Source organism: Loxodonta africana, chromosome 19, assembly GCF_030014295.1.
Source record: "Loxodonta africana isolate mLoxAfr1 chromosome 19, mLoxAfr1.hap2, whole genome shotgun sequence".
Taxonomy (NCBI): Eukaryota; Metazoa; Chordata; class Mammalia; order Proboscidea; family Elephantidae; genus Loxodonta; species Loxodonta africana.
This window is the reverse complement of record NC_087360.1, coordinates 61,215,173-62,368,605: the sequence shown is the minus strand read 5'-3', so window position 1 is coordinate 62,368,605 and position 1,153,433 is coordinate 61,215,173. Positions and strand designations below refer to the sequence as shown.

Here is a 1,153,433-nt window from a genome sequence, read left to right as displayed (position 1 = left end):
TTTGCTGCTGGAAGCTGAGACCAGGGCCTGGTGGATGGACAGACGCTGGCTGCGTAGTCATGGGGATGAGCCACCACCGCCCTCCCTGTGGGGACACTTTAGGACATCCTTCCTGGGACACAGTGAGACCCAGAAGCTCTCAGCTTTGGTGGCTTTGGTGACTCAGTAAAGGCTGGCGAGGGAGGGGCAAGCCTGAGGCTGGCTTTCTGAGCTGCTGCTGGCTGTGGAATTTTGTGCTTTATGGATCTCAGTAAACTAGTCCCAGCTCTCAGGGAAGCCCCTTGCCCAACCCCTCCCCTGTCAAGATTCTGTCCAGTCGTGCATCCTGTTCCTGAGGAACCCTGTCCTCCACTGCCCACAGGACCAGCGACATAATATGTGAAGCTCAGTGCAAATGAAAATGCAGGACCCCTTGTTCAAAAGTTGTTAAAAATCTCAAGAAGGCAACAGCAGAGTGTTAGACCAAGCACAGGGCCCTTCTAAGCATGGGGTCCTATGTGACTGGTTGGGCATTTTGGACCATTACAGAAAGAACTCTGAAGAAATTTTCTGGCCCTGGTGACAGACAGCAGAGGAGTTAGCCCTGGCTGATACTCTTGAGTTACTCAATGGGGATTAAGGATCACCCACTCCAGTTTCCTAAGCCCTGGTGGCACAGTGGTTAAGAACTACTGCTGCTAACCAAAAGGTCGGCAGTTCAAACCCACCAGGAGCTCCTTGAAAACCATATAGGGCAGTTCTACTCTGTTCTGTAGGGTCACTACAGGGTCGCTATGAGTCAGAATTGACTCGACGGCAATGGGCTTGGGGTTTTTTTACCCCAGTTTCCTAAGCCCTGGTGGCACAGTGGTTAAGAGCTCGGCTGCTACCCAAAAGGCCGGCAGTACGAATTCACCAGCTGCTCCTTGGAAACCCTATGGGGCAGTTCTGTTCTGTCCTATGAGTCGGAATTGACTCGAAGGCAATGTTTTTTTTGTTTGTTTGTTTATGCCAGTTTCCTTAGTTAAAGGCATTTTCCTTCGCTTGTCCTCTTACCTGTGTTGTCTATTGGCTTTTCACTCCAGGGTACTAGGGTGTGTGTGGCAGAGGAGCAGTCTGAAGGAGGGATGCTGGTATATAATCAGGGTCTGGTTTTCTGTTAACCTCCGTCCCCAACCCTGCTCCTCTAGGGGGTGCTGGGTGAGGTCCCTGTTGTTCAGATAACCCAGGGCTCCAGGTTGGGTCTCTTTCCTGCTTTTCCCATGCTGAGGTGGACCCTTGCCATCCACCCAGCTGCTCCGGAGAGAGGATAAACACTGCAGAGTGCCTGGGAGCGCGTGCAGAGAGCAGAGATGGAGGTTTAATAGGCTGGTTATCAGGGACCTGCTGGGAGGCACGTCTTTCTCCCAAGAAGACAGGACACAGTGAGAAATTACCTGGCCAGAACAACCTCCCAGGTGGAGAAGAGAAATGTCTCTTCTAGGCCCGGAGTAACTGCTGGCAATATTACAGCATCCACTCACATAGCAGGTAACTCATACATTAAATAATCAAGGGGGGCTGGTGGCGGTGGGGAGAGGATGTTAATGATTGGGAGGTATATAACTCCTTGCTTGAGATGCTGTAGCTGTGGGTGTGGTAGCACTGAGAATAAGCGTGTCTGAGGTAAAGTGTGAGACAGCACCTTGTGGTGATTAAAACTATGGGTGGTGGGGGCAGACCAGCGTGGGTCTGAATCTTGTCTCTGCCATTTACTGACTGTGTGGAGTTGGGCAAGTTACTTAATCTTGAAGCTCTAGTTTTTTCACTTTTTTTTAAAAGGAATTATAGTATAAGATCATATAAGTAAAGCACTTTACACGAAGGTAGTTCTTTTAGTAAGGGCCCTCAACCCAGTTTCTGGAGAGTGTGTCCAATACCCAGAATCTGGAGGGCAGGGCCATTACCTAAATGGTCTCAGAGAGCAGGGGATTACTTTCAAGCCTTAAGAGCTAAAGTAATGTGTTCTGCTGACTTGCTTGATGCCTGTTATCCCTTCTTTCTCTTCAATTTCTCCCATTTGTAATGGAAATGTCTAGCTTGTGCCTGTTCCGCCATTGTACTTCAGAAGCAGATAACTCGTATTTGAGATTTCACAGATGAAGAGGAATTTTTCAGAAGTGGAATTTGCACTTGGAGTTGATTTAAGACTTTTGGGATATGGTGGGGTGAATGTGTTTTACATGTGAGAAGGACATGAATTTTGAGGGGCCACAGGGATTTGAATTGTGTCCCCCAAAATGCATGCCAGCTTGGCTAGGCCGTGATTCCCAGTATTGTGTGGTTATCCACCATCTTGTGATCTGATGTATTTATCCTATGTATTGTATATCCTAACCTCTATGATATCAATGAAGCGGGATTAGAGGCAGTTATGTTAATGAGTCAGGGCACGATCTACAGGTTGTATCTTGAGTCAATCTCTTTTTTTTTTCTTTTTATTGTGCTTTAGGTGAAAGTTTACAGCTCAAGTTAGTTTCTTATACAAATATTCATACACAGGGAAATTAGGCTAGATAAAGAAATAAAGGGGATCCAGATTGGCAAGGAAGAAGTAAAAGTATCTCTATTTGCAGATGACATGATCTTATACACAGAAAACTCTAAGAAATACTCCAGAAAACTACTGAAACTAATAGAAGAGTTCAACAGAGTATTGGGATACAAGATAAACATACAAAAATCAGTTGGATTCCTCTACACCAACAAAAAGAACATCGAAGAGGAAATCACCAAATCAATGCTATTTACAGTAGCCCCCAAGAAGAAAAAATACTTAGGAATAAATCTTACCAGAGATGTAAAAGACTTATACAAAGAAAAGTACAGTACACTTCTGCAAGAAACCAAAAGAGACTTACATAAGTGGAAGAACATACCTTGCTCGTGGATAGGAAGACTTAACATTATAAAAATGTCTATTCTACCAAAAGCGATCTATATATTTAATGCAATTCTGATCCAAATCCCAACGACATTCCTTAATGAGATGGAAAAACAAATCACCAACTTCATATGGAAAGGAAAGAGGCCCCGGATAAATAAGGCATTGCTGAAAAAGAAGAACAAAGTGGGAGGCCTTACCTTACCTGATTTTAGAACCTATTATACCGCCACAGTAGTCAAAACAGCCTGGTACTGGTACAACAACAGATACAAGGACCAATGGAACAGAATTGAGAATCCAGACATAAATCCATCCACATATGAGCAGTTGATATTTGACAAAGGCCTCAAAACAGTTAAATGGGGAAAAGACAGTCTTTTTAACAAATGGTGCTGGCATAACTGGATATCCATCTGCAAAAAAATGAAAGAAGACCCATAACTCACTCCATGCACAAAAACTAACTCAAAATGGATCAAAGACCTAAATATAAAATAAAAAATGATAAAGATCATGGAAGAAAAAATAGGGACAACATTAGGAGCCCTAATACCCAGCATAAACAGTATACAAAACATTATAAAGAATGGGGAAAAAAAACTAGATAACTGGGAGCTCCTAAAAATCAAACACCTATGCTCATCCAAAGACTTCACCAAAAGAGTAAAAAGACTGCCTACAGACTGGGAAAAAGTTTTTAGCTATGACATTTCTGATCAGCGCCCCATCTCTAAAATCTACATGATATTGCGAAAACTCAACTGCAAAAAGGCAAATAACCCAATTAAAAAATGGGCAAAAGGTATGAATAGACACTTCACTAAAGAAGACATTCAGGTAGCTAACAGATATATGAGGAAATGTTCACAATCATCAGCCATTAGAGAAATGCAGATCAAAACTAAAATAAGATTTCGTCTCACTCCAACAAGGCTGGCATTAATCCAAAAAACACAAAATAATAAATGTCGGAGAGGCTGTGGAGAGATTGGAACACTTATACCCTGCTGGTGGGAATGTCAAATGGTACAACCACTTTGGAAATCGATTTGGCACTTCCTTAAAAAGTAGAAATAGAACTACCATATGATCCAGCAATCCCACTCCTTGGAATATATCCTAGAGAAATAAGAGCCTTTACACGAACAGATACATGCACACCCATGTTTATTGCAGTACTGTTTACAATAGCAAAAAGTTGGAAGCAACCAAGGTGCCCAACAACGGATGAATGGATAACTGAATTATGGTATATTTACACAATGGAATACTACGGATCGATAAAGAACAGTGATGAATCTGTGAAACATTTCATAACATGGAGGAACCTGGGAGGCATTATGCTGAGTGAAATTAGTTGCAAAAGGATGAATGTTGTATAAGACCACTATTATAAGAACTTCAGAAATAGCTTAAACTGAGAAGAAAACATTCTTTTGTGGTTATGAGAGGGGGGAGGGAGGGAGGGTGGGAGAGGGGCAATCACTAATTAAATAGTAGATAAGAACTACTTTAGGTAAAGGGAAAGACAGCACACAATACAGGGGAGGTTAGCACAACTGGACTAAACCAAAAGCAAAGAAGTTTCTTGAAGAAACTGAATGCTTCGAAGGCCAGCGTAGCAGGGGCAGGGGTCTGGGGACCATGGTTTCAGGGGATATCTAAGTCAATTGGCATAATAAAATCTATTAACAAAACATTCTGCATCCCACTTTGAAGAGTGGCGTCTGGGGTCTTAAATGCTAGCAAGCAGCCATCTCAGATGCATCAATTGGTCTCAACCTACCTGGATCAAAGGAGAATGAAGAACACCAAGGACGCAAGGTGATTACGAGCCCAAGAGACAGAAAGGGCCACATGAACCAGTGACTACATCATTCTGAGACCAGAAGAACTAACTAGACGGTGCCCAGCTACAGTAGATGACTGCCCTGACAGGGAACAAAACAGAGAACCCCTGAGGGAGCAGGAGAGCAGTGGGATGCAGACCCCAAATTCTCATAAGACCAGACTTAATGGTCGGACTGAGACTGGAAGGACCTCGGTGGACATGGCCCCCAGACCTTCTGTTGGCCCAGGACAGGAACCATCCCCAAAGCCAACTCTTCAGACATGGATTGGACTGGACAATGGGTTGGAGAGGGGTGCTGGTGAGGAGTGAGCTTCTTGGATCAGATGGACACCTGAGAGTATGCTGGCATCTCCTGCCTGGAGGGAAGATGAGAGGGTAAAGGAGGTTAGAAGCTGACAAAATCGACAAGAAAAGAGTGGAGGGAGAGAGCGGGCTGTCTCATTAGTGGGAGAGTAAATGGGAGTGTGTAGCAAGGTGTATATGGGTTTTTGTGTGAGAGACTGACTTGATTTGTAAACTTTCACTTAAAGCACAATAAAAATTATTAAAAAAGAGCACAATAAAAAAAATAACTGTAAAAAAAATTCATAACGTATTGTTATATGACCCTAGTTGCTATCCCTATAATGTGACAGCACACTCCCCTTTCCACCCCAGATTTCCCGTGTCCATTCAACCAGCTCCTATCCCTTTCTGTCTTCTCATCTTGCCTTTGGATAGGAGCTGCCCATTTAGTCTCGTACATCTACTTGAACTAAGAAGCACACTCTTCATGAGTATCATTTTATGTTTTATGATCCAGTCTAATCTCTGTCTGAAGAGATGGCTTCGGGAATGGCTTTAGTTCTGGGTTAACAGAGTGTCTGGGGGTTGAGTCAATGCCTTTTGAGGTATAAAAGAGAGAATCGAGCAGAGAGGGCAGAGACCTCATTACTACCAAGCAAGAAGAGTCAAGAGCAAAACACGTCCTTTGGACCTGGGGTCCCTGCACTGAGAAGCTCCTAGACTGGGGAAAGATTGATGACAAGGACCTTCTCACAGAATTGACAGAGAGAGAAAGCCTCCCCCTGGAGCTGGCACCCTGAATTTGGACTTCTAGGCTTCTAAACTCTGAGAGAACAAATTTCTGTTTGTTAAAGCCATCACTTGTGATATTTCTGTTATAGCAGCACTAGACAACTAAGACCTTGGTCTCTTTCTATTTGTTTGTGTTCTGGGGTTAATGTTTTGATTTTGGCCCTTTATTCTTTTTTGATGTATACATTTATTGCTATAAACTGACTTCTAAACCCAATAAACCCATTGCCGTCGAGTCGATTCCAACTCACAGCAACCCTGTAAGACAGAGTAGAATTGCCCCGTAGAGTTTCCAAGGAGCGCCTAGTGGATTCAAACTGTCGACCACTACGCCACCAGGGTTTCCAAAATTGACTTCTAAGCACTGCTTTTGCTGTGTTCCAGAGGTTTTGGTAAAATGTGTTTCCATTCACATTTGATAAACTCTTGCTGCTGTGGTTAAGTGCTACGGCTGCTAACCAAAGAGTCGGCAGTTCGAATCTGCCAGGTGCTCCTTGGAAACTCTATGGGGCAGTTCTACTCTGTCCTATAGGGTCGCTATGAGTCGGAATCGACTTGATGGTAGTGGGTTTTAGTGCTTCTGTATCAGCTTCCCTCCCAACTTCATCACCACACCTATCCTGACTCCTAGCCTTCCTGACCGCTCCTCAGATCCTACCTCACTATACTCTGTACATAATTATGCACTGTCTTGACTCATTCACCCTTCTCCCATGCTTTGTGTGATAGAAAAGACTGAACTCTTGTGTCCTTAAATAGTGCATAATTATGAGCTAGAGAGCAGCTGGAGGAGTCAGAGAAGAGTGAGAATGTGTCTGCGAAGATGATTCGAGAGCAGTAATGTCTAAAAAGCAGGAACAATAGCATGTCTTGGGCTTGAAGATTTGGGAGAAACAGGGCTAAAAGCAATGTTTTCTGAATGGGGCAGAAGCCTGGAGAACCAGAGCTTGAAGAACTTCCTATAGGAAAAACCGTGGGCCAGAGGCAGAGAAGGGAAACCAGGTGCCTATAGAACCTTTCAGGACAAGGTTGGCACTGAGAAGGTACCCAATAGACTGATGGACAGGTAGAGGCACTGGCGTAAAGGGGATGGTGTCAGAGTCTGATGGCATCATGTCCTTATCGTTTGAGGACCCCAAACTCTGGAGTTACACAGGGATATCTGCATGTGGAATAAAGTGTTATGCATTTATTATTTTCACATTTTAAAATTGTAAGGATTTTATTGCCAAACCTGGCTCTTTTAGTTTGTTCTGTTTCAAAGCCATGTGTTCATTTTCCTGTGTTTCAAAGTTCATTATTCATCTTCCGTGATGTGTAGCTGAGGACTTCTCTAGGAAAAGAATATGTAATTTTGCTGCCTGTTCTAGGATTTGTACATGTATAAACCCTTTTTATAATGTGGAGGTTGTTCAGAAAGCTCGACTGTGCCTGGTCTGGAAGACTGTCTGCGTATAGTGGAGCTGACAACTCCCTTCTGGAGGAGTTGTGTGGAAGAGAAAGCTTGCAGTCCAGGAAAGAGGCCCTCAAAACCCAGTAGCCACAGTGAGGGTTGTGAAAGAAGGCCCTTGGTTTGACCACAAAGAGGTTAAACCTCTCCAGGAAGGTGAAGGAAGAGTGTGAGTTTATGGGGTTTGTGTTAGCTTAGTGTGCTGCTTGATTTCGTCCCTTCTAAAAAAAAAAAAAAAAAATTTTTTTTTTTTTTAACTGTGTGATTGCTAGCCTCAGTTTCTTCTTTAAACAGAAATACCAGTAACATATATGTGAGTCCCTGGGTGGTGCAAATGGTTAACATATTTAGCTGCTAACCCAAAGGTTGGAGGTTTGAGTCCACCCAGAGGCACCTCGGAAGAAGGGCCTGGTGATCTACTTCTGAAAGACCAGCCATTGAAAACCCTATGGGGCACAGTTCTACTCTGACACACACGGGGTCGCCATAAGTTGGGATTGACTCGACAGCAGCTGGTTTTGGTTTTATGTGAAGCAACTGACCTGTGGCCTGGTGTACGGTAGATATGCCATAAGTGCTCCTTCCCTTTTGAGGATTCTCTGAGGCCATTGTCTTCAGGTGGCACGACTCTTGCCTCCTGATATGTTTGGAAGCCGTGCATAGTTACTCAAACTGTAAAGCTGTCATTGCCTCTGCCAGCTCCTGCCTTCTGATGAGGCCCACCTGGCTAACTTCTGTCTTGGCAGGTTAGATGGCAGGCAGCAGATGGGTAAGTTATTTTTAGCATCCTGCAAAGGATGACGTATGTGACTTCCAAGGCCACATACCTGTATCTGTATTTATCAAAGCCAATGTGCAGTGAAAGGGAAATTTCAATAGGATAAAGCCAGGAAAGAGGCCTCCATCTAGACCAGGCAGAGCACAAGCATTTCACGGTTTGCCTTAGCTGGGCATAAAGGTTGAGGTCTCAGCTTTTTGCAGTTTATTCTTGAAGGTGCCACCTTCTCACACATCTTTGTGGCTTTGCACATGCCATCTGTCTCTGCTCTTCTTGTTCTTATCCCCTGGTAAATTCCCACCAAACCTTTCCCTGACCCTTCAGGCAGAGTTAGGCATCCCATACAGGCTGCCATATCACCTTCTTCTTTTTTTTTTAAATAATTTTTATTGTGCTTTAAGTGAAAGTTTACAAATCAAGTCAGTCTCTCACATGAAAACTTATATACATCTTGCTACATACTCCCAATTACTCTCTCCCTAATGAGACAGCCCACTCTCTCCATCCACTGTTTTCTTGCCCATTTTGCCAGCTTCTAACCCCCTCTACCCTCTCATCTACCCTCCAGGCAGGAGATGCCAGTATACTCTCAAGTGTACACCTGATCCAAGAAGCTCACTCCTCACCAGCATCCCTCTCCAACCCATTGTCCAGTCCAATCCATGTCTGAAGAATTGGCTTCAGGAATGGTTCCTGTCCTGGGCCAACAGAAGATCTGGAGGCCATGACCACTGGGGTCCTTCCAGCCTCAGTCAGACTATTAAGTCTGGTCTTTTTATGAGAATTTGGGGTCTGCATCCCACTGCTCTCCTGCTCCCTCAGGGGTTCTCTGTTGTGTTCCCTGTCAGGGCAATCATCGGTCATAGCCAGGCACCATCTAGCTTTTCTGGTCTCAGGCTGATGTAGTCTCTGGTTCATGTGGCCCTTTCTGTCTCTTAGGCTTGTAATTACCTTGTGTCCTTGGTGTTCTTCATTCTCCTTTGATCCAGGTAGGTTGAGACCAATTGATGCACCTTAGATGGCTGCTTGCTAGCCCATATTACCTTCTTAATACACTGTATTATAATCACTCACCTCTTTAAACCAAAGCAAGACATTGCTGAAGCCAAGGACCCTGTCTTATTCACATTTGTATCTCTAGGACATCACAGAGTACTTGGCACATGGTAGGTGTTTGTTGATTGATTGAATGAATGATATGAATTTGCCAATTCTGTGATATCCTTCCTCTTTCTTTGTCTTTTTTTTTTTTTTTGATAGTATTTTATTGTGTTTTTGATGAAAGTTTACACAGCAAATTAGGTTCCCATTTAACAATTTATATATATATTGTTCAGTGAGACTGGTTACATTTTTCACAATGTATCAGCATCCTCGTTATTTCCATTCTGTTTTTTCCATTTCCATTTATCTAATTTCCCTGCCCCTTCTCATCTTTGTTTTCAGATAAATGTTGACCATTTGCTCTCATACAGTTGATTGTTTATAAAAAAGGAACACAGTACTCATGGCTGATATTGTTTATTTTATGAGCTAATCTGTTATTTAACTAAAAGTGACCTCCTGGAGTGGTTTCAGTCCCGGGTTTAAAGGATGTCTCAGGGTAACAGTCTTGGGGGTTCCTCTGGACTTTACCAGTCCAATAAGTCTGGCCTATTCTAAGAATTTGAATTTTGTTCTGTTTTTCTCCTGTTCTATCTGATTGTGTCCCTGGTCAGGACAGTTGGTAGTGGTAGCTGGGGACCATCTAGTTCTTCTGGTCTCAGGATAGATAAGGCCAGAGTCTGCGTGGGCTATTAGTCCCGTAGAGTAGTTTCTTCTTTGAGTCTTTGGTTTCCTTCCTTCTCTTTTGCCCTAGATGAGTAGATTAGTAGTTTTGTCTTAGACGGCTGCTCGCAAGCTGTTAAGACCCCAGACACTACTCACCAGAGTAGGATGTAGAACATAATCTTTATGAACTATGTTGTAAATTGTCTTGGTCATCTAATGCTGCTATAACAGAAATACCACAAGTGGATGGCTTTAACAAAGAGAAGTTTATTCTCTCACAGTCAAGTAGGCTACAAGTCCAAATTCAGAGTGCTGGCTCCAGGGGAAGGCTTTCTCTCTCTGTTGGCTCTGGTAGAAGATCCTTCTCATCAGTCTTCCATGGGTCTGGGGGCATCTCAGGCACAGAGACCCCAGGTCCAAAGGATGTGCTCTGCTGCCATTGCTGCTTTCTTGGTGGTATGAGGTCCTCAACTCTGCTTGCTTCCCTTTCCTTTTATCTCTTCAGAGAGGAAAGGTGGTACAGACCACACCCTAGGGAAACTCCCTTTATGTTGGATCAGGGAGGTGACCTGAGTAAGGGTGGTGCTACAATCCCACCCCAATCCTCTCAACGTAAAATTACAATCACAAAATAGAGAACAACCACACAATACTGAGAATCATGGCCTAACCAAGTTGATACACACATTTTTAGGGGGACACAATTCAATCCACGATACAAATTGATGAGTTGTCCCGTGAGACTATGGTACTAAGCCTTCCAACACAGTAAACCCATCCTGTGAGGTGTTTGGTTATGTCTAGGAAGCATCCGTAACTGTGCCCGCTATGTGCTGTATTATACATATGAATATATATGCAGCACAGATAAACATGTATACAGCTATCCCAAGAGATACGCCTATATGTGCACACGTATGTACATGCATATAACTTCTTATACACATATATGCACGATTATCGACCTACGTAACCACATACATATATTTTTTGGTTCCCTTTCTTGGCCCCCACAAAGTACTCCACAATTTTGTTTTAAATTTTTCAAATAGAAATGAATTTAAATTCCTTTTGTTGTGAGACTTTCACAGCTGCCCACTGAAGTCATTGGAGATCTGTTGTTTTTTTTAGGTGCCGCCGAGTTGGTTCCGACTCATAGGAAACCTATGTACAACAGAACGAAACGCTGTGCCATCCTCACAATCTTTGTTATGCTTCAGATCATTGTTGCAACCATTGTGTCAATCCATCTCATTGAGGGGCTTCCTCTTTTTCGCTGGCCCTCCACTTTACCAAGTATGGTGTCCTTATCTAGATACTGGTCCCTCCTGATAACATGTTCAAAGTACATGCAACAAAGCCTCGTCATCCTTGCTTCTAAGGAGCATTCTGGCTTTACTTCTTCTAAGACAAATTTGTGTCTTCTCGCAGTCCATGGTATGTTCAATGTTCTTTGCCAACACCGTAATTTAAAGACATCAATTCCTCTTCAGTCTTCCTTATTCATTGTCCAGCTTTCCCATGCCTATGAGGCAACTGAAAATATCATGGCTTGGGTCAGGCGTACCTTAATCCTCAAAGTGACATCTTTGTTTTTGTAACACTTTAATGAGGTCTTTTGCAACAGATATGCCCAATGCAATATATCATTTGATTTCTTGACTGCTACTTCCATGGGCATTGATTGTGGATCCAAGTAAAATGAAATCCTTTACAACTTCAATCTTTTATCTGTTTATGATGATGTTGCTTATTGTTTCAGTTGTGAGGATTTTTGTCTTCTTTATGCTGAGGTGCAATCCATACTGAAGGCTGTATGTAGTCTTTGGTCTTCATCAGTAAGGGTTTCAAGTTCTCTTTGCTTTCAGGAAGCAATGTGTGTCATCTGTATATTGCAGGTTGTTAATGAGTCTTCCCCCAACCCCGATGCCACATTTCCCTTCATATAGTCCAGCTTCTCAGATTATTTGCTCAGCACACAGATTGAATAGTTATGGTGAAAGGATACAACCTTGACACACACTTTTCCTAATTTTAAACCATGCAGTATCCCCGGTTTGAATGGCTCCCTCTTGGTCTATATACAGGTTCTGCATGAGCACAATTAAGTGTTCTGGAATTCCCATTCTTCACAATGTTATACATAATTTGTTACGATCCACACAGTTGAATGTTTTGCATAGTCAGTAAAACACAAGTAAACATCTTTCTGGTATTCTCTGCTTTCACCCAAGATCCATTTGACATCAGCAATGATGGCCCTTGTTCTACATCCTCTTCTAAATCCAGCTTGAATTTCTGGCAGCTCTCTTTCAATGTACTGCTGCAGCTGCTTTTGAATGATCTTCAGCAAAATTTTATTTGTGTGTGATACTAATGATGTTGTTCGATAATTTCTGCATTCGGTGGGACCACCTTTCTTTGGAATGGGCACAAATATAAATCTGTTTGAGTTGGTCGGCCAGGTAGCTGTCTTCCAAATTTCTTGGCAGAAACAAGTGAGCACCTCCAACGCTGCATTTGTTTGTTGGAACATCTCAGTTGGTATTCCGTCAATTCCTGGAGCCTTGTTTTTCACCAATGCCTCCAGTGGAGCTTGGACTTCTTCCTTCAGTACTATCAACTCTTGATCATATGCTATCTTCTGAAATGGTTCCACACTGACCAGTTCTTTTTCTATACTGACTCTGTGTATTCCTTCCATCTTCTTTTGATGCTTTCTGTCTTTTTCAGTTTTTTCTATTTAGAATCCTTCAATATTGCAACTTCAGGCTTGAATTTTTTTCTTCAGTTCTTTCAGCTTGAGAAATGCTGAAGGTGTTCTTCGCATTTAGTCTTCTAAGTCCAGGTCTTTGCACATTTCATTATAATACTTTATTTTTAATGAATATTATAAAATATTCTGGAGCTGCCCTTTGAAACTCGTTCAGCTCTTTTACTTCATCATATCTTGTGTTAGCTTTAGCTACTCTATGTTTGAGAGCAAGTTTCAGAGTCTCTTCTGACATCCATGTTGGCATTTTCTTTCTTTCCTGTCTTTTTAATGACCTCTTGCTTTCTTCATGTATGATGTCCTTGATGTCATGCCACAACTTGCCTCGTCTTCAGTCCTTAGTGTTCAATGCATCAAATCTATTCTTGAGATGGTCTCTAAATTCAAGTTTCTAAATTTTGTTAGTTTGTTGTACTGTGGTGGCTTGTGTGTTGCTGTGATGCTGGAAGCTATTCCACTAGTATTTCAAATACCTGTAGGGTCACCCATGGTGCACAAGTTTCAATGGAGCTTCCAGACTAAGACAGAAGGACCTGGAAGTCTACTTTTGAAAAAATTGGCCAGTGAAAACCTTATGAATAGCAGCAGAACATTGTCTGATACAGTGCCAGAAATGAGCCTCTCAGGTTAGAAGGCACTCAAAATATGACTGGGAAAGAGCTGCCTTCTCAAAGTAAAGTCAACCTTAATGATGTGGATGGAGTAAATTTTTTGAGACCTTCATTTGCTGATGTGGCATGACTCAAAATAAGAAAAAGCTGCAGACATCCGTTAATAATTGGAACATGGAATGTATAAAGTACGAATCTAGGAAAATTGGAAGTCACAAAAGATGAAATAGAATGTATAAAGATAGATATCCTAGGCATTAGTGAGCTGAAACGGACTGGTATTGGTCATTTTGAATCTGGTGGTTGTATGGTCTACTATGCTAGAAATGACAAATTGAAAAGGAATGGTGTCACATTCATTGTCAAAAAGAACATTTCAAGATTTATCCTGAAGTACAACTCTGTCAGTGATAGGATCCATATGCCTACAAGGAAGACCAGTTAATAGAACTATTATTCAAATTTATACACCAACCACTAAAGCCAAAGATGAAGAAACTGACAATTTTTACCATCTTCTGTGGTCTGAAATTGATCAAACATGCAATCAAGATGCATGGATAATTATTGGCGATTGGAATGTGACAGTTGGAAACAAAGAAGTATCAGTAGTCAGAAAATATGGCCTCAGTGATAGAAAGCATGTTGGAGATTGCATGATAGAATTTTGCAAGACCAGCCACTTCTTCATGGTAAATACCTTTTTTCAACAACACAAATGACCACTGTACCTGTCGACCCCGTCAGATGGAATACATGTACAGGAATCAAATCAGCTATATTTGTGGAAAGAGACTCAATATCATCAGGTTAGAACAAGGCTAGGGGCTGACTGTGGAACAGATGATTAATTGCTCACGTGCAAGTTCAAAGGAAACTAGAATAAGTCCACGAGAACCAAAGTAAGACCTCAATCATATTCCACCTGAATTCAGAGACCATCTCAAGAATAGATTTGACCCATTGAACACTAACGACCGAAGACCAGACGAGATTGAAAATTTAGGGAATAAAAAAAACAAGGATGAGAATCACTGTCTCTCATTCTCAATTTAGAAGACACTTGTCTCAGAGTTATCTGTTTTCAGAGGGTGGGGGTAACACAAACAGCACAACGAACACAAAAGCTGGTTGGGTCTGTGCCTGAAACTGACCTGCCCCTGATGGGAGCTCCTGACCTGGGTCACTGGTGGGCTGGATGGGCTGGGATTTTCACAAAAGAGCTGCTTTCATAATGGGTTAAAGCAGCCCTGGAAAAGCTGTGGCTCCAGGAAGTGAGGTCAAAACAGGATTTCCTCTCAGAGTTCAAGTTATTATTTGTCATGTTGGACCTCCTCTACCCTGGGCTTGAGGAACACTGGTTAGATTTGAATTCCCAAAAGGATAGGGCTGGTATGTACACTTTCTCTCCCCAGCCCCTCATGGGGAGGCCTGACGAATATCCAAGGGTCAAGGTGGTTGAAAGGAGTGGCTGAGGGAGAGGCCTCTGCTGTGCTTGGAGGCCTCAACTCTGAAACCTGTGGCTTTTCTGGTTGCTAAGCTAGAAGGAAGGTCCTTAAATGAGTCCTCCTTGTGGACAAAATGACTAGGTCTCCATTGCCTCTCAGGATCAGGATTAACTGGGGTTAGAGTTTCAAAGATGTTCCAGGGAAGATGCCTGGAAAAGCAATGACCATTCTAGGGGCAGGCAAGTATGACAAGGAAGAAGAATGAAGCCCTAACTTAGACTCTGAAGTGTCTTCCCTGTTCAAATCTTAGAGCCTGATTTTCAAGAGCCTAGTAATCACTAAGGTACCAGTACCTGGGCGGGGGGGGGGGGGCGGGGGGTGAGGACTTGCCTTAAGTCCTGTCCCTGGCTTTTCCTCGTTGCATCAACAAAATGAGATACCAGAAGCTCTGAGAACACGTTACTTCAGAGGTTGAAATTACAGACTCATAGGAGCGAAAATGGGCTATTTGGAGTAATAACTATTCTAGCATAGGTTGGAAAAGCCTAGTAAATGTTGGCCTTGTTTGAAATCTCCCCCCGATTCCCCACCCCACCATCTCCCCTGTGCTAAACAGGTTGGGAGGCAGGATGACTATTTTCTGTTTGTTTGTGTTACAGGGCCAAACTGTCTGGAACTACTGTCTGGAAGAACTTCTTCCCCATCCCAGCAACTGCACCCAGCAATCAGGAGCCACTGCTGAACCCAGGGCTGCCTGGATAAACATTTATAAGATTCGGGGGGATCATTAGTTGAGGGGCAGAGGATGTCTCTAGTTGAGCTTCTGCCAGTCACTGTATGTCTCAAACTGAATTTGGTCTTTTCCCTTTCACTGGTAGGAATTCAAAGGATGCCTTAGGGAAAGGAAGACAGAACAATTTAAATCAGTGGTTCTCAACCTTGTCTGCAACTTAGAATCATTGAAGAGCTTTTCATATTGCAGATGCTCAGGCTACACTCCAGACTGATTCAGTCAGAATCTCTGGGGAGTGGGACCCAGGCATCTGCATTTCTTAACAGCTCCTTGAGTGATTCCCATGTGTAACCAAGGCTGAGAACCACTGACTTAAATGGCACCTGGGGGGTTCTGCCAGCCATTCTACCCAACCATTCTACCCAGTGACTGAAAGGCCTAGAGTGAGCATGAGATGGAGGACATGACTCTTCCATTCCCTTGCGGGGGCTGGTTTGTTGTGCCCTTCATAAGATGCTTTCCAATGCTGAGTGAGAGTTTGGGGTTTAAAGACAGGTATTTCAGTATAACAATCATCTGGTTCAACCAAAGTAACAGTGATCTCAACTGTACTTTATGGGCAATTTAAGGGATTTTCAAGGGCAATGTGGGCCATACAAGGGCTTATTTACACGCAAATTTTCAAACCTAAGGCCCACATGACTCCCTGTATTCCCTTTCACAGTGACTAATCACTCACCAGTGACCTTGCCAGGAATCTAGGGGACATCTCCAACCTCTTACATTCCTTCTGCCCCTATATTGACCCTCAGGTCTCATAGGTACTTGTTTTGTGCTGTTGAGTTCATTCTGACTTATAATGACCCTATACGACAGAGTAGAACTGCCCCATAGGGTTTTCTAGGCTGTAAAAAAAAAAAAAAATTAATTTTATTTATTTTATTTTTAGTCTTTACAGGAGCAGATCACCAGGTCTTTTCTCCTGCAGAGCTGCTGGTGGGTTCAAACTGCTGACATCTGGGTTAGCAGCTCAGCACTTGACCATTGCGCCACCAGGGCTATCTCATAGATACTACTTTCCAAAGTTTCTCTATGCCCTCCGCCCTGCTCTGGGTCACTCCTTCATCTGCCATCTATGATTATCACCTCCTAACTGCTCTCCCTGTCTCTAATCTCATTCCCCTCTGCTCCATCATCTGCCTGTCTTCAGAGTGAACATTCCTGATATAAACTGCCCATGCTCAGTTCAAAAAAATGCCCCTGCTAAAAATCCTTCAGTAGCTCCTCATTGCTTTCCTAATACAGTTTAAACTTCTTGGCATGATCTTCAGTGGTCTGATCACCAAACACCTTTTCAGCCTTATCTCCCATCATAGCACCTCAAGGGCCCTATACTCCAGCCACATAGAGCCTTGCTTTTTCACGAGCCTTTTCTTAGGCTCTTCCCTTTGCTGGGTATTCCCATCCCTGTCTTGGTAGGACACTTCTTGCTTGTCTTTAATCGTCCACATGTTCAATCTGCTCCCTCCCCAGGCAGCATTAGGTGCCCATTCACCATGCCCCTCCTCTGTGTGGCCAGAACATTCTAGACACCACCCAGCTGAAAAAGTTTCAAGCTGTATCGTGAGCCTTGACTTCCTGTGTTTCTCCAACGAGACTGTGAGCTCCTTGAGGACAGGAATTGGGTCTTTTCTTTGCATCTTTGCTGCCTACACCGTTCCTGGATGAAAGAAGGCCTTTGTGTTCAATGCATGAACTTGCCCTAATATGTCCCACCTCCCCTTTTGATGGTTTGAGACCTGGCTCAGACAGGGTTGGCCTGTGCAGAACTCTGAGGGAGCAAAAGCTTGGCTTTCTATTCTGCAGTTGTTTCTCTTTTACTGGAGGTTCCTCTTAACTGTTTCCAGTTCTCTCATCCCCAGAAACTCTTAAATTCTTTCTCTCTCAAAGTATGCTCTCAGAATAAGTACATTTGCTCTGAAGCACAAATAACTGCTGTTACCTTTTCCAGGCCTTTTATATTTTAGCAGATAAAGTCAAAGGAATTACTTTCTAATTGTGGAAATGTCAAGCCATAGGAGGGGGAGCCAGAGATAAAATTTGAGGGTGAGACTGGCTTCTACAGAGACTTTCTTCAAAGACCATCATGCATTTACTTTACCAGAGTATGGTTTGGGAAAGAGTGAATTTTATCCATCTTTTGTAGACAGCAAGAAAAGCAAAGAAAGGAGATCGTGTTCAAGCTTGGTTTTTCTCTTGGCTCACCTACAAGGCTATACAGTCCTCCCTTTGTAGGGATTCCCTATGCAGGCTCTATATAAGGGAAGGTGAGCCCAAGGCTTGCATAAGGCAGGGGTCATGACAATTAGATCTCTCTAGGAAAGTATCAGCCAAGAAATGCTATGGGGAAGTTCTCCTGTGTCCTGTAGGGTCGCTATGAGTTGGAATTGACTCGAAGAAACACAACAGCAACAACATGAGGTATCGGTAAAGGACAAGAATTGAAATAAGAAAGCTGAGAGAATGGAATCAGAACATAAGAATAGGAAGGCATCAGTCAGGACCCAGCTAGAAGGTCTATGAGGCAGAACGGAAGTGAGACAGTTGTCATCAGTGAGCAGAGTAAAGAGAAGTGAGTACAGAGGAAGTGGGCTCCTCGTGACCAAGACGATAGATGCTGGGCAGCTGGGGTGTGCCCTTTAGGTGGGCACCGGCAGGACTCACCGGGCTGAGGATGGCTGGGATGGTGCTCTGGGCAGGGTTCAGGGCTCACATTCTTCAGATGGGGCACAGAAGACCTGTTTCACATCATCTCTGGCGGAGATGTGACTCATGCTCTCCTGAGGCTGTGATTCCTGTGACATAGAGACCATCAGCAGAGGGTATCTTTGTTCCCTCATGGGCTGAGTACTTGCCTATGATACTAGCTACTGTGCAGTTTTCTGGGTGGCTGTGTTCATGTTAGCCTTCCTACAGAAGTACAAAAGTATACATAGGATTCATCTTCAGACTCCCAGCTTAGTGCCCAGTGATCTTTGGACCGGCACATCAAGGTGTTTGATTTCTGCCATGTGGCCAGAGTATCCAGCTTTTACCACTCAAGAAGGGACTTTCATACATATTTATACCCTTCTGTCTTAGTTATCTAGTGCTGCTGTAACAGAAATACCACAAGTGGATGGCTTTAACAAGGAGAAATTTATTCCCTCACAGTCTAGGAGGCTAGAAGTCCAAATTCAGAGTGTCATCTCCAGGGGAAGCCTTTCTCTCTCTGTCGGTCAGCTCTGGAGGAAAGTCCTTGTCATCAATCTTCCCCGGTGGTGGAGCTTCTCAGCTTAGGAACCCTGGGTCCAAAGGACGTGCTACTCTCCTGGCTCTTGTTTCTTGGTGGTATGAGGTTCCCCCTGTCTCTCTGCTCAATTCTCTCTTTTATATCTCAAAAGAGATTGACCTAAGACACAACCTAATCTTGTAGATTGAGTCCTTCCTCATTAACGTAACTGCCACTAATCCTGCCTTATTAACATCATAGAGGTAGGATTTACAACACATAGGAAAATCACATCAAATGACAAAATGGTGGACAATCACCCAATACTGGGAATCATGGACTAGCCAAACAAGTTGACACACATTTCAATCCATAACATCTTCCTTCCTTTGACTGTGACAGCTAAAATTTCCTCCACCCCATTTCAGAGGAGAAATTCCTGCTGAAAATAGGCAAAGTAGGTAGTGACCATTTAGCTTTAAGGAGCTCCACAAAGATCCCTTACTTTCCTTTCTCCCATATTCTCTTAATCAGTTGCTGTTGAGTTTATTCCAACTCATGGTGACTCCGTGTATGTCAGAGTAGAACTGAGCTCCATAGAGTTTTCAGTGGCTGATTTTTTCAGTTGTAGTTGCCAGGCCTTTCTTCAAAGGCACTTGTGGGTGGACTGGAATCACCAACTTTTTTTTAGTAGTCATCAAAGAATAAGAACGCTCACTCTGTTAAAGTAAAAACAGAGAGGTTTATTGAGGGTAATACAATTTACGAACTGGGGAAACACAGGGCAGAAAGGAATCTACCAAGTACTCTGAAGCATGGAGGGTTGTTGCTATGTTGTTATTAGGTGCTGTCGCTTCGGTTCCAATTCATAGCAACCCTATGAAAAACAGAATGAAACACTGTTGGGTCCTAGTGCCATCCTCAACAATTGTTACTATGCTTGAGCCCATTGTTGCAGCCATTATGTCAATCCATCTCATTGAGGGTCTTCCTATTTTTCACTGACTCTCTATTTTACCAAGCATGATATCCTTCTCCAGAGATGGGTCCCACCTGATATCATGTCCAAAGTACGTGAGACGAAGCCTCGCCATCCTTGCTTCTAAAGAGCATTCTGGCTGTACTTCTTCCAAGACAAATTTGTTCTTCTGGCAGTCCATGGTATATTCAATATTCTTCACTAACACCATGGAGGGAGAGGTGTGCTTTTATAGTAAAGATGGGGAAGGGAAGTGCATGATGGTCACATGATCACAAGGTAGGTACATCATTAGCAACTTTACTATCAACCACCTTCTTCCTGGAACATCTTGAATAAACTCATTCTCCTACAATCACATTTCTGACCTCCACCCCCCTACCCTTCCTTACTAAGATCTGCTAAACTGAATTCTTGACTCCCACCCTTACTTGCTTAAGAGTGGCTTGAGGCAAGAGTCAGGCCAGTTAAACAAGATAATTGACAGGGGCCGGGGTCTTCTGACCCCACCCAGCCAGAAGCCCAAGGCCACATGCATATGAATGGGAAGAAGCCAAGGTTACACTCTCAGGAATGCAGAAGCAGTAGCTTGTAACAAAACGGAGTTTTGATTTAGACCTCATGTCAGTCATTTTATTATGCCAACTGTCTCAGTTTTAAAGGTTTGCTAGCACATTTCTGCCTTTTGTTCAAGCCTCTACTAGGGGACCCTGAACACCCACAATGGAGTTACCTTTCTTCTGTAAGGCTTCCTGGGTATGTCACAGGCCCAAATATTGAGAGTACCAGGCCTTAAGGTCATTGGGCTAACTTTCTTCACTTTGCCATAATGATAGGCCTCATCTTCAAGGTGAGTTGGCTTTTGTCAGGGTCAGTACTACCAACAGCACTGGATTTGGAGGAACAATTTAGCAATCAAAAATGCTAACTCAAGGTGTGAAGTCAGTTATTCAGTTTCTCCTATAAATTTGGTTTCTTCTAAATACATGATTCCTTGCATAGCAAGTGGAGTTGTGTATATTAGATGAGCATTTCATAATACCATTAGGTAACTAGCTAAAAATATTTAAAACAAAGGCTACTTCCCCAGATGTATTAATCCATAAGCAGCAAGAGATATTGGCAACAGCACAAACCCTTCCTTGTTGAGCTATTCTATTGTCAAGAACTTCCTTAACAAGGAACTATAAAGATTTTTTTGAGCTGCCATCCCATCAGCAACATTATCAGCAATCTGAACTATTGTGGCAGATAGATTGTGAATAAATTTTTCTAATTGTAGCATACAATAAGTAGGAACAAATGCTGAAAGAAATGACCAGCCCTATCTGGGTCTATCAGTGATGCGGTTATTTGGGAGGATAAGTTCTCTCATGTATAGTTATTAGATCTTTATTTCACAAGTCCAGTTTGATTGTCATTGTATGAATAGATGTTTAATGGAATTCCAAGTGTACCTAGGGTACATTGGCCCCATATATTCCAACCATATAAACATGGCGGGGCCCATGTATAAGTTCAATGTTGGCTATTTTTTTCTTAAATAAGTTGATCCTCCACATAAAAACACATATCCATGTGGCGGCACATAACATGCCTGTTCTTGTTGGTCTACTGGTAAAGGGAATGGTTTGGTTGACTTGCATATACCAATTCTCAGTTAGGAATTATTACAAATGGGCAATTGCCCTAATCCTAATTTTCCTGGGCTCCAGAGGTTAACATAAGAAATTCTTCCAAATAGTTATCTTGGCTAAATGAACATTTGTCCAAAACCTAGGGGGTTTCAGGTAAGAGACCTGAGTCTGAGCCAATAATATCAAAAGTATTAGTCAAACATTTCATGCCACATAAGCACAGTTAATAACATAAGAATAGCTACGATTATGAAGCAAAGGCCACAAAACTCAGCAAGATTCATGGAGTCTTGTTCTTTCCCTTTTACTGTTCTCTTGATAACCAGCTTTGCCTTTTCTTGATCATAAATTTTTTATTTACCCAATGTCTTAGGCTGGGTTCTTTAGGGAAGCAAAACCAGTTAAATGTATAAACATATATGTATGTGTGTGTGTGTGTGTATATAGGTTTTTTTTTTATTAACTTTTATTAAGCTTCAAGTGAATGTTTACAAATCCAATCAGTCTGTCACATATAAGTTTACATACATCTTACTCTGTACTCCCACTTGCTCTCCCCCTATGTATATATGTTTTTTAATCAAGGAAATGGCTCACGAAGTTGTAGAGGCTGGAATGTTCCAAGTCTGTGAGTCATGGCGGAGGCTTTCCCTGATTAACATAGCTGCAGGGGCTGGCAAACTCAAGAACGGCAGGTCAGAAATTAGGGCTCTTGCTCACAGGCTGCAAAGATCAATGAATCCTAAATCAGCAGGCAAGAGTGTAAGTAAGCCACTAGCTCAAGTCCCAAGAACTGGAGGTCAGAAAAACAGGAGCCAGCTGCAAGACCCAGGACAAGCAAAAAGCCCCAAAGCCTCTCCAGCATGTCCAGTTGTATTCGATGCAGGCCACATGCCCAAGGAAACTCCCTTTTAACTGATTGGCTACTCACAGCAGATTCCATCATGGGGGTGATCACATATCGAATCTCAACAGGGAAGTGATTACAACGTTATATGACTACCAAAACACTGAAAATTATGGCCCAGCCAAGTTGACACACAGTCTTAACCATCACATCTAGCAAATACCAAAGCTGTTTAGCACAAATGAACCCATCGATTCTTAGATAGCCATTTTTTCCCCCAGGCTTGTCCTATGCCTCCCTTTTCCCACTTTTTTAAAGACTAAATTACCCCCTTTCCTTAAATAAAACACATTTCATATAATATCTAGCCTAAGTTACTTAGAAAGGTTTTGCTTTTAAGATTGACATGCTAGAGAACATACAAATCTTTGTCAGAATGAATTCGCTTTCATTAATTCCTGGAAATATTCACATGATGAAATTATATAAGTGCTTATTTACCATCAAACCAATTCTAATTTCTGTTGTATATAGGGTTACTATGAGTTTTTTTTTTTTTTTTTTTTATGAGTTGGAATCAACTCGACAGAACCTAACAACAATATCTCTTGCATACTTTATAAGATCCTTTAGAGAAATATTTAGAATAATTTTTTAACTGTTTAAGGCTTTGTTATACCAAAAATAAACAATCCATCCTTTTTTTCTTTTTAGTGCACCTTTCAAATAGACCAATTTATATCAAAGTTTCTCAGAGTAACTGCTAAAACACAGATAGTAAGGTGCAAGAAGCAGTTTTTCTTGGAGGGATAAAGAATTGAGATTTTAAACAGCCCTATTGGAACCACCAGCCATGGCCTTCAACTTGATACAAGATAGAAACTTAGATGCTATTCTTTAGACCAGAGGCAAACTCTGAGAGCAAAATGAGACAGAAAACCACATAAACTCATCATTCTGTGAGGCCATCTCAAAGACCAGGCTTTTCAATACCACATAACATAACCAACCCAGTTTCTTAAAATGAATACAGCAATTCTTTCGTAAGATCAACCCAATTTAACAGAAAAACAGGTTCTAGATAGAGCCCCAGATAGAGGAGTCCCAGACCTTCTGACAATCCTGAGCATCAAACAAAATTTCCTCAAAGAAGGAAGAAAAGACTACACAAACGGGGGCTCATTTCCCCAAATTAAAAGGAAAAAAGAGCAGATGTGAACCCATTTTACCAAAGTGGTTACTGAAAGTCCAAATTACTTCTAGTATATCCAGCTTATAGCACCTTTGAATATGAACCTCAAATCAGTGTCCCAGTATGGGGAAATTCAGGCTTGTTTATCAAGGACGCTAAGAATATGTTGGAACTTTGGGATTGCAGAATCAAATAAAATTCTTATCAGAGTTGGGAATAGCTTCCCGGTACAAAGTGTGATAATTCAGGATGAAGTCCATTTAAAAGCTACATCACCTCTAGGCTCTGTTAGATTTAAGCCAGAGTGTTCAGGAAAAAGTCTGTTACAGAGGGGACATCTAGGTCAATTGGTATAACATAGTTTGTGAAGAAAGTGTTCTACATCCTACTTTGGTGAGTAGGTATAGGGTCTTAAAAGCTTGCTAGTGATCATCTAAAATACATCTATTGGTCCCATCATGTTTGGAGCAAAGGAGAATGAAGAAAACCAAAGACACAAGGAAGATACCAGTCCAAAGGACTAATGGACCACATGAACCACAGTCGCCCCCAGTCTGAGCCCAGAAGAACTAGATGGTGCCCAGCTACCACCACTGACCACTCTGACAGGGATCACAATAATGTGCTCCAGACAGTGTGAGAGAAAAATGATTGAAATTAATAAAAAAAGACCAGACTTACTGGTCCGACAAAGGCTGGAGGAACCCCTGAGTTTATGGTCCCCGGACACCTTGCTAACTCAGAACTGAAGTCACTCCTGAAGTCCACCTTTCAGCCAAAGATTAGACAGGCCTGTAAACAACACACATGAGGAATGTACTTCTTAGTTCAATCGAGTATACAAGACCAGTCGGGCAGCCCCTGCCCAAAAGCAAAGACGAGAAGGCAGGAAGGGACAGGAAAGCTGGATGAATGACATGGAGAGCCCAAGGTGTAAAGGGAAAAGGGTAGAGTGCTGACACATTGCAGGATTGCAACCAATGTCACAAAACAATTTGTGTATAAAATTTTGAATGAGAGACTAATTTATGCTGTAAGCTTTCACCTAAAATACAATAATGATAATAAAAAAAGAGTTTGTTACAATCTTGGACTTTGGCCTAATTTATTTTCCTAGGGAACAACAACAACAAAAACCTTTGGGAATGAATCTATGAGTCAGTTCGGCTTTTATAGGTAATGACCTTTCTGGGTGTTCCCAGATAGTCTTTTCTGTGCATCTCAAAGTCTCTCCTGCTCATATTAACATATTTATCAATTGATATAAGTCTGAAGAACCAGGTTCATATGTTTTCATCAGAATTCTAAATTTCTGGGCAAGCTTTTGTGGGTCTTTACGAGGGTTAGTAAATTCCTTTACAATTGCAAGGAGTTCCACTTTAGACTGAACAGTAAAGAAAACCCGTGGGGGTTTATTAGTTTCCTACAGTTATCTTATTTTAAAAGACATTTCTGGGACCATGTCAGTAACTGGCTTCTCTAGTTGATTTTTTAGCAGGTTCCTTGGGGTAGAAAGGGAGTTAAGAAAGAGTAATAGTAGAGGAGAGAAGGCTATAAAGTTGAGGCATCCAGCAGACGGGCAGAAGAAATGGGGGTAGGAGAAATAGGAGCAGGCACCTGACATTGTATTTCCTTTAGTTGTTTAATCAATTTAGAAATGCAATCCTGCATATTTTACTTTCTTGACTTCTTTTGGAGACTTCTAAATACCAATCTAAATAGGTGTCCCATAGTGGTTGCCGAATCCAGGAGTCTTGCTTTTCCAATTTACTGCACTGAAAAACTAATTTATCCAGCTCAAAAGAGTCCCATAGTGGCCACTGATTTTCTAAACTCTCTTTAGTAAAAGCAGGCCAGTATTCCAAATACAGGCAGGTACAAGGACTGAAGTGTTTGTTCATATAAGTGGCCGGGGTACCCAAGGGCAGCCCTGCCAAGTTGTTAGAACTGGCATTCCCCATTCTACTAAAACAATGGATTCACATGTGCTACTGAATCCTGAATGCACACCAAAACCTAATGATCTGCTTAGACCTGAAATGAGCACTCAGAAGAAAGCAAAGGGTGAGTTCAAGCTTAATGAGCTGAAACCTTTGGTCTCCCAAAGTCAAATCAGAGTCTTAACAGACCTGGGAGTACTGCAGTAACAGCTCTTCAAGATTTAATCTGGCAACAAACTCATCAAAACATTTAGAAGGTAAACTGATAATGAAAGTAAAAGGAAGAGTCCAATAATAAATCTCAAAGACTGTCAATGCAAGGAGCAGAGCTTGGATATGAGAGACTATTTACCTGGGATGTCTCCTGGGATTCTGGGGAGGTGGCAAGCCCAAGTGGCTCTGCTGGAACCAGAAGCCTGAGTCCTCAATGTCCCAGGGGCCACTGAAGGTGACATGTCTTTGAAATCTCGCTCTGACACCAAGAACTGTCAAAAAAAAAAATAAGAGAGCTCTGTTAAATAAAAGCAAAGAGATTTGTTGAAGGTAATGCAATTCACAAATTGGGGAAACAGGGCATGGAGGAATCTACCAGGTGCTCTGAAGCATGGAGGGAGATGTGTGCTTTTATAGTACAGATGGGAAAGGGTAGTGCTTAATGGTCACATGTCACAAGGTAGGTATGTCATCAGCAACTCTACTGTCAACCATCTTATTTCTGGAACATCTTGAGTAAATTCATTCTCCTACAATCACTTTCCTGTTCCCACTCTTATTTACTTAACAGTGGTTTGGGGCAAGAACCAGGCCAGTTAAACATGATAATTGATAGGGGGCCAGGGTCTTCTGGTACCACTCAGCCAGAGGCCTAAGGCCATATGCATATGAATGGGAAGAAGCCAAGGGTACGTTCTCAGGAATGTAGAAGCAAGAGCTTGTAACAAAATGGAGTTTCGATTCAGACCTCACATCGGCCATTTTATTATGCCAAGTGCCTCAGTTTTAGAGGTTTGAAATCTTATATTGGAGCACACTGTTTGCACCACCCAGGGTCTCCCGTATTCTATTACACTTTGCTTAACTTCCTTAATTCCTTGTTAGAATTTCATCCTTTTGTCTCAAAACAGAATCTCTTGTGAGAATGCAAATATCCTAACATCCTCTTCAGTCATTTAGCTTCAGCGTACGTTTACCAGATCTTAATTGGGGCAGGTTCTCATCAAAGGGGAGGCAGAGGGAAGATGGAGTAGAGTGGCCAAGAAGCAGTACTGTTTGAGGGGAGAGCAGGTAACTGAAAGGGGATGTGGGGAGATTATGAAGACCAAATATACTAATTTTTAACTGGTTTTTACCAGCAATGATCATAGTTTCTGAAACCTGGCCAGAACATTCAGACCAATGAAAGATTTTTGTATCAAATGTGAGGGGTCAGTTTTGAGACTGTAGTTTGGGCACTGAAATGTTATAATTTCCAGGTCATTTGTGTGGTTGATGGGGTCCATGTGACATTTTAAACTGGAAAATCCATTGTGGTCATAAATGACAGTGGGTCTCCCTGTTAACTACCATGTGCCGAATAATCCTTTATTCCATAAACATTGAGAGGATGGGGGTGATGTGCCCACCCCAAATCCTATCCTGGTCAGTCTGACCCTCCTTCTGACAAAGGTGCTTGTCCAGCCCTAACACGAATGATTGCTCCACTGAGTTCAGGAAAATGGGTGAGAATCCAGGAGCTCCTCTGCTCTCCTTGTTTTGAGGTCTAATCATGAGGTTTTTTTTCTATAGAAAGGAAAAGAAGAAAAGAGGGAGTAGAAAAAAGAACTGGGTGGTGTGAGAAACCAGCAAAACACAAAGGGATGGGAATGTACTAACCAAAATCCCTCCTGAACTTCTAGGAGGAGACCATAAGTGTCTGGTTTTCTACAAACAGCCTGGGGGCCATAGTTAAGCCTACTTTGCATTTCATGGGGAAAAGGAAGAGGCTTTCTAGTTTTCTGATGGAGAAAGAAGTAGGGTAGAATACAGAGTGTTGTGAAACATTGTGAAATGTTCCACATTTCCATTTAAATCCTTTCTACCCTTGGAGGCCCAGGGGAAGGTCTACGTACTCCCTCAGCCCTTGATGACAGATCCTGCCTCTGCACCAGGAAAGTATTAGGCCATTGCCACATACATAAGCCAGTTTTGCCCTGTGAGTTTGTCCCCTGCTTGTTGGTAGGATCTGGGTCTTCTCCATTTTCGTTCATCTCCATGATGCCTAATAGTGTTGTGCATGTAGCAGCTGCTCAGTAAACACTTGGCTTCTTTTCAGCTACAGAGGCTTTGATCCTAAAGCTCTGCAGAGTCCCACATAGCACCATCTGTTATGGATTGAATTGTGTACCCCCAAAATATGTGTTGGAATCAACTTGATGCAACTGGTAAGGTCCATGGGTGGTGCAAAATGATTTTCTATGGAAGAAAGGGCTGAAGATCTGCTTCCATCAAGATCACAGCCAAGAAAACACTATGGAGCATTTAGTTCTATTCTGTAACACATGGGGATCTGATGGCAATGGGGTGGGTATACTTATGGACATAATCTAATCCAATGGAATGTAATTACCTCCATATTGCAATCTAATGAAATGTAATCAATCAGTTGAGTCCATACCAGTGACTGGTGGATCCTAAACCTATTCTATTTCTGAGTTATAAAAAGAGCAGATTAGACTCAGAGGCACACACAGATAGAGGGAGACAGACGCCATATGAGGATCATCTACAAGCCAAGGAACCAAGAAACACCAAGGGTACTGACAAGAAAGGAATTGACAGCTGAGCCCCCTGATTTGAACTTTTAGCCTCCAGAACTGGAAAAAATAAATTTCTGTTCTTTAAAAACACCCCTTTGTGGTACTTGTGTTACAGCAGCACTGGGTAACCAAGAGACCAACCAGGCTCTCTTTAGAGCAGAGAAGCTGGGCGATGGCACTCGGGCTGGAGCAGTGCTTTCAGGCCCACCTGTGTTTCTGGGTGACCTTGGTGGAGGTGCCCTTTCTTTGCCTGGCCCTAACTGCTCTCTGTCTGCGCACACACAAGCTCTCCTATCTGTGCACAAAATGCTTCATGTTCTGGGATGAAACATAGCCTGTCCAGGTGCAAATGATTGCTACTTTGCTACTTCAACATCCTCGTTTTTTCCTTTTAAGTAGTCATTGAAATTAAACTAAAAAAGAAATATTTGCACAGAGATTTCCCCAAGGCCATTTTTAATACACCTGGTAATCAGCGCTGGCTTTCAAAAGTATGGTTATTATTACCTTAAAATTATTGCATCATTTGGCTAAAGTCCTCTGTGAATGTTTCTGATGAAATTTTTTTTTTTTTTATTAAAAATGTTTTTTAATGAGGCTATTTTCCTCCCTTTTCTTCCAAGGGGCAGAGCTACCTCACTGTTACTGTTTATTTAAATGGTAGAAGACTTCCTTGACTATATCTTATGCTTTTCTTCTAAGGGACTTAAGATGATTTCTGTATCCATGATAAACTTTAGTTCTGCATCTAGGGTAAAATTGAGGCATTGGGGATGGGGCAGGGTGGATATTACCGGGAATGGATTACCCAATAAGCAAGGTAGGCACGAGCTTACTTACTAATCTGTAGTGCACAATTCACCTGTCTTTCACCACATCAAAGCCTGTGCATACCTTACTTACTGGTTAATCCATCCCCTGATTAAGACCTTGGCCCAAACCATATGGTGATCAGCTCTGGAGGAGGGAAAAGGACCTAGATCTCCTGAAGCTCCCTTTGCTTTTTGAGAACTTGTATTGTGATGTCCTTTTGGGGAATTACCTCTCCGCCAATGGACACTATCATTTGTGATTGTTAATCAGATGTCCTGCCTTCCCCTAGCCAAGTAACAGACACATGACCCTAGCTAGGACAGCTGGATGCTTGTACTTATTGGTAATATTTTAATATTTTCATAGAAATGTTACTTAACTGGATCATTTGATGTACTCATATGGTCGCCAAATTTAACAAATAAAAATACAGGATGTTGAGTTAAATTTGAATTTCAGATAAACAGTGAATACATTTTTTTACTAGAAGTATATCCCAAGCAACATTGGGTACATACTTATACTACAAATTACTTGTTGCTTATCTCCAATTCAAATTTAACTAGGAATCCTATATTTTATCTTGGAACCCTATCAGTACTCCAAGATGCACCCACTCCTGGGAATAGTTTCACTGTTCGCCTAAGCAGCTGAACGAAGCTCAAGCAATTGAATGTTGCAACCATTGTTTTCCTGTAAGCAGATGTTGGGTGGGAAGAGGGTCTAACCGGAAGTACTAGCCTTCTGAAAAGTGAGATGGGTAAACTCAAAACTAAACAGTGCCACTTCTGTTAGTAAAGAGAAGGCAGGCCAATGACTCCACTTTTTTGGTCAAGTTCCACAATCAGAGGTGGAAATAATATAGATGACTTAGAGACGTGTTTCCGGATCTCATCAGGCAAGGAATCTTTAGGAGCAAAAGAATCGTTAGATGCTGCCTTAGTTTCCTAGAGCTGCCATAACAAAACACCAAAAAGTGGGTGGCTTTAAAGAACAGAAATACATTTACTCACAGTTCTGGAGGCTACAAGTCCAAATCAGGGTACTGACCTTATGGATTTGTTCAGAGGGCTTTGAGAGAGGAATGGTTCCATGCCTCTGTCCTAGTTTCTGGTGGCTGCTGGCAATCCTTGGTGTTCTTTTGTTTGTCGATCCTCATAGGCTGTCCTCCCCCTGTGTGTGACTCTTTCTGCATCTGTCCTTCTCTTTTATAAGATGCCACTCAAAAGGGATTAGAATTAGGACCCACCCTATTCCTATATGACTTCATTAACTTAACTAAAACACCTTTAAAGAAAAACCCTATTTGCCCAAACAAGGTCACATTCACCCCTGCAGGGGTTAGGACTATCTTTTTGGGGGACTCAATTCAATCTATAACAGATGCCAATTAGAATATTGGTCACTGGGCCAGTGCTTTATAGATTTTTAGTCTTAGGGAAGCAGTGAAGGGAGCCGGGAGAAAGTCAGCTGGGATTTAGGAAGAGAAAGTGTCTACAGACAGGAGACAGGTAGGCACACAGACTGCTGGGCCAGGCTGCTCCAGACTCTGGGATGAACCAGAGATGAAGTCCTGCTGCTGGAGCCTTGACCAGCATCTCAGGGAGCTGGGACCCTTCGATAAGGCCTGTTACAGATCAGTGGGATGGCCATTTGGGTCAGATGTAGGGCCTCAGTGTTGGATTATGGACGTTATCTGTAGATGAAGATGCACATACTGGCACAGGTACGGATGAAGACTTTCCTCATGCAATCCTTGGACGGCAGATCACACGGCCGGAGCACAATGAATTCACAGGAGTTGCAATAAATTCTGTAATTGTCTTGCAAGTTTCACAATTTCATTGCACTGCATATTTATCTGGGGGCTAAATGTGTCCCTTTGTTTAATGCAAGTGTTTATAATAAACTACAATTTAGTAACCCTTTTTGGAGAATATATGTATTCTACAAGTCGGAATTGACTCGAAGGCACCTAACAAGGTAGCTAAAAACAACATATGATTCTGACTCCTAGTGACCCCATGTGACAGAATAGAACTGCCCCATAGGGTTTTCTAGTCTGTAATCTATAGGGGAGCAGATCACCATGTCTTTTTTTCCCCCCGAGGAGCAGCTGGTGGGTTAGAATCACCAGCCTTCGGTTAGCAGCTGAGGGCTTAAGCATTGTACCACCAGGGCTCCTTACATACATACATACATATGTATATATATCCCAAATCAAACTTGTTGCTGTCAAGTCAATGACGTTATAGAACAGAGTAGAACTGCCCCACAGGGTTTCCAAGGCTGTAATGTTTATAAGAGCGGATCACCGCGTCTTTCTCCTGCGGAGTCACTGGTGGATGTGAACCATCCACATTTTGGTTAGCAGCCAAGCATTTTACTACTGTGCCACCAGGACTCTTTACATACATATATTCTCCCCAAAACCTGAAAGTGGCTCAGCCTGCTTTGAATTTCAGAAGGGCCTGGGGCCTGCTATCTAGAGGAGAGTCTCTGGGGACTCTGGGCTTCCAGATCTCCCACATCAACTAAGTCATTGAACAATGGCTAAGACTCTAATTATAGTCAGGCCGGCTGAGTATGTCTAGTATGGTCTTAGAGCCCTCCTGTTGACCCTTCCAGATCTCTCTGTTTGCTGATGCCTGAAGTTAAGTTCTTAAGCAAAAGAACAAGCCTTCTCAAGGTAGGTGGGGGTGAGTGGTTCACCAAATACCTGGTAGCCCGTGGAATGCATCCAGGAGAATTAATAGCTCAAGGGTTGAGTTTGAACCCCTGCTGATTTGTATTTCTAACAAGCTTCTGGGCAATCTAATGCTGCTGGTTAGAGATCACTTCTGAGAACCACTAGTAGAGCAGCAGTTCTCAAAATTTATTATACATAAGAATCACCTGAGGATGTTGTTAAAATGCAGATTCTGATTCAGTATATTTGGGGGGAAAATACTAATTCTCATCAGGAGTTGAACCAGAACCAACCCTTTCTGTGTCCTGTCCACTCCCTCCTCACTGAGGGCAGAGACCAACAACTTGTGTTTTAACAAGCCCTCTGGGTGGTTCTGCATTTCTGGTGGCATAGTGGTTAAGAGTTCGGCTGCTAACCAAAAGATCAGCAGTTTGAATCCATCAGCCACTTCCTGGAATCCCTTTGGGCAGTTCTACTCTGTCCTATAGGGTCGCTATGAGTCGAAATCAACTCAACCGCAACAGGTTTGATTTCGTTGGTCAGGCTGATTCTGACGCTTGCTAAAATTTGAAAACCTCTGGTCTGCAGGATAAGGAAAGCCAAGGTTCAAATAACTGAGGTGAAGTCTGAGCCAGGAGATTGGAGGAGGGTGAGATGGAATCTGAGCCAAATCAGAGAGAAGAGATTCTGGGAAGTTGCTCTGAATATCTGTGGCTATTTTCAGCTAGCCTTTATCTCCCGCAGGTGCAGCCTAGGAGTGGGCTGGGCTAACTTAAAGGGCCAGAAGCAAAGTGGACAGGTAGAGAAATATTTGTAGTTGTTTTTGCAGATCATTCCGACCCCTTTGGAATTACAGTTTGTGGTCTGTCCCCTCATCTCCTTTCAAAATGATTAGGTCTTGTCAGTGCTTTCTCAGAGAGTTGGTTTGGCCTGAACATGGTATTATGGAATCAGAATTTGGTCGTTTGATAGCACCTTAAAGGTCAGTCAAGCAGTCATGCAGAAATCAACCCTGCAGCATTCCTGACAGTGGGTCAGGAACCCTCTTCAACACTACAGCTAGATAGAATGCATTCCATTCGTTAGAAAGGTTTTCCTTTGGATGCCCCAAGGCAACTATCACCTTGCATATAGTACGTGATCATACACATTCATTGAAACAGTAAGTGACTTATATTGAACAGATATCTGATCCATGCAACATTCATCTCTAGTTCTAATACTGCTGGCTGGAGCAACACAGGACATGTCTACTCTGTCTTTCATTTGAAGAGGATCATTATGCTTCTTATATTCCTTCTCCAGGAAAACGTATCCTTAGTTTTTTCCAAAGTTCCTAGTATGAATTGGTTTTCAGAGAGCCAGACAAAAAACAATAGTTACTTTTGAGTGGCAACCCCATGTGTATCAGAGTAAAACCATGCTCCACAGGGTTTTCAATGGCTGATTTTTTTGGAAGTAGATTGCCTTTCTTCCGTGATGCCTCTGGATGGACTCAAACTACCAACCTTTCACTTAGTACCTGAGGGCTTAACTGTCTATGCCACCTAGTAACTCCTGGAGACTCGGAAGATTGCATGTAAAATTGCTCTGCGGCAGAGATATGGAAGAAGGGTCCAGGAAAACCAAACTGTGCATAGAATTAGAGGGGGTAGCTGGTGTGGTGCAGTTTGTGCTCAACTCTTAACCTAAAGGTTGACCCACCCAGAGGTACCATGGAAGAAAAGGCCTGGCGATCTGCTTCCATTAAGATTACAGCCAAGAAAACTCTGTGGAGCACAGTTCTACTTTGTAACAGATGGTGTCCCCATGAACTGGAATTGACTTGATGCCAACCAACTACAATAAGAGGATGGTGTATGAAAGAGAATAAGCTGAGGTCAGAGCAAAGTGTGTGGCTAATGGAGTGAGGTAATTTAGGATGTAAGTCCATGGATACTGGGTGACCCCTGGGGTGTTCCTTTTCCATGGGCCCCGTATGTGTCACCAGGGCTGGGAGAATTTGTGTAGGAGTTGAGAGGACTGACCAGGGTCAGGTTGAATTATGGTCACCAAAACCCCCAGGTCCTTTGTCCATGAATTGCTGCCAAGTCGGGGCAGAGCAAACCTGTGCTTCACAATTGGTATTTTGGACCTAACTTCAGGGCTTTACCTAATCCTTATTAAATTTAATCTTGTTTACTCTAATCAGTTGAAATCATTTGAACCTTATTTCTGGAATGTGTTATCTGTCCCTTTTAACTTTGTGTCATGCATCACATTTATAAACTGACTTTGATCTCTACATCTAAATAATCGACAAAGATGTTGACCAGCAGCCCATTAGAGACCGCCTTTCAAACTGAAACCTATTTTAACTGTCACGGTTGGCTGTGGGCTGTTTGACTAGCTGTTCTTCATTTACTTATTCAATCTGTATGCTGAGCAAATAATCCGAGAAGCTGGACCATATGAAGAAGAACGTGGCATCAGGATTGGAGGAAGACTCACTGACAACCTGAGATATGCAGATGACACAACCTTGCTTGCTGAAAGTGAAGAAGACTTGAAGCACTTACTGATGAAAATCAAAGAATACACAGTGTTGAGCATGGATTATACCTGAACATAAAGAAAACAAAAATCCTCACAACTGGACCAATAAGCAACTTCATGATAAATGGAGAAAAGATTGAAGTTGTCAAGGATTTCATTTTACTTGGATTCACACCCATGGAAGCAGCAGTTGAGAAATCAAACGACTTGTTGCATTGGGTAAGTGTGCTGCAGAAGTCTTCTTTAAAGTGTCAAAAAGCAAAGAGGCCACTTTGATGACTAAGGTGCACCTGATGCAAGCCATGGTATTTTCAATCACTCTATATGCATCCGAAAGCTGGACAATGAATAAGGAAGACTGAAGAAGAATTGATGTCTTTGAATTATGGCGTTGGTGAAGAATATTGAATATACTATGGACTTCCAGAAGAATGAACAAATTTGTCTTGGAAGAAGTACAGCCAGAATGCTCCTTGGAAGCAAGAATGGCAAAACTTAGTCTCACATACTAGGGACATGTTATCTGGGGGGACCAGTCCCTGGAAGACATAATGCTTGGTAAAGTAGAGGATCAGCAAAAAAAAGGGAGACCCTTAATGATATGGATTGACACAGTGGCTGCAACAATGGGCTGAAACATAGCAATGATTGTGAGAATGGTGCAGTACCGGGCAGTGTTTCATTCTATTGCAGTGCTTCATTCTATTGCACATAATGTTGCTATGAGTTGGAACCGACTTATTGGCATCTAACAACAACAATAACAAATGCTATTCAGGTGATGATGGTGTCTTGTTCTTATGGTTATGGGCAGAGAGGTGTAATAGAAATGTTGATGGTGATGCCTGCTGCTACAGTCCTTCTAAAGAAATTATCCTGCTTTCAGCAGCATGACATTATAGTGACCTGTGACCCCACACCTCCCCCAGCAGCACCTGACTGAACCTGGCTCAAAAGTAGCCAATTCACAGGCTGCCTGTGGCCTATGAGAGTCATGGGGTGAAGAGCTCTGCCTAGACAGCTGAGCTAGGTCAACAAGTATCCACTCTCAGAGATTTTAATTAAGGAAGATGGAGAGAACAGCCACTTAACAGGAAGGAGTTAAGGTTGACATGTTGCCCATGGAGGCAATAAACCTGTTAGTATGGGGGCCACGACGGGTCTAACCAAGCAACATCCATGAGGCAGACCAGACTTTTAGTTTGGCAATACAGTGAGTTAACATGATTTGGAAACAAGCGTCTGTTCTGGCTTGGGTCTGGATGGGAAAAAGTACCTCTGGGAATTGGTAACCACAGCCTGTACCTTGCTTAAGTTTGGTTCTAATTTATACTATCTGTGTGGTCCAGGAACCCTTAAGCTAAAACATTAACATAAAGTGGCCCAAGGCTGATGACATCCCTGGGGTAGACTGGCCGGAAGAAACACAAAATCCCACTGGGAAAACACACCCTGATTCCATGCTTCACAGGATCCCACAAATGAAGTTCCACTGAATATGGCTCAAAATTAAAAGTTCACAAGCAAACAATCTATCATTAGCATGTGTCAGTAGACGAGACTAAGAACTTCAGAGAATACAATTCTTAGGTAGCAATTATTAAAAATATGGGTTTGAAATAATTAAAGACAAAAATGAAGAAATAAAAAATAAAGATACAATGAAAATACAGTAGGTATATGAAATAAAAAATATAGGCACCAAAATTAAAACATATTGTATTTTAATGCAGCTAACATGCTCCTTCTACGTTTGTTTGCCAACTACACCCTGCCCCCGAAAGGTATTTTTGTAAGTGCTGCTATACCAATTTTTTTGCTGTGCTAATTTTCTTTACAGAAATATGTAAAAAAAAATTGGCAAAGTGGTGCTTATGAAAATACCCTGTGGGGGAAGGGTGTGGTTGGCAAACGTATGTAGAAGGTGCATGTTATTTGAGTAAAAATATGATGATAGTCGTATGAACAAATTTATACAAAACTGAGGAGAAAATAAATAAACTGAAAGCTTGGGGTGAAGAAATTATCCAGAATTCATCACAAATAGTTTAAGAGATAAAAAATACTAAAGAGAAGTTAAAAGACATGAAGAAAGAATAAAAAGTTTCAATAAATAATGTATAGGGGTTCCTGTTAGAATGAGGGAGAGTCAATATTTAAGGGAGAATGGCTGAGAATTTTCCAGGGTTGGTGAGAGACATGAATCATGGATTTAGAAAGCAAATGGGTCCCAGGAGGATAAATGAAACTAAATTCACAACTAGACACATGGATGTAAAAGTGTAGAATCTCAGAGACTAAGAGGAAATCTTAAAACAACTAGAGAAATCTACAAAGAAACAGCAATTAGACTATTACCAGATGTGAATGGTTAAGATTGTGTGTCAACTTGGTTGGGCCATGATTCTCAGTGTTTTGGCAGTTATATAATGTTGTGATCACTTCCCTGTTGAAATTTGATATGTGATCACCCCATGATGGAATCTGCAGAGTGGTACCGGTGGGGGTGGGGCCTATGGTGGCTCACCACCCCCTCAGCCTTCATCTCTCCACCTTCTACCATCTACTTCCTTCCTGCTCACCTTGCCAATGTTTTTGGCTTGTTCTGATCCAGCAAGTGCCTCTTGTCTGACCTCCAGTTCTTGGGACTTGAGCTAGCAGCTTATCTGTTGATCTTGGGGTTTGTCAATCTTCACAGCCTGTGAACAACAGTCCTGCTCCCCAACCCGGCAATCTTGGGTTCACCAGCCCCTGCAGCTATGTGAATCAGGAGAAGCCTTGCAGTCTTGCCTGCTGACCTTGGGATTCCTTAACCTTCATAGCCTGTGAGCAGGAGCCCTGCTCTCTGACTGGCTGATCTTGAGTTCACCAGCTTATGTGGCTCCACGAATTGGGAGAGACCTCTATCCTGATCCGTGGACTTGGGATGATCCAACCTCCACAATCGTGTGAGCTGTTTCCTGGATATAAATCTCTTTTTACATATTTACACACTTTACTGCTTTTGCTTCTCTAGAGAGCCCAGCCTAAGATACCAGATTTCTCAACAGTAATAATAGAAGCCTGAAAACCAAGCAGTAACATGTTGAAAGGGCTGATAAAAAATTCTATACCTGGCTAAACTATCTTTTAAGATGGCGGGTAAAATAGAAATAATTTTCAGAATAAAGATTGAGAAACGCTAACACACTCTCACTGAAAGAACTAAAGTATATACTTTAAGCAGAAGAAAACTGAAAACAGAAGGATTAAGATGCAAGAAGAATGATGAGCAAATAAATTAGTAAACGTGGGAAAATCTGAACAAGCATTTACTGTATAAAAACCATTATAATAATGATGACTAATTAGAGGGTATAAAAAGAGGTAGGATTAGAAAACAGACATTTACAAATAAGATGGGCAGAAATGGTTGCAGCTGGAATGTTAAAATTTTAGAATTAAGTTGGAAAGGGGTAATACTAGTTAAATCAAATATGCACGCTATGGCAGACAAAGGAAAGTACAGCCTAACTCTCTCTTGAAGAAAGGACTTTTTGTCCAGCTGTGAGGATAACTGCCGGCCTCCAGCTATTAGCTTCATCAGGGTCTGCCTCAGATTTCCAGTGGAGGTCAAACTATTCTCAGAGCGGCCTCTGGCCAATGACTGGGTAAGGTCCTGATCTTCTCCGAGTGGTGCCCAGCCAAAGACTGAGCAAGGTAATAGAATAAAGGGCTTGTCATTTCTGCCCAATGGTGACTCTACAGGACTTTGTTAGACCTATATTACAGTCTGAAGTGTCCCTTTTGCTCAATCCTACTTCCTTCTTTTCCCTTTCACAGTATATTAGTACCAGTGGCCATTGAGTTGACTCTGACTCATGGTGACCCCACGTATGTCAGTGTAGAGCTATGCTCCATAGGGATTTCAGTGGCTGATTTTTCGGAAGTAGATTGCCAAACCTTTTTTCCCAGGTGCCTCTGGGTGGACTTGAACCTCCAACCTTTCAGTTAGGGACTGAGAGCTTTAACCATTTACACTATCCAGGGACTCCACAGTATGTTGTTGCATGCCATCAAGTCAATTCTGACTCATAGTGAACTCCAACTGACAAAGCAGAACTGCCTTCGTAGGGTTTCCTAGGTTGTAATCTTGGTGGAAGCATATTGCCTTGTGTTTTCCTGTGGAGCCGCTGGGTGGATTTGAACCGCTGACCTTTTGGATAGCAGCCAAGCACTTAACTGTTGCCCCACGAGGGCTCCTTCTCCACAGTATTACCCGCCCCCTCCCCCAATCCCTTTGCGTGCCTAACTCCATCTCAGCATCTGCTTCCTGGAGAACACCAAATTTTGACACATGCTAAAAAGTTTAGGGAACCTCCTGGCCAAAAAAAATATAAAATATAACTTATAAAATTGTAGAGCAGGAGAAAATTGAAATGATATGAAGAAAAAAATTCAAAAATAAAAACACAATATAATATGGTAAAAATAAATCTAAATATATCTATAATCATAATATTGGATTAATTTGCCAGTTAAAGAACAGAGATTGTCAGACTGTATTAAGAAAAAAAAAAAAAAAAGGCGAAATTCACCTACATGCTAGAACATTAAGCACACTTAAAATATTAGTCCACAGGAAAAGTGGATTGTGAAAGACAGTACCAGCTATAAGAAAGCTGGTGTAGCTATATTGAAAACTGACAAAATAGAATTCAAGACAAAAAGCACAATTAGTATGAAGACACATGACAATAAGCTATAAATACTTAGGAAAACATAAATTCTAAATATCTGTGCATGAATCCTATAGTCTCAAAGTACATAAGCAAAAGTGCACAGATTTAAAAGGAGAAGCTGACAATTTTATAATCACAGTAGTAGATTTTTACATTTTTCTTTTGGTAATTAATAGATCAATCAGATAAAAAAAGGATGTAGAAGAGTTGAATAATCCAATTACTAAGCTTGATCTAATGGACATATACAGTGCCTGGCATCCAACAATGAGAAAGACATCTTCCTTTCGAACACATATAAATTCTTTACAAAAATCAACATGATACTGAGCAGACAGCAAGGAGGTCCATCTAGTATCAGGAGGAGAATTGGTTGGACTCAGCGAAAAATAGGCCCACGAGGAGTAATTGAGTCTCAGTGATGACGGAGAACCTGAGGGGAGCTCCATGAACACCTGCTGGATTTTTTTTTTTAAAAAGATTTTATCTCCCTTACTTACTTAAAAAAACCTACCCAAAAAAACCAAACCTGTTGTCATTGAGTCAATCCCTACTCCTAGCGACCGTATAGGACAGAGTAGAACTGCCCCACAGGGTTTCCGAGGAGCAGCTGATGGGTTCTAACTGCCAACATTTTGATTAGCAGCAGAGCTCTCAACTGCTGCTTCACCAGGGCCCCGTAGCCTTACAGTAAACGTACATTACTTAATCTAGTCTGAGTTTCTCTTCCTTACAGCTGAAAAAGCTCAGTTAAATCAGGGCTTGTTCCACAGGGAGTCAAGAACTTTTCCTGGGAGGGCCAAGGAGGCTGAGGAGTCGGTTGCCTCACCTGTGGAAACTGTAACAAGAGAATGCATACAAGAACTTGCCAAGAGAAAATCCAGTTTCTGAGATGCATTCCACCAAATCCCATACTCTTTCTTCTACCAGCAACTAACTGTCTGACACAGAAATGTGCCACTGGAATATATTTTCTTACCAGTCTGCTACAACAATATCACTTCTGTTTCTTCATTTACTATCACTCTTGTGCTTTGCACATTGCTTAAAAAAAAAAAAAAATTTTTTTATTATTATTATTTTTTTTAACCTTGGGATCATGGACATCCAAAATAGGTAAAAACTTTCTTGACACAAAGTGGTGAACTACTCTTCCGTTTAAAACAAAGAGCTATTTCTTTTGGACAGGTATGTTTCTCTCTCCCCGAGCTGCAGACCTGAGTTCTATTTCACTCTCTTTAAGACTCTTTTTTTTCAGAAATCGACTTGACAGCACTGGGTTTGGTTTTGGTTTTTTTGGTATATCCTATCCATGGGTATGTGGACATCTCAGGCCACAGATTAGTTTATTCTCCTCAATAATGTGATTTAGCTTACCTTTCCAGTCTTACTTTCCACTACTGTACTTCCCTGCATACGTCATGTTTACTTCCCTTTCCAGATCATGCCTAATTCTTTCCATTTTATACATATAGTGAGACAGAGATTGAGAGAGAGGGAGATTGATTTACTTCGAAAGATTGACTCACATGATCCCTCATGGGGGGGCGGGGTGGCAAGTCCAAACTCCATAGATCAGGTGGCAGGCTGGAGACTGCTACAGGCTTGTGTCCCAGGATTCATAGGTCAGGTGATGGAAAGAATGCAGAGACGAAAGTGAGTTCTGCCAAAATACCTTTTTTTTTTTTTTTTTTATAGTCTAGAGGCAGAACACATCCTAAAGAAACTCCATGTTTAACTGATCGATTGATTACATTACATTGGATTATATTTGGAAAGCAAATACTATGCATTACGTTATGGAACAACAACTAGTCTAGTGTTCGGCCAAACTACTGGTAATCACAGCCTAGCCAAGTTGACATAAAATTAACTATCCCTTTGTTTTTTATGTTCGTTTTTTTCCTGGACCACTCTCCACATTCCTTCTTCACCCATTTATTATAATACCATATTTTTTACGCAAATAATGCAAGCCTTCTACACTTGTTTGCCAACTGCTCCCTCCCCCTGCAAGGTATTTTCCTAAGCGTTTCTGTGCCAATTTTTTTTTTTTTTTTAACATGTTGCTGTAAAAAAATTAGCATGGTGCGCCAACTCTGGGCAACTGTAGGTCAGCTGGAAATCTCTTCCTCTGGGGATTGGCTGTTGGCTGGGGTGACAATGAAGACTGGGCCTTGTGTCTCTCACTATTAAGCAGGCTAGCTGGGATTTGTTCACATGGTGGTAGCAGAGTTCCAAAGAACAAGGTGAAATGTGAATAGCTTCTTGAATCCTAGACTTGGAACTAGCACAATGCCATTTCTGCGACGGAGTAAAGAAAGACTCAACCTCCTAATTACCCAGTGCTGTTGTGTGGATTCCGACTCACAGCACAGAGTAGAACTGCCCTACAGGGTTTCCAAGGAGTGCCTGGTGGATTCCAGCTCCTGACATTTTGCTTAGCAGCCGAGATCTTAACCACTGCATCACCAGGGCTCATCCATCAAATAGGGCCTAATGAAAACAAATGAACAGCCATACAGTGAAGTTCTATGTAAAAGTTAAAAAGAAAAAGGCATATCTGTATGTATGTATTGAGACGGAGAGTTCCTCAAGATACATTGTTAAATGAGAAAAGAAAGAACGGTCTTTATAGATGTTGTTTTTACAGGTGTATAAAAAAAAAGGACATATACATTTTGTTTGTAATATGCATAAATCTGTGAAAGGATACAGGGGTGGTTGCTTTGGGGAATTTGGGGACTGGGAGGAAGTTTTCATTATATACTTTTTTGGACTTGAAATTTATTTAAAAAATAAAAAATTATCATACAGTAAAATTAATTTTTTTCTTTTTAGTGTACAGTACTATAAACTTTAGAACATGTAAAATTCATGTAACTGCCACTATAATCAAGATATAGAATTGGCCCATTACCCCAAAGCTCCTTTGGGCTATTTCTTTATATCCCCATCCTCCTCCAAACCCTAACCCCCGACAACCACAGCTCTGTTCTTCACCACTATCATTTTGTCTTTCTCACTTTGACCTTTGTACTTTTAGAACTTTTGAAAAACCACATGCATGTCTTATCAATTAAAAAATAAAATTTGTTATCCATTGTCCAAATACTACCTTCTCCCTGAAGCTTTTCCTCTTCTTTCAACCTGAGTGATTTCTCCTTCCTTGAAAACCCCATACCCTTTATGTTTATTTTTCATGGCACATATACTCTGTCTTGTTTTATACTTACTTGTGGACTTGTTCTAGGTCCTTCCTTCTGGATTTCTAGCTCGAGAGCAGGGACCCTGCCCTACTTGTCTTTATTCCCAACTGTGTCTAACACTATGCCTGATACAGAGTGGCTTCTCAAGAAGTATTCGATGAATTGATTCTCATTGAGTTGTTTGACCCCATACTCCTGCAAGCTTTATTTTGCTGTTGAGGAAGATTAGCAGTAAGGACGCTTCTCCTACTCCCTCTTCCAACATATTTCCACAGTGCGGCATCTATCGAAATGCTGTCTTTGCACCTTGCCCTGGAGTAGTAGCAAACTCAGAAGCTGTTTGCCTGTAGCAATTTTCTCCCTGGTCTATGTCGCTTTGATGAGTTTGGTTCTATGAAATGCATGGTGGAGCTGGCTCTTGGTAGCTGGCAGCTCTTGCTTAGTCTTACCTCTTTAGAGAAAGTCCCTTGATTTCTGACACTTGCAAAGTGAGGGGAGGAGGTGTTGAGATTTTCTGAGGACAGATGCTGAGGGTGCACGTTTTGTGCTGCTGGCAGTGTCATCTGGTGTCTGGCTTTGGAGTGATGAGGGCTGGGACCCGTTCTCACCTGGGCATGTCACTGTCACTGGAAGATGGTAGTCTGAGCTCGGGTCCCAGGCACATGATGAAGGGCACAGCCCATCTGGTGGGGCCAGCAGCCTGCATGCAGTGCTTTTACAAATCAGGTTCTTCTGAAGACTCATTGTAACCGGTTTACGGAGGAGTCTCAAGCTATTGGAGTGTGATCTTGAAATGGTATGACATTTCCCCTACCATTGCTTCCATTGATAACGGTGCAGATTCTCTGTCTCCCCGGATAGTACATTCCTTCATGGCTCCCTGGCTGGGTGCCATGACTTTCCTGCCACTTCTGGTCTTTTGCACAATCTCATTCCAGCATTTAAGACTCAGTTTTTTTCACTTTTCAAAGCTTCAGTCTTAAACACAATGCAACGCAACGCTTGTCTTCCCTCTCCTCCAGTGCTGGTTAAAGCTTTGAATCTCTGCTTCAGAGACTCTTCCTCCTTTAGAGGGAAAGCAAGGGGTAGGGAGGCATTCAGGGTCTGGCTTTCTTGGGAGCAATGTTCAGCTTCACCCTGGTCCACTCCAAAGTGTAGGAACCCCCTGCTGAGGGCCAGCAGAGTCTCCCTTTAGTCTTACCAGTGGCATATCCTGCCTTTCTGGATTGGGTGTTCTATTACTGGGTTCTATGGCTGCCAGAGGTCCCCAGGCGGCATAAGTGGTTTATGCTCATCTACTAACTGCAAGGTTGGTGGTTCGAACTCACCCAGTGGCACCATAGAAGAAAGGCCTGTCTATCTGCTTCCATAAAGATTATAGCCGAGAAAACCCTAAGGAGTGAGTTCTACTCTGTTACACAGGGGGTCCACATTAGCTGGAATTGACTCACAACAATGGGAAGGAATGAATGATGGCTTCCAGGAGTCTCTGGTTCCTTACCCTCTGTTAAACCAGGGCTTGGAACCGGTTCATTCCAGTTTGAGCCACTGCTGAGAATTTACATTTCTAATGAGTTCCTTGCTAAGAATTTGCATTTTTAGTCCAGATATACTGAATCAGAATGTACAGTTTAACAAGATCCCAGGTGATTCTTATGTATAACTTTCTGGGAACTTGTTAGAAAGGCAAATTCTCAGCAGGGGTTCAAACCAGAACTAACTGGTTTGAAGTCCTGTGCTAAACACGCCCTCCTTCATGTACAAGCCCTGGTGGAATAGAGGTTAAGAGCTATTGCTACTAACCAAAAAGTTGGCAGTTTGAATCCACCAGCTACTCCTTGGAAACTCTATAGAGCAGCTCTACTCTGTCCTATAGGGTAGCTATGAGTCGGAACCGACTCAAAGACAACAGGTAGGTTTCATGCACAACCTCAGGAATCCCTGGGGCCTTCTTTATATCCTCCAGAGATCATATAGAACTGGAATAGGTGGGAATTGTCCCGTCTTCTTTCTAGGCACTCCATGCCACAGCCTTTTCAAGCCCAGCTGACACTGACCAGTCAATGAGCCTCCCACCTTTAGAAATCTCTAGTTTAGAAACTGGCATCAATATCTCTGCCACAAGAGTCTCCAAATGTAAAGGAATACATGTCAAGCACCCTCTTCTTCAACCCCATAGGTGGGAAGGGAACTGAAAACGCCATTGCACCGTGTTCCTAGAAGAATTTTCCCATCACCCTCCATTTCAGTAGGTTCTGCAGCTCAGCCATTATCTAGTGGGGTGTGTGTGAGATACGAGTCTTTCCTTCTTTCAGGCATCTCCAACCTTCACTAGCGGTTCTCCCATTTTTCCACCCATGCCTTCCCCAGGTTCCTTTCTGAAGGTCTGCCCATTTTTCACAGAGTAGGGCTAAGGTTCACTGAACCCAAATAGCTCTTTTGTCCAGGTCACCCTGGAGACCATGGGGACAAATATCTGATTTCCTGTGGAGAACTGGAGCAGGCCAAGTTGGCTGCTTTGAGGTGATGTGATCTGAGGTGACCTTGCCCACATGTTTGCCCCCCATTCCACATTAGGGGGGCTCTGTTCTAGAACCAGTCAATTCAGTTAAGGTTTGTCTTTGTTTGGCTCTGTCTTTTGCAAAGGACTGATGTTCTCCTAGACCGCCTTGAGAATTAAAGGGGCTTGTGGTGCCTTATAACTACAGCGGAGAGTAACTAGTTGCCAAGGTGGCTCTAAGAACTAGCTTCTCAACCTGAGCTCTCTTGGGCCACGTGGTCTCCCTGCCATGTCATGCTTGCTTCTCTCTGCCTTATTTCTAACTGACCAGTCTTCTTTTTTTCCTAGGTCACATGTGGAGGAAGTTAGTCAGAGAGGCAGAATTCTTCCTTCTAGGTCACCTTAAGGGTTGCCAACCACTTTGGGTCAGTGCTCAACTCTGGTCCAATCACAGGCCAGCTTAGCACTGCTCCCTGAGCAGAGGGTTGTGGGTAGAGCAGAATGAGCTAAAGGGGTAGGGGGCTTGGCAGCTTTGTAAGTTCCATGTCTAGTTTCAGGGTTTGCTTCAGAGCAATCCTTACTCCCTCCATTCCTTCCTAAACCAGCCCTCTGAGTAGGCTAAGGCTATAATTTTCTCAGCGTAAATTCCTTTGGGACAAGAGAGGCAACAGGAGGGCAATGATTGCTGGTTGATGGAGGGGTTCTGAAAGCTGGGAGAAAAAGTCTAGAGAAAAAAAGTTGAGGTCTTTGCAGTGACTGACCCAGCTCTCTGTACCCTGCCTGGAGGGGTAGGGTTAAGAGCACTTTCAGGGTCCCAAATCTCCCTCCTGCCCATACCCAGTGCAATGAGTAACTTAACAGTGTCTACCAAATGTGGAGCCCGGTTCTCAGATTTTTCCCCTTGGCTGGGCTCCAGAGCTCCTAGCCCCTTCTCCTACCCTTGTGAAAAGAGGCACCAGGTAGAAAAATCCAGCAGGGCCAGATCTGACACTGGGCCTACACTTAGACCTGGATACCAGGGGAGTAACTTCTCTCCCTGGCCTGGATCAATCCACTTACAGACGTGCCACCACATGTCTAACAAATACCCAGGAGGGAGAAGTAAAATTTGTCCCCAAGGAGCTTCCAATATAATTGAGATATCAGTCACCTCTAAGGTACTGAATAATGCAGGCCACTATAATTAAGTCCTGAATTATGTGAAATAGACCCCAAGTGCTATTGGAGACCCCAGGACATTACAGTGTAGGTTTGGGGGCTGGGGGAGGGTGAGTTAAGGAGGGCTTCATGGAAGAAATCGTTGAACTGGTTGTTCTCACTAGGAATTAGGGAGGGGGTTGGATGGGTATCAGAAGTCCCTGGGTGGTGCAATTAGTTAAATGCTCAACTACTAGCTGAGAGGTTGGCTGTTAAAACCCACCGAGAGGCACCTCAGAAGACAGGCCTGGTGATTTGCTTCCAAAAGGTCACAGCCTTGAAAACCCTATGGAGCACAGTTCTACTCTGACACATATGGGGTCGCTATGAGTCAGAATCAACTGAACGGCAACTAACAACAACAACAACAAATAGGTATAGAAATACCTGGGAGCTTTTTAAAATTATAACTCGTTTCTCTCTCTTCTTCTGAGATTCTGCTCCTTTCTGGGAGGGGGGTGAGCAAGTATAGTTTGAATCCAGGGGATTCTAATTCTCTCACACACTTCCCACAGATCTCTCCAAAGCCACTACTTTATACCAGTGGTCTCTAAACTTTTTTGGCCAGGTACCCCATGGATACAAATTTTTGAGTATGTACCCTCAATATTTGTATATTTATTTATTTAAAAAGAACATCCATGCACTACTGTATTCATATATTATAGTCACCATAAAGGATGCACAAAAATAGAAGTTAACAGGGCCAAGCTTAAGAATAAATAGAAATAGGACTCCTAATATTTTTTTAGCAACCCCTAACAGATCACCTGTTCCCCCTGCCCCACCCCCGTGCACGTCTTTTGGAAACAACTGCTCTAGATTCATATTTGTATCCCTATGCCCAGAGCCTGACATGCGATAGGTTATTCAATAAATAATTTTGTGGGATGGATGAATAATAAATGCTTAAGAGAGAGCTAGCTGTTGAAGAATATGAATATTTCAAAAACATGTAAGTGGGTGGAGAAGGAAAGCAGAGAGCCTCCCTCATAGATTAATATTATGATTTATTGACCTTTCTTAATAGTAACATTAGGATTAGACCTTACAGGAAGACATTAAGTCTGAGTAATGATTGATTGTTTGAGTTAATTAAATTGAATGCATTTATTTTTCATTCATCTCCATTAGCATAGTGGCCCCGTATTCCCACATTCTTAATTGCTTGACTACCTCCTGGCCCAGCCATTTCACCCTTTGAGACTGGGGGGTCCACTGGCAAGAGGACCAAGGGGAGTGGGGAGGCACTTGTAGGGGGAGGAGCTCACTGAGGAGTCTCCCAGGAGAAAGAAGCCTCAAATCTCAGCTATGAGTTAATTAGGGATTGTGTAAAACACACGGGAAGGACCAGGTGAAAGGGAGTATTACAGGCTCCTAATGGTTGGGAACTGATTTATTAGCGTGGCACCACATTTGCATTTGAGACAGAAATTTGGTAATAATCCAGAGTGGGGTTTTGTAGGCATCAGGTTGGAGGGTTCAAGGTCACGGGGATGACCCCTCCAGGGATTTCTTTGAGCCTTTCCCTGCCACCCACTCCAGGAACCTTTGCTGGGGGAGTACAGAGGTACTCACCTTCTAAGCAGGAAACCACTCCCAAAGATAGCTTCCAAGATTGCCACACACTACACTTTGTCAACAGAATATGAAGGCTCTCTGGTCTTCCTCCCTCATTTTGTGGATAATAGTAGTAACACTTATATAGCCCATACTTACATACGTGCCAGATTCTGTTCTCAAAACACTTTGCACATACATTGGCTCATTTAATCCTCACAACAACATTGGAGGAAGGTGCTAGGAGTTTCTTTATCTTACAGCTGAAGAAATCAGGGCTTCAAACAGGTTCCTCCAGTTCGAACCCCCGCTGAGAATTTGCATTTCTAAGAAGTTCCCAGGTGATCTAATGCTGCTGGTTAGGGACCAGTTCTGAAAGCCACTAGTAGAGCAGTGGTCCTCAAAATTTATTATACATAAGAATCACCTGGGGATCTTGTTAAAATGTAGGTTCTGATTCAGTATATCTGGGGGTGGAAATATAAATGCTCAGTAGGAGTTCGAACCAGAACGAACTGGTTCAAGGCCTAGAAGAAACTGAAACACACAGTGGCAGTGGTTTAGTAACTTGTCCAGGCTAATTAGTGGCTAGAAAGTGGTAGCTTTAGGATTCAAACCCAGGCAGTCTGGCTCCAGCAACATGTCCCTAACCACTGTGTCATTGATGAGGGAACAGAACTTTCCCTGATTGAATGTTTCTAAGTTTGTCTTTGGCTCAATTCAGAGCCCAGTTTCTGCTGATTGTCTTGCTGTCTTCCTTCCCCTCAGAACCCTGGTACCCTAAACTCCCTCTTCCTAATTTTCTAAATTAATCTGCTCTCAGATTCATCATTTACACTAAAGCGTAAATGACAGAGTCACTTAAAAAGCTACACCTCCCTGGGAAATCTGAACAATAGCAGGATTCAAAATATTAAACTGAAGGGATGAAGCCTTGATGGTAGCATCTGAGGCAACTCCTGGGGTATCTGTTGTGAGGTGGGTCTTTGGGTGTCTCAGGGTCATACTACGCAGGTTGGCCAGCAAAAAACCTCCCTAAAACCCAAACCTGTTGCCAACAAGTCAATTCCAACTCAAAGCAACCCTATAGGAAAGAGTAGAACTGCCCCATAGGGTTTCCAAGGAGCAGCTGGTTAGCAGCAGAACTCTTAACCACTGTGCAACCAGGATGCCATGTGGGGGTAAGGTCACTGGGAGGCTAGAGGTCCATGGTGCCTTGGCCTTCCCTGCTCTTCCTCTTCCTCCACCCTATAGCTGCAGGTCCTCTTTTGTGGTCTTAGCTGGAGCCGCTGAGGAACATTGTAGATCAGAGCAGCTGCCAGCTACTAGGGACTCCATCATAAAAACAAACAAACCAATCTGGTTTGAAGTTTACAACATATTTCACAGTTTTTAAAATGTTTGTTTGATACAAATCTTCTCAAACTACCCACCCTCATGGGGCAGCTTGCCTTGGTCCTTGTGCCAACCCCTCTGCTGTCCTGGACATGTGGGACTTGGAGTGGCAATCCCTGCAGCTGGGATCAAAGGTGGGGTGGGACATGCTGATGACAGGAATGGCCTCTTGGAAGGCGTGGAGAGAAGAACAGAGACCCCACTGAGTGGACAATAGGGGTCCAGATCCTTGCCAGGTGTCCTTACACATGTGGGCCGCAGAGAGGAGCCCTTATGATGGAGTCTGAGAGACCAGGCTTGCAGGTTGGGATCACAGAGACTTCTGAGCCTCTCCTACAAGGAAAGCCCACCGGCCCTGGCTCCATGACTCGTGTGTGGCCTTTATGGGCCGTGACCAATGGCTCAAGGCCTGGGCTGGCGGCCACAAGCCTTCATCCTGAGCAGGAATTCTAATTAAACGGGCTCACTTACAAAGAACTCAGCGCCAGACTCTGCTTTTTGGGCCCCGCCCAGCTGGTTGTGCTCTGTAAAGCCACCCGCAGAGATGCCCAGTTCAGGGCTTCCCTGCTTGCCATTGCAGTGGGCTGCAACAGATGGGTGCAATGCTGGGGCGGGGGGTGTACCCTGAGCTCTGATTCAAACAGGTCTTTAAAGAAAACTTTTGATGGTCCCTTGGATCATTCTGGAGCTTGTGTTGCGAGATGTTCTTCTTGCTATTTGTGCCATTCTTTTGTATTTGTTATGTCCATCTCCTTTCTTCACAATGAATTGAGTTGGTTTACATGTTCAGGGATCCAGGAAATTCAGGGTGGTGGAATCCCCTCATCCAGGTTTCTCTAAGTGATCAACTGGCAGGGTTTCATTCAGCGCTAAGAGTGCCAAGTGAACGAATGTCAGGATATCTGGCCCATGAGAGATGGATGAGGACCAGAGGACTTTGCAGAGAAGCTGCATCCAGAGCTGAGCCCAGAGGGACGGGTAGGATTTGTGCAGGCAGAGAGAAAGCCCAAGGGACAAGGAAATATCTGCGTTGCACATATTAAATAAAATTGGGGGTATATCTGCACGTTACCAAAACTAGTTGTCGTCAAGTCAATTCCAAGTCATGAGGACCCCATGTATACAGGGTAGAACTGCTCCATGTGGTTTTCAAGTCTGTGGCCTTTCTTCCAAGGCACCTCTGGGTGGGTTCAAACAGCCAACCTCTCAGCTAGCTGTCGGGTGCTTAATGGTTTGTGCCACCCAGGGACTCCTTAATTCTCAAACTCTTGTCTCTGTTAATTAAGGAAATCCTTACTCCCCAAACTCATTTCTCTGATAATTCTTAAGGCAAAGATCTGGAGCAACCCTGCTCACTCTTCCTCATTCAACATTCCGGTTGTCCTGTTGTTACTTATTTTCTCTTTTAAATGATGTCCATTTTGTCTGATTTCAGCACTTCAAAATAAGGCTGTGTGTGATGTGGCTGATGGTGGCAGTGATGGTGGTGGCGACAACATAGCTCAGGGACCCTGACCCAAGTTGTGATAGAAAATGTATAACTATAGTCGCTCTGCCCCCCCCCACTCTCCCCAAGGCCTTCTTTCCTCTTCACGCTCTCCCAACCGCCAACTCAGACTGGACCTGGGTCTGCATTTGCTTTACTGTCCCCTGAGTCCTATTCATTGATGAACAAAAATGCTCAGTGAAAGCGTGGAAGGACTGGGGAGAGAGAAGAGATCCAAGATGGGACCTGGTGCTTCCTTTTGCGAACAGAAGCTCTCCCCTGGCTTCTGTGGGTCTGCATAAGTGGAGGCCTGGGCTCCTGGCAAACTTTCTTGCTAGTCCAGAGGACACCCACACACCCAAGCCACTGGGAATGCAGCTTGCTGACCTTGGCAGGAAGGAGGGCTGAGTCGGCCTTTTGCGTAACATAAATACTCAGCACAGCTGCTTATAACCTGCCCACTTCTTGTCAAATCCAAGAAGAAAGGGACATGCTGGCCAAACTCATTTTCCCCACTGGACCTCAGATCCCAAGAAATTTGGGCTCTGCTCAAGTTAGTAAGTTGAGACTGTATTCTTCCCCACCCCCTGAAAACTGGCTGCTGGTAGGCAAAAGCCTGGGTGGGAAGGACAGTAAGAAAATCTAAGGAGCTGCTTGTTCTAATGGGAATTGTTGACGAAACATTCTTGGGAAACTCCCTATAAACTTTGCTAGGGAAGCTCTGGGCCTTTCCACCTTAGCTGATCTGGAGGGAGTAGGAAGGAAGAAAGAGTGAAATAATTCAACTTGGCAAAAGAAGTTGTCTTTCATGGTAGTTTTTCTCATCCATCCTCAAGATGAATGTTTTTTCTCCCCAGCTGGTTAGACCCCTTATCAGCCTTTCAACTTGGAGTTGGTCCTGATTCAGTCCTCTGTTCATAATGTGCTGTCACCATCCCATCCCTCTACCGTCATCAACAGTGTCTTCCTTCCTTGTCTAGGTGCCACACATCCTTCTAGAAGTGATTGAATCCCACATCTTCCATGAAGCTTTCCCCCAGTCACTTTGATTACTCTTTTCTTTAGACTTTTGCCACCTTGGAGTTAGTCCCACACTCATTGTTAGTAATTGTTCTCTAATAGCTTCATGAAAATTAGCTCTGTCTTACCAACCTGTAGTTATCCCTTAGGAGCTCGGCCCAGAGGCATACTGAGATGGGTTTATTAAGTACGAGTTGATTGCTGGGTTCCTGGTAAGATGGAAAATCTTTCCAGCATACGAGGATTGGCGACTATGCCCATTTTCTAGAGTCAACTAGACACTGAGTAAATTGGAAGGAGGGTCTTTGGACCTGAATTTTGGACAATGGGCTCCAGCATGAAAGAGAACCAAGATGATAAGATGTACGATTTTTGGATGGAGCCTGGTTTTGGGGAGTTGTGTAGTCCCACATCAACCCCAAGGAGCCATTGGTAACTCTTATATGAGGACTAGTCAAGAGGTGAGTGGACAAGATGTTGCCTCAGCATTCCAGAGCCACAGGTTCATCATCTTTATGAGGCGTTTGAGTAGACAGCCTCCAATGTCCTGCATTTTATCCACTCAATATTTATTGAGTGCTTACTGTGTATCAGGAACTATTCTCGGTACTGGGGGTAATAGCCCCTGTTTTAGTTATCTAGTGCTGCCATAACAAAAATACCACAAGTGGATGGCTTTAACAAACAGAAATTTATTCTCGCATGCAGTCCTGATCCAAATACCAACAACATTCTTTAAAGAGATGGAAAAACTAATCATTAACTTTATATGGAAAGGGAAAAAACCCCGAATAAGTAAAGCACTATTGAAGAAGAAGAAGAAAGTAGGAGGACTCATACTACCTGACCTCAGAACCTATCATACATCTATGGTAGTCAAAACAGCCTGGTACTGGTACAACGACAGATACATTGACCAATGGAAAAGAATTGAGAACTGAGATGTAAACCCATTCATCTGTGGCCACCTGATCTTCGACAATAGCCCAAGTTCCGTCAAATGGGGAAAAGACAGTCTTTTTAACAAACGGTTCTGGCAAAACTGGATGTCCATCTACAAAAAAATGAAACAGGACCCATACCTCACACTATACACAAAAACTAATCCAAAATGAATCAAAGACCTAAATATAAAGCCCAAAACTATAAAGTTCATAGAAAAAAAAAAAATAGGATCAACGCTAGAGGCTCTAATACTCGGCATTAACAGGATACCAACCATAACCAAACACACACACAAACTCCAGAAGATAAGCTAGATAACTGGGATCTTCTAAAAATTAAACACTTAAGGCTCATCAAAAGACTTCACCAAAAGAGTAAAAAGAGAACCTACAGGCTAGGAAAAAAATTTTTGGCCATTACAAATCAGACAAAGGTCTAATATCTAAAATCTACAGGAAAATCAAAAACCTCTACAACAAAAAGACAAATAATCCAATGAAAAAATGAGCAGAGGAAATGAACAGACACTTCACCAAAGAAGACATTAAACTGGTGAACAGATACATGAGGAAATGCTCCTGATCACTAGCCATTAGAGAAATGCAAATCAAAACTAAAGTGAGATATCATCTCACCCTGGCATTACTGGCATAAATAAAAAAAACATGAAATAACAAATGTTGGAAAGGATGCAGGGAGATCGGAACTCTTATGCACTGCTGGTGGGGATGCAAAATGATACAACCATCTTGGAAAACGATATGGTGCTTCCTTAGAAAGCTAGAAATAGAAATACCATATGATCCAGCAATACCACTTCTAGGAATATATCCTAGAGAAGTAAGAGTCATCACAGGAATTGACATACACACACCCATGTTCACTGCAGCATTGTTCACAATAGCAAAAAGATGGAAAACAACCTAGATGCCCATCAACTGATGACTGGATAAATAAACTATGGTATATACACACAATGGAGTATTACGAAACAATAAAGAACAATGATGAATCTGCGAAGCATCTCATAACACGGATGAATCTGGAGGGTATTATGCTGAGTGAAATAAGTCAATCACAAAAGGACAAATATTGTATGCAACCACTACTGTAAAAACTCATGAAAAGGCTTACACACAAAAAAGAAACAATTTTTGATGGTTACGAGGGAAGGGAGGGGTGAGGATGGAAAAACACTAAATAGACAATAGATAAGGGGTAACTTTGGTGAAGGGTAATACAGTACACAATACCGGGGAAACCAGGATAGCTTGTAGAAGTCAAGGTCATGGAAGCTCCATAGACACATCCAAACTCCCCGAGGGACCAAATTGCTGGACTGAGGGCTGTGGGGACCATGGTCTCGGAGAACATCTAGCTTAATTGGCATAACATAGTATATAAAGAAAATGCTGTACATTCTACTTTGGTGAGTAGCGTCTGGGTCTTAAAAGCCTATGAGCAACCATCTAGGATACTCCACTGGTCTCATTCCTTCGGGAGCAAGGAAGAAGGAAGAAAATTAAACATACAAGGGAAAAATTAGTCCAAAGGACTGATGGACCACATCTACCATGGCCTCCACCAGACTGAGTCCAGTACAATGAGATGCTGCCCAGCAACCACCAGTAACTGCTCTGACAGGGATCACAATAGAGGGTCTCAGACACAGCTGGAGAAAAATGTAGAACAAAATTCTAACTCACAAAAAAAGACCAGACTTACTGGCCTGATGGAGACTGGAGAAACCCTGAGAGCATGGCCCCCGGAAACCCTTTATAGCTTAGTAATGAAGTCACTTCCGAGGTTAACCCTTCAGCCAAAGATTAGACAGGCCTATAAAACAAAACGAGTCTAAACAGGCACAACAGCCCAGGGCAAGGACTAGAAGGCAGGGGGAGATAGGAAAGCTGGTAATAGGGAACCCAATGTCGAGAAGGGAGAGTGTTGACATGTTGTGTGGTTGTTAAACAATGTCATAAAATATGTGTGCTAACTGTTTAATGAGAATCTAGTTTGTTCTGTAAACTTTTATCTAAAGTACAATAAAACAAAATTAAAAAAATAAAAATTTATTTTCTCACAGTCTAGGAGGCTAGAAGTCCAAATTCAGGGCACCATCTCCGGGGGGAGGCTTTCTCTCTCTGTTGGTTCTGGGGAAGTTCCTTGTCATCAATCTTCCCTTGCTCTAGGAGCTTCTTGGCGCAGGGACCCCAGGTCCAAAGGACGCGTTCTACTCCCAGCACTTCTTTCTTCCTGGTATGAGGTCCCCCTCTCTCTGCTCACTTCTCTCTCCCTTTTTTATCTCCTGTAAGATAAAATTCCCCTTACATCAGATCAGGGCTATGACCTGAGTAAGGGTATTGCATCCCACCTTAATCCTCTTTAACGTACAGTAATCTTACCTTAGGAAACCTTGGTGGCATAGTGGTTAAGAGCTACAGCTGCTAACCAAAAGGTTGGCAGTTTGAATCCACCAGGCGCGCCTTAGAAATTCTATGGGGCGGTTCCACTCTGTCCTATAGGGTCACTATGAGTTGGAATCAACTCGATTGGCAATGGGTTTTTTTTTTTGTGATCTTGCCTCATTAAACACAGGCAGAGATTAGGATTTACAACACATGGGAAAATTACATCAGATCACAAAATGGACAGCAACCACATAATACTGGGAATCTTGGCCTAACCAAGTTGACACATATTTTTGGGGTGCACAATTCAGTCCATAACAGCCCCTCATTGAGCTTACATTCTAGTAGAGCAAAATAGATTAAAAAAAAAAAATAAGTAAAAACACAGTATGCCAAATGACAATAAGTGCTATAGAGAAAAATAAAGCAGAGAAGGGGATAGGGAATGCTAAGAAAGTATGTTTAGGCAAAGGTCTGGGCTCCTTATGGGCTTGTTCAGAAGACCTTACCAAGAGAGTGACATTTAAACAAAGACCTGAAGGAGGCGTGCAAGTAATCCACATGAATATCTGGTATAAAAGAAAGTAAAAATATTCATTGTATAAGTAAAAGATACGGAAGTCCTAGTCTAACGGTGGTTCATGATCTAGGTATTTAGTTGACTGCAAGTTGTCCTGAGTGTTCTGGGGCTGCTTGAAAGGTTAATGCTGTATTAATAGAAGTATAGTGGCCAGATAAGGGAGGTAATATTATAAATTTTGTGCTACAGCTAGACAAGTGTATTCATATCTGAGCACCACATGTTAAAGCATTCTAGAGAACCACAACAAATGTGTTCAGACTAATAGTTGAGGAATCTGGCAATATTTAATCTAGGGAGGAAAAGATGTATATGGCTATGAGAGGGATCTTTTTAAATATGTGGAAGGTTGCTATTTGGAAGAAGGGCTTCTGGTGTGGCAATAATGAATTTAGAACAAGGACCAATGGGTAATAAGAAAAAAAAAAAAAAAAAACAGTAAGTCAGTGCAAACAGTGGAACAGAAACCAGGCAGATATATTTGATAACTAGGCTTCAGGGTTTCTCCTGGTATTGGTGGAGGATGGCGGGGGCCAGCACAAGAGTTTGGAGGGAATGTAATAACCATGCTCACATATCAAAAATGCCATGGAAGAGAGGCCTGTGTTGGGAAGAAGGAAGGGACTGGGTGGTTTCTTGGTCCAGTCAGCTGTAAGAGTCCAACCAGAAAGTGTATAAAATGCTAATACATAACGGGAAGTTACTGGTCTCAGGCATGAGAGCCTCCTCTTCACCAATTAACCTCTCTGGGTCTCAGTTTCTCCTATGAAAAAGGTGGATAATAACATCTGTCCTGTTCAAAGCAGGAGCCTAGCCAGATAATTGAAAGTCCTTCCAGCTCAAAGATTCACTAACCTAATTTACAAGAAGGAATACTGCAGCCCATCAAAAAGAAGAAAAGTAACCCTCAGTTCCATGTAATAGTTGAAGGGTATCTTATCAACAGATGTGTTTCACAGAAGCCGGAGGATGCAGTAAAGCCTAGATGACCTTTGAGTCCTTTTCCAGCACTAAGGGTCTTCTACGAAACTATGATTCATGCCCTTTATGCTCCTTGCCCATTTTTTAGCTACCCATTATAGTCAAATGTGAACCCAGATTATACCCTAGTATAAAAACCAGAAGACAGAGAAGAGCCAAGTCCAACAGCAAGGTCCACCAACTTCCCAACTTTATAGTTATTACCATTTGTCTGTTGAGTAGGGGAAGTGGTTGGTGTCTTGGAGCCAAAGATTGCCACCCCAGGAACCTTAAACAGGGAAAGACATATCCTGGTAAAGACAGCTGGTGAGATGGTGGCTGGAGGGGAAAGGATATATGATATATGTTTGATTGACTTGCCCATCACAATAAGCACTAGATAGAAAAAGAGAATGCCCTGTTCTTTTTTGGTATAATGGACTTGAAATTGGCAAAAGATTCTTGTTGTTATGTTGTTAGGTGCCGTCGAGTCGGTTCCGACTCATAGTGACCCTATGCGCAACAGAACGAAACACTGCCCAGCCCTGAGCCATCCTTACAATCGTTGTTATGCTTGAGCTCATTGTTGCAGCCACTGTGTCAGTCCATCTCGTTGAGGGTCTTCCTCTTTTTCGCTGACTCTCTACTTTGCCAAGCATGATGTCCTCCTCCGGGGACTGATCTCTCCTGGTAACATGTCCAAAGTATGTAAGATGCAGTCTTGCCATCCTTGCCTCTAAGGAGCATTCTGGCTGCACTTCTTCCAAGACAGATTTGTTCGTTCTACTGGCAGTCCGTGGTATATTCAATATTCTTCGCCAACACCGCAATTCAAAGGCGTCAACTCTTCTTCGGTCTTCCTTATTCTTATATGCTTTCGCATGCACATGATGTGATTGAAAATACCATGGCTTGGGTCAGGTGCACCTTAGTCTTCAGGGTGACATCTTTGCTCTTCAACACTTTTGAAGAGGTCCTTTGCAGCAAATTTGCCCAATGCGATGCGTCTTTTGATTTCTTGACTGCTGCTTCTGTGACTGTTGATTGTGGATCCAAGTAAAAAGAAATCCTTGACAATTTCAATCTTTCCTCTGTTTATCATGATGTTGCTCATTGGTCCAGTTGTGAGGACTTTTGTTTTCTTTATGTTGAGGTGTAATCCATACTGAAGGCTGCAGTCTTTGATCTTTGTTAGTAAGTGCTTCAAGTCCTTTTCACTTTCAGCAAGCAAGGTTGTGTCATCTGCATAACGCAGGTTGTTAATGAGTCTTCCTCCAATCCTGATGCCCTGTTCTTCTTCATATAGTCCAGCTTTTTGGATTATTTGTTCAGCATACAGATTAAATAGGTATGGTGAAAGAATACAACCCTGACGCACACCTTTCCTGACTTTAATCCAATCAGTATCCCCTTGTTCTGTCTGAACAACTGCCTCTTGAGCTATGTAAAGTTTCCTCATGAACACAATTAAGTGTTCTGGAATTCCCATTCTTCGCAGTGTTATCCATAGTTTGTTATGACCCACACAGTCGAATGCCTTTGCATAGTCAATAAAACACAGGTAAACATCCTTCTGGTATTCTCTGCTTTCACCCAGGATCCACCTGACATCAGCAATGATATCCCTGGTTCCACGTCCTCTTCTGAAACCAGCCTGAATTTCTGGCAGTTCCCTGTTGATATACTGCTGCAGCTGTTTTTGAAAGATCTTCAACAAAATTTTGCTTTCATGTGATATTAATGATATTGCTCTATAATTTCCACATTCGGTTGGATCACCTTTCTCGGGAATAGGCATAAATATGTATCTCTTCCAGTCAGTTGGCCAGGAAGCTGTCTTCCATATTTCTTGGCATAGACGAGTGAGGACCTCCAGCGCTGCATCTGTTTGTTGAAACATCTCAATTGATATTCCATCAATTCCTGGAACCTTGTTTTTCACCAATGCCTTCAGATCAGCTTGGACTTCTCCCTTCAATACCATCGGTTCCTGATTCTAAGGACACCAAAAAAAAAAAAAAAAAAGTAGATGAATTGAATTTCATCCAAATTAAAAACTTTTGTGCTTCAAGGACACCATAAGAAAGTGAAAAGGCAATCCACAGAATGAGGGAAAATATTTGCATATCATATATCTGATAACAGATTTGTATCCAGAATATATAAAGAACTCTTATAACTCAATAAAAAAAGAGACATACAACCCAATCTTAAAATTGGGCAAAAGGTCCTTGAGCATTGTGCTTTTCTAAGATCTCTCTCTATTGGATCAAATTGACAATAGCAATTCAAAAGATTAGATAGAAAACTTAGAGGGCAGTGAGTTTATGTTAATAGAGGAGGAACACCTCAGAAAAGGAGGGTGAGAATGGTTGTACAACTCAAAGAACGTGATCAGTGTCACTGAATTGTACATGTAGGAACTGTTTTAACTAACATATGTTTTGCTGAATATTCTCAATGACAACAAAATTAAATAAAATATTTTAAAAAATGGGCAAAGGATCTGAACAAATAGCCAAAAAGCACATGAAAAGATTTGCCATCATTAGTCATCAGGGAAATACAAATCAAAACCGCAATGAGGTTTCACTTCATACACATGAGGATGGCCAGATCAAAAAGTCAGATAATAATAAGTGTTGATGAGAGTGTGGAGAACACTCATACACTGCTGGTGAAAACGTAAAATGTTGTAGCCACTTTGGAAAGTAGTCTGGCTGTTCCTCAAATGAATAAACCTAGAGATACCATATGACCCAGCAACTCCATTCCTAGATATGTACCCCCAGAGAAATAAAAACATATGTTCACACAAAAACTTCACAGGAATGTTTATAGCAGCATCATTCATAATAGGTGGAAACCCAAATGTCCATCAATGACAAATGGATAAACAAAATGGTTTATACCCACACAAGTGTCTTAGGCTGGGTTCTCTAGAGAAGCAAACCCAGTAAAGCGTATAAACACGTATACCCAGACCCAGTGCCGTCAAGTCGATTCTGACTCAAAGTGATCCTATAACCCAAAGTAGAACTACCCCATAGAGTTTCCAAGGAGCACCTGGCAGATTCAAACCGCCGACCTTTTGGTTAGCAGCCATAGCACTTAATCACTACGCCACAAATATAGAGAGATTTATATCAAGGAAACAGCTCATGCGATTGTAGGGGTTGGAATATTCCAAGTCCTTAGATCTGGGTAGAGGTCTTTCCCAATTCACAGAGCTGCAGAAGCTGGTGAATCCAAGATCAGTAGGTTGGAGAGCAGGGCTCCTACTCACAGGCTCTGAAGGCCGAGGAATCCCCAAGGCCAGCAGGCAAGACAGCAAGGTTTCTCCCGATTCACGTAGCTGCAGGGGCTGATGAACCCAAGTTTGGCAGATCAGGGAGCAGGACTCTTCTTGCTCACAGGCCGTGAAAATCCACATATCCCAAGATGGTTAGGTAAGCTGCTAGCTCAAGTCCCAAGAACCAGAGGTCAGACAAGAGACAGCTGCTGGTTCCAGAACAAGCCAACAACATTTTAAAGGCAAGCAGGAAAGAAGTAGGTGGCAAAAGGTGGAGAGATGAAGGCTGAGGGGTTGGTGAGCCACCACAGGCCCCACCCCCACTGGTACCTCTCGGCAGATTCCATTATGGGGGTGATCACATACCAAGTTTCAACAGGGAAGTGATCACAACATTATATGACTGCCAAAACACTGAGAATCATGGCCCAGCTAAGTTGACACACAATCTTAAGTATCACACAATGCATTATTATTCAGCCATAAAAATGCTATGACATGGATGAACCTCAAAAACATGATGCTAAGTCGAAGAAGCCAGTTACAAAAGACCTCATATTATATGATCCCATCATATGAAATATCTAAAACAGGGAAATTCATAGCGACAGAAAATAGATTAGTAGCTGCTTAGGGCTTGTGGAGGGGGGCGGGTGCATAATGGAGGGATAGGAAGTTGATAGCTTAAGGGTACAGGGCTTTTTTTTTTTTTTGAGATGATGAAAATGTTCTAAAATTGACTGTGACAGTGATTGCATATATATGTCAATATACAGGCAGTTCCCCAAGTTACAAAAGTCTGAGTAACGGACAACTAATATTTGCCCTTTAATGTTATGTAAAATTGCCCTCACTTAAAAAAAAAGCCAAACCCGACTTATAGCAACCATATAGGACAGAATAGAACTGCCTCGTAGGGTTTCCAAAGAATGGCTAGTGTATTTGAAGTGCCGACCTTCTGGTTAGCAGCCAAAAGCTGAACCACTGTGCCACCAGGGCTCCTGAACCAACTCCTTCTCCAACAAATTCTTCATCGCAATCACCTTCACTTGCTGCAATGCAGTTTTTAAATCATTGAAAAGGGCTTTTCTTGTACTAAACCAAAATCAAACCCACTGCCATCAGTTGATTCCAACTCACAGCGACCCTGCAGGACAGAGTAGAACTGTCCCATAGGGTTTCCAAGGCCATAAGTCTTTACAGAAGCAGACTGCCACATGTTTCTCCCAAGGACTGGCGGGTTCAAATTGCCCACCTCTCAGTTAGTAGCTGAGCCCTTAACAGCTGCGCCACCAATGGGTCTTCTCTTGCACTAACCAACTAAAAACCCAAACCCATTGTCTTCAAGTTGATTTCAACTCATTGTTGACCCTATGGGACAGAGTAGAACTGCCCCATAGGGTTTCCAAGGAGTAGCTGGTGTATACAAACTGCTAACCTTTTGGTTAGCAGGCAAATGCTGAACCACTGTGACACCAGGCCTCTTGCACTTAAAACCAAAAAAAAAAAAAAAAAAAATCAAACAGCCGACGAGTGATTCGGACTTATAGAGACTCACAGGGTTTCCAAAGCAGTAAATTTCAACAGAAGCAGACTGCTATATCCTTCTCCTTCAGAGCCAAGCTCTTAACCACTGTGCTTCCAAAGCTCTGTTAAATTAAGGCTAAATAAGAACCCTAAGTACCTGTTCTGACTTACCCACAAATTCAACTTAATGACTTAAAAACACAGTTAGGAACAGATCTCGTACATAACCCAGGGACTGCCTGTACTAAAAACCATTGAATTATACACTTTAAATAAGAGAATTGTATAGAGTGTGAATTATATCTCATTAAAGCTGTTTAAAAAAATATTAAGTCAGGGCTGTGAGAAGGGGAAAAAAAAAAACAAGAACAAAAAGCCTAGCACTTGAACACAGAGCTATGGGCATTTTTATCTAGGCCAATCCATAGAACAGGATGAAGTTTGGGAAATTCTAAAGGTGGAAAGAAAGTATCCTAGGGCTAAAATCTGGCTAAAAGCAAAGAGATTACGGGGATGAGGTCCCTTTAGACAGGAAAGTGAGATGTGTATGAACTGGGAGAAGTTAACTTTACAAAAACTTGGTGGAAAGGTGAACACAGATGTGGCTGCCGTATCTGAAAATCACAGAAGTGGGGAGCAGGAGGCAGTTTCCAAAGCTTTAAAAAGGTGATTTGGGGAAAATAAAAGAAAGGGTTATTTTTTACAGTGGGCATTAAATTAATGGGACACATTACTTTCAAGTGTGGTATAGGCTCAAAATATAAACAGTTTAATGTATTCGTTAATATATCCAATCATATTTATTGAGGGCCTGTTATATGCTAGGCACCATGCTAGAAGATAAAAAATCAGATATTAATAGAACACAATCAGTTCACTCAAATTCAAGCAAGACAGAAAATTATTCAATCAGTATATGCTTATCGAGTCCTGGGTATATGCATGGTACTGTGCTAGTATTGTGGACAGAGTGGTGAGTAAAACATAAATTGCTTCTGCCCAACTTGAGCTCACAGCTTGCCAGAGAAGGCAAATGTTAGAGGAATAGATACGCACGATTAATTAGTCACTAGTGAGCATGGTGTTGTGATAGAGAAGTACCAGGGGTTTTGGGAATGTATAAAAAGGAGTTATTACTTAGTCGGGGAGTCATAAAAGACTTCCCTGAGGAATTCAGGCTTAAGGAGACAATGAAGACATAGTAGATGGTGGCAACACCAGTGGAAAAATTGGTGTCTTTCTGGATTGAGAAACCAGAGAACTGAAGCCAGGGAAAGTGTGGCTGCTGAAGAGAGTGGAGGAATCATGGAATGGAAAGAGCCAAAGAGAGGATTCCAAATTTTGACTACCATATCTCTGAATAACACATGTACAAAACACATTGAAAGCGATTCAGCTAAAGAGAAAATATTTGAACTGACGCGGAAACTGCTATTCAAGAATCAGAATTTGTAGTTCTCATCAGAGAAAAATGATGGATTCAAAATTTTGCACAACATTCATAATGACTAAATACAATCCAAATTTACCTGATATATGAAGAGCCGTGAGAATGGAACACTCTCTCAAGAGAAAGAAAAATCAACTGAAAATGACCCTGAGACAATCCAGATGTTGGACCTAGCAGACAAGGATTCTATAATGGCTATTAAAACTATCTTCAGCGAAGTAAAATATAGTATGCTCAAAATGAAAGAAAAGATAAGATAGCTCAGCAGGCAGAAAGAGAGAGGAATGATTAAAAAAAGAACCAAATGGAAGTTTTAGAACTGAAAAATACAATATCAGAAATAAGAATTTTTGAGATAGATTTAACAGCCAATAGAAAATGACAGAGGAAATAGTAAGTGAACTTGAAAATAGATCAATAGAAATTATCCAAGGTAAAAAACAGAGAGAAAAAAAGATTTAAAATAAATAATAAGTCCTTGGGGACGTGTTAGAAAATATCGAAGAGTTCAATCAATGTGCATTTGGAGTCCCAGAAAAGAGACAATTTTGCTGAAAAAATTTTGAAGGAATAATGGTTAAATTTTCTCAAATTTGATGAAAAGAAGGACTGTTCGGATACAAAATGTCCAATGACCACCAAGCAGAATAAATACGAAGAACTCTATACTGAGATATATCATAGACAAACTGTTGAAAGACAAAGATTAAGAGCAAATCTTGAAAACAGCAAAAGAAAATTGAGCACTACTTATAATGGAACAGCAATTCAATTTAGAGCTAATTTCTCATCAGAAACCATGGAGGCCAGAAGAGTGGAACAACACCTCTAAAGAAAGAAAGAAACAAAGAAACAAAATACTGGCAACCCAGAATTTGGTACCTTGAGAAAATATCCTTCAAGAATCAAGACGAAATAAAGACATTTTCAGATGAAAGAACAAACCTGCCCTACAAGAAATATTAAAGGAAATTCTTTAGACAGAAGGGAAATGATACCAGATGAAAACTTGGATCCTCAGAAAGGAATGAAGAACACTGGAAATGGTAAATAGCTGGGTAAATGCAAATAACTTTTGTTTTGCCTTTTCCCTCTTAAAATTTTTATAATATACATAAGTGCTTATAGCAAAAATCATAAAATGTCTTGTGGTGATTATAATATAGATGAATATAATATAGATAACAATATAGTATAAAGGATGGGGTGGGGTGAGAGAATAAGGACAAACACAGTTGCTAAGTTTTCATAATTTATGTGAAATGGTACAATGTTTACTCTAACAGTACTGTGAAAAGGATATATATATTAATTCCTAGAGCAACAACTAAAAATAATGCAAAGGAGGATAGCTAAAAAGTCAACAGGAAAGTTAAAGTTGGATCATAAAAAGAACTGTTGAAATTATAATCTAAAAGAAGCAGGAAGAAGGTATAGAAGAAAAAAAAAAACAGGAGAAAAATAGAAAATAAATTTAAGTGATAGATCCAAACCCAACGATATCAATAATTACATTAAATATTAATGGATTCAAACACTCCAATTAAAAGGCAGAGATTGTCATATTGGAAGCAAACAAGATCCATCTAGACCCCGTCTGCAGGAGGCACTTTTTCTTTTTTTTTAAAAGCCAGAAGTTACACTTTTATTTAACATTGAGAGGATTAACATACAGTTGCAAGATAAATATAAATCTTCCAATGGAAGGACTTTGAATAAACTTTTTTAGTACTTCTAACATTTAACACAGATAGGTTGAAAGTAAGTGTATGAAAAAAGAGATGTCATGCAAACAGTAAGCATAGGAAGGCAGAAGTGGCTATATTAATACCAGATAAATAGAATCCAAGATGAAAAGTATTATCAGAGGTAAAGAGAGACACTTCATAATGGTAAAAAGTCACTTTTTATATACAATCATAAATATGTATATGCCTATTAAAAAAATCTTCAAAATATCTAAAGCAAAAATTGACAAAATTAAAAAAGGAGATAGACAATTCCACAATCCTTAGGTGGAGATTTTATGAGCTCTTTCTCAACAACTGATAGAAAAGCTACACTAAAAAAAAAAAAAGAAAGAAAGAAAGAAAGAAAAATGAGCAAAAGCATCAAACATTTGAACAACAGTGTCAACCACTTTGATTTAATTGGTATTTATAGAACATTACACCCAATGATGACAGGTACATATTCTTTGTAAGGGCATATGGTATGTTCACCAGGATAAACCACAAGCTGAGCCATAAAACAATTCTTATATTTAAAAAGATTGAAACATACAGAATATGTTCTCTGACTACCAAAAAAAAAAAAAAAACCAAACCAAACCCAGTGCCGTCAAGTAGATTCTGACTCATAGAAACCCTATAGGACAGAGTAGAACTGCCCCATAGAGTTTCCAAGGAACTCCTGGCAGATTCGAACTGCTGACTCTTTGGTTAGCAGCCATAGCACTTAATCACTACACCACCAGGGTTTCCTCTCTGACTACAGTAGAATTAAATTAGAAGTCAGTATGATAACTAGGAAAATCCTACATATTTGGAAATTGAACAAAAAACTTCTAAATAATTCATCCAAAGAAGAAATCACATGGAAGCTACAAAATATTTTGAAAAAGATAACAAAAATACAGCATATCAAAAATTGTGGGATGCAGCTAAAGCAATAGTGATTCTAGGACTGGGACAGGGAATATACAAGATGAGCCTGAAACATCTTGTGCCAGAATGTAAGAAAATATTCAAAAATTAAAAGTATGGTGGCATGTTGAAAAGACATACACCAAAACCATAACCAAACCCACTGTTGTCTAGTTGATTCCAGCTCATAGCAACTCTATAGGACAGAGTAAAACTGCCCCAGAGGGTTTCCAAGGAGCAGCTGGTGGATTTGAACCGCTGATCTTTTGATTAGCAACCTTAGCTCTTATCTACTGCAAAGCCAACCTAAAAGAGCTCCCAATGGCTAAAGCTGAAACAATTTGTACAACAAAACAAATAATGTAGTACTCGATTATAACCCAAAATATAAAATAAGTATCTGTGAATTTATACTGATATAAATAAATGATTGAATAAATAAATGGAGGAGAAGAGACGAGTCTCTTGTGTGGAAGAATTCCCAGGTAACTTATGTAGGTACTTCTCCCTGAGAAGCGGAGCTTAATTTCCCTCCGTCTGCTGAGTATGGAATGTACTTAGTGACATGCTTCCAAAATAAAGTATGGGAAGGTTGGGGGAGAAGGGTAGGCGGAACAATAGCTTTACAGTTGAGAAACTTGATAAACAGAAAATTGGCCAAGTGATCTTAGTGAATATTATCACTGATAAGCACAGCCTTGATATGATGTGATGAGAATGGCATTGCAATTTTGTGGTCTTCCTTTCCAAAACCCATAACCCCAGTCTAACCATGAGCAGTACATCGACAGAGAACTGCCAGAAATTCAAGCTGGATTCAGAAGTGGATGTGGAATGAGGGATGTCATTGCTGATGTCAGTGGCTGAAAGCAGAAAATACCGGAAAGATGTTTACCTGTGTTCTATTTACTATGTAAAGGCATTCAACTGTGAGAATCATAACAAGTTATGGAGAACATTGCAAAGAATGGGAATTCCAGAAAATTAATTGTGCTTATGCAGAACCTGTACACAGACCGAGAGGCAGTTGTTTGAACAGAACAAGGGGATATTTCATGGAATTGATGCCTTTGAATTATGGTGTTGGTGAAGAATGCTGAATATACCATGGACTGCTAGAAGAACAAACAAATCGGTCTTGGAAGAATTACAGCCAGGATGCTCTTTAGAAGCAAGAGTGGCAAGACTTTATCTCATGTAGTTTGGACATGTTATCAAGAGGGACCAGTCCTTGGAGAAGGACATCATGCTTGGTAAAATGGAGGTAAGCAAAAAAGAGGAAGACCCTCAACAAGGTGAATTGACACAGTGGCTGCAATAATGGGCTCAAACATAGCAATAATTGTGAGGATGGTGCAGGACTGGGCAGTGTTTTGTTCTTTTGTACCCAGGGCCACTATGAGTTGGAATCGACTCAACAGCACCTTAAAAAACAAAAACAACCGTGAGAAAAACAAATGGAAGAACATTCAACAAAATAACTTACCAGTGCTTTTCAAATGGTCGGGGTCATGAAAAACAAAGAAAGTCTGAGAAACTGTCAGAGCCAAAAGGAGCCTAAGGAAACATGATAACTGAATATAACAGGATATCCTGGGTGGGATCCTAGAGCAAAAAAATAACATTAGGGAAAAACTGGTGAAATCTTATAAAGTATTAATAGTAATATGTCAATGCTGATTCCTTAGTTTAGATAAATATGCCATAGTAATGTAATAAGTTAATAATAGGGAAGACTGGGTGAGGGGTATTCAGGAACTCTCTGTACTATCTCTGCAAATTTCCTGTAAATCTAAAACTATTTTAAAATTAAATTTTTATTTTAAAAAAATTGTATGATGCAGATAAAGCAGTGCTTAGAGGGAAATGTATAGCGTTTATGTTTATATCACAAAAGAACAATGATCTAAAGTCAATGAGCTGAGTTTACAACTTTAGGTATTAGAAAGGAAGAGCAAATTAAACCCAATGTAAATAGAATTTATAAAGATCAGAACCCAATGAAATACAAAATGAGGAAAAGATAGAGAATATCAATGAAATAAACACCTGGTTCTTTGAAATAATCAATAAAATTTGTAGGCCTGTAGCCAGACCAACTAAGAAAAAAAAAAGGACACAAACTATCAGTATAAGAAATAAAAGAGAAGACATCACTACAGATTCTACAGACATTAAAAGGACAGTAAGAGAATATTATGAACAAATTTATGCCCATAGATGTGACCTCCTAGATAAAATGGACATGATCTTGAAAGACAAAAATTACAAAATTGATTGAGGAAGAAATAAAAAATGTGAAAAGCCCTATATAAAATAATTGAATCCATAACTTTTAAAATCTTCCCACAAGAAAACTTTAAATCCAGATGCTCTCACCAGTGAGTTCTAGTAAACATTCAGCAAGACGGGGGGAAAAAAAAATTAATCCTACAAAAATTCCTCCAGGGAATAGAGGAAGCAGGAACACTTCCCAACTCATTTTATGAGGTCAGTATAAGCCTGATTCCAAAACCAGAAAAAGACATCGCAAGAAAAGTACAGACCAATATCTCTCAGGAATGCAGATACAAAAATTCTTAACAAAATATTAACAAATAGAATCCAATGATACATAATGAGAATAATACATCATGACCAAGTGGGATTTATTCCAGGAAGGTAAGATTGGTTTAACATTGGAAAAGCAGCTAATGAACTTGATACATTAATAAAATAAAGGAGAAAAATATGATCATTTCAATAGGTACAGAAAAAGCATTGTCAAAATTCAACACATTTTCATGAAAAAAAACAAAAAAACAAAGACCACTCAGCAAACCAGGAATAAAAGAGAACTTCCTCAACCTTATTAAGGGCATCTACTAAAAACCTGCTATTCGTAAGATTTTCATTGGCCAATTTTTTGTGAAGTAGATTGCCAGGTCCTTCTTCCTGGTCTACCTTAGTATGGAAGCTCTTCTGAAATCTGTTCACCATGGGTGACCCTGCTGATATTTGAAATGCCGGTGGTATAGCTTCCAGCAACACAGAAGCCACCACAGTACGACAGGCTGACAGACAACTGCTCATACAGAACCTGTACATAGACCAAGAGGCAGTAGTTCAAACAGAACAAGGGAATACAGCATGGTTTAAAATCAGGAAAGGCGTGTGTCAGGGTTGTATCCTTTCACCATACTCATTCAACCTGTATGCTGAGCAAATAATACAAAAAGCTGAACTATATGAAGAAGAATGCAGCATAAGGATTGGAGGACGACTCATTAACAACCTGAGATATGCAGACGACACAATCTTGTTTCCTGAAAGCAAAGAGGACTTGAAGCACTTACTGATGACGATCAAAGACCACAGCCTTCAGTATGGATTACGTCTCAAAATAAAGAAAACGAAAATCCTCACAACTGGACTGATAGGCAGCATCATGATAAACCAAAAAAACCCTTTGCTGTTGAGTCAATTCCGACTCATAGCAACCCTACAGGACAGGGTAGAACTGTCCCATAGGGTTTCCAAGGAGAGGTTGGTGGATTTGAACTGCTGACTTTTGGTTAGCAATCAAATGCTTAACCACTTCGTCACCAGATTTCCAGCGTCATGATAAATGGAGAAAATATTTAAGTTGTCAAGGATTTCGTTATACCTGGGTCCACAATCAACCCCCGTGGAAGCAGCAGTCAAGAAATCAAACAACATCACATTGGGCAAATCTGCTGCAAAAGACCTCTTTAAAGAGTTAAGAAGCAAAGATGTTACTTGAGGACTGAGGTGCAACTGACCCAAGCCAGGGTGTTTTCAGTCTCCTCATATGCATGCGAAAGATGGACAACGAATAGGAAGACGGAAGAATTGATGCCTTTAAATTACGGTGTTGGTAAAGAATATTGAATATACCACGAACTGCCAAAAGAATGAAAAAATCTGTCCGAAGTGCAGCCAGAATGCTCTTTAGAATCGAGGATGGTGAGACTTCATCTCACACAATTAGGACATATTATTAGGAGGGACCAGTCCCTGGAGAAGGACATCATGCTTGGTAGAGGGCCAGTTAAAAAAAAAAAAAGGGAAGACCCTCAACAAGATGGATTGACACAGTGGCTACAACAATGTGAGGATGTAAGGGTAGCGCAGGATTTTGAGCAACAATTGTGAGGATGGCACAGGACTCGGCAGTGTTAAGAGCTATTTTGAGTTCAAACAACCTCGAAGGCACCTAACAACAATAACAACTAAAAACCTACATCATATTCCAAGGCTTTCTCCTTTAGGTTAGGAACAGGCTAGAATGCCTGCTTGCACCACTTCTATTCAACATTGTACCAGAGGTTGTAGCCAGTATGAAATAAAGCAAAAGAAAAAAAATAAAGTGCATAAATACTGGACAGACAGAAATAAATTGTCTTTATCTACAGATTACGTGATTGTGTCTGAGGAAAATCTCAAAGATTCTCCAACAGAGCTATTACAACTAATTAATGAATTTAGCAAGGTCTCAGGGTATAAGACCTATTAAAAAAAAAAATTAAGTGAATTTCTACAAGCTAGCAATGAACAATTTTAAAAATTTAAACTTTATTTGCAATAGCTTCAAAAAGTACTTAGGGATAGATTTAATAAAAGATGTGTAGGGCCTATACACTGAAAACTAGAAAACATCACAAAGGAATACCCAAATAAATGGATTCCATGTTCATGGATTGGAAGATCAATATTATTAAGACGGCAATTCTTCCCAAATTGATCTATAGATTCGATGCAATCCAAATCAAAATGTTAGCAGGCATTTTGAAGAAATTGACAAGCTGATGCCAAAATTTACATGAAAAGACAAAGTACATAGAATAGCCAAAACAGTTTTGAAAAAGAAGTACAAAGTTGAAAGACTTACATTAGCTGATTTAAAAACTTACAATAAATTTATAGTGATCAAGACAGTCTGGTTTTGGCCTATATACAGACAGATCAAGGGAACAGAACTGAGAGTCCAGAAATAGACCCACACTTATTTATTCAACTGATTTTTGATTCAATTGATTTTTGATAGAGATGCCAAAAAAATTCAATTGTGAACAGACACTCTTTTCAACAAATACTGCTGGAATCACTGAATATCCAAATGAAAAAATACTAATCCTTATCTTTTACCTTACACTACGCACAAAAATTAGCTCAAAACGAATCATAAACCTAACTGTGAGAACTAAAACTAGAAGAAAGTATAAAAGAATAATCTTCGTTATATTGGGTTAAGCAAATATTCATAAAAAAGATAAAAAAGTCACAATCCATAAAAGAAAAGTTGATAAAATTGCTTCATAAAATTAAAAAATTTTGTTTTTCAGTTAAGAAAATAGAAAGTAAGCCACCAATTGAAAGGAAAGACAGTACACGATACTGGGGAAGCCAGGACATCTTGTACAAGGCAAGGTCATGGAAGCTCCATAGACGCTTCTAAACTCCCTGAGGGATCAAATTGCTGGGCTGAGGGCTGTGAGGACCATGGTCTCGGGGAACATCTAGCCCAATCGGCATAACATAGTTTATAAAGAAGGTGTCGTACATTCTACTTTGGTGAGTAGTGTCTGGATCTTAAAAGCCTGTGAGCAGCCATGTAAGATACTCCACTAGTCTCACCCCTTCGGGAGCAAGGAAGGATGAAGAAAACTAAACATACAAGGGAAAAATTAGTCCAAAGGACTGACGGACCACATCTACCACGGCCTCCACCGGACTGAGTCCAGTACAACTAGATGGTGCCCGGCTACAACCACCAGCTACTCTGACAGGGATCACAATAGAGGGTCTCAGATACAGCTGGAGAAAAATGTAGAACAAATTCTAACTCAAAAAGAAAGACCATACTTGCTGGCCTGACAGAGACTGGAGAAACCTTGAGAGTACGGCCCCTGGATACCCTTTCAGCTCAGTAATGAACTCACTCCTGAGGTTCACCTTTCAGCCAAGATTGGACAGGCCCATAAAACAAAACAAGACTAAAGGGGTATATCAGCCCTGGGGCAAGGACTAGAAAGCAGAAGGAGACAGGAAGGCATGTAGTGCAGTCATAAACCAATGTCATAAAACAATATGTGTACTAACTGTTTAATGAGAAACTAGTTTCTTCTGTAAACCCTCATTCAAATAAAAAAATTAAAATAAAAAAGAAGTAAGCCACCAACTGGGAAAAATATTTGCACAACGTATGTGTCAGAGGGTTGGTATTCAGAATATACAAAGTACAATTACAACTCAATAATAGGAAAAAAATAAAAACTAAACCTGTTGCCGTTAAGTCAATTACCACCCATAGTGACCCTATGACAGAGTAGAACTGCCATATAGGGTTTCCAAGGAGTGGCTGGTGCATTTGAACTGCTGACCTTTCGGTTAGCAGCCAAGCTCTTAACCACTGTGCCACCAGGGGTCCATAATAAGAAAAGCAACAACAACAACAAAAAAAATGAACAAATGATTTTAATGGAGACTCTTCAAAAAAGAGGTAAGTGAAGGGCAAAAAACATATGAAAAGATACGCAACATGAAGTAAATGTAACTTGAACCCACAATGAGATACTACTAACGCACCCAGTAGAATGACTAACGTTAATGCACTCACTAGAATGGGTAAAATTACAAAGACTGAGAATACCAAGTGTTTGTAGGTTGTGGAGAAACTGGAAATAACCCAAATGTTTATCTACTGCTGAGTGGATAAACAAATTGTGGTATATCCATACTATCGAGTACTACTCAGCAATAAAAAGGAATCAACTAGTAATACATCTGTGAAAGAGACGATGGAAAGCTCAATATCATCAGTCAGAACAAGGCCAGAGGCCAACTGCAGACCAGGCCCTCAATTGCTCATATGCATGTTCAAGCTGAAGTTGAAGAAAATTAGAAGAAGTTCACAAGAGCCAAAGTACGACCTCAAGAATATCCCACCTGAATTTACAAACCTTCTCAAGAGTAGATTTGATGCATTGAGCACTAATGACTGAAGACCAGATGAGTTGTGCAATGACATTAAGGATGTCATACATGAAGAAAGCAAGAGGTCATTTAAAAGACAGGAAAGAAAGAAAAGACCAAAATGGATGTCAGAAGAGACTCTGAGACTTGCTCTTGAACGTCGAGTAGCTAAAGCAAATGCAAGAAATATCGAAGTAAAAGAGCTGAACGGAAGATTTCAAAGTGCAGTTCCAGGAGACAAAGTGAAGTATTATAATGACAAGTGCAAAGACCTGGAGTTAGAAAACCAAAAAGGAAGAACTCGCTCAGCATTTCTCAAGCTGAAAGAACTGAAGAAAAAATTCAAGCCCTTGAGTTGCAATAGTGAAGGATTCTATGGGCAAAAGACCATCAAAAGAAGATGGAAGGAATATACAGAGTCACCGTACCAAAAAGAATTGGTCGAAATTCAACAATTACAGGAGGTAGTGTATGATCAAAAACCGATGTTACTAAAGGAAGAGGTCCAAGCTGCACTGAAGACATTGGCAAAAAACAAGGTTCCAGGAATTGACAGAATACCAATTGAGATGTTTCAACAAATAAATGCAGCACTGGAAGTGCTCACTCATCTATGTCAAGAAATTTCAAAGACAGCTACCTGGCCAACTGACTGGAAGAGAACCATATTTATGCCTATTTCCAAGAAAGGGGAGATAACGGAACGTGGGCATTATTGAGCAATATCATTAATACCACACACAAGTAAAATTTTGCTGAAGATCATTGAAAAGTGGTTGCAAGCAGTACATCAATACAGAAATGCCAGAATTTCAAGCTGGATTCAGACGAGGACTTGGAACAAGGGCTATCATCACTGATGTCAGATGAATCTTCGCTGAAAGCAGAGAATACCAGGAAATGTTCACCTGTGTTTTATTGACTTTGCAAAGGCACTTGACTGTGTGGATCGTAACAAATTATAGATAACATTGTGAAGAATGGAAATTCCGGAATACTTCTTTGTGCTCATGAGGAACCTGTACTTAGACCAAGAGGCAGTCATCCGACCAGAACAAGGAGCTATAGTGTGGCTTAAAGCCAGGAGAGGTGTACGTCAGGGTTGTATCCTTTCACCATACTTATTCGATCTGTACGCTGAGCAAATAATCTTAAATAAAGAAAACAAAAGTCCTCACGACTGGACCAATAAGCAACATCATGATAAAAGGAGAAAATATTGAAGTTGTCAAGGACTTCATTTTACTTAGATTCACAGTTAATACCTATGGGCAACGAATAAGAAAGATTGAAGAAGAACTGGTGCCTTTGAATTACGGTGTCAAAAAAGAATATTGAATATATCATGGACTGCCAAAAGAATGAATTGATTTGTCTTGGAAGAAATACAGCTAAAATGCCCCTTAAAAGCAAGAATGGTGAGACTTCATCTCATATACTTTGGACACATTATCAGGAGGGGATCAGTCCCTGGAGAAGAACATCATGCTTGGTAAAGTAGAGGGTTGGTAAAAAAAAAAAAGGAGAAGACCCTCAAAGAGATGGATTGAAATGGCAGCTGCAAAAACAGGCTCAGGTATGACAAAGATTGTCAGGATGGAGCAGGACTGGGCAGTGTTTCCTTCTATTGTGCATAGGGTCACTATGGGTTGGAGTCTCAAGATGTGGTTGTTGTTGTTAGGTGCTGTCGAATCGGTTCTGACTCATAGCAACACTATGTAGAACAGAATGAAACACTGCCTGGTCCTGTGCCATCCTCAAAATCGTTGTTATGCTTGACTGCATTGTAGCAGCCACCGTGTCAATCCACTTTGTTGAGGGTCTTCCTTTTTTTTTGCTGACCTTCTACTTTACCAAGCGTGATGTCCTTCTCCAGGAACTGGTCCCTCTTGATAATATGTCCAAAGTATGTGAGAGGAAGCCTTGCCATCCTGGCTTCTAAGGAGCATGCTGGCTGTTCTTCTTCCAAGACATACTTGTTACTTCTTCTGGCAGCCCCTGCTACTGCCTACACTTTAAGAGGTCTTTTGCAGCAGATTTGCCCTATGCAACACATCATTTGATTTCTTGACAGCTGCTTCCATGGACGTTGATTATGGATCCAAGTAAAATGAAATCCTTGACAACTTCAATCTTTTCTCTGTTTATCATGACGTTACTTATTGGTCCAGTTGTGAGGACTTTTGTTTTCTTTATATTGAAATGTAATCTGTACTGAAGGCTGTGGTCATTGATCTTCATCAAGTCCTCTTCACTTTTAGCAAGCAAGGTTGTGTCATCTGCATATCTCAGGTTGTTAATGAGCCTTTCTCCAATTCTGATGCACTGTTCTTCATATAGTCCAGGTTCTCAGATTATTTGCTAAGCGTACAGATTGAATAATTATGGTGAAAGGATACAACCCTGACGTACACCTCTCCTGGCTTTAAGCCACACTATAGCTCCTTGTTCTGGTCGGATGACTGCCTCTTGGTCTAAGTACAGGTTCCTCATGAGCACAAAGAAGTATTCCGGAATTTCCATTCTTCACAATGTTATCTATAATTTGTTACGATCCACACAGTCAAGTGCCTTTGCAAAGTCAATAAAACACAGGTGAACATTTCCTGGTATTCTCTGCTTTCAGCGAAGATTCATCTGACATCAGTGATGATAGCCCTTGTTCCAAGTCCTCGTCTGAATCCAGCTTGAAATTCTGGCATTTCTGTATTGATGTACTGCTTGCAACCACTTTTCAATGATCTTCAGCAAAATTTTACTTGTGTGTGGTATTAATGATATTGCTCAATAATGCCCACGTTCCGTTATCTCCCCTTTCTTGGAAATAGGCATAAATATGGTTCTCTTCCAGTCAGTTGGCCAGGTAGCTGTCTTTGAAATTTCTTGACATAGATGAGTGAGCACTTCCAGTGCTGCATTTATTTGTTGAAACATCTCAATTGGTATTCTGTCAATTCCTGGAACCTTGTTTTTTGCCAATGTCTTCAGTGCAGCTTGGACCTCTTCCTTTAGTAACATCGGTTTTTGATCATACACTACCTCCTGTAATTGTTGAATTTCGACCAATTCTTTTTGGTACGGTGACTCTGTATATTCCTTCCATCTTCTTTTGATGGTCTTTTGCCCATAGAATCCTTCACTATTGCAACTCAAGGGCTTGAATTTTTTCTTCAGTTCTTTCAGCTTGAGAAATGCTGAGCGAGTTCTTCCTTTTTGGTTTTCTAACTCCAGGTCTTTGCACTTGTCATTATAATACTTCACTTTGTCTCCTGGAACTGCACTTTGAAATCTTCCGTTCAGCTCTTTTACTTCGATATTTCTTGCATTTGCTTTAGCTACTCGACGTTCAAGAGCAAGTCTCAGAGTCTCCTCTGACATCCATTTTGGTCTTTTCTTTCTTTCCTGTCTTTTAAATGACCTCTTGCTTTCTTCATGTATGACATCCTTAATGTCATTGCACAACTCATCTGGTCTTCAGTCATTAGTGTTCAATGCATCAAATGTATTTTTGAGAAGGTTTGTAAATTCAGGCGGGATATACTCAAGGTCATACTTTGGCTTTTGTCGACTTGCTCTAATTTTCTTCAGTTTCAACTTGAGCTTGCGTAGGAGCAGTTAATGGTCTGTTCCGCAGTCGGCTCCTAGCTTTGTTTTGACTGATGATATTGAGCACCTTTGTCTCTTTCCACAGATATAGCCAATTTGACTCCTGTGGATTTCTTCTGGTGAGGTTCACGTGGACAGTTGCCGTTTATGTTGTTGAAAAAAGGTATTTACAATGAAGAAGTCATTGGTCTTGCAAAATTCTATCATGGGATATCTGCAGTGTTTCTATCACGTATGCCATATTTTCCATATACCTGTCCTTCCTCTTTGGGTCCAACTTTTCCATTCCAATTACCGGTAATTATCAATGCATCTATTGCATGTTTGATCAATTTCAGACTGCAGAAGTTGGTAAAAATCTTCAATTTCCTCGTCTTTGGCATTACTAATTGGTGTGTAAATTTGAATAATAATTGTATCAACTGTTCTTCCTTGTAGGCATGTGGATATTGTCCTATCACTGACAGAGTTGTACTTCAGAATAGATATTGAGATGTTCTTTTTGATGGTGAATGCGACATCATTCCTCTTCAATTTGTCATAGTAGACAGTTTGACTGTCTGATTCAAAATGGCCAATACCACTCCATTTCAGCTCTCTAATGCCTAGTGCATCAATTTTTTTTTTTTTTTGTGGTCCATTTCATTTTTGACAACTTCCATTTTCCTAGATTCATACTTAGTACATTCCATGTTCTGATTATTAATGAATGTTTGAAGTTGTTTCTCATTTTCATTCTTGTCCCCTCAGCAAATGAAGGTCTCAAAAGCTTGAGTCCATCCATGTCACTAAGATCAACTCTACATTGAGGAGGTAGCTCCTCCTCAGTCATATTCTGAGAATCTTCCAATCTGAGGGGTTCATCTACTGGCGCTATATCAGACAATGTTCTGCTGCTATTCATAAGGTTTTCTCTGGCCAATTTTTTCAGATACAGACTGCCAGATTCTTCTTCCTGGTCTGTCTTAGTCTGGAAGCTCCTCTGAAATCTGTCCACCATGGATGACCCTGCTGCTATTTGAAATACCAGTGGCATAGCTTTCAGCATCACAGCAACATGCAATTATAACAAATTGACAGACGCGTGGGGCTCTAAATGTTATGCTAAGTGAAAGAAGTCAAAAGACTACGTACTGTATATGATTCAAATTATTTAAAATTTTAGAAACTAAAAACTGTAGTAACAGAAACATATCAGTGGTTACCTGGGACAAGCTACCAGGGGGGGTTATCAACAGCGGTGGTTGCATGAGAAAAGTTTGTATGGCGATGAAAATGTCTATATCTTGATGGCCGTCATGCTCACATGATTGTATAGTTGCCAAAATTCATCAGTCTATACACTTCAAATGGGTGAATTTTATCATATAAAAGTATACCTGGCTGCAGTGTGCTGAACAGATTGAAAAGGAGTAAGAATGGATGCTGGGAGGCCAACTGGGAGGCTAATATGATCACTCTGAGCATGGTAGTGAAGGTAGAAAGAAATGGATAGATTTGAGATATTTGTCTGATGAAGAATCAACAGGACTTGGTATGAATTAGAGTTGGTGAATGAGGGAGGGGAAGAAGTCACAGAAGACTATCAAGTTTCTGCTATAAGACCCTGAACTGAGAGTTCTGCCATTTCCTAAGAAGGATCATGTTCATCTCCTGGATAAGAACCAGGTTCTGGGAGAAAGGTACAAGCTCAGCTTTAGATCTAGGGTGCTAGTGAGTCACCTAAGTGGCAATTTAATCAGCCATTGAAAATCCTATGGAGCACAGTTCTCTGACACACAGGGGGTAGCCATGAGTCAGAATCCAGTTGACAGCAACTTTTTTTTTTTTTTTTTAAGGTTAAGAGTGACATCATTGAGGATGGCCACACCTTCCCTCCCATGTTGGTGGGTGATCCTGTGGGATGGACCTGGGACAGACTCAGAACGGCAATTCTGATGATAGTCCTGTGTATGGTTTTGTCTTATCCCCTGGTCTTTCATGCAGCGTCCCCTCCCAGTTGCAAGCTGGAGAGTCTGACAGAGCATAATTGAAGAAACCTGGTTTTTTTCCAACTCACCATAATACGAAGGACCAAATCACGATCACTGCTTTTGTCACTGTCTCAGTCTCCCTGGCTGGTTCCCAAGGATGTTATTAGGTTAACTGAGATCTCGTCTACAAAGCTATCCCAGTTCCATGGAGACAAATATCCACTAAGCCCAGGGAGGTTAAGCGGCTTATCCATTGCAACTTTATTTCTCTAGGCCTCTGTTTCCATGTCTGCAAAGGGGAGGGCCTCTAAGACCCCTTTGAGTCCTCACAGCTTGCGATTTTAAATACAGTGCAGATTTGATTTGAGTTTCTATTTATAGTTTTCATGTGTATGCCCCTCACCTGGAATGCCCTCTCTCCTCCTCAATACCTGATTGCATCCTACTCAAACTTCAAGAGCCAGCTAAAGAGCTCTTCACACTCCATGAAGGCCCTTCTAACTATTCTAAATCCCACTGATCCGGACTCCTATTGCAGTCATAATCTATGCTGCATAATTCAGCCCTCACATACAGTATAATGCAGAGCACTTTTGGCTGTGGTTTTATACATAATATTGGTCTCTTCTCAACTAGTTTACAAGAGCCTTGGGGGCCTTGTATGTCTCAGGTGTTCCTCTTGCCCAATCTCCCTGCCTCAATACACACACACACACACACACACACTGCTATGAGTATTGAGCGTTAGTTATCTACTTGATACAGTCTTGTTACATTATTATTGCTCTTATCCTGCTTACACAACTTGCTTCTCTCTTTAACTCTGCTTAACTCTGCCTTCTAGTCCCAACACCCTGGACGCTTTTGTGCGGAGATCAAGCAGGGGACCCACAGCTAGTTCTCAGAAATCGTTAGGAAGCAGAAATCCTCTCTTGCTGCCCAAATGCCACCCACTGTCCCTATTGTTCCTAACTTCATCAGAAGCTGACAGTATGCATACTCAGAAATCTTCCCACCAAACAGATACTTGACTGGAGAGGGGGAGGAAGAGATCTAAACAAGAGGACCTTTTTTTCCATGTTCTCTCAGAGATTTTCACTGGCCCTCAAAGCGTGATTTCTTTGAGACATTGGCCAATTTCTATTTGGCCCAAAGCACATGGGTCCCAGACATAGTGAATCAAGGCTTATTTCCAGGAATACAACCAATTTGCCATATGCTTAAATGTGTGGTCTCAGAAGTCAGTGAGACCTAGATCAAGAGTTAGATCTGCCAGCTACTTACCAAGAGTTAGATCTGCCAGCTACTTGCCAGCTTTGTGACCTTGCTTTATTTACAGAACCTCTCTGTTCTTTGGTTTCTTTATCTTTAAAATAAGGTCTGTGAGTGAAGGAAAGGAAGTGACATATGTACAATGTTAGCACAGAGGGTGGCATGAAATTAATTGTTCAACAAATGGTACTTATTATTATATTCTTCCTGTCACGCACAAAATGCAAGGTGCAAAGCAAAACTGCTCCCCTTTCCCAGTGGGGAGGCCCAGGCTGGGTGTGTACTAGAAGGGTGGCTGGATCCATCCTGCCCTGTGCATGGGACACAGTCTCTCATTCCCATCCCAAGGAATTCTCCTGAGGGCCCTGTGGGAAGCACTGTGGCTGGAGGCTGTGGTATTCTGGGCGTGTCCGTGCAGGCTTCAAAGGCTCAGCCCTTTCTTTTGAAGAGGAGTCTTTGCAGCTCATTAGCTCTGTGGCAGAGACCACCAACCAAATCAAATAAGGGTTCTGGCTTAGCCTCTGCAGATCCCCAAAGACCTCTGTGGTGGGGGGGGGGAGGGTTGGAGGAGAATAGTTTGTTGGCTTTCCATTTTTAGACTGAGACAGCAAGGAAAGGCTGGGTATAGAACACAAATACATAAGTATCTGATGAGCAACAGCTCCCAGTGCTGAAGGGAAAGCTTCAGACAGTAAAGAAACGATCCAGTTTAACTGGCCTATCATGGTGTCACGCACGTCTGGACACTTTGGGGAAAAAAATAGCATTTGATCTTGATGTTAGTGATAACATTACCCCCTAAAGAACTCTCTGACAGAATGCATGTCAAAGTTCAAGACAAACGTTCTCCTGTTGTGCTAACCATGCACCTGGCGCTGTTGCCATTTCTGATCCATGCTCAGCGTGAAGGGGTGGGTCTGCTTCTTCTTGTTTTTTCCAGCAAGGGTAGAAACCATGGGGTGGGCCCTCAAACAATCACCCAATCAGAGGGCTCCCAAAACATCTCAGGCCAGGATTCTGTGCCCAGGCAAGAATGTGTCTAGGTTAATCTCATTGTAATGACTTCACTGAGTCCTGTCTCTCCAGACCCTCCAAAAAACCAACCCACTGCCATTGAGTCGATTCCAACTCGTAGTGACACTCTAGGTCAGAGTAGAACTGCCTCACAGGGTTTCCAAAGCTGTAAATCTTTATGGAAGCAGACTGCCACATCTTTTTCCCATGGAGTGACTGGTGGGTTCGAACTGCCAACCTTTCGGTTAGCGACAGAGCGCTTTAACCACTGCGCCACCAGGGCTCCTTCCAGACCATTAGGTGAGAAGATGTCACAAGTTCCGTCATTCACCATTCGTGATATTTCTCTATCCCAGAAGTGAAGACAAGGAAGCCTCTCACCATGGCTTCATAGGAACTAGGCTGCCTCAGAGGGAAATGAGCACGCAGCTGCCTATACAGTCTGGATGGGGAACATGGAAAGGTCACTTTGCGCTCTTAAACACTTTTACTCTGATGGGTGCTGCCTGAGTAATTTTAAAGCCTTTAATTTCACAATTTTGTCGTTGTCGTTAGCTGCCCTTGAGTCATCTCTGACTCATGGCAACTTCAGGTACAACAGAACAAAAAGCTGCCCGGCCTTATGCCTATTCATGATCGTTAGTCATTTTTAGTCCATTATTATGGCTATTGTGTCAATCCATCTCAATGAAGGTTTCCCTCATTTTCGCTGACCCTCTACCAAACATGAGGTCCTTTTCTAGCAACTGGTCTTTCCTGATGCTGTGCCCAAAGTACTGAGCCAAATTGAAGGTTGAATGGAAGATTGAAAGGTAAATATCTCTAGAAGGCTTAACATAGGGTTTTTAATTCACACAAAATTGTAAATGATTGGACTCAGAGACTTTTCCTTAGGGTATGTTTTGCTTGTGTGCAAGATGGTGAGGGTACTAGTTTTTATAGACCTGGTAGGGGTGGGACTGTGAAGGAGCAGAAATAGTACCCACTGGAAAATTCTGCCTAAACTCCTTATTTAGGGTCAGACTAAAGGTCTGTGCAGAGCGGAATGGCCACTCTTTACTGGAAATCTACTGTGGGTATAATTTATGGATTGATTGGTGGAGTCTGGGTGAGGCCATGTGGTGGGTGCTTAATACAGATTCTTGATGTTGGTGTTGCCATCAATGGGCTGGCATTCTAACAAAACTCCAAGAACAAAGTTATTGTCATGTCTGTTCATTTAAGGAATTTAGATGTCCTCCAGTATATGAGGAAACCCCAGTGGCGTAGTGGTTAAGAGCTATGGCTGCTTACCAAAAGAAGATGGCAGTTGGAATCCAGCAGGTGCTCCTTGGAAACACTATGGGGCAGTTCTACTCTGTCCTATGGGGGTCAATATGAGTTGGAATCGACTTGACTGCAATGGTTGGGGGGCGGTGTCCAGTACATGAGGATGCCAACACCCTATTTCATTTAATCATAGAGACTTCCTGGGAAGGTGAGGGAGAGCGGTACCGGGGGATGTGAAAGGGCAAATTTCTTCAGGCATTTATGAGTGTCAAAGAAGTGGGGTTGGGGTGATGTCTTAGTCATCTAGTGCTACTATAACAGAAATACCACAAGTGGATGGCTTTAACAAAGACAAATTTATTTTCTCACAGTCTAGTAGGTTACATGTCCAAATTCGGGGCGTTGGCTCTGCGGGAAAGCTTCTCCCTCTGTCAGTTCTGGAAGAAGGTCCTTGTCCTCAATCTTCCCATGGTTGAGGAGCTTCTCAGGAGCAGGGACCCCAGATCCAAAGGATGCGCTCTGCTCCTGCTGCTGCTTTCTTGGTGGTATGAAGTCTCCAATTCTCTGCTTGCTTCCCTTTCCTTTAATCTCTTGAGAGATAAAAGATGCTACAGGCCACACCCCAGAGAAAGTCCCTTTACCTTGGGTCAGGGAGGTGACCTGAGTAAGGGTGGTATTACAAGCCCACCCTAACCCTCTTTAGCTTAAAATTACGGTCACAAAATGGAGGACAACCACACAATACTGGGTATCATGGCCTAACCAAGTTGACATGTATTTTTGAGGGGACACAATTTAATCCGTGACATGGTGGAATTTGAGATGGACAGGGAATTGGGGCAAAAAATGACGAAGTCGCAGGAGGGAAAAGGAAGTGCAAGAGTGCTTTTATTTATTTTATTTTAAGTGGAAACAAGTGCACGGAGAAAAAGAGAAGGAAAGGGCGGAGAGGCAAAGAGCAATGTAATACAGAGAATTTCCAGACACTCTAGAATGGACGTTTTATTCGCTTTACTCTCCCTGCAGCCAGGAATCAAGCTATCTTTCAGGAACACATTCCCTTGTAATTTAGAGGGTAGATCCATCCTACATGATACTCCCATGTAGTTGTTGTGTGCAGACCAGTCGATAGCAACCCCACATGACAGGGTAGAACTGCCCAGAGTATTTCTTAGGCTATAATCTTCAAGGCTAGCCCTGGCGCTGCAGTGGTTAAGAGCTTGGCTCCTAACCAAAAGGTCGGCAGTTGGAATCCACCAACTGCTCCTTGGAAACCCTGTGGGGTAGTTGTACTCTGTCCTATAGGGTCACTGTGAGCTGGAATCAATTCGATGGCAATGGGTTTGGTTTTGGTTTTTAATCTTTAAGGATTGCACCGGTGGCACAGTGGTTAAACCCTCAGCGGCTAACAGGAACCCACCAGCCACTCCACATGAGGTGAGAAGGATGTGATAGTCTGCTTCTGTAAAGATCACAGCCTTGGAAACCGTACGGAGCAGTTCTACTCTGTTCTATAGGGTCACTATGAGTTGGAATCAACTTCATGGCAATGGATTTTGGATTTTTAATCTTAAAGGAACAGATGGCCAGATCGCTGAGTCTTTTCTCCCACTGAGTGGCTGGTGAGTTCCAACCACTCACTTTTGCGCCACCGGGGCTCCTTGATACTGCATATCCTGAGAATATTTTTCGAGGCTTTTCCTCTTCTTTTTGAGGCTGCCCAGCTAGCCAGCAAGCCAGCAAATAGTTAAAGCTCTCTCCCTTATTCTCTCCTGTCCTCTACCATTTCTCCTCCCCTCTGCCTCCCCCCCACCCTCCCAGTTCCCTCTCCTTTTCTCCGCCCCCCCTCCCTTGGGCAAGCCCAGGCCTCCTTCACCAAAGGGCAGCCCACAGCGCTGGCAGGAGTACTGCAGACAGCTCGGCCAAGTGGCCCAAATTTTAATGAATTCAAGACCTGCTGGGCTGGCCCAGAGAAAGAGCTGGGCTTCGGCCTTGCAGGAATAAAGCAGAGAACTGACCCCTGGTCGGGGAAGATTTATGCCCAGAGGCCCTGCAGGCCCCATTGCTTCGCTGACGCTCTTCCTCCTTGTGTTCGGCTCACCTCAGAGAACCGTGATTTGGCTGCTTTGAAATCAAAATGCGGCCTGAAAAGGCTGCAGCCCGGAGGAGAAGCTGCCCCCTGAAGGAAAGGGGGTGTGGAGGCAGAGAAAACCTGCAGCCTGACTTTTGGTTGAACCCTTCACCCCTCTAGTGAAAGCGTTCTGGAAATTCCCTCATGCTGGGTGGGGTGGTGTGGGCGGCAGGACTCGAGAGGGAGTTCCCAGCACTGCAGCCCTGCTACGTCCTCAGAAGCTCTGCCTGGCTCTCAACTCTATGGGCAGCCGCAAAACAGAGGCCCCGCGGAAGCGACCTCAAGTCTATAGCGAGCTTTCTTTGGAACTTGATTACTGTTTTCAAATACTTAAAAGTCTATCATTTGGAGAAGGGATAGATTTATTCTGTGTGGATCCAGAGGCTGAAACCAAGACCAAACGTGAAAGTTATAGGAAAACAGATTTGGGGCTCAGTAAAAGGAAGAACAATTTTGTTGCTGGAGTCATTGGGTAGTGGAATGTGCGGTCTTGGGAGGTAGTGAGTTCCCCAGCACTGGAGGTGTTCAAACAGAAGGAATTTGGAGAGGGGTGTCTCAGTCGTTGCTATGTCCCCTTTGTGCTTCTGGAGGGTAGGTACTGTGCTTATGTCTTTATTCAATGCCTGTCACATATATAGCAGGTACTCAGTGTTTGCTGAATGAATTAATGATTGAAAATCATAGGGCAGAGGGTTGGATTAGTGATGTCTAAGGACTTTTTCAGAGTTCCTGAGTGCTGGAAACCCTTAACGTGCTTGGCTGCTGAATGAAAGGTTGGAGTTTCAAGTCCAACCAGAGGCACCACGGAAGGAAGGCCTGACCATGTACTTCCCAAAAAATCAGCCACTGAAAACCCTATGGAACTCAATTCTACTCTGACACACATGGGGTCACAAAAAAGGGCAGGCAGGATTGTGCTGAGCAGCCCACAGCTCTCTGGGAGTCTCTGAAATGAGTCTTGTTCTCACTTTTCAGAGACTAGTATTGAAACAAAATTTTGAGTGGGGGATAGCTCGATCCATCCATCAATCTCAGTAGCGGCAGTGGTAGGGATAGGAATAAGGCTGCAGGGCTCCATTCCTTTGGTTTAAAAGACCAGGCTGGTTTCTAGCGGGATCCAGTGCATACAACGAAGCTAGAACAGTGAGCTCTTTCCCTCTTAGCTTTGAACAAAATGCCTTACAGTCCTCTGAGAGAAGCCTAGGGTTCTTCTAACCTCCTCGAAAGCCACCAAAAGGAAAAAAGGGGGTAATGGGGATGGAGTAGGGCTTTGAGTCCCTACCTCCTAGTTCTAACAGAGCCACTTTGCTTTTGTCTGTCTTCTGTACTGGAGTTCCTTACAAAATTTTTTTGAAGAAAGGGTTATATTAAAAATTTGAAAATCACTGACCTACAGGATTCACTCATTTATTGAGCACCTACTATGTACCAAACATTGTCCTAGATACTGTTGATAAAACAGTAAAATAAATAGACAAAAATACCTGCCCTCAGGGAGCTTGTATTCTAATGGGAGGAGAGAAAGAAAAAATAGACAAAAGTAATTACAATATGTTAGAAAGTGATAAGTGTTATGGGAAAAAATAAAACAGGGAAAAAGAATAGAGTGTGAGAGGGAGGGGTTGCAGTTTTAAATAAGATGGTCAGAGAAAGTCTCACTAGAAAAGTGACATTTGAACAAGGACTTGAAGTTAGTGAGTGAACCATGTGGGAAGAACATTTCAGGCAGAGGACCATCAGGGGCAAAGGCCCCGAGGTAGAAGCATACCCAGTATGCTCACGGCACAACAAGGAGTCCAGTTGTTGTCTTCGTCAAGCAGATGAGGATAGTAGGGTGTGGTAGGCAATTTCCAAGTGGGTTCAATGATTGTGCCTCCTGGTATTCATGCCTTTCCATAATCTCCTGCCTTTGAGTGTGAGCTAGACCTAGGATTTGCTTCTAACAAACAGAATAGGCAAAAAACAATGGGATGCCATTTCAGAGAATAGGTTACCAAAAGACTCTGGCTTCTTTCTTGCCTTCTCTTGTTCTCTCATTTACTTACTCTGATGGAGGCTGGCTGCCATGTTGTAAGATGCTTTATGGAGAAGCTCACATGACAAGAAACTGAGAGAGGCTTCCAGCCAACAATCAGTGAAGAACAGAGGCCCTCAGCCCAATAGCCCACAAGGAGCTGAGTCCTGCTAACACCGTGTGAGTGAGTTTGGAAGTGGATCCTTCCCTAGTTGAACTTTGAGATGATCGTAGTCCCAGCCAACACCTTGACTTCAGCCTTGTGAGAGACTTGAGCCAGACGAACCCAGCTAAACAGCACCTGGCCTCATGACTGGAAACTGAGATAATAAATATTTGTAGTTTTAAGCAACCAAGTTTTGAGGTAATTTGTTATGCAGTCATAGATAACTAATACACAAGGGGAGATAGTAAAAGATGAAATTACAAAACTAATGTTAGCCAGATCACGTAGGGTGTGTTGGCCATTAAAGCACTTTGACATTTCTCTGAGGGAAGTGGAAAGTCATTGGACGGTTTAGAGAAGAGTAATATATGTCTTAAAAATTTTCATTTTGGAGTCCCTGGGTGACGTAAGTGATTAAATGCTGAACTATTAACCAAAACGTTGATGGTCAAACCCACCCAGAAGTGCCTCAGAAGATAGGCCTGGTGATCTGCTTCTGAATGGTCACAGCCTTTGGAGCAATTCTGTTTTGAAAACCCTGTGGAACCCTTCTACTCTGCACACATGGAGTTGCCATGGGTTGGAATCCAGTTGAAGGTAGCTAACAACAATGTATCTGTTAGATAAAAAAAGATCATTTTGGCTGTTGTCTGGAGAATAGACTAGGGGATGTGATGGTTAATGTTATGTGTCAGCTTGGCTAGGCTATGATTCTCAGTAGTTTGGCACATACTATGTGTCACTTCCCATTTGTGATGTGGGTGTGGTGTGGTCTGCATTCATGATATAAGCAAATGTTCTGTCAAAACTCGCTGTCTTTCTGATCCTGTAATCTTCTTGTCATTTGACCCTAGTTCCTGGGACATAAGCTAGCAGGAGCCTCCAGCCTGTCACCTGATCAGCAGATTTTGGATCCTTCAATCCCTGCAACCCGTGAGATGGCAGAAACTTCCGGCCTGTTGCCTGACCTGCAGGTTCTGGGTTCGTAAGCCCCTGCAACCACGTGAGCCAGTGGAGGTCATCAGCCTGTCATCTGACCCACAAATTTGGATCTTGCCAGCCCCCACAATTGTGCGAGCCATTTCCTCACAATTGCATGAGCCATTTCCTTAAAGTAAATCTCTCTCTATATATCTATACATGTTTCACTGGTTTTGCTTCTCTGGAGAACCCAGGCTAAGGCAGGGGGCAAGTATGGAAGCAATGACAGTGAATAAGGAAGACCTAAGAAGAATTGATGTACCTGAATTATGGTATTGGAGAAGAATGTTCAATATACCATGGACTGCTAGAAGAACAAACAAATCTGTCTGGGGAGAAGTACAACCAGAATGCTCCTTAGAAGCGAGGATGGTGAGATTTTGTCTCATGTACTTTGGATGTGTTATCAGGAGGGATCAGTCCATGGAGAAGACCATTATGCTTGGTAAAGAGAGGGTCATCGAAAAAGAGGAAGACTCTCTATGAGATGGATTGACAGTGGCTGTAACAATGGGTTCAAGTATAACAATGATCATGAGGATGGTGTGGGACTGAGCAATGTTTCATTCCATTGTACATAGGGTCACTATGAGTCAGAACCATTTCAATGGCATCTAACAACAGCAACAACATGGCAGCAAGGAGACCTGCTAGTAGGTTATTGCAATAATCCAGGTAAAAGTTGGTGGTGACTTGGACCACGGAAGCAACAGTAGAAGTGACGGGATGTGGTCAGAATCTGAACATACATTTTTAAGAATTTTTTAAATTGTACTTTAGATGAAGGTTTACAGAACAAATTAGTTTCTCATCAAACAGTACACACATTGCTCTATGACATTGACTAACAACCCCACGACACGTCAACACTTTCCCTTCTCAGCCCTGGCTTCTCTATTACCAGCTTTCCTGTCCCCTTCTATCTTCCAGTCCCTGCCCCAGGGCTGGTGCGCCCCTTTAGTCTTGTTTTGTAGAATCTGAACACATTTTGAAGTACAGCCAGCAAGATTTCCTGTTGGATTTGATGTGATGTGTGAAAGAAAGAGGGATTCAAGGATGACTCGAAGCTTTCCAATGGAACAAGTGGAAGGATGGGGTTGCCATTAAATGAGACAGAAAAGACTGGGGGAAAAATCAGGTTTTGGTGAGAAAATCACAAGTTCAGTTTAGGAAATATCAAGTTGAAGATGCCTACTGGATATCCAAGTGGAGATGTACAAGTAATTATTTCTGGATTGAAGATGTAAATTTGGGAGTTATCAACAAATACATTTCAAGTCATGAGACTGAATGAGATCACCAAGGTATAGAGAGAAAAATGAAGAGGTCCAGGTCAGAGCCTTGGGTCACTCCAAGGGGAAAAGATCAGGGAGATGGGAAGGAACCAGAAAAGATCGCTGACAAGGAGCATCTAACTAGGTAGGAGGAAAACTAGGAGAACACGGTGTCTGGAAGCCAAGTGAAGAAAGTATTTCAAGGTGAAAGGGATGATCAGCTGCGTCAAATGCTCTTGATGGGTCAAGAAAGATAAACACTGAATTGAACAATGTGGAAGTCATTGGTGACTCTGGTAACGGTAGTCTTTGTGGAGTGATGGGGGTGAAAGCCTGAGTGAATGGGTTAATAGAGACTGGGGGGAGGGGAATTGGAGACAGCAAGTGTAGCTCATTTTCTAGAAGCTTTGCTCTAAAGAGGAGTAGAGGCCAAGGAGTTTTGTTTAGTTTTAAGGTAGGTAAAATATAGCATATTTGTATGTTGACAGGAATGCTACAGAAAAAGAAAAACAGTGTTCCAGGAGGAAAAGGGGAAAATTGTGGGTGGGATGTACTTGAGTAGGGAAGAGGGGATGAGATCTAGCACAAATGCAGGAGTATGACTCTAACCTTGTGTTATGGATTGAATTGTATCCCTCAAAAAGTTATGTTGAAGTCCTAACACCTGAACCTGTGAATGAGACCCTGTTTGGAAACAGGGCTCTCCTTTTGTTGTGTTAATAAGGCTATAGCAGTTTAGGGTGGATCCTAAACGTAATCACTTTTGAGTGGTGCCTCTCAAAGGGGAGAATAGACACAGAGACACACACACAGGAGGAAAAGACCACGTGAAGCTCCACCTACAAGCCAAGGAACACCAGGAAATGCCCAGGGATACTAACAAGGAAAGACCCTCCTCTAAAGCCAATGCCTTGACTTGGACTTCTAGCCTCCAAACCTATAAGATAGTAAATTTCTATTCTTTATGATGAATCTGTGAAACATCTTACAACATGGATGAGTCTGGAGGGCATTATGCTGAGTGAAATAAGTCAATCACAAAAAGAAAAACATTGTGTGAGACCACTATTATAAAAACCCAAGAAAAAGTTTACACACAGAAAAAGACAATCTTTGATGGTTACGAGGGAAGGGAGGGGCGGGCGGGGGGAGAAATCACTAACTAGATAGTAGACAAGTGTTAATTTGATAAAGGGAAAGACAACACACAACATAGGGGAAGTCAGCACAACCTGACCAGGTCAAAGTCATAGAAGCTTCCTAGACACATCCAAACAGCTTGAGGGACTAAGTTACTGGGGTTGAGGGCTGGGGCCATGGTCTCAGGGGACATCTAGGTCAATTGGCACAACATATGTCATAAAAGAAAATGTTCTACATGCTATTTTGGTGAGTAGTTCTAGGGTCGTAAAAGCTTGTTAGCCACCATCTAAGATATGTCTATTGGTCCCATCTATCTGGAGCAAAGAAGAATGAAGAAAACCAAAGACACAAGGAAAATATTAGTCCAAAGGACTAATGGACCAAATGAACCACAGCCTCCACCAGCCTGAGCCCAGAAGAACTAGATGGTGTCCAACTACCACCCACCTGCAACTCTGACAGGATCACAATAGAGGATCCCAGACAGAGTGGTAGAACAAAATTCAAATTCATACACACACACACACACCGGATTACTGGTCTGTTAGAGACCGGAGGAACCCCCAAGACTATGGCTCCCAGACACCCTACTAATTCAGAACTAAAGCCACTTTTGAAGTCCACCTTTCAGCCAAAGATTAGACAGGCCTATAAATACAAACAGTAACACATGTGAGGAATGTGCTTCCTAGCTTAAGCAAGTATAAGAGGTCAAATGGTCAACACCTGCCCAAAAGCAAAGATGAGAAGGCAGGAAGGGACAGGAAAACTGGACAAATAGACACAGAGAACCTGGAGTGGAAAGGGAAAGGGGACAGTGCTAACACATTGTGGGGATTGCAACCAATGCCACAAAACAACTCCCTTATAAATTTTTGAATGAGAAGCTAATTTGCACTGTAAACGTTCACCTAGAACACAATAAAATTGAAAAAACAAAAAAGACTTAGATCTATACATATATATACTTATTGAGGTCATCCATTTTGATTGAAAGTAAGAATTGATTGCTACAACGACAGCCTTTGAAGCCTGCAGACACCGTCTTGAAGTGGGCCCAGTATCCTATGATGATGAGATACAACCTGACACAAACCCCAACTCCATTTCTTAAGTCTTTCCATTGACCTAGAAATCATATCCCTTTACCTTCTGTATCCAGTTTCTCTATTCCTTTCATCTTACAACCTTGAACTGAGGCCAGCTCTAGTATTTGGTCCAGGAGTACGGGAAAGAGCCAGAGGTTGACTCACAAGGACTATTCTCTCCCTCAGACAGGCTTGGAGCTTTCCATTGGAAAAACCTGAGCAATCGGTGGCCCTTTAAAGTCACCCATTAGTGGTACTTTTTTTTTTGTTATGGCAGCAGTAGGTAACTAAGACACCTTGTAACCCCACAGATGGTCTTACACTCTCCTCACTGCACAAGCCATGAATTTTCCTCTTTCTGGATCTTTCTTGTGGTGTTTCCTCCACCTGGAATATCCTTCCCTCACTGTGCCTATCTAATTCTTGCCCTCTAAAGACCTGTCTTTCCTCACCACCAAGAGGAGGGAGTCTGTCCTTCCACCCCCAGAGTTCTTCATCCGTGCCTCCCTGACTTCCCTTTTTATCTTGAATTGCAGTCTTCTCTCCCTTCTAGACTGAAAGCTACCCAAGGGAAGGATGCAAACCTGGCTCTTCACTGTTATCGTCACTGTTGACGTGTACCAAGGGCTTACTATGTGCCAGCAGTATCCTAAGTACACTGTCTCATTGACTTAAAGAAATTTAAGTTTAATTTTACAAGTAAGCAAACACGGGCTTGTAATAACTTGTCTGAGTCACAGAGTGAGAACGTGATTCATAGGGAGATTGGTGTGCTCTTAAGCGTGGCTCAATGCTGTCTGTGCTCATCTCTGTGTCTCCCACTGCTCAGGGTCTGGCATAGAGCAGGGTTGTATGAACCTTCTTCACTCAATATACAGATAGGTCTAGAGAGAAAGCCTACCTCAGGCTGAGTGGCTCTACATGTGTAACTTGTTCCATGTTACCTAAACCCTTTCTTTAAAATGAAGAAAGAATAACACACACCACTGAGACTGGCTGTGGAAACCATGGGCGGGGCCCTACTGTGTGCAGCGTGTTAAAGCCCATAAACCAGTTGCCATGGAGTCATCCCAACTCATGGTGACCCATGGGTGTCAGAGTAACACTGTGCTCCACAGGGTTTTTAATGGCTGATTTTTTGGAAGTAGATTTCCAGGCCTTTCTTCTGAGGTGCCTCTGGGTGGACTTGAACCTCTAACCTTTCAGTTAGCAGATGAGTGTGTTAACCATTTGCACCATCCAGGGACTCCACGCAAGGTGTTGGCTGCACAAAAAACGGTGAGGAGAAGCAGAAAGCATCTCACAAAGAAATCTAGCCTGGCTCCAGCTCTTCATAACAAGGAAAGGCTGCCAGAGAAATGCTCTCTGCCTAAGACAGGGGGAAGAGCAAGAGGAAAAGGAGGGAGGAGGAGAAGGGAGAGGATTTTAGAGGAGGGCTGAGGGAAGGAAGAGAGGAAGAATGAGGAAAGAAAGAGGAGGAGAGAAAGAAGAAAGGCAGCAGGAGAGGGACAAAGGAGAATAGGAAAACTACAAAAAGTAGAGGAATGAGGGAAGGAGAGGACAAAATGGGAAAGGAGGAATAAAATGCCTTGGGGTTTTGATCATGTGCTCTGGGGTGGGATATAGTTTGCAAACCAGCGAGATGTTTGAAAATGTTTTCACTCTTAGAAAAGGAGTAATCGTCACTCCTTGCTTACAATGTTGGCTTTTCCTGGGAAGCAGAAAGAGGGCCTTCTCCATTCTACTATGTCAGCTGTGTTGTGCTCAGGCCAGCAAGTTGAGAGGAGTCAGCTCAGGGCAGGGCCACGCAGGTGGCAGAGTCTGTGCCTCTGGCCTGTGGGGACTGAGCTCCTCAAGAGCGGGCTAATCCAAGCTGCCATCTAAGATGCATCAATTGTTCTCAACACACCTGGACCAAGGAGAATGAAGAACACCAAGGACACAAGGTAATTATGAGCCCAAGAGACAGAAAGGACCACATAAACCAGAGACTACATCAGCCTGAGACCGGAAGAACTAGATGGTGCCCGGCTACCACCGATCACTGCCCTGATAGGGAACACAACAGAAAACCCCTGAGGGAGCAGGAGAACAGTGGGATGCAGACCCCAAATTCTCATAAAAAGACCAGACTTAATGGTCTGACTGAGACTAGAAGGACCCCGGTGGTCATGGCCTCCAGACCTTCTGTTGGCTCAGGACAGGAACCATTCCCAAAGCCAAGTCTTCAGGCAGGGATTGGACTGGACAATGGGATAGAAAAAGATGCTGGTGAAGAATGAGCTTCTTGGGTCAAGTAGACACTTGAGACTATGTTGGCATCTCCTGTCTGGAGGGGAGATGAGAGGGCAGGGGGATCAGAAGCTGGCAGAATGGACACAAAAAGAGAGAGTGTAGGGAGGGAGCGGGCTGTCTCATGAGGGGGAGAGCAATTAGGAGTATATAGCAAGATGTGTATAAATTTTTGTATGAGAGACTGACTTGATTTGTAAACTTTCACTTAAAGCACAATAAAAATTAAAAAAAAAAAAAGAGTGGGCTAATCGTGGACAAACATCTCTCTGCATCACACAGTCCTGCTGTTACGGATTGAATTGTGTCCCCCCAAAATATGTGTGTAACCCCTAGGCCTGTGGTTATAATCCCATTTGGGAATGGGTTGTCTTTGTTATGTTAATGAGGCAGGATTAGTGTAGGGTGTATTTTGAGTCAAGCTCTTTTGAGATATAAAAGAGATTAAATAAGCAAGAGAGCAAGCAGAGATGAGGTAAGATCGATACCAAGACACATGGACATCTCCAAGGAACCAGGAAGCAGAAGCTGAAGTCACAAGGACCTTCCTCCAGAGCTGACAGAGAGAAAGCTTTCACGTAGAGCTGGCACTCTGAATTTGGACTTTTAGAGTCCTAAACTGTAAGAAAATAAATTTCTGTTTGTTAAAGGCACCCACTTGTGGTATTTCTGTTATAGCAGCACCAGATAACTAAGACACCTGCTTTCACACTGCTTCATCTAGTGTGTGTGCGGCATAGTCTTAACAGCTACCATGCCAAAATATTTACCTTTAAAACTTGTGAAAAGGTGCCATTTTGGAGAAAGTGCCTACATGGGACAAGTGTCTCCCCCCTCCCCACTGCACCTTGCTCTGTTTCTTTTGAGATAAGAACTTTAGGTCTTCACAGGCTCTCTCTCTAGAGCAGCTTTTGGCTGGGGATGGTCACAAGGACACCACATTGTGGGGAATGGGAGGACAGTACAGAGTGTGATGCCAGAACAAGCTGGGTTGTGTCAGGAGCTGCAGCCCAGCCCCAGAACAGACTTCTGAGTCTGTTTTGAAGGCCTCTGAGGCCCTCAGAACAGCTCTGGCCTGCTTTGGAGGCTAGAGCTCAGTTAGCGCGTTCTAGAGCCGAGGTGACATGCCTTGGCCTTTAAAAAAATTTTAATTTACAGAGCAAATTTAGATTCCAATTGATAGTTTGTACATAAAGTGTTTCATGGCCTTGGTTTCATTCTCCACAGTGTGTCTGCATTCTTCCCATTTCCGCCCTGGTTTCTCTGTTCCCTTCTGTTCTGATTTTCTACCCCTTCCTGGCTTCTCATCTTTGCTTTTGGACAAATATCACCATCTTGATCTCGTATGATTGATTGTTCTAAGGAGCACATTCCTCTTGGATGTTATTGTTCATTTTATGGGCCGGCCTATTGTTTGGCTGGAAGGTGGTCTCTGGGAAGGGGTTCAGTTCCAGGTCAGAAGGGTGTCTTAGGGCCATAGTCTTGGGGATTCTAGTCTCTGTCAGACTAGTAAATCCAGTTTTTTTTTTTTTTTTTTTTAGTGAATTTGATTTTTTGTTCTACATTTTTCTTCCACTCTGTCCAGGACCCCCTGTTGTGATCCCAGTCAGAGCAGTCGGTACTGGTAGCTGGGCACCATCTAGTTCTTCTGGTCTTGGGGTCATGTGGGCTGTGGTTCATGTGGTCCATTAGTCCTTTGGGCTAATTACTTTCTTGAGTCTTTGGTTTTCTTCACTCTCCTTTGTATTGGATAGGAAGAGACCAAGAGTTGTGTCTCAGATGGCTGCTTGCATTGGCCTTTATTCTGATCCAGGAATACAAGTAGCCTTCTGGAATGGAGCACACCTCCTGGCTCCTTCTTAAAACCCTACCAGCTGAGGTATAGGGAGATAAGGTGGACAAATCTTCTTAGTTAGATTCTGGGGGGAAAACACCCCAGTCCTTCTCTCCCTTGGGCTCGTGCCCTGAGATGGTAAACGGGGTAGGGAGTGTCCAAGGGCAGGGTGACTGCCTTTCACCTAAAGGATTCAGTTTCAGTCTGAGCTATTAAGGGAATGCCATGGCTGTAAAAGAGGATTTGGCGGGTTTTTAAAAGAGCTAAAATAATTGCCCATTCATGCCAAGAGCTCATTAGCTCAAGCCGGATGCTTCAGTGCAGACAGACTGCCTTGTACCCTGGGTGGGGGTTGGGAGGTGCTCTGCTTCCTGCTGCCAACTGGGAAGGGGTGGCTTCAGACTGGCATGCCTTGGCAGCTGGCTCCTCGTCCAGCCTAGGAGACAATGTAGAAAGACATTCATCAGAATGATGGGCACCTGAGGGCTAAAATACCTCCTGCCTTCACACTCTCAGCTTCCAACTTTTTTTTTTTTCTGTTGTTGAGTCAATTCTGACTCATAGAGACCCTATAGGACAGGGTAGAACTGCCTCAGAGGGTTTCCAAGGTACAGCTGGTGGATTCAAACCGCCAACCTTTTGGTTAGCAGCTGAGCTCTTAACCACAATGCCAACTACCCACTGGAAAAGCAGAAGAAATAGAGAGGTGGAAGAGTGCTGGCTGGAGATAGGGATCCTGTTCCCTTAAACAAGAACAAGAGCCTTAGAAAATTGCTATTTTCGTAGCTTGAGAATAATCCTCTGTGGGGGCCTGGGAAGTCTTGCCATTTGTAAACATGCTTGCCAGGTTTATTATCCTCCTGACATCCCACCTCCCGTCTGTAAAGAATTCGGCATTTAGAGTTAGAACATTTTGCTTTGAACCCTATCCTGCCTATTTACCGGAATGTGACTTTGGGAGTCCAGTTGACCTTTCTGAACTTCTGTTTTCTCATCTTTAAAGTGGGGTTGTCGTGTTTTATGACAGAATTAGAGACAAAGTGCTTTATAAATAAGGAATTACATAGATTGTGGGTAGAGTTAAAAATTAGCGAATGTCACAGTGAAAGCGTCATAAAACCTGGTTAATCAGGCTGATTACCAGAACTATTTTTTTTAAGAGTCTCTATGTTTTCATGAATGAAATGGGAGACATCTTTGGGAGTTAATGGTTAGACCTGCCCAGGGCAGTAGGATTATCCTGTCCCAATCCCTGAGACTGGTAGGGACTAGGACATTAGGTCGCTCACCAAGAGTAAGGAGAAGTCCAGTCATGGAGAAGGAGACTGTCCCAGGCTTGTTTAGTAAACTTGAGGATTTTCCTGCATGAAAGCATTGACCAGAGGATCTTAGGTCCTGTCTGGATGAACTCTGAGCTCTACTCCCCAGACCTATCCTTAGGTCTCACCTTCCTTCAAAGCGGGTGCATTGAGGGACTGGACTGCACTTCTGGAACCACATTGGCCTGTCCTGGAACCAGAGGAATCTTTGGAGGCAAAAAGGAAGAGAGCTTACATCTGGGGGTGGTGATAACCATCCTTGAAATTCCAGCAAATTGTAAAGAGGCAGAGTTTCAAAAAAGTACATAAGGCTAGGTCACTTTCAAGGTCAGATCCCCCTGAAAAACATGGGCTAATGCTCTCCACTGCCTCCTGGGATAGACAAACTCTGCTAAAGTGTGCTTGGAAGTACTCAAGATCAGAGGCTTCCCCTTTCCTTCAAAGATGAGTCAGAAAAATGAAATTATCTTGTTTTTTTTTTTCTACCTGATCACATGTCAATCTGTGACAGTAAATTTTGCCCAAGAATGGAGCCCAGTGCCAAGTAGTCACTTAATGTTTATTTAAATAAATGTATGGAAGAATGAATGGTGTAGACTGTCCCCGCCCCTTTCTCTTTTTTCCCCCTTCAGGTTATGAAAATATTTGAGTATTACCTTGCCTTTTTTTTTTTTATAGTTTAGTTTTTGTTGAGAATGTGCACAGCAGAACATATACCAATTCAACAATTTCTGTATGTACACTTCAGTGACATGGATTATATTCTTCAAACCATGCAACCAGTCTTGCACTCTTTTTCCAAGTTGTTCCTCCCCCATTTACATAAACTCACTGCCTCCTAAGTTTCCTACCTAATCTTTCAAATTGCTGTTGTCAATTTGATCCCATATAGATCTTAAAAGAGCACAATTCTCAAAGCAGACATCCTAAGCTAAATTATTATTTGGTTTTAAGAAGACTTCAGGGGATATTTTTGGTTGAAGGTTTAAAAATTATCTCAGGGCAATAGTTTCAGGTGCTCATTCAGCCTCCATGGCTCCAGAAAATCTGGATTCCATGAGAATTTGAAATTCTGTTCTGCATTTCCCCCCCTCCTTAGAGCAGGATTATTCTATAAAATCTTTCATCAAAATGTTCAGTCATGGTAGAGAGAAGGAGTGTGCTGTCACATTGTAGGGAGGTCAACTAGGGTCATATAACAATGCGTGTATAAGTTTTTTATGAGAGACTGACTTGAATTGTAAACTTTCACTTAAAGCATAATTAAAAAAAAAAGTTTAGTCATGGTAGGTGGGCACCATCCAGTTCTTCTGGTCTCATGGCAAAGGGATCAGTGCCCCTCTCTTTTTAATCTCTGCTTTCATATTCTGTTCTTTTGATTTAGTCCTATCCCATCCCTAAGTCAGCATAGGAAGCCATCAGGATAAATGAATTATATACTAGTAAGTTTTTTTTTTAACTAGCTTTTTTTTTTTTTGCATAAGGACAGATCATTCATATATTCATTTATTTACTCATTTGATAAACCCTGAACTATGTATCAATATTAGATATATTATAGATACTTCTTTTAATTCTTGCTTTTAAAGGCAATAAAGAGAAATAAAAAGTAAAGGAATTGAAAAGGAAAAGAATGAGACTGTCATCATTCACAGATACATGATCACATACAAGAGAAATCTGAAACAATCATCAGGTAAACTATTGTAATTAATAAGTGAGTTTAGCAAGATCACTAGATATAAGACAAATGTACAAAATATCAATTGCATTTCTACTTTCTAGGAAAAGGCACTTAGTAAATGAAAAAAATTTTAAATGATACCATTTATAACAACATAGAAAAGATAAAATATTTTGGAATAAACCTGACAAAATATGTGCAAAGTCTCTTCTGAAAATTATAAAACATTAAAAAAACATTACTTGAGAGAAATTAAAGAAAAGGAAAACACTGGAGGACTATACCATGTTCATGAATTGGCAGACTCAGTATTGTAAAAATGTCAATTCTGCCAACATTGATCAACAGGTTCAAGCAGATTTTTTTCGTGTGTGTGTGTGAAAATTGACAAGCTGATTCTAAAATTATATGGAAATGCAAAGGTCCATCCATAGTAAACACAATCTTGAAGAAAAAGAATGAAGTTGGAGGAGTTATCTTATCAGACCTGAAGACTCATTACAGAACTACAATAATTAAAACTGTGCAATATTGGTGCAAAGATAAACATACAGACCAATGGAACAGAAGAGAGTCCCAAAACAGACTCAGATATATGCAGTTATCTGATTTGTAGTAAAGGTATCACTGAAATGTAATGGGATAAGGGTGAACTTTAAAAAAAAATTGTACTAGACTAATTAGATGCCCATATGGATTTGGGTTATGGAAAAATGAATTTGATCCCCTTCTAGCTGAGGTTTACTGGCAGAGCAGGGTGCCTCCAGGCACTTATTGGTAGAGCTAAAGAGATGTGGAACACTTGCCAAAGCAGGGAAGACGTTGGGCTAGCCCAAGGGCCTGTGGGGCCAAGAGACCAAGGAACCAGGAATCAGAAGCTGAAGAGACAAGGAACACAGGAAGGAGAGCTGCCTCAGTTTCAAAGGGTAGGGCCACAACCTCTGGGTTCTCAAAGGGTGGAACATGGTCCCTGGGGTTTCAAAGGGTGGAGTGTGGGGCTGTCTTTCATGAATTCGAGTGGGATGGGGCCAGATTCAATGCCCAAAGCTGAGGGGGCGGGGGTGCCATGGGCCGAGGGTGCAGAGTTGCCATTCCGATGGACTAGGAGAATGGGTCCACCCAAATGCGAGGGAGCAGAATTGTTGTTCCAGTGGGTCTGGAAGGTGGAGCTGAATCCCAGGGACAAGAGGCCTACACCCAGTATCCAGACAGTGTGGCCAATACCCAGAGTCTGAAGGTCAGGGCTCTTGCTAAAAGGTCTCAGAGAACAGAGGATTATTTTCAAGCCTCGAAAACTAATGTAATGTGTTCTGCTGACTTGCTTGGTGCCTATTATCCATTCTCTGTCTCCGATTTTCTCCCATTTGTAATGGAAATGTCTACCTTGTGCCTGTTCACCACTGTAGTTTGGAAGCAGATAACTTGTATTTTAGATTTCACAGATGAGGAATTTTGCCCCATGAGATTTTGGACTTGGAGTTAAGACTTTTGCTATGATATGATGGGATGAAGGTGTTTTTCATGTAGCAAGGACATGAATTTTTGGAGGCCAAAGGGTGGAATGTTTTGAATTTAGTTGTGTCCCCCACAAATGTGTGTCAACTTGGCTAGACCATGATTCCCAGTATTGTGTGGTTGTCCTCCATTTTGTGATCTGAGGTATTTATCCTATGTGTTGTAAATCCTAACCTCTGTGGTGCTGATGAGACAGGACTAGAGACAGTCATGTTAATGAGGCAGGACTCAATCTATAAGATTAGGTTGTGTCTTGAGTCAATCTCTTTTGAGATATAAAAGAGAGAATCCAGCAGAGAGGAGAGGGACCTCATAACACTAAGAAAGAAGGGCTGGGAGCAGAGTGCATCCTTTGGACTCAGGGTCCTTGCACTGGGAAGCTCCTAAACCAGGGGAAGATCTATGACAAGGACTTTTCCCCAGAACCAACAAAGCCTTTTCCGGGAGCTGGAGCCCTGAATTTGGACTTATAGCCTCCTAGACTCTGAGAGATTAAACTTCTGTTTATGAAAGCCATCCACCTGTGGTATTTCTGTTATAGCAGCACTAGGTAACGAGGACAGATCCCCATCACACTCGATGCACAAAAAATCAGTTCTTGGTGGATCAGAGACATAAATATGAACTGTAAAACAATAAAGCTTCTAGGAAATGATATATGTGAACATTTTCAAGACCTTATTTTCGTGACCTTAGGGCATGTAAAGATTTTGTAAGCAGGTTACAAAAAACACTTGTCAAAAAGGAAGACTGTAAAAATTAAGATTTTCTATTCATTGAAAGATGCCACTTAAAGGATAAAAAGATGATATATGTTTTTGTAACTCATATGTCTGACAAATAACTCATATTTAAGATATACAAAGAATATTTACAAATCATTAAGAAAAAGACAATCTAATTAAAAAAAAATGTGGCGAATGACTGGTATAGGCACTTAATAAGAAACAATACCAAAGTAACCAATAACCGGTTGCCATTGGGTCAACTCTGGCTTATTGAGACTCCACATGTGTTAGAGTAGAACTGTGCTCCACAGGGTTTTCAATGGCTAATTTTTCATATGTAGATCATCAGGTCTTTCTTCTGAGGAGTCTCTGGGTAGACTTGAACCTCCAACCTTTCAGATAGAAGCCTAGTGCATTAACCGTTTGCACCATCCAGGGACTACAAGTAGTCAATGTTATTGTTATTAAGTGCTGTTGAGTTGGATCTCACTGTAACAGAATGAAATATTACTCAGTCCTACACCATCCTCATACTTGTTATCTTGTAGCCACTGCATCAGTCCACCTCATTGAGGGTCTCTCTCTTTTTTTGCTGACCCTCAAGCAAGATATCTTTCTCCAGCAAGTGGCCCCCCCGATGACATGTCCAAAGTGAGACCAAGTCTTGGCATTCTTGCTTCTAAGGAGCATTCTGGCTGTACTTCTTCCAAGACAGATTTGTTCATTCTTCTGGAAGTCCATGGTATATTCAGTATTTTTTGCAGCACCACAATTCAAATACATCAATTCTTCTTCGATCTTCCTTTTTCATTGCCTAGCTTTCACATGAGTCAATTGAAAATACTATGATTTGGGTGACATCTTTACTTTTTAAAATTTTAAAGAGATCTTTTGCAGCAGATTTGCCCAATGCAATACCTCGTTGTTTGATTTCTTGACTGCTGCACCCACGAGTATTGATTGTTGATTCAAATAGAATGAAATCCTTGAAAACTTCAATTTCTTCACCATTTATCATAATGTTGTTTATTGGTACAGTTGTAAGGATTTTCATTTTATTTATGTTCAGGTGTAATCCGCACTGAAGGCTGTAGTCTTTTACCTTCATCAGTAAGTGCTTCAAGTTATTGCCACTTTCGGCAAGGAAGGTTGTGTCATCTACATATCTCAGGTTGTTAGTGAGTCTTCCTCCAAACTTGATGCTGCATTCTTCATATAGCCCGGCTTCTCAAATTATTTGTTCAGCCTACAGATTGAATGATTAAGGTGAAAGAATACAACCCTGCTGTATACCTTTTCCAATTTTAAACCGTGCAGTATCCCCCTTGTTCTGTTTGACTGCCTCTTGATCCATGTACAGGTTCCAAATGAGCACAATGAAATGTTCTGGAATTCCCATTTTTTTTGCAATGTTATCCATAATTTGTAGCCAATAAGGATAAGAAAAGGTGCTTATAGAAGATGCTACTCTGTAAGTCAGATTGAATCCTCCCTCCAGGACTGATACATGCATTCCTCTATCTACTGGGAATGCAGCTTTCAGCTGAATCCCTCTCTGGGATTCAGTCTATATCTATCTCAGTTTGTTTCTCAGGGAACCTGATCTGAGAAAATATGCAATCTCACTACTCATCAGGGAAGTACAAATTAAAACCACCATGTGGCTCAAATGGCTGAAATTAAAATTATTGACAATACTAAGTGTTGCTGAGAATGAGAATTTGTGGTTGTGTAAATTGATACAACTACTTTGGTAAACTGTTCAGCATTATCTACTAAAGTCAAACATACAGATACCCTACTGCCCAGAAGAAGTCCCTGAGTGGCACGAATGGTTAAGCTCTGGACTACTAACTGAAAGACTGGTGGTTCAAATATACCCAGAGACACCTCAGAAGACAGGCCTGGGTATCTGCTTCCATCCCTATGGGGCACCGTTCTGCTCTGCACACATGGGGTTGCCATGGGTTGGAATTGACTCGACACCAACTAACAATAACAGAAACAATGGCCCAGAAATTCCACTTTTGTGTATATACCCGAAAGAAATGTAAGCACATATTTACAAGACATTTATAACAATGTTCATAGCAGCAATATTTGTAATAAGCCCCAACTGGAAATAACCCAAATGTCTATCAAGAGTAGAATAGATAAATGAATTCGTATACATTTATGTATACAATGGAATATAAAAGAACAAATTACTCTGATATCAGATGACCTACATATTAGGCAAAAAAACAGACACAAAGGAGTATGGAGTATGTACTGTATGATTCCATTTATATGAATTTCAAAGACATGCTAAATTAATATGTGGTGGTAGAAGTCAGAATAGTGGTTCCTCTTGGGGGTGTAATAACTGGGACCACTACCAGATTGTCAGTTTGCCGTACTGTGGTGGCTTGTGTGTTGCTATGATGCTGGAAGCTATGATAACCAATTTTTCAAATATCAGCAGGGCCACCAATGGTGGACAGGTTTCAGTGGTACTTCCATACTAAGACAGACTAGAAATATTTACTTCAGAAAATTAGCTTATGATCACAATAGAATATTTTTGGACTTGCTTGCTTTGGACACATCAGGAGGGATCAATCACAGGAGGAGGACATCATGCTTGGTGAAGTAGAGGGCCAGTGAGGGCGAGAGAGACTCTTGGTAAGGTGGATAGGCACAAGAGCAGCAAACATAGACTCAAACATGTCAGCAATCCTGAGGATGATCCAGAACCAGGCAGGGTTTTGTTCTGTTGTGCATAAGATCATTGTCTTAGGCTGGGTTCTCTAGAGAGGCAAAGCCAGTGAAGCGTATGTATATATTTATCTCAAGGAAATGGTTGTAGAGGCTAGCAAGTCCCAAGTCTACAGGTCAGGCATCAGGCCGGAGGCTTCTCCTGACTCGTGTAGCTGCAGGGGCTGACGAACCCAAGATAGTCAGGACAGATGACAGGCTGCTGGCTCAAGGCTGCAGAGGCCAACAAATCCCAAGGTCAGCAGGCAATATGGCAGGACACTAGCTCAAGTCCCTAGAAGCAGAGGTCAGATGATGATGAACTGAATGAGAGATTCAAAGTGAGCAAAACCCAGGGAGCTTTGCCAGAACTACCATATATATTGAATGCAGGCCACTCCCTCCAGAAAACGCTCCTTACAATTAATTGGCTGATCATATCAGATCACATCATGCAGATGATTACATTGTATCTATCACAAAATACAAGATAACTATGTAATTACATACTGCCAAGTTACATCATTACAAATGGCCAAACTACATCATTACATAACTGTCAAACCATTGAGAATCATGGCCCAGCCAAGTTGACACACAACCTTAACCATCACACAATCCTCCTATCTAAGGAGCATTCTGGCTGTACTTCTTTCAAGACAGATTTTTTCATTTTTCCAGCAGTCCATGGTATATTCAATATTCTTTGCCAACACCATAATTCAAAGGCATCAATTTTTCTTTGGTCTTCCTTATTCATTGTGCAGTTTTCACATGCGTATTGGATGGTTGAAAATAGTATGGCTTGGGTCAGGCACAACTTAGTTCTCAAAGTCACATCTTTGCTTTTGAACACTTTCAAGAGATCTTTTGCAGCAGATTTGCCTAAAGCAATATGTTGTTTGATTTTTGACTGCTGCTTCCATGGGCATTGATTGTGGGTTCAGGTAAAATGAAATCCTTGACAACCTCAATCTTTTTTTTTTTTGTTTATGATGATTTTGCTTATTGCTCCATTTGTGAGGATTTTTGTTTTCTTTATTTTGATGCGTAATCCATACCGAAGGCTGTCGTCTTTGATCTTCATCAGTAAGTGCTTCAGGTCCTTTTCACTTTCAGCAAACAAGGTTGTGTCATCTACACATCACAGGTTGTTAATGAGTCTTCCTCTAATGCTGACGTCTTCATATATCCCAGCTTCTCAGATTATTTTCTCAGCATACAGGTTGAATAAGTTTGGAGATGCACACCTTTCCTGATTTTAAACCACGTGGTGGTTCTGTTGGAATGTTCTGTTTGAATGTCCTGTTGGAATGACTGCCTCTTGATCTATGTTTAGGCTCTGCGTGAGCACAATTTAATGTTCTGGAATTCCCATTCTTCACAATGTTATTCATAATTTATTATGATGCAGACAGTCAAATGCCTTTGCAAAGTCAACAAAACACAGGTAAACATCTGATTTTCTCTGCTTTCAGCCAAGATTCATCTGACACCAGCAATGATATCCCTTGTTCCACATCCTTTTCTAAATCCTGCTTTACTTTCTGGCAAATCTCTGTTGATGTACTAATGCAATCATTTTTGAATTATCTTCAGAAAAATTAAACTTGTGTGTGATGTTAATGATATTGTTCAATAACTTCTCAATTCTATTGGATCACCTTTCCTTGAAATGAACATATATGTAGATCTCTTCCAGTCTGTAGGCCAGGAGCTGTCTTCCAAACTTCTAGACATAGTCAAGTGAGCACTTACAGGATTGCATCCATTTGTTGAACCATCTCAGTTGGTATTCTATCAATTCCTGTGGCAGTGTTTTTCACCCAATGCCTTCAGTGCAGCTTTGACTTCTTCATTCTATACCATTGGTTTTTGATCATATACTATGTCCTGAAATAGTGACTCTGTGTATTCCTTCCATCTTCTTTTGATACTTCCTGCATCATTCAATATTTTGCCCACAGAATCCTTCAGTATTGCAACTTGAGGCTTGAATTTTTTCTTCAATTCTTTCAGCTTGAGAAATGCTGACAGCATTCTTCCCTTTTGTTTTTCTAACTCCAGGTCTTTGCACATTTCATCATAATACTTTACTTTTTCTTCTCCAGCCACAGTTTGAAATCTTCTGTTCAGCTCTTTTACTTCAGCATTTCTTTCCTTCGCTTTAGCTTCTCTACTTGAACCATTAGTAGTTATGTCAGAATTGAGTTGCTGTAGTTTTCCATTGACTTTAATCACAGGGCATGGTAGTTCTAAGAGATACCCTAAGGGATCTCCTGTAGTCCAGACAGACTCTTTTTACTTTCACTATGCAACATTAATCCAATTCCCCCTTGGTAGTCAAGGTCAATCACACCAGCCAATATGGTAACGCCCTTTGTGTCTGTTGATCCAGAAGCATGAGGATCCCAAAGTGGCTGGATGGCATTCTTAACTTTCAGTTCATTGGAATCTGTGTTGTATCCCCCTTTTGATCTGCAGAACATAGGGTTGTGAGTACAGAAATCAAAAATTTTGTGAGTGGATCACTAGGGGTTTTAGTGAGTGGTGCCACTCCAATCTCCACCCCTTTGTTTGTGAAACTGCGAATCCTAGCTACAGAAGAAACAATACCATCGGTTGGATGCTGGTTTAGAGCATATACAGCCTCCTGGAGAACACTGCCCCAACCCTGCCAAGCATTGACACCTAGCTGGTGCTGTAATTGGGTCTTTAGAAGACCATTCCATAATTCTATCAAGCCAGCTGCATCAGGATGATGGAGAACATGGTAATACCAGTGAATTTCATAAATATAGCCCATTGCCACACTTCATTTACTGTGAAGTGAGTTCCTTGATTTGAGGCGATACTGTGTGGGATTCCATGACTTTGAATAAGGCATTCTGTGAGTCCATGGATGGCAGTTTTGGCAGAGGTACTGTGTGCAGGAAATGCAAATACGTACCCAGAGCAAGCGTCTATTCCAGTAAGAGCAAAACATTGCCCTTTCCATGATGGAAGTGGTCCAATGTAATCAACCTGCTACTAGGCTGCTCGCTGATGGCCTCGAGGAATGGTTCCATATTTGAGGCTCAGTGTTGGCCCCTACTGTAGGAAAATTGTGCATTCAGTAGTGGTTGTAGCTAAGTCAGCCATGGTGAGTGGAAGTCCATGTTGCTGAGCCCATGTATAACCTCCATCCCTGCCACCATGGCCACTTTGTTCATGAGCCCTTTGGGCAATGATGAGAGTGGCTGGGGAAGGATGACTGGTTTCCACAGAACGCATCATCCCGTCCACTTGATTGTTAAAGTCCTCGTCTGCTGAGGTCACCCTAGGTGAGCATTCACGTAAGACACAAATATCTTCACTTCTTTGGCCATTTCAGGGAGGTCTATCCACATAGATCTTCTCCATACCTCCTTGTCACCAATTTTCCAATCATGTTCCTTTCAAGTCCCTGACCACCCAGCCAAACCATTGGCCACAGCCCATGAGTCAGAATACAATTACACATCTGGCCATTTCTCCTCCCAAGCAAAGTGAACAACCAGGTGCACTGTTCGAAGTTCTGCCCATTGGGAGGATTTTCCTTCACCACGGTCCTTCAAGGAGGTCCCAGAAATGGGGCTGCAGTACTGCTGCTGTCTACTTTCGCGCGGTGCCTGCATCTCATGTACAGCCATCTGTAAACCAGGCATGAATTTTCTCTTCCTCAGTCAACTGATCATAAAGAACTCTCCATGAGGCCATAGGTGAGACTGGGAGAGGGCAGGGAATGTGACAGGAGTGGAGACCATGGGCATTTGGGCCACTTCCTGACACAACTTATTTATGCTTTCAGGTCCTGCTTGAGCCTGATCTTGTATGCACTACTTCGATTTAATGATTGAGAGCTGCTGTGCATATCTGACTTTATGACTCTGTGGGTCAGACAACACCTAGTTCATGATAGGCAGCTCACTTCACATGGTGACTGGCTGGCCTACAGTTAAGTGTTCAGTCTCTATTAAGGCCCAGTAAGAAGCCAAAAGCTGTTTCTCAAAAGGAGAGTAGTTATCTGCAGAGGATGACAGGGCTTTACTCCAAAATCCTAAGGGTTTGTGCTGTTTCACCAATAGGAGCCTGCCAAAGACTCCAAACAGGGTCTCTATCTGCCACTGACACTTCGAACTCTATTGTATCAGTCAGACCATATGGCTCACCTGGCAGAGTGGCTTGCACAGTAGCCCGAACATGTTGCAAAGCTTTCTCTTTGTCTGTGCGCCACTCAAAACTAGCAGATTTTTGATTCAATTGGGCAAGAGATGAAAGTAGCACACCCAAATGAGGGATATATTGCCTCAAAATTCAAAGAGGTCTACCAGGTGTCGTGCCTTCTTTTAGTTGTGGGAGAGGCCAGAGACAACTTATTTTTCACTTTAGAAGGAATATCTTGACATGGCCCATACCACTGGACTCCTAGAAATTTCACCGAGGTGGAAGGTGCCTGAATTTTTGTTGGGTTAATTTCACACCCTCTAGCACATAAAAAAAAAAAAAAAAAAAAATTTTTTTTTTTTTTTTTAGCACATAAATGAGTCAGAATCGACTCGATGGCAATGGGTTAGCATGCAAATGTTTTACCTATAAGTCCAGAGTTATTGACAATTCTTCCTTACTAAGTCCAATCAACATACAGTCATCAATGTAATAGACCGTGTGATGTCTTGTGGAAGGGAAAGGTGATCAAGTTCCCTGCAGACTAAATTATGACATAGGGCTGAAGGGTTAAGATACCTCTAAGGTGGGACAGTGAAGGTGTATTGTTGGCCTTGACAGCTGACGACATACTCTTCCTGCTGTTCCTTCAAAACTGGAATTGAGAAAAAGGCATTGGCCAGCTCAATAGCTGCATACCAGGTACCAGGAGATGTGTCAATATGCTCAAGCAATGAAACCACACCTGGAACAGCAGTCACAATTGGAATTCTCCACTTGGTTAAGTTTATGATAATCCACTATCATTCTGAAACATCCACTTGCTTTTTGCACAGGCCAAATAGGCAAGTTGAATGGGAATGTGGTGGGATTCACCACCCCTGCATCCTTCAAACCCTTGATGGTGGCAGTAATCTCTGAAATCCCTCCAGGAATGCAGTATTGTTTTTGGTTTACAATTTTCCTAGGTAGGGGCAGTTTTAATGGCTTCCACTTGGCTTTTTCTACAATAATAGCCCTTACTCCACTTGTCAAAGATCCAGTGTGGGGGTTCTGCCAGTTGCTGAGTAAGTCTATTCCAACGAAGCATTCTGGAACTGGGGAAATCACTATAGGATGGGTTGGGGACTCTCTGGGCCCACTGTGAGATGAATCTGAGCTAAGATCTCCTTTCCTCCATACATCCCCGCTCTGACTGGTGGACCACAGTGACTTTTTGGGTCTCTTGGATTTTTTTTTTTTTTTTTTTTGGAATTAGTGTTAGTTCAGAGCCAGTACCCAGTAAGCCCCCCAAAATCTGATTATTTCCTTTTCCTTAATGAAAAATCACTCTCGTAAAAGGCCATAGATCCCCTTGGGGAAAGCCGGGAAAAAGATTAACAGTACAAATTTTGGTGATGTAGTCGGGTCCTTCCTCAAGGGAACCCAGTCTTCCCTTCATTCAAGGGTTTGTGAGCTTGTAAACTGGCTCAAGTCTGGGAATTGATTGAGGTGCCGTGACTGTCTATGTTGGTGATTTGAGTTAGACTGCAGTTCACTTGACTTAGAATTCTTCTGCTTGTGCAGATCAAGTGAATATTTATTTCACTCCTCAGGACACCATGACTAAGTAGCCAATGCCATAAGTCTGTTCAAGTGAAACTATTCTGATTCCTGCTTTGACTCCGCAGTTAATTATGGTAACGATACCCACCTTGTCTTTGTTGATTGCATTCTGCCACTTGTGCCCTACCACCATGTGTCCAATCAGACCCATTGTAGTTAAGTGTCTTAATTCAGTTAGGGTAGTTCCCACTGTCAAATATGACTTACATAAAATAGCAATCACAGCAGTCTTCAAGGATGCAGGGGCTTCCTTCACAAATTTGTTCCTCACCATTGTGGTAAAAGATGTGTCCACTGGGTACTCCATGTGTGGGTCTGTGGGCCTAACCTGATGAATCAACTCTAGCATGTCAATTTCCCTAAGCCTTTGGATATCTTCTTCTACAATATACCAAAGAAGTTGGATACTTCAACTTGATTTAGGGTAGGCTACCGCATAATTCAAGTTTCAGCAAATTAACCAAATAAATGATTAGATCATTTCCTAATCTCTGCAGCTGAAACATTGAATGAAGAATCTGTGCTTAGTGGGCCCATAGCAATAAACTCAGACTGATACAACTTTATGTTGCTTGTAACATTATCCCACACCCTCAAAAGCCATTCCCACACATATTCCCCAGGTTCTTTTGGTAAAAAAAACATATTAGAAAATTCAATCAGTTCTTTTGGAGTGTAGCATACCTTCTCCTGGGTCGCATTTTGTACTTCACCTTTTGGTGCTTGCTGGGACCTAAGTCTAGTTATAGGTCTAGCTGCAAAAGTGGGTGGTGGGAGTGGTTCCTGGAAATATTCAGCCATGTCTTGTAAGGCATCTACCTCATGTCATGCCCCAGGTGCCACATCAGGTGATATCTCAGACAAAGACTTCTCAGGCACAGCTGAGTTAATCTTATGAGATGGGGGTTGAAGTGATAATGGTTTTACTGTGGAGTGTGGCTTAGCAAATAAAGATGGAGTGATTTCTTCAAATGGGAGTAAGAGGCCTGGTTCTGTTGGCAGGAGTGATTCAACAGAATTTAGGGGCTCATTGTACCCAGCTTCCTGATTATCTGCCCATATGTCCCCATTCCAAGTTTCAGGATTCCATCTTCCCAATCAATCCCCTCACTTTAACTTCAGACATCATTCGAGAATGGGAATTCAGTTGACTTTGTAATTCAGGCACTCTTATGACAAGACTCTGAGTTTGTTTTTCAGCAATATCAACTCTGTTACTACAAGAATCAAAGCTTTCTTTCAGGGCACAAGTGGCAACTTTAATGTCTTTTATGCAGCATTTGAGTTGTGATTCTGAAGCCCTGAGTTCATCTCTTTCTTTCACCACTTTGTCTAGCCATAGTAGACCAACCAACCTTGGTCTTCCCTATACTTCTCATTCTGACAAAACTGTAGAAAAGTATCAAACATGCTTTCACCCAAGGCCTTGCTTCTCACCAATACTTGACCTATGGATGGTGATATTTTATGTATTAATATTGTTAAAATTTTTTTTTTTTTTATTGTTACCTCATGCCATGGCTTAGGATTTCCCTCTTTACTACTGGAGGCATATTCATCATCATCTTTAAGAACTACTCAGGATTGAGAACCAATTTAGAAAATTCATCCTTAAACTTTTGTTTCTGTAGAACCACTGTTGGTACCAAATGTCTTAGGCTGGGTTTTCTAGAGAAGCAAAATCAGTGAAGTGTATATACATAGAGACAGAAAGAGAGAGAGAGGTTTATCTCAGGAAAATGAAGGAAATGGCTCATGTGGTTGTAGAGGCTGGCAAGAATCAAGTCTGTGGGTTAGGCGTCAGGCAGAAGGCTTCTCCTGACTCACATAACTGCAGGGGCCGACGAACCCAGATAGTCAGGTAAGATGGTAGGCTGCTGGCTCACAGGCTGTGGAGGCTGACGAATCACAAGATTGGCAGACAAAATAGCAGGCTGTGGCTCAAGTTCCTACCACATGAGGTCAGATGATGATGAATTGGATGCAGGATCCAGAGCAAGCAAGGTTTGCCAGAACACCCATATATATATATATATATGGGATGCAGGCCGCACCCCTGAGAAAACTCCCCTTAGAACTGATTGGCTGATCACATCAGATCACATCATGGAGGATGACTAAATAACTGCCAAACCACTAAGAATCATGGCCCAGCCAAGCTGACACACAACCTTAACCATCAGCATTGTCATGAATCAGAGTTGACCCAATGGCAAGTATTAATCTATCTATCTAAAAACTGGGAGGGACACTAAGGGACTGAGGTGCTGGTAATTTCCTTTATCTTTATTTGGGTGGTGGTTACATGGGTATGCTCACTTTGTAAAACTTCTTTCGGCTTTAATGTATGAATGTTATATTTCAATAAAAAATTAGAGAGAGAGGTCCAGAGAAGTGATGTAATATGCTGCAGCTTCCAAATACAGGAAATGGTGAAATCAGGTCATGACTCCAGTCTGTCTCACTCCCATGCTGTGTTCTTTTTGCCAGTAGCTGTTCCGGGGTGCTCACCTGGGTCTGTCATCCCTAGGGAAGGTATTTCTATTCTGAACCATCTCTTTGAAATTGAACATCTATTCTCAAATTATTGAAAAGTTAGAAAGTAATAGTAGTAGAGGAATCCTTGGGTGATGCAAATGGTTAAAGCGTTTGGCCATTAACCCAAAGGCTGAAGTTTGAGCCCACCCAGAGGTGCCTTGGAAAAAAGACCTGGCGAGCTACTTCTGAAAAATCAGCCATTGAAAACCCTATGGGCCAGTTCTACTATGACACACATGGAGTCCCCATGAGTCAGAATTGATTGGATGGCAACTGGTACTACAGCCAGCAATAATAATAGAGTATTGAAGAAAAGTAATAGCAGCTGAGGATTGTTTTTCTTAGGGTATTTTCATTTGAGTTCAAAAGAACGAGGCAGAAAAAACAGATACTTGTGAGAAAGAGTGGAAGCCTTCTCCATCCCCCCAGTCCTGTCACTTTCCTAGGGCATTACTAGAAAATTGCTAACTAGACAAGTCATACTAGTCTAGTCACACCAGATATTTTTAGATATTTAAATGATCTCTAGATAATAGCTTCCCTCCTTCCCTCACCATCATAGCAAAAGCTTCTGTTGGTTGAAGGGAGGAAGCAGAGGTGGGTGGCAGGGTAAGGTGTGAGAAACTATTTTTTGGTCTTAGAGTCAAAAGCTCTTTGTCATTGTAGTCTTTGTGTGCCGTAGAGTCGATTCCAACTTATAGTGACCCTATAGAACGGAGTAGTACAGTCACTGCCCAATAAGGTTTCATAGGCTATAATCTTTATGGGAGCAGATTGCTAGGTCTTTTCTACCACAGAATGTCTTATGGGTTCAAACCACTGACCTTTTGGTTAGCAGTTGAGGGCTTAACCATTGCGCCACCAAGGCTCCTCAAAAGCTCTTTAGGGCGTAGTTATTTGGGATTGAGCCTGGGTCATAGGAAAGAGATTGCACTCATATCTGATGCTGGAAACACACTCAGCTGATAATCAGCCAGGATGTAAAGTATTTAGCATTGTACCTGGCACGCAATGAACCCTCAATAAATATCAAATTTCCTTTTCTCACTAGGGTGTGGCACTGTTGGAGGATCCTGTGGGATATACAAAGAAATGTAAGGCACTGTCTCAGCCTTTAAAGAGCTTAGTGACTTAACAATATGCAGCTCTGAGTCCAACCCACCAGAATGAAGAAAAAAAAAGCACAAAATTCCCTCCCTTCTGAGCCACGGCCCCTTTGGAAGTGGAAATCAGAGACATAAGTCTCAGCCTGCTAAACCCCCCTGCCCTCTCTTTCCACCTCCAAAGTTTAATCTGTTTAATTATTTCTTCATGTGCACTCAAGAGTGCCTGCTATTTTTATGGGTCTGTGTCTATTAATTTTTCTTCCCTAACCTTCCTTCTTTCAGCATGGCCAGAGTGGTGCAGACAGAGGGCTGGAGTCAGGCTCCAGTGAACAGAGATTACGTAGATATATATAGAGATGAGAGGAAGCAAGCAAGAAAATGTGGTTACCTCTGAGGCTGCAGAGAAGCTGTTAAATGCTGGAGATTTAAAGCTTCATTCGCCTCTGTACTAACTTCAAGCTGTTCTATGCCCAGTCTCCCAGACGGCAAAACTCAGACCAGCTGCGAGAGAAAGGATATTACTCCCTCTGGAGCCTTGGGTCTGATTTAGAGGGTGCTTAGAGGTTTTTTTGGTTAGAGGAGGCAAGTGGGAAGGAAAGAGCTGAACAATCACAGAATTTTCTGGGGGAAACTTTCTTTGCTGAACAGAAGGCTAAGAACTAAAGAAAACACTCATCAGTCATTTGTCATGGAAACAATGGATAGGGTTGGGGCCTCAATTAGGGCAGGAAAAAGTCAGGAAGAACTCTTCACCTAAAAGGATGATGAAATGGTACCAAGTGCTATCAGAACATAGGTAGTCTCTGTAAGATTTGGATATTCATGTGTGTAGAAGCAGCAGGCTGGACCAAATGACCCGGTAAGGTCATTTCCCATTTGGTATTGCCAGCCTTGAAAGTGGATGGTATTGGAACATCCTGGAGTAAGACAAATTAGTTTTCCAAATAGGACTGAATTGGTAGAGGTGGCCGTAAGAAATGCCAGCAACTGGGCTGGGGGACTTACCTGCCTAGTTCCGCTACTGGAGCAAGCAGAAATCATTTTGAGGGCCCGGTAGTAGAAAAAGCCTGAACCTGGGAAAGGAACAGCAGAGAAAATGCTTTTTAATGAGACTATTGGAAGGGAGTGTGAAAACTGAGGAAGAGCAAGGAGAAAGAGAAATTCTTCACTCTTGGAACACCCAGAAAATTTCAGAGGTCAAACTGAGTAATCTTTCATGCAAGGGCCGTTGAGGTTGAGCGTGGGCCTCTCTGAACTAATCCTTAGAGCAGAGTTTGGGAATGTGAGGGACAACAGTCCATGTCAGTGGGGAGGTGCTGTGTTTACCCCCAAGCCAGCAGCAGAAGCTTTATGTGAGGAGGGATTGTCTGGACCTGATGAGCACGAAGGCTTAATAGTGCTGTCTTAGCTGTCATTGCGTCAGCCCCAAAATGTGGCGGTCCAACAGAAGAAAACGCTACCCGTGATTGGTTGTAGATCGGACCGTTGTTATCAATAGGGATTTCACTGACTGATTTTTAGAAATAGACCTCTGGGCCTTTCTTCGTAGTCCGTCTTAGTCTGGAAGCTCCATTGAAACCTGTTCAGCATCATGGCGACATGCAATCCTCCACTGACAGACAGGTGGTGGCTGTGTACGAGGTACACTGGTCAGGAATCAAACCTAGGTCTCCTGCATAGAAAGTGAGAGTTCTACCACTGAACCACCACTGTCCCGAGGACCTACAGGTAGAAGGTTACTTTGGCTTTCTTTCCAAATGTATGTAATTAGTAAAAGAGGAAATACAATATTATTCCTTAAAGAAATGTCTGGCCTACAAATCAAAATGGAGCTTCCCTCCAAGGGTGGAACCGCCATAGGGAGCAACTGAGCATGTACTCAGTGGCCTGTGGAGTCATGTACATGCTTCACATCCTGGAGCCATGGAGATGGTCCACATCGTGGGAATTTCTCAGAGGGCCAAGCCTCAGCAAGAGAGTTGAAACAGGGAAATTCAAAGTTGGTTTTTTGAGTTCTCCCTTCTCCTAAAGCCTTTCTAGCCACCTAGCCTGTTCTCCATCCCTCTGGGACTTTGGGGTCAGTGTTTTGCCTTGCCAGCTAAGGAGTGGCAGAGTCAATGAAAAAAATATGTATTGAACAGGCTATTCACCCAGAAAGCAGGAGCCTATCATGTAATCCCCTTTTGCCTTAGCTGCCAGAAAAATGAAGGCCAAATTTGTTGCTAAAAGAGTAGAAGCAGAACATTCTAGGTGCCTGAAACCATCAACTCCTTCTGATTCCTTCAGATGGATTCCATTTAATTCGATCCTGGACAGCACCCTTCTTTAGGGCAAATTGAGTCATACTGAGAGTACATTAAGCACGAGATTAAATCAATTAAACATTAGCTTCCATGTTCTTGACAATGATAGGCAAGTGGAGTGGACCCAAAGAAGAACATAGTCCCTGCATCATCCCTTCAGTTTGCACGAGAGGGAGACAAAATGCACACAAAGATGAGAGCTGCATCTCAAGATGGTTTGGCCTTTTGTGGTCGGAGCTGGAATCCAAAGTAGACCTTGTCCAGACATTGCTCTTCTAACCCTTCCTTCCAGTCAGAGTTTGTCCTTGGGCCTAACCACATTTTCCTTCTGTAAGTTAGGGTTTTTTTTTTCTCTCAGTTATCCCACAAAGAGGGAAGCTGTGGCCCGGAGAGGAAAGATGATCTGCCCAAGGTCACAAAGCAAGTCACTGGATGGAAAGAGCCAAATAAATCATGGAGAACACCGGCACTTCAGAGAAAGGAGTGAGCCCTTTGTGCAGGCTAAGGGCATATGTCACAACCTTCTAAGAGGTGTTTAAGAGAGAACTGTTGAATAATGGGAAATTTCAAGGCCCCTAAGGAATCAAATAGCAGAATAGAGGAAAGAGCAGATATTTCTTGAGAAGGGAAGGCCTCCTTGGATCCTCAAATTGCTTGATGACTGCTTGTAAGGCCAGCCTGTGTACCTGGTCTACAGTTCCAAGTACCTTGGGTTCCCAGGAAAATGGACGCATCTAGCGCTTCACCCCTAGGAGAACACAGCAGAGAAATAGGGGAGGAAGCGTCCATGAAAAGGGAGTGAGTTTGGAGAGAGGCATTTTATAGAGGAAACAAAAGGGTGTGCATTTGAGTGGGAAGAACTGTTCAGGCAGGGAAGGAAGGGGCAAGGGGACTGATGCTTAAATAACCAAGGCCTGAGGATGGGAGCAGAGTGGCACGAACTTTTCTCTTGATACTTCCCTGGGTGCAGAGTGAACTCTTCCGGGCGAGCAGAGGTCCTCCCAGCTAAGGCAAGGATTGTATAACTTCTCATTTTCAGCCAACTGATGGGCTGCATTAATAGCCTTTTTTATTAGTTTTTTATGAGAGGATGATACAGTCCTAGCTCTTTAGTAGTTAGTCAAATTGTCAAGTTGCTCATAAACCAAGACAAATTAGAAATGACCATCCTGTCTCCCGGGAGAGTCTGACACACCTAGTGATGATCTTTTGAGAGTGTTCAGACAGGAAGGAAGGTGGCTGCGGATGTAGCAAAGGTGAGCAGGTTGCTCCCTAGAGTTTATGCACTTTTAATTCAACAGCCCCAGGGATGGAGGAATTATTCAATTCTGGACTCAGTAGCAAGAGGCCAAAAGCAGAAGCCAGGAGTTATGATTTAATAGCACTTAATTATAATTTCCACTTGAAGAGGATTTTCTAGGTCATTAATCAGCAATCTTCCTATTGCAACCGATGCCTCTCTGGGAGAAGGGGGGCACATTTTTCTTCCTTCTTTGAATGGAGCAAAGGGATTTCAGGAATTTAATGCCCAGAATTTCCTTCCTGTGAGGATGCCTTAGAGCCCTGTGGATTCAGGGTAGGCTAGGCTGGGATTTGGGGTTTAGTCAGAAATGATAGGCTTGTTTGGTCTCAAAGGTGGTTTCTAAATGACTTATGTAATGTTAGAGCTAACCAACCTTAGATATCATTTCATCTAAGTCCCTCATTTTACAGATGAAGGTCAGAGTGGAAAGGTACCCGCCCATCCAAAGAGCAAGCAGTAGAGACCCACTGGAACCCTGGGCCTGTTGACTCCCATTCCCTTCTACCGGCCCGTTAAGCAGCCTTCCTTCCCATGCAAGCTAAGCATTTTCTGTGGCTGGGTGGTCGTATCAGGGAGGCATGCTTTTTTTTTTTCTCCTTTGTTAGTCCCATCCTTTCATCTGTTTCCTCACCTTTATTGCTGGCACCTCAGCTTTTCTAAGATGTTTTTCTAGCTCCTACTTATCCCCCTGGAGCCCTGGTGGTGCAGTGCTTAAGAGCTACGGCTGCTAACAAATAGGTCATCGGTTCGAATCCACCAGCTGCTCCTTGGAAACCCTACAGGGCAGTTCTACTCTGTTCTATAGGATCACTGTGAGTCAGAATTGACTCAGTGGCAACTGGGTGGGGGGAGAACTTATCCTCCTACATTCTTACCTCTCCCCATATAGCAAGGCTAGAGGAGGACATTCTGCATCCATATCAAAGTGCAAAAGAAGAACAAAACCCAAGATCCTCCATCTGTGGATGGATGGGATGCTTAGTTTTTCCCAGAGCTTGCTGTAACTTTGAAAATACTGGCCATTCTAAAGTGCTAAATCTTGCTCCTACTTATGCTTGATCCCTTTCTTACTCTGTTCGTCCTCCATGTCACGTAAATATCTGTGTTGTTTTGGTCTTGGACAGATAACACTGAACGATGGTGACTGCTGCCTTCTAACTCCAGAAAAGATTCCAAAGTGGTGTGAGAAAAGTTGCTTTGATGGGAATCTACCTCCCCTCTGGAAAGTGCCCCCTGCTCTGCCCGCTACCAAGAAGAGACCATTGGATACAGCTCGCTGTTTACAAAGGGAGATTAGAGTCATAAAGAAGTTAAATGACCTCCCCAAGGTCACCAAGCAAGTTAGGAGCACTCTTGGGAATAGGATTCAGACCTCTAACTTGTAATCTTGTTCTTGTGCCACTTTTGAAAATCCCTTATCAATGCACTATATCAGGCAGAACTCCAAATTAATGGGGTCTCCGTTTCTTCAGGTATAACTACTCATTTACTAGATTCTTATAGCTATCTTTTCAAAAAGCTTAAGCTGCATTATACACAAACATTGAAACTTGTCATAAAAGGTAAAGTAGAAAGCAAGAAGATCATGTGGCAAGAACAGGTGATATGAAAACATTAATTCAGGCTTTTATTCTAGAAGTACTTATGGAGGGCTTATTATACTTAAGCACACGACACTGGTTACTGAAGGAGATACGAGAAAAATGTAAAATAGCATTCTCTGTCTATGGGCTTATAGTTAATTAGGGAAACACACAGAGGGAAGATCAGTGGAGGCTTGAGTGGTCAGGAGGGGCTCTTGAAGATAAACTTGAGGTGGACCTGGAAGCGTTGAAAAGATTTAGATTGACATGAGATCAGGGAAAGAAGGGATTCTAGTCAGAAGGAAACATCGGGTTCAGAATAAGCTTGACTTATTTTAGCATTGGTGAGTAGTAGTATTTGTCTTGGAACAGGAATACCAAAACCAAACCAAAACCATTGCCATGGAGCCAATAGGACAGAGTAGAACTGCCCCATAGGGTTTCCAATGAGTGGCTGGTGGGTTCAAACTGCTGACCTTTGTGGTTAGTAGCCCAGCTCTTAACCACTGTATCACCAGGGCTCCTGGGAATAGGAGATACAATTGGATCAGTAGAGCAGGGCTACAGCATTGAATGCCATGAGCAGAAGTGGGGGAACAATACTAAGCACTGCTTAATTTAAAACTTCCAGCAAACTGAGATCAACACAAGAGCTAAAAAGGCCCGGCCTACCCAGTATCAACAAAAGATTCTGGCACACCCAACGAACATGACCCTTTGGCCAAAGACTTTCCATAGAGACAGCGCCAAGGAGCCGGGGTCAGGTAAGGGCCCTCGGGCTGTCAGTGCCCGCCGGCATCACAGACGAGGGAGGGAGCCATAACGCAGTTGCCATTTTCCTGCATATGTTTGAAATCTGGACTGACAAGACGAGCTGGATAATTTTGCTCAGTTACGTATTGAATTCTCTTCTCTGTGGTACAGGATCCCCTTGAAGCGTGACAGCTGCGATGACTTCCAGATGTTCGCCTCCTCTCTTCTAGCAGACAGGGGTGGATGTGGTAAACTCCGCGATGGAAACCAAAAACCCAGCCAGATGTACCATGTCAATGTCAGCAACACACACATCTGGCTTCAATACCGGCAGCGATAACCAGAACAAATGGCTGTTATTCCCGCTGTATTCAACTTGTCAGCATTCCCCATTAAAAGGCGGTGGGGGCGGGGACGGACAGGGACCCTGAGGAACGACGTGGAGGCCGCGCCTGGAAGGGGGTGCGGGCCCTGGGCCTCCGAGCGAGCGAGCGAGCGAGCGAGCGACCGGGCCCGGGCAGCCAGGGGAAATATTTGCTTTGCTGGCCGTGGGCAAGGCAGTCTCGGCCTCCACTGCGAGGCGGCGGGCATGGCGGCGACCGCCGGGGAGCGTTGGCTCCCTCGAGGAGGGTCACCGGGCGGCCACCGACGCTCTCGGCCGCGTCCAGCTGCCGCGCGGGACCGGCCTCCTCCATGGCCACGGCCTCTGAGTGGACGCACCGGCAGCACCGAGCCAGCCAGTGCCTGTTCTGGGTTCCCAGTTCCTGTGCGGTCTGAGGCCCTGCAGCTCAAACTTGCTGGGGGGTGGGAAGGGAGGAAAGAAGGGCATTGGAGAGGGTGCTTGGAAGAAATGGGTGCGAGTTGAACGACATCCCAAAGTGTGCTGAACTGGGCCTGAAGCCTCCGTGTCGGTGGGGCTTGATGTGCGGCCAGACTTCCAGCGCCCTGAGGGCAAGCCCCCAGCCTCCGTGACTCGCCAGGCCCGAGGGCAGAGCAGGCTCCGTGATGGTGAACGCAGGGCTTGCAGGGGTGGGAGCGAGCCCTGGAAGCAAAGCCGGGGAAACTTTGACCCAGCACAGGAGGAGGGCGAAGTGGCAAAGCCGTGGGCCCTCCAGCCACACAGCCTGGCTTTATCCAGCTTTGTCTCCTCCAACCCTCCTTTTCCGCAGAGGAGTCATCCGTAACTGGACTTGTCACAGTGATGAGCATATCTGTAAATCTTAGCTGTCGTTTTTTCTATGATCATATTTTCTAAATTAAAAAAAAAAAAAATCAGACAAATGGATGATCTGAAAACAGAACAGAGTATTTTAAATCTGGACTCTGGGAAGAACAGTGAGCATACCCAGCTGGCTTGTCCCCAGGCAGTCAGTGCAGCGGCTGCCCTTAGAATGTTTCTCTGTTTTCTTCTCTCCTCATATCTTGGTTTCTTCCTTTACAAATTGGAATAATGCTGTTTTACTTCACAGAATTTCTCTGACTGTGAAATGAGACGATGTTTACAAAGTGACTTAAGTATGAGGCTAGAATTCAGGTTCCACCATAAACTAGCTGTGTAATTCAGGCTGCTCACTTCAGTTCCCTGGGCCTCAGTTTCATCCCCTAAAAAACTGGCTCAGGGAAAGGAAAAGGAAAATTTGCCCAGAAAGCTATGATGTGCTGTATGTATGCATGGTTTGTTTTGTTTATTTTTGCAGCAGAGAAAACTGAGGCTCAAGAAATTGACTTGTCCCAAGACCACATAATAGATAACCAGTAAAATTTTATTACTTACTTTGATTTGGTTTAGGTTAACACAATAATTCGGTTTTTAACCAGTCACCTCAGCGTGGTTTTGCTGTTCACCCTTCCTCCTACCTTCCGTTTTAAGGCCAGAGCTGTTTCTCTCAGCTGATGTGGTCACTGATGCGGTCACTCTATACCTCATGTCTGCTCCTTAAGCCCCGATCAGAACTGCTCTGCATGAAGCCACAATAGCGCTAACTCAGGAGCTTTCCTGCATTCTGTCCATGGAATTTCCGTGAAGTAGTTGCTCCCTTTCTGGGTCTATAACCCTGGACAAATGTGCACAAGTGTCTCTGCCCTGTCTTACTCAATCTCTTCCCTTGTCCCTGTCTCTGGCTCTCTTACTTTCTAGCTTGTCATTTCTCCGGTAACATCATCCTTTTGTTTCCCCTTCTTGATGGAGACTTCTCTGTCTCTCACTCTCTCTCCCTAACCTTCCTGGTTGCTTCCTTTGAATAATTTACCCATTAGGGTCTTTTTGCTTTGTCTTCTGGATCATTCTCTCTCTCTCTTTCTCTCGTCTCTGAGTTAACTTGGCTAGGCACATTCTTTCTGTCATCTCTCTTTTATTTAATTTAATTTTGATCAAAGTCAGGTTTAAAAGATTTATTTTTAAATTTTTTCTTAGAAACTTTTATGATCTCTTTACTCCGGTGCTGTGAAATTTCAGAATGATGAGTCTTGGGTATGTCTTTGCTCATTCGCTATGCTATGTATCATTCTCCTTCAGTTTAGACCCTGTATTAATTCTTTAATGATTTCTCCCTTCATTTACTTGGTTCTCTGTTTCTGGGACCTCTGTCTTGAATTTTCATGTACTTCACATCTTCTATAATTTTATCTTCTTCTTCTACTTTTGGAAACTCTGGTGGCATAGTGGTTAAGTGCTATGGCTGCTAACCAAGAGGTTGGCAGTTCGAATCCGCCAGGCACTCTTTGGAAACTCTATGGGGCAGTTCTACTCTGTCCTATAGGGTCGCTACAAGTCGGAATTGATGCGACGGCAGTGGGTTTGGTTTTTTGCTTTTTTTTTAAATTCTACTTTCTAGGAAATTTCCTCAACTTTATCTTTCAAATGAAAATTTAATTTCTTCTCGTATATTTACCCAGAGCACTTACTTGTTCTCTAAAGATTTCTTTTTTTATAGCCTCCAGTTCTTGTTTCATGGAAGCAATGTTTTCTCTATTTTAGACATTTTCTTCTGCTCCATTTTTTGTTTTTTTTCCTACGTTCCTCTTTGGGTTTGTTTACTCTGTTTTAGTGTGTTTCATATTAGGAGCTGTTATGGATTGAACTGTCCCCCCAAAAATGTGTGTCAGATTGGCTAGTTCATGATCCCCAGTGTTGTGTGACTGTCTACCATTTTGTCATCTGATGGTGATTTTCCTGTATTGTAAATCCTACCTCTGTGATGTTAATGAGGTGGGATTAACAGCAGTTATGTTAATGAGGCAGGACTCAACCTACAAGATTAGGTTATGTTTTCAATCAATCTCTTTTGAGATACAAAAGAGAGAATTGAACAGAGGGACAGGGAGACCTCATACCACCAAGAAAGTAGTGCTAGGAGCAGAACATGTCCTTTGGACCCAGGGTCCCTGCACTGAGAAGCTCCTAACCAGGGGAAAATTGATGACAAGGATCTTCCCCCACAGCTGACAGTGACAGAAAGCCTTCCCCTGGAGGTGATGCCCTGAATTTGGACTTCTAGCCTACTAGACTGTGAGAGAAGAAACTTTTGTTTGTGGAAGCCATCCGCTTGTGGTATTCCTGTTGCAGCAGCAGTAGATAACTAAGACAGGGGCTTTCCTCAAATGTCCAGTGATACTTTTCTGCACGGGTGGGGCTTGTCAGTTGTTGGGCTTTGCTATAGCATATGTTGGAAACTGACATTTCCTTGGGGGGAATCTCCCTAGTCTTATCTCTTGAATCTATCAGTTGCTCAGAGAAGAATCTTCCAATTTCTGTCTGGAGAGACATGCAGAGGAGAGGGCACGTGAGCCTGCCTGCCAGCACTCTGGGAGCTGAGCTGGGGAAGGGGGCTGAGTCTTACCTTTCAGTAGGTACGTCAGCTTTCATTTAAATGCTCTCCTTTCACTAAGGTGTCTCATTCTACCCTCTGCGGTGCCTGCTGTTCTTGATATAGAACCTGTCTGCATCAGCTTCTTCAAAGGACAAATCTGTCTTCTTTCAGGACAGGGAGGACCTGAGGGTGTCTAACTGCTTCTTTTAAAGCCATCGTGAATTTTAAGTCATGGCATGGATTTTAGTCTCCTCTGATCTGCAAAGTCAGCTATCATTCATCTGATATGCTTTTCAGCTCTCGAAATTTTGTTTACAGCTTTTGGCTGTTGTCATCTTCTCTTCTATTTTCTTTATCATTGTGGTTTTATGCTTTTTTAGTTTTTATTGTCATTTTAGTGGGTTTCAGAAGGAAGCAGTAATACTAAACATCTGTCCATCTTTTACTTGAAGTTTCTATTTCTTCTGAGTAAACATGAAAACATCAGATTATCTAAATCACCCAAACTGTATTTGTGATTGTACTAAAAAAAAAAACAAGTTGCCATCGAGTCAGTTCTGACTCATGGTGATCCCACATGTGTCAGAGTATTACTGTGCTCTATAGGATTTTCGATGACTGTTTTTCCCAAGTAGATGGCCAGGTCTTTCTTCCGAGGAATCTCTGGATGGCCTTGAACTGCCAACAGCTGAGCTGCATTAATCATTTGCAGTACGTACTTCTATCATGGTTATCACAGTAACATTGTTAAGCACTTACCACTTGCCTAGCAATGTTCTAAGCACCTCATGTTGATTATCATAATTAATTCTCACAACAATCATATGAGGTCAATGCTATTACTATTTCCATTTTACAGGTGAGGAAACTGAGGCCTAGAGAGTTAAGTCATTGTCCAAGGGCATATAGAACCATGATTCACACCCAGGCCTGCCGATTCCAGAGTCCACCGGCTTAACCCTAAATGTTATATACTAAAAGGTTGGTGACGTTTCAAGTGACCTTTATTTATATGTTTGGGGCATGAGAAAGAATGGAGAGATGAGAAGGGACACCAGGAGTTTGACCACTGTTGCAATGTTTTCTTTGCAATTAATTAGTGGAAAGCTGCCCGTCTCCCTACTTCTAAAACCATGTTTTGGAGCTCTGGGATTTAAACAGTTTGTCTCTAATACATGTTTAGGGACACTACGTTTTCGTGCTTGTCACGTATCATTAGACGATAAGTCATTTGAGAGCACAAGCCGTCTACTTTAAGTCAGATCCCATTAGAAACCAAACCCTGAAAACAAGCATTCTGGACACACATGTACACACGCGCAGACACACACACCAAGACAAGCAAGCCCCACTTGTTTTAAGCAATAGTCTGTTGACTAAAGTTCCAGGATCAAGAGTTTGTTGTAGCAGAATTTGGCCTTATTTTGCTTGTGTTTTTCCATCATGCCTAGTGCAGAGTGGTTTACGAGCACTCAGTGAAGGCTGTTGGCCTGCTGACTAGAAATCCTAAGCAATAATCTGGGAAACCAATGCTGTTCCCACTTCCCCTCCCTAATGTTTGTGCACAGAGCCTAGGACTCATAGAGCTACGTTCACTGTCTCTGTTGCGCCTACAGTGAGATCAGGCGCTCCCCAGGAATATTTGCGAGATGCTTATACCTGTCAGTTTTCTTAACAAACTCTGTGGGTCCCAGCTGAATCTGATTAAAGGTTTTTCCTGATTTATGGAGAATCACCCCCCTCAACGCCCCCACTCTCACCCTGAGCTGCTTGAACTAGATCATTAAGATGCGGCAGGTGTTCAATATTGTTTTGCTGTAAAACTAATGGGCTAAAAGTGTTCAGAGATAATGCATTCCCATATCAGGGTATTTATGAAAGAGTGAAGATATTCTGGTTTGGCCCCAGTCCCAAAGGGCGCCCCTCTCCAAGCTCCGCACATTAAAAACCGTGTTTTTTATTTCTTTCCTTTTTTTTTTTTTTTTTTCCAATGTTTCTTCTGCAATGGTTGCCTCTGATTAATATCCCTGTTCTCTTTGAGACTCAGAAAGTGGTTTGGTTTTGCTAGGACACTTTAACAATATCTTGATTTACGGAGCAATTCATTGGAGCCAGGGGGCAATGTAATAAACAAAGCATTTTTCACAGGGTTTCTCCTGTAGTTGCCACAAATCCAAGGCCACTGTTTTGAAAAGCGGAGGGGTAGGCAACACAAAGACTAAGGTAAATTTTCTGAAAGAACAAAAGGCATATGATTCCTAAGGCCATTTTGAATAATCAAACATACACGGTTGTTGTTAGCCCCCGACTCATGGAGACCCCACATACAACGGAACAAAATGCTGTCTGGTCCTGCACCACCCTCATGACCAGTTTCAAATCTGACTGTTGTGATCCATAGGGTTTTCAGTGGCTGATTTTTGGAAGTAGATTGCCAGGCCTTTCTTCCTGGTCCCTTTTAGTCTAGAAGCTCTGCTGAAACCTGTTCCGCAGCGTAACAACATGCAAGTCTCCACTGACAGATGGGTGGTGGGTGTGCACGAGGTGCATTTACAGAGACTGATTAACCCCAGGCAAATTCAAACCTAGGGAAAAGCAGGCAGAGTGGATTCCTGCTTACAGGGACTCCAGTCTGAGATACTGGTGTTGCTGCTTAGGTATGTCAACTGCAGAGTGCAGCTAGTTGGCACTACTGTCTGTGTCTCACCAGCACTGAGCTGAATAGTACTTCCCAGATCACCAGCTCTGGAAGATCTAGTGCTCAGGAGCAGGCTAGATCAGATCCATATGACTCACTGGTGTGCACTGATGACATTGTGCAAGGCAAGGACTCTTCTGCTCTGCAGAGCAGACATGTTTCCCATTTCAGAACCATTTTAGAAATTATGGAGAGATTTAAAAAGGAAGTTTTGCTTGTTAGTAACTATTTCCTCTTGAAGCATCAGTGTCTGCCTGGCAGACTGTGCACAACCAGCCCAGGGTGTATAGAAATGAGGCTTCCAACAGCCTCATGAATTACTGGGCAGCTCAGTGCGAGAGAGGGCTGATCATTAGCCTCAGAAAGAGCCCATACGCAGCAGCCAGCCTCTGAGCCTCAGATAAGAGGCAACCTTCTTCCCCCAGCTGGAATAAGCAGCTATGGGGTTTTGCTCTGAACCTGACTGGTGACTCATCTGACCAAGATTTTTCCTCGCTGACTTCTCAGCTTCCCAGATTATAAAAAGGAGGATTTGAGGGGGGCTTCTAAATTGATCAATGAATTACTCTTGATTAAACAACCATCATGTGTCTAGCATTAGGCTGGCTGATGTGGTCCTTACTAATAAAAAGGAGAAATATTTAAAAAAAAAAAAAAAAAGAAAGGAAATGTATGGTCCCCTTGTCCTAAGAGCCTGTAGTCTGGTTGGAGAAACCATATAAGTAAAATGATAATAAAAATGACAAAGAGCTACATTGCACAGCATATAGTGTTGACTCTAAGCGTAATTGAAGTTTAGAGGGCTAGAATTGTGCAGGAAGAGCTCATGAGTGAGAGTGGGATGGAAATGCTGGATCCGCTGGAAGTCAAAATGCAGGAAACATGAGGTTCACCAAGTTTCTTGCATTGTGATAAGATTAGAAAAAGCAAATAAAGAGAAAGTATCATGGTGAAGTCAGCATTTAGGATGGTCTTTCCCTTTCACATTGTACCTGGTCACATTGTGTGGCCAATAGAATACGGCAGAAGTAATAGTATGTCACTTCTGAGATTAGGTTATAAAAGATACTGTGACTTCCATCTTAGTCTCTTTCTATTCTTCTGTTCTTCCTCCTCTTCCTCCCCCTCTCCATCTCTGTTTCTGTCTCCCTCTTTTTCCCTCCCTCCCTCCCATCATGTCATGAACAGCTCTATGGACAGACCCACATGGCAAGGAACTGAAACCTGCCAATAGCCACACGAGAGAGCTTGGAAGTGGGTCCTCCAGCCCAGTTAAGCCTTCAGATGACTGGAGCCCAGATGAGAGCTTGACTGCAAACACAAGAGAGACCCTGAGATGGAATCACCCAGCTAAGCCACTCCTGGATTGCTGGACCACAGAAAAAGGTGAAGACAATAAATATTTGTTGTTTTAAGCCACTGTCGTTGAGACTCATCCCCTTCTGGGTCAACCCCAGCTCTATACTCCAGTCTTCAGAATACAGAGTGCAGCTATGCTTTGTCCTCTCTAGGTTCAGTGGAATCAGGACACCTGATTTCAACATGCTTCTCCCAGGGACCAAATTCGTAGAGCTCCTTCAAATTTCAGCTGCAAAAACTCTTCTCAGCAAATGAATCATCATTCTGGGTTTACATGAGTATCCAGAGATTTCCCTGGCTGTGCGTACATCAAACACTCAGGATTGTACAAGCTTGGGTCTTTAGCCTGCAGATGGGACATGACATACAGTCTTCCATGTGGTTTGTGGAAGCCACCAACTAGAAAAAAATCTGCAGAGGAATGGCATCCCCCATCTTCCTGGCAGGAGTGGACATGAGAGCCTGAGATGCTCATTCGGACAACTTCAAGTAGTTTTTGCAGTTGAGAGAATGGTCTGAATCAGGAATCATGAAGCTGTGCATAGGTGAGAAGAAATATAGCCATTGTCAAAGCACTTGCTGAAGCACTGGCTGCTTTTGGCCAAAGCTGGGAGCTGATTATGTCCTCACAGTGGCTGGACTGTGTCAGGGCTTGCCATACATTGGGAGGACAGCAAAGAACCAGCCTGGGAAACTCCAGGGAACATGGGGGAGAGGCAAGAGCAATAGTTGTGTATCATTGACCCTCTGCCTTTGTGGCAGTCTCAATGGTCTTCTCCCTTTTCTAGCATGCTTTGCCTTGGTGCGTGGTAGGCCCATCCACTGAGTTTTCTAAAGCCAGGAGATGGAATCCTCTTGGAGTCCCTACAAACCTCAATCCTCTTATCCAGTCATCATGTCCTGGATAGGACCTTCTATTTTTCCAACATTCTCCTATTCTAGGCGCCCTAATAACACAGTGTTTAAGAGCTTGGCTGCTAACCAAAAGATTGGAGGTTCAAACCCACTAGCTGCTCCATGGGAGTCAGAGATTATAGCCTTGGAAACCCTATAGGGCAGTTCTACTGCTGTGTCATAGGGTCGCTATGAGTCAGAATCCACTGGATGGCAATGGGTTTTTGATTTTATTTTTGGTCCCTTATTCTTTCTTCAGAAACCCTGGTGGTATTCTTTCTTCAGAAACCCTGGTGGTGTAGTGGTTAAGTGCTACGGCTGCTAGCCAAAGGGTTGGCAGTTCGAATCCGCCAGGCGCTCCTTGGAAACTCTATGGGGCAGTTCTACTTCTTCCTATAGGGTCGCTATGCGTCAGAATCGACTCGACGGCACTGGGCTTATTCTTTCTTCCCATTGCAATTGCTTTAGTTCGGGCCTTTATTGTTTCTTGCCTGAGTTATCACGGTTGCTTTATACATGGAGTTCAGAGCTATCTTTCCAAGATAAAGATCTGATAATGTAATACCTTTGCTCAAAAACATTTAGTGTCTTTCTGTTGTCTACAGGATATAATTCAAACTTTAGAACATGGGAGGCAGAGTTCTCCTAGCTCCAAGCCCGCTGCCATCAAGTTGATTCCAACTCATAGTGACCCTATAGGTCAGAGTCGGGCTGCCCCATAGGGTTCCAAGGCTGTCATCTTCATGGATTACAATGAATAAGGAAGACCAAAGAAGAACTGATGCCTTTGAATTATGGCGTTGGCGAAGAATATTGAATATACATACCATGGACTGCCAGAAGAACGAACAAGTCTGTCTCAAAAGTACAGCTGGAGTGCTCCTTAGAAGCAAAGATGGTGAGACTTTGTCTCACATACTTTTGGACGTGTTAGCAGGAGGGGCCGATCCCTGGAGAAGGACATCATGCTTGGTAAAGTAGAGGGTCAGCAAAAAAGAGGAAGACCCTCAATGAGAGGGATTGACACTGTTGCTGCAACAATGGGCTCAAACATAATGATTATGAGGATGGCTCAGGACCAGGCAGTGTTTCGTTCTGTTGGACATAGGGTTGCTATGAGTTGGAACCGACTTGATGGCACCTAATCACAACAACCTTTACAGAAGCAGACTGCCATACCTTTCTACTGAGTAGTGGCTGGTGGGTTCGAACTGCCCACCTATCAGTTAGCAGCTGAGTGCTTTAACCACTGTACCACCAGGGCTATTACTTAAAAATTAAAATGGGCTTTATACATGTAGCCTAAAGACCTTGGCTCAAATTGTGGTTCCACCACTTCTTAAGTTCTCTGAGGCTCAGGTATCTTTTCTGTAAAATAAAATAATAGTAATTGCCTTAGAGGGTTTCTATAAAGATTAAATGACAAATTGTAGGCAAAGCACCTACTACAGAGCTTGGTGCATAGTAGGCCTACAATAAATAAGTGCTGAGTGAGTGTGCGTGTGTATACATGTGTAGTGGTGTTGGAGAGAGTGAGTTTATGCTTTAAATTACCCTCTTTCTTAATTGTAACCACATTACTTTGTGTGTGTGTGCGTGCATGTGCACGCATGTGTTTTAACTAGTGTTTCTTGAACCGTTTCTTATGTACTCTTAACCTCTATCATGGAAGTCATTTTTCCATCCTGTCCTTGAGTGATTTGTTCTCTCTTCACGTAAGCAGTTTTTTTTTTTTTTTCTGTTCCTAGTGAACTTTTTTTTATTGTTCTTTTTTTTTTTTTCCTCCTGGGTATTATAGGCCTCTCAACCCCTCTCCACTTCTCACAACACGCTTAGTAAACACTTTCTCTATGTCCTCATGATTTGATAGAAATAGCCTGAGTCCATCCCTATAGGTGATGATTTAGGTATTCCTGCACTGTGTTAAGGCCATCGGCTGGAAAGTTTTTCATATTCTTTCTCAGCCATGAACCAGGTAAAAGCAATTGGCAAAGCCTCAGGTGAATGGTGACTCTCCTCTGATTCTAGAAACCCCCAAACCAAGAACAGAGGAAATGATTTGTTTGTGAAGACACGTGATTAATTTGTGAAGACAAATTTTATGTCTGCAAATAGCAGGAAGTACGAAGAAAAAAAGTAAATTAATTTTTAATTACATAAATTCCTGGTGCATAATAAGTACTAATGAGTACTTCTGGCACAAAATAAGTACTAAAGTGTACTTCTTCCTCTTTGATTCTCTTCAAACTTGTGTCAGTTAAGGCTTTCTGACTATAAGTTAGCCAATTGTAGCTAACTTAAGGAAAACCAAAAACCAAACCAAACAAGTTACTGTCGAGTCGATTCCTATTTATGGCAACCCTGTGCTTGTCAAAGCAGAACTGTGCTCCATAGGGTTGAAAACCCATGGCTGATTTTTCAGAAGTGGATCACCAGGCCTTTCTTCTAAAGTGCCTCTAGGTGGACTCAAACCTCCAACTTTTCAGTTAGCATGTTAGCCATTTGTACCACACAGGGACTCCAACTTAAGGAAAAAAGGAACAAATTAGAGACATCTTGCTCAGGCACCATGGTGGAGTGAGCGTCCTCTAAATGTTTTTTGTCCTGCTTCATTCCATTCAAGAAGCCCTTGTGGCACAATGGTTAAGTGCTTGGATGCTAACCAAAAAGTTGGTGGTTTGAACTTACCAGCCGCTCCACAGGAAAAAGTTGTGGTGGTCTGCTTCCGTAAGGACTATAACCTTGGAAACCCAATGGTGCAATTCTACTCTGTCCTACTACAGGGTGGCTATGAGTCAGAATTGACTTGACGGCAATGGGTTTGGTTTTCTTGGTCACTTTATTCTGCCTTCAAAGTTCCAGGAGAGAGAATATTGGCATTCCTAGTAAGGCTGAGGAAACCCTGGTGGCATGGTTAAGAGCTATGGCTGCTAACCGAAAGGTCAGCAATTTGAATCCACCAGACACTCCTTGGAAACTCTACGGAGCAGTTTTACTCTGTCCTGTAGGGTCGCTATGAGTTGGAATCAGTTTGGCAGCAACGACTTTGGTTTTTTTGGTTTTGGTAGTACGGTCTGGCTTGCATCAAGTACCCTACCTGTATGGCGCTTTAGGAGCGGTGACTAGATACTGAGTGGTCAAAGAATTAGCAAACATCCACTACAATAATACATAAGAGCCTTCCCAGCCTGACCCTCACCTGTCCCCGCCCCATGTGTGGTCCAGTCTCACAACACACTTTTCACATCATTCAGCCCTCCATTACTTTTTTCCTTCTGCTTGGTGTCTCCTTCCCCATCCTTCCCTGGAGGTTCTATTCACCCATCAAAACTCAAATATCACCACTTCTGTGCAGTCTTCCCCAAGCACCCTTAAGACAGGGGCTCTCAAAACAGACAGTGGTTCTCAAAATTTAGTGTCAATAGGAATCACCTGAGAAATGTGTTAAAATGCATATCCCTGGGCCTCCTTCCCTGGGATTCTGATTTGAAAGGTCTGGGATGTGGCCTGGGAAGCTACATTATTAACAAGTCTGGATCTGATCCAGATGGTCTGTGAGCAGCCAGGATGTTCCTTCTAAGGTGCACCTGTAGCTCATCGAATGTGCATCTATCACGTCATTAGGTGCCTTGGAGTCGGTTCCTACTCATAGTGACCCTATCTATGTACAACAGAAAGGAACACTGCCCAATTCTGCGCCATTCTCACAGTTGTTGCTATGTTTGAGGCCATTGTTGTAGCCATTGTGTCAATCCATCTTGTATAGGGCCTTCCTGTCTTTTGCTAATCCTTTGCTTTACCAAGCATGCTGTCCTTCTCCAGGAAATGGTCCATCCTGATAACACGTCCAAAGAATGTAAGATGAACTCTGGCCATCCTCTCTTCTAAGGAGCATTCTGGCTGTACTTCTCCCAAGACAGATTTGTTCGTTTTTCTGGCAGTCCATGGTATATTCGATATTCTTCTCCAACACCATAATTCAAATGTGTCAACTCTTCGGTCTTCCTTATTCACTGTCTAGGTTTCGCATGCATATGAGATGATTGAAAACACCATGGCTTGGGTCAGTCACACTTTAGTTCTCAAAGTGATTTCGTTGCTTTCAACACCTTAAAGAGGTCTTTTGCAGATTTGCCCAATGCAATATGTCATTGGATGTCTTGACTGCTGTTTCCATGGGCATTGATTGTGGATACAAGTAAAGTGAATTCCTTGACAACTTCAGTCTTTTCTCTGTTTATCATGATGTTGCTTATTAGTACAGTTGTGAGGATTTTTGTTTTCTTTACGTTGAGGTATAGTCCGTACTGAAGGCTGTGGCCTTTGATCTTCATCAGTAAGTAGCTGCAAGTCCTCTTCATTTTCAGTAAGCAATATTGTATCATCTGCATATTGCAGGTTGTTAATGAGTCTCCCTCCAATCTTGATGCTGAGTTCTTCTTCACATAGTCCAGCTCCTTGAGTTATTTGCTCAGCATACAGATTGAATAAGTATGGTGAAAGTATACAACCCTGATGTACACATTTCCTGACTTTAAATCATGCAGTATCCCCTTGCTCTGTTCGAACGACTGCCTCTTGGTCTATCTATGGGTTCTGCATGAACAGAATTAAGTGTTCTGGAATTCCCATTCTTCGCAATGTTATCCATAATTTGTTATGATCCACACAGTTGAATGCCTTTACAGAGTCAATAAAACACAGGTAAACATCTTTCTCTGCTTTCACCGAAGATCCATCTGACATCAGCAATGATATCCCTAGTTCCATGTCCTCTTCTGAATTTGGCTTGAATTTCTGGCAGCTTTCTGACAATGTATTGCTGCAACCATTTTTGAATTATCTTCAGCAAAATTCTACTTATGTGTGATATTAATGATATTGTTTGATAACTTCTGTAACCTGTTGGATCACGTCTCTTTGAATGGGCACAAATATGGATCTCTTTCAGTCAGTTCCAGGTAGCTGACGTCTAAGTTTCTTGGCATAGACAAATGAGCACTTCCAGCATTGCATCTGTTTGTGGAAACATCTCAATTGGTATTCTGTCAGGTCCTGGAGCCTTGTTTTTCGCCAATGCCTTCAGCGTAGCTTGGACTTTTTCCTTCCATGCCATTGGTTCTTGATCATATGCTACCTCCTGAAATGGATGAACGTCAACCAATTCTTATTGGTACAGTGAATCTGTGTATTCCTTCCATCTTCTTTTGATGCTTCCTGTGTAGTTCAATATTTTGCCCACAGAAACCTTCAACATTGCAACTAAAGGCTTGAATTTTTTTTTTTTCAGTTCTTTTAGCTTGAGAAATGCTGAGCTTGTTCTTCCTGTTTGGTTTTCTAACTCCAGGTCTTTGCATATTTCACTATAATTCTTCATGTTATAATACCATCACTAGCCTGTAAGTTTGTTGTACTGTGGTGGCTTGCATGTTGCTGTGATGCTGGAAGCTATGTCACTGGTATTTCAACTACTAGCAGGCTCACCCATGTTGGACAGGTTTCAGAAGAGCTTCCAGACTAAGACAGACTAGGAAGAAGGACCTGGTGATCTACTTCTAAAAAAAAAAAAAAAAAGGCCAGTGAAAATCTTATGAATAGCAGCAGCAGAACGCTGTCTGATATAGTGTCAAAAGATGAGCCCCTCAGATTGGAAGGAACTAAAAACATACCTGGTGAAGAGCTGCCTCCTTAAAGCAAAGTAGACCTTAATGGTGTGGATGCAGTAAAGCTTTCAGAACCTTTGTTTGCTGAACTGGCATGACTCGAAACAAGAAGAAACAGCTGCAAACATCCATTAATAATTGGAATATGGAATGTATGAAGTATGAATCTAGGAAAATTGAATATCATCAAAAATGAAATGGAGCACATAAAAATAGATGTCCTAAGGGTTTTTTTTTTTTTTTTTTTTTTAAGTATTAATGAGCTGAAATGGATTGTATTAGTCTTTTGAATCAGACAATCATATATCTACTATGCTGGGACTGACAAATTGAAGAGGATTGGTGTCGCATTCATCATCAGAAGAACTTTTCAAGATCTATTCTGAAGTACAATGTTGTCACTGTTAATATCCATATGCCTACAAGGAAGACCAGTTAATACAAATATTATTCTGATTTATGCATCAACCACTAAGGCCAAAGATGAAGAAATTGAAGATTTTTACCAACTTCTGCAGTCTGAAATTGATCCAACATACAATCAAGGCGCATCGATAATTCCTGGTGATTGAAACGTGAACGTTGGAAACAAAGAAGGATCGGTAGCTGGAAATGTGGCCTTGGTGATAGAAATGAAGCTGGAGATCGCATGAAAAAATTTTGCAAGACCAATGAGCTGTTCATTGCAAATACCTTTTGTCAACAACATAAACAGCAACTATTCACATGAACCTCACTGGATGGAATACACAGGAATCAAATCAACTACATCTGTCAAAAGAGACAATGGAGAAGATCAACAACATCAGTCAGAACAAGGCCAGGGACTGACTGTGGAACAGACCATCAAGTGCCCATATGCAAGTTCAAGTTGAAGCTGAAGAAAATTAAAACAAGTCCACAAGAGCCAATGTACATCCTTGAGTATATCCCACCTGGATTTGTAGGCCATCTCAATAATCAATTTGACCCACTGAACACTAATGACTCAACACCAAACCAGTTGTGGTTGACAGCAAGGACATCATACATGAAGAAAGCAAAAAGTCATTGAAAAGACGGGAAAGAAAGCAAAAACCAAAATGGATGTCAGAAGAGACTCTGAAACTTGCTCTATAACATAGAGTAGCTAAATCGAAAGGAAGAAATGATGAAGTAGAAGAGCTGAACAAAAGACTTCAAAGGATGGCTCAAGAAGACAAAGTAAAGTATTATAATGAAAGGTGCCTCTATTATAGCCCTTACCATGTCCTGTTCTTTCTGTTCCTGACTCTGGCTCCTTACCTAGAAAGTGGCCTCACCTTACGGGGACTGGTATCCTCAGCACTCAGCACGGTGCCTGGCACATAATGGACTCAATATATATATTTATGAAATGAAATACTGCCTCTGGAGCCATGTTTGCAGTTGTCAATAATCAAAAGAAACTCATAGAGCATAATATCGTAGAAGAGACCGCTATAGAAACGAGAAGCACTGACGCTGCCTGTAGGAAGAGCCACAGCCAGGCTATCACTGTTACCCCAGACAAACTTCACAGGTGCTGGAGACAATTTCAGACCCTTTAGGGTGAGGGTAGGGGTGACTCTGGGGGCTCTGGAGAGAGGAGGAGGTGAGGTTTATCAGTAAAGTAGCCAAAGTCCTAAAATGCTGTTGTTGTTGCTGTTGTTTATTGCCCTCAAGTTGATTCTGACTCACGGCGACCCCATGTGTGCAGAGTGGAACTTTTCCATAGGGTTTTCAAGGCTGTGACCTTTTGGAATCAGATCACCTGGCCTATCTTCTGGGGCAGTTCTGGGCAGGTATGAACCGCCAACCTTTCGGCTAGTAGTAGTAGTCTAGGGCTTAACTGCGCCATACTAAGAGAGAGAAAAGGGGACTCGAAAGATTACCATATAAGGCCAGGAACTCCCTGGAGAGGTTCCCTGAATGCTTTTTCTGAATGCTTCAAACCAACTACTCAGTGGAAGTGTCCCCTGCCAGAGAGGCAGGAAGACAAGTTCAGGCAGTGCCGCCAGTCTGGGGGTCTGCCAGCACCTGGGGCCTCGCTTCTTCACCAAGTACAGGGGCTTTTTTGTGAGGAAACAAGAACAGTGAATAATCCCTGCTGGCACGGCCTGCCGTGAGGAAGTCAAGAGACTTGGCTTTTAGTCGCCCTCACTTCCCATATGCTGGTGTGTTTGTTGGCATCATGTTCCCGTTAATTAAAGGAAGTGTGTGCGCCTTCGGCGCTGGTACCCAAGCCCCAAGCCCCAAGCATCATTCTTTCCAGGGGTCTCCACCACAGTCCTGCTGGCAGTAGAATCAATTAGGCTCCCTCCCAAAAGTCAGGATGTATTTCCAAGCCCAGAGGTGTGACAAACCCCCTACTGCTGCAGTTGGGGCTCACATGGCAGCCCCACGTTCTTCCCTGCTCCCCTGGCCCAAGAGCTCCAGGGGCCTACTTTGGGGGAAATTTTGCTAAAATGAATAGAAAAATAACCCTTGGGAGGCAATCCTCCTGCGTGATAGACCAGGGACTACGGGAATCTGCTTGTTTAATGAACTGGAATCTTTCATGACCATCACCACCCTGCAGTACTGCTTTAACTTTATTTGGACCTGACCTTATAAACAATTTTTTATGAAGCCAGAGTAAAGGTGCCCTGAGCAGAGTTGAGCAAGCTTCCCTAAACCGAAAAAAAAAAAAAAAAAACCAAACCCAGTGCCATCAAGTCGATTCCGACCCATAGCGACCCTCTAGGACAGAGTAGATCTGCCCCATAGAGCTTCCAAGGAGTGCCTGGCAGATTCAAACTGCTGACCCTTTGGATAGCAGCCGTAGCACTTAACCACTACACCACCAGGGTTTCCCAAACTTCCCTAAGAGTCAGTAAAAGTTACATCTAAAAAAAAAAAACTTTTTTTTTTTTGAAGTCCTCATTAAAGCATCATTGGGACATTCCAAGTGTCCAGCCCACTCTGCAAGCCATCCACGGAAAGGCCAAGGTGGTGATGGCCAGAGAAAACCCTGACTCACCAATGGCAGGCGCATAGGACTGTTCCCCTTCCTCTCCCCGTGGACCTTGCCCTCATGATGTCCTGATAGCCACAGAGTCATTACAGAGTATGGTTATGAATATGCACATAGACACACTTCAAATCATGATCACGGCCTTACAATGACAAAGGATGTTTGTTCCAAATTTAAAGATTAAGAGATTAAGGCAGAGAAAGTGGTTAGAGTCAGACTTCTTTGGACTCCAAGCCCATGGTTTCTGCTGGATCACATTGTCTTGCTGAGTTTCCCTGCTGTAAAGAACTTATTTACTTCAAGCTGTTTTGGACTCGAAGTGCTTTGATTTCCAAAAGCATATGCATTTTACATGAGTACTCCAAATTCCCTTCTTTCCCTCTCCTAACAATCTTAACATGAACTGGATGGCTAATAACAGTTAATGATCAAATAGCGCATGCTACAGGGGGAGATTGTTGAGGGAAGGTCACCCCTAAAATTATGCCACATAAGCAACTACCTTGATAACTCCAACCCTGAGGGGGAAAAAAAACAATGTCAAAAACCCACCAGCCCTGAAGTAGTTATCGGCTTCAGTAATGCTTTTTAATTGACCTTTGCAGCCTAGTTCAAACTCGACTAGAAAATTAAGTGAGTAAGAATGTGATAGTACAAGAGGAGATTAACTTTAAAGGGACATCTATATTATTACCAGTTTTACAGAAAACGTAGAAACTGTGGGACCCAAACTCAGACAGGAAATTCTTTCCAGTGGTATGATTCTACATCTCGGGACCAGTCTGTGGGTAAATACGTGACAAGGCTCTCGCCCGGGGCTGGGTAAGATTCCTGGAAATGAGGTACACCACAGGACTGCTGAAGCAATGGGGTCATCTGGGACCATGTACTCCTAGCCAGAGAACTTGAGAAGGAGGGAAGGAAAATACTGCACAGACCATCCTGGCTGAGTACCTTCCTCTCCTGGAGTCTTTTAGGGCCCGGCTCTGGTTAGCGGGAGAGTATGAACCACCAACATGCTGCTGTGAGGTTTTCATTGTATAATGAGGTTGGGTGGTGTCCTTATTGCAACCTAAGGAAACAAGGCTTGGAAATTGGTGTCCTGCTTGCCAGCCCTGTCTCTAATGTAACCATTGTGCTGGAGAACCAAATTAAGGCCCTGTCAGTGCTAACATCAAGGACCACATTGTTTCTTTGATAGAGCCAAGACCTACACCCCCATGGCTTGGATGAGTTCCCTTTGACCTCCAAGGAAGAGGAGGAAGAGAAGCTCAAGAGCCCTCATCTGGCAGGTTCCTAGCATCTGACCAAAATCTTGAACCTTGGGCAGAGAGATGGAGAAAGATTGGAAACAGAATCAGTTAAAAAAAGAGCATCTTATAAAGAGTTGTTCCAAGTTCATGAAAAGCTCCCAGCATCAAATGACTCTCAATAGAGTTTATTGTACATGATTCAGAGCCACATGGATTAAATTTTCCTTAAAATATACATCAGTTTGAAAATTAAAGGGGAAAGTGCCTGAGACAAGACATGTTTGGATTTCTGTCAAACTCAGAGCCTTTGGAAAGCAGTTTCGAAGCCAGGATGTGGCTTCTTAGGACTTCCCTTTTGCTCCACCTCTTCCATTTATGTCTGTTCAACACTCAGGCCCATTCTCCACTGTGGTCGCCTTAGTGGTACATCTCCTCATTCTTGTAGGGACTCCAGACATTCAATATCAGTTGCTGCCTTGATTTCAGACGTGGATTGAGATCATCTTTCAAAATTTCAATAGTCTCCATACATGTAGTCCAGCTAGTTTCAAAAGCCCTGGTCTCACTTCTCCTACAATTTATCCGTCATTGTAGAAAGTCAGAGCTAGGAGGGACATTAAAAAAAAAAAAGGCCAGTTCCTGTCGAGTTGACTGTGACTCATGGTGACCCCATGTGTGTCAGAGTAGAACAATGCTCCATAGAGTTTCAGTGGCTGGTTTTTTGGAATGGGTCACTAGACCTTTCTTCTGAGGCACCTCTGGGTGTACTCAAAGTGCCAACTTATTAGTTAGCAGTCAAGTGCTTAGCCGTTTGCATCACCCAGGGACTCCAGGAGGAACATTGTTGTTAGGTGCTGTCGAGTCAGTTCTGACTCATCGAGACCCTATGCTCAACAGAATGGAACACTGCCCAGTCCTGTGTGATCCTCACAATCGTTGCTATGTTTGAGCCCATTGTTGCAGCAACTGTCAATCCATCTTGTTGAGGATTTTCCTCGTTTTCACTGACCGTCTTCTTACCAAGCATGATGTCCTCCTTCTCCAGGGACTGGTCCCTCCTAATAACCCGTCCAAAATACGTAAGACAAAGTCTCTCCATCCTCACTTCCAAGGAACATTCTGGCTGTACTTCTTCCAAGATAGGTTTGTTCTTTCTTCAGGAAGTTCATGGTATATTCAATATTCTTTGCCAACACCATAATTCAAAGGCATCAATTTTTCTTCAGTCTTCCTCATTCATTCCCCAGCTTTCGCATGCATATGAGTTAATTGAAAATATCATGGCTTGTGTCAGGTGCACCTTAGTACTCAAAGTGACTTCTTTGCTTTTTAACACTTCAAAGACGGCTTTTGCGGCAGATTTTCCCAATGCAATATGTCTTTTCATTTCTTGACTGCCGCTTCCATGGACGTTGATTGTAGATACAAATAAAATGAAATCTTCGACAACTTCAATATTTTCTCAGTTTTCTTCAATATTTTATCATGATGTTGCTTATAGTTCTGGCTGTGAGGATTTTGGTTTTCTTTATGCTGAAGTGTAGTCCATACTGAAGGCTATAGTCTTTTATCTTCATCAGTTAGTGCTTCAAGTCATCTTCAACAAGCAGCGTTGTATCGTCTGCATTTCGCAGGTTGTTGATGAGTCTTCCGCCAGTCCTGATGCTTTGTTCTTCTTCATATAGTCCGGCTTCTTGGATTACTTGCTCAGCATACAGGTTGAATAGGCATGGTGAAAGGATACAACCCCAACATACACTTTTCCTGATTTTAAAACACACAATATTCCCTTGTTCTGTTCAAACAACTGCCCCTTGGTCTGTGTACAGGTTCTGCATGAGCACAATTGAGTGTTCTGGAATTCCCATTCTCTGCAATGTTATTCATAATTTTCTATGATCCACAGAATCGAATGCCTTCCTATAGTCAATAAAACACAGGTAAACATCTTTCCGGTATTCTCTGCTTTCAGCCAAGACCCACCTGAATCCAGCTTGAATTTCTGGCAGTTCCCTGTCGATGTACTGCTGCAACCATTTTTGAATTATCTTCAGGAAAATTTTACTTGCATGTAATATTAATGATATTGTTCAATAATTTTTGTATTCTGTTGGATTACCTTTCTTTGGAATGGGCACACATATGGATCTCTTCCAGTCAGTTGGCCAGGTAGTTGTCTTCCAAAATTGATGGCATAGACAAGCGAATGCTTCCGCTGCTGCATCCATTGGTATTCTGTCAGTTATATCAATTGTTTCTCGCCAATGCCTTCAGTGTAACTTGGATTTCTTCCTTCAGTACTATCAGTTCTTGATCATATGCTACCTCCTGAAATGGTTGAACATAAACTAACTCTTTTTGGTGCAGTGACTCTGTGTATCCTTCTATCTTCTTTTGATGTTTCTTGCAGTGTCCAATATTTTGCACATAGAATCCTTGAGTATTGCAATTTGAGCCACCACATCTTTGTCAGTTTGCCGTACTGTGGTGGCTTGGGTGTTGCTGTGATGCTGGAAGCTATGCCATCAGTATTTCAAATACCAGCAGGGTCACCCATGTTGGAGAGGTTTCAGTGAAGCTTCCAAACTAAGACAGACTAGGAAGAAAAAAAAAAAAAAAAAGGGCCTGGCAATCTACTTCTAAAAAAATTGGCCAGTGAAAACCTTATGAATAGCAGCAGAACATTGTCTGATATAGTGCTGGAAAATGAGCCTCTTATGTTGGAAGGCACTCAAAATACAACTGGGGAAGTGTTGCCTCCTCAAAGTAGAGTAGACCTTAATGAAGTAGATGGAGTAAAGCCTTTGGGACCTTCATTTGCTGATGTGGCACCACTCAAAATGAGAAGCAGCAGCTGCAAACATCCATTAATTGGAACATGGAACTTATGAAGTATGAACCTAAGAAAATTGGAAGTTTTCAAAAATGAAATGGACTGCTTGAAGATAGATAACTTAGGCATTAGTGAGCTGAAATGGACTGATATTGGCCATTTTGTCCTTTTTTTAAAATTGTGCTTTAAGTGAAAGTTTACAAATCAAGTCAGTCTTTCACACAAAAAATTTATATACACCTTGCTATGTACTCCTAGTTGCTCTCCCCCTAATGAGACAGCACACTCCTTCTCTTCACCCTGTATTCCCCCGTATCCATTCAGCCAGCCTTTGTCTCCCTCTGTCTTCTCATCTGCCCTCCAGACAGGAGCAGCCCGCATAGTCTCATGTGTCTACTTGGGCCAAGAAGCTCACTTCTCACCAGTATCATTTTCTATCTACAGTCCAATCCCTGTCTTTAGAGTTGGCTTTGGGAATGGCTCCAGCCTTGGGTTAACAGAAGGTCTGGGGACAGTACTGACCATTTTGAATCAGACAATCATATGGTCTACTATGCCAGGAATGACAAATTGAAGAGGAATGGTGTCACATATATCTTCAAAAAGAACATTTCAAGATTTATCCTGAAGTACAATGCTGTTAGTTGTAGGGTAATATCCATAAGCCCTATAAGAAAGGCTAGTTAATATGACTATTATTCAGATTTATGCACCAACCACTAATGCCAAAGATGAAGATTTTTCTGCAGTCTGAAACTGATTAAACATGCAATGAAGATGTATTGATAATTACTGATGATTGGAATGAGAAAGTTGGAAACAAAGAACAAGGATCAGTAGTTGGAAAACATGGTCTTGGGGATAGAAATGACACTAGAAATGGCATGACAGAATTTTTCAAGACCAACCACCTATTCATTGGAAATACCTTTTTTTTCCACTAATATAAATGGTGACTATACACACGGACCTCCCCAAATGGAATACACAGGAATCAAGTCGACTACATCTGTGTAAAGAGTCAAGGGAGAAGCTCAGTGTCATTAGTCGGAATAAGGCCAGAGGCCAACTGCAGAATAGGCCATCAGTATGCAAGTTCAAGGTGAAGCTGAAGAAAATTAACACAAGTCCACAAGAGCCAAAGTATGACCTTGAGTATACCCCATCTGAATTTAGAGACAATCTCAAAGAATAGATTTTACGCATTGAACACTAATTACCGAAGACCAGACAAACCGGGGGATGGCACCAAGAACATCACACATGAGAGTGGAGAGAGGGAGTGGGCTGTCTCATTAGCGGGAGAGTAATTCGGAGTATGTAGCAAGGTGTATATAAGTTTTTGTGTGAGAGACTGACTTGATTTGTAAACTTTCACTTAAAAGCACAATAAAAATTATACAAAAAAAAAAAAGAACATCACACATGAAGAAAGCAAAAGGTCACTAAAAAGACAGGAAAGAAAGCAAAGACCAAAATGGATATCGGAAGAGACTCTGAAACTTGCTCTTGAATGCAGAGTAGCTAAAGCAAATGGAAGAAATGATAAAGTAAGGCAAATGGAAGATTTCAAAGAGCAGCTCCAGAAGACGAAGTAAAGTATTATAATGAAGTGTGCAAAGAACTGGAGTAGAAAACAAAAAGGAAGAACACTCTTGGAATTTCTCAAGCTGAAAGAACTGAAGGAGGAATATTAGAGATCATTAAATCCAACTCCACACTACAAATGTGGAAACTGAGGCCTAGAAAACTACTCAGTTCCTTCAAAATCTCTAGGAGAAGGATTTTTTTTAAACAAAACTCTAATTAGCTACCCAGAGCTTGTTAGCTCCATTCCTATCTCTTATCCATAATTCCATAGTCCTCATCTTAATTACCTTTGTGGTCCACAATGATCACCCATAGCATAAACTCCTCTGGCTGCCCTTCCTCTCCCACAGGCCCGTTTGAATCCAATTCCGCGTCTCCCTTCCTTGGCCCTTCTCCCCTGTCCAAGATCCTTTTCTTTTCTCATCGCTGTTTCTTGCATTCCATGTCTTTCTCTGGAATCAATTTCCTTCTTGAAGTACATCCTTTAGTAGTTCTTTCTGTAAAAGTTTGTGAGTGGTCAACTTTCTTTCTCTTTGAAAAATATCTTTTTATTTCACCTTCAGTATTAAGTGGTAACTTATCTGGGTGTTGAATTTTAGGTTGAGGGTTATTTTCCCTCAGCACTTTGAAGACATTTTCCTTTCTCTTCTGAGCTCTTTTGTTGCTATTGAGAGGAATCCTTACTGTAAGTCAAATTATTGTCCCTTTATAGGTAATTCAGCTTCTTTCTTTTGTTGCTTTTCAGGTTTTTCTCTCTGTCTTTGATGTTCTGAGGTTTATTATAATGTATCTAAGTGAGGATTGGAAACCCTGGTAGAGTAGTGGTTAAGTGCTATGGCTGCTAACCTAAAGGGTTGGCAGTTTGAATCCGCCAGGTGCTCCTTGGAAACTCTATGGTGCAGTTCTACTCTGTCCTATAGGGCCGCTATAAGTTGGAATCGACTTGAAGACACTGGGTTTGGTTTGGTTTGGTTTTTTGGAAGTGAGGATTTATTTTTATTTAAACATGGGACCTACTGTGATTCTCTAAATGACGGTTTGAATCTTTTACCAATACAGGATCATTTTCAATAATAATAGCCGTGTATGTTTATGTGCTGAGTTTTATATGTACTGTCTCATTTAATCCTCACAAAAGAGTCTTATAACCATTTATAACCTAGGAAATTGGGTCACAGAGAGGTTAAGTTACTTGCCCAAGATCACACAGTAATTGGCAAGGCTATTTTCTGAACTCCGATATTATATCTTTGAAAATTGTTTCTCCTTCTTTCTATTTGCTCTTTCTGGAACTTCTATTAGATATGTATTGGCTCTTTTCATCATGACCTTCCTGTTGCTTAACCTGTCTTTCATACATTCCATCTTGTTGTCTCTCTGTGGAGCATTCTAGAATATTTCCTCAGATCACTCTTACATTTTGCTAACTCTCTTCCTGTGTGTCTAATCTGCTATTTAACCCATCCTTTGAGCTTGCAATTTAAGTGGCTTTTTTTTTTTTTTTTTCCTACAAGATCTGTCTGGATCATTTTAGATATTTCTGTTCTTCAAAAAAATAATGTCTTGTACTATTCTTATGAATATTCTTCTTTTATTTTTAAAATCATTAAAAATGTTAATTTGATAGTCTCTGCCTAATAGTTCTGTTCCACCACAAGTCTGTCAGTTTGTCATACTGTGGGGGCTTGCTTGTTGCTGTGATACTGGAAGCTATGCCACCAGTATTCAGACACCAGCAGGGTCACCCATGGAGGACAGGTTTCAGCAGAGCTTCCAGACTAAGACAGACTAGGAAGAAGGACCTGGCAGTCCACTTCTGAAAAGCATTAGCCAGTGAAAACCTTATGAATAGAAGCGGAACATTTTCTGATATAGTTCTGGAAGGTGAGCCCCCAGGTTGGAAGGCACTCAAAAGATGACTGGGAAAGAGCTGCCTCCTCAAAGCAGAATCAACCTTAATCACGTGGATGGAATAAAGCTTTCGGGACCTTCATTTGCTGATGTGGCACTACTCAAAATGAGAAGAAACAGCTGCAAACATCCGTTAATAATCAGAACCTGGAATATACAAAGTATGAATCTAGAAAAATTGGAAATTGTCAAAAATGAAATGGAACGCATAAACATTGATATCCTAGGCATTAGTGAGATGAAATGTACTGGTATTGACCATTTTGAATCAATCATATGGTTTATTATGCCTGGAATGACAACTTGAAGAGGAGTGGTGTTGCATTCATCATCAAAAAAAATTTCACGATCTATCCTGAAGTACAACATTGTCAGTGATAGGATAATATCCATACGCCTACAAGGAGACCAGTTAATACGACTATTATTCAAATATGCACCAACCACTAAGGCCAAAGATGAAGACTTTTATCAGCTGCTGCAGTCTGAAATTGATCGAACATGCAATCAGGATACATTGATAATTACTGATGATTGGAATGCGAAAGTTGGAAACAAAGTAGAAGGGTCGGTAGTTGGAAAATATAGCTTTGGTGAAAGAAACAATGCTGGAGATCGAATGATAGAATTTTGCAAGACCAACGACTTCTTCATTGCAAATACCTTCTTTAACCAACATAAACGGTGACTATACACATGGACCTCGCCAGATGGAACACACAAGAATCAGATCAACTACTTCTGTGGAAAGAGATGATAGAAAAGCTCAATATCATCAGTCAGAGCAAGGCCAGGGGCCGACTGTGGAACAGACCATCAACTGCTCATATGCAAGTTCAAACCGAAACTGAAGAAAATCAGAGCAAGTCCACAGGAGCCAAAATATGACTTTGAGTATATCCCACCTGAATTTAGAGACCATCTCAAGAATAGGTTTTATGCATTCAACACTAGTGACTGAAGACCAGACGAATTGTGGAATGACATCAAGGACATCATCCATAAAGAAAGCAAGAGGTCACTGAAAAGACAGGAAAGAAGGAAAAGACCAAGATGGATGTCAGAGGAAATGCTGAAACTCGCTCACAAATTTCAAGCAGCTAAAACGAAAGGAAGAAACAATGAAGTGAAAGAACTGAACAGAAGATTTCAAAGGGTTGTTCAAGAAGACAAAATAAAGTATTATAATGACATGTACAAAGAGCTGGAGATAGAAAACCAAAAGGCAAGTACAGGCTTGGCTTTTCTCAAGCTGAAAGAACTGAAGAAAAAATTCAAGCCTCGAGTTGCAGTAATGAAGGGTTCTATGGGGAACACCTTAAACGATGCAGGAAGCGTCAAAAGAAGATGGAAGGAATACACAGAGCCATTATACCAAAAAGAATTAGTTGATGTTCAACCATTTCAAGAGGTGGCATATAATCAGGAACCGATGGTACTGAAGGAAGAAGTCCAAGCTGCTCTGAAGGCATTGGTGAAAAACAAGGCTCCAGGAATTAATGGAGTATCAATTGAGATGTTTCAACAAATGGATGCAGCACTAGAGGTGCTCACTCGTCTATGCCGAGAAATATGGAAGACAGCTTCCTGGCCAACTGACTGGAAGAGATCCATATTTATGCCTATTCCCAAGAAAGGTGATCCAACAGAATCTGGAAATTATAGAACAATATCATTAATATCACACGCAAGCAAAATTTTGTTGAAGATCATTCAAAAACAGCTGCAGCAGTATATCGACAGGGAACTTCCAGAAATTCAGGCTGGTTTCAGAAGAGGACGTGGAACCAGGGATATCATTGCTGATGCCAATGGATCCTGGGTGAAAGCAGAGAATACCAGAACGATGTTTATCTGTGTTTTATTGACTCTGCAAACGCATTTGACTGTGTGGGTCATAACAAATTATAGATAACATTGGGAAGAATGGGAATTCCAGAACGCTTAATTGTGCTCATGAGAAACCTGTCCATAGATCAAGAGGCAGTTGTTTGGACAGAACAAGGTGATACTGATTGGTTTAAAGTCAGGAAAGGTGTGTGTCAGGGTTGTATTCTTTCACCATACCTATTTAATCTGTATGCTGAGCAAATAATCCGAGATGTTGGACTACACGAATCAGGATTAGAGGAAGACTCATTAACAACCTGCATTGTGCAGATAATACAACCTTGCTTACTAATGAAGATCAAAGACCACAGCCTTCAGTATGGATTACACTCAACATAAAGAAAACAAAAATCCCCACAACTGGACCAATGAGCAACATCATGATAAATGGAGAAAGGATTGAAGTTGTCAGGGGTTTCATTTTACTTGGCTTCATAATCAACAGCCATGGAAGCAGCAGTCAAGACATCAAGCAACACGTTACATTGGGTAAATCTGCTGCAAAGGACCTCTTTAAGTGTTGAAAAGCAAAGATGTCACCTTGAAGACTAAGGTGCCCTTGACCCAAGCCATGGTATTTTCAGTCTCATCATATGCGTGTGAAAGCTGGACAATGAATAAAGAAGACTGAAGAAATATTGACACCTTTGAATTGTGGTGTTGGCAAAGAATATTGAATACACTATGGAGTGCCAAAAGAACGAACAAATCTGTCTTGGAAGAAGTACAACCAGAATGCTCCTTAGAGGCAAGGATGGCTAGACTGCGTCTTACATACTTTGGACATGTTGTCAGGAGGGATCGGTCCCTGGAGAAGGACATCATGCTTGGCAGAGTACAGGGTCAGCAGAAAAGAGGAAGACTCTCAGTGAGGTGGATTGACACAGTGGCTGCAACAATGAGCTGAAGCATAACAAAGATCTTAAGGATGACGCAGGACCGGGCAGTGTTTTGTTCTGTTGTGCGTAGGGTCGCTATGAGTCGGAACTGACTCCACAGCACCTAACAATAGTCCCATTAGCTGAAGTTTTGAGGAGTACAGTCCTACTGTTGATTTTGACTGTTGACCCTTGTATATAGTGCATTGTTTCTCTTTGTATTTACAATTTTTTATTGCAAACATGATTTTTTTTTTTTTTTTTTTTTACCTGTGGGAGTTTTCTGTGGGCCGGGGTGTTGCAGCTAAATTTTAAAGTGGTTTTTTATTTGCTCCTGCCAGGTACTCCAGGGGTTTCACTGGCTAAGGACTGATTTTATGTTAATATTTTGGCTTGGGGTTCCATTCAGATGCAAGTAGTAGATATTTGGAATCCAAACTTGTGCCAGGGATATGACTGGGTTTTGATTTTTCGTGAGGCCACAGTTTCCCTATGTAGAGCCAGCCAGAGATGAGCTCCCTCGATGTTTTGCTGGGTTACTGTTTGGCTTTTCTCAGGGTATGTAGGTTTTATCCTGTGACCTCAGCCCCAACCCCTCCTCTTACCCAGGCTTGAGGCCTCATTTCCTGTCCCTGCATAGATATTAAAACCAAAGCCTCTGGCCATTACCAGATGTGACCATCTCCCCGGACCACCACAGCATAAGTCTCAGGTCCTGCTTCTCTAGTCTCCTCAGTACCCAGAGATTTCCTTTTTCTATCTGGCAAGCCTATTGGGGATTGAAAAAAATTTTTTTTCCTTTGTTTTATGAAACATTTTTTAAGCGCTTATATGGAAGGATTGTTATGCGAGACCAGTTGGCCATTTTGCAGGATCAAGGAGTCACCAAGATTCCCTTTCTGATTGCTGCCTTTCACTGTACCCTCCTATTTCCAGTTTCATAGCCAAGAAACTTCTCTTTGTCCTCAACCTTTTCTAGAACATATCTTCTCTGCTTCCTTAACAGGCCTGACTTTCCCCAGATGATACCCCTGTTCCTGAAACCCTCTCAACGCAACACTCCCCTCCTCCTTCAAAGCACACATGATCTCAGATTCAGTCAAGGAGTTGAGCATTTATTAAAGATATTTAGTCTTCTTCTCCATCCCAACATCTGTTATCCCCTAGTGTCCATGGTGTAAACCCATCAAGGCTCATCTGAGCCTTAGCTTCACTAGGTGCAGTGAATAGAATCTCAACTTTGGAGATGGCCGTATGAGACTTTAATATTCCATTTCCACAATCACCTTCAATCTTCTCACCTACAAAAAAATTGAGATAAGAAAACCTGCCTTAAGAGGTGGTTGTAAGAATTAGATGAGATAATGCATTTTAGATACCTTGCTACTTCCTAGCACATAGTAAGTGGTTATGAAGTTTATTTTCATTTCACTTCACTTCTACTCCACTTTCTGCAATCACATGGCTGCATGTTGGAGTTTATTCTCACTCAGAACCAACTCTGCTCTTGTGATATGGAGCTCCAAAATCCCCCTCTGTGACCCTATCTTCATAATTTGATGTATTAGTTTCCTGTCACCATGTTACTATGGTAACGAATGGAAACCCTGGTGGCGTAGTGGTTAAGTGCTACAGTCGCTAACCAAAAGGTCATGAGTTCGAATCCACCAGGTGTTCCTTGGAAACTCTGTGAGGCTGTTCTACCCTGTCCTATGGGGTCACTATGACTCGGAATTGACTCAACATCAATGTTTGGTTTTTTTTTTTTAAACAGGTATTGTAATAAATTACCACAAACTTGGTGGCTTAAAACAATAAAGATTTATTTTCTCACAGTTCTGGAAGCCAGAAGTCTGAACTCAGTATCACTGGGCAGAAATCAAGGTATTGACAGGGCCACACTCCCTCCAGGATGTCTTTAGGGTGATAGAATGAATGGGAGAGGAGTGGGGGGGTCCAACTATAGGTCTGATGGATGGTGGGCTCTGGGGTATGGGGAATTGTGTTGATTTGCCTTGGTTTAGCCAACACAGCTATCAACTAAGCCTGAGCCAGAGGCAACTTGGGAGGATATAATTGTCAGAGGCTTGCTGCTAGGAATGAGGGTGAGGGTGCTATCATCCACTAAAACCAAGGCGGAGATCACACAAAAAAAATGGTACAGTCTTCAGTATGGACTATACCTCAACATAAAGAAAACAAAAATCTTCACAACTAGACCAACATCGTGATAAATGGAGGAAATATTGAAGTTGTCAAAGATTTCGTTTTACTTGGATCAAAAATCAATGCCCCTGGAAGCAGCAAAGAAATGAAACAACTTATTGCTTTGGGAAAATTTGGTGCAAAAGACCTCTTTAAAGTGTTAAAAATCAAAGATGTCACTCTGAGAACTAAAGTGCTCCTTACCTAAGCCACGATATCTTCAATAGCCTCATATGCATGTGAAAGCTGGACGATGAATAAAGAAGACCAAAGAAGAATTGATGCCTTTGAATTATGGTGTTGGCAAAGAATATTGAATATAACATGGACTGCCAGAAGAACAAACAAATCAATCTTAGAAGTACAGCCAGAATGCTCCTTAAAAGCAAAGATCCAGAGACTTTGTCTTACATAATTTGGACATGTTATCAGGTGGGACCAGTCTCTGGAGAAGGACATCATGCTTGGTAAAATAGGGAGTCAGCGAAAAAGGGGAAGACCCTCGACATGATTGATTGACACAGTAGCTGCAACGATGGGCTCAAGCGTAGTAACAACTACGAGGATGGCACAGGACTAGGCAGTGTTTTTTTCTGTTATACTTGGGTAACTATGAGTCGGAACCTACTCAACAGCACGTAACAACAACTGTTGACCACCTATTAGTGTTTTCCTACAGGAGCTTAGATTTTCCTGGAGATCTTCCAACTTGATTAAATCTCTCAGAGGGTGGATTGCGATGAAGAATGCTGCATTTCCGATCTACTCAGGGCAGTTTAAATAGTTCAATCTTTAATTTTGCTCTTCAGGTAATATGTTACTACCATTGAAGTGTTTTGGCCTAAAGAATAGAACCTCCTCAGATTCTTGGAAGTGGAGAAGAGGGAGGGTGTTCATATTTTATTCTTTCTGGGCCTGGTTCCATAGGAGCCCATAGGCTGGATGCTCTTGAGGCACCCACAAGTCCTGTGGGGGAAGGTAAGACTTTGTCTGGACTTCTGCTGCAGCAAAGTTCTTTTAAAAGCTGAAGAACGTTTTTACATCTGCCCTTTTTCCTGGACCACCTCAATCATGATTACTTACAGCAAGTATGACCATCTTACTGTCCAAAAGAAGATCATGGTTATGATTTAGACATATATAGACATATATATATATATATACTTATTGAGGTCATCCATTTTGACTGACAGTGGGAAATGATTTCTACAAAGACAGCCTTTGAAGTCTGCAGACACCATCTTGAAGTGGGCCCAGTATCCTATGATAATGAGATACAACCCTGACACAAACCCCTACTCCATTCCTTGAGTCTTTCCATTGATCTAGAAATCATATCCCCTTACCTTCTATCTCCAGTTTCTCTATTCCTTTCATCTTACAACCTTGAACTGAGGCCAGCTCTAGTATTTGGTCCAGGAGGAAGGGAAAGAGCCAGGGGTTGACTCACAAGGACCCTTCCAGACCGCTTGGGGCTTTTCATTGGAAAAACCTGTGCAAGCTGTGGTCCTGCCATACCTGGGCCCAGGGAGGACACTTTAAGCCAATAGGTGAGCTCCCAGCCACTTAGTCAGGACCAACAACATAAAAAACGACCTGTCATCCTTGCCTCGCTTGCAGCCCACACATTTTCCCCTTTGCCTTTATGTATTCATACCTTTCCTCCCACGCTATTTTGAATTCCCTAACTTCCTGATCCCTGGACTTATTTCCTTTTATGGTTTCATAGTCACTGCTTGGATCAGATAGTTAGTACTCTTCTTCTAGTACTAACATCGTTCACTCACCCACCTGTGCTGTTTTCTGCTGTATCAGGTAAACATATTGCCTGGTCCAGCTGACCCTACCTTAGTCAGTACCCCTGTTAGAGTCACCTAGGGATGATGAATGATATTTGGATGCTGCCAACCCCACATAACCAAAGCTTTCTAGATATCTTCCCCAAGATATCTTCTAGATATTATCCTCTCCCCCAAACTTGTTCCTTCTTCTATATGCTCTCTCTTTGTTATTAATATTACTAGTCACCCAGTTCCTCAAGCCCAAAATCAAAAAGCCATCCAAGACTCCTCTGTTCCTTCGTCCCTACTTCAAGTTAATTTATGTTTCTTGTCAATACTTCTTCCCTAAAGTCTATTAAATCACCGAGAAAGTAGAACAAAAAGACAAAGAATTGGAAAATAAGAGACAGAAGAAGAAAGAAAGAAAATCAAAGGACAAACCCTGGAGGTTTACCATCCAAACATTAAACCAAAAAGCCAAACCCGTTGCTGTTGAGTCGATTCTGACTCATATTGACCCTATAGGACAGAGTAGAACTGCCCCATAGGGTTTCCAAGGCTGTAATCTTTACAGAAGTAGACTGTCACATCTTCCTCCTACAGAACGGCTGGTGGGTTCGAATTGTAGACCTTTAGGTTACCAGCTGAGCACTTAACCAGTAAGGCATTGGATTCTTAATAGCAACCTGGAAAATTACAAGATAATGAAGCAGTTCCTTCAAAATCCTGAGGAAAAATTATTTCAAGCATAAAATTGTATATTCAAGCTCTAGTATAGAATAATGAGTTTTCAGACAATCAAAAACTTTACTCCTTGTACTCTTTCCTCAGGAGCTCCCTGGGGGTGTACCCCACAAAAATAAGGGAGAATACCAAAAATGATGACATGGGATCAAGTAAACAAGGCATCCAACACAACGAAGGGGGAAGGGAATCCCCAGGTCAAAGGAGAGTGGGGAATCACCCTGCAGCAGCCTGTGATGAATGGCGAGTCCAGCCTGGATGTCACAGGTGATAAGAGTGAGTCTCTTCAGGAGAACATTTTGGGGAGAGCCTGAGATTGAATTAATGAGAATTACATAGGAAACTAAGCAAAGAAAAATAAGATAGTCATAAGATGAATACTGGTATAACTAAATTATAGCTGTGTCGGGAGGATGTAGGGGCTGGGAAGTGTGAGTTTCTGAGGTGGGGGTTGTGGTGGTACAGAAGACAGCTAAATCTTATTTTCCATGGTGGAAAGCCAATAGATGATTAAAGCCAAAAAATCAAGAAGTAGCAATATAAGCATATAATTTAGAAATATGAGCGTAAATACCATATGAATTTGATCAGATAGTGGAGTTTATTGTTTCTGGGAAGTGGAAAAAAAGGGGATAGGGCTTCAGGGGGATTGCTGTTTGGTGTGGTCTGTCTTTAGGCATGCCTTGTAAAACTATTGTTAGCTGCAGTGTACTCGGCCTCTGACACATGGCAACCCCATGTCAATGGGACAAGACTGTGTGATCCATAGCATTTTCATTGACTGAGTTTTTAGAAGTAGATCACCAGTCCTTTCTTCCTAGTCTTAGTTTGGGAGTTTCTCTGAAAGCTGTTCAGCATCACTGCAACCCACAAGCCTCCAGTGACAAATGGGTGGTGGCTGTGTTTGAGGTGCACAGACTGGGAACTGAACCTGGGTCTCCAGCATGGAAGCTGAGAATTCTACCACTGAAACACCATTGCCCACTCCCTAGCCCCATCTTTCTCAAATATATGAGTCTTAGTCATCTAGTGCTGCCATAACAGAAATACAACAAGTGGATGGCTTTAACAAAGAGAAATTAATTTTCTCACAGTCTAGCAGGTTACAAGTCCAAATTCAGGCCGTTGGCTCCAGGAGAAGCCTTTCTCTCTCTTTCGGCTCTGGTGGAAGGTCCTTGTCCTCAATCTTCCCATGGTCGAGGAGCTTCTCAGGCGCAGGGACCCCGTATCCAAAGGATGCACTCTGCTCCTGGTGCTGCTTTCTTGGTGTTATGAGGTCCCCAACTCTTCGATGCCCCCAGGGAAGCTCCCTTTACCTTGGATCAGGGAGGTGACCTAAGTGTTACAATCCCACCCTAATCCCCTCAACATAAAATTACAATCCCAAAATAGGGGACAACCACACATAGACTACCCAAGTTGACACATATTTTTGGGGGGACATAATTCAATCCATGACAGTATGTCAATGATGCATAACCCTGCTACATATGAGAATCACGTGGGGCTCTTCAGAGACCTCAGAACCTGGGCTACACCTCCAAAACGGTTTTACTTACTAGGTCTGGGGTGGAGCCTAGGACAGAGGTGTAACTAAAGTATGGCAGGCAGGGTGTGTGGCCTGGGCAAGGCTTGAGGAGGGTATTAATGAGCAGTTTCTATTGGCCATTGCAGTTTCCATCACCAGCTGTGAGAGATCGTTCAGCAACTTAAAACTAATCGCTATAAGCGTTATTTTCCATAGATAGGCCCCTGGTCTAGGTTTCAGAAATTAAAAAAAGTTTTTCAAATGAGGCTAAATTTTAGCCACATTTGAGAACCAAAGAAAAATGTGCGTGTAAACCTTGATTAAAAAAAAAAAATTTTTTTTTTGATAGATATTAAAATTGACTTTAAGAGATTAATATTAAGAAATGAATATATAAAGCACATAGGATAGTTCAGGGCACTCTATCCTTAAATATTATTACTCCTAATGAGGGGTGGGAAGTAGGGGGGGTAGTGGTTTAATAAATAGTTCTAGAAAATGGTAGCCTGAGATGCTCAAGGCAGGCCTCGCCCAAAACGTTCAGAATTTGATTCTTACCAGACCCCAAAACACGTGTCTCATTGTCAACCTGAAATTCCTTGAACGGAGCACAGCCTTTCATTTGGGGTATGGCTAAAAAATGGAATACCTGGGAGATCGGGAGGATTAACTTTACACGGAGGTGTGAATGGCATGTATCTGACCCTTCTCTTAGAAGGGTCAAAGGGCAAAGGTCTTGAATGCAATGAGAACCCAAGATGGGGATGAAGGAGGAGAAAAGACTGGAAGTGAAGGGTGAAAAAAGGAGAGGTTGAAACAAAGAAGTCAAACTTCAATTGCTTTTTATCTAATTCCAGACAAATAGACTCTCCCTCCGCTCTCTCAAGAAAACCCTTAAGAAGCTGGTTTTGAATCTGCATATTAATTAATGGCCTTGGCAAGAGCCTGGTGGCTTTCAGAAGGGAGAATCTCTGTCTCCTATTCTCTTTTCTGTCCCCTGGGTCAAGGAGAGCTGTGTTCCACCTCCCGAAGGAGGGTGGCTCCCTACCGCTTTGGGTCACCCTAGGAGAATGGTACCTTTATCCCAGTAGTCGCTGCTATCTTCCCTGACACATCTACAGGTGTGTCCTTTCTTACTGTGCCCCATGCAGGCTTCTGTTTCTCTCTGCTGTTGGCCTCGGATGGATATAGGAGCCTGTCAGTTATTCACCATACGGTGTATTGTTACCGCCTTTGATTTGCTGCTGTTTGAACCAGGTGCTGTCTGTCTTGTAGCATTTAATCCCCTGAAAGGTTGAAGGGTGCAATTTGTGTGAATGATGGCTCTTTATAAGAAGGCAAAGTCTCATTGTACTTCATGCCTATCTTGAGCAGATTGCTCTGTCTCCATCCTTACACTAGCTAAGAGATTAATGAATGGACATTTTTGTGGCTTTAAGCAGCCTGTCTCCAGCGATCACTAGGAGCCTGGGGAGGTTCAGCTTCAGGTCTCTCCTTTCTGCACTGAGGTAGCTCAACACTACCCTGCCTCATAAATCTAGGTGACAGTGAATCCTCTCTCTAGAGAAGTGTGGTTCTTCCTTGCAGCCTTTTAAATGTCTGAAAAGGAACAGGAACGGACCTGAAAGATTGCTTGTAAAATAAATTTCCAAGTATTCAATCATTGCATATTTTGCATCATTTTTTCTCCTTGAATTTTATTTAAATGGTTAGTATATTGGAGATGGAATTGACATAGATAAAATCATCCTTCAAAAAATTCAAATGGCATTTTTAAAGCCTACAGTAAAACAAAACTATAGAAAAAAAATCCCATTCGGATGAATGAATCAGACATGTTCTGCCTACAGCTTACCTTCCATGGAAATGGACCCCTCAAATCATAGGGAGACACTTACCCATATTGATTCTTATGCTGTTGTTGCTAGTTGCCACTGAGTCAGCTCCAACTCGTGATGACCCCAAGTATAACAGAACGAAACGTTGTCTAGCCCTGCACCATCTTCCTGATCATTGTTGGCAAGTTTGAGCCCATTGTTGAGGCCACTATGTCAATCCATCTCATTGAGGGTTTCTCTTACCTTTGCCAGCCCTCCACTTTACCAGACATGATGTCCTTCTCCAGCAATTTTTCCCATCTAATTTTTGTTTTAATGATATATCCAAAGCAAGCAAGCAGAAGTCTCAGATAAGATTCTGTGATCTCTAGGGTTTTCACTGGCTAATTATTGGAAGTAGATGGCAAGGATTTTCTTCCTAGTCTGCTTAAACCTGTCCACCACCGGTGACCCTGCTAGTATTTGAAATACCAGTGGCATGGCTTTCAGCATCATAGCAACACTCAGCCACCACAGAGTACAACAAACTGACAGATTGAGTGGTGACGGTTTCTTACAGAGGCTATAATCAAAATAGTTGCATTCTACGAAACCTAAGACATTATACAATATAGTTATAAGGATGCTGTAAGTAATCAACATTAGTGAAAAATGTTTTATACTAACAAGTCTAACAGATAAAAAGCACATAAAACAGTGCCTGGCACATGCTTGTTGCTGTTATCATCGAGTCGATTGTGACTCACAGCGACCCAATAAGATAGGGTTTCCAAGGCTGTAAGTCTTTATAGATTTACAGACCCCCACATCTTTCTCCCGCAGAGCAGCTGGTGGGACCAAACCACTGGCCTCTTGGCTAGCAGCTGAGTTCTTAACCATTGTACCGCCAGGAGTCCTTCCTGACACACAGGGGACTTCATTTTTATTGGCATATTATTTTTGTATATAACCACCACATAAAAATAGCCACAGCCCTTTTTCAAAGCAAATGTTGGATTATGGCTCCACCCTCAGTACCCAATATGTGGGGCCAGGTCCCATGCAGGCTCTAAGGATACATGACTCCTGGTTTGGTTAGGAGAGAAGCCACTGCCAAAAAAAAAAAAAAAAAAAGAAGAAGAAATCATGTTTGGTGAGTATTGGAGAGAGGCTGAGATGTTTCCTGAAGAAAGGGGCCTTCAATCTGAATCCTGAAAAATTAGTAGGTATTCACCAGATGGGGGCAAGGGTAGGGTTTCTGCAGGCAAAGGGAACAGAGCTAGCATATCCTTTTCATGTCCATTGGGCTATACGATTGCCCATCTATATTTTCTTCATCCAGGGTTTATTGGGAAGTTGCTTTCCTACGTACTGTACATGTTGCTGGCAGACCAAGACCTGCATGACAGTCTGAAACAGAAAAAACAGGAGTGTCCCACAAATAACTGTTTTTACAGGGTATTGTATGAGATGGTGCTGAATCAATGTTTTTGGTATGGAAAATACGGATTTTGATAAAAAGTTCTTTGGGACACATACGTCACACTTGAGAATGGCAGCCTGCCCACCATCTTAAATAGGCAAAGGGCTGTCCCTGCCATCTTTTGTGACACAGGAACTAACTTTCTGTCTTTAAGCTATTTCCTTATTTGGGTAAGCTTCCTGTTTCTGGCCAAGTTGAGGAAAACAAGACACTGGAGTAGCAAGACCAGCTGAAACTGGCAAGAACTATATCTGGCCCACCTGACTTGCACAGAGCCAACGACCCCGTCTTCTGGGCGATCCCAGAACTCTTCTCCCACCAGACAGAACCAATCTTCAGTGGCCCAGGATTGGGGGAAGGCTTTTAGAAGTGAGGAGCCCAAGCCTAAGACACAGTTTGAAAGACCCCCCTTTTTAGACTGAGCAAGTGCAGAAAGGCTGGACTGCCCTGGGAATGCCTTTTCAGGCCAGACCATTCAGCAAGCTGGCCCCGCCTTGAGGCATTGCTGAAGACCCCAGATCTGATTTACTGCACCCATATAAACCCCTTGGAATATTGTTTTGGGAGCCATCTTGGTGACGAAAGCCCCAGTGTGCTCCTTTGCTTGGCCAACCAAATAATGCTTCTACTTTTGCTTTCACCCTTTCCATGTCTCTATGGCTGAGCAGAACAGGCTGGTTACACACTGGACTCTGAGAGTGTAGAATTAATGGGACATATAGGTCCCTCTGGACTCTGAGGGTAGGATTGGTGCAATGTGGCAAGAAAAAAATCTGTAGTACCTACCAAAATAATTCAAACACCCTCAATGATTCAGTATGCATTCCATTAATGTGAATACTAAAAAAAAAAAACGTGAATACTAGCCACCAAAAATTCAAACTATAAAATAATTGGGTCTTGAAAGAGATATACTTGAAGATATGAAAATAGTTAAAAACAGCGGGTAGAGGAAAGCATACATTTTAGGGAAATAAGACGAAATGACGAAACCAGAAGTTAAGCAAATGTCAGATACTGGAGAGTCTTAAGTGCTACTTTAAGGTATTTGGACTTTGTTCAGTAAAGCTGCGCAAGAGTTTTAGGCAGAAGTGTTTGTATGTGTATTTGGTATGTGTGGACTGTGTAGCCATGACTAAACAGATGTTAAATGACTGTAAATGTTAAGGTTATCTAGAGATGAAGGGACAATCCAGGAAAGGAGTATAGATGAGATGGACGGGGTGAATAATAGAATCATGAACAAAAGGAACCTGATAATCTAGAGACCAGGCAGATAGCAAAGATAAAGAAGGGAGAAGTTAAGAAAGGGGGAACCTTATAGGAAGTGAGGGATCTGCTAGGATAGGGGTAAAAGAGTGGAAACTGCTGAGAGTTACCTACTTTCTTGGTGGAGGAGATAGGAAAACCCCACTTACATAATGTTTATCCAAGTGTGGTTGGTCCCATAGGCCCCCTGGGGTAGGTACATTGGGGAGAGGGGGTAGTAGAAGAGAGAGCAGCCTTGTAAAAATGCAGACTCCCAGGCCCTGCCCTAGGCCTGAGAATCGACATGTACAACTACCTCTGCAGGTGACTCTGAGTCATACTTAATTTTGAGGACTAGTGTACTACTTATTTGAGTTGGGGTACAAAGAGGAGGGAGGGGACATGAGGAGAGAACACACGTCACAAGTTAGCCAGACCAGTGTGGTCCCAGTTAAAAGCAGCCTAGAACCCAGACCTTGTCTAAACTGGTCAAAAGTGGGCTCCTGAAACCTGGTCCTCTGACCTGTGTATGGTCTGCATCCTGACTGGTTCTCGTTCCAGCAGAGCAGTAGCTTTGTGCGCTGCTGAAATGGCAGTGTTCCTGTTGCTAACAAAGCCCTCTCGGGTGTGGCAGGACAGGGGAGAGAGAGCTGAGAGCAAACTTGGAAGTGCTGGGTTCTAGCTAATACACCGTAGCTTGCTGGCTGCGTGACCAGGAGCAGATGGCTTGACCCCTCTGAGCTTCCAGTTGATAAATTTTAAAGAGAGGACAATGGGATCTGCCCTATCTCCCTTACCCAGCTGTGGTGAAGACGGTCGAGGGAGGGAAGGGCTGTAGCCTGAGTGCATGGGGAGCCAGAGTGACAACTAGGGCAAGAAACTCCAAGTGAGAACTTGAGATCTCTGTAACATTGTAAGACACTCATACGATCACTTTACTAAACAACAGAAAGGGCACAAGGGGGTTTTCTGGGGTGTTGGAAAAGGTCTATCTTCTTGATTTAGGTGGTAAAACAAAGGCATATATTTCTCAAAATTCACAGAGTTGCACGCTTAAGATTTGTGCATTTTACTGTATGTAAATTATACCTCAATTAAAAAAAAAGAAGAAGAAGATAAATACAAGCAAGTCGAGAGCAGTTGGTTTTGTTTTCATCTGCGCACAGCGGCAGTCAAAGCCACAGGAAGGAGACACTCCTCAGAGCAGAGCCTGAGAGGTCCTGGAAGTTCTGGATTAGAGCTTCCCTCTCAAACCCCACAGCAAAAGCTGGGGCAGCTCTTTCTAGTTGCTCAGAACCTGCTGGTTTCAATGCATCTGGGGACAGCTTCTGGCTTTTATAAAGAAATAGGATGACCTGAGCTGAAAGGAGGGGGAGACTCAGAAGTACAGCTGTAGTCATAATGAAAAACGCAGCCATAAGGGAACTAGTGAAGAACAAATTCCCTGGAATGCTCTGGTTGGAGGGGTCTGAAAATTCTGGAAAGCTGGTCTTCATGAAATGTTTATTGGTTCGCTGATCTGTGTCTTCTGAAATGAGACATTTCTATAGCAAAGTTTCCACCCCTGTTTGGACCACCTTGATTTACGCTTGACAACGCATGTCATTTTCAGTTTGCTCCGGGAACAGTGCTCTCTGTTCAGAGAGGGGATTCTGTCAACGTGGCTGCCTGGCTGTTTCTCAGTCCTTAACTACCCACAGAAAAACACATCTTTTTCCTTTAAATCACATGACCTCCTCTGGTGGAACAAACACAGTTACCTAAGAGTTTATAGGACAAACATTATAAACCACCTCCCTAAGGGGGTGTTAGAGTCACCAGTCCAGGCCGGAAGCTTGGAATCTGAGTGGTCACCCTTCCTGCAAGAACCCTGGGGGCAGTCTCCAGGCCCAAGTTCACCTTCGGAGGTCAGACCTCTGGGAGGGAAGAAAAAAACATGGGAGGGGGAAGAAAAAAAGAGTCTAACCCTCTCCAGAAGACAGAAGACGGGAAAATGATCACGCTGGTATTTCCCCTGGGAGCCACTGTAGGGGCAATTTCAAAATCTTCCTTATGGTTGTCGTAATGAAGATGATAACTCAAAAGTTTTAGAAGGGCAGCCAACATGGAAAGTCAAGGATTTTAGCCACCCAAATGTTCACAGTACCTTCCTACATGCTCTGACAAAAGGGAGCTTTTCAAACAAAGCCACAGGAGAAATACAGGATGTGAGTGGAGAATTGGGGGAGTGGGTGATGGAGTCTGAATTAGTGAGAGGCGGCTACCGGCCCCATCAGGAGCATTGCTTTCGGCATCCCGGCTTTTTTCCTCTGCGCCTTCTACTAACCACAGCAACAGTTCTTTCCACTAGCTCCCAAACACTGGCTCCCCCTCTGTCCTTTGGGGACCTCAGAGTCTAGGGGCTTCCTTTGGATCACAAGAGGCTCCCGTCTTCCTTGGAAAGGCTAAAGGGCTTAGGTCTTCTTTTATTACCAGAATGTGAACCCCTAATCACCTTGCTCCTGCTCTTGAGTTGGCTGACCCCCATGAAGTGATGGTTTTCATCAGAGGAATACCATTAGCTGCAATAGTATTCAGAATGATGCAATGCCAAACCGAAGGGAAAAAATTGTTCAGAGACAGTGCACTAACAGAAAACTATAAAACCGCTTGGGTCTTGTGGGAGCAATGGACAAGTACCTGGTTTCCCCACCCAGAGAATGGCCAGCAGTGCTGGCCGCAGGCTTGTCCCTGTGTGCTTTGTGTGACCTTACCTTCTCCCTCCCCTTATAGCCTCAACTGGCTCCAACTCTGCACCACAATGAGTGCTTTCAGGTGCTTCACCCACATGCACACGCAGACACACGCATGCACACACACAGACTCTCACACCTCTTGCCGTGGTCTGGGGTTTCACTAACCATATAAGTGTCAGCACAGTGATTTTGTGATGATTAACCTGATACTGATGGTGTGAAGCTGGAATTCTTACCTACTCTGTGTTTCTGCAAGTAGGAACTTGCAGGTATTCCTGATGGCACAATGGTTAGGTTCTCGGCTGCTGACCTAAACGTTGGCGATGTGAACCCGCCCAGCAGCTCTGTGGGAGAAAGACCTGGCGATCTGCTTCCATAAAGACTGCAGCCTAGAAAACCCTATGGGGCAGTTCTACTCTGTCATCTGGGGTCGCTATGAGTCGAAATGTGTTCCTGCAAAAATTTCAGTTCCTTTGATTAGGAAAGTTATAGATGAATGGGCTTTACTGCATTCTCTTGTTTTCTTTTCAGACTTGGTAACACAGTTTGAGGGCTAGTTTTAAAGTCTTTGGAATAGGACTGCTGCCAAAGTGCCCAGTTTTTCCATTCGTCCACGAGGTTGGCCGCTTGCAAAACATGTCTAAAATTATCCCTAATTCCAAGTCCTCACTATACAATCAACCTCTCCAATATAATAATTCCAAAACCTTTCTTGATTCCTGCTTTTAATAAAGTACATTTACAGAGGATATGAATTCCAGATTTGATTTCAGACTCTGGGGATGTAGATTCCTCTTCTGGAACTTGTGTATCCGGTCCTGGGGAGAAAGAAAAAAAAGAAGAAGAAGAAGAAGAAAGAAAGAGAAAGACAGGGGTAGAGTCCACAGTGTAACAACCATTCCTTGTATTTCTTGTGTCTTTTACACACTAAGCATGTAGGACAGAGACGGGCTGATACACAGCATCTGTTTAAAGTCAGGTATCTAACACTCTGGGGAACTGCCTGAAGTCAGTTGCCAACCTCTTTCTCTTTCCAATGTGTTTTTGCAGATGGATAAAAACTGAGGCCAGTAAAGTTTTCAATTTTAGATGATTCTTGAGAGAAACAAGACAAAGAAATGCTTTGTTCAATCCCCATCCCACTGCTTAGTTCCATTTCTAACGCTGGGCGTAACGAAAGGAGGGTAGAATCGTGTCACTCCCAGGTGTAAATATGCCAAAGGAACTTCTTCAGCCATAGGATTCTCCTGAATGAAGACTGGGAAATATGACTGAGGCCTGAATGCAGGAAACTCAAGGTGTGTTTCTGAGCATAGACACCTTTCGCCATGGTTCCATAGGCCCATGTAGTGGGACATCTCCCGCAGGGTCACTGGAGGAGCTCACAGTCTTGCAGGCAGAGCTTGCAGCTGGGATCAGGTGATCTAGCTCCTGTTGTGGTTTTGCTACCCAGTTGCCCACTGATCATAGATAAGCCATTTCATCTCTGGTCCTGGGTTTCTGCATATGTGAGACAGATATAATAATATCTGTCTCACCTATGCTAGCCCCAAGGTCCAAATGAGCCGTGGGCCTTAAAAAGGAGAGGGTTTTTTTTTTAGGCTATGGAGGAAGTTTACGAAAGCACTCGCCCTACTCTGGCTTTTCCTGAGTCCCCATCTCCCTATGAGGTGGGAAACTAAGTGTGTTCCAGCCCTCCTGGCTCAGTTCAATCCAATGCTCTGGGGCAATTTTCTTCAGATAACTCAGTCTTTTTTGGAGAAATGCCCAGTGTTTCAGAGTCTTCTTTCTTTCCCTTACTAAGATAGTAGCTGGTTGTATGAGGGACTTACAGTATCCTCATGGTGGGGAAGAGGAAAAGCCTTGATTTTATGTGGTGGTTTTGGGTCTTTACAGTGTCTGCTGCAGGGTGGCCCAGAACTGGTGACCACTCACAAGCAACTGGTCCCATTCCTTAGTGTTCTGTCGGTGCCTACTGCTGAAGACTATGGCTTATGGTAACTTGTCATTCATTTCCTTCTTTGGTTAAATCAGGGTTTGGTGTCCTTTTTCCTCACTTAGCCTCCCTTGCTACTCCCCAGTGTTGTGGGACCCTGAGGTCTGGCTGTGACTTCCTTGGGGTCAGGGTCCAGGCAGTTTACTTTACCGCCCTTGGGCACAGCACCATTTTACCCCATCACCAGTCATCCCTCTCTGGTAAGCTCTCTAACCAGACTCCAACCAACATTGGTTCACCCCGTCCAGGGGCATGCAAGCAATGCTGAGTTCCTTCTACTCCACTTGGGAATGCTAAACTCTAGCTTTTCCACTGCCTCACCATAGGTAGAAATGATATTTGGAGGCATGGAAACAGCTCTCTGACCTGAGTCCTATAGGCTTGGTTCTCGTTATGCTAAATGGGAGCTAAACAAATTTAGAAAATCCTATGTCTCTCTCAACAAAGCCTATTTTTGCAACTATTATCTTCCTGCAAAAATCCATTTTTTATTGTAAGAACTTGAGTATTAACTTTTTTTTTTCATTCATGCTGTAGCAAGTCATAGGCAAAAATGGGAAAGGCGAAGGAGTAGGTCTGTCAATGAAATACAAAAGAGAAAAATACACATTAATACTATTCAAAAATATTACCCTTACATCAACCAGATGACCTTCAGTACTCCTTCCAACTCAAAAGGAGTTAATTTCTAAGATGGTGTTTGAGAAAGTAGTTTGGGAAGTATGACAGACTTTTCGAATATGGGAATATATATTAAATTTGTTATTACTATGTTTCCAAAGTGCTGGTCCTGCAGAAACCTGACTGGGGCAACTTTAGCTTTGATGAATGGGCATTTAACATGCTGATTCTGAAAAATGCTTAGCAGTATCTAGAAATTTCTTTCCTTTTGGTAAAACTGTTCCATGAATTATCTTAAAACATCTGCCTTCAGCTACTTTTCACTTTCTACTGTATTACTTTGGAGATTATAAATCAAATTAGATGTGCTATGGCCTTGAGTTGGATAATTCACTTTACCTCCAAGTTATCAGACCTCTTTAGAGAACCAGGAAAGGTGACCTGAGTGGGGAGTCAGAGATGATGGGTTCCTCAGTGGCGCAAAAAGTAGGCAAACAGGCAACTCTACTACAGAAAGTGAATTGGCCTCTTTGCTATTTCCTGACCTTCAGATTTATTTGATGTTGCCATCAAGTGTTGGAGGAGTAGCCTCCCAAGAGCAAGGCTACTGGATCATTCATCAAAGCCACTAAGTAAACCCATGCTAGCTTATCTTCTGGTGTGATGCCGACTAAGTCCACCAAGTGAAATAAGTCAACTAAGCAAGTTCTACCTCTGAGTCCAGCGCTATGTTATACCCAGTGAAGACCATTAAAAAAAAATCTGAGTCAGTACTTGCTCTGGAAGCCTACTGTCTAGTGAGACCCTGTTAAAAAAAAACCCATTGCCGATGAGTCGATTCTGACTCATAGTGACCCTATAGGACAGAGTAGAACTGCCCTTTAGGGTTTCCAAGGAGCGGCTGGTGGATTTGAATTGTCGACCTTTTCGTTAGCAGGCCTCTTAACGACTGCACCACCAGGGCTCTGAGACCCTACTAGTAACTTGTTAATACTGAGACAATTAGAAAACAAGATAAACACTAAACTATTTGGCATTTTCATAGGAACAATAGGAATATCAGAAGGAAGACTAGTCTGAGAATACTTCATAGACACCTGGAGGGATACCTAGGTTGGGATAAACATTCCAGAGGAGAAGTGACATAACAGTGGGAAAACACAACAAAGGCACAGAGACAGAGAAGGCTGAGGTGTGCTGGAGACTGAGAGGAGACCTACTTGGCAGGAAGAGAAGCATGGATTGGTAGGGAATGTAGGCTAGAAAATGGGGGATCTAAAACACTAGGGCCAGTTGTGGTAGACAATAGTGTGTCACTGTAAGTTCATAAACATGTGATGTGATGAGGACAGCTGTGTTTTTAGGATGATGGGGAACAGTATGGACTTTCATGTGGAAAATGTCTGGAGCTGGAGAGGCCATCGTCTGGTTACTGGACTGGACTATGGTAGCGGCAATAGGAGAGATGAGGAAAAGGCAAGTTCCAGAGTAGAATTCTTACTTTCCACGCATGGGTAATTTGCATTGAGCATTTGATACAGTGCTTGGCCTTTCGTAATGGCGCAACCAATGTTAGCTATTTATCTCTTCTGTCAAATAAGATAATAAGTGCCAAAACAATCTGTAAATTGCAAAGCCTTAAACAAAAGGGAAGATTTTTCTGTAGTGGCAGTAGGGTGAATTGAAAAAAGTATTGGACTTGGAGTTTTGATTCTAATCCTACATCCAACATCACTTAGCTCTATTACTCAAGGCAAACCTGGTAACCTCCAGAAAGTCTCTGTTTTCCACTGCATGCGTTTAATGTTGATAATATTATGCTTGCTCTGAAAACAAAAAGAAATAATTCATGTGAAATTATTTTGTAAACTATAAATGCTTTACAGAAAAAGCATTTTTCTGTAAATGCTTAGTTGCCGTTAAGTTGATTCCGACCCATGGCTACCCCATACATGCAGAGCAGACTTGCCTCATAGGGTTTCCAAGACTGTAATCTTTCCTTTCAGAAGCAGATCACCAGACCTATCTTCTGAGGCACCACTGGGTGGGTTTGAGCTACCAACCTCTCAGCTGATAGTTTAACACTTAACCGTTTGTACCACCCAGGGACTCCTGTGGCGGGGGGGGGAAGGTATTAAATAGATATTATCATCATTAAAAGGACCCCTGGTAAAAAGTGGAGCTGGGAAAAGTTGTGTGATAGATATATTTACAACAACGACAAAAAAAAAAAAAAGAGAGAGTAGCTGCTGAGGTTGCTTATGTACAATCAAACACGGCATGGGATTTGGTTCCTTGGTTTGGAGGTTTAGGGTCATGATTTCATGGAACATCCCAGTTCATTGGCCTAATAAATAATACATTTAGTGCTTCTGTTTTACCTCCTGTTTCATTGCATAGTGCCTGAAGTCTTAAAAGCTTGTGAGCAGCCATTCAAGACACAACAACTGGCCTTTACTCACCTGAGGAAAAAGAAGAATCAGGAATAGGGGAGAGTACAGAATGTCAGGCTAATTGTCTCCAAGAACAGCTGCCTCCTTTGCCATGAGACCAAAATAACTGGATGGTGCCTGGCTACCCTTACTGAACATTTTGATCGAAGATTCCGTGGAAGAATCCTGTCAAGAGGAGAAAAATACAGAATGGAATTTCAAATTCTCATGGACTCCAGGCTTCCTGGAGCCATGGAGGGTGGATGAACCCCTGAAACTATTTCTCTGAAAAAATCTTTAAACTTTAAACCGAAAATATTCCTTGAAGCCTCCTTAAAACCAGACAATAGTTTAGCTTAACTAGTAAAAAAGGTCTGCTTGAGCTTTATGCTCTTTTAAGAATTACCTGTAAGGGTATCAAAAGATAAGACTGGCACCTTAGGGGGCAGTGAGTTTATGTTAACAGAGGGGGAAATACTCAGAAAAGGAAGGTGAGAACGGCTGCACAACTCGAAGAATATAATCCATGTCATTGAATTGTACCTGTCGAAATGGTTGAATTGGTATATGTTTTGCTGTGTATATTCTCAACAACAACAACAACAAAAAGGAGCTCTAGTGGTACAGTGGTTAAATGCTCAGCTGCTAACTGATGGGTCTATAGTTCTAGCCGCTCTGAGGGAGAAAGACATGGTGATCTTCCCCTGTAAAGAGTACAGCCTAGCAGCCCTATGGAGGAGTTCTACATTGTCACATGGGGTCACTACGAGTCATTATCAACTCGATGGAACCTAACAAAACAACACCATTAATATTATTACAGGCCGATACCTCATTTATGTGTGATAATCAGAATGAACACTCAAGTCACTGGAAATACTTTCACCTTGCCTCGAAATAGCATTCCATCCACGTCTTATTTGCACAGGTTCCATGGTTTAATCGTGCCAGGGGCTATTCAGTAGCCCTCTGAAGAGAAGCGAAGTCTTGAGTTGCTTCACGTTGGCCTGGGTTTTTGGAATGCATGGCAGTAATTCTGTGAATAGAATCACTGTTGAGCTTTATGCATTTACTATTTATTTTGGTTAGAGCAATCAAAGGGTGAAGGTGGGGTTTGGTGGGGTGAAAGGAGAGTAGCCTGGTCAACTGTAAAACTGCGGATTTCTAACACTAATCAATCCTTTTAGGAAAAGTGCCAGCCTGCTTCATATCTAAGAGACAACCATCCTGAACTGCTTGTCCTCAAAGGTGAAGGGCTCTTTCCTGACGTCCCCCAGCCCAGTGCTGAGTCGTTAGTATGGATGGTTTGTAAGAAAACAAAGCTTTGAAAGGCAGGACAGAAACAAATTCTGATTTGACCTCGAACTGCTCCTGCGGCTCAGCGTTCATTTTCCTACCCTACACATCAATCTCAGCTCCCTGGGCTGACAAGATGGGAGCAGAGTTCACATCACTCTTAAATCAGGTGTGGTACTTTAGGCAGCAAGGACGAGCCATTCATTATGTGAGCTCATTAAGAGTCTTTTTCCTCAGTCTCTTTGTGCTGATTCACAGAACTTGGTTCTATAATGGCCTTGGACCAAAGTAGAACAAAGATTTTAAGTCAAGGTCACTTTCACCTGGTGTATTAGAAGGACATCTGTTACAGCCTAGCCTCTTTCTCCCTTCCTTCTATTGTTTATTTGCGCAGTTTCCATTTTTTGGAGATTATATTCATTAACTTGTAAACTCAATTTAGGCATTGGAAATTCCAATTATTGCCTGTAGAAAGGGCACAAGCCTCATAACTTTTGCTACAAATATCCATTTGGATCAACCTTTGGGGGCCATTGTGCTATATGTCGGTCATGGAAATGTCTAAAGTAAGGGCTACGTTTTCCAGCCACAAGGTGCCTCTTACAGCTCCACAAACCAAGGCCAGTTCTTGGCCCTATTCCTCCTGGCCTGTGACAATAATACTGGATGGAACTAGTGCCAGGTCACTAAGGGGGTGCAGGGGGTGTGACCATCAGAGGAGGTGACCCCAAAATGACTGTCTATAAAACTTTTGTGCCATGTTCCAGCAGAAATTTATTATTTTTTATAAAAATATCCCTGTAGTTAGTTACCACAATAAAAAAAATTTTTGTAGTCCCAGCTTACATGTATCAATATACCTACAAGGCTAAAACCCTATACTGATTTACTTTTTGAACCTTCTCAGCAGTTCGAATACACCAGCTACTCCTTGGAAACTGTGTGGGGCAGTTCTACTCTGTCCTGTAGGGTCACTATGGGTCGGAATTGACTCCATGCAATTTTTTTTTTTTTTGGAATGCACTCCGATCAGAGCTGTTATTATTACCCAATTACAATGACCCTTGGAATTACATGGTTTTGTCTGCATGGCGCTACAAGCACACGCTGTTGTTTCTGTTGCTTGCTGCTGGTGTTTTTATAGCGCTGATTTTGTCAGATTTTTTGGTGTTTTAGCTACAGTATTGTGGTAATTAGCTTGGTGGAGGTGACACCATGAGTTACCGCACTCTGTGACACCAACTCTGGTGATGCCACTGGCTCTAAGGAAGGGATTTTGTCTACAATTTCTGGTTCCCAGTCCTTCCCTTAAACTTCCAGTAGTGCTTATAGGATCAACCTTTGGGAATAAAGCACATGTAGAGCTTCTATAAAATAAGACAGTAGGGAGAAAAGCCTGGTGATCTGCTTCTGAAAATCAGCCAATGAAAATCCATGGATTCTGTTGTGCATGAGGTCGACATGAATCAGGGGCCAACTCGACAACAACAACATGATACATTTCAGAAGGTGGAGCTTTATCTTTCACGCAACAGAATATTGAGGTAAGATTTGGAGATCACTATAATTAAATCATACTTTTAGTGCTATTAGTATGAATTTAAAAGGTAGGGACCTTGAGGGACTGAGTTGCTAGGGCTGAGGGCTGGCGACCATGGTCTTGGGGGACAACTAGGTCAATTGACATAACATAGTTCATAAAGAAAATGTTCTACATCCCACTTTGGTGAGTAGCATCTGGGGTCTTAAAAGCTTGTGAGTGGCCATCTAAGATACATGTATTGGTCCCATTCTGTATGGAGCAACGGTAAATGAAGAAAAACAGACACAAGGAGATTCTTAGCCCAAAGGACTGAAGAACCATAAGAACCAGATCCTCCACCAGCCTGAGCCCAGAAGACCTAGATGATGTCTGGCTACCACCACTGATACCTTTGACAGAGATCACAGCAGACAGTCCCAGAGAGAATGGGAGAAAAATGTAGAACAGGATTCAAATTCACACACACACATAAAAAGACCGTACTTAACTGGTCTGATGGAGACTGAAGGAACCCCCAAGACTGTGGCCCCTGGACATTCTGCTAACTCAGAACGGAAATTAACTTGAGTTGTAAACTTTCACCTAAAGCACAAGAAAAAAATTAAATAAAAGGTAGGGAACCACTAGATAGGTTCTTGCCATTAATTTTCACTATTCATCCTCTAAATCCTTGATTTAATCGAAGTGGGGGTTCAGAAGTCTGTCTTCTATTCTAAAAGCACAGGCATTTTCTTTTTAAGTCCATTAAATTCAAAGTAATAATATCTTTGAATTCTGAATTAATCTCTGTTTAAATGGATTTGCTACATAAACCTCTGGTTTAATTCGTTTACAGCAATGTACCTGGAAATAAAGCTGTGGTTTTTCAGCTTCCCACTAGCCTGCCCGGCAGGGTCAATTTGGACAGAGGAAGCAGAGTTACCTAAGTAAATTGTAACAAGATCCCATTTCTTTTCCATCAAGGAGGTTTTCCATAAGGGCAACTGCACCTTTTTGACTTTGAAAATAATTTCCTTGTCAAAATTAAAAACTTTGAGAGCCTTTAGCATGAAGTTCTGCAAAGTAGCAAAAACCAATTTAATCCCATGAATTTTCTCATCTCAATTGTTGCCAGCAAAGACTCTTGGCTCTGCATTTCCAACTAGCTCAGAGAACCACTTCTCTGCAAAAACACTTTTATACAGTAGTTTTATTGTTGTTAGATGCCATCAAGTCAGTTCCGACTCATAGCGACCATATGCGCAACAGAACGAAACACCGCCTGGTCCTGCGCTATCTTTACAACTGTTGCTCTGCTTGAGCTCACTGTTGCAGCCACTGTGTCAATCCATCTTGTAGAGGGTCTTCCTCTTTGTTGCTGACCCTCTACTTTACCAAGCATGATGTCCTTCTCTAGGGACTGATAACATTCCCAAGGTATGTGAGACCAAGTCTCGCCATCTTTGCTTCTAAGGAACTTTCTGGCTATAGTTTTACAGTAAGAGTTTTATACAAATTCTTCTGTCTCCCGCTCAGGAAATGATGAGATTAACCCATCATCCTTCCTTCTTTCGTTTGGTTCTAATAAGAAGACAGTTTGCTACCACAAGGAATTTGGCTATGTGCGCCATCTTGCTGCTATCAACTGAATCAGTTGGGATATACTTAAGGTCGTATTTTGGCTCTCATGGATTTGCTCTGATTTTCTTCAGTTTCAGCTTGAGCTTGCATATGAGCAATTGATGGTCTGTTCCACAGTCAGCCCCTGGCCTTGTTCTGACTGATGATATTGAGCTTTTCCATCATCTCTTTCCACAGATGTAGACTAACCTAGTCAGGTTAGTCAAGCAGAAAAGAGAGGGAGACGGTGACTTTCAGTTACGTCCCATGCCATTAATGATGACAAGAGGGAAAAGGTTTTTCTCATTCCCTTTCCAGATTCCTGTCTGTCCAGTTTACTGAAACTTTCATGGCTTTCCATAGGGCAGATCGGTAATTCCAGGTTTAGAAATGGAAGGAGCAGCACCGCCTCCCCTTCCCTGCCCTCATTCTGTTAGCTTATTATTTATGGCACTTTGCAAAGAGCCTTAGACTGAGGCTGTGTGAGTATGTCTTAACCCCCATTTGGATAATTGGCACTCAGGCTCTGTACAAGGAAAACCATGACAGGCCAGTCAATAAATTCTCATCACAGCCTAACGTCTTGTGAATCTGAAGTGACCCAAGAAGCTTCTCTCACTTTCTGGGGCTCTAGAAGTCTGCCATCAGTGACAAAGGCTTTGAACCAATGAGGGCAGGTAAGCAGTCTACTGGGAATACTTTCCGTTCTTGGGGATTGGGTTACTCTGCTTGACTGATCTGGGCCTGGATTCTGATGTGCCTAGGATGACCCCTTCCAAAGACTGTCATCTGGAAGTTCTGCCCTGTCTCCAGCCATCCCAGAGTTATTGTTTTTTTCAGGTGCCGTGGAGTCGATTCCGACTCATAGCAACCCTGTGCGAAACAGAACAAAACACTGCCTGGTCCTGCACCATCCTCACAATTGTTGCTATGATTGAGCCCATTGTTGCAACCATTGTGTCACTCCATCTCATTGAGGGTCCTCCTCTTTTCGCTCACCTTGTACTTTACTAAGCATGATGTCCTTCTCCAGGGACTGATCCCTACTGAAAACAGGTCCAAAGTATGTAAGATGCAGTCTCACCATCCTTGCTTCTAAGGAGCATTCTGGTTGTACTTCTTCTAAGACAGTTTTGTTCGTTCTTTTGGCAGTCCATGGTATATTCAATATTCTTCGCCAACACCACAGTTCAAAGGCATCTACCCTTCTTTGGTTTTCCTCATTCATTGTCCAGCTTTCACATGCATTTGATGCAATTGAAAACACCATGGCTTGAGTCAGGTGCACCTTAGTCTTCAAGGCGACGTCTTTGCTTTTCAACACTTTAAAGAGGTCCTTTGCAGCAGATTTGCCCAACACAATGCATCTTTTGATTTCTTGACTGCTTCTTCCGTGGGTATTGATTGTGGACTCAAATAAAATGAAATCCTTGACAACTTCAATCTTTTCTCCATTTATCATGATGTTGCTTATTGGTCCAGTTGTGAGGATTTTTGTTTTCTTTATGTTGAGGTGTAATCCATACTGAAGGCTGTGGTCTTTGATCTTCATTAGTAAGTGCTTCAAACCCTCTTCATTTTCAGCAAGCAATGTTGTGTCATCTGCATAATGCAGGTTGTTAATGAGTCTTCCTCCAATCCTAATGCCCCGTTCTTCTTCATATAGTCAAGCTTCTTGGGTTGTTTGCTCAGGACACAGATTGAATAGGTATGGTGAAAGGATACAACTCTGATACATGCCTTTCCTGACTCTAAACCACTTAGTAGCCCCTTGTTCTGTCCGAACAATTGCCTCTTGATCTATGTACAGGTTCCTCATGAGCACAATTAATTGTTCTGGAATTCCCATTCTTCCCAATGTTATCCATAATTTGTTACGATCCACACAGTCAAATGCCTTTGCAGAGTCAATAAAACACAGGTAAACATCCTTCTGGTATTCTCTGCTTTCAGCCAGGATCCATTTGGCATCAGTAATGATACCCCTGGTTCCACGTCCTCTTCTGAAACCAGCCTGAATTTTTAGCAGTTTTCCGTCTGTATACCGCTGCAGCCGCTTTTGAATGATCTTCAGCAAAATTTCGCTTGCATGTCATATTAATGATATTATTCTATAATTTCCTCATTTGGTTGGATCACCTTTTATGGGAATAGGCATAAATATGGATCTCTTCTAGTCGATTGGCCAGGAAGCTGTCTTCCATATTTCTTGGCGTAGACGAGTTAACACTTCCAACACTGCATCCATTTGTTGAAACATCTCAGTTGGTATTCTGTCAATTCCTGGAGCCTTGTTTTTCCCCAATGCCTTCAGAGCAGCTTGGACTTCTTCCTTCAGTACCATCGGTTCCTGATCATATGCCACCTCTTGAAATGGTTAAACATCAATTCTTTTGGGTACAATGACTCCGTGTATTCCTTCCATCTTCTTTTGATGCTTCCTGTGTCATTTAATATTTTCTGCATAGAATCCTTCATTACTGCAACTCGAGGCTTGAATTTTTTTCTTCAGTTCTTTCAGCTTGAGAAAAGCCAAGTGTGTTCTTCCCTTTTGGTTTTCTATCTCCAGCTCTTTGCACATGTCATTATAATACTTTACTTTGTCTTCTCAAGTTGCCCTTTGAAATCTCCCGTTCAGTTCTTTTACTTCATCATTTCTTCCTTTTGCTTTAACTGCTCGACGTTTGAGAGCAAGTTTCAGAGTCTCCTCTGACATCCATCTTGGTCTTTCTTTCTTTCCTGTCTTTCAAATGACCTCTTGCTTTCTTCATGTATGATGTCCTCGATGTCATTCCACAACTCATCTGGTCTTTGGTCTTCAGTGTTCAACGTGTCAAATCTATTATTGAGATGTTCTCTAAGTTCAGGTGGGATATACTCAAGGTCGTATTTTGGCTCTCATGGATTTGCTCTAATTTTCTTCAGTTTCAGCTTGAGCTTGCATATGAGCAATTGATGGTCTGTTTCACAGTCGGCCCCTGGCCTTGTTCTGACTGGTGATATTGAGCTTTTCCATCATCCCTTTCCACAGATGTAGTCAATTTGATTTCTCTGTGTTTCATCTGGTGAGGTCCATGCGTATATAAAAAAAAAAAATGTATATAGTCACCGTTTATGTTGGTGAAAAAAGGTATTTGCAATGAAGAAGTCATTGGTCTTGCAAAATTCTATCATTTGACCTCTGGCATTGTTTCTATCACCAAGACCATATTTTCCAACTACCAATCCTTCTTCTTTGTTTCCAACTTTCACATTACAATCATCAGTAATTATCAATGCATCTTGATTCCATGTTCAATCAATTTCAGACTGCAGAAGCTGATAAAAATCTTCAATTTCTTCATCTTTGGCCTTAGTGGTTGGTGCATAAATTTGAATAATAGTCGTATTAACTGGACTTCCTTGTAGGCATATGGATATTATCCTATTACTGACAGCGTTGTACTTCAGGATAGATCTTGATATGTTCCCCTACGTGTCTGTCAGTTTGTTGTACTGTGGGGGCTTCTGTGTTGCTGTGATGCTGGAAGCTATGCCACTCATATTCAGATACCAGCAAGGTCACCCATGGAGGACAGATTTCAGCTGAGCTTCCAGACTAAGACGGACAAGGAAGAAGGACTCAGCAGGCTACTTCTGAAAAGAATTAGCCACTGAAAATTTTATTAATAGCAGTGGAACATCCCAGAGTAGATCATAGTATCCCTGGCCCCTTGAACTTGGTAATTTGGACTGCTGCTGTTCCCTAAAGGTAATATTCCTTTTGCCGTCTGTATTCCACCCTAGGTAGCTTTGGCATATCCTCAGTGGCAGGTTCTACAGGTGGCCTCCAGGCCTGTCTCTATATTACTAATATTTTATAAATAACTGTATTAGTCAGGGTAGGCTAGGTTGTGCAGTGATAACAAATTAGCCCCCCCAATCCCAAAGTTGAACACAACAAAGATTTATTTCTTGCTTATATTACATGTCCATTGCAAGTGAAAGGTCAGTGTGTGTGCTGGCGGAGTTTCGCTCCATCAGTTACTCAAGGATCCAGGCTGATGGAAGCTCCACCATTTGTAGCTGCAACGTCAGAACACATGACTCCTTTGGTCTCCTTGGCAGGAGAAAAGGGACACTGAACCTCTCACTTGCTCTTCAGCACTACAGCCCAGGGGTGATAGGCTTCATCCTGCTCACATCGCATTGGCCCAAACCAATCACAAGACCTCACCCAACTACAAGAGGGCTGGGAAGGATAGTCTTCCATGTGCCTGAAAAGAGAGGAGAACCAGATATTGGTGAGCACTAGCAATATCTACCACATTGTCTATGCTTTTGTTTTGGGCATGAATTATTTATTTACTTGATATAATGAATAAATGCCAGGCACCACAGGGAAGAGTTCACCCAGAGCAGTGCAGATGTTTCATGACCCCCAGTGGGTTTGTCTCTGTAGCCTCAAGCAGAAACACATAGGGCTCAGAGTCCCCACTACACACACAACTGAAGAGGTCACAGACCAAAAGTATTTTGAGGAGCACTTTTTAAGATAGCCAGGCTACATGGCAGCAACTAGGAAACCCTGAAGCATGGGGCCATGGGACATTAAACAGCCTCCGGTTAATTAACCCGATGGCAGTTTGTGGTTCCATCCACCCGCAGGCATGCAGATTCGGCCTTAGTCAGTGCTCAGAATTCATCTTCAGCATGGCAGGCTGGGCCAGGGCTGAGATGCCAGAGTTTCACTTACTGGAACGGAAACCACATCAAAAAGTCAGTCACATGATGGCGCTAGGGAACCCAAACCCCACATCAGAAAACTTTGGCTAGCGTAGAAGTCCTGAAATGTAATGTGTATTCTTCACTGGGAATTGGGAACATGTGGTTCCAGTCCTAAGTATAGCCCACCCTAAAAGTGTTTTTAATTAGTGATTGGGGCACTTGGAATCTAGCAGCCAGAATTGACCTGCCTCCAAGATGGAGGACACATTGACTGTGTCTAAAGACTTCTAGAGAACTTAAATGACTCCCATACAGTAGGGGCTTTAGGAAGTTTTTTTTAGGATGGTGATATGTTGCGTGACTCATCGTGATAGGAATAAAATGCAACTGAATTTACTCTGCTGGTTTTTGGTGGCACAAAGGGGGCCTGGTGGTGCAGTGGCTAAGCACATGGCTGCTAATTGAAAGGTCTGCATTTCAAAACTACCAGCGGCTCTGTGGAAGGAAAGACCTGGCAATCTGCTCCCATAAAGATTACAGCCTAGGAAACCCTATGAGGCAGTTCTATTCTGTCATATAGGGTCACTATAAGTCGGAATGGACTTGATGGCTGTCTTAGTTATCTAGTGCTGCTATAACAGAAATAGCACAAGTGAATGGCTTTAACAAAGAGAAATTTCCTCACAGTAAAGTAGGCTAAAAGTCCAAATTCAGGGTGCCTGCTCCAGGGAAAGGCTTTCTCTCTCTCGGCTCTGGAAGAGGTCCTTCTCGTCAATCTTCCCCTGGACAGGAGCTTCTCTGAGCAGGATCCGAGGGTCCAAAGGACAGGCTCTGCCGCCAGCACTGCTTTCTTGGTGCTACGAGGTCCCGCTGTCTCTGGGCTCACTTCTTTCTTTTGTATCCTGAAAGAAACTGGCTCAAGACACAATCCATTCACAGATTGAGTCCTGCCTCATCAACACAACTGCCGCCCACCCCCCACCCCCCATTAACATCATACAGGCGGAACTTACAGCACACAGGAAAATCACATCAGATGACAAAATGGTAGATAATCACACAATACAAGTGAATCATGGCCCAGCCAAATTGATACACACATTTTTGCGGGAACACAATTCAATTTATGAATGTCATGGATAGAATTGTGTCCCTCAAAAATATGTGTCAACTTGGTTAGGCCATGATTCCCAGTATTGTTTGGTTGTCCTCCATTTTGTGATTGTAATTTTATGTTAAAGAGGCTTAGGGTGGGATGTAACACCCTTGCTCAGTTCACATCCCTGATCCAGTGTAAAAGGAGTTTGCCTGGATAAAGGCCTGCACCACCTTTTATCTTACAAGAGATAAAAGGAAAGGGAAGCAAGCAGAGAGTTGGGGACCTCATACCACCAAGAAAGCAGTGCCAGGGTCCTAGCCTGTCTTTTGGACCTAGGGTTCCTGCACAGAGAAGATCCTAGTCCAGGGGAAGACTGATGACAAGGACCTTACTCCAGAGCCAACAGAGAGAGAAAGACTTCCCCGGGAACAGACGCCCTGAATTTGGACTTTCAGCCTCCTTTGATGTGAGGAAATAAATATCTCTTTTGTTAAAGCCATCCATTTGTGGTACAGCACTCAATAACTAAGACAATGACAATGGCATACTACAATAGGAAGAGATTACCCAGCAACCTCATTGCAAAATTGTCTCCACCCCTCCCCTTTAAACAACTCATTCTCTCTCCTTTTTCTCCTTCAGACATCTCTTCCTAATGAAAAACATTTTTTTCCTAGCCCGTATTTTCCTCATTGGTACCCTCCCCCATCATCCTGGTCAGGAAAACAACAGGTTCTTCTCAGGATCCCTTCTTCTTTATTTATTTGTTTTCATTGTACTTTAGATGAAGGTTTATAGAACAAACTAGTTTCTCATTAAATAGTTAGTACACATACTGTTTTATAACATTGGCTAACAACCCCACGACCTGTCAGGATTCCTTCTTAATGGCAGAGGTAAGAGTTGTCAACAATAAATAATTTTACTCTTGTCTTTCACACACATTTTCTTACAAAAATGGTTTTATACTGTTTGACAACCAACTTTATTTTCCTCAAGAGTATAGGACGAGACTAAAGGGCCACACCAGCCCAGGGGCAAGGACTAGAAGGCAGGAGGGGACAGGAAAGCTGGTAATAGGGAACCCAAGGTTGAGAAGGGAGAGTGCTGACAGGTTGCGGGGTTGTTAATCAATGTCATAAAACAACGTGTGTACTAACTGTTTAATGAGAAAAAAGTTTGTTCTGTAAACCTTCATCAAAGTACAATAATAAATAAAGAGTATGTTATGTTACACAGGAAAAATCTTAAAGTTCTCTTTGTGATTATTTTACTTGATGGCTGAGAAAGAAAAGTAGATGTCATTCGGTACACTGGTCAATTTCTAGTACAAAACTGTTACAATCACACCCTTTTGAGATGAGTTACAAAAGTCATTCTGACTATATTTATGTTAGATATTCAGTATATTTTGGTTTAAAGTATACTGTGTAACAGAAAAAAAAACTATACAGGTTACCAAGACCTGACCAGATAAATGTTTTATTTCTACTATCAGTCAAATTCTGTTTTATTGACTAAGATAAAGCAGTGGTGCCAATAAGAGTTAGACTCTGTTCCCTCTCCCCCCACATTATCCTGCTCATATTCTTCTGACTATACCGTTGGCATAAATAAGCCATAAGAGAAAAGCCTCAGCCTCATTTCTGATGAAACAGCCTTGGAGAGGTATAATATCAGTGGGAGCAGGACAGCTTCAGATGGCCAGGAATTACTATAAGGAAGCTGAGCCCCTGTCTGGGGGTGGAGCTGCTGGTATATAGTCTGTTTGCCTAAGACAGTGGTCTTCAGACTTTTCTGATCGCAGAAGATTATTAAAAAAAAAAAGAGTTGCCATTGATTCCATTCTGATTCATGGCAACCCAGTGTGTTTCAGAGTAGAACTGTGCTCCACAGGATTTTCAATGGTTGTGATCTTTTGGAAGTAGATTGCAAGGGCTTTCTTCCGAGGTGCCTCTGGGTAGATTCAAACCATCAGTCTTTCAGTTGGTAGCCCAGTGCTTAACCTTTTTTGCCACCCAGGGACTCTGCTGGTAGATTATAGATGGCCACAAACCTTTGACACACCACTTACTGAGAGGTGGGCTTTATGCCTCCTGCTCTTGAATGTGGATGGGCTCTTGGACTGCTTTTATCAATAGAATGTGAGAGAAGTGATGCTGTGGCATGTTATGGGCCCAGTCCTTAAGAGACTGACAATGCTACTTTCCATCTGTGGGAACATTCCCTCTTGGAACCCAGCCACCATTCTGTGAGGAGGCTCCAGCAGCTCAAAAGAGAAACTCATAAAGGAGCTGATAGCTAGCACCACCTCACCAACGTGTGAGTAAGCCATCCCGAAAGTGAATCCTTCTCGCCCAGCTGAGCTGCTTCAGGGGATGCCTCTTGGAACATAGATGAAGCACCCAGCTGAGCTCCTCACATATTTCTGACTCAGAAGATTATAAACAAAATAAAATAGTACCTTAAGCCATTAAGTTTTTGGTTTGTTTGTTATGCAGCAATAGATAACCAGAAAACACCTTTATCATAAAAAATATTTTAGCAATATTTGTATATTTTATTTGTTATATACTATGCTGTTATGTTGGAGCTCTGGGGGTGCAGTGGTTAAGAGCTTAGCTGCTAACCAAAAGGCTGGCAGTTTGAATCTACCAGGTGTTCCTTGGAGACCCTATGGGGCAGTTCTTCTCTCTCCTATAGGGTTGCCATAAGTCAGAATTGACTTGAAGGCAATGTGTTTGGTTTTGGCTTTGTATCCTGTTATGTTACATACATTATAAAAAATATCTTATGTAGAAAATTAAAAAGGGTTAACCTTAAATACAAGTTCTAAAATGTTTTTCTCACAACGCAGTGATTTATTTTGAGCCTGCACCCATTTTGGTGACCACTGGTCTAGAATAGATGATGCTTTGAGACCTAACTCAATGTCAGTGAATAACCTCCCAATATCAGCCAAGCATTCGAAAAATGGAGAGGGTGTAGCTAGCACATGGTCCAAGAAGGAATAACTAACATCACATCCATGAACGGCCAAATCTGATCTGAGGAAGAATACCCAGACCATAAGAATAGTTTTTATAAGAATAGAGGGAGGAACAATTTCTGCCGCAGCTGTATTTCCCTTTTTAGTTACAGCAACCAATAAACAGGCTTTTTTTTTTTTTTTTCTCTCTCTCTTTTTTAAGAGAAAAAATGAGTGATCAATTCATGTGAATCTTGCCATGGCTGCAGTATGATGGATCAATTTTGTATTGCCTTTCTAGCCACGATCTTGTAACTCCTACCCAAGCGATTAGGCAGGACCGTGTGATAGGATAACTGTGGCCCACCAAAGGGATTGGTCAGTTTTGCCATCCCACTGGGCTTGAAATGAGCCATCTCAGAGGTGGGAGAGAGAAGATCCCACCACCACCAAGGAAGAACAGCCAGGAACAGAGAGCGCATCCTTTGGATCTGGGATCCCTGCGCTGAGAAGCTTCCGCAACTAGGAGACTAAGAGAGAGAGCAAGCTGTAACCCAGAAGGTGGTGAGAAGTGGTGGCAGGAGAGACTGGCAGGAGACTGAGCGGTGGGCTTCCTGACCCATGGAGTGAGAAAGATAAGTACCTGGGGTGCCTCTGGGGACTTGTTGGGAGGGTCTAAAAGAGCTTTGTAACACTTGCCTGGGCAAGGCAGAGGCTGAGGGCCAGAGAGGCATGCCTGTGAGCTGAGCTGGGAAGAGGCTGTCCTGATAGAAGAGCACTATCTTCAGTGTTCCTGAGCCTGAATTGTAACCTAAGAGTTCGGCTGCTAACCAAAAGGTCAGCAGCTCAAATCCACCAGGCACTCCTTGGAAACCCTGTGGGGGCAGCTCTACTCTATCCTATAGTCACTGTGTGTTGCAATCGATTGAATGGCAATGGGTTTAGGTTTTTGTTTGTTTGGGGTTTTTTTGGTGCTTCCCTATTAAATCCCATAATTGTGAGTATCGTCCGTGTGCTCTGTGTGGCCATTGTAATGAATTATCAAACCCAGCAGAGAAGTAGAGAATGTCATGGGAGGGATGGTTGATGTCAGAATTGGTAAAAATGGCAGAGAGAGGAGGCATGTCTGACCCCTGCCTCAAAGGAATCAGCCTTGGGCTGTTGATCTTGATTCTCCTTCTCTCTTATGAAGTTAGAGGAAGCTGGACACCCCCACTCTGTATTCACAGTGGTCTAGGGAAAATTTAGACAAGCTAGTCCAAAAGCTATTCCACAATATAAGGTCAATAAGTAAAAGTCCACGTCATCATTTTAATATATGCACGATACCCCTATGGGGGATATATTGCCTTTTTTTTTTTTTTGATCCATCACTTACTGTTGGATATTCAGACTGTTTTCCAACTTCTGGTAATATAACAATCACCCTTATCATAAATCTTTGTACACATCTTTATTTAACTGTTTCCTTAGGATATATTCCTAAAAGTACGATTGTTCCTTATGAACAAGCATTAGGTATGGATAAGCACTGTCAAATGCTTTCTCTTCAGAAAATTGGCACCAATTTATAATTTCTCCAAAGGTGTCCATTTTCCAGAATCTTCAGCAATACCTGACTATAATTTTAAAAATTAGTTTGTCAATTTAATACAGTGTGCTGTTACCCATTACATATATTATGTCTCTTAGCAAACCTATTTTGTGCAGGGCTTTATAATTTGTATTCTATGTATTAAACTTACTCCTTTCTTTATGGCTTTTTGCCTATTTTTCCCATTTATTTTTTATAACTGCCTCAGATTTTTTTGAGAGGGAGAGAGGCAAGAAGTATACTACAAATAGTTTGAAGAGGTAATTTCCTAATTTTGAGAGAGACAGGAATGGCCATTTTATTAGTCAATAATTCTTTTCATTTGCAAGTGTCAAAAACACAACACTATTTGGCTTAAGCAAAAAAAGGAATTTATTGGTTCACTAGAAAGTTTCTGGCAGCTGGACCTAAGGGTTCAAATAATAACATCAGGATTCTCTCTCTCCATGTCTCCACTCTGGTTGTCTCTGCTCACTTTCATTCCCAGACAAACTCTTTCTTCATATGAGCAAAGACCCAGAAAAAAAGAGTACACCTTTCCCAAGAACTTTAGCAAAAAGCCCAGGGAAGACCATAATTGGCCTGCTTGGGTCATGTGCTCATAGCTGAACCAACCACTTTGGCCAAGATGATGAAATATTCTGATTGGCCAAGCCTTAGTTCCGTATCTTCTCTTAGGGACACAGTGGATTTCACCACAGTCAAACTAAACAAATATTACAGAATTGAGGGCTGAGTGATCCTCAGGGGAAGGAATGTTGGACAGACAAAAAGCATATGTTCATTAAAGCAGGTTTGATGGGTTTTGATCAACTCACAACTCTCTCTGGGTCTTAATGAAAGATGATTTAATGCAACCGAAATAGGGTCTCCCAGCTGCTGTGGTGTCTGTTCCAACTTGTAGTGACCCAACAGGACAGAGTAGAACTGCCCCACAGGGTTTCCAAGGAGTGGCTGGTGGATTCGAACTGCCGACCTCTTGGTTAGCAGCCAAACTCCTAACCACTGTGCCACCAGGGCTCTGAAATACAGTCTAGGAGCCACAAAACCTGGGATTTGTCCTATCTTTGTCACTACTACTCGTGGTATCTCTCTGAGCTTCAGATATCTCACTCATCAAAGGGAAAGAATGATCCCTGTTTTACCTACCTCAAAGGTTCTAGTAAGTCTCAAATGCAATTATGAATGTTAAAGTGCTCACCAAAAATAAAGTATCCCTTAAATGAACACTTCATATGAATAAAAACAAAACTAGGAAATTCTTTATGTTTTCGATTGCACTTTCTTACGAGAGCCTCCTTGAGAATTCAAATGAAAACTCAGTGCGCTGAGGCCCCAAGACCTTCTCCTCCCTTACCCTTGGCTCTGTTTAAAGTAGTTCACCTAATTATGCTCAAAGTCAGGTTGAACTGCTGTCCTCAAGAAGCAGGAAAGCGTAGTGACTGTAATCACTGCTGAAAGTCGGAAATAGTACTGACGTCACACTACGTGAGTTTCTTTCGAGGAAAGTTTGTATCCTACCTGTCTTTGCTTTCCATCTAATTAACAAGTCTGTGACCTGTCTATCATGGGAATGACCAGCAGTCTGGTGGGAGCAGCAGGAAGCACCAAAGTACATCAGTGTGGCCATGGAATTGCAAACCTGCTGAATCCCTGTTCAGGGAAGGGCCACGGAAAGAAGCGAGGCGTTGGGGCTCCTGAGAAGCTAAGGTCTTCTGATTAGGAAATTTGGGGAGACTAGCTCAGGGAGTAAAGCATTGGGGCCTGTTTCATAGCCCGAATATATAGCCCTAATCACACCTGGCAGAGCCTGGAAGGAGATGGTGGGCCAGGTGAAAGGAAGTTATAAAAAGCCAGCCTCAAACCAGGGAATGACCAGCATAGGCGACTGTCTGCAGAGTGGTGATTTAAGGGGCATACCAACTCTCCAAATCCACACCCCTATGTCTACCATGCTGCTGCCTAAAACCCCACAATTCAGGCAATTCTTTTAGAGAAATTATCTACATAAAGCCCTTTTAAAATGCAAATATGAGGAGAGGGCAGGGCCCTTGAGGAAAAAGACTAACAAACCTGTTCAATCATCATCCACCATTGAATCATCCCCAAGAAAGGTGCAGCGGTAAGAGAAGGTGATTAAAGAGGCACCAGGATAAGTCCCTGGGTGGTGCAAATGGTTAACATGCTGAGCTGCTAACCGAAAGGTTGGAGGTTTGAGTCTAACCAGAGGGGCCTCAGAAGAAAGGCGTGGTGAGCTACTTTGGAAAAAATCGGCCTTTGAAAACCCTATGCAACACCGTTCTACTGTGACATATGTGGGGTCGGCTTGAGTCAGAATCGACTCCATGGCAACAAGTAGAATGAGGGAGGACACTGTAGACACTCCAGGTACTGAAGAGTCTTGAAGATAGATTTTGCCTGTCTCTGAGGCTGGTCTCTGTATGTTAGACTTTACTTAAAATGCTTTACCACAAGCCATCTCATCTCCAGGCTGCTGGTCCTGTCTGACCTCATCTCTGGATTTCAATAAAGCAGAGAAGACAACAGCCTCAGTCTGTCATTTTGCCTGCGGATTTTGCTAAATGGTTGTTTATATCTTAGTACCCTTTTGGAGACTTCTGAGATTTGAGGTTCCCTGGTTGGAATGGATTTTCAGTGGAAATCTATAAAAACAAAATCCGAGTTTCGTTGATTTCCAGATGGTACTTGTTAATGTTAATACTGCTGCTTCAGGACCACTTTTCAGCTTATTTTCTCCAAAATAAAATGAGATTCTGGACCCCAGGGCAGCTTCCCTCCAATTTGTGCTGTTTGCATTCTCAGTAGCCTAGTCTTTTGTTCTTTCTTAGCAATCCTTCTTTTGCCTCTGATAAGTGACTAGAACTTGTTTGCTGACTGTCCAGTAGATGCTTTCCCTGGCTGTGGTACCCCCATTCAGAGAATCTGTATTACCTCATGACATATGGCACAGTGCACACTTTGAAAGCTAAGAACTGGAAAGTTTCTCTTTTGGCAACATTTCCCTCTGTAGTCCAGGCAATTTCCACATGCAACACTTTCCATACTCATTGAGCACAGAGTTTATGGGGTTTGAAATAAAAGGCCTCTCTAGTTTTCAGGCCTGGCCAAAAATGCCATCGCCTCTGGATGCGAAAACAACCAGTCAGTTCAAACAACTTGGCCTGAAACAGTAATGCAAAGGAATTCGGGGGGGTTCATGTCTCATTGTATGAGTAGCGTTAATGGTAGATTGTCCCAGGCTGACATATACCCCAGTTAGAAAATAAATCAAGCAATGAGACAGTCAGATTTTACGAAGGCAGGGCTTCTACTATGTTGAAGAAATATGCTCAGAGATGTTGATTGGGAGGAAGACAAGAAGAATTATCATTGGGAAGGGTAGCTCTGCAACTGGTGCTACAGGGTGCGGTCCCTGCACTGGGACTTGGTGGCACTCATAGACAAACCTCTGAGGGCATGCAGCAACTGGAGAGCCAGAGCAAGGCCATGTCAAGTGACTTGGGAGTGCTTTGCACCCTGGGCAAGCCAAGGGAGGCCAAATCTCACATTAAGCATCCTCATCTTCACCTGAGAATGCCATCAGGGCAAGTAGCAACCAGACATATACAGGAAATCTCCCTGAATACCACAGGACACGGAGGGGATTCCTGGGTGTTCCTGTCTGAGCCATACCTCTTCTTCTGTTTAGTCAGACACTACCTTAAAGTGAGACATATGGGACGAGGCTGTGAGACTGAGCGTGTTTATCCAAGAGGTACTGAACTATGACCAAAGAGACTGTTTAAATTTGTAGGTTTTAAAGTAGATAGATAATTCGTTGATTTTCAAATTTATGCACCAACCTTTAATGCCAAAGATGAAGAAATTGAAGATTTTTACCAATTTCTGTGGTCTGAAATTGATCAAACGTGCAATCAAGATGCATTGATAATTACTCGTGATTGGAATGAGAAAGGTGGAAACAAAGATCAGTAGTTGGAAAATATAGCCTCAGTACTGGGATTTTTTTTTTTTTTTTTAATAGAAATGACACTGGAGATCTCATGATATAATTTTGTAATACCAATGACCTATTCGTTGAAAATACCTTTTTTCAACAACATAAACAGCAACTATACATATGGACCTCATCAAATGGAAAACATGGGAATCAAATCAACTACACCTGTGGAACGAGATGCTGGAAAAGCTCAATATCATCATCCAGAACAAGGCCAGGTACTGACTGGAACAGATCATCAATTGCTCATATGCAAGTTCAAGTTGAAGCTGAAGAAAATTAAAACAAGTCCACGAAAGCCAAAGCAGGACCGCAAGTATATACCACCTGAATTTAGAGACCATCTCAAGAATAGATTCAACCCACAGAACACCAATGACTGAAGACCAGGTGAGTTGTGGGATAACATCAAGGACATCACACGTGAAGAAAGCAAAGAGTCATTAAAAAGGCAAGAAAGAAAGAAAAGACCAAAACGGATTTCAGAGGAGATGCTGAAACTTGTTGTTGAAGCCAGAGTAGCTAAAACAGACAGAAGAAATGATGAAGTAAAAGAGCTAAACTGAGGATTTCAAGGGACAGCTCAAGAAGACAAAGTAAACTATTGTAATGAAATGTGCAAAGACCTGGAGTTAGAAAACCAAAACGGAAGAACACATTGGGCATTTCTGAAGCTGAAAGAGCTGAAGAAAAAAAAATTAAGCCTCGAGTTGCAATACTGAAGGATTCTGTGGGCAAAATGTTGAATGACACAGAAAGTATCAAAAGAAGATGGAAGGAACACACAGAATCACTGTACCAAAAAGAATCAGTCGATGTTCAAACATATCAGGAGGTGGCATATAATCAAGAACTAATGGTATTGAAGGAAGAAGTCCAAGCTGGACTGAAAGCATTGTCAAAAAACAGTGGTCCAGGAATTGACAGAATACCAACTGAGATGGTTCAACAAATGGATGCAACATTGGAAGCGCTCACTTGTCTATCCCAAGAAATTTGGAGGACAGCTACCTGGCCAAACAACTGGAAGAGATCTATATTCATGCACATTCCAAAGAAAGGTGATCCAACTGAATGCGGAAATTGTGGAAAAATATCATTAACATCACACACAAGTAAAATTTTGCTGAAGATAATTCAAAAACAGTTGCAGTAATACATTGACAGAGGACTGTCAGAAATTTAAGCCAGATTCAGAAGAGAATGTGGAATGAGGGATATCATTGCTGATGTCAGATGGATCTTGGCTGAAAGTAGAGAATACTGGAAAGATATTTACTTTGGTTTTTTTTTTTTTTTTTTTGACTATGCAAAGGCATTCAATTGTGTGGATTGTAATAAATTATGGATAACATTATGAAGAATGGGAATCCCAGAACACTTACTTGTGTTTATGAGGAACCTGTACAAAGACTAAGAGGCAGTTGTTGGAACAGAACAAGGGGATGCTTCATGGTTTAAAATCAGGAAAGGTGTGCATCAGGGCTGTATCCTTTCACCATACCTATTCAATCTGTATGTTGAGCAAATAATTCAAGAAGCTGGACTATATATGAAAAGAACGTGGTATCAAGATTGAAGGAAAACTCGTTAACGACCTGTAATGTGCAGACAAAACAACCTTGCTTGCTGAAAGTGAAAAGGACTTGAAGCCCTTGCTGGTGAAGATCAAAGACCACAACCTTCAATATGGATTACACCTCAACAAAAAGAAAACAAAAATCCCCACAACTGGACCAAGAAGCAACATTATGATAAACAGAGGAAATATTGAAGTTGACAAGGATTCAATGTACTTAGATCCATAATCAACGCCCCTGGAAGCAGCAGTCAAGAAATCAAATGACATATTTGCATTGGGCAAGTCTTCTGCAAAAGACCTCTTCAAAGTGTCAAAAAGCAAAGATGTCACTTTGAGAACTAAGGCACTCCTGACCCACTCCATGGTATTTTCACTCATCTCATAAGCATGTGAAAGCTGGACAGTGAATAAGGAAGACCAAAGAAGAATTGATGCCTTTGAATTATGATGTTGGTGAAGAGTATTGAATATGCCATGGACTGCCAGAAGAATGAACAAATTTGCCTTGCAAGAAGCACAGCCAGAATGCCCCTTAGAAGCAGAGATGGCGAGACTTCGTCTAAGGTACTTTGGACATGTTATCAGGTGGGACCAATCCCTGGAAAGGACATCATGCTTGGTGAAGTAGTGGGTCACCGAAAAAGAGGGAGATCCTCAAAGAGATGGATTGACACAGTGGCTCCAACAATGGGCTCAGACAAGCAATGACTGTGAGGATGACTCAGGACCGGGCAGTGTTTCATCCTGTTGTACATAAGGTCATCCTGAGTCAGATCAGGTTCAATGGCATCTAGACACAGCAACCACCAGTGGATGTGGAGGTTTAATGGATTGAATTATGTCCCCTCAAAAGATATAATGTAGCTCTAACCTCTGGTAACCGTGAACATAAGATTGTTCTTCGAAGATGTTGTCAGTTAACATGAGATCATACCTGTACTCTTTACATTCCACTTTAAGGAATGTAAGTCACAGAAATAACAGCACTAAGAAATAACAGCACTAGCACTGTTGAAATATGCACAGAAATGTTTATTATATCATTGTGAGAAATAGGCCAGAAAAGGGAAAAGACCTAAATATTCAATAACTGAGGAATGGTTGAATAAATTATGGTAAAACTATACTATGAAAACTCACACATTTATAAAAAATATTAATAAATGGATCTCTATGTATCGACCCAGACTCAAGATTTCCATGGTATATTCTTAAGCATTTGAAAAGAGCATATATAGTGTGAATCTATGTTCTTAAAACACTTATTTGAAAGAAATGAAAATCCATGTATATGTGTATATATGTTTGCTTAGCATGTATAAAGTACTGAATTATGCAAGTAAACTTAACACTGGTTACTCCTTGGTAGAATTAAGAGAAGCCAAGAAAGGCTAGAGAGGAAGATCATTCAGTTTGTTTTTATATATTTTTTTTATTTAGTTTATTTATTTTTTTTATTTAGTTTAATTTGTTGTAAAAGGGTATGTAATATTTATAACTTTCAAAATAAAAATAATTAAGGCACTTCTTCAAGCAGGGGCACTATATGCAGTTGTTCAGTTTGAGCACTGTGCAAGGATAACGGGAGGGCCTATAATTCACATTGTAGGCATAAAGTAATAAGAGAGAGCGGGAGGAAGTGTGGAGATATTAGCCCCAGTCCTGGAATTGAAGAGGAGAGCTCTCTCCTACTTAAAACACACACCATACACCCAACTACACACACTGAGAAGGGTACACACACACTGAGAAGGGTATGCGCACACATGGTTGGCACACACATGGTTGGCACACACGCATACGTACTGCTGGCCTTGTCCCAGCCATACTCTGCATGTTCCCTGAGGTTAAATATCTTGCCTATCCTTGACTTTCAGAGACCTAATTCCCAAACCCTCCTGCTGTGGATTGAATTGTGTCCCCCCAAAAGTCATGTTTAATTCTTAGCCCCCTATGCATGCAAGCGTGACCTTGTTTGGAAATTAGATCTTTGAAGATTTATTAGTTAATAAGAGGTAATACTGGAGTAGGGTGGGTCCTAGACCAATTTGAACCAAAACCAAACCGGTTACTGTCAAGTTGACTCTGACTCATGGTGGCCCCATGAGTGTCAGAGTAGAACTGTGCTCCATAGCTTTTTCAATGGCTAATTTTAGAAGCAGATCACCAGGCCTTTCTTTCGAGGCACCTCTAGGTGGACTTGAACCTCCAACCATTTGGTTAGCAGCCAAGCACGTTTACCATGTCACCACCCAGGGACTCCTAATGCAATCTGAGTGGTACCCTTATAAAAGAGGAGAAGAGTCAGAGAGAGACAGAGGGAAAGCAGCCTCATGACTGTTGAGTTATGTGGCAGCTGTAAGCCAAGGAACACCTGGGCCTACCAGAAGCCTTGACAGACAAGAAGGGCTCTTCCCCTAGTGCATTGGGAGGGCACGTGGCCCTGCCAACACCCTGCATTCGGACCGCTAGCCTCCAGAACTGTGAGACAATACATTTCTGTTCTTATCAGTCATCCAGCTTGTGGTATTTTGTTACAACAGCCTAGGAAACAAATACAGGAGGTCTCAGGAGGAAGCCCAGTTGGTTATAGACAAAATAAACTAATTGCATCTTCTCTGCACAGCCAGCTGTAGTGTGGGTTAATTGTGTCATCCTGCTACAGGAAAGGCAGGACCTGCCCCATCTGCTCCCTCAGCCCACATTTTCCACCATCTAGACGTGCAAACAGAACCCTCTGAGGTTTTTACTCCTGCCCGGGTTCTCCCTGCTAATGAATGGTGGTGATTTCACTCCTGGCCTACTCCTGAGGACTCAGGCTGTTAGGCTCCTCCACACCTCACTCGCATGTGCTGGATGTTGCTTATGTTTGGCATTTGCTTATTTCCCCTCCATACGTTCTCTTCCCAAGATGCTCTTCCCAAATCTTGTACCTTAGGGAATCCTCCTTTGTTCTCTTCTACAGTTCTAAGGAGCAGAGCCAAACTTAAAACTGACTCCAAAGCAATGAATGAGAATGCAGGAGGAAAAAATGCTTTAGCAGAGCCTCGCAGCTGTACGCAGACTGACAAAATGCAGGCTCCTTTAGGGAGTTATATAGAAGCAGTCAACAGTAGGACTAGAATGAAGGCCAAGAAAAGATGAAATGGCCTCTTGTATTTCTAATTCTTCCCTGCTAAAGACAGAGGTCCCCTCCCTCACCCTAGCCTCTCCCTCGCTGGACCCCACCCTGGCATATGTTTCTTCCTTTTCGTTTGCATACGTTGTTCCTAAAAAACCCGTTGCCATAGAGTCAACTCTTCATTAATGAATATAATAACAATAGCAAATGCTTATTGAGCACTTACTATGTACCAGGTGCAGGGTTAGTTAAGTGCTTTGCATCTGAAGCCACACAATGTCCTCAGAGGCTGAAAAAATACTTGGATGGAAAAATAAGCTGAGGAAACTGTGGTAGGGGATGTGGAAAAGCCAACGGAAGCTGCTGGGTTGGAATATGAACAAGACACATACTCCCAAAAAATAATGCTTGACTCTCCTCCTTTCTAGCTAGTTTCCAGACTTTCCTACTCCTTTTGCTGCCAAAACCCTCCACATTGTGGCTGACACTCAATGCCTCCGTGTATTATTCCCTTAACCGCCGACTTCCACCCCCACAATTCTACTGAAACTGCTCTCAAGGTCACCGTGGCTTTCTTCTGGCCAAAAACAATGGTTTTTTCTTAGTCCTCGTCCTTTCTGACCTCGCTGCAGTGTTTGATTACCGTGTCTTCTGGACTCGCTTCCCTGCCCTCTCCTCTCCTGCCGGCTTATTTGCTGGTCCTCGCACTGGCTCGGTAGTGTGGGTATTCCTTCAGGGCTCTGTGATTGCCCTTGGCTCCCCTCTCACTTGAGGCTGCCCCTCTCTGGTGATTTTAAAAATCAGATCTCTGCTATGACTCCCGAGTTTACTCTTGCAGCCCAGACTCTGCCTTCTATGCGCCTGGGTGTCCTGTGGTCATCCCACACCCTCCATGGCCGAAAGATAAATTTGTCTTCTTCCTTCAAATAAGTTCCTCTCACAAAGATGCTGTCTTAGTTGTCCAGTGCTGCTGTGACAGAAATACCACAGGTGGGAGACTTTAACAAACGGAAGTTTATTTTCTGACAGTTTAGGAGGCTAGAAGTCCAAATTCAGAGCGCTGGCTCTAGGGGAAGGCTTTCTCTCTCTGTTGGTTCTGGGGGAAGATCCTTGTCTCTTCAGTGTGTTTCCTGGTTCCTTGGAGATCTCCATGTGGCTTGGCATCAATCTTCCCCAATGTCTGCTCCAAGCAGGCCAGAACTGTCCTGAGGGCCTCAGAGGCCTTCAAAATGGGTCTGTTCTGGGGCTGGGCTGCGGTTCCTGACATAATCCCAGCTCCTTCCGTCATCACACTCTGTACTGTGCTCCCATTCCCCACAATGTGGTGCCCTTGTGACCTTCCCCAGCCAAAAACTGCTCTCAAGAGAGAGCCTGTGAAGACCTAAAGCCCTTATATCAAAAGAAACATAGTTAGAGCAGGGTGCGGGGGAAGGGGGGGAGACACTTGTTCCATATAAGCACATTCTCCAAAATAGCACCTTTTCACAAGTTTTAAAGGTAAGTATTTTGACACGGTAGCTGTTAAGACTATGCCGGACACATACTAGATGAAGCAGTGTGAAAGCAGGTATCATAGCTATATCATACTGCTATAACAGAAATACCACAAGTGAGTGGCTTTAACAAACAGAAATATGTTTTCTCACAGTTTAAGAGGCTAGAAATCTGAATTCAGGGTGTCAGCAGTAGGGGAAAGCTTTCTCTCTCTGTTGGCCCTGGGGGAAGGTCCTTGTCTCTTCAGCTTGTTTCCTGGTTCTTGGAGATCTCCATGGGACTTGGCATCAATCCTCCCCCATGTCTATTCTGCTCGCTTGTTTAATCTCTTCTATATCTCAAAAGGAAACCCTGCTGACGTAGCGGTTAAGTGCTATGGCTGCTAACCACAGGGTCAGCAGTTTGAATCTGCCAGGTGCTCCTCAGAAACTCTATGGGGCAGTTCTACTCTGTCCTATAGGGTCGCTATGAGTCGGAATCGACTTGACGGCACTGGGTTTGGTTTGGTTTTATATCTCAAAAGAGATTGACTCAAAATACACCCTACAATAATCCTGTCTCATTTACAAAACAAAGACAACCCATTCCCAAATGGAATTATAACCACAGGCATAGAAGACAGGATGTACAACACATATTTTGGGGAGACATAATTCAATTCATAACAGATGCCCATTTTCAAAGTGTGCCTTAAGGCAAACCCAAGCTCTGTTCCTCTGTCTGCACAGGTCTTGAGATCATCTTCTACTCCTGTCTCTCTTCCACTCAGACTCTAACTCCTGCTGCTGCTTCTACGTACCTCTCGATTCTGGCCCTTCCTTTACTTCCCAGTGCTTTCACCCTAGTGCAGACCCACACCACCTCACACCTCAATTGTCACAAGGGACTTCCAGCTATCTCAGGGCTCCTACTGGTTGAATTTAATCTCAGAGCCTCTACTATCTGAAATCAATTAAAAAAAATTAATAAATGCTTTGAAAATAATTTTTGATTCAGAGATTTCACTTACAGTCATGTAGCCCAAGAAAAAAATCAGATACATATACAGGAATGTTAATGTGGACAACTCAAATGGATAAGAGTGGGGAGTGTGTAAACAAATACATTATGGCACATTCACTACAACAGAGCACTATGCAGCCACACGCACACACAAACACACACAAATCATGCTTGAAAAAGATTATTGATGATATAGGATGTAATGGATTGGATTGTGTCCCCCCAAAATTGTGTCAACTTGGTTAGGCCGTGATTCCCAGTGTTGTGTGGTTGCCCTCCATTTTGTGATTTTCCTGTGTTATAAATCATAATCTCTGCCTGTGGTTAAAGAGGATTAGGGTGGGTTGTAACATCCTTGCTCAGGTCACATCCCTGATCCAATGTAAAGGGAGTTTCCCTCAGGTGTGGCCCACACCACCTTGTATCTTACAAGAGGTAAAAGGAAAGGGAAGCAAGCAGAGAGTGGGGGACTTTATACCACCAAAAAAGCAGTGCCGGAGCAGAGCACATCCTTTGGACCCGGGGTTCCTGTGCGGAGAAGCTCCTAGTTCAGGGGAAGATTGATGACAAGGACCTTCCTCCAGAGCTGACAGAGAAAGCCTTCCCTGGGAGCTGGTGCCCTGAATTTGGACTTCTAGCCTACTAGAACATGAGAGAATAAATTTCTCTTGCTGAAGCTATCCACTTGTGGTATTTTGTTATAGCAGAACTAGGTGACTAAGATATAGGAAAATTCTTATCCTCTGTTAAGTGAAAAAAGCAGGTTACAAGCCAGAACATATACCGTGATCCCTCTCTGAACCTACCCTCCTCCTTGCTCATTGCACCCCAGTAACATTCCTCTTCTTTGGTTCTATAAATCCACTAAGCTTTTTCCTTCCCAGAGTATTTGCCCATGCCAGGAAAACTGGGGAAGGCTTTGAGCTATTTTACAACTCTGTATAAGTTAGAGATACCTGAGAGCAATGTAATGATTATTTTCCATATACCAGTGAATTCTATCTGGTGGAGGGACAATTGATTTTCTCCACCCATCTATTTGTAAATTCATTTCAGCGTTCTTAATTAACCTACATAAGTGGGGTGCTTTGAATTCTCCTTCAAACCAATTATAACATAATTTTTTTTTTATGGGTCCTTTCATTAATGAGTTAAATAAAATCTTTGACACATGTTCATTTTATATCTATATGGGGGTCATGATTTACCTTTTTTAAAAAATACATTCTTTAGCACACAGCAGGAAACCCTGGTGATGCAGTGATTAAGAGCTATGGCTGCTAACAAAAAGGCCGGCAGTTCGAATCCACCAGGTACTACTTGGAAACTGTATGGAGCAGTTCTATTCTGTCCTATAGGGTCTCTATGAGTCGGAATCAACTCCACGGCAATGGGTTTGGCACACACCTAGTTTCCCCTGCCTCTTGTACTCTTTTTTCCTCTGCCTGTCTAGCTTCCTCACATCCTTCAGGTCTCAACTTAAATGTACCATCCTGAGAGAGGTCATCTTCTGTATTCTAGATTAGGTCCCCCACTAATAAATAATCTCGTACAGATCTGTTCCTTCCTAGCACTTCATTGTCACAGTTTATAATTATATATTCTCTGTGGTTTACTAATGTCTGGAAGTCAAATTGCCTGGGATTTAAATTTTCTTCTTTGTATTTTTCTTTATTTTTTAAAATTCCCTATAATGAATATGTAGACATTCATAATTTTTAAATGTTACTTTTAATTACTACTTTCAGAAGGAAAAAAAGAACTACAGTATTTTTACTATCGATTGCCTCTTTCATCTCCACTGAAGTCTCCCTCCTCCAGCTACTCCAGCCCACCCAGATTGCCCCCTCATGCAAACTCCTGTTGCAGTTATATTCTGTTCCACACAGTTATGCTTACCAGGGCACTCAGTAACAGCATAACGAACACCTGACTGTGGGCATAGCACTCTGCTAGAAACTGTGCATGGGGTGGGGAGCCTGAAACCTTAAGAAGTATAAGTTGTGCTTCCTATTCTAAAGCAGTTTGCAACCTAATGGGTGATATAAGACATAAAAGGCTAATTAACTAACTTGAGGCATTATTTAATAACCACCACCTGTCTATAAGTTTGTCATACTGGGACGGTTTGCGTGTTGCTATGATGCTGGAAGCTATACCACTGGCATTTCCAATACAGCAGGGTCACCCATGGTGGACAGGGTTCAGTGGAGCTTCTAGGTTAAGACAGGCTAGGAAGAAAGCCCTGGCAAAATATTTCTGAAAATTAGCCAATAAAAACCCTGTGTATCACCATAGAACATTGTATAACTTGTTTGCTTTGGACACGTCATCAGGAGGGATCAATTGCTGGAGGTAGACATCAGGTTTGGTGAAGCAGAGGACCAACGAGGGTGTAGGAAACCCTCGGGGGGATGGATTAGCACAATAGCCACATAAATGAACTTGAACACGATGGCAGTTGTGAGGGTGAGGCAGGACCAGGCAATGCTTCATTCTAGTGAACATAGGTCACCATGAGTTGAAATCAGCTCCATGGCAACTAACGACAACAACATTATTCCATAAAGTGGCATTACCCCGTTGCCATTGAGTCGATTCTGACTCAGAGCGACCCTATAAATAAATATAAATATAAAATAAAGTGCCATAACACCACATAAATCTTTAGAGTTGAGCTCACTGGAGGCCAGAGTTATCACATGGCCTTCTATTTCTGATCTCAGCCTTGCATGTTTTTCAGTCTTGTGAGTAGAACTAGAACACAACCTCATGCAAGGCAAGCCCATGTCTTGGCTTCTTTAATATGACCCCTGGCATGTAACACAACCCAGATACATGTAGAAGTTCTTTTTGATTGATTCACTTACTCTCCATGGTAACTGGGTGATAATTTATTGTCCTTGATAACTGTCTTAGCTCTTAGCTTATCTGGGAAATAAGTTATACTGCGAGACCCTCTCCATTCCAGCAAAATGTACAGCCATTCTTACCACATAGGTGTCCAAGTTGTTACAAAGCTATTATGTTTGAGGTTGTGTGGCTTCCTCCTTCAGGCCCCTTCCTGTGAGAGGATACAGAAGCAATGGCTGCCTCCTGCAAGTGATTTTGTAACGGGATCCCAGGGGCCAGAGAGCAAGAGTGGTTCCAGGAAGATAGGCCTTTGCCTAAGCACTAGCTGAAGACCAGCCACCAAGGGACAGTAACCTGCACATACCTGGTCAGGGTCTTCAGTGAAGATTCTTCACTCTTCGTCTAGTCACAAGGGTCCCATCTGTCGGGAAACAACTTGCTGTAGACCCATCTCTGGTTCAGGAACATGGAGGCCGGGGTCTGTCATCATCCTGTTGTTTTACATCGTGTAGGAGTCTTCTCAGCATTGAAGATGCTCCCCACTATCCATAGGTGAACCTCTAGTGTAAAGACACTACCTGGCCACTTCCATGTTTGGATTTGCAGTGTAATCCTTGACAAAATTTGGTGGGCCAGAGGAATGAAGATGGGAGAGGGAGTTACTTTTTTTTTTTTTTTTAATTTAAGGAGAGGGAGTGACTTTTTAACCATAGTTGTCATGAACTGAATTGTGTCCCCCCAAAATATATCCCAACTTGGCTAGCCCATGATTCCCAGTATTGTGTGGTTGTCCTCCATTTTGTGATCTGATGCAATAACCTATGTGTTATAAATCCTACCCTGTATGATGTTAATGAAGCAGGATTAGAGGCCGTTATGTTAATGAGGCAGAACACAGTCTACAGGTTCAGGTTATATCTTGAGTCAATCTCTTCTGAGGTATAAAAGAGAGAAGCAAGCAGAGAGGAGAGAGACCTACACCATGAAGAAAGAAGAGCAGGGAGCGGAGCGCATCCTTTGGATCTGGGGTCCCTGTGCTGAGAAGCTCCTAGACCCAGGGGAAGATTGATGACAAGGACCTTCTGCCAGAGCTGACAGAGAGAGAAAGCCTTCTCCTGGAGGTAGACCCTGAATTCGGACTTCTAGTGGCCTAGACTGTGAGAGAATAAATTTCTGTTTGTTAAAGCCATCCACTTGTGGTATTTCTGTTATAGCAGCACTAGATAACTATGACAATAGTGTCTTATATATTGCATACCCTGCCTCCCCCAGGTAGCTTTAGAAATGGGCCCCCAAATATGTTTCTTACCCTTCTTACCTCAAGCTACCTCCTACACCCATTTGTTTTTCCACTCTGTTTGCACAATCTGGCTTTCCTTGTGAACTGAGACAAGAACCTGGTATCTATCTGTCTCTCTTTTTCTCTGTCACTCTTGAGAGGCATCCTTTATCTTTAAGATTGCCATAAAAGACATCAGCTATATCCTCCCCCAAATTCCATGTGATGTTGTTTTCAGGGGAGACTTCTGGGCAGGATGGGCCAGCGTCTAAGCCAGCATGACAGTCATTCCTGTTCAGAGGAGTGCTGCTGGTTCAGACGACCCGGGCACTGAAGTAGTAGGTGCTAGGTGGTGGCTGAGATGGGGAGCCAGGTTCCCAAGACGTGGAGTCCGAGACACAATTGGAACCTCAGCGCCCAGGATGTTTCAAGAACATTGTGGGCTGTCTGTCTCTTTCTGAATGGGAGCATCTAGAGTACAACAAGAGCAGCCAGATGTGGGGACCGGAATGCCAGGGCAATTGTGCTCTCTGCTCACAGTGCTGCCTTTCATCCACGTCCAGGAAAGGATAAAAGAAAAAAAAAATGTCATGTAAGTTCTGGAACTTGGCTGTGATGACTTCCACACATGCATGTGGGCCACATTGTTCTGACTCTCCTGGCACATCTTTGGCTTTGGGTGAGGCTTGGCAATCACACCCCTCGCTGGCTCCCCATGGGCCTCCAGCAGCTCTGCTCAGAGGAGGCCCGTATGGTTCAGCCTGATTAATGCAGCCCAGCTTTCCCCAAAGATGCCTAAGGGGGACTGAAGTTGTTCTAACAGCCTAATTGAGTGATCACTTTTATTTCTCCTCTGCCATTCACTTCCTGTTTACCGCTGCTTCCAGCTTATACTAAGCCATTTGCAGCCACATGATGTTTTAAGATTCTCTTCATTCAGGGAGAGCCAAAAGAGAAAACTCGAGTCTGCCTGGGAAAACAAAAGAAGCAACGGTTCCAGAGAGCTCCAGCTCTGTGTAACATCTGATTCTGCCATTGTGGGGGCGGCTGCCGACCGCTTTGCCCTGCGCAATGATGATTGCCAGTTATTAAGCCTGTCTGGTGGAGGGGAAGGCGCAGCAAGGAACAACAATAAAAGGGAGATAAATGACTCTCAGGTACTGAGAGCTGTGCAGGCAAAAAGAAAAGAAAAAAAAAAAAATCCGCTACACTTCTTTTTTAGAGTTCATAGCCAAGAGGATAAACACAATTTAATTCGGAAGTGAATGCCATTTGGAGAAGATAGAAAATTTAATGTCTCTGGAAGAAAAGTTTACACAGAAATTGTGAGATCTTGTTCTGGGAAGATTTCTAAATTCCTCCTCAGCAGTCGTGACTATAGGCCAGTCTCCTGAAGCACAGGTCGTGACTCCACGATGTCCAATCCAGTCGCAGCTAGTATCTCTACGGCAGAAACCTCTCGTGTCATGAGGCAATGCTGCTCCAGTGGGGGCAATTCTGTCTGCACCCCCCTCCCCAGACATTTGGCAATTTGTCACAACTGGAGAAAAGGGCGCTACTGGCATTGAGTGGGTAGAGGCCAAGGATGTTGTGAGCACACACAGAACAGCCCTCCCACAGACAAAACAGAATTTTCCAGCCCAAAAGGTCAGTAGTGCTGAAGTTGAGAAACACTGGTAAGGTATCTGTAGGGGGAGAGGAACAGATAAATTGGCTTTGCTTTTCTTTCTATTTGGAAGAAGAAAGGGTAAAGGCAGACCTTCTGGAAACAGACATGGCTAGGTAGAACTATGGAACTAGTCTTGGTGTGGCCAGAGTGTCTCCAGGTTTTTCTAGAATCTAGGTGAAGATGTAGGCACCCATCACCACCTTTTAGTGGGTGGAATCAGTCTGATGGCCATGTGTGTGCAGCCACTGCCCCCTGGGGGCAGAAATGCATAGTGCTCCCCACCATGGGCGTGTGTTTGAAAGCAGTGTGATAAACTCGCAAGGCCCCTTCTCCACCATAAATCAGTGATGCTGGGGAAAGGATCCTAATTCTATGGTTGTTGTTATTGTTGTTAGGTGTTATCCTGTAGGTTCTGACTCATAGTGGCCCTATGTATAAGGGAACAAAACTCTGCCTGGTCCTGCACCATCCTCTCAATCATTGCTATGTTTAAGCCTATTGTTTCGGCCACTGCATCAGTCTGTCCCGTTGGGGGTCTTCTTCTTTTTCACTGACCCTCTACACTGGTTTCAAGTCCCAGCTCTATCGCTTGCTCCCAGTGACTAGTAATTTAATCTCTTTTAGCCCAATCCTTGCCCTTTGTACCTCACAGGTTGAAGGCGACTCACCAGAGCAGGGGTGAGCAGGCCCTGCGTAAGCATTAAAGCATTTCGTAAATAAATGTGCATTGCTGTAGTGCCTCTGGCATTACAAGGCCAGAGGGTTTCTATCACTAACAAACATTTATCGAGGGCCTATCATACGCCACACCCTTTTCTAAGGGCTGAGGATATAAGGTAGATGTGACAGGCAAAGCCCATGGTAGGGGAAGAAAGATAATAAACAATACATAAACGTAGTTATGAATAGTGTTAATGGCTATAAAGAAAAACATACAGAACAATGGGTTACAGAATGACTTGGGTGGCATAGTGGATATCACTCCAGTTAGGGTGGTCAGTGAAGGCCTTTCTATGAGGAGATTATTTGTGAGACGCATTAGAAGGAAGTGGCCTTATGAACACAACTACGCTTGGACCAATGCCACAGGGACCCTGCCCTGTGTATTAGAGGGCCCTGAGCGTCTCTGTTACTTAACGCTGTTCCGACTGAGGGAACTGCTTCTCCGCCACCGTGTCTGAATGTTGTCAGGAGTGTGGGTTTTGGCACTACCGAAGTGGGAGACAGACAGGAGGCTTTGCGCGATGGAAGTGCTAAGGTAAGAAAAAAAGCCTAATAAATTAATTTGTTAAATCCTCCCTATGACATAGCATAAACGCAGTAGGTTATTCCATAAAGAAGAATTGTTTCCCAGCATTCTGAGCATCTTTATGTTTTGGAGATGCTCATGGATTAGAGCAGTATTTGTAACCTTTGTGCCTAGTGTGTGAGAAATATGTTGTATTTCTCCTAAATTTGTGTGTGTGTTGGTCTAGATGTAAGGTGACTGAAGCATATCAATTCTTTACTTTGGCCAGCAGATAAACATCGAACACTAAAACGGAGAATCATTTTTTAAAATAAGAAAAAAAGCAAACGATTCACCCTTGAGTTGATTCTGACTCACGGAGACTTCATGTATATGACGTAGAACAGCGCCATAGGGTTTTTGAGGCTGTGACCTTTCAGAAGCAGGTCACCAGGCCTTTCTTCCGAGGGGCCCCTGAGTGCGTTCAAACCACCAAACATCTGGTTAGTAGTTGAGCACATAACCATTTGTGCCACTCAGGAATTGGGGAAAAAATGTTTAATATAATTTACTGTTGTCATTGTTAGCTGCCATCAGGTTGACCCCTGACTCACGGAGATCCCATCACAATGGAATAAAAGGGTGCCCAGTCCTGCACCATCCCCATTATGGATTGCAAATTAGACCATTGTGACCCCAAAGGTTTTCACTCACTGATTTTCAGAAGTGGATTGCCAGGTCTTTCTTCATAGTCCGTCTTAATGTGGAAGCTCTGCTGAAACACGTTCAGCTTTAGAGCAACATGCAAGCCTCCACCAACAGACAGGCGGTAGCTGCGTATGAGGTGTATTGGCCAGGAATTAAACTTGGGTCTCCTGCATGGAAGGTGGGAATTCTACCATGGGATGTCTGCCAATGCCTCACATAATTTAGCTAAATTTTCCAAAATTTTTCAAGCTTTATTTAAATAATTTTAATATTCACTCATATACACATTTATTTAATTTTAAATATTTGAGAAAAATAACTTTTTTGAAAGCGTATATGAAAGATAATTTTAATTTTTTTACATTTACTTTCAGTTTTATTTTTGATGAAAATATATTCAAATTTTATACATTTTGAGGACATTTTAATTCTAATCTGTTAGCTCATTTGTCTCAATAGAACACAAATTATTTGAAAATCTTGATTGTATTAGTGATTTTGCTAAAATGAAGGCAAGAAAAATGAATTTCATGGAATAAACATGTAAGTTATGAATTATGTATGTCTCTTTTACTCATCCAAGTATTACCAGCTAATCAGCAGAACACTCAAATATGCACAATAATAATTAAGTTCAATTGCTACCTTTTACTTATATAAAAACCATAAGTTGACATGTTTTTCCATTTTTCAACTACAAAGGCATTTGTCACAGTAAGAGGATAGAACATATTTTATGTAATGGTTTTTTGGTATGATTTTAACTTTTAAGTACTTATACGTGGATTTCCATTTCTACTCTTGTCCTGGGCTCCACAAATATCTGCGGTAAGCCTGTGTGGGAAGATAAGGTGGAAGAGGCAATAGCATGTTCAAAGGCCCTGAAACAGCAAAATACTTGGAATGTTTGAGGGACTGAAGGAATTCCAGTGTGGTAGAGTCGGCAGTTCGCTTGGGAACTCTGTGGGGTAGTTCTACTCTGTCCTATAGGGTCGCTATGAGTCGGAATCGACTCGACGGCACTGGGTTGGGTTCTGGAGAGTCTGGTAGGTAAGTAGGCAGAGGCCTTGTTGACATGCTAAAGAGTTTGATTCTTCCTAAAGAGTTTGGATCTTCCTTTACTAGCAATGGGAAGCCTCTGGAGGGTTTTAAGCTGCAGAAGATGGCTCTGACTGGTGTAATAGAGAAGGATCTCTAGGGAAACAAACATGGAGGCAGGGTCCCAATAGGAGACTGTCACATTATTCTCGCAAGATGATAGTGACTCGGACTTGAGGTGTAGCAGTGGAGGTGGTGAGAAGTAGTCAGAGTGGGGTTGAATTTGAAGGAAGAGATGGTAGAATTTACTCATGAATCAAATGTTAGAAGTGAAGGGAGGGGGGAATAAAATTTCTAGGTCTCTGGCTTAAGCAACTGAGTGGCTGGTGGAGGAAAGACTAGAAAAGGGGATGGGAAAGTGTAGAATACCTTGTGTTTGGAATGGATGTTCAGCTTTTGTAGAATGGATGTTCAGCTTTTGTAGAAGTGCAATTTTATAGGCTGGCGAGTTACTGACATGGTATCACCAGGAATGGCTAGAGGAGAAATTAAGAGGGTAGAAGAAATTTTACTACAGTGCCTTCCTATATCCCTACCAACGGCTTGCTGGTCTCAGTGGGGCTTATTACCCAGGTGCGATAGACAAAGAGTCTATGGGCAAAAAAACTGAATGACACAGAAGGCATCAGAAGATGGAAGGAATATACAGAGTTACTGTACCAAAAAGAATTGGTTGATGTTCAACAATTTCAGGAGGTTACATATAATAAAGAACCACTGGTACTGAAAAAAAAGTTCAAGCCACACTAAAGGCATTGGTGAAAGAACAAGACTCTAGGAATTGACGGAATACCAATGGAGATGCTTTAACAAACAGATGCATGCTGGAAGCATTTGTTCATCTATATCAAGAAATTTGAAAGACAGCTACCTGGCCAACCGACTGGAAGAGATCCATACATGTACCCTTTCCAAAGAAAGGCAATCAAACAAATGTAGAAATTCTTGAACAATATCATTAATATCACATGCTAGTGAAATTTTGCTGAAGATAATTCAAAAATGGCTACAGCAGTACATCAGTGGAGAACTGCCAGAAGTTCAAGTCGAATTCAGAAGAGGACGTGGAATGAGGGGTATCATTGATGATGTCAGATGGATCTTGGCCAAAAGTAGAGAATACCAGAAAGATGTTTATCCGTGTTTTATGAACTACACAAAGGCATTCAACTGTGAGGATCATAACAAATTATGGATAACATTGCAAAGAATGGGAATTCCAAATCTCTTAATTGTGCTCATGAGGAATCCGTACATGGATCAAGAGGCAGTTGTTCAAACAGAGCAAGGGGGTATTGCATGGTTTAAACTTGGAAAAGGTGTGCAACAGGGTTGTATCCTTTCACCTTATTTTTCAATCTGTATACTAAATAAATAATCCAAGAAGTTGGGGTATATGAAGAAAAACATGGCATCAGGAATGGAGGAAGACTCCTTAACAACAATGTGTAGATGACACAACCTTGCTTGCTGAAAACGAAGAGGACTTGAAGCACTTACTGATGAAGATCATAGACTACAATGTTCAGTATGGTTTACACCTGAACATAAAGAAAATAAAAGCCCTTACAGCTGGACCAATAAACAACATCATGATAAACAGCAAAGAAATTGAAGTTGTCAAGGATTTTATTCTACTTGGATCAACAATCAATGTCCATAGAAACAGCAGCCAAGAAATCAAATGACAACATACTGCATGGGGCAAATCTGCTGCAAAAGACTGCTTTAAAGTGTTAAAAAGTAAAGATATCGCCTTGATAACTAAGGTGCAACTCACCCAAGCCATGATCTTTTCAACTGCCTCATATGCATGTGAAAACTGGACACTGAAAGAGGAAGATCGAAGAAGAATTGAAGCATTTGATGTTGGTGAGGCTGTGGGGAAAACTGAACCCTTATTCACTGCTCGTGGGAATGCAAAATGGTGTAGCTGTTGTAGAGACGTAGTGGTTTTGCGAAAAAAACTAAAAATAGAACTACCATATGACTCAGCAATTCCACTGCCAGGTATATACCCAAGGGACTTGAAAGCAGACACAAGTGTTCACTGCAGCATTATTCACAATAGCCAAAAGGTGGAAACAACCTAAATGCCCATCAATGGATGAATGGATAAACAAAATGTGGTATATACATACAATAGAACACTATCAGCCAGAAAGAGAAATGAAGTCTTGATACATGCTACGACATGGATGGAGCTTGAAGACGTTATTATCCTGAGTGAAATAAGTCATTCGCAAAAGGGCAAATATGTACGACCTAACTTATACAAAAAAATAAGAACAGGCAAATGTATAGAAGCCAAAGTTTATTATTGGTGACTAGGGGATAGAAAGAGGGGAAAAGGGGTGGGCGGGGGGCACTTATTGCTTATGGAGCATTGAATTTCAGTTTCTGGTGATGGAAAAATAACATTGAGTAAGAGTAAGGGTTGCACAGTCAGTTAATGCAGTTGGCGTCAATACGTTGTATACCTACAAGAAGTTAAATTGGCAAATGTTGTGTGATAGTTGTATTTACAACACCAAGAAGAAAAAGACAGGTGCTGAGACTGCTTATGTTCAACCAAATACCTCAGGAGATTTGGTTTCTTGGTTTGGAGGTTTAGGGTCATGGTTTCATGGGACATCCCAGTTAATTGGCCTCATATCGTGTTTAACACTTCTGTTTTACCTCCTAGTTCCTTGTGTAGTGCCTGGAGTCTTAAAAGCTTGCAAGCAACCATCCAAAGTACAACAATTGGTCTCTATTCACCTGGAGCAACAGAGGAAAAAGGAGAGTCAGGAATAGGAGGAGGGTATAGAATGTGTGGCTGGCTCTTTTCATCCATGAACAATTGCCTCCTTTGCCATAAGAATAGAAGAACTGGATGGTTCCAGGCTACTATTACTGAACATTTTTATCAAGTATTCTGCAGAAGAATCCTAATCAAAAGGGGATGAGAAATGTAGAACAGAATTTAAAATTCTCATGGACTACAGACTTTCTGGAGCCACGGAGGCTAGGTGAACCCCTTAAACTGTTGTCCTGAGATAATCTTTAACCTCAACCAAAAATATTCCCTGAGTCTTCTTAAAACCAAACGATATTTCAGCTTAACTAGTAAAGAATATCTTCCTTGAGCATTATGCTCTTTTAAGATCTATAGGGGATCAAACTGACAATAGCAACTTGAGAGACTAGACAGGAACCTTAGGGGAGAGCGAATTTATATCAATGGCAGAGGAACAAATCAGAAAAGAAGGGCAAGAATGATTGCACAACTCGAAGAATGTAATCAATGTCACTGAATTGTACATGTAGAAAATGTTGAGCTGGTTATGTTCTGTGTATATTCTCAGCAGCAAAAACAAAAAATGCAATAAAAAATTTTAAAAATAATTAATACATTTGAACAGTGGTGTTGGCAAAGAATACCAAATATGGACTGCCAGAAGAATGAAGAAATCTGTCTTGGAAGAAGCGCGATCAGAATGCTCCATGGAAGCTAGGGTAGCAAGACTTCATCTTGCTTACTTTGGACACACCATCAAGAAAGACTAGTTGCTGAAAAGGACATCCTGTTTGGCAAAGTAGAGGTGCAGTGAAAATGAAGGAAACCCTCCATAAGATGAATTGACACAATAACTGCAATAATGGGCTCAAAAATACTAACAACGTTGAAGATGGTGCTGGAACGGACTATGTTTCATTCTATTATACATAAGGTTGCCATGAATTGGCACCATCTTGACAGCAACAAACAAGTCCCAGCCTACGAGTCCCTTGGTGGTGCAAACGGTTAAGCATTCTCTTACTAACTAAAAGGTTGGCAGTTCAAGCCAAACCAGAGGCATCTCGGAAGAGAGGCCTGGGGATCTGTTTCTGAAAAGTCACAGCCCTGAAACCCCTATGGAGCGCAGTTCTACTCTGACACACATGGGGTCACCATGACTCAGATCAACTTGATGGCTACTGGTTTGGTTTTTGGTTTTTTAGTCGTAGTCTAGTCTGCCCTATTCTGTTTGCCCACCAACTAATCCCTGCATAATTTTGACACAGTAATTAAAGAATTGCCCATTGAACTCCCTTCTGGCCTTGAAATTTTATGATTTTATGTTTACAAGGTGGGGCCCAAATGTACTTGAATTTTAAAAGAGGACTCCTTGAACATAAAAAAAGGCTTTAAGACCCAAAGAAATGAATCTGTAAAGGTAGAAGTGTTGGATGGCAATCTTCTAATTGGCCACCACCTGTTCTGCCAGCATCATTATCCATGATTCTTGGCTTTGTACACACTTGTGTGCACATTCACACATGCATCTGATTTTTAGAGCTAGCAAGTTTGGTTAGATGCCATCATGTGTTCTATGAACTTACAGCTCTATGTATTCAAAGACACAAAATATTGGAACAAAAAGAAACTTTAAGGACCAGCTGTTTTGAGCCTTTGTTGTACAGTTAAAGAAAGGGGAGGCTAAACTGATACATGACAGTCAATGTCACACAGCTGGTTGGTGATAGACATGGGCCAGGAGCCCAGACGTTGAGACTTCCAGACCAGTGTGCTTTCCCAAAATAGGAGCCTTTGCCCAAGGATGAAGCAGATGGCTCATGCAGGGTAACCTGACAGGAGAAGAGATCTCAAATTTCATTTTGCAGTTGCTGGAGATTTATGTCATTATCTGCTATGTAGAATCTCATACCTTCTAAGAAGCTCAAAAATATCAATGTCATTATATTTTGTAAGTATAATCATATTGATCTTCACCACCATTTGCTCCATCAATGAACATTTAATGAGTGCCTATCTTGCGCCAGGCCCAGTGGTACTAAGGATACAAAGAAGAATAGAGTGTGCCCTCAGGGTGCTGTTAGTATATATGTGAGTTGGGGGATGGGGGTTACACAGATATCAACGATTCCAATGCAGTGTGTTTGGTGCTGTGATGGAAGTGTGCATAGGCTTATAAGGGATGACCCAGCAGCGACAGAAAAGAAAGGATAGGTAAGGCTTCTGGAGCACTGAAGACTAACAGGAATTAAACAGGAGAGAGAGGGCGAAGGTGGTTTCAGGGAAAAGGAGCAACATATGGAAAGGAATGCAGAATTGGGCACATTTGAAGAATTGCAAGTATTTGATATCTGCGGAGCATAGAAGGGCAGGGAGGGAGGGAGAGGTGAGAGACAGGATGGTGAAGGGGGTAGGGCCAGCCTTTGTTACCTCTGCTATAATGCTGAATCTAAAAAAAAAAAAAAAGCAGATATCAAATCAAATCGGCAGGAGAGTTAGAGTCCCAGGGCTCCATGCTATTTACCCCAGCATCAAGAAAGGCCATGGAGAGAACTTCACACCTTCTGCCCTGTGCTCCCGTCAGCCACACCTCCTCCATGGCAGAAGTTTTCAACAGGTGAAATCTGTGCAGTGAAAATCAAGAATAGTCTTAAAGGTTCAGGACTGGGTGAAAAAGCAGCCACAGTGTGGGCTGAGCCTATGAATAGAATTGTCCTCTCCTCTTCAGCAGCACTGGTGGGGCCGCCTACTTCTGTCCCTTACTTTTGCCTTTCCCAATGACTGTCTGGCCTCCCAGGGGCCTGGGTAATGCATTAAACCCAAGACAATCCCAGAGTTTACCTGTAAGGACAACACATGCTCAGCAGAGTAAACAGACGGAGTAGGTGCTTTTGTCAAATGAATGAAGGCTATGAAGACATCAGGAGGGTTCTTGCTATGTTTTTCGCCCTGGGCCTTCTTTTATTTGCTAGCCCTCAAATCTCATTGCCTTGGGTGAGAAGAAGAAGGGCCCCAGAGTGCCAAACATTATGCTAAGTGCTTCACTGTCACAATACCCTATGCAAGTCAGTATTGCAGGTGCACAATCTTTTACCTGAAAGCTAGGTATGACTCCGGATCCTGATTTTTTTTTTTCATGATTGCATAAATTTTAGTCTTTTTTTTTTTTTTTATTGTGCTTTAAGTGAAAGTTTACAGTTAAGTTAGTTCCCATACAAAAATTTATACACACATTGTTATGTGATCCTAGTTGTTCTCCCTATAATGTGCCAGCACACTCCTTTCCACTCCTGATTTCCAGTGTCCATTCAGCCAGCTCTTGTCCCTTTTTGCCTTTTCAACTCCCTCCGGACAGCAGCTGCCCATTTAGTCTCATGTATCTACTTTTTTTTTTTTTTTTTTATCTACTTGGGCTAAGAAGCACTCTTAGCATAATCTTAAGTCTTACAGTCCAGTCTAACCTTTTGACTGAAGAGTTGGCTTCAGAAATGGTTTCAGTTCTGGGCTAAAGAGAGTCAGGGGCCATGTCTCCGGGGTTCCTCCAGTCTCAGTCCGGTCTTCTTTCCAGAATTTGAATTCTGCACCCCACTTTTATCCTGATCCATCAGGAACTCTCTGTTGTGTTCCCTGTCAAGGCAGTCATTGGTGGTAGACGGGCACCATCCAGTTCTTCTGGTCTCAGGCTGATGGAGTCTCTGGTTTATGTGGCCCTTTCTGTCTCTTGGGCTAATATTTTCCTTGCATCTTCATTCAGGATTCTGATTTTTTTTTTTTTTTTTTCAGATTTTAGAATGGTAATACAGCACAAAGGAGCCCTGGTGGCCCTTGTCTGCTAACTGAAAGGTCAGCGGTTGAAATCAGGCTTTGAACTCAGTTCGTTCTGGTTCAAACCCCCGCTGAGAATTTGCATTTCTAACAAGTTCCCAGGAGATGCTAATGATGCCGGTTAGGGACCAGTTCTGAGAAGCAATAGTAGAGCAGTGGTTCGCAAAATTTATTATATGTAAAAAATCACCTGGGGATCTTGTTAAAATGTACATTCTGACTAATATATCTGGGGTGGAAATGCAAACTTTCAGCAGGGGCTCCAACCAGAAGGAACCAGTTCAAAGCCCTGGTTTAAACCCACCCACCAGCCACTCTGCAGGAGAAAGATATGACAGCCTGCTTCTGTAAAGATTACAGCCTTGGAAACCCTAGGGGCAGTCAAAATCAACTCGATGGCAATGGGAATACAGCATAGTATATCTCTATTATATCAAACCCCTAGTGTTTGGGGAAGCACCCCATAATCAAACATGTTAACTATGTTTGCAGTGAAATATGAGAATATTCGCACTAAGTAAATCAATATAAAACCTCAGGTCAATTTAGGTTAGGCCTTGGTGCCAAATAAGTTATGAAATTTTCCTGGTTTTCAGAGTGCAGGATTTTGGAAATATGGGTCAGGGATTGTGTGGAGCTGTGAAATCCTCATTCTACAAATGAGGCAACTGAGTTTCACAGAGGTCAAGTAACTTGCCCAAAGTCACTCTGCATGGTGGAGGAGTCAGGGTAGGACATGGCTTTGTCCAACCCCAAAGTCTGTGCCCTTTCGACTGCAGGATTCTGGCCTGATGCTGGATGCAAAAACCAAAAAAAAAAACAAGCCAGTTGCTGTCGAGTCGATTCCAACTCACAGAAGCCCTATAGGACAGAATAGAACTGTCCCATGAGGTTTTCAAGGAGCAGCTGGTGAGTTTGAACTGCTGACCTTTTGGTTAACAGCTGAGCTCTTAACCAGTGTATCACCAAGGCTACGTGGCCACCTGTAGTGGAGAAGAAAGAAGCTCCTTCCCAAAGACCTACAGTAAACCAGAGCACCCAAAAGAGTTTCCGTTAAGAACATCTTTGGCTTCTTAATATTACAACTTTCACATGATCTAGATTGTTGGAAGGGCATTTCTCAATGTATTACAAAACCAGACTGTAAGCATGTAATGAAAGCACACTACATAACTGCCAGATGGAAACAGGAGCCAATGGCAGCCCCTTCTGGTGCTCAGATGCAATGAACTAGGAAGACCAAGTTTTGAAAGAAGAGATTTATGTGTGTATAACAGCAATACCTCCATCTACTGGACATATGCAAGAATCACATCTGACCCCTACCAAGAGAGAGTTTATTGTTCTGGTAAAGAACTCAGGAAAAGGGCGGTTGAATTGCCTTTCCTTTCTGTGTCCACTTTGGAGTTCGAGTGCACATAATTGGCTTAATTAGGATCCTTGGCTCCAGATACACTCTCATCATTGGTCCAGGCATGGCTTTCTTTTATTTATGTATTTGGTAAGTTATTTTTAGTAAGGTAGTGAGCATGCACAAAGTCACCGCCCAAAACTAGAAGCTAGGTCATTGGTAATAACCTCCCCCTGGCCATATGGTCCCCACCATGTTCTACACCTCTGCCTGTCATACCCACCACCCCCTTGCTTCCTTTTTCTTACAGGTTTATTGCATCTATTACATTCCTTAAAATTACATTTTGTTGAGACCGACTCTTTTAATAGTGTATTGCTAGGATTCGTCCTGCACAATGAGCCAGAGGCGAAGTGGTTAAAAGCTCAGGCTGCTAACCAAAAGGCCAGCAGTTTGAATCCACCAACTGCTCCTTGGAAACCCTGTGGGGCTATTCTACTCCGTCCTGTAAGGTTGCTTTGAGTCAGAATCAACTTGAAGGCAGTGGGTTTAACTGGAAACCCCAGTGGTGTAGTGTTTAAGTGCTATGGCTGCTAACCGAAAGGTCGGCAGTTTGAATCCACCAGGCGCTCCTTGGAAACTCTATGGGGCAGTTCTACTCTGTCCTACAGGGTGGCTATGAGTTGGAATTGACTTGATGGCAGTGGGTGGGTGGTGTGAAGATTGAAGATTTTTCCTTATTGTTGCATGTCTCTGTGGTCCACTCATCTTGGCTGTTATGTAGTATTTCATTTTAAGACTACTTCAGAGTTTATTCATCACCTCTTCCATTGATGGGCTATTTGGCTGTTTTGGAGTTTTTCTCTCTCATGAAGAGTGCTGGTATGAATGTCTTGTGTACGTGTCCTGTTATACCAATGCAAGGAATAGAATTGCCATATCAGAGCATATAAGAATGTCCAACTTTAGAAAATAGTGTCTAACTGCTCTTCAAAGTGGTTGCGCCATTTGACACTTCTTCAGCAGTGAATAAGTGATTCTGTGGCTCCCCACTCTTTCCAATACTTAGCATTATTGGACTTTTTCATTTTTGGCAATCAAACAGGCATAACATCTCTATTTACATTTCTCTGATTCCTAATGACTAAACATTTCTTCATACCTTTATTATACATATGTTTTTTCTCATCTAGATTTCGTCTGTTTTTTTTTTTTTTCCTATGTCTCCATTGGGTCACATATGCTCTATTTCTTTCATTCAATAAATATTTACTGAATATGAATTTATAGAAGTTCTTTGTATAGTCTTTCTTTTGTATCAGCCAAATACAGATGGTTTCTTTTTAAATATTTGATGGCATTTTGGGTGGAAGTGTACACAGCAAAAAAGTTCCTTTTCAACAATTTCTACACACTTTGTTCAGTGATATTGATCCTATTGTTCACATTGTATCAGCATTCTCATTATTTCCATTCTAGTTGTTCTGTTCTCATTGACCTAGTCTCACAGCCTCCCAACCTTCTTATCTATGATTTAGAGTATTTGTTGATCATTTAGTCTCATACAGATTTTTTTTTTTAAGTGCAGTACTCAAGGATGGTATTCATTATTTTATGGGCTAAGCTGCCATTTAGCTAAAAGGTAGCTTGAGGGGGTAGTTTCAGTTCAATGCTTAAACAATATCTCAGGGTAATAGTCTCGGTGGTTCCTCCTGTCTTAGTGGGTCCATTAAGTCTGGATGTTTTGAAAACTTGAAGTTCTATTCCACATTTTTCTTCCTTTCTATTGGGACCTATATATTGTGGTCCTGATCAGAAGTTTGGTAGTGGTAGCTGGGCACCATCTAGTTCTTCTGGTCTCAAGGTAGAGGAGGCCACGCTTCATATAGACAATCAGTTCTATGTAATGGTACCTTCTTTCTCTTTTGCTCCAGACAAGTAGAGACCAATAGTTGTATGTTAGATGGCCACTTGAAAGCTTTTAAGACCCCAAACGCTACTCACTGAATGGAATGTAGAACATAAACTTTATGAGCTATATTACCCCAATTGACCTAGTTGTCCCATGTGACTATGACCCGAATCTTCAAACTGAGAAAACTAATCCCACGAGGGGTTATATGCGTATTGTTGTTGTTCTTAGGTGTCATTGAGTCGTTTCCAACTCATGGCAACCCCGTGTACAACAGAACAAAATGCTGCCTGGTCCTGCACCATCCTCACAATCACTGCTGTGTTTGAGCCCATTGTTGCAGCCACTGTGTCAATCCATCTCACTGAGGTCTTCCTCTTTTTCGCTGACCCTCTGCTTTACCAAACATGATGACTTTCTCCAGGAACTGGTCCCTCCTGATAACACATCAAGAGTACGTGAGATGAAGTCTTGCCATCCTCACTACTAAGGAGCATTCAAAGCCTTCACTTGGGGTGGGAAGACAAGGTTTTCTTTCAAGTCTTACAGTGAGAGCCAATCTTAGGAGGATGTGGCTGTGCAAATGTTACTTCAGGGGCCTGGAAGGCACTGTGGTAGCTGTTACTAAATTGCTCCTACATAGTTCATCCTTCATAATAATAATAATAACACAAGTAATATTAATGAGCCACTTTTGCTCAAATGATGGCAGTAATTCTATAGTGAAAGCTATAGAATCCATACCATTCTCCTCAGTACCTTCAGAGAGTCCCTTCTAAGACATGACCTTCTCTGGCTTCAAACCTTTCAGTGATTCCCCGCTGACTACAGAATTGGCTCCGCAGGCCTCACTGAGTCGGAAGAGGCCCTCAATGACCTTGTCACCATGCCTGTCCCTCCAGCCACAACTCCCTGTGCTATTACCTACATCATACACTCCTCTCCCTCATGGGGCCCTTATTGTACTTGTATGTGTGCAAATGGTTAGCTCACTGAAAAATGGTTAACTTGCTACTAACAGAAAGGTAGGTGGTTTGAGTCTACCCAGAGGTGCCTTGGAAGAAAGGTCTGGCAATCTGCTTGTGAAAAATCAGCTGTTGAAAAACTCTATGAGGCACAGTTCTAGTCTGACATGCATGGGGCTGTCATGAGTCAGTGTTGAATCAACAGGGACTGGTTGCTGGATATACTACTAAAGCACCCAGGCCAGCCTCCTATATTTTGTTTGTTTGCTTGCTTCCTCTGCCAGACTCAGCTCCTGCACCTTGAAAGATGGCTGGAATAAAGTAGGAGTCTGATCATTTTTGAGAAATGAAAAATTAGAGTGAATTTTTTTTTCATTAGTTTATAACACCAAGTAAACGCAAAATGCAGTAATCATTGTCAGGGTTCTAAATCTCAGCATGTTTACACTTTTAAAATTGTTTCCTGAATATGTGTTTTGGTAGAGGGCAGGATGGAGAGCACTTGGGGGTATTTGTTTCCTGGAAAAAAAGGAGATTGTGAAAGAACGTGATAATCACGATCTATTGAATAATCCATTCCTGTAAGAGATGGTTCCTTCCTTGAGTCTCCTACGTCATCTTTTCCTTTCTCAGACACTCTTGAATTTCTCAAAATAAAATCTCAAAACGAATTAGCCAAGGAAACAAGAATCTGTAGGTGAAATACAGCACTTTGGAAGTTGGAGTGAGTTTTTTTTTATTTACATAGGTATAATTTTTTTGCAGGTCTTTTTTTGGGGGGAGGTTTGGCTATTGTGTTATTGAGATATAATTCACATACCATAAATTTACTCATCTAAAGTACACAATTCTTTAGTATAGTCACAAAGTTGTACAACCATTACCACAATCAATTTTAAAATATTTTCATCACCCTAAAAAGAAATTCTATATCCTTTAGTTGTTATCCCCCCAAAACCTCAATCTCCCAACCCCTGGTAATCACTCATCTACTTTCTCTCTCTATAAATGACATTCTGGATATTTTATATAAATGAAATACATGGTCTTTTATGACTGACTTCTTTCACTTAGAATCACGTTTTTCAGATCCATGCATGTTGTCGCCTGTATCAGTACTTCATTCCTATTTTTGGCCAAGTAATATTCCATTGTGTGTATATATTTTATTTAGCCATTCATCAGTTGATGGACATTTGGGTTATTTCCACGTTTTGGCTATTGTGAATAAGGCTGCTATGGACATGTGTATACCAGTTTTTTTGTGGGTATATGTTTTCATTTCTCTTAGGTATATACCTAGTAGTGGAATTGCTAGGTCAAACGGTGCAGGTATGCTTATCTCCTCTCCCCACTAGACTTACAAATATCCCTAGGGCAGGGTCTGAGGCATTCATTTCCTGGCCCAGTGCAATGCACATAGAAGTTCAGTAAATTTGTATTGACTGGCAAGAATGAATGGATGATGTTGGCAATTCTAACATGGAATGTGGTTGGGAGTTGGGGGTGGGGGAGGTATACAGACAACATGAATAAAATGAATCTTAAAAAAAATTCAGATCAGGGACAATTTTAACACTGAGGGGTAAAAAAATGCAAAATGTATTTCTCAGAATCCTAATTCCCCTTCTGTAGAATGAGAACACCAATACCTTATCGAGCTGGTGTGAGTATTAAAAACTATTTCCCATCTGAGGGGTCTCAGATAGACCTGGCACACACAGTAGACACTCAGTCAATGTTATGCTGTTGTTGTTGTTGTTAGGTGCTGTTGAGTTGATTCCAACTCACTAGCGACTCTGTGTACAACACAATGAGACATTGCCTGGTCCTGTGCCATCCCCACAATGGTTGCCATGTTTCAGCCTACTGTTGTAGCCACTGTGTCACTCCATCTCACTGAGGATTTTTCTCTTTTTCACTGACTCTCTGCTTTACCAAGCATGATGTCCTTTTCCAGGGACTGGTCCCTCCTGTTAACATGTCCAAAGTACCTGAGATGAAGTCTCGCCATCCTTGTTTCTAACGAGCACTCTGACTGTACTTCTTTCCAGGCAGATTGGCTCATTCCTCTGGCAGTCCATGGTATATTCAATGTTCTTTGCCAACACCATAATTCAAAGGCATCAATTCTTCTTTGATCTTCCTTATTCATTCTCTGCCTTTCACATGCATGTGAGGAGATTGAAAATACTGTGGCTTGGGTCAGGCACACCTTAGTAACATCTTTGTTTCTCAACACTTCAAAGAGGTCTTTTGTAGCAGATTTGCCCAGTGCAATATATTGTTTGATTTCTTGATGGCTGCTTCCTTGGACTTTGATAAATGGAGAAAATTTTGAAGTTGTCAAGGATTTCATTGTACTTGGATCCACAATCAACGCCCAAGGTAGCTGGTTAAATTCGATAGGGTTCCTCATCCACAAACCAATCCAAGATTTGACCTAGGAAATATTTTCTAGCTTTAACCTTGAAAACCTTGAAGGTTTTTATCTCAACTTCAGCTCTGTCTTTTGTAGCCCAATAGGAGATCATTCTGGTGTGTCTACATTCATGATGTCAAAGCAACTGGTTTAAAAAGTGAAAAGGATCAGTCCATTGGTAACTAATCTAGTGAACCTTGCTCTCAGGGTGAGAATGAGAAGTGGCATTCACCAAGGGCCCTTCGCACCTGTCATTCTGTTTGTGGCGAGCTGTGCCCACCCAGCTGTACACTCCACAAGTCTATGGATTAGGCTTTTGCTCTCAACTTAGGAAATAATCAGTGTTTTAAAAACTTGATTTGTCTATTGTTTAGACATCAAATACACTCAACCTGTCTACCACTTTTCGGAGCGTGGTTCTTGAGATCACTTGAGGACGAAGAAGCAAGTAAAGATGGTTATGAAATTATTTGGAATGACATAGTGCTGATGGTTGCACAGTACGATGAACATAACCAATGTCACTGAGTTGTACTTGTAATAAATGTTAAATTGGCACAAGTTTTGTTATATATATACTTTTATCACAACAAAACAATTTTAAAAAAAAATCCTTTAGCGGCTCCCTGTTATACTTCAAATAAAAACCAAAACGTAGGGTAAAAAAAAAAAAAAAAAGTGAGGGAGTTCTATATTTATTTAACTACCCATTTCCCTGGAGTCGATTCCAACTCATAGTGACCTTACAGGATGGTGTGGAATTGCCCCATAGGGTTTCCAAGGCTGAGGCCTTTATGGAAGCAGACTGCCACATCTTTCTCCTGTGGAGCAGCTGGTGGCTTCAGACTGCGGATCTTTTTGTTAGCAGCTGAGCGCTTGACCACTGCGCCACCAGGCCTTCTTCATTTATTTTACAACTATGTTTAATTAAATATAATAGAAAACAAATAGGCATCTAATTAATAAATTTAGTGAGGGGTTAAATTTTTGTTGGCTGGGATTATCTCCACACTAAAAACAAGTGTGAAATGATAGAACCTCTAATTGCAGTTCAATTACTTTCAAGTTCAGGTACAAAACACAAAGAAAAAAAAAAAAAAAGACAGAAAAATATCACCTAGGTCAGTCCTACTGCATCGACTAGATAAAAATAGTATGTAGTCAGTATATCTATTCAGCAATCCAGAAATTGCTATCCTCAGACTTCTATGTATTGTTATGGATTGAATTGTGCCCCCCACCCCAAAATATGTGTTGTAATCCTAACCCTGTACCTATGGATAAGGAGCCCTGTTGGCACAGTGGTTAAGTGCTCAGTTCCTAACTGAAAGGTTAGAGGTTTAAACCTACCAGCTGGTCCATGGGGAAAGATGTGGCAGCCTGCTTCCATAAAGATTACAGCCTTCAAAACCCTGTGAGGCAGGTCTCGTTGTCACTTGGGGGTCACATGTGCACGTAATCCCATTTGGGAATAAGGTTTTCTCTTGTTATGATAATGAGACCATATCAGTGTTGGGTGTATCCTAAATCTAATCACTAGAGGATCACCAAGGAACCAAGGAACACGGGGGCTACAGAAGTTGAAAGAGACAAGGATCTTCCCCAGAGCTGACAATGAATGCCTTCTGGCCTCCCGAACTGTGAAAAAATAGATTTCTGTTCTTTAAAGCCACCCGCTTGTGGTATTTTGGTTACAGCAACACTAAGAAACTAAAACAATATATAGTATAATTTTTGTAAATGAAGGGTACTTCTAAAACATTTGAAATTTTCTAACCCGGTGAATTGGCAAAAATATTTCTTCATATAATCTTGCTTACACTATTCATTTACTATTATCCACCCTCTTTTAATAATTAGAACAAAGGAGACGTTTCATTTCCTGTTTGTGAACAAATTCCCAATTAGCTCTGTGAGAACTATCGAGTTTTATTGCAGGGGCCAACAAGTACCCTGAAGGTTCCCGATATGTGGTGGCATTTGACAATTCACAGACATGCCAACCTCCAGGCTATTACTAACGATTGCATCCTATGATCAGTCCCTGTCACCCCCATGCGCCCCACCCCACCACCTCTGAGAATCAGCAACAGGAGTCTTCAAGCCCTATCCTTGGGGGACAGAGGAGATAGAGTTTGTAACTTGGAGTGGGACCCTATTTGGGAAAGGCTGTCAAGCCCTGTGCCACCATGATAGAAAGCCCTAAAGAAGGCCTTGAAGACACTCTATTCCTCCTCACCACACATCACACTCACTGCACTTAGGTAGAGGAAAGAGTGCAGAGAAAGTTACCTGGGCGGTACCCACAGGAGCCAATTTAAAGACATCTTTACTGCAGTCTTCTACCAGTTATTATTGTTGTTATTTTTCAATTATGGGGGCTGGGAGAAGAATAATAAGAGGGATATGGGTGTGTCTGTTTCTTGGAATCCAGAGGTGCTGGGTAGAAGGAGGGGGAACCCATAACAAAAAAGTCCCTAGGACAAAAATTGGCTCTGTTTTTTTAAACTGAACTTTGTAACAGGAGAAATTCTCTCACAAGGAGAGAGTGTTTCTGAGCCAAGTTTAGGCGGGGAAAAATTTTTCCAGCATGTCAAGAACGAAACTGACGTTCCATTAAAAAAAAAAAAAAAAGTGCTGGAGGAAGGAGGAAGGGGGAAAAGCACCAGAATTCAGACAGAGTTTTAAATTCCAGACAGGGCTGAAGGTGAGAGTGCTCAGGAAGTTCGTTCCCCTCTGAGGGGATACTGTGGCTGGCTTGTCACTTGGGCTCCCAGCCACAGTGGACATTTCCTGCTCTGCCTCTGGAAAGTCAAGCCAAAAATTACAAAACATCCTTTGCCTCTAACCAAGTGCTTGGTTCGGGCGACCATCCCCACCCCACGTCGGTGATCTCCGTGCCTTGCCCTCCCCTTCCTTCCATGGAACCTCTCCGTGGTCAGCGGTGCTGGGCTTCCCAAGGAGAGATGGAGCAGCTGTAGCAGGTGAAGAGGTAGGAATTCTCGCTGTCATTTAACATTTGGTGTTTATTGAGGGCCAGCACCAAAGAAGGCACTGGTCCTTTAAGCTTTTGGCTAAGGGTGTTTTCTTGCTGATGAGTGGGTGTGTGGTGGGTGGGCAGCCGGAAGGGGCTCTGGGATAAAGTCGGGCATTTCTTTTTCCTCTCTCTTTCCAAATTTAACTTTAATTCTTGGATCCCTGGAAACACACGTCTTGCTTGGGTGCTGGAGTGGAAAGTGTTAATGGCAGATTTCTGGGAAGTAAACATTATTGTGAATTCCCTCAGTTTTCTGGTTCTTTTTTTTTTTTTCGGAGTCCCTGAAATGTCAAGGAGTATTCATAAGTACCATTAGCTCTGAATAGATTCAGAGAGAAATGGCCAAAGTGGAAGGGCTGGGAAAAGGCATCTCACCATGATGAGCTGGGGGCCCTGGCTGTTTCCCGGGACACTGACCATGTGTTCTTCTGGCCCAGGACACATCCTTCCTTCTTCCCTCCCTCCCACCAACCACGACTTCTTCCTCCAGGTGTGGGGATGTGGCGTGGTGGTCTACCCACACCCCTTTGGTCAGGGCCCTTGAGCACCAGTGTAGTCTGTGTGTTTGTGGGCAGCTTGGCCACAGCCTGGATACTGAGACTTAGCCGTCTGAGGCAGAGCAAACTGGTCTACCCAGGAGCCCACATATGGCCCTTGGCTTCCTTAGGGATGTGCTCCTAGCAGTCGGTCACTGAAAGGCTAGTCTTGGCAGCACACACACTGATACTGGCCTGATACAGAGATCTCAGTACGGCTTCTGCCCAAGGAGTATTCAAAAATTTATGAAGCAGTCAACATTTTAAATGCCCTGTCTCTGAACTCTTGCAGCGTTTCCTAACTGTACCACACATTTTGCTCCTCAGCCAGGTATATTGCCTTGCACTGTTCCCTGACGGGCTAAATAAATAGGGGAGTGAATTGAACAAACGCCTCATAACCTACTGGTTAGTGATCCTGAGACAGCAACTACTTCTTGTGGAGCACTTTTACCGTGTGCCAGGCCCTATTGTCAGGGTGGTAGATATTATTATCCATCCCTATTTTACAGATGAGAAGACTGAGGCAGGAGACACAGCTACTAAGCGAGAGAAGAGGAATCTAAACTGAGGCAGCCTCAGCCTCGAGTCCATGCTGCCGTGTTCTGAAACCAGTACGTGTGGGGTTTGAATCTTGATTCCAGCGTTGACCAGCTGGGTAACTTTGGACAAGTTGCATTTCCTCAGTCTCAGTTTCCTCATCTGTAAAATGGTATAATGGCCCCACCTCATAGACACATTGTGAGCAGTAAATCATTTTTAAAAGAATATTTTACTGAGGTAAATGAACAATGGGAAAAGCCTCTTCCCAATCCCTGTAGTGTGCAGTGTAACTGTGGAGACACCCCTTCCAAGTGAACAGCCTCAGGATTCTCTAGGAGGCGGCCATAATACCTTGTTAGGAGGTTTACCTTCCGTGAGAGAGACTGAAGCTTACTTGCCAGCCAGTGCAAGATGATAGCTACCGGCTCACTAGCCTCTAAACTCCTTAAGGGCAGGGTTGGTGTCTCATATACGTCTGTTTCTCTTAGAAAATATTTCTCAGACTCTGATCTAGGAACATGATGCCCTCTGGCGGGGGGGAGGGTGGTGGCTGCAGGGGTCACTTCAGGGAGGAGTACACAGCCGAGACTAGCAGGCGCTCCAGGAACCCCCTCTTCCCACTTCCAGCAAAGTAACTCTGTCCTCAACCTGATTTATATGTTGCAGTTTCAAGTTGAAAGAACGTTTTAACAATGAACAAAACCAACTTTCAGAACCGCTGCTCTGGGACTAGTAGGCTGCAATTGACCAGGCACCAGAGGTGGTTTACAGAGGGATTTCTAACTTGCCCCTGTCTAGGTCCTGATTGGGTCCCCCCCGTCTGCCTCCTACTTAATGATCATCTGCTGCCCTGGGGGACCCACTCGAGGCTGCAAACCAGTCAGGCTCAGGTGGTAAACTCTTCAGTCTCTGGCAGCCTATCGCCACGTGCTGGGACGTACAAGGGGCAGGGCCCCAGAGAGCTTATATTACAACTTGACCTCTCTCTGAGTCTTTTCTCAATGTGCCCTTCTCAGTTCTGCTTACAGTTGTGGACTGTGAGATCGATAATAATAATAGCTTCTTATTGATCTTCCTAAATGCTAGCAGCCTACATATTGAGACAGGCAGTGTGCCGAACACATGACACAGATTAGCTTGTGTAACCCTCACAAAACACAAAAGCCCTAGAAGGCAGCTTTTACCATGATTCCCACTTCCCTGATGAGGAATTAAGGCTTGAGACATTAAGTGACTTGCCCAAGAGCAAGTGGGGAAGGTGGGATTGGAGCCCCTTCCTCTGAGTCTGAGCCACAGTGCCTTGAATGTTTTTCCAGCCCTGTTTGGCAGAGGTAAGACAGATATTGTGGTTCTTTCATATTTTGGCCAAGGATGTCCCTGAGAATAGGCTGGGAGGAACAGAATCACACGGCTAGGACAGAATGTTCCATGGAAGGAAGGGTGCCACAGTGTAAAAGTGGAGTCAGGATTCTTGTCCGAGCAGTGGTATCCCTGATAAACTGTGGACTAGGGCTTTGCTTCTCTGAGACCTCGCCTCTTCCTGTGAGAGGTGGTATAGTTTAGCAGGACAGAGCCAGGCTCTGTGGCCAGACTGCTTGTGTTCAAATCCCAGCTCTGCCACATATTAGGTCATCTTGGGCAAATTTCATAACCCCCTGTGCTCAACTTCTACAAAATAATAATATCCTATACCCCCCCCAAAAAAAACCATTGCCATTGCGTCAATTCTGACTCATAGCAACTCTGTAGGGCAGAGTAGAACTGCCCCACAGGGTTTCGAAGAAGCAGCTGATGGATTTGAACTGCTGACATTTTGGTTAGTAGCCTGAGGTCTTAACCACTGTGCAACCAGGGCTCCGATATTCTATATAAAGGGATGATAAAGACAGTACGTATTTCACAAAGATATTAAGAGGATAAAATGACTTAATCCACATAATGCATTTAGAACTGCCTCTGACACATAGCACTCCCTCAAAAAAATGCATTAATGTGTGTAAAAGAGGTTTTTGGATTAACCTAAGGAAAGGTAGTCTGGTAGCAGTCTGGAAATGATTAACTGGCTTCAGACTATAAAATGGAAACCAAAAAATGTAATTGCAACTTGAGTTGGGAGGGGTGGATTGTGCTTGGAATCCAGCCAGGAAGGATCCAGGACCCCTGAAAGGCAGCCTAGTATCTCCTAGAAGGAGCTTAGATGTTCTACTGGGGGTTAAAGAGGTGGAATTGTAAAATCTAGTCTTTAGGGTTGGCCATGCCATATAGCATCCTTTGATTAAATGGAGTGAGCATAATTTATTTATCTTTGTAGTTATGGAAATGAGTCCCACCTCTGATCTACCATTCGTTAAAAACAAAACGAAAGAAGTTTTGCTTGTTTTTTTCAATGAGTTAAAAAAAAATTATTATTATTATTATTATTTTTTATCATTGGCTAAAGCCACTTGTAATTTTTGGAAGGATGACTTCAGGATTTCAAGCTGAGATATAAAATTTAAGAGCTAAATAAAGCTGATAAAAAATAAAGAAGCGTCAGAATCATGATTTACAAAAGAATTTTGTGATTTTTCAAAGAACAAATTTTTGAGCACAAAGCCTAGACGAAATTTATAATGATTTTGAAACTAGCGTGCATTCGTTTGTCAGCTTTTACTGGGAGTAAAAGTAGGCAAGAAATAAATTAATGACTGGCATTTATTGAGGAGTTAGTTGCTATATGCCAGGCATTGTGCTAAGTGCTTCCTAGGCCTTGCCTCATTTGTTTTATCCTCATGCTCACCTGTCAAGAGAGTGCTATTATTACCTGCAGTTTATAAATGAGATGGCAAGATTTAAAGCACACACACCCCAAAACACACAGCTCGTGAGTAGTGGAGCTGGGTTTCTAACTCAGGGCTCTCTGATTTGGGTATGGGTGCTGACAGTTTACAATATAGCTCTTGTAAACCTAATATTCCCAGATTTAAGCCATTTCTATCTGAAGAGTACTGTGTATGGGAGTGCGATTCCTGGGTACTGCAAATGCTTAACGCACTAAGCTGCTAACTAAAAGATTGGAAGTTTGAGTCTACCCAGAGATGCCTGAAAAGACAGCCTGGTGATCTGCTTCCAAAAAATCAGCCACCGAAAACCCGATGGAGCACAGGTCTACTCTGACATACATGGGGCCACCATGAGTTGGCGCTGACTTGATGGCAACTGGTTTACTAGTTTGGTATATCAAGTGGATAGAGGGAGAAGTAACTCTCGAAGTACCAGTGCAGCACTAGGTCTGAGTGGAGTATTCTTACCCATCTTGGTGAGCAGGATTCAGAGGATGCAAAGAACACCTAACAGGAGATGCAAAGTGTAATAGCATCCCAGTAAGAAAATGGTGCCAGGCATGGTCAAATTGTGAAGTAAGGTGTCCTCTTAACCTTTCCTTCTGCACCTTCCTCACTTCCCTCCTCCAATCCCACTCCACCCCATCCCCCCATCTCCAGGGAACTCCTCTTTCCTTTTCTGTAGGGAAGAGGCCCTGGTGGAGCAGCGGTTAAACACTCAGCTGGTTACTGTAAGTTTGGTGGTTTGAACCCATCAGCCGCTTTGAGGGAAAACAATGCAGCAGCCTGCTCCTGTAAAGAGTTACAGCCTTGGAAACCCTACGGGGCAGTTCTACTCTGTCCTATAGGGTCACTATGAGTCAGAATTGATTTGATGGCAATTGGTTTTGGGGTTTTTTCTGCAGAGATCTTGTCTTCCTCTGATGAGGCAGAGAAGGTCCCAGCTATGATCTCTCATCTAGCCCTGCTGTGTACCTACTCCCCTCAGTATCCCAAATCCAAAATTAATCCTCCAAAACCCCTCCCCACAGTAATTGGCTTTTAGCAAACTTTTGGAAAGCGATGGGTAAACTAATTCACGTTCAGGTGCAGCTCTACTGGGAGGCTTCCATACTTTGTTGTGGCAGTGAATAGGATAAGCTTTTGGAGTAGGAAGACCCCCCAGGCACTCCTACCCACACTCCACAGCTGTTACCTGCTCCACTGCTGGAAGGGCAAGCGTCAGGCTGAGGGTCCAGGTGCAAGCTTTTAGCGTATGCCTCGATAGAAGGGCTGATCGCCTGAATGTTCAAAATGCCTGTAGCACCAACTCAACCGGGGCAGCTCTAGGCAGAAATAGGAAATGTGTGATGTTATTCCTTGGTGCCCAAAGCCTCCTCTCTTTCTCTTTCCTAGTGGCCCCTCTTCCACCCACCTTCTCAGCCTCTCACATTTCGATTCCCCTTCCTTCCTTAACTCTATTAAATGTTGCCTTTTGACCCTTGGTTTACTGAACAACCAGAAAGCATACACCTCTCAAGTGTGGATATTTTTATAGTAAGTCTCAGACTGTTACGATAAGAACAAGATGACAGCGAATTTTAGGAACTAATTACAGTAACCCCCCCCCCCCCCCACCCTTATCCGCAGTTTCTCTTTCTGGTTTCAGTTAACCACGGTCAACCCTGGTCTGAAAATGTTAAATGAGTGCATAGCGCGATGAAATCTCGCACCACCCCACTCAGTCACATAACTTTTATTACAGTATATTGTTATAACTGTTCTATTTTATGATTTTATGATTAGTTGTTGTTAATCTCTTACTGCACCTAATTTATATATAATTTATAAATTCAACTTTATCATAGGTATTATGTATAAGACAAAACATAGTGTATAGAGGTTTCTGAGGTATCTGATACCCACGGAAGTCTTGGAACATATCTTCGGTGGGTAAGGGGGGACTACTGTAGCAGGTTGGGGAGGGTTTTCAAGGGTTTGGAACAATAGATCATCCTTAGACCTGCAAATCACCCACTATAAATGAGTGTGTATTTGGGGCCTGTCTTAGTCATCTAATGCTGCTATAACAGAAATACCACAAGTGGATGGCTTTAACAAAGAGAAGTTTAAAGTTGAGTAGGCTAGAAATCCAAATTCAGGGCATCAGCTCCAGGGAAAGGCTTTCTCTCTCTGTCGGCTCTGGAGGAAGGTCCTTACGATGCATCAGTCTTCTCTTGGTCTGGGAGCATCTAGGCACAGGAGCTTCAGGTCCAAAGGATGCGCTCCACTCCTGGCACTGCTTTCTTGGTGGTATGAGGTCCCCCTGTCTCTCTGCTCCCTTCTATATCTCAAAAGAGATTGGCTTAAGACACTACTTAGTCTCGTATATCTCATCAATATAACTGCTGCTAATCCTTCTTATTACATCATAGCGATAGGATTTACAACACATAGGGAAATCACATCAGATGATAAAATGGTAGACAATCACACAATCATACAAGGGAATCACAACCTAGCCAAGTTCACAGATATTTGGGGGGACGCAATTCAATCCACGACAGGGCCCATCAGCTGTTATGGAGGATCTTCCTAGTTTAATGACTGGGCTGATGATGGGAGGAGGAAGGAAACTCTGTCGTTCATCTTGGGTTACCCAAGATATGTGGGGGTTGGGAGAGAGAGGAGGACTCCTATGCCTTCTGCACATTCAGACCAGGAGGAGCAATAAGGATACTTTCTTCTTTCGCCTCACCCCTTATTTTTAAAAGGAAGTTCCAAAGAGATTGAAGCAGACAGAAACAGTTGTGAAAAGCAGATGAAATACTGAGAAAGAACAAAATGCTCCAAGGCAACAAGAGAGGGCTTGGTATGTTCATTGTTCAGCATGGGACTCTCCTGGATCCTTGTAAGTTTCCATAGTTTGACTTACTAGCTAATCATTACCATCTGCGTGGTTCCTGGCACTCAACCGTTTGCTGGTCTTGCCGGGCCTGCCAGGCAAGTGGCCGGGCCAGCCTGAGGGCTGCACCAGCTGCAGCTGGCTGCTGAGGCCCCTTGAGCTTTCTTCAGAACAAGCAGGCGTGCCCACTGACTGCTGACCCGGGTTGGGTGAGTGGCTTGCCCTTCTGTCTGCCTCCTCCTCTTCTCTCAAAGTTGGCTCTCCAGAGGCTCAGTCTGGTTTTCTAGTCTCTTTTTCCAGCACGCCTGTGATATGTCTGCACCTCAGCAAGTGGGCGTGAGCACAGCCCGTTCTTTTCCTTGGGGCAGCTTGATAACCAGCATGCACTGCACGTGCTTGTACAGCTGCAGAGACACGTCATGGAAAAGAGAGCCCTGCATATGCTTTAGTAAATAAACAGTTGTCAAGACCGTAGGCACGGATCAGCCTTAGCCTACTCGTAAGGCATTGAAAGTCAGCTGCTAGAATCACAGGGCATCAGAGCTGAAAGGGATCTTAAACACCAAAAAATGGGTGACCACCAAGGCACGCAGAGCTCCGTGAGGTTTTCAAGGCTGCAACCTTTCAGAAGCAGATCACCAGGCCTTTCTTCCAAGGCACCCCTGGGTGGGTTTGAACTGCCAGCCTTTCGGTTAGTAGCTGAGCACTTAACTGTTGAAAAGGCTCTTAGAGACTCTCTATTCTAAACGTCTCATTTTACGAATGTTGAGAATGAAGCCCTAGAAGAGGTAGTGACTTACCTGGAGGTCACAGAGCTAAGGTCTGGGGGCCCCTTCTATCTCATAAAACCAAATTGGCATGTGGGCCGTCTTAAGAAAGAATTGCTGTCACGTGGATACTAGAAGTTTCCTGTTTGCCTCTGTAAATTCTCTCTCCACCCTTCTTTACTCTGTTCTGTGCCCAGGAGGCTGGCCTGAATGGCTCCCTTACCTTATGGCTTCCGGTTAGGTTCAGTCAATGGGGAGAACTGGCAGGAAATCAGAGGGAGGGAAGAAGGTAATATGGAGGCAGTTATTCTTCTTACTCTCTTCCTGCTGGGTTACATGGGCTGGCCATGTCCCCTGACTGAGGCCGTAATTCCATCAAGTGGTTCTCTTCACATAGCTCTCCCACACCCCCACCCCAACTCCCACCTTTTAGCTTAGGGAAGTAACGGGTCTCCTCCACTGTACAGCCCTGGGGTACTGCACTAGCTCATGAGATCTCCCAAACCCTACCCAGAACTCTGTAACAGTTTTTATTAAACTCTCAAATTGGAGAGTATTACCTGCCACGGTCCTGACTGATACCTATGGGTGGCTTCATTTATTAGAGAGAGAAAATCCATATGAAAGGAAGATGTACCTGAAATTTAGGTAGAGGGTGTGTTTCCACCACAAACAGAAATTTGTTCTCTCACAGTTCTGGAGGTCAGAAGTCTGAAATCAGTGTTGTCGTGAACCATCAAGTCGGTTCTGACTCATAGTGGCCCTACTGAACAGAGTAGAACTGCCCCATAGGGCTTCTAGGCTGTGATCTTTATGGAAGCATATTGCCAGGTCTTTTCTTCTACAGAGCTGCTAATGGGCTTGAACGACCGACCTTTCAGTTAGCAGCTGAGCTCTTAACCGTTGCGTCACCAGGGCTCCTTAGAAATCAGTATTACTGGGCTGAGATTAAGGCATCAGCAGGGCTACGCTCCCTCCAAAGGCTCTAGAGAAGAACCCATTCTTTGCCTCTTCCAACTTCTGGTGACTGCAGGCATTTCTCGGCTTCTGACCTCTTCACTTCAGTCTGTCTCTGTGGTCACATTGCCTTCTCCTGAGTCTAATCTCCTTCTGTCTCTCTCCTAAGGACACTTGCGATTGCATTTAGGACACACCAGGATAAGCCGGGATAATCTCCCCATCTCAGAATCTTTAATTACATTTGCAAAGACCTTTTTTCCAAATAGAGTACATTTACAGGTTCCAGGAATTATGACCTAATGTTTTGGGGGAACATTATGGCCTACTACAGAGAGTACAGGCGAATTCTTTCAGAACAATCCAGTGCACATATGTCTTGACACCCTCAGCCTTGACAAAGGACACATACTGTTGAAGATGCCTTTCAGCCCCTACCAACAACAACAGCAAAAAACCCATTGTCATCGCGTCGATTCTGACTCATAGAAACCCTATAGGATAGGGAAGAACTGTACCATAGGATTTCTAAGGCTGTAAATCATTACATAAGCAGGTTGCCACATCTTCACCTGCTGAGTGGCTGGTGGGTTTGAACCACCAACCTTTTGGCTAGTAGTCGAGCACTTAACCACTATGCCACCAGGGCTCCTTTTTTATCCCCTAGACTCTCTAACTCACTTATCTTTGGTCCTGGTAGAGGAATATCACTGTGACATTCTCATTCTGAAGCCAGCTGGCTAGTCACCAGGAAAAGCACTGTGGGAGACCAGATGGTGGGCAGATGAGATAGGGACATGAAAGTTGTGGAGGGACCTAGCATAGTGACATTTAGTACATAGAGGTCACTCGACTCAAAGGGTAGAATCCTAGAGCACAAAAGCTAGAAGGCCCTCAGAGATTACCTAGCTCTATCACCCCTTTTTAGAGATGAGGAGAATGAGGCCCGGAGAGGGACAATTCCCTACTCAAAGCTGTTTAATGACAGACTGAAATACAAGTCTTAGAACTCTCAACATAAGGGCTTTTGCACCGTATCATCCTATCACACCTTCTCATCAGCTTCCCTTCTTTGGGGAATCTTTGCGTATTCTTTGTAGGATTCCACTCTGATTCCATTTACTGAAAGTTGGTAGGTGGCAGGGATGCACTATATATTGAGCCTATGTTACAATATGGAAGAAGGAACCAATGCTGAGAATTGTGGCTTAGGTCAGTGCTACTCAAAGTGTTAATCCACAACTGGATAAGGAGCCTATGCCAGAACATAAATCAACGCACAGCTTCCTTCACTGAGAAAGTCTTGTTATGAAAACAAGTCAGCTGAACTAAACAGTGCACTTAGTGATGTAGATGATTTATATTCTGGCCCAAGCTCCTTATTTCATCACAGACCAATGTGATCATCACTGGCTAGAGGATAACAGAGGGCTTCACTCCTGCATGAGCCAATCTTCTCCTCAAATAGGCCATGTTGATGGAAGAATACATCAGAGAAGATAATAGTTACTCTGTCCAAATCACATCTAGATGGTGAAGTTCAGATCTAGGGCCATTTTTAGGAGTAGTAATGACTCTCCAGGGATCATCCAACAGTGCCCGACTCAACTCATACAACATGCATAGAGGATTAAAAGACACACAACTTTTAAAGTGCTTACTACAGTGCCTGGCACGTGGTAAAGCACATGTAATAATAATAATAATCTGCATCATTGTGTTCATCATCCTCATTCAGTAAAGGTGACTACATCAAAGTGAGGGGTATGTGAAGAATATTGAAAGTTCTAGCCTGAAGAGAAGAAAATTTGGAGGAATTCAGGGGGCAGAGCACTTGTTTTCACATGTCTGAAGGACTACCATGTAGAAGGAAAGCAGACCAATTTTGTATTTGTTCATTCAACTAATTTTTTTTTTTTTTTGAGTGCCCACTGTTTCCAGGCACTTTTCCAGGCACTGGAGAAGACACTGTGGACACAACTAATGAGGTCCTGGACCTCATGGGTAGGGGGTGGTTGTGGAACAATATGCAAAACCAAAATAATTTCAGGAGCAACCAAGACAAGATAATGCAGTAGGGAATGAGCATGGGGCTGGGATTGGGAGATGCTTCTTTAGGCTGGGTAGTTAGGAAAACCCTCTCCGAGGTGGTGATGTTTGAGTTGAGTCCTGAATGACAAGAAAGAGCAGCCAGTGAAGGTATGGGTTAGGAGAGATTCAGGCACTGCCACACTGAAGGTAGAATATCTACACAAGTTATTTCAATTTCTTCTTCATGGACAATTTGTCTTTTTTCCCTCATTTATTTATTTACTTAATAATTTACATAGTATGGACTCTTGGATATTCATTTTATTTTTTTATAACCAAGTACAAATTTGTTCCTTTTATTGCTCAAATTGCCCCATCTTTGGTCATCGGGAGCTCTTTCAGTGGGCTCCTGTGTCTCTCTATTATATCGTTGTGGCCTTTAGAGGACTTCTTTACTTTCTGGTACTGCGTGAAGCTCCAGGCTCATCTTGTATATTTATTGCACTGTCCTGAAACCAACTATTTCTCCAATTTAGCCCCGTTTTCTCCTATTGGAGAATGGTATTAAAAACCAAGATCTGGGTGCTAAGTGTGCTCTTTGCTACTGGAGTTTCATTGCTTTTAGGCCATGTAAGCTAACAGAGCAAGAAGATACGTGTGTGTACTAACCCATGTCAATATACACACATCTATAGATATTTCTATAAATAATCGTCTATGTCTATACTAAACTAAACATGAGTTCATGCTGATGCCTCCAACTCTAATTCATTACCACGTGGATCATTCTACACTTCTCCCCTTGCCTATCTGTAACTTCCTACTCCAACAGTGGAGTTGCTTCTTCAGGGCTTCCACCACCCATTATCCATTTACTTAATTATTCAATTCCAATATACATGTATAGTGGTATTAGAATTGTTAACAAGAACTCCTGAAGGAAGCAACTTTCTCAGCCAGATTACAGTGCTTTTGCCTAGTTTCTTTTGCCTTTAGCCTTACAGACTCCACTCATTTCCAGAGTTACTTAGATCAGCACCTTCTCCCCCACCCCCATCTCACACACCTCTTTCAGGGAGGTTATTTCATACATTTATAATTCTATTAGGTTTTTTTTTTTTTTTTTAATCACAGTTTGCATTCCATCCTGGGACCCCTCAACCTCCTAAATGATTTTTTTTTTTAATTTGTATACATTAAGGTTCACTCTGTGCTGTAAAGTTCTATGGGTTTTGACAAATGCGTAGTGACATGTATCTGTCATTACATTACTCTGCTTCACACGTTAAGGCTTATTGGGAAGTAACTCCTGAAACAAGAAAAGGAAAGAATGTGAGATTGGGCAGGAGAGCCTTTAGACTGTGATGTAAATCTGACAAAGCCTCTGCCAGCCCAGTGGTGGAGCTCAAAAGCAAAGATTGCTCCTTAGCAGAGTCCCACGTTGGGCAGAAATGGCCAGGACTTTATACTACTACTGCTTTGCTCATTATTGGCTGGGGGCTGCCAGAGAAGACGCTGTTGTCACTCAAAAGCTGAGGCAGACCCTGAAGACACTAACAGCTGGAAGCTATCGGCTAGCCACATTCCTTGAAGCTGCACTGCTAAATTCTTTCTTGAAAGGAGATCTGAGTGTTGCAGCTATATCTTACAAATTCCAAACAGAAATTGACTGACCATTGGTCAGGAATTTTGAGCAGAGGATTCCTGCACTGGGTGGATTGGAGAACAAATGATCCCCCTGGCCCCTTCCAGCCCTCAAGCCATACAACCGCCCTTCAGTCTGCTTTGATTCAGAGGACCCAGGAATTCCATTTCTCACATTCTGCCCTCCTTGCTCAAGATCCTGCTTCTCTTCTTGCATTGACCATTTTATGCCCTGTTTTATCCTCAAGGTAGGATCAGATCCTTGCCTTTTTCCCAAGGGTCCTTCCTGAAGGCACAAAGGAGGCAGCAGATGGAATCTATGGTTCCCACTTCTGCTGCCCTCCCCATTTCAGGTCCCAAATGCCAAAGAAAATGGTTATAATATCAATAGCAATGTGGATCACTGAGTTGAACATAGATAAAAAGCATATGACTTTGAGCATTGCTGTTTTTTAAAGAATTATCTATGCAAGATTAAATGGACAACGGTAACTCTAAAACATAGCAAAGAACTTTCAGGGGCAGAGAGCCTAAGTTACGGTGGTGAAAGAATATGGGCAGAGATAGGGAGAATGGTGACACAATGTGAAGTATGTAACCATTGTCAATGAAGTGTACACGTAAAAAATGTTGAATGGGTGCACGCTTTGTTATGTATATTTTCACCAACATAGGAGCCCTGGTGATGCAGTGATTAAAGCGATTGACTGCTAACCAAAAGGTCAGCAGTTCGAAACCACCAACAGCTCTGCGGGAAGAAGACGTGGCAGTCTATGTCCATAGAGGTTTACAGCCTTGGAAACCCTATGGGGTTGCTGTGAGTTGGAATCATCTTGATGGCAGTGGGTTTGTTGGGTGGTTTATATATATGTATATATGTATTCATATATTCACATATATATGTATCATACACATGTGTATGATACATATACATGTATGTGTATATAAATATATATACATATTAAAAAAACCCAGTGCCGTCAAGTTGATTCAGACTCATAGCGACCCTATAGGACAGAGTAGAACTGCCCCATAGAGTTTCCAAGGAGCGCCTAGCGGATTTGAACTGCCAGCCCTTTGGTTAGCAGCTGTAGCACTTAACCACTACGCCACCAGGGTTTCCTATATACATACATATATGTATATATATGTATATGTGTATATATATAAGCCAAAAACAAACCCATTGCCTTCGAGTTGATTCCAGCTCATAGTAACCCTATAGGATGGAGTAGAACTGCCCCACAGGGTTTCCAAGGAGTGGTTAGTGCATTCCAACTGCTGGCAGCCAAGCTCTTAACCACGAAGCCACCAGGGCCCCTAGACTACAGGAAAGGAAAACGAAGAATTCAAAGCTAGGACCAAATCCTAATCTGATGTATTTCCTCCCTGGAAGATGCAACAAGCAAAACAGCGGCGCTCACTCCCTGCTAGTCTACACGTACACCGCGCTAGGCATGGTATGATATTTTAATTTTCCTCCATCCTGATTTCCATGCCCATGGCGGCCCTGAATTTTCATCTTAGCTGCAGAGTCACTCCGGTGCCATTCTGGTCTTTCTCTGCAGGAAGGTGGAAACTTCCAGACTCTCTGAAGAAAGAGTGGCTCTGATGTTTTGTTCTACCTGTACTTACCTTTCCTTTTATTTAGCCTTCTTAAGGTTAAAAGCCTATTTTATTCTTGTAACTTGGCAGCTTTGCCTGGCTCACGAACGTCCTAAAATAAATACTTAAGGTCTCTGTGTAAACTCTTAGGATAGTCATGTCCAAGCCAAAAGAACTTTTTATACTTACTTTGTCTTTCTTTAGAGATTTCCTTTGGTTGTTTGCTTCTGCTTTGTAACATTTTCAGTCCCCATATACCCTGTGTGCTTTGCCCAGCCAGAGAACAGTAGCATTTTTTTATATTCAGCTGCTATTTTTATACAATGAACCACGCATGCTGATTTTAATTCCAAAGGCTCCCAAATTAAAGAGCTCCCTTGAACCCAGGCCCTCAGGAATCTTGCCAGCCTTCTGGTTTTTCTGACCGTTTGTCATTTCTTGGTGAGATGACTGAAGCAGGAGCCTGCTGGGTTAATGAGTAAAAGGCATTGATGGGTAAACTTTGCCTACCCTCTCACCCCCAGTACCAGACAGTGGGGTCAGAATCCTTGCTTAAATGTCCAAAGGTTGCTCCAGGTCACTATTTCAAAGTTAGATGAGACCCAAGAAAAGTACTGAGAGTTAGTCTTCCAAGAAGACACTTTCGGTTACTGAGTTCAGAACGTTTGAATTATAGGCAGGTTCTCTTTCTGAAAACACTGCCAGGACACACACACACACACACACACAAGTCGATAAAAAATCACACAAAAGGCACACTGTCCCCAATCCATTATGTAGGAGTAGAAAAGACAAATAAATGAAATAAAAACAAAAGAAGTTAAAAGAAAAGAGAAAAAAATTTTTTTGCTTTCATTCCTCTCTCTGAGAATACTGATTGAAATTTGGGATTTGGCAGCTGTTACCACGGTAAGACAGCTAGGTCACAAATCTGAAGCACTAGTTCTCTTCTGGAAACTGCTTCCTTATTACAGGTGACAGGTGCATCACCTTGAAACAGGGGAAGGAAAGACTTTTTTTTTCTTTTTTGCCAGAATTCAGCTTTGCTGGCACAAAGTATTAGTAAACAGTTGCCTAGAGAGTGGCTGGTGGAATTATAGAGGACTTTCTGAGAATTAGCCTTAGGCAGAAGGCATGTGGCTGGAAACTTGAACAGAAAACTTACTTTCCAAGTAAGCATATGACTTTCACCTGACTTAAGTTTCTTCCAGTCTCAAGGGCCCCAGGGCCAGAGAAAAGGCGCTGGTCTTAGTTGCTGCTGTAGTCACCCTTAAGAGGCAATTGAGGACAAATCACCAAACGTAATTACTTTCTATGACACTGAATGTACCTGGCATGGTTTTTAAAGTGAAAGTTTTTATTTTCTAATCCAAATAACAGATATGGAGGAAGGAAATAATTGTTGTGGAAAGAGCCAAGGACTGGGTGGGGCTGGGAAAATCTGATTCCTTGGTTCAGCTTTGCCACTGTTTCTGTAACATGTCACTGTCTTGGTAGTCTCTACCGCGTCGGGACCTCAGTTTAAATGTAGTAATATAAGGCAGCACCAGGTGGCTTCTAAGGACCCTTCCAGCTCTGTTCTACTAATCAGTCTTTTAGTTTTGATTTTTTGTTATATTTTGTTGTTGCTAGTTGCCATGGAGTTAGCACCAACTCATGGCAACCTTATTTATAACAGAATGAAATTTGACCTGACTTGTGCCATCTTGATATGTTTGAGTCCATTGTTATGTTTAGGGAAGACCAAAATAATCATACAAGGAGGGGTTAGGGTATGGATTCGTAAGAGGAACTACTTGAAGCTGGTAGCAGGCCTCAGGCAACTTTCACTTCATCCAACATTTCTACAACAATGAAATCAGAGTAAGGCAGATATCAGGGTAGACATTCAGTAAGTATGTGTCAAATGAATGAATGAATCACTCAAGACAACCTTGAGGGAGAGACAAATAGAAAGATTCATTTGGAATAGGGCATAGATTTTCTTGGCAATGATGGCAGTGGGGGACAGTTCTACGGACTCAGCTGGAGCTAAGTCTCAGGCCTGGGAAGAGTTAGGGTTGTTGTCGTTGAGTCATCACCAACTAATGGCAACCTTATGTATAACAGGACAAAATGTTGCCCGGTACTGTGCTATCTTCATGATTGTCAGTATGTTTGAGTCCATTGCTGTGGCTATTGTGTCCACCCATCTCTCAAGGGTTTCTCTTATTTTTGTTGGCCTTCTACCAAACATAATGTCCTTCTCCAGCGATTGGTCTTTCCTGACTTGCTTACTTTCAAAGTAGGCAAGTTGAAGTCTCGCCATTCTCGCTTCTAAGGAACAGTCTGGTTGTATTTCTTCTAAAACAGATTTGTTTGTTCTTTAGCAGTCTACAGTATATTCAATACTCTTTGCCAACACCACAGTTTGAACATATCAATTACAGCACTCTTTATCCATGGGGTAGAGTGGAGTGATTGCTGGCGGGGGTGCTAAGTAATACAGTTCTTCCAGGTACAAGTGGCTTGACTCCAAGGTAATAGGACTCTTTTTTCTCCCCTATTGAATTGAATTGAATGAGCAAAGTATCAGTTAAGATTTGATTTGGCTGAGTCTTACTGAAAACTCAAAATAATAGTGGCTAAAAGAGCTCTGCTGCTAATCAAAATGTCAGCAGTTCGAATCCACCAGCCGCTCCTTGGAAACTCTATGGAGAAGCTCTACTCTGTCTTATAAGGTTGCTGAGTTGGAATGGACTCAATGGCCACGGGTTTGGATTTTTGTTTGTTTGTTTTCACAATACATTTATTTTTCTCTCTCATAAAAGAAATCTGTTGGTAGGCAATCCCGGGCAGGCAAGGAGGTTCCGTGGTGTCAGGGATTCAGGTTCTTCAACCTCAGCACATGGTCCCACTTCGAGTCTGAATATGGCTGTGTGAATTCAGCTATCCTACCAGCATTTCAACCAGCAGGGAATAGAAAGGGCCAAAGAAGGGGTGACCCTCCTACCTCCCATTAATGATACTTCCTGGAAGTTGAACTTGACACTTTTGCTTTCATCTCATTGACCAAAACTTAGTTACGTGGCCACACTTGGATGCAGTGTAGACTGGGAAATGAAGCTTTTATTCATAATAGCTATATGCCTAGCTAAAAATCAGAATGTTTTGTTTTTAAACTAAGGAAGAAGGGGAGAACAGATATTAGAGGATATTAGTCTCTGTCTTCTTGAGAATTACAGACTTATTCCAATCATGCAATTCTGCTCTCATTGCTCAACTCTTTTGCCTTAAAATTGTCTTCAGAGTCCACAGCAAATTATTTTCAGTATTCTTAATGAATCTTCGTCCTGTGAAGATGGATTTGATTTTTGGAAGTAGGTCAAGGTCACTCAGGACAAGTGATGAGTAGAGTGGGTGATAAAGCTGGAAATAACCATTTCATAAGAATGATATTAAAAAAAAACAAAACTGTTGCCGTGGAGCCAATTCCAACTCATAGCGACCCTACAGGACAGAGTAGAACTGCCCCATAGGGTTTCCAAGGAGCAGATGGTGGATTTGAACTGCTGACCTTTTGGTTAGCAGCAGTAGCTCTTAACCACTACACCACCAGAGTTTCCAAGAATAGGGGCTTCTATTTCTGAATATTATAGACTATTCTGGGTATTTTGACCTCTCCTATAGGAAATAACTGTAAAAACTGGACAAAACACACAAAGCAACTACCTGAAAGTACCGAAGAAGAAACAGAAGTAGACAAATTCTGGTGTTGTCTGTCAGCTTGGAAGAGAGGAGATAAGTAGTTATACAGGTAAGTCGTCAGCTCTTAGGCTTTCATCTTAGGGCTAAGTGTAGTACATGTAGAGGCTTGTAGAGTAGAGGAGGCATGCCTGGAGAACCCCACAATCTTTCTGGTATAGGAAATGAGAAAATCAAGGCCATGAAACTATGAATGCTGAAGAAACTGGGGGAACCCCAGAAAGGAAAAATCCAAAGAGGGGGTCCCCAAACTCTGTCTACCCAAATCTCTGACCAACTGTTGAACCACATATGTACAGAACATGCTCAAAGAAGCTCAGCTAAAGACAAAAGATCTGCCCTGAGATTGGAAAAACGAGTTTGCAATTCAAGCCCAATAAGAAAATTACCTGCTAAACAAAGGAAAGACAACATTCACCAGAAAAAAATAAGAGGATCTAGAATCTCCACAACTTAATGTCCAAAATTCATATGAAGAACCAAGAAAATGGAAGCCGAACTGAGGAGTCAGATTTCCTTAACCCCACCCAGTCCTCTTCTCTTTCCACAATATTATTTCCTTCGTTCATACTTAGTCTATTCTCATTCTTAAGTCAATCAGATCTGACCTGGAGATGAACAAGATGTTGGAATTAAAAAGATGAGGGTGTTAAAGTGGCTATTATAGCTATCCTCAATGAAGTAATAATTTAAGAAAACAAAAATTCCAGGGTTGCAATGAATTGAAATTTCAGCAGAGATACGGGAAGTTTCAGCAAAGAAAGTAAGACAACAAAAAAGAACCAAATGGAAATTCCTTTTTATTATTTATTTTATTTTTTGTTATTGTTGTTGAGACTATACACAGCAAAAGCATATACCAATTCAACAGTTTCCATATGTACAATTCCGTGACATTCATTGTATACTTTGAGTCATGCAACCATTCTCACCTTCCTTTTCTGGGTCGTTACTCCCTCATTAACATAAACTTTTTTTTATTGGCCTCTAAGGTTCCTATCAAATCTTTTGAGTTGCTATTGCCAGTTTGATCCCATATGGACAGTTCTTAAAAGAGCACAATGCTCAAGGCTGACATTCTTTACTAGTTAAGCTAAACTATTGTTTGGCTTTAAGAAGACTTCAGGGAATATTTTTGGTTTAAGGTTTAAGGTTATCTCAGGGCAATAGTTTTGGGGGTTCATCTAGCCTGTGTGGCTCCAGGAAGTCTGTTCTGCATTTTCCCCTTTTTTGATCAGAATTCTTCTGTAGAACCTTTGATCAAAACATTCAGTAATGGTAGCCTGGCACCACCCAGTTCTTCCGGTCTCATGGCAGAGAAGGAAATCATTCATGGAAGCAGTTAGCCAGCCGCGCATTCCATTTCCTCCTCTTTTTCCTGACCCTCCTTCTTCCTCTGTTGCTCCAGGAGAATAGAGACCAATTGTTGTGCCTTCGATGGCCACTTGTAAGCTTTTAAGACCCCAGGCACCACACAACAAACTAGGAGGTAGAGCAGAAGCACTAAACATGTTATTAGGCTAATTAGCTGGGATGCCCCATGTAACCATGACCCTAAACATCCAAACCAAGAAACCAAATCCCACAAGGTATTTGGTTGTACATAAGCAGCCTCAGCAGCTACTTGTTTGTTGTTGTAACTATATATATCACACAACTTTTGCCAATTCAACTTTTTATAGGTGTAAAACTTATTGACAGCAATTATATTAATCGCTGTACAACCCTGCACCTAAAGGTGGGTGTAACTGTAAAGATTAAGGCAATATAGCATAGAGGCTAAATTATGGGCTCTGGAACCAGCCTACCTGAATTTCAATCCCAGCTCTGCCATTTTCTAGCTATGTGGCTTTGGCATGTTTAACTTTTCTGTGCTTCACTTTACTCATTTGTAAATTGAGCCCTGGTGGTACAGTGGTTAAGCACTCAGCTGCTAACCAAAGGTTGGCAATTTGAAACCACCAGCTGCTTTGTGGGAGAAAGATGTGACAGCCTGCTTCCATAAAGATTTACAGCCTTAGGGACAGTTCACCTCTGTCCTATAGGGTTGCTATGAGTTGGAATCGCCTCAATGGCAATGGGTTAAATTTGCCTACCCATAGGGTTGTGGTGAACATGAAATAAGTTAATAAATCAAAGCTCTTAGAACTGAGTTTGGCAAATAAAAAGTATTCAACAAATATTACCTGTTGTTATTATTTCCCAGTGCTGTTATGAGGACTAAACATGGTGACTTTCGTCAACCACTGAGCACATGTTAGTTCTCATGCCTCTGTAAAGCATACGCAGCGTTCTGTGGCAGAGTGTGACACTTAAGGGTGTATTTTGCAATCTTGGAGCAATCCAAGATCAAAAAAATATCTTACTGACAGAATGATGATGCAGAAGTGGACTTTAAAGCTGGATATCAAATACTACCCCTACTAAAGTTCTTCATAGGCCATGTGTCTCCTTCAACCTTATTGACTCAAGAACTGCCAAGAGAGACCTACCTCTCTGTCCTCCTCCTCTTCTTCTGCCTCTCTGACAATCAGAAGTAAACAAAAATTACAGAACACCAAGGAACAGTCAGGAGGTTTTTACTTTCCCTTTATTCTGGTACCAAGTAATGTCCACCTGTTATACTCTGCCCTCCACTTGAAGGAGGACTCCTCAGCTGGGAACAGTTCTGGATCCCAGAGCTGACGTATTTATTCTGACAATGGCGGCCAACAATATCAGGGTTGTCCACAATTTATAGCTGGCCTCTGAGTGCACAACTTCAGAGCCACACCAAGGAAGAGGAAATGTGGAAATGCTCCCATCTCTTTAGTAACTTTCCTCAGAGAAGAAATTGTGGTCACACAGGAACCATTCTGTAGCTTCATTAGGACTGCTGAGGTTGTTTTACTTTGTAGTTGAAATGTTTGGTGACTCGCGGGATATACTTCCCAAAGACAAGACTTCCCCTTCACTGTCTTCACTTCCCTGGATCTGGAATCCCAACTGCCCTTGCCTCTGCCCCAGTCAGGGCAACAAAACCAGTTAATAATATAAGCACCTCCATAGAGATGCCCTCCAGGTCCCATATAGACACCTTTCAGATAATTTTGCAGAGCCCTTCATTCCCTTGTTGTCTCAGTTTCTCTGAATCACAATCAGCTGTGGTCTTCAGTCTTTCCCTTTTCTTTTAACCCCATTTTAGTGGAGCTACCCATGATCTCACCCATGGCTTTCAGCACTAATAGTAATATAACTCTTCCCGACAGCCCATCTAGTCTACCCAGTAGAAAAAAAACTTTCCCATCCCCATCCCTCCTCGCCTGTCACTCCCCCTCCCATTTCCCCTTGGAGTGACCCACTGAAAATAAAGAACTTTCTCACTAGAAGGGGTCACACATTTCTCTGGAGAGGACCACAGCTCTGACAGGGGCACCATCAGCAGCACTTCAATCACACTGCCAACATATTCCAGACAAAATGTGTGAAGATTTTTACTATCTGCCAACATGCAATTTTTCTTCAGCCATTTGAAGTTCTTGCCACAAAATCTCGATATTAGTCTCACTACACGTTAACTGTTGTTGTTAATTGCTGTCAAGTCGGTGTCAACTTAGGGCGACCTTATGTATAACAGAATGAAATATTGCCTGGTCCGACGCCATCTCCATAATCTTGGATATGTTCAAGCCCACTGTTGAAGCTATTGTGAGAATTACCCTCATTTCCGCTGACTCTCCACATTACCTTCTCTACGATTGGTCTTTCCTGATGATGTGTCCAAAGTAAGCAAGACAGTCTCACCATACTCGCTTCTAAGGAGTATTTTAGTTATATCCCTTCTACAAACGCTTTTACTAATTACTGTTTATTTTTCCCTCCCTCAAATACTCTGGTTGTATATGTCTAAAATGTGTCCACATCCAGAACCTTAGGAACTCTTTGGTTGTAATCGAGTGAAGATAATGTACAAACAGGAAGTAAAATTTGACATACAAAAAAGCAAAACTAAAGAAGATCTGTTGTCAACCCAAGACTCTACTAAGAGTTTTCTGATCCTTTCTGGAAAAATAAAAATGTAGCCACAACCACCTTGATTCTCCTTTAGCTTCCAGTCAAGAATGACATTCTGTTGAATGCAATTATGTGTGCTTAGCCACTGGCTTGTCCATTCATTTAACAAATACTTATCGTATATAAACAGTGAGACAAGCATTGAGCTAAGATACAGAGATAAGAAAGCGTTCCTCCCTTTATAGAACTCATATTCTAGTGGAAAGACAGACAGGTGAAGAGATAATTACAATATAAAATTGGCAAGTGATATATTGGAGGAATTTGGCAGTTCAAGTCCACCCAGAGGTACCTTGGAAGAAAGGCCTGGTGATCTACTTCTGAAAAATCTAACACTGAAAACTACATTGAGCACAGTTCTAATCTGACAGACATATGGTCGCCGTGAGTTGGAACTGACTCAGGGCAACTAGGATTTGCAGGGTCCCTGGGTTGCGCAAACAGTTAACTGCTGGGCTACTAACAGAAAGGTTGGCAGTTGGAGTCCACCCACAGGCTCCTCAGAAGACATAACTGATAATCTACTTCTCGAAAATTGGTCACTGAGGAGCCTGTGGAGCACAGTGCTACTCCGAGATGCACAGGGTCTCCATGAGTTGGAATCACTCTACAACTGGCAGAGGAGTATTGAGAAGGAGCCCCTCCCTACACATGCATGTACAATAAATACATTTATCAACTATTACGAGTGTCCACTGCGTGACAAGCAATATTGGAGGACAGTGAAAACAAAACAGACAAATTTCCTGCCTTCGCTGAGCTTACATTCTAGTGCAGGAGACAGGCAATAACACATAAGATGCAATATCCGGATTCAGAATGGCTTTGTAGTGAACGGAAGTTTGCATTGGGATTGGAAGGATGAATAAGTGTTAAGGGGAATTCTGATCTTCGTTCAAAAAAACACTGGGAGTGGAGGGCAGATGGTTGGAGAGGAGGTGAGGTGGGAGGTGACAATAGATGAGAAAGAGCATGGTATATTCTGAAAATGGAATTGTTAGGTTTAGTTGGATCACAGGCACCACAATGGGGACACATAGGGTGACTTTTTTTTTTCTTTCCCTAAGACACGATTTGGTCCCCTCAAAGGGACCTTGTTGTTGTTGTTAGGTGCTGTCAAGTCGGTTCTGACTCATAGCAACCCTGCGTACAACAGAATGAAACACTGCTAGGTCTTGCGCCATCCTCACAATTGTTGCTATGTTTGAGCCCATTGTTGCAGCCACTGTGTCAATCCACCTTGTTGAGGGTCTTCCTCTTTTTTGCCGACTTTCTACTTTGCCAAGCACAATGTCCTTCACCAGGGACTGGTCCCTCCTGATAACATGTCCAAAGTATGTGAGACAAAGTCTTGCCGTCTTCTCTTCTAAGGAGCATTCTGGCTATACTTCTGTCAAGAGAGATTTGTTCATTCTTCTGGCAGGCCATGGTATATTCAATATTCTTTGCCAACACCATAATTCAAAGGCATCGGTTCTTTTTCCATCTTCCTTATTCATTGTCCAGCTTTCGTATGCATATGAGGCGACTGAAAATACCATGGCTTGGATTAGGTGTACTTTAGTCCTCAAAGTGAAGTCTTAGCTTTTAACACTTTAAAGAGGTCTTTTGCAGTAGATTTGCCTAATGCAACACGCCGTTTGATTTCTTGACTGTTGCTTCCATAGGCATTGATTGTGGATTCAAGTAAAATGAAATTCTTGACAACTTCAGTCTAAAAAAAAAAAAATTTTTTTCAGTCTTTGTTTATCATGATGTTGTTTATTGGTCCAGTTGCGAGGATTTTTGTTTTCTTAACCTTGAGGTGCAATCCATACCGAAGGCTGTAGTGTGTCAAGCCCTCCTCCCCTTCAGCAAGCAAGATTGTGTCATCTGCATATCGCAGCTGCTTAACCAGTCTTCTTCCAGTCTGGGTTCTTCACATAGTCTGGCTTCTCGGATGATTTGCTCAGTTTACAGATTAAATAAATGTGGTGAGAGAATAGCACATTTTCTGATTTTAAACCACTCGGTATCCCCTTGAACAGTGAAAACAAAACAGATTCCCTGCCTTCATGGAACTTACGTTCTAGTGAGGGAGATAGGCAAATAACAAAAAAAGATGCAATATCAGGATTCAAAATGGTTTTGTAGACAAAGGGAAGTTTGAGTTGGGACTGGAAGGGTGAATAGGGATTTAAGAGGTAAAAATGAACTCATTTCCTTATTTTTCAGCTGAAGAAAACAAGGCTCAGAGAGAGTAAAGTAACTTGTTCCAAGTCACCAGCCAGCTTGGAGCGGAATCACTATTAATCCAGAGTTCTGTACTACTCCGTCCACGCCTCTGGACCCCCCTTTGCAGGGATGGTGGTTTGGGGAGAAGGCCACGCCTCTTTGACAGGCAGTCTCGGGCTCCAGACCCCGGCACACACCGCCCCCTCATGGTACTTCTCGGGATAGCTGCCCCATCGGGCCTCTTCCTTTGGCTTCCCTTCCAGCTTTGGGCACCTTTCTGCAGTCCCAGCGCTGCCGACCGCCTGCGACCTAGCGGGCAGAGACAGCAACCACTCTCTGAGAGTGATTTAGAACAAGTCCCCGCGGACCAGGGACCCGGGGGCGCACGCAGGTGTCCCACCCATTCCACCTGTTGCCCTCTGCCGCCTAGGGGCTCGCTCGTGGGGAGCTGGAGCGCCTGCTGCCCAGGGCCCTCCAGCGGTGCCCGCTGCGCCCCGGGCGGGGCTTGGGAGCTCAGCATCTCCTCTCGGTGGCCCCCACTGGGTGACCCAGGCTGCAGCGCAGGCCGAGCCCTGCGATTGGCGGAGAAGTTGGCAGCGTCTCAAGCAACCTCCTGGCCCCGGCTTTCCCAGCGGTCGGGACCCTGAGGCAGGGCTCCCCGGCACCCCCGCCCCCCTCGCAGCCCCACCCTTCCTCCTCCGCCCCCCGCCTCCTCCCCGCCCAGCGGGTCCCGGTCCTGCCGACAGCCGGAGAGCGCAGAGGGCGCAGCCTGTGCGCCAAGTTCGGAGCGATGGGAGGCGCCCACTCTCAGAGCCCGAGGGGCCGGGAACCTGCCGGGGAGAGGCCCCCGAGACCCAGAGAGACCGCGTGAGTCCCACAGCCCTCCCCGGGGCCGCTGCTGAGTGTGCGTGCCAGCCCGGAATGGAAGCCCCCGGCGCTGGTCCCTACGGGCTGGGAAGGTGGGGTTCCCACTCGCGGTAGCGGGGGCGCGGGGGCTGCGGGTTTGCCCTGATGGGACACGCCGCCCCGAGCCTCACCCTGCGGGACCCTGGTGGCGCCAGGCCGGGGAGTGTCCCGCCCGCACCCCACCCCACCGCAACAAAATCGCGACCAGTCGGGACTGCAGTCCCGCTGGCGTCCTCTCTGCACGAGCGGGATAAGGGGACCCCGAGTTTTTCTGTACTCGTCCAAGCAGGAAAACGCACGTGTCCTCAAGGACTCTGAAACACTCGCCAGGCAGAGCTAATTGTAGAAAGATGTAGATATTAGAAAGAGACTCAAAGATGACTTGGCTCGCGTTAGCCTTCAGGATCCGGGAATTTGGTGCAATGCTTGCTGCTTACAAGAACTCCCTCTCTTGTTTGCTCCAAGGGCTTCATGATGATCTCAGAAAAAAGGGCCGTATTGTAACAGCAGCAATAAGGCTTTTGTTTTGGGACAGAAGCAATTGGGGCCACCAAATACTGCAGTGCAAGCCGTGGAGGGAAATTTTAGAGAATGTGATTTAGAGCAAGTTCCACAATTGAGATGCCCATGCTTCTTTCCAGAGAGAGGTGATCGGAACACTTAGCAGAAAAAAAGACAAGTTGATTTGAGAGCCCAAACAGCCTTTTTTAGTTTTTTTTTAAGAGTATTTGTGTGTTTTGGAGGTAAAACAATGCTCAGGAATCCGTACTCTTTATTTTTCTTTTAGCCAATGCCAAAGCTATTTAGTTTGAGAAAGATACACTTAGCCATCACATACACGCAGCCTGTGATGGGAGGACTTTCTGATCATCCTTTCAAGGCAGAGTACCACACCCAAAGACCAGTGCCGATTCCGACTCATAGTGACCCTACAGGACGGAGTAGAACTGCCTCACAGAGTTTCCAAGCTGCGCCTGGCAGATTCGAGCTGCCATCCCTTTGGTTAGTAGCCGTAGCACTTAACCACTGCACCACCAGGGTTTCGTAAGGCAGAGTAGCTCCCTGAATATTCAGATGCTTGACGTGTTAGTTTGTGTCTCCTGATGTTTATATGATCGCTAATCTGCTGTTAGGTGTCATCTAGTGTGTTCTGACTCATAGTGACCCTGTGTACAACAGAATGAAAACACTGCCCCGTCCTGCACCACCCTCACCATTGTTGCTATGTTTGAGCTCACTATTGCAGCCACTGTGTCAATCCATCTCATTGAGGATCTTCCTCTCTTTCATTAACTCACTACTTTACCAAGCGTGACATCCTTCTCCAGGAACTGGTCCCTCCTGATAACAGGTCCAAGGTATGTGAGATGAAGTCTCGCCATCCTAGCATCTAAGGAGCATTCTGGCTGTACTTCTTCCAAGACAGATTTGTTCATTCTTCTGGCAGTCCATGGTATATTCAATATTTTACCAACACCATAATTCAAAGGCATCAATTTTTCTTCAGTCTTCCTTATTCATCATCTGGCTTTCCCATGCATCTTAGACGATTGAAAACACCATGGCTTGGGTCAGGTGCACCTTACTCCTCAAAGTGAAGTCTTTGCTTTTTCACACACTTTAAAGAGGTCTTTTGCAGCAGATTTGCCGGGTGCAATATGTCATTTGATTTCTTGACTGCAGCTTCCACAGGTGTTAATTGTGCTTCTAGGTAAAATGAAATCCTTGACAACTTCAATGTTTTCTCTATTTATGCTGATGTTGCTTCTTGGTCCAGTTGTGAGGATTTTTATTTTCTTTGTGTTAATGTGTAGTCCATACTGAAGGCTGTAGTCTTTGATCTTCACCAGTTAGTGCTTCAAATCCTCTTTGCTTCCAGCAAGCAAGGTTGTATTATCTGCATTTCGCAGGTTGTTAAAGAGTCTTCCTCCGATTCTGATGCTGTGTTGGAGGAAGACTCTTCAACAACCTGCAAAATATTTAAAAAAAAAAATATGCAGATGACACAACCTTGCTGGCTGAAAGTGAAGAGGACTTGAGGCACTTACTGGTGAAGATCGAAGACTACAGCCTTCAGTATACAATACACCTCCACATGAAGAAAACAAAAATCCTCAGAACTGGACCAAGATGCAACATCATGAAAAATGAGAAAACAATGAAGTTGTCAAGGATTTCATTTTACCTGGAACCACAATTAACACCTGTGGAAGCAGCAGTCAAGAAATCAAACGACGTGTTGCATTGGGCAAATATGCTGCAAGAGACCTCTTTAATGTGTGAAAAAGCAAAGACTTCACTCTGAGGAGTAAGGTGCGACTGACCCAAACCGTGGTGTTTTCAGTTGCCTCATATGTGTGCAAAAGCTGGACCATGAGTAAAGAATATTGAAGAACTGATACCTTTGAATTATGGTGGCAAAGGATATTGGATATACCATGGACTGCCAGAAGAATGAACAAATCTGTCTTGGAAGAAGTACAGCCAGAATGCTCCTTAGATGCTAGGATGGCTAGACTTCATCTCACATACCTTGGACATGTTATCAGGAAGGACCAATCCCTGGAGAAGAACATCATGCTTGGTAAAGTAGCGGGTCAGTGAAAAAGAGGAAGACCTTCAACGAGATGGATTGACACTGTGGCAGCAATAGTGGGTTCAAATATAGCAAGAATTATGAGGATGGCGCAGGACCGGGAAGTATTTCGTTCTGTTTTATGCGGGGTCGTATTTAGTTGGAACCGACTCGACGGTACCTAACAACAACAATCTATACTGAGTTCAGGTAGTTTATTAATAATAATAATAAAAATACTCAGGTACTTATTATGGGCGAAACATTGTTCTAAGTGCTACTATAAAAAAAAAATAGCCCCCAATAACACTGAGTTAATTTTTATATTTGTCCTCATTTTCCTGGAGACAAAAGCGAAGCACAGAAAGATTAAGTAACTCTTCCAACGTCACACAGCTAAAGAGTAGTTGACCTGCACCCATCCTAGAGTTAGGACTGTCATAGGAAACAATCAATCTTTTGGTTTCAACTATCAGAATGCACCCCTTCTTTTTTTTCTTGAATTCTCCCTGAATGAAGGAGAAATCTGAATTAGCAATGTTTGATAAGAAGAAATTACCAAAGTTGATGTAACTGTTAAAAAACAAACCTATGAAGCGGTATAACACAGACACGAAGTTAAGTTTTGGAGGCAGGTAGCCCTGGGTTCAATTCTGGACTCTGCTCATTTGCAGTTGGAGATCGTTTCTCAGTTCATTCACCTCTCTCTGTCTCAGTTTCCTCCTTTGTAAAATGGGCATAGTAACAGTACCTACTTCATAGGCTGTTCTGAGGATGATGTAAGAATGTGTATACGATGACAAGTTATAGTTATATCTCAGAGCAATATAGTATTTTAGCCAAGGATGGAAGTTGATTATACATTAACCTTTGTGAATGGGTGGCAGAGTTTACTGTGTGACTTGAAAGTAAATATTGGAATCATTCACTTACAGCATGCTGAAGAAATAACAGTGCTTTCTGTGTAGGGTTCAGTTGAAAGGGTGAGGAATTTGATTGTCAATTGTTAAATTATGCCAAGGCTTAGCAATAGTTTAAGGATCTCTCCAATGAGCTACGAGTTGGAATCGACTCACCGGCACCTAACAACAGCCACCAAAGAGGTTCTGCATTTAGAAAAGCTTGCACAGAAATGATCAACCTAAAAGTCCATTCTTGGTCTTTGCCTGGGAATACAGTCTGGGGATACCCTTTCCTCAAGCAAGTGAGTACACATAAACATGGGATTATCGGGCTTATCGGAGTGTGCAGGCTCTGCTTAGCAGTGAATGAACACCAACCACTTGGCCCATACCAGGTGAGAGACATGTTAAAAATAGGAGATTTCACACATGTAGTATATATAAAAAGCAAAAGATATGCTCTTCATCCAAGCCCGGCCTTGTTCAGATGTACAAGCCACAAGTCTCTCCAGGGTCCAAGAAAGTGGGAGGTTCGTTGTTATCATCACCCGGCTGCAGACTTCCTGCCGGACATATGGCTGCAGTGGATAACACTGACTTCAAGGAAGTTCTCCTATTCAGCCCATGGCATTTTTTGAAATCTATTGTTCCTTTAAAAAAAAATAAATAAATACATAAGCAATGTGTTAATACTGGTATTTGTCTTTTGAGGGAGAAATCGTGTTTCAGAATGTTCGCAATTTGTCTCATAAAAAGACCGGACTTAATGGTCTGACTGAGACTGGAGGGACCCCAGAGGTAATGGCCCCTGGACCCTCTGGTAGCCCAAGACTGGAACCATTTCCGAAGCCAACTCTTCAGACAGGGATTGTACTGGGATATAAGACAGGAAATGATACTGGTGAGGAGTAAGCTTCTTGGCTCAAGTAGACACTTGAGACTATGTGGGCAGCCCCTGCCTTGAGGCGAGATGAGGAGGCAGAGAGGGACAGGAGCTGGTTGAATGGGCATGGGAAATACAGGGTGGAGAGGAGGAGTGTGCTGTCACATTAGGGGGAGAGCATCTAGGAGTACATAGCAGGGCGTGTATAAGTTTTTGTATGAAAGACTGACTTTATTTGTAAACTTTCACTTAAAGCGCAATAAATAAATTTAAAATGCAGAAATTTGTCCAACTTAAGAGTTAAATAATTATTTCCCAAAGTTTCCTGAGCTAAGCTAGTAAGAGATCTACCTGGAATTCAAACCCAGGTCTGCTGGACTGCAAGGCCTTTGCTCTTAAATACCACAATATGCAGTCTCTCTGAATAAATTCAGTGAAATGTGCTCCTAGCTTTACCAAAGCTAGCTGATTAGTTTCCTTGGGTTTGGGGACAAAATACAGCTAGAATTTTCAATAACAATAAGTTTTAAGTCTGAAGAGTTGGCTTCAGGAATGGTTCCAGTCTTGGGCCAACAGAGGGTCAGGAGCCATGACTTCTGGGGTCCCTCTAGTTTCAGTCAGACCATTAAGTCTGGTCTTTTTTCTGCATTTTTAAAATGACATAATAGTCAAGTCTACTTTTTGAAGTGGCATGTATTATTAACACAGGTCCTGGCACTTAGCAGGAGTGCTGGTGGTGCAGTGCATAAAAGCTTGGCTGCTAACCAAAAGATTGGCAGTTGGAATCCCCCAGCTATTCCTCGGAAACCCTTTGGGGCAGTTCTGCTCTGTTCTTTAGGGTTGCCGTGAATGAGTTATTATTAATTCACTTACATGTACCTGTATTTATAAACCAGATACTATATAAGGTTCTTCCAAAGAGAAGGTTGACTTGTGTAGTCATTCAGCCTTTGAGTCTGTTTTTTTCCTCAGTTAATGTCCATTTTCCAGAAATGTACTATTGAGAGGATGGAAAGGCATTTGGGAATACGGTAGTTTAGTGAAAGGTTTGAAATCACTGATTGCTTAGTTGATTCTTTTTGGCGTTGTGATCAGGTTGGGTTGCCTGGGAGTAGTAAATACTTTGTTGGCAGAGATTTGAAGAACAACGTAAAGCAGAGCCTACTTGTCCTTAGCAAATACGGTGTGTGACTAAACCCATCTAGTGCTGGTTTAGCTTGCCTGCCTGGAATGCAAGATGTGCGCCTGTTGTCGATTCTTATTTGTTAAATTTCTAGACCAATCTTGGTCTTGGAATATAAAGGGATGGGCTACATCAGTGGCGACATCAGAAGGAGTTCTTGAAGTCTTGAGTGTTTTGCCCTGCATCTTTCTGAGCATGTGAATTGACGCAGTAGGGATCTGAGGCGGAAATAGATAGGTTTTGGGGAGGAGATGTTGGTTGGCTGCTCTTCATCTCCAGTGAAGCCGGCTGAAAAGGAAATGGTTCGATTGGCATGACAAGGGGAGATTTTTGGTGTATACTCTGAGTTTAGATACAACTTCCAGACTGTGAAGGTAGTTGAAATACTGAGAAGAGTTAATATGGAAAGAAGAATCCCTCTCTGCAAGCCTTTAAAAGGTAGGATAAATCTCTAAGATAGATACACTAAGGGAATTCATATATAGTTTTTTTTTTTTAGTCGTATTTTATTGTGTTTTCGGTGAAAGCTTACACAGCAAATTAGGTCCCCAACTTGACAGCAATAGATTTCAGGGTTTTTCATACAACTTGTTCAATGACATTGGTTACATTTTTCACCATGTGTCAACATTCTCATTATTTCCATTCTGGTAGTTTCCTTTCCATTAATCTAGTTTCCCTGCCAACCCTCTAACCTTCTCATCTGTGCTTTAGGGTAAGTATTGGCCATTTGAGCTCATATAGATTTTTTTTTAAAGACCACAGTACTCACAGGTGATATTGTTTGTTTTATGTGTCAATATGTTATTTAGCTGAAAGGTGACCTCTGGGAGTAGTTTCAAAATTAAAGGATATCTCAGGGCGATAGTCTCAGGTGTTCCTCTACTCTCAACTGGTCCAGTAAGTCTGAACTTTTTAAGAATTTGAATATTATTCTATATATTTTCTCTCATTCTATCAGGGTCCACCTATTGTGTCCCTGACCAGAGTGATTGATAGTAGTAGGCGAGCACCATCTAGTTCTTCTGGTTTAAGGATCAGTGAAGCTGTGGTTCACGTAGGCTGTTTGTCCTTTATTTTCTGCTTTGAATCTTTGGTTTCCTTCTTTGTCTTTTGCTCCAGATGAGTATAGACCAATAGTTGCATCTTAGATGGCCGCATGCAAGCTTTTAAGACCCCAGAATCTACTCACCAAATGAGGGTGTAAAACATAAACTTTATGAACTGTATCGTGCCAGTTGACCGAGTTGTCTCATGAGACTATGGTCTTAAGCCTAAATTCAGAAAACCAGTCCCTCGAGATGTTTGGTTACATCTAAGAAGTATCCTTAGCTGTGTACCGAATGTGTTGTATTATATATATATGACTATATATGCAGCGCACACATACTTGTGTATACATATGATTATAGGTACACCTATGCATGCACATGTATGTACACACATATACCTACCTGTACATATATATGCCTACATACTTTCCTATTTAACCAAGCACATATTTTTTGGTTATTGTTTCTGTAGCTGCAAAATTTTATATATTATAGAATTTACCAAAAACATTACCAAAAACATCCCTTATTCTTTTGTACTTCTTAATGACATTATTTACCATGGTCACGTTGCACACACCCCACCCACATTTGGTATTACCTTTCCCATCACTAAAAATGACAAGTGTCTACCATCTAGGGAGTGATTCCCCCTTCCTTCCCTCATGAATGCTGATTTCTGTATGTATGCCTATTCTTGTCTTTTTATAAAAGTGGGATCATACAATATTTGTCCTTTTGTAATTGATTTATTTCACTCAGCACAATGTACTCCACATTCATCTATGTTACAAGATATTGCAAGGATTCATCATTATTCTTTATGGCTGTGTAGTATTCCGTTGTACGTATGTACCATATTCTATTTAGCCATTCATCCGTTGATGGGCGCTTTGGTTGTTTCCATCTCTTTGCTCTTGTGAATAGTCCTGCAATGAACATAGGTGTCTATGTGTCTGTTTGTGTCACTTGTGTTAGGTCTTTTAGGTATATACATAGAAGTGGAATTGCTGGATCATAAGGTAGTTCTGGGTAAGGTAGTTCTATTTCTAGTTTTTTGAGGAAGTGCCATGCCTTTTTCCATAGTGGTTGTACCATTTTACATTCCCACCAGCCTTGGATAAGAGTTCCAATCTCCCCACATCCTCACCAGAATTTATTATTTTCTTCTTTTGGATCAGTGCCGTTTGAGCAAGGCTGAGATGATATCTCATTGTAGTTTTGATTTGTCTAATAGCTAATGATCTTGAGCATCTTTTCCTGTGTTTGTTGGATGCTTGAATGTCCTCTTTGGTGAAGTGTCTGTTCATGTCCCTTGCCTATTTTTTAACTGGGTTATGTATGGTCTTTTTGTTGTTGAGTCATTGAAGTTTTCTATATATTTCAGAGATTAGACATGTATCAGATATGTTGTTCCTGAAGATTTTTTCGCAACCTGTAGGTTGTCTTTTTATTTATTTATTGCCTTTATTCCATAAACACCTAGTTACAAATTGCGCAAATCAAAAATAAAGGCAGGGAAAGGTGTAAGGAAGACTTTTGTGATGTGCATGGTTGGGGGAGGAAGTTGGGAAGGAGACTAGTCCTCTCCCTCCACAGCTCTGGATTAGGATATGGTCCTTGTAGCGGGGGCTCTGAGGAAGAGGTGGACAAAGACCTAGGACAGCTGAGGGATGGAGGAGGCTCCTGGACCCAGAGCTTATCCCCAAAGACCCTGCCTTCACTGCATGGCAGGGGCAGAATGGGGGAGGTGAGGGGATGATGGAGCAGCAAAATGAAAAATCAAGTTAGCAGATATGGGAGAAGGAGTCACCATGGTAAGGGAATTAAAGAAAGAAAAGTAAGTAAAAGGGGCCATGGAAAGTTCTTCCTGAGATTCCCAGGGAGAGGTGGTAGCCAGCTTGCCTATTAATGTAGTATTAAATTAGGGGTGGGAGTTGGAGAGAGAAAAATTATGTCAGGGGTTGATTTCTTAGCATCTCACGGTTTGTACAGGAGAGGCTGTGGGCCTGGGGCCTTCACCAGTCATAGTGGTGGGACTGTTGAGAGGGGGGGTCCTCAGGTCCCTGTAGAGCCAGGCGGGGAGGCCCCTTGGCCCTTGGTCCCCAACGCCCTGAAGCTTCGTGCCATCGAAATTCCAGAGGGCCTTGCTGCTGGAATCAGGAAGTCTCCCTCCACCACTCATCGTCAAATGCTGCAGCCTCACTGTCCTCCAAGTTGATGTAGTCCTGTCACTCTTCCTGTCCCTGGTGTGGATGTGATGCCCAAGGGACATCTGCTCTAGACCATAGTCCAAGTCCTGGGGTCTCCTGGATCCGCCTGGTGCTGAGTGCATCTCTGATGTCTCTTGGTAGACCTTGTGGGCACCATCCCCCATGATGACGTAGATAAAAATGGAGGATGAAGAGGTCTGGCAGTTGCCTCCAGCTGTCATGTGTTCTGTGTTCCCAGTCTTGTCGTTCATCATCTCAAACATGTCCATGAAGCCATCCAATATTGCCAGCATCCCAAAGGAGGAGACAGCCTGAGCTGGCAGGCCCGGTCCCTGGCATGTTGCTATCTGTGATGCTGAGGAAGGGGCTATATCCAAAGCCACCTGACAACATATGGGTCACACATGCTGACGGTGAATGACAAAGGGGTCCATCAGGAACACGGAATCCTCAGGCTCCGTGACCCTCATGAAGTGGAACATCCTGATCTTAGCTCTAGGGGGCTCCACACGGTCCCCTAATCCGGGCTCAGCTGCCCATTTGTCCAGTTTCTCCTCTCGGTGCGGTGCAGGCTCAGGGGCAGCGGCCAGGACATGGGGATTGAGTTCCATGGCCTCCCACGCTGCTTCTTGCAGCTGCCAGCTGCCACCTCACTATGCTCCATACCCAGGGAACTATCTTTTTACTCTTTTGATGGCGACTTTTGATAAGCATAAGTATCTAATTTTTGTGAGGTTCCAGTTATCTAACTTGTCTTCTGCCGTTCGCCCATATGGAGTTGTGTTTGATAGTTTTATTTTTTAAAAAAGATTAGGTCCCATAGTTTGTCCCTAAGTTTTCTTCTAAGAACCTTTTAGTTTCAGGTTTAACGTTTAGGCCTTTGATCCATTTTAGCTAGTTTTTGTGTATGGTGTGAAGTATGGGTCCTGTTTCATTTTTCTAATAGTCAGTATCCAATATTACCAGCACCATTTGTTGAAGAGACTGTTTCTTCCCCCATTGAATCTACTTTGACTCCTTGTCAAAAATCAGTTGTTCACGTATGGATGGACTTATTTTTGGTTTCTCGATTCTATTCCACTTGTCTATGTGTCTATCACTGAATCTGTACCAGGCCCTTTTGATAACTGTAGCTATATGGTATGTTTTGAGATTGGGGAGTGTGAGGGCTCCTATTTTCTTCTTCAATGTTGCTTTGGCTATTTGGGGTCTCTTTCCTTTTTTTTTTTTTTTTCGGTTTTCTTTTCCATATAAAGTTGGTAATTCGTTTTTCGATTTCAGTGAAGAATGTTGCTGGGATTATATACAGTTTTACTTCACAGTTTCTTTCCTCTTTTAGCCTCATCCTGTCCTCAACCCAACCCCACAGCGTCTCCCAGCTGGTACACGTTTCAGTATTAAAAATCAAGTAGAAGGTTAAAAAAAAAAAAGAAAGAAAGAAAGGCACAGCTGCTGGTATCCTGAACTAGGGAAGCGAATCATCTGAAGTCTGAGTGGCTGGTAGCCAGAGTGGGATGTAGGGGCGCGTGAATTTGTAAACCCACAGTCAGGAAATGAACTGGTGCCATCACACATAGCCATGGAACACGGAGCACCCTGCTCTGAGGAAGCTCACTCCTATAGAGGGGTGCTTTTTGTTTTGTTGTTTTGTTTTTGTAATCTCTTTTTCTCTCTTCTGGCTTTTTCTCTTTGCTGGTGACAGTCAGCCAGCCTTGTATGCTAGGGTGCCTTTAGGAGGGGATTTGCTGCCTCAGAAACTTCCTTTCTGTGCTCTCCCTGCTGCCCTGCCCCAGTCAGACTTTCCACCCCAAGACATTTGCTGAGAATCTGCTGGGAGCCAGACACTAGAGCACTGAGTATATGAAAAGGACTGAGCTGTGGGGAGGACCCCTCCCCCACACTCTCTCACCCCCAGAGGAGGCGGAAGACTGATAATCACTGTGAGGGTCAGAGGCTCAGAGAGATGACGTGATCAGGCAGCAGGGAGGCCACCAGTTCCCAGAGAAACTGACCCTTGAAGGAGTCTCAAAGGATGAGTGTGTTTGCCAGTTGAGGGGGCGTCCAGGTAAAAGGAAAGCATGTGTGAAAGCCCTCCGTTGTCAGGGTGCCGGCATATCTGGGGAATGGTGAAGACTTGCCTGTAGTAGGGTGGGCAGGGTAAATGTGAAAGGGAACAGAGGGTTTGGGAGACAGTAAGTCTGGAGGGGTGAATGAGAGCTGGGTAGGGAGGACTTTGTGGACATGTGGGAGTTTGGACTTAATTCCAGGAGCCATAGATAGAGGGTTTCAGTAGAAGGGTTTGTCACGGACAGCTGTGGACTGAATTGGAGACAAGTATTTCTGACAGAGGGGCTCAAACAGATAATGGGCATACTTGAAACCACTGCTTCCTGTGATTCTCCCAGCATTAATTGCTTACCCGCAGGCAGCACAGCCAGGGGGTTAGGTTTTCCTTTTTCAACCCTTTATCTTGTCTTTGGAAAGTCTGGTGGCATAGTGGTTAAGAGCCATGGCTGCTAACCAAAAGGTCAGCAGTTCGAATCCACTGGGTGCTCCTTGGAAACTCTGTGGGGTAATTTTACTCTGTCCTGTAGAGTCGCTATCAGTCAGAATTGACTCAATGACAAGTTTGGTTTTTGGTTTTTGGTACCTTGTCTTAGGAGCCCTAGTGGTACAGTGGTTTCTTTCCCTTTTTTTTTTTTAAACCCTTGATAGTTTTTCTCTTTTCATTCCCATTCACTCAACAAATGTTAATTTTCCCTTTTTATTCTCATTCACTGAACAAATATTGACTGCCCACTCATATTCAGACACTGTGAATGTATTTTATCATTTATATGGGAATTTACAGGAGCAGAAGAAAACATTTCTGACAGCATAGTCTGAATATTCATTTATAACATTTGTGGAGGGACATTTGCCAGAAGGTCAGGCATGTGAAGGTGACCGTACAAATGGGGTGGGGGGGTGGTGCGGAGGTGGAAAAAAAGGACCTTCATAATTGAGCTTTTATCATAGATCTTACACTAGCCGTCAATCTTCAGTCCATTTTTAAAGTTTTCACTTTGAGCAATTTAGTTTCCTCTGCAGAAATGGAGGTGCCTTCAAATGCTCTCAGGTCACCTGCACGGTTTGTCAGGCTTACATTTTTCATGGACAGTCTAGACTGTCCATTATTTTTGGTAGTAATATGATACAAGATACTAGCAGATTTTTATAAGGAATGGCAAATGATAAACTACTATTCTCTACTCTTCCTTTATATTCCAGCTTTTTTACCTGTGGAAACTCTTTTACTTGGAGAGTTATCAATCACAAAAATTCTCACTTTGGGATTTATTCATTCTCAGAATTCTCACTGCTAAGGATACTTTGAATGTGATTTTTCTTTTGCCTCTACATAGTATAATCTCACTTTAATCAGTCTTATGGTATGTCTGCTGCGAATGTTATTAATAATAATTCTAGGCAAATGTCTTAGTTACCTAGTGCTGCTATAACAGAAATACCACAAGTGGATGGCTTTAACAAACAGAAATTTATTTTCTCAAAGCTTAGGAGGCCGGAAGTCTGAATTCAGAGCTCTGGCTCCAGAGGACAGCTTTCTCTCTCTGTTGGCTCTGGAGGAAGGTCCTTATCTCTTTTGAGCTTCTGCTCCTGGGTGACCTTCATTGGCTTGGCATCTCTCTTCCTCCATCTCTGCTTGCTAGTTTGCATTTAATTTCTTTTGTATATCAAAAGAGATTGACTCAAGATACATCCTATACTAATCCTGCCTCATTAACAAAGATAACCCATTTCCCAAATCTGATTAACCACCGACATAGAGGTTAGGATTTACAACACATATTTTTGGAAGACCCAATTCAATCCGAAAGAGCAAAATAAATGGTATTTGCTTAGATTCGGGGCATGTTATGTAGTTATTCGGGAGTCATAAGAGCAGGATTGCTCTTTTTTTGAGAAAACCCATTCATCTACCCCATCCTGCATAAAAGCTGACAGCACGGTGTACCAGTAGGATGAGAGCTCCTAGAAATCTTGCAAAGATGCTGTGTTTTAGAGTAATAGCTCTTAATAACTTCTTTGGGTCAGAAATCCTTTGATAATAAGATGTAACTTTTACAGAATTTTTCTACTTGAAAATACACATATACACAATATATGAGTTAGGAGTGTCAGACCCTGACAACTATGTACTCCCTCATGGACCCTATGAAGTATTATTCTCTCCATTTTACAGATGAAGAAACTGAGTCCTGGCACAGGTGAAAAAACTAAGGTCACAGAGCTAGTAAATAGTGACATGGGGATTCAGGTCTGATGAACCTGGCTGTGGCAGAGGAGACAAAGTTACCAGTCATTTCCAGGATGGGTCTGCCACCCAGGCAACTTATTAACCAGCAGAGGCTTCTGTTTATCTGAAAGAAAATAAGTCTTTATGGCTCTTCCCCTACTGATAACATAGTTCCAGGAAAGTAAATGTTTGAGAAAACATTGTCCAGCCCATTTTGTAGATAAAACCCTATTTACGATGCATTTACATAGAGCAGATAGACTCCTGGGTTTCTTTGCTGAATTATTTTTGTCTGTGAGTCTTGCTTTCTTAACAATTACAGTATGTTATGTTTCTATGACTACATCAACATCGGTCTTAAATAAGAGTTTGAGAAAACAAAACTAGGAAGGCGTGGGCAAGATATGATGCCAGACGTCATCTTCTAAGCATTTCTCAGTCCAATAGCATCTTCTCATATCTTCCCCTTCCCCAGTTCCTTTTTTTGACTTTTCTAAGCTGTGTATACGCAGAAAGGGAAGCCTTTAGCACAGTTCTGCAGTACAACACCAGATGTGTGATTGGCAGCTTGGGTAATTTGCTGTCTCTCTGGCTCCCTTTTGGATTTCGGCAGTTCCTACCACTGACCTTACCTGAGCCCTGTGTGGACCATGTGAGATTCAGGCAGTGGAGCAACTGGGTTGATGGGTGTGAAGCTATGCCTCCTGATAAATGTCCAGTGGCTCATAGTGATGACATTTGGGAACAGAAGACCAATTCTGAATAAGGGGTGTGTGTGTGTGTGTGTGTGTTGGGTGCCATCAAGTCAATCCCAACTCACAGTGACCCCATGTACAGAGTAGAACTGCCCCATAGGGTTTTTTAGGCTGTAATCTTTATGGGAGCAGATCACCGGGTCTTTTCTCCCTCAGAGTAGCTGGTGGGTTTGAACTGCCAAACTTTTGGTTAGCAGCCAAGCGCTTAACAGCTGTACGCCACCGGGCTCCTTTCTGAATAATGTGGGCCACCTTTACAGTTGATACGTAGAATAAAGGTCGGCAAGGTCCTTTGAGCATGAGACTAGAAGTAAAAAAACTGTGCCCAGATTTCAGGAATAGCTGGCAGTAATGGGAAGGGAGAGAGACAGATGTAGCATTCCCTGGAACAGGCCCGTTTCACCTGTTTTCTACCTCTTTCCTGCTTCTCACGAAGTAGAAGACTCTGTTCTCCATTCTTCCACCAGAGGGCGCCAGCCACCATCCACTTCATTTTTGGCATAGTATGGAGTGGAGTGCAGTTGTAGGGTCGCTATGAGTCGCAATCGACTCGATGGCACTGGTTTTTTTGGGTATGGCCTGCAGTGAGCAAGACCATTTCTTCAACCGGCTCTTTGCTGGGTGGGATAAAATGGGAAAGCCGTTCTGACACTAATGATGTATGGGGGGGAGAGAAGAAATTGGGGAATTAAGAAGGAAGACATGTAATTTTTTCGATACTTTTCTTACGCATTTTGGGATCCTACCACTCACAGATGCGGTGTCTCTGTTCACTCCAAACTGTATGACTCAGAGCGTATTTTTTGTGACTTCTGAGGAGTTGGAAGTCTATCCCCTCCTTGTTGTTCACTAGGTAAATTGCATTATAAACACCCGGTGCTAGATGCAAATGGGGCTTATTATGATTTTTTTTTGTATTTATTAAAAAATAAAAACAACAAACCCGTTGCCGTGGAGTCGATTCCAACTCATACCGACCCTAGAGGACAGGGTAGAATAGAACTGCCCCATAGAGTTTTCAAGGAGCGCCTAGTGGATTTGAACTGCCGACCTTTTGGTTAGTAGCCGTAGCGCTTAACTACTACACCACCAGGTTTTCCTTTGTGTTTATAGAATAGACAAATTTTGAAGAAATTCCCTTCAAAAGCAGTTCGCTGATTAAATGTATAATAAAACTTTCTGGTGCCCCCTGGTGGCTACTCTAGGTCCGGCAGGCAAATATGTACAGTAGCCAAAGGTTTTTTCACAGAGAGCAGGAGGCCAACTCTTCATTACGAAGAGTAGAAAATTATTCGGAGACCAAAAACTAAACAATTCCAACACTCAATTGACTGACTGTGACAACATCTCCTTTTCCCAGTCTTTGTTGCCCTGAGTCTTTGTTGCCCTAAACCCAGTGTTGTCGAGTCGATTCCGACTCATAGCGACCCTATAACATAGGGTAGAACTGCTCAACAGAGTTTCCGAGAAGCGCCTGGCCGATTCAAACTGCCTACCTCTTGGTTAGCAGCCGTAGCACTGAACCACTACGCCACCAGGGTTTCCATCGTTGCCCTAGACTTTTTAATTTTTTAGTTTCCCTTGTGTTTCTTGTTCGGAGCCCTGGTGGCACAGTGGTTAAGCACTCAGGCTGCTAGCCAAAAGGTCAGCAATTCCAATCCATCAGGCGCTCCTTGGAAACCCTATGGGGCTGTCCTATTAGTTGGAATCCACTTGACGGCAGTGGGTTTGGTTTGGCTTTTGTGTTTCTCATTTGGTAGTCCTTTCCCAGTTTATGGTCTTTTTCTTTTAAATAAAAAGTATGTTTTTATACCCCTCATAATTGTCTGTCTTGTTTGATTAATTCCATATCACTTGTGAATAGTTGGTGGGTCTGGAAAGGGAGTCTTGTGGTGGGACTATAGTGTGTGATGTGACTCTGTGTGTATGTGTGTGTGACCATGTGTATGTGTGTGACTGTGTCTGTATGTGAGTGTGTGACTGTGTGTGTGTGTGACTGTGTGTCTGTAAGTATGTGACTGTGTGTGTGCACGTGCGTGTGAGTGTGACTGCACCCTGTGCTGCCAGCCCTGACTTTCCCCCAAATCCCTCCTCACAAAGCAGTGAGGTTTCGCACATAGAGTTGTCAAGACTGTGGTTTCTCCTGGTGAGCTGAAGAGCCCTATTCAGGGCCGTGTTGTTCTGTATGAGTACTCTAGCTGACAGTGTCAAAGCCCAGATGTCTCACGTCCTTACAAAACAGGGAAGGTTTTTTTTTTCTTGATGCTGCATTGTTTATCAGCATAAAAATATCACCCCAGGAGCAGTGGCTTTCCTGCTTCACATTTCTGTCCTGCAGTCAGCGACATCACCACCCTCGGGTGAGTTTTCTCTCCCTCCCTCTTCTCTCCCTCTCCCCTGTAGTTTTTCCCTTCACACGTTTGAAAACCCTCTGTGGAAGCTGAATCATGTTGTTTCCTTTTTTGGTCATAATTGAGCTTTCTTGCACTTTCATCACTCGGAGGCTTGGTATGTGTGAAACAAATCGGTTCCTTGCGTTCTGCTGTCTGTAACATGCCTGTTTTATATGTCAAGTTCAAAGAGAGCAGTTCCCTCAGCTTGCCTTACTCATACTGAGAGCCACTTACTTGATGATTTTGAATGAGTGAATTTAATGAAAGTATGGATGCTGAAGATAAAAAGATTTTGAACATCTTAATTGGAAAGAATCAACATCTAAAGAGAGACAAGAAAAACACCAGAAAAGGAGTCACTTAGTATCTCTGAGAGTTAGGGAAACTCTTCAAATTTGGCCCTGAATGGTGCTGGCGAGGGGGAGTGAATTCTGAGAATCCTGGAGGCTGCTTTTTACCAAACAGATGTACCAAGAGCTGTGGAATGAAGCTGAAGAATGTAGCCACACAATCTCCGTGTATCCATTCCTGGCACCCACCAGCCTGGGAAATGTGTCCACCAGTTGTCATTACTTGAGGCTTAAGAACCGTCTTAAATAAAGGGATCATTGAACTGAGAGGTCAGTGACGAATGAAAACGCCCATCATGGGCAGAGTCACATTTCAGCATGTACTGACCACTGATAGGGCTGAACCCGGCTCAGCCAGCCCTGGGATGATGCTGAGGCCGTCTCTCTCATCAGTGGCTCCTGTGGGTAGTTTCTAGTATGTCTCCCACCCTCAGAGTACTGAATTTTCTTTAGAACCTTGCCAAAGGGCAGGATTTGAAAGAGGGACACCATGGGGTAGTAGTAAAAAAAAAGGGTTTGGAGAGCTTGTCAGGAGACATAGATGGGATGGGCTTGGGGCGTGTGCCCTTTGCTGAACCAAGTGTGGTGGCCAGAGAGTGGGGGTGTGGGGGGTGGAATATGCTGCTTAGTCAGGCCTGAGTCACTCCCCATCCCAGCAGCAGGAGTTGAGGGGATGGCTGAGGATATCCAAGCCACATGCACCAGAGTGGGACGGGGTGGGTCCCCATAGAAAACACGGGTTGTTACTAAAGGAGGGGGAATGATGTCAGGCAGACAAGAACAGTAAATACCCTCTTACACCTGTAATTTGGCTGCTGTGAGTTTGGTGCTGGCGATGCTGTGGGTTCATGAGTTTTGTTAAGATGACTCAAGAATATGTTGGAGGAAAGGAAATAGTCAATGATGGTCGGTCCACAAATACTATCTTCAGGAGGAAACATTAAACTTACTGCTGATCAAAAGCTTTTTGTCTCTAGTTTGGATACTGAAGGGTTGTTTCTTGTATAGAGTGAGAGGGTTTACGGTGTATCTGACTGAAAAGAACAATTATTTAAGGCACTTTCGTGGCATCGGCATCACCTGGAGGGTTTGTGAAAACCTAGACGGCTGGTCCCACTCCCAGAGTTTCTGATGCAGTAAGTCTGGGTGGGACTCAAGAATTTGCATCTTTAACGGGGTTCCAGGCGATGCCGATTCTGCTGGTTCACTTGGTACTACCTATTTAAGGCAAAGGACTTAAACATACCACTTACAAGGAAGGAAGAGAGGGACGGAGGGAAATAGTCAGTGGATCAATGAAAACATTAAAATATATTCAAACTTCACTAGTAATTGTCTTGGTTATCTAGTGCTATTATCTATAACAGAAATACCACAAGTGAATGGCTTTAACAAAGAGAGATTTATTCTCACACAATCTGGGACTAGAAGTCTGAATTCAGGGTGCCAGTTCCAGGGGAAGGCTCTCTCTCTAGCGACTATGGGGGAAAGTACCTGCCATCAATCTTCCCCTGGTCTAGGAGCTTCTCAACGCAGGGACCCCAGGTCCAAAGGACATGTTCCCCGCCTGGTTCTTCATTTTTGGTGGCATGAGGTCCCCTTGTCTCTGCTCAATTCTTTCTTTTATATCTCGAAAGAGATTGACTCCAGATACAACCTAATCTTGTAGATTGAGTACTGCCTTCTTAACATCACAGAGGCAGGATTTACAACACATAGGAAAATCATATCAGATGACAAAATGGTGGACAATCACACAACACTGGGAATCATGGCCTAGCTAAAGTGACATACATAATGGGGGGACACAATTCAATCCATAACAGTGATCAAACATATTCAAATGAAACCAAAAATGGCATCTTATTTCCGTCTATTTGGCAAAGTTTTATGAAATTGACTGAACTCAGCGTTAAGTTTTAGGAAGAGGCTGTCTCCTACGCTGTTGTTTAAAACCGTATATCAGTACAACCTTTCTGGAGGGCAGTTTGTGTACATGTATCAAAATGTAGAACGTGTTTGTGTTTTGGCAGTACAATCCCCCTTCTAGGATTTTACACTAAGAAATAATCATATATATGTGAAAAGGGGTATATGTAGGGTTGTTCATCACTGTTGGGTTTATAATGAGGAATAGTGAGCCCCCAAATATCCCTTCATGGGAACAAGTTATGTAAATCATGTAGAGACCCAAAAAGGAATGTTACGCAGTGATAAGAAAGATGTTGCGGGTACCATGAGATGAGAGAAAACTGGAACACTTGGGATCTGCAGGGAGGCAAATTCCAAAGAGGGATTCCTTCTTCTTCCCCTGGGAAGTGGAGGGCTATGATGGAAGCAGGAGGAGCAGCAGACAACCACTCACCAAGCAGAGGGCAATAGGGCAATATGTGATATTTAAACTCCATTTGTGTGAAAGTATCTGTATCTCTCTACCCACCTATCTGTCCGAATAACTACATGCTTGTATATGTAAGGAGTCCCTGGGTGGAACAAATGGTTAATTGCTTTCCTCCTGCCTGAAAGGTTGGAGGTTCAAGTCTACACAGAGGCCTTTCAAAACCCTGTGGAGCACAGCTCTGCTCTGACACACTGGGGTCCCCATGAGCCTGAACTGACTCTACAGCAAGCAAGTGGCTTGGTTTTGTGTGTGTGTACGTATGTAAGAGAAGCATTCGGAAGGTTTTGTTTTTCATTCAGTCACCAAATATTATTGAGCAGGCAAAACAAGATAGACAAGATTCTTTGTGTTCGTGGAGCTTACTTCTAGTTGGGAAAGACAGTAAGTAGAAAAATATAAATGATTTGATTCCAAATGTAAAAAGTGCTTTGGAAAATATAAAAACGGTATGTTACTTACCAACATTTTAACAGCGACTGTGTCCCAAATGGAGCCCTGGCGGCACAGTGGTTAACCACTGTTTGGCTGCTAACTAAAAGGTCGGCAGTTCAAATCACTCCTTGGAAGCCCTATGGGGCAGTTCTGCTCAGTTCTATAGGGTCCCTATGGGTCGGAATTGACTCAATAGCAACGGGCATATCTCAAATGCAAGTTTTCATTTCTTCTTTGTACTTTTCTGTGTTGTCAGAAAGTTTTTTCTGGTTGGGAAGGAGGGGAGGGGAGGGGAGGGATGGGAAGAGGCAATCACTAACTAGATAGTAAATAAGTGTTAACTTTAATGAAGGGAAAGACAATACACAACATAGGGGAAGTCAGCACAACTTGACCAAGGTAAAGTCAGAGAAGCTTCCTAGACACACCCAAACACCTTCAGGGACCGAGTTACTGGGGCTGAGGCCTGAGGACCATAGTCTCAGGGGACATCTAGGTCAATTGGCATAACATCGTTCATAAAGAAAATGTTCTATATCCTGCTTCGGTGAGTAGTGTCTGGAGTCTTCAGAGCTTGCAAACAGCCATCTAAGATACATACATTAGTCCCATCCAGTCTGGAGCAAAGGAGAATGAAAAAAACCAAAAACACAAGGCAAGTATTAGTCAAGGACTAATGGATCATATGAACCACAGCCTTCCCCAGCCTGAGCCCAGAACTAGATGGCGCCCGGCTACCACCACGGACCACTCTGACAGGGATCACAATAGAGGGTCCTGGACAGAGTTGTAGAAAAATGTAGAACAAAATTCAAATTCACACACACACACACACACAAAAGACCAGATTTACTGGTCTGACAGAGACTGGAGAGACTATGGCCCCTGGACACCCTGCTAACTCAGAACTGAAGCCACTCCCAAAGTTCACCTTTCAGCCAGAGATTAAACAGGTCTATAATACACATGAGAAATGTGCTTCTTAGTTCAATCAAGCATAACGAGACCAAATGGGCAACACCTGCCCAAAGGCAAAGACTAGAAGGCAGGAAGAGACAGGAAAAGTGGACAAATAGACCCGGGGAACCCAGGGTGTAAGGGGAAGGGGGGAGAGTGCTGACCCACTGCGGTGATTACAACCATCATCAAAACAATTTGTGCATAAATTTTTGAATGAGAAACTGATTTGCACTGTCAATTTTCACCTAAAGCACAATAAAAATATATATATATATATTTTCAAAGACCATGATGCTTAACGTAGCCCACCAGGCCCCAGGTGATCTGTGTTTTCTTGCTTTACCAACCAAAGCTCCACAATTCCCCTCTCAAAGGCTTTAGCCACAGTTGGTTAAAGCGGAGACACCTTCCCTTCTGAGCGTCTCAGCACAGACAGTTCTCTCTGCTGGGAACACTGTTACCCCACACTTCACCATCTGGGCTAACTTCTACTCATCTCTCAGGCTCAGCGTGTCACCTCCTCAGAGTGACTTCCCTTGACTTCCTGACTTGCCTCCCCTGGTCCTCTCTGTATTCGTTTCCTGTGGCTGCTGCAACAAAGTACCACAAACTGGGTGGCTTAAAACAATAGGAATTTATTGTCTCACATATTCAGAGGCTAGAAATCTGAAATCAATGTTAGCAGGACCATGCTCTCTCTGAAGGCTCTAGGGGAAGACCCTTTCTTGCCTCTTCCTAGCTTTGCTTGGCCTCTTGCAATCCTTGGCATTCCTTGGCTTGAAGCAACATCATTCCATTCCCTGCCTCTGTCTCCCCGTGGCCGTCTTCCCTCTGTGTTTCCTGTCTCTGTGACTCTTCTCTTTTATGAGGATACCACTCAGATTAGATTAGGGCCCACCCTACTCCGGTATGACCTCATGTAAACTTAACTGATGATATCTTCAAAGACCCTGTTACTGAACAAGGTCACATTTACAAGTATTTGGGGTTAGGACTTCAACATATCTTTTGGGGGACAAAATTCAATCCATGCCACTCCCTGCACCCACCCCTTACTTAGCCTTCTTATTGCTCCCTTCAGTTTCATGTTATACATGACAGCTTATAAGCTACATGTTTATGTTTACTTACTAATGGGGGCGTGAGCCATATCTGTTCTATTCAACACAATGTTTAGTAGCACCTGGCCAAGCTTGGTCATTTGGTAAACATTTGTAGAATGAATGAATGATTATATGTATGTATGTATGTGTTATTTTACCTTAAGCAATAAAGGTATTTTAAAATACTTTTAAAACAAAGCACGTGATTTGCATACAGAACTCTTTATTTTATGAAATAATTCATGTTTCCTTTTTAAATGAAGTGAATTTTGTAGGGGAAGTCATATCTCTGTTACATATACCAGGTGTGCACATTATCATTTCGGATTGGGGAGAAAGTCTGGAATTCCAATCACCCACCCAGGAGTGTGAGTGCGGCCTTTGGTGCCTGAGTAACCTTCCAGCAGTCATGGAGTCTCATCTGATAATGAGGGTATTGAACTCAGTGATCTTTGACAAAAGTTCTTTCCAGCTAAAAATTCCTGTGGTTCTGTGAGAACTGGGGTGGATGCTTCAGTTAAGAGTGAGTGGTTTATCATTTGTTCAGAAAACAATTTAAAATACTCTCTACTCAGTAGCTATTTATGCCTTGGCCAAATGAAAAAGAAAATACACATGATATTACTGTAAAATACATGATGATATACAGGGTACGAATAACCTCGCTTATGGTAGCTCTGTAAGATAACAAAACAAAATAACTTGACTGATTATGAGTCCATAGGAAATAGTTTCTAAAAAAGTATTTTGTGGGGGAGTGCTGGAAGTTGTCACTGATACCAATGGTGTTAAAGGCAAAGAACAACAGCGATTAATTCATTTTTAGAATAAAAGTAGGCCAGTTATTGGAAACCCTGGTGGCGTACTGGTTAAGTGCTACGGCTGCTAACCAAGAGGTTGCCAGTTTGAATCCGCCAGGTGCTCCTTGGAAACTCTGTGGGGCAGTTCTACTCTGTCCTATGGGGTCGCTATGAGTCGGAATTGACTCGACGGCAGTGGGTTTGGTTTTGGGTAGGTCGGTTATTATTTATTTTTCGGTTTGGAAAGATACTCATTTTTATTAGAGGTTATAGTATTTATGGAGCCCTGGTGGTGCAGTGGTTAAGAGCTGAGGTGCTAACCAAAAAGTCGGCAGTTTGAATCTACCAGCCACTCCTTGGAAACCCTATGGGGGCAGTTCTACTCTGTACTATGGAGTCGGAATTGACTTGACAGCAATGGGTTTGGTTTTTGGTTTTGGATAGTATTTATGGATTTATAAAATCATATTCTTTTCAAAGAAATCTCCCTCCAAAAAGATAATATCATTAGCACAGTATCCAAATCTATTCTGCCTGGAAGACTTGATCTTTGTAGGAACCTAAGCATTGAATCCCTCCCCCTTTAGCTTTTTTGTCCATACCTGTCATCTTTAAACATGTACCTGCCTAATTTCCAGGAAGATAGTGTCGCAGCTCAAGTCATCACAACAGAGGGAGGGGTAGTCTCTGTCCTGTTTTCAGGATCGTATGCCTGCTGATCCACTCGGCAGGCTTGAGTCTCACAGTTGGGGAGTTCGTGCCCTTAGGAAAAAGATACCACTGAGATACAAGATAACCGTTTCAGGAAACCTTAATATAATCCTATTCACAATGATGTGGAGTTAAATTTAAGGTAGGTTTGTCATGGATTGAATTGTGTCCCCCCAAAATATGTGTCAACTTGGTTAGGCCATGATTCCTAGTATTGTGTGGTTGTCCTCCATTTTGTGATTTTCCTGTGTTATAAATCATAATCTCTGCCTGTGGTTAAAGAGGATTAGGGTGGATTGTAACACCCTCGCTCAGGTCACATCCCTGATCTAATGTAAAGGGAGTTTTCCTGGGGGTGTGGTGTGCACCACCTTCTATCTTATGAGAGATGAAAGGAAAGGGAAGCGAGCAGAGAAGGGGGACCTCATACCACTAAGAAAGCAATGCCAAGAGCAGAGCTCATCATTTGGACCTAAGGTCCCTGCACAGAGAAGCTCCTCGTCTGGGGATAGATGGATGAGAAGGCCGACAGGAGGAGAAAGCCTTCCCCTGGAGCTGTCACCATGAATTTGGACTTTAAGCCTACTTAACTGTGAGGAAATAAACTTCTCTTTGTTAAAGCCATCCACTTATGGTATTTCTGTTACAGCAGCACTAGATGACTAAGACAAGGTTCTTCCCATACTTCCACTGAAGGAAGTTTAGATGCTGAAATGCCCCAATGGAGGTTATATTGTTAGTGTGGAGGAGAGACTGCTGTAACAAACAGACCCAATGATTCAATAGCGCAAGAAGATAGGCTTTTATTTGTCTCTTACCTAACAGCCTATCAACAAGCACAGCCTTGCTCGGGCTCCTCTGCCTTAATGCTCCACCATCTCTCGAGTCTCGAGTATGGTCCTCCCTCCACTTAGTAGAAGATGGCTCACCACCATGTTGCACATACCACTTGTACTCGCATCCCATCAGTGAGAACTGAGTCACAAGGCCACACCTACCTTCAGAGAAGGCTGAGAAATGTGACCTCTAATTGAGTGGTCTTGGTCCAGCTAAAACTCAGGGGGTTCTTTTACCAGAAGAAAGAGGGGGATAACAAATATGGGGGGATATGAGACTCTACCACTGTGCTCTTGTGGAAAATCCAAGGATAAATGTGCCCTGGGCACACAGTACTCAAGAGACATTAGTTTTTCTTTGTTTTTCATTTCTATCTTAATTAAAAGTATGTGCGTGTGCATTTTACCCTGATACAGAACAAATGAGATCATGATTTATGTTTACAATTTGAGTAGGACATATCATTTGACACTTTTATGAAGCTTCCAAAAGTTAAATTTAATTTCCTTTTGGGGAGATCCCATATATCACTTGCCATTGAGTTAACTCTGTCTCATGGTGACCCCGTGTATGTTAGAGTAGAACTGTGCTCCATAGCTGATTTTTTTAAAGTAGATCATGAGGCCTTTCTTCTGAGGTACCTCTGGGGGGACTCAAACTTCCAACCTTTTGGTTAGCAGCCAAAAACTTAACCTTTTGTGCCACCAGGAACTTTGGAAAGATAAAAATCCATTGCTGTCGAGTTGATTCCAATCATAGCAACCCTATAGGACAGAGTAGAACTGCCCCATGGGGTTTCCAAGGAGCAGCTGGTACATTTGAACTGCCGACCTTTTGATTAGCAGCCGAGCTTTTAACCACTGCACCATCAGGGCACCTTTGGGAAGATAAGGGAGGTCAATATGACCTCCTCTCCCCAATAAATCAATATTTCCACTTATCGAGATGAAGGCAGCTGGGCACTCCTAGCCACAAGGACCTCTTTTGGCCCTTTGGGCCGAATTGAACTGACCATGAAGCTAATGAAACTTGAGAGGTCCTCACTTGCATAGGCCCCTTCCTAGACCCCCAGAAGGGCCTTAGCAATGTGTTCATATAGTCCTTTTACATTCTTTGATGATACAGTGAAAGAGAGCTCCCCAAATTGTTAAGCTTCCTGCTCCACAAAATGGGACCTTGGCAACCTGTACTATGCCTCCATTCCCCACTGAGTCTCACCACGGTTCCCACTTTTTCCTGTATGGGAAAAGGCTCCTCGTAGTCCCGTTTGCCTCATCAGCATAGTTTCTTAGAATAAACTACCCTGAAGGGAAGTATACCAGAAGAGACAGCCACCCCAAAGAGAGAGCTGTTAAAAGTCATCCTTTTGCCTCTCACACAATAGTGCACCTTTTATACCCTGGCCCAATTCTGTGTGTCTTTGAGCATTCGTTCTCACTTGCATCAGTGGGGAGGCCCTGGGAAAATCTCCCTTTTTTGGGTGGCATCTTGACTCTCCAGGCAAATACTTTCCTGTAATGAGGATTTCATCCTTTGACCACCAGGCAGTCATTTCAGTTAGATCTGCAGCTGCCCGTGCCACTGATTCCTGCCAGGCATTCAGTGCAGGGCACCCCCTGCCTGGAGTGGGGAGCACTGCTATGCCTGCTGTCCTCCCCTTTCCATCCACCAGGTCATCAAAGCTTGCTTCTTGTTGCATGAATTCCTGGCAGGTCTGGGTTCTCTGTGTAAACGCCCCTTTGGTTGGAACTTCCTTGTAATCGCTAGAGGAAGAAGAATCTTCTCTTAGTTCCACTTTCAGAATTCAAAAATTAGTCCTTAAGTCCAACTGAAGCATTGGTCCTGGAGCGGAGCTTCCCCATATGTGGGTGAAGAGAAAGGGAAGAGGACATAGAGTGAGTGATGCAAATATACACAAACACGTAACGTTGCATGCAATTTCGACGACATCGGTATCTTCTGAAACCCTCTAACAGCGTTGGCTCTAGAGGTTGAAAATGTAGCCAGTTGAACTGGTGGGGAAAGGAAGCCATAATGACAATAACAATAACACCTTCCTCGTGAAATTGAGGGAACAGGGATGGGTCTTAAATGAGATAATTCATGTAAAGTGCTTAGCATGATGACTAACACTTAGAAAGGAATCCGTAACTGTTAGCAGTTATCATTGTTGACTTCTCTGTTGGGGTTTGGATATTCTTCCTGCTTTTCTTGAGTTCTTTAGGCAACAACAATACTAACCTTTGGCTGCTGCTGTTCTCCCCAGCCTGTTGTTTGCCTTTTACTTTGACATCCAGATTTACTTTTTTTTAATGTAGCCAAACCTGTGATCTCTATTTTTTGTATGTGATTTCACTCATTACTTCTAAGTTTGGACCGTCATCCTTCCAACAGAGCTTTGACAGATTCTGTTGCTTCTAGACTGTTTTCTCCCCATGGTTTGATTTTTATTATTTAACCATCTAATCCATCTGGAATTTAACTTGGTATATGCTCTGAAAAAATTAACTTGATCTTCTTTCTGACTGCCAACTAATTATTTCCCAATCATTTATTAAATAATCCCCCTTCCCTAAAAAAAAAAAAAAAAAAATTTTTTTTTTTTTTCCCTACTATATTGTAATATTTTTGTTGTTGTCGAGGGCTGTCAAGTCGATTCCAACTCAGTGACCCACATGACTAAAATCATAGAAATGCCCCACAGGGTTTTCTTGGCTGTGATCTTTAGGGAAGTGGGTCACCAGGTCTTTCTCTCACAGAGCTGCTAACTGGGTGGATTTGAACTACCAACCTTTTTGTAACAGCCAACCACGTAACCATTGCACTACCAGGACATCTTTGAGGAAACACTGGTGGCGTAGTGGCTAAGTGCTATGGCTGCTAACCAAATGGTTGGCAGTTCAAGTCTGCCAGGCGCTCCTCGGAAACCCTATGGGGTATTGCATAGGGTCAACCAGGACATCTTTATCATGTAATAAATTCCTATACCGTATAAAGTCTTTTTCTGGGTTTTCTGTTATGTTTCACACAACAGGGAGCTGCCTGTTTTTGCACAAATGTGTCTTAATATCTTATGGGACTAACCCCCTTCTTAACTCTTACTTGTTGTTTTCTAGACAAGCATTTGAAAGATATGGATGAATTCTAATAAAAATCCACTAAGAATTTTGATTGAAACTGCATTAAACACACAAGGTAATTAAGTCATATTGCTATCTTTACAATATTTAGTTTTACCACCTTGGAACATTATTATGTCTTTTGTTTATTCAGTTAGTCTTTTAGCTTTCTTTGTGAGGAAAATGAATGATGTATTAATATTCAGATTTTTTTTTTAACGCACATAAAAGCATATGTTTCCCATTTCCCTGCTTTTTCTTACAACAGAGCAGTTAAAGAATATATTTTCTTCAATTCTCACACACAGATAGTTTTAGGACCAAAATATGGCCATTAAGCTTTGCTGTAAGAAAAGCTGGAAGTGACAACAGGCTGCGTATCATCCTGTGGAGTTTGCTTCTTGGTTTCCCATCTTTTTATCTCTCAGAAATGCAGCGAGATTATCGGTCGCAAGCACATGCCTAACTATAATGAAATCCCATAAAGAAGAATAAGGTGGAGGGGGTGGTCTGATTATTTTGGAACGCTTGTCATGGCTCTCCTGGGTAGACACTTCTGTCCAAAAGCTTCTACCAGTGAATTTCTGCTGCCCTTTCTGACCTTCTTCCCAGTGTGTTAACGTCCAACTTCTTAGTGGCAATGTTTAATAAATCAAAAATGGGGACATGTGATCTCCTGAGGCCTCACAAATACATTAAGAGGACAATGGGATGGAATACCTGATGTCAGGAAGGTCTAAGAAAATCTGGACCATATGATCAATGTACTTCTAGTCTTTAAGGATGCATCGTTGGGTAGATTTATTTCAGAGTTGTTTTATTTTGGAGGTGGGGTAGGGATGAGGGAACAAAATGGCTGTAGGGGGAGTAGGATTCCATTTCAGTTTCTTGAATTCTCTCAACTTCTTTAACTCAAGCCCAAGATTCCACCCTTCCCTCACCTTATGTGATCAAAGTACAGTAGATATTTGAAATTTGCAGTAATATTTCCTATTGGGAAACTTAAATTCTTAAACAACTTAGAGTTTCAAATGGCTTTCTTGTCTGAGGGTTTTCTGATTTGGAGGGCCTACCTTCTTGGTGGCGCAATGGTTCAAACGGTAGGCTGCTAATCAAAAGGTTGGTGGTTCAAACCCACCAGCTCTGCGGACAAAAAAGACCTTGCGATCTGCTCCCATAAAGATTACAGCCTAGGAAAACCTATGGGACAGCTCTACTCTGTCTTATACGGTTGCTATGAGTTGGAATCAACGGTACACAACAACAGCAACGTTCTGCTAAAAAAGAATGGGAGGGGGAGAGTGTTGACATGTCGCGGAGTTGGCAACCCATGTCACAAAACAATATGTGTATTAATTGTTTGGGGAGAAACTAATTTCCTCTGTAAACCTTCATCTAAAGTACAATAAAAAAAAAAAAAAGAAGAAAATAAATGAAAAGAAGTGGAAGTTCAACAGAAGAAAACAAAATGTGCTTAATCAGTAACACCAATTTTACAAGATGATATTCCAGTTTAATAAGATCTGTAAATACAATAATGTTGTTTAGCAGGAAAAACGAAATGTGTATCTACTGAATAGAAGGTATTTCTAAATTTAAAGATGGTTCACTTTTGAAAGTAGATCCTTGTACTTATTTTTGGTTTGCTTGTTGTTTTCAATTTCCAATTTGGGATAGTTGGTGGGAAGAATTACGGATAACGTTGGGCTTATTTTCCTTAGTTAAAATAAACAGACTGACCTAATTCTGTTTATATCTTTTGCACTCAACAACTGTTTTGTTAACACTCTTATATCCCAGGGTAGAGAACTGAAGTCTGTTTTCTTATAAAGTCAATAAACATAGAGTCATGATATTTGATGAGGATGAGAGAGAAGCTTGTAAGACTGGCTCCTAAATGACACTAGTTTACTGTAAGGCTGTGTGGCAGTTCTGTTGAAGACCTGATGTGTGACCTAGGTTAAATCAGTCATAGGCTGAATGGCATACTTCATTTTTGTGATACAGAGTAAGATAGATCAGAGCGTGAATCTGAAAAGAGTTGTCCACCAAAGCAAAGCCTGAGTTGTCCACCAAAGCAAAGCCTGCACAAAGCCCCAGGTAGGGAGCTCTACCAAGTCTTTAACCGATGCAGTTTGGATCCCTGTTATTCTTCTTGGAACTCTGCGAGAGTATTAACTATGGACATGAAGTCTGACTGTCTTAGTTATCTGGTGCTGCTATAACAGAAATACCACAAATAGATGGCTTCAACAAACAGAAGTTTATTCTGTCACAGTTTAGGAGGGTGGAAGTCTGAATTCAGGGCACCGGCTCCAGAGGAAGGCTTTCTCTCTGTCAGCTCTGAGGGAAGTTCCTTATCATCAATCTTCCCCTGGTCTAGAAGCTTCTCAGCACAGAGACTCCAGGTCTAAAGTACACACTCAACTCCTAACTCTCTTTTCTTGGTGGTAGGAGGTCTTTGTCCTCTATGCTTGCTTCTCTCTTATATCTAAAAAGAGATTGACTCAAGATACAACCTAATCCTACAGATTGAGTCCTGCCTCTAATCCTTCCTCGTTAACATCATAAAGGTAGGATTTATAAAACAGGAAAATCACATCAGATCACAAAATGGTGGACAACCACACATATTAAGAATCATGGCCTAATCAGGGTGACACACATTTTGGGGGGCCACAATTCAATCCATAGCACTGACTTTTCTCTTTTAAAAGATTAGAAAGAAGCTTCTCTTTACGATATACTCTTCAGTATAAATGTGTAGAGGGGAAACCCTGGTGGCATAGTGGTTAAGTGCTACAGCTGCTAACCAAAGGGTGGTCAGTTCGAATCCACCAGGTGCTCCTTGGAAACTCTATGGGCCAGTTCTACTCTGTCCTGTAGGGTCGCTATGAGTCAGAATCGACTCGACGGCACCGGGTTTGGTTTTGGTTGGTTTTTATAAATGTGTAGTACAACTGCCCTGACTTGTGTGTGTCTGGGTAGTAGAGGGGAGATTAAATTCTATGGATGATTATAGTCTATAGGTAAAGAATGACTGTAACATCTGATCTTGGAAGGTTAAGACTGTACTGTCAACACATTTGAATATTGTCAGATGTTGTTATTGGCCACGTTGTCTTCTACAGACGTGAGCACGTCCCTTGCTGGTTAAACTGAGAGAGGGCAGAAAAGCAGGTAGGGTGGCCATAAGCCTTATGTTGGCAATGGCAGTTCTTCACTGATGGAGATCATTGTTCCTACTAGTGACTTTGCAACCTGTGCCAGGTAAGGGGGGAGCCAGGCCTGTAGCAGCACCAGACTGAGAGGGGTCTGATGATGAATTCCATCTAGCTGTTGGAATCCTATTGGTGATGCCCAAGCTACAGTTTGATACAGTGCAAAGAGTACTGAAAGGGAGGAGACCAGGGCTCTAGATTCAATTCAGACATTAATTAGCTTAGCCGTGTGATGTTAGACAAGTAGCGTGCCCTTTCTGCTTTAATTACCTCATCAGCAAATTGAGAATGATAAAACCTGCCTTTCCTACATGAGAGAGTTATTGTAAGGGTCAAATGAAATAGCTCGAAACTGTTAGAAGGGCTTTCTTTATGTAAGGTACCATTATCTTCATATCTTAGAGACCTTCTTATTTAAATATTCAAGAAAAAAAGCTGAGGGTTGAGGGTGTTTAGCCGGGTGAGTGGACAGAGAGTATTCAGTGGTCAGGTTGGTGGAGAAATCATACCAAGGAATGCCCCACTGTGTCTTGGTAAACTTGCCTAGTAGACAGATGGCTCTCAAAAAGGAGGACGGGGGAGTGGAGGATGTTCTGTTAAGGTTCCATCAAGTCACCTAAACCGAGTTGTCATTTGGTGTTTTGGTTTCGTACGGGCCAGTGCTTTTTCTAAGGGCTTCAGAGCTGCCAGTACCTCCAGCTGTATCATCAATCTGGCAGTATTTGCCAAGAATAATTAGGTGTATATTTTGCTCATCCAGTTCTTAAAAAAAAAAAAAAAAAAAAAATTTTTTTTTTTTTCCAGTTCTTAGGTCGTTAGAAAATATAGACAAGTTTAAAAAAAAAAAAACAAACACCCTTGCTCTCGAGTCAATTTCGACTCATAGTGACCCTACAGGACAGAGTAGAACTGCCCCCTCAGATTTCCAAGGAGTGCCTGCTGGATTTGAACTGCCGACCTTTTGGTTAGGAGCTGTAGCTCTTAACCACTACGCCACCGGGGCTTCCACAGACAAGTTACACAGGCTTTTCTGTACCACTCGACCTTTGTTTTCTCAATGGTTACTTCTTTAGCTCTGTGATTCCCTACTGCTGTCCTGGCCCTCCCCTCCCCTGCTGCCTCCTCTGCTCCCCCAACACCATGTCATAGACAAGTGCCCTCTCATCTTAGCTTTCTCAGCAGTAGGGGTGTTCTTTCCCTTCCATTGGGAAAGCGATCCCATTGTGCTTCGATTGCTTATGGCACTGGTACTTGTTGGACAAGTGGTGTGAAAGAGGACGCTAATTCCAAATCTGCTTTTCTCCCTTCTCTGGGCCATGTAAAAACCAGTTGCCTTCGAGTTGATTCTGACTCATGGTGACCCCATGTGTGTCAGAGTAGAACTGCTCCATAGGGTTTTCGGTAGCTGATTTTTCAGAAGTAGATCACCAGGCCTAAAAAAAAAAAATTTTTTTTAGATCACCAGGCCTCTCTTCCGAGGTACATCTGGACGTATTTGACCCTCCAACCTTTCTGTTAGCAGCTGAGCACCTGAACTGTTTGCACCACCCAGGGACTCCCTTTGGGGCAGGGAAAATAGCAGATTTACAGTTCTCCCAGGCTTGCCTCCTTCCATCCCTACCCCCAAGCTGTTGCCAGCTCAGTCTTTCTGAGCGGAAATGTTACTTGCTTAAAAACCTGATGACTCACTCCCCTTTGCCCCTCCAGACTGCATAGGCCACGTAGGCACATGGATCGATTTTGTTTGGCCTGCATGGTGTTGGCCTCCACAAGACTTAAGAACAATTTAAATTAGTAACGACATTAAAGATTGAAAGATTTCTTAGAAAATCCAAGATTTTGGTTTCTCTTGAAAAACTGTTAGATGGTAACAATGGACAATACGGACTGGGTAGGCTGCCCCTCGGACGTGCAGTGATCTCTTGAAACCTCAGCGACCACGTAGCCTTTTTATTCCCTCACCTTATCTAGGTAGGCCTGTGTGTGCCCCTTTTACAGGATTTAGTTCTAACAACTTAATGGGGGTACAGGATCCTTCACAGTTAGGCCCCACCCTCCCTCTGCCCCTACTTCCTGCCAATTCCCACATGGATTCCTATAGTCTCTATACTACTAAGTGAGTAGTTGTTTGCCTGGTTGGTTTGCTTATTCTTTCTTTTTTTTTTTTGACTGAACGGACCATTCTGTAGACCTCTCTGGATCATGGATTAGCGGCCAGGTGTGTGTATTTGTGGAGTGTTTCAAAAGTTACATTTTAGATTTTCATCGTGGATTCACCCAAAGCTTCTGTGAAGGGGAGAGAAGCAGAGGGAAGAAAGAGAACAGAAGGGGCCCTTTCTGTGCTTAAGGTCACTTCCAAAGCAAATACAGTTCATCTGGTTACTTGGTCATGTATCTGCAGACGTTCTGCTCTGTGAAGCTGAGGTAGTTAGGAGCAGCAAAATGGTGGTTCACCTTGGTTAGGATATCTGTTGTCAAAACATTATTGCCCATTCTTTCCCCAAATTACAGGAAAACTGATATATCAGTTTGCCTCATTACCTGTATTTCTGGCAAATAAAATCAGTGCAAGCGGTTGAGTGGTTCTTTATTTCATTGTTGTTCACGTTAAGTCCAAGAATTGGCAGAAGAGTGATTTTCAAAATCCAGGGCTACTGTAGCTTTAGCTTCAAAATTTTGTTGTATAGGTGGGGCTTTGTCTTATTGGGACCATCACTGGTCTGGGTCCTGTTCTCTACTAGTTCAGAATTTAATTTTCTCAGGAGTCAGGCTTTTGGAATTCATGTCACTTTAGCCAAACTCACTAGGACTATTTGTAAACTAGGATAATCATTTATCATACATTGGTTGAACAGCTACTGAGTGTGTGGCCCTGTGCTGTCCTCTGGGGAAACAAAAATAAATCATGCAGATGACATGGCCCTTGCCCTTTAGAAACTTACAGTCCCAAAGTCGGACAGATATATGAACAGACACCTTATACATGGTGTGCTAAGTGTAGGCTGACCTTACTTCCTGGTCTGCCTGGGACACTGCAGGTTTATGCCTTTTGTCCTGTTGTAACTATTGAGAGTACAAAACTACTGAGGGCCACAGCAAAAGCCTCTATGAATGAATGGGGCATAGAAATGTTAACAGAAAGGCAGAAATCAGCCTAATTTCCCAGAGTAGACGCTGCTGGGTGAAGAAGGCTGTTAGGGCAATTAAGAACTCCGAGCTTGGAGGGAGGGGAGTTGTTCCAGGAGTATGCAAAACTCTGCAGGCAAAAAGGAGATTGTTCTGGAAGCAGCAATTTGTTGGTTCGAGCTAGGCATTTTTCTGAATTTTCGTGATAAACATTCCCCAGGGTACACGGTAAAAATACAGATTTTCAGATCTTGCTGGTAATCTGGATTCATGGGTCTGAAAAAAAAAATTTTTTTATGGGTCTGAGAATCTGGTTTTTAAGACGCGCCCCCAAAGCAGAAGGCATATTACCAATTCTCTACCAATTGCGGTTGCGACTAGGAATACAAATGAATGGGAGTGGTGGGGCGGGGGGGCAAAACAAGATGACAGCACTAGTCACAGGTCAGCCAGGCAGGGGTGACCCCAGGTGAAAAAAACCCTCACAAGCCAAACCAGTTGGGAGATTAACAATAGTTCCAGGAAAACAGGGAGTGACAGAACTATGTCAATCACAGTGGGGATACAAAGAAATGAAAAGATTGGAGAACTATTCAGGATGAAGAATGAACGGGATTTAGTATATGCCAGCTTATGATATATTTCCAGGCAACAGGACATTTATGTCAAATATAGAAACCTGGGGAGACCACAAAATCATGAGTTTTACTTGATGAGCATAAACCTAAAGAAAAAATTAAAAAAAATAGTTGAATAGTTTTGTGGTACATTTCATCTGGATCTAAAGGATGATTCCTGCTTATTTCACAGCTCTGTCATCCCTAGAACACTCATGACAGTTGTGTTTATCTCTGAGAAGGAGCTGGGTGAATTCTCAAGCATCCAGACACCCTAACTCTTTCCTTTTTTAGGCTTCAAACACATGCCTGCGTTATGGCAAGGCTACCTGCCAAGTCTTATCTTGCATTATTTTTGCTTTTGTTTTTCTTATCGAATGTGTATGACAGTCGAGATTCGTCAGCAATATGTGTGCCAACCCGTTTCTGGGGAGACGGTCAGTCTCTTGCAATTTCAGCATGACCTTGTCCCCAAATTCTAGAGCTGCTCTCTCTGTGAAAAGCTGCAGCCGCCTCACAGATCCACTGCAACTCTGGGAAATCATAGATAGTAACAGTACAAGAAACAGGCAAGGAGGTCTTTCAGCCTTTGAAGTTGCCGAGTTGGTGGCTCTGAGAAGAGTAATCCCTAAACAGAACATGAAGACAATCTGAGGAGAGCTCTGTGTGTCCCTTCAAACGGAAAAAGTGTTTTTATATTTTTAAGGCTGCCTTCACCAGGCCTGTTGAGAAACCAAGTCAAAAATCAAGTGATGCAAAGACTTGGGAGTTATGAAAAGGACGCCTCAAAAAGGAGAATGGGACACCGACCAGGCTGTAATTTCACAGGGGTAATTGAGCACCGTTTACCCAAGACTGGACAACTTCAGAGCCTCCAGGAGTGCGGTTTGGGGAGGCACAAGGCATCTTAAATTCCAGTCCTTGGCCACTAGCGCTCGTAGAGTTGCTGAGAGATTTCCAAAGCCTGGGAGTGCTAGGGTGGAAGATGACCAGGCTGAAATCTTCCACCCTGTCGGTACCAGCCAGGGGAAAAAAAACAGTCAACAGTGGCTCCAAAGCCTTTAGGGGCTGAACTTTTGTGCGATCCAACACCAGCAATACGTCATTAAGTCACTGTAACGGAATGAAAAAACAAAAAGGGAAGGAGGAAAAGTCCAGCGTGCACAGACTCAGAAAATGCATTTTCCCCGCCCCTGAGAAGCACAGTGCTGTCGGGGTCGCCCGAGTCCTCTGCCCGCTCCCAAAGTCGCAGCCTGGAAGCCCCTTTCCCGCAGTCGAGTCGCAACCAGCGCCGCGCCGCGGCGGGGGGATCCGCTGGGAGCATCGCAGACTTCAAAGCGCCGGCGCCGCCGCCGCCCCCGTCCGCGCGCGGAAGTAGTACGGTCCGAGGGGGCGGCTCCTGGGGCGCGGCTCCGGCGGCAGCTGATGCGCGCCGGGCCGGCTAGGAGGCGCGAGCCGGAGACCCGGGGACCTGGAGACGCGGAGACGCCGAGGCCGAGCCGCCGGGCGCCGCGGGCCGGAGACCTGAGGCCCCAGCAGAGGCGTCTTCACCGCGGGAGAAACCCGGCCCGGAGACGGCCGCAGCGACTGGGAAGGAGGACGAGGAGGAAGCGGCGCTGCGTGCCGGCGGAGAGGAAGCGCTCCACCCGCGCACCCGACGGCGCTCGTTTAACCACATCCGCGCCTTGGCTGGAACCGCTTAGGGGCGCCTGTCACCGGTTCCCTCCATTTTGAAAGGGAAAAAGGCTCTCCCCCTTCCCCCCCCCTTAGGACCTGGAGCCGGAGGTGCCGCGTTGATGGCGTTCAGCCCTTGGCAGATCCTGTCCCCCGTGCAGTGGGCGAAATGGACGTGGTCTGCGGTGCGCGGCGGGGGCGCCGGAGAGGACGAGGCCGGAGGGCCCGAGCGAGACCCCGAGGAGGAGGACTCGCAAGCCGAGACCAAATCCTTGAGTTTCAGGCAAGTACACAGCATCCCTGCCGAGATGCAAACGTGCTGCCATCCATTCACCCGCGGCTCGTTCTGTGTGCGTGTGTGTGGTCGCCCACCCGCGTAACCGTGTTCATGGCAATGCTACGTCCCTGCCCATAACCAGGTCCCCGCTGTGCAGTCGAAAGTTCAGGGTGTTGTGTCCTCCCGTGTATTTCTTTCCTCCATGTCAATATGAGCTTTCTGAACCCAACCCAGAATCTGCAGCGTCTCCGCGTTCCCTTCTGCCTCGGTCACTTTCTCCAAGCGTCAACCCCCCAGTCCCTGCCTCTGCACACAAACACACACGGGCGGTTCCTTTGATCACATCTCGTGGAACTTAGAACCTTCCCTGTGGGGAAGAAGTCGCCCCCTGGCCCTTCAAGGCCCCACTGTGTCCCAAAAAATGCAGCCGTGGTAAAGAAGGTCGCGTGATGACAGGCCCTTGGCAGCTGGGGAGAAATGGTGGTCTCTGCTAAGCTGTCATCCGTGTGATTGCGGAAGGCAGGTGACAGCACTCCCAGCCTGGGGCCGAGTGGGTTCCAAACAGGTAGAGGCCTGCTGAGGAAAAAGGCATCATGGCGAGAATTGGGCGGGGGTGGGGGATGAGAATTTTTAAACCTGTAGGAAATGGCTCTTCGGAGGAAAGGAGTCTGTTAAAGCGCTTTTGGGGGGTGTTAGAGGGAGGGATGACTTCAAAAATAAACGGTGCTAGAGAAGAGCTCCAGAGGATCGAAGAGATTTCAGGGAGACAGGATGCCCGGCTGAGAAACCCAAGGAGGGCACCCCTAGGAAACCGTAGCCAGCAGCCTCGGGCAGGGTGATCCGTGCCGAGGACCATTTGGATGTAAAGTTAGACAGAAAATGCTGGAGTCTGGCCTTTGTGACTATCTAGATTATAAAGTGTCAGAAATACCGTTGAAAGTGGTAATTCCTCGTTTTTCCCCCTTGGCAGCTCGGATTCTGAAGGTAATTTTGAGACTCCTGAAGCTGAAACGCCGATCAGATTGCCTCTCAAGGGATCCAGGGATTCGTCACTAGGATTGACAGGGCCTGGGGCCAAAGCCCAAGGTAAAGACAAACTTTCATTTTCTGCCTGTTCGGCTTTAAAGTTTTGAAAAATGTGCATGAGGGGGGGGGGTGGTGCGAGGTGTTAATTTAGGACCACTGAAAAGGGTTTGGGTTGTTTGACTCCTTACTCAGAAAGAGCTGTTTAGAGCTCCTGGGTTATTTGAGAGTTCCTTCTTTTTTAAAAGAGTGTGATGGTCACAGGCTTTCTCCCCTGAGTAGGGTTTATGTGTTTGCATTGTAAGATTATCATTATCAGACCTTCTTGCTGGGCCCTTCCCCTTTGCCCCTAAAGAACAAAACTTAGCTGGTAGTAATGCAGGGGTGGGGGTATGTTTAGATATGGCTTCACAAACCTCAGGCTAAGTCACTCCTTAGGGGTGTGGCTGGAAACACAAATTTTAGATAAGAATTGAGTTTTAAGGTAGATTCTGAAGAGGCTGTTTCGGAATGGCTTACCTCTCCCTCTTCCACGCAGGGATGAGGGGGAACCCCTTCAGCCCGCCTAAGAAACCCAGGCACAGATATCCCCTCCTAGCCCAGCCCAGCTTTGTGTCTGTCCTTCATCTATAGAAGCTGCTTCACTTAATTAGTGGAAACCTTTTTTTGTCACAAAGCCAATTTTGAATAAAACGTCACCTCTCCTGATAGGAATCATTCATTCATTCAGTAGAGTGCAGGGATATAGCAGTGCACAGAGTCCTGCTCTCGCTGAACTAACATTGTGAAGGGAGGTGGACCTTTTAAGGGTTGAGCAAAATATATATGTGAACTTATATTGGGTGCTATGGAGAAAAATAAAGCAGGGGGAGGGGGAGTAAGGAGTATGAGGTGGGAGAAGGGAAGCATGGTTGAAAAGGTGAGTTAAGTGGAGATATGAAGGAGGATTGAGGAAGCAAGCCTCGTAGATTCTCAGGGAAAGAACTTTTCATCCAGAGAGAATGGCATCTGCAAAGGGCTGAGGCAGGAGCAGCCTGCGGGCAGTGATGCCAGGTGGTGGGAGGGTGCCTGGCATGTGTGAGGACCAGCAAGGAGGCCACTGTGGCTAGAGTAGAGTGGCAGAGGGAAAGCCGGAGCCGGAGAGAAAAGGGCAGGTCCAGATCACACTGTGATGAAGATTTGGTTTTCCTTCGGGTTGATGGAAGACACTGGAGAGAGCCGAGGGTCTGTGCGTTGACTTTATTTGTAAAAGCTCACTGGTTATTGGATTGAGGAGGGACTCTGGAAAGATGTCCTTTTTAAGGGGTTTCTCTTTTCCAGTGTCCGTCACTGTCACCCAAGAATGGCACAGACAGCTTGCAGTTACCAGTTAATTTTTGAACTATGACTTTCTCTCCCCGCAGTGACTGTATTTTATTGCTTGATAACTTCTTCGCAAGTTGCATAGGGAAGTCTAGTCACTCTGGTGAAAGGCTTCATGATGGAGCTGGAATTATTGGCAGAATGACAGCAACTCGTTGTGGTTTGGTTTTGTTTTAAATTGAGAGCTCCTTGCTGGGTCTCCTTTGCTGAGAATTCAGCAGCACCCCAACGTGTCCTGGGCTACTTTCTTGCGATTGTTTTAGGCAGGATTGTGGCTGCTGTGAGTCGGAATTTGACTCAACGGCAGTGGATTTGGCTTGGGTTTGGGGATGGGAACAGGCAAGTTTATATATAGGAGAGCTTGTGGAAATCCTGGTGGCGTAGTGGTTAAGAGCTATGGCTGCTGACCAAAAGGTTGGCAGTTCAAATCTACCAGGTGCTCCTTGGAAACCCTGTGGGGTAGTTCTACTCTGTCCTGTAGGATTGTTATGAGTCGGAATCTACTCGACAGCAACAGGTCGTGTTTGGAATCCTTTGCTGTGTAATACTGTCAGTGACCGAGAAGCCACTTGTTCTTCGTAGCGTCCCTTTCCTCTCTCAAGCTTTGCAGATCAAGAGGGAGATTTAACAGCTTGAAAGGAATATTTTGTAGCCTTCCCATTAAATTTAAATGAAGTTCATAAAACACGTGTTAAGTAGCTCTTTGAAAGTGTCTGATTTGCCCCTCAGGTTGGGCAACTCCTTCTTCCCCATTCCTTCAGCTGGTGGACTGATTCACACTGTCAGATTTTTTAATAATTGAATAGAGCCTGTATGACCTAGGCCTCTGAAGCCACAGAGACCTAATTGTTGGGTTCTTCTTGTACCACTTACTCAGCATCTTAATTTCTGGTAATGTCTAGCTCACACTCTCCTTTTCGCTATCTGTAAACATTTTCCTTAGAGAGTCATGGAATCTGTAAAGCTCTGTGGAGTAGTTTATGGTTGAAGACCGTGTGCATTTGGGGGAAGAGAGGATGTAGGGTGGTGTGGTGTGCAGGCAAGGAAACAATTTCGGGTTTTTTAAAAATAGGATGATTTCTCACCAGCATCTAGAGCCCAACATCTAGAGGTGGTGTGGAGTCCTGTTGATCACCATGTCATGCATACGTGGTAAATGTGAAAATGTAACCAAATCACAGGTCTGACCAGGAAGATTTCAGTGGGCAAACATTCCTTGACAGGCAGTTCTTGTTGAAGTTTAATTCCTGGAGCTGGATGGTTCTCCTTCCTCCCAAATTACTGATTGTGTTACTCCTGATAAAGCTGTTGTTATTGCTAGTTGCTGTTCAGTTGGCTCCGACTCATGGTGACCTTACGTATAACAATGAAAAATTGCCCAGCCCGGTACCTGTGGTTCCAGAACGTGGTTGGACAGCAGGTATAGGTTATATAAAATTATATCTTCTGGATGGAAGTTAGTCCCGTCAGGATTTGGAGTTAATATATGTCAAAGGTCCCAGTTTCCTGGCGTATAACCAGTGAGAAACCAGCTGTTGTCTAGTCGAGTCCATCTCTTGGAGACCCCATGTGTATCAGAGTACAACTTTGCTCCATAGGGTTTTCAATGGCAGATTTTTCAGAAGTAGGTCTCCAGGCCTTTCCTCCAAGGGCCTCTGGATAGACTTGAACCTCCAGCCTCTTGGTTAGCAGCCAAGTGTGCTAACCATTTCTACCACCTAGAGACTCCTGGCATATAACGGCCTTCAGTGTATGGGCTGTGCCGCAGGTATCATACCCCACAACCTCCCACCCCAACCTCTCCCCCTAATTCTTTGAACTCTGAAAACATCTAGGTCTGTTTTGAAGTTACTTTTCTTTTTGCTGGAACTTTTTGGGGATTTACAGCATCTGAACTTTGACTGTTCCTAAGACAGTATGCCATTCTAGAAATTAAAAAGTGGATAAGGTTGTGGACTTTTTTTTTTTTAAAGTCATAGGTAGAAGCAGTTTTCAGAATAATTGGTAAAATAAAACTCTAGCCAAAGAAAAAAAGAAAGAGGTGCCTTGAAAATACCAGACTTATGACTGTCAAGTTTGGACTGGTTGGTTTTTTGCGCTCTGTCTACCTCCCAGCACTGAGTGACTTTTAAGCTGCTGCCGTTGTTACTGTGCTTGCTTTTTGCTGGAAAAGGTTATTGCTGAAGAACTACGACTTAAGGAGAGCAAGGACTTTTGGGAAAGTACAATCCTGCTCATCCCTCTTTTTTTTCCCCCTGGTTACGGGTGACTTAAAACAAAGCATCAGGGATTGTCAGCTGTGGTTTTATCCAGCTGTTTTAGTCTGCAAAAACTGATTGTACTCTACTACCTGGGGACTCCCCCCCCCCAATACATGCACACAATTTTATTTATAGATTGTTGCCTTTTGTAGAGAAAGCATCTTAATTCATTTGGAAGCTCTCCTATCACCCTCGGTAAACTAGTTAAACCTACCCAGATTGATATGTTAATTGGATGCATAGGTGTTTCAAAGACACACCTTTGGAAGAGAAGGAAAGAGGTAAACAGGATCAATCCACAGATATTTACTGTTGGAGGCCTTGTGGGGAAGACAGAGCTGTTGACACAATTTTGGTAATCTAGGTCAAAACCCACCAGACCCATTGCCATTGAGATAATACCGACTCATAGTGACCCTGTAGGACAGAGTAGAACTATTGCATAGGGTTTCCAAGACTGTAGTTTTTACAGGAAGCAGACTGCCACATCTTTCTCTTGTGGAGTGAATGGTGGGTTTGAACTGCCAACCTTTTGGTTAGCAGCCAAGTGCTTAACCACTGTGTACCAGGGCTCCTTAAAAGCCCCTGACTCCCTAGGTCAGGGATCAGCAAACTATGGCTGGAGGGCCAAATCTGGCTAGCTGTATGTTTTTGTACAGCCTGCAAATTAAGAATGGGTTTTACATGTTTAAATGGGGAGAGGGGGGATCATAATAATTTCTGACACATGAAAATTAAATGGAATTCAAATTTCAGGGTCCATAAATAAAGTTTTATTGGAACACAGCCTTGCTCACTTCTTTAGGTGTTGTCTGTAGCTGCTTTTGTACTGGCAACTGCAGAGTTGCGTAGTAGCAACAGAGACCCAAGGGTCAGCAGAAGCCCTAAAATATTTAGTGTTTAGCTCTTTACAGAAAAAATTTGCCAACCTTGAGCACAGACCCATACTGATGACAATTTTAGTAAGAACTTAAAAAGTACTTCAGAATCATGACTTAAAAAAAGAGGTGGCAAGGCTACAGCTGATTAATTAACAGATGAACTCAGGTGCTAGGTGCCATTTGTGGAGGACTGTATGGTCTGGCTGTTTATCTCCTTTGCAAAACAGAAATGATGTAGTAATTGGTCTGACAATGTAGCTGATTTTTAGTTGACCAAGAGCCCTGGAGGGAAACCCTGGTGGCACAGTGGTTAAGAGCTCGGCTGCTAACCAAAAGGTCGGTAGTTCAAATCTACCATCTGCTTCTTGAAAACCCTATGGGGCAGTTCTACTCTACCTGATAGGGTCGCCATGAGTCGGCGTTGACTCAACAGCAACGGGTTTTAAAAGATCTGAGGTGTTAAATTATTTAAAAAGGAAGTTAGAGAAGAATGGGGAAAATCTGAAATCATTTAATACAGACACAAATATGTAGAGTAGACTTTTTAAAATGTAACTGGGTATTTGAGAATTTGTAATTTTGTTGTGTAGATCTCTTAGGAGGTTGATGAGGGATATTTATTGAAAAATTTTAGACAGTACCTATATAAGAACTAGAATGGAGACCTTGTTAAAATCTAAGTCTTAATTTTCAATTTTCAAGGTTCTCGGTTATGTGTATAAGCAAAATACTGTGCAACTTTTTCATTAGGTACATATTGAAGTGTTCCTTTCAAATCTATGTATAGATTGGCCTAGGGATTTATTCTGATATCTCCCCCCCCCCACCACCTACACCAAACCAAACCAGTTGCCGTGCAGCCGACTCGACTCGTGGCCACCCCACGTGTGCAGAGCAGAACAGTGCTCTGTAGGATTTCCAAGGCTATGATCTTTCAGGAGCAGATCGCCAGGCCTTTCCTCCCAGGTGCCTCTGGGTGGGTTCAAATTGCTAACCTTTCCGTTAGCAGTTGCGTACTTAACCATTTGCGTCACCCAGAGACTCCTTGTCCGCAGCACAGAGATTGCTTTCTGAACTTTTCTAGAAATAATGAGACTAGTTAGGACCTTTGATGTTACCTAGTTCAATAGTCCAGCCCACGTGGCTCCCTTGACCGCACCCCAGACTAATGCTTTGATTTTATTGTGTTATATTTTGATGTGGTTGGCTCTTTCACTGTTTTATTTCATTTTAAGATAGTTAAGGCTTGCAAACCTCGGCAGCATGGTGCAGTCCCATATTTTTCATATAATATTTTTAGCTCTCAACTTGGAGATTCCAACTAGTGAGTAAATGGGATCAGAGCTACACTTTCTTTGTTGCCCTGTTTATCACAGTGTAAATGAGCCACACTTCCGTATGGTGCTCCATACAAAGAGAATGTCGTCTTGGAGAAAAAAGTTTCAGCAGAGAATGTGCAGAACCATAGAGAAGCAACAGTTTTTGAATGAAAAACTTGAGGAGAGGGGACACAGTCTACCTACAGAAAGGAAAGACTTTAGTAACTGTTAAAGCAGTGTTTTTCATTTAGGATGAGTAATTCATCACTTTTTTTAGAAATATGATGATGACTAAACTCATTTCAGAAGTGCACTCCCTCGTTTTTGATGGTTTCTGGTGTCAGAGGCGTTTTCCACCCATGCTGTTTGGTGTGTTTGGTAATCCTTCTAAAATTATGCTGCCACGGTTGGATGCTGCACCTGAAAAATGGGTGTGGTCTAAAGCCATTTAAACATTTAAATTAAAGGGTAGTTATATGGTGGCGAAGTGGTTAAGAGCTCGGCTGCTAACTGAGAAGTCAGCAGTGTGAATCTACCAGCTGCTCCGTGGGAGAAGATGTAGCAGTCTGCTTCCTTAAAGATTACAGCCATGGAAACCCTATGGGGCAGCTCTACTCTCTCCTATAGGGTTATTATGAGTCGGGATTGACTGGAGGGCAACAGGCTTGAGGTTTTTTTTTTTTTTTTGGATAGTGTCTTTTTCAATTGACTAACATAGAAAGGAGGAAACCCTGGTGGCGTAGTAGTTAAGTGCTACAGCTGCTAACCAAAAGGTTGGCAGTTCAAATCCACCAGGCGCTTCTTGGAAACTCTATGGGGCAGTTCTGCTCTATCCTATAGGGTCATTATGAGTGGGAATCGACTCGATAGCAATGGGTTCAACATAGGAAGGAAGCCCTAGTGGCGTAGTAGTTGAGAGCTACGGCTGCTAAGCAAAAAGTTGGCGGTTTGAATCCACCAGGCGCCTCTTGGAAACCTACAGGGGCAGTTCTCTTCTGTCCTATAGGGTCGTCGTTATGAGTCGGAATCCACTCGACAGCAGTGGGTTTAACATAGAAAAGCCTTGGGGTATAAACGTAGGGTAGCGGTGGCACGGTGGTAGTTGTTGCCTTCCAAGACACCGGGTTTGATTACCTGCCAGCGCACCTCAAGCGCAGCCACCACCCGTCCGTCTGTCAGTGGAGGCTCGCGTGTTGCTAGATGCTGAACAAGCTGCAGCAGAGCTCCTTTACTAAGACAGACTGGGAAGAAAGGACTAGTGCTCTACTTTGAAAATCAGCCAGTGAAAATCCTCTGGGTCACAGTGGTCAGATCCCATTGTGTATGGGTCGCCATGAATCGTGGAATGACTTGATGGCAGCTAACAACGACAACAAGGGTATAAGCCATTTTGTGACAATCCTAAATTCAGATTATCCACCCAACAGCCATCTCAGTGGGGATTTAATAATTGAGGGTACTTAGCTGGCAGGTTACTGTAAAAGTTGGGCTTAGGAAGTGCTTGATGCTTGGAAGTTCAAGATTTCATCCTCGTCTTAGTGTGTTTATGAGCCTAATTTTATTAGTTGACACAAATATGATTGGATTCCCAGGGATTAGGTTGATGGCAGCTGAACTCAAGGGAACAAATAACGGCATGGAGTATTTTAATTCACTAATGAAAAATATAACCTGTCAGTTCTCTTTGGCAGATACAGATACTCTCCTAGCCAGTCCAGGTACCCTCTTTTCTATGTCTGTGCTAGAAAAAGAGCCATAAATTATTGATCTCCAGCTTACTTGTTATGGCTCCTACCCAGCAGGCCACCAGCTTTCTGTTTTAACTATATTTATTGAATATATTGGGAGCAGGTAATTTTATTTTTTTAACATCTAATGTGATTTTTATAACAACGATGATATGAGATAGGATGCATGTGGTTTCCATTTCACAGAGTAGGAAATTGAGGCTAGAGCCTCGACTGCTAGTAGTGGAACTGGGTCTTGAATTCAGCTTTGAAGATTGTAAGTCCAGAGCCATTTGGGACGTATTATATAGCTTTTCTCCCCAGGGAATTTATGAATCTTTTCACTGTCCAAAGAGAAGACTTAGCCAGGAGGAAATAATTCTTAAAATCTTCCCAGAGCAGGGTGTGTGATGGGGGAAAACATCTTAAGTACCCTGTTAAATTATAGTAATTAAAAAAAAAAAAAGCAAGGACTACGTCTTCCACCTGTGTTAGCGCAGCACATGTAGTGTGTGAAGTATAAAATACATTTTAAGAATTTAGAACATTGGAAGTTTTTGCAGCACAATTTAGATATAGAGTAGTAACCCTTTGCCATTTAGTCAGTTCTGACTCATAGCGACCCTATAGAGCAGAGTAGAACTGCCACATAGAGTTTCCAAGGAGCACCTGGTAGATTCGAACTGCCAACCTTTTGGTTAGCAGCCGTAGCACTTAACCACTACATCACAAGGGTTTCCATTATAAAGTAATAAAAGCAAAAAAAAAAAAAAAATCATTATTGGGTAAGCAGTACAGTTGGATTGAAACCATTTTGCTCCCTTTATGGTTAGCTCCGGCTCATCGATGAGGAATAAGGAAGGGCTGAGTTCAGCAATAGCTTTTGCTTTCCCCCTCCACCCATGACTCAGATCAGGTGTGAGCGAGGAGAGGCAGGTGCGTGGACATGTGTGCAGCCTTTTGGGATTCTACACCTATTTGTAGGTAGGAAGAGGAGTTTTTAAGAGGACTGTATTAGTTATTTATTGCTATATAGCAAATTACTCCAAAACTTCACAGTTTAAAACAACATTTTTCTCATATAGTTTCTGTAGGTTGGGAATTTGGGAGCAGCTTAGCTGGGTGGTCTGGTGCAAGATCACCTATGAGGTGACAATCAAGACGTTGGCTGGGACTGCAGTCATCTGAAGGCTTGACTGGGGCTAGAGGCTCTTAAGGTTGTTCACTCACATGTCTGGCAAGTTAGTGTTGGCTGTTGGTGGAAGGGCTTAGTTCCTCACCATGAGCACCTCTCCAAGTCTGCTTGAGTGTCTTCCCAACATGACGGCTGTCTTCCCAAAGCAAGTGATCCAGGAGCAAGCAAGATGGAAGCTGTAATATTTTTATGACTTAGCTTCAGAAGTTACACTCTTCTTTTCATAATATCCTTTTGGCTACACGGGTCAGTCCAGTGGTGTGAATACCAGGAGGCAAGATTCATCGGGGCCCATCATGGAGATAGTCCATCACAAGACCGTTGTCTACTTTTTAAAAAACTTTTACCAAAAGATATGATTTCATATTCTGCAAGGCTTTTTCATTACCTTCTTCCTTTGGGGCCTCCTTCGTGCAGGAGCAGAAGTGGCGGGAGAGATGACTTTGTCCTGGACCAGGGTCGCTGTGCTTTTCCAAGGCCTTTCTAGCACCCAGTACATTGGCTGCCGATGCTGTGTCTGGAGCCCCTCTCTTGCTGAACGTCCTCCCCTCTTTTTCTTAATCTGGCATAGTCTCCCAGCATTGTGGGGTCTGTGTGGGCGGTTCTGCTTTCTGAGAGGCAGTTGGTATTTTGAATTCTACAGTAATTATTTCTGAAGAGATGCACATCATGGTTGTTTGGCAGCAACAGATTGAAGTTGCACAATTGCAGATCCCTGCAAAGGAGTCCCATCTGTTAAGCACGGGCTCTTTCTCCCCTCCTGTCTGTGCTGGAATAGTTTGGGAATGGAGAAGTCCTGTGGGGAGGGCCTTCTATGATTTCTCTCTGTGGTAGGGGATTTCTACTCTATTTGAAATGTAACCTCAAACAAATCCAGATGGTTCCAAAACCCATGAGCATTCTCTTGAGTGAGAAGAGAAGACATCTTTGTTGGACTTGGCTTTTCTGGAGAAGGCTTTGGCTTCCTGGCTGATGGACGTTTCCTGATTCTTGGGTCCCACCATCTTACTTTAATTGTAATCCTGGCCTTCAGAGGATAGAGTTTGAGTCTATTTAAATAAAATAGCCTCAGGCCCTGATTGGGGAATTCCATATGCTCTCCTCATCCTTAGTAGCATTTCCAGTTTATCAAAGGGTTTTCCAGATTTTTCTTTACCTGTATAGTCTATGTTTTAGAGTGAACATATCTCAGGAGTTAGACATTTATCTCCTCAGAACAGGTTGGCAGGCAGCTAACGCCCTGTCTCTTACAAAAAACAGTTAAACTTGCCCTCCCTTTGCTCCTGAATGTTTTAGTTGGGTGGTTTTTTGGAGGGTAGGGAAGGAAGGGGTTTGAATACTTGGTATGTACTCTATCAGGGTGTGCATGTGTGTGTTGGTGGTGGCAGTATTTTTCTGTTTTGGGTGGTGAGACCTCTTAAAATTAATTATGGCGTGTCTGAGAGAATGTTCTGCCTTTTCCTGCCTTGGCTTACCCACTTGGAACCCCCTCCTCCATTCCCATACTTCTGGGTGGCCTGGGGCCCCCGTTGCATGTCCAGGGAAATGTGAGCTATGCAGCCCACACCCTTAGGCTCTACCCAGCATGCCTAGAAAGGGCCTTCTAAGGTTGTAGCCTGGTTCCTTCCCCTGACAGTACACTGCGTCCACTTCTACTCTATTTTAAGACTAGTGCCCCTGACTAAGTGGTTAAGAGCAAACATACCTAAAACACATTTCAACTTGGTGGGGAATCAAAGGGACTGGTAACTCAGAGACATGAAACTGAAAAAAACCTTTGAATTTTGGACCCTTGCCTAAATGCTAATATGTACCTTATTAATAGTCTCCTCAGGTCAGACCACTTTAGCAGAAAGGGAGAGCCCATGACTCAAACACGGGAGAGTTGTGAGTGGGAGGCATTCATTTAAAGGAGTTGGGGGCTTCAAGGAGAAAGGGTCCAGTGAAGAAAAGGGAGTGTACATGCACCCAGCTGCTGGTATAAACTGAACAGCAGCGGCAGCATTTACTACTCGTGTGCTTTTTTCTGCATAAAAAATGACAATCAGGTGAGAAGAGAGTCCTTTATCTACCAGGCCATTCACTCATTGGTGCCCACCGATTGAACACCAGCCGTCTTTGAGCACTTGGTCTCTGCTTCTGTGATACAAACAGGAATAGGGAATTAGGCCCTGGAGGATCTCAGAGCCTGGAAGGAGCTAGTCACGTTCTGTTTTCCAGGCCTCTTGGCTTCCCCAGAAGTTTTAGCAGCAAGAAACAAGGAACGCACGAGGGAGGACTGAAATAAATCAAATGTTAAAAATTAAAAAAGCTTCCCCCCTCAAAATAAAGTCTTTTGGGCCTGGTGCTCATCCTATCTCAGGAATGGGTCATATACTTGGCTAGGTCTGTTGTAGGAGAGAAGGGTGATATCATTTTTTCCGCCTCTCTCTGTAAATAGAGTTTATCTAGCACATTGTGGCTTCCTCGAGAAATTACACATCCCAAGTGGATGTGATGGCGAGCCCTACCACCTACCTCAGGTGTGTATCCCTACACGTGACGCACGTAAGAGATTATTGTTAAGCATTTTCTGAAATGTAAGTCTATGGGATGTAGTAGAACATTTTATTAGAAATTGTGGGACGCTGCTCCTGCTCCGTTAGCCCTCTGAGCCTCCGTTGTCTCTTTTTTTAAAAACAGCTTTATTGAGAGAAAATTCACATGCCCTACAATGCACCCATTTGGCTTGTACAATTTAGCGGTTTTTAGTGTATTCATAGAGCTGTGCAGCTATCACCAGAATCTCATTTTTAGAACATTTCTGTCACCCGTGAAGGAATCCCTCTACACGTTAGCAATCACTTTCCATTCCTCTCCCACCCCAGTCCTAGGCAACCATGAATCTACCTTGTGTCTCAATAGATTTGCTTATTCTGGACATTTCATGGAAGTGGAATCGTGTAATAATACGTGGTCTTTTGTGACTGGCTTTGTTCACTTACCGTGATTTTTCAGGGTTCATCCATGTTATAGCCTGTATCGGTACTTCATTCCTTTTTTTGCTCTTTGCCAATTAATATTCCATTGTATGGATATGCCACATTTTGTTTGTCCATTCATTAGTTGATGGACATTTGGGTTATTTCTACCTTTTGGCTATTATGAATAATGCCGCTATGAACATTCATGTACAAGTTTTTAGATGGATCTATGTCTTCATTCCTCTTGGTATATACCTAGGAGTGGAATCGCTAGGTCATGTGATAACTGTTTAACATTGTGAGAAACTGCCAAATGGTTTTCCAACGTTGTGAGAAAGTGCCAAATTGTTTTCCAAAGTGACTACACCATTTTACGTTCCCTCCAGCAGTGGATGAGGGTTCCAGTTTCTCGACATCCTCACCAGCACTTGTTATTATCTTTTTGATAATAGCCATCCTAGTAGGTGGAAAGCTATATCTCATTGTACTTTTGATTTGCATTTCCCTAGGAGCCCTGGTGGCACAGTGGTTAAAACACTCAGTTGCTAACCAAAAAGTCAGCGGTTCCAAACCCACCAGTTTTTTTGCAAGAAAAAGATGTGACAGTCTGCTTCTCTAAAAATTTATAGCCTTGGAAACCCTGTGGGGCAGCTCTACTCTGTCTTATAGGGCCATTATGAGTTGGAATTGACTTGATGGCAATGGATAATAAGGCAGTCTATTCAAATTTGTTGCCCACTTTTTAATTGGGTTATTTTTTATTCTATTTTTGAATTTTAAGGGTTCTTTATATATTCTAATACAAATCCCACATTGATACATGATTGCAGATGCTTTCTTACATTCTGTGGATTGTCTTTTCCCTTTCTTAATGATGCCATTTGAAGTATGGAAGTTTTTAATTTGATGAAGTCCAGTTTATTTTTTCCTTTGTTGTTTGTGCCTTTGGGGTCATCAAAGAAGGCTTTCCTTTGTGACCCATGGTTACAAAGATTTACTCCTATATTTTCTTATAAAAGTTTTATTTAGGGCTATGCTGCATTCGAGTTAATTTTTGTATGCGGTGTGAGGAAATGGCCCTATTTCTTTTGCACATGGCTATCCAGTTGTTCCAGCATTACTTGTTGAAGACTCTTTTCTCCATTGAATTGACTTTGCACCCTTGTCAAAAGTCAATTTACCATAAGCATAAGTGTTGATTTCTAGACTCTCAATTTTGTTTTATTGATCTATATGTCCATCCTTATGCCAGTACCACACTGACTTTATGACTGTAGCTTTGTAATAAATGCAGCCTTGCTGAACTTGTTTATTAGTTAAAACAGTGTTTTGGTGGATTTCAAATTTTTTATACACAAGATCATGTCATGTACAAATGGAGTTAATTTTACTTGTTTTTCATTCTGGAAGCCTTTTTTTCCTTGCTAGAACCTTCAATATAATTTTTAATAGAAGAGGCAAAAGTAGACATCCTTGTCTTGTTCCTGATCTTAGGGAGAGAGCATTCAGTCTTTCACCACTAAGTATAGTGCTAGCTGTGGGTTTTTCATAGCTGCCCTTAATCAGGTTGAGGAAGTTCCCTTCTATTCCTGTTTTTATCATGAGAGAGCATTGGATTTTGTCAAATGCTTTTCCTGCAGCCATTGAGATAATCATGCTTTTTTTGTGTATTATCCTATTGATGTGATGTATTACATTAATTGATTTTCAGCACTTAAACCAACCTTGAATTCCTGGGATCCATATTTATACCCATTGCAGAGAAAAGTGACTCAGTGAAATGCACAAATTATCAAACAGTGTCTTTAATATCACATGCAAGCAAAATTTTGCTGATGGTCATTCAAAAACAGCTACAGCCCCACAACTACCACAGCCTTCATCAGACTGAGTCCAGCACAACTAGATGGTGTCTGGTTACCACCACCAGCTGCTCTGACAGGGATCACAATACAGGATCCTAGACAGAGCTAGATAAAAATGTAGAACAAAATTCTAACTCACATAAAAAAAAAAAACAAAAAAACAGACTTACTGATCTGACAGAGACTGGAGAAACCCCAAGAGTATGGCCCCCAGATACGCTTTTAGCTCAGTAATGAAGTCACCCCTGAGGTTCACGCTTCAGCCAAAGATTAGACAGGCCCATAAAACAAAATAAGACTAAATGGGCACACCAGCCCAGGGGCAAGGACAAGAAGGCAGGAGGGAACAGGAAAGCTGATAATGGGGAACCTAAGGTCGAGAAGGGGAGAATGTTGACATGTAGTGGGGTAATAAAAATAAAGAAAAAAAAAAACAGCTACAGCCGTACATCAACAGAGAACTGCCAAAGATCAAGCTGGATTCAGAAGAGGACATAGAATGAGGGGTATATTGCTGATGGCAGATGGGTCTTGACTGAAAGCAGAGGATATTTTCTCGTGTTTTATTGACTACATAAAGGCATTTGACTGTAGATCGTAACAAAGTATGGATAACATTGAGAAAAATTGGGAATTCCAGAACACTTAATTATGCTTATGCAGAACCTGTACATAGACCAAGCGGCATTTGTTGGAACAAAACAAGAGGATACTGTATGGTTTAAAATTAGAAAAGTTGTGTGCACCAGGTTTGTATCCTTTCACCATACTTACTTAATGTGTATGCTGAGCAAATAATCTGAGAAGATGGACTATATGAAGAAGAACGTGGCATGAGGTTGGGAGGCAGGTTCATTAACAACCTCCGTGATGCAGATGACACAACCTTTCTTGCCGAAAATGAAGAGGACTTGAAGCACTTACTGATGAAGATCAAAGACTAAAGCCTTCAGTATGGATTACATCTCAACATAGAACAGAAATTCTTACAACTGGACCAGTAAGCAACATCATGATAAATGGAGACAAGATTGAAGTTGTCAAGGATTTCATTTTACTTGGATCCACAATCAGTGCCCATGGAAGAAGCAGTCAGGAAATCAAACGAAGTATTGCATTGGGCAAATCTGCTGCAAAAGGCCTCTTTAAAGTGTTGAAAAGCAGAGATGTCACTTTGAGGAGTAAGGTGTGCCTGACCCAAGCCATAGTATTTTGAGTTGCCTCATACGCATGCAAAAGCTAGACAGTAAAAAAAGGAAGAATGAAGAAGAATTGATGCATTTGAATTATGGTGTTGGCTAAGAACATTGAATATACATACCATGGGCTGCCAGAAGAACCAATAAATCTGTCTTAGAATATTAACAACCAGAATGCTCTTTGGACACGTTATCAGGGGGGACCAATCCCTGGAGAGGGACATCATGCTTGGTAAAGTAGAGGGTAAGTGAAAAAGAAGAAGATCCTCGGTGAGCTGGATTGACACAGTGGCTGCACAATGGGCTGAAACATACCTACTGTTGTGACAATGGCACAGGACCAGGAACTTAACTTTTCTGTTATAAATGGGGAAATTATGAGTTGGAACCGACTCGACATCACCTAACAACAACAACAACAGGTCAGGGAAGGAGTGGAATAATATACCAGGTGTGCTAACGAGAAGCACCAGGTATGGGAAGATGAGCGCAAGTGCCCATGTGCCTGTTCTATATGTTAGATTTGCTGGTAAGAGGAGATAGCTCTTTTATTTAATGTATTTATTAAGTTGCTGTTGTCAAGGACACCAAAGGCTACACTAACAGGTCTTTCCACTGGGAAATGGTTAAGGAAAGATGGTGCTAGTGTTGTATAATTTGAATGTTCAGTGGCATCCCCTAGAAAACCGCACTGTCCAATATGGCAGCCACTAGTAAACGTGGCGATTTAAATTTAAACTAATCAAAATTGAGGGAAAATTCAGTTCCTTCAGTAGGAGGAAATAGAATATGTGGCTGATTGCCTCCAGGAACAATTACTGCCTTTGCCATGAAACCGGAAGAACTGGATGGTACCTAGCTACCTGTCTTAGTCATCTAGTGCTGCCATAACAGAAATACCACAAGTGAGTGGCTTTAACAAAAAGACATTTATTTTCTCACAGACCAGTAGGTTACAAGTCCAAATTCAGGACGTCAGCTCCAGGGGAAGGCTTTCTCTCTCTGTCGGCTTTAGAGGAAGGTCCTTGTCATCAATCTTCCCCTGGTCGAGGAGCTTCTAAGGTGCAGGGACCCTGGGCCCAAAGGACGCGCTCTGCTTCTCGTGCTGCTTTCTTGGTGGTATGAGGTTCCCAACTCTCTGCTTGCTTCCCTTTCCTTTTATATCTTGAGAGATAAAAGGTAGTGCAGGCCACACCCCAGGGAAAATCCCTTTACATCCGATCAGGAATGTGACCTGGGTAAGGGTGTTACAATCCCACCCTAATCCTCTTAACATAAAATTACGATCACAAAATGGAGGACAACCACACACTACTGGGAATCATGGCCTAACCACATTGACACATATTTGGGGGGGGGCACAATTAATCAATGACACTACCATTACTGAACATTTTGATCAAAGATTCTACAGATGAATCCTGATCTAAAGGGGGGGAAATACAGAACAGAAGTTTTAAATTTTCATAGGATTTGACTTTCTGGAGCCATTGAGACTGGGTGAATCTCCAAAACTATTGCTCTGAGATATCATTAGACCTTGAGCCAAAAATACCCCCTGAAATCTTCATTAAACCAAACAATAATTTAGCTTAAACAGTAAAGAATGTCTGCCTAGAGCATTGTGCTCTTTTAACGAACTATCTATATGGGATCAAGTTGAGGATGGCAACTTAAATAAATTAGGCAGGAAGCTTGAGGCACTGAGTTTATGTTAATGGGGGAGGAACAATTTGGAGGAGGGTGAGAATGGTTGCACAACTTAAAGAATGTACTCAATGTCACTGAATTGTATATGTAACAATTGTTGAATTGGTGTATGTTTTGTTGTGTGTATTTTTAACAATAATAAATAATTTTTTTAATTAAAAAAAAAATTCCAGTTCCTCTGTCTCAGTAGCCACATTTCAAGTTCTCACTAGCCACATGTGACTGTTGTTGTGTGCTGTCGAGTTGTTTCCTATATGATAGAGTAGAACTGCCCCATAGGGTTTCCTAGGCTATAATTTTTACTGGAGCAGATCACCAGGTCTTTTCTCCTGCAGAGCAGCTGGTGAATTTGAACCACTGAACTTTTGGTTAGCAGCCAAGCACTTAACTACATGTGGCTACTGGCTGTCTTATTGGACAATGCAGATTATAGAACATTTTTGTCATCCTATATTATAGAGTAGACCTGCCTCATAGGGTTTCCTAGACTGTAATTTTTATGGGAGCAAATGGCCAGGTCTTTTCTCCTGCAGAGTGGCTGGTAGGTTTGAACCACTGACCTTTTGGTTAGCAGCTGAGCATTTAACTGCGTGTGGCTAATGGCTGTCCTATTGGACTGCTCAGCTTATAGAGCATTTTTATCATCGCAGAAAGTTCTTTTGGACAACATAACCCTCAACCACTCAGCACGTTTTAAAAAAGTTTCCAGGTCCCTTCACTAGACAAACTAATTGAGAATCTCTGGAGTAGGACCCAAGAATCTGTATTTTTTAAAGAGCTCGTCAAATTATACAGATGTATTTGCAAATCATTGAACTGGATGCCTCCATCTCCACAGGAAGGTCTGTCCTTCCATCTGTCTGTCTTACCAGCCACACCTGCTCTTTCCACCACCGCCTCTCCACAGCCAGCTCACTCTTCCCCTCACACTCTTTTTTGCTACAATCTGTGTTCTTCCATTTTTATTTTTAGATTGTCTCTGCCATTTACTACAGTTTTACACTTACCGTTGCAGCCAGAATTTGATTGCCCTTCCCAGTTCTCCTCTTGGAGAAGTGTTGTGTCTGATTGCATCACAGGTCACTGTTAAGTTGTCTCCACTCCTTCTGTGACAGGCAGTGTCTTTGGGTCATTTCCTGAAAACAGTTTGGAAAAGGGATTGAGTGCGTAGGGCACCGGCCTGGGGTGGGATGGGAGAGGAACATGAGGCTTGTTTCATTTGTAGTGTGTCTGTGTTGGAGGGAGAAGGCACTTGTCTTGAACTTTCCAGAAAGTTCCTACATACGTTGTATGTAGTATTTGAAAATCACCTCAACAATATTACTTATCATCGACAAAAACTAGAAAATATTTATAAAAGCAAATGAGACAGAAATGTGTCCATACCAGCCAGAGTATGAACTCAAGGGATGTACTATTAAAAATATTGGTGTACATTCTTCCAAACTTTTTTCTAAATAGTCTTCTGAAAAATGTAAACATATAGGAAAACAGAAGTATATAATGAATTTCTAGATACCCATCACCAAGATATAACAGTTAACATTTTGCCATATTTGCTTTTTTTTTTCTGAAGTATTTAAAAGACACGGCATATTTCCTAAATACTTAAGTATGCATCTCTAAGAAATAAGAACATTTTCCTATATAACCATAAGGCCACTATCATACCCAATAAAGTTAACCCAACTGATATCATCTAACCCAGGCCGTGTTCGAATTTCCACCACTTATTCCCAAAATATGTTACCATTGGATCCAAACAAAGGCCATATTGCGTTTGGTTGAATTATGTCTTTTTGGTCTACTTTAATATATTAATCTATTCCCTCCATTCCAACTCCATGTTTTTTCTCTACATCACATTTTGGTTAAGGCAGAGAGTCATTATTTGTGCTTTGTCTCATCTTTTGGATTTGTCTGTAGCCCTCATTTTCTGTAAGCTGGGAATTAGGTCTAAAAACTTGGCTAGATTCAGGTTATATATTTATTTAGAAAAGTATAAAGAGAATAAAAAGGGTACATATTTGTACTTTCAGAATAACTCCTGCGCTTTCCTGCTCTTCCTCTTTCTTTCTCAGTAGTTAGAAAATTCAAAAGTACAGAGAGCTTCTTTCCACTTTTCCCCAGATTCAATCACTGATAATTTTTCCTGTCATATAAGCGTAGTATCTTTATATGTTTAGATTAAATTAGGTCTTATACGTTACATACTGTTGTTGACCTTCCTTTTTTCAGTTAATGTGTCTTAGAGATCCTCCCGTATTAGCACATCCAAGTCTTTCATTCTTTAGCGTCCATATAACATTCCATTGTAATGTTGTACCTTAAATTATCTGCCAATGCCTTATCGATACTTCATAATAGCACAAAAAGTGTGTGGAAACCACCACTACAGCGAACTCCCTCATCCTTGTATGTGTGTGTGTTTGGCCCCTTTGTGCTAAAATAAATTTCTAGGAGTAGAATTGATGAGTTAAAGGGTCTGTTCATTTTCAATTTGATACCAAAACCAGAAACCAAACCCGTTGCCGCCGAGTCAATTCCGACTCACAGTGAACCTATAGGACAGAGTAGAACTGCCCCGTAGGGTTTCCAGGGAGCCCCTGGTGAATTCCAACAGTCGATCTTTTGGTTAGCAGCCGAGCTCTTAGCCACTACGCCACCAGGGTTTCCACCAGTTTTGATAGGTGTTGCTAAATTGCCCTCCTAGAAGGTCCCACAATATACATTTCTACAAAATGGCTGAGCATGCCTCCTGGCACCTCTCTTAGCTGCTGTCACTAGATGTCATCAATATTTTAATTTTTACAAGCCTGATGGGTTAAAAATGGTATCCTGTTTATTCAATTGTGTGAATGTGAGCATAGTTTTCAAATACTTTTTGATCATTTAAATAACTCCTTGCCTGTTGTATCCTTTGTTACATAGAAATAAACTTCAGTTGCTCAGTGGAAGGCACAGTGTCTTTTAAGATGGCAAGGGGGAGGAGGATTTATGGTCAGGTCAGGGCGTTCTACCTGTTTGTAAAGTGCTGAGACGTGAGATTCTCTCAGTGTATTCTCTCTGTAATTCTTCTTTTGATCACATGAATTTTTGTTTGTAAAATGTTCAACCACCAGGCACAGTAGCCAGTGCTCAGGGTCTTCCTTCTCTTCCCTCACGTTGTTCTCACGCTTCCTATCGGATCTTTAAGTAGTCTTGTGGGAGGAACCTTATCTGGTGTGTAAGGGGGTGAGGTTTCCTGTACATCTGGTATGTGGGCTTGCAGATGTGTTCCTCACAATATCTGACCTACAGATGAGGCCAACCCAAGACTTGGTTCACCCGGCAGGCTAGTAATTTGGCTCCCCTTTCAAATCAAATGTTCTGTAAATATTCTTCTGTTATTTAGAGGGAAGGAGTCCCTGGGTGGTGCAAACAGTTAACATATTTGGCTGCTAGCCAAAAGATGGGTGGGTTGGGTCCGCCTAGGAGCATCTTGGAAGAAAGGCCTGGCGATCTCCAATTCCAAATCTGATTCCAAGACATGAACCATTGAAAACCCGGTGTATGGAGCACACTTCCACTCTAACACACGTGGGGTCGCCATGAGTCAGAATCGACTCCATGGCAACAGTGTCTGAGTGCTGGTTTAGAGGGAGAGAAGAGCTTGATTAAGTAAAGGGTGGGGAGGGCTCTGCAGACTTAGAGCCTCCTCTCTTACCCAGATTCTGACTGTTCCCTGACTGCGTGTTGAGCTCCGTACAACAAAGCCTGATCCACCTCCACAGAAGAAAAAAATTTCCTCAAGTTTGTTTCTGGGAATTTGATTCCCTTTTCCAAACTGTCCACCCAAGCATCCCCACCACATTAAGTATGCTGTCAAGACCATTCCCCCCACCAACTTACCTTGCAGTGATGTTTCCCCCCCACCAACTTACCTTGCAGTGATGTTTAGTGCCTCTTAATGACTGGTTCCCCAGCTGCCGACTGGTCCACCCTGTAATCCAGGCTTAATGTCAGCATGTACAGCATGAAATGACTGAAGTTTGTTTAAACAAACCTATTTGAATTTGTGTTTTAAAGAATGTTTCCTCTCTAAGATTTAGTCTACACTTAAGATTGCTCAAAATATTGCTTGCAACACTTTCCTTTTGAGTATCCTCAGAGGTGACAACTTTTATTCTTCGATGTTAAGATTTTTTTTTTCCTCAATAGCTTAAGAGCTTTTAAACCCCAGTATGATGAGTGCTGGGCTACTAACCAAAAGGTTGACAGTTTGAACCCACCCAGAGACACCTGGGAAGAAAGGCCAAAAACCGTCCTGGTGGCGCAGTGGTTAAGCACTTGGCTATTAACCCAGAGGTCAGTGGTTCAAAGTCAACAGCTGTCCCGAGGGAGAAAAACGTGGAAGACTGCTTCCGTAAAGATTCATGGCCTCACGGACTAATGGACCACAACTACGACAGCCTCCACCAGGCTGCATCCAGCACAACTAGATGGTACCTGGATACCACCACCTACTGCTCTGACAGGGATCACAATAGGGGGTCCCGGTAAGAGCAAAAGAAAAATGTAGAACAAAATTCTAACTCAAAACCCTGGTCTGACAGAGACTGGAGAAACCCCAAGAGTATGGCCCCCAAATACCCTTTTAACTCAGTAATGAAGTCACTCCTGAGGTTCACCCTTCAGCCAAAGATTAGACAGGCCCATAAAACAAAACGAGACTAAATGGGCACAACAGCCCAGGGGCAAGGACGAGAAGGCAGGAGGGGACAGGAAAGCTGGTAATGCAGAACCCAAGGTTGAGAATGGGAGGATGTTGACATGTCATGGGGCGGGCAACCATTGTCACAAAACAATATGTGCATTGCTTAATGAGAAACTGGTTTGCTCTGTAAACCTTCATCTAAAATACAATTTTAAAAAATTAAAAAAAAAAAATTTCAGTCTTTAATCTGAGAGCAACTAAAGGGTTTTAAACAGGGGAAGATATCAGATTTATATTCTGAACAACTCACTTCGGGCCCAGTGTGGAGAAGGACTAGAAGGGGGTCAAAATGGAGCAAGTAAAACTGTTAGCATATTGTTCTGGAGTCTTGGACGGGGGTGGTCCTAATGAATACGAAGTGAAGTAGACAATATTTGAGAGAGAAAATAAGGAGGTAGAATTGATAAGACGTAGTGAGTGCTGGACTGATATAAAGGAGGTATCAAGGATGATTGATAAGGTTCAGCTTGTGAAGGTTTAGCAAGCTAGAAGGCAGGGGTGCCATTCAACGAGATTCAGGAAATATTAGCAAAAGTGCTTGAGGGCTGTGCAGAAGGAGGTCACGGGCTTGGCCTTGGACATGTTGAGAGCTGTTTTGGAACTTTCAAGTAGAGATGTTGAGTAGGCTGTTAGAGACGAGGATGGGTTGGGAGTAAAATTTGACATAATTGATGACATGGATGTAGACATGATTGTCTTAAAAGTCGTATCAGATACTACATAATTACGAGCTATGATCTCCATTCTACACTTTTATCTTTGAGTCTTAACATATTTTAAATCTAAAATTTTTATAGGGGTTATCTTAAAAAAAAAAAAAAACCTAAAAAAGAATAATCCAGTTTAAAATAAAACCTGAATTTTAACCATCTTTTTAAATTAAAAGAGTAATATTATTGGTAATGTCATCACAGCTACATATAAAAACGTCCAAGCATTTTAGAAATGTATATTGAAATATTTATGACATGATACCTGGAATTTGCTTTAAAATACTAGGTCAGCTGGCGTAACAAAATTTATTAAGAAAATGTTCTGCATCCCACTTTTGGTGAGTGGCATCCTAGGTCTTAAAAGCTAGTGAGCGCCCATCTAAGATGCCTCAATTGGTCCCAACCCACCTGGAGCAAAGGAGAATGAAGAGCACCAAAGATACAAGGAAAATATCAGCCCAAGAAACAAAAAGGGCTGTATAAACCAGAGACTCCATTAGCCTGAGACCAGAAGAACTAGATGGTGCCTGGCTACCACCAATGACCACCCTGACAGGGAACGCTACAGAGATCCTGAGGAGCAGGAAGAAAGCGGGGTGCAGAACTCAAATTCTAGTAAAAATAGTCTGACTGAAACTGGAGGAACATCAGAAGACATGGCCCCTGGACTCTCTGTTCTGAAGCCAACTCTTCAGACAAAGAGTAGACTGGACTGTAGATATAAAATGGTACTTGTGAAGAGTGTGCTTCCTAGTTCAAGTATTAAAAAAAAAATCAGGAGACTAAATGGGCAGCTCCTGCCTGGAGGCGAGATGAGAGGATGAAAGGGACAGGAGCTGGCTGAATGGACACGGGAAATCTGGGGTGGAAAGGAGTGTGCTGACATATTATAGTGATAGCAACTCGAGTCACATGACAATATGTGTATAAATTTTTGTATGAAAACTAACTAGAGCTGTAAACTTTCACTTAAAGCACGATTAAAAGAAAAAGAAACAAAAAAAACAAAGCCAGACCTAAAAAAAAAAACAACTTAGGTAACAAAACAAAAGGAAAAAGGGGAGATAATGGAAGCAAGTGTGGCAAAATCTTGATAATTATTTAATCTCGTCAACAGGAATATGACGGTTCTTATGTATAATGTTGGAAGCTGATTATAATAAAAAATATATATTTTTTTGTTGAAGTACACAAGTTCTCTACCGTTGGCTCCTAAACATTTACTATCACTTATTCATAGGGTCCCTGGGTCCCAATACGTCAATTCTCTGTATTCTTTCTCCACTAGCTTGAGATAACTGAAGGGGAAAGGGCAAGGTTAGAGACGAGGAAAGTACGGTGCTACAATGCTACCAACATTCAAGGGTCCCTCGGCTGCTCCCTGAAAGGTTGGTGGTTCCAGTCCACCCAGAGGCACCTCAGAAGAAAGGTCTGGTGATCTGATCCTGAAAAATCAACCACTGAAGACCCTGTGGAGCACAGTTCTACTGTGATACACATGGTGTCACTATGAGTTGGAATTGACTTGGTAGCAAGTGGTTGTTTTTTACCAACACTCAGATGTCAGGAACAGAACAGGCCCTTTTCCTTTCTACCTCCTGCTCTCCATATCCAGCCACTTCCTGGGGTTCTTTTTTTTTTTTTTCCTGTTAACCAGACTCCTTCACCATTAATCCCATACCTCCCAAAAACCACTAGGTAGCCTATAAGAATCCCCTTGCATTTAGCTCTCGCCTTCTAGCTTTCTATCTCAGCCCCAATCTTCCCCATTTCTGGGTAGTGCCTTCCTGTCCTCCACATCTATCCTCCCATCTTAGAGCCTGCCTTCTCCTCCCCATCTCCATCAGCTGCTGTTACCAGGCTGAGGACCTGACACTCTAGAACAGAGCACGTACTTCACAGTGCCAGAGGAAGGGGCAGGGCAGCCTGAGAGCTGGGGAAGGAGGATGGAAAAGGAGCATATATCTGAGTGCAAGACAGAAACTTTAACCTGACCCTGCCCCAGCAACTGTCCTCGGACACCTGTAGCTCTTGTGGGCTAAGGAGGGTCAACAGCTGTGACAGTCCCCACTGCCATCCCCAAACTGCTACTCCCCTCTGGGATTCTGGACCTAAAAGGAATAGTACCAGAAGTGGAAACAGCCCAGAGGGCCTATCTGAAGTTCAGCCCATGCTCTCCTCTTACTGCTATCTCTGCTCCTGCATCCAGGCAAATGGCAGGGAATGAAGAGATTTAAGCAATGTTTGGGTGAGCCTTACAGGCACCTTATCTGATGCATCATAAAACATGCCATCCTGCCACGGGTGGAATGGAGAAGAAAAACAAACGCCCCTTCCCTGCCTTCAGTCCCCCAGCCTGGGCAGGCAGCTGAAGGAGCTCCGGCCAAGAAGGCTCCCTGCCCAGTTCTTTCTTGGCCAGCTCAGACCAGATGCCAGGTAAATAAATTTGCTCAGTTCTACCGAGTCACTGCAGACCCCACCTTAATCTAGTATCTTCAGTCACCAACAGAAAGTCCTGTCGGGGTGAGAAGGAAGAGGTTGGAGATGATTGCTCATTTAGTTAAACCAGTTTTGGGAGTTGCGAGAATAGAAACAAGGTGGGGGGGAAATCCACATAAAAAGGAATGTTTGGGTAAGATATTTATTTGTATTTATACGGTAACTCAGCAAGGGTCAGTACTAGCTGATTGCAGATACCTACCACCACCATTAGCTGCCTTCAGGTTGACTCTAACTCATGGTGACCCCATATGCGTCACAATAGAACTGCTCCATAGGATTTTCAGTGGCTGATTTTTCAGAGGTAGATTGGTGAACCCAAACCTCCAATCTTTGGGTTAGCAGCTGTGTGTGTTAAGCATTTGCATGACCCAGGGACTCCTGCATATACCCAGAGCTGCCCTAAAACAGAACCCAGGTATCAAGTATCACACCACAAGTCAAAAGTAAAATACCCAAATTCAAGGGAGGCTCTAGTTGCCAACCAACCCTTTCATCTGAAAACTCGATTACATAACTAACCTACCTCCATAGAACCTGCCACATAGACAAAAAAAATCCTGTATTCCGTAAAGCTTTCTTCTAGGTGCTGAAAAGTTCCCTCTGTGTGCTGAGATTGATGAGTCTGGACAATACCAACAAGCACAGCACTTCCTGGTGGCCTGGTGATTAGATCAGTAGATGAATTTAAAGCAAAACAGAGGAAATCCAGAAATAGACCAACATTCCCACTTTCTGCCACATCTGCGGCTGTTAATGGATCGCTTCCTTTCCATTATCAGCCTTCCCTAAACCAAAAAGGTTTTGTGAATCGCCCACCAATGCTCTAAAATCGTAGATGCCTTTTATACTTACTCAGTATAAAGACTTTTCATTTAAAAAGAGGTTTCCCTTCCCTCATTATAATATTTTTAAAAGAAAGGGTCTCGTATGCCAGAATTTTGAAGATTGAGGTTTAACAGCTTAACGCTGGTTTTGTGCTTGGATATGTTGAAAATCTGCTGGGTTAAAATGTAAGTTTATAAAAACCTGGGAAGTCTTCTGGGAGGGAAAATGTCGTTATCACTGAAAAAAATTTTTTTTCACTAAAATAGTTTTGAAACTCAGAGAAACGTATTCAATTAACATAGAGAGCCTGCTTGGCTAGCTCCTTTCCCATGTATAATCTCATTTAAGAGGAGATAAAGCAGCAAACCACTTTGACAAACAAAGCTTATGACACCAGATTTTCCATTATTCTCAAATATGCTTGACTTCCCACAAGTCTATTAGCGAATAACTTTTTGGCAAAATATTGTCTGCAAGCTGCTTTTCGATCTGCCCATCACTTGCTCTCCTTCAGCTACACAAAGTCCCTTTTAGGGAGTTCAAAATACCTGACTTAAAAAGTAAGAAAGTTGCCAAAATTTGCACAGGCCTCCTTTGTCTTAGAGACATATAAACTCGGCTTCTCTCTGACCTCGAAACCCACAAACAACATCTCACATTGAAGTCTAAGATACAAGGTCGGACTCTTAAACAAAAAAACCAAAAACCAAACCCGTTGCTGTCAAGTCGATTCTGATTCGTGGTGACCCCCGTGTGTTACAGTGTGGAACTGCTCTATGGGGTTTTCTTGGCTGTAATCTTTATGGAAACAGATCGCCTGGCTTTTCTTCCGTGGCATTGCTAGGTGGGTTTGAACTGCCAACCTTTAGGTCAACAGACAACTGCAAACCATTTGCACCACCCAGGGATAAGCAATAAACCTTAAAACAAAATCTCAGAACTCATACATGCAAATGAATGTTTTTAAGAGTTATGCCAGGAACAGTTCTTATATAAACTTTTCAGGAAGTCCACAAAGACCCTGAAACTGAATGAAAAATTGTATCAGTGGATTGTATCCTGGGGAAGAGAACCCAAAGCCTTCTTCGTGGTCTGACATTTAAGCTCCAGAAGACTTCCTCATGTATTTCAATACTATTGTGGATTTTTAATTTGGGGACCACTTTTAAAGCCCTCAAAAGGACTTTGTTATGTTACAGGACTTCGGTCACCCCTTTAATCACCACACCAAAAAAAAAAAAAAACAAAAACCCATTGCCATAGAGTTGATTCGGACTCATAGTGACCCTATGGGACAAAGCAGAACTGCCCTGCGGTGTTTTCAAGGCTATGAATTTTTTTTTGTTTTTTTGTACTTTAGATGGTTTACAGGGCAAACTAATTTCTCGTTAAACAATACGCATGCTGTTTTGTGACACTGGTTGCCAATTCCATGACATGCCAGCACTCTCCCCTGCTCAGCCTTAGGTTCTCTATTACCAGCTTTCCTGCCCCCTCCTGCCTTCTCATCTTTGCCCAGTATTTAGTCTCATTTTGTTTTATGGGCCTGTCTAATCTTCGGTTGAAGGGTGAACTTCAGGAGTGACTTCATTACTGAATTAAAAGGGTGTCCGGGGGCCACACTCCTGGGGTTTCTCCAGTCTCTGTCAGACCAGTAAATCTGGTCTTTTTTTGTGAGTTAGAGTTTTTTTTCCTCCAGCTGTGTCCAGGACCCTCTATTGTGATCCCTGTCATAGCAGTCGGTAGTGGTAGCCGGATACCATCTAGTTGTGCTGGACTCAGTCTGGTGGAGGCTATGATAGTTGTGGTCTGTTAGTTCTTTGGATTAATCTTTCCCTTGTGTCTTTGGTTTTCTTCATTCTCTCTTGCTCCAGATGAGGTGGGACCAGTGGAATGTCTTAGTTGGCCGCTCACAAACTTTTAAGACCCCAGATGCTACTTACCAAAGTAGGATTAAGACTGAAATTCTTAAGAAGACCTGCTAATATGACTCCTTTCCACTTTTCCAGCCTCAGTTCATCTTCTCATTCATTCAGTAGTTATTTAATTAACATCTGTCTTCCGTAGGAGACCCTAAGCTGCATGAGAGCTCAGACCTTGTCTTTTTTGCTTGCTTTTATATCCCTAGTGCCTAGCACAGAGCTCAGTTCATAAAAATTACTCAGATATTTGCTGAATGGCTGAGTGAGTGAATCAGTGAATGAAATGGATGTGTGAACCATCCAGAAAATGTTTACAGATTACAGTTTAAAGAGTGCCACCATTTAATTGTTGTAAATCTCTTAGATGTCTATATCCTAGAGGCTTTGAAATCAAAGGGACCTCAAGAATCTTTTAGCTCAAACTTTTTGTCATTGAGGAAACTGAGGCCCAGAACGCTGAAGTGACTTGTCACTATTGCTCAGGTCCTCTGACTACTAGTCCAAACCCCATCTGTAATTGAGTCATGGTTCTTTATGCAGGTCCAGAAGAAATTTAGAAACAGAGAGTCAGAAAAGGCCTTAGGGCCCTGCCTTTTCCTTGGGATGGAGCTGTTCTTCACCATTCCTGATGGATAGAGAGCCAGCTTCTCTTTTGTAAATTTTTGCATTTTTGGTTGGTTCTTTTCTTTCTTTTTATTTTAAATTGTTGTAGAAATATCTATAACATATTTGCCAGTTCAACATTTTTCAAGTGTACAGTTTAATGATACCAATTATATCCATCAGATTATGCAGTCATCACCCTCTAAGGACCCTTCACTGCATCCTACCTTTGCCTTCCAAAGCCACAATGACTCTAATCCCTTGACTTCAAGCAGTCTTTCAAATTTTCGAAGACCTTATCCTGGTTTCTTAGTTGGTTGGTTGGTTGGTTTTTTGACTAAACAATTAGTCAGAAAAATGGTTTTTTTGACTAATGGTTTACAGACGTGACTGTCTTGATCCACATTTATCTAAGGGCATTCATTTTGTCCCATGATTTTTTAAGAGAAGGCATTCAGAACTGAATTCAGAATCCCAGGTGTTACTTGATCAGGGGAGACTCCAGGGAAACTATTTATTTATTCTGGCCATGAAGAGATGAATCTAAGTCATGGTCAAGCACCCAGGTCCTGGAGTTGGGCAGACTTGGGTTTGCTTCATGGTTCTGCCGTTAATTAACTACTCTGCTTTGGAGACTAAACCTTCTTCCTTAAATTGAGCCACAGGCTCCAGATCTTTAAAATGAGCCCATAATGCTGTTGTTTGCATTAAATAAGATAACCTAGTTGATGCTGCCTGGTCCGTACATGCCCTCAATATATTTTAGTTTATATTGTTCTCCTTGATGTTTTTATCTGTTAATGTGATCTAAGATGCCATTTGCTTTGCGCCCATTTATATTGCCATGAGCTACATCGAGCTTGTAGTCAACTGAAATCACACGTGAAAAAATGCTTGAACTGTTGCTTAGCCAGGCCTCTGCATCCTATACTTCTGTGGCAGATTTGTTTTCCTCTGGCCTGCTTCTCAAGGACGTTGCACTGGACTTGGCGGTAACGCACATCCTGTTATATCACAATGCTTTATGTGTCTGTCTCCAAATAGGCAGCATCCGGTTGATCTCAGAGTCTTAGGACTTGACTCGTTGAGCTCCCTGTGAGCTTTATTTTGGTTTAGATACATTTGCTCTCAAAGGGTAGAAACCCACGCAGACTAGCTCAAACACAGATTATTAAGACATAGGGGAATTTCATGGAAATTAAGCTCAAGCAGTATAGGCAGGCCTTTGTGGGAATTGAAAAGTCATCAGGCCCCTCCATTCTGCATCACTTTCCTGTTGGCATGGCATGGTCTTCTCTCTCCATCTTACCCTGCCCTCCACCCTCAGGCTCTTACAAATTCACTTGTCCTAATTCATATTCTTGAGAGGGAATCTGATTATTATTTTAATCACTTAAAACCAAAAACCAAACCTGTTGCCATCGAGTCGATTCCGACTCATAGTGACCCTTTAGGACAGGGTAGAACTGCCCCATGGGGTTTCCAAGGAGCGCCTGGCGGATTTGAACTGCTGACCTTTTGGTTAGCAGCCGTAGCTCTTAACTACTATGCCACCAGGCTTTCCTTAGGTAAAGCAAATAGAGCTATTTAAGGAAAGACAACGAGACCATAGGTCTGCTGCAGAGTGTATTAGTGCCATGTTGGAATTCCATAGAGTAAACGTGGTCTGCGGGACCGCTTAGACCAACAGCTTAGGTGAGGGATTCACTGAGACTGTTCCCAGGCACCGCCTGATGCTTTCAGGGTCGGGATTTTATGCAGTGAGCAGATTTGAATCTCTGGATGTTAAAAACACAAGTATTCCTTGTTCCACAGGATAGAATTTAAATAATAGGCCCTTTCAAAATCGGATGGAAAAACCACCCTGGCCAGCTCAGATTCACCTTTCTGTAGACCTAATAACTGAAAGAACTAAATTTAAAAATTGATTTTAGAAAACAGATCCATAGCAAAGGAAAAGAGCTAATTATAGTCCTGCCATGACCTTTAATAGAGACTGATTAATTTATGGTCAATATAAATATTACTTTAGGGAGAGGCCTGGTGGCACAGTGTTTGAGAGCTCGGCTGCTAACCAAAAGGTTGACAGTTCAAATTCACCAGCCACTCCTTGGAAACCTCGTGGGACAGCTCTACTTTGTCCTGTAGGGTCGCTACGAATCTGCATCGACTCAGCGGCAACGGGTTTGGTTTGGTTTTGGTTTATTACTTTAAGTAGCCCTGGTGGCACAATGGCTAAGTGCTTGGCTGCTAACTAAAAGGTTGGCGATTTGAGCCTACCCAGCAGCTCCAAGGGAGAAAAGACCTGGCGATCTGCTCCCTTGAAGATTACAGCCTAGAAAACCCTTTTTTTTTTTTTTTTTAAAATTGTACTTTAGATGAAGGTTTACAGAGCAAACTAATTTCTCATTAAACAATTAGTACACATACTGTTTTGTGACATGGGCTAGAAAACCCCCTGGGGCAGCTCTATTCTGTCACATGGGGTCACTATGAGTTGGAACCAACTCAATGGTACCGAACAATGACAACAAACATTACTTTAAGCAAATCCAATATGTGAAAGATTTATACCAGTACTTCAGATGTGGGGTGTTTATTTTGCCAAATCCATTACGATTTATTTAGGTGGCAAGTTTTCCAAGTACGTCAGTTTGCATTTGTAGAAGAATGATTTAAAGAAAAATTTATTGGGTAGGGCATTGAAGGGGTGGGAAGCAAATAACCTTTATTGAATGGCTACCACATGTTGTATACCACTTATTCTGTTCATATTAGACAGTTTTGTAGGTGGAGACGTGGAGGCTCAGGGCAGTTCCTTGCCTTGTTGGGAAAGACGAGTGGAGAGAGTGGCCCTTCTGGTTGTGCCATGCCTCCTGCTCTTGCTGGGCACCAGGTTAAAGACTTTAAAATACCGCAGCACCACCTCCCCACCCACACCCCACAGGTGCTTAAAAATCTGTCCCATGCAGTGGGATCACCTGTAGTAAAACTGAGGAACACTGACCAAAAAAAAAAAAAAACCAGTCACCACTGAGTTGATTCCAACTCATGGCGACTCCATTTGTGGTCTGAGTAGAACTGTGCCCCATGTGGTTTTCAGTGGCTGGTTTTTTGGAAATAGTTTGCCAAGCCTTTCTTCCAAAGGTGCCTCTGGATGGACTCGAACCTCCGACCTTTAGGCTAGTAGCTGAGCATGTTCACCATGTGACTCCCAGGGACTCCTGAGGGGTGCTGAAGCTCTCTTTAAAAGGTCGTATGTATCGGTTTCTAGAAGGCCAGTTCATTCCTGAATATTTCATATCACTATTTTTAGAGACGAACGTTCCCTTTAGCTGTAGTTTCAAAGTCCCTAAGCAGGGAAACTTTTTGCAGAGAAAATATCATGCATACGCTAATATATCACAGACGATAGTAATATTTCTTGTAGCTGTAAAGATTCAAAAGAGTAATCTTTTTTTAATGAGACTTAGGAGATTGAAAAATACAAAATAATTAAATCAGAGTCTAATTAAAATCTAGCTTATTTTAGGAATATTTGGGTTATATGTTATTGAGAGAATATTGATTTACACAAGCCAGTAGTTGTAAATGGTAAGTCTGTTTAAAGTGCCTAGCCCTTGAGAATATGCTTTGATTAAACAACTGTTCTGGAGGCCTGAAAGAAGAGCAGAAGGAAATTTATATTTCACAGTTGAGTTACTACAGTATTTAGTAACTAATCTAATTTCTTAATTTGTAAATGTAAGATTTAGAGAAAGTAGATAAAGTGGTATGTCATGAGTTTAAAGCTTTTCAGTAGAAAATACAACCTTGAGATGTTTAACAACGTCATTGTAAGAAATCTCAGATACCTTAGTGGCTAATCTGTATTACATATTCTCTGTTTCAAGACAAAATTCTTCTTTTTCGTATTGAATCTAAACTCTAAGTACCCGAAGTGAAAATAGGTGATAATTCTGTTTACTTTGATGTTGTCAAGATTGACTTTTGCACAGCTGGCTCATGCCAGGGTACGAGCAGGCACTGTGCAAATGTGCCCAGACCTTGCTTGGCTCTTAGGTGAGCTTGTTACACATACACACAGGGATATTTTGCAACAGTGGGTGTTTGATGCTGTGTTGTTTGTCGCCCTATCCCCCTTCCCTGAATCAGCACACAGAAGCAGTAATGTTCATAGGAAGTCCATGTATATGAAGAGAGATGATAGGAGGATCTGCATACATGTACACACGTACACACATCAGATTGTCAGTACACTTAAAATGTTCCTGTTTAAACTATATGGGATCAAAGTGACAACAGCAACATGAAAGATTAGGTAGGAACTTCAGGGGGCAGTAGAAACCCTGGTGACGTAGTGGTTAAGTGCTATGGCTGCTGACCAAAGGGTCAGCAGTTCGAATCTGCCAAGCGCTCCTTGGAAACTATGGGGCAGTTCTGCTCTGTCCTGTAGGGTCGCTATGAGTCGGATCGACTCAGCAGCACTGGGTTTTGGTCAGGGGGTAGTGAGTTTATGTTAATGGAGAAAAGAACAACTCAGAAAAGGAGGGTGAGAATGGTTGCATGACTCAAAGAGTGTGATCAGTGCCATTGAATTACACGTATAGAAATGGCTGAATTGCTGTATGTTTTGCTGTGTATATTCTCAACAACAGCAAAATAAAATTAAAAAAAAAGTTCTTGTTAAAATTTTGTGCACAATGCAGTTGAGTTTTTTCAGTTTTTATTATAAAGTTTCAAGACTAGAAAAGAGAGAAAATAGCACAATGGGAACTTCCATATACCCATCCCCCCCATTCAACAGTTATCAAGATTTTGTTCTTTTACTTTCTCTCTCTCTTTCTCTCTTTATCCTTTTGAAGTAAATTCCAGGTATCATACATTAAAAAAAAAACCCGTTGCCATCGAGTCAATTCCGACTTATAGCCACCTTATAAGACAAAGTAGAACTGCTGCCCCACATGGTTTCCAAGGAGCGCCTGGTGGATTTGAACTGCCAACTTTTTCGTTAGCAGCTCTAGCTCTTAACCACTATGCCACCAGGGTTTCCATCATACATTGAGAACTTTTAAAAAATTATATACTGAAATGGCAACTGTTTTGTTACATACATATTTACCGCACTAAAAAATTATACTTTTTTTTTTTTAATACTGTAGTTAAACATACATTTAAAGACAACCTGAACTGGACATTTGTAGACTACCTGAAGTGTCTCTGCAAAATAGTTTATGAGCCACTACCCAATTCCAGTCATAAAGGAGCCAGGTGAAAAGATACGTGAATGCCTTTAAATACTGGTCCAGTGGTGATTGGCACTTTGATCCTGGATTACGATTAGAAAGTAGGATTAGAGGGTTAGACCAGGTCATCTCTGAATTCCCTTTTAAATCTTGAGATGCTATGATAAAACCACTTTACTCAGTTTTTGCTGCTATTCAGTTGTTATTTCAGATATGTTAAGTCAGGAAAGCATTATCTTTGTGCTTTAAAGCAATTCTCTCATTTACACCTTCCTAATATTTGCAGCATTTCTCCTAATAAGACCCCAATTAAAAGAGATTTTTTTTTACTTTTCACAAGTGATGGAGAGAAGATAATCATTGTGTTTTCCTGGCCCAACTTAGAGACAAAGGTCATAAAGAAAAAATAACTGTTTATTGTTTTATAGTTTTGTGTCCAAGTAAAATAACAGCTATTTGATTTTAAGACCATTTATGGATCTGGTTTTTCAAACTAATTTTTTTTTTTTAATTTCGGTTAGTTTTTAGGTCTACAGAGAGATGATTCTGAGCTGGTCATAGTGGTTTTTCAATTTAATTTTGAAGCAGCTCAATCGTTTAAATTATTTTCTGTGAAATAGGGGATACTTGTATTTTTAACTTACAGTTGAAAACTTCACAGAAGAACTGGATGGTGCCCAACTACCATCACTGGACATTTTGATCTGAGATTCTGTAGAAGAATCCTGATCAAAAGGGGTAAATGCAGAACAGAAGTTCAAATTCTCACAGAATCCAGATTTTCTGGAGCCATGGAGGCTGATGAATCCCTGGAACTATTGCCCTGAGATAATCTTTAAACATTAAACCAAAAATATTCACTCAGATCTTCTTAAAATCAAAAAATAGTTTAGCTTTACTAGTAAGAATGTCTGCCTTGAGTATTGTGCCCTTTTAAGATTTATCTATATGGGATCAAATGGACCACAGCAACTCAGAAGATTAGATAGGAGACATAGGGGCAGTGACTTTATGTTAGCGAGGGAGACAACTCAGAAAAGGAGAATGAGAAGGTTGCACAAATCAAAGAATGTAATCAGTGTCCCTGAATTGTACACGTAGAAACTGTTGAATTAGTATATGTTCTGTGTGTATTCTCAACAACAACAAAAATAAATTATAAGAAAAAAATTTTGTTTACTGTGTGAAATTCTGACCCTGAAAGCCTTAGGCAGTTGATGTCTAAAGATTCCTCCAGACCAATTTTAACCTATGAAATTTTGACATTGTTTTTTTATTAATATATTTTGCAGTAGACCGTGATCTATTCAGTCTTTTCCTAGATAGCTCTACTTGTTATAATTATTATTTGTATCACTTGCATAATGAACCATATACCCATTGAGGTAGGAAATTTTAATTTTTTTAAAAAAGTTTTTTTTTATTGTACTTTCAGTGAAGGTTTATAGAGCAGACTAGTTTCTCATTAATTAATGCACATACTGTTTTGTCACATTGGTTGGCAAACCCATGACATGTAGAGATTCTCCCCTTCTTGACCTTGGGCTCCCCATTACCAGCTTTCCTGTCCCCTCCTGCCTTCTTGTCCTTAGTCTTGTTTTGTGTTATGGGCCTGTCTAATCTTTGGCTGGAGGGTGAACCTGAGGAGTGACTTCATTTCTGAGCTATGAGGGTGTCCAGGGGCCATAGTTTCAGGGTAGGAATTTTTATTTTACAGTGTAGTACCAGCTGCTCTCTTTGAGGTTGTAGCGCCATCCTTGCTGAACATTAACCAAACCAGCTACCACTGAGTCAGTTCTAACTCATGGTGACCCCACTGAATGTCAGAGTAGGACTTTGCTCCATAGGGTCTTCAGTGGCTGACTTCTTAGAAGTAGATTACAGGCCTTTCTTCTGAAGTGCCTCTGGGTAGACTCAAACCGGCAACCTTTCAATTAGCAGCCAAGCACATTAACCGTTTGTACCACCCAGAGACTGCTGTGCTGAACATTAGCAATAATAGAAACAAAGGGCGTAGAGCTTATAGTTAGTATATGTGAATTCAGGTAGTGTAGACTATTAACCAGTGTCAAAAAGATAATTCTTTAATAGGCTTTTGTGTTTTGTTTTAGAATCACAAGAAGATGATGAACAGTTGGTAGCAGAAGTGGTTGAAAAATCTTCATCTGAGACTTGCCCTAGGCCCTCAGAAAATGAGGTACCACAGCAGGCCATTGCTTCTCGTTCACTCAAGGATTTCAGAGAAGAACCTGAACACGATCCTAGCAAAGTTTCCATAGTGAGGCCATTTTCAATCGAAACCAAGAATTCCACAGATGTCCCAGCAGCTCTTGGCGCAAACACACCTCATGGCTTTGTAACTGCAGTCTTGGAGGAGGCTGTGCCCTCCAGAGCACCAGAAGCCATCCAGGACAAGGCAATGACAGAAGGCAACATGGGGGTTACACTTGAGGCTTCCGCAGAAGCTGATGTGAAGACCCGAAACTCCCGTTCAGAGTCGGTACCCAGCAGAAGCAAGCTAAGAAAGCCCAAGCCTGTCTCTCTGAGGAAGAAAACGATTAGCGGCGAGTTCTCAGAAACTGAAACTGTGGTGGAGGGCACCCCTCTCCCCAAAACATCCTATCAGGTCAGTCTTGATGAAACGGAAGAGAACACACATTCTTCTTTGATCGGAGGTGCCAGGATCCAGAAACCTTCCACTGAAGTTAAAGAAACCTCAAGCACTCCCGGCAGTGACACCAATGACTCGGGGGTTGAGCTGTTGGAAGAGTCAAGGAGCTCACCTCTGAAGCTTGAGTTTGATTTCACAGAAGATGTGGAAAATGTAGAGGTCAAGAAAGCCCTTCCAAGAAAATTTGGCAGGAAACTGGGTACCAAACTGACTCCCAAGACACAGAAAGATGACATCAGTAAACCAGTAGGTGCCAAAGGTGTAGAACAGCCTACAGACGCCAAAGCAGAAGATACTCCTATCCCCTACGCATCTTCAAAGCTGGATCCTAGTCAGTGGGATAACCCCGACTTTAATCCCTTTGGGGGCCACTCCACTCTGCAGAACTCCCCACCCCTCTCCTCTAAGGGCTCCTATCACTTTGACCCAGATAACTTTGATGAGTCCATGGATCCCTTTAAACCAACTACAACTCTAACGTGCAACGACTTTCATTCTACCACTGGTAACCATGTTAATGAAATCTTAGAATCACCCAAGATGGCAAAGTCGCGTTTAATAACGTGAGTGGCGGTGGGTGCTGGGTGTTGTGTTCTGTGTATTCTCTGTGGGTTTGGCAGCCAGCTGCTTTTGGTTTTGGGAAGCCGAATTTATCTTTGAGGTGCAGCAGGTCAGACACAAAGCTTGTAATTTTATACTGGGGTCTTCGCTTTTTTGACTAATTCTTGTGTGGAATCAGAAGTTTCTATTTTAGATTCCTGCCTTGTTTTGAGTGAATCCTTGGCCCTTTCCCTCACCCACCCTGGGTAATTTTTCTGTTAAAAAAAAAAAATGGGAGAAAGAGATAGATAAAGATTTGATGGTTTTCAGAAATCCTAACTGGGCTGTTCAGGAATCACTTTATGTACAAAATCTGAGTATCAGTGGTAGCCATCATACTCAGATAAGACAAAAATTCCAAGCCTATAAATTATGTGTCTAGCATCAGTAGGAGGGACTAGTCCCTGGAGGAGGACATCATGCTTGGTAAAGTAGAGGGTCAGTGAAAGAGAGGAAGACCCTTAAAAAGATGGATTGATATAGTGGCTTCAACAGTGGGCTCAAACATAACGACTGTGAGGATGGCACAGGACGGGGCAGTGTTTCGTTCTCTTATACATAGGGTTCGCTGTGAGTCGGAACTGACTCGGTGGCACCTAACAACAACAACAACAGTAGCAGGTGGAAAATGATCTGAAAGGGCCTCCCAGAAGTCTTTCCACTTAAACAGAAAGCTGTAATTTTTGTTGAAAACAAACCTACCACTGAAAGTTAGTGAGCTTTCTTATATCTCTTTGTGTAGTTTCTGGTTCCATTAGTAATGATGTTAATTTCCGTTAAGGATCAGGAATGTTTAAAATGAACAATTAAATCTGATAAATTAGTCAGTCAGTCTTCTGTTGTCCGTGTGGCTCCCCCCCGCCCCCGCATTATTTCTCCAGGAATCTGGAGCCACTTTTTTTGCATGGTCCATAGAATTCTCAGAGTGATCACATAGGCCATACTTCCTGTCAGGTTTTATTTTAACTTTGTTACAAAGTTAAAGCCATTGCTGTGTAGTTGATTCCGACTCATAGCCACCCCATAGGACAGGACAGAACTGCCCTATAGGATTTCCAAGGCTGCAACCTTTACAGAAGTCAACTGCCACATCTTTCTTCCGTAGAGCAGCTGGTGGGTTTGAACTGCCGACCTTTCTGTTAGCAGCCAAGCACTTTAACGTCTGTGCCACCAGGGCTCCTCTGTTAAAGGTTATCTTATCACAAAACTTGAGTAGGTAACAATACGTCCTGTTGTACCCCTGTGACTTTCTACCAAAAATTAGATATAAAGAAGGAGCAGCGACATGGGTGGTGAAATATGAAAAGGGAGGATGAAAAGAAGTACCATGTAATGTGTTTTTAGTTGTCACTATAGATAGATCCCTAGATGGTGTTAAATGGTAGACCTACCCACATGTGCCTTGAAAGAAAGGCCTGGCCATCTGTTTCTGAAAGGTCACAGCCTTGAAAACCCTATGGAGCAGTTCTGCTCTGCACACATGTGTTTGCTGTGAGTCGGAATTGACTCAGTGGCACCTGGTAGGTACTGGTGTAGATCAGCTGGGGAAGTGCTTTCCAGCATCAGTATAACAAAGATGCTGGATGGCGTGGTGAGATATATGGGAGAGAAACGGACATACATATCCAGACGCTTAAAGAGAAGTATCCACGTCAGGACCAAGAAGGTTGAACAGTGTAGGAAGTTGTTGTTTTGGCAACACCAGAATAGCGCCCAGAATGTGAGTTAGGGGACTGCAATGTCATTGGGAGCTCTTGATCTCTTCATTGAGTTTTGGTTATATATGAACAGTTAAACAGTAGTTGGAGAATATTATTGATCAGGTATCTTCAAAGTGCTGTCTTGCAGCTTTGAAGGTTAGTTAGCTATGTCTAGATAGTACTTGGTGTATGTGCTGGGCACATAGCTGTCTTGGTGCATCTTCACCTAATTACAGGGTACTTCTGCCTACCAGGAGCCCTGGTGATGCAGTAAAGAGCTACGGCAAGCTATGGCTGCTAACCAAAAGGTCGGCAGTTCGAATCTACTAGCCGCAGCTTGGAAACTGTGGGACAGTTCTACTTTGTCCTATAGGGTTGCTACGAGTCAGAATCGATTCAGCAGCAATGGGTTTGAGTTTTTTTGTTTGTTTTCTTCCTACCAGAGGACTCACTTGGGAGCCAGCCTTTAGTTGTATGTTGATAGTATATAGACAGGGCATTTGTGCTTGTGAATATACCAACCAGAACCAAACCCATTGCCATCAAGTTGATTGTGACTCATAGCAACCCTATAGGACAGAGTAGAACTGCCCCATAGGGTTTCCAAGGAGCACTTGGTGGATTCAAACTGCCGACCTTTTGGTTAGGAGCCATAACACTTAACCACTATACCACCAGGGTTTCCATGCTTGTGAATAAAAAAAAATAGATACGATTAAATCTGGGCCAAAGGAAGGGAAATGTAGCCTATGCTTTGTTTTTAGTACCAAGAAGCACCCTCCCCCAAATCCTACCTCCTCACCTGGTAGCATTTTACTCCTGTTTTGTTTTTGGTGATTGAACGTCTTCATTTTTTATCTTTTTAACTCTCGTGCAATCAAAACTCTTGTCTCCTTTTTCTTTCTACACCGAGGGATGCTAGACGTCTTGTATAACACTGATTTTCGTTAGCAAATCCTTTCATTTGTAGGAAAGACAGGAAATGAATGTCCTGTGCTGGATCTAGCGGGGAGTTAACATTCCATTAATTAACGATGTGTTTGTGTGACTTTTTAAAGAATACATACAGTTGGCCTCTCAGGCACTTCTGTAAGACAGGGGTACTGTAATATGATTGCGATTTTACGGACCCAGTGAGATAAAGTATGTGAAATCATTTTAAGTATCTTAGTGTTACACACGTGCAGTAGATAAACCGAAAACCAAACCCACTGCCGCTGAGTGGATTCCGACTCATAGCAACCCCATAGGACGGAGTAGATCTGCCCCATTGGATTTCCAAGGCTGTAATCTTTTTTTTTTTTTTTAATCTTTATGGAAGCAGACTGCCACATCTTTCTTCCACGGAGCAGCTGGTGGGTTCAAACTGCCAACCTTTTGGTTAGTAGCCAAGCATTTAACCACTGCGCCACCAGGGCTCCTTACAGTAGATAAAAAAAAAAAAAAAAAACATATATATTCAGATATATTTTTATTTATGCATTGCCTCTGATCTGAATGACTAAACATTTAAGAGTGAATGTACTCAGCAGTGAAATACTGCTTTTATGTATTTACACATTTGGAAGCTTACTTTGCACCTACAAGTCTGTGTGGTATTTCTGAGTGTTTCTACCACTCTCTTACCTGGATAGAAGTCTAGGCTCCTGGTAATCATTCACTCATCAGTGATAACATGCATGAGTATGCCATTTTTAATTTGTATCTCACTTCTTTAACTTTGCGACCTTTACATCTACCAGACTAGAGAGAAATATTCCGGTCTTCACACAATTTTTTTCTCCATCTGTCTGTCTCTTTCCTGTCTTAATTTTGTTGGTGCCTCAGGACTACTGAACAAGTGAAATTTCTCTGTTTTCTGTTGTAAGTACTCTTGCCCTTGTTTCTCTTTGTCTCTGGGACTGTTGGTACCCTTCTCTCTGACTTGTACCCAGACCATCTCTCCATAGCATGTGGCTTCCATTTCTGAATGTGATCTGATTTTTTTTTTTTGCATTTCATTTGCCACGTCATGAGTCAGCTTAGCCTTGCAATTGTCTGTACTTAAAGGAGTGGAGACCAGCCCACCTTAGGTGTAAGAGCTTGCGCCCCTTGGCTTGGAACGCATCACATGGCACTTGGGTGAGACCAAGTGCTGGCTGGCCTGGCCCCAATCCAAACATCATCATACCAGTGGTTTGAGGGACTCTTCTGCTATTTTATGTTGGAAATAACTGGCTTTTGAGATAGGATAAGGTTGCTGGCTTGAGCAGGGGATAAATTTAACTGAATCAACCCAATTTGTGTGGCAGCAGCGGGTGGCAACTTAGTAAAGAGCATTAGGGAAAGGAGACCAGGAACTGGTAGGCGTGCACATTCTGGTAACTGAGTGCTTCTCTTTTGTTTCTCACAAAAGAAAAAAAAGTTGTGAACTATATATATATATATATATATATATATATACATATATTTTTTTCTGGTCAGTGTGGTATTTTCGTCAGCAATTTTAAGTTTGTTAAAACAACAGAATCAGAATTAGTCCTGTGATGACAGATTATGTCCTAGTCTAAAAAATCACAGGTGGTCTGTGCTTTCCCCAGTTCTGGGCTTTTCAGAGTACATGGCGTTCAGCTTCCATCTTGTGACTCCAGGGGGGTGGTAACAGTTTACGCAAATACTTTTATTTTTTTCCCTTTCTGTTGACCACAGCTCTCCTCTGTTAGCATATAGGTCTAGACTGAGCTGTCTTATCAGACTTCTGTGGCTTTTAGGACAATAAAGGATTTTTAAAGAATCTGGTCAAGCGTGATGATTTTTCTAATGAATGTCAAAGCCAATCAAGTAAGGATCAGATGAATGAACCTCTAAAGATTCTGAGGCCACTTTCTGAAAGGCCTTTGATGGGGCGTAATTAAAAACTATTGGGGTCAGAGGACTGGTGTGTGACATCCACAGAAGCAAGCAAGGTGGCCATTTCAGAGAACGAGCTGAGCTGTAGTGCTTTGGCTTACCCTATCCCTTGGGAGCAACAGATTCAGAGACATAAAAGGTGTCCCCATGTCTATTATGTAGCCGTCATGATTTGTGCCGTGCTGTATGCTTCGGCTTCTATCTGCACATACCGCTGCCTCTGCTCCATCTCATGCCTCAGAACTTGTCCACGTGAACCCACACCAACCTGTTGATTTTCATTCCAGGAGTGGCTGTAAGGTGAAGAAATACGAAACTCAGTCTCTTGCTTTCGATGCGTGTTCTCAGGTAAGTCTGTGCCTCGTACCGGAATGTCTCAGACTAGTGGTCCGCAAACGGGGTCGTGAAGACGTTCCTCTCGGTGTCTGAGTACTGAGCTTTAAGAGAACCAATTTCCAGACCCTTAATTTCCTATAATGATCTGAGAAGGCATCTTGAGGACAAGGGAACCCTTCCACAATTACCCTTTCCCCACTTTTTTTTTTTTTAACGTTCCTTCTCACCCAGTCTGAATCTCACTATGGTGTATCAACACAGCGAGTGAAACCTCAGGAGCACCAAGCAAGGGAAGATTTGAAATGTTGGTGCAGGGTCTTAAGAAAGTGATCAACTCTGATGACTGAATAGCATTTTTTTTTAAAGTCAAATGGTTTTCTACTTCACTGCTTTCAACAAAATAGGACGTTAGTGGTCAGCTGATAGATCGTTAAAACAATTTCTGATGATAGAATTTTTTGGTACGTAACTTGAAAAGGGGTTCAAAGAATTGAGAGGCATTTCTGTTACAAAACTTGTTTCACCTGTTTGTTTATGTAAATAAGAGTTCTTATTGATTATAATTATAAAAATGGAAACTGGGGATATAATTGATGCTAATTCTTGCTTCTTTCTAGCAATAAATACTATTTGTCATTGGCTGAACCCATGAACTAATCAGGAAACACAAAAACCAAACACTCAGGCCCATCCGATTGCAGTGAGATCCATTTTTAATAAAAATTTGCTTTTGTGTTTGATAGTACTTACCGATGACACTAGGTTTTTTTTTTTTTTAATACTTATCAAAACTTGCAGTATCTTTTTTTAATTGTATATTAGTAATTATAAGGATAACTCTCCAGAAGAAAAAAATGTGAACACTTTGACACTTATGGTCTTAGAATTAAAGTTTATAAATTTAATGAAAATTAAAATATTTAAAAAATTTTAAACAGAAATATAATAGGGAGACCTTTAAGAGACTTTTACACACACGAATGTATTTCATTAGGATAAATTCTTGATGGAAGTAGAGTGGAAAAGGAATGATAAAATTTCTCGCTATCAAAGAACGAGGTATCGAATCACTAGATTAACTGGTTTACATTAAGAAAGGCCAATGTTTAGAATATGCCAGAAATTACATCTTTTGCAGTTATATAACTTAATGCTGAAAAAGGTTTAGATATCACTTGACGTACAATGCGGTACATGAATCTTTAAAAAAATATATGTGTATAGGAGGTATATGAGCAAAAAACTTAGAAAACTACTTTCTTGAACGACTTAAACTGCTTCTGTATAAATTTAGAATAGAAAAACCCCATATTTAAATTATAGAAATGGGTTCTAAAAAAACACAGTATTTTATGATTGAAAGATTCCAGCTTCTCTCCTTACTTCTTACCCATATCCACAGTTAATTGTGTTGAATATCTGGGTAGCCCCTTTGCTCCATTCCTGAGATGTCTCTTTCCCCCATTGTTTTCCCTACGAAAAGGCAGTGTATTTTTTTTTCTTTTTTTAATCATATTTTATTCTTTTTTTTTGGTGAAAGTTTACACAGCAAGTTGGATTCCCAATCGACAATTTCTACACAAAGTGTCGGGCGACATTAGTTACACTTTCAAAGTGTGTCTGCATTCTCTTTAATTGTGTTTTGGTTGTTCTGTTTCCAGTACTCTAGTTTCTCTGCCCCGTTATCTTCTCATCTTTGCTTTAGAGTAGTTGTTGACCTTTTGGTCTCCTACAGATAGTTTTTTAATGGAGCCCCTTATTCAAGGGTAATATCCTAAAAGGTAGCATCTTACTGTTGCATTTCCCAGGATGAAGAAGCAGTGATCTCCCAGATTTCCAACATTTCAAATAGGGATGGCCATGCTACCGATGAAGAGAAGCTGGCGTCCACTTCTTCTGGTCAGAAGCCAGCCGGGCCTGAGGTGAAAGGTGAGCCAGAGGAAGACGTGGAGTACTTTGAATGTTCCAATGTTCCTGTGTCTACCATAAATCATGCGTTTTCATCCTCAGAAGCAGGTATGGAAGCATGTCGTCATCTTTCTAACGTACATAAGCATAGAAATTTCTGACAGCCTAAAACAGGAGGTACCTTAGAGAGATTAGAGAATTGAGTAAATTGACAGGTAGATTTAGGATGCTGATCTGTGCTGCGCTTCTTACTTTACCTAGAAAAAGACACAAAGGGGTCTCATGGAAGTACTGGGGACATATGGATAAGTGTGGCGGGATGTCCAGAAGACACTGATGTAAGATTGCTTGAATTTCCTTATAATGTTATTTGAACGTGGCCATATCATAAAGCATAGTGGCCTACAAACATGTTGTACGTTTGACCTTTTTATGATTATTATGCTTATTGTTTTACTTACAGAAATTATATAATTTTTAACAGGTAGAGTACCTTACCGTGTGCAGGCATCGTCCTAAATGTTTTCTGTGAGTTACTCATTATTCCTCACTTGTTGTTGTTGTTGTTAGGTGCCATCGAGTCGGTTCCGACTCATAGTGACCCTGTACGAAACATTGCATGGTCCTGTGCCATCCTCATAATCGTTGTTATGCTTGAGCCCATTGTTGCAGCCACTGTGTCAATCCATCTCGTTGAGGGTCTTCCTATTTTTTGCTGACCCTCTGCTGAACCAAGCATGATGTCCTTCTCCAGGGCCTCGTCCCTCCTGATAACATGTCCAAAGTATGTAAGACAAAGTCTTGTCATCCTCACTTCTAAGGAGCATTCTGGCTGTACTTCTTCCAAGACAGATTTGTTCGTTCTTTTGGTAGTCCTTCTTCTTTGGTCAGCCTTATTCATTGTCCAGCTTTCGCATGCATGTGAGGCAATTAAAAACACTTGTGGCTTGGGTCAGGCACACCTTAGTCCTTAAAGTGACCTCTTTGCTTTTTTAACACTTTAAAGTGGTCTTTCGCAGCACATTTTCCAAATGCAACAAGCCATTTGATTTCTTGACTGCCGTTTCCATGGGCTTGTTTGTAGATTCAAGTAAAATGGAATCTTTGACAACTTCAGTTTTTTCTCTGTTTATCATGATGTTGCTTATCAGTCCAATTGTGAGGGGTTTTGTTTTCTTTATGTTTGGATATAGTCCATACTGAAGGCTGTGGTCCTTGATCTTCATCAGTAGGGCTTCAAGTCCTCTTCACTTTCAGCAAGCAAGGCTGTGTCATCTGCATAATGCAGGTTGTTGATGAGCCTTCCTTTAATCCTGATGCCTCGTTGTTCTTCATATAGTCCAGCCTCTTGGATTATTTGCTCAGCATACAGATTGAATAAATATGGTAAAAGGATACAACCCTGACGCATACCTTTCCTGACTTTAAACTACACTATATCCCTTTGTTCTGTTTGAACAACTGCCTCTTGATCTATGTACAGGTTCCTCATGAGCACAATTAAGTGTTCTGGTGTTATTCTTTCCCCCATTTTTTAGAGAAGGAAAGTGAGGCACAGAAGTTGAATAATTTGGACGAGGTCACTTAGACAGCCAATATTAGAACTAGAATTCAAACTGATTCCATGGTTTTTTAACCACGCTTGCTAAAGTGTGAAAAGATTGTTTTCATTACATTAAAACATTAGGTATTATAAATATTATAATAAATATTATAAATGGGGTCACCTTGACTTGGAATAGACTCGACAGCAATGGGTTTGGTTTCCCCCCTTTTTTTTTTTATGTAAATTTTCCTGTTCACAGATACGGTGGATTGAAATTGACCCCTACCCTGTAAAATCCTTCTTAACGTTCTGATGAGGAACCTGGGCTTGCCTGGGCTGAACCCTCTTGCCGTTGGACTCTTCAGAACATTCTAGAGCTGAGGCCCTTTTCTAGATCCCAAGTTACACTTCTGGCCTTAAACATTATTTTTTAACTCACATCTTCTTGAGCAACATAATGTAATTTGAGGCTTCATACTTAGAATTTTAAAAAAAATTTTATTGTGCTTTAAGTGAAAGTTTACAGATCAAGTCAGTCATACAAAAATTTATGTACACCTTGCTGTATACTCCTAGTTGCTCTCCCCCTAATGAGATACCACACTCCTTCTCTCCACCCTGTATTTCAGTGTCCATTCAGCCAGCTTTATACTTAGAATTATTAAAAAATATGATCAGCCATCAAACCAAGGAAGCAGATGAAAAGTCAGGACTTTGAGCAGGGTATCCATTCATGCCCCCAGGTGTCAGTTTCCCATCCATAAATTAATGTGCCAGGTTCGTTCCAGGTTTTTCCCAAAGTGACTTCCTACTGTGACATCTTTCCCAAAGGCCTTGTTTACCATTCACCTTTCTGCCCCTTCATATACCAGCTACTTGGGGTTAATCCTGAGGACTCTTGTAACTATAGTTGTTTCTTCTATTTGAAATGCTGTTCTTTGCCATCTCCTGTGAAGTTTCTGCCCACCCTTTCAGGCCTATCTCAGCTGTTACTTGGATCCCAGCATCCTTTACGCTCCCACCACGTTTCTTCCCACAGTTCCCATTCCACAGAACCTGCGCTGTCTATCAATTATAGAAAGATCACTGTTCTAAACTTCCCGAGTTTAGGGACTATGAGAAGTTCGTCTCTGAATTTCTTCTGATGCCAAATAGATAGCAGGTATGTGGTAAATATTTGCTGAATGAATTATATTCTTCCCCGCTAGGAGGAAGTTCCTTCAGCAGGAACTTACAGAACTTGGGTTCTACTATGCTATCCTCAAAGTTAGTGAACAGCTGAGTTAGTATTGCCTTGGAGGTGCTCACCATCTATGGGTGGAACAGATTTAAACAAGCTGTTACACTGTAGCTGATTACGCCATATCACAGGAGCAAGCAGAGGCCATGGTCATGGGGGTGGTTGCTCCTGGCCCGTTACATAGATGTGTGCCAGGGAACAAGAATCTCACACGGATTGAAAGGAACGTGCCATGTTGGTAAAATGCCCCGTAGCTTTATGTGAATACAGGGCACGTGGGAAATGAGGTTGTACTGAGGAATTTGGGCTCGATCCTGCGGGGATGGGGGAGCAAGGCTCTTGAGCAGGTGAGTCATGGTCACATTTGTGTTTTAAATAATTGACAGCTAGTGCACTAAAATAGTATTTAGTTATTGCTGTGTAGCAGTGGGAGTTTTTTTAAATGGGTTTTTATGTGGAAAACTGTAGCTTTAAAAGTTTGTATACTTTTTCATATTTTTAAATGTTCTTCAGTAAGTACATAGTCCTTTAATTAGAGAAAGCATAGTGTTGGGCTTTTTGGTTTTGTTTTTTGGTTCCCTCTGGTGGTAGAGTGGAAAGTAGACTCAACCTGTCGCTGTAGAGTCAATCTCAACTAAACAGCGACTCTATAGGACAGCGTAGAACTGCCCCATATGGTTTCCAAGGAGCGGCTAGTGGATTTGAACTGCCAACCTTTTGGTTTACAGCGGTGTTCTTAAGCACTGTACCGCCAGGGCTCTGGAGGTTAGGCCATAGGCAAGGAAACCAGGTTGAAGGGTGTGGGGAGGATAATGAATTTAGTTTTGCAGGTGTTGAAATTCAAAGCTCATATTCTTACCTGCTACATTAATTAGACTGAGAGTACCCTTTAGGGCTAGAATTTAAATTCACTTAGACTTGGTAATAAAATAGCATTCAGTGTTACGGTGTCTAACTTTCTGATAAAATCCCATGGTTAATACAGCTCACTTGCAAAACTTCCAGTGCACACAAGGGGGCAGCCTTGCTGTTCTTCCTGCCTAAAGATGGCTGGTTGGTTTATGGCTGACTGCACTCCTTTTCAGATATTCTGGGCTTTTCACATTGAACAGTGGTCAGCAGAATGTCAGTGCTCCTTTTAAATTCTTGAAATGCTTTTCATGTGTTCGTAAGCATCACTTTGGCTTGCATTGGGATTTTCAAGAGTCTTCTACTAGAAAGTAAAAGAACCGACATCTTGGGATAACCATAAAAATGACTGTCTGTGTTTTAGGCTTAGAGAAAGAGTCGTGCCAGAAGATGGAAAAAGATGAATCTGCCGTGCCTGTAAGTCCCTAAACTGGGGGTGGGGGTGGGGTTCACTCTTTTTCAGTATTTGTTTTGAAGCCTGTATTAATTTGCTAAATAAATTCTAGTCAGTGCTAGATCATTGGGATAAAATATAAATAAAACCATTCCTCCACTTGTGTGGCTCATAGCGTGGTCCTGCAGTATCCTGTACAGTAGCCGCTAGCCACGTGTGGCTGTTGAGCGCTTGACCTGCAGGAAATCCAAAAAGAGATGTCTTGTAAGTGTAGAATGCAATCAGTTTTTGAAGTCTCGGTACAAGAAAAATATCTCTTTAATGATTTTTTATATTGATTACATTTTGAAGTGATAGTATTTGGGCTATATTGGGTTGACTTTTTTTTTTTTAATGTGGCTACTAGAAAAGTAAAAATTACATATGCGTTATACTTCTGTTGAACAGCACTGGTAGTAGATATAAAATGCGAACCAATAATAATACCACAGGGTGAATGTCATAAAAGAAGAAGAGTGTTCCAGGGGCTATAGGAGCCAGGGTGGCCACCTATGTGGCAGGTATTGGAAAGGCTGGATTTGAGCTAATTAAAAAAAAAAAATTCAAATTTTCATTTTGAAATAATTTTAGACTTCCAAAGATAGCTCAAAGAATTCCTTACACCTCTCATCCATATGCCTGAAATGTGAACATTTTACATAATCACAGTACATTTATCGAAATTAATTAATAGTGATACAATAGAAAAAAACTGTTGCCATTGAGTCGATTCTGACTCAGGGAGACCCCATGTGCTACAGAGTAGAACTGAGGTCCATGGGATCTTCATGGCTGTAATCTTTACAGAAGCAAATTGCCAGGCCTTTCTTCCGTGGTACCAGTGGGCAGGTTCAAACCATCAACCTTTTGGCTCGTTGCTGAGTGCAAACTGTTTGTGCCACCCAGGGGCCTTCAGTGATACAATACTATTATCTAATCTATAAACCTTATTCAGATTTTATCAATTGTTCCATTAATATTCTTTTTTTGATGTAGGATCCAATCCAGGATCACACACTTTGATTTAATTGTCATGTCCTTAATCTCTTCTAATCTGGAACAGATGTCTTTCATGACCTTGGCACTTTTGAAGAGTACTGGCCAGCAGTTATCCTTCAATTTGGGTTTGTCTAATGTTGCTTCATGACTAAATTCACGTTACACACTTTTGGCACGAATACAACAGAATTGATGTTGCGGGTGTCAGCACGTCCTGTTACTGGTGGAGCTGAGTTCGATCACTTGGTTAAGGTGGTGTATACCAGAGTTCTCCATTTGAGCTAAGTTTTAAAGGAAGAGTAAGGGTTTGCTAGGCAGATAAGGTGAGAAAGGGTATTCCAGATGGAAGAATTGGCCTGTGCAAAGGCAGGAAGTAAGAAAAAGCATAGACTTTTTAGGAAATTGTAAATATTAATAATAATCTCAGATGACCAGAGGAAACCATGCAATGGCAGACACGGCCCCATCATCGGGAGCCGTTCATGACAGAAGCAGTAGGGAGCCCTTGTGGGGTTTTAAGTGGGGAGCAGTGGGATCAGTGATAGTGCAGAAGATGGGATGAAGGCTTGATGACTTTGGGGTCATATGGTGGCTGGGGTGAGGGGGAGAGGAAGTTGGTGAAGCCTACTCAAGTTTCTGTCTAGAAGATCCGAGTGGTCAGTGTTGCTGTTAACCAGCCCCAGGGGGAGCCTTATTTCCGCAGGTGCCATCACTACACACCTAGTTGCCTAAGCCACAACCTGAGAACTTTGTCTCCTCCCCTCTCACCCCTCCCTTTATTCCCACAGACAAGATCAGCAAGATCTTTGGTTTTTATATCCAGAATCTATTATAAATCCATCTACTTCCCTCCAACCCGTGACCACCTCCAGTTTTTTTTAAACATGGTGGCAGTTTCCTAACCAGTCTCCTTGTTTTCAGGCTCATTCTCGGTTTCAGCCTTTTACATAAGCTGGGGTGATACGTTTTAAACACAAAATCGATCTTGTTACTCTTTACTTAAACCTCTTCATTGGCTTCCCTTGTTTTTAGGATAAAGCACAGACTTGTACTCTTACTGTGGCCCCTACACAGCTTTCTGCACTGGGACCCTGGCACCCTGCCCAGCACCAGCTATCCCCTGTCTCCCTCACGCACTGGAAACCTACCTAGCCATACAGAATTCCCTTCACTTTAGTGAACTTGCCACTTTGGGTCATCCTCTGTTCTCTTTGCCTTCCCTACTAGACTATAAGCTTGGCGAAGGTAAGGAACCATGACTGTCTGCTTTGTTGCTGTACCCCAGCACCTGCCACAATAAACATCCATGAATGCGGGACTCAGTAAATTAGGAACATAAAAGGGGGAACAGAATTGTAGAAGTTCATTTTTAGGTAGGTGGCTTTGAGACATGCCTATATCCAATAGGCAGTTACAAGTGCATTGCACTGACTCAGAAAGGTCTAGGTTGGCAGAACTATCTTTGAAGGCCCTCAGGACACAAGCAATAGTTGAAGCCCTGAGAGTAGATGAACGCATGCTTCACGCCTTTTTTATCTTGATCCACAAGAAAATGACATTTTGCATCTTGACCCATACCTATGTGACAGACATATCAAGACATACGCATTTAAATATTTACAGAACACAAATTTCACAAAACTATATCTATCTGTCTTCATGTGACTCACTCTGTTTTATTCTTTTAATGTAGGTTGTTTTCATGACTCACTAATAGGTTTTGATGTCCAGTTCAAAAAATATTTCCCCAGAGGAGGTAGAATGAGTGAAGCCTGAAAGGCAGCCGCCTGGCCTCTCAATGGGTGGTTGGAAGAGGAGCTGATGGAAGCCTAGTCAGGAAGTCAGAAGGAATTGTACACACACATGCATGCACACACATAGGGAATCGGGAGCTTTATCCCTTCATAAGAGCCTCACCAATTAGTGACATTTGTTTCAGGATAAAGTCACTTTTGCCTAGAAATTCATTTGACTTTTCATTTGATTCTCTCTTGGGAGCCAGGTCAACCGGTCCCAGCACATCCACTCAAAGAACTTTAACCCTAGATTTCCCATCGCTGAGATAGAGTGATGCCCGTCATCCCTTCCTGTAAGAGGATGGAACGCCACTCCGCACCACCAAAAGCAGCCTTGGGAAACAAGTCCCTTTGAAATTTTCCAAGTACCATGGGAGTGGTTCCTGCTAGTTTCAGTGTGTAAAATCGCAGCAACAATCGAAGAAGAGTGTCGAGTGGACAAAGAATCTGCGTGGTAGCAGATTCAGGTGGTTTACCTGATACTCGAAACAAACTGGTTCAAATCCCTGATCCCCAATTTATTCATGCATAAAATTTGCAACACCCGTCTGCCTCACGAGAGTAGTTGGGAGGATAAAATGAGATGATAACACAAAACAGTAAAACTGTAAAGTGCTAGGCTGGTGTAAGGTGGTGTAACGTTGTTGGGAAAAGTGGGACTGAGAGTGAAAGAGAAGAGACTTGTCTCTGGAACCAGCAGGTGAAAAGCATGTGTGTGTGTGTGCATGTGCGTGCGTGTACGTGTATATACCTTTTGAAAGTAACTCAAGTTGAACGTCCTGAAATAAGTTAATTTCTACTTCTATAGTATGTTGGAGAGATTAAAGAAATCTGTTTAACCTAACAGGAGCCTGGGTGACACAAGTAGTTTGCACTCAACTACCAACCAAGAGGTTGGTGGTTCGAACTCACCCAGCAGCTCCACAGGAGAAAGACCTGGCAATCTGTATCCGTAAAGATTACAGCCAAGAAAACCCTGTGGAGCGGTTCTACTCTATAACACAATTCCATGAGTCGGATTCGACTCCACAGCAGCGGTTTTAATCTAGCATTTACTTTTTAAAGCCTTTCTGTGTTACTTTGACTCACATTCCTGTCACAGTCCCGTGCTGTGGCTGGAACAAAATAAATATGGCCAGAGTACAGTAAGTGGTGAGGAGTAAGTCTCATCTTGCTTTTCAGATGTTATTCTACACCCTTTTTCACTTAGGAGCCAAATTTGCATTTTTAAAAGAATTCTTAAACTTCTTAAGGTTGAGTTCATCTGGATTTTCCAAGTGTGCTTCTTTGTTATAGAAGTGGTGGTGGGGTGGTACCGCCCCAGTGCGTTCAAGGACAATGATGGGGTGAGCGCACTCTGCACGCGGGCGGAGACAGATTAGTGATGCTAACTCTCCCACTACAAGGACATGAGCACAGGTCACTAGCTTTGTGGCATCTGTGCTCAGTGTGAATTTGCAACCCGACAACATTGAGCTCTACTGTCTACAAATAGGCCTTTATTGGCCCTAATTTGTGAATGCCTTATGGGACATGGTAAAGAATTACCAGTTGTCACCGAGTTGACTCTGACTCATAGCGACTCCATGTGTGTCCCAGTAGAACTGTGCTCCATAGTTTTCAAGCGCTGACTTTTTAGAAGTAAATCACGAGGACTTTCTTCTGAGGTGCCTCGGGGTGGCCTTGAACCTCCAACTTTTCAGATAACAGCCCAGCGCGTTAACCATTTGTACCATCTAGGGACTCCAGAGAAGGTTTAAACTCGTTCCAAACCTGTTGCAGTCAAGTCAATTCCAACTTATAGCGACCCTGTAGGACAGAGTAGGACTGCCCCATAGAGTTTCCAGGCAGTGGTTGGTGGATTCAAACTGCTGACCTTTTTAGTTTGCAGCCGAGCTCTTAACCACTGCACCACCAGGGCTAGAGAAGGATTAGATCACATGAAACTGGACCCTTTTGGAAGGATGTAATTAATTGATTTAGCAAGTTTTTATTATACACATACCCAGCCCAGGATGAGATGGATGGGCCAGTTCTCTGTAATAGTAGATTCTCTAGGCTTTCTTCTCTCTGATAAACAATATAAAGGAGTAAGGAATGTAAAAAATTAAATCCTCGGGGACTGGAAAATGTGGCTATAGTAAGGACCGGCATAAATCTCTCGTAAGCGCTGCAGAGTTGTGAGGCTTGTACGGTGTGGCCAGGCACAGGGTGTGGTCAGGAGCACATGCTTCTCTGGACTCAGTTGCCACCATCCAAGGTCTGACCCTCCAGCTCCGGCTCAGAATGACGCTGCGTCTTCTGGACACCGTTTTAGTTGGCATTAAGTTTCTGCTAAATGAGCAGGCAGATTGAATTCATTTATTCCTCCAACAAATGTGTGATGAGATATTGAACTCAAGAATAGACTTTGATATTTTCTTTACTAAGAAGAATCTTGGGAACTTATTTACCAATTCTTGCTACCATGGCGGCCATGCGAGGCACAGGGAGGCTGCTTCCTAGAGTTGATTCAATTTGGGGATTCTGACTTAGAATGATAAAAACCCACAAAAGACTGATGTTAAAACCAAAAAAACAAAAACAAAAACCATTGTCATCGGGTTGATTCCTACCCATAGTGACCCTATACGGCAGAGTAGAACTGCCCCATAGGGTTTCCAAGGAGTGGCTGTGGATTTGAACTGCCGACCTTCTGGTTAGCAGCCGTAGCACTTAACCACTGCCTCACCAGGGCTCCAAGTTAACTGTATTAATTCATAATTGGAAATGTAACCACAAGTATGAACCAGTGTGTCAGCTTGACCTAGTACATTTTCTCCCTGTAGGCAAGTTACATGGGAGCAAGAGTATGAGAAAGTTGCCAGATGAGAACATGGCCCAGGAAGTTAATGAGATGATTCAGATGTCCAGGAGTGTACTGGTTATTTGTTGTTCTGACAAATTACTCTAAAACTCAACAACTTAAAGCAGCAAACCTTTATTACCTCAGAGTTTTTATGGGTCAGGAATCTGGGCACGGCTTAGCCGGGTGCCTCTGACTCAGGGTCTGTTAAGACTGCGTTCAAGGTATTGAAGGGGCTGTGATCCCTCTGGGCTCCACCTGGGGTGGATCCTCTTCCATGCTCACTCGTGTGGCTATTGGCAGATATATCAGTTCTCTAGGGCTGCAGTAACAAAATACCACGAAGCGGATGGCCTAGCCCAGCAGAAATTTATTGTCTCACAGTTCTGGAGGCCAGAAATCCAAATTCAGGGTGTCGAAAGGGCCCCGTCCTCTCCAGCTTCTGGTGGCCCCAAGTGTTCCTTGGCTTTGGTCACATGGTGTCCTTCCCTTTGTCTGTCTCTTATTCCCTTTTATAAGGATGCCATTCAGATGTGATTAGGACCAACCCTGCTCCTGTATGACCTCGTATTAACTGATAACCTCAAAGACCTGATTTCCTAGCAGGGTCACATCCACAGATACCAGGTGTCAGGACTTCAACATAAATTCCTGGGGAACACAATTCAGCTCATAACAACAGATCTTAGATCCTCGCTGGCTGTTGGCTGAGACATCGGTTCCTTGCCATGTGGACCTTTCCATAGAGTTACTCACAACCTAAGGAGCTCTGGTGGTGTGATGGTTAAGCTCTCAGCTGTTAACCTAAAGGATGACAGTTTGAACCTTCCAGCCATTCCACGGGAGAGAAGTCCTGGTGATCTGCTCCTGTAAAGATTACAGTCTAAGAAACTCAGTGAGGCTGTTCTGCTCTGTCATATAGGGTCACTGTGAGTCGGAATCGACTCGATGGCACACAACAACAGCACTTACAAAATGGCAGCCAGCTTCCCTCAGAGCGAGAGGGTAAGAGAGCGAGCAAGATGGAAGCTAAAGTCATTCTGTAACCTCATCTCAGAAATGACGTTCCATAATTTTGTTGTATTCTGTTCTCTAGAAGCAAGTCACTAAGTCTAACCTACACTCAGGGGGAGGGGATCACCCAAGACGATTAACTGGATGCAGGGAATCCATGGGGGTGATTTTAGAGGTAGCCCACCACAAGTGGCTTCTGGCTGTAGTGATAAATCTATCCCAAGGCAGGATGTCGTGGGAGGGAAACCTCAGACTCCTGCTGGCATGGCGGGCTGCCCTCCCCAACTGTGGCTGGAAGTGGGCACTATTAACTTAAGACTTTTTCCATTACCTTTTAAAGTGCTCTGAGCCAGGAGTTTCTATATTGCCCCCCTGGGTAAGGTTCACGGGCGCTTGGAAGCTTGGTGCAAAAATTACGTGGGTTTTTTTGAGCATTTTCTAGAGACAGGGTGAGTCCATAACGACCTTGAAAAGTTCAAAAGCCGCCATTTTAAGTTGACTGTGGACTTTCTGTTCAGTCTTGATTCAAACACAGTACCATAGAGTTGGTTAATTATAATCAATAACCAGTTGCTCTGTTACAAGCACGTTTAACCCTGCCTCCCTGAGATTGTTCCCAGGTCACCATGGCTGCATTTTAGATGTTTCCAAGCTCTTAGATCACACATTTATACAGGAGATTCATTTTCTTAGGTGGGAGGAAATAAGCCCAAAAGATGGCTTTTAGGAAGGAAAACAGTACAGAGTGCAGGTTCCTATGAGAAACAAAATGCTAACCCAGCCTGGCAGTCTGGAACCCGAGTTTATGAGAGAAGTGAACCAGTACATCGGAATATGAAGTGCTGCCGGAAGTGGGCCCGCCGACTGGCAGGGAGCAAGAGCCGAACACTTAGCAGAGAGGAAGGGCCAGGAGACAGAAGTGCAGTCACAGACCTTGACATACATGTGGCCATTGTGTTTAGGGGCAAATAATGGAGTGTCACAGGCTCGCAGCACATCACTGCAGAGCAGTTGAGGTTCCTGATGGCCCTGAATCGCCTGGGGGGCTGGGGGGATTCAGCTATCCTTGCCATTCCTGCCTCCTTATGCCTGAAAGTTAATAATAAAATTTTAGAAGGATTCCCATCCAAAGTAGCTAAATAAGAAATACACGCAAAGCATCAATAGTTAAAGGGAACAGCTGCCCCTCTTTTGAACAATTTATTTTCATGGAACACATCACCCCCAGAAACCCCCTGAATAATGAGACGTTAACCATGGGGCTTTTTCTTTTATGCATGTGATTCTTTGACCTCCCCGAGAGCATGTGTTTGCGTGTGTGTAAATATGCAGGTAAAAAAGCATTTGCAATTTTAACATCTTTTATGTGTACGATTCAGTGACATCTCTGTGAGCTTTTGAATAAAAACAAAACATCTCCTGGCTATCTGTTCAACAGAAGCTAAGACTACCCTGATGTTCATTATCGTTAGATAGTATTGTAACTAGATCCCTCCCCTCAAACGTGTTTTTAGAGGGTATGATCAGCTTAGTAGCGAGGAAGCCATAGAAGGGTATGTAAGGTTCCGAAGCTGGAGAGTGAAGGTGTTAAGTGTGATCTGTGCTCCCTACACACAGGGGCTGGTGGAGTCCTCTGCAGAGAAGGCACCTGTGTCTGTGGCCTGTGGAGGTGAGAGCCCCCTGGATGGGATCTGCCTTAGTGAGTCAGATAAGACAGCTGTGCTCACCTTGATAAGAGAAGAGGTAAGGTGTTTCTTGTTCTGTCTGCTTATCACTCCATTTCTTTGTCAAGCCCATGTTCCGGGGGTTAGATTTCATCTCTGTTGGCCTGAGTTATCCTGGGCTGCAAGTCCTTACTTCCTGCAGTTTGTTTAGCACCTATAGTGGGCTCCCTGTAAAACCTGGCCTTGCTGCTGGAGTCAGATGTTCGGTACCCAGGGAAAAGCTGTCACTCTGAAAAAGTTGTACACATTTTGCACCCTCCGTTGTCTTTTGGAACCCTGATGGCACAGTGGTTAAGAGTTTGGCTGCTAACCAAAAGGTCAGCAGTTCGAATCCACCAGCAGCTCCTTGGAAGCCCTGTGGGGCAGTTCTACTTTGTCCTATAGGGTCGCTATGAGTTGGAATCGATTTGATGGCAATGGGTTGTTTTTTTTTTTTTTTTGGTTTTGTGTTTTGGCGTTGAAGTTTTATGTATCTAATTTTGCCAAGTTTACTCACATGTAAAACCAAATCAGTGGTTTCATTTTATAGAGAAGATCTGTTCGTGCCTAAAGGTTCCTTGAGTTCTAGACTTGCAGTGATATAAAATTATTGCCAACTTCTACCATCCTTTAATTAAACAGTCCAACTCTTGAATTCTGGTATTGTGCTTTTTTTTTTTTTTAATTGTGATTTAGGTGAAAGTTTACGGAGCAAATTAGTTTCTCATTAAACAGCTAATACACCAGTTGTTTTTGTGACATTGGTTGCCAGCCTGGCGAAGTGTCAACACTCTCCCTTTCTCCACCCTAGTTCCCTGTTTCCATTTGTGCAGTTTTCCTGTCCCTTCTTGCCTTCTCATCCTTGGTTTTGGGCTGGTATACCCGTTAGCCTCATATACGTCATTGAACTCTGAAGCACGTCCCTTACGTGTGTTATTGTTGGCCAGTATTGTACTTTTTGAACAGCCTCCGTTTAATACAGATGACCGCTGGGCCTTTCATAGGTGATCTGAAAAATATAAAGACGCCATTCTGGGCTATCGCTCATCAGTTACCACTTTCTCCCACGTGTTTCTGTGTTATATGTTCGGTTTGTCTGTTTCTTGATGATTACGCCTTTTTTTAGAAGGTAATTTCCTTGGTGTAGCAATTTTATTTTTACGATATGATGAGAATAGGTAAGTACCTCTCATATAGGTCTTTTAAAGCTTTATAAAATAGCATTAGGTTGGCAATGAGGGGTGTCAGCTAGTTCAATTGTCAGTACTTAGAAGCACTGGTGAGGAGGCCCCCAAAATCTTGGAAATGAGAAAAATAACATTGTCTTCCTACTGAGAGTTAATGAGGTGACCCCTGATGTAGCAAAGCAAAGGTGTACCTCTTTACCTGAAACAAACAGGATGGGTTCTAGGTTCCTAACATCTGGATCAAAGGCACCAAAAGAAAGAGCGTATAGATCAGGGAGAAGCAGGGTAACTGTACAGTGCTTGAGGCGGCTTTGACAGGGCTATCCATCCAAGCCCTCCAGGGGAAAAGGACCTTGAGGTTGTCTTAGGGTTCTCTAGAGAAACAGAACTAGTGAGATATATGGATATACAGAGAGAGATTTATTTCGATGGATTGGCTTATAGGATCGTGAGGGGCTAGCAAGTCCAAAATCTGTAGGTCAGGATTCTGTGGGCTTGTGCCCCAAGATCCATAGGTCAGACGACAAGAAGCGTGCAAAGTTGAGGGAGAGAGACAGTGAGTTCTGCCAAAATATATTTATTTACGACCTGGAAGCAGACCATACTCTAAGGAACTCCCCTTTCAACTGATTGATTACATTATACTAGATTACATTATGGAAGGTGATTACATTATGGACAGTGATTATGGAACAGCAACTAGCCTAGTGTTTGGCTAAACCACTGAAAACCATAACCTGACCAAGTTGATACATAAAATTAACCATTGCACCAAGCAATCAGAAATCTCTACAGAATGTGCTGGTCATGGCAATGCTCACACTCTGATTTTGTGGCAGTTTTATTTCTAATCATAAATAGATAAATTGGTACTCTACCATCTACATTAATGTGACTTGGATTAAGGTGAGTCTCTGCCAGGCAGGTGGGTCTGCTTCTGGTGTCCTGCCATATTCAGGGTTCTGGGCCTATGGAGCAAAAGGCACTTCTTCCCATGATCTCACTGTAACCATACTGATTAAATCCCCAGGGACATTCCATCAGTGCAGTAGTTCAGATTTTTGTTTCTCTCATTTTCTCAGCACCCCAGCTGTACTTTTTAGTCAAATTATAAAAGGCTGCCATTTTGACATTAGGTACCCCAATGTCTAATGCATCCAGTTTGTTTTGCATAAGACCAGTTTTTATTTACAGCTTGAGTTTTTGTATGAAATTGTGTTATTGTGGACATGTGTGTCTTGTGATGAGTTTTTTTTTCATATGTAGCTGTTAAAATGAACTGTTGCTATTGTGAGATGGATTTTAACCAACCTGTTAAGGGTTCCTTTCAAATGGCACTACTTTAGAGACATTCCAGAATTTGCTTCTTATTTGGGGGGCCTTGTGGATAATGTACAGATTTTAAAATAAATATTGTTGCTAATTTGTCCTTTTCTTTGCATGTCCTTGCTCCATGTGGGGTACAGGCTCACTCATGTGATTTAACTTGGATTTTTTAAAATGCCATAATTATTAAACAACTTGTTTACAGACAGATAAAATAAATGTATTCCAACCAAAATTCACAGAGGCTGCAAATAGCACTTAGGATTGTCCTGGGTGATGTCCTGCTTACTTTTACCCTGGAGGCTTCGTTGCAGCATCCCATGTGGCTGAGAGTATATTTTCCCAAATGTTTATAGCATCAGATATAGCTGTTGAGGTTTTATCTTCCGAATATAGATTGAATGTCCTGGTACGGGTCTGGTTGTAGGTCGTTTCTGGGTTCCAGTCTCAAATCCAAACTGTCAAAATAGATTGAGTAGGTAAAACCAGGTTTTGTCTCTATTATAACCTAGATAATCACTAAAGAGATTGAAGCAAATGAATGGAAGAAAAAATACGAAGAGACCCGACAAGAGGTCCTGGAGATGAGGTTAGACTTGAGGTTTGGGACGGCGGGTGGATACCTTTATGCATTATTCAATTTACTACAGGTAAAGTGGTGAAATGTTTGTTTACTACAGAGCCAGCTGTTGAGAGCTTGAGGGCCTTGCCATTTGCACCTTGCTTTGTGTAATTGATAATGCCATTTCATGAGTTATTGCTGGCAGGTGCTGTATTCAAATACTGTAGCTGATCTTGGGTTAGTCAGAACATTAAAAGTAAGCAGAACACCATATAATTCTTGCCTTTTGAAAAGAATTGGCATACATATATACAAAAATGTCTATTTGAAATGCAGAGTAATACGATTTATTGGTAACTTCTATTATGGCATAATGTAATTCATAATACTTTCTTAAAAATTAATTTTAGATGTTGTTGCTGTTAGTTGCCATCGAGCCAAGTCAGACTTACAGCGACCCCATGTGACAGAGGAGAACTGCCCCATAGGGTTTTCTAGTCTGTAATCTTTATGAAAAGGAGCCCTGATAGCGCAGTGGTGAAGCACCCGGCTGCTAACCAAAAGGTCGATGGTTCAAACCCACTAGCCGCTTTGTGGGAGAAAAGACCTGGTGATCTGCTCCCATAAAGGTTACAGCCTGGGAACCCAGTGGGGCAGTTCTGCTCCGTCCTGTAGAGCGCTGTGAGTCAGAAGAGACTTGTCAGCACACAACAACAAACAAACCTTTACAAGAGTAATGGTAGCTTCAAATTCCACACCCACCAAATAGATGGTAAAAGCCTGCTAACAAGAAACAAAACTGACTGACTTGAAATTGATAACTTTTTATTTTTCTTGCTCAATCCTTAGAAAGGAAAGTTATCAGCTGGGCAATAACTCAATATGGCATCAAAGAAGAGAAGAAAACAAGCGTTCATAATTCATCTCACTTGGCAGTCAGCACTTAAGTGATTAAGAAACATTTTAAATATGCTCACCGTAATTTTTGGCTTTTATATTGAGTGTTTACTGGTGTAGGGCTCTGTGCTGGGCTCCTGGAGAGTAAGGCACAGCCTGTGCCTTGAGGGAACTCACAGTAGACGATGTAAGGGTCTAGTTGTTGGATGCAGTGTAAACAGTGGCAGGCACCACAGGAGCGGCCTGAGAGGAGGGGGCGATCATTTCTTCCTGAGGAGATCACAGGGAACAGCCCGGGCACTGGGTAGGGTCAAACATCATTGCTCCTCTTCATCAGAGAAAGGTTAACACCAGGGGGCGAGCTGTACAGCCTTTGAGTAAGTGAAATGCTTTAGGAATTAAAAAAAAAAAAAAAAAACCCAATGCTTTTAGGAATTAGAACAGCAAGATAACACGTAACAGAATCAGAGGGAATGGAGTGCCTGAGAATGTGGATGGGGCCGGGAAAGCCTAAAGTCCGATCAGATCTCTTAGGAAGAGCTCCCCTCCACAAATGTCATTAATTTGTAAACGATTGATTGGGCTAAGTGGAATTAATCTGTTGCCTTGAGATATTCAAATAGGCAGAAAGAAAAAGTGAAGGCAGTTGTTTCTATTAATAGAATAGAACGAGTGTTAAACAGAAAATCTTCAGAAGTACTTTTTTGGGCTTTAATAAATCTTATATTAATATTAAAAAAAAAAAAAGGAGCCCCAAACCAGATATAAATGGGTTATGTGAACTTGGATGGTCAGTGTACATTAATGTGTTTAATTGTTCAGGCTAGCATTTCTCTAACTTTCATTGTCCGGAAATCCCCATCTGATGATAAATTCTTTTTTTTTCCCTCTTATTTAGGAAAATTGTGGCTGAATATGAAAAGACCATTGCCCAAATGATTGGTAAGGAGAAAATTTGCTTCTAGGATTCTAGCCATAGAATCCAATGGAGGCTTTTCAGATTAGTATACAAACTTCAGCATGTTGATGGGTGATAGCTAGGTTCATTTTAGAAGATGGCAGACACTTTAATTCTGTGAAAAACCCTACTCCCAGTACCCAGAGTTCGAGGACTTCGCCACATCGTGAATATCCCTGGGACAGAATCCCTTTGTGGTACAGTGTCCTTACCTCAAGGAGCCCTGATGAGTAAGTGCTCGACTGCTAACCAAAAGGTTGGTGGTTTGAACCCACCAGCCACTCTTCAGGAGAAGGATGTGGCAGTCTGCTTCCATAAAGATGACAGCCTTGGAAGCCTTATGAGGCAGCTCTACTCTGTCCTGTCAGGACGCTGTGAGTCAGAATTGGCTCCGCAGCGATAGGTTTGGTCCCTACCCCAGTGCAAGTTGCACTTTCCCTGCATTATACCCGTCGGTGCCTTTACAAAATGACTGTGGGTGATCCTCCTGCATTGAACTTAGAGCCTTTTCTAGCCAGTATTGTAAGGATTGACTCCTTAAGTCAAAATCCAGTCTTTCTGCACATACACCCTTAAATGATAGTCTCTGCTGCTCTCAATACCAAATGTCTTCTCAACATTGGGCTTTTAGCACAGCTGTTCCCTCTTCAAGAGTCTGAGGGGTGCCAGTGGTTAAGTGCTTAACCACTAACTGAAAGGTTGGGGGTTTGAACCCACCCAGAGGTGCCTCAGGAGGAAGGCTTGGTGATCTGCCTCCGAAAGGTCACAGCCTGAAAACCCTGTGGGGCAGTTCCACTCTGCACACATGGGGTTGCTATGAGTTGGAATCGACTCAATGGCAACTGGCTTGGGTTTTGGTTTGGTTCCCTCTCTGTATAATACTCTTCTCCTGTCCTCAGTTCTCAGGTCTCTGCTCACATCTGCCCCTGAGAGAGGTCACTCCATATAAAACAGTGACTCCCACCCCTTTTGCCCTCCTTTATTTTTTTTTTTCAATATCACAAACTAGAATGAAACCCGTAAGAAGCAGAACCACTGAGAACAGTGCTTAGCCCATGGAGGGCAGCCATTGACTGTGTGTTGAGTAAATATGTCATTACTGTTTACTCTTGATTCACAGAAGATGAACAACGGACAAATATGACCTCTCAGAAGAGTTTCCAGCAACTGACCATGGAGAAGGAGCAGGCCCTGGCAGACCTTAACTCTGTGGAAAGGTCCCTTTCTGATCTCTTCAGGAGATATGAGAACCTAAAAGGTGTCCTGGAAGGGTTCAAGAAGGTGGTGTGTCATTTTCCTTTTGCCTTCTTGCTAGTATCTTTTCTTGGTAATGATTCTTCAAACGTATATACCAAAGGTGTGAGTTGCCTTTTAAATTGAGGCTCAGGGCCCCCATTGGCCTTGCATCTTCTATTCTAGTAAGACTGGAGACTTTTTCTTTTCTTTTCTGTAATCGTTCAGGCATCTGGCCCACTGGGCGGCAGGTCTTTGTTATTCTTCTGCTGGGTCAGGCCCATAAACCCCAGACACCGGAGCGTGGCATGGAATGTAAGAAATGGAACGTTGAGAACTCAGGAGAATTCCAGAAATGTTCTTTTTGATAATCCATCAGTCCAATGCTAGGAAAAGTATTACTAAAGATTTCAAGCTACATTTTCTAGAAGAGACTAAGTGGTTTTTGGTTGGGTTTGGTTCCCTCTCTACGTAATTCTCTTCTCTGCTCATTTCAAATTTAGATATACATGGACATATTCCTTTAATTTAGTTGCACACTGTCTGTGAGACACATTTACAGCAGGGAGCGTTCTTTATTTTATATTAAAAGAAAAGTGAGACTAGCCAATTTATCTGAGAATCCGATTGCAATTCAATTTTGAATAACTTCCTCCCTAAAGTAGATGTATTGGGGGATGGAAAACATTTGAAGACAGATAGTGGTGATGGTTGTACAACATGGTGATTATAATTAATGTCACTGAGCTGTATACTTAAAAGTGGCTAAAATGCTATTGTTTTGTTATATATATTTTACCACAACAAAAAAAAAACTTAAAAAAAAATAATAAAGTAGGCGTATTGGTTTAACTGAACTATATGATGTTGAAAGTTAATTACCTGGAAGAAATTACCTAGGATTTCTTCAGTGAGAGTTATGTGCGATGGTTTCAAATGACCATGGAGTATAAGTTAAAAGCATCTGAATTAATTAGGCTCTTATTTTTTAAAAATGGAAACTCTGATACGTGGTATATTACTGATAGCAGAAAAATGAAATGACCACTTTTGTTTTAAATTATTGCCTTGGAACAGAATGAAGAAGCCTTGAAGAAGTGTGCTCAGGACTACTTAGCCAGAGTTAAGCAAGAAGAACAGCGCTATCAGGCCCTGAAAATCCATGCAGAAGAGAAACTAGACAAGTAAGAGCTTGGAAATAGGAATTTCTTTTGTCGCGATGTTGCGGGAAGATTGACAGAGGCCAAAAAATTCACTCTTTTGCAACTCCAGGTTGCATTCGTGTGTGTGTGTGTGTTTTATTTAACTTTTCGAATAGATAACATCTCCACATGGTTCAAACATTGAAAAGTATAAAAAGGTATATACAGGGTCTCCTTTCCACCCCTGCCCCCCTTCCACTGGGCTCCTCGCTTATCCGCCATCCCAGGTAATCACTATTTTAAGTTTCTGCTTCCAGGTATACTTTCCCCCTCCTTTTTTATACAGAGAATAGCACACCTTGCTTTTGTTCATTTAGCAATATATTCTGGTCATCTTTCTATATCAAGAGCTTCCTCCTTTTTTTTCTTTTTTTTTAATACCTGCATGGTATTCCACTGTTGGAATGGATCCTGTTTTTTTAACCAGTCCCCTCCAGCTGGACATTCAGGTTATTTAAAATCTTTTGCATTTACAAATAACGCTGCAGTAAATACCCTTGTGTAATTGTCATTTTGCATGCGTGTGAGTTATCTGTGTAATAAATACCTAGAAAATTAATTGCTGGCTAAAGGATATATAAACTTAGAAAATGAGGAGAAGTATGGTGAAATTACTCTCATGGGACACCGATTTACATTCCTACCAGTGATATATGAGAGCGCCTGTTTTCCCAGTTGCTTTGTCAACCGGTCACAGTTGTGGTTTTCTGCTGTTATAGTTTTGATTTGCACTTAAAAGTGAGATTGAAGATATTTCAGCGGCTGTTTGTTCAGTTGCTTACCTTACTGTGAGGGCCTCTGTTTATTCTATACCCATTTTTCTGTTGTCGGTTTGTTTATTTACAGCTTCTGGATTTCCTGTCATAGTAACGAAGACCTTTCCCAGGCTGGGTATAAAATGAACTCCCTTGTTGTCCTGCTGGGACTTGTTGGGCTTAATTTTTTTAAATTTTCAAATCCAAATACATTTAGAATTTATCCCAGAGTGGGGTGTGAAGGATGCATCCAACTTGATTTTTTAACTAAAAAGTAATACATACTTGCCTAGTTTGCCCTCTTTCTATTTCTAAAAACTTCTAAGTTCCCGTTTCCCGTTTCCAATTCCCAGATGTGTTATTATTAAAGGTTGACTGTATATCTTTCCAGTCTTTGTGCCCTTACAAATAACTGTGCAGAACAGTTCAGGACTTTTTTTTTTCCCCTCAATTTAAAAAAAAAATATATGATACTGGAGTCATATAAATTTCCTTTTTCCTTTAACAGGTATTTCATGGGCATCTTTCTATGTCAGATCAGATAGCTCAATCTAATTTTTAAAAATAGATTATAGGACTATGCCATTCCTTTATTGATGGGCATTTAGGCAGTTTCATATGTATTTCCATTGTAAATAACGCTACAGTGAACATCCGCGTGCATTCACTATTGTGCCAAGTGGGAGTATTGCTGTGGACAGACCAGTGGAAGTAGAACTGCTAGGCCCCAGGCATTATATATTTGAAATTTTAACGGTTACTACCACATTGCCCTCCACATTCCTGCCATCAGCATGTGAGCCTGCCCATCTCCCTGTGTTTCAACCAGCACAGGACAAGATCATCCATGTTAATTTTTGCCAATCTGAGAAGTTAAAGAAAAGCTTTATAATTTTCATTTGCATGCCTGTGATGACTACTGAGGTTTTAACATCCACTCATTAGTTATTTATCAACTGACACTTAAATGTTTTTTAAATTTTTGCTTTAGCATCTCATTAATAAAATCACTTCTCTAAGTTTATGTCTCACAGATGTCAACGGGTAGTATCCTGACTCTTTAGTTGCAGTAGTCCACATGATCCTGCCCACTGTTGTATTGAGTTAAAAAAAAAAAAAAAGTAAGGCCCCAAAACTATGGCCCCTGGATGCTCTGCTAACCCATAACTGAAACCATTCCCGAAGCCCACTTTTCAGACAAAGATTAGAAAGGCCTATAAAACAAAAAATAACACACGTGAGGAATGTGCCTCTTAGTTCAGTCAAATATATGAGACCAAATGGGCAGCTCCTGTCCAAAAGCAAAGATGAGAAGGCAGGAAGGGACAGAAACTAGACGAATGGACACAGGGAACCCAAAGTGGAAAGGGGGAGCATGGGGTCACATTGTGGGAATCACAACCAGTGTCACAAAACAATATGAGTATAAATTTTTGAATGAAAAATTGTAAACTTTCATCTAAAGTACAATTTAAAAAAATTGAAACCCACTTAAAAAAAAATCTAAGATTGTTGTAGAAAATGCCATATGACTCCATTTTCTGCTGAAATATAAGTTTGAAGCACGTTGTGCCTTTGAGATTGATTTTACCATTGGTTTTATACCATGGAAATTTCCTTACCAGTTGTGTATAGAGTGAATATTTATTTATTAATATTGAATTATTTAGATCACTGATTCCCATTTTTCCTCCTATCACTAAGTCTTTTCTCTTAGGTCCATGTGTCATAGATGTCGGTGGTTAGTACCCTGACTCTAACTGTGTCTGATGGCTAACCGTGTATTTTTTGGTCTCTTTATTCTCCAAACAAACCACCATAAACAGAGCCAATGAAGAAATTGCTCAGGTTCGAACAAAAGCAAAGGCTGAGAGTGCCGCTCTCCACGCTGGACTCCGGAAAGAGCAGATGAAGGTGGAGTCCCTGGAAAGGGCCCTTCAGCAGAAGGTACAGAAAGGGGTTTGGTCTGGACGACTGCAGAGATGTTTCCCCCTCAGCGATGGGCCTCACTGGTCTTTGGTATACTTAGCTTATAATGGATGTGGATGAGTGATTGAGACACGTCAAGCCAGCTCCTTTGTAAACTGAGTCAGGTGGAGACAAACAAGATGGTCTCCCCTGTGTTCTATAAAGGCAGACCCATTAAACTCCCAGGAATAGTATGTGGGAGTCAGCCATAGGCAGGGTACAGAGAGGAACTTGTGTTTTCCTGAAGTTCAGAAGCAGACACTTCTTAGTTGGAGTCGAGGCCAGTTTTTTTCCTTTTTCTTCTTTGTTTTTATGCAATACATAGAGCTGCCTCCCCCTTCATTGCTATAGGTCTCTGGTTTTCAATCGGGGTGATTTTGCCCCCAGGGAACATTTGGCAACACCAGGGGATGTATTTGGTTGTCATGACTGGGTGATGTCACCTACTGGATAGAGGCCGGGGTGCTGGTAAACATCCTACGATGTACAAGATAGGTCTCCACAACAAAGACTTACTTGGTTCAGAGTGTTAATGGTGCCATGGTTGAGAAACTCTGCTGTAGATAAATGGAAACCAGTGGTAACAGCTATTTCTCACTGATCCCCAGTTTTTAGAATTTCTTCTTTGTATGTCCCTGTTGTTTTTCTTACTGTGTACTAGTGCCTGTGAGGTCCATTCAGCTAGAGAAGGGGTTTTTATCATTGGGTTGGATAACTGCTTGGGGAGCTCAATGAGGCTCCAGAATCCTGGGTCACTGGGGATGCCGACATGCTAAGACCCAGATACTTGTAATTTTTAGCAAGCACCCCCAGGTAATTTCTGTGATAACAAAGAAGTTTGGGAGCTAAGAGGCTCAGGGACAAGCTTCAGAGGTTTGGTGACCACATCCATCCCTACTCAATTTAAGCATTTTTTTTTTTTTTTTTTGAGGATAGGCACTTTTCCCCAGGGAGAAATCTTATAGCATTCATTTCCTTAAAAGGGTTCTATCCTTGGATGGTGCAAACAGTTATGTCCTTGATTGCTAGCCAAGAGGTTGGTGCTTTGAACCCACCCGGATATGCCTCAGAAGAAAGGCCTAACAATCTGCTTTGAAAAGGTCACAGTCTTGAAAACCCTATGGAGCAGTTCTACTCTGCACACATGGGGTGGCCATGAGTCAGAATTGACTCGACGGCAACTAACAACAACATGATGTAGTGAAAGTTAAGATGGGTAGAGCCATTCTTGGGACTGTTTAGCTGTATGTAATGGCCTTCATTTCAAAAGACAGAGAGGCCTGCATAAGTGTGTCATTTGTCTTTCAGAACCAAGAGATCGAAGAATTGACGAAAATCTGTGATGAGCTGATTGCAAAGTTGGGAAAGACCGACTGAGTTCCCTGTTAGTCCAGCAGATCTGCATTCGGCTGCTTCCCTCGTGACCACAAGCATCTTGCCTTAGCCAGGAATAATTGCCCCTTTACAGAGAAAAAAAACTAAAAAAAAAAAAGCACATGCCTCCTGCTGCCTGTCCTGCTTTGCTGCCGGCACGACAGCTTGGAGAATCCCCGAGTCCTGCAGTCAGGAAAGAAGGCGTCCGGCAGTGTCACGGCTCTTGTCCTAAGGCCCAGTTGAACGGGCTGCTGAGTTAGGGTTTGCGGTTTCTCCGTCTTTCGTCTGTTTTACAGTCATCTCTAATTTTCAAGGGTGTTAAATTTGTGATTTTGTGATTACTGTTTGGGGCCATCTCCTATCCACAGCATCTTGGTTTTTTCTGTCTGTGACCTATTACTTAATCTTTCGAATTTAATTTTCAACATCCGGGGTTTTATTTGAAGAGAGAATTTGGCCTATTGTTACCTCTAGTTTATAACAAGAAGAAATTCTGTGTGCCCATTTACACATACACACACATTTATATATGCTATTCTTTTTCTTTTTTGTCTCCTAAAGCATAGTCAAATAAAAACTTCTCTAGAAAAGAACCTACTCCCAGAAATGTAAAGCCCTGTTTTGAAATCGAGTCTTGGCTCAGAATGCCAACTTAAGAATTTGGGGGATTGAAGATATAAAGATCCAGGCTTGTGTCTTTCATGATTCATAAGTCCAGACTCAAACGTCGCACACATTTGAGAAAGACTTTTTCCCCTCATATTTTGTTGCCCTAGTATTTGGATGCTCTTAGCTTTGGCGAGTGTGGCCTTTTTGGGATTAGTCCTCAGCTGAAAGTAGTATCTGCTTTCTGTATGAACAGCAGCGTGGGACTCCCTCAAAGCTGGGGTCTGACCAGTCTATCTAGAGCCATGTGTCCCCTCTGCTTCCACTGGTTGAAACAAAAATCAACGTTTAATCCTTATTATCTTTCTATTTAAAATATGTGAAGAAAATCTGCTTGTAAAAGGTTTAAAAAAGAAAAAAGTTTTTTTTTAATTTTATTTTAGGTCATGTTTAATTTAAAGGTACTGTAGGCCCATTACCAATTATAAGGTAGAAAAAGTTACTTTTTTTTCCCACAAGCGTGATGAATTGTTCTCCAAATATTTTTTTAAAAGCAAAAAATCCTTTAAAACTTAAAATAGTAGCAATTTTAACAAAACTGGCAGGAAAAATGCAAAGGACTCCAAAAATCAGTGTATTTAAATATCTTTAAACAAAGACAACTTGAATTCTGGGAGCAGGGAGTGTAAGGAGAAGGTCCATACTAACAAAGCAAAGTTCCTGGAGCTTTTACTGGACTCAGTAGAGAATGAGGGGGACACTGACGCCACAATGACAATTTTCCATGTAATGGTAATGAACTCCCTTCCATTTGATAAAGACAAAGCCAAATCCATGCAAATTTTTTAAAGCACTCTTTTGTCTTAATCTTACGCCCTGAAGGTCTTCATGGTGGTATGCACTCTATTCACTGCTACATGTAAGTTTTCCTACTTTTCTGGTAAACCTGTTGCATGATCCAGCTGCAGCAATGAATTGTGCCTAGTAGAGAACCTCTGTAAATCTTAAAAAAAAAAAAAAAGACTTTTTCTTTAGCAGTGTACTGTTCACATGGGTGCAGTCTTTAGCCACAGGAAAGTCAGTGTCTTTTAAAACTCCAGAAGTCATGTTTTACCAATAAGCTTTAATCACAGTTGGTGCTTAGGCTGTATTTTAAAGCCTATTGTCTTAACATTTTGTACAAAAAAGAACAACAGCAGTTATCTCTCGTTGGAGAAGTGACTTGACAATCATATGGACTTTGAAAGCAGCTACTCTGGCTTAGTGTGAATGCCATACTGTCAGATACAAGTGTGTCCAGCTGGTGTAACTGATTTCCTCTTTTAGCCATGGCCCACAACTCCTAGGGAAATGAACTTTGCATTCTGCAAAAGCATTACTAAACCCTTTTTTGCGGCTCTGTGTTTGGGGTATATCCATGCTTGCTTGTTTTATGTTGATCTGTTTTAAGCCTAAAAGACTTTTCGTGGTCTCCATTCTAAATCCATAGTCTTTTTTTTTTTTTTTAGGTTTATTGTGTATTTAAAAGGTAGCTATGCGTTATAACAAAGATGACGACAATCCCTTCCTAACGCACTGGTAGAAGAGACCCTTAAAAAACTAGACCCTAGGGAATGAAGTTGCTGAACAAGGAATACAGAAGGGTCCTTGTTAAGGAATATTTGCCACTGGCCTCTCGGCCATGACCATTACATGGAAATGTTCTTAATTCTAATTTAATAGATGGATAGTTTCCAGTAAGAATGAACAGGTAGCTTGTACAGCTGGGAAATGGGAAACTATGCTAGGCAGAATGAAGTACGTTTGTTTATTTTTCTTTAAAAATAAGCAAAACAAAAAAACTTCGGCACGCTGGAGAGTGAGAATATAGTCTAGGGTTTTGCTTCAGAACATGTGGGGGCCAATTTACTTGTTAGTTAAGCCATAATGACCCTGTTGCAGAAGTGCAGAAGGAAAACGTAAGGAAGTCACTGTCTTACAGAGTGGTTTGGGGGTATTAGGTGAATTTGCTGAAACTCTGGATCCAGAGGCATTTCTTTAGTTTTTGACTTTGCCAGAGTGTGGCTAAACTTTATCTAACCGTATTTTAATTGGAGAGTTTGATGTAAGACAGACGGAACGTTTTGTTGTTTGGTTGGCTAGGTAGTCAGTTACAGCCAGACCTCCAGAGATTTACTTTATTTGGAGACGCTCCTTGAAGCTGGTGACCTGCCCAAACCTTTTGTTCTGTAAAATTCTTCTGGAATTATTGAGAAGCCTGGTTTTCTCACGTGGCCCCTGGCTTCTTCAGACCCAGCCAAATTAGGAAGTACAGAAACACATGATGGTGAAAAGCTCTGAGGATTTGGCAGCAGTCCAGGATGGTATGGACGCTAAGGGAAGGGTTTGCATTTCATTTTAGAGGTTAGCTCAAGTTGAATTTTCTTTCTAGCCAGTGACCCTTTCTACCTCTCCCAGACTTTATACAACTTACACACAAATACCTAGATATTTATTAGACAGCCCTAAATTAACTCTGTCTAACGGCAACGATTTTTTCTTTTTTAATTATGAACAGGGAGGATATACTGACTTGCCCCCTAAAAGCAGTCATATTTGAGCTTCACTTTTAAAAAAGATAAGGGCTCGATGGTGGCTCTAAAGCCCAAAATGAAGTTTTTAAAGAGCAATTGTAGGTCTAGTGTACGTTGAGTTAGAAATGATTCAGCACACCGTTTTTTTAGTGGAGAAGCTCTGGAGCCAATGTTTTCTTTCCCTTTTGGTCTTTGGCTACAGTTGGCTACTGTCTCGTGAATTGTTCATGGCTGTTGTTTCTTCTGCGTAGTTTTGTGACTGTGTGAGCCTGCTCTCAGACTTAGATGTCTTATTTTACCCCCTTGTTGGAAAGAGAAACCAGGTGTTGAAAGATTAAATGATTTAAGAAAGGATTTTAAAGTCAAGATGTGCATATTCTGAAGAATTTAAAAGATAGATTATTTGCTTATTAAAGAACAGATATAGTTTGGGAATCCCAACGTGTCAAGCCAAAGGTCCAAGAAGTCATCTACTTCGAAGATTTTAATAAATATTTTAAACGGAGACTTCTGTCCAAAACAGTTTGATTGGTTTCCAGACTCGGATTATTTTTTAAGAAACAATTCACCATTCAAACCTTGAGTCTCCCACATAGAAAAGGGTAAAGTAACTGCTATACTAGACTCTTCTCTCCAGGGTCCTTCTCTGGAAAACAATATACACGGCAGCATTCTACAGTGAAGACTGACTCCCTAGTGCCAGAGCTTGCGTCCTGGAGACTAAAGATTGCACTTTTCGTAGTTTTTGTCCAAATGCAATCCCATTTCTGTGCCTCTTCTTAGCATGCAGTTAGATTTGGACAAACAAGATTCCTAAGGAATGACTTTATTAACTATAATATGGTTACAGCTATTATATATGTATATATATTCTGGTTATAGTTCTAATGTGGAGATGTTGCGTGATGCTGGCCTGTGGCAGTCTGTAATGCTTTAACTCATACGGAGAAGGCCAGGCTTGGAGCTGAGGTGTGGCCTCACCTTTCCTGTATTTAGTCTTTGTTTAGAGCTGTAAAGCTGCCACTTTTCCCCTCTGCCTTCTGGTGGCATCGGAAATATACTCCAAAAAGTATTTCCAGATCACACTGCTAACCAATATTCTGTATTTATGAATAATGTTCAAATGGTCTTACAAAAACGTGAACTCTGAAACAACCTCACTGCAGTCCAGGTACAGGGCAGTCTGTAGGTCACCACAGCTTCAGCCTCGCTCCTTCGCACCCACTAGGATGGGATCCAGGCATTTCTTTTAAATCTCAGAGGCAGCAGTAAATGTTTCTGTGTTGCTGTTAGCAAGTGTGTTTGCCACTAGATGTCCATATGTACTAATGTGCCAATAAGTAACGTGAATTGCACATCTGCTCCCCTTGCGCCCCCACGAGTGCCCTGAGGTGTGTGAGGAGCCCCTCATCCGGAGCAACGGGCGCCATGTTGACTGCTGCTATCGAGATTGTTGTGTGGAATAATTATTTGCATAAATTTTATATGCACAATAATTTCCCTTTTTATATGTCAGATAAATATTTGTAAAAGTTACACTCACACAAATGAAATTATTATAATGATTACTAATATATTTTTTCCATGTTTCATTGCCTGAATAAAAACTGTTTACCACTGTTAGATTTGGTGGTGTGTGTGTGTGTTTGTTTCTCCCCACCTCCGGTTATAAACCGTTTTATCCCTGACTGAAAATTTATGGTGGCCTCGCTTTTATGAGCTCTATGTTTTTTTTTTTTTTATATATATTTCAGTCTAAAAATAGGAAAGATGACATTTCTGCTATACTCATTTTGTGGGGTTTTATGCATTTGGTTGGGTGTGTAATTAAAAGCAAAACAAACTCTGGAATTTAGACCTTGCCATATAAATTTCCATGTCTCTGCATCTGTGCAAACAAAGTTTTTAGTTGGGTGCCTCTTGGGTTTGTTCAGAGACTGGTTGTCTGCCCTGGCCTTTTTCAAGTCGAACCTAAGTCAACCCAAGTGTCCCAACTCGTTGAAGGAGACACAGGGTAACCCAGAACTGTGTAAACGTTGTAGAACAGCCCACAGAAAATAGTTGACATTTTTTGTTACTTCTAGGTTAATACCAGGAAAGACTTCCAATACTGGCCAAACCAACTCTTAAGGAGGAGGGTGGTTGGCAGGGAGTTCTGTGAGTCGTATTACAGGAAAAGATAAGAGAGTAGTCAAGGCTTCATTTTACAATTTGGGGATCCAGATAGGAACCAAGTAAGGAAAATCAGAGCAGTGTCACTTTATTCCTGTTTGTTACATCCTAACACCGTGCAGCCTATGAAGTTCCTAAAGGAACGTTTCACAGTAGCATGTTCCTGAACTGCCGGAAGTGAATCCTATACAATCACTGGGAGGTGGCACTGCCTTTTTTTTTTTCCTTCCTTTATTGTGCTCTAGATGAAAACTTAACAATGCAAATTAGTTTCTCATTCAAAAATTTATACACAAATTATTCTGTAACATGAGTTGCTATCCCCTCATTGTGTCAGCACTCTCCACCTTTCACTTTCCACCCTGGGTTCCCTGTGTCCATTCTTCCAGTTTTCCTGTCCCTTCCTGCCTTCTCGTCTTTGCTTTTGGGCAGGTGTTGCCCATTTGGTTTCATACTTGATTGAACTAAGAAGTATGTTCCTCACGTGTGGTGTTGTTTGTTTTATAGGCCTGTCCTAATCTTTGGCTGACAGGTGGACTTTGGGAGTGGCTTCAGATCTGAGTTAGCAGGGTGTCTGGGGGCTGTAGTCTCCGGGATTCCTCCAGTCTCTGTCAGACCAGTAAGTCTGGAATTTGTATGAATGAATTTGAATTTTGTTCTACATTTTTCTCCCTCTCTGCCTGGGACCCTCTATTGTGATTCCTGTCAGAGCCATTGTTTGTGGTAGCTGGGCACCATCTAGCTCTGGGCTCAGGTCAGTGGAGGCAGTGGTTCAGGTGGTCCGTTGGTCCTTTGGACTAATATTTTCCTTGTGTCTTTGGTTTTCTTCATTCTTCTTTGCTCTGGTCAGGATGGGACCAATAGATGTATCTTAAGTGGCCACTCACAAGCTTTTAAGACCCCAGACGCTACTCACCAAAGAGGGATGTAGAATATTTATGTATGAACTGTTATGTCAGTTGACCTAGATGCCCCTGAGACCATAGTAGGGTTTTCAGTGGCTGATTTTTTTCAAAGTAGATAGCCAGGCCTTTCCTTTGAGGTGCCCCTAGGTGGACTGGAACCTCCAACTTTTTGGTTAGTATTAATGCTTTGCAGCACCCAGAGTCTCAGTAGGCATTTAAGGTCCAATCAAAACCAAATGCCTTTTTTCTACATTCCTTCATTTAACAAATTCTGATGCGTTTGCAGAATTTAAAGTGAAATACGCAGTTTTCTGAAGGATAGTTACCTAAAGAGAAATTGTTTTCAAATCTGATGGAAACTTCATTTAAATAGGAATGACACACCAAGCACAACTTTTTCCCAGAAGAAAGCCATTCTTTTGCTTCATTTCTTAGCCCCGCTGTGAGTTGCAGGTTATTTTATCTAAGTGAATTATGGACCTGAAAATGGGGATACAGTGGTGCACACGAGACAAGTCTAACTCCAAAACAGGATGAAGGGGCATGAATTGTCAAGTTCTGTTGCACAGACAGTGCTAATGGAGCCCTAGGAAGAGGGAAACTTATAGGAAGGCCATGGAAACTGGTTAGAGCACCAGATGGTACTGAATAATGTGGACTCTAGGCTCACTGTAAGTTCAGATGCCATCTTCTCAGTTATTTCATCTCCCTGGGCATCAGTTGTTCTAACTCGGGGGGTGATAGTTCTCACCTCATAAGGTTGTTGGGACAATTGCAGCAATAATGCTCCCACAGTGCCAGCTCTTTGGTCCTTAATAAATGATAGTGGTTGTCATCACCTAGAACTTCAAGCTTAAGAAATTTTCAAGTGATGATTCCCCTTGAGAGCCATATATGATTTTTAAAATCAGGTTTGTTAGACCTTCATCTCAAAAACAAAACTTTGACAACTTGAGAGTTACATACCTTGCTCTTTTTATTTGAGATTGGTAGGAGGTAGAGGAATGGAGGATAATCTTAAGACAGAGATCCTCGAAACGAGGTGAGTAAGCTATTAAGTGGGGAGAGGAGATTGCATCCGTGTTTTCCAGACCACGTCAAGACTCCCCAGACCTGTGCTGGCCATAGAACACTAGGTTTCTGTGATGATGATTTTCTTCTTTGCAGTTTGGTAACCATGGGAATATATATTCAAGAACAGACTGAAAATGTAATTCAGTTAACAAATTCACTTTTTAGCCAATTCAAAAGGAAAGGGTAACTGACATTTGAGTCCCCGTGTGCCAGGTGCCTTTACAAATACATTACAACATAGTGCGTTCACCAGATTGTAATCAACAATGCCATATAGGTGGATTTTTTTTTTTTTTTTAACTAATAGAAAAAACTAAGGCTAACGTAAGATCATTCAGTTACCCAGGAGGATGGAGCTGTCGTTTGAACCCAGGTGTTTTTGATTCCAAATCCCATTTTCCTTAAGGCCACTACATGTTGGGGCATACTTTGGGAATATATTCTTCAATAATGCAAAGGGGGATTTTTTATTCCCTAAATGATTTTTCTTGCTCTTTCCTTATCTCAAATGGGAATATTTCAATGAATATTAGAGAAGCCTTTGCCGAATTATGTCACCAAAGTTCATTATTTTGGGAATATGAAACCTAGTCAAATAAGCATAATTAATTAGGATATTGGGAAGGCATTGTTGGGGTGAAACAAAGCTCCAATTCTTTCTTTTACCCCCCTTTTTTTTTTGTTTTTGGTGGGAAGAGCTTTGGCCTGGAAGGCTAGCACCTGAATTCTAGTCCCAGTTTTTGTCAGCTGCATTGGGCAGGTCCTTAACTTCCTCAGTTGAACCAAATATGTCAGAAGGTCCCTCCTTGTGATTTTGTAATTTAACAAGTCTCCCGAAAGTGCTGCTAACCACAAGGCAAAATTCCCCCAGTTTCCCTTTCAAAATCCTTCTTGAAACATCTGTCTTGAAATGTGTTGACAACAGCATGCTTGCCATGAGACAGTATTTAGTGGTCAGAGAGACGATGTAGCTAGCTACCCCGTAACACACAGTAAGGGCAAAAGCCTGGGCGTAAACTCAGAACCAAAATACCAACTCCAGGCTCTCATTTTGTCTGCTGGACTGCTCCTCTCTCGACCTCCGTTCCCTTGTTCATGAGATGAAATATTTGGATTATATTCTCCAAACCCTCTTCCAAGGAGAACGCCATTGCAGCAACTAGACCATCATTCCTGTGATTGAAGTGGACGCATGTTAACATTTCCCGGGTAATACACCCACAGACTCAGTTCAGTTGGACACCCTGTGAAGATGGCCATCCATTTCTGAAAATAAATTGACAAAATGTGTAAATTTTTAAGATGTGCGAACTCATAATCACCAATATTCCAACTGTAAGACATTGTCTAGACTTAGAAAAGCCTTTTTTCCCTAGACATCTAAAATGACAGCATAATTAGCTAATTTGGCGCATTCAGGCATAATCACAACATTTTACTAAAATTTTAAAAAGAGTCCAGACAGCCCTCGTTATGATACTCAGCCATGAATGTATCTTTTATTTCAGTGACTGCCTGGAACTTAGGGTAATTTGTCTTTTACGAAGTCCCGGGTTTTCCAGACAGTTTTTTTTCCTTCCTCCCTTTTAATTGATCTTTGATTATCACGAATTTTCAGTAAAAATCAGATGTCTAAAATATAATTTTACTTCCTGCACTGGCTTCCAGTGCAAATGTGTGCAAATGGTCACTGGGGGGCTCCACTCCCACAGACTACCTTGTTTTTCAAACTGCCACTCAAATCCCATTTTAAACCCATTGCCCTCAAGTCCATTCTGACTCATAGCAACCCTATAGGACAGAATAGAACTGCCCCCATAGAGTTTCTAAAGCTGTAATCTTTACAGAGGAGGAGCTCTAGTGGCACAGTGGTTAAGAGCTCAGGCTGTTAAACACAAGGTTGGCAGTTCGAATCCACCAGTCGCTCTTTGAAAATCCTATGGGGCAGTTCTACTCTGTACTGCAGGGCCGATATGAGTCAGAATCTACTCGATGGCAATGGGTAGTCTTTACAGAACCAAACTGCCACATCCTTCTCCCACGAAGTGCTAGTGGGTTCAAACCACCAACCTTTTGGTTAGTAGACAAGGCCTTTAACCAGTGTGCCACCAGGACTCCATAACCCCATTTTAGAGAATATGAAATAGATGATAACAGAAAAGAGCTACTGTTTAAGGGTAAATAGTGAAGGTAAGTACTTACTGTTTCACGGAACTTTTATTTCATGTACTGGGTTGCAATTTTAAATGTCTTGGGCTGGGGTGTGAAAAGTTTGGTGTTTTTTTTTTTTTTTTTAAAGGTTGAAAGTCACTAACCAAGGGTTGTTGAATCAGTCAAGGGCTTTATGGGAGTAAAAAATAACTGAAGATTCCAGTCTCCATTTTTAAAAAGTAAGCTACGGGGTTAGAACACTTAGCAACCAACAACCACAGTTTATGGTAACTTGAAGAAATCAGAACTTGAGAACAGGAACATGAAGCTGCTTTCAGAAAACAGGACATCATAAAAATTCCTTTCAGTGCTCAGTGGAGAAGGACAGAAGAAAAGAGGAAGTGAGGAGGGGAACATAGAAAGAATAAATGCAAAATTCTCTTTCCTGCCCCCATCCTCAGCATACCAAACTCTTCCTCCTCCCAGGCACGGCAGAGGGCAGGCTGCTGAAGGTCAGCGCCCATTTCGGTTTTGCTACCGCTGCTAGAAACTAGCCTGACTCACATTTGAAAAAGTGCAGCCTCAGTTGGAAGCAAGCATTCTCCTTGCTTACAAATTTCTTTTTTTTTTTTTAGATGTGATTTAAGTGAATGTTTACAGAGCATATTAGTTTCTCATTCAACAGTTAATACCCAGATTGTTTTGTGACATTGGTTGCCAACCCTGCGATATGTCAACACTCTCCCCTTCTCCACCCCAGTTTCCCTATTTCCGTTCGTCCGAGTTTTTCCGTCCCTTCCTGCCTTCTCATCTGTGCTTTTGGGTTGGTGTGCCCATTGTCTCATATACATGATAGAACTGTGAAGCACATCCCTCACGTGTGTTGTTGTTGACCCTATAACTATAGACCTGTCTAATCTTTGGCTGAAAGGTGAACCTCAGGAGTGACTTCAGTACTGAGTTAAGAGGGTGTCTGGTGGGCCATAATCTCAGGAATTCTCCAGTCTCTGTTAGACCAGCAAGCCTCATTTTTTTTGTGTGTTTTGAATTTGAATTTTGTTCTACATTTTTCTCCCACTCTGTCCAGGACCCTCTATTGTGATCTCTGCCAGAGCAGTTGGTGGTGGTGATGGTAACCAGGTACCACATAGTTGTTCTGGGGTGTTTGGTGGCAGCCATGGTAGATGTGGTCCATTAGTCCTTTGGACTAATGTTTTCCTTGTGTCTTTGGTCTTCTTCATTCTCCTTTGCTTAGAAGTTCTTATACTTAATTCTCTTTACACAATTATTGTTTTTAATTTTATTTCATTTTTGGTGAAAATATACACATCAAAACACGCTCCATTTAGGCAAAAGATATGAATAGACACTTCACTAAAGAAGACATTCAGGTAGCTAACAGATATATGAGGAGATGTTCACGATCATTAGCCATTAGAGAAATGAAGATTTCGTCTCACTCCAACAAGGCTGGCATTAATCCAAAAAACACAAAATAATAAATGTTGGAGAGGCTGTGGAGAGATTGGAACACTTCTACACTGCTGGTGGGAATGTCAAATGGTACAACCACTTTGGAAATCGATTTGGCGCTTCCTTAAAAAGCTAGAAATAGAACTACCGTACGATCCAGGAATCCCACTCCTTGGAATATATCCTAGAGAAATAAGAGCCTTTACATGAACAGATATATGCACACCCATGTTTATTGCAGCACTGTTTACAATAGCAAAAACATGGAAGCAACCAAGGTGCCCATCAACATCAACGGATGAATGGATAAATAAATCATGAGATATTCACATAGTGGAATACTACGCATCGATAAAGAACAGTGAGGAATCTGTGAAACATTTCATAACATGGAGGAACCTGGAAGGCATTATGCTGAGTGAAATTAGTCAGTTGCAAAAGGACAAATATTGTATAAGACCACTACTATAAGAACTTGAGAAATAGTTTAAACTGAGAAGAAAACATTCTTTTGTGGTTACGAGAGGGGGGAGGGAGGAAGGGTGGGAGGGGGTATTCACTGACTAGATAGTAGATAAGAACTACTTTAGGGGAATGGAAAGACAGCACACAGTACAGGGGAGGTCAGCACAATTGGACTAAACCAAAAGCAAAGAAGTTTCCTGAAGAAACTGAATGCTTCGAAGGCCAGCGTAGCAGGGGCAGGGGTCTGGGGACCATGGTTTCAGGGGACATCTAAGTCAATTGGCATAATAAAATCTATTAACAAAACATTCTGCATCCCACTTTGAAGAGTGTCGTCTGGGGTCTTAAATGCTAACAAGCGGCCATCTAAGATGCATCAATTGGTCTCAACCCACCTGGATCAAAGGAGAATGAAGAACACCAAGGACACAAGGCGATTACGAGCCCAAGAGACAGAAAGGGCCACATGAACCAGCGACTACTTCATCCTGAGACCAGAAGAACTAGATGGTGCCCAGCTACAACCAATGACTGCCCTGACAGGGAACACAACGGAGAACCCCTGAGGGAGCAGGAGAGCAGTGGGATGCAGACCCGAAATTCTCATAAAAAGACCAGACTTAATGGTCTGACTGAGACTAGAAGGACCCCAGTGGCCATGGCCCCCAGACCTTCTGTTGGCCCAGGACAGGAACCATTCCTGAAGCCAACTCTTCAGACATGGATTGGACTGGACAATGGGTTGGAAAGGGATGCTGGTGAGGAGTGAGCTTCTTGGATCAGGTGGACACTTGAGAGTATGCTGGCATCTCCTGCCTGGAGGGGAGATGAGAGGGTGGAGGGGGTTAGAAGCTGGCGAAAAGGACATGAAAAGGGAGAGTGGAGGGAGAGAGCGGGCTGTCTCATTAGGGGGAGAGTAATTGGAAGTGTGTAGCAAGGTGTATTTGGGTTTTTGTGTGAGAGACTGACTTGATTTATAAACTTTCACTTAAAGCACAATAAAAATTATTTTAAAAAAATGTTCCATTTAACAATTTCTACACATACTATTCAGTGACATTGGTTATATTCACATTGTTCAGAGTTGTTTAATTCAAATCTAAGTTATAAATGTTTGTAGAAGTCATGAAAGATCTCTTATTTAAATCTTAGGTATATTTGGGTGATTTTCTTCTACCCACCAATTGCTACCAAATTAACCATGAGCAATTAATATAGGTATGTTAAATGAATAAGTGACTAAGTCACAAGATTACCACATATTTTCAGAAGTGTGATAAAAATTTAAAATTGAATCCTAGGGTTTGAATTCAGGAACTATGGCTAAGGAGAAAACAAAAAGATTCACTAAAATGTCACATAGATAGAAACCAGAGAATTCAAGAGGTCTGGTAAAATAAGATGGGTCAGTTGAAATAACCACCAGCTTTTCTAAACGTTCTAAAACTTATTTTGGAATAATTTTAGATCTACAGAAAAGTTGCAAAGATTTCTCTAAACTTTGCTTTTTCTTTCGTGGTTAGCTCTCTACTTCCACCCTTCCCTGTTTCTTATTTTTTAATTTTATTTGTTTTGTTGTTGTTGCTGCTGAGAATACACACAGCAAAACACACACCTTCTGAACAGTTTCTACATGTACAGTTCAGTGACATTGATAACATTCCTCAACCATTCTCACCCTCCTTTTCTGAGTTGTTCCTTCTCCATTAACAGAAACTCATTGCCCCCTCCTCCTAAGGTTCCTATCTAATCTTCGGAGTTGCTGTTGTCAGTTTGATTCCATATAGATAGATCTTAAAAGAGCACAGTGCTCAAGGCAGACATTCTTTACTAATTAAGCTAAACTATTGTTTGATTTTGGAAACCCAATTCACATAGTTGCTAAGAGATATGGCTGTTAACTAAAACATCGGCAGTTTGAATCCACCAGGCACTCCTTGAAAACCCGGCAGTTTGAATCCACCAGGCACTCCTTGAAAACCCTGTGGGGCAGTTTGACTCTGTCGTATAGGGTCGCTATGAGTTGGAATCAACTCACAGCAACGGATTTGGCTTTTAATTTTACCCAGAACAGATCCTGCTCAGCACAGCTTCTCCTCAATAAAGACACACAGAGGTGAGGAGGGAGAAAGAGTGTTTATTGCAAGCGAGGAGGCAAGGAGTAAGGAGGGGTATACCTCAAATCAAGCTCCCAGAACAAAGGAAGACAGAAACTTTTATACAGTCTCTCATAAGGAAGTATATACAAACATTATGGACTACATAGGTTATCATGGCGTGCATGTGCAGTAAGACAAATTGCATTTTTTTCTTTGGCATGTAGGCAGGTAAACTGGGCTTGACTGGGCTTGAGCCACACCTGGTGCTTTCAGGACAATGGACAGGAGGGGCAGGTTCCCCTTGGTCCGAGTAGCTCCCAGTTGAGCCACAAGCATTGCCATCACCTAAGGTTTTATTTGCTAATGGACAGGAGGAGCAGGTTCTGCTTCACAATTGCCAAGCAGCTCCTGGCTACACTGGCTCTCATCAAGTCCTAGGTAGGCGCTAGGGGGAAACAGCTATCTTTCTCCTTTTCTTGCTCCATTTCCTTTGCTCCTCCTACTCCTTTTTGGGCATGACTGTACTTGTGTTGCTGGGTACTTGTGTGGTCTGTTGCATAAAGGGACAAGGAAGGAGAATGAGCCCTTGACCCCTACTTTGAAAGCAAGCATTACCATGGTTACAGTTAGGTAGTGGTATCATTGGCAATCGCTTTTTCAGTAAGATATGTTACTTACACACAAAAAAATTTTTAAGCTATAAAAGGACAAAGTGATACTTGATATTTTACCTTAGATGAAAGAAAGGCCCCCTCCTTTTCCTGCTGTACCTCCTATGCAAACAGCTTGAGTAAAAAGGTCCCTGGTTGGAGCAGATTGTACTAGGCTGGTAACCAAAAGGTGAGGTGGTTCAAACCCACCCAATGGCTCATTGGAAGAAACAGGCCTGGCAATCTGCTACCCATAAAGATTGCAGCCAAGAAAACCCTATACAGTAATTCTACTCTGTAACACGTGGGTTCTCCTAAATCACAAAAGAAGAACAAAAACAAAAGCAACAACAAAGAATCAAGTTTTGAAGAGAGCTGAGTTCTCTACACACTGCAGCTCAGGGCCAGTTACTTATTAAAGTGACCGCGGGCCACCTTCCTCACCTACAGAACCAGGAGTTAAGACTAGCTCTGTGACTCCATGTTCTTTTTGAAAAGTACACATGTATTTAGGCATGCCACCATTTAAATTTTTTTTTTTTAAAGCTTGAGCTTTTTTTCCCCAATGTTTGTTCTGTTTTCCTTCTTATTCCAGACATGTTCTTCTAACGCACCTGTTCTCCTCATTCTGTTGGTCATAGTCCTGCATTGAGAAATGCTACTTTTTGTGGAATTCTCGTTTGAAAGTCCAGCTCTTCCAAATGAGCCCTAAATGAAGTCATTTCATACACACAAGAAAAGAAATGAAATTACAACCCCCTAAGCAAAAAACGTGGAGCCCTTGTGGCGCAGTGGTTAAGAGCTCACCTGCTAACCAAAAGGTCAACAGTTTGAATCCACCAGCCTCTTCTTGGATACCCTATAGGGGCAATTCTACTCTGTCCTGTAGGGTTGCTATAAGTTGGAATGGACTGGTTGGCAACAGTTTTTTTCTTTTTAAGCAGAAAAGATAACTACAACTTTGCAGGTGTAATTTCAGTTACTAAGTGTTCAGGGATGCTTGCTCTTCAGCCAGGTAAGGGTTCATGTCCTGGAGGAAAACACTTTTGTTCCATCTGGGAGACAATGAGTGAGGGGGAGAGAGGCATGTCCACCAGGAGGCAAAGTAGGCAAAGCATCTGTAAATTCCAACTGGGTCCATTTCAATTCTGCAGGTAGATCAAATCCTGGGCTTATCTGTACTTTTGGAATTGATCTGGCATTTTCCTAATTCTGGAAAAAAAAGGAAAAGACCTATGAAATTGATCAATGCCAATGTAATAGAGTCCTGGGGGTTTCCATGAGCTGGGGAACTGGGTGGGGGGCAACTCGGCAGCTAACAAGAACAGTTTTTCTAGCTTGCTGGGAGAAGGTATCGTTTAATGTAATTCTGGGTGCTTTGATCAGCAGATATTATCTAGATTTATTTATAATTCCAATGGAAACCCTGGTGGCATAGTGGTTAAGTGCTACTGCTGCTAACCAAAGGGTCAGCAGTTCAAATCTGCCAGGCGCTCCTTGGAAACTCTATGGGGCAGCTCTGCTCTGTCCTATAGGGTTGCTATGAGTAGGAATCGACTCGATGGTACTGGGTTATTTATAATTCCATTCTGTTCTCGAAAGGATTTAAGGAAGTTTTCAGGCTATATATAAAACCATCAGTGTCACTTAAGAGTTCATTGAAGAGTGATTATGACAAAGGACTTGGTTGATGCAGTTGGGACTGATTACTGCCACCCTCCCTGGCCCCCCATGACAGACTTGGCCAAGCCAGTCATCATTCTGTCATTACTACAAACTGGATCTTTCTGAAACGATTTATCAACTCACTCTCCCTTTGCCTTTATCCATCTGATTGTTAATTTGACAAACATATTTTGAACACCTATTATGAAATTGGAATCGATTTGACGACAATGGGTTTGGGTTTTCTCTTGTTTTTATTATGAAGTAAGGACTAGATTAAAGGTTATATGAATAAGGATAATTCTTGCCTTTAATATGCCCAGTGTCTAACCCGGGGGTCGGCAAACTATGGCCATGGACCAAATCCAGCCCAGAGGCTGTTTTTATATAACCTGTGAAATAAGAATGGTTTTCATATTTTTAAATAGGTGAGAAAACAACCAAAAGAATAATAATATTTTGTGTAATGTGAAAGTTATATTAAATTTCAGTGTCTGTAGATAGCTGTCTTGAACCACAGCTATGTTTATTCATTTACATATTATGTATGGCTGCTTTTAGGCCATAGACTTGAGTTTCTGTATGACCCACAAAGTATTTGTTTTGTATTTATTATCCCATTCTTTACAGAAAGGTTGCTGACCGCTTCTCTAATTCTTTCATTTATTTAACTAATCAGTTGACTCCTTACTATGCTCTTTGTGTTGAAGCTCTTGGTGCTTGGTTCTTCTGTTCTTGGTGCTAGAATTACAAAATTCCTGTCTTCATGCATCTTACATTGTGGAGGGAGAGGAAGTTCAATGAAGGAGAGAGACATGAACAACTATAGTGTACTGAGTGCTATAATATAGATAATAACAATAATCACTAACACTTAGGTGCTTTCTATGCCTCAAGCACTACTCTAAGGGTTTTACATTCATTAAATCACTTAATCCTCACAATAACCATATGGAGGGATAAAAAATAATTTTTGGAAGACGGTATAAGCATGACTTCGATACAGACAGAAAGCGTGAATACATGTCAAAGATTTTATTTAACTCATTAATTGATGAGGGAACCAGTACGATGTTATAACTGGTACAAAGGAGGATTCAAGAGCAGAGACACATAGAGAATAGGGAATTCTGAAATAAATTTAAAAACACCTGCAAAATAGGTCTGTCCTCAGGGCAATAATCAATTGCATTCTGCTTCACACAGTTCATTTGCATTAATATCAGTTTTCTACAATTTACATAGATCAAGAGGTAGTCCTTTGAGCAGAACAAGGGGATACTTCATGGTTTAATGCGAGAAGAGATATGTGTCAGGGTTGAGAATTGGAGCTAGGCAGAGGATGGGAGCCATTCACCAATTCTTTTATATCCAAATTTGCTTTATTGCAGTTGTGTGTTATGGTGGGTTTTATAGATTCAAACCTAGAAAACTTAACTCTGGGGCCCCACTTTCAGCTACAATGCCTAGACCACGCCACTACTCTAGTTCCTAGTTTACCTATGTTTTCTAACAACAAAGAAATAAAAAATCAAATTTCTTTCTCTTTCTTATGCAGAGCAATTTGGGATTCCTCCATTTGACTTGTCTTTCAGTCTCTTTGTCCCACCTTTTCATAACTAAACGTCCCTTCAAGATATTTTCCTAAACAACAAAAAAAATTCCCTCCTTCAGAGGGATTCCTTAAGAGAACTTTAAAACAAAACAAAACAACAAACAAAAAAATCTAAACACTGAGAGAGAACCTCAGATCCACTCGAATTTAAGATTTCAAAGCAATCACTCTCAAACATTGTTGCTCTCAGTATTAATTAGAAATAACACATATCCCTTAGTGATTGAGAAGCACTCCTCTGATTTTCTAATTTCACATGTGTTAGATTATAAGTAAATGGTAAGATTTAAGAGTATTGTTTCTGCACTTGCCTCCTCACAGCTGAAAAAAAAAAAGCTCCTGACAAAGGCTTCTTGGGAATCGCAGACTAAAAAGAGACTTTTCTCCTAACCTCCTTCTTGGAACTTGGTATCACAGAACTATCCTGGGATTGGTCAAGTAAGTGTTTCTCCACTGTCCTCCACAGCAATGGTTAATGACCTTTGCCAGAAAATGTTAGACAGTTGTGGTATGACAGGGAACAAAACCCAGGAGGAGCCATGATGGGGCCCCCACAGCGAAATACTTAGAATGGAATGCTTTGTTTCTTAAACTTAGGAAGTTGTCTGGTCTACCTTCTAGCCTCTTGTTTTCTTTGCAAAAGTGAGATCCTGAAGGACCACAGCTGCTATATGACCTCAAGTGACCACCTCAGTTAATTTCTTAAACGAGTGCCGCTGTTTTTAATGGTGCAGAAAAGATCCAGTCTCTTTTCTGGGTTGTGAGTGCACAACCACTGGGCCTCTAAACCCTGCTCTGCTGCTAGGAGAGAGCTAGGTTAGAACTGTGCTGAGTAGCTTGAAATACTAGAGTAGCAATAGAAGAAAATGACTAATCAAAAGCTCCCCTTCATGTACCTTACTGATAAAAGAAATGTCATTTTTTGCTGATCAGAGAATGTTACTGCCAGAAGGGCAAAACCTTTAGGTGTTTTCTAGCTCAACTTCCTTATTTTACATATGAGAAACATGGATAGCAAAGTCACCTGTCCAAGGCCACGTAGTCCTGACAGTGTTAGGGCTATTACTTAGGTATTCTTTCTACTCAACTATGTTACCTTTCTTAACACACAGAAGAAAAATAAAGGATGTTTCTAAGTTTTAAAGAGGAATGCTGGTCCATTATCCTGATAATTATATTGTAGTCTATGTGAATGGCGCTCCCTGTGGTTGTGAAATGTCCAGCCTATGCAGCTCTTCAGGGTAGCCCTGATAAAGGGGCCTGTTTTAAAACTGAGGGATAAACAGTCTGTAGAAGGAAAATCAGATCAAGTTAGACAAAGCTTTCAGTGGTAATGTTAGAAGAAGAGACATGAGGAGAGATTACTCTTTTGGGCCTATTACAAAGAATGATTGAGGTCTTACCTCAAGAAGAGAATGTAATGTCTTAGTCATCTAGTGATGCCATAACAGAAATACCACAAGTGGATCGCTTTAACAAAGAGAAATTTATTCTCTCACAGTCTAGGAGGCCAGAAGTCCAAATTCAGGGTGCCAGCTCCAAGGGAAGGTTTTCTTTCTCTGTCAGCTCTGGCGGAATGTCCTTGTCATTAATCTTCCCCTATTGAGATGCTTCTCAGCGCAGGGACCCCAGGCCGAAAGAATGTGCTATTATCCTGACTCTTGTTTCTTGGTGGTATGAGGACCCCATGTTTCTCAGCTCACTTCTCTTTTTTGTATCTCAAAAGAGACTGGCTTAAGATACAACCTAATCTCGTAGATTGAGCCCTACTTCACTAACATAATTGCCTCTAATCCTACCTCATTAACATCTTAGAGGATTTGCAACACATAGGAAAATTACATCAGATGACAAAATGGTGGACGATCACACAATACTGGGAATCATGAATTAGCCAAGTTGACACACATTTTGGGGGGACACAATTCAATTCATAACATTCCACCATTTGGCCCCTCCAAAATTCATGTCCTTGTCACATGTAAAACATATTCACTCCCTCATATTATAGCAAAAGTCTTAACTCCAAGTCCAAAATCCAAAATCCAAAAATTCATCTTCATGTGTGAAATCTAGAATACAAGTTATCTGCTTCTAAAGTACAATGGTGGAACAGGCACAAATAGTTTGCCTGCTTTACTGTTTGTGACTGCCAGGCTCCTTTAAGCCACATAATTAGAAAGCTCCTCCCCTTTGCTTAGCCTTGTTGGCTGTCCTCTGCCTCACTCTCAGCCTAACTTTTTGGTCCAAGTTTTCTTTTCAAAGCTACTTCTGACCTTCCCACTGATAGAACCTTCCCACTGATAACACCTGCACAGAGCTTAAAAAAAGCATTTTGATTCTTCTGGAATTCAGATTTCTGGGTTCATGGAATTGGGGCAAACTACTCAGGCCATCCGCCCTTAGGTATCCTTTTGAACCTTGTAGAAACTGGTTTCCTGGAGTCAACTTCAGGTCAAACAATAGCTTAGTAAGCAGTTTAGCAGAGAGCATTTGGCCTTAGGCATTGGGTTCTTTTGGAAAATTATCTTTGTTCCACCAGTTTAGAAGAGCAGTAAGTCCAGGGTCTGACTTGAGGCTATTTTAGGATATGTTAACATGTCATTGGTGACTGTTTCTGTAACCTGCCCTGTGCTGTGGTAGCTGTCTTTTGAGAAATTAACATACAATGATCTATATAGCCCACTTTCACTGTCCCCTCTTCGAGCAAATATATTGTTACACCAATTTTCGGTGTTTCTCTAAGCAATTTAGGTTTTTGACAGAACAAATACTGGATGAGGATGGACTTACTTCCTGACGTACACTCACTTCAATTCGTCATAGCAGGCCTAGCTTTGGCTGCAGCCCAGGGGAGAGAATCTTGAGAACTGGAAATTTCAAAACGCTGGGGGAATATATATTTTAACCAACAGTCGAATCAGTTTGAATCTGAGTTATTGAGAAATGGGGAAGTTGATGAGTGAGAGACAGCCGAGCTGGAGGTAGTGCAGGGAACAGGATAGGAATCAGTTTGACTGGGCGCTTGAGAGAAGTTTTCTTAAAATGTGAAAATAATTTTGCAGAGGAATGTTTACCCAAAAACTAATCTAAAGAAAAAACAACTTACACACCAGAATCTAAATGTCACTTGCACCCCAGGGGGAATGAGTTCAAAAGTTAAAAGGAGAGGGATCCTTTCCAACTATTAAATGTATTTTTTTTAAAGGCCCTTGTGGGTTTAAATTGGTTCCAGGAAGAACACAGGCCCTCATCCCAGGGGAGGTGTCTTTGCAGATGCTAATAGAAGGGCTGAGGAGCTAAATGTTCAGAAAGGAAATGGGGGTGCTGGGTGCAAAGGACATAGAGGTCAGCCAGAAATAGTCTGTCAATGGTGGTTTTAGCTGATAAATTCAGCCAGATTTTGAGATGAAGCATTTGGAATGGCAGAAACTCCCCCCGGGGTCGTTTTTTGTTTAGCATACCTTCCTGGCCATTGGAGTTCACAGAGAGTGATATCACTCAAAGAACTTAGAAAGCACTTCCAAGTTTTCTAAGGCGCAATCCCAGGAATGGAAAACAGTTCTGCGGGTTGGTTTTGAAGAGTCATAAATAAACCCCAGTGAGCAGCCTTAATAAATGTGCTGCCTGAGCAGTGTAGAGGAAGTTGAAAATGCAACCACCCAACTGCAAGCAGCTCGGCGTCCCTGGAGAAGACAGGGGAACAACCCGGTCTCCTGATTCCCAGCCTAGTCCTTTTATTATACACTTGATACTATGGTATGTAAGTCAACCCTTTAAATATTAAAAATAGCTTTGAAAATGACCAGTTCCAGTTGTCATCGAGTCAGTTCTAACTCATGGCAACACCATGTGTCAGAGTAGAACTGTGCTCCAGAGAGTTTTCAGTGGCTGATTTTTCAGAAGTAGATTGCCAGGCCTTTCTTCTGAGGTACTTCTGCATGGACTAGAACCTTCAACCTTTAGGTTAGCGGCCAAGCATGTTAACCATTTGCACCACCCAGGGACTCCTCAAAAAATGAAATTGACCTGTATGCTAAGTACAGAATGATAAACCTACTATCCTTTAAAAAAAAAAAAAAAAAATTACATCACAAAAAATCTAGATTTTTCTAAGCTAAACTTTTTGACCGTTTGGAAACCCTCGTGGCGTAGTGGTTAAGAGCTATGGCTACTAACCAAAAGGTCGGCAGTTTAAATCCACCAGGTGCTCCTTGGAAACACTATGGGACAGTTAGTTCTACTCTGTCCTATAGGGTCGCTATGAGTTGGAATCGACACGATGGCAACAGATTGGGTTTTTGTTTTGTTTTAAAGATATCAAGTCAAAAGGTCCTGACTGAGATGCTGCGACCAGTCAGGAGCCTGGGGAACCATAAGCTATGGGACTGATGGGTAGCCCACCCTTATGGTACTGTCATTTCAGAAGGTTCCTTCGCCCTCTGCAAAACCTCCAACTTCCTCCCCTTGGCCGTGGGACCAGTGCCTAAAGTTTTACCTCTAAAGCTTCACTTGTATGCTTCTGGACACACCTTTGCCACTTTGCTTCAGGAGAACAAAGGCTGGAGGAGTCAATTTTACTGCAGGCGACTTAAAGGGGACACTGGGACATCCATCCACCTCTCTCCACTCCCTCCCTTCATCTTTACCTGCAGCCTATATTCCCCAGTCGTTTTGTATCAGAATGTCTCCAGAGTAATTAACTAATCCAGCACGTGTTCTGCTACCACTGAGTGTGGAGCGCTGTCACTTCAGTCCACAAACCTTCACCAAGCTCCTTCTGCAGTCCAGGTGGTATGCTAAATATTAGGAACCAAAGAGCACAGTCTTGGTCCCTCCATAGTCCGGAGGGAGGAGTCAGAGAGTAAAACCCAGATGACAATTCTGGTAATAAGGGCTGTCTGTTAGAGGTTAGAGGTTAGAGGTTCAGCAGGATGTTATGGGAGTTCAGGGGAGAGATGCATACAAAGAAGGGGAGAAGAGCTCAGACTTACTTTGCTTGCAGGAGTCCCTGGGTGGTGCGAATGGTTAACCCACTAGGCTGCTAACCCAAAGGTTGTCAGTGGAGTCCACCCAGAGGCACCTTGGAAGAAAGGCCTGACAGTCTACTTCTGAAAAATCAGCCATTGAAAAACCTGTAGAGCACAGCTCTACTCTGACACGCTTGCGATCATCATGAGTCAGAATCGACTTGTACAACTTGGCTTGGAGGACTAGTAGGGGGTATTCCTGCGGGTGGGATGCAGGTGAGAAGGGACAGAGGAAAGGACACTCTGAGCCCAGGAAAAAGCAAGTGAAGAGGGACAGAGGTGAGAGGGGCCGTGTCTGGTGAACACAGTAGCAGAGGAGTGGCAGGAAAGGAAGTTCAAGAGAGGGGCAGGGGTCAAATCATGGAGGGTTTGCAAACCATGCTAAGGCACACAGGATTTTGAACATGGCCGTGAAGGAAACAGGGAGCCATTGAAGGCTTTTAAGCAGGAGGCAGAGAGGATCCAATTTCTGTTTTAGAACAATCACCCAAGTTGGGGTCAGGGGAATAGATGGGTGGTGAGGTGAGCCTGGAGGCAAATTAGACTGGGATCCCCAAGTGGTTTCTCAGCAACCTTTGTTCCACTTTAGCAACTTCCAAATTCTAGAGAAAGTGGGTCCTATACAGAGAGGGTGGGGGGAATGATCCCTCTGAGAATAATACCACAGAGGGGCTCTCCACAGTTGTCTCTACACAGAGCTGAACCTATTTCCTAGGGCTTTTCCTAAACACGCAAATAAAGAGAACCGGAGATATTTTTAACACAACTGATGAGAGTGGCTCTCAAAACGTGGTTCCCCCCAAGGGTGCATCAGCATCTCCTGGGAACCTGTATCAAAACCCAGTGCCCTCGAGTCGATTCCAACTCATAGCGACCCTATAGGACAGAGTAGAACTGCCCCATAGAGTTTCCAAGGAGCGCCTGGCAGATTTGAACTGCTGACCCTTTGGTTAGCAGCCATAGCACTTAACCACTATGTTACCCGGGTTTCCAGGAACGTGTAAGGAACGCAAACTCATGCGCCCAACTCCAGACCTGGAAACTTTGGTGACGTAGTGGTTAAGGGTTATGTCTGCTGACCAAAAGGTCGGCAGTTCAAATCCACCAGGTGCTCCTTGGAAACTCTATAGGGCAGTTCTACTCTGTCCTGTAGTGTCACTATGAGTCAGAATCAACTCGACAGCCATGGGTTTACTCCAGACCCACTTAATCTGAAACTCTGGGGCCCAGCTGCTGTGTTTCAACAAGCCCTCCAGGTGATTCTGATGCACAGCCGAGGTCTGAAGACCATAGCCCTATGGTATTGCAAACTCAAAGGGGCTATGTAGCAACGTTCATCACTAGACTTAGGATTTTGGTGTTTTTTGCTTTTAGAGAGAAAAGCTTCAAGCCTATCCAAAGTCGCCACTAAGGAGGTTAGAAGTTCCATGTGACAGGCCTGGAACCATTATGATCATCATTTGTTTAATGAAATCTAGCAAATGCTTTTGAGAAAACCCATTGCCGTCAAGTCGTTTCCAGTTCCTAGCAAACCTATAGGACAGAGGAGAACTGCCCCGTATGGTTTCCAAGGAGCACCTGGTGGATTCAAACTGCTGATCTTTTGATTAGCAGCTGTAGCTCTTAACCACTATACCACCAGGGTTTCCTCTAGAGGGTGGGGATAGAGAAAAAAGGCACGAGCTTCCTGCCTACTGTAGGATCACCATCATCTATATCAGGCATGTTTTAATGCCAATGGTGGTCACTTATGATAACCCACTTCAGAGTCCACAGGGCTTACTGAGCATCAGGTTTGCACCTAGCTCTGTGCCCAAAGCTTCTTCCCACAAGTGATTTACTATCTAGTTGAGGAGTCAGAACTTGAACCCAAGAAGCCATCAGAGTCACCCAAGGTAGCACATAGTCATAGACTAAATGGGTGATGAGGCTCAATAGGCCTTATAGGCTCGAGGATCCTACTCCAGCTCTGTTCAGATGGCCTTCACTTTCGTTCCTTTCCAAGGCCCTGGCTTCTTTCTTTCCTTTTTCTTAATCCAGGTAGTGGCAATTACATTCCATAAAATATACAATACACCCTCTTTTATCTCCCTTCTCTCTTAACCTAGCAGCAGTTTCCTAGCCTGCTTTTCGAAGACTCCTAAGGGACTGTCAGGCCTACCAGATCCCAAATACTGCCAGTGTGAACCTTATTTCCAAGGAGTTTGACTCATGCCCTCCTACCCCCCAGGACATTAAGTTATATATCCCCAGAGAAGAGCAGCTGGCTACACCTCTGGAGCTACTGAGGAAGTTATAACGTTTAATGGTCAACCATTCCTAGGAATTCAGGCCTCCTTGGGTTTGCCCCATCAAGGTGGGGAAAGAAGTTTTTTGGTGTCTTGACTTCAAGAACTCTAGCCTTTAACTCTGGTCCGGAGCACTGGCCTCCCTTGTCTGTCTCCCACAGAGCGTTGAGAATAGAACAAGCCCTGTATTGACAGACAACTCTAAGGAGGAAAGGCAAGGTCTGTTCTATAAATAAACTTTCTGCTCCTGGATGATGGACTGTCCTCCTCACAACTCCCACCCCCAGTAAGCCCTGTGACTTTGGCAGAACAGCCTCCAGCCAGGGGATTAATGCAATCACAAGGTCAACAATAGATACCCTGGTCCATAAATACTCCTGGAGAACTTTAGTCATTGAATGGGAGCCAGGAGGGGAAAGAAAGAAGAGGGAGGAGGGGAAGAGAGCTGGAAGCCTATGAGGGCTAGCCTGAAAATCTACAGTTAGAAAAAAAAAAAAAAGTATTTTCTTCCAGAATGTAAAAACCTATGCAGGGAGTGTAGAAGGGAGGGAATAAGACTAATCCCCACAAAAGTTCTCTTGATTTTAGGTTGGTGTCTTAGTTACCTAGTGCTGCTATAACAGAAATACCACAAACAGATGACTTTAACAAACAGAAATTTGCTCTCACAGTCTAGGAGCCTAGAAGTCCAAATTCAGGGTGCCAGCTCCAGGGGAAGGCTTTCCCTCTCTATCGGTTCTGGGGGAAGGCCCTTGTCATCAATCTTGCCCTGGGTCAAGGAGGTTCTTAGCACAGAGACCCCAGGTCCAAAAGACATGCTCCCAGTGCTTCTTTCTTGGTGGTATTAGGTCCCACTCACCTCTGCTCAATTCTCTCTTTTATATCTCAAAAGATATTGCCTCTAATCCTGCCTCATTAGCATCATAGAGGTTAGAATTTGCAACACGTAGGATAATCACATCAGATCACAAAATGGCAGATAACCACACAATCCTGGAAATCATGACCTGGCCAAGTTGATACACATTTTTGGTGGACACAATTTATTCCATAAGAGATGGTTAGTCTGAACCTCAGAACACAGGTCTGTCCCCAAATACTTTGTAAAAAGAAACCCAAGAGCTGGTAGTACCAGAAATTTTAGAATCTCTATAGTCGGAATTGACTCAAGGGCAGTGGGTCTGGGTGATTACTGGAGTCAGAATCAATCAATAAAAGCTCAAAGAGTGCCAACAGATATTGGTGATGATTGCCCGACATGATTAAATGTAATTAGTGTCACTAAATTGTACACGTGAAGAATCTTGAATTGGTAAATGCCTTACATGTATCTTTTTTTCTTTTTCAAGATGTCCTTTTTTATTGTATTTTAGATGAAGGTTTACAGAACAAACTAGTTTCTCATCAGTTAGTACACACATTGTTCTATGACATGGATTAATAAACCCATGACATGTCAACACTCTCCCTTCTCAACGCCGGGTTCCCTATTACCAGCTTTCCTGTTCCCTCCTGCCTTCCAGTCCCTGCCCCAGGGCTGGTGCACCTGTTTAGTCTTGTTTTGTTTCATGGGCCTGTTCAATCTTTGACTGAAGGGTGAACCTCAGGAGTGACGTCATTACTGAGCTGAAAGAGTGCCTGGGGGCCATACTCTCAGGGTTCCTCTAGTCTCTGTCAGCCGGTAAGTCTGGTCTTTCTTTTTGAGTTAGAATTTTGTTCTATGTTTTTCTCCAGCTCTGGCCAGGACCCTCAATTGTGATCCCTGTCAGAGCAGTCAGTGGTAGTAGCCAGGCACCATCTCGTTGTACTGGACTCAGTCTGGTAGAGGCTATGGTACATGTGGTCCATTAGTCCTGTGGACTAATCTTTCCCGTGTGTCTTTAGTTTTCTTCATTCTTCCTTGCTCCCAAAGGGATGAGACCAGTGGAGTATCCTAGATAGCCACTCACAGGCTTTTAAGACCCCAGATGCTACTCACCAAAGTAGAATGTAGAATATATTCTTTATAAACTCTGTTATGCCAACTGAGCTAGATAATCGTAATAGAGAGATTTTTATTTTTATTGTGCTTTAAGTGAAAGTACAAATCAAGTCAATCTCTCATACAAAACCTTATATACACCTTGCAATATTCTCCTGGTTGCTCTCCCCCGCATGAGACAGCACATTCCTTCTCTCCACCCTGTGTTTCCTTGTCTGTTCAGCCAGCTTCTGTCCCCCTTGGCCTTCTCATCTCCCCTCCAGACAGGAGCTGCCCAGATAGTCTCATGTGTCTACTTGATCCAAGAAGCCCACTCCTCACCAGTATCTTTTTCTGTCTTGTAGTCCAGCCCAATCCCTATCTGAGTAGTGTGTTACATATATCTTTAACAATAAAAAATATATATATGTTCATTGCAGAAGGCTAGCAAAATATTTTTAAGGTATTAAAACATGAAATAATCAATAGAACTCATTGTCTCCTTGCCCAGACACCCCATCACCAAAATTCACAATAGCTCAAAAAATGAAAAAAAGTGTAAATCTGACTTCATAACACAGATGAAATAAACCCAAAAGATCAAAAAAAAAAAAAAATGTTCAAAGGAAAAATTCTTGGCACATGTACGTGGGGGACCTCAGACAAGCAGGTGGAGAGAGTAGAGCTACGGGGTTGATAAAACTGGGTAATAGTTTATCTCGTCACCTTGATTCAATGACCAACAGAGCAAGGAGATCGTTTGTTGGGGGGCTTTTCTGTGGGTTTTGAGGACCACAAGTTCTCTCTTAGGGCATACACGCTTTGGGTGTCACAGGCAGATGAAAACAACGGGGAAATGTAATCAAGAGAGGAAAAGCTCAGGGTCGGAGCAGGCTGCCTAACAGCACTGCATCTAAATAAAGACGGCCAGGATGCTCTGGTGACAGGGCCACAGAGCTGATGTTCTGCTCAAATTCTGCATTTTCACCAGACACAGGGGAGGACAGGGGGTGGGCCGGCTCTACTGTCAGCAGCAGAGACAACTTCCAGAGCAGCTTGGATGAATCATCTGGCACACACACACGCCCTCAACATTTTTAAATATGGATGATGGGGTGGGGAGATGCCAACTAACAAAGACTGGATTTTGGGTACATGATTCTTGGATCTGGTGTGTCTAATTCTGTCTTCAATTATTGAGTCTTTGGTCTCTTCTAAGGGAGACTCTGAGGGGCTTATCTAAAGAAGAACTACTGGGAAGCTTATGTTAGAAGGTAAATATCTCAGTTATTTACGGCGATATGGCTAATAAACAATATATTAGTTAATTGTGACATGGTTACAAATGTCATTAGTATCTTTGTTTCACTTTTTAAAATCAAGGTTTAGGTTCTGAATTCCAGCTGATTTGTGTTTCTGGTTGATGTACAGAGAAAAGACAGAGATCCCTGCCTGCCCTTCCCCCACTCCTTACTTGGTACCCACCTTGGAGACAGAACGTTGTGTTGGGTTGACAATAAACCAAACACCAAACCCACTGCCATCAAGTCGATTCTGACTCATAGCGACCCTAAGGACAGAGCAGAACTGCCCCATAGAGTTTCCAAGGAGTGTCTGGTGGATCTGAACTGCTGACCTCTTGGTTAGGAGCCATAGCACTTAACCACTATGCCACCAGGGTTTCCAACAGGTATGGCAAATTGTACCAGTTTTTGTCTACAGAGAAAAACTGTAGAATTAAATTCCTTGTTTGCCCTTGGGAAGATAAGTTCTACCTCTGCAGAAAATAAGGTTAAGGAAGAGTGTGATCAAGCAAATAGGAATACAAGAAACTCTCTTGTCTTAAGAGGCTCAGAGGGCAGAAAGTCAGCTAAAAATAGCTATAGATGAATTTTCTGGAGCAATTGGAACTATCTGAATATAGACTCTATATTAAATGTTATTTAATCAGTATTCGATGCCTTGCTATGATTTAAAAAGCTAAAACTTTTAAAACCGTTTAAATAGTTTAAAACTATTTAAAAAGTAAAACATATATTTAGTTAAGAGTTCATTAATGTCCAGGGAACTGTACGGGCCCCTGCTCTGAAGACACTGCGTTTTATGTATCAGATCAGACTGGTGGGTGAAGAAGTTCACGTATTGCAATAGAATATTACCCAGCCATAAAGAGAAATGAAGTCCTGGTACATGCTACAGCATGGATGAACTTTGAAAACATGCTGAGTGAAATAAGCCAGTTATAAAGGGACAAAGGTTACATGATTCCACTTTTATGAAGTATCTAGAATAGGCAAGCTCGTAGTGACCAAAGTTTATTATTCATTACCAGTGGAGGGAGGGAGGGAGAGGAAAAGGGAGACTCACTGTTTAGGGTACACTGAGCTTCTGTTGGAGTCCTGGTGGCTCGGTGGTTGAGAGCTTGGCTGTTAATCAAAAAGTTGGCAGTTTGAATCCACCAGCCACGCCTTGGAAACCCTACGGGGCAGTTCTAGTCTGTTCTATAGGATCGTTATGAGTCATAATTGACTTGGCAGCATTGGGTTTTTGGTTTGGCTTGAGCTTCTGTTAAGCATGGTGAGGAAATTTGGAAATAGATAATGTTAATGATTGAATAAAATGATAAACGTAACTAACGTCACTGAACTGTGTATGTTAAGAATGTTGAAAAGACCAGCAATTTGTTACATATACATTTGTCACAATAAAAACAAAACAAAAAAAGAAATGAATATGGAAAACAAAAACAAAAAAACCCATTGCCATCGAGTCGATTCTGGCTCATAGCAACTCTATAGGACAGAGTAGAGGTGCCCCCGTAGGGCTTCCAAGGAGCGCCTGGTGGATTTGAACTGCCAGCCTTTTGATTAGCAGGTATAGCTCTTAACCCCTATGCCACCAGGGCTTCCAGTGTAAGGAAAGTGGGGGAAAAAAGGTCAACTGAAATTTTGTGCCTTTAAGTGAGGAGAAACACGGACTTAAGCTTCACCAAGAAGTTGCACATTGTTTGCTGTTTAAGGCCAAATCAAATCACCACAGTTAGGATTTATGGAAGGACGGGCCCTCATAATTTACAGCTTGATTCAAAGTTTGAAGTCTTTCTTCAGAAACTGGTAATGGTCACATTTCATTGGACCCCCATCCAGCTGCTCTCGCTCTATTAAGAACGGTTGCCTGTGACCCTGGCGCAGGCAATGATGTCTTCTTGGTCAAGCTCAGAATAAGCCACCGCAGCTGCAGCTGTTTGGGGAGCAAGAGGGTTTACTACCATTGGTCTTCCTCATGAGCACTGTGTTCGCCGTCGGTGTCTGATTATGACGTCTTTCAGTCAGAACTCGTAAGAAAAAAAATCAGTGACAACAGTTCTCTGGCCCCAGGACAACAGACATGCACAGTGCCAGCTGCTGAACACATTTTCCATGGTCAGCAAACCTTGCCACCTCTCGGTTCTCCAGGTCTGCTTTGTGCCACCTTCTTCTGTGATGCGGCTGCTGACAACGCAGGACTGGCACACATCCTGAATGTATTTCCTCGTACACGGCAAGCGCTTTGAATAAGTAGCATTTACTCATTGAACACTTGGCAGAGTCATTTTCTGATTTGCTTTTGGTTCCTCTTCATATGTGGCACAGCCCATGAGAAGGTGACGAAAGCTGATTGGAGCTACATATTGACCTTAAACATCCAGGTCAAAAGATCCTGAAAAAAAATAACAGCATTTACTGCCTGTAACACACAATCCAGCCCTTGACTAGATAGATAGATAGATAGATAGATAGATAGATAGATAGATAGATAGATAGATAGATAGATAGATAGATAGATAGATAGATGATAGATAGATGATAGATAGATAGATGATAGATAGATGATAGATAGATGATAGATAGATGATAGATAGATGATAGATAGATAGATAGATAGATAGATAGATAGATAGATAGATAGATAGATAGAAAGAAAGAAAGACAGACACACACATAGATGCCATCAAGCCAACTCTGACTCATAGACATCTTAAGTAAAACAGAACAAGACATTTCCCAGCCTTGTGTCATCTTAATGATCACCAGTATGTTGGAGTTCATTGTTGTGGCTACCATGATAATCCATCTCACTGAGGATATACCTCTACCCCACTGGACCTCTACTTCACCAAACATGATGTCCTCCTCCAGTGATTGATCCCACCTGATGGTGTAACCAAAGCAAGCCAGTCGGACAATGTTTTTTTGTGAGCCATAAGGTTTTCATTGACTAATTTTTGGCAGGCCTTTCTTCCTAGTCTGTTTTAGTCTGGAAGTGCTTCAAAAACCTGTCCACCATGTGTAATCCTGCTGAAATTTTGAAATACCAATCTCATGGGTTCCGGCATCACGGCAACATGCAAGCCATCACAGTACAACAATCTGAAAGATGGGTGGTGGACTTGATTTTATAGTCCTAGATTATTTTCTATTTATGTCTGGCACATCAGTGTGTCAACTGACAAATATCAATTAGTGTCTTCTATGGACATAGTTATTATCTCCCTTCCCTGAATCTACAGAACAAGTTATTTATTTCTTTATTCTCCTCTACCTATATTCCACAGTGCTGATCACTGAGCAGGAAATTATAAAGTGACAAGTTCAATCCGCAGTGGTCCTTCATCCACCAGTTAATGGACCTCCTCGTACCATCTGTTGTTGAGTGAGCACTACAGAGACGTTCCACGATGTTGATGCTGCAGAATGCTGAGAGGGAGCTGACAGGTAAACACAAAACAAAACAAAATGTGTCTCAGAGATATTTTTACCTACTTCAAACTCTTTCCCAGTTCCATCTTTACCAGTCAGGGTCAACATGCTGGTGCTGGGAATGGTGAGAATAGCTGTAGCTCAAAGACAGGTAGACGGGCTCTAACTCTCATCTTATATTTTCATTAAAATTCTTATTGGGCTTCAAGTGTCTGTGTTCTTATTCCTTTGGCAGAACTGTCATGTGTATTCTAAATATGCAAACTGGGGGAAAACTTGTTCTTTTTATGCAATATAGTATTCCAAGCTCTATGTTAAGCAAGTGATAGAGAATAAATATGAATAAGAAAGAATCTCATGTGAACAAGGGAAGATTCATATAAACAGAGAAGTGCCATGAAGTGTAAAATTTGCTAGAAATTTGTCAAGTGCACAATGAGGACGCAAAGGCTTGAATGGGCCGTTCTATTTGAGGGATGGTGATCAAGAAAGAGCCCTGGTAGCACAGTGGTTACGAGCTCGGCTGCTAACCAAACAGTCGGCAAGTCGAATCCACTAGCTGCTCCATGGAAACCCTATGGGGCAGTTCTACTCTGTCTATAAGGTCGCTATGAGTTGTAATCAGCTCAATGGCATCAGCTTTTAACGGATCAAGAAAGATTACACAGACAAGGTGGCATTTGATCTTTGTCTTGAAAAATTAGTAGCTTTTTGTCTGATAGAGGGGTAGAGAAGAGCTGTGCCCAGAAGAGATGTATCATGAGTAAAGTCACAGAGGACTTCCATCGGGGGATCTGGAGGTCACTTGATGTGGTCAAAATAAAGGGATAAGAAAGCACAGGGATGGAGAGAAATGTGGGGCAAGATCGTGAAGGAGTTTGGGTGTTATTCTTCAGGTAATGAGGAGCTGTAGAAGATTTTTAAAACCACAATCAGATTCTTGTCATAGAAAGATCAACAACCTGGCATCCAAGATGAGGAAGGACTGGAGGAGTAGGAGAAGACCTGGGGAGACATGTCACACTCTTTCTTAAAACCTTTCTAGAGTTTACAATAAAATCCAGACTTCTCATTGCCCAGAAGGGCCCTTCCAACTTCTCCTTGTCATCTTATACCACTTTCCATCTCAGGAGCCCTTTGCCAGCTTTTCAAACATGGCAAGCTCTTTCCCACCTCAAGTTCTTCACATTTATTTGCTGTTTCTCTGGCCTTTAGTGCTTGTCCTTGTCCCCATGATTACTTCCTTCTCAACTATTAAGTGTCAGTCTAAATCTCACCTTCTTCGTATCAGATAGGTCCATCATATGACTTGGATATATTGTAAAAACATGATTCTTTTGTTTATTTTATTATTGTCTCCTGTTCCCTTAAATATGCTTCATGAAGGAAGGGATCATCCCTGTCTCATTCAACAACATGTCCCTAGACCCTGGCAAGTCAGTACATTTTTGCAGAATGAATAAATGAATGACCAAAACAAGATATGATTAGCCCCTGAACTAAGGTAGTGGGAATGGAGAGGAAGAGTTGGATTGCAGAGATGTGAAGCAACTAGAATCGATGTGGCTTGATGACTAACTGGTTGTGGGTGGTGAGAAAGAGTAAGAATGATATTTAGGTTTCTGGCTTGGGTAACTGGGTGGATGGCTATGCCGTTTACAGAGATAGGGAATACAGGGGAAAGAGGTTTGGGGGGGGTGTAAAAATGATGTAGTGAGGATATCTAACCTCCGCTAACTTCACAAGGATCTTTCGTTCTGCCAATAAGTGCCTGGGGGCACCCTGCTCCTCCAAGAAGCCTTCTGCCCAAAGGTTCTCAGCTCTCTTGCTCTGTGGGTCTGCCCACCCACTGTAAGTGCCTTACTTTGTGGGCCAGGAAGTCTACTGAGCCATCTCACACGTGTCTCCTGGTTCTGTTGCTGCCGTTTCTCTGCCGCTGTTTCTTGCCGTCTTGTGCTGGTGTTACAGCTCTCTCTCTGTTTTCTGGGTCTAATAGGTTTTCACTACAGGGATCCCAGGTCCAAAGGACACTCCCTGCTCCTGTCTCTTCTTCTGGGTGAGTAAGACCTCCTCTTTCTTTCTCTGGGATGGTGCATTTTAAGCATAATGGGTTGGCAAAACTGATTAATCCCCTCGTTAGGGTTCCATATACCTTATTTGCACGGTCCCACCCACAAGGGTGCCATGTACCTTATTTGCATTATTAGCAAGCTGTACAATCCCCTTGGTGGGCCACAAGCCCCTTATTTGCATAGCCCCACCCAATCATTTGGCAAGAGTTATAAGACCATGGCTAGAAAGGCCATATAAAAGTGATTCACCGCATAGTAGGGGGCGAAATCAATTAGGTCAGTTTTTAATTGATTAAGTTTGGGACATTCAAGGGTAGAAGACCAGAAAGCAATTACATATAGGACCTAGTGTTAAGGAGAAAGTGTGGGCTGCAGGTGCACATTTACGAGTTGTCAATATATACAGCAGTTGAAGCCAAAGGAAAGACATCAATTAAACAGAAGAGGGAAAGGGTATAGTTATGAATGGGAGAAACAGAAGATGAGCACAGATTCTGAGAACACATCTCCCATGTGGACAGAAGGAATGTCTGATGGCCAAGACTCCGCAGACCTTCCCCATGACTTCTAGGAATGGTTGTTCCCATGATGGCATAACTCAAGAGAATTTTCCAGAGGGCTGAGTGACAGACGCTTTCCCTTGCCTTGCCTCTCTAAGAAAAAAGAAATAAAAGGTTTCAGTCAACCTGTGGGCCAGCCAAGGAAGAAGTACAGAACAGTTTTATCTACTGTGCTGAACATTTGGGCAGGGATCTTATCAATACAGTAGGTGCATGTTACGGATTGAATTCTATCCCCCCAAAATATGTGTCAACTTGGCTAGGCCATGATTTCCAGTATTGAGTGGTTGTTCATTATTTTGTGATGTGATGTAATTATCCTATGTGTTGTAAATCCTAACTTCTATGATGTTTATGAGGCAGGATTATAGACAGTTACGTTAATGAGAAGGACTCAATCTACAATATTAGGTTATATCTTGAGTCAATCTCTTTTGAGATATAAAAGAGAGAAGGGAGCAGAGAGGAAGGGGACCTTGTGCCACCAAGAATGAAGAACCAGGAGGAGAATATGTCTTTTGGACCTGGGGTTCCTGTGCTGATAATTGTCCAGACCCAGGGGAAGATTGAAGACAAGGACTTTCCCCCAGAGCCAACAGAGGGAAAGCCTTCCCCTGGAGCTGGCACCCTGAATTCAGACTTCTAGCCTCTATTCTCCTAGACTGTGAGAGAATAAATTTTTGTTTGTTAAAGCCATTCACTTGTGGTATTTCTGTTATAGTAGCGCTAGATAACTAAGGCAGTGTGCTTGAGACCAAGAAAGAACCAGATCCTTAGTCTAAACAATGTGGTTTCCTTTCTGAAGTTACTCCCTGTGAGTGTTTAAGCCACTGGCCACCTATCCAATTCTCTGTTTTACTTTTTTATATAAAGTTTTATTTTATAACACTAGTCTAAACTCATTAAAGAAGAAAGGAGGATATTAATAACCATCATTATCATCTTAAAAAATACAATTGACTTTTTTCCTTCGAGGTTTCTTTTTTCTTTTTCCATAAGCTTTACAAAGCACAGTCATAATCATCTTGCATATACCAAGTTATATCTTGCTTTTTTTTTTTTTGCTAACCATCATCTTGTAAGCATTTTTTTTTTCCCATGCAGCCTCAGCGTTTTGATGACTACTTACTATTTGTTCCCTATTGTTGAACAAGGCTGTTTATATATATATTATTTTCTATTTAAAAAAAAACAACGATCAAAATCATTATGTTTAATTCTTTCTCACCTGTACTTCAGATTATTTCCTTTGGATAGATTTCTAAAAGGGGAATCACTGGACCAAATGGTATAAACTTTTTAAGGCTCTCAAAAATCGCTTTCCTCAGAGAATGTAAAAATTGGCACTACAAGAGTCCACTTAGAAAATGTTTTAAAAATAGGTAAATGAATCAACAATGGATTCTCTCCAGCTGCATAAAACAGATAATCACCTACAATGGCTTAACCCAGTAGGGCTCTCTTTCTGTGGCTTAAAGTGAGGCCCAGAGGAGGTAGACCAGGACTTACACAATAGCTCATGACATCATCAATGTCCCAGGCGCCTTTGTTTCTGCTCTCCCATCTTTAACCATCTTCGGCATATAGCTTTCATGTTCACAGCCTTTGCATTTGCTGTTCCCTCTGCTTCTTACCTCCAGCCCTTGGTTGGCTCCCTCACATCCTTCAGATTTTTATTCGAACCTCAGATTTCTCAGTGAGGCATTTCCTGGCCACTCTACCTAAAACTTCTCCCTTTCCCTTTACATCCTATCATCTTTTCCTGTTTTTTTTTTTTTTTTTCTCCTTGTTAGTGCTTGTTGTTGCTGTTAGGTGTTGTCAAGTTGGTTCCAACTCATAGTGACTCTATGTACAACAGAAGGAAACGCTGCCCAGTCCCACACCATCCTCACAGTCGTTGCTATGTTTGAGCCCATCATTGCAGCCACTGTGTCAATCCATCTTGTTGAGGGTCTTCCTCCCTTTCCCTGACCCTCTGCTTTATCAAGCATGATGTCCTTCTCCAGGGACTGGTGCTTCCTAATAACACGTCCAAAATATGGGAGACAAAGCCTTGCCATTCTTGCTTCTAAGGAGCATTCTTACACTTACTGTTATTTAACCTATTATAATATCTTCATTATTTGTCTTGTTTGTTTTCTTTCTCCTCCCCTGGAATGTAAGCTCAATGAGGGCATGGAGTTTGCCTATTTTGTTCATTACTGTGTGTATATGTTTATATATACTTTTGCCCTCCGATAGCTTCTGCTTTATTCCATCTGATTAGATCATCTCTACTTCCTTTCTTCAGGAAAGACTATGCCCAATATGACTTTCCCCCTTTTTCTTTCTTTCCTTCCTTCTTCCTTCTCTCTCCCCTTCCCTTCTTCCTTCTTTCTATCCTGCATGTTGTGAAATGGCTTACTGAAGGTTGTACAAAAATTTAATGACGAAGCCAGAAGAACCTGAACCCTGAGTTTTCTGCCCTTTCTTCTATTTCTAAACAAGAATGCCATTGACTCTTAAGAATTAGCCTAATAGGTTTAGAAATATGGTTTGCTGGTTGAAATTAGATTTAATAAAGCTTTCGAAACAATTCCAACAAGGCTGTATTTTAAAGTTAGTAGTACAGTATTTCCAAATCCTTTAGTACATTTCTGGGGAGGTGGGAGAGAAAGGCTAAGTGTGCTTGGTCTGCCGTTTTATGTAATTCTTGATTAATCCTGAACCTAGTTTTCCAAACTTTCCTTACAAGGTGAAGAGAATCTATGTAGTAACTTAACATTTATGTAAAACAGAAAAGAAAAAATACGTATTAGGATTTACTTACATATGCACAAAACATCCCTGGAAGGGCTATCAATGGCGATTATGGGGAAGACAAATGAATGGCTGGGGGCAGAGGTGGGAGAGGTGGCTTGTCACCATGAAACCCAACAAACAAAAACAAACTGATAATGTCAACACATTGTCCACATTGTGAAATACTCAGTGCTTCAGATGTGAAATGTTACCCATCACAAGTTGTGGGAAGTCCCCACATGAGATGGCCCCTGCCCATCCCTCTGACCTTATGTCCTACAAACTTCCCCTTGCCGGCTGTGCTCCAACAAGGGCCTTCTTCTGTCCTTGAACAAGTAGAACTCAGTAAGTACTCAAGGCCTTTGGCTTGCATTCCCTTTACCTGGAACCCTTTTCCCCCAGATCTTTGCAAGGTTTACTCCTTAACTTCATTTGGGTCTCTGCTCAAATGTCACCACTTCAGAGGAATGCTTTCTTAACCAGCATATTTCCAGTGCACTCCTGATCGCCCTGTTACTCTCTGCTCCTTTCCCCACTCTGTTTTTCTTCATAGTACTCATCACACTTTTATCACTTATATGTTTTCTTATTCACATAAGCTGTATAAGGCAGGAATTGTTTTCATCACCACTGTATCCCAAGCACCTAGAACAGGCCTGCCACAAAGGAGGCACCCAATAAATATTTCCTGAATGAATTAATGAGCGTATGAATAAATTCCATCAAAAAGCTTAATGCAAGGCAGTATTTTTTTTTTTTTTTATTGAAACTGCCTAGCTCAGGAAGGACAAACAGGTTCTATTCATTTGCCAGCTGTGGTCAACTGGGAGAGCTGTTTGGAAGGATGTATTGAGAAGATTCAGAGACTGACTCAGGTGAGGAGAACTTTGTGGTCATTAGTGGTATGAGCCATGGACACAGGAGGGGAAAAATGGCACATGTGCCTCACAACTGCAACTCCAGATTAGCTGGTAGGCTTGGATAAGGCAAAAGCAGCCAGATAAAGAGGATGTAGAGTCAAATGTTTATTTTGAATAATGAACTTGAAAAACATGACTAACTCAAACAAACAGTAAGATAATACTCTCATATCAAAGTACATACATTCACTTGCTGGCATTGCTTAGTGGTCTGGACCAAATGTTCAGAAAATCTTAAACATCGATTTATTTTTGAACAAAATTATTTGATTGGCTCCCAAAACTGATAGAAATTATATTTCAAATCATGGGTTTTCAGTAATTCAAGGAATGTAATCAAAATTAAGAATTGCAATAGTCCAATAAGTGAGAAAATCAGGATTTAAAAAGAAAAAAAAGCCAGTTAATTAGATTTGGAGTATTGGGTGGGACTCCTGGTTACAAGGAACAGAAATGGACTCAGCTTAAGGAAAATGGAGGCTTTGATGAAAGGTTCCTGGAACCTCACCTGGAGTTTTTACTTACTAAGATTTTTTTTTTTTTAAGATGTTAGATGCCCTAGGGCTGTAGGGAGCTAGTGGCTCAGTAGCCCCTAGAACTGTCTCCATCTTCCGTTTCTTCCTGCCTGTGGGCTTCACTCTTCAGAGCAGCTTTCTCCACCAGCCAGCCGTCGATAGTCCCCCACACACGAGGGTCTGGACGTTTTTATCCAGCTCTAATTTGAAATAGGAGTCCCTGGGTGGTGCAAAAAGCTAACATGCTTGATGGCTAACCTAAAGGTTGGAGGTTTCAGTCCACCTAATAGCACCTTGGAAGAAAGGCCTGGCGATCTACTTCCAAAAAATCAGCCATTGAAAACCCTGTGGAACACAGTTCTAATCTGACACACATGGGGTTGCCATGAGTCAGAATCAACTTGAAGGCAACTGGTAATTTGAAATGTCCCAGAAAAGCAGACTTGTTGGCCAGACTTGGGTCACAGACTCATCCCTGGATTAAGCAACTGAGCCAGGTGGGTGGGGCACCATGGCCAGTCCAATTAAAACAGGTATCTACTTGGAGACCAAGCACCGGTATCTGGGAGGCAGAGTTACATAAGAACATGGAAGCTTTCCTCTGGAACCAGAACTGGGGAGAGAGAAGGAGCATTTCTGAGGAGCACTGTCATGGCAAGAGGGGCCTCCTCCAAAGACCAGGTGTGTACACGTGTATTGGGCAGACTAAACACTCTAACCAGCTCACCATAACTCATCAACTTCTTTCCAGATTTCTCTTCCTCCCACCTCATCCCCTCCCAGCCCTCACACCAAATGTTCATTGGCTTTTTTCCCCACATAGTTACCAGCGATCTTGTTCAAATTCAGTGACTGATGAAAATAATACTGTTATTTTTTTCTGGAATGATAGAGTCATTGCCCTAGATACAAATTGTGGAGGCAGATGGAAACTTCTACTGAAGTCACCTGAAGTGAAATGGGCAGAGGTGCTTTTTCTTCATGAATTATTCTGTCCGCAGTTTACCTGCACGTTATTATACGTCCCTTTCATGTCTGTTGCCTGGCTCGGCCCTCTGCCACCTGGTGCTGTCTATTATTCCTTCTCTGATATTTAACAATGCCACTACAATTTGGGCCCTCCTCTTTCTATAGGGTGGCATCAGGAAAGTCTAAAACCACGTGGGCCCCCCAGCAGCTTTGTCAATGTTCCAACTTATACTTAACCATCATGACTTCTACACTAGAAGGATCTGTAGTAATCAATCAGCTGGCCCAATCCTTTCATTTTACATGGGGAGAAAATGAGGTTAAATGATAATACTTGACTTGCTCAAGGTCACCCAGGGCATTTGTGCCAAAGCATGGTGAAGTCTTGGTATTTTCTGGTTCCTGACTCAGTGATAGGAGTCCTTGCATGGCACAAATGGTAAGTGCTCATCTACTAGCTGAAAGATTGGTGGTTCGAACCCACCCAGAGATTCCTGGGAAAACAGGCCTAGTGATCTGCTTCCAAAGGTCACAGCCTTGAAAACCCTGTGGAGCACAGTTTTTCTCTGCACACTTGGGGTTGCCATCAGTCAGAATGGTCTCGACAGCAACTAACAACAATTCAGTGGTGTCTCCAGGAACGAGACAAGGCTACCAGTGAAAAATAGAAACAGGGTGGTGGAGAGAACCACTGAAGCAGTTCCTCTGGCCCTTTAACCAGAGCTGCAGCTCCAGCTCTCTTAAAATAAATGCACACCTTTCAGTGTGCAGGCACTGTGGGACCTCTCATCATGACACACTGGGCCTTCCCCCGGGCTCTTACTTGTTTGCTTGTTCAGCAGACTGTGACTGAGCCACTATCACGCTCAGTGGGGACTGCAAAAAAAAAAAAAAAAAAGTTATTGTCCCTGCCTTCAGAGTTTTCAATCTGTTTGGGGAGAAAGGTCATAAATAATTAAGTGTAGAATACAAGAGCTGTCAGAGAGCAGGGCATGATGAGTTTTCAAACAGGTCGTAGAGACCAGAGTAGCCCAACACTGGCCTTCTTCTTTGCAGTTTTTCTTCTCATCCTTATATACAAAAGGAAATGTAATAAAAATTTCCTCCAAATTCCATTAGATACCCGCAAGTCTTTTCCAGTTTACACTAGTGGTTTTATTCCCATTACTGTTGAGTCAATTCCGACTCACAGTGACCCCATAGGAGAGAGTAGAATTGTCCTATAGGGACCCAAGGAGTGGCTAGTGGATTCAAACTGCTGACCTTTTGGTTAGTGGCCCAGCTCTTAACCTCTGCACCACTGGGCCTCCAGTGGTTGTAGAAGTAGCACAATTATGGAAAATGTATAGACCTTCAAACCAAACCCTTTTCCGCTGAGTCATAGCGACCTTATAGGTCAGAGTAGAACTGCCTCATAGAGTTTTCAAGGGATTCAAACTTCCAACATTTTGGTTAGCAGCGGCCATAGCACTTAACCACCATGCCACCACGGTTTCCATATAGACATTAAGTGCCAGGAATTCGGAGGACAAGAAGAGGTAGAGTGGGCCAGAAAGACTCCACTGTGGAAGGAAGAGTTGAAGGATACTCTGATTACCATTGAAAGGGGAAGCCAGGCACCCTGAGTGTCTCATTCAGCATACACCCTGAGTGTCTCATTCAGCATACAAGAAACAGATACTCCAGCAGGACAGGGAGGGAACTAGGACCAGAACTCAGAATGCCTGTTCTGTCGATTTAAAAATTACCATTATCAAAGCAATACATGCATACACTTGAAAAAATCAAATAGCACTACAAAGCTTACAATGAAAAATAGCAGCTCCCTGCTTTGATCCCCCGCCTCATCTGAGAGGCAATCCCTTTAAGCTCTCTTAGCTATTTCTTGTGCTTTTAACCTTTTTAGTTTCATATATCATACTTACGCTGTTAGTTCTTGATTTTTTCCTTCTCTGGACATCTTACCATGGAATATGAGAATTTAGCTCTCTTACCCTACCTTCTGGTTATGCAATAACAATTATTAAGTCAATATTTAATGTGTACATTATTATTTATGCGTACACTGTTCAGAGAAGAGGCAAGTGGTGCATTGGAATTACTTTTTCTTTCCTATACAACCTTTTGTTTTTCCTAGAATTAATCAGTGCCTCTTTGCTCTTGTTGTTTAATTGGTTTTCGATTCACCTGTTGTTAAACCGTCTTCCAACTTTCTGGAATTATAAAATTCTTCTTAATAAATGAAAACACATCAGGCGATCTCCAGTTTCTTACTTTCTTTGAATGTCTTCAAGAGAGCAATCCTGAAATTCTGTGGGAGCAGCAGCTCCGATATGGGCTGCTTTTTCTCTAGGTTTGATGCATAGCTGTTATTCTGAAACTTCCCTTCACCTTCATCCTAGAAATTCCCTTCACCTCTCTCCTGTGTGAGGCCTATATTTTCCAGGAAACTTCATCTTATTTTGTCTCCCTTTTGTTTTAGAGAAGCATAACTTCTAGTGGCTTATTGAGAAAGGGTGAATAGGAAGTAAATTTTTTGATACAATGTGTCTGAAAGATACTGTATTCTGTCTTCATGATTAGTTGATACTTTGGTTGGGTATAGAATTCTTGGTTATAAATTATTTTTCCTTCAGTATTTTGAAGGCCTTGATCTTTTTGTCCTTTAGATTCTAGTATTGCTGTTCAGAAGTCTGATACCATTCTGATTCCCTGACCTCTCTGAGTAGGATCTGTTTTTTTCTCTTGGGAAGGTTTTGGGGTCTTTATCCCCAATGCGCTACAATTTCATAGTGATGTGTTTTGGTGTGGGTTTGTTTTCATTCACTGTGTTGGGCACTTATCGGACCTTTTAATTTGGAAACTGATGTATTTCAGTTCTGGGATTTGATCTTATATTATTTTCTGTGTTCTCCTATTTTAGTACGCTTATTTAAAAAAAATTTTTTTTTTTTTTAAATAATCACTTATTTAACAGATACTGAATCTCTTGGATTTGTATCTTTTTTTTTTTTCATCTTTTCTGTTTTCCAATTCTTTGTCTTTCCGTTTTACTTTCAGTAGATTTCCTCAACTTTATCTTCCAACTCTCCTGCTGATTTTGTTTTCTGTCATCATATTTGTAGTATCCATGAATTCTTTCTTATTCTCTGAATGCTTTCTCTCTTTAAGCACATCCTATTATTTTTTTTTAAGTGAAAGCAGTATCTTCTTTTACCTCAATATGATACTCGTTTTTTTTCCCCTCCTGCATTGTCTCTGTTTCTTCCAAGTTCCCACCTCCTCCCCCTACCACCCCACCACCTTTTTTTTTTTTTTTAATTGTTTGTTTTGGCTTACTTTTCACGTTGAAGGATTCCCTCAAACGTTTGATGGTCCGTTGCTGGTTGGTCCATGTTTATATGTGAGGAGCTAAGAATCTATTTGAAAGTGTTGTGCACATGGTTTGAGAGGTTTGAAGACAGGTTGGCTGCACCAAAGCCATTGCACTGGGAGACTAATACCTGATTCTGTACAGTTTTTCTTTTCAGTTGCACAGTTTCCCATGAGAGTAATCCTGTACCTTCCTGCTTGGGGGTGGGGGTAGGAGTTGAGGAGGTATAAGCCTGTTTTCAGGAGTCTTGGTGGTGCAGTGGTTAAGCATTTGGGTGCTAAACAGAAGGTCAGCAGTTCGAACCCACCAGCTGCTCCTTCCTTTCCCTTTCTCCCTCCCTCCCCCTCCCTTTCTTCTTTCCTTCCTTCCTCCCTTCCTGCCTCTCAGAATTCTGTTTTTTTCTATTTGAGAATGTCATTTTTCCTTCCTTAGAGGACATCAGGAAGGCTGATAATCTCTATTCTGTCATATATTTTGAATATAAATAGCACTTTGGACTCTGTCTGTAATTTGAACATGTCACATTTCTGCAATAGACTCAAAAACACTAACAACCCACCGAGTCTGTGCTTCTTAATCCCTTCCCTTCTGTGTACTTGATGACTGTCTTTGAAGTAGAGTGTTGGCCTTTCACCCAATTCAGATCTGGCTACTTTTGTTCAGAGTTTGAGTTCCAGAACATTGGTCCAGGGAACATAGTCAGAGAAGGGTAAAGAACATATACTTGGCCAGACAGAAATGGGGCCAGGGTGAGGGTGGGAACAAGTATTAGTTAACTGATGAATGAAAGTTAATTCAATAAACATGTTTTGAGTCTGCTATGTTCCAGGCACTGGGCTAGGTAGAGGAGATGTAAAGATAAATAAGATATTCAGAGTCCAGTGGGGAAGAACAGGTAAGCAAATGTAACATAATGTGTTAAGTGTACTTCATACTCAACAAACATTAACTTAATGTCTACTGTGTATCAGGTGCTAAATTAGGCACTCTCATTTTATTTATTCCTTCGAATAACATTGTATATTGGGCATTATTACATGCATTTTAAAATAAGGAAACTGCCAAAGCAGAGGACTGTACTATGAGTACAGAGAGGTGAGACCCAATGATACCTCTTGCCCAGGGGATACTCGCTGTGCTCAGTGGCCCAGGGTCTCTGCAGAAATGAAGCTCAGAGGCTGAGGTTGGTGCAGAAGATCCTGCCTGAAACTGTTTCTTCATCCTTGGACATCACCCTTTTTATCTACTCCCACCCAACTCCAAATCAAAGGAGAGGGACTCATGTAGAAACCAAGGGAGAAAGCATGCTCTTCAGGTAATCAACGATTTTGGGGGGCACTGGCTTCAGCATGGAAAGGAAGAGAAAAAAAAACCATGAAAACCACAGGAAACTCTTAGGTGTACAGTCCTTTTCTCCTTTCTCATTTTTTTCCCTTTCCTTTTTTCTTGGCAATAATAAAAATTTACTGGAGTCTCGAGATATTAGCTCAGGAATGGCCATGATGCCCAGAGGAGGGGTTGGGGGGAACCTTAGGTCTAGAAAGATTTTTTAGAAAGGAAGATCAGCAGTCCCACAGAGGACATCAAGGGGATCACGTGGGTGAGTTGGAGAGAGAGAGAGAGAAAAAAAAAAAAACAATGTAACTCTCTGAGTTTAATCAGTTTCTAAAACTCTGTCTTTGAAACAGGAACTTGTCTTGAGTCTCTTGAGCTGAAGGGCACAGGCCTTGCCTTCCTCCTTCTCAGTCACCTTGCCCTTTCAAGCTGTGGACCGGAGGTGGCTTCCACTGGCTGGCGAGTCGTCCTTTTGGCAGTGAGCCCACGTTCTTCCAAAACCAGGGGTGGGGTAAGTGAAGGCTGCAATCAACAGGGGCTTGCTGGGGAATGCTGTCACTTTGGTTATTCTAAGGACTAGGTAGAGAAGGCTCTTTGGTGTGGGGTGGGGTCTGGACTCCCCACATATTAAGAAAAGGAGGTGGGGGTGGGGTACAGACAGAGATTTTACCAAATTACAGATGGAGCTGACTACAGCCAGAACAATTCCCAAAAGAGGTCCTCCCACACCCACAGGAAAGCCAAAAAGAGCCTTGAAATTCAAATTATTTTTGGTGCTTGGGAGATGAGAGGGGAGTGAGAGAGGGCAGCGGTAGGAGGTAGGAACTGGAGGGGGAAGAAAAGAAAACAAGGGAAAGCTTGGTCAGAATCTTTTCTAAGGAACAGCTCAGGACAGCGCCAAATATTATAAGAAATGGAGTTGGACTTGAATAATATTTTAAAATATATGTCCAGGGGCTAGATGATGGAGAAGAATATTCATGAACTTTATATAAATTTGGTTTTTCCCCTGAAAGAATTTGCTACTGTGGCCTCCCTTTTTTATTAGCCTCTATTTTTGAGATTGGGAGCCCCAGTGGTGCAGTGGTTAAGAGCTCAGCTGCTAACTAAAAGGTTGACAGTTCTAATCCACCAGCTGCTCGTTGGAAACCCTATGGGGCAGTTCTACTCTGTCCTACAGGATTGCTATGAGGGTTTTTTTTTTTTTTTTGGTATTTTTGAGATGACAGGACAGAGGTGTTTTGCCCACACTGTACCCACCCACACACTCAGCTCCTCTCTAACCTCTTTCATTGCCCTGGTTTCCTCCAAAAACTTTCCTCCTCTCGTGATTGTTTTCATTTCTTTTTGTTTATGCTTACATTTTTGCTTGAGGTAAGAAGGATGGAAAAAGAGGAATAAGGGAAGGAGTTATGACGATAAAACGGACATGGTAAAATGGACACCGTTATGAGAGGTGAAAAGACAGTGAATACATCTGAGACATTTGGTAGAACGAGAAGTAAAAAACCTTTATTAGAAGTACTTTATCCTTTCTAGGTCTTGGTTTTTCTCATCTCTTAAGAAGGATGATATGGATTAGATAGGGTTGCCAGATAAAATGCTCCATACCCAGTTAAATTTGAATTTCAGAAGAAACAGTGCATATTTTTTTTAGTGTAAGTATGTCCCAAATATTGCATGGGACGTACTTATATGAAAAAAGTATTCGTTGTTTATTTGAAAATCAGATTTACCTGGGCATCCTGTATTTTTATTTGCTAGATCCAGCAACTCTAAGATAACCTTGAAAGGTGACTCTTAGCACTCAAAATCTGACATTACAATTTTGTGTATTTTAGGCAATTCTTCTTAAATCACCTTGTACCAGTGGTGTTCAAACAGTGGGTTTGCAACCTTCCTAAGGGGTACACAGTTTTAAGGGAATCAATTTCCAGACCTGCCGAGATAAAGTGAGGGCCAGGTTTCATCCTGGGTCTCTGTCCCCACCTCTCGTTTCACGCTGGCCCTCTCCCACTTCTAAAAAGGAAAGGAAGACATTACCCCAGGTTGCAAAAACTTCCAGGGACCAAAACAAGGGACAAATAGAAACATTTGTGTTTGTGTTGAGAAAGCGGAAGTCTCCTATAATTGAGATACAAAAAACTTGGCAGTTGAGTTGCCCACTGATAGATCATTAGTGTAATTTTTGAGGGACGATCTCAAAGTGATGTTGAAAGAATTGAATGACACTGCCAAATACGGCCCTAATAATAAAATTCAAGTTCCCTAGAAAAGATAGGCTGGTTAATTTATATTCATAGGCAATTCAGTCAGTCCAGGCCCCCTTCGGAAGACAGATGCCCAGAAATATGTGCCAATTTTCCTTCCCTGTCCTCAGCCCTGGACATTGTCATAACAAAACTCCTCCCAGTTCCTTGTATTCACTAATGTGAACGAGGTTTCTCAGAGCTTACTTAAATTCATAAAAATGAGAAATAGGGATAGTATTGATGCTGAACACAGCTCAATCTAGTAATAAGTAATATTAATTGATGGATGTTGTCATTGTTAGGTGCCATTGGGTCAATTCTGACCCATAGGGACCCCATGTGACAGAGTTGAATTGCCTCATAGGGTTTCCTAGGCTGTAATCTCTACGGAAGCAGATTGCCAGGTCTTTCTCCCATGGAGCTGCTGGCGGGTTCGAACCTTTTGGACAGCAGCAGAACGCTTAACAGTTGCACAAGCAGGGCTCCTTAAGTGATGGATACTCGAGTTAAATCACATAATATGTTACACATCTAAATATATAAAAATGCATACATTAAAAACCCTATCCTCATTCATCTCATTAAGATAATTTCCAACAAAATTTTACTGTGTTATGTTTAACAATGAATAAAACACATTATGTTGTGCTAACAAGTGTAATGATAATCTAAAAAAAAGTTTCAATACTTACAGCCTATGGTCACAGAGTTTCTTTCTTTCTTTTTTTGTAAATTTCCATTTTTATATGCGTTCTTATTTCAGAGAAATAGGACAGGGTAACCAATAAAAGATGTTCAAGCATGAAAATATATGACTTTTGGATACATTTCTTTAGGGGGAGAGGGGATTAAAATATAGTTCAAGGAGGGAAGGGAATGATTTAATATTTCTGATTGTTAAAGAGGAAACCCTGGTGGCATAGTGGTTAAGTACTACAGCTGCTAACCAAAAGGTTGGCAGTTCAAATTCATCAGGCGCTCCTTGGAAACTCTATGTGGCAGTTCTACTCTGACCTATAGGGTCGACTATGAGTTAGAATTGGCTCAATGGCAACGGGTTTGGGTTTTTTTGATTGTTAAAGAACTGCTTGTTCACTTTAAAAAATGAAGGTTTAGTGTCAAATTACTGCGGTACTTAGATTGTACTGGATAGCTTTAGAAGAGTGATGTAACAGTTTTATTTGAAAACATGATGCTAACTATCTGCAGGCTACATTATTTGCAACCACCAAACCAATGATGGAAAGTTCTAGATGTCAAATTAAAATGCATGGAGGGATACAAAGTTTTTCAGCATTTTTAGGGGGTGAAGTGAGCAAAAGTTTGAAGACCTTATATTATGTTCTTATTGACTTAGCAGCTCATAATTTCCAAGTACTTTACAACTGTGAGCAATAGAAATTGTTCTACCTACAATTCAAAAGATTCTTAGCCCAGAGTTCTTTTTACCTTACTACACTGCCCATCTACTCTGAACTGGGTGGTAGTTACAGGCTCGGTACAAGGGCTTAAATTGGAGAAACCAGAAATAAATCAGCCCCTAGACCTTGTGGCTGAACTATTTCAAGAATATGCAGTTACATTTCAGTGGCCATGATTTGACTCATGGTGTACTCAGTAACGTATAATAAAAAACCCAAAACCCAAACCCACTGCTGTTGAGTCGATTCACAATCACAGTGACCCTATAGGACAGAGTAAACTGCCCCATAGGGCTTCCAAGGCTGTAAATCTTTTTTGAAGCAGACTGCTACATCTTTCTCCCGCAGAGCAGCTGGTAGGTTTGGAACCAAAAACCTATCAGTTAGCAGCCAAGTGCTTTCACCACTGTGTCACCAGGGCTCCCTAACATATAATCTACAAGCTACATCCTATAGGACTTCTACTGTACTGCTTACATTTCATCTTCTGAATATAGGAAAGGCATACTCATGTAGGGGTTTTATAGTAACTAACGGAAATAATCTAACCAACCCTGAAGTGAATCTTATCATAGGAGAGGGATTTTCTTCCATGCCTGGGAAGGTTCCAGTAGAGTTTCTCCAAGTAATGTAACTTTCCTTTTTGAGGAAGGTAGAAAATGGATGGAAGCAACCATATGCCCAAATGGCAGGGTCATGCGCCTGGGGGAAGTGATGTAACAGAGATTGTAGCAGTTGATGGGGAAGAAGAATGAAGCACTGCTCCTTGTGTCAGTGCTAAAAACTAAATGCCAGTTCATCACAGTCTAAGTACTGCCAACCACAATATGTGAAACTGCTTACCCAGTGTGCGGCACGTATAAATCGTGATGCCTCAGTTATCCAGGGTAGAAGGATGTCTCGCCACAAGTGAATTTTGGAAATAGACAACTTATCTATGTAAGTGTAAAACTCTCATAATATTTTTTGTAGTTTCAATTTTTTCCTTTCAACTTTTCATTTATTTTTGAAATTGTGCTTTAGGTAAAAGTTTACAGAGCAAATTAGTTTCTCACTCAACAATTTATACACAGATTGTTTTGTGACATCAGTTGCAATCCACACATTGTGTCGCCACTCTCCCCTTCTCTGCTTCAGGTTCCCCATGTCCATTTATCCAGTTTTCCTGTCCTTTCCTGCCTTCTCGGCTTTGCTTTTGGGCAAGTGTTGCCCCTTGGGGCTCATATACTTGCTTGAGCTAAGAAGCACATTCTCCATGTGTGTTACTGTTTGCTTTATAGTCTTGTGTAAGCTTTGGCTGAAAGGTGAACTTCAGGAGTGGCTTCAGGTCTGAGTTAGGAGGGTGTCCAGGGGCCACAGACTCAGGGGCTCCTCTAGTCTCTGTCAGACCGGTAAGTCTGGTATTTAAATTTCTTATTTTGAGATCACTGGAGATTCACGTGCAGTTGTAAGAAATGGTTCAGAGAAGTCCTGTGTACCCTTTACCCAGTTTCGCCCAATGGTAGCAGCTTGTAAAATTATAGTGCAATATCACAACCAGGATGGTTGACATTGATGCAGTCAAGATACAGAAAATCTCCATCCCACAAGCATCACGCATCTTTCCCTTTTATAGCCACACCCACTTCCTTCCTGCCCCTACCCCTTAGCCCCTGCCAACCAGTTCTTCATTTCTACAATTGTGTAATTTCAAGAATGGTATATAAATGGAATTATATTTGAGATTGGCTTTTTTGACTCAGCATAATCTTCTGAAAAGTCTTCCTGGTCATTGAGTATATCAACAGTATGTTCTTTTTTTATAGCTGAGTAGTATTCCATGATATGGATGTAACACAGTTTAACCATTCACCAGTCGACGGCCATCTGGGTTATTTCGAGGTTTCAACTATTACGAACACAACTGCTATAAAGATTCAGCTACAGGTTTTTGTGTGACCCTGAGTCTTCATTTCTCTGGCAGAAATGCTGAGGAGTAAAATTGCTGTTGCATGTTTAGCTTCTTAAGAAACTGCTAGACTGTTTTCTGGAGGTGCTATACCATCTTATATTCCCGCCAGCAATGTACAAGTGAGCTAGCATCCTCACCAGCCATTGGTATTGTCGCTGTTTTTTATTTTAGCCATTCTGATAGGTGCATGGTGATATCTCATTGTGGTTTTAACTTAGCATATGTTTAGTTTATGAAATTTTCCTTTTTACAGAGTTTTCATTTGAAAAATCTTTGCTGTGGACACTGAGCAATCAAAAGTTATTTTTTTTTTATTAAGATGAAAACACATAACACACTGGTACACAATTTTAACACATGATACAAAGTTTTAAAAATATAAAAGAGCATGAGTGACTCATAAGTCTCTTATCACCCAATTCTCCTCCCCTGAGGCCACCACTCGTACTGACAAAACTCTTTCTTAGGCTAAGCCTGTGAAACTTTCCACCTTAAACACAGACGCTTACCACAGTTTCACCGCTTCTTCCTATCCCGAGGTCACCACCAAGAATGACGAAGATTGTCTCGAGTGCAGACAACCCCTGGGAATGCTTTTAAATGTTTCTTTCTCAGTGTGTTCCCTTTCTGAACACTGGAATAATCTGAAGAGTCATTTACTCTTCCACCCTCCCCCCGCCCCAACATCTTCTCCATTCTCCTGTCGGTTCTAATTTCCTGAGGGCTAGGAAACCAAATAACTGGGTCTTTTAAAATTAGATATTAACTCAGAGTCCATAAGCCTAAGAAAGGTTTTCCTCAATACAGAAACTTTGGCTACTCAGCTGCCTTTCCCTTCTTGCCTTCTGAGTTTGGAGTTCTGCTCTAGAAGTGAAATTGCCAGAGGGGTGACCTCCAGGTCATGGCCATGTTCCTGCATGTGTCTTTGCATCGAGCCACTACTGTGACATCTTCAGACACTGGAGGGTACATCTGGCCATTGATCTAATTAGAGCACCCACAACATCATTAAGTATTAGATGTAAGGATAAATTTAGCTTATTGTTTAATTGTAAAATGAAGGTATTAAGCTGGATTGCACTTAATTCTCCAGACTAGTGCTATACTTAATTTTAATAGAGTTTGATAGACATGTGGAGTCATTAGACAAATTATGATGAAATGTGAAAGAAGATTACTGAGCAAATTACCTGTCTCCAATGACTCATGATGAGTTTCACTAGTACTCAGAGTTCAAGCTGCTGATCAGGTTTTGTGTATGTTTTCCAGTGGCAGGCGATTTAATGTGAATGGATATAAAATTGGCTAATTTTGTTTTGAAAAAATGTACCCACGGACTGGCAGGTATTTTTAAATTGAGGATGAAGTTAGCTCCATGGTTTTTCATCACAACGCAGCTGTGAGTTCTCTAACTATGTTTGAGATAAAAACTATACATTTACTTTTAAAACAAGCTTTTTTCTCTAATCATAAAATAAACACATGCTTTTACGAAAGAAAACTTGGAAAACCCAGAAATAAAGAAGATTAAAAAAATCACCTGTAACAAACCTAAAGGGGTACAACAGCCCAGGGACAGGGACTAGAAGGCAGGAGGGGACAGGAAAGCTGGTAATAGGGAATCCAAGGTTGAGAAGGGAGAGTGCTGACATGTCGTGGGGCTGTTAACCAATGTCATAAAACAATACGTGTACTAACTGTTTGATGAGAAACTAGTTTGTTCTGTAAACCTTCATCTAAAGTACAATAAAATAAGATCACCTGTAATTCCACCACTCAGGGATAATTACTGTTAATATTTTTAGGCACGTCCTTGCAAAACTGAGTATTTTTACTATTAAACACACAGATACATTGATTATCTCTAGGGAGGAGAAGAGTGTGTCTGGGGGACATGGGTGGAAGAAATTATTGCTTCTCACCGTTACTCTTTCGTACCTTTTGAACTTTGTATTGGATGCATGTATTTCCTATTAGCAAAACAATGGAGGACAGAAATCCATATCGAAACACCATTTTTGCTTTTGTTTTCCAACTTTTCTAGTGTTCTGCTTGTTTTGAAAGCCACTGACATAAAAGCCAACCCACTTCACAGATTACGATAGGTATCTCTTGGAATAGACTAGATAAGAGTTCCTTGTAGCTAACGACTTTGACTATCTTCACCCACAGGTATTACTAATAGTAACCCACATGTGGGCTTGTGGTTCCTGGGTGGCGAAAACAGTTAAGCACTCGACTAGTAGCTGAAAGGTTGGCAGTTTGAATCCCCCCAGAGGCACCACAGGAATCAAGCCTGATGATCCGTTTCCAAAAGGTCACAGCCTTGAAAACCCTATGGAGCAGTTTACTCTGAGCACATGGGGTTGCCATGAGTTGGAATTGACTCGATGGCAACTAACAACATGTGGGCTCAGTGCTGAGGAAGCAGATTATATAACTAGTCTAAGCAAAAAATGAAGTTAAATATAGCGCTAAAACGTGGTCATGGGTCCAAAGCATTCTCTCTCGCTGGTTCCACAGTTCTTCCCATATAACCATAGGGCATGGCTGGGGATACAGGAATCCTAGCGGTACACTGCGCTTATTGAAACTGACATGAAAACAATGCAGTCAGCGTGAATCAGTAGAAACGGTGCATTTGGCCAGCTGACTGTAGTTTCTGGGGCAGGAGGCACGTGCAGTTTTGAGCTTTATATTAGTGTTAGATTTAGCAATATAGTCATGTTTCCTGAATTTTGTTACTAGGAAATATATCTGGTGTGTGTGTATGTTTGTATGTATATCTATATCATCTCCTGTTTGTATTTTACGAGTTTGATTTTATAAATAAACTTTCAGATGTGCCATCAGTCTTTTAAAAATCTGTTTTGGCTTAATTACTATCTTTTACTGCTGTTTTCCTCACCCTAAAACAGAAATTGCCGAAGTTTCTTCCACTTTCCATTTTTCTTCCTCCCAGCCTCTGAGAACCTGGGCTGAGAGCTATCCCTGGAGCAGGGATCACTGAGCTAAGATTTAGAATCATGGACTCAGTTCACAACTGGCTATGTGATTCTAACAATGTATTTTTTTCCTTAAAACCTAAATTCTTCCATCTGTCTCAAGAGATTAATAATCTATACTCCTGTGGGAGTAAGAAGAAAGAATAGTTAATAATTTATTGTGTAACCTTAGCTCTTGATAACAAAGGTTTTAAATGAAATACAAAGATTTTAATCCAAAGCTATTAATGATTTTATGAAAATGCACCAGACATTCTCAGCACTTGCTGTGTGCCTTACAGACAGTAACTCACCCAGTGCCAACAATGGTATGAGATCTGTTATCCGTTATCATCATCTTCCCCATTTTATAGAAACACAGAGAAGTTAAGTAACTGGCTGTATAGCTAATTAGCAGAAGAGCCAGAAGTCAAACCGAGGCAGCTTGGTGCTAGGATCCACATCTTCACCCCTCACGATGCAGTCACTAATCATGAAATTGCTGTACCCTCATTTATGATTGTATCACTTCCTTGCTCAAAAAACTTCAGTGTCTCTTTAAGCCTCATGTAATAAGTACAGGGAGCACCTGGGTGTGCAGTTAACGGGCTTGGCTGCTAACCAAAAGGTCGGAGGTTCAAGTCTACCCAGAGGTGCCTTGGAAGGAAAGCCTGGTGATCTACTTTTGAAAAAACCAGCCACTGAAAACCCCATGGAAAACAGTTCTACTGTGACCCACATGGGGTCACCATGAGTTGGAATTAACAGCAACTGGTTTGGTTTGGTATTAAGTACAGACTCCTTAGTTTAGCTAAAGACCCTTCAACTACCTTTCTTTCCTCTTTTGCTTCCCATCAAAATCCCTCACACATCCTCCCCTGATCCAGCCGAAGTGTACCACACCGGTCATGCTTCCCTGAGTAGATGTCATGTTTTCCTGCCTTTATGCTCTGCCCTTGGTCTTCTCTGTATGGGGAATCTACCTATTCTCGCCTCCCTTTTGAGGTGCAGCATCCTACCTTTCCTTTGAGGTCCTTGTCAAGATCCTTCATACATTTCCTCCTGCACCTGTCAGTCCCAGCTGGTTGTGGCCTTCCTGCAGAATTTCCCTCTCCTCTCCTCTGTGTGTATCACTGTCTGGCTTTTATGACAGTTATTTCTGTATATGTTATATTCCGTCCATACTAAATGATGAGCTCCTGGCAGGTTTCAATATGATTTCATTTCTTATAGTTTCAAAATTTTGTATTAAAATGGTAAATAATTTTTCATTACCAAATATATACATTCCTATCACACAAAAAAAATTAAATATTATGAAATACATCTCTTAGAAAGTGAAAATCCACCATTATAACTACCTCACCTGTTCTGAGGTTAACCGTCTGGGATGTATACTTCTGGGCCTTTTCAGGTAATAAACATGTATAATTTTTATTTACAGAAATGGGATTATACTTTACATACAGTTCTGTGCCCTTTTTTTTCCACTTAAAATATCTAGTACTTTTCATACAGAGCTCTATCTCATTCTTTTCTAACAACTGCGTAGTATAAGAGTATATGGATATATCAATATTTACCTGTTTAATCACTTATTGATGGGCATGAGAGTGATTCCCAATTTTCACCATCATTAAGAATGCTACACATACACCCATATGACTTTCTGTAGGATATCCTTGGACATGGATTTGCTAGGTAAAATGGAATGGAAATTCTAAATGATGATAAAGATTAAAAATGTAGACAGGAAAGGTTCTTTTTTGCCTTTCTCTAACCTTCACAAGGTTTAACACTGCATCTACCAGTATAGCTCAGTAGCTGAGAAAGCAGGCAGGCTCCAGCCTAGGTTTGTATCCTGGCTTCATCTCTGTGCTTTAGTTACCTCATCTATAAAAAAAAAAAAAAAATTTTTTTAAAAAAAAAAATGGGGAAAATAATGGTACCTTCCTCCCAGTAGAATTGTAAGGCTTAAATGAGATAATACAATCCAATCTCAAAATAAATTAGTATTGAAACCAATAGCAATTATTTACAAAATGACCAAGGAATCCTGGTAGTGCAGTGGTTAAGTGCTCGGCTGCTAACTGAAAGGCCCGAGGTTCGAACCCACCATCTGCTCCAAGGGAGAAAGTGTGGCAGTCTGCTTCCATAAAGATTATAGCCTTGGAAACCCTATGAGGAAGGTCTTCTCTCTCCTGTAGGGTCTCTAGGAGTTGGAATTGACTTGACAGCACACAACAACAACATAACCAGCTAGAATTAGAGAGTTCAATCTGTGGCCTTGGAACAGTTTATCTCTGGAAAATTAACTGGCCTGAACTGGAATCAAACCAATGGTCTTGACCTCTTCAGTCCCACATTTTCCCAACCGAACTCAAAGGTCCCAGCTGCAGCTTGGTACCTTACATAATGGGTATCTCTGAGGATAGAGAACAACGTACTTCCCTGGAGGGTTCACTGTCTGGGCCACTGAAGGTTATTAGGTCACGTACTTAACTGGCCATTAACCTTGAAAATGAATAGAAAGTGCATAAATAAAGGTCTAGAGTAGACTAGAATGTTTCTGTTTAGATTCTTAGGTCTGGGCCAGAAGTCTCCACCTACATTGGAAGCTTCTATGCCAATACTGAAGACTCTGGGGGTAATCAACCCTGGGTTCTGGAACCAACTCTTGCCACTAACCAGCTGCAAAACCTTGAGCAAACTGCTGAATCTTCTTCTTCTTTTTTTTTTTTTGGATTTATACAACAACGGAATTGAAATAGCTGATAGGAGAGATCCTTTTTGGACACTCCTTTTGTCACAGGCAGAGCCACATTTTCAAACAGCAGTGCTGTTTATTACACTTAAAAAAACAAAAAAATAAAAATTAATGTGTAAAATTAGGCTATGAAAATACTTTCAAAATGTGTCTGTCAAGAAATGGCAAAAGGATACAGCCAAGCACAGCCTCAGTTGACACTGGCTCTGTGGGGCTTCAGAGATGGTTGTGGGGGGCACTCTGAGGAAGCCCCGTGGACATCAGGAGAAAACTGTCTTCTAACTGGGGCCAGGTCCTAGGTCCTAGTCAGGGACAAATGTGGTAGCAAATGGGGCTCCCAGTAAAATACGGGCATCGTCCAAAGTGTGCTGACGATCTTCCCCCATCCCAATATACTCTTACCCTCCCCCACTGGAATCAAACTGTACCTATCTTCTATGTCCTGTGTCAAAGGCCCCCTTTTCCTTGAGAGCCTCAGCACAAAGAGATGTCTTCCTTCTCTAAAAGGCAGATAGATGACACTCATTTTCTCTGCCATTCTCCTGGCACTTGCTGCATGGTTACAGGGCTGCCTCAACCTTCTCCTAGTTACATTTGTTTCCCCTCAATGAGATCGGGAGCCTTTCATTTCTCTTGGCCTCCCAGGCATCCAATACAGTAGGGCTCAGAACATATTTGTGGCTCTGTGACTGAGTGACTCAGGCAGGCCTCACGGGAGTAGAATTTTATGCATTTTAATATGAACCATACCAAGAAAACTGAGACTTCTACCTCATTGCTCCTACTGGAAACCATCAGTTCCAAGCTGATTTGCTTGGAGCTGGATGGAATTTTGCTCCTTTTCACATCAACATCCATAATCTAATTTTTAAATGTAAAAACATTTACATAACACCGATTTCGTATTAAACAGTAATCTAAACGCTTTACAAATGTTAACTCCTTTACTCTTCCTAACAACCCAGATGTAGAAACTGAGGCACTGTCCAGGGATCAAAGCTAATGCGTGGCAGACCTGGGATTCAAACCCAGGCAATTGGGCACCAGAGAACACGCTCTTCCACATGGCTATGTTGCATAAAACTTATATGAGTTGCAAGAATCTTGATGGGGGGGGGGGGGGCGGGATTGATGTTGATGTATTTTTTTAGGGGAAATATTTTTTTCTTGTGTCCCCCTTTCCTTCCTCATTCAAAGTAAAATCTTTTAAAGCAAAGCTTTTTTTTTTCACACCTGAGAAAACGGCATAGCTCATTTTTGCTTTGGCAACCGAGATGAAAGAGGAAACTTGTGTGGTTTCATCACTGGTACTTTTGGGGTGTGTGCTGGACGTTGTCCTCTGCCTTCCTTCTGACCCACCTGGCTCCCAGGTCCACTCATCCCCCAGGTTTTGTTGCCTCAGCTCTGGGAGACTTTTTAGCAATCTATCCTTCCCCTACAATCTCGAGATCTGGACCAGCCTTCCCGTCAATCCCTCTAAATCCAGTCCTTGTTCAAGAGAACCTCAAGGGTCTTCTTAAGCCCTTCTCTTTCTCAAAGCCTCCCAGGGCTCAGACCTTATTAATAACTTCATTTGCATCAGAATTAGGGTACAGCATGTCAGGGTCTTCCATCGCGGTGTGAATCCCCTACATTTATATGTTTTCACATGCTGTGTGGCTGACATTATGTGTATTAAATATCTGTCTCCCCACATGGCAGGCCAGCCTCAGAACCTGACAGACCTGCCATTTATTAACTGTGGGACCCAGGGCAAATTACTTAACGTCTCTGAGTCTCGGTTTTCTCATCGTGAACGGGATTGATACTCCTAGGATTGATGCGTGGATCAGAGAACATGACGCAGGTGCGGCGCCAGCACACTGTCATTCACTTAGGTTCCCCCTTGGCAATATCGACTTCATACACGCTTGTCTGTTCCCTATTTTTCCCGGGCACCATTATGCTCTGACGGCAGGAAGGGTGTTTGTGCTCCACACTCTGAAATTTTCCTATAAGCCCCGTTAGGGCGTTAAGGCTTCCTGGACTCTCAACACCTTCAGGACAACCCGGAAGAATCCGCTCTTCTTAAATCTAACTCCTCGGCCCCAGAAAGGCTAAGAGCTCAGGTCCTGAGGGAGGCCCGGCTAAGTCGCTGGGTGGGGCTTTGAGAAGAAGAAATCGGGTTAAAAAAAGGGACACCGAACTCCCGCTCACCTCCCTTCTTCAAGGATTCTTCCCCCACCCCCGGCTCCCTTCCCGCTCCGGACACCTGCTGCCTGAGCTCGGCGTCCGAGGCAGGGCCGCCCTCCGCGTGGCCGTCTCAGCGGCCCGGGTCCCACCTGCGCGGCCGCGGGCACCCGCGAGGTCGCCCCGGCGCGCGCCTCTGGGGAGGCCTGGCGCGCGCCCTGCCCCCGCCTCCCCCGCGCAGCCCGCGGCTCCCGGCCGCGCCCCCTCCCAGCCCGCGGCGCCCCGACACCCCTCTCCTCCCCCGGCGGGCTCCGCGGAGCATTGTACTCACATCCGGGGCTGGGTTTTGCCTTAATGCGAAACGTAATTAACCCGGAAAAAAGAGCCGAGAGACAGAAGCGAAGGTGGGGACAAGGGGAGGGGGAGAGAGAGGCACCGAGAGTTTGGCAGCGAGAGAAGGAAATCCCCCGAGAGCGGGGGACCCGCCGGGCCGCAGAGGCGATGCCCACCCCGATGTAACCCGCCCCGCCCAAGCCCCGGCCCCTGCGTGGCGGGGTAAGTTGGGAGCACTCGTGGGCCGCGGAGCAGAGGGGCGCCGGTGGGCGCGCGGGGGCAGGCGCTGGCTGGGGGTGCAGAGGGTGCCCGGGCGGAGGAGAAGCGGCAGAGGGGTGGGGAGGGCGCGCTGCCAGGGTGGCTGACGGCAGAGGGGGAGTCGCCGCTGTCCCCGCCGGTCTCCTTTAGCCCCCAGGAAAGCCCAGAGGGCAGCCCCTCCTCCAACCTCCTGGAGCGTTCGGGGTGGCGGAGGTCTGCACGCCGGGGGTCAGGTCGCGGGGGTGGGGCTACGGGGAGGGTAGGGGCGTTGTTCTGCTGAGCTGCATTTTCTCACGTTTGCAGCCGCGAAAGTTCTCTGCGGGTGCTGGCGCTGGGGCATCGGCCCCGCAACGACTGCCCGGGCTGAGGGTAGAGAAGGAGAGCAGAGGACGCCCCAGGCAAGTCCCTCGGGCTCGGATTGGGCCTTGGAGACTTCTTTTTTTCAAGGACACCTACCCCTCCTTATGAAATGACAGGCTTGGAACGCTCCCTTAGAGAGACCCCGCCTTTCCTCTGGGACCGGAGTCTTAGGATGCATTGGGTGGGAACTAGACAGCGGCTTAGGGGGTCTCCTTGTTTTGTTCAGCCTGGTCCCTGGGCTTCTGCGGTTCCAGGTGGGGGGGCTAACCTGGAGGAAGCTGTCCCAAAATGCAGGGTAGCTGTCAGATTAGGAAAGCCCCTTATTAAAGAGGGGAGCGCTCTCTCTCTCCTCCCCTCCCCCACTCCTCTTCCTCCTCCACCCTCCCCAACTTCTTCTTCACCTTACAAGCGTGTCTTTTCTCCTCCAGACCCGAAGGCTGTTATTTTCGTTAGAAAAAAGAAAGGGAAGAAGAAAGGCAAGGGGAAGAAGAGAGGCCTTGTAGGTAGGAAAAGTGTCCGGGCACGTCCACAGAGGAGGCGCCGCAGGGCCAACTTGGAAGCGCCTTCCACTTCAGACTTACCATCTCCTTCCTTCTACCCACCCGCCGCCCCCCACCCCCCGGCCATCCCAGACCTCAGCCTTTCCCTTAACTTTAGGCTTCTTTCCTTCCTAGTTTGCATGGGTTCGAGATGTATCTTCCTCTTCTAACGCCTTCTTCTGCCCCTCCTCCTTTCTTTCTTTAGGACTCGCTCCAAATGGGTTTTTTTCAGAGGCGAGTTAACAGCAGAGAAAAGCATTCTACCAGGAGCCAGCTGTGGCTCTTGGAGGCATTTCAGGGCTGCTCCGTGATGGTTGCATTCAGGGCTGAAGTTTCAATATTGTACTAATGTTGTTCTTAATTTATCTGAGCAAGTCCCCCTTTTTCTATCGGGGGCAAAGCCTCCAGAAACAGTAAAGCCAAGATCTTGAAAGAATAGAAGGCTTTGTTTTCTATTTCAGATGCATTCAGTTGTCATTTACTGAGCAATAAGGACAGGAAGGGCTGTGATGAACAACACACAGTCCCTGTCTTCAGGGGGCCGGAATTCTGGTGGAGAACAGAGGCAGTACATGAGTACCTGGAACCCAAAGTAGAGCACTAAAGCAGAGATGGGTTGTGCTTGGGGAAATCAGAGGAGGCTTTTAGAAAGCATCATCAGAAGGGAACAGCCTTCTCCAGAGAGCTAGTGTGCTTTGCAAAACCAGAGGGTTTTTTTTTTTTAAAGCATCATTTCAGATGCTAGCTTTCTCCACTGTGTGCCCTCTGAAGGCTGGTGACCTTTGCCACGACAAAGGCCTAGCTTGTAGTCTAGACCTTGGGGCCAGCCCAATGTACAACATGTAGTAGGTGCTGAGTAAATATTTGCTGAATGAATGAATGAATGCAGGCGTGTGGGTTGTTTGTACTTGTCCTGACAGGAGAGAAAAGAACAGTGTGGTAGTGTCTTATAGAAAGCCTGGAGAAGTTTGGTCCACCCAACTCCTTCATGGGGACTTACTTAGGAGCTTGCCTTTAGATCTTTTGCTCTACTTGTCTACTTGTAAGTTCCACTTTTTACAAATTTTCTGTGGCACTCCTAGTGCAGTTTTAGCTAACTGGTAATGGAAGCTTTACTCACTTCACAGATGGGTAATCAGCTAGGTATTGATTTGAAAACCTTCTGCCAGTTTGGTGGAGAATTTTTGCAAGCCCTTTCCCCCCGTATTGTTGGTACTTTCTAGTTCTTTCTTTTCTATAAGGAAGTAGGGCTGGCAAATCGCAACATATCATCATAGAGGGCTGAACTGTGTTCTGTGACCAAGGTCAAAAAGAATTTTGAAGATATGCAAGTTTTAATGGGTGTCCACCTGGGGAGAGATTCTGCAAAAGGGGAAAGGGAGAAGCATCAGCCCCTTCAGCCAAGCCACCCTGAGCGGCCCTCCTGCTGGCTTGCTGGGTGTTTGCTGAAAGTACTGGAACTCCAGGAAGACCCAAGCAGCAGGAGCACAGTCTTTATGGTGTGCATCCAGCTGGCATTTCATTGATTTCCTTGAGAGGTGGGCGATGCCCCTTTAAAAGGCTAGATGCCTCAAATTTGATTTTGTTGTGGGACCACAGTGCAGTCAATATTCCTTCTTTACTAAGATGGCTGGGGCTCTATTCTGACGGTTATAGACATAGGGCTTGGAAATGAAGATATGGTTGCTGGGACTTGGGCTACTCTGCCTCCTCTCTCTTCCCATCGTAAGCATTTTGGGTTGCTTTACTTTCAGTTTCCCATCAGTCTTAGTGAGCTGGATAGGACCCTGGCAATCTAATCTGTTAGGCTTTGGAAAGGAAGGAAGCAAAGCAAATATTATAGTGTAACAGCCTATGGGAAGAGAAGGATCCTAGCCCAGCCCGATGTAAAGCCATGACTGAGGCAACGATTTAGACAGGATGGTGCTGAGAGGTAAAAGGAATGGAGTCCCTTCCTGCTGGTTCTGAGGAGGCCTGTGGTTGGTGCATTGGGACTGTAATTGGAAGAGCCCGTTGACCTTTATTCTTATCTTGGTGTGCTCTGGTTCCCCTTCCCCTTGCTGTTAAGCTTTTCCAGCTTTTTTGGCTTTACAACTTATCTTCCTTCTTAAAGTCCCTTTTCTGCCTTGACCCTGGTTGATTGAAGTGACTTGCAGCCGATTAAAGGCTGCACTGGGCTCTTGGAGGTCCAAGCCCTGCTGGGGCAGGAGCTCCTGACACTGCCCAGTGTTGGCAAAAGGCTTTCAGCGTTGTGTCCATGGTGTGCCTTCCTGCCCATAGAGGCCGGCCAGCTGTGATAAAGAGGCAGGAAGCAAGGTTCTCTTGTCTTCGTGCTCTTGAGAAATACTGCAGTTAAAGTGCAAAGGCTGGGGACTTGCTGTCTCAACAGAGAAGACTCGAATTTCACCAGTTAATTGCAATGCAGTGCTCTGTTGTTGCGATTCCCCCTAGGGCGAAGCAAGAGGCAGCTCTAGGATCCCTTCCCTGGAACCTGATAAGCGTGTTGAGTTCCGTTAACTTTCAGGGAACCCTGACCAAGTTGGAGCATCTGGACCTCTTTGGGTTTTTTAATCTTTTGGAGGAGCTACAAAATGTGATGGTTGTTCATGTAGAGAGAAGTGTAAGGTTGTGTATGCCTTTATTTGTGAGAGTCCCAGTATCATATTTGCCCTTTGATAGCCACAGTGATCTTAGGTCACAGCTTTTCTCTAGGCTCATTGATATTTGAAGAGTAGAGATGCCTGTGCAGCCACCTGCCATGTTAAGCAGCTTTGCAGTAGCGGTAATGGTTAGCATGTACTGTGTGTTAGGCACTTCACACATACACGCGCATCTTAACAACAACAGTATTTACCCAGTGCTTGCTCTTTACCAAACCCTGTGTGAAGCCCTTTTCACACAATATTTAATTTAATCCAGGCAGCAACCTTTGAAGTAGGTGCTTCCATTCTGCAAATGAGGAAGTAAGCCCATAAGAGTTCAGTTACTTGTCTGGTATTTGAATCCAGGTCTGTCTGACTCTAAAACCCACACTCTTTCACTTCACTCTTCTGCATCAATGGGTAACCGAAATCAGCACACCCTTTTGAATGGTCATCTTCTTGCAAGAGTTTCATCAAAAGCACTCATGCTGATGCCTGTCACCTCCACAACTTCCTTACCACACCCAGCCCATCCTCTTGCCCAAAGTCAAGAGCACATGCCTTTAGACAGACACACTCAAGCCAGGTATGGTTTCCACCTGGCATTTAGCAAAAGGCTAGTAGATCAGAGAAATAATGATGTCTTTATTTTCCTACTGCCTATGTCTTAGTGCCTTCAGATAACTTGCAGGTTGACACGGTCAAGTTTAAAATGAAGATTATAGTTCTGGGACTTGTGTAGCTGTTGTTAGGAAGCCATATGGTGAAACTGAATTCACCGTATCTTCTAATTGGGAGGACTTTCACAATTCTGGAAGCTGGAGATGTTAGTTTTTATAGGCTGTTTATAAACCAGATGTGGCCGCTTGCCTGCCCTGGGGATCTCTGTTGTGGAGATGGCCTAACCAAGCCTTCAGCCATGGGTAGGCTCTAAGAACCACATTTTCTTTGAGTATAGATGAGGCTGTTTGTTGTTAGGAGAGGTTGTGAGTGTTTAAAATACCTTGTTTTGTTATCTTAATTTTGCTGGTATCAATTTTCAGTTAGTCTTGCCTTTTCCCTAATCTTTTTTCCCTTAAAAATTCCTTTTGAGTATCTCTTGCCTTCCAGCCAAAGTTCGAGGATCCGGTGGGAATTGGGCACCCTTTCTTAGCATCCCCATTTCTGTAGATGTTTGCATTCCTCAGACTGCGGTTCTGTTGGGAACATGCCTTCAGTACATTCCCTTCTCTCTGACATTATTCTGCTTTCTTTGCTTGTCCTTAGACTATTTGGAATTTGCTGTTACAATGGTTTCAAAGTGCTGTGATACTATACCAGTAGGAAGTAGATGTTCCCACACTTCCTAAGTTATAATTTTTGGTGCATGCTCAGTGATGCATTCTGAAATAGCTCTTTGGTTTTGTTTTTTACGGGACAGCATTGTCAAGATGCACCATAGTGCCACAACGCACACTTAGATATGCTCTCGTCTGTACGGACGTGAATTCTGTTCACGTGGTCCATATGTATTGTGGTGGTAGTTGAGTGGCTATTTTAACCTCTACCCTCCAGTTCCTATCTGCTATATAACAGTCCTCTCAGACCTCTGATGTCATTTCCTGATAAACTTTCTCCTGTTAGAAGTTAGTAATTTCCTGTTGGTATCCCTCTGGCTCGCCACTGAAGCTGCTATCTCCAGCTTCTGCCTTAGCAGGGGTAACAGGCCTGGAGATACCCTTCCAGCTTACCCAACTACATGTCAAGAAATGCCATCTTGACTGTTTTCAGGAGCAAAATCCCTGAAATTCTCTGTCCTGCCAATATAAAGTACTATGAAAGAAGAATTTCTAAATATTAAAACAAATTTTTTATTTTCATATTTGAACCCTCTGAAGTTGTAGTAGATATTTTATAAGAGGGTCAGTGCCATTTAAGGCTTTAGGGTTACCTTTAGGGTCATCTGTGTTATCACTTTACCTCATTTTTATTTACCTCGAATGTGTCAGAACAGTCAGGCAGATGAATCTCTCTTATTTCACTCTTCTTTGCTGTGTCTGCAAACTACGTTGTTGTTGTTGTAAGTTTCTATTGAGTTAATTCTGACTCATGGCGACCCCATGTGTACAGAGTAGAACCGCTCCATAGGGTTTTCAAGGCTGTGACTTTTTCGAAAGCAGATCGTCATGCCTGTCTTCTGAGGCGCCTCTGGGTGCATTCGTACTGTCAACCTTTCAGCTAGTAGTTGAGCGCTTAACCATTTCCACTACTCAGGGACCTCTAAACTACAAGCTGTCTTAAAAATTAAGAGGTTCAATACAGCACACTGCAGATTTCATGACTTAATAGCTCTACGTTGTTGTCCTTTGGTGTTGTTGAGTTGGTTCCAACTCAGCGATGGTACACAACAGGACGAGACACTGCCTGGTCCTGCGTCATCTTCACAGTTGTTGTGTTTGAGCCCATTGTTGGATCCACTGTGTCAATCCATCTCGTCAAGGGTCTTCCTCTTTTACTCTGACCCTTTATTTTACCAAGCAATGACCTTCTCCAGGGACTGGTACCTCCTGATAACATGTCCAAAGTACATGAGACAAAGTTTAATAGCCCTATAAAAAATAAAAAACAAAAGAAAGAAAAAAAACTATCCATCTGTTCATTCATTCCTCCAGCAATTTATTTTAAAATGTCAACCTTATCTCCCAAGTTCCAAGCCGAAAAACTCCACAGCAGGTCCTTGTCAGGGTCCCTGTTTCCCCTCCCTAGAGCCATGGGGATGGTGTGGCAGAGGAATGTAGGCATTGACTTGGGACTGAACGTTCATTTGGCCCCAAGAACAGGGCCTCCCTTGAAGACCAAGAGTAAGGAACCAAACCGGCAGGGGAAAGAATGAGAATTTCTAAGAGGATGTTGCAATAGGAAGTAAGAAACCCAATAGGTTGGAGACTGCTAAAGCCCTCTGGGCAAGTACCTGACTCTTGGGTAACTGATATGTTGGGTATTTATTAGATTTTAAGACTTAGAAACACTGAAACAGTTCTAAGAGAGCTATAATTTAGGCAAGGTCTTTGGTTTTGGACTCTGGAGAATCGAGAAATTTATTCTCACTTCAAAACTTACACCATGAAGTTGTGTGTGTATGTGGAATTAAATAGCTTTCCCCCGATAAATAAAGTAACACAAATGCCCTGTAGAAAATTTTGGAAAATACTGTACAGAAAAATAGTAGAAGAAAATAAAATTAAATAACCCAAGAGACAATAACTATTAATATTTTCGTGAATGTATTTCCAGTCTTTTTCTATTCACATATAAGAATACAAAAATAATTGGATGATTGAGACTATCAATTATTTTATATCTTAAAAAAAAGAAATGATATGGTAAGTTTCTCCCTAGTTTATTAGAATTTACTTGAAAACTTAATTTTTAAATGACTGTGACTGTCCCATAATTTATTTAGTTAATCTGTAATCATTGAGACATTCAGAAAATTTCTAAATTTTTGTTAGTATAAATTCTTGTCTTAGTTATCTAGTGCAGCTGTAACAGAAATACTGCAAGTGGATGGCTTTAACAAAGAGAAATTTATTCTCTCACAGTCTAGTAGGTTACAAGTCCAAATTCAGGGTGTCAGCTCCAGGGGAAGGCTTTTTCTCTTTGTCGGCTCTGGAGGAAGGTCCTTGTCTTCAATCTTCCTATGGTTGAGGAGCTTTTCAGGCACAGGGGCCCTGTGTCCAAAGGACCCGCTCTGTTCCCGGTGCTGCTTTCTTGGTGGGTATGAGGTCCCCAACTCTCTGCTTTCTTCCTTTTCCTTTTATCTCTTGAGAGATAAAAGGTGGTACAGGCCACACCCCAGGGAAACTCCCTTTACCTTGGATCTAGGAGGTTACCTGAGTGAGGGTGGTGTTACAATCCCACCCTAATCCTTTTAACATAAAATTATAATCATAAAATGGAGGACAACAACTCAATACTGGGAAGCAAGGCCTAACCAAGTTGATATACACATTTTTGGGGGGACAAAATTGAATCCATGACAGTTCTATTTGCAGTTGCCATCTTTTTACTTATCTTTATTTGCTTCTCTGTTCATTTACTTGGATGGAATCCTAGAGTGGAATTACTGGGTCAAAGGGTATGAACATTTTTAACACTCTTGTTACCTATAACCTAATTGCTTTCCAGAAAGGATCAAACTCCTCTCCAGGGTATTTAAGAGTCCTAAGAAAAATTTTCAGTACATATTTGTCATGAGCAGCAACCTTTCCTTCTTAGCCCCTCTGGTACTTCTGTCTCTTGTCAGCTGTCGCTTTTATATTATGAGCCTGATAAAGGTGTCAGTTGGCTCAGTTCCTAGGGCAGTTTTGTTCTTGTCTTGAATCTTCTATGGTGGAACCTAAGGACATTGAAATGGGCAGTAAAGGAGATATTGTTGGCAGAGATACTTCAGAGTACCCCTCATCTCATTTGGAGGTAGGTACCCATTGACTCTGCCTTTTATTTGGCTGCTTCTGGTAAGCAGCCAAACACAGGCCAGGAATTTCAGTTTAATTGCCATTTAACCCACTGTCTTAGTTATCTAGTGCTGATATAACAGAAATGCTACAGGTGATGGCTTTAACAAACAGAAGTTTATTCTCTCAATTTAGGAGGCCAGAAGTACGAATTTAGGGTGCCAGCTACAGGGGAAGTCTTTCTCTGTCGGCTCTGAGGGAAGACCCTTATCATCAATCTTCCCCTGAGTCTAGGAGCTTCTCAGTGCAAGGACCCTGAATCCAAAGGATGTGCTCCGCTCCTGGTTTTTCTTGCTTGGGGGTAATGAGGTCCTTCTCCTCTCTGCTCACTTACCTCTTTTATATTTCAAAAGAAATTGACTCAAGATACAGCTTAATCCTGTAGATTGGGTCCTGCCTCATTATCATAACTGCCTCTAATCCTGCCTCATTAACATCATAGAGGTTAGGATTCACAACACATAGGATAATCACATCAGATCACAAAATGGTGGACAGCCACACAATACTGGGAATCATGGCCTAGCCAAGTTGACACACATTTTGGGGGGACACAATTCAATCCATAACGCCCACTTTCTGCTGCTGATCAGCGGGCAACTCCATACAAACTCACTTTTTTCCTCCGAGTTTCACTTTTACCATAAATGAAATATTAATTTACTTTCATTTGCAGCACATACTCAGGAATTTATATTCTACTGAAGAAATACAGATCATACCCAAAGTCCCACTTTTTAATTTTGCTTTTCATCAAAATATAGAGTTATTGTTTGGATTATTTGGGGCCATGTTTTGGCTTAATGAGTACGTGAGAGAGGGAGACAGTGAGTGATTGACTGATTGTGTACACATACATTTGGTTTGCATTTATCGAAGTCCAGCAAGGAAGATGAAGTAGGAAACAAACATGAAAAATGCTCAACCTCACTAGTCATTGTTATGTATTGGAAACTAGCAACAGTTTAAAATAATGAGAATATTCAGTGTTTAATATCAACGGCACTGGGTTTTTTTTTAATAAGATTATGGTGATGGTAATAATGGTTGCATTGCAGATACAGAAAATATTTTTAGAAAAAAGTAATTTTATAATAGGTCTCAGAATTGTAAAAGATCATAGCCTATGATCTAGTCATATTGTTACTTGAAGTTGATAGTTTCTGTGTAAAGGAAGAAACAAAGATGAAAATGAATTTTAGCATTATTTATAATAGTGAAAAATGAGGTATAACCTGTCTAATCACAGGGGAATGGTTAAGTAAATTGTAGTCAATCCAGTCCAGTCATGTTATGCAACCATTAAAAACAATGATTATAAAGACTACATAAACTCAAACCAAACCCGTTGCCCTCGAGTTGATTCTGACTCATAGTGACCCTATAGGACAGAGTAGAACTGCCTCATAGGGTTTCCAAGGAGCAGCTGGTGGATTCAAACTGCTGATCTTTTGGTTAGCAGCTGTGCTCTTAACCGCTATGCCACCAGGGCTCCTAAAGACAATATAAACAAATAAACAAACAAAAAAAAAACCCATTGCCATCGATTCGATTCCTACTCGTAGTGACCCTATAGGACAGAGTAGAACTGCTCCATATGGTTTCCAAGGAACGCCTAGTAGATTTGAACTGCTGACCTTTTGGTTAGCAGCCGTAGCTCTTAACCACTACACCACCAGGGTTTCCATAGACTATATCATGGAAAATGTTTATGATAATTTTAAGTTTAAAAAAGGCTGATTATCTAAGTGGACAGGGCATGAAGAAGCAAGCAAAAGTGAAAACAGTTGGTTAGGGTGATTTCTTAAAAAAAAAAAAAAATTTTGTTGTTGTTGAGAGTATACATAGCAAACATACACCAATTCAGCAGTTTCCACATGTACCATTTTCTGACATTGATTACATTCTTTGAGTTGTGCAGCCATTGTCACCTTACTTTTCTGAGTTGTTCCTCCTCCATTCATAAACTCACTGCCCCCTGAGGTCCCTGTCTAATCTTTCAGGTTGCTGTTGTCAATTTGATCCCGTATAGATAGTTCTTAAAAGAGCATAATGCTCAAGGCAGACCTTTTTTTACTAGTTAAGCTAAGCTGTGGTTTTGAGAAGACTTCTAGGGCTATTTTCAGTTTAAGGCTTAAAGATTATTTCAGGGCAATAGTTTTAGGGGCTGGTTAGAGTGATTTTTAAACAGCATTGTTATATTGTGAGTTTTGCACTAGAAACAAAACACTAGGGAGGTTTGGCATGCTCTGGAAAGATACAGTGCTGAGTGGGTTGGACCTAGGTCTCTTCCAGCACAAATACTCTGTGTTCTTTGTCAGCCATGTGTTTTGATGGCTAGGAAGCAGCTTGCCAGATGGTTTCATTATGGTATAGAGCAAAGGTGAAGGAGCTAGTTAGAGGGGTACCCGGTGCTCTAACCCAGCATGAAGGCTTTCCATGTTGCAGCAGGAGAAGAGGGAGTCATTGCGGGGTATGGGGGTCGGCGGGGGGAGCAGCTCTTGGAACAAACCACCAGATGTGTTATCATTCTCCACCCAATATTTTTACTCTGGGGAACTCAGTTTAAAATAAAATTTAAGGTAACAAGTGATTTTGGGAGGTCAGAAACAAGTTAAAAGTATATAACCTGAGGAGTGTTTGTGAGGGTTGGAAAGGACATATTGAAGTTTTGCCTTGGTCTTGGTAGGGGAATTTTGGGATGATAGCATGTATGGAGGAAACCATGGTGCCATTGTGGTTAAGTGCTATGGCTGCTAACTAAAAGGTCGGCAGTTCGAATCCACCAGGCGCCCCTGGAAACTCCGTGGGGCAGTTCTGCTCTGTCCTGTAGGGTCACTATGAGTTGGAATTGACTTGATGGCAGTGGGTTTGGTTTTTTTTTTTTTTGGTTTAGTGTATATATATATATATATATATGTACACGAATTGCTAGCACCCATGTTTCCTCCTCTCACTCCCCAGTTGTTAGTGGAGGCTGGGTATAGGGTGGCAGAGTTAGTTGTATTAGGGGACCTTCCTGTAAAAAAAAGACAAAGAGCCAAGGAAGACTTAGAAGATGATGGTGACATGGTCTAAGAGGCAAGAAGAGGAGATTTGGGGGGATGGGGTAGCAGGCTCTCTCCTGCCAAGTCTTAGCAGCTCTTTTGACAAGGGGTGTACAGATGAAGATCAGCATAAACTGTCAGAGGATTCAGGCTTGGGACTGAAGGTTTGTGTTTTCTGCACCATCTTTTTGAGTATTTCACTTCTGTGTGGGTCGACTAGTTATAACCACATTTCCGTGTGATGCTCGGCTCTCCTGCGGCTGATCCTTCCTCCCACCTCCCACATTCTTGATGAGCTCTGTGACTCAGCTGCTTCTCAGGACATCTGAACAGCTTTTTTTTTTTTTTTTCCCCTGAGGCTAGAACCATAGTTAGGAGATGTCGTAACCAGAATTCTTACCATTACCTTTCCTTTTGGTACGTGATAGTCTTCTCCCACTCATGGATCTCTGCAAATGGGAAGCCCCCTCAGCAAAGGTATATTTTGGGAAGGGGGTTGTGGAATGTCTTCCAGCCTCTGACTTGAGAAAAAGACAGGCAGTGGTTAATCCTGTAAACTGAAAAGGGAAAATTGGAATGCCAACATTCAGTTATACACCATGCTTACCAACTGGGTCCAAAGGTAGTCAGCTTTGTTATCACAGGACAGTTTATATACTTTCTCTTGGAGCTGCCAGAGGAATAGCCACAATGCTGCAACCCCTGAAAATCTGTCTCTGTACCTGGGCTGGCATCAAGGGAATTCGCCTAGTTTTCTTAGGGGGCAGGTAATCCCCTTCACCCTGCTTAGACAGCTGTGCATCCTTCCTGACCAAGCCTTTCTACATGGAACCCTGCTCCCTCCTGATTCCCTGTGGGGAAGCAGCATCCCTTCTTTAGGATATGAACCCTCCCCCAACCGATGTCAGGCCCATCCATCTCCTCCTATCTCTTCAGTCTGCTGGAAGACTCCTAGCTTCAATTCAGGGGAGAGACTTCAGTTCCTCCTACAGCGTTTGTTCCCAGCTCTTGGCTTGTGCCCATCTCTTTCCCTTTCCGGAACTCAAAATTGCTCCTTTGTGAAACTGGAGCTGGAATAGGAAGCTTAGTTTGGGAAGGTGCCGAGAAACAGGGCATCTGGCTGCAAGTGTACTGGTACCTCTAAGATAAGTGATGCTGCTTTGTGCAGGGTGTTCCGCCCCTCCCCACCCCCACCCATGCCATTGTCCCCCACTTCCGCTATACTGCTACTTCCTTCTCCTCGGCCATCTTTTTCAAACCTCCTCTTTCCACTTTTTTATCCTCTTCTCGCCTCCTCTTTTGCTTTTGGAAAGTCTGGTGGTGTAGTGGTTAAGTACTATGGCTGCTACCCAAGAGGTCAGCAGTTCGAATCTGCCAGGCGCTCGTTGGAAACTCTATGGGGCAGTTCTACTCTGTCCTATAGGGTCACTATGAGCTGGAATCGACTCTACAGCAGTGGGTTTCTTTTGGTTTTGCTCCTTTTGCTTCCCTTTTAGCTCCACTGTTTAGTCTTTCTCTTATTTCTCTGTTGCCTTTATTCCCTGTCCCCTATCATTACCCGGAGAGTAACCATGGGATCTCCTGACTCATCTTTCTCCTGGCTGAGTTGTCTGCCCCAATTGGGATTCTAGACTGGCCTTACCTAGAATCAAGGAATTCATTGATATCCTTCTGTGGAGGGCTCTTTTTTTTCTTGGGGTGGCCTCTTAACTCTGCAGGGTACCCTGTAGAGGTGGGAGACAACAGACCACATCATCAATAAAACCCTTAGAATTAGCCTGATCTCATGGGACTGTGTCTCACTGCTCTGTGAGACTTGCCCCCTCTGGGTCTGGGAGATTAGAGGTATGGTATCTCGGTAGCTTACTTGCTACCCTTGTGTTGTGGTGTGGAGAATGGCCTTAAGCCAACTGTCTTGCAACTTGGCTTGACTGTAGAATAAGAAATTGATGGGCTTGGCCCACTGTAACTTTGCTTTGTTGGAGCCAAGCAGAGCCCAGTGGTAGGTGGTATCTGCCCTTGAAAGTCTGAATGTCTTGTGGTGTTTTCTAATTAATGAGCAGTTAATTAATTCTAAATAATTAGATAATCAAGTTGGGTGTATCTGCTTGCTGAAAGGGCGGGGGGTGTGGGTGCGGGGAACAGAGCTTCTGCCCTTTCCTTTGGCTCCTTGGAGAGACCTCAGGAAATGACAAGGAGAAGCGAGGCTGACTTGAAGGTGCTGCTCTTCTCACATTGGCAGAGAGCCTGTTCTGAGTCAGTGAAAGTTATTCAGGAGCTGGGACTTTCTTCTGGTCCCTCATCCTTTCAGTTACAGGTGGCTTCTGGATAATAGCAAAGTGAGTGGAGTGGTACTAGGGCTAAGGGATGTAGTCCTGCCTCAAGGCTCCAGGAATTCCTTAAATTTAATTCTTTGGAACCTTCATGGGGCCAGAGAGGCTGCCCTTTCTGACTAAATTCCTGGCAGAGTTTCATCCAAGTATTTGAATTGGAGTTTAAATTGTCTTTGAGATAGTTTCTTCATCTATTAAATTGGTTAATGACTCACTTCACAAAGTTTTTGTGAACAGTCTTAGTAATGGTCACTGATTGAAAAAAAAAAAATTATGAAGTGCTAAATGTGTGCCAAGCACATAATGCTCACCAAAATCTTATGAGGTGTTGGTACTATTATTTTCCCCATTTTACAGATGCAGAAACTGAGGCACAGAAAGGTTAAATAGTTTGTGGTCACACAATTAGTAAGGGATCAGAACCTGAACCCAGGACACTGATTCAAAGTCTAGGCTTATGTCTTCTACGTATGTAAAGTGCCTGACACTGTGCTTGACGTATAGTAGAGCCTCAGTAAAGTTAGTTGACTATGTGTTCATGGATTTTGATGACTACTTGTGGAGTTGATAGAGGTTTCGAGGGTCTGGGTGGGGTGGAATGTTTGGTGCTTAGGAAAGGAAGTTGGTGAGAGCGTGTCTCAGCCCTGCTTCCTGCAGAGGTGAGTCAAGCCAGAGAAGTTCCTCCGGGGCTTGCTTCACCCTCCTTCTTACCAGCACCTCCCTCCTACCATGCAGGGTGATGTGAGCAGAGCCCAGGAATGCCTTATGTGGATCGGCAGAACCGAATCTGTGGGTTTCTGGACATCGAGGAGAATGAGAACAGCGGCAAGTTTCTGCGAAGGTACTTTATTCTGGACACCCAGGCCAACTGCCTTCTCTGGTACATGGACAACCCCCAGGTGAGAGGCTCAGTGGGAAGGTGCAGGGCGGCTGGCTGCCCATCACTGTCTGGGAGGAATGCATACAAGATTAGCCTGAAGGCCTTCGTCTACCATGAACTGCACGTACCTGGTAGTCAGTAAAGAGGGAAAAACCCCACACCACACAAACACACACCACACACACACCCACACTCACAAAGAAAGCTGTCCTAGATCTTAACTGGTGAGAAAGAGGCTCATCTCTCCTGACCTGGGATCTAGTTTTTTTTTTTCACACTCAGGAATTCAGCACTTGCAAAAGTCAGGCAGAGGCCAGACAGACTGTGTTCAGGTTCCAAGGCATGGTTTGTTTCCTCTCACCTCTTTTGTAGGGCCTTGGCCTGGTAGCCACTCCTGCTCTTCCAGTCTGGGGCACCTCCCTAGCAGAGAATGTGACCTGGTTCTCTGAGCCGGACAGCTGTTGGACTTCTTTGGTCTCCAGAATCAGAGAGTCACAGAATCCCGGGTTGGAGGTGACCTTGGAGGTCTTCTAGTTTTGCTTCATTATGCTACAGTTGAGAAAAATTGAGTCTCAGACATTAGAATTGACTTAGGTGACTACTTAGCATTTTGTGAAGGTCAAGCACAAAGGAGGGGGGCCTCCTAAGTTTTATTGCTTTGCCTAGGGGTCCCTGGAGTCATCACTAGTCTGGAAAAAAGTTGCTCTACCCATGATTTAAGATGCGTAGTTGGTGCAAACCATTTGTACACAGCTGCTAACCAAAAGGTTGGTGGTTCAAACCCATGCAACAGACCCGTGAAAGAAAAGGCCTGGTGATCTGCTTCTGTTAAGATTACAGCCAAGAAAACATTATGGAGCAGTTCTACTCTGCACGTGTGGGGTTGCTATGAATCGGAATTGACTTGATGACAGCTAACAACAATAATACTCCTGATAAGGGATCGCAGGTCTTTTTTTTCTGGCATTGTGTGTACTGCTGGCTCTCTCCATCCCACTTACCTGCAACAATTTGGTAGGATGAGACCCCCTGCAAAGACTCCTGTGGCCCCTGAACAGCAAGATCGTGGGTCATGGCCTTGCTGGTGAGGGGAAGAGATAAGGGCTGGGATCTGGCTCTGGCTCAGAGGTTTGGAGGAGAGGAGAATCTGCGTGTTGGGGGATGGATTTGTACGTTAAGATGTGACTGTGAAAAAAGAGTCGTGTGAGTCTCTAGGTCTTAATTTGGGGACTAATTCTCTAGAGGCATTTGATATTTGTCCTGTGGATTTGATGACTGAGAGAAAAAGCTACAGATACAGAAAACATACTCAGGAAGTCAGTTGCTGCTAATCACCTTCTCAAGGAAAGATTTAATCCTAAATAGAACTGCGTACCAGGTTTTCCTACCCCACTTTTCAACTCCTGTCACTGATAAACCTTCTGTTGTTTACTTTTCATTGAATTGCTGAGTATTCAGAATGAATCCTTCCCATGGACCCAGTTCTACCCTTGACTTAGCCAGGAGCTCTTGCTCCTTATACAAGTAGCCCCTGACTTTGGACGTATTTGACTTACCATGAACCACGTTTATGATCATCTGTTTTTTTTTTTTTTTTTGTACATGTTATGGTTAGTAATACATACTACATACAGTGTTGCAGTGTGTGATATTACCATTCTCAGATGTTCAGCGTTATGGTTTACTCTTCAAAACACTGCTATACAGCAGGCTATGAAAACTTAAAAAAAAAAAAAGTGGTATTCGTCTTATGTCAGAACCGATTTATGACAGAGTAGTCCTGGTAAGTCAGGGACTACCTCTAATGTTTTGGTCTTGGGTTTGCCTTCAGGCCCTATTGTGTTGTTTTCCCAGCCTTTATTGTCCTCAGCTGCCCACAGTTGGGTTTCACCTAAGTTCGTGAGGAAATTTCCATTGTGAAAGGAAGTAGCATTTAAGGTGCCTCATCTCCATTGTAGGAAACCCTGTGACATAGTGGTTAAGTGCTATGGCTGCTAACCAAAGGGCTGGCAGTTTGAATCCACCAGGCGCTCCGTGGAAACTCTATGGGGCAGTTCTACTTTGTCCTACAGGGTCGTTATGAGTCGGAATTGACTCAACAGCACTGGGTTTGTTTTTTTTTTTTTGTATCTCCATTGTTGGAGGAACTTGAAATTAAATCCTTGTTGTCAGTAAACTTGGCTTCTGGCATTTCAGGGATAAGCCCTGAGTGAATTATGGTATCTGGGTCTTTTCATTCCTTTTCCTGTTCTCCCTCTTTGTGTACCTTTTCCTACACACCTGCCAATGGGAACGTGTTTTTGTCGTGATAAACCTGCGTAGCTCCATGCTTCCCTACTATGACTATATAAAAAACCCAAACCCACTGCCGTCGAGTCGATTCCGACTCATAGCAACCCTAAGGACAGAGTAGGACTGCCCCATAGAGTTTCCAAGGAGCGCCTGGCGGATTTGAACTGCTGACCCTTTGGTTCACAGCCGTAGCACTTAACCACTACACCACCAAGGTTTCTATACTTAATCCAAATTCTCTTTCTTGGGGAATCCTGCCCAGTTGTTAGCTACCTCCCCTGAGAGCTGGACCCTCCTTCAGACCCTGACTACAGGCTGAGTGTCTTGCTCTCAGTGACAGATCACCCAGGACCACAGTGACACACACTGTCTGTTGGATCTAGAATGTTGCCAACTGTTAGGATTTCCCTTGTCCTTTCCTGCTTTCTGACTTGGCTGCTGCTTGGTTCTAGAACTTGCACTCAACCTTGATGCTGTGCCTTGGGTTGTCTTACTGGGGTGTCTGAGATCAGCCTCTGCAATGTCCACTCTGCCAGCTGAGTTCTCAGGATGCTCTTTGTGTTAAAGGCTTCTTTGAGTTTGAATTACGAAATACATCTTGTGGCTCCTGCTGGAGATGCATTTTCCTAGGGAGCAGTAGGTTTTTAGCTTGCTTGGCATATGCCTAAAGAGGGAGATTCTTTTTTTTTTTTTTTTGGCTTTAACAAAGAGCAGTTTATTCTCTCACAGTCCAGTAGGCTGGAAGTCCGAATTCAGGGCGGTGATTCCAGGGGAAGGCTTATTCTCTCTGTCAGCTCTGGAGGAAGGTCCTTGTCATCAGTCTTCCCATGGTCTGGGAGCAACTCAGCACAGGAACCTCAGGTCCAAAGGACGCACTCTGCTCAAAAGGGGGATTCTTGACGTGACATAGCAATAGTTCAAAACATTTTACTTCCGCAGTTACAGAATTAACCCTTCTTGTTAAACACAATGACCGAGCCACCTCTCCAGACTTGAGAATGGATATTTTGGTAAGATGTAAAATGGTTTTAAAACCAAAAACCTGTTGCCATCGAGTCAATTCCGACTCATAGCAACCCTATCGGACAGAGTAGAACTGTCCCATAGGGTTCCCAAGAGGCAGCTAGTGGATTTGAACTGCCGACCTTTTGGTTAACAGCCAAGCTCTTAACCACTATGCTACCAGGGCTCCAGAATAGTATTAGAAATTAGCTAACATTTATTACTATGTTCTAAGCACTGATCTAAAGACTTTATAGGGTTTTCATTTCATTCTGACAGCAGTCTAATTGGTAGGTATTATTGTCCTCATGGAGCCCTGGTGGTGCAGTGGTTAAGAGCTCGGCTTTTAACCAAAAGGTTGGCAGTTCTAATCCTCCAGCTGCTCCTTGGAAATCCTATGGGGCAGTTCTACTCTGTCCTATAGGATCTCTACGAGTTGTAATTGATGACAACAGGTTTCGTTTTGGGTTTATCATCCTCATTCTAAAGGCGAGGAAAGTAAGGCAGAGAGAAGAAACTTGACCATGGTTACATAACAAAGAAGTGGCAGAGCCAGGGTTCAAACCCAGGCAGTCTGATTCTAGTTCCCCGGCTATCGTTATAGGTAGTGAAAGAGTCCTCATAGGGCTGCTTAGGAGAAAGGAAACCCTTCCAAGGAAGTCTCAGATTAAGAAAGAGAGACCAGAGGGCTCTCAGAGCTGGGAGGTTCTAGAGGGCAGGCAGCTCTTTGCTTGCTTGGCATATGCCTAAAAAGGGCAATTCTTTTTTTGTTTTGGCTTTAACAAAGAGAAGTTTATCCTCTCACAGTCCAGTAGGCTAGAAGTTTGAATTCAGGGCTCCGGCTCCAGGGGAAGGCTTTCTCTCTCTGTCAGCTCTTGTCATCAGTCTTACCTTGGACTGGGAGCATCTCAGTGCAGGAACCTCAGGTCCAAAGGTGGTTTTTCTTTTTGTCCAGTGTCCAGCATTTGATAAATGTGTGTTCACTCAATGAATGAATGAACAAATGAACAAACTAAAGTGGGATAGATGAAGCGTCCGTCAAAAGGGGGACACTTAGAAATTAGGACTGCCTGACACCCCCACCTGGATTGGGAACAGGGCCTAAACTGGAATGAAAACTCTTGCAGAATGTGCCAGAGCTAAGAGTCAGGAGGAGATTGGAGGTGACCTCTAAGAGCAAACCAGGGGTTAGGTCTGTCCCTGTGAAGAGAGGTGTGGGAAGTTGTGTTTGGTCACTGACTGTCTTATTTTTATAGGGAAAAGGAGGTATCTGATATGGTATATTAATAGGCAGAGGATTTTATGAACCCAGGTCTCTTGTCTTTGCCTATTTAAGCTGTATATAGTTGATGCTCATTGAACCTGTTTTTATTACTGTTGCTACAGCTACTATTACAATCATGCACTGCATAACGTCTGTTCGGGCAATGTCCGACCGCATGTACATCCGTGGTCCCGTGATTTCAGAAATCCCAACTGGAGAAGAAGACATAGCTGACATAACCGAATGTAGCCAGGAGGGAGCTGCCACCTTTGCCCTTGGACCAGTTCATGCTTAGGAAGCCTCCTCTGGGCTTACCTTGAGGTCCTAGACCTCATCCTTAGCGAAATGGGCCTGCAGGGCTGTCTGGGCCTACAAAGGGCCTAACACCTTCCTGCAGGCCCCAGAGCCTCACCTAAAGGCCCAGTCCCTGGGCTCCACGAGCTCAGCACTTGCCCTCATGCCCCAAGGATATAGCCACTGACCTGGGCCTGGACCATGGCAAGCAGAACTCTGGGCCCTCCATTTCCCTTGGTAAGGAACACATCCACTGTCTCAGAGTTGCCATAAGAAAGTAATACGGTGTTTGCCAAACATCCAAATCATGTTGCATCCTATTTGAATGTATCGTGAATGTTAAGTGAGCATGACTGTGTTACTACTAATTGCAGCTGATATTTACTGAATGGTTACCATATACCAGCCACTGTTAGAAATGCCTTATGTGTATTATCTCATTAAATCCTCTCGGTAACTCTGGTACATCGGGACCATTATCGCTGTCATAGTACAGGTTAAGAAACTAAGGTGCAGAGAAGTTCAGGGACCTCGTTCGAGGTTGCATAGGTGGTAAGTGCAGAGCTGGAGCCAGGCCCGTGTGACTCTGGAGCCTGCATTCTTCACCTTGTCTACATCTTTCTTGCTGCTGATGGTTGTGCTCAGCCCTGTGCACGGTCCTGTAGAGGATGTGGAAAGGGAATTCAATCAGGTCTTTGCCACTGTTTAGTTGAGATGAAAACAACATACATGAAATTATAGTGCTGCTAATCCCTGTTCATCTTCCTAACAACGTAGCTCATCATTAAGTTGAGTGGCTCAGTTGCCAGTGTATTTGTGGGAGGAGGGAGAGTTGGGGTTTTCTCCTGCCATGGCCCATGAGGGAAAGATGGAGGTGGAGTCTCATATGGAAAGTTCTCAGTCCTGGGAGACAAGAGGTCAAGGTTGCAATCCTGACTGTGCCACTAAATTGTTGTATCTCAGATAGTTCCTTTATTCTCTCTGGGTTATGGGCACTCTAGGTGATCCTTAAGGAGCCCTGGTGGCACAGTGGTTATGCATTCTACTGCTAACTGAAAGATCGGTAGTTTGAACCCATGAGCTGCTGCTCCTCGGGTGAAAAGACCTGGTGACCTGCTTCTGTAAAGATTACGGCCTAGGAAACCCTACAGGGCAGTTCTACCCTATTGCATGGAGTTGCCATGAGTTGGAATCAGCTTGACGGCACACAACAAGAAGAAGTGATCTTTAACATTACTTTTAGCTCTTCAGTTCCTGAAGGGCTAAGAACAGAGACAGATCCTGGAGTTCAACACCATTATTTAACACGTATTTACTGGACATGTCCTGTATGCCAGACACCAGTCTAGATGCTGAGGCTACAGCAGTGAACAAGATAAAGTCTGCCTTCATGGAGCTTACCCTGTAGATAGGGAGACAGATGATCAAATACAATGTTGTAGGGAGAGTTGTGGGACACCCCTTCATGGAGAAGGTGACATTCAATCCAGATCTTGAAGATGGGTGAGGTAAGGTAATTGTTCCTACAAAGTATCCATGTTTGTAGAGCTCTTTATGGGTCTTGAAGTGTTTTCACTTACAGTCTCTCATTCGATTTGTTATGCGCACTCTGTCATAAGCAGAGATGAAGGGAAGGAGGAAGGCATTCTAAATGAGAAAAACAATAGTGATAATGGGGACACAGGCAGGATCAAGGAGAGAAGGGAAGCTGACCTGGTTACAGGAGTGTTTAAGGTTGGATTCTTCAGAAGAGGACCCTGAGATGAGGATTCAGGCTCAGACTAGGATTTGTTGGGCAAGTGCTTTATTGAGGGGAGGGAGTGAAACAAGGGTGTGAGCTTAGGCAGAAGTCTTATAAAGGGTAGGTTCCTTGTGGGAACTCTTGAGTAAGTTATACCTCGGAGTTGTCCAAAGGAAGCTGGCGTTCATATTCCCTCACTGACCAGTCACAGGCTCCAGCTCTACAGATGTGGGCAGAACAGCTCCAGTTGCCTGAAGGTTACACTCTGAAGAAGAGCCGCAGATGCTGGCCATTGAAAACACACCAAGTTGGCAAAAAGATTGTCTGAGGGGGCCGGGGAGGGCAGTGACAGTGTCTGCCACCAGGACATACAGTGGGTGCTGTTAGGGATCAGAAGGCAGCATGGGTCAAGTACAGCCTTGAAGGTCATGAAGGGACAGAATTTGGAATCGATGTGGTAAAAAAGTAGGGAGTCAAGCTTCTTGAACACAGGCAGTGGTGACATTAAATGAATATAGTATGAAACCCATTAGCTAAAAAGGACCCCTATAAATAGAAAGTTTCAGTATTGTTGATTAAGACCACTGATTTGGCAAATGAATTCAAAAATCAATCTGACGCTGATATCAAGCAAACAACTTTTAAATAGAAACAAACACTGACTGGATTTTCCTTAAAATATTGCTCCAATATATGGCACTAGCAATTACTTTAATTTAATGTTGGCCCCCATCATGATAGAAGAGATGAAATTCCTTAATTAGGGCAGCTCTACTTTATTACAGTGACCTACAGAGTCACGTACTACCTTTTAGTTGCATGGCAACACTTAATGTTCCAACCTTCGAATGCCCACATGGCTAACCAATTGCAAGACAGAATTACATGGCCCTGAACAAAATATAAACAGAAGCATAAAAACAATATTGCATGAGATTATTCTTCTTGTCAAATTTATTTCCTCTGTTTTTCTGAAAAATACTTAGATGCTCTTACTCTCCAAAGGTCATAATGTGAATTCTGGATCATCAAAATATCTAAAAGGGTTGAGTGCATCTCTCCTGATAACTCAGCTCCAACGGTTGAAAGCAATTCTTTCACTGATAGGGGCAAAGAGCGTAGCAGTGTTGACAACAGGATGGATATTTGCGTGTATTTTAGTAGAAAGAAGACAGAAGCGTGGTCGGAAATTATACTAACGTATAGCATATAATGGACAATACTGTTGTCTTAAAGGTTAGGTGAAAACTGGTGTTAATTTAAATTACATTTTCTGTTTTAGAAACTTCTCTTAGCAAAATTTGCTGAAGTTTCCAATATTTAGATTTTTGCACCATCTGTTTTAACATGTTAAAATGCTAAAAGCCAATAAGATAACTTTCTGTAAATAATAGGCAATACATGTACATGGTACAAAATTAAAAATGTAGGAGAGTATATATAGTGTGGCAGGTGTCTCCCGTCTCCCCAGTTTCCATCCTCAGAGACAACCAATATCACCAGTTTCTTATGTAATCATTTTCTGTATATACAAGTGTTAGGATATTCAGCAATTGTTTAGGCAAAGAGTTTTTTTTTTTTTTTTTGGACAGTGTTGTAAAACAAGCTATTTAGTAGGGTCAATGTTTTGCAGATTTTTGCATGTGGGAGTAGAGGAGTAGGGGGGAGGAGGAGGTCCTCACGGCAGTGAGTTTCCAGGGGGAGCCGTCAGAAGCTCTGAAGAGGGCAAGGGATCCAGTGTTCAGCCACAGGAGATTGAGTGGGAACATGTTTGAGAGGCTCAGGATATCAGGGTGGCCCATAGTCATCATTGATTGGCTCATGAAGTGTCTCCATCAACCTATTGATTTACTTCTTGGGGGATTACAAGTCAGACAAGGTCATCAGCTTCCATGAGGGGTGAGGGAGGCAGGGCTGGCGGGTGCCTAGTGAGAGCTCACAGCACAGCAGAACTTTTCTTGGCTGGGCAGACCACATCTTCCTTCTCGGTGCTGGGAACCAGCTGCTGGTGAGTCAGCTGCCACTCCTGGTGGCCTCGTGTGTCAGAGTAGAACTGTGCTCCCTAGGGATTTCTTCTTTTTTTTTGAATAATATTTTATTGTGTTTAGGTGAAAGTTTACCCAGCAAATTAGATTCCCATTTAACAATTTTTATACAAATTGTTCTGTGACATTGGTTATAATTTTCCCAATGTGTCAGTCTTCTCATTATTTCCATCCCATTTGTCCTCTTTCCACTGATCTAGCTTCCCTTCCCCTCTTGGCAAAGAGTTTATAATTCACAAATCTATATAATAATTGATACACCAACTACCCACATAGACACATGATTTCAGGGGTTGAGTGGAGCTGACTGACTTGCTTTTGTCCATGTTGCATTACAGTAAGAATACAGAATCCTCTGGGGAAAAAAATCCCCAAAGAAAATATCAAGTGACTGATTAGTACTTTTACTAAATGCAGATTCTGCTAAGGATAAAATTATTTAAAGTTTTAAAAATTAAAACGATGCATGAGCTTTTTGAGAGTTAACATAAATTACTGTAAGTGCCATTTTGTTTTATGTGTTTTCTCTAGTAGTTTTATTTTTTAAACAACTCTTGTCTTTATAACAGTATATACTTTTTCTGAATTAAAAACCATTAAACGCTGTTTAAGAAGCACTTGGGGACAATAGGGAGCCCTGCTGGTGCAGTGGTTAAAGGGGGAGCTATGGCGACCTATGGCTGCTAATCAAAAGGTCGGCAGTTTTGAATCCACCAGCCTCCTTGGAAACCCTATGGAGCAGTTCTACTCTGTCCTATAGGGTCACTATGAGTCGGAATCAACTCCATGGCAGTGGGTTTGGTTTTTGATTTTGGGGACAGTAGTGCTTAATAGTTAGTACTAAAACTACTTACCATTAAAGTCCAAGCAGCTAAAGAAATAGAAGCAAAGCAAACCCGTTGCCATCAAGTCGATTTCGACTCATAGCGACCCTGTAGGACAGAGTAGCCTGCCCCATAGGGTTTCCGGGGAGCCGCTGGTGGATTCGAATCGCTGACCTTTTGGTTAGCAGCCATAGCTCTTAACCACTGCTCCGCCTGTGGAGCCTCTGATGACTGTTCTAGGCTTTCTTAACATTTGTCTTTGGTTATATTTTTGCTTTAGATTTTAGTAAAAGCTTTAGATTTTAATTTTCAACATTTGTTTAATATATTACATCAGTATATTTATATACAAATGTATATTTATATACAAAAGAATGTCATTTTATTATTATTAACATAATGTCTCTAAGGCAAAGCAGATGTCTAGGGTGGTGGTGGGTGGGAATGAAGAAGGAGGCACAAATTTAAAGGCCACTATGAAAGGAACTCTGGTGGAGCATTAATTAAGTGCTTGGCTGTGAACCAAAAGGTTGGTGGTTCAAACCCACCCAGTGGCTTCACAGCAGAAGGATTTGGTGCTCTGCTTCCGGAAAGATGGCAGCCTTGGAGACCGGATGGAGCAGTTCTACTCTTTAACATGGGGTTGTTATGAGTTGAAAATCAACTCGATGGCACCTAACAACACAATGAAAGGGAGAGGAATCCCTGGGTGGTGCAAACGGTTAATGTGCTTGGCTGCTAACCGAAAGGTTAGAGGTTCAAGTCCACCCAGAGGCACCTCAGAAGAAAGGGCTGGTGATCTACTTCTGGAAAATCAGCCATGGAAAACCCTGTGAGGAGACCCTGGGTGGCACAAATGGCTAAGTGCTCAGCTACTAACTGAAAATTGGTCGTTTGAATCCACCCAGCAGCGCCGTGAAAGAAAGGGTGGCGATCTACTTCTGAAAGATCATAGCCATTGAAAACCCTGAAAGAAAGAAAGAAAACCCTGTGGAAAACAGTTCTACTCTGACACACGTGGGATCTCCATGAGTGGGAATTAACTTGATGGCAATTGGTTTTTAGGAAGGAAGAAAATGACAGGCTTGGCGACTGACTGAAGTAAAATAGCTAAAAGTTCAGTAAGTTGACTGGGGAGAGAATGTGGGGCCACTGACAGAGATGGGAGTTGGGAGGGGAGCCAGTCAGTGGTGGAGAGGAAATGACATACTGAGTTTGAGGCAAATGTGCAGGAGGCTGAGTGGAAGAAAGGAGAAAAGGAATGGCTTATTGAATTTTAGGCTTTAGAGCATTCAGGTGGCCAAGAGTTGCTAGGTTATTGGAGTCTTGAGACCTGAAGATATCCAGGAGATGGTGTAGAACCTTTGACTGTGTCTATAGGTCACTATCACCAGGGTTGGAAGAAGGGAAGTAAAGGAGCTGGGAGTGTTGGCTATGTCTTGAAGCCCATCCTGGCTGAAGCAGGTGGTGGCGTATGTCAACTAGAAACAGACATCCAGATAATAGAATGAAAACAGTAAAAGAACACAGCAGTTTGTGACATAGAATTGACTTCTCATTAAGGGAAAGATTAAATACATATTTGGAACTGGAGAATGGGGAGAGTGGTCATGGCCTTTCACGATTCCTCAGGTTAGTGTCAGGAAGTAGAACTACAGGGTGGTGGGAGGAGATGTGTTTGACACCAGAGCAGTGAGTGAAGCCCCTGCTCAGGTCACCTGGGAATAAGCTGGTTACTTCTCTCTTGGCTATTCTCTCATGCCAGGGGGAGAGTTTTGGAATGTGGGCCAAAGGGACTTATGCTCCTCCCCTCCATTCCCATTTCGCAGCTCTTTGGGTAGGTAAGCCCTTTCCTGAGAATCGCTTTGGCTGTGGCCTTTGCAGTTTTTGTGGTTTCAGCTCATGGGCAGCCATGTTGGTCCATGTCCTCCCTATGGGGTTTCCATGTATATTCTCTTCTCTCCTTCCTCTATTTGTTAACTAAGCTAGCTTTTTTAATCCGCCTCCATGTCTTCTAGGCATCCTGGGGGTATATACGAGAAGATAAGAAGGCAACAGCATCTGTCCTTTCCCTATTCCAATCTCTGAATCCCTGGTCACTTGAGGTTTGGCACCGAAAAGCCAGTTTGACTAGTTTCTGCCCTGCCCAGCTTGGGCAACCATATGGAGGCTCTTTTGGTATAAGCCTGCTGGTCCTGCTCCTGTATTTACCTTTCATTGATAATCAACTCTTAAATAATGAGCAGGTTCTTGTACCTTTGAAAGATTGTCTCACGGGAGGTGGCATAGTAGAAAGGAAACTGCATGGGATTTAGGAGTCAGAAAGGCTTGGGACTGAATACTGGCCTAACTACTTACTACTCATGTGACCTGCTCAATCCTTAGTTTCTTCATCTGTAAAATGGGATTGTTAGGATTAAGTGACAATGTGAGAAATTTTCTAGCAGCATGCCTGGCACATAATAGGCTTTAAACATATGTCAATTGTCATCTATCTCAAGTTGTGCTTTACTAAAGCACTGGGCTGGTAGTTAGGAGTTATGAACTCTGTCTTTATTCGGGCGCCTTGGGGCAGTCATTTCCCCTGATTGAGCCTCGGAGGACTCGTGGTGAATAAGGAAGCTACAATACAACCTGTGAGGCATCTTTTAGTGCTGACATCCTGTGAATTATGAATCTCTGGTTAGGTATCCTGGTGGTTTCTGTGTTCATTGGTATTCTCACTAGAAGACGAAAAGGGAGCAGAAGACACATGCGTAAGTTTTTCTACTTCAACAAGATATAATGTTGCTTTTAGATAAAGGCTTCACAGGGAGGTGTGTTACATCTGTGTTTGGCCATCTCAGTTCCTTCCTTGGTGATGGAGATGAACAAGCCTTTCTACACATGGTGAAGGCCGTCTCCTTCAACGTCCTCAGTGGAAAGAAGAGGACTTGAGCAGAAAGCAAGGCAGAGTCTTCATAAAAACATCAGTCATTTAACAAGAACCTACTGTGTGCCCTACATTGTTCCAGAAAAATTAGAAGTGCAGGAAATGTACAGTTTGCTCTGGGCTTACAGACATCCTCATTCATGACTTGCTGTCAGCCGTGCATGGCACAGAATTGTCCTCTCCCAAGCCACTGCCTTCCTCTTCTCTTCCTCCTCCCTATTTACTGCTGGTACAGCCACCAGGGTTACTCTGGCTGCTGCTGTCTGGGCGTGGCCCTTTCTGCCACTAGGTGCCGTGTCAACACTGCTGTGTCAACAGGACCAGTCAACGTTTACAACAGTGGTCCTCAAAACAGTGGAACCACGTGGGAGCTTAGAAAAAGTACAAATGCATTGGCTCTATCTCAGATCAATGAAAACTCTGAGGATGAAGGATGGATATTAGTTTGTTTAAAAATCTCCTCAGGTGATTCACGTACACGGCCCCTCCAGAACTTCATTCCCATCAACCTCTTCCTCTACTCTCCGTCGGCTCAGATGCTTTCATCGTAGGTGCTTCCTGTCCCCTTTCCCAGCCTATTCCTTACCTTTCTCTCTCTAAATCCTTGACCCCATTTTAGTTGGGACTCATTCCTTTCATGCCCCCTCCACCCTGATTCCTGTCCCACCCTGCCCCTGTCCCAGGCCATGGGAACTGCTAACTCAAGTGGCACATGGCTCAGGCATTAGAGAGAGACCCATTCTTAGCACCCAAGTTCAAACATGTCTTCCCAAAGGAGCATCGTTTCTCAGTGGTGGATAGAAGCTGTGTAGGTTTTCTGGTACATTATGAGCTTAGCAGATTTTTATGGACTGGCTTGGAAACTTAACCACCATGCAGATAATGTTTTCATGTAAAAATTGAGGAGTCTGCTGTATAAAGCAGTGCAATTCTATTCATGTTCTCAGTGTGCTTAGGATCTAGTTCGAGAGAAGAGACTTATACCCATGGAAAAATATACTCCAGGACAGAATCCAGGGCTAAGTTTTGTCCTACAGACCAATGGGTCTCAAACTTGGGCATATTTAAGGATCACTTGGGAGCATTTAAAAAATATGCGTGCTCTGACCGCATCCCACTTGATTCTGGTTCAGTGTTCTTGAGGTGAAGCTTGAGCCTGGGCTTTTTAAACAAGATCCCTGGGAGGTGCTGATGCACACCAAACTGGAGAAGATTCGTGAACACAAAATCAGAGACATGGGAGGTCAGTGCAGGCTGGAGTAGGTGGAACACGGTCCTGAGTGTCATCTTTGTCCTAGAGGAGACAGTGCCGTGATCAGGAAAGGCAGATGTGTTAGACGCCTCTTCCCCAACTCTGACATCCTGCCTCTCCCTAGGTGCTGTTTCTTGATGTTCCTGCCTAGACATCTGGCTGCCTTGGCCCTCGGCTCAGGCATGTTGGCACATTCCTCCTTGATCAGGAAGTGTCTGCCTGGGGCTGCCAGTGTGCCATCCAGGCAGTGGGCTGCCACCATTAATCTCCTAGGTCCAGTAATTAGAGTGGACGTGGAGCCATCACTTTGGATCAAGTCTCAGGGATCCTGGAGCTGTTTGCTCCTGTGTCATGCATTTCCCTTCGAGTGGGGAGGAAGGTGGCAAGGGAGTGCCTTTTTAGACGATCCATCGTCATGTTTTCCTGGCTTCTTATGGTCGAGAGGAGGTACATATTAGCCTAAGAGCAGATTGTGGGTGGGGCGTGGGTGGGGGGGGTAGGGACTCCACACACTCCCCTGGGGTAACTGGGCCTGGAGAACTGCTGCTGTGTTTTGTTCTCTGAACTAGGAGAGCTTGAAGGGAGGCAGGGGACTGAGGGTAGAGCAGCCCCCGGGGTGGAGAGGATGAAGTAGTTGAAATCTGATCGGCTAGTATCTGTCATTACATGTGGGTTAGTGTCAAAACAGCTCCCCAAATCCCACTACATCACTCAGAATTCCAGATAGGACTCTGGAGGCCTTTGGGCTGTGGTTTGGAGTGAGGAGAGTCAGTTGTGCAACAGCAGCCCTGAGACTTGGCATTTGCATCTTGTAATTAGTGTAGTAGGAGGGAGACAGACTAGCATATAGCCATATGCTAGGCTCTGTCTCTGTTTCCGTGTAATTCTCCCAACAATTCTGTGAAATAGGGCTTATTATCCTCGTTTTATAGGCAAAGAAACTTGCTTACGGTCGTAGAGTGATTGATGTCATAGCGAGACTTCCAGCAGCTCAGGCTTTCTAAATTACACCATGCTGGTCGCATCCAGAGCCTTGACGCTGAAGCCAGGAGACCCAGCTGAGCTGTAGTTCAGGCTCTGCCGCCTACTGTTTGCCTTTGGATAGGTCCCCTCACTCATCAGTCACTTTCCTTAACTGCAAAACAAGGTGGGGGGTGCAAAACAAGGTGAGGGGCGGAGCAGGCAGATGCTCAGCCTCCAGCAGAGGCCTGTGGCTCCATTTGTCCCTGGGGCGCTTGGCTGCAACCTGGGTGTAAGGACTTGCCCTGCTTTTAGCCGTCTAAGTGTGCAGGCAGAGCTGAGTCTTTGCCCAAGATGGTTAGCTTTCCCCTCTAGGGCAGTGTCAGTCTGGGGAGCTGTGGCTCCTTTTTGAACTCAGATTTAGGGGCTATAAGGCATCTCTCTCTTCTACCCAATACAAGTTTCCTAAAACAAAACATAAAAAAGCAACTTATTCTGTAGTCTCAACTATGTAGTTAAAAAAACCTGTAAATCAGAGCATCCTGTTTGAAATGCTGATGTGGCTACTCAAAGGCAGTTTTTTTTAGATGGATCCCCTTATTTGCAAAGGGAGGGAGGTGGAGTATATGGTCCTAGATGTATCACTGAGATTCTAGGTTTTCAGAATCCCTTTATATGGTGTTATTCCCATCCAGAGAATTTCACACATTTAATTAGCTTCAGGTTGATGTATGTTAATTTAGATAATTATGGCTAGAAGGACTCTTCCCTGTCATCTAAGAAATTTCTTAAGGGGATTCGCCTGGGATGACAGGCCACTGAGACACACTGGTACCAATGAGAACTTTCATTGTTAATCTTTTGAGATATTTACTAACTTTCCAACTTTCACCTCCATTTATTGCTCTGAGATGACCCCAGGTGATGCAGTCTTCAAAGGTTATTCTTAGAGGCTTATTTCAACCATTTAAGAGGTCACCAGAGATTCTTGGAGTGAATTTTCCAAGCGATAAATGAGAAACGCCAAGGCTGTAACTTCTAATTTTGGCCATTTCTTTGGTTTGTTATCCTCCCTGTGTCTGTTACTGCTTTATCTCTGACAATGGAAAAATTAGAAACCCAAAGAGGTTATGCCGGGGTAGAGGCTATTGCCAGACATGGTGCCTCTGAGTTCCTTGCTGCTTTCATTGTTGTTGTCAATTGCCATCGAGTCGATTTCAACTCATGGCAATTCCATGTGTGCAGAGTAGAACTGCTCCATTGGGTTTTTAAGACTGTGACATGTCAGAAGCAGGTCACCAGGCCCGTCCTCCGAACGCCTCCGGTGGGTTTGAATGGCTAACTTTTCAGTTGGTAGTCAAGTGCGTAACCATTTGTGCCACTGGTACATCACATGTAATGTCCTATCATGTATAAGCATCACTTCATTTGCTACTCATAACAGTTCTGTGAGGTGGGCTGAAGAGTTATATTTTTTATTTGTTTTGTGTGAATTTATACCCTATTTGTTATGAAAATAATTTGAAAAGTCATAAAACAGGAAAAAAAATACTAGCTAACACTTGTTGCATGTCTCCTATATACCAGGGACTGTTCCAAGTACTCTTAAATGTATTAACTCATCCTTACAACTGCCTTATAAAAAAAAAATTAAATTTATTTATTTATTATTATTATTTTTTATAAAGGTAGGTATTATTATTATTCCTACTTTTAGAAGAAAAAACTGAGGCTCAGAGAGGTTAAGGACTTGCTCACTGTCAAGTGGTGGAGTACACACTTTTAACCACAGAACTAGAGTATCTCTGTATAGTAATAAAGCCAGGGGTAACGTTAATGTACAGGTATGCATACCATAAAAATCCTGTGGCAGGAATTGTTACCACCATCTTATAGGTGAGGAAAGGGAGCTACAGAGTGGTTAAGTGACTTGCTCAAGGTTGCAGAGCCTGTAAGTGGCCTCAGCAGAACTAGAATCTTGGTCTTCTGTTTCGTAGTGCTGTTTCCACTTCCTCACATAACGTTCTTCTTAAAAGAAAAATATATGTCTTTCAGAACCTGGCAGTTGGGGCAGGAGCCGTTGGATCTTTGCAGCTGACCTACATCTCGAAGGTAATGTTAGCCTGGAGCTCCAGGAATTCATGTTCTCTAAGTAGGTTTAGTATCTAAACAGGAAGCAGTGTCAAATCCTTTGGGTGTTAGCATTTGGGAACGTTGCATGGACGTTGAAGCGCTCTCCTTTCTTCAAGTATTGCCTGTGGTAGCTTTGCTGCTGACCAGGGGCGGTTGTAATGATGATTCGCAAATTCTTAGAGGGTGGGGCATCTTTACTCTTTAGGCCCATCAGTAAGCAATGCTCCTAGCTCCCAGTAAAGGGTAGGTGGTGGTTCAGCTGGGGGAAGGACCTTTTTGTAGTTGGGACAAAAAAGAACACAAAAACAAAAGAAATCTCCAAACTGTAAAGAATTCTCTCAAAGGGTAACAAATTTAAACAGGAGCAGCTCCGAAAGAGTTGGGGCTTCACTGGAATTTTATCAGTCACCTGGACAGCATTACTGCGGAAGGAAGGCTAAGAATACCCAGAGAAGGTGCTCCTATGTGCCAGGAAAACATTCAGCAGTCAGATAACTGCCTGAGAGGCGAGGCTGGCTGGCAGGCTGACCAGCCATCATCTATCAGTCCCTCTTCAGTGTGGAGACCTGGGGGTAGGGGTTAGTTAGTGGTGCCCACGAGTAGCTGCTGAATTCAGCTTTTTCAGGAGGCCCTCCCTGGAGTCAGCACCCGTGTTGACCTGTGATGCCGCGGTGATGAAAAGGCCGGGGACGTAGAGCCTCCCCAGAAAGAGGAACTCTTTGTACAGTGAGGAGAGCCAGGTGGCTCCCAGCCAGCACTGAGCTTCCGGAACTCCTGCTCCCACCACACACCCCACACTTCAGGCCTCTTGGGGGCCTCTGCTTCCCTGTCCACCCTCTCTCATCTTCAACGGGTTGAGACCTGGGAGATCCCTGAGCTGAATGTCTCCTGACTCGTTTTTATAGCAAGCTTTGGGAATCTTTGTGTTTGGCCCGCAATCTTAGCTGGTCTGGGAGCTGAGACTGAGGAGATGGACCAGGGGATTCTGGGGAGGAGAGGCCACCTTTAGCTGAGGGGCAGGCCGCCCCTGTGCCTGTAGGCTGCAGGCACAGCTGCGTACAAAGGCAGAAGATGCAGGGCAGTGTCTGAGCAGATTAGAGAGAGGAGATAATAACCTCAGGGGAAGGGGGGAGGGCCTTCCAAAGTACAGCTTTGGTAGCACAGCTGCGGGCAATTTGTACTTGCCTTGTGGTAAGAAATGTGGCTCCCTCGCCAGGCCAGGCAGGCCAGAGGTCTGGGGCCCTGCCCTCCCGCCCCCTCTCCTGTCCTCATTAGGTCATTCCTCTGGAGGCTTGGAAAACAAGAATTGAGAGAGGGGGCTGCAGAGAACCTTGTTATTAATAGAAACCAAAACCCCCTCCTGTCGGAGAGGGTTTGGGAATTTTTTTTTTTTCGTGAGGGCGGAGTGAATACAATCTCCTGCTGAATCATGATTTATAAATGCAGCTCAGATGAGGGCTTTTAGAATTCTCAGCCTCATTTAGAAAGGATGGACCTGCCTCTTAGCCCTTAGTGGGAGAGGCAGGCCTGAGTGGGCATGCAAAACCCACAGCTGCCACCAGGTCAGGTTACATAGAGCACAGAGCCTTTAACTCCTGCCTGATCCACTTCCAGAAAGCATGGGCTTTCCCAGAAAAACATTTAGCCATGGTAAAACTAGCCATGGTACTGGTATCAAATTCAGCATTTTAGGTTATTTCAGAGGAAAACGGCTTCTTTCTTGCTAACCCCTCCATTTTCCCTAACAGAGTAAAGCATTTAACCACAGTGCCAGACAGCCTGGCTTGTGGTCTTTGTATGGTCTCTCTCTTCAGGGCTTTCTCCTCCATAGCTGTCTCCTGAGGGCAAGTGTTGGGGAGCTAGGGAATGGCATGTGGTCCTGCAGAGAGGCAAACAGAGATGAGAGGGGCTGTCCTGATGCCATCCAGGGTATCAGTGGCGGCAGAACCAGCTCTTGGGCAAACTAGAAGATAGTTGAAGCTGGTCTTCAGCACCACCTACCCTCCCACTTTGCCTAATTGCCCTTCTCTTGCACCCTGGCTACCCCAACCCTAGCTTGTGTCTTATTTTGTCAGGGCCTTGCCCAAAGCTAGGCGTCATGAAGAACCTCCTAGAGCAGTGGTTCTTAACTTTGGGGAGGTCATGGATCCTTTCTAGAGTCTGATGAAAAGTGTGGACTCCTCCAGGTAAATATATGCACCGCCCTGATTTTGCCTGTCATTCCAGGGGGCTCATGGACCTCCTGAAGCTGGTTCAGAGGTCTCCACCTTAGAGCACCTGTAATCTTACCCTTAGGTGGCTGCTTATTGCTCTGTTCTTTATGCCACCTGTGGGGCAAGGTCACCCTGGATATTGGGGCAGAGCTGCACCAGAGCTCCAAGACCTATGTTTTGCTGCTGCTGCTGCTGCTGCTGCCGCCGCCGCCGCCGCCACCTCCACCGCCACTGTCGCCTCCACCGTCACCGCCACCGCCGCCAGTGGGGCCCCAGCTCCACTTTGGGCCAAGGGTAGACAGGGTGGGGCTGGCCTTAGCAGTGCCCTGCTGCTGCTGCTGTGTTTGCTGCTCCTGGGGTCTGTGTTTGATCTGAGAAGAGCAGTTTTTTGAGAGTTTGTTGAGCTATGGTGCATCCCTGGCTGGGTCACTGTACCTGTGCCCATCCCGTCCTCACATCCCTGACCTCTCAGTCAGCCAACCACTGTTGTGCGTGCTTGCCCCATGGGTATGGGACAAATTGTAGACATGCCACCTCTGGGCACACTGATGGTTACACCTAGTGCCCTCACTAGAGTCAGACTGTCAGGTGTCCTCACCCCTGCAGCCACACTTCTTCACGAGGAAGGTCCCCAGGTGGCACAAGCGGTTTGTGCTGACCTACTAACCTAAAGGTTGGCAGTTCGAACCTACCCAGTGGCACTGCAGAAGAAAGTCCTGACCATCGGCTTCTGCGAAGATTGTTATTGTTTGCTGTTGAGTTGATTCCAACTCATGGCCACCCTACAGGACGAAGTAGAACTGCCCCCTAGGGTTTCCCTTGCTGTAATCCTTACGGGAGCAGATTGCCAGGTCTTTCCTCCCTCAGTGCTGCTGGTAGGTTTGAACTGCCAATCTTTTGGTTAGCAGCCAAGTGCTTAACCATTGTGCCACCAGGGCTCCCTTTTGTGAAGGCTACGGTCAAGAAAGCCCTATGGAGCAGTTCCACTCTGGAACACATGGCATTACCCTGAGTCCGAATCAACTTGACAGCAGTGGGTTTTTTTTAATGTCTGAAAAAAAAAGTCTGAAGGAGGCTATTAAAGTCTGGCATGATGATTAACATGTGGTGGGGATGGTGGTGGAGTGGGATTATACCTCGCAGCGGGTAGGAGTTTGGCTTCCACGATTACTGGGATTTAAGGGAGGGGCCAAAGCCATAGCCCCATAATAAATGGAGATCCTCACCTTAGCTCTTCTCTCTGAGCATCATAGACCCAGGTAGACATAATTTCATTTTCCTCTTTTGCCATTCTGTGTCTGTAAGTAGGAGACTAGTATTTTTACTCTGGCTATATTAATTGGGAAGGGTTTTATCCTTAACACGCAGTCATCTGGGGCAGAACTGATACCCTGTTAATTCAGTTGCTTTACCCAACATTCTTTACCATCCATGGGATTGGGGCAAATTGTAGACGTGTATACACACGCTCACACATACCCCTGATGGAAAACTGAACAAATGTGTAAAAATCAGCCAACCAAAAGAGCCAGGCATTCTCCTTGAAAGCTTCGGCTCCCATAATAAGCACATGGCCAGCATTCTCCATTATAGGCTGGTTGATAAGCAGCAGTCAAAGTGGACCATTTGTAACCCAAACAGGCTGAAAAGCATTGATGGCAATGCTCTAGTCAATAATAAATGCCAGTTTCTCAGAGAAATGGCGATTCTCCTAGTAAGCCAGAGGAGAATTTTGAAGTGCTCAGCCTTTCAGTGCCATCCCAAAGCTAAAAGTAGAAGGGGAGCCATGATATAAGGCGGCTTCTGAGGGCCAAGATGGCCAAGACAGTTTTGTGGGGTGTTGCACAATGATGGTCAGGGATATAAAGAAACCAAGGTCCGGGCAAGCGGAAGTTTATGGACAGAGGACCTGCAAGACTATGAATGCTAAGGGACAGAGCTAGGAAATGGGTCACAACAGATCAGAACATCAGATGTAAGCAGGCAAAGACACACACTGTGGTTCGGGTTGCAGTGGGGGTCAGGAACCCAGGAAGACAAGGTAGTATGGAGACCCAGGGCTATTATGTTCTGGAGCTACAGTGTACAACACAACACCTGTGTGTTGTACAGGCATGACTGAATTTGGTCTGGGTTGTCTGTATCTGGACTCAGGATGTGTGGGCCCACCTTTGCTTAAATCTTCATTTTTTCAGGACTATTTAAAGACTTTCTTGGGCCCTATGCCCTCTACCTCCCATCACAGTAAACATATCAAAATGCATCCACATCCCTCATGAAATACACTTGTTTTGCTGTAAAATATTTGAAAAGATTTTAATCATTTTGCTTTTGCAATTATTTGGCTCTGAGTAACTAATTTATGATCAGCTGAAATTTCTCAGCAATCATCTTGCATACGTGAGGATTCTTGTGAACTGAGAAAATCTGAGCTACTAATTATTTTCTAATGTAATGAAATTTTTGTGAATTTTCAGTGAAAAAATGAATGAAGTTGACTTAATGTGATACCTTGCAGACATTTTAATTAAATACTTGTCAATGAGGTTGGTAGAATGTCTTGCAGATGTATAATAAAGTACTACTTTTGATTGTCCCATCTTCATTTTGTATATTAGAGGCCAGGCATTTTCTTTCTAAGTCTCAGACATTTTTGTAAGCCTCTGAGAAGCTCATGGGCCCTCAACATTTTGCCCTTAATGCCAAGTGGACAAAATGGCCCTGCCTGTATTACTATGTGGAGTGGGACTTTAAAAGAAAATATGGCCATCAGAAGCTATAAATAGTCCTTCCTTGATGGAGCAGCTTGACAGGGTGGGTTAAATGCTTTATACGCACTATCACATTTAACACTCATGATAACCCTATGGGAACATGATATTATTAGCCCTAATTGATAGATCAGGAAATAGAGGCCACACATCTGGGAGACCTGAGATTTGAGCCTTGGCTCTCTTACTTCAAAGCCTAGGCTCTGTTGTCTGTCCTTTTGATGTTTTATAGGCCTGCTGCCTCATTTCCCCTGTTGAATATTTGGAGCAGTATTAATTTGGGTTATTAAAGGAATCTGGGCAGGTCTGTCGGAAGAGTTTAGAGCCAGGAGCGAGAATCTAGATGAGTCACTCATTAAAAAAATACCACCAGTTGCTTGACCAGGGCAAAGCCATAGAAGTCATAGAAGCTTCACAGACACATCCAAATGCCCTGGGAGACCGATCTACTGGGCTGAGGGCTGGAGACCATGGCCTCAGGGGACATCTAGATCAATTGGTATAACATAGCCTATAAAGAAAATATTCTACATCTGACTGTGATGAGTAGCCACTGGGGTCTTAAAAGCCTGCAAATGGCCATCTAAGATACATCTACTGGTCCCATCCCGGCTGGAGCAAAGGCAAATGAAGAAGAATAAAAACACAAGGGAAAAATCAGTCCAAAGGACTAATGGACCACAACTATCACAGCCTCCACTAGACTGAGCCCACAACAACTAGATGGTGCCTGGTTACTACCACCGACTGCTCTGGCAGGGATTACAATAGAGGGTCATAGATAGAGTAGGAGGAAAATGTAGAAATTCAAATTCACCAAAAAAAAAAAAAGACTAGGCTTGCTGGTCTAACAGAGGCTGGAGAAGTCCCAAGAGTATGGTCTCGCAGACACCCTCTTGACTCAGTTCTAAAGTCAATCCTGAGGTTCACCTTCCAGCCAAAGATTAGACAGGTCTATAGGGGCAACTCATAGCGACCCTATAGGACAGAGTAGAGCTGCCCCATAGAGTTTCCAAGGAGCACCTGGTGGATTTGAACTGCTGACCCTTTGGTTCACAGCTGTAGCACTTAACTACTATGCCACCAGGGTTTCTATGAATTGGAATCGACTCAACAGCACTGGGTTTGGTTTTGGTTTTGGTATAGGGGCAACAATAACACACATGAAGGACATGCTTCATACATAATTCAATCGTGTGTATAAGACTAAGGGGCATACCAGCCCAAAAGCAAAGACGAGAAGGCAGGAAGGAACAGGAAAACTGGACAAATGGAAACAGGGAAACTGGTATGGAGAAGGGGAGAGTGTTAACGCGTCATGGGGTTGGCAACCAATGTCGCAAAACAATTGGTGTGTTAACTGTTTCATGGGAAACTAATTTGCTCTGTAAACTTTCACCTAAATCACAATTAAGGAAAAAAGAAACCAAAACTCTAATATATGGTGATAGAAGTCAGAATGGTGGTAACCTGGGGAAATAATGACAAAGAGCGGAATTAAAGGAAGCCTCCTCAGTGTTGCAGTGACTGATCTGTGTGGTCGTTAGATTAAAAAAAAAAACGAAAACCCATTGCCACTGAGTCAATTCTGACTCATAGCAACCCTATAGGACAGAGTAGCACTACCCTGTAGGGTTCCCAAGGAGCAGCTGGTGGATTCAAACTGCCGACCTTTTGTTTAGCAGCCGAACACTGAACCATTGCACCACTAGGGTATGTTCAATTTGTAAAAAATCATCAAGCTATACACTTACAATTTGTACACTTTTCTATATATGTGCTATATAACAATAAGAACGTTTAAAAGAAAACTAGTCCCTCAGGGAAGAATAGAAGTTGAACACAAGGCAAAAATGTGAGAAGTGCCATAAAAAGACTACAAGTGAAATACTATAGGGTTAAATAGGGAGAATATATCAGGATGGAAGAAGTCCTGGGAGGTAGAGTTTTTGGTTTGTCTAGGAAGGACAAGGGTGAGATGGGAGAGGGTAAGAGAGGGGCATTTCTGAAGAGCGTGAATATCAAACATAAAGATACAGTACATGCCCCAAACTGACTGCCGTCGAGTTGATTCCAACTCGTTATGACTCTGTAGGACAGAGTTAAACTGCCCCATAGGGTTTCCAAGGCTGTGAACCTTTATGGAAGCAAACTGCCACATCTTTCTCCCATGGAGTGATTGGTAGGTTCAAACCACCGAGCTTTCAGTTAGCAGCTGAGCGCCTTAACCCGTGTATCTCCAGGGCTCCTTTACATGCCCAAGGAACATCAGATATTCTAATTTGGCTGGAGTGTCAAGTGCAAGAAGGACAACACTGAGAAAAAGACTAGAAAATAGGTTATCATTACGTTGTATAAGGCCTTGAAAATCAGGCTGAGGAATCTATAATCAAGAGGAAGTAGGAAGCCATTGAAGGTTTTTGAGCAGGTTATCCCTTTGCAAGGCTAAACAACTGGCAGTAGGAGGGCAATGTAGGAGCTGAGGAACTGGAAGCAGGGTAATCAGCAGTCTATCTCAAATGGTCTAGGAGAAGGACCTGAGGACTCAAACTAGGTTGGAAGCATTAAGCATGGAAAAGAGATGTTGAGCGCAGATGTCAGCATAGAAAAAGACTTGATAGGATTTGAAGACCCAGTTGGTCGTGAGAGCGAGGAAGACGAAACAGTCGAAGACAGACACTAAGATAGGCTGACCAGAAGGATTATGGTGCATGTACTGTGAGAAAACTTGAAACTAACCTTTTTATTTCCCTATATTCTGTCTCAGTTAAACTTTATATTTTCCGGAAAGTAAATAAATAAATAAAATGGCACCAGTTGCCATCAAGTTGATTCCAACTCATGGTGACCTCATACGTGTCAGAGTAGAACTATGCTCCGTAGGATTTTTAATGGCTGATTTTTCTGAAAGTAGGTGTCCAGACCCTTCTTCCAAGGTACCCTTGGGTATACTTGAACCTCCAACCTTTAGATTAGTGGCCGAGAGCATTAACCATTTGCACCATACAAATGGTTAACCATTGACCCAAGGGTTTTCTTCAGCTCCTGGCTTTTAATATGTTTCCTGTTAAAGCAGAAACCATTCCTGGGTCCCCTAAGTGAGAACAAGTAGGTGAATGTCCTTGGCTATAAGGGAATTGAGGGAGTGGTATCCAGGTGAGGGTTATAACATGAAAAACTCCAGCAGTGGCTGTATGACAGTAGCTAAGAGACCCTGGGGAATAATGCTTATCTTTCCAGTAGAAATTGGGGGTCTAGAATCTTCATGTAAACAGTCTCCAGCCTAGGTCACATGAAGGTAACTGCCTCCTTAGAAACCCCAGTTATAGTAGCAGAAGCCTGCTCTAGGGAATTTCAGTCCACATAGAGAGTGGTCACATAATCTTTGTAGGTATATGATCAAATATGTTTTGCTTTTTTCATCCCTTTAGTATATTTGAACTCACATATAAACAAGTGCTTTACATGGGTTAAATGCTTTACATGCGGTATCACATTTAGCACTCATGATAACCCTGTGGGAACATGATGTTATTGACCCTAACTGATAGATCAGGAATTGGAGGCCACACATCTGGGAAACCTGAGATTTGAGCCTTGGCTTTCCGACTCAAAAGCCCAGGCTCTGTCATCTATCCTTTTGATCTTTCATAGGCCTGCTGCCTCAGTTCCCCTCTTGAATATTCGGACTCGCATATACACATACTCACATATTTATATGCAAGGGGTGGGATGGAAAAAGCAAGGTGAAATAAAGCAATAGGAATATTAAATATTTCCTTTTTTCTCAAAAAATTAAACATAAATTACCATATCAAAACAAAACAAACTCCATTGCCGTCAAGTCGATTCCGATTTACAACGACCCTCTAGGACAGTGTAGAACTGCTGGATAGAGTTTCCAGGGAGTGGCTGGTGGATTCAAACTACCAACTGTTTGGTTAGCAGCCATAGCTCTTAACCACTGCACCACCAGGGCTCCTAGATTACCACATGACCTTGGAATTCCATTCCTGGGCATATACCCCAAAAGACTTGAAAGTACGGACTCAAACGGGTAAGTTGTACACCTGTGTTCCTTGTAGCGTTATTCACAATAGCCAAAAGATGGAAATAACCCAAGTATCAACAGATGAATGGATAAATAAAGTGTGATAGATACATAAAACGGACTATTATTCAGCCGTAAAGAGAAATGGAGTTCTGATACATCCCATGACATGGATAAACATTGAAAATACTACGCTGTGTGAAATAAGTCAGATTCAAAAGGACAAATGTTGTATGCTCTCACTTACGTAAAATACGTAGAACGGGCAAATGAACAGATACCAAAGTTTATTAGTAGTGACCAGAGGTGGGTGGAAGGGGGAAAGATAGTTATTGTTTAAGGGGTGCTGAGTTTCTGTTAAGGGTGATAAAAACTGTCGGGAAACAGCTAGTGGCAGCGATTGCACAACATGGTGAACGTAATGAATGTCACTGAATTGTGCGTGTAAAAATGGCTGAAATGGCAAATGTGTTGTTATTTATAGCCTACCACAACTTAAAAAAAAAACTTCCTCTTTCTTATGCCCTTCCTTTATAAATACATAGGTGTGGTCTCTGATTACATCAGCCCCTCTCTGAGCATGTGGGAAGTGCTTATTTTCATGGTTAAGCAGTCAGGTAGATATAGAAATCGATCAGTGTATCTAAATGTAGCAAGTAAATTTGGAGTAGAGCTTGGAATCCCCCATGTATTTGTAGCAATACCACCTTCAACCTGGAGAACTGTTGAGGGAAGGGGTCAGTGGCTGGGAGAGGAGCAGAGTCATGCTAGTGGGAATGGTGTCAGTAAAGGGTCAAAGAGAATTTTGTCACAACCCAGTGGCTTTTGAAAGTGTTTTTGCAAAGGGGAAGATTAACACAGACATAAGATAGTGGTTCTGTCTCTGGGGTGATGAGGATTCTATCAGGGAGGGGCACACAGAGAGCTTCTAGGAAACAGGGCTGATAATGGCCTATTAATCTGGCTGGTGAGCGTGGGGGGTGAGGGGGTTTTCAGCTTATTCTTTAAAAACGTACACATGTGTTTTATACTCCCTTTTTTATATATGAGAAATTTTGCAATAAAAAATTCAAAACGTGCATTGCAACCCTGCTGGAAATGCATTCATGCTTCTTTTATTTTTATTTGATTTAGGTGAGCGTAGCTACCCCGAAGCAGAAACCAAAAACTCCATTTTGCTTTGGTAAGTGGTACCGAGCCAGAGGGTGGGCTTCCTTAACACTCACACGTCAGCTTCCTCTTTTGCATGGGAACAGTCCTGTGATCCCATGTGACCATGCCCTGTGTGTCTGAGTGACTTAAAGCACAGTGATGTTCCTGGGTCTCCAGTGATACTGCTTTTCTTGGTCTCCCTGCAAGGATTATTAATAACAAAAAGACAGAGAGGTACAGGGACCAGGAACATTTCAGTTTTTCTGACTCTACAGGTTTGGGTGCAAAATACCTGCTAGAAGTTTCTGGGAACCCCTATTTCAGAGCTGAGTAATGGTATGCTCAGGGAAGATAGAGACTTAGGTGGGGTTGGGGGAGAAGAGTGGGAGTGTCAGGAAGGGACTGATAGAAAGGAAGAAGTGTTCTGTTGAGGGTTCAGGTATTGCCAAATGAGTGTTGGTGGGTGAAGCAGGGAGCAAAGCCACTCAGTAGATACCGCAGGGCATTGAATCAGTATTTATTTGGCCCCTACTATGTTCTCACAAGAAACCCTGGTGGCATAGTGGTTAAGTGCTACAGCTGCTAACCAAAGGGTCAGCAGTTCAAATCCACCAGGCGCTCCTTGGAAACTATGGGGCAGTTCTACTCTGTCCTATAGGTTCGCTATGAGTCAGAATCAATTGAATGGCAACGGGTTACAGGTTATGTTCTCACAACTGTACTAAGTGCCATGAGCAAATGCTAAGAAATAAATCATGCATGTCTATGGTGGCTCTGAATGGAAGCTCCAGGAAGGCAGGGATTTTTCTGTTTGGTCACTGCTGTATCCTCAGCACTTAGAATGATTCATGGTACATAGTGAGTGCTCAATAAATATTGTTGAATGAATAAATGAGCTAATGAATTCTATTTACCTCCTGATGCTCACCTCTTATGTTATGGTTCAGTGTTATGCTAAAAGAATAAAATGGTCCCTTGTGTGACAGTCTGCTCTCCCAGCTTCAGATTGGTTCAGAATTCTTGGGTGCCCTCATTCTCCCATTTCTTTCAAATATCATTGCCAAGCTCAAAAAAGCTCTCATAGATTTTGTGGTTAGCAGATCCAAACAAAAAGAAAAAAAAATATTATGAACTCAGAAGTAAATTGTGGAACTATTGGAATTCTCAGAGGAAAGAGCAGATTCAGAATGAGGTCAAGGTCACAGATTTTATCTCCAGAAGCTTTGTTCCATTTCCCAACCACAAACAAGACTTCTAATCCAGGCCAGTTGTGCCAGTGGAAACAAGGAGCACCTGATCCAAGCTTATATATGTATCATCAGTATAAATCTGTTAGCACCGCTCAAAGAGCAGTTCAAGGATGTGTCTTGTTGGTGGCCGACTAGCAGCCTCGCCACCACAGAACAGCACACTGAGGCTGTTTTTAATGTTGTTAGGCATTAAATGGAATGGCCATTTAATGGCCAATGGAATAATCCATGCTTTTAAAGGTGGGAGAGAGGTCATTTGTGGCCTGCAGCTTCCTAAGTATTTTTGCACGTGACATAGCATCATGGGAAATTTCTTGATCAGCTTTGAGGACTGTCCACCTTGTTAATTAAAACCCCTTAGTTTCCTTGAAGTCTTGTTGTACTGCATGTATTCTGACCTGGAATTTTCTTTCTTCCTCCCCTTGACTTTTGCAGTCATCAATGCTCTCTCTCAGAGGTATTTTCTTCAAGCCAATGACCAGAAAGATCTGAAGGACTGGGTTGAAGCCCTGAACCAAGCCAGCAAGATCACTGTACGTATGGTTCCTTCTCCTTTCTGGAAGGAGTGCCTCTTAGGATAAGGCCTGTTGGGGTGGGGAAGAACTCCCCGACCTTGTCTTGCACCTTGACTGTTTAACCACAAGTTGAAATGAGTTTGAGTTTGAATCAAGTTCAAGGGGAAGTTTATGGAACGTCTACTTTGTGCTTCCTGGGAGGGCTCATGGTCAGTCATGTTTTGGCTAATTCTGGGATGCTGATTCAGAATGTGGTGGGATTGGAAAATGGATTGCTGACTATGAGAAGTAAAATAATGGGAAAGAACTTATGAGGAGGGAAGCCAGGACTTTCCCTGGCTTCTTACTTTAAGAGGTGGCCTGGAGGATTAGTCCAGGCCATCCACCAACCCATCCTAAAAAAGCCTTCCATTTAAAAGTATCGCCGAACCAGTTCACTGATTATTCTGATTACTCTTATTTTCCTTGACTTGGCTAATGAAGAACCCTTTTCTTCTTCTTTAGGGGGGAAAAAAAGGGAGAAGGGCAGGAAGGAGGGAGAGGGAAAAATGTATGTGGTGGTAAAAATTAGGCCTTTAATGCCAGACTTACAGTTTACATGCTGAAAAGGTTGATTTTCTTTATCATGGAGTCAGATACACATTCTAGTGGCTTTTCAGTTACAACAACTATGTGCTTAGGCAAATTATTCTCCCAGATACCTCAGGGTTGCCGTAAATAAATTAATAGAAGAAACCTGTACACCTACTCAGTTCTCATGATGCTAGACATAATTTAGGCATCTAAGCAAGCTTTACCTGTTAGCTTATTACTCTGATAAACCTTGATAAACCTGTGAAAAGAGAAATGGAGACAGAGAGGACGGAAAAGAGGTTGCTGCTAACTCATGTACTTATGCGTGCTAAACCATATGCTTGTGTCCACACTTCAGAGTTCAGTGTTAATTTTAGTAAATGTTTTCTTTATTCATGTTGGCATCTTCACCCTTCTGCATCTTCCAGAGTTTGGGAATTTTCTTTCAATGTCTAATTATTTTTGTTCAGAATTTCCTTCTGATTTCTGCCTGGCGAACTAGGCTAGACAGCCTACAAAACAACAGGGAGGTGCTTCTGCCTTTCTTTTGTGCCTTGAGCATAGAGCTGCCCTTAGTAGGTAGTCCCTCATGCCTCCTCTCTGGCCCGGTGGGCAGTAGTTACCCTCCGGGCTATGTGAGAGGGAGGGAGCATGATGGTGTCCGGAGGCTAGAAGTTCAAAGCCTCCTGGAATGTCAGAGCCCCCTTCTGAGTCTCCACAATTTCCAGGGTCTCCCTTTCTTTCCTTTGCTGGGTTTTTGTATCTCAGCATTCCTCCTCAGACATTTTGGGGTTACAGAGATGAAAGAGGGAACAGATAATGTAGCGAGCCAAGTTTTTACATGACGTGGCATTCAACTTTTGCATCACTCTTTAGAGAGACGTTTTACTGCAGTCTTTTAGGTGAAGAATATGAAGATCTCAGAGTCTTGCCGAAGGTCAAGAGATTAGTAAATGGTAAAGCTGGAATTCAAACCCAGGTCCACGTGACTTCCAAGGCCTATGAGCTTAGGAACTTATAATAAATAATAAAAAAAAGTAACAGTTGTAAAATATATTAGAGATTACACACCATTTTTTTCTTTTTTTTTTTTATTGTGCTTTAAGTGAAAGTTTACAGCTCAAGCTCGTTTGTCATACGAAAATTTATTATACATGCATTGTTATGTGACCCTAGTCGTTATTCCTGTAACGTGACAGCACACTCCTCCTTTTCACCCCACATTTCCCATGTCCATTCAACTGGCTCCTATCCCTTTCTGCCTTCTCACCTTGCCTCCCGACAGGAGCTGCCCATTTAGTCTCATGTACTTATTTGAACTAAGAAGCACACTCTTCACAGTATCATTTTGTGTCTTATAGTCCAGTCTAATCTTTGTCTAAAGAGTTGGCTTCGGGAATGGTTTTAGTTTTGGGGCCATATCTTCTGGGGTTCCTCCAGTCTCAGACCGTTCAGTCCAGTATTTTTACTAGAATTTGAGTTCTGCATCCCACTTTTTTCGTGCTCCATTGGGACTTTCTGTTGTGTTCCCTGTCAGGGAAGTCATTGGTGGTAGCCGGGCACCATCTAGTTCTTCTGGTCTGAGGCTAATGGAGTCTCTGGTTTATGTGGCCCTTTTTGTTTCTTGGGCTAACATTTTCCTTGTGTCTTTGGTGTCCTTCATTCTCCTCTGCTCCAGGTGGGTTGGGACCAATTGATGCATCTTAGATGGCTGCTCGATAGCTTTTAAGACCCCAGATGCCACTTACCGAAGTGGGATGCAGGACATTTTCATAATAAACTTTCCTATGCCAGTTGATCTACATGTCCCTTGAAACCATGGCCTCCATACCCCCGCCCCTGCTACTCTGTCCCTCAAAGTGTTTGGTTGTGTTCAGGAGACTTCTTAGCTTTTGGTCTAGTCCAATTGTACACACCACTTTTTTATACATGACTTCATTTTAACCTCATAAAAACCTTCTTAAGTAGGAGGGGCAAGTACAATTACCCTCATTTATAGATATAACCAGCAACCAACTTTTTGCCGTCAAGCCGATGCCAACTCATAGCTACCCTGTAGGACAGAGTAGAACTGCCTCATAGGGTTTTCAAGGACTGGCTGGTGAATTTGAACTACTGATCTTTTGGTTAGGCACCGTAGCTGGTAACTTCTGTGATGAGGAAATGGAAATGCCAAGGAATTAAAGTAACTTGCCCAAGGTCATGTAGTAGTCATGTAGGAGCCAGAACAGATCCAGTTTTTCTACATTTAGATCCTCTGTTTATTTTATGATAAAGTCATTGAGTCCTTATGATTGAAGAAAATGATTGACACATGATATTTGAAGAATTGGGTTCTCCCGAAGAATCTCAAATGTTTCCTATATTAGTTTCCTAGGGCTGCTGAAACAAATAACCAGAAACTTAGTGGCTTAAAACAACAGATATTCTTTCACAGTTCTGGAAACTAGTCACAGTTCTGGAAACTAGAAGTATGAAATCAAGGTGTCACAGGGCCATGCTCCCTCCAAAGGCTCTAGGGAAGAATTCTTGCTTGCCTCTTCCTAGCTTTTGATGGCTCCTTGCAATTCTTGGCATCCTTGGCTTATAGTTGTATTATTCCAACCTCTGCCTCTTCGTCACACGGCCTCTTACCCTGTGTGTTTGTGTCCTCTCCTCTTATAGGGACCTCAGTCATTGGATTTATGGCCCCCTCTAATCTAGTATGACCTCATCTTAACTTGATTACATCTGCAAAGACCCTATTTCCAAATAAGATCACACTCTGAAGTTCTGGTACATGAATTTTTGGGGAATACTATTCAGTCCACTATATTTCCCAAAAGGGTGGAAAATTGAGTAGCAAAGGTAAAGCACAGCTTCCCCCAACAGACTGGATTATTCCTCATAGCAGTCTGGGCATGCCATTGGCTAGAAGGATGAGTTCTTGATTTTCTTGCATTGTAGGTGAGATTCACATGAATCTCCCTTATCAGAGAGCACTCCCTAGACGGTTGGAAGAGGGTACATCTCTAAAAAAGCCCCTGGGATATGGACAAACCAAAAAAAGGACCTGGTTTTCAAGCTGTGAAGCATCATTTTAGCTGAGTCTTTCTTTCTCTTTGCCATTACCAGTTGCTGTCCAGTTGATTTCGACTCAGGGCAATCCCATGTGTGTCAGAGCAGAACTGTGCTGCATAGGGTTTTCAATGGCTGATTTTATTATTATTATTTGAAAGTAGATCTCCAGGCCTCACTGGCTGATTTATATTCTCATTAGAAAGTGGAAATAGTTTAGAAAAGCTCTGAGTGGTTGGAAGTAGCCCACAATGTGGGGATGTGGGTGGTGACCACCAGTGGTTTGCTACATTGGTTGACTGGATTCTGAGAAGAAACACAACAGCCAACCTTCTTGGTTGGTCCTTTTCTGGTCACTGGGAACTGCAAAAGGCAGTTTTCTCCTCCTTAGCTGGGTTTTAGGAACTCATTTGGGTCTTTTGAGGTCTGAGGAAATTTTTCCTATTTCCTAGTGGTTATATCACTGAACACTCCAGCAATAATCAAAGCCCTTAAGAATTCCACCATGTATTAGTAAAACTCAGAGAACGTTCCAGAGTGTGGCTTGTTGGTTAGTAATATTTAGCAATGGGTAGTTAGGCAGTCCTGGGGGCAAATTACTTAATTTTAATGAGCTTCAGTTACCTCATTTATAAAATGGAGAAAATAATGCTTACTTGATAAGTTTGCTGTAAAGATTAGAGATAATGCAGTAAAGAGCTTAGCACATTGCCTGGCACTAAATGGGACCCCAAGGAAATGGTAAGTGCTGTTATCTCTCAGAGTGCTGGTGGTATAATGGTTAAGTGCTCGGCTGCTAACTGAAATGTAGGCTGTACGAACCCACCACTCGCCCCCCAGGAGAAAAGATCTGGTCCTGTAAAGATTACAGCCTAGGAAGCCCTGTGGGGTAGTTCTGCTGTTTCCTATAGGGTCACTATGAGTCAGAATTGACTTGACGGCATCTAGCAGCAACAACACAACATGGTCTCTTGGGGGCAGTGGTGGTTCAGTGGTAGAACGCTCCCCCGCCATTTGGCAGACCTGTGTTGGATTCCCAGCCAATGTATCTCATGTGCAGCTACCACCTGTCTGTCAGTGGATGCTTGTATTCTGCTATGATGCTCAACAGGCTTCAGTGGAGCTCCCAGACTAAGACAAACTAGGAAGTAAGACCTAGCGATCTACTTCCAAGAAATCTGCCAAAGAAAACCCTGTGGATTACAGTGCTCTGATCCACGCCGATCATGGGGATGGTGCACGACCCAGCGGCATTTTGTTCTGTTGCTCAGTATGTCCTCATGAGTTAGGGCTGACTAGACGGCAGCTGACAACATCATCGTCATCTCTCAGACAGCCAGAAGGAAAAGAGAATGAGGATTCTCATCCACTTGTGTACGTAAACCGAGTGCTCAGGCCAGGAAGAGGGTCTCATCTTCTTTCTGGGGACCCAGCGTAATCACAGGGGTCTTCCTCCTTTGGACAGAAACCAAATGGTGCAGTCTTGAGTCCTTGTCTTTGGCAGAGTTTTCACATAGCTATGGCTCTTCAAAAGGTCTAGATTCTTATCAGTCCTGAAGGTCTTACTGACACTGACAGCTGTAGAAGTGGAACAGGACTTCTCATTTCCTTGGCAGATAGAAGCAGGGTCTTTAGTTCCTGTGAAGAAGAGGCGCCATGATGCTGTGGAGGACCCGCTGGTTGGGATTCAGGGTCTAGTCTCAGTGCAGTTAGTAGTCATTTGGGCAAATGACTCGACTGTTGGGGCCTCTTTTTTGCTTGTTTTTTCATTACAAAATGATTTCACCAGAGTTTGCAGACTGTAGTGTAAATGATTGAAGAGAGCAAGGAGGAGGAAAAACACCACCATAAATGAGAATAAAAGGCGACTGACCTGTGACCATGGTACTGGGGAGAATGGAGAACGGTAGGGACTGTGGTAAACTGAAGAACATTGTTTCCCATTGGAAGAGGGAACTGCTGTTTAGCTAGAAGTCTGGATTTTGATGTGAAATATCTCAATTAAAAAACACACCGTGCAGGACAAACAACACGATTTGAGCATATTCTGCCTGTGGGCCACCAGTTGGCTGCCAGCTTGTAGCCTCAGACCTGTGGTCTCTCACCCAGTCCTGATGAGCTATAAAATTCTGCGATTTTTTTTTCATCAGCCATGGTGCTGTAACTGTCAAGGACAAACAAATACAACTTGTTCTCCAAAAAGGGCTGTGTTTGTAAGTGGCAGCATCATTTGTAAGATATTAAATATTTTACAGTTCTTCTATATTTTCATTTGTGTTTCTGGAATTTTTACACTTATATACTCTAACAATTGATAGGAGCCCTGGTGGTGCAGTGGCTAAAGCACTCGGTTGCTAACTGAAAAATCAGCAGGTCTAACCCAGCAGCGTCTTTACAGAGGAAAGATGTGGTGGCCTGCTTCCATTAAGGTTCCGATCTTGGAAATCCCATGGGGGCAGTTCTACACTGTCCTGTAGGGTCACTATGGGTTGGAATTGACTTGACGGCACCCGGTTTTAACATTTGATAACCACAACAACTTTATGACACAAATACTAATTCTTAGTCTCATTTTACAGATGAGACAGTTTAGGCCTACCCAGAAAAAAACCCAGTGCTGTCGAGTCGATTCCAACCCAGCCTAGAGAGGTTAAATGATTTGCCAAAAGTCATTTAGTTAGTTAGTGACAGGTCAGCAATTCTAGCCAGGCCCCTTGGCTCCCAAGCTCATGTTCTTCTAATATTCTCCTTCTCATATTCAGCATGTGTTTTGAGCTGTTCGACCTGCCCACCATGCTCTTTCTTCCTTCTTCACGTTCCTGGTTCCTTTTCATCCTCCAGGTTACTGTTTCAACATCTCCCCCACTGGAGACCTCCCCCTGACCACTCTAGCATTAGTTCTTCTGCCGTTCTCTATCTTGGATTCTGTTTATTTTCTTTATGGCATTCATCACAATTTGTAACTGTCCTGATTGGGTTGTTTACTTACATGTTTTGTTTTTTTTTTTAATCAGTTTCCCCTGCTAGCAGGGAAGTGCTGGTTCATAGTAGATGCTCAGTAAATGCGCTGAGTAAGTGTATATCTGTGTGTGTGGAGGTGATTGCTGGCAGAGTTCCTCCCATTCAAATATGGATTAGTGGAAGGGGTGGGGAAGGCAAAGGTGTCTTACTGTAATTTGCCTCCACATTAGCTTTCTTCACCTCCCCTCCCTGCCCTACTATTGGCTTCCCCCTTTTCCTGTGCCTTTTAGTTCTTGTTGACCATGCCACCATTTTCCTAGGTACCCAAAGGTGGGAGCCTACCCCTGGCTACTGAAGTGATCAAGAGCCCGGCAGTCCCTCCAGCCCTGGAGAAGAAGCCACAGGTGGCCTACAAGACCGAGATCATTGGAGGGGTGGTGGTACACACACCCATTAACCAGGTGCTGGGGCTTGGGACTGCAGGGGGTCATGATGGCATGCATGGTAGTGTCTTTGGTGTACCCCATGCCATGCACAGTACTGGACTGGAGAAGAGAGTGATTTGAGAGGAATGGAGCTAGTACAGATGGGGTGGTCCAGAAAATACAGGGCAGGGGTGAGTAATAGTAGTGCAGAAATTGAGGCCGTCTTCTCTTGATGTGTGGTCAATACATAGGAGATGAGTGTTTGTCAAAGCTCATGGGAAATGGTGCTGAGGAAGACAAGGGAGGCTGGAAATAAGCCGCCTGTCCTGCCTCCCATTCGTGTGCTTATCCCCTCCTCTGGTTTGCTTCTCTGTCCTTCCCTCTTCCCTGGGTCTCCCCAACCTCTCTGAGCATTGTTCTGTGAAAGCACACAGTATGGTGCCTGACGGGAGCAAAGTAAACGTTTATTTTCTTATTTATTTTTTCTTTGACTAACAGAGGGGCAGAGAGGCAAGAGGCTTGGCCAGAGGGGGTTGGGTGGGGAGTGTGACTGGGTAGAGGAGCGAGAGGGAGGTGCTAATCTTGACACTGTTGCCTTGTAGAATGGTGGGGATGGGCAGGAAGGGAATGAGCCAGGGTCCCACGCCATCCTTCGAAGGTCTCAGAGTTACATCCCCACGTCAGGCTGCCGTACTTCCACCGGGCCTCCCCTCATTAAGAGTGGCTACTGTGTGAAGCAAGGGAATGTGGTGAGTGTCAGCACAGGGGCCGGATTGGGATTCTGGTGACTCCTCAGAGCCAGTGGGCGTGGAGGTAGTAGAGGGAGAGGAGATTGAGAAGAGGAGCTCTGGTTCTCCATGGTAGCAAGAGCTCAAACCATTAAGAGGTTTGGAGCCATACAGTCTCCCAGCATGTCAGAAATATCATCCCTGATATGGAAAAGCCTTTGCCCTCACTGAGTGTGGGAGCTTGACTTCCATGGTACTGGGTTCCCCAGGAGACTTGAATTAGAACACCCCTCCAGAATGCTTGGGGCCCCTTCCTAATGTCCTGCCTCTTTATTTTTTATTTCAGCGGAAGAGTTGGAAACGTCGCTTCTTTGCTCTCGATGACTTTACCATCTGCTACTTCAAGTGTGAACAGGTTTGTAGTAGCTTTGGGGCCCTTCTCAGAGGTCATGGAAACTAGGACTCATGAGTACACACCCACGTGAGCATGTTCATGAGTAGAGGCGTGGGCACACACACAGACTTCAAAGGCAACTCTGTCTTATCTCCATCCATCCTGCATGCACATCTTTACAGTGATATTAAAGTGGCCTTAACTTCCTCCCTACCTCTATGCAGTGAGCTGCTCTGTGGTCAAAGCCACAAAGAATTGTCTTAGATTTTTCTTTTTTTCTCTTGATGATTTAGTTTGAAACCTTGGCTTGTTTGCCAGTCTGGTTTTAGCCAACCATCTCTGATAAGAGAAGGGCATCTGCCAGCTGGTCTGGGTTGTGGCATTCTACAGACAGACTGACTTACCCATCTTTCCATGTTTTTTCCACCAGGACCGAGAGCCACTGCGCACCATATTTCTAAAGGATGTTCTCAAGATCCATGAGTGTCTGGTCAAGTCTGGGTAATTGTTGTCTCTGCTTTTTCTTTTCTGATCAGAACCCTTATTTCTCTTCTGAAATGTTCATTTACTTCCCTATTGAGATTCTAGTCAAAAGTCCTCTCCTTCCAAGAGCAAGGGATGGGGCCTGACATCTAGTGGCTGACTCACTGCCTCCGAGCTGACACAGTTGTGAGATCACACTGGGCAAGTGTACCCTATTCTCATTGCCTCCTTCTGGCCCCTTCAGAGATGAGCCAACATCAGTATTTTCTGATGGAGAAAAAGGAGGAATATAGAAACGAAGGAGAGAGTGGCGTTCAGATGCTTCACAGATGTTAGAAGTGGGTTCTCACTCAACGAGAGGCCTGGGGTTCAGCGGGGAGACCGTGCCCTTAGACCACTGACTCCTCAGCATCTGTTCAGATCACTGCTTATGCCCCTGCCTCTTCCCTGAGCTCCTTATGCCTTTTCTTTTCTCCTCCTCTTGACAAAGTCCTTAGTGTCCCATTAACACAAGGATTATTCACAGCAGCTCTGGGTTACTCGTACTGGGCAGGAAGAACAAGTATTTTTAATGTGTTCCTCTTTCCACTAGAGAATGGTTACCTTTCATGTGCCACAGGTGCATAGGACAAGCTTGGGACCTGGGACCCCAAGACAAGAGCTCTCCCATATCCAATACCAAATACAGATGCCATTAGAACTAAGCTATAGCACTCCCAAGTGTACCTGGGCATCTAGGAATCCTCATTCTGGTCCTCAGTTTGTAGTCTCTAGGGACTATGTGTTTGTGTGTCAGTCTCTCCATTCCATGGATGGTGCCTGCAGAGCCAGAGTCATCAGGGAAGCTACTAGCAGCAGGCAGACTGCTCTCTCGTGAAGCTGTCCGTGGTAGGCATCGGAGGGTCTTACGTGAAAGCAAAGACTGACCCAAGGAAGCAGGGACTGAAGCACTATACTGAGTCTTACAGATGCCAGTTACAGAGTAAGGAAGATTAGGAAAGTTCCCAGTGCTAACTTACAATTCATGAATGTAGCTGTAGATGGAGATTCCAGAAATGTGGTCCCAGAGGTTGGTAGTTGGGCGAGGCAAGGTTGGGCCTCACTAGATCTCCAGTAATCCTAGGTTGCTCCTGACCCTGTCGACCCTGTAGGGCCTGTCAGGCCACCTGGACATGTTGGGGTGGTTTAGGGAACTAATATAATGTTGAATGCTCAGCATGCCTCTGACTCCTTAAAGCTTTAACATGTCCAGACCCAGATGAAACTTGGAGAGTAAAAGAATTAAGTTTGTTGAAGACCAGCAGAGAAGGAAGTCCCCAGGGCTCTGCAGCTTCCAGTCCTGTTAGACTACGTGGCCTCCTGCTAACCCAGCCAAGGCCACATTTGAATCGAAAGGCACCATGTAGGCTGAGAAATGGATGTGAAAGGGGTGGAGATATCCTCCCCGCTTTCCTTTCATTTTCTCAGTAGTTGATTTTGTGATTGTATATATGTGTATCAGTAGTTTAAAAGGTTACATTTTAGCCAGAAAGAAAATTATCTCTATTTAGAAACTCAGAAAGTAATAGTAATAATAATAATTAATAAAATGTGTTCCCAGTGACATGCGTGCCAGATACCTTATGTACCTTATAGCTGATCTTTTCAGTGACCAGTTGGATAAGGTAGCCCTCTGCATCTCTGTATTATATTTGGGGTTACAAATGCTCACGAAGTTTGAAATACTGTCCCCCAAATAACTTTTCCCTAAATAGAGTCATGATTTGGTCCCAGGTTCGTCTGACTCCAGCCTTGCTGTTACCTCGTATGTGGATCCTTGGTCTCACACTTTTCCTTTGCCTGGATGCTCATGTCCCTGGCCCAGCCCCTGCCATTTCCTTCCAAGTCCTCATTCATGAAGCCAACCCTGCCCGTGACCAGTCCTTTCTTGGAATTATTCTAACTCTTGGCGAGTAACACATAGTCTAACATCTGAATGTGTAGCCTTGCATTGTTAAGCTCTTTTTTGGGGGTAGGAATTAGTTCTTTCATTCCTTATATATTCCCAGTGGTGAGTGGATACGCACAGCAGGCATTTAACATGGTACATAATTCTGGCTGATGTGAGGTTTGCTACTTAACATCATCTACTTCTTCCTTGCAAGAAGTTGGGATTCCACTTACAGAGCCCACACCCACTTTGAAGCACTTAAAGCCATCTACTCTCCCCTTCCTGTTCTCCTCTTCAGCTTCCTGTCTTCCATGCCCAGTACCATGAGGCACAGAGAAGAAACTTAGTGAAGTTGAGATTGCTGCTTGGGTGGAGGAAGGTTTTAGAAATTGGAAAGTTGGCTTCCTTAGTAGTGGAGTAATTAAAATCATAGGCTCTGGAGTCAGACATGGGTTCAGACCCTGTTTATGCAACTTACTAATTCAGGCACCACTGTCACTTAACGTCTCTGAACCTGAGTTTCCTCGTCTATAAAATGGGGAAAGTCATACCTGCTTTCTTGGATTGTTGAGAAGATTGAAACAATACACGAAAAAGCACTTGAAATAGTGCTTCATACAAAGCACTTCATATGTCTTAATACCTGTTGCCATCGAGTCAATTCCGACTCATAGTGACCCTGTAGGAAGAGTAGAACTGTCCCATGGGGTTTCCAAGGAGTGCCTGGTAAATTTGAACAGCTGACCTTTTGGTTAGCAGCCGTAGCTCTAACCACTACGCCACCAGGGTTCCCATATATCTTAGCCATTAAAAAAAAAAGAAAACTGTAGAAATTGAGGGGTGTGGTGGATATTAGGTAGGAGGTTTTGGAGGAAAAGATGCATAATCTTGTTAGAACTAACAGGGAGGTCCATGATGGCACAGCCTCCTGAGACCTCCTAGAAAATAAGGCCAGAGGAACCCATCAGTGTTTTTAGGGGCAGGGGCTGAAGGAGAAATGGCCTGGGAAAACTCCACCCTCCTTTTTTTATGATGGAGGGCACTAGTGTCTTGTCTTAGGACAAATCAAATCGTCAGTGTGTGCGCCAGCATGCCTGGTAACGTTCTTTCTCTTTCTCTGTCTAGTGATCTCTTAATGAGAGACAACCTCTTTGAAATAATAACGAGCTCCAGGACCTTCTACATACAGGTAAAGTGCTCACTCGGAGAAGACTTTAAAGTTCCGTGTCTGTGAACGGTGCACTCATAGGCGTTGGCCTTTCCTTTGCTTTCTCTTTTATTTTTGTTCGAAGTTTCTAGGTGGTAAATTTAGCCCCCAGTAGTCAGTCTGGAGTCCCATTTTATTCTAAACAGGATGTTTGCCCAAAACCTCTCAACCATATAAATCACAAAAGCAGGTTGAGCCACCATGCTGGGGAATGTGAGTTTGTACCAGCTGCTCTCAGCTGCTGGGCTCCAACTAAGCAGAGAAAAGGAGAACTGGTCAACGATTTCACTTCTCCTTTGCAGAGTATTTATAAGCCCAGTTATGTGTGTGGACATCACTGTGTGCGGAAGGACAAAAGCACAGAGGGCCCTGTGCAGGCACCAGGTGCAAAGCCCAGCTGCACAGAGAAAGCCATTGTTTGGGCTCTGATGGTTCAGTTATCAGAAGCTTCTTCCCTCCACCCACGGCTTTGGAGTTCTCCCAACTCTGAAAATCATAGGCGCTGGAAAGGCAGATTTCCAACCAGGGCCGAGACTTTCAGGCTAAAGTGCTAGCAATCCGCAGAGCATGCCCAAATTCATGCAGCATTATGGTAGTATTGGATTTCACCTCTAGTGGTGCAGTGGTTAAGCGCCCAGCTGCTAACCCAAAGGTTGGCAGTTCAGACCTACGTGCTGCCTTGCAGGAGAAGGATGTGGCAGTCTGCTTCTGTAAAGACGACAGCCTTGGAAGCCCTATGGGGCAGTTCTGCTCTGTCCTATAGGGTCGATATGAGTTGCAATTGACTTGATGGTAACAGGTTGGTGTTACAATAGACGGGTAGTGTGTTGTTTCAAATGTGAGGCTCCCCAAGCAAAGCTTTTCAGGGTTCCCAGTTCTCTTCTCTGCTCCAGGTGTTTTTCCCCACTTAGCACCCTCCCTACCACAGTGAGCCAGGTCCTCCCTCATTTCTTGGGTAGCAGCTCTGGTTGTCTGGACTACTCTGAGCCTATCCTCCTGCCTGAGCCCTGCAGACATACTTACAGCCTTAGTCATCTGTGGGTTTTATTCATTCAGACAAGCGCATGCCATTCAGGAAGAAATGGCATCAGGGAGGCTTGGAAACAAAGGAGCTGTGGAAAGGGCTGACATGGGATTGAGAGCCACTTATTCGCTGTTACGTTGACATTCAGGGACAAGGATTTAAACTGTGGGCACAACAAAAGAGTTTCCAGTTCTTGCATTCAACAGATATTTGTAAGCACCCACAGGGTGCCAGGCATTCTGCCACATGCTGGGGACCCTGTGTTACACAGGACAGACCCTAAAGAAGGAGATGCAGTCAAATAAACAGGCAATCAAACCAGTGTGATGAGGGAAGAGGCTCCAATAGGTGAAGTACAGGGAATTTCTTATGACAGTGAGACTATTCTATAGGATACTGTAATGGTGTTTGTCAAAACCCATAGAACTTCACAGCACAAAGAGTGAATCTTAATATCTGCCAGTTTAGGAGGCCAGGGGATCACAGGATGGAATGCATCCTAGGGCAATAGAAAACAAACAAAAGAACAGCGTGAGTGCAGGTTGCCCTGGGAACTTCCGGAAGGAAGACACATCTAAGCTGTTTCAGCTGGGGAAAGAGTGTCCCAGGCAGAGGGAACCGCGCATATAAGAAAAGCTTAGAGACAAAAGAAGCATAGAGCACAAAGAGGCTGGAGAGCTAAGTATGGTGGACCCCATAGCCTTGTATGTCTTGTTAGAGAACTTATATTTTATCCTGAGAGTGAGGATCCTTAGCGATTAAGCTAGGGGAGTGACCTAACCAGATTTTCCCTTTCAAAATATTACTTGGGCAACTTAGTTAATTCTCAGAGCCTTTGATTTCCTCGTCTGTAAAATGGAGATGATGACTTCAACCCTGGCCCTTTTAATGATATAAAAAAACCAAAGGCCCTTTGCCATCAAGTTGATTCTGGCTCGTGACAACCCCATGTGTTATAGAATAAACTGCTCCGTAGGGTTTTCTTGGCTGTAATTTTTATGGAAGCAGTTTGCCAAGTCTTTCTTCTATGAATCTGCTGGGTAGGTTCGAACTGCTAACCTTCAGGTTAGCAGCCAATTGTAAATTGCTTGCACTGCCCAATGCAATACAGAGCACAGATGAGAAAAGGTGTTCTGAGTGGCTCTGACTCTAGTAACAGAAACTAGAGAGATCAGTTCGAAGACTGTGGAATAATTGAGATGAGGGATAAAGGAAGTCTAAACTAGGATGGAGGGAGAAAAGTAGAAAATTCGAGAGATTTTAAAAAGGTAGACTTTCTAGGACTTGGGAGTTGGGTGGTTTTGGAAGTCAAAGGAGAGTGGAGAGAGAAGGATAATGACCAGATTTTAGGCTTGAGCCTCAGCGTGGCCAATGGCAGCAATCACTGCGGTAAGAGCAGGGGAGGAGGTACTGTTGGGGGGTAGAGGTAAGGTTAGCGTGGGGGGTTCTGAGTTTATAGTGCTTGTGGGACATCCAAGGAAGATTGGATATACAGTGCCTGACACATTGGTGGTACTAAATAAATACTTGTCAAATGAACAACTGACTCTGCTAGTTAAGAATTCAGGAGAGAGCTTTGGAGTGGAGATAGTGATTTGGAAGATATGAAACTCATCCAGAAAATGTTCAAGACATTCTACCATCTGCATGAGTATGTGCACATTAATCAGAAGCTTCTGATCACTTCTATTTTCGTTTGTCTTCTACTCCTCACATTTCTGGTATACCCTGAATAAATAAATGAGTGAATAGACAAATATGTTAAACTAAATCAGCAGTTACCAGACTTGTTGGTCTCAAGACCCCTTTATACACAAAAAATTTTGAGAACTGCAAAGAGAAATTTAAAGAATAGTTATTAATTCATTTAACAATAGCAACTGTAAACCCATTACATATTAATATATGTAACGTATTTTTAATGGCTGGCTTAATAGGAGACAGCAGGATTTTCATATCTGCTTCTGCATTCAGTCTATGGCCATATGTGATTTTGACTGAAGCAGATGAAGAAAATAGGACCTCACTCAGATGCATATTTGGGAAAAGTAGGAGTATTTTAATAGCATTTTCAAACAATTGTGAATCTTCTTAATTTGATTTAACACCCAAATTTGACAAATTATAATTTCTTAATGGTTAGGTAAAGCGTAGAATCGGAAACCATGTCAGTCAACTTCCATATTCGTATATTAAAATCCATCGGTCAGCTTTGCATCTTGAATGGATCCTTTTTACCCATACATGATTTTATAGCATTTTGTAATTCATTGCTTCAAAAACCATTGCATTTGGAAATAAGTGATCTCTGAGGGAGTATGTAGATCTTTGGAATGTTGACACGTTTTATTATATAATGTAAAAAAAAGAAAGATCACCCTTATTAACATCACCACCAGTATCATCAGGAAAGTCTTCAAGTATGGAAAGCTGCCAAGTTTTCTGAAATTCTAAGTTTTATTTTGAAAGTTCAAAATTTATCATGGTCAAAAAAAAAAAAAAAAATCTGTCCTGATTTTCCTTGATACAACAGACTTATTTCATTCGTTTTTGAGAAAGAGCCTGTCAGATACCTAATTCTGAACAAGCTTGACTGACAGTTTGTCTGTCAGTCATTTGTTCCAAGTAAAAATTGTGTTTCATGGAAGAAGGGAAAGAATATAATGGCGTTAAGGTGTTCCGGCAGTTTTACCCACCATTGCGGAAGTGACGTTCTGACCCGCTTCTGAAGGTTGTGCTCAGTAAATCTGCGAGAAAAAACCCTGCATCCTTGGTACCTAGGAAAACTAGACCGGAGGTGAAATAGGGAAGATGTAGGTGAAATAAACAAACTCTTTGGGCAGCAGAAAAAGTTCTGGGCAACAGAATAGGTCTAGATTCTGACTACTTAGATATTGGTCATTTACTTGTAACATTTATGTGTTGTTTATACCCTGTGATCCCTCGCATTGTAGTAGTCTTTTTCTGTTAATAAAGAGCTACCATCCACCCAGAGGTACCTTGGAAGAAAGGCCTGGAGATCTACTTCTGAATGATCACAGCCTTTTAGAACCCCGTGAGCATCGTTCTACTGTAAAACATACGGTGTCACCATGAGTTGAAATCAACCTGATGGCAGCTTTTTTTTTTTTTTAATTGAACACTTAGATGTCCCAGGCACAGTGCTAAGCATTTTACAGGCAGCATATTATTGAATTCTCAGCAGTCTATATGGCCATCTCCATTTTAAAGAAACCGAGTCTCTGAAGGTTAAATTTTTTGTCTGAGGTCGTATTGTCGGATTGACTGGGAGGTACCAGGTGCTGAGGCAGAACCCACTCACTTGTGTCCTTTAAGAACACCCTGGTCTGCAGATGCATATGGGTGGGGAGGGGAGAGAATGGGGAGTTACTGTATTTTTACAGAAATAACACACGCCTTCTACATTTGTTTGCCAATCACACATACTTCCCCACCCGCGCCTGGGGACTGGATTTTTGTTTGGGGGTGATGACAAACCGTTTTGGAAATGGATAGTGGTGACGGAGACACAGCATGGTGAATGTGATTAATGTCATTGAATTGTACACTTAAGCGTGGCTGAAACAGCAATTTTTTTGTGGTACGTATTTTACCGCAATTAAAAAAAAAAAAAAACAGCCTGTTCCAGAACCCAAGATATAGAGGATATGACCATAGTCAACCAGAGAAGTTCAATTTTTTTTTTTTTTGTATCAGGAAAGACCAGCTTGTGGTAACTGGGTGCCTTGGCAGATGGATCATGGTGACAGTGTTGCAGGATCTAGTAATAATCAGATATCTAAGCAGGCGGAAAGGCAGGCGGTATCAGCAAGCTCGTCAGCAGGTTGGCAGTTCTCAGTTCTGGGCAAGAGTTCAAAATGAGATTTCAATCCCTGGGATACAAAGTACTGACTGACAGGGCAAGGCAGGGGTCACCATTTCCCAGTCTTAGAGGGTCAGGGGTATTAAGGCAGTTTATCAAGAGGAGGATCAGTTATTTGAAATGACAAATGTGGTACAGACTGGTCTTGGTGACTTGGCATAAACCCAGTTGTCAGACTAGGGTGCTATAAGAATTGCAATATGAGAACTCAGAAGTGAGTTGCAGGTGTTGGACTAATTGAAAAGCCAAATCTGTTGGGGTCAAACCCAGTGCTGTCGAGTCGATTCCGACTCATAGCAACCTTATAGGACAGAGTTGAACTGCCCCAAAGCTTTTCCAAGGAGCGTCTGGTGGATTTGAACTGTGATGTTTTTTGTTAGCAGCCGTAGCTCTTAATCACTATGCCAACAGGGCTCCAAACTTTTTAAATACCTACTGTTGAATTTAGCCTAAACGGTGAATGACATCCCTGGAACCGTGCAGTATACAGCTTAACACCATCATCTATAACAGGGGTCTGTCTGAAGATAGGATTGTTTCTTGGGAAGAAGGCAAGGGTTATCAGCTGTTGGGAAAGGAGACTGCAGTGGTTGGAAGTAGAATGAAGAAGGAGCTGCCTAAAATTTTTGGATAGGGGCAGCGGCAGTAACCAGAGGTGGATACCAGAAGTCTTGCATTGATGGCCTCTAGGATTCATTACTTCAGACCATTGCAGGCTGTACAGTGCCAGGCTTACAGTAGGTACTCAGTAAAAGCTCAGTGGACTGCAGTAAAATAGCAGCCCGCGATTATTCTTTAATACCCCTTTCCGCTTTCACCTCGAAAACTGCCCTCAAAGACAGAAGCCCTTTTTCTTTTGAACCAAGCTTTAAAAACAAATGTGCGTGCACGCACACCAGGAGGAGATGAAGGAATGAGCTTGGCACTTTCCTTTTTGTTCCGCTGAGTTTTAAGCATTTTTTTCTCTTAATAGTTCACCATGGTGTGGTTGGGGTTCAACTCTGTTTTTAACCTCTGGTTCATGAAGCCGCTTGTGTGGTTTGAAGATATTTTTGAGATTTTGATGAAAGCTAAGTACATGCTTTCCATAAAAGATAGATACATGCACACACCCCCAATTTTTTTTCATATAACTTTTAGGGTTTCACTGAGTTGTTTCCAGTCAATCCTGTTCTTAAAACTACTGATGGAGGTTGTGATCTTTAACTCCAAGGTGACTTTTGCAGGTTAGAGTGCATACAGCAATATTCCATTTCTTTCCTTGTGGAATCAATTATAATACCTGCTTATCTATTTGAATAATTTTTAAAAATAATTTTTAAAAACACTTACCAGAGGCTAGCTTTTATTTTCCTGGCTGTGGTTAACGCACTTGGCTGCTAACCAAAAGGCTGGCAGTTCAAACCTACCAGCTGCTCTGCAGGAGGAAGATAGGGCAGTTTGCTTCTATAAAGATTTATAGGCTTGGAAACCCTACTGGGCAGTTCTACTGTCCTGTAGTGTTGCTGTGAGTTGGGATCAACTCATTGCAGTGTTTTTTTTTTAATTAATTATTAAATGTTTTAATGAAGAGATTTAATTATTTTATCTATCATATTAGCAAAGATTAAAAATTTAATATCCAATTATAGCAAGGGTGCACATAAAAAAAATCATATCGTTGGTAGATATGTAAACACAAATCTCTGGTCATATGTAACAAGTGCCTTAAAAGAATATACACTCTTTAATCCAGTAATTGTCCTGGGTACTTAGGAATCATAAGTATGAAAAATGCTTTAAGTACAAAGGTGTGCATAGCAGCATTACTTATATTAGAGAAGAATTGCAAGAAGTATAAATGCTTAAGAAGAGAGGATTGGGTGAGAAAACCATGGTATATCCACTTGATAGACTATTATGCATCTACTAAAGACGTTTGCAAAGATGTTTGATAACAGAGCAATATACTTGGTGTATTATTACCTGAAAAAATCAAAATCAAGATTTTTATATATACGTATATATATTTTTTAAGGAAATCAAAGATAAATGAATTGGAAAAAAAAGACTGGAAAAATGTCAGTTGTTAATCTGTCAGGTTTTTGGAGGTTTTAGGAGATTTTAATTTTTTATCTTGCAGCATTCTGTTTCCTATATATTATCCTTAATGAGCACTTACAACTTTAAAATAGAAAAAGGAAAACAAATTAATAAATCTTACTAGGTAGTCATCCAAGAATAACGGTTTATATTGGGAGTCTCGTGCTTAAGTCTACAGATGTTTTCTGTGATTTTAAATTTTCCATTTCAGTGATTGCTGGCTGAGTGAAGACACCAAGGCTTGTTGTGTGGTAGTTCCTAGAGGCGAGGTAGTTAAAGGACAATCAGATATGGCCTGTAGTTTGTGGGGTAACATCTGACATGGTGGGGGTACTTTACTAGGGTGGTAGAAGGAATAGAAGTAGTTTAACGCCCCTGGGAATTGATTACTGGATTGTCATCATGGGGGATTTTCCAGTCTGTTTAATGGAAATGCCAGATCTCCTGTGTAAAACTGATGCGAGAGATATTTGTCTCTTCCTCAGCTCCCATCTCGATCTTTCCCCCTGCCTTCTAGCATTCTCCTACCAAATCATCTTCTGTTTCCCTTAGGAGGGAAATCTCTAATAATGCTTTGGTACAAATTGTCTTAGTTATCTAGGTGCTGCTGTAACAGAAATACCACAAGTGGATGGCTTTAGCAAAGAGAAGTTTATTTTCTCACGTTTTTTTTTTTTTTAGTAGGCTAGACGTCCAAATTCAGGGCATCAGCTCCAGGGTAAGGCTTTTTCTTACTGTTGGCTCTGGAGGAAGGTCTTTCTCATCAATCTTCCCCTGGACTAGGAGCTTCTCTGTGCAGGCACCCCAGGTCCAAAGGATGTGCTCCGCTCCTGATGTGGCTTTCTTGGTGGTATGAGGTCCCCCTGTCTCTCTGCTTACTTCTCTCTTTTATCTCTGTAGAGATTGCCTCAAGACACAACCCAATCCTGTAGGTTGTGCCCTGCCTCACTAACACAACTGCCACCCATCCTCCCTCATTAACATCATAGAGGCAGGATTTACAACATACAGGAAAATCACACAATATGGGGAATCATGGCCCAGTCCAATTGATACACACATTTTTGGAGGGACATAATTCAATCCATGACACAAATGATCAATTTAATTACCTCCATCTCATTCAAATTCAGACTAAGTTTTTTTGCTTCCCTTATTTGATCCTGATGATTTGATCCTTTAAGGTAGAAATTATTTGCAGTTTTGAGAATGAGGAAACTGAAAAAAAAATTATCAGTGAGAGGGCAGCACATGGTGGAATTTAAGACTTCATTCGTGTCCCTCAAATCATAGAATAATAAAATAATAGTAACAGCTAATGCTTAGGGAGCCGTTACTTTGTACCAGGCACCGTTCTAACTGCTTTACATAAATGAGCTCATTGAATTCTCCCAGCAGTTCCATTTGCAGACTAGGTTAGCTCTCATCTTAGTAAAGTATTGCCTGGAAGACCTCCAAGATTCTTGGAAACCTGGCCATGGTTATCTTTTTGGACCAGGATGGATTTGCCTTTGTCTTGGGAAAACAGCAGGCTGTCAAATAACCGGAAGGAGTCAAGGGAGAGAGAGCGCCCGGGTCAAGGTGCAGCTGTAGTGTGTGAGAGAGGCGTTCACTCAGGCACTCGTTGCTACATCCTTTTTGACCTAGTGTGCCGGGGTATGAAACTGTTTGCCTTGCAAGTGTGTCCTGCACACATCTAACCAAGGAGGTTTGTTCTAGGTGACAGGAAAGGGGTGGGGATGCAAGTTTGAGATTAAAAAAAAAAAAGGTTATGTCTTATCTTGATATAATGCAAAGAGCAGGAGTCATTTCTGGGATGTGGAAAGTGAAGGGTAGAAATTGAGGACTTTGCTGGCTGGACTGTGGCGTCTGCATATACATATATGCACACGCATGAAAATGCACCCTTGTGTGTTTGCATGAGACTGTTTCTTAGGGGAGGGTGCAGTGGGACAGAGGGAGGTTAACAAAATGTAAACTTTTGGAGGTCAGGGGTTCAATCCTGGTCTTATCTCGTGCCTGCACCTAATGCAGTATGTGACACTGAGTAGGGCACTTAGTAAAGGTTGACTACAGTTCAAGTGCCGTGGAGTCAATTGTGACTCATTGTGACCCTATATAGGCAGGGTAGAACTGCCCATAGGGTTTCCTAGGCTGAATCTTTAAGAAAGCAGATTGCCAGGTTTTTTCTCCCGTGGAGTGAGTGGTGGATTCAAACTGCTGACCTTTCCTTTAGCAGCCAAGTGCTTTAACCATTGCTCTGCCAGGGCTCCTTACTTGAGCTAAACCCCTATAAAGCTGGAAACCGCTGAGAACTCAGATGGCTCCAGGCTCCCTTGGTATGTCACATTAAGCTGTTTGCATTTCCTTCCTATCTTCACAGAGCTGCTGCTGCCCCCTTCTGGGGTTGGTGGGTTGTTACTGATACTTTTTAACTTTAGTTTGTCCTTCATGTTGTTAAAAACTTGAATCTGCAAATCCAGCCACTTTTGAGGCCTGGATGGAGATTCGAAACACACCCGAGGTCTTGCTTTGACTCCATCGGTAGCTTGTGTTTTGAGAGAATCCCTGTTTTTGGAGATAATACATAATCAAAGGGATTTGCAAGGAGTTTGGCTTTAATGGGGCTGGGGTTGAAAATGGGATGACTCTGTTGAGGTAATTCTAGTAGAAAGATGACTGCATTGAGAATCAGGAGAACTCAAAGCTAGATCAGCTATACAACCTTGAGCACTGGTTTTCTGGGCATCATTTTTCTCTTTTGTAAAAGTAGGGGAAACCCTGGTGGCATAGTGGTTAAGCTCTACGGCTGCTAACCAAAGGGTCAGCAGTTCGAATCCACCAGGCGCTCCTTGGAAACTCTGTGGGGCAGTTCTACTCTGTCCTATAGGGTTGCTATGAGTCGGAATCGACTCGACAGCACTGGGTTTGGTTTTTGGTTTGGGTAAAAGTAGGAGGCTGGACCAGGCTAGTTGTTTTCCAGAGGGGATGATGGACTTCAACAAGGGTGGGGTTTAGGCACCAACCCCTTCCACCCCCAGCCTCTCTTCCACTTCAGAAGAGTTCCCTTTTAAGCTATTTTGTATATTGAGTGTTGTCTTGGTTTCCTGCTTGCTGCTGTAACAAAAATACCAGAAGCAAGTGGCTTTTAAAGAACAGAAATATTTTTTCTGTTAGGCTCAGGAGACTAGAAGTCCGAATTCAGTGTGTGGCTCTAGGGGGAGGTCTTCATTGTCTATTTCAGCTTCTAGTAGCTGGCAATCCTTGGAGTTTCTAGGCTTTTAGATTGATCTGCCTCCATCGTTATCAGATTGAGTCTGTCTTCTCCCTCCTTGTCTCTGTGTCAGCGCTGCTCCTATAACCCAGAAGTGACGAGCTGTAGGACGCACTCTACACTGATATGGCCCCATTAACATAAGAAAGAAAACCCTCTTTCCAAACATTCATAGGTATACCCCTTACCCTTGAGTTGATTCTGGCTCATTTCGAACCTGTTCCAACATACGTTTTTTGTAATAGGTATCAAATAAGATTTTGCAGGAAAAAAATTATCCTCAAAAGTTGGAAAGCCACTGGACTAGATGGTCTCTGAGGTCCCTTCCAGCTCTAATAGTGTGATTTTATGAAGTGCAAAACTGAGTCAGAGCTGAAAGCTGAAATAACAGTGCAAAAAATCTGTCTCTATAATGCTGCGGATGTTTTGCAGGCTGACAGTCCCGAAGACATGCACAGCTGGATTAAGGAGATTGGGGCAGCTGTCCAGGCCCTCAGATGCCACCCCAGAGTAAGTCACTTCCTATCTATTGCACGGTTAGTGTCAGCTTAGAGATGAATTCTCCTTGAGTGGGCATGTCTTATTTGGTGATGTAGGCAAGCAGCCCCGTCCCTGGATGCAGCTGAAGCCCCAAACTGTCGTGTTTGTTTTTCTCGTTCTACTGATTCGGGCCCAAGTTTTTATTTTCTGTTTTTTGGTTATGGGAGGAGGTGAGGTAGGTTTAGGTAGAGATGCAGAGTCTTTGATGTGTCCTGCAAGTCTCACTGGCCGGCAGATCTTGACACCAAGGTCAGACACACCTGGAGTAAATTCTGATGAATGTGTTTGATTTATGTAGACGAGGGTCGCTGGGCTCACAGGGTGGTATCCTGGGTTGGTGCTTTTCCTGGGGCTCTGAGGGTAAACAGTGTCAGGCAAAAAAAAAAAAAAAAAAAAAATCCATTACTTTTCTTTGCCTCTTTATTTTTCCAGGAAATGTCCTTTTCTAGATCGATTTCTTTGACTCGACCTGGAAGCTCCAACCTCTCAGGTGTGCCGAACTCTATTGTGTACAGAGGGCGGCCACCTGTGGAAGAGAAAAAACCCCTCTGCAAAGCCCCTTCTGCGGCCTCCTCCTGGCAACCCTGGACACCTGTCCCCCAGGCCAGGGAAAAGCCGCTTCCAGCTGAAGAGACACCCGAGGACTCTTTGTTCACACCTCGACTTGGGGAGAGCAAAACTGCTGGAGTGTTGCTGAGCTCCCGGATAAGGCATAGATCGGAGCCCCAGCACCCTAAGGAAAAACCATTCATGTTCAACCTTGATGATGAAAATATACGGACCTCTGATGTGTGACAAGGCACAGGGCCATGGGAGGGAGGGAGGAGTCAAGAGAAGGAGGCCATGAACTGGTTTCTCTACCTTGTTGGGGGACACTCAGAGGCACTCATATTCCTGTGGATTCTCTGTGGGAGGGGCCCATCCTGCAGGCATTTTTTTTTTTTTTTTAAATATCAATGCAGAGTATTTAATTTGGGAAAATCAGTAGGTTAGACCTGTAGATATGCTCAGTAGAGAGCAGGTTGCCTCTCACTGACTAATTCCAAGGTCTTCCTGGTGAGGGGTTATTTTAATACCTCCTTTCCAGAGGAGGTTGGGAGTCCAATTTCACCCCTAACCAGATTTTATTTCCTTGTCTTTGTTTTTGTTTCTTCATTTGGTTTTCAGGCCAGGTCCCAGCTCTTAGGCCAGTCATCTGGTTTTATCCTATTCCTGTTTATTGGCCGAAGTTTGACTGTGAAATAGGAGGGGGTGGTTACTGACCCCACTGAAACGAGGTGGTAGGGTCAGTGGGAGACTCAGCTTGACTGGGATCCATTCTGAGGGAGGTCTCAAAGCCTGAGGGGCAGGGCTAGAAGGTGCCCCTCAGAATGTCTACTTGGGCAGACCCCCCCAGGGGACCTCAAAAGGGAAGAGAAAGGTACCTTTTGTCAGGTATGGGGAATAATTCAACCCTAGTACATCATCAACAGTTTCAGAAATTACTTTTGTTCACTTCTAGATGCTCTTTTCTTTTCTAGAAGTCCAAATACTGTAGAGTCCTCATTGGGATGTGAGTGACAGACCTACCCACCCAGTTTCTGTGTCAGGCCCCAAGGATGGGTTTATCAGTGTTAAGTGTTATGGTTGTTGAGAACATGGATTGTGTGGAAGGCTGATGAGTGTGTGATCAGTCACATGTGTGATAAGTGAGATCTCTTAGTTCAGAATTTTACATTAGCTCTAAAGCAGGTGCTGTGAAGAGATGGATTATAGGTTGTCCAGTTAAGCTTTTTTGGTCCATGTTTTCCAGGCAGGAGAAAAGATCTATTTTAGCAAAGATTATCTTGAATCCTTGCCTCACAGCTCTTCTCTATATGGGCCATTATTAGTCTAATTTTAATTAGTCTGTATTTTATATCCTGGTAGATTGGCTTTCTTTTTATTCTTTGTGTTGCCTTTTGAATGAAATCTTGTGCGCTTGCATGATCTAACCCTATAATCTCATGTGGTTCCATGTATTTAACAGTTAAGAGATACAAAGGTCATCTTGAGAGAGATTTATTTTTTAATAAAATAGAAACTGAGTCTTGAAACATTGACTTAGAGATGATGAGTTGCTGGCTAGCGATTTGCCAGGTAGAAGAGCATAGGAGATTTGAGTTTCCCACCTAAATTTTAGGATATGCCTTCTTCCATTTGACGGGAAGATACTATTTTCTGTGTCCGTGGAAGAATTTGTCCATCCAGTTTATGTGAGAAATTGCAACCAGGAACTTACTGGGGTTCCCTATAGGGAGAGAGACCTTAGCGCATTTCTGTCTATAATTTTACCAGCTAGATCAATCATATTTTTAAATTAGAAATTAATGACTAGAAGAAGAGACTAAAGGAAACACTTATCTATATAAATTCCCTCTTCTTGTGTCCACATTTAGTATAGAGGCTGAAAACACTTGGTCAGAAAATTCTTAGTAGCTTGAGAGGAATCTTCTTATCCTTCTTTTAGGCTGTATCATATTGATGTCTATGTCACGTTGAGAACTTTTCTTGATACTACTGCATTGGCACTATCCTTAATTTAATGATCCTGGTATCAAAAAGGGAAAGCTACTGCTGAGTCAGTCAGTCTCTCTTCTACAGATTCTAGTATACTTTTTTTTTTTTTGTCAGAAATGCTTAGTTTGTGAATTATTTAATTATGTGTGATTGAGATTACAATAAACTTTGAGTAGCCTGATTTCAAGAAGCCATTCCATATTCTTAAAGCCCCTTGCCTCTGGTTTTACCTTCAAATTTTCTTCAAGAAAAACCTTTGGGCTTGGCAAAGAATTACACGGTATGTGATGTTGAACTAGTGAAAATAAATTAGGAACTTTTGCTATCTCTCCAAACATTCATTGATTTATGGCAGTGTCATCTTTTGGGATTTAAGCTATGAAAAATCTTTTTTAATATACTCTCTGCTAGATTACTGCTAAATTAATTGGCTATTTATAGTAAGCTGATGTTTCATATTCAGTAAAGTCTATTTTGCAACTGTGTGAAATTAAGCAGACTTATAAATCCAGATTGTATTATCTTGATAGAGGGGAAACAAGGACTCTAACTGGCAAATACTTGGGAATTTCAAATGGCAGCATTGTTAATGTAATTACAACATCAAACATAATTATCTTCAGTGAAGCCGTCTAAAAGCGTTCACGTTCCCAAACCTGATTTCAGAATTCCTTTTTTTGCCCATGTTTTTCACCTTCTGGCTAGTTTCACACCGCACCTGTTAATGTCAGTACACATTAGCCAGAGATGCTGCCTATACAATCAAAGCACTTGGTTTTAAATGGAACCAAATGGGAAAAATAGAGTGGGTATGCAGTACAGGTTAGCAATTAAATGCATGGGCTCTGGAGTAAATCTGAGTTAACAATAAAAAGGAGTCAGAAAAAGTACTGCAGTTTCTTCATGGAGTAAAAACCTTCACTGAGCTGGGCTGTTTCCATAAGGCTTTTGAGCTGGTTCTTGACCCATCACGTATAATAGTATTTCAGGTGGTCTTCTCTATAGTTGAACTATTTACCAGCCACCACTCTTGAAAGCGTTGAAGGACTTGCTTACTCAAAGTCAGTTGATGGTTGGTAAACATAGTTGGCTCTTTGCATTCTGGAAACCCTGGTGGCGTAGTGGTTAAGTACTACGCTGCTAACCAATAGGTTGGCGGTTGAAATCCACCAGATGCTCTTTGGAAACCCTATGGGGCAGTTCTACTCTGACCTGTAGGGTCACTATGAGTCAGAATCGACTGGATGGCAGTGGGTTTGGTTTTGGTTTTTTTTTCTTTGCATTCTGTGAGATGTCACAAGAGTTCTGTTAAGCAGTACATTGTGTAGAGAGCTCTCAGGTCAAAATCCTGGATTTGCACACCTATTTCTGAGTAGAATGATGAGCTCTGGTGAGAAAGAGTAGATTTAAGGTTCAGTGTCTCTGCGCACTTGAAACAAAGGGGTTTTTCCTTCCACACTCTGATACGGGGTAAAATGACCCAGTGAATAAATAGCAGATTAAGTCTTTGAGCAGTGGGATTTGATAACGTTTGTTCTCACAGTTAATCAGATAACAAACAGGCACATGGAGGTAACAGCACTTTAAAAATTGAGTTTCCCAAATCAACTCCGTTTATAAACTTTGAACGTGTCAGAAATGGACCGGCTTATTAAACATTTGCTACCGGCATCACTTTTTTTTTTTCCCTATTCAGTTTTTCTCTCTTGTCTGCGTTACTGCCTGCAGCAGTCAACTACAGTCTCCCGCTAGAGTTTGAATAAAGCTTATGTCCGGCAAAAACATACCGTTTGAACCCCTCTCCCGCTGCTTGTGATGGTGTGGCATGATTCTGTGTTTTGAACCAGTCCGCTTCAGCTGTGAAATGCACTCGCCCTAAGCACTGAGCTGAGTGCATGGAAACTGTTATGCTTCTCATTTTATGTGATCTCCTAATTGGTGTGTAGCAAAAAATAATTTTCTAAAACTGTTTTGTTGCTTGTTTTGTAATAAAACCATGTGAAATACTGAAATATATATGGTTGTGTGTCTTCCTAACGCTGACCTCTGTCCGTGGGTGGGTGATCAGTCTGTTCTCATGATTGGTTTTATGGACTTCCTGCTCAGGCTAGGGCTACGGTTCTCCCTTTATTGCCTGGGGGTGGGCCTGGCCCCGGGGCAGAAGCAGGGGGACATAGCTGGGTGGGGGTGTGAGGGGCGTGTGAGGGGCGTGTGTGTGTGTGTGTGTGTGTGTGAGAAGCAGGGGGACATAGCTGGGTGGGGGTGTGAGGGGCGTGTGTGTGTGTGTGTGTGTGTGTGTGTGTGTGTGTGTGTGTGTGTGTGGAGAGGTCTGCCAGACTCTGCCCCTTAAATCAGGGAATTGGCGGAGGCGACACCCTGTTCAGAGGGACTGTTGCTCTTTTTTAGAGCTGTTGCGGGTAGAGTGAAATAACTGGAAAGGTGGAAGGGAAGAAGGAAAGGAGCAAGATTCCTAGACCTCAGCGGCGGCCAGCTGGGCTCAGGCACTTCCTCCCGACGTGGTTGCTGCTGCCCCCGGTGCCTGTACACAGCGTCGAGGCTAGGAGATTCAGGACCTCGCTTCCCTGCCCCGCGGCTCCGATGCGCTGCCCCCCTGCTGCCCACCTGCCTTGCGGGGGTGATTCCGGTGCTGGACCACTGCCGCTGTTGCCGCGTCTGCGCCGCGGCCGAGGGCGAGGCCTGCGACGGGGCGCGCGGACGTCCCTGCGCGTTGGGCATGCCGTGCCGCGCGCCGTTCAGACGCGAGGGCCTCGGCGGCGCGTGGCTCGGCACTTGCGGCTGCCCAGCGGCGGGCGCACCTACCCCAGCCTGTGCGCGCTCCGCGCCGAGAACCGCGCCGTGCGTCCCCGCGGCGCGCTCCCGGCCGTGGCGGTGCAGAAGGGAGGCCGCCGGGACCCAGGCGAGCGGAAAGCCGCGCGGGCTCCCGGGGAACACTTTTTCGAAGTTTCTTAAGGAGCGTAAATAAATATTACCCTATTTCAGTCTCAGAGCTGACCGCGGGGTCCTCCCTGAGGCTCTATTTGCCTCCAGTTTTTGTTCCTGATTTTCATTACTCCTGATAGGTGCTTCTTTACTGGTTCCCACGTGGTTTCTTTCCTTTTTCCTCTCCACACTATTTGAATGCCCTCTTCCCTTAAAAAAAAAAAAAAAAAAAGCTTTTTTTCCAACGAGGGATGACAGGTCTGGCCCCTGTGAAGCATATCTTTACGGAACCGCAGTGAATAAATAGGCGAAGAGACAGAAGAGAGGGAAAATGGAGAGGGAGGGAGGAGAGAGGGACTGAAACGTTTTAGATACGACACTGATATGGTAAGGGAGCGAGGGTTCCCACCGCCCACAAGAGTGGAGCATTTCTTCACAGGGATCCGAAGGGCAGGCTGGCTCAGGAACAAGGACGACTTCATCGCCGCTGTGGTGGAGAAGGTGGCGCCATCTGTGGTTCACTTGGAGCTGCTCTTCAGGTTAAGGAGGTAGGAGGAGGACGCCAGCTACCACAGCTGTTTCTGGGTGCCTACCCTGCTCTCTGGAAAACCTGGTGGCGTAGTGGTTAAGTGTTAACGGCTGCTAAGCAATGGTTGGCAGTTTGAAGCCACCAGGCGCTCCTTGGAAATTCTATGCGGCAGTTCTACTCTGTCCTATAGGGTTTTCATGAGTCGGAATCGACTCGACAGCAACGGGACGGGACCCTGCTCTCCGCCCTGCGCGACTGCGTTGTAAGCATCATTTAATCTTAACTGCAGTGAGGAAATCCAGGCGCAAAGAGGTTGAATAACCTGTTCCAGGTCGTTTCGCCCAAGAGCTGAGGCACAGGGATTCTGACTTCCAAATCTGGGCTACTCTTCTGCCCGTGGGTGGCTGGTGTTTCTCCCTCATCTCTCGCAGACAGAACTTAGTCAGATGTAAGAGCTAGAAGTCACTTTATTGGTGGTCTTGTCCAGCCCCTTTGTTTGCATGGAAGGAAACTCAGACCCAGAAAGGGGGATTCATTTGCCTATGTCACACCAAGAAAAGAGACCAAACCCGTTGCCATGGAGTCGATTTCGACTTATAGTGACCCTGTGGGACAGAGTAGGACTGCCCCATAGGGTTTCTAAGGAGCAGCTGGAGGATTTGAACTGCCAGCCTTTTGGTCAGCAGCCAAGCTCTTAACCACTGTGCCACCAGGGCTCCCCTATGTCACAAGGACAGTTAATAGTGAAATCTAAACCAGAACCCAGACCTTTGGACTCCCTCCTTGCTTTGGTCCTCGACACTGTGTCATCAGGCCCCCTTTTGCCTGTAGTATTATGATGAGGTTAGGCTTCTTTGAAGAAGAGGGCCTGCAGGTTTCTGTACTGACCAGCTCCAAAGAAGGGGGGATGTCCCTGGAAACGTAAAGCTGGAACCAGCTTTCAATGTCTTGCACTCTAGAACAAGAGACAGCAGGGCACTGTACATGGCAGAGCCCATTTACATAAGGGGAAATGAAAACACAAACAGGGAAGAGGAAAATGTCTGAGAAAACCGTGACAGAGGTGTGTTTAATAAATATGAAGTCCCTCTGATTTCCCTGGCCTTTGCTTTAACGCTGTTGTCTTGCTGAGACAGGTCACCTCTCAGCACTATGGACATTCCTACACGCAGTGGCTTTGGGTTCATAGTATCTGAGGATGGGCTCATTGTTACCGACGCTCATTTCCTTACTAAGCCGCAGTGGATCCAGGTGGAGCTCCAGAATGGGGGCCAGTATGAAGCCACTGTCAAGGACATTGACTATAAGCTGGACCTTGCTTTGATTAAGACCGAGCCAAATGTGAGTATTTGAGGGCTGAATCAGAGTCTGGATACTTGGGGAATTTTATCAATTTGCTGATATTTTCTCCTTCATCCCACCCCCACACTATCTTTTCTACCCCGTAAATGCTTTTTTTTGTTTGTTTGTTTCCTTTCTTTGGTGTTCTTTACTTATTATTAACATATTTTTGGTTAATTTTCTTCCATGCTTATCTGTACTTTGATAACAATTTCCAGAAGTTTTTTTTTCTCCTTCAAGTCCTTCTTCAGTAGATGCTGTTTCTGGGAAACGAATTTCTCTGCTTCCAATATTATACCAGAATCATTTTAATTTCTCAATTATTGTAAATTCTCAAAGCTGGTAAGGAATACATTTTTTTCCTTCAAATTTTATTTATTTTGTTGTTGTTGTTAATATAGACAGCAAAACATACATCAGTTCAATAGTTTCTACATGTACAGTTTAGTGGCAGTGATTATATTCTTTGAGTTGTACAACCATTCACACCTTCCTTTTCTGAGTTCTTGCTCAACCATTAACATAAACTCAGTGCCCCCGTAAGGATCCTGTCTAATCTTTTGAGTTGTTGTTGATTTAATCCCATACAGATAGCTCAAGGCAGACCTTTTTTACTAGTTAAGTTAAACTATTGTTCGGTTTTAAGATGACTTCAGGGGGTATTTTTCATTTAAAGTTTAAAGACTATCTCAGGGCAACAGTTTCAGGGGTTCATCTACCTTCCATGGCTATAGAAAGTCTAGAGTCAAGGAGAATTTTAAATTCTGTTGTACATCTTCCCCGTTTTGATCAGGATTCTTATATGGGATCTCTGATCAAAATGCCCAGTAATGGTAGCTGGGCACCATCCAGTTTTTCTGGTCTTACAGTAAAAGAGGCTATTAGCCATGTGTTCCATTTCATCCTATTCCTGACCAGTGGTGTCACTAGGGGAGTGCAGGGGGTGCAGACCACACCGGGTGACACTTCAGAGGGGTTGACACCAAAATGACTATAAAATTTTTGTACAGAGTTTCAGCAGAAATTTATTTTTTATAAAAATATCCTCATAGTTAATAAAAATATTTTTCATAAGCCCAGTTTACATGTATCAGTATACCTACAAGGCTAAAACTCTATGCTCATTTACTTTTTGAACCTTCTAATGTGCTCTGGTCAGAGATGTCGTTATTACCCAATGACAAGGACACTACGAATCATGTAGTTTCATCCGCATGCATTACAAGTATGCACTGTTGGTGTTTTTATGTTTTATGTCGGCTTTTCTGGTGTTTTAGCTACAATATTGTAAGTAGTCAGCATGGTCTGGTATAGGAGGAGGCCCATGGACGGGGTGACACCAACCCTGGTGACACCACTGTTCCTGACTCTTCTTCCTCCATTGTTGCTCCAGGTGAATAGAGACCAATTGTTGTACCTTGAACAGCCACCTGCAAGCTTTTAAGACCCCAGGCACTAGGCAACAAACTAGGAGGTAGAACAGAAGCACTGAACACGTTATTAGGCCAATTAACTGGGATGTTCATGAAATCCCGACCCTAAACCTCCAAAACAAGGAACAAAATCCCTTGAGGTGTTTGTTGTACACAAGCAGTCTCAGCAGAGGAATACTTTTTTTTGTTTGTTTTTGTCATGTTTTCTTTATTATATATGCCAACCCCAGTTTTGTGTCTGTATTGAGAGATGATTTATGTCCTTTGGGTTGTAATTTTAAAGCAAAAACTGGATTTTGTTGTCATATATGTAATTAAAAAATTTTTTTATTTACAGTAAATTCTGTAAGAGATGGAACTTGACAGAAATGCTTTGTTTTTTTCAGGTCTTGAAAGTTTTCTGCCTTTGACAGGGTGCAGTCTTACCACTTTTCTGTTGCTCATTTAATGGAACATATTTGAGTTTTCCTTCTCTGACAGGTTTCCGGTTTATACAGGTTCTGGCTTTCTCAGGTTTTACTGTATTTTGTTGTTGAGAATATACACACCAAAACATACAACAATTAAACAGTTTCTACATGTATAATTCAGTGGCGCTGATTACATTCTTTGATTTGTGCAGCCATTTTCACCCTCCTTTTCTGAGTTGTTCCTCCAGCATTTACCGAAACTCACTGCCCCCTGAGGTTCCTATCTAATCTTTTGAATTGCTGTTGTTTCCGTATAAAAACCTGTTGCCATTGAGTCGATTCTGACTCACAGAGATGCTGCAGGACAGAGTAGAACTGCCCCGTAGGCTTTCCAAGGAGCAGCTAGTGGATTTGAACTCCCGACCTTTTGGTTAGCAGCCAAAAGTTTAACTGCTGTACCACCAGGACTTCTTGATCCCATATAGATAGCTCTTTAAAGAGCACAATGCTCAAGGCAGATATTTTTTACTAGTTAAGCTAAACTACTGTTTGATTTTAAGAAGACTTCAGCTAAGGAATACTCTGAGGTCCTTGCTAAGCTAAGTGTGGCTTCACATCAGCACTGTCGACATCATCTGAGAGCTTTGCAGAAATGCAGGGTCTCAGGCCCCACCAAGACTGACTGAATCAGAATCCATATTTTAATAAGAGCCCCAGATTATTTGTGTGCACATTAAAGATTGAGAAGCACCATTCTGGATGATCTCCTTTCTGTCGTTACTTGTTAACTGTGACTGTAAACTTTTGAGCTGGAATGGTACTAAGTAAACTGGTAATGTCAGATTCTGTTCATTAGTTACTGCATTGGTGGTTAACTTATAGGCGTTTCTACAAAAATCATTTCAGATCTTAGAGATGATACTGATCACCTTAACTAGTGAGAGTTTGTAGCTGGAATTTGAGAAAGAAGCATACGGCAGTGGTAGAATGTGTGTGGGTAGGTGATTCTTAGATTATAAGTGCCAAAATGATAGATATTATGTCATATATGTATTATACACAAATTTGGTTGATTTATTCTTGATCTGTTCATCCTGTCTTCCTTATTCTCCCTCACCCATGTACAGACTGACCTTCCTGTATTGCTGCTGGGAAAATCATCTGACCTTCAGGCTGGAGAGTTTGTGGTGGCCTTGGGCAGCCCATATTGTCTGCAGAACACGGTGACAGCAGGAATTGTCAGCAGCACACAGAGAGGGGCAAAGAGCTGGGGCTGAATGATTCAGACATGGATTATATCCAGACTGATGCCATAATTAATGTAAGTCACTTAGGAGGGCCATACTCAGCCCGTAAGATACTGACAGTACAATGAGAAGAAAACCTCAGTGATCTCTTTTTCCCTTTGGCCTTTTGGGGATCCAGAGTTCAGTTAGATCCTTAAAGAGGTATAGAATGCCCCGTTGTTAGAGTTCTGCCTGTTTGATGGGATAACTGGGATCCATGATATTGGGTGGTCTCTCAGGGTATGTCAGAGAGGTCCACTGCTGTGGTGGTCCTTTTGCTGCTGTTCTAGGCCTACACTGACTTTGGTATTGGTGATGGTGGGGACACAATTTTGCATGCCTTGGAGGAATAGGGGTTCACTAGAGCAGGCTGGGAAATCCTGGTGGTGTAGTGGTTAAGTGCTACGGCTGCTAACCAAGAGGTCGGCAGTTTGAATCTGCCAGGCACTCCTTGGGAACTCTATGGGGCAGTTCTGCTCTGTCCTATGGGGTTGCTATGAGTTGGAATTGACTTGACAGCTGTGGGTAGAACAGGCTGCTTTTGGTAAATTTTAGGAATTAAGTATAAATGACGAGAAATGCATTTATTAACCTTACTGATGGTTTTCTTTTTTAATTTACCTTTTCAGCATGGGAACTCTGGGGGGCCTCTGGTGAACTTGGTGAGTGGCCACTTTCCTTGTTGCTTCATGTCTTTTCCTAACTTTCAAAAACTTTACAAATTTTCTGATGCACACATGGCTGTTGCTCCTATGTAGAGATTTGTGGAACGAGGCTTTCCTATTCTTTTTTAATAACTTTTATTAAGCTTCAAGTGAACGTTTACAAATCCAATCAGTCTGTCACATATAAGTTTACATACATCTTACTCCCTACTCCCACTTGCTCTCCCCCTCTTGAGTCAGCTCTTTCAGTCTCTCCTTTCTTGACAATTTTGCCGGCTTCCCTCTCTCTCTATCCTCCCATCCCCCCTCCAGACAAGAGTTGCCAACACAATCTCGAGTGTCCACCTGATATCATTAGCTCACTCTTCATCAGCGTCTCTCTCCCACCCGCTGACCAGTCCCTTTCATTTCTGATGAGTTGTCTTCGGGGATGGTTCCTGTCCTGTGTCAACTGAAGGTCTGGGGAGCATGGCCGTCGGGATTCCTCCAGTCTCAGTCAGACCATTAAGTTTGGTCTTTTTATAAGAATTTGGGGTCTGTATCCCACTGATCTCCTGCTCCCTCAGGGGTCCTCTGCTGTGCTCCCTGTCAGGGCAGTCATCGATTGTGGCCGGGCACCAACTAGTTCTTCTGGTCTCAGGATGATGTAGGTCTCTGGTTCATGTGGCCCTTTCTGTCTCTTGGGCTCTTAGTTGTCGTGTGGCCTTGGTGTTCTTCATTTTCCTTTGCTCCAGGTGGGTTGAGACCAATTGCTGCATCTTAGATGGCCGCTTGTTAGCATTTAAGACCTCAGACACCACATTTCAAAGTGGGATGCAGAATGATTTCATAATAGAATTATTTTGCCAATTGACTTAGAAGTCCCCGCAAACCATGTTCCCCAGACCCCCGCACTTGCTCCGCTGACCTTTGAAGCATTCATTTTATCCCGGAAACTTCTTTGCTTTTGGTCCAGTCCAATTGAGCTGAACTTCCATGTATTGAGTGTTGTCTTTCCCTTCACCTAAAGCAGTTCTTATCTACTGATTAATCAATAAAAAACCCTTCTTGCACCCTCCCTCCCTCCCCGCCTCGTAACCACAAAAGTATGTGTTCTTCTCAGGTTTACTATTTCTCAAGATCTTATAATAGTGGTCTTATACAATATTTGTCCTTTTGCCTCTGACTAATTTCGCTCAGCATAACGCCTTCCAGGTTCCTCCATGTTATGAAATGTTTCAGAGATTCGTCACTGTTTTTTATCGATGCGTAGTATTCCATTGTGTGAATATACCACAATTTATTTACCCATTCATCCGTAGATGGACACCTTGGTTGCTTCCAAATTTTGCTATTGTAAACAGAGCTGCAATAAACATGGGTGTGCATATATCTGTTTGTATGAAGGCTCTTGTATCTCTAGGGTATATTCCTAGGAGTGGGATTTCTGGGTTGTATGGTAGTTCTATTTCTAACTGTTTAAGATAACGCCAGATGGATTTCCAAAGTGGTTGTACCATTTTACATTCCCACCAGCAGTGTATGAGAGTTCCAATCTCTCCGCAGCCTCTCCAACATTTATTATTTTGTGTTTTTTGGATTAATGCCAGCCTTGCTGGTGTGAGATGGAATCTCATCGTAGTTTTAATTTGCATTTCTCTAATGGCTAATGATCGAGAGCATTTTCTCATGTATCTGTTGGCTGCCTGAATATCTTCTTTAGTGAAATGTGTGTTCATATCCTTTGCCCACTTCTTGATTGGGTTGTTTGTCTTTTTGTGGTTGAGTTTTGACAGAATCATGTAGATTTTAGAGATCAGGCGCTGGTCGGAGATGTCATAGCTGAAAATTCTTTCCCAGTCTGTAGGTGGTCTTTTTACTCTTTTGGTGAAGTCTTTAGATGAGCATAGGTGTTTGATTTTTAGGAGCTCCCAGTTATCGGGTTTCTCTTCATCATTTTTGGTAATGTTTTGTATTCTGTTTATACCTTGTATTAGGGCTCCTAATGTTGTCCCAATTTTTTCTTCCATGATCTTTATCGTTTTAGTCTTTATGTTTAGGTCTTTGATCCACTTGGAGTTAGTTTTTGTGCATGGTGTGAGGTATGGGTCCTGTTTCATTTTTGTGCAAATGGATATCCAGTTATGCCAGCACCATTTGTTAAAAAGGCTATCTTTTCCCCAGTTAATTGACACTGGTCCTTTGTCAAATATCAGCTGCTCATACGTGGATGGATCTATGTCTGGGTTCTCAATTCTGTTCCATTGGTCTATGTGTCTGTTGTTGTACCAATACCAGGCTGTTTTGACTACTGTGGCTGTATAGTAGGTTCTGAAGTCAGGTAAGGTGAGGCCTCCCACTTTCTTCTTCTTTTTCAGTAGTGCTTTGCTTATCCGGGGCTTCTTTCCCTTCCATATGAAATTGGTGATTTGTTTCTCTATCCCCTTAAAATATGACATTGGAATTTGGATCGGAAGTGCGTTAAATGTATAGATGGCTTTTGGTAGAATAGACATTTTTACTATGTTAAGTCTTCCTATCCGTGAGCAGGGTATGTTTTTCCACTTAAGTATGTCCTTTTGAATTTCTTGTAGTAGAGCTTTGTAGTTTTCTTTGTATAGGTCTTTTACATCCTTGGTAAGATTTATTCCTAAGTATCTTATCTTCTTGGGGGCTACTGTGAATGGTATTGATTTGGTTATTTCCTCTTCGGTGTTCTTTTTGTCGATGTAGAGGAATCCAAGTGATTTTTGTATGTTTATTTTATAACCTGAGACTCTGCCAAACTCTTCTATTAGTTTCAGTAGTTTTCTGGAGGATTCCTTAGGGTTTTCTGTGTATATAATCATGTCATCTGCAAATAGTGATAACTTTACTTCTTCCTTGCCAATCCGGATACCTTTTATTTCTTTGTCTAGCCTAATTGCCCTGGCTAGGACTTCTAGCACAATGTTGAATAAGAGCGGTGATAAAGGGCATCCTTGTCTGGTTCCCGTTCTCAAGGGAAATGCTTTCAGGTTCTCTCCATTTAGAGTGATATTGGCTGTTGGCTTTGCATAAAAAAAAATTATTATGTTGAAGAATTTTCCTTCAATTCCTATTTTGGTAAGAGTTTTTATCATGAATGGGTGTTGGACTTTGTCAAATGCCTTTTCTGCATCTATTGATAAGATCATGTGGTTTTTGTCTTTTGTTTTATTTATGTGATGGATTACATTAATGGTTTTTCTGATATTAAACCAGCCTTGCATACCTGGTATAAATCCCACTTGATCAGGGTGAATTATTTTTTTGATGTGTTGTTGGATTCTGTTGGCTAGAATTTTGTTGAGGATTTTTGCATCAATGTTCATGAGGGATATAGGTCTATAATTTTCTTTTTTTGTAATGTCTTTACCTGGTTTTGGTATCAGGGAGATGGTGGCTTCATAGAATGAGTTGGGTAGTATTCTGTCATTTTCTATGCTTTGGAATATCTTTAGTAGTAGTGGTGTTAACTCTTCTCTGAAAGTTTGGTAGAACTCTGCAGTGAAGCCGTCCGGGCCAGGGCTTTTTTTTGTTGGGAGTTTTTTGATTACCGTTTCAATCTCTTTTTTTGTTAGGGGTCTATTTAGTTGTTCTACTTCTGAATGTGTTAGTTGAGGTAGGTAGTGTTTTTCCAGGAATTCATCCATTTCTTCTAGGTTTTCAAATTTGTTAGAGTACAATTTTTCATAATAATCTGAAATGATTCTTTTAATTTCATTTGGTTCTGTTGTGATGTGGTCCTTCTCATTTCTTATTTGGGTTATTTGTTTCCTTTCCTGTATTTCTTTAGTCAGTCTAGCCAATGGTTTATCAATTTTGTTAATTTTTTCAAAGAACCAGCTTTTGGCTTTGTTAAGTCTTTCAATTGTTTTTCTGTTCTCTAATTCATTTAGTTCAGCTCTACTTTTTATTATTTGTTTTCTTCTGGTGCCTGATGGATTCTTTTGTTGCTCACTTTCTATTTGTTCAAGTTGTAGGGACAGTTCTCTGATTTTGGCTCTTTCTTCTTTTTGTATGTGTGCATTTATTGATATAAATTGGCCTCTGAGCACTGCTTTTGCTGTGTCCCAGAGGTTTTGATAGGAAGTATTTTCATTCTCGTTGCTTTCTATGAATTTCCTTATTCCCTCCTTGATGCCTTCTATAACCCAGTCTTTTTTCAGGAGGGTATTGTTCATTTTCCAAGTATTTGATTTCTTTTCCCTAGTTTTTCTGTTATTGATCTCTAGTTTTATTGCCTTGTGGTCTGAGAAGATGCTTTGTAATATTTCGATGTTTTGGACTCTGCAAAGGTTTGTTTTATGACCTAATATGTGGTCTATTCTAGAGAATGTTCCATGTGCGCTAGAAAAAAAAGTATATTTTGCAGCAGTTGGGTGGAGAGTTCTGTATAAGTCAATGAGGTCAAGTTGGTTGATTGTTGTAATTAGATCTTCCGTGTCTCTGTTGAGCTTCTTACTGGATGTCCTGTCCTTCTCCGAAAGTGGTGTGTTGAAGTCTCCTACTATAATTGTGGAGGTATCTATCTCGCTTTTCAATTCTGTTAAAATTTGATTTATGTATCTTGCAGCCCTGTCATTGGGTGCATAAATATTTAATATGGTTATGTCTTCCTGATCAATTGTCCCTTTTATCATTATATAGTGTCCTTCTTTATCCTTTGTGGTGGATTTAAGTCTAAAGTCTATTTTGTCAGAAATTAATATTGCTACTCCTCTTCTTTTTTGCTTATTGTTTGCTTGATATACTTTTTTCCATCCTTTGAGTTTTAGTTTGTTTGTGTCTCTAAGTCTAAGGTGTGTCTCTTGTAGGCAGCATATAGATGGATCGTGTTTCTTTATCCAGTCTGTGACTCTCTGTCTCTTTATTGGTGCATTTAGTCCATTTACATTCAGGGTAATTATAGATAAATAAGTTTTTAGTGCTGTCATTTTGATGCCTTTTTATGTGTGTTGTTGACAATTTCATTTTTCCACATACTTTTTTGTGCTGAGGCGTTTTTCGTAGTAAATTGTGAGATCCTCATTTTCATAGTGCTTGACTTTATGTTAGTTGAGTCGTTACGTTTTTCTTGGTTTTTATCTTGAGTTATAGAGTTGTTATACCTTTTTGTGGTTACCTTATTATTTACCCCATTTTTCTAAGTAAAAACCTAACTTGTATTGTTCTATATCGCCTTGTATCACTCTCCATATGGCAGTTCAATGCCTCCTGTTTTTAGTCCCTCTTTTTGATTATTGTGATCTTTTACCTATTGACTTCCATGATTCCCTGTTATGTGTATTTATTTATTTTTTTTAATTAATCTTAATTTGTTTGTTTTTGTGATTTCCCTATTTGAGTTGATATCAGGACGTTCTGTTTTGTGACCTTGTGTTGTGCTGATATCTGATATTATTGGTTCTCTGACCAAACAATATCCTTTAGTATTTCTTGTAGCTTTGGTTTGGTTTTTGCAAATTCTCTAAACTTGTGTTTGTCTGTAAATATCTTAATTTCGCCTTCATATTTCAGAGAGAGTTTTGCTGGATATATGATCCTTGGCTGGCAGTTTTTCTCCTTCAGTGTTCTGTATATGTCGTCCCATTCCCTTCTTGCCTGCATGGTTTCTGCTGAGTAGTCAGAACATATTCTTATTGATTCTCCCTTGAAGGAAACCTTTCTTTTCTCCCTGGCTGCCTTTAAAATTTTCTGTTTATCTTTGGTTTTGGTGAGTTTGATGATAATATGTCTTGGTGTTTTTCTTTTTGGATCAATCTTAAATGGGGTTCGATGAGCATCTTGGATAGATATCCTTTCGTCTTTCATGATGTCAGGGAAGTTTTCTGTCAGGAGTTCTTCAACTATTTTCTCTGTGTTTTCTGTCCCCCCTCCCTGTTCTGGGACTCCAATCACCCGCAGGTTATCCTTCTTGATAGAGTCCCACATAATTCTTAGGGTTTCTTCATTTTTTTAAATTCTTTTATCTGATTTTTTTTCAGCTATGTTGGTGTTGATTCCCTGGTCCTCCAGATGTCCCAGTCTGCATTCTAATTGCTCGAGTCTGCTCCTCTGACTTCCTAGTGCGTTGTCTAATTCTGTTATTTTATTGTTAATCTTTTGGATTTCTACATGTTGTCTCTCTATGGATTCTTGCAACTTATTAATTTTTCCAGTATGTTCTTGAATAATCTTTTTGAGTTCTTCAACAGTTTTATCAGTGTGTTCCTTGGCTTTTTCTGCAGTTATCCTAATTTCATTTGTGATATCATTAAGCATTCTGTAAAGTAGTTTTTTATATTCTGTATCTGATAATTCCAAGATTGTATCTTCATTTGGGAAAGATTTTGATTCTTTTGTTTGGGGGGTTGGAGAAGCTGTCATGGTCTGCTTCTTTAAGTGGTTTGATATGGATTGTTGTCTCCGAGCCATCACTGGGAAACTAGTTTTTCCAGAAAATCCGCTAAAAAAAAAATGCAGTCAGATCCCTATCAGAGTTCTCCCTCTGGCTCAGGCTATTCAGATGTTAATGAAGCCGCCTGCATCCAGTCCAAATCCCTGCAGGACGGTTCCCCGGCTTGGACGTTGCTCTTTCTGCTCCAAGACCAGTCACTGCCTCCCGGGGACTTCTCCTACCGGCTGCATCCCACGCCGCCCGTGGAACCGGCTGGTCCCCCTCCCGGGGTTAGTTCAGGGGGGTGGAGCAGCTCTCTGTGCTTGTGCCGTACCTGACTGGTACGCTGGCTCCAGGCTCTGGAAACAAACGCTGCTTCCCCGTATTAGTTCGTTCTCCGTCTCTAAATCTGTGTTTGTTGTTCAGGGTTCGTAGATTGTTATGTATGTGATCGATTCACTTGTTTTTCCGTGTCTTTGTTGTAAGAGGGATCCGAGGTAGCGTCTGCCTAGTCCGCCATCTTGGCTCCGCCTCGGCTTTCCTATTCTTGGATCTTAAATAAGTGGTTAGTAAAAATTTAAGATCTGTGATGGATTTATCATCCTGGCGTGTGATTTCATCCAACTGAGAGCCACTAGGGTTCTGGCTTCCTGTGAAGTTTTTCTCTCCTACATGATTTCTGTTTTCATTGGGTAGTTACCAAAGTCCTGGGTATCAAATCCAGATTTATGAGAAATGATCAATTGTACCATATAATGTAGACCCTTGCAGACCCCCTGCTGCTACATGTGAAGAACTAACTCTTAACCAAAAATGCTAATTGCATGATATGCCTTGTCCAGCTTTTTAGTCTTAACCTGCTTGTAGGTGAGAAAAAAAGCCAAAACAACCATCCGTTGCTCTGTCATGTATTTTACACTTCAACTTTTATCCAGCTTCTCTGGTGGAAATGCCAGGGTTTCTAGTTGTCCAACACAAGTGAAAACATAAGGGAGCGCAATGATGTTTGACATTATCTGTGATAATGCTGAGTCCCTCTGAGCTGTTGTTTCTGGTTCCTCTTTGAAAATTACGCTTGTGTTTAGGAAGATGAGTTGTGTGTGAAATTACAGAGTGTTTTTGTTTATTACATGTAATTTTTTGTACCTGCCTTCCCCATTAGACCATGAGTATACTAGAGTTGGAATGAAATGCATAGTGTCAGGCCACACCTCAGACCTACCTCTTCCGTTACCTATCAAAGTAATGGGTAAAGGCTGATGAAGTACTTAAAGAGGAAAATGTTTCCCACTTAGCAGATCTTTGTTCCCTAATACCAGTTTTGCTAATTCTTCTGAACAGTTACATTGAAGTGTTGCAGGAATTCAACAGCTTCTTTGCCTTTTCCATCTTCAGTTTTAGTTTTATTTAAGTAATAAAAAGGCAAACACTTTGTTCTTTCATTTGTGTCGACATACAAACTGGCTCCCTTAAAAAAATAATACTTGTTTTTGTTGTTGAAAATGTACACGCAAAACATACATCGATTCAACAGTTTATACAGGTACAATTCAGTGATACTGATTACATCCTTTCTGGTGTGCAACCATTCTCACCCTCCTTTTGTGAATCCTTCCTCCCCCATTAAGATAAACTCACTGCCTCCTAAATTTCTTCTCCAGCCTATAGAGTTGCTGTTGTCCATTTGATCCGCTGTTAGTTCTTTGAAAGAGCACAATGCTCAAGGCAGACATTCTTTACAAATTAAGGTAAAGCTAAAGTATTGTTTGGCTTAAAGACAACTTGGGGGGGTTTACTTGGTTTAAAGTTTAAAAAGGCTGAAACATTATTTCAGGGCATTCAGACTCTATGGCTCCAGAAAGTCTAGATTCCCTAAGAATTTGATGTGGTTCACCTTCAAAATCAGTGTAATTTAGAGAAAGAAAAAAATGAGCTTGACATTAAAAAAGAAATGCCTCGGCAACCTTGATCTTCTGACTTTTGCACTCCTCAGGTCCCCTCTCCCAGCCCTATAACGTGACATCCTGTAGCCCTTCTGTATTCTCACTCTACATGACTAGCTTCACACCTTCCTTTACTTGTTCTGGTTTTGCACTGATCAGTTTGCACACAACTCGTTGACTGAATGTCTCATCCTGTTCCAGGATGGTGATGTGATTGGCATAAATACACTGAAGTTGACAGCAGGGATCTCTTTTGCAATTCCCTCAGATCGAATTCGACAGTTCTTGGAAGAGTTCTATGAGCGCCAGTTGAAAGCTGAGAGGGTTAGGCTTTTTTGATACCTCTTGTGTTTCACAAAGGTCCTCAGGTGGTGTAAGTGGTTTGCAAGTGGCTACTAACCTAAAGGTTGGCAGTTTGAACCCACCCAGTGGTGCTGTGGAAGAGAGGCCTGGCAACCTGCTTCTGTAAAGATGGTTGTTGTTAATTGCCATCGAGTCTGCTCTGACTCATGACGACCCTGTGTGTGCAGAGTAGGACTGGGCTCCAGAGGGTTTTCAAGGCTGTGACTTTCCACCAGGCGTCTCTTCTGAGGTGCCTCTGGGTGGGTTCAAACCACCAGCCTTTTGGCTAATAGTTGAGTGCTTAACAGTCTGTACCTGTAAAGATTACAGCCCATGGAGTAAAGAAAACCCTGTGGAGCAATTCTGCTGTGTAACACATGGGGTCGCTATGAGTCAGAATCGACTCAACGGCAACAGGTTTTTTGTGTTTTATAGACGTACTCAATCTTTTGTAAAGGAGACGGTTAATTGAATTCTCTAAAGTACTGGGTCACTTGTGCCCAGCTCCTCTAATGCTGGTTTGGGGTGCAAAATTGGTGGATTAGGCACAAAAACCAAGCATGAGTTGAACCCAGGATTATCTGGTTTAACCTACTATAGAAATGAAAACTCCTGGGCTGGAGGTGGAGGTGGTGGGTGGGAAGAGTGTATGTGTTAATGACAAAGGTTTTTCTGAAGCAAGTATCTCATGGCTGACAGCCTGAAAGGGCAGCTATACTAGTTGGGATATTGTGTGACTTGGGTGGCTTTTAATCTATGCTAAAAGGAAAGAAGTTTTTGTTGTTAGGGACATGATAATTCTCCTTTCTTCTAGGAAAGGTTCTTTCACAGAAGAAATACCTGAGTCTGCAAATGTTGCCCCTCACTATGAAGTAAGTGTGCACTTAAATATGTCTGGGTTGTTTTTCAGAAGCAAAAGCCATAGCTGGACAGTCTTAAGAGGGCAGCTAGCCCGTTTGGACTACAGGTAGGTACTCTTGTAACTGTAGGCCCTACTTGTCATAGCGTATGTACCTGCCTCTGCTTGCGCCAGCATTAACTATGCTTTTCAGCAGCCTCTTTCACTATGACTATGTTTTATAATGTCCAATGGTTCTAGGCTCCTGCACAGAGAATCACACCACCCCCAGGGAAGAATAATTGTCATTGGCTTGATGCAATCCTCATTGGCTATTGAGCAGGACAGATAAGGGTTCTACTAACACTTAGAGGCTTTTATGATGGCTCAGGTGGACTAATTAATTGTGCCTCTTAACCTTATGAGAAGGTTCTCTTAATTTCTCTTAGCCTTCTGCAAGAATTGAAAAGGCAGGATCCAGATTTCCCTGATGTGAGTTCAGGGGTTTTGTATATGAAGTGATTCAAGGAACAGCTGCTGAAAGGTAAGAGAAGTGCGAGACTTTGCCCGGCCTCCTATGTTCTTTCTAGATGGGTGCCCTGGTAACCGTCTGTAGGATCTAGACTTATGCTTCCAAGTCTGGTGGCCACTGCTCACGTGTGGCTATTGAGCACTTGGAATGAGCCTAGTGCAACTGAGTTTTAAATTTTATTTAATTTTTCTTAATTTCAATTTCAAAAATGGGAACAGAGTGAAGTATTTTTTCATTGTACACAACTTCACTGATTTGGAAGGGCTGCATTTCACTTTAATCACTGCATCGTGGAAGATGTTATATAGTAACACATCCAGCAGGTATGTTGTTTCTAGTGGCTTTCAAAGACTTACATGAAATGGAATGTAAAATGCCTCATTAGTAATTTTTAAATGTATATTACATATTGAAATGATAATATTTTGGATATAATGAGTTAAATAAGATAATTTCACTTGTTTCTTTTTACTTTTTTAAATGTGGCTACTGGAAAATTTAAAATTACATATGTGGCTTGCATTTTATCTCTGTTGGACAGAGTTGATTTAGACTCGTGCATTTGTAAGGGCTTTATTTTTTTGGATGGGGATGGTTCTCTGTAGCTCAAGAAGAGTTCATGATATGATAGCATAAGTTTAATTTTGGTAGGAATTCCCAAATCTAGCCTTTTTGATACCTTAGTTATTATCAGAAGAATCAAGAGGGCTGGAGACCCATTTTTGTAGTTATAGCCAAAGTTTTTAGTACATTTAAATATTTTTAAGCACTTTTCCATTAAACTTGGATGACAGTACCAGAGACGAGCACTAATACCTATTGCTGTCAAGTTGATTCCGACTGCTAGCGACCCTATAGGACAGAGTAGAATTGCCCTGTAGGTTTTCAAGGCTGTAAATCTGTATGGAAGCAGTTTGCCACATCTTTCTCCTATGGAGCCACTGGTGGGTTTGAACCACTGACCTTCTGGCTAGTAGCCAAGTGTTTAACCACTGTGCCACCAGGGATCCTTCCGAAGAGCCCTAAGAACTGTGAAGTGAAGCAAAGGCTAGAGCAGCCCAGAAGACGGTTCTTCAGCTAATTTTACTGATGTTTTGAGACATTTATACTAAGTAAAGAGGTGGCTTGTCCTATAGATATTATTTTCTTGGGTCTGTCGTCTTGTACTTCTACAATATCCCTCACTCATTGTTTTTGTTTCTTAAGAGCGCAGTAATCTGTTTAGATTATGTTAATTAACTCCTTTTCAAGGGGGAAAGAAATCATAGGGTACTAACTGTTCAGAATAACTGATAGGTCTCATGTTACTAAATGTGGCTTGTCACAGGCTTTTCCAGACTTTTCTGGTTAGTGTCCTCCCCCACTTCCTTATTTTTAACTTCTGGTTCAAGGCCAAAAGTATTTCTTTCAGCTCTTTAAGCCCTTGCTTCTCAAAATGTGGTCTGTAGCCCGGCAGCATTAGCGTCACCTGGAGCCTGTTAGAAAAGGAGACTCACACGCCTCACCCTACATCCGCTAAATCAAAACTGCATTTTTAACAAGCTCCCCAGGTGATTTGTATGCACATCAAAATGTAAGCATTACTGCTCAAAACCACTGATAAACAGATTCATTCTTTCTTTCATCACGTATACCTAATAATAATAATTACATTCCTAATAGCTGACACTTATTAAGCACTCAGGTACCACTTTAGGTGTTTTATACAGTCCTGTGAACACCCAACAGTCTTATGATGTAGATATTATTTTACAGAGGAAGTAGCCATGGTACAGAGAAGTTAATTACTGTGTAGAGTTTCACAATCAGTCAGAGAGCAGAGATGTGCTTCAGCTTCTGCTCTTAACCCCCGTATTACCCTGCTTCTCTTGTTTCCAAGTGGAAACCCTGGTGGTATAGTGGTTAAGTGCTTAGCTACTAACCAAAGGGTCACCAGTTCAAATTTGCCAGGCTCTCTTTGGAAACGCTACAGGGAAGTTCTGCTCTGCCCTGTAGGGTCACGATGAGTCAGAATCTACTCGATGGCAAAGGGTTTTTTTTTTTTTTTTTCTGAGGGGCGGAGGGATTTACTGGCAAGATGGAGTTTCAAGTCAGAAAGACCCAGGATCAAATTTTACAAATATGGGGCTGCTGTAAGATGGGCTGTGAAATCCCCTGGAGCACAATAATCCTATTTCCCATTATAAAATTACTATCCTATTAGAATCATGTGTAAGAAGGTTACTCCTTCCATACAGTGGATTTGGTTTGGAATGGGGAGTTTAGCTTCTAATCTCACTAATCTCCAGCACACCCTGGGTTTTACAAGCAAAAGACAACAGTCCAGACAATATTTTCACCAGATGGTTATACTACAAGTTACTTAACGCTTCTGTACCACAACTGCTTCCACTGTAAAATAATACCTATGGCATAAGGCTATTATTATTATTATTTGGTGGGGGTGCACACCATCCCAAGTCATCTACCTGAGCTGTCCTTGTTCTAAAAGTTTCTCCTGCTTTTAGTTAGTTCTACACTCAAACTTCTCTTCACATTCTGTTGCTTTAAACCCCATTTCTCCAATCTGTTTATCAACTGCACATATACTGATACTCCTGCCACATTATTATTCTTTCTTGGGCCCCCCCATTTCTCTTAGTATTTCCTGGAGTCATTTAATTTGATGGTTTCTTTTACAGTGTATTGTCACCTTAAAGACAAATTATCAGCATGGTTACATATTTATTGTGTTTCGTATTTGGAGCTGGTTTGTTTCTAGAATATATATTCTATGTGAGGTAAATCTATTGGAGACTGAATGTAATCACAGCTTTGGGGGAAATGAGCCTAAAACCAGAGCCCTAAACATTTAGACTTACAAAGTTTAGACAGATCTATAGTGCAGCTCAACACAGTCTCCAGTTCTGTAAACTATGAGTGAAGATGGGGCAAGAAAGTGGGCTGTCAAAATCAAACTGATCAGAGTATAACCGTCTGAGGGAAAATGTATTGTTTGGACTGTTCACTTTTGCTTCTAAGACCTGGGGTGTGTTTGAGGTTAATAGAGGCCAGTGATTAATAAACTCCCTGTTCCAAACCAAATCCATTGTATGGGAAGAGTCAATTATTTACACACGATTCTGGTAGGGTAGTCACTTATGAAGGTAAATAGGATTGTTGTGCTCCAGGTGATTTCACAGCACATGTTAAAATAGCTCTTTATATTTAGAAGAATTGAGTACTATCTCTGGCTTCCTGGTTTGTATGCTTAATGCCAGCAAAATAGTGCCAAAAGAGATGGACATAAAATTCTAGGTGGGGATAAGCTTTTCTTCTCGTTTCATGGTCTTTTTATTTTTCTTCCTCCCAGCTCTGGGTTGAGAGACCACGATGTAATTGTCAGCATAAATGGGCAACCTGTTACCACTACAACTGATGTTACTGAAGCTGTTAAGGGCAATGATTCCCTTTCCATCGTGGTTTGTTGGAGAAGTCCAACTTTGATCCTGACAGTCGTACCTGAAATAATCAATTGAGCATCTTGCTTTAAAGAGAGATGATCTAACAAAACCAAAGCTGTATTCCCTGGTTGGTACAGAAGGTATGCCAAGGATGGCAAGGTGTTTTCGGCGCTCTTTTTTACAAAGAAAAATAAATGCTTTAAAATACACCCACATGTTCAGGGATCATTAGGTTGGGGGTGTGGTACTGCTGCTGAAAAGCCTGACTAAGCAGAATGGAAGGATGTGGTGCCAGGAAGTCTGGGAAGCTGATAAAATTGTATTTAAAGATAAACAATGGGAAAACAGGCCTAGTTCCTAATTTAACTTGGAGAGAGGGGCTTCAGTATTTTAAAATTCCTCTATTGCCGCAAACTCAATATAACACATACATACAAATAGATCTACCTACCAAATATTAAGAAACATCCAGAATTCAGAGTGCAAGGGAAATAAAGTTTTTAATAATATTCCTTTACTCAAGTCAGTTTTTCAGGTTGTATCCCGTGTGACCAGCATTTGTGTTTACAGAGGACAAGCATCTTTTTAGAAGTTGAATTGAAACTGGCAATAGCAGATGGCTACACTGGACTATTACTTATGATTCTTAAGTTATCATCCATCATTCCAGCAATGGAAACAACTTTGGTCTCCAATAGCTTTTCTGACTGTGGGAAGGGCTTGTGCTATAAAACAGCTTTTTTAATAACTTGCAGACTTTTAGCTTTTTTACCCATCTCTTCCTCCTGGTAACATTAGTGATATCATGTCTCAAAGCTGCCAAAGTCTTTTTTTAAAGGAAAAGAGCTTTTGATGGGGTTTGTGAATATTCTTAGGGAGTTTAAAAAAAAAAAAAGTATAAGATAAGGCAAGACTTATGACTTAAAGTAAAATATTATGTTGAGAAATATTTTTTAAGTTCTGTTTTCCAGGCTTCTGTTAGAGGTAAGATTTTTTTTTTTTTTTAATATGGCAGCCTTGAGCCCCCTTAAATTCCATACAAGATTTTATGCGTGTGTGCATTTTTCTAGGGAGAGGGTCCAGGTTTTTTACAACCCACGAAAATTTAAAAATATGCCTTAGAGTAGACAGATTATGAATGAGAGTCTATAAATTATTACTGTTATAAGCAAGGTTAAGGTCAGTGTGGTGTAGAACCTTTAGGACAGAATAATGTTTTAATCTTTTACACAACTGCCACCATTTACTAATACGAGACTAGAGATCCTATTAATCAGGGATGATAAAGCTGAAACTTTTAGGAAGGCTGCTACAAAATGATACAGCTATATGCAGGGAAATTAACCGTGATTCTTGCTCTTTAAGCCAATTATTATGAAACTAAAGTGTCTTCTTTGAGCCATTTTACCTTATTTCTACACTTTGTAAAATTTCCCAAATAGTAGGCTCTTCGTTTGACTTGTCCACAAAGTCTACCTTGTATTTTACGTTTAACAGTTCTTTCCAGCTTAGGCTGCAAAGGATGGAAACCAAGTCTTTAAAACCAAGTACAGTTTGGAGCAATTCCTTTTATTCACAGTGATTTGGGATTGTGAAACTTGGCTGTATCTCTTTCCCTGTGACTGAGGGCTGCAGCCCACGGTGGGAGTTGTTGGTACTGAAAATGCACTGTTTCTCTTTGCCTCCATAAATCACATCTTAGCTCTACCCTTGTGTTCAACATCCACTAAGTAAAAGTCTATTTTTTTTTCCAAGGAGCACGAGGCTCCTCACCCTATCTTATCTAATTGTGAAGTTTAGATTTTACAGTTACTTGTATGAAATCTTTTTTTTTTTTTTTAATCAGTCTACAACATAGGCTCTATAAACTGGTAAAGAGTACTAATTTTTAGATGGGAAAATTCTGTCTAGAAGAACAACTCAGCTAAGACCTATGTTTGATACTGTTGGCTTTCAAAACTTAACTGGAATGAACAAGTCACTGTACTGCACATACTGCCTCTGGAGCCTGAATGGTGAAACAAAAGAGTTCACTAACAGTTCATTTCAAATGCCTGGTTTTTAGCCAAACAAATTTAATTTTGAATTTCACTATACCTACTGAAAATACCCATACAACTTTCCAGGCTGGCAAATTTTCTTCTGCAATGTAAATTCAGAAAGTCAGAATTTCAGTGTGAATTAAAATCCACGGCTACTTCCACTTTTGATGAAGATTTTCCTGGCTCAGCTTCACATCTCTTCTGCAGGAAGTCTCTGGGTCACAAAAGACACATGGCTAAAAACCTTCATTTGCTTCTCCTGTTGGGTTTACCTACTTGTTCCAAAGGGCCAAGATACAGCAACGTAAAGAGAGAGAGGGTACAGAAACATCATCTGCAACTTATAAGTGAGTCACTATCCTTTATATTTTGTCCACGAGGAAAGGTAGAAACTTGATTCTCACAACACTGTTTGCATGTCATTTCTAGTCTGCAAGGTAAAATTTGGGTCGAAGACCCGAAGTCCAAAGAAGCTTTCCCAACCAAACCCATTCCCTCCCAGTGAGGGAAAGTAATAGTCAGGTCTGATATCAAAGGTGAGTTTTGCGCCTGTAGAGATGAATTCAGAAGACAGAGCATTCACCTTGCCTCCCTGGGCCACAGAGCAGCTCTTTTTAGTAAACAGTGCACCAGTTGCTGCCATCGCTCGGCATCAGCCCTCCAGTAATGAGCAAAATAAGGTCAACGAACCACCAAATCCCAAGTCCTCCAAGTGTCAACAGCTTTCCTACTGCCGTGCCAGTGTGTCCCAGGCAGAAGCGGTCCACTCCAAAACAACCCAGGAAGAAAGAGTAGAGTAACGTGGTTATGAAGTAGTGTCCCGTATACCTAGGCAAAAGGAATGAAAAGAACGATGTTTTACTACACAAACACAAATTTAACGTAAGTGAAAAGATGGCGAAAAAGTGAAAAGCAGTCCCTCTGGGGTATCTTACCCCCTCATCTTCCCTGAAAAGAAAATCTCTCGATGGTCTAGGGTTCCAAAAGAGTACTTGCTAAGATAGTGGCTTCTGCAGAGCTGGATAGGAAATCATGAAGCACATTTGCACAACAGGCATCCTGGTGGGAGTGGCGTCTGGGCCCCTCCCTCTCCCCCGTACCGGCTCCATTCCTGACGCTCAGTGGTCTTCTAAGGAAACACTGTCTTTTCCGTAGATGAACGCTAGATTTCCAGATAGCCTTCCTGCTGTTTTGTAATGTCAGCAGCTAAAAGCGAAGACTGCCTCATGAGGACTTTTGTCCTTACCCACTGTGATGATGTTCGAGTGCAGCTGCTCTAATATCATCAGTAAACATAACCATAGGCTCGTACCATTAGCAGATGGTATGAGTAAACTCTCTGCCTTCAAGTGGAACTTGCAGAACTGACCCTAATCCTTTAAAACCAAACCAGCTGCCGTTCAGTCGATTCTGACTCATGGTGACCTCATGTTTCAGAGTAGAGCTGATGCTCCATAGGGTTTTCAGAGGCTGTGACCTTTTGGAATTTGACCACTGGGACTTTCTACAAGGCACCCCTGGGTAGATCTGAACCACCAACCTTTCAGATAGAGGCTGAGCACTTAACCATTTGCACCACCCAGGGACTTCTAATCCTTTATGATGAACTGATTTTCAGGGAAGAGGAGCCCACACTTTTCATAATAAAACCTTTATCCCTGAAATACTAAGGCCATTTTCACAGGGTTTATGACTATCATAGGAATTTTAGAGGTAGATCATCTGGTCCAACTCCTTCATTTTGTAGATGAGGGGACAGGGACTCTTGTTTGGAAGAGACATTCAGAACTCATGATCTCTGGTCTCAAGTCCAGTGTCCTCTCTACTGTAACCATACTGCCCCCACCAATGGATTATGCACAGTAGTAATCATTTCACTTTAACACTTAAAACACCAAAAAACCAAACCTGCTGTCATTGTGTTGATGGCTCCACCTTTATCCAAGTACCAAACCAAAAAAACCCATTGCCGTTGAGTAGATTCCGACTCACAGCGACCCTACAGGACAGAGTAGAACTGTCCCATAGAGTTTCCAAGGAGTGGCTGGTGGATTTGAACTGCCAGCCTTTTGGTTAACAGCCGTAGCTCGCCATAGCTCTTAACCATGACGCCACCTAGGCTCCATCCAAGTAACAACTTCTCCAAAGTAATACTTACTTTATACAAGGTTTATTTTCTCGTAGGAAGATCCTAGAACCAGCGCACTCAATTCCATCTAGGGCCCGGCACTGGACTGCAGTGTGCTCCACATCGCTGTAGGCCTGACCACCGAACTGTGGGATAACAGCCCAAAAGAGAAAACCCACTGAAATCAAGTTAACGTAAAATATATCTTTACATTCATTAGTAAAAGCTGTCTCAGGGCTACCATTACTGTAACAAGGTTGGGGTAAACTGTGTTCAAGAGCAAGAGATTTAGTGATTTTTAGATTAATCCACCCTAATTGTAGAATATTTTCAATAAACTTTTTTTTCCCTTCGTTTTGACTGGCTTCTTCAGTAATAAAGTAAAAAAATTCATCGTAAGTTTTATTAAATATCACTTAAAATAAAAACTAAAAATCCAAACCCGTTGCTATCGAATTGATTCTGATTCACAGTGACCCTACAGGACAGGGTTGAACTGCCCTGGAGGGTTTTCCAAGGAGCAGCTGATGGATTTGAACTGCCGACCTTTGGGTTAGCAGCTGAGCTTTTACCTTCTGTGCCACCAAGGCTCCACCATTTAGAATAAATGAACACAATGCTTAATAATTCTACATTTGCAGGAAAAAGGGCACATTACTGAGCATTTGGGAATGAGTTTAAAAAGTCGGTGTGTACTAGAGATCTGTTTTACATACAGTATAAGTTGAAAAAATTAGGAAAGAATTCAGGATATCATCTGATTCAGGAGTTTATTGAGTACAAAAAATTTAGTACAAAATATGTTTCCCCATGACTCTCTAACACCTAGCCAAGTTTTGACTTGCATTATGCAACGTAATATAACTTAACGGTGAGTTCATGGCAGGGCAGCAGGAACATGAACTTCATTGGTTTTTGGGAGACCAACTAGAAGGCGTGTCCTCACTTTAGGAGTATTATTAAATGGAAGTGAATGGCTTCTTTCCACTCCAAAAGGCCACTGGTACCAAAGGCTTCTTTTGGAATACTTTATACCAGGACTGGCTGCCACTGAGTCAATTCCGACTCATGTCGACCCCATGTGTCAGACTAAAGCTGTGCTCCATAGGGCGGCACAGTGGTTAAGAGCTCAGTATTTATTACCTCCAAATGCTCAGTAACGGGCTCTTCCCTGCAAATGTAGATTAAGCATTGTGTCCATTTATTCTAAATGGTGGAGCCCTGGTGGCACAGAAGTTAAGAGCTCAGCTGCTAACCAAAAGGTTGGCAATCTGAATCCCCCAGTTGCTCCTTGGAAACTTTATGGGGTAGCTCTACTCTGTCCTATAGGGTTGTTATAAGTCGGAATTGACTTGATGGCAATGCGTATACATAGAGTTTTTGATAGCTGTTTTTTTGGAAGCAGATCACCAGGCCTTTCTTCTGAGGCATCTCTGTCTGGACTCGAACCTCCAACCTTTCAGTTAGCAGCCAAGTGTGTTAACTGTTTCCAGGGACTCCTGGAATGCTTTAGCCTCCTACAAAGACATCTACTGATACACCCAATCTGTGTCCTAAGGATATGATGGAACCTGCTTGTCTGGTGAAAAGGGAGGTCATTTGAAAAAGGGGGCTTTGCCCCAAATGCATGTGTAAGAAAGATACTGCCCAACTCGTCATCAGTTTTAGAAAATGGACAGTCTTTCTCTTGCCCTTATAGGAAAGTACATGCCTTGAAGTATAGTCTGCGGTGACATTTAAGCTTGAAATCTGTCCACGTCAATGGCTAAAGGAATCCAAGACAGATTACTCTTTGCATCTAGGTAGTTTTGGCACAAAGACTACTCCTTCGGCCACTGACCCTGGCCGTGCTGGAAATGCCAGTAATAGTCATTCTGATGAAATTCTACAAAAGAGTAATTTTGTGCCCTTTATACTCTTCTATAATAACACTTAACCAGTGGTTAAGAGCACAGCTGCTAACAAAAGGCAGTTCGAATTCAGCAGCCACTCCTGTGGAGCAGTTCTCCTCTGTCCTATAGGGTTGCTATGAGTTGGAATTGACTCGATGGCCATGGGTTTGGTTTTTTGGGTTTTACTTCTCTACAGAAGAGTTTGCTTCTAAAACAAAACAAAAACCCACCTTGAGACAACCATAGCCAAGTTCCTGGGATGCAGTTGTATTTCCAACATGATCCACTGGGTCTTCACATTCTATAAATTCATCAGGTCTGTAAATCACCAGGAAGACGATCATCCTCATCAAATGGTCTTTGCAAATTGCTGTTTGCTTGTACATAACCACAACAGGCAGGAGACATTTCTTTGCCAAGTTTTCTGGGGCTTAATTTCACCCTTCCCCAAGCTTAAAGGTGGTGTCAGTTAGATTGATATACAACAGGTCAAAGAGCCTCCAAATGACCCTTTTACTGGGGGTGGGTGGGGTTGTTTCTAGTCCTATTTTTACATGGATTCTAAACACCCAGCCCCCTGCACCACGTCCAAGCCCAAGTACTGGATTCTGCCTAGGCTTCATTTCTTCCCTAGGCAAACTACCACAAGGTTAAAAAAAAAAAAAAAAAAAAGGCAAAATTTTAGCCATCAGAGTCCCTGCTCTCTGTGCATTTGTCAAAAGCTTTTTCTCATTCATCAAAGAGATGTTAATAAATGGCTTGGTTTTGCAATGGTAAGATATTGCTGTAAGTGCCTTGGAGCCAGGGACAGGTCGTTTATTTACTCCATTTCTGCCTTACTCAGTACCAGCACCTAAACAGCTAACACTTCATGAATTCTCCTTTGGCTCAAGGGTGCAGAACAGACAAGGCACAACCTCATACCATTCTTCCAGATACTATATGATGTCATTCTCCCTAGTCCTCCTTTCTCGGGGTTGCAAGGGATCTGCCACCCACACACAAGCTTTTCCCCTGCATGGGTGAGAAACCTGTCATATTTACCGCTCGCGTGTTGACTATCAGGTTGAGGATCTGAAAAAAAGCAGCCTCCCCTCCCCCCACCCCACAATACCCATAGATCCCTGGCCCCATCTCCATTTCCACCCGCCTCGACGACTGGGTAGCTTACAGGTAAGAGCAAAGGATGACTGGAGAGTGGGGGTCGCCATATTCCCAGCTCGGGGCGCCGGCGGAGCCCTCCGGATGAGCGGCGCCAGAGGATGTGAGCTCGGGCTCGTAGGTAGTATTTTGCGAGTGGCTCCGAGATACGCAATGCAGCAGAAGTAGATTCCCCAGCAGTAAAGCCGCCTGGCCGCACAGAAGTAAGTAACTCACCGGGCAACCACCCAGCACCATCTTCCCAGGCCCAGAGGCGGAGACCCGGCCTCAACCACAAACCCAGGCCGGCACCGCCGAACCAAGCCTTCAGCGGCCAGGCCTCTCCGCGCAGCCCGACTCCTCGCCGCCAAACAGCCAATGGGCACGCAGCTCGACGCTCCGCCTCACCTCCGTTAACCAACCAGAAAAGGCTGAGCGGGTGGGCGGGGCCGAGCCTCGTTTCCGCTTTTCAATTCCTAGTCTAGGCTTCGCGCTCCTCCTCTTTCGTTTCCTCCAATCGGTTCCTTCGACCGCAGAAGTGGGGCGGTACGAGAGTAAAGGGGGCGGGGCCGGTAGTGAATGGGCGGTGCCAACTAGTCGGGTTTCTGCGGCCAGTTTCGAAGTCCCTTTATCCCGCCGGGGACTGGGTTTTTCTTACGTCAGCGTAGAGAGGTCGGGCGCGAGCCGGGACCTGGAGCCGAGTTGCGTCAGTGCCGCGCGCGTGCTCGTTCCCGGGGGCGCCCATTCCGGCCAGCCCAGGGGCCCGGGTAGGGTTGGGATATGATGGAGGAGGCGGAGGCAGAGGCGACCGAGTGTTGACTGGAACCTGCGGAACCAGCCGAGATGGGGTCGGGCGCCGGCTCGTCCTTTGGGACTCTCCGCTTCCAGTGGCTGCTGTTGTTTGGCCTGCTGGGTCCAGTCCTCGGTGGGGCGCGGTCAGGTGGGTGTCTGCCCCCAGGGCCCTGACAGGTCCTTTGGGGTTGCTGTTTCCTAGGGTTGGGGCGCTCGGAGTTCACCGTGGTGCCCGGGAGTGGAGAGGCCTGGCCTCGAACCGGATCCGGGGTGGGAAGGTGAAGGCGCTACAAATGTGTGTGGACGCTGCTGAGACCTGAGGCTGAGGGTCTGGCACCCCAAACCTGGCTTCTTCCCACCGTTCTACTATCTGGGCTCCCTTTCTCCTCCTCCTGCTTGGCGGGAGCATTTTACTGTGCGCCCCGCTCGCATCCCGCGCGGCGCCGGGTCCCGCAGACTCAGTCGGGACCACTCGGAATCAAACACTGACCTCGGCGTCTGCTGAGAGCCCTGGAGGCTGGGTGCACTTCCACACTGTGTGCAAGTTTAAAATGCTTTGAGCAAATTGAGTTTGATCCTGGCTGTAGAGTTAATGTCACTTGGAAAGAGACTGGGAGATGAAAGTTTTGCATCAGGTTATTATCTTGATTGGAGATTTTTGTCGTTCGTTTTATTAGCGGAGCCATCAGTGAGTGGGTACACAGAGCTACACTGAGCGATGGAATAAAGGGGGAGACTAATTATTCTTGGATCATTTTCTTGATGTAGCAACAGTATTTCTTTTTGGAAACTAAGTGCTACATTTTTATAGCCTAACAGCCTTTTATCTGTGTTTTTGCTGGGTTTACAATGTCAGCGGACAAATAATTCCTGCCCTGTTTAAACCACAGGATTAGCACAAGAATTATATCATTTGTGTGAAATTGTTTTTAGTCTGGAAAACTTTCCTTGAATACGTAAGGTATTAGAGATGCCGGAACATAGTGGAATCAAATCAACACTCCACCTTCTTTTGGGAAACGACATCTTTATTAAATTTGGCTCTTGTATTAAAATATTGTTTTCATGCTTGCATTTTCTCTGTCAATGATACAGTATAATGTAGAATAAAAAAATTAAATCATTGCTTTGAGAGATGTTCAAAGACTTGATGAAAGATTTCAATATAGGATACCTGACTTTCAGGAAACTGATTACATTTTTTTTCCTTCTTTGGCTTATTGTTTTTAAATTAAGTGAATAAGCCTCACCCAGTGTGGAAATTTTACTGAGTGGGAAGCTACCTAATCTTTTGTGGTTTAGACTATTTACTAAGGTATTCTACATGGTTAACATTTACTGGTATTTAAGGTGAAGAAGATTATATATCCGGAGGTTTGGTAATCCTTGATTTCATGTGTTTGTAAATATAGATAAGACTATATTTTTAATGTTAATGTATATGTCAGTTATTATATGCTAGTGAGTTCAAACTGCTGACCTTTTGGTTAGCAGCCAGGCGCTTAACCACTGTTCCACCAGGCCTCCTTCATGTTAATTATGACATATGTGCAAATATGGGATATCCTTATGGTCTTTAGCTGTGGCTTCAACAGATTGTTATCAGCCCCTCACTGAAGCATATGTATGCTTTAGAAATTTATTGAACTACTAAACACACCATGCTCAATGCTGGCAGAGGGCAAAAGGGTGACCAAATGAGCTGGGTGATTGTTGGTGAATCTTACAAGCAAAATGGTAGGAACGCATTCTAAGCAGAAGAAAGAATTTTTACAAGAGTATGAAGGGGTAAAAGAACTTGATTTTAGGGAGCGATGAGAATGTCTATAAGCTCCAACCAGTCTGTGTAAAAGAGAGGGATGGAAGCTAAAACTAAGGTAGGCTGGCACCAGCTGGGAAGCCTTCTATTGTCAGGCTAAGAAATTTGGACTTCACCCTGTAGTAGTTCTTTGGGCAGTGAAAATTTTTCAGTAGGGGTGTGACATATCCTGAATTGGGAGATAAGTGGTAGCACAATTGAGGACAGAATATAGGAGGGGGAAGCTGGTGGCTGGCAGACCAGTTACAGTTAAGAGGCTTTTGTAAGAGTACACGGTGAGTCAGTTCAGTTTCCCTAGAGGAATGTTTTTTTAAAATCAGCTGACTAAATTTTTGTAATACAGGATGTTTAAAACATGCATTGAAACATTTCCCGCTAATAAAAGAAATTTGAGGACTCAAGTACCACCCACACGTTAGTTATACGAGGAAGTTTTGGTAGGACTTTCATTACCACTTATAATGTGTCAATGAGGAAATACAGGATAAATTCCAAATAGTTGACTTAACAGTCATTTTTTTTGTACAACAAGGACAGACAAAGGTAACTTTGTCAAAAGTAAGAGGGGGAATCAGGCATGAAACCTCTTCTGATTGTCTCATTTAAGGTAGTAATTATGATGCACATACTTAGAAATTTACTTACAGAGGACTGGTATTTCAAAGGAAATGGGTTAGAAAGTTTACTCATGGTGAATCACACTAAACAATGAACTATGTCATAAGAATTTGACTTTCGGTCCATATTAATCTTGTTTTTAGATGCCAGCAAATTATTTGATTTTGATATGTTTGTGTTTGTGCTGTATAAGAGAATATAGTGTTTGTGCTGTATAAGAGAATATAGTCCCGTTTAAAAATTTAAAGATAGTTTGGTTTTTAAACTTTTAGTAAAAAACAAAACATTTACAATTAGAGTATGTATGACACAAATAGCTGAACCCCCAAGTAGTTTTCAAAAAGCACTTAAAATTTTTACCTTACCAATTTGACTTTATACCATATTTATATTGACTAGCTCTTTGTTAAAAATTCAGCTCTCTTATAGAATTCTTAAAAGATGCAGACTCTAAGTGACTAAAAGCTTATTCTCAAAAGGTCCACAGCTCAAATATATAACATAGATAGCCTTACGATTTTTCTTTTTTCTCGTTGTTGTTGTTAGGTGCCATTGAGTTGGTTCCAACTCATAGCAACCCTATAGGACAGAGTAGAACTGCCCCATAGGGTTTCCAAGGAACAGCTGGGGAATTTGAACTGCCGACCTTTTGGTTAGCAGCTGAGCTCTTAACTACTATGCTACCAGAAGCCTTGGAGTAGTGCCGGTCTTTGAGTCAGTACTTTGGGACTGCATCATAAGTGAATCTTGTCCTCTTAGTATATTAGTAACCGTTGGTGTAGTTAGTTGTCATCGAGTCGATTCAACTCATGGTTGACTCCATGAGTGCAGCGTAGAACTGCTTCATAGGGTTTTCAAGGCTATGATCTTTCGGAAGTAGACAGTCAAGCCTGTTGTCCGAGGCACCTCTGGGTAGGTTTGAAATGCCAACCTTTTGGCTAGTGGTCAAGCACGTAACCATTTGCACCGCCCGGGGACTCCATGTCAGTAACCACATATTGTTTATTCATCCACTGAAGGGCACTTGGGTTGTTTCCATCATTTTGCTGTTGTGCATAGTGCTGCAGTGAACATCGGCGTACATGTGTCTGTTCCTGTTCCTACTTTTAGGGTATATACCTAGGAGTGAGATTGCTGGATCATATGGTAGCTCTATTTCTAATTTTTTGAGTACTCTCCGTACTGTTTTCCATAACGGTTGTATCATTTTACATTCCCATCAGTAGTGGCTAAGGGTTCCGGCCTCCCCATATCCTTGCCAACATTTGTTATTTTATTAATCTTTTTTTTTTAATCATTACCGTTCTATTAGGGGTGAGGGCTCCGTAGGTTTGTCCATAGCTGATATTTCAGAAGCAGATAGCCAACGCTTTTCTTTTGAGGCGCCTCTGGATAGACTCAAACTGCGAACCTTTGGGTTAGTAGCTGGGTGTGTCAACTGCACCATCCAGGAACTCTGGTCTTTTTGTTAAGATATATTTATTGAATACCTCTTCTGTCAGTACAGGAAATACATGATGACCTTCTTGGTCTGAAGTCTGTTGAAGGAACTTAATTCTCTAGGGCATTAAATTTTATAGAGGGTTGGTATTTTTCCCAAAGAGGCACTTAAAAACAAATGACAACAAAAATGTCCCTTTTTAAATGTAAAGACCGGTAAATGTATGTATATATATATGGCACTCAAAAGAATGTAGGACTATGGGACATAAAAAAAAAAAAAAAAAATAGCAGTGGGAATTGCCATTAAGTAGTTTGAAGGTAGTTATTTATACGTGATCTATATTTATTTCAATGAAATGGATTGACACAGTGGCTGCAACAGTGGGCTTAAACAAAGCAACAATCGTAAGGATGGTGCAGGACTGGGCAGTGTTTCACTGTGTTGTGCATAGGGTCGCTATGAGTTGGAACGAACTCAGAGGCACCTAATAACAAGAAAATGTATTTATTTGGGATTGGCCTTGTAAATAGAGTGAAAATATGTGACTTATAATAACAACGCTTCACAGATCTAATTACATCAATTTCTCTTCAAGAAATAATTCAAACAACAGAATTACCTTCTCTAATCCCATTATGTATGTGGAGCCCAAGTTTACTTTATATAGTGAAAGAACTTAAAAGTGGCTATTTGCATAATAGGCAGGAAGGAAAGTAGAAGACCCATAGTTGAGTCTTCATGCCTGTTTGCTGTGTAGAAACCTCTTAACTAACTTCCCGCTCCTACAGGCCTCTTGTGAAAAATATACTTAGAAGCCTCTAAAACACAGTACATAAAAAAGAACTAAAAAGTTAGTAAGAAGTAACACTGGCACCTTTTCCTTTCTTTTACTAAGTTCAGGCCACTTTAAGTTTTATGTTTCAACTTGTATTTTTATGTTCAGCCCATGTTTTCTAGTAATGTGATTTTTGTCGGTGTGCTTATTATGTCGTATTCTAATACAACAGTTTGTATTTTCCATTGATTTTATTGTAGTAAGATTTTTATTTTCATTGTATGCTATAACTTTATGCCAGTGGTTGTCCTTTGGAGGAGATTTTGCCCCCCAGGAGACATTTGACAATATCTGGGAGATATTTTTGTTTATTACAACTGGGGATGCTACTGGCATCTAGTGGGTAGAGATCAGAGACCACTAATAAGTATCCTTGCACAGGACAGCTCCCCACAATAAAGAATTTTTTTGGCCCTAAATATAAGTAGTGCTGAAGTTGAGAAACCACGCTTTGCACAAATTATTCTAATGCACTTCTTTCCTAGTAACTGGGAAAAATGTTATTTTGGTACCCGTGAGAAGGTGCTACTAATTGGAATTAAGTAAAGTAAGTGGAATTTGGGGAAAATCTGTCCAAGGTATAAACAGAAGAGAGAGACAGAGACAGAGAGAGAGCAAAAACAAAATCAAACAAAAACCCCGAGAACTAGAGATAAGAAAGGCATTAAAAAAAATATATGGGGATGAGGATTTTCATATAGGTAGTGTATATTATTTTTGAATGACATATCCAAAATATGTGCATTCGTTATGTTGTTTTAGAACACTTTATGGCATAGCTTTAATTCAATAATGGGTCCTTGGATTTCAAAACCAAGAAGTTGCTGCGATGGGAAAACCATACCCACAAATAAGTCTGTTTAATTTTATAAACAGAGAGTTTTATTTGTGGTGAAAAAAGCATTTTGCAAAATGGGAAACACAGTGCCAGAATAATCTGAACAAAGTGCTTCCGGGGTAAAAAAATTAACATGGTGGGGGGGTGGTGGGAGGTGAAAACCCTGGTGGTGTAGTGGTTAAGTGCTACGGCTGCTAACCTAAAGGTTGGCAGTTCAAATTCGCCAGGTGCTCTTTGGAAACTCTATGGGGCAGTTCTGCTCTGTTCTACAGGGTTGCTATCAGCTGGAATCGACAGCAACGGGTTTGGTTTTGGTTTAAGGGGGGTACAACTGGGCCATTTCTGACTGGTTAACATTTACTGAGTTGCAGGTGGTCTTGGTTGACACCTTTGCAAGAGCTGGCCTCCTTTGCAAGGGTGGTGTCTTAGACTGGGTTGTCTAGAGAAGCAAAATGAGTGAAGTGTATAAATATGTATGTATAAAGAGATTTATATCAAGGAAATGGCTCACATGGTTCTAGAGGCTGTAACGTCCCAAGTACATGGGTCAGGATAGATGTTTCTCATGATTCATGTAGCCACAGGGGCTGGTGAACCGAAGATTGGCAGGTCAGGGAGCAGGGACCTCGCTTACAGGCTGCGAAGATTGATGAGTCCCAAGATCAGCAGGGAAGACACAGGTAAGCTGCTAGCTCAAGTCCCAAGAACTGGAGGTCAGATGAACAGGAGCCAGCTGCAGGATCCAGAACGAGCAAAAAGTACACAAGCCTTGTCAAGAATGTCCTCTTATATTCAATGCAGGCCACACACCCAAGGAAACTCCCTTTCAACTGATTGGCTGCTCACAGCAGAACCCATCATGGGGGTGATCACATATCAAATCTGAACAGGGAAGTGATTACAACATTATATGAGTGCCAAAACTCTGAGAATCATGGCCCAGCCAAGTTGACACACAATCTTAACCATCACAAGTGGCTACAGGTGACAGGATCTGGCTGACCATGAGTTCCCTGGATCATTTAAAATATAGTTATACAGAACATTGTAAAGGGATCAGAAAACAAAAATTTCAGTTCTACAGGAAACTTGATTTAGCCACATGTTTAACATCTTGTCTAACACCTGTACAGGTCTGAATTATTTCTTTTTGACATCAGCCATTCCTAATCACAAGCTTTTCTTTTAGCAGAGTAGGGTAGGTAAACCACATTTTTCTTGTAGAAATTGTTTGTTATGTAGGTCAGGGTACAATGGGAAATGTTTCATAGATTCATCATTGTTCTTAATTGTTGCATAGTATTCCATTGTGTGAATATACCATAATTTATTTATCCACTCATCCGTTGATGGACACCTTGGTTGCTTCCATCTTTTTGCTATTGTAAACAGCACTGCAGTGAACATGGCTGTGCACGTATCAGTTTGTGTGAGGGCTCTTATTTCTTTAGGGTGTATTCCAAGAAGTGTAATTGCTGGGTCATATAGTAGTTCTATTTCTAGCTTTTCAAGGAAGCACTAGATCGATTTCCAAAGTGGTTGTACCATCTTACATTCCCACCAGCAGTGTATAAGTGTTCCAGTCTCTCCATAGTCTCTCCAACATTTATTATTTTGTGATTTTGGATTAATGCCAGCCTTGTTGGGGTGAGATGGAATCTCATTGTAGTTTTGATTTGCATTTCTCTAATAGCTAATGATCATGAGCATTTCCTCATGTATCTGTTAGCAGCCTGAATGTCATCTTTGGTAAAGTGTCTGTTCATATCCTTTGCCGATTTTTTTAATTGGGTTATTTGTCTTTTTGTTGTTGAGTTTTTGCAGTCTCATGTAGATTTTAGAGATCAGACACTGATTGGAAATGTCATAGCTAAAAACTTTTTCCCAATCCGTAGGTAATCTTTTTACTCTTTTGGTGAAGTCTTTGGATCAGCATAGGTGTTTGACTTTTAGGAGCTCCCAGTTATCTGATTTCTCTTCTGGTGTTTGTACACTGTTAGTAATATTTGGTATACTATTTATGCCATGTATTAGGGCCCCTAACATTGTCCCTACTTTTTCTTCCATGATCTTGATCGTTTTAGATTTTATGTTTAGGTCTTTGATCCATTTTGAGTTAGTTTTTGTGCGTGGTGTGAGGTATGGGTCTTGTTTCATTTTTTTGCAGGTGGATATCCAGTTATGCCAGCACCATTTGTTGAAGAGACTGTCTTTTCCCCATTTTACAGACTTTGGGCCTTTGTCAAATATCAGCTGCTCATATGTGAATGGATTTACATCTGGATTCTCAGTTCTGTTCCATTGGTCTATGTATCTGTTGTACCAGAACCAGGCCGTTTTGACTACTGTAGTGGTATAATGGGTTCTGAAATCAGGTAGTGTGAGACCTTTCACTTTGTTCTTCTTTCTCAGTTATGCTTTACTTGTCTGGGGCCTCTTTCCCTTCCATATGAAGCTGGTGATTTGTTTCTCCATCTCATTAAAGAATGTCCTTGGGATTTGGATCAGGATTGCATTGTATCTATAGATCGCTTTGGGTAGAAGAGATATTTTTACAATGTTGAGTCTTCTTATCCATGAGCAATGTATGTTTTTCCACTTAAATAGGTCTCTTTTGGTTTCTTGCAGTAGTGTCTTATAGTTTTCTTTGTATAGGTCTTTCATGCCTCTGGTTAGACTTATTCCTAAGTATTTTATCTTCTTAGGGGCTATTGTAAATGGTATTGATTTGTTGATTTCCTCTTCAGCATGCCCTTTGTTGGTGTAGAGGAATCCAACTGATTTATGTATGTTTATCTTGTATCCTGATACTCTGCTAAACTCTCCTCTTAGTTTCAGTAATTTTCTTAAGGATTCTTTAGGTTTTTCTGTGTATAAGATCCTGTCATCTGCAAATAAAGATACCTTTACTTCTTCTTTGCCAGTTTGGATGTCCTTTATTTCTTTATCTAGCGTAATAGTTCTGGCTAGGACCTTTAGCACAATGTTGAATAAGAGTGGTGATAAAGGACATCCTTGCCTGGTTCCTGTTCTCAAGGGGAATGCCTTCAGACTCTCTCCATTTAAGATGATGTTGGCTGTTGGCTTTGTATAAATGCCCTTTATAATGCTGAGGAATTTTCCTTCTGTTCCCATTTTGCTGAGAGTGTTTATCATGAATGGGTGTTGGACTTTGTCAAATGCCTTTTCTGCATCAATTGATAAGATCATGTGGTTCTTGTCTTTTGTTTTATTTATGTGATGGATTACATTGATTGTTTTTCTAATGTTGAACCATCCTTGCATACCTAGTATAAATCCCACTTGGTCGTGGTGAATTATTTTTTTAGTATGTTGTGAATTCTACTGGCTAGAATTATGTTGAGCATTTTTGCATCTAAGTTCATGGGGGATACAGGTCTCTAATTTTCTTTTTTTGTGGTGTCTTTACCTGGTTTTGGTATCAGGGTTATGTGGGATTCATAGAATGAGCTTGGGAGTATTCTTTCCTTTTCTATGCTCTGAAATACCTTTAGTAGTAGTAGTGTTAACTCTTCTCTGAAATTTTGGTAGAATTCTCCAGTGAAGCCATCAGGGCTAGGGCTTTTCTTTTGTTGGGCATTTTTAAATTACTTTTTCAATCTTTTATTTTGTTATGAGTTTATTTAGTTGTCTACCGCTGTTTGTGTTAGTTTAGGTAGTAGTGTGTTTCTAGAAATTTGTCCACTTCCTCTAGGTCTTCAAATTTGTTAGAGTACAATTTTTCATAGTATTCTCTGTTATAATTTTTTTAATTTCAGTTGGATCTGTAGTGATATCGCCCATCTCCTTTCTTATTTGAGTTATTTGCTTCATCTTCTGTTTTTCTTTCCTCAGTTTGGTCATTGGTTTGTCGATTTTGTTAATAGTTTCAGAGAACCAGCTTTTGGTCTTGTTAACTCTTTCAATTGTTTTTCTGTTCTCTATTCTGTTTAATTCTGCTCTAATTTTTATTATTTGCTTTCTGCTGGTGCCTGAGGGTTTCTTTTGTTGCTCTCTATTTGTTCAAGTTGTAACAATAATTCTTTGATTTTGGCCCTTTCTTCTTTTTGGATGTCTGCATTTATTGCTATAAATTGACCTCTGAGCATTGCTTTAGCTGTGTCCCAAAGGCTCTGATAGGAAGTGTTTTCATTCTTATTGGATTTTATGAATTTCTTTATTCGTCCTTATTTTCTTCTATAATCCAGTTGTTTTTGAGCAAAGTGTTGCTCAGTTTCCATATGTTTGATTTCTTTTCCCTGTTTTTTCTATTATTGACTTCTAGTTTTATGGCTTTATGGTCAGAGAAGATACTTTGAAATATTTCTTGTTTTGGATTCTGTTAAGGCTTACTTTATGGCCTAATATGTGGTCTGTTCTAGAGAATGTTCCATGTGCACTGGAAAAGAAAGTATACTTGGATGCTGTTGGGTGGAGTGTTCTGTATATGTGTATGAGGTCAAGTTGGTTGATTATGGCATTTAGCTCTTCTGTGTCTTTATTGGGAAACCCTGGTGGCGTAGTGGTTAAGTGCTACGGCTGCTCATTAAGAGGTCAGCAGTTCGAATCCACCAGGCACTCCTTGCAAACTCTATCGGGCAGTTCTGCTTTGTCCTATGGGGTTGCTATGAGTCAGAATTGACTCGATGGTGGTGGGTTTGGGTTTTTTTTGTGACTTTATTGAGTTTCTTTCTGGATGTTCTGTCCTTCCCTGAAAGTGGTGTGTTGAAGTTTCCTACTATTATTGTGGAGCTGTCTGTCTTGCTTTTCAATCCTGTTAGAGTTTGTTTTATGTATCTTGAAGCCTTGTTGTCAGGTGCGTAAATATTTAATTTGGTTATATCCTGTATTGTCCCTTTAATCTTTATATAGTGTCCTTCGTTATCCTTTGTGGTAGGTTTAACTTTCAAGTCTCTTTTGTCAGAAATTAGTATTGCCACTCCTGCTCTTTTTTGATTGTTGTTTGCTGGATATATTTTTTTCCATCCTTTGAGTTTCAGTTTGTATCTTTAAGTCTAAGGTGTGTCTCTTATAGACAGCGTATAGATGGATCGTGTTTTTTTAATCCATTCTGCAACTCTCTGTCTCTTTATTGGTGTATTTAGTCCATTCACATTCAGCATGATTATAGATAAGTATGGGTTTAGTGCTATCATTTTGATGTCTTTTTTTGTGTGTTGTTGACAGTTTCTTTTTTCCACTTAATTTTTTGTGCTGAGTAGTTTTTCTTTGTAAATTGTGTGTTCTTATTTTTCATTGTCGTTGATTTTGTTTTTGCTGAGTATGTTTTTCTTGTATTTTATTTTGATGCGTAGGATTGCTAGTCTCCTTTGTGGTTACCTTAATATTTACCCCTATTTTTCTAAGTTTAAACCTCACTTTTATCTCCCTATATTGCCTTGATTTCCTCTCCATATGAAAGGTGTATGACTACTTTATTTAGTCCCTCTTTATTGATTTAATGTTGTCATCTTTTATATAATAACATCAGTGATTCCCTGTTTTAAGTGTTTTTTTTTTTCAATCTTGGTTTATTTTTGTGATTTCCCTGTCTGGGTTGATACCTGGTTGCTCTGTCCTGTGTTCTAGTGTTGGGTTGATATCTGATATTATTGATTTTATATCTGATATTGTTGATTTTCTAACCAGAGAATTCCCTTTAGTATTTCTTGTAGTTTTGGTTTTTGCAAATTCCCTAAACTTCTGTTCATCTGGAAATATCTTAATTTCGCCTTCATATCTGAGAGACAGTTTTGCTGGATATATGATTCTTGGTTGGCCATTTTTTTCCTACATTGCTTTATATATGTCATCCTATTGCCTTCTTGCCTGGATGGTTTCTGTTGAGTACTCCAAGCTTATTCTTATTGACTCACCTTTTCAGGTGACTTTTCGTTTATCCTTGGCCACTCTTAAAATTTTCTGTTTATCTTTGGTTTTGGCAAGTTTGATTATAATATGTCTTGGGGACTTTTGGGATCTACCTTGTATGGGGTTTAATGAGCATCTTGGATAGATATCTTCTCATCTTCCACAATGTCAGGGAAATTTTCTGCCAACAAATCTTCAGCAATTCTTTTTGTATTTTCTGTTATCCCTCCCTGTTCTGGTACTCCAATCACTCGTAGGTTATTTCTCTTGATAGAGTCCCACATGATCCTTAGGGTTTCTTCATTTTTTTAAACTCTTTTATGTGATTTTTTTTTCAAATATATTGTTTCCATGTGTTTTATCTTCAGTCTCACTAATTCTGACTTCCATTTCCTCAATTCTGCTTCTCTAACTTTCTACTGAGTTGTCTAATTCTGCAATTTTATTTTTAATCTTCTGAATTTCTGATTGTTGTCTCTTTGTGGTTTCTTGCAGCCTATTAAATTTTTCATTATGTTCTTGAATAATCTTAATTTCCTCGACTGCTTTTTCTGTGTGCTCCTTGGCTTGTTCTGCATTTTGCCTAATCTCCTCCCTGATGTCTTGAAGAGTTCTGTATATTAATATTTTGTACTCTACATCTGGTAATTTCAGGAATACATCTTCATCCAGAAGATTCCTTAATTCTTTGGGAGTTTGTTGAAGCAATCATGGTCTCCTTTATGTGATTTGATATCGACTGTTGTCTCCAAGCTATCTTTAAGTTATTGTATTAATTTATTTTGTGTATGCTCGTTGCGTCCTAGCTTTTTGCTTTGTTTTGTTTTGATATACCCAAATAAGCTACTAGAGTGAGCTAACTTGATTATTGGAGCCTTTGAAGCACTAATGTCCTGTCACCAGATGGCTAGAGCTGTTACCAGGTATATGAGCCTAGGAGGCCATTCACTATTCTTGTGTAGATTCAGCTCAGGCGTCCAGGTGGTCGGTCACCTAGTTGTGGTGCAGGCTCTCACCTACGATCTTAGAGGATCAGTGGTGATTGGTGTATGCACAGGTTTCCAGTTGCAGCAGGTGTCACACTCTGAGGAAGGAAGGGGGTTGACAACCTTCCCCCAAGTGTCTGTGAGGAAGGCGCGTGCCTGTTCTTTAGAGCGCTCTGGTGGGTGGGCTCTGCAGCAGTACCATAGGCACCCAGTGCTTTTTATTGTAAGGACTAGGAGGTACCACTTATCCTTGGACCCCTGTCACGGGTGGCTAGGTGGTATGAGTGGAGCCACCAGCCCTCTAGCCCCTGCTGTAGGTAGGTGAGGGCCCTGTTTAATAGGCAGAGCATTGTCAAATGTCAAAAACCCGCCTCTCCACCACACAGCTGAAACAGTTACAGTCAGACCTCAAACAGATTTGCCCTTGCAGTATAACAGCAAGATCCTATCTGCTGTAATGGAGCCACCTGGATCCATGCAGGGGTGAAAGGTAAAGTCTGTACACCACTTGTGCCAGGATAGGAGCCGCTGAGTCGGGAGGGTATTTTTCTTCCATTTGTTAATTTGTTCCTTCTCCAAGACCATGAGAATGACTCAGGAAGCAGAGCAGGACCTATCTCAGGCCCAGGGAAATCAACCGTTACTGAATCCAGCTGGGGCAGAGGGAGGAGGGATCAGATAGATGGGAGAATTCTTTCTAAAGGAGGAGTTATTAGATCCATGCAGTAAATTGGACAAAATCACTTATCTTGTGCTGAGAATGCTGTTTTATCTCAGATTCTGGAGGCATGTGTAGATTCTGTGCACTGGTTCAGTCCTGCCGTGGTTGCACCAGGGGGTTGAGGTTGTGCCACCTCGCTTGCCTTCTTTTGCTGAAGCAGCTGCATCCTGAACACCACTGTCAGCCCCACTGTGCTTGCACAGGGGGATCAGGGATGTGCCACTTTGCTTGCCTTCTTTTGCTGAAGCAGCTGTGTCCCCAGACACTACCGCCAGCCCCACAGTTGTGCCAGGGAATTGGGGTTTAGGTGCTTCTGCTGACTTGGCAACTCCTCGCTGCTTCTTCACTGTCTCTCCCTCCCCCTGTCACTCAGTCTGATTTCTTAACTTTGCCTTTGATGATCAGGGTTCCTAGCTTATCATATATATAATTGATTCACTTGTTTTTTCGGGTCTTTGTTTTAAGAGGGACCACCAGAAGCATCTGACTACTCTGCCATCTTGGCTCTGCCAGCTACCATGCCATTTTTAAGCACAGTCCTTTGATGATCACTTACTATAGGGATGTGAACAGAGCAAGGCCCAATGAGAAGGAACAACTTGACAGAAAGCAAGCTTCCAACCAAAGTGTAAGGTAAAACTCCTCTGTATAGTCAGTTTCTTTAAGGTACATAACATGTTGAACTGCTAAAGGAGTAGTTGAATGATTACAGAGATTTGGGAAACATTTTATAAAACATTTGATTATATAAATAATTAGTACGGTAAAAATTGAGAAAATTAAACCTGCTTGTAGTATAGAGCAAAAGTAACATGTTATATTATTGGGGAAACAACTGAAAAATCAGGTTCAGGATCAATATATAATTTTTTTTGTCAAATTTTTCTAAGAATTTGTTCTACTTGACTGAAGCTATTGATCTAGGTGCAGCATGAGGTGTGCTAAAAGGAAATTTTTTACTGATAAAACTGTTTTAAACATGGTAAGTATTACGCATAGGGCAATGACTTCATTAACTTGTATTAAAAGTGAGCACTTCATGGGATCATATTGGCTTGAGACGATATTGTAATCAAAAGGAAAATGGTAAAAGTATGAAACAGATTGTAAAAATATTGGCAAAACAGAAGACTACAATAACAAGAAAACTTGAAACAAAAAGAACCAATACGAATTCTAATTCTTGATGGTTAAAAAGGAATATTTTTTTTTAAAGTTGTGTTTATAAAAAGAGGTCTGGGCTCATGAGGAAAAATATATTAAAACAAAGAATAATACTTCTTAGTTGAAGTTTAGTGGCAGTAAAGGATCAGGATAATAAGAAAACAAATTCTAAATATTTCTACAGTTAAATTCTTTACTATTCTAAAAGCTTAAGTTTATAGAACAGAAATTACTTCAAAAGCAATGATAATTAAAAACTATTAAATGTATAAAACAAAGCTGGGCTATTTCAAATGAAAATAAAAAATAAGGGATAATGTAATAGCATAGTAAGGCAATAGAAGTGAGAATGATTACAAGTAGTAAGAAGTAGATTGCAAAGGTATTATAACTATTCTAATTGATTAAACAGTAATTTTAAAGGCGAGAATCATTACCAATTGTTAGAATAAAATTGCCTTTAGACAACAACAAGTGTACTATTGAGGCTGTTATTACTTGGATAGAAGGGCTGAGAATTATATGATAAAAAGGTAGTAAAGCAACTAATATTAGAATAACAATAATGTTTTTCATTTAAAGGAGAAGAAATAAAAAAAATTTTAAGAAAGGAGTAAAATGCAGTTCAACGATTTCAGGTTTAAGGAGGTTTTGATACAAGCCTAGTGCTGGAATCTTGGGAGCATAAGCAGCCTGCGCCAGATGTTTATTTCTTGTCCGAAAAAGAAATGTTTGTATTTCAGTCCAAGTCTCTTAGGTGGCTGGAGGGTTAGTCAGATGCTTGAATTTTAGTCTTTCAGTAGGCTGGCAAGTCTAAAAGATTTGTTCTTTTTTCAATAAGCATAGTCTCCAGACTAAATAAAAGATAATTTAGATATAATTGGCTTTTGAGTGTCAAATGCTTTTTTGACCTGTGAAGAGTACTTTTCTAAAGTAAAATTAAGTATGACTGTTACAGTGTTTGGTAATAATAGAAACAATGAGAAAGATTCCGAAGCAAAGTAGTGGTAATTAGCCTTAAGAGGAAGATTAATTACTCATGCTATTAGTTAAGGAAGGATTTAACATTAACGATTTCAATAGTGATATAGATGTTCTTTTGTGCATTAGTAAGGATGTCAAAGCCTGTTTGCCTTTGAAGAACTATTTTTCTTATTATGTTATCATTTATTAATTCATTATTTCAGTAATACATTTTCTTCAAATTTATAGATTTTGAACTTAACATAATAGAACATTGAATATTAGTAACATTTTCATACAAACCTTATAGTTTACTCAAATCTATGTAGTTAATTTTCTTCATATAGTCCTAGATCAGTAGTAGTTCAAGATTTTTATTAGTTTCTAAAATCTTGATTTAGTCCAATAATATTCATATTTTAAGTATTATAGCTCTTTGCATAATTCTGATATAGTCTAATTTGTTCAAAATATTTTGATATATCTGTTGATAACTTAAAATAGTCATAGTTAGCTTATAACAATATTTCTTAAAAGAATTACAGAAGCAGTGTAAGACCAAATTTTAAACAGAAGAAAATACCTTTAGACATAATGATTATTCCTATTTCTTACTTTCAGATATAACTTTTAATAGTCTTAACACTATATTACTGTGTGCTAATACATTTGAATAGTAATAATTTTATGAGTAATGATGTTAATTCTGTATAGTATTAAAAAAAAAAAAACCCAAACCCATTGCTATTGAGTTGATTCCAACTCATAGCAACCCTATAGGACAGAGTAGAACTGCCCCATAGGGTATCCAAGGAGCAGCTGGTGGATTCGAACTGCCGACTTCTTGGTTAGTAGCCAAGCTCTTTAACCACTGTGCCGTCAGGGCTCCAGTTAAACTAGGACCAAGTTAATAAGTAAAATTATGTAGCACATTTCATATAACATATTAATTAAAAATTTTTAAAGTACTTATTTCTTTATAAAACAGAAACAAATATTTTGTGGCTTTTTATGAAATATTAATAACATTTAGAAATTAAAACTTATTAAATTAAATGTATAGTTGCAGTACATGGGAATTTTGATGATATTAAATAAATTCCTTTTTAATAAACCTTTTAAAATCCTTGTCTATTATATATTCTTTATAATGTACCTCTTTAAGTGATAAAAATGAATATACTTATTGCTAGACTTAAAAAAAATGGAAATCTTTTTTTTTGTGGTAAAAAAACAGCCCTTATATTATAAAACATAATGGTTGTTAGAGGATATTTTGTCTCAATAGTCTATATTGTTTATCTTATTTCTTTGGCAAGCAATTTAGCCTTTTATCTTCTTATTAATAAAAATTACCCTTTTTCTTTAAATAAAGCACATTTTATATAATGTTTAGCATAAGTTACTTAGAAAGGTTTTGCTTTTAAGATAGACATAAAAACTTTTGTTAGGCTAGGATGTGCATTAAAACTCTTATTAATTTATTTAATTTGTATATACACATATTATTAAAACAATTAGGATAATACCATCTAGATGTAAGAAATTATTTACCTTTTCTTTCCCATGCTTTATAGGATCCTGTGGAGAGGCAATAATTTAAAGGCCTTGTTGTATCAAATAAACAATTCATCTTTTTTAGTGCACCTTTTAAAGGCTTTCATCGCTATTGAAGGCTTATCTCATGGCTCAAGACAAAACAGAAACTTAAACCCAAAATGAGCCAAAAATCACATGAATTTATTCACCTACAACAAACAAAAATTCTATAAATTTAATTGTCTGTGGAACCAATTAAAAATTTTTAGGCTTAAATTCACCCTCAGATAAGACAAACATGGAAAACTGGGTGAGGTTGAGTCTTAAAAAAGCAGAATATAGGTCTACACGCAGCAAACAACTTCTTCTCTTAGTTAATTTAGGAATAATTTGAGGTCTTTGTGCTTATGAATGTCCATTAAGTTTAAAAAAATTTCCTCTGGACTGTAGACTCCTTGAACTATAGACTAATTTTATTTAGATCATTTATTTTCTTGTTTTCATGGTAGGCCAAAGAATTTGGGCTGCCTATGAAACTATTTTGAGAAACCGTGGGTGTTTGGAGGGTAGAAGTTGTTCTTGTTCAGTGGCCCTCTTTACTGTAGTTTTAGTACTCCAATATTAATTCAAATTTGTAAATTTTTTTCATTAACAGTTATGATAGTTTTTATTCCTGGTAACTCAAAAAGTTGTTATGTGATCGGGCGGGGCCAAGATGGCGGACTAGGTGGACGCTACCGCGGATCCCTCTTGCAACAAAGACTCGGAAAAACAAGTGAATCGATCACATATATAACAATCTACGAACTCTGAACAACAAACACAGACTTAGAGACGGAGAACGAACAAATACGGGCAGACAGCGATCGTTTTCAGAACTAAGAGCCAGCCTACCAGGCAGGTGACCTTCGGAGCCCGGGCTGGGGCAGAGCCTGGGGGGCAGACGGCACAGACAAGGGGCCCAGCCCTACCCCCCGAACCCATCCCGAGAGGGAGTCTAGCTGGTTGGCGTGGGCGCCGTAGCGGCACAGCCGGTGGGAGAAACACCTGGGAGGCAGTGACTGATCTTGGAGCGGGGAGAGCAGCATCCCAGCTGGGGAGCCGTCCCGCCGGGAGGAGGGCGAGGCGCGAGTGTGGGGATCACCTATATTTCCCTAAAGCAACCCCGGGGGGGGGTGCCCAGACGTTCGTGAGGGCCACGTCCACCCAGTTCGCGCGAGCGGTGTGGCGCACTGGAGGGAGAAATTCCCGGGAGGAAGTGACTGGTCTTGGAGCGGGGAGAGCAGCGTCCCAGCCAGGGAGCCGTCCTGCTGGGATCTTGGCGAGAGCAGGTGGGGTGTGAGTGCATTCCCCTGAATAGACCCCGGGGGCGGGCCCAGCTGTTCGTGAGGGCCACGCCCACCCAGTTCGCGGGAGCGGTGAGGCGCACCGGAGGGAGAAATCCCCGGGAGGAAGTGACTGGTCTTGGAGTGGGGAGAGCAGCGTCCCAGCCGGGGAGCCGTCCCGCTGGGATCTTGGTGAGAGCGGGCGGGGTGTGAGCGCATTCCCCTGAATAGACCCCGGGGGCGGGCCCAGCTGTTCGTGAGGGCCACGCCCACTCAGTTCGGGCGAGCAGTGCGGCGCACTGGAGGGAGAAATCCCCGGGAGGAAGTGACTGATCTTGGAGCGGGGAGAGTAGTGTCCCAGCCGGGGAGCCGTCCTGCCGGGATTCTGGCGGACGGGGGAGGAGCGTGAACGTGGGGATCAGCTCTATATTCTGTGGTGCTACACGCCTAGCTCTCTGATCCCTCCCCCACCCTCCCCAGGTGGCTTCATTAACATCCAAATACTCTGAGCCAGAAGGAGAATTCAGATAGGGATCTGACTGCATTTTTTTTTAGCGGATTTTCTGGAAAATCTAGTTTCCCAATGATGGCTCGGAGACAGCAGTCCATATCAAACCACATAAAGAAACAGACCATGACAGCTTCTCCAACCCCCCAAACAAAACAATCAAAATCTTTCCCAAATGAAGATACAATCCTGGAATTATCAGATACAGAATATAAAAAACTAATTTACAGAATGCTTAAAGATATCACAAATGAAATTAGGCTAACTGCAGAAAAAGCCAAGGAACACACTGATAAAACTGTTGAAGAACTCAAAAAGGTTATTCAAGAACATAGTGGAAAAATTAACAAGTTGCAAGAATCCATAGAGAGACAGCATGTAGAAATCCAAAAGATTAACAATAAAATTACAGAATTAGACAATGCAATAGAAAGTCAGAGGAGCAGACTCGAGCAATTAGAATGTAGACTGGGACTTCTGGAGGACCAGGGAATCAACTCCAACATAGCTGAGAAAAAATCAGATAAAAGAATTAAAAAAAATGAAGAAACCCTAAGAATCATGTGGGACTCTATCAAGAAGGATAACTTGTGAGTGATTGGAGTCCCAGAACAGGGAGGGGGGACAGAAAACACAGAGAAAATAGTTGAAGAACTCCTGACACAAAACTTCCCTGACATCATGAAAGACGAAAGGATATCTATCCAAGATGCTCATCGAACCCCATTTAAGATTGATCCAAAAAGAAAAACACCAAGACATATTATCATCAAACTTGCCAAAACCAAAGATAAAGAGAAAATTTTGAAAGCAGCCAGGGAGAAAAGAAAGGTTTCCTTCAAGGGAGAATCAATAAGAATAAGTTCAGACTACTCAGCAGAAACCATGCAAGCAAGAAGGGAATGGGACGATGTATACAGAGCACTGAAGGAGAAAAACTGCCAACCAAGGATCATATATCCAACAAAACTCTCTCTGAAATATGAAGGCGAAATTAAGATATTTACAGATAAACACAAGTTTAGAGAATTTGCAAAAACTAAACCAAGACTGCAAGAAATGCTTAAGGAGATTGTTTGGCCTGATGACCAATAATATCAGGTACCAGCACAATACAAGGTCACAAAACAGAACATCCTGATATCAACGCAACTCAAATAGGGAAAGCACAAAAACAAAGTAAGATTAATTCTAAAAAAAAAAATAAATAAACAAAATAATACACATAACAGGAAATCATGGAAATCAATAGATAAACGATCACAGTAATCAAAAAGAGGGACTAAATATAGGAGGCATTGAACTGCCAGATGGAGAGTGATACAAGGCAATATAGAACGATACAAGTTAGGTTTTTACTTAGAAAAATAGGGGTAAATAATAAGGTAACCACAAAAAGGAATATCAATTCCATAACTCAAGAAAAACGTAAGGACTCAACAAACATAAAGTTAAACATTATGAAAATGAGGATCTCACAATCTACTAAGAAAAACGTCTCAGCACAAAAAAGTATGTGGAAAAATGAAAAGGCCAACAACACACATGAAAAGGCATCAAAATGACAGCACTAAAAACTTATTTATCTATAATTACGCTGAATGTAAATGGACTAAATGCACCAATAAAGAGACAGAGAGTCACGGACTGGATAAAGAAACACGATCCATCTATATGCTGCCTACAAGAGACACACCTTAGACTTAGAGACACAAACAAACTAAAACTCAAAGGATGGAAAAAAATATATCAAGCAAATAATAAGCAAAAAAGAAGAGGAGTAGCAATATTAATTTCTGACAAAATAGACTTTAGACTTAAATCCGCCACAAAGGATAAAGAAGGACACTATATAATGATAAAAGGGACAATTGATCAGGAAGATATAACCATATTAAATATTTATGCACCCAATGACAGGGCTGCAAGATACATAAATCAAATTTTAACAGAATTGAAAAGCGAGACAGACACCTCCACATTTATAGTAGGAGACTTCAACACACCACTTTCGGAGAAAGACAGGACATCCAGTAAGAAGCTCAATAGAGACACGGAAGACCTACTTACAACAATCAACCAACTTGACCTCATAGACTTATACAGAACTCTCCACCCAACTGCTGCAAAATATACTTTTTCTTCTAGTGCACATGGAACATGCTCTAGAATAGACCACATATTAGGTCATAAAACAAATCTTGGTAGAATCCAAAACATCGAAATATTACAAAGCATCTTCTCAGACCACAAGGCAATGAAGCTAGAAATCAATAACAGAAAAACTAGGGAAAAGAAATCAAATACTTGGAAAATGAACAATACCCTCCTGAAAAAAGACTGGGTTATAGAAGACATCAAGGAGGGAATAAGGAAATTCTTAGAAAGCAACGAGAATGAAAATACTTCCTATCAAAACCTCTGGGACACAGCAAAAGCAGTGCTCAGAGGCCAATTTATATCGATAAATGCACACATACAAAAAGAAGAAAGAGCCAGAATCAGAGAACTGTCCCTACAACTTGAACAAATAGAAAGTGAGCAACAAAAGAACCCATCAGGCCAGAAGAAAACAAATAATAAAAATTAGAGCTGAACTAAATGAATTAGAGAACAGAAAAACAATTGAAAAAATTAACAAAGCCAAAAGCTAGTTCTTTGAAAAAATTAACAAAATTGATAAACCATTGGCTAGACTAACTAAAGAAAAACAGGAAAGGAAACAAATAACCCGAATAAGAAACGAGAAGGACCACATCACAACAGAACCAAATGAAATTAAAAGAATCATTTCAGATTACTATGTAAAATTGTACTCTAACAAATTTGAAAACCTAGAAGAAATGGATAAATTCTTAGAAAAATACTACCTACCTCAACTAACACATTCAGAAGTAGAACAACTAAATAGACCCATAACAAAAAAAGAGATTGAAACGGTAATCAAAAAACTTCCAACCAAAAAAAAGCCCTGGCCCAGACGGCTTCACTGCAGAGTCCTACCAAACCTTCAGAGAAGAGTTAACACCACTACTACTGAAGATATTTCAAAGCATAGAACAAGATGGAATACTACCCAACTCATTCTATGAAGCTACCATCTCCCTGATACCAAACCCAGGTAAAGACATTACAAAAAAAGAAAATTTTAGACCTATATCCCTCATGAACATAGATGCAAAAATCCTCAACAAAATTCTAGCCAATAGAATCCAACAACACATCAAAAAAATAATTCACCCTGATCAAGTGGGATTTATACCAGGTATGCAAGGCTGGTTTAATATCAGAAAAACCATTAATGTAATCCATCACATAAATAAAACAAAAGATAAAAACCACATGATCTTATCAATAGATGCAGAAAAGGCATTTGACAAAGTTCAACACCCATTTATGATAAAAACTCTTACCAAAATAGGAATTGAAGGAAAATTCCTCAACATAATAAAGGGCATCTATGCAAAGCCAACAGCCAATATCACTCTAAATGGAGAGAACCTGAAAGCATTTCCCTTGAGAATGGGAACCAGACAAGGATGCCCTTTATCACCACTCTTATTCAACATCGTACTTGAAGTCCTAGCCAGGGCAATTAGGCTAGACAAAGAAATAAAGGGTATCCAGATTGGCAAGCAGGAAGTAAAGCTATCACTATTTGCAGATGACATGATCGTATACATGGAAAACCCTAAGGAATCCTCCAGAAAACTACTGAAACTAATAGAAGAGTTTGGCAGAGTCTCAGGTTATAAAATAAACATACAAAAATCACTTGGATTCCTCTACATCAACAAAAAGAACACTGAAGAGGAAATAACCAAATCAATACCATTCACAGTATCCCCCAAGAAGATAAAATACTTAGGAATAAATCTTACCAAGGATGTAAAAGACTTATACAAAGAAAACTATAAAACTCTGCTACAAGAAATTCAAAAGGACATACTTAAGTGGAAGAACATACCCTGCTCATGGATAGGAAGACTTAACATAGTAAAAATGTCTATTCTACCAAAAGCCATCTATACATATAACGCACTTCCAATCCAAATTCCAATGTCATATTTTAAGGGGATAGAGAAACAAATCACTAATTTCATATGGAAGGGAAAGAACCCCTGGATAAGCAAAGCATTACTGAAAAAGAAGAAGAAAGTGGGAGGCCTCACTCTACCTGATTTCAGAAGCTATTATACAGCTACAGTAGTCAAAACAGCCTGGTATTGGTACAACAACAGGCACATAGACCAATGGAACAGAATTGAGAACCCAGATATAAATCCATCCATGTATGAGCAGCTGATATTTGACAAAGGACCAGTGTCAGTCAATTGGGGAAATGATAGTCTTTTTAACAAATGGTGCTGGCATAACTGGATATCCATTTGCAAAGGAATGAAACAGGACCCATACCTCACACCATGCACAAAAACTAACTCCAGGTGGATCAAAGACCTAAACATAAAGACTAAAACGATAAAGATCATGGAAGAGAAAATAGGGACAACCCTAGGAGCCCTAATACAGGGCATAAACAGAATACAAAACATTACCAAAAATGATGAAGAGAAACCAGATAACTGGGAGCTCCTAAAAATCAAACACCTATGCTCATCTAAAGACTTCACCAAAAGAGTAAAAAGACCACCTACAGACTGGGAAAGAATATTCAGCTATGACATCTCAGACCAGCGCCTGATCTCTAAAATCTACATGATTCTGTCAAAACTCAACCACAAAAAGACAAGCAACCCAATCAAGAAGTGGGCAAAGGATATGAACACACATTTCACTAAAGAAGATATTCAGGCAGCCAACAGATACATGAGAAAATGCTCCCGATCATTAGCCATTAGAGAAATGCAAATTAAAACTACGATGAGATTCCATCTCACACCAACTAGACTGGCATTAATCCAAAAAACACAAAATAATAAATGTTGGAGAGGCTGCAGAGAGATTGGAACTCTCATACACTGCTGGTGGGATTGTAAAATGGTACAACCACTTTGGAAATCCATCTGGCGTTATCTTAAACAGTTAGAAATAGAACTACCATACAACCCAGAAATCCCACTCCTTGGAATATACCCTAGAGATACAAGAGCCTTCACACAAACAGATATATGCACACCCACGTTTATTGCAGCTCTGTTTACAATAGCAAAAAGCTGGAAGCAACCAAGGTGTCCGTCAACGGATGAATGGGTAAATAAATTGTGGTATATTCACACAATGGAATACTACGCATCGATAAAGAACAGTGACGTATCTCTGAAACATTTCATAACATGGAGGAATCTGGAAGACATTATGGTGAGCGAAATGAGTCAGAGGCAAAAGGACAAATATTGTATAAGACCACTATTATAAGATCTTGAGAAATAGAAAAAACGGAGAACACATACTTTTGTGGTTACAAAGGGGGGAGGGAGGGAGGGAGGGAGAGGGTTTTTTATTGATCAATCAGTAGATAAGAACTGCTTTGGGTGAAGGGAAAGACAACACACAATACAAGGAAGGTCAGCCTAATTGGACTGGACTAAAAGCAAAGAGGTTTTCGGGATAAAATGAAAGCTTCAAAGGTCAGCGGAGCAGGGGCTGGGGTCTGGGGAACATGGTTTGAGGAGACTTCTAAGTGAACGGGCAAAATAATTCTAATATGAAAACATTCTGCATCCCACTTTGAATTGTGGCGTCTGGGGTCCTAAATGCCAACAAGCGGCCATCTAAGATACATCAATTGGTCTCACCCACCTGGAGCAAAGGCAAAGGAAGAACACCAAGGCCACACAACAACTAAGAACCCAAGAGACAGAAAGGGCCACATGAACCAGAGACCTACATTATCCTGAGACCAGAAGAACTAGTTGGTGCCCGGCCACAATCGATGTCTGCCCTGCTAGGGAGCACAACAGACAACTCCTGAGGGAGCAGGAAGCACAACAGACAACTCCTGAGGGAGCAGGAGGCCAATGGGATACAGACCCCAAATTCTCATAAAAAGACCATACCTAATGATATGAATGTGACTAGAGGAATCCCAGAGATAATGCTCCCTAGAACTTCTGATGGCACAGGAAAGGAACCATTCCCGAAGACAACTCATCAGGCATGAAAAGGACTGGTCAGCGAGGGGGGGGGAGAGAGATGCTGATGAAAAGTGAGCCAATTAAATTAGGTGGACACTGGAGAGTGTGTTGGCAGCTCTTGACTGGAGGGGGGATGGGAAGATAGAGAGGGAAGATGGCAAAATTGGCACGAAACGAGAGACTGAAAGGGCTGACTCAATAGGGGGAGAGCAAGTGGGAGAAGGGAGTATGATGTATGTAAACCTACATGTGACAGACTGATTGGAATGGTAAATGTTCACTTGAAGCTTAATAAAAATTAATTAAAAAAAAAAAGTTGTTATGTGGGAGTTCTTAGTCTCATGAGTTTTCCATTTCTTGTTTCTTTATGGCTTAAATCAATTATTTTAGATTAGATGGACCTCCCTTTTGTTTGATTATTATATGGATGAATTAGGGAGCCTAGGCTGGTAAGTTTGAATAAAAATTTTAAATTCTCTCTAGTAAGTTCTTTATGAAAAAGGGAAGTTTAGATAGAGTAAGCAATTATTGAAGGGACAGAAATAGGAACTGCCTCTGAAGAAGCAGAGGGAAACTACCTATTACCTTATATTGCTGTTGTTAGTGAAGACAAAATTTATGTAAGTAACATTAGTATGAGCAATGTTTGTGTGAAATTACTAGGTGAGGCTGTCTTCCCTAGCCAAAAAAAAAAAAAAAAGAGGACTGAGAAAACAAAATGTAATAGAATGATTTTCAAATAACTCAAAAGTAAGATTGTAGAGTTTGACTTGAGACATTAGTCACCAGTCTGTGCTCTCTTGTGACCTGTGGAAGTGATCTTTAAAATTAGCCCTGGGGACTAGAAGGCATGCGGACCTTAAAAATTGAAAATAACTTTGCAGCTAGTTTTTTTTTTTTTTTTTTTGCTAGAGAAGCAAAAGTTAAAAGAAATATTTTTCTGCCATTTAAAAGTGAAAATGATTAGTGGCTGCACATTACCTCTGTCTAAATAGATACTAGTTGGAAACATTCAGAGCTCTATAGAGCTCTGAATATATCACTTGTTGAAATATTAGATTCTAGCCCTGCCATACAGGTCCTAGTTCTGAAGACTCAGCTTCTGAAACCCCAAACCCTAGTTTTGAAAATCTCAAGTTTTAGTCTTTTAGAAAAAATTGATTGTGCTTTAGGTGAAAATTTATAGTACAAGTTAGTTTCTCACTCAAAAATTTATACACAAATTCTTTTGTGACGTTGGTTGCAGTCCCTGCAATGTGTCAGCATTTTCCTCTTTCCCTTTACACCCTGAGTTCCTCATACCCATTCTTCCAGTTTTCTTGTCCCTTCCTGCCTTCTCATCTTTGCTTCTGGGCAAGTGTTGCCCATTTGGTCTCGTGTTTGATTGAACTAAGAATCACGTTCTCTATGTGTATAATTGTTTGCTTTATAAGCCTGTCTAATCTTTGGCTGAAAGGTGGCCTTTGGGAGTGGCTTTAGTTCTGAGTTAGCAGGGTATCCAGGGGCCATAGTCTCAGGTGTTCCTGCAGTCTGTCAGACCAGTAAGTCTGGTCTTTTTTTGTGTGTGTGAATTTGAATTTTGTTCTATATTTTTCTTCCTCTCTGTCCAGGACCCTTTATTGTGATTCTTGTCAGAGTGGTTGGTGGTGGTAGCTGGACACCATCTAGTTCTTCTGGTCTCAGGCTGGTGGAGGCAGTGGTTCATTAATCCTCTTGACTGATATTTTCCTTGTGTCTTTGGTTTTCTTCATTCTCCTTTGCTTTGGATGGAATGGGACCAATAGATGTATCTTAGATGGCTGCTCACAAGCTTTCAAGACCCCAGATGCTACTCACCAAAGTGGAATGTAGAACATTTTCTTTATCAACGACTGTGTTATGCCAGTTGTTCTAGAAGTCCCCTGAGACCATGATGCCCAGTGCTCAGTCCCAGTAACTTGGTTCCTCAAGGTGTTTGGATATGTCTCTGAAGCTTCTATGACTTTGCCTTGGTTAGGTTTTGCTCATTTCCCATATATTGTGCGTTGTCTTTCCCTTCAGTAAAGTTAACACTTGTCTCCTATCTAGTTAGTGATTTCCCCTCCCCACCCCTCACTTCCCTTGTAACTGTCAAATATTGTTATTTTTTCTGTGTGTAAACCTGTAATGGTTACGGTTGTGTGTCAGCTTGGCTGAGCCGTGATTGTCAGTGATTTGATAGTTGTATGATGGTGTGATCACGTCCATGATGAGATTTGATATTATGTGATTACCTCTATGATGGGATCTGCTGTGAGTAGCCAGTCGGATGAAAGAGCGTTTCCTTGGGCATGTGGCCTGCATTGAGTATAAGTGGAAATTCTGGCAAGGCTTGTGGCTTTTGCTTGTTCTGGGTCCTGCAGCTGGCTCCTGTGCATCTGATCTCCGGTTCCTGGGACTTGAGCTAGCAGCTTACCTGCAGTCTTGCCTGCCAATCTTTGGGATTTGTCAGTCTTCACAGTTTGTGAACAAGAGCCCTGCTCTCCGACTTGATGATCTTGGGTTCGCCAGCCCCTGTGGCTACTTGCATCAGGAGAAGCTTCTATCCTGACCCACAAACTTGGAACATTCCAGCCTCTACAGTTGCGTGAGCCATTTCCTTAATATAAATCTGTCTCTTTATATTTATATGCTTTAGTGGTTTTGTTTCTCTAGAAAACCCAGCCTAAGACAAAAGCTTTTCTTGAGTTTTTATAATAGTGGTCTCATACAGTATTTGTCCTTTTGAGATTGACTTATTTCACTCAGCATAATGCTTTCCAGATTGTTGTGAGGTGTTTCAGCATTCTTCATTGTTCTTTATCATTGCATGGTATTCCATTGTGTATCATAATTTGTTTATCTATTCAGCTGTTGACGGGTACTCACGTTGTTTCCATCTTTTTGCTATTGTGGATAACGCTTCAGATGGTTGTGCATATGTCTATTTGTGTGATGACTCTTATTTCTCTACGATATATCCCTAGGAATGGGACTGCTGGATCATGTGGTGTTTCTATTTCTAACTTTTTAAGGAGGTGCCATATAATTTTCCTTAGTGATTGTACCATTTTACATTCCCACCAGCACCGCATAAGAGTTCCAATCTCCCTGTAACCTCTGCAACATTTTTTTTTTCTTTTTTTGTGCCAGTAATGTCAGGGAGAGATGCTATCTCATTGTAGTTTTGATTTGTATTTCTCTAATGGCTAATAGGAAACCCTGGTGGCGTAGTGGTTAAGAGCTATGGCTGCTAACCAAAAGGTCAGCAGTTAGAATCCACCAGGCGCTCCTTGGAAACCCTATGGGGCAGTTCTGTCCTCTAGGATTGCTGAGTTGGAATTGACTTGATGGCAATGGGCTTTTTTTGTTTGTTTAATGGCTAACGATCAGGAGCACTTCCTCACGTGTCTTTTAGCTGCCTGGATATCTTCTCTGGCGTCTGTTCATATCCTTTACCTATTTTCTAGTTGGCTTATTTGTGTTTTTGTTGTTGAGGTGTTGAAGTATTCTATGGATTTTAGAAATTAGACCTTTGTTGGGTATGTCATAGCCAAAATTTTTTCCCCATCTGTAGGTTCTCTTTTTACTCTTTTGGTAAAGTCTTTTGTTGAGCATAAGTGTTTAATTTTTAGGAGCTCGCAGTTATCTAGTTTCCCCTCTGGTGTTTGTGCAATCTTAGTTGTGATCTGTGTTGTGTTTATGGCATTTATTAGGGCCCCTAGCATCCCTGTTTTTTCTTCTATGATCTTTATTGTTTTAGATTTTATGTTTAGGTATTTGATCCATTTTGAGTTAGTTTTTGTGTATGGTGTGAGGTGTGGGTCTTGTTTCATCTTTTTTACAGGTGGACATCCAATTTTGCCAGCACCGTTGTTAAAAAGAATGTCTTTTCCCCATTTAATTGACTTTGTTCCTTTGTCAAATATCACTTGCTCATAGACAGATGGATTTACTTCTGGGTTTTTGATACTGTTCCTTTGGTCTATGTGTCTGTCGTTTTACCGGTACAACTGGTTTGACTACCATGGCTATATAATGGGTTCTGAGATTAGGTAGCATCCAGGGCTGCTTTCCTCTCCATATAAAGTTTGTGATTAGTTTTTCTTTCTCATTGAAGAATGCTGTTGGTATTTGGATCATGATTGCATTATATCTGTAGATCACTTTGTGTAGAATTGAAATTTTCACAATGCTGAGTATTTCTATCTATAAGCCTGATAATGTCTTTCCATCTCCGTAGGTCTCTTTTGGTTTCTTGCAGTAGTGTTTTATTTATAGTTTTCTTTGTGTAGTTCTTTTACGTCCCTGGTTAGATTTATTCCTAAGTATTTTATCTTTTTAGGGCTATTGTAAATGGTATTGTTTTCCTGATTTCCGTTTCAAAGCTCTCTTTGTTGATGTATAGGAATCAAACTGGTTTTTGAATGTTGATCTCGTATCCTGCTACTCTGCTGAATCTTTCTATTAGTTCCAGTTGTTTTCTTGTGAAATCTTTGGGATTCTCTAAGTATAGGATCATATCATCTGTGAATAGGGATAGTTTTATTTCTTCCTTTCCAATTTGGGCACCCTCTTTTTTCTTTTTCTCGCCTAGCTAGGACTTCTAGTACAATGTTAAATAGTAGTGATGATAAAGGGCATCCTTGTCTTGTTCCCCTTACCAGAGGGGATGCTTTCAGCCTCTCTCTGTTGAGAATGATTTTGACTGTTGATTTCATATAGAAGCCATTTATTACGTTGAGGAACTTCCTTTCTATTCCTATTTTATGGGAGTTTTTATCAGGAATTGGTGTTGGACTTTATCAAATGCCTTTTCTGTGTAAATTGAGATAATCGTGTGATTCTTTTCTTTTTGTTCTATTTATGTGGTGGATTATGTTGATTGATTTTCTAATGTTGAACCATCGTTGCATACCTGGTATCTTAGTTATCTAGTGCTGCTATAACAGAAGTACTACAAGTAGAAGACTTTAACAAACAGAAATTTATTCTGCCTCAGTCTAGGAGGCTAGAAGCCTGAATTCAGGGCACCAGCTCTTAGGGAAGGCTTTCTCTCACTGCCAGTTCTGGAAAAGTTCCTTGTCATCAATCTTCCCCTGATTCAGGAGCTTTTGAGCACAGGAACCCTGGACCTAAAAGACACATTCTGCTCCTGACCTTTCTTTCTTGGTGGAATAAGGTCCCTCTCCTCTCTGCTCAGTTCTCTCTTTTATATCTCAAAAGTGATTGACTCAGGATATAGCTTAATCCTGTAGGTTGAATCTTGCCTCAGTAACATAACTGCCTCTAATCCTGCCTCATTAACATCATAGAGATTAGAATTTGCAGCACATAGGATAATCACATCAAATCACAAAATGGTGGACAACCACACAATACTGGGAATCATGGCCTGGCCACACTAATACACATTTTCGGGGGTCACAATTCAATCCATAATACCTGGCTCTGGTATGAATTCCACTTGATCATGATATCATTTTTTTGATATGATGCTGAATTCCGTTAGCTAGTTTTGTTCAGAATTTTGGATCTATATTTGTAAGAGATATTGGTCTGTAATTTTTTTTTAGTTCTGGTGTTTTTGCCTGGCTTTGGTATCAGGGTTATGCTGGCTTCATAGTTTGGGAGTATTCCTTCCTTTTCTATGCTTTGAAATAGTTTAAGTAGTACTGGTATGAGCTTTTCTCTGAATATTTGGTGGAATTCTCTAGTGAAGCCATCTGGGTTGGGATTTTTTTTTGTTGTTGGGTTTTTTTTTTTTAATTACCTCTTCATTCTTTTTTGTTATGTGTTTGTTCAGATGTTCTACCTCAGTTTGTGTTAGTTTGGGTAGGTAGTGTGTTTCCAGAAATTTTTCCATTTCCTCTAGGTTCTCAAGTTTATTGGAGTAAAATCTTTCATAGTGTTCTGATTCTTTTTATTTTAGTTGAGTCTGTTGTAATGTCTCCCATCTCATTTCTTATTTTGGTTATTAGCTTGCTTTCCTGTTTTTCTTTTGTCAGTTTGGCCAATGGTTTGTCGATTTTGTTGATCTTTTCAAAGAACCAACTTTTGGTCTTGTAGATTCTTTCTATCATTTTGCTATTCTCTGTTTTATTTATTTTTGTTCTGTGTTTATTATTTCCTTTCTTATGATGACTGTAGGCTTCTTTTGCTGTTCTCTATGTTTGAGTTATAGGGCTAACGTTTTGATTTTGGCCTGTTCTTCTTTTTTGATCTGTGCATTTATTGCTGTAAATTGACCTCTGAACACTGCCTTTGCTATGTCCTAAAGGTTTTGTTATGGTGTGTTTCATTCTCATTTGATTCTAGGAATTTTTTTATTCCCTCTTTGATTTTTTCTATTGCCCAGTTGTTTTTAAGCAAGGTGTTATTCAGTTTCCATGTAGTGATATTTTTCCTTGCTCTTCCTGTTACTGATTTCTGTTTTTATAGTGTTGTGAGAGAATGCTTTGTATTATTCCAATGTTTTATATTTTATTGAGGGTTGCTTTGTGGCCTAAAATGTGATCTATTCTGAAGAATGTTCCATGTACGTTGGGAAATAATGTATATTTTGCTGCTGTTGGGTGGAGTTTTCTATACCTGTCTATGTCATGAATTGAATTGTGTCTCTCCAAAATATGTGTTAACTTGGTTAGGCCATGATTCCCAGTATTGTGTGGTTGTCCTCCATTTTGTGATTGATATAGTTTTCCTATGTGCTCTAAATCCTAATCTCTACCTGTGGTTAATGAAACAATATTAGATTTTATTAAAGAGGATTAGGGTTGGGATGTAACACCCTTACTCAGATCACGTCCCTGATCCAATGTAAAGGCAATTTCCCTGGGGTGAGTTCTGCATCACCTTTTATCTTACAAGAGATAAAAGGAAAAGGAAGTGAGCAGAGAGGAGGGGACCTCATACCGCCAAGAAAGCAGAGCTGGGAGCTGAGTGCATTCTTTGGACCAGGGGTCCCTGCACTGAGACGTTCCTTGACCAGGGGAAGATTGATGACAAGGACCTTCCTCCAGAACCAGCAGAGAAAGCCTTCCCCTGGAGCTGATGCCTTGAATTTGGACTTCTAACCTAGACTCTGAGAAAATAAATTTTTGCTTGTTGAAGCCATCCATTCGTAGTATTTCTGTTACAGCAGCACTAGGTAACTGAGACAGTCTATTAAGTCAGGTTGGTTGATTTTTGCCTTTAGATCTTCTGTATCTTTTTGAGTTTCTTTCTAGATATTCTGTCCTGAACTGAGAGTGGTGTGTTGAAGTCTCTTACTATTAATGTGGAGCTGTCTGTTTCTCCTTTCAATGGTTTTAGAGTTTGTTTTACATATTTTGGAGCCCTGTCATTGTGTGCGTAGATATTTATTAAGGTTATGTCTTCTCGTTTGATAGTTCTTTAATCATTGTATAATGTCCTTTCTTGTCTTTTATTGTTGATTTTGACTTAAAGTCTATTTTATCTGAGCTTAGCATTGCCATTTCTGTCCTTTATTGGTTACTGTTTGCTTGATATGTGTATTTTTTTCATCCTTTGATTTTTAATATATCTATGTCTTTGTGTCTAACGTGTGTCTCCTGGTAGACAGTATATTGATAGGTTATGTTTTTTATCCATTCTATCATTCTGACTCTGTATGGGCACATTTAAACCATTTACATTTAGTGTAATTATCAATAGGTGTGCGTTTATTGCTGTCATATTGCTGCAATTTGTATGTGTGTGTGTGTGTGTGTGTGTGTGTGTGGTGCTGATGTTTTCTTTGTTCCTCGTACTTTCCTGTGCTGAGTTCCTTTTGTTTGTGGATTTTGTTTTCTTTTCTTTCATTATTATTGATTTTGTGTTTACTGAGCCTTTGTGTTTTTTTTATTTTTTTTTATTTTGATGAGTAGGTCTGTTAACTTTCTTTGTGGTTATCTTGAAATTCACCCTTATTATCCTAAATTTAAACCAGTTTTTTATTACATGATATCAATTTGACATCCACTGCATTTGATAGTTTTATACCTACATCATTTTCTCTCCCTTTATTGTTTTGACATTGTCCTCATTTATAGACTGGCATTCTGTTTCCATGTTTTAAGTCTTTTAGCTTTGTGTTATTATTGAGAGTTTGTTACCTAGGTTCGTATCTTGCTGATGCTGTGTGTCCTAGTAGACTCCAGTTGTTGTCTAATGTTGGCTTTCTAACCATAGGACTCCTTTTAATATTTCTTGTAAGTTTGATTTGTTTTTTTATGAATTTCCTTAATCTCTGTTTATCTGGAAATCTCCTAATTTCACCATCATGTTTGAATTTTTCAGGATGTTATTTTTAATGTGCAGTCTTTTTTCTTTCAAGACTTTATGTATGTGATCCCATCACCTTCTTTCTTTGTCTTTGGTTTTGGCAAGTGTGATTATGATATGACTTGACTGGAATTTGTCAAACTTCTTGGGTGGTTATCTTTTCATCTTTTATGATATTTGGGAAGTTTTCTGTCAGCAAATATCCAACAACCTTCTCCATGTTTTCCATTTTCTTCCCTGTTCTGAAACTTCGATCATGCTCAGATATTTGCTCTTGATTGTGTCATTCATTATTTTGAGGTTTTCATCATTCATTTCTCTGATTTTTCCTCAAAGTGGCATCTGTGGATTTGTCTTCAATCTCACTGATTCTGCCTTCTGTTGTTTCAAATTTGCCCCTAAAATCTTGTATTGAGTAGTCCATTTCTGAAATTTTGTTATCTTTTATATTTCTAGTTGCTGTTCATGTATAGTTTCTGATTGTTTATTTATTTTGATGTTTTGCTTTTGTATTGTTTTCCTGAATTCCTCTGTTGCTTTGTTTGTGTTTTCCTTTATTTGGCTGTTTCTGTTGGTTTTGTCTGTGTGTTCCATGGCTTTGTATACTTTTTCCTTGGTTTTGTCTGTGTTTTCCTTGGTATCTTTCCTGATCTCTTGGAGATTAGTCATTTGAATTCCATATCAGGTACTTCCACTGACTTTTCTTCTACTGGAAGTTTATCTGATTCTTTATTTTGGTCATTTGCTGGAGTCATCTTGTCCTGCTTATTTATTTATTTTTGTCCTGCGTTTTAAATATGTTTCGATATTGTCTGCTGTCTCTGAGACATTGAGGTATTATTTTCTTTATTTATTGATTTTATGTTTTGGTTTGTCAGGGCAGACAGGCCAGGCATGCTTTGCTCCTTGCTCATCTGTGGCACAATAGCTTTCAGCACCTTGTCTGGGAGGGCAGGGCAACAGCAGGCAGGACAAGCCTGCTTTGCTGTACCCTTGATTGGCAACGTGGATGATGGCACACTGAGTGGACACCATCTACTTCCTGAAGTTGGTCCAGCAGTGTGGGAGCATTCACAGCCCCTCGCCAGATGGGTTTGGGTATTGGATGGGAAGTGGTATGGGTTTTCTTTCCACTGTTCCAAGTGGTGGGAGGTGAGTGTTGATAATGGGCCTGGTGTGTTGGCAGGCCTGTGCGCCAGGGATGCTCTAGCTGCGATGGCATGGTGGGGAGCAGCAGGAAGCAGGTGAGGTGGTGAATGGGGCTAGGTCGAAGGGTGAAAGAAAAGGGGAAAAATGGCCTGGTGGGAGCCAGCGTGCTGGTGTGGAGTGGACCTGGGGCAGTGGCAAGCTGGTCTGCTGGTGATCCTCTAGCTGTCGTGGTGCAGCAGGGTTCAGCAGGAAGGGTGGAGAGGCAGAGTACAGGGTAGATGGGAGTGGGCAAGAAAAGGAAGAAAAAGAAATAGAAGAAAATAATAATAAAAAACTGGCTGCGCGGTGGGAACCAACTAGTTGGGGTGGCGTAGACCAGAGGGCTGGTGGGAAGGGAGGGGAGGTGATGTCTGGGGCTATGTGGGAGGGAGAAAGAAAAAAAAAAAGCAAAAATAAGAATGGGGAGATGGGGGCAGGCTGGACCTAGGACAACGGCAGGCTAGTGGCTCTTTATCCACAGTGGTGCAGCCACGGTCAGCGGGAAGAGGGTCAGTGGCATACTGGGCTAGGTGGGAGGGAGGATGAAAGGGAAAGAAAAGCCATGCAGTGGGAGGGGGTGAGGTGGGCTAGGGGAGGGCTTCGTACCGTGCACCCCAGTAGTGGGAGCTGCCAGGATGGGAGGGTTCTTTCAATTACCAGAAGGGTGAGGGGTGAGAAAGTTTGTTTCTTTGGTTACTGGGTGCTCTGTCTCCTGTTGGAAGCTCTGTGAAGTTGCCTTCCCATACTCGCTGACCGGTGTCATTGCTGGCTCTACTTTAAGATAGTGATACAGTGCTGTCTTAGTTGGCAGTGAACCTCCAATCTGTATCTTTCCTTGTTCTCTTTTCTGTCAGTTTCTTCTTCCAGTCAGTGTTTGATCTAGTTCTTTGTCCCTTCATTTGATGCTTAGGGTCTAGGATTGATGTTTGTATCTGTTTTACTTAGTTTTTTGGTCTTTGCTACAGAGGGGCAGCATGGTGCATCTGTCTGGGGTGCCATGTTGGCTCCACCTCCTCAAATTCTTGTTTTGAAGGTTCAGCTTCTGAAGATTCAGGTGCAGAAGTCTCGGCAGGATTTATAGATAGCAAACCAAAAGCAAAGGAGACAGAAAGAGAAGTGACAGGCCCCTGATATTTTGATTTTCTAGAGAGGCAGTTTTACTCTCCTGTTTTGGATGCCTCCTGGTACCAGTTAAAAATGTGATCTTTATTTTTTTTAATTTATTGCACAGGAAAAAATTAGACATGTCAGAAGTTTTCCATATGGGTTGTTCATCTTGTTTTGCATTTGGGGCATTTGTCCTTTACTCTGTTTTTCTCTCTTAAAGATAGAATAAGTGTGCATGTGAATTTTAACCTGCTCCAGAGACGTTAAAGTCTAGAAAGCACACTCAAAGCATACAGAATGGCAAATGACTAGCTCCGGTTTGTGTAGCTCGAGTTGTTCCCTGCATCCAGGGAAATGGAAGTATGCTGCAAACGTGAAACCACATCCTGCATCAAGACTGAAGCTACAGTCTTGTTCGTCTAGGCGCAAAACAGGCAAATTAATGAACAAAAATAAAAAGTTAATTTGGGGAGGTCAAAGGACCCCGGAAGAGGCCAAGTATTTTCTGAGTTATGTTTAGTTAGATTATGCCATTGGCTTAAAAAAAATGAAGAAGTAGCAGGACCATAATGTTTTCTCATGAACTGTGCAGGATTCCGCAAGGGGTATTCTCCACTTTTGGATTTGTTATTGCCTATTCAACTGGTGGAAACCCCGGTGGCATAGTGGTTAAGTGCTACAGCTGCTAACCAAAAGGTTGGTAGTTCAAATCCACCAGGCGCTCCTTGGAAACCCTATGGGACAGTTCTACTCCGTTCTATAGGGTCGCTATGAGTTGGAACCGACTCGACGGCAGTGGGTTTGGTTTGGTTTTTGGTATTCTCCTGGTAGACCAAATGCGCACATCAAAACAAGGTAGGAGCACTACCCCTGATTATTGCTTCGGGATCAGAATCCAAAAACACTTGAGATTATGCTGCTACCAAAATCTCAAGTTTTAAGGACAATTTTCTCTTACGGCGTCCTGGTAGAGAGAGCTCAAGACTCACAAATCAGTAAACAGCACTACTGGCAGGTTTCTCAGGGTTACAATAAATCCAAATTACCCCAAGGTGCCTGGAACTAGAATTACCTTCTGTGACCACCCCGAGACTCAAGAGGCAGAATTACCCCCTATAGAATTTAAAGCAGTGGGTAAAGGAGAAAACAGATCCAGGCTGAATAAAAATGAAAGCAAGTTAACAATGATAAAAATAAGCTAATAATAAAAAACTCAGTTGAGCCTCAGACGCAACAGGCAGGATTTCAAAGTTCCTAGAGGTACTCACCCAGCAGCCCCTAAAGGACTGAAGAAAAAAGAGAGTCCGATCAAATCAGTTGGATCCAGAGCTTGGTTTTTCCAGCTCTCCAGGGCCAGCTGGAGGAAGTCACTTATGGATCCCACATTTTCTTGCACCAAATGTTGTAGTGGAAAAACCATGAGCCTGTTTGAGTTTTAAACAGAATTTTATTATAGTGATAAAAGCATTTTGCAAAATAGAAAACACAGTGCCAGAATAATCTGAACAAAGCCCTTCAGGGACTGCAGTAAAAAAGAAGCTTAGGAAGGAAAAAGCTGCACGTAAGGGAGGTACAGCTGTAGCATTTCTGATTGGTTCACATTTACAAAGTTGCAGGTGGCAGAGTCTCAGTTGATATCTTTGTAGGAGGTGGCCTCCTTTGTAATGGTGGCTACAGGTGACAGGATCTGGCTGTGAGTTTCCTGGAACATTTAAAATATAGTTACAGAACATTGTAAAGTGATGAGAAAAACAGATTTTTTAGTGTGTCTAAAGAACACTTGGCTTAGTCACACGTTTAACATCTTGTCTAAAATCTATACAAGTCTGAATTATCTCTTCTTAACATCGGCCATTCCTAACCACAAGCTCTTCTGTTAGCAGAGTAGGGTAGGTAAAACCACATTTTTCTTGTAGAATTTATTTGTTATCTACATCAGGGTAAAACGGTTAAGTTTACAGGCTGCATTACATGACAGAAACTGTATTTAGAAATCTAAAATTGAGTCACTTAGGACAAGGAGAGATTTGGCCTAGACTTTACCCAGAAATCCTAGTCTGCCAGGAGCCTTAGTTTTGGATTGTTCTTCCTCACAGTCAATACTGAATAAAGGCTGTCACACAAAAAAGTGATTTAGGGTGCTATAATTTTGAGTCTTTTAAAAGTAAATGATTAACTGTTATATATATGTGTTATATCATTGGTGTGATGGAACACTTTTATATGGCCTTTTTAACCATGGTCTTGTAACTCCCATCAAATGATTGGGTGAGAGTATGCAAATAAAGTACTTGTGTCCCAACAAGGGGACTGGACACTTTGATAATAATGCAAATAAGGTGCATGGTACCCTTGTGGGGCTAGGACCATGCAAATAAGGTGCATGGGACCCTAAGGAGCGGATTGGTTAGTTTTACTTCTGCTAGGTATAAAAGAGAGCCATTCCCAGAGCAGAGGAGGAAACCTCACTACCACCAAGAAGAAGAGACAGGAGTGGAGTGTGTCTTTTGGATCTAGAGTCCCTGCACTGAGAACCTCCTAGACCCAGGAGACAGAGAGAGAGAGGAATAGAGAGAGACAGCGCATCACCAGAGACAGCGCATGACGGCGAGAAGCAGCAGCAGAGAAATGGTGGCAGCAGAACCAGGAAACTGGTGTGAGATGGCGCAGTTGGCCTCGTGGCCCACAGAGCAAGGTGGTTATAGTGGACGTGCCAACCCATGGAGCAAGAGAGCTGAGTGTCTTTGGTCAGAAGGCTTCCTGGTGGAGTGGGGTGCCACTAGGCACTCTTCAGCAGAGCTAGGCTTGCAAACTCATGGAGCAAGACAGCTGAGTGCCTTTGGGCCAAGGCTTATTGATAGAGTGGGGTGCCTCTGGGCACTTATTGGTAGAACCCAGCAGAGAAGTAGGGAGTGCCATTGGAAGGACAGCTGGTGTCAGCATTGGTAAAATGGTTGGAGAGAGGAGGTATGTCTGACCTCTGCTTCATAGGAATCAGCCATGAACTGATCTCTATTCTCCCCCCTCGTGAAGTTAGACAAAGAGGTCAGACGACAATGCTGCTGCCACGCCATTTTTACGATTTCAAACAATTGTCCTTTAAAGTGAGAAGGAAGGAAAGAAAGTTGTATCTTATATTCCCACCTTGGGCTTTTAGTCTTCTCTGGCAATCTGAGTAAAAAAGCCATAGAAGACAAAAGACTTGGCTTCTAGTGCTGACCTGAAATTAGCCATGTGACCCTATAAAGTCACTTAATCTCTTTGAAGATGAGAATTCTTTACTTGCCTGCCCACTTCTAGTTGTCCTCTTTTCTGACACATTTCTTTTTCTCTCTGCAGTTGGCTTTTAAGTTGTTACTTAAAAATTTCAGTTTTATTGCATACTGTTTAGGTTTTAGTGTATCAATTTTCTGAGCCTGTCAACATTTGTATTCATGCTGCAGTAATCTACTTAAAAAATCTTTTTATTTTGAAATAATTATATGTTCACAAAGGAGCCCTGGTGGCATAATGGTTAAGTGCTCAGCTGCTAACCAAAGTGTTGACAGTTTGAACCCATCCGGCAACTCCATGGGAGAAAGACCTGGCAACCTGTCCCTATAAAGATTACAGCCTAGGAAACCCAATGGGGCAGTTCTACTCTGTCACATGGGGTCACAATGACTCAGAATTGACTTGATGGCACTAACAACATATATTCATAGGTACAGTTGTGCTCTGCATAACATCCCTTTGGGTAATATCTGGCCGCGTCTATGTCCATGGTCACATAAGTTTGTTTTTTATAGGGAAAGCAGCTCTCTTTTTGTTCATTATTTCCCCCTAATGGTTTTAGCTTCCAAACTCCCAGAGTGAAAGAGCAGTGGGGCTTCAGGGAGCACCCCAATCCTTGTAGTGCCACCTCCTCTGCCTGCCTCTTCTTCCTCCTTCCCCTCCTCCTAGCTTCTTTCACCTGCCCAGCAGCTGTGCAGCCATTCATTCCAGGCACAGGGCAGCGCCTGCTGCAGCTTCTTTGCTCCGGGCTCTTGCAGGCTTCTGGCTGTAGGCGGCGCTGGTGGCTGCACATGATCAGGAAGTGGACGCATCAACAGTGCGGCAGCAGCCAGGACCACCACCCCTAGCTGTGCACTCGCATCTGTATACCCGGTCCCCACCTGGTCCCCACAGCCACCTCTCTGCACATGCCGTGTGCCCCCCAACCCCGTGCCCATATGTGCATATAGTCCTGATTCAGCTGCTGATGCAGCCCCTGTCCATCCCACAGCTGCACATCCAGCAATGCTGGCCTCCTGTATCCAGTGGCTACAGCTCTTGGGCTTTGTTTGGTGGGCTCTCATAAGGTTTTAATATAATAGGCTTTGGGAGAGGGGTTGGTTCGTAACTACCGTTTGTAAGGGTTCTGCTTGTATAATGTGGTATTCGCACAACATCCAGATTGCATAACGTCATATTTTGCAGAACATATCTTGGATGTTAAGTGATGCGTGACTGTAGCTGCAGAAAGAAATATGGAGGAGGATTTACTTTTTTAAAAAATTGCGTATTGCTTCTAATTTGTTACCTACTGAATGTATTTTGTCTATTCCTGCCACCACTTCTAGAGTGACTGTGCTAGTAATTGAGCAAATTACAATTACCCAGAATGAAAATATTAAGGATAATATTTAAACTTGTGCTTTTAGGAATTAGAGATAACTGAAGATCATTGAAGAAACCATGGTGGTGTAGTGGTTAAGAGCTACAGCTGCTAACCAAAAGGTTGAGAGTTTGAATCCCCCAGTTGCTCCTTGGAGACCTACGGGGGCAGTTCAACTCTGTTGGAAACCCTGAGGGAGCAGTGGTTAAGTGCTACGGCTGCTAACCAAGAGGTCAGCAGTTCCAATCCTCCAGGTGCTCCTTGGAAACTCTATGGGGCAGTTCTACTCTGTTCTGTAGGGTCGCTATGAGTTGGAATTGACTTGACGGCAGTGGGTTTGTTTTTTTGGTTTGAAGATCATTGAAGATTTTTTATTCTGGGTGAAGAAATAATTCTGTACCTCAGTTAATTTAAAATTAGGACTAAAGATGTTTCTACCTAGTGATTTGAAGCCTGAATCTGTTAAGGCCATGGATTTCTTTTGCTATGGTCCCCAATTGGTAACTCCAGCTATCTGAATGATATTGACAGTGGTATGTCTTAAATATGCCTTGAATCAGCCCACGGTTGCTTTTGTGAGTATTAGAGTCCATTTATGGTGATTTTATGTAATGGCTTGAAGATATATTTAGATAATATGCCATATTATAAAGATATAAGGGGTTGAAAGATACAGAGTTTGAGAGCTGTTAATATGGCGATTCAGTGGTAGAAGTCATGCCTTCTGTGTGGGGAGACCCAGGTCTGATTCCCGGTGAGTGTACCTCATGTACAGCTACCACCTGTCTGTCACTGGAGGCTTGTGTGTTGTTATGATGTTGAACAGGTTTTCAGTGTAGCTTCCAGACTGACTGACTCGGAAGGAAGGCCTGGTGATCTTCCAAAAATCAGTTAGTGAAAACTCTATGGATTATAGTCTCCAGCAGATCATGGGGATGGGGTAATACCAGGCAATGTTTTTTTTTTTCCATTGTGCATGAGGTTGCTCCATGAGTCTGAGGTTGACTCCAGGGAAGCTGACAACAACAATAACAAGTGTGAGATGTATTGGATAGGACATATTTTATGTTTTCCTGTTTGCATTTTATCTTTTTTTAATCCTCAGGGGGACCAAGCATGGACATTTTTATTTACAAAATGTTGTCTCGGGAAAATGTAGATGTAAATACTTCATATTAATCTGTATTTGAAGAATCTGAGGGGAATAGGCAATTAATGAGCGAATGAACTTACGGATCTGAAGGGGGAGGATGTTGGTACAGTAAGGAGATCAGTGAAGTAGGTATCACAGTGGTCTAAATGTGAGGTTGTGAATAAATGAAATGAAAAGGAAGGGACTGTTGGGAAGGATGATCAATACTTTAAAACAGTTTATGCTGTTTTTATTGAAGAAGTACTGTTTTTTCTCCTTTTAATTTCAAAATTAACACAGGGGTTGCAAAGTACGTATTCATTGTAAAAACAAATTCAGACGATACAAAATATAGAGGTGTGGGAAATAAAAAGTCCAAGTCCCATGTCATTGGGAAATGCTGGCGGTGTAGTGGTTAAGTGCTACAGCTGCTAACCAAAAGGTTGGCAGTTCCAATCCACCGGACGCTTCTTGGAAACTCTATAGGGCAGTTCTACTCTCTTGTATAGGGTCACTATGAGTTGGAATCGACTTGACGGCAACAGGTTCTTAGTTTGCTCATGTCATTACTCCCTGGTTCTACTCAATTGCAGTAACTATTTAAAACTGTTTGGTGAGCTTATTATATTTATATATTTCTTTATGATATTGGTAATATCATATATATGATATACAGTGTAATCGTATAGTATTTTATAAATAATTTAAGCACATGGTGGTATAAAGTGGAAAGTAAAATTATCTCTCCTCCCTCATCCTGCCGTCTATATGTAACCACTTAAAAAATTATTTTATTATAGAAATTTTAAAACATATGCAAGAGTAGGGAGAAGAGTGATGAACTCCTTTGTACCCATAACAAGTTTTAATCCTATTCCATGTGTATCTCCTTCCTCAAACACACACTGGATTATTCTGATGCAAATCCTAGGTTAAAAAAAAAACAAAAAACTGTGGCCATCAAGTCGATTCTGACTCATAGCAACCCTATAGGACAGAGTAGAACTGTCCCATAGGGTATCTAAGGAGTGCCTGGTGAATTTGAACTGCCGACTTTTTGGTTAGCAGCCACAGCTCTTTAACCACTGTGCTACCGGGGTTTCCTAAATCCTAGATAGCATATCATTTTGTTCTTGAATTTTTGGAATAAATCTCTACAATTGTAGGGTTTTTGAAATGGCACACACACACACACACACACACACACACAAAAAGGCAGAAAGATAGGAAAATAAAAAAGAAAACCTTACAATAATCTTACTACAACAAAAAAATTAGCAATAATTCCTCAAGTTCATCAAATATCTACATAGTATTAAAATTTCCGTGACTGTCGCAGAATTAGTTTTTTCATTTGATTTATTTGAATTAGGATCCAAAGAGATCCATGTATTACATTTGATTATAAGGTTCTTTTGATTTATAAAAGTCCCCTCTTCTTCCTTTTCATGGCAATTATTTGTTCAAGAAATTTCTCTTAATGAACTTACTTTCTACACTGATCCGCTGAGTGGAAGATGTAACTCTGCCTTTCCTTGGTATTAGAGTTTGTGTATGCCATCCTTAAGCCTCCTCATACCGAGTGTGATTTTAGTATATAAAGATAGACGATGATGTTGTTCGGTGGTGTTGAGTCGATTTTCGATCCCTTGGAGCTCCATATGACAGAGTAGAACTGCCCCATAGGGTTTTCTAGGCTGTCATCTTTAGGGGAACAGATCACCAGTCGTTCTCCTGCAGAGCCACTGAGTGTGTTTGAACCGTCAATCTTTTGGTTAGCAGCCGAGTGCTCAACTGTTGCTCTGCTAGGGCTCATTATACAGATGTATAGAGATATGAAATTTTCATCCATGGTCCTTAGATACAGGCCATCTACTTCATCAGGTTCTCCACTGAAAAAAACTTACGTGCTGTTGGTAGTGATACTGGAAGAAAAAGAAGTTGTGTTGGGCTTATTGAGACTGTGTATCAGACTCCAACATGATGTATCTTCCTAAGGAGTTTGTATGGGAAGTTATGATTGTACTCAATTTTTGCCCAAGTGATGATTTTAGAGCTCAAACTCTACTTAAAATGTGGGTTCACTGTGTAATAAACTGGACAGGGCTGGAATTGGGAATAAGTCTGTGTGACTGTTTTAAGTTCTTCACTGTTAATAAATTTTATCTAAAGGTTTTGTTTCTATGATGGATTAATGGCAGTTTGCAGCAGTTGCTATGTTGTTGTGTATGTATTTATTAGAATAAGCCCATTAGGCATTAAAGGTGGCCTTCCCATCTTACTGTTCCTGTTCATTTAGTAGGTATTTCAGTACTGTGTCAGGAGATGTCATTCACGCTGGGTGGGAAATGGAAGATGAGTGTATGATGCTAGGCTTCAGGATGCATTCCTTCCATCTCCCCAGCAAAGCTCCTCCTCTTTTTTCTCTTTGGTTCATATCTTAAGATTTCTTTTGAAAAAAAGGTTTGAAAATGATTGTATATTTATAAAAAAATACCCAAACCCATTGCTGTCGAGTTGGTTCCAACTTATAGTGACCCTATAGCACAGAGTAGAACCGCCCTATAGGGTTTCCAAGGAGCAGCTGGTGGATTCGAATTGCCGACCTTTTTGGTTAGCAGCCAGCCACTTAATCACTGTGCCGCCAGGGCCCCTGTGTATATAATATATACAGAAGAAAGCCTATTGTTTGGATCAAGGTTGACACCCTTTTTTTAGGATATATTTTCTTTCCTCATACTTATCCAGTACATTGCTGTTTTCATGTAAAACTTTATATAAAACTATATATATATGTATATATGTTTTAATATGGGAATGTCATGATTTTTTAGTAATTTGAACATTCAGCTTTTGATTTTTATTGTATTTTGGTACTGTGTAGTTTTTCAGTTTTCACTTGTTATATCACTTTTATAATTTCATTTTCTATAGGCTTTCAGCAGACCTCACGTCTCTCTTCTTATGAAATTATAACTCCTTGGAGGTTAACTAGAGAACGAAGAGAAGCCCCCAGGCCCTATTCAAAACAGGTAAGTTATATCTTGATAAGAATGTATTGTGTTTAAATTTTCCTTTTTTTGTTGTTGTTGTTAGCACAAGGTGTTATTTTCAGTATTGATTGGTTCAATTTTTATTATGTTAATTTTTTATGTTTTTAATTTTATTATGTGAATATTAATGTTGGCCAATGGTAATACAGTACCACATGGCAATGATGTTCATTGGATATTATTCTAGTAAAAACAACATATTGATCCTTAGTATCTGTCATGATTGAATTGTGTCCCTCAAAAGTACCTGTCGACTTGGCTGGGTCCTGATTCCCAGTATTGTGTGATTGTCTACCATTTTGTCATCTGATGTGATTTCCCTATGTGTTGTAAATCCTGTTACTATGGGGTAATGAAATGGATTAGTGGTAGTTATATTGATGAGATCTACAAGATTAGATAGTGTCTTAAGCCAATCTCTTTTGAGATATAAAAGAGAGAAGCGAGCAGAGAGACATGGCTACCTCATACCACCAAGAAAGCAGTGCTGGGAGCAGAGCGTGTCCTTTGGACCTGAGGTTCCTAGACGGAGAAGCTCCTAGGCCAAGGGAAGATTGGTGACACAGACCTTCCTCCAGATCCGACAGAGAAAGTCTTCTCCTGGAGCTGACACCCTGAATTTGGGCTTGTAGCATACTAGACTGTGAGAGAGTACATTTCTCTTTGCTAAAGCCATCCGCTTGTGGTATTTGTTATAGCAGCACTAAATGACTAAGACAGTATCTTTGTTCTTAAGAGAAAATGGTCAGCTTGAAACATAACAGAATGAAATAGTTGTTAAATAGAATTCTAAACAGGGTAAGTGCTGGTTACATTAATTTTTAACCCTTGACAGTGATTTTGTTGCAATAGAATTAACCACACTTAGTTTGTGATAGGATATTTTATCTCCATGTACTCTGGAGAATAGTAGTGTGTTACGTGCATGTATTTCATACCTGGGAATGTTTATCTAAAAGAGAGTTTTGTCTTCATGCTGGAATAAACTTACTGTGCTCTTAATGTAGTAACCAATGCAGAAAAGGTATTTTTTATGTGTATTTTATTTTTTATATGTATTTTTTTGCTTATTGCAAAGTTTGCTCAGAAATAGTATATTTGTACTTCAGGTGGTTTTACATACCCTTCAACTTTATAGAAGTATAATTTAACTTGTATGCTTTTTAATCATTTCAGTGACAGATAATGAAGAATATAGTCTAGCTTATAAACCTCTGAATTGCTGATATACTCCTAAGTATGAGGTGGTTTGCAGGTTGTTAAGCTGGGTCACAGGTGTTAGCCTGGTGTGATCATCTAATGTATCCTAGTAGGCACAAAATGTTGGACTTTTCATGATGGAAGTAGTCCAGTGTGATCAACCTGCCATCAGGTGCCATACCAAGCGCTGTGTTGGTCTCTGCTGCTGGCAGATTGGGCACTCAGCAGTGGCTGTAGCCAAGCTGGCCTTCGTGGATGGAAGTCCATGTTGCTGAGCCCATGCATAATCTCTGTCCTTGCCATCATGGCCACTTTGTTCATGAGCCTATTGGACAATGACAGGAGTGGCTGGGGAGAAAGGCTGACTGGTATCCTCAGAAAGCGTCATCCTATCCACTTGATTGTTAAAATTCTCTGCCTAGGTCACTCTTTGGTAAGCATTCATATGGAACACAAATATCTTCACTTCTTTGGCCCATTCAGAGAGGTCTGTCCACATACCTCTCCCCCATGCCTCCTTGTCTCCAATTTTCCAATTGTGTTCCTTCCAAGTCCCAGACCATCCTGCCAAACCATTAGCCACAGCTCATGAGTCAGTGTATGTGATGGTTAAGATTGTGTGTCAGCTTGGCTGGGCTGTGATTCTCAAGTGTTTTGGCAGTTGTATAATGTCGTGATCATTTCCCTGTTGAAATTTGGTATGTAATCACCCCCACGATATAATCTATTGAGTGGTACTGGTGGGAGCAGGGCCTGTGGTGGCTCACTGCCCCCTCAGCCTTCATCTCTCTGCCCCCCTCCACCTAATTCCTTCATGCTTGCCTTGCTGGGGCTTTTGCTTGTTCTAGACTCTGTAGCTGACTTCCGTTCATCTGACCTCTGGTTTTTGGGACTTGAGCTAGCAGCTTGCTTGCCAATCTTGAGATTCGTTGATCTTCACAGCCTGCTACAGCCTGCTCTCTGGCCTGCTGATCTTGGGTTTGCCAGTCTCTGCAGCTACATGAATCAGCAGAAGTTTGTAACAGCCCTGCTTTCTGGCCTATGGATCTTGAGTTCACCAGCCCTTGCTGCTACGTGAATCAGGAGAATTCTCTTTCCTGCCTCTACAGACTTGGGAAGTGGAAGGTGATGTGACAGAAGTGGAGACCATGGGCATTTGGGCTACACCTTCATGCCAGTTACTTGTGCCGTCAGGTCCTGCTTAGACTCGATCTCCTATATACCACTTCCATTTGATGATGGAGTGCTGCTGTGCACACCCAACTTTTTGGCTCTGTGGATCAGACAACACCAGTTCATGACGGGCAGCTTGGGCTGCATGGTGAATTGGTGGCCCAAGGTGAAGCATTCAGCCTCTTTAGTAAGGCCCAATAACAAGCCAAAAGCTGTTTCTCAAAAGGAGAGTAGTTATCTGCAGAGGATGGCAGGGCTTTGCTCCAAAATCCTAGGGTCTACATTGTGATTCACCAAGAGGGGCCTGCCAAAGACTCCAAACAGTGTCTCTATATGCTACTGACATTTCAAGCACCATTGAAACCCCCAGATCAAATAGCCCAAGTGGCAGAGTGGCTTGCATGGCAGCCTGAACCTATTGCAGAGCCTTCTCTTGTTCTGGGTCCTAGTGAAAACTAGCAGCTTTTTGTGTCACTTGATAAATAGGCCAGAGTATCACACCCAAATGAGGGATACCATATTTTTATGTAAGTAATAGGTATCTTCTACATTTGTTTGCCAACTGCGCGCTCTTCCTGGGAGGTATTTTTGTAAGTGCTGCCGTGCCAATTTTTTTTACATGTTGTTGTAAAAAAATTAGTGCATTTACAAAAATACCTTGTGGGAGGAGGGAGCAGTTGGCAAACAAACGTAGAAGGTGTGGTTATTTGCATAAAATATGGTATGCCGTCTCCAAAATTGAAAGCGACCCGCCAGGCTTTGTGCCTCTTTTTTTGTTGTAGGAGGGGCTGGATGTAACAACTTATACTTTACTTTAGAAAGAATATGTCTACATGCTCCACACCACTGGATCCCTAGAAATTTTGCTGAGGTGAAAGGCACCTGAATTTTTGTCAGGTTAATTTCCTACCCACTATCAAGCAAATGTCTTAACAATAAGTCTAGAGTCACTGATATTTCTTCCTTACTAGGTCCAATCAGCATAACGTCATCAATGTAACGGACCAGTTTGACATCTTTTGGAAGGAAAAGGTGATCAAATTCCCTGTGGACTGAATTATGACATAAGGCTGGAGAGATTATGTACCCCTGAGGTTGAATGGTGAAGATGTATTGTTGGCCTTGCCAACTGAAAGCAAAATGCTTCTGGTGTTCCTTCAAAACTGGAATCTAGAAAAAGGCTTTGACCAGATCAGTAGCTACATACCAGGTACCAGGAGATGTATGAATTTGCTTAGGATTGGAGGAAAACTCATTGGCAACCTATGATATGCAGATGACAAAACCTTGCTTGCCAGAAGTTAAGAGAACTTCAAGATCCTCTTTTGTACTGATGAAGATCAAAGACTACAGCCTTCAGTACGGATTGCACCTCAACAGAAGGAAAACAAAAATCATCGCAACTAGATCAACGATAAACAGAGAAAAGATTGAAGTTGTCGAGGATTTCATTTTACTTGGATCCACTATCCATACCTATGGAGCAGTGGTCAGGAGATCAAATGACGTGTTGCATTGGGCAAATCTGCTGCAAAAGACCTCTTTAAAGTGTTGAAAAACATAGATGTCACTTCGAGGACTAAGATTCACCTGACCCAAGCCTTGATATTTTCAATCGCCTCAGATGCTTGTGAAAGCTTAACAATGAATAAGGAAGACCAAAGAAGAATTGATGCCTTTGAATTATTGTTTTGGTGAGGAATATTGAATATATCATGGACTGCCAGAAGAATTGAATAAATCTATCTTGGAAGAAGTACAGCCAGAATGCTCCTTAGAAAGCAAGATCGTGAAACTTTGTCTCACATACTTGGACATGTTGTCAGGGAAGACCAGTCTTTGGGGAAGGGCGTCATGCTTGGTAAAGTGGAGGGTCAGCAAAAAAGAAGAAGACCCTCAACAAGATGGGATTCGCACAGTGGCTGCAACAATGGGCTCAAGCATAATGATTGTGATGATGGTGCACGACTGGGCAGCGTTCATTCTGTTGTACATAGGGTCACTATGAGTCAGAACCAACTCAATGACACCCAACAACAACACCACCACCATGGAACCTCCATTCTAGTAGAGAGGAAAGACAATAAATATATTATTCATAAAATATTTATGTGTATAATATAGTTATGTATATTACTTATGTATTAATTATATTAATATGTTAAGATTGAAGTAAGCACTGTAGAGAAGATTAAAGCAGGAAGAGGGATTGAGGGTGCAGGAAGTGGGAGCGGGGAAAAGTTACGTTTTTAATAGGATGGACTGGGAAGGCCTTATTGAAAAGATGACTCTTGAGCAAAGACCAAAAGAAGGGGAGTGAGCAATCCATGCTGATATATGGGGGAAGAAGACAATATCATAAACCGGTTCCTACACTGTTGGAATTCTTCTCAGTGGAGGTGACAGTGATGGCTGTACATCGTATAATTGGCCAAGAGTAGGTAAGATAGAAAGGCATTTGCTAAAACTGTGGCAATGGAAAGATCTTGGTGTTTTTGTTGCCTCCATGGAAATTGAAGTAGATGAAATCGTTTTCAGGTTCTCACTGAGGATGTGGACGTAGAATGCCAGGATTTAGAACTTAGATTCTAAGTCTTATAAGTCAGAGAGGGAGGGTAATGTTGTTACTTGGCAAAGTATTAAGTCAGGAAGCAATAGGAAAAATAGGCACTCTGATAATATTATTGAGTTCTTCCATGGCTTTCTTTTTTATTAAAGAGTTAAGATGAAGGTGAATCTCCCAGTTCTAGAGATCACATTAAGCCTTTGTGGCTAGTGAAATGGTGAGTTGTTGGGAAAGTTATTTCAGAGGTGTTTGAGGTGGTGAAAAGAATCCCATGTGCTTGAGGATGTGTAAGTTACCTTATATTAATTCGTTGGCTCTAAGATACCATCAATTGTAACGCACTGTTATTTTATGTTCAGCTAATAAAGAAATGAAAGTTCTGCCGAGTAGACTGATGTTTCTTTGTACAAAGCATCCTGATTTCAGAGATGTTAATATGGGGGAAAAAGTGTATTTTAGAATTGAAATTTGGAAGTTGCATTGCAGATATAAAGTCATAAAGAGTCTGAATTTCTTTTTACTTCGGATAACTAGAACTAGGGATAATCTCTTGAAACTAAGAACTTCATCTCATAGTACAGATAATAAATGCCTGGATTTGAAAAATAACCTCTGAAGTTATAGCTGAATTAGAAATGAATTTAAGAGTTTAGATAGACATGCAGGTGGTTTTGGCAATAGGTAATTTATTTATTTTGCACTTCTTTAGAAATTTTATTTTGTTGTTGATAGTATACACAGGAAAACATACTAATTCATCAATTTCTACACGTAGAATTCAGTGACATTGATTACATTCTTTGAGTTGCGTGACTGTTCTCACCCTCCTTTTCTAAGTTGTTCCTCCCCCATTAACATAAACTCATTACCCCCTAAGTTTCTATCTAATCTTTCAAGTTGCTGTTGTCAATTTGATCCCAGATAGATGGTTTTTAAAACAGCATAGGGCTCAAGGCAGACATTTTTTACTAGTTAAACTAAACTATTGTTTGGTTTTAAGAAGACTTCCAAGGATATTTTTGATTTAAGGTTTAAAGATTATCTCAGGGCAGTAGTTTCAGGGGTTCATCCATCCTCCATGGCTCCAGAAAGTCTAGAGTCAGTGAAAATTTGAAATTCTGTTCTACATTTCCCCCCATTTGATCAGGATTCTTCTACAGAATCTTTGATCAAAATGTTCAGTAATGGTAGCCAGGCATCTTCCAGTTTTTCTGGTCTCATGGCAAAGGAGGCAGTTGTTCACGGAGGCAATTAGCCACACATTCCATTTCCTCCTTCTCTTCCTGGCTCTCCTTCTTCCTCTGTTGCTCCAGGTGAATAGAGACCAGTTGTTCTTGGGATGGCTGCTTGCAAGCTTTTAAGATAAGCAATAAATTAGGAGGTAGAAGAGAAGCACCAAACTCATTACGCCAATTAATAGGACTATCCCAAGAAACCATGACCTCAAACCTCCAAACCAAGGAACCAAATTCCATGAGGTTTTTGGTCGTACACAAGCAGCCTCAGCAGCTACTTTTTTTTGTCATTGTTGTAAATATATCCATCACAACTTTTGCTACTCTGGCTTTCAAAGTGTTCAGTTTATTAAGGAAACTTCTTTGCTTTTAGTTTAGTCCAGTTGTGCTGACCTCGGCTGTATCGTGTTGTCTTTCCTTTCACTTAAAATAATTCTTATCTACTATCTAATTAGTGAAAACCCCTCTCTCTCCCTCCCTCCTCTCATAACCATCAAAGAATATTTTCTTCTCTGTTTAAACTATTTCTGCAGTTATTATAATTGTGGTCTTATACAATATCTGTCCTTTTGCAGCTGACTAATTTCACTCAGCATAATGCTGTCCAGATTCCTCCATGTTATGAAATGTTTCACTGATTCATCATTGTTCTTTATCAATGCGTAGTATTCCATTGTGTGAATATACCATAATTTATTTATCCATTCATCCGTTGATGGACACCTTGGTTGCCTCCATTTTTTGCTGTTGTAAACAGTGCTGCAGTGAACATGGGTGTGCATATATCTGTTCATGGAAAGGCTCTTATTTCTCTAGGATATATTCCAAGGAGTGGGATTGCTGGACCATATGGTAATTCTATTTCTAGTTTTTGAAGGAAGCGCCAAATCGATTTCTAAAGTGGTTGTACCATTTTACATTCCTGCCAGCAATGTGTAAGTGTTCTAGACTCTCCACAACCTCTCCAAGATTTATTATTTTGTGTTCTTTGGATTAATGCCAGCCTCGTTGGAGTGAGATGGAATCTCACTGTAGTTTTGATCTGCATTTCTCTAATGGCTAATGATCGTGAGCATTTCCTCATGTATCTGTTAGCTACCTGAATGTCTTCTTTAATGAAGTGCCTGTTCATATCCTTTGTGCATTTTTTTAATTGGCTTATTTGTCTTTTTGTTGTTGAGTTTTTGCAGTATCATGTAGATTTTAGAGATCAGATGTTGATTGGAAACGTCATAGCCAAAAACTTTTTCCCAGTCCGTAGGTAATCTTTTTATTCTTTTGGTGAAGTCTCTGGATGAGCGTAGGTGTTTGATTTTTAGGAGCTCCCACTTATCTAGTTTCTCTTCTGCATTGTTAGTAATGTTTTATATACAGTATATTCTTATTATTTAAGAGCAAATATAAAGTTCTTTTATAAAGCAATTGTGGTCAGTGTTAAAATGACCTGCTATTGATATGTAATTTACAAAATGGTGTTATATTGTTATTTTTTCCCTTCCTGTGCATTCAGGTATCTTATGTCATTCAAGCTGAAGGAAGAGAACGTATTATTCACTTGGAAATGAACAAGTAAGAAATTTGATTTACTTTAGCTTTTCGGTTTTTTTTTTTTTTTAAATACTGTATCGGTTTCTTTTCTAGTAAATAGTTTTAGTAGGTTGATAAGAAGTGAGAATAATAAAAGCATGGGGAAAAAACCGTACTATTTTGAATTTCCATTGACCTTAAATCAGGAGAAAATAAGTTTAAAGTAAGAAAAAGTTGTATTTAAGAAGAAAACTTTTTAATCATGATTGGCCCAGGGCAAACAATTGAGCATAGGTGAAAGTCTTCAGTAGTCTCTCACCTGCCCTTTTCCTCATTTTAGCATGTTTTCATCTGATGCTACCACAGTTAAAATGTGTTCTTTGGCTGCTTTCAAATGCCAAGCTTCTTTTTTTTGCCTAGGCTGAGCTGCCTACACTCTTGTGGCCTATCCTGATCTCAGGATCCTCTCTGTCTCTTTTTGGACCCAGCAATACTTCCAGTTTCTTTAGTGAAAGAGCCCAGGAAAAAAAAGCCATCTCATAGACCTGTTCACACTGGAGTGTGAATGATGGGTTGTAATGCTTTACCCTCTAGGAAAGTGCTCCTCAAATTGTGGTCATGGTACCAGCAGCAGTTTGTTAGAAACACAAATTCTCAACCCCAGCCCTAGAATGAATCAGAATTTTGGGAGATGGGTTCCAGAAATGTATGTTTTAACAAGCTTTTCAGTTTATTTTTATGCATCCTGAAGTTTGAGAAGCACAGTTTATTTTAGAAGAGGATATTGACTCAAAGTTACTGAGTTGTCTTGGCTGAATTTCAGGCAGTGTGAGAGACATTTTCAGAGAGGCTTCCTTAGGCCTTCTACTCCTCTTGATGGAAACTGACATTTATTGAACATTTTCTGTGTTCCAGACACTTTAACAGGTGCTTTCATGTATGTTAGTTATTTATATCTTGTATAACCCTGAGTCGCCATGAGTCGGAATCGACTCGAGAGCAACGGGTTTTTATAACCCTGAGTAATCCTGCTGGATTTCAATGTAATGATGTTAGCATGTACAAAATTATAACAGGTTTAAATATTTTCTTCTATTCTTCCTTACTACAAGGAGATGAAAGTTAATTCAGATTATTGCAATAAAGTAATTATTCTCTATGAGGAACCCTGGTGGCTCAGTGGCTGAAGCATTCAGCTGCTAATGGAATGGTCTGGTCTGAACTCTCTAGCCATTCCATGCGAGAAAGATGTGACAGTCTACTTCTATAGACGTTTACTGCCTTGGAAACCCTATGGGATAGTCCTTCTGGTCTGTTCTATATATATATTTATGTTTGCATATACATAATGGTTATGAAAATGTTTTATAAGCTGAAAACTAAGCTTATGAAACATTTTCATAACAATTATGTCACTTATATTGTTATAACAACTTTGCTATAGAAAACTGTTTATGGCCCTTATTTATTCATAACATCACAAAGGTTCAAGAAAATTAACAACTTGCTCAACATCACGTAGTTTGCATTAAAAGTGAACACAAATCCAAGTCATTTTACCTTTATTCTGGTAATCTATATATTGTACTATGTCTGTTCTATATTTCTATGCTTCTTGAATTGAACAAGTGTGGTAATTTTACAGGCATTTATAATGTCAGCCCTTTGAATGTCTTTGAAAGGTGATCACCAAAGCTAGTGATCACTAATGAAAAAAAAGTTAGGATAGACAGCTTATAATAAAATGGCTCGCTATGCTGTAGCAATGAGGGCATTTTTTTAATATATGAGTGAGAAGAGCCTGGGTGGCACATCGATTAAGTGCTCAGCTGCCAAGCATAAGGTTGGTAATTTGAACTGACCAGCCGCTTCATGGGAGAAAGATGTGGCAGTCTGCTTCTGTATAAGACTTACGGCCTTGAAAACCCTATGGGCCAGTTCTGCTGTGTCCTATAGGGTCAGTATGAGTTAGAAGCAACTTGATAGCAATATGTTTGTTTTTCTAACACGCAAGTGAATGCATCTTTTCTTTTCCCATTGTCTCTAGAATGGAGGTCTTAACTTTTGTAGGTCACGAATCCCTTGAGAACCTGGTTAAAGTCATAAAGCCTTCTTGTAGAAGAGTGTATACAATCACTTCAGTTGGGATATTTGATGGCTGTGGGGGTGGGGTTTGTGGGACAGAACATAACAACCCTCTTCTCTGCCTATGCTGAACAAATTTAAATATAAAATAGGAAATTAAGTTAGATAGGGGATCAAAATATCAGTTTTATTACTGATAAAGGCGAGATTGGTGGATTTAGCTTAGAATGAGAACCCGACGGGCCTAAACCCCAGTATTAGGCAGATTTAGCCATTCATGTTAGCATTACACAGCAGGTCTAGAGAAGCATAGTGGAATTTGTGTTCTTGCTGGTAGGCAGCGACTTCAAAAGACCAAAGAGCACAGAACAAAGCCAAGCATCTCCAGTTTTTTCTTTTCAATTTTCCCACTGGATGGAGCAAGGGATGCTTATGTATGGGAGAAGCAGAGACCATGCACTGATCGCACAGGATCGAGTTACCGAAAGGACTCAAGGGAAAGAAAGCACAGATATTCATCAAAGGTTTCAAAAACTTCCAGGCAACCCTCCCACCCCACCCGCCCCAGGGTCCTTTCTCAATTGCACAGATGTGCTTTGTCTTCAGATTACAAACCACTGAGAAATGTGTGAGGTATCTTACTTTCAGGTGAGCCCAGGCACAAGTTTACCGAAGGGGTCTTTTATACTAGACCAGTCGTGTAGCTAGAGTCAGCCTATGTAACCGATTAAACAGGATGCAAACCATCTATCTGTCCATGGGTGCCTCCAGCGGAGTTTTGAACTTTAAACCAAAAAAAAAGAAAACCAACAAAACCCACTGCTGTCGAGTCTGTTCCAACTCATAGCGACACTATGGGACAAAGTCACTAGCTAGCACATTGTATCCCTGACTTGTCCATTTAAGCTGCCCCAGTCCTGTTCAAGATAACTCTGCCTTACACATGGAGTTGCTCTCCTGAGCTCCCTCCACGTGGAAGGAAGCTTCAGGCATCAGGAATACTTGTTTCCCCCAACAGCTGACACAAAAGTTTGCCTCCGTACTTAGGAGGGCAAGGCATTAAATGCTGCTTGTTTATATAGAGTTTTTGGGAAAAAAATTGATTTCTTTTTTAGAAATATGATATACTGTGAATAACCCAATTTATACTTTTCCTATAAGATGTACCAGAAAAATTTAAGGACATTACTTACGTTGCGTCAAGTTTTTTTCAACTGGTGCTTTACCATTAGGACAAATGTTTATCTTAATATTCTTTAGGAGTAAGTAGTACACACTGTTTGAGATTCAAGTCCGTCAATGAGCTTTTAGGTTTACGGAAGCCCATTCTTTAAATTAAGAATATATCAGGTGAAAGTTTTTATTTATTCATCTCTTCTAGGAATAACATCTTATGGGTTGTGCCTCTTAGCTGTGTATAGATAAAACAATTCTCAATGGTGTGTTTTGTTCCTCTTTCAGAGACCTTTTGCCCAAAGATTTTGTAGTTTATACCTACAACAAGGAAGGGGCTGTAATCTCTGACCGTCCTGATATACAGGTAATATATTTCCTCTTGAACCTATGGCAAGATTTAAAACAACTATATGTTTAAAATCAGTTCTATTCAGGTTCTCTGGATTGTTACATTGCACAGCCCCAAAGAGCACCATTCACATCATAACATGTGGAGCTGCCCTAGGGGGTTGCTGAGTGCACTGAGGTAAACTAAACTGCACAGGGAAGTTATCTTCTATTTAATGATAATCCTTGCTACTTTTGAAGGAGGAAAGTTTGAAATATTTTGAAAAGAGCAGTGTTTGATTTTCCGGCTGAAAATTAATATCTTTGAAAGCATATCTTACTTCTTTAGTAAACCATGTGATTTGCTATTAGCATTTAAGAAAGAACAAATGCTTGTTTGCTCTTGTATGTTCTAATTTTTAGCTGAAAGCAGTTCTTTTCTAATGAGGTGTGGTCCTCTCTGAGTCAGTGAACAGAGTACTCCTGGGGACGGAACTGGCTGGGAATACTTGAAATAATCGGCAGATGTCTAATTTGGCTTTATGTGTTGTTTAGATAGAGAATAAGCACTTCTAGTTTTGTTCAGGAAGAATGTTTTATAGCCCTTTTTGGCAGTTCAGTCCTGTGTGTTTTTCTGTTCAAATAGTTTTTATAAGGAATCTTTATTCCTGTTAAATGTGTTTTTTTTTCCCCCTGAACTTTGTAATGTTCTACTAGATTGAATTATATTAATTATGCACTTTGCAGCACTCTTCAAATAAATGGAAGGCAAAATCTTTATTTAAGACTAAATTTTTATTAGTACTTTGGAAACCCTAGTGGCATAGTGGTTAAGTGCTGCGGCTGCTAACCAAAAGGTCAGCAGTTCGAATCCACCAGGCACTCCTTGGAAACTCTATGGAGCAGTTCTACTCTGTCCTGTAGGGTTGCTATGAGCTGGAATCTACTCGACGGCAATGGGTTGGATTTTTTTTAGCTTTTATTAGTACTTAAAGAAAAAGGAAATACTGACTTCTTTCTGTCCTTTTCTGGCCCATTTCTGAGTTATTTTAGTGCCCTGTTTGTCCAAAGTTTAATAGAAAGTTAATAGAGGAGTTTAATTTACATTATAGCATAAGACATTAAAAATCATCCGCCCGTCTGCCCACCCACCTAAAGCTTACTATGACATGAGGCTAAAGAGATCCTTGGTGGTGCACTGGTTAAGAGCACAGCTGCTAACCAAAAGGTCAGCAGTTCGAAGCTACCAGCAGCTTCTTGGAAACTCTATGGGGCAGTTCTACTCTGTCCTGTAGGGTCGCTATGAGCCAGAATAGACTCTATGGCAATAGGTTTTGGTTTGAGAGGCTAAAGACCACGCAATTTTTGCCATTGGACAAAAACAGTGATCTTAAAAAAGGATTTTTTTCACGCTTGGAGAATTTCTTGGCATGGGTTCTGGAGATACACACTGTTAGGGCTTGAATTTTGTCTTTGTCGCTTTACTTATTGCTGATCCGGTCACTTTAACCTGTTTGTGTCTCAGCATTCCCGCCTTAAAATGAGAATAATAGTTACTACTTCATGAAGTTATTGGAAAGCTAAAATGAGCCAATATTTTTAAGATACTTAGAACAGCCAGTCTGATAATTTTTAACCCAATATAATTTTTAGTTATTATTATTGAAAGTATGTTTACTTTCAAACTGCTAAACACAGATTTAAATTACATAGAAATTTATGTAACTATTATCTTAAATTAATTATTTTATTTTAAATTATTTTTAATAATTATAATTATTTTTATAAATTTAAATTATCTTAAATTAAATTATTATCTTAAAGTATTTTATAGAATTTTTGTGTTTTCTTGGATATTGGAAAAATATAAATTAAGACAGATGGAATCTTGCACTTATTTCTTGGTTATTTAATATTGTTCAGGTGGATCAAAGTAGGATTCTAGATTTGAAATATAATTAAAATGTTGATATTGATAATTTTTTGCATATTTTGGATTTCAAATAGCATAATGGCGTATTTTTGTTCATAAAATGTAATTAAGTTACACTGAGAAAATTTAAGTGTTTTCCCTTATTCTGTTGTGTAAGCTTAAAGTAATTTATAAAATTATTATTTGGCTTTCATCATCAGTATCTTTTACAAGGCCATTTAAAAAAATTTTTATGTTGTTGAGAATATAGACAGCAAAACATACATCAGTTCAAGTTTCTACATGTACCATTCATTGACATTAATTACATTCGAGTTGAGCAACCATACTCACCCCCCTTTTCTGAGTTGTTCCTTCATCATTAACATAAACTCGCTGCCACCTAAGTTTCCATCTGATCTTTCGAGTTGTTGTTGTCAATTTGATCCCATATAGATAGTTGTTAAAGGCGCATAATGTTCAAGGTAGACATTTTTTACTAAACTGTTGTTTGGTTTTAAGAAGATTTGAGGGGATATATGTATTTTTTTAATCTTTTTTTTTATTATTATGCTTTAAGTGAAAGTTTACAATTCAAGCCAGTTTCTCATACAAAAACTTATACATAAATTGTTATGTGACCCTAGTTGCTCTCCCTGTAATGTGACAGCACACTTCTCCTTTCCACCCTGTATTTCCTGTGTCCATTCAACCAGCTCCTGTCCCCCCTGCCTTTTCGTTTCACCTCTGGACAGGAGCTGCCCACATAGTCTCATAAGTCTACTTGAGCCAAGAAGCACACTCCTCACCAGTATCATTTCTTGTCTTTTAGTCCAATCTTATCTTTGTCGGAAGCGTCGGCTTCGGGAATTGTTTCAGTTTGAGGCTAACAGAGTGTCCAGGGGCTGTGACCTCTGGAATCCCTCCAGTCTCAGTCAGACCATTAAGTCTGGTCTTTTTACTAGAATGTGAGGTCTGCATTCCACTTTTCTCCTGCTCCATCAGGGATTCTCTGTTGTGTTCCCTGTTAGGGCGGTCATCGGTGGTACCCAGGCACCATTTGATTGTTCCAGTCTCAGGCTGACGGAGTCTTTGGTTTATGTGGCCCTTTCTGCCTCTTGAGCTCCTATTTTCCTCCTATCTTTGATGTTCTTCATTCTCCTTTGTTCCAGGTGGGTTGAGACCGATAGATGCATCTTAGATAGCTGTTTGCTAGCTTTTGAGACCCCAGACGCCACTCACCAAAGTGGGATGCAGAATGTTTTCTTAATATACTTTGTTATGCCAGCTGACCTAGATGTCTCCTGAAACCATGGTCCCCAGGCCCCTGTTTCGGGGATATATTTGGTTTAAGGTTATCTCAGGGCAGTAGTTTTAGGGGTTCCTCCAGCCTCCATGGTCCCAGAAAGTCTGAAGTCCATGAGAATTTGAAATTTTGTTCTGCACTTTCCCCCTTTTGATTAGGATTCCTCTATAGAATCTTTTTCACAAGGCCGTTTTTCACAAGGAAGGAGTCACTTAATGTGAGTTTCTGTGTGAAATAAAACTCCAAATTACTATATATCTTATAACTTTGAGGTACTTTGCAAATGCATTAGAAATTGTCTTAACTAACTCTTTCAAGTAGCTGATTCTGTTTGTTTCTTCATTTACTGACCAAAACACCCCAGACTCTTGCAACTAGTAGGGTATCCTTTAATAGTTCTATGCACTTCTATTCTCACTAGTTGAGTTTTTTGCTTACAAAGAGTCAGTTTGTTTCTAAAACTATGTCAGTTGCACTTCTTACTGTAATCATGAAATTTAATGAGATATTTTGTAAATTCAGGAGATATAATTTATTTTTGAGAACTAACGAGTGCTTTGGAAATATTTAATAAAAGCAGGTTATTGAAAAATACCATCAACTTGGTAGATTAAGTGACCAACTGCTGGGTTTCAATGATGTCATAGAGAACTTTTTTTATACTTGAAGCTAGAAACGTTTAATTTTTGCATGCTGTGGGTTATTGTGTTATCTGTAATAGTAAAAAGTATTTATTTTCCTCTAGCAAAAAAAAGGCAATATTAAAACTAGACTTGAACAAAAAGTAATAGAAAGAAAAAAAATTAGTGGTTATGAATTGCTCCACCCTAGAGAAAGTTGGAGAATGTTGAAATTCAGCCTGTGTTGTTTAGTTTATAATTGCTTTTTAAATGTTTTATTTCACAATTTCAGATTTGCAAGAGAAGTTGCATGAATAATACATAAATTCATGCAAACACTTTACCTACATTCTCTGAATGTTGATGTTTTACTACATTTGCTTTATCCTTTTTTTTTCTTATTTTTTTCCTGAATGTTTCAAGAGCATGTTGCAGACATGACGAACCTTTATTCTTAAGTACTTCAGTGTGTGTTTCCTAAACAAGGAATTATTTCATATAACCATAGTACAATTATCAAAATCAGGAAATTAACATTAAAACAATGCTAGTATCTAATTTATAGACCTTTTGGGATTTTTTTTTTTTTTTTTGGTCAATTTTCCCAACAATGTGCTTTTTAGTGAAAGAAAATTCTAGCTCATATGTTGTATTAAGTAGTCTTGTCTTTTAGTCAGCTCTAACCTGGAAGTCCTTATTCTTTCTTTGTCTTTCATGACACTGGCATTTTTGAAGAGTCCTGGTCAGTTATTTTGTAGAATGTCCTGCATTTTGGGTTTGTCTGATGTTTACTCATGACTAGATTCAAGTTATGCACTTTTGGCAGGAACACCACTGATGTGACACTGAGTCGTTCCTCAGTGTATCATGTCAGTAAGCATACGCTGTTGATTAGTTGCAGCCTGACATTGATCATTTGGTTAAGGAGTTGTCTGCCAGGTTTCTCCCTGTAAAGTTTTAATTAATTAATATGTAACTTATGATTAGATACTTTGAGACTATGTTGCTCCTCAAACTTTTACCCTCTAGTTTTAGGCTGTATTTATGATTCTTGCTTGAATCAATTGTTATTATAATGGCTGTCGAAATGGTGATTTTCTAATTTCATCAGTGCTTCTGCATTCACTGTCCCTGGTTTGTGCTTGGCTACTAAAGGGTTGGCTGTGCAAACCCACCCAGTGGTGCTGCCGAAGAAAGGCCTGGCAATCTGCTTCTGTAAACATTACAGCCAACAAAACCCTGTGGTTCTGTTCTACTGTGTAACACGTGGTGTTGCCATGAATTGGAATTGACTTGATAGCAACAGGGTTTTTTTTTTCCCCCCTATATTCATCAGTGCTTTTTACTGTAAGGAAGAGTTTTCCCTTCTTATTTGTATCTGTGTGGACTCATGGAGCCTTACTTTATCATGAGTGAAAATAAAAATATTTTTATGTATACAAGAGTATTTTTATATTTTCTTTTGTGAATCATCTGTTCATGTCCTTTGCCCAATTTTCTATTGGGTTTTTGGTCTTTTCCCCTCAATTTTTAAGAGCTCTTTATATGTAGGGATATTAATCGTTTATATATAAAAAGTTTGCAAATATTTTCTCCTAGAATCTCAGTTGTCTTTTTTTTATGGTGTTTCTTTCTATGCAGTGGTTTAAAACATTTTTTAAAATACATAGAGTCGAAAGGATCAGTCTTTTATTTCATCTAGATTTTGAGTGGTAAGCATTTCTGTACACCCAAGTTAAAGAGGGATTCACCCACATTTTCTTCTAGTTCTTACATGACTTTAATTTTTACATTTATATTCTTGATCCATTTGAAATTTATTCTTATGTATGATGTGAGGTATGGACCTAATTTTATCTTTTTCCATATGTCTAACCAGTGGGGTGAGCACTATTTATTAAAAGGTCCATCTTTGCCACAGTGATTTGAGATGCCATTGGCATCATATAAAGTTGCATATGTACTTTGGTCTATTTCACTGCTTTCTATTCTGCTTTACTGGTTGGTCTGTCTATTCAGACACCAATACCATACTATTTTATTTATTAAGACCTTGTGATATGTCTTAATGTCTGGTAGGGCTAATCCCACACTTGGCTTTTCTTTTTTAGTGCCTTGTAATTGTTTTAAAGGTGATAAAATCTCATATGTTACTAAAGAATCTGGTATTAGTAAGTAATATTATGCCTGCATTTCTACTGGTCAATTTCTTGCTTTAAGGTTAAAGGCTCTTAAATTTTTGAAGATGGTTAAATTTATAACCAATAATATTTTAAGTAGAAAATAATCTGATCAAAATTGCTCTTTCCCTATCATACTAATTTCTTTTTGGACGGGGGCTTTATTTGCCTCTCACAAGGTCCTCTTCTGTATTAGATGTCAATTGGCCATTGTCACTTCTTGGATTAACTGTGATTTGAAATGTTAAACATGCCATAATGCCATCTTGTTCTGCCTCTAGATGAAAAGGTCATCGGGGCAGAGCTGTTTGTACTTAGTGTTCTCTGGAATTCTGCCTAAACATTAGTGTACTTATAGGGTGACTGTAGATAGTCTGAAGAGTGACGTGTGATGTGAGAAGTCAATAATAAAAATAATTTTTTTTTTTGGTTTATGGCTTTAAGCTCATTTTGTTAGGTCTGCAAATTTTGTAATGATTCTCAGTGACATAACAGTATTTGAAAATAATACAGTATTTTCTGTTTAGAATCACTGTCATTATCGGGGCTATGTGGAAGGAGTTTATAATTCATCTGTTGCTCTTAGTGACTGTTTTGGACTCAGGTAAGGAATTTTCTTTACATATATATTTTTTCGCTTTCCTTTGTTTCTCACATTTTCTCCTATGTCTGTCTCCAAATAATTTTGGAGTCCTAGTTTTTTTTTTTAGTCGCGCAGTGGTTAAGAGATTGGCTGCTAAACAAAAGGTCAGCAGTTTGCATTTACCAACCGCTCCTTGAAAACCCTATGGGGCAGTTCTCCTCTGTCCTTTAGGGTCTCTATGATTCTGAATTGACTTGACAGCATCGAGTTTGGGCTTTTTTTGGTTTTAACAAAATTAGATTTTACTTTGATCTTGCTGGAGATTGTTACAGCTCTATTGTAGTCATCATCCTTAGCGTGCTTGTTTAGGGAAATGTTGTCCTTGATGAATTTTAATACCTATGGGAAAATCATATCTTTTTGAGACCATTAAATAATTTTTGCTATTTGGAATATGCATTAAATTTCTGTAATACTTTATAAATTTTTTACCTATGTGTTTTCACTTAAGTCTCATACCAAAAAACCCAACCAAACCCACTGCCGTCGAGTCGATTCCGACTCATAGTTCCCAGGTCTCATAAGGACTGTGAAAAAGAGGTAATTATGTCTGTATTTAGGTGGGGAACCTAAGGTTCAGAGAAATTGTAACACACAGCAAGTGAAGTGATACTAAGGTTGAAGTTACATTTATTAACGCCTGGCAGTATAACACTATGCTGGTTGACTGAGTGTATAATTGACCGATTGATGGGTGTAATAAATGTTACTTAGATAATTTTCAAACCAACCCTGAAAGATGGCTATGATTATTTCTATTTATATAGTAACATTTACTGAATTGTTACTGTGTGCCAGGCAATGTTCTAAGTGTTTTGTGATTATCAAATAGTTTAACCACCACTTGCCTGTCAGTTTGTCATACTGTGGTGGTTTGCATGAAGCGGTGATGCTGGAAGCTATGCCACCAGTATTTCAAATACCAGCAGGGTCACCCGTGGTGGGCAGGTTGTAGCAGAGCTTCCAGACTAAGACAGACTAGGAAGAAAGGCCTGGAAATCTACTTTTGAAAATTAGCCATTGTAACCAAGTCGATTGCAACAGAATATTGTCTGATATAGTCCTGGAAGATGAGCCCCTCAGGTTGGAAGACACTCAAAATAAGACACAATAACCACAGTAATGGCACAGGACTAGGCAACATTTCGTTCTGTTATACATAAGGTTGCCATGGGGTGGAGCTGACTCAATGACAACTAACAACATCACAAATAATTTAGTTTTCAGAGCAACCTGTGCAGAATGTAAACTAAGACATAGGTTGAATAACTTGCTGAAAGTCTCACAGCTGGTAGAAGACATATTTGGGATTCAAACTCTAGTCCTCTGGCTCCAGACCCCACACTTTACCCACTATTTTACAGTGATCATTCAGAGAGGAGAAGTAACTTTTGGGCAGTGATGGTAGTAAAGCAGCAGCCTTGTGTTTAAGTTTGCTTGACTCTAAAGCCTCTGTTTTTTGCTGCCCCTTCTTAAACGTGTTAAGAACTAGGACTTGAATTCAGATTTTCTGATTCCTTTTTTTTTTTCTTTCTTTTATAAAAATTGTGTATATGATAACATAACAGGGGATTGCTGCATTTAGATGACACGAGTTATGGAATTGAACCCCTGCAAAATAGTTCTCATTTTGAGCATATCATTTATCGAATGGATGATGTCCACAAAGAGCCTCTGAAATGTGGGGTTTCCAACAAGGCTGTAGAGAAAGAAACCACAAAGGAAGAAGAGGAAGAGCCTGCTAGCATGACTCAGCTACTTCGAGTAAGGAAATAGTGTAATTCTTTATAATTCAGATTACTGTTTTAAAAAACCATGTATTTATCCATTAAATCAACACTTGTTTGTTTGTTTATTCATTTATTGCTAAGTTTGTGCCGGGCATTGTGATAGCACTAAGGGATACAAAGATGAGCGATATGCGGTTCCTGCTACCAAGCTGATTCGTTTAGTTGGGGGTGTAGCATCTGCGGGTTTTGGAAACTAGGCCTTAAGTGTTAAACAGTAATGCATATATGTATTTCAGCATTGCCACATAATAATTCATTTAACAGCCTTTCAGAGAGCAGCGGAATTTTTAATTTAGATATCTCTTATACAAACTAGAATGGTGATTCTTGAGCTTTAGCTTGGAGGAACAGAGAGACGTTTGATTATAGGGCTTTAATTACTTCAGATGTGTTCCAAGAACACTTGTATCCCTATTTTGAGACATCTGTAGGGCTCCTTGACTTACTCTTGACATGGGTCTCTTAGACTGAAATAGTCCTAGGACTAGATCAACCTCACCTACAGCAAATAGACCTTTCCACCTATGAGACGAAATTTCTGTGTTGAGAGAGGCGTGTGCCTGGGGCTACCTTTAATTCTATCAATGGCCAGTATGTTTTAAATTAACTCATACTAGTTTATGGCATTATTTTCATTGTCTCTCCTACCATCCATTCTTTCGACCTTAGGGCTATACTTTTTAGCTTTTAAACACTGGAATCATTTACATTTTAATTTATCCTACTTTATATTAATTCCTATAAAATCACAGAGCTATTCATTTTTTAAAGTGGCAGCTTTGTCCCCACTTCTGCTCTGGGTAATTGGTATATAGTCTTTCTGCAATGTAGTAATGGAGTTTCCCATTAAATGTGTGTGTGTGTGTGTGTGTGTATACATGCATGTGTGTGTATGTACACACACACACACACATTTAACATTCGCATATGTGTGGGTGTGCTTAGGTTTCATGTTAGAAAAAATCAGTAATTCTACTGTTTGGAAACCTGAATAACCCGTTTTATCTTTAACTAGAATTTTTCTCAGATTAGTGCAGATATCAGATATTACTGTTTTGTTTTTTTTTTTTTAATTGTGGTTTTGTCTTTATTGACCTAGGATATGTTAAGTAAGATAATTTTATGATGTTCTTAGCTGACATGGGATATGTGACCATAGATTAGGATAAGATGATTTCATCTGTAAAACCTGTAGCCTTGTAACTTTGTTTGCTCGTGTCTTTGACAGAGAAGAAGAGCTGTCCTGCCACAGACCCGGTATGTGGAGCTGTTCATCGTGGTAGATAAGGAAAAGGTAGGACTGGTGAAACGTTTTCCCCTTTTTCATGAAAAACAAATGAAAAGGGGGCATCCCATGAGGGAAATATGAAATATTTATATTAATTTTTCTTAAATGATGATTTTAAAATGAAAATTGCCTTCCTTCCTTTAAACCTACTCAATATTTATAATACCACCAGAAACTGAATGTAGCAGATGAGACCGCTTCTAACTTAACTCTTTATCGGTGATTTTTTTCCCCTGCCCTTCCTGGTTACTGGCTTGGGCTTAATTTCTTAAAACTGTACTGCCCATTAGTTAGGGTCTTGAGAACTTTTTAGATGACTTTAAAGACTGTGGCTATGAATAAAGCCATTCAGGTGTTGCTTTGCTTTGTAGAATTTCAGCTAGCCTGTACTTCCCCTTAAGAGAGAGAAAACTTCTCCGCCCTGGCATCCTTTAGAAGGGAATATGACCTAGAAATCAAAAAAGGAGATTGGTTCATTTTAGCATTTGGCGTTAATTTCAGTGGACAAGGACATCCATATTTATAAAGTCTGCTTTTCTTAACTGAGAGAAATAATCTTTGTATCTCAGCATTTATAAGATTATCAATTTTAGATATAACTACATTGTAATTGAAAATATGAAGTATTTGAAGATTTGTCTTATTTTTACCGTGAACTTTGTTGTTTGTATGAAAGAGTTGCTTGTAGAAACTTAATATCATTGACAGTTCCTTTTTTGTGAGCTAGAGACACAATTTTGAGGATTATTAAGATTGAAGAAAAAAAAAATCCCTTCTAGTATGTAGGTTGAAAAAAAGCAAGCCATATTTATTTTGAGATAGAAACATATTCAGATTCGTTCATTATAGGTTCATTACCCTTGAGTGGTAGAAGGAAAAAGCATAGGGAATGTGAGCAAGTGTGACCTCCATGCCCCAAATAACGGGTAAAAATGTTCTATGAAATGTTTTGGACAAATCACAAAAATAGATTTAATATGGTTTCTTTATTGTTCTTGCCAGATAAACTTGTTATGTATGAGTAGAAAATGGTTCAAAATAAAAATGGTTCTATTTCAAGCAAACTCTGTCAAATGTATTAAAACTTTTTTTTTGTTTAAGAGAATCATGATAAGATTGCCTAAGTGATAAAATATGATATATTCTGATATTAATACCTGAATCAGAGTACAACCATACAGTCTTTTTAAAAATTTCCTTTGGTTAGTTAGTAAGTTAGTTGTACTAAAATGTTAAAACAGACATTTTGGATTTAACCAGGTCACAAGAAAATAATCAGTCTTATCAGTTAAAACGCAGGACGGGGCAGCGTTTCGTTCTGTTGTACAAAGGGTCACTATGCGTCGGAACAGACTAGATGGCACCTAGCAACAAAAACAACATTTGGCTTAATATGCTTAAACTTTTATATAGCTCTATGTGTCTACATACATATAATGTTTCAACTAGTGATCATTGGTTAATGTCGCATTGTTATTATAGCCCATAATCTAGAAAGGGTTTATTGGTAGTACCTTTAGCACAAGAGGTGAAAGCTCGGGAAACTCTTGACAATTATCTCTTATTCCTTTGGCTATGCATTTTGATTGTTTCAAACCTTACCTTGTAAAAATATTCTCATGTTAAAATGAATAAAAAGGGATATTAAGAATAAAACTTGTTTTAAAATTATACTAATTTGGAGAAACATTAAGGCTCGGCTCGATGCTTTTTCATTATTACTCATTTCACACTTGTGCCTGTTTTTCTTTTATTCCTATTTATCCCTAAAAGTATCCTTTAGATTTACTAACCTGAAATGCTGATGAATGCCTAAATGCCTCAATTTTTGGTTCAGAGGAAATATTTGGGTTCTTACCCTCCTTGTAACAGATTATAGTGATTCTCTTAAATGACTTTGATGATGATGATGTCCTTCTTTGTTTTTCAGTATGATACAATGGGGAGAAATCAGACCGCTGTGAGAGAAGAGATGATTCGTTTAGCAAACTACTTAGATAGCGTAAGTTGTATTTCCTGTCACCCTGGATGCTTCTGTCCTATCCCTTCACAGTCTCAGAACAGAATTTAAAAATCGTCTCAGTTTGGGCTCTAATTTTTCTCAGGGCCTAAGTCTTTCTGAAGTTTCCTTTCTAGTTTGTTTATAACCTTTCTTACGTTAGAGAGGAAAATGCAAGGGTAGAAAGACTTTGAGAAGAGAGAGCATTTTATGTTAGTATATTTTTATAGACCTAGTAGATAGGCTAAGGTACTTGGGTTTATGAAAAGATACTTGAATTTTTGTTGAGAAAGTCTTATTGTGAATAAGGCCACCTCCTACTCTTACACTTAGATACGGTGGTGTTTTGTGTATGCGGGATTTGTTTTGAGAAGTTGGAGTCTATCCGGTAGGAGATAACGGAAGAATTAGATAGATGTTCTTGTAAGATCGGCCCGATCAGTAACTGATCGTGGGGACATTGCAGGACCAGGCAGTGTTTCGTTCCGCTGTGCATAGGGTCACCATGAGTCAGAGGCCGACTCCACGTAGCTAACAACAGCATCTGATAAGATAATTTCACCTAAAAGATAAGGTGTTCCAAGCAGAATAATTGTGGTGATGATGATGATAGCATTCTCCGGTTGAATGCTTGCAGTGTACTAGAAACTGAGCTAAGTGCTTTCATTTACTAACTCGTTTATTCCTCGTAGTATCTCTATGAAATAGATTTAACAATTCCACGGTACTTTATCTGAAACCTTTGCCACACATGTGATTAGAATTTTCGGTAAGAGGTTGGAAAGGTGATATGGTTCATCTACTATGTATTACATAACCTCTCCAGCAGGATCTGGGGCAGCACCTTGCAATCAAACCATTAAAATTTCTGCAGTGAAATGTATGAATATTTACATTAAGTGGAGTAAATGTGGACTGTAAATAGCTTTGCATCAGTTCAGGGCAAGTTTTGCAACCAAATTTACCAAAAACTTTTAATTTTCAGAGTTTGTCAGATTTTGGAATGGAAGATAAAAAGGATTTTGAACGTTTGTTGTTGCCATCATTTTACAGATGAGGAAACAGACTCAGAGAGATTAGAGCCTCGTTTTATTGAAGGAAAGATTTTTTTGGGGGTAAAGTCCTGTTTTTAATTTAAGTAGTTATGTTACTTAATTATGTGGTTATGAGTTTTCTTAATTGGCTGCCGAAAAAAACTTAAAAGAACTTAAGAGAATATAATTCTAATATATATTTTATATACTTTATTGTATTTTATATACTTTGATTTCTCTTTTCTTTCCAGATGTATATTATGTTAAATATTCGCATTGTACTGGTTGGACTGGAGATCTGGACAAATGGAAACCTGATCAGCATAACTGGAGGTGCTGGCGACGTGTTGGGGAACTTTGTACAGTGGCGGGAAAAGGTTCTTACAACACGTCGGAGGCACGACAGTGCGCAGCTAGTTCTGTGAGTACTGTTTTTTTGTTTTTAATAATATCAGTGAAATGGTTGTAACAATAATTTTTTTTTCTTATTTTCTTTTATTAGAATTATATTGTCTTACTTTTTTTTGACATCGAGTTAAGTGAGAAAAACTCAGGTCTTTACCATCGGTCAGGATGTGATGTTATGGTAACGAGACCTCTCTGTGTTGGATTCCCCATCGCCTTCTCCTGTCTTTCTTCCTCTTTCTCGAGTTTACACTTTCATCTTGGTAGAGCATTTTCTCTAGTTTGCTTTGTGAGAAAGGATATATGGGAAGAAAGAATTTTGACCTCTCGCATGTCCAAAAATATACTTATTCTGCCATTGCACTTGTTTGATTATTTGACTGGATAGAAAATGGTAGGCTTGAAATCTTTTTTCTTCAGAATTTCAAAAGCAGCGTACTATATTGTCTTTCAAGTTCCAGCGTTACTGTTGAGAAGCCTGAAGCCATTCTGTGTCCTGATCCATTGTATGTGACTTGTTTTTTACCTCTTCTCTGGAAACGTGTAGGATCTTCTCTTGATTCCCATCCCAGGCTTCTGAATTTTCCTGATGATATGCTTTGGTGTAGATCTTTTATCACTCATTGTGCTGAGTTTTCAGTAAGTAGTATCCATCTTGAAACTGATAGCCTTCAGTTTTAGAAATTTTATTTTCTCCTCTTTATTTTTATTCTTCATTTCTTCTGAGATTCCTTTTACTCAACTATTGGCATTCTTATGATGATCCCCTAATTTTATTATCTTTCTTCTCTTTGTCCTTGTGTTCTACCTTCTGGGATATTTTCTTAAATTTACCTTCTAAACTTATTGAGTTTTTCATTTCTGCTGCCTGATTTTCTTATCCCCCTTAATACTGCTTTTTATAGAATCAAGTTCTTATTTAATGAATATATTATTTCTAGTCTCTGAGGATATTATTGACATATTTAAAAAATTTTCTTCTTACTACATAGCATTTTCATGGTACTATAATCAAGACCAAACCCGTTGCCATTGAGTCGATTCCAAAAACTTAAACTTATATGAAATTACTCAATACAAATAAACTTCAAAAACTTACAGCAAAACTGTCACTTAAAGATAAATTTAAAAATTTTCTTCTTTAAAAAAGATTACTGTCTTGACAGGCTGACTTTTGGGCAGAAATGTTCTAGTTTATATAATTTTTTTTTTGCCTTTCTCAATATTCATTGCACCCAAAATTCACACATTTTTCTGTGTGGAGGAATTTTCTTTAATTTTATTATTTTTCTTTTGTAAACATTGGTTCATTTAAAGCAAGGAACTGAAAATGGCTAGTTGGGCTTTTATGGCTCTGTAAACACAAAGGTTTGGTCCTGACACACATGCAGTTGTCTTCATACCAGTGAGACTGCCTTCTACTTCACAGAAGACCGAAAAGAGCAGGCATCAACCACACCTACCAACCTGTCTTTTTCTCCTGTTACAGAATTTATAGAATCAAGTTCTTACTTCATGAGTATAATATTTTTTCTAATCTCTTTGAGGATATTATTAACATATTTAAAAAATTTTCGTGATCATCTGTCATGTTAGAGCCTTTTCCCAGGTGGGTCCTCAGTCCTGTACACAAACTTTCAAGAGGCTTTAAGGATCAACAACCAGGGAACATCAGACATCTGGGAACTATAGAGTTCACTATAGGGTGATCTGGCTGGGTTGTTTCCTTGGAAATCTCCTATGTCATTACCTCTAGTTCTCGTCTCTTGGGCTGGTCACATTCCCCAGGGTGGGATTTATTCATTTATTTAAAAGAGTTTCAGTGTTTTCTATGTACCAGGCAGTGGGATACAGTAGTAAACAAAGCAGACCAGAATTCCTGCTCTCATGAGCCTATATTTTGGTGGAGAGGATTGGCCATGAATGAACTAAGTAAGTATGATGTATGGTATGTTAAATAATGATGAGTGGTAAGAAGAAAAATAAAACAGGGAAGGGAGATGTAAAAGTACTGGAGGTGTGAGATTGAAATTTTTGGTAACATGGCCAGGGAAGGCCTTACTGAGAAGAGGACTTTCGAATAAAAACCTGAAAGAGGTGAGAGAATGAGTTGGGGAAGGGCGTTCTAGGCAGAGGGAATAAATCCTGAGGTGACAAGTGTGACCGGCATGTTTGAGGAATGATTTGGAGACAAATTGTGACTTTTCTTCTTGGTCATTGTGCTTACTGCTCTGCACCGTCCTATGTGAATATGTTCATTTGGTTTTTTGTCTCTCTTCACTAAAATTCGTTGAATAAATGAATGTAATGCATTTTAGGAAGGCTTTTTATCCAGAAGGTATAAAAACTTTGTTTCGTATATGTCTGAAAAATGTATTTCTAATACTAATCTCATTCTCTGATAACAAAAAAGAGGTGAGGAATAACTATATTCTGATTTTTTCCCTTTTTTGGCTTCACTTTTAAAAAATTTTTATTTGTTTAAAAATATGGAGAAGACGGCATTTGCCAGTGTGATACTTTTCCCATGGGTAATTTAGTAAAACCAATGACATCAATCATATTGTGCATCCATCACCTATATTCTCATTAAAATGTTATCTGTTATTGACATTTTTCTCCCAATTGTTGTAGGCTGTACCAGTTTAAGATTACCATAAAAATAGGAGCAATGTGTTCTTCCCCCTGCCCACTCCCTGCCACCAAGTACTTTTTAAAATTTTTACCTTCTTTTTTTTTTACTTAGGAAGAAGGGTTTCGGTGGGACTGCAGGAATGGCATTTGTGGGAACAGTGTGTTCAAGGAGCCATGCAGGCGGGATTAATGTGGTATGTTTTTGTTCTTGATTTTCAACTTTGGATTTCTGCATTAAGACAGTATCAAATATTCATTGACTCTATACTTCCGTAGTCCTGAAATCATTATTTCAGCCATTATGAGGGACATAGCAAAAATGGCAGATGTTTTCTATCCCAAACATTGGATCAAGTTTTCTAATATGTGTTTAATTTTTTATGGATGTGGAAACATTTCTTATTTGAGAGAATTAAATTAGAACCGTCAATTTACTTTCCTGTAACTCTCATGAATAATCTATTGGTGCTAAAGTAATTGACCTATTGCTTAAAGAGTCCATCTCTAATATCAGTATGTTGAGATCATGATGTTTTCTTATTAAACTGGGTACTTGATTTAGTATAGAGACTGCCATCATTGTAGTGAATAAATTTCCTTTTGTGAAAAAATAATCCAAGAAATAAAATGTTTCCCTTTTGCTCAGAAACCTAATTAATAACTTCCTGTTTTTGGATAGTTTGGGCAAATCACTGTTGAGACATTTGCATCCATTGTTGCTCATGAGCTGGGTCACAACCTTGGAATGAATCATGATGATGGAAGGGAATGTTTTTGTGGAGCAAAGAGCTGCATCATGAATTCAGGAGCGTCGTAAGTGACTGAACTCTTTCTTCTCCTTTTTCTAAATATGGTATTGCGTAGACCGGTGTTTCCTAAACTCTGCCAACGCTCATGTCTACGCTGAAAAAACAGGAAAAACTATTCCCGGCTTCCAGTAATTAATTATATGATATAGTAAACGAGTAGCCTATTTTTTTAATTAAATAATCCTAGAGAACTTTAAGAAAGAAACATTTAGGTAGCCACATGTATATAGGTGTACTTCCACAAGCTCCCACCTTCTTGAACATGTGTACATATTGTTATGAATTCAATTGTGTCCCCCCAAATTATGTTGAAGTCCTAACCTATGTACCTGTAAATATAACCCTGTTTGGAAAAAGGGAAAACAGACATGGAAACACACACATACAACACACTCTTGGAAGGAAGACAGACAGGTGCCATGTGAAGATCCCTCTATAAGCAAAGAAATGACAAGGCTTGCCAGCAGATGCCAGAAACTAGGAGAGAGGCCCATGGAAGGAATTAACATGAGCAAGACCTTGATCTTGAATTTTTGCCTCCAGAACTATGAGAAAATAAATTTCTGTTCTTTAAAGCCAGCCACTTGTGGTATTTTTGTTATGGCAGCTTTAAGAAGCATACATTCTGTTGTCTTCTCTGCAACTGTGGATGAATTTCCTGGGTCAAAATACCAGCCTCACCAGCAATTTGATTCTCCCTCCCTTTCCCTTGCTTCTTCCTCTGTCTTTCTCCCCGACTTCTACCCCTTTCCCCACCATCATTTATTTTTCATTCTTTTCTGGATCTTTCCAGCAAACATATACCATAATTTTCCCTACCTAAAAAAAAAAAGCCTTTCTCTTGATCCCATTTTTTTCTTCCAGCTACCATCTCAATTTTTCTCCTTTACTCTAGAACAAAAAAAATTTTTTTAATTTTTATTGTGTTTTAAGTGTAAGTTTACAAATTGAGTTGGACTCTCGTACAAAAATTTATAAACACCTTGCTATGTACTCCTAATTGCTTTCCCCCTAATGAGATAGCACACTCCTTCCCTCCTCTCTCTCTTTTCCATCCATTTGGCCAGCTTCTGACCCCCCTCTACCCTCTCATCTCCCTTTCAGACAGGAGATGCCAACATAGTCTCATGTGTCTACATGATCCAAAAAGCTCATTCTTCACCAGTATCACTGTCTATCCCATAGTCCAGTCCAATCCCTGTCTGAAGAGCTGGCTTTGGGAATGGTTCCTGTCTTGGGCTAACAGAAGGTCTAGGGACCATGACCTCTAGGGTCACTCTAGTCTCAGTCGGACCATTAAGTCTGGTCTTTTTATGAGATTTTGGGGTCTGTATCCCACTGCCCACCTGCTCCCTCAGGGGTTCTCTGTTGTGTTTCCTGTCAGGACAGTCACTGGTTGTAGCTGGGTACCATCTAGTTCTTCTGGTTTCAGTCTAATGTAGTCTCTGCTTTATGTGGCCCTTTCTGCCTCTTGGGCTCATAATTACCTTGTGTCTTTGGTGTTCTTCATTCTTCTTTGCTCCAGGTGGGTTGAAACCAATTGATACATCTTAGATGGAAGAACAAAATTCTTCAGAAATTTTTTTTAGGCTCACTGTTTCTATTATCTCTTATTCCATTCCCTCTTGAACCCACTCCAGTCAAAATTTCACTCCCACCACTTCATAAAACTGCTCTTTTCCAGGTCTGCAATGACCACCACGTTGCTAAATCCAGTAATGACTTCTCAAGCCTCCTCTTACTTGACCTATCAGCAGCATTTGATACAGTACATTACTCTTAACCTTGAAAATAGTTTTGTGGAAAAAAAATGCAAGAAATAAAACATTTCCCTTTTGCTCAGAAACCTAATTAATAACTTCCAAGACATTACCCACTCCTAGGTTATCCCTGGAAACCCTGGTGGCATAGTGGTTAAGAGCTACGGCTGCTAATCAAACAGTCAGCAATTCGAATCCATGAAGTGCTCCTTGAAAACCCTACTTGTATGATTTTAATCTCTTCTAATTTGTTCAAACTTGGGTCAATATTTATAATTATTCTGTGTGTCCTTATAAAGAAGGTGTACTCTGCAGCTGTTGAGTTTCTGTGCCCATTAGGTCATGTTCATTAATTGTGCAGTCATGTGTCAATGTCCACGACACATTATGTGAAATAGGATGTTACGTGATTTGGACGTTGTGCGAACACTTAGTTTATCTGAGGTTTCAACAAATTCTTCCGCTGCCTTCACATCAGCACTCACAGACTCACCAGTCACTTTCACAGTGTGCAGCAAAAACCATTGTTTAAAGCGCCTGCATCACCCAGAGCTAACACTAAACTCGGTATCATATCCTGGTCCTGCTTTTCCTTTGAGCATCTCGAACACGCTTTGTTCCTTAGCAGTGATTGTAAGTGTGCTGAGAGGGATTCACTTTCGTGTTTGGTCCTCAATCCGTGTCATTAGCAATTTCTCCATGTCGGATGTGATGCTTCTTGCATTTTTGTTAGCCTTGCTGTTTTCTGTGGAGTCAGTCCTTTAATAGGTTGGAAATCTTTTCTTTTTTTTTTTTTTTGAGGTTATGTCTGATTGGGATTTCTGAACTTTATTAGAACCTTGTGGGCTGACAGATGTATATGCACTTGGACATTGCCTGAACAGATGTTAGACAAGGCATGACTGTATTCAACTCCTTTATGTTCTTACTGCTTGTTGCATCAGTTACTCATGAGAGAGATATGCTAAAATTTCCCGCTGTGACTGCAGATTTCACTGATAATTTTTCTTCTCATAATTCTGTCAGTTTTGCTTAATGTGTTCTGGGACATTTGTTAGGTAGCTACAAATTTAGAGATTTCATATGTATATTTAGAGATTCCTAACTAGTGGGATCATTTATCTTTATGAAGGGAATCCTTTTTACATCTAGTAATTTTTTTTTGCTATAAATTCAGTTTTTTTCTAATATTAATCTAAGGTTTTTGTACTTGCTGTTGCTGCCTATAATGTTTTTCTCCCAAATATCCAGTTCGGATTCAAATGTTATAATGTTTGAAATTGAAACCTTTTTTAGAATTGAAATTGCTCTGCTCCCTGCACAGCACATCCCTCTTACCTGCTTTTTTTTTTTTTTTCCCGTCGCACTTATCACCTTCTAACACACTATCTAATTTACTTGCTAATTGTGTTTATTGTCTGTGTTACTCACCAAAGTATGTATCTTCCACAAGGACAGGGATTTTTGTCTCCTTTGTCCGCTGTTTTATCTTTTGCAACAAGAAGATTGCCTTACACATAGTAGATGGTTCATAAATTTTTGTTGAATGAGTGGATGGATGATACTTCACAAAAGAACCTCTACCCCCAATATTCTTAACACAAAGTAGCAAGAAAAAGAATAAGGAAAACAAGTCTTTCTGTTATTATCAAAAGCGTTGTATTAGATCTTTTGCTTCCGTATGGGCCAGATCACTGTCTTTGCTCATTCTGTCATCGAGAATTGATTGTTCATTCTTTTTCTTCTTTCTTTCTCTGCTGGTCAGTCTGTTAAAATCCTTCAACATTCCACATTCAAAGACTCTTTTGTATTTTTTAACAGTACCAAAGTGTTCTGGGAAGACTGCTTCCCAATCCTAAGAGTCATGACTATCTATTTCCCTAGACCATTTAGTGAAGAAGAGTGTAACAATGTATACCCAGGACACAAAGTGTCACAAAAAGGATCTGTTTCTTAGAGTTCCTTGTATGTACAAAACACCCAGCCATAGATAGGCCACTTCCTCAATAACTACAATGCAACATAGTTTTCACTCCCGCTACTGTTTTTGGCACCATAGCTCAAATAGGTTAAAGAGGGATTATTTCAGGGCACCAAGTCCCCTTGCTAAATTTTTAATGTGACTTGGATTTCTCAGAAGTCCTTGGTATATAAATGGATGCATTTTCCACTAGTCTTCAAAGGTTAAAAATAGCCAACAGAAACATCTGAAATCATTTTGTAATCACTGAGTCAAAGAACAACTAATAGAGACAACTTATAAAAATTGCATTTGTATAAATCTCACACAGACAAATCAAGTTGGACAGTTTCTAGAAGCCCATCTAGCCTTCAGAGTATTAACTGTGTTTCCCAAGAATTATCATAAAAGGCGTTTATTTAAAAGCCCAAACTGAGAATCTGTCATGTAGGTGTAGCTGAAATTCTGCACCATGTATTCTGCATCTTGATAGCTCTAGTGAATCCCTACCAGAATTGCTCATTCACTTGATTTTAGCATAGTTCCCAGTAAGTGATGGTGGGGGGACATAGGGATGGTATTCTGCACAGTTAAAAAAGATTGGGAACAACGTATGGCTAGTGTCAAATATTTGGAGAACTTTTACTATAGAAGATCAATAAAACTTAATTCCGTGTAAAACTGGATACTTTTTAAGATCTCTTCTGATGCTGAAATGGTATGATTTTGTATTTCAATGTAAATGATGTATTTGGAAGATATTTTCATGGAGGTATATTATAACCAAAATAGTGAACTATAGCCGCTGAAATAATGTTCTATATTTATTTAAAATGAACATTAATGTTTATTTCTCTCTACTTTGTCAGCTTATGTTCTGCTATTTAAATATTCACAGTGGTTAAAAACACGACTTGCCCTTAAATGATTAATCACTGTAAGATCTTTTTCTTCATGTTTTTTACAGAGGATCCAGAAACTTTAGCAGTTGCAGTGCAGAGGACTTTGAAAAGTTGACTTTAAATAAAGGAGGAAACTGCCTTCTTAATATCCCAAAGCCGGATGAAGCCTATAGTGCTCCTTTCTGTGGTAATAAATTGGTGGACCCTGAGGAAGAGTGTGACTGTGGTACTCCAAAGGTCAGTTTAATTTTTAATTTTTGCTTTGTGAATTTATCACCAAAATTTGCAAAAAATAAAATCACTTGCTTTCGGCAACTCTAGTTTAGGAGCTAGAGTAAAATTTAGTGGCAAAATGAGGACTGGTGTTTTGCTTGTGTGGAGATGCTCTGCAGATTGGTCATCTCCTCCTGCCCGCAAGGACGTAAGTAATGGTGTCATGCATTATGAAGTCAAGAAAAGGGCCCCATTTATTCTATTTTTGTCACCTTCTACTACCTTCTGCCGTTTCTGTCATGGCTGTTGGCTTACTTATTTACTGAAAAGAATTGATCAGTTTTTCACTTGGCTCTTGTAAACTTTTTTTTTTTCCTTGTAAACTTTTTCTATTCTGACACTCCCAGTGCCATCAACACTGCCATTGCAATAATGTTTATTTGGTTGGGCTTATTTTAATAATAAATTGAAGTTGGCCCATCCTGCGGAGTCCTTCAGCTCTACTCAGGTTACTTTTTCCCTTATTAACTTCCAGTTTACCTACTGACCTCTGGCTTTTCTGGACTTGTTACCTACACTTACTGCCATGGGTTTCATGCCTATACTTGTTATTATTGTTCTATGTCTTAGCCATACTCCTTTCAAAATGGCCTCCTTAAAGCTCTTTCTTCCTGCAGACATTGCATTAAGTTATTAAGAAATTTTTTTCAGTTGAATGTAAACTTATTCTTCTTCCTTATCTGACTATACCAGGCTTTTGCCAGCTGAATTCATTTTCCACAGACGGCAGTGTGTGTCTTGTGATAAAATTGTGATAAGTCTTTATTGTACTCTTGCTGATTGTCAGAGACGTCTGCTATGTGTTTTACACGGTATAATCCTCACAGTAACCCTAAGAGATAAGTATGGTTAATATTCTCTTTTAAGATGAGGACTCTGAAGCCTGAGGAGCTCATATTTAATTTCTGAATTAATATTGTTGTTGTTAGGTTCTCATATAGACCCTACATACAACAGAACGAAACACTGCCTGTTCCTGGGCCATCCTCACCATTGCTGCTGTTTGAGCCTGTTGTTGCAGTCACTGTGTCAGTTCATCTTGTGGAGGGTCTTCCTCTTTTTCACTGACCCTCTGCTTTACCAAGCATGATGTCTTCCAGGGACTGGTCCCTCCTGAATAATGCCCAAAGTGTGCGAGACAAAGTCTCTCTCTCCTCTGCTCTAAGGAGCATTCTGGCTGTACTTCTTCCAAGACAGATTTGTTGGTTCTTCTGGCAGTCCGTGATATATTCAGTATTCTTCGCCAACACCATAATTCAAATACATTAATTCTCTTTCAGCCTTTCTTGTTCATCGTCCAGCTTCCTTATTCATTGACTGATACATTTTTCCCAAATATTTTCACCCATTCTGTAAGTTGTCACTTTACTTTGTTGACGAAGTCCTTTGATCCAGTTGATTTTTGAATACAGCTACTTTATTAATTCTTATACATGGCTTTTTTTGGATTTTTGGTCTATACAGTGTTATCATCTACAATAAATGCCAGCTTGAATTTTTTTTTTCTTCCTTTCTCATCTTTAAACCTTTTGTTTATTTTTTAGTTCTATTTTTGCATTGTACTTTTGTTGATTGGAAATGGTGATAGCAGTATCCTTATCCCAAAAGGAAAGCTTTCATTTTCAGTGTCTCAATATTTGGGAGATGCCGCTTATCGGATTAAAGAATTTTTTTTTTTTTATTCCTATTGTGCTGAGATTTTTTTAAAAGCGTGTGAGTAACGTTATTAAAAACTTTTTCTGACTGTGGAAAATAGTCATAAGATTTTCTTTGCTGAGTTAGCATGATGGATTACAGTTATTGAAATTTGCCTCACCAGCTAATATTGCATCCTTGGTGAGAACAGAAATATGTATTCATTCTTGTTATTGCCAGATGTGATTTATGCTTATTATCAGGAATAAGTTGGCCTTCATTTCTCTTTTCTTGTACTGTCTTGTCTTATTTATGCTAGCCACATAAAATGAACTGGGAAGTGATCTGTTCTTTTAGTTCTTGAGAACGGTTTGTATAAGATGGAAAAAATAATTTTTTTTGGTATGTTAAGTAAATTATGTGATCCTAGAGTTTTTTTAATGGGAGGATTGTTGACTACCAATACAGTTTCTTTGATTTTTTTTGACTCTTTAGTTTTCCTGTTTTCTTTTGAGCCAACGTTAATGCCATTTTCCTAGGAATTTGCCTGTTTTAGTTAAATTTTCAAATAACTTATTATCTTTACAATAGTTACGGCATCTGTACTGAGACCCTTTCCTTCATTCCTGATATTGGTTATTTGTATCTTTTAAATTTTTAACATTTACTAATTTTACCAGAGATTTGCCAGTTTTATTAATTTTGAAGAATCAACTTTTTACTTCATTGATTTTTTTTCTCTATTGTATGTTTTCCATGTCATTTGTTTCTGTACCTATTTTTCTTTTATGTACTTGTTTTGATTTTTTTTTTAAGTTTTAATTTTGTTACTTTTGATTTGTATTGTTTGATTTAATTTGCTTTTGATTTTTCTAACTTTTGGAGATGGATTCTTGGCTTATTACTATTCGGGCTTTCTTATTTCTTGATGTATGCGTTGAGGCTATAAATTGCTTTGTAATTGCATTAGCCATATCGAACAAATTTTGATACGTAGAATTTTTATTATTTTTCATTTGAAATGTTTTCTATTATTCATTAGCTTCTTTATTGCTCCATTGGTTATATCTAAGTATATTTGTTAATTTCCGAATATATAGGGTTTTCTATATTTTAAGTTGATTTCTAGCTCAATTCCTTTGGTAAACAAACATACTCTGTCTTTTAAAATATGTTGAGACCTAAGTAGTTGTAGCGAAAAGAGTCATTGTTAAATCCAGTGGGATAGCTGTTGATTTTATCTGAAGAGTATCTGCTACAGCCAGGTTAGAAAGAAGTGGATTTTAGGTCTAAAATAAGAATGTTTTTTAATTAATATTGATGTCAACAACTTGTTTCTTTATTGACAGTCATTTTCTGTTCATAGGAATGTGAGTCGGACCCTTGTTGTGAAGCAAGCACTTGTAAGCTCCGATCAGGTGCTCAATGTGCATATGGTGACTGTTGTAAAAACTGTTTGGTAAGGGATTCCTCCTTCCCAGTAGGAGTAAAAAATGGAAAAAAGAAAGAATGCATATACCAGAATTTGTTTTCTGAGAGATATGAGAGCAATTTTTATTATATGATTATGAGAAAAATTTAATGTCATGTGTTTGCGATTTGCAACGTTTTTCTATGACAAATGGTCTATTGAGATTTTTTCTATGTGGAAACATGTTATATCTGAATATATATATATATATATGCTCATTATGTATAATTCATGCAAAAGCAAGTATAAAAAACAGAAAGTAAAAGATACCCTATGTGGAAAGAGCGTGTGTGTGTGTGTATGTGTATGAGTGGATACGCGTTTTTATTTTCTGCCTTTGTCAATAGGATACTATGAGCTTTTTCCCATTCATGTAGTTTTATATGATTACATTATGGCTATACCATAATTTCTACCCAGTCAATTAATGATGGACATTTAGACTGCCTCTAGTTTTTGTTTATGAGTGGAATTTTTCAGGCAGAATATTCATATTAAAATTTTTGATAATGCATTTTATATACCTTCTACAAATATGTCCGTCTATTTTTTTTTTTTTTTTATACTTCTACCAACAGTATAATCAAATGCATATTTCCTCATGCCAGCATTGGTTGCTAGCAAGTTTTATAATCCTAGTTGGTTTGATAGGTGTCTTTCAGTCTTGTATTTTTACTTAATTTGCATTGTTTTTGGTTATCAATGAGGGTTTTTTTTTTTAAGGTTTTCTTTCATATTTCATGACTTTTATAAATTGCCTATGGCCTTTGTTCATTTTTCTATTGGGTTATTTAACCTTTTGTTGTTTTTAGAATGCTTTGTAGATGTAAATTATAAATACTTTGGTTTTAAATTTGATTAATTTATTGAAATTGTTATGATAAAAAAAATCCTGTTTAATTTGAAATTTATTACCCTAGTTCCTTCCAGGAGGTACTTTATGCCGGGGAAGAAGCAATGAATGTGATGTTCCAGAGTACTGCAATGGTTCCTCTCAGCTCTGTCAGCCAGATGTTTTCATTCAGAATGGCCACCCTTGCCAGAATAACAAAGCCTATTGTTACAATGGCATGTGCCAGTATTATGATGCTCAGTGTCAAGTCATCTTTGGCTCAAGTAAGAGAATTCGTATTTATAATTTATTGCTTTGATTTTATTTATTTCTTGCACTAGTTTTTTAAGTAAAGAAAGTAAAACGTCATTGATAAAGTTGAAGTACTCTTGTTTCTCCTCTCCTATCACCTCTCCCTTCTTCCTTCTCCAGAGGCAGCCACGGTCATAAACTTGGCATGTATTCTTCCAGTTGATGTTTTCTGCTTTTACTGTTTGTTTATCATCTCTCAATCCTATACATAAACACTGTATATAAAGTGTCATTTTATAGCCTTAATAAATCCACATAAATAGTATAGGGTTGTACGTGTGAGTCTGCTATTTGCATTGTTCACTCAAAATGCTTTGGAGATTCATCTATATTGATTCATTTAGATGTAGTTTATTAGAGTATTCCATTAGATAAATGGACCATGATTTGGTTATCCACTTACTTACTGACACTAATTGGGATGTTTTTGATTGCTTTTCTAATTTTTCTTTTTAAAGTTTTCATTTTTACCAAAGTTATATATACATGTAGATTAAAAAGCCCAATTCTTGTGTAAGGTTTACTGTGAGAAAATAAAGTATCCTTGTACCCAACATCCTCATCCCTTGAGATAACCACTTCTAGTGTTTTTAGCTGATTATTTTGTTACTTTCTCTGGGTCTTTAGATAATGTCTTGATAATGCTACTTCTTGATTTTTCTGTTAAAAAAAAACCCATTGCCGTGGAGTAGATTCTGACTCATAGTGACACTATAGGACATACTAAGCTAAAACCAAACCCATTGCCCTTGAGTTGATTCCAACCCAAAACGACCCTATATGACAGAGTAGAATTGCCCCGTAGGGTTTCCAAGGAGCAGCTGATGTATTTGAACTGCCAACCTTTTGGTTAGCAGCTTTTGCTCTTAACCACTATGTCTCAGGGTTCCCATTAACTATTAATTTCTCACTGTAGAAGTTAAGAATTTAGTTTTTTTTCCTTCTCTCCCCTCAATCCACGTCAACTTCTGTCATACCTGGGTTCATCTTCCGTCCTCCATTGTCCTAATATGGATTAATTGTAATTTTAGTTAGACTATTTTTAATATAATGGCTCCCTTAATACTACTGACCCCTGAGGTGTGTAGTGAGTTACAGTTGCCTTTTTCTTTTCCCTGGAGCTAGTAATTGTCTCTTTTGTTTCTATGTTTCCTTTCTTCTCTAAGTACCCACTACTAATTGAACTGCAGATTGTTCACCAGTGGTCTAGCCTTGACCTAGGATGATTAGAAGCATCAGGTATTAATTTCATCTCTCTGAAGCAATCTGCCCTGGAGGCCCCTTATCCTCTTCAGTCTTGATTGGTTGCCCTCTCTTTGCTTCCACATGCTCTCTAGACTCAGATTTTATCTTGAGATCTCCTTTCATCATAATTCTGAGGTCACTTTGTCTCCTTCGTGTTTGAATCTCCTATTTGCTATTCCCACATCTCCCTGTTGGTTTATTTCCACTTTTACGTGGAGCTCTTTCTTTAGTAGTTTCTCTAGAAAGGGTGTAGAAGTGGTAAATTTTTTTGATCCTGCAAGTCTGAAAATATTTTTATTTTGCCTAGACACTTGATTGGTAGTTTGGCTGGCTTGGAAATTATTTTGTCTTCAGTTTTGAAGGTGTTGGTTTATTGTCTTCTGGCTTCCAGAGTTGCTGTTGAGAAATCTGAAGCCATTCTGATTCTTGTCTGTGGGCTTTTTTCTTCCTGTCTCTGGAAAAGCTTGAAGGATCATCTCTTCAAGATGGTGTACCTTGATGTGGTCTATTTTTATCCATTGTGCTGTGTATGTGGTGGCTGCTTTGAGTCTGGGAACTCATGTCTTTCATTCTAGAAATGTTTCCTCTTCATATTTTTAATGGTTTCTTTTCCTGGATACTTATTATTTAGAAATTGGACTTCCTAGATTTTAAAAATCTTTTGTTTCTTGTTTTCCATCTCCTTTGTCTTTTGACCCTATCTTCTGGGCAATTTCTTCAACTTTTTATCTTCTAATTCTTTTATTCAGGCATCAGAGTTTTAGTTTCCATGAATTCTTCTGTGTTCTCTGAGTGTTTTCATACTTCTTTTTAAGAAATAATATTCTGTCTTTGTTTCATGAGAAACATCTGCTGTCATGTTTCTCAGTATATGAATGACAAGTTTTCTTCTCCCTGCATAGTCTCTGTTTCTTCCAAGTTACCTTTTTATGTTGGCTTCGATTTTTGTCTTTCAAATTTGGAGTTTTTGTCAGATGTCTGATAGTCCTTGGTCCAAGAGAGAGGGCTAAAGAACAGATGGGTAGCTCCTGGATGAAGCATGTTATTGTAAACTTTCCTATAAAGTGATAATGGCTGCGTTTTTTAGTTGGGGAAATGCCAAAATGCACATCTTTAGTTTTTTTCCTCTTGGGCTTGTCAGATTCCCTGTGAAGACCTTATCTTTCCAGCCTGGAGGATGAAGTCCTTGCTGCCAGCATTCTAGGAGTAGAGGAGGGAATAAGGCTGGGAATCTCAGCACTGGGTAGGCAAATGTTCCATTAATCATGTTTTTACTGCAGTTTCTCTGCTTTTAACTTTGTCTGCTATCTCTGAGTCCTGAAACACTGTGTTTTATTCCCTCTAGTCTAAAGTCTTTTGCCAGGGTAGAGAAGAGACAGTCGTCTGGCTGGGTCATCTAGACATCTGGCTGCTTCTTAAACAGATTTTAAACTGTTCCTCTTTGTTTTAGCTATCTGTCTGCCATTAATTCTCTATCTAGCAGCTTCTGATACTACCACTTTCTTATCTATGGGGAATTCTATGATGTAAATAACTTTAATTTTAGCTTTCTTCACTACCAGCCTAGGATTCAGCTTTCTCAGGTATACTGTCGTTTATTCCTTAACCATCTGCTTTTCAGCTTCTAAAAATTTATGCTGTTTTCTCTCCTATCTTACCTGTCTTGTGGATTTATGAATTAAAAGAATCATTTTCTTTTACCAAGTGGGATTTCAGGAGGCAGGGAAAATAAATTCACGTGTTTAAACCCCTTACCTGAAGTCTACTGATAGCTATGATTTTCAGCTATATAGTCAGTTAATTCAGGGTTACAGGTCTAGTTTTCATTCCTTTGAACTTTTCAACTTGTGGAATATGAGAATATAAGTCTTTCACTTGCTTGTGCATTTTCAAATTCCTTGTTCTTCGTAAAAAACACTAAATAAATATTTGTGGAAAAAAGAAGGAATTTGAGAAGAATGTACAAAAGAAGGTGTTAGCATTTATTATCAAATTCGGGCTTTAAAACAACCTTGCAAGAGGCTTAGGTTCAGAGAGATAAATGGTATATGCCCAAGGTCCCTAAGCCCTGGGCATGGTGAGCAAATGAAGACTTACTGCTCTAGAGACATCATTAAAAGAAAATTCTATTGATGTATTCGCTGAAATAGAAATAGTACATGTGTTTAAAAATATTAAATATAGACAGATAAGCAAAAAGTAGAAAATAACTATTGCCTATATTCTCAAGATCCTGGATTAGTAAACACAGTAAAATTTGATGAATATTTTTCAGATTTTTAAAAATGCATATATGAGTATATGTATAATATACAGAAATGGATTGTACTATAATACTGCTTCAAAAACTATTTTTTCAAAATTGACAAGTTGTGAATATTTTTCCATGTCATTAGGTATTTTTCTACAACATTGTATTAATGATGTGCAATAGTTTATTTATCCAATCAACAGTGCTGGTGGTGAATATCTATATTAGTTTAGTCTTTGCCCCCACTGATTTTTTTTCTCCAGGATAAATTACCAGAAGTGAAATTGCTGTATTAAAGACTATGTTCTTTAAAGGATTTTGAGGCATTTCCAGATAATTTCCAGAAATATTATACCATTTTATAGTTTCACAAGCTGTGCATGAGTGTGTTCATTTGCTTAACTATTTCCAGCACTTGGTGTTCTCATTTTTTTTTTTTTAAGCTCTGTTAATATAACATATTTTTTGTTATTTTTAATATGCATCTTAATTACTGGTGTGTTTTAGTAGGTTTTTTTCATATTCATATTGGCCATTTGTATTTTTGTATATATGTTTTGACTTTTTCATTTTTCTACGGAGATATTTATTCCTTATTGCTATTTTAGAAGTTTTTTTTTTAAAGATATTAACCGTTTTTCATATATTGCAAACATTGTTTCTTGTTTTGCCCTTTGTCTTTTAATTTGGTTATGTTGTTTTCTTGACATAATTTAAAAATTTCTCCTTTAATTTATCTTTTCATTTATGGTTTCTTCCTTTGGTGTCATGCTTAGAAATTCCTTCTCCTTACTCAAAGTATATAATTGGTTTTCTAGTATTCTTATGGTTTTAATTTTGCATATTTAAGTCTTAATTCTTCTGGGATTTATGGAACGATTCTGTTTTTCTACCAATTTGAAATAACACTTTTACCAACATACCAAAACATTGGATCTATCTCTGGGGTTTCTTTTCTGTTCTACTAGTCTGCTGGAAGAAGACAACATACTTAAGATTCCTTTTATAAAATTATTTGATGGGAAATTCTGGTTTTTACTGTAGGCTATAGAGTTCATGATACCAGAACTTCAGTGTATCTAGAGCAGATGCTGCCCTTCAGGGAATGAGAAAAGATGAGGCAAGAGAGACTATTTCAGAAATTTGGACCCTATTCTCCAGGTTGCTAACCTTAACCTTTGGGTGTGGATTCCAGGTTAAGATTTTCTGCTCTAGGTAGTGGGGAAACACTGAAGGATCTTAAGAGTGGCAGACATGATTAGATTTGTTTGGGGGATGTCTGTAACATTGTGGAGAATAGTTTTGGGGGAGTAGAAAAGTATCAAGTAGCTGCTATGTAGTAGTTGTAGTAAGAAATGGTGGGGAGTTTACACCACATGGTAGCACGTTTAGTCAATGTTTTTTTACATATGGGGGCTAGCAGTGTTCCAACAGTGAAAGACTACATTGTGTTACATGGTTGTGTTTCCTTTGTCAGCTTTAGACCACTGCAGCTGCTCAGGGAAAAGGTTGTAATTCTGTAGAAATAGATTGCTTTGACTTATACTTGGCAGTGCTTATTTATGTGAAAACCCTACTGGAATCATATTTTCCCATCTTTTTCTCTCTTTGTTTTGAGTCAGTAGGAATAGTAACAACAACAACATTTTCAACTGAATGAAATGTGTGAGTGCCATATGTTTGCTCAGGGTTGTCTTTAATAAAAAAAAAAAAAAAAAATTTTTTTTTTTTTTTAATAGAGGGGAGAAAATAGAGAGTTAATAATAGCTTTTCTGTTTCTCTTTAAAGGGCCACTGGAAACTATATTTATTACCTATTAGGGTGTGGGACACTCAGTAGGTGATTAATACATATTAAATTAAGGAAAGAAGGAAATAAGAACCAAATCCTCACTTACCTTCTTCTGTTTTTATTTATTTTTCTTTTAGTTAAGAATACCAGTGACTTGTATAGTGCTGGATTTCTCTGAAGTCAGAGTTGTTGATTTTGACCAGACTTCTGCTGTCTCTACTTTCTGTTGTACTCCTCATTTTAAAGGGATGGGGGCTGTGGAGAGAAGACTAAGAAATAAGTGGGTCAGCTTGTTGGGATAGGGTGGTGGACTTCTGTTAACTTCTGATATATTTTGCAGAAATAGGTTATTCCATACTAAAAAGCAAGTACTGATTTTAATGAAGTAAATTTAATGTTTTTAGTGGAGTAAATACTGTTATTTAGAAAGATACTACCGTCATACCCATAAACCCATTGCTGTTGAGTCAATTCTGACTCATAGTGACCCTACAAGACAGAGTAGAACTGCCCCATGTGGTTTCCAAGGAGCGCCTGGTGGAATCAAACTGCCGACCTTTTGGTTAGCAGCCATAGCTCTTAACCACTACACCACTAGCGTTTCCACTACTGTCATAGAGGATTGCAAAAAAATCTAGGACTAAAGGAACCAGAATTGTTTTTTTCTTTGTATATTATCTGGGATTTCTATAATTATTTCTGTTCTGTAGAAGGGGCCATGCTTTGCAGGGTTACATCTATCCTGTACAGGTATTCTGAATTCATTTCTCATATTACTTGATCCGCAGCCTCTTTTTTGTTCCAATTCTTTTCACCCTCTATCCGTCTTTTCTTTTTAATTAAACAGCATAGCACTAGATATGTAAGATAGGCAAGACCATTTCCTTTATTAAAGAGGAAGTATTGGCATTTTGCTTTAAAAATACGTCCAAATAAAATATTTTTAGGAATGTATAGAGTCCCTGGGTGGTGCAAATGGTTAATGTGCTTGGTTGCTAACTGAAAGTTTGGAAGTTTGGGGTCATCCAGAGGCCTGGTGAAAAAATTAGCCGTTGAAAAGCCTGTGGAGCACAGTTCTGCTCTGACACACGCATGAGGTTGCCATGGTTTGGAGTCAACTTGATGGCAACTGGTCTCGCTTTTTTTTTTTTTTTTAAATAATTAATTGGAAAAATTCAATATTAAATGATAGAGATATAAAAGTATAGGAAAGCAAGAATGGGTTAATGTTGTCATCTGTCATGACTGTCAACCCTCTAATTAATAGGAACACCTAAGCTAAGCGTCCATATATAAAAATTAAAAAACAATAACAGCTGGTTTGTTTTCATCAGCCCTTCCCAGCCTGATCTAACCAGTAGAACAGTAGGCGTGTATTTGAGAGCAATGAGAATGAATATGCTGAAAATGGTACCATACTGCACACGGTTTTTAACTCATTTATAATTTCATCTGTTTAATGGCATTTATGTTAGGGCCTGAGTGTTTGAGTGCAGGCCAGGGCACACTTTTATTTCTGAATTAAATTGCCTCTTTTTTCTCTTGATGTTACAGAAGCCAAGGCTGCCCCAAGAGATTGTTTCATTGATGTGAACTCTAAAGGTGACAGATTTGGCAATTGTGGTTTCTCTGGCAATGAATACAAGAAGTGTGCCACTGGGTAAGTGGAAGTGAGGTTGTGAAGGAATGGGAAAGATTTTAAGACCAGTCATGTCCAGGATTTTTTATAACTCTTTGTAACTGTGACTTTCTCCACCTTAAATACCTATCTTTTCAAACTTACAATTTGGTAACACAAAATTTCAGAGAGATTCTGGTGTTAGGAACAGAAGTGGTAAAATAATTCCTCTTTCTTCTAAAGCTGTCTATAATCTAGTCATTTTTAAAATCTTGCTTTGTTTATACTTGATCTACAATAAGAACCCCAACCAAATACCCTTTTCCTCTTTTACTTTCACTAAAACATTATTAAAATTTCCTGCAAAATTAGTTCTGGACTTCATTATTTTCTTCAGGCTTTACATAATTTTAAAGTGATGAATGAAAACTTTTTTTGTTTACATAAGTAACATTTGCTTATTGTAAAAAATTAGTAATATTAAAAAAGTTTTAAATGAGCGAAAAGTCATCATAATCTAAATCCATGTATATTCACTATTTTGTTATCTTTCCTCCCTTCTTTTGTTTCTGTGCAGAACATGTACATACGCACTGCCACTTTACATAATTGGGTTTTTTCTGTAATACTGTGCATTTTCCCTGCGCTCTCAGCCTCTTACTCCACACCACACCAGTTAGGCTAAAGCACCTGTAGTGAGACTGCTTGCAAAGAGTAATAGCAACAGTGACCTCCCTGTCATTAAATCCAGCAGATATTGTTAGGTCTTCATCTTACTGGACTTTAAGTAGCATTGAACTATGTTGGTTTCTTTCTTGAAGAAACCTCTTCCTTGGACTTGATGCTCCTTTGATGTGGTTTTTTTTTGGGGGGAGGCTCCCTTTTCTCTACCCAGCCATTAATTGCTGGAGTTTTTCAAGGCTCAGGCCTAATCTCTCCTTTCTCTTTACTCTATGTTCTGTCCGCATATGATTTTATGCTCTTCTGTGGCTTCATCTGCCGTTTCTGTGAGATGTTTCAGCCATACTGGCCTCCACGTGGCCTTCTGCCATGGGGCCTCTGCACATGCTGTTCCTTCTGCCAGATGTGCTCCTCTCTCCCGTCTTAGCCTAGTTACTCTGTTCATCCTCTAGATCTCAGTTCAGGTACCACTTCTCGAAGGAAGACTTCCTCAACTTCCTTGACAAGGTCAAATGCCTCTCTGCTGAGTGTTCCTAATGTTGTGAACTTCTTTTTCATAGAGTGATATGTTATATTGTCATTGTTGTTTGATTCAAAATATCTTCTAGTTTAAAATGTGATTTCTGCATTGATTCATGGATTATTAAAAGTGAATTTATTCATTTCCAAATATTTGGGTATATTCTGGTTACCTTTTTGTTTTTGACTTCAAGTTTAATTCCATTGAGGTTAGAGAACCTACTCTGTATGATTTCACTTCTTTGAAAGTTTTTGTGAGGTGCATTATTATGCTGCCTGTGGCTTATTTTGGTTATTGTTCTACGTGCAACTGAAAAAAGGCATATTTTATAGCTGTTGGCTGTGTTATTCTACAAATGTCAAGTTAATTCGTAGTCTTATTGAAATCTTTTATATCTTCTGTGTTTTTTTTTTTTTGATGTTTCTCAATCCTGACAAAGACGTGTTAAAATCTCTAGATATGGTTTTGAATTTGTCTATTTCACCTTTTAATCCTTATTAGTTTTTGCTCTCTATGTTTTGCATTTATGTTATTAGGTGCATACTTATTTAGGATTGTTATGTCTTCCAGATAAATTGACCCTCTTACTGTTACAAAATGTTTTGTGGCATTTGTCACAGCTTTGTTTATGTCATGTTATGTAAATGCTTGGTTATTGCCTTTCTCACTAAACTGTAAGCTCCAGCTTAGCATTTTATCTTCAGTACCTACCATCATATCTGGCAAATAATAAGTAATTGTTAAATATTTGTTGAGTGGATGAATGAAGGAATATATGATATACTTAATGGGCAGAGAGTTAATACAACTGATTGAATGAACTGACCTAAAATCTAGTGATAAATGGTTTAATGCAGAGTTGGACGGAGCTTGTAGACATGCCTTGTCCTTGTCTTTGGCCTTGTCTTATTCCCATATTTTAATGAAAATTTATGAACTGCATTTATCACATTTATAAATTACTGGATAGCTGATTCAAAAACATTTTATAATAGTAATACAAGGACTTCGCTCCACCGCCCATCCTCTTAGGCGGTCACGTTGGAGCATCTGGGCTCGCCGCCCATATAAATGGATTACGAGGCCAGAAGCTAGCTGAACAGATGTTTCAGAGAATTATTCTTTTTTCTGCAGTAGTTGGCCTTATCTATGGGTATGTGGCTGAACAGTTTGGATGAACTGTCCGTATAGTTGTGGCTGGATTTGCTTTTTTGCATTTGCTGATACTTCTTCCTTGGCCCATTTATTGCTGGCACCCCCTGAACTGGTCACCTGTTCAAGATTCGGGAACAAAAGACAAGAATCTAGGGGATAGAAAAATTAGTAGTTGTGCTAAGAAGAATTGATTGGGGTTTTTGTGGTTCAACTTTACTACAGCACCTGCTTTTGTCTGGCGTGAAATGAGCTAAATTGCTTTCCTGCCCAAATCATGAGTTCAAAACCACCTATGTTCTTATGACACAGCTGTGTATAGATTGAGTTCTCTTTATATTTCATTTCTAACCCAGTTGGGTTTTGATTTATAAATATTTTAGCCCTTCTCTTTATGATCTTACTCTGAAATGAAGAACAGAAAACACAAGTCTGCAGTTTTTTTCAGGTCGCCATAAATATGAAGAATGAATGCCTCATAAATGATACTACAGTTTAACTATCAAAGTTTTATAATTCATCAAGTAAACTGTTTAATGATCTCAATTAAAACTCACAGCACCCCCTGCCCCCGCTGCCAAAAAAAAAAGAAAAAGAAAATTATAAAATTTAGAGTTAAACTCCTAGGGTTTGAATGCTTGTTAAACCCCTTATACAACCCAAACCCAGTGCACATCTCTTAAACCCTGGCAAGTTAACTTACTTACATACGTTATTTTTCTCCTTTGTAAAATAGGGATGATAACAGTACCTATTTCTAAGTGTTGTTTTAAAGAATGGATGGGTTGATACGTTAGTACTAATTACAGTGTCTGGCTTATTGTAGTACCCTTCATCATCATTGTCATCATCATCATCACTATCTTTATTATCATCCTCCTCCTCATAGAAAATGTGTAAAATGTAGAAAAGTCTAAAGAAAGTAATCACACATGGTCCTACTATCCAGAGATACTCCCTTAAATTTTTGTTGTACTTCTTCTCATGTGTATATGCGTACATAAACATATCTACGCTTTATATGTATGTAAACATGCGTATATATGTATGTGCAGTGAGTCAGGTCTGCATAAACAAAAAATGCATAATATGATTTATACTGTTTTATAAATTGATGTATTCACTTTCATTATTTTAAGAACATTTTGGGGAATGCACCAAGCTTCATTTAACTATTTCTTTGTATTAGAAATTTAGATTGTTTCTATTAATTTTATGTTTTAACCAAGGCTGTGATAAACCCAGCTGAAGTATTTCTTTCTCTAGTTGTTTCCTTAACAGATTTATTTATCTGGGTCAACGGATATGGATGGTTTAAGGCTTTCATAGATACTTGCAAATCGACCTTCAAAACGTTAAACTCATTTTATGTTCCCATTGCATCCTCACCAACACAGGGTATTATCTGAGTTTGAAAGTCTTTTCCAATTTGTTATATTAAATTGGTATTTTGTTTTTGTCTTAGATGAATTTTTGAATAATTGTATAAATTTTTGTGGGGGTTTAAAAAAGTCTTTAAAAGGATACAGAGAAAACGTGGCTTCCACTCCAGTCTTCTTTTTCTTGTTCCTACCCTAATCCCCAGGTAACTATTTCTTTTAGCTTCTTGTGTGTCCTTCCAGCAGTTCTTTACGCAAATATGTATAATCTTCTCCCCCACCCTAGTCTCATCCCTGTTGTGCAGATTACATACACCATTCTGCATCTTGTATTGTTCCCTTTCGCTGAAAGGAATATCTTCTTCCTCAGTGTGATCTATTTAAACTTTTTAAATGAAAAATTTCAAAATACAGAGGAGTAGAAAGAATAGTATAACGAACACCTATTTACCGTGGAGTAAAAACGTATTTGCTTTTCTGTATTTTGGTGAACCATTTCTAATTAACTTATACAAACCAAAAACCAAACCCCCTGCCACTGAGTCGATTCTGACTCATAGTGACCCTACAGGACAGAGTAGAACTGCCCCATTGGATTTCCAAGGAGTGGCTGGTGGATTTGAACTGCTGACCTTTTGGTTAGCAGCCTGAGCCCTTAAGCACTGAGTCACCAGGGCTCCAAATAACTTATAGGCATTATAATACTTTACTCCTAAATTCCTCAGTTTATGACTCCAACAAATAAGGCTATGCACAATATTATTACCACACCTAACAAAATTAACAATTTCCTAATATCATCTAAATACCCGATCAGTATTAAAATTTCCCTAAATGCCCTCAGATTGTCTTTCAGAGCTGGCTTTTTTCTTACATCAGGACTTAATCAAGGATCACACAAGGCTATCTGGTTGTCATGTCAGTTAAATCACTTTTAATCTAAAACATTATTATTTCACTTTATTATTTTCTTTTCAATGACATTGATCTGTGGGAATGACTGAGCCAGTGGTCTAGAATGGTCCATGCTCTGGATTTCTTTGATAGTTTCCTCTCAATGTTGCTTGTGTATCAAACAATATTTTCTTTAAATCAGAAGTTGAATCCAAAGTCAATTATATTCGGATTAAATATTTTTGACAAGAAAATGTCATAAGTAGTATATTATGTTAGGAAGCAGATAATGCCATGTTGTCTTGTTATTAGTGATACTAAGTGGTGATGACCGGATCTTGTTATTGAAAAGCTATGCTCTCCCCGTTACAGCTATCAGTGATGAATTTGTACCTTATGAGTACCCAGTTCCCCACCAACCTTTACCTCATGGTTTAGCATGCATTGATAATCCTTGCCTGAGGCAATTACTTTATTTAATGTTATCATACATTTCTTTTATTAATACAACAGTGACATCTCTTCTTAGCTTTGTTGGCTGTTTGCATTTCTTATTTTGTGTGGGTCTTTGCCAATTTTTTTCTGTTGAAGTGGTTATCCTTTCAAACCAAACCTGTTGCAGTCCAGTCAGTTCCAACTCATAGCGATCCTATAAGACAGAGTAGAAGAGTATAACTGCCCCAAAGTTTTCCAAGGAGCTGCTGGGGGATTTCAACCGCCAACCTTTTGGTTAGCAGCAGAGCTCTTAACCACTGCACCCCCAGGGCATACGTATGCATATATATGTGTGTATGTGTATATATGTATATGTGTTGGTTGTTTGTATGTATATACACTGGATACATTTTATGTTTGCATTATCTTTCCATCTTTATAGGAATGCTTTGTGTGGAAAGCTTCAGTGTGAGAATGTACAAGGCATGTCTGTATTTGGAGTTGTGCCTGCTATTATTCAGACCCACCACAGAGGCACTACATGTTGGGGTGTGGATTTCCAACTGGGATCCGATGTTCCAGACCCTGGGATGGTGAATGAAGGCACACAATGTGATGTTGGAAAGGTAATCAAAATCTTTTCTATGTGAAAAGCAAATATTTGTTTTAATCTTTATACAAACTCAGGGACTGGTCTTTTCTGTTTGTAAAAGAAATCCATATTTATTATAGAGAATTTGAAAAATACAAAGCTACGAAGAAGAAAATTAAGAACAACTATAATCCTACCATCCGGATTTCTTCACTAAGAGTCATATGCTATAACTATGTTTTATACTTTGTAATATACTGGGCAAAATTTCCTCCCCTGTGCTATAATTTATTAACCATCTTCCTGTTATTGGGACACTTAGGTAATTTTCAGGATTGTGTGTATGTGTGTCTAAAAACGTCACAGTGCTTGTCTTGCCCGTGCCCCTTGCAACCTTGGCCACAGTTGTTTGTATCACATACAAGCCCAGGGTTAGCCAATCCATGACTTATTTCCAGTGGTTTTATATAAGAAAATGAGCTGGGCCAGATTCCTTTTTCAAAAATACATCATTAGGAAAGGTAAGTAGGAGAAAATATTTAGAACAAATCAGTAATCAAAATTCTACATATTAAAACTTGGGGGATGCAATTAATATAGTACTTAGATGGAAATTTATAACCTTAGCTTGAACTCAACCCAAGTTAAAAAATAAAGCTTGGGTAAAACCAAGAAGAGTAGAAGAGTACAGGAAATAATATGTGGAAGCAGAATTGTTGAGTAAATAGAAGGAACCAACTCAGAGAACAGAGAAAGTGAGAGAGAACACAATCGATTAATTATGTGGCCCCTGAAAAAGACATGTAGATGGACCCTCAAGTTATCTCAGTTTCCAGCATGTTTTCAGTACCCATTCTGTTCCTCATTTCTTCTTGCAAAAAGACTTATATTTGTATATGTGTTCTTACAGCCAACTAAGCTTGACTACTGCAGCTATTATAAGTAACGCTGGGAAAAACAGCTTTATAAAGTTAAATTTCAGAATATTCCTTGTTTTTTGAAGTTAAATTATTATAATGATATGTATATATATATAGTTTTAAGGTTTTAGATATAGATTTGCCAAATTGCTCTTTAAAAATGTTTTTACTTGTTTACCTTTTGATCAGTTGTGTTTAAGTATTTTCATTTCTCCATTGACGGCAGCGGGTGCGGGTTTTATACCGTTGCCAAGATTAACTGTTATGTTTAAAACCTCCATTGGCGATTTCCTTTTTATTTTTGTATGTTTTTAAATTTTCATTTTAAATGTTTCATTAGTGATTTTGAATTTTTTTGTCTATATGTTTCTTCTTTTGTGATTTGCTTGTTGATGTTCTTTGTCTATTTTAAGATTAGGATTTTTTTTTTGTGGCTTTGGAAGGACTTTAATTTACTTGTGTCATATATGTTATATTATGAAATATATATAATGCTTTTGCCCAGATTGTTTGCCTCCTAATTTTTAGTGTGTTTTGGCATGCAAGATGTTTATATTTTTTATGTATTCATATCTATTATTCCTTTCCAACTTTACTTACATATTTTGAAAGACCTTTTTCAACATAGTATTAGATCATTATTCTCTTCTGTTTTCCAGTGTGTTGTTTGCTTCTTATTTTACTACTTGTATTTTAGTACCCTTGGAATATTTGTGTGTGCATAATATGGCGTTGGCATGCATTCTCTTTTTTTCTTCTGTCATTCATTTATTAAAAAATGATGACCATATGCCAAGCTCTCGTGTTATTTATTTATTTATTTCAGAATGGCTTATCATTTGCCTAAACAATCTGAATTTTAATCTTTCTTTTTAATTTGAAATCCCATCTGAATTATTTATTTAATTTGTACACATACTTGGACTTAGTCTGTTTTTTCTTCCTTCATGTCCATTGACCTGTTGATTAATCATGTGTCAGTATTGCCCTGCTTTGATTTTGATGATTTTATAGTATATGCTTAATATCTGGTAGTACAAATCCCTGCTTATTCTTTTTCATAGTTTCTTTGGCTACTTTTATTCATTTATCAGTCCAGATGGATTTGACCTCATTTTGTCAAGGTGCAAAATAATTAAAAAAAAAAAAAGGCCCTTTGGAATTTTGGTTGGGATGGCATTAAATTTATAAATTTATAATGGGGAAAACTGACATCTTTATTGAGTCTTCCCATAGTAGAACATGGCATGTCTCTCCTTATTTTTGGAGGATCTTCTTTTAATGATTTAGCCATAGAGGTCCTTTCTATTTTTTGTTAGTTTTATTCCTAGGTATTTTATACTTTTATTGCTGTTATGAATAGACCTTTTTCTCATATTATATTTTCTAATTTCTTGGTGGTGATAAGAAAAGCTATCAGGTTTGTATGTTATATATTTGTCTGGTGATTACTGACATTCAGAAAAAATATTAATTTATATAGATTCGTTAGTTATGTACTTAGTGTTCCATATTTTTGTTATTGATTACATTAGAATTTTCTAGGTAAACAGTTGTCATCTATAAATGATAAAATTTTGACCTCTTATATTTAATTCAGTTTATTTTTCTTGTATAATAGCAATGATGGAACTTTCAGAATAATTTTAAATAATAATGATAATGTTCATCTTTGCCTTGTTGCTAATTTGAGTGGGAATGCATATAGCCTTCCGAGGTTAAATATGACTTTGGCTATTGGCTAGTATTTGTCTTTTAAGTGGAGTATCCTTTTAATCTTAATTAGTATGAATAAAAATGGATTTTAAATTTTACAAGTAGTTTTTTGACAGCCATTGAAATAATCATGCTTTTCCTTTGATGTATTGATGTAAATTATATTAATAAATTCCCTGACATTAAACCATCTTTGCATTTCTGGAACAAACACTGGCAATGTTATATTACTCCTTAGATATATTCCTGGATTCTATTTACTGAAGAATATACTTTTGTATATATGAAGCTGTGTTCTTATGATATTTTTTAGGATTTATGAAATTTTATTCTGTAGATTATAGTTTGTACTTTTAAGTCTCACAGAAACTCAGCCAAGACTGGATTAAAGTATGCAAGGACAATTAATGATTCAAACCACAGAGACAAAAAGCTTTGAGAGTCAGAATCTCAGATAATATTCCCATGATTTTTTCCCCACCGTCTCTTTCACATTTGTGTCTCTCTTGGTGGCTCTGTTTCCTTCTGCTGCACACAGATCTTTACCATATGGCAGGGAAGACTCATCTGACATTTTTCCAGCCCCTCCTGAGCTAGGTAGGCTTGTGTGCCCTACAGCTAGAAATCAAGACATCCTGGAAAAAGACTATAAGGCAAAGCTTGAAGAGCCAGTTGTAATGTCCAGAGAAGTAAAGCCGAATGATCGGTAGCACCTAATCTACATGCTTTACCACAGGCTTAACTCTCTGCTTAAGCCAGGGCTGTGGGGGGAGGTGATGAGTTAAGAAACTTTACCAGGAAAAAGGATTGGGACAGCACTGGGTAGAAGATAAGCAAACAAGTAAATAAACAACAGCAAAAAAATAGTCACAGAGATCACTACATTCAAGTCTTGTTATAGCCTCTCTTTGTTTTCTGCACTTTCACGTATCTGAGGTCAGGGATTGGTGGGAGCCTCGAGAATGGACTTTTGTTAACAGAAGAGGGTAGTATTCACTTGTACCTCGTTCCCTTATAGCTTTCACTCTTGAGTTGTATTTCCTACTCAGTGTTTTTATTTATTTATTTATTTAAAGTCTCTCTTTATATCAGCATAAGTGAAAAATCTTGGTCAATTACTACATATTAATGAAATTTAGAGTAAAAATGTAAACTGGAAAAAACAGAGTTTGGCAAAAGATGGTAGGTAGCAATATTCATTTATCTTTCTCTCCCCAAACCTCTCAAAATATAAAGTAATGAATAGGGAATAAGCCCTAAAGAGCAAAATATAGGAGATTTCATCAGAAGATAAAGATTTCAGCAAAGCTTCGGAAAAGCACAAGAGGATGAATAATAGTTTGACTAAGTAGTGGCATCTGCAACATAAAGTGCAAATAGAGGGGACGTGAACAAGAAAGACTACCTCCTAGCCTAGCAAAACCCTGAACAGACAGGTGGTTTGGGAGTACTGGTTACAGCTGAGCAGCATGAAACATGGACCTGGAAATGGGTTAATCTCAGTCTACATGTGGAGAGGCTGGCTTTTGACCTGCTTCTCCTCCTCTGTCAACAAAACACCAGGGATGAGTTGCCTGTTCCTCTAGATAGGAGACCAGAAGATATACTTTGTGATATTATTTGATATTATTTTTAGTGGTACTTGTATGAGATGCTTGCCCCCTTCTCCATTTACCCTTGTATGTAGTTCCACTTCATGTACACATAACTGAAATATAGATGGACTGTTCTATAAATTTGGGCAATTCCCTGAGAAAACTGAACGAAAAGATAGAGACAGAAAAATATGAGAGAAAAAAGACTGAGAGGACCAGTGAAGGAGTTCTAAAAGCCAACTAATTGGGTTTTAGAGAAAGAAAACAGAGAAAATGAATAATTTTGAACTTTCAGAGTACTGGTAAAGAAAAATCCTGGAAACATCCAGAGACAAAAACACAACCCGAAACAAACGTAGGTTATATACAATGGAATGAGATTCAGTTCTGAATTCTGGAAGATGAGGGGCTGTATAGTTCCACGTTTCTGAAGGATTCTCCAATTCTTGAGAGTTTATTCTTTACATAGCTGAAGTATGAATCAAGTGAGAGGGTACAATGAAAACACTTCAGACATTCAGAGCCTCAGAAAATTTATCTTTTGTTTATCCTTTCTTAGGAAATCACCTAAAGTAGTGTTCTAGAAAATGAGGAAGTAAAACCAAAAAGAGGAAGAATCCAAGAAACAGGAGAATGTCAAAGGCAAATTCCAAGACAACAGCTGCATGCCAGGCCAGGACAGCAGTCAGTTCAGGCTGGAGTGAGAGGACCCTATAGGCAGCTTTTAGAGAAAGAACTTGAAAGAGGAAATGGCACGGTAGCCTTTTGGGGGGCACGGAGAGAATATGGAGGATATAATCAAGGCCAATTGTGCAAAAAGAAAGAAAAGCATTAGCTGTAGGAAAAACAAAAAGCTACACGAGAAAGAAAATAAAGTCAGTGTTGAAATCTACAGCGTTTCTGTCTGAATTGCTGGCAGGGAATACTTACTCCCCGCTTTGCACGTTTTCTGGAGGAGGACCTTCTGTTAGAATATAACACCCCAGGCCTCCATCTGATCCTCTTTCACTTCTCCCCGAGGGAGGACAAGTGATTGATCCAGAGGATGCGTTTGGGAGAAGACACTGGGCATGGGTGGCTCAGTCCCTTCTGTCTTCTCTTTTCAGATCTGCCTGCCTGCAGAGAGGGTGCATTCTGGTCTGCTCTCTCAGCCATGCAGTAAACTTAGCAGGGCAGGCTCTGCTTCTGTGGGGGGAGGCCTGTGGTTGTCCAGAGCAGCCTGTGACTGGGCAGGTAAGTTGACTCTGGGGTGCAGTATTAGGCAGCCCGTAGTTGCTGTGTTCTTAAAGCTTGTTAAACAGCTTTCTCAGTAATTAAGATGACAGTCTGATCTCCCGTTGTCAGCCTCCTGTGTCTTCTCTCAGCTGGTTCTGAACTTGCTCAGGGAATAGTGAGTGGAGTGTCAGGTACTGACTCGATAATTCCCCAGTATTAAATGCCGTAAATATCCAGTAGTATTTACTTTGAGAAAGTGGAGGAGGGGCAATAAGGGTTGTGTAGGGAAGCTCAATTCTTATCAATCATACAGACTTCAGTAGAGGATGTCTAAAATAGATAAATAAAAAAAATAGCAATATATACTATTTTAAAACAGGGAGGTTATTGTCAGAAGAAACAGTGGTTGCCTCTAGACCGCTGGAATGGCAGATTAGGGAAGAGTGGCTTTTTGTCATAAACCTTTCAGCATTATTTGATTTTTAGCCATGTGCATGCATTATTTGGATTTAAAACATTAAATGAAAAAACAAAAAGCAATTGGTAACCCATTCTTTAGAAGTGATCATTGAAGTGTTCTGTCAACTTGATTGAGAATAGCATAGCACTGACATTCAGAGGCTTTGATTGACAATCACAGGCTGAGTGACTCTGCAGCGGGAAGAACTCATGACAATAGTGATGGTTTACGGTAGTACTGAAAAATCTGTGTGTTACCAAAGTTGTGAGATTTTTCTCTGAAACTTGATATAATAGAAAACATGCTGCTTGCCTTGTTTGAAAATAATAACCAACAAAACATGCCTTTTTCTTTCCCCAAAATGTAACATAAGAGAAGGCAAATTTTAAATAGGTATTTACTGACTATGAAAAGGAAATCAGACATGCTTTGATGGCTTTAAAAATGAGCATGTGTTCCCTTCAGGATTGGTGCTTGGCTTAATATTTCTAGGAATGAAACACTCCTGTTTAATGAGTTGACACTATGTGTTTGTTTTTCGAGAAATGTTCTGGGAACATTTGAAAAGAATGTATTCTCATTTATAACATAGAGTGATAATTATAAATCCATAGCTTTTCATTCTAACTTATTGTTGATATGTTAAAAGTTTAGATAAAACAATGTTAAAGTCTCTGATCAGTGTGTGTTTGGGTTGGGAACTTTCTTCATTCCTTTTCCCTTATTACAGTTATAAAAGTTTTTCTGTTAAGAATGCTGTGTTTTTAGCAGACTTTCTTGACTGTATTAGTTGTGGATTATAATCTTCTATCAGTTTAAGATGACCATTTCCTCAATTTTAATGTTTTTGTCTTAAGTTTTACTTTAATTGATATTAACATTTGTTTGCCTGGTTCTTTTCACTGTCGTTTTGCTTCAAGTATATGTCTTATGACTAGAATATAGTTAGATTTTGTTTTATGACCCAATCTAAGGTTTTTCTTCCTTTTGGAAAAAAGTTTTTGTTTTTAACATTATGGGAATATCACATTTTCTTTAAAAATATTCAAACATATTGTGTAAAACAAAAAGTAAAGGCTCCCTGATGATACCTCACTCATTTCCCTTCCTTTCTCAACTCATTTACTAGGGGTAACAACTGTTAACACTCTATGTATATTAAGCCTATCCTCTTTCTGGGCATTTACAAGTATATACACACACCCATATGCATGCACATGGGTGCGCACACGCACACACACGCAGTTTAAAACAAAAATGAGATAATATTATATAATGTTCTGAAATGTTCTTCCTCATCAGCATAGCACAGAGATCCTTCATGTCATTATATGAAAATCTACTTCATTCCATTGTAAACCAAAAAAAAAAAAAAAAAAACCGTTGCCATCGAGTGGATTCCAACTCATAGCGACCTTATAGGACAGAATAGAACTACCCCGTAGAGTTTCTAAGGAGTGCCTGGTGGATTCAAACTGTTGACCTTTTTTGGTTAGTAGCTGGATGCTTACGCACTGTGCCACCAGGGCAGACTGTATGCCTAGGAATGGAATTGCTGCGTCATATGGTAATTCTGAATACCAGTGCTCATGAGGAACCTGTACATAGATCGAGAAGCAGTCATTTGAACAGAACAAGGGGATACTGCGTGGTTTAAAGCCAGGAAAGGTGTATGTCAGGATTGTATCCTTTCACCATACCTGTTCAGTCTGTGGAAACCCTCGTGGCATAGTGGTTGAGTGCTACAGCTGCGAACAAGAGGTTGGCAGTTGGAATCCGCCAGGTGCTCCTTGGAAACTCTTAGGAGGCAGTTCTACTTTGTCCTATATGGTTGTTATGAGTTGGCATCGACTTGATGGTAGCGGGTTTATTCAGTCTGTATGCTGAGCAAATAATCTGAGAAGCTGGACTGTATGAAGAAGAAGAACAGGGCATCAGGATTGGAGGAAGACTCATTAACAACCTGCCTTATGCAGATGACACAACCTTGCTTGCTGAAAGTGAAGAGGACTTGAAGCACTTACTGATGACAATCAAAGACCACAGCCTTCAGTATGGATTGCACCTCAGCGTAAAGAAAACAAAAATCCTCACAACTGGACCAATAAGCAGCATCATGATAAACAGAGAAAAGATTGAAGTTGTCAAGGATTTCATTTTACTTAGAGCCACAGTCAACACCCATGGAAGCAGCAGTCAGGAAATGAAAAGACGCATTGCGTTGGGCAAATCTGCTGCAAAAGACCTCTTTAAAGTGTTGAAAAGCAAAGATGTCACCTTGAAGACTAAGGTGCACCTGACCCAAGCCATGGAATTTTCGATTGCATCATATGCATGTGAAAGCTGGACAATAAATAAGGAAGACTGAAGAACTGATGCCTTTGAATTGTGTTGGCAAAGAATATTGAATATACATACCATGGATTGCCAAAAGAATGAACAAATCTGTCTTGGAAGAAGTACAACCAGAATGCTTCTTGGAAGGAAGGGTGACAAGACTACATCTCACGTACTTTGGACATGTTATTAGGAGGGATCAGCCCCTGGAGAAGGATGTCGTGCTTAGCAAAGTACAGGGTCAGCAGAAAAGAGGAAGACCCTCAATGAGGTGGATTGACACAGTGGCTGCAAGAATGGACTCAAGCATAACAACAATTGTGAGCATGGTGCAGGACTGGGTGATGTTTTGTTCTGTAGTACATAGGGCCGTTCTGAGTCGGAACCTACTCAACAACACCTAACAACAACATGGTAATTCTATGCTTAAATTTTTGAGGATCCTCTAAACTGTTTTTCACAGGGCTGCACCATTTTACATTCCCACCAGCAATGGATGAGAGTTCCTATTTCTCCATATGGTTACCAACAGTTGTTATTTTCTGTTTTTCTCACATCCTCACCAACATTTGTTATTTTCCATTCTTTTAATTTTAGCTATCCTAGTGGGTGTGAAGTGGTACTCATTGTGGGTTTGATTTGCATCTCTCTAATGACTAATGAAGCAACCCTGGTGGTGCAGTGGTTAAAGTGCTCGGCTGATAATCTAAAGTTGGTGGTTTGAACCCACCAGCCGCTCCGTGGGAGAGAGACCTGGCGATTTGCTCCCGTAAAGATTACAGCCTAGGAAACAGTATAGGGCAGTTCTACTGTGTCATATAGGGTTATTATGAGTCAGAATCAACTCGACGGCACACAGTAGCAACAACAGCAACAATGACAAATGACGAGCATCTTTTCATGTGGTTATTGATCATTGTATATTTCTTTGTAGAAATGTCTGTTCAAGTTCTTTGCCCATTTTTTGATTGGGTTGTTAGGTCTTTTTGTTGCTGAGTTGTAGGAGTTCTTTATGTATTCTGAGTATTAAACCCCTAACAGATATATGGTTTCCAAATATTTTCTCCCATTCTGTAGGTTCTCTCTTTTTTCATAAAGTCCTTTGATGCACCAAAGTTTTAAATTCCGATGAGGTCCAATTTATTTTACGTTTTGTTGGTTATCTATTTTTTTCTTTCTGTCATTGTATGTGCTTTTGGTGTCATATCTAAGAGTTCACTGTTAAAAACTGTGGCTGTTTATCCCTATGTTTTCTGCTAAGAGTTTGATGGTTTTAGTTCTTATATTTAGATGATTGATCCATTTTGAGTTAATTTTTATGTAAGGTATGAGAGATATGTCTAACTTCATTCTTTTCATGCGGAGATCCAGTTGTCCCAGCACTATTTATTGAAGAGACTATTCTTTCCCCATTGAATGGACTTAATACCCTTGTTGAAAATCAGTTGACCACAGATGTATGGATTTATTTTGGACTCTAAGTTCTATTTCATTGGTCTATATGTCTATCCTTATACCAGTACCATGCCATTTTGATTACTGTAGCTTTATAGTACACTTTGAAATTGGGAAGTGTGAGTGCTCCTACTTTGTTCTTTTTCAAGATTATTTTGGCCTCTTGCATTTCCATTTGAATTTGAGAATTAGCTTTTCCATTTTTGAAAAAAAGGCTGTTGGAATTTTGATAGGGATTGTGTTGAATCTGTAGATCACTTTGAGTAGTGTTGACATCTTAACAATATTAAGTCTTCCAATCCAAGATCACAGGAGGGTTTGATTTTTATTTACACAGTTTAATTTATTAACATTTCAGCCTATTTCTATGATCTTATTTAGTATTGTTTGTAAATGCTTCCTTGATATTTCGTACTTTACCTCTGTTAATGATATTGAACAAACTGTGTGTGTGTGTGTGTGTGTGTGTGTGTGTATGAAAGAGAGAGAGAAAAATAGAGATAGGTAGATAGACATTTGGCTGTTATACATCTTGTTTCTTTTCTGTTGTGCTACTTGTTTTCTTAATAGCAATAAAAACATTAATTTTTTTTAACTGATGTCAAGAATAAAAATATTATGTACTGTTTTCCCCGATTAATATGCAAACTATTACTCCCAAACCCCCATGCTCCATTTTTTTGTTGGAAAAATATTGGCTTTAAACTCCAGGTTATTATTTAGATAGATAGATAGACAGACAGATAGACAGACAGACAGACAGATAAAAAGATAGATTTTAAGGTCTTTTGTTTTTCTGTATTTTATTAAGTTTCTTAACTATGCCAACAACATATATGTACAAGAAGGATAATAAATACTCAGTATGTGTTCCTATACTGACACACCTTGAACCAAACTGACAACTGGTGAAATGAAACATGACACATTCTGTATAGCCATAACCTTGTAACTATCGGTATAGTCAAGGAGCCTAACACCTGTGTTTTTATAAGCCAGGTTGGGGCCTATCCTTACTGGCAATCCCTCCATGTAAGGCTGGCCTACAGACACTTTGATCAGGCTAACGATTTGGTACTACTTCAGACCCACATTTTTTATATATTTGTTGAACATTTATTTAGAGAAGCTAAATACTGGGTTTGGTTCTACCCATCCCACAGGTTATACACTGCTAGTCAGAACACTCTTTTCCACCGAACACTTTAGATTTTTCTGCTCCCTAAGGCAAATCTGCTGGATATGAACACATTTCATTTCATTTCTGTCATTTAATGCTTCAAGTGTCTATTGTGTATCAATTTTTTAAGGAAAAGTTTCCTTTTATTTGAATAGGGAAGCTCTCAGTCTCCTCTAAAAACCCATGTATATACGAAAAAAGTATTTTGGATTCTATGTCCAGGAGAACTGGGTGGCCGGAGGACAGGTGAAGAATGACTTTTTATTGTAGAGTCTTATGTACTTTTTGAATTTTTAATAATATGAATGTATTTCTTATTTGAAAATTAATTTAAAATTATTAAAGGAAACAGATTTTGGGGAACCTCTGACTCTAAGTACAATTCTGGCCAAACCTATATACTTTTAGAATAGTAAAGACATCTATCAATATTTCATTTTACGTTTGTTCTCTAAGTGTTCCTTATTTCTTTATAGCATTTAAATATTTTGTGTGTTTGATTACCTAATAAAATGTAAAAACAGCACTCAATTATTTTTTTTTAAAAAGCCAGTGTTCTTTTTTTCTAACTTATCACAAAAGAGCAATTTTCACAAAGATGTCAATTTTCCAGAAAACTAAAAAAATTCCAAGTTTTAATTGATTACTGTAGATTTTTAGTTTAGTGTTATTCTCAATAATGATACCTTTTATCTCTCTTGCAATATTTAATACTCATTTCTGTTTCGTATCTCATTTCGTGAACTAAAATTTCTAGAACTGTATAAGATCATAATGATTTACTTTTAATAGTAATTTTAATAGAAATGCCTGTTATTTCATCATTAATCATGAACCTGAAAGATAGGTTTCATTTCATAAACAAAGTTTTTTTTGTCGTTATTTTTGAAAGAATTGTAAAATTAAAATAAGTTTCAAATTTACCAAATGCCCTTTGATCTGTAATAAAAACAAGGTTTTCATATTTAACCCATTAATGTGAGGTATTGTAGCAATAGATTTCCTGTTATTGTGGGTTCCTTATAGTCCTAGGATCAACTCTATCTGGTCACTTTCGATTACAAAAAATATCCATTTGTGAATATTTTACTTAGAATCTTCACATCTATATTTGTAAGAAATAATGGGTTGTAGTTTTATCTTTGTTTTTGGACTCTGTCATCTTGTCTTTTTTGATCATTAGTTCTGTGTCAATTAGTTAATTTTGTTTATTTTCCTATGTTTTCAAAATATAGTATGGGAATTAGCTATTCCTCGAAAGTTAGAAAAAATTCAACAGTAAAATAATCTGTGCCAAGATTTTTTTTCTGGATACTTCTTTCCTAATGTTTTCAATTTTTCCTTACTCATTAGTTCACTTTTTTTTCCCCCCAGATCTGTAGAAACTTCCAATGTGTAAATGCTTCTGTTCTGAATTATGACTGTGATATTCAGAAAAAGTGTCATGGACATGGGGTAGGTAATAGTCTCCTTTGGTTTGTTCATGGAAGTAGTGCTGAATAATCAGAATTCCCAGTGAGGATTAGGTGAGATTTTCCACAATTTTTAGATTTCTAAGTGTTAGGGAATTTAGATATCCAATAAAATTTTCATTCTTAAAAAGAGTGTCTATGAATTTACATGAATTTAATCCTTTCTCTTGGTATCCATTCTTGATGTTAGAGAACAACATTCACAATTAACAAAAGTGGTATTTTGATTGTTTTGAAGGTATGTAATAGCAATAAGAATTGTCACTGTGAAAATGGCTGGGCTCCTCCAAATTGTGAGACTAAAGGATACGGAGGAAGTGTGGACAGTGGACCTACATACAATGGCAAGTAATATAGAAGAAAATAAGTGTGGTCTCCCCGTGGCCCCAGTCAGCAGCTGGCCATCCTCATGCCTCTCCCTCACTTCCCACATCAGTGGAACATCAAATTACATTGATTCCGCCTCCTAAATTCCTTACCATGTTTCCATTTCTTTTCATCCCCATTTATTACCTTCAATTTCTTGCCCGAAGTTATCTGAATAGCCTCTTAATAAGGCTCCCTGTTTCCCCTCTTGCTTCTTATAATCCACATTTCACACACATTGCAGAGTTTAGTGTTTTCCTTCAAGAATTCAGTTCTGATAACGCAGTCTTCTGCTTTAAATTCAGTGATTCTTCCATTGCTAGCAGAATGCAATTCAGAGATCCTTAATGTGGCTTGTAGGGAGCTCCATGCCCTGCCCCTCTCTTACCTTTCCAGCCTCATTTCACTGTGTTTTAAGACATGTTGTAACTTTAATTCCCTCTGACAGGCTATCTCTGTCACCTCTGAGCCTTCAGGCCGTCTCATTTGCACATGGCTTGGCCTCGGCTAGTTCCTACTTAGGTTTTAGTTTATATGTCATTTCTTCTAGGATGTTTTCTCTGATGGCCTAAGTATGAATTAATATGCCCTATTTGTTCTCCTAGTACTGTTAGCACAATCATACACTATAGTCATTACCTATTTACTTATTTTTATTCCCTGATAGGCTATGAGCTCTTTTTTACCAGTATATTCCTAGTGAGGATATGCACTTTCTTTCTCTTGGGTAAATACCAGATGGAATGGCTGGGTCATGTAGTAAGTGCATGTTTAACTTTTTCAGAAACTGCCAAACTATTGCCAAAAGTAGTTCTACCGTGTTGCATTTTCAGCAGCTGTGTACGAGGGTTCTAGTTTCTTCACATCCTCACCAACGCTGGATGTGGCCAGTCTTCTACATTTTAGCCATTCTGAATAAGTGTGCAGTGGGTATTTCATTGTGGCTTTAATTTGCATTTACCTAACGACTAATGATAATGAGCATCTTTTCATGCGTTTACATGCCATCCATGTGTCTTCTTTGGTGATGTATTTGTTCAGATCTTTTACCCATTGTTAATTGAGTTGTTTATCTCATTATTGAGCTTTGAGAGTTCTTTATATATTCTGGATACAAGTCCTTTATTAGACATGTGTGTTTTTCTCCCAGTTTGCTTACTTTGAATTTCATTTACTCTTCCTTTTCTAGTTTCTTAAGGTGGAAGATGAGGTCACTGATTTGAAACCTTTAATATAGGCATTTTAGTCCTATAAACTTTTATCTTAAGGAATGCCTTTTTTTTTTTTTTTTCCATCCCACAAATTTTGATATGTTGTTATAAAGAAATTAAGTTTACCCCAAAAAATTTGGTCTATGTCTTTGGTTCCTGAGAGATAACCTCTAAAATCTTAGAATTTCCTCAGTAATTGAGGTGTCTTTTATCTATAAGGCCTTTAGCTCACATCTGAGGGTTTGTGTTAATAAAATGACTGGAGTGAGGGCTGGCTAGGCCAGAAAGGCCCACTGCATGATATCAGCCCAACCCCAGGGGAGGGGACCTGGAAAATGATTCAGTTAAGCATGCCTATATAATGAGGCCTCAATACAGGCCCTGGCCATGGAAGTTCCATGAGCTTCCTGGTTCACAAAAGACATTGGTTCTCAGGAGGGCAATGTGCCCTTTTTGAGACACAAAATCTCTGCATTGGGGACCTTCCCTCCCAGACCTCACCCTATGTGTCTCTTCTTTATGTTAGTCCAAATTTATATCCTTTATAATAAAACTGTAGTCATAAGTACAGCAATTCCTGAATTCTGTGAGTTCTAGTGAATTATTGAATCTGAGGGAGTTGTGGGAGCCAGCAGGTCAGTAGTGAGGAAGACCTGGGGACCCCCACCCAGGGTTATGGCTGGCATCCTAACAGAGTATGGGGAAACCCCCAAATTTGTAGTCAGCAGGTTAGAAGTGAGGGTATTGTGGGGACCCCAAGTTTGCAGCTGGCATCTGAAGTCTTGGCCAACTTGGCGGTTTGAAAGACTGTGCCCTTTAATTTGTGAGGCTTAACCTAGCTCTGCCAATGACAAATTTTTTCAGCTTCCTATGTCTGAAAAAGTATTTTGCTTCCTTTTTGAAAGATAGTTTAATTGTTTAAAGAATTCTAGGGTGACAGTTTTTTTTTTTTCTTTTACTTTTTCAGGGATGTTGCCGTATTGCCTTCTGGCTTGCGTTCTTTTCCCTGAGAAATCTGCTGTTGTGTTTTTCTTTGGTCTTCTTTGTCAAATGTATCTTTTTACCCCTCTAGTTGCTTTTAAGATTTTCTCTTTATCACGGGTTTTAGGCAATTGATTATAATTTGCCTTGCCATGCTTGAAATTTTTGAGCTTTTTGGATTTGTGATTTTGGAGTTTTCTTCAAATTGGGAAAATTTTCGGCTGTTACTTCTTCAAATGTTTTCTTATGTCTTCCTCTTCTTCAGGGGCTCCAATTTTATAGGCTATTTAGAATTTTTCCACATGTCACTGATTTGCTCACTGTTTTTTTGAGGCTTTATTCTCTATATTTAATTTGGAGTAAAAATTTCTATTCTTCAGGTTTACTCTTCTTCTGCAGTGCCTAATCTACCATTAATTCCGTTCAGTGCATTTTTCATCTCAGACATTGTAGTTTTCATTTCTAGAAGTTCCATTTGTGTCATTTTAAAATATTTTTTATGTCTCTACTTAACATGATCAGTCTTTCCTCCAGCTTCTTGAACATACAGAATACAATACAATAACTGTTTTAATGTCCTAATTCTATTATCTGTATCATTTCTTGGTTAGTTTTGACTGATTGATTTTTCCTTCTTACGAGTCATGTTTTCCTGTTTCTTTGCATCCCTGGTAATTTACTCTAGAGGTGATTTATTTTACTCAATGCTGCATTAATTTTAAGGTTTTCCACCATGAATGGTAGGGACAGGCACTCTTCTTAGTCCTGTGTGAGCTGCAGGAATTGTTCTCTTTGATCCTCCTTCTAGTCTCCCGTAGTTTCCTCACATGCATTCATTGATTAGTGCTCAGCTGAATATTTGAGGGGAACCCTCTGCAGATCTCTGGAGTCCTGTCTCTGTGTAGCTCTGTCCACTCCTGTACTTTACCCGGTGATCTCTAGCTGCCTTAGCCTCTCTAGACTGCCAGCTCTGTCTCTTCGACTCAGGGATACCGCTGGCCTCTGTTTGAGTTTCCCCACCCCTCATCATGGCCTCTAAACTTTCTCTAGGCAGCAAGCTGGGGCAATTGTTCTTTATTGCTCTTTGTTGCCTGATGTCTAGTGTCTTCAAAGTGTTGCTTTAAATATTTTATCTTGTTATTGGGTTTTTTTAACTGGGAGAATAAATCTGATCCCTGTTGCTCCATCTTGGCTAAAAGTAGAAGTCAGAATTATGAATTTTAATGACTGTGTATAATTTCATCTAGTGGATGTGCCATAACTTAGATTTTTCTAATTGTTTGATGTTTAGGTTGTTTCTAGGTTTTTGATATGTACTGTTAACATTGTAGCAGACATCTTACTGCATATGCACTTTTTCCCCGTTGACTTCTTTTGAGGAATAAATTGCTAGTATGAGATTATTAGGTTGAAGAACATACTCCTTTTTATGGTTTTTGATAAAAATCCCAAATGAATGATACTTTTATATAATGCCAATAACAGTGTGGATGTATCAAAGTCAACATAATCTTGCCAGTGTTGGATGCTTTAATTTAAATTTTGTCTCCTTACTGGTAGTATAAAATGACATTAATCTTGTATTAATTTTTTATATTTTGATTTTTAATTAGGATGATTGTTGTTTCACATAGTTTTATACAACTTTTAATAGATTTTTCTGGTGCATTTACAAACTTAGCTGTGAGGACAGTTTTACAGATTACCACTCCTGTTTATATTTGCTATGTTTTTTCTCTAAAGAACACAGGACAGATAAAATTAATGTTAGTTAATAGATTTCGAAAAGTTATAATTAGTCTTAAAATTTAGAACCCGTAAAAAACAAGATTGATGAGTTCAGTTACATTAAAAACAAAACAAAATGACTTTCACATGGAGAAAAGCATTGTACTGTTAGACCAAAGAAATATGGGAAAATATTTCCAACTCATATCACAGACAAAAGCTAATCTGCCTAATACGTAAAGAGCTCCTAGAAACCAAGAAGAAAAAAACCAATATCCCAACAGAAAATTAGTCGAAGCGCTGATCAGAAAAAGAAATACAAAGTTTTCTTAAATATGAAAAGATACTCATAGTGTAAAGAGAAATGCAAATTAACATAATCTAAGATAGAATCCTTGAACTACCAGATTGGCAAAAACACAGAAGTTTGATAACACACTTTGTGAGCAAGGCCGTGGGGAACTCTTGTATGTTGTTGATGAGGATGCTAAATTGCAACCTGCACTGTGGAAGACAGTTTGATAGTATCTTTAAGAAAAACTGATGAATGCATTTACCCTTTGGTCCAGCAATTCTGCTTTTGGGAAATGTTTCTTTAGATCTGCATCATATGATGAGGCATATGTAGTTGGTTATTCATGATAGTATTTTTTTTTTTATAAAAGCAAAAGATTGGAAAAATAAAAGTGTCACTGGTTAAATAAAACTGAGGAACATCTTTGCAATGGAATTCTGTATGAATGTATAGAAAATAAGGATGCCTCTATGTATAGTTTGGGAAGATATATAACCAAACCAGAACCCATTGCCGTCGAGTCGATTCTGACTTATAGTGACCCTACAGGACAGAGTAGAAAAGTGCCCCATGGAGTTTCCAAGGAGTGCCTGGTGGATTCAAACTGCCGACCTTTTGGTTAGCAGATGTAGCTCCTAATCACTACGCCACTAGGGTTTCCGGAAAGATATATAGGTAAGTGAAAAAAGTAAGGTGAAGAACAGTGTTTATAATATGCTACTTTTTGTGTAAGAAAGAGTTGACAATAAAAACTTTGTTCTTGCTTATATTTGCATGAAGAAATACTGCAGGATTATACAACAAATAAAAGTGAAAAAGTGATTATGGTTGGATAGGCAGAAATGGAATGGACAAGGATGAAGGTGTGAGTGAGGCTTTGCAATGTATTCAGTGTGATTTTGAACCATCTGAATGTTTTACCTGTTAAAAAAATTAATGTAAACACACTTATAATGGCCTAGTATGTTCTAGGTGGTATGAGTTAACATCAAATTTAATGACCTTTAATATAATTTTTTTCTTTCTAGATAAGGATACTTCACTGAGGGATGGCCTTCTAGTGTTCTTCTTCCTAATTGTTCCCCTTATTGTACTTGCTGCTTTTGTCTTCATCAAGAGAAGTCAATTACAGAAAAGCTGCTTCAGAAAGAAAAGATCACGAACATACAAGTACTAGATTTTTTTTCTTTTGAATTTATATTAAATAATATAAAGTAATGTCATAGAGGTTGGCAATCCTTTAAAAATTAGGTTATAAGTTTTCTCGCTAAACTTTTGTCATGATCAGCAGGGGTTAAAATGTAGTGAAGGTTTTTCCTGCTAAAAATCCCATTGCTGTGGAGTTGATGCCAACTCATAGTGACCCTATAGGACAGAGTAGAGCCATCCCATAGCGTTTCCAAGGCTGTAATCTTTACAAAAGCAGACCGTCACGTCTTTCCCTAATGGAGTGGCTGGTTGGTTTGAACCACTGACCTTATAATCAGTAACTGATTGCCTAACCACTACACCACCAACCGCCAGGGCTGCTTTTAGTGAAAGTCCCTAGGTGGTGCACATAGTTTGTGCTTGGCTGGTGCCAAAAGGTTGGCAGTTTGAACCCATCCAGTGTCACCGTGGAAGAAAAGTCCTGGTGATCTGCTTCTATAAAGATTATAGCCAAGAAAGCCCTAAGCAGCAGTTCTACTCTGTAACACACAGTCCCGATGAGTCAGAAAGGACTCAACAGCAAAAGGCAACAACAACAACAACAAACTATAGCGGTGACTAAGTCACCTCTTACGGTGAGGGGAAGGGATTATGGTGACCTGCCTGTATGCAACTGAAAATGGCTCTTAGCGTTCATTTTTGTTGCTATCAACTTCTGATTGTGGGATAAGTAGAATGGTGGTTTATGACTTCTGATTTGGGCTTTCTGATTAGAGATTTGGAGCTCCTGTGGTGCAGTGGTTAAGAGCTTGGCTGCTAACCGAAAGATCGGCAGTTCGAATCCACCAGCCACTCCTTGGAAACCCTGTGGGGCAGTTCTACTCTGTCCTGTAGGGTTGCTATGGATTGGAATCAATCTGACAGCAACGGGGTTTTTTTTTTTTTTTTGAGGTTGCGTTAGAGATTAAGGAGCCCTGGTGGTACAGTGGTTAAGTGCTCGGCTAACTGAAAGGTTGGCAGCTTGAAACCACCAACTGCTCCTCGAGAGAAATATGTGGCAGATGTGTGTTCAACCTGCATACCTCCCATTTATTTTCATGGATCTAACTACCATTTCTAATACGTTGGCATTAGAATGTAGCATGGGCCTTGCATTCAGATCTGAATTCAAGTTCCAGGTTAGTCGTGTGCTAGAAATATGATCCATATGATCTTGTATAACCCTGCAGTATTTCTTTATGCAAATGTAAGCAATAACAAAGTACGTTTTTGTTGCCAGCCCTTTCTTACACAAAAAGTAGATACCATTAACAGTCCTTGAACCTGGGTTTTCTGTTTCTAAAATGAGCATGTTAACAGTACCTATCTTATAGGGTTGATGCGAGGATTAAATGAGGAAATATTAACATATAAAACTTAGCACGTTGCCTACGCCTTGTAACTACTTAATAACTAGTTGTTATTGTGGTAATAATGATGTCCAAGTGTAGCTTGATTGCTCACCTTTGCTTTGTTGCCCTATTTCTCACTTAGTACATAATATTTTTCTAAAGTGACATGATGTTAGCTTTCATTGTTAACATACCCTAATACAGATTTCTCTTCCTAGCCTTTCTTTCTCTCACTTCCCAGCACCCTTCAGGCTGACCAATTCATGCAGATAATTCCCCAGTCTGCACCTCCTAAATGTGAATTCCACAGCTGTAGCTGTGTACCATACATCCCTGCCTAGCTGTCTTACTGTCACCTTGCTGTCCATAACTCAGCTGGTGTCTTTCTAGCCAGCTGGTTTGCTCCTCCTGGACTGCCTGATTTTCACAGTGATGACTTCAGATTTTGTGTATGCAGCCTAAGATTATGCTTTTATCCTTCTCTGGTTTTAGGAAGACTCAAGGAGAAAAGTTTGGGAATACTGATTGTCTAGTTGGCCAAATTTCATCATTTATTAGAATTTCAGTTTCTTTAATTGTAAAATGGGTTCATCATACTTTCTGATACTGTAAGGATTAAAACTAGTTAAAATGTAGTACAAATTTTAGTTACCAATATGATCATTGTCACCGGTTCATCATACTTTCTGATACTGTAAGGATTAAAACTAGTTAAAATGTAGTACAAATTTTAGTTACCAATATGATCATTGTCACCACCTTTACCAACATCTTTTTTCTGTGTTTCAGAAAATGCAAGGTATGGAAGTGTAATCTGTCATGTAGAAATGTTTAACACTTAATTTAGCTCAAAAATAATTTTGTCTTTTAGATCAGAGGACAAAAATCAAGCAAATGTTTCTAGACAACCAGTGAGTACCCCTACCCCTCGCTTCGTTTCTCCAGTGACTCCGCCCAGAGAAGTTGTAAGTTTAAAATGAAAAATTCCTTTTCTTTACCACATTAAGCTGTTATGTATTTGACAATTTTTTAAATAAAATGGCAAATATTACATAGGTGTAGATATAAATACAGATACTTCTTAAGAATTAAGGAGTATTTTTGGTGTTCCTGAGTTAGTTAAAGGAATACCAGCTGGGTCCCTGGCTCAGAGGATAGAGGAGAAGATGTTCAGACTTCAAAAATGCCTTGCTTGAAACCAAGAGTGGGAAATGACGTGAAACCTGGGCTACCACTATTTTTTTTTTTTTGTCTGATACATTTCTGTTTTTAATGCCTAGCTTCCATAGGGCGTATTACCAAAGAATTGGAGCTGAGCTCCTGGATAGGCCTCATTGTTTCAGCAGTTGTTTTTATTAGGTGCTGTCAAGTTGGTTCCAACTCATAGAGACCCTATGCACAACAGAGCAAAACACTGCCCGATCCTGTGCCATCCTCACAATCGTTTGCTATGTTTGAACCCATCGTTACAGCCACTATGTCACTCCATCTCGTTGAGGCTTTTCCTCTTTTTCACTGACTGCCCACTTTACCAAGCATAATGTCCTTCTCCAGGGACTGGTCTCTCCTGACATATCCAAAGTACATGAGACAAAGTCTCTCCATCCTCACTTCTAAGGAGCAACCTGGTTGTATTTCTTTCAAGACAGATTTGGTTGGTCTTCTGGGAGCCCATGGTATATTCTGTGTTCTTCACCAGCATCATAATTCAAAGGTGTCAGTTCTTCTTTGGTCTTCCTTATTCATTGTGCAGCTTTTGCATGCGTACGAGATGATTGAAATACCATGGGTTGGGTCAGGTGCACCTTAGTCCTCAGGGTGACTTCTTTGCTTTTTAACACTTTAAAAAAAGGTCTTTTGCAGCAAATTTGCCCAATGCAATAAGCCATTTGATTTCTTGACTGCTGCTGGTATACATGTTGATTATGGATTCAAGTAAAATTAAACTCTTTAAAAACTTCAGTATTTTCTCCGTTTATCATGATATTGCTTATTGGCCCAATTGTGAGGTTTTTTTTTTTTTTTTTTTTTTAATGGTAAGGTATAATCTATACTGAAGGCTACAGTCTCAGATCTTCATCAGTAAGTGCTTAAAGCCCTCTTTGCTTACAGCAATCAAGGTTGTGTCATCTGCATATCGCAGGTTGTTAATGAGTCTTCCTCCTATCCTGATGCCATGTTCTTCTTCATATTGTCCAGTTTCTGGAATTATTTGCTCAGTATATAGATTGAATAAGTACGGTGAAAGGATGCAGCCTTGACACACACGTTTTCTGATTTTAAGCCATGCAATGTCCCCTTTTTCTGTTCAAACGACTGCCTCTTGGTCTATGTACAAGTTCCTCGTGAGTACAATTACGTGTTCTGGAATTTCCATTCTTTGCAATGTTATCCATAATTCGTTATGATTCACACAGTCAAATGCCTTTGCAGCACAGGTCAGTGCAGCACAGGTAAACATCTTTCTGGTATTCCCTGCTTTCAGCAAAGATCCATCTGCCATCAGCAACGATATCCCTTGTTCCACGCCCTCTTCGGAATCTGGCTTAAATTTCTGGTAGTTCCCTGTCGATGTACAGCTGCAACTGCTCTTTAATGATCTTCAGAAAAATTTTACTTGTGTGTGATATTAATGGAAACCCTGGTGGCGTAGTGGTTAAGTGCTACAGCTGCTAACCAAAAGGTCAGCAGTTCGAATCCACCAGGCGCTCCTTGGAAACTCTGTGGGAAAGTTCTACTCTGTCCTGTAGGGTCGCTATGAGTTGGAATCAACTCACGGCAGTGGGTTTGGTTTGGCTTGGTGGTATTAATGATATTGTTTGATAATTGCCGCGTTCTGTAGGATCGCCTTTCTTTGGAATGGACACAAATGTGAATCTCTTCCAGTTGGTTGACCAGGTACCTGTCTTCCAAATTTCTTGGCATAGACAAGTGAGTGCTTCCAGCATTGTATTTGTTTTTGGAAACATCTCAATTTGTATTCTGTCGGCCCCTGGAGCCTTGTTTTTCACCAATGCCTTCAGTGCAGCTTGGACTTCTTCCTCAGTACCATCAGTTCTTGATCACATGCTACCCCCTGAAATGGTTGGACATCGACTAATTCTTTTTGGTACAATGACTCTGTGTATTCCTTTCACCTTCTTTTTTTTGATGCTTCCTGTGTTATTCAATATTTTGCCTATAGAATCCTTCAGAATTGCATGTCGAGGCTTGAATTTTTCCTTCGTATCTTTCAGCTTGAGAAAGGCTGAGTGTGTTCTTCCCTTTTGCTTTTCTAACTCTGGATCTTTGCAGATTTTATTATAATACTTTTTCTTCTCAAGCTGCCCTTTGAAATACTGTGTTCAGCTATTTTACCTTATCATTTCTTCCTTTTGCTTTAGCTATTCTACATTCAAAAGCAAGTTTCAGAGTCACTTCTGACATTCATTCTGGTCTTTTCTTTCTTTCCTGTCTTTTTAATGACCTTTTACTTTTTTCATGTATCATGTCCTGTATTTCATCCCACAACTTGTCTCCAGCGATTAGTGTTCAGTGTGTCAAATCTGTTCTTAAAATGGTCCCTCAATTCAGGTGAGATATACTCAAGGTCATACTCTGGCTCTCATGGAGTTGTTTTAATTTTCATTAGCCTCAAATTGAATTTGTATATGAGTGATTGATGGTTTGTTCCCTCGTCGACCCCTGGCCCTGTTCTGACTAATATCGAGCTTCTCCGTTGTGTCTTTCCACAGATGTAATTGATTTGATTCTTGTATATTCTATCTGGCAAGGTCCACATTTATAGTTGCCTTTTATGTTGTTGAAAAAGGTATTTCCAATGATTCGACATGGCCAACATCAGTCTATTTCAGCTTATTAATACTTACGATATCACTCTTTATGCATTCCATTTCATTTTTGACAACTTCTAGTTTTCCTAGATTCATTTGACATTCCGATTATTAATGGCTGTTTGCAGTTGTTTCTTCTAATTTTGAGTTGTGCCATGTCAGCAAATGAAGGTCCGGAAACCTTTATACCATCCTTATCATTAAGGTCAACTCTGCTTTGAGGAGGCAGCTCTTACCCAGTTGTATTTTAAATGCCTTCCAACCTGAGGGGCTTGTCTTCTGGCACTGTATCAGTGTTCTTCTGCTATTCATAAGGTTTTCGCTGGCCAGTTTTTTTAGAAGTAGATCACCAGGCCCTTCTTCCTAGTCTGTCTTATTCTGCAAGCTCTGCTGAAACGTGTCTACCACGGGTGACCCTTCTGGTATTTGCACTATGCTGTCCAGCATCACAGCAACACATAACCCACCACAGTATGACAAACTGACAGACGAGTGGTGGGTTTCAGCAGTAGGATCTGATAATCCCTGAGTTTAGACTGTTTTATGGAAATGTTAGAGTACTGGGATAATTATATACTTTTCCTGCATATCAGCATATACGTATATTCCTAAGCAATATATAATATTATTTTACCTGTTTTAAAACTTTTTATGATGTTTTGTTTATTTTACGTATACTTGCAATCTGCTTTTTTGTTTAGCATCATCCCCCTGTTGCCACACATAGCTCTGATGCATCCATTTTTCACTACTGATATTATTATGTTATATAAAGGCAATATAATTTTTTAAATCCATTTTCCTATTACCAGGCTCTAATTTTTCATTGGTGAGGCTGAGATGAACCTTCTATTTATGTCTTCTTGTCCACATGTGCGTGAAAGTTTCTTTTTACTGCACTAATACTGTAGTACTACCCACATGTTGCTATTTAAATTTAACATTAAATTAAATAAAACTAATAATTCAGTTCCTCATTTTCACGGACTGCATTTCAAATGCCCAGTTGACCACATAAGGCTAGTGGCGACTGCATTGGTAGAAACAGATATAGAACATTTCCATCATTGCAGAAAATTCTTCTGGAAAACACTGATCTAGGGTATGTAAGAATTAAATTGCTGGATTGAAAAATATGTACATCTTTACAATACGTGGTGAATTGTTTTTCAGAGTAGTTTATACCATCGGGTGATTGTGTACCATCAGTGGTACAGGAGCATTCCTGTTGATCTACATCTTTGCCAACACTTACTATTGTCAGACTTTTTAATTCTATCCAATTACGTGGCAGTGCAATGATTAACTATCTCTCATCATGTTCTAAAAGGAACCTCGGTGGCACAATGATTAAGTGCTCAGCTGCTAACTGGATGGTCAGCGGTTCTAAATCCCCAGTGACTCTGCAGGAGAAAAGTCCTGGCAGTCTGCTCCTGCAAAGATAATGGCCTAGGAGACCCTATGGGGCAGTTCTACTCTGTCCCATAGGGTTGCTATGAGTCAGAATCGACTCAGTGGCCCAAACAACAATAAGAACTTCACATTCTAATGTATATAAAAAAACATTGCTATCGAGTCGATTCCGACCCATTACAACTGTATAGGACAACGTAGAAATGCCCTATCGAGTTTCCAAGGAGTGACTGGTGGATTTGAACTTCTGACCTTTTGGTTAGCAGCAGTAGCACTTAATCACTGTATCACCAAGTCTCCAATGTATAAAAGTACATACATATTTGCAATGTCCCCCATTCTATTCACATTTCCTTTGTAAAAAGGATACAAAAAAATCGTTGTCCCCTTTTGCCCCTTAATCATATATCTTGGAGAGTTTCTAGCCTCTCCACATTTATAGGATGACCACACAGTCCCGGTGCATGCTATTTAGAAGTTATCTATATGCTGTTTTTCATCCTTGGCATATTTAAAATTTTACTCTTTTCCTGGATGACAGCGAGAAGTCATTAAAGTAATCCCTGATAGCTGTTCTTAGGTTTTCTGCTGTGGGCAGTTGGAGTTCTTATGCATGAGATTGGCAATGACAGTCTGTTATCTCAAGTCCATTTGTTGAATTTGCAATAATTCTGGCAAATTCTTAGCAATTGTTTATTTAAAGTTTTGACTCCTGATCTCTTATTAACTCCTTCTACAGCCTCTATTAGATGCGTGTTAGACCTTTTGCTATTCTCCATGTCTTTTAACTACTCTTTGATATTTCCCATCTTTTTGTCTGTGTGTTCTATTTTGAGTAATAATATTGGATCTACTTTTCATTCACTAAGTCCCTCCTAAGCTGTATACAATCTGCTATTTAACCCATTTATTGAATTTCTAATTTCAGAATATTTTTAATTTCTGTAGTCCTACTTGGTTTTATTTCAGACTTGCCTGGTTATTTTTGATAGTATTTTGTAGCTTCCTTATATTTTTAAAACTTTTATTTTTTAAACATATAAAACACATCTACTTCATGTGCTTTATTTGTTGATTCTAACGTCTACAGTCTTGGTGGATTCTGTGGTTTGTTGTTTCTGTTGACTCTTTCATGGTGGCTTGTTTCTTCCTGTACTTTGTGATATTGATTGTGAATTCATATTCCTTAGAATTTAATATGAAGGAATTATTTGAATTGTAGCAGATTCCTATAAATCAGAGAGTGTTTATTTTTCTTGGCCTGATACTTGGGGGCATAGGCAGTCTTTGATGTCTTTAAGCTAAAGCTCTTGTTGGTGTTTTTTTTGGGCCACACAAGCGTTATAAACTCTAGCCCCTAAGCCCTTCTTGAGGATGGGCATGTAATAGAAATTCTCCATGGAGACTTTTTTTTTAATTCCCGTTTTACCAGTACCAAGGCCTATATAGGCAGCTATTGCACAGAGTCCTTACTTGGGACAGGTGTTTCATTTTCTAGATATCCCAGTGAAGATATCATCCTTCAGGGGTCTAGGCTTTATACTGGGTCTTATATTGAGCACTGGGTTATCTAACTCAGACCACAGGTTTTGCCTCCTATATCTGGGTGGTACCTGAAAATGCATATTTCAGCCCACCAAGGTTGGGAAGATGTTCACAGGGCAAATGCAGCAATGCTTAACACATGAACAACAGTTAACATACAATCTAAACATAAGTCTAGTCCTGATATGCTCCTCCCTCCCCTGTTTCTGTTGGTATGTCTCCATTAACATCAGTATACAACCTATGTTCAATAAGTTTATTTTGTGCTTATTTCTTACAAACTTAATATGGTATTGTTTGTGGTATATAATTACTGAGTTTATTTCCTGAAAATATCATATACTTGGTCCTTATGATTTTCTATGTTGTTGCTTATTTTTGAGATCTCTCTCTTTTATTTTTTATTTATTTTTCTGTATATAGATACGAGTATTTATGTAATTTTCTTGACTTTTCATATGGAGTACTCCCTTGAGGAATACTTGCAAAGCAGGTCTGGTAGTGGCAAATTCCCAGATCCTCTGTTGGTTTGGGAATGTCTTAATTTCACTGTCATGTTTGAATGACAACTTTGCTGGGTAAAGAATTCTTGGTTGGCAATTGTTTTCATTCAGTATTTTATATATGTTGCTCCATTGTCTTCTGGCCTCTAGACTTCCTGAGGAGAAATCCACACTGATTCTTATGAGAGACCCTTGTTATGTTGTATTGCATTTTTCTCTTGCTGCTTTCAGAATTCTTTCCTTGTCTTTGGTTTTCAAGAATTTTATTAAGCAATGGCGTGGAGTTAAGCTTTCCTTATCTCTTCTGATTGGGGTTGGTGTAGGTTCCTGTATTTACAAGCTTGCTTCTCTGCATAGGTCTGGGAAATTCTCTGTGATTGTCTCTTGTAAAATGGTTTTCATGCCTTTATTGTTGTCACGGTCCTCTGGGGTTCCAATAATTCTAGTATTAAATTTCTTAGTTGAACCTCACATTTCCTTCTGGGTTTGTTCACTTTTTCTTTTGTCTTGAGACTTGATAAATTCAGTTGTTTTGTCTTCTAGGCCATTTATTCTGTCTTATGTCTGTTCGACTCTATTGTTGAATGTTTCTCTTTTTCTAATTCCACTAAAACCACTGCTGTCGAGTCAATTCCTTAAGTTGTTTTATTCTTCAACTCCTATAGTTTTTAGTTTTGTTGTTGATGTTTTCAATTTCCTCGTTGAGTCTCTCATTTTGTTCCTCCATTTGTTTCCTGATCTCCACTAGTTTGTTTTCTGTGTGCTTTTTGCTTTCTTTAAACATTTTTGTAGCACCATAGTCTGAAAATTATCAATTCTTTACATTAGTCTGGCCTCCATAGGAGAAATTTCCTAGTCTTCATGTTTTGCTTTTGATTGGTCCTTCTTGTGATTTGGTGTGTTTTACCATTATTTGTTGGACTTTGGCCTTTTGTGTGTGTGCGTGTGTTATAATTTTATGTTCTGTTTTTTTTTTTCTGAAAATTTTCTGATTGGGCACCCTCGTGGCACAGCGAACAAGGCCCAGCTGCCAACTGAAATGCTGAGGCCTACACCCACTTTCTGCTCCTCAGGAGTAAGATGTGACAACCCACCTCCCCAAAGACTCACAGCCCTGGGAACCCCATGGGGCACCTCCACTCCACTCCCCAGGGCTGCCAGGAATCTGAATTGATCTAGCAGCAGTGGGCTTGGTATATTCTCCTGAGAACCTCTAGAGGCTACTCTTATCCTTAGGTTTTTTTCAATGCTGATTGAGTTCTGGTTGCTTGATCTCTAGAATTCAATATGCATTCTCAGGCTGGGGGATTTTAGCTTGTTGCAGACTCTGATGTAAGCGATGGGGCTTGACTTTATTGACGCAAAGGTGAAGGGCTCTTTTTGTCTTTCCATCATGGGTGCGCCTTCACAGGCTTTCCCTTGTGTCATGCTGTAAGCAGAAAGCTAGCCATTTCCTTCTGCGTAACTATCTGTCCAAAGTATTCCCCTTGCCCTGCTGCCATTACACTTCCCCCCAGTCCTAGTGCCTGTCCATCTCGGGCCTCAGCAAGATTTAACAGCAGTCTCCTGTAGCGTTATGGCCTCCCTTCACCCCCTCCCAATTGCTTGCCCTGTGAGTTTCCATGGCCAATTTGCACTGCCTTAAAAACTGGTCTATAGCTTCCTTAGATTAGCTCCCTTTCTGTGTTTCTTGTTTGGGGCATTGCCCATCCCTGTCCCAAAATGGCTCTGATAAGTGAGTGCTTGTGATGTTAGTGTGTAGGTTCAGCCAGTTTCTGTGCCATCCCCACTCCTTCTTTCTCCCACTCCTGGACTCCCCTGACTCTCCAGTGCCTCAGTTGCCATCCAGAGTTCTGAGATCTTAGTCTGTGCTTGTTTTTATTCATTGTTCAAGGGTTAGTTCCTGAGGGAGTAAATGGGAGCGTCTACTTACTTCACTGTCTTGCTCTATTTCCATAAATAAAATATTTTGAAATGTCAGTGTTATAAGTAAGGAAGACATTCATTGAGTTTTAAGTATATTGAATACTTTTATTGGAAAATAACACATAATATGGAAAATATATGATAATAACCTTTTTTGTTTTTTCCTTTTTAGCCTGTATATGGAAACAGATTTCCAGTATCAACCTATGCAACCAAGCAACCTCAGCCATTCCCATCAAGGTCTGAAGTGAATTTATTTCGATTACTTGATCTAAATAAAAAATAACAGTCAATATCTAATAATTTCCTTAGTATTTTAATTTAATTTTAGGCAAGGTATTTATTGCCAACAGTTTAGAGATCGCTATCTGAACAAAGGATTTTGAGGACCTCTCATATAAGTTAGTCATATTAGTACAATGTGAAAATGAAACTTAAGGAAGCTTGAGTGAGACATACATTTAACTGCTGCTGCAGCCTTTGGTGTGCGTAAATTTCCGAAGCAAGAGTCTTTAAAATAACCAGAATGGGAAATCAGGTGGTTTGAACCAGACTTCCCATTGAGAACAGCTAGAAAATCTAGACAATATAAGAAAATGTGTGTTTGAAGGCAATGGAGAGCTACCAAGAAAGGGAAGAATTATGGGGCTAAGGTCCAGAACAGGAAGGAAACCCAAAGGTAAGCCCACCTTTTGGGGCCATTTTTCTGTCCTCAATGCATCTCCCTGTTCTGAAAGTGACAACTGAGTGGGTAGGAAGCTAAGGAGAGCCTTCAACAAGCACACAGAGCAGAGGAGGCAAAAATTGGAATCTTGCAAAAGAGAAGGTACCTTGACAGACATCTCAGACTTTGTGTTGGGACCCAGGGATAAAGATAAACTAGAGCCTTAACTTATTTCTACAATTTTTCATTGACTCTCAATCAAAAAAGCCAGGCATGTAAGAAAAGAAAATGGAACTAAAACCAAGAAAAACAACAGATCATAGACATAGACTCGGAGGGCATCTAGTTACTAGAGTTATCAGACATGGACTTAAAGTAACTATGATAAATATATCTAGGGAATTAAAAGTTGAGATTGGGAATTTTAGCAAAGGACCATTTTTGTTGTTGTTAGGTACTGTCAAGTTAGTTTTGACTCATAGCAACCCTGTGTACAACAAAATGAAACACTGCCCTGTCTTGTGCTGTCCTCACAATCGTTGTTGTGCTTGAGCCCATTGTTGTAGCCACTGTGTCAGTCCATCTTGCAGAGGACTAGAAACTATAAAAAAATTACATGGAAATTCCAAAACTGAAAAATATAAGAGGTGAAATTAATGACTCAATGAATGGGTTTAAAATCAGCAGGAAAGAAAATTTATTACACTACATGTTGCATCACGTAAAATGTACCCCCCAAAACAAAACAAAACGAGCCCTTCAAATTACAACTGGATTGCAACACTGAGAAATATTCTCATATATAATCTTTATTATGCAGTAACAGTACCTTGAAATCCAACTGAGGGTCAAGAGAAGAATACATAAATTGTGAGACAAATATTCACCAAGTAGTGTACTAGTGTATTATTGGAGTAGAGGAGGGGTCTATCTATGGAAAATAGTGCCTATGGCAATAAGTTTTAAGTTGCTGAATGATCTCTCACAGCTGGTAGTGGAAACTGTGATGGCCACCTGAAGCTCCTCATTAGTGCCCTCCTCAAGCGGCACTAAAGATGCGTGCCCAGCCTGCCATACCTTAGTTACACCTCTTGAGTAGCGATATACTCAAATTGGATGAAAAGGTTTATGAAGGTGTCCATAGTTAAAGTATGAGGATTAAGATGGACAGGTGTAGAAGTAATAGCAAATTTGATTTTCAGACTGGATATTATGATTGAGGTTAGATGGAAGTTTAGCTCTATATCTGTAAGCATAGAGGTGGGTTTATAATTAGCAATAATTTACTGCCCTTAAATTCTAACAGCACAAGAAGTACTTAATCCACTTAGTGTCCTGCATTTTTCTGTTATATTTCAGCTTTATAGTATCATGTGCTATTCTTTTTAAAAGTATAGGCAACAGCATCGTTGATACAGAGTAACATTTATTTAAAGTGGGAGGTAGTTATTCCATTTTAAGACTCCCATTGGAGCCCTTATTGTTGTAAAACTATTTCAAATGCCTTGTCAGGGAAGAATATCATGAATTCTAAAATCAAGGATTGTAGGTTACTGGTATTTACAGTACCAGTTAGAAACAAAATAGGAGCTATACAGGTCTGGTAACAAATGATAAATTAATGAATATTAATAGGAATAGGGAGCCCTGGTGGTACTGTGGTTAAGAGCTCAGCTGCCAACCAAAAAGTCGGCAGTTTGAATCCACCAGTGACTCCTTGGAAGCACTATGGGGCAGTTCTACTTCTGTAGGGTCACTATGAGTTGGGATTGAGTCCACGGCAAAGGCTTTGGTTTTTTGGGTTTAATATGAATAACGTATTAATAGTAATCTCAGAGTATCAAGTAGCCTCAACTATTGTCAAGGATGCTATGGATGGTGTTCTATATTAAATATGGCATTATTGCATTCGGTATTAACAAGCTATTAACTGTCTTTTTTCCCCCTTCACAGGCCACCTCCACCACAACCGAAAGTGTCACCTCAGGGAAATTTAATTCCTGCTCGTCCTGCTCCTGCACCGCCTTTGTATAGTTCTCTTACTTGATTTTTTCCCTTTCCTTTTGCTGATGTCTTCAGGGAACTGAGCTAATACTATTTTTATTTTCCTGATGTTTTCTTGATAAGCCTTTCTTCCTGCTGCAACCATGAATGAAAACAAAATACCACAAAAAAAGTGTTTACTAACACAGAAAAACAGGAACTAAGTAGTGGGAATTGAGAAATATAAGGAAATGCATTAAAGCCAGGGAATTTGGAAAATGTTTCCATTTCATCACTGAATAATCACTATTAGATGATCTATGAGGTTAGTACATGGATTCTGTTATTTTGAATATGTGATTGTAATGATTCTCAAATTAACTGTATTAGATTAAGTTTTGTCATTATGTGCTTAAATGTTATTCTGAGTTTTTGACTTTAGTTATTATTAATGTAGATTCTGGTTGAACAGGTGATAATCTAATACCTGTGAAAACACACTAATTAGCTGCCAATAATTAATATTTTCCATCTTGCATGGAGTAACAATCATCATTGTTATCTTCAGAAGATTGCACAAGAACCACAACTCTGATGTCATAATATTTTTTTAAAAGAATAAAAGACTCTAAAAGCATGTGTGTGTGTATTCACACACGCAGTTCTTAGCACCATTTTTATGGTCTTCAGCTATAGACAATGAATATTAGGGAAGTTAATTTAATATTAGAATTTCTATTATGAATCACGTTAAAGCATGGGATCCTTTTACAATAGCATAATTATTTTAAGTAAATTATAAGATTTAAGGTACGAAGTATTTAATAGAGCTAATCTGATATTCTGTTGATTCATGGCTATAATAAAGCAGGAAAAATTATACTACTTTAATCAGTTGAGCTGTTATAAAACCACTTAAGAATTTCATGAGCACTTTAAAATTAAGCCTAAAATCTGAATTTTCAAAGTTTGCAATTAATATCATTTAGAATGTTTACATTTACTAAGTGTGCTGGGTTATGTATTTGTTGTCACTAATATTTTCAAAGGAACTAGGCTGGAGGAAGGATGGAAGAAAAGATTTTCCTTGTTAGATAAGTACAAAAAAAGTTAGTGTGGTATCTGTGTTAAAAAAGGAATTGTTCCTATGGAAGAAATGATATGGACAATACAATTTTAAACTGTAAAATTTTTCATAACCTTTCATAGTAAAGTTTATTAACTGAATTTCATTAGTTTTTCAAAAAAATTGGTTTGTGTATATATACATATGCAAATATAACATTTACAATAAATAAATTACTTGAAATTATGTTTTGTGTCTCTCAGTAACTTCCTAAAGATTCAAGTATTTTTTGTTAAAACATTATTTCTTCTACATAAGATACTAGTTAAACTTTTACAGATATTACCTCACTAATTTTTCAGATTTATCCAAATTTTGCACAATGGATCTCTGTTTTTAAAGGAAAACAGATTAGTTTTGAAGAAGGCAGAATATTTCAGTTCTCTGAGGATAAACAGTTCATTGATCAGGTGCATATTAAAAATAATGAAAATCTCAAATGAAGCTCTCTTCATTTCAATTTAAATCTCTGAATGAATGCATATAAGAACAAAAACATTAATGCCTTTCACTCACATAACTTCAGTTTTTATGATTGTAGTGCATATCACTGAAATTTTACAGCCAGTAATAACTATGTAACTTAAAATTTTTCTTAGATAATTCCTTGGATCTTTGAATATTGAGAAAGTTTTTCTAAAAAAATTATTTGGTAGATCTGAAAATTTATATATATTTTATGTAGTTTTCACTTGTTTGTCCTTGATTTATTTCTGATTGCTATTGAAAATTGTAAAATTTCTTGGTCATGGATGCCATTTCAAAATCTGAAAGTAATAAAGGGTTCCTTCCATCTGCTGAAGATGTTTTCATAATCAAAGGTAAATTATATGTAATTTTGATACCACTGTTTGACTCTGTGCTTACAAACTTACCTTGTTCAGAACATAGCATTTTGCTTTTCTATCAAGGAAATGCCAGGAACTCTAACCACATGGATAAGCACAATCCAGGTTTTCTAAGCACAAATCAGATTTTATTAAATGCTGTAAGTATTTAATGAACCTCTATCATGTTGCAAGCACTACATTAGGTACTGTGATAAATAAGTGATGGAAAGGAAATGCTTCCTGCTGTTTAGAAGTGTAATATCTAGTTATGGAGAGAGCCATATACACAAGTAAATATAATGTAACATGTACTGTATTGAAGATTTAAACAGAAAAGTTTGAGGAGGGGGAAGAGCAAAGAAATGAGAGAACTAGATCTCTGTCGTTGAAAGTTGATGAGTCTGAGATAGCATGTACTCTAAAGAAGCTCTGGTGGTGAGAACCGTTTAGCACTTGAGGGCCGGTATGCTGGCGATTAGAATCCACCATCCACTCCATGGGACAAACACCTGGCAATATGCCTCCATCAAGATTCAAGCCAAGGAAACCCTATGGGGAGGTTCTACTCTGTCACACGGCTTTACTATGAGTCAGGACTGATTCAATGGCACCTAACAACAAGCATGTATTATAGTTATTCTTCCAGTTGCTGTTAAGCAAGGTGAAACCAGTGTCTGGCTCTACTGCTGCCTAGGAACAGTGTTAGTCTAGCAAATAGGGGCCTGCCAAAGACTACAAACAGCATCTCTATCTGTCACTCCCACTTCAGGCACCATCGGCTCAGCCAGATCATACAGCCCAGGTGGCAGAGCCACTTGTGTAGCAGCCTGTTGAAGAGCCTTGTCTTGTTCTGGGCACCACTCAAAACTAGCAGCTTTTTGAGTCACTTGATAAGTAGGCCAGAGTAGCACAGTCAAAGGAGGGGTATGTTGTCTCCAAAATCCAAAGATGCCCACTAGGCATTGTGCTTCCTTTTTAGTTGTGGAATGCCTGGATGCAATAACTTATCCTTCACTTTAGAAGGAGTATCTTGACATGCTCCACACCATTGGACCCCTAGAGATTTCACTGAGGTGGAAGGCACCTGAATTTTTATGGGGTTAATTTCCCACCCTCTAGCACACAGGTATTTTACCAATAAGTCTATAGTCATCGGCACTTCTTCCTTAGTAGGTCCTGTCAGCATTATGTCATTAATATAATGGACTAACGTGATGTCTTGTGGAAGGGAAAGGCCATCAAGTTCCCCTCAGACTAAATTATGACGCAGGGCTAAAGAGCTGCTATACCTCTGGAGTAGGACACTGAAGGTGTATTGCTGGTCTTGCCAGCTGAAGACAAACTGCTGCTGGTAGTCCTTATAAATGGGTAGGAAGAAAAAGGAGTTAGCTGGATCTGTAGCTGCATACCAGATACCAGGAGTGTATTAATTTGCTCAAGCAATGCACCCACATCTGGAACAGCAGCTGCAATTGAAGTCACAACCTGGTTATGTTTTTCATAATCCACTGTCATTCTCCAAGCTCCATCTGTTTTTTTCACAAGCCAGATAGGCGAGTTGAATGGGAATATGATGGGAATCATCACCCCTGCGTCCTTCAAGTCCTTGAAGGTGGCAGTAATCTCTGCAACCCCTCCAGGAGCACAGTATTGCTTTTGGTTTACTGTTTTCCTGGGTAGGGGCAGTTCTAGTGGCTTCCATTTGGCCTTTCCTATCATAGTGGCCTTTATTCACTGTGGGCATTTCACCAGTTGCTGAGTATATCTATTCCAGTTATCTGTTCCAGAACTGGGGAAATCACTACAGAATGGATTCGGGGATCCGCTGGATCTACTGTGAGATGGACATGAGCTAAGCCTCCATTAAAAACCTGATCTCCATATGCCTCCACTTTGACTGGTGGGCCACAGTGATGGTTTGGGTCTCCTGGAATTGGTGTCAGTTTTGAGCCATTATCTAGCAGTCCCTGAAAAGACAGATTATTTCCTTTTTCCCGATGATCAGTCACTCTTGTAAAAGGCAGTAGATCCCTTTGGGGAAGACTGGGAGAAAGATTAGCAGTATAAATTTTGGGGAGTGAGGGAGGCATTGCAATCTAGAAGGATAAGGCAATGTTCAGGAAGGGCAGAAGTCAGAGTGGCGAAAGCATTGGGGATAGGAAAAAATCGGCTGGGGTCTAAATTTAGAAAGTTTTAAATACTGTACTGAGGAACTTTCATCAAGGACATCATACATGAAGAAAGAGGCCATTGAAAAGACAGGAAAGAAAGAAAAGACCAAGATGGATGTCAGAGAAGACTCTGAAACTTGCTTACGAACTTCGAGCAGCTAAAGCAAAAGGAAGAAATGATGACGTAAAAGAACTGAACAAAGGATTTCACAGGGTGTCTCGAGGTGACAAAGTGAAGTATTATATGACGTGCAAACAGCTGGAGATAGAAAAGCAAAGGGGAAGGACACGCTCGGCGTTTCTCAAACTGAAAGAACTGAAGAAAAAATTCAATCCTCGAGTTGCAATAGTGAAGGATTCTATGGGGAAAATATCAAACAATGCAGAAGCATCAAAAGAAGATGGAAGGAATACACAGAGTCATTATACCAAAAAGAGTTAGTCGACATTCAACCATTTCAAGAGGTAGCATATGATCAGGAACTGACAATACTAAAGGAAGAAGTCCAAGCTGCTCTTAAGGCATTGGCGAAAAACAAGGCTCCAGGAATTGATGGAATATCAATTGAGATGTTTCAACAAACATGCAGCGTTGGAGGTGCTCACTCGTCTATGCCAAGAAATACGGAAGACAGCTTCCTGGCTGACTGACTGGAAGAGATCCATATTTATGCCTATTCCCAAGAAAGGTTATCCAACCAAATGCAGAAATTATAGAACAATATCATTAACATCACATGCAAGCAAAATTTTGCTGACGATCATTCAAAAATGGCTGCAGCAGTATATCATCATGGAACTGCCAGAAATTCAGGCCGGTTTCAGAAGAGGACGTGGACCCAGGGATATCATTGCTGATGTCAGATGCACCCTGGCTGAAAGCAGGGAATACCAGACAGATGTTTACCTGTGTTTTATTGAGTATGCAAAAGCATTCAACTGTGTGGGTCATAACAAATTATGGATAACATTGTGAAGAATGGGAATTCCAGAACACTTAATTGTGCTCATGAGGAACATTTACATAGATCAAGAGGCAGTTGTTCAGACAGAACAAGGGCATACTGATTGGTTAAACGCAGGAAAGGTGTGCGTCAGGGTTGTATCCTTTCACCATACCTGTTCAATCTGTATGCTGAACAGATAATGCGAGAACCTGGACTATGTGAAGAAGAACAGGGGATCAGGATTGGAGGAAGGCTCATTAACAATCTGTGTTATGCAGATGACACAACTTTGCTTGCTGAAACTGAAAAGGACTTGAAACACTAATGAAGATCAAAGACCACAGCCTTCAGTATGGATTGCACCTCAACATAAAGGAAACAAAAATCCTCACAACTGGACCAGTGAGCAACATCATGATAAACAGAAAAAATTGAAGTTGTCAAGGATTTCATTTTACTTGGATCCACAGTCAACATCCATCCAAGCAGCATTCAAGAAATCAAACGGTGCATATCGGGCAAATTTGCCCCAAAGGACCTCTTTAAAGCGTTGAAAAGCAAAGATGTCACCTTGAAGACTAAGGTGCGTCTGACCCAAGCCATGGTATTTTCAGTCACATCATATGCATGTGAAAGCTGGACAATGCATAAGGAAGACCGAAGAAAAATTGACGCCTTTGAATTGTGGAGCTGGCAAAGAACATTGAATATACATACCATGGACTGCCAAAAGAATGAACAAATCTGTCTTGGAAGAAGTACAACCAGAATGCTCCTTAGAAGCAAGGATGGCGAGACTACGTCTTATACATTTTGGAGAAGGACATCATACTTGGCAGAGTACAGGGTCAGCAGAAAAGACCCTCAGCAAGGTGGATTGACACAGTGGCTGTAACAATGAGCTCAAGCATAACAATGATTTTAAGGATGGCATAGGACCAGGCAGTGTTTAGTTCTGTTGTGCATAGGGTCTCTTTGAGTCAGAACCAGCTGGACAACACCACCACTGAGGATTTTGGCTACTAATTTTTTTTTAATTGGAAAATACCTAGTGTAATTATGGGCAAGAATCTGTCCATGTCATTCTCTACACAAATGAACACCTATTCAGTTGCACTAAGTTACTGAACAAGAGAATGACATGACATACATTTTAGCTAAGGGCCTGCAGAGAACCAGATGGATTGGAGGAAAAAGTAGACACAGTGTGGTTAAAAGGTGCATTTGGGCAGTGGGTGTAGAAATAGTTATATTAGGCTTTCTCCAAAAAAAAAATCAAAATTTACTCACTTTTCCCTTTCTTGGATTTTTTTCCCAAACCTGAGTAGTTTTTTTACTGTGTCAGAAACCCAGCCTTAGTAAATATAAATATATATGTATATTTGTGTGTATGTGTGTGTATATTTTTTAATTCAGAAGGTATTTGGCATTTCCCTTTTAAAGCGCAGAGGAAGGGTCTGAAGGTCCCTGGGTGGAGCAAATGGTTTGCACTTGGCTGGTAGCCAAAGATTTGGGGATTTGAAATCTCGGTGTAATAAAAGGCTTGGTGATCTGCTTCCGTAAAGACGACAGCCAAGAAAACCCTATGGAGCAGTCCTACTCTGTAGCACACGGGGTCGCAATGAGTCAGAATCAACTCCACAGTCTCAAGATAACAATGACAGAAAGTATCTGATACAAAGCAAGCACGATGAATGTATTAGTTCATTCAAATCCATCAGCACAAAGCGAAAGGTTTGTGGGGGACAACAACCGCGACAGAAGGAACTAGGGTGGTTGGATAACGCCAGAACAGCAGCCAACCGTCTGGCTAGGGTGGGTTTAGCGAACTGGCGTCCTGTTTCTAAGGCGGGCGCGCGTTGCGGGACGATCAGCAGCCCGGCGCTAACCACCACGGCGTGTGGAGAACACCGGCGCACCAACGCGCTCGGAGGCCGCGGAGCGACGGCCGCGCGTCTCCGGGGCTGACCGGCGGGGGCGCCCGACTCGAGCCGCCCAACGGTCGCCCTCTCAGTCCCCGCTCCGAGCCGCGAAGCCGCGCCATGTTCCGCCTAATGATGCTGCTCGCCGGGCCCGGTGGTTTGCTGGCAGCGAGACCCGGTAAGCCAACGGAGACCCCGTTACTCCGGCCAGGGGCAGAGGAAGGGTTTTCTTTTCCTTCTCTCAGCCCATCCCCGCTTCCGTCAAACTGCCCGACTCGACCCAAAGCCCCAGGTCCCGACCTCCTTTGGTCCCTCTTGCTCTGTCGCCTCGGAAACGAGGCCTCGTTTCGGTCTCTGTCGAGAAGAGATAATAATCACAACAGCAGTTATTATTATTTTAATAAGTCCGAGGACAAACTTCTTAGCCTCTGAATCCGAATTTTGGGCAGCCTCTCTGGAGCCCTGATGGGAGCTCGGCCGCTAACCAGAAAGTCAGCAGTTCGAATCCACCAGCTGCTTCTTGGAGATCCTATGGGGCAGTTCTACTCTGTCCTATAGGGTCGTTGTGAGCCCAAAGGTGGGGCTGTCACCCATTTCTCAAAACTCGGGGGGGGGGAAATTCTTGTACTCAAAATCTCCTCAGAAACATCTTGAACTCCACTCAAACACTAAGAAACTGACTTTCCTCAGTTGTTATTTGTTATAATGTAACTCGTACTGCAATACAAAAAATTCTGTCTGCTGTTCTGCAAAGAGGCACATTATGGGAGGAGACGAAGAACATGTACATTGAGTTCAAAATTTTAAAATATAGGAGAGATTTAGATGTAAGTAAAATTTTTATGTATTTTCTTATTTCCCTCCCTTTTTACACACTGTTTTGCATCTTGCCATCCCCAGTCAGTACCCTGAGGGTCTTCCCGCTCCCCCCGTATCAGCACAGTTTTCCATTGTTTGGAGGTACCACAATTTAATTAGCCAGTTCTCTTATTGATGGATTTTGGGTTATTTCTAATTTTTTTTTGCTAGTAACATACCATACACATTTAATGCAGTCATTCTCAAACTTTTTGAATTCAGAACATTTACAATTGAGATTCTCAAAGATCTTTTGTTTATGTGGGTTTATACCTATCATACTAGAAATTAAAATTGGGAGATTTTAAAATTTTTATTAATTAGAAAATAACAGTAATAGAGCTATTACAGGTTAACAAATAACACATTTTAAAAATAAAATAACTATTTTCCAAAACAAAACAAAATTAATAAGGAGAGTGCCATTGGTTCACATTTTTGGAAGTCTTTTTAATGTCTGGCTTAATAGAAGATAGCTAGATTCTCATATCTGCTTCTGCATTCGATCTGTTTGGATATGCCATTTCATTTGAAGTATATGAAGAAAACCGTGCCTATGTAATTGGAAAATGGAGAAGTGTTTTAATACCTTTTTCAGATAATTGTGGATATTCTTGATACTACACGAAAACTTGACTAATGGTAAATATTAGTTGCAATGTAGAATCTCAACCTATGTCAATAAACTTTTCTTAATGCGCTGCTTTAAAGTCCATCACTCTGTCTTACACTTTGAATGGATCTTTTACCCATGCATGGTTTTGAAACATCATTCATTGGTCTTGTGGAACACTTATGCTCACTGAGCTACGCGGATTTTCCAAACATTGACATATTTCATTATAATGCATTAAAAAAATCACATTTGTCAATTTCACTACTGATCTCATCAGAAGAGTCTTTGAATGAGAGCAAGTTTTCAAGCTCATAGTGGCAATGTTTTCCAAAATTCAAATTTTCAGGTGAAAGCAATAAATATTTTCAATTGTTTTCCCTGAAGTGACAAGCTTACTTTGTTCATTTTTCAGCCCAAGTCTGAATAACCATAGTTTGTCTGTCAGTCTTTGTTTCAAAGAAAAATGGCGTTCCATGAAAAAAGTGAATAGTTCAGTTCACAACTCAAATAATCATACAACCGCTTTTCCTAGAGACCGCCACTTTTGTATGCAATAGAGAGGCTTTATGTGTACTCCCCATTTCATGTACTTAAGGGTCAAAATTTAATAGAATTAATCTTATCCTGCTTCATCAAGAACATTTAAAAGTAAAACTGGCTTTTATTTATGTATTTATTTATTTCCACTTGTGTCTGGCAGTGAGGAATACAATGACTGGCAGTATAGTTGGTTTCCATTGCTTTAATCATACTAAGGCTCTGACAGTTTTTACCAATGTTGCTCCTGTACCATCTGTACTGATGTGAACACAGTGAAAATGTCAAATAAATTCTTGGCGGTATTATGAAAATTGTTTTGACCTTGTGGACCTTGGAATCTTGTGAGAGGCTCTTGGGGGCCCCAGGGATCTGTGGATCATACTTGGAGAACCACTACTGTAATGAATGATATTATGCCTGTATCATTTTACACATGTGTATATTGGAGAATAAATTCCCAGAAATAAAATTGCTGGATAAAAGGATATGCATTTGTAATTTTGATAGTTATTGACCATCTTTAGCATGATCCTTGGCTCCTCTCTTCCTCTCATACCCAACATCCAATCTCTTAGAAAATCCTAGTTCAGCTGTACCTTCAAAATATATCCAGAATCTGATCACATTATGCCACATCCGTAGCCACTGCTACCACTCTGATCCAAGCCACCACTGCCTCTCTCCTGGATTATTGCTGCAATTGCTTCTTAATTGGTAGCCTTGCTTTTGTCCTAGTGCTCCTTATCTATTTTCAACCCAGCAGCCAGAGTGCTCCTATAAAATGTATTCTCAAACCCTCCAATGGCATTTCAAATGAAAGTTAAAAACCTAAGTTCTTACAAAGTCTTAGAAGACCTTAGACAATCTTCTTTACCCTCCTGTTCTCTCTTGACCCATCTCCTCATATTCTTCTTGCTCATTAGAATACTGGCTTGGCCTCTGCTATTCTTGGGAACATGAATACAGTTGGAAGAATACAGTTGGACCCTACTTTTGACCTGCCTAACCAAATCAAACCAAACCTGTTGCCGTTGAGTTGATTCCTACTCACAGCGACCCTATAAGACAGGGTAGAACTGCCCTATAGGATTTCCAAGGAGCAGCTGCTGGATTCTAACTGCTGACTTTTGGTTGGCAGCCAAGCTCTTAACCTGTTCACCACTTTGGCTCCTGGACCTATCTAGGTCTCCTTTAATTTTTTTCAGCAGTGTTTTATAGTTTTCAATGTACAAGTCATTCACCTCCTAGGTTAAATTGAATCCTATTTTATTCTTTTAAATGCTGTTATAAATGGAATTGTTTTCTTAATTTCCTTTTTGGATTGTTCATTGCTGGTATATACAAACACAACTGATGGTTTTGTGTTGTTCTTGTACCTGATATTTTGCTGAATTTGTTTATTAATTCTAGTAACTTTTTTGTGGAATCTTTGGGATTTTCTATATATAGGATCATGTCAGCTGTGAATAGAAATAGTTTTACTTCTTCTTTCCAGTTTGGATGACTTGTATTTTCTCTCTTTCTTTTTACCCTAATTGCTCTGCCAGTACAATGTGGAATTACTCATTGCTGTAGAGTTGATTCCGACTCATAGCGAAGTGGAATAGCAGTGATGAAAAAAAAAGCATCCTTGTCTTGTTCCTGGTCTTAGTTTTCAACATTGAGTGTGATGTTAGCTCTGGATTTTTTTTTGTAAATGTCCTTTATCATGCTGAGAATTTTCCCTTCTATTCCTAGTATGCTGAGTGTTTTTATCATGAGAGGGTATTGATTTTGTCAAATGCCTTTTTCTCATCAATTGAGATGATCATTAGTTTTTTTCTCCCTTCTATTAATGTAGTCCCAATACCATTTTTTTAAAAATCCACCTTCCTCCTAGGACTTGAGATGTCCCCATTATTGTATATGAAATTCTCATATATATTTGGGTCTATTTCTCAACTTTGTATTGTTCCATTGACCTGTTTATCTATGTGACGGTGCCATGCTATTTGAATTATTAAGGCTTTATAATAGACTGAAGTATTTTTAAACACTTTTTTTTTTTAAAGTATAGCATTCATAGGAAAAGTGCATCAATCATATATATACAACTTAATGCATTTTCACAAACTGAAAACATCAGCACTAGATCAAGAACTGAACATTACCAACACCCCCAGAAGCCACCCTTGTGCCCGCTTCCAATTGTGATCCCCTTCAAGGGTAATCGCTTTCCTGACTTAACACTATGGCTTAGTTTTGTCTGTCTTTGAGCTTTATATAAATGGCATTATACTGAATGTGTACTTTTTGTGTCTTCTTTCACGCAAAGTTATATTTAGTAGGACTTGTCCATATCGCTGCATGCAGTGTAGCTTGGTTTTTCTTGTTACTGTATGACATTTCATAGGTTTCATTGCACTTTATTTATTCCACTTATGATGGGTGTTTGGCTAACAGCTAGTATGAGCTGTTGCCAATAGAGCTGTTATGAAATTCTTGTATTATGTCTTTAGCAGATGTTTCTCCTAGATATATATACCTAGGTGTGGAATTTCTATGTCTTCTCATTGTTATGTGCGTTCGAGTTGATTCCGGCTCATAGTGACCCAATAGGACAGAGTATAGAACTGCCTCATAGGGTTTCCAAGGAGTGGCTGGTGGATTCAATTTTTTGGTTAGCAGCTGATCTCTTAACCACTGCACCACCAGGACTCCATATGTCATAGAGTTTTATGCATTTTTTTTATAGACATTATGCCGTTTTGTTTTGTATTTGCTCTTCAACCTAAGAGTAGTTCCAGGGAGCTTTTAAAAATACCCAAGGGGAAGAGCTTTTAGGTTTTCCCCTTCTCTGCTTTTTCTCCATAGCAACTATCACCACTGCTGTCACTTCTGTAAAGATTTACAGCCTTGGAAACCCTATGGGGCCGTGAGATGAAATCGACTCCATGGCAGTGGGTTTGATTTTGGATTTTTAAGAGAATTTTTAAATATTGCATTTTCTAATTGTTTATTGCTAGCATAGAAATGCAGTTGATTTTTGTATATAGATCTTATACCTGCAGCCATGTTAAGCTTAATGTTGATAATAAGCTGTTTGATTTTTCTCTATGAACAATAATATTGTATTTGAGTAATAACTCTTTAGTTGTTTTCTTTCCAGTCCTTTTTTATTTCCTGCTTTTTCTTGTCTCACTTTCCTGACAAGGACTAGTTCAATGTTAAATAGAGATGATGACCAGCATCTTGCCAGAGGTTTTGGTAAATATTCTTTGCTAGGAGTTTCTTTGTTTTATTTTTCTCCTTTAAATAGTTAGTAGTATTGAATTATATCGAACGCTTTATGTGGTAAATTCTACTAATATATTTTCTAATTTAAACCACGCTTGCATTCCTGAAATGAACTTGCTTTGTCAGATTTAAGAAAAATACTGGATTTGTCTTGCTAATATTTGGTATAGTAATTTTACCTCTATGTTCATAAGTGGGATTGGTCTTAGATGTCTTTTCTCAAATTCTCCTTGATTGTTTTGGCGTCATAGATTTACTAACGTTAAATTGTTAGAGTTAATTGGAGAGCTTCCCCTTTTTTTCTGTTCTGTAGAATATTTTCTACAAGGTAGGAATTATCTTTTTCTAGAATATTTGGTAAAATTGGTGATTTGTGTGTGTCTGTGTGCATGAGCGTGTATGTATGTATACTTTAAAATTACCATTTCATAGTCTTTAATGATTTAATACTATTCAGGCTTATATTTCTTCTTGAGACTGATGATTTTTATAAAAGTGATCATTTTTCTCTCATTTTAAACTTCTAACAAAATTTTTAATAAATTATCTTATTTTTAACTATTTGCTGAATCTGTAGTTATATTCCCCAATTCATTCTAATATTTTTTATTGTTTTTCTCTTTTTTGACTTAATCAACATTTTGTGTCTATCAGTATTTTCAAACAGCCAGCTTTTGGTATTGTCTCCCTCTCCCTTTTATCTTTGTTGTGTATTTCAGTAAAATCTATTCTCTTCTTGATTTCCTTTCTGCTCTCCTAGGTTTTACCCCGGGTTTATTTATTTATTTAAAAAAAAATTTTTTTTTTTTAACTTCCGTTGAGTTCGTTTAAGGCTATAAATTTCCTGTATAAGTGCTACATTGATTTTATCCTCTTAAGTTTTATATGTAGAATTTTGATTATTGTTTTATTCTAAATACTTTTTGTTTTCCATCATGATTTGTCTTTGACTCTTGAGTTACTTAGAAATGTACTTTAAACTTTCCAATTGTATGGGTATTAACATTTTTTTAAATGTATTTTTCTCTTTTTCTGTGGGTTTTGTAAGTTTTGTTGTGTAGAATTTTGATTGTTTTGTTCTAAATATTTTCCATTTTTCACTTTTGTCTTTGACTCTTAAAGTACTTAGAAATGTATTTAAAAAATTTCTAATGTGTGAGGATTTTAAAGTTTTAAAAAATTTTTGATTTCTAAGTTATGTATTTTTTTCTTTCTAATTTAACATTATTTCTGGTGAAAATATGTACAGCAAAACCTGCTCCATTCCACAGTTTCTAGACATAATGATCAGTGACATTAGTTCAGGGGCCTGTCTATGGAAAATAGCGCCTATGGCAATTAGTTTTAAATTGCTGGACGATCTCTCACAGCTGACAGTGGAAACTACAATGGCCAATAGAAACTGCTCATTAGCAGCCCTCCTCAAGTGGCACCCAGGGCGCATGTCCTATCTGCCATATGTTAGTTATGCCTCTGCATTAGTTATGTTTTTCACATGTGTCAACATTCTCGTTATTTCTGTTCTGTTTCACTTCCATTTACTTAATCTCCCTGCCTCCCAAACTTCTCATCTATGCTTCAGTGTAACTGTTGACACTTTTGTTTTTATATATTTGTAAATGTGGATAAATTTATAAATATATATAAAAGAATATATTTTAAATGTGATAATCAAGGGTGACAACCTTTACTCTTTGGGCTAAACTGTTACTCAGTTTAAAGGTGACTTCAGAGCATAGTGTTGATTCAGTGTTTGACGAGCAACTCAGGGCAATAGTCTCAGGGACTCCTCCAGCCTTAATAGGTCCAGTAAGTCTGTATTCTTTAAGAATTTGAAGTTCCATTCCACATTTTTCTCTCTTTTTATCAGAATTTTTCTGTTGTGTCCCTGATCAGAGCTTTCAGTAGTGGTAGCCGGGCATCATCTAGTTCTTCTGGTCTCAGGGTGGAGGTGGTAGTGGTTCATGTAGACAGTCTTGTAGTTGAGTTCCTCCTCTAATTCCTTGATATCCTTCTTTCTCTCTCTTTTTTTCCAGAAGAATAAAGACCAATGGTTGTATCTTAGATGGCTGCTTATAACCTTTTAAGACTCCAGACATCACTCACTATACTGGCAGGGAGAACATAAACTTTAAGAACTGTATTATGCCAATTATGCCATATAAAGTTAATTAGTTTTTCCATCTCGTTAAAGGATGCTGTTGGTATTTGGATTGGGATTGTATCATATTTGTAGATAGCTTTTTTTTTGGGGGTAGAATTGACATTTTCACAATGATAAGTCTACCTATCCATGAGCATGGTATGTTTTTCCATTTATGTAGGTCTTTTTTGGTTTCTTGCAGTAGTGTTTTGTAGTTTTGTTTGTGTTTTGTAGTTTTTACATCCCTGATTAGATTTATTCCAAAGTATTTTATTTTTTTAGGGGCTATTATAAATAAATAAGAGAAAAAAATTTTTTTTTTATTATAAATAGTATTGCTCTCCTGATTCCTTTTGCATAGTTCTCTTTATTGTTGTATAGGAATCCAACTGATTTTTGTATGTTTATCTTATATCCTGTTACTCTGCTGAATCTATTAGTTTCAGTAGTTTCCTTGTGTAGTCTTTTGGGTTAACTATGTATAGTATACACAAATAGGGATAGTTTTACTTCTTCCTTATCAATTTGGATGCCCTTTATTTCTTTTTCTTGCGTTATTGGTCTAGCTAGGACTTTCAGCACAGTGTTAAATAGGAGTGATGATAAAGGGCATCCTTGTCTTGTTCCTTTTTTTCAGGGGACATGTTTTCAGCCTTTCTCCATTAAGAATGATCTTGGCTGTTGATTTTGTATAGATGCCCTTTATTATGTTGAGGAATTTTCCTTCTGTACCTATTTTATTGAGAGTTCTTATCAGGACTGGGTATTGGACTTCATCGAATGCCTTTTCTGCATAGATTGAGATGATCATGTGATTCTTTTGTTTTATTTATGTGTTGAGCCATCCATGCATACCTGGTATGAACCCCACTTGGTCATGGTATATTATTTTTTTATGTGATGTTGAATTCTATTAGCTAGAATTTTGTTGAGAATTTTTGCATCTATATTGATGAGAGATATTGGTGTGTAATTTTGTTTTGTAGTGTCTTTGCCTGGTTTTGGTATCAGGGTTATGCTAGCTTCATAGAATGAATTTGGAAGTATGCTTTTCTATGTTCTGAGATAGTTTGAGTAGTACTAGTGTGAGGTTTCTCTGAATGTTTGGTAGAATTCTTCAGTGAAGCCATCTGGGCCAAGACTTTTTTTTGTTTGGAGTTTTTTTTTATCTTTTATTACCGTTTCAGTTTCCTCTTTTGTTATGGGTCTGTTCGGGTTTCTATCTCAGTTTGTGTTAGTTCAGGTAGGTAGTGTGTTTCTAGAAATTTGTCCATTTCCTCTAGGTTTTCAACTTTGCTGGAGTATAGTTTTTCGTAGTAATCTGTTATGGTCCTTTTTATTTCATTTGGGTCTGTTGTAATGTCTACCATTTCATTTTTTATTAGGAATATTTGCTTCCTCTCCTGTTTTTGTTTTGTCAGTTTGGCCAGTGATTTATCAATGTTGTTGATCCTTTCAAAGAACCAACTTTTAGTTTTGCTGATTCTTTCTATTGTTTTTCTATTCTCTATTTTATTTATTTCTCTTCTAATCTTTATTATTTCCTTTCTTCTGGTGGCTGTGGGCTTCTTTTGCTGTTCTCTTTCTATTTGTTTTAGTTATATACCTAGTGTTTTGCTTTTGTCCTTTCTTTTTTGATGTGTGCATCTGTTGCTATAAATTGACCTCTGAGCACTCCCCTTGCTGTGTCCCAAAGGTTTTGGTACGGTGTATTTTTCATTCTCGTTTGTTTCTAGGAATTTTTTTAATTTCATTTTTGATTTCTTCTATTACCCAGTGGTTTTTAAGCAAGGTGTTATTCAGTTGCCATGTATTTGATTTTTTCCCCCTTTTTGTTCCTGTTATTAATTTCTACTTTTATGGCATTGTGATCAGAGAAGACGCTTTGTATTATCTCAGTGTATTGGATTTTGCTGAAGGTTGTTTTGCAGCCTAAGATGTCTATTCTAGAGAATATTCCATGTTCATTGGAAAGGAAGGTATACTTTGCTGCTTTAGGTGGTGTGTTCTCTATATGTCTATGAGGTCAAGTTGGTTGATCGTAGTAGTCTTTAGATCTTCTGTATGTTTGTTGAATTTCTTTCTAGATGTCCTATCCTGGCATGGATTGAATTGTGTCCCCCAGATATGTCAACCTGGTTAGGCCATGATTCCCAGTATTGTGTGGTTGTCCTCCAGTTTGTGGTTGTAATTTTATGTTAAAGAGGATTAGGGTGGGATTGTAACACTCTTACTAAGGTCATATCCCTGATCCAATGTAAAGGAAGTTTCCCTGGTGTGTGGCCTGCACCACCTTTTATCTTATAAGAGATGAAAGGAAAGGGGAGGCAAGCAGAGAGTGGGGGACCTCATACCACCAAGAAAGCAGTGCTGGGAGCAGGGTGTGTCCTTTGGACCTGGGGTTCCTGCACAGAGAAGCTCCTAGTCCAGGAGAATATTGATGACAAGGAACTTCCTCCAGAGCCAACAGAGAAAGCCTTCCCGTCAGGCTAGCACACTGAATTTGGACTTGTAGCCTACTAGACTGTGAGAGAATAAATTTCTCTTTGTCGAAACTATCCACTTGAAGTATTTCTGTTACAGCAGCACTAGATGACTAAGACAATCTTTTATTGAGAGTGGTATGTTGAAGTCTCCCACTAATTATTGTGGGAACTGTCAGTTTCTCTTTTCAGTGCTCTTAGGGTTTGTTTTATGTATTTTAGAGCCTTGTCATTGGGTGTGTAGGTATTTATTACGGTTATGTCCTCATGGTGGATTGTCCTTTTAACCATTATATAATGTCCTTCCTTGTCTTTTATGGTGGATTTTGTTTTAAAGTCCATTTTATCTGCGATTAGTATTGCCACTTTACTCTTTTTTGGTTGCTGTTTGATATATTTTTTTCATCCTTTGATTTTTAATATATTTATGTCTTTGTTTCTAAGGTGTGTCTTTTGTAGACAACATATTGATGAGTCCTGTTTTTTATCCATTCTGTCACTCTCTATCTTTTTATGAGAGCATTTAAGCCATTTGTGTTCAGTGTGATTATCAATAGGTGTGAGTTTATTGTTATCATTTTGTAGCGCTTTTTTTTTTGTGGTGCTGATGTTTTCTTTGTTCCTCTTACTTTCCTGTGCTGAATTCTTTTTGTTTGTGGATTTTTTTTTTTTTGCTTTTTTTTCCTTGCTTTTGTAGATTTTGTGTTTTTCTTCTTTATTTTGATGAATGGGTTCATTAACTTTCTTTGTGTTTACTTTGAAATTTACCCTTATCTTCCTAAGTTTGAACCAGTTTTTTATTACTTGATTTTGCCTTGACTTCCTCTTCATTTGAAAATTCTGTACCTACTCTGTTTATTCCCTCTTTTATTGTCCTGGCATTGTTGTTATTTATAGATTGACATCTCTTGTTCCCTGTTGTAAGTCTTTTAGCTTTGTTTTATCCTTAAGGGTTCATTACCTAGGTTGATACCTGGCTGATGCTGTCCTGTGTCCTAGATTCAGGGTGTTGTCTAATGTTGTTTGTTCTCTAACCGAAGGATTCCTGTTAATTCTTGTAGGTTTGGTTTGGTTTTTACATATTCCCTTAATTTCTGTTTATCTGGAAATGTTTTAATTTTGTGATCATATTTATGCGAGAGTTTTACCAGATATATTATTTTTGATTGGCAGTTTTTTTCTTTCAAGGTTTTATATATGTCATCCCATTGCCTTTTTACCTACATGGTTTCTGCTGAGTAATCGGAGTTTAGTCTTATTGTTTCTCCTTGGTATGTGACTTTTTGTTTTTCTCGAGCTGCTCTCAGGATTATTCCTTTGTCTTTGGTTTTGGTGAGTGTGACTATGATATGTCTTGGTGACTTTTTTGGGAGTCTATCCTATATGGGGTTCATTGAGCTTCTTGGATGGTCAGCTTTTTATCTTTCATGATATTAGAGAAGATTTCTATCTGCATATCTTCAATGATCCTCTCTGTGTTTTCCATTTTGCCCCCCTGTTCTAGAACTCCAATCACATGCAGGTTTTTGTTCTTGATTGTATCCCACATCATTCTCAGGCTTTTTCATTCTTTTCGCTGGTTTTTCCTCAAACAAAGTGGTATCCAAGGATTTGTCTTCAGTTTTGCTGATCCTGTCTTCCATCTTTTCAAATCTGCTCCTAAAACCTTCTATGGCACTGTTCATTTCTGAGATCTTATTTATCTTTTGGATTTCTAATTGCTGTTTTTGTGTGATTTCTAGTTGTTTATTTTCACATTTTGCTCCTGTATTATTTTCCTGAATTATTCCATTGCTTTGCCTGTGTTTTCCTTGATTTTGCCTGTATTTTCCATGATTTTGCCTATTTTTTCCTTATTTTTGTCTGTGTTTTTCTTCATCTCTTTCATAATCTCTTGGAGAGCCCTGAATGTTAGAGTTTTGAATTCCCTATCAGGTAGTTCCAGTGTCTTTTCTTCCAGCAGAAGGTCATCTGGTGTCTTATATTGATCGCTTACTGAAACTATCCTGTTCTTTTTTTTTTTTTTAAATATATTTTGATATTGTGTGCTGTCTCTGGGACATTCAGGAATTATTTCTTCATTTATTGACTGTAGATTTGTTTCATCCTGCTTTTTTGGTTTTGGTTATGTCTGGGCAAATGGGCCGGGGATGTGTTGTTTTCTCATCTGTGGGCACAGTAGTTCTCACCACCTTGTCCAGGTGGGCAATGGCAGTCACTCAGCTATGGTGCAGCAGGGCAGGTCACATGGGAGGGAGGGGTGTGGGTGGGTCATTTACAGCACAAATTGGGGCTGGTGGGGTGGGGCTGGGGAGCAATGTGGAGTGGGCTTCAGGGTTCTGGGGGTCTGTACCGATGCAACTCAGGGGTGCATCTCTTGGCACGTGGTTCGGATAGGCAGGATGTAATGTGTGGCACTAACTAGGTGAAAGAAGAGAGAGATGCAAGAGAAACAGAAGCAAAAAAGAAGAAAGTAAATAGAATGGCAGTGTGGTGGGATTCAGCAGGTGGGGGTGAAGCAGATCCAGGGAGGCCGTGTGCTAGTGGCTGTCTAGCTAAACAGCGCAACATGACCCTTTGAGAAGGGGTGGGGATGGTGCACAGGGCTAGGTGGGTGGGAGAATGAAAAGGAAGGAAGGGATAGAGGGAGAAGAAACAAAAAAACGAAAACATATATGGCACTGAAGGAGCTGGCCAGTGGAGGTAATGGACCTGGGGAGGCTGTGTGCTGGTGGTTCTCTACCCAGGTGGTGTGGCACAGCACCTTGAAAAGGGGCAGGGACAGCACACGGGGCTGGATGGGTGGGAAAAAGGAAAAGAAGGAAAGGAGAGAGAGAAAAGAAAAGAAAATGGCACTGAGGGAGCTGGCCAGTGGGGATGGTATGGAACTGGGGGGGCCATGCTGTTGGCTTTGTAGCCAAGCGGTACAACATGGCCTGTTGAGAAGGGGTGAGGATAGTGCACGGGGCTAGCTGGGTGGGAGAAAGAAAGAAAGGAAAGAAAGGAGAGAGAAGGAAGAAACAAAAAAAGCCAAAGGAAAAAAAATATATGTATAGTGCTGGAGAAATTGGCCATTGGGGGTGGGGTGGACCTGGGTGGCAGTGAGCTGGTGTCTCTCTGGCTGAGTGACTGTGGCCAGTTGGAAAGTGGTGAAGGTTGCATAGAGGGAAAAAGGGTGGGGGGTGGGAAAGCATATATCCCTGGCTACCAGGTGCTCTGTCTCCTTTTGGGAGCTCTGTGAAGTTTTCTTCCCATACTCCCTGTCCACAGTCATTGGTAGTCTGAGATGGTGAATCCATGCTGTGTTAGCTGGCAGAGGACCTCCACTCTGTTGCTCTCCTCGTTCTCTGTTCTCTGTCAGTTTCTTGTTCCATTTGGTGTCTGATTAAGTTCCTTATTCCTTCATTTGATACTTAGGGTTCCAGGACTGACATCTGCTACTGTTTTACTTAGTTTTTCAGGTCTTTGCTGCAGAGGGAGAGCATGGTGCTTCTGACTATAGTGCCATGTTTGCTACACCTTCCATATACATCTCTTATAGAGGGTAATTATATAGGCATTTTACATCTTTTGTTGTTATTGTAAATGGATATATCTAGTTTATTGGAAAACTATTGATTTTTGTATGTTAACTTTGTTCCCAGTGATATTACTGAATCTTCTTTTTAAAATAATAGTTGGTCTGATGATTCTTTTGTGTTTTTCAGCTATATGACAATATAATGTTAGTATCACAAAATCCTAGAAAGAACTAGAGAAACAGGTTTGGATGCTACATAAATGCTACTACAGTGTGACTGGAGTCATGTTCTTAGGAAAAACATGGGAAAATACCATGGGGGTATTATACTAAAAACACTTTTTCTACCACTTGGCCACTTGGAACTGGACAGTAGAAGTCCTTCCCTGGCAATGCCACAAGGACCAGATAATTCTACCTCCACAAATGCCAGAAGTAACAAACTGCCTGCATGTAGCTGCCATCTGACAATGCTTACTTCTGCATCTGTTTTGTATGGGTGTGTGGCTAACAGATCCTAGTCACATGCATCTACCCTTATTGCAATGGAGCCTGGTAATGAGTTATTAGATTTCCAGCCTCTAACAGTAGAGCTAGCCAAGCTAGAAATAGTTGGAACGATTGAGCCAATGTACAGTGCCCCAGAGTTCACCTGTGGGTGGGCTACTTATCATCCATATTTAGTTTTTTTTTCCTTTCTTAAATGTCTTATGTCGAGATATTTTTTGGGGGCCGGAATTAAATCCTCTCTATATATCTATGAGGTCATGTATTTGTTTTGTTAAGCTTAGGTCCTCTGCTGTGATGCTCCTAAAGGGGCTTAACTGTGGCTCTATACAACATTTGTATTAGCTACAGACTCTTTGTGTATTAGTGTTTCTTTTGGCCATAAGGGCAAAATACTAGAGCTGCTTGCACAGCTGAAGAGCCTTGTTTTCCTCTGGCATCTCTTAAAGCAGGCAGCCTTACAGTTTGTTCAGTAAAAGCGTTAAAGTAACACAGTTATTTGTGTTGTATGTTGCCTCTAGAATAGAAAACAAAATTAAAAAATGAACCAAACTCATTGCCATTGAGTCACTTCCAACAAAGGGCCTACCAAGTGTTATATCTCCTGCCTTTTATTCTGGAGAATATCTTCCAGCATACCTTAGAGAACTAGGCCACTATAAATGAATGTGTGTATGTGTGTGTGTTTAATCAAATCTCTGGCACACCTGCTTCTTTCCAGGGCACCTCATATACCTGCTATTTCTTTCAGGTCTTATAGGCATTATGTCATGAATGTAGTACCCAGAATAATTTCCTGTTGTTGTTGTCAGTTGCTGTCAAGTTAGCTCTGAATCATGGCGACCTTATGAATAACAGAACGAAATGTTGGGCAGTTGTACACCATTTTTACGATCATTGGTATGTTTGGGACCATTGTTGAGGCTGTTGTGTCAGTCCATCTCATTGAGGGTTATCCTTGGCCCTCTACCAAATATGATGTCCTTTTCTACTGATTGGTATTTCCTGTTAATGTATCAAAGTAAGCAAGTCAAAGACTTGCCATACTTGCTTCTAAGGAGCATTCTGGTTGTATTTCTTCTGAGTTTTATTTGTTCATTTTCTTGGCAGTTCATGGTATACTCAGTATTCTTTGCCAGCACCACAGTTCAGACACAATTGTTCCTCTGTCTTCTTTTTTATCGTTGTAAATTTTTTTCTTTTTCTCTGTACAACTTTTGGAAGGATATGAGGCAGTTGAAAAGACCATGGTTTGAATCAGATGCACCTTAGTCATCAAAGTGACATCTTTGCTTTTTAAACCTTTAAAGAGGTCTTTTGCATTAGATTTGCCTAGTGCAATCCATCCTTTGATTTCTTGACTGTTGCTTACATGGGCATTGATCATTGATCCAAGTAGAATGAAATCATTGACTTCAGTTTTTCTTCATTTCTCGTGATATAGTTTATTGATCCAGTTGTGAGGATTTTCATTTTCTTCATGTTTAGGCATAATTCATGCTGAAGGCTGTCTTTGACCTACATCACTAAGTGCTTCAAGTCATCTTCATTTTTTGCAGGCAAGGTTGTGTCATCTGCATATCACAGGTTGTTAATGAATCTTTCTCCAATCCTATGCCATGTTCTTCTTCATATAGTCTGGCTTATCAGATTATCAGAATACAGATAGAATAAGGTGAAACTATACAACCCTGACACACATCTTTTCTTATTTCAAATCATACGGTATTCCCTTTTCTGTTCAAACGACAGCTTCTTGACCCATATACAGCTTCTGTATTAGTTTCCTATTGCTTCTGTTACGCATCATCACAAATTTAGTGACTTAAGCAATACAAATTTATTATTTTGCAGTTCTGCAGGTAAGAAGTCCAAAATGGGTCTCATTTGGCTAAAAACAAGGTATTAGTAGGGCTTTGTTCCTCCTGGAGGAGGGGAAAATCTGCTTCCTTGCCTTTCCCAGCTTCTAGTGGCCACCTACATTCCTTGGCTTGTGGCCGTTTTTCTTCATCTCAAGGCCAGCAGCACTGGACTGCCTCCCTCTTCTACTCTTAACGACCCTTAGAATTATATTAGGCCCATCCAGATAATCCAGGATAAATTTCCTATTTTAAAGTCATCTGATTGTTGTTGTTGTTATTGTTAGGTGCCGTCAAGTAGGTTCCGACTCTTAGCGACCCTCTGCACGACAGAACAAAACACTGCCCGGTCCTGAGCCATCCTTACAATCATTGTTATGCTTGAGCTCATTGTTGCAGCCACTGTATCAATCCACCTTACCAAGGGTCTTCCTCTTTTCCGCTGACCCTGTACTTTGCCAAGCATGATGTTCTTCTCCAGGGACTGATCCTTCCTGACAACATGTCCAAAGTATGTAAGACACAGTCTTGCCATCCTTGCTTCTAAGGAGCGTTCTGGTTGTACTTCTTCTAAGACAGATTTGTTTGTTCTTTTGGCAGTCCATAGTATATTCAACATTCTTTGCCAACACCACAATTCAAAGGCGCCAGTTCTTCTTCGGTCTTCCTTATGCATTGTCCAGCTTTCACATGCGTATAATGTGATTGAAAATACCATGGCTTGGGTCAGGTGCACCTTAGTCTTCAAGGTGACATCTTTGCTCTTCAACACTTTAAAGACGTCCTTTGCAGCAGATTTGCCCAGTGCAATATGTCATTTGATTTCTTGACTGCTGCTTCTGTGGGTGTTAATTGTAGATCCAAGTAAAATGAAATCCTTGACAACTTCAATCTTATCTCCGTTTATCATGATGTTTCTCATTGGTCCAGTTGTGAGGATTTTTGTTTTCTTTATGTTGAGGTACAATCCATACTAAGGCTGTGGTCTTTGATCTTCATTAGTAAGTGCTTCAAGTCCTTTTCACTTTCAGCAAGCAAGGTTGTGTTATCTGCATAACGCAGGTTGTCAATGAGTCTTCCTCCAGTCTTAATTGTGCTCATGAGGAACCTTTACATTGATCAAGAGGCCATTGTTCAGACAGAGCAAGGGGTTACTGATTGGTTTAAAATCAGGAAAGATGTGTGTCAGGGTTGTATTCTTTCACCATATCTATCTGTATGCTGAAGAAATAATCCGAGAAGCTGGACAGTCAGCTGATTAGCAACCTTAATTTCATCTGCAACCTTAATTCCACTTTGCCATGTAACCTAACGTAGTCAAGGGATTAGATTGTGAACATCTTTGAGGGCCATTGTTTTATTTATCACAGATGGTGAGATGTTTAGGGTCCAAGAAGAAACACAATCAGAGATTTGATGATAATCTGAGGTAAGATGGTGACAGTGTACTGCTATCGCTGCCAACATAAAGTGTAATTTTATTTCTGAAATTCTCGGCTTATTGGAATGGAGAAAACAGCACCAATTTTTTTTTTTTTTATCAGTGGTTGCATACAGGTGCCAATGCCTGTGTTGATATGCTTCAGGAAAGAGACTATTTAGAATATCTGTTATTGCAGTCATCATCTGATTAACCTTAGTTTATTGTCATTCTTTATAAGTTATCTGTCATTTGCACAGATTGAACAAGTCAAATGGTACTATAATAGTAATTACCACCTGTATATATTTGAATTCTTTTATTGTGGGACTTACTTCTGGATTTAGGAAGACTTTTGGGGGGATGGTGAAGATGATATTCAGCGGCTTCCGTTTGGCCTTCCTCATCATAATAACCCTCATCCTATGGACCAGGGAGGCAATGTTTGGTTTCCATAAATTCCTGAGTATATCTATTCCCATCATGACCCATAATTATGATAAGATGGACTTGTAAACACACGGATCCATAATTATGATAGGATGAACTTGTAAACACATGCGTCCACTTATAGACAGATTTGAACCTAACTCCATTTATTACCTGACTTCTCCCCAAAAACATGAACTTTTCCTGAATTGAACCAGTGCTTTTTAAAAAAAATTTTTATTGTGCTTTAAGTGAAAGTTTACAAATGAAATCAAGCTCTCATACAAAATATATATACACTTTGCTATATACTCCTAGTTGCTCTCCCCCTAATGAGACAGCACAGTCCTTCTCTCCACCCTGTATTCCCCATGTCCATTCAGCCAGCTTCTGTCCTCCTCGGCCTTCTCATCTCCCCTCCGGACAGGAACTGCCCATGTAGTCTCATGGGTCTACCATAGTAGTATTTTAGGTTCTCAAAAGTCAGTATTAATTTAGAGCCAATGTTTTAATATTCCACAGAAGGTCTGAATACTTGAGTTTTGATTTTGTGGATCCAATCTGAGCATTTTTCTTTTAGTTGGTGGCTTTATCTTATTTAAATTTATTGATATGATGGAGATCATGGTGCTTGTTATTTATGTCACATTTTTCTGATTATATGTTTTTCTTGGATAAAAAGTGTTTCACTATAAAATTCTGTGATTTTTTGTTTGTTCTCTGTGTGCATGGTGTGTTGTTTATTGTCTTAATTTCAAAATTTATAGTATGTTTAATATATTTAATTGTCTACTTAGAATAGTAATTAGGGATTCCTTACATGAGTGGGAAAACCTGGTGGGGTAGTGGTTAAGTGCTATGGCAGTTCATATTCACCAGGTGCTCCTTGGAAACTCTATGGGGCAGTTCTACTCTGACTTATAGGGTTGCTAGGAGTTGGAATCAACTCGACGGCAGTGGGTTTTTTGGTTTCACTATGAGTGATTAGGAAATGTACTCTACTTTTTTCCCCAACTCCCACTCTCTTCTACTACGTGATTATGGTTGCTATTAATCTTTATACTGATAAACAATATATTTCTACTTCTATTACTTGATTTTCAGCTTTCAGTTACATCTTTTGACCATGTTCTACAATAAATTAAGGAATATTTACATGGTCTTCCTCCTTTCTTGCTATACTTCTTGAGATTGTTATATATACTGTTATGTCTGTATTATCATGCCTTATAGCTCTTGCATTCTGTTATGCAACTATGATTCCCACAGTTATTTTAGCCGTTATTTTACATTAAAGTTTATTTAATGCTCACTGTTAGGCCTTTTACCACAACTCTAACTCTATTGATATCTTGTTTGGGGGAAGTTTGTCTGTCTTTTGTGTTAGGCACATGTGAAATATATTCCTTGAGTTTATATTTTTAATTATCTGTCTTTTGTCTTTATACATGAATGCCAGTTTGGCTGGGTGTAAAATTCTTGGGGCCACACTGTTTCATTCAAGTCTTTTTAGATGTTGGTCTTTACTTTGAGGATTAACATGCACTTGACACAAGCCAGGGTATTTTCAGTCACCTCATATGCATGTGAAAGCTGGAAAATGAGCAAGGCAGGCTGAAGAAGAATTGATGCATTTGAATTATGATGTTGGTGAAGAATATTCAATATACCATGGACTGCCAGAGAAATGAACAAATCTGTCTTGGAGGAAGCACAGCCAAAATGCTTCTTGGAAGTAAGGATTGTAGATTTGTCTCATACACTTCGGACATGTTATTATGAAGAATCAGTCCCTAAGAAGGACATCATCCTTGGTAGGATAGAGGGTCGATGAAAAAGAGGAAGACCTTCAAGGAGATGAGTTGACATGGTGGCTACAACAATGAACTCGAACATAGCAATGATTGTGAGAATGAGGAATGACCAGGCAGTGTTTCATTTTGTTGTACATAGGGTCGCTATGAGTTGGAGCCAACTCAACGGCACCCAACAACAACTTCAGTCTTTTATTGTTGAATAAAAAAAATACTGTTGTAAAAATTTTTCAGCCTACCTGCTTCTCCACGTTCCCCTATCCTCAGTATGAGTTTCTTTTTCTTTTTGCTGACATTGCCATAGGATTATTTATTTGTTTCTATGTAACTTTAGTAGAATATGTCTCAATTTTAATTATTATCAATTATTCTTGGAATATAGTGTACTTTCCAGTCTATCATCTCAAATATTTTGTTTAATTAACATTTTTTAATTGTGCTTTAGGTGAAAGTTTACAGAGCAAATTAGTTTCTCATTCAACAATTCATACACATATTGTTTTGAGAGATTGGTTGCAATCCCTGTGATGTATGAACACTCTTGCTTTCCCATCCTGGGTTCCCCATTTCCATGTGTCCATTTTCCCTGCCCCTTCCTGCCTTCTCATCATTGCTTTTGGGCAGGTATTCACCATTTGGTCTTGTATACAGGATTGAACTAAAAAGCATGTTCCTCAGGTGTGGTTTTATTTGTTTTATAGTCCCGTCTAATCTTTGGCTAAAGGGTGAACTTCAGGAATGGCTTCAGTTCTGAGTTAAAACGGTGCCTGGGAGCCATATTCTTGGGGCTCCTCCCATCTCTGTCAGACCAGTAAGTCTGGTCTTTTTTTTGTGAATTTGAATTTTGTTCTACATTTTTCTCCCACTCTGTCTGGGACCCTTTATTGTGATCCCTGTCAGAGTGGATGGTGGTAGTAGCCAGGAACCATCTAGTTGTTTTGGGCTCAGGCTGATGGAGGCTGTGGTACTTGTGGTCCATTAGTCCTTTGGACTAATATTTCCCATATATCTTTGGTTTTCTTCATTCTCTTTTGCTCAGGACAGGATGGGATCAGTACATGTGTATCTTAGGTGGCTGTTTGTAAGCTTTTAAGAACCCAGACACTACTTACCAAAGTTCCATATAGAACATTTTCTTTATGAACTATATTATGCCATTTGACCTGGATGGTCCCCAGCCCTCAGCCCCAGTAACTCAGTCCCTCAGGGTATTTGGATGTATCTATGAAGCATCTGTAACTTTGTTTTGGTCAAGTTGTGCTGACTTTCCCTAGATTGTGCACTATTTCCCTTCACCAGAGTTAACACTTAGCTACTGTCTAGTTAATAATATTCCCTCTCCAACCTCTCCTCCCTTGTAACCATCAGATTTCTTTGTGTGCATAACCTTTTTTTAGTTTTTATAATAGTGATCTCATACAGTATTTGTCCTTTTGTAAATGACTTATTTCACTCGCCATAATGCCCTCCAGATTCACCCATATTATGAGATATTTCACAGATTCATCACTGTTCTTTATCATTGTGTAGTATTCCATTGTATGTGTGTATCATAATTTGTTTATTCATTAATTTGTTGATGGGCATTTAGGTTGTTTCCATCATTTTGCTATTGTGAATAATACTGCAATGACTATGGGTGTGCATATATCCGTTCATGTGACGGCTCTTGTTTCTTTAGGATATATTCCTAGGAGTGTCTTTGCTGGATCATATGGTATTTCAGCAAGCACCATATCATTTTCCATAGTGGTTGTACCATTTTTCATTCCCACCAGCAGTGCATAAGAGTTCCAATCTTCCTGCAACCTCTCCAACATTTGTAATTATTTTTATTTTTTTTGATTAGTGCCGGTAATGTCATGGTGTGACGGAATGTTAATGTAGTTTTGATTCACATTTCTCTAATGGCTGATAATCGTGAGCATTAGTGATTAGTTTTTCCATCTTATTAAAGAATGCTGATGGTATTTGGATCAGATTGCATTGCATCTGTAGATTGCTTTGGGTAAAATTGACATTTTCACAATGGTGAGTCTTCCAATCCATGAGGATGATATGTTTTCCCATTTATGTAGGTCTCTTTTGATTTCTTGGAGTAGTGTTTTGTAGCTTTCTTTGAATAGGTCTTTTATGTCCATGGTTAGATTTATTCCCAAGTATTTTATATTTTTTAGGGGCTATTATAAATAATTTTTTATTATATAAATGGTATTGTTTTCTCTATTTGCCTTTTGAAGTTCTCTTTGTTGGTGTATAGGAATCAAACTGATTTTTGTATGTTAATCTTGTATCCCACTACTATGCTGAATCTTTCTATTAATTTCAGTAGTTTTCTTGTGGAATCTTTGGGCTTCTCTATGTATAGGATCATATCATCTGCAAATAGGGGTACTTTTACTTCTTCCTTTCCAATTTGGATGGTCTTTATTTCTTTTTCTCGCCTTATTGCTCTAGCTAAGACTTCCAGCACAATGCTTTATAATAGTGGTGATAAAGGGCATCCTTGTCTTGTTCCTGTTCTCAGGGGGAATGCTTTCAGCCTCTCTCCACTTGGAATGATGTTGGCTATTGGTTTTGTATAGGTGCCCTTTATTGTGTTGAGAAACTTCCTTTCTTTTTCTATTTTGCTTAGAGTTTTTCTCAGGAATGGGCGTTGGGCTTTATCAAATTTCTTTTCTGTGTCGATTGAGATGATCATGTGATACTTTTGTTTTATTCATGTGGCGGATTATGTTGATTGATTTGCTAATGTTGAACCATCCTTGCATACCTGGTATGAATCTTACTTGGTCATGGTATATTATTTTTTTTGGTATGATGCTGAGTTCGATTGGCTGGAATTTTGTTAAGAATTTTTGCATCTATATTCATGAGAGACATTGGTCCGTAATTTTCTTTTTTTTGTGGTGTCTTCGCCTGTCTTTGGCTCAGAGTTATGCTGGCTTCATAGAATGAATTTGAGAATATTCTTTTCTTTTCTATGCTCTGAAATATTTTGAGTAGCACTGGTGTGAGGTTTTCTCTGAATTTTTGGTAGAATTCACTAGTGAAGCTGTCCTGCCCAGGGCTTTTTTTTTTGTTGGGAGTTTTTTAAATTACATTTTCACTTGTTACCATTCTGTTCAGATTTTCTGTCTCAGTTTGTGTTAGTTTAGGTAGCTAGTGTGTTTCTAGAAATTTGTCTGTTTCCTCTGGGTTCTCAAATTTGTTGGAGTACAGTTTTTCATAGTTCTCTGTTATGATCCTTTTCTATTTCATCTGGGTCTGTTGTAATGTCACCCACCTCAATTCTAATTTGGGCTATTTGATTCTTATCCTGTATTTCTTTTGTCAGTTTGACCAATGGTTCATCTATTTTGTTCATCTTTTCCAAGAACCATCTTTTGGTCTTGCTGATTCTTTCTGTTGTTTTTCTGTTCTCTACTTCATTTACTTCTGCCCTAAACTTTATTATTTTCTTTTTATGGTGTCTGTGGTCTTCTTTTGTTGTTCTCTTTCTATTTGTTCAGGTTGTAGGTTTAGTGTTTTGATTTTGGCCCAGTCTCCTTCTTCTTCTTCTTTTTTTTTTTTTTTTGATATGTATACTTTTTGCTCTAAATTGACCTCCCTTGAGCACTGTCTTTGCTGTGTCCCAAAGGTTTTGGTGTGATGTGTTTTCATTGTTGTTTGATCCTAGGAATTTTTAAATTCCATCTTTGATTTATTCTGTAAATATTTTCTTGAAGTATATTTTTTCTAATTGCTTTTATTCCATTTGCTCTGTTTTCTTTTGTTGTTATTAGTTGCCATCAAGTTGGCACCAACTCATGGTGATCTTATTTATAAGAGAATGAAATGTTGCTCCGTCTTGTGCCATCTTCATGATCATTGACATGTTTGAGTCCCTTGTTGTGCGCATTGTGTCAGTACATCTCATTGAGGGTTTCCCTCATTTTGCTGACTCTCTACTTTACCAAAAATTATGTTCTTTTCTAAGTATTGGTCTTTCCTGATGATGTGTCCACAGTAAGTGAGTCGAAGTCTCACTGTCCCTGCTTCCAAGGAGCATTTTCTTAGAAGCAGTCAATTTTGTATAAGTTGGTTACCGACCCCTCCCCCATTTTGGTCTTTCATATCTATTATTTTCTTAGTTCCCTAGGGCTGCCGTAACAAAATGTCACCAACTAAGTAGCTTTAAAGTACAGAAATTTATTGTCTAAAAGTCCAAATCAGACTATCAGCCATATCGATTTTATCCACAGGCTCTGAGAGAGTTACTGTTTCATGCGTCTCTTCTATCTTCTGGTGGCTTCCAGCAATCCTTGACATTTCTTGGTTTGTGGTTGCACCTGTCTCTGTTGTCACATGACCATTCTTCCCCCTGCATCTATTCTCAGTTTTCATAAGACACCACTCAAAGAGTCTTAGGACCAATCCTACTCCGGCATGACTTTATGTAATTCTAACTGATTACATCTTCAAAGAGAGACTCTTATCTTCAAATAAGATCACTTTTGCATGAATAAGGGTTACCATTTCAACACACACACACACACATATACATATATTTGGGTAGTAAATGATTTAGTCTGTAACAATTATATTGTCTTTTTTTCAAAGTAATTACGTTCAAGACTTTTATAGGAGTACACAGTGATGAATCTCCCATACATGCATAAGCAAACCTTATGAAAAGCCTAAGCAAATATTTAGTCAGGTTAGAGACAGCATTATTAACTTTTTTCCTTTTCCTAGGTTCTCAAAATTCATTTCTACAAATAATATTTCCCGAGAAAATTCAAGCAAATACAAGTGATGATTCAGAACTGGAAAACGTAAGAGAATTATTTCTGTAACTTAAATTGTTATATGAAATTTCTCATTACTTAGTGATGAAATATAGCAGCCCCAGAGGGATGAATGAAAGTATCTAATGTTACCATGGATAAGAAATTTAGAGTTTTATTAAAAAAGTAAACATATAAGTCAGAATGTTCTATTTTGTCTAATATTTCCTCATGGTAAAATTATTTTTTAAAATCTAAATACAGAAAATAATGTATAAGAATTAAGGATCTTATGTGGGTGATATGTTATAGTGCAGAAAGATATGCCCCATAGGTTGGAAGGCACTCAAAATATGGGAAAGAGCTGCCTCCTCAAAGTAGAGTCGACTTCAATGATGTGGGTGGAATAAAGATTTTGGAACTTTCATTTGCTGATGTGGTGCAACTTGACACACATCTTTCCTGACTTTAAACCACACAGTATCCCCTTGTTCTGTTTGAATGACTGCCACTTGGTCTATGTATAGTTTCCTCATAAGCACAATTAAGTGTTCTGGAATTCCCATTTTTTGCAATGTTATCCATAATTTGCTATGATCCAGATAGTCAAATGCATTTGCAGAGTCAATAATACACAGGTAAACATCTTTCTGGTATTTTCTGCTTTCAGCCAGTATCCATCTGACATCAGCAATATCTGGTTCCACGTCCTCTTGTGAATCCAGCTTGAATTTCTGGCAGTTCACTGTCAGTGTACTGCTGCAACCATTTTTGAAGGACCTTCAGCAAAATTTTACTTGCATGTGATATTAATGATATTGTTTGATAATTTCTGCATTTGGTTGGATCACCTTTCTTTGGAACAGGCATAAATATGGATCTCTTCCAGTCAGTTGGCCAGGTAGCTGCCTTCCAAACTTCTTGGCATAGATGAGCGAGCACTTCAGGCATTGCATCTATTTGTTGAAACATCTCAGTGGGTATTTTGTCAAGTCTTGCAGCCTTGTTTCGTGCCAATGCCTTCAGTGCATCTTGATTGGTTCTTGATCATATGCTACCTCCTGAAATGATTGAACGTCATTCAATTCTTGGAACAGTGATTCTGTGTATTCCTTCCATTTTTTGATAGTTCCTACATCATTCAGTATTTTGCCCATAGAATCCTTCACTATTGCAACTCGAGGTTTGAACTTTTTCTTTTAGCTTGAGAAATGCTGAGCATGTTCTTCTCTTTTGGTTTTCTAACTCTAGGTCTTTGCACATGTCATTATAATACTTTGTCTTCTTGAGCTACCCTCTGTTCAGCTGTTTTACTTCATCATTTCTTCCATTCGCTTTAGCTACTCAACGTTCAAGAGCAAGTTCTAGAGTTTTTTCTGAGGTCCATTTTGACCTTTTCTTTGTTTCCTATTCTTGAGATGGTCTCTAATTCAGGTGGGGTATACTCGAGGTTGTACTTTGGCTCTTGTGGACTTGTTTTAACTTTCTTCACCTTCAACTTGAACTTGCGTATGAACAATTGTTGGTCTGTTCCACAGTTTGCCCCTGGCCTTGTTCTGACTGATGATATTGAGCTTTTCCAACATCTCTTTCCACAGATGTAGTCAACTTGATTCCTGTGTATTCCATCTGGTGAGGTCCACGTGTATAGTCATTGTTTATGTTGTTGAAAAAAGGTGTTTGTAATGAAGAAGTTGTTGGTCTTGCAAAACTCTATCATGCGATCTCCTGCATCGTTTCTATCACCAAGTCCATATTTTCCAACTACTGATCCTTCTTCTGTGTTTCCAACTTTCAAATTCCAATCACCAGTAATTATCAATGCATCTTGATTGCATGTTTATTCAATTTCAGACTGCAGAAGTTGGTAAAAATCTTAAGTTTCTTCATCTTTGGCCATAGTGGTTGGTGTGTAAATTTGGAAAAATAATCATATTAACTGGTCTTCCTTGTGGGTGTATGGATATTATCCTATCGCTGACAGCGTTGTACTTCAGAATAGATCTTGAAATGTTCTTTTTGACGATGAATGCAACACCATTTCTATTCAATTTGTCATTCCCAGTATAGTAGATTATATGATTGTCTGATTCAGAATGGTCAATAGCAGTCCATTTCAGCTCACTAATGTCTAGGATGTTGATGTTTATGCATTCCATTTTATTTTTGACAATTTCCAACTTTCCTAGATTCGTACTTCATACATTCCACACTCTTATTATTAATGGATGTTTACAGCTGTTTCTTCTCATTTTCAGTCGTGCTACATCGGCAAACGATGGTCCTGAAAGCTTAACTCCATCCATGTCATTAAGGTTGACTCTACTTCAAGGAGGCGACTCTTCCCAGTTATCTTTTGAGTGTCTTCCAACCGGAGGGGCTCATCTTCTGGCACTGTATCAGACAATGTTCCACTGCTATTCATGAAGTTTTAACTGGCTAATTCTTTTCAGAGGTAGACCGCCAGGTCCTTCTCCCTAGTCTGTCTTAGTCTGGAAACTCAGCTGAAACCTGTCCGCAATGGATGACCCTACTGGTATTTGAATACCAGTGGCATAGCTTCCAGCATCACAGCAACATGCAAGCCACCACAGTATGACAAACTGACAGACATGTGGGGGAGGCTAACGTAGGGACTATTTTTTCTTGCCAATGCAAAATTTAAAGCTTGATTACTCTGCGTCTTCAATATCAGGATCTTATCTTCAGTGTTTCTGCCTTATATGTGCCATTCATTCGTTTTGCTTCTTTCCCCAATTATTTCTGGTTTCACTTTTTTAAAAATGAACTTTAAAAAATTTTGGAATAATTTTGTATTTAGAGAAAAATTAAAGATACTACAGAGTCCCAATATACTGTTCATCAAGTTTCCCCTCATATTAACAACCATGTTGATACATTGTTGTGTGCCATGGAGTTGATCCCAACTCATAGTGCCCCATGTGACTGAGTACTGCTGCCCCATAGGTTTCCTAGGCTGTAATCTTATGGGAGCAGATCATCAGGTCTTTTCTCCTGTGGAGCAACTGGCGGGTTCAAATTGTGGACTTTTCAGTTAGTAGCAAAGTGCTTAACCATTATGCTATCAGGGCTCCTTTTGTTGACGTTACATTAGTCAAAACGAAGAAACTGGGATTGGTACATTATTATTGACTAAACTACAGGCCTTATTCGGACATCATCAGTTTTTCCACTAATGCCCAGGATCTAATGTAGGATACCATATTGCATTTGGTTGTCACGTTTCCCCAGTCTCCTCTGCTTTGATAATTTCTCAGTGTTTCCTTGTTTTTCATGACCTTGATAGTTTTGAAGAGTGTTGGGCAATTTTATTTTATAGAACATCCCTCAATTTAGGTTTGTCTGTAATTTTCTCATGGTTAGACTGAGGTTATGGGTTTTGTGGGAAAATTACCATAAAGTGTCCTTCTCATAAAATTATATCAAGGGGTACATGATATCAACTTGACTTGTCATTGGTCATGTGAACTTCTTGGTTTCATTTTTGAGCATTTATTAGACATTTTAACAAACTGTCTCCTTCTTTAATTTGTATAGTCTCCTGGCTGCATCTTGTTTTCACAGGTGCTGAAATGTTTATGTTTCTCTGTGTTCTGTATTTGTGTCATTTTGATATTTTTATTTTAATAGACTTTATTTTTTAGATTTACATCAAAATTAAACAGCAAGTACAGAGCTCTCATATTATCCCCCCCACCCCCCAAGTTGCTCCTATTATTAACACCTTGCATTAATGTGGAGCCCTAGTGGTATAGTGGTTAGGAGCTTGGCTGCTAACCAATACATCAGCAGTATGAATCCACCAGTAGTTCCTTGGAAACTCTGTGGGGCAGTTCTACTCTGTCCTATAGGGTCACTATGATTCAGTATCAGTTCGACAGTAGTGGGTTTGCATTAATGTGGTATATTTTTTAAAATTGATGAACCCATACTGATACATTAGTATAAACTAAAATCCTTAGTTTACATGAAAATTCATTCTTTCTTTTTCTTTCTTTTTTTATTTTGGTGAAAGTGTACACAGCCGAAGATACACCATTTCAATGATTTCTACATGTGCAATTCAGTGACATTGGTTACATTTTTCAAGTTGTGCTACCATTCTCACTGTAGGATTCACTCTTCTTGTTATATGGTTCTATGGGTTTTGACAAAGGTGTAATGTCACGTGTCTGCCATTACAGTATCATACAGAATAGTTTCACTGCCCTAAAGATGCCCTGTGCCCTGCCTGTTCATCCCTTTCCCCTCTCTCTGGCTCTCTGGCAATCACTGATCCTCTTACTGCCCCTATAGTTTTGGCAGAGTTCTGGGGTCGTGTAAACAGATAATGCACTTGTCTGCCAACAAAAAGGTTTGAGGCTTGAGTCCATCCCATAGGTGCCTTGGAAGAAAGCCCCAGTGATCTACTTCTGAGAAATCAGTGCAGGTCTAATCTGACACACATGGGGTTGCCGAGTCAGAGTCGGTTTGACGGCAACTGATTTAGGTCCCTGGGTGGTGCGAATGGTTTTCACTCGACTACTAACCTCAAGATTGATGGTTTGAACCCACTCAGTGGCTCCATGGAAGAAAAGAATCTGCATTTATAAAGATCACAGCCAAGAAGACCCTATGGAGCTCAGTTCTATGCTGTAACACATGGGGTCTCCATGAGTAAGAACCCACTTAATGGCAGCAGGTTTGGTTTTGGTTTTTATAGTTTTGCTTTTTTTAGAATGTCATATAGACAGAATTGTATAGTATGTAATTTTTCAGACTGGCTTCTTTCACTTGGCAATATTCACTTAAAATTTCTCCATGTCTTTTCGTGGCTTGATAGCTCGTGTCTTTTAATCAATGAGTAATATTCCATTTTATGAATGTACCTTAGTTTGTTTATCCATTTATCTATTGAAAAAAATCTTGATTGTTTCCAATTTTTGGCAATAATGAGTAAAGCTGCTATAAATATTCATGTGCCTTTGTGTGGATATAAGTTTTCAACTCACTTGGGTTAACACCTAGGAGTGTAAGTTCTGGATTGTATGGTAAGCCTATTTTTAGCTTTGTAAGACACTGTCAAATTGTCTTCCAAAGTGGGAGTGCCATTTTGCATTTCTAACAGCAATGAATGAGAGTTCCTGTTGCTCTACATCCTTGGCAGCATTTGATATTGTCAGTGTTTTGGAACGTAGCCATTCTAATAAGTGTGTAGTGGTGTCTCATTGTTGTTTTTGTCCTTTTGATTTTCGTATGCTTTAACTTTTTTTTTGGTCACTGATGCTCCAACCATTGCTTTTCACATGTACTCTTTCGTTCGTTACTCAGGTTCACTGATCTACTGACGTCTTAACCTATTGCCATGCATGTTCTGACTTGAAAATACTAGTGATAGAGTTAAAGACAATATCAAATTTTGTTCAAGAATTTTTTGTCTAAAAATATAAGAAATAGGCAATGTAGTTTAGGAGGATTATTAGGAAAATGTTTAAAATAATTTTATGGAGTAAGTTTTACTGATGTAGAATACCTTATTATATCAATGAAGCCACCCAAGTAAGCATTTTAGCATCTGATCTCTTCTTTTATAAGAGTTTATAATTCAGTTATATGTAGATTTCTAATCCTGTATAAACCTTCAGTTTGGGCTTATTTTTTTGTGGAAATAGTCAGAATGGATTGTATAATAAATAAATGTTAAAATTTTGGGGGTATTTTTTGCAGGTTTTAAATCACATGTAGTCTGAGATTTTAACCAAGGTAATAAAGACATTTCAAGTGTTGTTTAGAGAGATTAATTGATGTAAAGTTGTTGTTTACACCTTGTATTAAATTTGTGTTCACTCTCAGTTGTTCTGGATTCTCTAGGAACAGATATCCTTTGTTATCCCGATAGATGAGAAACTGTATACTGTGCACCTTAAGCAAAGGTACTTTATTTATTTATTCTTCTTTAATTTTGGATTACATTTTATTTCTATGAATTAGTCCACTTGTAATAAAAATGGAGCATGAATAAATAATAAATATAGTGTTAAGAAAAATTTTAATAGTATCAGATGATACAGATGTTCTCCTGTGAATTAATTAAATTTTTGTTCTAATGCCACGAGTCTTTTGTGAATAGTGGATTGGGAACAGAAAAATTAGAAAGTCACCTTCTGAAGACAGATCCATAGGAGTTTAAGTTAACAGGACTGGTAGGACCTGTATGATCAAGGCAGAATATCAAATAGGAAGTAAATCTGTAACTGATTATATCAGTTAGGGTTTGATCAGGGAGGCAGGACCACCATGAGGGATATGGAATATGAGATTTAATAAAGAGAATAGACCTTACACTGTTGTGGGAGCTGGTGAATAGTCTCTGGAAAGTTATTGCCTCTGCATCTAGTGGTCATGTGCCCTAATGCTCTATAAAATGAAGTAACTTATTTTCTATGCATCTAGACTAGTACTAGGTATGTACTATCTTTTAGAAAATAGAGATATAATAATTGAAATAATTTTCTGTAGGGTTTAATTCTCTAATGGAACCCCAGTTGAGAAAGCCTGACATGGAAGTAATTTGTGACTTTTAAGAGGACAGTTTCAGTTAAATTTTGGGGTAAAACTAGACTACATGGTTTCAGGGAGAGGAAGGTTGTGAGAAGCTGGAGGTAGCAAGTGTAAACCACTTTTCAAAAACATCTGGCAGAGAAACAAGAAAGAGCAGGCTTAGATGAATACCTTTTAAGAAAGAAGGAACAAAAGTTTGGCTAAGGGGAAATTTCTTAGAGAAGAGAGATGAAAGGTGACTGTGTAAGATGACAAAGAATGACACTGAGTAAAAGAAAAAGGGTTAACTTACTCTTTTAGACAGAAGGAAAGAAGAGTATGGTAAATGAACAGGACTGTTGAATGGCGTAAGGCAGAAAGTGAGAGAACTCACATTGCATTTGAATATCTTATCAAGACTATAAACATTGATGGGTAGGGGATGCGTATATTATTTTGGAGTGTTACCTGCATAATGATTATGCTAGCCTAATGACAGGTATTGACAGAAGGTGTTGCAAGTAATTTATATCAGAGCTAACAAGAGGTATGACCGACTGTGTAGAGGCGAGGATTAAAAAAAAAAAAATGTTTTCAATGAAAGTTTACACAGCAAATTAGGTACCCATTTAACAATTACTGCATATATTGTTCAGAGACATTGGTTACATTTTTTCACAATTTGTTAACATTCTTATTAATTCCTTTCTGGATGTTTCTCTTCCAGTAATCTGGTTTCCCCGTCTGCCCTTTTATCTTAGTTCTAGGGTAATTGTTGACCATTTGGTGTACTCACTGGTCACATTCGTTATTTTAAGAGCCAATATGTTATTTAGCTTAAAGGTGGCCTCATTGGGTAGTTTTGGTTCAAGGTTCATGGAGTATCTCAGGGCCGTATTTCTGGGGACTCCTCTAGTCTCAGCCAGTCCAGTAAGTCTGGACTTTCTAAGAATTTGAGTACTGTTCCACATTTTTCTTCCCTTCTATCTGAATTCATCTGTTATGACCCTGCTTATGACTGTCATTAGTGGCAGCCAGGTACCATATAGGTCTGGTCTCAGGGTAGATAGGGCCAAGGTTTATATAGGCTGAGTGCTGTAGACTGGTTTCTTTTCTGAGTCTTTGAGTCCCTTCTTTCCTTTTTTGCTCCAGAAGAGAAGAGATCAATAGTTGTGTCTTAGATGGCTGCTCACAAGCTTTTAAGACCCCAGACATTACTCACCAAACTCAGATGTAGAGTGTAAACATTATGAACAATATTATGCCAACTGACTGAGTTCTCCCATAGGACTGTGGTCCTAAGTCTTCTAACCCAGAAAACCAATCCCCTGAGGTGTTTGGTTATGTCTAAGAAGTATCCATAACTGTGCCCTTATGTGCTTTACGATATATATGAATATACATGCATGCATCTACACACATATAGCTACATGTACATATGAACACATACATACACATATACATACCTATACACATATATGCATGTATACATACATACATATGTAACCACACATAGAGTTTTTGGTTGTTGTTGCAAAATTATATATGTACTAGCATTTACCAAAAGTGTCTATTTTGTGTGTGTGTGTATACTTCTTAATGACATCATTTATGTTGGTCAAGCTGTGCACGCTTCACCCACATTTGTTGTTACATTTCCCATCACCAGAAATAAAAAGTATCTACTATCTAGAAAGTGTTTCCCTTTCTCCCCACTCACCCATCCCTGATAACTACCAGTGAATGTATGTATTTTTATCTTTTTATAGAAGCGGGATCATACAATATTTGTGCTTTTATGATTTACTTATTCCACTCAGCATAATGTCCTCCAGATTCATGCACATTATGTCTCGAGGACTCATCGTTATTCTTTGTGGTTGTATAGTATTCCATTGTATATATGTACCACAATTTGCTTATCCATTCATCCATTGACGGCACTTAGGTTGTGTCCATCTTTTTCACTGTTGCGAATAGTGCTGCAGTGAACATAGGTGTGCATATATCTGTTCATGTCACTTCTATTAGGTCTGTAGGGTATACAGCTAGTAGTGCGATTGCTGGATCATAAGGTAGTTCTATTTCTAGTTTTTTGAGGAAATGCCATACTGCTTTCCATAGTGTTGTACTATTTTACAGTCCCACTAGTAGTGGGTAAGTGTTCCAATCTCCCCACATCTTCACCAGCATTTCTTGTTTTCTGTTTTTTGGACCAGTGCCATTTTAGCAGGAGTGAGATGATATCTCATTGTTGTTTTCATTTGCATCTCTGTAATGGCGAAAGATTGCAAATATTTTTTAATGTGTTTGTTGGCCACTTGAATGTCCTCTTTGGTGAAGTGTCTATTCATGTTTTTTGCCCATTTTTTAATTGAGTTGTTTATCTTTTTTGTTGTTGAGTTATTGAAGTTTTCTGTATATTTTAGAGAATTAGGCTTTTATCAGATATGTCGTTTCTGAGGATTTTTTCCCAGTCTATAGGTTGGGTGAGAATTTTTTTTTTTTTTTTGAGAGATACTGAAGTGGCAGAATAAAGATTAGGTAACAGATTGGATATGGTGGCAACAGGCATTTGGTGGGCAGTGAGGGAGAAGGGGAACAGACCTGAGTCAGGGGAAATATGGACTCACTTTTTGAGAAGTTGGGTGTCAACTGCTTATAGGACATCTTAGGAAAAATGTCCAGTTGGCATTAATTGTTTAGAACTTGGGAGAGAGGTCTGGGTTTCAAAGCCATCTTTTTATATAGCTAGTACATGAAGGCACAGAAATGGATAACATAAACCTACAGAAGTGGGGATGTATGTTACAAGTGAGAAGGAAAACAACCTAGAATTGAATGTCATGGAGTCATTTAAGAGAAGAAGAAAGGATCCAGATGAAAGGACTTACAAGAGAAGACAGTAAGATATGAAGAGGAGGAGACAAACGGGAGAAGGAAATGGTATCAATGAAGCTGAAGAAGAAGGTTTTAAAGAAGGAATATAATCAGCAGTGTCAATTGCTTCAGAGTAGTTTTACTTGACTGCAGACTGTCTTTTGGATTGCAAGTAGTAACCTTTGTGAGAGCGATTTTAGTGGAGGATTCCAAACAGAAGCTAGTCTGGGTAATCTAGCTAAATTACATTGAATTAGGAGTAGGAGTCCCTGGGTGGCTCAAAGGTTTAATTGCTCAACTAGTTACGGAAAGGTAGGTTGTTTGAACCCAACTAGAGGAGTTGCTATGGGTTGGAATTGACTTGATGGTAATGGGTTTGGTTTAGTTTAGAGGAGTCTAGGTCTGGCAATCGGCTTTCAAAAGAACACAGCCTTAAAAACCTCATGGAGCACAGTTCTACTCTGCAACACATGGGGGCCATTGGTCAGAATTGACTCAATGGCAACTGCTTTGGTTTTGGATTTAAAGGAGTAAGCCTGAGGTGAGGAAGGAAAACTAAAGTAGTATATAAATGCAGGGAATGATACCAGAGAGTTTAACTTGGACTCTTTTAGTACATCTATTAAGATGAATATTACTTTTGCACAATATCCTTCCATTATTACTTTTGCACAATATCCTTCCATTTCATTATAAAGTGACATATCTATACAGTAGTAAAATTTAGAAAGAACAAAAGAACAGAAAACTCTCGTAAACTTATATCCAGTTCATATCTTTGTAGATTTAAAAATGCTTTTCCCATTCTTTTTCTCATGGTCCTTTCTTTTTATTTTCTTTAAAGGAGTCTGTTCAGATAGGAAAGTTATATTATTTGAGTAAATGTGCTTTGTTTTCAATAAAAATTACATGAATGTCAGAAGAAAATATTACCTTTATGTCAGGGGTTGGCAAACTTTTTCTGTAAAGGGCCAGATAGTAAACATTTCAGGCTTTCAGGGACAATCTGTCAAAAATACTCTGCTGTTGTAACAGAAAACCAGCTACAGATAACTTGTAACAAATGGGTGTGGCAGTTTGTCAATAAAACTTTATTTACAAAAATAGGTGATGGGCTATAGTTGGCCTGAGGGCATTAGTTTGCTGATCAATGTTTTATATGTTTCCAAAGAATAACGTTTATAATTTTCTCATTTTTTTAATATTCAGATTGTTTTTAGCAGATAATTTTATGGTCTATTTGTATAATCAAGGATCTATGAATTCTCATTCTTCTAATATTCCGGTAAGATTTGTTCTATGTTTTATAGATTCTTTAAACCATTTTTGTATTCAATGAATGTTTTCTAATACAGAACCCAAAAACCCAAACCCGTTGTTGACTTGATTCTGACTCAGCCCATGTATTACAGAAGGCTGTATTTATTTCCTCATTTCCTTCATGATTAGTCTTTCCTGGAATCCTGGTAAGCTAAAGACAAAATAGGTTGATTTAGCAGCTTCCACACTGCCTAGAACATAGTCACTGTTTATTTATTTGTCCATCCATCCATCCATCCATCCATCCATCCATCCATCCATCCATCCATCCATCCATCCATCCATCCATCCATCCATCCATCCCCCCCACCCACCCGTCCGTCCGTTCGTCCGTCCGTCCGTCCGTCCATCCGTCCATCCATCCATCCCTAAATGAATAAATTAAATAATAAAAGCCAACACAAATATTATTGCACAACAAATCACAGCTCAAAACCTTTCCTTTTTAAAACTATCCCATCCACCAATAAACCTGTTGACCCTGCCCTTCAAAATATATATCCAGAATCTACCCTCCTCCTTTTACTTTCATCCACTGATACCACCCTTTTCCAAATAAATACTATTATGTCTAGTTTGGGTTATTGCCGTAGCTTCCTGAATAATCTCTTACTTCCGCAATTTGAGGGAGTCCTAGTGGCTCAGGTCGGCAGTTTGAAACCACCATCTGCTCTCTGGGAGAACGATGTGGCAGTTGGCTTCCATAAATATTTATGGCCTTGTAAATTCTATGGCACAGTTCTAGTCTGTCCTACAGTGTTGCTGTGAGTTGGAATCAACTCTACGGCAGTGGGTTTTGGTCTTCCACAACTTGACTGTCCTCTCAGTTAATTCTTAACATGGCAAACGGATTGAACCTGTTAAAACTTAGATCATGACATTTTTTTCTCAGAACCCTCCAAACTCTTGCAAAGGGAAAGCCAAAGTCATTTCAGTACATCTGACCCCTTTTTTCTTTTCTGACCTCACTTCTTACTTTCTCCTCCTTTCTTATTCTGTTCTGGTCACACTGGTCTCCTTGCTCTTCTTTAAACATGCAAGGCATGTTCTTGTTCAAGCACTGTGCAGTTTTCCTCTGATCCAAATGCTTGCTCTTTTTGCCAGATACCTGCATGCCTTCCTTTTATGTCTCTTCAGGACTTGGCTGAAAATCACTGTATTAGTCCTTGACTAACCCCCATTTTAAATTGCACTCTTACCCTTAGCGCTTTCCATATCTCCCTTCTGATTTTGTTTTTCTCCATAGTATTTATCACCATATGATGTGCCATATGTTTTATCTTCTTACTTTATTTTCTGTCTCCCTGGTGGAATATAATCTTGATGAGGACAGAGCTTTTAGCCTGTTTTTGTTCACAGATATATCCCCAGTGCCTAGAAAAGTGCCTGGTACACAACATATGCTAAACATTTGTTGAAATCTTGAGTTGGGCACCATGTTGCTTCACTTATATTGGGTAGGGCCATCAATTTCCCTTTTTTAACTCTTTCTTTCCTCTCATAGTTCCATCTGGAGCCATCATAATGTGTTAATAAGAAGTTGTACATTTATTTATACCCAAATTTATTCCATTAGTGCACCTTGGAAATTATATAATATTCCTTTTGTGTGTGTGTGAAGATGGTTGCCGCTCTCTATGCCTCTACCTTAATTATTCTGTGGTCAGAGGCCAAATTCTGTATTTCAGTTCCAGATTATGGTTTTGTTTTTATACATATACCCTGTGTATTTAAAAAAAGAAAGTATACTCTATAGTTTTTATGCATAATTCTAGATATATTAATTAGGTCACTTACTAATAATACTGTTCAAATCTTCTATATCCTTACTGATTTTTGAACGCTTGATTTGTTAGTTACTGAGAGAAATCTGTGTTAAAAAAAATATTTCACTATGTGGATTTTTCTGTTTTTACTATTTTCTCAATTTGAGCTATATATATGACCCAGTAAAACAGTGTTTTACTGGAATTTTTATGTGTCTATATATATATTTGATGTTATTAAATTAATACAAATTTGGAATATCTGTATCTTCCTGGTGAATTGAAACTCTTATTATGAAATTTTATGTCCAGTAATGCTTCTTGCCCTAAAGTCTACTTTTCTTGGTATTAGTACAGCTTCAGTAGCATCCTTTTGGTTTCTGTTGGCATGGTATGTGATTTTTTGGTCTTTAAACTTTTTCGTGTCCTTCAATTTTAGATGTGTATCTTTTAGCAACATACTAGATTAAAAAAAAAACCCAGATCCACAACCTCTGTTTTTCAATCGTGCATTTTAGTCCATTTACATCTAATGATATTACTTTTATTTGAATTCAAGTCTATCATATTACTATTTAATATCTATTTGGCTTTCCTCTTTTTTCTTGATTTATTTGTATAAAAAATTTTTTTTCCATTTTCTCTTCTATTAACTCAGTAGTTGTAAACTTTTAGCAATTATGCTAGAGATTACAGGGTGTATTTTTGTCTTATTGAAGCCTAAATATAAATTGGTATTTTAATATCCCCTTATATAGTACGAGGATCTTAGAACACTTTAACTTCATTTATTTCCTCCTGACATATGTTATTTTTGATATATATTGTATATAATTTTTTATGTACTCAGAAAGTCATATGGCATTTTATTATTGCTTTAAGTAGTTAATTTTTAAATTTAAATTCCCCATATATATATATTTTTTATATATTTACTCTTTTTTGCTGCTCTCTGTTACTACCTATATCTCCAAACTTCTAATCTGGGATTATCATCCACTTGCTGGAAGAACAACCTTTGATATTTCCTTTAGTATTTGCTTGCTGGTGGTGAATTATCTCAACTAATTTCACATTCCTTTTTGAAGAATATTTGTGCTGAATGTAGAATTCTTGGTTGCCAGTTTTTTCTTTCAGCACTTTGAATCTATTATTCCATTATCTTCTGGCTTCCAATATTTTTATTGAGAAATTAGCTGTCAGTCTAATTATTGCTCCTGTGATGGTTGTCTGCCTTCTTTGGTTGCTTTCAAGAAATTTTCTTCGTTTTTGGTTTTCGTCAGTTTTGCTATGATGTGGGCTAGGTTGTTATAGGACTTTTTGATTTTGTAGCTTAACTTGTTCTCCTCATTTTTGGAAAGTACTCAGGCACTAGTTATTCAAAAACACTGCTTCTGCTTCACTCTTTATCTCTTCTTTTGGGGTTCAAGCTACACCTATGTTAGATATTTTCACATTGTCCCCTATGTCTCTTATCTTCTCTTAAGTATTTTCCAAACTTTTGTCTTCCTTTGATTATATCTGGATTTTTTTAAACATATCTTCTAGTTCATGAATTTTCTTTTCAGCTTTGTCTACTCTGCCTTTAAACTCATCCATTGAGTTATTAACTTCAATTATTATACTTTCTAGTCATGGAATTTCAACTGGTATATTTTTTTATACTTTTGAGTTATCTGCTGAAATTGTATTTTTGTCTTTGAATGTATTAAACACAATTATTTTAAAGTCTTTATATGATAATTTTTATTATCTAGTACCCTTGTGTACCTGTTTCTATGGAATATACTTCTTCTTGGTATAAATTATGTGGTCTTGTTTCTCTATGAGGCTGGTTATTTTCTTATTTAGTGCAGGACATTGTATATAAAAAATTATGTAAATAAATTGAGATCTAAAGTGATGTTATCTTTCTCTAGAGAGGATATACATTGCTTTTGACTAGTGGCTAGAGGCGTTAATAATCCCAACTCATCTTCGTACTGTTTTAGGAATTGTGATTAATCAGACCTGGGCTTTGGTCTCTCTGAGGCCCAGTTTATTTCTCATCCACCTTACTCCTGGGATGCAGCTCTTCAGAGTCCCAGTCCAAAGTGTGATGATTTTACCAGGTGCTCTCTTTGTGGATCTTTGAATTCTAATTTATGTTCCTTTAATTTTTGAGGCTGGCAAAGGCTTTACTTAGCTTCTCTGTCGCTACTTCTACAAACGACAGATGCTTCTAAGGGGCAGTTGGCTTCAAATGCTGGCCTTACCTCTTTTGGTTGCTATATTCTACTGGATCCTGGCCCTACTATGATTTACTGATGTTGTTAGGTTTTGTGTGCCACCAACATGATCCTAAAGAATATTTTGTTCTACTTTTCCCATTGTTCTCAGTGAGAGAATTGGCCATATTTACTTAGGCTGTCATTACTGGAAATGGAAGCCCTGCTCCTGATCAAGCATTCAGTGTGAATGTAGTTATGTAGTAATTATTAATCAGCATCTTGGTTAAGGTAACCAAAAAGAAGCAGGATGAGAGGAAGGAATTAGGAAACTTGAGGCTGCTTAAGACCAATGTACCCAGAAAGCATAAATACAGGTTTTAAATGAGATAAAGAAATGTATTTCATAATATGACTCTCTTCATAGGGGAATTTAAGATATTTCTGGAGTTGGGATTCAGGATATCAGGTAGCTAGGAAAGAATCCTTCTAACTAGTAACTGGGAATCATACCATAAACCCTGTCAAAGAGGATCTGGTTTCAAGAAGAGCTGACACTAGGGGCTGATGACTTCATGAAGTGGGGTAGATATTGTAATATTGGAACAGAATCAGAACTGAAAAGATCAACTTACATTTTAAACTTTGTCAGACTGGATATTGTAAGCCAAAGACCTAAATTATATATTGGAAAATAATTTTGTCTTTAAATGACTACAATACGGGATAACACTTTGGAAGTAGGATGTAAAAAAGTAATCACAAGTAATAACGTAAAAAGGTGGTAGGTAATACAGTGAAAGTGGCAAGTATGGTGCGACTTTTTTTCTGAATGTCACTTTATTCACACTGATATACATTGTGTAGCCTGTAAAGGGTAAGGGGGGGGGAATAAAAATTAAAAAGTAGGAGATCAATAGAAAGTTTTGTCAATTCCTAAATAACAATGTTACTTTTTTTCTTTCCTAGACTCATTGCTACTACCAAGGATATATTGAAGGATATCCAAATTCTCTTGTCACACTCAGCACGTGCTCTGGACTGAGGTTATTTATTATTGTTGATTATAGAACATCGTAGTTATGATATTTGACAACAGGGAATGTGTTATGTTTATATTAAGGGTGCAGCTGGAGAGAGATTCCCATGTGGATATTCAATGATACCATACTGTGAACATGTTTCCTCTTCTCTTCTTTCTCCCCATTTTCCTGACTGACCAGGGAGACATTTCTAAACTCTTTGAAGGTTTAAGTTCCCTTCTCCTTGCTAAATCTCTTGTTTTTTTCTTAACTATAGCAATGATGAGGAGTGCTGGTGGTGCAGTGGCTAAAGCATTCAGCTGCTAACTGAAAGTTCAGTGGTTCAAACCTGCCAGCCACTCCATGGGAGAAAGATGTTGCAGTTTGCTTCCATAAAGATTTACAGCCTTGGAAATCCTATGGGGCAGTTCTACTCTGTCCTGTAGGGTCGCTATGAGTTGGAATCGACTTTATGGCAACAGGTTTGGGGTATCCAGTGTTTGGAGATATAAAGAAATAAATAGAAATAAATAAGGCATGTTTATTTCTTAAGGAAACCATCTTCAGAGTGAGAAGGCAAATTGTATATAAACCAATAATGACTAATGTATTGCTGGTTCTCTCACCACCACCCCCCCCTCCAAGTTATATTACTATCTTAAAACTCTCCAAGCGTTGTTGGGTCTCCTCCATAGTGCTTAGAGAATTTTCCATTCTGTCAGATAATTCTCCACCTTCATTACATAGTATAGATTATTTGTTTTCACAAACAAATGTTCCTCAATGCTGTTTACATGGAACTCAGAAATTTGGACCTGAAATTTGGTTTTCAAGGAATGGTGACTCCACCTACTTCCTCTATTCAGTGAAGAATGGTTATACAAGATATTTATACTTTAAAATCTTGCTTTTAATTTCTTGTTCAGATTTTTTGCATAAACAAAATTAGTAAAATATTTTATGCTTACTGCTTATTTATTTTATAAATTAAATTACTTATTGTGTATTTCTTTTGTTATACAATCAGTATAATCATTTTTCAAAAAACCAGGGAGAAATTAAGATTTCTACTTACTACTCTATCCTGATGAGTCGGAATCGACTCGACGGCACTGGGTGGGTATTACTTTGAGTACTGACTTTTGAAAACAGGGAAATTACTTGATCACTATAATGCTGTATACAAGTACACCAGCAATTGATTGGGTAATTTCTGCTGCCTTTTAGAAGTGTAAAATAGACAAGAAAGAAAGCATTGGTTCTGTGGATCATGAAGATCTTTGTAGCTTCAGAATTGTCTCCAAAACCTAAAGAGTTTGGGTCAAAATATTAGGTCAAAAAGATTTTGTATCTTTATTATTCTTTTCTTTTGGATCCTGTCAGCTTCATAATATAGATTTGGTTAAAAAGACTTAAAATTTTATTCTTAATTTTACAGAGGAATATTGCAATTTGAAAATGTTTCCTATGGAATTGAGCCTCTGGAATTGTCAGTTGAATTTCAGCATCTTCTTTATGAACTTAAGAGTGAAAACAATGAATTTGCAATTTTTTCTGAAAATAGCAGAAGCATAGAGACAAAACCAGTGGACTCTAATATTTTTACAGGTGAAAAAGTGAGTAGTGTATGTTTTATTACTATTTTCAAAGCAGCTATTGATTCTATTTATTTTAAAAAATAAATTAAGAACCCTCATCCATTGCAGGTGGGAATGTAAAATGGTACAGCTACTAAAGAAAACAGTTGATGGTTGATGGTTCCTCAAAAGGATGAACATAGAACTACCATATGACCCAGCAATCCCAATCCTAGATATATACCCAGAAGAAGAGAAGGCAGGAACACAAACAGAAACCTGTACATCAATGTTCATTGCAGCACTTTTCACAAGAGCTGAAGGTGGAAACAACTTAAATGTCCATCAACAGATGAATGGATAAACAAAATGTTAAAATCATTTTTAATCAAATGGTGGAATACTATTCAACCATAGAGAGAAATGAAGTTCTGATGCTTGCCACTGCATGGATGAACCTTGAAAATATCATGTGGAGCGAAATAAGTCAGTTGCAGGAGAACAAATGTTGTATGATCTCGCTTATATGAAATAAGCAAATACATAAAAACCAAAGATTATTAGTGGTTATCAAGGGTGGAAAGGGTGAGGAAAGGGGGAGTTTTGCTTATGGGGCATTGAGTTTATGTTAATTGTGGTGGAATGATTTGGAAAAGGATAGTGAGAATGGTTGTACAACTTACAGAATGTAATCAGTGTCACTGAAGTGTAGAAATTGTTGATATGGCTATGTTTTGTTATGTATGCTTTTACCACAATAAAAGAAATTAATTAGCCCATTAATTAGGAAATATTCTGTCTTGGTGAACATTCTCACCATTTCTTAACCTAGCAATTTCGTTCACACCATACATCATTGTTTTTCTCATTGTAACAATCATCTACTTCTCTTTAAAATTTTTTTTTGTTTTTTAAGAAACCAGACTTACCAGCCTAACAGAGACTGGAGAAACCCTGAGAGTATGGCCCCCGGAAGCCCTTTTAGCTCAGTAATGAGGTCACTCCTGAGGTTCACCCTTCAGCCAAAGATTAGACAGGCCCATAAAACAAAAAGAGACTAAAGGGGCACACCAACCCAGGGGCAAGGATTAAAAGACAGGAGAGGACCGGAAAACTGGTAATAGGGAACTCAAGCTCGAGAAGAGAGTGTTGACTTGTTGTGGGGTTGGTAACCAGTGTCGCAAAACAATATGTGTACTAACTGTTTAATGAGAAGCTAGTTTGTTCTGTAAGCCTTCATCTAAAGTACAATAATAATAAAAGTGCATTAGATTTGGGGAAAAAAATTTTTTTTTATTTTAAAATTTTATTGTAAATATATGCAACATAAATTTTGCCATTTTAACCATTTTTAAGTGTACACTTCAGTGGCATTAATTACATTCACAATGTTATGCAACCATCACCAGTATCTATTTTTAAAACTTTCAACACTCCAAATAAATTCTGTACTTTTTAAGCAGTAACTCCCCATTTCCTTCTCTCTCAGCCCCTGGTAACCTTTCAAATACCTTTTATTTCTGTCATGGACTGAACTGTGTCCCCCCAAAATATGTGTCAACGTGTTTAGGCCATGATTTCCAGTATTGTAAGGTTGCCCTCCATTTTGTGGTTTTGCTATATGTTATAAATCATAATCTCTGCTGTGGTTAAAGAGGATTAGGGTCAGATGTAACACCCTTGCTCAGGTCACATCCCTGATCCAATGTAAAGGGAGTTTCCCTGGGGTGTGGCCTGTACCACCTTTTTATCTTACAAGAGGTAAAAGGAAAGGGAAGGAAGAAGAGAGCTGGGGACCTCATACCTCCAAGAAAGCAGTGTTGGGAGCAGAGCGTGTCCTTTGGACCTGGGGTTCCTGCGCAGAGAAGCCCCTAGTCCAGGGGATGATTCATGATAAGGACCTTCTTCCGATGCTGACAGAGAAAGCCTTTTTCTGGAGCCGATGCCCTCAATTTGGACTTTTAGCCTACTAGACTGTGAGAAAATACATTTCTCTTTGTTAAAGCTATCTACTTGTGATATTTCTGTTATAGAAGCACTAGATGACTAAGAAATTTCTATGTATTTCCTGATTCTAGTTCTTTCATATAAGTGGAATACTACAATATTTGTCCTTTTGTGTCTGGCTTATTTAACTTAACGTAATGTTTTCAAGGTTCATCCATGTTGTAGCATATATCAGAACTTCATTCCTTTTTACGGCTGAATAATTCTATTGTGTGTATATTTTGCATTTGTTTATCCATTCATCTGTTGATAGACACGGCTTTTTTTCTTCCACATTTTGGCTATTGTGAATAATGCTGCTGTGAACATTGGTGTGCAAGTATCTGTTTGGTCCTCTGCTTTCAATTCTTTTGGCTATATACCCAGGAGTGGAATTACTGGGCCATATGGTATTTCTTTAACTTTTTGTGCAACTGTCAAATTGTTTTCCACAGTGGCTACAGCATTTTACTTTCCCACCACCGATGCACCAGGGTTCACATTTCCTACATCCTTATCAACACTTGCTACTTTCTGTTTTTTTTTTTTTTGTGTGTGGTTGTTGTTGTTAATAATAGCCATCCTAGTGTGTGTGAATGGTATCTCACTGTGGTTTTGATTTGTGTTTCCCTAATGACTAATGATTTTGAGCATCTTTTCATGTGTTTATTGGCCATTGGCCTATCTCCTTAGGATAAATGTCTACGCAAGTCCTTTGCCCATTTTTTAATTGGATTGTTTGTCTTTTTGTTTTGTAGGAGTTCTTTATATATTCTGTATATTAAACCCTTATCAGATATATCATTTGCAAATATTTTCTCCGAATCTGTGGGTTGTCCTTTTACTTTCTTGATAACCTCCTTTGATGCACAACAGTTTTTAATTTTGATGTACTGCTGCTTACCTATCTTTTTTCTTTTATTGCTTGAACTTTGAGTGTCATATCCAAGAAACCATGGCCAAATCCAAGGTCATGAAGATTTACCCCTATGTTTTCTTCTAAGAGTTTTATGGTTTTAACTCTTATATTTAGGCCTTTGATCCATTTTAAGTTAATTTTTATATATGGTATGAGATTTGGGTCCAACTTCATTCTTTTGCATGTGAAAATCCAATTGTTCCAGTACCATTTGCTGAAGATTCTGTTCTTTCCCCATTGAATGGATTTAACACCCTAATCGAGTATCAATAGACCATAGATATGTGGATTTATTTTTGGACTCTCAGTTCTCTTCCATTGGTCTATATGCCTGTTCTTATACCAGTAAAAACCTGTTTTGATTACTGTAGCTTTGTTGCTGTTAGTTGCTGTCAAGTCATCTCCAACTCATGGCAACCTTATGTAGAACAGAACAAATCATTGCCTGGTCCTATGCCATCTTCATGATCATTGTCATGTTTGAGTCCCTTGTTGTGGCTGTTGTATCAATTGTTTCATTGAAGCTTTACCTCATTTTTCTGACCCTCTATTTTACCAAAATAAATATGTAACTCTTCACACTTCTTCTGAAGTGCCTTGGCAATCTACTTTCAAAAATTCTGCCGTTGAAAACCCTATGAAGCACAGTTCTACTCTGTTACACATGGGGTCACCATGAGTCAGTATCAACTGGATGGCAACTGGTTTGGCTTTTATTTTTTTATGCTGCAGATAGGTCCTTAGGTGGTGCATACAGTTTGTGCGTGGCTACTAATCCAAAGGAGCCCTGGTGGTGCAATGGGTAAGTGCTTGGATGCTAACCGAAAGGTTGGTGATTTGAGCCCACTCAGTGGCTCCACGGGAGAAAGACCTGCCAATATGTTCCCATAAAGATTACAGCCTAGAAAACTCAATGGGGCAGTTCTACTCTGTGATACAGGGTCACTATGAATCAAAATTGACTAACCCCACCTAACAACAACAACAACAGTAATCCAAATGTTGGTGTTTCCAATACAGCCAGCAACATCAAGGAAGACAGTCCTGGCAATCTACTTCTGTAAGATTACAACCATCGACAATACAGTTCTACCCTGACACCTGTGTGCTGAGTTGGAATCAACTTGATGGCAACGGGTTTTGGTTTTTTGGTTTGGTTTATGTTGCAAATACACAGATACAGTTATGAGATTTCTGTTCATGATTTTTCTAGTTGGATCTGCTGTTTCTGGATCCTGCCTATGCATCTTTCTTGATGTATGCCCTCAATTTGCTGGAATATATCCCAAAAATACTTTTCCCCAATATTCTGAAGATTTTGCATATCTTAAAATATTTTTATTGTGCCTTCAAACTTATTTTCTTTTTTACTATGCATAGAATGCTATATAAAAATCAAATAAAAATATTATTCTCAGAAATTTGAAGGCATTGCCTTCTGGTAATCAGTACTATTGCTGATCAGAACTGTGAGGCATACCTTTGTTGCTTCTTGATTTGCCTTCTGGGAAATTTTCTTGTCTGTATTTTCCAATTGTTCTATTGAATTCTTTAGTTTTTTGAGCATATTTCAAACTGTTCGTATTATATGAGTTTTTCATTTTGAGGTTATATTGTTGGATGCTTGTGTAACTGCATGATTTTTGTTATGATTTGGTTTGTTTATTGACATAAAAACATTGTTGTGGCTATTGTGTCAGTCCCTCTCATTGAGAGTTTACTCTCTTTATTCCTTTGAATGCTAATTACCTTATATTCTGTTTCATCTGATATTAATATTCCTACACTGTGTTTATTTTTATTAGTGTTTACCTGCTATATATTTTTCTGTCCCTTTACTTTTCTGTGTTTCTGAGACAGCATGTCTTATATATATTTCTGTTATATACATATTCCCAGCTTATAAAACCTAAAAACAAACTTTTTTGTTTGTTTTTAGTAATTTTTTAAATTCTCTTTGAAAGTATCTGCCTTTTAAACACATGTTTAATTCCTTTATTCCAGTTTTTGTTTGTTTTCTGTGCTTTTCTTCTTTCTCTTTCTCCTTTACTTCCTCCTCCTTCATTTATGTTCCTTCCACCCTATGTTGATTTGATTTGATTTCTTATTCCCACTGTTTTTTTTTTTTTTTTTCTTGTTTGGAGGATATTTATTTTCTTTTAATTGTTTAAAGGGTTTTTTTTTTTTTTTTTACATTTTATAATATGAATAATTACATTTACATATTTTTTTCCACTGAAGTACATCTTGCTTCAGGAGTCTGTGGCAATAAACTCTTGTATTTTTCCTGTGTCTTAAAATGCCTCTATTTCACTTTTTTCTTGAATAATGGTTTCCTGGATATGGAAGTATGTTTTTTTCTCCCTTATTATTTTTAAGATATCAATCTATTATATTCTGACACCTTTTGATGCTGATAAGTGTGAAGTCATTCTGTTATTTGTTTTTAGGAACTTTGTGTTTTCTGCCAGATTTAAAAAATTTCTTTGTATTTCGCTTTTAGCAGTTTCACAATGAAATGTCAAGATGTGTGTTCTTTTATCCTTTTGTGATTTTCTATGTTGTTTGTATTTAAATTTATACACATACAGAAATCTGAAAATATAAATTTCATGATTATTTTGGTGCCAAAAAACCCCAATAAATGAACTCCTTTCAAAATGATTTTGACTCATGGTGACCCCATGTGTGTCAGAGTAGAACTGTGCTCCATAGGGGTTTCAGTGGCTAATATTTTGGAAATAGATTACCAGATTTTTCTTCTAAGGTGCCTCTGAACAGCCAACCTTGCTGAGCACTTATTGTTTGCACAACCCGGGGACCCTCAATTTTAGTGCAGCCCTTTTTAGTTCCTTTTCATTTAATGCTGATCATCCTTTCTATTCCCCCCAAGCACTGTCCATATGAGCTTGTATTTCTTATGTCAGAATATAGTATATATATGCCTATAAATACTGATATTTTACAAAAGTTTAAACTTATAAGTTTAATTTATAAAAATGTAAGCTTTTAACTTTAAACAACCTCAAAAATATGGTAGTGTTAGGAAACTTAGTTGTCTTCTTTGAGTTTACGACAATTTATAGGCAAGGAACATTTGATCAGAACTTTTCTTTAAATGTGTTATCAATTATTTTTAAGCAAATCTTTGTGCACTCAAGCATCATAAAATAGGTGTGAGAATAAAACAAGTGCAAGAAGAAGGCCAAGATTTTAAAATTTCAGAGCAGGATCCTGGGGATTCAAAGACTGGCGTCAGAATCTGTTTGTGTAGAAAATGTCTCAGCAGAATGATATTAAATCACAGAGATATGATTTGAGCATGATAAACTAAGTTATTCCAAGATAACTCTCTGAGTATTGGAAGTGTCAGATTTTGAGGTTACAAATTAAAATAATTCATCCATTCAACAAAAATGTATTGAGTGCTTCCTGTATTATGTAATATAGCTCTACAATTAATTGTTTGCTAATGTTAATTCTCTGGGCACTTGGTGGTATAATAACATATCTATTACCTATTGCTTCATAACAAACACCCAAGATTTCCAAAAAACCAAACCCGTTGCCATCATGTTGATTTGACTCACAGTGACCCTATAGGACCTAGTAAAACTGCCCCATACTGTTTCCAGGCCTGTAAGCAGACTGCCACATCTTTCTCCTGAGGAATGGCTAGTGGGTTTAAACCACCTATCTTTCAGTTAGTGGCTGAGCACTTAACTACTGCACCACCAGGGCTCCATACCCAAGATTTAGAGCCTTAAAATTAAAACTACAACCATTTATTATTACTTACTTTTCTGTGAAGGAGCCCTAGTGGTGCAAAGGTTAAGCACTCAGCTGCTAACTGAAGGGTTGGCTCTTAGAATCTACCAGCAGCTTTGTAGGAGAAAAGACCTAGTGATCTGCTCCTGTAATGACTATAGCCTAGGAAACCCTATGGGGCAGTTCTATTCCGTCATATACGGTCACTAAGAGTTGGAATCAACTTGATGACACACAACAACAACACTTATCCACGAGTCTCTGAGTGGCACATATGGTTAAGTACTTGGCTACTAACCAAAGGTTGGTGGTACAAATCCATCCAGAGGCACCTCAGAAGAAAGGCCTGGTCGTCCAATTCTGAAAGATCACAGCCATTGTAAACCCTACGCAGCTCTACTCTGAAACGCAGGGGGGTTGTGTGAGTCGGAATCCACTCAACAGCAACTGGTTTTTTGTTTGTTTTGGTGGAGTCAGCCGGGCAGTGCTGCTGATCAGTGAAGCTTGCTCATATGTCCGTAGTTAGGTGGCAGGTTGGCTGGGGGCTGGCTAATCTAGGGGGGCTTCCCATTCCATAACTGATGGTAGCAGGCTTTTGGATGGTACCATGGAGGTGCATGGAGGCAGTTTAGAGCAGAAGTTTAATTTTTTTCTGATAAGCAGATGAAATAGATGGTTAGAGATGCTAGGTGTTTTAATAAGTAATATTATAGCTTCATAACTGATGTTATTATTACTTGAGTCTATTGTCATGAAACTTAAAGCACAATACATTGGTATTAACCAATTATAAAATACAAACACCTAGCATATGTAAATTCTGTGGTTACAGTTCCACTAAAGAGTTCAGAAGAAAACACATTATGAAAATTTTCAAGGCTTTAAATTCTGTTTTTCTTTTTTCTAGGCAGAAGCAGCCGTTCCAAATTTATATCCTCTTTACCTAGAAATATATATTGTTGTGGACAAAACTTTGGTATGTGTTTTACTTTTTCTTTACTTTTAAATATTTGATGAGAATGTATGATTATCCCTGAGTGACTTGGAGCCTTGATGGTGCAGTGGTTAAGAGCTTGGCTGCTAACCAAAACGTTGGCAGTTGGAATCCACCAGCCCCTCCTTGGAAACCCATTGGGGCAGTTCTGCTCGGTCCTATAGAGTCACTATGAGCTGGAATTGACATGGGTTTGGTTTGGAGCTTTTGAGAGTAACTTAAAGATTCCAATATTCTTGCTCCCATGTCATAGAGAAAACAGTAGAAGAATTTGCAAACTGAAAACCAAATAGTGAAAATTATACTATTTCTATCAAAAATATTTTATTTGAACTCTTTATATAACAATCCTGCAGAACAAATTGATTATTTTCCTGACACTTCATGTCTTCAGGAACTCTCTCATTCCACAATATTTTTTAATGATGGTATTTGGTTAAGGTGAAACTGTTTAAACTTTTAAGTTCTATTTAAGGGCAGTATGGAAAACCAATATGTAGTCTAGGGAGTGAGCTGCCAAACAGGCAACACGAGTTCTAGAAAACATATATTGGTAACAAAAGAGATGATAGCTGAACCATGTATGAAAACTGCTTATAGTGATGTGTTAAGATTTTTTTGGCTGTTATATATGGTCCACCTATTTCAGTCTGGACACCTCTAGATCCCCATTTTCCATAAAAAGTTTGAGAGCCCCTGGACTTCAGGACCTTGGGGTGATAACTTAGTTTGCAATCAAATAGGTATGGCTTTATTTCCCCTAATATTTCAAAGTTTTCAGAAAACAAGAGTAAAAATACACTTTCCAGGTTTTATTCTGATAAGCATTTGATTATCCCACCTATGGAATATCACATAAAATGTGAATTGTCCTCATTACTAATTCTGTTTATAGGATTATAGAGCTTGTCAGGAATCCAGAGTGGAGGATCAGAAACAGGAGAGAGCTGGAGAAGGATATGAAAATACTTGATTTATTAGAGTGCAGAGAGGAGGGTAAAGGAAACATTTAAAAGAAAATTGAGGTGTTTCTAGTAAAGATGTCTAAATTTCTAGGTAATATTTTGGATTATGAAAATTCTTTTTGTTTCAGGGTTATGTTATAAAAATTTGAGAGTTTTAAGTTTCTCGTCCAAATTGCTGGGTTTGCAAGCAATATAAAGCTGATTAAACATTTCTGTTCTATATTTTTATACATACTTACATATTCTTCAATAAATTCTTTCAACATACATTGAGGGAGATGCATGACATCTGTGTTACTAGATGTTAGGCATGTAAAAGAAGGATAATACTAATATCGTCTTCATTGATTTCACAAAATTGTAAATACGTATTTGTCACCTAGCAAATTCAGTGTCATGATTGAGGGAAGCATATGGTGCTGTAAAAACACAGCCTCATGATGGAGACATACATGGAAGCGTACAATTGTAACCTAGGGTACAAGAAGAGCTTGCAAGTGAGACACTTAATCAAGACAAGAAATGGGGAATGAGGGGAAGGGAGGACCAATGTCTCAGTCTGGGTTCTCTAGAGAAGCAAAACCACTGAAATGTATTTATAAATACATATAGAGAGATTTACTTTAAGGAAATGGCTTATGCAAATTTGGGTGCTGGTAAGTCCCCAATCCATGGGTCAGGTGGCAGGCTTAAAGCTTCTGCCAGCTCACGTGGTTGCAGGGTCTGAGCAACCCAAAATCTGCAGGTCAGGCAGCAGGCTGAAGACGTCTGCAGGCTTATGTCTCGAGAACCAGAGGTCAGGCAAGAAGAAGAGTGCAGGGTGGAGAGAGAGTGAGCTTTGCCAGAACATTTATATACTGGAGATAGGGCACACCCCCAAGGAAATCCCCCTTTTCAAATGATTGGCTGTTCACATTAGATCACAAGATGGAAAGTGATTGTACAGTGTCTACCAAATCACTGAGACTCATACCAAAAAAAAACCAAACGAAACCCAGTGCTGCCGATTCGATTCCGACTCATAGTGACCCTACAGGACAGAGAGAACTGCCCCATAGAGTTTCCAAGGAGTGCCTGGTGGCTTCAAGCTGCCATCCATTTGGTAAGCAGCCATAACACTTAACCACTATGCCACCAGGGTTTCCCCCTGAGACTCATAGCCTAGCCAAGTCGATACATAACATTAACCATCACAGCCAAGGAAGACTTTGTGTCGTTTCTTTGCAAGGGCACATAAGTGTGAGAAAAGGCCCTTTTCACGACACTGTGAGAAGTTTGGTATGATTAATATACAGAATTGAACACGGGAAGTAGAAAGAGAGAAATTAAGGAATTGATAGGATATTTCGATTTTACCCTAAAAGCATTGGAGAGTCATTGAAAGATTTTAAGCAGGGGAGTGACATATTTAAATTTTCTTTTTTTGTGTCATCATTTTGGCAGTAGTATAGGGAGTGGATTGCTGGTGGGAAAAATGGAGCAGAAGGGACTATATAAGAGACTTTTCCAGCAACAAAGTGAAAAATTATGAATTAGTGGCATTAGGAATAGAAAGAAAGGGATAGATTTAGGTGAGGCTGAATTAGAAGGACTTATAAATTGATCTGATTCATTCATTTACTTAACAAATTTATTGAGCATCTTCTAGATGACAGTCAGTGTTCTAGTTACTGAGGACATGGCAGTGAACCAAACGGAAAAGTTTCTGCTGTCGTGGACATGCATTGTTATAACTGTAGGAGGTGACAGATGATAATACCATTTACTAAAGTAGTGAAAATGTAAGTAGGAGCATTTTTTTTTTTTTTTTTATTGAGGGAGGGGGTGGAGATGTGTTCAGTTTTGGATATGTTTAGTCTGGAAGGCCTGTGGGGCATCCAAAGGGTGGTGTTCTACAGGAAGTTCATCTACGTATAGGGAGTTCGGGAGAGAGAGGTGTTCTAAACATATGTGAATCATGAACATATAGACTAGGATTAATGCCAGTGGAGTAAAAAGGGCAGCAAGGAAAGATGTAAAAAATGAGAAAAGAGATCCCCTTGGGCACAATTTTTTTAGTATTAGAAGGAGAGGAGGTAAGGCAGAACGGGTAGCACCTGATTTTGGGGATTGCTCTCTGAATTCTTGCAGATAATCAACCTTTTTATCCTACAGTCGAGTTTGGCTTGTTAAGCCAAGCTTCTCCTTTTTTCTTTTTAAAATCATTTTAAACTCTCTTGGTTATTTCCAAAGAAGAATAAAGCTGATGTGAGTTGGGTGTTGCCTCACTTGATTGCCTCGGTGGACTTCCGAGGAACAGTTTCTGAAGAGGAGCATTACAAAGTAGAATTCTTCCAGGCTCTACTGGATCAAGATATTACAGAATGTCCGTGTCAGTCATTCTTTTAGTCCTCCTGACATGTATAATGAGCTGTAAAAATTCCCTGTTTAGCCCCTGTTATGGATTTTGAAATAATTACAGGTTCATGAATGACTGCAAAAAATCTTATAGGGAAGTCCTGTGTACCCTTCTCCCAGCCTCGCCAACGGTTAACATCTTAACACAATATAATACAATATCGAAACCAAAATCCACAGAGTTCATTTAGATTTCATCAGTTATATACATACTTTTGTGTGTGTGTATGACTTTATGCAAATTTATCACGTGTTGCCTTGTGTAACCACCACCACAATCAAAAAACTCACCACAAGACTCCCTATTGTTATCACTTTATAGCCACACCCATCCTCTCTCCCTTACTCTAACCCATGGCTGCCATGAATTTATTCTCCATCTCTATGATTATTGTCCTGAATTTCATGAATGTTACATTAATGGAGTCATGCAGTATGTATGTATCCTTTTGAGATTGTTTTTTTACACTCAATATAATATTCTTTTTATTTTTTATTTTTTATTTTTTTTTATAATAACTTTTATTAAGCTTCAAGTGAACGTTTACAAATCCAATCAGTCTGTCACATATAAGTTTACATACATCTCACTCCCTACTCCCACTTACACTCCCCGTCTTGAGTCAGCCCTTTCAGTCTCTCCTTTCTTGACCATTTTGCCGGCTTCCCTCTCTCTCTATCCTCCCATCCCCCCTCCAGACAAGAGTTGCCAACACAATCTCAAGTGTCCACCTGATATAATTAGCTCACTCTTCATCAGCATCTCTCTCCCACCCGCTGACCAGTCCCTTTCATTTCTGATGAGTTGTCTTCGGGGATGGTTCCTGTCCTGTGTCAACTGAAGGTCTGGGGAGCATGGCCGCCGGGATTCCTCCAGTCTCAGTCAGACCATTAAGTTTGGTCTTCTTATGAGAATTTGGGGTCTGCATCCCACTGATCTCCTGCTCCCTCAGGGGTCCTCTGCTGAGCTCCCTGTCAGGGCAGTCATCAATTGTGGCCGGGCACCAACTAGTTCTTCTGGTCTCAGGATGCTGTAGGTCTCTGGTTCATGTGGCCCTTTCTGTCTCTTGGGCTCTTAGTTGTCATGTGGGCTTGGTGTTCTTCATTTTCCTTTGCTCCAGGTGGGTTGAGACGAATTGCTGCATCTTAGATGGCTGCTTGTTAGCATTTAAGACCCCAGACGCCACATTTCAAAGTGGGATGCAGAATGATTTCATAATAGAATTATTTTGCCAATTGACTTAGAAGTCCCCGCAAACCATGCTCCCCAGACCCCCGCGCTTGCTCCGCTGACCTTTGAAGCATTCATTTTATCCCGGAAACTTCTTTGCTTTTGGTCCAGTCCAATTGAGCTGACCTTCCATGTATTGAGTGTTGTCTTTCCCTTCACCTAAAGCAGTTCTTATCTACTGATTAATTAATAAAAAAACCCTCTCCCACCCTCCCTCCCTCCCCACCTCGTAATCACAAAAGTATGTGTTCTTTTCAGGTTTACTATTTCTCAAGATCTTATAATAGTGGTCTTATACAATATTTGTCCTTTTGCCTCTGACTAATTTCGCTCAGCATAATGCCTTCCAGGTTCCTCCATGTTATGAAATGTTTCAGAGATTCGTCACTGTTCTTTATCGATGCGTAGTATTCCATTGTGTGAATATACCACAATTTATTTAACCATTCATCCGTTGATGGACACCTTGGTTGCTTCCAACTTTTTGCTATTGTAAACAGAGCTGCAATAAACATGGGTGTGCATATATCTGTTTGTATGAAGGCTCTTGTATCTCTAGGGTATATTCCTAGGAGTGGGATTTCTGGCTTGTATGGTAGTTCTATTTCTAACTGTTTAAGATAACGCCAGATAGATTTCCAAAGTGGTTGTACCATTTTACATTCCCACCAGCAGTGTATGAGAGTTCCAATCTCTCCGCAGCCTCTCCAACATTTATTATTTTGTGTTTTTTGGATTAATGCCAGCCTTGCTGGTGTGAGATGGAATCTCATCGTAGTTTTAATTTGCATTTCTCTAATGGCTAATGATCGAGAGCATTTTCTCATGTATCTGTTGGCTGCCTGAATATCTTCTTTAGAGAAATGTGTGTTCATATCCTTTGCCCACTTCTTGATTGGGTTGTTTGTCTTTTTGTGGTTGAGTTTTGACAGAATCATGTAGATTTTAGAGATCAGGCGCTGGTCGGAGATGTCATAGCTGAAAATTCTTTCCCAATCTGTAGGTGGTCTTTTTACTCTTTTGGTGAAGTCTTTAGATGAGCATAGGTGTTTGATTTTTAGGAGCTCCCAGTTATCGGGTTTCTCTTCATCATTTTTGGTAATGTTTTGTATTCTGTTTATACCTTGTATTAGGGCTCCTAGGGTTGTCCCAATTTTTTCTTCCATGATCTTTATCGTTTTAGTCTTTATGTTTAGGTCTTTGATCCACTTGGAGTTAGTTTTTGTGCATGGTGTGAGGTATGGGTCCTGTTTCATTTTTTTACAAATGGATATCCAGTTATGCCAGCACCATTTGTTAAAAAGGCTGTCTTTTCCCCAGTTAATTGACACTGGTCCTTTGTCAAATATCAGCTGCTCATACGTGGATGGATCTATGTCTGGGTTCTCAATTCTGTTCCATTGGTCTATGTGTCTGTTGTTGTACCAATACCAGGCTGTTTTGACTACTGTGGCTGTATAATAGGTTCTGAAGTCAGGTAAGGTGAGGCCTCCCACTTTCTTCTTCTTTTTCAGTAGTGCTTTGCTTATCCGGGGCTTCTTTCCCTTCCATATGAAATTGGTGATTTGTTTCTCTATCCCCTTAAAATATGACATTGGAATTTGGATCGGAAGTGCGTTAAATGTATAGATGGCTTTTGGTAGAATAGACATTTTTACTATGTTAAGTCTTCCTATCCATGAGCAAGGTATGTTTTTCCACTTAAGTATGTCCTTTTGAATTTCTTGTAGTAGAGCTTTGTAGTTTTCTTTGTATAGGTCTTTTACATCCTTGGTAAGATTTATTCCTAAGTATCTTATCTTCTTGGGGGCTACTGTGAATGGTATTGATTTGGTTATTTCCTCTTCGGTGTTCTTTTTGTTGATGTAGAGGAATCCAAGTGATTTTTGTATGTTTATTTTATACCCTGAGACTCTGCCAAACTCTTCTATTAGTTTCAGTAGTTTTCTGGAGGATTCCTTAGGGTTTTCTGTATATATAATCATGTCATCTGCAAATAGTGATAACTTTACTTCTTCCTTGCCAATCCGGATACCTTTTATTTCTTTGTCTAGCCTGATTGCCCTGGCTAAGACTTCCAACACGATGTTGAATAAGAGTGGTGATAAAGGGCATCCTTGTCTGGTTCCCGTTCTCAAGGGAAATGCTTTCAGGTTCTCTCCATTTAGAGTGATATTGGCTGTTGGCTTTGCATAGATGCCCTTTATTATGTTGAGGAATTTTCCTTCAATTCCTATTTTGGTAAGAGTTTTTATCATGAATGGGTGTTGGACTTTGTCAAATGCCTTTTCTGCATCAATTGATAAGATCATGTGGTTTTTGTCTTTTGTTTTATTTATGTGATGGATTACATTAATGGTTTTTCTGATATTAAACCAGCCTTGCATACCTGGTATAAATCCCACTTGATCAGGGTGAATTATTTTTTTGATGTGTCGTTGGATTCTATTGGCTAGAATTTTGTTGAGGATTTTTGCATCAATGTTCATGAGGGATATAGGTCTATAATTTTCTTTTTTTGTAATGTCTTTACCTGGTTTTGGTATCAGGGAGATGGTGGCTTCATAGAATGAGTTGGGTAGTATTCCGTCATTTTCTATGCTTTGGAATACCTTTAGTAGTAGTGGTGTTAACTCTTCTCTGAAAATTTGGTAGAACTCTGCAGTGAAGCCGTCCGGGCCAGGACTTTTTTTTGTTGGGAGTTTTTTGATTACCGTTTCAATCTCTTTTTTTGTTAGGGGTCTATTTAGTTGTTCTACTTCTGAATGTGTTAGTTTAGGTAGGTAGTGTTTTTCCAGGAATTCATCCATTTCTTCTAGGTTTTCAAATTTGTTAGAGTACAATTTTTCATAATAATCTGCAATGATTCTTTTAATTTCATTTGGTTCTGTTGTGATGTGGTCCTTCTCATTTCTTATTCGGGTTATTTGTTTCCTTTCCTGTATTTCTTTAGTCAGTCTAGCCAATGGTTTATCAATTTGGTTAATTTTTTCAAAGAACCAGCTTTTGGCTTTGTTAAGTCTTTCAATTGTGTTTCTGTTCTCTAATTCATTTAGTTCAGCTCTAATTTTTATTATTTGTTTTCTTCTGGTGCCTGATGGATTCTTTTGTTGCTCAGTTTCTATTTGTTCAAGTTGTAGGGACAGTTCTCTGATTTTGGCTCTTTCTTCTTTTTGTATGTGTGCATTTATTGATATAAATTGGCCTCTGAGCACTGCTTTTGCTGTGTCCCAGAGGTTTTGATAGGAAGTATTTTCATTCTCGTTGCTTTCTATGAATTTCCTTATTCCCTCCTTGATGTCTTCTATAACCCAGTCTTTTTTCAGGAGGGTATTGTTCATTTTCCAAGTATTTGATTTCTTTTCCCTCGTTTTTCTGTTATTGATCTCTAGTTTTATTGCCTTGTGGTCTGAGAAGATGCTTTGTAATATTTCGATGTTTTGGACTCTGCAAAGGTTTGTTTTATGACCTAATATGTGGTCTATTCTAGAGAATGTTCCCTGTGCGCTGGAAAAAAAAGTATATTTTGCAGCAGTTGGGTGGAGAGTTCTGTATAAGTCAATGAGGTCAAGTTGGTTGATTGTTGTAATTAGATCTTCCGTGTCTCTGTTGAGCTTCTTACTGGATGTCCTGTCCTTCTCCGAAAGTGGTGTGTTGAAGTCTCCTACTATAATTGTGGAGGTATCTATCTCGCTTTTCAGTTCTGTTAAAATTTGATTTATGTATCTTGCAGCCCTGTCATTGGGTGCGTAAATATTTAATATGGTTATGTCTTCCTGATCAATTGTCCCTTTTATCATTATATAGTGTCCTTCTTTATCCTTTGTGGTGGATTTAAGTCTAAAGTCTATTTTGTCAGAAATTAATATTGCTACTCCTCTTCTTTTTTGCTTATTGTTTGCTTGATATACTTTTTTCCATCCTTTGAGTTTTAGTTTGTTTGTGTCTCTAAGTCTAAGGTGTGTCTCTTGTAGGCAGCATATAGATGGATCGTGTTTCTTTATCCAGTCTGTGACTCTCTGTCTCTTTATTGGTGCATTTAGTCCATTTACATTCAGGGTAATTATAGATAAATAAGTTTTTAGTGCTGTCATTTTGATGCCTTTTTATGTGTGTTGTTGACAATTTCATTTTTCCACACACTTTTTTGTGCTGAGGCGTTTTTCTTAGTAAATTGTGAGACCCTCATTTTCATAGTGTTTGACTTTATGTTAGTTGAGTCGTTACGGTTTTCTTGGTTTTTGTCTTGAGTTATAGAGTTGTTATGCCTTTTTGTGGTTACCTCATTATATACCCCTATTTTTCTAAGTAAAAACCTAACTTGTGTTGTTCTATATCGCCTTGTATCACTCTCCATATGGCAGTTCAATGCCTCCTGTATTTAGTCCCTCTTTTTGATTATTGTGATCTTTTACCTATTGACTTCCATGATTCCCTGTTATGTGTATTTCTTTTTAATTAATCTTAATTTGTTTGTTTTTGTGATTTCCCTATTTGAGTTGATATCAGGACGTTCTGTTTTGTGACCTTGTGTTGTGCTGGTATCTGATATTATTGGTTCTGTGACCAAACAATATCCTTTAGTATTTCTTGTAGCTTTGGTTTGGTTTTTGCAAATTCTCTAAACTTGTGTTTGTCTGTAAATATCTTAATTTCGCCTTCATATTTCAGAGAGAGTTTTGCTGGATATATGATCCTTGGTTGGCAGTTTTTCTCCTTCAGTGTTCTGTATATGTCGTCCCACTCCCTTCTTGCCTGCATGGTTTCTGCTGAGTAGTCAGAACATATTCTTATTGATTCTCCCTTGAAGGAAACCTTTCTTTTCTCCCTGGCTGCTTTTAAAATTTTCTGTTTATCTTTGGTTTTGGTGAGTTTGATGATAATATGTCTTGGTGTTTTTCTTTTTGTATCAATCTTAAATGGGGTTCGATGAGCATCTTGGATAGATATCCTTTCGTCTTTCATGATGTCAGGGAAGTTTTCTGTCAGAAGTTCTTCAACTATTTTCTCTGTGTTTTCTGTCCCCCCTCCCTGTTCTGGGACTCCAATCATCCGCAGGTTATCCTTCTTGATAGAGTCCCACATAATTCTTAGGGTTTCTTCATTTTTTTAAATTCTTTTATCTGATTTTTTTTCAGCTATGTTGGTGTTGATTCCCTGGTCCTCCAGATGTCCCAGTCTGCATTCTAATTGCTCGAGTCTGCTCCTCTGACTTCCTAGTGTGTTGTCTAATTCTGTAATTTTATTGTTGATCTTTTGGATTTCTACATGTTGTCTCTCTATGGATTCTTGCAACTTATTAATTTTTCCACTATGTTCTTGAATAATCTTTTTGAGTTCTTCAACAGTTTTATCAGTGTGTTCCTTGGCTTTTTCTGCAGATATCCTAATTTCATTTGTGATATCATTAAGCATTCTGTAAATTAGTTTTTTATATTCTGTATCTGATAATTCCAAAATTGTATCTTCATTTGGGAAAGATTTTGATTCTTTTGTTTGGGGGGTTGGAGAAGCTGTCATGGTCTGCTTCTTTAAGTGGTTTGATATGGATTGTTGTCTCCGAGCCATCACTGGGAAACTAGTTTTTCCAGAAAATCCGCTAAAAAAAAACTGCAGTCAGATCCCTATCAGAGTTCTCCCTCTGGCTCAGGCTATTCAGATGTTAATGAAGCCACCTGGGGAGGGTGGGGGAGGGAACAGAGAGATAGGAGAGCAGCACCTCAGAATATAGCCAGAGTTGCTTGTCTTGCTTGGAATGACTGTTATATCTGAGATTCCCGCGGGCGCGTCGCCTATGTGTGCTGGCTGTGTGGAGATTGCCCCCAGGGGGTCTGGCCTGCTGGAGTCACGGTCAGATCCTCCGCTTCCAGCCCCACGCCCAGCGTCAAGGCTCCCCTACTGGGACGGTGGACTCTCAACTCCAAAATCAGTCGCTGCCTCCCGGGGACTTCTCGTCCCTCCAGCCGCGTGGCCGTGCCGCCCCCGTGAACCAGGTGGGCCCCCTCCCGGGGTTAGTTCAGATGGGTGGAGTAGCTCCCCGTGCTTGTGCCGCGACCAAGTGTCCCGGCTGGAACGCTGTTCTCCCCACTCCAATACCAGTCGCTGCCTCCCGGGGACTTCTCCTACCGGCTGCGTCCCACGCCGCCCGCGCGACCCGGCTGGTCCCCTTCCCGGGGTTAGTTCAGGGGGTGGAGCAACTCTCCGTGTTTATGGCGTACCTGCGAGCAGTCCAAATCCCTGCGGGACGGTTCCCCGGCTCGGATGCTGCTCTTTCTGCTCCAAGATCAGTCACTGCCTCCCGGGGACTTCTCCTACCGGCTGCGTCCCACCCCGCCCGTGGAACCGGCTGGTCCCCCTCCCGGGGTTAGTTCAGGGGGGTGGAGCAGGTCTCTGTGCTTGTGCCGTACCTGACTGGTACGCTGGCTCCAGGCTCTGGAAACTATCGCTGCTTCCCTGTATTAGTTCGTTCTCCGTCTCTAAATCTGTGTTTGTTGTTCAGGGTTCGTAGATTGTTATGTATGTGATCGATTCACTTGTTTTTCCGTGTCTTTGTTGTAAGAGGGATCCGAGGTAGCGTCTGCCTAGTCCGCCATCTTGGCTCCCTCAATATAATATTCTTGAAGTTTATGCAAATCGTTTCATGTATCAGTAGTTCATTTCTTTTTTTTTTTTGGCTGAGTAGTGTTTTATAGTGTGAATGTACCATGATTTGTTTAACAAATTGACCATTGAAGGACACATGAGTAGTTTCCAGTTTTTGCCTATTACCAATAAAGTTTCTGTAAGCATTTGTGTACAGGTTTTTGTGTGAACATCAGTTTTCATTTCTTTGGGATAAATGTCCAGGAGTGCAATTGCTGGGTGATACGGTAAGTCCATTTTCTTATTTTGAAAGAAACCGCTAAAGTATTTTTCAGTGTGGCTGTACCATTTTATACTGCCACCAATGATGTATATTCATTTTTTATTTATTAATATCTTATCTTGGGCTGTTATAACCCCAAAGTAGCCTCAAACTTTCTAGGAGTAGATAGAGAGTAAATCCCCAAAACATTACCTAACAAATTGTATTTAAAATTAATTCTCTTTTTCAGTATGATTACTTGGGCTCTGATAATACGATAGTAACAAGTAAAATTGTTGAACTTACTGGCCTTGTAAATTCGGTAAGTACTTTCCTTTTCATATTAGTTAGGAGAAATTCTTTGAAATTATAATTTGGATTAACTTGATATGGCATTTCTGGATAATTAAGTTATCCATACAAACTGAATGTGGGTTTGTCAAAACACTTAGTTTCTAGGATATTATAAGACAACATAAAGATTAATTTTGCATGTATTTATCTCTTCTGTTTTTAGATCTTTACCCAATTTAAAGTTACTATTGTGCTGTCATCATTGGAGTTGTGGTCAGATAAAAATAAGATTTCTACAGTTGGTGAGGCAGATGAATTACTGCATAGATTTTTAGAATGGAAACAGTCCTACCTTACTCTAAGGCCCCATGATATTGCGTACCTATTCATGTAAGAATAATGTTTCAGTATATTACTAGAAAGAAAATAAAGATCTGTGATAATGATGTAGCTTAATTTAGGAAATTGTTATTCATTCCTGACAATTCACGCTTTGATTATTCATTATGTGTTTTATTCAGGCCTTGTGGTTGCTTTCTTGCCAGGCAATAAGAAAAAATTGTGAACGTTTATTTCTGTGCTTATCTTTTTACCAGCAAAGAGATCAAGATTTGAAGTTAAGCCATTTCAGGACTTTCGCCTCTAGTGGTGGATCTAGAGTTTGAACTCACAGTTTGTAACTCCAGAGCCCATACTCTTAACCACTACGTAAAGAGATAGGGTTTATATTGTGAAGTTTAGAGTTTTATTACCAGCTTTTATCATAAGGCTTGGTAAAGTAGGTTAAAAATATTTTATCTTAGTGAATTTTCTGCATTATTTTTTAAACGTTAGTTTTCTAATGATCAGTTATAGTTAATTATTATTTTATTTAGATTAAATTTATAGGTAATTATAATCAGAATGTCTTTCAATAGCTCTGTATACAGTAACATGCCACATAGTGTCCGTTCCAGCAATGTCCGACTGCATGTAAGTCTGTAGTCCCATTAGGTTATAAAAGAATTTTGGAAATCCCCATCGGAGTAATAATACAGTAATAATAATAATGTTTTGATGCACACCGCAAAGTAGTGCCCATTTGTTATTACAAACCATTGTATGTACCTCGAATTTTTAATACAACTGGCTTTGCAAGTGTTGGTTTGTAACTATAGGTTGTGTGTAAGTTGGGTGTTGCTAACCTTGGGACTTCCTGTATGTAGTACAGTGTTCGCACAACATCCAAATCCCATAACATCCTATTTCGTGGATGTCAGCAATGTGTGACTGTAAATGTATATTTTTCCTTTTGCTTGTGTAAGATTAATCGTTCCCACACATGCGTGTCAGCCATAAGTATTATTACTTTTTTCATTTGATGCCAGTCTAATGGATATCAATTGATGTCATTGTCATTTTAATTTGCTTTTTTCTGACAACTAGTGAATTTGAGCATCTTTCCATGTGCTCATTGATCACTTGGATTTATCCTTCTGTAATTGCCTTTTCATGTCAGTTGACTATTGCCTTGCAATTTGTAAGGGCTTTTTTAAAAATGAGAGCATTGTCTCCATATTTTGGTAAGAGTATAAGTAAAACTTGTGAAAGCTGGAAACTGTGTAAGGTGGAAACCTGCCAGAGAAGGAAAACTCAAATATTTTCCACTAAAAGGAGTGATAAAAAAGTGGTAAGACCTCAGGCTGTCAAAGGTGGGAAACCTACGAGACCTGGAAAAACAAGGAAGTCCCATCGAGTTCTAGCTCTCACAGGTTTCACTGTATTTTGAGTTCTGCAAATTCGAAGAAACATTCTCCCCACTCTAGGGACCTCTATAAGACCCTAGGACTTTCCTTTGAGACCCAAGTAAATGGAGAGATTCACCATGTTTATGGATTGGGAGCCTTAGTAGTGTTAAGATTTGGTTCTCCACAAACTGATTGATCGATTCTATACACTTTCAATCAATATCCCAGCAGCAATTTTGTAGAAACTTAGAAGCTGATTCTAAAATTTATATGAAACAACAAAACTTAGAATAGCCAAAGCAATTTTCAAAAAAGAAAAACAGATTTGAAGAGCTTACATTACTTGATTTAAATAATTTTTACAAAGGTACAGTAATCAAGGCAATGTGGTATTGACAAAAGGATATAAAAATAAACTCACACATGCAGGTCAAATGATTTTTGACAAAGGTACAAGAGTAATTAAATTAAGAAAAAATATTCTTTTCAACAAATGGTACTAATGGTTATCCATATGCAAAAATATGAACCTTCATCCATACCTCACAATATATGCAATAATTAGCTTAAAATGGATCATACAACTAAATAGCCTAAGCTTAAAATTTAAAAACTGCTAGAAGAAAACATAGGAGAGGAATCTTTGTAATCATGGGTTGGGCAAAGCTTTTTTTTTTTTTTTGGTATAATACCAAAAGCATGATTCATAAAATGATTGGTAAGTTGGACTTCATTAAAATTGGCAATTTCTGCTCTTTGAAATACACTATTAAGAAAATGAAAAGTATGCAACAGCCACATATTTACAGGAAATACTTTCAGATCACAGATCTGATGAAGTATGATGTCCTTCACCAGGGATTGGTCCCTTCTGATAACATGTCCAAAGTAATGAGATGAACTCTTGCCATCCTTGCTTCTAAGGAACATTCTGGCTGTTCTTCCAATACAGATTTGTTGGTTCTTCTGGCAGCCCATAGTGTATTCAATATTCTTCACCAACACCACAATTCAAAGGTGTCAATTCTTCTTCAGTGTTTCTTATTCATTGTTCAGCTTTCTCATGCATATGAGGTGATTGAAAATACCATGGCTTGGTTCAGCTGTACCTTAGTCCCCAAAGTGACAGCTTTGCTTTCTAATATTTTAAAGAGATCTTTTGCAGCAGATTTGCCCAATGCAATATGTCCTCTGATTTCTTAACTGCTGGTTCCATGGGCATTGATAACAGATCCAAGTAAAATGAAATGCTTGACCACTCCAATTGCTTCTCTGTTTATCATGATGTTGTTTATTGGTCCAGTTTGAGGATTTTTGTGTTCTTTGTGTTGAGCAGTAATCCATACTGAAGGCTGTAGTTTTTGATATTCATCAATAAGTGCTTCAAGTCTTCTTCTCTTTCAGAAAGGAAGGCTGTGTCATCTGCATATTGCAGATTGTTAATGAGTCTTCTTTCGATTCTTGTGGCCTGTTGTTCTTCATATAGTGCAGGTTCTCGGATTATTTTCTCACCATACAGATTGAATAATTATGTTGAAAGGATAAAACCCTGACACATGCCTTTCCTGAATTTAAATCACTCAGTACCCCTTGTTCTGTCCCAGCGACTGCTGCTTGGTCTATGTACAGGTTCTATGTACAGGTTCTTCATGAGCACAATTAAGTGTTCTGGAATTCCTATTCGTTGCAATGTTATCCGTAATTTGTTATGATCGGCACAGACAAATGCCTTTGCACAGTCAATAAAACACAGGTAAACACCTTTCTGGTATTCTCTGCTTTCAGCCAAAATCCATTTGACATCAGCAACAATATCCCTCACTCCACGACCTCTTCTAAATCCAGCTTCAACTTCTGGCTGTTCCCTGTCTATGTACTGTTGTAACAACTTTTGAGTACTCTTCAGCAAAATTTTACTTGTGCGTGATATTAATGATATTGTTCTATGATTTCTGCATTCTGTTGGATCACCTTTTTTTGGAATGGGCACAAATATGGATCTTTCCCAGTCAGTTGGCCAGGAAGCTCTCTTCCAGATTTCTTGACATAAAAGAATGAACACCTCCAGTGCTGAATCCATTTATTGAAACATTTCAGTCGGTATTCTGTCAATTCTTGGAGCCTTGTTTTTTGTCTTTGCCTTCAGTGCAGCTTGGACTTCTTCATTCAGTACCGTTGGTTCTTGATCATATGCTACCTCCTAAAATGGTTGAATGTCACCCAGTTATTTTCAGTACAGTGACTCTTTGTATTCTTTCCATGTTCTTTTGATGCTTTCTGCATCTTTCAATATTTTGCCTGCAGAATTCTTCAATATTGCACCTTGAGGCTTGAGTTTTTTCTTCAGTTTTTTCAGCTTTAGAAATGGTGAGCATGTTCTCTCCTTTTGGTTTTCTACCTCCAGGTCTTTGCACATTAATTATAATAATTTACTTTGTCTTCTGGAGTTGCCCCTTGAATTCTTCTGTTCAGCTCTTTTACTTCATCATTTCTTTTGTTTGTTTTAGCTACTCTACATTCAAGAGCAAATTTCAGAGCCTGTACTGACATTCATTTCAGTCTTTTCTTCCTTCCCTGTCTTTTTAATGACATTTTGTTTTCTTCATTTATGATTTTCTTGATGTCATTCCACAACTCCTCTGGTTTTCAGCTCTTAGTGTTCAGTAAGTCAACTCTGTTCTTGAGATGGTCTCTAAATTCAGGTGAGCTATTTTTTTTTTTTTTTATCGTTAAGGTTGTACTTTGGCTCTCATGGACTTGCTTTAGTTTTCTTCAGCTTCACCTTGAACTTACATACCAGCAACTGATGTTCTGTTCCTCAATCAGTCCCTGGCCTTGTTCTGACTGATGATACAGAGCTTCTCTGTCATCTCTTTCCACAGATGTAGTAGGTTTGATTCCTGTGTATTCCATCTGGTGAGGTCCATGTGTATAATTGCTGTTTATGTTGTTGAAAAAAGGTATTTGGTGTGAAGAATTTGTAGGTCTTGCAAAATTCTATGATGTGATCTCTGGCATTGTTTCTATCACGAAGGCCATACTTTCCAATTACTACCCCTTCTATGTTTCCAACTTCAGCATTCCAATCACCAGTAATTAACAATGCATCTTGATTGCATGTTTGATGAATTTCAGACTGTAGAAGTTGGTAAAAATCTTTAATTTCCTCATCTTTGGTATTAGTGGTTGGTGCCTAAATTGACTAATAGTCATATTAACTGGTCTTCCTTTTAGGTGTACAGATATTATCCTATCACTGACAACGTTGTACTTCAGGATAGATCTTGAAATGCCCTTTTTGATGTTGAATGCCATTCCTCTTCAATTTGTCATTCCCGCTAGTAGACCATATGTTTGTCCAACTCAAAATGGCCAATACCAGTCCATTTCAGCTCCCTAATGCCTAGGATATCAATTTTCATGCATTCCATTTCATTTTTGATGACTTCCAATTTTCGATATCTCGATTATTAATGGATGTTTGCAGCTGTTTCTTCTTATTTTGAATCCTACCACATCAGCAAATGAAGGCCCTGAAAGCTTGACTCCATCCACGTCGTTAAGGTCAACTCTACTTTGAGGAGGCAACTCTTCCCCAGTAATATTTTGAATGCCTTCCAACCCGAGGGGCTCATCTTCTGGCAGTATACCAGACAATACTTCACTGCCATTCATAAGGTTTTCACTGGCCAATTTTTTCAGAAGTAGACCACCAGGTCCTTCTTCCTAGTGTGTTTTAGTCTGGAAAAGCTCAGCTAAAACCTGTCCACCATGGGTTACCCTGCTGGTATTTGAAATATCAGTGGCATACCTTTAGCATCAGAGCAACACAAAGCTACCACAGTACAACAAAGTGACAGACTTGTGGGGTATGTTAGATTAGGTTCATTTATTTGACTTTGTTTTTGAGACTTAATTTTATGCTTTTAATCAGTAATGCATTTACATTTTTCAAAAGTCAAAATTATATGCCAAATGACATAAAGAAAATTCTTACTGCTGTTCTGCCACCTCTGTCATTGGCTTCCTGGCCCCAATGAAAACGTTTTTATTAGTGACTTATTTATCCTTTTGGTGGTCATTTTGTAAATTTAAGCAAATAAATGTATTTATTCTTATTGTGTCTCCTTTCTTAAACAAAATGATGCATGATATATTACTCTAATTCTGAGTCTTAAATTTTTTTGCTTAACAATATATCTCATAATCTTTGAAGATTTTTAACCCTTGTATTATACTCCATTATGTGATATTGCCGTAGCTTATTTAGTTAGTCTCCTAATGCTTGACACTTGGATTGTTTCCAGTATTTTATTACTATAAGGAATCCTACAATGAAAAACAAAAACTTCATATGTATTTCATTTTATATATGTGTATATGTATCTGGATAGATGTGGGGTTTGTTTCCCCACAATCTTGCCACAAAGATGTAAAGTCTAAATTTATTTTTTGCCTACATACCAAAACAAAACAAAACAAAACCCATTGCCATCGAGTTGATCCCCATAGGTCAGAGTAGACCTGCCCCATAGAGTTTCTAAGGAGCCTCTGGTGGATTTGAACTGCTGACCTTTTGGTTAGCAGCTGTAGTGCTTAACCACTACACCACCAAGGTTTCCTTTGCCTACATAGTGCACAAGAAATGGTATCTTGGTATAGTTTTAATTTGCATTTCTTTTTCATGAGATGGATAACTAGATATATAGATAGATAAATTTTCTTGTGTTTGCAATGGGAGGCAAATTTCCTTCCCAACTGGTAGTTTGTCTTTTGACATGTCTTGTGGTGTTTTTATTTTAATTGCCATACAAAATATATTTATTCTTAAGAAGCAGAATTCATCAGGATTTTCTTTTATAGTTTTTGGATTTTGAGTCATGATTAAAAAGGTCTTCCCACTTCACAGTTATAAGGAACTTTTAAATTTCTTTTCCATGTGAATTTTAGACCCAGCCTGTCTACCTGTAACCTGTTGCCTTTGAGCATATTTTGACTCATAGCGACTCTACAGGACAGAGTAGAACCGCCCCATAGGGTTTCCGAGGAGTGGCTGGTGGATTCGAACTGTCAACCTTTTGGTTAGCAGCCATAGCTCTTAACCACTGTGCCATCAGGGCTCCACAACCTGTGTAGCTCCTAAAAAATATTGGCATTTTTATTAGGCCCACATTAATAAATTAACTTATGGAGAGCTATGGTGCCTTCTAATCTTAGGCATGTTATGTCTTTCCACTTGTTCAAATATGCTTTTGTGCCCTTCCGAGTTAGTTTCTCTCATACAGGTTTTGTACATTTATTCCTAGATGTGACTTTTTCTGAGTATTTTATCTTTTTTTTGTTAATATTATAAAAGGATCTTCTATTGTGTCTTCTACCTGGATGTTGTTTGTATGTATAAAAAATACTAATTTTTGTATATTGATTTTTACATCCCACTCCCTTACTGAATTTCCTTATTGTTTTTAATAGTCATTAAGTTGATTACCTTGGTTTTTTTCATTCATACAAGAACATCACCTGCATATATAGGTAGTTTTACCTCTTTTTTCTTAACTTTTATCTTCAGTTTCTTTCTGTAGTCTTATTGCTTTGGTTAACATCTTACTATAATGTGAAATACTAGTGGTAATTATGGTAACATTGGGCATGCATGTCTTCTTTACTTTAGTGGGAATGTTACCCTATTCAGTAAGATGCTGACTTTGAGGCTGAAATGCATGTGTGTGTGTGTGTGTGTGTGTGTGTGTGTGTGTGTGTATAATATTAAGACAGTATGCTTGTTATACCAAGAATTTGAAAAAAATTACCTTTCAGCGTTCATGAGGACAATAATAAGATATTCTTCTTAATGCTTTTAATACAAATAATTATAGAAATCTATTACACAACTTTGAATCATTCTTGTATTCCTAGAATAAACCTCATTTCATCATGATGTATTATCTTTTAAAAGAATGTTGAACTTTGTATTAATATATGTAAGTGAGGTTTGTGGAAGATAATTTATCTCATTAGAAATACAGAAATTATGGTACAACCAACATCTTTGAATTGGAGTAACACTTCTTGATATCTTACTTTATTGAAGCAACACACTTTGGATATCTACAGTGAGTGAGGTCCTAGTAGAGATACTTGAAATAGTATAATAGCAGTAGATCTCTGTGGCCTTTGTGCTCCAGAAGCTTACAACGTGGTATAAGTAAGTTGTACAGTGGACACAAAGAACATAGTGATATTTATGTTAGTACATTATCTCTACCTGTTTTCAGTTTACAGGAGAAAGAGATCAAGAAGAGAACAGAAGTGAGACAAAGCAATATGTAGATATGTTCTAAATAGACATGGGAGGGCAGAGTTACCTAAAAAAAACAAACAACCAAACCCGTTGCCATTGAGTTGATCCCGACTCACAGTGAAGGCAGAGTTAACCAACCAAGCCACTGCCATCGAGTAGATTCCGACTCATAGTGAGCCTTTAGGACAGAGTAGAAGTGCCCCATAGAGTTTCCAAGGAGCGCCTGGTGGATTTGAACTGCCAACCTCTTGGTTGGCAGCCGTAGCACTTAACCACTGTGCCACCTGGGTTTCCAGAAGGCAGAGTGAGGCCTCGGTAAATTGAGAGCAGAGACAGGAGGTGGGAAAGCATTCCAGGTTATGGAAATAATATGCTTGGAGCCATGAAATGAGGTAACTCTACAGTTAGAAATGGGGCTTACTCTTAGAAGGAGGTAACAGGGACAAGAAACACTGACGAGGTAAAATGCTTGGGCCTGTTAACTGATCTGATGTGGAGACTGGATGGGGATGGGCAGTTTGGAGCAAAAATAAAACAGTACAAAACCAAAAGCACTATTTTGAGTCCAGCTCATCAGGAGTGTGCAGAGTTTTATGGAAAGTCTTAGGATTTGTAAAGAGAGAGGGAGTTATTTAGGTGGAACTACCTTGACTGAAAAATGTAAACAATACTTAGACAGTGAGATGTGAAGTCAAAGTTGGGAGTTAGGAGCAAATACTTGGAAACAAGTGCTGGAGGTGTTAGTTATGAACAATATCTGAGGTACAGAATAAAGGCATCAGTGGGGAGACAGTACAGTTGTGAAGTGAAATGCAGTTGAGACAGAAGGGGCATTTCAAATTGAGAATTGAGTACCAGGCTTCTTTATATACCTCCTGGCATGCTTATTTTGGTGGGGACTGTAAAGATGGCAGTATATGTTTGCACCTTACTGGCTGAGAGTATAGGTCTGGACCTAGACTGCCTGAGTTCATGTTCTGTCAGTAGCGCTTATTAATCATGCTACTTTGAAAGAGTTACTTATACTTCCCATCTGATAGTTTCATTTGTTTAATGGGGAAAAATATAGTATCTATTTTGTTGATTTTTTTCTGAGAATTAAGTGGAATCATTTATGTAAAGCTGTGAGACTAGTGCTATTATTATATGACAGTTTATATGGGCCCTTAATGCTGAAGTAATAATGTTAAGTCTTAGTACAATAAAGTCATTCCTATGAGAGATTGGTGATCTTTTTTTCATAGATGTGGCAAGTTTTAATCTATACAATAAAAATATTAATCAGTGTCATTCAAAAAATTGTTTTGGTCAAAATGTTTGGCCCAAAATGAATGTGAAGAGAACAGAAAAGTCATCAAAAATTTGGTTTAGAAATCCAGAGTGTTTAATTTTGTTAAGAATGCCTTCTAAATTAGAAACAATTAAGGGCATATGGAAAGATTGTATCTCAATTTGCTTCAGATTAGGACTTTATGAACTACAGATTTAAATTATTAGAAGCAATTCTCACTTTTAAATTATTTGCTAAAATTAATTATAAATGTGTACATATTTATTTAGTTATAGGGATTATCCAAATTACGTTGGAGCAGCATTTCCCGGAAAGATGTGTGATAGCCATTACTCTGCAGGGGTGGCTTTGGTGAGCAATTATTTAATCTTTAAAAATTTACTTATTACTAAAAATGATCTAACAGGATAGTACATACTTTATACACTTTATATTTATAATTAGATGTTTCATTTGTATCCATTACTATGAACAATTTGAAATGTGTAGAACGAAAAGTATTCTATAAAACAGTTGACTATATTTAGAAGTTAAAGTGGGAATAAAAATATCACAAACACACATGCATTCCTTAATGTATAGAATAATGGATCATGAGAAATTATCTGTAATAAATTGAAGAAATAAAGAAATTTCTATAGCCCAAATAGATTTTTCCCTGTAGATAAAATATTGGAGAAATGTTCTACAGATAAAGTAGCTTCAAATTCAAAACAAATAGAACAAAAACTGCAATAAAAATACTTTAAAATGTTTCAAACCTTTGAAAGGCAGTAGTTCAAAGAAACTTTTATATTTATTTTAAATATAGAATTTATAAATGTTATATATATGTATATTCATACATACATATAATCTGTTGGTACATTTAAATGTACCATTTAATGTAATTCTTTGACCCATTTCTCATGCTATGTATTCTTTTTAAAAACAAGTTTAAATACTATGTTTTTTTGAAAAAATTATTACCGGCTAGTTTATGTTAATCACGTGAAATTTGTTAAGTACGTATAAGAAAATTAAAATAATCATACATCTTATCACCTAGACAGAGATAGCCAATATTACCATTTTGATTGATGTATATCTTTCACTTTGTGTCATCTTCTCTTCATCTGTTGCCCTGGCTCCTTCTCTTTATATAATTTTTGAAAAAAATGGGATTCTGCTGCAGGTATTTTTATTTCTGATAATCAGCTAGTTTGATTTTTTACTACAGAAGTAATGCATGTGGTAAAATATTTTAAACTGTAAGTGTACTAGACAAAAAATGATAATGAAACTTTCTCCCCTTATTGTATTACTATTTAATAATTTCTATTTACATTATTCTGGTGGTTATATTTATTTATTTAAAAACATATGCCCTTACCCCTATTTTGATTTATGAACTGTAGACAATATTGGTAATATTATTTTTGACATATTTGGACACTTTATCTACTTGCCATCTATGTTTTTATATATAGGTTCTTATATTTTCACTATTTTAGATCATATCTATTTACCTTAGCCAATATCCATGTAGTGGGTTTGAAGGAGTTCGGGGCTGATTAAGGAAAATGATATGACCATGAGATAGCAGCATTGCACAACAAGCTATTTATTGGTTTCCCCAGCATTGACAGCTGCATGTAGGGGGTGGTCCCCACAACTGGAGGTCCTCCAGGGACAAGCTGTGCAAGGAGCCAGCAGAAGGGGAAGAGGGCAAGGAAACTCCCAAGGAAGAGGAAAAGGGAGGGGATGCATGTTCCTATGCCATGTCCTTCTGCAACAAGGTGGGGAGTCTCTGGGTCCGAAAGCTCCAAGGACAGAAACAGTTTGGGCGTCCTTATAACTACAGGGTTTTATCTTATCTCTGGCTAACAGATGTTGAGCACCATGGGGTATGTAAAGAAGGGAGACTCTAGGTGGCTAAACAGCTGCTTTTTTGGGCTATTTTTAAAAACAATTGGATGCATAAAAATTTCAGTTTGGCATTGGCGGGCATTTTTGGGCTAACAGGCCTTAGTTTGCTATGAAGTTGTGAACAACCTGGAGGGACCAATACACAGAGACCATCTTTGGCTCGATTATTTAACATTCCGTTGATTACTTGCTGTGAAAATAAGAGGTGTAATGTAGCTGTATGCTTCTTTTAATTTCTGTTCCACTCCATCGCCCAATTTTTATCATAGTATTTTTATTTCTATTGTCAAGATTTATAAAATTTACATCATTCTATTGAACTTTTGCACTTTGTCTATAAGTTGATTTAAAAATAAAATCAGTCAGTAGCCATTTTATAGTATTACATACATATATGTAATATTAACTATTGAATAAAGAATAAATATATTCATATGTCAGTAAAGCTTTGATGGTCAAAGGAGAATATTTCAGTCATCAGAATCTAATGGCACTTCTTTATTTATTGTACTTTAGATGAAGGTTTGCGGAGCAAACTAGTTTCTTATTAAACAGCTAGTACACGTATCGTTTTATGACATTGGTTAAAAACTCCACGACTTGTTAACACTCTCCTTTCTCAATCTTGGGTTCCTATTACCAGCTTTCCTGTCCTCTTCTGCCTTCTAGTCTTTGGTTCTGGGGTGGTGTGCCCCTTTAATCTCGTTTTGTTTTATGGGCCTGTCTAATCTTTTGCTGAAAGTTGAACCTCAGGAGTGACCTCGTTACTGAGCTAAAAGGGTGCCTGGAGGCCATACTCTCCGAGTTTATTTATTTTGTAATGTTCTTTACTTCTCATGGGTGAAACCAACTGCCATAGAAATTTAAAACACGTTTTGTTTTGGAACACTTGTTTCTGGAATAACTCACCAGATTTTGTTTGTTTTTAAACATAGAAAGAGTGTATGAATGGCAAACCCTGAGTTATTTCTTTAGTGAACATGCTTTTATTTTGTCTCCACATTTGATTGATAATTTGGATAGACATAGAATCTTAGGTCTGATGTCTTTCTACATCAGAATTTTGAAAATTTATATTGTCTTTTTGCCAAATAGTTATGAAGTGAAAGAATAGCGAGGAAATTGAAAGGACTTTTTACTGGTTAAGGAAGAAGTCAATAAGAAAGTTAGAACAGTGAAAATGTGGTAGGAACCATAGGTTGGATCAGTGACGTGACTAGGGGAGTGTGAACCTCACTAGGTGACATTGTCAGAGGGAGTGACACCAAAATGACTGTCTATAAAATTTTTGTGCAGTGTTTCAGCAGAAATTTATTGCTTTTTATAAAAATATCCCTGTAGTTAGCTATAACAACAAAAACATTTTTCATAAGCCCAGCTTAAATGTATTACTATACCTACAAGGCTAAAGCTCTATGCTGATTTACTTTTTGAACCTTCTGATGCCCCCTAGAAAACCCTGGTGGCATAGTGGTTAAGTGCTACGGCTGCTAACCAAAGGGTCGGCAGTTCAAATCTGCCTGGCGCTCCTTGGAAACTCTGTGGGGCAGTTCTACTCTGTCCAGTAGGGTCACTATGAGTCAGAATCGACTCAATGGCACTGGATTTGGTTTTTTGGTTTAATGCCCTCCAGTCAGAGCTATCGTTATTACCCAATTATAATAACGCTTCGAATCACTTGCTTTCGTCTGCACATGCTACAAGTATGTGCTGTTGCTTTAATTGCTGCAGTGTTTTTATAGTCTCCGATTGTATCAAATTTTCTGATGTTTTAGCTACAATATTGTGGTAATTCGTACTTGTGAACCTCTATCAATAACCTTTTTGAGAATGAGGTAGTAATTAAAGGAAAAGAAGGAGTGATATATGGGAATTACAATTTACAAGTAACATCAAAAAAACATTACTAAGGATTCTGTATGGTCTGGTATGGGAGGAGGCCTATGGGGAGGCTGACACCATGATTTACCACACTGGGTGACACCAACCCTAGTGACACCACTAGGTTATTGATAAAGATCTGTTGACAAGGCCTAGGGCCATGAATCATAAGAATGAGTGGCTCAGCGGACTGTAGGATAAAATCATTGGAGGAGATGAATTCAAGGAATGATGCATTTACAAAAGTTTAATACTATTACTTTTACAAAGGCTTTATGCTTCTATGTTTAAAAGCTATTTGCTTTTACTGCAATTGAACACGTATCTCTAAATGGTAATTGTTCTGCCTGTTTAAACGTAATATAAATCGTATCCTACTGTGTCATTCTGCAACTGTATTTTTGTTCTCTCCTTAATGATTTTGAGATTTATCCATGCTGACACATAGAATTCAAGTTAATTTTTTACTCTGTTTTGCTATATTCCATTACATGAATATACCATAGTTTATTCATCCTTTATCCTTTTCGTGGACGTTTTGGCTGTTTCCAACAAGTGATGCTGTAGGACAGAATAGAAATGCCCCACATGGTTTCCCAGGCTGTAATCTTTAAGAGAGCAGATTACCAGTTTTTTTCTCTGCAGAGCTGCGGGTGGACTCCAACTGCCGACCTTTCAATTAGCAGCCTAGTGCTTTAACCTTTGCACAGCTAGGGCTCCTTCCTACTTATACAGACGCCTTCATTTTATAGCCTTTTTTTGTAGGTAGATTTTTCTAAGTTTTGTCCAGTGAGATGAAAGTAGAAATACCATGGAGAACTTCCAGAAAGCCTCTTTAAAGGAACGGTACTCATTCTTCATCACTGCCTTTCTCCAATCTGCTGCTTAAAATTCTGACATGAAGACAAGGCCATGACGTAGATATGTGGGAATAGGAAGCTGGAAGGAGCCTGGGCCCTTGAAGACCAGAAAGATGTCATTATGGGCCCTTGACTGCCTAAATGTGGTCTTTATTTATTTATTTTAACATGAGAGAGAGGTAAACTTCTGTTTTAAAGTTATTGTTATTTTGAGTTTTCTGTTACGTACAGCTATATCTAATCCTTACCACTTCAGGAGAGTTTCTTGTAAACAGATATAACTGGAAATATTTTCCCCTATCCAACGTGAAAATAGGTGTATTTTAGTTATTTCAATTTAAATCATGCACTTTCTTGTCATTGTTAATATTTTTAGATTTAACGTTATTTCTTTATCTTCCATTTCTTTTCTTTTGCCTCCACTTTTCTGCCAACAGCCTAACATCACTAAAGGAAATTATAAAGAATATACTTCAGGCAGAAGGAAAGTGAAAGGGAGAGCTAAGATTCAGAGACAATGAAGAGTAATGAAAGTAATAATTATTTGAACATGGACTACAGGAAACAATAATAATAATTGTGTCTGGTGAGATTAAAATAGAGACTAGTTTGAATTAAAACAAATGATAATAATGTATCTTAGGTGGCTATCCAATACCACAGTCTGTGGCTGTGGCTGGAAAGCATTTTCCAATGTAGGGAACACATTTTTCAGGCCTTCTTACATCTTGATGGAACCATGTAATATGAGTGGGAGTAATTAATGCCACGGCTTGGTTGAAGTGGCTAAGACTTGTGTGAGGCTTTCTCATGATGAGCTGAATGGAAGGGATATAAGTAAGGATAGGAGAACAATATGTAAGTATTCCAGAATGGACATATGGAAGGGTACCCACTGACAAGGAGCATCTGCAATGAACTTTATGTAAGTGTATTAAGGCGGTAAGATTTTAGATGCTTCTTTGTAGCATCATCTAGCACTACCTAAATTGTGATACAATAACATGTAAGTTCCTCCATTTACACCTCTCTAACTTATAAGTTAAAAAAAAAATAACTTATAGGTTAGAGAGGTGTAATTGGAGTTAAAGTGTTTTAAGATTACTGAAGGAGATAAAAGACATTGATTAACTTTAGACATTGATAAATATGCTTGTAATTTCCAAGAAGGATTGATAGTTGGAAAATATGGCCTTGGTGAGAGAAATGACTCTGGAGATTGCGTGATAAAATTTGCAAGACCAATGACTTCTTCATTGCAAATACCTTTTATTTTTTTAACAACATAAATAGTGACTATACATGCCGAACTCACTGAATGGAATACACAGGAATCAAACTGACTACATGTGTGAAGAGAGACAATGAAGAAGCTCAATATCATCAATCAGAAGAAGGCCAGGGCCAGCCGTAGGACAGACCCTGGCCTTCTTCTGATTGATGATATTGAGCTTCTTCATTGTCTCTCTTCACACATGTAGTCAGACCATCAACTACAACTATGCAAGTTCAAGCTGAAGTTGAAGAAAATTAAAACAAATCCATAAGAGCTAAAGTACGACCTTGAGTATACCCCACCTGAATTTAGAGACCATCTCAAGAATAGATCTGACTCACTGAACACTAATGACCGAAGACCAGATGAGTTGTGGGATGACATCAAGGACATAATACATGAAGAAAGCAATAAGTCAGTAAAAAGACAGAAAAGAAAGAAAAGACCAAAATGGATGTCAGGAGAGACTCTGAAACTTGCTCTTAAACATAGAGTAGCAAAGCGAATGGAAGAAATGATGAAATAAAAGAGCTGAACAGAAGATTTCAAAAGATGGCTCGAGAAGACAAAATAAAGTATTATAATGATGTGTTCAAAGACCTGGAGTTAGAAAACTAAAAGGGACTAACATTTCTCAAGCTGAAAGAACTGAAGGAAAAAATTCAAGCCTTAAGTTGCAATATTGACAGATTCTATGGGCAAAAAATTGAAGGATGCAGGAAGCATCAAAAGAAGGTGGAAAGAATACACAGAGTCACTGTACTAAAAAGAATTGGTTGATGTTCCACCATTTTAGGAGGTAGCATATGATCAGGAACCAGTGGTATCGAAGGAAGAAGTCCAAACTGCACTGAAGGGAATGGTGAAAAACAAGGCTTCAGGAATTGACAGAATGCCAGTTGAGACATTTCAATAAAAGGATGCAATGCTGGAAGTGCTCCCTCATCTCTGCCAAAAACTTGGAAGATAACTACCTGGCCAACTGACTGGGAGAGATCCATGTTTGTGCCCATTCCAAAAAAAGATGGTCCAACAGAATTCGAAAATTGTTGAACAATATTATTAATATCACACAAAAGTAAAATTTTGCTGAAGATCCTTTAAAAGTGGTTGCAGCAGTATATGGCCAGGAAACTGCCAGAAGTTCAAGCCAGATTCAGAACAGTCGTGGAATGAAGGATATCATTGCTGATGTCAGATAGATCTTGGCTGAGAACAAAGAATACCAGAAAGATACTCTGTGTTTTGCTGACTATGCAAAGGCATTCAACTATGCAGATCATAACCAAATATGGATAACATTGTGAAGAATGGGAATTCCAGAATGTTTAGTTGTGCTCATGAGGAACCTGCAGGTAGACCAAGAAGCAGTCATTTGAACAGAGCAAGGGATACTGCATGGTTTAAAATCAGGAATGGTGTGCATCAGGGTTGTATCCTTTCACCATACTTATTCAATCCGTATGCTGAGCAAATAATTCAACAAGCTGGACTATATGAAGAAGAATGTGGCATCAGGATTGATGGAAGACTCATTAACAACCTGCGCTATGCTGGTGACACAAGCTTGCTTACTGAAACCGAAGAAGACTTGAAGCACTTACTCATGAAGCTCAAAGACTACATCTTATGGTATGGATCACACCACAACATAAAGAAAACAAAAATCCTCACAACTGGATCAATAAGCAAGATCATGTTAATCAGAAAAAAGACTGAAGTTGTCAAAGATTTCATTTTACTTACATCCACAATCAATGCCCAAGAAAACAGGAGTCAAGAAATCAGATGACATGTTGCATTGGGCAAATCTGCTGCAAAAGAGCTCTTAAGATGTTAAAAGTAAAGATGTCACTTTGAGGACTAAGGTACATCTGAACCAAGCTGTGGTATTTTGATGTAGAGGAAGGGAAATACCCAATTTCAACCCCCTCTGGCTTTTTATGTGGGTGAATGGAAATACCCAACTTCATCCTCCTCTAACCTTCCATGTGGGTGAAGGGAAATACCCAATTCCAGCCTCTCTGGTCTTTGACTTGAAGAAAAGGAAGTACCCAACTCCAGGCTCTTCTAGCTTTCCTGTTTCACCTGATGGGTGAAAAATAAAAAGCCGAGAAGAACTTCTGAAGTCACAGCCAAGGATCACAGTCTCACTAAAAGTCTGAAACCTAATCATATGATTATAGAATGTTTCCTCTCCTCCCACATCTTATAGCTATAGGGCTCCTGGTGTAATAACAAGGGACCACAGCTGAAAGGAACTGCAAGGCTCAGACCCCACTTAAGAAAGAGTCTGTAGGGAAACCAAAAGACAACAGGGAGGCAAAAACAAGGACAAGTGAGGAGATTTTAGGATCTGACCATTACAGCTACAGCAAACAATAAACATGGCCTAACTTCTAACTGGAAACTCCTGATGGTGTAGTAGTTAAGACCCACAGCTGCTAACCAAAAAGGTTGCAGTTCAAATCCACCAGGTGCTCCTTGGAAACCCTATGGGGAAGTTCTACTCTGTCCTGTAGGGTCACTATGAGTCAGAATTGACTTGCTGGCAATGGGTTTGCCTTTTTTTTTTTTTTTTTTTGGTTTAACTTCTAACCAGATAAACATAAAACCTCACACTGAGTTCCTTTCATCCAATACATCATATCTGACTTTCAACGAAAAATTACAAGGCATGCTAAAAGGCAAAAACAAAACAAAACAAAAACACATTGTGAAGAGATGGGGCAAGCATCAGAACCAGATTCAGGTATAGCAGATTATTTTGAAATTTTTTTGTATCATGTGGGAATTTAAAATAACTGAGTTTAATATGCTTGGAAACCCTGGTGGCATAGTGGTTAAGAGCTACGGCTGCTAACCAAAAGATTGGCAGTTCAGATCCACCAGGTGCTTCTTGGAAACCCTATGGGGCAGTTCTACTCTGTTCTATACGGTCACCGTGAGTCAGAATTGACTCGATGGCAATGGGTTTGGTTTTTCTTGGTAACATAAGGGGTCAAATAGAAAAAAGCAGACAACAATTAAGAAAAATGGGTAATGTGAACAGAGAGATGAACACTCTAAGAAAGAATCAAAAGGAAATGCTAAAAGTAAAAAATACTGTAACAGAAATAAAAAATGCCTTGATAGGCTCATCAGGAAACTGGACACAGCTGAAGAAAGAGTTAGTAACCTTGATGATGTGTCAATAGAAACTTCCAAAAAAAGAAAAAGACAGAAAGAAAAGAACAGAATATTGAAAAACTGTGGGATAATTGTGGAAACCCTGTTTGTGTAGTGGTTAAGTGCTACAGCTGCTAACCAAAAGGTCAGCAGTTTGAATCCACCAGGAGCTCCTTGGAAACTCTATGGGGCAGTTCTACTCTGTCGTATAGGGTCACTATGAGTCAGAATTGACTTGACGGCAATGGGGTTTTTTTTTTTGGTTTGGTGGGATAATTACAAAAGATGTAATATATACATAATGGGAATATCAGAAGGAGAAGAAAGAGAGAAAGGAACAAGAAATATTTGAAGCAATAATGGCTGAGAATTTTCCAAAATTAATGACAGACATCAAACCACAGATCTAGGAATCTCAGAGGACAGCAAGCAAGGTAAATACCAAAAAAACAAAAACAAAAAATGTATGCTTAAAAAACCAAACCCATTGTGATCAAGTTAATTCTGACTCATAGTGACCCTGTAGGACAGAGTACAACTGTCCCATAGGGCTTCCAAGGACCCTGCTGGTGGATTTGAACTGCCGACCTTTAGGTTAGCATCTGAGCTCTTAACTGCTGTGCCACCAGGGCTCCAGAAAGTGCAGAAAATCAAAGAAAAAGATAAAATCTTGAAGGAAGCCATAGAGGTGGGTGGGTGGGAATCTTACCTATAAAGAAACAAAGATAAGAATAACATTGAACTTCTCGTCAGAAACTATGCAAGCAAGAAGAGAGTAAAGTGAAATATTTAAACTGTTCAAAGAAAAAACAAAACACCAGTTTAGAATTCTGGACTTAGCAAAATTATCCTGTCAATGTGAAGAAGAAATAAAGACACTCTTAGACAAATGAAAAATGAGGTATTTTGTTGCCTTTAGACCTGCATTGGGGCCCTGGTGGTGCAGTGGTTAAGAGCTATTGCTGCTAACCAAAAGATCAGCAGTTCAAATCCACTAGCCACTCCTTGGAAATCCTATTGGGCAGTTCTACTTTGTTTTATAGGGTTGCTATGAGTCAGAATCGACTCGATGGCAACAGGTTTGGTTTTTTGGTTTTTAGGCCTACCTTGCAAGAAATGTTAAAAGAGGCCCCTGGACACTCTTTTAGCTCAGTAATGAAGTCACTTTTGAAGTTCACCCTTCGGCCAAAGAGTAGACAGGCCTATAAAACAAAATGAGACTAAATGGGAAGGAAAGCTGGTAATAGAGAACCCCAGGTCCAGAAGGTGAGAGTGTTGACATGTTGTGGAGTTGGTAACTGATGTCACAGAATGATATGTGTCTAATTGTTTAATGAGAAGCTAGTTTGTTCTGTAAACCTTCATCTGAAGTACAATAATAAAAATAAATAACTAAAAAGTTTGAGATAAACTCACAAAAAACCAAAATAACAAGAACATTAAAAAAAATGTTAAAAGTTATTCAGGAAGAAGGAAAATGATGTAGGTGAGAAAGCCAGACACACACAGAAAGGAAAAGTGGTTGAGAGGGAATAAATGAAGGTAAACTAAAATATTTGATTTGCCTTTTTAAATAATAATAGTTTGTTCAGAATAACAATAACAACAATATATTGGGCATTATAGCTTTTGGATAAATGAACGGTATGACAATAATATTTTAAGAGACAGGAGGGAAGAATCAAGAATTCTCTATTACAGCATACTGGCACTACCCATGAAGGGGAGTGTATTGTTATTTGAAAGTGGATTTAGATTGGTTGTAGATATATATTGTAAACTAGAGGAACAACTTAAAAAGTTTTTAAAAAAGAAGTATAATCGATATTCTAATGAAGAGAGAAAATAAAACCATTTTAGACCAGAGGGGAAAAAAAGAAGAGTGGCAGGCAGAAAAAAGAAACAAATAACATGGCCAATAAATTGAAAACAGTTACAAATATGGTAGACGTTGTTCAATAATTAATTTAAATATGAATGGTCTAAATATACCAATTAAAAGACAGACTAACAGAGTAGGGGGAAAAAAAAACCAAACAAACCTCCAATTCTATGTTATCTACAGGAAACCCACCCTAAATACAAAGACACAGATTAAAAGTAAAAGAATGGAGAAAGATGTACTATACTAACAGTGATCAAAATAAAGCTGGAGTAGCTATATTAATTTCAGGGAAAGCTAATTTCATAGCAAGGAAAATTATAAAGAATAAAGGGGGGATTAAATAATAAAGAGATTAATTCCCCCAAAATATATAACAATTGATAATGTGCATGTGCGTAATAACAGAGTATCCAAATAAATGAGGTGAAAACTGATAAAAATGCAAGGAGGAATAGACAAACCCACTACTACAGTTGGAGATCTCAACACCTGTCAGTAATTGACGAAGTTTAGCAAATAGAAAATCAGTAAGAATATAGTCAAAGGTGATCTAAATAAATAGAGTAATATACCATACCCATGGATAGGAAGACTTAATTTTATTAAGATATCAGTTCTTCCCATCTTCACCTGTAGATTCAACACAATCCCAACAAAATCACAAGTTATTTTGTAGATATTGACAAAATGACTCTAAGATTTATATGGAAAAGCAAAGGACCCAGAATGGCCACCACAGTGCTAAAGAGGAACAAAATCAGAAGACTGATAGAACCCAACTTGAAGACCTTCTAAAATCTTATAGTAATTAAGACAGTGTGATATTGGTGAAAGAAAAGACAAATAAATTACCGGAACAGACTAGACAGTTCAGAAATAGACCACATAAGTATAGTCAGCTGATCTTTAGTAAAAGAGCAAAGGCAATTCAATAGGGAAAGAATAGTCTTTTTAACAAATGGTGCTGGAACAACTGGATGTAAACACGCAAAAAAAAAAAAAAAAAAAAAAACCCAAAACAAAAAACAAACAAAAAAAATGAATGTAGACAGTCTTTACACCTCTCACAAAAGTTAACTCAAAAATGGACTGTAGACCTAAAAGTAAAATGTGAAACTACACAAGTCCTCAAAGATGACATAGGAGAAAATCCAGCCCATCTTGTGTTGATCACTTTAGATACAACACCAAAAGCACAATCCAAGAAAAAATGATAAATTGGACTTAATTCAAATTAAAAACTTCTGTGTGAAAGACACTGTGAAGAAAATGAAAAGACAAAACACAGACTGAAAGTATTTGCAGAAAATATCTGATAAATAACTTGTATCCAAAATATACAAAAAGACCTCTTAAAACTCAACAGTAAGAAAATTAAAAACCCAACTAAAAAATAGGCAAAAAATCTGAAAAGACACTTCACCAAAGAAGATACACAGACTGCAAATAAGTATATGAAAAGACGCTCAATGTCTTACGTTGTTGTTTGCCACTGAGTCGATTCCAGCCCATAGCGAGCCTATATGACAGAGTAGAACTGCCTCATAGTTTCCCAGCTGTAATCTTTATGGGAGCAGATCACCAGGTCTTTTCTCCTTGGACCCGTGGGGCAGGTTCGAACAATTGACCTTTTGGTTAACAGTTCAGCGTATATGCAAATTAAAACAGCAGTGAGATACCAGTACACACCTATTAGAATGACTATACACGTAGTCCCCAACTTACAACAGAATTCTGTTCCAACAACTCTGTAGTAAGTTTGTTCTGATGGAAATCAAATACCTCTTTTAGTCTTCATTATTACTGTCTTTTATAATCAGTATCTTTATAAAGCTAATCTTTATTTGTCTTTGGGGGTTGGAAACATTACATAAACTTATAGATATATTTTAATAATTCATATGTAAAAAAGTACACAAATCATAAAAATTTACTTCAAGGTTGAAAAAGTGTTGGACGACATTGGCATTTTGTCAATTTTGGTAATAACTCCACTGTGGAGGGTTCTGGATCATCTGGATTATTCCTGGAATAGGATGGCATTTCTAGTCAGAAAATTAGTGAGAGGTGTCTGTATGGTCCTTTTCTTTTTTTTCTTCATAATATTTCATGGTAACATCTCACTGCTTCCTGAATCTGCCTATCAATTTTAGCAAAGCTATCAGCATTTGGTTCCATGTTTTCAAGCAACTGAAGCCCCTGATTTAGTTTCGAAAAAACTTCAGCTAATCTTTTCACTGTAAAATTTTTTGACAACTTCTCTTTTTCCTCTTTCTCATTATTTCTTTCTTCAGCATTTCTTTCCTCTTCAAAATCCATTAAGTCCTGATCTGTCAGTCCCCCTTCTTCATGACCTATGTAGGGGCTGTTCTCCACTGCCGATACCAAGTTCCAAATTCAGTGTTCTTGCCATGTGGATGATTTTTCCATCTATCTCTTCCATCATATTATCCTGGTCAGATGCTTGGAGTGTGTTCACATAACTCAGTAGATTTTCCCATATCCTCTGCATGCTTTTTCCTGTAACTTCAGGAAGATGAAATGTTCTAGATACACTGAAGAATATTACAATTCTTTCAGAAACCTCATAATGTTACTGTACCTCCACTTGTTAGAACTATTGCTTGAGCAAATGTAGCCCATAGTTTCTGACATCTTTTTTCCAAAACAAGCCTGTTTTGTCCACTTTGAAAATTTGCTCTGGTAGATAGTCTTCATCTTGTGTTATCTTGTCCAGCTCATCAGTGAATTTTTTGGCAGCTTCAACATTGGTGCTTCCTGCTTCTCCAGTTACATGTATGTTACAAGCGAAATCTGCATTTGAAGCGATGAAACCAAAGTACCATATTTTTATACAAATATATGCGCCTTCTGTGTTTATTTCCTGGCTGCTCCCTCCCCCCAACACCAGGTATTTTTGTAAGTGTGATATGCCAATTTTTTTTTACTGCAACATGTGGAAGAGGTTCGGCATGGCGGCGCTTGTGATGGTGCCTCTCACAGGGAGGGTGCTGCCGGCAAACAAACACAGAAGGCGTGTGTTATTTGTGTAAAAATGTGGTACTCGAGGCGGTTTTCTCCTTGCTGTTCCTATAGGCTGTGTGCTTTTGTTTGAATCGTCAGTAAACTCATAGGAAACCCCTTTCGGATTTTGGTCTTCTACCCAAATCTCCGTGGCTTGGCTCTGGCCTCTTTGTAAAAATTGTCCATTTTCCGCCAATCACTCCTTTAACTGCCTCCAAAATCCTATTTTTATCCTTAATGATTGTTGGAACAGTTGAATGAGACAGTCCTTCCTCAAGTGCTGTTTTACCAACTCTCTTTCCATTATCATAGGCCTTAATGATCTTCATCTTTATATTCATATCTAGAGCCTTCCTCACCATCTCTTTTGGATTAGCACTTTCAGTGGCATGACTTCTTTTGCCAGACATATTGGGGGTATAAGCAGTGCAGGTGTTACAGCTAGAGAAACGTGAACAACTCAGCTTCATACTAACAACTGACGCTTCTTATGGTACGAAACACTGAATATTTTATAGGCCTGGTCTACAATGAAGTCAGTGTCAGTGTCGTAGCAATGAATTCAGAGTCGTAATAGCTGTTGGGCCCCTGCCCAGTTCAATTGTCTTATTTAAAATTGTCAGTTAAATATTGCCCAACTTTCTGTCTGTTATGACTCCCAACACTAACTTCATTGCAGACTAGGCCATAACCTGCTATATGGCAGTGTTTTGAAGAGTAGATCATGAAATTGAACATCTGTGAGTGAATCTGAGAATGATGACATAAGCAAATTACGTGTTGCAACATTGTATATACTACATATTATTAATGGTAAGATGTGCAAAAAAAAAAACCAAAAAATGTATGGTCGTAAATGTGATTTGTTATAACTCGACCACGTTGAAAGTCGGGGACTACCTGTAATGCAAAACACTGACAACAGCAAATGCTCCCGAGGATGTACAGCAACAGGAGCTCTAATTCAGTGCTGGTGGGAATGCCAAACAGTACCGCCACTTTAGAAGACCATCTGACAGTTTCTTACGAAGCTAAACATAGGCTTACTGTAAGCTCCAGCAACCGCACTCCTCTGTATTTATCCACATGATTTGAAAAGTTATGTGCATACAAAAATGTGCACATGAATGTTTATCACAGCATTGTTTATAATTGCCAAAAATTGGAAGCAACCAAGATGTCCTTCAATAGATGAATGGAGAAACAAACTGTGGTACACCCATTCAGTGGAGTATTATTTAGTGATAAATAAAAATGAGCTATTAAGTCATGAAAAGAAATGGAGGAACCTTAAATACATATTGCTGAGTGAAAGAAAAAAAAATTTTTTTTTTTTTTAAAGAGCCAGTCTGAAAAAGCTGCATACTGTATGATCCCAATTACACCCTACTCCTCACTTATAGACTATCTTGTTATCCTACATTTCACATATATGACAATAGTAGAAAATCTACTATCTGACTATTTGGTTATTAAGGAGGTGGCGGGCAGGGTGGCAGCAGCTTTGGAGGGTACCCTCTCTTGAGAAGGGTCTCTGGGTGGCCTCCAGGAAGCTGGATTGTGCTGCAGTATGCCTTCTGCTCCCTCCTGCTGGCAGGGGTGCCATGTCCAGCTGCCACACCTGGGAGGCCTCCTCCATGGCCACAGCCTCTGGGCGGATGTGCAGGCAGCACTGAGCCAGCAGGAGCCTGTTCTGGGTTCCCAGCTCCTAAGTGGCCTAAGGCCCTGCAGCTCAAAATTGGTGTGGGCTGGGAAGGGAAGAAAGAAAGGCATGGGAGAAGGTGTTTGGAAGAAATGTGTTTGAGCCTAATGACATCCCAAAGTAAGCTGAAACGAGCTTGGAGCCTCTGGCTCGGTGGAGCTGGATATGTGGCCAGGTTTCCAGCATCCTTGCAGGAAGCCTCAAGCCTTGGTGACTTGTCAGGCCCAGAGGGTAGAGCAGGCTGTAAGATTGTGAACGCAGGGCTCACAGGGGTGGGAGTGGAGTCTGGAGGTGCCTCCACCAGGGCAGCTCTGACCCAGCACAGGAGGAAGATGAAGGGGTTAAGCCATGAGCCCCCTAGTCACATAAACCAAACCAAACCCATTGCCCTCAAGTCAATTCCAACTCATAGCGACCCTGTAGGTCAGAGTAGAACTGCCCCATAGAGTTGCCAAGGAGCACCTGCTAGATTTGAACTGCCGACCTTTTGGTCAACAGCTGTAGCACTTAACCACTACGCCACCAGGGTTTCCCCTAGTCACATAAAAAAACCAAACCCACTGCCGTGGAGTCGGTTCTGACTCATAACGACCCTGTAGGACAGAGTAGAACTGCCCCCATAGAGTTTCCAAGGAGCGCCTGGCGGATTTGAACTGCCAACCTCTTGGTTAGCAGCCGTAGCACTTAACTACTACACCACCAGGGTTTTGTCCTAATAGCCCAGCTTTATTCAGCTTTGTCTCCTACAAGCCTCCTTCTCTGAAGAGGAATAATCCATAACTGGACTCGTCACAGAAACCCTGGTGTCATAATGGTTAAGTTCTATGGCGGCAAACCAAAAGGCTGGCAGTTAGAACCCACCGGGTGCTCCTTGAAAACTCTATGAGGCAATTCTACCCTGTCTTATAGGGTCACTAGGAGTCGGAATTGACTTGACGGCAACAGGTTTGGTTTGGTTTTTTTTTGGAGTCATCACAGTGATGAGCACATCAGTCAATCTTAGTTGCTATTTTTTCTATGACCATATTTTATAAATTAAAAAAACTGGACAAATGGATGGTCTGAAAACAGAAAAAAAAAAAAAATCCTCCATTTTTGCATAATGTTGATTTTCTCACAACAACCTGGTGTTTGAAACCTAACCATGTGGCTAAGTGAAGAGTGGGTGTGTATGACATTGGGGAAAAGTCAAAAATACAGAGACAGAAAAAAGATCAGGGGTTGTGGGTGGGGTGGTAGGCATGGGATAAACAGGTGGAACACAGCACCTGTTTTAAGGGCAGTGAAAATTCCCCAGGATATTGTTGTAAGATGGTAGACATATGACAATATGCATTTGTCAAGACCCATAAGCTGAACAGAAGATTTCAGAGGGCAGGTCGAGAAAAGTAAAGCATTATAATGAAATGTGCAAAGACCTGAAGTTAGGAAACCAAAAGGGAAGATCATGCTCAGCATTTCTCAGGCTGAAGGAACTTAAGAAAAAATCCAACCCTCGAGTTGCAAAATGGAAGGATTTTATGGGCAAAATACTGAATGATGTGGGAAGTGTCCAAAGAAAATGGAAGGAATACACAGAGTCACTGTATTAAAAAGAACTGGCCGATGTTCAGCCATTTCAGGAGGTAGCATATGATCAAAAATCAATGGTATTAAAGGAAGAATTTCAATCTGCACTGAAGACAAAAACAAGGCTTCAAGAATTGGTGACAAATACCAACTGAAATGTTTCAACAAACAGATGCAACACTGGAAGTACTCGCCTGCCTATGCCAAGAAATTTGGAAGACTGCTACCTGGCCAGTCGGCTAGGAGAGATCCATATTTGTGCCCATTCCAAAGAAATGTGATCCAACAGAAAGTGGAAATTATCAAAAAATATCATTAATATCACATGCAAGTAAAATTTTGCCAAAGATCATTCAAAAGTGGTTGCAGCAGTACATTCATAGGGACCTGTCAGAAATTCAAGCCAGATTCAGAAGAGGACGAGGAACAAGAGATATCATCCCTGATGTCAGATGGATCATGGCTGAAAGGAGAGAATGCCAGAAAGGCGTTTACCTGTGTTTTATTGACCATGCAAAGGCATTCAACTGTATGGATCACAACAAATTATGGATAACATTGCAAAGAATGGGAATTCCGGAACACTTAATTGTGCTCATGAGGGACCTGTACCTAGACCAAGAGACAGTCGTTCAAACCGAACAAGGGGATACTGCATGGTTTAAAGTTAGGAAAGGTGTATATCAGGGATTGCATCCTTTCACCATACTTATTAAATCTATATGCTGAGCAGATAATCCAAGACGCTGGACTGCATGAAGAAGAACAGGATATCAGGATTGGAGAAAGACTCATTAACAACCTGCAATATACAGATGACAACTTTTCTTGCTCAAAGTGAAGAGGACTTGAAGCATTTAGTGATGAAGATCAAAGACCACAGCCTTCAGTATGGATTACTGCTCAACATAAAGAAAACAAAAATCCTCACAACTGGACCAATAAGCAACATCATGGTAAATGGAGAAAATACTGAAGTTGCCAAGGATTTCATTTTACTTGGATCCACAATCAACACCCATGGAAGCAGCAGTCAAGAAATCAAAAAAGGTATTGGGCAAATCTGCTGCAAAAGACCTCTTTAAAGTGTTGAAAAGCAAATATGTCACTCTGAGGACTAAGGTGTACCTGATTCAAGCCATGGTATTTTCAGTCTCCTCATACGCATGAGAAAGCTGGACAATGAATAAGGAAGACTGAGGAAGAATTGATGCCTTTGAATTTTGGTATTGTTGAAGAATATTGAATATACCATGGACTGCCAAAAGAACAAACAAATCTGTCTTGGGAGAAGTACAGTCAGACTGCTCCTTTGAAGCAAGGATGGCGAGACTTTGTCTCACGTACTTTGGATGTGTTATCAGGAGGAGGACATCATGCTTGGTAAAGTAGATGGTCAGCGAAAAAGAGGAAGACTCTCAACAAGGTGGATTGACATAGTGGATGCAGCAGTGGGCTCAAGCACAACAAAGATTATGAGGATGGTGCAGGACTGGCCATTGTTTCGTTCTGTTGTACATAGGGCCGCTATGGGTCAGAGCTGACTCGACAGCACCTAACAACAACAAGACCCATAGAACTCGACAGTCATGTGTCACTTAATGGCCACAATATGCTCTGTGAAATAGGGCATTATATGATTTGGATGTTGTGCGAACACCATATTATATACAGGCAGTCCCCGTACAATCTGTAGTAACGAACCAACCCCCGTAAAGCCTATTATATTAAAACCTATGGGATCCTGATGGACAAAGCTATATCCACTGGATACAGAAGGCTGAGCTTGCCGGGTGCAGGGTTGTGGGCCAGGCAGCGGCTGCACTGGCAGCCAGATCAGGACCACAGATGTATATTTGGTTGGACATTGGCTGAAGGAATCTTACGTGGCACAGCACTATACAACATAAAGAGTGAACCCTAATGTAAACTATGGACTTTGTTGCTGTTGTTACGTGCCATCGAGTTGGTTCTGACTCATAGTGACCCTGCCTACAACAGAACTAGACACTGGCCAGTCCTGCGCCATCCTCATAATCATTGTTCAGCTTGAGCCTATTGTTGCAACCACTGTGTCAATCTATCTCATTGAGGGTTTTCCTCTTTTTCGCTGACCCTCTACTTTACCAAGCATGATGTCCCTCTCCAGGGACTGATCCTTTCTGATAACATGTCCAAAGTATGTGAGAGGAAGTCTCGCCATCCTGGCTTCTAAGGAGCATTCTGGCTGTACTTCTTCCAAGGGAGATTTGTTTGTTATTTTGGCAGTCCATGCTATATTCAATAATCAATCTTCTTCGGTCTTATTTACTGTCCAGCTTTCTCATGCATATGAGGAGACTGAAAATACCATGGTTTGGGTCAGGTACACCTTAGTCCTCAAAGTGACATATTTGCTTTTTAACACTTTGAAGAGGCTTTTTGCTGCAGATTTTCCCAGTGGAATACATCGTTTAATTTCTTGACTGCTGTGTCCACGGGCTTTGATTGTGGATCCAGGTAAAATGAAGTGAGTTAAATGAGGATATGATATGATTCATTACTCCTACAATTTCAAATTTTGATGTTGGCACTAATTTCTACAATTCCCACAGGTATGCCATGTTATTTTTGATTTCCCATCTTGCGAGAAGTTTCAGAGCCTGCCTCTTGACCCTCCCTATGGTAATAGCTGTCACTCTATGTGCTAGCGTACCAATCTGGGGATTTTGCTAGTTACAAAGTGTGTCTAGTCCACCATAATTCTGATACTGGGAATATGATACTAGAATGTATCTGTCCTTTTAGATTCACTGTCAGATGGAATTGAAGCAGGATTCCATTGAACAATTTGTCCAGTAGACTAAGGTGCTCTTTAGGTTTCCCAGATCGCTTCAGTTCTGAGGCTGAATCCAAGAACCCCTAGAAGTCCTAGGTATTTCTTTTCCCTGTGCGTGCAGTCATTCTGGTGAATAGTTCCAGGTTCCTCTGGAGAAGGCTTGGAGGAATAGTCAATTATTCACCTGTGACTTTGTGGCAGGTTCCTCCCTTCAAAGTGACTGGGAGTCCAGAAGGCTGTGAACTGGTTTAGATCTGGGGATCCCTAGACTGAAATTTTTACTTCTTAATATGTCAGGCAGGAGCTCTGGTGGTACAGTCATTAAGTGCTCAACTGCTAACTGAAAGGTTGACAATTCAAACCCATCAGCCACTCCAAAGGAGAAAAACGTAGCATCCTGCTTCCTCACAGATTTACAGCCTTGGAAACCCTACAGGGCAGTTCTGCTCTGTCCTGTAGGGCTACTATGAGTTGGAATCAACTCGATGGCAATGAGTTTTTTTTTTTTTTTTTTTTAATATGCCAAGAACGCATTTAAACTGGTTCCTGTATATTTTATTTTTAGGGTCCCTGAAATAATTGCCACAATCCTTGTGGTGCAAAACACTGATCGTATCAAAGTCCCTCTAGCTTATTGAGGTAATTTCACCCACTTTTTCTCAGACAGTTAAGTATTACCACATAACCTGTACCACTCCTGGTCCCATTGTTCCCAGTAATTTCAGAGAAGCAAATTACATTGAAGCCTCTACCATCATCTCAAACTTACAGAAAACAGCCACCAGAGATTTTTGACTGTATCGGTGTTCCTCTCATCGAAGTATTAGTTAATGCTTTGGCAAGGGAATTGTCCTCCCGACCCTCTCTGGAGGTGTGGTTAGGGATAGTTACTGAACAGACTACATGTAATAGATTCATTCAATATTCCCATGTATCTGAAACTCAACACTCTTTAATGTACAGTATTCTCAGAAAGTTGCAGTATTTTGACCTCACTGGCAGTAGGCCATGGTTAAGTTTAACTTTAATTAGTCATCCTAGTAGAATATTAACATCACTCCTGCTTTGACCCAACACATTGTTAAATACAGAGTCCCAAATCAGTCACCCATTTCTATAAATTTGTTGTGGTTTATCCTTCTATTTCATACCCCTTGGTCAAACTTTTTCAGTGTATAAACTGTCCTCTCCTAGAGCAGAACATTCTCTTTCCAGACTGTTAGGATCTAATTCTTAATATGGACCTGAGCAATGAGGGGTAGTGAGATAACTGTCCCAGGTATCATTAAACATTAAAAAAAATTTTTTTTTTTTTAGCAGAGGCTGACTCTCTCAGAGTTTGGAGAGGGCATCTTCTGCTGGTGAATGACGGGCTATTTGTCCATGTCTCTCCAAATGTCCCCATCCCAGTCGCAGATTCCAACTCCTTCCCCACCAGATCTGGTGGTCATGAGCATTAAATGGTGCTGCAGCCCTGCAATCCTTATTATTAGACCTTGACCTTGGTCTTCAGTCTTGTCAGCTCAGTGACTATAGGAAATGACGAGTTGCTTCATTGCTGCTGCAGAGGCTTTCTGGTTGTCTGTTTGCACTCTCGGTTGCACATTTACACCTTTCCTTTCTAATTTACTTTATGTACATTCTCTAAGGCTGTCATAAGAAGCCAGATGACCCCCAAGTCTTTATAATCACTATTGTCATCATAACAGTTAAGTGCTTTGATTTTCCTGACATCTTGGCCTACGCCTGCACTTTTTTTGTAGCCAGCTTTGGTCATAAAATTGAGAAGTTAGACCATCACTGTAAGCGTTGAATTATCAGTGTCCCATTTCTCCTTGGTGAGGAAATTATCTGTGCCTAGGAAATATGTGAGCCACTTAACTTAAGGTTGCTATATCGAGGGTTTGTTTTCTGTGGCTTCTCTTGATACCACTTACTGTATCAGTGAAGGTCCTAGCAGGAAGGAGATAAAACAGTTTAATTTGGTAACTGGGTTTTGTGACCACTTTGTGAACTGGGAGGAGGAGTATCATCTGAATTACCCTGAATGAATATCAGAGCTGTTGTCAGAAATTGGGTGAATGGAAGTTTGTGGTCCCAGTAGCTAAAAATCTAGTGTAAATATTCTTCATCAAAACAGCCCTGTTTTATAAGTTATGATAGCTATCCAATAATTACTTTAGGTATTTGGTTGTTAAAACATGGCAAAGCTTGTCATAGATTTAATATGCTTATATCTCAGCTAAAACTTGGTAAGAATAGTTTCTCACCTGTCTAAGGAATCATATCTCCTTATTTTAAAATATTTGATAAAACAGTAAAAATATTTAGAATTAGAATATTATTTTTACCAACGTTTGAGTTGACTTTCTTTGGATTTTCTTTGTTGCTGTAGTATCCCAAGGAGATAACTTCGGAGGCATTTTCAGTTACTGTTGCCCAGTTGCTGGGACTTAGTCTGGGACTATCGTATGATGAGCCAGAGGAATGTCACTGCTCGGGAGCTATCTGTATAATGACTCCAGAAGCTATGTAAGTTTTTTTTTCTTTTTTAATAAGATTTATTTTTTGGTTATTAAATTTATGTTATTAATATTTTATGTACAATAATTTAGAATTTATTTAAAGCTAACTTACACAAATTAGCTATAAACGGGCCAAGTTCACTGCAGAATGTGAACATGTATATTTTACGCGTAGGAGTAGTGTAGAAGGGGAGCTGCACCTTTAAAGACAATCGAGGATAACTAGTCCAATCTGCAAGATACATTAGCAAAGCAGTTCTCCTTAAGCTGTGTATTTTATAAAATCATTTAGTAAGAATCTTTAAAAATATGTCAGCAGGCCAAAACTATGGCCTTTGTTTTTAAACAGAATTTTTGAGTTGCTTGTAGGGTAATTTGATGTTGTGGAAAAATTACTATTGCAAGAATAAGAAGTCTTGCTTGGAGACTGAATAAGTATATAACAGTTGTGTGATTTGGGACAAATTATTTGACCTGCTTGGATTTACATTTCTCATCTTTAAAATGGGAACAATTATGACTATCCTTTTATTTCACAGGGCAATATACGAATAAAATGAGAAATAGAATGGGAAATTGTTTTTCAAATTATAAAATTCCATAAATATGTGATGGATTAAAGTTACTGTGATTTGTAGGTTTGCCAGTGTTTCCAAAATAGCATATCAGACAAGTACTGCAGCAGATATATTTAGTATCCTACATGTTTTTTTATTTGTGAAAATGGCTTATGATAGGTTATAATCGATCTATAACTGAGGATGGCCTGTTAAACTTGATGGAAACCCTGGTGATATAGCAGTTAAGGGCAGCAGTTTGAATCCACCAGGCACTCCTTGGAAACCAGATGGGGCAGTTGTACTCTGTCCGATAGGGTCACTATGAGTTGGAGTTGACTCAATGACAACAGTTTTTTGTTTTTGTTTTTGGATTAAACTTGACAAGGAGCCCTGGTGGTGCAATGGTTAAGCACTTGGCTTGTAACTGAAAGATTGGCCGTTTGAACCCACCCAGCTGCTCAGTGGTGGAAAGACCCAGAGATCTGCTCTGTAAAGACTACAGCCTAAGAAACCCTATGGGGCAGTTCTACTTTGTCACATGTGATCTCTATGTGTCATCAACGAGACAGCATCCAATAACAACACCAACATTAAATTTGACATTTCGAAATTAATTTATATAGGTAATGGAACATATAGACTTATGTTTTCCAGAAGTATACTACCAACAACATTTTACCAATTCATCTTTAGGCAATCCAGTGGAGTGAAGACTTTCAGCAATTGCAGTTTGAGTGACTTTGAAAATTTCATTTCAAATGTGGGTGCCAGATGTCTTCAGAATAAACCGCAAATGCAAGTAAGGGCTTCAGTCTGTGGCAACCACAAAGTGGAGGCAAATGAAATCTGTGACTGTGGTTCTGAGGAAGTAAGTCTGATAACTGGGAAAAATGACTAATAACTCTATTGTTTTAGTTAGTCTTTTTGTCATAAATGTTAGGTATCTCATATATGACTGAGTATAGTGCAAAATATTGAAGCTAAGTGATATCAAGTTTGAATTACACAGAAGAATATACTGTCTAGATTTTATAGATTGAAGAGTTCTGAAGAAATTTAAAATATGCTGCAGAAAAGCTTTTCTTCATGGGAAAAAAGAGGAGCCTAGAATGAACTTTCGGGTTCCAGGCTAAATACATAAGATCTTTCAAAACCTCTGGTTAACCTTTGGACTTTTGATAAAATGTTTTATTGAGGGTGAATGTGTCAGCAGCTCATCATGTGCCCCGTAGGCTATTACTTCACAATGGGATCAGTAGTATTGTGAAGGAAACTGTGTTAATATTGCAATCTATACATTGACTGATTTTGTTTGTTCACTTGATAGGGAAGGCCAGGACATAGAACGAATGCAAAAAATCTAGGGAAGGATGCTTTTTGAGAATTCGATATTTGCAAGACTTCAGCAGATATTATGATTTTCAGACGGAAACGGTGTTAGAGTCTGATACAAACATGGACCTGAATGTACTTGTACCCATAACAAATTGTTTTAATAACTATGCTTTTGTATTATAGTTTCCCATTTAGTAGAACAAGTCTGCCCTTTTTACTCTTCTTCATTTTTTAAAAATAATTTTTATTGTGCTTTAAGTGAAAGTTTACAAATCAAGTCAGTCTGTCACATGTAAGCTTATATATACCTTACTACATACTCCCATTTACTCTCCCCCTAATGAGTCAGCCCGCTCCCTCCTTCCAGTCTCTCCTTTCGTGACCGTTTTGCCAGTTTCTAACCCTCTCTACCCTCCCATCTCCCTTCCAGACAGGAGATGCCAACACAGTCTCAAGTGTCCACCTGGTAGAAGTAGCTCACTTTTCATCAGCATCTCTCTCCAACCCATTGTCCAGTCCCTTCCATGTCTGATGAGTTGTCTTCAGGAATGGTTCCTGTCCTGGGCCAACAGAAGTTCTGGGGACCATGACCGCCAGGATTCCTCTAGTCTCAGTCAGACCATTAAGTCTGGTCTTTTTATGAGAATTTGGGGTCTGCATCCCACTGTTCTCCTGCTCCCTCAGGGGTTCTCTGTTGTGCTCCCCGTCAGGGCAGTCATCAGTTGTGGCCGGGCACCATCTAGTTCTTCTGGTCTCAGGATGATGTAAGTCTTTAGTTCACGTGGCCCTTTCTGTCTCTTGGGCTCATAGTTATCGTGTGACCTTGGTGTTCTTCATTCTCCTTTGATCTAGGTGGGTTGAGACCAATTGATGCATCTTAGATGGCCGCTCGTTAGCATTTAAGACCCCAGATGCCACACTTCAAAGTGGGATGCAGAATGCTTTCATAACAGAATTTATTTTGCCAATTGACTTAGAAGTCCCCTTAAGCCATAGTCCCCAAACCCCCGCCCTTGCTCCGCTGACCTTCGAAGCATTCAGTTTATCCTGGAAACTTCTTTGCTTTTGGTCTAGTCCAGTTGAGCTGACCTTCCATGTAGAGTATTGTCCTTCCCTTCACCTAGGGTAGTTCTTATCTGCTAAAAAAAAAAAAATTTTTTTTTTTTTATCCACAAACTAATCAGTAAATAACCCTCTTCCATTCTCCCTTCCTCCCCCTTCTCGTAACCACAAAAGAACGTGTTCATCTCAGTTTATACTATTTCTCAAGATCTTATAATAGTGGTGTTATACAATATTTGTCCTTTTGCATCTGACTAATTTCACTCAGCATGCCTTCCAGATTCCTCCATGTTATGACATGTTTCACAGATTCCTCACTGTTCTTTATCGATGCGTAGTATTCCATTGTCTGAATATACCATAATTTATTTAACCATTCGTTCGTTAATGGACACCTTGGTTGCTTCCAGCTTTTTGCTATTGTAAACAGTGCTGCAATAAACATGGGTGTGCATATATCTGTTTGTGTGAAGGCTCTTATTTCTCTAGGGTATATTCCAAGGAGTGGGATTTCTGGGTTGTATGGTAGTTCTATTTCTAACTGTTTAAGAGAACGCCAGATAGATTTCCAAAGTGGTTGTACCATTTTACATTCCCACCAGCAGTGTATAAGAGTTCCAATCTCTCCACAGCCTCTCCAACATTTATTATTTTGTGTTTTTTTGGATTAATACCAGCCTTGTTGGAGTGAGATGGAATCTCATCGTAGTTTTAATTTGCATTTCTCTAATGGCTAATGATCGAGAGCATTTTCTCATATATCTGTTGGCTGCCTGAATATCTTCTTTAGTGAAGTGCGTGTTCATATCCTTTGCCCACTTTTTGATTGGGTTGTTTGTCTTTTTGTGGTTGAGTTTTAACAGAATCATATAGATCTTAGAGATCAGGTGCTGGTCGGAGATGTCATAGCTGAAAATTTTTTCCCAATCTGTAGGTGGTCTTTTTACTCTTTTGGTGAAGTCTTTAGATGAGCATAGGTGTTTGATTTTTAGGAGCTCCCAGTTATCTGGTTTCTCTTTGTCATTTTCAGTAATGCTTTATATTCTGTTTATGCCTTGTATTAGGGCTCCTAGGGTTGTCCCTATTTTTTCTTCCATGATCTTTATCGTTTTAGTCTTTATGTTTAGGTCTTTGATCCACTTGGAGTTAGTTTTTGTCCATGGTGTGAGGTATGGGTCCTGTTTCATTTTTTTGCAAATGGATATCCAGTTATGCCAGCACCATTTGTTAAAAAGACTATCTTTTCCCCAGTTAACTGACACTGGGCCTTTGTCAAATATCAGCTGCTCATATGTGGATGGATTTATATCTGGGTTCTCAATTCTGTTCCATTGGTCTATGTGCCTGTTGTTGTACCAGTACCAGGCTGTTTTGACTACTGTGGCTGTATAATATGTTCTAAAATCAGGTAGAGTGAGGCCTCCCACTTTCTTCTTCTTTTTCAGTAATGCTTTACTTATCCAGGGCTTCTTTCTCTTCCATATGAGGTTGGTGATTTGCTTCTCCATCACATTAAAAAATGTCATTGGAATTTGGATCGGAAGTGCATTGTATGTATAGATGGCTTTTGGTAGAATAGACATTTTTACTATGTTAACTCTTCCTGTTCATGAGCAAGGTATGTTTTTCCATTTAAGTAGGTCCTTTTTAGTTTCTTGCAGTAGTACTTTGTAGTTTTCTTTGTATAGGTCTTTTACATCTTTGGTAAGATTTATTCCTAAGTATTTTATCTTCTTGGGGGCTACTGTGAATGGTATTGATTTGGTGATTTCCTCTTCGATGTTCTTTTTGTTGATGTAGAGGAATCCAAGTGATTTTTGCAAGTTTATCTTATAACCTGAGACTCTGCCAAACTCTTCTATTAGTTTCAGTAGTTTTCTGGAGGATTCCTTAGGGTTTTCTGTGTATAAGATCAAGTCATCTGCAAACAGAGATAATTTTACTTCTTCCTTGCCAATCCGAATGCCTTTTATTTCTTTGTCTAGCCTAATTGCTCTGGCTAGGACCTCTAGCACAATGTTGAATAAGAATGGTGATAAAGGGCATCCTTGTCTGGTTCCCGTTCTCAAGGGACATGCTTCAGGCTCTCTGCATTTAGAATGATGTTGGCTATTGGCTTTGTATAGATGCCCTTTATTATGTTGAGGAATTTTTCTTCAATTCCTATTTTGGTGAGGGTTTTTATCATAAATGGGTGTTGGACTTTGTCAAATGCCTTTTCTGCATCAATTGATAAGATCGTGTGGTTTTTGTCTTGTTTATATGGTGGATTACATTAATGATTTTTCTAATATTAAACCAACCTTGCATACCTGGTATAAATCCCACTTGGTCATGGTGGATTATTTTTTTGATATGTTGTTGAATTCTATTGGCTAGAATTTTGTTGAGGATTTTTGCATCTATGTTCATGAGAGATAAAAGTCTGTAATTTTCTTTTTTTGTGGTGTCTTTACCTGGTTTTGGTATCAGGGATATAGTGGCTTCATAGAATGAGTTAGGTAGTATTCCCCCATTTTCTATGCTTTGAAATACCTTTAGTAGTAGAGGTGTTAACTCTTCTCTAAAAGTTTGCTGGAACTCTGCAGTGAAGCCTTCTGGGCCAGGGCTTTTTTTTGTTGGGAGTTTTTTGATTACCATTTCAATGCCTTTTTTTGTTATGGGTCTATTTAGTTGTTCTACTTCTGATTATGTTAGTTTAGGTAGGTAGTGTTTTTCTAGGAATTCATTCATTTCTTCTAGGTTTGCAAATCTGTTAGAGTGCAATTTTTCGTAATAATCTGATATGATTCTTTTAATTTCAGTTGCGTCTGTTGCGATATGGCCTATCTCGTTTCTTATTCGGGTTATTTGTGTCCTTTCCTGTATTTCTTTAGTCAGTCTGACCAATGGTTTATTAATTTTGCTAATTTTTTCAAAGAACCAGCTTTTGGCTTTGTTAATTCTTTCAATTATTTTTCTGTTCTCTAATTCCTTTAGTTCAGCTCTAATTTTTATTATTTGTTTTCTTCTGGTGCCTGATGGATTCTTTTGTTGCTCACTTTCTATTTATTCAAGTTGTAGGGACAGTTCTCTGATTTTGGCTCTTTCTTCTTTATGTATGTGTGCATTTATCGATATGAATTGACCTCTGAGTGCTGCTTTTGCTGTGTCCCAGAGGTTTTGATAGGAAATGTTTTCATTCTTGTTGCATTCTTTGAATTTCTTTATTCCCTCCTTAATGTCTTCTATAACCCAGTCTTTTTTGAGCAGGGTATTGTTCAGTTTCCAAATACTGGATTTCTTTTCCCTGATTTTTCTGTTATCGATTTCCACTTTTATGGCCTTGTGGTCTGAGAAAATGCTTTATAATATTTCGATGTTTTGGATTCTGCAAAGGTTTGTTTTATGACCTAATATGTGATCTATTCTAGAGAATGTTCCATGTGCTCTAGAAAAAAAAGTATAATTTGCAGCTGTTGAGTGGAGTGTTCTGTATAAGTCTATGAGGTCAAGTTGGTTGATTGTAGCAATTAGGTCTTCCGTGTCTCTATTGAGCTTCTTACTGGAAGTCCTGTCCTTCTCCAAAAGTGGTGTGTTGAAGTCTCCTACTATAATTGTGGAGGTGTCTATCTCACTTTTCAGTTCTGTTAAAATTTGATTCATGTATCTTTCAGCCCTGTCATTGGGTACATAAATATTTACTATGGTTATATCTTCCTGGTCAATTGTCCCTTTAATCATTATGTAATGTCCTTCTTTATCCTTTGTGGTAGATTTAACTTTGAAGTCTATTTTGTCAGAAATTAATATTGCTACTCCTGCTCTTTTTTGATTGTTGTTTGCTTGATATATTTTTTTCCATCCTTTGAGTTTTAGTTTGTTTGTGTCTCTAAGTCTAAGGTGTGTCTCTTGTAGGCAGCATATAGACGGATCATGTTTCTTTATCCAGTCCGAGACTCTCTGTCTCTTTATTGGTGCGTTTAGTCCATTTACATTCAGTGTAATTATAGATAAGTATGTGTTTAGTGCTGTCATTTTGATGCCTTTTTGTGTGTGTTGTTGACAATTTCATTTTTCCACTTACGTTTTTGTGCTGAGACGTTTGTCTTTGTAAATTGTGTTCATTTTCATAGTAGTCATGTTTATGTTTGCTGAGTCGTTATGTTTTTCTTGGTTTTTATTTTGAGTTATGGAATTGTTAGACCTCTTTGTGGTTACCTTAATATTTACCCCTATTTTTCTAAGTAAAACCCTAGCTTGTATCATCCTATTTCGCCTTGTTTTCCTCTCCATATGGCAGTTCTGTGCCTCCTGTACTTAGTCCCTCCTTTTGATTTTTTTTTTGATTATTGTGATTTTTTACATACTGACTTCAAAGGTTCTCTGTTTTGAGTGTTTTTTTCTTTTTAAAATTAATCTTAATTTGTTTTTGTGATTTCCTGATTTGAGTTGATATCAGGATGTTCTGTTCTGTGACCTTGTGTTGTGTTGTTATCTGATGTTATTGATTTTCTGAGCAAACAATTTCCTTTAGTATTTCTTGTAGCTTTGGTTTGCTTTTTGCAAATTCTCTAAGCTTGTGTTTATCTGTAAATTTTTTAATTTTGCCTTCATATTTGAGAGAGAGTTTTGCTGGATAAATGATCCTTGGCTGGCAGTTTTTCTCCTTCAGTGCTCTGTATATGTCATCCCATTACCTTCTTGACTGCATGGTTTCTGCTGAGTAGTCTGAACTTGTTCTTATTGATTCTCCTTTGTAGGAGACCTTTCTTACCCCTGGCTGCTTTTAAAATTTTCTCTTTATCTTTGATTTTGGCAAGTTTGATGATAATATGTCTTGGTGATTTTCTTTTTGGATCAATCTTAAATGGGGTTTGATGAGCATCTTGGATAGATATCCTTTTGTCTTTCGTGATGTCAGGGAAGTTTTCTGCCAACAGATCTTCAACTATTCTCTCTGTATTTTCTGTTATCCCTCCCTGTTCTGGGACTCCAATCCCATGCAAGTTATTCTTCTTGATAGAGTCCCACATGATTCTTAGGGTTTCTTCATTTTTTTAAATTCTTTTATCTGATTTTTCTTCAACTATATTGGTGTCAATTGCCTTATCTTCCATCTCTCTCACTGTGCATTCCAATTGCTCGATTCTGCTTCCCTGACTTCCTATTGCATTGTCTAATTCTGTAATTTTACTGTTAATCTTTTGGGTTTCTGAATGCTGTCTATGGATTCTTGGAGCTTATTAATTTTTCTGCTATGTTCTTGAATAATCTTTTTGATTTCTTCAACTGCTTTATCAGTGTGTTCCTTGGTTTTTTCTGTAGATTGCCTTATTTCATTTCTGAGGTCGTCCCTGATGTCTTGAAGCATTCTGTAAATTAGTTTTTTATATTCTGCATCTGGCAATTCCAGGATTGTATCTTCATTTGGGAAAGATTTTGATTCTTTAATTTGAGGAGTTGTAGACGCAATCATGGTCAGCTTCTTTATGTGGTTTGATATCGACTGCTGTCTCCGAGCCCTCTATAAGATATTGTAATGATTTATTTTATATTTGGTCACTGAGTCTTATCTTGTTTTGTTTTCTTTCAGTATACGTAGATGGGCTAGTAGGTTGCGCTGTCTTGATTGTTGTAGCCCTTGACTCACTTATGACCTATTACCAGCTGGTTTGGGCTGTTACCAGATATATAAGCCTAAGAGTCCATTCATTATTCTTGAGTAGAATCTGATTTTGGGTCACCAAGTGTGTGGTGTAGACTGTCACCTATTCACTTAGAGGAGTAGTGGTGATAGTTGTGTGCACCAGATTCTAGTAGCAGCAGGGGGTCACACTCCGGGCCGGCGGGGGGAGGGGGGAGGCAGGATGCTGACAGGCTTCCCCCAAGTGCCAGTGAGGTAGGTGTGTCTCTATTCCTAAAGCAGTTTTGTGGGTGGGCTCTGCAGCTGTACCTTAGGCACCCAGTGCATGTACCTCTACAGATTGGTACATGTCACTATCCTCAGACCCCTATGGCAGGAGGCTAGGTGGTTTGGGTGGAGCTTTAGCCCTCAGTTCCCTGTTGTGGGTCAGTGAGGGCTCTGTTTAATAGGCAGAGATATCAGACCTGGGAAACTTGTCTTTCCAGTAGTCTGCTAAAACAATTATAGTCAGATCACTATCAGAATTGCCCTTGCATGATAATAGCCACCTTGTTCCCTGTAGGGATGAAAGCCCAAGACTGTGGATCTCATAAGCTTGGCTGGAGCTGGTTCCTGTATTTTTAGTCCAATTTCGGGAAGTCAGGGAAGGATTTTTGGTCCCTGGTTTTTTTGTAGCTGCTTCTCTCAGGCCAGAAGAATGGGTTAGGAAAAGAGAAAAAAACAAAAACAAAAAAAAAACCACAGAGCACTTCAGTCTCTGGCCCAGGAAATTCTAATGTTAATGAAGCCACATGGGAAGGGAAGGGGAGGGATCAGATAGATAGGAGAGAGTAGCACCCAGGAATATAGACAAAGTTACTTATATTGCTTGGTGATGACTGTTTTATCTGAGATTCCCGAGGGTTGTGTAGCCTGTGTGCGCTGGCTGGGTAAAGATTGCCCCCAAGGGTCAGGCCCGCGTCCCGTGCTTGTGCTGTCTCAGAAGCCTCAGTTAGTTCCTCCTCTCCCAGTCCAAAGCCCAGCGCCAAGGTTCCCCAGCTGGGATGCTGCACTCCAGGCTCCAGAACCAGTCACTGCCTCCTGGTGACTTCTCCTCCTGTCAGCCGCGTTGCTGCGCTGCCTGCGTGCACTGGCTGGGCTTCCCCCGAGGTTGCTTCTGGGGCCTAGGGCTGTGTCCTGTGTTTTCGCCGTCTCAGGATGCCATGCTCAGCTCCCCTGCGCCCAGTCCAAAGCCCGGCACCAAGGTTTTCTGACTTGGACGCTGGCTGCAGGCTCTGAAAACAGTTGCTTCTTCCCAGTGGTTGCTTGTTCTCTCGTTAGCCACTTCATGTGCAGCCTGCTTGCATGGCTGAGTCTCTGTCACTCAGGTCAACTCTTTAGATCTGTGTTTGATGGTCAGGGTTCGTAGATTGTCATGTATGTGATCGATTCACTTGTTTTTCCAAGTCTTTGTTGCAAGAGGAATCCAAGGTAGCTTCTACCTAGTCAGCCATCTTGGCCCTACCCTCTTCTTCATTTTTTAAAGATTAATTTTATTGGAGTATAATCTACATAAAATAAAATGCACTCACTTTTCACTGCACAGGCTGATGAGTTTTGACAGTGCGGACCCAGGGAGGCCATGTGCCAGAGGCTTTCCGGTCGAATGGCACAGCTCAGCCTCCCAGGAAGTGGGGGTCTGTGCAAAGGGGGGCTAGGTGGATGGGAGAAAGGAAAGGAAGGAAGAGAGAAAGAGAAAAGAAACAACACCCCCCAGAAAGAAAAAACAAACAAAATGGCACCGAGGGAGCCAGTCAGTGATGGCGGCGCAGACCTGGGGAGGCCACGTGCAGTGACTCTGCAGTGGAGCGGTGCAGCATGGTCCCTAGAGAAGGGGTGGGGGCAGTGCACAGGGCTGTGTAGGTGGGAGAAAGAAAGGAGAAAGAGAGTAGAAACAGAAAGAAAGAAAGAAAGAAAGAAAAAGAACAAAGCAAACAAACCAAAAAATCACAGCCCATCAAGAAGGGAATGGGACAGGGACATTTAGGTCAATTGGCATAACAAAGTTTACTAAGAAAATGTTCTGCATCCCACTTTGGTGAGTGGCATTGGCAATCTAAGATGCATCAATTGATCCCAACCCACTTGGAGCAAAGGAAAACGAACACCTAAAACACAGGAAAAATATTAGCCCAAGTGGTAAAAGGGCCACATAAACCAGAAACTGTATCAGCCGGAGGCCAAAAGAACTAGATGGTGCCCAGCTACTATCAATGCCTGACCTGGCAGGGAACACAATACACAGTCCCTGACAGAGCAGAAGAAATGTGTGGAGCAGAACTCAAATTCATTTAAAAAGCTGAGATTTAATGGTCTGACTGAGACTGGAGGAACCCCTGAAGCCATGGCCCCCAGATGCTCTGTTAACCCCAAACTAAAACCACTCCCAAAGCCCGCTCTTCAGAAAAAAATTAGGCTGGAGTATAAAATATAAAATAACGCTCGTGAAGAGTGTGCTTCTTAGTTCAGTCAGATACATGAGACCAAATGTGGAGCTCCTGTCTGGAGGCAGGATGAAAAGGCAGGAAGGGAGAGAAACTGGTTGAATGGACACAGAGAGCCTGAGGTGGAAAGCGGGAGCGTGCTGTCACATTATAGGGATTGCAACTAGTGTCACATAACAATATGTGTAAAAATTTTTGTGTAAGAAATTAACTTGAACTGTAAACTTTCACCTAAAGCACAATAAAAAGAGAAAAAGAAAAAAAAGGAGGGGGTGGGAGGAGGCATGGCACACAGGGCTAGCTGGGCAGGAGAAAGGAAGAGAGAGAGAGAGGAAAGAAAAAAGCCTCCCACCCCCAAATCACACAACAAAAAACAACAACAACAAATAAAAAAATATCTCTGAAGGGGCTGGCTGGTGGGGGTGGGGCGGACCCCAGCAAGAGTGAGCTGATGTCTCTCCAGCCAAGCGACTGTGCTCCATTGGAAAGAAGTGGGGGCCACATACAGAGAAGAATGGTGGGGGGTGGGAACGCTCGTATCCCTGGCTACTGGGTGCTTTGTCTCCTGTTGGGAGCTCTGTGAAGTTGCCTTCCTGTAGTCCTTGTCTGCAGTCTTTGGTGTTGGAGGTCCAAGATGGAGAATTTGGTTGGCAGTGAGCTCTTGTCTCCCTGGCTGAGTGACTATGGCCTGCTGGAAAGTGGCGGAGGCCTCATACAGGGAAAAGGGATGGCAGGGGGTAGTGGGCAAGCATGAATTCCTGGTTACTGGGTGCTCTGTCTCCTGTTGGGAACTCCATGAAGCTGCCTTCCTGTAATCCCTGTCTGCATTCCTTGGTGGCTGTAGTCCAAGATGGCAAATCTGTGCCATGTTAGCTGGTAGGGGACCTCCACTCTGTAGCTGTCCTCATTTTCTCTTCTCTTTCGGTTTCTTATTCCATTTGGTGCTTGATTGAGTTCTTTATTCCTTCATTTGGTACTTAGGGTCCCAGAATTGACATCTGTATCTGTTTTACTTAGCTTTTTGGGTCTTTGATGCAGAGGAATGGCATGGTGCTTCTGTCTATTGTGCCATGTTGGCTCTGCCTGAAAATATTTTTCTTTTATCTTCATTTTCAAAAGATAAGTTTGTTGGTTATAGAATTCTATGCTTATAGTCCCCACCTCCCCTTGGGGTTCTGTAAAGAGGAAATCTATTGTCTTCTTGCTTACATTGTTTCAGATTAGAAGTCAGTAGTAATTCTTACACTTATTTTTTTTTTTTCCTGGCTGCTTTCAAGATAGTCTCTTTATCTTTGATTTTAACCAATTGATTATGAAGTGCATAGATACAGTTCTCTTCATATTTGTGCTACTTGGGGTTTGATTAGTTTCTTGGATCTGTAGAGTTTTAGTATATGTCAAATTTGGAAAATTTTCAGCCATTGTTTTTATATATTTTTTCCACCTACACCTTCTCCCTCCTCGCCCTACAACATTTTGGGACTGTAATAACACATGTATTAGATATGCTTGTTATTGCTTTGCAATTCATGGAGTCTCTGATTTTGTGTGTGTGTGCATTTTCTCTCTCTTTACTTCTGTTTGAAGAGTTTTCATTGCAGAATCTTCAAGGCCATTTAAGTTTTTCTAAAGTGTCCAATATGCTTTTAAACTCTCTAGAGAGTTCTTCTATTTTAAAACCAAAAACCAAACCTGTTGCCATTCAGTCAATTCTGACTTTTAGTGACACTATAGGACAGGGTAGAACTGCCATTTTCTATTTTACATATTATATTTTTCAGCTCTAGAAATTTCATTTGGTTTATCTTCAGTTTCATTACTCCTCTCATTTTGTTCATATTTTACCTCAAATCCTAGAACATGTTCATAACAGCTGTTTTAAGGTCTTGTCTGTTAATTCTATCATGTCTGTGATTTATGGGTCTTATTCTATTGACTGATGTTTTCACTTTGTTGTGGATCACATTTCTTTGGCTTTTTATCATGTGTGATTTTTTAAAATTGAATACTAGCTATTATGACTGTTATGCTGTTTAATACTTGAATTTATTTGTTCTCCTTTAAAAAGAATTTGACTATGTTCTGGCCACATTTAAGTTACTTGTTGACCAGCTTTCTCTTTTTGAAGCTTACCTTTAAGACTTTTTAGGGTGCTTTTAGGTAACTTTCCCTCTAGAGTTGGTTTCATATTATATTACAGCTAAACTCTCCCAAGTCTGTACTGAATGCACCGGCTGTTCATTGAGGACTCTCCATTCTGGCTTGTCAGAATCCAAATGTCTCTTAGCTCAGATGTCTTGGGATTTTGCAGCTTTCAGCATTCTGACAGTTACTTTTTCCCTTGCCAGTTTTTCTTTGTTATGTATATACAACTCAACCAGAGGCTCAAGATGACCCCTAATCAGAATTCTGGATCTCTTTCTTTATGTGGCTTATTGTTCACCAATAATCTGCTCCACTAATTCAGCCACCTCAAACTCCCATTCTCTGCCATCTCAAGTCAGTGAGATCATTATGCTCTGCTTGGGAAAATACCTCTAGGCAGAAAGCTAGTGATTTAGGGCTTACCTCATTTGTTTCTTTAAGGGATCACAATCCTGCTTTATTTGTTATCCACTTTTGAAAAAAAAAGTTGCTTCATATATTTTGCCCAGTTGTCTGAATTGGGTAGGAGCATAAATGTGGTACCGGTTACTTTCTTATGACCTGAAGTAAAAGTCCTACATTAATATTTTAATTGTTTAGAGATGCTGAAATCTATAAACTTTAACGGCATTTATCTCCTTCCCCAAATCTCAAAAAATAAGCCCAGAAAATATAAGCCCTACCAAAACTTATATTGTCTTTCTGTATTTTTACCTGTACATTCCGCTCATTCATAGGAATGTGGACCTGATAGCTGTTGTGATCCTCGTACTTGTACACTGAAACCAGGAGCACACTGTGATACAGGATTATGCTGCAAGAACTGTCAGGTAAGACTTAAGTTTATGAACATAATTATGAACAAAAATTATAATATATCGTATGTACTAACATAAAACTCTTTAGAACACTTAAAATTACAGCTGTATGTCAAAGAAAATTACTTTTCAAATGAAGAAAGTGATATTAAGTTCAGGATCAAATATATGGTTTTGAGAACTTTTGCTGGCTTGGGCCTCCTTCTATTTCTATTTTTCTCACTAATTTTATGCTGCTGTTCTTTAAGCCGTGATTGAGAGCCAATATAGTATTTTTCCATACAGCATATCTCCATTAAAATGGGCTGTTTTCATTCACTCTCTTCAGTGTTTATATTTTATAAATAAAAATATTATTGATGGTAGTAGATATCTGTGGTTATGTAGTTGAAATATACAACAGTTTTCCATAACAGTATAGAGAATGAAACTCACTAGAGGGAACTCTTTACAAATGCTACCTACATGTTAGTACAAAAAAAAAAAAAAGGAAACCCTGGTGGCGTAGTGGTTAAGTGTTAGTACAGAATTTAAACTATGTTCACTTGACCAAAAGATCGCATTTTAGTCTAAATAGTGAGGATGTTATTATACTGCCCCATGTTTTCCTTTTCATCTCGTCCAGTATATTTGTCACAAGTTCTTGATAGTAAAATCCCTTCTGATGGTTAATTTTATGTGTTAACTTGCTAAGTTATGTTGCTCAGTTGTTTGGTCAAACACTAATCTAAATACTGTTATGAAGTAGTTACCGTACTAGTTGGTGTTGAGTTGACTTACTTAGACTCACTGTGACCCCGTGTGTGACACCATACAGTGTTTAATGGCTACCTTCTCAGAAGTAGATGACCAGGTTTCTCTGGGTGGACTCAAACTTCCAACCTCTCAGTTAGCAGCTGAGCATGTTGATCATTTGCACCACTCAGGGACTCCTTTTTTTTTTTTTTTTTTTACTTGTGATGAAATCATGTGTACCCTCCACAATGTGGCTGGACCTCATCTGATCAGTCGAAGGCCTTAAAGACATGAAGAGAGTTTCTGTGGGGTATATTCTGCCTCTAGACTGTAATTAAACATTTTGCCAAAATTCCTCACTTTTCCTATTACGTGACCTATAAACTTTGGGACACAAGACTACAGGAGTCTCTAGCCTGTCACCTGACCTACAGATTTGGGGCTTGCCAGCCCCCACAGTTGCATGATCCAATTTCTTGAAATAAATCTCTCTCTCTCTACCAAACCAAACCTGTTGCCATCAAGTCAATTTAGACTTATAGTGACCCTATGTGTGTATGTGTGTGTGTATAATGACATTGGCTCATTGCTCATACTTTTGCTGGACATAGTGATCTTTACTTGAGTAGTTGTTGACCTTTTGGTCTCATATTGGTGGTTTTTAGGTAGAGCACTGATCTTATGGGTTAAAGTCCTTTATTTTGTGTGCCACTCTGCTATTTTGTTAAAAGGTAATCTCAGGGAATAGGCTTAGTTCTAGGTTTAAAGTATGCCTCAGGGCAATAGTTTAGGGAATCCTCTGTTCAATACTGTTCCAGTGTGTCTGGACTTTTTTTTTTAAATAAGAGTTTGAGTTCTGCTCCTTATTTTTCTGCCATTCTATCCAGGACCATCTATTGTGACCTGGTCAGAAGGGTCAGTGGTGGTACCTGGATACTATCTAGTTCTTCTGGTCTCATGATAGATGAGGCTGTGGCTCATGTAGATTTGTTTATTCTCTGAGCATTTGGTTACGTTCTTACTGTTTTGGTCGTGGAGAGTAGAGACCTGTAGTTGTGTCTTAGATGGCTGCTCACAAGTTTTTAATACCCCAGACGTTACTCACTTCATTAGGATGCAGATCATGATTTTTGTGAACTATATTATGTCAATTGATTGAATTGTCCCATAAAGACTATGGTCCTAAGCTTTTAAACCCAGAAAACGAATGCTGGAAAGTGTTTGATTATGTCCGAGGAGTATCGGTATTTGTTTCTTCAATGAATATATGTGACTGCATTCACATATTTGTATTTACACATACCTTTAGATACAAATTTCTGTTCTCACCTATGTACACACCTGTAGCTACCTGTATACCAACATGCCTACACCCATCCATATGTGCTCAAACATTCGTTTTTATTTTGGTTGTCTGTGCTCACTACATCCACATTCGGTGTCACTTTTCCCATCACTAACAAATAATACAAGTCTCTATGATCTAAAATGTACTTTCCCCTCCCCCTCCTCTCCCTGTTAACCACCAATGAACACTGGTCTCTCTCTACCTATTCTTGTCTTCTTACAAAAGAGGAATCACCCAATATTTGTCCTTTTGTGCTTGACTTATTTCACTTAGCATTATGCCCTTCAGGTCCGTCCATGTTATAGTATGTTTTGCAACTCATCATTGTTCTTTATGGTTGTGTAAGTATTCCATTGTATGTATGTACCACTATTTGCTTGTCCATTCATCTGTTGATGGGCACTTTGGTTATTTCCATTTATTTGTTATTGTGAATAAGGCAGCAATGACAACAAGTGTGCATATGTCTGTTCATGTCATTATTTTCAGGTCTCTATACTTATATGGAGTAGGATTCCTGGATTATAAAAACAAAAACAAAAAACTCGTCATTGAGTCAATGCTGACTCATAGCAATCATGTTGTTGTTGTTAGGTGCCTTCCAGGCGGTTCTGGCCCACATCCACCCCATGTACCACAGAATGAACCACTGCCCGGTACTGCACCATGCTCACAATCATTATGCTTGAGCCCGTTGTTGCAGCCACTGTGTCAGCCCATCTTGTTGAGGGTCTTCCTCTTTTTCACTGACTCTCTACTTTGCCAAGCATGATGTCCTTCTCCAGAGACTGATCCCACCTGACAACATGTCCAAAGTATGTAAGATGCAATCTCTCCAACCTTGCTTCCAAGGAGCATTCTGGTTGTATTTCTTCCAAGACAGATTTGTTCATCCTTTTGACAGTTCGATGTTCTTCACCAACACCACAATTCAAAGTCGTCAATTCTTTGGTCTTCCTTATTCATTGTCCAGCTTTCACATGCATATGATGGAATTGAAAATACCATGGCTTGGGTCAGGTGCACCTTAGTCTTCAAGGTGACATCTTTGCTTTTCAACACTTTATAAAGATGTCCTTTGCAGCAGATTTGCCAAATGCAACGCGCCTTTTGATTTCTTGACTGCTGCTTCTGTGGGTGTTGATTGTGGTTCCAAGTAAAATGAAATCCTTGACAACATCTATCTTTTCCCTATTTATCATGACATTGCTTATTGGTCCAGTTGTGAGGATTTTTGTTTTCTTTATGTTGAGGTGTAATCCATACTGAAGGCTGTGGTCTTTGATCACCGTCAGTAAGTACTTCAAGTCCTCTTCACTTTCAGAAGGAAAGGATGTGTCATCTGCATAATGCAAGTTGTTAATTAGTCTTCCTTCAAACCTGATGCCCCGTTCTTTTCATATAGTTCAGCTTCTCGAATTATTTGCTAAGCATACAGATTGAATAGCTGTGGTAAAAAGGCTACAACCCTGACGCACACCTTTCCTGACTTTAAACCATGCAGTTTCCCCTTATTCTGGTCAAACAATTGCCACTTGATTTATGTACAGCTTCCTCATGAGCACAATGAAGTGTTCTGGAATTCCCATTGTTCACAATGTTATCCATAATTTGTTATAATCCAGATAGTCGAATGACTTTGCACAGTCAATAAAACACAGGTAAACAGCTTTCTTGTATTCTCTGCTTTCAGCCAGGATCTGACATCAGCTATTATATTCCTGGTTCTACATCATCTTCTGGATCCACCTTGAATTTCTGGCAGTTCCCTGTTGATGTATTGCTGCAGCCACTTTTGAATGTTCTTAAGCAAAATTTTACTTGCATGCGATATTAATGATATTGTTTGATAATTGCTGCATTCAGTTGGATCACCTTTCTTGGGAATAGGCATAAATATGGATCTCTTCCAATTGGCTGGCCAGGCAGCAGTCTTCCAGATTCCTTGGCATAGACAAGTGAGCACTTCCAGCGCTGCATCTGTTTGTTGAAACATCTCAATTGGTATTCCATCAATTCCGGGAGGCTTGTTTTTTGCCAGTGACTTCAGTGAAGCTTGGACCTCTTCCTTCAGTACCATCAGTTCCTGATCATATGCTACCTCCTGAAAAAAATGAACATCGACCAATTCTTTTTGGTATAGTGCCTCTGTATTTTTTTCATCTTCTTTTGATACTTCCTATGCTGTTTAATATTTTCCCCACAGAATCCTTCAATATTGCACCTTGAGGCTTGAATTTTTTCTTCAGTTCTTTCAGCTTCAGAAATGCCAACTGTGTTCTTCCCTTTTAGTTTTCTATATCCAGGTCTTTGCACACATGTCATTATAATACTTTGTCTTCTCGAGCTGCCCTTTGAAATCTTCTGTTCAGCTCTTTTACTTCATCATTTCTTCCTTTTGCTTTAGCTACTTATTGTTCAAAAGAAAGTTTCAGAGTCTCTTCTGACACCCATTTTAGTCTTTTCTTTCTTTCGTGTCTTTTTAATGACCTCTTGCTTTCTTCATGTGTAATGTCCTTGATGTCATCCCACATCTGGTTTGATCTTCAGTCACTAGTGTTCAACAAGTCAAATCTATTCTTGATATGGTCTCTAAATTCAGGTGGAATATACTCAAGGTTGTATTTTGGTCTCGTGGACTTGTTCTTCAGCTTCAACTTGAACTTGCATATGAGCAATCGATGGTCTGTTCTGCAGTTGGCCCCTGGACTTGTTCTGACTGATGATATCGAGCTTTTCTATTGTCTCTTTCCATAGATGTAGTCAATTTGTTTCCTGTGTATTCCATCTGGCAAGGTCTATGTGTATAGTCACCATTTATGTTGCTGAAAAAAGGTATTTGTAATGAAGTAGTTGTTGTTCTTGCAAAATTGTATCATGCAATTTCCAACAATGTTTCTATTACCAAGACCGTATTTTCCAACTACCAATCCTTCTTTGTTTCTAACTTTCGCATTCCAATCACCAGTAATTATCAATGCATTCTGATTGCATGTTCATTCAATTTCAGACTGCGGAAGCTGGTAAAAATCTTCAGTTTCTTCATCTTTGACCTCAGTGGTTGGTGTGTAAATTTGAATACTAACTGGTCTTCCTTGTAGGTGTGCGAATATTATTCCTATTACTGACAGCATTGTACTTCTTGAAATGTTCTTTTTGACAGTGAATGCAATGCCATTCCCCTTCAAGTTGTCATTCCTGGCATAATAGAACATATGATTGTCTGTTTCAAAATGGCCAATACCAGTCCATTTCAGCTCACTAAAGTCTAGGATATCAATGTTTATGCATTCTATTTCATTTTGGATGATTTCCAGTTTTCCAAGATTCATACTTCGTACATTCCATGTTCCTATTATTAATGGATGTTTGTAGCTCTTTCTTCTCATTTTGAGTCGTGTCACATCAACAAATGAAGGTCCCAAAAGCTTCGCTTCATCCACGTCATTAAGTTCAACTTTACTTTGAGGAGGCAGCTCTTCCCCAGTCCTATTTTTAGTGCCTTCCAACCTGAGGCGCTCATCTTCCGGCACTGTATCAGACAGTGTTCCGGTTCTACTCACAAGGTTTTCATTGGCTAATTCTTTTCAGAAGTGGACCTCTGGTTCCTTCTTCCTAGTCTGTCTTAGTCTGGAAGCCCAGCTGAAACCTGCCCACCGTGGGTGACTCTGCTGGTATTTGAATACCAGTGGCCCAAGTTCCAGCATTACAGCAACTTGCAGGGCACCACAGTGGGGCAAACTGACGGACACGTGGAAGATGGTTTGAATAGGTGTATTTTATTTGGAAATTGATTGAATTATACTGTTTTCACCAGAAGGAGTAATTTTCCCAAGCTAAAAGTAATCTTTTCTCTGTTACAGTGAAAACACAAATAAAACTTTGACTCTCATCACATCACATTTGTGCTATACCTTTTTTTTTGTACATGTGTCTTATTTCTTGCTTTGGTTAATAATATTAAATTTATTTTTTAGGATGCGTAGCATAATGCCTTACATTAGAGATGTACTTAATAAACATTAATGAATAGACCATCAAAGCATAAATGGAATTAATACAACCTTGAAATAAATATTGATACACATAACAATCTTACATATAACATTGTATTTTGTATATTCTAATTTCTGTTAGATTGCTGAATCAGGTTTTGAATGTAGGCCCCGTGTGCATCCTGAATGTGACATTCCAGAGTTTTGTAATGGAAGTTCAGCATCCTGTGATCCTGATGTAACTATACACAATGGACATTTATGCAAAAACAACCAATTTTTGTGTTATGATGGAGACTGCCATGATCTTGATGCACGATGTGAGAAATTATTTGGAAAAGGTAATATTTTTGGTTATATCTAAATTATTGATCCTACATATTTTTGCTAACATTAATCAAGACAGTGGGTCAATTTTATATAAATATAAAACTAGATGCCTTAAAGCTACTATTCATGGTAGCTTTAAATGGGTTAAAGGATAGAAAGCACTTAGAACACTGCCTTAGTGCACATTAAGTGCTCAAAACTTACTATATTTATATAACACTTTATTCTATGAAGACTTAATTTAATCAAACTTACTAATTGCTTATTTGTAGATCTATATTATATTATAATATATTACATCACAACTGCAGGATAGTATTAAAATAATTACCTATTCATTCTATACTGCGTCTCGACTTGGTGGCCATCTTCTCCTAAAAACAAACCAACTCAAAACTAGAACTTAAAGGGGCATATTTTTTTTATACCTAGGTCCCTCTCCCCTTTCTACTAAAAGCACCTCTATTCTTTGCAAAATTGCTTCTTCTCCCACCACAGCCATGAGTTCTGAGTGGGATATGCCAATTTTACTACCACAATTCCTCATCAGAGGAGTGGGTACATGACCTAACTTGGGCCAAATGTATTATTTAACCTACCTGGATACAGTGTTTAGTCCAGGGAATGACAAGTGACCTAAGATAAATCAGAGTGCTTCTTCAGATTTTATGTTTACACTGAAGCTATGCTGAAAAGATTTTTGTGTGTGTGTCTTGGTGATGAACCCATACTGTGTGGAAGAAACTATTCTGTAGCAGTGGCAATGAAGCCAAAATGAGAGAAAAGCAAAAATGAAATGGCAATAGAGGATCACCGTTATTTTCAAGTTCATGGTCAGCTTCACCTCTGAATTTTGTGTTCTTTGCTTAAGCTCACTTAGGTGTGGTTTTGTGTTCATTTGAAAACATCTTAACATGTTTTGAGGTGGAGTGGGAGAAAAATGAGAAATATTTCTAGTTTGAGAAATATCAATCTTGGTTATGCAACATGAAAGCAATTAGATGAGCTATCACTGTTGTTTCTTAGTCAAGTCGTTTTCACACTGAGACATGGGTGGTAGGGAATAAGTGTTCAGTTTTATGCATGTTTAGGTAGAGATGCCCCTGAGCGATTTAATTTTATCTTTTCACAACACCATAAAGTATATAATGTATTCCTTATTTCACAGTAAATCAGAGAAGTTAATTTTTCTGCCATCACACAGCTTGTAAGAAGCAGCAGATCTTCCTGACTTCAGAGTCAGGAAGTCAGAGTCAGACACTCCTAACAACTTAACTCTTCTATACATTCTTCTTAAAAAAAAGAAAGACTGTGCAAGATGAATTGTCCTACTGGCTTTGGCAGATTACCTCTGAGCATAAAAACCTAGAACATTCAGTTGGCAGAATGTTTAGCCCCAAAGCCAGCATCTTTTTCTCCTTTCCCAAAATATTCCATTCTGGAGCTCATGGGGGCTTGACCACTAATCATCTTAGCCAAGCAAGTTCTCTTTGGAGTTCAGTCAAGGGAGACAGGAAGTAAACCAGAATAAAAAATGGACGAAGCAGATACAGAAGAAGCTAAGAGTAGATTAGGAATCAGTTTTGAATGGGATACTACTGATGCTTAGTACCAGTCATGGAATTTTTTGTCTAACCTGGTTTGTCAATGCAGAAGTTAATAGCCTTCATATATATGCATTAGAAGATGACTAATAATCAGAGCTTGTTGTTGTTGTTAGGTGCCATCGAGTCAGAGCTTACTTTTTATCAATCTTCATTTTTTACATGTTTTCTCATTATTTCATATATTGGATATCTCATGATTTCCTTCACTCAATACTCAGTGTCTGCTTTTGCTCAGTGTTTCCAAGCTAATTAATCCATGTACTAATTTTTGTGGATTCTTATCTCTGACTGAGTGTCCTACTTTCTAGATTGATTTTTATCCCTGGCATGGTTTCTATTGACAATAATTCCTGCATTTATTTTCATAATCTTTTTTTTATACCCTTGAATTCTCAGTTGTCTACTGTTTTATTTTCCTTCATGGCACTTATCACTATATGACTCCCCATTTATTTTACTTGTTTGCTTATTATCTGTCTCCCTAACTAATACGTAAGCAGGATCTTGTGAATCTTATGTTCATTATTGTACCTCCAGCACTTAGAATAATACCTGACATAAAATAGTTGCTCAATAAATTTTTAGTGAATAAGTGAATAGCACAAGAATTTTTTATTTTGCTTTTGTAGGCAATTGACATGTCTGGCTCTATAGTGAGGACTTGAATATCGTATCAGTTCTCAACCTTTTGTCCACATGTAACAGAATACCTGAGGAAACATGGTGGGAATAGTAGGGATTTATTTTGCACACACAGCAAGAAAGTCCAGAGATATTTGGTCCCCTCATTGTTAAGGCTCATGACTGTCTTCTCTATCATTCTCTTAACTTTCCCCTTCATGATAGTCATATTGTTCTTTTGTTCAAAGATAGAAAGGGCTTATATACTTTTACTTATTTCTTTTACTGGAGAGAACAATCTTTTATATGAATCCTCAGCAGCATTTCCCTCAGAGCACACTGGCTAGGATTGGGCCACATGCCCATGATCTGGCTGCAAACGAGGCTTGTAAAACTAATATCTGGCATTTTTCAGTCTTTATGATGGAAGTTAGAGACCATCTCAAGAATGGATTTGATGCACTGAACACTAATGACCAAAGACCAGAAGAGTTGTCAGATAACATCAAGGACATCATACATGAAGAAATTAAAATGTCATTAAAAAGACAGGAAAGAATTAAAAGACCAAAATGCATGTCAGAAGAAACTCTGATACTTGCCCTTAAGCACAGAGTAGCTAGAGGGAACAGAAGAAATGATGAAGCTAAGAGATCTGAACAAAAGATTTCAAAGGGGGTAGCTCAAGTTAGACACGGTAAAATATTATGATGCAATGGGCGAAGACCTGGAGATGGAAAACCAGAAGGGAAGAACAAGATTGGCATGTCTTTCAAGCTGAAAGAACTAAAGAGAAAATTCAAGCCTCAATTTGCAATACTAAAGGATTTTATAAGCAAAAAATTGAATGATGTGGCAAGCATCAAAAGAAGACTGAAAGAATACACAGAGTCACTGTACCAAAAAGAATTCATTGAAATTCAGCAATTTCAGTGTGTATCATATGGTGAAGAACCACTGGTACTGAAGAAAGAAGTTCAAGCTACATTGAAGCCACTGGCAATAAACAAGGCTCCAAGAATTGACGGAATAAGCAACCGAGATACTTCAACAAACAGAAGCAACACTGGAAGCACTTATTCATTTGTGTCAAGATATTTGGAAAGCTGGTCAGTCGACTGGAAGAGACCTATATTTGTGCCCATTCCCAAAAAAGGCAATCAAAGGGAATGTGGGAATTGTCAAACAATCTTATTAATATCACATGTAAGCAAAATTAAAAAAAAAAAAAAAACTGCTGCAGCCAAACATTGGCAGAAAACTGCCAGAAATTCAAGCTGGATTCAGAAGAGGACATGGAATGATGGATAGCATTGCTGATGTCAGATGGATTTTGGCAGAAAGCAGAGAATACCAGAAAGATGTTTACCTGTGTTTTATCAACTACACAAAGGCATATGGCTATGTATATCAAATTATGGATAATATGATGAAGAATGGGAATCTCAAAACACTTAATTGTGCTCATATGGAACCTGTACATGAATCAAGAGGCAGTTATTCAGACAGAACAAGTGGGTACTGTGTAGTTTAAAATCAGTAAAGATGTACAACAGGGTTGTATCCTTTCACTTTACTTATTCAATCTCTATACTGAACAAATAATCTGAGATGCTGGACCGTATGTACAAGAATGCAGTCCCAGGATTGGAGGGAGACTCGTTAACGACACGCAGTATACAGATAACATAACCTTGCTCACCGGAAGTGAAGATGACTTGAAGCACTTGCTGATGAAGATCAAAGGCCACAGCCTTCATATGGATTACACCTGAACATAAAACAAAAATCCTTACAACTGGACTGCTAAATAGCATCACAATAAATGAAGAAATTAAAGTTGTCACTGACTTCATTTTACTTGGATCAACAATCAATGTCCATGGAAGAAGCAGTCAAGAAATCAAATGCTGTACTGCATTGGAAAAATCTGCTGCAAAAGACCTCTTTAAAGTTTTTAAAAAAGCAAAGGTGTCACTTTGATGACTGGTGCACCTGACCCAAGCCATAGTATTTTCAACTGTCTCACATGCATGAAAAAGTTGGACAATAAAAAAGATCAAGAAAAAGTTATGCATTTGAATTGTGGTGTTGGCATCAGCTTTCTGAAAATTTTCACAAAAAATTTCTGCTGAAATTTAGATTGTAATTTTGTTGAAACTTTAGATTAATTCTGGATTATTGATATTTTAACGGTTGTATCTTCCAATCCATGAACATCCTCTGTATTTCTAAGCAAATGTTTTGTGGTTTTGGTGTTCATGTTTTGCATGTGTTTCATTGATATTATTCCTATGTTTTGGGTTTTTATGTAAAAAGTATTATTATTTTTTTAAATTCTGTGATGCACCATGGCAAAATTGTGATACAACACACCAAATATGTGTGGTACTCACAGGTTGTCCTGATTTTTAAATAGCCAGGAGGCTATTATAAAAAGGGTATTAATAACTAATATGGATTGCTCTGTGAATATCATGTCCTTCCAGAGCCTGAATGCACATTAGCACACGGAAAGTAGGTTTTATTACTTATAAAAAGAAGCAGACAGCATAGAACCAAAGAAGTTTCAGGACCGAGCTGTCCCCCGGCTCAAAAGCTGTCCAGACAGAAAACATCTACACATACATTGCTATGTATCATAGGTGAGGGACTTAAATGGGACAGTTAAACTACAGGCTGGTTCCTCCCTGGATTTGGAAGTTTTCCTGGTGCAGATAGAGAATTCTTCTGTGCCTGTCTCCACCAGCATCGTAGGTGTGAGACAATGTAAGCCTGCCTTCTGCCAGTCTGCCCCTGGCCAGGTAGGCTTAGGTAAGTGGGTTGTAAGCTTTTGCTACCTGTGCTCCCCCTGGCATCATAGCTGAGGAGACGGAGAAAAATCCCTCTCCCAGCCATTTTTATACCGCTAATCCTGCGTGACCCATTACATTGAGTGCAAGGTACATTTTTCCCACCTGATCATCCTGGTGGAGGGTGGGGAGAGTAGAGTGGAGGGTGGTATTTAGATACTTTGGCGCTCAGCCTGGGATTGTATATCTTTAACTTTGCTGATGTTTAGAAAAACCATTGGGTTTGGGGGGTGTGTGGTAGTTCCTGAAACCCAAAAGTGCTAGCTAGCAGAGGGAGGGACAGGAAGACATGACCACCAGACCCCTCACAAATTCCATTTCCAATTTGTTTGTTGCTACTATATAGAAATACAGGTGATTTTTGTATCTTGAACTTTTATCCTGTGACCTGATGTAGTGAGACATAGTGATACCTACTGTTATGGATCAAATTGTGTTCCCCCAAAAGCTATGTTGAATTCCTGTCTTAGTTATCTAGTGCTGCTATAACAGAAATACCACAAGTGGATGCTTTAACAAACAATTTTTTTTTCTCACAGTTTAGGAGGCTAGAAGTCCAAATTCAGAGCTCCAGCTCTAGATGAAGACTTTCTTTAGCAGTTGACTGGGGAGGAAGGTCCTTGTCTCTTCAGCTTCTGCTTCCTGGTTCCTTGGAGCTCTCCATATGTCTTGGCATCTGTCTTACTCCATCTCTGCTTCTCCTGCTTGCTTGTTTAATCTCTTATATCTCAAAAGAGATTAACTCAAGATACACCCTAATCCTGCCTCATTAACATAATAAACATAACCTAATTTTAATCCTCATTGACATAATCTAATACTGCCTTGTTAACATAACAAACACAACCCATTCACAAATGGAATTATAACCACAGACAGAGGTTAGGATTTACAACACAAATTTTGGGGGATACAATTCAATCCATAACAAGTCCTAACTTCCAGTACCTGTGAATGTGAACTTGTTTGGCAATAGGGTCTTTGAAGCTGTTATCAGTTGAGTTAACATGAGATCATACTGGAGTAAGTTGGGTCCTAATCCATCCTGAGTGGTGTCCTTGTAAAAGAGAAGAGACATAGAGAGACAGAGGAAGAAGGCCATGTGAAAATGCATCTACAAACTAGAATGTTCTACATTCTACTTTGGTGAGTAGTATCTGGGGTCTTAAAAGCTTGTGAGCAGCCATCTAAGATACTCTACTGGTCCCACCCCATCTGGAGCAAGGGAGAATGAGGAAAACCAAAGACACAAGGAAAGATTAGTCCAAAGGACTAATGGATGACAACTACCACAGCCTCCCCCAGACTGACTCCAGCACAATGAAATGGTGCCTGGTGGCACCGACTGCTCTGAGAGGGATCAAAGTAGAGGGTCCTGGACAGAGCTGGAGAAAAAAATGTAGAACAAAATTCTAATTAAAAAAAAAGAAGACCAGACTTACTGGTCTGACAGAGACTGGAGAAACCCTGAGAGTATGGCTCCCAAACACCCTTTTAGCTCAATAAGAAAGTCACTCCCGAGGTTCACCCTTCAGCCAAAGTTTAGGCAGGCCCATAAAACAAAACGAAACTAAATAGGCACACCAACTGAGGGGCAAGGACGAGAAGGTAGAAGGGGGCAGGGAAAGCTGGTAATGGGGAACCTAAGATCGAGAAGGGAAGAGTGTTGACCTGTAGGGTTGGCAAGCAATGTCACAAAACAATATGTGTATTAATTGTTTAATGAGAAGCTAGTTTTCTCTGTAAACCTTCACCTAAGGTACAATAAAAAATAATGAAGTAATTTTACAATAAATAAATAAATTTATGTTGTTTGAAACCACCCATTTTGTGCTACTTCGTTATAGCCAATATAGGCAACTAATACACCTAGTAAGGATAGAGAAATATGATTCTAATTAGTTATCAGAGGATATGTGCCCTGAAGGCTTTCATCTGAAGAATAAATTAAGAAATGCTCAGGTTTGTCATGCATAAACTCGTTTAGTTTGTTGTAAGATTGTCATAGCAAGCAACACAAGACCTCAGGACATTCATTTACCATTGGAGAATCAGGATTGATAATTACAATGTTAGCTTAAATGTTAGAGTCCAAATCTTTAGACTTCGGGCTTTTGACTTTAACGAGTGGTCTCAGGAAGGAGACTTGACCACCTCTCAAACTCAGAGGAGGTCCCCCCGAGCTAGGGTCCGAGAGTGGTTGTGGTAAGAAGTATGTCTGCAGGTTGTCAATCTTCAGACAGAGAGCCAAAGACAGCTTTTGCTTCTGTCTTCTTCCAAAATGGGCAGAGCTCCATGGGTTTATATACCACATGTGCTGTTACGTTTAACTACAATTGGTATGTCTTATTGCCAATTAAGGGAACTGCAGTGGTTAAGAGCTCGGCTGCTCATAAAAGGTCAGCAGTTCAAATCCACCAGCTGCTCCTTGGAAACCCTATGGGACAGTTCCACTCTGTCCTATAGGGTTGGTATGAGTCAGAATTGACTGGACGGCAGTGGGTTTTATGGGTTGTATTACATATTTATATTTTGCTAATTTATAGAAATATGAATTATTGCTAATTATGACATAATGTATTTTCTCGTTTACTACATACATTTCAAGGCCAACTTGATTAAAAATTATGAGAATTGTTTAGTGACATATTTATGTTTGCTAATTTAGAGATTTGATTAATGTTATATTCCATTATCATGGTACAGATTCACAGCTCAGTTTAGGGGAGTTAATTATAACAAACGTCTTCTATTTCCAAAGTGAGAACAACTTTTAACAACTTAATGGTTAAAGAGTATTTAGAAGTATACATGCTTCTGTCTCTAACTTCAGAAATTGTCTAACTTCACATTATAAGCGACTTATACATAGGTATTTAAAAGCAGTATAAAAACATCATGATAGTGTAAAAGCATTATAGAAGTATACATAATAGTGACTTACACCTAGGTGTTTAAAAGCATTACGAACAGTGTAAAAGCACTGTAGATGTGTACATAATAGCGATTTATACATAGGTGTTTAGGTTTAGAAACATTATGAAAACATAACAGTGTAAAATCATTATAGAGACATATACATTTGTGAGGTGATTTGAGACCATTGCAAGAAGCATGTATTACAATATGGATCTGTGCTACAGTGCAGGTGTACAGTTGTTTAATGACAAAAAACTTATATAAGAATTCAGAGCACCTGCTCAGAATGAATCATTGTAAGAAAAAATTTACATCTTGTATACATGTGCCTGGTAATTAATCAAACATCCAGGGCTTCAGAGTCATCCCCTCCTATGCAGTCTGCCAAAGATGCTCAGGGAATGTAATTTAATGCCAGAGTGATAAAAGAACCAACCTGATTATACGCTTTTCTGTATAAAAAGGCACATTTCACAGAGATCAATTTTTGAAATTTGATGTCTTGCAACCCCTAGCTTACTAGTTTCGGTATTATTTTTAATTTTCTTAGATTTTCTACACACACACACACACACACACACACACACACTCACAGATTATGTCGTCTGAGAATAAAGAAAGCTTTACTTTTTCTTTTCCAATAGGTATGCCATTTATTTTTTTTCTTTGCCTTATTCCACTTTACAGGATTGTGAATGCAATATTGAATGAAAGTAATAGGAAATTAGTAAACCATCCTTGTGTTTTACTGCTCTGAGGTAGAGAATATTAAGTATTTCACCACTGAGTATGATACTGGCTATAGATTTTTCCTGAGTACTCTTTATAAGGTTGAGGAAATTCCTTTATATTCCTAGTTTGCTTAGAATTTTTATCATAATTGAGTGTTGATTTTTTTCAAATGCTTTTTTCCACATTCATTGAAATGATTTTATATATATATATATATATATATATATATATATAAAATAGTCTGTTAATATGGTAAATTACGTTGATTGACTTTCAGGGGTTAAACACACCTTGCATCTTGCATTCCTGGGATAAAATCCACTTGGTCATCGTGTATTATTCTTTTTATATATAGTTGGATTTGATTTACTAATATTTTTCTAAGAATTTTGTCTGTATGTTTATGAGTTATATTGGTTTGTAATTTTCTTTTTGTAAATGTCTTTGTCAGGTTTTAGTATCATAATTATGCTTTACTCATAAAATGAATTGGGGAGTATCATGGATTGAATTGTGTCCCCCCAAAATATGTGTATCAATTTGGCTAGGCCATAATTCCCAGTATCGTGTGATTGTCCACCATTTTGTCCTTTGATGTGATTTTCTTATGTGTTGTAAATCTTATTTCTATGATATTGATAAGATGAATTAACAGCAGTTATGTTGGTGAGATCTACAAGATTAGATTGTGTCTTAAGATAATCTCTTTTGCGACATAAAAGAGAGAAACTAGCAGAGAGACGGGACCTCATAACACCAAGAAAGCAGCGTCGGGAGCAGAGCATGTCCTTTGGACCCAAGGTTCCTGGGCAGAGAAGCTCCTAGACAATGGAAAGACTGATAACTAGGACCTTCCTCCAGAGCCTATAGAGAGAGTAAGCCTTCCCCTAGAGTTGATGATTTGGACTTGTAGCCTACTGGACCGTGAGAGAATAAATTTTTCTTTGTTAAAGCCATCCACTTGTGGTATTTCTGTTACGGCAGCGCTAGGTAACTAAGAGGGGGAGTATTCACTCCTATTTTATAAAACAGTTTTGTATTATTTCTTCATTAAGTATTTGATAAAATTCACCAATGAAGCTATCTGGAAAAGGAGTTTTTCTTGAAGAAGCTTTTAAATTATTAATGTGATTTGTTTAACAGAGGGCTATTCAGACCTTGTGTTTGTTCTTGTGTCATTTTTGTAATTTATGTCTTTAAAGGAAATTGTCCATTTTTCTGAGGTGCTGTATTTATAGGCAGAAGGTTTATAATATTCACTTATTATCATTTTACACCTGTAGAATATGTAGTTATGTGCCTGTTTTCATTCCTAATATTGTAAATGTATTCTCTTTCTCTTTTTTTTTAACCCTGGGTTTAATTTACTAAGGATTTATCAATTATACTAATCTTTTCAAAAAAACAACTTTTGGCTTTGTTGATTTTTCTATTATGTATAATATTTTTCTATAATATTGATTTGAATATTTATTATTTTCTTCCCTCTACTTCCATTGAGTTTAATTTGCTTTTTCTAGTTTTTTAAGGTAAAAGTATACTTCTTTGATTTTATACCTTCTTTTTTTAATACAGGAGCACTGGTAGCACAGTGGTTCAGAACTTGGCTGCTAACCAAAAGATCAGCAGTTCAAATCCACCCTATGGGGAAGTTCTACTCTGTCCTATAGGGTCATTGTGAGTCAGAATCAACTCGATGGCTGTGTTTTTTGTTTTTTTTTTTTAAACCATGATACTCATAGTTCTCTATCTTTACTCCCTTCCAAAGTAGGGGTAAGTGGGGATGGTCAGTAGTTTTTATTTAAGTTTTATTGAGCCTTGTTTATGGCCCAATGTGTGATCTACTTTGATGGATTTTCTATGAATATTTTATGCTAATATGTATTCTGCCATTGTTGGATGCAATGTTTGATAAATGCCACTTACAATGAGTTGGTTGTTAGTGTTGTTCCAGCCTTCTATATCCTTACCGATTTTTTGTGTACTTGTTCTATTAGTTACTGAGAGAGGCATTTTGAAATCTTTAAGTGTAATTATGGGTTTTTCTGTTTTTCCTTTCATTTCTGTCAGTTTTGCATCATGTATTTTGAAGAATTTTTATGAGGTACATGCATATTTAGGATTTTTTTTTTTTTATTAATTAACACTTTTATTACTATTACATAACCCTCCTTAGCTCTGGTAATACTCTATTCTGTTTGACATTTCATATAGCTACTTCTGCTTTCTTATGATTAGTGCTTTTGTGGTATATCTTGTTCCATCCCTTTAACTTCCCTGTCTGTGTCTTTATATTTAATGGGTGTTTCTTATAAGCAGCACATAGCTGGCTCTTGCTTTTTTATCTAGTCTGGTAATCTCTGATCTTTAATTGGTGTTCTTAGTCAATGTACATTTAATGTAATTATTGGTAGGGTTGCTTCTAAATCTGTCATTTTATTCTTTGTTTTCTGTTTTTCCCATGTTTTACTTTTCCCTCATTTCCTGTGTTTTTTTTTTTTGTAAAAATTGAAAATTTAATACTCTATTTTAATCCCCTTTTTTGCCTGTTACACATTTCCAAGCCCAGTCTCAGGGATGTCTTACTGTCTTTTGTTCCTAGAAAATTTCTCTATAGGTAATTCATTTATTGGAATGACAAGTACAGCAGAGATAGACTGTCTGGCTAACTGAAGATAGTACCTGCACATTTGCCCAAGGTAAATCAAAGTGTCTTAGAACTCGAAGAAATGGTGCTACAGTTGGTTGATTGGTTTTGTGCTGTCAAGTCGATTCTGACCTATGGCGACCCCATGTGTTACAGAGTAGAGCTGCTCCATAGGGTTTCTTTGCTGAAATCTTTATGGAAGCAGATCACCAGGCCTTTTTTTCTACGGTGCTGCTGGGTGGGTTTGAACTGCCAACGTTTTAGTTACCAGCCGAGCCCAAACTGTGCCACTCAGGGACCTCCCGTAAAGGTGAGAACAACATCAGTAGGAAGTTTCAGGAATTATGAATGGAAAATGTAAGTACAGAGAATGGTCATTCAGCTGAGCCTAATGCAAGTGATCTCATGAATGGTAATCGATCACTTCTAAAGTGTCTGTAGGATTGCCTATGTTAAGAGCTCTTCCTACTAAACTCAGTCTCCCAAACTTATCAATGCCTAAGGTGTGCATCTGTAGGTGGAGCTGACTTCCCAAGTACCCACTGGTCCTCTGAACACTCTGGCTCAGTTTGGAACCCTATATGGATCAACCTGGTCCCTTTGCTAATGAATTGTGGCATTTGGTCTAACATATTTTGTACAGGACACCTGTTTCTGAGGTGGCTCAGTTTACCACAGTGGTAGTCCTCTTTATTAGTCAAAGAACCTTCGCAATAAGCTTCTAGTTTCTTTTTTTCTCTGTAGAGGTCCCAGACATGATTTTTCTGCTTAGTATAACTTTCTAGGAACTGCCCCAATGTCCACATGGTTACTATTGTGCATATTATATCAATGCAATATAGCCTTATACCTATATTCATAGATGGTTTGACTATAGTTGGTACCTAATCAGATCTAGACCAATTGTAGTACCCTTAAAACTTGCTAAAGTTGGTAGGTTTTGCGGTGAGTATCTGACTTAGGATAAGGGAGTTGGGGGATGCTGATTCTGGTTACTTGGATTTTCGGTCCTTTGAACAAGAAAATTTTCCCTCTAAGGATTTGAATCTATTATATGTAAAGCTCTAGAGTGTTTGGCAGCTATGTTTTCAAGCATGTGGAGGAAGATGGGCCTCAATGAGATAGAAAATGAAGCTGAAGTTTAAGCATAAATGAAAACAAGAGAAAAAGACATAAATTTTACCTATCTTTCTTATTTCAAGACCACCATAATAAAATAATATTTAGGCTATCTCTTGTTATTATTATAATTTTTGATGGATATTCTGAACTTGTTAGAAAATGGTTATTTCTCCATCATTTCATCTGGCATTACAGTAGTAAACTTTAGTATAGTGGAGATTGAAAAAAATTGTATACATCAAGGGGCCTCAAGTTCTGTAAGTTTATGCTTCCTTATCTTAAATATATCTTAAGAGTGTTTCAGGAGACTTGGAGGAAAAGATTTCTACTTGCATCCCTCATCATCCATTTGTGGAAAATCTAAATTGGTTCTGTTCGCAAGGTCTTTGACAAATCTGCGATTGATGTCGTCTATTTCAACAAAGATGGTTTAGTGAACTACAGACTCAGGCACTTTAATGAGATTAGTGAGGTGATATTAGAAACATAATTTTCAATAGATCACTAAAGAGTTTGTTTCAAATATTACTGTTTAAAAATCTCTATTGCCTCAAATAGAACAGGTATAATTCATGTTGGAAGTCCTTATTTTGGTTGTTAAGTGCCATAAGGAAGGCAGATCATGGGATATAGCTACCCAAGGTGTTCATTTTTTCATTCATTCGGTATTTATTGAGCACCCTAATTGGTGAACTATTCTTCTAGCGCAGGAAATGGAGTGATGAGCAAGACAAAAAAAGATCCCTATTCGTATGGAACTTATATTCTAGTGAGAAGTTCAGACAATAAACAAGAATATGTAAATGAATGAATGCATAAATTAAATAAAATGAATAAATAAATAAAATAATTTCCATTAGTGGTAAATGCTATAACAGCAAGAAAAATACAAAGCAGCAATAACAGCAACAACGAAACAGGGTGATAGGAGAGTGATCATGAAAATTTTAGTAAGAGAGTAAGATAATGAGGGTTTTAAGTAAGAGACAGATATCTGATTTTTTTTAAAAAAGAGCACTCTGACTTATGTTATGAAGAATGTACCATGGGAAGTGGAGAGTGGAAGTGGAACATCAGTTGGAAGACTGTTGCAGTACACCTACTCCTCACTTATCAACTTGGTTAGGTTCCAAAGACCAGGTTGTTATGCAAAGATCGATGTTATGTGAAAATGGAGAATGATCACATCAGATAACAAAATGGAGGATGACTATATCATTACATAACTGCCAAATTACATAACTGCTGAATTACATCATTACATAACTACTAAGCTGAGAATCATGGCCCAGCCAAGTTGACACATAACCTTAACCATCACAGCCAGCATTATTCTTAGCCTCACACCTTGGCATTCGTTACTGCCAGATGTACGGCATGAATGTGCAAAATAGACAGTAACTTTTTTGCTATTGTAAATGTGAAATCTCTGATAATGAGATAGTTGATAAGCGAGGCATACATGTATACCTAACAATATCTTAGGCTAAAGTGGCAGCCATGGAGAAGGCGACAAGTGATCACTCTCCGGTGGTATGTAAGAGGTAGAGTCAACAATACTTGCTAATGGGTTAGATGGTAGGTGTAGGTGGTGAAAAAATCCAGGATGATTCTTAAGTTTTGACCTGAAAAGTCGGTTAACTTGTGATCCTCTAAACTGAAATATGGGATTCTGAGGATAAAGTAGAGTTTGGGGTGATAAACAAGAGTTTGGTTTTAGGATATGTTAAGTTGTAAAATGCCTATTAGTCCTATGATGAGGTGACCCAGATGCCAGATTGTGAAAACTCAACCTTTAGCTAACATCTCAGGGTCTCCCTTTATTCCAGTTGAGATGGAGTGGCCTTCTCTTCAGGCATCTGAATATATCTCTCCATCTAACTGGAAACATAGACTAGCAGTCTTTAATATTTGTCAGGGAGTATACTCAGACTCCGTACTTCTCAGTGACATTTATGAAGGATTGTCTAAATCGTATGCAATCTATTCATTTATTTTAATTGCTCTAAAATTGATTGTTGGAACACACAAAATACCTAGATCATGTTATTGTTGTTCCTGGTCAAATAATTTTTACTTAATAGCATTTTAGTGTTAGGCCAGCAATCTATATTATTACTGCACATAGTAAAAAACAATTCAATAAAACTAATTTTACTTTAAGAACCTTGTTGAGAATGTTGTTCACTACATTACGCAATGTCCTCTGTATGTATTATGTCCTCTGGAAATAATTTCTTTCTGGTATGTATCGGGAATAGATGTGCATTCTTAAGCCTACTTAAGAATGTGCATTCTTAAACTGCGTGTCATGAGGTTCATTATGTTTCCCAATTAAGATTGTCTGGGAGAAAATTTAAGCCATATAGGGCCTTACCGCATGTGTATTAGTTACCTAGTGCTGCTATAACAAAAATACCATGAGTGGGTGGCTTTCACAAACAGAAATTGATTTTCTCACAGTTTGTTGTTATAGCTGTTAGGTGTTGTCAGTTTGGTTCCGACTCATAGCAACTGTATGTACAACAGAATGAAACACTGCCCAGTCCTGCACCATCCTCACGATTGTTGTTATGCTTGAGCCCATCGTTTCAGCCACTGGTCAATCCATCTCGTCGAGGGTCTTCCTCTGTTTCTCTGACCTTCTACCAAGCATTATGTCCTTCTCCAAGAACTGATCCCTCCTGATAACATGTCCGAAGTATGTGAGACAAAATCTTACCATCTGTCCCTCTAAGGAACGTTGTGGCTGTATTTCTTCCAAGACAGATTTGTGTGTTCTTTTGGCAATCATGGTATATTCAGTATCCTTTGCTAATACTGTAATCCTAAAGCATCAATTCTTCTTCCGTCTTCCTTATTCATTGCCCAGCTTTTGCATGCATATGAGGCAATTGAAAACACCATGGCTTGGGTCAGGTGCACCTTAGTCTTCGAGGTGACATCTTTATTTTTAACACTTTAAAGAGATCTTTTGCAGCAGATTTGCCCAATGCAATATATTTATTGATTTCTTGACTGCTGCTTCCGTGGACATTGTGGATCCAAGTAAAGTGAAATACTTTGCAACTTCAGTATTTTCTCCATATATCATGATGTTGCTTATTGGTCCAGTTTGAGGATTTTTGTTTTCTTTATGCTAAGGTGTAATCCGTACTGAAGGCTGTACTCCTTCATCTTCATCAGTAAGTGCTTCAAGCCCTCTTCACTTTGAGCAAGCAAGGTTGTATCATCTGCATATTGCAGGCTGTCAGTGAGTCTTCTTCCAACTCCGATGCTGCATTCTTGTTACAGTCCAGCTTCTTGGATTATTTGCTCAGCATACAGACTGAATAAGTATGGTGAAAGGATACGACCTTGACACACACCTTTCCTGATTTTAAGCAATGCATTATCCCTTTGTTCTGTTCAAATGACTACCTGCTGCTCTATGCCTATTCCTAGGTATTTTATCCTTTTGGGGGCTATTATAAATGGTATTGTTTTCTTGATTTCCTTTTCAGAGTTCTCCTTGTTAGTGTAGAGGGATCCAACTGATTTTTAGTGTGCTGTTCTTGTACCCTGCCACTTTGCTGAATCCTTCTATTCGTTCCAGTAACTTTCTCTGGGATTTTCTATGTATAGGACTATGGCATCAGTCAATAAGGATAGTCTTACTTCTTTTCCAATTTGGATACCCTTTATTTTCCTTTCTTGCCTTATTGCTCTAGCTAGGACTTCCACTACAATATTAAATAAGAGTGGTGATAAAGGGCATCCATGTCTCCTTCCTGTTCTCAAGGGGAATGCTCTCAGTCTTTCTCCATTGAGAAAAATGTTGGCTGTTGGTTTTGCATAAAAAAAATTTTTTTTTTTTTCATGCGTACTCTTAATTAGGAAGCCCTGGTGGCATAGTGGTTAATTAATTATACTGAGGAATTTCCCTTCTAGTCCTATTTTTCTGAGATTTTTTTTTTTTAATCAGAAAAGGGTGTTGGATTTTATTAAATGCCTTTTCTGCATTGATTGAGATGATCATGTGATTTTTTTCCCTTTATTTTATTGATGTGATGAATTACGTTGATTGATTTTCTGATGTTGAACCAGCCTTGCATCCCTAATATGAATCCCACTTGGTCATGATATATTAGTATTTTATTTTATTTTGATATACTGTTGAATTCAGTTGGCTAGAATTTTATTGGAAATTTTTGCGTCTGTATTCATGAGGGATATTGGTCTGTAATTTTCTTTTTTTGTGTGTTGCCTTTGCCTGGCTTCTGTATCAGGGTTATACTTGCTTCATAGAATGAATTAGGGAGTGTTCCTTTTCTATGTTCTGGAATAGTTTGAGTAGAATTAGTGTTAACTCTTCTCTGAATGTTTGGGAGACTCCTCCCGTGAAGCCATCTGGGCCAGGACTATTTTTTGTTGGGATTTTTTCTTTTTCTTTTAATGACATCTTCAGTTTCTTCTTTTGTTGTGGGTCTGTTTAGATTTTCTACCTCTGTCTTAGTTTAAGTAGCTAGTGTTTTTCTAAAAAAATCATCAATTTCTTCTAGGCTTTCAAATCTGTTGGAGTACAGTTTTTCATAATATTCTGTTATGATCCTTTCTGTCTCAGTTGTTTCTGTTGTAATGTCAACCATTTCATTTCTTATTTTGATTATTTGCATCTTCTGATTTTTTTCCCTTTGTCATTTTGGACAGTGGTTTGCGATCCTCTCAAGAAACCAGCTTCTAGGCTTGTTTATTCTTTCTGTTGTTTTTCTGTTCTCTATTTCATTTATTTCTGCTCTGATCTTTATTATTTACTTTCTTCTGGTAACTGTGGTGACTGTGGTCTTCTTTTGCTATTCCTTTTCTATTATTTCAGGTTGTCAGGTTTACTTATTGATTTTGTACCTTTCTTATTTTTTGCTATGTGCATTTATTACTATAAATTTTCCTTTAATCACTGCCTTTGCTGTGTTCCAAAGGTTTTGGTATGTTGTGTTTTCATTTTCACTTTATTCTAAGAATTTTTAAATCTCCTGTCATCCAATATTTTTTTAAGTAAGGTGTTGTTCAATTTCCATGTATTTGTTTTTTTTCCCTTGTTCTTTCTGTTATTGATTTCTAGTTTTACAGTGTTATGGTCAGAGAAGCTGCTTTGTATTATTTGGATGTTTTTTAATTTATTGAGGCTTACTTTATGGCCTAAAATATGGTTTACTCTGAGGAAAGATCCACATGCATTGGAGAAGAATGTGTACTGTGCTGATATTGGGTGGTGTGTTCTGTATATGTCCGTGAGGTCAAGTTGGTTGATTGTGGTATTTAGGTCTTCTGTATCTTTATTGACTTTCTTTCTAGTTGTTCTTTCCATTTTCGAAAAATGGTGTGTTAAAGTCTCTTACAATTAATGTAGAACTCTCTATTTCTGTTTTCAAATTTGTTAGAGTTAGTTTTATGTATTTTGGAGCTCTGTCATTAGGTGCATATTTATTATTGTTATGTCTTCTTGGTGAATTGACCCTTTAATGATTATATAATACCCTTCTTTGACTCTTACAATGGATTTTGACTTAACGTCTTACAGCTTTATTTTGCTTTTGAGAAGTCTTTATCTGGGTTGGTATCTGGGTGATGCTGATGTTGTTGGTTCTCTGTTTGAAGAATTCCCTTTAATATTTCTTGTAAGGCTAGTCTGGCTTTTACAAATTCTCTTTATTTCTGCTCATCTGGGAATACCCTAGTTTCACCATCATTTTTGGAAGACAGTTTTGTGGGATATATGGTTCTTGGTTGGCAATTCTTCTCTTTCAAGATTTTATGTATGTCCTCCCATTGTCTTCTTGTCTGCATAGTTTCTGATGAGGAATCAGTGCTTGGTCTTACTGGTGACCCTTTGTAAGTGATATTCATGTTTCATGAGCTGCTCTTTGGTTTTGGAAAGTTTGATTATAATATGTCTTGTTGAGTTCTTTTGGGAATCTGTTTTGTATGGGGTTCATTGGCTTCTTAGATGGAAATCTTGTCTTTCATGATGTTTGGGAAGTTTTCTGCCAATATAGCCTCAAAGACTCACTCTACTTTTTTTTTCTCCTCTTCTGGAATTCCTATTGTTGTTTTTAGATGCTGTCGAGTCAGCTCCGACTCATAGTGACCCTGTGTTCAACAAAATGAAACGTTCCCCAGTCCTGCACCATCCTTAAAATTGTTGCTATGTTTCAGCCCACTGTTGCAGCCACTGTGTCAATCCATCTTTTTTTGCTGACCCTCTACTTTACCAAGTATGATTTCCCTCTCCAAGGACTGGCTTCTCCTGATAACATGTCCAAAGTACATGAGACAAAGTCTTGCCATCCTCACTTCTAAGGAGTGAAGAATCCCTCTTACACATACGTTATTCCTCTTGATGGGGTCCACCATAACTCTTAGTTTCCTTATTCTTTTTTCTGATTGTTCCTCAAACAAATTAGTAGCAAGGAATTTGTCCTCTATTTCACTAATTCATTCTTCCATTGATTCAATTCTACTTCTATGTCCTTCTGGTGAGTTGTCCATTTCTGATATTTTATTGTTAATTTTCTGGGTTTCTAATTGTTTTTGTATGATTTCTAATTGTCTATTTAGTTTGTCATTTTGTTCTTGTATTGTTTTCATGAAATTTTCTAGGTTTTCCTTGATCTCTTTGAAGATTCTAAATATAAGTCTTTTGAATTAATTTTCAGGTAGTTCTATTAACCATTTCCTCCTCAGGAAAGTTTTCTTTCTCTTTATTTTGCTCACTTTTCTGAGCCGTCATATCCTGTTTCTTCATATGATTTGTTATTGTCTGCTGTCTCTGAGACATTAAGGTATTAACTAATTTTTGTATTTCTTTATTGATTATATATTTGTTTTGTCCTGATTTTTATTGTTTCTTTTGTGTTGACTTTTCCTTTTGGCTGTGTTTTGATATATTAGGAGCTTTGTTTTTTTCTATTTCTGTTTAGAATACCTTTCTTCTTTTGTATTATTTTCATTGTTATTTTGTGGTACTGGTCTATGTGTGACTTTTGTGTATCAGCTGACTGGGTGTAATGATGGGTCACACCCATGTGTGATTTCTCTGTGATTAGGCCCATATGTCTTCCCTTACAGGACCGAGTGGAGGTGGGAGAGCAGGTTCTTTTTCTCTGATACTAGGTGAAAAGTGTTGTTTGATCAGTGTCTCTCCATGGCCCTATGGGACTGCGGGTCCTTCTACATTGGTGTTGTGAGGGAGTGCTACCTAAATGCACAGGCTAGGCCCTCTGTGCTTGCATGAATTGATGTCTCAGTAGGTAGTGGGGGACAAAGGGGTTTCAGCACATGTGCAGGTGGCCTGCCAGAACTGCCTGGATGTGGGATGTGTGATGTTGCAGCTGGATGTACGTTGGATGAGGGCACTGGGATCTCCTGCTTGTCATTTGGCAGAGTTGCAGATGGCACCTGTTGGAATGTGATGGGCATTGCTGATGAGGTGACGTGCCTATCTGTATGGTCACTATGCATGGATGTAGGAAGCATTCTTGCTGATTGCTGGGTTATGGGTACTATGGGTGCAAGCTGCCAGTTGCCAGGTATTCAGGCAGGAATACATGGGTTCCTGGTTGCTGGACAGCCAGCACTGGAGCTGGCACCACTGGGGCCTCATGCTGAAAGTCTCTCGGTGGGTGGTATGGGAGTGCATGCCACTGATTGTCAGTCCAGCAGCATAGGAATGTGTGCCACCTATCACTGGGGAAGCAGGGTTATGAGGGAAGGTGGGCATGGTGGGCATGCACCACCAGTTGCTGGTCCAGGTATGCAGGAGCACACAGTGTGGATTGCCAGGTGGACAGGACAACAGGGTAAGCATGTGCCGCCAGTCGCTGGGGGAGTGGGGTGGTGAGGGAGGGTGGGTGGGATGGATGCATGCTGCCAGTCACTGGTCTGGTAGCACAGGAGTGCTTGCTGCTGATTGCCAGGCAGGTGCACACTGCTGGTCACCGATATAGTAGCACAAGAGCATGCACTGCAGATGGCTGGACAGGGCCACCCACACGGTGGGGATTGTGCTGCCCGTCACTTGGTGGGCAGGGTGGGTACACATTGCCAGTCACCGGTGGAGTGGGGGGAGAGGTTTTTGTGCTGCCATTTGCCAGATGGGTGAGCTGGGGGAGGCACATCACTCGTGACTGGGGAGGGGGAAGAAGGGAAGAATGCTCCTCTGGTCACTGGCATGGGTGCTGGGATGCTTCCTGCAGACTGTAACTGGCGATCAGGTTCTGGCCACTTCCTAACGTGAAGGACGGGCTGTCTGGAGTCCAGTTGGGTGGGGGATTTCCAGCCACCACTCCATGGATCCTACCTTCTGTGAATGCTACCCACCTAAATGACTAGGGACAGCTGCTGATGAATAGTTCTGTCCCTTTTTTCTGGCTCCCTACCTGCTCTGTGGTTGCCTGAATCCCTGGATCTCTCTCCTGCCTTCCTGCACTTTCCTTCCTTAGATCTGGTTCATTTTCTGCTCACCTTGCTTCACTCTGGGTTTGCCTACACAGTATCTCTGTTTCCTATTGCGAATTCTGTGAACTTGCCTGCATGTGTACCTCACCCAGGAACACAGCTCACCCTGTCTCAAGATGGCCACACTACACTAGTCTGGCTGGCAGGGTGCCTACGATACATAAAACTCTTCTTTCACTGTTTTCATTCAGTTTCTCCTTTCATTTGGTATTCAGCGTAATTCTTCATCCTTATGTTTGCTGTTCAGGGTTCCAAGATTGTCATCAGTATCTGTTCCACTTGGTTCCTTGGGTCTTTGCTGTGTTTGACTAAGCCTGCCATCTTGAGGCATCTCTGGTCTTTGTCTCTTTAGAGCTTCTGTTCCTGGGTGATCTTCATGTGGCTTGACATCTCTCTTCCCCCATCTCTGCTTGCTCTCTTGCTTGTTTAATTTCTTTTATACCTCAAAAGAGATCAACTTAAGACACACACTATAGTAATATTGCCTCATTAACATAACAAAGAAAACCCATTCCCAAATGGAATTATAACCACAGGCATAGGGGTTAGGATTCACAGGACATATATTTTGGAGACACAATTCAAACCATAACATTCCACCCTTTGGGCCCACCAAAATTTGTGTCTTTCCCACATGCAAGACACATTCACCCCATCACATCATCCCAAAAATCTCATCTTCTGAATCATCTAAATTGAATATGGGTGAGACATTAGGTGTATTCCATCCTGGGGCAAAATTCTTCTCCATCTGTGAACCTATGAAATTTAGAATACAAGTTATCTGTTTCCAAATTACAATGGTGAAACAGGTACAGGGTAGATATTTCCATTACAAATGGGAGAAATTGGAGGGAAAGAAGGGATAACAGACAATAAGCAAGTCCAAAACTCAGCAGAAAAAAATACATTAGCTCTTAAGTTTGGAAAATAATTCTCTTTCTCTGGTACCATCTGGGCAATGGCCCTGCCCTCCAGATTCTGGGCGTTGGCCACACTCTGTGGATTCTGGGTGGAGTCCCCTCAGCCATGGGGTTCATCACCACCTTCCAGGCCCACTGGGATGGCACCTCTGCTCCGTTGGCTTTGGGTGGCCCCATTCTTAGTCTATCTTAGTGGTGACCCCCACCCTCCCTTGAAGGCCCCATTTATTCTTCTGCTCACTGGTACCTTTAGGTTCCATGGGTGGATTAATAAAAATTGGGTTGGATGAAGAGTATTACTTTCAGCAGAACTCATTTAACTACTCTGTGACTAAACATATTTTTCTGCATTATATCTCCAGACTGAATTGAATTATCCAGTTTCCAATTTCCTTGGATAATCTACTGGTGTTTAACAAGCTCTACATTGGCATTCCTTATATGGTATCTCAGATTCACAATTGAGCTGGTTAAACATTGTGAGCCCTGACAACTAACATTGCCTGTCTTCATAGTATCTATATCAGCTCCTTTGCTAAACCAATGTCTAGACCAATGTCTAGAAATGGTGGAAAGAGATAGAACTAAGGATGGTGAAGAATTAGAAAGAATCATGGAAAGAGAAACTTTTAAGTCATCGAACCTGTTGCTGTCAAGTCAGTTCCAACTCATAGTGACCATAAAGGACAGAGTAGAACTGCCCCATAGGGATTCCAAGGCTGTAACCTTTACTACGGAAGCAGACTGTCACAGCTTTCTCTCACGGAACAGCTGGCAGGTTCAAACCACCAGCCTTCGGATTAGCAGCTGAGTGCTTTAACTGCTGTGTACCAAGGCTTCTTTAAGTCATGGAAGGGGTAGGTAAATAGGAGGAATCCTGTTGATGTTAAAAGATATATGGATTAGACGGGAATTAATAATGAGTAAATAAACATCATCATAATTAATTCTCATAACAATAAGGTAGATATCATTATCTACTTTTGCAGATGAGGCAGTTAGGCTTACAGAGGTTCATTTTTGAGATGGCAGTTGTGCTAGGCAGAATTCTAAGATAGTCCCTGAGATTCTCCTGGAGGACACACCTTGGATAATCCCCTTCCTGTAAGTTGAGAAAGAACTGGTGACTATGATGGAGTATCACGACTGTGATTAGATTACTAGGAAAGGTGAAAGGATTTTGAAGATGTAATTAAGGTGCATGATCAGTTGGTTTTGAGGCAGTAATCAAAAGGGAGATCATCCTGGGTGCATCTGACCTAATTGCCTGAACCCTTAAAAGACGGGAGATGTCAGAGAGATTCTCTTGCTGATTTTGAAGAAGTAAGCTGCCATGTTATGAGAGGGCCACGTGCTTAGGACTTGAGGGTAGTCACTAGTTACTGAGAGCAACTCCTGGTGGCTATCCATCAATAAAATGGAGACTTCAGACCTACAACTAAAAAAAAAAAACTGAATAATACCAACAAGCAAGCCCAGAAGGGATCTGCAGCCTCAGCCAATATCTTGATTTTAGCCTATGAGATGCTGAGCGGAGAACCCACCTATGCCTGGCTGGACTTCTGAGCTATGGAAATATTACATTATAAATGGATGCTGTTTTAAGCCACTAAGTGTGTGGTATTTTTTTTACACAGTGATAAAAAACTGTTAACAGTAATGAAGGAGATAGATAGGTAAATCTATAGGTCGATAATTTTTGTTCCTTCAATTCAAGTTTCCTGAGGAAACAATGAAGTTTCTTCAGTAAAGTATTACAGACCTGGGTTTTTACATGTTCCTACTGAGAATCTAGGTGAGCAAGTATAATTTTCTTGTGTTTTCTCTCTACTGCCTTCTTTCACAGAGTCTTCTCATGATTTACACTTATATAACTGTCCTCCCCATGTTATCTTTTTTGGTGGAAGTGGTTGGAAATGAAGAAAAAAGAGGAATACCTGTGAGGATTGCCTTTAACTTTTCTTCCTTTTTTTTTTTTTAATAACCTCACTAGGAAAATTTTGTATTAGATTAAAGGCAAAAAAACGGAGGCAAATGAAAAAGAGTATTTGATCCAAAAATATTTCTAATTTTGACAGGCTCAAGAAATGCACCATTTGCCTGCTATGAAGAAATACAACCTCAGAGTGACAGGTTTGGGAACTGTGGTTTGACCAACAAAGTCAGATATAAATATTGCTCATGGAGGTATGTTATACAAATATGAAAGATACTTCTATTCTGAGTCCCCCCCCCTTAGTATATGTCATTCATTCCAGTGGTTTCAAGTACCACATGTATATGGGAGTGGATCTCATATAAAAATCTCCATCTCTGACATCTTGTACTGTAGGCTAAAATTTCTATCTTCTTTTTAAATATTTCTATGTGGGTGATAATCAGGCATCTAAATCCTCCTCCAAATCAAAACTCATTCAGTGCACCTTTCTTCTGCAAACTTGCAGATTTTTCTTTATAAAAATAATGTCACCATCTACTCGGTTGCTTGCCCAAGCTAAAGACTGCCCTGTGCCTATACAATGAAGTTCAATTTCCCTTGCATCTGAAGAGTCTGTTGTTTGATATTTTGGTAATTGGTTTATTTTAAATATTTATTAAGAACCTACTATGTGACAGACGGGAAACCCTGGTGGCGTAGTGGTTAAGAGCTATAGCTGCTAACCAAAAGGTTGGCAGTTTTAATCCACCAGGCACTTCCTGGAAACCCTGTGGGGCAGTTCAGCTCTGTCCTATAGGGTTGCTATAGGGTCGCTGTTTTTTATGGGCCAAACACTGGACTAGACACTAGTTAGCAAAACGTAAATGGCTCTTGCACCCGTGGAATTTGTAGACTGGTAAACATACCGTGTAGTTCTATGCTTACTTGAATTTTCTTATAATGGTTCTTTTGTTTAGGAATAGGTTACCATGCCTGTTGAAACTCTTTTAACATGTAAGCTTTAATTTAGGTGGCATCTTCTCTACGAAGTTTTCCCTAACTGCTAAGTTAGAATGTGTCCTCATCTTAAATCTCCACAGGGATTTGTTTATTTCATTTGTAGCATATTTAATGAGATTCATATCAAATTTAATATTAGACTATAAGATCCTTGAAGGTTGTTGTTAGTTGCTGTTGAGTTGGTTCCAATTCATAGCAACCCTATAGGACAGAGTGGAACTGCCCCATAGGGTTTCAAGGAGCAGCTGATGGATTTGTATTGCTGACCTTTTGGTTAGCAGCCAAACTCTTAACCGCTATGCCACTAGAAGTCAGAATTTACTCATCTTTCTCTTACTCTGCAAAATAAACGTTAAGAAAAAGCTTAATTGAATTGATTATTTAACAGTAAATATATCACCTGCATAGTGAATAAAATATTGCTAAAAACAAACAAATGAAAAAATCAAACCCGTTGCCACCAAGTGATTCCAATTCATAGCAACCCTATAGGATGAAGTAGAACTGCCCCATAGAGTTTCCAAGGAGCAGCTGGTGGATTTGAACGTGAGCCTTTTGGGTAGCAGCCGAGCACTTAACCACTGCACCACCAGTGCTCCAAAAGACCGTTAGTATCATTGAAAGATAAACTTGGAACAGTGGCTTCATATTTTCTTTTATATTTTACTTTAAATGTCAGTGTTAAAGCATTCTATTTAGGTGCATTGGCATAAATTGGGCATTATGCTTATTTTGTCAAAGAACTCAAATCTAAAGCATTCCTGATAAAGTCTAAGGTATAATAATCAGATTATTTTATTGTGTTTGCAGGAATCTTATATGTGGAAGATTAATTTGTACCTACCCTACTCGAATTCCTTTCCGTAAAGAAAATGTTGCTGTGATTTATGCTTTTGTGAGAAATGCTTTATGTGTAACTATAGACTTCAGATTACATTTATCAGTTCCAGATCCAATGGTGGTCCGAAGTGGCTCTCAGTGTGATACAGGAAGGGTAAATAATTTTAAACAAATTTTTAAAAACTAGTTTAATTCATTGGTTTAATAAATATTATCATTTAAGGATCAAATTTTAATTAATTTCTAGTGTTATGTAACCGTAAATATTTGGAGAAGGAGAAATTGAATAAACTTCCATTGTTCTCCAGATATTAAGAGGGAAACGAGAATGTTTGATCTCCTTCAGAGTTTCAATGTTGTAAGCAAGGAAACTCCCGTGTGTTTGGGTGCTGTAGTGGAGAAGGGAGAGATCTTGAGACTACAGTGTGACTGAGTACTCCATAGCATGGAAACTCGCTTTTGTTCTTGGAGAAGAAAGAAGGAATCCCCTTGGTAATATATGTCTGTTGTGACCCAGCGGGTAAGGAAGGGTACAATTTAGATCAGGCTGTTTAGAATCAAATCTTTATCTTTTATTTTTGACATTTTGCAAGTTACCTACCCAGTCTCAGTTACCTCAACTGAATGTAAGTGGGGATAATAATAACATTTACTCTACAGGGTGACTGTGAAGATTAAATGATGTAATATTAGATAGTGCTTCACACAGTGTCCAGCACATAGAAAGAGCTAAATATATGTTGGCTATGAGTTGGGATCAGCTTGATGGCAACTGATTCTGGTTATTATTATGAATCGTTACCATTATAATTTCTTATGTCTGAAACTGACCCAAACCTAGAGAAAACCTAGAGGGAACAAATTTACTCCAAAGTCTCATTTAATTTCTGAACAGATCTATGCTTGTGAGGAAATATAATACAAGTGTAAAGTGTAGGTTTTAAAGACAGATGCACAAAGATTTGGATTCTGACTCTGCCACTTACTTGCTTAGATGATTTTGGACAAGTTATTTAATAGAGTTAAGACTTAGTATGCTTATATCAGGAGGGATCATTTCCTGGAAGACAACATGCTTGGTAAAGTAGAGAGCCAGTGAAAAAGAGGAAGGCCCTCCACAAGATGAATTGGCAGTGGCTGCGACCATGGGCTCAAGCATAACAGTGATTGTGAGAATGGCTCAGGACCGGGCAGTGTTTCATTCTGTTGTACATAGGGTCGCTATGAGTCAGAACTGACTCAACGGCACCTAACAACAACAACAAAATGCTTATATGTGAAATATACATATGAATAAGTACTTCCTAGGTGGTGGAAATGGAGTACTAACTGAAAGGTTGGTGGTTCGTACCCACGCAGAGGCACTTCAGAAAAAAGACCTGCAATCTGCTTCTGAAAAGTAACAGCCTTGAAAACCCTATGGAACAGTTCTACTCTCATACATGGGGTTACCATGAGTTGGAATTGACTCGATGGGAACTGGCTTTTTTTTTTTTTTTGGATTTCCATCGATTTTATAGTTTTAACGAAGTTACTGTAGTAAAATGTATAGTCTCATTAATTATGGTTTCCCCTTTGTGTCTAGGAGTCATAAATGCCTCTTGAAGAAGGTATAGGACAGGGAGCTTAGCAGATACATTTAGGCCATGGAGCCAAAACAAAACAAAAAATTCAAAAGCCGACAGATAGTTTGATATTGCTCAGTAGGTAATTTAGTAAGAGTAAAATCTGTTTTATAATATGGACATTTCTTCTCAGAGATAATGTGTGAAAATAAATTTTGCCAGGTAGTTTTTAATGATACTATAAAATTATATATGATGAAACATTCTTCAAAATTTTGGTTTCTATAAGTTAGTGTACTTATGCAATAGGACTCTTCATCTCAATTTTAGCTGAGGTAGGCAGCCTATAGATACTACATCCCAAAAGGAGTTATTGGACATTACTGTCATGGCCAAGAATTAATGAGAAGACTCAACACATAAAAGGGTTAGATTGTTTGGATTTAAAAATAAGTTTGTAAGGCCATTTCTTTGGAAAGAGTTGTGCTGTGCTTTATGATCTAAAAAGAAATAATTCCTATGTATATATTATCTCATTTGTCATCACAACAAATCTCAAATGCTGTAGAAAAAGTATTGTCGTGTGTAAAAACTGCAGCTGAGGGAGGCTGAGACTGTATAAATAATGAAGTTGGGAATATATCCTTAGTCCTTTTATTACTGTAAAGTTGGAAGATTTTACACCTGGATTTTTAGTATATTCCATAACAGAATGATAGATATCACCTGTATATTTGAATAAACTGTTCTATTACTCTAATTTTTTTATTACTCTAATATTAGCTCACATTTTATGAAATCTTAACGTGTGCTTTGATTATATACAATTGATTTTCTGTCTTATCCCGAATTTAGCTGATATGTGCAATGAATGTAAGGTATTCTTTTACCTGTGCTCTCAGAAGTAGTTTTGTTAGATTTCAGATTATTGTAATAAAAAGTGACTCTTTGGTTATGATTTTATGATACAATTACTGATGGTAATGCTAAGATGGCTGGACCCCCCTGACTTCAAAACTTTTTTGTATGTGTTTTTCTTTAGATTTGTGTTGATGGTGAATGTGTAGAATCAAGGATACTCATGAATGAATCAAAAACTTGTTCAGAAAAGTGCAATGGAAATGGAGTAAGCAAGCACAGTGTATCCCCTTGTCACATCTATCTTGCACACTTTCCACACCATTCATCAATTTATTCAACATTTATTGAGTTCTTATTATGTACTGGGCCCTGTTGTATCTAGCTTCAGTTTGGAGCTGAACTGGGTTACTAAATTCAGTAGTCATAATTAGTTTTAGAGAATAATATGAATAAAATTAAATTGCTGATGACCTAAACAAATATACTATTACAGGTGAATACTTTTCAGAAGATGTTAAGTATTCCAATAAACACATTAACCTATTCATACTGGAAAGATAATTATGCCATAATTCTTGTGTCTGTGAACATATGGAGTTATAGAAAACTATTGATCCCTTTCTACAATTAAACAATTTCTTTGGGTCTCTGTTGCTATTGCTAGAGAGAACTGGGCAGAGATAAATTGAAAATTCATTAAAATGCTCTCATGAAAACAAAATGAAAATTGGGCTACTAAACTGTCAAAGAATTCTTCAATTTGGCTTTACATGGATTGCCTTTCAGAAAACTGATTTAAAATCAAAATTGCTGATATAAGATTTTATGGATTAGAATAATAATAAAAAATAAGATTGTGGTATATAATCAGCAAGTCAAAGTGCTCAGATTCAAATACAAGAGTAAAGCATCATTCAAATAAGAAACTTTTTTCTGTTGAAACCTTTCTTTGAGCAGTTATAAATTTAAAAATGCCAAGGTGTAAGTAAACAAGTGAGGCTGGCTTAATATAAAACCATGGACATTAAACTATTTGTGTCACCATTGAAACACCTACCTAGTTGCTTTATTGTAGTTTAATTTTTGAAATGTCTCTGTGTGTGATCATTAAGGTTGTGTGTCAATTTGGCTGGGCCATGATTCTCAGCAGCTTGGCAGTTATGATGTAGTTTGACAGTCATATGATGATGCGATCACTCACATAATGAGATTTGATATAATGTGATCACCTCCATGATGGGATTCGCTGTGAGTAGCCATTCAAAGGAAAGGGAGTTTCCTTGAGGGTGTGGCCTGCACTGAATGTAAGTGGACTTTCTGGCAAGGCCCATGGGCTTGTCTTGCACTGGATCTTGCAGCTGGCTCCTGTTCATCTGACTTCTGTTTCTTGGGACTTGAGCTAGCAGCTTAACTGCTGTCTTGTCTGCTGATCTTGGGATTTGTCAGTCTTTGCAGCCTATGAACCAGAGCTCTGATGTCTGACTTGCCAATCTTGGGTTCGTCAGCCCCTGCGGCTATGTGAATCAGGAGAAGTCTCCAGCCTGATCCACGTTCCAGCCTCTACAGCTGCATGAGCAATTTCCTTACTATAAATCTCTCTCTGTATATATTGAGCCCTGGTGGCACAATGGCTAAAGCACCCAGCTCCTAACTGAAAAGTTGGCAGTTCATCTCAACAGCCTCTCTGTGGGAGGAAGATGTGGCAGTCTGCTTCTGTAGATTTTAGCCTTGGAAACCCTATAGGGCAGTCATACTCTGTCCTATAGGGATGCTTTGAGTCAGAATTGACTCGATGGCAACAGGTTTGGGTTTTTTTTTGTGTATGTATATTTATATGCTTTACTGGTTTTGCTTCTTTAGAGAATTCAGCCTAAGACATTTGGTACCGAGAATGGTTCTAAAGAAACACACTTGCAAAGATAAGCTTTCTAAATTGGTTTCAAATCCTGTCAGTCTTAAAGATGTTGATGACGCTGCTTCCAGTAGTAAAGAGGGCACTGCTAATCCATGGTGTGAGGCGATGATACAAATACACAAAACATTACCACCAATAGATCAGGTATTGGTGAGAGGTGAGGCTCTGGGTGATTGCATGTTTGATACCTTTCTACCGTTTTGTCAGAATGAGAAGTATAAGCAAGTTACTTGGTTGGTCCTACTTTCACTACACAAGGTGGTGAAAGAAAGAGATGTGCTCAGGGCTTCAGAGTCAAAGCTCAAGTGCTGCATAAACAACCTCATACTTTCCACTTCTACCTTGAAAGAAAGCCTTATTTCTCGTAGTAACAGAGCTGATATTGCTGAAAACCAAACCCCAAGTCTTATCGTAAGAATGGCTGAATTACATGCCAACTCAATTCCCAACCTTGAGTGGTGTCTGAAGTTAAAGTGAGGGCACTGATTGGGAAGAAATGGGGTCCTGAAACTTGGGATGAGGACATACGGGCAAACAATCAGGAATCTGGGGACACTGAGTCACTAAATTCCATTGAATCACTCCTGCCAATAGAACCAGCTCTCCTACCCTCTTCTGAAGAGATTACTCCGCTAATCCACCCTCCCCAGTAATACCATTAGGCTTTCCACCCCCATGTAATGAGATTAACCCAGACTTTGTCTGAATCATTGCCTAGGGCATCGCCTGAGGCACATGCCTTGTAAGACAATGCTGAATGTTTTCAAAGCACATCCCCACCACCCATTTTGGCTTCTAGAACTATAACTAAAGTCCCAGAGAGCCACAAAGGTGAAATACAAAGTGTGACCCAGGAGGAGGTACATCACACTCCCAAAATAACTTCTTGACTTTTCTAATATACACAAACAGAAACCTGGGGAGTATTTGTAGAAACGGCAGTTAAGGGTGTGGAATAATGGTGCAAAGAACATAAAGATGGATCAGCCTGAGTTTATTGATATTGGCCCACTAAGCACAGATTCTCCATTCAGTGTTTCAGCTCAAGAGGTTAGGAAAGAATCTAATAGTTTATTTGGGTGGATCACTGAAGCATGGATTATATGGTAGCCTACAGTAAATCAAGTTGAAGTGTACCAGACCTGCCTTGGTATACTGTAGAAGAAGGTATCCAAAGGCTTAGGGAAATTGGCATGCTAGAGTGAATTTATCAGGCTAGACCCACAGACCCAAACATGGAGTGCCCAAAGGACACACATTTTATCACAACTGTGAGGAACAAATTTGTGAAGGGATACCTAGCATCTTTGAAGTCTGCTGTGATTGCTATTTTATGTAAGTCAGATTTGACAGAGGAAACTACCCTAACTAAGTTAAGACATGTAACTACAGTGGATCCCATGGTAGTAGGGGCCAAGTGGCAACACTCGATTGACAAAGACGAGGTAGGCATGGTTACCATAATGGGCAGTGGAGTCAAAGCAATAATCAGAATAGACTGACTTGTATGGACTTATGGCATTGGCTACTTAGTCATGGTGTTCATAGGAGTGAAATAGATAGGAAGTCTACTATTTACTTGATCTGCACAAGTGGAAGAATTCTAGGTCAAGTGAACAGCAGTCTAACTTGAATCACCAGAATAGGGAGTCATGTTCCCTCAAACAAATCCCAGACTTGAGCGAGTTCACAGACCCACAACCCGTTGAATGAAGGGGAGTTTGGGTCCCCTTGCGGAAGGACTGTAATACATTGCCAAAAACTTATACTGGTACTTTTTCTTCCAACCTTCCCAAAGGAATCTATGGCCTTTTATGAGAGTGACTGTTCACTGGGGAAAAGAAAATAATCAGGCTTTTTGGGGATTACTGGATACTGGCTCTGAACTGACACTAATTCCAGAAGAACCAGAATGTCACTGTGGCCTTCCAGTCAGCGTTGGGGCATATGGAGGTCAGCTTATTAATGGAGTCCTAGCTCATGTCCATCTCACAGTAGGTCTCTGTACCCATCCTGTAGTGATTTACCAAGTTCCAGAATGCATAATCAGAATAGGTATACTCAGCAACTGGTGCAAGCCCCACACTGGATCCCTGACAAGTGGAGCAAGGGCCATTATGGCAGGAAAAGCCAAGTGGAAGCCATTAGAACTGCCCCTTTCTAGGAAAATAGTAAACCAAAAGCAAATATCACGTTCCTGGAGGAATTGCAGGGATTACTGCCACCATCGGGGACTTGAAGGAAGCAGGGGTGGCGTTTTCCACTACATCCCCGTTCACCTCACCTATTTGGCCTGTGCAAAAAACAGATGGATCTTGGAGAATGACAGTGAATTATCAAAAACTTAACTAGGTGGTGACTCCAATTTCAGTTACAGTTCCAGATATGCTTTCATTGCTTGAACAAATTAATACATCTCCTGGTACTTGGTATGCAGCTACTGATCTGGCTAATGCCTTTTTCTCCATACCTGTTTCAAAGGATCACCAGAAGCAGTTTACCTTCAGCTGGCAAGGCCAGCAATACACCTTTACTTGCCCACCTCAGAGCTACATCAATTCTCCAGCCCTATGTCATAATTATTTCACAGGGATCTTGATTGCCTTTCCCTTTCATAATACGTCACACTGGTCCATTACGTTGATGACATTATGCTGATTGAACCTAGTAAGGAAGAAGCGTCAATGACTCCGGACTTATTTGTAAAACATTTCCATGCTAAAGGGTGGAAAATTAATCCAACAAAAATTCTGGTGCCTTCCACTTCAGTGAAATTTCTAGAATTCCAGTGGTGTGGGGCATGTTGAGATATTCCTTCTAAAGAGAAGGATAAGCTATTGCATCTGGCCCCTCCCACAACTAAAAAGGAGGCACAGAGCGTAGTGGGCTGCTTTGAATTTTGGAGGCAACATATTCCCCATTTGGGTGTACTTCTCTGGCCTATTTATAAAGTGACTCAAAAAGCTGCTAGTTTTGAGTGGGGCCCAGAACAAGAAAAGGCTCTGCAACAGATTCAGGCTGCCGTGCAAGCAGCTCTGCCATTTGGGCCATATGATCTGGCTGATCCAATGGCGTTTCAAGTGTTATCTGGAGTTTTTGGCAGGCCCCTGTTGGTGAATCACAGTGCAGACCCCTAGGATTTTGTAACAATGCCCTGCCAACCTCCGCAGATAACTAATCCCCTTTTGAGAAACACCTTTTGGCTTGTTACTGGGCCTTCGTACAGACTGAACACTTAACTATGGCCACCAAGACAGCGTGCAGCTTGATCTGCCCGTCATGAACTGAATATTGTCTGACCCACAAAGCCATAAAGTTGCATGCACACAGAAGCGCTCCATCATTAAATGAAAGTGATATGTACGAGATTGGCCCCAAGCAGGACCTGAAGGTACCAGTAAGTGGCATGAGGAAGTGGCTCAAATGTCCGTGGTCTCCACTCTTGTCACATTACCTTCTGTCTCCCAATCTGTACCTATGGCCTCATGGGGAGTTCCTAATGATCAGTTGATTAAAGAAGAGAAAACTCATGCCTGGTTTACAGATGGTTCTGCACAATATGCAGGCACCACTGGAAAGTGAACAGCTGCAGCACTACAGCCCCTTTCTGGGACCTCCCTCAAGGACAGTGGTGAAGAGAAATCCTCCCAATGGGCAGATCTTTGAGCAGTGCATCTGGTTGTTCGCTTTGCTTGGAAAGAGAAATGGCCAGATGTGCGACTGTATACTGATTCATGGGCTGTGGCCAATTGTTTGGCTGGATGGTCAGGGACTTGGAAGGAACAAGATTTGGAAAATTGGAGACAAGGAAGTATGGGGAAGAGGTGTGTGGATAGACCTCTCTGAATGGGCCAAAGGAGTGAAGATATTTGTCTCACGTGAATGCTCACCAAAGGGCAGCATTTGGCAGATGAGGATCTTAACAATCAAGTAGATAGGATGATGGGTTCTGTGGAAATCAGTCATCTTCTTTCCCCAGCCACTCCTGTAATTGTCCAATGGGCTCATGAACAAAGTGGCCATGGTGGCAGGAATGGAGGTTATACAGGGGTTCAGCAACATGGACTTCTACTCACTAAGGCCGACTTGGCTCCAGGCACTGCTGAGTGCCCAATCTTCCAGCAGTAGGGACCAACACTGAGGCCCCAATATGGCACAATTCCTTGAGGTGATCAGCCAGTAACCTGGTGTAAGGTTGATTACATTGGACTGCTTCCAGCATGGAAAGTGCAGCATTTTGTTCTTACTGGAATAGACACTTATCCTGGATATGGATTTGCCTTCCCTACATGCAATGCTTCTGCCAAAACTACCATCCATGGACTTACAGAAAGTCTTATCCACCATCATGGTATCCCATACAGCATTGCTTCAGATCAAGGAACTCACTTCACAGCAAATAAAGTGCAGCAGTGGGCCATGCTCATGGAATTAACCGGCCTTACCATGTTCCCCATCATCTTGAAGCAGCTGCCTTGGTAGAACGATGGAATGACCTTCTAAAGACACAATTATGGCACCAGGAAGGTGGCAATACCTTGTAGGGTTGGGGCAGTCTTCTCCAGGAGGCTGTATATGCTCTAAAACAGCATCTAATATGGGGTGCTGTTTCTCCCACTGCCATGATTCACAGGTCCAGGAATCAAGGGGTAGATATGGGAGTGGCACCACTCACTATTACCTCTAGTGACTCATTCACAAAATTTTTGCTTCCTGTCCTCGCAACCTTATGCTCTGTGGATCTAGAGGTCTCAGTTCCAAAGGGAGGAATGCTCCTACCAAGAGACACATCGCTGATTCCATTGAACTGAAAGTTAAGAACGCCACCTGGCCACTTTGGGCTTCATATGCCTCTGGATCAACAGGCAAAGAAGGGAGTTACCATATTGGCTGGTGTGATTGATCCTGATTATCAAGAGGAAATCGGACTGGTATTACATAATGGAGGTAAAGAAGAGTATGTCTGGAATGCGGGAGATCCCTTAGTTTGTCTCTTAGTACTGCCATGTCCTGTGATTAAAGTCAATGGAAAACCATAGCAACCCAATTCCTTCATGACTACTAATGTCCTAGACCCCTCAGGAATGAAGTTTTGGGTCACCTCACCAGGCAAAGAACCATGACCAGCTGAGATGCTTGCTGAGAGCAAAGGTAATACAGAATGAATGGTGGAAGAAGGTAGTTCTAAATACCAGTTATGACCACGAGACCAGTTGCAGAAACGGGGACTGTAATTGTTATGAGTATTTCTGCCTTGTATGTGTGTGTCAAATATTTTTGTTTTCTTCACGTATAAATGTGTGTTTGTTGTACCATGTTAGGAGCAAGTATGACTTTATAATTATCTTTATCCAGAAATTATGTATGGTTTAAGGAGCTGTGCATAGGTGCCAAGTTGACAGGGGTGGACTGTGATCATCAAGGTTGTGTGTCAGCTTGGCTATGCCATGATTCTTAGTGATTTGGCAGGTATGATATAGTTTGGCAGTCGTATGATGATGTGATCATTCCCATGATGAGATCTGATATAATGTGATCACCTCCATGATGGGATCTTCCGTGAGTAGCCAATGAATTGAAAGGAATTTTCATTGCGGGTGTGGTCTGCATCGAATATAAGTGGAGTTTCTGGCAAGGCTTATGGGCTTTTGCTCACACTGGACGCTGCAGCTGGCTCCTGTTCATCTGACCTCTGGGTCTTGGGACTTGAGCTAGCAGCTTACCAGCCATCTTGCCTGCCGATCTTGGGATTTGTTGGTCTTTACAGCCTGTGAGCCAGAGCCCTGCTGTCTAACTTACCAGTCTTGGGTTCACCAGCCCTCGCAGCTACGTGAATCAGGAGAAGCCTCCAGCCTGATCCACGTTCCAGTCTCTACAACTGCATGAGCCATTTCCTTAATATAAATCTCTCTCTCTATATATTTACACACTTTACTGGTTTTGCTTCTCTAGAGAACCCAGCCTAAGATACTGTATGTGTACAGTATGTATAGCGCAGCCCTGCTGGCACAATGGTTAAGAGCTACAGCTGCTAACCAAAAAGTCAGCAGTTCGAATCCACTAGCTGCTCCTTGGAAACTCCATGGAGCAGTTCTACTCTGTCCTATAGTGTTGCTAAGAGTCAGAATTTACTCGACTTTGATGGGTTTTATGTATGTATCTGTATATATATATATACGTGCATATATATATATATATCCATAACCATGTTAACAACCCACCATCTACCATTACTCCTTAGTTTATTCTAAGCTCACTTAATCATGTGCAGACATATTACATGTACACTATATTCATTGATATATCCCAAGAGTCTTCAAATTTGGTCATCAGACTTGGCCCAGACAATTTTGGCATCAATATAAATAATGATATTAATGGATTGTGACTTATTTAACACAATAAAATATGTAATATTTTACTAAATAATAAATGAGCATATTTTAATAAATCAAAAATAGCAAATGGCATTTGTAGTAATGTCATTTACTATGTTACTGATAATAATAAATAGAAAAAAGGGAGAACTCTTCCTTATAGTATCATCAATATAGAAGAAACGATGGAGTTAAATAATTATCAATGGATGCTAAAACTAGTGGGTGAAAGTTTTATGAGGACCAGGATATTTACATAATCTTAAAATTATCTCCCCACAAATTGTTTATTACTTACAAATGGAAACATAACGACTTCACAGTGGAAAACTTGGAAGACGGCACTTTAACCAAGTAATCAAAAGTTACATGTTCAGACACACTGGCATATCACGTGCCTCCTGAGAAGGTCATCACTTCTGTGACATATTTAGGGGTAAAAGTGCACACATGCACACACACATATACACACACAACAGCCTAGGGGAGGGGAAAGTCTTAATTTGTAGGTGTAAATACTTCAAGCTACCAACCTGATATCACAACGTGGACACAGGAAGAGATGTGCATAATCCCCTCCAGGGGCTGGTGCTAGCTGGCTCTGGCACAACACTGGGAGGGCCTTATTTTCGTTAGAAATTAATTACATGTTTTTGAAATTGCATGCTAAAATTGTTAGTAAATATTTGAAGGTGTTAAGCTTTTTTTAAAATTGTACTTTAGATGAAAGTTTACAGAGCAAATTAGTTTCTCATTAAACAATTAATACATACATTGTTTTGTGACATTGGTCGCCAATCCCATGGCGTGTCAACACTCTCCTCTTGTTGACCTTCAGTTGCCCATTACCAGGTTTCCTGTCCCCTCCTGCCTTCTCGCCCCTGGGTTGGTGTGTCCATTTAGTCTCGTTTTGTTTTATGGGCCTGTCTTATCTTTGGCTGACAGGTGAACCTCAGGAGTGACTTCAGTCCTGTGTTAAAAGGGTGTCTGTCCGGGGGCCATACTCTTGGGGTTTCTCCAGTCTCTGTTAGACCAGTAAGTCTGTTATTTTTTTTGTGTGTGTGTGAGTTAGAATTTTGTTTTACATTTTTCTCCAGCGTTATCCAGGACCCCCTATTGTGATCCCTGTTAGAGCAGTTCGTGGTGGTAGCCAGGCACCATCTAGTTGTACTGGACTCAGTCTGGTGGAGGCTGTACTAGCTGTGGCCCATGAGGTGTTAAACTCTCTTAATGGAAATACTGTGAGCCTCACTGTATAGCTTCTTTTTTGCTGTTTTTTCTTTTTTAGGCTTTAAGAAACCAAGCGTTTGATTTGTAGATTTACCTTACCAAATATATCACATCAGCAAAATTAAACTAGGTGAATCTGCAAAAGTAAGCTTGGTGATCCATCTGATCGTTTCATGTTTTATGAAAAAAATATTTTTAAACGACCATTTAATTGTGTTTTAAATGATCCTAGGTGTGCAATTCCAAACAGATGTGCCACTGTTTTGAGGGCTTTAATCCTCCAGATTGCCAAACTCGTGCCAAAGTTGCTGCTAGATTGCATGGGAAACAAGGCAAGTTTCTCCTCTTTTTGTATCCATTTAATAAATTTCTCAAGTTGCTTATCTTCACTAAAACAAATTGAGATTTTTGCCATTTAAAAAGGGACTGATATTTGTAATTAAAAGATAACCAGGCTTCTCTCAAGGAATGGAAGCTGAATATGCTCTCTTGTCTTGCTCCCTTTTCCAGTCTTAAACACTCAAATGTGATTGAAGCTGAGAGTACTTTTTCAAATTTTAAAATTTTACTGCTATCATTGACTTTCTCCTTTAAAATATCTTTCAACCTTTTCCCCTTTTATGATTGAGCCCGTGAACTCAGCTCCGCACATAAATTTACTGAGCATCTACTCTGTGTCTAGCAGTGTTAAGTGTTTTTGCTGCAGAAAAAGAAAGGAAATAAAAGACAAGCCTTTACTCTGAAGGTGTTGGCAGCTTAAATGAGAGAAATTGATATAAGTTGCTGCTAAAGAGATGACAAAGGAATGTTAACACCATGTTCTGTTTGTTCATCATGACTTTAGCTTCTGTCATACACTTATTGATTTAGCAAATATTTATTGAATGATGAATACATGTCAGGCACTGATCTAGGCATTGGTGAGGTTGAATTGACTCTAACTTATGGGGATCCTATGTGTGTAAGAGTAGAACTAAGTTCCATAGAGTTTTCAGTAGCTGATTTTTCTAAAGTGGATTGCCATGCCTTTTCTCTGAGGCACCACTGGGTGGACTCAACCTCCAATCCTTTGGTTAGCAGCCGAGCATGTTAACTGTTTGCGCCACACAAATGCAGTGAGTCAAACAAAATCCGTCTCCTCATGAAGCTTAGAAAATATGTTTTAGCTCTATATACCAATGCTAACAAATGGTATAATTAGGGTTAGGAATCAAGTCTCCTGATTTTTATGCCAGTGCCCTTTTAGAAGCCCTGCAGTGACTCCATATATAAAAATAAATCCCTAATATCAAAAGCAAGCATCCTAACAAAGAAAAACAGGATATACACAAATACAGTGAAATCCTATGATAATGTGCTCTGTAACAATGAAAATTTGGGTAACCTTGCAATTATGTGATCCAACATTATCACTGAATTTTTTTAACTCCATTTACAGCATTATTGTCGGATTTTGCCGTGGGTGTTGTATGATGTACTTTGGGTAAGTGGCATGACCTTTCTGTAACTTAGTTTCCATGCTTTTAGAATGAGAGATTAGAGAGAGAGTCCCCCAAATTATGATTCTATTATTATTTTCTCACATTTCTTGAATAACGACAAAAATTAAGAGCATTGTACTTAATTTGCTCCAAGTTGAAAGTAAAAATAGAAGGCCTATTTATTATTTTTTTCTGACTTTTTAATATATTTTTATTTTTAGGCTTAATCATGGAAAGAGTTTTTAGGAAGATTGAAAAGAACAGATGGCTTCTAGGTGTCTACCTTTCTGTACCCATTCTCATCATAGCAACCATAATAGCTGTGAAATGGAATAGTTTGAAAAGTCGGTTCACAAAGGAAGAGGAGGCACCAAATAACGAGTAAGTTGAATTGGTGTTCTGAAGTTACCTTAAGTACCATTTTCAACCTTGTATGTAAGGCAATAACATGAGTAGCAACGGTATTTTATATTACAGGAATTTTTAGTACTCCATCAGTGTCTTATTTAATTATGTGAAATGGTTGCTAATATCCTGTTTAAAGGTGTAAAAATTTGGGAGTGTAGTTTAAATCACTTGTCAAAGTCACTGCCCTGATAATTGAGAGAGAAGAACTCAAATGTACCCACATCTCTTCCTTTCAAATACCTTCCTGTTTCTCAGCGTGTGATCTATGAGTCATCTTCAGAAGTACTAGAAATATTTATTAAAAATGCAGATTTCTGCAAGTAATGATGTTGAGTACTGTTTCATGTGCTTATTTGTCCTCTGTGTATCTTGTTCAGAAAAATGTCTATTGAGATCCTTTGCTCATGTATTATTTGACTTTTTGCCATTGAATTAGTCAAATCTTTTGATCAGTGGTATGTTGCATTTTGGCAATTCTTTATATATTCTGGATGTAATTTCTTTATTATATATGTAATCTTTAAATATGTTCTCCCAGTGTAGGGCTTGGTTTTCATTCTTTTAATGATCTTTTCAAAGAACAAACATTTTTAATTTCATTGAAACCCAATTTATCAATTTCTTTTTCTTTCTAAAAAATCTTTGCCAAACTCAAGTTCACAAAGATCGTCTCCTATATATATATTTTTTTTTTCTAAAAGTTTTATAGTTTTAAGCTTTGCATTTTGGTACATATCTAATTAATTTTTTAAAATATGTTAAGAAATATGGATACTTTTTTTTTTTTTGCTTAGGAACATCCAGTTGTTCTAACGACATTGCTCTTTTAGGATTTGTTAAGCAGGATCAGAAATTTACCAGTACTGAGGTAATATCCTTCTGAGTAACTACCTAACTACCTGTGAATTATGAGATTTTTCAACTCAGGTAGTGGAAACACAAACTATTTTTGTCCGTGCTCCCTTTATTCATGTCAGATAATTTTTTACTCTGGCTCAGGTAGTTTCTGCACATGCATGCATCAATACTCTGCAGGAGACTGAAGGGAGGTCTCAGGTGCTTTCTCTGTGAAGCTCTCTTCCTCTTTGGTAGTCTGCCCTTTGAACTCTAGCTGCCTTGGCCTCCCTACACTCACAGTTTTATCACCTCAACTCAGGGAGATTGCTGGGGTTTACCTGGTTCTCCTTTGCTTCATTACATCCTGGAAACTCTCCCCAGGTAACTCTCAAAGTTCACCGTCCTGCTGTGCGTAATCTAATTTCTGAAAACCATTGTTTCATATATTTAGTCTTTATTTTTGGTTGCGTCAGGCAGGAGAGTAAGTCCAGTTCCTTACTCCTTTTTGGCCAGAATTGGAAATCCACCCTTATCGATTGTAACTGCACTTTCATATATTATTTTTAATCTTTGCATTTCATATTCTGTTTGATTTCCTCAGATGACTCTTTTTATTTCACCAATTTTATTTGCATCTCTGTCCTGTCTAGACTTTTAGACTCCATTCCTGCAAAGATCTCTACTGAGATTCTAAATATTCTTATGTTAAAAAAAATTTTTTTTAAGGAGCCCTGATGGCTCAGTGGTTAAAGCACTCAGCTGCTAACTGAAAGTTCAGTGGTTTGAACCCACGAGCCTCTCTCCATGGGAGAAAGATATGGCAGTCTGCTTCCATAAAGTTTTACAGCCTTGGAAGCCCTATGGGGCAGTTCTACTCTGCCGGATAGGGTCGCTATGAGTCCGAATCGACTTGATGGCAGTGGGTTTTGTTTTGTTTTGTTTTGTTTAGTCATTTGCAGTTCTTGATGTGGAATTCATTGTTTTGCTGTGGCTGTTGACATTAACTGTTAATGGTTTGTAATCATAGACTCCTTCTTATTTAATGTCCATGATTTTCCCAAGAGAATTTGTGTCGTAGAGACATACACGTAGGGTGTTTTCATTTTTGCTCTTCCTAAAGCAAACTATTTAAAATAATTGCCATGCATGGCATTCAGCATTTTTGGGATGTGAACTGGAGTCCTGATTCCACACTTTTTGGAGACCTGGTATTCCCACTTCTCTTGGTGATGCACTTTTCTACCTATATATGCTAGTTTCCCTGCTGCATCCCAAAGACTACTGGCCAGAGTCTTTATTATCCCTGTTTCATGGCTGCATGGCCCCTCATGGCTCCCAAGATTAGTTAAAGAGCTCAGTTACAACTTCCCCACAGGTAAAGCCTGGGGCATCAACTTCTTCCAAGGTGGGAATATTAAATCTCTAGGCCCAAAGGCACATAAATCATTTCGATATTTTTGCAGTTATTCAGCTTTAGCTCCTGTTTATCCTTTGAGCTCTGAGTTTCTTTGTTTTCACTGGCTCCATGGGAAGTCTTCTTGTCAACCTCAGTCGTGCATTAAACGTCCTGTACAAAGTGTTATTTTTTCTCAGCATTCCTGTATGTGAGGAAGTGAAAAGGAGGAATGGCCCTGCCAGCTTATTCTGCCAGTTTGTCTGGAAGTCAGTATGAGTTTTAATTTATAAAATGTAGTCATTAAACAAACAGAAAGTTAAGTTGGGGTCTGAAGTCAGAATTAGGCATTCAGAGTCAAACCTATATTACCTGCTCAGAAGTGATAAGGAGAAAACAAATCTTTTTAAAAGCAATTGCTTTTCAAAAGCAAATTCTTGATACTCTCCTCATTGGAGGGATGTGAAATTTGCACATTTTGTGGATGGGATATGTGGGTAAATAATGTTATTCACATACCTCTTATTTAGAAACCTTTGGACATTATTTTCTTTATTCTGTGACTTGTCTTCTAAAAGAGATAATATTGATTTTTAAAATGGTCTGACTTTCATTTGTCAAGTAGGCAAGCTTTTTTAGTACTAATTTAAGACCTTATTTTCAATTTTGTTTAGATCCAGATCAGAAAGCAGTGCTCACACACGTGCCAGCAGGTAAGAAAATTAGAATGTGTTTATAAAGTATGTGTTGAAAATTAAGAATGAAGAATTTGATAATTCACAATTAATTCCTAAATATTATTTGAACAGTCTTCAATTGCAAAAATAATGGTACTGAAAACAAGACTATTAATATATATTAATTTAGTTCCTAATATTTTATTCATTTGATAAATGTTTCTTGGAAGTCTACTCTGAAGAAACAAGGAATAAAACAGGATATGTATTGTGTATTATTATATTAGGCACCTTAAAACTGAGGTACCTGGCATGGCTGACTGACACAAGTCTGAATAAAAACTCCCTTTGCCCTAAATTCCTGCCTCTGTTTTCAAAATATGTGCACCTCCTTCCCCTTGAGTGAGCATGTATGCGGTTATGCTTACTTTTGATTCATAAAAATGTTCTGTTCTTGGAAAGAATGCTTGTAACCGGTGTATGACAAAGTTATAGTTTATGGTTAAACAAGTTATAAGAATGTTCTGAAAAGAAAAGGATGAAAGTGTTCCCAAAAAAGATGTCCATGTAAAATAGTTCTCAGGAAATGGCTTATGCAACGTCTGTGTAACCAATACTGTAAAAGGATTACTCGTGGCTCATGTGTAACCTCCTGCCCTCCCTATAAAAATACCTCTCCTGTTTCGGACTTCGTAGCACTTGGTATTTTACCAAGTTTTTGCCCAGCTTTGGCTGTGACAAATTCACAATAAAACTCTACCATTTCTCTGCTTACAAAGTTCTTACTACTTTTACACTATGGAAGTATAATGAGTAAAGAAAAAGAATGTATACTGCCTGGAAGTTACCAAATTGGGTTATATTAGTATAATGCTTTGGTAAACAAACACCTGAAATATAAGAGACTACATGACAGAGAGCCCATGGATCTAGAGGTATAAATTTCTATAATTATGGGTTGGGAGAGCTAAAATACATTGTCCTAACTGCTTTTTAAAAATAATTAATAAATAGCATTTTGTGCCTATTAATGTTGCTGTAAATTCAATTCTCACTGATTTGTAACTGCTATGCCAACTTTCTATTTGTTAGATATACTTGATATAACTTTTCTGTCACCTTACTTTCAATCTTTTATCTTAAGTTGGAGTATTAAAATTTCCAGAGAAACAGAGAGAGAGAGAGAGAGAGAGAGACTGGTTTACTTTAAGAAATTAGCAAGTCCAAAATCCACAGGGAAGGGGGCAGGTTGCAAATTGCCAGGGTTTCTGTATTATAGTTTTGCGTCAGAATTCCTTCTTCTCTGGGAAACTTCAGGTTTTTCTCTTCAGATGATTGGATGGGGCCCACCCACATTATCAAGGGTACTCTCCTTCATTTAGAGTCAGCTGATTGTAAATGTAAATCCTGTCTCCAAAATAGCTTCACAGAAGCATCTAGACTAGTGTTTGACCAAACAACTGGGCACCATAGCCTACTCACACATGAGACTATCACAGCCGGTCTCTTAAAATCAGCCTACAAATGGAATCTTACAATATGTAATCTCAGAGTTTCTGAATAGTTGAGTTTAATATGCTTATAATACCTTGGTTGACATTTACACTCTTTATGTATATGGCGTATTGGTAAATAAGAATGTTACTTATTTGCATACCCTAATTTAGTGATCTTTTGAAATTATTCATTAATGGTGATTAGAGGTATAAAAGAGTTGATGCAAGGTATAAATTTATCTGACATTCATTCATTAAGTAGGCAATATTTTTTAATATTCACTTAGGAGCCTTATATTCACTTTCATTTAGATCCAGATCAAAAAGCAGCAACCATACAGATACTAGCAGGTAAGTAAATTAGGGGATATTAAAATATGTTTTAAAAATTAAGTTGAACAAATTGATATTCGACAATTAAATTGATGGAGCAGCCACAGTAAAGTGCTGCACTGAAAAAGAACATATTTGCATTTGCCTATTATCTAGTAATGAGTATTTGTCAAATAAATCCATCTCTTCTCTCCTTCCATTTAGTCAATGTATATTGGGAATTTATTCTTGGGATACAAAGAAATAAATGATCGGGAAATGGTGATGGAGCTAACTCATAAGCAGGTTCTTTTTGTATTCTTTATTCTGGAATACACAAAGGGAGATTTTACTTCCTTATTTGGAGACTCTACAACTCCTGATGTATGCTCATAAAGAACTGAGCAAATGCACACCTAGGCCACTTAGAATTTACTGAAGAAAAAGCACCATGTTGTTGTTGTTGGTAGATGCTGTCAAGGCAGTTCCAGTTCATGGCGACCCTGTGCACAACAGAATGAAACACTACCAGATCCTGTGCCATCCTGTGTGGGGGAAAAGCGTCATAAAGGAACAAAAATTCCACATCTCCCATAGCCTCTCAGTATTACAAAATAATTTTAACTAGGTATTCCTCCATTCTCTGAAAGGTGGTTGTCTCTGTATGATATCCAATAAGCATTTTTTCCCCCACACCCCACAGTTGTGGGTTTGGGGTCCTTCTGCAGACGGAATATGTTTGGGAGTTTCCCCTCCTCCCTGTCTGACTTAGATAGTCACTGTTTACTTGTACAGTTGGCTTGTGGTTTTCCTTCTAGTTTCATCCAAATTCACTACTATTCCAGACCACATCCATATCTCCAGGGTAACCTTTCTAGATTGTGAAACAAGGTTGTATTTATTCCTCTTATTCCAGAAGATGTCTCCCTCTCCAATAAGAATACCTGCTTATATTATCCTTTAATCTCTCTGTTGTTATTATGATCATCTCCCTACAGTGACACTTTGGAGTCATGAGCTATTCTTACCAAACTAAGAATGAACAAAATGTTGATTTTTGTTATTATGTCCTCTCTGTGTCACCATGAACAAGGGAGTTATAGTTTGTCTGCTGCAGTCCCAAGTCCAGATGTCACAGCGTTTATTAGCCCCATTCAGGACTCCTAGGCTTAGGCAAGCAGCTTCATCCAGCTTTCTAACATCTAAATGTCCATGTCCTCAACGAGGGTTATGAAAGCCACATCCTGCAGGGTAGAGGTAATTTAGATGCCGTTGCAGTCATTCAGATTTAGTCCTGGGTTTCCCTTTGAGCTTCCGGTTTCTTTGTTTTTTACTGACAGAGGGAAAAGCTTTTTTCTGGCTGTCAATCTCAGTTGCATATTAATTTTTTTGCACTACTTTCTTCAGCTTTTCTGTGTGTGGAATAGAAAGGGGGAAAATTTCCTGTCAGTTCAGTCTGCCAGGCTGCCCAGAAGTAAATATGAGTTTTAATTTCCAAATGTGGCAATTTATACATCAATAAATAAAAAGTCAGTTGGTAGCCTTAAAGCCAGATTTCAGCATTCAGAGTCAAATTTATAGTCTGTGCTTAGGAATGACAAGGAAAAACCAAATCTCTGCTATCTGTATTCTCTTCCCACTGGCAGATTTGACTTTCATACTCTTCGTTGCTCTTAGGATTTGGGAAAATAAGAATGCTACCTTTTTTGGATGCCCTGAGTGTTTAAAGTTAATTTTGGTATAAAATGGACTAATGTTTATTCTTAAAGTAGGCAGCTTTCTTAAAATTTAGACATTATTTTAATTTTAGATCCAAGTCAGAAGATAGTACCCAAGCATCTGCTGTCAGATAAGCAAACAAGGAAGTATTTTTTATAAATAAATATATGTTGAAAACTAAGAATGAACAAGTTAATAATTCACAAATAATTGCTCAACATTTTTTGAGTAGCCACAATTGATAGAATAATGCACGAAAACCAATGTGTTAATATTTACAGTTCTAGGAACAACTATTAATTAAATCTATCTTTTTTTCTCAAATGATTAAATTTTATTGATTGTCTACTCTTGTGATACAAAGGATAAAACTGGTTAAATCTAGACAAGGTCTGTGTAATTAGTTTGTGAAACTGACTCATAATCAGAACATTTTTGCATCCTTTAAGCTGGAATACACAAAGGAAAATATTACTTCTTTCCTTGGATTGTGCTTGACACTCACAAGCTCAGTATATGCCCTCACAAACAATGGGGTGAATGGTTACTCCAGTTAAGGGGAGTTTACTTAAGAGGCAGTATCATAAACACACTAAAAGTTACGTTTCCCACAGCTCCTCAGCATCCTACAGTTGTGTTAACAAGGATTCTCAGAATTCTTCTTAAACTTCCAATTCCCCACACTTCACAGTTGTGGCTTTGTGATCCTTCAGAAGTCATCAGATATTTATTGTTCTGCTCACTTTTCTTTCTCCTTGTAAAGGTTTTATTTTCTTAGATTGTCTAACATTTTTCTTAAAGTGTCTTGTTTTAGTTATATTCAATCTATTGCTATTCCAAAATATCTTTTATATCTACAGATTAAGGTTTTTAGGCTCCCCTACAATATTATATAGCTTCTGTTCTGCATGATGAAGTCACCCCCTCCGTTAAGAAACATTTCCGTATCCTTTATTCTATTGTTTTTAGAATTATCTTTATGTAACCCGTAGCTATTGAGTCGATTCTGACTCATAGCGACCCTACAGGACAGAGCAGAACTTCCCCATTGGGTTTTCAAGGCTGTAATCTTTATGGAAGCAGACTGTTACATCTTTCTCTCGAGGAGCTGCAGGTGGGTTCGAACCATCGACCGTTGGGTTAGCAGCCTAGCACTTAACCACTGCACCACCAGGGCTCCTTTATCTTTACCTACTCACCGCTTTATAGACATTAGTTACTTTTGCCAAACTAAGGATGAAGAAAAACATCATTTTCTTTATTATCTCTACCTTGTGTCACTGTTACCAAGGGAGTTATGATATCATGCTTAAACACTGCAATTCGTGTAATCTTTTGCTCGCCTACAAGCATTGCTCTTCCTATACACTGCAAACTTTCTTGAGGGCAATGGCCATGGTTATTTCACAGACCAATTTATGTTCAGTACCAAGCAGAGTTCTTGGTTTATGGTAACTGCTCAATAAATACTTGTTTAATGAATGAATGATTTACACTTGAACTTCACAACACACACACACACACACACAGGTTATTCACATAATCAATCTCTTCTAGAAATAGTGTTCAACTTGATTGAAGGTAAGAGTCCCTGGGTGGCTCAATGGTTAAGCGCTTGACTATTAACTGAAAGGTTGGTGGTTTGATCCCACCTACAGGCGCCTTGGAAGACAGGCCTGGTGATCTGCTTTCTAAAGATCACAGCCTTGAAAACTTTATGGAGCAGTTCTACTCTGCAGATGTGTTGTCACCATGAATCAAATCTGACTCACTGGCAATAATAACAACATATTGAGGGACAGATGAAGGCATCACCCATAAAACAAAACCAAATGAATTGCCATCGAGTCAATTCTGACTCATAAGAACCCTATAGGAGAGTAGAACTGCCCCATACGGTTTTCAAGGAGTGCCTGGTAGATTTGAACTGCCAGCCTTTTGGTTGGCAGCCATAGCTCTTAACCACTACACCACCATAGTTTTGGACAATATAAGTTGCATCTGAAGAGCATAATTTGGAATTTTAACCTATTAGTCTAGGTTGGGAGCAGTAGTTAAAAGCTCAACTGCTAACCAAAAAAGTCAGCGGTTCGAATCCACCAGCTGCTCCTTGGGAACACTGTGGGGCAGTTCTGCTCTGTCCTATAGGGTTGCTATGAGTTGGAATCAACCCGATGGCAATGGGTCTGGTTTGGTTAGTCTAGGTTGTGGCTAGCATGCACCAGAAAAGCATTCTTTGTTTATTATTTCATTTAAATTTAATAAGGCAGCCAGATATAGTTGCTGTGTTTACTGTTATAGCACCCATTGTATTTTCCTTGATTTGTTTAAAAAAAAAAAATTTTTTTTTTTTTAAAGCATTTTCTTTCCTGGTGGAAAGGTACTGGGAAATGTTACTGCTTGGGGTAAAGCAAGGGAAAAAAAAAAGGCCAGAAATCCAATGGATCATGCATGGCAGTAAACTCACGAGTCTAGATAGACAAATTCCTTTATTGGTTTGTGGGAGAACTAACTGTGTTAAATAGGGACTCTTTTCATGGTCAGTGTATAATCTACTATAAGTTTTGAAGACACAAAATAGCAAAGGTAGGGAAAGGATGGGAGGGTAAAATTATACCAGTCTTCTTATCACTGAATTATCTCACTAATCTTACGATCCGTATTTTCTTCCCCGCCAAAAATTCTCTGTTAATTAACCTGGTTTAATTTGTCTTCAGTTCGTTCTTTTTCTATCCCATTCATTAGTTGGGTGACTATAAATAAGGAGTCTGTGGATATAAAAATGGAAAAAAGGCCTCAAATTATGATTTTGATTTTTGTTAATAATTAGTATACAATAGAAATTTGGCAGACATTGGCTTTTACTACAACTTTGAAGTGAAATAGGAAGAAATTATCACAAAAATAAATATAGCTTTGACAGATTGTATTGCATCAGACTAAAAGCATTTATTTTCTTTTTTATTTAGATCTATATCACAGGAAAGCACTCAAACATATACCAGTAGGTAAGTAAATTAGGAGGCATTTCTTAAAATAAATAATGTATGAAATTACAGTGAAGAAATTCATTATCCACAGTTAATTCCTAAATATTGATTGGGCAGGCAAATTGGTAAATTACTGACCCCCAAAAAACTATTAATCTCTACTAATCTTGTTACCCTGAGTCAAAATTGACTTGAAGGGAGCAAACAACAGTCTTGTTACTAAGGAGTATTTAAGTCGATACTTTTTTTTTTTCAGTTTAGCAAATGTTTATTGGAAACTTGCTCTTGTGGAAAAAATGGAATTAAAGGTTGACTAATAAGAGAAAAGATCTGTAAATTAGTTTATTAAAAAAAAACTCAAAATCAGGGCCATATTATCCACTAGGCACTATCGGTACAATGCTTAAGGCCTATTTTTTCAGGAGCCAAAAAAACAAAAAACTATTTATAACTGGAAAAAAACAAAATGAAACAAAAATGATAGGCTCTAGTATTTGGAAAAAGTAAAATTAATGTGTATTTAAATTTTTAAAAACTGTAAAGATATTAATAAATTGTTAGGTTCATAATTTTATTGTATGTAAAAAGATATGTTAGATTTCCTCATTTTGCAAGTACCTCTGATTAAACTGATGGTTCCCCCAAAATCATAGAAAATTATAAATAAGTTACTTGTGGCCAATAATTTTACAAGCAGAACTGCAAAAATTCTTCTAAGAATTTTTTTTCTTCTGCCACGTAAATTTTTTGCTTGGCAAAAATTGTCTGTTTTGCAGTCGAAGAGAATTTGTTTGACATCAGTACACGTTTTTGTTCTCTTCCACAGCAACTAGTAATTCCTTCAGAAGGCAATGGATATTACTGAGAGTCTCACTGAGAAATGAAAATCCTCCCCTGGTCACAGCTGAAGGAAGCAATAAACTGAGTGTGGACCAATTCGCATGCCAATGTCTATTTTTCTCTTCCCCTTTCTGTACCCCAGAATCAGCTCCAGGTAGTAGGGCCCTTAACTCAAGAAAACAGTCCCAACTTGGATATCTCCATCCCCATCCCACTCCCTGAGCTCTTCCTGACCTCTCCTCTGCAGCTCTTCTACCATCTCCTCCTGGTTTGTGGTCCTTGGGCCCCAACTGCCTGTAGTCTGGGGATCTGCACCAGTTGCCCTTACTCGGGATGGACTCTGGGCAGTGGACCACATTTCTCTTCTTGATCCTCCTCACCAGGTTTGGTGGGCTGCATGTAGTTCCCAGTGAATTCAGATGTTTGTCCCCTCCACAACCTAACTTGCCTTGTTATTGATTTAATTGTGTCCCCCAAAATATGTGTCAACTTGACAAGGCCATGATTCCCAATATTGTGTGGTTGTCCTCCATTTTGTGATCTGATGTTATTATACCATGTCTTGTAAATGCTACCTTCTATGATGTATAGGGTTGCTATGAGTTGGAATTGACTTGATGGCAATGGATTTTTTTTTGGTTATGATGTTAATGGGAGCCCTGGTGGTGCAGTGGTTAAGAGCTCAGCTGCTACCCAAAAGGTTAGCAGTTTGAATCCACCAACTCTTTCTTGGAAGACCTATGGGGCAGTTCTACTCTGTCATATAGGGTTGCCATGAATTGGAATTGACTTGACAACAATTGGTTTGGTTTTTCTCTCTCTCTCTCTTTTTTTTTTTTTTTTAGTGTTAATGAGGCAGGATTAGAGGCAGTTATGTTAATGAGACAGGACACAATCTACAGGATTAGGTTGTATCTTGAGTCCATCTATTTTGAGATACAAAAGAGAGGAGCAAGCAGAGAGGAGAGGTAACTCAGTACCACCAAGCAAGAGGAGCCAGGAGCAGAGCATGTCATTTGGACCTGGGGTCCCTGGGCTGAGAAGCTCCTAGACCCAGGGGAAGATTGATGACAAGGACCTTCCCCCAGAGGAAGCCTTCCCCTGGAGCTGACACCCTGAATTTGGACTTCTAGCCTCCTAAACTGTGAGAGAATAAATTTCTGTTTGTCAAAGTCATCCACTTCCATTTCTGTTGTAACAGCACTAGATAACTAAGACACCCCTGAACCCCAAATTCAAGCTTTGGAGGGGAGTTGTGTTCACTTAGGGGCTGTACATTCTGGCCCAGGTGCCTGGCTCTCCTCATCCACCTTCCACTTGCCCAAGCCAGCTAAGCCCAGAAGGCAGACAAGCAGCTTCTGAAGGACCCTGAGAGCTTGGGCCTCAATCTCACGGAAGAACATTAACCCCTTGTCAGGTTTTGATATCAGAGTTATGCTGTCTTCATAAAATGAGTCAGGAAAGTGTACATTTTCAATGTTCTGAAAGTGCTGGTGTAAAACTGGTATTAGTTTTCAATGAAACGTTTTGCAAAATTCACCAGTGAAGGTTTCTGGGCCTGGAGTTTTCTTTGTGGGAAGATTTTTAATTACGGATTCAATTTCTTTAGTAGCAAAAGGACCATTCAGATTTTCCAGTAGTCTTGTTATAGTTTTTTAGATATTGTACTTAAAATTTTTTTAATTTTATTTTTTTGTTGTTATTGGAAATAAGCACAACAGAACATATACAAGTTCAACAATTTCTAATTATACAATTCACTGACACTGCTTATATTCTTTAAGTTGTGCAACCATTCTTACCCTCCTTTTCTGAGTTGCTCCTTCTCAATTAACATACAATCACAGCCCCCTAATCTTCCTATCTAACCTTCGAGTTGATGTTGTCAATTTGATCCCATATAGACAGTTTTTTCAAAGAGCACAAGGCTCCAGGCAGACATTCTTTACAAATTAAGCTAAACTACTGTTTGACTCAATGAAAACTCAGGGGATCATTTTAGTTTGAGGTTTAAGGTTTAAAGGTTATCTCAAGACAATAATTTTGGGGGTTCATCTAGCCTTAGTGGCTCCATAAAGTCTGGATTCCATGAGAATTTGAAATTCTATTCTGCGTTTCCCCCCATTTGATCAGGATTCTTCTATAGAATATTTGATCAAAATGTCCAGTAATGGTAGCAGGGCACCATCCAGTTCTTCGGGTCTCACGGCAAAGGAGGTTCATGGAGGCCACGGCTAATGGCATTCTATTCCTCCTCCGATTCCTGATTCTCCTTCTTCATCTGTTGCTCCAGGTGAGTAGAACCCAGTTGTTGGATCTTGCATGGCCGTATTTTCAAAGGCATTTACCCATTTCATTTAATGGTTAACCTTTTAGCATGAAATCATTCATAATATCCTTTTTAATGTGTATTGGATCTGTAGTTATGTCTCCTCTTTCATCCCTGATAATGATGATACATATTCTCTCTTTTTTTCTTAATCAGTGTTGGTAAGAGTTTATCCATTTAATCTATGAATCTCTCCAGAACCACCTCTTGGCTCGGTTGTTTTTCCTCTATTGTATGTCTGTTTTCTGTTTCATTAGTTTCTGCCTTTTCTTACTTTCTTCTTTCCACTTAATTTGCTCTTTTCCTAGCTTCTGAAGTTGGAAGCTTAGATTATTGATTTTAAAATGTTCTTTTCTAATCAATGCATTTAAAGGTATAAATATGCTGTATGTAATTCTTTAGCTGGATCCTACAAATTTTGATATATTGTATTGTCATTATTGTTCAAATAAAAATATTTTCTATTTTTTATTTCTACTCTGAACCATGCATTATTTAGCAGTATGTTCTTTAATTTCTAAACATTTGGATATTTTCAATTTATTCTTATTGATTTCTAGTTAATTCATTTGTGGTCAGAGAACATATTATATGATTTTAATTCTTTGAAATTATTGTCTTGTTTTATGGCCTAGCCGGTGATCTATTTTGGTGATTGTTCCATGTGCACTAAAAAAATGTACATTTTGCAACTGTTAAGTATATAAATGTCAATTAAGCAACTTTTTGTTTGTTTGGTTTTTGCCCAGTTTTAGGTTGAGATTCAGGATTTTGTTGTTGACTGTAAGAGTTCTTTATATATTCTAGATACTGAATCCTTGTCAGGTATATGATTTGTAAATATTTTCTCCCACTCTGCATATTGATTGTCTAACTCTCTTGATTGTGTCCTTTGATGCATAAAAGTTTTTAATTTTAATGAAGTACAATTTATCTATTTTTTCCCTTTATCTTTTGCCTATGCTTTTGGTGTCATATTTAAGAAATCATTGCCAAATCCAAGGTCATGAAGATTTGATCCTATGTTTTCTTCTGAATTTTCTTTTCCAATCTTGGCCTGTTATGTTTTTATCAGCTTTCTAATTATGTCCCTCTGTAATATATCTAATAATGACTGAAAATTCTGTCTATGGGATCTGAATATTTAACTAATGTATTATAAAAATACATTGCTCACAAAACCAAGAAAAGAACACTTTCTTTAATCCAACCAGATGCAACAGGATATTCTTGTTGTGATTCTGGGTCGGGTAACTGCCAAACACATGAAATTCAATTACATCCCTGTGCTCTTCCAGCTCTGCCTACCCTTTTGCCAAATACAACAGAAAATTTGCTTCTGGTCCCAGTATTGAAGCTGGTATACAATATGTCTTTCTTGATAAATTGTACTAGAATATCTTCCATGACTCTGGGTCTATTGACCTCTTCCAGGGTATAAGTGTAATTTATTTTCCCTAGAAGAGATTTGCAGGCAGGAATGGTGCTTCCCTGTTTAGTTACTCAACAGAAAGATAATTTAAATTGTATGAAATAATCCCATCACAAGGATGAATTAGTAACAATTTAGATACTTAGCTAACTAGTTCCCCAATAAACTGACAGAAATCCTGATTTCAGAAGGGAAAGTTCTGATTACATAACTTTTCCACAACATTTAGAGCGACTTTGAGAGCTGGGTGAAAGCATTTGTTTTTTGAGTGACAATTTGTTTTTTCTCCTGTCTCCTTGGTGCCTGGCAAATCACACACATTATCATAGAGCACTTTATGTAGTTCTCTTTGTATCCAGAATTGTTATGATTTAGGAGAGAACAGTCTTTGTTGAAACAGTGTTTCCAGATGCCAAGTCATGTGGTTTGGAAACATTTTTGCGAACTCAAACATTGTCTTTCTTATGATGGCATGTGACTAAATTTGTACTGTACAGAGTTATTTTTACTCTCCGAAGCATTAGATATGTCGAACTGAGGGCTTCTACAAACAGACTCTTACTATAGATTATTCTCTTTGAAAAACAGACTTTATCAAAAGCTTGAATAATTAGAAATAACTTGATTGATATCCGAATGTTCTTATTTGTGAATAGAGTTGCAGGGATATTTTCACCATCAGTACTGTGAGTAGCTGGGAAATGGTTACAATTAAAACACATTTCAGCTAGACTGACAATTACCTGCAGTGGGTCAACTTTAGGAAGAGTTGGAGAGAGGAGTTGTGGTCTTTACAACCATCCCCAGTGTATCATGAAGTAGTGTGAAGGTGTACATTACCTGAATCCAGCTGAGCTGCTTAGACCCCTGGTCCAGGCCAACCAGCCTCAGACATGGATATGCCACCCCAAAGCCAGGCAGCAGCGATCATGTGTTTTCTGAATACATACTACAGAATCAGGGATATTATGATTCCTACCAAGGCAGAAAAGGCCTGGTTTTGGTAGATTCCTTAGTTAAACCATAGGAGTCAAAATATAGAGAAAAAAGACTGGCCTTGCACACACTGAAGTCTAGGTTCCAACCATCTCAGTCCACGAAATTGTACTGAAGTGGTGCTAGTGCCCATAGGGAGCTGGTGGACCAGTGGTTAAGAGTTACGGCTGCTAATCAGAAAAGGTCAGCAGTTCGAATCCATCAGCTGCTCCCTGGAAACCCTATGGGGCAGTTCTACTCTGTCCTATAGCATTGCCGTGAGTCAGAGTCGACTCTATTGCAACAGCTTTTTGGAGCGCCCGTAGCTCCCTGCAAGAAGCAAATAATAACCTTCCTGAAGAGAGATAATACCGTCCCAAACTCAAGTCACTTCTATATCTTTTCATATTAAATTTACCATATTCATTGAAAAATAACCAGGTATATGAAGTTACAAGAGAACGTGACTGATAAATGAGGGAAACGAACAAGCAATAGAAACAGACCTCAAAGAATCATAGATATTGGAGCGATTAGAAATGGCCTCTAAAATAACCATGCTGATTATTCTCAAAGAAATGAAAGATGAGATTGTAACCTTTGTAAAAATGTTGTTGTTGTTGTTGTTCGGTGCCGTAGAGTTGGTTCTGACTCACAGCGACCTTATGTATGACAGAAGGAAACACTGACCAGTTCTGCACCATCCTAACAATCATTGTTATGCTTGAGCCCATTGTTAAAATATAGGAAACTAAAAAATAAAAATTCTAAAACTGAAAAATATTGGTATTAAAAGTAGATTAGACTTAATTCCGTACTGAGGTCACTCCCTAGGTTCACCCTTCAGCCAAAAATTAGACAGTTCTATAGGGCAAAAAATAATACACATGAGGAACGTGCTTCGTGGTTCAATAATGTATATGAGACTAAATGGGCGCACCAGCCCAGAAGCAAAGATCAGAGGGCAGGAAGGGGCAGGAAAACTGGATAAATGGAAACAGGGAACCCAGGGTAGAGAAGGGGAGAGTGTTGACACACCACGGGGTTAGCAACCAATGTCACAAAACTATTTGTGTATTAATTGTTTAATGGAAACTAATTTGCTCTGTAAACATTCACCTAAAGCATAATAATTTTTAAAAAGTAGATTAGATATAACTAGTCAAAGAGTTAATAAACTGGAAGCTAGAGCAAGCAAAAAAAAAAAAAATCCAAAATAAAACATAGAAACAAAGGGATAGAAATTACACAAAGAGAGTGTAAGAGACATAGGGGAAATATTAGAATATTTAATGTAATTAATGTATGTATAATAGAGGACCCAGACAGAGGACAGAGCTATAATAGGCGGAAGCAGAATAAATAAAACATGAAGCACTCCTAGGTACACGTATAGCAAAACTGCTGAAAATAAAAAACCAAAAATATTAAAATGTAGTAGAGAAAAACAGACATGCAACAATAGCAGATATTTTAGGAGGGGAATATATGAAGTTAATGTGTTCTGGTATCTTTTATTTATTAAAAAACAAAAAACAAAAAAAAACCTAAACCAAACCCTTTGCCGTAGTCAATTCCAACTCATGGAAACCTCATCTGTTACAGAGTAGAACCGCTCCATGGGGTTTTCTTGGTTGTAATCTTTACGGAAGCAGATCGCCAGGCCTTTATTCTGCAGTACCAATGGGTAGGTTCAAAGAGCCAACCTTGTAGTCAGCAGGCAAGTACAAACCATTTGCACACCCAGGGACTTTGTTAATTGTCCAGGAAGTGAGAAAAGAAATATACACACAAACATGGATGAATCTTGAAAACATTACGCTGAGTGAAGTCAATCACAAAAGGACAAATATTGTATAATCTCACTAATATAAAATACCTAGAATATGCAAATATATAGAGATCAGAGTTTAATAGTTGTTACCAATTGCAGGTGGGAGGGGAAAAGGGAAACTATTATTTAGGAAGCACTGAATTTCTGTTTATGGTGACGGGAAATTTGGCAATGGATATTGGTAATGGCTGCACAACATAATTGATATAATTGGTGTCACTGAATGATGTGTTATTATGTTGTCGTTAGGTGTCGGCAAGTTGGTTCCGACTCATAGCAACCCTGTGTACAACAGAACAAACACTGCCATTCCTGCACTGTCCTCACAATCATTGCTATGTTTGAGTCCATTGTTGCAGCCACTGTGTTGGTCCGTCTCTTTGAGGGTCTTCTTCCTTATTGCTGACCTTCTACTTTACCTAGCATGATGTCCTTCTCTAGGGACTGGTTCCTCTGTATAACATGTCCAAAGTAAGTGAGACAAAGTCTTGCCATCCTTGCTTCTAAGAAGCATTCTGGCTGTACTTCTTTCAAGATGGATTTGTTCATTCTTCTGGCAGTCCGTGGTATATTCAATATTCTTTGCCAACACCGTAATTCAAATGCATCAATTCTTCGGTCTTCCTTATTCATTGTCACACTTTCACATGTATATGAGGTGACTGAAAATACTATGGCTTGGGTACACATAAAAAATGTTGAATTAGCAAATGTTGTGTTATCTGTGGAGCCCTGTTGGCACAGTTGTTAAGAGCTCAGCTGCTAGCCAAGAGGCTGGCAGTTCAAATCCACCAGCCACTCTTTGAAACCCTACGGGGTAGTTCTCCTCTATCCTATAGGGTTCACTATGAGTCAGAATCGACTCGACAACAATGGGTTTGGTTTGATTTGGGGTTACCCATTGTTTTTACAACAATAATTAAAAAAAAAATGTGTTGATATTGTACCTGTACCTTTAAATATGACCCTGTTTGGAAGTATGGGGTTTGTTTTGTTATATTAATAAGGTCATACCAGAGTATGGTATGTCCTAAACCTAATCACTCTTGAGTTATAAAGAGAGCAGAACAGACACAGGTACACACATCGTGGGGAGAGGAAGACAGAGAACACTAAGGATTGTTGGCATCTACTAGAAGCTGAAATAGACAAGGAAGGAACTCCTCCTAGAGCCATGTCCTGAATTTGGACTCCTAGCCTCCTGAACTGTGAGAAAATTTCTGTTGTTTAAAGCCACCCACTGTGGTATTTATGGAAATCCTGGTGGCATAGTGGTTAAGTGCTATGGCTGCTAACCAAAAGGTCACCAGTTTGAATCCATCAGGTACTCCTTGGAAACTCTACGGAGCAGTTCTTCTCTGTCCTATAGGGTTTTCATGAGTCAGAATCAACTTGACAGCAATCGGTTTTTTGGTTTTGGTGGTATTTATGTTATGGAGGGACTAGGTAACTAAGACAGACCACACTAAATGGACGGTGCATGTTGTAATTCTAAGATAATCACTACAAGAAGAATTAAAAAAGCTATATAGCTGCCATGCCAATAAAATAGAAAAATGGAATAATAAAGAGTGATCAATCCAAAAGAAAGGCAAGAAAAAAGATTTAAAAGGGGCAGGCAAATAGAAAGCCAATAGTTCGTAACATGATATATTACAACTCAACTATTTAAAATAACTCCTTAATTTTAAATTGACTAAATGGTCCACCTAAAATGCAGTGGCTATCAATATAATAAAAAATATAAACTGAATTTTATGCATCTTTAAACTTTGTTGTAATATTTTAGGATCTAAGACATGATCATTTTGCAAATGTTCCACGGGTGCTTAGGAAGAATGTGTGTTCTCTACAGATGATTCAGAATTGTACAAATGTCTAATAAATCAAGCTTGTTATTTGAGTTATTCAGTTTTCATATATCTTTGTTAAATTTTGTCTGCTTGACCTAGCAATAATTTCAAGAAGTATGATGAAATCTCCAACACTGATGATGCTTTTGCCAATTTCTCCCAAAGTCTTATCAATTTTTGATGATATATTTTTAGGCTGTTTAGTTATGTGGATAAATATTTACAGTCTTCTCCCTAACAAAGGGAGAAAATAAATATTCTTTTGGCATTTCCCTTTCTCTATCCTGCCATGAATTTGATTCTGGGTTATTAGAGATATATGTTCTTATTGCTTCTTTTGGTCATTTTTTTTTTCTTACATTTTAACAAGCTTTTCCAAGATATTTGATTACCATTATTTATGATGTCATTTAATAGTCTCTGCTCTTGTCTTATCATTTAGTTATTTCTATGAAATGCCTTTCCAATATGGGTCTTTGTGGCTAACCTTCTATGAACTTATACATCTGAGAAAATTTTAAAAACTGGGCTGTAACATTTGAATAATATTTCAGAGATCTTGCCAGTCATCATTTTAATAATATTAGCCCACTTCTTTTTTTTGCATCCAGTATGGCTATTAATGTTGACCTGAGTCTTGCTCCTTGGTAGGTGTTCTATTTTTTTCTTATGGAAGATGTTAGAATTTTCTTTGTTGTTATTTGAAATTCCAGGTGTGAATTTTTCTTTTTTCTTTTATTTTCCTTTAGTACCCAGTTGGTAATCTCAGAGTCTTTTCAATCCAAGGTCATTCTCTTACTTTTTTTTTAATTTAGAGAAACTTACTTCTTTAGTGCTTTAAATATTTCCTCCTAATTACTGTGATTTTTCTCTCCTTCTCAACTGTTATTATCTGGCCATTGACAGGTCTAGTCTCTTTATCTCTTAAGTTTACCTTTGTATTTTCTATTTTTCATCCTTCCAGTTTCTGGGGAAAATTTCTCAATCTGATATTCCAAATTACTAATTCACTAAGCAAGTGTATTCATTCTATCAGAGTCCTGAGTGACACAAATGATTAGGTGCTCAGAGCCAAAAGGCTGGCCATTTGAGTCCATCCAGAGGTGCCTTGGAAGGAAGGCCTGGTGATCAGTAGAAAAACCAGCCATTGAAAACCTATGGGGCACAGTTTTCCTCTGACACACATAGGGTTGCCATGAGTCAGAATCGACTCCTTGGCAAGTGTTTTTGTTTCGTTTTTATCCATTTTACTATTTATTCTGTCTATTATGACCTTATTTCTTGGCCATTTGGTTCTTCTTTAAGATCGTTGTTGTTATATTCTGCTAATAACTTCTTTCAGGTTTACATAACAGCCAAACAAGTTACAAAGCAAATTTATAAACATGATTTCAGCATTTTTTTTTTTTTTTTTTTACGGAATTATACTTAACGTGAGATGTGGTTGTATTTTAATATATTTAATACGATGTGCGTTTTCCTGAAAAGGAAAAAGTGCCTACAGAACTCGAACTGTTCATGTTCCCAATAGAGGCCGAATGTAAAATGGGTGAATTCAAGAAGTAAAAACTGGGGGCTGCAGGATTACACAAAGCGTGGCAATATTGGGATATTAGAGAGGGGTTTTCTTTTTTTGGAAGAGTCTATATCTGAACAGGGATTTGATGGTGGTGGTGTACAATAACGATGTATTCCAACCATTAAATTTAGGAAAGTCAAACGGTTTGGAATTTTTTTTTTTTGGGCAAAAATATGCATTTTGTCTGGTTCTAGCTCAACTGGATGGAATACGGACTTAATGTGAGGAAACCGGTTTGCTAACAGTAACATGATCGTGTTTATCTTTGTTTCTTCTCCATTGCTGTAACTAGAAATTACTTAAAAAAACAATGGCCTCAGTAAAGGATACAAACAAAAGCCTCACCAGGAGACCCCTTTACCTGAGAACTGCAAATTACCAGCCTTTCCTTCTCTGACAATAAGCTGAATGTGTGCCAAGGGGGACAGGCTTCTCTTGTTCGCTCAGCTGCCTGTCAGCAGCACATCACCTGTCTCGACTCACCTCCTTCCTTGGGTGAGCTGGGACAAGAGAAAGCCGCCTCTCTCGTTTCCCGCCTCCAATGTGCTCTTGCGCGCCTCCCCGCCTCCTGCCTGTCCTGCCTGCCCCGCGTCTGCGTCTCGTGCGCCCAGGTGCCCGCGCGAACTGCGCATTCACTTGCCCTAACGCCTCAACTGCTGTTATTCGGCCCGGGCTCCAAGCCAGCGGAGCCATGTTCCTTCTTCTGCTCCTTCTCACCGCACTTGGCCAGCTGCACGCAGGCCTCAGTAAGTCCGCAGACCTGCTCCGGCACCCGTGCCTCCCCCAGTCTAGGCTTCTGAGAGGCTTTGTTCCCTGAAAAAAAAAAAAAAGAGGCCGCCTGTATTTTCGGGCCAACTTCCAGGCATAAGTCCCTCTGCTGTCCCCACCCGCTTTACCCGTGCCTCTTGCTTCAAAGTTTGTGACTAAGAAGGTAAAAGGGACAAAAAGGAAATATGTGGTCTTATCCACATACAGAATTCTGCCATTCTAGGAATAATTGCATCAGGATAAAGAAGGCGTTCTGTAATAATTTCCTGATTTGACTACTGCCGTCCTCCATCTGCTTGCTCCCCTGGAAACAGCGCATCACCCTGTATCCAATATTCTACCTCTCTTGTCTGCAAAACCTTGGTATACCCGTGTTTTCTCATTTCCACACCTCTTTACGGCAGTGGATTTTGTTACTCAGTGTTAGTTAAGTTGAACTGTTTAGCTGCCAGTGTGTGCGTGTTTGTGTATGTGTGTGTGTGAGAAAGATAATAAAAATTAGAGATCTTGCCAAAGATTCAGACAAGGGTTCAGAAATTTGTAGGCAAGAGTGACCAGAAGGGCAGTGGCAAGGGAGAATAGATGTATAAATTGTACAAAAGGAAAAAGAAATGCATTGATAATGTAGAGAAACAAATGCAGAATTAGAAATGGATAATGTCAGATCACAGGTATTAAAATAACATCACTTATTTTTGTTTTAGATTCTCATAAAACAATTCTGCACACCACAATTCCTGAGAAGATTTCATCGTCTGACAACAAAATGGAAGCAGAAAATAATGTAATTGGAAAATGATAACTATTTGTATCTTAAATTGTAAAGGCCAGAGCAAAGTTACTGAAAAATAAGCAGGAATTCAGTTCTTGGGGGCAGAGTTGACAGCTAAGAACAGGTTCACAGCAAGGAGCATTTTGATGAGGATGAGTGTGTGTGATGTGTGTATGGGGGTGGGGATGGGAGAGTGAATCTGTTGAAGATGAAGGATTTTAGAGCTAGGATCCCTCCAGGCCAGGACAAGGATGAGGCAAGCAAGCTAGGCACTCACCTCTGGTGCAGGAAGCTGGGATCCCACAGGATTAGAGTGAGGCAAGTGAAGTGAATCATGTAAGTGTAGGATCAGATTCTGTCTGTATTTAAAATGTGGATATTTTGTTCCTTGTGGATTTTTTTTTTTAATTAATTTTGATTTCTTTAATTATTGTGTGAAAATATTATTTATCTTATTGTTGTTGAGGTTTTGGCACCCTGTTCCTAGCCATGGTGATTCCCTCAGCTACTTGGTCTCTGCTTTCAGTGGATCAGTGAGGATCTGAATGGTGATGAGCCTCAGGCAGGACTGTCTGGTCATTAGCACATGGCTTTCACAGTTTGAGCCTAAAAAAAAAAAAAAAAAAATCATTCCTTCTCTGATTATTCCCCAGGAAAATGTACTTCTCAAATGGTTGCTTCTAGTAGAGGATAATCTAACACTTGCCATAATCACAAATCTTCAAATTTATTATTTTGTTAAGTGGCTTTTAAAAACCTTTTCTCCTTCTTTCACATAAATATTGACTGTATCAGGTCCTTGCCATGCACTTCCCCCAATGTGCTGAAGGTAATGTCCTGTACCCATATCCCATTCTTTTACCTTTTCTTCCTTTGGTATCTGGGCTTTATTTACCAACATGCATATCATACTCCCTGCTTCTCTCCTGAGTGAATTATTAGCCATGAGGCAGTATGTAAGCTCTACTCTAGCTTCCTTTTCTGATTGCAAAGAGGGGGCTCCATTTGACTTTTTGTTTGATTTCCTAAGATTAGTAATACCAACTTTTCCTCCCTATTACTTATCACTGAGCATACAATCTTTGAGTTCCCCACTTGTCCAATCTCTAGCATTTTAAAAAAGGCATTTAATAATATGGAAATTCGGGAGGTGAAGCCAAGATGGCAGAATAGACAGACGCTTCCGGCGAGCCCTCTTTACAACAAAGACCCGAAAGAACAAGTGAAATGAGTATATTTGTGACAAGCTGGGAGCCCTGAGCATCAAAGGCAAGCTTAGACAATGAACTGAGGGACAGGGGAAGGAATAGACCATTCAGAAGTGTAGAGGAGTTACCGGACCTGAATTGTGGGGAGTCCCCAGGCACCATTCCCAGAGCGGCAGCAGCAGCGGCGGCAGTGGGCTGGTCCTAGCGTTTGGCCACAGTTTCCTCAGGAAGAAGCAGCCAGCCGCACAGCCCACTCACACCTCCGTAACCTGAGGAGAATGGCACTCTTGGCAAAAGCTAAGTACTTGTGTATATTTTACCGCGTCCCCCCACCCCCAAGCCGGCTTCAGCGGCTGAATCCCTGGGCCTGAGATAGGCCATGCTGAGCAACTAGAGCCATCCTTCCAGCCTTGGGGAAGGAAAAAATTTGCAACTGGGTGGAAAAGATAATTTGCTAGCTCCAGTCACTGGGGGAGCTCAGGACAGAAGTGGCTCCTGTCCAGGCATAAACTGTCCATGGACCTTGAGTACCTTTCCCTTCTGCATGGACCTGTGTGAGCCTATTTTGGGACAATAGGCCCTTGTTTGCAAACTCCAACCATTTCAGCTGTGCGTTGAAGAGGTGGGTGTTTGACATTTGACATTGCTTTGCCTATTAAACAAGGTCGTCACCTACCCACATCAGGGACCTAAGGACTGGTAGCTCCACTCAGATCACCTAGCCACCCGCGACAGGGGTCCAAAGATAACCGGTACCTCCCAGTCCTTACAACCAAAAACTTTGGGTGCCCATCGTCCGTCTGCAAAACCCACCCACTAGCACCCTCTAGGGAACAGGGACGGGTTTTCCTCAGAGACACTTGAGGGTCAGTTCTCATCCCCCTGCCTTGTTCAGAGCATGACCCCCTGCTGCAATCAGATACCGGTATATACGCCAATCACCTCTTCCCCTCTAAGACTATAGGACAGAGCCTGTACCACACACTTGATGATCAGCTACCTGGACACCTGAGCTGAATTCATACAAGAAAACTGAATGGACTCCTAGACTGATATACCTGAAACAGCTCTAGCCAGCTGGGAACAGGACACCAGAGCTCCAAAGGTGAAGTTAATCAAGCTAGCTCACTCAAGCAACCCATAGGGATATACCAAAACAAAACAAAGCAAGCAGCTATGACACAGTAAGCAAGCATAAACTAATACAATAACTTATCGATGGCTTGGAGACAACAGTCAATATCAAGTCACATAAAGAAACAGGCCATGATCACCTCAACAGGCTCTCAAAACAAAGAATCCAGGGATCTTCTAGATGAAAGTGCATTTCTGGAATTACCAGATGCAGAATACAAAAGTTTAATATACAGAACCCTTCAAGACATCAGGAAGGAAATGAGGCAATATGCAGAACAAGCCAAGGAACACACAGATAAAGCAACTGAAGAAATTAGAATGATTATTCAGGAACATAATGAAAAGTTTAATAAGCTGGAAATATCCATAGACAGACTGCAATTAGAAATTCAGAAGATTAACAATAAAATTACAGAATTAGACAACTCAATAGAAAGTCAGAGGAGCAGAATTGAGCAAGTAGAAGGTAGAATTTCTGAACTCGAAGATAAATCACTTGGCACTAATATATATGAAGAAAAATTAGATAAAAGAATTAAAAAAAATGAAGAAACCTTAAGAATCATGTGGGACTCTATCAAGCGAAATAACCTATGAGTGATTAGAGTAGCAGAACAGGGAGGGATAACAGAAAATACAGAGCGAATTGTTGAAGACCTGTTGGCAGAAAACTTCCCTGATATTGTGAAAGATGAGAAGATATTTATCCAAGATGCTCATCGAACTCCACATAAGGTAGATGTTTAAATAAAGTCACCAAGACATATTATAATCAAACTTGCCGGAACCAGAGATAAAGGGAGAATTATAAGAGCAGCGAGGGATAAACGAAAAGTCACCTACAAAGGATAGCCAATAAGAATAAGCTTGGACTACTCGGCAGAAACCATGCAGGCAAGAAGGCAATGGGATGACATATTTAAAAAATTGAAGGAAAAAAATTGCCTGCCAAGAATCATATATCCAGCAAAACTGTCTCTTAAATATGAAGGTGAAATTAAGACATTTCCAGATAAACACAAGTTGAGGGAATTCATAAAAACCAAACCAAAACTACAAGAAATACTAAAGGGAGTTCTTTGGTTAGAAAATCAGTAATATCAGGTATCGACCCAAGACTAGAACACCGGGCAGGGCAACCAGAAGGCAACCCAGACAGGGAAATCCCAAAAAACAAAGCAAGATTAAAAAAAAAAAAAAAGCCCCAAACAAGGTATCAGCGATGTTATTATATAAAAGAAGGCAACATTAAAATAATAAAGAGTGACTAAGAAGTGTAATCATACACCTTCCATATGGAGAGGAAGATACGGTGATACAAAGAAGTAAGCTAGTTTTAAATTCAGAAAAATATGGGTAAATAATAAGATGACCAACCACAAAGGAGACAAACTATCCTACTCATCAAAATAAAATAAAAACAAGGGAAAAATACAGACTCAGCAGAAACAGAATCAACAACAAATGTGATTAAAGGACAACATATAAAAATATGTAAAGAAAATCTACTCAGCACGTGAAAAGAAACTGTCAACAACACACAAAAAAAGAAATCAAAATGATAGCACTAAATTCGTACCTATCCATAATTACCCTGAATGTAAATGGACTAAATGCACCAATAAAGAGACAGAGAGTGGCAGAATGGATTAAAAAACAAGATCCGTCTCTATGCTGCCTACAAGAGACACAACTTAGACTTAGAGGCACAAACAAACTAAAACTCAAAGGATGAAAAAAAATATATCAAGCAAACAACAATCAAAAAAGAGAAGGAGTAGCAATATTAATTTCTGACATAATAGACTTTAAAGTTAAATCCATCAGAAAGGGTAAGGAAGGACACTATATAATGATTAAAGGGATAATACATGAAGAAGATATAACCATATTAAATATTTATGCACCCAATGAGAGGGCTGCAAGATACATAAAACAAACTCTATCAGCATTGAAAAGTGAGATAGCTCCACAATAATAGTAGGAGACTTCAACACACCACTTTCGGTGAAGGACAGGACATCCAGAAAGAAGGTCAAAAGACACGGAAGATCTAAATGCTGCAGTCAACCAACTTGACATCATAGACATATACAGAACACTCCACCCAACAGCAGCCAAGTATACTTTCTTTTCTAGTGCACATGGAACAGTATCTAGAATAGACCACATATTAGGTCATAAAGCAAGCCTTAGCAGAATCCAAAACATTGAAATATTACAAAGCATCTTCTCTGAACATAAGGCCATAAAAGTGGAAATCAATAACAGGAAAAGCAGGGAAAAGAAATCAAACACTTGGAAACTGGACAATACCCTGCTCAGAAAAGACTGGATTATAGAAGACATTAAGGATGAAATAAAGAAATTCAGAGAATCCAATGAGAGTGAAAACACTTCCTATCAGAACCTTTGGGACACGGCAAAAGCAGTGCTCGGAGGCCAATTTATATCAATAAATGCACACATCCAAAAAGAAGAAAGGGTCAAAATCAAAGAATTATCCCTACAACTTGAACAAATAGAGAGCAACAAAAGAAACCCACAGGCACCAGAAGAAAACGAATAATAAAAATTAGAGTTGAACTAAATGAAATAGTAAACAGAAAAACAACTGAAAGAATTAACAAGACCAAAAGCTGTTTTTTTGAAAAAATCAACAAAATTGATAAGCCACTGGCCAAACTGACAAAAGAAAAACAGGAGAGGAAGCAAAAAACCTGAATAGGAAATGAGATGGGCAATATTACAACAGACCCAACTGAAATTAAAAGAATCATACCAGATTACTATGAAAAACTATACTCAAACAAATTTGAAAACCTAGAAGAAATGCATGAATTCCTAGAAACATGCTACCTACCTAAACTAATACAAACAGAGGTAGAACAACTAAATAGACCCATAACAAAAGAAGAGATTGAAAAGGTAATCAAAAAACTCCCAATAAAAAAAAAGCCCTGGTCTGGACGGCTTCACTGCAGAGTTCCACCAAACTTTCCAAGAAGAATTAATACCACTACTACTAAAGGTATTTCAGAGCATAGAAAAGGACAGAATACTACCAAACTCATTGTATGAAGCCACCATATCCCTGATACCAAAATCAGGTAAAGACACCACGAGAAAAGAAAATTATAGACCTATATCCCTCATGAACATAGATGCAAAAATCCTCAACAAAATTCTAGCCAATAGAATTCAACAACATATCAAAAAAATAATTCACTATGACCAAGTGGGATTCATACTAGGCATGCAGGGATGGTTCAACATTAGAAAAACAATTAATGTAATCCACCACATAAATAAAACAAAAGACAAGAATCACACGATTTTATCAATTGAGGCAGAAAAGGCATTTGACAAAGTTCGGCACCCATTCATGATAAAAACTCTCAGCAAAATAGGAATAGAAGGAAAATTCCTCAATATAATAAAGGGCATTTATTCAAAGCCAACAGCCAACATCACCCTAAATGGAGAGAGCCTGAAAACATTCCCACTGAGATCGAGAACCAGACAAGGATGCCCTTTATCACCACTCTTATTCAACATTGTGCTGGAAGTCCTAGCCAGAGCAATTAGGCTAGATAAAGAAATAAAGGGCATCCAGATTGGCAAGGAAGAAGTAAAAGTATCTCTATTTGCAGATAACCTGATCTTGTACACCGAAAACCCTAAGGAATCCTCCAGAAAACTACTGAAACTAATAGAAGAGTTCAGGAGAGTATCGGGATACAAGATAAACATACAAAAATCAGTTGGATTCCTCTACACCAAAAAAAAGAACATCGAAGAGGAAATCACCAAATCAATACCATTTACAGTAGCCCCCAAGAAGATAAAATACTTAGGAATAAATCTTACCAGAGATGTAAAAGACTTAGACAAAGAAAACTCCAGTACACTTTTGCAAGAAACCGAAAGAGACTTACATAAGTGGAAGAACATACCTTGCTCATGGATAGGAAGACTTAACATTATAAAAATGACTATTCTACCAGAAGCGATCTATACATTTAATGCAATTCTGATCCAAATCCCAACAACATTCTTTAATGAGATGAGGAAACAAATCATCAACTTCATACGGAAGGGAAAGAGGCCCCGAATAAATAAGGCATTACTGAAAAAGAAAAACAAAGTGGGAGGCCTTACTTTACTTGATTTTAGAAACTATTATACTGCCATAGTAGTCAAAACAGCCTGGTACTAGTACAACAACAGATACATGGACCAATGGAATAGAATTGATAATCCAGACATAAATCCATCCACATATGAGCAGTTGATATTTGACAAAGGCCCCAAAACAATTAAATGGGGAAAAAAACAGTCTTTTTAACAAATGGTGCTGGCATAACTGGATATCCATTTGCAAAAAAATGAAACAAGACCAATACCTCACTCCATGCACAAAAACTAACTCAAAATGGATCAAAGACCTAAATATAAAATCTAAAAGGAGAAAGATCATGGAAGAACCTACAGATTGGGAAAGAATTTTCAGCTATGACATCTCCGACCAGCGCCTGATCTCTAAAATCTATATGATTCTGTTAAAACTCAACCACAAAAAGACAAACAACCCAATCAAGAAGTGGGCAAAGGATATGAACATGCACTTCACTAAAGAAGATATTCAGGCAGTTAACAGATACATGAGCAAATGCTCTCGATCATTAGCCATTAGAGAAATGCAAATTAAAACTACGATGAGATTCCATCTCACTCCAACAAGGCAGGCATTAATCCAAAAAACACAAAATAATAAATGTTGGAGAGGCTATGGAGAGATTGGAACTCTTATACACTGCTGGTGGGAATGTAAAATGGTACAACCACTTTGGAAATCTATCTGGCGTTTTCTTAAAAATTAGAAACAGAACTACCATACAACCCAGAAATCCCACTCCTTGGAATATACCCTAGAGAAATAAGAGCCTTCACACAAATAGATATATGCACTCCCATGTTTATTGCAGCTCTGTTTACAATAGCAAAAAGCTGGAAGCAACCAAGGTGTCCATCAAGGGATGAATGGTTAAATAAATTATGGTATATTCAGACAATGGAATACTATGCATCGGTAAAGAACAGTGACAAATCTGTGAAACATTTCATAACATGGAGGAACCTGGAAGGCATTATGCTGAGTGAAATTAGTCAGATGCAAAAGGACAAATAGTGTATAAGACCACTATTATAAGATCTTGAGAAACAGTATAAACTGAGAAGAACACACACTTTTGTGGTTACGAGGTAGGGAGGGAGGGAGGGTGGGAGAGGGTTATTTACTGATTAGTTAGTAGATAAGAACTACTTTAGGTGAAGGGAAGGACAATACTCAATACAGGGAAGGTCAGCTCAACTGGACTGGACCAAAAGCAAAGAAGTTTCCTGGATAAACTGAATGCTTCGAAGGTCAGCGGAGCAACGCGGGGGTTTGGGGACTATGGCTTAAGGGGACTTCTAAGTCAATTGGCAAAATAAATTCTATTATGAAAACATTCTGCATCCCACTTTGAAGTCTGGCATCTGGGGTCTTAAATGCTAACAAGCGGCCATCTAAGATGCATCAATTGGTCTCAACCCACTTGGATCAGAGGAGAATGAAGAACACCAAGGTCACACGATAACTATGAGCCCAAGAGACAGAAAGGGCCACGTGAACTAGAGACTTACATCATCCTGAGACCAGAAGAACTAGATGGTGCCCGGCCACAACCCGATGACTGCCCTGACAGGGAGCACAACAGAGAACAGTGGGATGCAGACCCCAAATTCTCATAAAAAGATCAGGCTTAATGGTCTGACTGAGACTAGAGGAATCCCGGCGGTCATGGTCCCCAAACCTTCTGTTGGCCCAGGACGGGAACCATTCCCGAAGACAACTCATCGAACATGGAAGGGACTGGACAATGGGTTGGAGAGAGATGCTGATGAAGAGTGAGCTACTTGTATCAGGTGGACACTTGAGACTGTGTTGGCATCTCCTGTCTGGAGGGGAGATAGGAGGGTAGAGAGGGTTAGAAAATGGCAAAATTGTCACGAAAGGAGAGACTGGAAGGGCTGACTCATTAGGGGGAGAGTAAGTGGGAGTACGGAGTAAGGTGTATATAAGCTTATATGTGACAGACTGACTTGATTTGTAAACGTTCACTTAAAGCTCAATAAAAATTATTAAAAAAAAGATCATGGAAGAAAAAATAGGGGCAACGTTAGGAGCCCTAATACATGGCATAAACAGTATACAAACATTATTAAGCATGCAGAAGAAAAACTAGATAACTGTGAGCTCCTAAAAATCAAACACCTATGCTCATCCAAAGACTTCACCAAAAGAGGAAAAAGTTTTCAGCTATGACATTTCGGATCAGTGCCTGGTCTCTAAAATCTACATGATACTGCAAAAATTCAACTACAAAAAGACAAATAACCCAATTAAAAAATGAGCAAAAGATATGAATAGACACTTGACTAAAGAAGACATTCACGTAGCTAACAGATATATAGGGAAATGTTCACTATCATTAGCCATTAGAGAAATGCAGATCAAAACTACAATGAGATTTCATCTCACTCTAACAAGGCTGGCATTGATCTAAAAAACACAAAATAATAAATGTTGGAGAGGCTATGGAGAGATTGGAACACTTCTACACTGCTGGTGGGAATGTGAAATGGTACAACCACTTTGGAAATCGATTTGGCACTTCCTTAAAAAGCTAGAAATAGAACTACCATATGATCCAGCATCCCACTCCTTGGAATATATCCTAGAGAAATAAGAGCCTTTACACGAACAGATATATGCACACCCATGTTTATTGCAGCACTGTTTACAATAGCAAAAACATGGAAGCAACCAAGGTGCCCATCAATGGATGAATGGATAAATAAATTATGGTATATTCACACAATGGAATACTACCCGTCGATAAAGAACAGTGAGAAATCCATGAAACATTTCATAACATGGAGGAACCTGGAAGGCATTATGCTGAGTGAAATTAGTCAGTTGCAAAAGGACAAATATTGTATAAGACCACTATTATAAAGAACTTGAGAAATAGTTTAAACTGAGAAGAAAACATTCTTTTGTGGTTACGAGAGGGGGGAGGGAGGAAGGGTGGGAGAGGAGCATTCACTACTTAGGTAGTTGATAGGAACTACTTTAGGTGAAGGGAAAGACAGCACACAATACAGGGGAGGTCAGCACAACTGGACTAAACCAAAAGCACTTTCCTGAATAAACTGAATGCTTCGAAGGCCAGCGTAGCAGGGGCAGGGGTTTGGGTACCATGGTTTCAGGGGACATCTAAGCCAATAAAATCTATTAAGAAAACATTCTGAGTCCCAATTTGAAGAGTGGTGTCTGGGGTCTTAAATGCTAGCAAGCAGCCATCAGAGATGCATCAATTGGTCTCAACCCACTTGGATCAAAGGAGAATGAAGAACACCAAGGACACAAGGCGATTACGAGCCCAAGAGACAGAAAGGGCCACATTTACCAGCAACTACATCATCCTGAGACCAGAAGAACTAGATGGTGCCCGGCTACAACCGATGACTGCCCTGACAGGGAACACAACAGAGAACCCCTGAGGGAGCAGGAGAGCAGTGGGATGCAGACCCGAAATTCTCGTAAGATCAGACTTAATGGTCTGACTGAGACTAGGAGGACCCCAGTGGTCATGGCCCCCAGGACTTCTGTTGGCCCAGGACAGGAGCCACTCCCGAAGCCAACTTTTCAGACAGGAATTGGACTGGACAATGGGTTGGAGAGGGATGCTGGTGAGGAGTGAGCTTCTTGGATCAGGTGGACACTTGAGACTATGTTGGCATCTCCTGCCTGGAGGGGAGATGAGAGGGTGGAGGGGCTTAAAGCTGGCAAAATGGACATGAAAAGAGAAAGTAGAGAGCAGGCTGTCTCATTTTTTAATTGAGAGTGTATAAAAAAAAAAATAGCAAGTTGTATTTGGGTTTTTGTGTGAGAGACTGACTTGATTTGTAAACTTTCACTTAAAGCACAATAAAAATTATAAAAAAAATGGAAATTCAATGCGTTTAACTCTAGCAATTTAAAAAGACTCCTTTTATTTGTTTCTACAGGCAATTATTACTAATGTGGGCTATGACTGTATTTTAATAGATCTGATATGATGTGAGGTAGGACTTGCAAAAGTAAGCACGCCTAGGAACACACAGAGAGACCCCTCAGATTTGGCAAATAGAAACACAGGACATCCAAGTAAATATGAATTATTTCTAATTGTGCATATACACAAAAAAGAGAAATATCACATGGGACATCCTTATATTGGAAATTATTTGTTGCTCATCTGATGTAAATTATAGCAATCGAGAGTACGCATCTCTTTCTTTAATTATATTTCCCTGATAATTTTACTTTCCTTATCTGTTTCTCCTCTTGCAGAATTTGCTTATCAATTTCTTTGCAGTTACAGCCCCTTTTGCATTTATATTGAAACATGGTAGCTACAGTGATCGTATCCAACTTATTTCATTCTTTTGTCCATCGAAGATTTGTGCATGAGAAAACTCACTAGACCTTAGCGTTATGGGATAGTGTGTTGAACATATGCTTACAGAAAATTAACAACCCTGAGAATTGCTTTTCTTAACTTTCTTTTTCATTCTCTGTGATTATTTTGCATGTCTTGGTCAACAACTTTTTAAAACGTCCACTGACAAAAAAAGAGCTTTGTTGTCAATATTTATTCCCTTCTTCTCCAACACTACATATGATGATTCCATTTTTCCCATAAATAAATCCTTTAAAAAAAAAAAGCATTTGGTAGCACTCATGTAAGAGAATCAAAATTTTCAAGGAATTAAACCTATTTCAAAAGTAGACATAACAAGTGCTATAATAATTATCCACTTCAAGTTAGAATTTCTTTTCCTGTTCATAAGTAACATTGTCTTCCTCAAGGAGAGCCTTGTCACTAACTAGATAGTAGACAAAAATTATCTTGGGTGAAGGGAAGGACAATGCACAATACAGGGGAAGGCAGTACCACTGGACTAAACCAAAAGCTAAGAAGTTTCCTGGACATGACCAAACACTTTGAGGGACAGCATTGCAGGGACGGGAGTCTGGGGACCATGGTTTCTGGGAACATCTGGGTCAATTGGCATAGCAAAGTTTATTAAGAAAATGTTCTGCATCCCACTTTGGTGTGTGCCGTCTGGGGTCTTAAAAGGTAGCAAGCGGCAAGGAAAATATTAGCCCAAGAGACAAAAGGGGCCACATAAATGAGAGGCTTCATCAGCCTGAGGCCAGAAGAACTGGATAGTGCCCAGCTACCACCAGTGATGGCCCTGACAGGGAACACAGCACAGAGTCCCTGATGAAGCTGGAGAAAAGTGGGGTGCAGAACTCAAATTATAGTAAAAAGACCATATGCGATGATCTGACTGAGTCTGGAGGAACCCCATAAGACATGGCCCCCAGACTGTCTGTTAGTCCAGGACTAAAACCATTCCTGGGGCCAACTCTTTTCAGACAAAGAATAGACTGGACTATAAGACATAAAATGATACTTGTGAAGAGTGTGCTTCTTATTTCAAGTAGATACATGAGACTAGATGGGCAGCTCCTGGCAAATGATGATCCGAGAGAACAGTAACACTACAGTTACCTCAGTATCAATTGGAGGGGCTTAGGAGCTGTTTGTTTGAGCAGCATTATCCAGAATGAGGACAGGACAGCCAACATTTGTACTTTTGCTCCAATTTTGAATAAACATTATCTCCATCTTTATGCAAACATTCACCAAAATTTGTATCTATTTTGTCTCCACCAAAAGCAGCACAATTTTTCTCATTGACTCCTAACTGAAAAAGGGAAGGGGGTCTTACGTGAAAGAGCCATTTAAGCAAATCTTTTTCACTAGAAAAATATTGCACAAGCAAAGTGTATGTTTTTTTCTGCATTGTGATTACTTGCACCTGTGCCTATGCCCCAATACGGTGACACATTTAGGTCTTTGATAATCTCTGTAATAGAAAATGGAGCAGTTACATTCTTTAATTGTGGCAGTGGATTTCATCCTGGCCCTTGAAAACTTGCTTGCAATTTTGTAATCAGAAAATAGCTCTGATAGTAATATGTTCAAACTGCCACTTCAGCTGAAAGACTCACGATGATACACAGTGTGGAAAACCATTACTTCAGCTGCAATTCTTACATCTTCGTCTGATTTTCTGTTAATTAAAAAAAAATTGTTATTGTATCACCTTTAGTGCTAATTGAGTAAATCACCCATCTCTTATGCTTAGCTCTTAGTATATGCTGATTTATATCTGACTTTCCATGATTTTTATGTCAAATGAAGATTTACACATTGCACAAAGAGCTTCAAAAGGACTTTTCCCCCATTTAATACATTTTCACTGTTAAGAATATTCATCACCAAATTTACACTAGCATTTTGGCAATTTAGGGTTCAAATATACACAAATACAAAATAGATAATTACAGCCAAGGTAAAAATTGAAAAATCTGGAATTGAATAATTTCACAGCTGCCATCAGTGAGCCTCAAATCTGAACTCATAACTAATCCTAAACAGGTGTTCAACCATTGAAATGACTGCAAACTTGAGAACTAAAAATAAATTGAACGGGATATGAGATGCAAAAAAAAAAAAAGGGAGGGGGGGAGGGCACTCCTCTTTGCCTGTAGGGGACAGCTACCCTTATAAACATAGTCTTCTGAACAATATCAGAGATAATTATAGGAAGTTTTGGGAAACCTGGAGTTCAGGGGATTGACAGCTTTTCAGAAGAGAAAGTGCTTTAGTACTGACAGGCTTTCAGTTGTGTTAATGTAGTCATTGGAGTCAGTCTACTTGTGGACCATCTGACTTTGAGAAGTCTGGCCACTGGAGTGAGGAACTTACTGATTATTGTCTAGAAGCATGAGGCAGTCACTGATTGTCTGGCTTTCAGAATCTCGGAGCTGTCGTTGATTTGCCACCTTTCAAAAGCTGGTTATTTGAGTGAGGCTATGTTTTATGGTTGAGTGTCTGATTTTCAGAGCACATAAACTGACCCGAAGACATTATTTCTTATTAACCCACCTAACCCACTGCTGTCAAGTCGATTCCGACTCATAGTGACCCTATATTTCTTATTAAAAAATTGTTCATGACCTGGGACTTTGGCCAAAGGACAGTCTTCTTTTCTTGAATATGAAGTTATCAGTCCTCTCACCTCGCCCCCACTTTGGACTTCCCTCAGACAAATGTTCAGGAGAGATAAGACATTGTCCAGATCTTTATTTGTGGAGGTTTGATTTTTGGCTAGTGTTGCCATTTGAGTGATTCAAGCTCTGATTATTGTGGTGGAAAATAGCTCTGCTTGCCCTGCCAAATTTTTGTAACTTATTGCAAAAAGCTGAATATAGAACATTCATGGTGTCCTGACAAAGTCAATATAGGACACAGGACAAAATCATTAAGTACAGTACATATTGTATATGTATTCAAAGCCTGGCAACTCTACACACATTCTAAGATGTATATGCCCTGGTGTACATGCTGTGGTTTCAAACCAGTCCAGGAAGGCTGAGACCATCCACCTCTGATACCAAATGTGTGGTAGATAATAAATCCCGCTCCACACGCCAACTGTGTCCTGTTGAAATCTCAGCTTCCCTTCCTGGTCAGTCCAGACCCTTGGTGTCCCACTCAGCCATTTCTCTCATTCCCATTCACCCAGGGCTAGGTCAGTGGGTACTGGCCCCTTCTCTCTCTCACCCACATTTATGCAGCGACAGTTCAGCAAGTACTGGCCCCTTCTCAGTTTCATAGGTCTGATAATCTGTTGAAACGACTCGAACTGCAGGAAAGGGCTATCTTTAATCCAGCAGAAAAAAAGGGTACAAACACATAGGGTTAGGTCTGGGGGGTATCTCAGTTGAGGAGCTTCGATGTTCCCAGGGGATGTGCTTACCCTCCCCAGAGCTGATGTTTGTGCTGTCCACCTCGGAAGCACCAATGAGCCTCCGTCTTTCAAAGCCTTTTATCGGCCTCCCCACGTGATCAGGATAGATTACATCATGCCTGCTGAGCCTTAGTCAGCATCAGGCCCATCTTGGTCTGGTTGGCCCCCACTCATTGGCCTCAGGTATGGTCCTGTGCTCAGGAACCAGGACCAAAGACCAAATTGTTTACTGCAAGGGGCTCCACTCCTCCGCCTAGCCCTGTATAATCCAACATCCCTCCCTGCTACCTTGCGTATCAGCGTGTGAGCCCTTGATTAGGTTCTGTCATACAAGACTCCATCATAGTAGACTGGAGTGATTTCTCCAGTTGGCCTCAAGACACAAACAGCTGTGTTGTGAACTACCTATGAGACCTTGTGGCAAGAAACTGCAGTCAGCCTCTACAAGCTGAGGGCAGCCCCTGGCTGACAGCTGATAAGAAAATGGAGACCTCAGTCCTACAGCTGGAAGAAGATGAATTCTGCAAACAATCGGTGAGCTTGGCCCCTAAACTCCAGATGAGATCACAGCCCCAGCCAACACCTTAATTTCCATCTTGTGAGACACTGACAGAGGATCCAACTAACCTGTGCTCGTGTGAGATAATAAATATGTGTTGTTTTAAGCTTCTGGATTTGTGGTAATTTGTTATGCTACAGTAGAAAATCTATACAAATATCTAGCATTATTTTGAATATATTTCATTTTATATGATGGTGTTGTTCATGTATTCAATTAGGTTTCTTTGTGCTTCCATCTGAACTTACGTTTTTAAGATCTCTCTTTGTTTCTCTATACCTTTATTGACATATGTACATCAATTTCATAGGTTTAACAGCCACTTAGTATTCCACGCTGCACGTCTACTGCATTTATTTACCTAGAGTGATATTGTTGTTACTCTATGAGCACAGGGGATACTATGTGCATGCACATCCTCGTCTTTGTCACCTTATCGACCTGTGTAAAAGTTTCTCCGGAGTACATCCCCAGGAGTGGATTTGCCAGATCTTAGAGTATTCACCTACTTAAATTAAGAGTATTATCAAAATATTCTTCAGAACGGTTATACCAGTTTATATTCCCAACAACAGTGTGTGGGCTCCAGTTTCTTCATGTCCTTCTCTTCATTTAGTATTATTCAGTATTGTGAGTTTTGTCATTCTGAGAGACCTACAGTGATATCTTATGGCTTATTTTAATTTGCATTTCTTAAATAATTACTGAGATAAAAGTCTTTTTATTAAGAGATAATTTATATGCAGCCAAAAGCATAAATCTTAAACAGTTTCTTGAGTTTTGAGGAACGTGTATACTCTTGTGCAGCCAGAATGCTCCTTAGCAGCAAGGATGGCGAGACTGTGTCTTACATACTTTGGACATGTTGTCAGGAGGGATCAGTCCCTGGAGAAGGACATGATGCTTGGCAGAGTACAGGGTCAGCAGAAAAGAGGAAGGCCCTCAACGAGGTGGATTGACACAGTGGCTGCAACAAAGAGCTCAAGCATGACAACGATTGTAAGGATGGCGCAGGACCGGGCAGTGTTTCATTCCATTGTGCACAGGGTCGCTATGAGTTGGAACCGACTTGACGGCACCTAACAACATAACAACAACAACATATACTCTTGTAGGGCACCCTGGTGGTGCAGTGGTTAAAGCACTTACTTGGCTGCTAACCAAAAGGTAGGCAGTTTGAGCCACTAGTGCTCGCTCCTCAAGAGAAGGATGTCGCAGTCTGCTTCGGTAAAAATGTACAGCCTTGGAAACCCTGCATGGCAGTTGTACTCTGTCCTATAGGGTTGCTATAAGTCAGAATGGACTCCATGGCAGTGGGTTTGGCTCTTGGTTTTTGATTATATACTCTTGTAAACAACACCCAAGTCGAGATAAAGAACATTGCAGAAAATTCCTTTATGTCAATTTCTAATAAATCCCCATCACCCCAGAAGCACTGTTGTGCTTTCTGTAATCATAAAGTAGTTTTGCCTATTTTCAAACTTTATATAAATGAGGTCATATAATATGCCTATAGGGCTTTTCATCTCTGTCTCTCCTTTATGTGGCTGCTCCAAACTTTATCCTCTGGTCCTTTAGAATTTGAAAAGTCTCCATAAGGCATGCTGCTTTTCTTGTCCTGCCCTAAGATTAAAATCCATTAACAGAGATATTTTACCTTATGCTATTCCCTTTTTTGAAGTGTTGGCTCTTTTCTAGAATGTGCTTGCTTTTGTTTACTCTACATTGCCTTCAGGTGTGTTTTGATTAGAATGTATGTTATCTGTAATAGGGTCAGTTCTGGTAGGAGCTACTTAACCTTAACAGAAGTGATTTAAGAAGATCTTATTTTTCATTTCTTAAGTATTTTTGTTTATACTTTTTATTGAGGTATACATTCAGTGAGTGCACAATCTTAAATTTATAGATCGATGATATTTAATACACACTCTTCTGGATATAGAATACACACACTTCTGGATGTAGAATTTGTAGCATGCTGGAAGGTGCTTTCCTGTAGCCTCTTAGTCAATAGCCCCAAATGTTACCACTATTCTTATTTCCATCAACATAGATTAATTGTGCCTATTCTTGAAATTTATGTACATGGACTCACACAGTATGCGATCTTTTTTTATGTGGCATCTTTTATTCAACTTTATAAATATCCAGAGTGCCATTTAAGTGATTCTTCCCAGAACATTTATCTGTTCCAAAATAGCTTGCACACTCAAACACACTTAAAAAAACCAAAACCAAATCTGTTGCCATTGAGTCGATTCCAACTTACACGCTTAAAAAAAGTTTTAAATGTCGGCTACTCTTGCTGAAAGAATTGAAAAATGAACCAAAAACATAATTTAATGACTATTGAATTTTCTGTTACCTTCTATGGCATTTCCAGACATGTGTCTGCTCTCTGTCTTTTCCTACATTCTATTCCAAAGGATAAGCTAAGTAAAATTACATTTATTATGTTATGTTGCTGGAGTGTAGTACATTTCTTGTAGCTCTGTCTCCTGGGAGTGTCTCTTCCAACGATCATGGCAGTTCTCTTTCCAGGAGAGCGGGAAGTGAGTAAGTAACAGGTTTCCTCAAGTGAGATGGGCATCTTTGGTGTTTGCCTTGGACATGGTAAACGAATGGGGTGTTTCTAAGTCAAAAAGTAACAATCATCAGGCAAGCTTACCCCCCCAGAAATGTGAGTAACGGCATATAGCAGGCCGATCACTGCTCTGTGGGGCAAATTATCCGATAGGCAAGGTACACACGAGCTTACTTGTGCCTATTTACTAATCTGTAGTGATCATGTGAAATTGTTTGTTACGGATTAGTAAATGAGCACAAGTAAGCCCGTATTTACCTTGCTTGCTGGGTCATCTTCCCCTGTCAAGAGGGTTTGATTCTGTAGGAAGATGCTGTGGGGTTGGGAGAGAGACAGATGCCAGATATACCTAGAAGCAGAATCTTTGAAGTGGTGGAAAAATGTGAAATTGTTCACTACAGATGATCTGGTAAGCAAGGTAAGCACTGTGCTTACTTTGTCTATTAGATAATCTGCCGCTGGTGTTCCATCACCTAATTCTCAATTCAGAATCTTGAGGCTTCAAATACCGTCATGGGAAGGGAAGTACATGTAATGCTTATGTATTATTATTAATTTGGTCAATCTCTTTAAGCATAATTTAGAGTAAAAAATATTTAACGTATCTCATTTGCAAGTATTATTGAAATTCTTTTGGATATTCATGTTACAGATTGCTTATATCATTAAAATAGAAGGAAGACAATATTTAATCCATCTCAAAAAGCAGTGAGTATTTTGTTTCAAAGCTTAATTCTTTGGTTTCTTGATTTTTATGACTAGAATGATTTCAGTTCTAATTTATTGATACCTACTATATATGGGGTATTGGGGAAAATCCTAGACATGCAGAAAAGAATTATGCATTGTCCACAGTTAAAGAATTTATAATAGAGGGAGATAGGCTGAGACTCATACATATTGAAACAATTTTATTATAATGTGGTGTTATGACAATGGAGCCCTGGTAGTGCAGTGGTTAAGAGCTCAGCTGCAAACCAAAAGGTTAATAGTTCAAATCCACCAGCTGCTCCTTGGAAACCGTATGGGGCAGTTCTACTCTGTCCTATAGGGCCACTATGAGTCAGAATTGACTCGACAGCAATGGGTTTTGTTTTGTTTTTGGTACTATGATAAAGGTGTACATAGGATTCTTGGAAGTCACAAGGCTTTTTGGAGGAAGAGGAGACTTGGATCTTGAGGGAAGATACCTAGTTATATAAAGAATAGGGGTAGGGAAGAGGGACATTCTATTTAGAAATAAAATCTTGTGCCAAACACGGAGATGTGAAACAGAGTGGTTTCTCTGATAGGAAAAAAGCCTATGTGATTTATTAAAGAACATACTTTTTGGAGGACAAAAAGTAAAAGATACTGGAGGAATAGGCAGGAGCCAGGTTATAGAAGATCTATAATGCCATGGCAAGGATATTGGGAGCCAAAAATTGTTTTAAGCACTGTGTTGATATGGTAACATTGAGTCTTCGAAGGCTGTTTTTGAGGGCACAAGAGTAGAGGTGGGATGACCACTTCTATGACAATATAATTGTTTACATGAGTGATGATGGTGGTCTGTACAATGGCATTGGTCATAGCACTGGAAAGAAAGATTCACTGTAGTTTGAAGATTGATTTGGTTTGGTAATTGGAAAAAAGTGAGGCATCTAGAGTGATTTAGTTATTATGTGAATAATGGGTAGGTGATGGTGTAATTAAATGAAGCCAGAGGTAAAGACATATTTGTGGGAAGAAGGGGTTAGTGTTTTTTTCAGTGCTTGTAAGACATTCAGGTTGGATTTTTCCACTAGGTAGGTGGGTATAAGAGTCAGAATCTCTGAAGAGAGGTTGGCATAGGGATATAGATTTAGGAGTAATCAGTAGCTTGCCTATAATTTTTAAAAAATGAGAGCATGTTACTTAGCTTATAGAATGTTTGTAAATAGACTGGTAGCTAAAAACTGAACTCTGGGAAAGAGCAATGTTATGGGTTTTTTTTTTTTTTTCTAGTAGGTAGAACAAAAAGAGCAGCCAACAGGGAAGATCAAGCCTGAAGGGAAGAGAAGCAGACGTGAATTGTGATGTAAATTAAGCGCTTGGACTTAGGGGTCACAGTTTTCAAATAGAAGCTAGAAGTCCAGTGCAATAATGATTTATAAAATGTCTTTTGGGTTTACCATTCTGGTGGTTATGGATCTTTTCCAGAGTGGTTTCAATGTAAATCACAATTGAAAAAGTGAAAAAAATGTGTGTAAATGACTCTTTTGATGAAATACGTTGAGAATATAGAAAATATATGGAATAGTTAGGGTAGGACACAGGGTCAAGGGAGACTTATTTAAGATGGCAGTGACTTGGAAATAACCTTTTTAAAACAGTCTTAGGATAAAAAATAGAAAGGAAGGGCTTGAAACTATAGGAGAGAAAAAGTTTGTGTCTTCAGTATATGGCACAAGATGAGATCAGAAGCACAGGTATAGCAATTTGGTTTAAACAAAAAATGTCATTCTTTGGAACTAAAGATAAGGAGTGTGGATGGGTACAAGTGAGCTAAAAGTGAAGGGACATGGGTATTATTGGAATGGCTGACAAGAATGATGTCAAGTTCTTGAGTAGTTACCGAGGGAAATGAGAGAAAATTCTGACCAAGGTTATTGAGAGGAACCTGGCATTTTAGTTGAGGTTTAACCCATTGACGTCAAGTTGATTCCGACTCACAGCTGAGGCTAGTGCACATGCATTTAAAGCAAGCCTAAGTAAACCTAAATTCTCCCTTAACCCTGCATTTTAATTTTGAATTTTGGGTATAAAATTTGAAATCACAGAATGCTTGCTAATGACAAAGATTTGAAAGGTCTGTGCTGGAAATCGGCGGCCTATATTATTTGACTATTTGATGACTCTGGCAATTTGGGTTGTTCATTAACACTGGTATTATATATTGCTCTTGTTAAAATGCCTATTTTAGTGCCTAACTTATTGTAAGTGATAGAGATGCATTTGGACACTAGAAAGGATAGTTGATTAGCACAATTTTAATCCGTCAGTAAAAAGACAATTTATGAAGAATGATTTTTTTCTACTTCTGTTTTACAAGTTGAATATATTTTTATTGTTTTTCCCTAGGTCATTTCTATCTTTGGCTTCTGTTGTTTCTTCTTATGACAAAAAGGATACCCTACATTCTAAGTCTTTAATAGTTCAGGTAAGACTTAAGTTTTTTTTTTTCTTACAGATTTCTTATTCTAGATTTTCTAAAAAAAAAAAGGTGACTATTTCGCAATTGCTATAATATTATTTTATACATTCACTGGTTCAGGAGAAATATTTTACTTCATGGTAACATTGGCTAAACCCTCAAAGTGTAAGCAATGGATGTAGAAAGAGAAGTGAACTTCCACATTGAATAACTTTGGACTGGTGTCTTTTTCTACCTGGCACAAATTCATGAGATAATTACCAGTCATATTAAAGTACCGAGGTAGCTAACTTAAAAATAAATGACATATGTGGGGTTGTTCATTTTAAAATTGAGTTATCCTTTTTTTCCCCCTTTGTCTATTATTTTTTCAGATGGATTGCAATTATCAAGGATATGTTGCGGGCTTTCCAAATTCACTTGTGACACTCAACACTTGTTCAGGACTCAGGTTGTGGCCTTATTATGGATATTCAATTTGCCAGTATCAGATCCTGCTAGTCTGTGAATTGATCCTCCATATATGTTTTCTGGTTTTATGGTCATCTTTGTTATTTTAATTCCATAAGAGACTGAACCAGAATTACCAACAAAATAGGGGTGGTCACCTTGGCAGCATATGTTCCTGGTGGGAGGCTATTTGTTGACATTGACAGAATCTGCTGCTTGAGGCTTTGAGCAATCTTGAGTTTAGGGTGTGTTGATTGGTCTCTTCGCACTTCTTTAATTTTCTTAAATTCTTTCTATTTTTGTCCGATTTCTTAATTTCCTGGGATGATTGGCAATTGTAGAATGCTTGAGTCTGATTGGCACTTTGGCTCTGCACTCAGTTTTTAGGGCTATAATATCTTCAGTTCAGCCCACATGAACAAATGACTTAGGACCTTAAATGGCAGAAGAGAGTTTGCTTTCAAAGAGAAGAAAGAGTCCTAAGGGACTGAGCTACAGGCTGGTAGTAGAAAATCCGCACACTAGGAAGGGGTCTTACCCTGTTTAAGCGCACAGATCGACACCACTACCTGCTTTCTTTAGGACAGGCAAGGTATTTCTCTTAGAATATTTGTAATAGAAGGCAATATAGGCATCCCATGGTACAGTGTCCAATTCTGAGGTATAACCTCAAAGGATAAAGAGATAAAATAGCAAAACCAAGGTGTCTTTAAATCTAAAAAAATGAAAAAAATCTTAGCCATAATTTCTCATTAGAACATTAGATTTGGTAGAATAATTTCAGATTTGTTTTGATTATTTTAACATTCAGGGGAATTTTGCAGTTTCAAAACATCTCATATGGAATTGAACCAATGGAGGCCATATCAGGGTTTGTGCATATGATTTATGAAGAGAAAAATGATAACATTAATGTTCCTCTCTTACGGGACAGTGACATTTCTGCTTGGTCTAATGATTTACAGTCTAAAGCCAGAAAAAGCTCAAAAGTAAGTGTTGACTCTTTTATTTTGATTTACCACATTGGAAATTATTCACTACAACTTTGTGAAATGAAAAATGCTTTCAGGCAGAGTTTGATTGGTAACTTTCAAACCTTAAATTTATTTTATTTTCTCATGAGGGCCCTGCCTGAATTTTTAAATGGCTAGACAATAAATTTAAGCACTTTGTTAGGCTTGTCATTTGATGAAAGTTTAGCAAAAACTTAGGTAATTAATCCTGGAAACATGAAGGTGTGAATGTAGGACTAAAAGAGACAAAAATAATTTTTTCATGTAGGGATTTGGATACTTTATGTACAATATTATTTTTTCCTTAATTACTCTGATAATGTAGGTGGCAATATGTTATTTGGATTTCTAAGTTAAGTCTTTGCTTTAAGAGTTCCAAAATGGACAACGTAAATAGCTAAATAAGGTCCATGTAAGGAAAAGTGATGAATTCTTTCCCCACAAAGGCCTGCAAACGGCCATAAATAATGCAGCTGACTCTAGTGAATGGCTGTTGCTTGTAGACTTGAGAAGAATTTTTCTAAACTTATTGTTTGCCAAAAGTGGCTTCCTAATAATTGGCAGCAGAAAATTCAGCAACATAGAAGACTAGTGTGAAAATTATTAGTATTATGAAAGCCCAGAAAAGAAAAGCTTTATGTTATAAGCTTAACGTTTACAGTTTCAGTTATTGCTAACATCCAAGGATACTTGGGTTCTTACATAGCTGAAGAATTCTCCTTGAAAATTCTTCCTGATAAGGGGCACTTTTTGAACTAGAATCTTCTAAATAGTACCTACGTTTTGTATTTGAAATCGGCCTAGTTATGTAATTAGAAACACATCTTTCAGCTTGTTTCTGAATATAATTTCAATGGAAGGCAATGTTCTAGAAATTCTCAGGACTCATTCTGTGTGTTTTTCAGAGAACTGAATTTTCCAACTTATCACCTCGATACATTGAAATGCATATTGTCGTGGATAAAAATTTGGTAGGTCCTATTTAAATGCATTGTTTTTTAAATGGTTTAATATTTGTCTTTAACTCAATTTCAAAGATCAAGTGGATATTTTCAACCTTTTTGATAAATGTCCATTTTGATTTTGCAATTAATACATTCTTAAAAAGTTATAAATAAGTCAAGTTTTTGTTAATTCATTGAGTGTCTTTGCAGGGTCTCCAAAAGCTGTTGTAAAGTTAAGTATCTTTCCATTTCCTGAGTGAAGGAATACATCTGCAGTTAAACGATACATTAGAACTCCTCCAAACTCTCAACCCCTGCATCTAGCAGAGGGATACAGCAATAGTATTTAACTGGCTCTTAGCTTCATTGGAATGGTGAATTATGAAACAAAGAGGCCACTTCTTTCAAGCAAAGGGCAAAAAAACTTCTGCTTTGTTCTCAGTTTTAGGTAAATTAAAAGAAAGAAAAGTGAACACCAATCTCATTTTGAGAATTCACGACTGTAATTCAGCCCCTGCATGGGTGTAGGCTTTGAATTTGCACTACATTTTTTTTTTTTTTTTTTTGATGGAGTTAGGGAATTCTAAGTCTTGAGGCTACATTTGTCCCAGGTTGGTAAAATCCCAGGGCACCTGATAGAAGCAAATAATATTTCTCTCTGATGGAACACAACATCAAAATAGTACCTAAGGATACCTCAGGATTCCCACAGATGAATGCCAGCCATACCAGCTCAAAATCCATAAGGAAATAAGCCTATGAACAAGGGTCACCAAAATAAGAAACAACAGATTTAGATCTACAAAATCTTGAGATATTAAAAATTTAAGATATATGACAGCGTAGAACCTCTCCATGGGCTTTCTTAAGCTGTAATCTTTCTGGGAGAGCCCTGGTGGCAAGTGGTTAAGAGCTCAGCTACTATCCAAAAGGTTGGCAGTTCAAATCCATAACCACTCCTTGGAATCCCTATGGGGCATTTCTACCCTGTCCTATAGGGTTGCTATGAGTCAGAACTGACTCAATGGCAACTTTTTTTTTTTTTGGTAGTCCTTATGGAAGCAGATCACCAGGTCTTTCTCCTGTGGAGCCAGCAAGCTTTTGGTTAGCAGCGGCGTGCTTAACTGTTGTGCCACCAGGGCTCCTTCTCATAAAGTTAAAAAAAGAAAAAAAAATTTTTTTTTTTAAAGTTAGGGGTAACAAAAATTGAAGTTCATGGCTAATTTGACCCAGTACAAAGCCAACACAAATAATATTTCTCTAAAAATACAAAACAGAAGGAAGACAGCAGAATTTTAAGCATAGCCAACAAAAAGAAGGCAACTAAAGAGAGAAAAAAAATATACGTTAAAAATATGTCTCATAAATGTGGAACAAATTTGAAAGCTAAGGTAAAGGGTAGAATATTTAAACTCAAATATATAAGAGATTATATTAGGTGTAAACACCAAAAAAAATTTAGGTGTAGAGGGACTAAACACAAAAAAAAAACAAACAAAAATAGCTGTCTAGTCGATTCTGACTCAGAATGACCCTACAGGGCAGAACAGAACTGCCCCATAGGGCTTCCAAAGGAGCAGCTGGTAGATTTGAAGTGTCAGCTTTTTGGTTATCAGCCAAGCTCTTAACCACTGTGCCACCAGGGTTTCCTTCATCACCATAAAAAAAAAGGAGTATAAATTGCACAACAGTCTGGGAAAACTGATTGTCATTATCTACTAATGTTGTTATCCTCTAACCCAGCATTTTTACTGCTAGGTAGATGTCCAGCAGAAATGTGTGTGCATATGTACCAAAATAAATGAAAAGTAATATTTATTGTAGCATTATTTTAATAATAAAAATTATGTCTGTCAATAGTAATAGATGTAATGACCATACAATGGAATATCTAACAATGAAAATATATGAAATATAACTACATCTGACATGGATTAATCTCATAAGCATAATATTGAGCAAAATAAATCTCAAAGAATGTGTACCAAGCCAATGAATTGCCAAGCCAATGAATGAACAAAGCAGAGAGACATGAGCCACTGCAGTGAGATACTTCCTGTCTGGAGTGACAGCACCACTTTTTTCTCGTTTCATTGGCCAAAGTGAATCACCTGGCCATGCCTATCTTTCAAAAGGATGGGTACCTGAACTAGAAGATAACTGAATATTGGTAAGTAGGGGTAATGCCAGAGCATAGTGTCAAAACTAAACACAGAAGGAGATTCATATTCTAGAAAGAATTTGCTGTTAGAAAAGTAAGCATGAAAAATGTATGGATGAAGCTTGCAATTCCCAGTGTTAAAATTGGAAAACAAGAAGTGCAAAGAAAACAGAGGCAGTAATTAACAAAAGACAATGTTGTATACATAAACGAACATTAAAATTGATCAATTCAAGAGATGGTTTGTTGAAAAAAATAAATAGGCATAAAGTATAATTAAGAAAAAAAGGGAAGAAAACATGTTATAGTCTTAAAAAGAATAAAGAGAATGTGACAATGGTCCTGGAGAATGTCAGACAGCAGACAACTTTGAAAAAGCAAATTTGATGTCATCTCAAAAGGAGATAAGAATTTGAATAGGTCAGTTGCCACAGTGTTAGGCATAGATGATTTTAAAGGAGAGTTCTTTAAAATGTTTCAGGAATACATAATTCATGTGCTAATGCAAAATAGTTGGAAAATAGCAAAAAAAAAAAAAATGCGAGTTAACAATTTTAGGATATGCCCTAATATTTGCTTCAGATTATTTGTTTGCTGAATTATGACAAAGCACAAATGCACACACACACTTACAAGCAAAAGGCCCATCTTTCTTAAAGCTGTACGTTTCTTATTAAAATATTATATTAATTTTGACAGTATAATAGAGTTTAATGCAGTGATCACATATAATGGTGGTTTAATATTAAATGATGTATTAATAAAATGCATTGCATCAATTGGTCAAAAGACAAAAATCATGATCATTTTGGTAGGTTTCAAAAGGCATTTGATAAAAATTCAACCCCAGTTTTTATAAACGTTTTAGTGAATAGGTGTTCTTCAACATGAATTAGAATACTCATCTTACAATGAAAACCACTTGGTGATGAAACATTTGAAGCTTTGCGTTGCAAAATCAGGAGCAAAGCTCACGTACCTGATATCAGCTTTACTGTTTAATATTGTGCTGAAATTTTTAAGCAATTAGATGTAGAAAAGCTTATTGGAAAAAAGGAGAAATTAGAACATGTGTACATTGTGACATCAAAGAGCTCCATACACAGTATCCAGGATCAATTTTCCAGTAAGCCTTTCACTGAGGATTTTTCCTTTCTGTGTATACATTTTTGGTCTGGGATTATATTTATTTATAATATAAAAAGTAAGTATTATATTTTGAAATACCAAATTTTAAAAATGTACGATTCCATTTTGATAAACCATAGTGCTACAGGTTGAGAGCATTAAGCATTGTCTAAAATTATGTTATTAAACATTTTAATTATTTCACATATGTTAATTATAATATAAATTATATATTAATTATTTGTATTATTTATAAATCATTACTTATTGAATTTCAATTGGAATATATCCTTATGGATACTTTAGAATATAGCACGTTGTACAAGTAGAGGCTATATGATAGATAAATGACATGTATTAGTTTTTAAAAAATAATTCATCTTTTTCAGTTTGATTACATGGGCTCTGACATAAAGGTCGTAACACAGAAGGTTATTCTGATCGTTGGCCTTGTTAACGCTGTAAGTTTTTTAAAAAACTTCTGTTGATATACTTTATAGAAATAAAGTTAATATGAAATTGTGTATATAGTATTTTGCTGCGCTGTTGAAGAGTTTCCATAATCAAAGAGTCAACTTAAATGTCTTAAATATATTTTTATAAAAGTTTAATGTAATGTTCAAATTTATTTAAAATTGTTCATTTATCTTTTCCTCCTAGATGCTAGCCCAGTTAAAATTGACTGTTATAATATCTTCCATAGAAATCTGGTCAAATAAAAACCAATTTTCTACTACAGGACAGCCCAGTGATTTATTAATTAGGTTGGTCGAATGGGAAGGCAAATATCTTGTACCTCAACCCCATCATAATACATACTTTTTTGTGTAAGTATAGCATTCTGTATTTGTATAGCATTAAAAGAATAACCCAAAATGACTTAATATGTTAATTATTTAAAATAAGCATTTACTTAGCATATAGTCTGTTCTACAAATTTGATGGACAGCATGGGATGTCCCAGCTCTCTAGGACTTAATGTGAGACAAGAGTTACAAACTTAAAATCACCTAATATAAGTTACAAAAATGTATTGAACTAACTAAAAGAACTTAATTGTGAGTGATACAATTTCTTTGATTTTCCTCGGCTTATAAACTTTTGGCACCTGTTATCTTATCTGTACATTCTTTCATCCAATTAATTCTTATATTTTACTTCCTAATAAAATTAATATATTGAATTGTCAGAGTATCTACAGAATGATGCACAGAAAAATCTATTTCTCTTGAGTGAAGAAATGAATAAGTAAGTCGCGGGGCTGTAAATGTAGCCCAAGCCCAAGCCCTTTGCTGCCTAGTTGATTCCAACTCATAGCGGCCCCATAGGACAGAGTAGAACCGCCCCATAGAGTTTCCAAGAAGCGCCTGGTGGATTCGAACTGTAGACCTTTTGGTTAGCAGCCATAGCACTTAACCACTACGCCACCAGTGTTTCCTGTAAATGTAGAGGGAACCAGAATGACAGCCATTATAATAAGTGCAATGATATCTTGCATAAACTATTAGTCCTCAGCCTTATGTTTCTTGATGTTTGTCAGATTCAAAATTGACAAAGGGATAATGAAATGTCCTTAACATTGAAGCTTTTAGAAAAAACATAAATACTGTTGTAGAATTCAGAGTAGCATGTTGCTTAAACCTGAAAATCCATTGTTGTTGAGCATTTTTCGACTCATAGCGACCCTATAAGACAGAGTAGAACTATCCTATACAGTTTCCAGGGAGTGGCTGGTGGATTTGACCTGCAGACCTTTCGGTTAGCAGCTGAGCTCTTAACCGCTGTACCACCAGGGCTCCAGTATGGTGCTTTAAAAAAAAAAAAAAAAATTTTTTTTTTAATTTTTATTTACGTAATAATTGCTCAGTGATGTTTGCTGTTAATGAAAACTATTTTCGTTTATGGTACCACTCTAAAATGTACTTATGAGGAAAATTATTATTTTCTTTTCTAGATTTAGGAAGTATCCTAGTTTTATAGGAACCACGTTTCCTGGAAAAATGTGTTACAAGACTTATGCCAAAGGAGTTGCTTTGGTATGTAATTATTATCCAGTTTGCTCTCATAATTTTCACGTTTAAAGTGTTTATTAATATTTTAAAGCATGAATAAATATATTAGTTTAATGTCTCCTTTATAGCTTTTTATATTACTAACTTGGAGCAGAAAAATTATATATTATTGCTTTAAGAAAAAATGGAACATTTAAAAATTGAAGTGATTATGATGTCATATTGTAGGTAAAATTTTCATTGTTTCAAACAGTGGTATGCCATGCATCAGTCTTTATTATCTATTCAACGCAATTTTATGTTAATTATTAAATGTATTCACTTTCAATTTTTTTCTCTAACTTAGTAATTGGTGTATACTATGTGAGTTTTTATTAAATAATGGCTATTTTTCTCTTATGTATTTTATTATTGCGTTCAATTCTTTAGTATATATTTGGGAGGAGCAGACTGCTGTTGGGAAGAAGCGGCAATAGAATATTCATAATCTACTGTTTTCTGGGATAAGTGAGAATAAACTCTTATGGCAACCAAGTTATAAAAATTAGAGAGGATAACCAACTAGAAAGTGCTTCAAAAAAATAAGTCCGCGCTATGATTTTTATGCTGACCTATTTACTGCTGTGTCTAAAAGGAGAATTGGAAACAGATGATAAAATTCATCATTATCACATAGGTTACTCAGGAAAGGCTTATGGACATAATTGCCACCCTACGAGTGTTTTTGATGACAAAACTGAGATTACCGATTAGTAATTGTTGTCCTACTTGAAAGTGGTGTCTCCGAAAGTCACACAATTAGTGATCTGAAAAAAAAATCTGAGTCTTGCCCAAATGATTCCATATTTTTTCTATGCCTACATGTAAATAAAATTTTTTACCTTCCTTGTGAAAAGCCAGTTTGCTTGTGTTCTAATTTACTGTGAAACTCTTCTGATTTATTGATGACTGTCTTTTAATACCTTCACAGACAAATGTCTGAAAAGTGTCACTCAAACGAAGTATCTTTATTTGTTAGCTTATCTCTCACTCATTCTTCCGGGCACTCCATTCTGAATTTTCCACTACCACATCATGGAAACGGCTATTGGTCTCATTAATACTGCTTCTGTACTGTAAAAAAAAAAAAAATTCTCTTCTTGAGTTACTATGCTAGTTTCCTGTGTGTCTTCTGGAAGCTTTATTGTTTTTATCTTTCACATTTAAATCTACCACCTATTCGGATATTATTTTTATGTATGGTGTGAAGTAGAACTCTAAATTCATTTTTTCCGTATGGATATCCCATTGATCTAGTACCATTTATTGAAACTACCATTCTCTACCTACAGCAATCATCTTTGTCCTAAATGAAAAAGTGACCATATATATAGAGGTGTATTTCTAATATTTCTTTTCTGTTTTATTCTCTTTTTGTTTATCCTTGAACCAACACTACACTTTAATATCAGGTAGAGTAAATGCTCCTTTTTTTTTTTTTTTTGAATATTGCCTTGGCTATTCTTTGTTGTTGTGTGCCATCGAGTTAATTCTGACTCATAGCGACCACATAGCAGTCAATAGGATAAAGGAGAACTGCCCCTTAGGGTTTTCTTGGCTGCAGTCTTTATGGGAACAGATTGCCAGGTCTTTCTCTCACAGAGTGGCTGGGTGAGCTCAAGCTGCCAACCTTTTGGTTAGCAGCTGAGTGCTTAATCATTAGGGCTCCTTGGGCTATTCTCAGCTCTTTGCATTTCCATATATATTTTAGATTCAGCTTGTCAGTTTTCACAAAATATTCTGTTGAGATTTGGAATGGGATTACATCTAAACTGATATCCATTTGCAGTTTGAACATAGGTCTGGTAGGAAAAGGGTACCTGCCAACAGAGGTCTGTGTGCTTTCGCTAGATTAAATTTAGCACAGGTTGGGCATTGTTTGACTACCTTATCTGAATCCCTTTAGAAGTGACCCCAGTAGCATTTCTTCATTCTTTTACTGTTTTATCCCATCCTAAATGATCTCTTAAATGGAAACTAGTGGCCGCTGGGATGTGTAAATCCTTAGGGAGTACATACTGATTATTTGGTCCACTCGAAAATTCTGCTTGCTGGTTTGTCTGACATCCTTCAGATTTCCATTGATCTTGTTCAGAGGAAGGGGCAGCTTTTTGATGTTATGACAGGCTATGCCATTTTTCTTCCCCCACTTTTTCTGGAACCTCAGTCCGAGGTTCAAGTAAGGGGGTATTTTGTCCATTATAACAAATTTGGCATTGGTCCTGTCCAAAAAGTGTATGGGGGGAGGGAAAGAGGGCTCGATACCTTTTAGTTTCAGTCCCTCCAGCCATTAGCATTAAACTCTGACACTAGCCCACTTCCTATCTCATAAAGATAACGGGCTACGACCTTAAAATTTCCCCCAGAAACTTCGATCTAAAAAGGCAATATGATCTTCCTCCCATATAGATTTGATTTCAAAGAGACAAGTTAATAATAATGTAAGATGGAGACCTTGAGGTATTGCTGGTCTGCTTCCGGGCGCCACCCATAATTGGGTGGTGACGTCTAGGTAACCATTCTTTTGAGACCCAACTAAGTACCTCTTCTTCTGGAGTTAACTGCCGGTGTTGTTTTATTATTTGAAAACATGGGTAAGTTATGAATGGTGATTGGGAGTTAACACGAGGAGGGGGAGGATCTCTAATTCTTTGACCCTCAGATTTTGGGGAGCCTGTAGTAATTCCTGGAAACCCTGGTGGCGTAGTGGTTAAGTGCGGTAATACGGCTGCTAACCAAAGAGTTGGCAGTTTGAATCCGCCAGGCGCTCCTTGGAAACTCTATGGGGCAGTTCTACTCTGTTCTACAGGGTCGCTATGAGTTGGAATCGACTCGATGGCACTGGGTTTTCTTTTCTTTTCTTTTTTTTGGTACTAATTCCCTTAAAATGAGTTGAGCTCCTATTTTTCTCGATTGTTGAGATTAAATATTCCTGAACGGGGGTCTGAGCAGCCAGTTTAGCAGCTTTGTCAGCCAATCTATTTCCGTTTACTTTCTCTGTTTGGGGGCCCTGTTTGGGTTGATGATCTTGTATTTTTATTACCGCAATTTCAGGAGATAATAAGAGAGCTTCCAGCAAATTGGCCACTAAAGTACCATCTTTATGGGTTGTCTTGAAAACTTTAAAAGTCCCTTCTGTTTTCATAACATTCTGAAATAAAAAATTATTCCATTGAGTAACGAAAATTGGTGTATATATTGACTGACTGGCCTTGCGCCAACTTACATTCTCTTGTTAAGGCTATAAGCTTGGTTTGTTGGGCTGTGCTTACCTCAGACGAGGGTCCGCTCTCTAATACCTCTCCCATGGTGGTAATGATGTATCCTCCTTGAAACCTAGAACTAGGAGCTTCAGATGTTATCTAGGAGCCATCTACAAACAGCACAAGTGAAGGGTTGGAGAGTGGAGTTTCTTGCAAATCTATTTTAGGAGAGAAAAGTCGATCAGTTAAAACAGTCATGATCAATGTCATTTCCATTGGGATCAGGCATGGGGTAGCTGGATTTAAGGCCCCTACAGTGTGTAATATAAGATTGGGGGCAACCAGAAGAAGGTCTTCATATGAAGTTAGTCAGCTAGCAGAAAGGTGTTGGGTTAGAGTAGAATTTCAGATGGCAGGAACTGCATGTGGAACATGCATACCTAGATTATTTCCTAATACTGTACCAGCTGTTATTTTTACCAATTTGGCAGTGGCTGCAACCACTCAAAGACATGGAGGATAAGCTCTGACTACCGGATCTAATTGTTTACTGTAGTACCCTACAGATCTCTGTCTGTCTCCATGCTTCTGAGTTACAACTCCTAAGGCATTTCTTTGTCTTTCCAGAAGGAGAAGAGAGAAATCTAAAGAATAGTTAGGGAATCCAAGAACTTTAATGTGAGTTACAGATTCTTTTAATTTACTTTTGGCTTGCCCATCTTCCATAGACAGCTCAAAAGGTTCAGAGATATTACCCTTAAGATATACATTAAGCAGCTGTGCTAATAAAGAGAAATTTGTAATCCAGGCTCTACGATATCCACACAATCCTAAAAATTCCTTTAACTGTTTCTTTGTTGTAGGTATAAAACCCGTTGTTGTCAAGTCAATTCTGAATCATAGCGACCCTATAGGACAGAATAAACCCCCCTCGTAGGGTTTCCAAGGAGCAGCTGGTGGATTCAAACTATTGACCTTTTTGTTAGCAGCCGAATGCTTAACCATTGGGCCACCAGGGCTCCTGTCGTAGGTACAGTATAGAAAAAAGATAGCTTCTTTTCATTTTGGGTCAATTGAGATTCCTTTTGCTGAGGTTAAATAACCAAGATCTTTTATTTGTGGAAGAGAAAACAGTAATTTTTCCCTGGGCACCTTATGCCCTCTAACAGCCAGATGATGTAGTAACAGAAGACTATCCTGTATGTTGGAAACCCTGGTGGCGTAGTGGTTAAGTGCTACGGCTGCTAACGAAAGGGTCGGCAGTTCAAATTCTCCAGGCGCTCTTCGGAAACTCTATGGGGCAGTTCTACTCTGTCATACAAGATCGCTATGAGCTGGAATTGAAATGACGGCACTGGGTTTTATCCTGTATGTTGGAAACCCTGGTGGTGTAGTGGTTAAGAGCTACAGATGTTAACCAAAAGGTCAGCAGTTTCAATCTACCAGGTGCTCCTTGGAAACCCTATGGGGCAGTTCTACTTTGTCCTATAGGATCACCATAAGTCAGAATCGACTCCACAGCAACAGGTTCTTTTTTTTTTTCCTTTTGGGTCAGGGAACTCTTTTACCGTGGCCCAATATTTGGCCTTAGACCGTGAGTGGAAGGAGAGCTCAGGGTTCCTGCTTTGGCCCTTTGTTTAACTACCAAGGTCATGGTGGGCCCAGTAATTTCTGGCCTAGCAAAGGGCATTTCAGATAAAGCCAGTTTCTCTAAGTCTGGTTAGAGATTGGAAGACAATGATTCCAATGTTGTACTGCCTTCCATTTCCTTTGTGCAATGTTAGAATTTGTTAGGCTTGCTTAGACGCTGCTTCCTGCAGGGAGGCAAATTTGTCATGATGTTGTTTTCGAGGTGTCTGAAAATACAAATTATAAAAAATTTTCCACTGTGGTTGTTTTACACTAGACCCATGACTTTCTAGTTTACAACTCATATTTTATTACTTTAGCCAAACCCAAACTGTTCAAGCCTCATGATCAGAAGTGAGATTGTGCCATTTTTCTGAATACTGACCAGCAGTGGCACAAAAGTTTAAAACGATGTAGGCAGCAGGCGTCCCGGATGGGAGGCTTTTGTCTCTGTTGTTATTATTATTTCCCATTTTCTTTTATTAGCTAACACAGAAAAGGAGACAAAAGACAGAAACACAACCATAAAATCAAGAACAGCAGTTTTACCGAAAGACATCCAGATGGAGCTCTCTCAAAAATCTCAAAATGAAGTTTCAAAGAGAAGTTACCAAACCAGTTTTTTAACAAGAATATATTGCAATAATATTTTCTATTATGCAGGAATGCAATAAAGTTCATACTTTGATGGCGCTTACCTCAATCAGAGGATTTCTGAAGGGGACGTGGAGTGCAAGAAGTGCAATACAGTGGATCTCCAGTGGTGCCAACCAGCAGTCCAGGTCTCCTGGGGATCCGATGAAGAGTTCACTAAAGAAGACCCTGCTCACGCTGCGCCAGCCTGCTGTAGTGAAACAACTTTTACCAAAGCCTTCTGCCACAAAGACATTTTTATCGTGACGTATCAGAAGACAAAAATGGGAAATTGCTTACAACCTAAAGATGGGCTGTAAGCACTCAGGCTAGAAACAGACCAAAATTCAAAGAAGTATACTGTATAAGTACTTTTTATATAATTCTGACAGGTGCAGATTCATTATGAGTAAGCACGTGCCCTTTACAATCATTGGACGTGTAACTGTGAGTAAACTACTTACAGATTATGACTGGTTAAAGTAAAGAACTAAGATCATGATTGGGTAACATTTTCTTGTCTTTCTTTTCTAACAATTTGGGCTCTTGGTTGAGGGGTTCCAGGCCTGTCATATGATGGTTTTTCTTTATTTGTTAGGTAGGCTACATGTGATATCGTGTGGATCTTCAACATGCTTCCTGGGGTAAATTGTTAGCTTAGGTGCGCACATGAACTAGTTAGAGCACTCTGTCCTACTCCTTTGATATAATTTCTTGTTTGAAGTCCTATAGATTCTGACAAACAAGTTGGCCTTTTGTGGTTATGGCCTGCTATGGTTAGGTTAACCCTTTATCAAGTGCCATATCTAAGAATCCATTCTTGAAGACTAGGTGCTGAACTATTGCCCCTCTGTTTTCTTCTAAGAGTTTTAAGGATTTAGGTCATACGTTTAGGTCTCTGATCCATTTTGAGTTAGTTTTTCTGTATGGAGTAAAGTATGTGTTTAACTCCAATCTTTTGCATGTGGAAGTCCGGTTATTCTAGCACCATTTATTAAAGAGACTATTCCTTCCCCATTTGATGAATATAGCACCCTTATTGAAGATTAATTGACCGTAGAAGCACAAGCATAACTCTATATTCTCAATTCTAATCCATTGACATCTATGTCTATCATTATAACAGTATCAGACTATTTTGATTAGTGTAGATTTACATGCTTTGAATTCAGGAAATGAGAAAGCCCTCCTACACTATTCATCTTTTTAAAAAATTATTTGGGGCCTTTGCAGTGCCATATACATTTAATGATTAGATTTTCCAGGTCTTCAAAGAAGGCTGTGGGAATTTTTGATGGAGATCGCATTGAAGTTATAGATTGCTTTTGGTAGCACTGACATCTTGACAATATTAAATCTTCCTATCCATGAGCATGACTAAGACAGAGTAGGAAGAAGGACCTGGCAGTCTACTTCTGAAAAAGAATTAGCCAGTGAAAACCTTACGAATAGCAGTGGTATTGGAGGAAGACTCATTAACAACCTGCGTCATGCAGATGACACAGCCTTGCTTGCTGGAAGTGAAGAGGGCTTGAAGCACTTACTGATCAAGATCAAAGACCACAGCCTTCAGTATGGATTACACCTCAACATAAAGAAAACAAAAATCCTTACAACTGGACCAATAAGCAACATCATGATAAACGGAGAAGAGACTGAAGTTGTCAAGGATTTCATTTTACTTGGATCTGCAGTCAACACCCATGGAAGCAGCAGTCAAGAAATCAAAAGATGCATTGCATTGGGCAAATCTGCTGTAAAGGACCTCTTTAAAGTGTTGGAAAGCAAAGATGTCACCCTGAAGATTAAGGTGCCCCTGACTCAGGCCATGGTGTTTTCAATCACATCATATGCATGAGAAAGCTGGACAATGAATAAGCAAGACCGAAGAAGAGTTGACGCCTTTGAATTGTGGTGTTGGTGAAAAATATTGAATATACTATGGACTGCCAAAAGAACAAAGAAATCTGTCTCAGAAGAAGTACAACCAGAATGCTCTTTAGAAGCAAGGATGGCAAGTCTGCGTCTTACATACTTTGGACATATTATTTGGAAGGATCAGTCCCTGGAGAAGGGCATCATGCTTGGTAAAGTACAGGGTCAGTGAAAAAGAGGAAGACCCTCAAGGAGGTGGATTGACACCGTGGCTGCAACAATGGGCTCTAGCATAACAACGATTGTAAGGATGGGGCAGGACCGGGCAGTGTTTTGTTCTGTTGGGCATCGGGTCGCTATGAGTCAGAACTGATTCAGTGGCACCTAACAACAACAACAACAACATCCATGAGCGTGGAATATCCTTCCATTTGTTTCCCAAAATGAAAACATATCCGTTGCTGTTGAGTCAATTCAGACTCGTAGTGACCCTATAGGACAGAGTAGAGCTGCTCATAGGGTTTCCAAGGCCATAATCTTTATGGAAGCAGACTGCCACATCTGTCTCCTATGAAACAGTTTGTGGGTTTGAATTACCAACTCTCATTTAGTAGCTGAGCACTCAACCACTGCACCAACAGGGCTCCTTCCATTTGTTTAGGTCACCTTTAATTTCTTTCAGTAAAGTTTTATAGTTTTCTTGTTAATTCCTAGGTATTTTATTTTTAGATGTTATTAAAAATGGAGTTGTTTCCTTAATTTCCTTTTCAGATTACTTTTTGCTGATATAAAAACTCTACTCATTTTTGTGTGCATTGATCTTGTATCCTGCCATGTTGCTGAACTGATTTATTAGCTCTAATAGCTTTATTGTGGATTCTTTGGGGACTTCTATATATAGGATCATGTCATAGGCAAAAAGGAATAATTGTACTTCTTTCCAATTTGGATGCCTTTTATTTCTTTTTCTTGCCTAATTGCTCTGGCTAGGACTTCCAGTACAATACAGTCATGAACTGCATAATGTCTGTTCGGGCAACATCTGACTGCAGATACGTCCATGGTCCCATGAGATTATAATAGAGTTCAGAAATCACAGTTGGAGAATGGGACACAGCTGATGTAACTGGACATAGCAAACTCAAAATCCTCCTGCACACAACATGTATATCTCATGTGTCCCGTATTCAAAGCAATTGCACTGCCAGGCGTACAATGGTACAGTACATATACAACTGATAACACATATGTCTTGATAATTACAATAAATACAATACTATGTTACTGGCTTATGTATGTACTGTACTGTACTTTCTATCGTTATTTTAATGTGAACTTTCCCTATTTACAAATAAAAAGTTTACCATATAACAGTGTATGCTTTGACTTGTGGACGGGAGCATCCAATCTCATGTACTGTGAATCTCTTAAGTGTTGTGCTGTTATCTCTCTATTTAATTTTCTTTAAAAAATATTATAGTAAAGTACGTTATGGCTCCCAAACACAGCAAAACCAGTGCTAGTGATAGCAGCAGTGAGGGGCAAAGGAGAAGTATCAATCTGGAAGTGAAACAAAAGGTAGAAAATCAATTAACATGTTTGCACAACATCCAAATCATGTAACATCCTATTTCACAGAATGTATCATGGACGTTAAGTGACGTATGACTGTATTGAATAGTAGTGATGAGAGTGAGCATCCTTATCTTGTTCATGATCTTAAGGGGAAAACTTTCAGTCTTTCTTTATTAAGTATGGTATTAGCTGTGAATTTTTCATAAATGCCCTTTTTTGACTGAGGAATTTCTCTTTTATTCCTAGTTCGCTAAGTGTTTTTTTCATAAAAGCATGTTGGATTTTTTTCAAATGCCTTTTGTGCATTGATTGAGATGATCATGTGGCTCTTTTCCTTTGTTCTATTAATGTGGTGTGCTACCTTGATTGATTTTCTGATGTTGAACCACCCTTGCATTCCTGGAATAAATTCCACTCGGTCATGATATATAGTCCTTTTAATATGCTTTTGGATTCGGTTTTCTAGTATTGTTGAGGATTTTTACATCTATATTCATAGGGACTATTGGTCTGTAGTTTTGTTTTCTTATGGTGTCTTTGTCTGGAAAATCAGGGAGATGCTAACCGCGTAGAACAAGTTAGAAGTGTTTTTGTCTATTTCTGGAAGAGTTTAAGAAGGATTGATTTATATCTTCTTTAAATGTTTGGTAGAATTCTCCAGTGAAGCCATCTGGTGCAGGACTTTTTTTTTTGATTGAGAGGTTATTTTATTACTGATTCAATCTCTACTTCTTACAGGCCTGTTGCAATTTTCTATTTTTCTTTGAGTCAGTTTAGGTAGTTTATATTTTTCTAGTAATTTGTTCAATCCATTTAGGTTATATAATTTTTTGGCATACAATTATTTATAGTATCTGTCTTAGGTTGAGTTCTCTAGACTAGCAAAACTGGTTATACATATATATATATACATACATACATATATGTGTGTGTGGTGCTACTCCCTCTACACACACACACACACACACACACACTATATATTCAGAGAGAGAGAGAGATCTATAGTTCAAGGAAATTGTTCATGCAGTTGTGGAGGCTGGCAAACCCCAAATCTGTGGGTCAGACATCAAGTGGGAGGCTTCCTCTGACTCATGTGGTTGCAGGAGCTGATGAACCCAAAATTGGCAGGTCAGATGGCAGACTGCTGACTCACATTCCAGGAACCAGAGGTCAGAGGACGGCCAGTCAAATGCAGGATTCAGAGAAGGTGAGCTTTACCAGAACATCGATATATATTGGATGCAGGCCATGCCCCAAGAAAACTCCCCTTTCAATTCTTTGGCTGCTCATATCAGATCACAAAATGAAAGATGATTACATAATATATGCCAAACGACTGAGAATGATAACTTAGTCAAGTTGACATGTAACCTTAACCATCACCGTTCACCCCTTGTCAGCTTGGCACCCATACACATCTTCTTAAACCATACATAATCTCTAAATAAAGACAATTATGAAGTCATACTTGTGCCTAACATGATGCAGCTAACACGTGTACAACCGAAAACACACTAGTCCTATTTACATCTTCTCTTTTATAATAGTGCTCACTTCCACAGCACATATACTAAAATTGGAATGATACAAGGAAGATTAGCATGGCCCCTGCACAAGGATGACACACAAATTCATGAAGCATTCCATATCTGGAGCCCTGGTGGCACAGTAGTTAAGAGCTACAGTGAGCTATGGTTGCTAACCAAAAGGTCGGCAGTTCGAATCCACCAGCTGCTCTTAGAAACCCTGTGCGGCAATTCTACCCTATCCTATAGGGTCGTTATGAGTCGTAACAGCTCGACAGCAGCGAGTTTGATTTTTCTTATTTTATAATAAGTAATGGAATAAGAGTTTTGTTTTTTTTTAATGGAATAAGAGAGGGAAGAAAACAAAGATATTTACCATATATCCTACAGGGTCGCTATGAGTCAGAATTGACTAGACCCCAATAAAGGAGAAATACTAAAAACAATTACAGTCTTTGTTTCTGGAACTGGTCATATGGTCATAGCTGGTATTTAGAACTATCTTCTTCCGCTATCCATTCCGTATTCCTTTTGCCCTCAGCAAGTACTTCAGCTAGCCATGGTTCTTTGCTTCATGAGGTGGCCCAAACCTTCATTCCTGAGGTGTCTGAGTCATTAGTAGTCAGGTTGGAATTGAGTTACTGTAGTTTTCCATTGACTTTCCTCACCAGGCATGGCAGTACTAAGAGACACCCTAAGGGATCTCCTGTATTGGAGAATACTCTTCCTTTCCTCCATTAAAAAAAAAAAAAAAAAAAAAAAAAAACCCAGTTCCTCCATTATGTAATATCAATTCAATTTCTTCTTGGTATTCAGGATCAATCACACCAGCTGATATGATAACTCTCTTCTTTGCCTGTTTATCCAGAGGCATGAGGTGCTCATAGTGGCTGATTAGTATTCATAAGTTCCAGTTTTGTGGAATTAGTGTTGTGTCTCCTGGTGGGAACATTCCTTGCTTTGGAACTAAGACCTGATATCAGGAGGGGACCAGTCCCTGGAGAAAGATATCATGCTTAGTAGAGTAGAGGGTCAGCGAAAAATAGGAAGACCCTCAAAGAGATGGACTGACACAGTGGCTGCAACGACGGGCTCATGCATAACAATTGTGGAATGGTGCGGACTGGGCAGTGTCTTGCTCTGTTGTGTATAAGGTCGCTATGAGTTAGAACTGACTCAACGGCACCTAACAAAAACAACGTTAAATATATTTTCTTATGTTGGTTTCAAAATTATACATGTGTTTTACTATTCTCGTATTTACTGTTATTTTATTTTCAGAGTTTCTTATGTTTTCTCCAATACATGCATACACATGTAAATAGTTTTCTGGGCAAAATAAGTAATTTAACATGTCTTTTCTTCCCTGCCACCTTTTTCCTTTGGTCCTTATTTTCTTTTATGTAATTTATTTTTTGAGCCCTTTGTCCCATACGTGAAAGGTCATTCTGGGTTTGCCTGTTTATTTATTTTGTTATGGTGTTTTCAAAGTGGGTTTTTTCCCTGAGTTCTTGTATGTCTAGAATAACTTCATTTCACCCTCACATATAAAAAACAAGTTCTTATTTTCGGATATGAAAATGTGTAGTCCTATACTTTTCCTTTTATACTTCAAGATTATTACTTGAATATGTTCTTATATCCAGGATCTTCTGTGTCTTTATGATAATTTTTTACTCAATTTCTATTCCTTTGATAGAAACTGAATTTCACTTTAATGTGCCTATGTGCTTTTTGTTGTTGTTGTTTGTGTTTTTAATTGTTTAATCCTTTTGGCAGTCCTTGATGCTTTTAAGTTTGAGATCCTTTATCTTTTCATATTTCATCTCATCTTCAACTGGTTCTTCTTAGTAAGTACTTGATATTGTTTCATGTGTTCAACAACCTATTTTTTTTTTTGCAAATTTATTATGCTTAGTTTAATTTTCTGTCCCCCTCCCACTCTGGTGAATTAATTCTGGTTCTTTGTGTTATATGCTTTCAGGTTTTTTTCTTTTATAGAAATTTTACTTAGAGTAAGTTAGGAAAACAGAGACTACACTAGGTATTTAAGGCAAAGAAATTTCGCGCAGGTAATTGGTCACAGTATTTGTACTCAAATAACACGTGCCTTCTACATTTGTGTGCCAATTGCTCCCCTGCCCGAGAGGAGTTTTCATAAGCGCTGCTATGCCAACTTTTATTTTTAGCATAGTGCGCTTATGAAAATACCTCGTGGGGGAGGGAGCGGTTGGCAAACAAATGTAGAAGGCACATGTTATTTGCATAAAAATATGGTGGTTACACAGGTATATGAGGTCTAAGAAAGCCCAGAGGGAATAGTGAGTTAACACAGACACAATAGCAACAAGAAGCAGCTACCACTTTAGGACTGAGGAAGAGTTTGCTGTTGTCAAAACCAAAAGGGTTATAAAAGAGACCTACCAGTTTGTTATTTAGACCTCTGGAAGAAGGAGCACTTCCTCCTGCTTAGGCCACTTTGGAGAGGCCCTGATAGGCTGGTTCTGACAGCACCCAAAGAAGCTAGAGTTGAGAAACTGTTGCTCTTGGAGCGAACTGCAAATAATGGAACGAACTTATGCTTTAAAGGCAAAATGTTGCACCTTGAGCAATGCTAACCAAAACATCAGGTGCGTGGGAAGAAGCAGCGCCTTGTCACCATCAACTAGCTTCTAATGTCCCACTACTTCAGGAAGTTTGGTGATAAAAATAAATATGGGGAAGGTAATTCAGAGAATCATAACCCCAGAATCTTATAGCCGAGTAGGAAGGGTAGATTTTGAACCCTGTTTCTTGTCTTTTATACTGCTTGTACCATTTTTTTTTTCTTATATTTCTTGGGATATCAGTTAATTTGGCTGGTATTTCATACCAGCTAAAAGAGAACTTTATCTATATCCTCTTCTGGAGAGTAGATGAAAAGGGGGCCTGCCAAAGTTTGATAAAAATCTGAGCTTTCTTATAATCTATTTGTCACCTATGCCCTAAAAAATGCTTTAGATCAATAGCTGGCGCGGATGAAGGAGAGACTGCTTGAATTCAAGCAGTCCGCTGGTAGATGAAATTTTAACTCTCTTCTGAAGTTGGACTGAAGTGGTGCTTTTGTTTACTGTCGGGTTGGTTATGTTGTTTTCCTACATCTCAGTAGCTATTGCTGGACAATATGCAACCCAGGGCAATATGTGAGAAAGTTATAAATGACTCCTTGGACCATGGCCATTTTCTCTTCTGAGCTGTTCTTTATTTGCCACTACCTCACTGCCATTGTGCTCTCACTCCCAGCCCATCAGAAGGTAAACAATTTCTTTTAGAAGGATCAGCACAAGCTGGTTCCTATGAGGCAGAGGTTAAAGATATCCCAAATGTCCAGTTTTTCCAAGCTGCTGTACCACTCCATCATCTCTAACGCCAACTACTCCCTCTCCCCTCAGTTTTCTCCCTCCTGTCCTTGAGTTCTCTAACTGACTGCAACATCTCACAGAACTCACGAAGCATGTAAAGAAAGTGGCTCATGTGGTTGTGGAGGCTGGCGAGTCCCAAATTCATGGGTCAGGTGTAGGCTTCTCCCAACCCACAAGGCTGCAGGAGGTGACAAACCCAAACCAGCAGTTCAGACCACAGGCTCCTGGCTCACAAGGCTGGGGAAGTCGATGACTCAGGACACATGATAGGCTGCTGGGCCAAGGGGCTGCGGAGGTCAGTGAATTCCAGAATTGACAGGTCAGATAGCAGGCCTCTGGGGAGGTCAACTGATCATATGAAGAGAGAGCCTTGCCAGGACACACACATATATCTTAGATGCAGGCCATACCCCAGGAAAGTGTGTAACTTTAGTAAGTGTAGAGCTTGAGTCACACCCTCCTGCAAGGCTGTGACCCAAGACACACCTTATACCAATCCTGCCTCATCAACATGTAGAGGTTAGGATCCACAGCACATAAAATGGAGGACAACCACACAATAGGGATTATGGCCAGTCAACACATAACCCCAACCATCACAGGTTCCATATACCTTATTTGCATAGTCCCACGCAATCATTGTGTGTGAGTCACAAAGACCATGGCTAAAAGTGCTATATTAAGTAATTCATTGCACTGCAGAAGCCAACTACCTTTTTACATTCCCAGCAATTTCGAGAGTTTATTAGGTCAGTCAATTTTCTTCTTTGACTTTGCTGTGTTTTTGTATTATGGAGGGGATCATGTTATTTTACCACGTGGTGGGAGGATTAACTGACTTTTTACTGAAGTACTGAAATATTCAGAGTAATGTGTGAATAATTAAGTCATATAAAAGTTGAGTTAATTCAAACATGTTCAAGCTTTCCCTTGCTTTAAAATGATAATTTAAGAACTGTTTATAAATCAAGAATAATAGCTGCTTTCCCTCACTTATATGGCACTTTTCAATCATCTTCTGAGCTGTACTAAAAAAAAACAAAACATAGAAATTGGGAATGACGTAAAGGAAAGCAACACTACCTATTTGGGTATCTATTTATCTATTATCTATTTCTGTGTAACCAATTACATTAAAACTTAGCAGCTGAAAACAATACAGTTCTGTGGCTCAGGAACCCAGGAAGAGCTTAGTGGATAGTTCGGACCCAGTGTTTCATACAAGGGTGTGATCAAGGTTTCGTCCAGGACTGTGGTAATCTCAAGGCTTGACTAGAGGATGACCTGCTTCCAGGCTCACTCATGTGGCTATTGGCAGATCTCAGAAAATTTGTTTCCAGGCTCACTCATGTGTGCCTCTCCACAGTTCTACCTCATGATATGGAATCTGACTTACCCCAGAGTAAGTGAGAAAAAGTAAGAGAGAGAATCCAAGATGGAAGCCAGTCCTTTAATAACTTAATCTTGGAAATGATAGCCCCATTACTTCTTTTTTCGTATTTTATTAACTGAAGCATGTCAATAAGTCCAGCTCACTCTCAAAAGACTGGCATTATACAAGGACATAAATACCAGGAGGCAGGGAACACTGGAATCCGTTTTAGAGGCTGCCTACTATAGAGGGAATGCAGAATTGATTATTAAAAGATTAAAAGCCTTTTGTTTAATATAATTCAAAGAAGCAATACAAACGTGGTGTTTAAGACTCTATTGGGTTTGTTAAGATAGCTAGTATTGGCATTAAGTAAATCGTATTTTGAAATTTAACTGTTTTGTTTACTCATCCATGTTTAATAAGTCTATCATTAAAATGTTAACCTAACCCCACTACAACTGCATCCACATATGCATCCTGGATGAATAGATTTTTTTAAATGAATTTTATGTACTAATTTTTGATTACAGTAATTTTTAAAAAATTTTATAACGATGTGATTCTTCTCTGTTTTTCTGTTTATTTTTCTTATATTTAGTATTCAGATGGTTTATCCTTGGAGTCATTTGCTGTCATTATTGTGCAGTTACTTGGCCTTCAACTGGGATTAACTTATGACAGTAGTACTGACGCCTGCCTTTGTTCAGGCGATGTTTGCATAATGACGCCAAAAGCATTGTAAGACATTTTCTTTATTAAGTACACGTATTCCTTCTTGGAGGTTTTTTATTGGGGGGATTGGAACCTTTGAATTTCTATTAAACAAACTGAATTGTCAGTTATTAAGCCCTATACCTAATAACTGCAGAATACATATTCTTTTCAAGTGCAAATGGAGCACATGTCAAAATGGGCCATACTCTGGGCTATAAAGCAAGTCTCAATAAATTTGAGAGTATAGAAATCACGTAGAATATGTGCTCTGACCATAGTGCAATTAAATTAGAAGCCAATAACAAAAGCTAACTAACTATACTGAACTATATGGAAATTAAGTGTACCAGACATGTAACGAAAATATTGCTTGGCTCAAAAAAGAAATTACAATAAAAATCAGAAAATTTTTTTAGTAGAACAATAATGAGAATGCAGTCTATCAAAAATTGTAGGAAGTGGCTAAAAATGTTCAGAGGAATATTTATAGCCTTAAATAAATATATCAGTAAAGAAGAATATGAAATTAATGATATGAATTTCTATATAATGAAACTAGAAAAAAAAAGAGTAAATTAGGAAGTAGAAAAGCAGAAATCAATGAAATTTAAAACTAAGAGCATATAAAATAAACAAAGTTAAAATTTTCATCTTTGAAAAGATTAATAAAGTTGGTAAGCCACTAGCAAAACTGATCAAAGGGAGGGAGGAGAGGGACAACAGATATTACTAGCATCAGAGTTGTGAAAATGGATATTGCTAGATTTTAAGCACAATACGAGGACATTGGAAACCCTGGTGGCATAGTGGTTAAGAGCTACAGCACTAACCAAAAGGTTGGCAGTTCAAATCCCCCAGGCACTCCTTGGAGACTGTATGGGGCAGCCCTACTCTGTCCTATAGGATTGCTATGAGTCAGAATCCACTCAATGGCAACAGGTTATAATTTTATGCATGTAAACTCTACAAACTGGTGGAAATGAAAAAAATTATGGAAAAGAAACTATTCAAAACTGACACAAGAATAATAAAATCAAATATTGCTATGCTGTTTAAAGATACTGGACTTACAAACTTACCACAGAGAATATTCCATGCTGATATGGCTTCAGTGGTGAATTCAATTCAACATTTAATGAACAAATCATACCAAACATGCAAAACATCTTTCAGAGAACAGAGGAAGGGGGGAATTTCTAGCTCGTTTTATAAGACTGGCATATCTTAGAACCAAACCTGATAGGGAAAGAAGTACCAGTAAAAAAAAAAAAAAAAGTCACAGACTAATAATTCTCATGACAATAGATGCAAAAACCCTAAACAAAATATTGACAAAAGTGAATCTAGCAATATATAAAATGGATAATACATCATGACAAAGAGGCATTTATCTGAGGAACGCAAGGTTGGTTAAATATTCAAAAATTTATCGTATTAATAGAACAAAAAGAGAAAACTTAGAAGATTGTATTGATACAGAGAAATCATTTGATACAAATTAATGCTCATTCATATTTAAAACTCTTAGCAAATTGAAATCAAAAGGAACTTCACCAGTCTGATAAAGGATGTCTACAAAAAATCCTGCAGCTAGTATTGTACTTAAATGTGAAATATTAATTATTTCTCTTCAAGGTCAGGAATAAAACAAGAATGTTCACTTTCACCATTTGTATTCAACATTATCTTGGAGGCCTTTACCAGTGAAATAAGAAAGGTATAGAAAAAAGCATAAAGGGCATGAAGATTGCAAAGGGAGAAGTAAAATGATCTTTATTCACAGATGAAATGTTTTTGTACCCAGAAACTTGAAATAGTCTTCATATAAACTTTGACAACTAACAAATTTAGAAGGTTGCTAGCTATAGGTTTACTATTTCTATATCTATATACATGTTTATCATATAGATAGATATATAAACATGCTATAAATTTATGTAGTATATATGTTACATACTATATATACCTACATTTCCCACAGATAAAATTGGAAAGTAAAGTAGAAATATATTTAAGGAAAATGTGCAAGTCTTCTATACTCAAAATTGCAAAATATTGCTGAAAGAAATTAAGGAAGGATTATGATTTGGAAGACTCAGTATTGTTAAGTCCTCAATTCTCCCCAAGTACTTGCAGAAATGGACAAGCTAATTTTAAACTATATATGGAAATTCAAAGGAATTAGAATAGCTTAGAGTGTCTTGAAGGAGAGCAAAGTTGAAGGACTTAAAGTACCAGATTCAAGACTTACTTATATAACCATAGTAATTAACATTGAGGAACTGGCATAACAATACAATATATGGTCATTTAGTTTTTTTAAAAAAGTTCCAGTGTAATTGAAGACAGGAAGATCAGAAAGTCTTTTCAACAAATGTTGCTGTGGCAAACAGAGGTGAACCTCAAAGCTTATTTTATAACATACAGATTCATAAAACCTGAATAGGAAAGCTAAACTCTAAATGTACTAGAAGAAAACATGGGAGAACATCATCATGAGTTTTGGGTAGGCAAAGATTTTTTTGACATTACAAACATTCAGTAACTACAACACAAAAGTATAAATTTGACTTGATCAAAATAAAAAAATATATATCTTCTGGTCATCAAAAGAAAATATTCACAATATGCATATTGAAGGAAGGACTTTAACCGGCATATAAAAAAGACCTCTGCCACACACACGCAGAAAAAAGCACATTACACAACTTTTAAAATAAGTAAAAGAGCAGCATCTTCACAAAAGAAGGTATCTAAGTGGCAATTATGTATATGAAAAGGTACTCGACATCATTAGTCATCATTGTAATGGTAAATAAAATGACCAGACACCCTCCAGAATGGCTCAAATGAAAAAGGTGACACCACCAAATGCTGACTACAATGTGGAGCAACCAGAACTTTCATACACTGCTAGTGGAAACATATAATGGACAACCGGTTTGAAACACTGCCATTTCTAATAAAGTTGAATATATTCATTCCTTATGACTCAGAAATTCCACCTCTAGGTATATGCCAAAGAGAAATGAAAGGGATAATCAGAGCCTCGATTTTTCATTCCATTACAGCAGCAGGAGTGAATCTTGATTACTCTAAGCCTAAGAACATTTTGGTAACCCTATATCCCCTTCCACCACTTGTCTGTCATTTTGTCTTACTGTGGTGGCTTGTTTGTTGCTGTGATTCTGGAGGCTATGCCACCAGTATTTCAAATACCACTAGGGTTACCCATGGTGGATGGGTTTCAGCAGAGCTTCCAGATTAAGACAGACTAGGAAGAAGGACCTGGCTGTCTATTTCTGAAAAAAATTGGCCAGTGAAAACCTTATGAGTAGCTACAGAACATTTTTATTTTGATCAAGTCAAATTTATATTTTTGTGCTGGAACATGAGCCGCTTAGGTTGGAAAGTTCTCAAAATTCAACTGGGGAAGAGCTGCCTCCTCAAAGCCAAGTTGACCTTAAAGACATGGATGGAGTAAAGCTTTTGGGACCATCATTTACTGATGTGGCACAACTCAAAATAAGAAGAAACAGTTACAAACAGGCATTAATAATCATAACATGGAATGTATGAAGTATGAATCTAGAAAAATTGGAAATCATCAAAAATGAAATGGAATGCATGAACATTGATACCCTGGCATTTGTGAGCTAAAATGGACTGGTATTGGCCATTTTGAATCAGACAATCATATGGTCTACTATGCCAGGAATGACAACTTGAAGAGGAATGGTGTTGCATTCATTGTCAACAAGACCATTTCAAGACCTATTGTGAAGTGCAATGCTGTCAGTAATAGGATAATATCCGTATGCCTACAAAGAAGACCAGTTAATAAGACTGTTATTCAAATTTATGGACCAACCACTAATGCCAAAGATGAAGAAATTGAAGATTTTTTATCAGCTTTTGCAGTCTGAAATTGATAGAACATGCAATCAAGATGCATTGATAATTACTGGTGATTGGAATGCTCACGTTCAAACCAAAGAAGGAGCAGTAGTTGGAAAATATGATCTTGGTGATAGAAATAACTTTGGAAATTGCATGATAGAATTTTGCAAGACACATATCTTTTTTCAACAACAGAAACAGTGACTATACAGTAAACCTTGATGGATGGAATACACAAGAATCGAATGGACTACATCTGTGGAAAGAGAAGATGGAGAAGCACAATATCATCAGTCAGAACAAGGCCAGGGCCCACGGCAGAACAGACCTTCAATTGCTCATATGCAAGTTCAAGCTGAAGCTGAAGAAAATTAAAATAAGTCCATGAGAGTCAAAGTATGACCTTGAGTATATTACACCTGAATTTAGAGACCATCTTAAGAAAAGATTTGATGACTGAAGACCAGACAAGTTGTGGAATGACATCAAGGACATCACACATGAAGAAAGCAAAAGGTCATTAAAAAGACAGGAAAGAAAGAAAAGACCAAAATGGACGTCAGAGACTCTGAAACTTGCTCGTGAACACAAAGTAGCTAAAGCAAATGGAAGAAATGAAGTAAAAGCTGAACAGAAGATTTCAAAGGGCAGCTCGAGAAGACAAAGTAAAGTGTTATGACAAAATGAGCAAAGACCTGGAGTTAGAAAACCAAAAGGGAAGAACACGGTTGGCATTTCTCAAGCTGAAAGACTGAAGAAAAAATTCAAGCCTCAAGCTGCAGTATTGAAGGATTCTGTGCTCGGCTGCTAACCAAAAGGTTGGCAGCTTGAATCCACCAGCCACTCCTTGGAAGTCCTATGGGGCAATTCTGCTCTGTCCTATAGGGTTACTGTGAATTGGAATTGATTCCATGCAACTGGTTAGGTTATAGGCAAAATATTGAACAATGCTGGGTCCTTCTTCCTAGTTTGTCTTAGTCTGCAAGCTCAGCTGAAACCTGTCCTCCATGGGTGACCCTGCTGGTATCTGAATACCAGTGGCATAGCATCCAGCATCACAGTAACATGCAAGCCCCCACAGGACAGCAAACTGACAGACAGGGGGCGTGGGGGGCGGCGGGGCTAAGACAGACTAGAAAAAGGACCTGGCAGTCTAATTCTGAAAAGCATTAGCCAGTGAAAACCTTATGAATAGCAGCAAAACATTGTTTGATATAGTGCCGGAAGATGAACCCCCCAGGTTGGAAGGCACTCAAAAGACGAGTGGGAAAGAGCAACCTCCTGAAAGTAGAGTTGACCTTAATGATGTGGTTGGAGTAAAGCTTTCAGGACCTTCATTTGCTGATCTGGCATGACTCAAAATGAGAAGAAACAGCTACAAAGATGCATTAATAATCGGAACCTGGAACCTCTAAAGTATGAATCTAGGAAAATTGGAAATCATCGAAAAATGAAATGCATAAACATTGATATCCTAGGTATTAGTGAGCTGAAATGGACTGGTATTGGCCATTTTGAATTGGACAATTATATAGTCTACTATGACGGAAATGACAACTTGAAGAAGAATGGTATTGCATTCATCATCAAAAAGAACATTTCAAGATCCATCCTGAAGCACAACACTGTCAGTGAAAGGATAATATCCATATGCATACAAGGAAGATCAGTTAATATGACTATTATTCAAATTTACGCACCAATCACTAAGGCCAAAGATGAAGAAATTGGAGATTTTTATCAGCTGCTGCAGTCTGAAATTGATCAAACATGCAATCAGGATGCATTGATAATTACTGGTGATGGGAATATGAAAGCTGGAAACAGAAGAATGATCGGTAGTTGGAAAATATGGCCTTGGTGATAGAAACAATGTCTTAGATCGAATGATAGAATTTTGCAAGACCAATGACTTCTTCATTGCAAATACCTCTTTTCACCAACATCAACAGTGACTATACACATGGATCTCACCAGATGGAATACACGGGAATCAAATTGACTACATCTGTGGAAAAAGACTATGGAAAAGCTCAATATCATCAGTCAGAACAAGTCCAGGGGCCAACTGTGGAACAGACCATCTATTGCTCATATGCAAGTTTGAGCTGAAACTGAAGAAAATCAGAGCAAGTCCACGAGAGCCAAAATACAACCTTGATTATATCCCACCTGAATTTAGAGACCATCTCAAGAATAGACTTGATGCGTTGAACAGTAATGACAGGTGAGTTGTGGAATGACATCAAGGACATCATGCATGAAGAAAGCAAGAGGTCATTGAAAAGACAGGGAAGAAAGAAAAGACCAAGATGGATGTTAGAGGAGACTCTGAAACTTGCTCTTGAATATAGAGCAGCTAAAGCAAAAGGAAGAAATGATGAAGTAAAAGAACTGAATGGAAGATTTCAAAGGGTGGCTCGAGAAGACAAAGTAAAGTATTATAATGGCATGTGCAAAGAGATGGAGATAGAAAACCAAAAGGGAGAAACATGGTCGGTGTTTCTCTACCTGAAATTACTGAAGACAAAATTCAATCCTGGAGTTGCAATAGTGAAGGATTCTATGGGGAAAATATTAAATGATGCAGGAAGCATCAAAAGAAGATGGAAGGAATACAGAGTCATTATACCAAAAAGAATGAGTCGGCGTTCAACCATTTCTAGAGGTAGCATATGATCAGGAGCCGATGGTACTGAAGGAAGAAGTTCAAGCTGCACTAAGGGCGTTGGCAAAAAGCAAACAAGGCTCCAAGAATTGAAGGAGTGCTGCAAGTGCTCACTTGCCTGTGAGAAAGACAGCTACCTGGTCTACTTTTGTGGGTTGTAATCTCAATGACAATTTGATTATCAGAACCTGTGCATGCTATTTTGGTCTGCTTAATTTATCTAGTGTCATTAGAGCTTCTTCTGGTCACTGTTCAGGCTGTCTGAATGGATGGAAGACAATGCTTCCGTCATGGTTGCCCAGCTTCTCTCATTGGGCAGGCCCACAGGGACAAAGAGCTTTCAGGACCAGACATTTTTTGTGACATGAGCTTTCCTATCTGTGGGAGATATAGACTGCTTTCTTGACTGTGCATTCCTTGTGGCAGGAGCCCCTTTGTCAATGTGCTCCATCCTTGAAGTGGCTCTTTGTAACGGAGGGGAGTCTGAGGACCAGCAATTAAGGACAGTACTTCCGCTGGTCACTTGCAATTAGCAGAAATCCTAATTGGTTCCCCCTGTCGATGGTGCCAGGTTCACTTGGTGCTGTTGACAGGACTCCTTAGGGGAGTAGTGAGCCTACCTGGGCTGCCTTCTGCAGCTAAATTGGGATCCTGGAAATGTCAAGCCCGGATCTTTGTCTTTTGCTGGGCAGAGGGTGTAAGATGCTTTGTTCTTTGTTGTTGTTCCAGCCGTGAGAGCCCATATAAGTTTGCCTCCCCCTTTTCACTTTTCAGAATTTTCTTCTGTTACTTTTTGCATTATTTCCAGGGTTTATGTTTGTATTTAATGAGAAGGAGCAGGGAGAAATGAATTACACCATCTTGTCTGGGCTGGAAGTCTATAACTGATTTTTATTTGAAAAATGTTTGATTATGGAGAGCAAATACAAGCATGTTTATATTAGCATTTACAGAAATTGCATTTACACAAAAATGGAATTAAATAGATAAAAGTATATTAAATATTGGAGGCCTAAAATCTAAAATTCAGTTGTTTGACACTTGAAAGATAAATAAGAATGACACAGTTCCTTTGTTTAAAGGTTTAATAAAAGTTATAGATTATTAGATATATAATAGGTCTTCCTTGTATAAAGCAGGGTAAATGACAACAAAATGTTTTAAAATATGTCATTTTTCATTACAACAATTTTCTTCATGGAATTTGAATTTTATATTGAAACGTGATATATTTAGATGGTATTTTAAATTTATTTATCTAAATAAACATTTCCAAAAGTGTGCTTATTGTTTTCCATTAATAATGTTCTTGAAATCTCTCACGAAAGCATCATACATTTGGGGAAATACAGAGATATACAGAAATAATATTTGTCATATCCGTATTTTTCTATTTTAGCCACGTTGGAGGTGTAAAGGATTTTAGCACCTGTAGCTTGGATGACTTTAAATATATTGTTTCACAGTCTGACCTTAAATGTCTTCAGAATCGCACTGTTGATATACCAGTTTACAAAGCACCAACGAGAATATGTGGCAATGGAATGTTGGAACCTGGTGAACAATGTGATTGCGGAACTAGTAAGGTTAGTAGATATTTTTTCAAAAAAATTTGTCTTTTATATGTATATAATAACCAGAGAAGAGGAAAGATCTTGTTAGAAAAATATACTTGAGAAATACATTCTTTTTTGGGGAAGACGGAAGCCTTTGATTCTCCTCCTCAGGTTGTTTTGGGATGTGTGGAGCAGAGGTCCCTTAGATAATGTTTGTTTTAAAAAAAAAAAAAAATGCCTTCCAAATTTCTATAGTGTATGGTTCAGCTCCAAACTTATACTTCGTGACCACAAAAAGTGTCTGGCAAGTTTAATAAATATATCCTTAACAACGAGCAGTTACAAAAATAAAGAACATGTAAAGACTATAGACTATAACCAGTGATAACAACATGGGTTGTTTGCTAATATAGGGAGAAAAATATTCTATTGCAGTATATCTATTCAATGGAAAACTACCCAACAATAAAGTTGAAAGAAACGATAACACATGCAGCATTACAGATGAGTCGCAAAAAGATTATGTTGATAGAAAGAAGCCAGATTCACAAGGTTAGGTAATGTATGGTTCTACTTATGTTAAATTTTAAAAAAATTGAAACTAATGTAATAACATTACATTACATGCTTCCTGAGGGGGCACACAATCTTACCTTTGTATTTTTGTTGAATTTCTTGTGAGACTTGATTAGTTCATCATTCATTTTACTCTGTACTGTTGCTGATGAAGACCTCATAGTAAGAAGAGAAGTCATCTCTCCCATTTTCTTCTTTATTTGTATTATTATTATCATCATTATCCTCATTCTCATCTTTTATAGAACTTTTTGAAGTCATTTATCCATATTGTTAAGGTTAGTTGAAGCGAATTAAAAATCAACAATTCTTTACTTAGGTGTGTGTAACGTGCAGTGGAATCCACATATTGAATGCTGCTTTATTTAATTATATTTTCATCTCCAGAATTGTATTAGTTATTTGTCAAATCTTTTTGATCCTTTTGTGTGTGTGTGATTTGTCTATTTATTTTTATTGTGGTAAAAGATACATGACAAAACATTTGCCAATTTAACAATTTTTACATGTGTTATTCAGTGACATTGATTACATTCTTCATGTTGTGCAACCAGTATCACTATCCTCTTCTGAATTAATCCACCATCATTAATATTAACTCTGTACCCCCTAAGCAGTAACTCCTTCTTTTCTTTCCCTCCCACCTCTGGTGATCACTAATAAGATTTGGTTTCTACCTATTTGATGATTCCATGTAAGTGAGATCATCCAGTATTTGTCCTTTTGCAACTGACTTATTTCATTTATCATAATGTTTTCAAGGCTTATACACCCTGTGGCATTTTTCAGGACTCCATTTCTCTTTATGGCTGAATAGTATTCCATTGTATCTATGTACCACATTTTGTTTATCTGTCCATCTGTTGATGGACATTCAGGATGTTTCCATCTTTTGGCTATTGTGAATAGTGCTGCAGTGAGCACTGGTGTACAAGTTTCTGTTTCTGTCACTGCTTTCAGTTCTTTAGGTTATATACCTAGGATTGGGATTGCTGGGTCATATGGTAGTTATATGGTTAGCTTCTTGAGGAACCACCAGATTGTTTTCTACTGCACTTGTACAGTTTTGCATTCCCACCAGTAATGCACGAGGGGTCCAATTTCTCCATTCTACTGGGGGTGAGGAGATGCTACATTATTGTGGTTTTGATTTGCATTTCCCTAATTGCTAATGAGCAAGAGCCGTGGTAGTGCAGCGGTTAAGCACTCGACTGCCAACCAAAAGCCTCTCTGAGGGAAAAAGACATGGCAGTCTACTTCCTTATAGATTTACAGCCTTGGAAACCCTGTGAGGCAGTTATGCTCTGTCCTATAGGGTTGCTATGCATCGGAATTCAACTTGAAGGCAATGGATTCGGGTTTTTTGAGTCTCTAATGAAGGATCCCTGGTAGCACAGTGGTTAAGCACTCCACTGATATCCGAAAGGCGAATGGTTTGAACCTACCAGCTGCTCTGAGGTGGAAAAGACCTGGTGGCCTGATCCCGTAAAGATTACAGCCTAGAAGACCTTCAGAGCGGTTCTACTCAGTCCTATAAGGTCGGTATGAGTTGGAATAGACTCTACGGCTAACAGCAACAATTGCTAATGACATTGAGCATCTTCTCAGGTGTCTGTTGGCCATTTGCAGCTCTCTTTAGTGGAATGTCTGTTCAAGTCCTTTGACCATTTTTGACTGGGTTGTTTTTCTTTTTGTTGTTAAGTTTTAGACGCTTTAAAAAATATATTTTAGGTATTGTCTGTGTCAGATATATGGTTTTCCGAATCTATAGATTGTCTCTTCACTTTGTTGATAAAGTCCTTAGATGTTAGAGTATTTATTTTTGTTGCGGTCCCATTTATCTATTTTGACTTTTGCTGCTTGTGCTTTCGGTGTCGTAGTAGATTGTTAAAAACTACGCCTAGTAGCCATACCCTTATGTTTTCTTCTATGAATTTTATGATTTTTAGGTCCTTAACCCATTTTGAATTGGTTTTTATATATTGTATGAGGCATGGATCCTGCTGCATTTTTTTGCATGTGGAAATCCAATTTTGCCCACACCATTTATTAACGAGTTTCTCCCCATTTAATGAACTCAGCACCCTTGCTGAAAATCAGTTGACTGTAGATGTATGGGTTTATTTGTAAATTTTCAATTCTATTCATTTGGTCTATATGTCTATCATACCAGTATCAGGCTATTTTGATTACCGTGGGTTTATACCTAAAACCAAACCCACTGCTGTCAAATCAGTTCTGACTCATAGTGACTGTATAGGAAAGAGTCAAACTGCCCATAGGGTTTTCAGGGCTGTAAATCTAAGGAAGCAAGATTATCACATCTTGCTTCCACAGAGTGGCTGGTGGGTTCGAACTGTCAACCTTTTGTTTAGCATCCAAGCTGGTAGTGTGCCACTAGGGCTCCTTACTGTACCTTTACATTATGTTTGAAAATACAGAAGTGTGAGTCTTCCTACTTTATTCATCTTCCTCAAGATTATTTGGGCTATTCAGGGTTCTTCCATATAAGTTTGAGAATTGGTTTTTCCATTTCTGCAAAGCAGGCTGTTGGAATTTTGATGGGGATTGCACTGAATTTATAGATTGCTTTAGGTATTATTGACATACTAACCATATTAATTGCAATTGATGGTCTGTTCCACAGTCGGCCCCTGGCCTTGTTCTGACTGATAATATCAGGCTTTTCTATCATTTTTTTCTACAGATGTAGTCAACTTGATTTCTGTGTGTTCCATCAGGTGAGGTCCATGTGTATAGTTGCTGGCTGTTTATGTTGGTGAAAAAAGGTATTTGCAATGAAGACTCATTGGTCTTGCAAAATTCTGTCTTTCAATCTCTGGCATTGTTTCTGTCACCAAGACCATATTTTCCAACTACCAATCCTTCTTCTTTGTTTCCAACTTTCACATTCCAATCACCTGTAATTATCAATGCATCTTGACTGCATGTTCAACCAATTTCAGACTGCAGAAGCTGATAAAAATCTTCAATCTCTTCATCTTTGGCCTTAGTGGTTGGTGCGTAAATTTGAATAATAGTCATATTAACTGGTCTTCCTTGTAGGCATATGGATATTATCTTATCACTGACAGCATTGTACTTCAAGATAAATCTTGAAATTCGAAATGTTCTTTTTGAGAATGAACGCAACACCATTCTTCCTCAAGTTGTCATTCCCCACATAGTAGACTCTATGATTGTCTGATTCAAAATAGCTAATACCGGTCCATTTCAGCTCACTAACGCCTAGGATATCAATGTTTGTGCATTCCATCTCATTTTTGACGATTTCCAATTTTCCTAGATTCATACTTCATACATTCCAGGTTCCAAATATTAATGGATATTTGCAGTTGTTTCTTCTTATTTTGAGTTGTGCCACATCAGCAAATGCAGTTCCTGAAAGCTTTACTCCATCCACGTCACTAAAAGGTCGACTCTACTTTGAGGAGGCAGCTCTTCCCTGGTTGTCTTTTGAGTGCCTTCCAACCTGGAGGGCTCATCTTTCAGCACTATATCAGACAATGCTTTGCTGCTATACATAAGGTTTTCACAATAGGGTTCCTATGGGTCAGTAATTGGGTAAATTTTAGTATAGATGAGATCACATTATCTAGCAGGAAGAGGCAAGAATATAAATGAATATTAGCCGTATAAAATAATCATGAAAATTACTTCTGGTGATAAAAATATAAATTAAATGTATGGAAACAATAGCATATAATATAAGAAGAGAAGATTTTAAGGTGCTTGTATTATGCAAGACAAGATTAAAAGTACTAAATTGCATTAAAAAAAAACCCAAACCCATTGCCATCAAGTCGATTCCGACTCACAGCAACCCTATAGGACAGAGTAGAACTGCCCCATAGAGTTTCCAAGGAGTGCCTGGTGGATTTGAACTGCTGACCTTTAGGTTAGCAGCTGTAGCACTTAACCACTATGCCACCAGGGTTAGACTTGATAAATCAAGGATTCATATTATCATCTATGAGAAAACCGCTAAAATAATATAAAATATTGTATGTTACCAACGTGTCTCTAACTTAACAGAAGAGAAAAAAATGGAATAATAAACATATGGAAACAACACAAAAGAAGGTAAGAGAAGAAAGAAAATAAAAACATATATATAAGTCAGGCCTGAAATTAGAAGGGTGGTTGACTTAAATCCAAGTGTCTCAATAATTACATTAAATGTAATGGACAAAATGATTGACAGATTAGGTTAAAGGAAAAAAAAAAAAGTAAACCCAATCACCTGCTGTTTCTAAGACTCAAAGGAGATACACTCACATATAAGGACATAGAAAGTTCAAGGTAAAAGGAAGGAAAAAGGTAATTATATAAACACTAGCCATAATGAAGCTGTTGTAGCTATACCAATAACAGATGAAAGAAACAAGAAAGCAGATATTACACTAAATAAAGGAAACAAAATGTTTTCAAAGAAATGAAGAGTGATATCTCATAATGTTGAAAGCAATAGGGACCTGGTAAATGTTTAACAGCTGACTCTCTAAAAGAAAAAAAAAAAATATATATATATATAAATTCATTAAAATTATGTTGATATAAAAGAGTAAAATAGAGGAATCAAGATGGGGCATAAGCAGCGGCATGATCCTGTCCTCCCACAACAACATGAGGAAGCTCCAAACAGAAATAAGTGGAATGACCTCAGAACTTTGGAAACAGTCAAAGACTTAAAACATCTAAATGAATGCTGAATCAAGAAAAAGCCAGCTCTCTCAGGTGTCTTAAAAGCTTGTAGGTGGAACTATTTTAGGTGAAGGGAAAGACAACACACAATACAGGAGAGGTCAGCACAACTGGACTAAACCAAAACCAAAAAAGTTTCCTAAATGAACTGAACACTTTGAAGGCCAGCGAAGCAGGGGTGGGGGCTGGGGGACCATGGTGTCAGGTGACATCTAGGTCCATTGGTATAATAAAATCTATTAAGAAAACATTCTGTATCCCACTTTGGAGAGTGGAATCTGGGATCTTAAATGCTAGCAAGTGGCCATCTAAGATGTATCAATTGGTCTCAACCCACCTGGAGCAAAGGAGAATGAAGAACACCAAAGGCACAAGGTAATTATGAGTCCAAGAGTCAGAAAGGACCACATAAACCAGAGACTACATCAGCCTGAGACCAGAAGAACTAGATGATTCCCAGCTACAACTGATGACTGCCCTGACGGGAAACAAACAGAGAACCTCTGAGGGAGCAGGAGAGCAGTGGGATGCAGACCTCAAATTCTCATAAAAAGACCTGACTTAATGGTCTGACTGAGAATAGAAGGACCCCGGAGGTCATGGTCCCCAGACCTTCTGTTGGCCCAAGACAGGAACCATTCCCAAAGCCAGCTCTTCAGACAGGGATTGGAATGGACAATGGGATTGAAAATGATACTGGTGAAGAGCGAGCTTCTTGGATCAAGTAGACACATGAGACTATGTGGGCAGCTCCTGTCTGGAGGGGAGGTGAGAGGGCATAGGGGTTCAGAAGCTGGCTGAATGGACATGAAAATAGACAGTGGAGAGGAGTGTGCTGCCTCATTGGGGGAAAGCAATTAGGAGTATACAGCAAGGTGTATATAAATTTTTGTATGAGAGACTGAGTTGGTTTGTAAACTTTCACTTAAAGCACAATAAAAATTAAAACAAAACAAAAGAAAAAAGCTTGTAGGTGGGTGTCGTGGATTGAATTATGTCTCCCCAAAATGTGTGTATCAACTTGATTAGGCCTTGTGTGGTTGTCCTACATTTTATGATAGTGATTTTATGTTGAGAGGATTAGGGTGGGATTGTAACACCACCTTTACTCAGGTCACCTCCCTGGGGTATGACCTGCACCACCTTTTACCTCTCCAGAGATAAAAGGAAAGGGAAGCAAGCAGAGAGTTGGGAACCTCATACCACCAAGAAAGCAGCACCAGGAGCAGAGCGCGTCCTTTGGACCCGGGGTCCCTGTGCCTGAGAAGCTCCTCGACCATGGGAAAATTGAAGACAAGGACCTTCCTCCAGAGCCTACAGAGAGAGAAAGCCTTCCCCTGGAGCTGAAGCCCTGAATTTGGACTTTTAGCCTACTTTACTGTGAGAAAATAAACTTGTGTTTGTTAAAGCCATCCACTTGTGGTATTTCTGTTATAGCAGCACTAGATGACTAAGACAGCAACCATCTAGGATAATCCACTCGTCTCACCCCATCTGGAGCAAGGGAGAATGAAGAAAACCCAAGACACAAGGGAAAGATTAGTCCAAAGGACTAATGGACCACTACTACCACAGCCTCCACCAGACTGAGTGCAGCACAACCAGGTGGTGCCCAGCTACCGCCACTGACTGCTCTGACAGGGATCACAATAGAGGGTCCCAGACAGAGCTGGAGAAAAATATAGAACGCAATTCTAACTCACAAAAAAATGTCCAGATTTAATGGTCTAACAGAGACTGGAGAATCCTCAGAGTATGGCCTCCAGACACACTTTTAACTCAGTCCTGAAGTCACTCCTGAGGTTCTCCCTTCAGCCAAAGATTAGACAGGCCCACAAAACAAAATGAGACTAACTGGGCACACCAGCCAGGGGTAAAGATGAGAAGGCAGGAGAGAAGGCTGGTAATAGGGAACCCAAGGTCGAGAAGGGAAGGGTGTTGACACGTCATGGGGTTGGCAACAAATGTCACAAAACAATATATGTATTAACAGTTTAATGAGAAACTAATTTCCTCTGTACACCTTCATTTAAAGCACAATAAAAAAAGGAAAAGCTTGCTCTTGAATAGTAGCCATTTTTTTCCTATTATAGGCACTTTTCCTCCTGTTTTTGATGTAGTTAGGTGCCGTCGAGTCGGTTCTGACTCATAGCGACCCTATGCACAACAGAATGAAACACTGCCTGGCCCTGAGCCATCCTTACAATCTTTGTTATGCTTGAGCTCATTGTTGCAGCCACTGTGTCAATCCACCTCATTGAGGGTCTTCCTCGTTTCCGCTGACCCTGTACTCTGCCAAGCATGATGTCCTTCTCCAGGAACTGATCCCTCCTGATAACATGTCCAAACTATGTAAGATGCAGTCTCGCCATCCTTGCTTCTAAGGAGCATTCCTATTATACTTCTAAGACAGATTTGTTCCTTCTTTTGGCACTCCATGGTATATTCAGTATTCTTCGCCAACACCACAATTCAAAGGCGTCAATTCTTCTCCGGTCTTCCTTATTCATTGTGCTTATGATGCGGTTGAAAACACCATGGCTTGGGTCAGGCACACCTTAGTCTTCAAGGTGACATCTTTGCTCTTCAATACTTTGAAGAGGTCCTTTGCAGCAGATTTACCCAATGCAACGCATCTTTTGATTTCTTGACTACTGCTTTCATGGCTGTTGATTGTGGATCCAAGTAAAATGAAATCCTTGACAACTTCAATCTTTTCTCCGTTTATCATGATGTTGCTCATTGGTCCAGTTGTGAGGATTTTTGTTTCTTTATGTTGAGGTGCAATCCGTACTGAAGGCTGTGGTCTTTGATCTTCATTAGTAAGTGCTTCAAGTCCGTTTCACTTTCAGCAAGCAAGGTTGTGTCATCTGCATAATGCAGATTGTTAATGAGTCTTCCTTCAATCCTGATGCCCCGTTCTTCTTCATATCGTCCAGCTTCTCAGATCATTTGCTCAGCATACAGATTGAGCAGGTATGGTGAATGAATACAACCCTGACACACACCTTTCCTGACTTTAAACCATGCTGTATCCCCTTGTTCTGTCCGAACAACTGCCTCTTGATCTATGTAAGGGTTCCTCATGAACACAGTTAAGTGTTCTGGAATTCCCATTCTTTGCAATGTTATCCATAATTTGTTATGATCCACACAGTCGAATGCCTTTGCATAGTCAATAAAACACAGGTAAACCTCCTTCTGGTAGTCTCTGCTTTCAGCCAGGAACCATCTCACATCAGCAATGATATCCCTGGTTCCATGTCCCCTTCTGAAACCGGCCTGAATTTCTGGCGGTTCCCTGTCTATACACTGCTACAGCCGTTTTTGAATGATCTTCAGCAAAATTTTGCTTGCGTGTGATACTAATGATATTGTTCTATAATTTCCACATTCAGTTGGATCGCCCTTCTTGGGAATAGGTATAAATATAGATCTCTTCCAGTCAGTTGACCCGGAAACTGTCTTCCATATTTCTTGGCATAGAGGAGTGAGCACCTCCAGCGCTGCTTCTGTTTGTTGAAACATCTCCATTGATATTCCACCAATTCCTGGAGCCTTGTTTTTCGCCAGCGCCTTCAGAGCAGCTTGGACTTCTTCCTTCAGTATCATCGGCTCCTGATCATATGCTACCTCTTGAAATGGTTGAATATCGACTAATTCTTTTTGGTGTAATGACTCTGTGTATTCCTTCCATCTTCTTTTGATGCTTCCTGTGTCATTTAATATTTTCCCCATGGAATCCTTCACTATTGCAACTTGAGGCTTGAATTTTTTCTTCAGTTCTTTCAGCTTCAGAAATGCCAAGTGTGTTCTTCCCTTTTGGTTTTCCATCTCCAGATCTTTGCATGTGTCATTATAATACTTTACTTTGTCTTCTCGAGAGGCCCTTTGAAATCTTCTCTTCAGTCCTTTTACTTCATCAATTCTTCCTTTTGCTTTAGCTGCTGGATGCTCAAGATCAAGTTTCAGAGTCTCCTCTGATATCCATCTTGGTCTTTTATTTCTTTCCTGTCTTTTTAATGACCTCTTGCTTTCTTCATGGATGATGTCCTTGATGTCATTCCACAACTCTTCTGGTCTTCAGTCACTAGTGTTCAATGCGTCAAATGTATCCTTCAGATGGTCTCTAAATTCAGGTGGGATGTGCTCAAGGTCATATTTTGGCTCTCGTGGACTTGCTGTGATTTTCTTCAGTTTCAGGTTGAACTTGCACATGAGCAATTGATGGTCTGTTCCACAGTTGGCCGCTGGCCTTGTTCTGACTGATGATATTGAGCTTTTCCATCGTCTCTTTCCACAGATGTAGTCAGTTTGATTTCTGTGTGTTCCATCTAGTGATGTCCATGTGTATAGTCGCCGTTTATGTTGGTGAAAGAAGGTATTTGCAATGAAGAAGTTGTTGGTCTTGCAAAATTCTGTCATTCGATCTCCGGCATTATTTCTATCTCCAAGGCCATATTTTCCAGCTACTGATCCTTCTTTGTTTCCAGCTTTTGCATTCCAATTGCCAAAAGGGGAGAAAATAGAAATAATTTCATATTTGCATGGAATCCAGGCTTTATGGACCCATTGATGCTGTATAAACCCAGAAACTATTGCCCCAAGATAACTTTAAACCTTAACCCTCAAACCTAAGCTATCCCCTGAAGCCCGTCTTTAAACCAGACAATCTTGTTGTTGTTGTTAGGTGTCGTTGAGTCGGTTCTGAGTCATAGCAACCCTGTATACAACGGAATGAAACACTGCCTGGTCCTGCACCATCCTCATAATCATTGCTATGCTTGGGTCCATTGCTGCAGCCACTGTGTCAATCCATGTCATTGAGGATCTTCCTCTTTTTCGCTGACCTCTGCTTTACCAAGCATGATGTCCTTCTCCACGGACTGGTCTGTCCTGATAACATATTCAGAGTACTTGAGATGGAGTCTCCCCATTCTCACTTCTAAGCAGCCTTCTGCCTGTACTTCTTCCAAGACAGATTTGTTCATTCTTCTGACGGCCCATGGTATATGAACCAAACAATAGTTTAGCTTAATTAGTAATTCATGTCTGCCTTGAGCATTGTGCTTTCTTAAAGAATTATCTATGTGAGATCGAATTGACAACAGCAACAGGAAAGGTAAGATGAGAAGCTTAGGGGGCAATAAGTATATGTTGAGGGTGGTGGAATAATTTGGATAAGGATAGTGAGAATGGTATCACATTTTAAGAACACAATGTCACTAGAGGGTATACATAGAAATTGTTGAAATGGTGTCTCTTTTGCTGTGTATATTTTTACGAAAAAAAATTTTTTTAAGTAAAAAAAATGTTTAAAAAAAAAGGGTCATGGTTTGGGTCAGACACACCTTAGTTAACAAAGTAACATCTTTGTTTTTTAAAACTTTAAAGAGGTCTTTTGCTACAGGTTTGTCCAATGCAATATGTTGTTTGATTTCTTGACTGCTGCTGCCATGGATGTTCATCCAAGTAGAATTAAATCCTTGCCAACAGTTTTTTCTCCATTTATCACGATGTTGTTTATCAATCCAGTTCTTAGGATTTTTGTTTTCTTCACATTCAGGCTTAATCCATACTGAAGGCTGTAATCTTTGGCCTTCATCAGTAAATGCTTCAAGTGGTCTTCATTTTCTGAAAGCAAGGTTGTGTCATTTGCATATTACAGGTAGTTAATGAGTCTTCTTCCAGTCCTGATGCTACATTCTTCTTCACATGGTCCAACTTCTCAGATTATTTGCTCAGCATACAGATTGAATAAGTATGGTGAAAGGATACAACCTTGAAGCACACCTTTCCTGGTTTTATACCACTCAGTATCCCCTTGTTCTGTTCAAATGACTGCATCTTGATCTATGTATAGGTTCTGCATGATCACAATTAATTGTTCTGGAATTCCCATTTTTCATAATGTTATTCACAAGTTGTTATGACCCACACAGTCAAATGCCTTTATGTAGCTGATAAAACACAAGTAAACTTTTTTTTTTGGTATTATCTAATTTTGACCAAGATCCATCTGACATCACTGATGATATCCTTCATCCATGAAGAGAAACAAAGTTCTGATACATGCTATGATGTGGATGAACTTTGAAAACATCATGTTGAGTGAAACGTCACAAAAGGGCAAATATTGTATGATTCCACTTATATGAAATATCTAGAGACCTAGGTTTATTAGTGGTTACCACGAGTGGATAGGAGGGAGAGGGAAAGGGTGAGTCATTGCTTAGAGGAAAATGAGCTTGTTAGAAATGATAGAAAAAGTTGGAAATGAATAATGGTGATGCTTGCATAACATGATGAACTAAATTAACCAATAAATTGTACATTTAAAAACAATTGAAATGGCAAATGTTTTGTTATGTATATTTCACCATAATAAAAATTAAAAAACAATCAGAAAAGAGTAACAGTTTGTGAATGATAAATATACAGTATCTGCAATTGTAAATCCACATAGCCAATCGATCTCCCAGAATTTTTTTTTTTTTTAATTTTTGTATAACCCTTGTATCTGTAGGCAACCTATGGTTGTGACTCAACTATGATTCAACAAGTGGAGTTGCATCCCAATCTCCTAACTTTTTTCCCAACAAAATTATTACTGTTAAATCTTGTTATGGTCTACTGTTGAGTTATTTCTCACCATAAAAATGATATTTATTAAACTTGAAACCTCCTTTGTATTCACCACTGAGACAATTAATAAAACTGTAAGTCAATCCCTGATTTGTAGCATTTGCCAAAACCCTTACTGTAAATGCTCCCACTATGGCTGATATCAAGTGACATATGTAACATTAATGAATGCAGAGTTGGAAAGAGGTGTGCAGTAGTAAACTATTATATAATATTTTCACCATAGATAGATAATAGACGTAACCTCAAAAGCATAGGCAAAATCAAATTGTGGAACAATAATATGGAAATGTTAGGTTTTTAATATTTACTACCTTTGTTTTTAATTTATTTAAGTATAAATCAATATATAGGCATACCCTTGGAGATACTCCATATTTAGTTCCAGACCACTGCAATAAAGTGCATATCACAATAAAGCAAGAAACTACTTTTTTGGTTTCCCATAGCATGTAAAAGTTATGTGTACACTATACTGTGGTCTATTAAGTCTGCAACAGCATTATGTCTAAAAAATGTACACACCTTAATTAAAAAATGCTATATTGCTAAAAAATGCTAACCATCATCTGAGCCTTCAGTGAGTTGTAATCTCTTGCCTCGATGTGGATGGCTGCTGACTAATCCGAGTGATGGTTGCTGAAGTTTGGAGTGGCTGTGGCAGTTTCTTAGAATAAGACAACAGTGAAGTTTGCTGCTTCAACTGACTCTTTATTTCACGAAACATTTCTCTGCATGTGATGCTGTTTGATAGCATTTTACCCACAGTAGAACTTCTTTCAAAATTGGATTCTGTCCTCTCAAACCCTGCCACTGCTTTATCGACTAAGTTTATGTAATACTCTAAATCCTTTGGTGTCATTTCAACAATGTTCACAGCATCTTCACCAGAAGTAGATTCCATCTCAAGAAGCCACTTACCTTGCTCATCCATAAGAAGCAACTCCTCATCCGTTGAAGCTTTATCATGAGATTGCAGCAATTCGGTCACATCTTCAGGCTCCACTTCGAATTCTAGTTTTCTTGCCATTTCCACCAAATCTGCAGTTACTTCCTCCACTGAAGCCTTGAACTCCTCAAAGTCATCCATGAGGGTTGGAATCAACTTCTTCCAAACTCGTGTTGATGTTGATATTTTGACCTCCTTCAGAGAATCATGAATGTTCTTAATGGCATCTAGAATGGTGAATCCTTTCCAGAAGGTTTTCAATTTACTTTGCCCAGATCAATCAGAGGAACCACTATCTATGGCGTTTTATGAAATGTATTTCTTAAACAATAAGATTTGAAAGTTGAAATTATTCCTTGAACCATAGGCTACAGAATGGATGTTGTTTTAGCAGGTATGAAAACAACAGTGATTTCCTTACACATCTCCATCAGAGCTCTTGGATGACCAGGAGCATTGTCAATGAGCAATAATATTTTGAAAGGAATATTTTTTTCTGAGTGGTAGTTCCCAACCATGGGCTTCAAATATTCAGTAAATCATGTGTAAATCAGATGTGCTGTCATCTAGGCTTTGTTGTTCCATTTATAGAGCACAAACAGAGTAGATTTACCATAATTCTTAAGGGCTGTAGGATTTTTGCAATGGTAGTAAGTACTGCCTTCAACTTAAAGTTACCAGCTGCCTTAGCCCCTAGAAAGAGACTAAGCCTGTCCTTTGAAGCTTTGAAACCAGGCATCGACTTCTCCTCTCCAGCTGTGAAAGTCTTAGACGGCATCTTCTTCCAACAGAAGGCTGTTTCATCTACACTGGAAATCTGTTGTTTAGTGGAGCCGCCTTCATCAATCTTCTTAGCTAGATCTTCTGGATCACACTTGCTGTGGCTTCTGTATCAGCACTTCCTGCTTCACCTTGCACGTTTATGTTATGGAGATGGCTTCTTTCCTTAAACCTCATGAACCACAGGATTTAGAAGAGTGATGAAGATAGTCTTGATAGACTTCAATAGATTAAAATTATGCACAAGTATGCTTACTTATGACATTGTAATTAAGATATAAGTCAATACTACTAAGATAGCTAGAATATCCCCAAACATTTACAAAGTAAAAAAAGGACACTTCTGAATTACTCATGGGTCAAATAAATTACAATGAAAATTAGACCTATCAAAATACACTCATGCTTTTATGGAAGTTTATAGACTTAAATGCATCAGAAAAGGCAAAAAGCAGAAAGACCAGTGTGTTAAACATTGACTTTAAGATGTCGAAAAGGAGAAAATTAAATTCAGCGAAAATAAGAGGACAGAGATAATAAAGTAAAGATAAAAAATTAGTGAAATAAACAACTATTAAGCAGTAAAATGGCTTGAAGGGAAAATTTGTTTCCTTGGAAGAACTAAATAACAAACAAACAAAAAACTCCAGTAACACTGATAAAAACAAAATAAGAAAAGCTATAAATAACCAATATCGGAATTGAAAAGAGAACATAACTCAGATCCTGCAGATAGATAGAGATAAGAGGATATGATAAAAATCATGTATCAATAACATGAATATTTAATGAAATGAACAAATAACTAGAACTGTAAAGCTTACAAAGCCTTTCCCAGAAGAAACAGTAAATCTGAACTGTCTTGTAACTGTTAAAATAATTGAAACCATATTTTAAAAACTTCTTACAAAAACTACCAGCCCATATGGCTTCTTTGGTGAATTCTAACTAATATTAAAGGAAGTAATGATGCCCCTATACTGTAGTATACTTTGCTGAAAAGACAAAATGAAGAATGGTGCTACATTCATGGTCAAAGGGAGCATTTCAAGATGTATTCTGAAGAACACTGTTGTCAGTGATAGGATAATATCCATACACCTATAAGGAAGAATGGTTCATACGGCTATTATTCAAATTGAGGCACCAAACACTAATGTCAAAGATGAGGAACTTGAAGATTTTTACCAATTTCTGCAGTTTGAAATTGATCAAATATGCAATTGAGATGCATTGATAATTATTGGTGACTAGAATTCCAAAGTTGGAAGCAAAGAAGGAACAGTAGGTAGAACATATGCCCTTGGTGATAGAAACAATGCCTGAGATTGCGTGATAAAATTTTGCAAGACCAATGACTTCATTGCAAATACCTTTGTTCACCAGTTCACCAACATAAACAGTGACTATACCCTTGGACCTCACCAGATGGAATACACAGGTATCAAATTAACTATGTCTGTGGAAAGACAAAATGGAAAAGCTCAATATCATCGGTCCGAACCAGGCCAGGGGCTGACTGTGGAATAGACCATCAATTGCTCATATGCAAGTTCAACTTGAACCTGAAGAAAATTTGAACAGGTCCATGAGAGCCAAAATACGACCTTGAGTACATCCCACCTGAATTTGGGCACCATTTCAGGAATAGATTCGATGCATTGAACACTAATGACTGAAGACCAGATGTGTTGTGGGATGACATCAAGTACACCATACACGAAGACAACAAAAAGTTCATTAAAAAGACAGGAAAGAAAGAAAAGATCAAAATGGATATCAGAAGAGACCCTAAAACACTTTTGAATGTCGAGTAGCTAATGCAAAAGGAAAAAATGATGAACTAAAAGAGCTGAACAGAAGATTTCAAAGGGCGGCTGAAGAAGACAAAACATTATAATGAAATGTGCAAAGACTTGGAGATAGAAAATCAAAAGGGAATAACAGGCTCGGCATTTCTCAAGCTGAAAACTGAGGAAAAATTCAAGCCTCGAGTTGCAATTTTGAAAGGTTCTATGGGCAAAATATTAAAAGATGCAGGAAGTATCAAAAAAAATAAAAAAAAAGGAATACATGGAGTCACAGTACCAAAAATAACTGGTTGACATTCAACCGTTTCAGGAGGTAGCATATGGTCAAGAACCAGTGGTACTGAAGGAAGAAGTCCAAGCTGCATCAAATGAACTGGTGAGAAACAAGGCTTCATGAATTGATGGAATACCAATTGGGATGTTTCAACAAATGGATGCAGCACTGGAAGTGCTTACTTGTCTATGACAAGAAATTTGGAAGACAGCTACCTGGCCAATTGACTGGAAGAGATCCATTTTTGTTCCCATTTCAAAGAAAGGTGATCTAATAGAATGTGGAAGTCATTGAACAATATCATTAATACCACAAGCAAGTAAAATTTTGCTGAAGATCATTCAAAAGAGGTTGCAGCAGTACATCAAGAGGAAATTGCCGGAAATTCTAGCTGGATTCAGAAGTGGATGTGGAGTGAGGGATATCATTGCTGATGTCATATGGATCTTGGCTGAAAGCAGAGAATACCAGAAAGATGTTTACCTGTGTTTTATTGACTATGCAAAGGCATTCGACAATGTGGATCATAACAAATTGTGACTACCATTGTGAAGAACGGGAATTCTGGAACACTTAATTGTGCTCATGCAGAATCTGTAGTCATAGGAACAGAACAAGGGGATACTGGTTTAAATTCAGGAAAAGTGTGTGTGAGGGTTGCATCCTTTCACCATACTTGCTCAACCTGTATGCTGAGCCAATAATCAGAGAAAATGGACTATATGAAGAACAATGTGGCATCAGGATTGGAGGAAGACCCATTAATAACCTGCCATATGTAGATGACACAATCTTGCTCACTGAAAGCGAAGAGGGCTTGAAGCACTTACTGATGAAGATCAAAGACCACAGCCTTCAGTATAGATTACACCTTAACATAAAGAAAACGACAATCCTCACAACTGGACCAATAAGCAACATCATCACAAATGGAGAAAAAAAATCAAAGTTGTCAAGGATTTCATTGTACCTGGGTTCACAATCAATGCCTGTGGAAGCAGCAGTCAAAAATCAAACAACACATTATATTGGACAAATCTGCTGCAAAAGACCTCTTTAAAGTGTTCAAGAATAAAGACGCCACTTTAAGGGCTAAGGTACGCCTGACCCAAGCCACGGTGCTTTCAGTTGCCTCATATGCCTTTGAATTATGGTGTTGGTGAAGAATATTGAATATACCATGGACTTCCAGAAGAACAAACCAATCTGTCTTGGAAGAAGAACAGCCAGAGTACTCCACAGAAGCAAGGATGGCAAGATTTCATCTCAGATACTTTGGACATGTTATCAGGAGGGACCAGGCCCTGGAGAAGGACATCATGCTTGGTAAAGTAGAGGGTCAGTGAAAAAGAGGGAGATAGATTGACACAGTGGCTACAACAATGAGCTTAAGTGTAACAACAACTGTGAGGCTGGTGCAGGACCAGGCAGTGTTTCTTTCTGTTGCTATGAGTGGGAACCGACTTGATAACAGCTAACAACAACATCAACAACGACCACAATGATGCCAATTAACAAAACTGTCAGAGTAACTAATATTTAAGGGAGTAATGATGCCATAAGGAGTCCTGGTGGCACATTGGTTAAGCGCTCGACTTTCATTTCTTCCAAGAAGTAAGGTAGAGTCATTGCTAAAGGGAAAATTCCTGGGGCTATTTAACTGTGAGCTTTGTAAATACATAAATTTTGCTGATGTGATTTATTATGAAAGGAAGAATATAAGAAAATTCTTAAAGAAAATAGTAGTTAATAAGGTGTTAAATAACTGTTACTTCTAAGATTTTTGGCTCCATAGGAGTATGTTAGTATTGTTCAAATTATATGCAATGTAGTCAAACAACACATTTCTTTTGCAAGTTACTGCAGGAGATGTTGGCTTCTATGAATCTCACATAAAGCATGAGATTACTGATACTACACTTTTAAGCAAACCTTCATACTTTGTAAAGATATCTTGTGGTGCAGATTTTTTTGATGGTATGTGATAATATATGATTAAGTAATAATTAATGTTTGTTTACAGAATTGTACACATAAACGATGCTGTGATCCTAGAACATGTTCACTGAAAAAAGGTATGGTATGTGGTTCTGGAAACTGCTGCACAAAAGATTGCAAGGTAAGAAGCAACCTGTATTTAATAATAGCTCAGCATTAAATTTCTTTAAACACTTGTTTTAAGGAGCTGAAAACAGGTCTATACAATTGTTATTGATTGAATTAGTCCACCAAAAATATGTGTTGTAAATCAATGTAATCCAATTTTGGCATCGAGTTTTCTTTGTTGTGTTAATAAGGTCATATCAGTGTAGGATGTATTTTAAGCCAATCACTTTTGAGATATATAAAAAGAGCAGAGTAAGCACAGAAGCAAGAAAACACAAACGGAGAACGACTGATGCCACATGGGGATCATCAGGGAATCAAAGAAGAGAATTGAAAGTGTTACCACAAAACATGGATTCAAGCCCCCTGCCACAAAGCCAATACTGAGACAGGGGTGAGGTAAGCAGCAAGAGGGCTTTACTGTATACCAGTATACAAGAGACAGAGGAGAATGGGCTCCTCCAAAATCTGTCTGTCTGCTGGGTTTTATAGGTTTAGGGCTTAGGCTTAAAGAATCTGGAGAATGGCAGTTCCCCTTTGAAGGGGTGCATGTTGACCGCATTTCAGACATGTTGACCTTCTGTGGATATTCTTTAGAGGTCCCCTGATACCATCCTGGTTTCAGCCACAAGATGGGCCCTCATTGTCTGGTCATCTTGTCCCAGACCTTATTGATCATTGTTCTGCTTGTTCAAGAGGAACATAGGTTAATTTTAAACTTTGTAGAATCATGTTGAATGGGAGAAGGAGGGAGGAAACAAACCACAAATCACAAAATGACCGGGTATGCAAAAGCAAACTATGCAAACCATGTGGAAACAATGCTACAATACCCAGGATGTTAGGCCCCTACAATCTGTTTCTCATGCTGCCCCTTTCAAAAGAGATAAGGATTTTCTCTCAGAGAAGACTTCCCCTAGAGCCAGTGCCCTGAAATTTGTACTTCTAGCCTCCTAAACTGTGAGGAAATCTCTGTTTGTAAAAGTCACTCACTTGAGGTATTTCTGCACTAAAAAACTAAGACAACAATTTTCAGCCCTTTCATTATATTATATCCAAGCAACACTAGAGCCACTCTCACACTTAAGTTCATCCTTTTGTGTCCAGCAGTACATATAAAAATTAAAACTGAACCCATTGCCGTCGAGTCAATTCTGACTCAGCTTTACAGAGTGGAGCTGCCTCACAGGGTTTCCAAGGAGCTCTCCTGGTGAATTCAAACTGCTGAACTTTAGGTTAGCAGCTGTAGCACTTAACCACTACACCACCAGGGTTTCTGCAGTACATATAGCAACCCTAAAACTTTTCAGCCCTTGGGGTTTACTGGGAAGCTGCCGTGAGTTCTATCATAAGGTAGGGGTCTTTATGACCATTTGAAACTGAAGAAGTGAGTGTGTGCCGCAAATTACTGTTTTTTTTACAAGCTATTATATGAGTTGCCAGAATTTTTGATGGGAAAAATAGAAATTTTGGAAGTTTGTGTTTGTTACACATAGGTACCAATAGACCCTGGTGGGGACTCTTGGGTATAATTACTGGTACTTAATATGTACCACTAAACACGTAAGGTAGGCTTGTGGGAAGTGGCAACAACAAAAAAATTCATACTACCTACCAAAAACTCAGACACACTCAATGATTCAGCATGCTTCTATTGATGACAACACATAGTATCAACAATAAATTCAAAGCAGAGTATAAGTGGGTTACCAAAGGGTTAAGTTCATTCACTAATTTATCGCTTCCTTTACTGTCATGTATTTGGAAACCCTGGTGGTGTAGTGGTTAAGAGCTATGGCTACTAACAAAAAGATCAGCAGTTCAAATCCACCAGGTGCTCCTTGGAAACTCTATGGGGGCAGTTCTACTTTGTCCTATAGGGTCACTATGAGTCAGAATCGACTTGATGGTAATAGGTTTTTTTTGTTTGTTTTTACTGTCATGCACTAATGCTTTTTCTCTACCAACTTGACTTTCCATTTCTATATACCATTAGAAATGTCTCTGTGTGCTCTCCGGGATTCTTCTGTGATTGACATATGCTGGAGTGATTCTCTTAAGGGCTTATTTCCTTATTATCCCACCTTCCTTAGCGTTAGGAAGTTAGATTAATTATTATCATTATTTTGTTAAATTCATTAACTATCTTCTGGTAAAGTCCTCTGTTCATTGCAATACATTCAGTTACAGTTGGTCCTTTGTATCCATGGGTTCCACATCTTCAGCTTCAACCAACCACAGATCCAAAATATTTGGCAATAAAGGAAAGTTCCAAAAAGCAAAACTTGAATTTGCTGCATGCTGAGCACTACACTGAATCCATGTGAATGAATGATGTGTAGGCATACCTTGCTTTAGCCTCCAACTATTTCACAGCCTCACTCCAGCACTTGTTATTTGAGGATTGATTTTTTCATGTCTTGTCATTATTCCCTAAATGATACAGTATAACAACTATTTACATAGCATTTACAATTTATTAGGTATTCTAAGATTATTATAAGTAATCTGGAGATGACTTAAAGTACATGGGAGGATGTGGGTAGGTTATATTCAAATACTACACCATTTTATATAAGGGACTTGAGGATTCATGGATTTTGGCATCCATGGAGGTCCTAGAACAAATACCCCCCAGGTATTGAGGGCCAACTGTATTGTTAAAATCCCTTTTTCCTGACAACATTTAAAGAATTCCTGCATAACTTACCCAAACACAGTGCTGAAAACCTGAAGAAAAAAGGAACAAATTCCTGAACAAGGGCAAATGGCAAAGATTAGAAGGAAGAGCACGCTCTTAAAAATAAGTTATTATATGGTTCAGAAGCAATTTCAGGAAACTTCCATTCTCAAAAAATTTCAGGGTGTGGCCTCTGTGAATTAAGAGGCTGTCGTCAAAAGGGCCATGATGTGTCTGTCAGCTTGTCATATTATGGTGGCTTGCGTGTTGCTGTGATGCTGGAAGGTATGCCACCAATATTTCAAATACCAGCAAGGTTGCCAATGATGGACAGGTTTTGTGGAGCTTCCAGACTAAGATACCCTAGGAAAAAGGACCTAGCAGTCTACTTCTGAAAAAATTGGGCACTAAAAACCTTATGAATAGCAGAGAAACATTGTCTGATATATTGCCGGAAGATGAGCTCCTCGGGTTGGAAGGTACTCAAAATATGACTGGGGAAGAGCAACTTCCTCAAAGTAGAGTTAACCTTAATGACATGAATGGAATAAAGCTTTTGGGACCTTCATTGGCTGACGTGGTATGACTATAAATGAGAAGAAACAGCAGCAAAATCCATTAATAATTGGAAAGTAGAATGTATAAAGTTATCAATCTAGAAAAATTGGAAGTCATCAAAAATGAAATGGAAGGCATAGAAATCAGTATCCTAGGCATTAGTGAGCTGAAATGGACTGGTATTGGCCGTTTTGAATCAGACAATCCTGTGGTCTGCTATACGGGGAATGAAACATTGAAGAGAAATGGCATTACATCCATTGTTAAAAAGAACATTTCAAGGTCTATCCTGAAGGACAGTGCTGTCAGTGATAGGATAATAGCCATAGACCTCCAAGTAAGACCAGTTAATACAACAATCAGTAATGCCAAAGATGAGGACATTGAAGATTTTTACCAACTTCTTCAGCAGCCTGAAATTGATCAAACATGCAATCAAGATGCATTGATAATTACTGGTGATTGGAATGCAGAAGTCGGAAATAAAGAAGAAGGATCAGTAGTTAGAAAACATGGCCTTGGTGGTAAGAGATAACATGATAGAATTTTGCAAGAGCAACCAATGACTTATTCATTGGGAATACCTTTTTTCAACAACATAAACGGTGATTATATACATGGACCTCACCAGATGGAAAACACGGGAATCAAATCAACTACATCTGTAGAAAGAGACATTGGAGAAGCTCAATATTATCAGTCAGAAGAAGGCCGGGGGCCACCTTCAGAACAAACCATCAATTACTCCTATGCAAGTTCAAGTTGAAGCCGAAGAAAATTAAAATAAGTCCACGAGAGCCAAGGTATGACCTTCAGTATATCCTACCTGAATTTAGAGAATATTTCAAGAATAGATTTGGTGCTTTAAGCACTAATGACTGAAGATCAGATGAGTTGTGGAATGATATCAAGGGCATCATACCTGAAGGAAGCAAAAAGTCATTAAAAAGGCCAAAATGAATGTCAGAAGAGACTCTGAAACTTGCTCTTGAACATAGAGTAGCTAAATCAAATGGACGATATGATGAAGTAAAAGAGCTGAACAGAAGATTTCAAAGGATGGCTTGAGAAGACAAAGAAAGCATTATAATGAAATGTGCGAAGACCTGGAGTTAGAAAACCCAAAGGGAAAACAGTTTGGCATTTCTTAAGTTAAAAGAACTGAAGGAAAAAATTCAAGCCTTGAGTTGCAATACGAAAAGATTCTGTGGGGAAAATATTGCACAACGCAGGAAGTGTCAAAAGAAGATGGAAGGAATACTGAGTCACTGTACCAAAAAGAAATTATTGTTGTTCAGCCAGTTCATGAGCTGGCACATGATCAGGAGCCAATGATGGTCCTGAAGGAAGAAGTTCAAGTTACACTAAAGGGAATGAAGAAATATAAGGCTCCAGGAATTGATGGAATACCAATTGAAATATTTCAACAAACTAATGCAGCATTGGAGGTGCTCACTCATCTACATCAAGAAATTTGGAAGACAGCTACCTGGCCAACCAACTGGAAGAGATCCCTATTTGTACCCGTTCCAAAGAAAGGTGATCCAACAGAATTCAGAAATTTTAGAACAATATCATTAACATCACACATAAGTAAAATTTTGCTAAAAATGATTCAAGAACAGTTGCAGCAGTACACTGACGTATACTGACAAGGAACTGCCAGAAGTTCAGCCTGGATTCAGAAGAGGATGTGGAATGAAGGGTATCATTGCTGATGTCAGATGGACCTTAGCTGAAAGCAGAGAATACCAGAAAGATGTTTACTTGTGTTTTATTGACTATGCAAAGGCATTCCACTGTGTGGATCATGACAAATTGTGGATAACATTGTGAAGAATGGGAATTCCGGAATGCTTAATTGTGCTCATTTGGAACCTGTACACAGACCAGGAGGCAGTCTTTGGAAGAGAACAAGGGGATACTGCATTGTTTAAAGTCAGGAAAGGTGTGTGTCAGGGTTGTATCCTTTCAATGTACTTATTCAATCTGTATGCCAAGCAAATAATCTGAGAAGCTGGACTGTATGAAGAAGAACATGGCATCGGGACTGGAGGAGGACTCATTAACAACCTGCCATATGTAGATGACACAACCTTGCTTGCTCAAAGTGAAGACGACTTGAAGCACTTACTGATGAATATCAAAGACTACAGACTTCAGGATGGACTGCACCTCAACATAAAACAAAAATCCTTACAACTAGACCAATAAGCAACATCATGAGAAATGGAGAAAAGATTGAAGTGGCCCAGGGCTTCATTTTACTTGGATCCACAATCAATGTCCATGGGAGCAGCAGTCAAGAAATGAAAAGATGCATTACACTGGGCAAATCTGCTGCAAAAGACCGCTTTAATGTGTTAAAAAGCAAAGATGTCACTTTAAGGACTAAGGTGCACCTGACGCAAGCCAGGGCATTTTCAACCACCTCATATGCATGGGAAAACTGGGTGATAAATACACCAAAAACCAAACCTGTTGCCGTCAAGTAAATTCCGACTCATAGCGACCCTATAGGACAGAGTAGAACTGCCCCATAGGGTTTCCAGGGAGCGGCTGGTGGATTTGAACTGCCGGCCCTTAGGTTAGCAGCCGTAGCACTTAACCACTATGCCGTCAGGGTTTCCAGATGACAAATAAGGAAGAGTAAAGAGGAGTCGACAGCTTTGAATTTGGTGTTGGTGAAGAATATTAAATATACCATGGGCTTCCAGAAGAATGGATAAATCTGTCATGGAGGAAGACAGCCAGAATGCTCCTCAGAAGCAAGGATGGCGAGCCTTTCTGTCATGTACATTGCACATGTTATCAGGAGGGACCAGTCCCTGGAGAAGGACATCATGTTTGGTAAAGTGGAGTGTCAGCAAAAAAGAGGAAGTCATGAGACGAATTGACCCAGTGACTGCAACGATGGGCTCAAGCTTAACAACAATTGTGAGGGTGGCACAGGACCAGGCAGTGTTTCGCTCTGTTGTACATAGGGTCACTACTAATTGGCATTGACTAAATGGCACCTCCAAACAACATTAATGTAGGGTATGTCTTGAGTCAATCTGTTCTGAGATACAAAACAGCAGATTAATTAAGCAGCAAGAAAACAGAGATGGGGGAAGTTGGATGCCAGCCTTCCTCCAATCCTGGTGCCACATTCTTCTTCGTATAGTCCAGCTTCTCGAATTATTTGCATAGCATACAGATTGAATAAGTATAGTGAAAGGATTCAACCCTGACACACATCTTTCCTGATTTTAAGTCATACAGGATCCCCTTGTTCTCTTCCAAAAACTGCGTTTTGCTCTATGAACAAGTTCCACATGAGCACAATTAAGCGTTCCTGGAATTCCCATTCTTCACAATGTTAATTTGTAATTTGTTATGATCCATACAGTTGAATACTTTTGCACAATCAATAAAACACAGGTAAACATCTTTTTGGTATTCTCTGCCTTCAGCCGAGATTCATCTGACATCAGCAATGATATCCCTCGTTCCATTTCCTCTTCTGAATCCAGCTTGAATTTCTGGCAGTTCCCTGTTGATGTTCCCTGCAATCGTTTTTGAATCATCTTCAGCAAAGTTTTACTTATGTTTGATGATGTTGTCTGATAATTTCTGCATTCTGTTGGATCACCTTTCTTTGAAATGGGCCTAAATATGGATCTCTTCCAGTCGGTTGGCCAGGAAGCTGTCTTCCAATTTTTTGGCACAGGCCAGCACTGCATTAGTTTGTTGAAACATCTCAGTTGGTATTACATCGATCCCTGGAGTCTTATTTTTTGCCAGTACTTTCAGTGCAGCTTGGACTTCTTCCTTTAATACCATCAGTTCTTGATCCTATGCTACCTTCTGAAATGGTTGAATGTTGACCAATTCTTTTTGGCACAGTTACTCTGCGTATTCTTTCCACCTTCTTTTGTTGCTTCATATGTCCTTCGATATTTCACCCATAACTAGACCAAAAACCAAACCCAGTGCCGTCAAGTCGATTCCGACTCATAGCAACCCTGTAGGACAGAGTAGAACTGCCCCATAGAGTTTCCAAGGAGCACCTGGAGGATTTGAACTGCCGACTGTTCGGTTAGCAGCTGTAGCACTTAACCACGACACAACCAGGGTTTCCATTTTACCCATAGAATCCTTCAAAATTGCAACTCAAGGCTTGAATTTTCTCTTTAGTTCTTTCAGCTTGAGGAATGTCGAGTGTGTTCTTCCCTTTTGGTTTTCTAACTTCGGGTCTTTGCACATTTCCTTATGATACTTTCTTTGTCTTCTCAAGCTACCATTTGAAATCTTTTGTTCAGCTGTTTTATTTCATTATTTCTTCCATTCATTTTAGGTATTGTACATTAAAGAGCAAGTTTCGTAGTCTCCTCTGACATCATTTTGGTGTTTCTTTACTGTCTTTTTAATGACCTTTTGCTGTCTTCATGTATGATATCCTTGACGTCATCCCACAGCTCCTCTGGTCTTCAGTCATTAGTGTTCGATGTGTCGAATCTGTTCTTGAGACGATCTCTAAATTCAGGTGGGAATGTTCTCAAGGTCATACTTTGGTTCTTGTGGACTTGTTTTAATTTTCTTCAACTTCACCTTAAACTTGCATAGAAGCAATTGATGGTCTGTTCCCCAGTCAGCCCTGTCTTTTTTCTGACTGATAACATTGAATTTTTCCATCGTCTCTCTCTGCAGATGTAGTCAATGTGATTCCTTTGTTTTCCACGTGGTGAGGTCCATGTGTATAGTCACTGGTTACATTGTGGAAAAAAGGTATTTGCAATGAATCAGTCATTGGTCTTGCAAAGTTCTATCATGCAATTTGTGGTGTTGTTTCCATCACCCAGGCCATATGTCATGGATTGAATTATGTCCCCCTGAAAACGTGTTTTCAGTTTGGTTAGGCCATGATCCCCAGTATTCTGTGGTTGTCCTTCATTTTGTGATTGTAATTTTATGTTAAAGAGGATTAGGGTGGAATTGTAACACCCTTGCCAGGTCACATCCCTGATCCAATATAAAGGTAGTTTCCCTGGGGTGTGGCCTGCGCCACCTTTTCTCTCTGAAGAGGTAAAAGGAGAGGGAAGTAAGCAGAGAGTTGGGGACCTCATACCACCAAGAAAGCAGTGCTGGGAGCAGAGCGTGTCCTATGGACCTGAGGTTCCTGCACTGAGATGCTCCCAGACCAAGGAAAGACTGATGCATCACAAGGACCTTCCTCCAGAGCCAACAGAGAGAGAAAGCCTTCTCCTGGAGCCAGTGCCCTGAATTCGGACTTCTAGCTTATTTGACTGTGAGAGAATAAACTTCTCCTTGTTAAAGCCATCCGCTTGTAGTATTTCTGTTATAGCAGCACTAGATGACTAAAACACCATATTTTCCAACTACAGATGTTTTCTTCTTTGTTTCCAACTTTTGCATTCCAATCACCAGTAATTATCAATGCATCTTGATAGCATGTTTGATCAATTTCAGACTGCAGAAGTTGCTAAGAATCTTCAATTTCTTCATCTTTGGCATTAGTGGTTGTTGTGTAAATTTGAATAATAGTAGTATTAACTGGTCTTCCTTGTTGTTGTTGTTGCTGGGTTCCAACTCATATCTACCCTATGGACAACAGAACTAAACATTGCCTGGTCCAGTGCCATCCGCACAATCTTTGTTATGCTTCAGCCCATTGTTGCAGCCATTGTGTCAATCCATCTCATTAAGGGTCTTGCTCTTTTTTGCTGGCCCTCTATTTTATCAAGCATGATGTCCTTCTCCAGGAACTAATCCTTCCCGATAACATGTGCAAAGTCTTCCTTGTAGACATATAGATATTATCTTATCACTGACAGAGTTGTACTTCAGGTTAAATCTTGAAATGTTCTTTTTGATAATGAATGTGACAGTATTCCTCTTCAATTTGTCTTCCCAGCATAGTTGTTGTTTGGTGCTATCGTGTTGATTCCTACTCATAACGATCTTATGAGCGAAACACTGCCCGGTCCTGAGCTATCCTCACAATCATTGTTATGCTTGAGCCCGTTGTTGCAGCCACTGTGCCAGTCCATCTCATTGAGGATCTTCCTCTTTTTTGGGAACCCTCTACGAAGCATGCTGTCCTCCTCCTGGGACCGGTCCCTCCTGATAACATGTCCAAATTATGTGAAACAAAGTCTTGCCGTCCGCCCTTCTAAGGAGCATTCTGACTTTACTTCTTCCAAGAATGCCTTGCTCATTCTTCTGGCAGTCCATGGTGCGTGTTCAATATTCTTCATCAGTACCATAATTCAAAGGCATCAATTCCTTGTTCTTCCTTATTTATTGTCCAGCTTTTGCATGCATATGAGGTGATTGAAAATACCGTGACTTGGGTCAAGGGCACCTTAGTCTTTAAAGTGACATTTTTTTGCTTTTTAACACATTAAAAGGTGTTTTGCAGCAGTTTTGCTCAATGCAATGCATCTTTGGATCTCTGGACTGTTGCTTCCAGGGACATAGATTGTAGACAAAAGTAAAAAGGAATACTTGACAACTTCAGTATTTTCTCTATTTATTATAATGTTGTTTCTTGGTCCAGTCGTGAAGATTTTTGTTTTCTTCATGTTGAGGTGCAATCCATACTGAAGTGCTTCGAATGCTCTTCATTTTCAGCAAGTAAGGTTGTCTCATTTGCATACTCCTCCAGTTCTGATGCTCCGTTCTTCTTCATATAGTTCAGCTTTTGTATTGTCTAAATCAAAATGACCAATACCAGTGCATTACAACTCACTAATGCCTACGATATCAATCTTTATGTATTCCATTTCATTTGTGATAACTTATAATTTTATTTTATTCATAATTCATACATTCCATGTTCCAGTTATTAATGGATGTTTGCAGCCGTTTCTCCTTGTTTTGAGTCGTGGCGCATTGGCACATGAAGGCCTGGAAATCTTTACTCCATCTCTGTCATTAAGATTGATTCTACTTTGAGAAAGCAGTTCTTCCTCAGTTGCATTTTGAATACCTTCTAACCTGAGGGGCTCATCTTCTGGCGCTGTATCAGACAATGTTCTGCTCCTATTCATGAAGTTTTTACTTGCCATTTTTTCCAGAAGTAGACAGCCAGGTTTTTCTTAGTCTGTCTTAGTCTGAAAGCTCTGCTGAAATCTGACCGCCATGGGTGACCGTGCTGATATTTGAAAACTGGTGGCGTAGCTTCCAGCATCACAGCAATATGCGAGTCACCGCAGTGTGACAAACTGACAGGTGCTTTGTGGTTGGATTAATTGGAATCCTTAAATGAATTTATTTTATCTCTTCTTTTGGTTTATGTAGATATAACTTTTTTCATTATTTTAATGGTTGATTTAGAGTTCATATAATATGTATTTAACTTATTACTTCCTTCCTTTTGGTAATAATACACTACTTCCTGTATAATATAAAAACATAGTGTTATTCATTCTTTTCTCCCCCTTTCAACTTCCGTGCTTTTTTTTATCATGTGGTTTAATATGTTATGATACCTATACTACATTTTATAAAAAGTTAATGTTTTTAAAGGTATTGAAAAATAAAAAAATCTCAATACATTTAACCATGTAATTGCCATTTCCTGTTCTCTTCATGTCTCTGTGTAGATCCACGTTTCCATCTAATATCATTTTCTGACTGCTTAAAGAATTTCCTTTAACATTTCTGTAATGTCAGTTTGTAGGTGATGAATTCTTTCAGCTTTTGAATTTCTGAAATTTTTTTTTCTTTTGCTTTTTAAGGATAGTTTATCTGAGTACAGGTTTCTATATTAACCATTTATTTTTTCTTTCGGTACTTTAAAAATGTTACTTCTTGTTTCCATCATTTTCAGCAACAAGTCTACAGCTATCCACATCCTTGTTACCCCAAATGCATATGTGTCATTTTTCTCTGGCGGCTTTTAAGGTTTCCACTGATTCTGAGAAATTTGAGTATAATGTGACTTGCTGTATTTTTCTTCATATTTTTTGTGCCTAGGGTTCATTGGGCGTCTTGGATATGTGTGTTTACAATTTTCATTAAATTTGGAAAAATTTCAGCCATTGTATCTGTCCCTGCCTCTTTCTCTTTGACTTTAAGTACTCTAATTAAGTATATATTAAATTGTGTGAAGTTGCCTCACAGCTCACTGATACTGTATTTATTTTTTAAAATTCTGTTTCATTTTTAATAATTTATATTGCTATGTCTTTAAGTTCACCATTTTTTTTTCTCCCAATGGCCAATCTTCTCTTAATCCCACCCAATGTATTTTTTCATGTCAGACTTTATTAATTTATAAAAGTTCAATTTGATTCTTTATTATCTTTTCTTAAATTTTTAGCTCATTTAATTGCTTCAATTCAGACTCATTTTTGCAGACATTATAAAACACAACAAATAATATAAACTTTCCAAAAACCCTTCTGTAAATTGTATATACATTCAAGAATTTTCTTTGATTAATAAAAACATATTACCAGAACATTCAGTTCTTGTTGTTTTCCATAATTGGTCCTACTATAATCTTAATTATCCATGTAACTTTTAACCAAGTGAAGTAAATTCTCTGTCACCTATGAAACACAGGCATTGTAGCAGATTGCCAAATTCCCTCTTTTTACTCCACCAAAGGAAAAGAACTTTTTGGCTGTGCACAAAGCACACTTACATATTCACAGGGGCCTCTCTCAACTGTGCTGTTGAAACTGGGGGAGTGGTTATGATCCTAGTCAGCCTCTGAGCCCATTCATGGAAAGGTACATAGCCCAAATTGAGATTTCTGGTATATACAGTACTCTCCTGACTATGCAGTTGAGGCTAGTGTGGTGGTCAGAAACAAGAAATGAATCTACCCAACCTTGATTCAGTTGTGGAAAGTGACACAGCCCTGAAAACGAATTAGACAGCCCATGGACAGACTAAGAGTCTTGGCAAGAATCAAAACCTAAAAGAAAACAATAAGGAGAGAAAACTCAGAAACAGAGAGTAAGGTTAACTTTTAGAGCCATTTAGGAATCAATCTAAGGAACCAAGGAAAGAAACATATTAAACATGAGTCCAAAAAGTGCACTTCTGGAGCAACATGGTTTAATGGGCTGTGGCAGGAGGGTCCACTCATACATCTTGGAGGAAAAACCTCTATCACTGTGAAAGTATAATTTTTCAAAATGCCAAAAGCATGAATCTCAAACAAGTACAAAATGGATACATATTTTAAAAATATGTCTATTCTATATCTTAATGGGGAGCAATAGAATGGTAAAGCTTGGCTCAAAGAGCATTTGAGCAACTGGGTATTTATAGGTGTTAAAAAAGAAGCTAAAACAGAAGATTGTATTTATAGAAATTTGAAAAAAGAAACAAATTCTGAAGAAATCAGTATTAAGAGTTACTCACTATATGTGTGTTTTTCTTTAGAAACTATTTGAATCATTGGTCTTGATTTTAATGTTAACTCCATAAGCTTGGATAATAAAAGTAAATACTGTGTTTTGTCTTCTCACCCATTACTTGGAGAATTCATGTCAAGATTTGCTACAGATTGCAAATATTATTGAGAACATGATGCTGTATAAAAATAGTATAGAGAAAAATTATTTTGGGGAGGTGAATGTTACATAAGTAGGGCCTTCGAGACCTCTGAAATCTAGAACAAATTTAAGTTACTCTGCATTAGTTAGTGATGATAATCATGGAGAATTGGGGTTTGGATTTAGTGAAGGAGGGTTTGCAGAGATGGTAGTTAGATGTTTCTTGGCAAAAGCATCTATACAGTAAGGGAAATCTGGAAGCTATAAGCCAGAGAGTAACTGCTGAAGAGATCAAAGATATGAATTTGGGGAAATTATAGTGAAGGAGCCCTGGTACCGCAGTGGTTAAGAGCTATGGATGCTGACCAAAAGGTCGACAGTTTGAATCCACCAACCGTTCCTTGCAAACCCTATGGGTCAGTTCTCCTCTGTCCTATAGGGTCACTATGAGTTCGAATTGACTCAATGGCAATGGGTTTAGTTTTTTATTTTTTAAATTATTTACAAAACTGTGTGCGAAATAAACTTTCTGCTGTGTATCCTTAAATTATCTTTATATATTAAGTATTTTATTTTTGTTAAATGTTCGTGATGTGGATTTGGTTTTTTTTTTTTTTCGGTAAATGATTGTTGATTCCTGCTTTAAAGGGTGGCATATAGAAAAACCAAAGGCAGCCTACATGAGTGTAGCCATAGATGAGCTACGAGTAATTTTAATGCTAATCCATTAGCCCCACTTTCTGTCTTTCCTTTTTCTTTTATGTCAGTGTTCTTATCTCTGAGTTTCTAGCTTCTTTCACAAGCATTATCCACTCCTTTTTTGCATAGTAAATTCAATTACCTAAATCTCTATGTGATGCTAAGTAGTTAACAATAAAACTTATTTTTTCTTATTGCTGTTAGCATCTAATAAAAAACATGTAAATTTAGAGCCTAAACATAAAGAAAACTTAAGTATCACTGATATGGGATCTTTTCTTATATTCCTTTTCCCTCCTAGATAAAACCACGTGGTACACTTTGCAGGAAATCAGCTGATGAAGAGTGTGATTTCAATGAATATTGCAATGGAGATGAGAGTATCTGTGTGCCTGACACTTACGTACACGATGGATATTTTTGTGATTCGGGTGATGGCTTCTGTTATAAAGGACGATGTCGGACATTTGACAAACAGTGTAAATCAGCAATTGGAGGAGGTAATGACCATAATTTTCTTCTTGGTTACTAAATTCTGATTGTTCCAAAATCTATAATTCAACTTTATAGGTTAAATATTTAAACGTAATTTGTTAATGTGTGAAACCCCGCCTAGTATACAGTGGTGTTAAGGGAAATCACAACTCTCTTGATTCTGAAAAACAGAAACACTGAATTTATATGAAATTCTTGTTTGCACAAGGAAGAAACCTCAAGTGGAAATCAGTTTCTTACAAGATTTTGTAGAATTTGGGGTGGAGGGATTTAGTTTAGACTGAAATGATTTAACAGGGCTTTGGTTAGAGGAAAACAGGGCTAATAAGCAATTAGGTGAGTTTCAAGGGTGGATCTGTTCAAAGGGGCTTGCTTAAAAGAGTTTCAGCTCACAACATATCTAGCCAGTTTTATAGTCTCCCCTAAATGTGGATCATGTGCTTCAAAACAGAGAGGCTGAAATATACAACTTTCTGTACATATACAGTCCATGTTCTCTGAGTGAGTGAAAGTTTTCATTCTTAGCCCTTCCTTTGGGCCCCTTAGCCAGGTCAGAGGAGAGATCTCTAAATATTGCCTAGACCAATATGGCTGTCAGGAGTCCGAGGAGGAGGTAAGATGGAGGTTTTGGTCGTTATTGTAGGTCTATTAGGCTTTTCTGTCACACATTGCACCATCTGCCAAGACAGTGACTAAAGAGTAGTATTTTAAACATACTATCCAAACAATCAAAGGACAAGTAAAATTAGGAGGATCAAAAAAAGTACTCCTGATCCATGATCCAATTTTTTCAGAGCAAAACAAGTCTCAGTCCCGGCCTAGACAATGGGTTGTCAGCTAAGTAAGTGTCTCCAGTTAATTTTCTTATTTACTGCTTCTCTAACATTATCAGTGATTTGGTAATTTTAAAGCCCTCTGTGAGAACTGTAGGGATATAGGTACAACAGTCTTCTCTCCAAGGAGTACAAATTTTCTTTTTGGAAGGCAAGCATGACATCTAAAATATCTTGATTTTGAAATACTCTCTGTCCAATTTCAGTGACCACTTGTGTTACTGTGTCTAGGACATGATTAAATCTGGGACCGATTATCAATTAACTTTTAATTTGTTTTTGAAAAACAATCCCACTTTGGAAGCCTCCTGCCGAGCTTGGAGGCAAAAGCATGCTGTTGAAACTTTACATTTAATGATCAGTGTATTTCAATCCAAATTAACTCCTAACTCTTTGATTAGGTCATGTGTGGTCTCTCATGGACAGTAGTCAACTAGAATGGTCACTTAGTAAGGTGTGACATAATTCTGAAGTAGGCATTGGGTTTCCAACATAAAGTTTATATACAGTTTATAGGGGACATCCAATAAGATCTTATGCCATGGATCTAGTTCAAATCATTGTATATCACCAAATTGTTGGTTCTGATCAAAATGTTCTTATGGCATTGTCGTATTGAAAGACATGGCTTTATGCATTGAGCAATAGCATTTGAAGTAGATAAATCTATATACCTATGGTAAGGTATTTTGAGTTTAAGTTATCTTTTTTCTTTATTGAATTGGTAAAAGAAATATACCTCAAGTGGAATTGTCCCACCTGTTTCTAAGTTCTTTACTAAATTTTGTTTCTGTTAAAGTTTAACCCCTACAGCATTTCCACCAGTGTTATTTCTGTAGAGGTAGAAACTTCTTGTTCTAGGTATAATATAAAATGATGTTAGAGTTTTGTGTCTTTTGATTTTTGGTGATGTTTGCCCTCTAGAAGGTTAAATGTCTCATTAGTTGGAAAGTCAGATAGATTATCAGAGGTGTTTATACCTCTGTGAATGAGAGTGCAACCTAACTTTTGTAACACAGTTTCTCAGCCTCAGCACTATTGTCATTTTGGGCCAGATAACTCTTTGTTGTGAAGGGTGGGGTTGTCCTGAGCATTGTAGCATGTTTAGCAGCATCCACTGTCTCTACCTTCTAGATAGAATGCCTGGAGACATCTTTGGTTCTCACAACTGGAGTGGGGCCACTACTGGCTTCTAGTAGCAGAGCTGTTGTTGCTATTAGATACCATCGAGTTGGGTCTGACTCCTAGAGATTCTATGTGCAACAGAATGAAACACTGCCCGGTCTTGTGCCATCATCACAATTTTATCTGTCCCCAAATGTCAGTACTTCTGAGACTGAGATACTCTCCTCAGAGAGTGCCACAAGTTTGATATCTTGAGTGGATTTTGACTCTAGAAAGGGTTTAGATTTCATGCTGAAGTCTGAATAGTTATTGCAAAATCAACTTTGTATTGTTCTTTTTCAATTTTAGCATGTGATCTGTCAAAAAACAATATTGAATTAGGATTTGGTATAGAAGGGCCCAAAGATTGACTCAGCGTAGATTTTTTTTCCAAACTATAGAAGTAAAATCATCAGGGAAATGTTAAGAGTTGGTAGATTGTTGCATAGTGGTGTGAGAAGGGGAAATCAACAATATTTCATAGTTAATCAAGTAACAGAAAAAAGGTTCAGGGTTTTAAGTAACCAATCAGGCTTATAATGTATAACCAAGAAAGACCAAACCTGTTGCCATCAAGTCAATTCCAACTCATAGCGACCCTATAGAACAGAGTAGAACTGCCCCATTGGGTTTCCAAGGAGTGCCTGGTGGATTTGAACTGCCAACCTTTTAGTTAGTAGCCGTAGCTCTTAGCCACTTAGCCACCAGGGTTTCTTCATACTGTATAGTACCATAAAATTTAAACATAATGCTAGTTCAAAGTCTAATGGTGCTTCAACTAATTTACCTGAAGCTGAAGTGTCTCTGGATTAAGAGACAAGTTATAGCAGGCAATGAGTCTTTGATGAGTGCTGGGCAATTGGGTAAATATCCCTAGAATATGACTTGAACTTTAGTGAATATATAGGAAGTACTGTTTATGATAACCTAGAAGACGCAGCAAAAGTGGTAATTGAAGAGTATTTTATGGTTATTGAAGTCATCTCTGGAGTTCCTGGGTGGTGCAAAGAGTTAATATGTTTGGCTGCTAACCAAAAGTTCGGCTGTTCGAGTCCACTCAGAGGCTCCTCAGAAGAAGGATCTGGTGACCTACGTCTGAAAAATCATCCTTTAAAAACTCCATTCTACTCTGGCGCACGTGGGGTTGCCATGCGTCAGAAATGATTGACAGCGCCTGGTTTTTAGTTTTAAGTTATCTTTGGCCTCTGATTTCTACGAAAATTGTTTGGCGATGTTTGAATTAGTTGCATCATACATGGACCTCATTATTGCATAAGATCGGAAACCAATTATCTACACAACCATTTAAACCTAGAAATAATTTAGCTGTCTTTTAGAAAGTAGTTTGAATATTTTTGAACAGCTAATAGTGTTTCCCTTCAACTAACAAATCATGACTGGGTAATGAAATATGCTACTACAACATTGAAACTTTTCTTAGACATTTTGTACTCATTGGACTGGCTTTAAAAGGACTTTATTTTTATTTTTGTAATTTAGATGAAGGTTTACAGAACAAACTAACCCCTCACTAAACAAGTTAGTACACATATTGTTTTATGACATTGGTTAACAACCCCACAACATGTCAACACTCTCCCTTCTCAACCTCGTTGTTGTTGTTAGGTGCCGCTGAGTCTGTTCTGAGTCATGGTGACCCTATGTATCACAGAACGAAACATTGCCCAGTCCTGTGCCATGCTCACAATTGTTGTTATGTTTGAGCTCATTGTTGCAGCCACTGTATCATCCCACCCCGTTGAAGGCCTTCCTCTTTTTGCTGACCATCTCTTTCACCAAGCATGATGTCTTTCTCCAAGGACTGATACTCCTGACAACATGTCCAAAGTACGTAAGACACAGTCTCACCATCCTTGCTTCTAAGGAGCATTCTGGTTGTACTTGTTCCAAGACAGATTTGTTCATTCTTTTCGCAGTCCATGGTATATTCAATATTCTTCACCAACACCACAATTCAAAGGCATCAATTCTTCTTCGGTCTTCCTTATTCATTGTTCAGCTTTCTCATGCATATGATGCTATTGAAAACACCATGGCTTGGGTCAGGCACACCTTAGTCTTCAAGGTGACATCTTTGCTTTTCAACACTTTAAAGAGGTCCTTTGAAGCAGATTTGCCCAGTGCAATGCATCTTTTGATTTCTTGACTGCTGCTTCCATGGGTGTTTATTGAGGATCCAAGTAAAATGAAACCCTTGACAACTTCAGTCTTTTCTCCATGTATCATGATGTTGCTTATTGGTCCAGTTGTGAGGACTTTTGTTTTCTTTATGTTGAGATGTAATCCATACTGAAGGCTGTGGTGTTTGATCTTCATCACTAAACGCTTCAAGTCCTTTTCACTTTCAGCAAGCAAGGTTGTGTCATCTGCATAACGCAGGTTGTTAATGAGTCTTCCTCCTATCCTGATGCCCTGTTCTTATTCCAGCTTCTCGGATTATTTGCTCAGCCTACAGACTGAATAGGTATGGTAAAAGGATAGAACCCTGATGCACACCTTTCCTGATTTTAAACCATGCAGCATCCCCATGTTCTGTCTGAAAAACTGCCTCTTGATTTATGTACAGGTTCCTGGACCTTGAGTTCCCAATTATTGGCTTTCCTGTCCCCTCCTGCCTTCTAGTTCTTGCCCCTGGGCTGGTGTGCCCCTTTAGTCTCGTTTTGTTTTATGCGCCTGTTTAATCTTTGGCTGAAGGGTGAGCCTCAGGAGGGACTACATTACTGAGCTAAAAGACCATAGTCTCAGGGTTTCTCCAGTCTCTGTCAGGCCAGTAAGTCTGGTCTTTTTTTGTGTGAGTTCGAATTTTGTTCTACATTTTTCTCCAGGTCTGTTTGGGACCTTCTATTGTGATCCCTGTCAGAGCAGACAGTGGTGGTAGGCAGGCACCATCTTGTTGTACTGGACTTAGTCTGATAGAGCCATTGTGGTTGTGGTCCATTAGTCCTTTGGAGTAATCTTTCCCTTGTATCTTTAGTTTCCTTCATTCTCCCTTGTTCCTGAAGAGGTGAGACCAGTGGAGTATCTTAGATGGCTGCTCACAGGCTTTTAAGACACCAGATGCTACTCACCAAAGTAGAATACAGAACATTTTCTTTATACATTGTTATGCCAATTGAGCGAGATATTTCCCGAAACCATGGTCCTCACAGTCTTCAGCCCAGCAATTTGGTCCCTCAGGGAGTTTGGATGTGTCTATGGAGCTTCCGTGACCTTGCTAAAAGAACTTTATTATAAGATAAACCTGTATAAAAAATGCATGCGTTTGATGCCATTACTCCGCCTTGAACGGGCCTACAGCGGGTCGTTGCAGTTCCTAATGTCACCATCAGATGGCAGTGTCTATGCTAGAATGTGCTCCCCAGGTTTCCAGCAGTTGCCAGAGGGAGTTAAGGTTCTGTCCTAAAACGTTCCCAACTTCTCTGCCAATCACTGCTTTTCTTAGATTGTGCTTTTAGGTTTTGTGGTGACCTCAGTTCAAAGTCCGCGGAATGGGGCCAGGAATAGGAAAGAAGATGCAGGATATCCCTAAATTTCCTGGGGCCCCAGAAGAATTCGGTAACCGAACCGCCCCGGTACAGGCTTCATCGTCCTGGGAGGGAAAGAAAAATTCTCGTCCTGAGTGGGTCCGCCAGGGCGGTGGGGCCTCCTGAGTCAAGAATACAGTGCAGAAATACCTGCCTGAAAGTTGAGCAGAAAAAGGCTACTGGCGAGAATGTTGGGTTGTTCAGGGTTTTGGGAGATCCTGAGTGTTCTATGGGCAAATCCTGCGTTTCAGTGCTGTGAGACCGCTCTGGCCAGGCAGTGTTGGGAGTGTTGCCCTGGGGACGCCTCTTTCAAGGGCAGCTCCAGGGAACTGCTGGCAGGTGGGAAAAGGCTGTTCGGCTGTTCGGTTGCACAGTAGTGCAATCATAAAACAACTGCCTGCCCTTAAAATTTTAGTATTTTGTTTATCATGGATTTTTCCTGCATTAATTTTGGTTGTTATAAACACCACGTCAAAACGTTATTTATTTTTATTACTCAATTTCTGCTCCTCGGCCCCCCCCCCCCCTTAAATTTTGCAAGACCCTAAACCCAGCCCTGTATAGAATTTTGGGACACAGTAAATTTAATCAGAGCAGGGCTTTGATTGGAGCAAAGAAAAGCTAGTTACAGACTTTGTGAGTTTCAAAAGTAAGTCTTTTCAAAAGGGTATAATTGATGATGGCGGGTTCTGCTCATAAACTTGACTTGTTTTGTAGCATCCTGTATTGTGGATTGTGTCCTTCAGGAGAGGGGGTAAAATTTATAGGTCATGGTCTTCAAGTATGAAAACCTGTGAAATTGTTGAAGAGAGTTCTCTTGTCAATTAATGGTGGCAACCACAAAAGATCTCAGTTCTCATTACATATGATTATCAATACCACGCACCTCAAAACCACCAAGTCAAGGTTGTGGGGCACCTAATGCAGACATTTGAATTTTTCATGATTTTGATTACACATAAAATAGTTAAAAGGGTTGAAAGAAATGTACATTGAGATCCCTTCTAATTAAAATTCAAAAATTCTTATTTAGTAATTGTTAGAGTCCTAGGAAATGTAATGAGGACTCTGGTTTTGAACAGGAAAAATTAATGATCTTAGGATTTGTTATCAGCACTGCACTACTGATACTATTTCTCTCCTGCTTTGTTTGGGACAAGAATAAAATACATTTTCTCCCTTCTTGTTCACGTTGGTTAGGGACCTAAGGTAGAAAGTAAACAAACAATTTGGAGGAAATGGAAAGGACTATAGCTGCTTATTTTTCTTAACAATAGGGAACGATTTAAATAATGTTGCTGTTTATTTTTTGTTTAGTACGAAACAAAGTCTACCACACTTAAAATCAGGAGCTCTCTCTTTAATCCAAGATGTACCTCCAGCTAGCTTTTTGACACCAGAGGATAATTATAAACCTCTAGGGATCACATTATAATTTCTAGAGAGATAATATCTGAGTATAATTTAAATTCTGTATTGACATCTACTTAAATTTTATTTCATTTTTTTTAGCTTCTACAGGTGCTCCATTTGATTGTTTTGAGGACATAAATGGTAGACATGATAGATATGGAAACTGTGGTGGTCATCATTGTAACTTTCCGTATGTATTTAGAAAATTCTAATTTTGTTTGGAATGTTATATATGGCTAAAGTCCTAGAATATATCATATACACAGTAAAATGGCATTTTATGCCAGGCTTTCCTTGTTTCATGATCTAAGCTGAACAGTAGTATCCACAGCCAATAAATAACATTTGCTCAGTGCCTATGTTGCAACAACACTGACCCTAAAATTGGCCTCCATTTATTGATGTGATGAGCTAGAAACTCCACTAGCAGTTTGTATACATTATATATTCATAGGCATAAAACATGAGATATAAGAATGATTTATTCCACTTTACTGATGAAAAAATTAAAGATTGGGGAGGCGACGTTTCTCATTTGCTCAAGTTTCAGAAGATTTTGATTATACATAAAATAGATAAAAGGGTTGAAAGAAATGTACATTGAGATCCTGTCTAATTAAAATTCAAAAATTCTTATTTAGTGATTGTTAGAGTCCTAGGAAATGTAATGAGGACTCTGGTTTTGAGCAGGAAAAATTAAACGATCTTTGGGTTTGTTATCAGCACTGCACTACTGATACTATTTCTCTCCTGCTTTGTTTGGCACAAGAATAAAATACGTCTTCTCCCTTCTTGTTCACGTTGGTTTCACACAGATCCGGGAAGGGAAAACAGGGTGGTCAGATGGTAAAAATCATTAATCTTTTACTTGCCACATTGCCTAACAAAACAGCCACATCATAGGTCAGCATGCTTAAAGAAAATTTACTGAGAGGAAATTGTTAAAACCTGGAATTAAATCAGTAAAACAATCTTTTTTTTTTTTTTGTCTTAGCTCTATCAGCAACCCATGTTATTTTAATAAATGAAAAAAGAAATCTGTTTTTTTCTGCCTTATGCCTCTAGTGATATTCTATGTGGAAAATTAGTTTGTTCATGGCCGCACAAAAGATTAATATTACGTACAAATTTATCTGTGTTTTACACACATCGACGAGATGAAATATGTGTAGTTACGTACCGAGGAGACGGTATTATTGCGACCTCTGTTAGGTCACCCGAAGACAGAGATGTGACATATGTAGAAGATGGCACCCCGTGTGGTCCTGAAATGGTAATTAGAACTACAAAAATTCAAGTGTTTTAAAATTATTTTTTATGATTATACACATTTGACAATATGCCAACCAATGTGTTTTTTAACAGCTTTGTTGGGGTATAGTTTGCCATGAAATTCACTCATCATAAATGTACAACTCATTGATTTTAATTTATAGATTTGTGCCACCATCACCAGTTTTAGGACATTTCTGTTACCCCCAAATTTCCCTCTTGCCTGTTTGCAGTGAATCTTTAATCCCATCCCCTGCCCTCAGCAACAACTGATTGGCTTACTGTCTATAAATTTGCCTTTTCTAGACATTTCACGTAAATGGAATTGTATCATATGTGGTCTTTTCCTTCTGATTTCTTTCATTTAGTGTACAGTTTTTTAGTTTTGTCCGGGCAGTGTGAAGCAGCAATAGTTCATTCGTTTAAATTGCTGCATAATATTTCATTGCATGGATATTTTTATCCATTCATCAGATGCTGGAATTTTGTACTGTGCCCAGTTTTCGGTTCAGGTGAATTATACTGCTATGGACACTTACGCCCTATTTTTTCATGTGAACATAAGATTTTATTTCCTTGAGTAGATTACTAGGGATTGAACTGATGGGTCATATGGTCAGTTGAGGGGTCCCCTGGTGGTGCAAGCAGTGTTTCAATAAAAATGTTTTAAAGTTTTTTGTGTATGAATGTGCGATTACTTCATCACTCTTTGTGGAAAAGGCATTTCTTTCTCCATTGAATTGTTTTTGCACCTTTGTCAAAAAAAGTTGTGCCTATTTGTTTAGGTCTATTTCTGGGTTTTGTATTCCATTGTATCAATTTTGTGTCCCTCCTCCAATACCATACTGTTCTGATTACTTTTACTATAATAAGGTAAGTCTTAATATTGGTAGTCTTTGGTCTTGCAAAATTCTATCATTCAATCTCCAGCGTTGTTTCTATCACCAAGGCCATATTTTCCACCTCCTGATTCTTCTTCTTTGTTTCCAACTTTTGCATTCCAATCACCAGTAATTATCAATGCACCCCGATTGCATGTTTGATCAATTTCAGACTGCAGAAGTTGGTATAAACCTTTGATTTCTTCATCTTTGGCATTAGCGGTTGGTGTGTAAATTTGAATAATAGTCATATTACCTGATCTTTCTTGTAGGCATATGGCTATTATCCTATGATTTTGAAATGTTCTTTTTGACGATGAATGCAATGCCATTCCTCTTCAAGTGGTTATTCCCGGCAGAGTAGACCATATGATTACCCAATTACAAAAGGCCAATACCAGTCCATTTCAGCTCACTAATGCTTAGCATACTGATGTTTACTAATTCTATTTCATTTTTAATTATTTCCAGTTTTCCTAGATTCGTATTTCATACACTCCATGTTCCAGTTATTAATGGGTATTTGCAGCTGTTTCTTCTCATTTTGAGTTGTGCCACATCAGTTAATGAAGGTCCCGAAAGCTTGACTCCATCCACATTATTAAGTTCAACTCTACTTTGAGGAGGCAGCTCTTCTCCAGTTGTCTTTTGAGTGCCTTCCAACCTGAGGGGCTCATCTTGTGGCACTGTATCAGACGATGTTTCATTGCTATTCATAGGGTTTTCAGTGGCTAATTCTTTTCAGAAGTAGACCGTGGGGTCCTTGTTCCTAGTCTGTCTTAGTCTGGAAGCTCAGCTGAAACCTGTTCATCATGGGTGACCCTGCTGGTATTTGAATATCGGTGGCATAGCTTCCAGCATCACAGCAACATGCAAGCCCCCACAGTATGACAAATTGAAAGACACATGAGATGTAGTCAAATCGACTACATTTGTGGTAAGAGACAATGGAAAACCTCAATCTCATCAGTCAGAACAGGGCCAGGGACTGACTGAGGAACAGACCATCAATTGCTCATATGCAAGTTGAAGCTGAAACTGAAGACAATTAGAAAAAGTCCACGAGAGCCAAAGTATAACCTTGAGTATATACCACCTGGTTTTAGAGACCATCTCAAGAATAGATTTGACATGTTGAACACTAATGCCCCAAGACGAGACGAGTTGTGGAGTGACACCGAGGATATCATACATGAAGAAAGCAAGAGGCCATTAAAAAGATAGGAAATAAAGAAAAGACCAAAATGGATGTCAGAAAGAGTCTGAAACTTGCTCTTTAACATCAAGTAGCTAAAGCAAAAGGAAGAAATGATGACAACAAAGAGTTGAGTAGAAGATTTCAAAGGGCAGCTCGAGAGGACAAAGCAAAATATTATAATGACATGTGCGAAGAGCTGGAGATTGAAAACCAAAAGGAGAGAACATGCTCGGCGTTTCTGAAGCTGAAAGAACTGAAGAAAAAATTCAAGCCTCGAGTTGCAATAGTGAAGAATTCTACAGGAAAAATATTAAATGGTGCAGGAAGCATCAAAAGAAGATGGAAGAAGTACACAGAGTCATTATACCAAAAAGAATTGGTCTACGGTCAAACATTTCAGGAGGTAGCATATGATCAGGAACCAATGATACTGAAGGAAGAGGTCCAAGCTACACTCAAGGCATTGGCGAAAAACAAGGATCCAGCAATTGACGGAATACCAGTTGAGATGTTTCAGCAAATGGATGCAGCACTGGAAGTGCTCGCTCTTCTATGCCAAGTAATTTGGAAGATAGCTACCTGTCCAACTGACTGGAAGAGATCCATATTTGTGCCTATTCTCAAGAAAGGTGATCCAACTGAACGCGGAGGTTATAAAACAATGTCATTCATATCACATGCAAGCAAAAAATGCTGAAGATCATTCAAAAGTGGCTGCAGCAGTGTATTGACAGCAAACTGTTGGAAATTCAAGCCAGATTCAGAAGAGAACGTGGAACCAGGGATATCATAGCAGATGTCAGATGGATCCTGGCTGAAAGCAGAGAATACCAGAAGGATGTTTACCTGTGTTTTATTGACTATGCAAAGGCATTTGACTGTGTGGATCATAAATTATGGATAAGATTGCAAAGAATGGGAATTCCAGAATACTTAATTGTGCTCATGAGGAACCTGTACATAGATCGAGAGAGAGTTGTTTGGACAGAACAAGGGGATACGGAGTGGTTTAAAGTCAGGAAAGTTGTGCGTCAGGGTTGTACCCTTTCACCATACCCATTCAATCTGTATGCTGAGCAGATAATCCCAGAAGCTGGACTATATGATGAAAAACGGGGCATCAAGATTGGAGGAAGACTCATTAACAACCTGCATTATGCAGATGAACACCTCGACATAAAGAAAACAAAAATCCTCACAACTGGACCAATAAGCAACATCACGACAAATGGAGAAAAGATTAAACCTGTCAAGGATTTCATTTTACTTGGATCCGCAATCAACACCCATGGAAGCCGCAGTCAAGAAATCAAAAGATGCATTGCATTGGGCAAATCTGCTTGCAAAGGACCTCTTCAAAGTGTTGAAAAGCAAAGATGTCACCTTGAAGACTAAGGTGCACCTGACCCAAGCCATGGTGTTTTCAATTGCCTCTTATACAGTGAAAGCTGAATAATGAATAAGAAAGACTGAAGAAGAATTGATGCCTTTAAATTGTGGTGTTGGCAAAGAATATTGACTATACCATGGACTGCCAAAAGAACAAATGGTGAGACTATATCTCACATACTGTGGACATGTTGTCAGGAGTATCAGTCCCTGGAGAAAGACATCATGCTTGGTAAAGTAGAGGATTAGTGAAAAAGAGGAAGAGAGGGATTGACACAGCGGCTGCAACAATGGGCTCAATCATAACAATGATTGTGACGATGGTGCAGGACTGGACAGTGTTTCGTTCTGTGGTGCATAGGGTCGCTATTAGTTGGAACCGACTCGACGAATCTTAACAACAATATTGGGTAGGATTCCTTCCATTTTATTATATTTGTTAAGATTGTTTTAGCTATTCTATGGCCTGTGTCTTTCCATAGTATTAATAGAATAAGCTTACCTTTGTCTACCAACTTGCTTTTTCATTGTCCGGCTTTTGCATGCCTATGAAGTAACTGAAAATACTACGACTTGGGTCATTTTTTTTTTATTGGGTCAGGCACACCTTAGTCCTCAAAGTGACGTCTCTGCTTTTTACCGCTTTAAAGAGGTCCTTTGCAGCAGATTTTCCCAATGCGATACCTCTTTTGATTTCTTGACTACTGCTTCCATGGGCATTGATTGTAGATCCAAGTAAAATGAAATTTTTGACAACTTCAGTCTTTTCTCCATTTATCCTGGTGTTGCTTTTTGTTTTTTTTGGTGAGGATTTTTGTTTTCTTTATGTTGAGGTGTCAGCCATACTGAAGACTGTAATCTTTGATCTTCATTAAAAGTGCTTCAAGTCCCCTTCAATTTCAGCAAGCACAGTTGTGTCATCTATACATCCCAGGTTGTTAATGAGTTGTGCTCCAGTTTTGATGCCATGTTCTTCATATAGTCCAGCTTCTCGAATTATTTGCTCAGTATACAGATTGAATAAGTATAGTGAAAGGATACAACCCTGACGCACACCTTTCCTGACTTTAAGCCATGCAGAAGCCCCTTGTTCTGTTCAAAGGACTGCCTCCTGGTCTGTGTACAGAATTTCGATAGGAATTATATTAAACCTATAGATCAATTTGTGTAGTATTAATGTCTTTCTTATGTTGAGTCTTCCAATCTGTGAACACAATATGTTTCTCCATTTCTTAAGGACTCCTTTGATTACTTTCATTGTCATTGTGTAATTTCTCATAAAATAGACTCTGCACATGTTTTGTTGAATGCAAACATACATTTTCCATTTTGTTTGTAGTGATTGTAAATGGTATTGTGTTTTGAATTTATGTTTCTGCATGTTCATTGTTAGTATATAGAAATGTGATTGATTTTGTGTTGATCTTGTATTCTTGCTGAACTCATTTAGTTCTAGGAGTTTTTTTTGCAAATCCCTTGGGATTTTCTATTTAGAAATAGAAATGGTTTTAATTTCTTCCTTTTCAAACTGTATAGCTTTTATTTCTTTTTCTTGCCTTAGTACTGTGGCTAAGACTTGCACTACTATGTTGAATTAGAGTCATGAGAGTGAATATCCTTTCCTTCTTCTTGCTCTTAGGCAGAAAGCATTAATCTTTCATCATTAAGTAATGATGTTAGCCATAGGTTTTTTGTATCAAGTTGATCTAACGGCCCACTATTGCCAACTTGCTGAGAGTTTTTGTTGTAATTTTGTGTTGGATTTTGTCAAACGCTTTTTTTTTCCTGTGTCGGTTGATGTGATTTTAAGTTTTTTTTTGTTTAGTTTGCTCATGTAGTGAATTACATTGACAGATTTTGGAATATTGAAATAGCCTTAACCTGTTATAAATTCCATGTGGTCATGGTGTATAAGTTTTTTATACATTGTTGAACTTGGTTTGCTAATGTTTTATTGAAAATTTTTATATCTAAGTTCATGAGAAATATAGGTCTGTAGTTTTCTTTATTTATATTGTGTTTGTCTGACTTTGGCTATTTTATAATGGCCTCATGAAATGAGTTGGGAAGTGTTCCTTCCTCTCCTATTTTCTGGAAAAGACTGTGTAAAATTGGTGTTAATTCTTTAAATGTTGGTAGAATTTTCTGGTGAAATCATCTGTGCTTGGAGATTTTTTTTTTTTTTCCAGGAGCTTTATAATTATGGATTCAATTTCTTCAGTTATTATAGGTATATTCAGGTGATCAATTCTTTTTCTTGGTGAGTTTTGGTCATTCGTAGTTTTCCAGGAATTGGTCCATTTTTCTAACTCTTTGAACTCATGAGTACAAAATTGCTCATACCAAACCAAAAACCAAACCTGTTGCTGTCGAGTCGATTCCGACTCATAGTGACCCTATAGGACAGAGTAGAATGGCCCCACAGAGTTTCCAGGGAATGCCTGGTGGATTTGAACTGCCTACCTTTTGGTTAGCAGCCGTAAGCACTTAATCACTATGCCACCAGGGTTTCCAAAATTGCTCTTAGTATTCCATTATTATCTCTTTAATAACGGCAATATCAGTGGTGATATCCTCTGTTTCATTTCTGATATTGACGATTTGTGTCTTCTCTCTTTGTCAGTCTTGCTAGAAATTTTCTGATTTAATTAAAATTTTGAAAGAACAATCTTTTGTTTCATTGATTTTCCATATTGTTTTCCTACTTTTAATTTCATTGATTTCTGCTCTTTTTTGTTATTATTTCCTTCCTTCTACTATGGATTTTGTCTTAGTCATCTAGTGCTGCTATAACAGAAATACCAGAAACGGATGGCTTTAACAAACAGAAATTTATCTTCTCACAGTCTAGTAGGCTACAAGTCCAAATTCAGGGCATCAGCTCTAGGGGAAGGCTTCCTTTCTCTGTCGGCTCTGGAGGAAGGTCCTTGCTATCAGTCTTCCCTTGGTCTGGGAATATCTCCATGCAGGAACCTCAGATCCAAAGTATGTGCCCTGCTCCTGGCACTGCTTTCTTGGTGGTATGAGGTCCCCATGTCTCTCTGCTTGCTTCTCTCTTTTATATCTCAAAAGAGATTCCTTTAAGACACTATCTAATCTTGTAGATCTCATCAGTGTAACTGCCACTAATCCATCTCATTACTGTCATGGTGACAGGATTTACAGCACATAGGGAAATCACATCAGGATGACAAAACGGTAGACAATTATACAATACTGGGAATCTGGACCTAGCCAAGTTGACAGATATTTTGGGGGGATACAATTACATTCATGACGGATTAATTTTTGCTTTCCTCCCCCCCCGCCAGTTTCTTGAGGTATTAAGTTAAATGATTGATTTGAGGCCTTCCTTCATTCCAAATGTGAGCATTTAGTGCTATAAATTTCCTTCTCAGCACTGCTTTAGCTCCGTCCCACATATTTTGATATAGTTTTGATTTCATTCAGTTTTATGTATTTTTTAACTTCCTTTGAGAGTTCTTTTTTGACACATGGATATAGCAGCGTATTGTTTAATTTCCATATGTTTAGAGATTTTCCTGTTGTCTTTCTTTTATTGATTTGAAGTTTGATTCCATTATTGTCAGAGAACAAAGCCTGTATGATTTTACTTTTTAAAAATTTCTTGAGGCTTGTTTTATGTTGAGAGATACGGCCTATTTGCTACATATTCCGTGGGTATTTGCAAAAATGTTTATCTGCTGTTGCTGTGTGGAGTGTTCTATTTATGTCAATTAAATCATGCTTATGAATTGTGTTGTTCAGATCTTCTATGTTATTGTTGATTTTCTGTCTAGTAGTTCTATAAGTTGTTGAGAGGCGGGTGTTGAAGTATCTAACTGTAATTGTGAATTTGTGTAATTGTACTTTCAGCTCTGCCAACTTTTGCTTCATATATTTTGAGGTGTTGTTGTTTGGTACATGCCCATTCCTGTTGGACTGATCCCTCTATTGTTATGTAATGTCCCTTTTCATCTCTGGTAATTTTCTTTGTTTTGAAGTCTACTTCCTCAGGTATTAATATAGTCACTTCTTTTGGGGACTAATGTTTGCATGGTATGTATTTTTCCATCCTTTTACTCACAGCCTATATGCCTTTGAATTTGAAGGGAGTTTTTTGTAAGCATCATGTTGTTGGGTTGTGTCTGTTTAATCTACTCTCCCAATCCCTGTCCTTTGATTGCTGTATTTAGACCACTTATACTTAAGGTAACTATTGATATGTTACCGCCTAAATCTGCCATTTTATTATTTGTTTTCTGTGTTTTTTTCCTCTGGTTCTCTTTCCTCTGTTTCTCTTTTCTTGGTGTCCAGTGGGTTACTTAAACACTTTTTAGAATGGTGGCATCGTGGTTAAGTGCTACAGCTGCTAACCAAAAGGTCAGCAGTTCGAATCCACCAGATGCACCTTGGAAACTCTATGGGGCACTTCTACTTTGTCCTATAGGATCGCTATGAGTCAGAATTGACTTGATGGCAATGGATTTGGGTTTTTTTTTTTTTGGTTATCTTGATTTATTTATAGTGTATTATCTCTTTGCATAGTTTTCATAGCAGCTGTTCTGAGGAATAGAATATTCGTATGTGACTTATAACAGTCTACTGGTATCAACACTTTGCCATTTTGAGTGAAGTCCAAAAACCTGAATTCCATTTTGTTCCTTTTACCATCCCTGTTTAGCTGTCATTAAATATCATTGATAGTGTTATAATTTTTGTTTCAATTATTAAATAATATTTGAAAAACTCATGAGGAAAAGGTAGTCTATTGTATTTACCCGTATTTCTGCACTTTTTTATTGTTCATTCTTCCTTTGTGATGTTCTAAGATTTTTATCATTCCCTTACTGTTTCAAGTTCATTGATTCTATCCTGTCATCTCCACTCTACTATTGAGCCAATTTGAGAAGTTTTTTTTTTATTAAGTTCCAGTTATTCAATTTTTCTGTTCTATAATTTCCACTTTTTAAAAATAACTGCTCTTTCTTAGTTGAGAAATATTTTTTCATTTGTTCTCAGAGAATTTATAATTGTTGAGGCATTTTTATGATGGCTGTCTTGAAGTCCTTGTCATATAATTCCAACATCTGAATCATCTTGGTGTTGGCATCAGTTGATGGTCTATTCTTACTCAAGTTGCATTTTTTTTTAGTTCTTGGTATGACAGGTCATTTTCAGTTGCAGCCGGGACATCTCATATATTATGTTAGAAGACTCTGGGTCCTATTTAAAGCTATTATTTTGTCAGGCAGTCACCTTGGTTAGATTTAGCAGACTGGTTTTTGCCTTCATTTATGGACTTCTGATTCCAAAGGCAGTTTAACTTTTGGTCCGTTTGGTTTACCTTTTGCCACTGATGCTCCCCCTGGTCGCTGCTGTACTTCCTGAAGAGAAGGAAAGGCCTTCCCAGGCCAAGCAACTGCATATCTCTCAGTGGGGGAGGCACGTGGTGAAATCCTCTTTCTGGTCCCCCTCCTGAACCTTCCCCACAGCTACCTGCGTCTGTGCCCGGAAAAGGGGTCTGCAGACCTGCAAGCTGAAAAAGGCTTCCTGGGCTTGTCTAATTTTTGTGTCTGGGTCCCTCATTCTGGTTGCACCCATCCGTCCTGGAGCATCTGGACAGGGCAGGATGACTTTCCCAGACAAGAAGCTAGCTGTGGTTAGGTTTCTCCTACCAGCTCCAACTGTTTGTTTTGACACTTCCAGAGAAATGAGAAGTCTCTGGAGTCTCTGGCTGTGGGGTAAAAGAGGCTTCCTAGGGAGGTGCTTGCTATGGCTAGGTTCCCCTCTTGCCCATATGCCCTTTTGCTGGGGAGGGAGGGGACGAGAATCTTAAGTCCCGCAGGGAAGCAGTTTCTCTTGGCCATTTACTATGAGTAAGACTCCAAATCTACTCCTCTTGTGATGGTGTTGGGTTTGCCTGATGTCAGAGGGGATAAAGGTTCTGTTTGGAGAAGAAATGAGGTTTCCTGGGCTGTCATTTGTTGCTAGTTTGGGGCTTGGGAACCACCCCACCATCGTCTGTTTGTTGGGGTGGGGGGAGACTCAAAACACCTTGCTGCTTTTGCTCTCTGTTCCTCCCGTCTTGGGTCCCAAGCCAGTTCACCTTCTTAACCACCATTCAGTATACTTTTTTTTAAATTGTACTTTAGGTGAATGTTTACAAATCAAGTCAGTCTGTCATACAAAAACTTATACACACCTTGCTATGCACTCCCAGCTGCTCTCCTAATGAGACAGCACACTCCTCGTCTCCCCCCTGTATTCCCCGTGTCTATTCAACCAGCTCCTGTCCCCCTCTTCCATCTCATCTTTCCACGAGGCAGGAGTTGCTCACATAGACTCAAGTGTATCCACTTGAGCCAAGACGTTCACTCATCACCAGTATCATCCTCTATCTTACATTCCAGTCCAATCCCTGTCTGTAAATTTTGCTTCAGGAATGGTTCCAATCTTGGGCTAACAAAGGGCCCAGGGACCATGACCGTCAGGGTCCCTCCAGTCTGAGTCAGACCATTAAGCCTGGTCTTTTTACGAGAAGTTAAGATCTGTATCCCACTGTTCTCCTGCTCCATCAGGGGTTCTCTGTTGTGTTCCCTGTCAGGGCAGTGATTAGTGGTAGTCGGGCGCCTTCTAGTTCTTCCAGCCTCAGGCTAATGGAGTCTCTGGTTTATGTGGCCCTTTCTGTCTCTCAGGCTTATCTTTACCATATGTCTTCGGTGTTCTTCAGTCTCCTTCGGTCCAGGTAGGTTGAGACCAATTGATGAATCTTAGATGGCCTCTTGGTAGCGTTTAAGACCCCAGACTCCTCTCACCAAAGTGAGATGCAGAACGTTTTCTTAATACATTTTGTTATGCCAATTGACCTAGATGTCCCCTGGAACCATGGTCCCCACACCCACGTCCCTGCTACCCTGGCCTTCAGAGCATTTGATTGTATTCAGGAAACTTCTCTGCTTTTGGTTTAGTCCAGTTGTACTGACATCCTCTGTGTTGTATGTTGCCCTTCCCTTCACCTAAAATAGTTTTTGTCTACTATCTAGTTAGCGAATACCTCTCCCCCTCCCTCCCCACCCTAGTAACCATCAAAGAATATTTTCTTCTGTGTTTAAGCTTTATCTAGGGCTCTTATAATACTGGTCTCATGCAATATTTGTCCTTTTGCAGCTGACTGATTTCACTCAGGATAATGTCTTCCAGATTCCTCCATGTTATGAAATGTTTCACGGATTCATCGTTCTTAGTCATTACGTAGGTAGTATTCCATTGTGTGAACATACTGTAATTTATGGATCCATTCATCCATTGCTGGGCACCTTGGTTGCTTCCATCTTTTTGCTGTTGTAAACAGTGCTGCAATGAACATGGGGGTGCATATATCTATTCGTGTGTCCTATTTCTTTAGGGTATATTCCAAGGAGTGGAATTGCTGGGCCATATGGTAGTTCCATTTCTAGCCTTTTAAGGGAGCACCAAATTGATTTCCAAAGTGGTTGTACCATTTTACATTCCCACCATCAGTGTATAAGTGTTCCAGTCTCTCCACAACCTCTCCAACATTTATTATTTTGTGTTTTTTGGTTTAGTGCCAGCCTTGTTGGGGTGAGATGGAATCTCATTGTAGTTTTGGTTTGCATTTCTCTAATGGCTAGTGATTGTGAGCATTTCCTCATGTATCTGTTAGCAGCCTGGATGTCTTTGGTAAAGTGCCTATTCATATCCTTTGCCCATTTTTTAATTGGGTTATTTGTCTTTTTGTTGTTGAGTTTTTGCAGTATTATGTAGATTTTAGAAATTAGACACTGATAGGAAATGTCATAGCTAAAAACTTTTTCACAGTCTGTAAGTAATCTTTTTACTCTTTTGGTGAAGTCTTTAATAAGCATAGGTGTTTGACTTTTAGTAGCTCCCACTTATCTAGTTTCTCTTCTGGTGTTTGTACGCTGTTAGTGTACTCTTTATGCCATGCATTAGGGCTCCTAGCATTGTCTCTATTTTTTCTTCCAAGATCTTTATCATTTTAGATTTTGTATTTCAGTCTGATCCGTTTTGAATTAGTGTTTGTGCATGCTGTGAGGTATGGGTCTTTTTTTTGCAGATGGATATCCAGTTATGCCAACACCATTTGTTAAAGAGACTTTTTCCCGTTTAACTGAATTTGGGCCTTTATCAAATATGAGCTGCTCATATGTGGATGGATTTGTCTGAACTCTCAATTCTGTTCCATTGTTCTATGTATCTGTTGTACCAGTAGCAGGCTGTGTTGACTTCTTGTGACGGTATAATATGTTCTAAGATCGGATAGTATAAGGCCTCCCTCTTTGTGGTTTTTTTTCAGTAATGTTTTACTTATTCGGGACCTCTTTCCCTTCCATAAGAAGTTGATGATTTGTTTCTCCATCTCATTAAGGAATGTCACTGGTATTTGGATCATGGTTGCATTGTAGCTATAGGTCGCTTTGGGTAGAATAGACATTTTTACGATGTTGAGTCTTCCTATCCATGAGCGATGTATGTTTTTCCACTTATGGAAGTCTCTTTTGCTTTCTTGCAGTAGTGTCTTATAGTTTCCTTTGTACAGGTCTTTCACATCTCTGGTTAGATTTATTCCTAAATATTTTATCTTCTTGGGGGCTATTGCAAATGGTATTCACTTGGTGATTTCCTCTTCGACATTCTCTTAGGAGGTGTAGAGGAATCCAACTGATTTATGTATGTTTATCTTGTATCCTGATACTCTGCTAAACTCCTCTATTAGTTTCAGTAGTTTTCTTGAGGATTCTTTAGGGTTTCCCGTGTATAAGATCATGTCATCCGCAAATAGAGATACCTTTACTTCTTCTTTGCCAATTTGGATGCCCTTTATTTCTTTATCTAGCCTAATTGGAAACCCTGGTGGTGTAGTGGTTAAGTGCTATGGCTGCTAACCAAGAGTTCACCAGTTTGAATCCGCCAGGTACTCCTTGGAAACTCTATGGGGCAGTTCTACTCTGTTCTATAGGGTCAGTATGAGTCGGAATCGACTCGACGGCAATGGGTTCTTTTTGGTTCTAGCCTAATTACTCTGGCTAGGACCTCCAGCACAATGTTGAATAAGAGGGGTGATAAACAGCATCCTTGTCTGGGTCTCATTCTCAAGGGGGAATGCTTCAGACTCTCTCCATTTAGGATGATATTGGCTGTTGGCTTTGAATAAATGCCCTTTATAATGCTGAGGAATTTTCCTTCTATTCCTATTTTGCTGAGAGTTTTTTTTAATCATGAATGGATGTTGGACTTTGTCAAATGCCTTTTCTGCATCAATTGATAAGATCATATGGTTCTTGTCTTTTGTTTTATTTATGTGGTGGATTACATTGATTGTTTTTCTAAAGTTGAACCGTCCCTGCATACCTGGTTTGACTCCCACTTGGTCGTGGTGAATTATCTTTTTGATATGTTGTTGACTTCTATTGGCTAGAATTTTGTTGAGAATTTTTGCGTCTAAGTTCATGAGGGATATAGGTCTGTAATTTTCTTTTTTTCTGGTGTCTTCACCTGGGTTTGGTATCAGGGTTATGCTGGCTTCATAGAATGAGTTTGGGAATATTCCATCCTTTTCTATGCTCTGAAATACCTTTAGTAGTAGTAGTGTTAACTCCTCTCTGAAAGTTTGGTAGAATTCTCCAGTGAAGCTGTCAGCACCAGGGCTTTTTTTGGTTTGTTTTGGAGTTTTTTAATTACCCTTTCAATCTTTTTTCATTATGGTTTATTTAGTTGTTCTACCTCTGATTGTGTTACTTTAGGTAGGTAATGTGTTTCTGGGTTTTCAAATTTGTTAGAGTACAAATTTTCATAGTATTCTGTTGTGATTCTTTTAATTTCAGTTGCGTTTGATGTGATAGTGCCCATCTCATTTCTTGTTCGGGTTATTTGCTTCAACTCCTGTTTTTCTTTTGTCAAACTGGCCAGTGGTTTATTGATTTTATTGATCTTTTCAAAGAACCAGCTTTTGGTCTTGTTAATTCTTTCAATTGTTTTTCTGTTCTCGATTCTGTTTAATTCTGCTCTAATTTTTATTATTTGCTTTCTTCTGGTGCCTGAGGGTTTCTTTTGTTGCTCTCTTTCTATTTTTTCAAGTGCTAAGGATAATTCTTTGATTTTGGCCCTTTCTTCTTTTTGGTTGTGTGCATTTATTGCTCTAAATTGACCTCGGAGGACTGCTTTATCTGTGTCCCAAAGGTTCTTATAGGAAGTGTTTTCCTTCTCATTTGATTCCATGAATTTCTTTATTCTGTCCTTAATTTGTTCAATAAGCCAATTGTTTTTGAGTTGTTCAGTTTCCAAGTGTTTGATTTATTTTCCCTGTTTTTTCTGCTATTGATTTCTAGTTTTATGGCTTTATGGTTAGAGAAGATGCTTTGTAATATTTCCATGTTTTGGATTCTGTTAAGGCTTGCTTCATGACCTAATATGTGGTCTATTCTAGAGAATGTCCCAAGTGCATTGGAAAAGAAAGTACACTTGTCTGCCATTGGGTGGAGTGTTCTGTATACGTCTGTGAGGTCAAGTTGGTTGATTGTGGCATTTAGCTGTTCTGTGTCTTTATTGAGCCTTTTTCTGGATGTTCTGTCCTTTACTGAAAGCGGTGTGTTGAAATTTCCTACTACTATTGTGGGTTTTTTTTTTTTTTTTTGTGGAGCTGTCTCTCTCACTTTTCAATGCTGTTGGAGTTTGTTTTATGTATCTTGAAGCCCTGACGTTGGGTGTATAAATATTTAATATGGTAATGTCCTACTGGTATATTGTCTCTTTAATCATTATATAGTGTTCTTCCTTATCTTTTGTGGTAGACTTAACTTTGAAGTCTGTCTTGTCAGAAATTAGTATTGCCACTCCTGCTCTTTTTTGATTGTCGTTTGTTTGAAATATATTTTTCCATCCCTTGAGATTTAGGTTGTTTGTGTTTTTAAGTCTAAGGTGTGTCTCTTGTAGGCAGCATATAGGCAGATTATGTTTTTTTAATCCATTCTGAAACTCTCTGTCTCTATATTGGTGCATTTAGTCCTTTTACATTCAGCATGATTGTGGATAGGTATGAGTTTAGTGTTGTCATTTTTTTTGTGTGTTGTTGACAGTTTCTTTTTTCCCTTTAATTTTTTGCACTGAGTAGTTTTTCTTTGTAAGTTGTGTGCTCCTCTTTTTCATTGTTGTTGATTTTGTTTTTGCTGAGCCTTTTTTTTTCTTGTATTTTATTTTGATGTGTAGGATTGTTAGTTTCTTTTGTGGATACCTCTATTTTTCTAAGTTTAAACCTAACTTTTATCTTCCTACATCACCTTGATTTCCTCCTTATATGAAAGATCTATGAATACTTTATTTAGTCCCTCTTTATTGATTTCATGTTGTCATCCTTTATTTAACGACATTGCTGTTTCCCTGTTTTGAGCTTTTTTTTTTTAAACTTGATTTATTTTTGTGATTTCCCTGTCTGGATTGATATCTGGCTTCTCTGTCCCGTGTTCTAGTGTTGGGTTGATATCTGATATTATTGATTTTCTAACCAGAAAAATCCCTTTGGTATTTCTTGTAGTTTTGGTTTGGTTTTTGGCTTGTTTTTTTCAAATTCCCTAAACTTCTGTTTATTTGGAAATGTCCTACTTTTGCCTTCATATTTGAAAGACAGTTTTGCTGGATATATGATTCTTGGCTGGCAATTTTTTTCCTTCAATTTTTTATATAAGCCATCCCATTGCCTTCTTCCCTGCATGGGTCTGCCAAGTCGCCTGAGCTTATTCTTATTGACTCTCCTTTGTAGGTGACTTTGTTTATCCCTGGCCACTCTTAAAATTTTCCCTTTATCTTTGGTTTTGGCAAATTTGATTATAATATGTCTTAGTGACTTTCTTTTGGGATCTACCTTGTATGGGGTTCGATGAGCATGTTGGGTAGATATCTTCTCATCTTTCACGATATCAGGAAAGTTTTCTGCAAAGAAATCTTTAACAATTCTCTCTGTATTTTCTGTTTTCCCTCCCTGTTCTGGTGCTCCAATCACTTGTAGGTTATTTCTCTTGATAGAGTCCCACATAATTCTTAGGGATTCTTCATTTTTTTAAACTTTTTATCTGATTTTTCTTCGAATATATTGCTGCCAAGTGTTTTATCTTCAATCTTCCATTTCCTCAATCCTGCTCTGCTGACTTTCTATTGAGTTGTCCAATTCAGAAATTTTATTGCTAATCTTCTTAATTTCTGATTGCTGTCACTCTATGGGTTCTTGCAGCCTATTAAATTTTTCCTTATGTTCTTGAATAACATTCTTAATTTCCTCAACTGCTTTATCTGTGTGTTCCTTGGCTTGTTCTGTGTTTTGCCTGATCTCCTTCCTGATGCCTTGAAGAGCTCCGTATATTAATCTCTTGTATTCTACATCTGGTAATTCCAGGTAGATATCTTCATCTGGGAGATTCCTTGATTCTTTGTTTGGAAGTTTGTTGAAACGATCATGGTCTTCTTCTTCATGTGATTTGATATCGACTGTTGTCTCTGAGCCAGCTATATGTTATTGTATTAATTTGTTTTATGTTTGCTCACTGTGTCCTTGGTTCTTGATTTGTTTTGTTTTGATATACCCAAATAGGCTGCTAGAGTGAGCTATCTTGATTATTGGAGCCTTTGAAGCACTAATGTCCTGTCACCAGATGACTAGAGCTGTTACCAGGTATATGAGCCTAGGAGTCAATTCACTATTCTTGTATAGATTCAGCCCAGGTGTCCAGGTAGTTAGTCACCTATTGTGTGGTGCAGGCTCTCACTTATGATCTTAGAGGAGCAGTGGTGATTGGTGTATGCACAAGTTTCTGGTGGCACCAGAGGGTCACACTCTGAGGAAGGCAGGGGACTGACAACCTTCACCCGAGTGCCTGTGAGGAAGGTGCATCTCTGTTCTCTAGAGTGCACTGGTGGGTGTACTCTGCAGTCATGCCATAAACACCCAATGCTTTTAACTGTAAGGACTGGGAGGCACCACTTATCCTTGGATCCCTGTCTTGGGTGGCTAGGTGACATGGGTGGAGTCGTCAGGCCCCTGTTGTGGGTAGGTGAGGACCCTGTTTAATAGGCAGAGCAGTATCAAACATCAAAAACCTGCCTGTCCACTGCACAGCTGAAACAGTTACAGTCAGATCTCAAGAACATTCACCCTTGCAATGTAACAGCCAGATCTTACCTGCTGTACTGGGGCCAATTGGGTCCAGGCAGGAGTGAAAGACATTCAAAGTCTGTGGACCGCCTGTCCCTGGACAGGAGCTGCTTCTGCTCTAAGTTTCCAGAGTAGGGGAGCTGGTGGATTATTTTTCCCCTGTTTGTTAATTTGTTCCTTCTCCAAGGCTGGGAGAATGGATCAGGGAGTGCAGCAGGACCTATTTCAGGTCTAGGGAAATCAACTATCACTGAAGCTGGCTGGGGCAAAGGGAGGAGGGATCAGATAGATGGGAGAGAGTTCTTTCAAGAGGAGGAGCTATTAGATCGGCACTTCAGACAAAATCATTTAGTCCATTGAGCTGACCTGCCCTGTATTGTGTGTTGTCTTTCTCTTCACCTAAAATATTTCTTGTCTACTATCTAATTGGAAACCCTGGGGACATAGTGGGTAAAGAGCTATGGCTGCTAACCAAAAGGCCAGCAGTTCAAATCCACCAGGCGCTCCTTGGAAACCCTATGGGGCAGTTCTACTCTGTCCTACAGGGTTGCTATGAGTTGCAATCGACTGGACAGCAAAGGGTTTGGTTTGGCTTTTGGCTTATCTAATTAGTGAATACCCCTCTCCCTCCCTCCCTCCCCACCCTTGTATCATCAAAGAATATTTTCTTCTGTGTTTAAAATTTTTGTTGAGTTCTTATAATAGTGGTCTCATACAATATTTGTCCTTTTCCAAAGGCTAATTTCACTGAGCATAATGCCTTCCAGATCTGTGTTACAAGATGTTTCACAGATTCCTCGTTGTTCTTAATGGTTGTGTAGTATTCCATTATGTGCATTTACCATAACTTATCCATTCATCTGTTGATGGGCACCTTGGTTGCTTCCATCTTTTTGCTATTCTAAAGAGTGCTGCAACAAACATGGGTGTGCATATATCTGTTCTTGTGAGGGCTCTTATTTCTCGAGGGTATATTCCAAGGAGTGGGATTGCTGGATCATGTGATAGTTCTATTTCTAGCTTTTTAAGGAAGTGCCAAATTGATTTCCAAAGTGGTTGTACCATTTTACATACCTATCAGCAGTGTAAAAGTGTTCCAGTCTCTCCACTACCTCTCCAACATTTATTATTTTCTGTTTTTTTTTTTTGGATTAACATCAGCCTTGTTGTAATCAGATGATGTTTCATTGTAGTTTTGATTTGCATTTCTCTGATGGCTAATGATTGTGAGCCTTTCCTCATGTATCTGTTAGCCGCCTGAATGTCTTCTTTGGTTAAGTGCTTTTTCATATCCTTTACCGCTTTTTAATTGGGTTATTTGTCTTTTTGTTGTTAAGTTTTTGCAGTATTGTGCATATTTTAGAGATCAGACTCTGATCGGAGTTCTCTTAGCCAAAAACTTTTTCTCAGTCTGTAGGTAATCTTTTTACGCTTTTGATGAAGTCTTTTGATGAGCATAAGTGTTTGATTTTTGGGAGCTCCCAGTTATCTGGTTTCTCTTCTGGTGTTTGTGCATTGTTAGTAATTTTTTAAAATACTGTTTATGCCATATGCTAGGGCTCTTAGCATTGTCCCTATTTTTTCTTCCATGATCTTTATCGTTTTAGATTTTATACTTAGGTCTTTGATCCATTTTGAGTTAGCTTTTGTGCATGGTGTGAGGTGTGGGTCTTGTTTCATTTTTTTGCTGATAGATATCCAGCTATGCCAATAGTATTTGTTAAAGAGACTGTCTTTTCACCATTAAGCAGGCTTTGGGCCTTTGTCAAATATCAGCTGCTCATATGTGGATAGATTTGTGTCTGAATTCTCAATTCTGTTCCATTGGTCTGTGTATCTGTTGTTGTACCAGTAGCAGGCTGTTATGACTACTGTGGTGGCATATAATGTTCTAAAATCAGGTAGTGCGAGGACTCCTACTTTGTTCTTCTTTTTCAGTAATGCTTTACTTCTCCAGGGTCTCTTTCCGTGCCGTATGATATATCCATCTCATTAAAAAATGTCATTGGTATTTGGATTGGGATTACATTGTATCTATAGATCGCTTTGGGTAGGATATTTTTTACAGTGTTGAGTCTTCAGATCCATGAGCAAGGTACATTTTTCCACTTATTTAGGTCTCTTACAGTTTCTTGCTGTAGTGTCCTGTAGTTTTCTTTGTATAGGTGTTTTATGTCCCTGGTTAGATTTATTTCTAAGTTTTTTATCTTCTTGGGGGCTATTGTAAATGGTATTGATTTGGTGATTTCCTCTTTGATGTTCTCTTTGTTGGTATAGAGGAATCCAACTGATTTTTGTATGTTTGTCTTTGTCATGGATTGAATTACGTTCCCCCAAAATATGCATCGACTTGGTTAGGCCATGATTCCCAGTATTGTGTGGTTGTCCTCCATTTTGTGATTGTAATTTTATTTTAAAGAGGATTAAGATGGGCTCCTTGGAAACTCTATGGGACAGTTCTACTCTGTCCTATAGTGTCGCTATGAGTCGGGATCGACTCGATGGCACTGGGTTTTTCTGGGTATAACATCAGGTCACATCCCTGATCCAATGTAAAGGGAGTTCCCCTGGGGTGTGGCCTGTACCACCTTTTATCTCTCAAGAGATAAGAAGGAAAGAGAAGCAAGCAGAGAGCTGGGGACCTCATATAACATCAGGTCACATCCCTGATCCAATGTAAAGGGAGTTCCCCTGGGGTGTAACCTGTACCACCTTTTATCTCTCAAGAGATAAGAAGGAAAGAGAAGCAAGCAGAGATCTGGGGACCTCATACCCACCAAGAAAGGAGCACTGGGAGCAGAGCATGGCCTTTGGACCTGAGGTTCCTGTGCCGAGATGCTCCCAGACCAAGTGAAGAATGATGCATCACAAATATTTTTCTCCAGAGCTGACAGAGAAAGCCTTCCCCTGGAGACAGCACCCTGTATTTGGAGTTCTAGGCTACTGGACTGTGATAGAATAGACTTCTCTTCTTAAAGCCATCAACTTGTGGTATTTCTGTTATAGGAGCACTTGATGACTAAGATGACTAAGACAACCTTATATCCTGATACTCTGCTGAACTCTTCTAACAGTGTCTGTAGTTTTCTTGAGGATTCTTTAGGGTTTTCTTTATATAAGATCATGTCTTCTGCAAATAGAGATGCATTTACTTCTTCCTTACCAATTTGGATGCTCTTTATATCTTTATCTAGCCTAATTGCTCTGGCTAGGACCTCCAGCACAGTGTTGAATGAGAGTGGTGATGAAGGGCACCCTTGTCTGGGTCCGGTTCTCAAGGGGAATGCTTTCAGACTCTCTCCATTTAGGATGATGTTGGCTGTTGGCTTTGAATAAATGCCCTATATTATGTTGAGGAATTTTCCTTGTATTCCTATTTTACTGAGAGTTTTTGCCATGAGTGGGCGTTAGACTTTGTCAAATGCCTTTTCTGCATCAATTAATAAGCTCATGTGGTTCTTGACTTTTGCTTTATTTATGTGATGGATTACATTGATTGTTTTTCTAATGCTGAACCATCCCTGCACACCTGGTATGAGTCCCACGTGGTCATGGTGAATTATTTTTTTTGATGTTGTTGAATTCTATTGGCTAGAATTTTGTTGAGATTTTTGCGTCTAAGTTCATGAGGGACATAGATCTGTAATTTTCTTTTTTTGTGGTGTCTTTACTTGGTTTTGGTATCAGGGTTATACTGGCTTCATAGAATGAGTTTGGGAGTATTTCCTTCCATCTGAAATGCCTTTAGAAGTAGTGGTGTTAAATCTTCTCTGAAAGTTTGGTAGAATTCCCCAGTGAAGCCATCAGAGCCAGGGCTTTTTTTTTTGGTTGTTGTTAGGAGTTTTTAGATTACCTTTTCAATTTTTTTTTGCTGTGAGTTTATTTAGTTTTTCTACCTCTGTTTTAGTTTAGGTAAATAGTGTATCGCTAGAAATTTGTGTATTTCTTCTAGGTTTTCAAATTTTTTAGAATACAATTTTTCATGGTTATCTGATATGATTCTTTTAATTTCAGTTGGGTCTGTTTTGATATCCCCCATCTCCTTTCTTATTCAGGTTATTTGCTTCCTCTCCTTGTTTTCTCTTCATCACTTTGGCCAATGATTTATCAATTTTGTTAATCTTTTCAAAGAACCACCTTTTGGTCTTGTTAACTCTTTCAATTGTTTTCCTGTTCTCTATTTCATTTAATTCTGCTCTAATTTTTATTATTTGCTTTCTTCCGGTGCCTGAGGGTTTCTTTTGTTGTTCTCTTTCTATTTGCTTAAGTTGTAGCGATAATTCTTTGATTTGGGCCCTTTCTTCTTTTTGGATGTGTGCATTTATTGGTACAAATTGACCTCTGTTGGCTGCTTTAGCTGTATCCCAAAGGTTCTTATAGGAAGTGTCTTCATTCTCATAGGATTCTATGAATGTCTTTAATTTGTCCTTAATTTTTTTCTATAACCCAGTAGTTTTTGAGCAAGGTATTGTTCACTTTTCAAGTGTTTGGTTTCTTTTCCCTGCTTTTTCTGTTATTGATGTCTGCTTTTATGGCTTTGTGGTCAGAGATATGCAACACCATTCCTCTTCAAGTTGTCATTCCCGGCGTATAGACTATATGATTGTCTGATTCAGCATGGTAAATACCAGTCCATTTCAGCTCACTAATGCCTAGGATAACGATGTTTGTGCATTCCATTTCATTTTTGATGATTTCCAATTTTCCTAGACTCATACTTTGTACGTTTCAGGTTCCGATTATTAATGGATATTTGCAGCTGTTTCTTCTCATTTTGAGTTGTGCCACATCAGAAAAGGAAGGTCCCAAAAGCTTTACTCCAACCACATCATCAAGGTTGAATCTACTTTGAGGAGGGAGCTCTTCTCCAGTCATCTTTTGAGTTCCTTCCAACCTGGGGGGAGGGGGCTCATCTTATGGCCTATATCAGACAGAGTTCTGCTGCTACTCATAAGGTTTTCACTGGCTAATTCTTTTCAGAAGTAGACTGCTGGGTCCTTTTTCCTAGTCTGTCTTAGTCATCATAGGGTAATATCCATATGCCTATAAGGCAGACCAGTTAATACAGCTATTATTCAAATTTACGCATCAACCACTAAGGCCAAAAATGAAGAAAATGAAGATTTTTATCAACAGGAGTCAAATTGACTACATCTGTGGAAAGAGATGATGGAAAACCTCAGTATCATCAGTCAGAACAAGGCCAGGGGCCGACTGTGAAACAGACCATCAATTGCTCATATGCAAGTTCAAGTTGAAACTGAGGAAAATCACATGAAGTCCACGAGAGCCAAAGTACCACCGTGAGTATATCCCGCCTGAATTTAGAGACCATCTCAGGAACAGATTTGACGTGTTGAATGCTGATGACCTAATACCAGACCAGTTGTGGAATGACATCAAGGACATCATCCATGAAGAAAGCAAGAGGTCATTGAAAAGACAGGAAAGAATGAAAAGACCAAGATGATGTCAGAGGAGACTTTGAAGCTTGCTCACGAATGTCAAGCAGCTAAAGCAAAAGGAAGAAATGATGAAGTAAAAGAGCTAAGCAGAAGATTTCAAAGGACAGCTCAAGAAGACAAAGTAAAGTATTATAATGACACGTGCAAAGAGCTGAAGATAGAAAACCAAAAGGGAAGAACATGCTTGGTTTTTCTTAAACTGAAAGGACTGAAGAAAAAATTTAAGCCTCGAGTTGCAATAGTGAAGGATTCTCTGGGGAGAATATTAAACGATGCAGGAAGCATCAAAAGAAGATGGAAGGAATACACAGAGTCATTATACCAAAAAGAATTAGTTGACGTTCAACCATTTCAAAAGGTAACATATAATCAGGAATGGATTGTACTGAAGCAAGAAGTCCAAACTCCACTGAAGGCATTGGTGAAAAACAAGGTTTCAAGAATTGATGGAATATCAATTGAGGTATTTCAACAAATGGATGCAGCGCTGGAAGTGCTCACTCACCTATTCCAAGAAATATGGAAGACAGGTTCCTGCCCAGCTGATGGGGAGGGGTTCATATTTACGCCTATTCCCAAGAAAGGTGATCCAACTGAATGCAGAAATTATCAAAAAATGTCAGTATCACACACAAGCAAAATTTTGCTGAAGATCATTCAAAAGTGGCTGCAGCAGTATATCGAGAAGGATCTGCCAGAAATTCAGGTCGGATTCAGAAGAGGATGCGGAACCAAGGATATCATTGCTGATGTCAGATGGAACCTGGCTGAAAGCAGAGAATACCAGAAGGATGTTTACCTGTATTTTATTGACTATGGGAAGGCATTCGACTGTGTGGATCATAACAAATTATGGATAACATTGTGAAGAATGGGAATTCCAGAACACTTAATGGTGTTCATGAGAAACCTGTACACAGACCAAGAGGCAGTTGTTCGGATAGAACAAGGGGATAATAAGTGGCTTAAAATGATGAAAGGTGGCGTCAGTGTTGTATCCTTTCACCATACCTATTCAATCTGCATGCTGAGCAAATAATCCGAGAAACTGGACTATATGAAGAAGAACAGGGCTTCAGGATTATAGGAAGACTAATTAACAACCAGCATTATGCAGATAACACAACCTTGCTTGCTGAAAGTGAAGAGGACTTGAAGCACTTACTAAGGAAGATCAAAGACCACAGCCTTTAGTGTGGATTACACCTCAACATAAACAAAGATCCTCACAACTGGACCAATAAGCAACATCATGATAAACAGCGAAACGTTCGAAGTTGTCAAGGATTTCATTTTACTTGGATTCACCATCAACACTCACGGAAGCAGCAGTCAAGAAATCAAAAGGCACATTGCATTGGGTAAATCTGTTGTAAAGGATCCTTTCAAGTGTTGAAAAGCAAAGATGTCACTTTGAAGACTAAGGTGTGCATGACCCAAGCCATGATATTTTCAATCACATCATGTGCATGTGAAAGCTGGACAATGAATAAGGAAGAATGAAGAATTGGCACCTTTGAATTGTGGTTTTGGCAAAGAATATTGACTATACCATGGACTGCCAAAAGAAAGAACAAATCTATCTTGGAAGAAGTACAACCAGAATGCTCCTTAGAAGCAAGGATAGCAAGACTGCGTCTTACATACTTCAGACATATTGTCAGGAGGGATCAGTCCCTGGAGAAGGTCATCATGCTTGGTAAAGTACAGGGTTGGCGGAAAAGAGGAAGACCCTCAAGGACAAGGATTGACACAGTGGCTGCAACAATGGACTCATGCGTAACAACCATTATAAGGATGAAACAGGACCGGACAGTGTTTTGTTCTGTTGTGCGTAGGATTGCTATGAGTTGGAACTGACTCAATGGCACCTAACAATAACACCAACAACATGGACACAGAAGGTATTTTGTAACATTTCGATGTTTTGGATTCTGTTAAGGCTTGCTTTATGGCCTAATCTGTGGTCTGTTCTACAGACTGGCTGCTGTTGGGTGGAGTGTTTTGTATATGCCGATAAGGTATAAGGAATTGACTCGACGGCACTGGGTGAGTTTCGGGGTATAAGGTAAAGTTTGATGATTGTGGCATTTAGGTTTTCTGTGTCTTTATTGAGCTTCTTTCTGGATGTTCTGTTCTTCACTGAAAGTGGTGTGTTAAAGTCTCCTACTATTATTGTGGTGCTGTCTATCTTGTTTTCAGTGCTGTTAGTGTTGGTTTTATGTAACTTGAAGCCCTGTCGTTGGGTGCGTGAAAATTTAATACGGTTATATCCTCCTGGTATACTGTCCCTTTTATCGTTATATGCTGTCCTTCTTTATCCTTTGTGGTGGATTTAACTTCAAAATCTATTTGTCAGAAATTAATATTCCCAGTCCTACTATTTTTTGATTGCTCTTTGCTTGATGTGTTTTTTTCCATCCTTTGAGTTTTAGTTTGTTTGTGTCTTTAAGTCTAAGGTGTCTCTTGTAGGGAGCATACAGATGGATTATATTTTTTCTATCCATCCTGCCACTCTCTGTCTCTCTGTTGGTGCATTTATTTCATTTACATGCAGAGTTTACTTCGGTCATTTTGATGTCTTTTTTTGTGTGTTGACCGTTTCTTTTTTCCGCTTAATTTTTTGTGCTGAGTAGGTTTTCTTTATATATTGTCTTTTCCTCTTTTTCATTGTTGTTGATTTTGTTTTTGCTGAGTCTTTATGTTTTTCTTATATTTTATTTTGATGTGTAAGGTTATAGTCTCCTTTTTTGGTTACCTTAATATTTACCCCTAGTTTTCTAAGTTTAAACCAAACTTTTATTTCTTTATACCACTTTGACTTCCTCTCCATATGAAAGATCTATGACTACATTTTTTACTCCCTCTTTATTGATTCAGTGTTGTCATCTTTTACATAATGACATTGATGTTTATTTTGAGCATTGTCATGGAATGAATTGTGTCCCTCAAAAATATCTGTCGACTTAGCTAGATCATGATTCCCTTGCACACTTTTATGATTGTCTACCATTTTATCTTCTGATGTGATTTCCCTATGTGTTGTAAATCCTATCACTATGAGGAAACCCCAGTGGTGTAGTACTTAAGTGCTATAGCTGCTAACCAAAGGGTTGGCAGTTTGATTCCGCCAGGTGCTCCTTGGAAACTCTATGGGGAAGTTCTACTCTGTCCTATAGGGTCACTATGAGTTGGAATCGATGGCACTGGGTTTGGTTTTTGGTTTTATGATGCAATAGGATGGATTAGTGGCAGTTATATTGACGAGGTCTACGAGATTAGTGTCTTAAAGCTAATCACTTTTGAGATATAAAAGAGAGAATTGAGCAGAGACAGGAGGACCTCATACCACCAAGAAAGCAGTGGCAGGAGCAGAGCTTTTGCTTTGGACCTGAGGTTCCTGTGCTGAGATGCTCCGAGACCAGGGGAAGACTGATGGCAAGGACCTTCCTCCAGAGCTGACAGAGAGAAAGAGCCTTCCTCTGGAGCTCGTGCCCTGAATTAGGACTTCTAGCCTACTGGACTATGAGAGAATAAAACTTCTCTTTGTGAAGTCCATCTGCTTGTGATATTTCTGTTATAGCAGTACTAGATGACTAAGACAAGTGATTTTTTTTTTTTTAATCTTGATTTATTTTTGTGATTTCCGTATATGGGTTAATATCTGGTTGGTCTGTCTGTCCTGTGTTCTAGTCTCGGGTTGTTAACTGATGTTATTGATTTTCTAAGCAGAGGACTCCTTTTAGTATTTCTTGTGGTTTTCATTTGGTTTTTGCAAATTCCCTAAACTTCTGTTTATCTGGAAATGTCCTAATTTTGCTTTCATATTTGAGAGACAGTTTTGCTGGATATATGATTCTTGGCTGGCAATTTTTTTCCTTCAAGGCTTTATATATGTCATCCCATTGCCTTCTTGCCTGCATGGTTTCTGCTGAGTAGTCCAAGCTTATTCTTATTGACTCTCCTTTGTAGGTGACTTTTTGTTTAACCCTGGCCTCTTTTAAAATTCTCTCTTTATCTTTGGTTTTGGCAAGTTTGATTGTGTCTTGGTGACTTTCTTTTGGGATCTACCTTTTGTGGGGTTCAATGAGCATCTTGGATTGAGAACTTCTTGTCTTTCACAATATCAGGGAAGTTTTCTGACAACAAATCTTCAACAATTCTCTCTATTTTCTGTTCTGGTCTGCTACTGCAATCACTTGTAGGTTATTTCTCTTGATAGAGTCCCACATGATTCTCCGGGTTTCTTCATTTTTTAAAATTCTTTTAACTAATTTTTCTTCAAATATTTTGGCACCAAGTGTTTTATCTTCAATCCCACTAATTCTGACGGCCATTTCCTCAGTTCTGCTCCTCTGACTATTGAGTTGTCTAATTCTGAAATTTTATTATTAATCTTCTGAATTTCTGATTGCTGTCTTTCTGTGGATTCTTGTAGCCTATTAAATTTTTCATTATGCTCTTGAATAACCTCAATTTCCTCAACTGCTTTATCTGCGTGTTCCTTGGCTGGTTCTGTGTTTTGCCTGATCTCCTTCCTGATCTCTTGAAGAGTTCAGCAAATTATTCTTTTATATTCTACCTCTGATAATTTCAGGAATATATCTTCATCTGGAATATTCCTTGATTCTTGGTTTCGGGAGTTTGTTGAAGTGATCATGGTCTGCTTTTTTATGTGATTTGATATCGACTGTTGTCTCCGAGCCATCTATAAGTTATATTAATTTATTCTGTGTTTGCTTACTGTGCCCTAGCTTCTTGCTTTGTTTTGTTCTGATATGCCCAAATCGGCTGTTTGAGTGAGCTAGCGTGATTTTTTGTGCCTTTGAAGCTCTAATGTCCTGTCACCAGATGGCTAGAGCTGTTACCAGGTATAAAAGCCTTGGAGTCCATTTGCTTTTCTTGTATGGATTCGGCCCAGGCGTCCAGGTAGTTGGACACCAAGTGTATGGTGCAGGCTCTGACCTACAGTCTTAGATGAGCAAGGGTGATTGGTGTAGGCACAGGTATCTGGTTGTAGCAGGAAGTCACGCTTTGAGCAAGGCAGGAGGGTAACAACCATTCCCCATGTGTCTGTGAGGAAAGCATGTCCCTGTTCCCTAGAGTACAGAGGTGGGTGGGCTGTGCAGCTGGACCGTGGGCACCCAGTGCTTTTGGCTGTAAGGACCGAGAGACACCACTTAGCCTTGGTCCACTGTCATGGGTGGCTAGGTGGTGTGGGTGGAGCCATGAGTCCTCAGGACCCTGGTGTCGGTAGGTGAGGACTCTACTTAATAGGCAGTGCGGTGTCAAACATCAAAAAATCCATCTCTTCACCACACAGCTGAAACAGTTGAAGTCAGACCTCAGGCACATACACTGTTGCACTCTTCCAACCAGGGTCTAAGCTGCTGAAATGGGCCCACACAGGTCCATACAGGGTGAAAGGCTTTCAGAGTCCATGCATCATTTGTGCCTGGACAGGAGCTGCTTCTGCCCTGAGTTCCTAGCTTAGGGGAGTCGGCAGATTATTTTTTTCCCTATTTGTTAGTTTGTTCCTTCTCCAAGGCTGGGAGAATGGTCCAGAGCATGCAGCAGAACCTAACTCACATCCAGGGAAACTGGCAGCCACTGAAGCTGGCTAGGGGGCTAGGACAGAGGGAAGAGGGATCAGATAAATGGGAGAGAGTTCTTTCAAAAGGGGTGTTTTTTAATCCGGGTGGTAAACTAGACACAAGCTGTTATCTTTTGCCAAGAGTGCTGTTTTCATTGATTCTGGAGGCATGAGTTGACTCTGTGATGCTGACACTCTCTCACAGTGGAAACCGCATCCTGAATGTTACTGCCAGCCCTGCTGCGGTCATGCCAGGGGACCATGCCTAAGGAGTGCCAGTTCCTGCCAAGTCAGCACTGGCAGGTCCTCACTGCTTCTGAACCTGCCACTCAGTCCAATTTCTTAACTTTGCTTCTGATGTTCAGGGCTCCTAGCTTGTCATATATATAATTGATTCACTTGTTTTATCGGGTCTTTGTTGTAAGAGGGGTTACCAGAAGTGGCTGACTACTCCGCCATCTTCCGATTGACTCTTCCTTTCCCGAAAGATTTCTCTGTAGCATACAATGCTGTTTGATAGCATTTTACTCACAGTAGAATTTCTTTTAAAATTGGAGTCAATGTTCTCAAACCCTGCTGCTGCTTTATCAGCTTCTAAATCCTTTGTTGTCATTTCAACAATGTTCACAGCATCTTCACCAGGAGTAGATTCCATCTCAAGAAACAACTTTCTTTGCTCACTCATAAGAAGCAACTGTTCATCTGTTGAATTTTTATCATGAGATTGGAGCAATTCAGTCACATCTTCAGGCTCCACTTCTAATTCTAGTTATCTTGCTATTTCCGCCAAATCTGCAGTGACCACTGAAGTCTTGAACCCCTCTAAGTCATCCATGAGGGCTAGAACTTCTTCCAAACCCCTGTTGATGCTGACATTTTGACCTCTTCTGGTGAATCATGAATGTTTTTAATGGCATCTAGAATGGTGAACCCTTTCCAGAAGGTTTTCAATCTACTTTGCCCAGATCCTTCAGAAGAATCACTCACTATGGCATATATAGCCTTCTGAAATGCTTGTCTTAAATAATAAGACTTGAAATTTGATATTACTCCTTGATCCATGGGCTACAGGATGGATGTTGTGTTAGCAGGCATGAAAACAACATTAATTTCCTTGTACATCTCCATCAGAGCTCTTGGGCGACCAAATACATTGCCAATGAGCAATAATATTTTGAAAGGAATCTTTTTTTCTGAGCAGTAGTTTTCAACCATGGGTTTTTAAAATATTCAGTAAATCATGTTGTAAACAGATGTGCTGTCATCTAGGCTTTGTTGTTCCATTTATAGAGCACAAGTGGAGCAGAATTTAGCATAATTCTTAAGGGTTGTAGGAAATTTGGAATGGCAATAAGTACTGCCTTCAACTTAAAGTTACCAGCTGCCTTAGCCCCTAGAAAGAGACTAAGCCTGCCCTTTGAAGCTTTGAAACCAGGCATCGACTTCTCCTCTCCAGCTGTGAAAGTCTTAGACAGCATCTTCTTCCAACAGAAGGCTGTTTCATCTACACTGGAAATCTGTTGTTTAGTGGAGCTGCCTTCATCAATTTTCTTAGCTAGATCTTCTGGATCACTTGCTGTAGCTCCTGTATCAGCGCTTCCTGCTTCACCTTGCATTTTTATATTATGAAGATGGCTTCTTTCCTTAAACCTCATGAACTAACCTCTGCTAACTTCAAACTTTTCTTCTGCAGCTTCCTCACCTCCCTCAGCCTTCATAGAATTGACGAGAGTTAGGGCATTGCTATGGATTAGGCTTTGGCTTACAGGAATGTTGTGGCTGGTTTGCCCTTCTATCTAGACCACTAAAACTTTGTCCATATCAGCAATAAAGCTATTTCACTTTCTTGTCATTTGTTTGTTCCCTAGAATAGCACTTTCAACTTTCCCTCAAGAAGTTTTCCTTTGCATTTACATCTTGACTAACTGGTGCAAGAAGCCTAGCTTTCTACATGTCTAAGCTTTTGGCATGCCTTCCTCGTTAAACTTAATCATTTCTAGGTTTTGATTTAAAGTGAGAGATGTGTGACCCTTTCTTTCACTTGAGCACTTAGAAGCCACTGAAATGTTATTAACTGGCCTAATTTCAATATCGTCATGTTTCATGGAATAGGGAGACCCAAGGAGAGGTAGTCAGTGGAGCAGTCAGAGCACACACACTATTTATTAATTAAGTTCACCATCTAATATGGGCATGGTTCATAGCATACCAAAATAATTACAATTGTTTCATCAAAGATCACAGATCACAGATCATCATAACAGACATAATAATAATGAAAAAGTCTGACGTATTATGGGAATTACCAAAGTGTGACACAGAAACATGAGGTGAGTGCATGCTTTTGGAAAAATAGCACCAATAGGCTTGCTTGATGCAGGGTTGCCACAAACCTTCAATTTGTAAAAAATGCAACATATGCAAAGTGCAATAAAATGAGGTATGCCTATAATCGTCTTGGCTGGAACCCAGGCATGGGTATTTTTAAAATACCCCTCTGTCCAATAATTCTTGAATCCAAGGGACTAATCAATGAATTTTCTAGGTATTTCTCTTTCTAAGAGGCTCTCTGGTGCTAGATGATGAGAAAACTTCCCACTCCTTATATGATTTTACCATCTAGAGATAACTCATTTCACATTTATTTCAAGGTAGTCACACTAATTTTTTTTTTTTAATTTCAACACTGGGTTTATGAATTCTGGGATTTTCTTGAATTTTTATTATGTATTTATCCTTCACAATCTGATTGTTTGACTGACTTTATTTTTCACTTTTTTGTTTTTTTTTAGTTTTGTATCAGATTTGAATGTAAAGAGACTCGTTTCTTTATGGATTTGCATGACTGTGATGCTACTAGAGATTGCAATAAGAGTGGAGTAAGTAACTACAATGTTCATTTTAAGCAGCATGATCTGAGCAATATAGTAGACAATTGGCGGATTTAAAAAATAATTTGAATAATTATTTTTTTTACCATTTTTATGCTATTTCATGTCTTTTAGAAGTCTATATAGCTTCAATCTTGTTTTCTTAGGAAATCCTATCAAACTATTTATTAGAGATAATAAAGTGGAAACATTTAAGATTATCCTGAATGTTTAAACTGTTTAGTAAATATGTGGAGTTGTGCGAAAACCAGAAGTGCTTGTGTTACCATGTAACCAAAATGATCTTCTTTTTACAGACAGAAGGCATAAACAGGTGAATAAAGATCATTAGAATTTTCTTGCTAGTCTTGCTAGTTAGAGCCTGGAGACTATTCTGTGAAGCTAGCAAGTAGATGATAATTGATGGCATGTTACTGGTTAGTTGCTGAGTATTTGGATCTGGATGTGGAGGAATTTGAAAGAAAAAAAAAAAAATGTTTTTGCCGCAGAAGTTAAATATGCTTTCCAAAGTTAAGAGCAATTTCAAGGGAAAATTCGTGAAATTTGATGATTTTTGTCTACTTAAATTACTTAGAATGAGATACTATGTTGAATAAGTGTAGAATATTATCTGGTGCCTATCAAAAACCATCTTTGTACATAAAAAATGTATCATTTTCTGATTATTCTAGATTTGCAATAATTTTAACCATTGCCATTGTAACAAAGGCTTTGTACCTCCTTCTTGCAAAGCAATGAAAGGACAGTTTGGAAGTGTCGATGATGGACACCAGTTTCCCGAAGGTTAGTATCTTTAAAATTTTATTAATCAGATATATTGCAAAAGAATGAAGTATAGGATCTAAGCTAGATTAGCAGCAACTAATGTTAGAGAACATGGATTTATTTTATTTTCCAGATTTTAAAAAAACTAAGACAATGTAAGATTAGTATTGCTCTCTCTATGCAAGCATTGACATTGTTTACTTAGAATAAGCCTACCTAACGTTAGGCAGTTAATACTACTATTATTCAAATTTACACATCAACCACTAAGGCCAAAGATGGTGAAATTGAAGATTTTTACCAACTTCTGCAGTCCAAAATTGACTGAACGTACAATCAAGATGCATCGATAATTACAGGTGATTGGAAAGCGGAAGCTGGAAACAAAGAAGAAGGACTGGTAGTTGGAAAATATGGCCTCAATGATAGAAATGATGCTGGAGATCGCATGCTAGAATTTTGCAAAACCAATGACTTCTTCAATGCAAATACCTTTTTTCACCAACATAAATGGAGACTATACACATGGACCTCACCAGATGGAATACACAGGAATCAAATGAACTACATCTGTGGAAAGAGATGATGGAAAAGCTCAATATCATCAGTCAGAACAAGGCCAGGGACTGATGGTGGAACAGACCATCAATCGCTCAAATGCATGTTCAAGTTGAAGCTGAAGAACACTAGAACAAGTCCATGAGAGCCAAATTATGACCTTGAGTATATGCCATGTGATGGTTAAGGCTATGTGTCAACTTGGCTGCACCATGATTCTCAGTGTTTTGGCAGTTGCATAATGTTGTGATCACTTCCCTGTTGAGATTTGATATGTGATTACCCCCATGATGGAATCTGCTTAGTGATACCAGCAGAGGCAGGGTCTGTGGTGGCTTGCCACCCCCTGAGCATTCATTTTGCTGCCCTCCACCTCGTAATTCCTTCCTGCTCACCTTACCAGGGCTTTTGGCTTGTTCTGGATCCTGCAGCAGCCTCTTGTTCATCTGACCTCTGGTTCTTGGGACTTGAGCTAGCAACTTACCTGCTGATCTTGGGATTCGTCGATCTTCACAGCCTGTGAGCAAAAGTCTTGCTGTCTGACCTGCCGATCTTGCGTTCATCAGTCCCTGCAGCTATGTGAATCAGAAGCCTTGTGGTCTTGCCTGCCTATCTTGGGATTCCTCAACCTTCACAGCCTGTGAGCAAGAGAGCTGCTGTCCGACATGCTGATCTTGGGTTTGCCAGCCCCTGAAGCTGTGTGAATCAGGAGAAGCCTCTATCCTGATCCATGGACTTGGGATGTTCCAGCCTCTATAATCACAGGAGCTGTTTCCTTGATATAAATCTCTCTCTCTATATATTTATGTGCCTTAATGGTTTTGCTTCTCTAGACAACCCAGCCTAAGACTTCCCACCTGAATTTAGAGACCATCTCAAGAATAGATTTGACACATTGATTACTAATGACCGAAGACCAGACAAGTTGTAAAATGACAACAAGGACATCATACATGAAGAGAGCAAGAGGTCATTAAAAAGACAGGAAAGAAAAAAAAGATCAAAAAAAATGTCAGAAGAGACTCTGAAACTTGCTCTTGACTGTTGAGTAGCTAAAGCGAGAAGAATTAATGGAATAAAAGAGCTAAACAGATTTCAAAGGGTGGCTTGAGAGGATAAAGTAAAGTATTATAATGACATGTGCAAAGACCTGGAGGCAGAAAACCAAAAGGGAAGAACACAAACGGCATTCTCAAGCTGAAAAAACTTAAGAAAAAAATTCAAGCCTCGAGTTGCAATATTGAAGGATTCTACAGGAAAAATACTAAATGATTCAGGAAGCATCAAAAGAAGATGGAAGAAATATAATCACTGTACCAAAAAGAATTGGTCAAAGTTCAACCATTTCAGGAGGTAGCATATGATCAGGAACCGATGGTACTGAAGGAAGAAGCCCAAGCTTCACTGAAGGCTTTGGTGAAAAAGAAGCTCCAAGAATTGACAGAATACCAATTGAGATGTTTCAACAAATGGATGCAGCACTGGAAATGGTCAATCATCTATGCCAAGAAATTTGTAAGACAGCTACCTGTCCAACCGACTGGAAGAGATCCATATTCCCAAGAAAGGTGATCAAACCCAACATGAAAATTATCAAACAATACCATTAATAGCAAGTAAAATTTTGCTGAAGATCATTCAAAAGTGGCTGCAGCAGAATATTGACAGGGAACTTCCAGAAATTCAAGCCAGGTTCAGAAAAGAATGTGGAACCAGGGATATTATAGTTGATGTCAGATGGATCCTGGATGGAAACAGAATACCAGAAAGATGTTTACCTGTGTTTTATTGACTATGGAAAGCATTTGACTGTAGTGGATCATAACAAATTATGGATAACATTGTGAAGAATGGGAATTCCAGAACACTTAATTGTGCTCATGAGGAACCTGTACATAGATCAAAAGGCAGTTGTTCGGACAGAACAAGGGGATACTGAGCGGTTTAAAGTGATGAAGGGTGGCGTCAGGATTGTATCCTTTCACCATACCTATTCAATCTGCATGCTGAGCAAATAATCCGAGAAGCTGGAGTATATGAAGAAGAACAGGGCTTCAGGATTGGAGGAAGACTCATTAACAACCTGCATTATGCAGCTGACACAACCTTGCTTGCTGAAAGTGTAAATGGAGTTGAAGTACTTACTGATGAAGAACAAAGACCACAGCCTTCAGTATGGATTACACCTCAATATAAAGAAAACAAAAATTCCCACAACTGGACCGATAAGCAACATCAAGACAAATGGAGAAAAAATTGAAGTAGTTAAGAATTTCATTTTACTTGTATCCACAATCACACCCATGAAAGCAGTCAAGAAATCAAAAGATGCATTGCTTTGGACAAACCTGCTCCAAAAGACCTCTTCAAAATGTTGAAAAGCAAAAATTCCCTTTGAAGACTAAAGTGTGCCTGACCCAAGCCATGGTGTTTTCAATTGCCTCATGTGCATGCAAATGCTGGACAATCAATAAGGACGACTGAAGAAGAACTGACACCTTTGAATTGTGGTTTTGGTGAAGGATATTGAATGTACCATGGACTACCAAAAGAATGAACAAATCCACCTTGGAGAAAGTACAAACAGAATGCTCCTTGGAGGCAAGGATGGCAAGATTACATCTCACATACTTTGGACAAGTTTTCAGGAGAGATTACTCCCTGGAGAAGGCAACATGCTTGGCAAAGTAGAGGGACAGTGAAAACGGGGATGACCTTCAACAAGATGGGTTGACACAGTGGCTGAAACAATGGGCTCAAGCATAACAAGGATTCTGACGATGGTGCAGGACCAGGCAGTGTTTCGTTCTGTTGTGCATAGTGTCGCTATGAGTCGAAACTGACTTGATGGCACCTAAGAACAACAATGTTAGGCAATTTCAAGAGTAGAAATTCCAGTGATATAATTTTGAGCAGTTAATTCAAATTATTGGCTTTGGATTGTCTCATTTATTTCTGGTTTAAAATAGTGCCAGTAATAATTGGTATATTAATGCCACCAGAATCTTTCAGGCTGAGTTTTATTCCTAATAGCTTCATAATTGGTTGTCTTTCTCCTGGACTTCAAAGACTCTACGCTGCTCATTTGAAATTTCCTCTTTTAAATCTGCCTCTCCCAGTTCCTGTGTGGTATTTTGAGATCATGCAGGCCTGGATGATACTGGGAACAGCTAGGAGATGCCCCCTGTTTCCAGAAGGTGTTGGGGTCCACTCAAAACAGCCTCGGAGCAGAGGCAGGGTATTCACCCTAAATTTTTCTGTTCCAGGGCCCTGCAAGTCAGCAATCTCCTGGGCGTGTTTGTTTGTAGCTTAGGGTCCAGGGAGAAGCATACCTAGGATGAACTTTTTTTTTTTAAGAGGCAAGCATTTTGTTATTTTTCCTACCAAAAAAAAAAAAAAAGAAGAAGAAGAAGAATTCTAAACAAAAACAATAATAATAAAGATCGTATGGGTCTGGGGATGGGCATGGGCGTAGGGATCAGCCAGCAGGGAGAGCCTGTCTGTGGATTCTTGGCCCACGCCCCCTCCTCAGTCCTCTACTCCCCTGTTCCAACATGGAATATCTTTCTGTTCACCTTTCTGTCCTCTAGATCTGACCCTTCTTTTTTAGCAGGGCTAAGCTTTTTTAAGCCCTAGCCCTAGACCTCCCCGACCTTGTGTCCTTAGAAAAGGTTCATGTCTGGAACCAGAGGAGAGAGGCTGGGCTAAGAACCCCCATGTTCTATATGTGGGAGTAAAGGAGTTTGGGTGCCTCAGAGCAGTGGCTTCACCAGACACAACAAACTGGCCTTTCCCCATGGGCCTCTTGTTAACTGACAGGGAAAGTCTTCCCTCTGTGGAAGGTTTTCAGGTAGCACATTATAGGGGAAACAATGGGTTAAAGGGCACCCTAAACATGAGTAAGAAACACCAAGCCCTTTCCTGGAAGTGGGGCTCAGGAGGGCTGAGGGCACTAAGAAAGGCATTACTTAGACCTTCTCCAAGTTATGCAACAAAGTGGCATCTCTGAATGAACACGTGAATACACTCAGCATTGACCAGCATCTCCTGGACTGTATTCAGTATTTCCCTTTCCCCATGTCAAGGGCCAGGAGGAGCTGTAGTTGGGTATTTCCCTTCTCCTACATTTGTTAGGCTCTGAAAAAATAGTTTCCCTTGAGGGCAGCTGCTCTGAGAGAATTTCAAAATGGTTCCTTTTCCCACTCCCTGCTAGAAAGATGAGGGTATTATTCTCTGATATTCACAGTGAAAACCTTGTGGGGCTCTTGGAGGTAAACTCATGAAAGTGCGAGGGATATTCCCTAAGACTGGAGCTTAAGGAGTTTTTATCTCTCTAAGCAGAAAAAGAGGTAAGAGACAGTCGTTTGGACTGAACAAAGGGATACTGCGTGGTTTAAAATCAGGAAAGGTGTGCATCAGGGTTGTATCCTTTCACCATACATATTCAATCTGTATGCTGAGCAAATAATCTGAGAAGCTGGACTATATGAAGAAGAGCAAGGTGTCAGAATTGGAGGAAGACTCGTTAGCATCCTGCATTACGCAGATCACACAACCTTGCTTGCTGAAAGTGAAGAGAACTTGAAGCGCTTACTGATGAAGATCAAAGACCACAGCCTGCAGTATGGATTGCACCTCAACATAAAGAAAACAAAAATCACAACTGGACTGATAAGCAACATTAGGGTAAACGGAGAGAAGACTGAAGTTGTCAAGGATTTCATTTTACTTGGATCCACAATCAACACCCATGGAAGCAGCAGTCAAGAAACCAAAAGAAGCATTGGGCAAATCTGCTGCAAAAGACCTCTTTAAGTGTTAAAAAGCAAAGAAGTCACTTGGGGGACTAAGGTGCACCTAACCCAAGCCACGGTGTTTTCAGTCACCTCATATGCATGTGAAAACTGGACAATGAGTAAGGGAGACTGAAGAAAAATTGATGCCTTTGAATTGTGATGTTGTCAAAAAATATTGATATTACCATGGACTACCAAAAGAGCGAACAAATCTGTCTTGGAAGAATTACAACCAGAATGCTCCTTAGAAGCAAGGATGGCAGGACTTTGTCTCACATACTTTGGACATGTTATCAGCTGGGAGCAATCCCTAGAGAAAGGCATCATGCAGAGGATCAGTGAAAAAGAGCAAGACCCTCAATGAGATGGGTTGACACAGTGGCTGCAACAATGGGTTCAAGCATAACAATTGTGAGGATGGCTCAGGACCGGGTAGTGTTTTGTTCTGTTGTACATGGTGCCACTATGGGTCAGAACCAACTCAAGGGCACCTATTAACAACAACAGCAACACATACGTGTAGGTACATGTATGTGTGTGTGGGTGTTTATACACACACACGTATATATATGTATATATATATACACTCAATGTTGGAAATAATTTCCATATTGATACCTTCTTCACCTTTTTATTTAATTAATGAAATCTCTCTGACATAATTTGAAATTGATCTTAAGATTACTGATATTTTCCATTCTAGCTAGAAGTTCTATTCAGAAAAGATATGCTACTTCTCCGAAACACCAGCTTCTACTCATTGGCTACGTTTGTCTCCCTGTGCTCATCATACTTACTGCTATATTAATAATGCAGAATAAATTAAGAGAGTTTTTCTACGGAGAGGAAACTGAAGATGAGAGGTATGTATATATATATATATATATATATTTTTTTTACTCTTACTATATTACATAAGTCCAGAAAAAAAATTCATGTTTCATCAGAAATAACCAAAGATTATGGGTAAGACAATATGAGGAGAGACCCAGGGATATATTTCAGTCTGGCTTGATATCCTTCATGTATTTCCACTCTTATTATTGAAACTGCTCAGCTTACCACCAGTATCACTATAGGAGACAGGGGCACCAGGGGTATTTTGGAAGTTTATTTAGTTTATTTAGACTTAGTCCAGTGAGGCTGTCTAAATAAATTGTCATAATCTTCCCAAAGAGTATAGACATCAAACTGTCCACTGACTTCATGAGAATACTTGACACTGCATTTCAATAGAATTTATAAAAAATAAATTTACTAAATAAATTCTCAGACCAGTGGTTAGCACCTTTATTAGAACAACTTTCTCAATTGGAGATGATATCCATGAACCTGTCTCCACAATATTTATTTTCTTAGATATTGATATTGCTAATTTGTAAAGTCCTTTCTTAACCAGAAGTTACATGTAGAGCTAATAAATCAACATGCTAATGAGATTAATAAGTTAATAAGATTCTAGGACAGAAGGCAGCATTGTGTAGTGGGAAGATGATTCCATTTAATACTTCAGAAAACCTGGTTCTAAATCTTGCAAGTAAAACTGTGCAAGCGATTTAATCTCTTTGGAATTCAAATTATTCTCTATATTATATATAATCCTATAAAATGAGAGATAATAATAGCTTTCTAATATGACAAAAAGCCTGTAGGTTCAATTAAACATCATCATTTCACAATTTGCTGCATTTTGCCACAGAAATAATTATCTCTGGTTTTACCTTAGAAAAATTGATAGGAAGAGAAAACATGATTATGTCTTATGATCTTGAGAAAGAAATATCTAGAAAAATTAACTGAAATTTTTGAGGTCTGCTTTATTGCTTTGGCTTAATTTGACCCAAAGGACTAGGCAAATCCAAGGAAAGGGGGCCCATGTGTACAAATGGAGGTTTATAACATAAATACCTGAACAAAAGCAGAATGATGATGAGAGAAGTCAATCAACAAAGCAAGGTGGCTGATGACTTTTAATATTAAAGTGGTACCCATTTTTTGTTTGTTTTATTTTGTTTTTTACCCATTTTTGGTTTGTTTTATTTTGTTTTGTTTATTATTAGAAGGAGACATTTCATTTATTTGAATGACTGTTTCTTTGAAGAACATTCTTCATTCAAACAGTCATTTAATTGTTCAAGATTGTATTTTTCTTCCACTTTAAAAAACAAATTTTATCAATTTTATAGATCTGTGACAGAAGAAAGCAGCAGTAGCAGCAAGTTATCCCTTAGTTCAAGGTGAGTGTCAACTATCTAACAGTGGGGTAGAACAATGAGATTAATCATTTTGCATTGTATGTTTTAATCATTGATTAGGAGCACTTAAGAATTTTTAGTTTTGAACCAAAACATTTGCTCATAATGTTCCTTATATTTCTTGCCGTGTGTCATGTCTACGATAATAATAAATTAATCACTGTAGTATCTCAGCCTCTTCTCTCTGACCTACACTGAAGAAAAGCTTTTCATGTGTCCACACTAGCATCTATAAACGCATAAATTGTGAGTTTTTTTTTTTTGAGCATCGGAAAGGAGCATTTATATCTTTATTACCTTTTACTCTCACCTAGAGAGAGGAGTGATATTCCAAAGAATGTCATATATGGTTGCAGTTATACTACTGTCACAGAGAAAAGTATTGTTACTAAGATAGAGTCTTGGAATTGTCATTTATTTCATTGTCTTAATTCATCTGGGAAATTTATTTAGAGATGAGATTATGAGAGATAGACTCACAAAAATTTATAAAATTAAATGTCCCTGCCCTTATTATCAGTACTGTAATGTAGTAGCATAAGAAGCTATCTAAATTCTGGAGCAGAATCACCATCGTCACAAGCTGATTCCAATGAGATGAAGGTCAGGCATACCTACACTCTCCAACTTTTTCACTATTTCTGACACCAGCCCTCCTCCTCACGGCACTCTACTTCTCTGCTGGGTTTCATAATTTGTTGCAGTGGTCACACAGAACTCATAGACTGTACTCACAATTATGTGGTTCACTAGGGAAGTAACAGGTTACAACTTGAGGTCAGGATCAACTTGGAAATAACAGAATACAACTCAGTAGACAGGGTACAGTTTGCCAGTCAGGACAGCTTCCCACCAAAACAGTTCTCAGTTTCTTCTTGCCACTGGGTCCTGCTCAGGCAAGTGTTTCAGCTCTTTAGCTCCACCAACAAGGCACTCCACTTCATCAGCAAGCCTCCTACCCAAAGGCACTCAGCTGTCTCTCACTCCTTGAGTCGGCAAACCCACTGCAGGCACCTCACACTGGTCTTCTGGTTCCTAGAGCTCATGCTGGTGCTGTTTGTGCCACTGCTGCACTGTCTTGCACCATTGCACAGTCTTGTTCCATCTTCAGTGGTACAGCTCTCTCTGTTTTCTCTAGGAGGCTCTTAGCACAGGGACTCTGAATCCAAAGGATGCACTCTACTCCAGGCTCTTCTTTTTAATGGTAGTGAGATTCCCCCTCAACCCCTTTGAGATTGGTCCTTTTATAAACCTACTCCTTCCACCAAGATTACAAACTGTCCAATCCGCTCAGTAGGCCACAGTCACCTAATTTGCATAATAGTTGACCAATGCCTGCAAGGGTTCTACGTAGCTTATTTGCATAGTAAACTGTCATCGGTTCTCCGCCACTGCTGGTCCTCTGCCACCTCTAGCATAACAGCTTTCCTCACTTCTGAGTCCTGTATCCGCTCACAGTTTCAAAACCCCTGCCACATTTTAGATATCTGTTAGAGCAGACCTCATTCCCGGTACCAAATTCTGTCTTAGTCATCTAGTGCCACTATAATGGAAATACCACAAGTGGATGGCTTCAACAAACAGAAATGTATTCTCTCACAGTCTAGTAGGCAAGAAGTCCAAATTCAGGGCATCAGCTTCAGGGGAGGACTTTCTGTGTCAGCTCTGGAGGAAGGTCTTTGCCATGAATGTTCCTCTGGTCTAGGAGCTTCTCTTCACAGGAACCTAGGGTCCAAAGGATGCACCCTGCTCCCATTGTTGCTTTCTTGGTGGTATGAGGTCCCCATCTCTCTCTGCTTGCTTCTGTCTTTTATATCTCAAAAGAGGTTGACTTAAAACACAGTCTAATCCACGTAACTGCCACTAATCCCATCTCATCAACTTCACAGAGACGGGATTTACAACATATAGGGAAATCACAACAGATGACAAAATGGTGGACAAGCACACAGTACTGGAAATAACGACATAGCAAAGTTGACAGATATTTTTTGGGGAACACAATTCAGTCCCTGACACTGCCCAATCCCTTCAGTGGTTGTGGCCTAGCAAATCATCTTGGTAGAAGAACTGCAAACCCAGGGCCAGAAAGCTCAAATATACAAAGAAACTTGTTGTGCTGCAAGTATATAAAAAACTTCCTTACTAAGTGATGGGTAGAATATAAAAGGAGAGAATATTTCACATAGCATCCAAGATTATTTTTCAAATTCTTCTGGATCACCAGTCCTTGCAGTCCAAAGTTGCACATAACTATGAGGACTTGTTTAGCCAATGTTGAAATACATGTCTGAGATCAAAGAACTTCAAATTTTGAGAGATTTAGTATAAGGATGGATAGTCACTATACTTATTCTACTGTCTAGGCAGACTGTTTAAGGTTCTATAAAAATTAGGCATATTTCTGCTTTAGGCAAGACTATACTTTGATTCTTTTAACCACAATGAAATGCGTATTACAGGACCAAAAAAAAAAAATTATAATCCCTATCAAGTCAGTTGCTAACCAAAAGGTCAGCAATTTGAATCCACCAGCTGCTCCTTGGAAACCCTACGTAGTAGTTCTACTCTGTCATACGAGGCTGCTATGAGTCGGAATTGACTCGATGGCAATGGTTTTTTTTTTTTTTTTTTTAAAGAAAAAGAAGAGCTAATTTCACTAAAAAACAGTGGGTGGAATGAGATAACAAATGAAAGAGCAGAAATAAATAAACAGGAAAATGAACCAAAATTAACAGAAAAAAATAAGTCGCGACAAAAGCTGATTATTTGAAATGATTAATAAAATTGTCAAAAATTATCAAGCAGTTCAAAATAATGACAGAAAGGACACAAGTTATCAATATCAGGGATTAAAATGGCATAATTTTTTGTAAGAGGATACCGCTAACAACTTAAATCAACAAATTTAACATTTAGATGAAATACATAAATTCTTTAAAAACCCACTTCATCAAATGTAGTAGAGAAAATAAAAATATGAATATAAATAAACCTATATCCATTAAAGATTTGTACACTGTAATTAAAAACTTCCTCAGAAAGTTGACCCTTGGACTTGCTCTTTTCATGGTGTATATCAGGAACACAAGAGCCAAGCCAAATTGAGCAAACACTTGCTCAATCACATCAGCTTATATTGCATTGGATAAACAAGTCACAAGGACAAATTCAACATCAGTAATGGGAACTGCTATGTACTCCATTTACACCAATGGAGAGGTGGTGCAAAGTCACATGGCAAAGAACATGGGTGAGTAATCACATGCCAAGAAAAGAGTGAAGGATTGGAAACAATAATTTAAACTATTGCATTTCTGAATATTTAAGGAATACTTAATACCAATCTTACATATATTCATGCATAAAATACAAAAAGAGGAAATATTTTCCAAGTTGTTCCATGAGGTCAGCCTGACTTTAATACCAAAAGTTAACAAGGACATTGCAAGAAAGAGTAAATTATGATCAATTTGTGATTAGAGGTGCAGCAATTCTAAACAATGTATTTCCAAATAAATACAGTGAACATTTAGAAGGGTAATAGTGCATCATGTCCATGCAGGAAGGCATAATCTGGAAATAAAATTTTGGTTTAAAATGAGAAAATAAGTCACTATAATTAATCACATTAACAGACAAGGAGAAAAATGATATGATCATTTCAATAGATAAAGAAAATTTTGCTAAAAATCAATATTCTTTCATTTAAAAAACTCTCATTTAATTAGTTGTCATGGATTGAATTATGGCCCCCCCAAAAAATGTGTGTATCAGTTGGGCTGGGCCATGATTCCCTGTATCGTGTGATTTTCCTGTATGTTGTAAATCCTGCCTTTATGATATTAACGAGGGAGGATGGCTGGCAGTTGTGTTAGTGAGGCAGGACTCAACCTACAGGATTGGATTGTTTCTTGAGGCAATCTCTTGAGATATAAAAGAAAGAAGTGAACAGAGAGACAGGGGCACCTTATACCACCAAGAGAGCAGCACTGGGAGCGGTGTGTGTCCTTTGGACCCGGTCCTCGATCAGGGAAGATTGATCAGGAGGCCAACAGAGAGAGAAAGCCTTCCCCTGGAGCTGACACCCTGATTTTGGACTTTTAGCCTACTTTACTGTGAGAAAATAAACTTCTCTTTGTTAAAGCCATCCACTTGCGGTATTTCTGTTATTATAGCAGCACTAGGGAAACCCTGGTGGTGTAGTGGTAAAAAACTATGGCTGCAAACCAAAAGGTCAGCAGTTCAAGTCCACTGGGCACTCCTTGGAAACCCTATAGGTTCTAACTCTGGCCTGTAGGGTCTCTGTGAGCCGGAATGGACTCTACAGCAATGGTTGTGTTATTAGCAGCACTAGATGACTAAAACAAGACACTAGTAATAAAAGGAAACTTCTTCAATATGATAAATGGCACCTGCAAAAAACATACAGTAAATATTATACTTAATGTGGTGAACATTTTTTTCCTGAGGTCAGAAGGATTGTGAACATTCCTGCTCAACATTGTGTAGGTGGTCTCAGCCAGTAAAATAAGGTAAAAGAAAGAAAAGGTAGAAAGATTGAAAATGAAGAAGGAATACTGTTATTGTTTGCAGATGATACAGCTGTGCACATAAAAATTATGAGAAATTATAAAACTTTTCAAATTAAAAGTGAGTGTAGAAAGGTCCATAGATACAAGGTAAACATACAAAATCAATTGTATTTTTATATATAAACAAAATATGAAACTTGTATATATATATACATATATATATATACATTTACATATACATATATATATGTATAGGAAACCCTAGTGGCATAGTGGCTAAGTGCTACAGCTGCTGATGGAAGGGTTGGCACTTCAAATCCACCAGGTGCTCCTTGGAAGCTCTATGGGGCAGTTCTCTGTCCTATAGGGTCGCTATGAGTCAGAATCGACTCGATGGCAATGGGCTTTTGGTTTATTTGTTGTTGGTAGTCACCGCCAAGATGACTTTGAATCATGGCAACCTATGTATAACAGAAAGAAATGTTGTTTGGTCCTGTGCCATCTTCATGATTGTTGGTGTGTTTGAGTGTCATATGTGGTGGCTTGCATGTTACTATGAGGCTGGAAGCTATACCACCGGTATTTCAAGGATCACCACCCTTGGAGGACAGGTTTTAGCAGAGTTTTAGACTAAGACAGACTAGGAATGAAGCCTGGCTATCTACTTCTGAAAATCATCCAATGAAAACCTTATGGATAACAACAGAACATTCTCATATATATGTGTGTGTGCATATGTTGTGAAGAATTGGAAATTCCAGAACATTTAATTGCAGTCATACAGAATCTGTATGTACATGGATCAAGAAGCAGTCATATGCACAGAGCAAAGGGATACTGCATGGTTTAAAATAGGAAAAGATGCATGGCAGGATAGTGTCCGTTCACCATACTTATTTAACCTGTTTCTCGAACAAACAATCCGAGAAGCTGGACTGTGTGAAGAAGAACATGGTATTAGGACTGGAAGAAGACTCATTAACAACCTATCATATGCAGATGGCACAACCTTGCTTGCTGAATGTCATGGATTGAATTATGTCCCCCCAAAAGTGTGTGTATTAACTTGGTTAGGCCATGTGTGATCGTCCTCCCTTTTGTGATTTTTTCTATGTGTTATAAATCATAATCTCTGCCTGTGGTTAAATAGGATTAGGGTGGGATGTAACACCGTTGCTCAGGCCGCATCCCTGATCCAATGTAAAGGGAGATTTCCTGGGGTGTGGCCTGCACCTCCTTTTATCTCTAAAGAGGTAAAAGGAAAGGGAAGCAAGTAGAGAGTTGGGGGCCTCATGCTGCCAAGAAAGCAGCACTGGGAGCAGAGCCCGTCCTTTGGATCCAGGGTCTTTGTGCCTGACAAGCTCCTTGACCGTGGGAAGATTGAGGACAAGGAGCTTCCTCCAGAGCCTACAGAGAAAGAAAGTGTTCCCCTGGAGCTGACGCCCTGAATTTGGACTTTTAGCTTAGCTTACTGTGAGGGAATAAATTTCTCTGTGTTAAAGCCATCCACTTGTGTTATTTTTGTTATAGCAGCACTAGATGACTAAGATAGTGAATATGAATAAGACTTGAAGCACTTACAGATGAAGGTCAAAGTCTACAGCCTTCAATATAGATTAAGCCTGAACATAAACAAAATCCTCACAACTGGATCAATAAACAACATCATGGCAAATGGAGAAAAATTGAAGTTGTCAAGGATTTTATTCTACTTGGATGAACAGTCAATGCCTATGACAGCAGCAGTCAAGAAATCAGTCAACATATTGCATTGGGCAAATCTGCTGCACAAGACCTCTTTAAAGTTCTAAAAACCGAAGATGTCACTTTGATGACTAAGGTGAGTTTGACCCAAGCCATGGTCTTTTCAATTGCCTCATATGTGTACAAAAGCTGAACAATGAAAAAAAGAAAACAAAAGGAGAATCGATGCATTTGGATTGTGGTGTTGGGAAAGAATATTGAATATACCATTAACTGTCAGAAGAATGAACAAGTCAACCTTAGAAGAAATACAACCGAATGCTCCTTAGAAGTGAGGACGGCAAAACTTTAGCTTACTTACATTGGACGTGTCATCAGTAAAGACCAATGTGTAAAAAGGGGCATCATGCTTGGTAAAACAGAGGATCAGCAAACATGCAGGAAACTTTCAATGAGATGCACTGACACACTAGTCACAACAGTGGGCTCAAACATAGCAAAGCTCATGAAGATGGCGCAGGACCAACTGGGCACATTTAGTTCTTTTATACATGTGATTGGAACCAACTCAAAGGTAACTAACAATAACAACAACACATGTATGTATGTGTATACATGTGTGTGTATGTAATTGAATAGGAATTTATCCAGTGAAAGACATAGAGGACGTCTACATTTGGAAACACAAAATATTGCTTAGAGAATTTTAAGAAGATCTAAATCAACTGAGGAACATCTATGTTCAATATTTTCAAGACATAAATTCTTTCTAAATTGATCTATAGATTCAATGCAATCCCAGAACACAAATTTCAACTTTTTTTTTTTTGGTGTAAAATTACAAGCTTATTGTAAAATTTAAGGCCACCAATTCATTTGTATCAAGTTGTAACTCTTGTAAATGACTTATTTTGAATCAGACGGACGTGTAAGTGGTATATTTTCTGAGCCCTAACATACATTCTTTTACTATATTATTGAATTATCTTTATTTCCCACTGTTTTTTTTTTGTACTTTAGTTATGAGCTATTTCCATAATAAGGTATAGCAATAGATGGAGCAGAAATGTAGAAAACACACCATATAATAAGATGGGATTAAAGACGTTTTCTGAGACTGCCTTTCGTATGAGGGATGCTTGTTGTGTGCCGTCAAGTTGATTCAGACACATGGCAACTCTATATTTCAACTTCCTCCCACCTCTCACTCCACTGAATTTTCTGTTATATAAACTGGAATCTTAGGCTTCGCTATTAATAAATTCCTGCTTTTTAACATTATTATGCTTGGCTCCAAAAGTATTTGGTCATTTTCAGTTTTGCACTTAAGTTTACAACAAACATTTTGTCTTAATTTTATGTTTAGCTGGCTTCATGTTTCATAATTCTGCAGGGTGAGTTTAGCTTTCTGTGGTATTAAGAACATTTTCTACCCAGAGACCTAGGAATGTCCAAATCTTGCATCTCCTCTTTTAATTTATTCAATACATTTTGTGTGTATGTGAGTGTATGAACCGTTCTGTTTCTTCTTATAGTTGTAATCAGTAACAAACATTCATTTTGGAAAATATAGTCATGCAAAAGAATGAAACAATAATCATCATTAATCCTAGCATTCGGGGGTGATCAATGTTAAAAGCTTTTGGTGTATAAATGTGCACATCTGTGTGTATATGTGTGTGTGTGTTCGTATTTTTATCTTTTACAAAATGTGAGTGTAGTTAGAATTAGCACTAATTTTTTTCCTAAACTACGAGCAGTTTATATATATAGAAGGAAATTGCGAGACACTCTGCTTTATTGGCTTACATAGGTAACAAACATGGATAAATAAACACTTAGGGTATTCTGGGAAGCCACTTCTATTATACAATCTTCTGAGAGTATTTGAAGTCGAGGTAAGAAGATAATTGCTTTTTTCTGGAATTAATTTTCTTGATCTTTTCAGTAACCTATGCTTTTTAAATTACTTGTATTAGAAATATATTAGCTACAAAAGAAAACTGAACAACACTGACATTTTGTTTGTGCTGTGTTTTGTTTTCTCCTACAGCAACAGCCTCTCACAACTTTGAAATACTAAAGCCTGGAGAGAGAATACCAAATACATCATCAGAAGCTGGCCTAAACCAAGAAGGAAAAAAAAATACTCTCTCCCTTGCCCCTGTTGTCACTCCTGAGGGTTTTAAACTATTAATAAATACCTGTGCCTGAAGCCCTCAGCTTATGTCTGGTGTTTTCAACCCAAACTCTCACCTCACCTACCCCATTTCAAAAAAAAAAAAAAGGTCTGAATCAGAGGAAAGCAGCTTAAAGGCCTCATCCCACGAATCCAGAAAAACCGAAACCAAATCCATTGCTGTCAAGTCGATTCTGACTCATAGAGACCCTATATGGGTTTTTTATGAACCCAAAGGGCCCTGCCAATTCAGCTTCATGATCAAGGGCAGAGAGTACCCCTTTTCCCTCCTTCCTTAGGTTGACCTGAATCTTCTTTCCTGTCCTCTTTCCGTTCAGAGCTCCTAGCTTCCAGTTAGCCTGGGATGTGTCCTTGAGTATTTACTTGGATAACCTCTGAATCCTGATAACTTTCTTGTTGCCTGTGACCCTCTTTGTGTTGAGACATCTGTTTATCAGAAGTAGGTTTACTATGAAGGTAAAGAAGCAAAAGTTTAAGGCCCACTTATTTCCACAGACCCTTTCCAAGGTTATGGAACCTAGTTTTGTGTCCTTAGAGAGGGTTTGTCAAATTTTATATGATTCAAGTCCCATAGAGCCTGGATCGGCCTCTGTTGTTTACCAACCTGCCTGGCAGTGGTGTGCTGTAGTCAGCTCATAACAGCTCACCAGAGGCAATCATTAAAATTTCAGAAATTTCTTGAACCAGATGCTAAACAGTCAATATTAAAAACATCAAACTATAAAAACTTAAATAAATTAAAAACCAGTATTTAAAACATCATTGCCTAATTATTGTTTTTATTTTACATTGCTCTCTGGCCTTGAGGTTTCTGACTTCCGTATTTGTGTGGTAGAATTACTATATTATGGTGTGCTGCATGTGTCTTTCCCCAACTCTACTTCTAAAAACATCATGTGGTAACTTAAATTTGGCCTGAATGAAGCAGATAACCCTAAAATCCAGGATTTTTTTCCCCAGAGATACAGTTGTGTAACACTTACCACTAGACCATTGTACTTGGCAGTACCTCAACATCCTTTGCTTTTCCTTCTAATGTCTTGTTGGAAGTACCTTATATCATTGCTCTAATCTATCCCACCTCTACCTGGACCAGCAAACTCAGCTGACTGGGTCCCTAGAAGTATGACATGGATAGGGAGGAGACTAGGAACCAATCGTGTAGGTGGAAAAGAAGGTGAACTTTAGACCTGCTCCCCGTTACGGAAGGTGGAGAATCCGCTAAGAAGTACCATGGCTGCACAGCCAAAAATGACAGTGGTGCCATGTCTGACCTGAGGATTAGTTTGCTCTGCCCATTAAAACCCAAAAATCAAACCTGTTGCTTTCCAGTCGATTCTGACTCATAGGAACCCTATAGGACAGTACAACTGCCCCGCAGGATTTCCAAGGAGCTGTTCAAATACTGATGATCTAGGAACTCTGAGGAGAGGAACACCACGTGAGGGAAATATTTATAAGCTGCTGTGATTAACTACCAAATTTATGAAAGCCTACAGTAAGCAAGTCCCTGGGTGGTGGAAATAGTCAAGCACTCTGCTACTAACCAGAAACTTGGTAGTTCAAACCCACCCAGAGGCAACTGGGAAGAAAAACCTGCCAATCTGCCTCCGACTGTTCACAACCTTGAAAATCCTATGGCGCAGTTCCACTCTGCAACACATGGGGTCACCGTGAGGCAGAATACACTTGATGGCAACTGGTTTTATTTTTTAAGGTAACAGAGATACTCAGGTTGCTCTTGACCACGGTGATTTCAGAACTTCATATAAACACCTACTTTTACTGACATCTAAGCTGAGATTGTAGAAGTGAGGCACAAAGAAAGATTTAAAGCTTGAGTGGAAACTTTCTGCAGAAAAATAATTTTACTTTTAGATTTGAAAAGGTAGATAAAAATGCTATAAAGACAAGGGTAATGTTAAAATGTTTTGCTTCCTGGAAGGGAGCTTCTTTACTACTCATAATTTCATGCAAGTTGTTCCAAAAGCCAGTGAAAATCTGGAAATGAGGGTAGTTAGGAAATTTTTGGAGGATTTGTTATTCCTAATTAGGAAAGGTGGGGCTAAGAAATTTTGTACTTATCCGTCAAAATCTGTGCTGTTATTCAGATATACTCTGGTATGGAACCTTTATTTATTTTAACTGATCTGAAAAGTCCAAATGTAGGTCTTATAGACATCAACGAGATGGCAGTTTAAGCAGCTCCGTGCTCGTCCCCTACCACAGAAACACCCCAAACCAAGGCAGATATAGGCAAAAATAACTTTGTCAGATTTCTAGAAAGCAATCAAAGGTTTACAGCAACCAAGCAAAGGCTGAATGAAAAAAAAAAGGGGGGGGGGTTGGTTTCAAAATGGTAGGAATGCTTTGTGGCATTTTTTACTTGGCCATCCTCCATCCCCTCCTTGGTTCAGTGGTAATTGTAATAGTCATAAAGTGGTAGCAGCCCACATTCCTAGAGAGGGACCCTGGTCCCTGGCTCTGGAGGGAACAGAGCATACCTTAGGAAAATTGTTGTGGGTGTCCATTCTAACCTATCTGGGGATTTCATAAAGGACTGAATCAAGCCACTAATGTCTGTTTTGCCTATCTGAGAACTCAAGCAGGGCAGAGAATTGGCAGCATTGCCCAAACACTGTAGCCACCTGTGGCCACCTAAGGCTAAAGATTATGATTGAGACAATAAATGCCTAAGGACTGGGAGGAAAAGCCAAGGGGTTTCTTAGGGAAATAGAGGCATTCAAAAGCACCCTTGGATATGGGGGAATTTAGAAAGCCACGTGCATGCTCAGTGCAAGACACATGCTCAGAAAATACCTGAAAGAATCCTACATTTCTGCCTGAGGCTGATCTCTAGGCTTAGCGTTGAAGTACACTGTGCACTGACACAGAGCCGACCTGCAAACACTGGAGAGAGAGGTATTTTGTTTGTTTGTTTTTGCCCCTGACATACAAAGGAATCTCTAACTGAACACACACTAAGGAACAGAGACTTCAGTGACCACACACAACCAGGAAAACAGCTTTTGCAAAAGTAGGGAAAGTCGCTAAACAAGTGGGTGGCTACAGAATTCAACAGTCAAAAAAAGAAACACTGGGGGGAGGAAGAAAATTTAATTTCCAGAATGACAACATTATAGTATCCAAATGTTCAGTTTTCACACAAGATTATAGGGCATAAAAGGAAATAGAAGAGTGGCCCATTCAAAAGGACACAATACAGCAACAGAAACCATCCCTGATGAAAACCAGATTTACTAGACAAGATGTTTAAACAACTATGTTGAGTATACTCCAAGAACTAAATGAAAACACAGACAAATAACTAAACATCAGGAAAATGATGAAGAAAATTAGAGTACTAATAAAAATTTAGAAACTATTTAAAAGGACACAAGAGAAATACTGCAACAGAAAACTACAATAACTGAAATGAAAAATTCACTAGCATGACTCAACAGCAAAATTGAATAGGCAAAAGAAAGAATCAGCAAATTTGAACATAGGACAATTGCAATTATCCAGTCTATGGAGCCCAAAGAATAAAAATAAAAGTGTACAGAGCCTGAAGAAACTGTGGAATGCCATCAGACACACCAACATATGCATCATTGGAGTTCTGAAGGAGAGAAGGAAGAGAGAAAAGGCCATTTGAAGCAATAATGACAAAAACTTCCACAATTTTATAAATTGACACTATTTCATGACATTAATCCACATGTCCTAGAAGCTCAATGAACACCAACTAAAATAAACTCAAAGACACATGATAATCAAATAGTTAAAAGCCAAAGACAAAGAGAGAATCTTGAAAGCAGCAAGAGAAGAGAATTGTCACATATAAGGGATCCTCAATAATATCAACCACCGATTTCTTATCATAAACCATGGAGATTGGAAGGAAGTGAGATGACATATTTAAAGAGCTGAAAGAAAAGAAAACAAACAAAAAATTGTCAACCAAAAAATTTATACCTGGAAAAATTGTCCGTTAGAAATGAAAGCAAAAGATACTCCCAGACAAAAAAAAATCTGAGGGAGTTTGTTAGTGGTATATCTTTCCTGTAACAAATGCTAAAAAATACTAGACAATAGCTCGAAGCTATGTGAAGAAACAAAGATCTCCAGTAAAGGAAGTTACATGGGCAAATATAAAAGCCAGTATTATTGCATTTTTGGTTTGTAATTTGATTTTTTATAATTTATGTGATGTAAAATACAAATGTGCGTTGTTAGCTTCTGTGAAGTTGGTGTCTGACTCATGGGAACCCCACGCACAATGGGATGAATTCCTGCCTGGGCCTGTGCCATCTATGGTCAGTTGCGGATTAGACTGCTGTGATCAATAGGATCTTCTCTGGCTGATTTTCAGAAGTAGATCAACAGTCCTTTCTTCTCAGTTTGTCTTAGTCTAGAAACTCTTCTGAAACCTGCTCAGCATCATAGCAACACACAAACTCTTACTGATAGACAAGTGGTGGTTGCACATGAAGTGCATTGGCTGGGAATCAAACCTGGGTCTTCTACATGGAAGGTGAGAAATCTACCACTGAACATCACTTCCCTCTGACAAATGCATAAAATGATTATAAATTTGTTTTTGAACACACAATGTATAAAGATGTAATTTGTGACAACAACAAAATAAAGGGTGGAGATGGAGCAGCAATAGGAATAGTTTTGTATGTTATTGAAATTTAGTTGGCACCAATTCAAACTAGGTTGTTAAAACTTAGGATGTTAAATGTAATCTCCATGATAACCTAAAAAAATAAATCTTAAAAATACAAACAGAAAAGAAAATTAGAAGGAAGTCAAAATGGTTCACTTAAAAATCCAAGTAAACACAAGAGAAGGCAATATTGGAGGAAATGAGGGACAAAAATGGAATAAAAGACACAGAAAACAAACAGCAAAATGGCAAAAGCATTTCTTTATCAGCAATTACTTTAAATGTAAATGGATTAAACTCTCCCATCAAAAGACAGAGGTTGGAAGAATGATTAAAAAAACAAAATAAAAACTATGATTCCACTATATGCTGGCTGTATTAATATTCACAAAATAGACATTCGGTCAAAACTGTTACAAGAGAAAAAGAAGGACATTATGTAATGATAAGATGATCAAATCCCAATATATATGCACCTAACAACAGTCCCACTATGTTTGAAGCAAACATTGACATTGACAGAGCTGAAGTAATAGAAAGTTCTACAAATATAGTTGGAAATTTCAATACACTACTTTCAAAAATGTATAGAACACTTAGACAGAATGTCAGTAAGGAGATACAGGACTTGAACAACACTGTAAACCAATTATATGTATATATAGAATATCCAATAAAAACAGTAGCAGCAGAATATCCATTCTTTTCCAGTGTACACTAATCATTCTCTAGTATAGATCATATTTTAGGTCATAAAATAAGTATCAATAAATTTTAAAATATTGAAATCATACAAAGTGTTTTTGAAATCAAAAAGTGCAGGAAAAGTGGAAAATACACAAATATATAGAAATTAAATGACAGACTATTAAGGTACTAATGGTTCAAAGAAGAAATCACATGGGAAAAAGAAAGCACATCATACCAAAGCTTATTTGATCCAGTGAAGGCATTAGTCAAAGGGAAATTTATTTATAGTTACAAACACCTACATTAAAAAAGAAGATCTTAAATCATAACCTAACTTTACACTTTGAGAAACTAGAAAAAGAAGAGCAAACAAAGCCCAAGCATAGCAGAAGGGAGGAAATAGTACAGATTAAAGACAAATGAAATAGAGAACACAAATAAAATAGAATCAACAAAACCCAAAGTTGGCTCTTTGAAAAAATGAACAAAATTGACAAACACTGAGCTAGACTGACAAAGAAAAACAGAGAATGTGCAAATAAATCAGAAATGGAAATGGGAATGTTACTACCAACCCTAAAGAAGCGAAAAGATTATAAGAAGGACACTAGAGGAAATTTCACGTCTGACACCCCTGCAACAAAAAAAAGCAGACGGTAAATACAGCCTACCTTCTAGCCACATAACATAAAACCTCATACCAGGTGCCTATTTACTTCAGTTCTTTTACCTGATACATTCTATCTGGCTTTGAATAAAAAATTACAAGGCATGTTAAAAGGCAAAAAACACAGTCTGAAGAGCGAGAGAGCAAGCATCAGAACCAGACTCAGGTATGGCAGAGATTTTGGAATTATTGAGCAAGGAATTTAAAATAACTATGAATAATATGCTAAGAACTCCAGTGGAAAAAATAGACAACATACAAAAATAGATGGGTAATGTAAGTAGAGGTATGGAAACTCTAAGACAGTATGGAAAGAAAAGGCTAGAAATCTAAAACAATGTATCAGAAGTGAACCCTGTCTTTTATGGTCTCATCAGTAGATTGGAAAGAATAACAATAGTAATAATGTATTCAGTGATTTAGATTATGAACAATTGAAATGAATGACAGTAATGTTACAAGAGATGGGAGGGAGAAATTGAGCATGCTGTGTTATAAGCCACTTGCACTACCCATGAAGTTGTTGTTAGGTGCCGTCTCGTTGGTTCCAACTCGTAGCGACCCTATGCACAATGGAATGAAACGCCACCCTGTCCTGCGCCATCCTCACAATCGTTGTTATGCTTGAGCCCATTGCTATAGCTACTGTGTCAATCCATCTTGCTGAGGGTCTTCCTCTTTTTCGCTACTTCGCCAACCATGATGTCCTTCTCCAGGGATTGATCCCTCTTGATAACATGTCCACATAGGAAGACTCAATATTGTTAAGATGTCAGTTCTTCCCAACTTGATCTATAGACTCAATGGTATTCCAGTCAAAATTCCAGCAACTTATTTTATGGTTAGCAACAAACTGTGTTTAAGGTTTATATGGAAAGGCCCCAGAATAGCCAGTACCATTTTGAAGAACAAAGCTGAAGGACTGACACCACTTGATGTCGAGACTTATGAACTACAGTAATCAAGACAGTATGGTATGGGTGTAAGAATAAATAAATAGATCAATGAAACAGAACTTTCTGAGGGCCCAGAAATAGATCCACACAAATACGTTCAACTGATTAGGAGTAAAGGCAACTTAATGGAGAAAGGATAGTCTTTTCATCAAATGGTGCTGGAATGCCTGGATATCGACATTGAAGAAAATGAATCTAGATACAGGCCATAAAACTTTCATGAAAACTGAGTAAAATTAGACATAGAGCTAAACTTAAAAAGCAGAATTATAAAACTTGAATAATTTTAATGAAGTCCAACCTATCAATTTTTGTTTGTTCATGCTTCTGGTGTTGTATATAAAAAGTCATTGCCAAACCCACGGTCAAAATGGGATTAGGCCATTGTGCTCCATTGAGTTTTTATTGGCTGATTTTACAAGATCATGCAATTGTGATTTTTTTTTGGCCTGATATTTAAATTATGTATCCATACTGAGGAATTAAAACACATACCTACACATTTTCTATTTAGCTTTTCATTTGGTCTCCTTAAACAAAAAGTTTTCCAAGAAACAAACCTGCTACACTGTAAGAATTTATGTAGATTTTCAAAATAGGTGATCGTGTGTGTGTGTGTGTGTGTGTACTTGCATGTAACATGGTATGTCTGTTTTAGCCTGCTACTTAGATATCTAGCAGTGAGATATGGTTAAAATAGGCAGTTGTTTATTACAAAAAAAATTGACAGTTTTTAATTTCCTGTTTCCTTTATTACAGTAATTCAGACATTGCACCAGAAAGCTGTTGCTGTTGTTATTAGGTGCCCTCCAGTCGACTCCGACCCTATGCACAACAGAATGAAACACTGCCCGGTCCTGCGCCATCCATACAATCCTTATTATGCTAGAGCTCATTGTTGCAGCCACTGTGTCAATCCACCTCATTGAGGGTGTTCCTCTTTTCCACTGACCCTGTACTTTGCCAAGTATGATGTCCTTCTCCAGGGACTGATCCTTCCTGACAACATGTCCAAAGTATTTAAGATGCAGTCTCACCATTCTTGGTTCCAAGGAGCATTCCGGCTGTACTTCTTCCCAGACAGATTTGTTTGTTCTTTTGGCAGTCCACGGTATATTCAATATTCTTCACCAGCACCGCAATTCAAAGGCGTCAACTCTTCTTCGGTCTTCCTTATTCACTGTCTAGCTTTCACATTCATATGATGCCACTGAAAATACCATGGCTTGGGTCAGGTGCACCTTAGTCTTCAAGGTGATATCTTTGCTTTTCAACACTTTAAAGAGGTCCTTTGAAGCAGATTTACCCAATGCAGCACCTCATTTGATTTCTTGACTGCTGCTCCCATGGCTGTTGATTGTGGATCCAAGTAAAATGAAATCCTTGACAGCTTCAATCTTTTCTGAATTTATCATGATGTTGCTCATTGGTCCAGAAAGCTATAATGTGGAAAATATTGCTAAGAACTTCACCAGCAAATGGCCTATTTTAAGAAAAGAAGTTGTGATTTATAACCATTATGTTACTTCTGAAGGCATTTAAAAGTTCAAAAGTCTCAAAAATAAGCCCACGTAAATGCTAACAAGCGGCCATCTAAGATGCGTCAATTGGTCTCAACCCACCTGGAGCAAAGGAGAATGAAGAACACCAAGGTCACATGATAACTAAGAGCCCAAGAGACAGAAAGGGCCACATGAACTAGAGACCTACATCATCCTGAGACCAGAAGAACTAGTTGGTGCCCGGCCACAATCGATGACTGCCCCGACAGGGAGCACAACAGAGAACCCCTGAGGGAGCAGGAGATCAGTGGGATGCAGACCCCAAATTCTCACAAAAAGACCATACTTAATGGTCTGACTGAGACTAGAGGAATCCCAGGGGTCATGGTCCCCAAACCTTCTGTTGGCCCAGGACAGGAACCATTCCCGAAGACAACTCAGCCGTCATGAAAGGGACCGGACAGTGGGTAGGAGAGAGACGCTGATGAAGAGTGAGCTAATTATATCAGGTGGACACTTGAGACTGTGTTGGTATCTCCTGTCTGGAGGGGGGATGGGAGGGTAGAGAGAGTTGGAAGCTGGCAAAATTATCAGGAAAGGAGAGACTGGAAGGGCTGACTCATTAGGGGGAGAGCAAGTGGGAGTACGAAGTAAGGTGTATATAAACTTATACGTGACAGTCTGACTTGATTTGTAAACGTTCACTTGAAGCTCAATAAAAGTTAAAAAAAAAATAAATAAATAAACCCACGTGTGCAAAAGCACAGGCTCCAGTGTGATTCTGCGTGTGCAACAGCCAGGCGTGGGTGGGCGCTCCTGGGGCTGCAAACTCTGGAGTCGGTGTGACCTCAGAGCTTGGGCCAGGCGGGGTGCCAAAGAGCTGCTCCCCACAACTCCCAGCCCCTGCTAGTTTCCCCTCCTTCTCCGGGGCAGTGATAGAATGTCCAGAGCCCAGTGGTCTCGAGCTGTTGTCTCGCTGCCCCCAAGGGCCACAGGCCTGTGGCGAGGTTCCGCCCCCAACGGCCCGCCGCGGGCCTGTGGCGAGGTTCCGCCCCCAACGGCCACCTGCCAAGGACAGGCCAGCCGGCCATGCAATGCTGTCTCTGCTGCTGCTCCTCTCAGGCCTAGGCCGGCTGGCCTATGCAGACCAGAGTAGGTAGACCTGAGCCCCATAGCAGAGCCATTTTACTCAGGGCCCAGGATTGGCGGGAGTCGTCCTTCCTGCCCTAGCACCTTAGGCCGGCCTGGGAAGAGCCCCAGGCGCCTCTCTGGGGAGGTCGAGGAGGGGCACCTCAGAGCCCGCCCGCCCGGGTTCGGGATCCCGAGCCGCCGGGCATGCTGTTGGGCTTCGTGGTTGGAGGGCTCAGAGGAACAGGGACAGCTGTCTTGGCACTTGTGGACCCTACATGAGAAAGAGGTATCTCCTGGGGAGGTGGGAGAAGGAGGGAGCCGGGATGGGGTCCGGAGACCTACTGCCAGCGCACCTTCACTGGCTCAGTGCAAGCCACAAAGTGTCTCTGGACAGAGGTAGGGTGATAACTCCCACTTCTAGATGTTTCTCTCCCTGGGACTCTATGGAGGATCATGTTTTGGGGTGTGTGTGTGTATATGTGCGTTGGGCTAGGGAGGTGAAAGTGTGATGGGAGATGAAACAATAAAGAAGAATAAGGACGTTGCTGTACACTGAGAAGTGTTTATATATGTTTTTCTCACTGCAGATTCTGAAAAACCACTTCTGCAAATTACAGTGCCACAGAAGATTTGGACAACAGACAGAAATGATGATACTTCAAAAATGCATGTAATTACAAAATCACTTTCTTCATTTTTTTTTTTAATTCAAGCAATATTCATTAAGCATTTACAAAGTATAATCACTATGTAAGGCTCGAAAGATACGATGATTAATAAAATACATTCCTTGATGCACAAAGTATTTACAAATGACAGTCTACTCACCCAAGAATAATAATTCCATGTGTTTTCCTAACTCACTGCCACCACACTACTGCCACCATACTGCCCTGACCACACACATGTGGCACTCTGCTCACACTTATGCTGAGTCCCTGTTACACCATGGGGTCAATTTAGCATATCTGTTTTCCTTAACATATCTGTTCTGCTCCATTGTACACTAGAGGTATGGCACCCCCAACCAACACTAGAACATGACAGATGTTCAATAATTGTTCGTTGAATGAATGTTTGATACATTTCCATATAATAAATATATATTCAGCCAACTTTTAATGAACATGTACAGTATTCCAGACACTACGAAGAGGAATAAACCACAGCCCTGCATTCAAATGAATTACATAATGAAGTAGGAGAACCCACACACATAAATAAAGCAAACAAGTGCAACAAAATGTTACATAAGCAATAATTGAAAAAAAAATATGTATATACATCTGAGTTTCAAAGGAGGAAACATAAATTCTGAGTGGGTAAAGGAAAACGGGAAGTGGTCAGAGAACGTTTCCTAGAGGAGAAGATTTTTAAATTGCTTCAAAGAAAACCAGATATTTGCCAGGTACGCAGCATGGGGAGGGGCATTCCAGGCAGTCTAGGCAGAGTGTAGCTTGAACAAAGGCATGAAATAGCACGTGTTCTTTGGAACAACAGTTAAGTATGATTGGAGTATATTATATGAAGGCAGGCCCAGGAAGAAATAGGAGCAAAGAACTAAAAAAGAAAGGGAGAGATTAGATTAGGACGAATCTTATTTTCTGAACTAAGTAGTAGTAGCAAAAGGGGAGCTACTAAGGAATTTTTAGGAGTGGAAATAATGTGTTCATATCTGTGTTTTAGGAAAAAGGATTCTGATAGAAACATGTCAAATGATTTGAAAAGAAGCAAGATTTCAGGCAGGGAAACCAGTTAGGAAACAGTAACAGCAACAACTCTTGGTGATAGTTGATAAGGATGGACAGAGTGGAATGTATCAAAGAGATGCTAGGATGATAGAGCCTAAAAGACTTGGTGATTGGTTTGACAAGGTGAGGCAGAGGGAGAGTTCTGCCTAGATGACTGACAAATGGAAGTCAGTGAAAATTGGGAAAACCAGAAGGGAAGCAGATTGGAGATAAATACACTGAGTTCAGTTGGGACATGTTTAGAAGGTACTCGTGATACGTGAGAAAAACATCTTGCAGGCAGTTGGATATATGTATGATTCGGGATTGCAGGAGAGAAGCCTGGTAATTTGGGAATGGACGTGTTTGAGATTGCTCAAGGAGAGCATGGAGAAGAGAGAACAGGGAGGGGTGACAGGCAAAGCTCTGAGGAAGAGCAGAATTTCTGGGTGGGCAAAGGACATGAAGCCAGTGAGTGGAGTCGTGACGGAAGTTTCAAGAAGAACGTAACAACTGCCAGAGAAAGGAAAAGTTAGGTGGAATCCGGAAAGAATCCATAGGATTTGGAAGTTAGAAGCAATTAGAGCTCTTTGCCAAAGCAGTTTTAGTTAGTGTAGTAGTGATGGAGGAGAAAACCTGGGAGAATTAGGCTGAATGGTACATAGGAGGTAAAGATGTGACAGCAAATTTTACAGTATTATTTTTATGATATTGATTGAAAAACAATGGGGAAAAATTGTGAATTGGCTGCAGAAAGTTTTTTTTAAGACGAGAGAAACTTAAACATATCTGATATTTACAAAAGCAGCAGAGACAGAGGCTGATGATAGAAGTGAGAAAGAAGCACAGCGACAGAACCAGGGGGAGGTTCTGATTAAAAGCAAAGGTAGGGGAATTAAATCAGAATAAGAAAAGGGAAAAATGGAAAAGATGAGAGAAAATTTAGAAAAGCACGTAGGTATGGGGATGAAAGGCAAAGGAACTTAAAGAGCCTGCATTTTCTTTTTCAATTTTATTGTGTTTTTGGTGAACGTTTACACAGGAAATTAGTTCTCATTTAACAATTTCGGTACATATTGTTCAGTGACATTGGTTACCTTCTTCACAATATGTCATCATTCTTGTTATTTCCATTTTGGTTGTTCTTTTTCCCTTAATCTAGCTTCCCTGTCCCCCCTTGCCTTCTCATTTTTGCTCTAGGGTAAATGTTAACCATTTGGTTTCATCTAGGTGATTATTTAGAGGAGCACATAATTTACTTTATGGGCCAATCTGCCATTTGGCTGAAAGGTGACTTCTGGGAGTGATATCAATTCCAACTTTAAAGAGTATTTCAGGGTGATAGTCTCACGGGTTCATCTAATTTCTACCGGTCCAGTAAATCTGGCCTTTTTTTGGGAACTTGAGTTTTGTTCTACATTTTTCTCCCATTTTCCCTGGGTTCCTGGTCAGTAGTGGTAGCTGGCACCATCTAGTTCTTCTCGTCTCAAGGTAGGTGATGTCGTTGTTCGTGTAGACTCCTGGTTCTGTAGCCTAATTTCTTCTTTGAATCTTTGGTTTCCTTCTTTCTCTTTAGCTCTGGACTAGTAGAGACCAATAGTTGTATCATAGATGGCGACTCACAAGCTTTTAAGACCCCAGATGCTACTCACCAAATTCAGATATAGAACCTTACCTTTATGTACTATATTCTGCCAATTGACTGAGTTGCCCCATGAGACTATGGTTCTAGGCCCTCAAACCCAGTAGACCAATCCTGTGAGATGCTTGGTTGTGTCCAGAACTGTCTCTAACTGTGCCTCCATGTGCTTTATTTTATATTTGAACATACATGGAGCACACATAAACGTGTATATACCTATACCTACAGTTATTCATGTATACCTTCCTGTACATTTATACATCTATGTAACCAAACACTTATTTTTTAGTTGTCATTACTGTTGTTCCAAAATTGTATATCCCCCAATGAACTTTTTGAAATAAATTTCCAGATAAATTGTTTGCTGACATTAGTACATATATCACAGTTTTTCAGTGTTATCTTTAATTGTGTCTATACCCTTCTATTTGTGGTCAAACACTTGTCTTTACTATGGTCGTGCTGGGCTCACTACTTCCACATTCAGAGCCACATTTCCCATCACCAAAAATATCAATTCCCTAAGTTCCAAAGCATACTTACCTCCCCCCTTTTTCCCTGGTAATCACCAATGAATATTGATCTGTCTATATTTATCTGTTCATATCTTCTTATGAAAGAGGAATCATACAATATTTGTCCTTATATGCTTGACTTGGAAACCCTGATGGCAAAGAGTTTAAGTGCTATGGTTGCTAACCAAAAGGTCAGCAGTTTGAATCCACCAGGTGCTCCTTGGTGACTCTATGGGGGCAGTTCTACTCTGTCCTATAGGGTCGCTATGAGTCGGAATGGATTCAATGGCAATGGGTTTTTTATGCTTGACTTATTTCACCTAGCATTATGCCCTTCGATCCATCTATGATTGTGGACTCATCATTGTTCTTTATGGTTGCATTATATTTCAATGTGTATATGGACCACAACTTGCTTATCCATTCATCTGTTGATGGATGCTTCCTTTGTTTCCATTGTTCTGCTATTGTGAAGAAAGCGGCAATGAACTTAGGAGTGCATATATCTGGTTGTGTCAGTAATTTTAGGGCTGTAGGATATATTCCTAGGAGTGAGATTGCTGGATTGGAACGTAGCTCTATTTCTAGTTATTTTAAGGAATCGCCAAGCCATTTTCCATACTACCATTTTACAGTCCCACCAGCAATGAATAAATGTTCCAATCTCCCCACATCCTCGCCAACATTTGTTATTTCCTTTTTTTTTTTTTTTGATCAGTGCCGTTCTAGTATGAGTGAAGGGGTATCTCATTGTAGTTTTCGTTCGCGTCTCTCTAATGGCTAATGATCTTGAGCATCTTTTCATATGTTTGTTGACTGCTTGGATGTCTTCTTTGGTGAAGGTTCTGTTTTTGTCCTTTGCTCATTTTATAATTGGGTCATTTGTGTTTTGGTTGTTGAGTTATTGAAGTTTTCTATAAATTTTGAAGATTAGACCGTTATCTGATGAGCCTTTTCTGAAAATTTTTTCCCAGTCTGTTGGTTCTCTTTTTACTCTTTTAATGAGAAGTTTATAATTTTTATGAGATCCTACTTATCTATTTTGTCTTCTATTTGTGCATTTGTTATAATGCTTGTTATCCTATTTTTTACAGAAGATTAGGTCCCATAGTTTTCTTCCAGGAATTTTATGGTTTTAGGTTTGATGTTTAGGACTTCTTCCTTCAGTACCATCGGTTCCTGATCATATGCCACCTCTTGAAATGGTTGAATATCGACTAATTCTTTTTGGTTAATAACTCTGTGTATTCCTTCCATCTTCTTTTGATGCTTCCTGCATCATTTAATATTCTCCCCATGGAATCCTTCACTATTGCAACTTGAGGCTTGAATTTTTTCTTCAGTTCTTTCAGCTTGGGAAACACTGAGCATGTTCTTCCCTTTTGGTTTTTCTATCTCCAGCTCTTTGCACATGTCATTATAATACTTTTTGTCTTCTCAAGAGGCCCTTTGAAATCTTCTTTTCAGTTCTTTTACTTCATGAATCCTTCCTTTTGCTTTAGCTGCTGGGCGCTCAAGGGCAAGTTTCAGAGTCTCCTCTGACATCCATCTTGGTCTTTTCTTTCTTCCCTGTCTCTTTAGTGACCTCTTGCTTTCTTCATGGATGATGTCCTTGATGTCATTCCACAACTCGACTGGTCTTCAGTCACTAGTGTTCAATGCATCAAATCTATTCTTGAGATGGTCTCTAAATTCAGGTGGGATATACTCAAGGTCATATTTTGGCTCTCGTGGACTTGCTCGGATTTTCTTCAGTTTCAGCTTGAACTTGCATATGAGCAATTGATGGTCTGTTCCACAGTTGGCCTCTGGCCTTGTTCTGACTGATGGTATTCAGCTTTTCCATCATCTCTTTCCACAGATGTAGTCAGTTTGATTTCTGTGTGTTCCATCTGGCGAGGTCCATGTGTAGAGTCGCCATTTATGTTGGTGAAAGAAGGTATTTGCAATGAGGAAGTCATTGGTCTTGCAAAATTCTATCATTTGATCTCTGGCATTGTTTCTATCACCAAGGCCATATTTTCCAACTACTGATCCTTCTTCTTTGTTTCCAACTTTCGCATTCCAATCACCAGTAATTATCAATGCATCTTGATTGCATGTTTGATCAATTTCAGACTGCAGAAGCTGATAAAAATCTTCTATTTCTTCATCTTTGAACCAAGGGGTTGGTGCGTAAATTTGAATAATAGTTGTATTAACTGGTCTTCCGTATGGATATTATCCTATCACCGACAGCATTGTACTTCAGGATAGATCTTGAAACATTCTTTTTGACAATGAATGCAACACCATTCCTCTTTGAGTTGTCATTCCCAGCATAGTAGATTATATGATTGTCTGATTCAAAATGGCCAATACCAGCCTATTTCAACTCACTAATGCCTAGGATATTGATGTTTATGTGTTCCATTTCATTTTTGACATTTTCCAATTTTCCTAGATTCATACTTTGTACATTCCAGGTTCCAATTATTAATGGATGTTTGCAGCTGTTTCTTCTCATTTTGAGTCGTGCCACATCATTGAATGAAGGTCCCGAAAGCTTTACTCCATCCACATCATTAAGGTCGACTCTACTGTGAGGAGGCAGCTCTTCCCCAGTCATCTTTTGAGTGCCTTCCAACTTGGGGGGCTCATCTTCTAGTACTATATCAGACAATGTTCCGCTGCTATTCATAAGATTTTCACTGGCTAATGGTTTTCAGAAGTAGACTGCCGGGTCCTTGTTCCTAGTTTGTCTTAGTCTGGAAGCTCAGCTGAAACCTGTCCTCCATGGGTGACCCTGCTGGTATCTGAATACTGGTGGCATAGCTTCCAGCATCACAGCAACACAGAAGGCCCCACAGTACGACAAACCAACAGGCACGTGGGGGAAGAAGTCAGTTTATGTTTCCCAAATTGGAATGGCCAATAGATAACACCTTAGGCTATGGCAGACCTGTTTCTTCAGTGATTTTTTATATTTTCAATTTAAAAATTTCATTTATTCTCTTTACTTTGCTGGAAGATTGAAAGTGATAATGCCGATAAAACCCTGTGCCTCTGATTAGTTGTTTTAATTATTGTCCAGTAAAGATGAATACCTCAGTCATTTGGTACACGAAGAGGAAGTCCCCAAATGGGAGAATGGGTTTTAATAATCTTTTCACTACTGTGAGGCAGCAGCCATTTGGCAAGGAAAAATTTTATCTAAATAGTAATTAACACATAGGAAAATCTTGTAGATGGGGGAAGCTGTATAAAATCCATGAGTCGGAATCTACTGCATGGCACAGAACAACAAAAGTGTGGAAATGGACCACTTGGTGGTAGCTGCTGGACAGTTTGAATTTGTATAATTTTATCTGGGTTATAAGTGTGACAACTGAGCCACAACTGTTTGAGCAAAATTAAAAAAAAAAAAAATTTTCCCCACCAGTACCTTTGTGTAACTTGGTTCTTTTTATCTGCTCCTTGATGGGTGTGAGAATGGTAGGTTTTTAAAGAGGCCATACCAACGAATTTTGGAAGTGCCTGAAGCCGCTTATGGCTCTTCCGTGTGCCGCCATCCGGATGAAGTTGCCCTCCCTTTAGGTTCTACTTTTCTGCCTCAAGAACTTGGTTTTGTTTCACGGCCAAAGTTTCTGTAGTTAGCCGATAAAAATTCAAATAAAGTTCTTTAAATTTTTTTGAATAGCACAAATAACTAAATTCTGATTTAAAGCTGCCTCTATATAGCAACCATTTTTTTTTTAAAGCTTCAGGTCTGTGCAGCAATTTTTTGTTTGTAATCTATTTTTAACAGTTTCACTGTTTGAGGTAAAAAAACTATTGTCATGTCTCAAAATTGTGGCTATATACAGTTTTTACACTTTTCCAAGAAGTTATTTGATGAGTTCTACTCAAAACATGCAGTTCTGTTGAAGCTTTAATTTAGTTCCACTGGAAACCCTGGTGGCATTGTGCTTAAGTGCTACAGCTGCTAACCAAAGGGTCAGCAGTTCAAATCCACCACGGGCTCCTTGGAAATCCTGTGGGGCAGTTCTACTCTTTCCTATAAGGTTGCTATGAGTCAGAATCGACCTGATGGCAATGGGTTTGGTTTTTTTGGGTCGGCAAAACTCCAGCTATAGCACCCAGTAGTAAGCCATAGCGAGTAATTGGCTTCTGCCCAAGTATTTTTAACTGTTTAACTCTTTTAATGAGTCTTTTGAACTCCAGAAAGTCTGGAGAACAAAATACAAATGCAACAGTGTTTATAAAAGCTATTACACAAAAACACCAATATCCAGAGAGTTTAAAATGCTTAGAGAGAAAAATATAAATTGGGAAAATACTAGTAAATAGACAACATGAATACAGATAGTGCCCGCTTTTCAAAAGTTCACCTTATGCCACTTCACTTTTATGAGAAGCCTACGTTAGTACTTGTTTCTGCTAACCAAAAGAAATCTGAAGAGGGTTTTCTCTTTTACAAAAGAAAGGTGAAAAGGGAAAATAGCGTTCAGCAATAGAGCCACACTCATTCTCACTCCTTCAGGGCCAGCAAGACACTGAGTAAAGTGTCTACGCGTTCACCACCCGTTTTATAGAGAGCAGCTTGACTAAACTCTTCCGTTCAAACTATTCCACCCTTAGTGAAAGACCCAGCCACATCTATTGAAAAGCCTGGTGACATATAAATGCACCATGCATCTCGAGATCCCATCATCAACTTGTCACTCCCTGTGCTTTCTCTAACTGTAGGACCCATGAATTAATATTAATCCTGCTCTTCTATGGAATTCGAGCCCCGGCCCTTCAGCCCAGCCCCATGTGGCATTGCCAGCTAGGCTACCGCGGCTACTGTCGTCACCACCACCACCTCTCAGGCTTCCAGTGTGCTCGCTTCCCGATTCTGTGGAGTGAAACTATACCGTGCAGACATTGTTTCCGTTTCTGGATGAAAACCCCAGGTTTTGCTCAGTGTAACTTGTTACAGCCAATGAACCAAGAGGCTGAGGTGGGAGATCAGAAAGACAACTTTACTTCATTGTACAAGGAAAGGAGCAGTTGGGGCTGTTGCCTCTAAGACTGCCTGCAGCCAGCGTGAGGAGGTGGACTTTTATCGAGAAAACACAAGGAAATGCAAATTCATCACGAATATTCAGGATTGGCCTTCAGGCAGGCACCCAGAGCTTGGGGATGACTATGCATTTTCTTTAGACAAGGGTTTGATCTCCCAGGATGGAGGAAGGGATGAATTTTTCTTCATTAGGATGTTAAGTCTCCAGCCAGAGGTGGGTTGAGGCCATCTATGCCCATCCTGTGGTTATCTTGCCAAGGACAATTTCAGAAGAAAAGACTGCTTATTTTGCTTGGTGTAGGAGGAAAAGTCAGAGCAGGTGTCTCTTAGAAGGGTTGGGCTCGAAGCAGCCTGTTTCATTTCTGCTTTATATAGGCCACATATCTGTCATTTCATTCCTGCTTTTTTTTGCTATATATTAGTGTTAGTTTAGGTTTTACATAGGATTTGGTAGGTTATTGTTTGGATCTAGTAATCACTTCTTCGCTTTGGCTTTTTGGCTTACAGAAGGTTTCAAAGGAATGCTGTACTTTCGAATAGCAGGGAAAACCTGTATGCAGAGACGAGGACATTCCCCCACAGCCAATAGAGAGAAAAAGCATTCCCTTAGAGCTGGTAACCTGAATTTGGACTTCTACCCTCATAACTGTGAGAAAATAGATTTCTGTTTGATTAAACCACCCACTTGTGTATTTTTGTTATAGCAGTACTATGTAACTAACATACCAGGCTACTTTGGATTCACTGAATTTGTTTATGGTCTCAGAATACCAATTAAAATATACTTTTAGGGCTCTTTAGATTTAGTACTGTGTTTCGTGTTGGTTTGTTTGTTTGTTTGTTTCTAATTTGTCCTGAAGATAAACAATCTTTTTCTAAAGAGAATGAGTTCTATTGGGGTCGCTGAAATTCCGAATTAGTTAGTTAAGTGGTTTCAGAGATTTAACAAACCTCTGGGTCTGAGGACCAAATGTACTTGCAGGCATGCTTGCTGAAGTGGGTGATGGGGGGGCGGGGAGCTTCCACTTCCTCTTAATGTATAGCCAATTTCTTAGTTTCCTCTTTCAGGAGCAATCTCAGATCCTAACCAAGAACACAAATCTGTTCTGGACTTGAACCAGGAAGGTGTCTGTCTGTCTTAGTTACCTAGTGCTGCTATAACAGAAATACAAGTGGATGGCTTTAATGAAGAGAAATTTATTCTTTCACAGCCTAGTAGGCTAGAATTCTGAATTCAGGGCGCCAGCTCCAGGTGAAGACTTTCTCTTTTGGCTCGGGGGGAAAGTTCTTGTCATCAATCTGCCCCATTCGAGGAGCTTCTCAGGTCCAAAGGATGCGCACTGCTCATGGCATTCCTTTCTTGGTGGTGTGAGGTCCCCTGTCTCTCTGTTTGCCTCTCTCTTTTATATCTCAAAAGAGGTTAGCTCAAAACACAATCTAGTCTTGTAGATTGTCCTGCCTCATTAACATAAAAAAATTTTTTTTTTTTTTACATAGCTCTCAGTAATCCCATCTCGTAAACATCATAAAGAAGGATTTATAACACATAGGGAAATCATATCAGATGACAAAATGGTGGACAGTCACACAACACTGAAAACCATGGCTTAGCCAAATAGATAATGCCTATTTTTGGGGAACACAATTCAATCCATGGCAGTGTGTATCCATAGAACCAATTTGTCTTAGTCCTGATGAGACAGGGATCTTTTTCTTTTCTGGACTCCAACCAGAAAAAGTAATTACACTTCTCTGGATTCTATCCAGAAGTTTCTTGGATTTTTGACTGAGAATGGGAATTCCCTTATTGAAAAAGTCAAACCAAATAAACTCAGAGAGCTGCAACACAATCAATAGGGTAGAGCCCAGAATTCCTGAAAATGCATTGGTAAACCCCAGGTGTCAACAACAGAGCCAGAGACCTTGAACAGCTGGGCGGGTGCTTTGCCTTACGCTTGTGCCAAGGCTCACAGAGTCTTCTATGGATCCCACTTCTGATGCCAAATTGCTGTTAGAAAAATATTCTCACGGAGTGAATTTTATAGAGTTTATTTTGCTTTCTGACAGTTTCATGAACCAGCGGCATAGCTTCAGTGAGACTTGCTCCTCTGGACACACAAAAGTTAGGAGTTTTTATAAGATATAAAGCAGAGAGAGAGAGAGATTGGGAAAACAAACAATAAACCATGTAAGAGCAGGAGGTACAGAGAGTCTTACTATTTGTCTGAGTCAAGATAAACTTAACTTTTCTGTATCTTTAATCATTTCCTTAACTGTAAAATAGGCTTAGAAGAGTCCTATCTGGCTTATATGAATATTGTGAGACCATGGAAGATGTTTTACAAAGTGCTTAGCCATTTGCATAGAACTTATTTTTGTGATTGTTCTGTTAAAAAAATAAATTCTTGAATTAGCTCAAAGGAATGACACAGTATTCCATTGCTTGATTATTTAATGAACAATTTGAAAATTGGGACACTATCTCTCCTTGCAAGAAGAAAAATGTTCCTGGGGACTGGAGATTTTACAGAGGGTTAAATACAAGTTTGTTTTGCTTAATAAATACAAGTTTCCATGGTGACAAAGTTCATAAAGGTTACTGATTTATCATTTAAAAAAAAAATAACTCTGGGAAGTCTGGCTATTAACATGTTTGTAGCTCTGAGACCCCTTGAAGATAAGTTCGAGGGAACACGTGGTCTTTTTCATTTAACCACAGGTAATGGACTTGTTATTGACTACAGTTTTAGGCTGGATAAAACAAGTTAACGCTTCCAAGTAGTTTCCAGTTTTGTGTGAAAAACAAGTTAACACACCTGCAGGCAAGATTAGAATAGTTTTGTAGTTTGGGGCCAGGCTTTTTTAGGCTTGTAGGTGATCGAATTAAATTGTCTATTTTAAGTTTTATTTCACAGTTACACGTAAGGTACAGGTACAAAAGTTTGAAACTCAGGTTTCTTCCTTCATTAACGGGGTATATGACCATTTCATTACTTGAGATCCAGGAGGTAGAAGACAAATTATGCATCTTTATTCTCAAACAGTAAAGTAAACATACTAGTATTTCTCCTTTATTCTCTCATTGGAGAATAAACCAAACCAACCCTGTTGCTATGGAGACTCTCAAACTAATAGCGACCCCATAGGACAGAGTAGAGCTGCCTCATGGGGTTTCCAAGGCTGTAATCTTTAGGGAGGAAACCCTGGTAGCATAGTGGTTAAGTGCTACAGCTGCTGACCAAGACGTTGGCAGTTTGAATCTGCCAGGTGCTCTTTGGAAACTCTGTGGGGCAGTTCTACTCTGTCCTACAGGGTCGCTATGTTCTACCCTGTCCTACAGGGTCGCTATGAGTCGGAATCAACTCGACGGCAGTGGGTTTGGTTTTGGTTTGAATCTTTAGGGAAGCAGACTGCCACTTCTTTATTCTGCAGAGCACTGGTGGGTTTCAAATGCTGACCTTTCTGTTAGCAGCTGACGGCTTAACCATTGTGACACCGGGGCTCCTTGTTGGAGAATAAAGATGTATAATTTGTCTTTTACATTACATTCTGGGTGCTAAAAGAAGGAGCCTGGGTGGCATAAGGTCAAGCATTGGACTGTTAAGCGAAAGGTTGGTGGTTCGAACCCACCCAGCGATTCCCTGGGAGAAAGACCTGGCAATCTGCTCCCTTAAAGATTATAGCCTAGTAAACTCTGTGGGGCAGTTCTGCTCTGTCACGTGGAGTAGCTGAGTGGAAAGAGACTCCGTGGCATCTAACAGCAACAACTAAAAAAAGTAACATTTTATTGCTCTTTTTCCTATATAGTTTGAAGCAAATATAGCTATAAAACCCATTTGGAATAAATAAGATTTTGGGGCGCATTTATAATAGTTGATCACTGGAAATTACAGTTGCATTTTATTCTTCAGAACACATCGTTAAATTTTATGTGAATATAAAAATTAAGGTTTATTTTATCAAAGTAAACTTCAATGGGTTTAAAGTTAAAAATATAAAGAAAACTTAAAAAGTAAGCTGGTGCAGCTATACCAATATCAGACGGTAGAATTTAATGTAAGAAACACTTCCAGAGGCAAAAGGGATATTTATTATTGATAAAGGTATGGGTTTATTGGTACAATATCACCACCCTAAATCTTTTTGCCCCCACCAATGCTCCAAAATACACAGGCAAAAATTACAGAAGAAAAGGAAAGAGAAGCAATGCCACAATAATTTTTGGACATACCAACACACCTTTTTCCATAGCTATAATGTTACAGAGACAGGATAACACAATTAAGGAGCTTTTAAAATGAGGTATATAGAAAAGCACCCAATGACAAAATTCACGTTTCTTTGCAAGCGGATGAACATTTACCAGAATTAACCATGCACTAAACCATAAAGAAAGCATATTTGATGATGATGTCATAGGTTGCGTTTCTTGGGACGTAGTCTAAGATTTGTGTGAAGCAAGTTAATTATGGAATGCCCTTGTGATTATCACCTCTGGAGGAGGGGAGGAAAGGAAGCAGGAATGGGGAGAGGGAGGTATTAGATGACAATTGAGTCTTAAAATTGCGAAGCTGGGATATGCCATCAGAAGTATCCTGAATTGGGATGAGAGGCCTTCTTATTAAATGTGGGCCGTCCCTGTAAGTCCTGAGGTGATCTTTTCAGCTGATGCCCTTCTCAAAGGGTACAGAAGTTCAGGACTTTTTGCTTCTAGCAATCTAAACAGCTGCGGGGTAGGAAGGCAGAAAGTCAGTAGTCTTAAAAGCAGGTGTTTTGGTTTCCTAGTGCTGCTGTAACGTAAATACCAGTAGTGGATGGGTTTTAAAAAAACAAAAATTTTTTCACAATTCAGAGGGCTAGCAGTTCAAATTCAGAATACTGGCTCTAAGGCAAGGTTCTCTCTGTGTTAGGTCTGCGTGAAGATCTATGTTTCCTCCAGCATTCCAGGGTTCCTTGATGATCTTGGTGTGGCCTGGCATCTATCTACCCCCATTTGTGCTTGCTTGTCTCTTTGTCTATGCTGTTACTTGTAACTCAACGGAGATTAGATTTAGGACATTGATAGGACCTCATCAGTATAAGTTATAACATAGAAAACCCTGTCCCCAAATGGGATTACATTCACAGGTATAGAAGTTAGGATTACAACATATATTTTTCGGGAACACAATTCATAACGGGGGTCTATGTTGTATCATTTAATTTTCAATTTCTTCTGGGCTGGAAACTGCAGAAGATTCAAAAAAATTATAAAATTCAAGTTTCTCCCAAGATTACTCAACATTTCTAAGTGTAGCCTTCATTTGAAATCCAAATCTCATTAAGATACTGAATAAATGCTAATACTAATGTTTAGTTTTGAAGTAGATGTAGACTTCTCAATTTTAATTGAATTTAATTATGGCTATCATATACCCTTTATAAGACTGAAGAAGATAATATAATTAAGTATGTGTATATATTTTGTTAAGTGAAAGACTACATACATTTTAAAAGAATTTATTATGAAATTTTGGCTTTTTTTCTTTTGTGTATTTGGAATTTCTAGTAATTACTTTCTCTTTGAATATCTCGCTGTAGATCGCTTATGTCATCAAAATTGATGAGAAAATATACACTTTTCATCTTGAAAAACAGTAAGTAGCCATTTTTTCCATACAGTTGTTTTTAGTGTATATTTTTAAGCACTTACATTCTCTTTTTTCTACTTTGACTCTGTGAGGAAACCAATATTAATAACCTCGTGTGTATCTTTCCACAGTTTTCTATTCTAAATTCCATTTAACCTCTTCATAAACAGTATAGAAAGATACAGGCAGAAATTTTATTTTTACAAAATTGTCATTATTCTAGATACAGTATTTTGCAACTGGAAGGTCTTATTTATAAATAAAGCCTAGTGTTCATTTTCTTGCTCTATGTATATATTTCAGCTCATCCTTTAATTACTATATAACATTGCATAGCACATAATTTTGATAGGAAAGGAGGGTATTTCTAGGGATTGCCTCTATTGAGTCAAAAACATTATTGTACATATATTCTTATATAGTAGACCTTTTGTTTTGTAGACTTGATATTAAGTTGGTTTCTGGATAAAGGAGTATGAGTAATAATAATAACTGTAATTATAACAAATGAGAGCAACAATTGTGACTGACATTTATTGAGTACATACCGTTTTCTAGGGAAATGTCAAAGCAATTTTCATGTATCAACTGGTTTCTGGTTTTCACAACAATTTCTAAGGTAGACTTTGTTTATTACTCACGTTTTGTACTATTTGAAATTTGTAGAGATATTGCCAGGATACTTTTAGAAAAGCCAGTAGCAATTTAGATCTCCCTAAGTTGCATATTTTTTTTTTTTTTAAGTTGCATGATGCAGTAAAAACTATATCTCTTTTTAACTTCAGTTTGTGTTTCCCTAAATAATTTCCTAAAACATTTATTGACTATTTGGATGTTCTGTGTAAGACTTGCCTATTTCTATCATTTTCTCATTATTTTTTATGTATTTTTTCTTATGAATATCTAAAAATAAAAAAAGAAAAATTTTGAGAAAAATGTAAACAATTATGTTCTTATCTCAAATGACGTAGCATTTTGCCTGCATCATCAAAACACAATATTTAGTAAAAAAAATACTTAAATACTTAAATACTTAATACTTACTTAGCAGGTGTCATAAAATTTCATTATTGCCTCCCCCAGACATATTCACATCTTTCACTCCCAGAGCTAATCAGAATCTGATATTGACACAGATTCTTCAGTCATATTTTTATCTTTATTCAACCACATACATAGAGATTCAGAAGAACCATAATGTATTAAGCGTTACTGTAAATAGACGTAAATAAAAACCAATCCAGTTGCCATCGTTTTATTTTGTTTTCTTTCAGTTTGTTCTTAGTCGTTTATTTTCCATCTATGTCTTATCTTTCTGTTTTACTTTTTTTTTGTTGTTATCAGTTAGTGGGAACATTTGTTCATTGTTCGTATTAACTCTTTACCTCTTCTGTCTGTTGCAAATATGCTACTTAGCCTATTGATTCTCTTCTTCCTTTGTGGAAATTATTGCTATGAAAATGAAATTTTCATATAATCACATTTTCATATATTCTTTATAGTTTCCAGATTATTCTCTAGTCTCTCGAATGTTGAAATTTATTGAATTACTCCTACAGAATTAGTTTTAAGAATAATTGTTTTTACATTTAAGATGTAAGATACAGTATGTTTTCAGTTTTTTTTAAACAATGGTAGCACATTTTCCATGTACAATCAGTGCTGGTTTTATTGTTCATCATTATTTCCTTTTTATTTTTCCTTGTATTGAAATTTTTTATGTTGTATGCTTCAGCCATTGCTTAATTAGAATACTTTCAGATTCTTCGGAGATAATTCATGGTAGGCATGCTTGCTGAATCTGCACATATCTGAAAGTGTTCTTTTGTTTTGTAACATCCTGGCAGTTTGTAGAATTTGTGAGTTATATTTCTTTAACTTTTAACTACTGCCACATTTTTTTGTCCTTGGAAAATAATATGATTTCATCTTAATTTTTTTCTGTTTCTAGCCTCTATAGCATGTTGTTTTTCTGTAATTATTTCCCAGTCTTTTTTTTTATTTCTTATTTGAAAATTTTACTTGCTTCTTTTTTTAAAAAAATCTTGTTGTTGAGAATATACACGTCAAAACATAACACCAATTCAACCATTACTGCGTGTACAATTCAGTGTCATTTAATTCTTCATGTTGCGCATCCATTCTCACCCTCCTTTTCTGAATTATTCCTCCCCAATTAATATAAACTCACTGCCCCCTAAGGTTCCTATCTAATCTTTTGAATTTTTGTTGTCAATTTGATCACATACAGATCTTTAAAGAGCATAATGTTCAAGGCATACATTTCTTATTCATTAAGCTGGACTACTGCTTGGTTTAAGAAGATTTCAGGGGATATTTTTGGTTTAAGGTTTTAACATTATCTCAGGGCAATAGTTTCAGGGGTTTATCCAGCCTCCATGGCTCCAGAAAGTCTGGAGTCTTTGAGAATTTTAAATTATGTTCTTCATTTTCTCCCTTTTGATCATGATTCTATATAGACTCTTTGATCAAAATATTCTGTAATGGTAGCTGAGCACCATCCAGTTTTTCTGGTCTTATGGCAAAGGAGGGAGCTGCATATGATGGCAATTAGCCACACATTCTGTATCTTCCTTGTATTCCTGACTTTCTTCCTTTGTTGCTGTAGATGAGTAGAGACCAATTGTCATATCTTGAATAGCTGCTTGCAAGCCTTTAAGACCCCAGGCACTACACAATGAACTACCAAGTAAAACGGAAGCACTAAACATGTTTTTAAGACAGTTAACTAGTATGTCCTATGAAACCATGACCCTACACCTCCAGGCCAAGGAACCAAATCCCATGAGGTTTTTGGTTGTACATAAGTGGGCTTAGCTTCTACTCTTTTTTTTTGTCATGGTAGTAAAGATATTGATCACACTACTTTACCGCTTTTGCCAAATCAACTTTTTACATGTGTAGAACTTATTGACAGCAATTACAGTAATCAACTATGCAAACCTACCCTTATTCTATGTGATTTTTCCATTACTGTTGACATTCCCCCTTTCTCCTCCCTCCCTCCCCTGTAACCACTAATAAACTTTTGCCTCTATATGTTTGCCTTTTCTTGTCTTTTTATGTAAGTAAGGTCATACAATATTTGTTCTTTGGTGATTGACTTATTTCATTCAGTGTAATGCCTTCAAGCTTTTTCCAAATTGTAGCATATATCAAGACTTCGTTTGTTCTACAGGCTGAGTGATATTCCATTGTATGTACGTACCACATTTTGATTATCCATTCATCTGTCGATAGGCATTTAGCTCGTTTCCACCTTTGGGGTATTGCAGATAGTACTGCAGTGAACATTGGTGTACAACTCTCTGTTTGAACCTCTGCTTTCAGGTATTGTGGGTATACACCTAGGAGTGGAATTCCTGGGTCATATAGTAGTTCTGGAAACCCTGGTGGTGTAGTGGTTAAGTGCTACGGCTGCTAACCAGAGGGTCGGCAGTTTGAATCCGCCAGGTGCTCCTTGGAAACTCTGTGGGACAGTTCTACTCTGTCCTATAGGGCCACTATGAGTCGGAATTGACTCGACGGCACTGGGTTTGGGGATTCTTCTTTCCCCGCTGAATGGACTTGACACACTTTTCGCAAATCAGTTGACCACAGATGTATGAGTTTATTTTTGGACTTTTAATTCGATTACATTGGTCTGTGTGTCTGTTGTAGTTCTATTTTTAGTTTTTTGAGGAACTGCCACACTGTTTTTCACAATGGCTGTACCATTTTGAATTTCCATCAGCAATGGGTAAGGGTTCCAATTTTTTTTTTTTTTTTTTAATCTTAGCCAGTCTAGTGGGAATGAAATGGTGTCTAATTGTGGTTTTGATTTGCAACTCTCTGTTGGTTACAGTGTGAATGTCTTCTTTGGTAACATATCTATTCAAGCCCTCTGCCTATTTTATGTTTGGTTGTCTTTTTGTTGTTAACTTGTTGAATATTTATATATATCTTGTTTCTTAGATCCTTATCAGACATATGGTTTCCGATATATCCTTCCAGTCGGTAGCGTGACTGTTCACTTTTTTTGTAGTCTTTTGATGAACGAAAGTTTTTAATTTTTATGAGGTCCCACTTAAATATTTTGCCTGTTGCTGTTGTGCTTCTGTTATTGTATTAGATGATCCATCGTTAAAAGCTGGGCCTGACAGCATTGTCCCTGCTTTTTACTCTTAAGGATGTTATGGTTTTAGATCACATATTTAGGGCCTTAATCCATTTTGAATTTATTTTTGTGTATGGTGTGAGGTATGGATCCTGTTTTATGTTTCTGCTTGTAGAAATCCAATTTTTCCAGCACCATTGATTGAAGAGATTCTTCTTTCCCTGCTGAATGGACTTAGCATATTTTTCACAAATCAGTTGACCAGAGATGTATGACTTTATTTTTGGACTTTTAATTCTATTACATTGGTCTGTGTGTCTGTTGTTATGGCAGTAACAGGCTATTTTGATTACTATAGCTGTATATTATGTTTTAAAATTAGGAAGTTTTAAAATCCGGAAGTATGTTTTAAAATCTTTCTTCGTTTGTCTCTTTCAACATTGCTTTAGCTGCTTGAGGCCTCCTGCCATTCCATAGAAAGTTGAGGATTGGTGTTTCCATTTTTTTAAAGAAGCGTGTTGGAATTTTGATGTGGATTGCATTGAATCCATACATCGCTTTGGGTAATGTTGACATCTTAACAATGTTAAGTCTTCTAATCCATGAATATGGAAGATCTTTCTACTTATTTAAGTATTCTTTAATCTCTTTCAGCTTTGTTTTATGATATTCATTGTGTAAGTCCTTCATGTCCCTAGTTAAATACACATCTAGGTGTTTTATTGTCTTAAATGCTGTTGTAAACAGAATTGTTTCCCTAATTTCCCTTTCAGATGTCTCATTGCTGGTGTACAGAAACCCAGCCAATTTTTGCATGCTGACCTTGTACTCTGCAACTTTGCTAAATTCCTGTTAGCTCTAGAAGTTTTCTTGTGGTCTCTTCTGGATTTTCCGTGGATTGATTCATATCATCTGAGAATAAAGATAATTTTACTTCTTTTAAATAGGAGTGGTGAGAACAAGGACACTTGTCTTTCTCCTAATTTCAAAGGGATGGCTCTCAGTCTTTTTCCATTAAGTGTAATGGTGGCCATTGGCTTTTCATATATCCCCTGAATAACTTTGAGGAATTTCTCTTCTGTTCCAATCTTCTTTAGGGTTTTCATCAAGAAGGGTGTTGGATTTTATCAAATGCTTTCCTGCATTCATAGAGAGATCATATGGTTCTTTTGTTCTATTGATGTGTTGTATTATGTTCATTGATTTTCTAATACTGAATCATTCCTGCATTCCTGGATTAAATCCCATTTTGTCATGGTGTATGACTCTTTTAATATGCTGTTGGATTCTGTTCACTAGTATTTTGTTGAGGATTTTCGTACCTACATTCATAAGGGATATTGGCCTGTAGTTTTCTTTTCTTGTGGTGTCTTTAGTTTTGGTACAAGGGTTATGTTTGCTACACCAAACGAAATAGGGAATAGTCTTTCTTTATCTTTTGGAAGAGCTGAAATAGTATTGGTGTCAATTCTTCCCTAAATGTTTGGTAGAATTCCCCAGTGAAGCCATCTGGTCCAGGCCTTTTTTTATTAGGAGGTTTTTTGATCACTCGTTATGGGTCCGTTGAGACTTTCTATTTCTTCTTGAGTCAATTTGGGTAGGTTGTGAATTTATAAGAATTTATCCATTTCATCTAAGTTATCCAGCTTGTGTCTATGCAGTTGTTCATAATATTCTGTCATAATTCTTTTTATTTCTATTGGGTCAGTTATAATGTCCCCACTTTCATTTTTTGTTTTGGTTATTTGCATATTTTCTCTTTTTTTGATCAGTCTAGCTAAATGTCAATTTTATTTCAGAGAACAACCACTGGTTTTGCTGATTCTCTCTATTGTGCTCCTGTTTTCAATTTTATTTATTTCTGCTCTGATCTTTGTCATTTTCTTCTTCTGGTAGGTTTAGGCTTAATTTTCTCTTGTCTTTCTAGTCCCTGGAGTTGCCAAGTTAGGGTGTAGGGTTGAGACTGGAATAGAATGTATATTGTTCTGATGTTGGGCATAGTGTTCTACATATATGTTCGTTAAGTCTAGTTGGTTAATAGTGTTGTTCACATCCTTTGTTTCTTTTTTGATCTTCTTTCTAGATGTTCTGTCCACTATTGAAAGTGTTATGTTGAAGTCTGAACTATGATTTTAGTGCTATCTCTCCCTGAAATACTATCAGTGGTTTCTGTATGTATTTCAGTGCTCTAATGTCGGGTGCATAGATGTTTATGTTTGTTAAATCTTCTTGATTAATTGACCCTTTTATGTCTGTTTAATGTCCATCATTATCTCTTTTAATGATTTTGCCATAAAGTTTACTTTGATATTAAGATTGCCATCCCAACTTTCTTTTGTATATTATTTGCATGGACTATTTTTCTTTATCTTTTCAGTTTCAACCTGTTTGTGTCCTTGGGTCTAGGGTGTGTCTCTTGTAAAAAGTATATAGTTGATTATGTTTTTTTCTTTTTTAAAATCTATCTGCCACTCTGCTTTTTGATTGAAGCATATTTCCATTTACTTTCAGTATAATTATCAATAAGAAGTGACTTACTTCTGACATTTCGTTGTTTTCGTGTGTGTGTGTGTGTCTTAGGTTTTCTTTGTCTTTTACAACTGCTTGCTTTTGTATTTTGTTGTTTTAGTGTAGTGAGCTAATTTGGTTTCCTTCTCCTTTCTTTTTTTGTATGTTCTTTAGATTTTTTTCTTAGTGGTTACCATGACTATTACATTTAACACCTTGTATTTATAACACGCTTGTGTGTTGCTGTGATGCTGGAAGCTATGCCACTGGTATTCAGATACCAGCAGGGTCACCCATGGAGGACAGGTTTCAGCTGAGCTTCCAGACTAAGACAGACTAGAAGACGGACCCAACAGTCTACTTCTGAAAACCATTAGCCATTGAAAATCTTATGAATAGCAGCAGAACATTGTCTGATATAGTGCTGGACGATGGGCCCCCCAGGCTGGAAGGCACACAAAAGATGACTGGGGAAGAGCTGCCTCCTCAAAGTAGAGTCGACCTTAATGATGTGGATGGAGTAAAGCTTTTGGAACCTTCATTTGCTGATGTGGCATGACTCAAAATGAGAAGAACAGCTGCAAACACCCATTAATAATCGGAACGTGGAATGTACAAAGTATGAATCTAGGAAACTTGGAAATCATCAAAAATGAAATGGAACACATAAACATCAATATCCTAGGCATTAGTGAGCTGAAATGGGCTGGTATTGGCCATTTTGAATCACACAATCATATAGTCTACTATGCTGGGTACAACAACTAGAAGAGGAATGGTGTTGCATTAATTATCAAAAAGAACGTTTAAAGATCTATCCTGAAGTACAATGCTGTCAGTGATAGGATAATATCCACATGCCTACAAGGAAGACCAGTTAATACAACTATTATTCAAATTTACGCACCAACCACTAGGGCCAAAGATGAAGAAATAGAAGATTTTTATCAGCTTCTGCAGTCTGAAATTGATCAAACATGCAATCAAGATGCATTGATAATTACTGGTGATTGGAACACGAAATTTGGAAACAAAGAAGAAGGATCAGTAGTTGGAAAATATGGCCTTGGTGATAGAAACAATGCCAGAGATCAAATGATAGAATTTTGCAAGACCAATGACTTCTTCATTGCAAATACCTTCTTTCACCAACATAAATGGCGACTCTACACATGGACCTCGCCAGATGGAACACACAGAAATCAAATTGACTACATCTGTGGAAAGAGGCGATGGAAAAGCTCAACATCATCAGTCAGAACAAGGCCAGGGGCCGACTGTGGAACAGACCGTCAGTTGCTCATATGCAAGTTCAAGCTGAAACTGAAGAGAATCAGAGCAAGTCCACGAGAGCCAAAATACTACCTTGAGTATATCCCACCTGAATTTAGAGACCATCTCAAGAATAGATTTGATGCATTGAACACTAGTGACCAAAGACCAGATGAGTTGTGGAATGACATCAAGGACATCATCCACGAAGAAAGCAAGAGATCATTAAAAAGACAGGAAAGAAAGAAAAGACCAAGATGGATGTCAGAGGAGACTCTGAAACTTGCTCTTGAGCGTTGAGCAGCTAAAGCAAAAGGAAGAATTGATGAAGTAAAAGAACTGAACAGAAGATTTCAAAGGGCCTCTCGAGAAGACAAAGTATTATAATGACATGTGCAAAGAGCTGGAGAGCGAAAACCAAAAGGAAAGAATATGCTTGGCGTTTCTGAAGCTGAAAGAACTGAAGAAAAAATTCAAGCCTCGAGTTGCAATGGTGAAGGATTCCATGGGGAAAATATTAAATGATGCAGGAAGCATCAAAAGAAGATGGAAGGAATGCACAGAGTCATTATACCAAAAAGAATTAGTCACTATTCAGCCATTTCAAGAGGTGGCATATGATCAGGAACCGATGGGACTGAAGGAAGAAGTCCAAGCTGCTCTGAAGGCATTGGCGAAAAACAAGGCTCCAGGAATTGATGGAATATCAATGGAGATGTTCCAACAAATAAGTGCAGCGCTGAAGGTGCTCACTCCTCTATGCCAAGAAATATGGAAGACAGCTTCCTGGCCAACTGACTGGAAGAGATCCATATTTATGCCTATTCCCAAGAAAGGTGATCCAACCAAATGTGGAAATTATAGAACAATATCATTAAAATCACACACAAGCAAAATTCTGCTGAAGGTCATTCAAAAATGGCTGCAACAGTATATCGACAGGGAACTTCCATAAATTCAGGCCGGTTTCAGAAGAGGACGTGGAACCAGGGATATCATAGCTGATGTCAGATAAATCCTGGCTGAAAGCAGAGAATACCAGAAGGATGTTTACCTGTGTTTTATTGATTATGCAAAGGCATTCAACTGTGTGGATCATAACAAACTATGGATAACACTGTGAAGAATGGGAATTCCAGAACACTTAATTGTGCTCATGAGGAACCTTTACATAGACCAAGAGGTAGTTGTTCGGACAGAACAAGGGGATACTGATTGATTTAAAGTCAGGAAAGGTGTGCGTCAGGGTTATATTCTTTCACCATACCTATTTAATCTGTATGCTGAACAAATAATCCGAGAAGCTGGACTATATGAAGAAGAACGGGGCATCAAGATTGGAGGAAGACTCCTTAACAACCTTCGTTATGCAGATGACACAACCTTGCTTGCTGAAAGTGAAGAGGACTTGAAGCATTTACTAATGAAGATCAAAGACCACAGCCTTCAGTATGGATTGTACCTCAACATAAAGAAAACAAAAATCCTCACAACTGGACCAATGAGCAACATCGTGATAAACGGAGAAAAGATTGAAGTTGTCAAGAATTTCATTTTACTTAGATCCACAATCAACACCCACGGAAACAGCAGTCAAGAAACCAAAAGACACATTGCATTGGGCAAATCAGCTGCAACAGACCTCTTTAAAGTGTTGAAGAGCAGAGATGTCACCCTGAAGACTAAAGTGCGCCTGACTCAAGCCATGATATTTTCAATTGCATCGTGTGCTTGTGAAAGCTGGACGATGAATAAGGAAGACTGAAGAAAAGTTGATGCTTTTGAATTGTGTTGGCGAAGAATATTGAATATACCATGGACTGCCAAAAGAAGGAATAAACCTGTCTTGGAAGAAGTACAACCAGAATGCTCCTTAGAAGCAAGGATGGAGAGACTGCGTCTTACATACTTCGGACGTGTTGTCAGGAGGGATCAATCCCTGGAGAAGGACATCAGGCTTGGCATAGTACAGGGTCAGTGGAAAAGAGGAAGATCCTCAATGAGGTGGATTGATACAGTGGCTGCAACAATGAGCTCAAGCATAACAATGATTGTAAGGATGGCGCAGGACTGGGCAGTGTTTCGTTCTGTTTTGCATGGGGCCGCTAAGCGTCGGAAGCCACTTCAGTGGCACCTAACAACAACAACATTTATAACATCCTAGGGTAAGTACATTAATAATATACAAGAAATTTGATATCTATGTCATTCCTTGCCCCCTCCACCATGTTTTGGTTGTTGAAAGGGTAAGTACATTAATAATATACAAGAAATTTGATATCTATGTCATTCCTTGCCCCCTCCACCATGTTTTGGTTGTTGAAAGGGTAAGTACATTAATAATATACAAGAAATTTGATATCTATGTCATTCCTTGCCCCCTCCACCATGTTTTGGTTGTTGACAAATGCATCTTTATATTTCCTGTACCCTGTAGCTGAATTTTATCATTACTTTGTATACATGTGTTATGAACAAAACAACTGGAATGATCCAGCACAAATACCTTATTACTAGCCCTTCTACTTGCCCATACAATTCCCTTTATTAGGGATCTTTCTTTTTATGTGTGTCTTTCTGATGTCTTTTCCTACTATCTACAGAACTCCCATTAGTATCTTTTGTAGGGCCACTCCGGTGGATATGAACTATCTCAGCTTCTGTTTGTCTGGGAATGTTTTAATTTCACTCTCATTTTTGAATGACAGTATCACTGGCTATAGTATTCTTGGTTGACAGTTATTTTAGCATTTTAAATATTTCAATCCATTGCTTTCTGGCTTCCAGAGTTTCTGAGGAGAAATTGGCATTTAATCTTATGGGGGATCCTTTGTATGTTACTGCTTCTCGCTGCCTTTTCAGGATTCTGCTTTTTTATCTTTGCTTTTTATCAGTGTAACAATGATGTGTCTAGGTATAGAGCTCTTTGGGATTATCGTGGTTGGGCTTCTTTGAGCTTCTTCAGTTTGTAGATTCATATCCTTCTTTAGATTGATGAAATTTTCTATCATTTTTCATATATTCTGTCCCTTTCTCTCTCTCATATCTTTCTGGAATTCCCATGATGCATATATTAGGTTTCTTGTTATTGTCCCATGATGCCATTAAACTGTGCTCAGCCTTCCATAGCCTCCGTTCTTGTTGCTCTTCTGCCTCTGTAATTTTACCTATCCTATTCTCTAAATTTGATTCTTTATTCTGAATTATTAAATCAGTTGGTAAGTCTTTCTATTGTGTTTCTCATTTCATTTATTGTCCTTTTCTGTTGCAACATGTGTTTTGTAGTTCCTCATTTTGTTCTTTCATTGTTTTCCTTAATTCTTTGAGATTTTTTGTCTATGTTTTACCTTAACTCTTTAATTATATTTAACATTGTTGTATTATGTGCTTCCATTTTTTTCATTATTTGGTTGTCCCTAGATGTGCTTTCACGCTCTTCGTCATGTTGATTTGGATAGGCCATAATTTCTCTGTTCTTTGTGTGTCTTGTGATTTTTTTTGTTGGGGCATTGGAATTTTTGAGGGTGTTAACTTTCTCAGTTCTCCTCAGTATTTGATATTTTTGCCTGTACTGTTTTCTGCAAAAAACTCTTAGGTGGGCAGAGCCTTCGGCTTCTATTACTGTTTCCTCTCCTTCTCTGTAATAGCTCCATTTCCCTCCTTGGTTTAATTATGTATTGGAAAGTTCCAGATCTTGGTTTTCAACTTTTAATGCCTCCCAAACACACCAGAGAGCATGCTGTTGTCAATCTGTCCACCAGTAGGTTTTGCTACTCAGGTGAGTTATCATACAATAATAAATCTGTCCACTCTCTCTCTCTCTTTCTGATTATTACTCCATTCCCTTCCCTTTTTCTGCAACCATGTTTTCATTCAGAAAATGCACAGCCAGTGAGCTCCCTTCTGGCTGGGTGTTGCCCTCTGGTTTTGCCCAAAGCTTCCTTCCCTCTTTCTGTGTGGGCTGCTTATACCTGAGCTGGCATTCATGGGATGCACTGGCTGACTTTTCTCCATTTTAGGAGGAGGAGGACTGTCCTCCCCAGAAACCCCTCTGAGAGATATGTCCATCCCTCAGTAGATTGTTGGCTGTGAGTGTAGCCTCTAAAAAAGAAGCCTACTTCCTAGCACACAGCAGCATCTTTTAGCAGTCCTCAGTGCCAACTGGAAGTGGGGGCAGTCTAACCCAAAATGACCCCCCAGGGAAGTTTGTTCTGTTGGTTTCAGAGGCCTCAGCTACGGGGTGCACAGGGAGACAGGTAGAATGTTGACTATGGGAGCAGGCTTCACTGCAGGGACCTTCTGTAGCAATTTACACCCAGCTTGCATGTAACAGTGTCCTAGTGGGGGAGGTGCTGGCACACACGAAACAGACCTGTGGGGAGGTTTGCTTTATTGATTTTATAGCAGAAACATGGGTTCCTGTCTCTTTGTCTAGACAGAGGGTGAAGTGGTTAGGGAAGCCGACTCTTTTGCTAAGGTCACTTCCCCAATTCACAGCAGTTAGTGTCCTGTGTGGCTGCGGGGAGGGGCAGGGACAGTTGGAGTGGCAATTTTCCTACCATATGTGACTCCTTGATGATTTGTGGATTCTTGCCTGTCTGCAGCTCCCCATGCCTTTCTTTTGATCCCCAATTCAGAGTTCCTTAAAGCTGACCAATATTTCCTTGTTGTATTTGTAGGGGAGGGTCAGAACGATGATCTGTTTATGCTGCCATCTTCCCAGAAACGAAGTCTTTATTTATTTTATTTTTTAATTAAAAAAATTTTTTTTGTGTGCTTTAAGTGAAAGTTTACAAATCAAGTCAGTCTCTCACACAAAAACTTATGTACACCTTGCTACATACTCCCAGCTGCTGTCCCCCCAATAAGACAGCCCACTCCCTCCCTCCACTGTCTCTTTTTGTGTCCATTTCATCAGCTTCTAACCCCCTCTACCCTCTAATCTCACCTCCAGGGAGGAGATGCCAACATAGTCTCAAGTGTCCACCTGATCCAAGAAGCACACTACTCACCAGAATCCCTCTCCAACCTGTTGTCCAGTCCAATCCCTGTCTGAAGAGTTGGCTTCGGGAATGGTTCCTGTCCTGGGCCAACAGAAGTTCTGGGGGCCATGACCACTGGGTCCTTCTAGTCTTAGTCAGACCATTAAGTCTGGTCTTTTTGCGAGAATTTGGGGTCTGCATCCCACTGCTCTCAGGGGTTCTCTGTTGTGTTCCCTGTCAGGGCAGTCATTGGTTGGAGCTGGGCACCATCTAGCTCTTCTGGTCTCAGGCTGATGTAGTCTTTGGTTTATGTGGCCCTTTCTGTCTCTTGGGCTCATAATTACCTTGAGTCCTTGGTGTTCTTCATGCTTGTTTGATCCATGTGGGTTGAGACCAATTGATGTATCTTAGGTGGCCACTTGCTAGCGTTTAAGACCCCAGATACCACTCTTCAAAGTGAGACGCAGAATGTTTTCTTAATAGATTTTATTATGCCAATTGACTTAGATGTCCCCTGAAACCATGGTCCCAAAACCCTTGCCCCTGCTACGCTTGCCTTCGAAGCATTCAGTTTATTCAGGAAACTTCTTTGCTTTTGGTTTAGTCCAGTTGTGCTGACCTCGTCTGTATTTTGTGTTGTCTTTCCCGTCACCTAAAGTAGTTCTTATCTACTATCTAATTAGTGAATACCCCTCTCCTACCCTCCCTCCCTCCCCCCTCTCATAACCATCAAAGAATAATTTCTTCTCTATTGAGACTATTTCTGAAGTTCTTGTAATAGTGGTCTCACACAATATTTGTCCTTTTGAAACTAATTTCACTCAGCATAATGCCTTCCAGATTCCTCCGTGTTATGAGATGTTTCACGGATTCCTCATTGTTCTTAATGGTTGTGTAGTACTCCATTATGTACATTTACCATAATTTATTTATCCATTCATGTGTTGATGGGCACCTTGGTTGCTTCCAACTTTTTGCTATTGTAAACAATGCTGCAGTGAACATGGGTGTGTATATATCTGTTCGTGTAAAGGCTCTTAATTCTGTAGGGTATATTCCAAGGAGTGGTATTGCTAGATCTTATGGTAGTTCTATTTCTAGTTTTTAAGGAAGTGCCAAATTGATTTCCAAAGTGATTGTAACATTTTACATTCCCACCAGCAGTGTCTAAGTGTTCCAACCTCTCCACAGGCTCTCCAACATTTATTGTTTTGTGTTTTTTGGATTAGTGCCAGCCTTGTTGGAATGAGAGGAAATCTCATTGTAGTTTTGATTTGCATTTCTCTAATGGCTAATGATTGTGAGCATTTCCTCATGTATCTGTTAGCTACCTGAATGTCTTCTTTAGTGAAGTGTCTGTTCATATCTTTTGCCCATTTTTTATTTAGGTTGTCTTTTTGTAGTTGAGTTTTTGCAGTATCATGTAGATTTTAGAGATCAGGTGCTGATGGGAAATATCATAGCTAAAAACTTTTTCCCAGTCTGTGGGTAGTCTTTTTACTCTTTTGGTGAAGTCTTTGGATGAGCATAGGTGTTTGATTTTTAGGTGCTCCCAGTTATCTAGTTTTTCTTCTGCATTGTTAGTAAGGTTTTGTATACTGCTTATGCCATGTATTAGGGCTCCTAGTGTTGTCCCTATTTTTTCTTCCATGATCTTGATTGTTATAGATTTTATATTTAGGACTTTGATCCATTTTGAGCTTGTTTTTGTGCATGGAGTGAGGTATGGATCTTGTTTCATTTTTTTGCAGGTGGATATCCAGTTATGGCAGCACCATTTGTTAAAAAGACTGTCTTTTCCCTGTTTAACTGTTTTGGGGCCTTTGTCAAATATCAACTGCTCATATGTGGATGGATTTATGCCTGCATTCTCAACTCTGTTCCATTGGTCTATGTATCTGTTGTTGTACTGGCACCATGCTGTTTTGACTCCTGTGGCGGTATAATAGGTTCTGAAATCAGGTAAAGTAAGGCCTTCAACTTTGTTCTTCTTTTTCAGTAATGTTATCCGGGGCGTCTTTCCCTTCCATATGAAGTTGGTGATTTGTTTTTCCATCTCATTAAAAAATATCATTGGAATGTGAGTGGGAATTGTACTGTATCTATAGATCGCTTTTGGTAGAATAGACATTTTTATAATGTTAAGTCTTCCTATCCACGAGTAAGGTATGTTTTTCCACTTCTATAGGTCTCTTTTGGTTTCTTGCAGAAGTGTTTTATAGTTTTCTTTGTCTAAGTCTTTTACATCTCTGGTAAGATTTATTCCTAAGTATTTTATCTTCTTGAGGGCTACTGTAAACTGTATTGATTTGGTGATTTCCTCTTCGATGTTCTTTTTGTTTGTGTAGAGGAATCCAACTGATTTTTGTATGTTTATCTTATATCCTGATATTCTGCTGAACTCTTCTATTAGTTTCAGTAGTTTTCTTGAGGATTCCTTAGGGTTTTCTATGTATAAGATCATGTCATTTGGAAATAGAGATCCTTTTACTTCTTCCTTGCCAATCTGGATGCCCTTTTTTTCTTTATCTACCTAATTGCTCTGGCTAGGACCTCCAGCACAATGTTGAATAAGAGTGGTGGTAAGGGGCTTTCTTGTCTGGTTCCCGTTCTCAAGTGGAATGTTTTTAGAATCTCTCCGTTAAGGATGATGTTGGCTGTTGGCTTTGTATAAATGCCGTTTATTACATTGAGGAATTTTCCTTCTATTCCTATTTTGCTGAGAGTTTTTATCATGAATGAGTGTTGAACTTTGTCAAATGCTTTTTCTGCATCAATTGATAAAATCATGTGATTCTTGTCTCTTGTTTTATTTATGTGATGGGTCACATTAATTGTTTTTCTAATGTTGAGCCATCCCTGCATACCTGGTATGAATCTCACTTGGTCATGGTGAATTATTTTTTTGATATGTTGTTGAATTCTATTGGCTAGAATTTTGTTGAGGATTTTTGCATCTAAGCTCATGACGGATATAGGTCTGTAATTTTCTTTTTTTTGTGGTGTCTTTGCCTGGTTTTGGTATCAGAGATACGGTGGCTTCGTAGAATGAGTTTGATAGTATTCCGTCCTTTTCTATGCTCTGAAATACCTTTAGTAGTAGTGGTGTTAACTCTTCTCTGAAAGCTTGGTAGAACTCTGTAGTGAAGCCGTCCATGCCAGGACTTTTTTTTTGTTTGGAGTTTTTTGATTTCCTTTTCAATCTGTTCTTTTGTTGTGGGTCTGTTTAGTTGTTCTACCTCTGTTTGTGTTAGTTTAGGTAGGTAGTATGTTTCTAGGAATGTATCCATTTCTTCTAGGTTTTGAAATTTGTTAGAGTACAATTTTTCATACTATTCTGATATGATTCTTTTAATTTCATTTGGGTCTTTTGTAATATTACCCATCTCAATTCTTATCCGGGTTATTTGCTTCCTCTCCTGTTTTTCTTTTTCAGTTTGGCCAATCGTTTATGAGTTTTGCTGATTTTTTCAAAGAACCAGCTTTTAGTCTTGTTAATTCTTTGAATTGTTTTTCTGTTTTCTATTTCATTTAGTTCTGCTCTAATTTTTATTGTTTTCTTCTGGTGCCTGAGGGTTTCTTTTGTTGCTCTCTTTCTATTTGTTCAGGTTGTAGGGATAATTCTTTGATTTTGGCCCTTTCTTCTTTTTGTATATGTGCATTTATTGATATAAATTGACCCCTGAGCACTGCTTTCACTGTGTCCCAAAGGTTCTGATAGGAAGTGTTTTCATTCTCTTTGGATTCTCTGAATTTCTTTATTCCATCCTTAATGTCTTCTATAATCCAGTCTTTTTTGAGCAGGGTATTGTTCAGTTTTCAAGTGTTTGATTTCTTTTCCCTGCTTATGGGGTTATTGATTTCCGTTTTATGGCCTTATGGTCAGAGAAGATGGTTTGTAATATTTCAGTGTGTTGGATTGTTCTAAGGCTTGCTTTATGACCTAATATGTGGTCTGTCCTAGAGAATGTCCCACGTGCCCTAAAAAAGAAAGTACACTTGGTTGCTGCTGGGTGGAGTGTTCTGTATATGTCTATGAGTTAAAGTTGGTTTATGGTGGCGTTTAGATCTCCCATGTCTTTACTGAGCTTCTTTGTGGCTGTCCTGTCCTTCATTGAAAGTGGTGTGTTGAAGTCTCCTACTGTTATTGTGGAACTGCCTATTTCACTTATCAATGCTGATAGAGTTTGTTTTATGTATCTTGCAGCCCTGTCATTGGGTGCATAAATACTTAATATGGTTATATCTTTTTGGTATATTGTCCTTCTAATCATCATATAGTGTCCTTCCTCATCCTTTTTGATGGATTTAACTTAAAAGTCTATGTTGTCAGAAATTAATATTGCCACTCCTGCTCTTTTTTGATTGTTGTTTGCTTGATATATTTTTTTCCATCCTTTGAATTTTAGTTTGTTTGGGTCTCTAATCCTAAGGTGTGTCTCTTGTAGGCAGCATATAGATGGATCGTGTTTTTTAACCCATTCTGCCACTCTCTGTCTCTTTATTGGTGTATTTAGTGCATTTACATTCAGCGTAATTATGGATAGTTACGAATTTAGTGCTATCATTTTGGTGTCTTTTTTTGTGTGTTGTTGACAATTTTTTTCCTGTTTAATTTTAGGTGCTGAGTAGCTTATCTTTATATATTGTCCTTTCTTCATATTTGTTGTTGTTGATTTTATTTCTGCTGAGTGTCTATTTTTTTCTTGTATTTTATTTTGATGTGTAGGATAGTTTGTCTCCTTTTTGGTTACCTTATTATTTACCCCTATTTTTCTAATTTAAACCTAACTTTTATTTCTTTGTATAGCTGTATCTTCCTGTCCATATGGAAGATCTATGACCGCATTTCTTAGTCCCTCTTTATTGTTTTAATGTTGTCTTCTTTTACCTAAAAACATCTCTTAACCCTGTTTTAAGGGTTTTTTTTTTTTTTTTTTTAAATCTTGCTTTGTTTTTTTGATATCCCTATCTGGGTTGCCCAGTGTTCTATTCTTGGGTTGATACCTGATATTAATGATTTTCTAACCAAAGAACTCCCTTTAGTATTTCTTGTAGTTTTGGTTTGGTTTTTACGAATTCCCTAAACTTCTGTTTATCTGGAAATGTCCTAAGCTCACCTTCATAGTTAAGAGACAGTTTTGCTGGATATATGAATCTTGGCTGGCAATTTTTTCCTTCTATTTCTTAAATAAGTCATCCCATTGCCTTCTTGCCTGCATGGTTTCTGCCGAGTAGTCTGAGTTTATTCTTATTGGCTCTCCTTTGTAGGTGGCTTTTCGTTTATTCCTAGCTGCCCTTAAAATTCTCTCTTTCTTTGGTTTTGGCAGGTTTGATTATAATATGTTTTGGTGACTTTCTTTAAGATCTACCTTATGTGGAGTTCGATGAACATCTTGGATAGATACCTTGTCATCTTTCACTATATCAGGGAAGTTTTCTGCCAAGAAATTTTCAACAATTCTCTCTGTATTTTCTGTTATGCCTCCCTGTTCTGGTACTCCAATCACTCTTAGGTTATTTCTCTTTTAGAGCCCCACATGATTCTTGAGGCTTCTTCATTTTTTAAGATTCTTTTATCTGATTTTCCTTCCAATGTATGAGTGCCAAGTGATTTATCTTCAAATTTAGAAATTCTTCCTTCCACTTGCTCAATTCTGCTCCTCTGACTTTCTATTGAGTGGTCTACTTTTGTAATTTTATTGTTAATCCTCTGAATTTCTGATTGCTGTCTGTCTATGGATTTTTCCAACTTGTTAAATTTTTCATTATGTTCCTGAATAATCTTTTTAATTACTTCAATTGCTTTATCTATGTCTTCCTTGGCTTATTCTGCATTTTGCCTCGTTTCCTTCCTGATGTCTTGAAGGGTTTTGTGTATTAATCTTTTGTATTCTGCCTCTGGTAATTCCAGGAAGGCACTTTATCTAGAAGATGCCTTGATTCATTGTTTTGAAACCTTGTTGATGTGATCATTATCTGTTTCTTTATGTGACTTGATATTGACTGTCGTCTCTGAGCCATCTATAAGTTATTGTATTAGTTTATTTTATGTTTGCTTACTGTGTTGTAGCTTCTTGCTTTGTTTTATTTTGATATGCCCAGATGGGTTGCTTGAGTGAGCTAGCTTGATTATTTTCACCTTTGGAGCTCTGATGTCCTGTCCCCAGATGGCTAGAGCTGTTATCAGGTATATGAGTCTAGGAGTCCATTCACTTTTCTTGTATGAATTCAGCCCAGGTGTCCAGGTAGCTCATCATCAAGTGTGTGGTACAGCCTTGGAGGGGGAGGGGTGATTGGTGTAGGTACCAGTATCTGGTTGCAGCAGGGTTCACACTCTGAATGAGGCAGGGGGCTGAGAATCATCCCTCATGTGTCTCTGAGGAAAGTGTGTCACTGACCCCTAGAGCATACAGGTGGGTGGGTTCTGCAGATGGACCATGGGCACCCAATGTTTTTGTTTATAAGGACTGGGAGGTACCAGTTATCCTTGGACCCCTGTTGCAGGTGGCTTGGTGACCTGATTGGAGCTACTAGTCCTTAGGCCCCTGATGTGGGCAGGTGAGAACCCTGTTTAATAAGTAAAGCAATGTGAAATATCAAATACCCACCTCTCCGCTGCACAGCTGGTGTCAGCCAACAAGGGCTTATTCTCCTGAAATAGGCCCACACAGGTCCATACAGAGGGGAAAGGTACTCAAAGTCCATGGACTGTTTATGCATGAACAGGAGCCGCTTCTGTCCTGAGCTCCCCCGGTTATTGGAGATACCAAATTATCTTTTCCTCCAATTGTAAATATTTTTCCTTCTCCAAGGCCGGGAGGATGGCTGTAGGCACTCAACAAGGCCTATCTTAGGCCTAGGGAATTCAGCCGCTGAAGCCAGCTTGGGAATACGGGGGTGGGCGCTGTAAGATATATGTGAGTACTTAGCATTTGCTGAGAGCACTGTTCTTCTCTGGTTCTGGAGGTGTGAGTAGGCTGTGTGGCTGGCTGCTTCTCCCTCAGGAAACTGTGGCCAAACCCTAGTACCACCCCGGCACCGCTGCTCCGGGAATGGTGCCTGAGGGCTCCCCACGATTCAGGTCCGGTAACTCCTCTCCGCTTCTGAATCATCTCTTCCTCCCCTTGCCCCCTCAGTTCATTTTCTAAGCTTGCCTTTGATGCTCAGGGCTCCTAGCTTGGCATAAATATACTCATTTCACTTGTTTTTTCGGGTCCTTGCTGTAAAGAGGGCTCATCGGAAGCGTCTGTCTATTCCGCCATCTTGATTCCGCTGTTCACAAGTCTTTATTTTTAATGTGTATTTTAATAATATTTGTTCTTCTTATTGTCTTGGCCACTAATTTTATTCTCAGTAAACAAATTCTTTCTGACAGATTTTTAAAATTATTTAGTTTTAACTGCCATGTATTTTTGTTTTAGAGTGTCCTTTCTCCCCCTCCCTCTAGAATAGGTCTTCTTTGAAAACACATTAGTATTTTTTGAAATTATGACTGCACTCCTCAAACAATGCTACTTCATTGGGAGCTTGCTTTCAAATTTCATCTCTTTCTTTTGTTTTATTTTGCTTTAGGTGAAGGTTTACAGCTTGAATTAACTTCCCATTCAAAAATGTATACACTTATTGTTTTGTGACATTTGTTGCAATCCCCACAATGTGTCAGCACACTCCTCCTTTCCATTCCAGGTTCCCTGTGTCCATTTGACCATTTCCTGTCCCTTCCTGCCTTCTCATCCTGCTTTTGGACAGGAGCTACCTGTTTGGTCTCGTATATCTGATTGAACTAAGAACTACTTTCCTCAAGTGTATTATTTTTTGTTTTATAGTCCTGTCTCTAATCTTTGTCTGAAGAGTAGGCTTCAGAAATGGCTTCAGTTCTGGGTTAACATGCATCCAGGGGCCATAGTTGCAGGGTTTCCTCCAATCTCTGTCAGACCATTAAGTCTGACCTTTTTACGTGAATTTCAATTCTGTTTTATATTTTTCTCCTGCTCTGTCTGGGACTCTCTGTTGTGATCCCTGTCAGGGTGGTTTTGGGTGGTGGCTGGGCACTATCTAGTTCTTCTGGTGTCTGACTGGTGGAGCCTCTGGTTCATTTGACCCTTTAGTCCTTTGAGTTAGTATTTTCCTTGTGTCTTTGGTTTTCTTCATTGTCCTTTGCTCCGAGTGGGATGGGACCAATTGATGTATCTTAGATGGCTGCTTGTAAGCTTTTAAGACCCCAGACGCCACTCACCAAAGCAGAATGTAGAATGTTTTCTTAATAAACTATGTTATGCCAGTTGACCTAGATGTCCTCTGAAACTATGGTCCCCAGGGCCCAACTCCAGCTACTCTGTACCTCAAAGTGTTTGGATGTGTCCAGGAAACTTCTTTGCTTTTCTCTGGTCCAGTTGCGGTGACTTTACTTGTATTGTGTGTTGTCCTTCCCTTTGACCAAAGTTGATCCTTGTCTACTATCGGGTTAGTGATTTTCCCTTCTTTTTTCTCTCTTACCCTCATAATAATCAAAAAAATATTTTTGTGTGTGTGTGTGTTTAAATCTTTTTTTGAGTTCTTATAATAGTGGTCTCATATCATATTTTTCCTTTTGTGATTGACTTTTTTCACTCAGCATAATGCCCTCCAGATTCATCCATGTTGTGTGCTATTTCACGGATTCATCTTTGTTCTTTATCTTTGCCTAGTATTCCACTGTGCGTATGTGCCATTTTTTTTTTATGTGCCATAGTTTGTTTATCCGTTCATCCGTTGATGGGCACTTAGATTGTTTCCATATTTTAGCTATTGCGAATAGTGCTACAATGAACATGGGTATGCATATATCTATTTGTGTGATGGCCCTTATTTCTCTTGGGTATATTCCTAGGAGTGGGATTTCTGGATTGTATGGTATTTCTATTTCTAGCTTTTTAAGGCAGCACCATATCATTTTCCAAAGTGGTTGTACCATTTTGCATTCCCACCAGTAGTACCTAAGATTCCAGCCTCTCTACAACCTCTCACAGATTTGGTATTTTGTATTTTTTGGATTAGTGCCAGCCTTGTTGGGGTAAGATGGTGTCTCATTGTAGTTTTGATTTGCATTTTTCTAATGGCTAATGGTCATGAGCATTTCCTCATGTGTCTGTTAGCTGCCCAAATATCTTCTTTGGTGAAGCGTCTGTTCATGTCCTTTGCCCGTTTTTAAATTGGATTATTTATCTTTTTGTTGTTAAGTTGTTGCAGTATCTTGTAGATTTTAGAGGTTAGGACCTTGAAGAATATGTTATAGTCAGAAATTTTTCCTAGTCTGTGGGTTCTCTTTTTACTTGTTTGGTGAAGTCTTTTGTTTTCTTGATTTCCTTTTTGAAGTTCTCTTTCTTGGTGTATAGGAATACAATTGATTTTTGTATGTTGATCTTGTATTCTGCTACTTTGCTGGATCTTTCTATTAGTTCTAGTAGTTTTCTTGTGGAATCTTCGAGATTCTGTATGTATAGTATCCTATCATGTGTGGATAGGAATAGTTTTACATCTTCCTTTCCAATTTGAATGCCCTTTATTTCTTTTTCTTGTCTTAGTGTTCTAGCTAGGAGATCCAGCACAATGTTAAATAAAACCAAACCAAACCCATTGCCGTTGAGTCAATTCCGACCCTAGCAACCCTGTAGGACACTCTAGCTCTTAAACACTGTGCCTCCAGGGTTGGTAAAGGCATAGTTGTCTTATTCCCATTCTCAGTGGGAATTCTTTGAGCCTCCATTGGGAATGATGTTAGCTTTGGTTTTGATTAGATGCTATCTGTTATGTTGAGGAATTTCCTTTCTCTTTCTATTTTACTGAGTGTTTTTAATCAGGAATGGATGTTGAACTTTATCAAATGCCTTTTCTGCATCGATTGAGATGATCATATGATTCTTTTTATTTGTTTAATCTATGTAGTGAATTACATTGATTTTCTAATGTTGATCCATTGTCACTTACCTGGTGTGAGTCCCACTTGGTCGTGGTGTATTATTTTTTTGATATGACGTTGAATTCTGTTGGCTGGAATTTTGCTAAGATTTTTTTATATCTATATTCATGAGAGATACTGGGCTGTAATTTTTTTTGTGGTATCTTTGCCTTGCTTAGGTATCAGTGTTATTCTGGATTCATAGAATGAATTCAGGGGTAGTCTTTCCACTTCTATGCTCTGAAATAGTTTGAGTAGTACTGGCGTGAGCTCTTCTCTTAATGTTTGATAGAACTCTCCCTTGAAGCTGCCTGGGCTTCTTTTTGTTGGGAGTTTTTTTCTTACCTCTTCAATCTCTTCTCTTGTTATGGGTCGGTTCAGATTTTCTATCTCAATTTGTGTTAGTTTAGGTAGGTAGTGTGTTTTTAGAAATTTGTGTATTTCCTCTGGGTTCTCAAATTTGTTGGAGTACGTTTTTTCATAGTATACTGTTATGATCCTTTTTATTTCAGCTGGGTCTTTTGTAATATCCCCCATCTCGTTTCTTATTTGAATTATTTGCTTCCTCTCCTGTTTTTCTTTTGACAGTTTGGCCAATGGTTTGTAGATTTGTTTATCTTTTCAAAGAACCGGCTTTTGGTCTTGTTGGTTCTTTTGTTTTTCTGTTCTCTATTTCATTTATTTCTGCTGTAATCTATTACATCCTTTCTTCTGGTGGCTTTGGGCTTCTTTTGCTGTTCTGTTTCTCCTTGTTAGAGTTGTAGGGCTACGGTTTTGATTTTGGCCCATTCTTCTTTTTGCTGTGTGTGTTTATCACTATTAATTGACTTGTGAGCACTACCTCTGCTGTGTCCCAACGGTTTTGGTATGATGTGTTGTCATTCTCATTTGATTCTAGGAATTTTTTATTCCCTCTTTGATTTTTTCTATTACTCAGTTGTTTATAAGCAAGGTATTATTCAGTTTCCATGTATTTGATTTTTTATCCTTGCTCTTCCTGTTGATTTCTACTTTTTTGCCTTTGTGATCAGAGAGAATGCTTTGTATTATTTCAGTGTTTTGGATTTTATTGAGGGTTATTTTATGGCCTAAAGCATGGTCTATTCTGGAGAGTGTTCCATGTGCTTTGGAAAAGAGTGTATACTTTGGTACTGTTGGGAGTTTGTTCTACATACTTCTCTGAGGCCCAGTTGTTCAATTTTGGTCTTTAGAAGTTCCGGACCTCTGTTGAGTTTCTTTGCGGATGTTCTGTCATTTACCAAGAGTGATGTGTTGAAGTCTGCTGCTACTATTGTGGAACTACCTACTTCTCTTTTCAGTGCTTTTAGAGTATATTTTATGTACTTTGGGACCCTGTTTTTGGGTGTATAGATGTTTTTAAGGTTATACCTTCTTGACGAATTGTCCCTTTACAAAATTATATAATGTCCTTCTTTGTCTTTTATGTTTGAATTTGCCTTAAATCCTGTTTTATGTGAGATTAGTATTGCACTCCTGCCCTTTTACAGTTACCATTTGTTTGTTATATTTTTTCCAGCCTTTCATTTTTAACAAATTTATATCTTTGTATCTAAGATGTGTTTCTTGTAGACAGCATTTTGGCAGGTCATTTTTTTTTAAATCCATTCCGCCACACTCTGTCTCTTTATAGGTGGTTTTAAACTATTTACATTTAGTATGAATATTGATAGGTGTGAGTTTATTACTGTCATATCATTGTGCTTTTTCTTTTTCTGATATTTTCTTTGTTCCTTTTACTGCCCTGTGCTGAGTTCCTTTTGTTTGTGGATTTTCTTTTCTTTCTTTATTGTAGATTGTGTGTTTACTGAGTCTTTATGTTTTTCTTCTTTTTTATTCTGATTGGTAGGTTTGTAAACTTCTTTTGTGGTTACCTTAAATTTTCCCCTTATTTTCCTAAGTTTAACCAGTCTTTTATTTTTTGATATCGCCTTGACTTCCTCTCCATTTGAAAGTTCTATACCCACACAGTTCATTCCCCCTTTTATTATTTTGACATTGTCTCCATTTACAGATTGACGTCTCTGTTTCCCTGTTTTAAGTCTTTCAGCTTTGCTTTATTCTTGAGAGTTCTTTATCTAGGTTGGTGTCCGGCTAATGCTCTCCTGTGTCTTAGACTTGGTGTTGTTTGTTCTCTAACTGAAAGGCTCGGTTTAATATTTCTTGTAAGTTTGGTTTGTTTTTTGTGAATTCCCTTAATTTGTGTTTATCTGGAAATGTCCTAATTTCACCATTGTATTTGAGAAAGAGTTTTGCAGGATACATTATTCTTGTTTGGCAGTTTTTTCTTTGAGAGTTTTATATATGTCATTCCACTGCCTTCTTGCTTGTGTCTAATAAGTAATCAGAGTTTAGTCTTACTGGTTTCCTTTTGTAAGCGACTTTTCATTTTTCTGGAGCTACTCTCAGGGTTCTTTCTTTATCTTTGTTTTTGGCAAGTGTGATTATGATGTGTGTTGGTGAATTTTCTTCTCTGTTCTAGCCTATATGGTGTTCTTTGAGCTTCTTGGATGGTCAGCTTTTCATCTTTCATGATATTTGGGAAGATTTCTGCCTCAAATTTTCAACAATCTTCTCTGTGTTTTCCATTTTATCCTCCTGTTCTGGAAATCTGATCACGTGCAAATTTTTGCCCTGGATTGTGTGTCTCATAATCCTTAGGCTTTCTTCATTTTTTTTCTCTGATTTTCCTCAAAGTGGCATACATGGATTTGTCTTCAATTTCACTGACCCTGTCTTCCGTTGTTTAAAATTTGCTTCTAAAACATTCTGTTGAGCTGTCCATTTCTGAAATTTTGTCATTTACCTTTTGAATTTTTAGTAGCTGTTTTTGTGTGATTTATAACTGTTTATTTATTTTGATGTTTTATTCTGTTATTTATTGAATTCTTCTATTGCTTTATCTGTGTTTTCCTTGATTTTGGCTATGTTTTCATTGGTTTTGTCTGTGTTTTTCCTTGATCTCTTGAAGATTCCTAAATATTAGTCTTTTGAATTCCATATCTAGTAGTTTCACCAGAGTTTCTTCTACTGAGGGTCATCTGATGCTTTATTTTGGTCATCTGCTGGAGCCATCTTGTCCTGCTTTTTTAGATATTTTGATATCATCTCCTGTCCCCGAGACATTAAGATATCATTTTCTTTATTTATTGATTGTATGTTCATTTGTTTCATCCTGATTTTTTGTTTTGTTTTGATGTATCAGGGCAAGTAAGCCAGGTGTGTTTTGCTGCTTGATTGTCTATGGGCACAATAGTGCTTACCACTTTGTCCGGATAGGCAGGGCAGCAACAGGCGGGGGAGCCTGCCTGCTGTACACTGGTTTGACAAGGTAACTGAGGGTGGACCGGGTGGGTGCTATCTGTCTCTTAATGTTGGCCCAGTGATATGGGTGCTTTCCCAGACCCTCACCAGATAGGTGGGGGTCTCAGATGGGGAGTGGTGTGAACTCGCTTCTCACCATTCAGCAGGTGGTCTAGTGCCAGTAGGGGGAGCAGTGCAGGCTAGGTGTGGTGGCTTGCCTGAGGACCGTGGGTGCTCTTGCCACAACAGCATGTCGGAGGCCAGTGGGAAGCAGGATTGGCATGCAGGCCTAGAAGGGGGGGGGGGTGGTGAAAGCAAAGAGAGAAAAAGATGAAAAAAAGTAGCCAGTGTATGGGTGCTGGGTGGGTCTGGGGGCTGGCAGGAAAGGAGAGAGGTGGCATATGAGGCTAGGTGGGAGGTAGAAAGAAAAGAAAGTAAAAGAAAAAAAGAAAAGAAGTGGTGGTACAGTAGGGGTGGGGTGGACCTGGGGCAGTGGCGGAGCAGTGGCTGTCCAGCCACAGCAGAGCTTCAGGGTCTGGATGTGGAGGAGAGGTGGCATATGGCGATAATCTGAGAGAGAAGGAAGAGGGGGGGAAAAAAACTGGCAGCATGGTGAGGGCCAGCAAGTGCGGGCAAGGAGGACATGAGGGCCATTTGTAGGGAGATGTTGTGAATTGAATTGTGTCCCCCCAAAATATTTGTCAACTTGGCTATGGCATGATTCCCAGTATTGTGTGATTGTCCACTGTTCATCATCTAATGTTATTTTCCTAAGCGTTGTATGTCTTACCTCTATGATGATAACAAGATGGGATTAGTGGCAGTTATGTTAATGAGGCAGGACTCAACCTGCAACATTTATTTGATTGTGTCTTGAGCCAATCTGTTTTGAGATATAAAAGAGAGAAATGAGGAGATTGATGGGGGTACCTCATACCACCAAGAAAGCAGCAGTGGAAGCACAGTCTATCCTTTGGACCCTGGGTTCCTGCATGGAGAAGTTCCTGGACCAAGGGAAGGTTGATGACAAGGGCCTTCTTCCAGAACTAACAGAGAGAGAAAGCCTTCTCCTGGAGCTGACATCCTGAATTTGTACTTTTTGCCTACCAGACTGTGAGAGTATAAACTTCTGTTTGTTGAAGCTATCCACTTGTGGTATTTCTGTTACAGCAGCACTAGATAACTAAGACAGGAGGGGATGTGATGTGTGGAGCTAGGTGGGAGGGAGAAAGAAATGAAAGTGGAGAGAGAAAAACAAAGACCAAAAATAAGAAAAAAATGGTGGTGTGGTGGGAACTGGTGGGTGGTGGCAGAGTAGACTTTGGGTGGCTGTGGGCCAGTGACTTTCTAGCTGAGGCAGTGAGGCCTAGGCTAGTAGGATGGGGTGGAGGTGGTGTACAGGGTTAGGTGAGAGGAAGAAAGAAAAGGAAGAAAGGGAAACAGAAATGGCAGTGTGGCAGGAGCCAGTGGGTAAGGGTAAGGCAGACCTGGGGAGGCCGTGTGCTGGTGGGTCTCAAGCTGAGTGGTGTGGCTTGGCCTATCAAGAAGGGGCAAAGGCAGTGCACGGTAATAGCTGGGCAGGAGCAAAAAAGGGAGGAAGGGAAAGAGAGAGAAAAATATGGCACTGAGGGAACCAGCTAGTGGGGTGGGGTGGAACCAGGGTTGTGGTGAGCTGGTGCCTGTCTCGTTGGATGGTGCAGTGTGACTCGTAGGGAAGGGGCAGAGGCGGCACATTGGGCTAGGTAGGAGGGAGAAAGAAAAGAAGGGAAGGGAAAGAGAGAGAAAAAATCGTCTGAGGGAGCAGGGTAGGGGGGTGGGGCAGACTAGGAGTGGTGGCAAGCTGGTGACTCTCTTGCCAAGTGACACAGTACAGCCTGTCAGGAAGGGGCAGAGACAGTGGATGTAGCTAGGTGGGAGAGAGAAAGAAAAGGAAGAAAGGGAAAGAGAAAAAAAATGGCATTGAGGGAGCTGGCCGGTGGATGCAGGGTGGACCCAGGGTGGCAGTGAACCGATGTCTCTCCGGCTGAGCTGCTGTGACCCATTGGAAAGCAGTGAAGGTAGCGTACAGGGCAGAAGGGTGAAGGGGATGAAGCATGTTTCTCTGGTTACCAGTTGCTCTGTCTCCTTTTGGGAGCTCTGTGAAGTTGCCTTCCTGTACTCCGTGTCTCAGGCCGTTGCTGACTGTGCTCCAAGATGGCAAAGCTCCAAAGATAGCCTTAGCTGGCAGGGGAACTACACTCTGTAGCTCTCCTCATTCTCTGTTGTCTGTAAGATTCTTCTTCGATTCAGTTCTTGATCTAGTTCTTTATCCCTTCCTTTGATGCTCAGGGCTCCAGGATTGACGTTTATATCTGTTTTACTTAGTTTTCTGGGTCTTTGCTGCAGAGGGATGGCATGGTGCTTCTGTTTATAGTGCTGTGCTGGCTCCCTTATTATTTTTTTAAAAATTTGTTTTTCATTTAAGATGTAAGTAATACGTTTTCAGCTTCTTTAGTTAACAGCAATATTGCATTTTCCATGTTAAATCAGTGCTGGCTTTACTGTTTATCGCTGTTCCTTTTTATTTTTCCTTATATTAAAATTTTTATGCTGATTCAGGCATTGTTTAATTAGGATACTTTCAGATTATTTCCTTCAGAGAGAATACATGGCTGACATGCTTTCTGAACCTGCGCATATCTGAAAATGCTCCTTTTGTTATTACATTTGAGTAACACCCTGGGAGTTTGTAGTATTTGTGACTTATATTTCTTAGTATTTCCTTAATTTTTAACTCCCCCCACAGATTTTTTTATTCTTTGGCAAGTCTATGATTTAGTCTTAATTCACTTTTTTTTTTTCTTCTGGCTCTAGCCTCTATATCATGCTGTTTTTGTATATTTATTCCTAAATCTTTATTTTGATGCATATTTTAACAATATTTGTTCTCTTTATTGACTAGGCCACTAATTCTGTTCTCAGCAAACAAATTCTCTAACACATTTATGAAATTATTAAATTTTAACTGCCATGTATTTTGTTATAGTATTTTTAAAAAAAAATTTTTCTTTTTATAAGTATCCTTTGAAAGCTTATTAACTTTTTTTAAAATTATATTTGCTCTCCTCAAATAATGGTACTTCATTAGGAGCTAGCTTTCACTTTTTGCCTGTTTTTTTTTGTTGTTGTTATTTTTCACTAAGTAGGATTTTATTTTTCTTTGAATGACCATTTATTATTATTATTATTACTTCAGTAATGAAGATAGACTTTTGTTGTTTCATGTAGAAGTGCAAAAGTATCAACTTTTGAGAGCAAGGGTGAATAAATTGCAAACTAAAGTGTTAATTATTAACTAAAATTGTCATGATACCTGTTAGGTTTTTTAGCTATTCTTCTTTTTTTCTGATAACTGCTCCTACATTCCCATTCCCACCACCTTCATTTGCATGCATACAGTTATTAAAATGTGACTATGCCCTTGTGCCAGATTCATTATCCAGTAATTTGTACCTAAATCAACCCAGGTCTTTGAAATGCCTCCTTATGTTTAGAATCCTTGGAAAACTCAATATCTGTACATAAATAACTGTGGCAGTGTACATAATAATCGCTATCTTCCCGATAAGAGGATTATACTTCCACATCATGTTTGTCTCATGTTTGTCTATGGAAATTGTTTGGCTAATGGAATTTGAACAAAACTGTAGTATCCTTCTTTTGAAGAAAAGCTTTAAGAAGTATTGTGTGCTTCTACAATTACTTTTCTCCTCCTACTGCAAGAAAGACATGATCCAGGGAAAGACCATGTCTTTTACTAGGTTCTGGAATGAAGGTGAAACTTAGTAAGCTGGTGAAGAATGTCCATTGTTGTTTTAAAGCACTGAGGTTTTGGGGGTTGTTTTTAACTGGGCATAACTTCATGATAAGTTAATTAATATAAAATTCATTTTTTATTCTTATCAGTCCATTGTTACTTATAATACCAAATATTAACTAACATATTAATTATAGGATGAAGTTTTCTTGATGGTTGAATCTAAAAAAAGAAAACTTGGTTGTGTGAACCTGGAAGCCCTGGCTTTTGCTCTGCATAAATCTGTATATGTCAGTTGAATTGATTTGAATTCATTGCAGTGCCCATACAGGATTCTGGTTAACTGGTTATGATTTCTTCTTATGTACATAATTTGTTTTCAGAAAGAAAGTTGGATTTTGAAGAATTAAGTACATTTAATTTCTAGATGTTTGAGCTTGTGAAGTTGAAAATAAATTCCCGTTTAATCTCATTATTGTGAAAGTAAATTTATTCATGATATCGTTACAGTGAAGTATTGTTATTTTGTTGACTAGGTCATTTTTAGATCCTCATTTCTTGGTGTATTCATATAACAAATCAGGAGCATTGCAATCACGTTCTTCATTTTTAAAGGTAAGTTTTGGTTTATGCTTTGTGTATTTGCAAATTTGATGTGGAATGATAAAGAATTCTTCTTTGTACTGCCAGAATTATTGGGAAACAGATTATAAACTTAAACACGGTATAGCTGTTTCTATGAGGGCACAGTGAATAGAGCAACCACTTTTTAAATCTGAACTTAGGAATCACTTATCCACAAGGACATTTAAACGATGCTAGAAGTATTAGTAGTTGTTCGATGGGGGGAAAAAAAAACATGTGGGAAAGGGACTAAGATGACATACTGAGAAGTTTTAATTGGTATACCACAGGACCTGACCAGTGAAGGTAATGGCAGAAATTACTTTATAGAAAGACCACAGGGACATGGTGAGAGTGAAGAAGTAAAAACAGATTGGGCCTAGATTCTAAATATATGAAACATAGGAATTTGAATTATATCCAAAAGTCAAATGGGCCTCCAGAATTTTTCTTCAAAGTATATGACAAAGTGTTAGTCTGTATTTATTTTGCCAGAACAGATAACTGAGAAGAAACCAATGCAAGGCGATTGGTCAGATTTTGTTGCTACATTGCAATTGAGAAATGATGGAATTAAGAAGCAGGATTACTGGTAGTTTTATCTTTTTGAGAAATTGCCCATTTTCCACAATGGCTTATTCCATTTTGCATTCCCACCATCAGTGGATGAGGGTTCCCATTTCTCTACGTTCTTGCCAACATTTGTTATTTTGTTTTTGTTTTTTATTGGTGAAAACGATCAACTGCTAAGTGAAAGGTCAGAGGTTCAAAACACCAGTGACTATGTGGGAAAAAATGTAACAGTCTTCTTCTATGGAGATTTACAGCCTTGGAAACCTGTGGGGTCACTATGTGTCAGAATCTACTCAAAAGCAGGGAGTTTTTGGGTTGACTAATAATGTTGAACATCTTTTCATGTGCTTGTTGGGCTATTTGTATATCTTTTTGGTGAAATGTCTGTTCAAATCCTTTGCCCATTTTTTGATTGGGTTGTCTTTTTTTTGTTTAACTATAATCTCTGGAGTCCCTGGAAGTAAAATTGTTTAATGTGCTAGGCTGCTAACTGAAAGGTTGGAGGTTCGAGTCCACCCAGAGATACTTCAGAAAAAGGCCTGACAATATATTTCCAGAAAATCAGCAATCTAAAAACCCCGTGAGGCGCAGTTCTAGTCTGACACACATGGGGTCACCATGAGTTGGAATCAACTGAGTGCAACTTGTATAATTGCTGGGTCATATGATAAGTGTATGCTTAGATTTTTGAGAGATGTGGTTGTACCATTACATGAAAGATCCAATTTCTCTGCATCCTTGCCATTTGATATTATCACTATTCATGGTTATTCATAGGCAGAAGGGGATGAAGAAGAAGATATTGCAGACAGAAGACAAGAAAATGGAGTAACTTATGAATAATGTTATGGTGATGGCCAAATCTGAATGTCTTTTGATATATGAAGTATAAAGATAAAACTGAGGATAGTAATTTTAAAGTATTTATGAATCTATCTTCATATACTTTTTTTTCAGGATCATTGCTTTTACCGAGGATATGCTGCAGAAGTTCTAAACTCAGTTGCGACACTTAACACCTGTTCTGGTCTCAGGTAACGGTGTTTTTCAGTGATGTATGTGAATGAAGATACTGTATGACCCTTAATTTTCAGAAATTTCTTAAATAGTAGAGTAAAGGCAAAGTGAATACAAACTTTAATTTTGTTTCTTCTCATATTCTTTTTTTTTCTTTCCTACTCTTCTCTAATCAGTCGTCTTCTTTGTTTCTGTTCCAGGCTTGCAATTTATAAATTTACCCAGAAAAAACTCACAATAGCATAAAAATATTCACATTGTTGCTGTTGTTAGTTCATTTTTTTTGTTTTGTTTAGGAGAAAATGCTGTTGTTGTTAGGTGCTGTTGAATTGGTACCAACTCATAGTGACCCTATGTACAACAGAATGAAACACTGCTGCCCCTGCACCATCCTCACAATTATCATGTTTGAACCCATTTTTGTAGCCACTGTGTCAGTCCATCTCGTTGAGAGTCTTCCATTTTTTCATTGGCCCTCTACTTTACCAAGCATGATGTCCTTCTCCACGGACTGATCCCTCCTGATAACATGTCCAAAGTATGTAAGATGCAGTCTTACTTCTGAGGAGCATTCTGGTTGTACTTCAACCAGATATACCATTTCAATGATTTCTACATGTACAATTCAATGACATTGATTACATTCCTCACATTGTGCAACCATTCTCTCTAACTTCTTCCAAATTATTTCACCATCATTATTTTCACTGTCCCTTAAGCTTCTCATGTAACCTTTTGATTTGCTGTTGTCAGTTTGATCTCACATAGGTAATTCCCTGAAAGGCCACAATGCTAGAGGCGGAAATACTTTACTAATTTGAGCTGAACTATAGTTTTCTTCAAAGAAGACTTCAGGAAATAGTTTTGGTTTAAAATTTAAAGAGTTTCTCAAAGCAATAGTTTTGGGAGTTCATCCAATCTCAATGACTCCAGAAATAGAAATATTTTATATAAATTTGATGGTGATATTTGTGGTGTAATTTCTATAAATCATCCAACAGATTAACTTTAGAACCCATATTTCATATTTTCTTCTATTATGGCAGTCATTCAAACAGAAAAAGGGGATACCATGTGTTTTAAAGTCTGGAGAGGTGTGTGTCAGCCTTCAGTATGGATTACACCTCAGCATAAAGAAAACAAGTGTCCTCACAACTGTACCAGTAAGCAACATCATGATAAATGGAGAAAAGATTGAAGTTGTCAAGGATTTCATTTTGCTTGGATCCACAATCAACGCCTATGGAAGCAGCAGTCAAGAAATCAAGCAATGTATTGCATTGGGCAAATCTGCTGTAAAAGACCTCTTTAAAGTGTTAAAAAGCAGAGACATCACCTTGAGGAGTAAGGTGTGCCTGGCCCAAGCCATGGTATTTTCAGTTGCCTCATGTGCAGACGAAAGCTGGTCAGTGAGTAAGGAAGACTGAAGAAGAATTGATGCCTTTGAATTATGATGTTGGCAAAGAATGTTGAGTATACCACGGACTGACAAAAGAATGAACAAATCTGTCTTGGAAGAAGTGGAACCGGAATGCTCCTTAGATGCAAGGATGATGATATTACATCTTATATACTTTAGACAGGTTATCAGGAGAGATCAGTCCCTGGAGAAGGATATCATACTTGATAAAGTACAGGGTCAGTGAAAAAGAGGAAGACCCTCAACGAGATGCATTGACACAGTGGCTGCAACAATGATCTCAAGTATAACGTCAATCATGAAGGATGGCACAGGATCGGGCAGTATTTCGTTCTGTTGTGTATAGGGCTGCTATGAGTTGGAATTGACTCGATGGCACCTAAAGACAACCAGAACAATAGCATTATTTAATATTCGTGGTTCTAGTGTGGCTAAGAAATGTGAATCTTTTACGGAAGAATATGCTTAGCCACACTAGAATCACAACTGCTCCTAAGTGCTGTAATAGAAGAAAGTATGTGGGCTGGAAGTTAATCTATTGGATGATTCTTAGAAATTAGACTTCAAATATCATTACCAAATTTATATAAAATATTTCAATTTAATATTTATTTACCTTTCTCAATGGGAAACATACTGGTTGCCTTTTAATTTCCTTTTTTCATTTAACTTTCAGGGGATTATTGCAGTTGGAGAATGTCAGTTATGGAATTGAACCCTTACAATCTGCAGGTACATATGAGCATATGCTTTATCAAATAAGAAATAAGAAAATCGACTTCTTCCCCTCACAAGGAAATTACCTGATGAAGCCACCTGAGGATCAAGTCAACAGGATTCTTGTGAAATCAGAAGTACGTAACTCTTTTAATAACATCTTTATTTGAATTTTGATAAGTTATTCACCTTGAAATTTTTTCAATTTGAAAAAAATAATTTGAACTAATTTTGACTGTATTAAGGCCTTCTGTTGTAGAATATCTATTTTAAGAATAGTTTCATGTTTATTATCATATTAGAAAAAATATGCTTTCAAAATCAGTAAAATTATAGCAGCATATTTCTTTAACTGCAGTGATTTTGTACATATGTAGGTGCTTGCATTGCCACTAAACTTGCAGTATCACTAATATGTTCCTAAATTTGATTATTACTTTATAATCATTTTCACTTGGCAATAAATTTTCTTTGTAAAAAGGTATTATTTTGGTAGAAAATATGACAATAGAAATAGGTCAAGACTATACGATAGAAATTGTCGCAAACCCCATCATTTAGAGATAATGCTCTTAGAGTTTAGAGTATTTTTTCAGTCCTTTTCCTATTGGTAGATACATTTATTTGTAAATATACGGATGCTTTTTTTCCAATCCTGACCTGATCTTACTCGATTTGAAATTTCCTATTTGCTATTAAGAGTATAATTTGCATTTGTAACTATCATTAAATTGTGCTACATTTATTAGCATTTGCAAATTAAATAACATTGGTTAGCATTTCTCATAGAACAGGAAATATACATCTGTATAAAGAAAAAGTGGAATAGGAATGGGCCACAATTCCATTTTATAAATCTAAGTGTTGTAGAATTTTTAAGTGTTGTAGAATCAGCTGCTATCATGTTTATATATATTATTAAATTTTTTTCTTATGTATGTATAGTCATAAATAAATTTAAAATGTATATATTTCAAAAAATAATGTCATGTTCTGCATAATTGTGTATGGTAATCAATAAATGAACCTCATGAAAGTACTACATTTTTTGAGCAATCGCACATTTACAAATAACTACACCTAAAACTAGACATATTTCCAAATACATACATTCACATATATATATGCTAACTTATGTTTTTAGTTGTTTGGATAACTGATTTGATCACCAGTGGATAAACAAATGTGTGTAAGTCCACACATAGCATGAAAACTGGATCTCACATTAAGAAAAGCAAAACAAAAGAGTAATGAATGACACTTTAATATATGACAAATTTTATCTCACTGTTAATTTGATTTCCATTTATTTATTTTGGCAAAGATGTTGGTAGGAGTACAGGTTCAGAAAACTTCTCTTTCAGAAACTCACAGAAACAATAAAATAGAATCATATGTAGAGATGAAAACTTCATTATTTATTGAAACTAAGAAGTACCCCCAAATTTCATGCTACCCAAACCCCCAAATTTTATGCTAGCTCTGGAAATTATTTGCATGATGCAGGACACTACTGGACACAAGCAAAGACAATATTACAACTGTAATAGAACATTGTCACAGACAGTAAATTGAAAAAAAAATTTTTTTTAAAGGATTTTGTGAATCTTCTTCTGTGGTAGAATGAAAAGGTCTGAAATGATGAGCATGCCTCGGGAAAGATAAATACTGCACTACTTGAAGTCATCCCCATCTAATGAGTATGCAATAATAGAAGGGTTGGAGGAAATAGAGATAACTTGTGTTCTCAGCCTCCTGGGTTTCAATTCCAGCGCGATCAGTCTGTAGCCAAAAGAACGTGGCAAGTTGTATAACCTTTCTCTGTTGAAATTTTCTCATCTGTGAAAAGCAATAATAAAAATAATACTTGTTATGATTTAAAAAAAACAAAACAGAACATTGCTGTCGAGTTGATTCTGACTGATGGAGACCAATGTGATACAGAGTTAAACGTTCTATAGAGTTTTCTTGCCTTTAATCATCACAGAAGCAGATTGCTTGAACTTTCTTTCAGGTCCACTGCTGGATGGGCTCAAACTTCCAAACTTTAGGTTAATAGTGAAGCACAAATCATTCGCAGTACCCAGAGACCTCAGGGATTAAACAAATTAATAACTGGAAATTACTTAGAATAGTATGTAGAGATATTCAGTGCTCAATAAATATCCCTACTACTGCTATTAATTTCTGCCTAACGTAGTTCTGAATCCGAGTACTTGGAAAGGTCGCTATGAGTCGGAATCCACTCAATGGGAACGGGTTTGGTTTTTTTGGTTTATGCAAAGTTTGGTTACAAAATAAAATACAATAATGAAATAAAATAAAGAGAAAAAATTTTCAGAACCTAAGAAGAAACCTAGGAAGTCACTGTGGGAGTGGGAACAACCAGATACTACTCTGTGTTTTTGAATTTTAAATCTCTCATAAGGGAACTCAAAAGTTTCTGCTCATTATGAATTTGATAAACTTATGCCTGTAGGTTCAATTCAGCATATCTTCACCTTTATGAAAAAGCAAGAGCAAATAAACAAAGTGAATACCTTCAATAAAACAATTTTTTACAAAGGAATGAAATAAACATTAAATAATATGAAAGTTTATGCTGAAGCATGTTTGTGTATTATGAAAATAAACACAAAAATAATTGTTAACAAAGTGGGTGCATTCATCATATCCAGAATTGACTATAGAAAAATCTGTTGAAATCATTTGCATCTCTTGTAAGAAAAATAAAAAAGGAATAATCATGGGGCGTATGAGAAATATACATGGAACACTTGGACAGAAAAATACCAAGACCAAAAATGAATTAAAAACATTATCAGTCTTAGAATTTATTGCAAAACTCAAAATATATTCAAATAAATATTTGTATCTGAGTTTAACTAATTTAATATTTGAACTATATTTAAAGATGGAGGTACATATATTTTGACCCTGGGTGGATATAATAATCTATATTCACAGATTGCCTCATGAATGCCACATATTGTTGGAGGAGCTTTGTATGTTTCCATCTTTCCAATTCTTTCAACAGTTCCGTGTTAGTGCTATTACCGCTTTTTTGGGATTAGGAAAGAGAACTTAAATGATAATACTAGGAAACCCTTTGGTAATTTCAGTTAGAATTTAAACCCAGATAATATGGTTCCAAAGATGTGTCCTTTAGTACTCTAATGGTCTACCTCTAATACAGCATGTTTTAAAGGTCCTCGGAAATGCTCAGGAAAAAAGAGTAAGAGAAAAAGAAAACTATTTTAAAATGAAAGATACGCTAGAACTGGTGAATAACAGAATAGACAATATGCTGAAACCCCAATCTGTAATTTTAAAGTAAGGCTTAAGGAAATGGAGAAAGCAATATATAAAAATGCTGGCTGAGAAAATCTAAGTATGGAAGACTGATAATGGAAATTCAAGACAGCACTGTCATTCATGAATAAAAGGATACAAGAATAACACCAAAATATTTCCAAGTTATTAAAGAGTAAAACCAGGTTGAAATAAGGAAGTCCTTGAAACTTCCCAAGAAAATTGTCCCAAGAAACACTAATAAAAATTGGCAATATTGAAATATAGTAGATGAATATGTTAGACTTTATAGATAAACACTGACTAATCCTATGGGCATCTTAGCCTCAAAAAAAGTCACTCATGAAGGTGGAAAATTTCAAATTGGCTTTGCTTTTGCTAAAATGAGGTACTGTGTTATAAGACAGCGATTCTATAGCATCTGTGGGGAATGTACGAGATATCCCAAGGATTCTTTACCTAGTTCAGTTACAAATAAAGTGAATCATGACCTTTAATAACAGTATGCAAAAAACTAAATTGAATGGAAACACAGACTTAAATTCCGAGGCTAAACATATGGAAGACTAAACATAAAGATAAGTGTCCTAAGGAAATTTAGGTGCAATCAACCTTATGGAAAATAAAACTGAAAACAACAACAACAACAACAACAATCTGTTGACGTTGAGTTAATTCCGAATCATAGCGACCCTACAGGACAGAGTAGAACTGCCCCAGGGCTTCCAAGGAGGGGCTGGTGGATTGGAACTGCTGACCTTTTGATTAACAGCTAAGCTGTTGGTCACTACGCCACCAGGGCTCCAATGGACGACAAGTACGTGTAAATCATTAAACAAAGGGAACCGCAAATTCAAATTGCCGTGTGATAGCAATATAAACTAACTAGAATTGATGAAATGAAAAGGACTGACAATAAGAAATGTAGGTGTGGTTGTGGAAGAACTGAAACTCTTATGAACTGTTACTGAGTATGAAGAATAGTCAAACTGCTTTGGAAAGCAATTTGGTATTTTTGTACTATTTTACATACCCACAATTTCCATACGACTCAGCTGTTGCACTCAGACTTTTACCAAGCTGTTACACTCAGCCTTTTACCAAGAAACATTAAAATGTAAAACTACACAAAGACCTGTACATACATATTCACAGGAGCTTAATTCATAGTAGCTAAAATGTATAAATAATTCAAATGACCATCAATGGTGATGTATCTTTAAATGGCCCACAACAATAAAGAACTAATGAAGTATTACTACCACAACAACTTGGATGAAAGTTAAGTGAAAGAAACCACATATAAGAGAATACATACCGTAAGTTCCCATTTGTATGAAATTCTAGAACAGATCAGTCTAACGTATAGTGGGGGAAAGTAGTCGTCAGTTGCCTCCAGCCACTTGAGGTAATGATATGGAAGAGAGTGATAGAAATATCCTTTATCTGAATTGTAGAAACGGTTATGTGGGTGTGTGGCACAGTGATTAAGTTCTCGGCTGCTAACTGAAAGGTTGGTGGTTTGAACCCACCAGCTGCTCCACAGGAGAAAGATGTGACAGTCTGCTTCCATAAAGATTACAGCCTTGAAAACCCGATACACGGCAGTTCTGCCTTGTCCTACATGGTCGCTGTGAGTCAAAACAGACTCCAGGGCAACAGGTGTTTTTGGTTATACATTAGTTATAATTCTTAAAATTCTATATTTAAAATGGATGCATTTTATTTAATAGAAAGCAAACTGCAATAAAGTTGATTTTTTAAAAATTAAAGTTACAAAAATAATGAGAAGAAAGAGGCAACGTTTGGGGGAAAAGTTGAGGGAACATTGTTAGCTTAAAAGAGGAGTCTCAGAGTGCACAGAGGAAGATTTTGAGAAAAGAGAAGCATGAGTCAAAGGAAACATCGGATTCCTCCCTCATTTCAGTGACTTTTCAGTGTTTCTCATTATCATAAATATAGATTAATATAAAAACTTCTGATTTGTTCCTAAAATGTTCATTTGGAATTTCACCTACTTATTTACTTAGTGGGCATTCATCTTATTTTTTATATCTGTACTTCTACTGAAAAAGCTGTTGCCATGGAGTTGACTCTGTGTCGACTCTGTGTCGGAGCACCACCGTGCTCCATAGGGCTTTCACTGGTTGATTTTCTAACATAGATTGGCAGGGTTTTCTTTCCAGGCACCTCTGGATGGACTGGAATAGCCAATCTTTCAGTTAGCAGCTGAGCACATTAATCATTTGCATCACCCAGGGACTCCACCTATATTATACCTATATATCTATATCTACATATCTGTATTTGTATGAGTTTATAACTATTCTATATTTATAGACCTTTCTTTGTGAGTATATCATGCCTGTGATTAATACAAACAATGGAAAAATTTGAAAATGTTTTCTTTAATTCATATTCTGTGTTTTACAGAAAAATCCAGATGCCATTCTGTTGAAAAGAAATTTGAAAGTACAAATCATCTTGGACAAAGCTTTGGTATGCAGTAATGACAAATTTTATCATGTCTTCTTTCTGTGTTTAAATTCACTCTGTTCAAAATATGTGTCAGTATAGCAAGACATAAAGAAATGTGGCAAAGTGCCTTAACCTTTTTTTTTTTGGGTAGCCCACATTTATGTATTGATTACATAGAAGCCAGAATAGAATTCTAGCAATAACGTTTAACTTAGAACAGAAGGGTTCTACTAGACTATAATCTACTGGGTTGTAACTAGCTGTAGATATTTGCAGATCTACGCCAAATGTTGTTGAAAACTCTTTTCCTAAATCTATTTTCATTTAAAACAAACTATTTCATTTATTAGTCAGTTGAAAATCCCTGTTATTAAAGATTGTTCCATGCTTTATAATCACTTGAGTTTCTGGTAGGCATTCGGTATTTTAAAGACGGGAAGAATCGTTGATAGGACCATTCATTTGGCTATGGAAATTTTTTATATAATTAGTTTTAACAAAAACTTACGTGCAGCAACCTTTCCGAATCGAATCTGCCCATATCACTGATGTTTTTGCACAGTCTCTTTATGACTATCGCAATGTTCTAGATTTTACTCTAATAGGAAATATTTGGATCTTGTAAGAATTTAATATAAAAATAATAAGAGGAAAGGAAAGATGGGCAAAATAAAAGAAAAAAGCACAAGGAATTTTATTACAAGTCTATAAAAGATGCAGGCGAATCTCTTGTATTTTTACATATACGTATATATAGAGATGTGTTTTTTCACATAGCTTTTTGCTTTATATGTGCTATTTTATAAACCATTTTGCAATGTTTACCATATATTCAATTTAATTTTGATGTTTACATAATGTCTAATAATGTTTTTAACCTAGTTTATTATATTTTATGAGCAAATACACTTTTGGGTTCTTTTAGATTTTTGTTGTTATGTTGGCTTAAACCAGGATCATATGCCTTGGAGTTATGCTCTACCACAAACCACTCACTCCCATACTGTTGTTGTTGTTCCGTGCCATTGAGTTGGTTCCAACTCATAGTGACCTTATGTGAAACAGAGCGAAACACTGCCCGATCCTGGGCCATCCTCATGATCATTATAATGCTTGAGCCCATTGTTGCAGCGACCATGTCAGTCTATCTTGTTGAGGGTCTTCCTCTTTTTCGCTGACCCTCTACTTGACCAAGCATGATGTCCTTCTCCAGGGACTGATTTCCCCTAATAACACGTCCAAAATATGTGAGACATAGTCTTGCCATCCTTGCTTTAAGGAGCATTCTGGTTGTATTTGTTCGTTTTTTTGGCAGTCCATGGTATATTCAATATTTTTCTCCAATACCATAATTCAAAAGCATCAATTCTTCTTCTGTCTTCCTTATTCGTTATCCAGCTTTTGCATACATATGAGGTGATTGAAAACACCATGGTTTGGGTCAGGCACACCTTAGTCTTCAATGTGACATCTTTGCTTTTTAACACTTGAAAGAGGTCTTTTGCAGCAGATTTGCCCAATGCAGTGCGTCTTTTGATTTCTTGACTGCTGCTGCCATGGGTGTTGATTGCAGATCCAAGTAAAATGAAATCCTTGACAACTTCAATCTTTTCTCCATTTATCATGATGTTGCTTATTGGTCCAGTTGTGAGGATTTTTGCTTCCTTTATGTCGAGGTATGATCCATACTGAAGGCCATGGTCTTTGATCTTCATCAGTAAGTGCTTCAAGTCCTCTTTACCTTCAGCAAGCAAGGTTGTGTTATCTGCACAACACAGGTTGTTAATGAGTCTTTCTCCAATTCTGATGCCCCGTTCTAGCTTCTTGCATTATTTTCTCGTGAGGTCACTAAAATGAAATCCATACAACCTATTTTCGTTTCTCCACTTAGCTGTATACCTTCTTCCTATTCTAATAACATTTTCAATGATAAAAGGCCTCATGGAAAGTTAAAAAAATAGTTCTTTATAATATGGTTTGATTAGTATTTTCCCTCCTTTTACATTAAAGCTACATGTTTTTAGTCTTAAAATTTATCTGTGGTAAACAGCATTTTAAAATGAGTCTTTGTTTTCTCTCTATCCACTTGGACAACCCTTGCCTTTTTCACTAGTGTATTTAGCTGATTCGTGTTTCACGAAAGTACTGATAGCCAGGAGTTTAGATTTACGAGCATGTCACTGTGGTGTTCAGTCATGTCCCATTAATTACTTGTTCCTTTGTTCATCCTTTTCTACTTTTGGGTTAACGAGTTCTTTTAGCTTTATTTTTTGTCTCCTTCAGAGGCTTTTTCTCTTATACCTCTCTCTCCTCATCCCAAGTGGTATCTCTAGAGATTCCAATTCTTGTTGTTAGGTGCCATCGAGTTGATTCCAGCTCATAGCGACACTATAGGACAGAATAGATCTTCCCCATAGGGTTTCCAAGGAGTGGCTGGTGGGTTTGAACTGCTGACATTTTAGTGAGCAACCAAGCTCTTAACCACTGTGCCACCAGGCATTCCAATTAGGATTCTTAGTTTATCACAACCGAATTTGAATCCATGTTATACCACTTCATATCTATTTTAGAGCCTAACAACAGTAAAATTTCATTTAACCCCTTTGTGATATTGTTGTAATATATTTTACTTCTCCATGTGTTATAAATGACACAATGAATTATTTTTTAAATCAAACAGTTCTTTGTTACATGAGCTTTAAAGAAATTAAGAAAACAAAAAACACTCATTTTTCTGCCCGTAGTTACCAATTCCAAAGCTCTTCATTGCTTTTCGTAGGACTGTGTTTCTAACCAGTATTACTCTTTAGCCCGTTGATGAATTCTCCTAGTTTTCGCTTATCTGAAATTGTCTTTATTTTACCTTCACTTCTTAAATATTTTATTTTTACATAATTTTTGAATTTCTAGAATATCACTGTGTATGATGTTGTTGTTGTTGTTAGGTGCCGTTGAGTCGGTTCCGACTCATAGCGACCCTATGCACAACAGAAAGAAGCACTGCCTGGACCTGAGCCATCCTTAAAATCATTGTTAGGCTTGAGCTCATTGTTGCAGCCACTGTGTCAATCCACCTCGTTAAGGGTCTTCCTCTTTTCTGCTGACCCTGTACTCTGCCAAGCATGATATCCTTCTCCAGGCACTGATTCCTCCTGACAACATGTGCAAAGTATGTAAGGCACAGTTTCACCATCCTTGCCTCTAAGGAGGGTTCTGTCTGTACTTCTTCTAAGACAGATTTGTTTGTTCTTTTGGCTGTCCGTGGTATTCTTCACCAACACCAAAATTCAAAGGCGTCAATTCTGCTTTGGTCTTCCTTATTCATTGTCCAGCTTTCACATGCATCACTGTGTATATACCTAGAATAAAGACATTATTTTATAAATTATAATAAAGTTATCAACCTGTGTAGATATAACATTGATAAAATATTTTTGTCAAATTTACTGTAACTCAGGTGCAATGTGGTTGCATAATGTGATCTAATTGACACTGTCTTTATATGTGTAGAACCATTTTATGGACTAGTGAAGGTCAATTTATATAAAAGTTTCATATATGTTTGAAATGAATATATAGTCTCTCATTGTTGTGTACAAACTTTTGTATATGTATATTATATCAAACTTTTGTTGGGTTTTTCAAATCCCGTATTTGTTTACTCAGAGAATAGTAGAAATCTTAGTATCGAGATCAGTTTCTCTTTATAATTCAGTTAAATTTTCCTTTATATAATTTTTAAATGTTATTAGTCATAATCAAGTTTAGAATATTTGTATCTTTCTGATGAATATGTTAATGATATCTTCTGATAATAGTTATATTTTATCTTTACCTCTAAGTTTTATTTGTATGAATGTTACTGTAAGAGCTTATTGTCTCATATTATTCCAGTTTGTCTTTTCATTCTTTCATTCTCAGTATATTTATGTTCATATATTTTTAGGGGTTTTTATTTTAATTGACATAGAGTGGATTTTTTACAGCCTTTATCATTTAACTAGAGTTCAGTACATTAATATTTTGTGATTTCTGATTTTTTATTCATTTCTATAATCATATTTTTGCTTTCTGCTATCTTACTTTTTACATATTTAGCCTTGCAGAGATCACCACACATGCTATGTGAGGTAAAAGTGCAATAAGTCAGGTATTTATTGAAATCAGCTTACAGAAACAAAAGTAGCAAGATCTGGACTTCAGAGAGCCATGAAGATCACATCTTTTCCATCTGCATCTGAAACGAGCTCTAATAAGCACTGCATTTTATTTTCTGCCAGCAGTCTTCTGTAGACCTGCTGGAGATTGCTGAAGATCACAGGCTGCTTCTCTTTAGGGTTTCAGTACACACTTAGGATTTCAGAGAAAGTATTATGACTTTGTTCCCTTGAATGAGACCATATTCATTAAATTGCTCATTATTATTATACTCACAGCTCTGTGTTTCCAAAGTACATTTTTTATCCAAGTACATAGTTATGTTGATTTATTATAAAGAAGACAAAAAATAGGAGCATACTGTAATAGATAAAATAGGCTTCAGAGTTAGTTAGAAATGCATTTAAGTCCTGGTTAATATCTTTACTGGCTATAGAATTCTGGAACCTTAACTCTTTTTTACCATTGATTTCTGTATCTGTAAGAAGGAAACTATCTCATTCTAATATTGTTGATTAATATGTAAAGTCTCTAAGATATGCCTAAAGTTTAATAAACCCTTGACAAATCTTAATTCCACTTTAGCCTCTTCACTTGAGGACTGCGCCATTGTGATATTTTGTATTCATTTCGATCATGGTAGTTCAATCATTTTCACTAATGATTAAGAATGAAAATTTGCCTTTCAGTATGATTATATGGGCTCTGATGTGGCAATTGCAGAAGAGAAAGTTGTCCAGATGTTTGGTCTTATCAACACTGTAAGTACTTATATTTCAAATTAAAATAAAAATATTCTTATTAAAGATATAGTAACATTGTTTATATAAAAAATTTTTCATTTTCATAAAAAGTATAGTCCTACCAACTAGTTTCATCCACCAATGGAGTACTCTCTGAAAAAAAATAGTGAGTTGAATATATTTACATTATGTATAAAAAGAGATGTAATATTCGTAGCTACCCAGAACTGAATCATGTATCTTCTATTTTCAGATGTTTTCTCAGTTGAAAGTGACTGTTAGGTTATCTTCCTTGGAGCTCTGGTCAGATAAAAATAAGATTTCAACAAATGGTGATCCTAATGATATACTGCAAAGGTTTTTGGCATGGAAAGAAGCATATTTGGTTCAAAGGCCTCATGATATGGCATACTTGTTAATGTAAGCCCTTTATTCTGCATTGATATAAGGTCTATCAGCTTATTTGATATGTTAGCTATCAAAATTACATGTATGATTTATTATGTAAGATGGTAAACACCTTAAAAAAAGAATGTACAAAAACTCTGTGTTGGAAATATGCAAAATATAAAATTTGGTATCGATGAAAGATATTAAATCATGCAAAGCATGATTTATTTTTAAAGAATGGGCTGTTTACCTATGGAAACGTAGTGATGAGCTGGAAAGTACAGAAAACCTTGGAATAAACCTGGGCCAGCTATGATTTTCACAGTTTCTCTCAGAGGTAAATAATTGAAACCGTCATTTTAGTATTAAATGCAAATTAGATAACAGAATGCAATAATTGCACATAATTTTGATTTGGTTGCAACACAAAACATTAAAATAGTTCACACCTGAAATGGACTAGTTTACTATCATCGTGGTCACCAGAAATATTGACTTAAAATGTAGCTGTTTCACTGGTTGTTCTGTATCTTTTAAGTCTTTATATAGATTCTCGGAAACCCTGGTGGCGTAGTGGTTAAGTGCTACGGCTGCTAACCAAAGGGTCGGCAGTTCAAATCTGCCAGGCGCTCCTTGGAAACTCTATGGGGCAGTTCTACTCTGTCCCATAGGGTTGCTAGGAGTCGGAATCAACTTGACGGCACTGGGTTTTGGTTTTTTGGTATGTAGATTCTCATACTAAATTGATTATTTTAAATGCTAAAAGCAAAAACACAGTTCTAAACATTTTAAGCAATACATAAAAGTTTAGAAATCTGTTAGCTTTTTTTGTGGAAGTTTTGGGGATTCAGGAGGAACAGTAACTAAGGACTAAACTGCTGTGAGGACAATTCTGATACCCTGTCGCTCTTCTTAGTGAGTCCACTTTATATTCTGTGGCCTTCTCTCCTTCTCCCCAATCCAAACGTTTAATACAGTTTTTGGGTTCACTTTAATGCAATCCATGGCAGTTAGCACATCTTGATTTTAGCTGTTAGAGTTGTGTCCTTCCAGTGTTGACAACAGAGGTGATGAATTATGGGGAGGATTAGATACTGCTGGGCTTAGGCGTGCGTATCTCATAATGTGCAGGGCTTAGGTGTGTGTATCTTATAATGCTAAAGTAGCCTTCAGAGTGTATATTCATAGGAACTAAGGAATATTACCCAAATGCAAAATGATTGAAAGCATAAGACATAATATTTATACTTTAAAATGAGTGTGGCCTTATTGAAGAATTCAGTTTTAAAATGTTATTAAATTATTGATAATTTAAAATTCGTTTACCCACCAGAGTAATTTTTTTTTTTTTTAATTTAGTTACAGGGACTATCCTAATTACGTAGGAGCAACATATCATGGAGTGGCATGCAATCCAAAATTGGCAGCAGGAATTGCTCTGGTATGTATTTTTTACCCCATCTTTTCAGTAATTATGTCACATTTTGAAAGTTAATGTACACATTAGGGGACCAAAGTACATACAGTGTACCCCTAATGCTCTTTTACCAAATATTTTATTTTGTTTTGAAACTGAAGTATTAGTTTTCTCTCTCTTTTTTTTTTTTTAATTTTGGTAAATATGTGGGTAAGAAAACATTCGCCATGACATTCGTCATGTGTACAATTTAGTGATAGTGATGGTGTTCATCGTATTACGCAACCATCACCATATTCCATTTCTAATTTTTTCCGTCATCCTTAACAGATCCGTGTGTCCTAAGCAGTCCTTTTTTCCCCTTCCTCCTGGCCACCACTGGTTGTTGTTGTTGTTAGGTGTTGGTAAGTTTGCTCCAACTCATCGCGACCCTGTGCAAAACAGAACTAAACATTTCCCTGTTGTGTGCCATCCACACAGTAGTTTCTATATTTAGTCCATTGTTTCAGCTACCGCGTCAATCCACCTCATTGTGGGTCTCCATCTTTTTCACTGACCCTCTGCTTTTTCTCCAGGGATTGGTCCCTTCTAATAACATGTCCAAAGTAAGTGAGACAAAGTCTTCCCATCCTTGCCACTAAGTATTATTCAGTACTTCCTCCAAGATTGAGTTGTTTTTCTGCAGTCCATGGTATATTCAGCATCCTTGGCCAATACCACAATTCCGAAGTATCAATTCTCCTTGATCCACTTTTTTTCATTGTCTAGCTTTTGCATGCATATGAAGTGATTGAAAAGACCATGGTTTGAGTCAGGTGTACCTTAATCATCAAAGTGACATCTTTACTTTTTAAGATTTTAAAGGGTTCTCTTGCCGAGGATTTGTCCACCGTAAAATACTATTTAATTTCTTGGTTGTTGCTTCTATGGGCGTTGATTGTTTATCGAAGTAGAATGAAACCCTTCATAATTTCAATTTCATTGCCATTTATCATGATTTTTTTTATGAGCTAAGTTGTGAGGATTTTCATTTTCTTCACGTTCAAGTGTAATCCATACTCAAGGCTGTAGTCTTTTAGAGTCATCCGTCAGTAAGTGTTACACGTCGTCTTCATTTTTGGAAAGCAAAGTTGTGTCATCTGCATGTCGCAGGCTGTTAGTGAGTCTTCTTCCAATTCTGATGCTGTGTTCTTTGTATAGTACCGCTGCTCGGATTATTTCTCATCGTACAGAATGTATAAGTAAGGTGGAAGGAAACAACCCTGCTGCACATCTTTTCCAACTTTAAACTATCCAGGATCACCTTCTTCTGTTCAAATGACGGCCTCTTGATCTATGTACAGGTGCCATATGAGCACATTTCAGTGTTCTGGAATTCCCATTCTTCGTAATGTTATCCATAATTTGTTATGACCCACGCAGTCCGATGCCTTTGTGTAGTCAATAAAACAGAGGGAAACGTCTTTCTGGTATTCTCTGCTTTCAGCCAAGATCCATCTGACATCAGCAGTGATATCCCTTGGTCCTTGTCCTCTTTTAAATTCTGCTTGGACTTTTGGAAGTACCTTGTTGGCTGCAGTCATTTTTTAAATTGTGGTTGGAGTCATGCAAAACGTTGCTAGCACACGATATTAATGATGGAGTGCATTAATTTTCACTTTCTGTTTAATCGCCTTTCTTTGTAACGGGCATGGATATGCATCTTTTCCAGTCAGTTTACTATGTAGCAGTCTTCCACATTTCTGGAGGTAAGTGAGTCAGTGCTTTCAGCGTTGCATTCATTTATTGAAGTATCTCAATTGGTGTTCTTTCAATTCCTGGAGCCTTGTTTTTGGCCAGTGCATTTAGGGTGCCTTGAACTTCTTCCTTCAGTACCAGTGGTTCTTGATTATGTGGTTGACATTGACCACTTATTTTTGATACAGTGAGTCTGCATCCCTTCCATGTTCTTTGATGCTTCGATGATTCGCTTGATGAGTAACTTTGGGTCTGTATACATTTGCTGTTCAAGATATTTCATTTTTTTTTTTACCATCATACAATATTTATCTCTTTGTGCCTGAATTATTTCCCTCAGCGTGATGCTTTAAAGGTTGTTCCATGTAGTAACATGTGTCAGGAGTTCATTTTTCTTTACGGTTGAGTAATACTCTGTTATATGTATATACTACATCTTGTCTACCCACTTGTCTGTTGATGGACATTTAGGTTGTGTTACCTTTTGATTGTTGTGAATAGTGTTGCAGTGAACATTGGTGGATATGTATCTGTTCAAGGCTCTTCTTCATACCTAGGAGTGGAATTTCTATATCATATGGTAATTCTGTGGTTAACTTTTTGAGAAGCCACCAGGCTGTTTTCTGCAGTGGCTTTACTATGTTCAATCCCACCATCAATGGATGAGAGTTTTAATATCTCCATAGCCTTGCCAACACCTGTTGTTTTTGTTTTAAAATCATGGCCTTATTAGTGGGCATGAAGTGCTACCTCATTGTGGTTTCGATTTCCATTTTCCTAATGGCTAATGATGTTGGAAGCCCTGATTGCTCACTGGTTAAGAGCTGTGCTGCTAACCAAAAGGTCGACAATTCCAGTCAACCAGGCGCTCAATAGAAACCCTATGGGGCGGTTATACTCTGTCCTGTAGGGTCGCTATAAGTCAGAATTGACTCGACAGCAGTGGGTTTGTTTTTTGGTTTAATGATGTTGAGCATCTTTTTATGTGCTTGCTTTTCTTTTGCATATCTTATTTAGCAAAATGTCTATTCATGTTGTTTGCTCATTTCTGATTTGGTGTTTGTCTTTTATTGTTTAGTTGTAGGAGTTTTTATATATTCTGAATATTAAACCCTTATCAGATAAATGATTCCCCCAATTTTTTTCCCAATCTGTATGTTGTCTCTTCACTTTGTTAATAAAGGCCTTTGGTGTACAAAAGGTTTTTAATTTTGATGAAGTCCTATTTACCTATTTTGTCTTTTATTGCTTATGCTTTTGGTGTCATAGCTAGTTGTTGAAAACTATATCCCAAAGCATTACCCCTATGTTTTCTTCTAAGATTTTTTTCTTTTTGTAGGTCTGACTTTTAGGTCTGATCTGTTTTAAGTTAGTTTTCTTATGTGAGGTGAGGTTTATGTCCAACTTCAATATTTTGCATATGGAAAACCCAGTTGTCCCAGCACCATTTTTAAAGAGACTATTTTTCCCCCATTGGATAGATTCAGTACCCTTGTTGAAGATCAGTCCATCACAGATGTGCATGCTTTTCTCTGGACTCTCAACTCTGTTCTATTGATCTATATGTCTATCGCTGTATCAGTATCAAACCGTTTAGATTTGTGCAGCTTTGCAATATGTTTTGAGATCAGGAAGTGTAAGCCCCTACATTTGTTTTCCTTTTTCAAGAAGGCTCTTGATATCTTGATGGGTATTTCATTGAAGGTGTGATAGATTGCTTTAGATAGCATTGTCATCTTGACAATATTAAGTCATTTGATATGGGCACGGAATGTCCTTTCCTTTATTTATATTTTCTTTGATTTCTTTTAGTGGTGTTTTATATTTTTCAGTGTATACATTTTTCACCTCCCTGGCTAAATTTATTCCAATATATTTTATTCTTTTAGGTAGTATTGTAAATGGAGTTTTTTCCTTAATTTCCTTTTCAGATTACTCATTAATGATTATAAAATTCCATGTGATTTTTTACATGTTAACCTTTTATTCTGCCACTTTGCTGAGTTGACTTCTTTGCTTTAATAGCTTTCTTGTGGATTCTTGGTGGTCTTTTATATACACGATGATACAATTTACAAAAAGGAATAATTTTAATTATTTCTTCCTGATTTAGGTTCTTTCTTTTTTTTTTCATGACCAACTGCTGTGACTAGAACTTCTAGTACAATATTGATTAACAATAGTGAGAGCAAGCAGGCTTGCCTTGTTCCTGATCTTAAAGGGATGATGTTAGCTCTAGGCTTTTCATAAATACCGCTTATCGTTTTGAGCAATTTTCCTCCTATTCCTATATTGTTGAGTGTTTTTGTCATGAAAGCGTGCTGGATTTTGTCAAAAGCCTTGGTTTAAATAGATGAGAACATGTAGATTTTTCCTTTGTTCTATTAATGTGACGTATTACATAATTTAATTTTCTAATGTTGGACCAGCATTGTATTTCTGGGATAAATATCACCTGATCATTGTGTATAGTCCTCTTTACTATGCTTTGGGAATGAGTGTGGCAGCATTTTGTTGAGGATTTTTGCATCTGTAGTCATAAGGAATATTGGTCTGTAATATTTTTTTCTTGTAGTTTCTTTGCCCTGGTGGCTCAGTGGTTGAGAGGTATGGCTACTAACTAAAAGGTTGGCAGTTTGAATCCACCTTCCACTCCTTGGAAACCCTATGGGCAGTTCTACTCTGTCTCCTACGGTTGCTGTGAGATGGAATCGACTTGATGGCAGTGGGTTTTTATCTTTGTCTGGTTTTGGTATCAGGGTAATTCTAGCCTTGTAAAATGAGAAGGAGTGTTCCCTCCTGTTATTTATTTTTGGAGAAGTTTAAGAAAGATTCAAGTCACTTCTTCTAAGAAAGTTTTGTAGGATTTCCCAGTGAAGCCACCTGTTCATGGACTTTTTGTTGTTATTTTGGGAGGTTTTTGATGATTGTGTAGTATCTTCACTTGTTACAGGTCTGTTGAAATACTCTATTTCTTTTTGAGTCAATGTGTGAAGTTTATGTATTTAAAGAATTTGTCCATTTCATCAAGATTATCTTATTTGTTGACATAAAATTACACATGGTATTCTCTTACAAACATTTTTATTTCTATTGTGTCAGTTGTACTGCGCCCACTTGGTTTCTGATTTTAGATATTTACACCTTCTGTCCGTTTTTCTTTGTCAGTCTAGCTAAAGCTTTGTTGATTTTATTGATCTTTTCAAGAATCAACTTCATGCTTCATGGCATTTTTCTATTCTCTAATTTATTTATCTTTGATCTTTTTTATCTACTTCTTTCTGGTTGCTTTGGGTTTGGTTTTCTAATATTTAATAGTTCCTCAATTTTTTTTTGTTTGGGTTATTGATTTTGATCTCTCTTCTTTTGTTAATATAAATATTTTGCTATGAATTTCCCTATGAGGACTGGTTTTGCCATGTCCTATGTGTTTTGATATGTTGTGCTTTCATTTTAGTTTGAGTCTAAATATTTTCTGATTTCTTCCCTTTCTCATTGGTTGTTTAGTAGTGTGTTGTTTAATATTCTTATGTTGATGATTTTTCACTTTTCTCTCTATTATTAATTTATAATTTCATACCATTGTGGTTGGTGGATGTATTTTATAGTGTTTCATTTTTAAAAAATTTTTTGAGATTTGCTTTGTTTTCTAGCACGTCATCTGTCCTGGAGAATGATCCATGTGCACTGGAGAGAAAGTATACAGTGCTTTTGTTGGGAGAAATGTTCTCTATATGTCTGTTAGGTTTAGTTGTTTTATAGCATCATTTAGGTCTTCTATTTACTTATCGACCTGTGTCCTTGGCCTCCGGAGGGTCTCTTGTAGGTAGCATATATTTGAGTCATGATTTTGTAATCCATCCTGCCACTGTCTGCCTTTTGATTGAAGCATCTAGTCCACTTACAATCACTTTAATTGCTGATAAATAAGAACCTACTTCTGCCATGTTGTTGTCTGACTTTTACATTTCTTATGCTTTCTGTTACCCTAACTAACTCTAATGCTAACAACTTTTTATTATTTTTTGTTTCTGTGCGTGTGTGTGTGGGAGCCATTTTGATTCACATCTCCATTCCTTTAGTGTGTATTTTTTAGATATTTTCTTTGTGGTTACCATAAATATTACATTTAACATCTTGTTTTTGTAACAACTTGGGTTAAATTGAAACCAGCTTATCTTCAGAACAATACAGAAACTTTATACCCATGCATATTTTTGGTTTAAGCTTTAGGGATTACCTCAGGGCAGTAGTTCCAGGGGTCATCCAGCCTTATTGGCTCCAGAAAGTCTGTATTACAGGATAATTTGAAATTGTGTTCCACATTTTTCTTCCTTTTAATTAAGATTCTTCTGTGGAATCTTTGATCAAAATGTTTAGTAGTGGTAACAGGGCACTATCCAGTTCTCTCCTTCTGCTGCTGCTCTAGTCAAATAGAGAACAGTTTTTGTACAATGGATGGCTGCTTATGATCTTTTAAGACCATAAGGACAATGCAATGAGCTAGGAAGTAGAGCATAAACAGTAAAAAGAACCCTAGGCCAGTAGACTTGGTGTCCTTTGGAATGATGACCTTAAGCTTCCAACCCTAGAAAACGAATCCCATGAGATGTTTCATTGTACATAAGCAGCATCAGCAGCTGCTTATTTTTTTTTGTTGCTGTTATTCTAAAATATATATAAAACACAGCATTTGCCATTTTATCTTTTTGCAGGTGTACAGCTTAGTGATATCAACTACATTAATCAAGTTGTACAAACATTACCCTTAATCAATGCTAAATTTACTATTACTGGAACCAGAAACTCATTTGTTTCCCAAAAAATGGCTCCCTCTCTCCCCATCCCTCCTGCCCCTAGTAGCCACTGATAAACTTTGGTCTCTGTATATTTGCCTATTCTTGTCATTTCATATAAGTGAGATCATATAATATTTATCTTTTGGGGATTGACTGATTTCATTCAGCAGAATATTTTCAAGGTTCATCTGTGGAGTAGCTTATATCAGGACTTCATTTCTCTTTATGACTGAGTAGTATTCCATTGTATATGTACCACATTTTATTTATTCTTTCATCTGTTGGCTGAACATTTAAGTTGCCTATTGTGAACTGTGCTGCAATGAACATTGGTGTACATATGTCTATTGGGGTCACTACTTTTACTTCTTGACTAAATACCTAGGAGTGGGATTTCTGGGTCATACGGCATTCTATTTTTATTTGTTTCAGGAACCACCACACTCTCTCCTGCAATGAGTGTACCATTTTACATTCCGATTTCTCCACATTCTCACATCTTTGCCTACCTTTTTAAAAAAATCTTATCCATCCTTGTGGGATTTATCTCATTGTGGTTTTGATTGATGACTAAAGATGTTGAGCATCTTTTCATGTATTTTTGGCCATTTGAATATCCTCACTGGAGAAATGTCTCTTCAAGTCCTTTATCTATTTGTCGATTGGATTCTTTCTTTTTTTTTTGGTCAGTTTGTAGAAGTTTTATGTATGTTTTGATATTAGACTCTTATTTGACATGTTTTCCAAAAATATCTTCTCACTCTGTAGGTTGTCTTTTTGCTTTTTTGATAAAGTTCTTAGATGAACGAAATTACTTAATTTTAATGAGGTCTCATTTATATATTTTGTTTTTTGCTGTTCATGCTTTTGTTAGTATGTCAGATAGTCCATCATTAAAAGGTAGGCCCAACAGCCATACCTGTGCATTTTCTTCTAATAATTTTATGTTTTTGTTTTCACATTTAGATCCTTAATCCATTTTGAATTGGTTTTTATGTATGGTGTGAGACATGGATTCTGATTTATTCTTCTGCATGTGGAAATCCAATTTTTCCAGCACCATTTATTGGAGATGCTCTTCCTTCCCGATTGAATGGTCTTAGTTATCTAGTGCTGCTACAACAGAAATACAAGTGGATGGCTTTAACAAAGAGAAATTTATTTTCTCACAGTCTAGTAGGCTAGAAGTCCAAATTCAGGGCATCAGCTCCAGGGGAAGACCTTCTCTCTGTCGGCTCTGGAGAAAGGTCCTTGTCATCAGTCTTCCCCTGGGCTAGGAGCTTCTCCATGTAGGAACCCTGGTTCCAAAGGACATGCTCTGCTCCTGGCGCTGCTTTGTTGATGGTATGAGGTCCCTGACCCTCTGCTTGTGTCTTTCTTTTATATCTCAAAGGAGATTGGCTCAAGACACAATCCAATCTTGTAGATTGAGTCCTGCCTCATTAATGTAACTCCTGCCTATCCCACCTCCTTAACATCATTGAGGTAAGATTTACAACACATAGGAAAATCACATTGGATGACAAAATGGTGGACAATCACAGAACACTGGGAATCATGGCCTAGCCAAATTGATACATATATTTTGGGGGGAACCAATTCAATCCATGACAGCATCCTTGTAAAAAGATCTGTTGACCATGGATGTGTGGGTTTATTTCTGTTCTCTTAATTATATTCCATTGGTCTGTGTGTCTGTTGTTAAACCACTTCCAGGCTGTTTTTATTACTGTAGCTGTGTAGTATGTTTTAAAGTCAGAAAGTGTGAGTCCTCCTACTTTATTCTTCTCTTTCAACATTGCATTAGCTGTTTCAGGGCCTCTTGCCATTCCATACGAAATTGAAGATTGATGTTTCTATTTTTGTAAAGAAGGGTTCTGGAAATTTGATCTGTAAATTTCTTTGGGTAATATTGATATCTTAACAGCATTAGAGAAGCCCCGGTGGTGCAGTGGTTAAGTGCTTGCTGCTAACCAGAATATCAACAGTTCAAATCCACCAACTGCTCCACGGGAGAAAGATGTGGTAGTTTGCTCCCATAAAGATTTCCAGCCTCAGAAATCTTCTGGGGCAGTTCTACTCTGTCCGGTAAGGTCTCTATGAGTCAGAATCGACTCGATGGCAGTGGGTTAACAATATCAAGTCTCCGAGTCTGTGAACATGGACTGTCTTTCCATTTATTTAGGTCTTCTTTAATCTCTTTCAAGGGTGTTTTATAGTTTTCATTGTATATGTCTTTCATATCCCTGGTTAAATTATTCCTGCTGTTGTTGTTGTTAAGTGCCGCCGAGTCAGTTCCAACTCGTATGTACAATAGAACAAAATACTGCCTGGTCTGGCACCATTCTCACAAGTGTTGCTGTGTTTGAGTCCAACATTTTTGCTTGTTGACCTCATATCGTGCAATGTTGCTAAATTCCTGTATTAGATCTATATGCTTCCTTGTGAATTCTTTGAGTTTTATATATAAGATCATGCCATCTGTGATTAGAGATAATTTTATTTTTTCTGTTCCAATTTGGATACCGTTAATTTTTTTCTTAACCTTATTGCTCTAGCTAGAACTTTTAATACAATATTTAATAGCAGTCATGAAAGCAGGCATCCTTATCTTGTTCCTGATTTCAAGGGGAAAGCTCTCACTCTTTGTTTTATAACTATAAATGCTGTTTTTTTTTTTTTTTTTTAAATAAATGCCCTTAATCATATTGTAGAACTTCCCTTTTATTCCTGTCTCTTTGAGGGTTCATCAAGAAAGGGTCTTAGATTTTATCAAATGCCTTTTCTGCATCAGTAGAGATTATCATGTGGTTCTTTTCATTTTTTCTATTAATGTCATGTATTACATTGATAGATTTTCTAATGGTGAGTCCTCCTTGCATTACTGGAAAAAAATTCCACTTGGCCATCATGTGTGACTGGTGTGTTGCTGTGACTGGTGTTTGACATGGTATGCTGCTGGATTCTGTTTACTAGTTTTTTGTTGAGAATTTTGCATCCATCTGCATAAGGGATATTAGTCTGTAGTTGACTTTTCTTGTTGTGGCTTTCTACGGTGTTGGTTTCAGGGTAATGCTGGCTTCAAAAAAGAGTTAGAGAACATTCCTTCCTCCTCTACATTTTGGAATAGTGTGTACAGAGTTGGTGTCAGTTCTTCGAATGTTTGGTTGAATGCCCCACTAAAGCCATTTGGTCCAGGACTTTTTTTTATTGTTGTTGGAAGTCCTTTTATTACTGATTAAATCTTTTCACTTGTTATGGGTCTGTTGGGATTTTCTTTAAGGTAGGTTGTATGCATCCAAGAATTTGTTCATTTCATCTAAGTTATCAGGTTATTGGTATATAGTTGGTCATAGCACTCTGTTATGATTTCTTTTGTCTCCACTTTCATTTCTTACTTGGGTTATTTGCTATTTGCTTTGTCAGTCTAGAAAAGGGTTATCAATTTTATTGATCTTTTCAAAGAGCCAATTTCTGGTTTTGTTGATGCTCTCTCTATTGTTTTTCTGTTTGCCATTTCATTTATTTCTGCTCTGATCTTTGTTATTCCCTTTCTTTTGGTAGATTTAGGCATAGTTTGCTCTTTTTTGTAGTTCCTCTAGTTGTAGAGTTAGACATTTGATTTGAGATCTTTCTACTTTTTTTAACGTAAGCATTTATTGCTACGATTTTCCCTTTGAGGACTGCCATCACTGCATCCCCAGTCAGTTTTGGTATGTTGTATTTTCATGTTTGTTCACTTCCAAGTATTTTTTCATTTCTCTTGATTCCTTCCTTGACCCCTTGGTTGTTCAAACCAAAAAGTAAAACCCATTTTTATCAAGTCGATTCTGACTCAGTGACCCTATAGGGCAGAGTAGAACTGCCCCATAGGGTTTTCAAGGAGTGACTGGTTAATTCAAAATGCAGACCTTTGGTTAGCAGCCATAGCTCTTTACCACTGTGCCACCAGGGCTCCACTGGCTGTTTAGTAATGTGCTGTTTAATTTCCACATGTTTATCTGTTTTCCAGTTTTATTAATTTGTAGTGTTATTCCATTGTGGTTGTAGTAGATGCTTTGTATGTTTTCAATCTTTTTAAACTTATTGAAACTTGTGTTTTGACATAGTATGTGGTCAATCCTATAGAATGACCCATGTACACTGGAGTAAAATATGTGTTGTTCTGTTGTTAGATGCAGTGTTCTATATATGTTATGTCTAACTGGTTTATGGTATTTTTCAGTTCCTTTATTTCATTATTAATCTTCTTGCTAGATATTCTGTCCAGTATTGAAAGTGGTGCATTAAAAACCAAACCGAACTCATTGCCTTTGAGTTGATCCTATGTCCCCAAATATTATTGTGGAGTTGTCTATTAATCCATTCAGTTCTGTCAGTATTTGCTTCAGATATTTTGAGGTACTGATGTCAGGTGGGAGAAAGATGTGGCAGTGTGCTTCTGTAAAAACGACAGTCTTGGAAAACCTATTGGGCAGGTCTTCTCTGTCCTACAGGGTTGCTATAGGGTCGCTATTATTTGGTACGGACTCAACAGCAGTGAGTTTGGGTTTTTGTTTTTTTTTTTTTGGTTTAGATGTTAAGTGCATGTACGTTTACATTTGTTGTATCTTCTTGATGTATCAAACCTATTATCAGTATGTAATATCGTTCTTTGCCTCTTATAAAAGATTTTGACTTAAAATATCTGATATCAATATGGCCACTCCTCTTTGATTAATATTTGCATCCATTATTATTATTTTTGCCATCCTTTCACTTTCAGTCTGACTTTTTATTTGGACTTAAAATGTTTCTCTTGTAGGCTGCATATGGATGGATCTTTTTTTTTTTTTTAATTCCTTCTTCCACACTCTGCTTTTTCTTAGAGTGTTTAATCTATTTACATTTAAAGTAATTATTGATAAGGAAGGACTTACTTCTGCCCGTTTGCTAATTATTTTGTGTGTACCTTATACCTTCTTTGTCCTTTGATTCTTGCAGTTTTGTCTTTTTTTGTTTGTTTTTTGTTGAGTTCTTATGTTTCCCTTCTTCAGCCTTTTTGTGTATTTTTTAGATATCTTCTTAGTGGTTACCGTAAAAATTACATTTATTAAAAAAAAAATACCTGAGATAAATTTACTATTTATATTTACATTTATAGTAACCGAGTACCAACAAGTGGCATTCCAACAAGTAACATACAGCATTAACATACATAAACTATTCCCATTTTGTTCGTCCCTCCAGCTTCTCGTTGTTGTCCTCTTTTATAGGATTATACATCCTATACCCATTAGAAAAAATTTGTAGTTATTTCTTAAGCATTTGATGTTATATAGCTTTAGGAATATAACAAAAAATATTTACTAATAGACAGTACTTTAAATTGGCTCTTTTATTTTTGTTTGCCATGTGTTTTTTGGAAATCCGTCTTTTCTTTTCCTTTTTTCTTCTTCTTCTTCTTCTAAATTGCGCTAGAGAGCGCTCTGACACTTTGGTTTTGAAGGTGCTGACTCAGTCTATCTTGCAAATTGTTTAGGTGAATCAGGGCACCATTGGACTTTTTTTTAAAAACAAAATGTACAGCCCTCAAATCTTGGGGGAAATGTTCCCTAATGCCTGCCAATCTTTATGTCCCTCTGGAGCCACCCGAGGTCGGTCCATGGTGCCAACAAGTGGCAGTGAGGACGATGTAAAAAATGCACTTCTATTGAATGGTTCTTGTTACTGATTTAAGCCCCTCTGCAGGGTTATGGGTGGGCAGATCTTTGCAGTAGTCCTCGGCCCACCTATTCCAGATCCAGCTGGGCCAAATGCAGAATTCATGTATTTTTCTTGATGATCTTATGGTTGGGAACTTCCCCTCATGCTGTCATTTTTCTTCTAGTCCCTAATATTATTTGTAAAGGTAAAAGAAGTGCCACTCAGAAGATGCTAGGCTATTATGCCTTCAAATTAAAAAAAAAAAAATTGACCTTTTCTCTTTTCTCTTATTACTTTTTTTGATGTCAGAATTGACTATGAATTCAACACTTCAGAATCTGTATATGTTGCCAAGTGATAACTTGAAAAATAATATAGTTACTGAAAAAATACTTCCACTTCAAAAAAAGTGTTTTGAAGTTATTTGGAATTTAATTCAATCACTGGGCATAAAACATGTAACAGTAATAGTCTTATTATGTGATGAAACCATTTGAATGAAAAATACTGTTACTCAAAAAGAAAAAGAAAAAGTAGTTTTCATTATTCCTGAAAAAATAATTTGCCTTGTTTTGCTGTTTCCTTAATTTTGCATTTGCCTTAGGGTTTAGGTAATAGAGTCACAAATCCCTGATTATGTTCTTTTTTTTTTTTTCTCTTTAGTATCCAAAGCTGATAACTTTAGAGGCATTTTCGGTTGTTATGACACAGTTGCTTGGAATTAATCTAGGATTAACATATGACGCCATCTATAAGTGTTACTGTCCAGGAAGTACGTGTATAATGAATCCTGATTCAATGTAAGGTGTTATTTCATTCAAATATTTATCTTCTCTTTGAGAAATGTTTGTAGTATTCTTGGATGTATAATTTCTTGCAATGTAACTTGAATAAGAATATTTTTACTAAATACATTTTTGTTTATTTAAAACTTATTAAAGAGAACAAGTATATACTGTTGTAGAAAAAATTGCTTAATAGTTTTGCACATAATGTTATATAAAGAAAGTGAATGTTGGTAATGACTTTCTGGAGTTTACTGGAATTTAGAGCTGAAATGTATTCTAAAAGTATGCATAGTGAGGATCTGTTGTTTCCAGGTGTTGTGTTAAGTTGTCTTATAAATGTTTAACAAGATGCATGTCTTAAGTATTTCATACTACTTTATCAGAGACAGAAAATACTTTGAAAAGTTGGACATGATAATAAAATCAGGTTATGCTAGGTGCAAAGTAGGAAATAACAGGGTGAGCTTATATCAAAAAAGGTGGAAAAGGAACTATTTATGATAAAGTGATCTGGATATGCTTCTCTGAATAAGTGGTATTTATGTTGACACTTTGAAGAGAAAAAACTAATGGTTGTATAAACAACTTGTGGAAAATACTTTTCAGGGTCAGCAAGTAAAATGAGACTTTGGTAAAAACTATCTTGATGTGCTCAACAGATTATCACCTGAAACAGTGAGAGCAGGGTGAGGTTGTGAGCAGGTAGGGCAAAAAATTAAAAAAGATAAGTTATTGGGAATATGTGGAAGGACAATTTAGTTATAGGAAAGAAAATAAAGTAAAATGAGACTAATAGAAAATGAGTCAGAGAAAGAAGTCTGTGAGAAAAGGTAGGAAAAAAACAAATCATGCAATGATAACATGGGCATTTGGATTTGATAAATGTAACAAAACACATTTTAATAGATTTATATAATATAGATAATAAAATAGCTAGTAAAATGAATGTGAAATCTATGAGAAGGAACAAAAATATATTACACACTTGGGAGGTAATGAAGATTGTCACTATAATCTATAATTAATTGGGATTTTTTTCTTTCCTTGTTTTTTAAATTGCGCTTTCTTTTTTTAAATTGTATTTTAGATGAAGGTTTACAGAACAAACTAGCTTGTCATTAAACAATTAATACATGTTTTGTTTTGTGACATTGGTTGCCATTCCCCACAACATGTCCACACTTGCCCCTTCTCCATCTTGGGTTCCCTGTTAACTAGCTTTTCTGTCCCTTCCTGACTTCTCGTCCTTGTTCCTGGGCTGCTGTGCCGATTTAGTGTCGTTTTGTTTTATGGGCCTGTCTAATCTTTGGCTGAAGGATGAACCTCAGGAATGAGTTCAGTCCTGAGTTAAAAGGATGTTTGAGGGCCGTACTCTCAGAGTTTCTCATCTCTGTCAGACGAGTAAATGTGGTCTTTTTTTGTGAGTTAGAAATTTGTTCTACAATTTTCTCCAGCTCTGTCCAGGATCCTCTATTGTGATCCCTGTCAGAGGAGTTGGTGATGGTAGCTGGGCACCACCTAGATGTGCTGGACTCAGTCTGGTGGAGGCTGTGGTAGTTTTGGTCCATTAGTCCTTTGGACTAACCTTTCCCTTGTGTCTTTGGTTTTCTTCATTCTCTCTTGCTCCAGGCAGAGTGGGACCAGTAAATGTATCTTAGATGGCTGCTTACAAGCTTTTAAGACCTCAGATGCTACTCACCACAGTAGGATGTAGAACATTTTCTTTATAAACTGTGTTATGACAGTTGAGCTCTAGGTATCTCCTAACACCATGGTCCCCAGCCCTCAGCCCAGTAATTTGGTTCCTCGGGGAGTTTGAATGTGTCTGTGAAGCCTCCATGACCTTGCCTTGGTCAAGTTGTGTTGATTTCACCAGTATTGTCTTACCCTTCACCAAAGTTACCACTTATCTGTTTTCTAGTTAGTGTTTTTCCCTCCCCAGTAACCATCAAAAATTGTTTCTTTCTGTGCATAAACCTTTTCATGAGTTTTTATAATGATGGTCTCATACAGTAGTTGTCCTTTTGTGATTGACTTATTTCACTCAGCATAATGCCCTCCAGATTCACCCATGTTGTGAGACGTTTCACAGATTCATCATTGTTCTTTATTGTTGTGTAGTATTTCATTGTGTGTATGTACCATAGTTTGTTTATGCAGTCATTGGTAGATAGGTACTTACGTTGTTTCATTTCCACCTTTTTGCTATGGTGAATAATGCTGCAGTGAACATGGGTGTGCATATGTCTGTTTGTGCGATGGCTCTTATTTCTCTAGGATGTATTCTTAGGAGTAGGATTGCTGGATCATATGATATTTCCATTTCTAGCTTTTTAAGAAAGTGCCATATCGTTTTCCAAAACGGTTGTACCATTTTACAGTCCCACCAGCAGTGAATAAGAGTTCCAGTCTCCCCACGGCCTCTCCTGCATTTGTTATTTTCTGATTTTTTTTTTCTTGATTCGTGCCAGTAATATTGGGATGAGATGGTATCTCATTGTAATTTTGATTTGTGTTTCTCTAATGGCTAGTGATCGTGAGCATTTCCTCGTGTATCTGTTAGCTGCCTGAATGTCTTCTTTGGTGAAGTATCTGTCCATATCCTTTGCCAATTTTTTAATTGGGGTATTTGTTTTTTTATTATAGAGATGTTGGATTTTCCTATAGATTTTTGAGATTAGGCCTTTGTCAGATTTGTCTTAGCCAAAATTTTTTTCTCAGTCTCTAGGTTCTCTTTTTACTCTTTTGGTGGTCTTTTAATGAGGATAATTGTTTAACTTTTAGAATATCCCAGTTATCTAGGCTATCTTCTGGTGTTTGTGTATCATTATTTATGGTTTGTATCCTGTTTATGCTATTAGGGCCTCTAACGTTGACCCTATTTTTTCTTCTTTTTTGAATTTACATTTAGGTCTTTGATCCATTTTGAATTAGTTTTTTGTGTATGGTATGAAGTATGGGACCTGTTTCACTTTTTTACAGATGGACATCCAGTTTTGCCAGCCCCATATAGACTGTCTTTTCCCCATTTCATGGACTTTGAGCCTTTGTCAAAGATCATATGACCATAGGTGGATGGAATTACATCTGGGCTCTCATTTGATTTCTGGGCTACCGCTTCTATGGCTGTTGATTGTGGATCCAAGTAAAATGAAATCCTTGACAACTTCAAAATTTTCTCCATTTGTCTTGATGTTGCTTATTCGTTCAGTTGTGAGGATTTTTGTTTTCTTTATGCTGAGATGTAATCCATCATGGAGGCTGTAGTCTTTCATCTTCGCCAGTAAGTACTTTAAGTCCTTTTTGGCAAAATTTTCTTTGCTTGTGATAGTAATGGTATTTTCTGCATCCTGTTATATCAGCTTTCTTTGGGATGGTCACAAATGTGCACCTCTTCAAGTCAGTTGGCCAGGTAGCTGTCTTCTAAGTTTCTTTGCATAGACAAGTGAATGCTTCCAGTGTTGTATCTATTTGTTGAAACATCTCAATGGCGGTCTGTAATTCCTGGAGCCTTGTTTTTTACCAGTGCCTTCAGTGCATCTTGGACTTCTTTTTCCAGCACCATTGATCATATGCTACCCCCTAAAATGGTTGAACATCAATCAGTTCTTTTTGGAAGGTGACGCTGTTGTTTTCCTTTCATCTTCTTTTGATGCTTCCTGCATCATTCAGTATTTTGCCCATAGAATCCTTCAGTATTGCAACTCAAGACTTGACTTTTTTCTTCAGTTCTTTCATCTTGGGAAATGCCAAGCATGTTCTTCACTTCTGGTTTTCTAACTCCAGGTGTTTTCACATTTCTTTATAATACTTTTCTTTGTCTTTTTGATTTGCCCTTTGATGTCTTCTGTTCAGCTCTTTTATGTGATCATGTCTTCCTTTTGATTCAACTACTCTGTGTTCAAGAGCATGTTTCAGAGTCTCTTCTGACATCCATTTTGGTATTTTCTTTCTTTCCCATCTTTTTAATGACCTTTTGCTTTCTTTATGTATGATGTCCTTGATGTCATCCTACAACTGATTTGGTCTCCGATCATTAGTATTTAATGTGTCAAATCTATTCTTGAGATCATCACTAAATTCAGATATCACTACTTTCTAACAAACTTTGAATAAATGCCAGTGTTTTAGGAAAGAAAAAAATGTGGGAAAATCATGATTATAGTCTGTGGACATTAAAATTGAGATATTCTGAGACACCCGGGTAAGTTGTTAGGTGTACAATTAGTTCTGTGGTTCTAGATCTCTGAGGACAAGCTCAGTGCCTTAAGAACAGGCTTTGGGCAGTTATTGTATATACAGACTGAGTCATTTAGGGGAAAGCAGCAACAGAGTCAGAAGGAGCAGAAAGAAAGCAAACTTTAGGAAAAGAATCTAGATAGTCTGAGTCTTTGAAACCTAGGGATGGATGTGTTTTAAGAGCAAGTGAAAGGATAGAGGCAACATGGTAAAAACATCAGCATGGTATTTTAGTCTCCACAAATTATTTCACAAAATACAACTAGGGAAATAATAATAAAGAATATATAACAACTTCCCCCAAAGCTGGGATGCATCAAAAATACCAGCAGGTACAGCCAGTCCTCTGGCATAATGAGACCTGAATAAAGGAAGCAGCTGTGTGGGAGGAAATAGAAGGGGCACATGGGGTCTCTGAAAATCTCACAAACCTGGGAACCCAGAATTCTTTGAATAATCCTCACCCCAAGTTGTTGTCCTCATGGGAAGAAAATGTCAATGAGCTAATGCTGTCACATTAGTCAAAACTTGGTGAGAATTTTATAAATTGTAGGTGAGAGAAAAGAGATTGTGAAAAATTCTTAAGATGTTGGAATGATCTTGGCATGAACCCTAAGAAATCTGATAGCAGTTAGCCCATGTATCACCCAGATTGTAGTTTTTAGATACCTTCTAAAAGAATGATTTATTCCAGGGAGAGGCAGAGAAAGTACAAATGAACCTGGAACATCCTGTGTCAGGAAATAAACAGGTGTTCAATGAATTACGGTGATTTGTCAAAAGGACACAAAGGCCAGTTTGAAAGAGCTCCCACTAGCTAAACCTGGGACAATTTGAGTGCCAAATATAATCAAGATCATAATGAATTATAACTCACTGAATAAAGTAGGAAACATGACTCTATACTGACATAAATACACAAATTAAAAAATCAAAATTTGAATTAGAAATGGCATATTTGCGTAGAATCAAAGTACTTCTCCCAAAATACTTGTTAATTGATAAGAAAGAAAAAAAAGTCACCATATATACTGGCAAACACACCTTACTCAACTGGTCAAAGTGACTCTTACGAGTAATATGACAAATTAAAATCTTGTGTCATCTGTCAGGATTCAATGAGACAAATGCAGCTACACCCTTGGGATATTTCTGCCAACACAACACATTTGATCAAATCCTGTGTAAATAGTCCGTAAACTGAAATTGGAGGACATTATACCAAATAATTAACCTGTAACCATAAACCACTTCAAGGACATGAAAGGCAACAAAAAACTTAGGCAGCTGAACTAAGGAAACATGACAAATGCAGTGCTTGACTGTGAACAGAATCTTTTTGCTATAAAATATAAATCGTGTGATATTTGGGGAAATTTGAACGGAGCCTGAGGATTAGGATTAGGAGATAGTAATGTGTCATTATTAATTTCCTAATTGTGGTCGTTCTATTTTGCTTATGTAGGAGAATTTGGTTCTATGTAAGAATTACACATTAAAGTATTTACAGCTCTCAGAACATCTTGTTGGAGACTGTTTCCGGAAAGAAAAGTTCATTCTTTGTACTATATTTGCTTAATTTCTGTAAGAGACATTGCTAATAAAATAAAACAAAAACTCATTAAACAAGTCATTTAAAATATAAGGTGATAATGATAATAAAAATAACTAGGGCTTATTCATTTTATATACATCTATGTTAAGATATTTGAATTGCTTGATTAATATTTGTTACCAAAGAAAAAATATTTTAAGGTATTTGAATTGATTGATTAATATTTGTTACCAAAGAAAAAAACCCATGTTTTCAGTAACACAATTGTTTTGTATTTTATTTTTCACACAATTTTTCTAGTATGTTCCATTTTCTTAATGATCGTTGATGTTTTTTGTAACAATGTTTGTAATAATGTAATATTTACAATAATAATGGAAATAATAACAATAAAAAAAAACCCAGTGCCGTTGAGTCGATTCTGACGCATAGCGACCCTGTTTCTTAATGATCATTGGTGTTTTTTGTAACAATGTTTATAATAATGTGATATTTACAATAATAATGGAAATAATAACAATAGGAAGCATTTAAATAGAACTTACTGTGTAGTGGGAAGTATTATGTGTTTTAACATATCCTTACTTACTTAGACTGCGTAACTACGATACAGAGATGTTTTTTCCTTTATCTTCCTCTACTTGCTAGATGTTATCATCGAGCTGATTTTTTATATTATTGCTTTTCTTTCTTTCTTTTTTTTTTTGTATTCTGCCATTATGTATTGGTTTAGGCTATAGATTAAAACCTAATTTAGCTAGAAAATTGGAATTTTGATGCAAAATTGCTTTTGATATGACGACAAGTGGAAATTATAACGAGTTAAATTATGACAAGTTAAAAGTTTTATGTGGGCAGACAACAGTGTTAAGTGCAAGATTTAAATAAAAACTATGTGTGATTTTTACCATTTCAAGGATGTTTAAATGATATTTCCAAAGAAGGCCAAAACACAAGCAGTCCAATGGGACTTGTATAAATAGTGGAGCACGTAATCAAGTCGTATAAAATTAAATGTGTGTCCCTTTATGCACCTATAGTTTTCCAAGGAAATTCATTTATATTTTTCTTGGAGATACTAAAGTTGAAAAAGAAATTAGAATCGGAATTGAATTGTATTTTGAAAATGAAAATCACCCTCCCTCTTGACTCCCCTTCTATAAGTGAAGTAGTATAAAATTCATAACACCATATTAAAGACTTTTAATTTGATACTGACTTTATTCCATTCATCTAAGGAATATAATTCACTTTTAGACATTCCCATGGTGTAAAGTTTTTTAGCAGCTGCAGCCTGGATGAATTTAAGCATGTAGTTACACAACCTGAATTTGAATGTCTTCAGAATCAAATAATTTCAAAAGTGGCTTTCCAAGGAAGACAAAGTCATTCGACTTGTGGCAATGGCCGTTTGGAGCCACCAGAGGAGTGTGATTGTGGCAGTGCAGAGGTTAGTGGCGAACATTAATAGCTTATCCAAAGATTTGGTTTTGTGTTTCTCATGTTGTATTATAATTGTCAATGCGTTATAAAAGGGAAGGACTTTTCTTTCTTTCTCTCTTTTTTTAATGCAGCACCATTTTATCATATATCTAAAATGGGGGTATATGGGACATGAGGCAACTGATCCTGAATTTGAAGCATTTGTGGAATTTGAGTACAGGTTAAGTTTAGACTGTCAGAAAGAAATAGATTCTTCATTGTGTAACCATTAATAGTAATAGTACTCCTCTGTATCCTCAATCAATAGCATAAACATCGGTGGTGTCAATAGTATAATCGTCACTTCAATCATCTCCTGAATTCCTCCAAAGTGACTGTACAGGTTGATTAGATTACTAAATGTTTGTTGTTGGTTGCCTCCTCAAACCCTAATGTCAGCCCTTGTATCTGTGGGAACTTCATTTATTTTAACTTGGATTCACAGAATTGGATTAATGATAACCATTAGTTCATTACCCTTAGTGTTGAATACAAGACCCAACAATGATACATGTATGGCCATCGCTTTCTTATTTCTCACCCTTCATTTACTAGAAAAGTAAACACTATCCAGAAATTTTTTAACAATGCAGTTTTAAATGTTATTATTAGCTTTCTGTTTTAGAACATTATTAAAAATGTAGCATAACCTCTGGGACTACATTTTTATTTCGTGTGTTACTGATAATATGCATGTTATTTTGTGTAGATGTAGTTCTTCCATACTCCTTTTTTATGTGTAATAACGCATTGTTGTTGTTGTTGTTGTTGTTAGGTGCCGTCGAGTCGGTTCCGACCCATAGCAACCCTATGCACAACAGAACGAAACACTGCCTGGTCCTGCGCCATCTTTAAAAATCGTTGTTATGCTTAGCTCATTGTTGCAGCCATTGTGTCAATCCACCTCGATGAGGGTCTTCCTCTTTTCTGCTGACCCTGCACTCTGCCAAGCATGATGTCCTTCTCCAGAGACTGATCCCTCCTGATAACATGTCCAAAGTATGTAAGACACAGTCTCGCCATCCTTGCCTCTAAGGAGCATTCTGGCCGCACTTCTTCCAAGACAGATTTGTTCGTTCTTTTGGCAGTCCATGGTATATTTAATATTCTTCGCCAACACCACAATTCAAAGGCGTCAACTCTCCTTCAGTCTTCCTTATTCATTGTCCAGCTTTCACATGCATGTGATGTGATTGAAAATACCATGGCTTGGGTCAGGCGCACCTTAGTCTTCAGGGTGACATCTTTGCTCTTCAACACTATGAAGAGGTCCTTTGCAGCAGCCTGAATTTCAAGCAGTCTCCTGTCGATATACTGCTGCAGCTGTTTTTGAATGATCTTCAGCAAAATTTTGCTTGTGTGTGATACTAATGATATTGTTCTATCATTTCCACATTCGGTTGGATCACCTTTCTTGGGAATAGGCATAAATATGGATCTCTTCCAGTCAGTTGGCCATGAAGCTGTCTTCCATATTTCTTGGCATAGATGAGTGAGCACCTCCAGCACTGCATCTGTTTGTTGAAACATCTCCTTTGATATTCCAATTCCTGGAGCCTTGTTTTTTGCCAGTGCCTTCAGAGCACCTTGGACTTCTTCCTTCAGTACCATCGGTTCCTGATCATATGCCACCTCTTGAAATGGTTGAATATCGACTGATTCTCTTTGGTATAATGACTCTGTGTAAACCTTCCATCTTCTTTTGATGCTTCTTGCATCATTTAATATTTTCCCCATGGAATCCTTCACTATTGCAACTTGAGACTTGAATTTTTTCTTCAGTTCTTTCAGCTTGAGAAACGCTGAGTGTGTTCTTCCCTTTTGGTTTTCCATCTCCAGCTCTTTGCACATGTCATTATAATACTTTACTTTGTCTTCTCGAGAGGCCCTTTGAAATCTTCTGTTCAGTTCTTTTACTTCATCAATTCTTCCTTTAGCTTTAGCTGCTCGACGCTCAAGAGCAATTTTCAGAGTCTCCTCTGACATCCATCTTGGTCTTTTCTTTCTTTCCTGTCTTTTCAGTGGCCTCTTGCTTTCTTCGTGGATGATGTCCTTGATGTCATTCCACAACTCTTCTGTTCTTCGGTCACTAGTGTTCAATGCATCAAATCTATTCTTGAGATGGTCTCTAAATTCAGGTGGGATATACTCAAGGTCATATTTTGGCTCTCGTGGACTTGCTTTGATTTTCTTCAGTTTCAGCTTAAACTTGCATATGAGCAATTGATGGTCTGTTCCACAGTCGGCCCCTGGCCTTGTTCTGGCTGATGATATTGAGCTTTTCCATCATCTCTTTCCACAGATGTAGTCAATTTGATTTCTGTGTGTTCCATCTGGCGAGGTCCATGTGTATAGTCGCCGTTTATGTTGGTGAAAGAAGGTATTTGCAATGAAGAAGTCATTGGTCTTGCATTAGGGTATGGGAATATATGAATTACTCATCTATCCTCCTGTTGATAGGTATTTTGAGTGTTCAGAGATCAATTTTATTGTCTAAACAGTTTTATACTTAACGCCTGATGCACAGTAGCCTCAAGGCTATGTATTTAAATATGAAATTTATGGATTATGAAATAGGTGAGTAATGCCTGAGTAATGCTAAGCAGTTTTGCTCATTTACACTGGAACTTGCTTTTCACTGTCTAGTAGATCCTGTTTTTTCCATAACCTATTCAACATGGGGAACCCCTGGTAACATAGTGGTTAAGAGTTCGGCTGCTAACCGAAAGGTTGGCAGTTGGAATCCACCAGCCGCTCCTTGGAAACCCTGTGGCACAGTTCTATTCTGTCCTATAGCGTCTCTATGAGTTGGAGTCGACTCGAGGCAACTGGTTTGGTTTTTTGGTTATTCGGCATGTGGTATTGTGGACTTCATAATTCTTGCCAGGTGAAACTGTACAAAATGATAACTCATTGTGATTTCGTTGGTCTTTCCTTGGTTGTTAGTAAAATTGGACTTCTCTTCATATGTTTAGGAGCCATGTATGTCTTCTTTGATGTGAACTGTCTGTTTATTCTTTCCTCTATTAGATTATCAATTATCAATTGCATTTTTGTATTTCTTTATATATTCTTTATACTGATCATTAATATGTTAAATGTATTCCATGTTTTTATACTTTCTTCCATGTAACTTCTGATGAAAAAAGTCATTTATGTTAATGTAAATTAATGTGCTTCAACAGAAATTTGTATTAGTGATTTCATCTTTGCAATATGTCTTGGAATGAAATAGTGATAATTTTATGCTTTATTTCGTGGAGCCTGCTATAATTTTTTTGTGTGTTTTATATGGATATTTTCTATTGCTACATTTTCAAAATCAGTAACTTTTCTTTTGCTGTATCTATTCTTTAAAAGGATATGGTTAATTTTTCTTTCAAATATTTTTTTCTTTTTTAACATATTTTATCCTTTTTATATTTTCATTTCTCTTTTTACTATGTTCTTGTGTATTTTGAAGCCATGAGTATATTAGAAATAGCTGTTAAAATATTCTGTTTTTTTAATTCCATCATCTCTATAATTTTTGCATCTGGTTCTATTTATGGATTATTCAGTACGGGTCATGTGATTATGATTCTTGTAATGTGTATTAAGTTTTTCAGCTTTTCAATTTTGTTGTATTGAATATGTGAATTAGTTATAAAATATACAACTAATTAACTTTTTAAATAATCTTTTTTTTTGGCCCTAATGTACTTCTTTTTTTTTTTTTTAATTATGGTAAAATACATATAACAAAATTTTCCGTTTTAACCACTTATAGTGTACTTTTCAGCAGCATTAGTTATAGTTACAGTGTTGTACAGTCCTCACTAATATTTATTTCCAAAACGTTTTCATGGCTCCAAATAAAAATTCTGTACTCCATAGCAATAACTTGCTATGAGTATAGAGAAACATCCCTGGTAACCATTAAGCTACTGTTTGTCTATATGAATTTGCCTGTGCTATATATTTCATATAACTGGAATTATATAATTTTTGTTCTTTTGTGTCTGGCTTATTTGACTTAGCATAATGTTTTCCAGATTCATCCATGTCATAGCGTATATCAGAACTTCATTTCTCTTTATGACTGAATAATATTTCTGTTTTTCTAATTTTTATTGTGCTTTAAGTGAAAGTTTACAAATCAAGTTAGTCTCTCACACAAAAACTTACATACACCTTGCTACATACTCCCAACTGCTGTCCCCCTAATGAGACAGCCTGCCCCCTCCCTCCACTCTCTCTTTTTGTGTCCAGTTCGCCAGCTTCTAACCCTTTGCCTTCTCGTCTCCCTTCCAGGGAGGAGATGCCGACATAGTCTCAAGTGTCCACCTGATCCAAGAAGCTCACTCCTCAGCAGCATCCCTCTCCAACCCATTGTCCAGTCCAATCCCTGTCTGAAGAGTTGGCTTCAGGAATGGTTCCTGTCCTGGGGCAACAGAAGGTCTGGGGGCCATGACCACTGGGGTCCTTCTAATCTCAGTCAGACCATTGAGTCCGGTCTTTTTATGAGAATTTGGGGTCTGCATCCCACTGCTCTCCTGCTCTCTCAGGGGTTCTCTGTTGTGTTCCCTGTTGGGGCAGTCATCGGTTGTAGCCAGGCACCATCTAGTTCTTCTGGTCTCAGGCTGATGTAGTCTCTGGTTTATGTGGCCCTTTCTGTCTGTTGGGCTCATAATTACCTTGTGTCCTTGATGTTCTTCATTCTCCTTTGATCCAGGTGGGTTGAGACCAACTGATCCATCTTAGATATGACTGAACAATATTTCATTGAATGGATCTAAAATTTTTGTTTATTCATCTGTTTATGGACATTCAGCTGTTTCCACTTTTTGGCTATTGTGAATAATGTTGTAATGAACATTGATATGGAAGTTTTTTTTTTTTTTTTTGAGTTCCTGATTTCAGATCTTTTGGGTGTATACCTAAGATGCAATTGCTGGGTGCCTTAGTTGTCTAGTGCTGCTGTAACAGAAATACCACAAGTGAATGGCTTTAACAAACAGCAGTTTATTCTCTTGCAGTCTGGCCTTAGGAGGCCAGAAGTCTGTATTCAGGGCGCCAGCTCCCAAGAAATGCTTTCCGTGTCTCAATTCTGGGGGAAGGTTCTTGCCATCAATCTTCCCCTGGTGCAGAGACCCTGTGTCCAAAGGACATGCACCACTGCTGGTGCTTCTTTCTTGATGGCATGAGGTCCGTCTCCTTTTTGCTTGATTCCTTCCAGAGAGATTGACTCAAAATACAACCTAATCCTGTAGATTGAGTCCTGCGTCACTAACGTAACTGCCTCTAATCCTACCTCATTAACATCATAGAGGTTAGGATTTACAACACATAGGAAAATCACATCAGATCACAAATTGGTAGACAACCACACAGTACTGGGAATTATGCTTAGCCATATTTTGGGGGGATACAATTCAGTCCATAACACTGGGTCATAAGGTAACTTTATATTTAACTTCCTGAGGACTAGCAAAACTGTTTTCCACAGCTGCACCATTTTACGCTCTCAACAGCAGTGGCCGAGGGTTCCAGTTTCTCCATATCTTTGCGAACATCTGTTGTTCTTTGTTTTTCTAATAGCCATCCAAGTGGGTGTGAAGTGGCATCTCATTGTAGCCTTGATTTGCATTTCGATCATGACACATGATGCTGAACAGCTTTACATGTACTTATTGGCCATTTGTGTATCTTCTTTGGCAGAATGTCTATTCATATCCTCGGTCTGTTTTTTGATTGGGTTGTTCATCTTTTTGTTATTGAGTTGTAGGAGTTGTTGTTAGTTTCTAGGTGCCGTCGAGTTGGTTCTGACCCATAGCGACCCTATATACAAGAGAACGAAACACTGCTGATCTTGCGCCATTCTTACAATCTTTGTTATGCTTGAGCTAACTGTTGTAGCCATTGTGTCAGTCCACCTTGTTGAGGGTCTTCCTCTTCTCCGCTGACCCTGTACTTTGCTAAGCATGATGTCCTTCTCCAGGGACTGACCCGTCCTGACAACATGCCCAAAGTATGTAAGATGCAGTTTTGCTGTCCTTGCTTCTAAAGAGCATTCTGGTTGTACTTCCTCTAAGACAGATTTGTTTGTCATTTTGGCAGTCCAAGGTATATTCAATACTCTTTGCCTACACCACAGTTCAAAGGCATCAATTCTTCTTCAGTCTTCCTTATTCATTGTCCAGCTTTCACATGCATATGATGGCATTGAAAATACCATGGCTTGGGTCAGGCGCACCTTAGTCTTCAAGGTGACATCTTTGCTTTTCAAGACTTTAAAGAGGTCCTTTACAGCAGATTTGCCCAATGCAATGTGTCTTTTGATTTCTTGACTGCTGTGTCCCTGGCTGTTGATTGTGGATCCAAGTAAAATGAAATCCTGGACAATTTGAATCTTTTCTGTGTTTATCACGATATTGCTTATTGGTCCAGTTGTGAGGATTTTTGTTTTCTTTATGTTGAGGTGCAATCCATACTGAAGACTGTGGCCTTTGATCTTCATGTAAGTATTTCAAGTCCTTTTCACTTTCAGCAATCAAGTTTGTGTCATCTGCATAACACAGGTTGTTACTGAGTCTTCCTCCAATCCTGATGCCCCGTTGTTCTTCATATAGTTCAGCTTCTCAGACTATTTGCTGAGCATACAGATTGAACAGGTATGGTGAAAGCATACAACCCTGATGACTTTAAACCAAAAGGTATCCCCTTGTTCTGTCTGAACAACTGCTTCTTGATCTATGTAAACGTTCCTCATGAACACAATTAAGTGTTCTGGAATTCCTATTCTTTGAAATATTATCCATTATTTGTTATGATCCACACAGTCAAATGCCTTTGCGTAGACAGTAAAACACAGGTAGACATCCTTCTGGCATGCTCTGCTTTCAGCCAGGATCCATCTCACATCAGCAATGATATCTCTGGCTTCATGTCCTCTTCTGAGACCGACCTGAATTTCTGGCAGCTCCTTGTTGATATACTGCTGCAGCTGTTTTTGAATGATCTTCAGCAAAATTTGTCTTGCATATGATGTTAATGATATTGTTCTATTATTTCTGCATTCGGTTGGATCACCTTTTTTGGGAATAGGCATAAATATGGATCTTTCCTAGTCAGTTGGCCAGGAAGCTGTCTTCCATATTTCTTTGCGTAGATGAATGAGCACGTCCAGCACTGCATCCATTTGTTGAAACGTCTCAACTGATATTCCGTCAATTCCTGGAGCCTTGTTTTTTGCCAGTGTCCTCAGTGCATCTTTGACCTCTTCCTTCAGTACCATGGGTTCCTGATCATATGCTACCTCTTGAAATGGTTGAACGTCGACTAATTCTTTTTGGTATAATGACTCTGTGTATTCCTTCTATCTCCTTTTGATGCTTCCTGGGTCATTTAATATTTTTGCCATAGAATCCTTCCCTGTTTCAACCCCACATATCTGTCAGTTTGTTGTATTGTGGGTTCTTGCGTGCTCCTGTGAAGCTGGAAGCTATGCCACCAGTATTCAGATATCAGCAGGGTCACGATGGAGCTGAGTTTCTGGAGTAAGACAGACTAGGAAAAAGGACCCGGCAGTCTACCTCTGAAAAGCATTAGCCAGTGAAAACCTTATGAATAGCAGCGGAACATTGTCTGATAGATTGCTGGAAGATGAGCCCCCCAGGTTGAAAGGCACTCAAAAGATAACTCGGGAAGAGCTGCCTCCTCAAAGTAGAGTCGACCTTAATGGTATGGATGGAATAAAGCTTTCGGGACCTTAATTTGCTGCTGTGGCACGACTCAAAATGAGAAGAAACAGGTTCAAATAGCCATTAATAATCGGAACCTGGAATGTACAAAGTATGAACCTAGGAAAATTGGAAATCGTCAAAAATGAAATGGAATGCATAAATGTCAATATCCTAGGAATTAGTGAGCTGAAATGGACTGATAGCAGCCATTTTGAATCGGACAGTCATATAGTCTATTATGCCGGGAATGGCATTGCATTCATCATCAAAAAGAACATTTCAAGATCTATCCTGAAATACAACACTGTCAGTAATAGGATAATACCCATATGGCTACAAGGAAGACCAGTTAATACGATTATTATTCAAGTTTACACACCAACCACTAACACCAAAGATGAAGAAATTGAAGATTTTTATCAGCAGCTGCAGTCTGAAATTGATCGAACACGCAATCAGGATGCATTGATAATTACTGGTGATTGGAATGCAAAAGTTGGAAACAAAGAAGAAGACTGGTAGTTGGAAAATATGGCCTTCATCATAGAAACAATGCCGGAGATCGAATGATAGAATTTTGCAAGACCAACAACTTCTTCATTGCAAATACGTTCTTTCACCAACATAAACAGCAACTATATGCATGGACCTCACCAAATAGAGCACACAGGAATCAAATTGACTACATCTGTGGAAAGAGATGATGGAAAAGCTCAATATCATCAAGTTAGAACAAGGCCGGGGCCGACTGTGGAACAGAACATCAATTGCTCATATGCAAGTTCAAGCTGAAACTGAAGAAAATCAGAGCAAGTCCACAACAGCCAAAATATGACCTTGAATATATCCCATCTGAATTTAGAGACCATCTCAAGAATAGATTTGATGCATTGAACACTAGTGACCGAAGACCAGACGAGTTGTGGAATGACATCAAGGATGTCATACATGAAGAAAGCAACAGGTCATTGAAAAGACAGGAAACAAAAAAAAGACCAAAATGGATGTCAGAGGAGACTGTGAAACTTGCTTACAAATGTCAAGCAGCTAAAGCAAAAGGAAGAAATGATGAAGTAAAAGAACTGAACAGAAGATTACAAAGGGTAGCTTGAGAAGACAAAGTAAAGTATTATAATGACATGTGCAAAGAGCTGGAGATGGAAAACCAAAAGAGAAGAACACGCTCGGCATTTCTGAAGCTGAAGGAACTGAAGAAAAAATTCAAGCTTCAAGTTGCAATAGTGAAGGATTCCATTGGGAAAATATTAAATGATGCAAGAAGCATCAAAAGAAGATGGAAGGAATACACAGAGTCATTATACCAAAGAGAATTAGTCGATATTCAACCATTTCAAGAGGTCGTATATGATCAGGAACCGATGGTACTGAAGGAAGAAGTCCCAGCTGCTCTGAAGGCATTGGCGAAAAACAAGGCTCCAGGAATGGATGGAATATCAATGGAGATGTTTCAACAAACAGATGGAGCGCTGGAGGTTCTCACTCATCTATGCCATGAAATATGGGAGACAGCTTCCTGGCCAACTGACTGGAAGAGATCCATATTTATGCCTATTCTCAAGAAAGGTGATCCAACTGATTACGGAGATTATGGAACAATATCATTAATATCACATGTAAGGCAAATTTTGCTGAAGATCATTTAAAAACGGCTGAGGCAGTATATCAACAGGGAACTGCCAGAAATTCAGGCCGGTTTCAGAAGAAGACGTGCAACCAGGGATATCATTGCTGATGTGAGATGGATCCTGGCTGAAAGCAGAGAATACCAGAAGGATGTTTACCTGTGTTTTATTGACTATGCAAAGGCATTTGACTGTGTGGATCATAACAAATTATGGACAACATTGGGAAGAATGGAAGTTCAGAACACTTAATTGTGTTCATGAGGAATGTTTACATAGATCAAGAGGCCGTTGTTCAGACAGAACAAAGGGATACCTTGTGGCTTAAAGTCAGGAAAGGTGTGCGTCAGGGTTGTGTCTTTTTGCCATACCTATTTAATCTGTATGCTGAGCAAATAATCCAAGAAGCTGGATTATATGAAGAAGAACACGGCATCAGGATTGGAGGAAGACTTATTAACAACCTGTGTCATGCAGATGACACAACCCTGATTGCTGAAAGTGAAAAGGAATTGAAGCACTTACATGAAGATCAAAGACCACAGCTTTCAGTAATGATTGCACCTCAACATAAAGAAAACAAAAATTCTCATAGTTGGACTAATGAGCAACATCATGATAAACGGAGAAAAGATTGAAGTTGTCAAGGATTTCACTTTACTTGGATCCACAATCAGCAAGCCATGGAAGGAGTAGTCAAGAAATCAAATGGCACATTGCACTGGGCTAATCTGCTGCAAAAGACATGTTTAAAGTGTCAAAAATAAAGATATCACCTTGAAAACTAAGGTGCACCTGACCCAGCCATGGTATTTTTAATCTCATCATATGCATGTGAAAGCTGGCCAATGAATAAGGGAGACCAAAGAAGAATTGATGCTTTTGAATTGTGGTGTTGGTGAAGAATATTGAATATACCATGGACTGCCAAAAGAACAAACAAATCTGTCTTTGGAGAAGTACAACTAGAATGCTCCTTAGAAGCTAGGATGGCGAGACTGTGTCTTACATACTTTGGACATGTTTTCAGGAAGGATCAGTCCCTGGCTAGGGACATCATGCTTAGCAAAGTTCAGGGTCAGTGGAAAAGAGGAAGACCCTCAATGAGGTGGATTGGCACAGTGGCTGCAACAATGAGCTCAAGCATCACAATGATTGTGAGGATGGCACAGGAGTAAGCAGTGTGTTGTTCTGTTGTGCACAGTGTCACTATGAGTCGGAACTGACTCGATGGCAGCTAACAACAGCAACATTTGCAAATGGTATCATCTTATATACAGAAAACCCCAAAGAATCTACGAGAAAACCACTGGAACTAAGAGTTCAGCAAAGTATCAGGATATAAGATAAACACACAAAAATCAGTTGGATTCCTGTACACCAACAAAGAGAACTTCGAAAAGGAAATCAGTACCATTTAAAATAGCCCCCAAGAAGATAAAATACTGAGGAATAAATCTAACCAAAGATATAAAAGACCTATACGAAGATAACTACAAGACGCTACTGTAAGAATGTAAAAGAGACCTATGTAAGTGGAAGAACATACCATGCTCATAGATGGGAAGGCTCAACATTGTGAAAATGTCAGTTCTACCCAAAGTGATCTACAGATACAATGCAATCCTGATCCAGATTCCAACATTTGTTAACGAGATGGAGAAACAAATCACCAATTTCATATCAAAATGGAAGAGGCCCCAGATAAATAAAGCCTTACTGAAGAAAAACGAATTAGGAGGCCTCACACTACCTAATTTTAGAACCTTTTTTTTATACGTCCACAGTAGTCAGGACAGCTCAGTACTGGCACAACAACACACACATAGACAGTGGAACAGTATTGAGAACCCAGATGTAAATTCATCCATGTATGAGCAGCTGATATTTGAGATGGTCCAAAGTCCATTCAATCGGGGAAAAGAGAGTCTCCTTAACAGATGGTGCAGGTGTAACTGGATACCCATCTGCAAAAAATTGAAACAAGACCCGTACCTCACGCCATGTACAAAAACTAACTCAAAATCAATCAAAGACTTAAATATAAAAACTAAAATAGTAATAAGATCATGGAAGAAAAAAGGGGGACAGTACTGGGAACCCTAACACATGGCATAAACAGAATACAAACCATAACTAACATTGCAGAAACACCAGAAGAGAAAGTAGATAACTGGGATCTCCTAAGAATCAAACACTTATGCTCATCAAAAGACTTCACCAAAAGAATGGAAAGAATACCTACAGACTGGGAGAAAAAATTTGGCTAGGACATATCCGATAAGTGTCTAATCTCTAACATCTGCAAGATACTGCCGTATCTTAAGGACAACAAGACAAATAATCCAGGTTAAAAATGGGGAAAGGATTTGAACAGACACTTCACCAAAGAAGTCATTCAGGCGGCTAACATACATGAGGAAATGCTCATGATCATTAGCCATTAGAGAAATGTAAATCAAAACTACAATGAGATACCATCTCACCCCAACAAGGCTAGCACTAATCCAAAAAACACAAAATAGTAAATGTTGGAAAGACTAGAACACCTACACACTTCTGGTGGGAATGTAAAATGGTACAATCAATTTGGAGCTTCCTTAAAAGCTAGAAATAGAAGTACCATAGGATCCAGCAATCCCACTCTTTGGAATATATGCTAGAGAATTAAAAGCCATCACAGGAATAGATACGTGCACACCCGTATTCATTGCAGCACTGTTCACAACAGGCCTCCTACTTTGTTCTTTTTCTTTGGATAAACAAATTATGGTATATACGCCAAACTGTTTTGACTACCGTGGAGGTATAATAGGTTCTAAAATGGTAGTGTGAAGCCTTCTACTTTGTTCTTGTTCTTCTTTGGATAAACAAATTATGGTATATACACACAGTGGAATACTGCGAAATGACAAAGAACGATATTCCGTGAAACATCTCACAACATGGATGAATATGGAAGGCATTGTGCTGAGCGAAATTCGTCAGTCCAAAACGACAAATATTGTATGAGACCACTATTATAAGAACTCAAGAAAAAGTTTAAACACAGAAGGAAACAATCTTTGATGGTTACAAGGTGGGAGGTAGGGAGAAGGAAATGTAACTAGATGGTAGTCAAGAATCACCTTAGGTGACGGGAAGGACAACACAAATACAGGAGAAGTCAGCACAACTAGAGTAAAGGAAAAGCTAAGAAGTTCCTAAACATAGCCAAATACTTTGAGGGACAGATTAGCTGGGGCTGGGATCTGGGGACCATGGTTTCAGGGGATATTTAGGTCAGTTGGCATAACAAAGTTCATTAAGAGAATGTTCTGCATCTCATTTTGGTGAGGGGCGTCTGGGGTCTTAGAAGCTAGTAAGCTGCCTTATAAGATGTATCAATTGGCCCGAGCCCACTTGGAGCAAAGGAGAATGAAGAACACCAAAGACACAAGGAAAATATTAGCCTAAGAGACAAAAAGTCCACGTAAACCAGAGACTCCAAGGACCTGAGACTGGAAGGACTAGATGGTGCCTGGCTACCACCAATGATCACCCTGACAGGGAACACAACAGAGTCTCTGAAGGAGCACGAGATAAGTGTGGAGCACAATTCAAATTCATGTAAAAAGCCCAGACTTAATGGTCTGACTGAGACTGTGGGAGCCCTCGAAGCCATGCCCCCGGATGCTCTGTTAACCCAGGATTAAAACCTTTCCCGACAAAGATTACCCATACCCATTGCAGTTGAGTCGATTCTGACTCATAGCGACCCTATAGGGCCCCATATGGTTTCCAAGGAACGTGCGGTGGATTCAAACTGCTGACCTTTTGGTTAGCAGCCGTAGCTCTTAACCACTATGCCACAAGGGTTTCCAGACAAAGATTAGACTGGACTATAAAACGTAACAGTGGTGCTTGTTAGTTCAGACCAAATGGGCGGCTCCTGTCCAGAGGCAGGATGAGAAGGCAGTAAGGGACAGGAGCAGGTTGGATGGACATGGGAAGCCTGGGGTGGGAAGGAGGAGTGTGCTGTCACATTATAGGGATTGCAATTAGTGTCACATAACAATATGCATATAAATATTTGTATGAGAAATTAAATTGAGCTGACACCTTTCACCTAAAGCATAATTTAAAAAAAAAGCACAATACTCAAGGTAAACTTTTTTGTTCAGCTAAACTGTTGTTTGGTTTAATAAAGACTTCAGGAGATATTTTTGGTTTAGGGTTTAACGGTTATCTCAGGGCCTTGTTTTCCAAGGCTCATCCATCCTCAATGGCTGCAGAAAGCCTGGATTCCATGAGAATTTGAAATTCTGTTGTGCATTTTCTCTTTTGATCAGGATTCGTCTATAGAATCTTTGATCAAGACATTCAGTAATGGTGGCTGGGTTTTGACTCTTAATTTTCAGTTTGTAGGCTAATGCTGGTACTGTTAAATACTGATGCAGATGGTCAAACGTAGGGCAAGTTGGGCTTCATCCTCCAAATATTAGCGTATGAAAGAGACCATGATCAAAAGGCAAGGGTGTAGACTGTGTGGTAATGCATTACCTTACCTAAAGTAAGTTGTGTTTTTCTTCTTGGTTCCTGAAAGACAGTCTTAGGGGTCTCCTGGGAAATTAAAGTGGGAATTGCGCTCATGCTAGGAATGGGATTAATGCTGGTCCGTAGCATGCAGTTAGCAGTAAAGGTGGGATTTGCTCGCCTTGCCCTTGCTTAATGCTCAGTCCCATGTTTGGATTCCATTTTGAAAGCAGAAATCATTAAAATTAATTTTCTAATCTCTACATTCAGTCCAGATTCCAGTTATATGATGAGCGTTGTCAAATCCTGTTTCCTACCATAGGCTCTTTCTTTGGTTCTAGCCTTTGGAATTTTACCTTTTGTATCTTTTCTTTCTTTCTTTTTTTCTGCATTACTTATATTTAGTGTGAGCTTAATCTTCCATCTATAATAAAAAGTGTTGATAATACAAAATTTTCATTAAAGTATTTATATTGTGAAGTATAACATACTCTTTAATATTGAGACTTGAAAACAAGAACAATGAATACAATTAGACATATAAATATCAACACAGGTTACAGAGTAATATAGTTTTTGATAATAGTTTAATAACATGAAACTGAAAACTAAACCCATTGCCACCCAGGTAATTCTGACTCATAATGATCCTACAGGACAGAGTAGAACTGCCCTATAAGGTTTCCAAGGAGTGGCTGGTGTATTTGAACTGCCAGACTTTTGGTTAGCAGCTGAACTCTGAACCACGTCGCCACCAGGGCTCCTTAATAATATAAAGTTACTGTCACTGAAGATATTATACCTAATTTTGCAGGTATCACAAAACAATCAGTAATAAGTTATATTTCTACAAATGCAACTGATAAATTACTCTTTGGGGTAAAAGATGCATTATTACAGCTTCTGTAATAACATACTAGTTTAAGAAATCAAAATAAAATAGCAATGAATAAAGAAATAGACATTCCAAACATTTTACAAACACCATCTATACCCACATATGTACATGGGTTAGGATGGGGAAAGTTTTATCCATAGACACAAAGAATGTCACCCCAAAGAAAAGATGATAGACCTCAGCCTTTATATATTTTGCTATTTGACAACATCAAAAATTGCTAAAGAAAACTAAGATGCCACAGCAAATTTGAAAATGTGTTAATTACTGTATTACTTGCTAGGAGTTAATATTGGTAATATAGTACCAGTGGCTACAATTAAAGGCAACAGATAAGCAAATGAATACTTCTACAAAAATACAGGCTCCAAACTCAAAAAAGCCAAATCCATTGTCATTGAGTTGATTCTGACTCATTGTGACCCTGTAGGACAGAGTAGTGCTGTCCCATAGGGTTCCCAAGGAGTGGCTGGTGGATTCGAACTGCCAACCTTTTAATTACCAGGTGAACTCACCAGACTGTACAGATACGTAAAAATTTTAACACATTATTAATAAAAATAGAAAAATTAAAACAAATATAATTTTTTTTGCTACTTACTAATTTTTAAATATTACTATCAAACTAGCAAAATAGTCACTCTTGCACAGAAAAGATAACTTTACAGTAGCTAATTCAGGTATGTTAATATTTCCATACTCTATTACCTAATGGAGCCAGGGTGGCACAGTGGTTAAGAGCTATGGCTGCTAACTAAAAGGTTGGCAGTTTGAATCTACCAGCTGCTCCTTGGAAACCCTGTGGGGTAGTTGATGGCAGTAGGTTCCTTGGTTTTATTGCCTAATAACTCAAATCCTAAAGTTAATATTTAGGATAAAATCAGGAAGCTAAAAAAAGAAGAACAAGGTTTTTCTTTGAAACATCATTTTCAATAATGAAATATTGTTAACAATTTAGAGAACTCTACTTCGTTACATCCATAAATTGTTATATATTCCAAATATGATATTTCAAAATACTTGATAATGTAGAAAAGTTCTTATGATATCATAAATTTAATAAAGATTCTAAAAATTTGTATTACATACATTTATGCTCAGAAAGAAGGTTCAAAGAAATGTACTAACATTTTTAACAGAGTTCAAATTCTTGAGCGAGCATGGAATTATGTATGTATTATTTCATTATCATCCTTTCTTCTTAAAGATAAAATATATTAAGTTTAATTCAAATAGTGTTAAAAATAAACACAAGTGTAAATGTATGGTGTGATTGTAGCTAACATTAAAGACATACTTTGTTTTGAAAGTAAGTAAAGTTTTGATTAAAAATCCCTGTAACTTTACTTGATTATATTTGCATTTAGGCCTGTGAATATAAGAAATGCTGTAATCCTCTCGACTGTACTCTGCTTGAATCTGCAGAATGTGGCACTGGACCATGCTGTAACCCAAAAACTTGTCAAGTAAGTTTTCAAAATATCACATTGTTTTTTTATTTTTCCATGAACTTTTTTGTGTTCTTATGCATTTTTTAAATTTTATTTTTTTGTTGTTGAGAATATACACAGCAAAACATACCCCAATTCAATACTTTCTACATGTACGATTCAATGACACTGATGGCATTTTTCAAGTTGTACAACCATCTTAATCCTTCTTTTCTGAGTTATTCCTCTCCCGTTAACAAAAACTCACCGTCCCTTAAGGTTTCTGTCTAATCTTTTGAGTTACTGTTGTCAATTTGCTCCCATATAGATAGCTCTTAAAAGAGCATAATACTCATGCAGACATTTTTAACCGAGTAAGCTACTGTTTTAGGAAGACTTCAGGGAATATTTCTGGTTTAAGGTTTAAAGATTATCTCAGGGCAGTAGTTTCAAGGGTTCATCCAGCTTCCATGGTTCCAGAAAGTCTAGAGTCCATGAGAACTTGAAATTTTGTTCTGCATTTTCCCCCTTCTGATCAGAATTCTTCTATAGAATCTTTGATCAAAATGTTCAATAACGGTAGCTGGGCACCATCCACTTCTGGTCTTATGGCAAAGGGGGTATTTGTTCAGTTAAGCAATTAGCCATGCGTTCCATGTCCCTCTCCTATTCCTAACTCTTAGAGGAGAAGCACGAAATACATTATTAGGCTAATGAACTGAGATAGCCATGAAACCATGACCCTAAAAATCCAAACCAAGGAACCAAAGCCCATGAGGTATTTGGTTTCACATAAACAACCTCCGTAGCTATTTTTCTTTCTTCTGTCGTTTTTGTAAATGTATCTATCACACTTTTGCCAGTTAACTTCTTACACAGGTACAACTTATTAACAACAATTACGGTAATTCACTGTGCAACCCTACTCTTAGTAAATATGATTTTTCCGTCACTGTTAACCACCCCCCCCATCCTGCCCCTGTTAACTGCTTATAAACTTTGGTCTCTATACATTTGCTTGTTCTTGTCTTATTATATATAATAAGCGAGGCCATACAATATGTGTCCTTTTGTGATCAACTTATTTCATTCAGCATAGTGTTTTCAAGCTCCATTCCTATTGTAGCATGTATTAAGACTTCATTTCTCTTACTGGCTGAGTAGTATGTACCACATTTTATTTATTCATTCATTTGTTGATGAGCGTTAGTTTGTTTTCACCTTTTGGCTATTGTGAATAGAGCTGCAATAAACATTGGTGTACAAGTATCTGTCTGAGGCTCTGCTTTTAAGTCTTTTGGATATATGCCCGGGAATGGAATTACAAGGTCACATGATAGTTCCTTTTTTAGTTTTCTGAGAAACCCCCACTCTGTTTTCCACAAGGGCTGTAGCAGTTTGCATTCCCAGCAGCAGTGAATAAGGGCTTTAATATTTCCATATCCTCTCCAACATTTATTAATTTCTGGGTTTCTTTGTTTGTTGGTTTTTAGTCTTAGCCATCCTAGTGGGAGTGAAATAGTATCTCATTGTGGTTTTGATTTGCATCTCTCCATTGGCTAATGACATTGAGCATCTTTTCATATGTTTGGTGGCCATTTTAATGTCCTCTTTGGTGAAATGTCTATTCATATCCTTTGTCCCTTTTATGATTGGGTTATTTGTCTTTTGCTGTTAAGTGGTCTAAGTTTTATATACATTTCGGTTATGAGACTCTTACCAGATATATGGTTTCAAAGATATTCTCCCAGCCGGTAGTTTGTCTTTTAACTTTTTTGGTAAGGTCTTCTGATGAACAAAAGGTTTTAATTTTTATGTATTCCCCTTTATTTTGTCTTTTGCTATTTGTGCTTTTGTTATGATATTTGATAATCCATCGTTAAAAGCTAGGCCCGGCAGCACTGCCCCTGCATTTCTTTCTAAGAATTTTGTGGTTTTGGTTTACACATTTAGGTCTTTAATCTGATTCGAATTTGCGTTTGTTTTTTAGTTTTATTTTATTTCTAACAAACTTCTTTCAAACATTTTCCTTCATTTACTTTTTGGTGAGTTTTTTCTTTTTATCCACTGCGCAATAGCCTATGGATATTTTCTCATGTCTTTAAATATTCTTAAAACACTATCTTTAGAGGAAGTGTTATTCCTGAAGATATTTTCTGTTATTGCATTTGGTTTCAAGCTTATTAGTCTTTTTTGATGGTGAAGGATAGAAATGTGATCCTTACACAGCTGGTTCGAGAATGCAGAGGAGATCATTAGGTGTTTCTCTCGATCTCTTTCTTAGCTCTGCTTTTCATATACAGTTTCCATATCGACCCAGAGCCAATGATTGCATCCACTGACCATGCCAGATAATTGGGGTGTTGTGGATTCCTTTTTGTTATTCCTGAATGTAGTTTTTCTTTATCAAATAAATTCTGACAAAATTATAAATAAACTGCCCAGCACATACTTGCCATGCAATGTTGGGGTAAGGGGGGAAAAAAAAACCCCACCACCACAGTAATAACTCTCATTTTGAAAATGGAAGAAAGGGAATCCCTGTAGAACACTCTGTAATTTGTGGCATAGATCAAATACTGAAGTTCAGCTTGGCAGGGACTTCTGGCTCCGAATGTGCATAGAGTCCTTGACTTCCTTTTGGAAGTGTCCTGTTCAAATTTCCTTTGTAACCACATCTGAGAGGAGAATTGGGTAAAATTTGTCTTCTGGGGATTGCTTCCTTCTAGCATCCCACTTTGGTTGTGGCACTTTGAGGAGCCCAAGACAAATACAAAAGCTGATTACTTAGAGATTGTCGATTGCCAGATTTGTTTTTTCGATACAGATAAAATCTTACTTAGTTTTATGGTGTATCCTTTCTTGCTGTATGATGTTAAAAACAAAGCCAATGGTTATTTCTTTTCGAGGTGCTTGAATACAGAGGTCAGCTTAGATCTTCTATTCTTAGCCGTAGGCCTTGTTGTTTTTCCCTTCTCCAGAGCTCTCATGTTGGCCTTTGTCTTCACATCAGTCTGCTGGCATAGTAAAGCTTTGCTAAACAGCCCTTTGGCCTCTGATGACGTGCCACAGAATATTTCTTTAAAATGAAGGTAATTTTCACTTTTGATAAAATGAAATTCACGGTACCAAGTTGCTAAGGAGTGCCTCACGGATAACATCTCTGTGTACTGTCTTAGCTCACTGTTTTGGCATCTGAATTAGTACAACATTTCAGGAGTGTAAGTAGGTCCCAAGAAAAAAAAGTTGAAAAACCAGTAAGTCTAGCTTTAAAACAGATATTTTCTATTCATATCGAAACAGGTATTCAGGGTGACTGAAAAAATTGAGCTATGAGAGCTTTTACAAGAACTATTTTAAGTCTTAATTCAGGTGAAATTCACATAACAAAATTTAATCCTTTTAATATGGACAATTTAGTTGTATTGAATACATTCAAAATGTTTTGCAACCACTGCTTCTAGATAGTTCCAGAACGTTTTCACCACTCCAAAGGGAAAGCCTGTGCCCGGGAACAGTTGCTTCCCATTCTCTTCTTTCCCAAGTCCCTGACACTCCACAGCCTGCATCCGGTCTCTGTGGGTTTACATATGCTGGATATTTCATATTAACAGAACGGTACAGTATGTGACCTTTTGTGTCTGGATTCTCTCACTGAGCACAATGCTTTTGAGATTCACCCACGTCGCATCATGTATCGGTACTTCATTTCTTTCATGGCCGAATATATTCCGTAGTCTGCCTATACCACATTTGTTTATCCATTCACCCATTTGTGGAAATCTGGGAGGTTTTCAACCTATTTCACTAGAGTTTTTTTGTAAATCCATAATTTTACTTTAAGTAGTTAAACATGTAGTGGTGGTAGAAACAATATTCACAAATGGGATATACCTATTTAAATTCATTTTTGACATTTATTGAAGCCCTTAAAATAGTTTTTTTTTTTTTTTTTCTCACAGGTAACCGAACACGGGGAAGTTTGCAGGGAAAGCGTAGATCCATGTGATCTTATAGAATATTGTAACGGAACGTCTGAACTGTGTGGACCTGACATGAACACTCTTAATTTCGAACAATGCCTGAATGAGACTGCTTTTTGCTATAATGGCCTATGCCGATCCATGGATAGACAGTGTTTCGAGGTGTTCGGAAAATGTAATAGTTGTATCATTTTTCTGGGTTTTTTTTTTTTTTTTTTTTTTAACATTTTTACTTTGTAAGGCACAATTTTATTCTGATAAATATTCTTTTCTCTTTTTTTCATTCTGGTGAACATACACACACACACAAAAAAAACACCAATTCAACAATTTATACAAGTATATATATCAGTGACATGGGTTACATTCTTCAAGTCATACAATCATTTTCGCTACCCTTTTCCAAATTATCCCACCACCATTAACGTAAACTCTCTTCCCCATAAGTAAAAACTCCTCCTTTACCCTCCTTCCTGGCCCTGATAACCACTAATAACAAAAACAACAACAACAAAAAAAAAACCAACCCATTGCCATCCAGCAGATTCTAACTCATAGTGACCTTAAAGGACAGAGTAGAACTGCCCCAGAGGGTTTCCAAGGGGCGCCTGGTAGATTTGAACTGTCAACCTTTTGGTCACCAGCCATAGCTCTTAAACCCTATGCCACCAGGGTTTCCTGGAAACCCTACAGGGAAATTCAGCTCTGCTCTGCAGGGTTCCTGTGACTCGGAATTGACTCGAGGGCAAAGGATTTTGTTTTTTGGTTTGTTTACATATTTCATATAAGTGGAATCCTACATTTTTTGTCCTTTTGTGACTGACTGACTTTGCTTGGCATACTGTTTTCAAAGTTTAATCCATGTTGTGACATGCTTTATGACTTCACTTTCTTTAAAAAAAAAAAAAAAATTTTTTTTTTTTTTTTTTAGGCTGAGTAATATTCCATTGTGTGTATACCACATTTTGTTTATTCATTTGTCTGTTTATGGACTTTTTTTAGTTGTTTCTACATTTGGACAATTATGAACAGTGCTGCAATGAACCCTGGTGTATGTGTGTCTGTTCGTGTCGTTGCATTCCTGTCTCTTGGCTATATACCTAAGAGTGGAATTGCTGGATCTAGTTCTATGTTCAACTTTTTTTTTTTTTAACTTTTACTGAGCTTCAAGTAAACGTTTACAAATCAAGTCAGACTGTCACATATAAGTTTATATGCACCTTACTCCATACTCCCAGTTGCTCTACCCCTTATGAGTCAGCCTTTCCAGTCTCTCCTTTCGTGACAATTTTGCCAGCTTCCAACTCTCTATATCCTCCCATCCCTCCTCCAGACAGGAGATGCCAACACAGTCTCAAGTGTCCACCTGATACAAGTTGCTCACTCTTCATCAGCATCTCTCTCCTGCCCACTGTCCAGTCCCTTCCATGTCTGATGAGTTGTCTTTGGGAATGGTTCCTGTCCTGGGCCAACAGAAGGTTTGGGGACCATGACCCCCGGGATTCCTCTAGTCTCAGTCAGACCATTAAGTCTGGTCTTTTTATGAGAATTCGGGGTCTGCATCCCACTGATCTCCTGCTCCCTCAGGTGTTCTCTGTTGTGCTCCCTGTCAGGGCAGTCATCGGTTGTGGCCGGACACCATCTAGTTCTTCTGGTCTCAGGATGATGTAAGTTTCTGACTCATGTGGCCCTTTCTGTCTCTTGGGCTCATAGTTATTGTGTGACTTTGGTGTTCTTCATTCTCCTTTGATCCAGGTGGTTTGAGACCAATTGACGCATCTTAGATGGCCGCTTGTTAGCATTTAAGACCCCAGACGACACTCTTCAAAGTGGGATGCAGAATGTTTTCATAATAGAATTATTTTGCCATTGACTTAGAAGTCCCCTTAAGCCATAGTCCCCAAACCCCCGCCCTTGCTCCGCTGACCTTTGAAGCATTCAGTTTATCCCAGAAACTTCTTTGCTTTTGGTCCAGTCCAGTTGAGCTGACCTTCCGTGTATTGAGTATTGTCCTTCCCTTCACCTAAAGTAGTTCTTATCTACTAACTAATCAGTAAATAACCCTCTCCCACCCTCCCTCCCTCCCCCCCTCGTAACCACAAAAGTATGTGTTCTTCTCAGTTTATACTATTTCTCAAGATCTTATAATAGTGGTCTTATACAATATTTGTCCTTTTGCCTCTGACTAATTTCGCTCAGCCTAATGCCTTCCAGGTTCCTCCATGTTATGAAATGGTTCACAGATTTCGTCACTGTTCTTTATCGATGCATAGTATTCCATTGTATGAATATACCACAATTTATTTACCCATTCATCCGTTGATGGACACCTTGGTTGCTTCCAGCTTTTTGCTATTGTAAACAGAGCTGCAGTAAACATGGGTGTGCATATATCTGTTTGTGTGAAGGCTCTTATTTCTCTAGGGTATATTCCAAGGAGTGGGATTTCTGGGTTGTATGGTAGTTCTATTTCTAACTGTTTAAGATAACGCCAGATAGATTTCCAAAGTGATTGTACCATTTTACATTCCTGCCAGCAGTGTATAAGAGTTCCAATCTCTCCGCAGCCTCTCCAACATTTATTATTTTGTGTTTTTTGGATTAATGCCAGCCTTGTTGGAGTGAGATGGAATCTCATCATAGTTTTAATCTGCATTTCTCTAATGGCTAATGATCGAGAGCATTTTCTCATGTATCTGTTAGCTGCCTGAATATCTTCTTTAGTGAAGTGCGTGTTCATATCCTTTGCCCACTTCTTGATTGGGTTGTTTGTCTTTTTGTGGTTGAGTTTTAACAGAATCATACAGATTTTAGAGATCAGGCGCTGGTTGGAGATGTCATAGCTGAAAATTCTTTCCCAATCTGTAGGTGGTCTTTTTACTCTTTTGGTGAAGTCTTTAGATGAGCATAGGTGTTTGATTTTTAGGAGCCCCTAGTTATCTGGTTTCTCTTCGTCATTTTTGGTAATGTTTTGTATTCTGTTTATGCCTTGTATTAGGGCTCCTAAGGTTGTCCCTATTTTTTCTTCCATGATCTTTATCGTTTTAGTCTTTATGTTTAGGTCTTTGATCCACTTGGAGTTAGTATTTGTGCATAGTTTGAGGTACGGGTCTTGTTTCATTTTTTTGCAAATGGATGTCCAGTTATGCCAGCACCATTTGTTAAAGAGACTATCTTTTCCCCAATTAACTGACACTGGGCCTTTGTCAAATATCAGCTGCTCATATGTGGATGGATTTATATCTGGGTTCTCAATTCTGTTCCATTGGTCTATGTGCCTGTTGTTGTACCAGTACCAGGCTGTTTTGACTACTGTGGCTGTATAATAGGTTCTGAAATCAGGTAGAGTGAGGCCTCCCACTTTCTTCTTCTTTTTCAGTAATGCTTTACTTATCCGAGGCTTCTTTCCCTTCCATATGAAGTTGGTGATTTGTTTCTCCATCACATGAAAAAATGACATTGGAATTTGGATCGGAAGTGCATTGTATGTATAGATGGCTTTTGGTAGAATAGACATTTTTACTATGTTGTCTTCCTATCCATGAGCAAGGTATGTTTTTCCACTTGAGTATGTCCTTTTGAATTTCTTGTAGTAGAGCTTTGTAGTTTTCTTTGTATAGGTCTTTTACATCCTTGGTAAGATTTATTCCTAAGTATTTTATCTTCTTGGGGGCTACTGTGAATGGTATTGATTTGGTGATTTCCTCTTCGGTGTTCTTTTTGTTGATGTAGAGGAATCCAAGTGATTTTTGTATGTTTACCTTATAACCTGAGACTCTGCCAAACTCTTCTATTAGTTTCAGTAGTTTTCTGGAGGATCCCTTAGGGTTTTCTGTGTATAAGATCATGTCATCTGCAAATAGAGATAATTTTACTTCCTCCTTGCCAATCCGGATGCCCTTTATTTCTTTGTCTAGCCTAATTGCTCTGGCTAGGACCTCTAGCACAATGTTGAATAAGAGTGGTGATAAAGGGCATCCTTGTCTGGTTCCCGTTCTCAAGGGAAATGCTTTCAGGCTCTCTCCATTTAGAGTGATGTTGGCTGTTGGCTTTGTATAGATGCCCTTTATTATATTGAGGAATTTTCCTTCAATTCCTATTTTGGTGAGAGTTTTTATCATAAATGGGTGTTGGACTTTGTCAAATGCCTTTTCTGCATCAATTGATAAGATCGTGTGGTTTTTGTCTTTTGTTTTATTTATATGGTGGATTACATTAATGGTTTTTCTGATATTAAACCAGCCTTGCATACCTAGTATAAATCCAACTTGGTCATGGTGGATTAATTTTTTGATATGTTGTTGAATTCTATTGGCTAGAATTTTGTTGAGGATTTTTGCATCTATGTTCATGAGGGATATAGGTCTGTAATTTTCTTTTTTTGTGATGTCTTTACCTGGTTTTGGTATCAGGGATATGGTGGCTTCATAGAATGAGTTAGGTAGTATTCCTTCATTTTCTATGCTTTGAAATACCTTTAATAGTAGTGGTGTTAACTCTTCTCTGAAAGTTTGGTAGAACTCTGCAGTAAAGCCGTCCGGGCCAGGGCTTTTTTTGAAGGGAGTTTTTTGATTACCTTTTCAATCTCTTTTTTTTGTTATGGGTCTATTTAGTTGTTCTACTTCTGATTGTGTTAGTTTAGGTAGGTAGTGTTTTTCCAGGAATTCATCCATTTCTTCTAGGTTTGCAAATTTGTTAGCATACAATTTTTCGTAATGATCTGATATGATTCTTTTAATTTCAGTTGGGTCTGATGTGATGTGGCCCTTCTCGTTTCTTCTTCGGGTTCTTTGTTTCCTTTCCTGTATTTCTTTAGTCAGTCTGGCCAATGGTTTATCAATTTTGTTAATTTTTTCAAAGAACCAGCTTTTGGCTTTGTTAATTCTTTCAATTATTTTTCTGTTCTCTAATTCATTTAGTTCAGCTCTAATTTTTATGATTTGTTTTCTTCTGGTGCCTGATGGATTCTTTTGTTGCTCACTTTCTATTTGTTCAAGTTGTAGGGACAGTTCTCTGATTTTGGCTCTTTCTTCTTTTTGTATGTGTGCATTTATCCATATAAATTGACCTCTGAGCACTGCTTTTGCTGTGTCCCAGAGGTTTTGATAGGAAGTGTTTTCATTCTGGTTGCATTCTATGCATTTCTTTATTCCCTCCTTAATGTCTTCTATAACCCAGGCTTTTTTCAGCAGGCTATTGGTCAGTTTCCAAGTATTTGATTTCTTTTCCCAATTTTTCTGTTATTGATTTCCACTGTTATGGCCTTGTGGTCTGAGAAGATGCTTTGTAATATTTCAATGTTTTGGATTCTGCAAAGATTTGTTTTATGACCTAATATGTGGTCTATTCTAGAGAATGTTCCATGTGCGCTAGAAAAAAAATATATACTTTGCAGCCGTTGGGTGGAGAGTTCTGTATAAGTCAATGAGGTCAAGTTGGTTGATTGTTGTAATTAGGTCTTCCGTGTCTCTATTGAGCTTCTTACTGGATGTCCTGTTCTTCTCCGAAAGTGGTGTGTTGAAGTCTCCTACTATAATTGTGGAGGTGTCTATCACACTTTTCAGTTCTGTTAAAATTTGATTTATGTATCTTGCAGCCCTGTCATTGGGTGCATATATATTTAATATGGTTATATCTTCCTGGTCCATTGTTCCTTTTATCATTATGTAGTGTCCTTCTTTATCCTTTGTGGTGGATTTAACTTTGAAGTCTATTTTGTGAGAAATTAATATTGCTACTCCTGCTCTTTTTTGCTTATTGTTTGCTTGGTATATTTTTTTCCATCCTTTGAGTTTTAGTTTGTTTGTCTCTCTAAGTCTAAGGTGTGTCTCTTGTAGACAGCATATAGACGGATCGTGTTTCTGTATCCAGTCTGAGACTCTCTGTCTCTTTATTGGTGCATTTAGTCCATTTACATTCAGCATAATTATAGATAAGTATGTGTTTAGTGTTGACATTTTGATGCCTTTTTATGTGTTGTTGACAATTTCATTTTTCCACTTACTTTTTTGTGCTGAGACGTTTTTCTTTGTGAATTGTGTGTTCCTCATTTTCATAGTATTTGACTTTATGTTTTCTGAGTCATTATGTTTTTCTTTTGAGTTATGGAGTTGTTATACCTCTTTGTGGTTACCTTAATATTTACCCCTATTTTTCTAAGTAAAAACCTAACTTGTATTGTCCTACATCGCCTTGTATCCATCTTCATATGGCAGTTCTATGCCACCTGTATTTAGTCCCTCTTTTAGATTACTGTGATAAAAAAAAAAAAATTTTTTTTTTTTTTTTTACAAAGTAACTTCAATGATTCCCTGTTTTGAGCCTTTTTTTTTTTTTAATTAATCTTAATTTGTTTTTGTGATTTCCCTTTTTGAGTTGATATCAGGATGTTCTGTTCTGTGACCTTGTGTTGTGCTGGTATCTGATATTATTGGTTTTCTGGCCAAACAATTGCCTTTAGTATTTCTTGTAGCTTTGGTTTGGTTTTTGCAAATTCTCTAAGCTTGTGTTTATCTGTAAATATCTTAATTTTGCCTTCATATTTGAGAGAGAGTTTTGCTGGATATATGATCCTTGGCTGGCAGTTTTTCTCCTTCAGTGCTCTGTATATGTCATCCCATTGCCTTCTTGCCTGCATGGTTTCTGCTGAGTAGTCTGAACTTATTCTTATTGATTCTCCCTTGTAGGAGACCTTTCTTTTATCCCTGGCTGCTTTTAAAGTTTTCTCTTTATCTTTGGTTTTGGCAAGTTTGATGATAATATGTCTTGGTGTTTTTCTTTTTGGATCACTTTTAAATGGGGTTCGATGAGCATCTTGGGTAGATATCCTTTCGTCTTTCATGATGTCAGGGAAGTTTTCTGTCAGCAGATCTTCAACTATTCTCTCTGTATTTTCTGTTATCCCTTCCTGTTCTGGGACTGCAATCACATGCAAGTTATCCTTCTTGATAGAGTCCCACGTGATTCTTAGGGTTTCTTCATTTTTTTTAATTCTTTTATCTGATTTTTTTTCCAGCTATGTTGGTGTTAATTCCCTGGTCCTCCAGATTTCCCAGTCTGCATTCTAATTGCTCGAGTCAGCTCCTCTGACTTCCTATTGAGTTGTCTAATTCTGTAATTTTATTGTTAACCTTTTGGATTTCTGCATGCTGTCTCTCTATGGATTCTTGCAACTTATTAATTTTTCCAGTATGTTCTTGAATAATCTTTTTGATTTCTTCAACTCTTTTATCAGTGTGTTCCTTGGCTTTTTCTGTAGATTGCCTTATTTCATTTCTGAGGGCATCCCTGATGCCTTGAAGCATTCTGCAAATTAGTTTTTTATATTCTGTATCTGCTAATTCCAGGATTGTATCTTCATTTGGGAAAGATTTTGATTCTTTAGTTTGGGGAGTTGTAGAAGCAGTCATGGTCTCCTTCTTTATGTGGTTTGATATCGACTGCTGTCTCTGAGCCATCACTAAGATATTGTAGTGATTTATTCTATATTTGCTCACTGAGTCTTATCTTGTTTTGTTTTCTTTCAGTATACATGGATGGGCTAGTAGATTGTGCTGTCTTGATTGCTGTACCCCTTGACTTACTTATGACGTATTACCAGCTGGTTTGGCCTGTTAGCAGATATATATGCCTGAGTCCATTCACTATTCTTGAGTAGAATCTGATTTGGGGTCATCAGGTGTGTGGTGCAGACTGTCACCTATCCACCTAGAGGAGTAGTGGTGATAGTTGTGTGCACCCGATTCTAGTAGCAGCTGGGGTTCACACTCCAGGGGGCAGGATGCTGACAGGCTTCCCCCAAGTGTCAGTGAGGTAAGTGTGTCTCTATTCCTAAAGCACTTTGATGGGTGGGCTCTGCAACTGTACCTTAGGCCCCCAGTGCAAGTACCTCTACAGGTTGGTAGGTGTCACCCTCTTTAGACCCCTAAGGCTGGAGACTAGGTGGTCTGGAGGGAGCTTCAGCCCTCAGTTCCCTGTTGTGGGTCAGTGAGGGCTCTGTTGAATACGCAGAGATATCAGACCTGGGAAACTTGTCTTTCTAGTAAATCCGCTAAAAAAAAAAATGCAGTCAGATCCATATCAGAAATGCCTTTGCATTATAATAGCCACCTTGTTCCCTATAGGTATGAATGCGGGAGACTGTGGATCACATATGATTGTCTGGAGCTGGTTCTGTGTTTTTAGTCCAATTAGAGAAGGATTTTTGGTCCCTGGGTTTTTTGTGGTTGCTTCTCTCAGGCCAGAAGAATGGGTTAGGAAAAGACCAAAAAAAAAAAAAAAAAAAAAGAAAAGGAAAAAAGAAAAACCTGGACCAGTTCTCCCTCTGGCTCAGGAAATTCCAATGTTAATGAAGCCGCCTGGGAAGGGGAGGGGAGGGTTCAGAAAAACAGGAGAGAGTGGCACCCCAGAATATAGACAAAGTTACTTATCTTGCTTGGGATGACTGTTTTATCTGAGATTCCCGAGGGGCGCGTAGCCTGTGTTTGCTGGCTGGGTAGAGATTGCCCCCGAGGGTCAGGCCCGCGTCCCATGCTTGAGCTGTCTCAGAAGCCGCAGTCAGTTCCTCCGCTGCCAGTCCAAAGCCCAGCGTCAAGGTTCCCCGGCTGGGACACTGCACTCCCGGCTCCAAAAACAGTCCCTGCCTCCCGGTGACTTCTCCTCCTGCCAGCCACATAGCCCGCCGCCCGCGCGGACCAGCTGGGCCCCCCCCACGTCAGTTCAGGGGGCTGGGGCAGCTCCCCATGTTTTCACCATCACAGGATGTGGTGCTCAGCTCCCCTGCGCCCAGTCCAAAGCCCTGTGCCAAGGTTCCCTGGCTGGGACGCTGCACTCCCGGCTCCAAAACCAGTTGCTGCCTCCCGGCGACTTCTCCTCCCGCCAGCCCTGTCACTGCGCCGCCAGCGCTGACCGGCTGGGCCCCGTCCTGAGGTCAGTTCAGGGGAGTAGGGCTGTGCCCCATGTTTGCGCTGTCACAGGATGTTGCGTTCAGCTCCCCTGCACCCAGTCTAAAGCCCAGCGCCAAGGTTACCTGACTGGGACGCTGGCTCCAGGCTCCGAAAACAGTCGCTGCTTCCCCGTAGTTGTTCATTCTCAGTCTCTGTCACTCAGGTCAACTGTTTAAATCTGTGTTTGTTGGTCAGGGTTCGTAGATTGTCATGTATGTGATTGATTCACTTGTTTTTCCGAGTCTTTGTTGCAAGAGGGATCCGAGGTAGCATCTACCTAGTCAGCCATCTTGGCACCTCCCCCTCTATGTTCAACTTTTTGAGAAACCACTGTTTTCTTCAGTGGCTGTGCCATTTTACATTTCCTTCAGCAATGGATGAGGGTTCTTGTTTCTCCACAGCCATTTTGGGTTTTGGGTGTGGTGTGAAGCCTGAGTCCTGATTTGTTCTTCTTCATGTGGAAATCCAATTTTCCAAGCACCATTTTTAAGAGAGATTCTTACTTCCCCATTGGATGGCCTTATCACCCTTATTGAAAATTACTTGAACACAGATGTTTAGATAAATTTCTGTGCTCTCAATTTTATTCCATTAATATGTATGTCTATTAGTACACCAGTACCAGGGTGTTTTAATTACTGTGAATTTATAGTATGTTTTGTAGTCAGGAAGTGTGAGTCTTTTTACTTTACATTTCTTCTTCAAGATTTCTAGAGGTGTCTATTAATTTACCACCACTTTTAATTTTTAAGATTTTGTTTAAGATGAGTAATTTGAACTTTGTTTATATTTTCAGTTGCAAGGGGTGCTGATTATCTATGTCTACAGGAAGTGAATTCTCATGCAGATGATTTTGGACGCTGTATTGGAAGGACTTGTACTTACGAGTATGTATTCAGAAAATTATGTATTTTCCAAATGTGTGTGTGTATGTGTGTGTGTACTGCAAAGAGCCTCTTAATAAAAATAAGAGATAAGCCCAATGTATAAAGATGAGTTTATATGCTATACTTTTTAAGATGATCTTTGTTCTGAATAGCTTTGACATTTGGATTTGAATTGAGTAGCATGTTTAATTAACCCCACATTTTGAATTATTTACTTAATCTTTAAAAAACCCACCGCTGTCGAGTCAATTCCGACCCTATAGGACAGAGTAGAACTGCCCCATAGAGTTTCCAAGGAGCGCCTGGTGGATTTGAACTGCTGACCTCTTGGTTAGCAGCCGTAGCACTTAACCACAGCGCCACCAGGGTTTCCACTTAATATTAATAATAAAAAAACTTAATATTTAGTATCCCAAAATGTCAGCAGTTCGAATCTACCAGCTGCTCCTTGGAAACCCTATGGGGCAGTTCTACTCTATCCTATAGGGTTCCTATGAGTTGGAATTGACTCAACGGCAATAGGTAATGACCAATGGATATTTTTTTTCTGTTTTCTTTTGCCAGGGGAATCCTTTGTGGAAAGATAGTTTGTCACTGGACAACAACAGATCTAGTAACAATGGCAGATTATGATGTTCAGTATACTTACGTTGCAGGACGTGTGTGTGTGTCTGCAGCTGTAACAGAGGCTGCATTTTGGAGCATATTTGATAATACCTTTGTGGAGATGGGCACTATATGTGGTTCGGATAAGGTAAATAAAAATTTTACTTGATACTACAATATCTTCTTTGTTAATTAAATCAACTGTATCTCATTAATTTTTCTTTGTCTCTGAATTATGAATATATATACACTATAATAAACCCAGTGCCTATACTATATGGTATATATATATACGTGTGTGTTTGTAGAGAGAGGAAGAGAGATACAGTGTGTACCTGTGTGACACCCTCAAGTTTTTCATTGATAACAATGTTGCATGTTTTGGTTACTGCATCATGATCTTAAGGTTCAAGGGTTACAGTTTCTGTTGAACAAAGGAACCCTTGCTACACTATGATTTTTGCTCTAAATTTTCTATAGATATTTATACTTGTTTTCCCACACCTGAGATTCTAAGCTTCTCTTTTAGACCAAGGTCTGGTCTGCAATAATTTATGTAACCCAAGAACAAAAATGAATCAAAACATATACCAAAAGAGAAAGTCAGAACAACTGAGTAATACGAAAGTAAAAGAAAAACAAAAAGGCCAACCATTTAGTCTTGAAGTAAGTGACAAGGAGAATTAATATGGCCATAATATGCAAGGGAGACATTTGTTTGCTCATCAACCTCATCTCCTAATTTTGTCTCCAAAAGGAAGAAACACTTTTTAAAAATTTGGTCCTCCCAAAAGACATGATAACAGAACATAGAGTTTAAACTTTGTTTATTTTTCTTAAAATTTGTGAGAAACACAGTATATAAAGGATTTTTAAACTAGTAGCATTGAAAAATTGAGAAAAATGCAAATCATTATCTCACAATTTAATAAATGATTTACATTTATGTAAAATATTTTAATAAATGAAAAACCAGAGGAGGAAAATGGAAATGAAGACTAAGGTTATCTCAGAATGGGAAAAGATATTATAACATAAAAAGCAGCCACAAAGGACACACTACATTACAAAGTAATATGTCATGTTTTCAGACCATTTAAAGGAAACTGAAAAATAGGTGTACTGTACATGTGGCATATTAATACATAAGTATGTATTAAACTATTTTATTTAGTGATCAATTAGAAAAAGTGTTAAAATGGTGTGTGTATATATGCATATGCACACACACAAACATACATATGTAGACAGAGTCATCTACCACTTGTGTATCAATTTGTTTTACTGTACAGTCTTGTATGTTGCTTTGATGTTGGAAACTATGCCACCGGTATTTCAAACACTGAAGAGCACTGGTTATGCAGTGGTTAAGCTCCCAGCTGCTAACCAAAATGTCACCGGTTTGAACTCACTTGCCGGTCTTAGGAGAAATATATGGCAGTCTGCTTCCATAACGATTACAGTCTTGGAAACGCTATGGGTCAGTTCTACTTTGTCATATAGAATAGCTATGAGTTGGAATCAACTCTAGGACAACCAATTTTTATTTCAAATATCAGCAGGGTCACCAATGGTGGACAAATTTAAGTGGCATTTCCAGACTGAGATAGACTAGAATGAAAGGCCTGGCAATCTATTTCTGAAAATAAGTGAATATAAACCCTATGGATCACAACAAAATGTTTTCCAACTGGAGTCAAACCTGCCAACAGTTCTGAAGATGGTGCAGGACCCAGGCAACATTTCATTCTGTTATACATAGAGTTGCCATGAGTCAGAGCTGACTCAATGACAGCTAACAACAAGATTTTCTTTGTATATATGTATATATTTATGCATACATATGTGTGTGTGTCTATACTAATGCAAACAAAACAAAACACTTTAACAGGGCATATGACTAAAGAGCATAAAAAGTTTCAACCTAACTTTTAATTAAATACATGCAAAGTAAATGAATATCCAGTTTTTTTTTTTTAGCTTTTCAGTTATTATTGAAAATGATATTTGATGAAGAGACCTATTTCTTATTACAGTTGTAAAACAAGAATAAATTAGCGCATTCTTTCTGGGAAGCAGTTTTGAAATGTGTGATGTCATGATTTTGATTATATGTGTTGATCCACTTCTAATATAATAATGTAAAATTAACTTTTAGATATTAGGAAAAATAAGTTACTGTGGAGTCATTATGATGAGTCATGATAGAGAAAATAAAATCAAGACACATTAAATGCCAATTATAGGTTGGTCAATTATAGGTTAGCCAAAATGGAATGCTATCTTTCTTTCTAACATGATAATTGCATGTAATTTTTAAGTTATTTGAAGTACTGTGGGAAGTGAAAAAAAAAAAAGGGCAAAACCTATAAATGAGGTAGAGTTGAGGGTAAAATGGCATTTCTACTGTTTGGAATACACTGACACAGGGAAATTCTGTGGGTTGAGATTTCTGCTGAACCATAGATTACGTATTTTGCTTAAATTGTCTTGCTGACCCTCCACAATCCCAGTTTACAGCACCCCTATGACTTCAAATTATATCTTAATGATTGTAATTTTATATAGGTTAAAAAATAATAAATCTCTTTAGAAGAAGTCCCAGCATCAAAATGCCATTTCATCAGTAGCATCCAAATGCTTTTAAAATTTAGAAAGATCTAATAAAAGACATTGGTTAAGAGCTCAGCTGCTAACCAAAATGTCGGCAGTTCGCATCTGCCAGCCGCTTCTTGGAAATCCCATGAGACAGTTCTACTCTGTACTGTAAGGTTGCTATGAGTCGGAATCAACTCAACGGCAATGGGTAACAAAAGACATCATAAGACTTTTACGCTGAAACCTACAAAGCATTACTAAGTGAATCAAGGATGACCAATACAGTTGTCAGTAATTGCAATATTAATTAACAAATACCATCCCACCCCAATCAAAATCATAGCTCTTTCCTCCCACCCCCGCCTCAAATTGACAAGTTGATTTACAAGTTTTTGTAAAAATGCAGAGAGCCTAAAATACAAGAGACCCAAAACAATTTTGAAGAAAATGAAACCCGAAAATTCACGTGGCTCAACAGGCTTTTTGTGAAGTTAAAGTAATTAAGACAATATGATTTTGGCACAAGGATACATAAAGGGAGCTATAAAACAAAATAGTCTTATTGCAGAAAGATTGGAGATTAAAATGTTTCAATAAAGCTTTTCAAAGAAAATGTAGATGTAGTGTTAGGTACACTCAAAGATTTCTTAAATATGCCTTGAAGAGAGTTAATCATAAAGAAAAATAAAGATAAATGCACTACATTATCATTTAAAAATATTGAATAGAGATTTCAGTTTTCAGGAAGATGTAATAGACCTAATTTCCCCTACTTTTCCACTACATGGATATTATATGTAAAACAAATACAAGAAGACCGAACGTTGGAGAGAAGAAGGCAGACAGGCTGGGAACCTGAGCGCCCAAGGAACAATACATCAGTGAGTTCCCTAGGTTTTCGCTTCATGTATTCCAGACTCAGTTTCAGAGAAGCCAGCAGCTCAAAACTCGGAAATGCAAAGTGGCACAGAGGCACAGATAGAAAAAAAAGAAAAAAAGGATTCAAGGAAAGCCTGACTTCTCTACCCGCAGGAGCAGCCTACTTCAGCCCAATGACACAGAAGATGATGTGGTCCCACTTCCACTCCCACCAGCCAAGGCCAAGTGGGCATCCTAGACTTATGTTTCCACCTTTGCCCAATTCTAATGAGGTGCCCCAACACCTCTGCCCTCTGCGGGGTGCTATCAGAGAAAGCTGAAGAGGGAACCAGCATATCCAATCCCTCTGGGTAGTAACCCCCTTGCTTCTGATTTCATTGGATATCATGCAAGGACCTAGAATTATACCTCCATAGGTAGTAACAAGGTGTCAACTACCACCCCTTCTGGGGTGGTGACAGAGGAGGCCGAGGGGACAGTCATTGTTTTCATCGGAACCTACTGTTTACAAGATCACCCTCACTTGGTGTCAGGGAAGGAACATAGGTAGCAATAATGAGGTAGTCTTGCCCCTCCCAGCCAGGGTGGTATCAGCAGAGCCAAGTGCACAGCCTATTATCTCCTGACCCTAGAGTAACTAGGAGCACCTCCCACCCAGGTGTTATTGGAACATGCATTTCGAACCATACCTGGCAATAATGAGACAGAATTCCCTTTCTTCACTGAGAATGCTAACAGAGGAGGATTGCTAAAACAGAAGGTTGAACAAACTCCAGAGTCTCATAATACCCAAAATGTCTAGGATTCAATCCAAAGTCACTTTCATACCAAGGACAAGGAAAATCTCAAACTGAATGAGAAGAGACAACAAACACCATCATCAAGATGACACAGATGTTAGAATTATCCTACAAAGATTTTAAAGCAGCCATGATTAAAAAGTTCCAATGAACGATTAAAAACATGCTTGAAACAAGTGGAACAACAGAATGTTTCAGCAAAGACGTAGAAAGTTCTGGCAAACAAATAGAAGATACAAAGAAGAGCCAAAAAGAAATTTTAAAACTGGAAAGTACAATAATCAAAATATGAAACTCAGTGATGAGCTCAACAGGAAAATGGAGAGGGCAGGGGAAAGAGTCAGTGAATCTGAAGGTAGAATAATAAGAATTACACAATCTTAACAATAGAGAAGAAACATATTGGGAAAAAAACAGTAGAGCCTCAGAGACACGTGGGGCTATAATCAACGGCGTAACATTTGTGACCGTGGCTTCCCAGAAGGAGAAGAGAAACAGTGCGAGGCTGAGAAAGTGTGTGAAAAAATAATGCCTGGAAATTTTCCATATGTGGGAAAATACTTAAACTTAACACATTCAAGAAACCGAGTGATTCCTATATAGAATAAACTCAAACAAATCCCCGGCAAGATACATCAGAATCAAATTTTTGTAAACTAAAGATGAAGAAAAAAAAACTTGATAGCAGAAATAATACCTTACCAAGAAAACATACACAATTAAGATGACCACAATAGAGATAAAACAAGGTGAGACCTAGAGATACAGATGCCACAGAAAAGAATCCCATGCTACTTCACTGACCTTGTACCATCCCACACAGCACCGGGGTTCAGCAAATGTCCTTTGAAGGCCCTTTGATTTGTCATGCCAGCCATGTATAGCCACTAAAGGCTTTCTGATTACTCTTTCCCTCAGCAGAGATTCTCTGCCTGGGCAGGTCTGATTTTAGGTCAAACCTAACTGTTCAGTGTCCCAGAAAGAAAGAAAAAGAGAGAGAGAGAGAGAGATGGAGAAAGGCTGGTTATCATACCAGTTTTGAAAATTTTCTCCATCTGGAATTTTAGTTAATTTAATATTCATTGCATTCAAAGATCTCTGCTGCCTTTAGTGTATGATTTGGGAAGTTTATTTGGGTTTTTCTAGGTGTAGTAGTAGGAGCTGTGGGCTGATATGACATTATTCCAATGCACTTTTTAACTGAAAATCTATTTGGGAGCTAATTGGTCTGTCAAATGACAGTCTGCATTTTGGAAGCTGGCTTTGAGGTCATTGTTCTTCAAGTGGTGTAATTGGATGGTGCTTTTTTTAGAGCACAGATACTACTCTAGATGACAGAGTTCTGTAGGATACTTTTAATTCAGTTAATTAAGGAAACAAAATACCCTTCTAAATAGAAATTTTTCTCTCTTGGGATGGAAGTCTTATATTTCTTGCTTTCTGTAATGGAGAGAAAGGGGAGGTTAGTAGTGAATGTTGAGAGCTAGTTAGTTTTGTGGTGGTGTGGGCAAACTTCCATTGGTAATTCCACATTTTAGCCCCCCTTCCTTTTTTTTTTTTTAAACAGCTTTTCTTCCTCTGTTTTTCCTCACGACTCTGAGCTTCCTTGGAGCATAGTGAGACTAGTTAAATAGGCTCTCTCCTTTTCCATTGTGCTCTGTATGGTTGCTTCCTCACTTCACTTTATATCCATCCATCCAAGTTATTTGAAAATCACAGAAAGCTCTTATATCTTGTCATTTCCTAATTGCCTCCTTCTTTACTCTCATTTTGAAAGCCCTGGTGGTGTATTGGTTATGTGCTACAGCTGCTAACCCAAAGGTCGGCAGTTCGAATCCACCACGTGCTCTTTGGAAACTCTTTGTGAGGCAGTTCTACTCTGTCCTGTGTGGTCGCCATGAGTCAGAATTGACTCGATGGCAACGGGTTACTCTCATTTTATTGGAAAGATGGGGCTATTGTGTATGCAAGGGCTTCCAATTTGATTTATTATCATTCTGTGGCTATTTTAAAAATTAATCAAAGATGTGCTTTATTTTCATGTGTTATTCTACATTGTTCAGTTGATTTCAGACAGGTTGGAAAGTAGAGACTTCTTTACCACACGCTTATTAAATGTGGGTTGTTTTTAAAAATCAAATTTATTGTGTATTGTATCTACATCTATTGATACTTATATTTGCATCTGTGTATATATATATATACACACACAGAATTATAGGCATTAACGCACATGCTTGTGTGTGTGTATACGGGGACTTTCTTACTCATCTACATAAACAAAAGTAAGTGTATCTCCCTTAATAACTTTAATAATTTTTTAAAAACTTATAAATATGATCCAGTGATATATTAAGTGAACAGTATCCTACATACAGATAGACATTTTTTAGAAAGCATGTTGGCTTAATATTGTGATGGAAAGCGTCTTTGACTTCATTATTTATAAGACTGAGACAAGGGAAATGGTTTATCAAACTGATCCTACCCCACATATGTGGACTAAGGAACCTGAGCGTGCCTCAACACATCACTTAATAAAAGAGTATCTTGGGGTACATACTTGTCCACAAATAAATAAACTAATTAATAAACCCCAAACCAAACCCATTGCCGTCAAGTTGATTCCCACTATGGGGACCCAATGTATTATAGAGTAGAACTGCTTTACAGGGTTTTCTTGGCTGTAATCTTTTGAGAAGCAGATGACCAGACCTTTCTCCTGTGTTGCCGCTGGGTAGGTTCGAACCACCAATCTTTTGATTAGCAACTGAACACAAACTGGTTGTATCATCTAGGGACCTAATCAGCGAATGCTTAAAATTTATATGCTTATATAATCTAAGCATTTTCCTTTAGGAAATATAATTTTTGGTGATGTTAGGTATTTTTGTTTTAGAACCATGATATGCTTCTGGGACACTATTCGTAGTATCTTATTCAAAGTAGGACAAAGCATGTGTTAAGTTCTTTCTCAAAACTCCATCCTGGCCACTGGTCAGAGCCTTTTTAGTGTCTCCCTGGTTTTCTGTCTATTACAGAACAGCCCCTTACACATTGATCTGTTTACTCTAAAGGAAATCGTATCGGAAGCATTAGTGTTAAACTTTTCAGGCATATTTCCCCTTTTAAACATGACCCAGCGAAGTATAACTTATTTCTTCAGTAACAATGTTTAAGGAACACTAGAATGGAAATAATTCTGTGGACAGTCATGCTAACTGTTCCAACATTGTTATTCTTCCTGGCTTTGTCAGACAATTCCAGTAATGAACAAGCCAATATATGCTTTCTTTATCTCCCCACGATGATAGAGAGTAATGATTTCTTTAGGCTGTCCACCATATATTGGAAATTCTGTGGGATAACTTGAGAAAAGCCAGCCGATCCTCTCTAACGCTGTGGTAGCTGTTAGGTGCCATCGAGTTGGTTCTGAATCATAGTGACCCTATCTACAACAGAAGGAAACACAGCTTGGTACTGTGTGGTCCTCACAATCATTATGCTTGAGCCCCTTGTTGCAACCACTGTGTCCATCCATCTAATTGAGGGTCTCCCCCTTTTTCACTGACCCTCTACTTTACCAAGAATGATGTCCTTCTTCAGGGACCAGTCACACTGGATAACATGTCCAAAGTATGTGAGATGAAGTCTCACCATCCGTGCTTCTAAGGAGCATTCCACTACACTTTTTCCAAGACAGATTTGTTCTTTCTTCTGGTAGTCATTGTATATTCAATATTCCTCGCCAATACCATAATTCAAAGGTATCAATTCTTCTTCGGTCTTCCTTATTCAATGTCCAGCTTCTAGGCGCATGAGGCAATTGAAAACACCGTAGCTTGAGTCAGGTGCACCTTACTCCTCAAGGTGATGTCTTTGCATTTAACACATTGGAGAGGTCTTTTGCAGCAGATTTGCCAGCTGTAACGTGTCTTTTGATTTATTGACTGCTGCTTCCATGGGTGTTGATTGTGGATCCAAGTAAAACGAGATCTTTGACAACTTCAGTCTTTTCTCTGTTTATCATGATGTTGCTTATTGGTCCAGTTGTGAGAAATTTTGTTTTATGTTGAGGTGTAATCCATACTGAAGGCTGTGGTCTTTGATCTTCATCCATAAGTGCTTCATGTTCTCTTCACTTTCAGCAGCAAGGTTGTTTTATCTGCATATGGCAAGTTGGTAATGAATCTTCCTCCAATCCTGATGCCTGTTCTTCTTCATATAGTCCAGCTGTTCAGATTATTTGCTCAGCATACAGATTGAATAAGTATGGTGAAAGGATACAACCTTGACACACACCTTGCTTGATTTTAAACCCTCAGCATCCCCTCGTTCTGTTCAAACGACTGTGTCTTGGTGTAAGTACCCGTTCCTCATGAGCACTATTAAGTGTTCTGGAATTCCCATTCTTGGCAATGTTATCCATAATTTGTTATGATCTACATAAAACACAGTCAAGTGCTTTTTTATAGTCAATAAAACATGGGTAAACCTCTTTCTGGTATTTTCTGCCTTCATCTGTGATTTGTCTGACGTGATATCCAACGATATCCCTCGTTCAACATCCTGTTTTAAATCCGGCTTGAATTTCTCTCAGTTCCCTGATGATAATACTGCTGCAACTGCTTTTGAATGCTCTTCAGCAAAATTTTACTTGTGTGTGATAGTAATAATATTGTTTGAAAATTTCTACATTCTGTTGGATCACCTTTCTTTGAGATGGGTAAAAATATGGATCTCTTCCAGTGTTGGCCAGGCAGCTGTCTTCTAAATTTCTTGGCATAGACAAGTGAGCATTTCCAGCACTGCCTCTGTTTGTTGAAACATCTCAGTTGGTATTCCGTCAATTCCTGGACCGTTGTTTTTTTGCCAGTACCTTCAGTGCAGCTTGGACTCCTTCCTTCAGTACCATAGGTTCTCGATCATATGCTAACTCCTGAAATGGCTGAGTGTCGACCAGTTCTTTTTGATATGGTGACTCTGTATTCCTTCCATCTTCTTTTGATGCGTCCTGTGTCGTTTAATAGTTTCCCTGTAGAATCCTTCAATATTGCAACTCAAGACATGAATGTTTTCTTCAGTTCTTTCAGCTTGAGAAATGCCAAGCGTGTTCTTCCCTTTTGGTTTCCCAACTCCAGGCCTTTGCACATTTCATTGTAATAGTTTAATTTGTGTTTATGAGCTGCCCTTTGAAATCTTCTGTTCAGCTGTCTTACTTCATCATTTCTTCCTTTCACTTTAGTTATTCAACATTCAAGAGTAAGCTTCAGAGTGTCTTCTGACATCCATTTTGGTCTTTTCTTTCTTTTAGATGACCCCTTGATTTCTTCATATATGATGTCCTTTATATCATTCCACAACTCATTCAGTCTTCAGTCGTTAGTGTATAGTGCATCAAATCTATTCCTGAGATGGTCTCTAAATTCAGGTGGGATATCCTCAAGGTTGTATTTTGGCTCCTGTGGACTTATTCTAATTTTCTTCGGCTTCAACTTGAACGTGTATATGAGCAATTGATGGTCTGTTCTGCAGTTGGCTCCAGCCTTGTTCTGGCTGGTGATGCTGAGCTTTTCAACCTCCTCTTTCCACAGATACAGTCTATTTGATTCCTGTGTAGTCCATCTGGTGAGGTCCATGTGAAGAGTTGCTGTTTATATCGTTGAAAAAGAAGTATTTGAAATGAAGAAGTCGTTGGTTTTGCAAAATTCTATCATGTGACCTCCAGCATCATTTCTATCACCAAGGCCATATTTTCCAACCACTGCTCCCTCTTCTTTGTTTCCAACTTTTACATTCCTATCACCAATAATTATCAGTACATCTTGACTGCATTTTTTTTTAAATTGTGCTTTAGGTGGAACTTTACAGCTCCAGTTAATTTCTCATACAAAAATTTATACAAATACTGTTATGTGACATTAGTTTCAATCCCTACAGTGTAACAGCACACTCCCTCTTTCCATCCCAGGTTTTTTGTGTTCATTCAACCAGCTCCTGTCCCTTTCTGTCCTCTCTTCATGCCTCCGGACATGAGCCACTCATCTGATCTCATGTATCTGATTGAACTAAGAAGTGCACTTCTCACGAGTGTAATGTTTTGTGTTATAGTCCAGTCTAATGTTTGCCTGAAGAGTGAGATTTAGGAGTGATTTTAGTTTTGAGTTAACAGAGTGTCTGGGGGCCATAGTTTTGGGGGTTCCTCCAGTCTCTGGCAGACCATTAAGTTTGGTCTTTTTATATGAACTTGAGTTCTGCTTCACGCTTTTTTCCTACTCCGTCTTGGACTCTCTATCATGTTCCCTGTCAGGATGGTCATGGATGGTAGCTGGGTACTATCTAGTTCTTCTGGTCTCAGGCTGATGGAGTCTCTGGTTTAGGTGGACCTTTTGTCTCTTGGGCTAGCATTTTCTCATGTCTTTTGTGTTCATCATTCTCCTTTGCTCCAGGTGGGTTGGGACCAATTGGTGCATATTAGATGGCCTCTCACAAGCTTTTAAGACCCCAGACACCACTCACCAAAGTGAAATACAGAACATTTTCTTAATAAACTTTGTTATGCCAATTGACCTAGATGTCCCCCAAAACTTTGGTCCCTAGTCACTAGCCCCAGCTACTCTGTCCCTCAAAGTGTTTGAATTTGATCAGGAAACTTCTTAGCTTTTGCTTTGGGCCAGTTGTGCTCAAACTTCCCCTGTATTGCGTGTTATCCTTCCATTCACGGAAGATGATCCTTGTCTACTATCTAGTTAGTGAATTCCTCTCTCCCTCCCTCCTCACCCTCTTAACCATCAAGAATGCTTTCTTCAGTGTTTAGACCTTTTTTTGAGTTCTTAACGTAGTGGTCTCAAACAGTATTTGTCCTTTTGTGACTGACTCATTTCACTGAGTATAATGCCCTCCAGATTCATCTGTTTTGTGAGATGTTTTGCAGAATCATCATTGTTCTTTATTGTTGCATAGTATTGCACTGCATGTTTGCACCATAATTTGTTTATCCATTCATCTGTCGATGGACACCTAGGTTGTTTCCATCTTTTTGCTGTTGTGAACAGTACTGCACTGAATATGGGCGTGCATATATCTATTCAAGTGACGGCTCTTAATTCTCTAGGATATATTCCAAGGAGTGGGATTGCTGAATTGTATGGTAATTCTATTTCTAGCTCTTGAGGGGAGTGCCAAATCGTTTTCCAAAGTGGTTGTACCATTTCACATTCCCACCAGCAGTGCATAAGTGTTCCAGTCTCTCCACAACCTAACATTTATTATTTTGTGTTTTTTGGATTAGCGTCACCTTTGTTGGGGTGAGATGATATCTCATTGTAGTATTGATTTGCACTTTTCTAATGCCTAATGATTGGGAGCATTTCCTCATGTGCCTGGTTAGCTGCCTGAATGTCTTCTTTGGTGAAATCTCAGTTCAAATCCTTTCCCCATTTTTTAATTATGTTGTCTTTTTGTGGTTGAGGTATTCCAGTATCTTGTAGATTTTAGAGATCAGACCCTTATCGGATATGTTGTAGCCAACATTTTCCTCCCAGTCTGTAGGTTCTCTTTTTACTCTTTTGACGAAGACCTTTTTTTAAAATTTTTATTGTGCTTTAAGTAAAAGTTTACAAATCAAGTCAGTCTCTCACACAAAAACTTATATACACCTTGCTACATACTCCCAGCTGCTGTCCCCCCAATAAGACAGCCCACTCCCTCCCTCCACTGTCTATTTTTGTGTCCATTTCGCCAGCTTCTAACCCCCTCTGCCGTCTCATCTCCCCTCCAGGCAGGAGATGCCAACATAGTCTCAAGTGTCCATCTGATCCAAGAAGCTCCCTCCTCACCAGCATCCCTCTCCAACCCATTGTCCAGTCCAATCCCTGTCTGAAGAGTTGGCTTTGGGAATGGTTCCTGTCCTGGGGCAACAGAAGGTCTGGGGGCCATGACCACTGGGGTCCTTCCAGCCTCAGTGAGACCCTTAAGTCTGATCTTTTTATGAGAATTTGGGGTGTGCATCTCACTGCTCTCCTGCTCCCTCAGGGGTTCTCTGTTGGGTTCCCTATCAGGGCAGTCATCGGTTGTAGCCAGGCACCATCTAGTTCTTCTGGTCTCAGGCTGATGTAGTCCCTGGTTTATGTGGCCCTTCCTGTCTCTTGGCCTTGTCCTTGTTGTTATTCATTCTCCTTTGATCCAGGTGGGCTGAGACCAAAGATGCATCTTAGATGGCCGCTTGCTAGTGTTTAAGACCCCAACTGCAACTCTCCAAAGTGGGATGCAGAATGTTTTCTTAATAGATTTTATTATGCCAATTGACTTAGATGTCCCCTGAAACCATGGTCCCCAAACCTCCACCCCCGCCACACTGGCCTTCGAAGCATTCAGTTTATTCAGGAAACTTCTTTGCTTTTGGTTTAGTCCAGTTGTGCTGACCTAGCCTGTATTGTGTGTTGTATTTCCCGTCACCTAAAGTAGTTCTTATCTACTATCTAATTAGTGAATACCCCGTCCTACTCTCCCTCCCCCCCATAACTGTCAAAGAATATCTTCTCTGTTTAAACTATTTCTCGAGTTCTTATAATAGTGCTTGTATACAATATTTGGCCTTTTGCAACTGACTAATTTCACTCAGCATAATACATTCCAGATTCCTCCATGTTATGAAGTGTTCACAGATTCATCACTGTTCTTCATCAATGCGTAGTATTCCATTGTATGAATATACCATAATTTATTTATCCATTCATCCGTCGATGGGCACCTTGGTAGCTTCCATCTTTTTGCTATTGTGAACAGTGCTGCAATGAACATGGGTCTGCATATATCTTTTTGTGTAAAGGCTCTTATTTCTCTAGGATATATTCCAAGGAGTGGGACTGCTGGATCTTATGGTAGTTCTATTTCTAGCTTTTTAAGGAAACGCCAGCCCTGCATACCTGATATGAATCCCACTTGGTCATGGTGAAATATTTTTTTTGATATGTTGTTGAATTCTACTGGCTTGAATTTTTTTGATGATTTTTGCATCTAAGTTCATGAGGGATATAGGTCTGTAATTTTCTTTTTTTTGTGTGTGTGGTATCTTTTCCTGGTTTTGGTATCAGGGATATGGTGGCTTCATACAATTAGTTTGGGGAATATTCCATCCTGTTCTATGCTCTGAAATACGTTTAGTAGTAGTGGTGTTAACTATTCTCTGAAAATTTGGTAGAACTCTGCAGTGAAGCCTTCCGGGCCAAGGTTCTTTTTTTGTTGTTGGGAGTTTTCTGATCACCTTTTCAAACTCTTCTTTTCTTATGGGTCTATTTAGTTGTTCTACCTCTGTTTGTGTTAGTTTAGGTAGGTAGGGTATTTCTAGGAATTCACCCATTTCTTCTAGGTTTTCAAATTTGTTAGAGTGAAATTTTTCATAATAATCTGATATGATTCTTTTAATTTCAGTTGGATCTTTTGTAATATCGCCCATCTTATTTCTTATTCAGTTTATATGATTCCTCTCCTGTTTTTCTTTTGTCAGTTTGGCCAATGGTTTATGAATTTTGTTGATTTTTTCAAAGAAGCAGCTTTTGGTCTTGTTAATTCTTTCAATTGCTTTTCTGTTTCCTGTTTCATTTAGTTCTGCTCAAATTTTTATCATTTGTTTTCTTCTGGTGCCTGAGGGTTTCTTTTGTTGCTCTCTTTCTATTTGTTCAAGTTGTAGGGATAATTCTTTGATTTTGGCCCTATCTTCTTTTTGGATGTGTGCATTTATTGATATAAATTGGCCTCTGAGCACTGCTTCTGCTCTGTCCCAAAGGTTCTGATAGGAAGTGTTTTCATTCTCACTGGATTCTATGAATTTCTTTATTACATCCTTAATGTCTTTTATAATCCAGTCTTTTTCGAGCCGAGTATTGTTCAGTTTCCAAGTGTTCGGTTTCTTTTCCCTGCTCATTCTGTTACTGATTTACATTTTTATGGCCTTGTGGTCAGAGAAGATGCTTTGTAATATTTCAATGTGTTGGATTGTATCCAACGTCTAAGGTGTATCTCTTATATATTTTAGTGGATTGTCTTAATATATTGTCCTTTCCTCATATTTGTTGTTGTTGATTTTGTTTCTGCTGACTATGTTTTTCTTGTATTTTATTTTGATGTGTAGGATAGTTTGTTTCCTTTGTGGTTACCTTATTATTTACCCCTATTTTTATAAATTTAAAGCTAACTTTTATTTCTTTGTATTGCCTTATCTTCCTCTCCCTATGGAAGATCTATGACTACATTTGTTAGTCCCTCTTTACTGTTTTAATGTTGTCTTCTTTTACTTAAAATTCGCTGTTACCCAGTTTTGAGCATTTTTTTAACCTTGATTGATTTATTTATTTTTTTGATTTCCCTGTCTGGGTTGATTTCTGATTGCTCTGCCCAGTGTTCTATTCTTGGGTTGATACCTGATATTCTTGATTTTCTAACCAAAGAACTCCCTTTAGTATTTCTTGTAGTTTTGTTTTTGTTTTTACCCATTCCCGAAACTCCTGTTTATCTGGAAATATCCTAATTTCACCTTCATATTTAAGAGAGAGTTTTGCTGGATATATGATTCTCGGTTGGCAATTTTTTTCCTTCAATTTTTTTTTAATAATTTTTATTGATCTTTAAGTGAATGTTTACAAATCAAGTCAGTCTGTCACATATAAGCTCATATATACCTTTCTCCATACTCCCACTTACTCTCCCCCTAATGAGTCAGCCCTTCCAGTCTCTCCTTTCGTAACAATTTTGCCAGTTTCTAACCCTCTCTACCCTCTTATCTCCCCTCTAGATGGGAGATGCCAACACAGTCTCAAGTGTCCACCTGATACAAGTAGCTCATTCTTCATCAGCATCTCTCTCCTACCCATTGTCCAGTCCCTTCCATGTCTGATGAGTTGTCTTTGGGAACGGTTCCTGTCCTGGGCCAACAGAAGGTTTGGGGACCATGACCCCCGGGATTCCTCTAGTCTCAGTCAGACCATTAAGTCTGGTCTTTTTATGAGAATTTGGGGTCTGCATCCCACTGTTCTCCTGCTCCCACAGGGGTTCTCTGTTGTTCTCCCTGTCAGGGCAGTCATCGGTTGTGGCCGGGCACCAACTAGTTCTTCTGGTCTCAGGATGATGTAAGTCTCTGGTTCATGAGGCCCTTTCTGTCTCTTGGGCTCATAGTTATTGTGTGACTTTTGTGTTCTTCATTCTCCTTTGATCCAGGTGGTTTGAGACCAATTGATGCATCTTAGATGGCCGCTTGTTAGCATTTAAGACCCCAGACGCCTCATTTCAAAGTGGGATGCAGAATGTTTTCAAAATGGAATTATTTTGCCAATTGACTTAGAAGTCCCCTTAAGCCATAGTCCCCAAACCCCCGCCCTTGCTCCGCTGACCTTTGAAGCATTCAGTTTATCCCAGAAACTTCTTTGCTTTTGGTCCAGTCCAGTTGAGCTGACCTTCCGTGTATTGAGTATTGTCCTTCCCTTTACCTAAAGTAGTTCTTATCTACTAACTAATCAGTAAATAACCCTCTCCCACCCTCCCTCCCTCGTAACCACAAAAGTATGTGTTCTTCTCAGTTTATACTATTTCTCAAGATCTTATAATAGTGGTCTTATACAATATTTGTCCTTTTGCCTCTGACTAATTTCACTCAGCATAATGCCTTCCAGGTTCCTGCATGTTATGAAATGTTTCACAGATTCGTCACTGTTCTTTATCGATGCGTAGTATTCCATTGTATGAATATACTACAATTTATTTATCCATTCATCCGTTGATGGACACCTTGGTTGCTTCCAGCTTTTTGCTATTGTAAACAGAGCTGCAGTAAACATGGGTGTGCATATATCTGTTTGTGTGAAGGCTCTTATTTCTCTAGGGTATATTCCGAGGAGTGGGATTTCTGGGTTGTATGGTAGTTCTATTTCTAACTGTTTAAGAGAACGCCAGATAGATTTCCAAAGTGGTTGTACCATTTTACATTCCTACCAGCAGTGTATAAGAGTTCCAATCTCTCCGCAGCCTCTCCAACATTTATTATTTTGTGTTTTTTGGATTAATGCCAGCCTTGTTGGAGTGAGATGGAATCTCATCATAGTTTTAATCTGCATTTCTCTAATGGCTAATGATCGAGAGCATTTTCTCATGTATCTGTTAGCTGCCTGAATATCTTCTTTAGTGAAGTGCGTGTTCATATCCTTTGCCCACTTCTTGATTGGGTTGTTTGTCTTTTTGTGGTTGAGTTTTAACAGAATCATATAGATTTTAGAGATCAGGCACTGGTTGGAGATGTCATAGCTGAAAATTCTTTCCCAATCTGTAGGTGGTCTTTTTACTCTTTTGGTGAAGTCTTTAGATGAGCATAGGTGTTTGATTTTTAGGAGCCCCTAGTTATCTGGTTTCTCTTCGTCATTTTTGGTAATGTTTTGTATTCTGTTTATGCCTTGTATTAGGGCTCCTAAGGTTGTCCCTATTTTTTCTTCCATGATCTTTATCGTTTTAGTCTTTATGTTTAAGTCTTTGATCCACTTGGAGTTAGTTTTTGTGCATGGTGTGAGGTATGGGTCTTGTTTCATTTTTTTGCAAATGGATATCCAGGTATGCCAGCACCATTTGTTAAAGAGACTATCTTTTCTCCAATTAACTGACACTGAGCCTTTGTCAAATATCAGCTGCTCATATGTGGATGGATTTATATCTGAGTTCTCAATTCTGTTCCATTGGTCTATGTGCCTGTTGTTGTACCAGTACCAGGCTGTTTTGACTACTGTGGCTGTATAATAGGTTCTGAAATCAGGTAGAGTGAGGCCTCCCACTTTCTTCTTCTTTTTCAGTAATGCTTTACTTATCCGAGGCTTCTTTCCCTTCCATATGAAGTTGGTGACTTGTTTCTCCATCACATGAAAAAATGACATTGGAATTTGGATCAGAAGTGCGTTATATGTATAGATGGCTTTTGTAGAACAGACATTTTTGCTATGTTAAATCTTCCTATCCATGAGCAAGGTATGTTTTTCCACTTAAGTAGGTCCTTTTTAGTTTCTTATAGTAGTACTTTGTAGTTTTCTTTGTATAGTTCTTTTACATCTTTGGTAAGATTTATTCCTAAGTATTTTATCTTCTTGGGGGCTACTGTGAATGGTATTGATTTGGTGATTTCCTCTTCGGTGTTCTTTTTGTTGATGTAGAGGAATCCAAGTGATTTTTGTATGTTTACCTTATAACCTGAGACTCTGCCAAACTCTTCTATTAGTTTCAGTAGTTTTCTGGAGGATCCCTTAGGGTTTTCTGTGTATAAGATCATGTCATCTGCAAATAGAGATAATTTTACTTCCTCCTTGCCAATCCGGATGCCCTTTATTTCTTTGTCTAGCCTAATTGCTCTGGCTAGGACCTCTAGCACAATGTTGAATAAGAGTGGTGATAAAGGGCATCCTTGTCTGGTTCCCGTTCTCAAGGGAAATGCTTTCAGGCTCTCTCCATTTAGAGTGATGTTGGCTGTTGGCTTTGTATAGATGCCCTTTATTATGTTGAGGAATTTTCCTTCAATTCCTATTTTGGTGAGAGTTTTTATCATAAATGGGTGTTGGACTTTGTCAAATGCCTTTTCTGCATCAATTGATAAGATCGTGTGGTTTTTGTCTTTTGTTTTATTTATATGGTGGATTACATTAATGGTTTTTCTAATGTTAAACCAGCCTTGCATACCTGGTATAAATCCCACTTGATCATGGTGGGTTATTTTTTTGATATGTTGTTGAATTCTATTGGCTAGAATTTTGTTGAGGATTTTTGCATCTATGTTCATGAGGGATATAGGTCTGTAATTTTCTTTTTTTGTGGTGTCTTTACCTGGTTTTGGTATCAGGGATATGGTGGCTTCATAGAATGAGTTAGGTAGTATTCTTTCATTTTCTATGCTTTGAAATACCTTTAGTAGTAGTGGTGTTAACTCTTCTCTGAAAGTTTGGTAGAACTCTGCAGTAAAGCCGTCCGGGCCAGGGCTTTTTTTTGTTGGGAGTTTTTTGATTACCTTTTCAATCTCTTTTTTTGTTATGGGTCTGTTTAGTTGTTCTACTTCTGATTGTGTTAGTTTAGGTAGGTAGTGTTTTTCCAGGAATTCATCCATTTCTTCTAGGTTTGCAAATTTGTTAGCATACAATTTTTCGTAATAATCTGATATGATTCTTTTAATTTCAGTTGGGTCTGATGTGATGTGGCCCTTCTCGTGTCTTATTTGGGTTATTTGTTTCCTTTCCTGTATTTCTTTAGTCAGTCTGGCCAATGGTTTATCAATTTTGTTAATTTTTTCAAAGAACCAGCTTTTGGCTTTGTTAATTCTTTCAATTATTTTTCTGTTCTCTAATTCATTTAGTTCAGCTCTAATTTTTATGATTTGTTTTCTTCTGGTGCCTGATGGATTCTTTTGTTGCTCACTTTCTATTTGTTCAAGTTGTAGGGACAGTTCTCTGATTTTGGCTCTTTCTTCTTTTTGTATGTGTGCATTTATCCATATAAATTGACCTCTGAGCACTGCTTTTGCTGTGTCCCAGAGGTTTTGATAGGAAGTGTTTTCATTCTGGTTGCATTCTATGCATTTCTTTATTCCCTCCTTAATGTCTTCTATAACCCAGGCTTTTTTCAGCAGGGTATTGGTCAGTTTCCAAGTATTTGATTTCTTTTCCTAATTTTTCTGTTTTTGGTTTACAGTTTTATGGCCTTGTGGTCTGAGAAGATGCTTTGTAATATTTCGATGTTTTGGATTCTGCGAAGGTTTGTTTTATGACCTAATATGTGGTCTATTCTAGAGAATGTTCTATGTGCGCTAGAAAAAAAAGTATACTTTGCAGCTGTTGGGTGGAGTGTTCTGTATAAGTCAATGAGGTCAAGTTGGTTGATTGTTGTAATTAGGTCTTCCGTGTCTCTATTGAGCTTCTTACTGTATGTCCTGTTCTTCTCCGAAAGTGGTGTGTTGAAGTCTGCTACTATAATTGTGGAGGTGTGTATCTCACTTTTCAGTTCTGTTAAAGTTGTTTTATGTATCTTGCAGCCCTGTCATTGGGTGCATAAATATTTAATATGGTTATATCTTCCTGGCCAATTGTGCCTTTAATCATCATGTAGTGTTCTTCTTTATCCTTTGTGGTGGATTTAACTTTAAAGTCTATTTTGTGAGAAATTAATATTGCTACTCCTGCTCTTTTTTGCTTATTGTTTGCTTGATATATATTTTTTCCATCCTTTGAGTTTTAGTTTGTTTGTGTCTCCAAGTCTAAGGTGTGTCTCTTGTAGACAGCATATAGACGGATCGTGTTTCTGTATCCAGTCTGAGACTCTCTGTCTCTTTATTGGTGCATTTAGTCCATTTACATTCAGCGTAATTATTGATAAGTATGTGTTTAGTGCTGTCATTTTGATGCCTTTTTATGTGTGCTGTTGACAATTTCATTTTTCCACTTACTTTTTTGTGCTGAGATGTTTTTCTTTGTGAATTGTGTGTTCCTCATTTTCATAGTATTTGACTTTATGTTTTCTGAGTCGTCATGTTTTTCTTGGTTTTTATTTTGAGTTATGGAGTTGTTATACCTCTTCATGGTTACCTTAATATTTACCCCTATTTTTCTAAAAAAAAACTCAACTTGTATTGTCTTATGTCGCCTTGTATCCCTCTTCATATGGCAGTTCTATGCCACCTGTATTTAGTCCCTCTTTTTGATTATTGTGATCTTTTACATATTGACTTCAATGATTCCCTGTTTTGAGCATTTTTTTCTTTTTAAAATTAATCTTAATTTGTTTTTGTGATTTCCCTATTTGAGTTGATATCAGGATGTTCTGTTCTGTGACCTTGTGTTGTGCTGGTATCTGATATTATTGATTTTCTGACCAAACAATTTCCTTTAGTATTTCTTGTAGCTTTGGTTTGGTTTTTGCAAATTCTCTAAGCTTGTGTTTATTTGTAAATGTTTTAATTTCATCTTCATATTTGAGAGAGAGTTTTGCTGGATATATGGTTCTTGGCTGGCAGTTTTTCTCCTTCAGTGGTCTATATATGTCATCCCATTGCCTTCTTGCCTGCATGGTTTCTGCTGAGTAGTCTGAACTTATTCTTATTGATTCTCCCTTGTAGAAGACCTTTCTTTTATCCCTGGCTGCTTTTAAAGTTTTCTCTTTATCATTGGTTTTGGTAAGTTTGATGATAATATGTCTTGGTGATTTTCTTTTTGGATCAATCTTATATGGGGTTCGATGAGCATCTTGGATAGATAACTTTTCATCTTTCATGATATCAGGAATGTTTTCTGCCAACAGATCTTCAACTATTCTCTCTGTATTTTCTGTTATCCCTCCTTGTTCTGGGACTCCAATCACATGCAAGTTATTCTTCTTGATAGAGTCCCACATGATTCTTAGGGTTTCTTCATTTTTTTAAATTCTTTTATCTGATTTTTTTCAGCTATACTGGTGTCAATTCCCTGACCCTCCAGATCTCCCACTCTGCATTCCAATTGCTCAAGTCTGCTCCTCTGACTTCCTATTGAGTTGTCTAATTCTGTAATTTTATTGCTAACCTTTTGGATTTCTGAATGCTGTCTCTCTATCGATTCTTGCAACTTATTAATTTTTGCACTATGTTCTTGAATAATCTTTTTGAGTTCTTCAACTGCTTTATCTGTGTGTTCCTTGGCTTTTTCTGTAGATTGCCTTATTTCATTTCTGAGGGCATCCCTGATGTCTTGAAGCATTCTGTAAATTAGTTTTTTATATTCTGCATCTGGCAATTCCAGGATTGTATCTTCATTTGGGAAAGATTTTGATTTTTCAGTTTGGGGAGTTGTAGAAGCAATCATGGTTTGCTTCTTTATGTGGTTTGATATCGACTGCTGTCTCTGAGCCATCACTGAGATATTGTAGTGATTTATTCTATATTTGCTCACTGAGTCTTATCTTGTTTCGTTTTCTTTCAATATACGTAGATGGGCTACTAGATTGTGCTGTCTTTATTGTTGTAGCCCTTGAATCACTTATGTCCTATTACCAGCTGGTTTGGGCTGTTACCAGATATATAATCCTAAGAGTCCATTCACTATTCTTGAGTAGAATCTGATTTTGGGTCATCAAGTGTGTGGTGCAGACTGTCTCCTATCCACCTAGAGAAGTAGTGGTAATAGTTGTGTGCACCAGATTCTAGTAGCAGCAGGGGTTCTCACTCTGGGGGCGGGGGGGGAGGTATGCTCACAGGCTTCCCCCAAGTGCCAGTGAGGTAGGTGTGTCTCTATTCATAAAGCACTCTGGTGGGTGGGCTCTGCAGCTGTACCTTAGGCACCCAATGCAAGTACCTCTACAGATTGGTAGGTGTCACCCTCCTTAGACCCCTAAGGCAGGAGGCTAGGTGGTCTGCGGGGAGCTTCTGCCCTCAGTTCCCTGCTGTGGGTCAGTGAGGGCTCTGTTGAATACGCAGAGATATCAGACCTGGGAAACTTTTATTTCCAGTAATCCGATAAAACAATTACAGTCAGATCCCTATCAGAAATGCCTTTGCATTATAATAGCCATCTTGTTCCCTGTAGGGATGAAAGCCCAAGACTGTGGATCACATATGCCTGGCTGGAGCTGGTTCTGTGTTTTTAGTCCAATTAGGGAAGGATTTTTGGTCCCTGGGTTTTTTGTAGCTGCTTCTCTCAGGCCGGGAGAATGGGTTAGGAAAAGACCAAAAAAAAAAAAAAAAGAAAGAAAGAAAAACCGCAGAGCAGTTCACTCTCTGTCTCAGGAAATTCCAATGTTAATGAAGCCGCCTGGGAAGGGGAGGGGAGGGTTCAGATAAATAGGAGAGAGCAACACCCTGGAATATAGACAAAGTTACTTATCTTGCTTGGGATGACTGTTTTATCTGAGATTCCCGAGGGTCGCGTCGAGTGTGTTTGCTGGCTGGGTAGAGATTGCCCCCAGGGTCAGGCCCGGGTCCTGTGATTGTGCTGTCCCAGAAGCCATGGTTAGTTCCTCCGCTCCCAGTACAAAGCCCAGCGCCAAGGTTCCCCAACTGGGACGCCACACTCCTGGCTCCAAAATTAGTTGCTGCCTCCCAGCGACTCCTCCTCTGGTCAGCCGCGTCACTGCGCTGCCTGCGTGCACTGGCTGGGCTTCCCCCGAGGTCATTTCTGGGGGCTAGGGCTGCACCCCGTGTTTGCACCATCTCAGCCCCTCTGCTCCCAGTCCAAAGCCCGGCGCCAAGGTTTCCTGACTGGGACGCTGGCTCCAGGCTCTGAAAACTGTCGCTGCTTCCCCGTGGTTGTTCGTTCTCAGTCTCTGTCACTCAGGTCTACTCTTTAGATCTGTGTTTGATGGTCAGGGTTTGTAGATTGTCATGTATGTGATCGATTCACTTGTTTTTCCGAGTCTTTGTTGCAAGAGGGATCCGAGGTAGCTTCTACGTAGTCAGCCATCTTGGCCCCGCCCCCTCTTTCAATTTTTTACAGAAGTCATCCCAATGCCTTCTTGCCTACGTGGCTTCTGCCCAGTAGTCTGAGCTTATTCTTATTGGCTCTCCTTTGTAGGTGACTTTTCGTTTATCTCTGGCTGGTATTAAAATTCTCTGTGTTTGGTTTTGGCAAGTTTGTTTATAATATGTCTTTGTGACTTTCTTTTAACATCTACCTTACGTGGAGTTTGATTACCATCTTGGATAGGTATCCTCTCTTCTTTCACGGTATCAGGGAAGTTTTCTGCCAACAAAACTCCAACAATTCTCTCTGTATTTTCTGTTATTCCTCCCTGTTCTGCTACTCCAATCACTTGTATGTTATTTGTCTTGATAGAGTCCCACATGATTCTTAAGGTTTCTTCAGTTTTTTAAATTTTTTTAGTTGATTTTTCTTCAAATATGTTAGTGCCAAGTGTTTTATCATCAAATTCAGAAATTCTGCCTTCCACTTGGTCAAATCGGCTCCTCTGACTTTCTATTGAGTTGTCTACTTCTGTAATTTTATTGTTAATCTTCTGAATTTCTGATTGCTGTCTGTCTGTGGATTTTTCCAGCTCATTAAATTTTTCATTATGTTCGTTAATAATCTTTTTAATTTCTTCAGTTGTTTTATCTGTGTGTTCCTTGGCTTGTTCTGCGTATTGTCTGATTTCCTTCCTGATGTCTTGAAGGGTTCTGTATATTAATCTTTTGTATTTTGCCTCTGGTAATTCCAGGAAGGCACTTTCATCTAGAAGATCCCTTGATTCATTGTTTTGACAGCTTTTTGAGGTGATCATGGTCTGTTTCTTTATGTGACTTGATATCAACTGTCATCTCTGAGCCATCTATAAGTTATTGTATTAGTTTATTTTATGTTTGCTTACTGTGTCGTAGCTTCTTGCTTTGTTTTATTTTGATATGCCCAAATAGGTTGCTTAAGGGAGCTAGCTTGATTATTTTCACCTTTGGCACTCTGATGTCCTGTCCCCAGCTGGCTAGAGCTGTTATCAGGTATATGAGTCTAGGAGTCCATTCACTTTTGTTGTATGAATTCAGCTCAGGTGTCCAGGTAGCTGATCATCAAGTGTGTGGTATAGGCTCTGTCCTACAGTCTTAGAGGGCCAGGGGTGATTGGTATAGGTACCGGTATCTGGTTGCAGCAGGGGGTCACACTGTGAACAAGGCAGGGGGCTGAGAATCATCCCACACGTGTCTCTGAGGAAAGCATGTCCCTGTACCCTAGAGCATATGAGTGGGTGGCTTCTGCAGTGGACCATGGGCACACAATGTTTTTGGTTGTAAGGACTGAGAGGTACCAGTTATCCTTGGACCCCTATCATGGGTGGCTGGGTGACCTGAGTGGAGCTGCCAGTCCTTAGACCTGTGATGTGGGTAGGTGAGGACCTTGTTTAATAGGCAAAGTGATGTCAAACATCAAACACCCACCTGTCTGCTGCACAGCTTAAGTGGTTGGAGTCTGCCAACAAGGGCCTATTCTCCCGAAATAGGCCCACACAGGTCCATGCAAACGGGAAAGGTAGTCAAAGTCCACGGACCATTTATGCCTGGACAGAAGCCGCTTCTGTCCTGAGCTCTCCTGTTTAGTGGAGCTGGCGAATTATCTTTTCCCCCAGTTGCAAAATTATTCCCTCTCCAAGGCCGGGAGGATGGTTGTAGATACGCAACAGGGCCTATCTTAGGCCCAGGGAAGTCAGCCACTGAAAGCGGCTTGGGGGCGGGGTGGCGCAGTAAAATATACGCAAGTACTTAGCTTTTGCTGAGAGCGCCGTTCTTCTCTGGTTCCGGATGTGTGAGCAGGCTGTGTGGCTGGTTGCTTCTCCCTGAGGAAACTGTGGCCGAACGTTATTACCAGCCTGCTGCCGATGCTCCTGGGAATGATGCCTGAGGGCTCCCCACAATTCAGGCCTGGTAACTGCTCTCTGCTTCTTAACTGTCTCTTCCTCTTCCTGCCCCTCAGCTCATGTTCTAAGCTTGCCTTCGATGTTCAGGGCTCCTAGCTTGTCATAAACATACTCGTTTCACTTGTTTTTTCTGGTCTTTTTTGGAAAGAGACTTACTGGAAGCATCTGTCTGTTCCGCTATCTTGGCTGAGCCTCCTTGATGAAGACTTTTGGTGGGCATAAGTGTTTGGTTTTGTAAGGGCCCCCAGTTGTCTATTTTCTCTTCTGGTGTTTTGCATTGTTAGTTATGGCTCTTATTCTGTTTATGCCATGTATTATGGTTCGTTCCTAGCATTGTCTCTATTTTTTCTTCTGTGATATTTATCGTTTTAGATTTTAAACTTAGGTCTTTGGTTCATTTTGAGTCAGTTTTTGTACATGGTGTGAGGTATAGATCTTGTTTTATTTTTTTGCAGATGAATATTCAGTTATGCCAGCACCATTTGTTAAAGAGACTGTCTTTCCCCCATTTAACAGACTTTGGGCCTTTGTCAAATATCAGCTGCTCATAGATGGATGAATTTACATCTGGGTTCTCAATTCTGTTCCATTGGTCTATGTGTCTGTTGTTGTACCAGTACCAGGCTGTTTTCATGACCATGGTGGTATAATAAGTCCTAAAATCAGGTAATCTGAGGCCTTGTACTTTGTTGTTTTTCTTCAGTAATGCTTTACTTATCTGGGGACTCTTTCCTTTCCCTACGAAATTGATGATTTGTTTCTCTATCTCATTAAAAATTGTCATTGGAATCTGTATTGGAATTGCATCGTACCTGTAGGTAGCCTTGGTTAGAATGCACATTTTCACAATGTTGGATTTCTAGCTGCTATCTTTCTATAGGGTCGTTATGAGTCGGAATCGACTCAATGGCACTGGGTTTGGTTTGGTTTTTTTGGCTATCTCTCTGTGGTTCATAGTAGCCTATTAAATTTGTCCTTCTCGTCTTGGATTGTTTTCCTGAATTTCTCTATTGGTTTGTTTGTGTGTTGCTTGCCTTGGTCTGAGTTTTCCTGAACTCCTTCCTGCTCTCTTGAAGAGCTCCATATATTAATCTTTTGAACTCTAACTCCATTAGTTCCAAGACCTTCTCTTCTTCTGGAAGGTTTCCTGGTTCTTTGTTTTGGTAACATAGTGGAGCCATCTTGACCTGCTTCTTTATGGGATTTGATATTGACTGTTGTCTCCAAACCATCAATAAATTATTATATTTATTTATTGTATTTTTGCTTATTGTGTCCCAGCTTTGTTTTGTTTTGATATGGCCCAGTAGGTTGGGAGTGTGAGCTACTTTGGTTAGTGGCATCTTTAAACTCTCACATCCTGTCACCAGGTGTTCAGAGCAGCTACCAGGTGTGTGAGCCCAGGAGTCTGTTCACTTTTCTTCTGTGGATTCAGCTGAGGTGTCCAGGTTGTTGGTCCCTGAGTGTGTTTTGCAGACTCTCACCTATGAGTCCTAGATAGGCAGGGCTGCATAGGAGTGTTTGGAGTGGGTACAGGTATCTGGCAGCAGTAGGGGGCATGTGCTAAGTCAGGCGGGGGCTGACGGCTTGTCCTTTTTCCCTAGAGTGCATAGGTGGGTGGGTTTTGCAGCCAGACTTTGGGCATCCAATGTTGTTGACTGTAAGGGCTAGGAGGCACCATTTATTCTCAGACCCCTGTTGTGGGTGGCTAGATGAAATGGGTAATACTACCAGCCCTGAGGCCCTTGATGTGGGTGGATGAAGATCCTGCTTAATGGGCATAGAGGTGTCCAATGTCACAAATGTGCAACTCCTCTTTGTCTGCTGCAGTGGAGTACAGGCTTCAGGTATATGGCCTCTTTTCTTATGCTAATGAGGGCCTATGCTGTTTAATTGGCCCACACAGATCTAGGCAGGGGTGAAGGGTGTTAGAAGCCCGTGGACCCCTTATGCCAGTGCCTAGGGAAAGGGGCAGTGCCTGTCCTCATTCCCGGCTTAGGGGGCATGGTGATTTTTTAAAGCCATGAGACTGGTTTGGGTGCCGATAGTCTTGAGTTCCTGGCTTAAGGAGCTTGGCATTAATGAGGGCCTGTGGTGATAAATTGGCCCTTACAAGTCTAAACAGGGGTGAAGAGCGTTACAAATCTGTTGACGTCTTATGCCAGTGCCTTAGCAAAGGGCAGTCCCTGACCTGAGTTCCCAGCTTAGGTAGCATGGTGAGTTTTTGAAACCTTGAGACTGGTTTGGGTGTGGACTGTCCTGAGCTCCCAGCTTAGGACACTTGGAGTTTTCTTTTTTCCTAAAGCTGTAAGACTGGTTTGGTGTGGGTAGTCCTTAGTTCTGGCTTAGGGACTTGGCATTTATTGAATACTGCCAGACTGGTGTTAGATTGGAGCAGGGAGAGGGACGGGTGAGGGGAAAATGGCACTTCTCCTTTGAGAAAGCCCTGGAGGGGGAGGGGTTATTTTGACCCCGTGTGGTAGGTTAGACGCTTGCACTTAACTTTCACAGGTCCAGCACCGCTTCTCACTGGCTCTGGAGGCTTTTGCAGACTCTTTTCTGCCAGGTCTCTCTGGATGTGGTGAATCATGTCAGCCGCTGTGTACTGGTCAACCCTGCCCGCAGGGTGCTGGCTACCTCATGACTGGCACTTCTTCACTGCTTCTGAACAGTCTCTCCCTCCCCCTGCTGCTCAGTCTGACTCCTCAACTTTGTCTTTGATGATCGGGGTTCCTAGATTGTCATATATAATCAGTTCACTTGTTTTTTGGGTCTTTCTTGTAAGAGGGACCACAGGAAGCTTCTGACTTTTTTGCCGTCTTGGCCTTGCCTCTTGATTGCATGTTTGATCAATTTCAGACTTCAGAAATTGGTAAAAGTCTTTAATAGTCTTTAATTTATTCATCTTTGACCTTAGCAGTTGGTGCAAAAATTTGAATAATACTCATATAAACTGGTTGTCCTTGTAGCGGTATGGGTATTATTCCATCACTGACAGCATTGTACTTCAAGATAAATCTTGAAATGTTCTTTTTGATGGTGAATATAATGCCATTCCTTTTCAAGTTATCATTCTCGGCACAGTAGACCATATGATTGTCTGATTCAGAATGGCTGATACCATTTCATTTTAGCTCACCAGTGCCTACGATATCAATGTTTATGTGTTCCATTTCATTTTTGATGATTTCCAATGTCCCTAGATTCATACTTTGTACATTCCACATTCTGATTATTAATAGATGTTTGCAGCTGTTGCTTCCATTTTGAGTCATGCCACATCAGCAAAGAATGTCCTGAAAGCTTGACTCCATCCGTGTCATTAAGGTGAACTCTACTTTCAGGAGGCAGTTCTTCCCCAGTTGTCTTTTGAGTGCCTTCCGACCTGAGGGGCTCATCTTCTGGCACTATATCGAACAATGTTCTGCTGCTACTCATAAAGTTTTCACTGGCTAATTCCTTTCAGAAGTAGACTGCTGGGCCCTTCTTCCTACTTTACCTTAGTCTGGAAGCTCAGCTAAAACCTGTCCACCATGGTTGACCCTTCTGGTGTTTGAAATACTGTTGGCATATCTTCCAGCATCACAGTAACACACAAGCCACTACAGTATGACAAATTGACAGATGTGTGGGGTCCTCTTTAATAGATGCCTCAAATCATGTACATTAAAATTTGCATAGGGTATCATTTAATATTGGTATAGTCTATATTCAAAATAAGGTTACCTAACTCAAAAATGAAATAGTAGCTTGTATTTTAATGAACATTTACTATGTGCTGGCATTATTCTTGTTTTATGTGTAACTAATTAATCCTCAGAACTTATGAAACAGGTATAATTCCTATCTCAACCTTGCATATATATAAACTGAAGTATAGAGGGATTACATAATTTGCTCAAGGTCACATGGCTAATATAAAAGGTGAGATAGTGTCATCAAAGTTGGAAACAGTGCAAAAATGAGAGGCGCACTGGTTTTTAGCATCTATAAATGGGCTCTGTAAGTGAAGTAGTCATCAAGTTGAAAAATAGCTCTGCCAGCAAGTTGTGGTGTGACCTTAAAATATAATTTTAATTTTCATCATATATAAAATAAGGATAAAAATACTCTCCTCGTAGCATCCATATGAGTATACATTGTAAAAATGCATGTTAAAATATGTCCTAGCTCTTTACATGTTAGCTATTTTTGTTTTTAATCCAGTTAGTAATAATACTTGCATAGCTCTACTCCCTCAAGGGAAAAATAATATAACTCTCAAAAATTGATATTTTATAAAGGAAGAACTTAAACCATTTTCACATTGACTCCAAAATCTTTTATATTAGGATTAGTAGGTGTCATGCGATCTAGGTTCATCTGATTTGTATATATCTTGCTCAACTCTTTACATTTAAATTTCTTATAGTTGTTGTTTTATCATTTCAGTTTTGTGCACGTGGAATTTGCAAATCTGTGTCAAATGATTTAGAGGAACGTAGCTGTGGGAGATATAGAACATGCAATGGCCATGGGGTATGTAAGAGCTACTATATTTTAAGTATAATTATTTAATCCACATCAGTAACATTTTCCAGGTTATTAATAATGGTTAGAATTGTTTGATGTGGCAATTTATTTTGGAAAGTTGCAGTTAAATGAAGAAAGCTGAGTCCAATATGTATACATATGTGCATGTGTATTTTATCAGATCGATAAGCTAATAAACTCTGAAGTATGCACAGAAATGCAATATGAAACAAAGTAGTATGATGATGTTAGATTAAGATCATGAACTTTTGGAAATGGATTTATTAAGGGTTAAGTTTCTTACCTCATGATATGGGGGAAAAATATTGTTTTGTGTTTAGAAAAGTAATTCAAAGTAATTTTATATCAATCAGGAAAAAGGTTATGTAAAATGTAGAATTTAAAAATCATCTGTATATCTAATATGCAGAAATATCTTGGTTTGGTACAACCCTCAGGTTGAAGTGATAGGAAGAAGTCTAACTTAATTCTTTTGCAGGTGGAGGTCCAGTTTTCCCAGTACTGTTTGCTGAAGAGGCTATTCTTTCCCCGTTGTATGGATTTGGCACCCTTATTAAATACCAATTTACCAGAGATGTATACGTTTGTTTTTGAACTTTCGATTCTATTCCATTGGTCCTTACATCTATACTATCACCGCATTGTTTGGATTACTGTAGCTTTTTAAACCCAGGGCCGTTGAGTCGGTTCCAACTCATAGCGACCCTACAGGACAGAGTAGAACTGCCCCATAGAGTTTCCAAGGAGCACCTGGTGGATTCGAACTGCCAACCCTTTGGTTAGCAGCCATAGCGCTTAACCACTACGCCACCAGGGTTTCCTAGATTTTTAATGCATTTTGAAATCTAGCAGTGTAAATCCTAATTTTTTTTTTTTTTTTTTTAGGATTATTTTGGCTATTTGGAGCCCATTAAAATTGTGTATGAATTTGAAGATCAGCTTTTCCATTTCTGTAAAAAAAGGCTGCTGGGATTTGAATAGGAATTGCATTGTATCTGTAAATCTCTTTGGTTAGAATAGACATCATAACAATACTAAGTCTTCTAACCCACGAATGCAGGATATCTTCCCATTTACTTAGCTCACCTCTAATTTCTTTAAGAAATGTGTTATAGTTTTCAGTTTAAAGGTCTTTCACATCCTTGGTTAAAAGTATTCCTAGGTATTTTCATCTTTTTTGATGCTATTTTAAAATGAATGGTTTTCTTAATTTCGTTTCATATTGTTCAGTGTTAGTGTATAGAAACACATCTGTTTTCTGTGTCTTGGCCTTGTACCCTATATATTTTCTGTATTAGTTAGCTCTAGCAGCTTTATTGTCGATTCCTGGCAATTTTCTGTATATATATTATCAGGTCATCTGTGAATAGAAGTAGTTTTTCTTCTTTCTGAGTTAGAAGCCTTTCATTCCTTGTTTTTGCCTGTTGCTCTGCTTTTAGTACGGTGTTGAATAAAAAAAACTAGTGCAGTGGTAAAAGAGGGCATCCTTGTCTTCTTCCTGATCTTAGGGAAATAGATTTTGGTATTTCCTCATTGAATATGATATTCATTGTGAATTTTTCATAAATGCCCTTCATCATGTTGAGGTATTTCCCTCTGTTCCTAGCTTTCTCGGTACTTTATCTTGAAAGCGTGCAGGATTTTGTCAGTTGCCTGTTATTAGTTCAGTTGATCATATGTTTTTTTCCTTAATTCTATTAATGTGGCATGTTGTATTGATTCTTTTCTTATGTTGAACCACCGTTCCATATCTGGGATAAATTGAACTAGTGGCACAGAAACTTTTAATATGCTGCTGGGTATGGTTTGCTAGTATTCTGTAGAGGATCTTTGCAGCTGCATTCTTCATAAGGAATCTTTTCTTTTCTTGCAGTGTCTCTGTCCGGCCTTGTATCAGGGTAATGGGGGTCCTTATTGAATGTGTTTGGAAGTGTTACCTCCTCCACTATTTTTGGAAGAATTTTAGAAGAATTGGTGCTAATTGTTGGGAGGTTTTTATTACCATTTTAACCTCTTTACTTGTTATAGGTCTTTTTGAATTTTCTATTTCTTTTTGAGGCTATTTATGTAGTTTTTTTGCCCTTTCACTTTTAACCCATTTTTGCCTTGTAGGCATCACATAGTTGGATCATGTTTTCTTATCCATTCTGCCGATCCATGCTTTTTGTTTGGAGAGTTCAATCCATTTCACGTTTAAAGAAATTACCTATAAAGAAGGACTTCTGTAATATTGTTGGTTTTCTGTGTGTCGTATACCTTTTTTGTCTCATATTTCCTTGAATACTGCCCTTTTTGTGGTGTGTCTAGTTGGTTTTTTATGGTGAATATTTTTGTTCACATCTTATTTCTTTTGGTGTAAATTTTTTTTAGCAATTTTCTTTGTGGTTACCATGGAATTACATTTATCATCCTAAATTTATGACAACCTAGTTTGATTTGATACCAACTTAACTTTAATAATAGAAAAACTCAGTTTTTATACCACTCTTCCCTCCCCTCCTTTATGTTGTGGGTTTCATGAAAGACATCTTTATATATTGTGTTCCCAGCATCATACATTTTAATTATTTTTGGTATTTTTGTCTTTGCTATCATGCAGAACATAGCAAATGTAGTTACAATACAAATACACAGCAAAACTGACCTTTATATTTGGCCTTAAAATGATCTTTACTGAAGGTTTTTATTTCTTCATACAGCTTCAAGTTACTGCCAAGTGCCCTTACCTTTCAAACTGGAGGACTCCCTTTCACGTTTATTTAAGGGCAGATCTGATAGTAATGAACTCTGTCAGCTTTTGTTTATCTGAGAAATGTCTTAATTTCACACTTGTCTTTGAAGGCCATTTTGTCTGTACAGGCTTCTTGAATGAAAGTTTATCTTCTTTCAGAAACTTTGAATAACTTAATACCAATAGGATGACTTTTGGCCTCCATGGTTTCAGAGGAGAAATTGACCCTTGATCTTATTGGGGATCACCTTTCTCTAGCTGCTTTCAAGATTCACACCCTATTTTTGGTTTTTGGAAGTTTGATTATAATGTGTCTTGGCATGGATATTCTTGGCTTTATCCTGCTTGGAGTTTGTTGAGCTTCTAATATGTACAAATTCATGTTTTTTGTCAAATTTGAAAGTTTTCAGCTATTATTTCTTTAAATATTTCCTGCCTATTTCTTTTGCCCCTCTTCTTCAGGGACTCCCATAATGCATATTTTGGTCCACTTAATGTGTCCCGTTATGCTCTTATACTGTGTTCATGTTTCTTTACTCTTTTTTTCCTTTCTTTTACTCAGACCAGATAGATTCAATTGTCTTATCTTCAAGCTTGCTTATTTTTTCTTCTGCTGGCTCAAATGTGCTGTTGAACCCCTCTAGTGCAAACATTCTGTTGAACCCCTCTAGTGCAGTTTTGGAAACGCTGGTGGTATAGTGGTTAAGAGCTGTGGCTACTAGCCAAAAGGTCAGCAGCTCGAATACACCAGGCACTCCTCGGAAGCCCTGTGGGCAGTTCTACTCCATCCTTTAGGGTTGCTATGAGTCAGAATTGGCTCAACAGCAAAGGGTTTGGTTTTTTGGCTTAGCTCATTTTTTTATTTCAGTTATTTTACTTTTCCACTCCAGAACTTCTGTTGTTTCTTGTTATAATTTTTGTCACTTTGTTAAGTCTGATTTTGCTCATACATCATTTTCATGATTTTCTTTAGTTCTTTGTCCATATTTTTTTCCTTTAGCTCTTTGAGTGTATTTAAAATAGTTGTTTTAAAATCTGTGTCTGGCAGGTTTAAGGTCTGATCTTCCTTGAGGATGGTTTTGGTTCTTTGTTTTGTAGCTCTCCTTCCCTATTTCTCTGTATGTCTTGTGATTTTTGTTGTTGTTGTTGTTGAGAACAGGATATTTGAGTAGCATAAATAGTAGCTCTAGAACTCAAGGCCTCCCTATCTCTCAGGGTTTGCTAGGTTACTTCCTACCTACCCACCTAGTTTCCTTCCTTCCTTCTTTCTTTCATTTCTTTCTTCTTTCTCCTTTTTCTCTGTTCTTTAAGGCAGTTGTGTTCCATTAGGTTAGTGACGTTCCATATAATTTTTGCAGAAATGAATAGGAGAAAATCCATTGTAAGACAAAAACACCACGCTTCTTACAGAGGAGACTTTTCAGAATAACTCTATGCTGGGGAAATCCTTAACAAGGCTTTCATTGAGCCAAGAGGTTCACCCAAGGAAAAAGTTTAGGATTAACTCGTATTGTTCTGTGCATTTTTTTTTTCCCCTGTCTATGTGCATACCTCTCTGAGCCCTGGTGGCACAGCAGTTAAGAGCTCGGCTGACGACCAAAATGTTGGCGGTTCAAATTCACCAGCTGCTCCTTGGAAACCCTATGGGGCAGTTCTACTCTGTCCTACAGGGTTACTATGAGTCAAAATCAACTCTACTGCACCGGGGTTCAATTTCCCAAGGCAATTCTCTCCCAGAGGTTTTTACCCTGGTGTCCCAGTAGTTCTCTTTTGCCCATACAGCTATGCATTCCTCAGTTTACCTACATGGTCTCAGGCTATGCCTGTTGCTCCTCTGCTCTGAGCAGCCTCCAAGATGGATGAAACAGAGATATTCACTTTGCTTTAATCCTTAAGGTTTAAACTTATTTGACGCAGGTAAACACCATACTTTGCTAATCAGGTGCACTGGTGTTCACTCCAGAACCGGGGACTAAGATCCCAACTGGAGATATGGCTGTTGTTTCAAGCTGGCTGCCTAACCAGGGTGGGGATGGTGCTCAAGTCAGTATCAAAGTCAGTGTCAAGTCAGCCTTACAAGCATTTACCCAGTGGCCATGATGTCCTAGCTGTTCCCCAGAGTTACCGCAAGGTAGTGCTGTCATTTTCTGCTTGTTTTTGACATTTTCTGTGGGAAGGTGGGCATACTTCTTACTCTGTCATCTTGGTTCTTTTCTATTACATATTTGCATCATTTAAATTTTTGCATTATTCTATTGTTCCCAGGAAATGTTATGTCAGTTTTACTTCCACATATCATACATAAAATGTTCATTTCCTTATATTCTGGCCAGAGTAGTTTATCAGTCTGTTTAATCTCTTTTAACATGCTATATCCATTTTTAAATTGTATTTATTTGATAATTTATGATAAGAGTTTTTATGTATGTATGGTAATATTTGCCACTTGCATACCTTATTTTGCTAATTGTACATCCATTGTGAAAATATATACTGGGTAATACAAATTTTGTAACTTTTTCTAAGCATGCATTTGGCTTTAATTTTGTTGCTAGTGTCTTTTCCTACAGTGGTATTTCATATTTTGTATAGAAGTTAAGAAAAAAGAGTGATGTGTCTGGGTGCCGTGCCTTAAAATTTCCTGCCAAGTAGCTTATATGTCTTTCTAGTATTTACATGTTCTTTCTGTTCCTTTCCTTTCCTGTTTAATTGTAGCTATTTAATTCATCTGGAAATTTTTATATACACAATCCTTTTTCTGGATTCCCTATTTGGCAACAGATCCTTCTTTCTAATTATCTACAGCATCTCATTAACAGATATTCTCATTTTCCATATAAATTTTGGTATCTGATAAAGCAAGCTTCTTCTTTTTAGGGTTTTCTTTGTTTTCATAAAGGTTCACTTTTATTACAGATAATATTACCTAGCATAATTCAAAATAAATTTCCTAATCCCACTATTTTATCATTTCCAGCTTTATAAAGCTTTATAATTTCTATGACATTCTTGCATAAGTATTTCATTTATCTCAAGAATGTTACCCGCTTTTATTTAAAAACGGTAGAAACAAATAAGAGGAAACAGGAACCTCTATGATATTTGAAAGGATATTGCAGTGAATTTTTTATTACTTCGTATTTTAAAAATTATTTTTTTAAAATAGCATAATAATTACTTATACTGAATTATTTTTAAAATAGCCTAATAATTACTTCTATTAAATTACATTCATTTTTATACTGTACTAAACTGTACAGTGACTAACAATTAGAATATATTTAGTTTTGATGTTGTATATTAAATGGTTTTACTTTCTGCTTTGTTTTGGTTTTAGGTTTGTAATACCAACCATCATTGTCAGTGTGAAGCTGGATACGCACCTCCTAATTGTGTGCCAGCACCATCATCACAAGGCGGAAGTATAGATGATGGATTTTGGCAATGGGGAGGTTAGTCTCCAGGTCAACGTGTTCCAATAGAGAATTCTGCACTTACAGAAATGCTATTTATCAACGATGTCTTGTGGTAGCCACAAGCCTCTGACATATGGATAGTGCAACTGAGGAATTGAATTTCCAGTTTAGTTTTGTGGTTCTTGTTAGGTGCCGTCGAGTCGGTTCCGACTCTAGTGACCTGATAGGACAGAATAGAACTGCCCCATAGGGTTTCCAAGAGCACTTGGTTTATTCGAACTGGTGAGCTTTTCTTGGTTAGCAGCCCAGCCCTTTAATTAATATCACTTTCAATTTTCCCATGTGGCCAGCAGCTATGTATTAGACAGTGTAATTCTAGATCATATTTTCAATGAAAAAACTGTGTACACCTTTATTTCTAAGTTAGGAATGAATATTCAAAAAGACCTCTCCTCCTTACTTTTTACTATGGTTCACATAACATTTCTATTTATACAGCAGAGTTTTCTACATCACTGTAGTTAAATTACAGAAATGGAAACAGAATTTTAATCTATAATATATGTATTAAAAATTTTACATATTGCCATGTACTAGTTCATAACTGAGGTACATCTTTAAAGCAAACCGTGCTAATAAAATAAAATAAAACCAAACCCAGTGCTGTGGAGTCGATTCCGACTCATAACGACCCTATGGGACAGAGTAGAACCACCCCATAAAATTTCCAAGGAGCGCCTGGTGGATTCGAATTGCCGACCCTTTGGTTTGCAGCCGTAGCACTTAACCACTACACCACCAGGGTTTCCTTAAAAGAAAATAAAATCTTCCATATCCACAGCATGTGACTAGTAGATGGCACTAACCATTCCTTAATGGATCTGGTGAAAATTCATGAAGAAATACACATATTTGTTTTTATTAAAACTTGTTTTTGGTTAGAACTGTATACCTGAATTAATGCATAGAGGTATGAATCCATAAATAAAATGTGCCTAAGTAGCAATTATATGCCTTATTAAGTACCTATGTAAAACTAAGGGAGTCACTCTGGCAGCTTGGAGCAAAGGTGTTAAGAATCAAAAGTTAAGAGGAAAATACATTTCAGGGAAGTTGCTGGAATGTGTTACCTTGCTCTTGCAGTTCAGATATCTGGGTGTTTTAGTAGTGGATGATACCAGAGAAAGTTTCATTTAATTAAAGTGTGGAAACAGTAGTTGAATTATATGTTCTGGGAATTGGATGAGGCAAGGATGATAAAACTAATATTACTGACATAAATTTAGTTCATTACATACAACTGTGTGGAATCTAATTGCATAAACATGCTAAGAAGTGAAAACTGGGTAGTGGACAGGAATGTTGAACTTGGAAAAGTATGCTCATTGTAGGCTACTGTTTATATTTAGAACTTACATACTCTTTTGTTTCTCCATGCATCCTTCAACTTACAAACGATACAAAGCTAATTTGGGTGCCTCAGCTTTAGTGCAGATATCTCTACATTGTCATTGAAATATATTTAGTTTGAATATCTGCCTATAAGTGCTTATAAATTAAAATGCCTCAAGTCAAAGAAGAGACTGTGCCCCTCTGTCCCTTTCCCTCCCACTCACCCCTGATAACCACAAATAAACTTTGGTCTCTATGCACTTGCCTATCCTAGATGTATCATATAAGTGGGATTGTCCATTATTTGACCTTTTGTGACGGACTGATTTCACTCAGAATAGTGCTTTCAAAGATCGTCATCCTTGGAAACATTATGCTGAGTGAAATCAGTCCGTCAAAAAAGATCAAATGTTATAGCATGTATCGGGACTTTATTTGCCTTTATGGCTGAGTAATATCCTACTGTATGTATGTGCCGCATTTTGTTTATTCATTCATCTGTTGTTGGACATTCAGGCTCTTTCCACCTTTTGGCTATTGTGAATAGTGCTGCTGTGAACGTTGGTGTACAAGTATCTCTTTGCATTCCTGCTTTCAGTTATTTTGGGAATATACCTAGGAGCAGAATTGCTGGATCACACAGTAATTCTATGTTTAACATTTTTAGGAACCACCAAAATGCTTTCCACAGTGCCTATACTGTTTTATAGTCACACCAGCAATGGATAAGGAGTTCTATTTCTCCATATCCTTGCCCATAACTGTCATTTTTCATTTTTCAATCATAGCTTTTCTAGTGGGAGTGAAGGGATATCTCATGGTGATTTTGATTTGTATTTCTCTAATGACTAATGAATGTTGAGCAACTTCTCTTGTGCTTGCTGGCCACTTGTATTTCTTTATGGTGAAATGTCCATTTAAGTCCATTGCCCATTTTTTAATAGGGCTGTATATCTTTTTGTGGTTGAGTTGTAGGAGTTTTTCATATACCCTGGATATTAAACCCTTCTTCAGTATATGATATCTGAAATCTTTTGCCACTCTGTAGCTGATATTTGACAAAGGGCCAAAGTCAGTTAAATGTGGAAAAGACAGTCTTTTTAACAAATGGTGCTGCCATAACTGCATATCCGTCTTCAAAAAAATGAAACAAGACCTGTACCTCACACCATGCACAAAAACAAACTCAAAAATGGATCAAAGACCTCAATATAAAATCTAAAGCAATAAAGATCATGGAAGGAAAAAATAGGGACAACACTAGGGAGCCCTAATACATGGTATAAACAGTATGTAAAATGTTACTAACACTGTACAAACACCAGAAGAGGAACTAAATACCTGGGAGCTCTTAAAAATCAAACACCTATGCTCATCCAAAGACTTCACCAAAAGACCAAAAAGATTACCTACAGACTGGGAAAAAGTTTTTAGCTATGACATTTCCAATCAGCGTCTACCTCTGAAATCTACATGATACTGCAAAAACTCAACTACAAAAAGACAAATAACCCAATTAAAAAATCGGCAAAGGATATGGACAGGCACTTCACTAAAGAAGACATTCAGATAGCTAACAGATACATGAGGAAATGCTCACGATCATTAGCTATGAGAGAAATGCACATCAAAACTGCAATGAGATTCCGTCTCGCTCCAACAAGGCTGGCATTAATCCAAAGAACACGAAATAGTAAATGGTGGAGAGGTTATGGAGAGACTGGAACACTTATACACTGCTGGTGGGAATGTAAAATGGTACAACCACTTTGGAAATCGATTTGGCGCTTCCTTGAAGAGCTAGAAATAAAACTACCATAAGATCCAGCAATCTTCCAAGGAAACTCCCTTTCAAATCATTGGCTACTCACGGCAGATCCCATCATGGTGGTGACCACATTGTATCAGATTTCATCATAGAAGTGATCACATCATCATATGTCTGCCAAACTACATCATAACTGCCAAACCACCCAGAATCATGGCCCAGTCAAGTTGGCACACAACCTTCATGATCACAAAGTCTTTCATTTTCTTGTTTAATTTTATTCCTTTTTTTCTTTGATATGCTATTGTAAATGGAATGATTTCCTTTTTAGATTGCTCACTGCTAACGTATAAAAATCTGAGTGATTTTGGGGGGCTGACCTTGTATCCATATTTTGATTTAAGGTTTATTTTGTCTGACATTAAGATCTCCACACACCTCTCTTTCAGTTACTATTTGCACAGAATATTTTTTACATCCTTTCAGTTTCAACCTATTTGTGTTTTTGACTCTAAGATGTGACTCTTATAGACAGAATGTGGTAGGATCTTTTTTTTTTTTGTTACCACCCTGCTCTTTGATCAGAGCATTTAGTCCATTTACATTCACTGTAATTACTGATAAAGAGTTAAGTTACTTAGGTCAGCTGTTTTGTTACCACATATGCAGATTTCTATAACCACCATCACAATCAAGATACATAATTGTATCATCACCTCAAGGCTCCCTAATTTTACCCCTTCATACCTACACTGGTCCCCCCTTCCCCACATCCCTAATCCCTGACAATCATTAAACTGCTGTCTATATTGATAATTATGTTAATTTAAGAATTGTATAACCAATGGAATCATACAGTGTTTATCTTTTTGAGATTGTTTTTTTTCTGTTGGCATAATTTCCACGAGGTGCATCCAAGTTGCTGCGTGTATCAATAGTTCATTCCTTCGTATTGATGTACCATAATTTAACAATTCACACATTGAAGGAAATTTGGATGGTTCCAAAATTTTAGCTATTATGAATAAATCTGCAGTGAACATTGTTGTATAGAAGACTGTGGTGAAAATAAGTTTTAAATTCTCTGGTGCAAATACTCAAGAGTGAAACTGCTCAGTTATATGGTAAACCATTTATAGTTTCAAAGGTAACTGCCAAATTGTTCTCTCAAGTGACGCTACCATTTTATATTACAATCATTAATATACAAGTGTTTTTTTTTTTTGGCATTCTCACTAATATATGATGACACTACTGTTGCTGTTTTTTAATCTTTTCTATTAGGTGTATATGAATATCTCATTGTGGTTTTAATTTATATTTTTCTAATCAGTAATGATGTTGAATACTGTCACAGATTGAATTGTGTTCCCACAAAATATCTGTCAACTTGGCTGGGCCATGATTACCAATATGTATGATTGTCCACTGTTTTGTCATCTGATGTGATTTTCCTATGTGTTGTAAATCTTATGTCTATGACGTTAATGAGATGGGATTAGTGGCAGTTATGTTAATGCAGCAGGACTCAATCTACAAGATTGGATTGTGTCTTGAGCCAATCTCTTTTGGGGTATAAAAGAGAGAAGTGAGCAGAGAGACATGGGAACCTCGTGCCATCAAGAAAGCAACACTGGGAGCAGAGCATGTCCTTTGGACCTGGGGCTCCTGTGCCAAGAAGACCCTAGACCAAGGGAAGATTTACGGCAAGGACCTTCCTCCAGAGCCGACCGTACCTGGGAACTGGCACCGTGAATTTGGACTTCTAGCCTACTAGACTGTGTGTGTCTAAGTCATCGAGTGCTGCTCTAATAGAGATATCAAAAGTGGGTGGTTTTAACAAAGAGAAATTTATTCTCTGACAGCCTGGTAGGCTACAAGTCCAAATTCAGGGCATCAGCTTCAGGAGTAAGCTTTCTGTGTCGGCTCTGGGGAAAGGTACTTCTCATCAATCTTTGCCTGGTCGAAGAGCTTCTCAGCATAGGGACCCCGGGTCCAAAGGATGCACTACTCTCCTGGCTTTTGTTTCTTGGTGGTATGAGATCCCCACTCCCTGCTTGCTTCCCTTTCCCTTTATCTCTTGTAAGATAAAAGGTGGTGCAGGCCAGGCTCCAGGGAAACTCCCTTTACATTGGACCAGGAAGAGTCCCTTGTAAGGGTGTTACAATCCCACCCTATCCCCTTCAACATAAACTTAAAATTACACACTGGAGGACAAGACATAATACTGGAAATCATGGCCTAACCAAGTTGACATATATTTTGGTGGACACAATTCAATTCATGACAGTGGGAGAATAAACTTTGTTAGTTGAATCCATCCACTTGCGGTATTTCTGTTATAGCAGCCATAGATAACTAAGACAAATACCTTTGATGTGTTTATTTGACAGCTACATATTCTCGTCAGTCAAGAACCTGTTCATATCTTTTGTTTATTTTTAATAGATACGATTGGACTCTTTGTGCTTTTTAATTTGAGTTTTAAAAGAGTTTCTTTTCTTTTCTTAAATGTGTTATTTGCACATATATTCCCTGGTCTGAAATTTGGTGTTTGAGGACAACATTTATTTTTTATTGTAATGAGGCCTGCTTTTTTTGGCAGGGGAGATTATGCTTTTGGTGTGAACTATAAGATCTCTTTGCCTAGTTCTAGGTACTGAAGATTTTCTCCTATTATATTTTTAAAGGCTTAAATAGTTTTATGTTTTACATTTAATCCTATGATCCACTTTTCTAAAAGGTACAATTTAGGTGAAGGCTTTTTAATACATATATATATATATATATGTATGTATGTATATACACCTTTTTTTAAACTGAAATCTTTTATTATGTTTTAGGTAAAAGTTTACAGTGAAAATTAGTTTTTCATTCAAAATTTATACACAAATTGTTTTTTGACACAAGGATGCCCTTTATCACCATTCTTATTTAACATTTTGATGAAAGTCCTGGCTAGAGCCACAGAGATTCCACAAGAAAGTACTGGAACTAATAGAAAGATTCACAGAGTAGCAAGATACAAGATATATAAAAATCAGCTGGATTCCTGTACACCAACAAAGAGAGCTTTGAAAAGGAAGTCAGGAAAACAATACCATTTGTAATAGTCCCCCCAAAAGATACAATAAGTAGGAATAAATCTAACCAGGGACATAAAAGACCTATCCAAAGAAAACTACAAAACACTATTGCAAGAAACCAAAAGAGACCTACATAAGTGGAAAAACATACCATGCTCATGCGTAGGAAGACTCAACATTGTGAAAATGTCAATTTTACCCAAAGTGATCTACAGATATAGTGCAATTCCCATTCAAATACCAACAGCATTCTTTACTGAGGTAGAAAAAGTAATCACCAACTTTATGTGGAAAGAAAGGAAGCCCGGATAACAAAGCATTATTGAAGAAGAAGAGCAAAGTAGGAAGCCTCACACTACCTGATCTCAGAACCTGCTATACAGACATAGTAGTCAAAACAACCTGATACTGGTACAATGACAGACACACAGACCAATGGAACAGAATTGAGAACTCAGAAGTAAATCCATCCACCTGTGGTCAGCTGATCTTTGACAAAGGACCAAAGTCCATTAAACGGGGGAAGAGACAGTCTTTTGAAGAAGTGGCATTGGCAGAACTGAATATCCATCTGTAAAACAAAAGAAACAGGATGTATACCTCACACCATACACAAATACTAATTCAAAAAGCATCAAAGACCTATATATAAAACCTAAAACAATAAAGATCAGGAAGAAAAAGATAGAAACAATAATAGGTGCCCTAATAATACATGGCATAAATACAATACAAACCATAACTAACAAGGAAGGCTAATATTTTTGACTCAGAGTGTGCAATTTCTCCAGCACAATTTGTTGAAATCCTTTGTCCATTGAATTACTTTTGTACCTCTGGCAATAATTGATTGCAAATATTTGTATGTTAGTCTATTTCTAGATTTTTATTCTGTTCCATTAATCTATGTCTATTCCTCTACCAGTACCACACGGTTTCAGTTATTATAACTAGAATAAAGCCTTAACGTCAGGAAAAGTGATTCCTACCACTTTATTCTTCTTTTTCAAAATTGTTTTGGGTACTCGAAGGCCTCTTCTTTCCATATACATTTTAGAATAAGCTTATGAATGTTTACAAAAAAATCTTCTTGTGATTGCTTTAAACAATCAACACACAAACGATAAAACAAATTACCTTAAATCCACAAATCAATGTAGGAAGAATTTACATCTTTATTGAATCTTCCAGTCCATGAACACTGTAATCATCTCCACTTATTTAGGTCTTCTTTAACTTCTTTAATAAGGAGTTTGTAATATTTATATCTAAGTAATTAATTTTGTTTAGAGCATTTTAAACAGTATTGAGTTGTTTAAATTTTTTTCCCACTTGCTCATTGTTAGTATATAGATATGCAATAGATTTTTCTGTGTTGATTATGTATCCCGCAACAGAACTGACATTGTTTTTATATCTAAGTTTTTTTTTTTCTGTACATTACTTGGAAGTTTTTACGTAGACAATCATGTTATCTTCAAATAAGGCATACATCTTCCAATCCAACATGTATGCCTTTCAATTTTCCTTATTGCACTTGCTAGAATTTCTTGTACTATGTCAGATAAGATTTGTGAGAGTAGACGTCCTTGTTTTAATGATCTTAGAGGGAACAAATTAGTTCATCATTTAATATGACGTTAGCTGTAGGGTTTTTGGTAGACATTCTTTATGAGTTTGAAGGAGTACCCTCAATACCGAGCATCTTTTTTTCCTAATGCTGCTGTAATAGCAGCTGTAATGGCTTTAAAGAGCAGAAATGTATTTTCTCACAGTGTAGGAAGCTAGAGTCCAAATACAGGGCACTAGCTCTATGTGAAGGATTTATCTGTCAGCTCTAGGGGATGTCTTTGTCTCTTTCAGCTTCTGTAGTCAGTGTTCTTAGGCTCCTTGTAGTTTTGACGTGGCATCGATCTTCTCCCCTATTTATGTTTGCTTCTGTGAGTAATCTACTCTTTTTATAACTCAGAAGTGATTAGGTTTAGTGCACACCCTACACTTCTATGGCCTTATTAACATAACAAAGAAAATCCTGTGCCCAAATAGGATTGCATTGACAGGTATACGGGATAAGGATTTCAACACATTTTGGGGGACACAATTCAATTCATAACACCTAGTTTCCTAGGGTCACCTATGAGTCAGAATCGACTCGACGGCACTGGGTTTTTTTTTTTAGTTTCCGAGAGTAAGCCATGGTGGTATAGTGGTAAAGACTTATGGCTGCCACCCAAAAGGCAATTGGAATGCACCAGGAGCTCTGAGAAATTTAAAATCTATTAATGGTATTATTTTTTCAAGTGATACATTGTTATCAATGGATATAATTGTGTGATTTTGCTTCTTAACCTATTGATATGAGAGATTACATTGATTATTGAATATTGAAACAATCTTACATAAAAAAAATATATAGGTGTGATAAATCCTTCTTGATCATGATGTATCTTTTTTTTTTTTTCTTGCTGGATTTGATTTGCTAATATTTTATTTAGAGTATTCTATATTTTTTTATATTTTAAGTTCAGGTGAATTATCAGTCTTCCTTCCTTCCTTCCTTCCTTCCTTCCTTCCTTCCTTCCTTCCTTCCTTCCTTCCTTCCTTCCTTCCTTCCTTCCTTCCTTCCTCCCTCCCTCCCTCCCTCCCTCCCTCCCTCCCTCCCTCTCTCCCTCCCTCCCTCCCTCCCTCTCTCCCTCTCTTCCTTCATTCCTTCCTTCCTCCCTTCCTTGGTCCTTTCCTTCCTCCCTCCCTCCCTGCCTCTCTCTCTTCTTTCCGGCCAGTCTCTCTTCTTTCTTCCCTCCCACTCTTCTGCCTTCCTTCCCTCCTTTCCTTCTTTCCTTTCTTGCTCCCTTCAGTTTAATTTCTTTATCTCATTTTGTTATCAGGGTAATAATAGCCACATTAAATAGGTTGGGAAATAATTTACCCTCTTCTATATTCTGGAAGAGATTGTTTTAAATTGGTGTTATTACTCCTTTAAAAGTCTGGTAAAATTCTCTAGTGAATTCATTTGGACTTGGAGATTCTTTCTCAAGGTTTTTAAATTAGTATTTAATTTCTTAAAAAATATATTGCTATTAAAATTATCTTTTTGATAATAGTTGAAGTGGCTTCTACTTTTTGAAAAATTGATACAACTGTTTTTTTTAATGTCTGACAGTTACCTAAGGAGAAGTTTTTTAAGAAATTAAATTATAATTATTGACTTGTTTATTTCTTCGTTTAACTATGTCAGTTTGCATTTTATTCAGTTTTTAATCTTTGTTACTTGATGCATGCATACTTAGGATTAATATGCATTCCTGGTGATTGCTATTTTTTTAATTTCTGCCATGCCTTCTTTCTTTGTCTTGAAGCCTCCTTCCTCTGAAATTAAGCGTCAGTAGACATTTCTAACTTGAAGATCCAATTAACTCTGTATAATTGTGTATATAATAAAAACCTTAATACAGATAATTTATACAAGTAAGAACGAATGAATAAAATAATAAAAAATTAAATGAAGAACACTAAATTTTTAATTCTACATTCTTACTGAGTTGCTATGATATATAACTGATATGCAGTATATATTTTGAATGCAACTTCTTGCTATCATGCATGAATCTGGAACATATATCCTTCTTGTAATTTCCATGTTCAGGTTTCAAATACATCTGTAATAAATTAGAGGCGACCGTTACTTCTGATTCTTCTTTTTCTATTTACATCATCAAAGCAAAACTATGAAGGTGACAATTTTGCTAATGTTATCTCTTTTGTTCCATAATTGAAAATATTTTCATTTTAGATTTATAAATACAAATTAAAATAAACTACCATATTTTTTTATTCATATACCTTCTGTTTCCTCCCAGTCAACTTTGTATACATATTTTCTTTCAATGGTTGCCCATTTGTGAAAGGTACCAAATAAATGTTGATGTGCAAATATCATACAAAGAATGGTATCCTAGATTTATTTCACAATATGGGATGTTCTATATCTATAACAAAAATATTGCATACTGAAACATCCTCCCTGTTATATAACTAACTGGAAGAGAATGCCATATTTCCTTTCTGTCATTATAAATATACTGTTCACTGATTGATTCTTGAGCTGAAGGAAAGTCATCTATGATATCATTATTAGATTTCATTTATATGATGAATTTCACCTTCATCATTAGAATCTAGAGTGCTTCTCTCAGTTTCTTTCCATTCATATTAAGTGTCTTCCTCTGTAAATATTCTCTTTGTCATTATGGGCTATAAAGTAAAATTTCTAAATTAACCATTATGTTCAACAAAAGCTAAAAGAAAAAGACTACACAGACAAGGTCTCCAAGCTTCTTTTGTACCATCTTGAAATATGATGAATTAACTTGGGTCACAAAATAAGAAAACTGAAGTTTGATTTAGTAGTGATCTATTTAGATGATTAAATAATTCTTTTTTTTTTTAATATGTATTGTCTTTTTTATCATAGTTTGAAATAAACGATGTGTTTAATAATAAAATAATTCCTAGGATGATAAAAAAGAAAAATGTTTTAAGGTACAGGAAAAATAAGATAATTAATATACATTTATATACCTTTTATTTATAAAAGGATCCAGTGGACTTCTGTGATAATTTTAAGATAGAATATAATTCACCTACTTTTAAAAAGTTGTTGGGAGACTTCTAAGGAAGAATATATATTATAAAATATCAATCCGTACAAATAGTTAAAAGTAGTAAAGTAAAAAAGGAAGGAAAGAAGGGAGGAAGCAGGAAGAAAATAAGGCCAGCAGGCATGAGACAGGCGCAGACAGGCAGGCAGGAAGGGAGGCAGGAAGGCAGGAAGGAAGGCAGGAAGGCAGGAAGGAAGGAAGGATTCCCAATACCAAATTATGTCCAAATGACCTTAGTGGGTATCTTAGGCTGGGTTCTCTAGAGAAGCAAAACCAATAAAGCGTATAAATGTATATATAGAGGAAGATTTATATCAAGGAAACAGCTCACACGATTGTAGAGGTTGGAACGTCCCAAGTCCATGGATCAGGATAGAGGCCTTTCACAATTCATTGAGCTGCAGAAGCTGGTGAACCCAACAACAGCACATCGGAATGTAGGGTTCTTGCTCTCAGGCATGTTAAATATTTAACATTTGATATTCTCCTCATTAAAATATCCAAGTTTGTCACTTACAAGTTGTACCTTCCACCAGATATTCGAACATAATTTGGACAATTTTTTTGCCACTGCAAAAAAAAAAAAAAGTGTCACCCATCCTCCATTGTCCAATCACATATTCGTCATTTCCTTTTAAAGCCGCACCAGAAGCACATTTAATGTCCATGTTTCTAACAACATCCTGTTGATGGCACCATGTATATTCTCTAAGATGATAGAGACTTTCTCTACAGCTTTTCTCACTTCTGTCTAAGCCCTCATCATAATTGCTTTTGACGTCCACAATTCTACCAACAGCCTCTTCAAGGCAATCTAGGCTTTTGTTATTAGACACCTTAAAACTCTTCCAACCTCCACCCATTAAGAATTCCTAACCCACTTCTACATGTTAGATATTTATTATAGTAGCATCCCACTCCAGGTACCAAATTCTGTCTTAGCTATCTAGTGCAAAACTAGTTATCTAGTTCAAAGAAATACCACGGTGAGTGACTTTTAACAAATTAATTTTCTCACATTTTAGAAAGTTAAGAGTCCTAATTCAGGGCACCAGCTCTGGGGGGAAGGTCCTTATCTCTTTTCAGCTTCTGTTCCTTGGTGATCTTTTTGTGGCATTTATCTTCTCTTCCTTTTGTGCTTGCATCTCTGTGCCTAATCTGCTCACTTTCTATCTAAAAGGTGATTGACTTAAGATACACCCTACACTGATATGGTCTCATTAACAAAACAAAGAAAGTCCTTTTCCCAGAGAGGTTTACATCCACAGGTATAGAGCTTTAGGGTATGCAACGCTTATTTTGGGGAGACAGAATTCAATCCATAACATTCACTTAATGCAAAGTAAGGCAGTGGCAGAGAAACACACAAGCAAAACACAACACATATTGAGAACAGAAACTGAATGGACATATTGAAAGCAAAAATTGAATGGGAGACATAAAACAGCCTTATCATAATCATATTAATAGCCAATGATTAAACAGTCTAATAAATACTGGGAGTTTCCAGATAGGATGAAAAATTATATAAAAGTATATGCTAACTAAAACGATTAACTTTATTCAAAGATACAGATAGTTTTAAAAAGATTGAGAAATATGTACTATACAGATATCAACCTAAGAGATCTAGAGTTGCTATCTCAATATCTGAAAAAAGTTTACTTAAAAATGTTAGAAGAGATAAAGAGGGATATTTTATAATGCACAAAAAAGGCCAGTGCTTCAGGAACATATATCGATTTTTTAAAAAATTTATGCACCTAGCAAGAGAGCCCCAAGTTACATAAAGAAAAACCTACAAAAGTAAACTGAAAAATAAACAATTCAACAATTATTATAGACTTCATCACTCCACTTTTAATAATGGACAAACTACCAGATGGAATAGCATCAAGGATATAAAAGTTGTGAAGGACACCATAAACCACCTAGAGATGAAATATATTCATAGGACACTCCTCCACAACAACAGCAGAATATATATTATTCTCAATTACACGTAGAATATTTTCCAAGATAAACCATATGCTAGGCTTTACAGCTTTCACGAACTAAAACCCAGGCTCAGATGCTTTCACTAGTGATTTCAACTGAATTTTAAATTAGTTACGACTGTTTCAAAAATGTTTCCAGAAAATGGAAGAGGAATACTTCCCAACTCATGAGGCCAGTATTAACATGATAACAAATCTGGACAAAGCCACCACAAAAACAAAAACAAAAAACCCAATAACTTCATGAATATTGACACAAAAATTCTTAACAAAATACCAGCAAATCAAATACAGCATTATATAAAAGTAGTTATACATCATGGTCAAGTGGGTTTTATCCCAGAAATTCAAGGTTGGTTTAACATCTTACAATTAATGCAATATAGCACGTAAATATAATAATAAAAAAAAATTTTGGTGGAAAAAGCCACATGATCATCTCAATTGATACAGAAAATCCCATGATATAATCCAACACTTTTCATACTAAAACATTCAACGAACTAGGAAGACAAGGAAATTTCATAACCTGATAAAGAGTGTAAAAATTTCACCAGCTAACATTTTAGTTAATGATGAAAAACAATCTTTTCCCCATAATATCAGGAAAAAGACAAGAATGTCTGCCGTAACCACTACTATTCAACATTATACTGGATTCTAGCCAGGGCAGTTAGGCAAGAAAAAAAAAAAAAGGCATCCAAATTGGAAAGGAAGAAGAAAAGCTTTCTATTTTCAGGTGGTATGACCTTGTACAGAGAAAATAAAAAGGAATGCACTAAAAAACTATTGGTACTACTAATCACATTTTGTAAGGATGCAGAAAACAGGATCAACATACAAAATTCAGTTGCATTTCTGTACACCAACAATGAACAATTAAAAAATAAAATTAGACAAAGAATTCCATTTGTAATAGCAACCAAAATTAAAACATTTAAAAATAAATATATTAAGAGAAGTGTAAACTTATACACTAAAAACTAAGAAGAAAAAAAAAATTCCTAAAAGAAATTAAAGATCTTCACAAATAGAAGAATATGCCATGTTCATGACTTGGATTGCTCAATATTTTTAATATATAAATACTCCTCAAATTGATCTACAGATTCAATGCAATCCTTGACAAAACCCAAGTTGGAAAGTCTTCCTCTCTCCTTCCCTCCCTTCCTTCATCCTTCCTTTCCTCCTCCTCTGAAGAAATTGACAAGCTGATCCTAACTGTGGTATGATAACACAGAGGATATAGAATAGTTAAAACAGCCCCGAAAAGGAATAACTTTGTAGGAGGAGTCATACGTCCTTTCAAACCTTATTATGAAGCTAAAATACTCAAGACAGAGTAGTACTGGCCTAAAGATAGACATACAGTAGAGTGAAACAGAATAGAGTCCAGAAATAAACCCTCACACTTAAAGTCAATTTATTTTTGATAAGAGTGACAAGACAATTCAATTGAGAACAAATGGGCTTTTTGATTCAATTTCAATTCAGTGATATTGGGACAAGTGAATGCCCACATGCAAAAGAAAGAAGGTGAGCCACTAAGTCACATCATTCAAAGAAATCAGCTGAAAATGGGTCATAGATATAAATGCAAGAGTAAAAGCTGCCAAACACTTAGAAGAAAACATAGGAATAAATCTTATAATTTATTTATGACTAGGCAGTGTTTTCTTATAGATGACACCAAGTTACAAGAGAGAAAAGAGTACTTAGGTTGGACTTCATCACAACTAAAAACTTCTGTACTACAAATGATACAATCAAAAAAGTTAAAAGGAGACTCACGATATGGGAGAAAATACTTGTAAGTCTTATATCTGACATGGAACATGCGTTCAGAATATATAGGGAACACTTACTAGTTAATAATAAAAAGACGTAATTAAAAATGAGCAAGAGACCTACTTAAAATTTCTCCTCAGAGGGTATACAAAATGGCCAATAAATGCATACAAAAATACTCAACATCTTAATGAAATGGAAACTCAAACCATATTGAGAAAACACTTTACACCCACTAGGGTGATTATTATAAAAACTCTGTGCCATAACATGTTTTGCCAAGGATGTGGAAAAATTGAGGTCTTGATGGTCTTCTTCCAGCACTGCTCTCAAACTCTAGTATCGCCTTTCTACTCTCATCCCAGTGAGAACTTCTAACAAGATTCAGGTTGTCTTATCCAGCATATATACTTCTTTTCCCTCTGCCACACACCTTATGGTGGAGGTGGGGGCAGGGAGCTCCCATACACAGTTCTGGGACCTGTAGTATGCAGAACTTTCTCTTCAATGCCCCACTCTGTAGAGTCCAGCCATTTCTGCTTCCCTGAACTCTGGCCTCTGCTTCCTTAACTCAGTGGGAATACTACACTTGACAGAAATTAGCAAATCGTCCATAGGTAGAATTAGATGGCTCAGGTATTATGGTTTTGCATTTCCAGTTGACTTTCAGAAACCATATCTCTTATTATTTTGCTTTGTTTTATATTTTTTATAGTAGGAGGGCTATTTTGGCAGTTAAAGTTCATCATGGTCAGAAGTGGAAGTTCTGTCTTTCTTCCTTAGACTAATTAATATCTTGCAATCTAATAATAATTATGTCCAATTTTTTTAAATCTGCCTTTGGAGTAATTCTCCCCATTAGAATGAAACTGTACCTCCTAAATGATATCTTTAGGGAAGATGGATTACTGGAGAGTTGTCCTCCGCTAAACACTAAAAACATTTTTTTTCTAATGAATGAGGCAGGGAAGAGAGCACTTTAAAAGCATTGAGCTTTACCACAGTGTAAAAGTGCTAAATATTCACTTAATTGTATTTTTTTGTATATGTTTGCCAATTAATTTCCTCAGTAAATACATAAAACTTTCTAAATCACTTTCATGTAAGCAAATCTCTCTCAATCATTATATAATTGGATTTTGTGTGTGGGTGTGTGTGTTTTAAAGTTACAGATTCCCTGTCTTTTATCAGAATTTAAACTCGTTTACATTTAATGTAACAGTTTCTGGTTATAATTCTGATGGCTTAAATTATTATTTTTGTACTTAAGGTATCTGGCATGTTTCTTTTGTTTGGTTGGACAAAGGTTCCATGGGTTTTATTTTTCTCTCCAATTTATACCTGTGTATATGTCTTTTTAACACCTACATTAATATCTATTTTTCTAAATAATAAAATAAAAATTATAGCACTATCATCTTATATATGAGATAAGCTTAATTTACTACCAATAATTTTTTTAATTAGCTATCTTGTATGTCAATAATTTTTCATATAAAAACCATTTTTCAAGGTTTTTTCTTCTATTCCTTAAAGTGAGGAGCCAATTATTGAATAATATCAGTTTAATATGCTATAATTAGCAGTTTATAGAATAGAATAGTTTAGAATATATAATATAAAATGATAAATATGAAGATTAAATATATATACAAAGATTAAAAATAAGTTTATATCAATGATATATACATAAGTGTATTAAAAAAAAAGCTGATACAAAATGTACAATGAACTTTGGGGCACAATCACAAAAGATTGGAAAACACACTTGGATTTAAGTTTATCCATTCCATTAGTGCATTATTTGAGTTCTACATTTTTTTTAATTCAAATTAGCATAATCTTTGAATGACATTTTTGAAAAAATTAAAAGGCACTCTAATGTTTTCAGATCAAAGTGTACCTTTGGTTGTAAGACGACGTGCTGCTCCTCAGAACAAGGGCCTTTTGATCAGTTTCTACATTTTTCTACCTCTTCTCATTATAACTGCCATTATAACTCTGAGATGGAATAAAATGAATGGATTCTGGAACAGAGGAAGTGAAAGGTAGGTAAACTTATGTATTTTTATATTTAATATTAAAAACCAGTATGAGAAGAGAACAAATGTAAACCAGAATACTACAATCCAGTTTCTTTTATGTACTGTGTTAATATTTAGAAATATTTAGTGATAATGTTTTAGTGTATATCAAATTGTTTTCAAATTTCAGGCAGTGCAGTTAGGTATCCTTTAACTCCCCACAGGTCCAAGAATAACTCAAGGTGCTCAGTGAATACTCCGTGCCTTTCAAATAAGAATCTATGTAGGCTATGATTATTTTAGAAGTTCTAATCCCATTTTCCTTTCGTTGACATAAAGTGGTTCCAATGAGATGAACAATGATAAAAGGTCACGGACACTAGTCCTGTAAGTAAAATTTGTAGAAACCAAACCCATTGCCATTGAGTCAATTCCGACTCATAGTGACCCTATAGGACAGAGTAGAACTGCCCCATGGGGTTTCCAAGAAGCTGCTGGTGGATTTGAGCTGTTGACCTTTTGATTAGCAGCCAAGCTCTTAACCACTGTGCCACCAGAAAAAAATAGGAAAGAACAAAAATTTAAGCAGAGAACACAAATAGCAGTCTCTCCAATTTTACATGTAATTAATATTTCACATAAGTTTTTGAAATCATAATTAATATATTAGTACAGCGTTTTTCTTCATCGTCATGTCAAAACAAGCTGCAATTTGCTTAAGCACATTTAGGGAAATGAAAATGTATAGGTAAGAATCTTGTTATACGTTGTTGTTAGGTGCTGTCCAGTTGGTTCCGACTCCTAGTGACCCTGTGTACAACAGAACTAAGCACTGCCTGAACCTGTGTCATCCTCACAGACGTTGCTATGTTTGAGCCCAATGTTGCAGCTACTGTATCAATCCATCTTATTGAGAGTCTTTCTATTTTTTCCTGACCCTCTACCTTACCAAGCATGACGTCCTTCTCCAGGGACATCCCTCCTGATAACATGTCCAAAGTATGTGAAATGAAGTCCCGCCATCCTTGCTTCTGGCTGTACTTCTTCCAAGACAGATTTGTTCATGCTTCTGGCACTCCGTGATATATTCAATATTTTTCTCCAATGCCAACATGCAAAAGCATAAGTACTTCTTTCCTTATTGATTATCCAGCTTTCATATGCATATGTACTGATTGAAAATACCATGGCTTGGGTCAGGTGCACCTTAGTCCTCAAAGTGACATCTTTGCTTTTGAATACTTTTTCAAGAGGCCCTTTACAGAAGATTTGCCAAGTGCAATACATCATTTGATTTCTTGACTGTTCCTTCCATGGGCACTGGTTGTAGATTCAAGTAAAATGAAATTCTTGACAGCTTCAATATTTTGTCCATTTCCCATGATGTTGCTTATTGATCTAGTTGTGAGGATTTTGTTTTCTTATGTTAAGGCACTATCCATACTGAAGGCTGTAGTCTTTGATCTTCATCAGTAAGTGCTTCAAATCCTCTTCACTTTCAGCAAGTACAGTTGTGTTACCTGCATATGGCAGGTTGTTAATGAGTCTTCCTTAAATCCTGATGCTGCATTCTTCTTCATACACTCCAGCTATATAGTCCACCACTTGTCTGTCAGTTTGTCTTACTGAGGTGGCTTGCATGTTGCTGTGATGCTGGAAGCTATGGCACTAGTATTTCAAGTACCAGGAGGGTCACCCATGGTGGACAGGTTTTAGGAGCACTTTCAGAATAAGTCAGACTAGGAAGAAGGACTGGTGATCTACTTCTAAAAACATTGGCCAACGAAAACCTTATGAATAGTAGCAGAACATTGTTTGATATACTGTTGGAAGATGAGCCCCTCAGGTTGGAAGGCACTCAAAATATGACTGGGCAACAGCTGCCTTCTTAATGGTAGAGTTGACCTTAATGATGTGGATGGAGTAAAGCTTTTGGGACCTTTATTTGCTGATTTGGCACAACTGAAAATGACAAGAAAAAGCTGCAAACATCCACTCACAAAGTACGTATGAAGTGTGAATCTAGAAAAACTCGAAGTCATCAAAAACAAAATGGAAAGCATAAATATTAATATCCTAGGTATAGGTGAGATGAAAAGGACTGGCATTGGCCATTTTGAATCAGATAATCGTATGGTCTACCATACAGGGAATAACAAATTGAAGAGGAATGGGGATGCATTCATTGTCAAAAAGAACATTTCAAGATCTATCCTGAATTACAACTCTGTCAGTGATAGAATAATGTCCATATGCCTATAAGGAACACCAGTTAGGATGACTCACCAACCACTAAGGCAAAAGATGAAGAAATTGAAGATTTTTACCAATTTCTGCAGTCTGAAATTGATCAAACATGCAATCAAAATGCATTGATAACTACTAGTGGTTGGAATGCAAAAGTTGGAAACAAAGAAGAAGAAACAGTAGTTGGAAAATATGGCCTTGTTTATAGAAACAATGCTGGAGATTGCATGATAGAATTTTGCAAGGCCAACAACTTATTCATTGCAAATATCTTTTCTCAACAACATACTTGGTGACTATACACATGGACTTTGCTGAATGAAATACACAGGAATCTAATTGACTACATCTGTGGAAAGAGACGATGAAGAAGCTCAATATCATCAGTCAGAACAAGGTCAGAGGCCACTGAAGGAACAGACCATTAGTTGCTCATATGAAAGTTCAAGTTGAAGCTGAAGAAAATTAAAACAAGCCCACCAGTGCCAAAGTTTATCTTGAGTATATCCCACTTGAATTTAGAGACCATTTCAAGAAGAGATTTGATGCATTGAACACTAATGACCAAAGACTCGATGAGTTGTAGGGTGACATCAAGGACATGAACATGAAGAAAGCTAACGACCATTAAAGAGACAGGAAAGAAAGAAAAAAAACAAAATGGATGTCAGAAGAACCTCTGACGCTTGCTGTGAAACGTAGATTAGCTAAAACGAATGGAAGAAATGATGAAATAAAAGAACTGAATAGATGTTCTGTACTAAAGGAAAATGACCCTCTGCTCCTCACTTGTGTAGAGGAACATATAATAACAAAATAAAATTTCATCAACACCTCTGTTTACTAAGTTAGTTAATTTTACTTATCAACAAGTTTGCAGCAACTTGTTAAATTCAGGCTAGTGTTCTGTATGATTTATACAGACATGTATATATCATCAAACCTCTGTAAATTGCCTTGATTAAAATGACTCAAGTAAATGATGTAGCATAGGTCTTCCCTGTGATCTTTATTAAGAAATCTTGCAAAAATTATCAACAGTTGCTAGAAATGAAATCTGACATTTGGAGGTGTTATAGTAAAGGATTATTTGGTCAAAAATAATGAATTCTGGTTACAATAGAATAATTTTTAGAGTAACAAGAAGAGGTTTTACAGGGCTGCAAGAGTAAGAAATTCTGTAGAGTTGAAGCACAAAAGGGTGGTAATGACCTGAATGGTCAGGAACTCAGGTCATTCGCTCCACTACAGAAAACTTCTGATTGTCATCATAAACTCTTCTTGTCTATGTCCACTGTTTCCAAAATGACTGCTTCTACTTTCACATGGTCCAGCACAACTATCTGAACCCTATTCTGTATCAATTTTCAAATAAAATATGAAGAATCTGTCCACAGCCAGGGTGCCTCTTAGTTCATAATCTCAATAGACAGAAGGAAGTAGCTGAGAAAGTGTATCTGAATCCAGCCAGAATTCAGAATAGTAACTCTTGAATCAGACGTTCAGACCTGATCTCCTCATCTATGGACAAGAGATTGTAGCCATCTCTCATGATCCTCCTTTTCAACAAGAATCACATATAGGAACACTTCCAAAGAAAAATTAGAGGCTGTGCAAGCCCCATAAAATGTAATTAAATGTACCTGAAAGATGCAGAGGCCCCATGAAGAAAGACTAAAATTAAATTGTAGCCTGAATACCTTTTACATAGTTATTTGGTAGCATTATTTTAATTAAAGGAATAATAATTTAGAAATTAAAAAATTTATGTGCAAATTAACTCTGGAGAAGCAATATCTTGCACCATCTTCCATATAGACAAAACAGAGAAAATTAGTGGGTGGGCTTTTACTTTGAAATTAAAAAAAAAATTCCTTAATCTCTGTAAAATATAGACAGACCAACATTGGAAAAAAGAGCAAACACTAGAATATATGAACTCTGAGTAGATATGGGAAGTAAAGACAATATTGGAACATACTAAGTTGTTAGCAGAAATCAAGGTATTTTTATTTTTATTGGTTTTGTCAAAAATTGCAATGTTTCCTAACTCTGGCAAATGCTATCTTTTTTATACAGATTTATATCAGAAGACAGCAATAGTAACAGCAGCCTGACACAGAGGTAAATATGAATTGAGGGAATCTAATGGTTGACAAAATCAGACAATATAACAATTGTTTTTAACAATACCTGAGTGTAAGAATAGATTTACTCATATATTTCATTATGCTGACTCCTATTTGTCAGTATCATATGCTACAATAAGGACTAAAGTAATGCATTTTGATGCAAATTATGCTTTTATATTGATTTAGAAATGTATATGAACTAGTATTACCCAGAGATTTATTAGCTAACATTGTTGTAATACTGTTGTTGTTGTTGTTGTTGTCAGGTGCCGTCGAGTCAGTTCTGACTCATAGCGACCCTATGCACAACAGAACGAAACACTGCCCAGTCCCGCGCCATCTTTATAATCATTATTATGCTTGAGCTCATTGTTGCAGCCACTGTGTCAACCCACCTCGCTGAGGGTCTTCCTCTTTTCCGCTGACCCTGTACTCTGCCAAGCGTGATGTCCTTCTCCAGGGACTGATCCCTCCTGACAGCATGTCCATAGTATGTGAGATGCAGTCTCGCCATCCGTGCTTCCAAGGAGCATTCTGGCTGTACTTCTAAGACAGATTTCTTCGTTCCTTTGGCAGTCCATGGTATATTCAATATTCTTCGCCAATACCATGATTCAAAGGCGTCAATTCTTCTTCGGTCTTCCTTAAGCATTGTCCAGCTTTCACATGCAAATGATGTGATCGAAAATACCATGGCTTGGGTCAGGCACATCTTAGTCTTCAAGGTGACATCTTTGCTCTTCAACACTTTAAAGGGGTCCTTTGCAGCAGATTTACCCAATGCAATGCGTCTTTTGATTTCTTGACTGCTGCTTCCATGGCTGTTGATTGTGGATCCAAGTAAAACGAAATCCTTGACAACTTCTATCTTTTCTCTGTTTATCATGATGTTGATCATTGGTGTAGTAGTGAGGCTTTTTGTTTTCTTTGTGTTGAGGTACAATCCATACTGAAGGTTGTGGTCTTTGATCTTCATTAGTAAGTGCTTCGAGTCCTCTTCACTTTCAGCAAGCAAGGTTGTGTCATCTGCATAACGAAGGTTGTTAATGAGTCTTCCTCCAATCCTGATGCCCTGTTCTTCTTCATATAGTCCAGCTTCTCGGATTATTTGTTCAGCATACAGATTAAATAGGTATGGTGAAAGAATATAACCCTGATGCACACCTTTCCTGACTTTAAACCAATCAGTATCCCCTTGTTCTGTCCAACCAACTGCCTCTTGAACTATCTGAAGGTTCCTCATGAACACAATTAAGTGTTCTGGAATTCCCATTCTTCCCAATGTTATCCATAATTTGTTATGATCCACACAGTCAAATGCCTTTGCATAGCCAATAAAATAAAACACAGGTAAACATCCTTCTGGTAGTCTCTGCTTTCAACCAGGATCCATCTGACATCAGCAATGATACCCCTGGTTCCACATCCTCTTCTGAAACCAGCCTGAATTTCTGGCGGTTCCCTGTTGATATATTGCCTCAGCCGTTTTTGAATGATCTGCAGCAGAATTTTGCTTGGGTGTGATATTAATGATATTTTTCTATAATTTCCACATTTGGTTGGATAACCTTTCTTGGGAATAGGCATAAATATGGGTCTCTTCCAGTCAGTTGGAAACGCTGGTGGCGTAGTGGTTAAGTGCTGTGGCTGCTAACCAAAAGGTCAGCAGTTCGAATCCGCCAGGCGCTCCTTGGAAACTCTATGGGGCAGTTCTCCTCTGTCCTATAGGGTCGCTATGAGTCAAATCTACTCGACGGCAGTGGGTTTTCCAGTCAGTTGGCCAGGAGGCTGTCTTCCATGTTTCTTGGCATAGACGAGTGAGCACCTCCAGTGCTGCATCTGTTTGTTGAAACATCTCAATTGATATTCCATCAATTCCTGGAGCCTTGTTTTTCGCCAGTGCCTTCAGAGCAGCTTGGACTTCTTCCTTCAGTACCATTGATTCCTGATCATATGCCACCTCTTGAAATGGTTGAACATCGACTAAATCTTTTTGGTATAATGACTCTGGGTATTCCTTCCATCTTCTTTTGATGCTTCCTGTGTCGTTTAATATTTTCCCCATGGAATCCTTCACTATTGCAACTTGAGGCTTGAATTTTTTCTTCAGTTCTTTCAGCTTGAGAAACGCCGAGCATGTTCTTCCCTTTTGGTTTTCGATCTCCAGCTCTTTGCACATGTCGTTATAATACTTTACTTTGTCTTCTTGAGCCGCCCTTTGAAATCAATCTTCTGTTCTGTTCTTTCACTTCATCAATTCTTCCTTTTGCTTTAGCTGGTCGACGTTTGAGAGCAAGTTTCAGAGTCTCCTCTGACATCCATCTTGGTCTTTTCTTTCTTTCCTGTCTTTTCAATGACCCCTTGCTTTCTTTATGGATGATGTCATTCCACAACTCTTCTGGTCTTCGTTCACTAGTGTTCAATGCATCAAAACTATTCTTCATATGGTCTCTAAATTCAGATGGGATATACTCAAGTCGTGTTTTCACTCTCGTGACTTGCTCTGACTTTCTTCAGTTTCAGCTCGAACTTGCATATGAGCAATTGATGTTCCACAGTCAGCCTCTGGCCTTGTTCTGACTGATGATATTGAGCTTTTCCATCATGTCTTTCCACAGATGTAGTCAGTTTGGTTTCTGTGTGTTCCATCTGGCTATATCCATGTGTATAGTCACCATTTATGTTGGTGAGAAAAGGTATTTGCAATGAAGAAGTCGTAGGTCTTGCAAAATTCTATCATTCAATCTCTGGCATTGTTTCTCTCACCAAGGCCGTATTTCCCAACTATTGATCCTTCTTCTTTGTTTCCAACTTTCACATTCCAATCGCCAGTAATTATCAATGTATCTTGATTGCATGTTCCATCAATTTCAGACTGCAGCAGCTGGTAAAAATCTTCTATTTCTTCATCTTTGGCCCTAGTGGTTGGTGCATAAATTGGAATAATAGGTGTATTAACTTGTCTTCCTTGTAGGCGTATGGATATCATCCTATCGCTGACAGCGTTGTACTTCAGGATAGAACTTGGAATGTTCTTTTTGACAATGAATGCGATACCATTCCCTTCAAGTTGTCATTCCCAGTGTAGTAGTCTATATGATTGTCCAATTCAAAATGGCCAATTTTGAAATATTGGAATATTTTCTTAAAATATTTAAGAAAATCATACATTCCGACTCCTCATTTAATCTACCCTCTCACTTTTAGTTTCTCGTTTCTGCTTCTATAATTTTAGTGGTAATATTAAAACTTACTCCATATTTACCGAAAACTTACTATGTGCCAGGCTCTGACTGGTAGATTTACACAGATTGTCTCCCTATATTTACATCTCTTCCTCACTAAGATTTGATGGGTATTGTTATCCTTATTTTAGAAATGAAGAAACAGACATAAAAAATTAACTAATTTTCCATGCTTATGTCATTAGTAAGTTTTGGAGTTAAAGGTTAATTTAAAGTGATCAGCTTTGAAAGTTTGAACTTTTAGGGACCACATGATCTTATCACCTTGACATCTAACCATTGGGGATGGGGAATGGAATTTACATTTATTGAGGATGTAGCAGTTGGCAGACAAAATATTACATGGACCCCTTCCAAGATAGGAAGAAAATTATTTGCCATAAGATGGAATAAAATAAGCATCCATTTATATTGTTCAAAAATGTAATTCATATGTGTAAAGACCTAGTTATATTTGACATGTTGGGCCGATCATTAGAAGTAAATGGAAAAATTCAACCTAGAGTGAGACGAAGAGTTTATCCAATTACATATCTGACATTCTCCCATATCAGACATTTGATTAATAGTTAAGTCAATGGGCCGCTGTTTCCTTATCTGCCACCAAAGAAAACATTTTTAATTCCAGTGTAAAGTCTTATTTCTGCCTAGATCAATCTCTGTCTCCTCACTGATATTATAATATTTGAAACTTTTTTTTAAAACCTCCATTTTAAACTGGAATTTTGGCACTTGGTTCATTGTCATCCTCTCAAGTCCTTCCATCACAAATCTTACCCTCATACTTTGTTTATCACCTGAACTCCACCCCCACCCAACTTTAGCATGCTCTCTTACAGCGATATACTGAGGTTGCCACTTCCTGATTTTTTCCAACTCTTAAGTCATAAACTCCAATATCTTACTTTCTTTGATTTATTTATTTTATTATTTTCTACAACTTCCTTCTACTATCAGCAGTTCATGGCTGCATTCAGGTCCTGCTTTAGAATTCGAAATAGTGGGGTAGAGTATCAGTCCATAAAAAATAAACATGGTATATAAATTGACTATATAGTATATGAAAGGTGATTAATCATCTGGAAAAGAATAGAGCCGTAAGGGTGACAGGGAGAGTAGGTATTGAGGAAGGAGCTGGATAGCAATTTTAAATATGATTGTCTGGGTAGGCAATATTGAGCAAGTGACTTTTTTTTTTTTCTTCATTTTATTTATTTTGTTGTTGTTGAGAATACACACTGCAGAACATCCAAAGGAGTGAAGGAGGTGCACAGATGTTCTCAGTTAAGTTTTTTGAAAGGACTCACCTGACTCTATAGAGCCAACTCACATGACACTTCTATTTAAATGAAAAGAATACAGCTCAGCAGGAGAGAGTGCAGGCAACTATGGGGGGACAAGAGATATCCCATGTGGAAGTTTCTGAAGTTCCTTATTTTAAACTTTAAATAAACCAAAACCCGTTGCCACTGAGTTGATTCCAACTCATAGTGACCCTATTTAGAACTGCCTCATAGGGTTTCCAAGGATGTAATCTTTACAGAAACAGATTGCCACATCTTTCTCCCACAGATTGACTGGTGGGTTTGAACCACCAACCTTTTGGTTAGCAGCTGAGCACTTTAACCACTGCCCATGATAAATCCCATTGTCTTGCTCTCATCTTGGCAAAAAAGTAAAAACTTGACATCCAGGCATTCCAAGAGGTAAAGATAGAGCTTTTCCCTTCCAGCTCTAAGTCAACTCTCCTGAACAGAACTGTCAGTTATCCATGCATGTACATAGGCGGGGGCTTTCCTGACAGATGGAAAACTCAGTTCAAAATAATTCTGGAATATTTGATGAATAGCAAGGAAATCAATTTATCTTGGACACTGTTGTAGTAATTAAGTCAGAGAAGTAAAACTTAGGTAGGGTTTGGAAGCCATCTGTGTTTTAGTTGACTGGAATGGGGAAACCGATGGAGGATTTCGATACCAAGCATATAACATATACTTTATAAGGCTGGTTTGCTGAAAGTAGTCTGTATGGCGTCAAGGGTAAAAATAGAGAAATCTGCTAGGGCACTACTGCAATAATCCAGGAGAGAAACAGTACCCCAGTGTAGGGGATGGTAAGAATGGTCTGATTATGGATAAATTTGAAGGTAAACCAACAGATTGTATTGACAGTCGGACTTAGCATGTAAGAAAAAGTGCTTACGTAATGTCTGTTAATATAAAGCAGGTAGATAGTAGGCTAAAATATAAACCCAGGTCTGTTTCCAAAGTTTGTGCTCTTAATACTTTTAAAAATTCACTTTCAAATTTATGAGGTGAACATTGAAAGGTAAAATCTATATTGGTAATAATGAGCCAAGACAGGTGACTTGTATGCTATGATAACTAGTTAATTTTTCTCATATATGAACAGGAAGTAAAGTAATTTTGAAGTGGTAAGAGCATGACATGGCTTGCATGTTATAAATTTCATTCATAAAGTAGGGGAAAATGGAATGGATTCAGAACTGGAGAAGAGTAAAACATCTAAGAGACTACAGAATATACAGGAAAGGATTGATAAGGGCAGAGTTGATGAAGAGGGAAGGAACAAAAAATTCTGAGATACTAAATCAGACCAAACCAAACCTGTTGCCATCGAGTCAATTCCAACCATAGTGACCCTATAGGACAGAGTAGAACTGCCCCAGAGAGTTTCCATGGACTGCCTGGTGGATTTGAACTGCCAACCTTTTGGTTAGCAGCCATAGCTCTTAACCACTGTGTCGCTAGGGTGAGAGATACTGTGGAGGTAGAAATGACTGCAGTGGTGACTGCATTTCTGTTAGGATAAAATAGAGAATTAGACTTCAACATTTCTGACAGAATAGATGGTAACACCTTTTGCCAAGGACATACAGTATAGTGGGATAAGAATTAGTTTTGTTTTGGGGTGATGGGGTGGTGAAGAGTTGAGAATGGGTTTGGTTTAGAACATGAATTTGTGTAGCGGGACACCTGTTGGAAATGCACAGTGGGTTTTTTAAAGTACTCTTTCTCTGTAGACAATTATTGTTGCATTAATAGTGATTGTTTTCCCTTCTTTCCATATCGTTTTGTCTATTTTCCACCTAGTGATCTTCTTTTATCCATGTAAGGTTCAGAGACTATGTAAATGAAATATATATAAATACCAATTTACAATATTTCCTTTTAATGTGACTACCACAAATTATTCAGGAAAAAGAAACTTGGGTTTATAAATTTTGTAGAGCACGGAAATAAATTATGCCAGTGCAGCCAGTGTCTTAGTTATAGAAATTAATTGGTATCCTGTAGTTACATAATGAATTTATACAGCTTTATTAACAATGTGTATTTAACATTTCTATTTTTCTATATTACTTCTACAGCAGCAACTAAGCAGCAATGTCAAAAAGCCATACTTTCAAAAAAGGATGTTACCAAGAAAGTCACCGTTAACTGACCTGATTCAAGAATGAAAGAACCTAATTTCCTATCCTTTTGTTATGGCTTAAAGTTTTCAATTTCACAGACCGAAATAAACCCTGTGAAAGCATGCAATATGTGTCTACTGATCCTTCTATCCACCATGATCCCTTAGTTAGAAATAGGAAGCTTGGTATCTTCTTAACTCCGGAGGCTGTTATATTCCAAGATAAAAACATCCCAGACACCACTGCTGCTGCAGGCCCTTAAATGCCCATGGCCATGCTAACTGCTCCAGTCTCAACAGAGAACACCAACGGTCCACACCTCTCTGATAGCTCATTATTTTGCTGTCCTACCCATCCTAGGCTTTGGGATATTGCAAGGAAATTATACCTGTGTAAGGCCAGTCCCAGAGCCCCCAGATAGTCACTAACATCCATGCTATCCTAAAGGAATTGCTTAGACTGATATCCAGGATATATCTTTGCCCTTTGGGGGAACCCAATCCTATTACTCTCTTTTTACTGAAGCCAAAACTTTCTGGGTGAGATTTTCTTGCGTGAGTCTCCCATCTCCCATTTCCCCATTGTGCTGAGATGGGTGGACTTCTGCATACTTAAAAGCATTAATACGTGGACTAGGAAAGTATCAGCCTATCTGGAGTCTGAATAGGACCAACAAAGTCTCCATTAAAAAACAAAGATGCTCCTTGGTCAGGGGTTGAAGCACCTCAATCCAGAGTTGAGCCATATATCAATAATGAGGTTGAAGCACTTCAACCCAGAGTTTCCTGACCAACCCCACGCAGTTGTGCAATGACCACAGGATTGCAGGGCCAAGATTCTATCCCAACAGTACCAAATTAGCTTGGAGAAAGAAAGGATAATATGTTTCTGTAGGAAATGATTATTATTATTTTTGAATTATCATTGAAAGGGAGGGAAAGAAAATGATATTAGAAAGAAAGAGTTGGAAGAAGGAAAACATTGTTTATTAGGTGAAGAAATGGACATCCAATGGGCATTACGTGAATGTGTTTTAAACTTGACTGCAAAACAATGTCAGAGAAGATAGATCGAGCATAAGGGAATGTCATGGATTGATTGAATTTTGTCCCCCAAAAATATGTGTATCAATTTGGCTAGGCCATGATTCCTAGTATTGTGTGATTGTCCACCATTTTTGTCATCTGAGGAGGTTTTCCTATGTGTTGTAAATCCTATCACTATGATGTCGATGAGATTGATTCGTGACAGTTATGGTGATGAGATCTATAAGATTAGATTGTGTCTTAAGCCAACCTCTTTTGAGACATAAAAAAGAGAAGTGAGCAGAGAGACAGGGGAACCTCAAACCACCAAGAAAGCAGTGCCAGGAGCAGAGTGTGTCTTTTGGACCCAAGGTTCCACACTGAGAAGCTCCTAGTTCAGAGGAAGATTGATGACGAGAACCTTCTCCCAGCTGACAAGAGAGTAAGCCTTCCCCTGGAGATGATGCCCTGAATTTGAACTTCTAGCCCCCTGAACTGTGAGAGAATAAATTTGTTTGTTGAAGCCATCCACTTGTGGTATTTTTGTTGCAGTAAGCACTTGGTAACTGAGACAGGGAACAATTGGAAATGCATATTGATTATTCTTTACTCTTCTATTTCTATTCATATTAATTTTGGTAAAACATGTTTATAATAAGTCAAGATGGCTACTTCTATACTCTAAATTAAGATGACTATGAAACAAAGTGTTGATAGTAAAAAAAAAAAGTTGATAGTAGTCATGATCTAATCTCTTGCCATTCACTTCCCTATATGGGGATTTCAAACTAATTATTTCTGCCGTTATCTTTTCTTCTCCAATATGGCGATTCTTACTCTAGAATGAGCTATAAATTTACATATACATGCCTGTTTGTACATACACCTATACATTTCATTAAGAGTTTATCAATATTTGATATGTTGTGATAGTAATTATATTGAACTAATTGTACTTTTCTAGAAAAAATTAACCCGACTTGTACAGTGGTTTGTCTCTGTGTTTAAAAGTGATTCTGCTTCCATTTGAGCCATTATTGATATATTTTGATATACTAGATTGAGTGTATTAATGTTTTTTCTCTATATTCCTTCTGTACTGTAAGATTTCTACAAAAATAGAATTATTTTAAGTATAACCTCCACATATTTGGTGCTGGACCATATGCTTAATATAATTTCACTCTAATAAGTACATTCTAGAATAACTTTGGTGAGAAAGAAATGTACAAAGAGAGACTGAAGTTTACTTTATAACTTTAGTCAAGGATAAGAAATAAATTCAAAATAATACTAGTCATGCTCAAAATGCACAAATAAATCTAATTCTTACTGCCAGGTACTCTGTTTCTGTACATTAAGCAAATCATTTAGCATACCTGTTACCTCTTTGCCTTTGAGTCGATTCTGACTCATAGTGACCCTATAGAGCAGAGTAGAACTGCCCCATATGGTTTCCAAGGAGCGCCTGGGGAATCAAACCATTGACCTTTTGGTTAGCAGCCATAGCTCTTAACCACTAGCTACCAGGGTTTCCAAATCATTTAGCATAGTCCCTGATAATGCCTAAAAATATTTTTAAAAAGAGACTTTTAAAATGTAGGATTTTAAGATCATCCAGAAAATTCGTGATTTGCTGCTAGATATCAAGCTTGGAATACATATTCAAATGAGGTTTCTTTTGAACATTTAGAGTTACTACCACGATCAGCTTGTGAGTGAACCTACCTGATAATTCTAAGGAAGACAATACGTATATATTCTGGGTTGGGAAAATATATTTCTGCCTACCTTTGTGGGCAAAAATACTTCCATAAGACTAGGAATTTGAGCCCTGTTTTTAATATTTACATTAACCTTTATTACTTACAGGAACTGTCTCTTCCTTGAGCCCCTCCTAGCATTTAGTTAACATCAAAACTTTCACCTCTGAATTATAATCATCTAGTTCATATCTACTCCATTTAACCATTAATTTTTCTTCCCTCCTGCCCGCTATTCCTCTTAAGCTAAAGAAGCCCTTTTTCAATGCAATTTTTTTTTTTTTTATCATTATCTGATTTCTGTTGACTTCTTAGACTGACCACACTCTCACTAGGTGAATCCATATGAGATTATCTTTCTTTGATTTTTTTCATCACACCGAGGGATGGGGGAGGCCTTCAGTGACTCATCTCTACGATAATCAACCACCCATCTATTATCTCAGTTTATATGATTTTAAATCACTACATAACATCATTTTCTGTCTACCTTCCCTGCCAAGATGCACTGTTTCCAGGTTATAAACAGGTTCATCTATTTCCTGTCCTTGTATCAGAGCTGCTATTTTCTAGCTTTCTCAAGGACCCATTTGTCTTCTTTTTTTAATATCAAAAACATGTTCTCATACTTCCTCTCCTTTACATATAACATAATCATTCTTTCCGGTTGTAAATTCATTTGGGTGAATGCTAACTTCGTATTCTCTTGACCTTGATTCATTATATGTGTCTCCTTACGGATGGCATTTCAATCTTAAATGCATCATCAGAAATTACTTGGAACTTTAAAGATCTTTAGCTATCTCAGAGTCTTTGGACACCATCTCCCTGCTCTTCCATTACAACTTTTGTTGTTTTGCTGAAATGCTTCTCTATCCTTGTCTAAAATGACAAGTTATTTGATCTTGCTTTCTATAGGACCGTGGTACACTAACCCTATGTAAAAGATGCCCTCGTATCGGTTTCGACTCATAGCGATCCTAGCTATGAACGAGGGAATGAAACATTGCTCAGTCCTGTGCCATCCTCACAATCCTTGTTATGCTTGAACCCAGTGTTGCAGCCACTCTGTCAATCCATCTCATTGAGGGTCTTCGTCTTTTTTGTTAACCCTCTACTTTACCAAGCATGATGTCCTTCTGCAGGGACTGGTCTCTCCTGATAACATGTCCCAAGTACGTGAGACGAAGTCTTGCCACCCTCGCTTCCAAGGAGCATTCCAGCTCTACTTCTTCCAAGACAGATTTATTCATACTTCTGCAAGTCTGTAGTATATTCAATATTATTCACCAACACCATAATTTAATGGTGTTAATTCTTTTTTAGTCTTCCTTATTCATTGTCCTGCTTTTGCATGCATATGAGGCAATTGGAAATACCGTGGCTTGGATCAGGCCCACCTTAGTCCTCAAAGTGACATCTTTGCTTTTGAACACTTCTAAGAGGTCTTTTGGAGCAGATTTGCTCAATGCAGTATATCACCGGATTTCTTGACTGCTGCTTCTATGGGCATTGTTTGTGATTCAAGTAAAATGAAATTCTTGACAACTTCAATATTTTTTCCATTTATCATCATGTTGCTTATTGGGCCAGTTGTGAGGATTTTTGTTTTCTTTATTATGAGGTGTAATCCGTACTGAAGGCTGTAGTCCTATACAGCATTGTTGTTGTTGTTGTTTTTTTAATTGTGCTTTAGGTGAAAGTTTACAGCCCAAGTGAATTTCTCATACAAAAGTTTATACATACATTATTATGTGACATTAGTTGCAATCCCTACAACATGATAGCACACTCCTCCTTTCCTCCCCAGGTTTCCCATGCTCATCCAACCAGCTCCTGTCCCTTCCTGCCTTCTCATCCTGCCTCCAGACAGTGACCGCCCTTTTGGTCTCCCATATCTGCCTGACCTAAGAAGCACACTGCTCACAAGTATTATTTTATGTTTTCTAGTCCAGTCTAATCTTTGTCTGAGGAATGGGCTTTGGAAATGGTTTTAGGTCTGGGGGCATAGTTTTGGGGGTCCCTCCAGTCTCTGTCAGACCATTAAGTCTGGTCTTTTGATATGAATTTGAGTTCTACTCTGCACTTTTCTCCAGCTTTTTCCAGGACTCTCTGTTGTCTTCCCTGTCAGGGTGGTCATTAGTGGTAGCCAGGCACCATCTAGTTCTTCTGGTCTCAGGCTGATGGAGTCTCTGGTTTATGTGGCCCTTTTGTCTTTTGGGCTAATATTTTCCTTGTGTGTTTGGTGTTCTTCATTCTTCTTTGCTCTAAGTGGGTTTGGATTGATTGATGCATGTTAGATGGCCGCTCGAAAGCTTCTAAGACCCCAGACCCCACTCACCTAAGTGGGGTGCAGAACGTTTTCTTAATAAACTTTGTTATGCCAGTTGACTTAGATGTCCCCCAAAGCCATGGTCCCTAGGTCCCAACTCCAGCTACTCTGTCCCTCTAAGTGTTTGGTTGTGTTCAGGAAACTTCTTAGCTTTTGCTTTGATCCAGTTGTGCAGACTTCTATATTGTGTGCTGTCCTTCCCTTCACCTAAGATGATTCTTGTCTACTCTCTAGTTCATGAATTCCCCTCTTCCTCCTCCCCATCCTCCTAACCATTAAAGAATGTTTTCTTCTGTGTTTAAACCTTTTCTTGAGTTCTTATAATAGTGGTCTCATACAATATTTGTCATTTTGCAACTGACTGACTTCACTCAACATAATGCCCTCCAGATTCATCCAAGTTGTGAGATATTTTGTGGGTTCATCATTGTTCTTTATCATTGCGTAGCATTCCATTGTGTGTCTACACCATAATTTGTTTATCCATTCATCTGTTGATGGGCACCTAGGTTGTTTCTGTCTTTTTTTTGCTATTGTGATCAGTGTTGCAATGAACATGGGTGAGCATATATCTGTTCGTGTGACAGCTGTTATTTATCTAGGATATATTCCAAGAGATGGGATTACTGAATCTTATGGTACTTCTATTTCTACCTTCTTACAGAAGCGCCAAAACATTTTCCAAAGTGGTTGTACCATTTTACGTTCCCACCAGCAGTACATAAGTGTTCCAGTCTCTCCACAACCTCTCCGACATTTATTATTCTGTGTTTTTTGGATTAGCGCTGGCCTTGTTGGGGTGAGATGGTATCTCATTGTAGTTTTGGTTTGCATTTCTCTAATGGCTAATATTGTGAGCATTTTCTCATGTATCTGTTAGCCACCTGAATGTCTTTTTTGGTGAAGTGTCTGTTTATAACCTTTGCCCAATTTTTAATTGGAATATATGTCTATTCGTTGTTGAGGTTTTAGAGTATCTTGTAGATTTTAGAGATTAGACCCTTACTAGAAATGTCATAACCAACAATTTTACCCAGTCTACAGGTTGTGTTTTCACTATTTTGGTGAAGTCTTTTGATGAGCGTGTTTGATTTTTAGGAACTTTCAGTTATCTATTTTCTCTTCTGGTGTTTCTGCATTGTTAGTTATGGTTTGTATTCTGTTTATTCCATGAATTAGGGCTCCTAGCATTTGCCCAATTTGTCTTCCATGATCTTTATTATTTTAGATTTTATATTTAGGTCTTTGATCCATTTTGACTTAGTATTTGTACATGGTGAGAGGTATGGATCTTGTTTCAATTTTTTGCTGATGGATATCCAGTTATGCCGGCACCATTTGTTAAAGAGACTCTCTTCCTCATTTAACCGACTTTTGGGCTTTGTCAAATATGGATACTATTAAAAGAATGAAAAAAGAAAGCACATTCTGGGAGAAAATATTTGCTAACCACATGTCTGGAAGGACTCATATAATCAACTCCAAAACTTAATTATAAGAAAATCACCCAATTAAAAAAAAAAAAAAAACCCAAGGTTGAGAAGGAAAGACTGTCCACACATCACAGGGTTGGCAACCAGTGTCACAAAACAATTTGTGTATTAATTGTTTAATGAGAAACTAATTTGCTTTCTAAGCTTTCCTCTAGAGAACAATAAATTAAAAAAGTAAAAGAAAAGTGGGGTGCTTTGTGAGTGAGGACAGGCAAGAGTGGCAAGATTTAAGGGCCAGCAGCCTTGGCCAGTGGACTCAGACTGTGGATGATGGGGTGGCCCTATGTAATCACTTCTTTTCCTGGTATCTAGTCAGGAAAGAGAGCAATATGTCTGTAGAAATTTTTGAGGTTCCATCAAGAAGGAGCAGAAGGAAATGAAAGAGAAGGGATTAGTACAGTAAAAGCTGAAGAAGCAAAATTAAAAGCAAGGTATCCTCATCTGGTACAAAAGCCTCTAAAATTCAGATTCTTTAAGGAAACAATTACAGAAAGGGTAAATTAATTTGTATTCTAGGGATTATGATGTGTCTAAAGCAAAACATGACTTCCTGCTATAAGTGAGATAAGACAGAGACCACTGGTGATCACATTCCCACCCATATGACTGTTCTCTAGGAAAACTATTGTTTCTGGCAAGCTGGCTGGACGATTAAAAGAGCTAAACTGCAGGAACCTTCTAATTTCCATTATTTCTCCTTAATATTTTGTTTTTCAGGCTCTCATTTCATTTCAGACACCAAGTGATTAAGACAGAGAGATTTACAGGTAATGGTAGTCTGTAGTGTGTGCTGTACTTGTAATATATTATAGAATTTTTGATTGGTTTAAATATTCAACGGTGAAAAGGATATGTTAGAGAAATATGAAATAATCTACTTGAGAACAACTATATACACAGTATTTCCTAACTCCTTGTGTAGGATGTATTCTAGCAGGTAACAAGCAAGTTGATGTATTCACATTCCTTAAAAAAAGAACCAGTTGCCTTCAAGAGAATGGGGCTTATGGTGGCCCGTGTGAGTGTGAGTGGAACTGTGCGCAGTAGGGTTTTCAATGGTTGATTTAGGGGGGAGTAGATTGCCAGGCCTTTCTTCCAAGGCATTTCTGGTTGGACTTGAACTTACAATCTTTTGGTTAGTAGCCAATTTTAACTCTCACAGGCACCATCGGCATTCCTTACTTCATCTTAATTATAGTGTTATATGTTACTGTCATTTAATATAACCTCTATTGCATTGCTTCCTTCTGTATTTTTCTTTTGAATTTTGTGAAGCAGAAGTTTACACGATCTTTGGGAGAAATCTTACATATTTCAAACACAGACACATATGTGGTGTTCTCAATGTTTTGTATCTCTATGCTTGAACTTGAATAGCCTTAAATCTGTTTGAGCTTCACCAACTCTAGTTCTTAACAGTTGCCATTGAAGTTAGTATTCTTATTCAGCTCTATAGTGTTATAATACTTTCTTGTAGTTGTGAACCAAGCGTGCATGTAGTGACCGTTGAATTTATCTTTGTGACACATTTGTAAATAGAACAGTTTTCTATTGATCAAAACAGAATTCATGTAAGAAAATAAATGATTGTGAAATAAGTACTTATAACATGCTCACTACAGCTATCACTCTGAGTTAGAATTAACTCTAAGACAACAGGTTTGGTTTGGCCAGTTACAAATTAAACCCCATTGTGTATGATTCACACGTATTAGAATGGCAAAAATTAAAACAACAACAACAAAAACAAAACAACCAACCAACCAAAAAAAAATCTAACAATACCAAATACTGGCAAGGCTGAAGAGCACTAGATCTCTCATACATTGCACGTGGGCATGTAAAACACACAACCTGGAAAATAGTTTGTTAGTTTGTTATAAAATTAAATATACACTTATCATATGGCTCCCAAATTCCACTCCTAGGTGTTAACCCAAAAGAAAGAAAAACTTAAGCTTCAGACAAGAAATGTACATAAGTGCTTAAAAAAAAAATTTTTTTATTTTTTTGTATAGCTGCTTTATTATTAATTGCCAAAAAGATACACAACCCAGAGGTCCATCAACTGATGAATGAATAAAAAAGCTGTGGTAAATCCATGCAATGGAATATTATTTAGTGATAAAAAGCAACAGATTATTGATCCAGACAATAATATGGATACATCTGAAATGAAATTTGCAAAGTGGAAGAAGCCAGACTCAAAAGGCTACATGTTACATAATTTCATTTATATGGCATTGTAGAAAAGGTATTATTACAGGGACTTGTAAAGGATCATCTGTTTCCAGGGTTTGGAGTGTAGGGAGGAGTTCACTATGAAGGGGTAACAGAAGTGTATTTTTGAGGATGTGAGACTACTTTGTATCCTGACAGTGGTTGTGGATACATGGCTTTATAGATTTGTTGACTCATTGAACTATACATCACAAGGAGTGAATTTTACAGTACAGAAATAAAAAAATCAAACAGGATCTGGTGTTATGTTGTTGTTGTGGTTAGGTGCCTTTGAGTTGCTTCCAACTCATAGTCACCCAATGCACAACAGAACAAAACACTGCCCAGTCCTGCACCATCCTCACAATCATTGCAATGTTTGAGCCCATTGTTGCAGCCATTGTGTCAATCCATCTCATTGAGGGTCTTCCTCTTGTTCACTGACCCTCTACTTTACTAAGCATGATGTCCTTCTCCAGGGACTTTTCTCTCCTGATAACCTGTCCAAAGTACATGTTCTTCTTCCAAGACAGATTTGTTCATGCTTCAGGCAGTCTATTGTCCATTCAGTATTCTTTGCCAACCCCATAACTTAAATGCATCAATTCTCCTTTGATCTTCTTTATTCATTGTCCAGCTTTCACATGCATATGAGGTGGTTGAAAATGCCATGGCTTGGGTCAGGCTCACCTTAGTCCTCAAAGTGAGCAAAAACCAAAAACCAAACCCAGTGCCATTGAGTTGATTCCGACTCATAGAGACCCTATAAGACAGAGTAGAATTGCCCCATAGAGTTTCCAAGGAGCGCCTGGTGGATTCGAACTGCCGACCCTTTGGTTAACAGTGGTAGCACTTAACCACTACACCACCAGGATTTCCTCAAAGTGACGTCTTTGCTTTTTAACACTTTAAAGTTCTTTTGTAGCAGATTTGCCCACTACAATATGTCTTTTGGTTTCTTGATTGCTGCTTCCATGGGCATGATTGTGGATGGGTTGATTGTGGATCCCAGTAAAATGAGATCATTCACAACTTCAGCGTTTTATCCGTTTATCATGATGTTGCTTATTGGTACAGTTGTGAGGATTTTGTTTTTATTATGTTGAGGTGTAATCCATACTGAAGGCTGTGATCTTTGATCTTTGTCAGTAACTGCTTTAAGCCCGCTTCACTTTCACGTTCAGCAAGTAAGGTCATGTCATCTTATTGCAGGCTGTTAATGAGTCTTCCTCCAATCCTAATGCCATTAGTATAATACCTGATGGTGTTATAGTTATACTAATTAGAACATATAAACCTAAGTATGTTATAAATAAATATATATATATATATATAGTCATTGGGAGAAGAACAAAACTAGCTGACTTTTTAAAAACATTTAATTGTAGAATAATTTTAGATTTCTAGAAGAGTTACAAAGATAGCTCATTGAGAATTCCTGTACGCCTGTTGCAACTGAGGAACCAATACTGGTACATCGCTATGGAGTAAACGTGATACTTTATTCAGTTTTACTAGTTTTCCTTAATACCTTTTTCTCTTCTAGGATCCCATTCAGGGTACTGCATTACATTTAGTAATCATATCTCATAGCCTCTTCTGGTCTGTGGCAGTTTTCTCAGACTTTCCTTTTTGACAATTTTGAGGAGTATTGGTCAGGTATTTTTTAGAATGTCCTTCCACTTGGATTTGTCTAATGTTTTTCTTACAGTTAGAATGGAATTATGGGTTTGGGGGTGTGAGACCACACAGGTGAAAGGTTATTTTCATCACATCATATTAAAGGTACATACTATCAGCATGATTTATCAAGGACTATGTTAACCTTAATTACCTGGCTAAGGTAGTGCTTGCCAACTATACTTGGCATTTAAAAAAAAAAAAAAAAAGAAAACCAAGCTCACTGCCATGGAGTTAATTCCAATGGAAATCCTTTTGGGACAGAGTAGAACTGCTCCATAGGGTTTCTAAGGAGCCACTGGTAGATTTGAACTTGCCAACCTTTTGGTTAGCAACCATAACTCTTAACCACTGCACCACCAGGTCTCCATACTTGACATTAGGAGTCTGTATTTGACGAGCCCCTGGGTTCCACAAATATTTAAGTCCTCGACAACTAGCCAAAAGGTTGGTGGTTCAAACTCACCTACAAGAGCCTCAGGAGACAGGCCTGGAGATCTGCTTCCAAAACAGCACAGCCTTGAAAATCTTGTGAGCACAGTTCTACTCTGCACACATGCGTTGGCCAGGAGTTGGGATTAACTGGATGGCAACTAGCAGTAACAACAGTCCATCATTGAGAGTGAAGAGAAACAGTGAGACATTCAACAATGCCATATTGAAGCAGACTGCTACGATAACCTACTTTTCCCATCTTTGGCCTTTGGTTGATAACTAACAATATGTTTAGAATTACAAAGATCTTGGAATCTTGAGTCTCAACAAATAAAACTTTCCTTACCCTCGAGCTCAATGATTTGAAACGCCTCATTTATAAGTATTTCTTCTGAATGGAAACTTTACACCACCACTCTCTTGCCTGTTCAGTTATCCCTTCACAGTAACTGCTAAACCTTTGTAACAAAGATACAAAGAATGCAAAACCAAAAATAGGTAGAAATTTCTTTCTCATGTGACAGTCTGACCAGTGCAATCTTTCAAGGCAGTTCTACTCCATGATGACACTGTGAGAATGGGCAAAAAGAGGAAATCTGGGGCAAGAAATTTCCTTTTAAGCAAGAAAAGAGGAGTTTGGGTACACAGACACACACATACACAGACACGTTTGGCATCTCTCAGATGTCTTAAGGTTCTTTAGTCAAAAGGAAAACTTGCTATATATTCTCTATTACTTACTTGGCGTATTTGCTTGAATTTGCCTTTTATACCTCAGATTCACCTGACTAAAACTAAACTTGCCATCTCCCTCCCAATCCAAATGTGTAGTTACTTTTATTTCCCCAACTGTCACTGGATTTACCCAATTTGGCAGTGACTTCTTAATCCAAATTGACTTCTGTGACTGGGTTCTCATTCCCAGCTAGTTGTTCTATTTCACACACAATATGCATCCAATTGCAAAGGGATTCTACCACGGCTTTCATTCATCCTTATTGCCATTACCTTATTTTGGGCCAACACGATCATTAAAAAAAAATGTCATTGAGTGCTTTCCAGCTCATAGCTATCCCATAGGTGTCAGAGTAGATAGATCATTGGCCTGCCTTGTTTTGATAATTTTCCAGAAGTGTTTTTCTAATTGTACCACTATATAGCAGGTTCAAGTTTTAGACTTACCCAGAGTTTATTTTTGCAACTTCGGACACTTTCAGCCTTGTAGTAGAGTGTACAGGGGTACAGGAAGCCTTGGGTGAGAGGTGTGATAGATGAGTGAGATTTTGGACATGTGCAGTTTGAAATATTTGCCATGAAGTTGGAGGAGGCATTCATAGACTCCTACTACAGCGGTATCTGGTTTTCCTGCCTTCATTTCTCTTATTGCCTTTCCCATCTCTACAGCTTCTCACTGAGACCTTACAATAAATGATAACAAACATACTTAGGTTGCAATTTAAAGCATCCCTTTCCCTTTCCTCAACTGACTATAATCTAGTATTGTAGGAATAGTATTGTAAAAGAGTTTAAGAAAAGTGTTTTTTGATTCCAGGCTCAAGTTTAATTTTCAGATTTTTCCTTATTTTCAAAGATAATTATTAAGGCATCAGTGGCATGATTTAAATTCAAAGTTCTTAGTAATAACAGTTAACGTTTCTGTTTTTCTCCACTACTGGAAATAAAAGATAAAAAAAATTCTGACTTGGAGAAAGGATATTACCAAGAACCGCACTAGATATGAGCCTAACAAAGACAAATCATGTTATTTGCCTCAATGTCACTACTGAAGGGTTTAAAAAATTTAAACCTTGTCACAATAAAGAAGTTTTGTGCAAGTGTGCATGCTTGTGTCTGGACTTTCCTCTCCCTGCCCTGTGGAAGCCGCCCGGTCATTCTACCACCCCAAGATTGAGAGGACCAAGGCTGAAAGTAACAACAGGCCTCACCACCAGGGCCCAGGGCAGCAACCCGAACTCCCCTGTAGTCACGGGTAGCCCGCGAGCCTCAGAGGTGCCCCAACGGCCTTTATCAGTGGCCGTGCTCCCTGCGGTCTGCCTGAGTCATGTTCTTTCTCCTTGTTCTGATTGCCGAGCTTGGAAGGATACACGCCAGCCTTGGTGGGTCCGCGGAGACCTCAGTTTCCTTCCCCTTTTGCCTCAGAGGAGGGCAGGGATCTTCCAGGAGAACAGTTTCCTGAAGCCCTGAGATTCCCTACGCCCCCCTTCCTTGAACCCCTGCAGGCGTCTTCATCCATGCCCCTACCCGGGACAAGCCGGGTGAACCCAGGGTACTAGTAGATGAGTCCGCTGTCAGCGTCAGAGCCCAGGGTTGGATTGGCGGTAGAGATCCGAACACGTCTCCCTGGGCCATACCAGTCCACGGCTAGAGGATTTAGATGCGTGTGTACTGAGGAGCTCAACTGATTCCTGAGCTCTTGAGGAAAACCCGAGGTGGTTCCGAAAACAAACACAATGGTCCTGTAGAAATGTAATACCGTTTTTTTTTTTTAGATTTAATCTTAGCTATTTCAGATGTACCATTGAAAATGGGTGGACCAGAAAGGAAAGGTGGACACATATAAATAAGTTTATTTATAGTTTTAAGAGATTTTGATAAGAGCAGGACCCCACCCATGGACTGGGGGTTATGAATCCACTCTTGACAGAGGTAGTTTTTTCATGCAAAACAAAAACAAAGAAAAATCCCAAACATTTTCCTCTTGTAGATTCTGAAGAAATAATGTTGCACGTCACAGTTCCACGGAAGATAAGGTCAAAAGAGAGTGAAGATTCAGGGATACAGGTAATTGACCAAGAATTTTTTTTAAATAATTTAAAATGTTAAGGCTGATTTATTTCTAAAGATTTACCTTTCTTTTTATTGTCAGATCATGCTAATTTGTTCACTTGCAAAGCAAGATATTTTGATTGTATATTTTGATCCTTTCCCACATCTTGATTTTTTTTCCCTCCTTTTCCTCTCCCCTTCATCTCCATGTTCTTGTACATACTTGTTCACAATTTTCAAGAAATAAATACATTTAAGGAATCATACTGGTAGGAAAAAAAAATCAATATGAAGTAAGTGTGACAGTGTTCCAGACAGAATGTTAAAAAAATTCATTAGGGTTCACTAAATGACAGAGAAATTGGCCTTGAGTAAAATGTAGACCTTCAAGGTGTGACTCAGAAGTATCAGCCTTAGTAGAAGTAATTGACCAAAGTGAGAAGTGAAGACTAGAAAAGAAAATTATAAAAATATCACATTGGTCTGATTATGTAGAAAAATATCACAGCAAAATAATTATTAACTGGAGAAAGAAGTTGAAAATAATTCATACTCACTATATGCTAACCAGAAGGTGAGCAGTTCGAATCCACCAGGCGCTCCTAGGCAGTAACCTTTATGGAAGCAGACTGCAACATCTCTCTCCCTTAGAGCAGCTGGTGGGTTTGAACCCCAAACCTTTAGGTTAGCAGCCCAGCACTTAACCTCTGAGCCACCAGGGCTTCTTTTTCTTAGAGTAGGCTTCTCTTTATACCTCTTGTTCTCTTCCTTTAATCTCTTAACCCTTATTACTCAAGATCTTTTTTTTTTTTAAACATACGCAGAGTTTCTTTTTAATAGGCTTATGGGCAGTAATGTCAATCATGATAATCACATTCCAGTAAAGCAAGGAGTGGCACAGTGGTTAAGAGCTCAGCTGCTAACCAAAAGGTTGGCAGTTTGACCCTACCAGCCACTCCTTGGAAACCCTAAGGGGCAGCTCTACTCTGTCCTAGAGGATCACTGTGAGTCAGAATCGACTCAGTGGCAACAGAATTGTTTTTTTCTTTCCCTGTTTTTTTTTTTTTTTGTATGTAGGAAGTTTCAAATGCCAACTTTCTACATATATCTGTGGAAGCATAGTGCTGTTATCGGTATGACACTAGGAAGCAACTTCTCACTGAGTAGAGCTGACATCAATTGGAGTGAGTTTGTTTTCCCTTGTCAATGGCTTCCTGCCAAAGACCATTGTGAAAAAAAAAAATTTTTTTTTTTTTGCACCTGTAATTTTTTTTTTAATTGACTAAGTTGGGTTTATTATTCATTGCAGGCAGGGAGAACACATACCACAAGGCACCACAGGACATCTCGCTAAGTGGGCAGTAGAAAAGACTTATTACATAAGATACGGGCTTGTGCTAAGGAATTTTAAGCAGGTTTTTAGCAAAGAGGCCTTTGCCCTGGTTTGGATTTCATCAGGAAATAGAGATAATTCTGTGCGTGTGTATCATAATGAATCTTACGTAAGAGAAAGGAAAACTAGACAAATACTAAAGCTGTATTTGGTAAATAAGCAGCAGCCACTCTTATTAACCTGAGAAGGGAGATATTTGGTTATTTTTTTCAGGATCAGAAAAGGCTTATATTTTGTCTGTGTTCAGAAATGACTATGAAGTGGCCTGATTTTTGTGTTAATCCCTAATTGTCACACAGTGGCCCTTTGTGATGCTTAAGTTCTGTGAGGGCTTTTACATTCAACAGGAGAACCCCAAGGCCTAGCTGATAGTACCAAACCAACTTCTCCATGTCTGGGGCTGGTGTACTCATTTTCATCTCTTATGTGATTCATTGATACGAAATCGTATTAGAGTCTAATCAAGTCTACACCCTGCAGCAAGTGGTTGCAACCATAAATGCCTGCAGGAGACAAGTGGAATATACATATTATTATTTTTTTGATGTTGTTGAGATGTTTCAAAAAACAGATGAAAGGCTGGAAGAGCTCACTTGCCTGTGCCAAGAATTTGGAAGACAGCTACCTAGCCAACCGACTGGAAGAGCTCCATATGCATGCCCATTCCAAAGAAAGTTGACCCAACAGAATGTGGAAAGTATCAAGCAATATCATGAATATCACATGCAAGTAAAATTTTTGCTGAAGATAATTCAAAACTGGTTGCAGCAGTACGTGGACACAGAACTGCCAGAAATTCAAGCTGGATCTAGAAGATATGGAACGAGGGATATCATTGCTGATGTCAGATGGATCTTGGCTGAAAGCACCTAACAACAAAAACATATATATGGGGGCAAGTCACAAAGTATTGCTATTACGGTTCCTGTGCATACATGCATGAGTTTATTCCAAACAAACGTGTTTAAACATATCTCTGTGATCAGTGCATGGTTGCAGACAAGTTCTCTCGGTAATACACTTGTCTTAGTCTCGTTAGGGTGTCTTCACAAAAAAAGGATACTTTTTGTGCCATGGGGGGAAAAAAATCAATTTTGAGGTCAAAGCTAATACCAAATTTTTAACAAAACTGAAGTGGACATCTTCCCAAATCATTGAAGTTTTGCAACAAGTTTATGGGAATGTTGCCCTACATAAAACAACAGTTTTTAGATGGATCAGGCATTTTAAGGAGGGCAGGAAGACCTCAGGGATGAGCGAAGATTGCTCAGAAGGTTATGATGACTGTTTGGGGGAATTACCAGGGGTTAATCTTGATAGATTTTCTTAAGGACACATGAGGATCACGGGGACTTATTTTAAGAAAACTGAAAACTGCATTGGTGAGAAAGAGGTCAGGAAAGTTACACCAAGGAATTTTTTTTTCCGTCATGACAATGTACTTGCTCGTTCTTCGAGGGTAGCAAAGGCTGTCCTATGAGAATTTCATTTGGAAACTTTACCGCATCTACCCTACAACACTCATCTTGCCCTGCCAGACATCTTTTTGTTCTCCAAACTCAAAGAACATTTAAAGGAATACAGTATGAGTTCCTAGAAGGTGCCACAATGGCCGTTTAGATGTAGTGTAAATCAAAGAGTGCAGAATTCTTCGGGGAAGAGTTAGAGAGATGGAAACGTCACCTTCAGAAGCGTATGGACCTAGATGGAGGATGTGTTGAGAAACAAGGGCTTCACATTTTGATATTTTTGTGTAAAAAATGTTTCTGTGATTTTGTAGCAATACTTTTTGACTTACCCTCATGTATATGGAGCCCTGGTGGTGCAGTGGTTAAGAGCTACAGCTGCTAACCAAAAGGTCAGCAGTTCGAATCTACCAGCTGCTCCTTGGAAACCCTATGAAGCAGTTCTACTCTGTCTTATATGGTCACTATACACACACACACACACACACACACACACACACACAAATATTGTTGTTAGGTGCCCTCAAGTCAGTTACCACTCTCAGTGACCCCAGGCACAACAGAAAGAAACACTGCACAGCCCTGCACCATCCTCACAATCTTCGCTATGCTTGAGCCCATTGTTGAAGTTACTCTATCAATTCATCTTGTTGAGGGTCTTTTTTTTTTTTCACTGACCCTTTACCAAGCATGATGTCCTTCTCCAGGGACTGGTCCCTCCTGATAAAATGTCCAAAGTACATGAGAGAAGTCTTGCCAGCCCTGATTCTAAGGAGCATTATGGCTATACTTCTTCCAAGACAGATTTGTCCATTCTTCTGGCCGTCCATGCTATATACAGTATTCTTCACCAGCACCATAAATTCAAAGGCATCAATACTTCTTTGGTCTTCTACATTCATTGTTTAGCTTTCACAGGCCTGTGAGGTGATTGAAAGTACCATTGCTCGGGTCAGGAGCTCCTTAGTTCTCAAAGTGACATCTTTGCTTTTTAACACTTTAAAGAGGTCTCTTACAGGAGATTTGCTCAATGCGATGCATCATTTGATATCTGGACTCTTACTTCCATGGCACTGATTATGGATCTAAGTAAAATGAAATCTTTGACAAGTTCAATCTTTTCTCCATTTATCACGATGTTGCTTACTGGTCCAGTTGTGAGTATTTTTGTATTCTTTTGTGTTGAAGCATAATCCATACTGAAGGCTGTAGTCTTTGATCTTCAGCAAGTGCTTCAAGTCCTCTTCCCTTTCAGCAAGCGAAGGTGTGTCGTCTGCATATCACAGGTTGTTAATGACTATTCCTCCAATACTGATGCCCCGTTCTTTTTCATGTAGTCCAGCTTCTTGGATTATGTGCTCAGTGTACAGATTGAATAACTATGGTGAAAGGATAAAACCCTGATGCACACCTTTCCTGATTTTAAACAACACCATATCCCCTTGCTCTGTTCGAAACTACCTCTTGGTCTGTGTACATGTTCCTCATGAGGACAACTTAGTGTTCTAGAATTTCCATTCTTTGCAGTGTTATCCATAATTTGTCATGATCCACACAGTCAAATGCCTTTGCACAATCAATAAAACACTAGTAAACATCTTTCTGATATTCTCTACTTTTAGCCGGTATCCATCAGACGTCAGCAACGATATGCCTTGTTCCACATCCTCTTCTGAATCCACCTTGAGTTTCTGAGAGTTCCCTGTCAATGTACTGCTTCAACCATTTTTTAATTATCTTCAGCAAAATTTTATTTGTGTGTGATATTAATGATATTGTTTGATAATTTCTGCATTCTGTTGGATCACCATTCTTTGGAATGGGCACAAATAAGGAACTCTTCCAATTGGTTGGCCAGGTATCAGTCTTCCAAGTTTTTTGGCCAAATGAATGAGTGCCTCCAGCATTGCATACATTTGTTGAAACATCTCAGTTGATATTCCATCAATTCCTAGAACTTTATTTTTGCATTCAATGCAGCTTAGGCTTCTCCCTTCTATAATACCATTGATTCTTGGTCATATACTACCTCCAGAAATGGTTGAACATTGACCAATTCTTTTTGATATAGTGACGCTCTGTATTCCTTCCATCTTCCTTTGAAACTTCCTGCATCGTTTAATATTTTGCCCATAGAATCCTTCAATATTGCAGCTTGAGGCTTGATTTTTTTCTTCAGTTCTTTCAGCTTGAGAAATGCCTAGCATTATCTCTTTTGATTTGCTAACTCCAGGTCTTCGCACATTTCATTCTAATACTTAAATTTGTCTTCTCAAGTTGCCCATTGAAATCTTTTGTTCAGTCTTTTACTCGTTTCTTCCATTTGCTTTATCTCCTCTACATGCAAGAGCTTTCCCTTTTCCTTTATTGTTATACGTCTCCAATCTGATTTCACAGGTATTATCATGGAAACCCTGGTGGAGTAGAGATTCCCTGGTGGAGTAGTGATTAAGTGCTATGACTGCTAACCAAAAAGTTGGCATTTCGAATTCACCAGGCACTCCTTGGAAGTTCTATGGGACATTTCTACTCTGTCCTATAGGGTTGCTCTGAGTCGGAATCGACTCGATGGCAGGTTTTTTTTTTTTTTTTTTTTCCAGGTAGATCATGGAAAGCCTGGTGGCATAATGGTTGAGACCTACAGCTGCTAACCATAAAAGGTTGGCAGTTCGAATCTACCAGGTGCTCCTTGGAAACAATATGGGGAAGTTCTACTCTGTCCTATAGGGTCGCTATGAGTCAGAATCCACTGGAAGGCGAGGGATTTGGTTTGGTTTAGGTAGATCATAATATCGTTTCACATTGCATGTGCATTTTGCTTTGGAGGTGTATCTCCAACCCTCTTTCCCATTTTTACTCCGAATGTTTCAAGTGTCTGAAAGCAAATTGAGAATCCTCTCTTTTGTTTACAGCTATACAATTTAATGGGTCTCTTTTATTTAATGCAGTTTGGAATCAATATGGGCTACCCCTCTTTTTTTTTTTTCCCCTCCAACTTGCCTGGAGTGTGGATGAGGTGAAAGCGGCTTTTCTGTTTCAGTCCCAAGATTTCCCTGTTCCACTGTCTGTTTTCTTACTGACATGAGGTCTCCGATCCAGTGGGTGAAAATCTAAACATTACTGCTGCTGTCTTGCTCTTAGAGAGCTCAGCCTATTAATTGCATTTGCGGTTGCCTGTCTGCCTTTCTTTGGGAGACTCCAACTCCTCTGAAATGTAGGTTGGGACTGGCTGCTTTCCTGCTGATACAAAGTCTCTGACACAGCAGATCAACAACAAACGCTAAGCCTTACTGCCACCCTGCCCCCTTCTTAGGGAGTTCAGCCCACTAATTGCATTTTGCTGTTCTTTTTTTTTTTTTTTTTTGTCCACCTCTCTTCGGAGGCTGCCTCTCATTCCAGAGACTTGGCTTCATCACAGTAGGGTTTGGGCCAGCCAGTTTCCTGGGTGCCAGAGAAAAGAAAAGAAAACAGAGCTTTCTGCCTTCTAGTGTGCCTATTCTTCCTTCAGATCACAGCTTATTACTTTTAGTTTTGGGCTGGATTCAGAGTTTTACATTTGTTTCTGTCTTCTTGTTATTGCTATTTTACTGTTTTGTTCTCTAGTTGTTACAGGGGAGTTGGGATGTGTCTCTGGTCATGTTACCATCTTGGTATAAACTAAATTATTTCAATCTGTTACAGCTTGTTTTATATTCCAGGATGTGGTCTATTTGGGGATATTTTTCTGAGGGCACTTGGAAAGAAAGTGTATTTTTATGAAGTATGGGATAGTCTATATATGTTGATTAGATCCTATTGGCTGACTGTGCTGTTAATAAGTCCAACTTATTAAATTTTTTATGAATTGTGCTTTTGCTGTCATATCCAAAAACTCATCACCAATCCCAAAGTTCATGCAAGTTTTCTGTTTCAGTCCAGAGGTTTTCTGTTTTAGTCCAGAAGTTTTTCGTTTTAGTCTGGAGGTTTTGCCTTTTCATTTAGATCTATGGGATCCCTTGAGTTAATGTTTGTGTAAGATGTGAGGTCTGTGTTGATTTGTTGTTTTTGTGTGTTTTTTGCATATGCATCCAATTTTTCCAGCAGTACTCCTTGAAAAAACTATCTTCATCGAATTTTCTTTGTACCTTTCAAAAAAAAAATCGGTTGATTATATTTATATGGGTTTATTTCTAAGCTATTTTTTTTTCTGTCCCATTTATCAATGTCTTTTTTTTTTTTTTTTTTTTGCTATTTTTGTCTTCTTTATGGTTGGTTGCTTTATAGAAAACCTTAAAATTGAGTAATGTGATTCCTCCAAATTTGTTGTCCTTTCACAGAATTTTGAAGGCTAATCTAGTGTTGCAGGGCCAGGCTTCCCAGCTTGGGACTAAGCCCTGCCTAGACTCTTGCCTTCTACTGACCAAGATGGACCAGGAGAGGCTCAGAGGTTCCACACAAAGATTGATTAGCGACATAAAGAGAGTAAAGGCTTGCAAGCAGGAAACAGAGAGGGACCAAGCAACACTAGCCTCTGTTCCCCTGAACAAAGGTTGTTCTGGGGCTTATATGGGTTTGGCACCGGTAATAAAGTAATGAATATTCGGTAGGTTTCTTTCATGGGGCGGGTACTTCTCACAATGGCGGTGCATACTAAATTAAGCTGCATGAGATCTGGAATCCAAGATGGAACCTGTAGCACAGGCTCCTGGGATTGGGTGGCTGGACTTATTATGGGGTGTTATGCTTGTGCAGTCCCCCTGCCTGGCCGGTTAGATTCCTGTCAAGGGTACTTGCATCAGGTGGAAGTCATCCATTGGTCATCTTGCAGATATCTGCGCATGCTCCAGGGACCAGATCCAGCCAGTCCTTCTGAATAACACCTTGAAAGGGAGTACATTGTTCCTGCCTGATCGAACATTCCAGGATAGGGGTTTTATGTCATTAGCCAAGCGCATAGTATTGAAGTTGCAAGCTGCAGGTGTTGCAGGACTCCTTGCCTAGGGGCTCGTTCCCTGTTTCTTCCCTATCTCACTAGGTCCTTTGATATTGTTTTCTATTGTTTTTTAATGTTCTTAGATCATTTATGGTAAGCACGTAAAATGAGAATGTCTTCATTTCTAGGCAAACTTAGAATAATATTTTTTGTTGCTTCCTGTTTATTATTTTTGTTCAGCTTATTTAAATTCTTATTAACTGATGTCAGAAGTTCTGAAAATGCCGCTATGTTTCTAATTTATTCTTGGAAATGTTCCATTTTTTAAGTCACTTTGAATTTTATTCTGAAAATTAGCTTTGATCTTCAACCTCACTATTTCACTA

At 39.8% G+C, this 1,153,433-nt stretch overlaps 9 protein-coding genes, 1 long non-coding RNA gene, 1 other non-coding gene and 1 pseudogene across 22 annotated transcripts; 10 read left to right on the top strand and 2 right to left on the bottom strand.

Moving 5' to 3' along the window:
- Positions 1 to 247,675: 247,675 nt before the first annotated feature.
- LOC100662005 (myeloid leukemia factor 2-like) lies at positions 247,676 to 249,637 on the bottom strand (annotated as a pseudogene).
- Positions 249,638 to 275,136: 25,499 nt separating this feature from the next.
- TACC1 (transforming acidic coiled-coil containing protein 1) lies at positions 275,137 to 348,428 on the top strand. Of its 7 annotated transcripts, none has more exons than XM_003412521.4 (13): positions 275,157 to 275,509; positions 276,474 to 276,589; positions 311,687 to 312,809; positions 317,723 to 317,783; positions 319,580 to 319,787; positions 323,739 to 323,791; positions 332,079 to 332,204; positions 335,190 to 335,266; positions 337,035 to 337,078; positions 338,215 to 338,375; positions 339,405 to 339,511; positions 342,111 to 342,231; positions 343,561 to 348,428. In XM_003412521.4, exons 1-13 carry the CDS (start codon positions 275,349 to 275,351, stop codon positions 343,627 to 343,629), a joined length of 2,427 nt encoding a protein of 808 aa, XP_003412569.2. In that variant the 5' UTR covers positions 275,157 to 275,348; the 3' UTR covers positions 343,630 to 348,428. The 7 variants fall into 7 exon arrangements, with proteins under 7 accessions (XP_064128868.1, XP_003412570.2, XP_023406868.2 ...); XM_010592441.3 differs by having other exon boundaries at positions 275,158 to 275,509; positions 319,580 to 319,700; XM_023551100.2 differs by lacking the exon at positions 332,079 to 332,204 and having other exon boundaries at positions 275,154 to 275,509.
- Positions 348,429 to 387,967: 39,539 nt separating this feature from the next.
- Positions 387,968 to 471,854, top strand: PLEKHA2 (pleckstrin homology domain containing A2). Of its 6 annotated transcripts, XM_064272796.1 has the most exons (15): positions 401,533 to 401,715; positions 402,055 to 402,149; positions 402,540 to 402,614; positions 415,904 to 416,067; positions 416,421 to 416,561; positions 432,710 to 432,766; positions 442,957 to 443,005; positions 444,660 to 444,757; positions 451,651 to 451,791; positions 452,358 to 452,504; positions 452,830 to 452,898; positions 453,308 to 453,378; positions 456,416 to 456,479; positions 467,193 to 467,270; positions 467,733 to 471,854. In XM_064272796.1, the coding sequence occupies exons 4-15, from the start codon at positions 415,927 to 415,929 to the stop codon at positions 468,093 to 468,095; spliced, it is 1,419 nt and encodes a 472-aa protein (XP_064128866.1). In that variant the 5' UTR covers positions 401,533 to 401,715; positions 402,055 to 402,149; positions 402,540 to 402,614; positions 415,904 to 415,926; the 3' UTR covers positions 468,096 to 471,854. The 6 variants fall into 6 exon arrangements, with proteins under 6 accessions (XP_064128865.1, XP_064128867.1, XP_064128866.1 ...); XM_064272793.1 differs by lacking the exon at positions 402,540 to 402,614 and having other exon boundaries at positions 401,534 to 401,715; XM_064272795.1 differs by lacking the exons at positions 401,533 to 401,715; positions 402,055 to 402,149; positions 402,540 to 402,614 and adding an exon at positions 387,968 to 388,127.
- Positions 470,650 to 492,407, top strand: HTRA4 (HtrA serine peptidase 4). Its single transcript, XM_064271942.1, is given in 13 exon segments — positions 470,650 to 470,660; positions 472,278 to 472,639; positions 472,642 to 472,755; positions 473,218 to 473,326; positions 474,444 to 474,648; positions 477,619 to 477,745; positions 477,748 to 477,812; positions 478,407 to 478,439; positions 486,966 to 487,078; positions 487,919 to 487,978; positions 488,394 to 488,449; positions 488,452 to 488,488; positions 491,829 to 492,407. Coding segments are annotated over 13 exon segments (1,458 nt in total). The 3' UTR covers positions 491,995 to 492,407.
- A 1,552-nt stretch (positions 492,408 to 493,959) lies between these two features.
- TM2D2 (TM2 domain containing 2) lies at positions 493,960 to 499,496 on the bottom strand. The gene is made up of 4 exons (XM_003412519.4): positions 499,153 to 499,496; positions 498,212 to 498,299; positions 496,120 to 496,235; positions 493,960 to 494,789 (listed from the first exon to the last, which is right to left on the bottom strand). Exons 1-4 carry the CDS (start codon positions 499,377 to 499,379, stop codon positions 494,576 to 494,578), a joined length of 645 nt encoding a protein of 214 aa, XP_003412567.1. The 5' UTR covers positions 499,380 to 499,496; the 3' UTR covers positions 493,960 to 494,575.
- A 289-nt stretch (positions 499,497 to 499,785) lies between these two features.
- On the top strand, positions 499,786 to 625,053 carry ADAM9 (ADAM metallopeptidase domain 9). The gene is made up of 22 exons (XM_003412518.4): positions 499,786 to 500,061; positions 543,920 to 544,017; positions 551,723 to 551,781; positions 555,286 to 555,364; positions 561,873 to 561,949; positions 563,557 to 563,752; positions 565,007 to 565,072; positions 566,997 to 567,068; positions 568,351 to 568,520; positions 571,251 to 571,332; positions 571,818 to 571,951; positions 576,635 to 576,806; positions 579,844 to 579,936; positions 580,869 to 581,064; positions 587,934 to 588,039; positions 593,501 to 593,684; positions 605,903 to 605,983; positions 606,239 to 606,344; positions 611,610 to 611,751; positions 613,993 to 614,086; positions 622,514 to 622,581; positions 624,959 to 625,053. Exons 1-22 carry the CDS (start codon positions 499,965 to 499,967, stop codon positions 625,050 to 625,052), a joined length of 2,466 nt encoding a protein of 821 aa, XP_003412566.1. The 5' UTR covers positions 499,786 to 499,964; the 3' UTR covers position 625,053.
- Positions 625,054 to 632,072: 7,019 nt separating this feature from the next.
- On the top strand, positions 632,073 to 784,811 carry ADAM32 (ADAM metallopeptidase domain 32). Its single transcript, XM_064271941.1, has 17 exons — positions 632,073 to 632,162; positions 656,187 to 656,266; positions 662,090 to 662,151; positions 666,848 to 666,923; positions 671,901 to 671,977; positions 673,392 to 673,569; positions 681,111 to 681,179; positions 692,885 to 692,956; positions 724,734 to 724,870; positions 726,117 to 726,291; positions 738,812 to 738,904; positions 745,113 to 745,311; positions 769,298 to 769,406; positions 770,968 to 771,151; positions 773,605 to 773,688; positions 783,178 to 783,277; positions 784,648 to 784,811. The coding sequence occupies exons 1-17, from the start codon at positions 632,105 to 632,107 to the stop codon at positions 784,809 to 784,811; spliced, it is 1,917 nt and encodes a 638-aa protein (XP_064128011.1). The 5' UTR covers positions 632,073 to 632,104.
- On the top strand, positions 783,277 to 840,761 carry LOC100673384 (disintegrin and metalloproteinase domain-containing protein 5-like). The gene is made up of 16 exons (XM_023550934.2): positions 783,277 to 784,428; positions 784,648 to 784,807; positions 787,739 to 787,777; positions 794,238 to 794,276; positions 795,085 to 795,183; positions 797,232 to 797,391; positions 824,760 to 824,815; positions 827,210 to 827,288; positions 827,657 to 827,733; positions 828,544 to 828,721; positions 829,651 to 829,716; positions 833,368 to 833,439; positions 833,639 to 833,805; positions 834,933 to 835,014; positions 837,104 to 837,208; positions 840,525 to 840,761. The coding sequence occupies exons 6-16, from the start codon at positions 797,269 to 797,271 to the stop codon at positions 840,759 to 840,761; spliced, it is 1,242 nt and encodes a 413-aa protein (XP_023406702.2). The 5' UTR covers positions 783,277 to 784,428; positions 784,648 to 784,807; positions 787,739 to 787,777; positions 794,238 to 794,276; positions 795,085 to 795,183; positions 797,232 to 797,268.
- Positions 840,762 to 845,490: 4,729 nt separating this feature from the next.
- On the top strand, positions 845,491 to 845,597 carry LOC111751311 (U6 spliceosomal RNA). Its single transcript, XR_002786389.1, has one exon. It is a non-coding gene; the product is annotated as a U6 spliceosomal RNA (small nuclear RNA).
- Positions 845,598 to 850,595: 4,998 nt separating this feature from the next.
- LOC111751286 (uncharacterized) lies at positions 850,596 to 877,966 on the top strand. The gene is made up of 3 exons (XR_010318645.1): positions 850,596 to 850,984; positions 858,928 to 859,114; positions 876,868 to 877,966. It is a non-coding gene; the product is annotated as an uncharacterized LOC111751286 (long non-coding RNA).
- Positions 877,967 to 890,305: 12,339 nt separating this feature from the next.
- On the top strand, positions 890,306 to 946,565 carry LOC111751285 (disintegrin and metalloproteinase domain-containing protein 5-like). Its single transcript, XM_023551093.1, has 6 exons — positions 890,306 to 890,905; positions 929,632 to 929,718; positions 930,402 to 930,513; positions 936,553 to 936,712; positions 938,036 to 938,086; positions 946,397 to 946,565. Exons 1-6 carry the CDS (start codon positions 890,744 to 890,746, stop codon positions 946,416 to 946,418), a joined length of 594 nt encoding a protein of 197 aa, XP_023406861.1. The 5' UTR covers positions 890,306 to 890,743; the 3' UTR covers positions 946,419 to 946,565.
- A 52,314-nt stretch (positions 946,566 to 998,879) lies between these two features.
- LOC100673096 (A disintegrin and metallopeptidase domain 3-like) lies at positions 998,880 to 1,149,811 on the top strand. The gene is made up of 18 exons (XM_064271940.1): positions 998,880 to 999,109; positions 1,001,201 to 1,001,279; positions 1,002,819 to 1,002,895; positions 1,004,975 to 1,005,152; positions 1,010,761 to 1,010,826; positions 1,015,653 to 1,015,724; positions 1,015,960 to 1,016,126; positions 1,017,456 to 1,017,537; positions 1,030,398 to 1,030,534; positions 1,037,574 to 1,037,766; positions 1,053,946 to 1,054,044; positions 1,057,971 to 1,058,166; positions 1,067,733 to 1,067,823; positions 1,068,388 to 1,068,577; positions 1,103,690 to 1,103,804; positions 1,144,730 to 1,144,828; positions 1,145,215 to 1,145,291; positions 1,149,758 to 1,149,811. The coding sequence occupies exons 1-18, from the start codon at positions 998,880 to 998,882 to the stop codon at positions 1,149,809 to 1,149,811; spliced, it is 2,202 nt and encodes a 733-aa protein (XP_064128010.1).
- The last annotated feature ends 3,622 nt before the right edge of the window (positions 1,149,812 to 1,153,433 follow it).

Excerpts from the sequence above, each read along its gene's own strand:
- LOC100673384 (XM_023550934.2), top strand. The coding sequence starts at position 797,269 with ATGGTAGCAGGGCACCATCCAGTTCTTCGGGTCTCACGGCAAAGGAGG. Across the intron at positions 824,816-827,209 it reads TTAATCCATCTCAAAAAGCA|GTCATTTCTATCTTTGGCTT; the intron begins GTGAGTATTTTG and ends GTTTTTCCCTAG. Across the intron at positions 827,289-827,656 it reads CTAAGTCTTTAATAGTTCAG|ATGGATTGCAATTATCAAGG; the intron begins GTAAGACTTAAG and ends TTATTTTTTCAG.
- LOC100673096 (XM_064271940.1), top strand. The coding sequence starts at position 998,880 with ATGTCTCTCCGGCTGAGCTGCTGTGACCCATTGGAAAGCAGTGAAGGT. Across the intron at positions 1,016,127-1,017,455 it reads GATATGGCATACTTGTTAAT|TTACAGGGACTATCCTAATT; the intron begins GTAAGCCCTTTA and ends TTTTTAATTTAG. Across the intron at positions 1,145,292-1,149,757 it reads GTGAAGATTCAGGGATACAG|CCGGTATCCATCAGACGTCA; the intron begins GTAATTGACCAA and ends CTCTACTTTTAG.
- ADAM9 (XM_003412518.4), top strand. The coding sequence starts at position 499,965 with ATGGGGTCGGGCGCCGGCTCGTCCTTTGGGACTCTCCGCTTCCAGTGG. Across the intron at positions 606,345-611,609 it reads CAGTGGACCTACATACAATG|ATAAGGATACTTCACTGAGG; the intron begins GCAAGTAATATA and ends TTTTCTTTCTAG. Across the intron at positions 611,752-613,992 it reads AAAAGATCACGAACATACAA|ATCAGAGGACAAAAATCAAG; the intron begins GTACTAGATTTT and ends TTTGTCTTTTAG.
- PLEKHA2 (XM_064272795.1), top strand. The coding sequence starts at position 415,927 with ATGCCTTATGTGGATCGGCAGAACCGAATCTGTGGGTTTCTGGACATC. Across the intron at positions 444,758-451,650 it reads ACCAAGCCAGCAAGATCACT|GTACCCAAAGGTGGGAGCCT; the intron begins GTACGTATGGTT and ends CCATTTTCCTAG. Across the intron at positions 453,379-456,415 it reads GAGTGTCTGGTCAAGTCTGG|TGATCTCTTAATGAGAGACA; the intron begins GTAATTGTTGTC and ends TTCTCTGTCTAG.
- TACC1 (XM_003412521.4), top strand. The coding sequence starts at position 275,349 with ATGGCGTTCAGCCCTTGGCAGATCCTGTCCCCCGTGCAGTGGGCGAAA. Across the intron at positions 323,792-332,078 it reads AAGATGAATCTGCCGTGCCT|GGGCTGGTGGAGTCCTCTGC; the intron begins GTAAGTCCCTAA and ends CCCTACACACAG. Across the intron at positions 339,512-342,110 it reads GCAGAAGAGAAACTAGACAA|AGCCAATGAAGAAATTGCTC; the intron begins GTAAGAGCTTGG and ends CACCATAAACAG.
- TM2D2 (XM_003412519.4), bottom strand. The coding sequence starts at position 499,379 with ATGGTGCTGGGTGGTTGCCCGGTGAGTTACTTACTTCTGTGCGGCCAG. Across the intron at positions 496,236-498,211 it reads TTGGCTATGGTTGTCTCAAG|TTCGGTGGTCAGGCCTACAG; the intron begins GTGGGTTTTTGT and ends GTTATCCCACAG. Across the intron at positions 494,790-496,119 it reads GAAAATAAACCTTGTATAAA|GTATACGGGACACTACTTCA; the intron begins GTAAGTATTACT and ends CCTTTTGCCTAG.
- ADAM32 (XM_064271941.1), top strand. The coding sequence starts at position 632,105 with ATGTTCCGCCTAATGATGCTGCTCGCCGGGCCCGGTGGTTTGCTGGCA. Across the intron at positions 662,152-666,847 it reads ACTGTGCACCTTAAGCAAAG|ATTGTTTTTAGCAGATAATT; the intron begins GTACTTTATTTA and ends TTTAATATTCAG. Across the intron at positions 738,905-745,112 it reads TATGCTGCAAGAACTGTCAG|ATTGCTGAATCAGGTTTTGA; the intron begins GTAAGACTTAAG and ends AATTTCTGTTAG.
- LOC111751285 (XM_023551093.1), top strand. The coding sequence starts at position 890,744 with ATGAAGAGTGTGATTTCAATGAATATTGCAATGGAGATGAGAGTATCT. Across the intron at positions 890,906-929,631 it reads TAAATCAGCAATTGGAGGAG|TTTTGTATCAGATTTGAATG; the intron begins GTAATGACCATA and ends GTTTTTTTTTAG. Across the intron at positions 936,713-938,035 it reads GAGGAAACTGAAGATGAGAG|ATCTGTGACAGAAGAAAGCA; the intron begins GTATGTATATAT and ends TCAATTTTATAG.